The sequence below is a fragment of the Cervus elaphus genome, chromosome 28 (genome assembly GCF_910594005.1).
Source record: "Cervus elaphus chromosome 28, mCerEla1.1, whole genome shotgun sequence".
In the NCBI taxonomy this organism is placed as follows: Eukaryota; Metazoa; Chordata; class Mammalia; order Artiodactyla; family Cervidae; genus Cervus; species Cervus elaphus.
Window position 1 is genome coordinate 11,556,720 of NC_057842.1, and position 1,106,623 is coordinate 12,663,342.

At 40.0% G+C, this 1,106,623-nt stretch overlaps 5 protein-coding genes, 2 long non-coding RNA genes and 1 other non-coding gene across 15 annotated transcripts; 4 read left to right on the forward strand and 4 right to left on the reverse strand.

Annotated features, from left to right (window-relative positions):
* Window positions 1-1,432: 1,432 nt before the first annotated feature.
* On the reverse strand, window positions 1,433-134,036 carry LMBRD1 (LMBR1 domain containing 1). The gene is made up of 16 exons (XM_043890004.1): window positions 133,780-134,036; window positions 125,533-125,709; window positions 110,281-110,341; window positions 87,602-87,699; window positions 85,317-85,384; window positions 69,260-69,348; window positions 65,639-65,712; window positions 55,579-55,704; window positions 46,559-46,711; window positions 33,101-33,165; window positions 32,647-32,749; window positions 32,003-32,107; window positions 29,750-29,899; window positions 28,391-28,469; window positions 2,028-2,119; window positions 1,433-1,896 (listed from the first exon to the last, which is right to left on the reverse strand). Exons 1-16 carry the CDS (start codon window positions 133,852-133,854, stop codon window positions 1,780-1,782), a joined length of 1,632 nt encoding a protein of 543 aa, XP_043745939.1. The 5' UTR covers window positions 133,855-134,036; the 3' UTR covers window positions 1,433-1,779.
* Window positions 91,242-91,313, forward strand: TRNAC-ACA. The gene has a single exon. It is a non-coding gene; the product is annotated as a tRNA-Cys (tRNA).
* A 6,668-nt stretch (window positions 134,037-140,704) lies between the features above and the next one.
* On the reverse strand, window positions 140,705-144,430 carry LOC122685491. Its single transcript, XR_006338411.1, has 3 exons — window positions 144,256-144,430; window positions 143,034-143,254; window positions 140,705-140,762 (listed from the first exon to the last, which is right to left on the reverse strand). It is a non-coding gene; the product is annotated as an uncharacterized LOC122685491 (long non-coding RNA).
* A 103,673-nt stretch (window positions 144,431-248,103) lies between these two features.
* On the forward strand, window positions 248,104-666,023 carry COL19A1 (collagen type XIX alpha 1 chain). The gene is made up of 50 exons (XM_043890428.1): window positions 248,104-248,285; window positions 262,161-262,287; window positions 276,534-276,608; window positions 277,447-277,546; window positions 319,419-319,542; window positions 321,070-321,345; window positions 327,814-327,894; window positions 333,512-333,637; window positions 364,869-364,913; window positions 367,758-367,802; window positions 432,018-432,071; window positions 443,670-443,723; window positions 445,964-445,999; window positions 486,442-486,495; window positions 533,904-533,957; window positions 556,955-557,008; window positions 575,853-575,897; window positions 581,845-581,907; window positions 586,744-586,779; window positions 587,823-587,858; window positions 587,948-588,001; window positions 588,816-588,869; window positions 594,421-594,474; window positions 595,115-595,204; window positions 595,967-596,011; window positions 596,117-596,194; window positions 597,761-597,796; window positions 597,904-597,957; window positions 598,058-598,111; window positions 599,453-599,494; window positions 602,472-602,576; window positions 602,665-602,718; window positions 602,956-603,009; window positions 607,573-607,626; window positions 608,992-609,045; window positions 611,165-611,209; window positions 613,499-613,549; window positions 613,635-613,679; window positions 614,099-614,125; window positions 618,329-618,382; window positions 622,824-622,868; window positions 625,755-625,799; window positions 625,901-625,963; window positions 630,746-630,781; window positions 630,916-630,960; window positions 633,747-633,917; window positions 635,653-635,719; window positions 648,655-648,783; window positions 660,802-660,879; window positions 661,052-666,023. The coding sequence occupies exons 2-50, from the start codon at window positions 262,197-262,199 to the stop codon at window positions 661,177-661,179; spliced, it is 3,360 nt and encodes a 1,119-aa protein (XP_043746363.1). The 5' UTR covers window positions 248,104-248,285; window positions 262,161-262,196; the 3' UTR covers window positions 661,180-666,023.
* A 4,035-nt stretch (window positions 666,024-670,058) lies between these two features.
* Window positions 670,059-761,006, reverse strand: COL9A1 (collagen type IX alpha 1 chain). The gene is made up of 38 exons (XM_043889850.1): window positions 760,824-761,006; window positions 760,253-760,326; window positions 759,017-759,094; window positions 758,751-758,883; window positions 752,454-752,850; window positions 736,862-736,945; window positions 736,139-736,150; window positions 734,803-734,877; window positions 734,492-734,527; window positions 734,295-734,357; window positions 728,262-728,315; window positions 727,973-728,008; window positions 725,624-725,647; window positions 725,195-725,248; window positions 723,928-723,981; window positions 723,215-723,247; window positions 722,434-722,490; window positions 720,450-720,503; window positions 715,681-715,734; window positions 714,229-714,282; window positions 711,612-711,665; window positions 710,176-710,229; window positions 710,008-710,061; window positions 709,828-709,881; window positions 708,979-709,032; window positions 707,869-707,913; window positions 706,774-706,827; window positions 706,619-706,672; window positions 696,729-696,782; window positions 696,074-696,145; window positions 695,544-695,579; window positions 694,648-694,692; window positions 693,240-693,272; window positions 689,912-690,058; window positions 689,599-689,653; window positions 687,884-688,072; window positions 678,532-678,609; window positions 670,059-670,972 (listed from the first exon to the last, which is right to left on the reverse strand). The coding sequence occupies exons 1-38, from the start codon at window positions 760,835-760,837 to the stop codon at window positions 670,785-670,787; spliced, it is 2,760 nt and encodes a 919-aa protein (XP_043745785.1). The 5' UTR covers window positions 760,838-761,006; the 3' UTR covers window positions 670,059-670,784.
* A 63,269-nt stretch (window positions 761,007-824,275) lies between these two features.
* On the reverse strand, window positions 824,276-826,257 carry LOC122685541. The gene is made up of 3 exons (XR_006338433.1): window positions 826,044-826,257; window positions 825,821-825,918; window positions 824,276-824,395 (listed from the first exon to the last, which is right to left on the reverse strand). It is a non-coding gene; the product is annotated as an uncharacterized LOC122685541 (long non-coding RNA).
* Window positions 826,258-873,823: 47,566 nt separating this feature from the next.
* Window positions 873,824-1,021,245, forward strand: FAM135A (family with sequence similarity 135 member A). Of its 7 annotated transcripts, none has more exons than XM_043889910.1 (22): window positions 873,824-874,226; window positions 892,881-892,971; window positions 894,774-894,889; window positions 912,074-912,153; window positions 946,185-946,324; window positions 946,437-946,507; window positions 948,054-948,227; window positions 951,241-951,367; window positions 952,049-952,202; window positions 955,886-955,963; window positions 959,940-959,989; window positions 968,965-969,120; window positions 989,666-989,739; window positions 991,042-991,196; window positions 991,413-993,771; window positions 996,658-996,824; window positions 999,045-999,136; window positions 999,628-999,725; window positions 1,001,732-1,001,883; window positions 1,003,709-1,003,819; window positions 1,013,966-1,014,079; window positions 1,020,556-1,021,245. In XM_043889910.1, the coding sequence occupies exons 3-22, from the start codon at window positions 894,813-894,815 to the stop codon at window positions 1,020,759-1,020,761; spliced, it is 4,635 nt and encodes a 1,544-aa protein (XP_043745845.1). In that variant the 5' UTR covers window positions 873,824-874,226; window positions 892,881-892,971; window positions 894,774-894,812; the 3' UTR covers window positions 1,020,762-1,021,245. The 7 variants fall into 7 exon arrangements, with proteins under 7 accessions (XP_043745845.1, XP_043745849.1, XP_043745848.1 ...); XM_043889915.1 differs by having other exon boundaries at window positions 873,828-874,226; window positions 992,001-993,771; XM_043889911.1 differs by lacking the exon at window positions 873,824-874,226 and adding an exon at window positions 875,881-876,568.
* Window positions 1,021,246-1,029,999: 8,754 nt separating this feature from the next.
* Window positions 1,030,000-1,063,098, forward strand: SDHAF4 (succinate dehydrogenase complex assembly factor 4). Of its 2 annotated transcripts, none has more exons than XM_043890333.1 (3): window positions 1,030,000-1,030,156; window positions 1,048,856-1,049,020; window positions 1,062,664-1,063,098. In XM_043890333.1, the coding sequence occupies exons 1-3, from the start codon at window positions 1,030,093-1,030,095 to the stop codon at window positions 1,062,771-1,062,773; spliced, it is 339 nt and encodes a 112-aa protein (XP_043746268.1). In that variant the 5' UTR covers window positions 1,030,000-1,030,092; the 3' UTR covers window positions 1,062,774-1,063,098. The 2 variants fall into 2 exon arrangements, with proteins under 2 accessions (XP_043746268.1, XP_043746269.1); XM_043890334.1 differs by lacking the exon at window positions 1,030,000-1,030,156 and adding an exon at window positions 1,048,384-1,048,423.
* The last annotated feature ends 43,525 nt before the right edge of the window (window positions 1,063,099-1,106,623 follow it).

A 1,106,623-nucleotide genomic window follows, 5' to 3' on the forward strand; every position in this document is an offset into this window, starting at 1 on the left:
AGACCAGACCCCAGCCTGCTTTCAGGAGCATGTGCCCGAGCTTCTAGGGCCAGACCTGTCCCAGCTGCAGGGGCACCTGCAGTCCACTTGGATGTCCTGTAGGCGCTGAGTTTACAAACCTGGTGACGGATTGCCCAGCTGTGTGTGTGTGGGGGGGGGGGAGCTCAGATTCACCCCTTACTTCCTAAGCCACACGACCCCTGGGGGTCAGCTCTGATTTCAGCTCCACCTTGGCCTGTGGGCAACCTGCTGGTGCTCATGCACTAGCAGAGCTTGCAGAGGCAGCATTAGGTCAGATGGGGATGCGTGGAGAAACAGGCTGCTACGGAGGCCCCGCCCCCCCTCCCTCCTGCGTGTAGACAGTGGGGATTCAGGGGCAGGGTCACAACCGCTGTGAGCCCTCAGAGAGAGGCTGCCGCTGGCCCCACCCCTCCCCCTGCGCTCCACTTCACATCTGTGCTCACTTCTACGGCAGACCTGGGCTTCCTCCACGTACACCCCTGGTTGCAGCCACAGCACACTCCATCCCCTTCAAGCTGTCTCTGTGCGGCCAACAGCAGCCCTCTCCCGGTCTGTCCCCTGAAATCTTAGTTTCAGCACCCAGCCCCCTACCCCTCCAATGCAACAACGGCTGTAGATGGAAGCCAAGGGTATATGAGACCGTCCAGAAAGAAAGTGTGAAACAAGGACAGAGGGGAATAGAATCTTGGTGAAGCACTTTAAAGGTCACCAAAGGAAGGGAGTGAAGGTCTATCCAGAAAGACAAAGCATCAGAGCAAGGTGGCACAAAAATTAAGGCAGAGAAGAACTGAGTGGACGATGGTTGCTAATTCCTAGGTCTTTTTCAGAGACTCAATGGTACTTTATTTCAAGAATCATACTGTGTGCTTTTTATGAGTTCTGATTTGCCTGTGTCAGTAAACTAGTAAACCAGAATGTAACTCGTGATGAATTCTCACTATCCAGAATGTGTTCAAAATGCCCTATCAACACTATACAGCTTTCCCTATATCTTTTGCAAATTCTAAATCTTTAGAATGAAAAACTATCTTTAACGCCAAAATATGATGTCATATGTTTTAAACTGATCAGTTCACTCATTTTTTTCTGGACTACTTATTCTTGACAATACTCCCATTTATGCTGGAATACAAATTTTGAGGTTAGTTATTTACAACAATGTATGTGCCTTAAATATTGAGAGGTGACAATATATCTAATGGATTACTATACAAACAATATATCTGAGACACCAAGTAGCCTGAAATTTGCTCGTGAAATCTATTTCAATGGCACTAGTAATTTAAACTAGAAACTAGAAAATAAGCTGCATAAAGGAGTAATATTTAGTTATCAGCTATACTGTGAATATTATTTTTTGACAATCAGATATAGACACTTGAAAATTCCACAGTACTCTAGAGACCAAAAGGCACAGGCACAAGTGATTTATTATGTTTTTAAAAAGTGATGAAGGGAATATTAATTCTGGAGGGTGTTTTTAATCAACTCAACACTATTATACACTAGATGAAAAAAAATCTCCACGAACATTCCCTCACAAAGCTGGTAGTTTTATATTTACATAGTTATTATTATAGCAATTTTAAATGTTAATCTATGATACAATAATGTTACTTCAGAAAACATAAAAAATATAGTTTTTAATAGCCATGCTCCCATTTTTGATGAAAGCTAGTCAGTTCATCCTAATGTTAGTCTGACACATTGACACACACATGAGACGCAGCCCGCTGTGAGCGAGCAGCACCGAGGCCCTCACACGGAGTAGGCAGAGGGCTCGTCGTCACTCAGGTCGGAGTCGTCCTCGTCCACCCCTTCAATGACCGACTTCTTGCCTTTGCAGCAGGACACGATGAACCCGACAACGAACACCTGCAAGGGTCAACAGGCAGCGTGCTGTTTCTCAAACTTGAAATCTCCCAGGAAGTACTGACTTTAAAACCCAAACCCAGCCACAAATGGGCCAGTCGTGGTCACGGCATCCCTGGGACGCCCGCACTTACCCCAAGAAAGGCCCAGTTCCCAAAGTAGTAGGCGGCACTGAAGAACCAGAACTTGTGAAGGAAGAGGTAGGTCCGCGTGACAGTACACTGATCTGGGAAGGCAAATCAGGGACCCAGGTGAAGCGGTTTCTCTCTTCACACAGACTATGAACACTTTACCTGAAAGGCTGTTAACCAAAACTAAACCAGCGTTAGAGACAGATGGAAATCTAGGTCTATCTCCAGAGCCCACTCTTTCAATCACCTTACTATAATGACATTTTAAAAAGTGAGCACCACCAATGTAATTCCTGCTGTTAGGTATAAAAAAATTGTATTGGCTAGTTCAATGTAGCTAAACTAGAAAAAGCATTTTAACCTGGAATGCCAGACATGTCCTAAAACAAAACAGTTTTCCTGATGAAGAATGAAAAAAAGAAATGAAGAAAGTAAGCAGATGTGGTTTGTATTAGGTTGCACTTTTCTAAGAATCCAATTAAGAGATTTTTGGGGGGAACTTCCCTGGGGGTCCAGTGGTTAAGAATCTGCCTGCCAATGCAGGAGACCCGGGTTTGATCTCTGGTTGGGGAATGAAGATCCCACACGCCGCAGGGCAACTAAACCCGCAAGCCATACTACGGAAGCCCGTGGGCTTCAGAGCCCAGGCTCCACCAAAGCCCATGGGCTGTAAGGAAGGTCCAGCATAGCCATGATACACAGATAAACGTTAACTGAATAATTAAAACAGTAAAGTGATGATACCTTTAAAAGGAGATCTTTTTGAGCTTAAGAACACTATTGAAAAGATGGCTGACTTGCTTACTCCCTGAACTTTAGACAGTATTATAACTTGAATCTAAGAACAATCATTTATATTTTTCCTTCCCCAAACACACACACATACACACACACACACACACACAACGTATCTCTTAAGGAGAAAGCAGCAGACTGGTTATTTGATATCTGTGTGAGACTCCGTATTATTTTATCTAAATTCACTGTTTCCATTAGCTTACAAAGTCCTTTAGGTATCTAATATATGACATCTAAGGAAATACTTGTTTATTAAAACTGTGGCATGGATTTCTGAAAGGCAGCATTTGGTCCTACTTTACTCCAGTCTTCTCCCCTCCCATGAAGCTTGGCATGTCCTTCTGAATGGCTCAGGGCCCAGCTGGACAGGCAGCCTCTGCTTCCTGTAGGAAAACACGCAGTGTAGCAGGCATGCACCTTCTTTTCACGGGCAGGGCAGCCAAGCTAATGCCAACCCACTGAGCCCCGAGGGCCCCCCTGCACATTCCTCATTCTCTTTCTCAACAGAAAAGTTTAGAAGGAATAGTCGAAGCTTCCTAAGGAAAACCAAGAAGGACTCAAGCAGCAGTGTGGAACCGTTTCCCTCCCCTCAGCTCCGCAGTTCCTGGCCCCCACGGTGACACCCTCACACCAGGCCGGGCAGCTCAGGCGGCAGCAGAGCCTCCTGGGCGGGAAAGCCGCCGGGCAGTCACTCTGCCCCCCAGTGACGACAGAACGTGCTTCACAGGAAGGTAACTTACGAAATTTGTCCCTTTTCCCACTAGGTTGGCCAGCGTATTCCAGAGTATGTCACAGAGTACCTGGCACTCATATTTAAGATGACTGATGAAGTAAACTAAATTGTTCAAAAGGGAGGTATTTGACTTAAAAATCATACTGATAAATAACGCATTTTCTAATTTCTTTTGACTAAAATCTGAGAAGATTCCAAGGATATCAAAACAAGATGCTTGAATCCATGTTGAAGACGAAAGCATAACTTAAATGTCCAGCACGGGAAAGGAGGTGCAGACCCTGGTCTCACAGATTCGGGGTCAGCGCTCATTCGGCCACTTCTCTGCCTTGTGAACGGGCACATCTGACCACTGACACTCTGTGCATGACCACCTTTCCTCACGGGCTGATCCGAAAGGCCAGATGAGTCTACAGGCTGGCAGTTCATATTAATTTTCTTCTTTAAGATATAACCAAGCCCACGATAAAGAATACAGTTTTCAAGGGCAGTTCAAATGGTGCCAATAAAAACTCATCTTAAAATTTTAGAAGGTGACTAGTACTCCTTAGTACTAAGGAAAATACTTGCTTAGCTATTACTACTCTGCACATGTTCATTATTTTTCTGTTTCTACAGTCAAAACAGATACAAATGGATTTGGTGTAATTTAAATGTGTATAATTCAGTAAAAGGATACTTGCTAAACAGTAACATACCTTTAAATAAAAATAATCAACTTTTAATGAAGAGAGGAACAGGCTGTTTTAAAAAAAAAATGCCTGTTCACAATTAATTTAAAAACATCAACGGTATCTTTCATGGGTTAAGTACTACATAAGCTCTGCTGTTCAAGCACAAACCTGTTTTTAAAAAAGTTACTCAACCCTCTCAACACTGCTGATGCTCTAAACTTAGAAAATAAATGTTCTGTTACTCATTTCCACACCTAAAGGTATGTGGGTGGCGGGGGCGGGGGGGGGGGGGTCAGAACTAGAGTGAACTGGAAGCTTCAGGGCCAGAACAGGAACAAGATGGTGGCGGAACTGGCAGAGCAGGTGAGATCACATGGCTTTCCCCAAGGCTCTAACAACCCACTCAGTGACGCTTTAAGTTGGCTACATCCGCTGTTACTTTCTCCTCCACAAAGAGTGTATCTTATTTTTCCAATCACATTATTTCACATGTTTATCACTTCCATTGTTTAAAGATTTGACACAAGCCTTCTAAAATAAGAGGGGGGAAAAAAAAGGTATGATCATTGTATTCTGCTTTGTGGTTGAAAAGTATGTAACAGCTTTTATACTTATCCTTACATGTATTTATCAGTATATTTATATGCACATAAAGGGGCAGATGTCCACAGAGGAATTCTGGTTAATAATCCTCATGCAAATATTTTACGTTCAAGCTATGACTCCACACTGAGCAATACATGGAGGCGCTTCTCTCCTCTTCCCTATCTGCCCTCTCCGAGCTGATCGTCTGCATCACAGGTGTCTAGGAGATCTAGAGAGGTCTTTCTACTGTTATCTCAAACACTAGAGTAAGTATTTTGAACTTGGTTTAACCTTCAAAGTAAATGTGAATTGCTCAATTTAGGAACTGCAATCTAAAATCACAGGTGTTCAAGAGACTCTGGCTGTTATTCCTCAAAGGGACACACAAACTTCCAGTTAAACCAGAGAGGGCATGCTAACAATTAACAACTAAAAACAGGGGTTCAGACAAAAGCTTTTTTTTTCAGACAAGGTGGCCATATGAAAAAGACCAAAATTAAAAGCGCCAAGAAAGGGCACGGAAGCTATCTGGAAAAAAAAAAAAATCAAGACTTGACTCCTGCTTCTCCACCTTCCCTCACCTATTCTCACTCATCAAATGAGATGAACAACCAACAGGAAGCACAATTCAGCCTCTGTCTGTCACACAACAGCCTTTACAAATGTGCCCGGTAAGTTTATACACTTATTTCCTTTCAGACTGCCGGTTATGTCGCTGAGAGTGTGTGCTGACTGCCACTAAGATAACTTTGGTTATTAACTATAATATACAGCACCTTCTACTTTAAATATATTTTGAAAAACAACATTTAGTGCTGATTTAAGCCAATATTAAGTCACCATCATGTTACACCTTCACTTGAAATCAGCTTAGAATTAAGTCTATATTTGTGCTTTATTTATAAAATGAATCCTTATGATACGTACGTAATAGAGGGAAGGTATTTGGGGAAATTTATGTGCCACAGAGAATTTTAAAGCAATTTCTTTGACTAGTGACAAAAGAACTGGGAGAAGACTGGATTCCTTAGAACAACGCTTCCTTTCTCATGGCTGCGTGTGATTATGCTGACTTTAGGTCTTGCTACTATTGGATATTTATAAGACACATACAAATCTTAAATGTAAACAGGCTAAGCACCTTGGGCTTTACTGTGACATGATTAGGAATCATCTATCAAATGGCTCTGAGAAAGGGGAAAACATGCTATTGGGATAGAAGGAAGGCTAGCACTGGGAATCTGAGGAGTTAAGCCCCAGTTAATCATCACTGTCAAATGGATTCCTAGCATATGAAAGAGAAAGAGCATATAAGAGTATATATAAGAGCAGAGAAAGATTTGAGAAACCAGCAACATATATCCAGTAAGAAAAGGGAGGGCAGAAGAAAATTTTTAATTTAAATATTTTCATAAAAACCAAAATTGTAGGTTTATCTTGAAATTCAACAAATGGCATATAGTTAAATCATGTTTTGTTAAATCTCACCGCAGGCACTGAGTAAAAGAGAAAGAGCAAGCTAGTGAGCATCAAAAGTCACAGAAATTCTAAAGGGAACAGGTATATTCTATGAATATATAAACTGTACCAGGCTAACAAACCTAGCACTTGGCCACACGCTTTGCACTGAAAAATAAAGTCTCACGGTGACTGTGTTAAGAACCAGTATAATCAAACCTCAACACAAATTAAGTTTAATGTATTTCAAAAGTGCTAAAATATGTATTGCTCCTTTAAGAAAGACTGTACCTAATTTCATTTGTCCTGACCATATAAAATATAATTGGCCATACACAGCTTATAAAAGATAGTTCCAAAGGTAAGCATTAGCATATAAATGTAGGAACAATCTCAAACTGTATTAGTGAACTCTAAATAATGAGATTTTCTATTACTCTTAATTGTCCAAGATGGTAAAATATGAAGCAACTGCTTTCTATTACCTTAACTTTTTCATAAAATGACAGCAATTTAAGAGGTACAGTAGAAAATATTAGAGACAGAAAATGGAGATTTGGTTCTTGAGTCCGCTGTTTATATTTACTGTGAGAGTCTGGACTGAGTCATTTAACGTCTAAGTCAGTTTCTTTCTAAGTGTCATTGATACAATATCTGCTTGTGATGGATTGTGATAAGATAAACTGACCTTCTGAGAATTAAATTTAGAGAGAATTCTAAATGTGATTTTTAAAAAAGGTTGATGCTTTATGAGCTAGTTTCTTAAGCAAGGATCTGTAGAAAGTAGCTGAGAAGTCTCACAAAATCACCTGGGCTGCTTTAGCGTGGGCTCCAGAAAACTGAGCAACATTACACCTCATTAACTTCACTGCACTGTCTCTGCTGAACTTTCATCAACACAACCAAGACGCCACCTAGCAAAAGAGCTTTGACAATAAAGAGACTTTCTGTATCTCAAGCAAAATCCAAGAGGAATATGCTCTGATCGACACTTAATTTTCTGGTCTACACGGCTTCCCCAGTGGCTCAGTGGTAAAGAACTCGTCTGCCAATGCAGGAGACACGAGAGACATGGGTTCAATCCCTGGAGATTCCCTGGACAGAGGAGCCTGGCGGGCTACAGTCCACAGGGCCACAGAGAGTCGGACACGACTGAGGGGACGCGTGCATGCGTGTGTGTGTGCACACACACACACACACGCGCACACACACAGCAGCCTCACCCGACACTGGACACACCACATCTGGCTTTCTCAGCTGGATGATACCAGCCAGCATCACTGAGGCCCTCTCCTGACTCCAGGCCCACCTAGAAACTATGTGACTGTAAAATTACCTTTCCATACAGATTCCTTCTCTCTGGTGAGAAGTCACTAACCATGAGCCTCTAGCTGCTTTAATGTAATACTTCCTATGGTAAATTAATAAACTGCCATCTGGCTAATACTTTAGTTTACTCTCTCTTCACTTATCCGAGTCAAATACAGATGCTGGAGGTCAGGGTATGACAGGATTCTTAAATAATAATTCTGTCTCACCACTCTAACTTCAATACTGCTCTGCCCCTTTGACGGGTAGAATTGAATCGAATGAGGCTATTGACATAAAGTTATTATTACTCAAGTAAAATATTATAAGCTTAAAGCACTTAACCATGAACTATTTTAACTTGTTGAACACAATAGGTTTACGAGAACAGTCATTTGCTTCCTGTCCTGTTTCCCAAGACCTCATTAAAGTTACAGAACATGAATAAAGCCAGGAGCAACCTTTAACAGCAAACAGAAAGGGAGAAGGCCACTCAGTGATAGAAGACCTCAGCGATATTCTAGAAGATGGAAGGCCACACTTAAAAGGTCTCCAGTAAAACAGCTGGTTTCCCTCTCATTTATTTAAAAATACAACTTAAAGATCAAGAAACCTCAATCATAGAGTCCCCGTGATGAGGCTTCCTAGTTCCTGATACTTAAACACAAATTCACATAAATATGAATAAATCATCAGATATATACAGGAGTCTATCAGCATGAAGGGAAAGAATGAGATAAATAGAACTGTTCCAAGATGAACAGAACTGTAATTCTACTTAAATGCAATCATTAAGAAAAATGTTTAGTATCTTCATATACTGACAAGGATATTACATCATAAAACAAAGATGTTTGGAAAAAGATCAGAAACATAAAGTACCCCAAGGAAAGTACAAATGTGCTATATGAAATAAAAAATTCAGGGTATAGTTTGAAGATAAAACTGAATACATACCCAAGAATCTAGAGCAAAATGGTAGGCAGAAAATATGAAATATGAGAGGAGACAGATGATCAATTGAAGACATTCAGGAACTAATGAACAAAAGCTCCCGAAAGGGAAAATGGAGAAAAGAGAAACTATCAAGTTATCTTCAAAAGAAGAAACAGATGCACTGGATTTCTCACCCATCAGAAATGAAACATAGATGGTACAATACTTAAAAAAATGATTTTTTACATAGCACAAACTGCCCATCATATCATCAATTGTGAGGATGTTGATATCCAAGGACTTTTCAGATATATATTTTCTACAAAGCACTTCTTTTCTTTCTCTTTTTAAACTCTTGGAAAACTAAGCTTTGGGAAGGAAATCCAGAAAGAAGATATGGTTTCTAATGCATCAGAAGTCCAATGAACAGAAACTGTAACATTAGAGCTAAATAGCACAATTAGAAAGCAATCGTTTCAAGTAAGAAAAGGGGTCAGTATGTAAGGAGCAGCAAGTTAATACAATGGATTTCATTCAATAGATAAAGTAAGCAAGAAGAGACAAGATATTAGGTGAAATCTTATGTTACTTCAGGAACATTTTTTAACAAGATAAAGAAAAAAGGAACAAATTCTAAAAAAGTGATTCAATTCTACAAATGCTGGCTGCACAAGACAGAAAAATATACTTCATATATATATTAATATGTTTTCTTAATTCAAGGAGCTGACATTCCTACAAAAGAGTACGCTAGACATAAGATACATAAATGACTATAGATTAAGACAGAGTAAAGGTCACACCATAACAAGTAAAACTGCTATGGGAATTCAAGTGAAAAAAAAAAGAAAAACTGTACACATATTTGTAGACTCAAAAAAGAGGGTAAGATTGGAAAGAAACCTTGTAAGATGACCAGGAATCTGACTGATGAAGATGGCAGGAGTTGGCAGAAACTGGCTGTGATGTTTCCAGAACAAACAGTTGCAAAGCAACGATGGAAAAGATGACCAGGTTCAGAAAACTCATGAAAAAAGACTGGAAACATGCAGGGTGGGTTAAAAAGAGGAATCCTTCGATCCCTGGTGGAACAATGGTACAGGGGAACAGTTAAGGTTCCTACTGAAGGAAGGGCATTGGCAAATCACACTGGCTCTACCTTCAAAATCGACTCAGAATCTGACCACCTCCTGCAATTCTACCACCACGAGCTCTGCCTTGGATTCCTGCAGAAGTCCAGTTCGCCTTTGCCCTTGGTTTATTATAGCCTATCTCAGGGGCTAGTACACTATACCCAAGAAGGATTCACTCGGTCCATCACGCGTTTTGTAAGTTACGCTGAAACATGACACGCTATCCACGGCAACCTCTGTGCTTCAGGGGCACAGCTGAGCAGTGTAGACACTACTCCAGGCCCCACAGAGCCTGAAGTATTTATTAACTGGTCTTTTACAGAAAAAAGGTTCCCACACCCTGGTCCACATGCAACACAGCAGTCACAGTGACCCCCTGGGGATATAAGGCCCAACAGGTCATCTGCTCAGTCTTCTAGACTTCCCGTCTGAGCATAAAGGCTGAAGTCCTTCTCTCTGATGACTGGCCCTTCCCCCTCCCCTCCTGCTTCCTGCCCCCAACACCTCTGCACCTGCTGCCACCATGGCGTGCAGGCTTCTCTGCAGGCATCTGCCTTCCTTCCAGGCATCTGAACGCACTTCCCTCAGGCCATTCTGCCCAGATGTCAGCTTCTCAGTAAGGATTTCCTTTCTACCCTGCTCAACACTTCAGACCATCCCTCCTTCCGGGCACCACTTACTCTCCTCTGGTACTTTTTCTCCATAATGATTACTGCCTGATAGACTTATTTGTCTCCTTCTAAATGAGCTCCATGGGGACAGCACATCTGAGCTTTGTTCACTAGTATCACTAGCTTTGTGTCAGCAGTATTTAGAATAGTGCCTACCACATAACAGACACCAATTAAAAAAGTTAACTGAAAAAGCAAGGAAAAATAGACGAGAAAAATTAAATAGTTATTTACTTTTCCTTCAACAGCTATGCTAAAGCCTTTGACTGTGTGGATCACAACAAAGTGGAAAATTTTTAGAGATGGGACTACCAGACCACATTACCTGCCTCCTGAAAATCTGTATGCAGGCCAAGAAGCAACAGTAGAATATGGAACAATGCACTGGTTCAAAATTGAGAAAGGAGAACATCAAGGCTGTATATTGTCACCCTGCTTATTTAACTTCTATGCAGAGTACACCACGCAAAACACTGGGCTGGACGAAGCTCAAGCTGGGATCAAGATTACAGGGAGAAATACCAATAACCTCAGATATGCAGATAACACCACCCTAATAGGAGAAAGTGAAGAGGAAATAAAGAGCCTCTTAATGAAGGTGAAGGAGAAAAGTGAAAAAGCTGACTTAAAACCAAACATTCAAAACCACTACAATTATGGCATCCAGCTCTATCACTTCATGGCAAATTGATGGGGAAAAAATGGAAACAGTGATAGACTTTATTTTCTTGGGCTCCAACATCACTGTGGATGGTGACTGCAGCCATGAAATTAAAGGACGCTTGCTCCTTGGAAGAAAAGCTATGGCAAACTTAGACAGCATATTAAAAGGCAGAGACATCACTTTGCCGACAAAGGTCTGTCTAGTCAAAGCTATGGTTTTTCCAGTAGTCATGTACAGATGTGAGAGCTGGACCACAAAGAAGGCTGAGTGCCGAAAAAATGATGCTTTTGAACTGTGGTGCTGGAGAAGACTCTTTAGAGTCCCTTGGACAGCATGGAGATCAAACCAGTCAATTCTAAAGGAAATCAACCATGAGTATTCACTGGAAGCACTGATGCTGAAGCTCCAATACTTTGGCTACTTGATGCAAAGAGACGATTCACTGGAAAAGATCCTGATGCTGGGAAAGATGGAGGGCAGGAGAAGAAGGGGTCAAAAGAGGATGAGATGGTTGGATGGCATCACTGACTCAATGGACTTGAGTTTGAACAAACTCCAGGAGATAGTGAAGGACAGGGAAGCCTGGTGTGCTGCAGTCCATGGGGCTGCAAAGAACTGGACACAACTGAGCGACTGTACAACAAAAGTAAATAGAATCTTGGAAATTTAGACATTTATAAATTTTAGAATTTCAAGACACACAGGACTGTGATTCTCAGTATTATTAAAACTGATATGTCAATACCTTCCAATGTGTTTAAATTGCAAACGCTGTTATTAATTTTGTATTCCTTAAATAAAAAGGATAGCATTCTAAATAAGCCTATCAAAATTACTATGATTCTAGGTGACCTCATTTATCCTCATCTTTAGACTAAATCTAACTGTCCTAAACTATCTCGTCCCCTCCCTCCAAATGTGCAGAGTATAACACAAAAAGACCATGTACTATTTTTAAAGGTCACTGCTCCATGTACTTAAGTCAGAGGGAAAGAATAACTTATATTCTCTCAAATTGGATCTTCTTGTTACAAAACTCCACAGAGCTAAAATTAATTAGCTTCACTTAATAAGGTATTAAATCTGAAGTCCATATTCAAACCTGTCTTTTAAATCCACAAAGGAAGAGTTTGGTACCATCTTCATTTCAAATTATGTTTATAGATCACCCACTTGGGCACTCAGCACCACAGCAGACATTAACAAATACTGTCATCACAGACCATCAGTGTCCATTCTTAACCTCAGCCCATAAGGCTAAGATTCTAATGAAATTCCTTGACCAGCTTCATTTCAGCCTGTTAAAACTAGCTTTCCTTAAAATGTACTTTTTATTTAAAACTATACATCAAACACCAAGTATAAACTAGTACAGTAACTCCTCTAATGAAATTGGTTTTAAACAGAATTAAGTCTTTCCTGCAAAACACATTTTTTTTTCTTTTTTTTGCTTAGAGATGAAGTATAGGTAGAAAAAAAAAAATCACCTGAATCCATTGTTGGCGATAATGTAAGTACTTGAGCAATACTACTTAGTCACCTTGACTTCTAAATAAAATTTCCTGGAACCAAGTATAAGTAGAAATATTTCATATTCCAGGAAAAAAAATGCTACCAAGATTTTGAGAATTACATTTTTTCAAAGTCTCAGAAACTACCCTTTTCCACTGTTACTTTTCAACAAACTGGAAGGAAAAAGGTCTTCTCTACAACCAATAATTACTGAGCAGATAGATGCATGCCACTATCTAGACTCTCACTGTTTTAATCCCTAAAAAGGCTTATTAATGTTTTTTTTTTCTTTACTTACAGATAAAAGCCATTTATTAACAACAAAAAACAATGAACACTTATTTCTTGTCCTTATTCCACATTTTGTTCTCTGAGGTACAGCCTAACTTTTATATGCTGTCTGTGTGTACATATATACATACATAAATATATATGTATATATATATGTGTGTACATATATATATATGTATATATTTATGACGCAGAGCTGATTTACACTGATAATTTCTGCTGTAAAGTGACTCAGTTATACATAGATATACATTCTTTTTATTTTCTTTTCCATTTTGCTTTATCGTAAGATACTGAACAGAGTTCCCTGTGCTACACAGAAGCTGAAGTTACAATACTTTGGCCATCTGACGTGAAGAGCCAACTCAGTGGAAAAGACCCAGATGCTGGGAAAGACTGAGGGCAGGAAGAGAAGAGGGCAACAGAGGATGAGATGGTTGGATGGCATCACCGACTCAATGAACATGAATCTGAGCAAACTCCAGGAGATAGTGAAGGACAGGGAAGCCTGGTGTGCCGCAGTCCATGGAGTTGCAAAGAGTCGCACACGACTTAGCCACTGAACGACGACAAAACACAGTGGAACCTTGTTGTCTATTATTCTGTATGTAACAGCAACACCTGTAATCCCAACCTCTCAATTCACCCTCCCAAACTTCCCTAGCCCGTGGTGACCACAAATCTGTTCTCTATGTCCATGAGTCTGTTTCTGTTTTGTAGACAGGCTCACTTGTGTTATATTTTATACTCCAAATCTGAATGATATTATTCAGTATGTCTTCTTTCTTACTTCACTTAGTATGATAATCTCTAGTTTGCATCAGTGTTGCTGCAAATGGCATTATTTCATTATTTTATGGCTGGCAGTGCTCCACTGTACACAGGCACCACATCTTTATCCATTCCTCTGCTGAGGGGCATCTAGGTTGCTTCCATGTCTTGGCTGTTGTGAATAGTGTTGCTATGAACATAGAAGTGCATGCATCTTTTTGAATTATAGTTTTATCTGGATATATCCCCACGAGTAGGACTGCTGGATCATATGCTAACTCTAATTTTAGTTTTCTAAGGAACTTACTTACTCTCCTCCATAGCGTCTTTACCAACAGTCCAAGAGGGTCCCCTTTTATCCACACTCTCTGCAGCATATTTGTAATTTTCAATGATGGACGCTCTGATAGTTGTGAGATGATACCTTATTGTAGTTATGATTTGCATTTCTCTAATAATCAGCGATGCTGAACATCTTTTCATGTGCATTGGCTATCTGCATGTCTTCTCTGGAGAGATGTGTATTCAGGTCTTCTGCTCACTTTTTAACTGGTTTATTTTGTTGTTGCTGAACTGTATGAGCTGTTTGTGTATACTGGAAATTAATCCCTTATTGGTCACATTATTTGCAAATATTTTCTCCTATTCTATAGGCTGTCTTTTCACTTTGCTTATGGTTTCCTTGGCTGTGCAACAGCTTGGAAGTCTGGCTAGGTCCCATTTGTTTATTTTTGTTCTTATTTCGATTGCTTGGGAGACTGACCTAAGAAGACGCTGGTATGATTTATGTCAGAGAATGTTTTGCCAATGTTTTCTTTTAGGAGTTTTTTGTTGTTATGTCTGATGTTTAAGTCCTTAACTCATTTTGAGTTTATTTTTGTGTATGGTGTGAGGCTGTGTCTAACTTTATTGATTTATATGCAGCTAAACTTACTGACTGAGCACACACGCGCGTCCAACTTTCCCAGCACCGCTTGCTAAAGAGACCACCTTTTCTCCATTGTAGATCCTTGCCTATTTTGTCAAAGACTGGCTGACTGTAGGTGTGTGGGCTTATTTCTGGGCTCCCTGCTCTGATTCATTGGTCCACACGTCTGCTTTTGTGCCAGTACCAAGCTATTTGGATTACTGTAGCTGTGTAGTATTTGAAGTCTGGACAGGTCATGCCTCCTGCTTTCTTCTTTTTCTTCAGGATTGCTTTGGCAATTCTGGGTCTTTTATGGTTCCATATAAATTTTAGGATTATTTGTTCTAGTTCTGTGAAAAACAACCAAGGTAATTTGATAGGGACTACATTAAATTTGTAGATTGCTTTGGGTAGTATGGTCATTTTAACAATATTAATTCTTCCAAGCCAAAAGCATGGGATATCTTTCCAAACTTTGGATCATCTTTAATTCCCCTTATTAACATTTTTATAGTTCTCGGCATATGTCTTTCACCTTCTTCGTCAGGTTTAACTCTTAAGTATTTTATTTCTGAGGATGCGATATTAAAACGTGTTGTTTTTCTACATTCCTTTTCAGTTATTTCATTATTAGTGTAAAGAAATGCAACCGCTTTCCTTATATTAATCTTGTATCCTGCTACCTTGCTGAATTCACTTATCAGTTCGAGTAGTTTTTGTGTGGAGACTTGAGGGTTTTTATATGCCATATGCATATAATGACAATTTTGCCTCTTCCCTTCCAATCTGGATCCCTTTTCTTTCTTTCTCTTGTCTTACTGCTGTTAGGATTTTCAACACTATGTTGAATAGAAGAGGTCAGGGTGAGCATCCTTGTCTTGCACCAGGTTCTAGCACACAGGCTTTCAGCTTTATCACTGAGTATTATGCTGGTCGTAAATAGCTTTTGTTATGCTGAGGTATGTTCCCTCTATATCCACTATGTGAAGAATTTTTACTATGAATGGATGTTGGATTTTGTCAAATGCTTCTTCTGTGTCTACTGAGATGCTCATGTGATTTTCGTCTTCCCTTAATGTGGTGCATCATATTGATTGATCTGCATATAGTGGACCATCCCTGTAAACCTGCAGCTTGACTTTTACACTACTTATGCACAAAACATAAAACATGAGATAATATACACACTCTTCCACTATCATCATGTGGTGAATATTCTTCTGTGAAAACATGCAAAGCTGTATTATTACACTGTGTGTAACGTATTTCAAGCATCCTCACTGATGGGTATATAACCAATTGTTGCTTTTTGTTTGCTATTTCTCATCTAACCTTGGTGGGATGTAGAAAATGGTTAGTATTGGAAAAGTAAGAAAATGCAAAAAAGATGTCAAGATTTCTGAGTAAATAAATAGTTGAGGGCACACAAAAGGCACAGGACAACTTTTCCCACCCTATGACATGGGGGAAATGTGTGGAGAAGCTAAATGGAAGAGCGAAGGAAAGGAGCTCAGCCTTGGAACTGAGGTTTGAGAGGTTGGCAGGACACGCATTTCATTATATGTAAACCAGATGGTGGTCAGAAAACAGGAACAGAAATCTAAGATTATTAAGTTACTGATTAAATTATTAAATCCCCCTTAAATTATCCAGCATCACTAGGCTTATTTATTTTCAACTGTCAACACTCCAAAACACGACTTAGAAAACCTCATCCATTTAGTAAAACTATGTTTATTAGACTAAGTACTGTGAGGGAGAATAAGAAGGGGAACAGCAAAGAGTATTTATAAGGTTTAAGGGCCTGGGCTGGGCCACTTTAATCAAGGTCATAAAAGGTGGAGAACTACACTTGTTTTATGACACAAGTTTTACGTTGCTGGATGCAGTGAAATGACAAGTCTCAAAGCAAGTCTTCTGAGGCAACTTATCTTGGTAAGGAGGCTACTGGAGTTGTTTCAGTCAGGAGTTGTCAGCCATTTGTGTTTGTCCTCAGGGGTATTTAACCTGAGGGCAGAGGCGCGCTGTCTGTATGTCTGTTGAGCATTAGCAACATGATATTGGTGTCAGTTTCTCACATTTTATGGGACTGAAAAGCTTTTAAAACTTATTGAGCAACATTCAGGAATCATTAAGACTTTAGATAGTCTACTACGAATTGTTACAACAGAATGCCCTGGAATAGATAAAATGTTGGAGTTAGAGTAAATATGGAAAATATCCAGAAAGAGGGTGCTAGGTTTCTGACACTATCATAAGAAACAATTTTGGTTAGAATATCCTGTTTTAGCTCACAGTTCTCAAAGCAAATGCTTCACATAAGAAAGTGTGGAAATTGCTCTATCTTTAAAAATAAGTGAGAATTTTATAAGAATATCTTGAATTGTTTAAGTTGAATTGTATCACCAAATACAGAATATCATCTTTGAATTTAAATTGGTGGGTTATTTAAAATATGAAAAAATTCAACCTTTAAAATACTATGCGCTTTTAGAGGTTTAATTTCTGAAGTTCTTAATATGTTCTTTGTGGATTTAAACTGTCCTTTTACAGAACCTCAAATGGAATACATTCTATAAACCAAGTCAAAGAATGACTCATTTTCCACAACTGAATATGTCAATAATTAAATTAAGGTTTATTTGATGATAACAATTTATATCAGAAATGACAAGAAAATGTGAGAGATCAATTATTTTTAGCAGATTCAAAATTGAAATTACACACAAAAGATCAACTCACTTTCACAAGAAGATACACCTTTTAACCTAAATTGCTAGGGAGTTACCACATAGCATACATGATATTCACTAATTCTTATGTTCAAAATATGTTCCTGTCATTTTGTGGGGCAAAATACATCATGCTGAAACACTCACTGCACATATAAATTTTAATTTTTGGAATTTAAGAAAAATAACATATATTGATAGAAGTGTAAATTTTTAAAAGGATGTATGCATGAAGTCACTTCAGTCCTGTCTGACTCTATGCAACCCTATGGACTATAGCCAGACAGGTTCGTCTGTCTACTGGATTTTCCAAACAAGAATACTGGAGTGGGTTGCCATTTTCTTTTTCATAAAAGGAGGTAAATAATGTATAATTATATAATAATGTAACTATAATTCTACTAAAAAGGTAATTACCAGTAGTTATCATCAGTAATTCCATATCCTGGCCTGCATTCGGTACTGCCGGCTTTTAGAACACTGAAAGGAAAGGAGAAAACAAATGCTATGCCCTCTGAAGGCAGAGTTCCAGAGAATAGCAAGGAGAGACAAGAAAGCCTTCCTCAGTGAACAATGCAAAGACACAGAGGAAAACAAAAGAATGGGAAAGACTAGAGACCTCTTCAAGAAAATTAGAGATGCCAGGGGAACGTTTCATGCAAAGATGGGCACAATAAAGGACAGAAACAGCATGAACCTAAAAGAAGCAGAAGATATTAAGAAGAGGTGGCAAGAATACACAGAAGAACTATACAAAAAAGATCTTAATGACCCAGATAACCACGAAGGTGTGACCACTCACCAATGGCCAGACACCCTGGAGTGCAAAGTCAAGTGGGCCTTAGGAAGCATCACTATGAACAAAACTACTGGAGGTGATGGAATTCCAGCTGAGCTATTTCAACTCCTAAAATATGACACTGTTAAAGTGTTGCACTCAACATGCCTGCAAATTTGGAAGACGCAGCAGTGGCCACAGGACTGAAAAAGGTCAGTTTTCATCCCAATCCCCAAGAAAGGCAATGCCAAAGAATTATGCTCAAACTACCACACAATTGCACTCTTCTCACATGCTAGCAAAATGATTCTCAATACTCTCCAAGCTAGGCTTCAACAGTACATGAACCATGAACTTCCAGATGTTGAAGCTGGATTTAGGAAAGGCAGAGGAACCAGAGATTAAACCACCAACATATGTTGGATAACAGAAAAAGGAAGAGAGTTCCAGAAAAACATCTACTTCTGCTTCATTGATGACTATACCAAAGCCTTTGACTGTGTGAGTCACAACAAACTGTGGAAAATTCTTAAAGAGACAGGAATACCAGAGCACCTTACCTGCCTCCTGAGACACCGTATGCAGGTCAAGAAGCAAGGGTTAAAATGAGACATGGAACAACAGACTGCTTCCAAACTGGGAAAGGAGTACATCAAGGCTGTATATTGTCACCCTGCTTATTTACCTTATATACAGAGTACAGTATGCAAAATGCCAGGCTGGATGAAGCACAAGCTAGAATCAAGACTGCCGGGAGAAATATCAATAACCTCAGATATGCAGATGACACCATCCTTATGGCAGAAAGCAAAAAGGAACTAAAGAGCCTCTTGATGAAAGTGAAAGAGGAGAGTGAGAAAGATGGCTTAAAACTCAACATTCAGAAAACTAAGATCATGGCATCCGGTCCCATCACTTCATGGCAAATAGATGGGAAAACAATAGAAACAGTGACAGACTTTATTTTCTTGGGTTCCAAAATCACTGCAGCCATGAAATTAAAAGATGCTTGCTCCTTGGAAGAAAAGCTAGCACAAACCTAGACAGCATATTAAAAAGCAGAGACATTACTTCAGCAACAAAAGTCCATCTAGTCAAAGCTGTGGTTTTTCCAGTGGTCATGTATGGATGTGAGAGCTGGACGATAAAGAAGTGTGAGCGCCAAAGAATTGATGCTTTTGAACTGTGGTGTTGGAGAAGACTCTTGACAGTCCCTTGGACTGCAAGGAGATCAAACTAGTTAATTCTAAAGGAAATCAACTCTGAATATTCACTGGAAGGACTGACGCTGAAGCTGATGCTCCATTTCTTTGGTCACGTGAGGGGCCATGAGAAAAGACCCTGATGCTGGGAAAGATTGAAGGCAGGAGGAGAAGGGGACAACAGAGGATGAGGCAGTTGGATGGCATCACCGACTCAATGGACATGAGTTTGAACAAGCTCCCAGAGATGATGAAGGACAGGGAAGCCTGGCATGATGCGGTCCTTGGGATTGCAAAGTGTAAGACACGACGTAGCGATTGAACAATAACAATAGCCATCTGGTGGTGTATAGAGAGCCTCATGTGGTTTTTTTTCCTCCTTTTATCTTTTTCTCAACATGAATGTTCACTTCTGTTTTCTGCATCATACATTATATTTAGCCACTTAACACAGCATTTTTTATCAGATGGACCTTCTCTTCCATAACCAGAGAAGAGCTATTAAATTTAGGACTTTTAATACTGATATTATATTTTAATTAATTTTACTTTAGAATATTGTATTAGTATGTATTATAATGTATGTACTGCACAATATACAATATTGTATAATATTGTAATCTATGTATTGCCATACATTGACATGAATCCGTCATGGGTGTACATGTGTTCCCCATCCTGAACCCCGCTCCCACCTCCCTCCCCATCCCGTCCCTCTGGGTCATCCCAGTGTATCAGCCTCGAGCACCTTGTCTCATGCACCCAACCTGGACTGGCAATTCATTTCACATACGATAATATACATGTTTCAATGCCATTCTCCCATATCATCCCACCCTCGCCCTCTCCCACAGAGTCCAAAAGACTGTTCAATACATCTGTGTCTCTTTTGCTGTCTTGCATATACAGTTATCGTTACCATCTTTCTAAATTCCATATATGTGTTAGTATACTGTATTGGTGTTTTTCTTTCTGGTTTACTTCACTCTGTATAATAGGCTCCAGTTTCATCCACCTCATTAGAACTGATTGAAATGTATCCTTTTTAATGACTGAGTAATATTCCATGGTGTATATGTACCACAGGTTTCTTTTTTTTTTTTTAATGGTACAATATATGGTACATTTTTTTTTTATTATTATTATTTTTTTTTCCAGTGGGTTTTGTCATACATTGATATGAATCAGCCATGGATTTACATGTATTCCCAATCCCGATCCCCCCTCCCACCTCCCTCTCCACCCGATTCCTCTGGCTCTTCCCAGTGCACCAGGCCGGAGCACTTGTCTCATGCATCCCACCTGGGCTGGTGATCTGTTTCACCATAGATAGTATACATGCTGTTCTTTTGAAATATCCCACCCTCACATTCCCCCACAGAGTTCAAAAGTCTGTTCTGTATTTCTGTGTCTCTTTTTCTGTTTTGCCTATAGGGTTATCGTTATCACCTTTCTAAATTCCATATATATGTGTTAGTATGCTGTAATGTTCTTTATCTTTCTGGCTTACTTCACTCTGTATAATGGGCTCCAGCTTCATCCATCTCATTAGAACTGGTTCAAATGAATTCTTTTTAATGGCTGAGTAATATTCCATGGTGTATATGTACCACAGGTTTCTTATCCATTCATCTGCTGATGGATATCTAGGTTGTTTCCATTTCCTGGCTACCATAGACAGTGCTGTGATGAACACTGGGGTGCACGTGTCTCTTTCAGATCTGGTTTCCTCGGTGTGCATGCTCAGCAGTGGGATTGCTGGGTCATATGGCAGTTCTATTTTCAGTTTTTTAAGGAATCTCCACACTGTTCTCCATAGTGGCTGTACTAGTTTGCATTCCCCCAACAGTGTAAGAGGGTTCCCTTTTCTCCACACCCTCTCCAGCATTTATTGCTTGTAGACTTTTGGATAGCAGCCATTCTGACCGGTGTGAGATGGTACCTCATTGTGGTTTTGATTTGCATTTCTCTGATCAATGAATGATGTTGAGCATCTTTTCATGTGTTTGTTAGCCATCTGTATGTCTTCTTAGGAGAAATGTCTGTTTAGCTCTTCGGCCCACCTTTTGATTGGGTCATTTATTTTTCTGGAGTATTTTTAAAAATTGGCCCTACGGTCCATACAGCAACACGTCACTTATCTGCGTGCACTCTCCCTAGTCCAGTCACCCCTTAAGGGCAGGACCCAACCCAGGGCAGTGTATCACACTCGGCTGTCTCCCTACTTCCCTGAACCTGAGCCCCTCAGCCTCTGGGCTCTGAGGACACTGACGGGTCTAAAGCTCCGCTTTTCCAGCACGGCTGTCAGCCATCAGCCTGGGTCTGTGTTCTGTCCCCTCAGCATCTGAGCCCCGTCCTCTCACTGTGCCAGGCGGTCACGCCCGGAGGCCCAGGCCGTGCTGCCCCTGGATGGTGGTCACCTTGTTTACCTGGCAGGGCCTGCGCCCATTTTCCTCTGAGATGAGCTACCTCAGCTACCCTTCTTCCTCCCACAGTCAATGAACGGTAAGTGGAGATGCCTTGCTGTGGTTTTACCCTGTAGGTCTCTACACTGAGTTTAATTTCAATTACTGTATGTTCATTTTCAAACACTGCATTTGGTCCATTGATAAATTTGCTAGGGTTCCACTCATTCTGCCTTCTTCCTTTAATACTCTGTTGTCCTCTGCGGTATGCTGATCTGGTCTTATTTCTTTCATCACAGTTACTGCTCCACAATCTGTGTTGATAACTCCAGTATCAGAGCCTGGCAGGTCTTTCCTGCTACTTCTGTTAGCTCTCTCACGTGTGGGGCTTTGCTTCCTTGTGTGCGTGAATATCTGACTCTGACATCGTCACTTGCACTCCTTTGTGGGAATTCTGTGAAGCCAAGAACTAAGGCATGTTCCTCTCATGAGGATTATACTTTTGCACCACTTACTGCAGTGCCATTCTGAAACTTCAGTGAGACAAACCCACTCTGCTGACGTGCGTGTGGCTTGCACACCTGCAAAGTGCTAGTCTGCAGCTACAATTTCTTAGGACTCTGGTTCTTTCTTCTTCTTCTTGACACTAAGGTCAACTTTGCTTCCCGTTTTTTACAAGTAATACATTTAACCTTGCTTGTGGCTCACCCTCACGTGATGGTACCGTCTTCAGGAGAGGGAGGGGCTCCGCTTGGTAAGAAGCTGTTTCCTGTGAGATGCCAGCCACTCACGCAGGCTCCAAACTGTGCTGTCCAATGCAACTCCCACTGGAGACATGTGACTTTTCAGCACCTGACATGACTACTGAGCCAAGGGAACTAAATTTCTATTATTATGTACTTTTAATTACTTTAAACTAAAAACTGAAGGAGTACTTTAGTAGAACTGTGTTTCACCTTTAACTTACTTAAATGGTCACATTAACTTACTTAATGAAGATTTAGTGTTTGAATTAAAATGTTCCTTAAGTATAAAATACACACTAGGTATTGTAGGCTTAATATGAAGAAGGATACAACGTATGATGTAGAGAAGGCTCTAGGACACCCCGTTTACCTGCAAAAAAGCCAGACACAAGCCCCCAACATTCTCAGCCTTCGAGTCATGAAAGATTAGCTGAGCTATTTGTCCATACTGATCAATCAGAACAAGCGACTTGCAGATCTGACTTAAGTAACCCTTAGCTAGATTTCCCTCTTTCGCCAGGCCCCGGAAGTCTGCCCTCTTCTCAGTCAGCCAGCAGACAGCCCTTCCTGACTGAGTCCTCCTGGCTGACCTCAGGAAGAACATGCCATGATCATCCCACTCTCACAGCTGGTTCTTTCCAGCCGCGAACTGACATAGTATCTCAGATGACATAGTATCTTAGAGAAAAGTCTGCAAAAGGTTAGGTACTTGAAGTTCTGAGAAAACAGGTCCACTTGCTTTTATTAGTGATAAAAGCAAAACAGCATGGTAAATACATTTTATTTATACAGAATGTATTTTGAGGCCCTCCCTAATAATGGGCTTGTTTACTCCAGAACTTAGTATTCAACTACTCTCTAAAGTAAGTATTAAAAGTATGCACATTTTACTTTATTAATTTTCCTCTAACATTATCTTTATTCAGTATCAGTCTTACTTTTCCCTTTGTAGTTAGTATATGTAATTATAACTCTGCTTTAGCGCTTTAATTTTAAATCTGTTCAGCTTTTTGTAATTCATGTAGTTTAGCTTAACACATCAGTTTTTATTTTAGCATTGTCAGTTAAATTAAGTCATCTTAACCATTTGTCCTAGTGAAATTATATCCTAATGCTAAAATCTAAAGCCATAGATTGATGATTTTTAAGGCTGGCTATATACATTAACAAATATACTTACCCAGAATATCCCACAAAAATCAAGCTTGATTTATACAGATCATCACATTTCTAGGTGCTTTACTGTCCAAATAAGACAAGTTCACATCAAGGAAAGGTAAAATAATTAAATAGGACGGCAGAAATTAAACTTGCGATTCACAGATTTTTTAAAATGTTCATTTGGAAAGATATAATCTTGCTTCATCCCGTTCTATACTTCCCAAACATTCAATGCTCCTGCTGCGACACACTTTTTCCATAACATGCCAAATTAATTTGTCTTTATGCCTTATTAACACAGGTTCCTTCTCTGTTTGGTTCCATAACATGCCAAATAAATTTGTCTTTATGCCTTATTAACACAGGTTCCTTCTCTGTTTGGTACAGCCTCCAATGTTTTGTTTGGTCATTTAGATTCACTTGCGCTTTGGGGCCCAGTTAAAATGTTACACTGTAGGGAAAACCATTACCTCCTTTGCCTTCCCACAGCATTCTGTCTGTAATTTCATTACAGCATACCATTTACTTTCCTATTACTATTATTTATTTTAATATCCAAATCCGTTAGTCTGTTTGCTTTCCAAAGGCAGGGACTGTGTGTATGTCTCTGATGCTGTCTCTCTTTCTGAGAACCTACACAGTGCTCTATTCTGCCAGACGACAAAGGGACACTGACCATTCATCCTCCTTCCAGACTCAAATATTTCTGTATGTTTATGTTACTTTTCATAATTCTGTTTGTTTTAACTATTTTTCTCACACTAGCATATAAATTGTGCATGTATTAATGTCTATTAGATTAAATAGCAATTAATGAACATAAAAATAAGAATATAAAAATCCTTTTGTCATAATTGCATACAAAATCTAAAAATGGATTTCTAATTTGCTCAGGTGGCTCACTTAGAACTGATAAACACTGCATTATGTGAAAGGATAAATTTAAAAAATTGTTGCTTTAAGAGAACTTTATAAACATGGTATGATAGGCATTGTTTATAACTGCTAAATTATTCTTTAAGAGATCATTTTAAACACAAAAAACCTTAACTGTTTTTAGAGGACTCTTTTAATTCTCAAACATTGTAACATTTAAAAAATGCCAGACTACCTCATATATGAATGCAATATTACTTAAGAAAAAAAGTCTAAAATGTACTCAGTATTGGTTAGAGATCAATATATGTGTGTTTTAGAAAAATCACTACTTTAACATCTTTCTAGGAAGATTATCTTTACTTAGAAATAATGTTAAGTATAACACAATAAATTATAACTTTTTTGTTTCTAAATTGAAAAATTGTTCTCCAAAACTACTACTTGCAACAGGTAAACAACAAAGGTAACATCAAGTGCCTTGTGGGGTATTTCTGTTACAGTATCATCTGTCTTAGTCAAAGTGCCCACCAAAACTTCACAAGTAACAAACAGCGTTGATTTTCTTCTTGCAAGCTGAGGTTTCCTAGTCCACAGTAAAGGGACACTGCGCAATCAGTCTTTCACCACACATTCTACAACCAGCCCCACCCCACATGTCAAATCTCATGTGATCTGCTCATTCATCTTTCTCCACTATTAAAGTTTTTAACGTATAAAACAATGATTTTCATTTACTTATATATGAATTAGTAGGATTAACATCTCCTTTATGAGTGGCAGTACCCAGAGCATGCTTAATTGTGAATCTGGCAGGAGCCCATCATTGTTTTTATTTCCTTTCTTAAGAAACCTACCCTGACATCCCAAAGTTAATGATCCTATCTCTACACATCCTCTTCCAAGCATGCACAGGCAATCTGACATTTAGAGATTCGGTAGAGAACAAAGACAAAATATTGGGAGAGATAAATCCATAAATCTAAAGGGTATGTTTTGTACTGCAAAGTAACATTTCAAAGCATAAATCAACTAAAATGTTTTAGAAAAATATTTAACAATTCAAAGGAGGTCACTGAAACCACTATAAATTAGACTGAAAAAGAAAAATATCAAATGGGATTCATATAAAAGTTATGGCCAAGTGTATCATTTAACTAAAGCTCACTGATCACACAAATGCATTCAGTTCAGCAATACAGGGTCATTTTAAAGCCCCTTTTACCAGTGCAACTTGATTTTGAAATTTGACCTGTTTTTCTGCTAAGGTTTCAATAATGTAAGAATCTAAGAAACAGAACTTATATTAGAGCTTCAAGATCAGAGCCCTCTCAAAAAATTACAAATCAACCCAACAGTAATTTTTCATTCTATTCTCTCTTAGCAAAAAATGACAACGCATTTCATGTATCAACCCTATTTGTGAAGTGTGTGTGGGGTGGGGGTGGGGCTGTGTACATTTCAAAGTTAAAAATCTGAACTAAAGTGTCTTTGTTGCTACCAAAGCAGACCTGGAAAATTAAGTCACATTTACTTATAACAGAAACATTTTACTATGACTTCTTCACGTGTGCTTTCCCTCGATTCTGATTTTGGCTCGTCTCTTGATCTTGTCCTTTCCTCCCAGCTTTGGTCTCGGCCCAGCTTTCCCCTGCACTCTGGACTCTGCGCTTGGTCTCCTCCTTCTCTGACTCTCAGCCTGTCCTGTCTCTAACTCTCATCCTCCTCCAGTCCTTCAAATCATCTTCCCAAACAGCCCAGGCTCTGATGAAGAGCACCAGCTGTGCAGACACGCCCAGGAAAAATACAGAGGGATAATTTCATCTCTGCCCCTTGGCATATATTCATTTATCACCAATCTATCTCCAGTCAGATCCTTCTCTGTTCACCTAGCAAAACTTTTCCCACTTTCTTTAGTTTTGTGCCCAGTGTGGCCCACATGATTCTCAGCAAATGACTGAAATTACACCTCAAAGCAAGATGAGACAATCACAGAGAACTTCCTGCTCACCCTCACTAAGAAATTACTATCTGAGTTCATATTGTTGCCTCCTTCCTTGCAATCTAGAGAAAGAAGGATCCTTCCTTCTACCTAAAGCACTCTCTGATGTTCTAACTACTATCTCCTCCAGAACAGGATGACATTGGCTCATCATTCATCCTTTCTCATATTTTTCTTCAACTTTTCCTGCTCCATGAATTCAACCCATCATCCCTAAAGTCTCTCCTCATTAAAAAAAAAAAAAAAAAAGATTCTCTCCTGACGCTGCACGCCTTCTCCAGTTTCCATCCAATCCCTCTCAAGCTCTATGAAGAATCTCTGGGGAAACTGTAAACTCAGTCACCGCTTTACACTCCCTTTTATTCACCGCACGTAGTTTTCGCCTCCAGCTGCCACATCGCTCCTTCCTCTTTCCGCTCCCTCCCCATAGTTCTGTCACCCGCTTCCTCACACTCTGCCCTCTGAGTTCATCCTGTAAACATCCAACTGCCCGTGAAATCTCCATCTCAAGTCAGCTAAGCAGTATCTATACTTTTTTCTTTAATCTTAGTATCTATTTTTACCTCAGCTTGGTGATACCAAAATTTACCATATTACTCAGAAACTGGAGGCCGTTCCGGAATATTCCACCTCCCCCGCCACGCTTCAGACCCGAGCAAGGAGAACTTCTCTCAACTCTGTGTTCTTTTCACTCTTAGGACCGCCCTTTGCTCCAGGCTTTCAGGCATCTCTCCTGGATTACTGTCAACTGCTCCTCCTGGCACCCTCTCCCAACTGGTTTCTATGCTCTGGTCTCAATTTCTCAAATCCATTCTCTCTCTTCTGTAATTTAAGTTACTGAAAACAAGCCAGACCACAGTTTCCACTTTCTTGTGTAAAACCACCCACTGGTTCTTTCCCAGACCTTTCTGATTTGAGTTCTAACTCGGCAACCCCATCTCCTCTTTCCTCCAACCCCCTACATCTCCACAATTAAAAACTAAACAATAATAATTGTTTTAAACTGTCTGAACACAAAACAGTACGGTCTAAGGTAACTTTGTGCGCGCTGTGTTCCTCCGCCTGGAGCAGCCGTCCCTGGACTCTCCTCTCACCTCGAGAGGCGGCCCTGCCATCCCCGTCTGAAGCCTTTCTTTCCGACCAGCCCACAGTGACCTCCAGGCAGAGCTCATCCCTTCCTCACTGGGCCATCCCGTGTTCTGTTCCTATTCCTGTTACACCACAACATTCTAGAGCTGACTCTGCTAAAACACTCCAAACTTATCTTTTTCATAATGGTAGCCCTGAATGACTTATCAAGAAATATATCTGACATACTACTTTACTCTGGAATAAAAGCATTTTGAAGGCAAAAGTAGAAAAAAGTTTTTGCATATCTTGAAAGAATAAATCTGGAATCCTTAATCAGGAAAGAATGCTATAATAGTAAAAGGAAAAAAAAATCATCTTAGCAAACAGAAGACAGAAAAAAATGACCCTCTCAAAATTCACAGAGATGAAGACCACAGGATCTCAGAGCTTTTGTCAGAACACACAGGAGACACTTACAAAGCTTGGCTCACAACTACACATTCTTAAACGTCAGCTGCTGTCGCCACTAACTTTATTATTATTTTATTAACTAAAGTGACCAGAGTTGGATGGGTGAAAAGCTGTTCTAGGTCATAGGTACTTTTGTTCTCAGTCCTAAAAATTACAGATTCTACCAAAAGTCTCTTGAATTTTTTAAAACAACAACAAAAAAGGCATTTAAGAATGATTTATTATTATACCAGTAAGTATGGGGTAAATAATAACCACCTTTTGTTCTTCAAGGGTAACTAATTTATAATGATCCTCTCCCTAATGAAAATCATTGTATCACCAAGAAGTTCTATTGAAGAGACCAATTTCTTCTTATTAACAAAGTTCCTTTGTCACCACATATGAAAACAAATGCACCAAATGCTTAAGACACCAAAATTCAAAACAAATCTTTTCTTACAGTTATAAATTCTAAGACAGGTGACACAAGCTGCTTTACCTTCAGGGGCATCTGCATCACATCTCTTCGGCGCAGAAAGGGTTGAATTGCCTCTATGGTCATTGAAAGTCATATTGCTCTAAAAAATGAAGATGTAGTTAAAATGTAAATACTTATATATTAACATATATATTTTGATTAAAAAGTGATCACATTATGAACTTTATACTGTTTTCTATTAAACCACATCTCGCTAATATTCGAAAATGTAAATTTTATGTAAAATTGCAATTAGAATAAAAAGATTCATGGTAAATTTGACATTAAGGCTTTCCTGCAACAATGTTTAGGCCCTGTGTTAATCAATGGAGCTTCTGCCCAGAGAAAACAGCCCTTGGTCTTCCACTGTGGAACGAGAAGAGAATAGCGTTTATCCATGCAAAAGTGTGATCTCATTTCATCAATTCATAGAAGACTGTTTCATAACATGAACTAGAGAACTAGGTGCAAGGGCTAAGACAAGAAGATAATAAAAGGTATAAGAATGAGAAGAATGACTGAGGTGATCTTTTAGCAATTTATTTCCCAAACTTGGGTCATCTGTGTCCCGATACTGTGATGTGTGTCTTATCTCTGATCCACTTACACTATTGATATTTCTGAATGAACTAACTACTAATTACATGTTAAAGAAAGAATGAAGGATAAAAAAGGAATGATCTGGGCAGAATGCATTAATAATGAAAGACTCCATTGAACTGGGCCCTAAAACACAGATTTGATTTGAACTATTAGAAAGCAGAGCAAGAGATATTTTAGGAAAAGGAAACTAAATAAAGGCCAAAATAGATATCATCAAAATATTTTAAACTGTCAAAATATTCAAACTAGCTCTCCGGTTACAACTAGGAATCACAGGTGGCTTTTGAAAGATAAGACCAAGGAATCAGTGTATCAGGTAAGAGGATCCCCATCAGGATAAGAGAAAGCAAATCACCCACAAATAAAACATTTATAAAGTCTCTCCTATGGGATTCATGGTACCAACGAGCAGACATTTTTTACTCTTTGCTCACCAAAACGTTTTGGGGAGCCATATTAATAAACTTACTTAAAATATCATTCCAAAGTAAATATTATGAGTTCTAGTAAAGTGCTGAGATAAAGCTCAGCAGTTTGGCAGCATGGGATCCATTTAAGGAACAACTATTATGAAATTCAGTGTTGTTTTTAAAAAGAATTTGTATGAAACAAATGTAAATATGCCCAACAATGGAATGTAAAACTAGTTTTAGCAGTATTAAATTTAATTTGATGAGCTAATATTTTATGCTAGCTTTCACAAATTAGAATTTGGTTTTAGAGATTACTATGTTTAAAATGTCAAAATAATGACTTTTTTTTAAAGTTTGTACTTACCTCTATTAAGTAGTTTTGGCTTCCATACATAACATACTGGGGAGCAAGACTATAAATCATGTAGCTAGTGTGAAGGACAATAAGCAGAAGTATCATGCAGAGAAACAAGAGCGCCTGGGGCCTGGTTCTACCTCTTCTGATTTTATACAACTGGAAGGAAAAACACAGTGACAATATTTCAGCAATACGTTTTACGTGAAGGCACTGAATCTTGCTCATTTGTTAGGGGGTAATGAATGCAGTTCAATCCACCAATTCTTTTTTCCAAAATAAATACTAAGATTTCTTAATCTTTCCAGATAACTGTAAGAATAATAAAGACAATCCTTTCCCTGTAAAGGTTTTAGATTCAGATTCATGTTTATTTTAAAAACTCAAGACCTAGAGAAATATATTAGTATTTTCATGGTTCGTTTCAAAGAATCTTCTAAACTTATTATGTAACAGCATCTGTTAGAAATTCAAAGAGCTAAGAACGGTGAACTATGTCTAATTCTATCTACAGGTTAAAAGAGTGAGTTTAAACTGTAAGTGTTAGTAATATATTTATAGTTTTCTATATATTATTGCACAAGGACAGACATGTCATGTTTTAAATACTCATTTCTATGAAATACTCATGATATCCTCATATTGTGTGTGTGTATATGTGTGTGTGCACGCATGCATGCACATGCACCCACACGCATGCTTAGTTGTGTCTGCCAGGCTCCTCAGTCCATGGGAATTCCCAGGCAAGAATACTGCAGTGGACTGCCATTTCCTCCTCCAGGGTATCTTCTTGACCCAGGGATCGAACCTGTGTGTCTTGTGTCTCCTGCATTGGTAGGCAGATTCTTTTATCAACTGCGCCATCTGGGAAACCCATCCTCATGTTATACTCAACTATAAAACTAGTTTATCATCTAGTTTATGGTAATTTATGATCATCTGACTATAGCTGTTTTCATGTGCATCCTGTATGGATGGATGGAAATTGAAATATGTGGGAGCAGATACAAGAAGCCTGGTGACAGGCCTCTCATTTCAAAGGCAGAGCACACTTTAGCGACTGAGACAGCACCTCCCTGTTTTATTACTCGTTTGAATATAATAGTACAATATAGAACAACAGGACTCTAATTCTGGATGGGATATGATCACCTAAAAATGCACATTTCCTGGCTTCCCTATGCCCAGTAGCGGCTGGCAGTGATGAAACATTACACATCAGAAAGAAAGCAGTCTGTGGGAGATTTCTGGGAAAGTCACGCCTTCTGTCAGCCCTTCTCCTAGCTGCCGCTTCCTCACAGAACACAGGATAAATAGAGCTGAAGGAGCCATATCTCAACCATGAGGGAGAAGTCAAGAGGAATAAATACAGAGATATTAGACTTGATGTTTTTGAGTTACTGAAGCAATGCTAGATTTAAAAAATCTTCCACAGCAGGAAGTCTTTCATTAGTTCAAGCCACTAGTTAATTGCATTTTACACACAGCTGGAAGTATGAAGTGATATATCTCATTTTAATACCAAAATAAGAAGAAAATAACCCTCTCTCCAATGGCACAGGAATCTTTCACTCCCGGTGGCAGGGCCATCAGGAACTATAGTGTATCCAGTTGTGCTGCAATGCAGTTGCGCTACAGCCAAAATAACAGAACTTCTAAACCACGGCTTCTCAGCCTCAGCACCACCGACATTTGGGCTGGATAAGTAAGTCTTTGTTGCGGGGCTGCCTGTGCAATACAGGACGCTGACCCGATTCCCTGGTCTCCACCCAGCAGTGGACGCCAGCAGTGCTTCCTAGTTGTGACAACTGGAAACATCTGCAGACCTTGCCAAATACACCAGGAGGGCAAAACTGCCCCATTTAAGAACTGCTGCTTGAGACAAAGGGGCTTCCCAGGTGACTCAGCAGTAAAGAATCCACCTGCCAGTGCAGGAGTTGCAGGTTCGATCCTTGGGTCAGGAAGATCCCCTGAAAGAGGATTGGCAACCCACTCCAGTACTCATGCTGGGATAATCCCACGGAAGGAGGAGACTTGCGGGCTACAGTACCTGAAGTTACAAACAGCTGAACACAACTGAGCATGCATGCTCTGGACAAAGAGCACTTTTATGTTAACATGAAGTGAAAAGGCTATGACTTCCACCATTTTGGTATCAAGATATTTATAACTTCTGTATTATAAACCTAAGATAATTTGCAATAATGGAGGTTATATACAAAATGATAGAAAAAATTGAAAAATATTATAACATATACTCACTCTAATCCAAAAGAACCATATGCCAATATTTCGAATCCCCGCCATTGAAGTAAAAATAAAGTACATCATAATAATTGTTATAAGAATATAATCAAGAGGGAACACCTGAAAAAAATAAAAGTATACTTAATACACAAACAATAAGGGCTCCAGGAGTCATGCATTGAATACAATTGAGTGAAACTTCATTATTCATATTTGGCATTGTTTAAAATATCAACCCTGATCAGGTTACTATGATAATACAAATAAATAAATAAATAAATAACCTCTAAGAAGCAAACTACCAAACTACTACCAAATTGTTCAATATTATTATCCTAACAAAACCCTATAATAAACTAAAAACTACATTTATATATGGAATAAAAGACTTTATTAAAAGGCAAAATCAGAAAATGCTTAAAAAAGTTCACCTTAAGTTTAAATGTAACCCCAATTCAAATAATATATAACTTAAAGATTCAGTAATACACCAATACAATAATTTTTAGAACATATCAACATAGAAGTTATATGTAAATAAAAAGCCAAATCAACAGAGAGCCCAAGCATATATTGCCAACCATTAACAGGTTTGTCAACATAATAATTTGACAGTGTGTTTGCTAAAGTATAAAATGATTTTTTTTTTTTTTACTTACAGTTTGTAGTAAAGGCAAAAGCATATTCAGTGGGTTACTCAGGTTAGCTCCAAAAATTATGAAACCAGAATCTATTCCAGCTGAATGAAGAGCTTTATCCAAGCTATAACAAAGTATATAGTGAATTCACATATTATACCATCACATTTTCAGTTAATTCAGAAAGAATAACATCACAACTTAAGCATGTACATTCAACTGAGTCCAAGAAAACCGCGAATAACAAATCAAACATCACTTAAATATCTTACAGATATTGTTCAATTGATATAAATCAAAGAATACTGTCTATTATTGGGCCTTTTTAGTCATTCTTTGAGTTAATGCTGTAGAACAGTTCAAGTAAAATAGCTACTTAAGATGAATAGGCTACATTAATGGAATTTGGCATGGGAAATGTATAGTATCACAGGAAATGTGTAAGTGCTTTAGAAAATGTGTCTACTGTACTTACTTTGACAGGAAGAGAGAAATTACAAACAGCAATGCAACAAAGATGAAAAATATTCCCCAAATGATCTAAAAGCAAAAAAAAAAAAAATCATTAAAATATACTTCTAAAAGTTGATATTAAAAGTACAAAAACCATTATGCTCCATATGAGTCAGTACCATGTAAAAATGATCTAAAAAATGACCTAAAAATACATTTTAGTCTATAATCCTAGGCATATGTCACTAAATTTTCATTATGAGAGTATCTGAGAACAAATACACAGAAGAGAAAAAGCATTTAAAGTCTTCATTGGTAAGTAAACAAATGAGACTCTTTGCTAGGTCAAATAAAAGTTCATATTGACTTATATTCAAATACAAGAAGTTAACTGAAAACTATATTAAGACTAGTACACATAGACAGAAAACCAAAACCAAGAAACTCATCAGGTTATATTAACCTGTTGTTAAAATAGAGAACTTGTAACATTTTCTCACAGAAGTAATGAGATATACAGTTGACTCTTGGACAACCCTCTACATAGTCAGAAACCTGTGTAGAGCTCATTGGCAGCCCTCTGCACACGCAGTTCCTCCATATCCACACAGTCCCCCAACTGTGGATGACAGAGTGCCATATCATGGGCTACAGAAAAGTATCCCTGTGTAAGTGGACCTGAGCAATTCAAACCACGTTGTTCATGGGTCAACAGCTTATATCTTATAAATAAATTATACCACAGCTTTAGAAAAGTCTATATTGCTGGTAATATTTTTGAAATTGAGTATAACAGCACTGAGGAAAATGTCACTAGCTCTTTGGAAAAATGTGCTAAGTACTGTAATCGATGGAATATACTTCCTCATACTCTAAGTATGAACTTGACAGTGTGAATGGATATGTATGAGACATGAAGAATATGTATGAGCTGTATACAAGGAAAACAATGATTGGAACTGTGTCCCTAAGGAATAAAATTACAGAATAAAAATGATGAAATCTATATTTGGGACTCTCAAGATTCCATTGGACTGCAAGGAGATCCAACCAGTCCATCTTAAAGGAAATCAGTCCTGAATATTCACTGGAAGGACTGATGTTGAAGCTGAAACTCCAATACTTTGGCCATGTGATAGGAAGAACCAACTTATTGGAAAAGACCCTGATGCTGGGAAAGATTGAAGGCAGGAGGAAAAGGGGACAACAGAGGATGAGATGGTTGGATGGCATCACCGACTCAATGGACATGAGTTTGAGTAAGCTCTGGGAGTTGGTGATAGACAGGGAGGCCTGGCGTGCTGCAGTCCATGGGGTCACAAAGAGTTGGACACGACTGAGAGACTGAACTGAACTAAACTGAACTGTTTTGGTTTTTCCTTTGCCTGGAATTGACAGAAATAGATGGAAAACATTATGAATGTTAGGGAGATTTTTCATCTTATTTCACATGATCATTGAAGAATATTTTAGAATTCTGATATGATAAAAGAAAAGTAGAATAACAACACATTATCCTACCCAGCATAGAAAGATAAATCTGGAAATAAATCTTAGGGTTGTGTTCTAGGGAATTCTTTGGTTCTGAAAGAGTACCTTTAGAGCTTACTGGAAGCAGCTTGGCAAGAGGACCAAAAAGGCTATAGCCATCACTCAAAATATGCTGCATATATCCATTTTACATACTGGGATTTCACATGAGCATTTATTCTAAAATGTTTCATTGTAAGTTTGAAGTGACTCCTTTATAGTAACAGAAGATTACTAGCAGCAGAAATAAAGGAGCATACACAATCTTTTTCTACCAGGTTTGAGCACTGTATTTGATACCCAGGAGAACTGAAGCCAACATCCATACACTGAGGAAACATACTGTTTCTCAGCAGCCTGTTGATAGCAAATAGCTTGTAGCAGGGGGTAGTACTAGCACCAACTGCCAACGAGCAGCAAAGCAACAGACAGAGAGCAGGAGAAATCAGCATGCCCTGCCTGGACGCCCACTATGGAGAAGGGAAAGAGAAGAAAACCCTTCACTACATTCCCAAGCAGTTGAGATGAATGAGTCAGAGTTAAGACTGTTTAACCATAGCTACTTAACAAAACAAAGAAAAATATTGAAAAGATAAATGTTTTATAAAGACCAAGGAAACTATATATATTTAAATATAAGGACTTAAGTTAAGTAGTACTTACAGGATCAAGTCAGTGGTGACCACCTTGGGTTGACCTAAATGCTACATATTCCACACTAGCTATGATATCAATTTTGAAAAAACAATTAAGCCAGAGAGATGACACCAGTAAAAGTAACAGAGTAGGAATCTCTGAAAACCCTTTCCTCTTAAAAAGCAATTTAAAAACCGGCATAAATTGTCAGAATCAACTTTTTCAACACTGAAAATGAACCAGAAGCATTCAACAATCCAGGAGCTTTATTTAAGGAAAACAGCTGACTCTCGGTAATGGCACAGAACACTGGCGTTCAGATTTGCTCCAGTACCAACCCTTCCTCTCTGTAAGCTGGGCAGTCACCTGAGCAAGCAGAAGCGGCTGGGGCGCTTTCAGTCTCCTTCCCAGAGAACTGCCGTTACCTGGCCTGCCTGGTAGGTACATGGAAGATCCCACTTGCAAGAATGTGTCTGGCCTCAAATGGAGCTCATACAGTGCAAGAATTCCTTTTTCCCAGGAAGCACTGAACTTCATGGCCATAAGAGCTAGTCAGTATCAGGCAAAAAATAAACTAACCAAAGATTAAAATGGAAACGTAAGGAATGAGATGTCCACAGGGGCTCTGAAAAGTTACTAAATATTCCCAGGAATGAAGAAGGCCCTGTACATGCTCAGAAAGACAGGAGAGACCTAAGTGCTAACTCTGGTCGACCCTGAGGTTCTGTCTGCACGAGCAGGAAGTGTGGGCTAAGGTAGCGGTGTAAGTGCATCCCCAGAGTGCTGAAGTCACGTCTGCACTCACATATGGCCCCTCAGCAGGACTGGGAGACTTACGGATTCTAGGTGTTCAATAAAATCTGTGTCAATAATTAACTAAACCAACCAGGCAGAGACTCCAGTAACTGCAACAACAAAGAAGACAGACTTCACAGCATGCACAAGTCACTACACAAACAACGAAAGGTAATAACACCAGATCTGGGGAGAATCTAATCTCCAGAGCTGCTGCATCGTGTGACTTAAAATCGCCCAGGTTTTAACTAAAAACAGTAAACAGAAGAGACATGCAAAGCAGCAAGAGAGTATGGCTAATACAGAGAAGGAAAAATAATCAATAGGCACTGTACTTGAGGAAGTCCTTGAGGACGTTGAACTTACAAGACAAAAACTTTAAAGCCACTATTTCAAATATGTGTGGCTCAGATCATGAACTCCTTATTGCCAAATTCAGACTTACATTAAAGAAAGTAGGGAAAACCACTAGACTATTCAGGTATGACCTAAATCAAATCCCTAACGTTTATATAGTGGAAGTGACAAATAGATTTAAGGTACTAGATCTGACAGAGTGCCTGATGAACTATGGATGAGGGTTCATGACATTGTACAGAGACAGGGAGCAAGACCATCACTAAGAAAAAGAAATGCAAAAAAGCAAAATGGCTGTCTGAAGAGGTCTTACACATAGCTGTGAAAAGAAGAGAAGCAAAAAGCAAAGGAGAAAAGAAAGATATACCCATTTGAATGCAGAGTTCCAAAGAATATCAAGGAGAGATAAGAAAGCCTTCCTCAGTGATCAATGCAAAGAAACAGAGGAAAACAACAGAATGGAAAAGACTAGAGATCTCTTCAAGAAAATTAGAGATACCAACGGAACATTTCATGCAAAGGTGAGCTCAATAAAGGACAGAAATGGTAGGGACCTAACAGAAGCAGAAGATATTAAGAAGAGGTAGCAAGAATACACAGAAGAACTGTACAAAAAAAAGATCTTCACGACCCAGATAATCATGATGGTGTGATCACTCACCTAGAGCCAGACATCCTGGAATGTGAAGTCAAGTGAGCCTTAGGAAGCTTCACTATGAACAAAGCTAGTAGAGGTGATGGAATTCCAGTTGAGCTATGTCAAATGCTAAAAGATAATGCTGTGAAAATACTGCACTCAATATGCCAGCAAATTTGGAAAACTCAGCAGTGGCCACGGGACTGGAAAAGGTCAGTTTTCATTCCAATCCCAAAGAAAGGCAATGCCAAAGAATGCTCAAACTACTGCACAATTGCACTCATCTCACACGCTAGTGGAGAAGCCATGGCAACCCACTCCAGTACTCTTGCCTCAAAAATCGCATGGACAGAGGAACCTGGTGGGCTGCAGTCCATGGGGTCGCTAGGAGTCGGACACAACTGAGCGACTTCACTTTCACTTTTCACTTTCATGCATTGGAGAAGAAATGGCAACCCACTCCAGTATTCTTGCCTGGAGAATCCCAGGGACGGTGGAGCCTGGTGGGCTGTCGTCTATGGGGTCGCACAGAGTCGGACACGACTGAAGCGACTTGGCAGCAGCACACACTAGTAAAGTAATGCTCAAAATTCACCAAGCCAGGTTTCAACAATATGTGAACCATGAACTTCCAGATGTTCAAGCTGGTTTTCAAAAAGGCAGAGGAACCAGAGATCAAATTGCCAACATCCACTGGATCATTGAAAAAGCAAGAGAGTTCCAGAAAAACATCTATTTCTGCTTTATTGACTTTGCCAAAGCCTTTGACTGTGTGGATCACAATAACTGTGGCAAATTCTGAAAGAGATGGGAATACCAGACCACCTGACCTGCCTCTTGAGAAATCTCTTTGTAGGTCAAGGAGCAACAGTTACAACTGGACATGGAACAACAGACTGGTTCCAAATAGGAAAAGGAGTATATCAAGCCTGTATATTGTCACCCTGCTTATTTAACTTATATGCAGAGTACAACATGAGAAACGCTGGGCTGGGTGAAGCACAAGCTGGAAACAAGACTGCCGGGAGAAATATCAATAACCTCAGATGTGCAGATGACACCACCCTTATGGCAGAAAGTGAAGAGGAACTAAAAAGCCTCTTGATGAAAGTGAAAGAGGAGAGTCAAAATGGTGGCTTAAAGCTCAACATTCAGAAGACTAAGATCATGGCATCTGGTCCCATCACTTCATGGCAAATTAATGGGGAAACAATGGAAACAGTGGCAGAGTTTATTTTTGGGGTCTCCAAAATCACTGCAGATGGTGACTGCAGCCATGAACTTAAAAGAAACTTACTCCCTGGAAGAAAAGTTATGAGCAACCTAGACAGCATATTAAAGAGCAGAGACATAAAAAAAAAAGCAGAATCATTACTTAACTAACAAAGGTCCGTCTTCTCAAGGCTATGGTTTTTCCAGTAGTCATGTATGGATATGAGAGTTGGACTATAAAGAAAGCTGAGAGCCGGAAAATTGATGCTTTTGAACTGTAGTACTGGAGAAGACTCTTGAGAGTCCCTTGGACAGCAAGGAGATCCAACCAGTCCATCCTAAAGGAAATCAGTCCTGAATATTTATTGAAAGGACTGATGTTGAAGCTGAAACTCCAAAACTCTGGCCACCTGATGCGAAGAACTGACTTATTTGAAAAGACCCTGATGATGGGAAAGAGCGAAGGTAGGAGGAGAAGGGGACGACAGAGGATGAGATGGTTGGATGGCATCACCAACTCAATGGACATGAGTTTGAGTAAACTCTGGGAGTTGGTGATGGACAGGGAGGCCTGGCGTGCTGCGATTCATGGGGTTGCAAAGAGTCGGACACAACTGAGTGACTGAACTGAACTGGAAGAACTAAAGAAAAGCGTTTCTTAAGAACTAAAACAAATCTAAAACAATGTCTCACTGAATACAGAATATCAACAAAGAGACAGAATTTCTCAAGATGAAAAACGCAGTAATTGAAACAAATAGCTCACTAGAAAACAAAATGAAACGTTCAGCAGATTTGACTGGTCAGGAGAAAAGAATCATTGAACTTCAAGATGAATCAATTGAGATGATCAAGTCTGAGGAACAAGATAAAGCTCCTTGAGGGTAAGAGCTGAGACCTTCGCCTCTTTGCTGGCTATCGGCTGGGAGCCTCTCAGTCCCCGAGGCTGTGTGCGTCCCTCTTCACATGCCCTCCATCCTCAGTCAGTAACGGCAGCTCAGTTCTGAGTGTCTGTCTCTCACACTTGACTACACCTTTCCGACTCTAGCCATGGAAGCTTCTCTGTCTTCATTTATCCGACTGCGCTGGGTCTTCGTGGCAGCACTCGGATCTTTGATCTTGGGTGGGGCATGTGAAATCTTCAGCTGTGGCATGTGGGAGCAGCTCCCTGACTAGTTATCAAATCTGCGCCACCTGCATTGGGAGCACAGAGTCTTAACCACTGGACCAGAGGGAAGTGCCATTCATATTGACTGTTATGACCAACACATTTAGTTTAGAAAATATCTTGTTTGATAACAATGTATGTATTTCCTGCGTTTCTTTCTCCAGCTAATATGAATTCCTTGCTCCTGGATTTTTAGTCCTTTTGTGTTAAGAAAGTTTATATTTTTGTTCGTGTAGTTGAATTTTCAAGTGCTCCTAGCCCCCATGTTCTTATTCACACCTTTACGAAACAATGTTTTGGTTCTTATCTGTTCAACTCCCACCTACTGCCTACACAGTAATCTATGAGAAATTCTATTTTCTTTCTCTCCCTTAATTATTCCTATTCCTCAGCTCATATGTTTGTGCTTCACTCTCTGCCGCAGCCCACACCTTCTCTTCACACAGTACTAAATGTTCACCATGGTCCTTTTGCTGATGTTTACCTTCACACCTCTTAATAGGCCAGAACCTGGCAACTGGGGATTTCTCAACAAGAGCTCAGGGGTACAGAATCCCCTGAGTTCTTAAATGTTGAAAAACTGTTTTTCTAAAGGATATTTTGGCTAAATACAAATTCCTTGGTTCTGCCAACTAAAACTGGGCACTTGCCATCAGTCTCTGCAAGGACTAAGTCACAAACCACTGCAGCTGCCTACCTTCAACACCCCCTGAGAAGGCTTTGGGTGGAGATCAGGAGTGAGGCACTCGGTGACCCAGGAAAACGGGCAGAACAGGCCTTCAGGGAGTTAGGTATTTTCAGGAGACAACTGTATGAGCCTGACTCCTGCATCTCTTCAGTCAGTTCAGTTCAGTCGCTCAGTCGTGTCCGACTCTTTGCGACCCCATGAATCACAGCACGCCAGGCCTCCCTGCCCATCACCAACTCCCGGAGTTTACTCAAACTCATGCCCATCGAGTCGGTGATGCCATCCAGCCATCTCATCCTCTGTCGTCCCCTTCTCCTCCTGCCCCCAATCCCTCCCAGCATCACGGTCTTTTCCAATGAGTCATATCCAGCACTAAAATCATTAATGTTGACTTCTGCTCCTCATGACTAGCAATAACCTTCTGCCAACATGTGTGCCTGCCTGCGTGCACCCCTTCACTAAAATCATAGATAACATTGACTTCTCCTCACCTCTTCTGAGCAGTTCCTCAGAGCTACCTGAGGAGCTGTCTCCGAGACTGGTCTTCATTTTGCCCCCAATAACACTTAGCTCACAACTCTCACACTGTGCGTTTTTTTCAGTTGACAGTTCATACATTTTCATTGAAATTCTTTTTTTTAATGTTCTTCCATTCCTGCCTAGCTTTGTATGTTTCTTGAGAAGTCTAAGTCTAATAATGTTGCCCTTATGAGCTGATCATTTTGCTTGGAAATCTTGAGGATTTTCTTTACATTTGAAGTCAGTTTTAACAGGAAATTACACACAAATTTTTCTGGGTACAAATTGGCTATTTCCTGTCTATTCATGAAATAGAATATTCATGACATGTGGATTCATGTCTATTTATTTTAGGGTTTTTGGGGGGTGAGGTATTATACCTTTAAATAGTCTGCTAATTTGTTTTGTTTCGCCACTGTATGGAAACCACTACACAGATGTAGTTTTTCTTTCTCTTCCATTTCAACACTCGTTTCCTGATTCTTTTTACTTCATCTTATTTTCCTTCTCTTGGTTATCCTTCTGCCTTTCTTCAAACACTCCCTCTTACTAAATTTTATTTGATCCTATTCTTTTTTGGACACACCATACATTTGTTTTCATTTCTAAAACTAAGTGTATTTTCCTCCCATTTTCCCCTGAGTTCAACTCTATTTCCATCTCATTTTTTTGCCATTTCTGTTTTCTTGCTTTTTAAATAGTGGCAAAATACAAACATAAAATTTACCATCTCAAACATTTTTAAGTGTGCCGTTTAGTTGTGTTAAACTCACTCACACTGTTCTGCAACCTATCTCCAGAACTCTTTCCATTTTGCAAAACTGGAACTCTGTACCCGTTAAACAACTCCCTAGACCTCCTGCCCCACAACCCCTGGAGAACCACCAGGGTTCTCCAGCTACCTCTTAAAAGATGAATTATACAGTATTTGTCTTTTGGTGATTGGCTTATTTCACCTAAGATGGGGGGTTTAAGATCAATCATAGGCTCATCTCCAAACTTCCTCTTCTCTCTACCAGAATTTTCCCAGATTGTCTGTTTGACACAGAGTTTTGTAGTAAGAGCTAGAGAGAAAACTTGCTGGATTTGGGAGGTCTTTTATTGTTGCTTTTACTTATAAGTAGTTGATTCTCATTTGCAGATTCTGCATTTATAAACGTACTGCCCACTAAAACTTATTTATGGCCTTAAAATCAACAGACGGCTCTCAGCGGTCCTTCGAAGACATGCTGTGCGTGTGCGCTCAGTCTCTCAGCCGTGTCCGACTCTTTGTGCCCATGGACTGCAGCCCACCAGACTACTTCTGTCCATCGAATTTTTCAGGCAAGAGTGTTGGAGTGAGTTGCCATTTCTTACTCCAGGGGATCTTCCTGACAGGGACTGAACCTGCATCTTCTGCGTTGGCAGGCAGATACTTTACCACTGTGCCGCCTGGGAAGTCCTTGCAGATACATGCAAAGAGGTAATAAGTCCCTGATGCTCACATTCCCAGCTGAGGCTGAACCAGGCAATACTCTGCATTCTTGTTTCAGCTCTCTTACTATAAACAAGTATCCTGTAAGTGGACTATTTACTGCTTCATTCTTTGCATTTTTGTACTTTCTGTCTTTCTGTACTTTCTGGCAATTTTGTTGTTTAAAATAGCCCCCAAGCATACTGCTGAAGTGCTGTCTAGTTCCTAAGACTAAGAATTTATTCAGTTCTCCTGGGTTTCTTCAGTGTATGCATGTTATCAAATTTTTGTGTGAAATTCTCCTGTTAACCTGTATCATGTCAATTTAATTCTTAGACCAGAGAAGAATCAAGAAGGATAGAAAAAAATTTTTCTCCCCCACAACAAAACATTGCTGAAAGAAATTTAATGAGACATAAACAAATGTAAAGTTGGCCCATACTTATGGTTTAATATGACTTAATACACTAAAAATGACAATACTACTGAAAGTGTTCTACAGATACAATTCAATCCCTACCAAAATCACAATGACCTTTTTTTTTTTTTGCAGAAACAGAAAAACCCATCCCAAAATTCATATGGAATTTCAAGGAACCCTAAATAGTCAAAACAATCTTGAAAAAGAACAACAAAGTTACAGGACTCATGCTTCCCTATTTCAAAATTTACTACAAAGCCACAGCAACCAAAACAGTATGGTACTGGCATAAAGACAGACATATAGCCAATGGAAAAGACTCCAGAAATGAATGCTCACACATATGTTCAAATGATCTTTGACAAGGGGACCAAGGTCACTGAATGGGGAAAGAACAGTCTTTTAAAAGCATAATGCTGGGAAGAAGATAACCTCATGCAAAAAGATGAAATCAGACTGTTACCCTTCACCATATACAAATACCTCAAAATAGATCAAAGATCTAAATGTAAGAGCTAAAACTATTAAACTCTAAGGAAAAAAATCTTCATGGCATTGGATCTGGTAATTATTTTTTGGATATGACACAGAAACACAGGTAACAAAAGAAAAAAATGCATTGGACATCATCAAAATTAAAAATCTGTGTATCAAAAGACACTATCAACAGAGTGAAAACACAAGCCAAGAATAGGAGAATATTTACAAATCATGTATCTGATAAGAAGTATTCAGAATATTAAAAATGAAACTTGAATAAGCATTTCTCCAAAGTAAACATACAGAGCCAACAGTCTAATGAGAAGATGCTCAATGTCACTAATCAAATGAAATGCAAATGGAAAGCATAATGAGATATCACTTCACAAGCATAAGGTTGGCTATTATCAAAACAAAGGAAAGTAAGTGTTGACAATGATATGGATAAACTAGAACCCTTGTGTATTGCTCATGGGCATGTAAAATGGTATAGTCACTGGAAAATAGTAGGTTCTTCAAAAAGTGATACCAGAACTGATCAAGAGCTATCAATTCCATTTCAATATATATACTCATAAGAACTGAAAGCAGGGACTCAAACAGGTATTTGTACACCAATTACCTTGGAAGCACTATTCAAAATAGCCAAAAGTTGGAAAAAACTCAATGTCCACCAACTGATGGATGGAAAAACAAAATTAATATTATTCAACTTTAAAAAGGAATAAAATTTCAACACATCAAAAACATGAATGAACTCTGAAGAAATTATGTGAAGTCAAATAAACCAGACATAAAAAGATATATAATTCACTTATATAAGGTACCTACAATAGGAAATTCAGAGAGACAGGAAGCAGGACAGAGGTCATTAGGGGATGTGAGCGGGGCAGATCAATCAGGAGGCAAGGAGTACAACCTTTAAAGGGTACAATCTTTAAAGGAAGTCAGAGCGTTGGATACGACATAACCTGGTCAGACCCAACTAGGTCTGAGAGGGCAGAAAATTCGACTTCCAGTGGACCTTAAGCCTCATTATATGCTTGTTGTAATACATCAGCTAAATGACACCCCCCCAAGTGCCATGACAACTCCATAAAAGGTCAACAACTGGGCGGTGGCTCAATTCCCAGAAACCCCCATACCTGGCAAGACAGAATAATCCTCCCACTCATTAACCTATGAAGTTACTCAGCCCATAAAAACCACCCGCTCTAATTTCGGGGCCTCTCACCTTCTGAGATGCCCCACACTGTCTGAGGAGCTTATTTCTCCTGGCACTGTTCTCACCTTTTAAGACAGACGGAATTCTGTCTGTGGAATGTGTATCTCTCTAAATAAATTCACTTCTTACCTATCGCTTTGTCTCTCACTCAATTCTTTCTGCTATGAGAAATCAAGGACCTAAGCTTCATTAAGTCCTGACAGCAGGTGTGTGATCTCAGTTAAAAGACAGTGGGTTCAAGCCCCAATCTGAGCTGTATGGTTTCAGGGGGATGGGGGTGGGGTGGAGGTGAGGAATGGAGAGTTACTGCTGAGTGTTCTGTTAGAGATGATGAAGGTTCTGGAAATGGGCAGTGGGGCGTGTTGTGCAACACTGTGAATGTACGTGATGCCACATCGACAAATAGTTTAAATGGTGTATTATATGTTATATATGTTTTACCACAGTAAAAAGTCTGACAAGATGAGTGATGTAACTATGGATATGAATTTATAACTTTCTATATGAATATAAGAGGTATAAATATAATAAGCGGTACATAAGGAACTTTAGGTTATCCAGGCCAATTAGTTGTATACACTAGAAGAATGTGCATCTGTCAGAGGGCAAGTTTAATCAAGTGAATAATGGAGACTGTATGCTTAGAAATGTGCTCAGTACTATGCATAAACACTATTTTAAGGATCCATTAACTTATTCTAATTAAATGCTTATTTCTGTAAGACTCTTCAACTCAAAACTAATTTTCTTCCTTGAGTTCCATGGCTAATTTGTGTCTTTGTATGGCAGGAACCAACACAACGTTGTAAAGCAATTTCCCCCAGATAAAAATAGATTAAAAAAAAAAAAACTGGAAAAAATGAGGTACAAACAAAATGAAAAATAAGTCCCTCTGCTGTTCACCTGAAACTATCACAACATTGTTAATCTGCTAAACCCCAATATAAAATAAAAAATTCAAAAGAAAAAACTGAATAATGAAGGAATCTGTAAATATCTACACAAAGATTTGTACACAAATGCTCACATCAGCATTAATCATAACAGCCTCAAGCTGGAAACAACCTGAATCCCCATTAGCAGGTGAATGGATAAACAAGCTGTGATACAGACACAGCAGAATGGTACTCAGCAAGAAAACAGAATGAACCGCTGAAAAGAAATGCAGTAACATGGGTGAACCTCAAAAGCACTGAGCTGAGCCAAGGCCAGACAAAAGTCTACACCTTCCATGATTCCACTGAGGTTACTCAGTGACAGAAGGACGCCAGCGACTGGGGCCTGATGTGGTGGGACCGGGGAGGACGCCCAGCTCTATGCATTGACGTGGATCTTCTCTATCCATAGCCTACATTCTGTGAGATCACTCTGCACACTTTATAAAGCTGTGAACGTCCCTCTAAACACAGGTACAATGAAATGGCACAGAGCATTTAAAACAAGACAGCTAATGTTAGTAACCAGGTTGTAAGTATCTATAAAGAAGCTAATATATAAACAATCTAAAATTAAGTTAAGGGTGAGCACAGTTTCTTTATACCTTTGGTAGCATGAAAACAATCACCTTGGGAAAACAGACTAGGGTAAGTCTTTAAAAAGAAACCGGTTCTAACTGACAGTTTTAAAGTGATATACAGTAGATCTAGCTGATTATGTTTTTGAAGAACTCTTTCAGAAAAGGAGCTTTTTAGGGTAAGCAGTCAGGTAATTTCCCCATTTCCTTTTGAATTATGAGAGGAAGACCGCAGTCTGAAGAATTTAAGGCTAGCAAATGATGGTTTCAAAAAAAGGGAAATTAATGGTTTTTCATCTTCATACCTTGTACATGTTTTCAGAAACATGCCACCACACAATGAAGCAAATTCTGTTGAAATTTTCAATTTGAATACTGAAATCTATCTGATCGAAAAAGTTCTAGTATGGGTCCCAGATCTCCTATAGAAAAGTACAAAGTTGTAAAACTAGAAGCATATTACATTACTTACCTATATTTTAAGTTTCTCCAAGCCTCTAGCACTTACATTGCTGCTGCTGCTGCTTAAGTCACTTCCGTCGTGTTCAACTCTGTGCGACCCCATAGACGTCAGCCCACCAGGCTCCCCTGTCCCTGGGATTCTCCAGGCAAGAATACTGGAGTGGATAGCACTTACATTACACATGAGTAAATAAAGCTCAAAGAGGTTATGCACCTTACCCAAACTGCCAGGCATCGGAGCTGTGATTTAAAACCGGATGATTTTAACTCTGAAACCCATGCTCTAGGCGCCACGCTGCAATGCTTCCATAAGAACTCAATCTCTCTGAGAGGTCTATGTAAACTTGGAAGAGTGACAGTGTAATTCTGTAAAACTCCACTTACCTTCAGGGGACGCAGAGCACCACAGAATTTTGTCCACCAGCTATTTTCAATGAATTCTAAGTGCCTCCCTCTTTTCCGAAGTGTTCGTAACCTTTCTTCAAATTGTTTTAAGGCGCGTCTATCCCTTGCTGGCAAAGGTCGACCATCTTTGCTCTGCAAATAATAGAGCAAAATAAAAGTTTTTTTTACCATTAAGGTCTTAATAAAGTACCCATCAGATTTAGCAAGATTCAGACAACAAAAACTTTTTTAGATTGGACTTGATTCCTGAGGCAAATTTACAAACTGAAGGAAAAAAGCAAAACCCAATAACTTCTATGTGAGAATACACATCTCTGAACCAAGGTCATTGTCAAAATGTGATGTGAACGTGTGCACATTTAAAGCTGAACTTATCTTGATCCCTATTTTCCAAATACTCAATATGGTAAAGTTATATGGAGACAGATAATATTTTTTTAAACACCCCTTTTATGAGGCACTTTATGTTCTTTGCTTGATTACTCTCCTTCACCTCCAAATTCCTCATGCTTTCCCTTCACATACCCAGCCCTACGCTCCTCCTCCCCTTGGTCAAGAGACTGTGTTCCAGTGTTTACCTGGGCTGATGCTCCTCGGTCCCTGACTCAAACACCAGCAGAGGGATGTAGGATTAGGACGTGCTGAGCATAAGATTTTACAACAACTGCTAAGAACTGGCACTTTCTTACTCTCCAAGTACATCTGCGAATGAGTCAGGTTTTCTTTGGCTTACCTCTCGGAAAGACAATTCCCCCATACTTTCTTATGGTATCTACTGTAACCGTGAGCAGTACCTTTCTGTGGTGTCAGGGACACGTTCCCTCTCGAACTCCCCCTGCCCCGAAGTGCCTTCCACCAGGTACAAGAACAAACCACAATCATCAGACAACTGCGAAACACTTAAGAAGGTGAAATCTACATTTGCTTTTATTGGAAGGACCAAGAAAGTCTTTACACAGGACATTTTTATTACTTTTAATTTGGGGCAGCACCATACGGCATGTGGGGTCTTAAGTTTCCTGACCAGGGATGGAACCCTTGTCCTCAGCAGGGAAAGTGCAGAGTCCTAACCACTGGACTGCCAGGAAATTCTCAGCATTGTTTTACAATGTAAAAACGTTAGATAATTAGAATGCTAAACTCCTTTCAAGGTTCAAACAGGATGTTGGGAGAGACAGCACACAGTGCTCTGTAACACAGCCCGGGGTACCCTCGTGTGAAGTAACAGACACATGCAGACCGTGCCCGGACACCCCTTCATCAAGAGATGTGCATGGTCACGGTGATCACCACACAGAGGCACTGCCAAGCTCTTCTGGACCCAGCCATCTCTTCCTTACTACGCTGTTTCCCAAACTTCATCACACCCAACAATCAACAGGGCATTTCGTTAAGCACAGGTTTCTAGACCCCACCCCGAGAGAATGTGACTCTGTTAGGTCTTGGGTGGGGCCTATAGTTTGCTTTCCTACCAAATTCCCAGGAGGTGCTGATGCTACTGGTCCAGAGACCATGCTCTGCGTGGAAAGTGCAAAGTGTGAGTCACTCAGTCGTGTCTGACTCTTTGCAACCCATGGACTGTAGCCCGTCAGGCTCCTCTGTCCATGGAATTCTCCAGGCAAGAATACTGGAGTGGGTTATCATTCCCTTCTCCAGAGGATCTTCCTGACCCAGGGATCACACCCGGTCTCCTGCATTGCAGGCAGATTCTTTACCAGCTAAACCACCAGGGAATTACACGGGACTATATTTAACTATATTCACTGCTTTAAGTACACTGCTTACTATCAAAGTGCATCCTCAAAGGAACCTTACAGAAGGGTATTTTCTGAAGACTAAACGAATGAAACACTCCCCTCCACAAGACAGATCCAGGCCACCACACTTTAATCATGCGGTACTTCACAGTTTTTCTCACAACTGCCATTCTAACATCAAAAGGATACCAACAAGGTAGATTTACTTCACGGCTGGCTTTCGCTATTTCAGGGAAAAAATCTTCTTTAGTAAACTGATTTAAGGATCCACTGAAACACAAGCTCAGCTTATCTGCCTATTTGAGTGAGGGATGGAGCCCGCACTGTTGTGCCAACAGCATAAACCACTGTCGGAAGAAATGTGCTCAAACGCACACCAGGAAAGGCACCCAGAAGTCAACCAATTATTTCCTTTGGGGGAAAAAATGTAGTTACATTGTATATGGGCAAAAAGGCTTCCCTTCACACAGTCCCCAGTGACCACTCCCTCTTTTGAGGTTACCACTGTCACAGAAATCAACAGAGATCAACAACATCCAACACAAAATCCTATATGTCCCTCTAGGCAAACACACTGATGGTTTACATAATAGCTAACATTTCCTGTGCCTAAAACTGATCTATTCTTTTATGTTTGTTCTCCTTAAATTTTCAGAATAAAACTTTGAGATTGGTAACGGCAATTTATTCATTTATTCAGTCAGTTCAGTTGCTCAGTTGTATCTGACTGACTCTTGACAACCCCATGGACTGCAGCACGCCAGGCCTCCCTGTCCATCACCAACTCCCAGAGCTTGCTCAGACTCATGTCCATGGAGTCGATGATGCCATCGAACCATCTCATTCTCTGTCACCCATTTCTCCTCCTGCCTTTAATCTTTCCCAGCATCAGGGTCTTTTCCAATTAGTCGTTTCTTCTCATCAGGTGGCCAAAGTATTGGAGTTTCAGCTTTAGCATCAGTCCTTTCAATGAATATTCAGGACTTATTTCCTTTAGGATGGACCGGTTGGATCTCCTTGCAGTCCAAGGGACTCTCAAGAGTCTTCTCCAACACCACAGTTTAAAAGCATCAATTCTAAATTCCATATATATGTGTTAGTATGCTGTAATGTTCTTTATTTTTCTGGCTTACTTCACTCTGTATAATGGGCTCCAGTTTCATCCATCTCATTAGAACTGATTCAAATGAATTCTTTTTTAATGGCTGAGTAATATTCCATGGTGTATATGTACCACAGCTAAAGTAAAGTAATTAGCCTCCAACTAATAAAAATAAATGAAAAAAAAATAAATAAAAGCATCAATTCTTTGGCGCTCAGCTTTCTTTATAGTCCAACTCTCACATCCATACATGACCACTGGAAAAACCATAGCCTTGACTAGTCAGACCTTAGTAAAGTAATGTCTCTGCTTTTTAATATGCTATCTAGGTTGGTCATAGCTTTAGATGAGGAAAATAAGAGCACGTTTCCCCTTCTATTTCCCATGAAGTGATGGGACCAGGTGCCAGGATCTTAGTTTTTTAGTTTCTAGCCAACTTTTTTACTCTCCTCTTTCACCTTCATCAACAGGCTCTTTAGTTCCTCTTTGCTTTCTGCATCTGAGTGGTATTATCTACATATCTGAGGTTGTTCATATTTCTTCCAGCAATCTTGATTCCGGCTTGTGATTCATCCAACCTGGTATCTTGCATTATGTACTCTGCATATAAGTTAAATAAGCAGGGTGACAATATACAGCCTTGACGGATTCCTTTTCCAATGCTGAACCAATCAGTTGTTCCATGTCCAGTTCTGTGGGTTTTTTTTGTTTGTTTTTGGGCTTTTTTTGAGCCAAATATTGGCTTCTCAGAAAGCAGTTTGTAAGGTGGTCTGGTATTCCCATCTCTTTAAGAATTTTCCACAGTTTGTTGTGATCCACACAGTCAAAGGCTTTAGTGTAGTCAATGAAGCAGATGTAAATGTTTTTCCTGGAATTCCCTTGCTTTCTCTGTGATCTAATCAATGTTGGCAATTAGATCTCTGGTTCCTCTGCCTTTTCTAAAACCAGTTTGTATATCTGGAAGTTATGGGTTCATGTACTGTGGAAACCTAGCTTAAAGATTTTGAGTATTACTTTGCTAGAATGTGAAATGAGACCACTTTTGTGATAGTCTGAACATTCTTTGGCATCGCCTTTCTTACGGATTGGAATGAAAACGGACCTTTTCCAGTCCTGTGGCCACTGCTGAGTTTTCCAAATTTGCTGGCATATTGAGCGCAGCACTCTCACAGCATCATCTTTTAGGATTTGAAATAGCTCAGCTGGAATTTCATCACCTCCACTAGCTTTGCTTGTAGTGATGCTCCCTAAGACCCACTTGACTTCACACTCCAGGATGTCTGATGTTAGGTGAGTGACCACACCACTGTGGTTATCTGGGTCATTAAGACCATTTTAGTACAGTTCTTCTGTGTATTCTTGCCACCTCTTCTTAATTTCTTCTGCTTGTTAGGCCCTTATTGTTTATGTCTTTTATTGTGTCCACCCTTGCATGAAATGTTCCCTGATATCTTCAATTTTCTTGAAGACATCTCTAGTCTTTCCCATTCTATTGTTTTCCTCTGTCATTTTTCATTGTTCATTTAAGAAGACCTCCTTATCTCTCCTTGCTATTCTCTGGAACTCTGCATTCAGCTGGGTTTACCTTTCCCTTTCTCCTTTGACTTTTGCTTCTCTTCTTTTCTCAGCTATTTGTAAGGCTTCCTCAGACAACCACTCTGTCTTCTTGCATTCTTTGTTCTTTGGGATAGTTTTGGTTCCTTCCTCCTGTGCAATATTAAGAATCTCTGTCCATAGTTCTTCAGGTACTCTGTCTACCAGATCTAATCCCTTGAATCTGATCATTTCCTCTACTGTTTAATCATAAGGGATTTGACTGAGGTCATACTTGAATGGCCTAGTGGTCTTCCCTAATTTCTTCAATTTAAGCCTGAATTTTGCATAAGGAGCTCATGATCTGAGCCACAGTCAGCTCCATGTCTTGTTTTTGCTGACTGTATAGAGCTTCTAGCCATCTTTGGCTTCAAAGAACATAATCAATCTGATTTCAGTATTGACCTGATGGTGATGTTCATGTGTAGAGTCATCTCTTCAGTTGCTGGAAAACCATGTTTGCTATGACCAGCATGTTCTCTTGACAAAACTCTGTTAGCCTTCACCCTGCTTCATTTTGTACTCCAAGGCCAAACTTGCCTGTTATTCCAGGTATCTCTTGACTTTCTACTTTTGCATTACAATTCCCAAAGATGAAAATGTATCTTCTTTAGGTGTTAGTTCTAGAAGGTGTTGTAGGTTTTCATAGAAATCAGTCAACTTCAGCTTCTTTAGCTTCAAGGGGATGGGGCATAGACTTGGATTACTGTGATATTGAATGGTTCGCCTTGGAAAAGAACTGAGATCATTCTGTCACTTCTGAGATTGCATCCGAGTACTGCATTTTGGACTCTTTTGTTGACTATGATGGCTACTCCATTTCTGCTCAGGGATTCCTGCCCACAGTAGTAGATATTATGGTCATCTGAGGTAAAGTCACCCATTCCCGTCCATTTTAATTCATTGATTCCTAAGATGTCCATGTTCAATCTTGCCAGCTTCTGCTTCACCACATCCAATTTGCCTTGATTCATGGACCTACCATGCTAGGTTTCTATGCAATATTGTTCCTTGCAGCATCAGACTTTACTTTCAACACCAGACACACCCACAACTAAGCATGTTTCTGCTTTGACCCCGCCCCTTCATTCTCTCTGGAGCTATTCAAAGCTGCTCTCCACCCTTCCCCAATAGCATACTGGACACCTTCCAATCTGGGGGGCTCATCTTCCAGTGTTGTATCTTTTCACCTTTTCACACTGTCCATGGGGTTCTCCAGGCAAGAATACAGGAGTGGTCTGCCATTTCCTCCCCCAGTGAGCCGCACTTTGTCAGAACTCTGCGCTGTGACAGGTCCATCTTGGGTGGCCCCACACGTGCGAGTCCCTTCACTACAACAATGCTGGGATCCACCAAAGCATTACAATTCCCAAAGATGAAAATATATCTTCTTTAGGTGTTAGTTCTAGAAGGTGTTGTAGGTTTTCATAGAAACCAGTCAACTTCAGCTTCTTTAGCTTCAAGGGGGTGGGGCATAGACTTGGATTACTGTGATATTGAATGGTTCGCCTTGGAAAAGAACTGAGATCATTCTGTCACTTCTGAGATTGCAAACTGCTGTATTAAACTTTAATTATTAAAAGGTACATGTTATGTGTTTGGGAACATGTGGCAACATCCAACTTTCTTTAGAAATCTGTGTATTTTATATTCCCACAAACTACCCCATACTCTCACATGACAAAGGTAAAATTTTTAAGACTTTCAAAGGATTAAAAAAAAAATACTGAGTTTCTTTAATTTCCAGCCACCCTGGTTTTAGCATTGAAAGTCCCATGTTCTGGAAAACTCCTTACGAAGCACGCAACGTGGGATCTTAGTGAACTTCATTACTGAATGAATGAATGAGCTGAAAGATCATTTCATATTTTCATTGATCAGGTTAATTTCTCCTTCAGTATACTGTCTATTTAGGTCTTTTGTTCATTATTTCTATGTATTGCTTGTCCCTTTTTCTTCTTGACTTTACAGATGTTCAGTATATATCACCTATTTTGCAGATTCAGTTCAGTTCAGTTGTTCAGCTGTGTCCGACTCTTTGCGACCCCATGAACCACAGCACGCCAGGCCTCCCTGTCCATCACCAATTCCCATGTCCATTCAAACCCATGTCCATTGAGTCGATGATGCCATCCAACCATCTCATCCTCTGTCATTCCCTTCTCCTCCTGCCCTCAATCTTTCCCAGCATCAGGGTCTTTTCAAATGAGTCAGTTCTTCGCATCAGGTGGCCAAAGTATTGGAGTTTCAGCTTCAAAATCAGTCCTTTCAATGAATATTCAGGACTGATTTCCTTTAGGATGGACTGGTTGGATCTCCTCACAGTCCAAGGGACTCTCAAGAGTCTTCTCCAACACCACAGTTCAGAAGCATCAATTCTTCGGCACTCAGCTTTCTTTATAGTCCAACTCTCACATCCACACATGACCACTGGAAAAACCACAGCTTTGACTAGACAGACCTTTTTTGGCAAAGTAATGTCTCTGCCTTTTAATATGTTATCTAGGTTGGTCATAACGTTCCTTCCAAGCGTCTTTTAATTTCATGGCTGCAACCACCATCTGCAGTGATTGTGAAGCCCAAAAGAATAAAGTCTGCTACTGTTTCCACTGTTTCCCCATCTATTTCCCATGAAGTGATGGGACTGGATGCCATGATCTTCGTTTTTTGAATGTTGAGCTTTAAGCCAACTTTTTCACTCTCCTCTTTCACTTTCATCAAGAGGCTCTTTAGTTCTTCTTCACTTTCTGCCATAAGGGTGGTGTCATCTGCCTATCTGAGGTTACTGATATTTCTCCCGGCAATCTTGATTCCAGCTTGTGCTTCTTCCAGCCCAGTGTTTCTCATGATGTACTCTGCATATAAGTTAAATAAGCAGGGTGACAATATACAGGCTTGATGTACTCCTTTTCCTATTTGGAACCAGTCTGTTGTTCCATGTCCAGTTCTAACTGTTGCTTCCTGACCTGTATACAGGTTTCTCAAGAGACAGGTCAGGTGGTCTGGATTATTTCCTCTCAAAATACTGTTAGTTCTTTAAATTTCTTTTGGTGCCACTTTTTTGGGTACATAAATTTAAAAACATAAAAATTTAAAATTTAACAATTTCTTAATTTGCGCTTGAGTTCTGAGTCGTGTTTAGAAAACTCCTCTACACAACAAAATACAATTTTACTTTTACTTTCTCCTAATGTTTTCTAAATGTATTTGATTTAAATTCTGAATGTGTTTTATTACATGGTAGGAGGTTTATGAAAATTTCATTTTTTATCTTTTATACATGATACTGAATTTCCACCTAAACTTATGAAAAACTCTCATCTCTACATTATTGGATCTTCCCAATTAGGAACTGAGGAAGTTCTTCATTTATTTCAATCCTCTATTATATTATTTCAAAAAATTTTATAATTTTCACTAGGAAGATTCTGACATTTCTTATTATTTTATAGTTCACAGCTACTGTGAGTGAGATCATTTTCTATTACATCCTCCACCTGGGTGGATTTTGTGTGATTTTGAATGATTTTGTACATATGAACGGGCACCTTGATGAACTTTTATTAGTTCTATTATTTTGTCAGTTTATTCTTTCTGATTTTTTTGGTAGATGAGATCTTCAAATGACACAAGTTACTTCCCTTTTCTCCCCTCTTCCTCCCCTATTTCTTATCTGACCAAGACCTCCAGGAACAGGACAGACACCACTGTCCTATATGTACCTTTAACAAAAACATTCCTTTCCTCATTAGGTATGAAGATCACGGAGGCTTCCTTTGCTAAATAGCTTCTTCTTTTCCCATTTGCTAAGACTCTTCTCTAAACATAGTAACTACAAATTGACTCTAAATAAAGACTCATTGGCATCTATTAGGATGTTTATATTTCTCATTTATTCTCAATATATTGAACTACTTTATTTTCTAACATATCATCTTTGCATTCCTGGGATAAACCTAATCTGACAATTGTGAAATATTTCCTTACTACAGCAACATTTTTGAATTGCTAATACTTTTACTTATATTGAATTATTTGCCTCTACTTTCATAAGAGAGACCAGTCATATAAACAGTTTTCTTTTTTTGTGTGTCATATTACCACCTGGTTTCTATATCAGGATTATCATAGTTTAACAGAATAATTTAGAAAACTTTCCATTTTTTCCTATGTTCTATAAATAAGATTTACATCTTACTTGAAGGTGATAGAGGAAGAAAAACTAGTACATAAAACCTGAACATAAGTGATACAGTGCACTGATATTGCACATGAAATCAGCATACCTGGGAACTAGCAAAGTAATGGCCATACATAAGTAGAACTTCTGTGTTTTAGTTGTTAGACACAGATAAAAATTCTCCAACTGTCAGTGTCCTACATTTTACAGAAGGTAGTTTTTTAAAGACATGCTTCTCTAAGGATATGTTGCACAAAAATTCAAACAGTATCAAAATATAGGCTCACCAATGTCTAAGGCACAACAGAAAGCATTGCAAAGACAAAGTACTTTCATGACCCTCAACGGCAATAAAACACCAGCTCACCTTTGATTTAATCGTTTGGATGTGCTGCTCCACTTCTTCGATATCTTCAGTGTTTTCCAGACGCTCATAAGCAGCACTTCGCGTGCCTTTAATCAGATTTAAAGGTAACGCCGACATGCCATAGGCCTGAAAGAAACAAAAGTAAGACTAATGTTAGCAGTACTATTTTAAATATATTAATACACAATTTTCAGGTAAAATAAATGTCCTTTGAAGTAGTAACAAAGAGTGAGCAGTTGTGAGGGTCACAGTCACTGAAGAGCAGAGTAAATGGGCGTGAACTGTGAGCGTGTGGTCTCGGGATTCTCCTGTTTATTACACATCTAGTTACACAGAGTGATGTCTGTCAGACTAACTACTCCTAGAATAGACTATCTAGTTCTCAAAAGGCAAGTTACAAAATTAATGCAAATATAATACTTTATCAAAGTATTTTATCAAATTTTTATCAATATTTATCAAAGCATCATAACTGCAGGCTAATCAGGGATTAAGATAGTCTAAATCAATCAGTAAAAAAAACAAATTTACAAAATTATTTTCTGTGGAAAAAACAATTTTATCCAAGTAAATGCAGTAAACTTTCAGTAAAATGTATTTTAATATATATGTTATTTCATTAGCATACAAATTATCTGTACATAGTTTATTTGTAAGTTCTAAACATTTATAATCTTTTTGCTAAGTATTTTAATTCCTACAAGAAATTTTAAAATTTTAATCAGCATTAAGAATAAACATTATTTTATATTACCCAATTCTATACTAGCCAGATCCAAATGTGAAGTTTTATTGTGACTATTAAAAACACTTAATAGCAATTGCCATGTGACCATTATCCAAAATCGATATTGACCTTAAATTCTTAGAAACAAAATTGACAACCATCATCTCCCTGTTGCAGCAACAGGCTCTAAAGTAGATACAAAATTATGCATTTAAATCTTTTACATTTTCTACCTGAGATACTGCCAAACTACTTTAGCCAGCATAGTCATGTTAGGCAGGGTCATGAGACTGAGTTCAAATAATAAATGTGGGCAGAAGTGATCAATGCTACTACTTCTTAGGCTTAACCCCAGGCTTAACTCCAAACTCTAAAATGTCCTGAGTGACCCTGCAGATTTTCTCTCACGCTCTCTGCTACCTGGTTTTTAACTCCCAGGATGATCTCAAATATGTTTAGTGTCATTTTTAATCATTTTGATATTCTCACTGGGTCTCCTTTAGACATTGATTAAATATTGACTATATCACAATTCATATATGTAACCATAAACTCTGACATATCAGGGTTCTTTTTTAATTAACAGAGAATGCAAACAAAGAATATGATTAAAAGGAATTCAGAAATCACCAGTTCTATCAAGTAAGAGCAATCCTATAGCTTGTTGTATTTAGATAATTAACTAGCTGAAATTATTACCCAATATGCAAATCCTTGCATTTTCTAAAGGAGAAATACTTAAAATCTTGCATTTTAAATATTGTTAAAACATAAGTTAATGTTCTCATGATTTCCACATCAGCCAAAAACAAAAAGGAGAAGTTGGGGAAAGGTTCTGTTTGTATTTGGAAAAAAACATAATTTGGACAGAGTACAATAATTTTCTTCTAATTAAATTCTTGTCAAGTTTATACTCCTAATGACCTTAGTAAAATACAAAAAGGAAATACATAATAAGGTTTAAATTATTTTTAACAGTAAATTTTATATCTTCAAAACACTGAAAGTGTAAAGAAAAAAGTCTATGGAAGACAAGGTGCCCAGAGATTTCTGTTGTACAGTCACCCAGTCGTGTCTGATTCTCTGCAACCCCATGGACTGCAGCACACCGGGCCTCCCTGTCCATCACCAGCTCCCAGAGCTTGCTCAATCTCATGTCCACTGAGTCAGTGACGCCATCCATCCATCTCATCCTCTGCCGTCCCCTTCTCCTCCTGCCCCCAATGTTTCCCAGCCAGCATCAGGGTCTTTTCCAATGAGTCAGCTCTTTGCATCACGTGGCCAAAACACTGGAGCTTCAGCTTCAGCATCAGTCCTTCCAGTGAATATTCAGGATTGATTTCCTTTAGGATGGACAGGTTTGATCTCCTTGAGTGCAGTCCACAGAGGTTGTTACCATCCCCTTATCAGTTCAGTCCAGTTCAGTCACTCAGTCGTGTCCGACTCTTTGAGACCCAGCACACCAGGCCTCCCTGTCCATCACCAACTCCCAGAGTTTACTCAAACTCATGCCCATCGAGTCGGTGATGCCATCCAGCCATCTCATCCTCTATCGTCCCCTTCTCCTCCTGCCCCCAATCCCTCCCAGCATCAGGGACTTTTCCAATGAGTCAACTCTTCGTATGAGGTAGCCAAAGTATTGGAGTTTCAGCTTCAAAATCAGTCCTTCCAATGAACACCCAGGACTGATCTCCTTTAAGATGGACTGGTTGGATCTCCTTGCAGTCCAAGGGACTCTCAAGAGTCTTCTCCAACACCACAGTTCAAAAGCATCAATTTTTCGGCACTCAGCTTTCTTCACAGTCCAACTCTCACATCCATACATGACCACTGGAAAAATCATAGCCTTGACCAGATGGACCTTTGTTGGCAAAGTAATGTCTCTGCTTTTTAATATGCTATCTAGGTTGGTCATATCTTTTAGAACTGTCCTATTCCTGTTCTTCTAGCAGCTCCACATCTTTTAAACATTACTGAAAAAAGTAAATCCTTTAAGACTTTGATGAGTATTACATGATGATCATTCACTCATTCTCCAGTCTTACATACCATTTTATCACAAGTCCATATTGCTATTCATAACCAACTGCCAAGGCAAAAAATACTTTGCTGAACCCAGTTTATGCCCAGGTATATTTCTCTGTCTTACCAACCAGTTTCAAAGGAGACTTATTTTATCCCAATGCTTGCTATTCTGTTTGATGGATCTGGATCTCTAAATATACTAACCTCAGAACTCAATAGTATTTCCTAAGGAATCTGTACCCTACTCAGCATTAAAAATGTGGCCCCTACTTAGAGTTTACTGTCAAATATAAAATAATCTAAGTTTTCCAAACCAGTTTGCTGGTCTCCCTCACTACAAATTCATCTTCCACACTGTTTCTGAAGCGATCTCTCACACTCAAGTTAGACTGTGGCATTCCTCTAGCTAACATCCACTGAGTCTCCCCAGGACCAATAAGGGTGTTTGTGCCGGCGGGAGTCCCTGGGATTCTGGGCTGGGGCCATCAGAACCAACAGAGCAGATAAGAGGGCAGGGAGACGAGGGGTCTGCTGCCACTCCCACCAGAGTGATGCTACTCCATTCACCTATTTTTATGTGCATCAGAATTTCACGGATGACTGTTTGAAAAAGCAGTTTGCAATTTTTTTTTTTTCCCAGTGAAAGGATTACCAGTCTTCTGACTAGGCACTATTATCTAATCCTGACCTACAAAAGCTCTTCAAGACCCAGCCCTACCACCCTGATCTCATGCCTCCAAATGCTCATAGCTCCTCATCACTGCAGCTTCCAGCCTTCAGCTCTGCCCCAGGGCCACACTCAGAACCTGCAGTGCCTGATCTAAAACTGCTTCCCTGCTCACCTTACCAAGTCCAATGCCCTTCAGGTCTCAACTTAATCACACCACATCTGAGAAACCTTCCTTGACTTGTACATGTGCCTTGCTTATAATTCAATTACAGTGCAGAACACTGGACATGAACATTACTGTTCTGCACATCTGTTTTATCACTAGGTCTTCCAAACTTGTAACATATCAGAATCACGCAGCAAGTTCCTGACAAGACAGATTTCTCAGCCAAAGGAGTAGCAACTGCAGTAGATTGTTTGATATGTAAGGACTAGGTCTGTTTTTCTTTTTCCTGCCTTTTTCAAGAGCAAACATAAAATAACTTCTCTAAGAAAATAATACTTAACCAAAAAATCATTTTAAATCTTTATTCACATGAACTCTCTTCCTTACATGGAATTTATACATTTTTTAGAAGAGTTAAATTGAATTCCTATAGCTTACATAAATATAGTAATGCAAAAATTTGGGGGAAAAAATGTATGTCCTTCACAACACCCTGTGGTAACATACGGCCAGAATACAACATCTTTTTGGAAATTACTCTCTGAAGACAACATGTAAAAGAAAGTAATTACTGATTTGGTTACCTAGCTTGTATCTGGATTACATGCTTAAGTTTCAATGACTATCAGGAAATTTAACTATAACATTTAGATTATGATAGACGACATAACACATTATATACAAAGTATTTATTCATTACAACTTTAAGATCCTTAAACAACAATCTTTTAATTTTAACCTCAGATTTCTTTGAAAAACTTGTATGAAAACTATCATTTCTCAAAAGCACAAAACTTTCATTGCTTACTACTGCCCTCTGGTGAAATACCAGAAAGTCAACAAGGCTAAAGAGATTATATCACTTAAAATGCTTCCAGGTCAGCCATACTTGCCTCTATAATATCATTTGTTCCAATTTCCAAAAATAAACCACCATCTGTATTTTAAAACTCAAATGTTTTGAAAGAACATATACAAACTAACACATCTCTAATATGCTCTTGCCTCATGAAAACAGCACATTTTCCCTGCCATCTCTATGTTTTGTAGACAACGCCAAGTATTGCCTATAAACTGAACACATGTCCTGCATATATTTATAAAACCTATTATTCAAGGACATGGATGCTGAAAGTAGTGAAACAACATGTATTCAGTGAAGATTTCCAGCTAAATATTCAGATTCTAAAATACATGTATGTATGTATATGTGTGTGTGTGTATGTAGTTGGTAGTTTAGTTGCTAAGTCGTGTCCAACTCCTGCGACCCCATGGACTGTAGTCCGCCAGGCTCCTCTGTCCATGGGATTTCCCAGGCAAGCATACTGGAGTGGGTTGCCATTTCCTTCTCCAGGGGATCTTCCCAACCCAGGGTCTCCTGAACTGCAGGTGGTCTCTTGCATTATAGGCAGATTCCTTACCAACTGAGCCACCAGGGAAGCTCCGTGTGTGTGTAATTTTTTCCCTCACATTTAAGACCAGAGAAATTTGAATGCATCTTATGAACACAGGCAAGGAAGAAGTCATGGCACAGTGGTCATTATCCAGATATTCACAAATTTGGTCATAGCTGGTTATATTACAAGTACTTCTCTAGTAGAATTACATGCATTTGTGGTACAGCTACTGAGTTAAACTGCCACTTACAATGTCTTATAAGATAGTACTCTGATTTGACATTAAAGCAAAAAGTTAATGTGTAAGGAAACACAGAACAAAAGAGCAGGCAGTGAAGCAAAAATTTACTGGAACAATTATGATTCCACATTTTCTTGCAATGCAATAGTCAAAGGCTTTATAAGCTTAAGAAAGGAAGGTACCCAAAGTAGAAGACATTTTTGTATTTTGCTACTCAGGTTACAAGAGAAGAAACAATAATGAAACAAAAACAAGAACAGCTTAAATTTACACAGTGGGTGTGTCAGCAGCTTCAAAGAAATTCCAAGAGACAAGTTGAGCACTCAAGAAAAGCTGTCTCATCAATTCTCCTGACAGCATAAAAGCACTCTATAGTGAAACACGGACATGAACAGTCAACCCAAAAAAGTGATTGAGAAGACATGTTCCAAATGTGAAGTTTTAGGAATACCTTTACAACTTATTTCACGTATATTTGCCTTATTTTGCATGAAGAAGATTGGTAAGACTTTTTTAAGTATGTAAGGCTAAAACACTTCTATCACTGATATAAGACAAAAATGATAAGTGATAAGACAGCATAGCAGGGACCTTTCCCTTACAGTGGTACCAACTGAGCCATCAGGGAAGCGCATAAAAGAGGCGCATCTTACCATCAGGTCAGAGACTCAGGGAAGCACGCCGTCACGGGAAGGCTGAACAACCTCACATTTAGAGCAGAGTTCTGTCTTCAAAGGTTATGGAGAACCACTGCTTTAGTTCTATGTTCAAATCCCTAATTTATCACTCTAACTTTCTCCACTATTCTTGCCTGGAAAATCCCATGGACAGAGAAGCCTGGAGGGCTACAGTCCATGGTGTCACAAAGAGAGTCAGACATGACTTAGCGACTAAACAACAACACAATTTTCTTTAATCCGTTAGTTTCATTTATAGTAAATCTATAAAGGTGGCACTAGTGGTAAAGAACCCACCTGCCAATGCAGGAGATACAAGAGACACAAGTTCAGTTCCTGAGTCAGGAAGATCCCCTGGAGGAGGAAATGGCAACCCACTCCAGTATTCTTGCCTGGAGACTCCCACGGACAGAGGAGCCTGGTGGACGACAGTCCATTGGGTGGCAAAAGAGTCGGACACGACTGAGTGACTAAGCACAGCACATTTAGCATAAATATATCTATATCTATACATATATATGTATAGATATACATAATTCATAAACTCCTGGAAGACATGTTCATTTTTTTTTTACTGGTAAGTGTACATAATTAAAAGGGCTTTCTAGGTGGCACAACGGTAAAGAGCCTGCCTGCCAATGCAGGAGATGGAAGAGAAGCAGGTTCAATCCCTAGGTCAGGAAGATCCCCTGGGGGTGGGGGGCATGGCAACTCACTCCAGTATTCTTTCCTGAAGAATCCCATGGACACAGGAGCCTGTGGTGGGCTACATGCTATAGGGTCACAAAGAGTCAGACACAACTTAAAATGACTTAGCATGAATGTACATAATAAAAAGTTCAGTAGTCTCTGCATTTATAGGCATTTCAGTGGTCCGTATGATACATTTTATATGAAAACAGCATTATTCAACATTTCCCCACTTGGTGGCACCAAAAAATTTAAATGTCTGCATAAATAATTGTGCCTAGAGGTTCTGTTTTTTATTTTTTTTTAAATTTAAAAAGTGGCAGATTCTCTTTCAATTTAAGCTGAAAACACTATGTAAGACAACATGTCGTTTGATATTCTTCTAAAATTGAGTGCTCAATCATCTGGCTATTTCTTTAGATGTGGTATACTGGATATCATCTTGGTAAAATTTAAACAATCAACTAGTTTCTGAACTAAACAACAGTGTGTACCTAAGTAATTCATACTCAACTGATACATATATTACAAAAGCTTCTGTAGTTTCAATACTAATAGCTACCGATTCTAGAACAGACATGATTTTACCTTTAATAATTAATTTCTTGTACTCAGGGTCAAGGGCTTCCCTAGTGGCTCAGCAGGCAAGAATTCCCCCGCAATGCAGGAGACACAAATCAATCTATGGGTCAAGAAGATCCCCTGGAGAAGGATATGGTAACCCACTTCCAGTGCTGGAAAATTCCATGGACAGAGGAACCTGGCACGCTGTAGTCCACGGGGTCGCAAGGAGTCAGATACGACTGAAATGACTCAGCACACACGCACAAGTGTATTTTAACCAAGCCAGTATGATCATTATACTTGGTTTGATGGCATACATGATAGCTTTCAGTTTCCATTTCAATATAAAATATATGAGTTTGAAATACTTACCTTAACAATAATATTGCTCCTGTAGGGAAGCTCTCTTTCAAAGAGTTTTAATCATTTCCCACATTTTCCCCACCCCTAGTCATCAGCCCCACAGCTTAATTCCGACCCACCAAAGCAACACTGTTACAATGTTAGTCAGAACCTATTAACTTTTCCATTCAGAAACTTCCACTGGCTTCTCACCTCAGCAGAATAAAATTCAAAATCCTAGGCATGGCCCACAGGGCGTGCAGAGCCTCTGGCGCTCCTCCAGGCACTCACCTCCTCCCCCCGACCGCGCCTGCCCGGCTGGCCGCACCCCCTGCTCCTGCGAGCACAGCGCGGTGCCCTCCCCAGAAGCCAGCACTGCCCTCCCCGCACAGCTCTGCCGGTCCACCTCAACCCAATCTCTGCTCAGAGGTCAGAGACGCTCCTTCCGGCCCTCACTGCCGTCTGCGCTCTCTATCTTCACAGCATCTGCCTCTTAACTGTCAGAAGACAGTTTTCCGTGGTCTCTCACTTCTGCACATGTTGCAAGCCAGGCACTCACTGCCCTTCTTTTTTTCTACACGATCTTCTCAAGAATGTTTGTGCAGCAAAGAGCCTGGGAGACAAAGAAAGTATCTTCCTCTGGAGCAAGGGCAGGCACGTCTCCTGGCCACTGTAAAGGTTCAGCTCCCCTGCACCCTGGGGTCCCAGCTCTGTGACAGTCCTGCTGGGTGCTCTTCACATGTCCCTGTGAGGGTCGGGACTCAGGAAACTGGTGCAGGGCAACGTGGTCCCGTGGTCGCTGCCCCTGCTGGGAAAAAGAAAGTTCTTCGTCCCCGACAAGCAGTCCTGCCTCTCTGACCAACACCCATGGAACTGTAGCAGTCAGGGAAAGTCTCAGATTCTTCTTGGTTCCTGATGAAGAGCCCACTTGTTAGTTTCCTCTATTTCTGATCATTTCTCTTGACTAATCCTTCACTGACTGTGATATCCTCATTTCCCTACAGTTTTCAGAGCAGTTTACAAAAAGTATCATTTGACGTGGACCTTTAAAAATCCTTAAGAAAAATTCACATCTAATGGGGAAGAAATTGACCCACAAAGGGTAAAACACAAAGGTATGATCAGCATAACAGATCAGTCACAGGGCAGCAGAGGGCAGGCAGGTCTATCCCTATTATGTTATTAACTTGTGACTGTTTCCTAAAAGACAATTCTCCTGCTGTACATACATTGTGTCAGATGGGAGGTTAATTCCCCAGATATCTTTCTTGTGTAGCAAACATGAAAAAGCAAAAATGGCAATGAATAAGAAAACTGAGTACTCAAATAAGCACCTGAAAGATACTAAAATGTGCATATTTCAGACTTCTTTTATTATACATTATGACACTTGAATGATTATCTAACAAAACTAGACTCTGCTATCTAATAGCCTATTTCTTTTATGTTTCAAAGAAGACGTTCGAACAATCCCCCAAATGTTTTCTTTATAACCAGTGTTTTCCATCTTTGCAACTTCATTAATCTGAAAAAGGTTCTATATAGTTTAAAGCTTCCTGAACAACTTTCTTTTGGGAGGCAGGCAAGAAGCATTTTTACTAGCTTTTCCTCTGTAATTTGAGCAAAAAACGGAAAAAGCTGTCTGTACACAAGTTAGTGAGGCTATTATAATTCATGTCATACCATTCCCAGAGAGACTGAAGAAGAAAAGAAAAAAAAAACAAGTCTCTGAAAGTGTAAGACTAGATTTTTTATACTGCAGAAATATCAAGTTATGAAAAATACCTGACTTTAAAAGCCCTGTATCCCCAAATGGGCTTTCCTAGTGGCTCAGCAGTGAAAGAAACCTGCCTGCAATGTAGGAGACATGGGTCAGATCCCTAGGTCGGGAAGATTCCCTGGAGGAGGAATTGGCAACCCACTCCAGTATTCTTTTCAGGAAAAACTGATGGACAAAGGAGCCTGGAGGTCTATACAACCCGTCCACAGGGCTGCAAAGAGTCGGACACAGCTGAGCAACTGAGCACACACACATGCGTGCACGCTAACTCACTTCAGTGAGTCCGGCTCCGAGATCCCACGGACTGCAGCCTGCCACACTCCTCTGTCTGTGGATCCTCCAGGCAAGAATACTGCCGTGTGGGCTGTGCTGGAGCGGCGTGCCGTGCCCTCCTCCAGGGGATCTTCCCTACCCAGGGACTGAACCCCCATCTCTTACATCTCCTGCATTGGCAGGTGGGTTCTTCACTGCCAGCACCATCCCCAAATAGGATGAATCTACTCAATTCATTCTAATATGCTTATAAATCACTACATCTACTACTGCATAGTATATAACCACTTCAAGGTCACAACTTATAAAATTTATTTCTGAACACTAAATTCCACAAATACAGATAAAATGACGAAGTAACTAAAAATGTACCCTCTTCTCAAGAAAAATTAAGAAAGTACTAAATATTAAAGAGGAAAACAGAGACAAATTCAATATATTAATAAGGCAAAAACTGCTTCATAAAGTGATTCTTTAATTATAACTCAATTATCACCATCACACTTACTGTGTAGATTATAGCTGCCAACATTCCAATCAAGGTCAGAGAACTAATGGAAAATGACAAGGCAGCTAAACCATCTGCAAAGGAAGAAAAACAATGTTAAAAAGGTATAGCTATTCAAATGTTTATATTCAACAAATCAATATAAAAATTGGGTTTCTCCCACATTCCAAAGGAATAAACCCCATAGGCATTATCCTGTTCTTGAAGTGCTAACTTCAAATGGAAAAGTTTTAAAATAGTTCTTCATAAATGGAATTCTTAAAGATCTTTCAGAGTAAGACTTTTTTTCCCTCACACCTCTTAAAATTAAAGGAAATCGCTGCCTAGTTATTGAGCCTAAAAAGAAATCAGCAGAATATTAGATGCTCAAAAGTTGGCCAAAAAATTCCCTGGCCTTTCTCAATGGCAGACCTTGAGAAATAACATGATAGGAATGTCACTGTCCTTGACCCTTTCTTCCCCTTCTGCTCGATCTCAAACTCCTAGTTTCTTTGTTCTTAACTTTCAAGTAATTTTGAAAAATATAGCTTATAACTAAAATCATAAAGAGTTTATTTCCCTCTTTAACATGAAAGGAGCTAGCATTCTCCCTTAGGGAAAAAAAAAACACAAACAAATAGGAAATTGTTTCAAAGATAATATGAAAACAGAAATACTATGCTACCAAGTTATATTTAAGAAACCTCTTAAAGGAAGGGGCTTCCCCCTGTGACATGAGCAGGTTACGAATCTCCCTTCCCCATCACTGCCGTTTCAGCGTATAATGTGCCCTGGACGTCCTCTACTATGTGGGATGTACTAGCTTATCTGTGGCTATCACTCCTTTTGCATTCATGATGGTATAAGTTGATCTTTTGTGACTTTTCAAAGAAACAGTTGGATAACTAATAAGAACCTGCTGTAGGGCACAAGGAACTCTATTCAATACTCTTTGAAGGCCTATATGGGAAAAGAATCTTAAGAAAAAAAAAGAGTGGATACATGTATATATATAGGGAATTCAATTTGCTATATACTTGAAATTAACATAACATAGTAAATCAACTATACTTTAATAAAAGTTTTTTTAAAACAAAAAAATCAAAAAAAAAAAAAAAAAGGAAGGGGCTTCCCTGGTGGCTCAGACAGTGAAGAGTCTGCCCACACTGCAGGAGACCCCGGTTCGATCCCTGGGTCAGGAAGATCCCCTGGAGAAGGAAACGGCAACCCACTCCAGTCTTCTTGCCTGGGAAATCCCCCGGGTGGAGAAGCCTGGTGGGCTAGTCTATGGAGTCACACAGAGTCAGAGATGACTGAGACGCTAACACTTTCACCTTCACTTTAAAGGAAGACTAAAGAATGGGTTGTGAGAGTGACACTTCCAAATAAACATGCCAGATAATGCAATGAAGTACTATGCAAATTTGAGAAGTCTTAAATATTAAGAATATTAATATGTATATATTCTTAAATATTCTAATACTATTAAATATTATTCTAACAGTCAAATTAGAACAATACTAACTGTTCTAGTTTTAATACAGGTTCTACTAGACCAGTATTGACCTAGTTTAAATGCAGGTCCTGTGGAACCAAATATAATTATTAAATTAATTCATTGTATCAATATCAAATAATAATAAAATTAGAATGACCTACCTTATTAAAGCTAACATCTCAGTTTTAAAATATAATACTTAGGGAGAACATATTACTAACAAGTTCAGAAACTATGCAAGGCAAATTTTTAAGCCTCAATTTTTTAAATTGTAATACTACATTTTACCAAATCAAAGACACTGACGCCATTACTTTTTTGATCTTACTAGAAGTATCAACAAAAAGTATTCATACAACCAGGAGAGGCCTGGCATTTGGCTAATAGCAATTTTAAAATATTTTCACTTATAAAATGCATCATAAAATCAGAGATAAGAAGACATGTAAAAATATGCATCCCAGAATTGATAAAAAGGAGTGTTCTGCAAAGGTATCTGGCCAATCAAAAAAATTAATATTACTAACAGTGATAAACAAAATGTACTCTAAAATATAGTGCTTAAGATTTGAAGTTTTTTAAATGTTAATTAAGACTAAAGAGATTACAGCAAGTAATTATATAGATAGCATTACAACAGTAATGCTACCTGTAGAACAATAATGCTACCTCTATAATTACTGATCCAAGTTATGTGTGTGTTATGTGTTAGTCACTCACTCATGTCCAACTCTTTGCGACCCCATTTACTGTAGCCTGCCGGGCTCCTCTGTCCATGGAATTCTCTAGGCAAGAATATTGGGGTGCGTAGCCATTCCCTTCCCCAGGGGATCTTCCCAACCAGGGATTGAACCTGGGTCTCCTGCACTGCAGGCAGATTCTTTATTGTCTGAGCCCCCAGGGATTCGAGTTATACCAGCACTCAAAGACCAGCAAAACTTAAAGAGAAAAATGTTCAGGGCAAAAGGGTAGTTACTCAAGAGACCTGAAGGAGTTAACTGCAGGAAAAGAAGCAATTTATTTCTCAGCAACAGGGTCAGATGCATAAATCCTGACATGCAATATCATTAGATGCCAGGCCTGCTACCATCTTCTTGCTGGTATCAGCAAGATGTTAATGGACCACAATTTACAAGATGAAATCTTAAGTGGAAAGCAAGAAAATTAAGAAGTTGTATAGCAAAGACTTTAAGACTTAATTTAATCATCATTTAATACTGTATCTAGGTAAAGAGAAAGAGGTGCTAATCAAAGAATGTACAGTACCTATTAAAAAGAATAAATATAAAAGCAGTAAGAATTTTCCATGTTTATAAATTTTCTAGGTTTCTTTGAAAATAAAGTTACTATGTTCAAATGTACATGAAATGTTGAATAACAAAATACCCATTCTTATTTAATAGCAGTTTCTAATACTATATTTTTTAATGATAAAAAACTTTCTTAAACTGACTTCCTAAACCTGCTTTCTTTCCCCCTCAAAAAATGTAGGCTATGCTGATTAACATAAGGAAAACTTTTGGAAAAGGAACTTCAAAATATTTTGGTGAGGTAAATTTAAAATAAAGTATCATTTCATCCACATAAAACCTCTGTAATTGGGGAATTCTCTGATGGTCCAGCAGCTAGGACTCTGTGCTTCCACTGCAGGGGACACAGGTTTGATCCCTAGTTGGGAAACTAAGATCCTCAAGCTGCAAACAGCAAAAACAGCAAAAACAAAAAACAAACAACAAAAAAAAACTCTCCAATTTATATTCCACAAAAAATTACCTAATCATGATCAAAGAGCAATAGAAGGTTCTTTCAGTTTAAAAATAAAAACCGGTATCTAGCATATTTAACATATTACTCTATATTATCCTAAGTGAATTAAAGACCACACAGAAATTATAAAACCTTTACTGCTAAAATACTTTGAAGATCACCTTTTCTTTTCCACATGGTACTTTTATAAAGAAGTCAAGAGACTGACTGTGTAACAGCTAGATGGATTCCTAATCTGCCTAGCATCCTTTAAACCATGAGTTAAAAGAATTATGAAGTTAAATTCTTAGCAGTGTAAAAACAGACAACTTCCAAAGAAAGTCACAAGTACCATGAAATATGAATTACTATGCACTTTTTTTTTAAAGAATACTTACGACTACTTCCAAGTTCCTCAAACAGGAACTTCACCTTTTCCCACTGTGTGGAATTTTTGTTATCAGGAAGATTCAATGGGACGAAAGCACTACAAAGGAGAAAGTAACTCTGCTTAATGGTTTTAAAGACAAAAGGTTAAATAAAAGGAAATGACCTGAAACTCCATTTCTAGTAATTTTTTTAAGGTGAGGTCAACTTTCCCCCTCAAAGAATTAGCAAATCCAATCTACACCATGTACAGAGGGGTGTGAGAAGTTTCCCATCCGCGTGTTTAACATATCACACATTTGTTTTCATGCTTTAATTTCTATATTCGGTATAATTAGTTTCCTTTGTAATCCTATGTATTTTTTGCATTTAAAGCTATTTTGTCCACAGCACAAAAAGGTTAAGAATCTCTTGTTAAATCAGAAGTCATGCTTTCAGTATATTTAAATGCATAAAAATGAATAGAAGGAAAATACACTAGAATTAACAGTAAATATCTCATTGTAGAACTAGGTGTGATTTTTATTTTCTTAGTATTTTTCTGGGTATTTCAAGATTCTATCTAATATACATAAAGAAGTAGTTTCACTTATTTTTCAATCTACAACTGAAAAAAAGAGACTGACAAAAAAAGAAAAGCACTTCATTATCTAGCTCAGAAACAAGAGACTAAAAACTCAGCACCCCCTTTAGACTGTGCATGTGAACTCTACCTCCTAATACTACCTCCTATCCAACATAATCTTAATTGTAAGCAAAGCGGTAAGACCTATTTTTTTGTAAAGGGGTAATACTGAATGAGTTCAACAATATATTAAGATAGTCATTCTGATAATGTATGCAAGTAAAACAAAGTAATTACTCTAATTAAAAAAAATTTTAAGACCTTTGCTTGCAGGCGGATTCTTTACCAGCTGAGCCACAAGGGAAGCCCAAGAATACTGGAGTGGGTAGCCTATCCCTTCTCCAGCAGATCTTCCCGACCCAGGAATCGAACTGGGGTCTCCTGCATTGCAGGTGGATTCGTTACTAACTGATCTATCAGGGAAGCCCTTACTTGGTAAAACCGATATTTTTTATCCTTATAAAAAGATGAATCAGTAGACACATCACGAGGTTATTTAAATTTCTATTTGCACTGACACCAATTCACTACACTCATCTCAATCTGTGAGACTTATTTCTCACTACTTTTACAGAGAAAAGTGATTAGCCACAAGGAAAGAGCAAGACATGTAAAAAATTCATCATTTGTTTCCCTGGTTATAAAATCAAAAACAATTAAATAAAACCATTAAGATGGCATCAAAAAACAAAGAACAGCTCATGCATAATATACTGCTATAATGACAATAACTTATATATTAGCACTTGAATAAAAATATAAATCAAAAAAATATATAAATCAAGCCAGAAAATCTATATAACATTCTTCTATTTTATTTCGACGCAGTTTTTTCAGAGATATACATACATATATATATGGAAAAAATTGTACACGCGTATTTTTGAAAAGTATAGTTTGAACTTGTTAGTTGGAATATGTGGAAAAATTCTATGTTGCACAAAATATCATCTCCAGTACTATTAAGATAGAAATATGTATTACAAATATCTAAAAACAGCATTCTTACTTAGAATATTCAGTATCTATATCAGTTTTATGTAACCAAAGGTTCTGTCCAATAGGAGAAGAAAGTAATTAACTCTTGCTCTTGACACTTTCATGTTCAAACTGCTGAACAGGGCTCTTAAACAATTCAAATATTTAGAGAAACCTGACGTGCCCAAAAACAAAAATCTTAAATGGCCCAAACTACTGTCAGAATAACTTCAAGAAAACACTTACTCTGAAATAATCAGCAGAGTGCTAACATTCTAGCACTATTATCTTAGGTAGAACTAGAGGGAACAGCTAAAGCATAAACCCTAAGCATGTTCATCAGCCGCCTTGCCACCAGGACCATGTAATCCAAAAAGACATAAAATACCTTCTCATAAACTAAGAGCAACATCCATAGGCAGAATCCAAGAGTTATAACTAAATATGTCTATATGTCATGGGCGATAATATTCAAAACATTTAACAATGAATCTCGAGCTTCCCTGGTGGCTCAGATGGTAAAGAATCTGCCTGCAATGCAGGAGACCCAGGTTTGATCCCTGGGTTGGAAGATCCCCTGGAGAAGGGTATGGTTACCCACTCCAATATTCTGGCCTGGAGAATTCCATGGACAGAGAATCCTGGCAAAGAGTCAGTGGGATGGCAAAGAGTCAGACATGAGTGAGAGACTCACTCACTTCCCATGGCAAAGGCATTCACATGGCAACATACGCTGGCCTTGGTTCTGAAGACCATGCTGAACCAGGATTTACACTCTGACTGGGCCAAGGGTGGGGTAACTCAGGAGTAGCTGCTGACTCATGTGGAAGCATTTCAACCTTTTAACAACCAGAAGAGATCAAGCAATGGTCACCAGTCAAATATCAGCCCCGCAGAACTAGACTGAGACCTGCCGGGCAAGCACCTCCTGACAGATGCAGAGGCCACTTCATAGGAAGAGCCCAGAATATAGACACTTCCACTCTGATGGGGAGGCATTCACTGACATAGTTATATGACTACCAGGCATTTACTGAATGGTGATGATACTAAAGAAACCAAAAGTGTAATGAGACTTGTGTGATTGAAAGCTACAGATATTTTCTTAACCTCAGTCTCTCTCTCAAAAAAAAAAAAAAAAAAAAAAAAAAAAATCCAGCAAACTGTTTATACCTTTATACAGTTATACCCATACAAGTATCTATTCTTTAATCAAAGTCTTTCCCCATTTAGGTTATTATGGAATGTTGAGCCAAGTTCACCGTGCTGTACAGTAGGTCCTTGTTGGTTATCTATTTTAAATATAGTAGTGTATACACTAACTGAGTCACTTTGCTGTAAACCTATAACCAACACATCATTGTTAATCAACTATACCCCAACACAAAGAAATGAATACAGAGAACCTCAACTTTCAAAGACACACAATACAAGATCAAGCTAAGAACTAAAATCCTCATAAGATTATAAATTTCCTTTCTGCTCTTAACAATAGTAAAACTGCTTAGAAAAAAATCTTCAACACCCAATCTGAGTGAATTAGCTTAATACAGATTATCTCTTCAAGAAGAGACAAAGGAAAGGCTAATGAATTTCAGGAGATATGAAACTGAAACCATGAATTTAAGCAAAATTGAAAGTAAGATTTTTACCTCCTACGCTCAATCACCAAGTCACATTTACCTTCCCAACAGCCTACCTGTGCTCCTCTCTGCTCTCTGGGACTACTCCAGCTCAGACTCTCCCCTCCCACCTGAACTACGACGGCGGCAGCTAACTGGCTGACCTTCCTACCCACCATCTGTGTCTCACTGACCAACTCCCAAATGCCCCTTTCCACGCATCTTTCAGTGTTGCAGAAAATTCACACGTATTTGCTTTCATGGGTACAAACACCACTATATCCACACCTGCACTGCCTTTCAGTTGCTCAGCAGGATAAAACTCAACGTCTTCAACACTGTATGCAAGATCTGGAGCCCACCTACGTGGCTAAGGTCTGGTCTGTCACTTGCCAACACAAACACTTGAAATGCTATCTTACAATTTTTTTTTCTTTTGTACTGAAGGATCAAGAGGAGATGGAAGGAATACATGGAATAACTGTACAAAAAAGATCTTAATGAACTGGATAACTATCATGGTGTGGTCAGTCAGCCAGAGCCAGACATTCTGGAGCATGAAGTCAAGTGGGCCTTAGGAAGCCCTGCTGTTAACAAAGCTAGTAGATGCAATGGAATTCCAGTAGAGCTATTCAAAACCCTAAGGGATGAAATTGCTTTAAAAAAGTGCTGCACTCAATATGTCAGCAAATCTGGAAGACCCAGCGGTGGTCACAGGACTGGAAACGGTCAATCCTCATCCTAATTCCCAAGAAGGGTAGTGCCAAAGAATGTTCTAACCATTGGACAACTACACTCATCTCCCATGGTAGTAAGGTCATGCTTAAAATCTTGCATACCAGGCTAGAGCATTACATGAACCAAGAACTCCCAGGCATCCAAGTTGGGTTCAGATAAGGCAGAGGAACCAGAGTAACATTGCCAACATTTGCTGGATCATAAAGAAAGCAAGGGAATTCCAGAAAAACATCTACCTCTGTTTCATCAACTACGCTAAAGTCTTTGACTGTGTGGATCATAACAAAATGTGGAAAAGCCTTACAGATGGGAACACCAGACCATCTTATCTGTCTCCTGAGAAATCTGTATGCGGGTCAAGAAGCAACAGTTTGAACCCTGTATGGAACTAAGTGATTGGTTCAGGACTGAGAAAGCAGTACCACAGGGCTGTCTGCGGTCACCCTGTTTATTTAACCTATATGCTGAGCACGTCATGAGAGATGCCGGGCTGGATGAGTTACAAGCTGGAATCAAGACAGGCAGGAGAAACATCAGCAACCTCAGATATGTGGAGGATACCACTCTAATGGCAGAAAGCGAATAGGAATTAAAGAACCTCTTGATGAGGGTGAAGGAGGAGAGTGAAACAGCCAGCTTAAAACTAAATATTAAAAAAACTAAAATCACGGCATCTGGCCCCATTACTTTATGACAAATAGAAAGGGAAAAGGTGGAAGTAGTGACAGATTTCCTTTCTTGGGCTCCAAAATCACTGTGGATGGTGACTGCAGCCATGAAATGAGAAGATGTTTGCTTCTTGGCATGGAAGCTATGACAAACCTAGACAGTGTGTTGAAAAGTAGAGACATTATTTTGCCAACAAAGGTCTGTATAGTCAAGGTTATGGTCTTCCCAGTGGTCATGTACAGATGTGAGAGTTGAACCATAAAGAAGACAGACTGCCAAAGAATTGATGCTTTTGAACTGTGGAGCTGTAGAAGACTCCTGAGAGTACCTTGGACTGCAAGGAGATCAAACCAGTCAACCTTAAGGGAAACTAACCCTGAATACTCATTGGAAGCACTGATGCTGAAGCTGAAGCTCCAGTATTTTGGTCACCTAACGCGAACAGCCAACTCACTGGAAAAGTCCCTGATGCTGGGAAAGATTTGAGGGCAGAAGGGGAAGAGGGCGTCAGAGGATGAGATAGCTGAATTCCATCACTGAAGCAATGGACATGAACTTGGGCAAACTGCAGGAGACAGTGAGGCACAGGGAGGCCTGGCGTGCTATGGGGTCGCAGAGTCAGACACAACTGGAGACTGAACAGCAACTGGGGGAGGGAGGATCTAAATTCACTTTACACTTTTCACACCATTCTTTAACTATTCCATGCTAACTTCAGTTTCTCCATTACCATACAGAAGAGACTCAACCTTGTCCCCTCCCCCTCAAACTCCTATGCTGAAGTGCTAAGTCCCCATGTGAATGGTACCTGGACACAGGGCCCCAAGGGTGACTCTCTGACCTGATGGGACTGATGTCCTTGTAGGGAGAGGAACAGACACCAGAGCTCGCTGGTGGCCAGCAGAGAGGAAAAGCCGTGTGAAGACACAGTTGAGAAGGCGGCCATCCACAAGCCCAGAGGAGAGCTCCCACCAGACACCAAACCTGCTGACACTTTAATTATAGACGCTCAGCCTCCAGAACTGTAAGAAGTAAGTGTCCACTGCTGAAGCTAGCATGACTATGGTATTCTGTTAAGACAGCTCAAGTAGGTGGCTAAGTGGTAAACAATCCACCAGCTAAAGCAAGAGGAGTAGAAGACATGGGTTCAGACTCTGGGTCAGGAAAATCCCCTGGAGAAGGACTTGACAGCCCGCGTCAGTATTCTTGCCTGGAAAATTCCATGGACAGAGGAGGTGGTGGGCTACAGGTCACGGAGTCACAAAGAGTTGGACAAAACTGAGCACACATGTACATTATTCCCAGCCAAAGAAGACTGATACAGATTTTGGCACTATGAAGCAGGTTTCTACTTTGTAACAAATACCTAAACGTGTGCATGTGACTTTGGAGCTCAGTGCTAGGGAAGGGCCTAAAGACATCAGAGGTTGTGTGCCAGAAAAAGTCTAAACTGCCGTGAAGGGACTACTGATAAAAATGTGGATGTTAAAGGCAATTCTGGTGGGAACTCAGGAAGGAAAGAGTGTTCTAGAGAAAGCCTCTATCATCTTAGAGAAGATATACAAGCTGTTAGAATGCTGGTAGAAATATGGACACAAAAGGTCATTCTGAGGAAATCTCAGCTAGAAATGAAGAATATGTTAATGGAAACTGAAAGAAAGGAGATCATTATTAGAAAGTGACGAAGAGCTTGGCTGAATGGTTTTATAGTGCTTTATGGAAGGCAGAACTACTCGTGAGAGATAAGACTGGATATTTAGCTGAGGAAAATTCTAAGCAAAGTGCTGGAAGGAGCAAGTTGCTTTCTCCATACCATTTATAGTAAAATGCAAGAGAGAGATAAGCAAAAAGGAACCAGCCTTTTGAAAACAGTGAGAAGGCACATTCTAAGAGCTTGACTGAACAATCACTTCTCAAGGAGATTAGCACCGGCAGAAACCATCGATTTAATCAGCTGTCTCAGAGAAGACAGGAATAGACAGGGTGACACCAGCAGACACAGCCAACCTGAACTAAGGTAAGGGAGCGCAGATGAGACACAGTAAGGGAAGGCGCTGAGACTCGAGATTCATCAGGATGGGGTCACAGGGTTATTTAGCTGAGAATACGCTTTCATCCTTCAAGAAAGACCCCAAAGGCACTTCAGTTACCATCAGGGCTGCAGCTCCTACTAGACTAGAGGACAGAGCGGCTTCCTCCTCAGTTTCAGAAGACAGGGGCCTCTGCTCAGTTTAGCTGCCAAGGAGCTGAGGCAGAGTCAAGGGGGCAGGGCCAACACCCAGAATCAGGGGGTGGGGTAGGGACCTCGGCAGGCCTGGAGGGCAAAGCACCCAGCAGAGAAGATGATTATTCCTGAGCCTTAAGATCTAAGGGAATCTGCCTTGCTAGGTTCTGAACTGATTTGGCACATTCAAATCTCCTTTCTGATGTCTCCCCATAGGATGGAAATGCCTATCCTGTGCCTGTCCCACCACTGTATCTGGGAGCACATAACCGGTACTACACAGGTTCACTGCTGGGGAAGGATTCTGATCAGGATGAGTCATCAGGTCTCACCCACTCCGGATCTAGATGACATTCAGATGAGATTCAAGACCCAGATTCCATACTGGTTAAGACTTTTGGGCTTGCTGGGATGAGGTAACTGCATTTTGCATGTGAGAAGACCATGGATTTGGGGGTGGGGGGCAAAAGAACAGAGTGCTATAGACTGAATTTGTCCCCACAAAATCGATGTTGAAGCCTCAATTGCCAACAGGACGGTATGTGAAGACAGGGCCTGTAGGGAGGTTCAGTCAGTCCAGTTCAGGGGCTCAGTCCTGTCTGACTCTTTGCAACCCTATGGACTACAGCACGCCAGGCTTCCCTGTCCTTCACCAACTCCCAGAGCTTGCTCAAACTCAAATCCATTGAGTTGGTGATGCCATCAAACCATCTCATCCTCTGTCATGCCCTTCTCCTCCTGCCTTCAATCTTTCCCAACATCAGAGTCTTCTCCAATGAGTCAGTTTGTCACATCAGGTGGCCAAAGTATCGGAGCTTCAGCTTCAGCATCAGTCCTTCCAGTGAATATTCAGGGTTGATTTTCTTTAGGATTGACTGGTTTGATCCCCTTGCAGTCCAAGCAACTTTCAAGAGCTTTTTCCCCAACACCACAGTTCAAAAGCATCAGTTCTTTGGCAATCAGTTTTCTTTATGGTCCAACTCTCACATTCATACATGACCACTGGATAAACCACAGCTTTGACTAGACGGACCTTTGTTGGCAAAGTAATGACTCTGCTTTTTAATATGCTGTCAAGGTCGGTCACAGCTTTTCTTCTAAGACGCAAGTGTCTTTTAATTTCAAGGCCGCAGTCACCATCTGCAGTGATTCTGGAGCCCAAGAAAATAAAGTCTGTTACTGTTTCCATTGTTTTCCCATCTATTTGCCATGAAGTGATGGGACTGGATGCCATGATCTTAGATTTCTGAATGCTGAGTTTTAAACCAGCTTTTCACTCTCCTCTTTCATCAAGAGGCTCTTCAGTTCCTCTTTGCTTTCTGCCATAAAGGTGGTGTCATCTTTCTATGAGGTTACTGATATTTCTCCTGGCAATCTTGATTCCAGCTTGTGCTTCATCCATCCTGGCATTTCTCATGATGTACTCTGCATATAAGTTAAATAAGCAGGGTGACAATATACAGCCTTGACGTACTCCTTTCCCAATTTGGAACCATTCTGTTGTTCCATGTACAGTTCTAACTGTTGCTTCTTGACCTGCATAAAGACTTCCCAGGAGGCAGGTCATGTGGTCTGGTATTCCCATCTCTTGAAGAATTTTCCACAGTTTGTTATGACTGACACAGTCAAAGGCTTTGGCATAATCAATAAAGCAGAAGTAGATGTTTTTCTGGAATTCTCTTGCTTTTTCGATGATCCAGCAGATGTTGGCAATTTGATCTCTGGTTTCTCTGCCTTTTCCAAATTCAGCTTGAACATCTGGAAGTTCTGAGTTCACACACTGTTTAAGCCTTGCTTGGAGAATTTTGAGCATTACTTTGCTAGTGTGTGAGATGAGTGCAATTGTGTGGTAGTTTGACCATTCTTTGGCATTGCCTTTCTTTGGGATTGGAATGAAAACTGACCTTTTCCAGTCCTGTGGCCACTGCTGAGTTTTCCAAATTTGCTGGCATATTGAGTGCAGCACTTTCACAGCATCATCTTTCAGGATTTGAAACAGCTCAACTGGAATTCCATCACATCCACTAGCTTTGTTCGTAATGATGCTGCCTAAGGCCCACTTGACTCTGCACTCCAGGATGTCTGGCTCTAGGTGAGTCATCACACCATGGTGGTTATCTGGGTCATGAAGATCTTTTTTTGTATAGTTCTTCTGTGTATTCTTGCCACCTCATCTTAATATCTTCTGCTTCTCTTATGTCCATACAATTTCTGTCCTTTATTGTGCCCATCTTTGCATGAAATGCTCCCTTGGTATCTCTAATTTTCTTGAACAGATCTCTGCTTTTTCCCATTGTATTGTTGCCTCTATTTCTTTGCATTGATTACTAAGAAAGGCTTTCTGATCTCTCCTTCCTATTCTTTAGAACTGTGCATTCAGACTGGTATATCTTTCCTTTCTCCTTCGCTTTTCCCTTCTCTTCTTTTCTCAGCTATTTGTAAGGCCTGCTCAGACATTTTGCCTTTTTGCATTTCTTTTTCTTGAGGATGGTCTTGATCACTGCCTCCTGTACAATGTCACGAACCTCTGTCCATAGTTCTTCAGGTACTCTGTCTATCAGATCTAATTCCATGAATCTATTTGTCACTTCCACTGTATAATCGCAAGGGATTTGATTTAGGTCATACCTGAGTGGTCTAGTGATTTTCCCTACTTCAATTTTTGTCTGAATTCGGCAATAAGGAGTTCATGATCTGAGCCACAGTCAGCTCCCAGTCTTGTTTTTGCTGACTGAATAGAGCTTCTCCATCTTCGGCTGCAACGAATATAATCAGTTTGCTTTCAGTGTTGACTGTCTGGTGATGTCAGTGTGTAGAGTCGCCTCTTGTGTCGTTGGAAGAGGATGTTTGCTATGACCAGTGAGCAGGGAGGTAACTAAAGTTAAATGAGGTCATACGTTGGGATCCTAGCCAATGAGCATGATGCCCCTTGAGAAGAAGAAGAGCCCCTGGAGACATGCTCCTCCGTGTGGGCATGACGGGAAGGAGACCATCTATGAAGAGAGGCCTCGTCAGAAACCAAACCTGCCTGCACCCTGAGCATGACCTCCACCTCTAGAATGGTGCAAAAATAAACGCCTGCTGTTCACAGCCACGTGAGCAGACTAATACAGGTGACCCTGAAACAGTGTGGGGGATTGGTGGTACCAACCCTCTAGGCGTTCAGAGCTCAAGTCTGACTTACACTCGTCCTCAGATACGTGCTCCCTCCACACTCACAGACCCTCAGCATCCCAGTTCCACATCCACATTATCAACCAACCTCTCAGGAGTGCAGGGCTGGCCACTGCAAAAACCCACATGTAAGTGGACCCACACAGCTCAAACCCAGTGTTCAAGGGCAAACCATTCATTACAGCTACTATCCACCATTTTTCCTTATCTAGTCTGCTGACCAATTTCCACTTTACCGAATTCTGATTCAAAGATTAATTCTTTTTATGTCTTACCTGATTCTGTAAAGCAGAATTTGCTACCCCACCATCAACCCTTGGCATCTGTCTCTTATCAAAGTCCTTAAACATGGTAATTCAAGTATCTGCATCTCTCTCCACGTGAATGAGGACAGAGTTCACAACCCTGCATCTTTATTCCTAAGACTGAACAACCCACAGGGGCTCCAGAAGTGTTAGCTGCATGATCTGCTTAAACCTAGACCACATTCTGGCCATACAATTATCTACTGTTTTATTAATAAAAAGTTTATCACTTAACAAAGAGTAGAAGTGTGTCACCTTCAAGAGAGTTTCAGCAAATGCAGCCGATCACTTACCCTAATGCACCTCACGCAGACACTCACACGGGGTAAGGAGATTACCGAACAGCACTCTGTGTCCTCCAGTCACAAGCTTCTGGCTGGTGAACTAGAGGAGCCCACACCCGCCCCGCACATCAGGGCCCTCAGCAGACGTCCCACCGCAAACATGCAGGAGAAAACAAGAGCCCGTCAGAGAGGAACACTGTCATTTGCCCCAAAACCTGTGCAGCGACCTGGACCTCCTTCCGTTCTCATCCTCCTAGACAAGAGGAGGAAACGCCCTTGCCCACGCCGCCATCACAGCCGCCCACTGTCTGAGAGCTCCGCACGCCCCTCCTTCTCACCTGCTACTCCTCTGAACGTCAAGGCTCTCAGTATAAGCACAAAAGGGCTCCGGGGCTGAGAAAGGAGGGAGGCGGCACAGGGGGTAGTGTACGGCAATCATCCGACTCATTTCCCACGTTACAAAGGATAAAGCTCTATTTCTCACTGCATGCTGCTACTGGAAGAACAGAGACGAAAATCTGAGTTTCCTACGGCCTGACCTGGCGGCCTACTCCACGTCCTTCCTGAAGGCTAAGACTGACCGTGAACCAAGCTGAGCTCGTGAGGGTCCCTCAGCAAACCTGCTCCTCCTCCAGATCTGCCTGTGGATGACAGTCACCATTCCTGTGGAGTAAAGAACCTGGCCTTGCCCAAAGCGAGGTCTGAATTTTGCCCACGATGCTGGCATGTCATCCAGGTCATACCTGATGGGCATCTGTGTTCAGGACAGGGGCTGGCCATACCCAGCCTCACGTGGTGGGCCAGAAAAACCAGCATGCAATTTAGCGTGGAGGTGAGATGACCATGCAGGCAATTACAGGCTATGGGTCACTCAGACGTGCTGCAATAAAAACGCCATGTGAGCTTCCCTTGTGGGAAATACAAGTAGCCCCCCAGCATTTTGAAAGTTCACTTTATGCCATTTCACTTTTCTGAAAGACCTACATTAGTACCTATTTTCACTAGGTGGAAGAAATCTGAAGAAAACTGTCACTTTTATGAAGAAAGGCAAAAGGCAAAGACAATGTCAGAGTCGGTTCTGGAGTCAGCTGTTACAGAGGCAGTGTGCACCCTGAGCAGAGAGTGACACCACCCAGTTCTGCCCCGGGAACCACACTCAGGTCTCAGCATCCAGCCACCACGACCCTGACCTAGGTCTGAGGCATCTGTGCCCCATCTGGTTTATTCTGTGCCTCCGTGAGCAAGGCGGCCCCTCAGGTACTTGTTCCTTCCCTTTATGCTATTTCAGTTCAGGAGAGGTTTCCGAGCAACCCTCTAGTCTGGGACGGTAGGGAATCTGTACCCCACACATGTCGTCCGACATGGAGGCCACAGGGTGATGGATCCAAAGGACAACAGGCACCTCACATCTGGAATCCTCCCAGACTCTGTCCTATGCATCTCTCAAGAGGCTGATTTTAATCTGTCTTCTTTACCTGTAATAGATGGTAAGTGAAGTGAAGTTGCTCAGTCGTGTCCGACTCTGGGCGATCCCATGGACTGTTGCCCACCAGGCTCCTCTGTCCATGGGATTTCCCAGGAAAGAGTACTAGAGTGGGTTGCCATTCCCTTCTCCAGGGGATCTTCCCAACCCATGGATAGAATCTGGGTCTCATGCATTGCGGGCAGACACTTCACATTCTGAGCCACCAGGGAAGCCCTTGGTAGCCATGGATATAATTGATTACAGTGAGTTCTGTGCATCCTTCTAGAGAATTACCAAAGCTGAGGGTGGTTTTAGGAACCCTCACCAAACAGCTTGAGGTTGGTTTCAAACGTGAGAGGGGTGCTCCCTGAAGTCTGCAGTTGGGCCAACTCCAGGAGCATCCTCCTTTCCTCCCCGTCTCAGCCCCTCCACGCCTGCCCTGTCAGAAACCCCCACCCGCTCTCTCCCCAAACCACGGGCAGGATCTCCCCACTGCTGCAACCATCCCGTCTGCTCTGGGTGACTGCAAGAGCTCCTAACAGACCTCGAGTTTCTAGCCTGACCACCACAGAGTCAACTCTCAACACACCATCCAGGGATCTCTGCCAAGTGTCAGATCACGTCACTCCCTGAGCAAAGGCCCTCAGCAACTCCCGCTCCCAGAGGATGAGCAGCAGAGTCCTGCCAACACCCCCAGGCCCTGCTCAGGCAGCTGCGACCCCCGTCTCTGCACCATAGCTGGGCCCAGCCCCTCCACTCCAGCCCCCCGCCGCCTTCGCTTTGTCCTGAAGGCCCCAGAAGCACTCCCGCCCCGGGCTCACCAGCCTTTCCTCCGGGTAGAGAACACTGCTGCCCGCCCCTCACACACGCACAGCTGGGCTCCCTACCTCCTCCAAGCATCTCCTCATCCTGCCTTCTTACAGGGTCACACCCCAACATGGCCTAGTCTTTCCTTTCTTTCTCTGCTCTCCTAACCCCCTACAAAGAACCAATAAATTGCAGAAGAAACTTCAGAATCTGTTTTGTCTGGGAAAGATATCCTGGCTACTATGAAGATTTGTAATTTCACTAATGGTTCTCAGTCATGTTCGAAATAAGGAGCTAGCAAACTCCTGAGGGCTCATGTGTGTAAATAAAGTTTCACTGGCACTCAGTCATGCCCCTCGATTTATGCACTGACTGTGATTTACTGTAGAACCAGAGGAGAGCTGAGTACTGCTACACGGGCTACTTGGTCCCCTAGCCTGAAACACTATCTACTCTTTAAGAAAAGTTCGCTGATCTCTATTCTAGGTAATTTAGATTTACAGACAAGGGACCCCACACACTGACAAAGCAAATTCACATAACTAGATCTGGCTTGATTTAAAAAGCCAAAAAATACCACTAGAACACATCCTTTCAACAACTGGAAAACACAGGGCCTCTCCCAGCTGACAAGGAAAAGGTCACATCTCTTCCAGCAGTGACAATAACTCAGGGAAAAGTTGATAAGGGCTCACAGTGTCCAGTATGCAAAGAGGATCACACAGGTGAGAAGGAAGTCCAACAGTTACCCTGAAACCACTACTTTGACAGCAGTTGTATTGCGTTGTGGTTACAAGTGCATGATGCATGTCCTATATGTAGGAAGAGCTTAAAAGGCGAGGACACTAGTCAGCAAACAGAGCTCTAGGGCTTCTGCAAACAACAGATTTAGCAGTGACAGCCAGTTACATGAGTTCCTGTAGACGGACTTCGTGAAACTGAAGACCACCTCTGAGCCAGGGCTATGGTAGACTTCTTATCACGCTGTTAATTGTATCACAGGTGGATTTAGGAATCACTTAAGAAACCCCAACTCATAATATTAATTTACTAAGTGTTTTTCTTCTCTAAATCTAAAGTTAGTATCTACAGATGGAATTGTATCTGCAACCCAGTGCCTCTTATTCCTGAATTCATAGTGATAATTTTGCAAGTGTGAAACTTAATTATGTGGGTTTCCCTCATCAAAATAGAATTGGTTCCTTAAAGTCTACCGAGGGTCCTGCTAGCTGTCACGTTACCCTGTGACGGATGTTTCCACCTCTTTCTCCAACCTCCACCCTGTCATCAGTGTACTTTATAGTAAACACAGTGGAACCAGAGCCCTAAAGTCCTGCTGATATAAAGTCCTTCAGCTTTAATTGTACAAAAGCATCTGCTCTTGGCCACATTAGCCACGGAGTGAGGTCACATTAATTCAGGAATCTGAGAGTAATGATTTTGCTTTTTCTTAAATCTTTAGAGAGCAAATCAAAGCAAGGTTACAGTGGGAAGGAGAAAGTGGCTTCTTATGGTATTCTTTGGTTTTTTTCATTTTTATTTTTAAAGACTACTTCACAAGATGCAGCTTCTGCAGAAACCAACATGACAAATGACATGTCTTAGGAGTCTTATGTTGGTAGGAATCTGATTCTGGTTCCTTTTTGGGAATGAACTGGGCAGCATACAGGCACAAAAAGACAGAAGTTTGAAATCTTCGGTTCTAAGGTTTTTTTTTTCACTGATTCCCAACTCACTGTTTATCCTAGGGATCTTAAAATAATTTCCCCACAGAAATTATTTCATTACTGCTTCCACAGCAAATGCATGTTTTTTATAATTCATTGGTCTTCAGGAATTGAGGTTTTATGCTGTCTCACTTTAATTTTTAAAGCCCACTTATTGTCTCTGAAACCTTTCTGTTTGCTCAGTTCTGGCTGTGCTTGGAGTCACACTGATTATTGTGATCACGCCCACAACCTGACCCAGGAGAGGCAGGCCTTCTTTTTCAGTCTAACAGTGTTCCATGCACATGCACAGGCTCTTTGGCGCACTTAGGTGTTTGTGTGTATGTGTTAGTCACTCAGTCGTGTCCGACACTTTGCAATCCCATAGATGTAGCCCACCAGTCTCCTTTGTTCATGGGATTCTCCAGGCAAGGATACTGGAGTGGGTTGCCATTCCCTTCTCCACAGGATCTTCCCAACCCAGGGATCGAACCAGGGTCTCCTACATGGCAGGTAGACTCTTTACCATTTGAATCACCAGGAAAGACTATTAAATGTTTAAAGTTGAATAAATGAAGAAACTTAAGAATGCTGCTAGGAAAAAAAAATCAAGATCTATTTTAACAACAATAAATGTCTTCCATTAACAGGGACAAATGTTTTCCAAAATGAAATTTTTTAATGTATTAAAAAATATACAAAAACTTACTGAGTTTATAAAAACGTAAGGAAAAAAAATTAAGAAAGAACTCATTAGAAATTCCCTGGTGGTCCAATGATTAGGATTCCATGCTCTCACTGCTGAAGGCCTGGGTTCGATCCCTGATCAGAGTACTAAAATGCCACAAGCTGCCCAGCATGGCAAAGAAAGGGAAGGAAAGAGAGACTGAAGGAGGGAAGCAGGGAGAAAAAAAGAAGAGAGACAGAGAAAGAAAAAAAGAAAGAACTTGTTGACAAAGATTAGTTCAAAGTTTTAAAGACTGATGCAACAAATCTGAAAAGAGATGCAGACAAGGATTTTTCATCAAAGTGTTGTTTACAAAAATGGAAAAACTGCACAACATAAATGTCCAAGTAGCCATCACTAGAAGACCAGCCAAATAAATTGCTACATCCTAAGAAGGGAATGCAATATACACAAAAATGATGCGTCTGTCCTGAAGAGATGCCTGCAATGTGTCAACCAGTGATTACCAAAAATCACATGAAAAGTAATCACATCTATGTAAAATTACAACACAGAGGGTATATGGGAGAAGGGGCTTTCTGCAAATATTTGAGCACATTAAAAAATATCTAGATAGAACAATGCAGTGGTTATTGATTGTTGGTGATATAAAAGGTAGCTTGCTCTTTTAAGATTTTCTTGATTTTCTTTCTTGGACTTTTATTAATGAGCCCTTATTGCTATTATCATTATCATTAAAATAATGCTGTTTCCACTTTCAAGAAAAGAAAAATCAAAACTTACCCAACTAAAAGAAGAAGTGCACAAATCACAACAAATCCCAAAGTATACTTGAGTGCCATTTTAACTTGCTAGATGTCAAAGGAGAAAAAACATTCCATTTAGTAAAACTTTTAAAATACAAAGTATTCTTGCTACAGTGTAACAGTACTTTCATGTCCAATGTACATTTATTTATATTCCACTGTGCAAAGTTCCTCTTTATTGAAAAACAATGTATATAACACATCTTAAGTATCTTTCACACTATACTAGATTTTTTAAATCTTTTCAATGATTAGATCTCATGAAAAGGCAGTACACCTAAAATATAATTCTTTGTGGGAGACTTAACAGTAATTAATTTACTTTAATAAGTACCAGAATATTTAATAAAATATTCCTCAAAATAGAGAGCAATCAGAATCTACAATGCCCGTACCCCAATTCATCAAAATGGGTTAAGTAATAATTAAGCAACAATTATAACATTTATGTATGCTTGGATATACATATAATATACAAAACATATACTTATAAAAATTTATTTTATAAATATGCATGCATATATATAAGGCACATGCCATGCCAGGACTGTTTCTAAGAACTGTACATATGTTAAATTCATTTCATACTTACAACACCCCTGAGATAGGCATTCCCATCCCTGCTTCAGAGATAAGGAAACTGTGGCCCAGAGGTTAAACAGTTTACCATATGTCATATATGTGCCAAGGGATTAAACAAGGACTTGAAACCAAGAACTCAGTTCTTTAAATTCTGTGCTTTGCTTGGTACGCATAATATAAGCCAAAGTTTAACAAAAACACAAACTAGACACTCTAAATATATGGAAAGAAAGTTAATCTCAAAGGAAAAGCTACATCAGTGAGAAAAGAAAACATGACTTGTCTCTAGGCCTAATGAGATCTCTAAAATAATCACCTTTTAAAATTTAACTGTATGCTTCACATGATAAATTCTTATTCACAAAGGAGCTGAGACAGTCTTTAGGAAAATACCTAAGGTAAAGTTAAGGAGGGTCAACCACAGGGGATGGGGAAGATGCACTTGAGAAGCAGTGAGGAGAGGAAGCACCTGCTCAGCCCGTTTTCAACAGCAGATCTGTGACTAGCCACTCTACCTTACACACCCTGGGTCTTCAAATACAGAATCGCACATTATTTGCAGATAATAATCCAACTTTCTTTATGAATATTTAAACACTTTTTCCTCTAACAAATTGAACTGACTACCACTCTGGGAATCATTTAAAATATTGCTGATGTACTCTGCTAATGATCTTAATGCAAATGCTGTAAAGTTTTAATAAGCACGGCTATGTCTAATGCTGGCTTTTGAGTGAATATATTTGCGTACGTATTTAAATGTTTCAAACCAAAAACAAGTTATAAAACAAATTCCTGTAACTCAATAAAAAGACAAAATAAATTTATTCTTTTTATGCTGTTTTTCCCTTAAATTAGAAATAAAGTGTTCAATTTCGGCAAACACCTTTCAACATACAATTTCTTCTAGGACCTATTAAATTACTATATATTAACAGAAGTTCTGGTTCTAAACCACCAATGCATTCCAGAGACAGGCCCAACTCAGTTATATACTATATTAATGTGCTTCTAAGATCTTCCTGAATTCTACCTGCCAAGGTTTCAGTGAAGAGTATTATACCAAGACTTAAGTGACCTCGGTCTGCAGGTTTGGACATGCACGTGCACTCTACTGGTCAGGTTTCTGTACTACTGTGGGATCAGTAAGGACAGTCTGCGAGTCCCCCTTTCCATCCGAGAACGTGTCAGCAAACCGCATCCTGTGTCCACGCGCGGCCCCTCCTACCGCACGTCCCGCTCACTCAGCACTGGCCTCACACAGAAGCACGCGTGCTGGCCCAGCTGCAGAACTGCTCAAGAACAACAGCCACAGTATCCTGTGACTCCTGGGCACTGGGATGTAGTTAGTTTGACCCCGGGTGTGCTGCAGGTGTAAAATGCACTCTAAATTTCACAGAATGTGAAAAAGAGTAACGTCTCATTAATAACGCTCTTGACTATCTGAAATAATACTTCGAACATATAATATTAAATACAATGTGCCATGAAAAATAATTTTAATTGTTCTTTCTACTTATTTTATTGTGGCTACTAGAAAATTTTAAATTCACATGTGGATTACACTATATTTCTATTAGACAACACTGCTTGAGAATAAATTCAAAGTCACATTATTTGAAAACAGGAGGAAATAATCCCTTCCCCCCAAATTGAGACCTCTAAAATAAAGCTACTTACAGTGCATTTACCAGTATCATCATCATCCTTTTCTTCATAGTAGAAGTAGACAAAAGGGATCCAGAAGAACACACAGAATAATATAACAGAATATAAGGCTGTAGAAAGAATGAGATGAGATATAATAAAAACACGGGAACTTAACAAATGTTTCAAATATATAGGTACACACACCCCAGATTCACTCATCTCTATCTGACCCCTAGACCTGCAACTTGATATGTATGTGTAATATCCAAATCAACCTTTTCTGACCTCTGTTTCAAGAAATCAACACCATTATTATAACATAGCAAATCATAATTCAAATTAACGTTGGGGCAATTTTTAGCAATAATCATGATACTAAATGTGTCGATAAATTGTGGCCTCTAACACACCACAGCTCTAAGAACTTTCTGTGAACGACCTTATGTAAATAAACTAACTTTTATATTCTTTCCAACTTAATACTGAGTACAGCTGACACATTTGCCAGTCACTCAAGTTAAAGAAACAGCTGTAACTGATACGATTCTTTTGTTACAAATAATTTCCCCAACCTATGTCTATAAGGAGTAGACAGGGGCAGAGGAGGAGATGGTCAGAGGGTATCATCCACTCAATGAGCACGAATCTGAGCAAACTCCAGATGACGAAGGACAGGGAAGCCTGGCATGCTGCAGTCCATGGCGTCACGACGAGTCGGACACGACCCAGAGACTGAGCAACAAAGTTTAAAATATGCACTGTTATGAACTGATCTTATAAAAAAATCAGGGTAGAGAAATTGTAAGAAACAGTAAAATCAGATACAAAGTTAACTGATACGAACTTCTATTTATCTGCTTTAAAATAACATTAGATTTGAGATACTTTCAACCAGTAGTCAGTCAAAGTATTGTTTTAATTCAGCATAGAACTTGAAATTTCAACAGCTATAGATACAGTATTTAAAACAAAAACAACATAAACAATTTTTCAGACTCGAGAAACCTAAGAAATCTGTGTATTTACATTTATTTTCATACACTATTTCATGGGAAATAGTGACTATGCAATTATATAAAGAGACCACAGGATGAGAATCATTATACTCCTTTATCCAAAAAAGTATTATTAAAAGTTTGTTAGTAATATATAATACTTAAAATAAATTATTAACAAATTAAAATAGCTACTTTTAATTACTAACAAATTAAAAGTATTGTTAGTAATGTATAATAAAGCTAAATTACTCATTCTCTTGGGAAGAATGACTATAAATTACAGAATTTTTAAACATGATCTAAATACTAGCTAGCACTGTTTCATTTTTCTGGAAGTCACTTATGAAATAGCCCCCACTAAACGCAACATAGTTAAAAAAAAAAAACTCAGAACAACCAGACTCTAACTGATAGAAAGGTCAGAGTTAATTTATACTGCCCAATCACAGCATGACTGTCAGCATACTCAATTCTGGGACTACAGATACTTTGTGAAATCTATGCAGCCTCTGAATATTGTAAGGAACTAAAAATGACAGTAAATATTTAAGGGTAATAAATACTGACGTTTCTACTATAAACCAGAGAGTAGCCAGAATTAACATTGTTATTACCAATCTAAGAGCCAGTGGAAATAAACAAGTATTCAAAAAAGTACCAAAATACTGGGTGGACCATAAAGAAGGCTGAGCTCTGAAGAACTGATGCTTTTGAACTGTGGTGTTAGAGAAGACTCTTGAGAGTCCTGTGGACTGCAAGGAGATCAAACCAGTCAATCCCAAAGGAGATCAGTCCTGAATATTCACTGGAAGGACTGATGCTGAAGCTCCAATATTTGATCACCTGATGCAAAGAGCCAACTCACTGGAAAAGACCCTGATGCTGGGAAAGACTGCAGGAGGAGAAGGGGACGACAGAGGATGAGATGGCTGGATGGCATCACTGACTCAATGGACGTGAGTTTGAGCAAGCTCTGGGAGTTGGTGATGGACAGGGAGGCCTGGCGAGCTGCAGCCCACAGGGTGGCAAAGAGTCAGACAAAACTGAGTGACTGAACAACAAAAAGCTTCAAAAAATTAAACATAAAAGGGAAAACACTATAAATCACCCTAAACACTGTATCAGTCTTAGGACTGAAATAATCAAATAATTTATTAAGAACAGGAAAAACCCTAAATTATAACAGAGTTTATTGGGCTGACAGCCATATGCCAAGCTTGATAAACTGACAGATGCAGTAAGGTCTGGCTTCAGCCGCAGCATGCCTGTGTCTACTACTTGGTGGCCTTGGCCTTGGCAGCCACAGAGTGCAGTGACTGTTTCAGAAGCATTCCCAGTATTCAGGGGCCAATAAGCATCACTGACAAGGTGCTCATCATTAATCCCTGGGGGCTCAGATGGTGAAGCATCTGTCTGTAATGTGGGAGACCCAGGTCCGATCCCTGGGTCAGGAAGATCTCCTAGAGAAAGAAATGGGAACCCACTCCAGTATTCTTGCCTGGAAAATCCTATCGACGGAGGAGCCTGGTAGGCTACAGTCCATGGGGTCACAAAGAGTCGGACATGACTGAGCGACTTCACTTTCTTTACTTTCATAATTATTAGTCATTAGGAAGATTCAAACTAAGCCCATAATGAGAGGCTACAAGACCCCAGAATGGCTAAAATTAAACTGACAATACCACATATTGACAAGAATGCAGAACATACTTCCCCATGCTTTTCAAGAGGGACTATAAACAGCAAAACCCTGCGGAGAACTGTCCAGCAGTTCCTCCCCAAGTTAACATATACCTACCACATAACTAGACAGTTCCACTCCCCCAGCAATGAAGTGTAGCAACACAGGCGAAGTCTTTCTGCCCAGAGAAGCCTGCCTGAGTGGCAGAGTCCAGGGTTCTCAGTGGTGATGTATAATGCAGGCACAAGTGCCTGAGTGACCAGTTAAGATTACCAGAAGTACAGACTCCAAGAAGGAAAGCAGCTGCACCACAAGTCACACACACAAACAATCTAGACAAGCTGGACTGCATGGTTCTGTATTCAGTGGTATATATCCACTAATCAGTGAGTACTATCAGGTGACATCCAAGGGCCAGGTTTCCAGGTACTGGTCAAGGCTCACCCACATAAGCAGGTTCCCCCCTCAAGAAATGTGAGAAGGAAACAATATCAAGTCTGATTCACAAGAAAGTTGACAGCAATATTATTAACAGTGATCAAAACCTGGAAATGACCCAAATGTCCAGCAACAGGTGAACAGATAAGCCGAGAGGTACAGGCATACAAATGGCAATGAGAAAGAAAAAACTATGAATACCTGTGATAAGGATGGACCTCACAGACCTTAGGCTGAATAAAAGTAGCACAGACACTGGAAGATGTACACCTTCTGAAAGTCGCTCAGTCGCATCCGACTCTTTGTGACTCCGTGGATATAGTCCATGGGATTCTCCAGGTCAGAATACTGGAGTGGGTAGCCTTTCCCTTCTCCAGGGGATCTTCCCAACCCAGGGATCAAACCCAGATCTCCTGCATTGAAGGTAGATTCTTTACCAGCTGAGCCACAGGGAAGCCTACACCTTCTAGTACAGCTTAAAGAAGTTCCAGAACTAGCAAAACTGGCTGATCATGACCCAAGTCAAAAAAGTATTTGGGGGCAGTTACTGACTTCCCTGGTGGCTCAGATGGTAAAGCGTCTGCCTACAATGCTGGAGACCCAGGTTCAATCCCTGGGTTGGGAAGATCTCCTGGAGAAGGAAATGGCAACCCACTCCAGTATTCTTGCCTGGAAAATCCCATGGACGGAGGAGCCTGGTGGGCTACAGTCCAAGGGGTTGCAAAGAGTCGGACATGACTGAGTGATTTCACTTCACTTTCACTGACTATAAAGAGACATGAAGATATACAGCAACCAAAAATCTCATACATTGCTCTAAGAATATCCAGAAAAAGTTTAGTGGGGACGACACGCGGTTCTGAAGAGACTCTGGGATATTGGTCTGTCCAGGGCTGCCCTGACACCACATCGTCAGCCATTTATTGTAATCGCACTGCTCTTTTTCAGTGTCCTTCAAAAAGAGCTCTGTCTTTAGCATGTAAATGTTAAACTGTAAAGAAAGAAACTAAAAATACATTAACATTTTCATGTGTTTCAGATCAGTTCTAATGCCAAGTTGGTACTATATATCTATAAATTTTAAAAATGCTATCATGAAACAGAGAAACTGATTCTTTTAAAGTTATACTTCAAACTGATAGCTATTTTCAAAGGAAACTTATTCTTAACTCCAACAGGAATGACACTCTCAAATCCTGACATCTTTATAAAATACATTTTACTTGTAATAGTTTTTGTTAAAAGATTGCTACTAACAAGTAAAAGATAAACAGACTTTTTGGTTTAATAGTCCCATTAATATCAAAGAAAACACACTAAAAATGAAATTTTAAACCTCATGCCTATGGAAATTGGCAGAAATTAGACTCATAAAACAAGTTATTTTTTTAAAACAAAACTAGCAAAAACAAGAGAACAGAAAGCCGTCAACTCTTAAAAAGCCAGACAAAAACTGTGGCAAAGAATACATGATAATTCTTACGATTTTTTAAATACACACAAACAACATATCTTTTGAAAACTGCATTTTTAAACTATAACTCACATAAGAATTAACTTGGGCAAATCAGGCTTCAGAATTTCTAGACATTCTTTATTCCTCCCGACTACCAATGAGAAATCTGAGACACAGAATAGCTCAGTCAATACTGTAATAGTATAATTAATCATTACAAAGCTTTTTGTTTTAGAGGGTCAAAGAATTAAGATATTCTGGGAATTCTAAAAGCCTTCTAAAATTATCCCACTGGCCCAGCTGAGGCAATCTGGGGTCAAGACCGCCAGCTGCACACACACCACCCATTTTCCTTTCAGCTCACTCTCCTTTTTGTCTTTCTTCCTTCGACTTTCTGCCTCAAATGTACACACAACAGCTTAAACACCAGCCACACCTCTAGACTCTATGGTGACCTTAAGGTGGCAATCGGGTACTAAGGAGGGAGAGCAGAGGGAAGCGAGCGGAGGCCCTGCAGAATGCTGCTACACCAGCCCGGGTACCTCTCTCCAGTCTTACTTTAACTGAGACTGAAAAACCATTCCAGCCATGTATTTCCAATCTGTTCACAGCACGTTGCAGGAGAAATGGGGTAACCCAAACATTCACCCCTGAGCCATGTCCTTGGTGGTCCTCTCTGGGAGTGGTCAGTAGATGAAGCTCAATTAGTCTGTGCCCCTGAACACAGCAGTATCGTGATGGGCCACCTAGTCCAGGTTCAAAACATACTTGCCCTGATAACCAGTAGTCCTCTAATAAACACCAGGCCCTCCAGCTGAAATGGGAGGTATTGTTGCCTGATTACTCAGTGGAATAAAGAGACCAAAATCTGTTATTGTTGTTCAGTAACACAGAGGTGTGCAACTCTTTGAAACCCCATGGACTGCAGCACACCAGGCTGCCCTGTCCTTCACCATCTCTTGCAGCTTGCTCAAACTCATGTCCATTGAGTTGGTGATGCCATCCAACCATCTCATCCTCTGTCAGGGTCTTTTCCAATGAGTCAGTTCTTCACATAAGGTCGCCGAAGTATTGGAGTTTCAGCTTCAGCATCAGTCCTTCCAATGAATATTCAGGACTGATTTCCTTTAGGATTGACTGGTTTGATCCCCTTGCAGTCCAAGGGACTCTCAACACCACAACTGTTGTTTTCTCCAATACTACAGTTCAAAAGTGTCAAATCTTCAGTGCTCAGCCTTCTTTATGGTCCAGTTCTCACATTCATACATGTCAACTAGAAAAACCATAGCTTTGACTAGATGGACCTTTGCTGGCAAAGTAATGCCTCTGCTTCTTAATATGCTGTCTAGGTTGGTCACAGCTTTTCTTCCAAGGAGCAAGCATTTTTTAATTTCATGGCTGCAGTCACAATCTACAGTGATTTGGGAACCCAAGAAAATAAAGTCTCTCACTGTTTCCATTGTTTCCCCGTCTATTTCCCATGAAGTGATGGGACTGGATGCCATGATCTTAGTTTTCTGAACGCTGAGTTTTAAGCCAGCTTTTTCACTCTCCTCTTTCACCTTCATCAAGAGGCTCTTTAGTTCCTCTTTGCTTTCTGCCATAAGGTTGGTGTCATCTTCGTATCTAAGGCTATTGCTACTTCTCCCAGCAATCTTAACTCCAGCTTGAGCTTCATTAAGCATGGCATTTCTCATGATGTACTCTGCATAGAAGTTAAATAAGCAGGGTGACAATATACAACCTTGATATATTCCTTTCCCAATTTTGAACCAGTCCGTTGTTCCGTGTCCAGTTCTAACTGTTCCTTCTTGACCTGCATGTAGATTTCTCAAGAGGCAGGTCAGGTGGTCTGGTATTCCCATCTCTTTAAGAATTTTCCACAGTTTGTTGTGATCCATACAGTTAAAGGCTTTGGTATAGTCAATGTAGCAGAATTAGTTTTTCTGGAATTCTGTTGTTTTTTCTATGATCCAACAGATGTTGGCAATTTAACTCTGGTTTCTCTGCCTTTTCTAAATCCAGCTGAACATCTGGAAGTTCTCAGTTCACATACTGTTGAAGCCTCGCTTGACAAGTTTGAGCATAACTTTGCTAGCATATGACATGAGTGCAATTGTGCAGCAGTTTGAACATTCTTTGGCACTGCTTTCATTGGGATCGGAATGAAAACTGACCTTTTCCAGTCCTAAGGTCACTGCTGAGTTTCTAAATTTGCTGGCATATTGAGTGCAGCACTTTCACAGCATCATCTTTTAGGATCTGAAACAGCTCACCTGGAATTCCATCACCTCCACTAGCTTTGTTTGCAGTGATGCTTCCTAAGGCCCAGTTGACTCTGCACTCCAGGATGTCTGGCTCTAGGTGAGTGATCACACCATCGTGGTTATCTGGGTCATGAAGATCTCTTTTGTAAAGTTCGTCTGTGTATTCTTGCCACCTCTTCTTAATAACTTCTGCTTCTGTTATGTCCATACCATTTGTGCCCTTTATTGTGCCCATCTTTGCATGAAATGTTCCCTAGGTATCTCTAATTTTCCTGAGGAGGTCTCTAGCCTTGCCCATTCTATTGTTTTCCTCTATTTCTTCGCACTGTTCACTGAGGAAGGCTTTCTGATCTCTCCTTATTATTCTCTGGAACTCTGCATTCAGATGGGTACATCTTAGTTTTCTCCTTTGCCTTTCACTTCTCTTTTCTCAGCTATTTGTAAGGCCTCCTCAGACAACCATTTTGCCTTTTTGCATCTCTTTTTCTTGGGGATGGTCATGATCGCTGTCTCCTGTACAATGTCAAGAACCTCTGTCCATAGTCCTTCAGGCACTCTATCAGTTCTAATTCCTTGAATCTATTTGTCATTTCCACTGTGTAACCGTTAGGGATTTTATTTAGGTCATACCTGAATGGCCTAGTGGTCTTCCCAAATTTAAGTCTGAATCCGGCAATAAGGGTTCATGATGAGAGCCACAGTCAGCTCCCGGTCTTGTTCTTGCCCCTGTATAGAGCTTCTCTGTCTTCAGCTGCAGAGAGTATGATCAGTCTGAGCTGGCGCTGCCGGTTCGGTGACGTCCACATGTAGAGCTGTGTCTCATGCTGTTGAAGAGGGTGTCTGCTGTGAGGGTGTGTGCCCCTGCCTTCTCACGGCAAACTGTTGGCCTCAGCCCTGCTTCATAGTACTCCAAGGCCAAACTTGCCTGTTATGGTCACACATAAATCATGCCTCCTCATTTGATGAAAGGGCTTCTATGGCAGCTCAGTGGTAAACAACCTGTGTGCCAATGCAGAAGCAGCAGCTTCGATCCAAAGGTCAGGAAGATCCTCTGGAGAAGAAAACGGCAACCCACTGGAGTATCCTTGCCTGGGAAATCCCGTGGACAGAAAGAGTTTGGCAGGCTACGGTCCATGAGGTCTCAAAAGAGTTGGACACAACTTGCCAGCTTAGTGAGTAACAACATCAACAATTCGATGAAACCACTGTTTTCATCCTTGCTGGAAGTATTCCCATACGGCTATAAAGAATTCTAGAGACAGCAGAGTTCAGCTGCAGGGTTTGAAGAGTAACAGTTTTGTGAAAGGGCCGCAAGGAGCACTAGCACAAAGCGCCATGCTCACATCCATTCCCTGGCTGCCAGTAACACGTGAACAGGTCACAGGAGAAAGGAACCACACGGTAGGGCGAGGTGCTTCCCAGCACTCTCTAACACACGCAAAGGGCACCTGTCGATTCATTTTAGCAAACTAGCAGTCTTCATATTCCACCCTGATGAGAAAAAGATAAAGGAAAATCACAGGCCAGTTTCACCTCTAAATCAAGCTTTAAAAGAAACCTAAACAAGATGACAGCAAATGAAATTTAGCAAAAAAAATTAAAAACAAACCCAAAAAGCTACCGCCATGACCAATCTAGGATTATCCAAGGAATGCAAAGATGGTTTGAGAACAATCTATTCCTGCAACACATCACTCAGAAGAGTGAAAATATGAAACAAACTTCACATGATTATCTCCCCCGACAAATGCATTCAGTTCAACAAACATCTACTGAGTATGTTCCAGGCATCATTCTAGGGGTCAAGGACCAAAGCTCACATCTTCCCTCCTCTCACACGGCTTACTTCTAGTGGGGAAAAAAAAAACATTTAGAATCACTAAATTAAACTACTCAGAGTACATTAAAAAAAAAATCTTAAATCAGTAGCAAAACCACATCCCAACTGCCAAAAGGCACTTGAAGCAGAAAGCTAAAAAAGCCAATAAATCTTAAAAGATATGCAACTTCATTTCCAAATAAGAGAAATGCAGATTAGTGAATGATCACCTCACGTTTGCCAAACTGGCAAAAACTACAAATACATGGTGATATCCAAGTTCTGGGTACAGAACAACTAGAAAGAGTACAACCTCCTAAGAGGACTTAAATTGGTACATTCAGAAAAATGATAGTGCACTGTTTAGGGTGTTGAAGCTGCACATGACCTATGACCCATCGATTCCACTGTGTGTATGTATTTTTGCACACATGCAACAGGAAACATGTATGAACACGTTCACTGTTTGCCCAAATGTCCAGAACGATAAGCATGCAGTACACAGTTACACATAATGATAATAAAGTACACCTTATGCAATAGCATGGATGAACCCTAGGAACACGTGACTTGAACAAGCAAATAATTTCATAGACACTTCAAAAAAGGTATAACTAAGGATATAGCCCATACTATAAGGCAAGTAAAGAATGAACACAGACTGAATTTAAACAGTGTTTATTTCTAAGGGGTTGGGGAGGAGATGGCATTGGGGAAAGGCACATAGGGGACTGCAAAACGCTGGCTTCAAACCTCATACCTTGTCTGCTTAATAAATACTCTGCAAGTATGAAAGTATTACGTGTTGAGTAAATACCAAAGCTGTCAACATTTGCAAAACAGCTGTGGCGGGCAGCCTCTGATGAGGCCAACATCTCTGATACTCATGCCCTGCTTCTGGGTGTGGGCAGGACTAGACTCACTGCTGACGACAGAGTATGACCAAAGCGGGGGATGAGTGACTAAGAAACTCTGGTTTCCATCTTGCTTGCTCCCATGTTATGAGCCGCCCTATGCAAAGTACATGCGACAAAACCTGACTTGGCTGAACACAGACAGCCCAGGCCTAAGGCCGCCTCTGCCCACGCCCCAGGACACCGCAGTCCCTGCTGAGAGCTGCATCTGGACTCTTAACCCACAGGAATGTAAGATAACGTCCGTCTGCGGTCTTAAACTGAGAAGTTTGGGGGCAATTCGTTACATGACAAGAGATGATCAGCACCACTGCTGGTAATACAGCAAAGTGGTTAACATTCCGATGCATGATCTGACAGATAGAACTTTCAGGAGAAAATCATCTATAGGTTCTGACTTAGAATACGTCATCTGAAGAACAATCGTTTCTCTTAAGGACTATTTTGGCTGGTTGTTCCTCTCTTTCCAATTAATTCCAAGGTTTATGCTGCAATGCTATTTTTATAACAAGAAACTGTTAGTCAGGGAAAAGGCTAAGCAATTTACAATGTAACACACAATTGTGTAGAAACTAATGATGACTAGACTGTTGACGCCAAAGCTACTTAGAAACATTAGCTGAAATACCGGTACATAAAATACACATAAACGGTACATAAACAGACATAATGCACATTAGCGTTACTAACTGACAATTCTTGGAAGCCATGTTGTGTGATACACAAAGAACCACATTCCAGTTTATAAACCTTGGTGATTCATAACTTTTCAGCTGCATTTTTCGCATAAGATTCTAACTTTAGAAAATAAAAAGAAAGCATAAAAATGCAAGTCCCCTCAAGTTTTAGGTCATAATAATAGCAGCTGTCCTGCACTGACGGCCTACCATATATCCAGCACTGTGCTATACTCCTCACTTACATCTGCTCATTAAATATTTCCCCAACGACTTCGTAATAAAATTGACATACCACAAAATGCACCAATTTTAAGTTCACAATTCGATGATTTTTAGTAAATGTATACAGTTGAGTAACTATCACTAGGATCCATTTTTAGAGCAGTTCCATTACCTCAAACAAGCTGCTCTGTGCCATTTTGCAATTAACCCCACTCAACTCCTAGTTTGAGGCAAGGACTGATCTGCTTTCTGTCTCCAGAGATTTGCCTTTTCTGGACATTTCATATTGAGGTAATTAAACAAGACGTAGTCTTTGCATCTGGCTTCTTTTACTAAACATGGGGCTGAGAGTTTTCTTCTTTCTTTCTGTGAAGAGTCAGATCTTATTCTAACTCTGCAGCCTGTACATCTCTGTCACACCCACTCAACTCTGATGTTAGAGCATGAAAATGGCCACAGAAAACAGGAATGCCAGTTTGCTGAACTCTGACTTAGACTGCACACACAGAACACATTTCACTTAAACACTCAGTGATTGCTGGACATGTGGATTCTTTCCAGTTCTGTGCTATTATGAAAAAAGCTGCTATGGAATTTGCATACATATCTTCATGTGGACATTATATCCATTTCTTGAGCATATTCCTTAAAGTGTAACTGCTGGATCACATAGATTAAACTAAAAAATTTAACATTTTCAGTTCAGTTCAATTCAGGCACTCAGTCCTGTCTGACTCTTTGCGACCCCATGATCACAAAGCCTGCAGGACGCCAGGCTTCCCTGTCCATCACCAACTCCCGGAGCTTGCTCAAACTCATGTCCATCGAGTTGGTGATGCCATCCAACCATCTCATCCTCCTGCCTTCAATCTTTCCCAGCATCAGGGTCTTTTCAAATGAGTCAGTTCTTCTCATGAGGTGGCCAAAGTATTGGAATTTCAGCTTCAGCATCAGTCTTTCCAATGAATATTCAGGACTGATTTCCTTTAGGATGGACTGGTTGGATCTCCTTGCAGTCCAAGAGACTCTTAAGAGTCTTCTCCAACACTACAGTTCAAAAGCATCAATTCTTCTGCGCTCAGCTTTCTTTATAGTCCAACTCTCACAACCAAACATGACTACTAGAAAAACCACAGTTTTCACTATATGGACTTTGTCAGCAAAGTAATGTCTCTGCTTTTTAACATGCTGTCTAGGTTAGTCATAGCTTTTTTTCCAAGGAGCATCTTTTAATTTCATGGCTGCAGTCACCATCTGCAGTGATTTTGGAGCCCAAGAAAACAAAGTCTATCACTGTTCTCATTGTTTCTCCATCTATCTGCCATGGGACCAGATACCATGATCTTACTTTTTCAATGTTGAGTTTTAAGCCAGCTTTTCCACTTTCATCAAGAGGCTCTTTAGTTCCTCTTCATTTTCTGCCATAAAGGTGGTGTCATCTGCATATCTGAGGTTACTGATATTTCTCACTGCAATCTTGATTCCATCTTAACTTTTTAGGAAAGTTGAAAACTGCCTTTCAACCCCATACACCATGTGACATTTGTAACACCAGCACTTGAACTTTCTAGTTTCTCTGGATCTGTCAATACTTGGATAGTATCTGGTTTTTATCACATCCATTATGAACTGAATGTAGGTTTGCCCCCAAATGCACAGGTTGAAGCCCTAACCTCCATTGTGATGGTATCTGGAGGTGGGACCTTTGACAAACAATAAGGATTAGATCAAGTCACGAGTGGGACTCCATGACATGATCTGAGTGTTTAGGGTAAAAGGAAGATAGGGCCAGTCTCTGTCTCCCTCTCCTTCCCACGGCCCCCATGTGAGGACACAGCAAGAAGGTAGCCCTCTGCAAGTCAAGAGAGGAACTGAATCTGTTGGCACCATGATCTTATGCTTCCCAGCCTCTATGACAGTGAGAAATACATGTTTAAGTCACCCAGTCTGCAGTATTTTGTTACAGAGCCTGAGTTGAGATAATCATTCTAGTGGGTGTGCAGCAATATCTCACTGGGGATTTAATCTGCATTTCCATAATGATTAACAATGTTGAATATCTTTTCATGTGCTTATAAGCAATTTAGAAATCATTATTGATGAAAGTATGCTCAAATACTTTGTTGGGGTCCAGCCCCAGCAGGATCCAGGGGAACCCTCAGGATGAATGGCGTCGGCAAATGAGAGAGAGAGAGAAAGAAAGAGACCCAACCGGGATGTGCAGCAGAGTCTGGCAGTTGCTTTATTTTTCATTCTTTATACCCTAAGTTGGTATATTTCTAAGGGGGAGATAAGCACACAGACTTAGTTTAACATTACATCAGCTTGTCTGTCACGAAACCAGGTGTGCTCTGTATATTTTTTGTTTATGAGAGTCTTTTCCCATAGATTTTTTGTACATTATCTTCTGGCCTTGAGCTTAGCAGAAAACAGAAAAAGTGGCAGTCTCATGATACAGCAGGTTGCAACATAATAGCAATACAATCCTGTTAACATAAAAGTCAATCTTTTTGCAGAAGTTCTCAGCTAAATTTATCTAAAAAGTTTAGCACACAAAGACTCTGCGGCTCTGGAGAGGGAACCCCTGTTTAGCACTCCTGGTTAAAATTAACAATTATCTTATTGTTTTTACACTAGGGCTAAACTCTTATTTTTCTAGATCTCCAACTATATTAACAATAGTGTCCATTGCACAACCTCAGCACATTAACATCAATCAAACGTTGATCCAATAACCACTTTTAAAACAATATGTTTTGTATTCTCTAATAGGGCTTCCTCACCCCCCAAAGTGCTCTGTACCTATTAGGGCCTTTATTATGGTTAATCTCTATATATAATATCTTTTGGCCTTCAGGCCTGTTGACAATTTATGGCTTGCACCTGGTATAACGTTAAGCAACTTCAGGAGCCGACCCTGTCTTTTTTGTGGTTAATCTATTTTCTTTCTATTAGGTGTCATCTCCATGGGAACTAGATAGGATTACATTTTTACAGAACAGAAATGCAAAGGACTGCAAAAACAGCAGATATAGCACGAACAGGCTCTTAGTCTAAAAGTTAACTACCCGCAAGAAGTCACCAGCTAATCTCTATCTAAAATATTTTCTATTAGGCACATTTGTGACTATTATTTGTGGAGCTTTTCTCACCCCGTGGAGGGACCTATGCTTAATATTTCTTTTGTTAGTGTACTGTGCTTAGGATGTTTAGAACAATCATGAGCATTTTTTGTGATGAGAGCACACATTTATCAAACAAGCCAGAGTACCAGCAAAAGGGTTTGAATTGAAGCATTTCCTTCATCCCTGGCCCCTTCATAGGGCACCAGCATCTAAGAGATTTGTTAATTAGGGTTTTAAGTTGGTCCTCATTCAGTGAAAGAGAAGCAGGAGAGCTCTCGGCAGGGAACACAAGAATCTGCAGCAGGGCAAACAAGAACAACCGCAGAAAAGGGGGGAGGATACAGGGTGGGGTAGAGACCGGGGCCAACCTGGAGGGTCCCTTGTATCCTGAACGGCCTGTGTGTCAGGTATTTTCTTCATGACCTCGTCATGGGTGGGATCTCCCACAACAGCTCCCAGCAATACTTTGCTCATTTTTAACTGTTTTTCTAATTAGTGATTGGTAAGAATTGTTATTATATTCTGTATACAAGCCTTATACAACATATACGATTTGCAAATATTGTGTCTGTGACTTCATTTTTTTAAACTGTCTTTTGAAAGGCCACATTTTTAATTTTGATAAAGTAGAATTTATCAAGTTTTCTCTTACTGGCACCTCGTAAATTGTGAGATGTAGTATTTTTATTCTCATTCAGCTCAAGCTGAGGAGGGAAGAAGTGGTTAGTAGGAAGGCAACAGACCTAGTCTAAAATATTACACACTAACCACTGTCCTTACCAGTCTGCAAGTGTAAATAGTCCTCTGTCTGGCTGATTTCCAAAGCACTGAAGTTGTTCTTTTGTCAATTCTGTATTGCTTTTTGGGAAGAGGCTCTGTCAACCTTCTTACTTGGCCATATGTGAAGTCACATCCCAACCAGATCATTCACTCTTAACAACATGGAAGTACGAATTATCCCTTCTCATATACACAGTGCTGTGGACCATTTCTGTCTCCCGAAGCTCATGCACTGAATCCAACCCCAGTGTGTTGGTGTTTGAGGGTGGGAGGTAATTAGGTCTTGAGAGTGGCGCCCTCGTGAACGGGATTGGTGCGTGACGGAAGGCACAGGAGAGAGCCCGCTGTCTCTGCTGTGTCAGGACACAACAGGAAGGCCGCCATCTGCAACCAGGGAGCAAGTCCTCACCAGACTCCACACTGTCAGCACCCCGATCTTAGGTTTGCAAGCTTCCAGAACAGACAGAAATAAATGTCTGCTGCTAAGCCGCCTAGTCTGCAATGCTTTTGTTATAGCAGCCCCAATTGATTAAGACAGTACTAAAAAGTGGTCAGATTCTGGATAATTGTTTTTCTTTTTTTTTTTTGCCACACCTGAGACTAGTAGGATCTCAGTTCCCCGACGGGATCAAACCCAGGGCCACGGTAGTGACAGCCTGGAATCATAACCACTAGGCCACCAGGGAACTCCCAGATTCTGAATAAATTTTGAAAGCCAAGCACAAGAGAACATTATAGATATTTGATACAACTTGTGAAAAAATAAAGTCAAAGATGGTTTCTGGACTGAGGTAACTCAGTAGTCAAGGCTATGGCTTTTCCAGTAGTCATGTATGGATGTGAGAGTTGGACTATAAAGAAAGCTGAGTGCCAAAGAATTGATGCTTTTGAACTGTGGTGTTGGAGAAGACTCCTGAGGGTCCCTTGGACTGCAAAGAGATCCAACCAGTCCATCCTAAAGGATATCAGTCCTGGGTGTTCAATGGAAGGACTGATGCTGAAGCAGAAACTCCAATACTTTGGCAACCTGATGCAAAGAGCTGACTCATTTGAAAAGATCCTGATGCTGGGAAAGATTGAGGACAGGAGGAGAAGGGGACGACAGAGGATGAGGTGGTTGGATGGCATCACCGACTCGATGGACATGGGTTTGGGTGGATCCAGGAGTTGGTGATGGACAGGGAGGCCTGGCATGCTGCGGTTCATGGGGTCGCAAAGAATCAGACCCGACTGAGCAACTGAACTGAGCTGAATGGCAACAGTCCTAGGCAGACTTTTCATGACTGACCGACTGAACTGATTGAACTCTGCTGCGATTCACTGACCATCAAGAAATTTACAGAATATTAACAGCTTGAGGATCAGCTGCTCTAGAAATGTTGAGTTTGAGATGTGAACTTTTTGGTAGAAATTGTCAAGTGACCACTGGACATGGATATGACGTTCAAGAGAGGTCTGCAGGGCAGTGACACCTGCTCAGCACTCACGCGTCTCACACTCCTACCATGGTGCAGAGGCACTGCTCCAGCATCATCACACACGTGGACAAGTCAGAGAGAAGGGAAGGGGCCTCAAGGTACCACGGCACGATTCACCAGTTAGACAGCAAGTTCAGAATAACTGTATAAACTCCAGCTACAAGTTTTCAGCAACTAACTAACCAATGTCCTAAAAACTCTCTTGTGCGTGTGCTAAGTCACTTGGGTCATATCTGACTCTTTGCAACCCTGTGGACTGTGTCCCACCAGGCTCCTCTGACCATGGGACTCTCCAGGCAAGAATACTGGAATGGGTTCCCATGCCCTCCTCCAAGGGATCATCCTGACCCAGGGATCGAACCCGTGTCTCTTACGTCTCCTGCACTGACAGGCGGGGTCTTTACCACTAGTGCCACGTGGGAAACTCTCTTAGGTGCTCCAGAATGCCTGGCACAGGAATGGTTTTGAAACAGAATGGAAGGGAACAGGGCACAACCTTTAAAAGAATGACACAGCCTGAGAATACAACATAAAACGATTAGCACTGAACGGGTCCAAGATGGCAGATGAGTCCACTTCCACTAGACCTTGAGCCTCAGTGTATGCTCACTGTAACACATCAGCAGACCAAGTATAATGCCCACGGGCACCATGACAGCTCCAAGGCTGACCACAGCATTAACAAATTGGGTGCTGGCTCAATCCTGGAAATCTCTGGCCCTTCCCCAAATAGCTAGACTACCCCTCCCACTACTCACTATCCTAGGAAATTACCGACCCCATAAAAACACCACCCCATGCCCCGGGGCTGTTCTCACCTGCTGAGATGGCACACATTCTGTCTGTGGAGTGTGTTTCTCTCTAAATAAATCCACTTCTTACCTGTCACTGTGTCTCTCACTGAGTTCTTTCCATGACGAGACATCAAGACCCTGAATTTCGTTAAGTCCTGAGACCATGTATATCGTGATCTCAACTAGAAGATCATGGGTACAAACCCCCGTCTGGGTCTTGGTTGGGTTCTAGCCTGGATGTGTGGGTTCAAGTTCAAATCTGAGGTGCATGGTTTCAGTTTGAAAACTTCCTGGTCAATCTCATTCGTCCCAGTTCCATAATTTAACTCACCTAAATACACACACACTTGGCAAACTCTATTTTCACTATAGAATTCCTTAACAGCAAAAGGTGAGAATTTATTAAATACCTATGTGGGGTTGTTTGAAAAAGAGCATCCATAAAATGGAAAACAATGCAGTATATATACACCCACACCCCACACACATATATACAGCAGTATTGGAAATAGCCAAATGCTAAACAAGCCAGTTGATCACCAACAAGAGCATGGATAAACCATGATATGTTGTTACAATAAAGTATTATACAGCAATGAGAATCAACAAAGTACTGTTACCTGCAACAATAGGGATGATTTTCAAATGTAACTGAGTGCTAAAGAGGCTAAAGAGGCCTAAAGAGGCCAAACAGGAAACAACACACAGGATATGACTCAATTTTTATGAACACAAAAAAGACAGCCCAAAAATCAGCGTCAATTTTCTCTCTCTCTCTTGCAGAAAGAATTCATTTGAATCAGTTCTAATGACATGGATGAAACTGGAGCCCATTATAAAGAATGAAGTAAGCCAGAAAGATAAAGACCAATACAGTATACTAACGCATACATATGGAATTTAAAAAGATGGTAACGATAACCCTATATGCGAAACAGAAAAAGAGACACAGATGTACAGAACAGACTTTTAGACTCTGTGGGAGAAGGTAAGGGTGGGATGTTCTGAGAGAACAGCATCGAAACGTGTATACTATCAAGGGTGAAACAGACCACCAGCCCAGGTTGGAGGCATGAGACAAGTGCTCAGGGCTGGTGCACTGGGAAGACCCAGAGGGATGGGATGGAGAGGGAGGTGGGAGGGGGGATCGGGATGGGGAACACATGTAAATCCACGGCTGATTCATGTCAATGTATGGCAAAAACCACTACAATATTGTAAAGTAATTAGCCTCCAACTAATAAAAATAAATGGAAAAAAAAAAAAACCAGTGTCAAGAGACAGGTTTGCTAGAAGCAAGTGACAGGACAACTACAGACAAGGCAGCACAGCAGCCGTGAACACCCCTGCTCTGGGTTTGGGCTTTCCCTGTGTCTAAACTGCCCTGCACTCACAGCAAAATCAACACACGCGTAAAGAAAAATGATTAAGTAAAAGGAAAATTCACTTAAAAGAAACTAAAGGAAAGTAGATGGTGAAAGAATTAAAACTAAAAATTTTAAGAACAGTCAGAGAAGAGAGAAAAACATTTACAATAAACTATAGTAAGTAAAAAGAAAGAATTTAAAGATAAAAATTAATTTGAGGCCAAAACAGAACTCAGATAAAAGGCTAAACATATACAGAGGAGTTATAAGAGGCTGAAATGTAAAACTAAAACAGAACTGAGAGCCAAAGACTCAGGCAAGAGAAGCTTTAAAAGAAAATGTCACAGAGATTTGGAGGCAAAGGTGAATAAACAAAAATATCCCAAAGGAAAAGAAAAACGAGTCAATGATTCTGGGGTGGGCACAGCATCCTCTGATGAGACAGTCTTCTGAGTGCAGGGTCATCGCGAGTACAGGTTAAAGGGGCACAAGTAGGCGATTCACCAGCTTCCCAGGGGGCACTCATGGTAAATAACCCGCCTGACAATCAGGAGGCTAAGAGACGCAGGTTCAAGCCCTGGATCGGGAAGATCCCCTGGAGGAGGGCATGGCAACCCACTCCAGTACCCTTGCCTGGAGAACTCCATGGACAGAGGAGCCTGGCGGGTTGCAGTCCATGGGGTTGCAAAGAATGAGACACGACTGAAGTGACTTAGCATGCACACGTGCGCACACACACACACACACACACACACACACAAGCTATTCTACCCTCTCAGCCGTCTGTGAGCTCCAGAAAGCTGTGTCTTTGCAGGCAGCTTCAGTTAACACAGTCTGGTAATAACCAATCAGCAGCTGAGGTATCCACAGCAGGATTCACTTCCACAAAGTTTACAGAAAAAAACACCCAAAGTTTTATTAATAAAACAGAAGTTTCTTTAAAACTGTGGTTTCAGGACCTCAGTATCAGCACAGATCAGCAAGGTATCTGCACATGAAATCATCTTCATGACAATGTTAAGATGCTATTTCCCTTTCCACCAGCAGTTACTACATTCTTCACCCCCTAGCACTCCCCAGCACGGGGCATGTGTAATCAGGAAAGTACCCTTAAGCAGAAATGATTCTGAGATGTCCACCCATCAGTGCTCATCTGTTTAAAGTTCTGTTTGAGGAAGTACACATACAGCATTCTTATGAGAACCACTTGTGCTATTTCAGTTGTGAGCTACCCTAGGCACTTTTACTCAAATAGTATCATTTCTGCTTGAAAGAACAAAGGACAGAAAGGCAATAGTAACCCAGATTGGAGTATTAGGCAGACTCTCTCAGAAATGGACAAAGTGAACCTGTCACTTCAAAGGAAGTGACAGTGTTTGTTACTAGTGGTAAAACTTGAGGTCTCAAGAGAGAATCAGAAATTTTGGGGAAACTGGAATCCAGCACCTCGAGCCTTCTACTCTTCCCATATATAAGTGCTTCTCTGATAAGAAGAGTGGTGATGTTAACAGAATGCCAACGTAAATCAGTCTCTCTGGATGTAATCTACTATTTCGTATTATTTAAAAGGCCTCCAGGTGATGTTTGAAGCTGCCCCAGAGGTTCCATGCTAAGCATTCCCATAGGTAACAAACATCCCCAGAGGAGTTTATTAAAAGACAGCTCACTAAATGGTAAGCTCCAGCTTATGAAACATTATAATAATATTATAATAATGCCCATTCTGGACTAATCATTCACTAATAAGGTGATCAGTAACATCTTGAGGTATTAATTTGTTCACCTGTAATATGTAGAAAATACCTCCACAAAATGTCATTCCCAAAGATCAAAGAAAACGTTGGATGTGAAAGCCTTGCACAGTACCTGGCAAGGTCAGGCAACACAAATGTGTTGGTATGTTAGGAGAGATTAGATGAACTACAGAATCTCACAGAAGGGAACGGGTAAAACTGGATTCTCTGGAATCTGTGTGGCGCTCAGGATGCAGAAGAAGAGAAGCAATGGGCAGTTAGGTACTATCTAGCATTTCTAGGAGACAGCTGGGCTTGAGGACAGTTACCATCTCAGAAGCTATGATACTTAGCTATAGGTCATCATCCGAGTCAAAGACCTACCCGTCATAGCTAAAATGCAGCTAAGTAACTTTATGACAACAACCATTAATATTATTAAATTAAATCCTCTTGCTTTGATTCCACAGTCATCAGGAAATCTTTTTTTCCATAATTTGGCTTCTCATGCAAACTTTTTTCCTACATCAGTGACTCAACTACCCTATCCCAAAGTAGTCTCTCACTACAATCCAAATTATACAGAGAATCAAATCCTAAATCCCTAAGTAATCTTGTTTATAAAGATTAATTTTCCCCCATGCATTTAAAATGACACTAGAGACATACTATCCTTAGTAGGATTAAGAAAAATGATCACAAATCATTTTCTGTAGACTTAATTCTCTCTATAAAACAAACTGGAAAGACTGATGAATTAACACTCCAGTGTAGAAGTCTTTGTACCTTTGACTATGATGGATCAATCCAGTAGCCTCTAGGTTCAATGATAAGACAGGGTTTGTAAACCTGGACTGCACCTAGATAAAATCAGGCTTATCTTGTCACATTTTGCAGCACAAATGCAGTTTAGTGTCACAAAGAGACAGGCCCCCCCACAGAACTGTTTTGATGATGGGATTTATATCCTGTCAAACTAGAATCAAGATTGCCAGGAGAAATCTCAACAACCTCAGATATTCAGATGACACCACCCTTAATTACAGAAGGCAAAGAGGAACTAAAAAGCCTCTTGATGAAGGTGAAAGAGGAGAGTGAAAAAAGCTGGCTTAAAACTCAACATCCAAAAAACTAAGATCATGGTCATCCAGTCCCATTACTTCATGGCAAACAGATGGGGAAACAATGGAAACAGTGGCTGACTTTATTTTCTTGGGCTCCAAAATCACTGCAGATGGTGACTGCAGCCATGAAATTAAAAGACGCTTGCTCCTTGAAAGAAAAGCCATGACAAACCTAGACTATGTATTAAAAAACAGAGATAGCGCTTTGCTGACAAAGATCCATAGAGTCAAAAGTTTTTCCAGTAGTCACGTATGGATGTGAGAGTTGGACCATAAAGAAGGCTGAGTGCCAAAAAATTGATGCTTTAGGATTGTGATGCTAGAGAAGACTCTTGAGAGTCCCTTGGACTGCAAGGAGATCAAACCAGTCCATCTTAAAGGAAATCAACCCTGAATATTCACTAGAAGGATTGACGCTGAAGCTGAAGCTCCAATATTTTGGCCACTTGATGTGAAGAGCTGACTCACTGAAAAAGACCCTGATGCTGGGAAAGACTGAAGGCAGGAGGAGGAGGAGCAGGGACAGAGGATGAGAGGGTTGGATGGCATCACCGACTCAATGGACATGAGTTTGAGCAAACTCTGGGAGATGGTAAAGGACAGGGAAGCCTGGCCTGCTGCAGTCCATGGGGTCACAAAGAGTCGGACACAACTGAATGACTGAACATGCACGCAGTAAATCTGTAACGAAAAGCAACAGTCTGCTTAATATACCACCATTTCAAAAGTTTTCACTTAACAAGTCAAATATAAATTTTATGATACATATTTAATGTATTCATTAGAAATAATGAATTCTTTATCAAAACATGGTAAAATACTTCCAAAATCTATACAAAAGAAACAGAATTTCATAGGTCCTGCAGATTATAGACAGGTAAGAGACAAAGTTAGAGCCAAAGCAGCTAAATTAAAATCCAATGACATCCTTGAAAAACTCATCCTATCAACAGAAACTTCTACAGATGTTTTTCCAATGTCCTACAAAAATATTTTTCAACCTCTTGATTCACTGCTGACCAAAAAAACAGGACATCCCTTTTCTAATTCAGCACTTAAACATTTTTAAAAAGCACACTTATATGTTTTCAAAGAAAAAACTTGGGAAACATTTAAGTGGTTATTATAAATAGTTTCCCTAATCCAACACTATGGAAGGAAGAAAGGAAACAGAGGAGGAAGGGCCCAGACCACCATGCTGTGCTGGGCTGAGTCACTCAGTCGCATAGGACTCTTTGCGACCCCATGGACTGCAGCCCGCCAGGCTCCTCTGTCCATGGGGATCCTCCAGGCAAGAATCCTGGAGTGGGCAGTCAAAATCCCTTCTCCAGGGGATCTTCCCGACCAAGAAATCGGACTGGGGTCCCCTTCATCACAGGTGGATTCTTAACCAGCTGAACTACCAGGGAAGCCCCCAAGCCCCCATGACTCCCAGATTAACAGGTTCTGTAGAGTATAAAAAAGGTGATGCTGCAAACTCCCAGACAGTACACTCTACTACTGCCAATACTTAGAAGAAATTTCTGGAACACAGATACTCAAAATCAACACTTCAAGTGGGAAAATGGAAAGGAAGGTTAGCAAACAATCCTATCAGAGGCAGAGAGCTGAGGCTTAACATGACTAAACCTCTAGAGAAGGGTAGCAGGTGAACCTTAATGAAGCAAAGTATCTTACAGAAGCTTCAAGATGACTAGGTGAATCCTATACTACTTATTTCTGGTGCTGAAATAGTCATTTCAAATGCAATATCAAAATTTAAAGTTTATACGTAGCTTTATTCTACACTTTGGTGAGCAGCCCAGACAGGAAATGAAATGGAAATTTACTCACTATAGTAACCATACAGTACAGTATCCTCGATCTGTCTGCTGACGTTCGCATTGGCCCAGTCCTAGGACAAAAAGGAAACAACAGAAATATTAATGAAACATCTAATTGCTTAACAGTTATACTTAAGTCTTAATATGATCACATATCACTTTATAAAATGTATCATCGACACCAACAGGTATGGTCTGTGCCTTCAAGAAGTGAGGGACAGATGAGTAAAAAGACAACTGCATTAGCAGGTAAATGTGAGCAAGCGTAAGCATGTGGTTCTGAGGAAGTTCAGGAGATGGAAGTCGACTGACCGTCAGGGGTGGCTTCCCAGGGCAACTAAGCAGGGTCTGAAAAACACGGCGGGAAGGTGGGAAGAGAGGGAAGGCACACACATGGGGAGTGAAAACCCGCAAGAAGCAAAATCCAGACTCCCTGGAGCTTCTGGAAGGGGACGAGGAAGCAGGAGTGAGGGAGGGGAGGGGCAGGCGTGAGGACGTGTGAGTCGGCTGAAGCACTCTGGTCTCTGGCCGGAGGGCAACGGGAAGCAGCGGCACACTGCGATGTAGAGGGACCGGTATGATTTGGAACTTAGAAACAAGATATCCAGCATAATATACATTTAAAAAATACCTAAAAGAAGGAAATTAAACTCCTTTGCATTGAACCCAATTATTTTTTAATTAGCAATTTTAGAAAATTAATTCAAATTAATCTCAAATTTTTTAAAAATTACATTAATTAATTAGAACTGAGGTATAATAGCAAGTCTTTTTGACTACCCTAATTTTACACATATAAAAAATTAAACCTGGAGAGTCTATGTGACTTGCTATTAAGTAACAAGGCTCATTTTAGTATTCAGGTCAATTCTATTCCATCAACACTTTAAGAATCCCACCTACAAGTCTTTTAAGGCAGAAGAGTAACGTTTAATTATCCTAAAATAATTTAGGTTTTTCTTTTTTTCCCCTTTTTCACTTATAAACACCTACAGCAAGGATCTATGAATTTCTAATTGAAAAATGCCTAAAAGAACAAAAGTGTGGAAAACTCAAATTTAGCACTAGACGCAAACCTTGACACACAGTGCACAATAAAAATGCTATTTCTCCAACAGCAATGAAGACTGTGAAAAACAAGAACAGGCTAAACTTTAAAATTATGTTACCTGTATAAAGAAACAAGTAACTACAGAATATTAAGAAGATCCAAATGAAAAGTCAGCATTTCCACATGAAAAGGCTGTAAATACCAACTCCATGAAACCATACACTGCCAATCAAAATCCCAACAGTAGGGACAATGCTCTGACATGGTGATTCTAAAAGTCATCTGGAAAACACACGGGCAAAGAGCTAAGAAATTTTTTGTAAAAGACCAACAAGGAGGGATTTAGCCAATTACCAAATCTTATTAATAAAGCATGAAAATCTATTATTAATATCATAGTGACCTTCCATTCACTATCATAGTGATCTTCCATTCACCTAAAGGACAAGATTGAAATCATTAAAAAATATCCAGCAATGGCAAACGTGGAGGAAAAGCCATCTACACACAGTAATAGTAAGGAAGACAGTCCGTGACACAGACCATCTTTGCTGAAATCTGTCCTAAAAAGATTCACACAAATCAGGACAGATATCATGCACAGGGATGTTGTGAAACAAGTAGTCCTGCCCATTGAATAAACTCAAGACCTCCAGAGGAATGCCTGGCAGCTCTCAAGCCCAGACCCCCCGGCCCACAAGCAGAAGGGCTGTCCTCCACCTCAGTCACTCACGGGACCACGGGGCCCAGAGGCTGACCGGGTGCTCAGCCCCTGCGGTGTCTGGGGTCCAAAGACAGCGGGTATTCCAGCTTGAGTGGCAGGGCACCCATGTCCAGGGTGTCGATCTACCTAAGCCCACTCTTCCGCCTGCCCCGCAGGCAGGGGCGCCTCTGCTGAAGCACCCACACTTCTGGAAGCTCACCACTTCACAGAGCGGGAAGCGTGTAAGAACGTGGGAACCTGCTGACCCTTATTCCCATAAATTACAGCCTCCACCAATCAATGTTGACTGATCTTTCTTCACCCGACAATATTCAGGGTAGTCCAGTGGTTAAGAATCTGCTTTGCCATGCAGGGGACACGGGTTCACTCCCTGATCAGGGAACTAGGATCCGACATGCCTCCAGGCAAGTAAGGCCATGCGCCACAACTAGACAGTCTGTGCACCCTGACAGAAAGATCAGTAAACAACAGGATAATGTCATTTAAAATGCTGAAAAACAGTAAGAAACAACAAAAAATGAGACAACCGAATCACCTGGGGAGAAACGATAAAATGTATTATTGTACATTTACAATGTGGAATACCATATGGACATTAAAATCTCTAAAATGTATATAAACTGGTATGTATGGATATCCATGAAGTACTTCTGAATGGGGGTAAACAGAACAAGTTGCAATCAATAACTTTAACACTCACAATCCTTGACTAAAAAACGTAATCAAAGAAACACCAAATATGTACTACAGAAAAATAAAAATAAAGTTAAGCAGTGCTCACCGCACAAGACTAGAAAAAGCACTGTGGTAAATTCTAACCAATGACGAGAAACTTTTTCTTCAGGTATCCAAATGAATGAACACAACCAAAACTTCAGCTCCCAAAAGCTGTGTTTCATAAGTGATTCTTTATATAGCAGAACAAATTTTTAAAGATTTTTGAAACGTGAAGATTTTTTGAAACAGAGGATAATTATAGCTATTTCTCTGCAAGATTCCAACCAACGAGGTATTAATGTACCCACTGACAGTCACATAAAAGTTAAACTTAAAAACTGAAGACGACAATAACCTCAGAAAAAGACAAGAAGAAAGACTGAAGGTAATTTAAAATCAATGGGCTTCCCTGGTAAAGAATCCGCCTGCTAATGCAGGAGATGCAGGCTGGATCCCTGGGTTGGGAAGATCCCCTGGAGAAGGAAATGGCAACCCACACCAGTATTCTTACCTGGGAAATCCCATGGACAGAGGGACTGGGTGGGCTACAGTCCATGGGGTCGTAAGAGTCAAACAACTTAGCACTAAACAACAACTATTTAAACTCAAAGGTTCACTGACTTTTAGTGTCTTTTACCCTCAAGTGTTCTTTTGTTTAACCAAATCTTGCAGCAGTTAGAGAATATTACTGTTACTATTTTAAAGCAAAAATATGTGTAAAATATACAACATCACTCAAGTACTATTTGTATATTTGGCTTTTATATACAACCTTGCCTTCAAGGTATCTGATTCACTGTCAAAAGAGCTCAGTTTATGAAACTTCCTTCTATATTTTGAAAATTGCTAGTTATGCCCTTAATACATTTTATAAACTTCTGCCTCCCAAAGTAGAGACCAAAAAAAAATTCAGGAGACCCAAAGGAATGTGAGAGAAATAAGAACTAATACTAAGTAGAGAATACGCAAGAGGAACATTTTAGAAAAAAGGAAAAGGAGATAAGGTCCATGACGAAAAGATAGTGATTTGTATACATAAAGCTCCCTTTTCCATCCTTCCAGGAGGCCTTTTGAAATGCTCAGTCCAACCCAAAGCTACACTTAAGCCCCCTTAACTTTACCAGATAACCTCACTTTAGACCTATGGCTCTCACTCACAGATGACTCTGTCCCCGAGAGGACATCTGGCAACGTCTTGGAGACAATGGGGCTGGGGGAAGGGATGGCATGCTACTGGCATCTGAAGGAGGTTAGGGTCTGCTAAACATCGGCAACACACAGGACCACCCCTCACAGGAAAGAGGCACTCAGGACACAAGCCAGTGATTAAGAAGCCCGGACTTGAAGGTCTCTAAAATAATCTGAGGACCAAAAACAAGAGTTACTCAACTCATTCCCAAATCGAGACCCCACTCCACCTGTACTCAGAGACTAGCCCTTTCTTCTGCTGAGTGCATGCGCTATTCACAGCCACGCCTTTCACGCTGAGGCCCGCACCCCTCTGTTTCTGCAAGGACACAACACTGGGCCTGCAACAATACCCCTCCGTGACAAACATCTCTCCCACTCTACTGAATCCTACAGTGTATGCACTCCAGTAGCTTCCATCAAACACCACAGTCACCACGAATAAAACACCCCTCCCTCAGCCCACCTCCTACTGCCCTGGAGGACGAAGCTCCCTGAAAAGCAGCCAGGATCCCTCACCTTCCTGCCCACACTGAGCTCACTCCCACCTGACCACCCGCTGCTCCGTAGAGATTCAGTTCAGTTCAGTCGCTCAGTCGTGTCTGACTCTTTGTGACCCCATGAATCACAGCACGCCAGGCCTCCCTGTCCATCACAAACTCCCAGAGTTTACTCAAACTCATGCCCATCGAGTCAGTGATGCCATCCAGCCATCTCATCCTCTGTCATCCCCTTCTCCTCCTGCCCCCAATCCCTCCCAGCATCAGGGTCTTTTCCAATGAGTCAGCTCTTCCCATGAAGTGGCCAAAGTACTGGAGTTTCAGCTTCAGCATCAGTCCTTCCAATGAACACCCAGGACTGATCTTTAGGATGGGCTGGTTGGATCTCCTTGCAGTCCAAGGGACTCTCAAGAGTCTTCTCCAACACCATAGTTCAAAAGCATCAATTTTTCGGCACTCAGCTTTCTTCACAGTCCAACTCTCACATCCATACATGACCACTGGAAAAACCATAGCCTTGACCAGACGGACCTTTGTTGGCAAAGTAATGTCTCTGCTTTTTAATATGCTATCTAGGTTGGTCATAACTTTCCTTCCAAGGAGTAAGCGTCTTTTAATTTCATGGCTGCAGTCACCATCCACAGTGATTTTGGAGCCCAAAAAAAGTGAAGTCTGACACTGTTTCCACTGTTTCCCCATCTATTTCCCATGAGGTGATGGGACCAGATACCATGATCTTAGTTTTCTGAATGTTAAGCTTTAAGCCAACTTTTTCACTCTCCTCTTTCACTTTCATCAAGAGGCTTTTTAGTTCCTCTTCACTTTCTGCCATAAGGGTGGTGTCATCTGCATATCTGAGGTTATTGATATTTCTCCCGGCAATCTTGATTCCAGCTTGTGCTTCTTCCAGCCCAGCATTTCTCATAATGTACTCTGCAGATAAGTTAAATAAGCAGGGTGACAATACACAGCCTTGACGTACTCCTTTTCCTATTTGGAACCAGTCTGTTGTTCCATTTCCAGTTCTAACTGTTGCTTCCTGAACTGCATACAGGTTTCTCAAGAGGCAGGTCAGGTGGTCTGGTATTCCCATCTCGTTCAGAATTTTCCACAGTTTATTGTGATCCACACAGTCACAGGCTTTGGCATAGTCAATAAAGCAGAAACAGATGTTTTTCTGGAACTCTCTTATTAGATACTTAGTAAATACTAAGTGCAAGAATACATTTAAGGTGTAGTAAGAACACAAAGTTCTAAGGTACAGTTATCTGCATCTGAGATCAGGAATGAGGCAGTATGAGAGCGTTCAACCCAAACAACTGATAATCTCAGGACATAAAGAGATTATCACTGATGGACAGAAAGAAGAAATGAATATTTTAGCTACCAAAACAAATATTTTCATGCCACATCTTAACTAATTTTATACACTGTATAAAATAAAAATATCTGTTCATGTTAATGGCTATTTCTGATTTTTTTTTTTTTAGTACACTTTAGGTCAGTGGAAAAGAATCTGCCTGCAATGCAGGAGACACAGGAGATGTGGGTTTGATCCCTGAGTCGGGAAGGAAGAGGAGGAAACGGCAATCACTCTAGTATTCTTGCCTGGAGACGTCCACACACAGAGGAACCCGGAGGACCAAGCCCATGGGGTCATAAAGAGTCGGCCATGACTGAGCATGCACACTTTGTATGTTTCATGAGCCAAAGTTATTGGCCAACTACACAAGGCACCATAATAGAATACTTTCAGCTCTTCTTTACGGTTTTGTGTGTTGTTTTTTTTTAATCTGTGAAGTTAATTATTACACAGGAAAACTAGAAGCAATGAAATTATCTGGCGAAAAATATCCATAGTGCCAGGAGCTGAAAAAGAGGTCAATGGAAACACTTCAGACATTATCACAATATACCCTTGACCAAAGGCAGGCAGAAATAACTAGGAAGGTAAAGTAGACAAAACAGAGAAAGTACTGTTGACTGCCTGTCTGGTGTCCTCAGCTCCTAAGTGCAACGTCAGCAGTCCTTGATGTCTCGAGTTTCCAAACAACTGTACCTGATAAGCAGGTTCCTAATCGGTTTAGAGGCTTCAACATCCAAGGTGGAAGCTGAGAAACTCAGATGGCAGACATATTCATTCAGGAATAAGAAATGCAGTTTGTAAAACTTAAGCCACAACATAATTCATCATGGAAAACCACCACCTGCACATTTTAATAAGGATGAAAGAGATTAAAGATGCTGTGGCACACTTTTACCCTGAGACACCTACAGCTACGGCATGAAGTCTGAAACTAGTTCTTAAATACTAATATTTAAATACTCTCGTCTTTTACTAAGCATCTCAAGAGAATTCGTTAATAATTTTTTGGAGAAAATACTCTTTACAGTTTACCAGATGTAGTTTTTGAAAGTCGCTTCAGTTCTCATTTAACTATTAGCACAGGCCAGCTTCAAATGGCAACTCTTAGGAAGTTCACTAGTCCCCCAGCCAGTGCTCCAAAAAAGAGAAAAGACAAAAAGGGGAACTAAGAATATTTTAAAACATCAATTTATATACATCAAAGTATTGGGGAAAAACTGGTATATTATCAAAGCTTTCAGCTGGCTAAAAATAGACATAACTAGACAGAGACAACTATTAATAAGTAAATGAAAAGTAGAAACAAATGAGTCAATTCCTAGGCAGGTTGATAAGAAGTCTGTGGTCCCTGAGGAGGAGAAAGGGGTCTAGGGCTCTACAAGTGGAAATAGGGGTCTGGAATTCTTGAGGAGGAAGAAAGGACAAACATCTTTCTTTTTCCTCTACATTCCTTAGTCTTAGTCACATAAAACATTTTTTTTCTTTAAGCCCAGAACTGATGATTAAGCAACAAACAGCTCAGTTTAAACTCTGTACTAAGGATTATAGAACAACAATGTATCCTGCTTGAGGACAGGTTCTCCTTCCTGAAATCCTTCTGGCTAATCTTTTTATCTTAAAATGTAAATTGTGGGAGTGGGTCTAGTAAGATCTTTACAACCTTGGACATTCTTTTGATATATTGTAATAACCAATTAAAAACATATATAACTCCCTTGCTAACACCAGTGAGGGGGGCATGCTCCATCCCCCTTCCGATGTCTATGTCAGAACCTTTCTCTGTCCCTTTTTATACTTTAATAAAACTCTGCTACACAAAAGCTCTTGAGTAATCAAGCCTAGTCCCTGGTCTCGAAGTTAAATCTTCTTCTTCGGAGATCATGAATCCGACACCATTCACCATAAGCTATCACCTTGGGGGCTCGTCCAGGATCTTCAGGCCAAGGTAATAACACTCAGAGCTGTCTCTCTGCTTTCTCAGTACACATATGTTTTGCTTTACTAACTCTACTGTGTGCTTGTGTGAATGGATGATACGCCCTGCGTGAAGCAAGCATTGAGCCCTGCTATGCGGTTTCACGATGCCTCAAAATGACTGAAGGCAGCCCCAAAATGGGGAATCTTTTGGGGGGTTTATACTGACCTGCCACTGTCAAGAGACAGCCAACGTCCCTGCTAGGGGAGCAGCCAGAAAAGGGCGAAGCACGTAGACGGAACTTTCCCTTCTCGGGTCACCTTGTCCTGGTCTCTCTGACCACTTCATAACTGCGTGGGGAATCAGAACTACTAACATAGTCTGCTGGATCATGGGCTTTCAAGGGACTTGTAATCCATGCTGCTATTATGTACTTTTATTTAGACCCCAAGTATGGAAGCGCCTAACCTTGCTAGGAGCCGAAAGTTCCAAGAGCATGTTTGGGAGCATGGCGGAGCTCTAGCTGCAGGAGCGTCTCTCAGGCTAGAGGGCACGCTCTTGGCTGCAGGCCTCAGGGCCGGCGACCTGAAGGTAAGTCTTTGTCACGGCTGTTTCTCCTATCCATGTTGACTGAAGCACTGCTGGTGACCGTGAGGCTTTTGAGGACACAGATCGGGATTACAGTGGGCTCCTTTTGGTGGTGTCAGCTCTTAGCAGACCAGAGAAGGCTCTCTGATGGCTTTTGTCTCAGCTCCCTAGGTGCTCCTTCTGTGGAATCTGTGGACGTGAACTGGAAGGACTGGCCCTAGTGGCTTGAGGACAAACACTGCCTTGTCCTCGCTGGCTGACCCTTTTGCTGTCACATACGCTGGCGTGCTGACGCTCAGAAGGGACATCGTGGTTGCTGTTCACCCCTTTATGACTCACCGCTTCTAGTGCGGTCAGCACTGTACTCAGGAGTGTGCACGGGCACACGTGAGACGGAGGCTTCCCCTGGCAGTACTAGCTTGGGAAACATTCCCCAAAGCTACTCTGGCAAGTCAAACAAATGTCTCGGTGGCAAGGAACTGGAAACCAGTCTGGGATGCATGAGGCCGGCCCCTGGGGCACCGCCACCCCACCTCGGTGATAGAACCGGGAGGGACAAGTAAGATGCCTACATCGGTAAGGGACAGACTAATTCCGACCAGGGAAGGAAAGCTTTGGTGGAGAGTCTGTCTACACCCCCATCTACAGCAGGGAAGGATGCTTTTGGTGGAAAGAAGCCGTGGCTGTGGATGCCGCTTTTTTCTCTCTTACAGATGGGAGCTAACAGTTCCAGAACCACTCCTTTACAATGTATTTTTTAAAAAAACTGGGACAAGTTTGATACCCAGAGTTTAAAAAAACATGCCTGATCTTCTTCTGTGATACTGAATGGCCATAATATCCTTTAGAAGATGGGGAAACGCTGGCCTGTTAAAAGGTCTCTTAATCAAGATACTGTTTTACAACTAGACTGGTTCCGTAGAAAACAAGAGAAATGGGTAGACATGGGATATGTGTTGCTCTTCTTCTCTCTGCAAGACATGCCAGACTTATGTCCTAAGGGTACAGATTTGGGTATGAAACCTTCAGCTCCCTCCTCTCCTCTTTACTTTGCCCCTGTATCTGGGGTTCCCAACTGAACAGGCTGAGAGTCAGGGCACCCTTCCAGGAGGAGTTGCCTCAGTCTACATAGAAATTCAAACAGTCCCAATGCACTCAAGACTATTTAGAGGGTATGTCTTAGGATAGACGTTGACTCCTGACTTGACAGCTCGAGTTCTGGGGGAAACTACTGCTTCTGGAGATAAATGGCTTGAACATGAGACAAGGGGAAAAAGGGAACATGAAATAGCCCTCCTCCCTACTGGGAGTCAAGCACTTCCCGTAACTGTGCCAGAATGAGGCTAAAACATGGTTGAAGGAAGGTAGGATCAGAGTCTTTGCAAGAGGTAACCTTCAAGGACTCAAGCGAACACCACCAAGACTCTAAACTATGCTAAGTTGGCTGACATAGAACAGGGAGAGAAGGAAACTCCTAGTAAATTCCTAGATAGACTACGGGAGGCTCTCCACAAGTTTACTGACATTGATCCTGAAAGTGCAGAGGGAGGAATGATCTTAGAAGATTTATCACTCATTCGGCTCCAGATATCCACCATAAGTTACAAAAACGGGCGTTTGGACCAAATCAGTCTTTAAAAATTTTAAACTGTTGCAGCTGGCTCAGATGGTATATTATGGTAGAGAATATGAGGAAAATATGAGGTAAAAAAAAAAAGACCAGGAAAAGGCTGAAGCCCCAGCATGACTATTAGACCTGCTCTGAAACAGCTTGAGAAGAATGCCCAGAGGGACCCAGGTGAAAAGGGATGGGCTTGCTATTACTGTGGAAAGAAGGGGCACCTCAAGCAGGATTGCCCGCAAGCCTCTAAGCTGCCCCGGCTCCATGTCCAGTCTGCAAGGGACCACACTGGAGGAGAGACTGCCCCAGAGGCATAGGTTTCAGGGGTCGGACTCTCAAGACAATCAGGACTGAAGGTGCCCGGGGGTCCCCACACAAGTTCCCGTCCTAAATACACCTGAGGAACCCAGGGTATTAATAACTGTGGGGGCCAATCCATCGATCTCTTTTGGACACTGGGGCAACCTGCTGCTTCACCAAAGCCCCTGGTCCACTTTCCTTCCGATCCACTGCCGTAATGGGGCTGTCTGGACGAGCCAAACGCTATTATTTCAGTCGTCCTTTAGGCTGCAACTGGGACTCTGTGCTGTTTTCTCACATGTTTCTGATCACGCCAGAGCTTCCCCCACCCCTTCTGGGGAGGGATATACTGAACAAGGTCCAGGCCTCTGTTTTCATGAATATGGAACCTGCTCTTATAACTGAAGAAAATGTAAATCCTCAAATGTAGGCTGATGGAAAAACTATGGGTCAAGCACAAAATGCTGTTCCTGTCGTTATCAAACTCAAAGACCCTCACCTATTTCCACATCAAAAGCAGTATCCATTAAAACCTGAGGTTAAGGAAGGGTTAAAACCCATCACTGAAAATTTAAAGGAACAAGGATTATTAATTCCCTGTAACAGTTCATGCAGCACTCCTATTTTTGGTGTAAAAAAAAAGTCAAATGATAAATGGAGACCTGTTCAAGCTACACAAATGTTAAATGCCTAATCCTGATACTTCATTGTCTGAAATTTCTGACTGAATCAAATATTTTTCAGTCATTGATTTGAAGTTTGCTTTTTAGAGTTGAATCTATACTAAATCATCTTCTACCTATGACTTTAAGATGACTGAGAGGATTCTTGGGCATTATAGGCTATTGCCTCATTTGGATTCTGGGGAACTTGCCTGGCCTTTATATAAACTTCTACTGAGACTCAGCAGGCCCAAATCAACAAGCTAGTTTGGTCCCCAGATACTCAAAGGGCTTTTAAGGCTCTTCAAACTGCTCTCTTGCAGGCTCCCGCTTTGAGCTTGCCCACAGAATCAGAGTTTAGTTTGTTTGTTACTGAAAAAAGGCTATGGCCACATTGCTTAAGGGTAGTTGCTATTACTGTCTTGCTAATGCCTAAAGCTCATAAGTTTACTAATGGGCGAAATCTTAACATACTGACTTCTCATGATGTAAGTGGGATCTTAAACTCTAAAGTTCAGAGCAACAATGGCTCCATCTTTAAAGCTGCTGTAACTCAAGGAGTATTGAAAGCTCTAGAATAGAGTATCATTCAGGGTTCCTGGAGACCCCAATCTTCAGGAAAGGTTGAAAAGACTAATGACATTATTAATAGGCATCTTGGTAAGCTAACTCAGGAAACACAAGATAGTTGGTTTAGTTTTACCCATACCTTTAATAATGAGGGTATGAACTGCCCCCCCAAAATGGGATTACCTCAATGACAGACTAGTTTTGCACACAGATATTGTCATAGATCCTAAAGCCTTATAACTATATGACTCAACTTTCAGCTTTTTCAACAGACATTACCGGGAGGTTAACTCCTGACCCAGACTTTGAGTCAAACAAGCCAGTGTTTGAGCCAAGAATGGACATGGGTCTGAGAATCTATGTGGGCTTGCTTCTGCTGACTCCAAAAGTCCTGAGTCTGCCATCTGACCCTCAAGACAACACCTTACTGTCCTGGGCTCATTCCTACACCACATTCCATAATTCTGGAATCATAATTGCTGGGTCTGTGGAGCACTCCCCCTTCTCATCAATTAAAGACTTCCCATGGTGGGTTTCTCCACTTCAAGGAAAAGACTTTCTTCAACTCTGTGATGACATCCAACAATCCTAAGATGGACTGGTATAACATATTGTACCTTAACTATGGACATAATGTAACTTTTAATTTTGATTAGGTTTTAACTTGGTTTAATGACTATTTTGCCTTGCATCTGTAGCTGTAAAATGGGGTTTGCTGCTAACCATCTGAAGGCTTTTAAGTTACAAATGGTTATCCAGGCTCCTATGAGTGCCCAACTATTACTTGAGGGCCCCGGATCAGAGACCCTCCATATGAGGGTTAGCAGAATATGTTGCTTCAACAATTTAGGGACTAGGCTCCTCAACAGCAGGAAGCAGTTATGCAACGAAAACAATGCCCCTTTCCCTTGGCAACATAATTCTCTTAAAAGAAAAGGAGGGAATGAAAGAGTCAATTCCTAGGCAGGCTGATGAGAAGTCTGGGGTCCCCGAGGAGAAAGGAGTCTAGGGGTCTCAAAGTGGAAATAGGGGTCTGGAATTCTCAGGGGAAAGGACAAAGATCTTTTTTTTGTCTACATTCCTTAGTCACATAAAATGTTTTCTTCTTTAAGCCCAGAACTGATGATTAAACAACAAACAACTCAGTTTAAACTCTGTACCAAGGATTATAAAACAACAATGTATCCTGCTTGAGGACAGTTTCTCCTTCCTGAAAACCTTCTGGCTAATCTGGTTATCTTAAAATGTAAGTTATAGGAGTGGGTCTAGTAAGATCTTTACAACCTTGAAACATTCTTTTTATTGTAATAACCAATTAAAAAATTATATAACTTCCTTGCTAACACTAGCCAGGGGGGCACTCACCATCCCCCTTCTGATGTCTGTGTCAGAAGCTTTCTCTCTCCCTTTTATACTTTAATAAAACTCTGCTATACAAAAGCTCTTGAGTGATCAAGCCTGGTTCCTGGTCCCAAAGTTAAATCTTCCTTGGAGATCACAAATCCAACACCGTTCACCGTAAGCTACCACAAAGGCCATACAATTGCTGAATGAATCCCTCGATAATGAAAAAGTTTTTTAAAAAGAGAGGAAAAACCTTAACATGGAATTTTTCCCTTCTAATTATTGGTGCCACATTTAGATTTTTGTTGTTGTTTAGTCACTAAGTCATGTCTGACTCTTTGCAACTCCATGAACTGCAGTACTGGCTACCCTGTCCTTCACTATCTCCCAGAGTTTGCTCAAACTCATGTCCATTGAGGTCAGTGATACTGTCTAACCATCTCATCCTCTGTCACCCCCTTCTTTTGCCTTCAATCTTTTCCAGTATCAGGGTCTTTTCCAACGAGTTGACTCTTCACATCAACTGGCCAAAGTACTGGGGATTCAGTATCAGCATCAGTCCTTCCAATGAATATTCAGGGTTGATTTTCTTTAGGATGGACTAGTTTGATCTCCTTGCTGTCCAAGGGACTCCCAAAGAGTCTTCTCCAACAGCACAATTTGAAACTATCACTTATTTAGTGCTCTGATTTCTTCATGGTCCAACTCTCACATCTGTACATGACTACTGGAAAAACGATAGCTTTGACTATAGACCTTTGTAAACAGTGATAGCTCTGCTTTTTAATATGCTGTCTAGGTTTGTCCTTCCAAGGAGCAAGCGTCTTAATTTTATGGCTGCAGTCACCATCCAAATTGATTTTAGAGTCCAAGAAAATAAAATCTGTCACTATTTTCACTTTTTCCCCATCTATTTGCCAAGAAGTGATGGGCCTAGATGCCATGATCTTAGTTTTTTTGAATGTTGAGTTTTAAGCCATTCTGTTCACTTTCTTCTTTCACCCTCATAAGAGGCTCTTTAGTTCCTCTTCACTTTCTGCCATTAGAGTGGTATCATCTGCATTATCTGAGGTTGTTGATATTTCTTCTGGCAATCTTTATTCCAGCTTGCGGTTCACCCAGCCCAGCATTTCACATGATGTATTCTGCATGGAAGTTAAATAAGTAGGGTGACAATATACGTACGGCCTTGTCATACTCCTTTCCCAATTCTGAACCAGTCCGTTGTTCCATGTCTGTTCTTAACTATTGTTTCTTGATCTGCATGCAGGTTTCTCAGAGACAAGTAGATTTAAGAAACATAAAATAAGCACACTAACTACAGCTATACATTTTCTTCTCTAATGGAGCGTTTAATAGAATAAATGCCACAAGTCTTAATGGGAAATACTTTTGTTTCTTTACACAGGTGAATTCCTAAAGTCTTACTGAAACAAATATAATGTAACCTCACAAATTAAAAATAAATAAATGAAACAAAAAACTAGTATCCAAAAAGGGATTGATTACTAAACTAAGCATGGTCCTAGAACAACTACATGATCTAAGGGAAAGCTCATAATTTCATTAAAATACTTTAGAAATTTCCAGATGAAAATGTAATTCCACAAAATCTAAACAAACCAAATATTCTAAATTTAAAAATTAAAAAAACTCTCCTGCTCAAACAATAACTATACACTGCATATAGGAAATCCCAGTAAAAGCATACACAAACGCCAGACCTGAGATGGGTTATGTCACCTCTCTGAACCTTGGCTTCCTGCCCATGAAAACCAAGACAACACTATTGGGTTGTTGGGACATTAAGATATGTAAACCATTTAGGAGAGGGTCTGACACACACTAAGTACTCTATGGACACTAGTTACTATCTCTTCACAGCATTCCGCACATACCAAGAGCTCAATTAATACTTGCTAAATGAATGTCTAACCTATAGAAAAGAACTGCAGTTTTCACAGCAATTGGAATCTAGCCAAACCTAACACAAAAAAATTACCAAATCATTTAAGTCCAGTTGGCCCAATTCAGGAAGTTATTTGGGAACCATGCATTACTGAGATAATTAAAATAATATTTCATTCAAATATTTAAGTACCTACTATGTGTCAGACGCTGGGCACCTAGAAACAAACAAGACACACTTCCTATCTCATAAAGCTTACACTAATAAGAAATGTAAAAGTAATCTGCATAACTGAAAAGGAACTCAGAAGCCTTCCAATCTAATACCATGCATTTTAAATATAAGGAACATGAAGTCTAGAAAAGCTCAGTTTGGCCAAAGACACAAGCTAAGTAGTGAGAAGCCAAGACTAGAACTCGGGTCTGATCGTCTGCAGCCTGCATCGCAGTGACTCAGGGTCTTCAATGTGACATAGAGATGAAGACCATAATCTGCCACTAACAGAGGTCCTTCTAAGTTGTCTTAATTAGATAATGCAAATCAAGTCAGACTTCAAGGGAGCTACGAAAGGCACAAAAATAAAACCTACTGTGATCACTCGGCAAATTTTCTGATTAACAAAAGGACTTCTTGGATGGCTGAAAATCAGTGAGATGTCTGTTCCACATTAGCTGTCACATCTTCAGCCTGTGTCCATTTCCATTCTCGCTTATTCCCAGCGACAATAATAAAACACAACACACACTGCACTGCTACACATTTAATTAAATACTTAATTGCCAAGAACATGAAAGGACAAATAATTACCTTAAATGTACCATTTTGATTTTTCATGTAAGAAACCAAAAATATATCCACTGGAAGAAGTGCTGAAGTGATCAGTGCAATGGCCAGAGAAAAAATGGCAGTTATGGTGGAGACAACTTCACTTTCCCGCTGACTCTGATATTTGCGAACATATATCCAGCAGAATGCCAAAATAGCCTGAAACAGACAGAAAGAAATGTTTTGTTACTGCCTTATCTATGCTCTAATACTGATTTTAGAATGTGTTTTAAAGTTTCTGGTGGGAAACTTCATGTCAAGTAAAGATGCTTTCAGATGTACATGGAGAAGTCCCCTACCCCTTATAAACTTAGTCAGGATTTATCATTTACAAGGCCAAGTTCATTAAAGCAGTACATTATCACTGGGGTGCCAAGACATCAAAAAAACACAAGCAAAGGTTGTTGATAACAGTGCTCAGTTACATATTTCCTCGTGAACACAATATGACCATTAATGGTTGACACATTACAGTTATAACTAGCTCTTAATACTTTTCCCTATACATTTTCCCAAGCTAAAGGGGATGTAACTAAAAGCTGTTTCCCATTGTTCATTGCAGCACTATGTACAATAGCCAGAACATGGAAGCCACCTAGATGTCCATCAACTGATGAATAAAGAAATTGTGGTACATATACACAATGGAATATTACTCAGCCAGAAAAAGGAACACCTTTGAGTCAGTTCTAATGAAGTGGATGAACCTAGAACCTATTTATTATACAGAGTGAAGTGAGTCAGAAAGAGAAAGATAAATATCATATTCTAACGCACATACACGGAATCTAGAAAAATGGTACTGAAGAATTTACTTACAGGGCAGCAATGGAGAAAGAGACATAGAGAATAGACTTATGGGCATGAAGAGAGGGGAGGAGAGGGTGAGATGTATGGAAAGAGTAACATGGAACATTATCATATGTAAAATAGATGGCCAACGGGAATTTGCTGTATGTCTCAGGAAACTCAAACAGGGGCTCTGTATCAACCTAGTGGGGTGGGATGGGGAGGGAGATGGGGGGAGATTCAAAAGGGAGGGGATATATGTGTACCTATGGCTGATTCATGTTGAGGTTTGACAGAAGACAACAAAATTCTGTAAAGAAATTAGTCTTCAATAAAAAAAATTAATTAAAAACAAAAGTTGTTCTACCCTGTTCTTACTACAGAAGCATCACAAAACACCACCCAAACTGAAATTAACTTCTGTTCCTTTGTGACAGTTTAAGAGTTTATCATTCAGCTAAAGATTAACTGTCAACAGTCACCATGCAATCAACATATTATACTGTAATTCACATTTTAAAGGGTATTAAACAAAGAAGAATGAATACTGAAAAATGGATGCATGTGCATTACAAGGAACTTTCCAGGGAAAAAAGTACACTCAGAGGTACGGAGGTTGACATCTGTAACCCATCAGGTCTTTTTAATAGTCACCAACATCTCTCTAGAAATTAACACAGAGTAAAGAACTTTACTCTTGCAATTCTAGCATCAGAATTCAAATTCTGGCATCAGAATTCCCTGGAGGGCCGCTACAGCAGTTTCAAATTCAACAGGTCTGGAAAGGGTCCAGAAAACCTGTATTTGTAACAAGTTCCCAGGAAGGCTGATGCTGGTCCAGAGACTACACTTCAAGAATCTCTGCTTTGCTCAATCATAGGGGATGGCAGGCAGATCCTAAATGGGTGATTCTCAACCTTGGCTGTGTTAGAATCCCCTGGGTAAAAACTCAAAATCCCTTTACGGCCTTCCCCAAATCACTTCCATCAGAGACTGAGGCTTCTCCAGGCATCAGCACGGAGGATGCCAATCTGAGGCAAACTTGAGAACCAAGGTTTTAAGTCAGCTCTATAAAAGCTCTGGGACACAAGCTTTGTTCTCTCCTTTCACGCTGTTCAAAAGATTTAACTTTCAGTGTAGACAAGGTACGGGTTCCCTAGAGAAAGAGATCCAGGCATGGCTTTCTTGACATATGAGAAGCCATTTTTGGCATAAGCTACTTTGTGATCTAAGCCAGGCCACAATGCTTGCCCTTGGACAGATTTCAGTAATTAAAGATCTAGAGGGAATAAAACGATGCAGAAACAAATGACTCTATCAGGCAAGAGAAGTAACTACAGCAGACAGTACCTCAGTTGTCAGCACTCCCAGGTCTGTTTTGAAGACTGTCCTGCAGTGATCAGCTTCAAGCTCAACCAGAACCTGAGGGATGACGCTGATCTGTCCTGACCCTCCTTGGATTCTGTCTATCACTCAAGCCCCTTCATGAATATGTATGACCTTTAGCTTTATTTTTTTTTTCCTGGCAAAAGACATGTTTATTTAAAGAAATCCTATACATCCTTAACATGTTTTCTGAATCTACAAGTAATACATTTCTTTTTTCTGCCCCAATTATTTTTATTAGTTGGAGGCTAGTTACTTTACAATATTGTAGTGGTTTTTGCCATACATTGACATGAATCAGCCATGGATTTACATGTGTTCCCCATCCTGAACCCCCCTCCCACCTCCCTCCCCATCTTATCCCTCTGGGTCATCCCAGTGCACCAGCCCCGAGCACTTGTCTCATGCATCCAGCCTGGACTGGCGATCTGTTTCACACTTGATAATATTCATGTTTTGATGCTGTTCTCTCAGATCATCCCACCCTCGCCTTCTCCCATAGAGTCCAAAAGTCTGTTCTATACATCTGTGTCTCTTTTTCTGTCTTGCATATGGGGTTATCGTTACCATCTTTCTAAATTCCATATATATGCATTAGTACACTGTATTGGTGTTTTTCTTTCTGGCTTACTTCACTCTGTATAATGGATTTCAGTTTCATCCACCTCATTAGAACTGATTCAAATGAATTCTTTTTAATGGCTGAGTAATATTCCATGGTGTATATGTACCACAGCTTCCTTATCCATTCGTCGGCTGATGGGCATCTAGGTTGCTTCCATGTCCTGGCTGCTATAAACAGTGCTGTGATGAACACTGGGGTACACGTGTCTCTTTCAAATCTGGTTTCCTCGGTGTGTATGCCCAGGAGTGGGTTTGCTGGGTCATATGGCAGCTTTAAACTTCCCCAACCTTGCCGAGGACTGGGTTAGGAAAGCCCCCCTGTTTTCTCCCTTCTCCTGATCTTTGGCTTGGTTGTGTCTGCTGGCTCAACACTCATCAACAGGCAAACCTAGTTTTTCATGTAACATTATTTCCCTTTTGGGTATCATACTTCAGGAGCCAGAAACTAACTAAGAACACCACCTAACTAGTTACAGTTTCCAAATTCTCCTACTATAATCAAGAGAAAAGAACAGTTCCATCACTGCAGAAAAACCTCCTTTGCCCCTCCGTAATTAACTCCTCTCTCCACTTCCCTGGTGGCTCAGTTGGTAAAGAATCTGTCTCCAAAACAGAAGATCTGGGTTCAATCCCTGGGTTGGGAAGATTCCCTGAAGGAGGTCATGGCAACCCACTCCAGTATTCTTGCTTGGAGAACCCCTTTGGACAGAGGAGCCTGGTGGGCTATAGTCCATGGGGTCACAAAGAGTCAGACATGACTGAGTGACTAAGCGCACCACTCGCTAGCCCTTGACAACCACTATCTATCATCTGCACCCACTGCTTCTGCTTCTTCTAGAATGTCAGTGTACTTACATAGTATGTCTTTTGAGTCTGGCTTCTTTTACTTAACTTAATGAACTTGAAATCCATTCAAGTTGTTGCATGTAATTTCTTTACATTACTAATGTTTCAGCTGGTGTCAGAACATCAGGAAAAATAAAGTGAAAAGAAAAATGTGCACTTCAGAATATTGATGTTGGACAGAAAGAAATAAAAGGAAATGTAGGGAGGGAAGGAGGAAAAAAGGAAGGAAAAAGACCTTTATTCAAATTCTTAACAATTTACTAATTTCACTTTGTTTTGGAAAACACTTTTTAAAAATGTTACTTATATTAATATTTAATGTGTTTGTTTCTAAATTGACAAATATAGCTTTCCCCAAATTATTTTGGAAGTCACTGGGAGATGAGCCTTTCTATCCTCAGCAGCAGCTAAGACAAAAAACCGAATAAACTCTTTGTTGGACCTGAAGAAGATCTGCACTTACACAAAGTTTGAAGCGGTAGGTATTACTGCAGAGGAAGGAGCTTGCCAATAACAGGCAAACAAGCAGAAAAAGGGCAACCTAGGCAAAACAGTTCAGCCAGAGGTTCCCAAACTTTTAGGGGTTTGGGGAAACTTTACTAAAACAGACCCCAAAGAGCTTTTTGTTTTCAGGTTAAATCTATCAATAGTTACTACATTATAAAATAAACCAACTGTCTTCATCTGTAAGATAAGAATATTTCTTTCATAGCAGGTTATGGAAATTGAATGTAATTCAGCACAGTGCCTAGGCTAGTAATTGCTCAACAAAGAGCAGCAAGTATTATTAAATGTCATATGAAATAACATTTTAGAGAATTTCATGAAAGAAACTAATATATAATTCTGCTAACAGTCATAAGGAAAGATTTAGAGCAGTCCCCAACCCCTCCCAAGTGATTCTGACTTAACTGGTTTGGGCATTAGGGCTTTTAATACTCCCCAGGTGTCTGTAATGAGCCGTCTAGGTGGAGAAGTACCTGGGCAGAGGCAGGAGAGAGAATCACGGAATCAAGGAACACATACTGCCTGGAATCTTGTCAAACTGCAGATTCTGATTCGCAGGGCTGGCATCCCATATCTGTATTTCTAACAAGTTCCCAGATGATCCCCTCACTTGGGAGTAACAAAAGTAAACTTGCTTTACAGAAATCGAGACTCAATCGTATATAGTAATGGGAAACGCAATTTGAGAGATGGTGCAAGCCAAATTATTGACAATCCTGTGGGGGTGGGGACTAGGGCAAAGGGCTCAGATGGGACATAGTAAATATGGACAGTTAAATTAGAGGCTTGGAGGAGCCAAGTCTAACCTTTCCTTATGTGACAGATGAAAATGAAGTCTATCCTATTTGCCCAAGGTTACAAAGCTGTCAATTTCAGTGTTCTGAATCTTTAACAGGTGATTAGCAGTTCTCAGTGTTAAGTCCCCAGACCCCCGGCAGTCCCACAACTCTTTCTGGGGATCTGCAAATTGAAAACTGTTCTCACAATACTACTAAAGTATCATTTGCCCTTTCCACATTGATATTTGCACTTGTGGTGCATAAGTTATGGTGGGGAAAGTGAAAGTTGCTCAGTCCTGTCAGACTCTTCACCACCCCATGGACTATATATAGTCCATGGAATTCTCCAAGCCAGAATACTGGAGTGGGCAGCTGTTCCCTTCTCCAGCCGTTCCCAAACCCAGGTCTCCCACACTGCAGGTGAATTCTTTACCAGCAGAGCCACCAGGGAAGCCCAATGGTGGGGAAACTGCTGGCCAATTAAACACAAATCAAAACAACCAGAACCAAACGGGCCAGTAGTGACTATTTTTTTAACCACCACACACTCACAGAAGGAAAGAATGACTAACTTCAAACTACAATCAACAAAGCAGCAAATATCAACTTCATTAAACTTCAACCCCTGACTTCTTTAATATTCCATGGAGGAAAACGTGAATGTGCTCAAATAGTGATGGCTGTCTTCAGGAAAAAGCACCCTGTATTAAGAGCTGAAAGCCAAAGGAGGCACTATTTCCAAGAAACAAGTTTCACTTGAAAGCACAAATGACTATGTATCAATGACTGTGAGCTTGGCAATTTCTCAATACTTATTTCTGAGACATTTCTTCTGACAAGATCAGTGGTGATACTGATGAATGTGATATTTATGTAAAGAAATAAACCATATTTTGAAGATCTGCTTAGCTCGGAGAACCAGTTATTTTCTAAATGACCAAATGCATCATGTTATAAAACCACCCATAGGGGAAAGAACAAACGTTCATTGATAGGGTTTCAAATCCCATATTTCATACTAAGAAGCTTCTACTTACTGAGTTTTGATGTGATATTATATAGAACAATGTCACAGTGACCTAAAAGATACTCTGCTTCCAACTACATATCACTAAAACCTCATGTACGTCAACCAAAGTAACCTCTCAAAAGCTTGGATCCAGAAGCAGACACGAGAATCCAGTTCTCTTCTAATAATCCACAAATTAAAGAGATTTGCAGAAAATTAAACAATGACCCTCATTACTAATTTAGTCCTATTCTAACATCTAATTTCAAACCTTTAATTCTATTTTCATTTTATTTTGTTCCTGTTAATATCACCAACTTAAATACTTTCCCTTCCTTTTCTATCCAAAGTTTGCCTCTATTCCACTTTCTCCCAAAATTGTTCTCTAGTCTCTCAAGTCCTATTTGATTTATAAAATCATACGTCAGTTTTCAGTACTCAATAGATCTGTTTCAAGAATTCTTATTTTCCCACCTATCTTCAGGCCCTCTTAAAGGCCACATTTTGTTTTATTTGCATCCTTCTACAATTTATAGCATAACTGCTATATCTGAAATGCTTAATCGTTGATAATTGCCAAGTTACTCTCCCTGGACTTTGATACAGGTTATGCGCTCCTTGTTTTCCTCTAAACTGTCAGGAAGAAAGAAATTTACTTTTCCTTCTTAAGTTCTTTTGGCTGGTCTAATGATTAAATTGACATGAGCCAGATCAACAGGAGAAAGTCAAATGTTTTATAACATGTATGCTGTACAGGGGAGATACCCAAGAGAACTTAACAAAATGGCCAAAGCCCTCACCTTCAATACCACCTTCAGCTATAGACAAGAGGACGCCGGAAGTGACAGCTTGGGACCTGAACTGGGAGGAAGGCACTTTTCATGCAAGGAGAAAGCTAAAGTTTGGTAAACAAACTTTTGCTGGGCCAGGCAGGGACAAAAGGACACAGAGGGACTCTCTGAGCTCTAGGCCCACCACACCTAGCCCATATTCTTTGCAGGTATCTCTGGTGATTAAACTTATTTTGGAGACAGGGCCCTGATCTAAATTCTTCCAGCAGCTAAGGCAGATGTAAAAAGAAATATTTCCTGAGTTTTCCATTTCTTACAAATAACCAGTCTAAGCTAATCCCCATGCCAGAGAGACATTTTGGGGTGCCAAATTTCGTTCCCCTACAAAGTCAAGTGAATACAATAGTCTGGAAAAGCCCAAGTACAGGCTGTGGAAACCAAAACCAAACTTCAGGTCTTTCACTTTCTCCAAGCAGAATGAAGCACGTTCCAAGGTAAAGGCATTATTACTTTCTGGGCAGGTGGTAAAGGCTACAAAAGAAGCCTTTTCAAGTTTTCACACACTGTAGGAAGGACGTAGTTTCTGTTCCACCATCTACAAGAAAAAACATACTATACAGATTGCAGACACGGTAACAGAATCTTGAAAGTAACTTAAAATGAGGCACTTGTTATTTCAACAAGTAAACTGGATTTTTTTTTTCTTTTTGGTTTGATTTTGTTGTTTTCCTACTGCCAAGTGGCATTAATACTTCGGGACACTGAAGCAACAACAGGTTGGGCTGAAGACTACCGGGAAGAGTGAGACGGGGGAGGGGAAGGAAGAGAAATAAACTGAACTCCCAATTAAAAGAGTTTTAACATGGGTTAGGGAAATAAAGCTAGGCCATCTGGCCCACGTTTTGCTGCCAGGATAAGCAGGAGTCAGGAGGTTGGGATGCAGGCACCTGAGGTCAGAAAGGTGGGCACACAGACCCTGACCCTGGAAGTAACTAGGACCCCACCTCCGCGGCACAGGTGTCTCAGACATCAAAGACCAGGAAGGAAGGCGAAAGCCAGCGTCAGAACGCACGTCACCAAGGCAATACCGTACAATGGGGGAGAGAAGGCTGCGAACCCCACAGCCCTAAATGCGGGGACACAGTGCAGCCGCTGCGAGCGCAGAGCCGGCTCGCGGGCCGAAGACGCGGCGCCCGCGGGACGCACGCAGGCGGCAGCTGCCTGCCCCCGGGGCCCGTCCTCTGGACGCCCCGCTCCCCCGACCGCAGGGGCCTCCGTCCGGGCCCGGGTCCGCGGCACTGCCTGAGCCCCGGGGACCACCCCGCGCGGTCAGCCAGCGGCCAGCACGCCCCTCCAGCAGCCCGCCCCAACCCGGCGCCTCCGCGGCGGTCGCCGCAGCCGGAGGGGCGGGACGAGGAAGTCGGGGCCCCGGCGGCCAGCAGCGGAGCCGCCCCCGTCCCCGGGCCGGGCCCCGGGTCACGCCAAGCGCCTCCCCTACCAGGAGGAGGAGGCCGAAGATGCACCAGCCGATCACCAGCTCGGCGGACGCCGCGCCCGCCGCCGCCGCCGCCATCTTCGCTTCCGGCCGGGACAGCCCCGGTGAAGGGGGGACAGAGAGGGGAGGGAGGAACCGGCGCAGGACGCGGCGCTCGCGCACCCTAAAGGTTAAAGGGGCGGAGGGGCGGAGCGCCGGTTGCCTAGGAGACCCGCTGGGAGCGGCCCCTGGCGACAGCGGCCGGGGGCGGGGCGCGGCTGGGCGCCGTGACGTCACGCACGGCCGGCAGCGGGGCGGTGCTGGGCTCTGAAGGGCGTAGTCTCCCGGCGACGTCACGTAACTGGCTGCTGACCGGAAACGCCCAGGCGCCCTTAGGCTAAGCAGCAGGTGTGTCAACAGAGGCAAGTCGCCTCAGGGGCTTCCTCTGCCATTTTAAGGGAGGAAGCGCCCTAGTCTCCTTGGCATAAGAGCCCCTCAATTACCAGAAGGCCTCCCCAGGTTGTAGGAATGGCAGGCTTTCCCAGCTGCCCAAATGACTTTCTGATTTGCTGGCACCTGGGCCCAGCCTGAGTAACTGCTGAGGTGGACACTGTCTTATCATGGGATGTTATGGCCTTTGTATGGTGGCTCAGATGGTAAAAACTCTTTCTGCAATTTGGGAGACCTGGGTTCCATCTCTGGGTTGGTAAGATCCCCTGAAGGAGGGCATGGCAACCCACTCCAGTGTTCTAACCTGGACATTGGTCTAATCCAATGGACAGAGAAACCTGGCAGGCTATACAGTCCATGGGGTCGCAAAGAGTCGGATGACCGAGTGACTAAGCATCTCTTAGTCTCTACATGCCTGTGAATTTCTGTGATAACTTTATACCCTAATGATACTTGACTTTCTAAACATATTATATGAAATCACAGCTTCTAGTGATGTTTGTAAGTGAACGAGATAATCCACATAGACCCAAAGTGAAGCACAGGGAATGGTCCTAAGATGGCCTGCCTAGGTCCACTGGAGTGTGGGTACATTGTTAACCAGTGAAATTAACAAAACGTACTTGTAATTAAACCACAACTTTATGTATGAATCTCACATCTCTTTACAATGCATTATGTGGTGATGCTATCCCCTACCCAAGATCTGTTTTAGGCTGGAATCCTGCTGAATGGAAGGAGTGCGGCATCTCCCTTCCTGCACGATATGAAGGAAAAAGAAAACAGAGAAGATAGTTTTACTGTGACATGTAACATCAAAGGTGGCTTCCTGCTCTCTGAACTTGCCCATGTTTGAATGTGACTCTCCTGCAGGCCATTCACTTTTCCGGACACCGCCCTCACGGTTTACTGAAAGTGAATTGTAGAGACATCTCTGCTCTAGGAGGCCACTTGGAAATCCCCCCACCAGCTGCAGGAAACACTACGGTCACTTAAACTTTTGCCTCTCCGTGCTAAGCTCTCCTATTACTCTACTAAAGGCCCACTAGCTTGGAGGGGAGATTTAAGACAATGCCAGGCCAGATCTCGTCAATAAAATTAGAGATACCAAGGGAATATTTCATGCAAAGATGGGCACAATAAAAGATAGAAATAGTATGGGCGTAACAGAAGCAGAAGATATTAATAAGAGGTGGCAACAATATGCAGAAGAACTATACAAAAACGATCTTCATGACCCGGATAACCACAATGGTGTGATCACTCACATAGAGCCAGACATCCTGGAATGTGAAGTCAAGTGGGCCTTAGGAAGCATCATTATGAACAAACCTATTGGGAGTGAGGGAATTCCAGTTGAGCTCTTTCAAATCATAAAAGATGATGCTGTGAAAGTGCTGCACTCAACATGCCAGCAAATTTGGAAAACTCAGCAGTGGCCACAGGACTGGAAAAAGTCAGTTTTCATTCCAATCCCAAAGAAAGACCAAAGAATGTTCAAACTACCACACAATTGCACTCATTTCACATACTAGCAAAATAATGCTCAAAATTCTCCAAGCCAGGCATCAACAGTGTGTGAACCATGAATTTCCAGATGTTCAAGCTGGATTTAGAAAAGGCAGAGGTATCAGAGATCAGATTGGCAACATCCGTTGGATCATCAAAAAAGCAAGAGAATTTCAGAAAAACACCTACTTCTGCTTTATTGACTATGCCAAAACCTTTGTTTGGCTGTGTGGATCATAATAAACTGTGGAAAATTCTGAAAGAGATGGGAATACCAGACCACCTTACCTGCCTCCTGAGAAATCTGTATGCAGGTCAAGAAGCTATTGTTAGAACTGGACATGGAACCACAGACTGGTTCAAATTGGGAAAGGAGTACATCAAGGCTGTATATTGCCACCCTGCTATTTAACTTATATGCAGAGTACATCATGAGAAATGCATTTAAAAATGATTTTTTTAAGGAAGCTCCATACTGTTCTCCATAGTGGCTCTCCAATTTACATTCCCACCAATAGTCTAGGAGGGTTCCCTTCTCTCCATACACTCTCCAACATTTAAAATTTGTGAATTTTTTGATGATAGCTATTCTGACTGGTGTGAGATGATAGCTCATTGTAGTTTTGATTTGCTACAATTATTTTTCTAATAATTAGTGATGTTGATCATCTTTTCATGTGTTCATTTCAGCATTATTTAAAATAACCAAGGCATACCTAAATGTCCATTGACAGAGAAATGGATAAAGCTGTAGTACATATATACAATGGAATATTACTCAGCCATTAAAGACAATGAAACAATGCCAGTTGTAGCAATATGGATGAAACTTGTCATACTGAATGAAGTAAGGCAGAGAAAGAAAAATATCATTCTGGTATTGCTTACATGTGGAATCTTACATGTGACAAATTGAGAGAGTAGCATTGACACTGTGTGTTCAGTTGTGTCCAACTCTTTTACCATGTAGAAAATAGACAGCTGGTGGGAAGCTGCTGTGTAGCACAGGGAGTTCAGCTCAATGCTCTATGATGACCTAGAGATCTGGAATGGAAGGGTGGGACGTGGGATGGAGTTTCAAGAAGGAGGAGATGTATGATATGTACAGCTGATTCCTAGGCGGTGCTAGTGGTAAAGAACCTGCCTTGCCAATGCCGGAAGCATAAGAGATGAGAGTTTTGTCACTGGGTCAGGAAGATCCCCTGGAGGAGGGCATGGCAACCCACTCCAGTTTTCTTGCCTGGAGAATCCCATGGACAGAGGAGCCTGGTGGACTCTAGTCCATGGGGTCACAAAGAGTTGGACATGACTGAAGCATCTGAGCTCTGAACACTGTAAGTTAATGGTTGCTCAAGAAAGCAGGTTTGCTTAGCAACAAAATCATGCAACAAAAGCATGAGACATGCCCCAAAACAAACAAACAAACAAAAACAGTGGTAACATGAGACCTATATCTTCCTCAGTGAGTAAATGATCAGTAAGTTAATGATCCTTAGGACATGCTGTCTGCACACATTAAAAAAAGGGAGTTTGTGGACCTACCTTGACCATGTAGGGGCAAGAAAATTCCCCTGCCCAACTTGGAGGAGGAGCTGATGATGGAAGCATGACCTCTACTGAAGAGAGACCAAAATATTCTTCTCCCCTCCCTATTTTTCCTTTGATTGTAACACTGTAGCCCAGTAAGTTTTGGGGGCATGGCATTTCTCACCCACCTGTGTGTAAGCCTCACAAGCATCCTATTGAATCATTTCTTATCTATCAGTTTGCCTCTTACTGAATTCTTTTCTGCACTGAGACATAAAGGACTGTGGTACCAGAGCTCTTTGGAACCCTTGAAACTACACCAAATGGTTTCACCACACAGCCCACATCCCCTCTACACATGACTTCCACCAATAGCCTTTGAGAACTCAAACCATTCCCAGTATAGCTGCATTGTCCTAGTTCTACTACTAAAACAATCAGCCCTTCTTGGATATCCTGGAGGGAGTCAGCGTACACTTGAGAGTCTGCTGAAGTTTCCCCATGCCTGAGTTGGGTACCAGTCCGCTTTCAGATGCAAGGACCATACTTCAGATTTTCCAAGTAGGTTCATTGAGGCCTCCCCTGCAAGGCTAGGGACTAGATGGCAACATCTCACCCTATCTTTCCACGCACAAACACACATCATTTCTTGGTGTTAGAGGTGGGAACTCATAGCATCAATTCTCACAGAAGAATTCTCTTCAATTTCTGTTCTCCTACTCCAGTCTGTTTGTCAATATTTTATTTGGCTGAAAGGCCCAAGAATTTAGAATAAATTCTTCTTACATCTCTTTTTAATTATACATATAAAGGAGAATTTATGGTTGGGAGGGAATCAAAGAATTGAATATCATAATCTCACCACCACTTTATGTGAAATTGGTGAGTTTTTCAATCCTGGAATGAATCTTTTTAAATAGCCGATGTACCTTAAGATTGAATGAAGCTTATTTAATGAACTGGGTTCACTCTTTTGCTGACTCTGAACGTCTAGGTATTGGAGTTGCATTGGGCAGTTGTTTGATTTTCAAATTAGAAAAGCCTTATGGACTTGTGATGCTGATGAGAGAGTGATTAGGTACAAGGATAGTAGTTGTTTGAATCAGGAAGACTGGGAGAGAAGAAAAAGAGAAGGTGACACATGAGCAGGTAGAAATATGCACATCAACCCTCTCTACATTCATCTACCTGGTGGGGGTGTACTACTGATTCATTCGACCAGACCATTAAGGACTGAAAACAGTCTCCTGAGTGATGTTCTTAAATCTAGGGAGCCTTTCACTACATACCAGAGTTCTTTAAAAATAATAATCATCTTTATTGATTACTGAAAATTATAGAAGGAATAGGGCTTCCCAGGTAGCACTAGTGATAAAGAACCTGTCTGCAGATGAAGGAGATGTAAGAGACTCAGGTTTGATCCTGGGGTCGGGAAGACCCCCTGGAGAAGGGCACAGCGACACACCCCAGTATTCTTGCTTGAGAATCCCTTGGACAGAGGAGCCTAGCAGGCTACAGTCCACAGGGTTGCAAAGAGTCGGACATGAGTGAAGTGACTTAGCATGCAGGCACACAGAAGGAATACATGCTCATTAATAAATTTCCACACATGAATAACTTAGAAACTGAAAATATCCTCATAAATGAACACAATCTTCATCACCCCGAGATTCTTGTCTTTAAGAGTTTAAAGGTTTTTTGTGTGCTCATTCTAATGTATTCCATGAGGATGTAAAAGCCCAAAAGTTAGTCCTTTACTGAGGCTATAGATTGAATATTTGATGTGTATTCCCAATTCCATATATTAAATTCCAAAGCCCAAGGTGATGGCATTTGGAAGTAAGGCTTGTGAGAGGTGCTCCAGTGATAAGGGCTGAGACCTCAAGATGGTTAATGCCCGATGCCAGAGAGCTCTTAATCCCCATCTGCTGCATGAAGTTCAGTGAGAACATATCCATGAGTGTCTATTCAGACATTGGGTCTGTCAGCTCTTTGAACTTGGACTTTCCAGCCTCCGGTACTGTGAGAAAAAAATTCTGCTGTGTCTAAACCACCTGTTGCATGGTATTTTTGTTAAAGCAGGCCAAACGGACTAGACATCTGGAGTTACCATAGAAGCCCTTGCCCAACATCCTGCAAGTCACGAGAAGGAACCAGGATTTCAGTGGACTCTGTTCCATTTTGAGGTCAGCAAAATGGCCATGTACAGACCACTCCCAGGGGGCCTAATAAGAGGAGTTGTTGCAGAAAACTGTGGGCCTATCCGAACCTGGATCCTCTTGACTAAATGAAGAGGAGCAGAGGCCTTTGGAGGAAGGCAATGTGTGTAAGGGAGCAACTCTCTTCCCCTCATTCCTCTGTCTCTCAGCTTTTGAGTAGTCTTCCCCTAAAGCCAATGGGAGGAGGTTATGCAAGAGAGTCACCCATCAGGTTGGAGGGTGTGACCTAAATTTGGGGAAAGGCCCAGCATGGCTGTAGGTGTGGAGGGTGGCTGATTCACAGAGTGCCTGGTGCTGAGCTGGCATAAATGCTCGCTAAGGACTATCTCAGTAAAGAAAGGGCATGATTTAGCTCCTCCCAGCTCCCCCCCGCCCCACATACACACTAGTTCATTAAACTCACCCTGAAGGTTTTAGTGGATGCCCTTGAGATCTACCCTTTCCATGTGCTTATTCCTGTGAAGGGCTGAAAAGAGATGCAATAACCTCCCTCGGAGAGGGCCTTCCAGATGATTCTCTTGGTTTGACCAGGAACATGTGGGCAATGGCAATTTGGGGTGTGATCCGGGTGAGAAACCAGACTGGCAGTGATGACCTGTAGAAAGGTTGTCTTGACAGCAAAACCAGACAAAGACAGAAGGAAAGAAGAAAAGTACAGTGGATATAGAAACCAAAACTCTCAGCAAAAGAGTTCATGAAGCAAAGACTATCATTCCTCTCTGCCAATCCCACTCAAGAGGCTCCCCTCCAGGAGCTGGCAGTGGTGGGAGAGGGGAGGTTTGTGAAACAGGGGGACATAAGAATGGTTTCTCACTCATTCCCTTTATAAAGTCCTTTCAGAAAACCAAAGGTAGGATGAGGGTCAAGTGACAAGTACTGTGAACAACAAGGTCCTACTGTACAGCACAGGAAAGGATATTTAATGCTGTATAATAAACCATAACAAAAGAATCGGAATATAAATATATATATATGTATGTATGTATGTACAAAGGAATCACTTTGCTGTACACCAGAAACTAGCACTGCATTGTAAATCAACTATATTTAAATTTAAAAAATTTTAATGGTAAAAACAAAACAAAAACAAGCCCTTCCAAATAAGGCACTTTGTGCATGCTCAGTTGCTCAGTCGCGTCCGACTCTTTGTGACCCTTTGGACTGTAGCCCACCAGGCCGCTCTGTCCATGGAATCTTCCAGACAAGACTACTGGAGTGGGTTGCCATTTTCTTCCCCGGAGATCAAACCTATATCTCTGTGTCTTCTGCATTGGCAGGTGGATTCTTTACCGGTAGAGTCACCTGGGAAACCCATATTTCAATTTAAAAAAAATTAATGGTAAGAACAAAACAAAAACAAGTACTGTGATGTAAATTTTACAAAAATAGTCTTACATAGGAACTGGTAGAAAGGAAAAAGAAAATTGAAAGTTTTGATTAAAAGGAAAGAACAAGCTAGAAAAAAAATTTATGTCAATGATACATAACAAAAAAAGTAGGATATAGAGGTTTAAGTGGGCCTAGGACTGGAGAGCAAAAGGTGGATGAGTCAGAAACACAGGAGGGTCAGGGCCATAGAGGGGTCAGCCATCTAAAAGAGCCCCATAGCAATAACTTCAGAAATGAGGCCCAGAAAACAATCGACCTGTAAAATGGTAACTGCACAGGTTACTATGGCTTGCACCCTGAAATTACATTTAGATAGTAGCAAAATCTAATTATTGATCCAGATTAACTGTATGTATTATACCACTGGATTTTAGCATGCTATGTTTCAGAAATAACTGACTTTTATACATCACTTAATTTTTTTTTTTACCTTGACAGAAATTTAAAATATCAGATTGCCCTTCCAAATAAGGCACTTTCTATGTGCTCAGTTGTGTCCGACTCTGTGTGACCCTTTGGACTGTAGCCTGCCAGGCTGCTTTGTCCATGGAATTTTCCAGGCAAGAAAACCAGAGTGGATTAGCCATTTCCTACTACAGGGGCTCTTTCCAACCCAGGGATCAAACCCGTGTCTCTTGCACCTCCTGTATTGGCAGGCAGATTCATTACCACTGGGCCACCTGGGAAGCCCCAAAATAAGACACCAGAAAAGCCTCAAAATGTGTCTTTCTGTCATTTTGTTTGTGCTTCCCTCGCCAACTGATAATCCTCCTTTAGATTTTGCAAATTCTTCTTTAGCAATTTTAATACCTTCAGTCAGGTTACAGTTAAGCCTTGTTGGCCTCAGCTCCTAGGGTCTGTCCTGCTCCATTATGTGTTGATTTAGAATTTCTCTGTCTGTTGTGCTCCGTGTTCTGCTTACACTTAATCTTCTGTCCAAAGGATTTAACAATGATCCGTGGTGAACATTACCATGTGCCTGAGGCAGTGTGAGCAAGCCTTTTCTTCTGAAAACTCCATCATCACCCCACACCCCACCCCCACTTCCACCCCCCACACACGCACCAATCCTTCCACTGTCAACCAACCTAATGGGTCTTCACAACCCTAAGAAGTTCTCTTTGTGGAAGAGCTTACAGTGTGTTTATAAGGTAATTGGCACATATGGTTGAGAGCCCATTTGGTTCTGCTAGCACGTTTGCTCATTTGTATGGAACTCAGTGGAGAGGCCAGAAGTTTTTGCACAAGAGCCAATCCGTGAAAAACTAAATGTCTAAGCACTCCGTTTTTTCATTTAAAATCAAAATAGCTTTTATCTGAGTCCCAAAATATAAGTTATATTAAAAAATGTAGTTCACCTATATTGTTGTGTAGAAAACTGACAATAAAATGACACTGAAATGTTAATATCTAAGTGTTTTTGACTTGCAGACACAGAAGCAATTTTCCAGTTTCTCTTCCTAAAATTAAACTGCACGCAGTATCATCATGTGAGTTGTAAAATTTGCATTTCCATATTCTTGCAATTATAAACTCTTAATGGATACTGTTTATATAATTCTCCTAACGGGACAAATTTCCCACATGAGCTGGTGACACAAGTTAGTTTTCTTCTTAAGCTTTTTCTTCTGGTTATGCAGAAATGATTTATTCATAGTCTAGACATGTTAAAATATCATTTAAAACCTTCAAGTGTTTTTCATTGTGTCAGTTCCTAAATCTGGTGTTTATGTATTTCATGGTATAAAAAATAAATGTGATTATAGAACTTAAACATAAAGTAATGTCAAAGTCACTTTATGAGTAGAAATTACAATAGAAACTGATTTTAAATGTATGATATTTAAAAATGATCCGGAACACTCTCAATAACTTTAACAAAGCAAGCTTTTTTTTTTTTTTATAACATATGTATTTCTCTTTTTGCTAACAATAGGGCTCCTTTCCTGACTCCAGTAGCTATTCTTTTTCATCATGGGAGTCCATTTGCTTCATTTCTGGGCAGAGGTTCTCAGATTATATTTGAAACGAAAGTATAACTGTTAGTGTTTAGTTCCCACATGTTAATGATTTATTGGTTATAGGCTTTTGTAAGGCCAGTTGGTCCTCGTAGTGTCTATGGGGCTAAAGTAGCCTGCTTTAATGCAGATCTAGATCATAAAGTAGGTCTGGATCTAACCATACCTGAAGTCTGCATGTGTGCCCAGCTGCTTCAGTTGTGTCCAACTCTTTGCGACTTTATGGACTGTAGCCCACTAGATTCCTCTATTCACAGGATTCTCCAGGCAAGAATACTGGAGTGGGTTACAGTGCCTTCCTCCAGGGGATCTTCCTGACAGGGAGCGAACCCACATCTCCTGCATTTCAGGCAAATTCTTTATGGCTGATCCATCTGGGAAGGTCATCTGAAATATAATGTGAAACAATTTAAAATTGATCTTTAAGTTTTTAAACATTTAATAGACTAAAGAGATTTATCTTTATATTTTCATTTGTTTCCAGATATATATTATATCTTTTCTATTGTCTTTTTAATGATATAGGGAGTTTCAACCATTATAATAAAATTCTCCTTTTAAAAATATTGTGATTAAAAATAAGAAAGGGGGACAAGACGGCAGAGGAGCAGGTGGACGTGGAGTACATCTCTCTCCATGGATACATCAGGAATACACCTTCAGACACCGAAGTAGGAGGAGGAGTACCTGGAGACGCAGAGTGGACAGGAGAACCTGACCACCAGAAAAAGAATATATAGAACCAGGCAAAACTCGGTAGGACAAAGGAACTAGTGGGGGGAACAGGAGTGTTCGTAGGACTGGACCTGAGCTCGCTGGTGTTATGCCCGATGTCCGAATCCCTGAGCGGGAAGAGAGAAGGCCTCCAAGACAATGCAACTCGCAGGAAGGGAAGTTTACTACTGACTGGAGCCAGGACTCTCTGCTGCAACCAACGTAGTGGTGCGGGTCAGAGAGCCCCGAGCCCAAGCTGTTACACAAATTGATAGGGTGAGAAGCGGATTGGTTACGCATTTGCAAAGCAATTTCATTGGTCAATACTTTCGCACGCGCGGGACTTTCCTGGGGGTTTCCGCCCCGTTCCTAATTTCCTAATTGGCAACCATCGGTCAGTATTAAGTGAAAGCTAATTGGTCCTAATTGGTTAATTGGTTGTATCCAGGTGGCCTGATAATCTTACCAAGTAGGAAGGCCTACTCCTAATCTAAGCTGCGTTACTTCTGCTCGCCTCACAGCTGGGTGGGGGAACTGAAGCAGGGGTCCAATTGCCACATTGGTACAATTGTCTGGGTCAGAGGAGAAACATTTGAGGCTGAAAATGAAGCAGCTGATCTTTGACAGCCTAAATGGAATGAAAATCAGACAGTCCTTGCTGCAGCCACACATACCCCAGACAGGGATGCTGGTTCCCTAGAAGACGCAGCAGCTGGGAGCTGGAGTGTAGCGTTTGTGGAGCAATCTCAGGGAGAGGGCTGCTGTTGACGGCAGAGAGATGGACCGAGGGGACGGGCGGGAGGAGATTGTGGTGGGAAACGCCTGAGGAAAATGCCTGTGGGAAAGGCCAGGAAGCCATGGAAGCAAGGCGACAGTGCTGAGTCATGTGTAGGGGGTGGAGCTATCACCACAGCCTCTCTTCCCCACAAGCCAGCATTGGCAGCTGAACAATAGAGAGGCTGGCCCATCAAGCGCCTGACACTCAGAACAGCAGAGTAGGACCCCACCCAGGGTGCCCCTATAAGTACCTGACGCACTGAAAAACGGAGTAGGACCCCAGCCAGGGGAGCCCTCTGAATTCCTGACCAGGTGGAATAACAGAGAAAGACAAGCCAAAGAGGCCTCTGATCACCAGCTGCCAAAGGCTCAAAAAAAGCCTGTGATAGGCCCGTAACTCCTGTGGCGGAGGCAGTCCATGTCCCCATGACCCAAGCAGCTGCACCACCTTCCCTCTCAACCCTCACTGGGGCACAGGCAATAAAAAGGTCTCATATCTATGCATGCAGGATCACTTGTTTGCAACCCTGTGGCCTGTGGCCTGTCAGCCTTCTCTGTCAGTGGGGCTTTCCAGGCAAGAAAACTGGAGTGGATTGCCATACCCTTCTAGAGCACTATATTTCCTGCTGCCCTAGCTGCCAACCCCCCTGAGTACCTGGTGCTGCCAGGGCCCCTGCGACTCAAGCAGCTACAACACCTCTACACCTGGCCCTCACAGGGGCAAACCCAAGCCCTCCAGGGCAGCCTCAGGAGGAAGCCCCAGGGGATGACCCACATGCAAAAGTGGAGATAAAGCCACAATTGAAACCCAGGGGCAGTGTGGCTAAGGAAGAAGACCCAAACCCTTCCCACCAGCCGTACAAGCTGCAGCTTAAATCCACATGATTGACTAGGCAGACTTTGTGTCTATGGAATATATAAAAGGTCACTGAGAACTCCCACAAAAGAAAACGCACTAGCTCTGACAGCTGTGGACAATGGAGGCAAGAACACACAGGAGTAGGACCAGATTAGCCCCACAGCAGGTTCAGAGACCCGCGCAGGGTTGGAGGGCATCCTAGGGAGGTGAGGTGGACTGTGATTCCCAGTGAGGGACAGGACTCTGAGAGCAGAGTCTCAAGAAAAAACATTTATTACTGTTATGTTTTGACTTGTTCTGCAGTTTCTTTTGGATATTTTTCTTTTTTCTTTTTCTCCTTTTTTCCCGCCCCTCTGTTGTAGTAATCTATTTTATTAGCACTATGAAATCTATTTAAACTTTTGAGATTTTTTTTCTCAGACACACATTTTATGGCTATTATAAACCTCTGCCTCTATATTGGCCTTTTGCAGGTCTATAGAGTTTTCCTTTGTTTCCCTCCTCTTTTTTAATTTTAGCTTTTAAATTTTTTAAACTTACTATTACTTTTACTACATTTATTCTTTTGTTTCCTTTCCTACTTTTCTTCTCCCCTTGCAGTTAAATCTGTATTATATATAAATCTTCATCTACCTCTGTTTAACCTTGCAATTCCATTCTTTCTTTTCTTTCTTTCCTTCCTTTTTCTCACAATATTTGTTAGTTTTGTTTTCCTTGCTTTATTCCGCAGTTGGCACCTTGCTTTAGTTTTGTTTTCCACTTTGTGCTTCTGTTAGTTTTGTTCTTAACTGGTGGATATCATTTTTGGTTTCCTTGGTTTGCTAGGTCAATCTATTGTACTTTATTTTTGTTGGACTATTTTGATTATGCTTATGGGAGTACATGTGTATATTCCTTTATTTTAATTATTATTTGCTTGATTCTGTCTGCCATTTGTCTTGGCTTTGTCTTTGATTTCTCATTTTTGGGTATTTGTTTTAATCCCATTTAATGCCATAATAAACCACCTGTGGAATCTCTTTCCTGACCAGAGATCAAGCCCCAAGCCTTTGAAATGGGAGTGCTGACTCCAAGGTCCTAGACCATCAGAGAACTTCTAACGCCTGGGAGTATCCGAATAATGAGAACTCCCACAAAGGCAGCCAGTAGTGCTTAAGACGCAGCATCACCCAACCTCCAGCAGCACTCTGTGCAGGATGCTTCATCCAAACAACAAGAAGGCAAAGTACAAACCCAGTCATCAGCAGACGGGATTACCACCTCACTCAGCCTTGCCCATCGGAGGAAAAAAAAACTCAACCTCAACTCCTCCCACTAGAGCACAAGCACAAATCTCACCCTACACGAGGATTACACAAAGCACTAGACCAACATCACGAGGGCAGAAACCAAAAGGGTCCCTGAAGAAGAAGAGAAAAAGAAAGGGCATGAGAAATGTTTTGAAGAGATTATAGTTGAAAATCTCCCCAATATGGAAAAGGAAATGGTCAATCAAGTCCAAGAGGCACAAAGAGTCCCACACAGGATAAACCCAAAGAGAAACACACCAAGACACAGACTAATCAAACTGACAAAGATTAAACACAAAGACTACTAAAAGCAGCAAGGGAAAATAAACAAGTAACATACAAGGGAAACCCCATATGTTTAATAGCTGATCTTTCAGCAGAAACTCTGTAGGCCAGAAGGGAATGACAGGATATATTTAAAGTACCAAAAAGGAAAAATCTACAACCAAGATTACATTACACAGCAAGGATCTTATTCAAAATTGATGGAAAGACAAAAAGCTTTACAGACAAGCAAAAGTTAAGAGAATTAATACTATCAAACCAGCTTTACAACAAATGTTAAAGTGAATTTTACAGTCAGGAAATACAACAGAAGAGAAAGATCTACAAAAATAAACCCAAACAATTAAGAAAATGAAAATAGGAATATATATGTATCAATAATTACTTTAAATGTAAATGGATTAATTGCTCCAGCCAAAAGGCACAGACTGGCTGAATGGATACAAAAACAAGATCCATATATATGCTGTCTACAAGAAACCCACTTCAGACCTAAAGACACACATAAACTGAAAGTGAGAGGATAGAAAAATATATTCCATGCAAATGGGAAGCAAAAGAAAGCTGGAATATCAACCCCCATATCAGACAAAATAGACCTTAAAATAAAGAAGATTACAGGAGATAAGGAAGGACACTACATAACAATCAAGGGATCAATCCAAGAGGAAGACCTGACAATTGTAAATATCTATGCACCCAACATAGGAGCACCTCGATATATAAGACAGACACTAACAGACATAAAAGGACACAGTAATAGTAGGAGACTTTAACACCCCACTCACACCAATGGACAGGTCATCAAAACAGAAAATTCATAAGGAAGCATGAGTCTTAAATGATGCATTAGATGAGATGGATCTCACTGATATCTTTAGGACATTCCATGAAATGCGGAAGAATACAGCTTCTTCTCAAGTGCACATGCAACATTCTCCAGGATAGGCCACAGGTTGGGTCACAAATCAAACCTAAGTAAATTTAAGAAAATCAAAATCATATCAAGCATCTTTTCTGACCACAATGCTATGAGACTACATATCAATTACAAGAAAAAAAACTGTGAAGAACACAAACACATGGAGATTAAACAATACATTTCTAAATAACCAACAGGTTACTGAAGAAATAAAAAAAATCCTAGAAACAAATGACAATGAAAACACAACAACTCAAAACCTATGGAATGCAGCAAAAGCAGTTCTAAGAGAAACAGAAATATAAGAGGATAGTTTATAGCAATACAATCCTACCTCAAGAAACAAGAAGAACATCAAATAGACAATGTAAATTTACACCTAAAACAACTGGAAAAAGAAGAACATAAAAACCCCTAAAATTAGCAGAAGGAAATAAATCATATACATCAGAGCAGAAATAAATGGAAAAGAAATGAAAGAAATAATAGTAAAGATAAATAAAACTAAACCTGGTTCTTTGAGAAGATAAGCAAAATTGACCCTTTAGCCAGACTCATCAAATTAAAAAGGGGGGGTGGGGAGAATCAAATCAACAAAATTAGAAATGAAAAAAATCCTCAACAAAATTCTAGTAACAGAATTCAACAACACATTAAAAAGCTCATACACCATGATCAACTTAGGTTTATTCCAGGGATGCAAGGATTCTTTAATATATGCAAATCAATCAATGTGATACACCAGATTAGCAAATTGAATGATAAAAACATATGATAATCTCAATAGATGAAGAAAAAGTCTTTGACAAAATTCAGCACTCATTGATGATCAAAACTCTTCAAAAAAACAGGCATAGAAAGAACCTAATTCAACATAAAAAAGGCCATATATAATAAAAGCAAAACAAACATTATTCTCAATGGTGAAAAACTGAAAACATTTCTCCTTAAGATCAGGAACAAGACAAAGGTGTCTACTCTCACTTCTATTATTCAACATAGTTTTGGAAGTCCTAGCTATGGCAATTAGAGAAGAAAAAGATATAAAAGGAATTCAGATGGGAAAAGAAAATGTAAAGCTCTCAATGTCTGCAGATGACATGTTACTATACATAGAAAACCCTAAAGATACTCTGAGAAGCCTACTAGAGCTAATAGTGAATTTAGCAAAGTCACAGGATATAAAATTAATACACGGCAATCACTTGCATTCCTATATAATAACAATGAAAAATCAGAAAGAGAAATTAAGGAATCAATCCAATTCACCATTGCAATAAAAAGAATAAAATATCTAGGAATAAACCTACCTAAGGAGACAAAAGAACTGTATATGGAAAATTATAAGACAGTGATAAAAGAAATCAAAGGCGACTTAAACAGATGGAGAGATATTCCATGTTCCTGGGTAGGAAGAATCAATATTGTGAAAATGACTGTACTACCAAATGCAATCTATGGATTCAATGCAATCCCTTTCAAATTACCAATGGCATTTTTCACAGAATTAGAACAACAAATTTCACAATTCATATGGAAACAAAAAGACCCCAAATAGCCAAAGCAGTCTTGAGAAAGAAGAATGGAGCTGGAGGAATCAACCTTCTTGACTTCAGATTATACTACAAAGCTACAGTCCTCAAGACAGTATGGAGCTGGCACATAAACAGAAATGTAGACTAATGGAACAAGATAGACAACCTGGAGATAAACCCACACACCTATGGGTACCTTATTTTTTACAAAGGAGGCAAGAACATACAATGGGGCAAAGACATCTTCTTTGATAAGTGGTGCTGGGAAAACTGGACAGTTACATGTAAAAGAATGAAATTAAATCACTACTTAACACCATACACAAAGATAAACTCCAAATGGATTAACGACCTAAATATAAGTCTGGAAACTATAAAGCTCATAGAGGAAAACATAGGCAGAACACTCGGTGACATTAATCAAAGCAAGATCCTCTATGGCCCATCTTCTAGTGTAATGAAAATGAAAGCAAAAGTAAACGACTGGGACCTGATTAAACTTAAAAGCTTTTGCACAGCAATGGAAACTATAAGCAAGGTGAAAAGACAACCCTCAGAATGGGAGGAAATAATAGCAAAGGAAACAACTGACAAAAGATTAATTTCCAAAATATACACGCAGTTCATACAACTCAATACCTGAAAAACAATAAACCAAATCAAAAAGTAGGAAAAAGACCTAAACAGACATTTCTCCAAAGAAGACACACAGATGGCTAACAAACACATGAAAAGATAATCAACATTACTCATTATTAGAGAAATGCAAATCAAAACTACAATGAGATATCACCTCACACCAGTCAGAATGTGTTGTATGTACATTAGTTGCTCAGTCGTGTCCAGCTCTTTGTGACTCCACAGACTGTAGCCCACCAGACTTCTCTGTCCATAGAATTCTCCAGGCAAGAATACTGGAGTGGATTGCCATTCCCTTCTCCAGAGGAACTTCCCAACCCAGGGATTGAACCCTGGTCTCCTGCATTGCAGGCAAATTCTTTACCATTTGAGCTACAAGGAAGTCTGTACCGGTCAGAATGGCCATCATCAAAATGTCTACAAACAATAAATGCTGGAGAGGGTGTGGAGAAAAGGGAATGCTCTTGCACTGTTGTGGGAATGTAAATTGATACAGCCACTATGGAAGATGGTATGGAGATTCCATATAAAACTAGTAATAAAACCACTGTATGACCCAGCAATCCCACTCCTAGGCATATGCCCTGAGCAAAGCAAAATTGAAAAAGACACATGTACTCCATTGTTCATTGCAGCACTATTTACAATAGCTAGAACATGGAAGCAACCTGATGTCCACTGACAGATGAATGGATAAAGAAGCTGTGGTACATGTATACAATGGAGTACTACTCAGCCATAAAAAGGAATGAATTTGAGTCAGTTCTAATGAGGTGGATGAACCTAGAGCCTATTATACAGAGTGAAGTAAGTCAGAAAGAGAAAGATAAATATCATATATGAATGCATATATAAGGAATCTAGAAAAATGGTACTGAAGAATTTATTTGCAGGGCAGCAATGGAGAAACAGACATAGAGAAATGACATGGACCTGGGGAGAGGGGAGGAGAGGGTGAGCTGTATGGAGTGAGTAACATGGAAACTTACATTACCATAGGTAAAATAGATAGCCAATGGGAATTTGCTGTATGTCTCATGGAACTCAAAGAGGGGCTCTGTATCAACCTAGAGGGGTGGGATGGGGAGAGAGATGGGAGGGAGTTTCAAGACACAGGGGACATATGTATGTCTATGGCTGATTCACGTTTAGGTTTCACTGAAAACAACAGGATTCTATAAAGCAATTGTCCTTCAATTAAAAAATAAATAATTTTTTTTAAAGAAAAGTATTCATTGAGGTTTGGTAAGGATTCCAGAAGGTGGTGATGTTGGGCTAGTATTTTTTTAATTAATTAATTTTTTAATTGAAGGATAATTTTGCCCCATTGTATATTCTTGTCTTCTTTGTCAAAAATAAGGTGCCCATAGGTGCGTGGGTTTATTTCTGGGCTTTCTATCTTGTTCCATTAATCTATATTTCTGTTTTTGTGCCAGTACCATATTGTCCTGAGGACTATAGCTTTGTAGTATAATCTGAAGTCAAGAAGGTTAATTCCTCCAGCTCCATTCTTCTTTCTCAAGACTGCTTTGGCTATTCAGGGTCTTTTGTGTTTCCATATGAATTGTGAAATTTGTTGTTCTAATTCTGTGAAAATTGCCATTGGTAATTTAATAGGGATCACATTGAATCTGTAGATTGCATTTGGTAGTATAGTCATTTTCACAACATTGATTTTTCCTACCTTTATAAGCCCCTTCATATTTGTTGTAAAGCTGGTTTGGTGGTACTGAATTCTCTTAACTTTTGCTTGTCTGTAAAGCTTTTGATCTCTCCATTGGTTTTGAATGAGATCCTTGCCAGGTAGAGTATCTTGGATGTAGATTTTTCCCTTTTTCCACTTTAAATATATCCTGCCATTCCTTTCTGGCCTGCAGAATTTCTGCTGAAAGATCAGCTATTAAATGTATGGAGTTTCCCTTGTATGTTACTTGTCTATTTTCCCTTGCTGCTTTTAATATTTTTTCTCTGTGTTTAATCTTTGTTAGTTTGACTAGTCTGTGTCTTGGTGTGTTTCTCCTGGTGTTTATCCTGTATGGAACTCTATGTGCCTCTTGGACTTGATTGACCATTTCCTTTTCCATATTGGGGAAATTTTGAACTAGAACCTCTTCAAAATTTTTCTCATACCCTTTCTTTCTTCTTCTTCTGAGACCCCTATAATTCATATATTTGTGCATTTTGTATTGCTCCAGATGTCTCTGAGGCTATCCTCCATTCTTTTTTTTTTTTTTAACTTTATTATTCTCTTCAGCAGTTATTTCCACCATTTTATCTTCCAGCTCACTGATTCATTCTTCTACCTCAGATATTCTGCTATTGATTCCTTCTAGAGTATTTTTAATTTCAGTAATTGTGTTGTTTATCTCTGTATGTTTATTCTTTACTTCTTTCAAATCTGTGTTAATTGATTCTTGCATTTTCTCCATTCTGTTTTCAAAGTTTTTGGTCATCTTTACTATCATTTTTCTCAATTCTTTTTCATGTAGTTTGCCTATTTTCTCTTAATTTATTTTGACTTCTGTGTTTCTAGTTTGTTCCTTCATTTGTGCAGTATTTCTCTTCTTTTCATTATTATTTTTTAACTTATTATGTTTGAGATCTCCTTTTCTCAGGCTTCAAGATTGTATTCTTTCTTCTTTTTGGTTTCTGCCCTCCTAAGTTTGGTGCAGTGGTTTGTGTTAGCTTTGTATAGGGTGAGATTGTGCTGAGCTTTTTGTTTGTTTGTTTTTCCTCTGATTGGCTCTGAGTGAGTTGGCAATCCTGTCTGCTGATGATTGGGTTTGTATTTTTGTTTTGTTAGTTGTTTGGATAAGGCTTCCTGCACAGGGTGCTACTGGTGGTTGGGTGATGCCGGGTCTTGTATTCAAGTGGTTTCCTTTGTGTGAGTTCTCACTATTTGATACTAGAGGTTAAACTGTGTGCCTGGAATGTGGGAGACCCTGATTCGATCCCTGAGTTGGGAAGATCCCCTGGAGAAGGAAATGGCAATCCACTCCAGTACTCTTGCTTGGAGAATCCCATGGAGAGGAGAGCGTGGTAGGCTACAGTCCATGGGGTTGCAAAGAGTCGGACACGACTGAGCAACTTTACTTTCTTTCACTTTCACAGGGTTAGTTCTCTGGTAGTCTAGGGTCAGGGATTCAGTGCTCCCACTCCAAAGCCTCAGGGTTTGATCTCGAGTTTTGCGTGGTTCTATGTATTCTTTTCTGTTGGTCAGGTACTCCTCTCTGCTCTCGGCTGGTGCTCTGTCTGTACTTCTGTGTCAGAAGGTGTACTCCTGATGTATCCGTGGAGAGAGGTGCACTCCACATCCACCTACTCCTCTGCCATTTTGTTCTCCAGGCTAGGATTTAAAGAATGAAGAAGAATTTTTCAAACAGCTTACAAGAAGAGTGGGCAAACATTCCATCAAGGGGCCAGAAGGCGTAAAGGCAAGAGCATGAGGTACCCTGTTCAGGTTGCTTAAGCAATAGGGATGGGAGTGAGAGGAATTAGCCTATTTAGAGACTAGGTCTTGAGTGGATATATGCTTCCTACTGGGAAGCTTGGGCTTCATCCTGTTCCTGGTGAGAACAGTGAAGTATTATAAGCAGAAGAGAAATAGAATAAATCTTGAATTTTAAAAAGTTCCCTTTAGAAAAATCTGAATGCTCAGGTTGGAGGGGGAAAACTTGAAGCAGGGATTTATTTCAGTTAAGATGCTGCTGCTACAGTTAAAGCAAGAGATGATGAAAGCTAACTAAGGCTGTCAGCTTGAAAGGAGGAGTTAAATTTATGAGTAAAGATTCATTTTCAAATGTGATGTCTAAGTGTAGAGGGTGTAGAGTGAGAGGGAAAGGGGAAGATTTATTGCAAAGCATTGGTTTATGCAACTGTGAGAGCTGGCCAGGCAAATCTGAAATGCCATGGAGCAGGCCTTCAGAAGGCAGACTGGAAACTCTCAGGCAGGAACTGACATTGACAATCTACAGGGAGAATTTCTTCTTTCTCAGGGAAACCTCAATTCTGCTCTTAGTGTTACCCAAAAACTGGCTTCACATCTTGTTGGGTTCTGAGCTAACAGACACAATCAAGCCAATGATTGGGAGAAGGAAAGGTTTATTACTTGCACCAAGTAAGAACACTGAGGATATTTCCCAAAGCAGTGTCTCCCTGAACTGCAAAATTGGGGGTGTTTTAAGTGAAGGGTACATGCGTATTCATAAAGGGGCTTGAGTAGAAAGAGAATTCAGCATAGGATTGTGGCAAAGATTGACAGAGTCCAAGTTTGACTTGACTGAAGTCAGGAGGGTCAATATCATCCTCCCATCCTCAACCTGGATGGGAGTCTTAGTTCCTGCAGAAGTCAAAGACATGTTATTATGTACTACATTCCTTGAGGAGGAACTAGGACTCTGCTTTATGACTGTACTCTTGTTTGGCTTCCTTTTCTCTGTTCCTGTATTCCTTTGTTATTTCTGTATTCCTTAAGATCATTAAACAATTGAGATCTGTTCAAAGGCAAGCACTGTAGCCAGGCTTAGATCACAAAATGGTTTAGGCCAAAATGACTTCTGTCTGTCAAGAAAATCATTCCTGATTCTCCTTCTCCAGGGATCCCCTAATTTATCTGCTTACATTAGGGCCTTTCAGCTGACTGGGTCAGACCTATCCAGATTATAGAAAATAATCTCCTCTACTTAGTCAACTGATTGTAGATATTAATCACAAATACAAAATGCCTCCACAGCAACATCTAGTTTGTATTTGATTGAATAATTAAGGACTCTAACCTAGGTAAGTTGACTCATAAAACTGACCATTATATGTCCTTTTTTTTTTTTTTTTTTATAGAATTCTGAGTTAACAGATGTGGGGGGTGGCTGTGACACTAATTGAGATACAGAACACATGAGAAGCCCACTGGAAATAACAATGATAGGAAAATTGACAGTGTTTCATAGATTCTAAGATGCACTTTTTCTCTTTACATTTAATGTTTCTGAAATTAGGATATGTTTCATAATGGATGAACCTTTACCACTATAATTGACTTTTTTGTTATAATTTATAGTTTGATGGTGTGTTTTACAGTTGATAGCTTATGGTTGACAGCTCATCTTAGCAAGTGAGCTATATACTTTTTTAATTGGTTATTACAATAAATCAAAAGAATTTTAAGGTTTGACAGAAAACAGCAAAATTCTGTAAAGCAATTATCCTTCAATAAAAAATATATTAATTAAAAAAAAAGAATGTCTCAAGGTTGTAAATATCTTACTAGACCAACTCCGGCAATTTACATTTTAAGATAATAGGATTAGAACTACCAATAAAAAGATCTTACCAGGCCCACTCCCATAAAATACATATTAAGATAACAGGATTAGTCAGAAGAGTTTCCAGAAGGAAAAACTGTGCTCAAGCAGGATACATTATTGTTCTATAATCCTTAGTACAGAGTTTAAACTGAGCTGTTGTGTTGTGTAATCATCAGCTCCAGTCTTAAAGAAAAAACCTTTTATGTGACTAAAACTAAGGAATATAGAAAAAGTCCTTTCCTCCTCCTTGAGAATTGCAGACCCCTATCTCCTCCTTGAGAGCCCCAGACCCTTTCTCCTCCTCAGGGACCTCAGGCTTCCTATCAACCTAACTAAGAATAGACTCTCTCTCAGTCAATGACACCTTAGATTAAAGGAAACACCGCAGTGGTTTGGTTTGGTTTCTTTAATTTGAGATGCCTGAAGCACATGGATAGTGCTAGTTCATAGAACATAAGGGTTGAAAACTTACTGAAACTCAGCTAGGAGGCTTGCCATGGGGATAGAGTTTTTAAAGTCACCTATACTCAGATGAATATTGAAGCAATGGAAATAGATAAAATCCTTAGGGAAAGCAGGCAGAATGAGAATAGTCAGTGGAACAGTCAATCCTAAAGAGCACCCAACCTTAAAGGAGGAAAAAAGGGAAGGACATGAGAGAAAAAGAAAAGGAAAGTCACAGAAGCAGAGGGAGCACACAATTTTAACAATAGTGCGCTGTTGATCAATGTCAAATGTAACGAGAGGACCGGTAAGTACCCACTGAGCATGTAACTAACGACTTCCAGGATGACTTCATGGGGTGGGGAGAAGGAAGTCAGGTGCCCTGGATTGAGGAGTGACAGAGAAGTAGGAAGCCAGGGGTCACAGACGCTGTTGCTGATCAGCATACTGTAGCAGCAGTTGCTAATCAGGAAATGGAGAGGATGCAGAGACAAGGAAGGAGCAGCCAAGAAACAGTGGTGCAGCACTGGGGATACAATAGTGCCTCAAGGGATACACACAACAATATCGTTGAGCTGTTTGATAGAAATAAAACCCCAAACAAATGGAAGGTGTTAGCATTCTTCATTTCAAAGAAGGTCAGTTTGATAACCCCAAGAAACCCATCATTCTTTCAGGAAATTTAACTAAGGAGGAAAGAACTGATAAAAGAAACAAATGGAGGGGACAATGCCAAAGGCGGTTTCCTTGGAAATGACCCAGACTATAACCTGTTTCTAGATCTATAGTAAGAATGTGGGCCTTGGCTAACACATCAAGCTAAGTTTGGTTATCAGATCATTTGATTGACAGCTTGAACTCTAACAAAGTGTGCTCACCAGGTGAGAGGGAGGAAACCAGTCAGTTAGGCAGAGCTCACCCAGAGACGTGATTCAACAGTTTAATGACCGGACTATTTACACAGATGGGAGCACAGGGAAATTAACCCTAAGGTTGGCAGAAGCAGTGACTCCTCCAAGAACAAGGACAAGAAGTTCCTGGAATCTGGGAAGACCGGTAAGCTTTGGAGAGAGCCGCCACAGTTCCCTAGGGAGAGAGCTGTGGGTGAGAATTCTCTGACCTCCCCTCATTCTGCTCTCTTGCCTCTCACGGGCCCTCCTTTTTTGAATGAATTTAGCAGGAAGACAAACGATGGCCTATTTGATGAAGAGCGTAATAATCAGCCTCCTGAAGCACAGAGCAGAGTGGAGAAGGGTGATGAGTGGATTTCATGGAGCAAATGGAAGGCACTCAGCAGAAGAGAGCTGTTTCTGAATGGGAGACACCCTGGGACAATGTTACTCCCCATGAAGACAAAGAGATTCTGTGATGTCTTCTAGCAGTAGTGACAAAAAGTGCTATTCTAATTTTTGCCTAGTTAATGAGAAACTGATATTTGTATCAGTTTGTATCAGCCCCGATATCCTTGTCTTAATTCAATTCCATTGCTCATGTGGTATTGTATATAATGAAAACAACCAGTAACATATGGTTTTAAAAAGATTCTGATTCTCTGCAAAGGAAATAAATTACTGATATAATGTTTTATCTTTATATAAAAATACAGCTTTCCATTAAGAGAATGCTTCTCCTTTCAAAAATTTGAACGAATTTATGTTTTAAAAAAAATTGCTGAAACTCGTTAGATTTAGCCCTGGAAAAAAAATTCAGTGTTAAAACTTCCTGTAGGTCTTGCAGACCAAGTGACTTCAATAATGTTGATTCCATATCTGTTTCATTTTTGGTATCATTATAGACAACTTTAACTAGCAGATAATTTAAGGATTTTATCAGATAAAAAGCCAATGCAATTTCTACAAATATGAGACCTTAGAGAAACTGTACTTAGAACTAACAGAGTTCAAATTTTGATTCTTAAAATTACTTTCATCAACATACATGTCCACATGCACACTTTCTGGATCAATAACTCATTATTATTCAGAGAAGATTTTTCTCATATTAATGTGGAAGGCAGAGTTGGTAATAAATTTGTAGATAATCCTCAGGAAATTTTCCTTTCATAACTTTCAAATGATATATTAGGGGACTGTCTCACCATTGCAAAGATTTGAAACAGTGGGCTAGTGTTACAGCTGGGTTACAGCTCAGAGTTCTATTTGGCAAGCAAAGGAAAGTACACCCTCAAGGTGGGAGGGTGTGTGACCCAAAGGAAAGGCCTTGGCTTCCTCTTTTTATACTTTTTTGTCTCCTCCCCACTGAGCCTGCCCTGTGCAAATTGGGCTAGCCAAGAAGGGAGCGAGTTTGTTTCACCCTAAGTTCTCATTCCAGTCCATGGATTTTCTTTTGTTCCATTTTTGCGGACTTTTTCCTTTCTTTGTCTTTTAGCCACCGCCATTTTGGACTCCTTTTTCCTAGTCTAACTACATAACAAAACTAAAACAAAAAAAAACTCACTACTCTTTCTTTGCTAAGCCTTAAAAAACAACCAACTTCTGGCCAATTAAAGAATATGCTTAGTTTTGAAGGGAATGTAGGAGGCTTGTTGAAGATAAAGAATTGTCACGTTTCCCATTTACAACTAATTTTTTCCTCAAGTCAGATTGAAAATTCAAATTTTCACAACTTTTTTTGAGAATCGTTGAGTCTTTACCTTTATTTATCTACCAAAGTCTATTTATTCTTATCTAATTATCTTGTAACTGAAACTGAACAGGACACTGTGGGGCTCCTAGGCCTGGAAGCCTTTCTGGAGAGGCCAGGTTATAGGATTGCACGCCCTGCAGACATCCTGATCCTTACAGCAACCCCACCCTTGAAGCATTGCTGTAAAACTCCTCACCAAATATTCCCTGGTTGGGACACACAGTTTTGAGGGGCATGAGCCCACTATGTCCCCCTTTGCCTGCAAAACAATAAAGTTATTCTTTTCTGCTTCACCCATAACTCTGTTTCCAAGATTCAATTCAGCACCAGTGGACAGAGGCCGAGTTTTGGGCATTAGAACCTCTGTGATTCCAGGGCTACTCACCTTTAAGGAATTACCAGTTGGCATAAAAGTCTAATTAGAAGCAAGTGAAATGTTTACTCAGTCCCTTGACAAATCACCAAAGGATACTTAGGATAATCATAATTCTTTAACGTCCTCTTTAGACCTTACTCTCATTTTCAATCACAGGTCAGCAGGGAGAGAGTTACAGCAGTGCTTATGAAGTTTAAACTTCAATGACCCCCTTGCACAGGCATGTCCCACAGTCCCTTAAAGAAGCCTTGGTAATGGTTCATATGATCTTGGTTTTTCAGTAAAATTTTTGAAAAATAATGTGCTTTCACTGTCATCTTTTGACACCACTATCTCTTTCCATCTAGTCTTTCTCTCCATCACACTCACCTTACATGAGTGCTGGTCAAAGGCATTCTGAGGATCCAGTTCTGGGTGAGTGGGGTTAGGGTTCCATTTAGTTTGGGTTTAACAGAATGTATTTGTGTGGTTCATAGCTATCCTTGCACATCATCAAAGTATAGCTAGGCATACAAGTGTAGCAATGGCTTCCAGGAACCCTCTCTGCATACTATTCCAATATTGATGTGATAAATACATTTTTTTGGTCCCTGATTTCTGGCACAGTGCTCCTTTTAAAACCACTGGAATTTTCTGAGTAATAGGACTGTCTTTTGTTATTCATAATGAGCTCCTTTTCATCACTCTTAAGTTGATACTTATGAAGTAACTTTGGGTAGGGTTCCTAGATAGCCCCAGAATGGGATTGGTCACAGAAAGACCCTGAGATTGGAGGGTTAAAACTTTCAGCCCCATTTATAGATTTCTGGAAGGTCAGACGGGATTGGAATAAGTTCTGAAAAAAGTTCTTAAAGCATATTTTTGAGCTTCCCGGTTGGTGAACACATCCAGTTGCTGGGAGTATGCCATGGCCAGAGAGGGTGTGGAAGTACCGTGGACTCACCTACCCCACACTTGTCCCACGCAACTCTTCCATTCAGCTGTTGCTGAGTAGTGTTCATTATTATCAACTGGCAAACATAAGTCAAGTGCTAGTCTGAAGTTCTATGAGCCATTCTAGCAAATTATGGAGCCTAGCAAACTATCAAGGGAGTTGTCAGAAACCCAGACTTAGAGTCAGTCACTCAGAAGTACAGGGGGCCCACTGGCACTGAAGTGGGACTGAGCCCCTTAATTGATGAGATCTGATGCCAATTCCAGGTAGATGGTGTCAAAGTCAAACTGAATTGTTGGACACCCGGTTGGAGTCAGGAGGACTGGAGAGTTGGTTGCAGGTGTTAGTAAGTACCACACAACTTAATGACACAAACACACAAAGGCAAAGACCAGATTTCTGTGTTGCGATAGGAAAAAACTTCTGCCTAGCACCAGAAGTTTGTGCATGGTGGGGGAGACACATGAAAGTATGAAGCCAGAATTAAGTCTGGGATGTGTTTGCTTTCGGATTTATTGAACTGTGACATTTGTCAGCTATTACATTTTCTTTTCCTTTTCTCCTCATTTTAATGAAAATTAATATTTGAGTTTTTAGGGAGCAAAATTTGCCACCCCAAAATCTATCTCTTTGGCAAGCAGAGCTGAAAACAATCCAGGCTCAAAATACTCAGTAGGAATCTGTGACCTCCCCACTAATGGCCTAAAACAATTTGGATAGAGGGCCTGTTCTTAAGTAGAGCTGTCACCAGAGATCTCTGCAAAAACTATGGGCTGGACTCCAAGACCAGAGTCCACTCTCTTACCCATTGTCCATGGTGGCTCAGAAAAAGCACTTGTTTACTGAACATGTGCTTTCCCATCTGCATGTGAGAACTGCCTTCTTCTCCTTTGAAGTCCCAAAGTGAACTCCCATGCCCTACAACATTCTCCTTTATCTTTAACTGAAGATGGTGTTTAAGAAAAGGGCTTTGGGGGCCTCACTGGTGGCTCAGTAAAGACTCCACTTGCCAATGCAGGAGACTCGGGCTCAACCCCTGGTCCAGGAGGATCCCACATTCTGGGGAGCAACTAAGCCTGTGTGCCACAACAATTGAGCCTGTGCTCTGAAGCCTAAGAGCCACAGCTGCTGAGCCTGTGTATTGCAACTGCTGAAGCCCAGGAGCCCTAAGGCCCATACTCTGCAACAAGATAAGCCACTGCAATGAGAAAACAGTTTACAACTGGAAAGTTGTCCCCACTTACTGCAACTAGAGAAAGGCCACACACCAACCAAGACAAACACGGCCAAAAATAAATAATTACTTAGTAAAATAATATAAAAAAGAAGGTTAAAGCCATTTCATAAACTTAGTTTCCCTGGGTTTCTCCCATATCTTTGTGTTATTAAACTTTTCCTTTTTTTGGCTGTTCCATGTGGCTTGCTAGATCTCAGTTCCTCCACCAGGGACTGAACCAGGGCCATGGGAATGCAAGCACCAAAGTAAACTCTGATGCTGTAAAGAGCAATATTGCATAGTAACCTGGAATATTAGGTTCACGAATCGAGGCAAATTGCAAGTGGTCAAACAGGAGATGGCAAAAGTAAACATCGACATTTTAGGAATCAGGGAACTAAAATAAATGGGAATGAGCCAATTTAATTCAGATGACCATTATATCTACTACTGTGGCAAGAATCCCTTAGAAGAAATGGAGTAGCCATCATAATCAACCAAAGAGTCTGAAATGCAGTACTTAGAAGCAATCTCAAAAATGAAAGAATCATCTCTGTTCGTTTCCAAGACAAACCATTCAGTATCACAGTAATCCAAGTCTATGCCCCAACCACTAATGCTGAAGAAGCTGAAATTGAACAGTTCTATGAAGACCTACATGACCTTCAAGAATGAACACCTGAAAAAGATGTCCTTTTCATCATAAGGGACTGGAATGCAAAAGAAGGAAGTCAAGAAACACCTGGAGTAATAGGCAAATTTGGCCTTGGAGTACAGAATTAAGCAGGGCAAAGGCTAACAGAGTTTTCCCAAGAGAACGCACTGGTCATACCAAACACCCTCTTCCAACAACACAAGAGAAGACTCTACACATGGACAAGACCAGATGCTCAATATTGAAATCAAGTTGATCATATTTTTTCAGCCAAAGATGGAGAAACTCTATACAGTCAGCAAAAAGAAGACTGGGAGCTGACTGTGGCTCAGATCATGAACTCCTTATTGCCAAATTCAGACTTAAATTGAGGAAAGTAGGGAAAACCATTAGACCACTCAGGGATGACCTAAATCAAATCCCTTGTGATTATACAGTGGAAGGGACAAATAGATTCAAGGGATTAGGTCTGATAGACAGAGTGTCTGAAAAACTATGGATGGAGGTTTATGACATTGCACAGGAGACAGGGATCAACAACATCCCCAAGAAAAAGAAATGCAAAAAGGCAAAATGGTTGTCTGAGGAGGCCTTACAAATAGCTGAGAAAAGAAGAGAAGCAAAAGTCAAAGATGAAAAGGAAAGATATACCCATTTGAATGCAGAGTTCCAAAGAATAGGAAGGAAAGATCAGAAAGCCTTCTTCAGTGATCAATGCAAAGAAAGAGGAAAACAATAGAATGGGAAAGACTAGAGATATGTTCAAGAAAATTAGAGATACCTAGGGAACATTTCATCCAAAGATGGGCACAATAAAGGACACAAATGGTATGGACATAACAGAAGCAGAAGATATTAAGAAGAGGTGGCAAGAATACACAGACAAACTTTACAAAAGAGATCTTAATGACCCAGATAACCACGATGGTGTGATCACTCACCTAGAGTCAGACATCTTGGAATGCAAAGTTAAGTGGGGCTTAGGAAGCATCACTTCAAACAAAGCTAGTGGAGGTGATGGAATTCCAGTTGAGCTATTTCAAGTCCTAAAAGATGATGCTGTGAAAGTGCTGCACTCAATATGCCAATAAATTTGGAAAACTCAGCAGTGGCCACAGGACTGGAAAAGGTCAGTTTTCATTCCAATCCCAAAGAAAGGCAATGATAAAGAATGCTCAAACTACCTCACAATTGCACTCATCTCACACACTAGCAAAGTAATGCTCAAAATTCTCCAAGCCAGGTTTCAACAGTACGTGAACCATGAACTTCCAGATGTTCAAGCTGAATTTAGGAAAGGCAGAGGAACCAGAGATCAAATTGCCAATATCCATTGGATCATCAAAAAAGCAAGAGAGTTCCATAAAAACATTGACTTCTGCTTTATTGACTATGTCAAAGCCTTTGACTGTATCGATCATAACAAACTGTGGAAAATTCTGAAAGAGATGGGAATACCAGACCAACTTACCTGCCTCATCAGAAATCTGTATGCATGTCAAGAATCAGCAGTTAGATCTGGGAATGGAACAACAGACTGGTTCCAAATCAGGAAGAGAGTATGTCAAGGCTGAATATTATTGTCGCCCTGTTTATTTAACTCATATGCAGAATACATCATGAGAAATGCTGGGCTGGATGAAGCACAAGCTGGAATCAAGATTGCCAGGAGAAATATCAATAACCTCAGATATACAGATGACACCACCCTTATGGCAGAAAACAAAGAACTAAAGAGCCTCTTGATGAAAGTGAAAGAGAAGAGTGAAAAAGTTGGCATAAAACTCAACATTCAGAAAACTAAGATCATGGCATCCAGTCTCATCACTTGATGCCAAAAGATGGGGAAACAATGGAAACAGTGACAGACTTTATTTTTTTGGACTCCAAAATCACTGCAGCTGGTGACTGTAGCCATGAAATTAAAAGACACTTCCCCCTTGGAAGAAAGGCTATGACCAACCTAGACAACACATTAAAAAGCTGAGATATTACTTTGCCAACAAAGGTCCATCTAGTCAAAGCTATGGTTTTTCCAGTAGCCATGTATGGATGTGAGTTGGACTATAAATAAAACTGAGTGCTTAAGAATTGATGCTTTTGAACTGTGGTGTTGGAGAACACTCTTGAGAGTACCTTGGACAGCAAGGAGATCCAACCAGTCCATCCTAAAGGAAATCAGTCCTGAATATTCATTGAAAGGACTGAAGCTGAAGCTGAAACTCCAATACTTTGGCCACCTGATGTGGAGAGCTGACTCATTAGAAAAGACCCAGATGCTGGGAAAGATTGAAGGCAGAAGGAGAAGGGGACAGCAGAGGATGAGATGGCTGGATGGCATCACTGACTCAGTGGACATGAGTTTGAGCAAGCTCCAGGAGTTGATGATGGACAGGGAGGACTGGAGTGCTGCAGTCCATGGGGTCACAAAGAGTCAGGCACAACTGAGTGACTGAACACAACTGAACTGAAGACCCACAGGGAACTCCCATGGTATTAGTCTGTTGTTTGATTTTATACTGTTAATCTGTCTAATGTCAATTTAATTTTTAGACCAGTTAGAAGAACCTAGAATCGTAGAGAAAAGTTCCATCCTCCTTGGCAAGTCTAACTTTGTATTCATAATTTTGTATTCTTTAAAAAGACCCTCTCCTCCAGAGTTGAAAGTTTCATCTTCCTGGATCTGCCTTGCAGGTAAGAAAAGATTTCTCCTCTGGATTCCAAAAGCTCAGCCTCTGTACACTGAGGTCAAAGCAAATCTTGGAGACAGAATTTTGGGTGAGGTGGAAGAAAATAGCTTTATTGCTTTGCCAGGCAAAGAGAGACATAGTGGGCTTGTGCCTCTCAAAATTGTGTTCCCAACCCAGCAGGATTTGATGAGGTGTTTTATAGCAATGGTTTAGGGGTGGAGTTGCTTATAAGATTAGATTATGTGCAGAGAACTTTAATGGGCTTCCCAGGTGGTGCTAGTGGTAAAGAACCCACCTGCCAATGCAGGAGATATACAAGATACAGGTTCGATCCCTGGGTAAGAAAGATCCCCTGGAGGACATACTCTAGTATTCTTGCTTGGAGAATCCCATGGATAGAGGAGCCTGCTGGGAGTCCACAGGGTTGCAAAGAGTTGGACATGACTAAGGCAACTTACCACACACACACACACACACACACATGTCCCACCCCCACAACCTTTAATCTCACCTCAGGTTATCCTGATGTGTTTCTCTGGTTCCTTTAGTCTGACTACAGGTGGTCTTCTCTGGTATGAAGAATGCAGACATTTTCCATTCTATGAGCTTTAATTCTATTGTCCTGTGCATCTCTTGAACAGAACCTGGATGCTGCCCCAAGGCTGCACTATTGTTTCTTGGCTGCGCCTATGTGTCTTTGCATCCCCTCCCTTCCCTGATTAGCAACTGTTTGAACCTGCCTTTTGGGACTCAGGAAAGAGGAGACTGAAATGTGTTCCCTACAAACAAGGAACAGAGGACACAGAAAGGCTTCCATGCCCAGGAGCCCCACAGGGTCCTTCTCAGTTTCATTCTCTTCCTCTCTCTCTGTCTCCTCCCCAGAAAACCTACCTGACACCCATACAGGCTGGCTTTCTGTGCTAAGTCCCACCCCCTCTTTTATGGTGCCTCTCCCCCACATCTCCCATCTCCATACTGTATTTCTATGTGCACTGGTTCCACTTCACTAAACTGATAAATGTCTGGGTTTGTTCCCCCCCTCCCCTCTTCTGACTGCTCTTTTCTTGAGAAGTAGATGTCTGCTTTGAAATTAAATGTAAATAAAATAACCCGTCTTTTACACGATTAAGCCGTGTTTTCCAAACTTGAATAATAAATGAACAGATTTTTTTTTTTTTAAGGGAAATTTCTTAGGGAGTCCCAATGTCAACAAGTTATTTTCATGATGCTATTTAATAAGTAAAAATACAGAACTATATACATATATGCTTGAACTTATAGAAAGTACATAGCTTTTAAAACAAATCTAGAAATAAAAATCAAGCAAAACTTATGAAGAAAATGAAATCCATGTTAATAGCATATTTATGTGAGACTCAATAGAGTTTTCCTGAAACAAAATCACCTAGTCCTGAGCTTAATAGTAAGAAAATGCTGTCTGGTGTATATAATTAACCTATTTTTGCATTTTGATTTCAGTATTCAAATCTAGAAAATGTTTACATCCAGAACTGTTTAGTACAAAATGGTATTAATGGTATTAATTAAAGTCTTTGTTTGCTAATTAAATATAATCTAGCTTCATGCTTAACGAAAATCCCTGCTAGTGAGCAATTTAGAGTTAAGTCACTTGATAATTTTATGAATTTTCTTCTTCACTTGCAAATAATGCGAGTTTTGGGACCAATTAAGTACACATTAAATGATTTTGTAATCCAATTATTACTGGAACCGGGAATAGAAAAATTTTAGTTCAGTTCAATCGCTCAGTCATGTCTGACTCTTAGCCACCTCATGGACAGCAGCACGCCAGGTTTCCCTGTCCATTACAAACTCCCAGAGCTCACTCAAACTCATGTCCATTGAGGCAGTGATGCCATCCAACCATCTCATCCTCTGTCATTCCCTTCTCCTCCTGCCTTCAATCTTTCCCAGCATCAGGGTCTTTACTAATGAGTCAGCGCTTCACAACATATGGCCAAAGTACTGGAGCTTCGGTTTTGGTTTCCTGAGTGTATACCTACTAGTGGGATTGCTGGTTCATATGCTGGTTTTATTCCTAGTTTTTAAAGAAATCATGTTGTCTTCCATACATCAATTGACATTCTCACCAGCAAGATTGTTCCCTTTTCTCCACACCCTCTCCAGAATTTATTGTCTGTAGTTTTTGATGATGACCACTCTGATGGGTGTGAGGTGGTATCTCATTGTAGTTTTTATTTGTACTTCTCTAATAAGGAGTGATATTGAGCATCTTTTCGTGTGTTTGTTAAACATCTGTACGTCTTCCTTGGGGAAATGTCTGTTTTGGTCTTTCCCCACTCTTTGATTGGATTGTTTCTTTTCCTGATATTTAATTGTATGAGCTGCTTGCATATTTTGGAAATTAATCCTTTGTTAGTTGTTTCCTTTGCTGTTATTTTCTCCTATTCTGAGGGTTATCTTTTTACCTTGTTTGTAATTTCCTTTGCTGTATAAAAGCTTTTAAGTTTATTTAGGTCCCACTTATTTTCTTTTGTTGTTGTTCTTCTTTCCTTTATTCTAGGAGGTGGGTCATCTTGTTTTGATTCATATCACCAAGTGTTCTGCCTATGTTTTCCTCTAAGAGTTTAACAATTTTTGGTCTTATATTTATGTCTTTAACCCATTTTGAGTTTATCTTTGTGTGTTGGGTTAGGAAGTGTTCTAATTTCATTCTGCTGCATATAGCTGTCCAGTTTCCCCAGCAACAATTATTGAAGAGCCTATCTTTGGCCCACTGTATATTCTTGTGCCTTTACCAAAAATAAAGTACCCATAAGCACATGGGTTTATCTCTGGGCTCTCTATCTTCTTCCATTGATCTATATTTCTGTTTTTGTGCTGGTACCATACTGTCTTAATTAGTGTAGCTTTGAAGTACATTCAGCTCCATTCTGCTTTCTCATGACTGCTTTGGCTGTTTGGGGTCTTAATGTGTTTCCACATGAAATGTGAAAAATTTTTTTCCTAGTTCTGTGAAAAATGCCATTGGTAATTTGATAGAGATTGCATTGAATCTATACACTGCATTTGGTAGTATAATCATTTTCATGATATTGATTCTTCCTACCCAGGAACATGGAATATCTCTCCATCTATTTGTGTCATCTTTGATTTCTTTCAACAGTGTATTATAATTTTCCATATACAGTTCTTTTGTCTCCCTAGATAGATTTATTCCTAGATATTTTATTCTTTTTGTTGCAATGGTGAATGGGATGGATTCCTTATTTTCTGTTTCTGATTTTTCACCATTAGTATATAGGAATGCAAGTGCAAATGTATTGACCTTGTATCCTGCAACTGTGCTGAATTCACTGATTACCTCTAGTCATTTTCCGATAGTATCTTTAGGGTATTCTATGTATAGTATCATGTCATCTGCAAACAGAGAGAGTTTTACTTCTTTTCTGATCTGGATTCCTTTTATTTCTTTTACTTCTCTAATTGCCATAGCTAGGACCTCCAAAACTATGTTTAATAATAGTGGTGAGAGTGGACAAACTTGTCTTGTTCCTGATCTTAGAGGGAATGCTTTTAGTTTTTCAACATTGAGAGTAAAGTTTGCTGTGGGCTTATCATACATGGCTTTTACTATGTTGAGGTAAAGTTCTTTCTTTTTTAAAGAATTTTTATAATCAATGGGTGCTGAATTTTGTCATAGGTTTTCTTCTGCATCCATTGAGAGTACCATATGATTTTTATTTTTATCTTTCAGTTTGTTAATAAGGTGTATCACATTGATTCATTTGCACATATTGAGGAATCCTTGCCTCCCTGGAATAAACCCAACTTGATCATGGTATATGAGCTTATTAGTATGTTGTTGAATTGTGTTTGCTAGAATTTTGTTGAGGATTTTTGCATCTATGTTAGTGATACTGGCCTGTAATTTTCTTTCTTTTTCTTTCTTTCTTTCTTTTTTTTTTTTTGGTTTTGTTTTGTCTTTACCTGGTTTTGGTATCAGGGTGATTATGGCCTCATAAAATGAGTTTGGAAGTGTTCTTTCCTCTGCAATTTTTGAGAAGAATTTCAGAAAAATGGGCATTAGCTCTTCTCTAAATGTTTGATAGAATTCCCCTGTGAAGCCATCTAGCCCTGGGCTTTTGTTTTTTCGGGAGATTTTTGATCAGAGTTTCGATTTCAGTATTTGTAATTGTCTTGTTCATAATTTCTATTTTGTCCTGGTTCAGTCTTGGGAGGTTGAACTTTTCTAAGAATCTGTCCATTTCCTCTAGATTATCCATTTTATTGCCATATAGTTGTTTATAATATTCTCTTATGATCCTTTGTATTTCTGTGTTGTCTATTGTAACCTCTCCCTTTTCATTTCTAATTTCATTGATTTGATTTTGTCCTCTTTTTTCTTGATGAGTCTGGCTAGTAGTTTGTCAACTTTGTTTATCTTCTCAAAGAACCAGCTTTTAGTTTCATTAATCCTAACTATTGTTTCCTTCATTTGCTTTTCATTTATTTCTGCTCTGAGCTTTATGATGTCTTTCCTTCTGTTGACTTTGGGGTTTTTTGTTCTTTTTCCAGCTGCTTTAGAAGTAGTGTTAGATTGTCTATTTGATGCTTTTCTTGTTTCTTGACATTGGATTGCATTGCTATAAATTTCTCTCTTAGAACTGCTTTTGCTGAATCCCATAAGTTTTTGGTCATCATATTTTCATTGTCATTTGTTTGTAGGAATCTTTTCATTTCCCTTATTTCTTCAGTAACCTTTCTGTTATTTAGTATTATTTAATCTCCATGCATTTGTGTTTTTTGCAGCTCTTTTCCTGTAGTTGATATCTGGTCTCATAGCATTGTGATCAGAGAAGATACTTGATATGATTTCCATTTTCTTAAATTTATTGAGTCTTGATTTGTGACCCAAAATGTGGTCTATACTGAAGAGTGTTCCACATGCACCCGAGAAGACAGTGTAGTCTTCTGTATTTGGATGAAAAGTCCTGAAGGTACCAATTAGGTCCATTTGGTCTAATGTTTCATTTAAGGTTTGTGTTTCCTTATTGATTCTCTGAGTTGATGATCTATTGGTGTAACTGGGGTTAAAGTCCTTTATGGTTATTGTGTTACTGTAGATTTCCCCTCTTATGCCTGTTTGCCTTATGTATTGAGGTACTCCTATGCTGGGTGCATAAATATTTACAATTTATATTTCCTTCTTGGATTGATCCCTTGATCATTATATAGTGTCCTTCTTTGTCTTTTTTAATATTCTTTATTTTAAAGTCTATCTTGTCTGAAATAAGGCTTGTCACTCTGGCTTTCTTTTGGTTTCCATTTGCATGGAGTATCTTTTTCCACCCTTTCACTTTCAGTCTGTATGCACTCTAGGTCTGAAGTGGGTCTCTTTTAGGCAGCATATATATGGGCCTTGTTTTTGTATCCATTCAGTCAATCTGTGTCAGGCTGTATCTTTTGATTGGTGCATTTAATCCTTTTACATTTAAGGTAATTATTTAGATATATGTTTGTATTGGCATTGTCTTAATTGTTTTGGGTTTGTTTTTGTAGGTCTTTCCTTTCTCTTGTGTTTATTGGCTATGTAAATCCCTTTACTATTTGTTGTAGGGCTGGTTTGGTGGTGCTAAATTCCCTTAACTTTTGCTTGTCTGTAAAGTTTTTGATTTCTCCATCAATTTTGAATATAATCTTTTCAGGGTATAGTAATCTTGGTTGTAGATTTTTCTCTTTTAGTACTTTAAATATATCCTGCCATCCCCTTCTGGCCTGCAGAGTTTTGGCTGAAAGATACACTCTTAACTGTATGGGTTTTCCCTTGTATGTTACTTGTTTCTTTTCCTTGTTGCTTTTAATATTCTTTCTTTGTGCTTAATCTCTGTCAACTTGATTAATATACATCCTGATGTGATTCTCCTTGGGTTTATCCTGTAAGGGACTCTCTGTGCTTCTTGGACTTGATTGACTATTTTCTTTCACATGTTGGGGAAGCTTTCAACTATATTTTCTTCAAAAATTTTGTCTGTGCCTTTCTTTTTTTCTTCTTCCTCTCAGACCCCTATAAAACAAATGTTGGTGCATTTAATGCATTAAATGTTGGTGCAAATGTTGGGACTGTTGTCCCAACAGTCTCTGAGGCTATCCTCAATTATTTTCATTCCTTTCCCTTTATTCTGCTTTTTAGCAGTTATTTCCACCATTCTTTCTTCCAGCTTACCTATCCAATCTTCTGCCTCACTTCTTCTGCTATTGGTTCCTTCTAGAGTATTTTTAATTTCAGTAATTTTGCTATTCATATCTGTTTACTGTAGTAGCGTTAATCAGTCATGTCCAACTCTTTGTGACCCCCATCAACTGTAGCCTGCCAGGCTCCTTTGTCCATGAAATTCTCCAGGCAAGAATACTGGAGTGTGTTGCCATTTCCTTCTCCATCATCTCTATTTACTTATTCTTTATTTCTTCTATGTCTTTGGTGATTGTATTTAACTGTGTTAGATGTTTCTTGCATTTTCTCCATTCTATTTTCAAGTCTTTGGAGCATCTTTACTATCATTATTCTAAATTATCTATCTGAATCTACCTCTTTCAGGTAGATTACTTATTTCCTCTTGGTTTATTTAGTCTTGTGAGTTTCAACCTTGTTCTTTCATTTGTGCTGTAGTTCTCTGTCTTTTCACTTGCTCCACTTGAGATCTCCTTTTCCCAGATTTTAGGGTTGTATTCTTTCTTCATTTTGGTTTTTGTCCTTGGAGGGAAATATTGGTTGAGTGGTTTGTGTTGACGTCCTGTTAGGGGTGACTTTTGCCTGTGTTCTAGTCGGAGGAGATCAAGCAGATAATTACAGAAATAATGGGAGAGATACACACACTTCCACACCCACAATTATAACCAAAGTATTGTAAAGAAAAGAATAAAAAAATTGATTTGGGAACAAGGGATATCATAAGTGATATCGACCAGTTAAAAGCAGATTTAGCCAATGCTCAATCTGGAAAACTGGGAAAAGGGGAGAAGAAAAAAGAGTAAAAAATAAAGAGGAGAAGGGAGGGAAAAGAGAAAAGGAAGGGGTGGAAAAGAGGGTAAAAAAGTAAGAGAGAGAAGAAAAAATAGAAAAGCAAAGATAAATAGATGTACGTGAAAAGGCATATATATATATATATATACATATATATATATATATATATATTCAGGAATAGATGTAGCTAGTCAAGAAGTATAACAAAAGCAGTTGAATATGCCAAAAACAAAATCAGAAAAATCACCCCCAATAAAGGTGAAAAGAATGAAAAAAAAATCTTAAAATGATTTTTTTTTTTTTTTTTGGATAAGAAAACCAAAGAGGAAAACCCTATAGCACCGCAGAAGGCTAATGTGACAGTAGAAATATGTAGAGAGAGTGAACAGTGTGATTTATAAGGGAAAAAAAAGATTCTCAAGGTCATAGTTCTTGGTTGTGGAGTCTGCCCCTGTGGATGGGGTTGGCTTGGCATCCTGTGATGTTTTCCTGGTTGGGGGAGCTTGTTCCTGTGTTCTGGTTGGGGGAGCTGGATCTCAGCTGTCTGAAGGGCAATGGAGAGTCCAGTAGTAGGTTTTGGGGTGTCTGTGGTCTCTGTGTGTATTTGGGAAATCCTTCTGGCCCTGGCAGTGTTAGACACGTCTGTTTCCTCAGCCGCTTAAAAATGGCGCTCTCAGTCTATCTTCACTGCCACCAGCCCCCTACCTATCCCTGGAATCATTGCTTGAGCTTCTGTTCCCCAGTCCCACCCTGCATTGAAGGCCAAAGCGCGCTAGTACGGTCTTGCGTGGATCTTTTCTTGGCTCCCCAACCCTGCCTTCTGCTTCATGGAGACGTGTGGGCTTCCCTCAGCCCTCTGAGCTCACCCTCTGCGTCGCGGGGCTTGGGCGCAATTGCCTCGGCTCCCTGAGTCCGCCCTCTGCGTCGAGGGGCTTGTGTGTTCTTTTTCTGGCTCCCCAGCTCCTCTGTACCCCGTAGTTTGTGTGCCCTGGAGAGGCTTGTATGCGGCCCCTCTCTTGGCACCTCGCGCCTGCCCTCCGAGCTGCAGGGCTTCTATGGCGTCTTTCTGTTCCCCGAGCCCACTGTCTGGTCAGAGTCACAGACCATGGCTAAGAAGTGCAGCTTTGTCTGTTTTCTGCCCTCTGAGTCCCTGCTTTGCCCTGCTTTCTGAGATTCTGCAGCTCTTCTTTGGGCCCCGCGTGAGGGAGCTTCTCTGCGCATGGGGAACTCCTGTTTCAGGACTCCCTCCCTTCTGGCATAAGCTCTTGCTCAGAAGTTCTCCATCTTTTCCCTTTTTATGTCTCCATCCTTTTTGCTACCTCATTTCATGGAGCTTAGCCTGTCCCCCTGGAGGCCTGGTGTCTTCTGCTGTCGCCTAGGGGTTGCTTTGTAGGAGTTGTTCCATGTCTTGATGAGTTTTTGATGTATTTGTGGGGAGGCTGGCGATCTCCCCATCTTATCCTCTCCCATCTTCTTGTACTCCTTCTATCATCACATTCTTATCCCGACTAATGAACCATGTTAATACATTCAGTTTCATGTGTCATCGGAGCTTCACTGGGTACAAATGGGGCAGTAAATATAAACTGCAAAAAGTATTCAGTTATCAGGGGCTTCAAGTGATTTGGATCGTTGGTTAGCTAGTCTGACATGAGTGGGTACCACCCCATCCTGAATGGTTTGTCTTTCCCTCTCCTTCTGCAATGCAGATCTGGGATCGATCCCTGGGTTGGGAAGATCCCCTGGAGCAAAGAATGGCCATCCACTCCAGTATTCTTGCCTGGAGGGTTCCATGGACAGAGAAGCCTGGTGGGCTGCAGTCGATGGGGTCACAAAGAGTCGGGCACAACTGAGTGACTAACACTTTCGACAACAACACCTACCTGGATACTGGTGAGCAAAACATGCCCGGAGACCCTCCCTCTTGTGGTCAAGGACCACTCCTAGGTTTCCAGGCACGTTAGGAACAAGCAAGGTAAAACCGCCAAAACAGGTGGGTGCAGGTACACCAAGATGTAAAAGGTGACTCAAGGTAACTCAGGATTCACTATATTGCACTTGCAATAAATCAGCATTTGGATTTTTGGCCCCTAATGGTTTCGCTGGAGTGCTTGTGAGTAAGCACCTGCACACAAAGAGAAAAGTTTTGTAACCTAAAGCTGTCAGTCAACTTGTTAAATGATTCAGGATGCAAGGGGGCGCTTTCCACCACTGTAAAAACCCAATCCTACCCCACTATGGGGCTGTTGTTTCTGGTTTCCAGACAACTCATTCTCATCCTTTTTCAGGAGTGTACTTTTACTTTGCTAAATAAAATTCTTGCTACTTTAAACTGCTCTATGCCTCTTGCCTGAATTCTTTCCCTTGAGAAGAGCAAGAACTGAGGAAATCACCAATCTGCTGGTGACAGGATAGTCCAGCATATACTCAAATTGCTTTTGTAAGATTTCATGAAAATATAAGCACAGAATGAAAATAATGGACCTAGAGAGGTCTCAATCTGTAATTGTAATTTTCTCTTACTAATAAAATAATTATTAAAATATGTTAAAGGTTTATTACTAAAATCATGACTATCAGTTTAGTCTGTTGTAACAGTTACACTTAACTATCTTATAGGCTCCCAGACAATTATTTATATATTATGTATGTGTGGTCTGTACATAAACCATATGGCAGATGAGAGTGCATGATCAACCAAAAATTGTAACTCTGGAATCTCAAAGAAATTTATGGCTTCAAGTCAAGATCTTGGAATCTGCAACACAGAAGTCTCAAAGCTTTTTAGGCCTTACTTTCTAAGGGTATCTTGACACCCTTGTAAAAATTATATTTCCCCAGGATTTTGTGATTGGTAATTTGAATGTTGTGTAAGTTGTTCATAAATTCTTATAAATATTGAAATTGATCTTTGTCTTGTGCAAATCTAGCCTCAAAGCACCCATCATGCCCACCAGCCCTACCCACAGGGAAGCTCAGAGCACGTTAGCATCTGTTCCATGTGCTGTGTGATTCTGATTCTGTGGTCAGTTGATGACACTGGAGAAGAGGGAGGGAAGGCAGCCATCTGTCTGTAAACTAGAGAGAAGAAAATAAGAGGGGTAGGCTAGGTAAATGCCCAACAATGATAGTGGGATAAAATGAATGCAAACTTAGAAAGTTTTGAAATCAGAGAGCTGGCCAGTTAGCAGAGAGCAGGAGGAGAAAGGAACACGGAAAGAAGGCAGGAGCCATTACCTGGCAATATAAGTTACAAGATAGAAGCAACGAATTACCAAAACTCAGAAGGTAGAAACACAGCCTATATCTCAGAAAGGAGATAAGAGAAAATTTATTATCAGCAGTGGCAAGGTAAAGGATCAAAAACTTCCATAGCAGGAGAACTGATGCTAGGAACTGGCTGGATACTGAATAATTATCTATACTCCTGAAGTCCATGAAAAACAGCCCTACGAAGGAAGATTTCAGTTCTTCCTGTGAGGCCTGGTTTGGAGCACTTCCTAGATTCCCAGGAGATCAGGACACATGACGGAGATTTCTCTATTTCTTTTTTCCACATGGAGACTTTTAATAAATTCCACATGACAGAAGACATTCTGAGGAAACTTCTGTCTTTGCAACAACAAAGATGCCTAATGAATGCAACCTTTTTATAATTGCACAACGCTGTACTCATTAGCCACATATGCACTTACTTACTTAAAACGATCTATTTATTTATCAATTTCCCCCACTTGAGTCTCTAGGCCTGGGGCCTTGTTATCAACATGCTCAGCGTTGGCATGTAGGAAGTCATCCATAAATTCTTACCAAATGAGTGAATGAAACAGCCACTCTCAATAAGGACAAACACATAAACTAGTCTTTAATCACCTCTATGTATTGTCCCTTTTATTTGTGCAAAATACAGTGACTGATATGGCAGCTACATGACACATGCATATAAACAGACACACGTTTTAACAAGAGGAGTAGTGCTGCTTCCGGCAACTTCAGAAAGTCAGGACAGAAAGCAGATGTTTGTCCCATGAGAGTCACTGAACCTCTCCCTAACGTATGCAACAGAGACGAGAGACTCACTAGTGATGGGCCATGGGAAAGGTGTCCCGGAAACTTGCATCATTTCTTCAGTATTGCCCGTCCCTGAAGTCTTGGTTACTGGGGGAAAGCACCCAAAGCCTTCTAGAAGGCAAGCAAATCAAACCCACACTTACCTGCTGAGACATGATGTTGGGAAACTCAACTGTGGTTTCCATTTGATCTGGGGGTTCCAGGAAAAGCAAGACACTTTGGAAATAAAATCATTTTGGGAAAATTTGGCCCCTGAAAAAACATAACCTAAATAGGTCCCCAAGCTATATGTGAGGATTTATGTTGACTAGATGGGAAAAGTATCTCCTGACTCTGCCGCAGTGGGTGCCCTTTGGAGAATAAGGGCTGATCAAGGGAAAGTTAATAAGAAGAAGCTGCTGTGGATCCCCATGAGCATCATTGTGACCCTATGCACAAACTTGGACCAGAAAAGCATCCTTGAGGCATCTGGCAGGACTCCGGAGCAGCACCAAACCAGAGTCCAAGGGCAGCACCGCCCGACAGGGGCAAGCCACCTGGTCATGGACCATCCCCAGTCCTGCACCTGACGTGCCAGGTCACAAGTATGACCGCTCTCACAACGGGTATCCCCCCAGTGGGTACTGGACGACAGTGAATGTGGTGGGGGTAGACGGGGAATGCCTCAGAGGGTGAGACTAAACCTCCTGTTAGTCCTCTGGAGTTTTAGTCATTCATTTTTAACAGTAAAGACATGTGACTGTATTGTACCCCAATTTTGTGAAGGCCATGATGTATTTCTTTGTACGGTTTTTGTCTGTTTATGAATACATTGGTCCTTCATTTCCCCCACAGTCTCTTTTGCTTCTGCTCTTTTGTTTCAGAACCTATTTGTGGAAGAGAATACTGTCTCTCTTGCGGGCTCAGGGCCAGCTCATCCTGCCCATGCAGCTGGGTGGGGCCGCCGGCCCTGTGCTGCCGGATCCCAGTGAACGAGCCTACTTCAGTCACACGCCCATCTGCTGTTTTGCCTTTTCTGGGAATACCCCAGGTGCCACTTTTTTTTTTTTTTTAATTCTCTGAGCCACATGCTTGGAGTCATAACTTTCAGGCACATTTGCCTGACCTCCATGTTTTTATCCAGTGGCCCTAAGGAACTGGTTGGGAGTGTCCAGATTCCAAACTCCAGGGTGTTCCAATCATTGCCTTTTATTTGGATATTTTATCAAATCATTCTACTTCTGAGCATGGCACAAGTGATGTTTGCTTCCAAACATGTCCACAAGCAACTGCTTCACATCAAATATTCAGGTTTTCCTTAATAATATATAATAATAGTCTCTAGTGCTGTGGGTTTTTTGCCACAGGAGAGGTTTACTATTACCAAGTAAACTTAACATTGGATTTAACACTACTTTTCAGAGATTAAATATATAGTAATTAAAAATATTATTTTGTAGTTCAATAGCATTTTTTATAAATTAAAGACACTTTCTGCTTCATGACAGCATGATCTCTTCAACAACTATTTTCATCGAAATACCATTGACATACACTATTACATTAGTTTTAGGTGTATTACACAGTAATTTGATTTTTAAAAACTTTTTATTTTGTACTGGAGTATAGTTGGTGAACAATGTTGTGTTAGTTTCAAGTGTAGAACAAAGAGATTCAGTTGTACATATACGTGTATCTATTTGTTTTCAAATTCTTTCCCCCTTTAGGTTGTTACGTAATATTGAGCAGAGTTCCTAGGCTATACAGTAGGTCCCTGTTGGTTATCCACTTTAAATACAGCAGTGTGAACATTTCCATCCAAAACTCCCTAACTACCCCTCTTCCTAAACCTTCCCCCCTAGTAACAGTAAGTTAATCCTCTAAGTCTGTGAGTCTATTTCTGTTTTGTAAATAAGTTTGCCTGTGTCTTTAAACACAGTTTTATTGGAGTGTAATTGTTTTACAGCTTTGTGTTAGATTCTGCCTGCGTACTGAGTGGCTCAGTCGTATTGGACTCTGTTCAACCCCATGGATTATATCACCACCCCACCTCCCGCCCCCATCAGGAAGCGTTTAACAGGAGGCTTCCCGTGTGCTGTTTTGGATCTGTCATGGGTCCTCTGTTCCTTATTAATTCCTGAATATTCAGGAATTTAGAGGAGTGGCATGCTGCTCTGGGGACTGAGGAATGCATGCGTTTCCTTCATTTGTTTCTCCATATGGTGATAAGTAACTACTTACGACCCTCTTCCTTTTTATGAACCATACGGTAAAAGTGATTATTTACAACCCTCTCTCTTTGATATGGATTGCCTTATGTTTCCTTGATAATTTGTAAGTCTGGACTTTTGATCTTTATCTTTGCTGAAAAAAACTACCTTGTAAGACAGTATATATTCCCACACTATGTTGAATAAAACACACTTGTTCCATCAGCGCTTAGGTATGCCTTGGTTATATTAATTTACCATCCTACAATTTTACTGAATTCATTTATTAGTTCTAATAGTATTTTGATGGCACAGTTAGGATTTTCTATGTATAGTGTCATGTATCTGCCAACACTACCAGTTTTACTTCTTCCTTTATGATTTGGATTCCTTTTATTTATGTTTCTTCTCTGATTGCTGTGACTAGAAGTTCCAAAATTATGTTGAATGAAAGTGGTGAGAGTGGGCCTCCTTATCTTGTTCCTGATCCTAGAGGAAATGCTCTCAGCTTTCACCATCAAGTATGATGTGACTATGGGCTTGTCATATATGGCCTTTATTATGTTGAGGTTTCTTCTCACTACACGCATATTGCTGAGAGTTTTTATGATATGAATGTTGAATTTTAAAAAATTTTTCCTGTATCAGTTGAGATAATCATATAATCTTCATTCTTCCACTTATTAATGTGGTATATTACACTGATTTGCAGATATTGAACAATCCTTGCATCCTGGGATAAATGCCACTTGATTATGGAGTATGGTTCTTCTAATGTATTATTGAATTTGGTTTGCTAATATTTAGCAGAAGATGTTTCTATCTAAGGTCACCAGTGATACTGATATATATATATATATATATTTTTGTTTCTTTCTTCTTTTGCTTTCTTTGCTTGTGATTGGGTGACTATTTTAATGGTAGATTTGGATTCTTCTTTTTGTTTGTGTATCTATTACAGGTTTTTGGTTTGAAACTATCATGATATTCTTATATGGGAACCTGTCAACAGTTGACCCTTGAACAAGATTGGTTTGAACTGCATAGGTTCACATATACCTAGATTTTTTTTTTTTTTTTTACAATAAACATACAGCAGAACTTCTGTATTTGCAGATGCAGAACCTGTGGGTACTGAGGACCAGTTGTAAGGAACTTGATTATCTGTGGATCTTGGTAATACAGTGAGTCCTGGAACCTATACCCTCATGGTACTTAGGGACAGCTGTATGCACGTGATTATTTTAAGTTGATGATCTCTTAAGTTTGAAAGCATTCTAACAATTCTTCACTTTAATCCTTCAAAGTTTAATGTTTTAGATATCATATATTACAAAATATATGTTTTGTTTAATGTATCCTTAACAGTTTATTGTGGATATAGACAATTTAACTATTTTTGCCTTTCAAACTTTCTATTAGCTTTATACATATTTCATTAAGCTTTACTGGATGTTTTCCCTTACCAAGTGAGATGTTTTTCTGTCATAATTTTTATGCCCTTTTCTTTTCTGCTTAGAGAAGTCCCTTTAACACTTTGTGTAAAACTGGTTTACTCATATTGAATTCTTTTAGCTTTTGCTTTTCTATAAAACTCTCTTTCCTTAAAATATTTTAATAAATAAATATTCTTAGTTGTAGCTGTTTTCCTTTTATCACTTTGAATATATCACTCCCTTCACTACTGAAAAATTTCTGCTGAAAATCATCCAATAGTCTTGTGGAAATTCCCTTATACAAAACTAGTTTCTTTTCTCTTTCTACTTTTAAGAGTTTATTTAATTTTTGCCATTAGTTATGATGTTTCTTGGTGTGGACCTTTTTGAGTTCATCTTTTTTGAGACTCTCTGTGCTTCCTAGATGTATCTTTTTTTCCTTCCCCAGATTAGGAATGTTTTTAGCCATTATTTCTTCAAATGAATTCTGTGACCCTTTCTCTCTCTCTTCTCCTTTTGGGACCCCTAGAATGGGGATATTAGTAATGTTCATATTGTCTTAGTTCAGTTCAGGTCAGTTCAGTCACTCAGTCGTGTCCGACTCTTTGCAACGCCATGGACTGCAGCATGCCAGACTGCCCTGTCCATCACCAATTCCCAGAGCTTACTCAAACTCATATCCATCATGTTGGTGATACCGTCCAACCATCTCATCCTCTGTCATCCCCTTCTCCTCCTGCCTTCAATCTTTCCCAGCATCAGAGTCTTTTCCAATGAGTCAGTTCTTCACATGAGGTGGCCAAAGTATTGGAGTTTCAGCTTCAGAATCAGTCCTTCCAATGAATATTCAGGACTGATTCCCTTTAGGATAGACTGGTTGGATCTCATTGCAGTCCAAGGGGCTCTCAAGAGTGTTCTCCAACACCACAGTTCAATAGCATCAATTCTTTGGCGCTCAGCTTTCTTTATAGTCCAACTCTCACATCCATACACGACTACTGGAAAAATCATAGCTTTGACTAGATGGATCTTTGTTGGCAAAGTAATGTCTCTGCTTTTTAATATGCTGTAGAGGTTGGACTAGATCTGATAGACAGAGTGCCTGAGGTTCGTGACATTGTACAGGAGACAGGGATCAAGACCATCCCCATGGAAAAGAAATGCAAAAAGGCAAAATGGTTGTCTGAGGAGGCCTTACAAATAGCTGTGAAAAGAAGAGAAGTGAAAAGCAAAGGAGAAAAGAAAAGATATTCCCATTTGAATGCAGAGTTACAAAGAATAGCAAGGAGAGATAAGAAAGCCTTCCTCAGCGATCAATGCAAAGAAATAGAGGAAAACAACAGAATGGGAAAGCCTAGAGATCTCGTCAAGAAAATTAGAGATACCTAGGGAACATTTCATGCAAAGATGGGCTCGATAAAGGACAGAAATGGTATGGATCTAACAGAAGCAGAAGATATTAAGAAGAGGTGGCAAGAATACACAGAAGAACTATACAAAAAAGATCTTCATGATCCAGATGATCACAATGGTGTGATCAATCACCTAGAGCCAGACATCCTGGAATGTGACGTCAGGTAGGCCTTAGAAAGCATCACTACGAACAAAGCTAGTGGATGTGACGGAATTCCAGTTGAGCTATTTCAAATCCTGAAAGATGATGCTGTGAAAGTGCTGCACTCAATATGCCAGCAAATTTGGAAAACTCAGCAGTGGCCACAGGACTGGAAAAGGTCAGTTTTCATTCCAATCCCAAAGAAAGGCAATGCCAAAGAATGTTCAAACTACTGCACAATTGCACTCATCTCACATGCTAGTAAAGTAATACTCAAAATTCTCCAAGCCAGGCTTCAGCAATACGTGAACCATGAACTTCCAGATGTTCAAGCTGAATTTAGGAAAGGCAGAGGAACCAGAGATCAAATTGCCAACATCCTCTGGATCATCAAAAAAGCAAGAGGGTTCCATAAAAACATCTGTTTCTGCTGTATTGACTATGCCAAAGCCTGTGACTGTGTGGATCACAATAAACTGTGGAAAATTCTGAAAGAGATGGGAATACCAGACCACCTGACCTGCCTCTTGAGAAACCTATATGCAGATCAGGAAGCAACAGTTAGAACTGTACATGGAACAACAGACTGGTTCCAATAGGAAAAGGAGTACGTCAAGGCTGTATATTGTCACCCTGCTTATTTGACTTATATGCAGAGAACATCATGAGAAACGCTGGGCTGGGAGAAGCACAAACTGGAATCAAGATTGCCGGGAGAAATATCAATAACCTCAGATATGCAGATGACACCACCCTTATGGCAGAAAGTGAAGAGGAACTAAAAAGCCTCCTGATGAAAGTGAAAGAGGAGAGTGAAAAAGTTGGCTTAAAGCTCAACATTCAGAAAACTAAGATCATGGCATCTGGTCCCACCACTTCATGGCAAATGGATGGGGAAACAGTGGAAGCAGTGTCAGATTTTATTTTTTTGGGTTCCAATATCACTGCAGATGGTGATTGCAGCCATGAAATTAAAAGACGCTTACTCCTTGGAAGGAAAGTTATGACCATCCTAGACAGCATATTAAAAAGCAGAGACATTACTTTGCCAACAAAGGTGTGTCTGGTCAAGGCGAAGGTTTTTCCAGTAGTCATGTATGGATGTGAGAGTTGGACTATAAAGAAAGCTGAGTGCTGAAGAATTGATGCTTTTGAACTGTGGTGTTGGAGAAGACTCCTGAGGGTCCCTTGGACTGCAAGGAGATCCAACCAGTCCATCCTGAAGGAGATCAGTCCTGGGTGTTCATTAGAAGGACTGATTCTGAAGCTGAAACTCCAATACTTTGGCCACCTCATGTAAAGAGTGGACTCATTGGAAAAGACCCAGATTCTGGGAGGGATGGGGCAGGAGGAGGAGGGGATGACAGAGGATGAGATGGCTGGATGGCATCACCGACTCAATGGTCATGAGTTTGGGTAAAGTCCAGGAGTTGGTGATGGACAAGGAGGCCTGGTATGCTGCGATTCATGGGGTTGCAAAGAGTCAGACACGACTGAGTGACTGAACTGAACTGAACTGAGCTGAGAGGTTGGTCACAGCTTTTCTCCCAACGAGCAAGGGTCTTTTAATTTCAAGGCTGAAGTCACCATCTGCAGTGATTTTGGAGCCCCCTAAAATAAAGTGATTTGTAAATTATATTCATTTCCTTTTTTTTTTTTTTTTTTGTTCAACTTGGATGCTTTCCACTACTCTGTCTTCTGGTCCATTGATCAGTTCCTCTGTTATTTTCTAATCTACTCTCAGTTCCTCATGGTGCACTTTTTATTTTAGTTGTTGTGTTTTTCAGCTCTGTTTGGCTCTTAATATTTTCCCTTTGTTGAAATTCTCACTATGTTCATTGATTCTTCTCACATGTTTGCTGATCATCATTACGGTCATGACTGATTTTTTTTTTTTGGCTGTGCCACACAACTTGTGGGATATTAGTTTCCTGACCAGGATTTGAACGAAGGACCATGGCAATGAAAGTGCCAAGTTTTAACCACTGGACTGCCAGGGAACTCCCAATGGTCATTACCTTGAACTCTTTATCAGGTAGATTGCTCATCTCCACTTTGTTTGTTTGTTTGTTTTCTGAGGTTTTTTCTTGTTCCTTCATTTGGAACACATTCATCTATCTTCTCATTTTGTCTAATTCTCTGTGTTTATTTCTATTTACTAGGTAAGATCTGCTACTTTTCCCACCTTGGAGAAATGCGCCTTATGTAGGTGAGGTCCCATGGGGCCCAGTCAGCACAGTCCCCTCTGGTCACCAGAGGTCACCAGAAGTTCTAGGGGTGCCCCTACCTGGGCTGTGTCTCCCCTTATGTTGTGGCAGTGCTGACTACTGTAGATAGCAGGTTAGGTGGGGCTGGTCTGTGGCTTGGTTACCTACAAGGATATGCCACATTCCATGACCTTGGGCTTGCTAGAGTGTGGGACTCAATCCCAACACAGCTGGTTGCATGCGTTTGGGTACATAGGGCTCTTGCCTGCCTTTAGGTGGTTGGGACCTGGTCTCCATGTGGCTTCCTGAATGGATTGGTGCTGTCCCAGTAGTGGGGAGGGTAAGCCCTGGTGTTTTTAGTTTAGAGTGACAATTCGAAAATAATGCTTGCCAGTACTGCTTTTATTGTGGTAGAATGAGCTCCCAACAGTGGCTGCTGTCAGTGTCTCTGTCCCCAGAGGGAGTTCTAGCTGTCTCATGACTCTTCAGGAGGCTCTCTGAGCAAATGGGTCTGACCTAGGCTCCTTTCAAGCTACTGGGTCTGCACTGGGACTTGGAGCTTGTGAGATTTTGCATGAGTCCTTTAAGAGTAGAAAATCTGTTTCCTACAGCCCTCTGACTCTTCTGAACACAAGCTCTGCTGGTTTTCAAGGCCAGATGTTCAAGCGGCTCATCTCCCAGTCAGGACCTTGGACTGGTGAGAGTGATATGGGGCTCGGACCTCCCCCTTCTTGAGGAGAACCTCTGCATTTGTGATATTCTTCCTATTTGTGGTTCCCCAATCCAGGGGTGAGGCCTTGCCAGGTGGCACAGCGGTAAAGAATCCACCTGCCAATGCAGGAGATGCAAGAGATGTGGGTTCGATCCCTGGATCGGGGAGATTCCCTGGAGTAGGAAATGGCAACCCACTTCAGTATTCTTGCCTGGAAAATTCCGTGGGTAGAGGAGCCTGGCGGCTACAGTCCATCGGGTAGCAAAGAGTCGGTCAAGACAGAACACAGATGCACACACAACCCAGAGTGTGGGTCCTGACTAGACCACTAGACCACTAGACCCATCTCCTTCTTTACATTTTTAGTTGTAAAAAATTTTTTCTGCTAATCTTCAAACCATTCTCATCAAGAATTATTCTGTAGTAGCTGTAATTTCCATGTGCCTGTGGGGGGAGGTGAGCTCAGAATCTTCCTGCTCTACCATATTGACCACACCCCTTCAACTCCTAATTATTGATATCAGTTTTAACACATACATTAAGTGTATATTTCAATCATTTTGGAGGAAGTAAGTTCCTTATTACCATTATACTTTGGACTGGTTGCATAATTTTCAGGACCCAGGGAAAAATGAAAAGAAAGAATTCCTTGTTCTAAAAGCAGAATAAAAGTACAGTTAAAGATACCAAAATATGAAGATTTTTTGTTTCTCCCACTTCTCTCCTCTCCTAATTCATATGCTTTCATTTTCCCATTGGATGTTACTTTAAAAATTCAAAAATACAATTTTTGAGTTGAACTTCAAACAGATTGAAAGTATTGTGAATAATTTCAAAATAATGACAATAGATCTTTAAACCAAGCATGAGTTCATCCATATGATTACATTCCCATGAAACTGACCCTGATTATATACTTTAGTAGCATTTTGCTTGTCCATTTACCTGCCTGGAAGAAATGACAAGTCTCTCTATATCAAAGATGATTAACTGATAAAATACATTGTATTTCTCTGGGATCCTGTCCATCCAAACAGAAGTTCAAGGACAAGTACTTGTCCATGATGGTTTCCCTGAGCCAGCAGTACTTGGGAATCATCCCACTTTCTGCCAGTTATGGTCTGAAGAGCTGTGTCTCTGCACCGTGCACATATTGAAAACTTAATGCCCAATGTGGTACTGTTAGGAGGAGGTTGCCTTTGGGAGGTGATTAAGTCCTGATGATGGAGCCCTCAAGAATGGAATACGTGATCTTATGAAAGTGATCCCACAGAAAGAACCCTTGTGCACTGTTGGTGGGATTATAAATTGGTGCAGCCACTAAGGGATATAGTGCAGAGGATCCTCAGAAAATGATCCTCAGTACCACATAACCCAGCAGTTCCACTTCTGGGAATAAATAAAAAGGAAAGAACACCAACTCAAAGAGACATCTGCACCCTCATGTTCATAGCAGCCTTATTCATAGTAGCTAAGACATGGAAGGGAATTCCTGGTGGCTAAGATGGTAAAGAATCCGCCTGCCAGTGCAGGAGACCTGTGTCTGGTCCTTCAGTCAGGAAGATTCCCTGGACAAGGGAATGGCAACCCATTCTAGTATTCTTGCCTGGAGAATTCCATAGACAAGTAGGCTACAGTCCATGGGGTTGCCAAAAGTTGGACACGACTGAGCAACTAACACACACAAGACATGGAAGCAATCTAAGTGTTCATTGATAGATGAATGGATAAAGAAGTTGTGAGATTATACACACACACACACACACACACACAAATGGAAAAATGGAATAGTATTCAGCCATAAAGTGAGGAAATTCTATAATACAAAGTGAAATAAGATAGAAAAAGGCAAATATGGTATGATTTCACTTATATGTGGAATCTTGAAGAAATAAACTAATAGAAGAAGAAATCAGACAGATTACCAAAAGCAGAGGGCGAGGGAGGGAGAGCTGAAGGGAGGTTGTAAAAGGCACAAATTTCCAGTTATGAGATAATTAAGAGCTAAGATGGAAAGGTATAATATGATGACTGTAATGGTGGTATATAATCCATAGGTAAGTTAATGAGAGGGTAACAGGCAGGAAGGCCAGAGGTCTCCAAACAGAGGAAATAGGCTGCAAGCGCCAGACATTTTTATCTCTCTTAAGTGGCAGGAGGAAACAAACCAGCGATATTTTTTTTCTTCTCTATACAAATTTAAAAGGAAGTTTCTCTTAAAATGTTGTGTTGCCATGACACCTGGTTTCACCTGAAGCTAACTACTCTCAAACCTTGAGTTAACCAATACATTTCTTTTTTCTTTTGGAAATGTTTGTCTTAAGCTATGTTAATGTACCCCAGACTCTGTCTTCAAGTTGGTTCCGCCAAATGGCCCAACCTACTTACTCAGATATTGTTCCCCTAATCTATGTAAATGAAACTATTTGTTTGGTAATCTGCCCTTCTACAAGATTCAAGTCAATCGTTTTATGGCCAGGGATGAATTATCTGGTGCCATTCTAAATTCTAAGACATTCCTTTCTTTTCATTAACAGACTGTGAGTGACTATATAACATACAGCTAAAGACTAGAAGGGGGGTACTCTTTCTGCCCCCTTCTGATGCCTATGTCAGAAGCTTTCTCTATCTCCTTTATACTTTAATAAAACTTTATTACACAAAAGCTCTGAGCGATCCAGCTTCGTCTCTGGTCCCGGATTGAATTCGTCTCCTCTGGAGGCCAAGAATCCCGCGTCTTATCGTTCAGCAACAACCTTTCATCAAAAGACTAAATCCTAGGAGTTCTCACCACAGAGAAAACATTTTTATTATTTTTTTCTTTTCTCCTTTCTTTTCTTCTTGCTGTATCTGTATGAGCTGACGGATATCGGCAGAACCTATTGCAATGATCATTTCACAATATATATATATATAAATTGAACCATCATATTGTATGCCTTAAACTTTTGTGATGTATGTCAACTATTTCTCTATAAAAGAGGAAAAAATCAAATGGTTTTACATAAAAAATAGACCCCACCGAGTTCCCCAGTCCCTTCCGCCCCGTGGGGGTTCAGGAAGTCTTCCACCCAGAAGGGGCCTCACCTTACCGTGATAGCACCCTGATCTAGGATGTTCAGCCTCCAGAGCTTTAAGGAAGAAATGCTGATTGTTTACAAGGCACTTGGTTGGTGGTGTTGTGTTATAGCAGCCTGGGCACCCTCAAATCTCAAGGGTGGCTCCAGAAACAGGTTTTCCTGGTGACTCAGCAGGTAAAGAATCTGCCTACAATGCGGGAGACCTGTGTTTGATACCTGGATTGGGAAGATTCCCAATCCCTCTATTGAGAAGGGAATGGCAACCCACTTCAGTGCTCTTGCCTGGAGAATTCCATGGCTACAGTCCATGGGGTCGCAAAGAGTCAGACACAGCTGAGCAACTAACACTTTCACTTTCCAGAAACAAAAAGAAGAGATGGCACAGGTGTCTGTCCTGTGTGAGCAACAAGCCACTGGCTCTCCAGCATTTTTACTGGTGGCATTTCCAACCACATTTCATCTATTTTGCTGCCTATCTACACAGAGAAGCGATGTGTGCTTTCCCCCATGTGTATGCATGAATGTACACAAAGAAGTGTCTCCATTTTCAGGGTTCCCCCCCTCCCATGTATAGCAGTCCTGGGTAAAAATTTGAATATAACACAGCAGAAACAACACCGGTTTTAGAATCAAATAGCATACAGCCCACTTGCAGGGGGCTCTTGCATATAAAACTAAAACCTTCAGAGGCTCAGTTTGTTGTTTGTGGTCTTATATGGTATTGTCTTTGTTAGGCAGGAATTACGTCTCCTAGTATCCCATAACTTTCAGAGTTTCAGCTAGTGTCAGCCACATAAGATAGCTTGCATGAGATTTGGAGGGCAGAAGTGCAATAGCAACTGTATTTGTCATACTCCAAAATTCAGTGCAGGGCACCACGCTCTGTGGCAACTGCCACCAATCTCCTCAAGAGTTTATATGATGTTCTAGAAATATACTGTGGGTATTCTGTCTGGAGTATCTCCATCTCAAGGTTGCATATTTGAACCTGAATTCATAATTTTCTCTCAGAATCTGCCCCTTAATCTATTGAGTTACTTACTATTGATTCATTCACAAAAAATGCTATGGTGAATAACCTTGGCATACTCTGGTATAATTTTGTAGGAGTTAATTTTGCAGTTAATTCCCCAAACAGGAATTTGGGGGTAAAAAAATCTATATTCAGTTTTCCTTAAATAATAAGTTTCTAAAAAAAAAAAAAAAAAAATAAGTTTCTCTCCACAGGGAATGTATCACCCATTAGCAATGAATGAGTGCTTTCTCAACAGAATGTGTTCAAGCTTTTTTGAATGCTTACAAATCTAAGTAAGAAATATATCAATACAATTTTCACTGGCACTTCTCTTACTATGATTGAGGTTGAACCTTCTTTTCATATGTTTAAAGCCATTTTAATTTCTCTGAGATCTACTTGGGTTTTGTTTTGCTTGGTACCCATTTCCTCTTGGTTTTGGTCTTTTTCCCCTCCACCGATTTTTAAAATTGAGATATAATTTGCATATAACATATCAATTTTTGGTGTACAATGCAGTGACCTGATTTTTAAGACACTGGCCAAACTGTAGAAGGTGTAATTCTCTTCCTTGTGCTGTGCTTGGTCGCTCAGTCGTGTCCGACTCTCTGTGACCCCATGGACTGTCGTCCCCCAGGCTCTTCTCTCCGTGGGGCTCTCCAGGCCAGAATACTGGAGTGGGTTGCCATGCCCTCTTCCAGGGGATCTTCCCGACCCAGGGATGGATCCCAGGCCACCGACACTGAAGGCGGATTCTTTACCAGCTGAGCCACTAGCAAAGCCCACAGGCTTACCTTTTCTTGTCTCAAATCTGTTCTATTTGACCTTGCTTACTGTGCTTTTTTTGCCAAGTAAATTTTACAAAATGCTATATAGCTGAATTAATTAGTTCTTTTTTTTTTAAAGTCAGAATTATAAGGGTATCACCACACTGTAGTTATGAAAGAATTCCCCCACATTTTCCTCTAGTATTTGTACAGATTTGGCTTTTTCATTTATATCTCAGATCGCTTTATAGTTTATTGCAATATGTGATGTGAGATATAAGTTCAGTTTTATCTTTTTCCAGACAGCTATCAGTTATCCAATATCAATTATTAAAAATCCTTGTTCCTTTTGTGACGAGATGTCACCTTTTATCACATACCACATTTTTTATGTACCTGGGTCTAATTTCTGTACTTCACTATTCTGTCATATAGGTCACACTATTCTAATCAGCATCATGCATGTAATGTGTGTAACATGCAATGGTGGCAACAATGGTAGTTCCTACTTGTTACACGCTGAATTTTGTCTTCCCCAAATTTGTATGTTGTAGCCCTAATCTCCAGGGCCTCAGAGTGTGACCTTATAGGGATATAGGGACTTTACAGAGGCCTCAAGATAAACAAAGTCTTTAGCTGAGTACCAACCCAATATAACTGATGTCTTTATAGAAACAAGAAATTTGGCCACAGAGGCATACAAAGAGGAAAGACAGTGAGAAGAGACACAGGAGAAGATGGCCGTCTATAACACAAGGAGAGAGGCCTGCAGCAAATCCTTCCTTGCAGCCTCAGAAAGAACTCATCCAGCTGACACCCTGAGTTTGGACTTCTAGCCTCCAGAACTGAGACAGTGCATTTCTATTTTGTGAGCCACCCAGTTTGTGCTACTTTGTTACAGCAGTTCTAGCAAATGGATTCAGCCCCACTACCTTCCTTCTGCAGGATTATTCTAGATATTCTTGCATATTTAATTTTCTGCATAAACTTTAAAATTGAGAACTTAAAATTGACTTCAGAAAACAAAACGTGTTGGTAATTATATAGACATATGATGCTTCTGTGTGTTTAAGTTTCAAATCTACTCAATATTCTAGGAGTGTTTAAATTTTCTTATATAGAGTTTTGCATATTGGTTGTTGAGTTTACTTCTAAGTATTTTTATCCTTTTTATCTTGATTGAAATTTGGGTTTTCTCTTACCTTATATATTCTAACTGATTACTGTGTGTGTATTTTAAGGCTACTTGTTAATTTTATACCTGTTTCATATAAATAATTTGAAAGTTTCCTCTATATTTTATAAGTCTTAAAATAGTATAGGTTTCCCTCAATTATTAATTTCAAAGATTTTATAAAATTTCCTTGTGAAAAAAAACTATAATTTTTGTGGCAGTTTTTTTTTTTTTTTTTACAAAAACTTGATTTCAAGGTACATGTATGTCTAGCTAGTAGAGACTCCTAACACAACTTTTCTAAGCCATGGAAAATAGCATGTTAAAATTTTCTGTATAAACTACTTTCAATGCTAGTCATTTTCATTTCCTAGAAAATTAAATAAAATTAAGTAATTCATACTTCAAAAATTATTTGGCTTCTGGTTCAAGATGGTGGAATAGAAGGACATGTGCTCATCTCCTTCTGTGAGAGCACCAAAATTGCAACTAGCTGTTGAACAACTATCGACAGGAGGATGCTGGAACACAGGAAAAAGTGATACCTTACTTCAAAAGGCAAAGAAGAAGTCACAGAGAGATGGTAGGAAGGGTGCAATCATGATAAAATCAAATCCCACACCCACTGAGTGGATGACCCACAAACTGGAGAACAATAATACCAAAGAAGTTCTCCCACTGTTCTGAAGGTTCTGAACCCCCATCAGGCCTTCCAGCCTGGGGACCGGACAAACGAACTGGGAATCCCCAGGGAATCTGGCCTTGAAGGCCAGCAGGACTTGATTATGGGACTTCCACAGGACTGGGGGAAACAGAGACTCCAATCTTAGAGGGCACGAACACAATCTTGCATGCACCAGGAACCAGGGGGAAATAGTGGTGAGCCCACAGGAGACTGAACCAAAACAGCTAAATGAAGCAGAGATGGGCAACCTTTCAGAAAAAGAATTCAGGATAATGATAATGAAGACACTCCATGATCTCGGGAAAACAATGCAGAAGATACAAGAAATGTTTGCCAAAGACCTAGGAGAACTGAAGAACGAACAGACAGAGATGGCTAATACACTGGAAGGAATCAATAGCAGAAAACCTGAAGCAGAAGAAGGGGTAAATGACCCAGAGGAAAGAATAGTGGAAACCACTGCCACAGAACAGAATGTAGAAAAAAGAATGACGGAAATGAAGACAGCCTAAGAGACCTCCACAACAACATTAAATGCACCAACATTTGCATTATTGGGGTCCCAAAGGGAGAAGAGAGAAAGGACCTGAAACATTATTTAAAGAGATAATAGCTGAAATCTTCCTGAACACAGGAAAGGAAATAGTCAAACAAGTGCAGGAAGCACAGAGCTATGTTCCAGGCAGCATAAACCCAAGGAGGAGCGCACAGAGACACAGAATCAGACTGACACATAATCACACTGACACAAATTAACGACAAAGGTGAAATATCAAAGACAGCAAGGGGAAAATGACAAATAACATACAAGGAAACTCCCATCAGACGATCTCAGCTGACTTAACAGAAACTCTACAAGCCAGAAGGGAATGGCACCATATACTCAAAGTGATGAAAGGGAAGAACCTGCAACCAAGAATTCTTTACCCAGCAAGACTCTCCTTCAGATTTGGTGGAGAAATCAAAAGCTTTTCAGACAAGCAAAAGTTGAAAGAATTCAGCAGCACCAAACCAGCTTTACAACAAATGCTAAAGGAATTTCTCTAGGCAGGAAACCCAAGTGAAGGAAAAGACCTACAAAAAATAAACCCAAAACAATCAAGAAAATAGGATCATACATGTTACCTTAAATATAAATGGATTAAATGAACCAACCAAAAGACGTAGTCTGTCTTTTACATGTGTTTGTATAGACTTCTATTTACCACAGCATTCTACCACATCAAATTGTATTTAATTACATAAATTGCTAAATTAATCATGTTCCCATTATGGCTTGCGATTGTAATTATCTTTTGTGTTTTGTCTGGCTATTGATTATGAAAACTGATATACATCTTTTACTACTGTGAAAAAAAGTTGTTTGCCAAAGTTTAGTGTACAGTAGTCCAATTTAAAAAAAAAATAGCCTTTCTTTCACTGGTTAATGTCTCCTGGTTATTTTTATTTTGTGTTCTTGGTATTTGTTTATTTTGTTGATTTTTGAACCAATAATTTGATTTATTTGTTTTATTTTTCCACTTCATTAATTTCAGCTTTTACATTTTTACTTTTCTATAATATGTTTGAAGATTATAATTTTTGCCTCAAATTGCTGTTTGGATTATACCTTAATGATTATTTTACATAGTATTTTTTATTGTTGTTTTAGAAATTCTGTAATTATATGTACATTTCCCCTTTCATTGGAGAATTTTTCATTTTTATTGCTATCTATCATCTATAATACAGTGCCCAGATTTTAAGTTCTTATGTTGATGATATTTTACTTGACCACTCCTTATAACCATCACCCAGATTAGGCTGTAGAATATATACGTTACCTCAAAAAGCTTTTTACAGCCTCTGCCAAAGGACAACCATTCATTTCCAAATCACTATGGTAATTATTAATCTGGCCTCTGTCACCACAGATTAATCTTGCCTATTTTTGACCTTAGTATATAAAGACCCTCATAGTATATATAGCCAATAACATATGAAAGGATGCTCTGAATCTTTAGTAATGAAGCAAATACAAATTAACCAATAATTGAGAAACGATTTACACTACCCAATGGGAAAACATTTTAAAGGCTGAAAAATTCAGTGTGACAAGAATGTGAGGCAACTGTTCTAGAGCTATCTTGGGAAACATGACCATTTTGGAAAATAATGCTATTGTTATGTAACATTGCATGCCTACAAAGTCACTTCAGTCATGTCCCACCCTTTGGGACCCCATGGACTGCCAGGCTCCTCTATCCATGGGATTTTCCAGGTAAGAATGCTGGAGTGGGTTGCCATGCCCTCCTCTAAGGGATCCCAACCCAGGGATTGAACCCATGTCTCTTATGTCTCCTGCACTGGCAGGCAGGTTCTTTACCACTAGCACCACCTGGGAAGCTCTATGTAAAGTTAAACCCATACATATTATACAACCTATTATTTTAACTTTTAGTTTATACCTAAGAGAAATCCCTGCATGTGTTCACCAGAAGGCACATATCAGAATGTTGTAGCAGCATTATTTAATAATAACAAAAATGATGGAAAAATTCATATGTTTCTTCCCTCTAATAGATAAACAGTAGAGCATTTACACAATGAAATAATATACATGGTGATGAAAAAAACTACTGTTACTCATCACTTTGATAAGATCACAGAAATTAATCTTGAGCAAGAAAGCAAGTTATCAGAAAGAACATACAGTTTAATTCTCTTAATATAATAGTATAAAATGAATAAAATTATGCAATATGTATTTTTCAAAGTTACAAACATAGTAAAGCTACCAAGAAAGCTGAGGATTGGTAAATGTGAAGATAATGGTTTCCTTTGTTGTGGAAAAACAAAAGTGTTGTGAGTGGATAGCATACAGGAAGCTTCAACAGATTTTTAAAGCTCTGTTTCATTGTCTCAGTGATGTTTGAGTGCTCATTTTGTTACCATTCTTTAAAATGCACTCAGGCATTACACACACTCACCTATGTCTGATATATTTCATAATTATAAGATAGTTTTAAAAATACACAGTGTCTATTGAAGTAGTGCAAACAACAACCTGAACTGTAAGAGACATTACCAGTTATGTTAGAGGAAATGTCAGCTATCAGATAAATGTAATTAAAGTGTTGTAAATCTTGGTATTATTTGTGAAGGGAATTAGAAACATTCATGTAACACTTAGAGAAGTGATACATAATTGTAATTTCTAGTAGAATCTTGAAAAGGAAAAAACAGTATACAATTTTCAAACTAGCAGTAAGAAAAAAGAGATACTAAAAATAATTGAAAACAAACAGAACAGAAAGCAAAACAAACAGAACAGAAAGCAAAACAAAAAAAAACAAAAAAAAAAACAGAAAATAAAATGGAAGACTAAAGCCCAACTATTTTTTGTACATCAGCCAATGCTTCAGTGAAAGACAAATATTGTCAGGCTGGATTTTTTTTGCATGCCATGTGATTTGCACATTTTTACTTCTCTGACCAGGGATTGATCCTAGGACCACAACAATTAAAGTGCTGCATCCTAACCACCAGGGAATTCCCAGATTGAATTTTTAAAATTCTAGTTAAATTCTCTTTACAACAGACATATATAAAAACTAAAGTTACAGATAGGTTTAAAGTGAAAAATGAAGAAAAAAAAATCCATCAGCAGACACATTTTAAATGAGAGATATGTTAAATATTTAATATGCAAAATATATACTTATATATAATATATTTGGCATAACTGATATTGTATATCAGTATAAAAGACTAATTCTAAATTATTTGCTAAGGAAAGGAGACTAACTTCATAATGACAAATGTTTACTTTATAAACACAATATCAAATATTAAATGTGTGTGTGTGTGTGTGTGTGTGTGTGTCTGCTTAGTTGCTTAATTATGTCCAATTCTTTGCAACCCCATGGACTGTAGTTTGTCAGGCTTCTCTGTCCATGGGATTCTCCAGGCAAGACTACTAGAGTGGGTTGCCATTCCCTTCTCTAGGGGATCTTCCCGACCCAGGGATCGAACCCATGTCTCCTTCATTGCAGACATAATCTTTACCATCTGAGCCAATTAAATGAGTATCTACTTAATAGAATTTAAAATTTATAAGAATTGGTAGATTCACAAGAAGCTATAAACAGTATCTAAATCATCAGATCTCTCTAAGCAATTGTTATAAATGCAAGCAAAAAAATTAATGAGGCTATAGAATTTTCAAGAATATAGCAAACACAGTTAACCAAATGGACACAAACAGAACATGATGAACAACAAACACAAAATACGTGTCTTTCTAAACACATAGGAAACATGCACAAAATTGTGTCTTCTGGAGCTTCTAGCTTTCCATTCATCTCAAGATGTGTTCAGCTTTACCTCAGTGAAGGGGGTTATAAATTCTACAGCAAAGTTTTGCGTGATAATTCCAACATTTAGAGCATCTTGGAGTTTCCATCTCTCAACTGTCTTTTCCCTTGTGGCTCAGAGGGTAAAGAATCTGCCTGCAATGTGAAAGACCTGGGTTTGATCCCCGGGTCAGGAAGATTCCCTGGAGAATGAAATGGCAACTCACTCCAGTATTTTTACCTGGAGAATTCCATGGACAGAGGAGCCTGACAGGCTACAGTCCATGGGTCGCAGAGTCAGATATGACTGAGTGAATACCACTTAGGGCACCAGGACTTTCCCTTGAAAGGCATCATATTTTTGGTATGTCAAGTAATGTTGCACTTTATCATCAACATTTTGAAGATTGTGTGTGAAACTCTGGATCCTGTTACAAATCTCTGAAGAATGTTGATTTTGTTTGTTGTTTTCACAGGTGATCAGTTTTGGCTCATCTTCTGTGTTATCACTGGAGGACATTGAGAAGGTGTGATCTGTGGTTGACTCTTCAGTTGGACCCAGGTAATCAGAGGCTCCTCACCTCTCCCAGGTCCTTAGAGAGTGTGTTCCACTCACCATTCCATATTAGAAGTCAGTTCAAGGATGCAGTCTTGGGATAGAAATGCGGTGTTGAGACTCCCTGTATCGTATAAATTAAGGTCTCTATATAAACTTCTATGGGGCTGGCAGGCAGGTGCAGCAGTCTACTGGTCTTGCGGTGTCCAGGAGAAGCCTTGGAAGTAAGTTTCTTTGCTCAGTACACCTACTACCTCCCCATCTGGGTTGCTCTGCCTGTTTCCTTTGGTCTCTCTTTGCCCTCTGTGTACAGGGGTCAGTTTCAGATGTCACCAGGAAGCTCCCAAGTTTGTGAACCAACCCAAATGAGATGTTGGTTCAGTTGCAAAGCTCTGGCCCCATGTCTGAGTCACTCAGAAGCTAGCCTGGGACGTGAGTGGTGGCTTAGCTTCTAATTGAGCTCTCCAAGCTCTTGCTGCTCTGGCTGTGTTCTGTCATGCTCAGTTTGGGAGAGAGCCTGCAAATGACATCAGCTCTCTGCTCTTTGGAATTTGTCCCTTGTTCTCTGGCTCACAGGGATACCTGGTTTTTCTGGCCAAAAAATTTGGATTCTCTCAGAGTTTTAGTCCCCCATGCTGTTGTGCAATCTGTGTGTAGCCTTGGCGCGAGGTTTCAAGAGAACAGAGACAAAAAAATAACCAAGATGTCCACCTTCTATTCTTTCCCTTTGTACAACAGGCACCCTTCCTGCCCTTCTCCCAGATCCTTTATCCAGATTCTCAGGATGTGGGTGCCCGCAGTCACCACAGGTGTGAACTGCACACTGACAAGAAGTTCTTCATTGTCACAGATTCCTTAGTAACAGCAATTCAGTTCTGCAACAAGGGTGGTCTCAGGAGGGCTGGAGGTAAAGAAGAGAGGGGGAAATAAATAGAGATTTCCCCCCATCCTCTGTGGCTCACCAGTTTGCTGGCCCTGTGGGTGGCAGGCCAGTTTCTCTTAAAGTTTTTGGTTTGGCTTCCACTTGATTCTGCCCAATCCTAGATCCAAAGCCAAGAGATAAGAGAGGAAAGAAAGAAAGGGCAAAAGAAAGAAGGAAAGAAAGGAAGGAAGAGAGGAAAAGAAAACAGAAAACTTGCCCCACTGCCCCAGCCACTCTTCCATTTCATCTGTCTTCTCCAATCTGCTTGCTGTTCAGTAATCAGGTGGCTTCTTTAATTAATTTTGTCCAATGTCTGGCTCTCACCCATGAGAGGAGCATGGTGGCTCTATCTGGGTGGCACTGAGGTCTGGCACAGACTCTGCAGTGACACCTGTCCTACAGGCTGTGTTGAAGAACCCACACTCCCAAGGCCACTGTGCAAACACCACACCCAGCGCCTTTGGGAGCTAAGGGGGGTGCAGACATAACGACACCCAAGAGCCAGGGCAGTGGCTGAGGAGGAGCCACCCTGACTCGTCCTGGAGGCTGGTTACCTTCTCCTTGAGTGACTCATCAGCCAGCAAGGAGAGTTAGTGCAGCTGATGCCAGTGCCTGGGTTCCAAGGTGACCTTGTTCTACACCAAGGCCACCCACTCAGACAGGGGCCTCCACTCTTTCTCATGGAAAGGTCCCCTGCCCCCTGCACTACGGCTGTGTACACCAGCAGAGAGGAGTCTCCTCTGGACTGGTAGGCCTGGTGTCTGCAGGCCGCGCTGACACCAGTCCTGGGACAAGGAGCTCCGTGTTCTGGGCCCTCCACTTCTTCATCACCACCTTTCCCCCGGACAAGCCCAGTGTTGTCAGCACACACGGTCTGGGCGGTGTGTGTTTGTGATCCCTTTTCATAAACCATGTTGAAAAGACAACAATTTTTCCATCTTCTGTGAAGAACCTATATGCTTTCTTTTTCCAATTTTGTGGCTCAGACTTTATAAATTACACTTCAGAATGCTCTCAAGTTCCTCCTCACATCTGCCTGTCATTCTTTCTGCTGCAGTTTAATTGTTTCCTGAATTACTCCAGTGGAAAGCTCTACTCATTATCAGAGAATATATCTGCGTCTTTCCAGAAATAGTCAAATCCCTTGATAGCTTTGTGTCTGCAGGCTAAATTTCAGACACATTTCTCAAAATACTTTAATATAAAATATGAATTTCTTTTGGCATCTTTGCACTTCAGAACTCAATGTAATTCACTTATATGTGTAAATTTCTTTCAAATAAAGCTTTTTCTTTTCTAACATTGCATTACTGTTGATCATTATGCATATTAAGGGACCACTAGAATCATAAACACACTGAACTATCAAAACACTTCTGAAGAGAACTTAAAATGTCATTTCTTCTAATGGAATATTGATTTCCATGTCTCACATTTCACAGTGTTTTGTGTTAATACAACAATGAAGGCCATTAACACTGTAATATTTAATAAATACTAAATAATTTCAGGTTCATTTTTTTATATAAATCAAGTGTACATGCCTAAATTATTACAGTCAAGGCAGGAAAGTCCAGGATACAAAAGCAAAGCAAAAGTTTAAATATCTGTTTACCTCCTTGAAATGCAATGCAATGAATTTGTTAGTTTTTGAATGTCACCTATGTGGAAGGATATTGCAAAGCAACACAGGGCATAGATAGGAACAGATGTAGGTTTTATTCTTAAGATCCTTACAGAATAAAAGTGAAAAGACAAGTATACAAATAATATTAGATTGCGACAAGCATCAATAGAAGTATAAAAATGAGAATCATCATTTAGATGGTTAGCATTACTTTACAGGTCATTTTCTTCTTGCCTTTGAAGAAATTGTGACTTAGAGAAGTTGAGGAATTTGCCAAGAAAGAAAGTCAGGTATTTGTTGACCTCTAGTAAATGTATCCTGGAGAAGGAAATGGCAACGCACTCCAGTGTTCTTGCCTGGAGAATCCCAGGGACGGCGGGGCCTGGTGGGTTGCAGCCCATGGGGTCGCACAGGGTCGGACACGACTGAAGTGACTTAGCAGCAGCGGCAGCAGTAAGTGTATCCACTGACCGGCTCCCCTACCCTGAGCCTGGCATGCGGTGTGTGCGCTTCTTAAAGAATGGGTAGGACTTAGCAGGTGCAGTTTGGAAGGAAGAGGGCATTCACAAAGGGGAGGAGCGCGGACAGAGGGGAGGAGGCGCAGATGCACTGTCAATGCAAACAGTCCATTCAGTCTGAATTTTGGACAACAGTTCTAAAACTTTAGAATATATAATAAGATTTTTATACCCGAAGACTCCAAGCCTGTAATCCTGGAGATTTCGGTTCAGTAAATAGAAATACAAATTTTGACAAAACATCCAGGGATTTGGTTGGGCACAGGTACTGCAGGGACACCCTTGTTGATCTTTGGACTGAATGGTGGAGGATGAGGTCAAGAGGCAAGAGGAGGGGGTCCCCCAAAAACAAATCATTAATTTGAAAAGGTACACACACCCCAGTGTTCACTGTAGTACTATTTACAATAGCCAAGACATGGGAGCAATCTAAGTGTCCACTGAGAGGAATGGATAAAGAAAACATGGTGTATCCACAATGGGATATTCGGCAGCCATAAAAAATCATGGAATTTTGCTATTTGCAGCAACATGGATAGACTTGGAGGATATTATGCTAAGTGACATAAGTCAGACAGAGAAATACAAATATGGTATGATCTCACTTATATGTGGAATCTAAAAAAACCTACAAAAACAAGTGAATGTAATAAAAAAGAAACAGACTTACAGATACAGAGAACAAACTAGTGTTTCCCAGCGGGGATGGGTTAGGGCTAAAATAGGGACAGGGGAAGAAGAGGTACAGACTAGTCAGTGTCACATAAGCTACAAGGATATATTGTACCTGGGGAATATAGCAAATATTTTATAAAAACTGTAAATGGAAAGTAACTTTTAAAACTTGTATAAAAAACTAAAAAAAATTTTTTTAAACAGTAGGCCAAAAGGGGCTGTCAAGATGTCAGACAAGATTTTATACAGAATTTGTAAACTGAGAAGACATTCAGAGTTATCAGTAGGAAAGCGACATGATTATCCCTATGATTTAAGAATCTGTGTTGTAACAATATGTACCATGCCTTCTAGGTGAGAACCCAGTGGAAAACTATTGTAACAATCTAAGCAAAATGGGCCTGAACTACAGAGTAGCTTTAGAATGAACACATATATATATATATATATATATATATATATATATATATATATACACACACATATACATATATATGTATATATATATACACACACATATATATGTACATGCACACACATATATATACACACATAATTTTTAAAGTAAAATGTATTATTGTAAGCAACATAGGAATAAGGAAGTAAAGAAAAAAGACCTGAGCTTTCATGATTAATGAATGGGAATATAGTATTAGTGATGGTACTTCTAATATTACTTTTTTTAACTGTGAAAGCAAAATTTCTTTCTTTTTTATTTCTGAGAAGTGAGAACATGGGAGTAAAGAATAATTTCGGGCAGTGTTAAGTTGGATGTTCTGTAAAGCTGACCAGGCAATTCCAATTGTAAATTTGGAGATTAGAAGAGGTCAGGGCTAGAAAAGGGAGATGAGATTCACTCTCACAGAGGAGATGGTGGGAGACATGAGATTAGACAAAATCATCAAGGCAGAGGGTTGACCAGTAGGAAAAATGAGAGCCCAGGACAGTTCCCTGGGGCAGGCCCACCTTTTTAGAGACTGGAAAGCAAGAGTAACAAAAATTTAGGAAAGCCCCACGCACCAAAGTTTCTGCATCCCAGATGTACTTCTCAAGATGAATGCCCAGACATCAAAGCAAGAGGAGCAGCTGGGTCACAAACCATCCGCAGAAACAGAGACGGTGCCATCAAAGTTCATTCTTATCAGAACCCGTAAAAAGAGGAAGCAGATGTCGCCAGGTGGTCCTGTTTTCAGAGGAGGCATTTCAGGATGTTGGAAAAAGTGTTATCCGTTATGTCACATCTAACAAGAACACAGGGCGCCATGAAATGCAAGCCAAGGCAAGATAAAAGTCTCAACTGTATTTGATTCCCGCCCATCAAAGCCTATTGACAGAACTTACTGTGATGAAGAAGTAAAAATGATGAAACAGAAAAATATGAAGCTGTTTGATGATTACATATATTTTAAAATTCAGAGCATTAACTCCATCTTAAGCCACCTGATCTAAGTTATATTTCCATTACAATTTTTAAAAATTAGTATCCTTATTATTTAAGGACACTTTATAATCAGAAAAAAGTTTCAATTTCATATTCAATATGTAACCTCTTTCCAAACAAGTTATGCTGCTAATATCTACACTTTTATGTCAATTATCATGTCATTATTTTTTCTTAAGGGCCTATCAAGAAAGGCTGGAATCAAACACTTTGGCTCAATTCCACGTGCACTATACGTTTGGTTTTAAATCTATCTGCCGCCAGCCTAGATACACTATTTTTTTTAAAAGAAAATGTATTATCTTGGCATATCTTATCTAACTGACTCACTAACTCATTTAGTATTTACTACACAACTTACCCAAAGTTCACAATTTCTCTATCTAATGAACATTTTTTCCCCTGGAGGCAAGGTCTACCTCAATTTTCTTCCAAGATTTACTTTAAATATCTTTCTTATTACAACTTGTTTTTTGAGCAGTTCACAGCAAAATTGAGGGGAAAGTACAGAGATTTCTCATAAACTGTCCTTCCCAACATGTATAGCCTCTCCCATTATCAACATCTACCATCAGGTGATACATTTTTACAATTTTAGAGTGAAGAACCTATATTGATACATTATTATCACTCAAAGTCCACAGTTCACATTAGAGTTCAGGAAAAAACTTGGTGTTTTATTTCCTATAGATTTGGACAAAGCTGCAATGACATGCACACATTTACTACGGTATCATGTAGAGAATTTCCACTGCCCTAAAAGTCCTCTGTGTTTGCCTATTCATCTCTCCCCCAACTCCCTAATCCATGATCTTTTTACTATCTCTATAGTTTTGTCTTTTCCAAAATATCAGATAATTGGAATCATACAGCCTTTAGCTTTTTGAGATTGGTTTCTGCCACTTAGTCATATGTATTTAAGGTTCCTCCATGTCTGTTCATGACTTGATGCTCATTTCCTTTGAGCTGATACTATTCCATTATCTTGATGTACCACAGTTTATCCATTCATCTTCTGAGGGACATCTTGTTTGATAAAGCAGGTTTTTGTGTGGACAAAATTTTCAACTGCTTTGGGCAAATACCAAGGGGGCACAATTGCTGGGTAGTGTATGGTAAGAGTATATTTTTAAGTTTTGTAAGACATTGCCAAAATGTCTTCCTAAGTGATTGTAGCATTTGCATTCCTACCAGCAACAAATAAGAGTTTCTGTTGCCCAACGTCCTTGTCAGTATTTGGTGTTTTTAGTATTCTGAGATTTAGTGTATTATAAAGATTGGATGCAGGAAGAGAAGGGGATGACAGAGGATGAGTTGGTTGGATGGCATCACCAACTCAATGGTCATGAATTTGAGTAAACTCCAGGAGCTGGTGATGGACAGGGAGGCCTGGTGTGCTGCAGTCCATGGGGTCACAAAGATTTGGACACGACTGAGTGACTGAACTGAACTTATTCTAATCTATGTGTAGTGGTATGCATGGTTGTTTAAATTTTCATTTCCTTGATGACATATGATGTGAAGCATATTTCCATATGTTTATTTGTCTTCTGTATATCTTCTTCAGTGAGATATCTGTTGAGGACTTTGGCCATTTTAAATTGAGTTGTTTTTTTTTTTTTTCTTGTTGTTGAGCTTTAAGAGCTCTTTGTGTATTTTGAATAACAATTCTTTATGAGGTGTGTCTTTTACAAATATTTCTCTCCCAGTATGTGGCCTGTCTTTCCATTCTCCTGATACTTGTGTTTTAAAATCTACTTTAAAAAATTTAAGTGACTTACCTATTTTTTTTTAATTGAGACTATATTTACTCATCTTTGTTTCTTCTCTTCTCTAAAATATGACGACGAACTCTCCAAGCTTTATCTCTGAGGTAGTTTTTCAAAGCATGTTTTGTTTTCTTTTCTGCAGTCATCTCAATACTACCCAATTTTAAAAATCAGTATTGATCTGTATCCTGAAGGATCCGTTTTTACCTCTGAGGCAGTGAATTTTGTCATTTGGGACTCTGAAAATAGCCTTGTTTTCTGTATCAAGAATCTGATTGTCCTGCCATAACTCTTGTGCTATTCTGTGACTGTGCTGTCAACTCTCCATGGTAATATTACATCTTTATATTCCCTGCTCAGCTTCTGTATAAGTCTAGATTACCCGGCTGGGTCCCAGTCTTCTTTTCTTGTATATTAGCCCTTAATTATTTTAGTTCTCTTGTTTTCTTAAATAATACAGTCTCTTGAGACATCAGCTTGAACACAGCTAATTACTGCTAAGTCCTAGGGAATGTCAAGAGGTGGGGATTCTGCTCACTTTTGAATTGGACAAATATGAATAATCAGACTCCTTGCTACTTAACCCTGCGTCTGAAGTTAAATTGCCTGGTGTCTTGCTGGCTGGAGTCTTGCAGGTGCCAATTCTGAACTCTTATTCCTCTCACTGGGGCTTGTCTTGGTGGTTAGGTTGGCTTCCTCCAGTGTTCAAATTCTGAATACTCAAATTCAGCTTCCTACTCACTCCTTGGTCCTAACTGCTCTGTCCCTTCCTGCATTTTCAGGGACTGAAACCTGCCTAGCAAATGACTTAATTCACTTGTCTGGGCCTGGGTATATAAACACCATAAAGTTTACATGCACCCTTACTTCCTCACCTACGTTTGACTGAATGAGCATTTAAAGGTATCATTTAACTTTTCAATATAAGAAGAAAATAATGCAAAATTCAAGGTAAGGGCTTTGTGAAAGGAGTTGACTTATGTGAATATTAATGCTTTATCCCACACTCCACTGTGAATTTCCTTGAGAGAAATACATGTCCAGGGGACAAAGTCAGACAAATGCATAAACTGGCTCCATAAATGTGGAGCAGAGTTATCCTTGGCTATCTGCTTTGACCTTGTAATTCTCTTTATGTAAAAACTTTATGGTGCCGTTAGAAATAACTGTCCCTTCCCACAGTCCTTTAATTCTTTAAGCCCTTCATTCTGCCCCAGGAGATTGACCACTTAATTTCCCAAAGCCTTGTCTTCAGTGGGTATTTCATCACAATAACCTAGTAAATAATTTGATGCTCTGAGTTCCTGAAATTCCATCAATTAATCTAAGCTAGATTTTCACTGCTCTCAACTCCCCCCTCCTAGATTATGTTCTGCAAACATGCCTCCTCATTCACTCTATCAATCATTCAGCAAAGGAAACTAACTCAGCTTGATGGAAGCAGAAAAGTCCCTTGTTAAACAGATACTGGGTAACTCACCCAGCTTCCTCAAGGTTTTACAACAAGGAACAATGAGTAAATCACACCACAAAAATAGTCTGGTAAAAATACCCTCATTGGGCACTTAGCTGGGAGGGACTAGCTCATATTTTCAGCTTTCACAGAGGGACGAGGCTTTAGCCTCCTATCGTGGGAATTCCCCAAACATGGAAAAGGAATTCATGTGTTGGATGGCCAAAGAGAATAAAAATGTCCAGGACACTATCTTCGGCTTGTACTGTGGCAGATAAAAGAAACTAATTGGGCTACATTCTTCAAAAGTATACATTTGTGCACACATTAATTTTTGAATGACATATCTGATTCAGGAATTAATGGGAAGCGCTATCTGTTGTATACATTTATAACAGAACAAAATGAGAAACTGTGGTCTCTAGTTTTAAATGATAGAAGAATGGATCAAAAGTACCGTAGAGACAATGTGGGAATTAGCTTGATCTCTTTGCCATTGTTAGGTCAGCCTAAATTCTGGAACCACTGAGCATTCCAATAGTTGCAAGAGGAATATAAATCAACAAAGTATTATATTTCACTTGATAGATTTGACTTTGCCCATTAACCTCAGTGTTTTTGGATTTTTTTTATGCTTGATTGAACTGATTTTCATGACAAATATCATAGGGAAAATGTCTGATCAAATACTACACCTCTATTTTTTCCCAGTGTCTCAGCAGCAAAGAATCCACCTGCAGTGCACGAAATGCAGGCTCAATCCCTGGGTTGGGAAGATCCCCTGAGAAGAAAATGGCAACCTGCTGCAATATTTTTGCCTGGAACTCCCATGAGCAGAGGAGCCTGGCAGGCTGCAGTCCATAGTGTTGCAAGACAGTCACACACAACTGAGTGACTAACCAACAACAATTCTAGGTAAAGAGGAAAAAATAGAGCCAAGGGAAACTAATACCACAGCTGCAGGGTTGTTGTCTTTCTCAAGAGGTGTGAGGGGTGAGCCGCATCCTGCCGAGCCAGCACTTTACCCATTCTGTCGGCTCTGTCCTGTTGCTCAGTCTGGCCACTGCATCGCATACAAGTCTATGTTAGCTATTCCTTTCTTCCCAATTTCACCTCTTCCTCTTCTCACTCTCTGGCCACCTTTTGATATCAAATTAACACTAAATGACAAGACTCCATATAATTAAAGACTTGATTGGTGATATCATTATAAAATTCACACATTTATTATGGAACACCCTTAGTTTCATGATATCATTAGCAGTTAATTGACAATCTTACTAACAGACTATTGCTATCCCAGGAGAAATTTTGGATTAGAGAAAGACTCCTTACAGCAATAATCAGGGACATGATCCCCTACAAAATACAAAGCAAAAGGAAGAAGTTCCCAAAACATAAACCTTGGTTCAGGATTCTTTCTGATCAGATGATATAAGCTTACGCATCATGGTTCAAGAGAAACAGTCTTAGGAAACTAACCAAAATCTGTGCCTTTGTGCATTTGGTTCAATTGACGGATCATTACTGTCTTATTACCAACTGCTGTAGTCCTTCCATAAAAATGAGAATTTTTTTTACAAATTTCTTAAAGAAGACTTTTAAAAAAATCATATTTCTGCAGATTCTGAGAAACATACCCATTTGGAGCACTCATTACATAGATATACTATAGTACAGTTCATGTATTATTTTTGAAATTTCTATCTATATGAATAAAATTTTTAATTAATAATTTTTAGGAAGCTAGATGTTCAATGACAGTTCCTGAACTGCAGAAAAGCATAAGATGAGAGCAATTCGATTTTGGAGGAAAAAATATTTACAAATTAAATGTTATCTTCAAAAATTGGTTAATTCTTTGCAAAGTAAGCTATATGTCCATGGTAGCATTAATAAGTGGTTAAAAATACTTTTAGTCCTTGACATTTCAAATATTTGTGCCAAGTATCAAAAGCTAATTTGAAAATACAAATGTAACTATCTGCAAACTTCATTCAGATGTCCAAAACATCCTGATTTTACTTTGACAAATTTGATGACTCTACATTTTGTCCCTTAATAAACTAGAGTTTTTGTCTTATTAAGAAAGCCAGTGATTTGGCCATTTTCTTCTTACTTTTCCCCTTGAATTTACCTCCTGCTCATCTGATAAGTATAATTTATTTTACCCCAAACTGTCTCAGTAATACTTGCTTTGGAACCCCAGACAATATTTGGGAGAAAATTGGAAATATTTTTTTCCATGGAAACTAAAAATATGATATGATCTTGAAGGGTTGGCACTTAGTTAAAGGTGATTATTTAAGAAAAACTGACCAAGTATTGTATCCTCTTTAGAGCGAAGCACAGTTGCCTCAGGAGGTGTGAAACCAATTCATTGATGCTGTAGAAGCTACTTACCTCTCATCAGAACCAGTTTCAGCTTCTGAGATGCTTCAAAATTGCATAGCTTGGATACTGGGGCTTCATTTCTCCCAATATTCACTGAATCCTAGTGTCAGATAGCTATATACTTTCCTGGCAAAGGAAACACACTTTTAACTACAATAACAAAACTGATGTCTAGAGTTTTACTAATTACAGATAGAATAACTGAAGAATAGAAAAGATAAAGTTTAAAGTGGTCTCTTATGTAAAATAAATTGTTTTGTCAGAAAATCAATCCTTTTTCTTTGATGAGTGATTTATTAAACATTGCTTTAAGATACCACAATGCTATATGAATGGAAAATATTATGGTTTTGAAGCACTGATTGCTACATTTTTCTTATGTCAATCTTTGTTTTTGAGAGATTTTTGTCAGACTGCAAATGGTTATCCTCATTGTAGCTAATGAATAGTTTTAAAGCTTATGTAGAAATACAGCATTGATATTATGGTGAGTTGTCAACACAAAGGGCATATTTTTATAAATGGAATTCATCTTCACCAAATCAATCTGCATTCTCCTTCTTTAAAAAAAGTCCTTCTTTATAAAAATGTCATTGTATTTCTTTAAATTATTTCCAATTATTTACATATGCACAATAAACCTAACTAGAGGAGTATTTAAGTTGACCTTAAAGGGTAGTATATATTATTAGCTGAAATGAATAATGTAATCTCTAAGCCACAGAAAAATGAAGACACAGCATTCTCTGTTTTAAAATATTTTTAGAGAGGCTCAACTTAATTTTCCATTCAAGATTAAAACAAATTTTTGAAATCAAAACTGTTAAGTGAAATCTTTTTTTTTAATAAAATGTTGATTTTATTAAAAACTTGATTTTTTTCTAAAATATGCTTGAGTTCATTATAAACTACACTACTGTAAATTAAAGCAGCTGATTCATTAGCTCTGGAAAAAAAGCAGTTCATACTGGAAGCACTGGCATTGTCTTAAAAATATGTCAATTTTGATATTATGATCTGTTTTGTATCTCATATTTACCTATGGATCATTTAGTTTTTTGTTAGAAATCATTGATTTTTTACTACATAAATGAAGAGCTACTGCAAGACATGCTTATTCTTCTAAGGCAATAGGGACTCAAAGGGTGTCATTTAGAATTTTAATAATTAAAAAATTTGAAACACTAAAATGTAAGTTTCTCTGTCCCCACCCCCCAGAGAGAAGACTGTTGAGAGTCCCTTGTACAGCAAGGAGATGAAATTAGTCCATCCTAAAGAAAATCAACCCTGAATATTCATTGGAAGGACTGATGCTGAAGCTGAAACTCCAATACTTTGGCCACCTGATGTGAAGAGCCTACTCATTGGAAAAGACCCTGATGTTGGGAAAGACTGAGGGCAAAAGGAGAGGGGGCTCAATGGACATGAGGTTGAGCAAACTCAGGAGTAGTGAAGGACAGGGAAGCCTGCCATTGTGCAGTTCACGGGGTCGCAGTCAGGCATGACTGAGCCACTGAACAGCAACAACCCACCAGAGAATTTATTTCACACAGCCTTCAGTTCAGTCAGTTCAGTTCAGTCGCTCAGTCGTGTCCGACTCTTTGCGACCCCATGAACCGCAGCACGCCAGGCCTCCCTGTCTCCCGGAGTTTACTCAAACTCATGTCCATCGAGTCGGTGATGCCATCCAGCCATCTCATCCTCTGTCATCCCCTTCTCCTCCTGGCCCCAATCCCTCGCAGCATCAGGGTCTTTTCCAGTGAGTCCACTCTTCGCATGAGGTGGCCAAAGTATTGTAGTTTCAGCCTCAGCATCAGTCCTTCCAGTGAACACCCAGGACTGAATTCCTTTAGGATGGGCTGGTTGAATCTCCTTGCAGTCCAAGGGACTCTCAAGAGTCTTCTCCAACACCACAGTTCAAAAGCATCATTTCTTCCGCTCTCAGCTTTCTTCACAATCCAATTCTCACATCCATACATTGACCACTGCAAAAACTAAAGCCTTGGCTAGACGAACCTTTGTTTGCAAAGTAATGTCTCTGCTTTTTAATATGCACACAGCCTTAGGGAATCTGAAAACTCAGTTGCAGTTCTAGTAGCCAATACTAGATGGCGTTCTACAATTATCAGTGCTTCAGATCAATTTCCAGAGGTTTACTGTCATTGGAATCAAGAGTTTAAGGATGAGTTTCAGATTTGACTCTCTCTTTTTCTTCTTCTGGGATTTTTTAAACTTTAATTTTTTTAATCGAAGTGTTGTTGATTTATGGTGTGTTAGTTTCAGGTATTCAGCAAAGTGATTCAGTTATGCATATCTATCTTCTTTTTCAGATTCTTTCCCTTTATAGGCTATACAAAATATTGAGTATAGTTCCCTCTGGTGGCTCAGACGGTAAAGCGTCTGTCTGCAATGCTGGAGACCCGGGTTCGATCCCTGGTCGGGAAGATCCCCTGGAGAAGGAAATGGCAACTCACTCCAGTACTCTTGCCTGGAAAATCCCATGGACAGAGGAGCCTGGTAGGTTACAGTCCATCGGGTCGCAAAGAGTCGGACACGACTGAGCAACTTTACTTTACTTTATACTCAGTCTTACTTAGGGAATTAGAGGCATACGTTACTCCCAGTTATTGCCTTAGTTATTCTTTGCCCCACTTCTGAGTCTTAACATCTGTAAAATTATCAGATATATTAGTATTGATAAAGAAATTAAGCCCTGCAGTAATATTTCAGGGGAAATTTCACATTGCATAGCTAGCCAAACTCTCGGCTAGAATTCGTGTTCTTGTCTTTGTCCTCTCAAGACTAGCCACTTCCCTGGCAAGTACTGAATTCGTTTATGGGAAGAAGTTAGACAAGCCCAGATGAGACCTGGATGTTGCTGTTTCTGCATCATCATGGTGGTTTTGGCTGATTTCTCTGAATAATGTCAGGGTCTCCTGTCTCCGCCCTGAGGATCCGTTGTAGAAGGAGTGGAGGAAGAGCAGGAGGAAAGGACTAGGAATAGCTCACAGAGAAGAGTCTTCGGTGTGCCAGGCAAAAGCTGAGCACTTGACGTGTTTCCTTACTTATTTTTTGAAGTAGTCAAAGGAGATATGAATGAGTGATCTCTCAGAAATCTGGCACTCGGGTGAACAACTCCCCAAGGTCAATAAATGGCATATAAAGGATTATCAATGGGATTTTCTACCACTGTAAATAAGGCATCAAGAAGACTGATCATTGTCCCTTTCTTAGCATCGGTCTGTAGTGAGTATGCCATAATTCCAGGTCAATACTGTACACTGTACAATCCTAACTATTGGGTAATTCAATATAATAGTCAAGTCTATTGGGCTATGAATAGACAGTGAAATCTCAAAGTTCAGATTGTCAGTCAGTGGTAAGGCCAGGTAAGAATACAAGTCCCTTAAAAATTAATTTCTGTTTTAAGATAAAACTAAAGCACATGAAAACGATCAACTCATATGTCTTTGCTGTTTGCCTTATTTACTATAACTGCTTCATAAACTATCCATTTCACAGTTTTACCAGTCAATGAGTGATCAGGAATCTTTTATGACCATAAAGTAATTTCTTTTCTTTTTCATTTATTTTTATTAATTGGAGGCTAATTACTTTACTTTGGCCACCTCATGCAAAGAGTTGACTCATTGGAAAAGACTGTGATGCTGGGAGGGACTGGGGGCAGGAGGAGAAGGTGACGACAGAGGATGAGATGGCTGGATGGCATCACCGACTTGATGGGCATGAGTTTGAGTAAACTCCGGGAGTTGGTGATGGACAGGGAGGCCTGGCGTGCTGCGAATCATGGGGTCACAGAGTCGGACATGATTAAGCGACTGAACTGAACTGAACTGAACTGAATTACTTTACAATATTGTAGTGGTTTTTGCCATACATTGACATGAATCAGCCAAATTTCTTAAGCATACAAATAGAACTCTTCATTAATCTTTTTCTTTTTTATTGAAGTATAGTTGATTTCAGTTCAGTTCAGTCACTCAGTCATGTCCAACTCTTTGCAACCCCATGGACTGCGGCACGCCAGGCCTCCCTGTCCATCACCGACTCTTAGAACTTACTCAAACTCATGTCCATGGAGTCGGTGATGGCATCCAACCATCTCATCCTCTGTTGTCCCCTTCTCCTCCTGCCCTCAACCTTTCCCAGCCTCAGGGTCTTTTCAAATGAGTCAGTTCATCACATCAGGTGGCCAAAGTATTGGAATTCATTTACAATGTTGTGTTAATTTCAAGTGTATAGCACAGTGAGTCAGTTACACACACATGCGCAACATATATTCTTATTCAGATTCCTTTTCCTTATAGATAATATATATCAGTAATATATTATATATATCATCAGTAATGAGTATAGTTCCCTGTGCTATACAGTAGGCCCTTGTTGGTCTTCAGTCAAATTTTAACAATTTTTTACAATTGTGTTTATTATGCCATATACACTATTGTTGTTGTTCAGTCACTCAGTTGTGTCCCACTCTTTGCGACCCCATGGACTGTAGCACACCAGGCATCCCTGTCCTTCACCATCTCCCAGAGTTTGTTCAAACTCACATCCATTGAGTTGATGATGCCATCCAACCACCTCATCCCCTGTCATCCCCTTCTCCTCCTGCCTTCAATCTTTCCCACCATCAGGGTCTTTTCCAGTGAGTCAGTTCTTTGCATCAGGTGGCCAAAGATTGGAGCTTCAGCTTCAGCATCAGTCCTTCCAATGAATATTCAGGGTTGATTTCCTTCAGGACTGACTGGTTATGCACTATAAAAGGTGTAAAGAAATAGAAGACGTGAATTCTTCCTGTATGTTCTTTAAATTACTGGGTAAAGTGTATATAAAGGTTTATTCATTACATATGTATTTACTGATGGCGACATCCAAGATAGGTACTGCAGGTGGTCAGAGCCCTTGGCCAAGCAGACTGTAGGACAGGCCCCTCCAGGTACCACCACACCCAACCATGGATGCATTTCTCTGAACACGGTCCTGGTGAAGTCACTTTCCAGGTGGGAGAAATGTCACTGGCCTTGGGATAAGACTTTCACTTCCTGCCTGACTTAGAAGAAACCCATATTTGTAACGGGACCCTTAAAATTATTGCCCCTTTCCAGATGTCAAGCTGTGTTTTCCTTCTTTCTTTAACCTTTCAGTCATGTCTGCATGGCATGTCATGATTGCCATGTATTTGGAGACTTGAAGAAAGTGTTTATTATCTAAGTGTAGACTTTTGTTGTTTATGTTGCATAGTTGAAAGTCTTTACTTCCTCCAGTGACTTATTAATAGTCTTCACTTTCTGATTATTCAGAAGTTTAGCAGCTAAACTTAATATCACCTCAGTTATGCCCAGTGAGACCTTTCTCATGGCTAATTATCAGGACGAACTTTACTTCCAAGCAACTTCCCTTTCTTACTTGTCAAATTTGACTCACTAAATTTAATTTTACAGTTGACATTTTGTGGTATTCCACGAGCTTTTCTCAACGTTTGATTATCATCTTATCACACAAGTGGGAATGATGCTCATACTAAATGAAAAGCTACGGTTATTGTGTAAGAAATGAAATGTTTAATATTTTGATTGTCTGTGGGAGGTGCAGCTTTGTTAACCTGATGGATTTGGACCGGTTTTACATTCATGTGTTACTGGGCCCATGTGGACTGTACTCACAGAGTCACAGTGGGCGAGCAGGCTGTCTAGGTCGCTCAGCATCGCGTGTGGACGTTTGATTTCTGACACCAAAACTCCTCAACTATCCTGGTCAGTTTTTACTCTTACAGATGACGCATTTTATCCCCCCAAAATCTTCAGGACACCTCTGTGAGAATTTTTTTTTTCAGTCAAAATTCTGTAAAGCAATCATCCTTCTGTGAGATTTTATTTTATTTTTTTAACCTCCAAATAACCCATGAGGAAACCAAGAATCAAATGAATGATTGGACTTTTCCCAAGGTACATGGCCAGTAGGTTCCATGGAACTGGTATTTAAAATTATCCCTGACTCTAAATTGAGTACAAAGAGCTCATATTTCTGAGCACCTATTATGCCAGGCAGGACTCAAAGTACTTTACATGTATTAACTAACTTGAACCTCACAACAACCCTTTGAGGGAGGTACTATCTTTCCCCCCATTTCACAGATCAATAAACTGAGGCACAGAGAGGGTAAGTGGCTTCTCAAATTCCTGCAGTCACTAAGTGGCAGGGCCTGGCTGCAAACGTGTGCTGAGCTCTTCTCTGCTGACTGACTGTGTAGAAAACAGTGGGTTTGATGACCACTTTGACACCTCACAGAGGTGTTAGGATTTAAGAGAATAAACTATATCATGGCTGTTTGTAAGAAATCAGGGTCAGGAGGGAAGTGTGCTTCTGTTTCATTGGTGAAGCGCATTCCAGCCAGGTAAGTGTGCCTGTATATGGTTCGACAGAGTCAGAAAATGTGTTGTCAGGAGACTTCCCTTCTTTTATCACCTTCATATTTGGAATTTCCTCTGAGTGGTTAAGAAATCAAGATCAAAAGGTTAAGGTCAGGAAACATAACCTAGTTGTAGATCATAGGTCTACTTCATATTATTATCAGTTTATTCTGCTCCTGGCTTTGTTTTTGAATTATCACCTTCTCATCAAGACTGGCTTTATAAATGGCCTAATTGGAAATTTGAGAGGTTTATAGTGAAACTCAAAAAAATTTTTTCCATTCAGATTCCACAAAATTTTACCAAGAGATTCATTTTTCTCTTTGTGTTAAATGTTTTTGGCATCATCTCCACTGGTGTGTCACGACAACTTTTGACAGTACTTTTATATCAAGTTTTTTAAGATATTTAACTCTGATTATCTCCCTTCTCAGTTCCTAGGTGGGTCCCCCAGTGGAAAACTCACTTTTCTTTGCCCTGGGTGAACAGCTTCTGTGCATTTATAACTCAAAGCTGCCTGAGTAACTGGGTGATTACCCGGTGAATCTGGTCAATATAAACAACCAAAGTAGATAAGAAAGGCTGAAGTAACTTTTAAAAATTAAAATTTTACTGCTCATTCTTTCCAGATCCTTGTCTCTGCAGTTCGTTGTTGATGGAGCTTCATGGCTCTTAATAAATGACCTCAGAGAAAGTGGGCCTCCCTGTGGCTCAGCTGGTAGAGAATCCTCCTGCAATGCAAGAGACCTGGGTTCCATCCCTGGGTTGGGAAGATCCCCTGGAGAAGGGGAAGGCCACCCACTCCAGTATTCTGGCCTGGAGAACTCCACGGACTGCATAGTCTATGGGGTCGCAAAGAGTTGGACATGACTGAGCAACTTTCACTTTCTTCAGAGAAAGTGTCTCTCTTTCTCACTGTTTCCTTGAAATACTGCTATGCTGCCTATATATAACCTGCCGACACAGATGTTGGTTGGCTATCATTTAGGAACACGTCACAGAACCCACCAAATCTCACCAGGCTGGTGAAATCCTCCAGTCCAAAATCATAGCAGACCACATTTTCTTCCACCTCCTGATGCTATTTGCCCTAAAATACTTAGGGCTGTATCTTGACAATAGGCATTTAATAGGATTTAGTTGTTAGTGAGACAGTGACCATGTATCATGCTTATATGGTGTATTTCCACCGTAGAATTTATCCTCCAAATGCTGTAGGAAGGTTGGACAAACCAGATATAAGGAGTAAAAAGAAAAGACCCTTAGAAATCTAGGACTATTTATACGTATAAATCATAAGTAGATTTTCTTCCTAATCCGAGGAGTATACCCTAAAGGATAAGGATTTACAGTTCTTGTAACTTTATCTACAGTCCTTGTAACCGTAACTGCTATTTCTATTCCTAGCTATATAGCTGTATTACAATTTTTTCACTCTCATAAGACTGTTTGCTTCAGTATCTTCTAGCTAATAAATTCCATGTGTCTTAAGCTTTAAAAGGCAGGAAAGTTTTCTAAAGTTGGTTTATTTTGCTGACTTTTTTAGTTTTTTCCCTATCAAGGTCATTTAATATTTCTTTTTGTTTATCTTCATTATGGATTTATTTTGCATTAACATTTTCTCATCCCCAGCACAAATCACAAGCTCCCTTTGGCCGCTAAGTAACTTAGCTGAGACCTTAAAAAGAACATACATGATTAAAAGTATATTCACATTTGAAAAAAATTGCCCTATCTCCCAGGGAAGGTGATATGTAAATATAGTTGACATAACCCCCAGATTGCAAGGTGTCTTCCTCACCAGGACAAAGGTGGATTCTCAAATGGTTCTCAAATCATTAAGTTCTGCCTACTCCAGTTACTCTGGGTCACATAAACTTTTGCAGTGAAGGGGCAGGGATTCTCTCTCTGAGTACCTCTAGAGACTGCTTACCAGTTAGAGCAAAACCTTAGCTCTCAGTGGTTTTCAAATGCTGGTGTGTATCAGAGTCATCCAAGGAGTTTGTTAAACCACCTAGTGTGGGACCCATACCCAGTGTTTGACTCAGTGAGTCTGAGGTGGGACAAGAGAATGTGCATCTCTAATGAGGCCCAGATGATATTATCACTGCTGCCTTGGGGAACACACTTCAAGAATCACTGCTTTCATACATGCAAAGAGGACTATTTATTTACCTGTTTGCCCTTGATCAAAAAATATATATATATCCAAATTATATATATATTTACTTTATATATTTTTTATTTTATATTTTTTATATTTTATATTTTATTTTTTATTTTATATTATATTTTATATTTATTTTATATTTTTATAAATATATATATTTATATATTTACGTTACTTTGCCGACAGAGGTCCGTCTAGTCAAAGCTATGGTTTTTCCAGTAGTCATGTATGGATGTGAGAGTGGGGCTATAAAGAAAGCTGAGTGCCAAAGAATTGATGTTTTTGAACTGTGGTGTTGGAGAAGACTCTTGAGAGTCCCTTGAACTGCAAGGAGATCCAACAAGTCAATCTTAAAGGAAATCAGTCCTGAATATTCATTGGGAGGACCGATGCTGAAGCTGAAACTTGGCCCCTGATGCGAAGAACTGACTCCTTGGAAAAGACCTTTATGCTGGGAAAGATTGAAGGCAGGAGGAGAAGGGGATGACAGAAGATGAGATGGCTGGATGGCATCACCAACTTGATGGACATGAGTTTGAACAAGTTTCAGGAGTTGGTGATGGACAGGGAGGCCTGGCATGCTGCAGTCCATGGGGTAGGAAAGTCAGACACCACTGAGCGACTAAACTAATTGGGTATATGGTTTGCAAATATTTCCTCCCATTCTACTGGTTACCTTTTAATTTTGTTATTTCTTTTGCTATAGCTTTTCAGTTTGATGTAGCCCAACTTATTGATTTCTGCTTCTGTTGCTTGTGTTTTTGGTGCCATATCTAAAAAATTATTGCCAGGACCAATATCAAGGAGCTTTATGTTTTCTTCTAGAAGTTTTGCAGTATCAGGTCTTAACTTTTTAGTCGATTTCAAGTTAATTTTTGTGAATGATACAAGACAGAGGTCCAATTTCATTTTTATATATGTCGTTAACCAGTTTTCCCAACACCACTTGTTAGAAAGAACATCTTTTCCTCACTGAGTGTCCTTGGCTTACTTGTCAAGAATTTGTTGACCATATAGGTATGGGCCTTTATTTATTATTTATTAATAAAGTAAATCTATTTATTTATAATAAATAAATTTATATATTATTTATTCTTTTTTTCTTTACTATTTATTATTTCTGGGCCTTTTATTCTGTTCCATGATCTATATGTCTATTTTTATGCCAGTATTGTACTGCCTTAATTGCTCTAACACTGTACTTTGAAATCAGGAAATGTGACGCCTCTGACTTTATTCTTCTTTCTCAGAATTACTTTGGCTAATCAAAGTCTTCTGTGGCTCCATATACATTTTAGGATTTTTTCTATTTCTGTGAAAAATACCATGTGGATTTTGATAGGAATTGTACTAAATCTAGAAATGGCTTTGGGTAGATGAACATTTTAACAATATTACTTCTTCCAATTCATAAACATGGGATATCTTTCCATTTGTGTATGTCTTCTTTTATTTCTTTCACTAATGTCTTTTGGTTTTCTTTCTTTTTTTTTTTTTTAGCCTTGTTAAACTCATTTATTCATTCTAATAATTTGACAGTGGATTTTCTTGGGGTTTTCCTTAGGATTTCTTTACAGATGATTGTTCTACTTGCAAATAAAGACTTTTGTCTTTTTCCTTCCAATTTGTATACTGCTTATTTATCTTTCTAGTCATTGCCTTAGCAAGGAGCTCCAGTAAAATACTGAAGAGTTGGTTGGAAGTGAACATTCTTGTCTTGTTCCTGATTTTACTGGAGTGTTTCTAAAGTTTCACAATAAATACCAAGCAGTCATTTTTTTTTAAGTGAAATCTTCCATATATATTATCAGTTGAAACTTGTATATATGGCTTATAAATTTTCTATACCAGTGCTAGCATACTAAACATATTGTTATGGCACCTTCCTAAGCCTATGTGTATGTGCTTGCATATGTCTTTGAATATCTATGGAAGGATCCAGAAGAGATTGGGAACCTTAATGTCTTTCAGGGAAGAGAACTGAGTGACTGATGGGACATTAGTTTCAATTGTCACTTTATCTGTTAGCTCTAAGTATCACTCATCTGTATTCTTGAGTTTTGATATGTAATACTTTTAATGTTTTTCCATTCAAACTATTTTCTGTTCCATGTTGGTTTCCTTTCTTTTTTTTTTCATTTATTCTTATTAGTTGGAGGCTAATTACTTTACAATATTGTAGTGGTTTTTGTCATACATTGACATGAATCAGCCATGGATTTACATGTATTCCCCATCCCGATCCCCTCTCCCACCTCCCTCTCTACCCGATCCCTCTGGGTCTTCCCAGTGCACCAGGCCCGAGCACTTGTCTCATGCACCCAACCTGGGCTGGTGATCTGTTTCACCATAGATAATATACATGTTTCGATGCTGTTCTGTCTTTTGGTTTTCATTGTACAAATCTTTCAGTTCCTTAGTTAAACTTGTCCCTAAGTATTTTATTGTTTTTGAAACTTTTGTGAATAAGATTTAAAAAACAGTTCTTTTTATATTTCATTGTTGGTGTATAGAAACACAGCTTCTATGTTGATTTTAAATCCTTCAACTTTACTGGATTCATAGTGAGTTTTTTCACTTGCACGTGATCCTCACTATTCTTTTTCGCTTTCATAATCGTTGTGATGGTCACTGTCTCTTCTTTCATGCAGCCTATGCGTGTGGAATGTTTGCCATGCACATGTATTTCATAGGTGAAGAAACTGAGGCACAGAAGGATTCTGTAACACACCCAATTTCTACAGCTAGTAAGTGACAGATGTGAGATGTGAACCCAAATGTCTAACCCTGGTGTTTGTCCTTAAACAATGTGCTCTATTGCCATCCAATTTTCACATGGCCTAACAATTAACAAATGGCCTTTGAAATAGCTAGAGATACACATTTAACTGTTGAAATCGCCAATTTTGAAAAATATTTTTGAGATTAATGATTAGATCAGATTACACATGTTGCAAAAAATTTGTAGTTGCAATCAGTTGCCAAAAGAATAAAACATGACAGTTCTTGCAAGGCCTGACCTCTGACAACTTTCCAGACTCATCTGCACCACGGCCCACAGTCCAGTTGAAGTCAGTCTGCTCACGAGCCCGTGGAGGAACTGTGCGCTTTGGCCCTTCTCAGCTTTTGCTTATGCTGTGGTTTAAGGCAGTTTAAATCATTTTTTCCTAATGCTCTCCAAAGCAATAATTAATCATTTCTTTTTTGAAGACTCACAGTGTGTTAGTCAACACATCTTTCTGTTCTGAACCAGAAAACCCTTGTCACATTTGTCTATTCCTCTAGAACCTAGCAACCCACTCCAGTATTTTTGCGTGGGAAATTCCATGGACAGAGGAGCCTGGCAGGCTACAGTCCACGGGGTCGTAAGAGTCTGACATGACTTAGCAACTAAACCACCACCACTAGAAGCTGAGGGCAAAGTCGGACCTCACTCATACCATATTCCTCCCTGTCTTGGTTGTGCCTGACTCAGAACTGAATCAATGCAAGCTGAAGTGTATATCACTGAATGATCCTCAACAATAAATAAGTTGCCTGCTGACTTAGCACTTATGCATGCACATGGTCACTCAACTATTTCAGCTTGGGGCTGAGATTTCAAAACCAGGCCCTCTGAATTTGCATGAGACCTAAGATCTTTCCACAAGGTCATTTTGGTGACACCATGCTCTAAAACTCTCTATTGTGTTTCTACCGATTTTCACTAGGATGAATTCTTTCCTCTTTCTTCTGTTTGTTTGTTCTATTTCTGTAATATAAGCAGGCTGCCACATTCAATCTGTCGTTTTCTCTCTCTCTCTCTTTTGCACCAGCCAAGCTCTGAATTACTTACATTTCATCCTGCTATTCACAGAACCAACCCATCTCCAACCTCAGTTTTTAAATGTGTTGAAAGCATTCTTATCCTTGCACACCCCTGACTTTGAGGTCATATACTTTGAACTCCTCCTCCACATACCCTGAATGCTCCTATTTCTGTTAGTCTCCTCACCACTTTTTTCTCAATTAGTCAGTAGCTCCATTAACAGGACATCCTCATACTTTTTTTTTTCCTCCCATTTTAATTAAGAACCAGTGTTTAAAGATATTTCAGAATCACTGGCTACTAGTTAACCCAAAATATTTTCACATCTTCTGATTTCTTTGATACATGAAAAAAAAAATGGAAAAAATTGAGATTAGGCAATTATTTACAATAAAAATATTTGCTTAGATTTCTAAGGTTGGACCTGAGAAATATTTTTCATATTCTTTCTCAGAGAGTCAATTTTTTTCTGTAGTATGTTTCTCTCTTTACTACAGGTGTCTTTTTATGTCTTTCAATCTTAAAAGAAAATTGACAATGTTGTCTTAATTCTCTCACTTGAATCTCTTCTCAGATTGTTTTTTTTTTTCCTTGATTTCCTCACTCATTTATAATCATTTTCTATATTTTCATCTGTGAGTAGCAGATGTGTGTAGGCTTAGTTATGCTAAAGCAAGAATTAGGTACCAAAATAGAATTATTCATCCTATGTTGTTATATTTGATTTAGGCAAGTAGATAATGATTATTTTCAAGGCTCACGAGTCAGTATTTATCTGCATTTAAATGTTAAAAATTTTTTTTTTTTTATTAGTTGGAGGCTAATTACTTCACAACATTTCAGTGGGTTTTGTCATACATTGACATGAATCAGCCATGGAGTTACATGTATTATATTACTGATAGAGATATGGATTCAGCGTGTAGGATCCTTGAATAGTTGGAATTAGCAATATCAATGTAAAAGAAAAATTTTAGAGGTTAAAAAATTATAACATAAGCAAGAAAAAAGGTTAAAGTTGATCATTTTTTAATAACTTAGAAACAGGTATTGAATCCATATCACCTGCAATCACTGTGCATTCATGCTAAGTCACTTCATTCTAGCTCTTAGGGACCTCATGGACTGTAGCCTGCCAGGCTCCTCTGTCCGTGGGATTCTTCAGGCAAGAATACTGGAGTGGGTTGCCGTTTCCTCCTCCAGGGGTCGTCCCGACCCAGGGATCGAACCCGAGTCTCTTATGGCTCCTGCATTGGCAGTTGAGTTCTTTACCACTAGTGCAACCAGAGAAGCCCATCTGCAATCACCAGGGAAGATACAAAAACCTGAATGAGATCTGCCTTCCTAGAGCTCGTTTTTGTTGGTTAGTCACTAAGTCATGTCTGACTCTTTGTGACGCCATGGACTGTAGTCTGCCAGATTCCTCTGTCCATGAAATTTTCCAGGCAAGAATACTAGAGTGGCTTACCATTTCCTTATCAAGGGGTTCTTCCTGACCCAAGGATTGAACCCACGTGTTTTTGCCTTGCAGGCAGATTCTCTACCACTGAGACACCTGGGAAGCCCATTCGCAGAGCTCAAAATCATATTAAATTTATTTATTATTGGCATCAGATAGATATGGAACACTGATATAGAGGATATTGATGGATTTTAAACAGGATAGAAAAGATACCAAGTTCAGGAAGTTTTATCCTCATACAGCTATGAGATATTAGAATAGGATATGCATTTAAGATTGTTTGCCCAAAAAATGTTCAGACTGTAGCTCTCTTGGGGATTCATAGACCTTTAGGTCAGGAAAAGCTCAGCTATTATCTAGTTCAACTCCCTATCACTTTACCATTTAGGAAACTGAGACCCAGGGAGCTGAGATGCTTTATCCAATGTTGGTGCCGTGTAAGTGACAGAGGCGAGTGGAAACTGGGACTCTACATTTTTTGTTTACCTTTCTATGTACCTATTCATTCCTTTGGCAAATATTAAAACAGACTTGAGAATACAAAATATTGGGAACACAAAGTAAATAAATTATTTTTGTTCTCAAATTAGTTCGTGTGCAATAAACTAAAAAGGATGGGATAGAGCTGAAGGTGGAACTAGCCAACTGAGAAATAAGTGGTGGACGGCTGCTCAGAGGTGGTTGGCAAGGCCAAACTTGGTGCCTCTGAGGCTCACAGATCTGGACATTAACAGGGAAGTTCTGTCTCTAGTCTGTATCATGCATCTGCAGTCAGTTCAACTTGAAAGCTGATATTGAGTTATGAAATTAAGACAATCTGGAATGAGATAAGACGGTAGAGAAGAAGGACTTGAGCTCACCTCCTCTCCTGAAAATACCAAAATCACAGCTGTGAATACTGTTGTTCAGTCACTAAGTAACATATGATTTCTTCATGACTCCATGGACTGCAGCATACCAGGCTTCCCTGTCCTTCACTATCTTTTGGAGTTTTCTCAAAATCATGTCCATTGAGTCAGTGATGCCATTCAACCACCTCATCCTCTGTTCTCCCCTTCTCCTCCTGCCTTCAATCTTTCCCAACATCAGGGTCTTTTCCAATGAGTCAGCTCTTCACATCAGGTGGCCAAAGTGTTGGAACTTCAGCTTTAGCATCAGTCCTTCCAGTGAATATTGAGGGTTGATTTCCTTTAAGATTGACTTGTTTGATCTCCTTGCTGTCCAAGAGACTCTCAACAGTCTTCTTCAGCACCACAATTTGAAAGCATGGATTCTTCAGTGCTCAGCCTTCTTTATGGTCCTAGTCTCATGTCTGTCTATACTGAATAGGAAAATCATAGCTTTATCTATACTGAATAACTATCGACAAAAAAAGATGAACCTACTAAAAAAGTTATTCTACATACATACTAAGAAGTCACAATGAACTGGTAGGAGGGATGCATTGGTAATATAATCATATTTCATATCCCCTGGGTGGGCAATCCACTAATTATATTGCAAATGTTCTCCCACAGGAGTGAGAGTTCTGTGTTCCACATCAGGCTCCCCAATCTGAGGTTGCTGGCATGGGAAGAGGAACCCCCAGAGAATTTGGCTTTGAAGACTAGTGGGTTTCATCACAGGAGCTCCACAATAGTTGGGAAAACAAAGACTCCACTCTTGGATGGCACACACAGGGTTTCACATGCACTGGGCCATGGGGCAAAGCAGTGGTTCCATAGGAGTCTGGGCCAGACATACCTGCAGGTCTTGGAAAGTCTCCTGAGAAGATGGGGGTGAGTTTTGGCTTACTGTGGAAGCAAGGACACTGGTGGTGGAAATATCTGCATGAGCTCTCCTGAGTGTCCTCATTGTCACACCTAGTTTTCACACATTGCCCCACCTAATAGCCTGTAGGCTCTAGTGCTGGAACACCTCAGGCTAAACCACCATGAACAGGGTGGGAACACAGTCCCACTTATTAGCACACATGCTGCATAAAGTCATCTTGAGTGTGCAGCTGCTTCTAAACACACCCTTGACATGGCCCTGCCTATCAGAGGGATGAGAACCATTCCCACACACAAGTGGGCAGGCACCAGTCCCTCCCAGCAGGAAGCCTGCACAAGCTCCTGGAACAACCTCATCTACCAGAGGGCAGATACCAGAAGCCAGAGAAACTACAAATCTGCAGCCTGAGAAACAGTGACCACACAGAAAGTTAGATAAAGTGAGATGACAGAGAAACATGTTCTGAATGAAGAAATAAGATAAAACCCCAGAACAACTAAGTGAGGTGGAGATAGGCAATCTGACTGAAAAAGTTCAGAGTAATGATCATAAAGATGACCCAAGAACTTGGAAAAAGAATGGAGACACAGACCGAGATGAAGCAAACATTGTTTATCAAAGAACTAGAAGATTTAAAGAACAAACAGAGATGAACAATACAATAACTAAAGTGAAAAATACACTAGAATCATTAGCAGAACAAATGAAGCAGAAAAATGAATAAGTGAGCTGGAAGAGAGATTGGTAGAAATAACTGCTGCAGAAGAGAATAAAAAGAAAGAATAATGATCTAACCAGAATGGCTCTCATTCAGCTTTGGTGGAAAAGTCAAAAGCTTTAGAGACAAGCAAATGCTAAAAGAACTCATCATCACCAAACCTGTTTTATAATAAATGCTAAAGGAACTTCTCTAGGCAGAAAAGAGAAGGCCACAACTAGAAACAAGAAAATTAAAAATGGGAAAGCTCAGTAGTAAATGCACACACATAATAAAGGTGAGAAAAAGAGGGTATAAATGCAGAACACTGGAAATGCATTTGAAATTAAAAGACTAGCAATTTAAAACAATCTTATATATAAATGTAGACTGCTAAACCAAAGCTTCATGGTAACTGCAAGTCAAAAATCTATTTACAAAATAGATATACGCACATACACAATGAAAAAGCAATCCAACACTACTCTAAAGGTAGTTATCAAATCACAAGAGAACAAGAGGAAGGGAAGAAAAAAAGACCTATAAAAACATATCCTAAATAATTATCAAAATGTCAATAAGAACATACATATTTATAATTACTTTAAATGTAAATGGGTTAAATGCTACAACCAAAAGACACAGACTGACTGAATGGATAAAAAAACAAGACCTATATATATGCTGTCTGCACGAGTCTCACCTCAGACATAGGGACACATACAGACTGAAAGAGAAGTGATGGGAAGATACTCAATGCAAATGAAAATCAAAAGAAAGTTGAAGGAGTAATACTTATATCAGACAAAATAGACTTTAAAATAAAGACTGTTATAGGAGACAAAGAAAGACATTACATAATGATCAAGGGATCGATCCAAGGAAAGATATAACAATGATAATTATAAATATGTATACACCCAAAATAGGGGCAACCTCAATATATAAGACAAATGATAAGAGCAATAAAAAAGAAATAGCAAAGCAATAGTGGGAGCCTTTAACACCACACTTACATTAATGGACAGACTATCCAGATAGAGAATCAATAAGGGAAGATAGGCCCTGGATGACACCCTAATTGACACTTGTAGCTCAGATGGTGAAGAGTCTGCCTGCAATGCAGGAGGCCAAGGTTCTATCCTGGGGTCAGGAAGGTCCTCTGGAGAAGAGAATGGCAACACACTCCAGTGTTCTTGCCTGGAAAATCCCATGGACAGAGAGTATGGTGGGCTACAGTTCATGGGATCACAAAGAGTCAACATGACTGAGCAACTAACACTGCTATAGAACGTTCCGTCTGAAAGCAGCAGAATACACATTCTTCTCAAGTGCATATGCAACATTCTTCAGGATAGATTACAAGCTTTGAAACAAAGCAAATCTCAGTAAATTTAAGAAAATTAAAATCATATCGAGCATCTTTTGACAACACTATGAAATTAGAAATCAAGTGAAATTAGAAATATAGGGGGAAAATCTATAAAAAACACAAACATGTGGAGGCTAAAAAATATGCTACCACCCAACGAATGGATAACTGAGGAAATAAAAAAGAAAAAAAAATCTATAGACAAATGAAAATGAAAACACAATGATCCAAAAACCTTTGGGATGCAGCAAAGCTATTCTCAGAGGAGAGTTTATAACAATACAATATTACCTCAAAAAATAAGAGAAATACCAAATAAACAATCTAACCTTATACAAAAAGCAACTAGAGAAATAACAAACAAAACCCATGGTTAGTAAAGGGGAAAGAGCTCATACCAATGAAATTAGAAATGAAAAAGAAGAAACTATATGCCAATATGATTGACAACCTAGAAGAAATGGACAAATTCTTAGAAAGTGACTATCTTCTTTTTTTTTTTTTTTTTATTACTTTTTTTTTCCAGTGGGTTTTGTCATACATTGATATGAATCAGCCATGGATTTACATGTATTCCCAATCCCGATCCCCCCTCCCACCTCCCTCTCCACCCGATTCCTCTGGGTCTTCCCAGTGCACCAGGCCGGAGCACTTGTCTCATGCATCCCACCTGGGCTGGTGATCTGTTTCACCATAGATAATATACATGCTGTTCTTTTGAAATATCCCACCCTCACATTCTCCCACAAAGTTCAAAAGTCTGTTCTGTATTTCTGTGTCTCTTTTTCTGTTTTGCATATAGGGTTATCATTACCATCTTTCTAAATTCCATATATATGTGTTAGTATGCTGTAATGTTCTTTATGTTTCTGGCTTACTTCACTCTGTATAATGGGCTCCAGCTTCATCCATCTCATTAGGACTGGTTCAAATGAATTCTTTTTAATGGCTGAGTAATATTCCATGGTGTATATGTACCACAGCTTCCTTATCCATTCATCTGCTGATGGGCATCTAGGTTGCTTCCATGTCCTGGCTATTATAAACAGTGCTGCGATGAACACTGGGGTGCACGTGTCTCTTTCAGATCTGGTTTCCTCAGTGTGTATGCCCAGAAGTGGGATTGCTGGGTCATATGGCAGTTCTATTTCCAGTTTTTTAAGAAATCTCCACACTGTTTTCCATAGCGGCTGTACTAGCTTGCATTCCCACCAACAGTGTAAGAGGGTTCCCTTTTCTCCACACCCTCTCCAGCATTTATTGCTTGTAGACTTTTGGATAGCAGCCATCCTGACTGGCGTGTAATGGTACCTCATTGTGGTTTTGATTTGCATTTCTCTAATAATATTGGAAATAAAAGCAAAACTAAACAAATGGGACCTAATGAAACTTAAAAGCTTTTGCACTACAAAGGAAACTATAAGCAAGGTGAAAAGACAGCCCTCAGATTGGGAGAAAATAATAGCAAACGAAGCAATAGACAAAGGATTAATCTCAAAAATATACAAGCAACTCCTGCAGCTCAATTCCAGAAAAATAAATGACCCAATCAAAAAATGGGCCAAAGAACTAAACAGACATTTCTCCAAAGAAGACATACAGATGGCTAACAAACACATGAAAAGATGCTCAACATCACTCATTATTAGAGAAATGAAAGTGACTATCTTCTAAGAACCAGGAAGAAATAGAAAATATGAACAGACAAATCACACATACTGAAATTGAAACTGTAATTAACAAGCTTCCAACAAACAAAAGTCCAGTACCAGAGGGTTTCACAGGTGAATTCTATCGAACATTTAGAAAAGAGTTAAAACCTATCCTGCTGCTGCTGCTGCTGCAGCTTCTAAGTCGCTTCAGTCATGTACAACCCTGTGCAACCCCACAGACAGCAGCCCACTAGGCTCTGCCATCCCTGGGATTCTCCAGGCAAGAGTACTGGAGTGAGGTGCCATTTCCTTCTCCAACTATCCTTCTGAACCTACACCAAAAAACTGCAGAGGAAGGAACACTCCCAAACTCATCTTATGAAGCCACCACCACCTTGACACCTAAGCCAGACAAAGACACAGCAAAAAGATATTACAGGCCAATATCACTAATGAACATAGATATAAAAATCCTCAAGAAAATATTAGAAAACCAAGTCCAACAACACACTACTAAATTGATCATATACCATGATCAAATGGGATTTATCCCAGGGATGCAAGAATTTTTCAATATCTGCAAATCAGTCAGTGTGCTACACCACATTAACAGATTGAAGTTAAAAACCATATGATCACCTCAACAAATGCACAAAAACATTTTGACCAAATTCAACACTAATTTATGATAAAAACTCTCCAGGAAGTGGCCATAGAGAGAATCTACCTCAACATAAGGCCATATGTGACAGATTCACAGCTAACACCATAGTCAACTGTGAAAAACTGAAAGCATTTCCTCTAAGATCAGGAACAAGACAAGGATGACCACTCTCATCATTTTTATTCAGCACAGTCTTGGAATCCACAGAAATAAGAAAAGAAAAAGAAATAAGGCATGTAAATTTGATAAGAATAAGTAAAAATGTCACTGTTTGTGGATGACATAATACTATTCGTAGAAAACCCTGAAGATGCTACCTGAAAACTACTAGAGCTCATTGATGAATTTGGTAAGGTTTCAGAATACAAAATAAATGCAAAGAAATCTGTTGCATTTCTATACAATAACTGTGAAAGATCAGAAGAAAAAAAATTAAAAATTTTGGAAAACAATCCCATTTACCATTGCAATAAAAACAATAAAACACCTAGGATTAAAACTACTTACCTAAAGATGTAAAAGACCTGTACTCTGAAAACTGTAAGATGGAGATGAAAGAAAAATAATATTACAAAAAAGATGGAAAGATATACCATGTTCTTAGATTGGAAGAATCAATACTGTCAAAATGACAATACTCTCCAGAGCAATCAACAGATTCAATGCAATCTCTATCAAATTGCCAGTGGCATTCTTTACAGAACTAAAACAAAAAAAATTTTTTTTAATTTGTATAGAGACACAAAAGACCCTGAATTGCAAACTCAATCTTGAGAAAAAAAAAGTTGATCTTGAGGAAACAGGCTCCCTGACTTCAAACTAAACTACAAAGCTACAGTAAATAGAAAAGCATCGTACTGGTACAAAAATGGAAATATAGATCAATAGAACAGTATAGAAACCTAAAGATAAACCCATCCACCTATGGTCCAATAATCTATGACAAAGGAGCCAAGAATATACAATGGAGAAAAGACACTCTCTTCAATACATGGCACTGAGAAAATTGGACAGCTACATGGAAAGAATGAGATTAGAACATTCTATAACACCATACACAAAAATAAATTAAAAATGGATTAAAGATCTAAATTTAAGACTGGATACTCTAACACTCTAGAGAAAACATAGGCAGAACACTCTCAGACATAAATTGCAGCAATATCTTTTTGGACCCATCTCCTAGAGTAATGGAAACAAAAACAAAAATAAACCAATGGGACCTAATTAAACTTAGGATCTTTTGCACAGCAAAGTAAACTATAAATAAAATGAAAAGACAACACACAGAATGGGAGAAAATATTTGCAAACCAAGCAACTGACAAAGGATTAATATCCAAAATATACAAACTGCTCATGTAGCTTAATATTGAAAACAGAAACAACTCATTTGAAAAGTGGGCAGAAGATCTTTGACATATCTCCAAAGAAGATATATAGATGGCCAGTAAACACATGAAAATATGTTTAACATTGCTAATTATTAGCAAAATGCAAATCAAAACCATAATGAGATATTACCTCACACTGGTTAGAATGACCATAATAAAAAAAATCTACAAATAATAAATGCTGGAGAGGATGTGTATAAAAGGGAACCTTTCTACACTGTTGATGGGAATATAAATTGCTACATCCATCATGGAGAACAGTATGGAGGTTCCTTTAAAAACTAAAAATAGGGCTAGCATCTGATCCAGCAATCCCAGTCTTGGGCATATATCTGGAGAAAAACAAGGTGCAATAGGACACATGTACCCCAGTATTCATTGTGGCAATGTGTACAATAGCTAAGACATGGAAGCAACCTAAATGTCCATCAATAGATGAATGGATAAAGATGTGGTACATATATACAATCAAATAATACTCAGCCATAAAAAACAATGAAATAGTATCATTTTCAGCAGCATGGATGAACCTAGAGATTATCATACTAATTGAAGTAAGTCAGACAGAGAAAGTTAAATATCTGATGATATAATCTATATGTAGAATCTAAAAAGATGATACAAATGGACTTGTTTATAAAGCAGAAAAGACTCACAGACTTTGAAAACAACCTGATGGTTACTAAAGGGTAAATGTGGGGAGAAGGGATAAGTTAGTAGTTTGGGGTTGAAATGTACACACTACTATGCATTAAATAGATATGCAACAAGGACGTACCTATAGCACAGGGAAATCTACTCAATATTCTGTAAAAAAAAAAAAAAATACTGTTGTTGTTCAGTTGTTAAGTCGTGTCCAACTCTTTGCAACCCCATGGACTGCAGCACGCCAGGCTTCCCTGTCCTTCACTATCTCCCAGTATTTGCTTAAACTCATGTCCATTGAGTCAGTGATGCCATCCAACCCTCTCATCCTCTATCCTTCCCCTCCTGTCCTCAATCTTTCCCCAGAATCAGGGTCTTTTCCAGTGAGTTGGCTCTTTGCACCACGTGGCCAAAGTATTGGAGCTTCAGCATCAGTCCTTCCAATGAGTACTGAGGGTTGATTTCCTTTAGGATCAATTGGTTTCATCTTCTTGCTGTAAAAGGGGCTCTCAAGAGTCTTCTCTAGCACCACAGTTTGAAATAATCAATTCTTTGGTGATTCGCCTTCTCTATGGTCCAATTCTCACTTCCATACATGGTTACTGGAAAAATCATAACTTTGCAAAAAGGACTTTCTGTCAACAAAGTGATATGTCTGCTTTTGAATATGCTGTCTACATTTGTCAAAGTTTTTCTTCTGAGGAGTAAGAGTTTTTTCATGGCTACAGTCAGTGTCCACAGTGATTTTGGAGATCAAGAATTTAAAATATGCCACTGTTTCCACTTTTCCCCCATTTATTTCCCATGATGTGATGGGAATGGATGTCATGATCTTCATGTTTTCAATGTTGTGTTTTAAGTCAGCTTTTTAACTCTCCTCTTTCACCTTCATCAAGAGGCTCTTTTAGTTCCTCTTCACTTTCTGCCATTAGACTGGTGTCATCTGCATATCTGAGGTTATTGATATTTTACCCAGTAATGTTGATTCCAGGTTGTGACTCATCCAGTCTGGCATTTTGCATGATGTACCGTGCATATAAATTAAGTAAGCAGGGTGAGAATACACAGCTCTGACATACTCTTTTCCCAATTTTGAACCAGTTTTCCCCATAGCCAGTCCCTCCCATCAGGAAGCTCTTGCACAAGCCTCTTATTCTTATCCATCAGAGGGCAGACAGAATAAGCAATAACTAAAATCCCATAGCCTCCAGAATGAAAAGCACAATCACAGAAAGCTAACCAAAATGATCATGTGGATCACAGCATTGTTTAACTCAATGAAGCTATGAGCCATGCAGTGCAGTACCACCCAAGACAGATGGATCATGGTGGAGAATTCTGACAAAACATGGTCCACTGGAGAAGGGATCTTTTCAGTATTCTTGCCATAAGAATCCTATGAACTGTATGAAAAGGCAAAAAGATATGACACTGGAAGATGAGCCCCACAGGTGTTCAATATGCTACTGGGGAAAAGCAGAGAAATAGCTCTAAAAAAAAATGAAGGGGCTGGGCCAAAGTGAAAATTACGCCCAGGTGTGGATGTGTCTGGTGGTGAAAGTAAAGTCTGATGCTATAAAGAACAATATTGCATAAGAACCTGGAATTTTAAGTCCTTAAATCAAGGTAAATTGGACATGGTCAAACAGGAGATGGCAAGAGTGAACATCGACATTTTAAGTCAATGAACTAAAATGAGTGGGAATGGGCTAGTTTAATTCGAATGACTATTATACTATGGGCAAGAATCCCTTAGAAGAAATGGAGTAACCCTCATAGTCAACAAAAGAGTCTGAAATGCAGTACTTGGGTGCAATCTCAGAAATGACAGAATAATCTTGGTTCGTTTCCAAGGCAAACCATTCAATATCACAGTAATCCAAGTCTATGCCCCAACTACTAATGCTGAAGAAGCTGAAGTTAAACCGTTCTATGAAGACCTACAAGACCTTCTAGAACTAACACCCAAAAAAGATGTCATTTTCACTATAGGGGACTGGAATGCAAAAGTAGGAAGTCAAGAGATATCTGGAGTAATAGGCAAGTTTGGTCTTGGAGTACCCAATGAAGCAGGGCAAATGTTAACAGAGTTTTGCCAAGAAAATGCACTGGTCATAGCAAACACCCTCTTCAAACAACACCAGAGATGACTACACATGGACATCACCAGATGGTCAATAACAAAATCAAATTGATTACATTCTTTTCAGCTGAAGATTGAGAAGCTCTATACAGTCAGCAAAAACAAGACATGGAGTTGATTGTGTCTCAGATCTTGAGTTCCTTATTGCAAAATTCAGGCTTAAATTGAGGAAGTAAAGAAAACAACTAGATCCTCTAAGATAACCTAAATCAAATTCCTTTTACAGTGAAGGTGATGAATAGATTCAAGGGATTAGAGCTGGTAGACTGAGTGCCTGAAGAAGTATGGGCAGAGGTTCATAACACTGTCCTGGAGGTAGTGACCAAAACCATCCCAAAGAAAAGTAAATGAAAGAAGGCAAAATGGTGGTGTGAGGAGTCTTTAAAAATAGTTGAGAAAAGGAAAAAAACAAAGGAGAAAGGGAAAGGTATACCCAACTGATTGCAGAGTTCCAGAGAACAGCAAGGAGAGATAAGAAAGCCTTCTTTAGTGAACAGAGCAAAGAAATAGAGGAAAACAATAGAAGGGGAAAGACTAGAGATCTCTTCACTAAAATTGGAGATACCAAGGTAACATTTCATGCAAAGATGGTCATAATAAAGAACAGAAATGTGGAGAAGGCAATGGCACCCCACTCCAGTACTCTTGCCTGGAAAATCCCAAGGACAGAGGAGCCCAATAGGCTGCAGTCCATGGGGTCGCTAAGAGTCGGACACGACTGAGCGACTTCACTTTCATTTTTCACTTTCATGCATTGGAGAAGGAAATGGCAACCTACTCCAGTATTCTTGCCTGGAGAATCCCAGGGACGGGGGAGCATGGTGGGCTGCCGTCTATGGGGTCACACAGAGTCGGACACGACTGACGTGACTTAGCAGCAGCAGCAGCATACCTGCTGTTATCCGGGAGTTTGTACCTGGAACTAGTTACCTTCCCAAATCACGAACGACACCGAACCCACTCCTTTTCAAAACAAAACTGCCCGCTCAGGTCAGGGCTTGGAAGGGTGCTCCGCCGAGCTCAGGGTAGCTTCCGCGTCTGCTCTTACCTGAGAGAAAGCTGTTCCAGACGGGCGAGAGAATGGAAGAGCATCCCGGGAAGATGGGGCAGGGCCACCAGTGTGAAGTCAATCACAATTCTGTTTTTTGGTGTTCTCGCTGAGCAGTCTCCTAGCCCGGGAAAGCATAAAATTACAAAAGGGATAAAGTGTGTGCAGAACTTGGGGACTAAGAAAGGCTGAGAGTGAGAAGAAAAAGAAAAGAAAAAAAAAAAAAAAAAAGAACAGAAATGGTAAGGACCTAACAGAAGCAGAAGAGATTAAGAAGAGGTGTCATGAATATACAGAACTATACAAAAAAGTTCTAATAACCAGGATAGCCACGAAGGTGTGGGCACTCACCTAGAGCTAGATATCCTGGAGTGTGAAGTCGAGTGGGTATTAGGAAGCATTACTATGAACAAAGCTAGTAGAGGTGATGGAATTCCAGCTGAGCTATTTAAATTCCTATAAGGTAATGCTATTAAAGTGTTGCATTCAATATGTCAGGAAATTTGAAAAACTCAGCAGTGGCTGCAGGACTGGAAAAGGTCAGTTTTCATTCCAATCCCAAAGAAGGGCAAGGCCAAAGCATGTTCAGACTACCATAAATTGTACTCATTTCCAGTATTCTTGCCTGGAAAGTCCCATGGACAGAGGAGCCCGTCAGGCCACAGTCTGACTCTTTGTGAGTCACACACTGAGCACACGTGCTAGCAAGGTCACGCTCAAAATCCTTCAGGCGAGTCTTCGACATACGTGAACCAAGAGCTTCCAGAGGCAGAAGCTGGATGTAGAAAAGGCAGAGGAACCAGATCTCAAACTGCCAATATCCGCTGGATGAGGGAAAAATCAAGGAAAGTCCAGAAAAGCATCTACCTCTGCTTCATTGACTATGCTAAAGTCTATGACTGTGTGCATCACAACACATCTATCTGGAACAAGAATTTGAAAAAGAGTGAATTTATGTATACGTATAACTGAATCACTTTGTTGTATATCTGAAACTAGGACAACCTTGTAAATTAACCATACCTCAAAATAAAATAAAAATTAAATTTGAAATAAATAAATAAATGATGTGATAACATTGCAAAAGAAATTAAACATCACATGAAGAATGTGAATATGGAAGGGGGTAGTTGTATTGGTGAGGATCTTCAGCTCTCTGCTCTTAATACATTGACAGAGAGAGTCCTGTAATTAAAAGATTAGGTTACATAAGGAAAATTTCTGTAGACAAAATTCTGTTAACATGTTAGACAAATAGATAATATTTTCAATTTACATTTCTGCTGAGTGCAGCCAAAGAAACAAGCATTGCTTGAACTGTTTCATTTAACATTTTGGCTTGGATATAAACCACTCAGGCAGATTTCTTTTCTTAAAAGTTTCAAGATAGTGTTTAAAACACACAAAAAAGTCCAATAAAAACAAAATGCTATATTTTATTATGTTTTCTAAATTTTTCTTTTAAAGCTTAAAATTTGAGGTAGTAGTAATTTTGCTGCATCAATAGATTATAATTTGTAAATCACAGAGTGGTTTATATCAATTATTCATGAAAAGAAAATTCCATGTTTGACAGTTAGTTTTTATTAAAGAAAGATATGAAGCTATTTATTGTTGATCACACTTTCCTGATTGAAATGCATGTAGTAAAAAGAAAGCAGTATGTTTCTTAATGAATTCTGACATTCAATGTTTAGTCCAAACTTTTTTCTCCTAATTTTATTTATTTATTTATTATTTTAATTGAGGCTAATTACTTTACGATACTGTAGTCTTTTTTGCCATACATTCACATGAATCAGCCATGGGTGTACATGTGTTCCCCATCCTGAATCCCCCCTCCCACCTCCCTCCCCATCCCATCTCTCAGGGTCATCCCAGTGCACCAGCCCTGAGCACCCTGCCTCATGCCTCAAATATTTCTTGAAATAATAAAAAGCTGAGTCTCAAACTTGGTTTATTTTTATAATGCTACTAGCTTTCTCATATTTAAATTTTGATGATAGAATACTAGTCTCTATTTTATTAACATTTTGACTTATTTTGTTATCTTTTGAAAATATAAGTAGCAATAAAGAGCTATGAAAATTTTTCTTTTTGTTCCTAATGAGACTACTCAGAACCGTTTTGTACAAAGCAGACTTTATAAGGTCAAGCATATCTAATTTTCAAAACAGAGGGGACATGGTTTAATATATTACGTACCTTTTACAATTACATGGTGAATGTGAAAAAAATTGGTAATGATACACTATATCCCTACCCCACTTGCCCCAAAAAAGCAATCCCCAAAGGTAGAAAACATGGTCTATTTTTAAGATAGGTATAATTATTTCTGAACCCCAACATTTTGCTGGTAGTTACATCTATAATCTTGATGTCCCATGTGTCTTTATGATGGCTTATTGAAAATGAAAATCTTGACTTTCACAGAATTTATAAAAACTCTAATCTAGACAAAGGTCGTTTTTTAAATAATGGTTAAATGCTGTTGCTTCTGTTAAAAGTTAATAAGCTGGCCCATAATCTTCTAGGAATATATAAGAATGCTCTAGAATAATATTTAAAATAATTTGCAAGCAAATATTACTTGAAATAGGACTTTTAAGTCATCTGTCACATTTTAAATGTAACTTACATTTTACCACCATATTTAAAATATTGTAGTAAATTATTCCCATTAATGTTGTAATTTCTATCCCTAGATTTTCATTTACATTTGTAGTAGCAAAAATATTGCCTTTTGGCACTTGAAATGACATGACTGGCAGGGGTTAATTTATAATTTCTGGTGAAATTGTTGTTGCTTGCTTTTTGTTTGTAATAGTTATACATGCACAATTTGCAAGGCACTATTTTCACGAAATTACAAGAGTATTTCTTGAGAGATAGTAAACAGGGACTCTATTTTTCTTACATGGATCAATGCATATAAGGTATTTCCTCATAAGTATAAATTTAGTCCTCTGGAAAGAATGTAAATAAACTATAAGAGAGGCTGATAAAATCTTTGGAAATAGTATGGGGTAAAGTAGGAGCATTATAGTCTACATTATTTGACAGTTTTTGTTTGTTTACGAGCAAAGTAAATGTAAACTCAAATTGACTAAAACGAAAAAGGGGATTCATTGACTAAATCATGAAAAACTGGAAGGTTAGGTTCTGCTTTGGGAAATGTTAAATTCAGATGCTCCAGAAATCTCTTATTCTCTTATTCATTTCCCAGCTCTCATTTGTTATGAGTTGGTTATAATTTTCAAACAAGTCATCAACCTAGGGAAGCTCTGGAAGCTCTAGGCTCACTGTTAGAACCCCCTTCTCAAGAGTGCTAATGAGACCCCGGCTCCAGGTGTTGTGGGGTGACTTGGACCATGAACACATCCTTGCAGCAAGGACGAGGACTACACTCACCGTGCCCAGTGAGTTCACACACTCACTCCTAGACCAGAGAGCTGCTGTCAACTCCACAAGGTCACGCTAATTGTCTACGGGGAAGAGCTGGCTCCTGGGAGGGGAACCATATGATATTACCAAAGAAAGAGGCTAAACAGGAAAAAAACAAACATCTGTCTTATGCTCAAATGTCAGTCATTTTGGTCCACTTACTGCTTGATGACTTCTGCTGACTCATTGTCTTTTCCTAAGATGATGCTTGATTTGAGTGTTAAATGACTAGCAGTAAGAATGTGAAAGGAATTGCATTCACTATCCTGTGATTCACTATCCGGTGATTAAACCATAATAGAAAAGAATATGAAAAAGAATATATACATGTGTAACTGAGTCATTTTGCTGTACAGCAGAAATTAACACAACATTGTAAGTCAACTATACTTCAATAAAATAAAAATATATATGATGACAGGATAAAACTCAGCCTTTCTCTTGAAGGGTGAAAAATGGTGCTTGACTAACATGAGAACTGAAAGAAGAGGGAGGAGTTAAGACGTGAGAATCCCTATGCTCAACTGATGCTAGATACTGCTCTGAATGTTCCATATACATTATGTTGTATGATACTTATAGCTTCTCCGTAAGGCAAGCATTTAGAATGAGGTTAGGTTTCCGAGCTGAACTTTGCAAAGTTGGAATCCAAACTCAGATATGTCTAACCCCAAAGCTTTTAACCATTATGCTATGATGCCTAAGCATCATAAGGACATAAAAAGCATGAGGACAGAAAAATGTCTTTTTATATGGAATTAAAAATTTATGAACCTAATTATATACGTATAGATAGACAGATGAAGATATTTATTAACATATATAAGACAGAATTATTCCTTGCTTCTGGAGGATTTAATTTTTTCCTCTTTGGTACTTTTACTAACACTGTGAGAAAGTATTCAGTATCTTCCCCACCAGTCCATAACCCACCTGCCAATGAGTAATGAGTGTTTAAAGATTTTATGCAATTTGAGATGGGGTTAAGTTCTTCATATACTAGGAACAGATTTTTTAAAATGCAATTGTACATATTACATACACACAGTTACACATACAGAAGACAGGCCAGAACATCTTTTATTTGTCTAGTAACTTAACATGTGATTTCCAGAATTGGGATAAATGTTCTTGCTTTATTTTTCATAAATTATTTTTTGAATGACAGTTTAGGGAGTGGATGTTGTATTTGCCCAAAAAAACCCTCAGGAAAGCAAAGTTATTTCAGAAATCTCATTTTACAGCCATAGCCTGAAGCTGACATATTTTTATCGCAAGGATGAGAAAGGAAAAGCCCAGAAAGAATTTAATAGGATAAACAAACTAAAAAAGAGTCGAGCAGTCTCTTCTAAATTATCCACTCTCCTTCAGATGAGTGACTTTTTATTGCCAGTGTATCTTTCCCGCATGACCATACCCAGCAATTAAAGGCGGTCCAACTCTCAGCCCTGTTCTCTCACCCCACTTCCCATCATCAGGACCTCTGGCATTTGTGGTTTCCTTGAATACATTAAATATGTTCCAAACTCAAGAATTTGGCACGAACTTTTCCTTCTGCCTCAATATCTCCAGTTTACCACAGTGTCTCCACAATTCACTCCAGGCCTTCTTTCAGGTTTCTGTCAAATGTTACCTTTCCAGTGAGCCCTCTGACCCCTCTCTTGAAAATGTAACTCCTTCCTCGCTTTATTTTCCTCCATCACATGTGTCACCATTTGACTTTCCATTCATTAGTCATAACTTTCTGAAGTAGCTATCCATCACTTCCTTAGGGAGAGAAGTTGTATGAAAGAAGAAAAACCATTTTGTTCATTTTTGTGTCTCAACAGTGCCTAGGACATGGTAGCACTCTGTAAATATTTGTTGAATCGACGAATGTTGAATACACAGTAAGGAAGCATTTTCAGAAGGTTTTCAATTTTTCTAAGCCATTGGGAGATAATAATTCACAGAACTTAAATTCCATTTTCCAGTTAGAACATAGCATTGGCACATGAAAAACTGTTATGTGTTCATCTCACCTAGAAGAATCTGCAGTTGTTAAACCAGGAGTATTGATGGAAATATTTGGAGCTGTCTCCATCTCAATTAACTTTCCCATCACAGTTCATCTTACCTGCCCTGTTAGTGGTTGTTTCCCAAGAAGTAAAAACAGTGGGAGGAACTCAATAAATATTTATTGTATTAAACCACATATTTATTAGAATATATATGTGTGCATGAATCCATACACATACATGTTATGTATTATCCTACTGTATATAAAGCTTTTGGTCTTTAGAACCTCTTGATTCTTCATGAAGAGAGATTCTATTTTCTCTTTCATCTTCAACTAAACCACGAAGCCAAATGCTCCCACTTTGTAAATTATCAAAGTGTTAACCAAAGCCAGCTGCAATTTACAAACACCACTTTTATAGGAAGTCGGTTTGAGCGTGTGTTCTCCTGAAGTGCTGCATAGCACCTGATCTCTCTAGGTCATGCACCCATTTTTTATAGTTCACATTCTAACTTAATGAGGACTCCTAAGCCTCTGCAATGCTTTCAACGTTCTTTGGAGCTTGCACACGCACACACACACACACATGTATATTCATTTTAGAAATCCATTGTGCTTACACAGCATGAGGTGACATAATATAGAATTGAAGTTTTTTATTTTATTTATAAAAAAAAGTACCTGTGATACTAATTAATTCATTTATATGGGTGTCAATATAAAACCATGAGGAAATGGAACAACACAAACACAGTACGATAGGAGACTGATTTTTATTTTTTTAATTGGGGTATGGTTGCTTTTTAATGCTGTGTTAGCCTCTGCTATACAATGGAGTGCAGCAGTGTATACCTATATCCCCTCCCTCTTGGACCTTCCTCCCACCTACCCCCATCCCACCCGTCTAGGTCATCAGAGAGTGCAGAGCTGAGTTCCCTTGCTGGATGGTAGATTCCCACCAGCTATCTATTTTGAAGACTCATTTTGCTTAGAACACAACAGAAGTCACTCTCTGGTGAAAGGCGCTTAGAGAAGCACATTAACTTCTGCAAGCATCCCAAGAGTTATTTTGGAATGGGAGGATACACAGCTCAGGCCCCGGAGATAAGCTGGCCAATTAACACGGCTCTTAGGAAAGCTTCCAGTGCTGGAGCAGTGATCAGGGGCCTTCACTGGGCCACAGTTACTCGGGTCCCAGTCTGATTCTTAGAAATCAACCCTAAATATGAAGGATCTGTATGTAAAGGCCTGTCCGTCTGTCGATATTTTTTGTTTATTGAGCACACAGCAAATCTGTGGCTGTCTCACAGGCATTTATACCCATGGTCCTGTTATAATAGTCACAGAACCTCCTTTCACTCTTGAAAGCGTGCCTGCTTGGAAAGAAATGATCTGGTCCTCTTATTCAAACCCATCTGCGTCAAGTGAAAAGATTCCTTGTCTCTGGCAGTATCTAATCACAGCCCCTTTGTAGCCCACACTCTTGAGGGGATTCATTAAGAGGAAAGGCACAGAAAGGCCTAAGAACTGATTTACTTTTGATCACTTAAAGAGTGATCAAAGCTGTTTGTAAATAATTTCAAAATTGTGGATTCATGTGTGTGTATATAAATGATTTTAAAATGTGAATAATTTTACCTTAAATGAGATCCTGCTCATATGAACTGAATGTGACTTCAATATTTAAAAAAAAAAAAATTTACATGAATACCAGGTTTTTAAACCAGGGTTATTTTTTCCTTCTCTTTTCCCAAAATAAACCCACAGCCTCCAAAATACTGAAGTATTATTAAACAAAGGAGGAAATATCAGGAAATCGAGTCCTACTATTTTTTCCCCACTGACCACAGCGTGCCATGGTAGGGATCACGTCCTTCTAACATAACTGAGGCTGCTACGCTGAGCCGTGGCCTGGGCTCAGCCAGCCACATACCCAACTTCTTTGCTTTATCAGGTTGCTGTGTGAGTGTACGTGGGCGTTTACATAGCTTAAAAAGAGAGGCTCAAGGCTTAAATCGCTGGATTATTAAAATAATGTTTTGCCAAGTCTTGTGTTAGGAAACCTAAACACTAGCTCAACACAGAATTTTTAAGTTTGATTTATTTCACCAAGCCCATAAAACACATAAAATACAGTGTTTAATTTTCTCTTTCACTCTTTATATCTACAAGCGTCTCTGCTGTGTGACAATAATTAGGGTCCATGAAATGAAAGCAGTCTGTTTCTGGGGTTCTCTTTCTCTCTAGCACACCCTCCTCCTTCTCCCCTTATTCCCTCAGTTTCTCCAAAGAGGTTGGACAGGAATTATCCAGGTCGATAGCAACTCGCATCCAGGTTCAAGGAACAAAATGGCTATGAACATTGTACCTTCCATGGGAGAAATCTGGTTTTAAGGGCAGAATCTGCTGCTCCCATCTGTTGGAGCTTAGAGAAGACCACATGATTCTGGGTCATGCCTTCCCTCTCCTGACCCCCTCTCCCCTCTGCCGTGACGGGGGCTCACTTAGGAGGACTCATGTCTCTGGCGCTCAATCACAAACTGCGACACACAGGGCTCATCTGTCATTTAACCAGGAAGTGCTCCCTTCCCCCCTTTTCCTTAAAGAATGAGCTTTTGAAAACAAAGCAACTTTGTATTTAATTTGTATTGACTAAAAATGAACATCAAAACATGGTTGGCCCAAGCTATTGTTTAAAGTCTCTTGGGCTCACCTCTAAAATGTGCCTTGAATTCCTTGATTCTTTCCTTCTAAAACTACCCCCATCATCACAGCCACCATCCTTCTTTGGATACAGCAGCTTGAGAACTGGTCTCTTCATGCTCACTCTCACCTTGCTACACTCCCATATTCCATGGTAAGCCAGAGACCAACGACCAGGTGACACTGGTGGGAAAGAATCTGCCTGCCCATGCAGAAGATGCAGGACTCAAGTTCAGTCCCTGGGTTGGGAAGACCCCCTGGAGAAGGGAAAGGCTATCCACTCCAGTATTCTGGCCTGGAGAATGCCATGGACTGTATAGTTCATGGGGTCACAAAGAGTTGGACACAACTGAGCGACTTTTCACTTCCTAGGCAAGGAGACCTTTTAAAGTTCATGAACCAACCCCAGCTCAGCCTGCCCAGAGCCTCTGCACCAGCTGCTCCTGCCTCTGATCTTTGCAGAGTTGGCATTCAGGTCTCAGCTCTAACATCACCCTTTAGGGATGCTTCCAAAGATTATTGCACCTAGAGTTGTCCTTTGCACTCTCCCACAGTAAGTTTTCTTTTTTTTTTTTTAATCACATCACCTCCATATTATTATAGAGAGAGCAGAAGTTTTTAAAATATGCCAAATTCCCAAGGCCAGGTACAAAAGGAGAAAGGCTGCTCTCCCTTAGCTTCCTGAGTCCTTCTCAGTTTGAAAAAGGCTCACTTGGCTTGACAGACTGTCACCAGCAAAATTGTGGGAGCTACAGAAGAAAGAGGGTTTCTTCTGGAAGAGAGGGAGCAAAGGGCTGACACACTGCCCTCCTCACTCTGTTGCAGGGCTTGGTCTGTCTCCCTGGAGGTGTAGTCAGACTTTCTGAAGATGATCCCAAGAGAGAGGGGCTGGGTTGGCCCCTGGGTTGGACAGGGCCTCCTGCAAAGCCGCACAGGCAGCTGGCTAGGGGCACTTCTAGGGGCAACAGGGACCCACGGGAGGATGAGGGATGCATCACTGTGCGCTGAGTGAAGACGCTCGTTGTGCGTCCTCCTAGCTATGAGAGATCACCAGTGGCTCCAGGGCTTTACCCTCTTATGTTGGTGCTCCTGGCAATGTGACTCTGAAGCTTCTCCCTTCAAGGGATGGAACCTTGACCCTGACTCATTTTGGCAGATAGAATGTGGCTGAAGCGACCAAGGCCAATTCTGGGCTTAAGCTCAAGAGGCCTTATAGTTTCCACTTGGTCCTGAATTCCTGTGACCTCCTGGATCAGCTAGCTTGTTGGGGAATGAGAAGGCATGTAGAGCAGAGATGACTTGTGCCAGTCGAAACACCAACTACCTGCGAAGCTTCCTCGGATCTGCCTGATAATACCATTTGTGTCAGCTACTATGTGACTGTCATTTCAACAGAAACCACTGACAGCAGACTGACGTTGATGGAGAAAACAGACCCTTCCTCAACTTCAGATGGCACCTACCTCCTGGTAAACCAACATCTCCAGGGTTGGGGTTAAAATGCAGAACCAGCTGAGCCGTGACCTCAGCTAGGGATGAGATTAGAAAAAGCGCATCTGTCTGGCAGCCCATACAAGCGAGTCTTTAGATAAAAGACAGTAGGTTTTAATACAGCTATCAAAACACTAAAATTTATTGTGAAGACTTTATAAAAATAAAGAATGGTTCTGTACAGGAAAAGAAAAAAATATTCTGTAGAGTTTAACACCTGAAGTGCTTAAAAATAAGTATAGATTTATGAACTATCATTATTTCCTTCACTAGCTATGTTTATGACTTCTCATAATTACTTGAAAGGGACTTTATAAACATAGAAGTTTATATTTAATATGGATAAAAATGGGTTTATGGTAAAATAATTTGACAGCAAGAATGTTCTTGAGTATCAGAAAAGTAGGTAAATCTGTCACCTTTGATAGAGAACAGAGTCTAGTCAAATTTACCTTATCTTGCCTTAGTTCACTAGTACTTTGCCTTGTTCACTATCTTGGAATTTCTTTTTCAAGTCAACTTGAAAGAGACTAAAGCATGTTGCAACACAGCATCTGAATGCATAAAATAATTTTAGGACTAACCGATTTAGTTCATGGTTTTATCTTAATTGCAATTGATTCCAGTCTTAAAACAGAGATGTGTAGGTTTACTTCATGTCATCTTGTAAGGGGATTATGTTGTCACCATGCACCTTTGAGGTCCCTTCTTGGTCTTGCATTCCCTCTTAGTCATCTGTTAGGTAGCTGTTTAAACAGTTTTATAAATAGTTTGGAAAACAAAAATCATGGCATCTGGTCCCATCACTTCATGGCAGGTAGACAGGGAAACAATGGAAACAGTGAGACACTGTAGTTTTTTAGGCTCCAAAATCACCGCAGATGGTCACTGCAACCATGAAATTAAAAGACACTTGCTCCTTGGAAGGAAAGTTATGACCAACCTAGACAGCATATTAAAAAGCAGAGACATTACTTTGCTGACAAAGGTCCATCTAGTCAAGGCTATGGTTTTTCCAGCAGTCCTGTAGGGATGTGAGAGTTGGACTCTAAAAAAAGCTGAGCGCTGAAGAATTGATGCTTTTGAACTGTGGTGTTGGAGAAGACTCTTGAGAGTCCCTTGGACTGCAAGGAGATCCAACCAGTCCATCCTAAAGAAAATCAGTCCTGCATGTTCATTGGAAGGACTGATGTTGGAGCTGAAACTCCAATACTTTGGCTACCTGATGCAAAGAACTGACTCATTGGAAAAGACTCTGATACTGGGAAAGATTGAAGGCGGGAGGAGAAGGGGACGACAGAGGATGAGATGGTTGGATGGCATAACCAAGTCAATGGACATGGACTTGGGTGGACTCCAGGAGCTGGTGATGGACAGGGAGGCCTGGCGTGCTGCAGTCCATGGGGTCACAAAGAGTCAGACATGACTGAGCAACTGAACTGATCTGAACTAAACAGGCATTTTCAGAAAAAAAGTCGCCAACGCAGAGGGGCTGAGAGCTTGGGCTGTGGATTGAGACAGCCTTGGGTACAAATCCTGGCTCAGTCAGGGCTTGGTTCAGAGTCTTAGTCCTGAGCTGTAAAAACTGGGCAACAGGATTTTCAAAGGATTTTTAAAAAATGAAATATGTGAATCACTTCCTAGCATGTGGTGATTTTTAAAGTGATTCCATGCAAGTCATAAAATGAGCTAAATAAATTGAGTTGAAAATAAATGTTCTAGAAAGAGGTTACAGCGAAAATAATCACAATTTTATAGACATTAACTTGACATAATGTTCTAGCTAACTAATCATTTTATGATGTACCAACTTTGATTTCTTTTCAGATGTTGTATATAGGACTGGCTATTTTAAAACATTCAGGAGTTAGAATAAAGTTTAATTAGAGGTCATTTTGCATGTTTTAAGAATAATAATGAGTGTTCTCATTTTCAATAATGAAAACTTCCCTGAGGTGTAGAAAAGGAGTGAAGAGGACGTAGGATGAAGACATTTTCAACTAATAAGAACCTGTTGTGTTGATATGTTGCTGTCCCCAGAGTCTCTGTGCTGGGAGTCTTTACACATGAAAACAAGTTATTCTGTAATTATTGCTATTTTTTAAGACATCCATTAAAAAAAAGTATTTATTTTTTAGTTGTGCTGGGTCTTTGCTGCTGTACATGGGCTTTCACTAATTGCAGCCTGTGGAGGATACTCTTTATTGCAGTCATGGGCTTCTTATTGCAGTGGCTTCTCTTGCTGCGAAGCGCGGGCTCCAAGTGCACAGGCTTCAGCAGTTGCAGCTTGCGGGCTCTAGACCACAGGCTCAGTAGTTCCTTCAAGGCACGTGGAATCTTCCCGGACCAGGGATCGAACCTGTGTTCCCTGCAGCGGCAGGCAGACTCCCAACCACTGTACCAGCTGGGAAGTCCCTCCTACAATTATCTTGTCAATGTGGTAATTTAATTCTCTCAGACATAAGTACCAAATGAACCCACCATTTTCCCACACTAACTTTGAGAGTCAGCCTATATGAAGTCATTAGAAAATCGTAAGCCCTCAGTTACTTTAACCTCCACACACCCCATTTCAACAAATACTTGAAGATTATACTAAGGAAAAATATTTATTGTATTAAATGCTGTGTGTATTAGTAAAAAGAAGACACAGTTCCAGCTCTCAAGGAATTTACAATCAAGACAGGACCAAATACAGAAAAGTTTGTGAAACGAAGTGTCAAGTAGAGTGTAACTGTGTGTGTGTGTTTGTGTTCAGTTGCTCAGTTGCGTCTGACCCTCTGCGAGCCTGTAGCCCACCAGGTTCCTCTGTTCACGGGATTTCTCAGGCAAGAATACCAGAGTGAGTTGCCATTTCCTCCTCCAGGAGATCTTTCCAACCCAGGGATCCATCCCACATCTCTTTAGTCTCCTGCATTGGCAGGCAGATTCTTCACCACTGTGCCACCTAGGAAGCCAGGGTGTCTTAAAAAAAGTGCAAATTATACTCTGCTGTATAGGGGCAGGGGAGGGTCTGTTTGGTGGGAAGAGGTTAGGGAAGGAACTATATTATAGAACAACCTCAAATAAGCAGGATTCCAACAGCCACCTGGTGTTTCGGTAGGCTGCAGCAACTAGAGAGAGGGAGAAAGCATTGGTTATTCATTCTCTGGTCATAGGTCATTGATATGGTTGGGGCATCGTGTGCATTTAAGGGAACTGAGGTAAGAAGATGGAGGTTACACTGTCAAGGGCCTTGAATTTCAGCGAGAGTTCAGTAGGAAACAAGGCAATTCACATCCTTCATCTGAAAAGGAGAGAAATGAGCTTGTTCCTTGTTGGTTCTTTCTACAAATCTTTATTACAGAAATAGTTAACTCATCCTTTCACATACAATTATTTACTGACAGCGCCCCTTCCAGCACTAGGATGCTGGGATGACTCATGAGTATATTTATTGTGAAGGACAAAAAATGGATGTACAGTTGACCCACGTGTGTGGGTGTGGGGGGGTGGGTTAGGGGCGCTGAACCTCCATTCTGTGGAGAATCTGCATATAACTGTGCAATCAGTCCTCCAAATCTCTGGTTCTGCGACCACAAATTCAACCAACTACGGGATTCTGTAGTACTGCAGTATGTATTCGGTGAAAAGAATCCATGTGTAAGTAGACCCATGCAGTTAAAAAGTTGTTCAAGAGTCAACTGTATTTTGTTCACTGAAATCTTTTGACTCTGATGCTTCCACATGTGAATATAGTTTCCCCTTCCTTTAAACTCCCCCATATTTTAGATCTGCTACTGCTGCTAAGTCACGTCAGTCATGTCCGACTCTGTGCGACCCCATAGACGGCAGCCCACCAGGCTCTGCCGTCCCTGGGATTCTCCAGGCAAGAACACTGGGCTGGGTATTTTAGATCTACTTTGCTTATTACATGCTATATTTTTATTTCATATTGTCATTATGTACATATACATCTTCCCTTTCTTACCCAATGTTCAACCCCAGGAGGTGGGGCTCATGCCCAACCTATCTTTGTATATCCTATAGTGCTTAGCTTAAGAGGGGTTCAAAAATACATGTTGAATGAATAAGCGGTTTAATTAATATTTGCTTCCTAGTCAAATCATTAGGCTAAGTATAAGCAAATTTCTCAGTTCTCTTAACCCCATTGCTTTGTTAATTTGTCGGCGATACGTAAAACACCATTTTGTTCATGTTTGTTGTATTTTTTATTACAACAGTAATACAGGTTCACTGTATAAAATTACAGATAAGCAAAAGGAAGAAATCAGAATCTCCCATAGTCCTAACTGAGAGGTAACCACAGCTACTGTTTCAGAGGAGTTTGTGAGGCAGAGTCGATGTGCATTTTTTAAAGCATTTAATACACGTGGCTAATTTGCCCTTTTGAAAGGGCAACTATATTGTGTCCCTTCTTTTGGTGTTGAGAATATTAATCCTGTCAAAACGAGAGGAGCAAAAATCACTCCTTTATCGATGTGCATTTCTTTTGCATAGTAATTTAGTTGAATAATTTTTCATGTGTTCACTGACCATTTGTATTTCCTCCGTGAGTTGTCTTGTCATAATTTTCTTTTTTGCCTATTTTTTATCAGGATCTCTCTCTCTCTCTCTTTAAAAAAAATTAATTTTGGGAGCCGGGTGTGTATTAATAAACATTTTCCACAGTCAGGCATTTGTCTTTTAACATATTTCCTTTCAGCGTCACCGATCCCTAGGAAGAGGGTCTAATAAACTAAGTGAAAGTCAGACCTGTGATCACCTCTTCCTCTCATTTCTAAGTTGAGTCAATGTCAGGAGCTAAACATCTTCCAGGAACGGAAGCAAACATAGCAACCACCAGTGGAATATTATTTTCTCTATGAGGACATTTTCTGAAACAATGATAAAAATAGCAATGAAAAAATTTTAAATGCCCTATCTTTTGCTGATTACTAAAAATGTTGAACTAATCCAACTATTTTCTTTTCACCCTTATTTGTATGATATGAATATCATACATAGTACTGGCTTTAAAAGGAATAGAAAGGGAAGGACAGACTCTCAGTGACAAGTCAGAGTTGGTAATTACAGCTGACAGTGACGTCTGTCCGTCCTCTACGGATGCACTGAAGAATTCCATGGGGTTGGTAGGGGAGTCATGTATGGTTGGGGCACTCCATTCAACAGAAAATGAGCACGCTTATGGTGTGGTAACTAAGAAGTTAGCTGGGGGCAATTCTGAAATTCTTCTTGGAAAATGGAAACCATGAAAGGGGAGGAAAGTGAAAGAAATTACAAAAGGGAAAAAGCAAAGCAACATGGCTGGGAGTATAGACGTAAACAGAAACGAAGAAAAGGAAAAAGAAATAGCCATGAGAAAATAGAAGTGATTGATAAGCAAGGCTTAGAAAACACACAATCTTTACATTTATTATGGGGCAATCATCAAAATGTAGTTCAGTGTTAATTTAAATTGTTTAATTTATGTAGGCGGGGAATTAAAAATATGGAACTTTAAAAAAAATGCATTTCAAATGAATTTAGCCCTCTTAAGGCATAAAAATACTGGTTAAAAGTGTCTCCCATGGGCCATAACTGTTGAAAACAGTTTGTTTTTGAAATCTTTAAAAAATTTTTGTCACACATGCATATAGCTAAACTGGGTGTTAGAATCCCTGCAAGCTGTTTGCCGGAATGCAAAGTGCTATCAGATTCTCCTTTTATTTTCAGATGTTCCTTCACCAGCAGTTCCTATTATTTTCAGATGTTCCTTTACCACTTCAGAAGCAAGTGGGAAAACCGATTGTTTATAACTATACTGGGGTTAGATAAATAAAAGGTGCCTGGTTAAGGGATCTTTTGACTTGAAGTCACTTTAAAATTCAGTGAAAAGAATTGGATAAAGGACGTAGACCTAGGGATATGATAGTTTGTGATCACAAAATGCAGCCCAGAGTCAAATACTTGCCTGAAAAAATAACCCAGAAGTATTTATTGACCTGGGGATGCTGGCATATCTAGCGACAAAGAAAGCAACAGATAATCATTTTTAATTGTATTTATTTTTCACTTTCTTCCAAACTCAGTTCAATACTTTGCGTAGGAAAATGAGAAATTCAAGATAGAAACAAAAATGTAAGTTTAGCTAGTTTTAAAACCTCTTAAAGGTTATAAAATTATAAAAATATTTATGAAAACAATGCTAACATGAGGATGATTTACTTGTATTAAAGAACAAATTAGAGGCAAAATTTCAAGCTTCCTGTTAAGTAGTCTTAAAGCCTTATTTTAAAAATAGTGCTAATTAAATGTAAATGTAAAGTTAATAGTCCATGGGAGAAATAAAACCTGGATGCTTTTATTTCAATGAAAAGGTAAAGGACAATTGCTTTGAGAGGGAAAAAAAAGTCAAAAAAGGGTAATACTATTTAAAAACTTACAGACAGGTCACCACAAGTCTGAGGCAGGTCTGGGAATCCTGCGTTTTCAGATGGCCATCTGAGTAGTGTGACTCATGCAACAGCCTCCTTCCTTGGCCTCTTTCCACAGTGAAGCAGAAGCCAGTGATGAAAATCACAGGAAAGCAAAACATCAGGAGCTTTCAAGGTCTGACATATAAACATGGTTTGCATCATTAGGGATGCCAGACTAAAACTTGCAGCATGGGTTTTGATCAGGATGAGAGACAGGTTTAAAAACTACTAGTTGACTCTTCATAGATGCACTTCAATGAAATGCAAAAAAAGCTATCTTCTGAAATTTTTTTTAACATTTAATTTTTTTTCCCCAGCCTGATTTTATTTCCTGACCTGTGAACCCAGACATTTACAAAGCCTATTGCTGTGGTTTTAAAATAACTTTTAACTTTAAGGATTTTCACGATTATGGATCAATACTACAATTTGTCAACTATGGCAATACTGAACATTAAACCAATTTATCTGTTTTCTAGTGCCTGACTTTTCTGAATTCTATAGTGGTTTAACTTTTCTTTCAAATACACATATATGTGTATACAATACATATGTATACCTACAATATATATACTCTACATACATGCCCGGACACAGAATATGCTAAAAAATGTCACCATCACATGTTATAAGGGGCCCCAAAGAGTCCAGGATTTGTAGCGCCGATCCATAGAAAGATACAATATTTAAAATCACAAAATACTTCTGTGGAGTCTGAGACAAAACCACACAACTCTGTACATCCAAGCATGATCGGAACATTGATTAACTTTATCTAAACTGATATAACAGCACAAAATGAAACAGAAATGATGTCCCTTCACAGCCCACGTGTTAAGAAGCCAGTTATCTACCTTCGAATGTCCGCCGCATACCACACACTTCACCATCACAAAGTGAGAAACTCGAAGCCTTTGCAACCAGCCGTCTCTACGTGATGGGAAACAGCGGATAAAGCGGAAACCTGCAAAGCTCTGGGGCGACGTAGCTGTAATTAAGGAAAACCCGGGCCCGAGTTGGCGGAGTCCCGTCTTGCGGAGTCCTCGTCCTCGCCGAGTGGGAGGGTCACCCGGGGAGAGACTAATAAGGGCAGCGGCGCGCGCCCCGGCCCCACTCGCAGGGCGCTCCGTGCCGCGGTGCTCAGCCGCGCGCCCGCCCGCCCGCCGCCCGGCGAGCCCCGCACGCGGCCAAGGTAAGTGCGCGGCGCCGCGACCCCGCGCCCGCCCGCTCCCCCGCGCGCACGCTCCCCGGCCTCGCTCGCGGTTCTGCGTCTCCGCCGGCCTGCGCCCGTTTCCCCGGAAAATCTGGACGCGGGGCCCCGCTCGGGTCTGGGTGCGTGCGGAGCGCACACCTGCCATTTCGCCTTCCCGTAGGTAGCTGTAGCCCGGGAGGCCGCCCTGTGGGCACGACGGGGCCGCCCGAGCGCGCGGCGTAGATGCCGGTGGGTCGTGTTCCTGTGTGCCCGCCCTGCAGGCTGCGGGCTTTATACTTTAGTTCTAGGTGCTTCTGCCGGATCTGTGTGTGTGTGGAGCCGAGCTGAGAGCCCTGCTGATGCAGTCAGGACACCGAATACAGAAGGAAAAAAAAAAAAAAAATCTCCGGGGTGAAACGCAGAAAACAAATCCACTCAAAAGAAACCCGTGCCGTTAGAGCTTATTTTTTTGATCTCTGTCTAGAGACGTCCCCCGCCCAGAAAGCGAGGAGACAGTGAAGGGGCGTACACTGCGGGGCGCGGGGCTGCGGCGCCGGCTCCCCGCGCGGTTACTGGTCCTGCCCTGCGGCTGCTTCTCCGAACGCGGCTCTCAGGGCTGCGGCGCGGCCGGGGGGTCCCGGGGCTGGGCTCCCCGGCCCGCTCGTCCCGGAGCGCCGGCCCGGCGCCTCGATGGTCCCGCAGCGCGCGGCTCCGGCCGGCCGCCCGCGCGCTGCGGAGTCGGAAAGAAGTTTGTTGGCTCGGAACCCAGTCGGCCGCGGCCGCGGGCAGCCCAGCTCATCCGGAGCGCGCGGCTTGGAAGCGAAAGCTGCCCCGAGAGGGTTACGGCTAGGGCGAGTCGGTGGGCCGACTGGCGAGGGGCCGGGCCCGGGATGCGGCAGCCCCGGAGGCACCGAGACGCGGACCGCCGGAGGATGCTAGGAGCCGGGTTCCGGAACCCAGCCGCAGGGGACAGCGGGCTGCGGGAGACCCCGCATCCTGCAGATGCCTGGAGTGTTAAGGGCGCCATCCCGGGATTGCACCGGCGAGGCTGGGAACTGGGAGCTTAAAGGAAAACATTGTGGTGCCTCCATCCCCGCTCACACCCACCTTCCCCCGCCACCCCCATCCAAAGACTACCTGGTTCCCTCTTTGGCCTGAAGGAGAAGGCTGCGGAGCAACCAGATGGGAGGGTGGTTCGTACGCGGGAAAGGATTTTAAATCTGCCCAATAATGTAGATAGACCCTCTTCATCAGCCCCCTTCCCACCCATCCTTACAAAAAACAACAGGGACCGACCAAAATTGCTTCTTCTGCCCCAAACGAGCGCAGCTGTCGTTCTTTAAGGGATTTAAATAACCTCTTAACTGAGTGAGTCTTTCAGCATCTCCCTCTGGTCCGTAGGGAGAAAACGGTTGGACCTAAGTAGAGATCTTTGATAGGTGCACGCAGAGCCGGAAGGGAGATGTTTAGGTCCTCAGATGCTGCGAAACATCCCTAAAAGCCTCTTCCTCAGGAATATCTCTCTTCTGAGTGGGAAAGAGGACAGTGATCCTCAGGGGTGGAAAGTTCATTCTCTCCCTGGGGGGATAGAAAATGGAGAAAGTTAACAGGTAGGTGCTTCTGTGAAAAGTGGCCAGGAATCTAAGCGGGGTCTCCTGAGAAAGGAGGGAGAAGGTGGACCATGGAGCCGGGAGAGAGCCTGAACCTGGTGAGAAAAGGTCAGAAAAAGAGCCAAAGGGGACAGAAAACCCAGTGTGATGACTCTCACAGTTGGGACAGTATCTCTGTGCCTGAATCACCATCATCGAAGTAAACCACCTAAGACAGATGGAAGCCCCTGGTAGTCTTCAGAAATGGAAAATTCCCATCTACTTTCAGGTCCTTCAGTTTAATTTTTCCTGCTGCAATTTTAGTTCATTGATTTCCCCAGCAGACAGAAAGGCCTGAGGGGTGCACAGAATGGACGTCTTAAAGGCAGGAGAAGATAAGGAGATAGAAACCATGGTTGTATGGCCAGTTGGGATCATAAGTACAAATTCAAGTGAAGAATGAAAAATTAGCAGGAGTAGAAACTAAACAGAGCTAGCAAGATGCTAATATAGAACTTTTGAAGAGGATGCTGGAAACAAAATATTCGGAGTGGGCCACGTTGAGGAGTATATGTTAAAGAGGCAGAGAAGAAGGAGGCTTAGCAGAACAGAGCAGAGGACATTCCAGTCAGAAGGAAAGGCATGCATGGAGGCATAGAGGCGGGGCCGGCGTCATCTGCCTGGTAAGATGGGAGAATCCAAGCTGGAGTGAAACCTGAGATGAGAGCAGAGAGCCCCTGCCCAGGGGAGACCCAGGAGGAGGGCTGAGAGGCCAGGGGCCCACGGGGAGTGACTCTGCAGGGCGTGAGTGAGATAGCCAGGTGAGGAAGCCGCACACTGCGTTTGGAAATGATACAAAGATGGCAGATGCAACAGTGATACTAAAAAAAAGAGCAGAGGGGAACACCAGGCCTGCCTTATCCACGCAAGCCTTGGGAGGCCCAAAGCTTCTCTGATCTCTCTCTGGGAGAAGTCAAAGATGATCTTGAAATGCGAGAGTAGTTGATCAGAAAGTTGGTAGAGGCTTCCAAATGGAAACATCAAGAAAAGTTGATAGATTAGGCAAAACCATCATGTGCTCAGTTGCTAGTCATGTCTGACTCGTGGCGACCCTATGGATTGTAGTCCCCCAGGCTCTTGTGTCTGTGGAACTCTCCTGACAAGAATACTGGAGTGGGTTCCCATTTCCTGCTCCAGGGGATCTTCCCCAACCAGGGATCCAACCCGCATTTCTTGCATCTCCTGCATTGACAAGTGGATCCTTCACCACTGTATCACCTGGAAAGTCCCCCCAGACATTAATATATTTATTTAAAATTTGAAGTGACATTGGGTCACTGATATATAAATACCTGTTTCAAGCAGAGCTAGAGAATTAAAACCTGACAAAATCCAGATTGGTTAAGACGGTCAAATTGAGAATAGTATCTAGAAAGTTGATGGCGACAACTGTCGTTCAGAGAAGTGAGTCAATAAAAGAAACAGTTGTTGAGGGTGGAGAAAGTTGCTTAAACCTGCTGAAGTGTAACTTAGGCCTGGAGATCCCCTGGGAAGTTGGCACTAGTTTTGAAGTGACAGGAGAAATCACAGAACTTTGAAAAAACATGATAGAGTTGATCAGCTTTAGGAAATATAAATATTAAGAACCAGGGAGTATGTTTTCAGTTAAGGAAGACAAGTTTAAAGTTTTTTTTTTTTGTCTCACTGAGATTATAAAATCTCACTGGTTTATAACTGAAATTATGTTCACTAAGCCTTCTTTTTAGTAGTTTTTTCTTTACTTCTCTGTAACTGTTCACTTTATCCATATATTGCTGTAATTGTTAAATCTCTATATGGATATATTTATTACTTGATTTCAACCTTTCATTTGTTTAGTTTTAGCCCACATGTATTGCCTTAGACTATATTCATCCTACAAATTGATCAAATGAGGATCTATTAAATGCCAAGTTGAAACAAAATGCAGATATCAGATGCAATCTATTTTCTTCAAGGTATTCAGTACAGAGAGGAGACAGAATGCCCACAAGTTACCACAAAGGAGTGTAGCCCAAGCTGAGTTGTGGCTGGGTCCTGAGTGCTGGTGGATCGCAAGGTAATGAGCTCCAGGATGGGACTTGCAGACTTCAGAGAGGACGTAGAGCGTGAAATACATGCGGAGGGCAGAGTGGGTGGAGAAAGACTTGGAAGAACGTTCCAGCATGTCCAGAAGCCCGGAACATTTTGGGAACTGGAAATAGTTTGATGGAATAGAGTGTGTTGGAAGGAAGTAGCAGGACATGAGCCTGGTCGGATGAGCCGAAGCCCAGCTGTAACACAGCCCTGAGCGCCTGCCTCCCTGAGGAGTAGGCGTGGAAAGCACTAGGAGACTCTCAGATGGCGGAGCACAAAAGCCAGGTCTTTGCTTTAGAAATAGAAGTCTTGGGCAGTAGGGTGATGGAGCTTCGGGGAAAAGGACTGGAAGAGAGGAGATTACTGAAGCCTATCACACTTTTCCAGAATCAAAGTGGTGAGGATGTGAACTAAAGCAGCTGTTGGGAGGATGGGGAAGTTGGTATGCATTCAAAAAATGTCTCGAAAGTAGACTTTATAGACTTTGATAGAGATTTGATATGAGGGATGAAGAATGAATTCAAGATGATTTTGAAATTTCTTACTTGAATTCCTAGGTTAAAGATGATGCTTGTAATTAACAATGTCAAGAGGTTTCCGTCAAATGTAAGAAGGGCAGAAATGTTGCCAGAATTGCAAAAGACCTCTGCAAAGTTATTTCAACTTCATGACTACACTCTACAAACTCACTTCAATTTCATGACTACACTCTGGAAACTTACTTCAATTTCATGGCTACAGTCGATGGCAAAATTATGAAATAAGCTAGAATGAGTCCTAAGCTCTTGAGGATTTTTTGTGTGTATGTGTGTGTGCTATTGTGGACTTGGAATTTTAACTGTATAGACATGACTTTCCAGCCAATTTTCTACAATAGGTTATAGACTCTACTATAGCTTCACTAAAGATAGAGTCTAAAGATTGGTAAAGAACAAATGTGTAACACCTGTTGCTTTTGCTCATTTACAAGATGTGTCTCTTCATAACAGTATGGCCAGATTTCCTTGGTGGAGTTACGTATAGGCACATTGGAGGACAGTCAAGAAGGTTTGATTTAGAAATCAACCCACTTCCCACTCACGTGGCATTTCTTTTTGTAATGAATGCTCTGAAAACAGGGGTTCTCTCAGTCATTTCACAAATCCAGCCATGGTTTCTTTTTTTTCTTTTGGCTGCTCCACAAGTATGGGCAGAAGGCAGAGATTGAACCCAAGCCTCCTGCAAGAAGTTCCCTAACCAGTGGACTGCCAGGCAAGTCCCAAGCCTGCTTTTTTATGTCAAAATATTGTGTTGCTCATTTAGCAGCCTATGTAAAATGAATCAGTGTTCCCTTTCTATTTTCTCCTCTGTTTTTTTTTTTTTCTTTCACTTGTCTTTGATGTATTATTTTCTATTTTGGTGTTAGATCTAATGCTTTAAACCTTTAGCTAAAGCCAAATTTCAGAGATGTAAAACAAGCATTGTTAACTGTTAGATGGCAAAACAGTAAAATTGGAATTGTGGTGCTATGGAAGACTCTTGAGAGTCCCTTGAGCTGCAAGAAGAACAAATCAATCAACCCTGAAGGAATACAACCCTGAATGTTCACTGGAAGGACTAATGTTGAAGTTCCAATACTTTGGCCACCATGTGTGAAGGGCTGACTCATTGGAAAAGACCCTGATGCCGGGAAAGACTAAAGGCAAAAGGAGAAGGGGGCAGCAGAGGATGAGATGGTTGGATGGCATCACTGACTCGATGGACATGAGTTTGAGCAAACTCTGGGAGATGGTGAAGGACAGAGAAGCCTTCTGTGCTGCAGTCCATGGGGTCACAAAGAGTCAGACGCGCCTCAGCGACTGAACAATGACAACAACAGTAAAATTTTCATGTTCCATTGTAGGAAGATTTGGTTTGGTTTCCTTTGATACAGTCCTTGACCATCTTATCCAACAAGGTTCCATTCTGTCATTTTGTGTACATATTCTGTGTTCCTTTGCTTCCTACTGTCTGTTTCTCAAAGATGACTGAAGAGTTTGTTTACTTGCAATCTCCCTGACCAGAGTGACCCAGGGACTGTTTGGCTCACTGCTCTGTCCCCGCAGGCACATAGTAGGACCTCATCCTGTTGATGGGATGAAAGATTAAGATTTCCCATTGTTCCTCCTGTCTTCTTTGTGCTCTCTGTACACAAATATGGATTACTTTTTTTAAAAGGAATTAAAAAAAAATCTATGTCCTAGTTCAAATATTCTTGGTTTCGATAGTTGCTTTCTGGAATTTCAAGACCTGGATTAAGGAAGTTTAAAGGACAGTTGCTTTTTAAAGTTCCCTAAACCCAACCAGTCTCTGCAAATATTCTGGTTGGCAAAGGATAGTGAGAGCAAGGGATGTCGGTGGAGGTCACAGGCCAGCCTTCAGAAAGCCATTGTCTCTTGGCTGTTAGGGCAGTGAGAAATCCACTGCAGACAGGGCTGTCTGGATGATGTTAGAGGGTTCCTGGCCTCCAGAAGTGGTGTCTGCCCAGGATGCCCTATGTTGGGCACACGTACAGTGGTGACGCTGGTACTCCACAGTGCTGGGAAGAAACGGTGAAGGCTCTGGATAGAATCTTGATGGAGATGAGCTAAAACCTCAGAAAGAAGCATATAGAGGTGTGATAGGTCTGCCTCACATCCTGGTAGTAACCGTCATGCTGTATCAGCAGAGGGTTTCCAGTTAAGCAGACCTAGGCTTGAACTCCAGAGAGCTTCTCTATGACATTTAAAGTTTCGTGTCTGTGCCAGGCAAGAAAATTCCTTCTCTGGGCCCTACATTTTAGAAGGCTCTGACATGGCCTTGCTCTGTCTGTGCATCAACTCTCAGGGGAAAGAGTCCATAGAGATCAGGGACCCTGCCCTTACCCAAAGCCAGAGCTTTTAGACCGGACTCTAGGCACCCAAGATTCCAGCATCCCCTGACCAACTGGCCTTCAGTCATCTTGCAGAATCCGGCAACCTCCTCCTTGGGTCCCCCTTCCCGGAAACAGACTACGCCACTGTTGTGAACACTCCTAGGCCAAAGGGGCAGTCAAGGAGAGGCATCTGCAGGTGCTGTAGACAAAACTCAGCTTTCTGGCAAGTTCTCACACATGCGAGTGAAGCCCCTCATGGTGCAGATGGAGCCAGGGTGTTGTTTAATCGCCAAGTCGTGTTTAGTCACTAACTCTTTGGGACCCCATGGACTGCAGCACGCCCGGCTTTCTTGTCCTTTAGTCTCTCCCAGAGCTTGCTCAAACTCATGTCCATTGAGTCAGTGATGACATTGAACCATCTCATCCTCTATTGTCCCCTCCTGCCCTCAATCTTTCCCAGCATCAGGACCTCTTCCAGTGAGTCAGCTCTTTGCATCAGGTGGCCAAAGTATTGGAGCTTCAACTTCAGCACCAGTCCTTGCAATGAATATTTAGTATTGATTTCCTGTGGGATTGATTGGTTTGATCTCCTTGCAGTCCAAGGGGCTCTCAAAAGTCTTCTCCAGGCTCAGCCTCTTTTTATAGTCCAACCCTCAACATCCGTACATGACTACTGGAGAAAGCATAGCTTTGACTATACAGACCTTTTTTGGCAAAGTGATGTCTCTGCTTTTTAATACACTGTCTAGTTTTGTCATAGCTTTTCTCCCAAGGAGCAAGCGTCTTTTACTTTTGTGGCTGAAGTCACCATCAGCAGTGATTTTGGAGCCCAAGACAAGAAAATCTGACCCTGTTTCCACATTTTCCCCATCTATTTGTCATGAAGTGAATGGCGTGGAGGCAGGAATGGGGAACAATGCAGGAGGAGCTTTGGTCCAGACCAGAGGCCAGTGCATCCCTTGCAGCCTGCTCTGTTCAGTTCTAAACGTGGCCTTGACTTTTAGTCTTCATGAAACATGTACTAAGAGGAAAGGAGAAAACACACATTTCTCATCAGTTTTATTAGCTTTATTTTTTACTTTTAAACATTTAGACATATGGAATATAGATTTCTTGCTTTACACCCTGCTAATGTTAAGAGCCAGCATGCCTGGCTCTCAACTTACCATGAGTATTAAATAAAATACCATATATAAAAGAAATTCTGCTTCAGAAAACGAGACCACGTGTGTGACCAGTAATCTCCATATCGTTCTTAAAATGCATCAAAAGCTGTCTTTGTACAATTTGAAAAAAAAGTGATTCGGGAGAGTCACTTGATCAGTAAAGCATTATATTGAAGATTAAAATTTAAATCTTACGTGGGAAGAGTAACACATTATACTGTGATAACATTGGCCAGGATGCATTTGTAAAAGTATCTTGATAGTCAGCAGGCTGGGGTCTGAGGGGACAGCAGAGAAAACAGGCAAGCTTCAATGAGGAAGGAGACTTTTGGATGGCGACGAAGCCCAGAAGTGAAAGATCCAGGAAAGGCCCCACAGGTGGGTGGAGGACAGCAAGGAGCAGCCTGAGGACCGTCCCCAGCAGGCGTCTGGGGACAGTTGGGAGGAGCTGGGGGAGAGGGCTAGGAAAACCCCAGAGAAGGTTGTGCCCTTGAGAGCTGTATTGGAGTCGACCTTGGAATTGCCTGCAGCAGAGGGTTAAGATCTAGGAAAGGTGTGTGTGTGTGTGTGTGTGTGTGTGTGTGTGTCTAAGTGTACAAGGATTCATTCTGAGACCTTGATAAAAAGTTTCTTCAAATCTTCCTGGCTGAGTGGAGTACATCTCTAATCAGGACTGGAACAACAGAAACCCCCAATAGCAAACACATTAAAAACATACAAAAAGGAATATTGCATAGTATAATAACCATTGAAATAGTGTAAGATTCTGAAATGCCTTAATAATTATAAAATATTCAGTTATTGTTACTAGAGATTCAAATGTTAAGTGTAATTCACTGTGTCTCAAGATTTGCAAGTTGGCAGTTTCCAATACTTTTGAACTCAAAGAATATCTATTGAGTCCCTGTTTTTCCAGGTACTATGCTCAGCACCAAGATACAGTGACAGACAAGACACATAGTCCCTGCCCTCAAGGAGTTTAGAGTTGAGTGAGGGCAATAAACTTGGGTACAGACAGAAAAGTCTGAGCTAGAGAACAGCAGGGCCAGAGCATATATTGGTCAGGAAGGGGCTCTTCCGCATAGTAATGTTTAAACTGAAAGATGCAGGATGAACAGGACCCAGCACATTCCTGCATGAGGAAAGGCCCTGAGGTTAGAAAAAGTCAAGGAATTTGAGGTACAGGACATCAGCTGGAGAGATGCTTACTCGGGGCTTCTTTCTGGGCCATAGAAAGGCTTCTGGATTATATTCCAAGATTGGCTGCTATTATTTAGTTGCTAAGTCATGTCTGACTCTTTTGAGACCCCTTGAGCTGTCCATGGAATTCTCCAGGCAAGAATACTAGAGTGGCTTGCTATCCCTTCTCCAGGGGATCTTCCTCATCCATGGATCAACCCCACGGCTCCTGCTGCATCTCCTGCATTGCAAGTGGGTTCTTTACTCTTGATCCACCAGGGAAGCCCTCCAAATTTGATGGGAAACAGTGAAAGGGCTTGAGATGGGCAGGGACGTGATATAGCTTTGATTTTAAGGAATGCTCTCCAGTGCTCTGTAGAGAGCAAACCTGGTCAGGAGCCTGTAGTGGAGGGGAACAGTGAGGAGGCTGCAGAGGAGTCCACGCCAGGGCAGTCTGAGCCAGGCAAGCGGCAGAGGCGTAGAGAGCAGTGGGTGGCTCTCAGCGGTGTTTGGAGTAGCATTGATGCCACTTGTTGGATGGGGATGCATGAGATGGCAGTAGGGAAGGCAGAAGAATGCTTAGGATTCTCGTTGGAGCATCTTGATGAGGGTGAATTACAGAGATGAGGAAGAGCATGGTCAAGAAGCAAGCATTTAGTTTGGTGTTGAGATATACACAGATGCCTATGTGATGTCTAAGAGGGACTTACTGAGTGGGTGGCTGGATGCACAGTCCAAAGTTCAGAGAAGGCTAGACTGGAACTGTGAATTTTAGACTCATTATCTGACAGATACTACTTAAAGCAGAGAGAATCGGTAAGATGACCTAAGGAGACATTATAGACAGAGAGGAGAGGAAGGCCCACAGATACCACCATTAAGAAATCAGGTAGAAAAAAGATCTGAGAAGAGGATTTAGAAGGAAATACCAGCAAAGGTGAGGGAGGGAGGCTGATGAGAAGGGAGGGTTTCAAGAAGGAGGGAGGGGTCAGCTGTTGAAAATGTCACGGAGGGTTGAGTTAGACACCGGAAGAAAAGGATTCTTTCAAGTTTTTGCTGAACTTGGTCAGAAACCTTTCAATAGAGTGGTGGAATGGCAATTCTTTAGTAACTAGAACATTTACCCAACTAAATATAATGTCGATTCTTCAAACGTTTTGAATAACTGAGATTGAAATTAAGTACTATTATCCTCCAAGTGGCTCGAATATCTTGGGAAACCTCAAGATTGAACTCATATGCTTGTGCCTATATAACTCTCTGCTTCTTCGTTGCTGAAACGGACGAAAGCTTCAGTGAGCATAGATTTTCAGGATACTTTGGCACTTCTCCATTCTTCAGTTATCGCTATCAGTCTCAGGCTGAATAGATAAACATAATCGTAAATTTTTGCTAATTGTTATTTATGAATATGTGGTGTAAATAATCATAATAGCAGAAACTTTTTTGAACACTGACTGTGTTCAGTACTCTGTGATATACTTTTTCCAGGTATTAAGTCATATAGTTGTAGAATTATTCTCAGTTTTCAGATGAATAAATGAAATCTTGATGAAATTACATAATGTTCATAAGCAGGCAGAGCCTGTGCATGAAGTTTTAAACACTGTACTACACTGATGATTTATTAATTCATAAAAATCACTTCAGTTAAAAATGCAAACAATCAAGCATATCTCTGAAATTGAGATCAATATTTGTGAGCTCATTTATTTGAAATAGAACTGTTTTAACAGTTACCAACTGACTTGAAATAATAGCTGGGATAAGTGTGTAAAGTTATATGAGGATTATGACTGTAGATGGATGAGAGAGTTCAAAAGAAATAAGCATAAAACCAGCTGTTTGATTTTTAGAACCACACATGTGGTTTTCATATTGAAATTACTGCTTCTAGCTATTCATGCAGAAATATCTAAATCTTGAATTAATTTTAAAACGCTGATCTAGGTATTTGGCACAGGCAGAATATCAAAGATGGTAGCTTTAGTTTTGTTTTTTTTTTTTCCCTAAAGAGTGTCTATTGACAACATCTAGCCTTTGGTGCCATGCATTCTTTTCTGTTTGACTTGAATAAACTTTGAATTATGGCAAAAATGGTATACTATGATTTGTATATTTAAAACTCTTACAATAGCTGTGCTAATAACACTGCAATTAAATATACTGAGAGGGCCATTATATTTTCAGTTGCAGTCTGTTTCCATGTATTTGTTGTTGTTCAGTCACTCAGTCGTGTCTGACTCTTTGAGACCCCTTGGACTGAAGCATGCCAGGCTTCCCTGTCCTTCACTGTCTCCCAGAGTTTGCTTAAACTCATGTCTATTGAGTCAGTGATGCTATTCAGTCATCTCATCCTCTGTCATACCCTTCTCCTCCTGCCTTCAATCTTTCCCAGCATCAGAGTCTTTTCCAGTGAGTTGGCTCTTCCCATCAAGTGGCCCAAGTACAGGAGCTTCAGCTTCAGCATCAGTCCTTCCAATGAATATTCAGGGTTGATTTCCTTTAGGATGGACTGGTTTGATCTTCTTGCTGTCAAGAGTCTGCAGTGCTGGAAAGCACTGCAGTTCGAAGGCATCAGTTCTTCGGCACTCAGCCTTTTTTTTACTGTCCAGCTCTCACATCCGTACATGACTACTAGAAAAACCACAGCTTTGCAAAGTAAGGAGAAGGAAACAGCAACTCATTCCAGTATTCTTGCCTGGAGAATCCCATGGACAGAGGAGCCTGGTGGGCTACAATCCATGGGGTCACAGAGAGTCGAACATGATTGAAGTGACTGAGCAAACATGCATGTCTGATGAGGGATTAATTTTCAAAAATATACGAAGAATTTCTACAATGCAACAAAAACAAAAAAAACTGGATTAAAACTGGGCAAAGGATTTAGATAGACATTTAGCCAAAGAAGATATACAAATAGCAGATAGAAAGAAACGTAAAGAAAGTGAAATCGCTGTCGTGTCCGACTCTTTGCGACCCCGTGGGCTGTAGCCCACCAGACTCCTCCGTTTTTGGGATTCTCCAGGCAAAAGAGTTGGAGTGGGTTGCCATTTCCTTCTCCAGGGGATCTTCCCAACCCAGGGATTGAACCGAGGTCTCCTGCCTTGCAGGCAGACGCTTTACCCTCTGAGCCACCAGGGAAGCCAATAGCAGGTAAAAGATGTTCAAATCACTAATCCTCAGGAAAATGAAAACCACAAAGAGATACCATCCTACACCCATTAGGATGATTGCTATTTTTTTTTAAAAGGCAAAAAAAATGAAACAAAGCAAAAAACCAGAAACTAATAATGTTGACAAGGATTGGAGAAATTAGAACCATGGTTCACGTTTGGTGGAAATTTAAAACGTTGCAGCTGCTCAGGGAAGCAGTATGACAGTTCCTCAGAAAATTAGAAGTCGAGTTATCATATGACCTTTTCTGAGTATGTACCCAAAAGAATTGAAAGCAGGGACTTGAACAGATTTTTGCACATTCATGTTCATAGCAGCTTTATTAACAATAGCTAAAAGATGGGAGCACCCAGTGTCTCTCAATGGAGGAATGAATAAACAAAATGTGGTATGTACATAGAGTGGAATGTTATTCAGCCTTAAAAAGGAAGAAAATACTGACACATGCCACAACATAATTGAAATTTGAGGACATTATACCAGGTGAAATAAAGTCACAAAAAGATAAATACAGCATGATTCCCCATATATGTGACTTAGGGCAGTCAAATTCGTAGAAACAGAAAACAGAATGGTGGTTGCCAGGGGCTGGGGGTGGGAGAAATGATGAGTTATTGTTTAATAGATACAGAGTTTCAGTTTTGCAGGATGAAAAGTTATGGATGGTGGTGGTAAGTATGAAGTGTGAAGTGCTTAATGCCATTGAACTATACTCTTAAAAATGGTTATGATGGTAAATTTCAATATGTGCATTTACCAGGTTCCTCTGTCCATGGACTTTTCCAGGCAAGAATATTGGCGTGGGTAGCCATTTCCTTCTTCAGGGGATCTTTCTGACTGAGGGATCACACCCAGGTCTCCTGCACTGCAGTCAAGATTCTTTACCATCTGAGCTGCCAGGGAAGCCCCCTTGCCACACCCCCCCCCGACCCCATAAAGATATATATGCAAATCACTGTATGTGGAGTGGTTTTAAAAAGATTTCAAAGAAGAGAAATAAGAGGCTGTATGGACATTAATAAATAGGAACTAATCTGAAAATATTTTCAGAGCTTTTTCATGCATACTAAAGCCTACATTAATATATAGTGTCTAATTATAAGAAAAACTATGACAAATGTAGACAGCATATTAAAAAGCAGAGACATTACTTTGCCAACAAAGGTCTATGTAGTCAAAGCTCTGGCTTTTTCAGTATCAGGTATGGATGTGAGAGCTGGACCTTAAAGAAGGCTGAGCACCGAGGAATTGATACTTTTGAACTGTGGTGTTGGAGAAGACTCTTGAGAGTCCCTTGGACTGCAGAGATATCAAACCAGTCAATCTTAAAGGAAATCAACCCTGAATATTCATTGGAAGGACTGGACTGATGCTGAAGCTGAAGCTCCAGTCCTTTGGCCACTTCATGCAAAGAGCTGACTCATTAGAAAAGACCCTGATGCTGGGGAAAGATTGAAGGTGGGAGGAGAAGGGGAGGATGGAGGATGAGATGGTTGGATGGCATCAACAACTCAATGGACATGAGTTTGAACAAGTTCTAGGAGATGGTGATGGACAGGGAAGCCTGATGTGCTGCAGTCCATGGGGTCTCAAAGATTTGTACATGACTGAGCAACTGAACAGCAACAGCAAATTATATATAATCAGATATCCAATTACATAATTATATATAATGTAAAAATCTATTGTGTTCTCCTTGGTGCTGAGGATTTTCTGGGGATAATAATGGAAGGAACTGCATACACTAGCTCAATTCAGATGGTTTGTTCTGTTGCAGATCTGTGGCTACTAGCCCCCATGGTTCAGAGGCGCCATGAGGCTCGCTGACTCTTGGAAGCTTTGGTTCTGGGCAGCAACGTTCCTGCTTCCTGTTTCTGCTTCCGTGATGAGCAGGGACAAGCCAGGTATCCAGCTCACCTTTGTGTTCAGTCACCAAATGTTCTTTATAGTCTTTATTTTAAAAAATTATTGAAGTAAATCTTACTATGGTCGAAGAGGACATAGATTAAATCTACAAGTAAAAAATAGATAAGAATTTATTGTTTTCCCCATTGACCTTCAAGTCACACATTGAGAATGCTTAAATTTACATTTTTCAATATATGTATTAGTCTAAATAGCTTTTGTTTATCTCATTGATATTTATAAATATAAGTATGCATTGTGTATCCGTGTGTCTATTTCTCCCTTTCACCTTTAAATGAGTTACTTAAATTATTCAGATTTTAATATGGAAACTCATTCCCAGTTAGTATTAAGGGACATTTCTAATGTTAATTAGGGAAAAGTGAAAACAGACTAAAATAGAAAAAGAAACAAAGCTTAATTATATGTCAGTTTTGTAGTGTCTCAGATGAAGTGAACAGGAAAATAACAGTCTTGAGAGTACTTTTTGACCTAAATAGATAATTGTTGTTATTTAGTGGCTGCGTTGTGTCCGATTCTTTTGCAACCACATGGACTGTAGTCCGCCAGGCTCTGCTTCCTTGGGATTTCCCAGGCAAGAATACTGGAATGGGTTGCCATATTCTTCTTCAGGGGATCTTCCCAACTGAGGAATCGAACCCATGACTCCTGCATTGACAGGTTAATTCTTTACCACTGAGCCATCAGGGAGGCCCTAATATTTACTTGCAGTTGTTAAATTATCAACCTCATAAATATTTCCAAAGGATTTGAAGGCAATTTGAAACATTTATTTCCATCTCTGATTTTTAAAAATGATCAAGTGGCTAATTTGGAAACCTTTTCTTGAACACTGAGTATGTGTAAGTTACTGAACTAGATGCACTCTATATTATAAAGTTTAACTAGACATACTGAAAAGCCATTTGTTAAACAAAGAGAAGCTCTGGTTTGCTTTCTGTGCAAATGACTACAGGTGATGGATTCTGACAATAGTCACATATGATGATATGTCCTGGGACTATGAGCTGTCTTGTGCTTATTCTTTCGAATATTTCTTTCAGAATTTTGGCTAACAAGGTATATACAGGTTTATAATACACCTCAGTAGAGACTTTTGAGACTTTTATAACAATCTCTTATAAAGATATAACACATCTGAGTCTCTTGAATATTTTGTCTTTATGATTTTTCACTAATTTGGCAGGAGGTACATTTCGTAAAATAATCTACATGGGAGTTTGAATATGCTAACACCGTATGAAGGACATCCTGTGTCTCTCATATGTTTTTGGGGTAGGGGAAGCACTTTCTTTTATCAGAAAAATCAGGAATGACTCATGGCAAAAAGAAGTACACAGGGCAGGGAGTTTATTCGGATAATGTTGCTACGCTCCTGAATTTTTTTAATGTCTATTCATTTTAAAGAGACATAGCAGGTAATGCAAGTAATTACTTCATCAGAGGGGATAGGACTTTTTTGGCTAGAAAGGAGAATGAATCAGTTTCCAGGCACATGCTAGTGTGTAATAAGTATTCCTGATGATGATCTGAAGGATCTACACAAATGGTTTTCCAGTTTTAGTGTGAATAAGGATCATCTTATTCTAGGAGTATTGATTCCCTAGTCCCACTCCAGAGACACCTGTGATGCAGGGCAGCCTGGGGCGGAATTCAGTAATTGACATTTTTAACCAGCTTCCCAGGTGAATCTAATGCCATATGTTTTAGGAAAATAAAGAAACACTCACCTTTTTGATAATTGTCTCTTCTTTCCTCAGCTTATGCTGCCAGGTTCCTTTTCTTTTTTATTTGTTTACTTATTAATTTACACTTTAATAACTCTTTTTGGAGGGGTAAGAACATTTAACATGAGCTCTACCCCGGTAACACATTTCTTTATTTTTATAGCTGATGTGACCTTCCATTTATTTATTTTTAAAATGTATTATTACATATTGATTTTTGACTCTGCTGGGCTTTCGTTGCTGCAAAGGGTTTTTCCTAGTCGTGGCTGGGGGGCCGCTCCGCAGTTGCGGTGCATGAGCCCCTGGTTGCAGAGGCTTCTCCTGCTGCGGAGCTCAGGCTCCAGGCGCGTGGGCGTCGGTACTTGTGGTGCGTGGGCTCAGTAGCTGCAGATCATAGGCCCCAGAGCACAAACTCGGTAGTTGTAGCACATGGAGCTATTGCTCCGTGGCGTGCGGGATCTTCCTGGATCAGGGATGGAACCCGTGTCTCCTGCATTGGCAGGCAGATTCTTCACCACTGAACCACCAGGGAGCCCCACACTTGTACGTGTATAGTACAGCGTTGTTGGCTACGGATCTCTAGAACGTAATCATCTTGCAGAACGGAAGTTCCCCCAGCTTGGGATTTGCCTGACTGTGATGCTCCTGTACTTTGCTATCCCAGTTCTTTAATCAGGGTTACCTTAACAAAGGGCCGTCTGGTCAAGGCTATGGTTTTTCCAGTGGTCAATGTATGGATGTGAGAGTTGGACAGTGAAGAAAGCTGAGCGCCGAAAAATTGATGCTTTTGAACTGTGGTGTTGGAGAAGACTTGTGAGAGTCCCTTGGACTGCAAGGAGATCCAACCAGTCCATCCTAAAGGAGATCAGTCCTGGGTGTTCATTGGAAGGACTGATGCTGAAGCTGAAACTCCAGTACTTTGGCCACCTCATGAGAAGGGTTGAATCATTGGAAAAGACCCTGATGCTGGGAGGGATTGAGGACAGGAGGAGAAGGGGACGACAAAGGATGAGATGGCTGGATGGCATCACCGACTTGATGGGCATGAGTTTGAGTAAACTCCGGGAGTTTGTGATGGACAGGGAGGCCTGGCGTGCTGCCATTCATGGGGTCGCAGAGTCAGACACGACTGAGCGAGTGAACTGACTGACTGACTGTATATGGGGCAATTGGAATGCATATGTTCTGGCTCAATTTACTCTACCAAATTAACCTTTCTGAAAGATTTTCCTGGGTGTGAATTCCAAGTTGATCATAAGTCTAGTAAGCTTTATGTAACTTGAAGCATGGAGGGAAATGACTAAAGAGGAAGAGTTGATTTTATCAGACTGTCTGGTAGGAGGTGCTCTGAAACAACTCACCCTAACTTGCGGTGGAAGTTACTTGATTGGAAGTATCATTTGCATTAATTGAAAGCGTCAGCACAGCCTGCGGGGAGGATTGCTGGCGAGGATGGCATCCTGAGCCTGGCCTGCCAGGGGCTCCTCTCCTGCCTGTGTGTCTGATTCACGCGCAAGCTCCCCTTTTTAGTTTCCTCATGTGCAGACCTGTGCGTGTGGTCACTAGCCATTTACCGGAGGGAAGTGATTACAGCTAAAAATAAAATATAACAAGTCTGAGGGAGAGGCTAGGATGTCAGCTCTGGAGCCCGTGAAGTTGTCAACAGTCTGCTGTTACATATACGAAGGATCATTCAAGTCTTTTAATTGCTTTACTGAACTCAATGGAGTACTTCAAGGTGACTTGCAATATTGGCTCAGTTGGGGTGGAATCAAGAATAATACAGAGAGATTCAATAACACCTTGAAAATTAAAATCCTGAAGCTATTCAGAATTAGTGGCTTCATATTCTTTGGTCAGTATTACCATTGTGTTGAGATTATAAGGCATACTTGACTGTTTTCACACAGCAGGTAAACAATTTGAATGTGGCTGTTTCAGCTCAGTTGTCAAACAACAGTGGGGAAGAGACTTGTATTAACAAATGTATGTCGCATGCATTAGCTCCAGACTGGCTTTAATCACTTTCTTAGAACATTCCTCTATGATAGAAGCTCATGTATCCTACAGCTTCCCTTTCTCCCCCACTCTCCTTAATCTAGGAGCTTCCCCGTTGGCTCTGCGACGTACTATGCTAAGTGGCTTCAGCCGTGTCCAACTCCTTGCAACCTCATGGACTGTAGCCTGCCAGGTGCCTCTGCCCATGGGATTCTCCAGGCAAGAATACTGGAGTGGGTAGCCTTTCCCTTCTCCAGGGGATCTTCCCAACCCCGGGATCAAACCCGGGTCTCCCGTATTGCAGGTGGATTCTTTACCATCTGAGCCACCAGCCGCTTGTAGTAAAGAACCCGCCCGCCAATGCAGGAGAAGTAACAGACACTGGTTCTGTCCCTGGGTCAGGAAGATCCCCTGCAGGAGGAAACAGCAACCCGCTCCAATATTCTTGCCTGGAGAATCCCATGGGCAGAAGAGTTTGGTGGACTGTAGTCCATGGGGTCGCAAAGAGTCGGACGCAACTGAAGGGATGTCACGCACACACGCTCCTTAATCTCAGGGAAGTGTGCTAAATTATCATCAAAAGTAATAAAAACAGAAAACAAGGCGAGGAGGTATGCTATTATATAGAGAATTTTATTTTATGTTTTGAAGAATTTCTCATGCTCAATATGGTATGAGGTTAAGAGTCTTTCCCTGGTGGTTCAGACGGGGTAAAGAATCTGCCTGCAGTGCAGGAGACTTGGGTTCGATTCCTGGGTCAAGAAGACACCCTGGGTCAGGAAGATCCCCTGGAGAAGGGAATGGTTACCCACTCCAGTATTCTTGTCTGGAGAATTCTGTGGACAGAGGATCCTGGCGGGCTACAGTCCGTGGGTTTGCAGAGTCAGACACAACTGAATGACTTTCACATACACACACGCACACGCACAAGTCCTACTGCTGATAAATGTACTTTGTAACTCCTAAATTTTTAAAGTGCTGGAAAGCTTCACAGTTATCAAATAAAGATTATGGCTCCTAACCACAGTTATTAAATAAAGCTTCAGAATTTTTAAATAAAGATTATAGCTTCTAACCAAGTATTCTCCTTTGGAGGAACAGCTCTGGACAAAAAATAAACAGTGAAGGTTCTGTGACCCCTTTGTTACCTCTTTGTTAAAATAGTTGTATTGTGGTTTTTTTCTTGTTTGGTCACTCTTCCATATTTCTTTGGTTATGTTCTGGTCTGATATTCTTTACCTCTTTTTGTTAACCATTGTTTCTCTCCCAACCTAGAATACTCCATAATCCTTTATCATAGGTATTAGCAAAGTATAGTGTACAGGGGTCCTAAGGACAACTAGTAACAATCAAAGGAAAGGCCTCTGTCAATAGGAAGTCTGTCAGCCTTAAAAAAATGCAAAGCACCTGAAAGTTCTTATTTTGATTCATTTATGAAAAAACTACAAGCTAGTTCTACATTTGTGGTAAACTTCTGTTCATCTCCTCAACTGTAATCCTGAGACAAATGTTGCATCATGAGTTTTGTCAGTAAAGGTAAAGAGAACAACTTTCCTCAATACATGTTAGAAAACAAGAGTGACGCCTGTCGGAATGGCTGCCCCCAAAGAGACCACACGTGACGAATGTTGGCAAGGGTGTGGGGAAAAGGGAGCCTTTGTACGCTGTTGGTGGGAATGTAATTTGTTGCGGTTGTTGTGGAAAACTGTGTGGAGGTTCCTCAAAAACACATGACACAATTCCACACCTGGGTATATATGTGAAAAAACCCCACTAATTTGAAAAGATACATGCCCCTCAATATTCATAGCAGCATGGTTTACAGTAGCCAAGATTTGGAAGTAACCTAAGTGTCCATCAATGGATAAAGAATGAAAGATAAAGCAGGCACACACACACACACAATGGAACACTCAGCCATAAAAAAGAATGAAATTTTGCCATTAGCAACAATATGTGTGGACTTGGAGGGTATTATGCTAAATGATATGCTAAATGATAAATTCTTCAATGATATGCTAAATGGACTGTAGCCTGCCAGGCTCCTCTGTCCGTGGGATTCTCCAGGCAGTAATACTGGAGCCAGTTTCCATTTCCTGCTCTGGAGAATCTTCCTGACCCAGGGATCAAACCTGCATCTCCTGCATTGGCAGGCAGATTCTTTACCACTGCGCCACCTGGGAAGCCCATAAGTCAGACGGGGAAAGATGGAATCTAAAAAGCAAAATGAACTAATGAATGTAACAAAAAAGAAACGGACCCACAGATGTAGAGAACAAACTACGGTTACCAGCGGGGAGAGGGGGTAACATAGGGGTAGGAGGTTAAAAGGTACAAACTATTATGAATAAAATATGCTACAAGTATAAGCATTGGTGCTTGGAATATAGCCAATATTTTATAATAACTATAAATGGAGTGTAAGCTTTAAAAATTATACAACTATGTTGCACACTTGAAACATATAACACTGTACATCAACTATACCTCAGTTAAAAAAGAAGAGTGATAAACAGAACGCCTGTGAAACTGGACAGACTTAACTGTGATTATAGAGGTAATAATTCCATAATACTGGAGAAGGAAATGGCAACCCACTCCAGTACTCTTGCCTGGAAAATTCCATGGATGGAGGAACCTGGTAGGCTACAGTCCATGGGGTCACGAAGAGTTGGACACAACTGAGCAACTTCACTTTCTTTCTTTCCATAGTTCCCTTTGGAGAAGGAGGTGGCAACCCACTCCTGTGTTCTTGCCTGGAGAATCCCATGGACAGAGGCGCCTGGTGGGCTGCGGTCTATGGGGTTGCAAAGAGTCGGACACGACTAAGCAACTAACATACACAATTCCATAACACAGTATGTGTACTCCTGAGGATATGAAGAAATAGAAAAAATGAAGCAGTCAAAACAGACGAGAGAGACATGTTGCAGTTCGTCAGGAGGCAGCTAATGCCTTCCTCCCTTCTCGCATCGCACGCATTGCTCCCATGTAATCCCTTCCATCCCTGTGCTATTTGAGAGGAGAAAAAAGGAATACAAACTGCCTTTCGTGAATACCAAACTGACGACTTTTACATATAAGTGGGCGTGGAAAGACCAGAGCAATGATAGGCAAAATATGTTTCGAAAGGCATGTGATCTAGTTTCTGGACTAGAACGCTTACCAGTTGAATAGGAGGCCAAGTCAGCAGGTGAGAACAAGGAGAAGGATTTAGAGATTAAGGGAACAAGTGATATTTTTCAAGCACATGTTTCAAACTGAGAGCGAGGACAAAATACCTTTCTACTAAATAATGAGAAGAATATCATAGGTACTCAGTTTGTTTGGAATGTGATTTTGAGAGGCATGTACAGTACAGAGGAAAAAGCAAGGATATGGGAAATGAGTTTTGTTTCGTCACTGCCATCAAGTCACTGTGTGATCTGGGGGCAAGTCACATAACTTCTCTTACACGACTTGCTCTCGGGCCCTCAGGTTTCTAATTTTTAGAGGAAGAGAAGGATAAAAATCTTTTTAAAATATATGTAATTTTTGTAGGTAATCTCAATGAAATCAGATAATCTTTCCCAAATTCGACCTAGCCTTCCTGTCTGGTGCTTTACCCCCTTGCAGTATGCTTACAACCCTATGAACTGCCCGGGTCCTGCAAGCTAAGTCAGGCGGAAACAGGGTCTGACAATCACCAACCGCGTCTTAAGATAAATCTGTCAAAGACTTCTGCACTAACATTTGAAAAGGTCTGTTGATTAAGGACCCCTAAGTAGTGCATCTTTTGTGGTGAATTTTTAGTAATCACTTTTGCAAGGTTACCACGAGCCTTTGAAGAAATGCTGCTGCTGCTAAGTCGCTTCAGTCGTGTCAGACTCTGTGAGACCCCATAGACAGCGCCCACCAGTCTCCGCCGTCCCTGGGATTCTCCAGGCAAGAACACTGGAGTTGGTTGCCATTTCCTTCTAATGCATGAAAGTGAAAAGTGAAAGTGAAGTCGCTCAGTCGTGTCCAACTCTTTGCGACCCCATGGACTGTAGCCTACCGGGCTCCTCCGTCCATGGGATTTTCCAGGCAAGAGTACTGGAGTGGGGTGCCATTGCCTTCTCCTTTGAAACACTACCCCTGCCTAAATTCTCCTGTCTACCTGACAGGATGCTTGGATATTTGGGTCTTATCAGTAGTTCTTCAAGATACATGCACATTTACCCCAAAAGTATGATTTAATTTATATTAAAATGTGTCATTGCTTAAAGAAATTAACATATCCAACTTTTTATATCCACTTCTATTGTATTGCCATTATATGCAATGAACCATGAGACCCATGCATTCAGCTTATTGTACCATGAGTCTTATACCCAAGGAATTAGCATTTAGTTGTTTTATTTTCAACAGAAATATAGTTGACTTACAATATTGTGTTAGTTTCAGGTGTACAGAAAAGTCGTATTTCTTTTTCAGATTCTTTTCTGTTATAGGTTATTATAAGATACTGGGTATAGTTCCCTGTGCTATATAGTAGGTCCTTGATGTTTATCCATTTTATATATAGTAGTGTGTATATATTAATCCCAAACTTCTAATTTATCTCTCCCCAACTTTCACTGTTGGTAACTGTAGAAGTCTGTTTTCTATATTTGTGGGTCAATTCTGTTTTGTAAATATGCTCATTTGTATCATATTTTTAAATTCTACATATAAAGTGATATCATGATATTTGGCTTTGTCTGACTGAAAGTGAAGCCTCTTGATGAAAGTGAAAGATGAGAGTGAAAAAGTTGGCTTAAAACTTAACATTCAAAAAAAAAAAAAACTTAACATTCAGAAAACTAAGATCATGGCATCTGGTCCCATCACCTCATGGGAAATAGATGGGGAGACAGTGGAAACAGTGTCAGAACTTTATTTTTTGGGCTCCAAAATCACTGCTGATGGTGACTGCAGCCATGAAATTAAAAGACGCTTAGTCCTTGGAAGGAAAGTTATGACCAACCTAGATAGCATATTAAAAAGCAGAGACATTACTTTGCCAACAAAGGTCCGTCTGGTCAAGGCTATGGTTTTTCTAGTGGTCCTGTATGGATGTGAGAGTTGGACTGTGAAGAAAGCTGAGTGCCGAAGAACTGATACTTTTGAACTGTGGTGTTGGAGAAGATTCTTGAGAGTCCCTTGGACTGCAAGGAGATCCAACCAGTCCATCCTAATAGAGATCAGTCCTGGGTGTTCATTGGAAGGACTGATGCTGAAGCTGAAACTCCAATACTTTGGCCACCTCATGTGAAGAGTTGACTCACTGGAAAAGACCCTGATGCTGGGAGGGATTGGGGGCAGGAGGAGAAGGGGACGACAGAGGATGAGATGGTTGGATGGCATCACCGACTCGATGGGCATGGGTTGGGTGGACTCCGGGAGTTTGTGATGGACAGGAAGGCCTGGTGTGCTGCGATTCACGGGGTCGCAAAGAGTCAGACGTGACTGAGCGACTGAACTGAACTGAACTGACTTACTTCACTTAAATTTAACGTTTAGTTTTCATTTTTTTGGTTCAGCTTTTCATAACAGAGCACATATACTAGAGATATAAAGCTGTATTTGATTTTTATAAACTGAAGACTTTAGTGAAAAGCATTTTCATAAATATTACTGGAAATGTTCAATTTTATTTACTTCAAAGTGACAGATGTATTATCTTGGCATCATCATATATTCATTAAGTCTGCAGAAGAATTTAAGTAAGATATATACTGTTTCCAACTTGGCAATAAGCTAACATACCTTCCAGTCATTACCAATGCATCATAGTAGGAAGTTCCTTCCATAGTCTGGATATGTGCTTGCCAATCATCTGTTGGAGTCTCCCTGTATACACTGTGAAGAATTTAAAGTTAACCTCATTTACAACAGTCATATAGTCATTCAAAGTCACTGTAAAAAATTTGATCACAATTTTGGTGTTGTGTTTTATAAAAATTACTTTTAGCTTACAGTGCTTTCTCAAAGACAAGCTGTTTTCCTCACTTTGTTGAGGTATTACTCACACAAAGGTCCACAAAATATAGGTTCACAGTGCAGTGAACTTTTGCATAATGTATTTACACATCTGTGAAACTGTCACTCAGATCCAATTATAGAACTTTCCAGAACCCCAGAAGACTTTCCTGGATCCCATCCCAGCTGACACCCTACCAAGGTAACCAGTACTCTGATATAGATAAGTCATGCAATCTCTTGAACTTCCTATAAATGGAATTCTGAAGTTTGTATTCTTTGGAGAATGGTATTTTTTTCCACTTATATCTATGAAATTCATCCAGGTCATTGCATATAGCAATGGTTCATTCTTTTTTATTGCTACACTTTTTCACTGTATATACCATGATTTGTTTATTTATTCTTGTCAATGAACATTTAGTTGTTTCCAGTTTTAGGTGTTTATGAGTAATGCTGTGAGAAATATCCCTTCTAAAAGAGCCTTTTACACTATTTCTGTACTCCTTTTTCTTGAGTTATTGATGTTCCAGGTCATAGAGTTCATGACTATTTAGCTTTAAGAAATGCTACCAATTTTCTTAAGTGGTTGTACTGATTTCCACTCCCATGAGCAGCAACATAGGGCATCTTTCCTGCTCCACATCCTCATGAGCACTTGTGCTGTTCTTTACTTTTTAGCCATTTAGTGGTGCCTCACTGTGATTTTGCTTTGCATTTCCCTGATTACTAAAGGCGTTGAGCACCTTTTCATGTGCAGGTTGGCAATACAAATATTCTCTTTTGTCAACTGCTTAGTTGATTTTTTTTTCATATTATTATCATGGGGTTTTCAAACTTTTCCTAATCAAGTTGTGAAAATTCTTTGGATATTCTGGATATGATCCTTTGTTGGAAATACATATTGTAATAGTCCCTGGATAGCCTTTTCACTCTTTTAACATTGTCTTTTGATTATTAAGATTTCAATGAAGGCCAATTTATCAACCTTTTGTGCTTTCTGTGTCCCTATCAATGAATATTTTCTACCCTCAGTTCATTAAGATTTTACATATTTCTGTAGTCCTTTATTGTTTTACCTTTCACATTTATGTCTAAGATAATCTCTAGTTAATTTCTGTGCATGGTGTGAGGTAAGGGTTCAGTTTTGTTCTACATTGATGTCCCATTGATCCAGAATCATTGATTGAAAAGACCATCCCTTTCTCATTGGAACTGCACTGGCCCTTTTGTGGTAAATCAGGAGACCATATGTGCACAGGTCTGTGTTTGGACTCTGTTCTACTGATTTGTTTATATGTGTACCAGAACTACATTATAAAAATCCCTGGTGTACAATATTGTAGATCCTCTGGCTTCTTGTTCTACAGTTTTGTTTTAGCTATTCTAGTTTTTCTGGAGCTCCACTTAAATTTGAGAATCAGCTTGTCAGTTTTCACACACACACTCACATAGGAATACACACACAACCTGCTGGGATTTTAATTGGTACTGAACTACACCTAGAGATAAAATTGAGAATTGACATAACAATATTGAGTCTTTCAGTCTAAATACTTGGTTAATCCATTAAGTTATTTAGGACTTTAATTTCTCTCTGCAACACCATCTAGTTTTCAGTGCAGAGATCTTGATGGGATATTTGGTTTTTATAAAAATGATGATGAACTCAGATAAAAATGGATATGACTTCAATTTTCTTTAAAAAAATGGGCAGCATTTACAAAATATCCAGTTTTGTTATTATGTAGGACTTGAAATCATGTTAAGATCTCTGAGACAGGAGTTTCCAAAGTAGCTAAATATTCTTTAAAGTTATTCAGTGCTATATGTTTTAATTGTGTGTGTCACATCTTATACCTCTGATTAAGTGGTAGCACTATTTATAACTTGATTTATTCTTCTGAGGCTGTGTCACCACCCTTGAAGTCTACGATGCATTTGTTAAGTGAGGGACTGAGAGGCTGAGCAGCTGACCGGGAGAATCAGTAGTTTCCACTTTCCATAAGAGCAGGACACAGTTTGACTTTCAGCAGTTCATCTCTGTGTCATAAAAACTTTGAGGTTATTAAACCCAAACATGAATTTCAGAAAACATGAATTTTTGGAAAAATAAGGTTGTAATTATAAGATGGCGAAATATTTCATCAATTTAGGTTAAGAATTGTCTAGTTGTACAGTTGGCATATTATAAAAACTGGCTGCAATCACACCTGAAATGGATATTAATTTCCTAGAATCTTGTTGTTCAGTCACTAAGTCATGTCTGATTTGAACTGCAGCACACCAAGCATTTCTTTCCTTCACTATCTCCCAGAGTTTGCTCAGACTCATGTTCATTGTGTTGATGCTGCCATCCAACCGTCTCATCCTCCATCGTCCCCTTCTCCTCCTGCCTTCAATCTTTCCCAGCATCAGTGTCTTTTCCAGTGAGTTTGCCCTTCACATCATATGATCAAAGTACTGGAGCTTCAGCTTCAGCATCAGCCCTAATGAATATTCAGGGTTGATTTCCTTTAGAGCTGACTGATTTGATCTCCTTGCTGCCCAAGGGACTCTCAAGAGTCTTCTCTAGCACCACAGTTTAAAAGCATCAATTCTTCAGTGCTAACCCTTCTTTACAGTCCAACTCTCACATCCATACATGACTACTGGAAAAACCATAGCTTTGACTATATAGACATCTGTCAACAAAGTGATGTCTCTGCTTTTTACTAAACTGTCTAGGTTTCTCATAGCTTTTCTTCCAAGGAGCAAGCATCTTTTAATATTGTGGCTGCAGTCACTGTCAGCTCAGACACTCAGTCGTGTCCAACTCTTTGCGATCTCATGGACCAAGGACTGCAGCACACCAGGCCTCCCTGTCCATCACAAACTCCCGGAGTTTACTCAAACTCATGTCCATTGAGTCGTGATGCCATCCAACCATCTCATCCTCTGTCGTCCCTGTCTTCTCCTGCCCTCAATCTTTCCTAGCATCAGGGTCTTTTCCAATGAGTCAGTTCTTCGGGTCAGGTGGCCAAAGTATTGGATTTTCAGCTTCAGTGTCAGTCCTTCCAATGAATATTCAGGAATGATTTCCTTTAGGATTGACTGGTTTGATCAACTTGCAGTTCAAGAGTTTGCTCCAACACCACAGCTCAAAAGTATCAATTCTTTGGCAATCAGCTTTCTTTATAGTCACTTTATAGTCACTTTTGCAGTCACCGTAGTCTGAATTAAGTTTAAATATACCCCAGATAATAAGAAATTAGTGTATACATGTATATTATTATATTAGTATATCGGGATATGTAAATCCACTGTGAGTGGAAGCAAACTTGATCGTTTCTTTGAACATCATTAATTGCCTCAACACATAATTAGTATTTTCTCAGTGATTTTTTGGAGAAAGCAATGGCAACCCACTTCAGGTCTCTTGCCTGGAAAATCCCATGGATGGAGGAGCCTGGTAGGCTATAGTCCATGGGGTCGCGAAGAGTTGGACATGACTGAGCGACTTCACTTTCACTTTTCACTTTCATGCATTGGAGGAGGAAATGGCAACCCACTCCAGTGTTCTTGCCTGGAGAATCCCAGGGACGGGGGAGACTGGTGGGCTGCTGTCTATGGGGTCGCACAGAGTCTGACACGACTGAAGCGACTTAGCAGCAGCAGCAATGATTTTTATCACATTTATTTTTCATTATAGACCACTTTATTATGGCAGAAGTCTGCTTTTGCTTTTTAGTTTTATTTTAATAACTTATTTCAGGCTGCTCTAACAAAAATACCATAGGGTTTGGAGCTTAACCTACAGACATTTATTTAACACAGTTCTGGAGACTAAGACTGGGATCAATGTGCCAACCTGGCTAAGTTCTTGTGAGAGCCCTCTTCCTTATTTCCTCACAAGGTGGAGATAAAAAACTCCTATTTCTCCAGTTTTTGTAAAGGATATGAATCCCATCATGAGGGCTGCACCCCTATGACCTCATCAAACTTAATCACGTCCTAGAGGCCCCACCTCCAAATACCATCACCCTGGGGATTAAGACCTCAGCATAGGAATTTGGGGAGGGACGCGTTTAGTCCATTGCCATCTCCTTCTGCTGTAAAGTTTAATATCACTAATACCAAAACCTGAATAGAAGTTGTGTTAAAATAGTAGTAGTTCACTTGTTCTAATATTAGAATATACTTTGAATATGAAAATTTAACAATATTAAAGCTAGCTAATTTCCTACTGTCAAGTATATTGTAGCAATTAGAATATTAGAGCAATAAAATTCTAACAATAGCTAAGACTAACAAGCATTGTCTGTATTCCAGACACTTCACGTATATAATCACATGTAATTCTCATGAACACACAATGAAATGGGTAATACTCTTATCCTCATTAAAAAAAATTTAATAAAAGGTTTAATTTCTTTCCATTTTATCTTACATTTCTGATTATATTAAATGATTCACATTTATTCAAAGAAAAACAATAGACAATGTACTGAAAATTCTCAATATATTTTTTTTAATAGAAAAACAATGTCCTATACTGAGAACAGAGGGACACCAGTTTACACAAGACAACAGAGATAAACTTGAAGTTTCAGGTAAGCATGATAATCTTTCACAAGGAAGCATTTTTGTGTAAAATTATAACCAAACATGTTGTGTACTGTAGATGACTCCTTGACATTGTAATTTAAGATGATAAGACCAATATCAATAAATTAAAAGCAAAGCAGGCAGATGATATACAAAAATTTCTGAGAGCAGAATTCTACATTGTTTAACCTGATGACCAACAATTCAACCTCTTGGAGAACAAATGTTATTTGAAATTATAAAAGTTGTATCTATTGTAGAAAATGTGAAATAAAGAAAAGAAAATGTATGAAAAAGAAGATCTCAATACCCCAATATGGCGATGGCACTCATTTTGGAACGTACCTACCCTTCTTTCTCTTTCTTTTTTCCCTTTCCTCCTCCATTTTCTCTCTCCACCTCCCTCCACCCTGACTCATGCACACGTAATCATAATCCATAAACTGCATCTGAAATCCATGCATTTCCCCACATGAACATATATTTTTCTAAAGCATGATATTTTTAAAAAGGCTGCTTAGATTTCAATTGGATGGGTATAGTGCTTTTTATTTAACTAGTTTTCTGTCTTTAGCTATCAGAGCTGGTACAATAAGCTACTCTGATTATTTATTTAGAATCATTCCTAGATCAAAGAAAATTAATACTTGAATCTTTGGAAATATATTTTGTCCTCCTATATCCTAAAGAGAGGAAATGGAAATCAAGAAATTTATGATTTAACCTGAAATAATCAATCTGCAGATAATGACTACAAAAGAATCCTATTTAAAAATCAGTATCTCTGTGAGTTTACTATATTTAATAAAACTGCTGGATTAAATCATTTGTCACACTTCACAGGTTTTGACCTAGGAGAGCGCTTTTCTCTGAGACATATGTTTTGTGAAGGTGATAAAACCTGTTTCAAACTGGGAAGTTCACTTCTTATTAGAGACACCATGTAAGTAAAACAATAATTTTTCTTAATGTTTTTTAATATTACATAAACTACTCTCTAAAGAGATTCCAAATTACTTGTTTAAAAAAAATTATCTTGACAGTATCACAATCACTTGAATGCGGCAGTAAACGTGATGTTTTTATACTGTGGTTTTTAATAATCTTTGCAAACTGATCTTGTTCTGTGGTGTTAATTTACATGTATAGATAGAGGCATGATTATTATAAAATAGTAATTAAATCTATTTTTGAAAAAGTATTATTTATGTTTAAATAGACTAACCAAAATTAGATTTTAAAATGTGAATTTGAAACATAAGACCAATGTAGACTTAGAGACAAAGACTGATATTTATTATATTTATTTCCACATGCTTCATGCATAGAGATAAGCTCTATGATAAATTAAAAGAATTTAGCCCGTATTCATTGTATATACTGTATAAACAGTAGGATAAAAAAAACTTTTTCTTTTTTTTGTTTTGATCTTGATACTTATTTCAAAATGGATTTACCTCAGGCTTTTTTTATTGTTAGTTATCTTTATTACACTTTTTCTTCTGATAAATGAGATTAAAAAGAATCACTTTCCCTTTAAATATTGCCAATTGGTCAGCAATTATACAAGGCAAGAATTCACCATATGGTTGACTATAGGTAACTGGCAGATGGATCCAGAGTAAATCAGAAAGCCTGAGTCATCAAGAAGGCAGACAGAACATACATGGTTCTGATATTCAGCCTTTGAGTCCAAGATGAACATTCCAGTGTATGACTACACTGCAATGAATAAAGCATAAAATTCTGCTTGGTTTAATATGCAACACAGATGTTTTTGTGTGAAAACACACATGGATGTTTCCACTTCCTGATGGGTATCTAATATTTGAGTTACCGGGTAGAGTTGTTGAGAATCTCAGCTTTGAAATTCTCAAAGAGAAATAGCATTAATTATCTTGTTGCCCATCCTCAGATGTATCATGTAAACCAGGTTCCTAACTCCTTGAGAAAATTTTCTTTTAAACTTTCTATTTTGTGATCCTTTAGATACTTTTAGTTTAATGATATGGTTCCTTAAAAGTAAACTGCTCATTAATTGGTAAGAAATCAGAGGGCTAAGAGAGAGGGTAATTTGATATCAGGGAATGTAACGGTGATTGTCTGCTGGAGAAATTCAGCAGATGTCACTCTACAGACCTGTGCTATCATGGGTGTCTTAAGCCTGAAAGTGCCTTCACACACACGCATTAAACCCTCAGGGCTTGACAGCTCCCTGTCTGGGTGTTCATATGCAGGAAAGAAGAGTCAGTTTGTGTCTCATATATTTCATATATATTGCTTTAGATGTTTCTTAAACATAAATTTAATTAATGAATTTAAGAAAGGCAATAAATCCTTTTCCAAAAATTAAAATGCATGTTCTCTCTCACCTTCTGATGATTTAAACCCCTCTAATTCTGGCCAGGTGGCCAAAGTATAGGAGTGACAATTTTAAGCAGCTACATTGGAAAACTTGTTGCCACATTTAGACAGTGCCACTCTCTTTTGAGTATGTGTGGTAATAAGTACTATGTATGACTTGAAATTTATTTTTTGATTTTGGGCTCTGAATCACTGTGCAACTGCTGGACAATCAATGTAAGTTAATTCTCCAGCTCTGCACAGGAGAACTCTGGTCCCTCCACTGCAGGAAACTGGAGGGGATCTGGTTAAGCTGACAGCAAGTGTCAAGTAGCTTGGCTCATCTCCACTTACATTTTGCTCTGTGAGCCAAAGATGCTGGGATGCTTCTCTCACATGATGCCATCTTGGTTTTTCAATGAGACTGGAGTAAAGTTGCAGCTATTTATATATTTGTAAATGAGCTGCCTTGCAGAATCAGCATGTGAAAAGGCAGATGCTAATTCACATGGAAATTGGGACTTTTTCTATGCCTGAGCTTGTTTTTTCCATTGTTCTGGCATCTTCCAGGTTTAGGAGGGGAGATATTTTATGAACTGTTGGTCACTACCAAATGGACATTTAGTGCCTTTAGCCTGGCTTAACCTGGGGACCCAAAGGCAGCTCTTGCAAGGGTCCTTCAAGTAAACATTGTTGTCCCCAAAAAGGTCGGACAGGTTCAGGAACATCTGACCAACTTTCTATATTTGGTTTTCTTTTCAACTCATGTCCATCTTCAGTATTCCTTAGGATAGGATATGATAAGTACTGGGGGCTTGCTACCTAGTTTTCTAGAATCATCTTTCTGGAGGAAATTCCCTTAGCATTTTTTTTTTTTATCTACAAGTTACATATCTCTGATTATGTAGAAGAAATAATGATTTCTATACACATTGAGAGCAATATTCCAGATGAAAATGCTCTGCTTAAATTGTGTTTTGGTAATTATCAGGGAAAGTGGTGAAGTTTTGAGAGAAAATTACATAAAACATGCGTATGGTATGGAGCACCTTATTTATTTGGTATAATATAATTCTTTCATTCGTTGTTTGTATATAAGCATGTTTTTAAATAAAAATGTCTTAGTAGTTGAATAAATAAATTTAAAATGTAACAGAAAAAGTGAATTTCCTGATTTATTATTGAATTCAAGGATGGTTAAGAGCCTTATCTCTTAGGTTTGGTGTCTGTACAGAATAATGTATTGAGAAGGATTCTGAGGCCTTATTGAGTTCAGTGTGTTGGAGTGTTATGGCCCATTAGCAAAAAGAGGGGGAAGGGAGGGTTCACCTATGTCTCAAGTCTGTAGCTTCTCTAATTTTAGGATGATATCTATGAGTTGGTGGCTTTTGCTACTGAAAACAGTTCCCAAGAAGGGGGGAAAATGAGGCTATGTGTGAAAAAATAATCAGCACAGATTAATAAGATTTTATGAACTTGGATAGTGTAGCTAGAAACAGTTGGAATAATTGACAGATATGGTCCCCTTTGCTTTTGTTACAAACAAATACATCTCCAGTGAAGAGGAGTTGTCTCTGTCCCTTTCATTAAACTGGTGGTGCGTTCTGGAAGCAAAGGTCTGTTTAATGTCACAGCTTTGCATGGAGAAAATGAACTGGTGGGGGCTCTTCTCATTTGTGTCTTGTGATACATAATAATCCTCAGCAATAGGAAACCCCACACTATATACATAGAAAATGTATAGAATTTTTAAGGAGATTTTCAGTTTTTTTCTTTTTAAATTGTTCTGGCATCTTAAGCCTTAACAGTTCCCTTGGAAATATTCCTAAATATGGGGAAACTGTTATGTGTATTGCAGAGCATCATCAGTCTCTGCTACTATTGAATGATTTACTCTATGGGCATATCTTTTCTACACAAGCCTTCACATTACGCTCAGACTTTTATTACTGTATTATATTAAATAACACTACAATGTACCAGAAGGTTGTTTCCCCTGTTTTTCTAACTAAAGAGGCCAGTTAAGACCCACCACTTATTCATTCATTGCCTCCTTGTTTATTCTTCATGTGTCCATTCATTCAGTAAATGTTTATTGAGCCAAAAAAATCCATAAGATTGATTTTTCGAGTAGAAATCCAAGCTTGTTTTTAGAGATCTTGCTCTATATTTATAATTATGTTCCATCATTTTTTACCCATCTATTTGCATTTGATATGCAGATATCACCCAATTCCTTCAGTGGCATTAGAATTTTTTGTTAGGAAGTTCTGTGTTTTAACTCAAACCTTGTAAAAATTATAAATAAAAGTTGTAGCTTGCTGTAAAAGGTATTTTAGGGGTTCCTGAAATTTTCTTTTCTGATAAGGGTTGAATAAGAGGGAGCATTCAATAAGTTACTGAAATGAATCCAGTCGAGTCCAGAGCTCATCCTTTCATTTAACATTTACTAGTTTACTGTGGACTGAGCACTTCCTTAAGCTCTGGGATTGCACTGGTGAAGGATGCAGGTGTAATCTTGTCTTCCCAGAGCCTGCTGGAAAGATACACAATGCAAAGAAAGCTGTACTTTGTTCTTGCCTTGACCTGAGAGGAAACTGGGCTGTGTTCTCTCATTTGAGCAAAGGCTGCCGGACTCAGCTCCTCTCGTAAAAGCTATGCCTCCTTAAGCACCACACACAGGTTGATTTTCAGTATTTTCATTCCTTCCCTCATAAGAGCCAGCTTTCCCACCATGTTTAATTTTTATTACTCTTTGGGACCTCTCCAAGTTCTCAAAACCAGTTAAATCCTAAATCTCAAAATTACATTCAGAACTCTGATACTAAAGCTTCTCATTGCTGAAAATTTTAGGAGGATTACTTCATCATTTCATTAAACTATAGAAAATGAATATTTATGCATTCCTTGGATTTCACTTGGGGCATTCTATATAGGAAGTTTCCCATGTAATGAAACGTGACTCAGTAAAAAGCTGTCCAGCTGTTTACATGAGGTTGACTGACAGCCGCACATAACTCTGCCAACCAGTCCAAGCTCATACGGCTCACGGCACAGCAAGCCAATGAGGTGAGGGAAGATGGTGGACTCATGTCCCAAAGAACCGTCTTACCTGAGGTGGAGCTCAGGCTTCTTTTCTACTGAAAGGGGAGGGAGTGTTGCTGGTCGTTGCAAACTTCTTGGCTTTGGAATCCTTTGTTCTCGCAGCATCCACAGGTCTGGTTTCACGGTGTTCCTATAAATCCTCAACAAGACAAACGTTATTCTCTGTTCTGCAACTTTTTATCTCTGTATGAATGGAAAAGCACTTTACCTTTAAAGGTTAGAATCATGAGAATGGGCTATCGTGTATATTTTGGGCTACAGGCAACATTTTTTTTTTAATAGATTAACTTATAGCAAAAGCATTAGAACCTTTAACAAAAGTTAAAGAAACAGATCCAATATAGAGTCATATTTGTTCTTCTCTGTTATAATTTTTCTGTCGCTATATTTCCTTAACTATAGCTTGGCATACCAAAAATGTGCAGTGAGTCATTAAATCATTCATTCTTAAGACAAAGGAAAAACCTGATAGGTTCACAATTAATAAATTTTTAAAAATCATACAACTTATCCAAATTTTATTTTATTTTTTATAATTTCTTTTATTGAAGTAGAGTTGATTTACAATATTGAGTTAGTTTCTGCTATAAAACAAAATGATTCAGTAATACATATATATTAATAAATTATTTTTCATATTGTTTTCCTTTATGAGTTATCACAGGATATTAAATGTAGTTTCCTGTGCTACCTAGCAGGACTTTACTGCTTATCCATTCTATATATTATAGTTTATATCTGTTAACCCCAAATGCCCAATACATCCCTCCCCTACTTCCTCTCCCCCTCTGCAACCACAAGTCTGTTCTGTATGTCTGTGAGCCTATTTTTCTGTTTCATAGATAAGTTCATTTGTGTCCTATTTTAGATTCTACATATAAGTGATATTGTATGGTATTTGTCTTTCTTTCTCTGACTTACTTCACTTAATATGATAATTGGTCGGTCCATTTGTGTTACTGTAAATGGCGTTATTTCATTCTTTTTAATGCAATTTAGGAAAATTTTATATATTAGAAAATAATTTTAAGAGTATTATACAGATTTTAAGAATGCATGGAAATATTTACTTCTGTATCATAAGAACCTCTCATCTTTTTCTAGAAAGTTAAGGGGTATTAGTACATTCCATTAACAGTTTATGTTGAGATGGTTACTTATTGGTTCACAACCACAGAAATTCCCCAGATGAAATCTGAAATTGGTCTCTGTACACAGGGGGCAATGGGAGACTGCAGAAAGGGGCAGAGCAACCCAGATGGGCAGTCGGCAGGTTTCCTGAGCAAGGCAACTTACATGTGAGACTTTTCTTGCATGCCACAAGAGCAGTAGATCTCTATAGCCACCGGCCAGAATCACAGTTTATGTAGAGCCTTCATGGGGGTCAGTCATGTACACTGTCCAGATGGTCTCAGCTACACATTACTCTCTCAAGGCTGCACCCTTGAAAGAACTCCTACCATGGAAACAGCAGGCAGAAAAGTACATTCCAAAGACAGGGGAGAAGGTTGCCTCTGGTGGTCCCTCTGGTTGCCCGGGACCAGCTCACAGGTCATCTGGTGGGCAAATCTTGTCAATGACCTCTTCCAGCACTTCTAAAATATAATATGAAATATTATCAGCTTAGTATGTCCATTTAACAGAAACATTTAATATTATCATCAATTTAAGTAAGGATTTTCCTCCTTCAGATTTTATATAATTATATAATTGAATTTTATTTTATTTTATATAATTAAATAGTTGGGGGTAAAATTAAAAAGTGTCAGTAATTGATCAAATGTATATAGATTCTACCTGGGTTGGGAAGGGCAACCTTTCCATGGAGGAGGGCATGACAACCCACTCCAGTATTCTTGCCTGGAGAATCCCAAGGACAGAGGAGTCTGGCAAGCACATATAGATTCTACAACATTCATATCTAGTTTATTTTGTTTTATTTTATTTTGGACACATCATTTACCATATCTACCATCTTGAAAGAAGTGAAAGTGTGTGTTAATCACTCAGTCATGTCCAACTCTTTGCAACCCCATGGACTGTAGCCCACCAGGCTCCTCTGTGGAATTCTCCAGGCAAGAATGCTGGAGTGGGTTGCCATTCCCTTCTCCAGGGGATCTTCTCCACCCAGGGACTGAACCCAGGTCTCCTGCGTTGCAGGTGGATTCTTTACCATCTGAGCCACCAGGGACCCATCTACTGTATTAATGAATGTTTAAGTGAATGATATGCCATTGCTGACTAGAGGTATAATGTTGTACAGAAGATCTCTAGAGTTTATCTTCTTTTTAATTATAGCTAATTACATGTAAATTATCTCAAATATCCTTATGCCACTTATCTTGAGAATAGTGAAGTACCAGTTAAATCTACTACTTAGGAGTCATAGTAATGCAGATATTATGATACGGTAATAAAATTAAGGTGTCCTATCTTGGTAATTACTTGGGCCACTTTGACAGTCATTAATTAAATGTACTTGTATGGTTGGATTATATATTACATTTTTTACTTTACCTGTCTTTTTATCCCATGAATCAAATCTTATAAGGGACAACAGCAAAGAGACCAAGCAAAGAGACTTTGCTTGGTTGTGGGAAATATATAGGTATCTGTGGAATGTGCACTGCAGGTTTCCAGAATATACAAAGGAAAGAAGGCATGGAGGCACATCCTTGAGTCATCTTTAATCTTATTTGCCCCATAAAAATGCTATGAAGATTAATTAGCTATTAATCTTTAGTGGTGGTAAATGTACTGCTTTTACAATGGCTATAAACCCAAATTTAAGCATGACTTTAAATTTATGAGTTAACCCGAGCACTGATTGTAGTAATATATGATGTTTTGTTATACTAGTGCTTGAGAATAGCTTTAGATTTTTTTTGATTGACAGAACTTCCTGTTTCATGAAATAGCTGTGGATAGTCTAATCCTCATTCTCAGACACAGAGTCAGATAGGAAGATGCAATTATGATTTCAGTGATAACTTTGAAATCTATGTCGATTCAAGAAAAATAATTGTGCCAACCAATAAGTCATTAATTTAGTATCACTTCAGTTCTTTCAACTTAACCATAAAGGCTAATCAAAAATAAGCATGGAAGTCATAAAGCTTCTCGTGTTATTTTATGTGACTCACACCAGTCTGGTAAGACCTTGTCCATGTCTTGGTTTAATTAGCACTTACATTTCCTAAAATACATTTTCCAGATCAGGTTAAAGTTTTTATCATTTTAAATGAAAAAGCAATATATTCAAATAATTGACTTTAATAATTTCTGTCACACTGGCTCTGTAATTTGGGAGCAGTCACAGGTTCAGTGAAACTTTTAACTTATGTGGACACGTGTGATCATGCCATGCAGAATTACCATCTGGTTGGTTGACTATGAGACTGAATTGACCAGATGTTGTGTCAACAATTATTTCTCTTATTTGAACCATCGCAATTTGGGCTTTCCACCTTGGAATTTTTCTGCTTCAGCTGTCCTCTTCCAAGGGGAACCTCCGGTTTCCAAAGATTAACCCCTTCACTTGGGCTTTTAATCTTCTCCTTGTCAACCTCCTTTTAGACCTTGATCCACACATGATCCCCTTTGCTCATTTTTGATACCCTCTTCACAGGATCCTGTCCCCTTAATCTACAAATACGTATTTAATTCTTCCTTGTTCTAGAAACATGTTCCCTTGACAGTCCCTATTCCTCCCAAACTGCTCAAGGGAAGAATGTAACTGACCACTTTCACTTTCTCACACACCCCGTAACCCATTCAGATATGACTAGGACTCCTGAATACTGTGGAAATGTCTCTTTCCAAGTCACTGGTGACCACTGTCCTGCACCAATGCCAGTGACCTAAGTGGGGCTCAGACCTGCCTTTGTTGACTCACTTCTCTCTGTCACAGTTGCCCACCATTTCTGCACAGTGGAGTCCTACACATTCTAGAAAGCTGACCTTCTACACTGCCCTCACTGATGTCCTCATGCAAGTCTCCTTCGTTTTTTGTGATCCAATATACTTCTAAAATACTTTTTATATAATGCTGAGCTCTCACTCTGGCTCAGATAATGTAAATATTCCCAGGACGCATTACTATGTGGGCTCAAAGCATGTCAGAGTAAGATCAGTGCCTACATTGCCATGACTCCAACTTTTTACCTGCACAACTGCAAAACCTCAGCTCCCTCTTAAAGGCTGTGCTTCTTATTTCCTGGAGCCCCGCGAGTGTTGCACGTGCACTCATGTCCAAAAGGAAGTGTGTCTCTGTTCTTTGTGTGTGTGTGATTTATTGCTTTCTTATAACAGCACAGTTACAATTTTGACCATTTGTCAGTGTACAGTTCAGTGGCATTAAGTAACTTCACGTTGTTGTGCACTCATCACCGCCGCCACTCCCAGAACTTTTCCGCCTTCCCAAACTGAAACTGTACCCATAAAACAATAACGCTTCATCATTCTCCCCTAGCCCCGGACAACCATCATTCTACTTTTTGTCTCTTGACTCCTCTAGGGGTGTGGAATCCTACATCACTTGTCCTTCTGGGTCTGGCTTATATCACTTTTTGCTTCGGTTCCTGTATCCTAATCTCCTTCTAAGTGCTTGTCATCTCTGCCTCTGCGCTCGTCCCCTCCATGAAAAGGCTTCTCCCTAGGACCCAGTCAACCTCCACTCATGACTGCTTATTATCAGCCTTCAGAGCCAAAGCTGCTCTACAATCTGTGGCTAAATGGGGCTTGTGTGTGCTTTGGAGGACGGTGGCATGGTCTCTGTGACCCTTAGCTGTCCTGTGGATCCCAAGGCAGTGCTGCTTGCATACAGAACCTCACAGTGAAATTTTGTTTGGCTGTGTGGCGAGGCTTGTGGGATCTTAGTTCCTGGACCAGGGACTGAACTCAGGCCATGGCAGTGAAAGTGCTAATTTGTAACCACTGGACTCCCAGGGAATTCCCTCTCACAGTGGACTTAGCAAATATAATTCAACTAACTCTTGGCAACTGACTCTGTGGGGCTCAGAAGCCCATTGATATGGATACTAGGCAATCCTCTCTAATATTTTCACAGACAATAGCTCTCTTCCCGTTTATCCATAATAAGAATATGAAATTCCCTTTGCTTAAGAGAGCTGTGTAAGAAAAAGTATTTCATGATGCTGTCTCCATTATTTCCAAGTTCACCTTTAATGCCAGTGAAAGAAGAAATTCTAATGAAGTATTTCACTCAATTCCCAAATAATACTGAATACTCACTATGTGCCAAGCACTGAGAATTTAAAAATAAAAGTCCTAGTTATTTCTGTCTGGGAATTACAGCATTGTAACAGTCTTTAGATATTAGGTATAGTAGATGTTGGAAGAACCAGAGGAGCCTTCGGGGAACCAGGAAAAGCTTCATAGGGGATATGAAAAGTAGAAACCTGAGGATAAGCACAGATTTACCAGGTGGTAGTTAGAAGAGGTATTGTGGTGGTTTTAAAGGTCAATGTAATTTGCATACTGGTGAGAAATCCCACGTGGTTAGTAAACACAGCCGGAAGACTCTAGGGGTGAAGAAGGCTGAAGGGCATCTGAGCTGCTGTTTTGAAAGGCCTTCTGGGTCAGGCTAAGGGATTTGAACTTTACTCATATAAAAAAAGGAAAGGAAAGGTGAAAGATGTCTGGACTCTGAAGAGAAATCAATTATACCTCAACAAAGACGTTTTTCAAAAGAGTGAAAGGGAAACAATAGTGTTGTCTTCTAGAAAAAGCTAAGTATACACCACTGGGAAAATCACAGATTCAGTATTGACCTGGGGCTCCCAGGCTGATTCTAAAACAGAACCCAAACCTGCAGACTCAGAAGGACACTTCACAACTGAGAGGATCTTTTGGGGGGTTGTTGGGTTTGACATGGGATTTGTTCAATATTTTAGGGGGTCAGTCAGTCAGTTCAGTCGCTCAGTCATGTCCGACTCTTTGCGACCCCATGAATCGCAGCACGCCAGGCCTCCCTGTCCATCACAAACTCTCGGAGTTGACTCAAACTCATGTCCATCGAGTCGGTGATGCCATCCAGTCATCTCATCCTCTGTCGTCCCCTTCTCCTCCTGCCCCCAATCCCTCCCAGCATCAGGGTCTTTTCCAATGAGTCAACTCTTTGCATGAGGTGGCCAAAGTATTGGAGTTTCAGCTTCAGCATCAGTCCTTCCAATGAACACCCAGGACTGATCTCCTCTAGGATGGACTGATTTGATCTCCTTGCAGTCCAAAGGACTCTCAAGAGTCTTCTCCAATACCACAGTTCAAAAGCATCAATTCTTCTGTGCTCAGCTTTCTTCACAGTCCAACTTTCACATCCATACATGACCGCTGGAAAGACCATAGCCATTTTGGGGGGTAGGAGACCCTTAAAAAAACTTTCTGAAAGGTAGGTTCTCTGGTCCATCCTCAGTGTTTGTTATCTGAATGTCATCTAAAAGGAGGGCTTATTTTCAACGGGAAGTCATTTACAATGTCACAATGAACAAGTGCTAACTGTAACAGCCGTAAGATTAGAGAGCCATCCAAGCTTTGTTTTCCCATTAACAACCTATCTGCCTGAATCCCCTCGGCAAACACAAAAAGGCTAAGATTTCAGAGTCTCTGTGGCTCTGGAACTCAAGCATCATCCCCCAGCTTGGGGAGAAGGCATTTCAGACAAACCCTCAGCCCCACGAGCCAAATTGCTTGTAACGTGACAGGTGATGGTGGATGTCAGCTGGACAAGAAATGACTTACTATAAACTCCAAGCATCTCTCACTTCACTCTCAGGAAATGTAACTTGTATCAGATTTCTCTTCCTGGAAGATATTCAGCAAGTCAAAGGCTCCATTGATACTTGTAAATACGGAAGTTCTTCATAAACCCTGCCTCACGCCTATTTAGAATGGAAGAATTAATTTGGAAGCCAGTTCTTGATATTTAAAAATAGACTTTTTTCCATTTAGCCATTTCATTTTTAAAGCAAAGAAAAAAAAATAAAGGTTGGTCTTACTAAATATGATCTGGAAAACTAACTTCAGCTCTACCAAAATAGACTTTTTAAAAAAGGGCTTTGCTTCAAGGCTTGTGCTATGAGCTAGTAGAATTGCCCCTGGAATCATTGTGATGAGTAATTAAACTTTTTAAACATTTCTGTTCTCCAAGTGTATATCACACTTGATTTTTGGAACATCACTTACAAAATGAAATTTCTTGAGAATAATTATGTCATCTTGTTTTTTCAGTCTATGATCACTGTAATTTTAAAAGTTTGTTCATCTTTGTGTTTTTTTTTTTTTTCTTTCCTTATTACATTGCACTTCTTGCCTTACACTCCTTGTTATTTAGTTAGGTGAAAGAGCAAAAAGGAAACTGGTGGTCATGGGTTTTTCTTTCTCATCTTCTCTTATTCTGTAGTTTGGTTTTGTCCTTTATTTTCTTATACATGAGATAGAGATAGTATTTGCCACATGACAAACTGAGATTCCTTTAGGAATACTGAACTGCTGCATATGTCAAACTGAACTTGTTGTACAATGAAATTGCCAGTTATTTAATATTCTAATACATAAAGAAATTTGTAACTTTCATTATGGTCTTTATTTTTCTTGACACAAACCACCAGGGTATAGTGGGAAAAAATAAGATCTACTCCCTAGTTCCATCTCTCCATAAAACAACTTTATCAATAAATACTTGCATGTACTTTGCAAATATTGCAATAGTGCAGTGGTGCATTATTTAGTATTTTTAAAGATTTTTTTTGATATGGACCATTTTTAAAGTCTTTATTGAATTTGTTACAATATTGTTTCTTCTTCTTTTTTTTCTTTTTGGTTCTTTGGCCATGAGGCATGTGGATCTTAGCTCCCCAACCAGGGATCAAACCCACACCCCCTGCATTGGAAGGTGAAGTCTTAACCTCTGGACCACCAGGGAATTCCCTAGAATGCATTATTTTTTAAATTTACCGATTTTACCTGGCTTTTGCATGCTTGTGGTGCTCTCCATCTGGAAGGGAGTATGGAAAAACACTCTATCCTTATAAAGCAGTGCTTATTCTCATGAACTAGATTGCCAGGACCACCCACTACTTGTTCAGTTGACATCCTCCTGTCCCTGAGAGACCAGATACCTCTCCTTCCCTAAAGTAGCTTTATGTATAGCTTTGTTAGTCATGGATTCCACAGCTCAAGGGATGAATGGAATGGAAGCTTCCACTGCCCCTTGGGCCAGGGAAGCATTAATGGAGGGTCAGTGCTCACGGTTGTCTTTCTTTCGATAATCTCTTGAAATAGTCACATTAAGGATCATTAATTTTATATCTCAGGGAATTCCATGTCTTTTTAGTTTGGTAACCATTCTAGTGATCTTCTTCTGAAGGTATTAAAATCCCAACATATTACTTCTCACCAGTGGGATAAACAACAAAGACAGCTTTTATCAGAATACTTCATGCTTTTCTTCACATTACGTGGTTTTTAGTATGTACACTGTTCTCACATTTTTCAGTCTTTCCCCCAAATTGTACTCATTTTAAAGGAAATGCTTGGTGAAAAATCTTATGTTTTTCTAATAAACGATCTCTAAGGCATACAGAGAGAATATTCCTGATTGGTTATAATCTTCTGTAGAATGCATGTCTTGCTAAAACCCAACAGACACTATCCCTATTTTAAAGATATTACTGTGTGGTTTATGATACTTCCTGATATGTGCTCAAAATATCATTAGAAGAAGGAACTGTAATAATCTACCCCTCAGGACTACTGGTTACCTAGGATGTGCAAATGTCATGATGAATCCTTACTCAGAGCCCAAAATATGATTTATTGTTGTTATTAATATTTTGATTACTTATTCATTTCTTGATATTAATATTTCACATTTATTTACACTGTCCCTGCTCCCACCCAATACTCAGAAAAATAGTTTTTTCTCCCTTATAGTCCTCAAACATTACTTTTAAGTCAGGTCAGTAATGATGAGAGAAACTTTATCTTTAGCCTAGAGGATGCAAGCAACTTGATATACTGGAAAAATCTGACCTTGGAATTAGGAGTCCCGAGTTCAAGTCCCATCCTGACCTCTGTTATTTAACAGAGGTCGTTATTTCACTTCTGTGGCTTTAATTTCTCATTTGTCAAGTGAGATGGTTGCTCTAAATCACTGTTCAGGTCCCTTTCAGCTTTACGAGTGTAGGACTACAGGAAATTGTCATTGTGATTTCTTTTTTAAAAAAACAGTTTACAATAATTGTATTTACTTATTTTGGCTGTGCTGGGTCTTTGTTGCCGCATGGGCTTTTCCCTAGTTGCAGCAAGTGGGCAGGGGGCTACTCTCTAGTTGCTGCACAGGCTTCTCATTGTGGAGGCTTCTCTTGTGGGGAATGGGCTCTGGGGTGCACAGGCTTCAGCAACGGCAGCGTGGCAAATGGGCTCAGTAATTGCGGCTTCCAGGCTCATAGGCACAGCAGTTGCGGTGTGCGAGCTTGGTTTCTCTGTGGCCCATGGGATCCTGCTGGGTTAGGGATTGAACCCGAGTCTCCTGCCTTGGCAGGCAGATTCTTCACCATTGAGCCACCAGGGAAGCCTTCATGTGTGGTTTCTTGTAACTGAAACATTTCCGAGGACAAGGAGACTTCGGCTCATGGACACTTTTAGAGAAATCTTGAAGCAGAGATTTTATTTTGTTATAGTCTATAGAGATGTTAAACTTCTTGTCGAAAGTAAGAATACTGATTGTGTTTATTCTAGGAATTGTTTTGTGTCCAGTGTTTTTGTTAACTTGCTTCTTTAGGATTGCGTAGAGTTTGTTTTTCCTTGCGCTCTTTTTCATGCTGAATGTGACGCAGCCCATTCGTATAAGACCTTGGCTTTTAAGGCACTGTGCAGAGTAACACAGACTTCATACTGAATAAAATGTTTGACACCTGCCAAGACCAGGCATAGGCATCATCATGGATTTTCCATGAATGGAAATGCACACATTTTTATGAATGCTTCCTATATGCCAGGGACTGGTCTAGATTCTCGATTTAGAGCAACAAGTCTGGCAGAGCCTCAGTTGTCATGAAAATCACATTATAGTGTGTGGAGACAGGCAATACAAGTGTAAACTAATACTTCAAAAAAACAGTTGGATGGTTATAAGCCTATGAATAAAATAAAGGTAAGTCTTGTATTATATAGACCTTTCAGAGCAGGGACATTAGAGCTGAGATCTGAATAGTGAGAAGAAGCATCTTTGGGATGACATCTGGGAGCAACCATCCTAGGAAGAAATCAGGAAGTACAAAGGCCCAAGACCTCAATGAAAATGATGCGTTCAGGAACAAAATTCAGATCACTGTCACTGGAGTGTAGGTGCCACCCAGACACTGGAATAGGAGGCGATGTGTCAGAAGAAGGCCAGATTCAGAGCATTAGGCCTTGTGAGCTATGATCAGTGATGTGCATTTTATTCTAGGAGCCGTGGGGCCCTGCAGGAAGGTGATAAGGAAGGGAGGGACCTGGTCTGATATTCACTTAAAAAGCTCATTCTAGCTACTGTGTGCTGGCTATACATCACAGGAGGAAAAAGAGGGAGAGGAATCAAGACATGTAGCAGGAGTCCAGGGCGAGAGGTGGCAGCTTGCAGTGGGGAGTGAAGGTGGAGCTGGAGAGAAGTGGACAGAGTCAGGATCCACTACGTGGTGGAAACACTTGCCAGCGATGTGGATGGGGTTGGGGGGCATAAGGGAAAGGCAAAAATCAGGTATTTTTTAGGTGTTTGCCTAGAGCCCCTGGGTGCATGGTCATGTGTTTTATTGAGATGTGCAATCCTTATAAAGGCATGTGTTTGGTAGAAAACAAAGAGTTCATTTCAGTTATTTAATTAGAGATTCTTTTAATATCCAAGTAGAGATGATGTGTAGGAGTTTAGGTGCGTGAGTTCACAGTACAGGTAAGGGGAATAGTTAAGGTTTATCTTGGTAACGTTTACTCCTTGGCTTCACTCCTCTTTGGAACTTTCCTCCTAAACTTCTTTCACAGGACACTGGCTGCCCAGGGCATCTCATCTGGGTCTGGCTAACTTAGGGCATTTCCTGTTCTGGATTTATTCTTGCCTTGTGCCTGCCTTATTTAAACTTCTGTGCTTTATAACAATTCCTATAGATCCTGCATCCATGCTCTCCAAGGAGAAAATTAATTATTAGATGGTTTGTTATTAATAGTAATGTATGACTGGTTTCTGGGGTCTGTTTTAATGATAACAGAGCTTATGTTTATAAAATGCATTTTCCAGAGACAAAGGAAGCTCCCTCATAGTAGAGTATTAAGTGTTTTGGCTATTCAGTGAAAGAACTTCACAGTTAGGGAGAGTGTCGTTATCTCTGAGTTCATACCATTTATACAAAAGACAGGGTTTCCCAGGTGGTGCTAGTGGTAAAGAACCTGCCTGTCAATGCAAGAGACATAAGAAATGAGCGTTTGCTCCCTGGGTTGGGAAGATCCCCTGGAGGAGGGCTTCTCAATCCACTCCAGTATTCTTACCTGGAGAATCCCCATGGACAGAAGAGCCTAGCAGGCTACAGTCCACAGGGTTGCAAAGAATCTGACATGACTAAAGCTATTTAGCACAGCACACACAAAAGACAGTGAGTGAAGAATTCCATTGAATATATAATAACAAATACACATACACAGGGACTTCCCAGATGACTCAGTGGTAAAGAATTTGCCTGCCAATGCAGGCGATGTGGGTTGGATCCTGGTCTGGGGAGATCCTGTGAAGAAGGAAATGGCAACCCACTCCACCATTCTTGCTTGGAGAACTTCCTGGACAGAGGAGCTTGGTGAGCTACAGTCCAGGGGTCACAAATAGTTGGACACAACTTAGGTCCTAAACAACAGTATACACGCAGAGTGATGAAATGCTTCATCCTGTGCCAATATCGTTCCTGTAATACAAATGCCTTATACATCATCGTTTGATTTGTATTTTCTAATGATTTTAAATGACAAACGTAGACAGCATATTAAAAAGCAGAGACATTACTTTGCTGACAAAGGTCCACCTAGTCAAAGCTGTGGTTCTTCCAGTAGTCATGTATGGAAGTGAGAGTTGGACTTTAAATAAAGAAAACTGAGCACTGAAGAATTGATGCTTTTGAACTGTGGTGTTGGAGAAGACTCTTGAGAGTCCCTTGGACTTCAAGGAGATCAAACTAGTCAATCCTAAAGGAAATCAGTCCTGAATATTCATTGGAAAGGGACTGATGCTGAAGCTGAAGCTCCAATTCTTTGACCACCTGATGTGTAGAGCTGACTCACTGGAAAAGACCCTGAGAAAAGATTGGGAAAGATTGAAGGCAGGAGGAGAAGGGGACGACAGAGGATGAGAAGGCTGGATGGCATCACCGACTTGATGGACATGAGTTTGAGTAAGCTCTGGGAGTTGGTGATGGACAAGGAAGCCTGGTGTGCTTCGGTCCATGGGGTCATAAAGAGTTGGACATAAGTGAGTGGCTGAACTGAATGATTTTAAATAAATTCGGAACAAGAGAGGATTTTTCATTAGTCAAGTGGGAAAGAAGATCTAGAGAATGTAGTATATGTGTGCTCCTGTCCAATTCCTTGTGACCCTATGGACTGCAGCCTGCCAGGCTCCTCTGTTCATGGGATTTTCCAGGCAAGAAAACTGGAGTGGGAAGAAAACATTTCTTCCTCCAAAGGATCTTCCTGACCCAGGGACTGCAGCCCCATCTCCTATGTCTCCTGCTTTGGCAAGCAGATTCTTTACCACTGAACTTCCTGGGAAGCTCCCTAGAGAATGTAGCTATCATGCTATTTGGACAAATATAATCCATTTTTAAAGTCCTATAAGTCCCTTATGATTAATAAGATGATAATTTTTTATCTAATTCCACAAAATATGGTTACTAGTACTTTATAACTATTCTGTTGAAAGCATATGGAGAAAGTATTTGAAGAGGTGTATTTTTACTTGAAGTTTCTCACCTTCTGTTAATACCTCAGTGACTTACTTATCATGAAAGCTATGAATTGGGATTTGTAGATTTTATGACTCATATTTTACCTCCCATAGTAGCAAAAATAAGGTTTCTTAGTGTTAATTCTTCCTCATCTCTGTCCTTGAAGAATATAAGGTGAATTTATAGGTCATTTAAGGTTAGGATTATTTTTTCCTAAACTGAAAATAGTAGTACTTTGTAAAACAATGGTCACTCATATAATTTATGCTCATTGCAAAAATTGAGAAAGTAGAGAGGATACAAAGAAGAATAAAAATCTCTTAATTTTAATACCAAGAGAGAAGCATTGTAATGTAAATATCTTCATGAAATCAATTTTGAGGTCAAAGTCTCAGATCTGGACATTGCCTTCTGCCATAGCTGGTCATTATAAGGAGTCCCACTTCTGATCTTCCACCTCTTTCCCTACAGTTTTATAGCATTTCCTCCAACATTATGATTGAACTGAAGGCTGTTATGCATAAAGAATACCAGAAAGCAGATGAAAACTAAATTTTAGAGTTTTTTTAACAATCTGATAAATTTCAAGTTCAAAAGAGTCAAAATATGCAAAATACAAAGGGTTTCAGAGACACTCCAGATTATATCTAGAACTCTCAGGAGCCAGTGTAAAGAGGACTTCAGAGGCAGTAAGTTTCTTGGGCATCTTTGGGTAATTTGAAATGACTTTATTTTGGCTCTCTATAACTTTTACTTACACATATTTTTTAAAAATTGATTTCAGATTGAACATTTTGTTAATTTGGTATATGTCTGCACCTGTCCATAAATATTTAAGTGACTTTCATTTATGTGAATAAAAATAGAAAAAAAAGTAGAAAAGTAAAAATAAAAGATTAACTATATTTAAATTTCACTAAGTTTTGAGCTCTTCAAAAATAGGTCAATATTAATTTCTGTGGATGAATTATTCATTTACAACTTTGAACTAGATCCAATGTGTATAAAATGGAGGGAAGGTAGAAAATATTCCATTGAGAATTTCTAGCCTAATATACTTATGAATGACTTTGGCAAGCAAGGCTCAACAATATTTTTCTTAATGGGCATATCACTGAATAAGCAATGGATAGAATTTCTTATAGGAAATTACACTCCATTCAAAAATATTCAAGCATGGATATCTTAGACATTGCAAACTGTCATTCTATCTCTCTGGTAACAGCCCAGTAATCCAATATGGCCTCTTTTATAACAGAAACTTTGGCAAGATGCAGGGAAATTATTCTGTGTCACATTAAGTGTTTGTGCATGTGTGATATAAACAAAAAGCATTTTTTGTAGTCTGTAAGAGGTGGTACATTTTGTAACTTATTATTTTTTAAATGCAAAAATTTTTCTTCAAAAATCACAGTCTTGGCAAGCAAAATCATACTTGGCCTTGAAAGCCAGAAAGGTAAATATAGTAATTATAAAGATTTTCATCCATTATAAACTTAGGATAAGAAAAAATAAATTTTCTCTAAACATAACTAAATTTATTTCAATGTACTATTTTATAACTATATTTACTATAAACATTATTGATACTAATAATATTATTTTGTTTTATTATTTTTGTCAGAGAAGAAATCTTTCATAAAATATAAAACATTTCTAATTTTTGAGTTATATTTTAATTTTTTGAAATAATTATATTTAGTTTTACTTATGAAGTATTAAAGAATCATATCAAAATAGCTGCTTCATTTGCTGGGTTGCTCACACCACTTATTTGACAAGTGGTTATAGAGTGCCCTGTTGGTATTGTACTTAAGCTTTGTGGGTGACATAAAGATAGATTAAATGCTGTGTTTGCCTTCAAAGAATTGTAATCTCATGATGAAATGTGACAGGTACCTCTGTGACTATAATCCTGAGTAGAAAGTGAGGGAAAAGGTGTTTTCATTATTTTTTCTTTGTAGCAAGCCACTGCAAAATTAAGTGGTTTATAAGAACAATTTATTATTTCTCGTGATTTTGTGAGTTAGAAAAGGTCCAGGATTTATCTACAGGGTTCTGCTTCCTGAGCTGTTCAATCAGGTCACTGAGCAGAATTAAGCTTGCTGTTGGTCTGAATTGGAAGGTGCAAGAAGATTACTGATGATGTCAGCAGGAATGGTAAAGTAAGAAAAGCTCAGAAAATGTACTCATTCATAAAAACAATGAGAACACAGTATAAGTGGTCAAAATCAATATTTCAGAACTCTGGAAATTAACCAAGGGCTTGCAACAGTTAATGGGTTTTATTTAAGAAAAACACTGACTGTTAATAGAATAGCTTTGTGGCATTTTAAACTTGTCCTGTTCACATGCCTCTCCAACACAATAGTAGGCTTGAAAACCAACAGCTCTATAATCACAAGTGCAACCTAGCAGTTACTGAAGGGAGGAGAATGAGTTTAGAGGTCAATAAAAGCCCTATTTCTAGAGAGTTGTCATTATTTTACCTGACTAGTTGTTTCTCGGAAACCCCTACTCACAGGGTTTGTCTTTATTTGACCTTACTCAGCTTATGCAGTAAGAACAGCCCTTCCCCCTGACATTTGTTGAAAACAATCAATAGCAATTGTTTAACACTGCAGTTTCCCAAGACAGCAATTACAATTGGGGCAAATGAGAAGATGACCAAAACATTTAAAAGGAAAAGTTGGGAGAAGAGATATCCATAGAAAGCATTAGAAAGCTTCAGTGTATTTTTGCAAATCTACACCTATATGTGTGCAGAGGGATTTGTGGAAACCCAGGAAACATCTGAAAAGGCCCTATGCTCATTGCCCTGACCAAGTCTGAAACTCTTCACATGCAAATAAAGAAGCTGAAGAGGCTTACATATTAAGGTATGGAAGCAACCTAGGTGTCCATCAATAGATGAATGGGTAAGCTGCCTGCCTGAGCATTGAAGACATTCTTCAACATGCACGCACAGTACCTCAGCAGAGGCTTGAATGCTTATAGATCAAAGTCACTTAATTGTTTGATCATTAGTTCCACTAAACTAACTGAGCAGACTCCAGTGGTCACACATCACAAAGAATGCACAATTTACAAAATTAGTTCAGGAAAGTGACTAGGCAAACAAACAACCACAACCACCACTGTGATAAAAATAACAAATAGCAACAATAGCATAATACTGATGGATGGGGAATAATCTGATTCCCAGAGTTGCCACATTATATAATTTAATGTTCCTACTTTACAATAAAAAATAAAAAATATGCAAAGAAAAAGATATGGTCTAAACACAGAGAAAAGAGCAGTTAATAGAAACTGTTGCTTAGGAAACCTAGTTATTAGACTTATTTGGTAAAGACTTTAAATCAGCTATTTAAATATGTTCTAATAACAAAAGGAAACTGTCTAATGAACTAAAGGAAATTATAAAAATGGAGTCTCATCAAAAGGAGCAAAGGATATACAATGGAGAAAGGATAATCTCTTCAATAATCAATGCTGGGAAAACTGGACAGCCATATGCAAAAGACACACAAAAGTCAATTCAAAGTGAATTAAAGACTTGAATATAAGACCTGAAACCATAAAATTCCTGGAAGAGAATATAGGCAGTATGCTCTTTGGCATCAGCATTAGCAATAAGTTTCTGGATGTGTTTCCGCAGGCAAGGGGAACAAAAACAAAAATAAACAAGTGGGATGGCATCAAACAAAAAGATTTTTACACAGCAAAAGAAACTATCAACAAACAAACAAAAAAGACAACCTACCAAATTGAAGAAAGTATTTGCAAATCATATATTCAATAAGGGGTTGATATTTAAAATATATAAAGAATTCATATAATTCAACAGCAAAAACAAAAAAACACAATTTGATTAAAAAATTGTCAGAGAAGATGAATAGACACTTTTCCAATGGCATACAGGTGGCCCACAGGCACATGAAAACATGTTCAACTTCACTAATTATTTGGAAAATTCAAATCAAAACCACAGTGAGATATCACTTTATGCCTGTTAGAATGGCTATTATCAAAAAGGGAAGAAATAATAAGTATTGGTGAGGATGTGGAGAAAAGGGAACCCTTACATACTGTTGGTAGGGATGTAACTTAGTGCAGCCACTGTGGAAAACAGTAAAGAGATTTCTAAAAGAGTTGATTTATCATATGACCCAGCTATTCCACTTTTGAGTATTTATCTAAAGAAAAAAGAACACTAATTTGAAAAGCTATATGCACTCCTATGTTTATCTTGCAGCATTATTTATGGTAGCCAAGATATGGAAGCAACCTAACTGCTCATCAATGGATAAAGAAGCTGTGGTACATATTTATATACACAATGGAATACTACTTAGCCACAAAAAGATGAAATCTTGCCATCTGCAACAACTTGGGTGGATCTAGAGGATATTATGCTAAGTGAAATAAGTAAGATAAAGACAAATACTGTATGATTTCATTCATATTTGTGCTGTAAAAAACAAACAAAAATAAAATGAGCACACCAAACAAACAAAAAACCACGTAAATACAGAATACAAAGTAGTGGTTACCAGAGGGGAAGGGGCGGGGGGACAGCAAGTGAGTGAAGCAGGGCAACTGTATGGTGATGGATGAAAACTAAGTCTTCATAAATGAAGATGAAACTAAGATATTTCTAGATTAAAACCTGAGAGAATTCATCGCTTGAAAATCTGCCCTACAAGAAATATTAAAGGAATTACTTCAGACTGAATGAAGGGAACTAGACAGGAACTCAAATTCACACAAAGAAATACAGTTAATTACATAGATAGATTTAAAAAACAGTATGCATTTTGTATACAAAACAAAACATATTTTGTTTGCTAACTTTTTCATTCTCTTAGCAGATTTAAAGTATAGTTGTATAAAAAACAAAAAAATAAATAAAGCAGTAGTGATAAATCTAAGTTGATGGGCATATAAAGTCTAAAGATGTAGTTTGTATGACAATAATAGCACAAAGGAAGGAAGAGGAAACCACTTTTTAGGAGCAATATTTTTGTATACTATTGAAACTAAATTAGTTTACATCTGAACTCAATGGTTGTAAATTTAAGGTGTCAGTTGTAATTCTCAGGGCAACCACTGGAGAAATAACTAAAAAAAAATACAGTAAACAATACAAGGGAATAAAAATGGCACACGGGAAGATATCTACACAAAAGACGGCAGTAGTAGAGGAACAAAGAAACTAAAAAAAGGCATTAAAGATGTAGAAAACAAATAGGAAAATAACAAACACAAATCCTAGTTTAGCAGCAATTATATTAAATGCAAACATTAAATATTAAACACAGAGGCAAAGATTTGCAGGATGGATTAAAACAGAAAACATAATTTAACTATGTGCTATCAAAAAATATACACATTAGATTCAAAGTGAAACTAAAAAGGATGCATTAAAAGTAAATGGAAAAAAACATATATCATGAAAACAGAAATTGAAAGATCTTTGAGTGGCTACACTAATTGTTTTTGTCCACTTGGGCTGCCATAACAAAAACTATGGACTAGATAATTTAAGCAACAGAAATATAGTTTCACAGTTCTGGAGGCCAGACATCCAAGAGTAGGGTACTGGCATGGTTGGATTTTGGTAAAGACTCACTTGATAGCTGCCTTCTCTCTGCGTCTTCATGTGGCAGAGAGAGAGAGAGAGACAGAGAGACAGAGAGACAGAGAGAGAGGGAGGCTGAGGGAGAGCTCGATAGTTTCTTATGAGGGCAGTAATACCATCATGAGGACTCCACCTTCATGATCTCATATGCACCTAATTACTTCCCCAAGGCCCCATCTCCAAATACAGTTTCATTGAGGGTTAGGGCTTCAACACTGTAATTTAGGGGAGACATAATACAGTCCACAGCACTAATATCAGACAAAATGGATTTAAGGAGAAAATATTAAAGAGACAAGGAAAGGTGTTTTAGTAATGATGAGATGTCACCTCACACCTGTCAGAATGGCCAACCTCAAAAAAAAAAAAAACCCCACAAATAAAAAATGTTGGCAAGGACATGGAAAAAACTGAACCCCTGTACACTGTTGGTGGAAATGTAAATTGGTACAGCCCCTGTGGAAAACAGTGTGGAGGTGGCTCAAAAAACTAAAAATAGAACTATCATATGACCCAGCAATTCCACTCCTGCGTATATAGCCAAAGAAACCAAGCCACTAGTTAAAAAAGACATATGCACCCCAGTGTTCACAGTAACATTATTTACAATTATTAAGGTATGGAAGCAACCTGCTGTTAAGTCACTTTAGTCGTGTCCGACTCTGGGCGACCCCATAGACGGCAGCCCACCAGGCTCCTCCGTCCCTGGGATTCTCCAGGCAAGAATACTGGAGTGGGTTGCCATTTCCTTCTCCAATGATGCGTGCATGCTAAGTCATTTCAGTCGTGTCCAACTCTGTGCAACCCCACGGACAGCAGCCCATCAGGCTCCTCTGTCCACGGGATTCTCCAGGCAAGAATACTGGAGTGGGTTGCCATTTCCTTCCTAGGTGTCCATCAATAGATGAACGGGTAAAGAATATGTGGTATATATATAAAATGGAATACTACTTAGACATAAAAAGAATGAAATAATGCTATTTGCAACAAAATGGATGGACTTGGAGGGTGTTATGCTAAATTAAATAAGTCAGAGAAAGACAAATACTGTGTGATATCACTTATGCATTGAATCTAAGTAATACAACAAACTAGTGAATAAAACAAAAAAAGAAGCAGACTCACTGATACAGAGAACAAACTAGTGGTTACCAGTAGGAGGGTGAAGGGGGAGGGGAGGGGAAGAGCAACTATGGGGTGGGGGGTTGAGAGGTACAAACTACTATATATAAAATAAGTTAGCCCCAAAAGGTTGAAAGCTGTCACAACAGGGCACACTCACCGCTCTAGCAGCAGCATACTCAGTGGCTCCTCTCATTGTGGGAGCACTCCAATCATGCAGATCAGAAATGCAGCTCAGAAATGTATCTGGGAGCTTCTAGTCCAACAACCAAGGAGCAGAGCCCGCCCCTGTCAGGGCAGTGATAACCACAGAGCAAAAAGGAGGTCCTGCTCAATATCCAGCGCAGGCTCTGCTCACCATAACATCAGTCACACTTCCTATCAAGGACATAATGGTCAGCATACACTGAGGGAAGAGGTGTCAGGCATCCATACTAAAAACAGCTCTCACATCAAAAAATGCTAAACTCAGGCAGGCTACACAGGGATGTTCCCATGTAAAAAAGAGCCCTCCAAGATTACAGTAGATAATTGTTTCTCCTAAATTCATAGATAAGAGAAATATAAGTTAAGTGAAGAAGCAGAGGAACCACTCCCAATTAAAAGATCAAGAACAATGAAACAGACCTCCTCAGTCTAATAGTCACTGAGTTCAAAACAGAGATAATGAAAATGATGAAGGAATTAAGAAAGGTTATCAATAGAAGTGCAGATGAATGTAAAAAGGAAATAGAAAGTATAAGGAGAAGCCCAGAAAAATTAGAGGATTCATTTGAAGAGACAAAAACTGAACTAAAGACTGTGAATAATTAGTTATATTAGTTATAACTAATTATTATAATTATAACTATATTTATATTTATATAACTATTAACTATTTTTTATATTAACTATATAACTATATATTTATATATTAACTATATAACTATATTTATATAACTATATAACTATAACTATTAACTATAACTATTATATAACTATATAATATAAAATATAAATATTTTATATTTATATTATATTATATATTTATATAACTAACTATAATTATAATTAGTTATATTAGTTATAATATAACTAATAATACAGAAGGATGAATAAGTGATCTAGAATAATCTTCTAGATCAAGAAGCCATAACAATGGAAATCAGCCAATTAGAACAGCAGACAGAAAACCAAACAAAAAAAAATTGAAAGCAATATCAGAGACTTATGGGATAATACAGAGCATGCCAATCTATACAAAATAAGGATCCCAGGAAGAGAGTAAAGAAAAAAGGAACTTGAAAATGTACTTGAAAAAATTGTGGTTTCCCCCAACTTCCCAGACCTAAAGAAGGAAACAGATACCCAGAAACAAGAAGCATAGAGGGTCCTGAACAACATAAATCCAAACAGACCTACATCAAGATATGTTACAATAAAAATGGCAAAAGTTAAAGAGAAGATTCTAAAGTCAGCAAGAGAAAAAACCAAGAGTCAATCATAAGCGCCCCCCCCCACCAAATAAGGCTGTCAGCTGATTTCTCTACAGAAATGCTGCAGACCAGAAGGAAGTGACAAGATATAGTCAAAATCCTGAAAAGGAAAAATGTGCAATCTAGGATACTCTACCAAGCAAGACTAACATTTAGAATAGAAGGAGAAAAAAAAGAATTTCTCAGACAAGTAAAAACTAAAAGAATACAGTGATACTAAATCTACCCTAAAGGAAATAATGAAAAGTCTTCTCTAAGTAGGAAAGAAGTAAGAATACTTAGGGAAGAGAAAATCACCACTGTGAACTAAATCAGTTAAGGCAGTATACACTTAAGGCAGATTTAAAAAAACAAACAAACAAAAACCAAAAAAATTCTGGGAAAGTGATGATAACAAGAGTGAACAGTAAAAAGATGAATATGAGGATGCAAAAGTGGACTTCAAAATCATAAAATGTGTGGGAGGAGAGTAAGAAAACATAGATATTTTTTCTAGAACATATTTGGGCCTATATGACTACCAATCTAAAAGCAAGCAGATATAAGAAGTGATTAACATACTTGAAAAACAGGACAGCCACACACACACACATACACAAAATACAATAGATTCACAAAAGACAAAAAGAAGAGAACAAAGCATAATACAAAAGAAAATCATCAAATCACAAAAGGAATAGAGAAAAGAAACATAAAGACAATGGAAAAACAAGGTTTAAAATGGCAATAAATACATTGTTGTTGTTTAGTCACTAAGTCATGGTCTGACTCTTTCGTGACCCCATGGATTGTAGTCCACCAGGCACCTCTGTCTGCAGGATTCTCTCAGACAAGAATACTGGAGTGGGTTGCCATTTCCTTCTCCAGGAGATCTTCCTGACCCATGGATAAAACTTGCATCTTATGCCTTGCAGGCAGTTCTTCGCTGTTGAGCCACATCTATCAATAATTACCTTAAATGTCAATGGACTAATTGCTCCATTCAAAAGACACAGAGTGGCAAATCGAATTAAAAAAAAAAAAAAAAGAGCTTACAACATGCTACCTACAAGAGACACAGTTATGGAAAAGGACAGACATAGATTAAAAGTGAGGGGAGGGAAAAAGATATTTCATCCAAACAGGAATAACAAGAAATAGGGCTCACAATACTCATATTGACAAAATATATTACATCTAAAAAATGCAGAATACACATTCTTTTCAAGTGCACATGAAAGATTCTCTAGGACTGACCACATACTAGGGCACAAACAAGCCTGAACTGATTTAAGAGTATAGAAATTATTTCAAGTATCTTTTCTGACCAGAATTATAGGAAATTAGAAATCAATCACAGAAAAAGAAACAAACAAAAAATACCCAATTACATGGAGATTAAACCACATGCTATTAAAAAAACCAATCAGTCAATGAAAAAATCAGAGAAGAAATTAAAAAATACCTTGAGGCAAATGACATTGAAAACACAACCATACAAATTCTATGGGATGCAGCAAAAGCAGTTCTAGAGGGAAGCTCATAAGGATACAGCTCTTCTTTAGAAAACAAGAAAAATCTCAAACAACCTAATCTACCACTTAAAAGAATTATAAAAAGAAGAATAAGCAAAACATAACATCTGCAGAAAGAAGGAGATAATAAAGATCAGAGAGGAAGTAAAGTAGAGAGTTGATAGAAAAATAAATATAAATAAAAATAAAAAATAGAAAATTGATAAAACCAAGAACTAGTTCTTTGAAAGGGCAAATAACATTGACAAACCTCTGGCCATTATCACCAAGAAGAAAAGAGAGAAGACCCAAATAAGAAATGAAAGAGGATCAATCACAACTGATACCTCAGAAATACTAAAAATACCTTAAAAGAATACTATCAACAATTATATGCCAAAAGATTTGACAACCCAGAAGAAACGGGCAACTTTCCAAAAACGCAGAGGCCACCAAAACTGAATCAAAAAGAAATGGATAATTTGAACAAGCCAATCAATAGAAATGAAATAGTAACTGCAATAAGCATGGAAACATATACACTACCATATGTAAAATAGAAAGCCAGTAAGAATTTTCTGTATGACTTGGGAACTCAAACTGGGGCTCTGTGACAACCTAGAGGGATGGGGTGGGTTGGGAGGTGGGAGGAAGGTTCAAGAGGGAGGGGACACATGTATACCTATGGCTGATTCATGTTGATGTATGGCAGAAACCAACCCAATATTATAAAGCAAATTATTCTTCAATTAAAAATAAATAAATTTTTAAAAAGCTCCTGACAAACAAAAGCCCAGGACCAGATGACTTCACTGTGGAATTCTACTAAATGTACAAGCAATAGCTTATACTGATTCTTCTCAAAAATGCTCCAAAAACCTGAAGAGGAAGGAGCACACCCAAGAAGACATTCTATGAAGTCACCATCACCCTGATACCAAAACAGACAAGGAAACTTTCCAGACAAGGAAACTACTAAAAAAAATGAAAATTATAGACTAATATCTTTGATGAATATAGATGCAAAAATTATTAAGAAAATATTAGCAAACTGAATCCAACAACACATAAGAAAGGTCATATACCAAGGCCAAGTTGGATTCATCCAAGTCACAAGGATGGTTCAACATATGCGAATCAATCAATGTGATACACCAATCAAGAAGAGAAAGGAGAAAAACCACATGATCAAGATGCAGAAGAAGCACTCAATAAAATCCGACACCCATTCATGATAAAACACTTATGAAAGTGGGTATAGAAGTAATATATTTCAACATAATAAAAGTTATTTATGACAAACCCGTAGTCAATATATTACTCAATGGTGAGCATCTGAATGCCTCCCTGCTAAAATCTGAAAGAAGACAAGGATGCCTCTCTCACAGCATCTCTTCAACATAATATTGGAATTCTTAGCCACAGCAATCAGACAAGAAAAAGAAAAGGTATTGAAATTGGTAGGGAAGAGGTAAAATTGTCATTATATACAGTTGACATGATAATATATATAGAAAACCCTGAAGTCTCCAAACAAAGGCTATTAGATAAATGATTTCAGCCAGGTAGCAAGATACAAGATTAACAGGATTAACAGGATTTGGTTGCATTTATTTACACTAACAATGAAATATCAGAAAGGGAATGTAAAAAAAATAATGCCTTTTAAATCACACCCCTCCCCCCAAATAAAATACTTAGGAATAAACCTCACCAAGGAGGTGAAGAACTTACATGCTGAGAACTAAAAAACATTACTAAAGGAAATTAAAGATGATTTAAAGAAAATGAAAAGATATCCCATGCTTTTAGATTGGGAGAATTAATATTGTTAAAATGTCCATATTACGCAAGGCATCTACAGATTTAATGTGATCCCTATTAAATTACACATGATATTTTCACAGAAATAGATCAAGTAATCCTAAAATTTATGTAGAATAATAAAAGACCAGAATTACCAAAGTAGTCCTGAGGAAAAAGAACAAAGCAAGATGCATAGCCCTCACAGACTTCAGACTATACTATAAGGTGATGGTAATCAAATAGTGTGGTACTGACACAGAAACAAACATACCTATCAGTGGAACAGAATGGAGAGCAAAGAAATAAAATCATACACTTAGAGTCAATCAATCTTCAACAAAAGAGGCAACAATATGCAATGGTGAAAAGACAGTCTTTCCAGCAAGTGGTTTTGAGAAAGCTGGACAGCCATATGCAAATCAGTGCTGTTAGAACACCCCCTCACACCATTCACAAAAATAAACTCAAAATGGATTAAAGACCTACATATAAGACAAGACACCATAAAACTCATAAATTGTACCAGTGTTTTCTTAGTTCAGTCTCCCAAGGCAATGGAAATAAAAATAAAAATAAACAAATGAGATCTAATAAAATTTATAAGCTTTTGCACAGCAAAGGAAACCATAAGCAAGCTCAAAAAGACAACTTACAGACTGGCAGAAAATATTTGCAAATGAAGTGACCAACAAGTGATTAATTTGCAATGTATATAAACAGCTCATACAATTCAACAACAAAAAACGGACCCAATCAAAAAATGAGCAGAAGACCTAAATAGATATTTCTCCAGAGACATACAGATGGCCAACAGACACAAGAAAAATGCTCAGCATGCTAATTATTAGAGAAATGCAAATCAAACCTACAATGAAGTGTCACCCAACACTGGTCAGAATGGCCATCATGAAAAGTCTACAAACAAATTCTGGAGGGGATGTGGCGAGAATGTAAATTGGTGCAGCCACTATGGAAAACAGTATGGAGGTTCCTCGAAAAATTAAAACAGAGTTGCCATAGGATCCCACAATCCCACATCTGGACATATATCCATACAAATCTATAATTCAAAAGTACATGCACTCCTATGTTCAAAGCATCATTATTTACAATAGCCAAGACATGGAAGCAATCTAAGTGTCCAAACACAGGTGAATGGATAAAGAAGATGTATCTTCTTTATTCATTCACACACACACACACACACACACACACACACACACAATGGAGTACTGCTCAGCCATAAACAGAATTACATAATGCCATTTGCAGCAACATGGATGGACCTATATAGATTATCACACTAAGTGAAGTAAATCATAATAATTGAGCAAACTCACAAGGTAGCAGAGTAGGAGGACATGTGCTAATTCTTCTGTGAAAACTCCAAAATGCAACTAACCACTGAACAACCATTGACAGGAGAATGTTGGATTCCACCAAAAAAAGATACCCCACATCCTAGGGCAAAGGAGAAGACCCCCAACAAGATGTTAGGAGGGGAGAAATCACATTTAGAATCAAACCCCATACCCGCCAGAGACTCTCGGAGGGTTCAAACAAAACCTTGTGTGCACCAAGACCCAGGAACACCACAGGAGACTGAGCCAGACCTGCCTCTGAGTGTTTGAGTGTCTCCTGCGGAGGAACAGGTCAGCAGTGGTCTGCTGCGGGGACAGGAGCTCTGGCTGAAGCAGACTTGGGAGGGGAGGCTTGTGAGCCCCACCATAGAGCCACTGAGCAGACAACCCACAAACTGGAGAACAATTGTATCAAAGAGGTTCTCGCACTGTTGCAAAAGTTCTAGGGCCTGCAACAGATTTCACAACATGGGGATCCTGCAAAGGAACAGAGAACCCCCAGGGAATTTGACTTTGAAGGCCAGCGTGATTTGATTACAGAACCTCTACAGGACTGGGGAAACAGATTCTTGGAGGGCAGAAACAAAACCTTGTGCATACCAGGACGCAAGAGAAAGGAGCAGTGACCCCTCAAGAGATTGGGCCAGACTTGCCTGTGAGTGTCCAGGAGTCTCTGGCAGAGGTGTGGGTCAGCAGTGGTCTGCCGTGGGGTCGGGGCACTTAATACAACAGTCCTGAAATAAGAAGGACTTATGACTCCACAAGTCCTTTTGACTCCATTACCCCCACCATAGTTTGGCCTGAGGCCAAACTACATGGAGGGAACACAGTCCCACCCATCAATAGAAAATTGGATTGAAGATTTACTGAGCATGGACCCACCCATCAGAGCAAGACCCAGTTTCCCCCATAGCCAGTCCCTCCCATCAGGAAGCTTCCACAAGCCTATAATCTTTATCCATCAGAGGGTGGAAAGAATGGAAACCACAGTTACAGAAAACTAACCAAGCTGATCACATGGATCACAGTCTTGTCTAAGTCAATGAAACTATGAGCCATGCCATGTAGGGACACCCAGGATGAATGAGTAATGGTGGAGAGTTCTGACAAAACGTGGTCCACTGGAAAAGGGAATGGCAAACCATTTCAGTACTCTTGCCTTGAGAACCCCATGAATAGTATGAAAAGGCAAAAAGATAGGAAACAGAAAGATGAACTCCTCAGGTTGGTAGGTGCCCAATCAGTTACAGTGGAGAAATACCTCCAAAAAGAATGAAAAGGCTGAGCCAAAATGAAAACAGCACCCAGTTGTGGATGTGACTGGTGATGGAAGTAAAGTCCACTGCTATAAGAACAATACTGCATAGGACCCTGGAATGTTAGGTCCATGAGTCAAGGTAAACTGGAAGTGGTCAAACAGGAGATGGCAAGAGTGAACATTGACATTTTAGGAATCAGTGAACTAAAATGGATAAAAATGGGCAAATTTAATTCAGATGACCATTGTATCTACTACTGGGGGCAAGAATTCCTAACAAGAAATGGAGTGACCCTCAAAGTCAACAAAAGAGTCCAAAATGCAGTACTAGGGTGCAATCTCAAAAACAACAGAAAGATCTCTGTTCATTTCCAAGGCAAACCACTCAGTATCAAGGTAATCCAAGTCTATGCCCCAACTACTAATGCTGAAGAAGCTGAAATTGAACGATTCTATGAAGACCTACAAGACCTTCTAGAACTAACACCAAAAAAGATGTCTTTCTCATCATCGGGGACTGGAATGCAAAAGTAGGAAGTCAAGAGGTACCTGGATTAACAGGCAAGTTTGGCCTTGGAGCACAAAATGAAGCAGGGCAAAGGCTAACAGAGTTTTGACAAGAGAACGCACTGGTCATAGCAAACACCCTCTTCCAACAACACAAGAGACAACTCTACACATGGACATCACTAGATGATCAATACTGAAATCAGATTGATTATATTCTTTGCAGCCGAAGATGGAGAAGCTCTATACAGTCAGCAAAAACAAGACCAGGAGCTGACTGTGGCTCAGATCATGAGCTCCTTACTGCCAAATTCAGACTTAAATAGAAGAAAGTAGGGAAAACCATTAGACCATTAAGGTATGACCTAAATCAAATTCCTTATGATTATATAGTGGAAAAGAGAAATAGATTCAAGGGATTAGAACTGACAGACTGATAGACAGAGTGCCTGAAGAACTATGGATGGAGGTTCATAACATTGTACAGGAGGCAGTGATCAAAACCATCCTCATGAAAGAGAAATGCAAAAAGGCAAAATCGTTGTCTGAGGAGGGCTTACAAAGTGCTGAGAAAAGAAGAGAAGCAAAAGGCAAAAGAGAAAAGGAAAGATCAGAATGCAGAGTTCTGAAGGCTATTCAGGAGAGATTAAAAAAATTTTTTTTAAAAGACTTCCTAAGTGATCAGTGCAAGGAATAGAGGAAAATGATAGAAAGGGAAAGACTAGGGATCTCTTCAAGAAAATTAGAGATACCAAGGGAATATTTCATGCAAAGATGGGCACAATAAAGGACAGAAATGATATGCACCTAACAGAAGCATAAGATATTAAGAAGAGTTGGCAAGAATACATAGAAAAACTATACCAAAAAGATCTTCATGACCCAGATAACAACAATGGTGTGATTACTCACCTAGAGCCAGACATCCTGGAGTGTGAAGTCAAGTGGGCCTTAGGAAGCATTACTGCAAACAGAGCTAGTGGAGGTGATGGAACTCCAGTTGAGCTATTTCAAATCCTAAAAGATGATGCTGTGAAATTGCTGCACTCAATATGGCAGCAAATTTGGAAAACTCGCCTGTGGCCATGGGATTGGAAAAGGTCAGTTTTCATTCCAATCCCAAAGAAAGGCAATGCCAAAGAATATTCTAACTACCACATAATTGCACTCATCTCACACTCTAGCAAAGTAGTGCTCAAAATTGTCCAAGCTAGGCTTCAGCAGTACATGAACTGAGAAGTTACAGATGTTCCGGCTAGATCTAGAAAAGGTAGAAGAACCAGAGATCAAATTTCAAACATCTGCTGGATCGAGAAAAAGCAAGAGAATTCCAGAAAAGCATCTACTTCTGCTTCACTGACTACATTAAAATCCTTTGACTGTGTGTATCACAACAAACTGTGGAACATTCTTAAAGAGAATTCTGTATGTAGGTAAAGAAGCTACAGTTAGAACCAGAAATGGAACAAGACTGGTTCCAAATTGGGAAATAAATACATCAAGGCTGCATATTGTCACCCTGCTCATTTAACTTATATGCAGAGTACATCATGTGAAATGCCAGGATGGATGAAACACAAGCTGGAATCAAGATTGTCGGGAGAAATATCAATAACCTCAGATATGCAGATGACACCACCCTTATGGCAGAAAGCTAAGAGGAACTAAAGGGCCTCTTGATGAAAGTGAAAGAGGAGAGTGAAAATGTTGGCTTAAAACTCATTCAAAAAACGAAGATCATGGCATCTGGTCCCATCACCTCATGGCAAATAGATGGGGAACAATAGAAACAGTGACAGACTTTATTTTCTTGGACTTCAAAATTCACTGCAGATGGTGACTGCTGCCATGAAATTAAAATATGCTTGCTCCTTGGAAGAAAAGCTATGACCAATCTAGACAGTATATTAAAAAGCAGAGACATTACTTTACCAGCAAAGATCTGTCTAGTCAAAGCTATGATTTCTCCAGTAGTCATGTATGGATGTGAGAGTTGGACTGTAAAGAAGGTTGAGCATCGAAAATCTGATGCTTTTGAGCTGTGGTGTTGGAGAAGACTCTTGAGAGTCCCTTTTCTGCAAGAAGATCAAACCAGTCAGTCCTAAAGGAAATCAGTCCTGAATATTCATTGGAAGGACTGATGCTGAAGCTGAAACTTCAACACTTTGGCCACCTGATGTGAAGAACTGAGTCATTGGAAAAGACCCTAATGATGGAAAACATTGAAGGCAGGAGGAGAAGGGGATGATAGAGGATGAGGTGATTGGATGGCATCATTGATTCGAGGGACATGAGTTTGAGCAAGCTCTGGGTGTGCTGCAGTCTATGGTGTTGCAAAGAGTCAGCCACGACTGAGTGACTGAACTAAACTGAACTGAAGTGTAATAAGTCAGAAAGAGAACCACAAATACTATATGATGTCACGTACATGTAGAATCTAAAATATGACACAAATCAGTTTATCTATGAAATAAAAACATATGCACAGATATAGAGAACAGACTTGTAGTGCCAAGGCAGATGAGGGGTATGGGAGGGAAAGGTTGGGAGTTTTGGACTAGCAGGTGCAGCCTATGATATATAGGATGGATAAACAACAAGGTCCTAATGCATACCACAGGAAACTATATTCAGTATCTCGTGATAAACCATAACAGAAAAGAATGTGAAAAAGAATAAATATATGTATAATACATATATATTGTATAACACACACACACACACACGCACATATATATGTAAGTGCATCACTTTGCTGTGCAGAAGAAATTAACACCATATTGTACATCAAGAATACTTCAATAAAATAAAAAATAAAGATGGCAGTGGAAAAAATAAGCTATTACAAGAAGAAGTACAACACAGAGACTATAACCAATATTTTATAATAGTAACCATAATAAGATTATAACCTTTAAAAATTGGGAATCCCTATATTGCACACCTGTAAGATATACTGTACATGAACTATATAACTTATACTGTACACCAAGTCAACTCACAAAACTGAAGGGAGAAATAAACAATTCAACAGTAATAGTTGGAGACTTCAATACTCCATCTTAAAAATCAATAGAACATTAGACAAGAGATTAGTAAGGGAATAGAAGCTTTGAGCAAATCTACAAGCCAATTAGACCTAACAGACTGTAGAACGTTTCACCCGACAACAGAACAATACACATTTTTCTCAACTGCAAGTGAAACTTTCTCCAGAGTAAGCCATATATTATGTTATAAAAAGCAAAGCTCAAAGATTTAAAAGGACTGAAACTTTCCCACTGTTACAGGATTTTAAAAGCAATCCCGTTCCTAATAATGCTTTTTCCATTCATAACCTTGAGTTCTAATTTTGTCCAGGCACTGTATTTACCTACTGTCTTCCAATTCATATCATTTCCTTTTATTTTCTGTGAATGTTTTCCTCTTCTGATTTAAAAACCAATTTGGGCAGGAAATTGCCTTTTACCATCTTTATAAACTTCTGTGGTATTTAAGAAACATTTGTGCATATCCAAACTTTGCTAACTAGCAGTCAGTCGCTGATTTGGTTTTACACAACGTTGGTCTGGACAGCGTTTATGAAAAATCTGAAATAGTTGCCAAGATTAAAACTCTAAACTTTTCAGAAAAAAGTCTGGGCTTTTGGCTTGTCTTAAGAAAGTGGGCTGAACTGGCAACACTGGACCTGCTTCCCTACATGGTAAGAGGTGGCTGAAGCTAATTAGCAGCTGTTCCTCTGCATGTGCTGGGCTCTGCATTTCTCTTTTCTACATGTGTGTCCTCTACATGAGGACAGCTCTCAGTGCTGTTAGTAACTCACTTGCTCTATTTGCTTTTCCTAAAGAATTCTTAGGAGGAAAGTGAAAATTTCTTATATGCACACTTTTATTCATGATAGAAAATCTAAAGCTAGATTTAGAATGGGCCATGTGTTATTTTTCTTTTTTGTTTTTGTTTTCAGATATTTAAATCTAAATTAATTTCATAAACTGACTCCTTTAATAATATTTACTGAGTGAATAGGATAGACAAAGAACCTCAGGAAGCTTACATTACAGTTTCCTGGCTGGGCCCTAACACCATGCAGTTGTGACTCTTGTTTATATGAGCGAGGGAAGGATGTCTTCAGTGTTAACACCTTTAGAAGGATGGAGGGTAGTGAGGCTGGAGAAGAGACCAGTGGGTTAGGTGATCGGGTATGGTTTATTTTATAGGTGGGGATGAGGGAGGGGGATTCTTGACTGATTTTTTCAGTTTTACCCAAAGGACCTTAAAGACAGATCAGCACAGAGACATCTGCCATCGTGCTGATCAGAAGCTGGTAACAGAAAGTGACACTTTCGAAGTCACCATTTTGGGTTCTTCAGCATGGTGCCAGGTCTCTCCTGTCCCCCTCACTCTGGGTGAGTTTTCAGTTGGGCAACCATGCTGACCAGAGCTGATCCCATACAGTGCCCCCTTCTATTCTTCCCACTGTCTCGCAGTCTCCTCAGCAATCTTACTGGCTGCTTACCAGGGACAGCCCTGCAGTCTGTGTTGGAGTAGGTGATGTGCAGGGAGCTAAAGGTCCCAGCCATCAGTCACTACGTGGCTAAGGTGGCTGGCACCATAAATTAGATGTGAACAAGGCTCCCTGGGCAGCACCAGCGCACCAGTGACCGTGTACATGGGATTGTATGCTCCTAATGACTTTCCCTGTTAGAAAGAACTCTGCATCAGAAGTCACAGGAAATGGCCTGCGGCCCCACTCCCTCGCCACTAGCTATCTGGGTGACAGCATCCCTGGGTGAAGAGTGAGGAGCGGAACTCCGAGTCGTCTGGACTCCAGCAGCGCTGGTCCAGGGGAAATACTCACCCTGGAGCTGCACCGAGGTGGGAGTGGTGGGGGTTGCAGCCCTGCCTTGTGGGAGCTTGGGTGGGGGAGGAGGAGCTCAAGGACCACGCCCCAGGACACAGTTCTCTGGGGCTGGACCCCACGTCCCGAGCACGCCGGGTCTGGAGCGTGGAGGAAGGAGACAAGCCCAGGGTTGGGTGGCCGGGGCATCCCGCCACCATGTGCCCTGTCCCTCGGATGGAATGACGCTCCATTCTGGCCAGTCCACCCTGAGCGCGGTCTCAGCCCGGGGCAGCTTGGGAAAGACCCAGCTCTTCCACTCCCTCGATCAGTGCTCCCTCCTTAGTCCGCATCGAGGATAAAAGGGCCTTCTCGGGATATGTCAGCCGGGCCTTCCGCCCGGCCTTCAGCAGCCATGTGACATCTTCCTGCAGTATTCAGTTCGCTGCAGCCACTGTGCTGTCTGGTGGGTCACTTGACCTCTCCTCCACCCAGGTGATGGTGACCATGGCCTCGCCCACAGCATTTTCAACTCGCCTTCTTCAAAGTTTACCCAGAAAACCCTTCCCGAGGCCAAGATTTGGCCTAAAATCTTTGTCAGATCCCGCCTGACAGCTGTCCTCAAGTGGCTCAAAGGCGCTCAGGACGCGGACACTTGATGCAGGGGTGCGCATCCAGAGTGCCCGGGGTTGTCAGTTTTCTCATTGGACGAGATTTAGGCACAGGAATGGTGGAAACCGAAAGAGAAGGAGGTCATCTTTTTAGTGTGAGTGTGGAGTGACAGACGGTGCTTCAATATTCCACATGCTCCAAAATGACCAGCTTGCCAATGTCTGGGTGAGGAGGACTTAATAAAGTTTAAAAGGGGGTTATCTTTTCATTATTTCATTGTTTTCCAATTAAAAGCAGAGACAAAACATAAAAACAAAACGAACAAACAAAAATCTGGCAAGCTTTCACAGCAGGGATACTTTTAGAATTTCAAAGGAGACATTTCTGATGGGTTCTGTGAACAGTACAAGTCCCAGAGTTATTCATTATGGCTGGAAATTCCATTTGGAGATAAGTGCATCTGGTTCTTATATTAACGTTTTAAATTAATTACTTTATTTGGAGGCTAATTACAATATTGTGGTGGTTTTTGCCATACATTGACATGAATCAGTCATGGTTGTACATGTGTCCCCCATCCTGAACCCTCTCCCACCTCCCTTCCCATCCCATCCCATCCCCCTGGGTCATCCCAGTGCACCAGCCCTGAGTGCCCTGTCTCATGCATTGAACCTGGACGGGTGATCTACTTCACATTTCAATGCTATTCTCTCAAATCATCCCATCCTCACCTTCTCCCACAGAGTCCAAAAGTCTGTTTTTTACATCTGTGTCTTTTGCTATCTCACATATAGGGTCATCATAAATTCCATATATATGTGTTAATATACTGTATTGGTGTTTTTCTTTCTGACTTACTTCACTCTGTATAATTGGCTCCAGTTTCATCCACCTCATTAGAACCGATTCAAATGCATTCTTTTTAATAGCTGAGTAATATTCCAAAATCACTGCAGATGGTGACTGCAGCCATGAAATTAAAAGACGCTTACTCCTTGGAAGAAAAGCCATGACCAACCTAGATAGCATATTAAAAAGCAGAGACATTACTTTGCTGAAAAAAGGTCCATCTAGTCAAAGCTATGGTTTTTCCAGTAGTCAAGTATGGATGTAAGAGTTGAACCATAAGAAAGTTGAACACTGAAGAATTGATGCTTTTGAACTGTGCTGCTGGAGAAGACTCTTGCGAGTCCCTTAGACAGCAAGCAGATCAAACCAGTCAATCTTAGAGGAAATCAGTCCTGAATATTCATTGGAAGGACTGATTCTGAAGTTGAAGCTTGAATACTTTGGCCACCTGATGTGAAGAACTCACTCATTGGAAAAGACCCTGATGCTGGGAAAGACTGAAGGTGGGAGGAGAAGGGGACGAAAGAGGATGAGATGGTTGGATGGCATCACCGACTGGATGGGCATGAGTGTGAGTAAACTCCGGGAGTTTGTGATGGACAGGGAGGCCTGGCATGCTGCGATTCATGGGGTCTCAAAGAGTCAGACACGACTGAGTTAGTGAACTGAACTGAACTGAATATTCCATTGCATATATGTACCACAGCTTTCTTATCCATTCGTCCGCAATGGACATCTAGGTCGCTTCCATGTCCTGGCTATTATAAACAGTGCTACAATGAACAAGGGTACACGTGTCTCTTTCAGTTTTGGTTTCCTCACTGTGTATGCCCAGCAGTGGGATTGCTGGGTCATATGGCGGTTGAATGAACAGGCTGGTCTGTCGTTGCCATCGGTGGCTGCAGCAGCTCCCAGCTCGTCTGGAGCTCGCCTCAGAAGGTCGCTGCCAATCGAAGGTCCGCTGAGGAGAGTTCTTTTACTTGGCTGGAAAAATAGCAACCGGCTGATTGGGTGAGGCTGTATCACGTGATGGTCGTCACGGGAAGGAGTGGGCTGAGCATCCTCGCGAGAGCAGAGAGCGATGCTTCCAGAATGCAGGAAGACTGACAATGAGGCCTTTGACAGTGTAGGTGTTCCCAGTACTCATTTAAGAGGTTTGATGGATATATACAGGTAATATTAATGTAATGCTGTACTGAGGATGGAGAGAACTTTGTCTGTTTTACAGCAGGGAAGAGGGTGAAGATACGCATATATTTGTAAACCAAGATAAGACGGGTATTGGTGAGGGAGAGGTGAGAGACATAAATGGAGTTTTAACATCTGAAGTACAAAAATGGCTGTAGAATGGGAGATGAAGCAACAGAGGAAGAGATGATACATTCTCGGAAGACAGGAAGCCGTGGAGTCACAAGCATTGAGAGGAGGAAACTGCTAGGTGGGCGCTGTTGGCACGTGGGCCGGGGTGCTTCCCCAGGCACCAGGAGGGGCTCAACCCAGGGAGGAATCAGGGCGCCTCTGTGGAGGCTGGAAAGGGTGTGTGTGTGTGCACCGGGAGAGGCTCAACGCAGGGAGGAGTCAGAGCGCCTCTGTGGAGGCTGGAAAGGGTGTGTGTGTGTGTGCGCGCGCACGCGCGAGCGATGAAAATGAGACCCTGGGTTACTTCCTCATTCATCATCCAGCCAGACAAGAGAGTCAGACAGCCTCCAGACTGGGGGTAAGCAGATTAGTGAAGAAGGTAAAACTAGAGTTTATATCTGTATCTGCCTATATACAGACCAACCTCCTTTTATTGTGCCTCACTTTCCTCCGCTTCACAGATGTTGCTGATTTTTCTTTTTTTCCATATTGAAGGTTTGTGACATGTGTGTTGTCGGATGATGGCTAACATTTTTTCTTAGCAATAACATTTTATGTACGTTTTAGATATAATGTCAGATATAGATATAATACAGTATTGTGTAAATACAACTTTTACATACAGCAGGCAACCAGAAAATTTGTGTGACTCACTTTACTGTGATATTCACTTCATTCCAGTAATCTGGAACTAAACCTGCAATATTCTTGAGGTCTGCTTGTGTACATGTATGAACATATACATATATGCATAATATGTGTGTGTACATGTATTTAACCAAGTAAGAACTTTAAGCTAGCATAGCTTTTTCATATTTTTTCCTGATTTCCTTACTACATGTGACTTTGTCTCTAACACAAAATGTAAAACCAAAGTTTCAGAATTTTCCATGAGTTTGGTTGTCAGTTTCAGTGGAGCTTGGTGTGATATTCCCAGTGTCTAACTCTTTGCAACCCCGTGGACCATAGCCCACCAGGGTCTTCTGTCCATGGAATTCTCCAGGCAAGAATACTGGAGTGGGTTGACATTCCCTTCTCCAGGGGATCTTCCTGACTCAGGGATCAAACCTAGGTCTCCTGCACTGAAGGCACATTCTTTACTGTCTGAGCCACCAGGGAAGTCCCAGTTAGTAGTTCCTATCTCAATATATGATATTTTATTTATATAAACAATCTCTGGCTGTGTTAGCCTCAAGAGAGTTTGTATCTGCTACTCATGATTTTTTAAAAGAAAAGCAAGATTCCTGCCTTGCAGAGTGTTTATATACAATGTGGATAAGTTTAAAAGTCAACATGAAGGAATGTATTTCTCCATGTTTTCAAATGAAAGTTTAAATATGATGTGTGTTCACTGTGAATTTTTTCCCTGAAGTTTCTTCATAGATCCAGTGAGACCAGTATTTTGAAACAAGATTGAGGCAAAAGCATACTTGGACTGACTTTAGGCTTCTCTCTGCTACTTAGGAAGAATTTGCATATTTTTATTTTCTGTAAGAATGAAAAAAGAGCTAAAATGCCTTTATGATATTTAATTTCAGTCTTAAATTGATACCTACTAGGAAATCAGAATTAGGAATTTATTTTGCAAGAGTTTAACATGGTAAAACTTCTTTGGAATAATATACATGTAATTGTTAATAGTGCTCTTTAAAATGCCCTGTACTTCTCTCTACTAATAAAACCAGGAGGTATTGTTTATTTTCTTTATAAGTGTCTACTGTTTGCAAGACTGCAGTGAATTCTAAGACTCTATGGGAATATCTTGTTGAGTAAAGGAATATCACCCCATAGTACAATAGTCTGAAAGTTACTTGCTTTTACACACCTCAAGCTTTAGCAACACTTATCAGGAAATTTATAAAAAGGGAAAGAACAGGATAAAAATTCCATAGGTAACTGTAGGTGTGACTGCTTCCATATTCATTAGGTAGATGTCTGTAATGAGTTATAAATTCATTGAGAAAATACAGCTGAGATACTGAGTTGCAGAAACCTTCATACTGACATACTCTGTTCTTGCCTCCTTCAGTTTCCACACAATGGTTCTTTGTTTTCCTCCTACAGTAAGATATTTCCCAAAGGCCTTCCTGAGGAGTTTGCCATAGCTGCCATGTTTCGGGTGCGAAGGAGCGGGAAGAAGGAACGGTGGTTCCTGTGGCAGGTTTTAAACCAGCGTAATATGCCACAGGTAAGGACGGAACCAGAGAGGTATGCTGATGAGTGTTGCCTCTCGAAACTGGGGGCATAAATTTGGGAGCAGACCTCATATAGGAATATTCTTTTAGAGGAATCATCCACAGGAAATGCAAGTATTCTTAGAGTTAGGGGGCTCTCACTGAGATACGTAATTGGAGAGCTTGGTGGGTGAGACAAGATTGAGTTTTGTTTTGTTTTGTTTTTTCTGGATTCCTGTTTTGTCTGAAGACACTCAAACTGACTGCCCTTCCTTTATAACTGCTTCATTGACACCAAGTGTATCTCACTAACAACATCTTCATCTCCTATCATTTCTGATATCTCCTATTATATATTTAAAAGCTGTTAATTGTTTCATCTGAAATCCCTAATGAATTAGGGAATGAGATATAAATATTGATTCCATCAATAGAAAATAATTGAACACATGCTAGATGCTAGTTGGTGACAAAATAAGAAATTGGCAAAGCTTGATTCAGGGAGCCTAAGGTCTGGGGATGCCACACTGGAGCATGATCGCAGGGTAATGGTGGCCAAGGACAGTTTGGAGTTGGGTAAAAACTGTGGGAGTGTGGAAAAGACAGCTCCCCCAGATGGCCATGAGGAGAGCAGGGATCTAGGAATATTTGTGAGAGAGGTTGATCAGAAAGGAAGGGAGCAGGTACTCCAGGGAGTGAAGGTGAACATCACAGTTACTGATGGGCATCGTCTATCTGTGTTTATTTTTGTACATATCCATCAAAATGTTTTTATTACCATAAGTGAAACAGATCGCCAGCCCAGGCTCGATGCATGAGACAAGATGCTCAGGACTGGTGCACTGGGATGACCCGGAGGGATGGGATGGGGAGGGAGGTCGGAGGGGGGTTCGAGATGGGGAACACACGTACACCTGTGGCAGATTCATGTCAGTGTATGGCAAAAACCACCACAATATAGTAAAGTAATTAGCCTCCAATTAAAATAAATAAATAAATTTTTTTTAATTTAAAAAATGTTTTTAATGATCTTTTATATCTGTTATTATAGTCACAATTTTATGATGGAAATATGACTTGAATAGGAAGAATATGCACTCTCTGAAAATGTATTTTCTCTGCACCATGCAAATCATCAAAGGTTAAAGAGGTTGATCTCAGTTTCCATGCTAAGGGAAGTGATCATCTCTTATTCTTTTTGAATTAGTGACATTAATTCTTGAATTACTTATACAGAGTTTTTTATACACACACACACACACACACACACACACACACACACACACATGCATATATACTCCAAGATGTCCTTTCACAAAAGGAGCATACTACACTCACCAAATACCACATATTTAAATACTTTTTGTAGCTGGATGTTTACTGTTCTTTGATGTTAAGAAACCTGATGGACACAAATGTCATTTAGAACATTTTACTGAGTGCCCCAGTTCTACTAACATGCAACTTGAGTTTTTATTTGTATCTTTAATAATTTTTAAAACTTAATTTCAAACATTTAAAGATCATTTGCATTTTTGCAGCTTTCTGTAATAGTTGACGGTGGAAGGAAGGTGGTGGAATTGATGTTCCAAGCTGCCGAGGGAGATGTGTTGAACTACATTTTTAAAAATCAAGAACTCCGTTCTTTATTTGATCGTCAGTGGCATAAACTTGGCTTTGGTATACAATCCCAGGCCATTTCACTCTATGTGGATTGTAACTTAGTTGCAAGCCGTCCTACTGATGCAAAGAGTACCATGGACTTCCGTGGAAGGACTGTTATTGCTGCCCGAGCTTCAGATGGCAAACCTGTGGATGTGAGTTGTGAACTAGTAACATTTATAAATTTAAAGAAAATGTCTTATTAAAACCTTTTTGCCTTTAGCAGCTATGTAAGATATTTCTTTCTCAGCACTGCTTAATTTGCTATCAGATGTGTGAAGCATAGCTATGTATTTCCAGTCATATTTTCACATATATTACTTTCTATCTGTTTTCACTTATTTTTCTCTAGCCTGTGAATTTGAAAGAACTAGGTAATGCCTTAAAAATAAGCTATTAAAATTAAATTTTAGTAAAAATTGAAACTATTATACAAAACTAAGCATGATCTGGGCTTCCCAGGTACTTCAGATGGTAAAGAATCTGCCTGCCATGCAGGAGACCTGCACTCGATCCCTGGGTTGGGAAGATCCTCTGAAGAAGGGAATGGCAACCCATTCCAGTATTCTTGTCTGGAGAATTCCATGGACAGAGGAGCCTGGTAGGCTACGGTCCATGGGGTCGCAAAGAGTCAAACATGACTGAGCGACTAATGCATACATACACATAAGTTTGATCTAAGTTCATATGTTTTGAATAGAAAGACTGGAGAAAGATGAAGTTAAATGGTTCCAGATTATCTAAAGTTTTCATTCAAGAATAATAGGCTATTTATTCATCCTCAGATTCACAAGTGTTTGTATTGCAGACTATTTTTCATTAGTTTATAATAGTTTTTCAGAGTTCTGTTGGATTGAAACACAGCCACTATCTTTAAAAGGCGGGATATATCTAAATTTGATGACTTCACATGTTCTTATGGGTGGAATGATGGGAAAACCATACAAATAATCTGAGTGCAGACCACCAATAGGAATTGTTAACACAAAGCACTTCACAGTTAGGTTTTATTTCAAAAGTTTGATTCTGTGCAAGTACGTGTTTGGCTAGCATATTATTTTTAAAGGTTCCTGTGGAAGGCATCAGAGATAGATGACAGGTATATAGACGGATATTACATATATATATCACCAATAAAATATTATTTTTAAACTGTCTTCTCTCAGAGACAATGAACAAATCAGTGAGAATGACTTAACTAGGGTTCACTGATGATTATTAAAATAGGCTAGAGCAGAGACCAGTTTTGGAGATAAGACATCTTAGCATCAGAGAGAGTGAGCTTGCTTGGGGATCAGAAAGATCGGGTTTTAAATCATAGCTCATCCACTTAGCTTTTATGACCTGGTAATTTATCTTGTTCCTATTATTTTTTCGAAGTCTCGGTATCCTCAGTTATAAAGTAATATTGGTAGACTCATAATTTCATGGAGTATTGCCATAATGCATAGTGTATGGTCAGTTCTTTGTATATTCATTTATTTATTTAGGGCCTGACATACCATTGGGTGGGCTTCCCTGGTGGCTCAGATGGTAAAGAATTCACCTGCAAAGCAGGATACCTGGATTTGATCCCAGGGTTGGGAAGATTCCCTGGAGGAGGGCATGGCAACCCACTCCAGTATTCTTGCCTGGAGAATTCCCATGGACAGAGGAGCTGGCGGGCTACAGTGCACAGAGTCACAAGGAGTCAGACACGACTGAGCGACTTAGCACAGCACAGCACAACACATGCTGTTCAATCCTGGCATAAAAGACTGAAAAGCAACAAAAAGAACAACAAAGCCTACTACTCCTCTCTCAAGGTCTTAAAGACTAAGTCTGTATCAGTAAAGATGGAATAAGCCAATGTCAGTGAATGGTGGCTGCCAGTAGTAATCACAGTATTAACTGACTGTTGTGGTCAACACCGAAATCAGATTGATTATGCCAAAGGTGGAGAAGCTCTACACAGTCAGCAAAAACAAGACCAGGAGCTGACTGTGGCTCAGATCATGAACTCCTTATTGCCAAATTCAGAGTCAAATTGAAGAAAGTGGGGAAAATCACTAGACCATTCAGGTATGACCTAAATCAAATCCCTTCAGACTATACAGTGGAAGTAAGAAATAGATTTAAGGGACCAGATCTGGTAGACAGATTGCCTGATCAACTATGGACAGAGGTTCGTGACATTATACAAGAGAAAGGAATCAAGACCATCGCCAAGAAAAAGAAATGCAAACAAGCAAAATGGCTATCTGAGGAGGTCTTACAAATAGCTGTGAAAAGAAGTGAAAAGCAAAGGAGAAAAGGGAAGATATACCCATTTGAATGCAGAGTTCCAAAGAATAGCAAGGAGAGATAAGAAAGCCTTCCTCAGCGATCAATGCAAAGAAATAGAGGAAAACAATAGAATGGGAAAGACTAGAGATCGATTCAAGAAAATTAGAGATACCAAGGGAACATATCATTTAAAGATAGGCTCAATAAAGGACAGAAAAGGTATGGACCTAACAGAAGCAGAAGATATAAAGAAAAGGTGGCAAGAATACACAGAAGAACTAAAGATCTTCACGACCCAGATAATCACGATGGTGTGATCACTCACACTCACCTAGAGCCAGACATCCTGGAATGTGAAGTCAAGTGGGCCTTAGAAAGCATCACTACGAACAAAGCTAGCGGAGGTGATGGAATTCCAGTTGAGCTGTTTCAAATCCTGAAAGATGATGCTGTGAAACTGCTTCGCTCAGTATGTCAGCAAATTTGGAAAACTCAGCAGTGGCCACAGGACTGGAAAAGGTCAGCTTTCATTCCAACCCCAAAGAAAGGCAATCCCAAAGAATGCTCAAACTACTGCACAATTGCACTCATCTCACACATTAGTAAAGTAATGATCAAAATTCTCCAAGTCAGGCTTCAGCAATATGTGAATCGTGAACTTCCAGATGTTCAAGCTGGTTTTAGAAAAGGCAGAGGAACCAGAGATCAAATTGCCAAATCTGCTGGATCATCAAAAAAGCAAGAGAGTTCCAGAAAAACATCTATTTCTGCTTTATTGACTATGCCAAAGCCTTTGACTGTGTGGACCACAGTAAATTGTGGAAAATTCTGAAGGAGATGGGGATATCAGACCACCTGACCTGCCTCTTGAGAAACCTGTATGCAGGTCAGGAAGCAATAGTTAGAACTGGACATGGAACAACAGACCTGTTCCAAACAGGAAAAGGAGTACGTCGAGGCTGTTTACTGTCACTCTGGTTATTTAACTTATATGCAGAGTACATCATAAGAAACGCTGGGCTGGAAGAAGCACAAGCTGGAATCAAGATTGCCAGGAGAAATATCAATAACCTCAGATATGCAGATGACACCACCCTTATGGCAGAAAGTGAAGAAGAACTAAAAAGCCTCTTGATGAAAGTGAAAGAGAAGAGTCAAAAAGTTGGCTTAAAATTCAACATTCAGAAAACTAAGATCACGGCATCCAGTCCCGTCACTTCATGGCAAATAGATGGGGAAACAGTGGAAACAGTAGCTGACTTTATCTTTCTGGGCTCCAGAATCACTGCAGATGGTGATTGCAGCCATGAAATTAAAAGACGCTTACTCCTTGGAAGGATAGTTATGACCAACCTAGACAGCATATTAAAAAGCAGAGACATTACTTTGTCAACAATGGTCAGTCTAGTCAAGGCTATGGTTTTTCCAGTGGTCATGTATGGATGTGAGAGTTGGACTGTGAAGAAAGCTGAGTGCTGAAGAAATGATGCTTTTGACCTGTGGTATTGGAGAAGACCCTTGAGAGTCCCTTGGACTGCAAGGAGACCCAATCAGTCCATCCTAAAGGAGATAAGTCCTGGGTGTTCATTGGAAGGACTGATGCTGAAGCTGAAACTCCAATACTTTGGCCACTTGATGCAAAGAGCTGACTCATTTGAAAAAACCCTGATGCTGGGAAAGATTGAGGGCAGGAGGAGAAGGGGATGACAGAGGATGAGATGGTTGGATGGCATCACTGACTCGTTGGACATGGGTTTGGGTGGACTGCGGGAGTTTGTGATGGACAGGGAGGCCTGGCGTGCTGCGGTTCATGGGGTCGCAAAGAGTCGGACATGACTGAGGGACTGAACTGAGCTGAATGGCAACAGTCCTAGGCGGACCTTTCAGAAAGTTCTCTCCAAAGTCAGAGGGGAAGTGGGTCTCAGCAGCTAAGCCTGAGTTGTGACTTCCAGCAGTGGGGGGAGCATAGACAGACAGGAAGTGATCCTCAGGGAGTTCTGAGGACAGTAGTAGGGAGTGATGGTTGCTCTTGCTGGAGCACTGCTGTTGAGTGGAATCTGATTTCCCGCATGGCTAGTGAGGGCAAAGTGGGGAACTGCGGGAACCAAAGAGCTTTAGGACTAGGATATAAGTGCCTAGCCTTTGAAGGAGAGGCAGCAATGCGAGAGGAACAAGTTATTGCAAGAGTGGGTTCTGGCTCAGAGCTCTGCTCTGGAGGTTGAGTGTTGTGTCCTGTGTTTCATTAACTTCTTACTCAAGGGAACAGTCTGAGACTAAAGAATATCGTTGTGTGTCCTGATAAAAAGACACTGTGAACATTGTAGTTTTACAATGGTTTTATGGTTTAATGTGGAATCTTAGTTCACTTAAAAATAATATTAAGCCATTATCACAATGATGGAGCTTTTAAAAGAGATATTCACTATTTAAGTTAGGCAAGTAAAATATATTTTATTTTTCAAAGATTCTAAATCCTACTAAAACTGTAAGTGAACTAAATGTTTTTATCATCTCCATACAAACCCTGTGATTTATAAGATCTGTTGTAATGTGAAAATGTTTCATTTTTTCAGAATGTAATTTATTGAAAAAACTTTTAGTGATTGCATTTTATTGCACGTGTACTACCCATGTGCTTTTGTGTAGAGAAATAGGTGACAAAACTGATAAAAGTATTTTTTAAAACAAATTCTTTGTGACAGAGTCAGTGTATTCTTATTCTAAAGCACTGTGTCAATGAAAGATTCTAAAGTAACTAATGAATTAAAAAAGCATAATTAAACTAGGCTGATTGTAGTTTCAGTGTCATAGGTACTTTATTAGGTTCTAATTCATAAAAAATTGGTCATTTATCTTCAGTTAAGTAAAATACTTCATATGAAGGCCCTAGAACAGTGGATGACATATAATAGAATTTCAGTGTTTATTGACCATTCAGGTAACAGTGTTGATGATAAATTAGTTTTAGTTAAGGAAAATGTTAATGGGAGTCTCCTCATTCTTCATTCTATATAATGGGTATGTTACTGCCTGATGTTTCATTAGACTATGTAAGACCGTGTATTTAAACTTTATAAGTAAAAGCTTACTTCAGTAACCTTGGAAAAGGTTATAGAGAAGAAATCATTACGTTTCATTTTTCATTTCATCAGAATTTTGCATTGGCTGCAAATCTTAAGCTGCTCATGAATCCGAAAGACGTCTGGCATTCTTAATGCTTTCTATGAGCTGAAATGATTCTGTTCATTTCAATGTAGAGAATAGTTACAGCTTTTTTCCTCCTTTCTTGCTTTTTTGGTGTTGGGGTAGAGATTCCAAGATAACCACAGATATTTGCTTTCTGTTATCATAGAATTAACTGTTATGTTATTACAGTTGGGTCTCACTGTAGAAAATGATGATCTCAAAGAAATACATATTCTACCTCTGTTACATTAAGATATAGAGAAAGAGGGGGAAGAAAAGAGGAGAGAGAGAAAGAGAAGGATGGGGAGGGGGGTGAGAAGGCAGGGGGAAGAGGTTGTTTATGGCCTATGTTATATATCAAATCATCATATGGTTATTAATAAATTATTAAATTTGCAACCATAGACTAATTTAAAACAGTGCCTCTGCCCATCTGTCATATTGAAATTTTGTCAATATTCTGTACCGTTTGCTTTCTCTGATGTGGTTATTTGACCTTGCCTTTACAGGAATGATTGTACTTTCCTGAAACTACTTTTAATTTCATATCCAAATGCCAACAAATGTGAATTTGCTGAGCAAAGAGAAGAATCAATTATTTTTGCAAAAAGATTGTGAGTCTTGGCCAGCAGTATGCCATATAACATAAAATCCATAGGTATTAAACAGAATCCATGAAAAATAGATAAAACTAAATACCATTTTTTTCCCCACCTTGGGAAGTGAGCATCTGTTTTAGTCCCTCAAGTTAGAGGTCTGGAACTACAGATAAAGCCTTTTCCATCATGAGCTCATACCTTTTACTTCACTTTTTCTCCAGGATTTTTTTACTTTGAAATATTCCTTATTTTGTGAGCATACTTTATTGTAGTGTATTATCTCTAATTAAATACTTCTTTTTTTCATGGTTTGAAACGAAGAGCAAAGATTTGCAATTGCTCTTATTATGTGATTTTCTTTACATATATATCTGTCTCAACAGCTAGGTCCATTGCTGTTTCTGAAATGGTCCATAAAATCATGACTCCTAAATGAAATAAAACCCAAAATATCTGCCAGTGATTTATTCGTATTAACTTATTTTTTTCTTTCCAGTTAACATCATTCTTAAATGCCCAAATGTGATTTTCAAACAACATTAATGATATGTCTTATTACTAATTTTTTAATAGATTGAACTTCACCAACTTCAGATCTACTGTAATTGGAACTTCATAGCCCAAGAAACATGTTGTGAGATATCAGACATTAAGGTAAGTTCCTTTTCTGGTGTGTGAAGACCATAGAAGGCCAGTTGCCTGGGCTGTAGAGTCACGTGTAGAGCAGCCCAGAATGTGTGCTGTTGAAACCAGTTGAGCAAACAGTTCCAAGCCAGAGACCCCTCTCGAGGCCTTCCCATCATTTCTTGCCACCATTTTAATCCCAGTGTTTTATCCCGAACTTCAGGAATGATATGGTCTTACTTTGGACTCAACATGAGTAAAAGAGAATCCATCCGTGCCTTTATTCCTAAACTATGTTCTGACATGTTCTGATGGAAGGATCATCACTTTCCAGTTGTAGGGATTTGACATCTGTGATCACTTCTCTCTCCTAGCCTGCCACCCGTTCTGGGCAGTTTTCCTTTGTGAGAGGTTTTTTCCACTGCATCTTCCCTGCTCCTATTTCTGCCTTTACTTGGTGCCTAGACTTTTGTATTATCATGCCATCAGCCTTTCCCATCCCCAGGATAACCAGAATAAGTCTCCAAATCACTGCTTTGTAGATTCATTTACATTCTTCCACTGAACATCTGTTACTCAAAAGCATTGATCTTTTGGGCATTGTGCTAAGGAACAAGGCTAGCTAACCTCAATAAGGCGCATTCCCTGCCCTCTACTCATCTCTGTCTTCAAGCCTTTGGTCACTGTCTGTTCACAATGTTATAAATTCAGTTACTTAGCCTCTAATTCTTAATATCTTCCACCTAACTCTACAACTATTGCTTTCTTGTACTAACCTTTCATTAAAAAAGTAATCAGTTCAGTACTTTAGGTATCTCTTCTTGCAATGGCCATTTGTGCACCTTATATCATTATAGTTGTATTTGTTTTTAATTTATTCAACTACCTTTTAAATTCATTGATGGGATTATACTTTAGTGCGCTTCTTTTATGATTCCTAGTGCTTTGTTTGTAAAAGGGGTCAAAACATTGTTTCTTGACTTCTTGACCGTAGTTTGAAATGGATTAATTCTAAGAAGTCTTTAACAGAAAGAACATATAAAAAGTAAAAGCAAAATGTGAAAATATTATTCTTTGTGTTAGATTTCCCAGAAGTTTTACACTTTAACCATTGAAAATAAAATTTTATTAATAATTTAGTAATCAAAAATATTTTAAACTTTTATCACTCACTTTGGGTAGTAGAGTAATAATGTGACCAACTGACTCAAAGCATAGCTAAATCTCTAAAAATTGTATATTTTGCTTATGTAACTTGGTTTAATAAATTGTATCTCTAATCTAGTTCATGGCTCTCATTGCAATGAAAGCCAGCCAAATATCTTTCTATAAATATCTGAAAAGATAATTTAGAATGCCAATCTACAGACTTGAAATACCTAGACTTCCTGGAGCCACACATTTAAATATTGAAGATGTGACTTCTTCAAAAAAGTTTCTTTCATCAGTTAAGCTTTTATGTGAGGGCTCTTAAAACTAATTTTCCTTGATTGAAAAGTAATATAATGTTTTTTTATTATTGGTTCATTTTCTTTAAAATTTTTTTTTAATTGAAGGATAATTGCTTTACAGAATTTTGTAGTTTTCTGTCATACATCAACAAGAATCAGCCATAGGTATACCCATGTCCCCTCCCTCCCAGATCTCCCTCCCATCTCCCTCCCCATTCCACCCTTCAACCTGTTGCAGAGCCCCATTTGAGTTCCCTGAGTCACACAGCCAATTCCCATTGGCTATCTATTTTACATGTAGTATTGTAAATTTCTATGTTACTCTCTATACATTTCCCCTTCTCCCTCCTCTCCTCCCACCATGTCCATAAATCTGTACTCTGCCTGTTTCTCCATTGCTGCCCTAAACATGAATTCATCAGTGCCATCTCTTCAGATTTCATAATATATGTGTCAGTATATGATATCTATATTTCTCTTTCTGACTTACTTCACTCTGTATAATAGGCGCTAGAACAGATTCAAATGTGTTCCCTTTAATGGCTGAGTAGTATTTCACTGAATACTAAAGCACCACAGCTTCTTTATCCATTCATCTGTTGATGGACATCTAGGTTGCTTCCATGTTCTAGCTATTGTAAATAGTGCTGCAGTGAGCATCAGGGTACCTGTGTCTTTTTCAGTTTTTATTTCCTAGGAGTGGGATTGCTGGGTCATATGGTGGTTTTATTCCTAGTTTTGTAAGGAGTCTCCATACCATCTTTCATAGTGGCTGTATCAGTTTACATTCCCACCAGCAATGCAAGTGTGTTCCCTTTTCTCCACATCCCCTCCAGCGTTTATTGTTTGTAGACATTTTGATCATGGCCGTTCTGACTAGTGTGAGGTGATATCTCATTGTAGTTTTGATTTGCATTTCCCTGATATTGAGTGATGGTGAGCATCTTTTCATGTTCTTGTTAGCCATCTGTATGTCTTCTTTGGAGAAACATCTCTTCAGGTCCCTTTACCACTTTTTGATTGGGTTGTTTGCTTTTCTGGTATTGAGTTGTCTGAGCTGCTTGTATATTGTGGAAATGAATTCTTTATCAGTTGTTTCATTTGCTATTATTTTCTCCCATTCTGAGGATTGTCTTTTCACCTTATGTGTAGTTTCCTTTGCTGTGCAAAAGCTTTTAAGTTTAATTAGGTCCCACTTGTTTATTTTTGTTTTTATGTTCACTACTCTAGGAGGTGAGTCATAGAAGATCTTGCTTTGATTTATGTTATCTAGTGTTCTGCCTATGTTATCCTCTATGAGTTTAATAGTTTCTGGTCCTACATTTAGGTCTTTATAATCTATTTTGAGTTTCTCTTTGTGTATGGTGTTAAGTAGTGATCTAATTTCATTCTTTTCTATGTAGCTATCCAGTTTTCCCAGCACTACTTATTAAAGAGGGTGTCTTTGCCCCATTGTATATTCTTGCTCTATTTGTCAAAAATAATGTACCCATAAGTGTATGGGTTTATTTCTGGGCTTTCTATCTTGTTCCATTGGTCTATATTTCTGTTTCTGTGTCAGTACCACACTGTCTTGATGACTGTAGCTTTGTAGTATAACCTGAAGCCAGGAAGGTTGATTCCTCCAGCTCCATTCTTCTTTCTCAATACTGCATTGGCTATTTGGGGTCCTTTGTGTTTCCATTTGAATTGTGAAATTTTTGGTTCTAGTTCTATGAAAAATACCAGTGGTAATTTGATAGGGATTGCATTGAATATGTAGACTGCATTTGGTAGTACAGTCACTTTCACAATATTGATTCTTCCTACCCAGGAACATAGAATATCTCTCCAAATGTTAATATCATCTTTGATTTCTTTCATCAGTGTCTTATAGTTTTCTGTATACAGGTCTTTTTCTCCTTAGGTAGGTTTATTTCTAGATATTTTATTCTTTTTGTTGCAATGGTGAATGGTATTGATTCCTTACTTTCTCTTTCTGATTTTTCATGTAATGATGTTTTGATGTATGTAAATATTATATTCTTTACCAACAGTCGCTCCAACTTGAATTACAAGATAATTGTTTAAGGAAATAGGCGATGCATTCAGTGGTATGATTTGGAATTAAATTTGAAATTAAAAGCAGTGACATGACCCCACACATTATGAAAAAAATCATGTTTTAAAAGGATTTAGTTTTAAAGAGTAGAAAATAAGATAGGAATTCATCTCCAAGCTTGAAAAAAATAATAAAAGACCTCTTTTCCTGCTCACAAGTATTTATGGGGGATATCACCATTCTGTTCATGTTTAACAGGAAATAGAACATGCTGCATTTACATTTAATGGAAATGTATGCTTTGGAAAGCTAATACAGTACATCTGCCATCATTCTGGCATCAACTATATATTTTTTTAATATTTTAACTTAGGAAATTTTAATATACTTGCTTAAAAATCTAATTTTGTCCTGTAATTTCAACTCAGACATCCTTTCTGTTATTAATATTTTATAGTATATTTCAAAAGTGAAATTTATTCAGTATAATCTGTAAATATATTTCCTTGCTGCTATTAATTAGATTTTCTTTTTCTGAAGCAGTCAGGTTTCATGACTACAGACCTAGACAGAGAGAATGAAGAATAAATAAGGAGAAAAGGAGAAAATCAGCAATATTTGCTGAAAATAAATGAAAGAGATTATTAAAATGTTGAAGGGCTAATTAACTGAAATCAAAACCAGAGGTTTTATGAGGAAAGGGGTCCCTACTTGTACATCTTATGTTCCCAGTTGGCACTTTTTGGAATGTGTGGGCCGTTTTATAGTGAAGCCGGAGACGTGTTTTTAAAGTCATATAAGTCCCCAATGTAAAGTAGTGAATCAGTTATCCAGAACAAAATTGTGAGCTTCAACTGCATCTTGATTACCTTAACTGAACCCATGGGACACAGGGCAGGACCTGGCTGGAAAACTGTATCAAATCATATGAGATAAATGGACTGTTTTAGTGATAATCCTGTGTATTTCATTCTAATGTAATTTTTAGACTCATAGACTTGGAAATTTAATGTCAATAACTAAATAGCTAATCATTAAATCTGCAGACAGTAAATTTGATAGAACTAGTGTTAAAGACAGGAAACTAATTGCAGTTTTTCTGGGAGCTATTTTTCTTATAGTGTTTACTGTGCTCAAAAGCATTAGAACTACCAATTTTTCAAATTTTTTTGGTTTGAAAAGCAATGTATGTTTACTATGTAAAATTTGGAAAATATAGCCAACTTCAAAGAAGGAAATAAATATCAATTGTGATCTCACCACAATAAATAACCACGGACAATATTTTAATTTTGTATCCTGACAATATTTTCCCAGGCATATATAATTTGAAGTATATAAAGTAATGTGTGAAGCCTTCCCCATAAACTGCAAATTCAGAGATATGAAATTGTAAATTCATGAAAATGCAGATTCAGAGTTACAGACTGTGGGTAAGGACTCTTGTAAATGATGTTGAGGGGAAAGGAAACATTTATCTTCTTCAGATGCTCCATCTGGGTTTATTTTTTGATAGAAAAAAAGTTCATTGCTTTGTAACCAAATTTTACTTCATGTGACCCCACACCTTATGAACCCATTGGAGAAGTGATAAAAGTCATCACTTTGTTACAGGGAAGATTTTAATAACTTTATAGAACAATAGAATGGAATAAGATATACATATTTTGAGTAACTATATACCATCTTAGAGCATAAAAGAGTTTATTTTTTACTTTTACATGTCTTTATCATCATCTTGTTGAAGTAAACAATGTTTTAAAAGTTCGAATTACATTCTTTTTTTCTAAATTTGTTTCCAGAACAGATATACCAATGTTATTTGTGTAAAACATTTTACTGTAACAATTCAGTTCTTATAAATATTTGATGTTGCTGTACTTGTCATAAAGTCACATATAATAACTTTAGAATTTCTCACCAGACCTGGCATTTTAATACAATTCTAGTGTGTTGTCGTTGTAATAGAAACGTAGGAGGCTAGTGAAAGGGCAAAGTCGTTATGGACTTTCACATGCTGGTGTGAACCCTTGGTTGTTAGAAGCAAGGTCTTGCAGGTAAACCCAACCATGCCTAGTTTGGTGGGAGTCAGTGCTGGGAATGTCATGGTGTTTGGAATTGACTCTGTATCCTAAAGCCTCTTTCTGGATTTCAGTGCCCAGAGCAGCCTGGCTTTGGAGGTCCCGCAGCATCAACAGCACCTGCTCATGCCAGCAGAATATCTGCATTTTTGCCAGCAAAGCAGGAACTCACAGACCAGTGCCAGTGCGTGCCACTCAAGGTACGCGCTTCACCTGTGCCCATAGGAAGGCCACTCCACACTGTGAGCCCGGCCTGTGAGTGTGGCCCTGTGCGCAGAACGCAGCTTGCCCTCTGGTGTGCGTTGAATCAGGTGCCTGGGCCCCTCAGTCCCTGGGTGGGTTAAAGAGAAAGGCTTGGGGTTAGGATTCCCTGGATTTCACTCTGGATAGTTCTGAGGCCATCTGACATTCTTTCCTGGGTGGGAAGTAGAATGAAAAGGAAAATGAAGGGAGGAACCACCTGTACGACAGGATGAAACACATGCCAGGAATAGGCTTCAGTCATGGAAATTCTGGAGAAGAAAGTGGCAGCCACTCCAGGACTCTTGCCTGGAAAATCCCATGGATGGAGGAGGCTGGTAGGTGACAGTCCATGGGGTCACTGAGAGCCGGACACGACTGAGCACTTCACTTTCACTTTTGGGAGTTCACAAGCTGAGGGAGTCACAGTGCCTGCCCTCCAATACACATCCAACGGTGCTCCACACAGTGTATCTCTGTGCTGTGGAGACTGCACCTGTCCACTTCAAATACCCACCCAGACTTCCCCTCTGCTGTGACTTGTATGGGGAATGCAGAAGGGCTGTGATTGCCCAAAGAATTTGTTTCGCTTGCCCTTTCCTGGTCAGGAAGCCTGGGTCCATCGAGGGACATGAATGTCTTTTGTGGATGTTGATGGCATTATGGGACCTGTCCTCGAAGTAGGCTGAGTGACCTCTGGACAGCTTCCCTCTATACCAGTACTCAAGGATACTGAGTATAGTAGCTACTACTAGTAGCTACTACTAGTAGCTAGCTACTAGCTCCTAGAGGTCCGAGGTGCTGTTACTTCTCGCGTGCTCAGGCTCAGGTCTTCCTGCTACTACTTCCCGTTCTGGCTGGAGGAGTGGGGAGGAGGGTGAGTTAGAAATTTAGAGGAACCTTACATTTCCTCTAGCAACCAGTACTACAGTGTGAGCTCTGTGAGAAAGGCTATACGAGATGCAGGGGGTGTGGAGGAGAGCATGCTTCCCAGCCCATGATAGGTCTCCAGGAGGAGATGATGCTGGCAGGTGTTTGCAAGAGGTGGGTAGTGAGCCTTTGGTGGGGGGAGAAGAGACTCCCTGCAGAGGGATCTGTATCAGCTCCCAGGAGAGCAAAGCTTTGTCTTGCTATTGTCAGCTGATTTATAAACTGTATGTATTTAGTTTGATGTGACAGAATATGTGTTAACACAAAATTGATTTCTGCTCATGGAGAAGCAGGCTCACCTGGACAGAAAGGAGAGCAGGTAAGACACCACCAAATGCTGTCAGGATGAAAGAGGATGTGTTCAAAAGTGACTTCAAAATTGTTTTCATCTGATTTTTCTGTGTCCCACACAAATGTGAATTTCTGTAAAAAGCTATTGAATATATTTAAGTGCTGATTATTGAAATAAGGAAGACTGTATCAGCATGTAAATCTGCTTTTGCGTTTCTAATTAGGCTGGTCTATTCCATGGTGGCTCATGTGGTACAGTGTCTGCCTGCAATGCAGGAGACCTGAGTTCAATCCCTGGGTTGGGAAGATCGCCTGGAGAAAGAAATGGGAACCCACTCCAGTACTCTTGCCTGGAAGATCCCATGGATGGAGGAGCATGGTAGGCTACAGTCCATGTGGTCGCAAAGAGTCAGACACGACTGAGCGATTTCACTTTCAAAATGTACCTGTAAACCACAAGCAAAATTGTGAAGCAAGAAAGTCTGTTTCTTAGCTGGGGTTTAGCTTTGTTTAGCATTTTCTTCTTCAAATACTTGACAAACTCCTGTTTGCTGACAGGTCTCCACTGGAGATTTTTCATCACTCTATTCAGACAGCTTACCTTTGTTGAACATCTTCTCTGCATGAGGCCTAGTGCTAGATGTTAGAGGAAATAGAAAGAATAGGATATGTTCCCTGTTCGTGAGGATTTTTACATCTGCAGGGAGATAGAAGACCTTACAAGGCCACATGTAATAGGTCCTGTAGAGGGTTACAGGGATCCTAAGGGAACAGTCTGGGAGCTGGGGAGAGAGTGTGCTGGAGGAGATGGTGACAGCCAGATGGGTGTGGATCTGATTCTAGCCAGGATTCATGCTTAGAGATTTCCCTTCCCTTCTCCCCATCCTTCTCAGAATGCAACTGTCCTCTTCCCCACTCTCTGAGTCATGTCTTTTGTTAGCTAACTACTAGATAGATTAATTCCTGCTAAGGTTAAGAATTGATTATGTTCTTACTATTTTCCAAGGTAAAGCAGATTTAAGTTCTTTTCATGTCTTAACTTGGAAGTCCATGGTTTTAAATTATTTACATAATCTACACGGACTCCTTATTTTAAAAGATAAAAGACCGAAGTCTGCTAAATGACTGATCCATCAAAGTTGCACAGGAAGCTTCAACCAGACCATCCTCACCAGCACTTGATATATTTTGTCTTTTTTGATAATAGCCTTTCTAGCAGTTGTGAGATGTTACCTCATTGTGGTTTTGATTTGCATTTTCCTGATGATTAGTGATGTTGGCCTTCTGTATACCTTCTTTGGAAAAATATCTATACAGATTTTCTGCCCACTTTGAATAGGATTGTATGCTTTTTTTCCTGTTGAGTTGTATGGCCTCTTTATGCATTTTGGATATAAAATTATATATACCTTACCAGATGTCTGATTTGCAAATAGTACTTCCATTCAGATTTCATGTATAAGCAATATCATATCATATTTGTCTTTCACCATCTGGCTTACTTCACTTAGTATGGACCTAATCTCTTGGTCCATCCCTGTTTCTAAAATGTCATTATTGCATTCTTTTTTATGACTGAGTAATAGTCCATTGTGTATACATAGCACATCTTCTTTTTTTTTTTAACTTATTTTGTATTTGAGTATAACTGATTAGCAATGTTGTTGTAGTTTCAAGTGGACAGCAAAGGGATTCAGCCATGCATATACATTTATCCATTCACCCCGAAACTTTCCATCCACCCAGGCTGCTACATAACATTGAGCAGATTTCCCTTTGCTATACAGTAAGACCTTCTTCTTTATCCATTCTTCTGTCAGTGGACAATTAGGTTGCTTCCATGTCTTAGCTGTTATAAGTAGCCAGCACTATATATTGAAGAGACTATCCATTCCTCAGTGTATATTCTTGACTCCTTTGTCATAAATTGATTAACCATACATGTGTGGGTTTATTTTGGGATTTGCTATTCTGTTCCATGAGTTTCCCTGGTGGCTCAGTGGTGGAGAATCTGCCTGCTAATGCAGGAGATGCAGGTCCAATTCCCAGGTTTGAAAGATCGCTTGGAGAAGGCAATGGCAACCACTCCAGTATTCTTGCTTGGGAAATCCCACGGACAGAGGAATCTGGCAGGCTGTAGTCCATGTGGTAACAAAAGAGGTAGACATGACTTAGCAACTAAACAATAACAACATTGTGTTCCATTGATCTATATGTCTATTTAGTGTGAATACTAGTGTGAATACTGTTTTAATTACTATAGCTTTATAATATAGTTTGAAAACAGGATCCATCTAAATACTACCTAGAGTTCACTCACTTTAGATATAAATACACACACAAACTGAAAGTGAAGGGATGGAAAAAGATACCCCATGCAAATGGAAATCGAAAGCTGAGGTAGCTATACTAATCAGACAAAATACTCCTTAAACAATGTCAAAAGAGACAAAGATGACTTTTATATAATAAAGTGGTCAGTCCAACAAGAGGATGTAACATTTGTAAATATTTATGCACCTAATATATATAAAGCTAAATACATTAAGAAAATATTAACATATCTAAACGGAGAAGTAATCAGTAATACAATAATAGTAGGGAATTTTAATGCCCCACTACATCAATGGATAGCTCATCCAGACAGAAAATCAATAAGGAAACATTAGCCTTAAATGACAGATGAGCCAGATGAATTTAAGAGATATATATAGAATATCCCCTCTTAAAGCAATAGAATATATTCTTCTCAAGTGTAAATGGAACATTTTCTAGAATAGATTGTATTTTAGGCCATGAAACAAGCCTTAATGAATTAAAAGGATTGAAATTATATCAGGCATATTTTTCTGACCACAGTGGTATGAAACTTGAAATTAATTACACAAAGAAAACTGGAAAATTCATAGATGTTGAGATTAAACAGCATGCTGCTGAGTAATCAATGAATGAAAGAAAAAATAAAAAAAGAAATTATAATGTACCATGAGACAAATGAAACTGGAAATATAACATACCAAAACTTGTGGGATGCAACAAAAGCAGTTCCAGGAAGGGAGTTCATAGTGATAGGTGCTTGCCTTAAGAAACAAGAAGAGGCTTAAATAAATAACCTGACTTTCTGCCTTAACAAACTAGAAAAAGAAAAATGAATGAAGTTGAAGTTAGTAGAAGGAAGCACATAAAAATTAGAACAGAAATAAATGGAATAGAGAATAAAAATACAATCGAGAAAATCAATGAAGCCAAGAGCTGATTTTCTGAAGAGAGAAAAAAAAAAAAATTGACATGCCTATAGTTAGCTAAATTCACAAAGGAAAAAGAGAGGACTCAGATAAAAAATGAAAGAGATTATGTCACAACTGATATCACAGAAATACAAATGATAATTAGCACATTCATTAAATCCCAAATATATAAAATATACAAAACTGTATGAGTTATAATGTATTAAAAAGTTTTCCATTTATGACACATTTAAAAAACATTAACATTTGTTTTAACATCCAGACTACCCAAAAGTCATAATGACAAGAGATTTTAGTGGCAAGGCAAAAACAGCTGGGATAAAATATATTGATAATCTAGAGAACAAGGCAAATATTTAAATAATATACTTCCTTTATTGTTTCAGTACAGGCACCAGCATTTAATTAAGCCAGCATCACCCTTGCTGTGCAATTATGAACTCAGATGACCATTGCATGAATGTTACCAGCTTTCTTTGCACTTGTAATAAACATGCATGCATGCTAAGTCGCTTCAGTCATGTCCGACTCTGTGCGACCCTGTGGACAGCAGCCCACCAGGCTCCTCCATCCACAGGATTCTCCAGGCAAGAATACTGGAGTGGGTTGCCAATAAACACAGGTGTATTGTTTTCTTTTGAGGATTTGATTTTGAGTAAATTTCTGTTCTTATTGTACTTTCTGATTCTACAGCTTTAATGTGCAGTAAATAAAGATGGCTTTCCATCTGTGTTTGAGTCTTGTGTATAATTTTCATTATTAGAGTAGATGCTCAAATTAGTGCCTGCATACTTTGAAGATCAGAAGTCGTTTTTGCTCTTAGGCATATTGAATAGTCGATTTTGTGAAATGATCAGAAGTAGAGTGTTACTGAGGCAACCAGATGGTATTCTCAAAGTTTTCCTTTTGGTCTGTTAAGACCAAGAAAGGATATTTAGGTTGGTGGAGCAGTGTATTAGCAAGAGTACCACTTTGGAGCCTGAATCATTTGGGATTCAATCCTGTCTACTTCTTACTTGCTTTGAAACCGATGCTTTATAATGCTGAGTCAGCAGCTTATTGTAACGAAGAAATACTCAGTAGGAACTTGCACAGAGTAGATACTTAATAAATGTACATTTTCTCTGCTTTCCTATCTGCAGTGTAATTGCTTACACGTTGAAAGAGAGGTGGGGATAATCCTTTTACGTTGAGTTTAGTTTCTTTTGTGGCTTGATCAAAAGCAAACAGATCTCTGTGAAAGATTCCCTTAGAATTTTCAATTGATTAAATGTTTTAGGTTATAAAAATTTTGAGCTGTTATTATATGGCTACTTATAATATTAATAATTTAATGATAGTTATTTCTTCAAAAGATCAATGATTTAAGTCATTCATTCAAATCTGTGTTTATTTTGTTCCCAATATTATTTGACAAGACCCTTCTTTAATATAGTGTGCTGGTTTTTCAAGAGATTCCTTACATTGTTATGCTTAGATGATGCTGGTTAGGAACCATCCAGAGGTAACTGTAATTTAATTTTTCTCATTAACTATAAGGTATATATTACTAGTCTTTTGGTGCACTTTACTTTTGGCCCAAGGAGATAAAATGAGACAAGTTTTGAGAACACAGTTCCCAAATCTCTTTCCCAATTATGTACTGTTCATTACAACATTCCTAAAGGTGTTAAGTTTTGAGAATCCTTACTGTGATCTGTGAATGCTTTATAAAGAGCAAGTTTTACTTTTATTTATGCCAGTTCGCTATGAGTTAGACAACTGTTCTGAATGGTCCTGTAAGAAATCCTGTTCTGTGTGGGTCAGAACCCACCAGTGGCTTCCTGTTTCCCTCAAGGTAGTACTGAAGCTCTTTCCATGGGCCGCAGTGTTCTCCGCAATGAGTCAAGCCCATCCTGCCCCACTAACCGTCTCTATATTAGCTCCTACACTCCCGCCATTCATGTTTGTTCCAGGGTCAGTGTACCAGGCTACCTATACCTGGAATGTTCTTCTAGATTTTCACTTGGCTCTTTCCGTCACATCATTTAGGCCCTGTCTCATAAATCACTTTAAACTAGAAAGGTCTTTGTGGCATTGCTATGTAAAAAGAATCCTTTCCTTCTACCTCTATGTTCTTTATTTTCTTAGCACTTTTATTGTTACATGTTATTATTATGCCTTTGTTTATTTCCCCACTAGAATATGAGTTCTGCAAGCACCATACATAGAACAGCACATAATAGTAGCTAAAAATAGGTTGAATGAATGAATGAATGATATACCACAAAGAAAGACTAAGTCATCAACTCAGCTGTTTCTAGAACCTGTGAATTCTGTGCCCCATTGCCCAGGGGCCCTTGCCAGGCAAGGTGAAGAGTCAGGTTGTAGAGAAAGAACTAGGCAAGCTAAATCATAAAGAACTGTTGGATTATTCACTAATGTTCTACCATACTTTTCCTTTAAAAAACAAAAGCTTTAGAAAAAAACTTTTACATAGCCTTAGTTTGATATTGCCAATTAGTTAGTGAAGAATAAAAAATATTTGGAAAAATGCCCCAAGTTTTGGCTTGACTTAATGTTTACCTATACTGCCTATTTTCTCCTCCACACTATGAAGCTTCATTAGTCTGATTTACGGCTGCTTTTTTCTTCATAAAACTGATGACCCGCTCTCATGGAGAAAGGCGATTTGAGATTCAACCGCTGCTCATAAAACACATACTTGTGATGAGCGTTCGTGTCAGGTCACCTAATCAAACCGCTCTAACCATGCCCTCTCTCCGAGACTAAACTCTGGATGACACTGCATGAAATAATAATTAATGCTTTTCTTTCATTTAGACTCAATTATTGTAATTTTATGAATCTTTTAATTCCCTTAGCAAGTATAGTTAGCAACCTAATTACTTAGCAACCGCTTTACTTTCTCAGTTTTTTAAGACCCTTGTTAATACCTTCACCCACTTCAGAGTTTAAATTCCCTCAGAGTTTTATAAAAGATCAGCTCAATTTCAATGTTCCTGAACCTAAGGGGAAGTATGATCTGAGGTCTATTTGGGGAATGATTTTCCAGTTTATTTTTGTATTATTATCTTCCCTATCAAGTTAATTTCCCCCAAAGTATAGGCTTTATGAAATAATTGCTTTGCTGGTATAGTTTCAGAGAAAAAGCAAAATAATTTAAGCTGAAATAAGTTAATTTACTTGACTCTATAATGAAAAACTTGAGTATTGATTTTTTTCTACTACCCCTACCTTCTAATCTCAGTCTATGAAAGTTTCCACTCTGAGTGATCTAGTCTGTTAACCCAGAGATTACTAGTGAATTTCCCTTTATTTCTGATCCAACATTACTTACATGCCCCTTCCAAAGACACACTGCACCAATAATAAATAATTGAATCAAAATATGTTCATAATATTTAAAGAAGGAATATTTTCCCCTTAGTAATAACCTCAGAGAAGTAGGATTTAATATTTATGGTTTTCACTTTTTGTCTATGTCATTATGGAAGTAAAGAATAGTTTTCCATCCTTTCTAATCCAATATTGAACATATTAGATTAATTGACAAGTTCTTTTTTGTTTTTGTAATTTTATTGCATCTGATATAATCTCATCTAATCTGTAGGAACTTGAAGTTGACATTTACTTGTGTACCTTAAATCAACATGTAATATCAGTGTAATAATGGTATTATATGCTCATAAAATTCTGATGTATTTATTAATCTCTACTAAGCGTTAGTGATAGAGAAGTTAAAAGAGTTTACATTAGTTTCCACTGTCTCAAGGATAAGTTTATTAGACTGAATTTGTGAAAGATCCATTTAAGCAATTAAAGGTTCAAATCAGCTTCACTGAGCAAATTTTTCCAGGCAGGTGGAAGGGCAGGAAGCAGACAAATGGAATAACCCAGCTTCGGGGATTTTCCTGGAGGATGCAGTGGAAGGTCAGACACACTAAATATAAAAATATAGGTATCTTCATAACTTATTTGATTTGAAAGCTCCAGGTACTAGTTGAAGGAACAGAGAAAGAATCATTCCTTATCTTTGACAAATGTAAAAGAAATAGCAAAGCTAAATTGTTTATGACTGTGTGGAGAAGGTTTGAGTTTTGATTAGCACTTTGATAATTACTGCTTACTTTCTATTGCTTTATTGTCAGCAGTGTAGTTTAATAATTTGTGAATAATATGAAGAAAGAACTTAAGGTATACTCTTTGGTGCACGCAAAAGGAACTCATCTATGACAACCTGAGCAGTTAGTACATTGTTTGAAAAAACTGCTAACGACCATTTCTGTATTTCAGGGTGCAGTTGGTTTTAAAGGTGAATTGGGTACTCCTGGAATTCCTGGGGAAAGCTATGCTGATTTGCTACTTGATTAAACTTTGTGGCTGTTTTACTGGATTGTACCACATAGGAAGGGAAAGTGCCCAGAACAAGTCTGGTATTTGGGAGGAGGTGGAAGTGAGTCAGCAAACTGTGGCCCTGCCGGAGGGCTGCCAAAAAATGCCTGCTGTGTGATTTTGTAAATCAGGTTCTGCTGGAACATAGTCATGCTCATGTGTCTTCATCGAGGCTAAGGCTGCTTTTGTGGTACACAATGGCGTTTGGTGATTGTGGCAGAGATTCTAAAATGTTTGCTGTCTCGTCCTTTGCAAAAAAAACAGTTGCTCCAGAACATTTGCCATTATTCTAAGAGACCTAAGGCTTCTTAATTTCACAATTTTATGTTTGGTATAGTATCTTTTCTGTGATTGTGGTTTTGAATCTGTCTGCCCTCTGATGGAGATGGATTAAGAGGCTGATGGAAGCTTCCTAATGGGAGAGACTGAAATGAGAGGGAAACTGGTTCCTGTTCTGATGGACAGGGCGGTGCTCAGTAAATCTTTAATCCAGTTTTCTGTTGGTGGCTGGGGCTGTGTTCACTCCCTGTTGTCTGACCTGTGGTGGAGGTGATGAAGATAGTGGGGACCTCCTTCAGAAGGTCCCATGTGTGCACTGCTGCATTAAGTGCCCCCGACCCGCAGCGGGCCTCTGCTGACCCACGCCTCTGCCAAAGACTCCTGGACACTCATGGGCAAGACTGAGTCAGTCTCTGGTGGGGTCACTGCTCCTTTATCTTCGATCCTGGGGCACAAGGTTCTGTCTGTGCCTCCAAGTCTCTGTTTCCCAGTCCTGTGTAAGTTCTGGCGGCTCTCTGGTGGGGTTAGTAGCGACCTCCTCCAAGAGGGCTCATGCCATGCCCAGTTCTGTGGCACCCAGACCCCTGCCCCTGCGGCAGGCCACTGCTGACCCACCTGTGCCTCCACAGGAGACACTCAGACACTCAGAGGCAGGTCTGGCTCAGTGTCTGTGGCGTCTCCTGGTGTGCACAAGGTTCTGTTGAGTCCTCCGAGTGTCTCTGGCGGGTGTGAGATTTGATTCTAAATGCAGTTTTGCCCCTCCTACAGTCTTGCTGGGGCTTCTCCTTTGTCTTTGGGGTAAATTTTTTTGGTGGGATCCAACATTGTCCTGTCGATGATTGTTCAGCAGCGACTTGTAATTTTGGAGTTCTCGCAGAAAAGCACATGTCCTTCTGCTCCACAGTGTGCATGGGGAGAGCTCTCTGATGAGATGTAAAACCCACAGGCCAACTGTGAACTCAAGTGTGCTTCCCAGGTTGCCCAGTCCTGGTTTGGCATCGCCGGCTCCGAGCCGTGGCCTCCAGTTATGCCTCCTCACAACACCTGTCAGTCCCTCTGACCCCGCTGGGTGCACGGGGAAGGAGGAGGAGGAGGAGGGAGGGAAAGGGGGAGAAGCTGAGAGGAAGAAAGTAGGGAAAACCCGTAGACCATTCAGGTATGACCCAAATCAAATTCCTTATGACTATACAGTGGAAGTGAGAAATAGATCCAAGGGACTAGATCTGATAGACAGAGTGCCTGACGAACTGTGGATGGAGGTTCGTGACACTGAACAAGAGGTAGTGATCTAGACCATCCTCAAGAAAAAGAAATGCAAAAAGGCAAAATGGCTGTCTTGAGGAGGGCTTCCAAATAGCTGAGAGAAGAAGAGAAGCTAAAGGCAAAGGAGAAAAGGAAAGATATACTTATTTGAATGCAGAGATCCAAAGAATAACAAGGAGAGGTAAGAAAGCCTTCTTCAGTGATCAATGCAAAGAAATACAGGAAAACAGTAGAGTGGGAAAGACTAGAGATCTCTTCAAAAATGTTAGAGATACCAACAGAACATTTCATGCAAAGATGGGCACAATAAAGGGCAGAAATCATATGGACCTAAAAGAAGCAGAAGATATTAAGAGGTGGCATGAATACACAGAAGAACTATACAAAAAAGATCTTCATGACCCAGATAACCATGATGTTGGGATCACTCACCTAGAGCCAGACATTCTGGAATGCGAAGTCAAGTGGGCCTTATAAAGCATCACTATAAGCAAAGCAAAGCTAGTAGAGGTAATGGAATTCCACTTGAGCTATTTCAAATCCTAAAAGATAATGCTGTGAAAGTGCTGCACTCAATATGCCAGCAAATTTGGAAAACCCAGAAGTGGCCACAGGACTGGAAAAGGTCAGTTTTCATTCTAGTCCCAAAGAAAGGCAATGCCAAAGAATATTCAAACTACCGCACAATTGCGCTTATCTCACATGCTAGCAGAGTAATGCTCCATATTCTCCAAGCCAGGCTTCAACAGTACATGCACTGTGAGTTTCCAGATGTTCAAGCTGGATTTAGAAAAGGCATAGGAACCAGAGATCAAATTGCCAACATCTGTTGGATCATTGAAAAAGCAAGAGAGTTCCAGAAAAAACATCTACTTCTGCTTTATTGACTATGCTAAAGCCTTTGACTGTGTGGATAACAACAAACTGTGGAAAATTCTTAAAGAGATGGGAATACCAGACCATCTGACCTGCCTCCTTACAAATATGTATGCAGGTCAAGAAGTAACAGTTAGAACTGGACATGGAACAACAGACTGGTTACAAATTGGGAAAGGAGTATGTCAAGGCTGTATATTGCCACCCTGTTTACTTAACTTACATGCAGAGTACATCATGCAAAATGCCGGGCTGGATGAAGCACAAGCTGGAATCAAGATTGCTGGGAGAAATATAAATAACCTCAGATATGCAGATGACACCACCCTTATGGCAGAAAGCAAAGAACTAAAGAGCCTCTTGATGAAAGTGAAAGAGAAGAGTCAAAAAGTTGGCTTAAAACTCAACATTCAGCAAACTAAGATCATGGCATCTGGTCCCATCACTTCATGGCAAATAGATGGAGTAACCATGGAAACAGTGAGAGACTTTATTTTCCTGGGCTCCAAAATCACTGCAGATGGTGATTGAAGCCATGAAGTTAAAAGACACTTGCTCCTTGGAAGAAAAGCTATGACCAACCTAAATAACATGTTAAAAAGCAGAGACATTACTTTGCCAACAAAGGTCCATCTAGTCAAAGCTATGGTTTTTCCAGTAGTCATGTATGGATATGAGAGTTGGACCATAAAGAAAGCTGAGCACCGAAGAATTGGTGCTTTTGAACAGTGGTGTTGGAGAAGACTGTTGAGAGTCCCCTGGACAGCAAGGATATCCAGCCAGTCAATCTTAAAGGAAATCAATCCTGAATATTAATCGGAAGGACTGATACTGAAGCTGAAACTCCAATACTTTGGCCACCTGATGCGAAGAACTGACTTATTGGAAAAGACCCTGATGCTGGGAAAGACTGAAGAAGGAGAAGGAGGCGACACAGGATGAGATGGTTGGATGGCATCACCGACTCAATGGACATGTGTCTGAGTAGGCTCCAGGGTTTGGTGATGGACCGGTAAGCCTGGCATGCTGCAGCACATGGGGTCACAAAGAGTCAGACACAACTAAGGGACTTCACTTGCTTTCTTTTTCTTTGATTTACAAGATTATGTTAGTTTCAGATGTGTAGCAAAATGATTCTGTAACACACACTGATATATATCTGTTCCTATATAGATATATCTATTTATATAGACATAAATAAAATAAATCTACACTTTTTCAGCTTCTTTTCTCCTACAGGTTATTACAAGATATTGAATATAGTTCCCTGTCCTATATGTGGGCCCTTGTTGTTTATCTTTTTTGTGTGTAGTAGTATGTGTATGTTAATCTCCAACTTCTTATTTATCCCTCCCCTCCTTTCCTCTTTGGAAACCATAAGTCTGTTTTCTGTTATCTGTGACTCTATTTCTGTTTTGGAAATAAGTTAATTTATATTAATTTTTTTAGAATCCTCAAGTAAGCAACCATATGATATAGTATCTTTTAACATGCATTTTACTGCAGGCATAAATTAAACATTTGAAAATATAGTACCACATGAGATATGATAAATAACAATACAAGAAATCTATTTCAATCCATGAGTAAAATGGTTTTTACATTCTTCCCTAATATTGTAAAGATGATTCTAGGGTGGGATGTTTCGAGAGAACAGCATCGAAACATGTATATTATCTAGGGTGAAACAGATCATCAGCCCAGGTTGGATGCACGAGATAAGTGCTTGGGCCTGGTTCACTGGGAAGACCCAAAGGGATGGGATGGAGAGGTAGGTGGTAGGGCTAATGGGATGGGGAACACATGTAAATCCATGGCTGATTCATGTCAATGTATGACAAAACCACTACAATATTGTAAAGTAATTAGCCTCCAACTAATAAAAATAAACGGAAAAAAAAAGAAGTTAGCATACTTATTCAGCAAACTTGAAAAAAATGCTATATTTGTAAATTAAATTGCAATTACCCTGTCTTGTTGTTCAAATTAAATTGTTAAATTATTAGAGTTCACATGTTTGATGCTAAGAAAATTCTCTTCTTCAGTAAAATAAGTTTAACATAAATTTCCATAGCTCTTCTAGCTGCACTAATTACTGCCTCATTATCTAGATGGTCGTGACCCTGTGGTTATTAACCTAACATTGTCACTAGAGTGAAGCTGAAGTGCTAGGAGGTTCAGAAGGTACTTTCTGAGTCCTGCTTAAGCATGTTTCTGATGTCTGAATGCTTCATTGTTGCTACTTTTTCTTAGGAATTATTCAGTCCAATATGCAAATTCTCTACTCTTGCAAATGTCAAACTCTGTAAAACATAGCAAACTTTGTCAAACAGTGATACCCTGCTGCAAGGTATTTGGGCTTATTTGGGCTTCTGTCATTAAACAAAAACTCTTCAATAAGTAAAAGTTTCTTCAGACACCTGTTTAAAGGTCTAATTCCTTCAAAATGCAGTGTCCTCCAGAGAACACTACTGAATCTCCTAACTCTTAAAAGAGATCACTCCATCCACATTTGCTCTGTACATTCATTTCACCAGTCTCTTCCTAAAGTAACAATCAGATTGTTAAGATTTCAGATCAATGGGGTTTTAAAAATTACTTGAATATAGGAACTCTTTTTTTTTTTAAAACCAAGTACAGAATCACTGGAGAACTTGGACTATAAAATAAGCTATTAGACTTCTTTATTGTGGGGTGTAAAGTAAGATTTATATGCATTTACATGGTGAATGATGGGAAAACAGATAAAATTCGCTTGTTATACTCTGAAACATAATTTACTAAGATTGGTATTGAATCCTGTTAATTGAATTCTGTGCACCAAGATGACATTTCTTGGATCCTATTTGCAGAAGCTCCAAAACTTACCAAACTAGGTATAAGGTTGTCTGTGAAGGAGGCTCTCAACTCCTGAAAAGGCGCTCTCAGCAGACGGGGCTCAGTACAAGAGCTTCAGAGGCTCAACCCTGGCAGAAGTTGATCAAATCCATCTTCATCAAGGGCCATGAGAGTAAGAAAGCAGCAGGCAAGGAAGTTAAGAATGCAAGTCAAGAAACTCTCCAGAAAAATAGAGGGTTTCTTAGAAAAGAGAGGGCATTTTAGGCTGAGCAAAGGAACTGGAGCAAAATGTGGTGTTACAGAGACAAACACGACTCAGAATTCAATATGCTGCTGCTTTTTTTAGAAGCCCAAATTTGTAGAGAACATTTCATGTGATGATTCATCCTACACTCTACCTATAGTAAGAGTTCAATAAATACAAGAGAACATTCCAGCTGGAGATGATTCATTTGGACCTGGTATTTCTGGGAACAGGAATATTCAGCCCCAGGGGCCCACTTGGTCAGAAAGATGACAGGAGTGACTCTCACAAGATCTGAGTGAAGACACCACCTCCAGGGAACTTAGATGCTAGCGTGGTAGAGAAGTCGTAGCCGTGGTGCAGTTGTCCTGGCAAACCCGTTTTCATGTTTCCTCGAGCAGTTTGCTTGGCTCAGACTTACTTGTGTTGCTCTCAAAGAGCCTCACAGGCAAGCAGAGAACCTGTGAAGCCTCCTGTGGTGCTAAACACGGTATCGGGCTGCACTCAGCTCTTGGGTCCTGGTTTCCAGCATCTCCTGGGACCTTCTCAGTGTCTGGAGAATCAGCAAGTCGTTGACCATATCCTTTCTTCAAGGTCACACAGCCGCTGATGGGGCTAGGTCTGCTTCTAACTTGTCATTCATTTAGCTGGTAAAGGGCTATAACACTCATCAGTGAAGAAATGTCACCTCAAGAGTGTTTTTCTCACTTCTGTAATCCACAAGTTACCATTTATTTAAAATATCTCTAATAAATATATGAAAAATGAAAAGAGCAATAAAGCTGCTATGTTATCTGATGGCATGATTCCTAAGTTTTAAATATTTGACTCTAGTGAAGATATATAAATTTTATTTTAAGCTTTCAGAAATTTTGAATTAATGGTAAAGATGGGTACTTATGTCTGGGTAAAATATTTCCATTGTTTTATAATGAAAATAACTTGATTCTATGTTTCCAAAGAAAAATCTTTCCTTAAGTATCATGTATCCTCAAGGATGTGCTCCCACACAGTCTTAATGCATCACCTGGAGTAACCACACAGCATCTCCAAGCTCGTCTTGGACTCTGCTTCTCTGTGTTTGTGATTCTCTGGGGTTCTTGTCTTAGAAGTGCTTAAGAGTTCTGTTAAAAGACAAAATAAAAAAAGATGAATTGGTTCACTCGGAATAAGAACATATGCAAAGTGCCATAGAACATATATCTCAGGTATAGTATTCTCAAAGTGAAGTTTTTTTTAAGGTTTAATATCTAAACTAGAAAACTTAGTCATATTAATGAAGGGAAGCCTATCCTGAGCAGCATAGAGTAGAATTTGTATAATAACTGCACTTTACACTTACATACAATATGATACAATGCATTAAATTCAATGATTTGTATGTAAATCCCATTATCCTAAAATAAACCTTTACTTTGATAGCAGTAAATATTTTTAAATCAAGGCCCTGAACAAAGTATTAATTTCTTGAGGTGGCATTTTTCTTCTGGGATCCAGGAGAAAAATAGTATAGTGAACACTATATTATGAAATCAGTTTATAGATTATAGAATCATGGAGACTTTAAAGGTAAGAACTATAATATTTAATTATGCTCTTTTGTAATTATAATATATATCACCTTGCACAGATTTGCATAGATTTTATAACCTGATAATATATGTGACCTTACTGCCAACACATGGCAGGAAAATAACTGTTCCCTTTACAGTTATTCAGCTTAGCTAGGATTTTGCCTAAGAGATTTGGTAAGTTTCCTGTTCTGCATTCATATAAGAAAATCTACTCTATGTAGCAAATGTTCTTAGATGTTAGTCACTAACAACTTCTGGTAAGCCTACTTGGACAGAAACCATGGTCAGTCAAAACGAGTCCTTTGGATGGTCCAGTTTCCAGAAAGAGGGAGTTGTTTAATAAGATCACACAGGTGCATACATACATAATACAGCATGCACACAAACATACACTCAGATCCTCATGACGCGCAGTGGGAGAATGAGATCTGGACACCGGGAGCAAATCCTGCCCTCTGTGTTACCTCCAGACTCCACACTCAGAGCATGCTTGCCTTCGGTACTTGAATATTGCAGATAAAAAACTGCTTCACTCCCTGTTTCATTTATACATGTCATGTATCAGATATGTTTTTTAACAATAATTTTTAAAAATATGAATAATTATAATCTTCATCCAGTAATCTTCATCCCAATAATGTGACAGTAAAAAATTGAATAAATATAGAGCCTAATTTATGCTAAAACCAATTTTTTAATCTTATGAATTATTTGGAATTTGTCCTAAAATACTTATTTTTGAGGGAAAACGTTTAGAATGTTAATTTTACTTTTCATGGGGCAAGTGTGCAGTAAGTGATAGCCATCATTGTTCTACTATCCAGTTATTAAGTACCCAGAGTTAGAAACATCTTGGGTTTGAATCCCAGCTCAAAGCCTTGCTCTGTGTAATTTAGGGTACATCTCTTATTGTTTCTAAGTTCTCTTTTTATGAAGTAAAAATTATATTGTATCCGTTTCCAATTTTGTCTTAAAGATGAGCTGAAATAATTCATGAGAGTCCCAGCTCAGAACTGATATATAAATATTTGGTAAACAATAGAAATAATTTTAAAAGAAAGCAATTTGATTATTTTAGTATCCTAAACTCTAGCTTACTAAAAGACTAAATAAACTAGAATGCATTTGAGCAAATATATATTATTTATTCAAAATATATTGAGTGGAAAATTTAAAATAAAAGTTGCATATCTTAGATAACTTTGACTTCTTAAAACAAACTGGATATTAGGGCTGTAATGAATTTTCAACCTAACTGAAAATTTCATGAGTACAAACTTTTACAATAATAGTAATAGCAGCCATTAACTAAATGATTGTTATGTGTTAAATGCTTATTATGTGTCAAGAGACTTCTTTACATTATTTCATTAATTCCCCACTATATCTCTATGAGGTATAATTTATTATCATTGTTTCATAGATAGAGAAACTTCCCCAAATTTTCACTACTAACTCTGGGAGTTGGTGATGGACAGGGAAGGCCTAGCATGCTGCAGTCCATGGGGTTGCAAAGAGTCAGACACAACTGAGTGACTGAACTGAACTGAATAAATAGTGGAATCAGAATCTGAATCTGTGCCCACATGAATCTTTTACTATGTTTTCTTCTCTGAAGTGCCCCTGAATTGCTCACATTTTTTTTGCAGACAGTTCCAAATTAGATCTTAAATGTGTTTGCCTGCAGCCTAGACAGGGAACTGCACAAGGGGCTTTCCTCCTTCCTCTTCCAGGGAGAGCAGTGTCCCTTGTCTTGAAGTCTATGGGTTCCTTTTTTTTATTGTTTCTTTTTCTTTTTAAATTATGAAAGTGTGATAGCACATTTACAGGAGACTTGGAAAATACAGAACAAAGTTACATATAGTTCAACAGTATATTGCAATTACTTTTTATGTAGATAAATTAAGATTTTAATTGGAGTTTCAATATCAAACTCTCAAAAATTTATAAAATGGACAGAAAAGTAGGAGGATATAGTAGACCTGAAATGCACTATGAACCAATTCAGCATAATTAAGATTTATACAGTTTTCACACAACAGTAAGATACAAATTCTAAGTTCCCATAGACTAAGAGACACTGGAATATATTCAGGGGGACCAAACAAGGTGCAAACACTTCATGGTCTAAAGATATTGAAATCACATAGAGTCTGTTCTCTTATTACTGTGGAATTATGTTATTACAGAAATTCAGTATCAAAAGATATTTGAAAATAGCCCACATAATTTAAAGTACAATGTCACATTTACCAAGAGAGATCTTTGACTTAGCCGTTGAAAGCCTCAGTAAAGTTAAGAGACTGACAAAACACAGGGGGTGATTGCAGAGAAAAACATTTAAATGAAAAATTAACATCAAAAGGAGAAATTAATATCAAGTATACTTTAGAAACCCCAGGTATTTGGAAATTAAATGTGAAGTCTATAGACCCTTTTTTTTAGGCTCAATATTTTGATTTATTAGGGAAAAATGATATTTAGTTTGCTTATTTAAAATACATTTGAACTAATAGTACATAAGTGTTCCTTTTTCTCTCCACCTTTGGCAACACTTCTTATCTTTTGTCTTTTTTTTTTTATAAAAGTCATTCTAACATGTTAAATGAAATTTTTTGTGGTTTTGATTTGCATTTCTTTAAGTTAATGATCCTGAACACCTTTTCATGTACATGTTGGCCATTTGTATGACTTCTTTTGAGAAATGTCAATAATTTGCTGTCCTTAGAGATAACCCTCCCAACCTCAGAAAATTATGTCCACCTCTTGAAAATCATTATCATGTTTTTCACCAAATGAAAGGATTTTTTTTATAGCTTTACCTTCTGAAATAAGTAGTATGAAAACAATACAGTTTTATTTTGTTTGTTTTCCAAATTCAAAATTATATTTGAAATATTCTTTCAAGCTTGCCACACCTGACTCTCTGGAGATCTTGTCTGCCCTGCACACCCACCTCCAGGCAGGCCAGTCATGGGAACACCCTCCAGATTAACCTAATCTCAACATCTAACCAAAAATTCTCTTTATGCTCTCCACCAAATATGCTTTTGATATCTAAATATGTATAATTTTTATTCATTTGACCAAAAAGATTTATATATTCATTTGATCAAAAATACAAATGTTTCACTTACTGCCATGACTTTATTAAATAAAAAATCAAACTTCCAGAGGTAAAAAGTCACATGCAGTAAGGCGCCAGAGTAGTGTATCTGATAGCGCGGTGAGAGGTGCCAAGTTGCAGTTCTCAAAAATAGCCAGACTAACTATCCTCATTGTGATCTGTTTTGTGTGACGGGTCTTTTCACCATAAGCTCTGAAGCCCCCAGAATTTGTAGCAGGATGAGACTAAACCAGGCAAATCCATTGTTCCCTAACTGTCTTTGTATTTCTTTTCTATTGGAAAATGAAATGACTCTGATCTTTGCATCTCGATTTTCCCTTAAAAAGACATTTTATGAGAAGACTGCAGCTTCAGGAAATAAAGGCAGATGCTGTTACAATTTATGAAAGCACAGACAAGGGTGGTAGCTGTTGTGAATTATAATGAACTCTGCAGCAGCCCTGGTCCAGATGTAGCATTAATGTGTCTGAGAAACTCTGAAACTTATAGGAATGTTTTGAGAAAACTACAGAATTTTTGTCATTTGGCTTTCTCCCTGTATTATCTGATTTCACCCAGCTTGCCAGTGAAATTAAGAATTAAGACTAATTTCAGAGTTCTTCCCAAGTTAAAAAAGTTAAAATATCTATTTATATGTGACAATTTATTGTCTGAATTGCAAACTAAATAAGGAGAAAAAAAGTGCAACACAGCTTTATTCTAAAAATGGGATATTTTCGTTCTGTGAATTGTCAAGATTTATAAAATTGGTGCGGGCTCTATGTTACAGAAAATACCTCTTAACAGAGAATCACATGTATACTCTTGTATTTCAGAGAATTCTGCAGTAAATGAAGGTATAGTTAAATCTGGACATAGGATTGAACTTCTTATCATAACCAATGTCTATTTATGGAAAAAAATGACCACAAAGAAAACAGTTTTGTCAGACTACTTGTTGGCTTCACTTACTAAAGTTACAAGAATGACACTTGAATTATCAGTGAAAAGTGACTGCCTTTACCTAGAGTGAGTCTCATTTAATTGTCTTATCTGTGGGCAGTATATTGATACAGCTAGCACCAAAATAAACAGAAACCTGAGAAGAACAGAGGTAACAGAAGAACAGGAAAAAGAAAAAAAACTTGCTCACTCTGCAGTTGATTTTATTTCTTAATGGTTTCTTATTCCCTCCTAATGCCTTCCACTCTCACCCCAAGTGGAGCAGTTGGCAGAGAACACAACAGATGGATGACAGGCTCGACACATGCAGTCTCTCTGGCACCCAGGCACTCGACTTTTATTTGCTAAACAGTTAGCCAGATTTTAAGACGCTAGTCTGCTAATGTTCCTGTTTGGTTTAATGCACTGTGAGAATCTAGCACACAAATATTAAAACATTGCCAGAAAAATGATCACACAGTCTCTGTTTCTCTGTGTAGGTTAGTGGCTAATTGTTTTATTCTTTTTTAGAATTTATTTTTTTGAAGTATAGTTGATTTGCAATGTTGGGCTAATTGCTGCAGTGTGGCAAATTGATTCAGTTATACATATAATATACATACACACACACACACACACATTCTCTTTCATATTCTTTCCCATTATGGCTTATCACAGGATACTGACTATAGTTCCCTGTGCTGTGCAGTAGGACTTTGTTGTGTGCCTATCCTATATGTAATAGTTTGCATCTGCTCGTCCCAGACTCCCACTCCACCCCACCCCCCTGCCCTCCGGCAACCACAAGTCTGTTCTCTGTGTCTGTGAGTCTGTTTCTGTTTTGTATATATATTCACGTGTGTCATTCTTTAAGATTCCACATAGAAGTGACATCATATGATACTTGTCTTTCTCTGTCTGACTTACTTCACTCAGTATGGTAATCTCTAGATTCATCTATGTTGTTGCAAATGACGTTATTTTATATTTCAATTTATTTTATAACTGAGGCCTCTCTGGTGGCTCAGTGGTAAAGAATCTGTCTACCAATTCTTTGAGAGTGCAAGAGGTGTGGGTTCGATCCCTGGGTCAGACAGATCCCCCTGGAGAGGGAAATGGCAACCTACTCCAGTATTCTTGCCTGGGAAATCTCATGGACAGAGGAGCCTGGCGGGCTACAGTCCAAGGGGTTGCAAAAGAGTCAGATAAGACTTAGAGACTAAACAACAACAAACACCGACATACCCCATTCGATATGGGCACCACATCCTCTTTATCTGTCCATCTGTCAATGGACGTTTAGGTTGCTTCCATGTCTTGTATTGTGGACAGTGCTGCTTGAACATAGGGATGCATGTGTCTTGTCTAATTGCAGTTTTGTCCTCATTATTTTATTCCTGGTGTAGATTGCTGAGATATGCAGTAGTGGATTTAGAGACACACTTGGTATTTTCTATAGATGTCTACAAGCTCAGATATTAGGATTTTCTTAATGTGGATGGGTCTAAACAAGATTTTAGCAGCTTGGTCAGGGACATCATAGCCCATGGAAGGTCCTTCCTGAGCCTGCTGGGTAAAAGAAGGTTCTAGAGCATAACCACAGACAGTATGTTTCTTTCCTCCCACCATCACTGCATCACAGTGATGGGATTCAGCATACTATTGAAAACACAAGAAAAATTGCATATTTTCCACGAAGCCTTCTTGGCCACAAGGCAGAATTAGCAGCCCTGGACTCCTGCTCACATAGCACTTTATTTACGTTACCCACATAGTCTGTGTCCCGGTCCCCAGTGTGAGCTCCTGGAGAACAAGGGCTAGGGGTGCCCCTTGTGCCTGTCACCCCATCACATGCCAGCACTTGGCACAGCTTGTGGAGCTGTTCAGAACTCAGGGGGACTTAGCTCCAGGACAATAGAGAAGAGAAACACAGAGTGATGGTTAGAAAATCATTCTGAGGGAGGATTGGAAAGGCCCCCAAATGCTGAAAGGCTTCAGTGAAAGTCTCTGGTACTGTCTGTAGAAGTGGGGTTTGGGGAAGCAGAAACAGAGGGGAGAGTGTGCAGCCCCAGAACTGGCTTCCCATTTCCCCAGGAGCAAACAGGCCGCCCCTTCTCTCTCAGGCGAAAATCTCCAGGTGATCTTGCTGTCTTGTCCTCTGTGTTAGGTTTGGAAATCTGACTTTCTTACGGAATTGCAAAGGTGTGTTCTTCCTCCGGACGTTCACAACCGTTTCCCTCAGGACTAAAGATAAGTAGCTGATGCCTTCAGTGCGTTGAAGTAACTGGCACAGAGTAGAACTATAATTACTCAACACGAGTACTACGGACCGGAAGTAGTTTGCAGTCACGGGTGTCTCACTGTCCCCAACAGGAGCTTACTGATGACACCGTCCCCCTCGATATATCTTCTGTTGTCTCCCATGTGTTAGAATGCTTGATTCAGATGTCCGCTGCTCCTCTCCAGATATTTCAGTGGATGCCCAACAGGAGCTTACTGATGACACCGTGCCCCTTGTTATATCTTCCATTGTCTCCCACATGTGAGAATGCTTGATTCAGATGTCCGCTGCTCCTCTCCAGATATTTCAGTGGATGCCCAACAGGAGCTTACTGATGACACCGTGCCCCTCGTTATATCTTCCATTGTCTCCCACATGTTAGAATGCTTGATTCAAATGTCCGCTGCTCCTCTCCAGACATGTCAGTGTATGATTCACTTCAGTTGTCTTGTTTCCCTGGTACTTTCGTGATGCTTCAAGATCACTTCAAGACTGCCTTCCAGCTGCTCTCACAAGAAAGTGAAATATCCACACACTCATTCTTAACAGATCCACTTTAAGAAAGCCATTCTGATGACAAATCTGGAGCCCAGATTTTGCAATGAGGTCAGCAACCCTGGCCAAAACTCAACTCCCTAACTTGGCTATAAATGGAAAGAGATGTTTACTTCCCCAAACTATGTCAATTTTTTTTTTGTTTTTTATTTGAATAATGTGGCTTAGATGGTACAGAGTCCAGCTGCAATACAGGAGACTTGGGATCTTTTGGTCAGGAAGATCCCCTGGAGAAGGGAATGGCTGGCTACCCACTCCAGTATTCTTGCCAGGAGAGTGCCACAGACAGAGAAGCCTGGCGGGCTACAGTCCATGAGGTCACAAACAGTTGAATTGACTGAGCGACTTTCACTTTCTTTCTTTTTTTGTTTTTTCAGTGTAATTTGCACTCCAGTAATTTGAAAAAGGATTGTAAAAATATCCTCTTTGAAAGGAGAACTTAGCAGTTTGACTACAAATTTAGTGTATATACAAGCAATTTAGCCTTGAAAAAGCAAGTCATAGTAATGCAAGTATAGTGTAATATCCAGAACAAGATTGCGTGTGGTTCTGTGTGTCAGTCCTAATCTCCACTCTGCGCACTGAGATCATGTGTGGAGTAAAGAATGTGCTGGGTTCTCCGTGTCACATTTTACAGGAGAGTGTGTGCCCAGGGGACAGTTACTATGATATTAAAGGACTCCAAACAATCTCCACACTGTTCTCCATAGCGGCTGTACTAGTTTGCATTCCCACCAGCAGTGTAAGAGGGTTCCCTTTTCTCCACACCCTCTCCAGCATTTATTGCTTGTAGACTTTTGGATAGCAGCCATCCTGACTGGCATGTAATGGTACCTCATTGTGGTTTTTCTTAAAAAATTGGAAATAGAACTGCCATATGACCCAGCAATCCCACTTCTGGGCATACACACCGAGGAAACCAGATCTGAAAGAGACACGTGCACCCCAGTGTTCATTGCAGCACTGTTTATAATAGCCAGGACATGGAAGGAACCTAGATGCCCATCAGCAGATGAATGGATAAGGAAGCTCTGGTACATATACACCATGGAATATTACTCAGCCGTTAAAAAGAATTCATTTGAATCAGTTCTAATGAGATGGATGAAACTGGAGCCCATTATACAGAGTGAAGTAAGCCAGAAAGATAAAGAACATTACAGCATACTAACACATATATATGGAATTTAGAAAGATGGTAACAATAACCCTATATGCAAAACAGAAAAAGAGACACAGAAGTACAGAACAGACTTTTGAACTCTGTGGGAGAAGGTGAGGGTGGGATGTTTCGAAAGAACAGCATGTGTATTATCTATGGTGAAACAGATCACCAGCCCAGGTGGGATGCATGAGACAAGTGCTCGGGCCTGGTGCACTGGGAAGACCCAGAGGAATCGGGTGGAGAGGGAGATGGGAGGGGGGATCGGGATGGGGAATGCGTGTAACTCTATGGCTGATTCATATCAATGTATGACAAAACCCACTGAAATGTTGTGAAGTAATTAGCCTCCAACTAATAAAAAATAAAAAATAATAATAATAAAAAAAAAAAATAAAGGACTCCAAACAATCATTTGAAAAATGATTGGTTTGCTGAATAAGCTTGATGGTGACAGAAAGGGATGTCATGTATAAGACCCATATGATATTTGTCCTGTGTGATATAAGACCAGTGGGCAGGAATTTTGGGTTCAGAAGACATTGTTTCAGTATCCACACATCAAATTGTGTTGTTTTGTACTCCACAATACAAATTAAACCGTGAACATGCCTGACTTTAAAGAGCTTTCAGTAGGGTCAGTACCTTAATATTCTTTGGTGAAGCTGGTGGATACAAATGTGTAAATTTACCCCTGACCCTGTGTTTAAGAATACTCCCCCTGCTTGTTTTCTGGTGTGTTCCTCTGCATATACTGTGCACACACATAGACTCAGGTTAAAAGTTTCTACTTACAGTAGATGTTGAGTTCATCTGTTACTAACTCCCCACGTTTATATCACTGTGATTAGGACATGTATTGATCATGTGTTACCTTTGGTGGGCTGGCTTTGTCTTCTTTGAAAGATTCACAAACATAAGTAATAATAGGGTCTCATTCATTTTTTTATTAAGAATGTTTTAAATTTGCCTTATCCTGAACATTCATGTGAATATGTCCCCATGTGTTAGTTGCAAAAGGATCCAGCAAATACAAGAATTAAAAAAGTTTGAAGTTTTCAATCCTATGCAGTATATAGCTTTTTTAATTTAACAATTTAGCTTTTGAAATGAAGTCTTCACACATAGGAGGAAAAAATACTCCTCCCTGAAATAAAAGGACTCTGATTGGATGAAATATCTGAAAAAACATAGGAGGTGTATGTTTTATTTCCTAAAATATTTAGTTGAGTGGCAGGAATGTAAGAACCATATAAAAATTCAATCACAAAAGATTATGGTCTAAATACAGCAGGACTGTTGTCGGAAATTCAGAGGTCAAGTTAGCGATACACAAAATCAAAATCAGATTTACTTTTCGCTTCCTCCTTTATTGGTTTTCATGCTAGGATTCTGGCATTTCACTTCAGATGTTTGTTCCAGCTAGTTCACTCAACACTCAATTTAAGTAAATTTTCTATTAATAAATATGAATTAATTAGTAGGAAAATATTGATACACTTCCAAGTGTACATGAAGTTCAAAAAAGAGTGTGTTCCTGGAAGACTTGCTCTAAGTAAAATGATCTGTCAAATGACAGTGTAAAATATGGAAACAGTGTTATAATAGGATCTCAGACTCTTTAATCGGAGATTGAATGCTTAATTTTTAAGGAAAAACATCACCACACGCTAGCATATAAGTCTGTATTTTCTGGACTTAGGTCTAGTTATTAGTAAATTCTTATTTACCTGCTTCATTTGCTTGATCTTTGCTTGGTCTGGTTGGTCCTAGGTTTGCAAACTAAGTCCTGGGAAGTGTGATTCTTTATTGTCGTTCAGACAATGTGGGTTTCCTCCATAAGAAAGGACATTGATTCCAGTGTCAAAGAAATCAGGGAAACTGAGGGTTTATCTTGTATGTCTAGCTGCGCTTACTTCCAGGAAACGGGCAGTGATAAAAAGGCTGTGAAATGAAATCCTCTGATCAGGTTTTCAGAAAGCCACCAGCTATGCCTAAACCACACTTTGGTTTTTTTATTTTTTTCCTGATGAGGTCACTTTGAATTCTGGAAAGGGTTTTTTAGATTGCTCTGCGAAGTGAAGTGGGCCTTAAGAAGCATCATTACAAACAAAGCTAGTGGAGGTGATGGAATTCCAGTTGAGCTATTTCAAATCTTAAAAGATGATGCTGTAAAAGTGCTGCACTTATTATGCCAGCAAATTTGGAAAACTCAGCAGTGGCCACAGGACTGGAAAGGTCAGTTTTCATTCCAATCCCAAAGAAAGGCAATGCCAAAGAATGCTCAAACTACTGCACAGTTGCACTCATCTCACACGCTAGCAAAGTAATGCTCAAAATCCTCCAAACCAGGCTTCAACAGTACGTGAACCATGAACTTCCAGATGTTCAAGCTGGATTTAGAAAAGGCAGAAGAACCAGAGATCAAATTGCCAATATCCGTTGGATCATCGAAAAAGCAAGAGAGTTCCAGAAAAAACATCTGCTTTATTGACTATGCCAAAGCCTTTGACTGTGTGGACCACAACAAACTGTGGAAAATTCTTCAAGAGATGGAATACTAGACCACCTTACCTGCTTCCTGAGAAATCTGCATTCAGGTCAAGAAACAACAGTTAGAACTGGACATGGAACAACAGACTGGTTCCAAATAGGAAAAGGAGTACGTCAAGGCTGTATATTTTCACTGTGCTTATTTAACTTATATGCAGAGCACATCATAAGAAACACTGGGCTGGAGGAAGCACAAGCTGGAATCAAGATTGCTGGGAGAAATATCAATAACCTCAGATATGCAGATGACACCACCCTTATGGCAGAAAGTGAAGAAGAACTAACGAGGCTCTTGATGAATGTGAAAGATGAAAGTGAAAATGTTGGCTTAAAGCTCAACATTCAGAAAACTAAGATCATGGCATCTGGTCCCATCACTCCATGGCAAATAGATGGGGAAACAGTGACAGACTTAATTTTTGGGGGCTCCAAAAATCTCTGCAGATGGTGACTGCAGCCATGAGATTAAAAGACGCTTGCTCCTTGGAAGAAAAGTTATGACCAACCTAGACAGCATATTAAAAAGCAAAGACATTACTTTGCCAACAAAGGTCTGTCTAGTCAAGGCTATGGTTTTTCCAGTAGTCATGTATGGATGTAAGAGTTGGACTATAAAGAAAGCTGAACACTGAAGAACTGATGCTTTTGAACTGTGGTGCTGGGAAGACTCTTGAGAGTCCCTTGGACAGCAAGAAGATCCAACCTGTCCATCCTAAATGAAATCAGTCTGGAATATTCATTGGAAGGACTGATGCTGAAGCTGAAACTCAATACTTTGTCCACCTGATGCGGAGAACTGACTCATTTGAAAAGACCCTGTTGCTGGGAAAGATTGAAGGCGGGAGGAGAAAGGGTCGATAGAGGATGTGGTTGGATGGCATCACTGACTCAATGGACATGAGTTTGGGTAAACTCCGGGAGCTGGTGATGGACTGGGGGGCCTGGTATGCTGCAGTCCATGGGGTCGCAAAGAGTCCGACACGACTGAGCAACTGAACTGAACTGAACTGTGAAGTTGAAGACACACTATGTATTGCAGTAATAACAGGGTGACAGTGCTCTCAGCAACAATGTTAGATTTTTTTTCCCCCTGCTTTCTATTACTCATATTCATCTGTGGCCCATTTGGAGCTTGAATTCATAATAAAAAAGGAGCACAGGCCCTTTGATGGAAAAACCTGCAGTAGATAGTACATGCCACAGAAACAAGCTTTGAACATTACAGTAGAGACAAGAAGCATTGATTGTAGTTTTCTTTCAATAATGGGCTAAAATACTGATGGGAAGCCAAAGAAGCTTCTTATTTCTTCCTGTGCTGAGACGGCGAGCACCAAGGGACAGCAAGAATTTAGAAGAAAACAGCTAATGTCAGCTCCTCCAGTAATTTCAGGCAGGCATTCATTGAATAGAATTCAATTCGATCCCACGCTGCTTGGGCACAAGAGTTTTGAAACTGATTCAGAGTTAGGAAGGCTCATTCTTTGACACAAATTAGGTTTTAGATAAAGTCTTGACAGGAGAAACATAGTCTGTTAATCTCTTAAACAAAATTTTGCTCTTTAAGACTACTATTTTTCCTTCAGCTGTTATGCTATGCTGTGCTTAGTCGCTCAGTCGTGGCTGACTCTTTGCCACCCCATGGACTGTAGCCCGCCAGGCACCTCTGTCCATGGGGATTCTCCAGGCAGGAATACTGGAGTGGGTTACCATGTGCCATGAAATCCTCCAGGAGATCTTCCCAACCCAGGTATCAAACGGAGGTCTCCCACATTACAGGCGGATTCTTTTACTTTCTGAGCCATTAGGGAAGCCCAAGAACAGTGGAGTGGGCAGCCTGTCCCTCTTCCAGAGAAATCTTCCCGACCCAGGAATCACATGGGGTCTCCTGTGTTGCAGGCAGATTCTTTACCATCTGGGCCACCAGGGAAGGCCAGTTGTTATGCTACTTAATATTATTTTGAGATAGAGTCAAAAACAAATATGCTAATTTGTCCCTCAGGGACTGGAAAAATGCCAAATGATTTTAAATAATTATACGTTTCTATGTCAGACCTCTCTGGGAACTTTGAGAAAATCTGTGAGAAGAAAATGAATATGTTTCTGAATACCAGAGTTGTACACTTTAAGCATCAAAAGTTTCCTGGTATCTCAAAATCTTTCCATGTTATTGTGTCACATGAAGCCAATTCATTTCCTGGGAGAGTGATCAGTGGTGTCGATTGGGGTATCATGGCATTTAGAATTATGTATACAAAACAAATTTTTGAATTTTGAGTCAGGAAAGAGCAGAGACAAATTAACACTGGCCATAGGAAAACATTTTCATTATAACAGTCATAAGACCAGCCGTCCATCAAAAAGAGAAGTATTCTTCCTTTTTAAGGACTTTTGGTACCCAGGTGCCAATGCACCCAGGTATGACCCTAACCTGACATCACCCCAGAGGTGGGTCTTTAGGTGCCAGCTCATAGCACATGGCATATAAGAGTGAGCCATGAGCAAAGAAAACAGGGAGCTTCTGACACTACTCTCTTTTTGCCAGAAAGCATTTTTGGCAATCTGCACTGTGTCAGTGTACTTTACTGGATTACACACCATATCTTGTCATCATGTATAACTTGTAATATGATATAAAACGTTATATTGAACCAACCAACGAAAATAATTCTGTTCCTCATGGACAAATGGGCATACTTCTGTGATGAGTAACAGAGGCTGTTTCCATAGCATGCACCCTGGGGTCAAATCTTAATGTGCTTTGACTATCACTTTATTAAACAAAATGGGAAGTTTCTAATGTAATTGTGGGATGCCTGAGGTCTACAACTATATACCTTTTTAAATAATAGAAATATATTTGTTATGTAGGTAAGTACATTGTATTTTATTGCTGCTTCAACACATCTTAAACTTAGCCACGAAGTTTTACCTTTGATGTCCAGTATATTCTGTGATAATAGCAGTTTTACTGTGCAACACAGATAATTTAATTTAACTGAAGAAAAGCCTTTAAAATTATCATCTTTAAAATTATGCACATGTATACAGCAGTATGGGGCATCCCAGGTGGCTCAGTGATGATAGGATCTGCCTGCCAGTGCAGGAGGTGTGGGTTTGGTCCCTGAGTCAGGGAGATCCCTTGCAGGAGAAAATGGCAACCCACTCTGTATTCTTGCCTGGAAAATCCCGTGGACAGAGGAGCCTGGTGGGCTACAGTCCATGGGACCACAAAGTACTGGACATGAATTAGAGGCTGATCACACAGAGAGCAGTAGGCTGCTGCTCAAAATGATGGAACCAGAAATGTACTAACTGATGAAATGATAAAGATCGTTGTAGGCTTAAACAGATTATATTATTGCTATTTTAAAATTTGAAGACATGATTTTTTTCTTCTTATATTTGAATTTTATTTTAAAAATTCTAAGTGATATCTAACTTCCTTCTAGTTAGTACTTTAAAAAGCTATTGTCTTAAAAATGTTTGCTGGAAATAAAGTGGTCAATGGAATTGCTAGTTTGTTTTGAGCTTTCTAAACCTGGAAACTTGGGAGCCCAAGTCACTTCCTTGAAGCAGCTGAACTCCTGAGGCTCCACTGGGAATGTGCACATCCTCCCAGGGGTATCTCATTCTAGCTTGTGAGCTGTTTGCAAAACAGGCTTGTCAAAGAGATGGCCCATGAATTCCAGTAATGGAAACTGATAGGCCTCTGCTGAAAACCTTCATACCCAGCACAGGAACCAGATGGACTGAAAAGAACTGAAAATTCTCCCAAGTAACTGTTTCAAGTAAAACAGCAACAGACATGTCTTTAAAACTGATCTAAAGACAATCGACAGGAATGAGCAAGAAAGTATATGCTCTTTATATATATGTGTGCGTGTGTGTGTGTGTGTGTGTGTGTGTAGTTGTTGCTGTTGTTATTGTCACTAAGTTGTATCCGACTCTTTGTGACCCCATGGACCGTAGCACACCAGGCTCCTCTGACCTCTGCTATCTCCCAGAGTTTCCTCAAATTCGTGTCCATTGAGTCGGTGGTGCTATATATATATGCACAAACATATATGTACACAAACGTGCACACACACATACACACATATATACACACACATAAGTTTTTAGATAAGAGATCACCAGAACAAAATCTTTTTCATGAGACAGTGCAGAGTGGCGGTTAGATGCACAGAAATGAATTATGTGAACTCTTAACTCCAGTTCTATCTCCTGATTGTATAATCATCTTTAAGAAGATGGTCATAACAGTTTGTTGTCAGAACAGTACTTGGCCCATAGAGAACCTGTGTCAGACTAGAACATTATGCCCAGAGATTTGAAAGAGAAAATAAAATGAAGGACACTAAGTAGTGTATGGGAATCCATGGGCTGTTGAATCAGAGAGACCTACGTTCAAATCTTAGGTGATGCTCCTAGTTAGGTGAAACCTGTCAGAGCCTCCGTGTTCTTATTTTTTAAATGAAAGCGCTAGTCCTGGAGTTGGCAGCTGAGGGGTGGATGCAAAGCCCCTGTGCTCACCGAACATTCAGCATTAGGCTGCCTTTCCTCACGGCTCTAGAACAGATGGTTAGGAATGCAGAATTGCTTCATTTGTTTGTGTTTTGTGACTAATGAAATTTATTCTGTGTGTTTCTTTTAGGGTGAAAATGGTTTACGTGGCACTCCAGGCTTACCTGGTCAAAAGGTAAACAGATTTTTTAATGTTTCATGTTGGTTAAGAACTTTAATGTCTCAAAAGTTGAAGTTGCACATAATATAGTGAAGATACAGGAAATCTGGTGAGACTGAATCAGTCCCCTGACTTGACCACCACTTGATCTTTCTTCCCAAAGACAACCCATGGTGCCGATCCCTTCTCAGAGGAGCTACTCTAGGGGAGAGCTTTACCAGAGGGGCTTGTCCACACGCTTCTCTGGAGAATGGGTAGTGGTGCTTTCTGAGGCCTGGGAGTGTGACAGCTGCTCTGGGAATGTTTTCACCCAGAGTCTAAATTTTGGTGGTATTTAGTCACTTAGTCATGTCTGACTCTTTGGCGACCCCATGGACTGTAGCCTGCCAAGCTCCTTTGTTCATGGGATTTCCCAGGCAAGGATACTGAAGTGGGTTGCCATTTCCTTCTCCAGGGGATCTTCCTGACACAGGGATCGAATTCATGTATCCTGCATTGATTGGCAGGTGGATTCTTTACCGCTGAGCCCCAAGGGAAAGCTAAATGAAGACTAGAACAGGATTGACTGCTTTTGACTATTTGTTACTTTTTTGTTATTTCCCAGATTGAGCTAAATGTTGTAATAGTTACAATGACATAAAATATTAAATATTGCAAAGATGTTGCAGCTGATCTCCTCAAAAAATGTTTCAGAATGATAAATTTGTAAATAATAAGGATTTTTGCATTGGCCAGATTCTTTGGGCCTAGAATCTTTCTCTTCACCAAGGTGAACTTCATTTCATCCTTTACTGTCCAAAGGCTGATTTCTTCTCCTGGGGAGAAATATGATTGGATGTGACCAGCATTATTGGAAAAAGGGGACTGGCTTATTCCAGTTTTCTGAAGAGATGAGGGGCCACTTTGGGTGGGGCCATCTGTCATGATATCACCCAGATAACCCACCACAGGGGAGAGCATTATTGATGCAATATTAGGTGCCCACCAGTCATGTCATTTCTATGCTCCGGAGATGTTTCACAGACTTTAGGAACTGAAGTCAGAAGTTACTATGGCATCTAGGTTTTGCTCTGTAGCTAAAAATTACCATAAAAAGATAGGCAGTTGTCTATAGTTATAGCTTTTTTTTTTTTTTTTTTTTTTTTTAAATTTTTTTATTAGTTGGAGGCTAATTACTTCACAACATTTCAGTGGGTTTTGTCATACATTGATATGAATCAGCCTAGTTATAGCTTTTGAAAAAATCTTCCTTTACTTGCTTGATGAAAATACCAAGATTGATTTGGCAGAGAAGAAATGGCAAGCCTCTGCATTTCTTCCCAGCAGTTCTAGACAAAACCCAGTAATACAGCATGCGCTGCATCTGTGAGTTGAGTTGCCAGCCAAGGGATGTGTAGATTTATCTGCTGGGAAACAGTTTTGGACTTTCCAGCAGTTGTTCGTGGTGGCTGCCTCATGCTGGCATTGTGGCTGAGGTACTGGGCCATTTAGCAGCTTCGTGTCAGCTTGAATCAACAGATCAAGTTAAAGTCTATATTTTGGGAAAAATGGTATAAAAAAGATAGACCACACATTCAGTGGCAAATGTACCCAAATTTAACTTACTTTATTTCCTGGTACCTTTTTTGAGGATAGGTGAAGCAGGAAGTGAAAGTGTTAATGGCTAAGTCGTGTCTGACACTTTGCAATCCCATGGACTGTGGCACGCCAGACTCCTTTGTCCATGGAATTCTCCAGGCAGGAATACTGGAGTAGGTAGCCATTCCTTCTCCAAGGGACCTTCCCTACCCAGGAATTGAACCTGGGTCTCCTGCATTGCAGGCAGATTCTTTACCGTCTGGGACACCAGATGAAGCAGAAGTAATTATTTAATTATGTGTATATGTGTCCATATACACATACATATGATTTTATATATAATATAATAGACTATATATACACATAGGGAAAAGCTGTATTTCTTTTCTAATGTATGAATGTAAATTATATTGTGCCACTTTGTCTGAAGAATTGCAGGAAAAACCTGGAGATAAAAACCCTTCATCCCCTTGTCTTGGTGCACTCAGGAAATGTTTACTGAGTGATGCTTGTAGGTGGAGGGGTGTGTATGACCCTTCCCCAACACTTACTTGCTACCTATATTGTCATGAGTGCCTGACATACGTTTGGGATTCAGTGACTAGTTATTGATTGTATGAATGAAGCATCAGTGCTCTAAATATCTGTACAGAGTTAAGTGGGAAAAAAAGCTGGTCAGATCAGAGAGGTTTTAGTTGAAGAACAGGGGGCTTCTACCTCTCAGAGTCAATATGGTGAGTGAGAGCCCACCCTGTTCTGTGCTGGAGAGGCAGGCCATCTGGGCAGGAAAGAGCCTGGCGCTGGCCTCAGAGCTGGAGCCAGAACTCTCACCTCGTTCATCACACACCTCTCCCTGGAACGGCCTTCATGGAAGTCAGCTTGAGAAGGACGTTCCTGCTGGGTCTAGTGGAATAAACAGTGAGAATAGTAATAGCAATAGTGACTGGCAGTCTTTTCCAGGCACACTATTTGATGCATTCAATTGTCAAAAAGCCTATGAGAAAGGTCTTATGGATGGAGAAATTCAGGCTTATGGGTATCAAATTGCATTGGAAGTAGTGAAACTAGACCTTGTACCCTGGAAAATTATTCCTTCAGTGAGTAATTAAAATTTTGTGTAACGTTAATATTGGTTTTGAGCTTATATTTTAGGAGCATTTTAATATATACAGTTATTGATTTTTCAATATTAGAAACTGTTATTTTTATTGTAATAACTACATGTGTTAAAAAAAAAAGTAGGGTGCCTATTATTATACACGTCATATTCCTCTTCTACAGGGAGAGCAAGGTTTTGAAGGCAGCAAAGGAGAAGCCGGTGAGAAGGTAAAGATCACTTTTCATACTTATCTGTGAGAACAAGCTGTGTTCTTGAAAACATTCTGAACTAGAATATCTAATTTGTTTTTGTGCTATCCATAAAATCAGTTCAATGATTTTATAGAAATTCTGTAAAATATTTGTCTCACTTAGAGTAGACTTGCCGAATCAGTGACTGTCAAACATCTTTCTAAACTTGCTTAGGTGGCAGTTATTTCTGCACGTGTCTAGTCATTCCACTGATACAAAAGCAATTCAAATATTTACTATGTTTTGTGCTATAACAGCACTGAGGCACACATGATGTGTCCAAGCCTAAATAAATGCTTTATTTATATGTCATTCTACTTTATCGGTGGAATTTTACCTGAGGAAATACATAGGTAGAACTGAATAAATTGTAATAGGATCCAACAGAAAATGGGTGGCACATTCAAAATAGGACAGTATGAAAGAGTTGAATAAAGGGAATATTTAAAAGGTAGAGGCAGTGTTTTGGAAAACCAAGACTGTGCGGTATCACAGATCGGATGTAGGGAACTCCTGAAATCCCCTCATGCTGGTTCCCAGCCTCAGAGGTAAAGAAAACTCATGTGGAAAGGGCTGCAGATTGGAGCCGAGGCAAGTTGTTAACCCCTCTGTTCAAGCAATCATTCTGAATCAATTCAAACTGAAATCATTTGAATTTCAGTTCAAAGCAATTGGCTTTGAACTGAAAGCGCGGAAGATAGAAGTGTCTTATTGTTGTTTAGTTGCCAAGTCGTGTCTGACTCTTTTGTAACTGTGAACTGTAGCCCGCCAGGCTCCTCTGTCCATGGAATTTTCCAGGCAAGAACACTGGAGCGGGTTGTCGTTTCCTACTCCAGGGCATCTTCCTGACCCAGGGATTGAACCTGCATCTCCTGCATGGGCAGGTGGCTTCTTTACCACTGAGTCACTGTCTAGGATAGAAGTGTCTTAGTTATCCAGAATTTCCCTTCACACAATCATTTGCCTTCTTCTGCATTTCATATGTCTAGCTTTATTTTCAAATAGAACAAAAACAGCACCATTCCTTTGTTTCATAAAATGCCATGTAATTGGACAGCAAGAATGGAGGCTGGAAGGGGAAAACTATCATCTCAAATTAGACTGGATAGCGTGTGTTGAGTTTTCTGGGCAGTGGTCAGTAACTTGCTTCTTCATTAGGTATTTATAGAGAGAATGAGCATCTATTATAATTATAAGATAAATTATGCATGTTATAAGCTATTTGGTAATTACATTTCCTCACAGAACAGTGAGAGGGAGGCAGGACAGCTATACAATAAACCTATAACTGAGGAGGACTCCACTGAGTGATGGTTATTTTTTAAAAGAATCTTCCTTCTTAGGAGTCTCTTAAATATTCTTGCTTTAGAATAAAAGTCATTGCAAGACCATGACATTAAATGAATGCTTTATTTGCATACATTCCTATTTTATTAATGGGACTTTACCTGTAGGAATAAGAGAGAATGAGCAAGAAAAACAGATATATTTTCTGTAATTTAAAGTCACCATCTCACTAAAATCTTAGTGGCTATTTTGATATTCTACATATAGAGTTGGTATTGCTCAGTAATAGTTTCTCACAGGTTATGAGTTACAGAAAAACATTCAATACATTTGGCTTCAAAGATTTTCCTTCTAATTCCTTATATCAGTTAACTGTTGCCTTCAAATAGTCCATTTCACCAAGAGTGAAAATACTTATGGAGAGTATGGTTGAGATATCAGAAAGCAAGCAAGCATCAAAGAGAAAAGACAATATCTTGAATAATAAGTACAATTCAAGTGGTTAATAGTCAAATGTAAGATTCACATAACAATCTTTATGTTAGAAAATATGTTCTGCTTTGATTATCATTTACCATTTGTGGGACCTTTTGGCTTTTTCAGTGTTAATGCTGTTTAATTATGATACATAACCACACATATTTTTCCATAAGATAAATGACTGACATCAAGCCTTGGTTTCCATTTTTTTTTTAATTATTATTTTTTTTCCAGTGGGTTTTGTCATACATTGATATGAATCAGCCATGGATTTACATGTATTCCCAATCCCGATCCCCCCTCCCACCTCCCTCTCCACCTGATTCCTCTGGGGCTTCCCAGTGCACCAGGCTGGAGCACTTGTCTCATGCATCCCACCTGGGCTGGTGATCTGTTTCACCATAGATAGTATACATGCTGTTCTTTTGAAATATCCCACCCTCACATTCTCCCACAGAGTTCAAAAGTCTGTTCTGTATTTCTGTGTCTCTTTTTCTGTTTTGCATATAGGGTTATCGTTATCACCTTTCTAAATACCATATATATGTGTTAGTATGCTATAATGTTCTTTATCTTTCTGGCTTACTTCACTCTGTATAATGGGCTCCAGCTTAAGCCTTCGTTTCTAGATTAGTAACTTTTTGTTTCTGGATTAAACAGGAGAATTATGTGAGGCACTCATTTCGGTATGAAGCCAGAATGAAATTTTTGGACTGCTCATGTCACAATTTGTTTTCTGAACAAAGACAATCTCATTTAAATTTCAGTTCTTTGTGGAAAATCGAGTATACAGGGAAAGTAAGACTCACCGTTAGTCCTTAGTTACTTTAATGTGGCGTTTACTATGTTTAAAATTAGACTGTTATAAATGACATAATTCATTAGTTGCAAAGTGAAATAATTCAGGAAGTTATTGTTAGAGATATCATATCTTCCACAGCCACATGGCTTCTGACCAAAAAAGGAAAAGTTTATCAACTAAACGAAAATGCCACATGATGGTTTTCAGGTGATATTTCTATAAACTAATATAATAAACCAAGTAGAGAAATCTGCTGCTTTTCTTTATGGCGAGAAAAGGAGCTTTCAGGGTGTCTTAATCCAAACCTGTCACATGGTTCCTCAACGTATTGAAGATGCTGCGCTCAGTTCAGACACACACACACACGATGAAACCTGAACAAGTACAGAGGACCTCGTTTGAAAGCATGTTCCTGAGTCTATTGCACTTTATAACAGGACAGAAGCAGAATAATTTAGCTGGACATGGACCAGAGAAGTCAGTCCTGAAGTGAAAATTACTTGAGAGAATCATTCTTCCTCTCAAAGATTCGTTTACGGTACTGGTAGGACTCTCCCAGAAGACAGCCCTCTTCAGATTCGCCATGTTTTGGTTTATCTGAGGAGCGACCTTGACTCATTGCTCTGCTCCCAGCTAGAGCTTCATCCAGGGATCCCCGGATTTGACGGCATGGCCCAGAAGACAGGAAGGGAGAGGTCTATATTCTGGCTGAGGAACTGACCCCCAGCTGAGGTCTACGTTGGAATTTCTCTGTTTCTGTCAGAGTGGTCATAACCATTCCTTCTTTGAGAGATCTTCCTTAGGTTCCTTCAGTATTAACGATAGATGTGATGTGGCTACTGCTAGCAATAAACAAAGAGAAGAGTTCGCTCTTATTTTTTAAATCCATGTTGTTAAAGTGTGGTTGATTCACAATTTGTGTTAATTTCTGCTGTACAGCAAAGGGACTCAGAAATATATATATATATATATGTATATATATATATATATATTCTGTTTCATATGCTTTTCCATTATGGAAAATTCCACAGGATGCTGACTATAGCTCCCTGTGCTACATGGTGGATCTCACTGTCTATCCATCCTACATGTAGAAGCTTGCCTCTGCTCATCCCAGTTGTTAACCCGTCCCCCCCCCTCCAGCCCTGCCCCTTGGTAGCAGCAAGTCTGTCCTCTGTCTGTGGCTCCGCTTCTGTTTGTAGATAGCTTCATTTCTGTCATATTTTAGATTGCACAGTCTTTCTCTTCCTTTTACTTAGTTTTCTCTTAGATTTGCTTCAGTTCGTGTGATAATCTCTCAGTCCATCCATGCTGTTGCAAATGTCATTACTTCATTCTTTTTTATGGCTGAGTAATATTCCATTGTATATATATATATATATATGCACACATACATACATACCACATCTTCTTTATGCATTCCCTTGTTGATGGGAATTCAGGTTACTTCCAGGCTTCTTGGCTATTGTAAATAGTGCTGTGGTGAACATGGGGGTGCATATGTCTTTTTTGAATTATATTAATAGTCTTATCTGGATACATGCCCAGGAGCAAGATTGCTAGGTCATAGGGTGGTTCTAGTTTTAATTTTTCAAGGAACCTCTATTCTGTTGTCCCTAGTGGCTGCACCAATTTATATTTCCACCAACAGTGCAGGAGGGTTCACTTTTCTCCACACCCTCCCTAGCAGTTATTGTTTGTAGATTTTTTTAATGATGACCTTTCTAACTGGTGTGAGGTAGTTAAGAGTCAGCCAACTCTTTTGATGTAGCCAAATCATTTCTTGTTATATGACCAGAAATAAAGGCAAGAATTAGATTCTGAATATCACTTTAGAAAAAGACTATTTGGAAGAGGTTCAGTGAGGTGATATTTATTCCTAAACCTTGATCCCAGTCTTTACTTTAGATCTTTGTGAAAATAGGAATATTACTTGGCTGCATTTATGAAAGGAAAGAGTAAATAGAAAAGCAAAGGTAAACATCTGCTTTAAAACAGAATTCAATATTTGTAAACCATTGTTTCAGATCATGTAATTTAGCCTGCTTTTAAAATTATCATTTTTATGTTGTCAATCAAGCCTTAACTAAAGTTTAAAAACTAATTTCTTCAGCATTAAACTTGATTCTGCTGTACTTTATTGTTAAATATCATTTAATCATGAAAAGCCTGCAGTAGCAACTCTTACTCATGCCACAGTGTTCCTGATATTTTCTAGCTAAAATATTGCCCATTTTGGTTTATTCAACAGTGACACCACTGCAATGTTGTGAAGTAATTAGCCTCCAAATAATAAAAATAAATGAAAAAAAAAAAAAAGAAAACATGGGCACATGTGTGTGTGCTAAGTCACTTCAGTCGTGTCCAACTCTTTGCAACCCTATGGACTATAGCCTTCTGGGCTCCTTGGTCCATGGGATTCTCTAGGCAAGAGTACTGAAGTGGTTAGCCATGCTCTCCTCCAGAAAATCTTCCCGACCCAGGAATCAAACCCACGTCTCTTATGTCTCCTGCATTGGCAGGTGGGTTCTTTGCCACTAGCACCACCTGGGAAGCCCAACATGGGCACACATAGCAGCAGATCCTTACAAGGATCTCAGATGCTTCCGCAAGTGTGAAACTTTCCCATTTGATATTAAAGTTATTTGATCTCTTCAAGATCTTATAAGTTTAGTGAAAAGGAAAAGAACCACCAAATTACTTTTGTCCACAGCTCCAGGAGATATGACAGTGTGCAACAGTTGACATATTCTGAAGCCCAGAGTGTTTGTAATTCAGCAGGTTCTAACTCATTTTAAAAATTACAGGCAGCATCTTGATCAATGATCTCTTCTTTTACTCTGAGTTAAACTAATAACGATAACTGCAAAACTAACAAAAGTATATGATTTCTGCTTTAATTCATCTATTAAAACTTTGGAAAACAGGTTGCTGTAAATTTCCAATGACTTACTTGTGATTTGTATTTTCTTCTTACAAGAATATTGTCTAAGTCCTAAAGTACCTTAAAATATATTTGTTTAAACTAGAAAATCACATTTAAATATTTATTACTCTGGTTTTATAGCTGTTGCAAATATTTTATCTGACAGAAATTCACTGGAAAAAGTCTCACTGTTGCCTGTTTTTATTGAATTTATTTAACACATATTGCTGTATTGTATTACCATCATATAAGTAATATAATCTATAATATTCTTTTGTAGAAAATGTGATATTCAAATAAATAAATTATTAAAATAACTATTCCAATGTACAGTTAAGTATGCTTTATTAATCCAGAATTTTCTGCATCTAATCATTTGTATTTCTTAATTTTCAGATAACATATCTCAAATTTTCGTAGGCCAGCCTGGAATAAAATATGCATTTAGACATAGTGTTGATTTTATGTATGATGTGCAGCTTTTTGCCTTTGATGGGTGCTTCTAAAGGTGTGATAGGAGAAATGGAAAATGCCTACTATAAAATATCCTTCCTATCTATTTCATAACTCATGAACTCTTGCTTTCCACTCAAGAGAATATTGAAGAGCAACAGCACTGAATACATTTCCTGTTATTCTGTTGCTTTTTATTTTTAATATCAAAGTATATCCAGGACACATCATATATTGTCTTGATACATAAATGCTAGGCTAATGAGAATGATCCAACCAGTCAATCCTAAAGGAAATCAGTCCTGAATATTCATTGGAAGGACTGATGCTAAAGTTGAAACTCCAATACTTTGGCCACCTGATGTGAAGAACTGACTCATTTGAAAAGACCCTTATGCTGGGAAAGATTGAAGGCAGGAAGAGAACGGGACAACACAGGATGAGATGGCTGGATGGCGTCACGGACGCAATGGACATGAGTTTGAGCAAGCCCCGGGAGCTGGTGATGGACAGGGAAGCCTGGCGTGCTGCAGTCCATGGGGTTGCAAAGACTCGAACACGACTAAGTGACTGAACTGAACTGAATGAGAATGATTGAGGGAAGGAGGCGAAGGGGGAGACAGAGGATGAGATGGTTGGATGGCATCATTGATTCAATGGACATGAGTTTGAGCAAATGTCGGGAGACAGTGAAGGACAGGGAAGCCTGGCATGCTGCAGTGCATGGGGTCGCAAAGTGTCAGACATGACTGATTGAACAACAATGAGAATGATGGGCATTTCTTTAGTATTTTATTGATTTATTTCTCATAGGTTGATTTAAATTTTATATTTAACTGATAACAAAAGTTAGAAGTTGACTATTTTTATATTAGTACCACAAATAATTGATTTTGCCTGCCAATCAGTTCAGTTCAGTTTCTCAGTCATGTCCAACTCTCTGCGACCCCATGGACTGCAGCACACCAGGCCTCCCTGTCCAACACCAACTCCCGGAGTTTACTCAAACTCATGACCATTGAGTCAGTGATGCCATCCAACCATCTCCATCTCTGTCGTCCCCTTCTCCTGCCTTCAATCTTTCCCAGCATCAGGGTCTTTCCAATGAGTAGTTCTTCGCATCAGGTGGACAAAGTATTGGAGTTTCAGCTTCAGCATCAGCCCTTCCAATGAATATTCAGGACTGATTTCCTTCAGGATGGACTAGTTGGATCTCTTTGCAGTCCAAGGTACTCTCAAGAGTCTTCTCCAACACCACAGTTCAAAAGCATCAATTCTTCGGCACTCAGCTTTCTTTATAGTCCAACTCTCACATCCATACATGACTCCCTATAAATAACTAAAATATTGACTTCTGGCATTGAATATCATCTGGTTATAGTCAGTAAGTCAATCAAGAGTAATCATTTGCTACTAGAAACAACAACTATGTTTTCAACTAAATCAAGATCTTTTATACTGGAAGATATTTTCACTTTATATTAGTCAATTTTCCATCCAGTTGTTGTTACTGTAATTGCACATAGAACTTGAGAATTTGAAGGCATAGCTGTAATATTTTTCCCATTTAAAAATTGTTGGAGAATGAGAAAAGGCCGAAATGAGTAAGCCTATAAAATATGCGTAAATTAGTCTCCAGAACCTTCCAGGGTAGCATCTAGGTCATTTGACAGGGAACAAACATTCCTAGTTTCTATAGAACTGCTCCAGACAGAACTACACTGAACAGTTCGTTGGGGAACTGAAGGTGAGCTGTGGTGGGATAAATGGATTCACATTCCTGTGTCCCATGCCCTGCCAGCTGTGTGAATCTGGACATGTTCCTTGCTGTCTTTACCTTAGTCTCCTTTTCTAGAAAATATAGTTCCTATCTTACAAGATTATTGTGGGAATAAAATAAGTAAATAAAAGGTGTTCAGGAAATATTTATATCCCCAATAGCCAAAATGTGGGGAAAATGTCAATATTGATATCTGAAAAAAATAGATTTGGTATAATTATGGTCTAATTTTTTATTTGCCTAGTACTATTTCCTATTCTAAATAAGTAAACAAAAGACAAGAGGATATCTTAGCTACCTAATATATGTGTGTAATCACTGCAAACTTTAGTGGCTTTACATGACATTCATTTGTTTAGCCCATGCTCCTTTGGTTTAGTAGTTTAGACTGGACTTAGCTCAGTGAGTTTGTTCCCAGCTGGTCTTGTTGAGGTTTGCTCGTGAGCTCTGTTTGGCTGGCAGGTTGGCTGAGGATGTCTGGTGTAGGTTGGGCTTTGATGGACAACACGCAACTCCAGATGGTCTCCCATCCTTCAGAAATTATCCTGGTCTTGGTCTCAAGGTAAAGATGGACCAAAGAGGGCAGGCAGAAGCATATAAGGCCTCTTGAGGCCCCTAACTCAGAGCCAGCATGCCACATTGTGTTGGCCAAAGCAAGTCCCAAATCCACCCCTGATCCAAGGGGTGGACAAACAGATGCCACCCCTTGATGGCTGCAAAATCGCATTGCAAAGGGTATGGATACATAGAGGGATGAAAAATGGGGCCATTTTTGTAGTAAATTGAACACAAATGAAATAGAGATTCCTTGTCTGAGGATAACAGTTGAACTACCTCAGAGCAAAATGGGTGAATAGATATTTACTGACTTCATTATCCTTCTCTTTCTCCCCTGACTTGCAGTATAATTCTTAAGTTATGTTTAGACAATGGGACTTGTAGACTATGTCAAAAGATATTTCCATATTTGAAATGCTAGAGATGCTTTATGTATAATAGGAAAATATTATAGAAAATGAATTCATAATTAGAATGGAAATAGAGAGTTACAATGTATCAAATAACTAAGTCAAGGAATAACTTAGTTCAGATCAGTTCAGTTCAGTCACTCACTGAACTGAAAGAGTCACTGACTCTTTGCGGCACCATGGACTGCGGCATGCCAGGCTTCCCTGTCCATCACCAACTCCTGGAGCTTGCTCAAACTCATGTCTATTGAGTCAGTGATGCCATCCACCCGTCTCATCCTCTGTCATCCCCTTTTCCTCCCACCTTCAATCTTTCCCAGGATCAGGGTCTTTTCTAATGAGTCAGTTCCACCCATCAGGTGACCAGAGTATTGAAGTTTCAACTTCAGCATCAGTCCTTCCAATGAATATTCAGGAATGATTCCTTTAGGATGGACTGGTTGGATCTCCTTGCAGTCCAAGGGACTCTCAAGAGTCTTCTCCAACACCACAGTTCAAAAGCATCAATTCTTTGGCACTCAGCTTTCTTTATAGTCCACCTCTCACATCCATACATGACCATGGAAAAACCATAGCCTTGACTAGACGGACCTTTGTTGGCAAAGTAATGTCTCTGCTTTTTAACATGCTGTCCAGGTTGGTCATCACTTTTCTTTCAAGGGGCAAGCATCTTTCAATGCAGTCACCATCTGCAGTGATTTTGGAGCCCAAGAAAATAAAGTCTGTCATGATTTCCATTGTTTTGCCATCTATTTGCCATGAAGTGATGGGACAAGATGCCATGATCTTAGTTTTCTGAATGTTGAGCTTTAAGCCAACTTTTTCACTCTCCTCTTTCATGTTCATCAAGAGGCTCTTTAGTCCTTCTTCACTTTCTGCCATAAGGGTGTGTCATCCGCGTATCTGAGGTTATTGATATTTCTCCCGGCAGTCTTGATTCCAGCTTGTGCTTCATCCAGTCCAGCATTTCGCATGATGTGCTCTGCATATAAGTTAAATAAGCAGGGTGACAATATACAGCCTTGATGTACTCCTTTCCCAATTTGGAATCATTCTGTTGTTCCATGTCCAGTTCTAACTGTTGCTTCTTGACCAGCATACAGATTTCTCAGAAGGCGGGTCAGGTGGTCTGGTATTCCCATCTTTAATAATTTTCATTCTCTCTAAAAATGACTTAGTACTTTTTTTAATATAGTATTGTGTGCTTATCAGTTTTAGCTAAATACTGAAACCAGAACAACTGGAAAAAGCAGATCAGAGTTGAAATGTATTTGTAACATTTCACCATTAAAGCTTTCTTGGCAATTATGCCTAGTATTTAAACTAGTGCAAGAATGTAAAATACTGTTATTAATAAGTATAGTACTTGCCTATTATCACTTTAAAGCAACTGTCAACGTGTCATGTCATTTCCTGTGAATTCTTTCTTGGTTCCCCTTGTAGAATCTAATGAACATGTTGGATGTTGGACAATGGTTTCATTTACCTTGGTAACATGTAACATTTCTGCAACTTTTAGGAAGGGCTTACTTGTTTAATTTGACAGCTGACTTGAAAAATGAGCAGAACAGATGGAGCAGAATAATAACTATGATTTCAAAATACACAGCAATTTATCTGTGGCCAATGCCAATTGGTATGAGAGCAACCATGCCAATTTTCAATTAGCCATGGTAGCAGGCAGTGGGGAAGTGTAATGATAATCCCACGGCCAAGCTGGAGGCTTAACATTAGTCCCCACTGATCGTGTATCATTTTCTTCATTCTTTACAGGGCCAGTGAATAACTCTAGATTATGTCAAATATGTTGTTGTATATTTTAATAGTGATTATAGAAAAAGTAAAATATCAAAAAACAAGATATGAAAAAAAGAAGAGTAACCATCAGGGGCTTTCTATTTCATGATTATTAGTCTTTTAAAACATTATTTTTAATAACTGCTTAATATTTCACTGTTTGGATATATAATATTTTATTTGACCAATCCCTTGTTGGAAATATATCCTTCCTGTTTGTATTTTTTAGACTGTTTCTGCTAGTACATGTAATGCAGTGTCAGCATACTTTGAACAGGCATCTTTAAGTATATCTCTTGTTCTTTCTTTAAATTGGATTTCTGGAATGGGAATTATTGGGTTGATGAATATGCAAAATTTTAAGATTCTTGGTACATGTACTTACATTACTTTCACCAGCGTTTTATTCAATCTGTTTACAAACTAGTGTTAAGTATTAATTTTTCAATTTTTAGTCAACAAACATTATTTCCCTTTAAATTTTTACTTCTTTAATGACATCAGATTAAGCATTTACACATACAACAGTTCGACATCATATATATTATGAATATTGTTTTCATCTTAAGGTTTGTCTTTAGTATTTACTGTTAATTGATATACAGAAATTCTAAATTTCTTGGTTGATGGTGTTTCTTTTCTAATTCTTTAATTCCTTCTATGTTTTGATATCCTATGCTTTCAAGAAATCGATTAAATACTCACTCACATTTCCTTCTAGTTTTCCTTTTACACACTGTAACTCTTTCTTCCACCTAAAATGTATTTTGGTGACTTTACTGAGATGAAGATGAAACAAATTTTCCTTCAAAGCCTGTCTGATAATAATTTCCTTACACATTTGTTCATGATGCTTTCTTTTCCATATACTAATTCTTACATACCTAAGATCATGTTAGGGGTATCTGTTAACTGCTATATTTCTGCCACATTATTTTAGCTTTTATGATGCATTTTAACACTGCAAGCAAAGGAGCTTCCCGTGTAACCCAAACGGTAAATAATCTGCCTGCAATGCAGGAGACATGAGTTTGATCCCTGGGTCAGGAAGATCCCCTGGAGATAGGGCATAGCAACCCACTCCAGTATTCTTGCCTGGCGAATCCCCATGGACAGAGGATCCTGGTGGGTAGGGTCCATGGGGTCATAGAGAGTCAGACATGACTGTGTGACTAACACTCACACTGCAAACAGTTTCATTACTCTTCTTTTAAAATGTTTTCTTGTATATTTTCACCCATTTATAGCACTACTTCTTACATATTTAAATTTGGGTGGTTGCCACTCTTTGATTTCCTCATCCTTGAATGGAGAATGATAATGATACTTATTTTATAGGTGTCAAACTTAAATGATGTTATCACCAAAGTATCCTAATCAGTTCCTGGCATAGAGTAAGATGTTGAAAAATTGTTTGCTTTTATTTTTGTCTTCTTTATGAATTTAATTTTGTTCTCCTAGTTCCAAAGTATAACTATTGGTAATTTTATTGGCTTTATTTTAACTATACACATTGCTTTGGGATAGAACAGAGTGTGCTGAGCCTCAGAGGATTTGGTTGGAGTCAGGAACTAAAGAGCCATTAAGAACCAGGACACTTCTGCTTCCTCCACTTTCTTCTCTGGCTGCGCGTTCTCTCCTTTTGTGTGAAACTGTTCTGTCTTACAGCCTGGTTCTGCCTGCTCGTTGGTGCATGTAGTATTAGATGGGAGAGTGGCAGCCTTGTTCCCCGGCTTGCACTCCTGCATTAGCCCATGCCAACCATGCACTGCCATCACTGGGTCTCATGCCCACCTTCTGAGTATGGAGACTCTAGGTGATGCACCTCTGGTTCCATCGCTTGAGTCTGGGAAGCCGTGAAGCCAACTTACAGAGAACTCACAGAATTTTCAAGAAGGGGTATGAGGTGAGAAGAGGGTAATACACAGTCATAGGACTGAGTATTGCTGACCTAGGGGAAAGCTCTTGATTTTTGTATCTTTATTTACTCTCTAGTCACTTTACCCAATTCTCTTATTGATTCTAGTTGATAATTTTATTAATTCTATTAATTTTTCCACTAAAAGCAATGGGCTATTTGTGACAGTGTCGTCTTCATGCCAATTGCTTTAATTCCCTTCATGTTTCGTGTCTTGCTATAGATTCATGGAAAAGGCAGGATGCAAAGAGTACATGTAGGTGAATACTTAGGAGTTTCTGCAGTAGCCAAGGAAGAGATAATTGCAGCTTGTAATTTTTCTGGAGGTGGAGAAAAGTAGACTGATTTCAAGTATAACTTGGAGAGAGCTCCAGCTGATTTTGGTGATATGGGAATGAGAGAGACGGTGGTGGTGGTAAGAGATTATTGTCACATTCTGGCTTTTGTATGTTGGAAAATGAACAAATTTGGGTGGTGGTTTATACCATGAGTTTGAGGTGTGTGATGCATCTAATTAAATCTGAGCCTGGTATTCAGAACTCCAGTTCTCCAGTTGAAAATGGGGGGTGATAGGCTATAGAAATGGGATTGCATAAGGAGAGGAGTTGGAAGTAGAAATCCTATGCTTGTGAGCCAAGAAGCTTAAACATCCAGAAGTTGAGTGGAGGGAGAAAAGCATAGGTAAGATGCATCTGGGGAAGTACAAGGAAAATCAGTAAAATATGTTACAACATAGAAAAAACTGTGTAGATGTTCAAAGTGTTGCTTAGCAGTCATATTTGATCACAATACAGTAAGTTCCCTACATACAAACCTTCAAGTTGTACACTTTCAAAGATGTGAACATGCATCCCATCAGTGTCAGATGTGAGGGAAATTGCAGCTTACCCTCCGTCTCCTATTGCAGAGGGTCCCTCAGCTCCACCCTCATCATATTGTCTCCACGGTCCAGTCATTATCTCTTCTTACCTGTTCACTCAGTGCCAGCCACTGCGCTGTACTACCATACTTTTCAAGGCACTGTACTGCAAGATTAAAGATGCTTTATTTTTTGTGTCTTTTGTCTTTTATATATTATTTGTGTGAAGAGTCTTATAAATCAATTACAGGACAGTACTCTATAGCCAATTGTGTTAGTTGGGTATCTAGAATAACTCTGTTGGACTTACAAATGTATTGGACTTATGATCGTGCCCTCAGAATGGAACTCATTCACACATAGGGGGCTGTACTGTATCTACAGCTAATATTTATTGAACATTTACTGCATTTTTCTTCTGTGAGCTTCATAGGAATTATTGCCTCATTTAATCCTCCCAGCAGCTCTCTGCTGGCATTATCCCCATTCCATAGATGAGAAAACAGGGGCAGAAAGTAGGGGAAACACCAGAGCTCTAACTCACTGCTTCCCTAGATGAGCATGTGAAATCGTCCCTGTAGGGCACTGCTGACTTTGGAGGAAAAATAAGGACTGACTTCAAGTGCAGTTTGTTGAAGAGTAAGTCACAGGTGGAAAAGTGAAGAGAACGTGCAGAAAACCCTCTTGAGAACTGTCTGTCTGTGAAGGGGGCACAGCAGTAGCTGAGAGGCGTGGATTATGGAAGAAGAAACTTTAATGCACCAGGATCCAAAGAAAGCATGAGAACTTGAGAGGAAAATATGCTTGATGAAGATGGAACCCAAAAGAAGAGTACGGACTAAGCTCACTCATACAGACAGCTGTAAATGTCTTACATTTCATGAGGAATAGCAGACTCACGCCAATAATAATATAACATCTAAGACATTCCCGTGAAAATCAAGAAGAAAAAGGTATCACCATTATTATGTAACAGTGTTCTGAAATCTTCAGCAAATGTCAGTTTCCCTTCCAAATTATGGTTCAACTCTGTCCATTCCTCTCCATAGCCCTGGATCCCAACAAGCTGTCACATCATTTTTTTTTTTTTTTGTCACATCATTTTTAATCAGCCCCTGACTAATCTTCTCTTGTCACTCTGGCTCTCCTCTCATCCATCCTCTGATTATAGAGTCAGCTCTTACAAGGCTACTCATGGGCCCTTTGTGCTTGAAATATTTAGTTGCTTCTCATTAAGTTAAAAATCCCAAATTCCTGTAGTTGCCTCTCATCACTCATTCACTCCTCTTTTCTCCTTCTGCTCCAGCCACTGACCTGGTTTCAGTTCCTTGAACTCGCCGACCTTCCTTCTGCCTCAGAACTGCCCATTGCAACACTCTTTTACTTATCACATCTTTAAAGTCGTTTTCTCAGGGGAGGCTTTCTTGATGTTCCAGTGAAAATCAGCTCCTCTTGTTTAATTTTTCATTGTACCTTGGATATTACACTTCACCCTTATACCACATAAATATTTACCCACGTGGGTTTGTTTTTTTCCTATTTTCCCCAGCAGAACAGTAGCTTCATAAGAGAAAGACCATGTCTGTTTACATCTTTATCTCAGACAACCGACATAATGCTGAGTGTGTAGAAGCATTCAGCTGGTTAATTCAGTGCTGGAGGAGATCAGCGTAGACAAGGCTTAGTGTTTCCTTTCAACCTTCTAAAGTATTTAATAATTGTTATTTTGATTTATCCAGCTCAGTATCAAACCTTACTTCTTCAGATTTCATCTATTGAATTTGTGAGGTGGATATAAAAATTAGTTTCATATGTATGAAACTTAAAATTCTGTTTTTTATGGTATTTGTCTTTCAAAGATGTCACTTATATGTGGAATCTAAAGTATGACACAAATGAACTTATTGATGAAATTGAAACAGACTCACAGATGTAGAGAATAGACTTGTGGTTGCCAAAGTGGTGGGTAGGGGAAGGGTTAGATAGGGAGTTTAGGATTAGCAGATGCAAGCTATCGTATATAGAATGGATAAACAACAAGGCCCTACTGTATAGGACAAATAACTATTTTCTGTGATGAAGCATAATGGAAATGAATATGAAAAAGGGTATATATATATATATATAACATATATATATGACTGAATCAGTTTGCTATATCCCAGAACTGAACACAACACTATAAATCAACTATACTTCAATAAAATAAATTAAAAAAAAGAAATTGTGTTTCAAAAAAGACAGTATATAAAACATGGCTATATTTAGTAGTATACTAAAATGTGCAGAGAAAGAATCAGTTAACATAGCTCCATTTTTCACTCCTTGCCTTTGGCAGCGACTGTTAGCTCCTTATTCTAAAATGACAAAATAATACAGTTCTTTTAATACCAGCGTCTTTTTAACTTCGTGGTGGTGGTAAGGGTGGTCTGTTGAGTCTGGTGTCATAATTTTTAGTTGCAATTACAGTGGAATTCTGGAACCGTTAATAACAGTGACCTTAGGTTGGTTTTGCAAGCGAATTTATTCAATAACTATTTTATGTAATTTAAGGACAAAGAAATATGGAAATTTGGGACACATCATTATGTAGATGTAGATAAGTAGATAAGTAGACAAGGCACAATCCTCATTTATATGATGATTAAGACAGTTTGACTTTGGATAGTTTTTTGCATTAGTAGGAGCTGAGTGTTCTGAAGGGGTGGTTTACTGTTTGAAGTTTGCTTTTGTTTTGACCTTTATTCCAGTTATCCTGTTTCTTCCTTCCAGGCTCTGGTGCTGGCTCAGGCATCCATTCCTCTGCTGTAGCCTTCCCCCTGCCTTGCTCAGGATACCCACTGCACAGATTCAATCTCCTCCACTCTTGTCGGCTCCTTTTCCCACAACATCTCCGTAATCTTGCTGCCTCTCCAGCTTTCTTTCCCACCTCTTCTGCTTTCATTTCGTCCAAGCCTGAGTCTCTTTTCCAGTTCCTTTCTTTCCATTTTTATTTCAGGTAGCTCTGAGAAGGGAAGGTAAATTTTAATATAAACATATAAATTCATGAACTGGCGACTTGAGTATTTTGTGGATTCAGTAACAAGGAAAAGATCTGTCATGTAGGTCTCCTCTCATATGAGAACATTCCTTATCAAACTAGGTGTTAAATTAAGAGGAAGGTAAAAGTAACAGATATTTTAGTATATAAGAAAGATATGGTTTTTACAAATTAGAAAAAGAAATGGACTTAAAAATTAATCTGGGAGTTGCTTCTGCTTAATATAATCATCAAATATTCAAAATGTCTCACTGTTTGCACTCAATCTCAGTTAATAAATATACCTCATTAACTACATCTCTTTGTTGGAGGTGATTCCAGATGGTAGGGAAATAATTAATTCAATGTCACCAAATATTAGATGACAGGTGCATCATTTTTATTTAGAACCCAGTGGCATCTGAGCTTCTCTCACAGTCAATGTAAAAGCAATTTGCTGTATAGTCTTCACTGAACAAGTGTCCTGCCAGCCTGACGTAGCAGAATTCCACTGAGCAGAAAGCAGAGGTTTCAAGCAGCTGCTGTCTTAGTGGGCATTGTACAAACAACCGCCTATGTGACAAATTATTGCCTGGACTTATGATCATCTGTTGTTTCTGAGTTTAATATCTTAAAGAATTTAGTTTTGGTTTTTATTTTGCTTGCTAATCTTCACAGTCTTTCTGTAAGACATAAAAGTAACTCCCATCACCTGTTCTAATAACAACAGAGGATGAATGAGAGAAGCTACAGAAAGCAATCAATACTGGCTTTGTCTTTTCTATGTTCTTCCTTGACGTTCTTCATGTTCTGCTGAAAATCATACCGTGAGATCAAAAATAATGACAAAATGGTAAAGGATGAATGCTTTGGGCAAGCATTTTGTGGAATGCTGTTTTAAGTCCCGCACTTGTCCCATCCTGGGGTGGACTCTGGCAATGCAGATGGCGTCACCCACTGGCTGGGTTCCAGGGCTCACAGGTAGTGATCTTTCCTCCTATTTAAGGTGTACTTGTGTGTATTCATGGAGCTGGGTTCTGGTGAAAACTGAGGGCCAAGTCCCCGAATAGCACCCAGTAGACAGAGGTCAAACCAAGGTCTCTTCCTTCTAGGGGAAATTCAGTAGGTCATCTCCTCTGACCCTCATTCTTTGTTTGGATTTTGACAACTTCCAGGCTCTGCTCACTAATGGTAATAACAGACAATTCTAAGTTCTTTAAGTCAAAAGGTATTCGCTGTTATTTTAATCAGTTTATCCCAGTTTGACCAATTTATGCCCTTAGCATTCTCAGATTGTTCTTCAAGAGACTGACAGGCTTTTGAAGAGTTGACAATAGTGTATGCCTTCTCCTGAACACTTTATGTCAGGATTTTAAGTTTTTCTTTCATACCTCATGGTTCCATAAGCCCTCATGATCCTCATAGCCTTCACCTTGTGTTGCTGTGGCTTATCAGGGTACTGTTGCTGTGATACTTACAAATTGACAAGATCTTCCGATGTGTTTGTGGAGTGGGTAATACAGGCTGTAAAACAGAGTGAAGGAACGTGGGTTTAGTGTGGGTGAGTCCTAATCCTGGCTCCAGCTCTAGCTGATTGCATGGCTGTTCCAGAATCTCATCTGCTAAAGAAGAGGATGAGGCAAGATTACCTCTAAGAACCACAAACGTTTAGAGCTAGAATGAACCTCAAAATATAAAAGGTCTCTACTATTATCAGGCAATAGTAATTGTGATACTGCACTATTGCTTGCATCAGAGTGTAAGCATTTATATGTGCTTTTATTTTGGAGTTTCCCCCTGATTTTCCTACTTTTTAACTTTAACTTATGATTCTGACATCTATTACAATAGTTACTTTTCAACTTTGTAATTTTGTAACTTGAGCCATTAATTTTGCATACATAAATTCTGAGTTTTTGAGTAACTGATATAAATATTGAATAAGACAAGGCCTGGTGCACAGCTCTGTAGCACTCTCTTGGAGTACTCTTTCTATGACAACTAAACATAAATGGATATAAAATTAGTTTATTTAAACACTTACCTCATTGCAGTTTAACCCACATTTATCTGACATCCCAAGAAATATTGTTAAATGTCTTACTGAATGAAATAAACCAATCTTTTAACATTGAATGATTTTTGTTTCTCAGTTCAGTTCAATCGCTTAGTTATGTCTGACTCTTTGTGACTCCACGGACTTGCACACCAGGCCTCCCTGTCCATCACCAGCTCCCAGAGTTTACTCAAACTCATATCCATGAAGTCAGTGATGCCATCCAACCATCTCATCCTCTGTCGTCCTCTTCTCCTCCCACCTTCAATCTTTCCCAGCATCAGGGTCTTTTCCAATGAGTCAGTTCTTCCCATCAGGTGGCCAAAGTATTGGACTTCAACATCAGTCCTTCCAATGAACACCCAGGACTGATCTCCTTCAGGATGGACTAGTTGGATCTCCTTGCAGTCCAAGGGACTGTCAAGAGTCTTCTCCAGCACCACAGTTAAAAAGCATCAATTTTTCGGTGCTCAGCTTTCTTTATAGTCCAATTCTCAGTACATACATGGCTACTGGAAAGACCATAGTTTTGACTAGACAGACCTTTGTTGGCAAAATAATGTCTCAGCTTTTTAATATGCTGTCTAGGTTGGTCATAGCTTTTCTTCCAAGGAGTAAGCATCTTTTAATTTCATGGCTGCAGTAACCATCTGCAGTGATTTTGGAGCCCCCCACCCAATAAAAGTCTGTCACTGTTTCCATTGTTTCTCCATCTATTTGCCATGAAGTGATGGGACCAAATGCCATGATCTTAGTTTTCTAAATGTTGAATTTTAAGCCAACTTTTTTACTCTCCTCTTTCACTTTCATCAAGAGGCTCTTTAGTTCTTCATTTTCTGCCATAAGGGTGTGTCATCTGCATATCTGAGGTTATTGATATTTCTCCTGGCAGTCTTGATTCCAGCTTGTACTTCCTCCATCCTAGCATTTCTCATGATGTACTCTACATATAAGTTAAATAAGCAGGGTGACGATATACAACCTTGACATACTCCTTTCCTGATTTGGAACCAGTCTGTTGTTCCATGTCCAGTTCTAACTGTTGCTTCTTGACCCACATACAGATTTCTCAAGAGGCAGGTCAGGTGGTCTGTTATTCCCATCTCTTGAAGAATTTTCCACAGTTTGTTGTGATCCACACAGTCAAAGGCTTTGGTGTAGTCAATAAAGCAGAAGTAGATGTTTTTCTGGAACTCTCTTGCTTTTTCAGTGATTCAGCGCATGTTGGCAATTTGATCTCTGGTTCCTCTCCCTTTTCTAAATCCAGCTTGAACATCTGGAAGTTCATGGTTCACGGTTTTTGTTTCTAAATATGATATATCCCCTGATAATCATCTTATTCTTTACTAAGAGTATAAAACCAATTTTGTTAATAACTAATTCTAGAATTTTGCCAAGAATCAATATTGATCTTACTCATTATTCATGGATATTTTTTAAATGAGTAAATATTGTTAGATCTAGATTTTTGTCCCAGATTCTCAGAAATTCATGTCAGTGGCTAATTTCCATGAGCTCTTAGTTATCTGTCCTTAATCTGTCTTCTTGTACCTTAATGTCTGTCTTGCTCTCAAAGGTAGTTGTCTAGAATCAATGAATTAAAAAGCGTTCAATTTATTTTCAAAGTAATTTGATGGCAACTGGAACCCAACTTGATACTGGTTTCCTTCAAAACACGTGCTAGATTTTAGAACACATTTGTTCAGTAGTCCATTTACTTGATCGTATATTATTTATTGTATACTGGGCACTGTGTTCAGCACTAGCACAACAGATAAAAGAGAACACAGATTCAGAGAGCATATGTGAAGTGTTGGATGGTCTGTATAGGACGCTGTGGGAGGAAGAGAAGGGAGTGAAACCTCTGCCTGGCAGAGGGAAGTGAGCTGGGGAAGGCTCATTAGTGAGTCTTGATGCGTAGGTAAGAGTTCTCCAGAACAAGGGAGAGGAAAATGGAATAGTCCACTTACAAAGCATAAGAGTACATCATGAGAAATGCTGGGCTGGAGGAAGCACAAGCTGGAATCAAGATTACCAGGAGAAATATCAATAACCTCAGATATGCAGAGGACACCACCCTTATGGCAGAAAGTGAAGAGGAACTAAAGAGCCTCTTGATCAAAGTGAAAGAGGAGAGTGAAAAGTTGGCTTAAAGATCAACATTCAGAAAACTAAGATCATGGTGTTCAGTCCCATCACTTCATGGGAAATAGATGGGGAAACAGTGGAACCAGTGGCTGACTATTTTTTTTTTGGACTCCAAAATCACTGCAGATGGTGATTGCAGCCATAAAATTAAGAGACGCTTGCTCCTTGGAAGGAAAGTTATGATCAACTTAGACAGCATGTTAAGAAGTAGAGACATTACTTTGCCAACAAAGGTCCGTCTAGTCAAGGCTGTAATTTTTCCAGTAGTCGTGTATGGATATGAGAGTTGGACTATAAAGAAAACTGAGCACCAAAGAATTGATGCTTTTGAACTGTGGTGTTGGAGAAGACTCTTGAGAGTCCCTTGGACTGCAAGGAGATCCAACCAGTCCATCCTAAAGGAGGTCAGTCCTGGGTGTTCACCGCAGGGACTGACGTTGAAGCTGAAACTCCAATACTTTGGCCACCTGATAGGAAGAACTGACTCATTAGAAAAGACCCTGATGCCTGGGAAAGATTGAGGACAGGAGGAGAAGGGGATGACAGAGGATGAGATGGTTCAATGGCATCACCGACTCAATGGACATGAGTTTGAGTAAACTCCAGGAGTTGGTGATGGACAGGGAAGCCTGGCTTGCTGCGGTTCACGGGGTCACGAAGAATCAGACATGACTGAGCGACTGAACTGAACTGAAAGGGTAAGGGTAAGGCAAGTAATATCAGTTGAATGGGGAACCAGACACAGTGTATAGTACCAAAAAAAAAAAAGAAAAAAGAAAAACAAGAACCTCCAGAAGGAAAAACAAAAGGAAATAACTTAAGGAAAAAGAAAAACTGACTAAAGCACAGTTTCAGACAGAGCACTCAAGCAGGAGAGCTGTCAGCAGAGAATAGCAAGAGACTCCCTCTGAGCGGCCAGTTCAGGTCGCTCTCACCTGGTGGGGGCACTTCCTGATGCCAAGCAGGCAGTCAGTACAGTGGGGGGCCTTCTATTCTGAGAGAATCCTCCTGCCAGAACACCCATCTGAAGGCCAGTGTCCCTGTGAAGGACTCAGGCTGGATTTATTAAGACTAGTTCAGCCTTTTGCTTGGCACGTCCCAGAAATTTCTGAAGCCCTCTAATTTCTTTATTCTTGCCATTTATAGAAACTGACAGTGTTAGCCTAAGAGGGGAAATGGATTTATTCTGCTGTTTATTCTGGTTTTATTCTGCTGTTTGTGGTTCTGAGGCTATTTAATCTAAGTTAGTTTATCCTTTATTCAATTAAAGAAAGAAAAGGTCATGAAATGTAGCCACTTCTTTTATGAGTCAAATGAGTTTTTAGCCTTTGAACGTAAGGTCTAAGGGGTGAATTCCCATGCTAACAAATAGCCATGGTCATTTTTATAGTCAAACCCAATTACTGATCTAAATTTCAGTAATTACTAACCAGATGTCGAGACTTTTCTTGTAATCGTCCTCCTAAAATTGTCACTAGACCCCTCAGGAACTCTCCATGTGTTACCTCTGATCACTGTGTGAGTCAGCAGTAGGTCTTGCTGCTGCCTTTCCCTCTTCCGGTTCTTGAGAAGAAGAGGAAGAAATTTCAGGTCTAACGTGAGCTGGCTTCTGCAGGTTTCTCTGTTTCCATTCCCTTAGACTGATTGCTGGGCGTGAGAGACAGCCAGAGAGAGAGGGCGAGAATCAGTTATCCAATAGACAATCATTTTGTATGTTCATAGATTGTTTAGTAAAAATTATGATTCCTTGGGAGAAAAATAAGTTTAAAAGGCAGACATTTTGAAAGATACATTCCTGGATATAAACAATAATAAATTAGGAAATGAAGAAAAACACTCCTAAATATAACCCTTGAGCCAAAGAGTAGGTAAAAAGGATAATTCATAGAAATTAATGAACAGGAAAATACTTTGCATCAAAATATATGAAGCATGAAAAAGCTAACTGTGGGTGAGAATACACAATGCAAAACATGTTTAAGTATAAAGGAGAAAATATAAAAATAAAGAGAATAAACTTTTATTTTATACAATAATGAAAGCAACAAATCAAAATAAAAAGGCAGAAGAGTTTAATAAGTATAATCATTAAAATTAATAAAACAGAATTTTTATTGACATTTAGTTAATTTACAATATTAGTTTCAGGTATATAATATAGTGGTTCAGTATTTTTATACATTATATACCATTAAAAATTTATTAAAAGATAATAATTCCTTGTGCTATACAATATATCATTGTTGCTTGTCTAATTTATACATAGTAATTTGTATCTGTTAATCCCATACCCCTAACTTGTCCCTCCCCCTGCCCCTCTCGCTGCTGGTAGCCACTAGCTTGTTTTCTATATCTGTGAGTCTTGTGTTTTGCTATATGTATTCATTTATATTTTTTTTTTAGATTCCATGTGTAAGTGATATAAGATAGAAATACCTTATATCTCCAACTTATTTCACTAAGTATAACATCTTCTAGGACTGTCCACATTGCTGCAAATGGCAGAATTTCATCCCAACCGAATTTTTAAAAAATTTGCTGAAAGGATAAACAAATCTAAAATCTGGTTTAATAAAATAAATAAATAAAATTAAGTTAGGAAATAGAAAATTTAAAAAAGAAATGAGACAAATTGGAAATAAGAAAGAAAATTTACAAATATAAATTTGACAGTAGATAGCATGTGAACTAAAAGAATTCTGAGAGACTACTAGATGTAATTCTAAAGAAAGAATTTTGATGACCTGGAAAAATGGATGATTTTCTCCCAAAAATACAAAAAATATATCAAGAATAGTTAGAAATTATGACTTCACTAATTATGTGGAAGAAATTAAAGAGATGATTCAAGATCTACCATTGAAATAAGGACAAGGACTAATTGACTTCTCAGCAGGGTTTATTTAGTTCATATTATTCAAACTATTTTAAACCAAAGAAAAGATGGACAGAATTTAAGAGATCAGCACAATTTTAATAACAAGCCTAATAAAAAACCTATAACTGAATTTCATTTATGAATATAATATAGATACATATTTTAAAAATAAAATACTAGCAAATAGAATTCAACAATTCAGTAAAAGAAAGTTCAATACTAGAAAGTCAGTTCAGTTCAGTCCAGTCACTCAGTCGTGTCCGACTCTTTGCGACCCCATGAACTGCAGCACGCCAGGCCTCCCTGTCCATCACAAACTCCCGGAGCCTACTCAAACCCATGTCCATCGAGTCGGTGATGCCATCCAGCCATCTCATCCTCTGTTGTCCCCTTCTCCTCCCACCTTCAATCTTTCCTAGCATCAGGGTCTTTTCCAATGAATCAGTTCTTCCCATCAGGTGGCCAAAGTATTGGAGTTTCAGCTTCAGCATCAGACCTTCCAATGAACACCCAGGACTGATCTCCTTTAGGATGGACTGGTTGGGTCTCCTTGCAGTCCAAGGGACTCTCAAGAGTCTTCTCCAACACCACAGTTCAAAAGCATCAATTCTTTGGTGCTCGGTTTTCTTTATAGTCCAACTCTCATATCCATACATGACTACTGGAAAAATTACAGCCTTGACTAGACGGACCTTTGTTGGCAAAGTAATGTCTCTGCTTCTTAACATGCTGTCTAGGTTGATCATAACTTTCCTTCCAAGGAGCAAGCGTCTCTTAATTTCATGGCTGCAATCACCATCTGCAGTGATTTTGGAGTCCAAAAAAAAATAAAGTCAGCCACTGGTTCCACTGTTTCCCCATCTATTTCCCATGAAGTGATGGGACTGGACACCATGATCTTAGTTTTCTGAATGTTGATCTTTAAGCCAACTTTTCACTCTCCTCTTTCACTTTGATCAAGAGGCTCTTTAGTTCCTCTTCACTTTCTGCCATAAGGGTGGTGTCCTCTGCATATCTGAGATTATTGATATTTCTCCTGGTAATCTTGATTCCAGCTTGTGCTTCTTCCAGCCCAGAGTATCTCATGATGTACTCTGCATAGAAGTTAAATGATTCAATTTAAGGGATTTTGTCAACATACTACATGATATCAACCACATAAAGAGTAAAAGTTATGTGATCATATAGATAGATACATAATCTTTGGATAATACATAATAATGCAATAATCACTCATAATCAAATCCAGGTAAAATAGGAATTGATGGAATATTTTTACTAAACTCCAATAGCAAATGTTTTTCTTTAAAATGGGGAAACTATATTAGAAATTAGTCAAGCAAAGTTAAGATCAAAGGAGGTAAAATTGCCATCACCATTGTTCACAAGAAAATAAAATAACTTGTATGCTTTGGAAGGACTTTCCTGGTGGCTCAGATAGTAAAGAATCTGCCTGCAATGCAGGAAGCCTGGGTTTGATCCCTGGGTTGGAAAGATTCCCTGGAGGAGGCCATGGTAACCCGCTCCAGTATTCTTGTCTGGAAAATCCCCATGGACAGAGGAGCCTGGTGGGCTAGAGTTCATGGTGTTAAAAGAGCTGGACATGACTACTAAACAAGCACAGCACACGTGCTTTGGGAAAAAGAGATGAACGTCTACCTTTTTTACTAAAGTCTGGATTGCATATGTAAAAAGCCTAAGAGACTTTGGTAGGAAAAAATTCTCGATTTCTAAGAGATTTGGGTAATCAGTTAGAAATCAGAGCTATATTGAAAAAGCAATAGATTCTCTTTATCTTAACCACAAACATTCACGAGGGTAAATAGGAAATAGTCTATTAACATAAGTTGTAAAAGCAGTAAGAATTGGGGAATTTTGATTAAGAAAGGTATATGGTATATACAAAGAAAATCAAAGCATATGAAAAAGATCTAAGTGAATATATAAACCATTTTCTTAAAAGTTTCAATATTAAAAGTTCAGTAATTCAGAGTCAATATGTAATTTTGATGCAATACAAATAAAAATGCTGAGATTTTTAAAAATTTGTTTTGATATTGAATAAGATTGCTTAAAATTTATAGGGCCAAATAAATACCTAGAAATAGTAAAAAGGAAAAAAATTAAGAACAATAGTAAGGGTACTTTTGCTCTGCCAGACATTATAACATCCTACAAAGTTACCATAATAATATAAATGTTGTAACATGTAGTAAAATATAGGTGGAACAAAACTGAGAATTTAGAAATTAGCCTCTGATTTTATGAGAATTTAATAAATACTGTATTTCAGTTCATTCAAAATGGATGGGTTGTTCCACAGATGTGCTGGTACCACTGACTCTACATATGAAAAATATCTTATACCCTATACAAAAATAAATTCCAGATGTTCCGAATTCCAGATGGAGCATTTTAATGTAAAAATCAAAACAAAAGATTAAATATTTTTCATTTGTACAGTCTAAGGACACGGATATATTTACCATGATTTTGAAGCCAAAAACTGTAAAGTAAATGACAAAGTATTAGACATAAAAATTAAACATTTCAATGGTGAAGGGCTGTAGTCAAATCAATTAGAAAATTATTGTTCTGGCAATATTATAATGTAATTACAAGGCAGCCTGTTAACACATGTAACTTTTCAGAAATTTTTTTTTAAGATGGATAAGAATGGATGAACAATTTTTTTTTTAAAGTGAAGAAAAGATATGAACAGGTCGTTGAGTAAAGAGAAAGCTCAAAATATTAACAAATGTATATAAAAGGCTTAGATTCACTAGTAGTCAGTATGTAATTTAAGGCAATTTTGAGTTATGACTTTACACCATAGCCTGGCACCTGTTGCTGGATGTGATTCAAAGACAAAGGCATTCCCATACATTGCTAGTGGTATGTTTAGAGCTGCAGACTCTTTTGGAAAGCAATTTGGCAACATCTATTTTAAAAGACGTTTAATGCTTAATCTTAAGACTCTGATCTAGGTAAAGTATACTGTATGTATGATGTTTATTGCAGCATAATTTGTAGTGGTAGAAAGGTGGAAACAGAATAATCATTAACTAGAAAACACTTGAACAAATTATGGTACATCTATATCAGAGAATATTATGGAACTATTGAAGAGAATATATTAGGACTGTACTAGATAATCTAAATTGATTTATAGAAAGCAATGTTGGGGGAGAAAATAAGGTGCAGAAAATTTGTATATTGTAACTAATTTTAAGGCAAAAAGAGATATGAAATTCATAGTGTGTGTGTAAAATCCTGTGTGTGTGTGTGTGTGTGTGTGTGTGTATCCAGCAATGACTATATGAGTTTAGATGGAAAATTTGGAAGTTTACCTACAAAGTTGATAGCAAAGGTCTAGCATTCAGAGAAGGAATAAAAACAAAGAAGTGTGGGAAAAGGAATGTTATTTATTCTTATACTTTGTTATTTACATTATATTATGTATACTTTATATTTTGAAATATTTTGTATTTATAAATTTAATATATCAAGCTTATAAATTTTATATTCATAAAATATATGTATAAATATTTACCTATTATATAAATTTACAGGTACATATATTTTTGAGAATATGTTGAATATTTTATACAACAACATTTTTAAATCTAAATATATTTTATGTGATCATGTTTAGGAATTTATGTAAAATTTCCATATGTTTTAGGTTATTTTTAAATTTCTTAAATTTTATTTATTTTTTAATTGAAGGTTAATTGCTTTAGAGAATTTTGTTGTTTTCTGTCCAGCGTCAACATGAATCAGTCATAGGTATATGTATGACACCTCCCCCTTGAGCCTCCCTTGCATCTCCCTTCCCATCCTATCCACCTAAGTTGATACAGAGCCCATTTGAATTCCCTGAAACATACAGCAAATTCCTATTGGCTATCTATTTTACATATGGTAATGTAAGTTTCCATGTTACTCTCTCCATATATCTCGCCTTCTCCTCCCTTTTCCCCGTGTCCATAAGTCTGATTTCTATGTCTGTTTCTCTCTTGCTGCCCTGAAAATAAATTCTTCAGTACTGTCTTTCTAGATTCCATATATATGCTTTAGTATATGATATTTTTCTTTCTCTTTCTGACTTACCTCACTCTGTATAATAGGCCCTAGGCTCATCTACCTCATTATACCTGACTCGACTGTGTTCCTTTTTATGGCTGAGTAATATTCCATTGTGTATATGTACCACAGTTTCTTTATCCATCCATCTGTCGATAGATATCTAGGTGGCTTTAGCTGTTGTAAATAGTGCTGGAATGAACATTGGGGTACATGTATCTTTTTAATTTTGATTTCCTCAGGGTATATGCCTAGGAGTGAGATTGCTGTGTCATGTGGTGATTTTATTCCTAGTTTTTTTAAGGAATCTCCATACCATTTTCCATAGTGGCTGTATCAACTTACATTCCCACCAACAGTGCAAGAGCATTCCCTTTTCTCCACACCCTCTTCAGCATTGATTGTTTGTAGACTGTTTGATGATGGCCATTCTGCCTAGGCACTTCCCTGATAGCTTAGTTGGTAAAGAACCTGACTGCAATGCAGGAGACCCTAGCTCACTTCCTAGGTTGGGAAGTGAGCCCTGGAGAAGGGAAAGGCTACCCACTCTGGTATTCTGGTCTGGAGAATTCCAGGGACTATACAGTCCATGGGGTTGCAAAGAGTCAGACATGACTGAACCACTTTCACTTTGACTTTGACTTGATTCTGACTAGTGTGAAGTGATAATTTTATTGTAGTTTCGATTTGCATTTTTATAATAAAGAGTGATGTTGAGATCTTTTCATGTGTTTGCTAACCATCTGTATGTTTTCCTCAGAGAAATGTCTATTTAAGTCTTTTTCCACTCTTGGATTGGGTTGTTTGTTTTTCTGGTATTGAGTTGTATGAGCTGCTTGTGTAGACTGGATATTAATCCTTTGTCAATTGTTTCATTTGCTATTATTTTTTCCCATTCTGAGGGTTGTCTTTTCACCTTGCTTATAGCTTCCTGTGCTGTGCAAAAGCTTATAAGTTTAATCAGGTCCCACTTGTTTACTTTTGTTTTTATTTCCATTACTCTAGGAGGTGGGTCATAGATGATCTTGCTTTGATTTATGTCATTGAGTGTTCTGCCTATGTTTTCCTCTAAGAGTTTTATAGTTTCTGGTCCTATATTTAGGTCTTTAATCCATTTTGTGTTTATCTTTGTGTATGGTGTTAGGAAGTGTTCTAATTTCATTCTTTTACATGTAGCTGTCCAGTTTTTCTAGCACCACTTATTGAAGAGGATGTCTTTGCCCCACTGTATAGTCTTGCTTTCTTTGTCAAAATTAAGGTACCCTTAGGTGTGTGAATTTATTTCTGGACTTCCCATCTTGTTCCACTGGTCTATATTTCTGTTTTTGTGCCTTGATGACTAGCTTTGTAGTATAATCTGAAGTCAGGAAGGTTGATTCCTCCAGCTCCATTCTTCTTTCTCAAGACTGCTTTGGCTATTTGGGGTCTTTTGTGTTTCCATATGAATTGTGAATTTTTTGTTTCACTTCTATGAAAAATGCCGTTGGTAATTTGATAGGGATCACATTGAATCTGTTGATTGCTTTTGGTAATAGTCATTTTCACAATATTGATTCTTCCTTCCCAGGAACATGGAACATCTCTCCATCTGTTTATGTCATCTTTGATGTCTTTCATCAGTGTCTTATACTTTTCTGTATACAGTTCTTTTGTGTCCTTAGGTAGGTTTATTCCTAGATATTGTATTCTTTTTGTTGCAACAGTGAATGGGATTGATTCCTTTATTTCTTTTTCTGATTTTTCACAAAGTATATAGGAATGCAAGTGATTTCTGTGTATTGATTTTGTATCCTGAGACTTTGCTAAATTCACTGATTAGCTCCAGTAATTTTCTGATACTATCTTTAGGGTTTTCTATGCATAGTGTCATGCCATCTGCAAACAGTGCAAAAATGCTGCTGTGATATTATCTGAGACCACCCTAAAATCTTTTCATAAGACATTGATAGTTTTCTTCACTTTAAAGAAGGAGTTACTGCAAATACCATAACCAAATTAAGAGCTTCATTTAAGAGCTGGTAGCACTTGAGGGCAGTTGACTGTTTTTTAGACTTAATTTGGACAAGTGTCAGTACAAAAAGTCTCCCTATCTAAGGAGGTTAGGGTCAAAATATAAAATATACATCAAACATGCCTTTTGGGGAAGAGATATTTTCCCCTGGGCATTTTAATACTTAAAAAAGAGTTTCTCACTACTGAAATTCTGACAGTACAAGGTTAAAACTTATATTTATCCTGAGTTTTATTGCGTGGGATAGTTTTGGATTCTTTAGCTTACTGATTCCACTTGTAACAGGTTCTAACTTTCAGCAGAAGAGACTCCAAGTGAATCAGTGGAGAAGGACTAATGCCAAACATGGAGGCATTATGATCACTTCTTTACTGTTTCCTCTGAGTAGAAACACCCTTCTGGACATCCAGTCCCATAGTCCAGTGTGAGTTCAGCACTGTTAGAAAAGCAGATGAGGATGAGAGGAGACATAGAGACTTTGCAGTTAGGTCTATTGGAGACAGAGCTTAATCCAAAAAAACCAGGACCACTGGAGAGTGAAGACGATGGGAAATGGAGACCCACAGGGACCCTGGAGCCTGTGTTCCTTCACCATCACTGAGCATCTTCAAAAGTTCCTGAAACATTTCTTTGTCCGCAGAATTCTAACAATTTACCTTATTTCAAAAATTTCACTTAAAAATATCTCCTGGGAGTCTTTGAAAGTTCAGGTCATTTAAAATGCATATTATTAATTTTACTGAGTTAATAGCCATTATGGTCTAGCAGTATGTATAATATATACCAGGGGACATCTTAAACGCTTATTATCATAAAATGTGTATTTAAGGACTTTCCACCTACATAAATTGAATTTAATAAATTATAACAACTACAGTGGGACTATTAGGGTCTTTGGAAGAACACAGTTCAGGGTCTTGTTAAAACATATTTTTTCTTAGTGTCATATTCTACTTAAGGAATTTGTTCTAGTAACCAAGAGCTTGAATGTGTTTGTCTTGCTGAGTTAAAAATAAAAATTGAAAAGTAAGTTTTTTTCAGTGACACAGTCTAAGTCAAGAAGAAAGCAAATTTTGCAAGCAACTGTATTGTTTTTAGTTTCAAATCATGAACAGAGAAAGGGTCAATTGAAAATAATAGCTGTCAGTAAAAGTTTTATTATTATGTATTAAAAAAGTCTTCCTTCTGTGTGTCAGAAATGTGAAGGTATCTGTGTTTCAGGTTAATCTGAGATTATTAATTGTTACTTATCATTGGGTATATTTAATGAAATCACTGAGTGTAAATTACGTTCAGTGTTTTTCAGAATGTGATCCACAGACCACCTACATCAGGTCCTCCTGGGTGCTTAAAATGCCTGCTTCTGAGTCCCAAGCTAGGTCTACTGGATCAGAAGTCTAGGCATATGCCTTGCAATTTGCATTTTAATCAGTTCCCTCACAGATTGTTGCACATTAAGAAAAATTTGAGAGCAGCAGTTATTTTAATCTACAAACCTATAATGTAGTCCGATCCTGGAGTCCTGTCTGAACTGAACCCTGCTACCTACGCATGCGCTCAGACCTCAGAGTGTATTCTATCACGGCTTAAACATTCTTCACAGGATACATATCATGTTGGTTCTTAAAAATCAAAAGACACCACTCCAGAGGTGTCCACTCAAGCCCTAAGGATGTTTAGCGATGGTTCTGACTCTCACCTACAGCATACCATTGGACCCACCAACATCAAACGCAATGAACAAAACCTCTGTTGTATTGTCTCACTCTGTAATCTTCCTCAGAAATTGAATTATATTAATAACAAATAACCCTATCTCTAATTTTTTTCTCTTATTTTAGAAGGACAAGCAATAGCCTCTCACCAGTGAAAATTGTATTTATCTGTGGCCCAGCTACAGGGCTACATTGAAGGAAAATTCTTCATTTGCTACTGAGAAGCATCAACTCTGATGGCTGAAGTAAATTCAAAACAAATTTCACCCTGATGGCTTAAAGTCCTTAAAAGGATGCCCTGGTTACTGGTTTCACTCACAGCAAAGTGGTTGTAACACAGAAAATCATCTAGAGGTGCTTATGTGCTTGAGAAGTTTTTTAAAAGTTAGAGTCATAAGCACCACCACTGGTATCAAAGCTCTTCAGTTCACAGGCTTCTAGGACCAGGACCAAACAAAATGCCTCCCAACTGTGCTTAACTGCCTCGGAGGGGAGGTGATGGTTCTTGATTGTGGAGAAGGATTCCCAGGTGTGCTTACTTAGGAGCCTTCTGAATAATACTCTTCCTTCCCCTGTGGAGAACCCCTATCAGAATAGAGTTGTTAACACCATAAAATTGCCCCATAAAATCTCGTGAAGTCATGGGCTTTCATAACCCAAGGTTGCAATAAATGGAAATGTGAAAAGTTTGAAGTTAAGTATGAACATCAAGTTCTGACATGGGAGGAATAAACCAAGTTCAAAAAATATATTATTTGGATCCCTTAAAACTTTAAACTAAGTATCTGACATATAAATTCTGGGAAACACTCAGAAGTGATTTGCTGTTGGCTTTGCTGTTAGAAACAGGCCTTTATTTTAGTTTCTAAAGATTTTAAACTTAAATTAGAAATTACTAAAATGTGCAAAAGCATAGAGTTCTTACAGTTTTCTCTCCTCATTCCTGTAGTTTCATTCTTAACTAACTGCAGCCTTATTTGTCAGTGGTTTGTTATGTTAGAGACAGGTGAAAACTTGTATCATTTTCTCTACTTTTCCTACTGGCTAGACTTGACCAGTATTCTTGCCTGGAGAATCCCATGGACAGAGGAACCTGGCAGACCATGGAGTTGCAAAGAGTTGGACACGACTAAACAACTACTTGATGATGTGTGAGACTTGACTGACAATTCAATAGTGAATCCTGACGTGATCACTTTTTGAGTAGTAAAGACCAGAAGATAAAGGTAGCTCCATACAGAGTAGAGTTGTGTATCTAAATGATCTGGAAAGGGTTCTTTGTCCTGCACTGCAGGTTTGGTTTTGGGATTGGCCTTTCCCTATTAGTTGGTTCCCAGATGAAACAGTAAGGAAAAAAAACAAACACCCTCGCTATTGATAAATAAATGCTGTACTGGGATCATTTGGGAGATCAGAACTCTGCTTATGAAAAGACTCCTAGCACCTCTCATATCTCCTTATGAATCACACAAGAGAGTTTGCTGAGTCCTGTGCTAGGTGATTTGGGAGAATTGTAAAAAATATATGTTATGGAAACAATCTACGTGTCCATCAACAGATGAATGGATAAAGATGTAGTATATATATTACACATATATACCACACACACACATACACACACACAACAGAATATTCTTCAGCCATAAAAACAATGAAGTTTTGCCATTTGCAGCAACATGGATAGACTTGGAGAGTATTGTGCTTAGTGAAAAAGTCAGAGAAAAACACTGTAAGATTTCACTTATATGTGGAATCTTAAAAAAATCAACAAATTAGTGAATAAAGAAGAAGCAGACACAGATGTAGAGAACAAACTATGGGTTACCAGTGGGGAGAGGGGAAGGAACAGAAATGCAGGGGTAGGAAAAAAATGTTATGGAATTATATGAAATCATGTGTGTAAAACTTTTGAAAATTCTAAAACGGTGTAGAATTTAAAGAATCTTTCTTTCCATAAAGAATATTGAAGGAAAATCTCTGTGTGTTAGGAAACTCATAACACTGTTGGAAATTCAAACCAAACTACCTCCCTGCTTCCCTCTGGTAGACTCAGTTTGTCGTATCAGTTCAGCCATCACCTCTCAGGAGGATGATTCCCAAGTCTATGCCCTGCCCCTGAGTTCTCTCCTGGAGTTTGGTCCACTTTCCAAACAGCCCTGTCCTCCTGGGTATCAGTGCCCCAGACAGAACCCTTCCACGTCCCCCTCTGTCTGCTTCTCTTCCTGCACTTGCTCTTCTGTGCTTGTGGTAATGACCTCACCACCCTCCTAAGCTTTGTGCAGGCACAAACCTCCAGTTTTTGTTAACTCTTTTCTCTTTATTCAGTGGCATCTCATTTCTCACAGCTGCCCTGCTTTTTCATTCCTGCACTTTTTCTTTCCTGCTTTTTCATTCCTGCACACAAGAATGTCTCCTACAGGCCTCACTCCTTTCATCTCCATAAAATACAATGCCCATCTTCTGCTCAGAAAGTCATTGCCTCTGCCATGGCTACCCAGGACCTCCTCACTCCCTAACTGACCTTTGCAACTTAATCCTCCTGGTCTTCTGACTTCATTTCACAGCATTGATCTTGTGCAGAATCCTGTGCTTCACCCAAACCTAGGAACTTGCTAGTCCTTAGATCTCTGCCTTACTCTTGCCTTTCCCTTGTTTTGGAAGAGCCTTCCCTCTTATTGTGATCTGGACCATGCATAAAACATGCAGACTTGCCCAGAAATTAGGTACAGAGTTGAATATAGACTAAAATTGAAAAGCCTGAGCCCTAGAATGGAACTGCTAGAGTTCAAATCCTATCTCTCCCACTTACTGATAAGATATTTTATCTTACTCTACCCCAGTTTCCTTATCTAGAATATGGGGAAAACAAGAGTACTTACTGCATGGTGCTGTGGTGAAGATTAGTTACTTGACGTTAAATCTCTGAGAATAGTGTCTCATGCATGTAAGATCTTCTTTAAATTCTAGACACCATTTGTGAATGGGTAACTGTTATCTTCATTTGTAGAACTTTACCTTCTAAGCAAATTCTCATATAGGTATTAGAAAGTTTTAATTATTAATATGTATGAGTATATAAATTATCTCAATAGTTGTCTAGTCGCCACCTTGTGTCCAACTCCCTGCAACCCAATAGACTGCAGCACGCCAGGCCTCCCTGTCCCTCACCATCTCCCAGAGTTCACCCAAACTCACATCCACTGAGTCAGTGATGCCATCCAACCATCTCATCCTCTGTCATCCCCTTCTCCTCCCACTTTCAACCTTTTCCAGCATCAGGGTCTGTTCCAGTATGTCAGTTCCTCGCATCAGGTGGCCAAAGTATTGGAGTTTCAGCTTCGGCATGAGTCTTTCCAATGAATATTCAGGGTTGATTTCCTTTGAGGATTGATGGTTTGATCTCCTTGCTTCTCCAGCACCACAGTTCAAAAGCATCAATTCTTTGGCACTCAGCCTTCATTATGGCCCAACTCTCACATGCGTACATGACTACTGGAAAATACATAGCTTTGACTATACAGATCTTTGTCAGCAAAGTGTTATCTCTGCTTTTTAATACACTGTCTAGGTTTGTCATAGCTTTTCTTGCAAGGAGCAAGCGTCTTTTAATTTTGTGGCTGCAGTCACGGTTCATGGGTGTGAAAAAATACACTTCCCCTATCTTTATGTAAAATATAGAACCAGTACTCGGGCATATTAAAGAAACTATTAAGGACAATTTCAAACAATCACAAAAGTCAATAGAGGAGGATTATGAATCCCTCCATATACATAGCTGGCTTTGACTCCTGACTGATCTTGTCTCAGCTCTGTGTTACTGTGGGGCGATCCCTATCTTTCATCTATTAACAGTTCAGTATGTGTCTTCAAATGAGAGCTTTTAGAAAGCATAAGCACTATACTATTTTCACACTTAAAATTTTAAACAATAATTTCTTAGCATCATTAGGTCATCATTTGTTGTTCAGATTTCCAAGGATGGGATAAAAGTCATAAGGTTTTTTAAAGCAGTATTCTTTAGTCAGGATCTAAATGAAGACTCACACATTCCAGTTGGTTACCATGCTTTAAGGTGTCTATTAATCTGTCGTTTCCTCTTTCTGTGTCATTTTGTTTTCATTATCTTATTTGTTAAAGAAGCAGAGCTGTTTGTACTGAGAAGTTTTCCAGTGGGGATTTGGTTACATCTCCGTGGTGTAATTTAATATGTTCCTCTCTCCTGTGTGTCTCCTTTAAATGGAGCCTTAGGTCAGCCTCAGGCATGCTGTTTGGGGCAAGACGAACTCAGAAGTGGTGTGGCATTCTCCTATCAGAAGGGACCTAAGGTCTGGAAATCCCTGTTTTTGTGGGGATAGCAGCCACTGATCATCAATGCCTATGCCATTAACTCATTTAGGGTTGCACAATGGTAATAGTTTAATTTCCTCATGCCCTCTACGTTTATTGGCTGGAATATTTCTTTTTTTTAATTTAAAAAAATTTTTTTCCCATTTATTTTTTATTAGTTGGAGGCTAATTACTTTACAATATTGTGTACAGAACAGACTTTTGGACTCTGTGGGAGAAGGCGAAGGTGGGATGTTTCGAGAGAACAGCATCGAAACATGTATATTATCTAGGGTGAAACAGATCACCAACCCAGGTTGGACGGCTGGAATATTTCTATAGGGAGGAACTTCCCCTCATCTACCCTCTGACTTCGCAGTGGTGTGGCTCATACAGGAAAGTCCTGCTAAATGCTTGATTCTTTCCATTCCTATACCACTTTTCAAAATAATGAATTGATTCTCTAGTGTCTTCCAGTGTTTACCGCTTATTTTTTTGTTTTGCTTTTCAGTTTTGTGAGCCTGTTTTTCTGTAGTCATCATGGAATCAGTTTGATTACTTCATTTTCTCTAGTTACATAAATTTAAAATACATAAGCCTTCAAGAATTTAATGGAAATAATCTTGCTTATTATAGGGTTTGAGAATCTTAAGTATTGGTAGTGTAAGACATCCTGATCTTGTGTGTACAATCTTTCATCAGTCAAGATTCAATGAGTAAAATTAAATGACAAACTTTATAAAAATAATATCAGCAAAAGCTATAATATAAGCAAAGTATATTACATAAAACACTGATAATATTCTTTACCTCGTATGGTAGATCATTTGTATTCTCCTTCTCTCTTAATGTCGCTCTCCCTCCCTCTTCATATCTGTCAAATACACATATAATATATATATCTATAAAATGTATGTAACATATTTAATGCCATATATTACATGATAATATACATAATATATTACATGTGAAATATATGTAAAAGATTGTTTTATAATGTAGATATAATCCTAATATAAAATATTAATATATAAATATATGCATTTGTATATTATACATATTTATGTTATATAATCATGTTTACATATAGTTTTTTCCAAATGATTTGAAAACAAGTTATTTAAATCATGGCTTCTTAACCCTGAATACTTGATTATGTATTTTCTAAGAATAGAGCTATTCTCTTGTATAACCACAGTATAATTATCAGCTTCATAAGTTTACATTAATTTATTACATCTTTTGATATTTAATGAAAAAGTAACACTTGTGGGGAGGTTGTAAGCACCTTTCACAGACAGCAGCTCAGCACCAAGCCAAGAGCTAGAAGGTATTATTAGACTAAGTCTATGCTGATCCCTGATTCTCTTCATTCAATCTATTGCCATAATTATTTAACTTTCCTCATGTCACCCTCTTCCACTAGCCTCAATCAGTCTTTCATGTTTTCAGGCCCTAACACATCCTAGGGCTTCCCAGGTGGTGCTAGTGGTTAAGAGCCCGCCTGCCAATGCAAGAGACACAAGAGATGAGGGTTCGATCCCTGAGTCGGGAAGATCCCCTGGAGGAGGGCATGGCAACCCGCTCCAGTGTTCTTGTCTGGCGAATCCCCATGGACAGAGGAGCCTGACAGGCTACAGTCCATGGTGTTGCACAGAGTCGGACATGACTGAAGCAACTTAGCATGTGTGCACATTTATAAGGAAACAAGCCTACAAAGGCTGTGATTTTACTGAGCTTAAGTTTTTGGCTCTTTACACCTTGCCAACTCAAATTAAAGTGAGACTTCATAGAAAAGTTTATAGGAGGTTTATTTTCAAAACAAGCAAGTAAGAGTTTCATCCTAGTCAGGCCAAGAGCTGGTTAGAGGCAGCCGTGGGGAGAGTGAGTCATCGGGCTGGTTGAGATTTGCCCTTGATGACTGTGGAGAGTTTCCTTGTAGATCTGTCATTCTGCCTGGGTTCTCAGGAAGCATCTGCGGGGGACTGAGCTGTCTCTCCCATATGAGGATAAGGTTTCAGCTCTTTTCCTCATCAGCAAAATGAAATGAAATGGAGAATTTTGCACAGGCCTGAAATATTATTACAGACATTGCTATAATGTGAACATTTTCACACAGATGCACAGATGATTTGGCAGTTTTGAGAATTCATTCTACATGTACTCCAAATCAGCCTTCAAGGCTGTCATTTAAAGCGCTTTTTTTACTCAGAATTCTTGCTAATGATACTTCATACAGGGGACATTTGTGGAAGGCCTACTGTGTGCCTCTGACTGCAGGCATCTGAGATGAGGCAGACAAACCCATGCTGCTGAGGGTACATCTCACATCCTGCCCAACCTCATGCCCTGCCGAGGCTTGGTCAGCCTGCTTACACATCACCTTAGGCCTGGCTGCCACAAAGACTCAGGATTAGTCCTGCTCTTGTGGCTCCCTCCTTTTTAAAGTCTGGTTCATTCATATTCTTTCTCTCTTTCTCTCCCCTCAGTCAGTATAAAAATAACCTGTGTCTTTTTATTTGTCATTCCTAATGAAGTCACCACAATTTTAGGCAAAGGAGGAGAGTGGACCGTGACATACCAGCTTGTCAGCATGGTACACTGGGACCATTTCTGCAGATGCATCAGTTTACTGTCATGTTAGTCTCTGTAGAAGTTACAGCATCAGTTCATTGAATGTTTCCCTTGTCCCTGTACTGTAGAATCAGTTTCTAAGAAGCTTGGAAATTCAGAGGCTACATTAGCAAACATAAAACACCACTGCCTAATAGTAGATTTTCCAAAGACTAAGCTTTCTAGAAGAGAATCTTGACCTCATGGAAATATCATTCGGATGTCTTTCTTTTCACAACAATTAGCCAGCTAACTGGTGAGCCACAGCTAAGGAAACTTGACAATGGTTGACTTAAGCTTGTGTAAAGCTATGTGTTTGTTTAACCAGAATTATGCTATTGTTTAGTGAGTAAATCAAAGCATAGGCCACTTCTTCCTAATTTGAACTCCAAGGGCTATCTAAGTTCTTTTAAGTATCCTCACATTTTGTGTTTAAAGTTATTTGACAATCCAGTAATGGACTGCCAACTAGATCTGGGGAAATCATTAGTGATACATCAATAAAAGTGTTTCTTGAAAGGATTTGCTCTTCTTATATGATATACACAACAAATTAAGTTTACAATCTATAGTTATCAATAGATCTGCATTTTTAGTTATTAAAGGAATTTGGTATAAACTGATTTTGTAAAAGTTATTTTGTTAGACTAAGTTCTTTATCCTTCTTGAAGAGATAACATAATTAGGTTTATGTGACAAATGCAGTTAGGTGAGTGATCTTGGCTCCTATCCATTTAGATAAAAGAATTTCAAACAATGTGTAATATAACAAATAAGTTTATCAAGACAAACTCTCTTTGAGACTTCAAAGGGCAGGGATATGTCTCTGAATGCAAAGTTGTCTCAGCATTTGTCTCTATCCATTCTTTGAGTCTTAGGAAGTCATTATTTTAAAAGAACCTTGGGAATGTAATTCATAATGTAACACTTTACATATAAATTCTTTCATAAGATCATTGCAAGAGCACTGTTCAGGAAGGCTGAGAAGTTATTTGCTTCTCTTGAAGTTGATTCATTTGAACCGTGGTGTTGGAGAAGACTCTAGAGAGTCCCTTGAACTGCAAGGAGGACTGCCCAAAGAAGCGCAATGCCAAAGAATGCTCAAACTACCATACAACTGAGTTCATTTCACATGCTAGCAAAGTTATGCTCAAAATCCTTGAAGCTAGGCTTCAGCAGTCTGTGAACTGAGAACTTTCAGATGTATAAGGTAGATTTAGAAAAGGCCAAAGAACCAGAGGTCAAATTACCAACATTAACTATATTGTACAGAAAGCAAGGGAATTCTAGAAAAAATCTACTTTGGCTTCATTGACTATGCTAAAGCCTTTGACTGTGTGTATCACAACAAGCTGTGGAAAATTCTTAATGAGATTGGAATACCAGACCACCTTACCTGTCTCTGAGAAGCCTTTATGCAGGTCAAGAAGCAACATTTAGAACTGAACATGGAACAACAGATTGGTTCAAAATTGGGAAAGGAGTATGTCAAGGCTGTATATTGTCACCCTGCTTATTTAACTTATATGAAGATTACACCATACAAAATGCCAGGCTGGATGAATCACAAGCTGGAATCAAGATTGAGTGGAGAAATATGAACAACCTCAGATGTGCAGATGATACCATTCTCATGGCAGAAAGCAAAGAAGAACTAGAGAGCCTCTTGGTGAAGGTGAAGGAATTCTGTCTTGAGGTCCCATCACTCCATGGGAAATAAAAGGGGAAAAAGTGAAAGCAATGATAGATTTTATTTTCTTGGGCTCCAAAATCACTGCTGATGGTGACTGCAGCCATGGAATTAAAAGACACTTGCTCCTTGGAAGGAAAGCTATGGCAAATCTAGAAAGCGTATTAAAAAGCAGACATCACTTTGTTGACAAAGGTCTGTATAGTCAAAACTATGGTTTTTCCAGTAGTATGTACATATGTGAGAGTTGGGCTGTAAAGAAGCCTGAGTGCTGAGGAATTGATTCTTTTGAATTGTGATGCTGGAGAAGACTCTTGAGAGTCCCTTGGATAGCAAAGAGATGAAAGCAGTCAATCCTAAAGGAAATTCATTTGAATATTCATTGGAGGGACTGATGCTGAAGCTGAATCTCCAGTACTTTGGCCACCTGATGCGAAGAGCTGACTCATTAGAAAAGACCCTGATGTTGGGAAAGATTGAAGGCAAAAAGAGAAGGAAGTGGCAGAGGATGAGATGGTTAGATCACATCACTGACACAATGGACATGAATTTGAGCTAACTCCAGGAGATAGTGAAGGACAGGGAAGCCTAGAATGCTGCAGTCCATGGGGTGGCAAACAGGAGGATACAACTTAGTGACTGAACGACAACAAGGAGACCCTCATGATTAGATTCAGGCCTTTGACTTCCTAGCACCAAACTCACTTCACTAGATAACAGCTGAAACTTTAAACTCTGGCTCAGCAGTTTTTGAGAATCTATCCTGTTTCTAGCTAGAGACATAATTCAGTTCAGTTCAGCTGCTCAGTCATGTCTGACTCTTTGCAACCCCATGGGCTGCAGCACGCCAGGCCTCCCTGTCCATCACCAACCCCCATAGTTTACCCTAAGTCATGTGCATTGAGTCGGTGATGCCATCCAACCATCTCATCCTCTGTTGTCCCCTTCTCCTCCTGCCCTCAATCTTTTCAAATTAGTCAGTTCTTCGAATCAGGTGGCCAAAGAATTGGAGTTTCAGCTTCAACATCAGTCCTTCCAATGAACACCCAGGACTGACCTCCTTTAGGATGGACTGGTTGGATCTCCTTGCAGTCCAAGGGACTCTCAAGAGTCTTCTATAACACCACAGTTCAAAAGCATCAATTCTTCGGCACTCAGCTTTCTTTATAGTACAACTCTCACATCCATACATGACTACTGGAAAAACCATAGCCTTGACTAGACGGACCTTTGTTGGCAAAGTAATGTCTCTGCTTTTTATTATGCTGTTGAGACATAATTAGTCACATCTTTATTGTCATCCCTAATAACAAACCGCAAAACTGGTACCAATTGTAAGCTATATTAAGATGCTAAGTCACAGATATTTTAAGTTAGAAACAAAGTTCTTATTTGGAAAAGAAAAGTTCTATTTTGTAGCTGTTTTTCATTAATCTTTGCATATGTGGGTTAGTGATGCAGTTAGCTTTAAATTGTGCAGGTTCACGTACATGAGGAGTTTTTCAACAGGAAATACTACAATATGACACCATCTTTGGTTGCTTGAATCCATGGAGGTGGAAACTTGGATGTGGAGGATCTGCAGATATAGAGAGCCAGCTATAAGTTATACATGTATTTCCCATTGCTGAGAGGATCAGTGCCCCTAACTCCCTCACTGTTCAATAGTCAACTGTATACTACAGATGCATTCTTTTAGTTTTCAAATTTGAAACATTTAGGCAAAAGAATTTTGCTTAATATGGTATTCCTTAACTTACTGATTCTTAATGGTGAATGGAAAGCAATATATTTTAATAGTTTAAATTACTGAAAAGTTAATTATGTTGTCAACTTATTTGAAACCTTTAAACCTTAACAAGAAAGGCTGTTAAGCTTTCTTCACAAAAGAAATGTGTTTTAATTGTTTCTGATTTCCTATATGGAGTAGATTTATCTTCATTCCAATAGACCAGATAATAATGAATCAGATAGCTCCCATATTAAGTTTATTTTGTTAAGGGTTTAGACTGATACACACACAGTGACCTTTGAATGACTCTAGGTATTAGGGGTGCTATCTGTGCAGCTGACAATTCTGGTATAACTTTATAGTCAGTCTTCTGTATTTGTAGTTCCTCAGTTACAGATTCAGTGAACCACAGATTTGTAGTACTGTACATATTTACCACAGGGAAAAAATTGCATATAAGTGGACCCCTGCAGTTCAAACGTTTGCTGTTCAAGATTATGTTATATGAAACATAAAATACATATAAAAGGTGGAAGGATGGTTGAGAAACTCTATGCATATGTAGGAGAAATCCAAATAAACCCAATAAAAAGAAAAGTCCAAAGAAGACTTGAAAAAGGACTGCAGCTTTGAATGCATTCTCCAAACCATCCACCAGAAAAGGATGAGAGCCTTATGGGCTTGAGGTGCTAGAACACAACTCTTTTCAGACCACTGGATGATGACTGAGCTATTTGGACAGAGGAGTGATCTCAGTGAGACAAGCCAGTTATGTAATGAGAATCCAAGAAGGAAGAGAAATGGATCAACAAGCCAGAAGAAAGAGTCAAAAACTTCCCAAGTTTGATGAAAAATATGAAGGTACAGACCCAAGAAGCTCAGTAAATCCAAAGTAGGATAAATACAAAAAGAACGACATCTGGACACATCATAGTCAAACTTTTGAAAAACAAAGATAAACAGTAAATCTTGAAAGCACCAAGAAACAACTCATGTATGTGGAACCACAATAAAAATAATGGCTAATACCTCTTCAGAAAAAGTGTAGCCCAGAAGGCAATAAAATGATGTATGCAAAAATAAAATATCAACTAAGAATTATATATCCAGTGAAACTATATTTTAAATATGAAAGCAAAAGTAAAGATGGCAAGTAGCAAAAATTAATTATTTGCTAACAAACACAACTAGGAGAGTTACTGAAGAAAGTCTTTCAAGTTGAAAATAAATGGTATCGGGACTTCCCTGGTGACACAGTGGATGAGCATCCACCCACCAGTACAAGGGACATGGGTTTGATTCCTGGTCCAGGAAGATTTCACATGCCTTGGAGCAACTAGGCCCACAAGCTGCAATGACTGAGCCCGTGTGCCCCAGCTACTGAAGCCTGCATGCCTAGAGCCTGGGCTTAGCAAGAGAAGCCTCTGTAGTGCAAAGCCCACACACCACAGCAAAGAGTAGTCCCCACTTGCTGCAACTAGAGAAAGCCTGTGCAAAGCAACGAAGACCCAGCATAGCCAAAAATGAATGAATAATTTTTTTTTGAAAAATAAAATAAGTGATACCAGATACCTGTGGACTTAAGTCCATAGAAGGAATGAAAAGGGTTAGAGCTTTAAAATAATTTTAGCAACTGTCTGAGATGCTTTACATCTAAGAAGGTGTATACTGAATTCATACTATTCATTTGCCTTAAAGTTTCAGAAGGTCTCAAACTTTCAGGAAACATTGGAGTGTCCCTTACATTTTCTTTCTCAGGATGTTGGGTAAATTCTGCTTTTACAGTTCAGCAGTCTACTGCAGGGCTTGCTGTCAGGTTCTTTAAGAAGAAAGCTGGATTTTCATTCAGCTGTCATGTTGCTTCAACTGAAAATTATAAATATATGAGTAAACATAAAAGATTTTGTGTACAGCTATTTCTACCTATCTGTTTATATCCTTTTCTATTAATTTCTAAAAACATATTTTAAAGCAAAACTATAATACTGTACTGTTAGGTTTATAACATGCAGATATAACATATATGACAATAATGGTAACAGAAAGGGGGAAGAAATGGAGCAAATGTGCTATAGTTCACTGAAATTAAGTCAAGATTAGATAAAATAAATTGTGATAATTTAAATTTGCATATTATGTGTTAGAACATAATTGTTTTACAGAATTTTGCTGTTTTCTGTCAAACCTCAACATGAATCAGCCATAGGTACACATATATCCCCTCCCTTTTGGAACTCCCTCCCATCTCCCTCCCTGTGGTATGTATACACAATGGAATATTACTCAGCCATAAAAAAGGAACACATTTGAGTCAGTTCTAATGAGGTGGATGAACCTAGAACCTATTACACAGAGTGAAGTGAGTCAGAAAGAGAAAGATAAATACCATATTCTAACACATATATATGGAATCTAGAAAAATCGTACTGAAGACTTTATTTACAGGGCAGCAATGGAGAAACAGACATAGAGAATAGACTTATGGACGTGGGGAGAGGAGAAGAGAGTATGAAAGAGTAACATGGAAATTGACATTACCAAATGTAAAATAGAACAACCACTTTTAAAAAAAATCTCAAAAAACACTAAATACTCATAAAACTAAAATATTATGTTAAAAGTGCTTTTTGAGCAAGTTGAGGCAGTAAAGAAAGAACAAAGGTGTGAAGAAGTGAGATATTGAAGTCAAACACAAAACAGAGTCATTTTCCTAGCCCAGTGTCACAAAAGATTTCTTCTGTATTTTATTCTAGAAATTGTATAGTTTGGGGTTTTACATTTGAGTCTAAAATCCATTTGAGCTAATTCTCAGTAGGGCATAATATTATGGATCGAAGTTCATTTTTTGCACATGGATATTCACCATACCAATAATTACATTAAACATGATCTAAAAGTCATACAGAAATACAAGTGACCTGGTATAGACAAACAACTCGGGGGAGGGGGGAAACAAAACTAAGTGACTACAACTCCCTGGTTTCAACATTTATGATAAAGTAATCAATAAAGGGTAATAGTGTAATAGCAGACAAACAGACAAATGGATAAGTGTAGAATCCAGAAATGACCCCAATATATGTGTACAACTTACTTTCAACAGAATTACAAAAGCAATTCAGTCAATGGATAGTTTTTTCAACAAGACTATTGGAACAATCAGACATTCATGTCAAAAAGGAAGAATTTTAATCCACGTCTTCCATATTATCTATTACACTTAGCCATTTATTTATAAATAAGTTTATTTATAAATTCTGAGATATGACACTAAAAGGACAACCCATTAGAGATAAAGTTGCTTGACCTTATCAAAATTAAAACTGTCTCTTTGATTAGACTTTGCCAGGTTGGATGCATGAGACAAGTGCTCGGAGCTGGTGCACTGGGATGACCCAGAGGGATGGGATGGGGAGGGAGGTGGGAGAGGGGTTCAGGATGGGGAGCACATGTAAATCCATGGCTGATTCATGTCAGTGTATGGCAAAAACCACTACAATGTTGTAAAGTAATTAGCCTCCAACTAATAAAAATAATTGGGAAAAAAAGAAAAAACAAACCACACACTGGATAAAATCTTTGCAAACCACCTATAAGGTGAAGAGCATTTATCCAAAATAAATGAATTAAGCTAAACAATCCAGTTTTAATATGAATGAATAATTTGAGTAGACCACTCAAATAATAGAGATCACAAATAAACACGTGGAAAAATGCTCAACATAGTCACTATGGAAATGCAAAAACAACAAATCTTATCGGGATGGGGAACACATGTAAATCCATGGCTGATTCATGTCAATGTATGGCAAAAACCACTACAATATTGTAAAGTAATTAGCCTCCAACTAATAAAAATAAATGGAAAAAAAAAGACCATACAAATAGGTGTTATTTTAATTGTTTTGATGGTTTCATGGTTCTATACATATGTCAAAACATCAAATTGCATATATATGTTATGTGCAGTATGTCAATTATACCTCAGTGAACATGTTAAAATTTTTTTAAGTTTAAAAACTGCCATTATAAAAATATAAAGCCAAAACACAGTCTGGGAGCAAATATTGACTAATCATATCTGATAAATGACATGCATATGTAATAGTGTGTTATTTATTCGCTCAATTGTATCCAACACTTCAAGACCCCATGGACTGTAGCCCACCAAGCTTTTCTGTTCATGGACTTTTCCAGGCAAGAATACTGGAGTGGGTAACCATTCCCTTCTCTAGGGGATCTTCCCAACCTAGAGATTGAACCTGGGTCTCCTGCAATGCAGGCAGATTCTTTACTGTCTGAGCCAACAAAATGACCTGGATAACCATGATGGTGTGGTCACTCACCTAGAGTCAGACATCTTGGAATATGAAGCCAAGTGGTCCTTAGGAAGCATCACTGTGAACAAAGCTAGTGGAGGTGATGGAATTCCAGCTGAGCTATTTAAAATTATAAAACTTGATACTGTTAAAGTGCTGCACTCAAAATGTCAGCAAATTTGGAAAACTCAGCAGTGGCCACAGGACTAGAAAAGGCCAGCTTTCATTCCAATCCCAAAGGAACGAAATGCCAAAGAATGTTCAAACTACTATACAATTGCATTCATTTCACATGCTAGCAAAGTTATGTTCAAAATCCTTGAAGCTAGGCTTCAGCAGTATGTGAACCGAGAACTTTCAGATGTACAAGCTAGATTTAGAAAAGTCTGAAGAACCAGAAGTCAAAATTGTCAGCATTCATTATATTGTAGAGAAAGCAAGGGAATTCCAGAAAAACATTTTATTTCAGCTTCATTGACTACACTAAAACTCTTGACTGTGTGGATTACAATAAACTGTGGAAAACTCTTAAAGAGATGAGAATACCAGACCACCTAGCCTGTCTCTTGAGAAACCTTTATGCAGGTCAAGAAGCAACAGCTAGAACCAGACATGGAACAATGGGCTGGTTCAGAATTGGGAAAGGAGTATGTCAAGGTGTGTATTGTCACACTGTGTATTTAACTTATATGAAGATTACAGCATGCAAAATGCCAGGATAGATGAATCACAAGCTGGAATCAAGATTGAGGGGAGAAATATCAACAGCCTCAGATATGCAGGTGATACAGCTGTCATGGCAGAAAGCCAAGAGGAATTAAAGAGGGTGAAATTGATGAGGGTGAGAAAGGAGATTGAAAAAAGCTGACTTAAAACTCAGCATTCAAAAAACTATGATCATTGCATCTGATCCCATCACTTCATGACAAATGGATGGGGGAAAATGTGGAAGCAATGACAGATTTTATTTTCTTGGGCTCCAAAATCACTGTGGATGGTGACTGCAACCACAAAATTAAAAGATGCTTGCTTCTTGGAAGAAAAGCTATGACAAACCTAGACAGCATATTAAAAAGCAGAGACATCACTTTGCCAACAAAGGTCCATATATTCAAAGTTGTGGTTTCCAATACTCATGTACAGATGTGAGAGTTGGACAATAAAGAAACCTGAACACTGAAGAATTGATGCCTTTGAATTGTGATGCTGGAGTAGACCCTTGAGAGTCCCTTGGACTGCAAGGAGATCAAGTCAGTCAATCCTAAAGGAAATTCGCCCTGAATATTCATTGTAAAGACTGATGCTGAAGGTGAATGTACAATACTTTTGCCAGTTGATGTGAAGAAACAAGTCATTGGAAAAGACCCTCATGCTGGGAAAGATTGACAGCAGGAAGAAAAGGGGACGACAGAGGATGAGATGGTTGGATGGCATCACCAATTCAATGGACATGAGTTTGAGTAAACTTCAGGAGGTGGTGAAGGGCAGGGAAGCCTGGCATGCTGCAGTCCATGGGGTTGCCAAGAGTCGACAAAACTTAGCAACTGAACAACAGATGTAATATTCAAAAAACTTTTGAAGCTCAATAATAAAAGAAACATTAAAAGTAAGCAAAATATTTGAATGGACACTACATTGAAAAAGATAATGTGAATGGTAATAAGCACATGAAAAATCATTAATGAGAAAATGCAATTGAAAAGCAGTGAGATACCTCTATGCGTTCTCTAGAATGACTATAATTAAAAAGACTGAAAATACGAACTACTGGTGAGAAGCAGTAGTAATCTGACACCTTTACATTGATGAATGATACAGGCACTTTGGAAATTAGTTTGGAATTGTCCTAAAAAGTTACATGTACACTTACAATGTGACCTGGCTATTACGCACCTAGGCTGTTGCCCAAGAGAAATAAACCCCATGTCTTACAAAGATGTTTATGCCATTGTCCATAGAAGAATTTTTTTAGAATTACTGGAAAATGGGAAACTGGTGAGTGGATAAACTAAATGTGATATATGCATACAAAGAACACTACTCAGAAGTAAAAAATGTAAGAAAGAAAGTAATGTAAGTAAGAAATGTAAGTAATGTAATTAAAGTAATGTAAGTAAGTAATGTAAGTAATGTAATGAAAGTAATGTAAGTAAGTAAGAAATGTAAGAACATAAGTAGTTACTTACCCATGTAGCAACAGAGTTATGCTGCATCAAAGAAGCCAGACTGAAAATAAAAAGACTCCATGTTGTGTTGTTCTATTATGTGAAATTTCTAGGAAGCAGGCAAAACTGTAGACTAAAATCAAGTCGGTGGTTGCCTCAGCTGCAGCTGTGAGGGGCAACTGACTACAAATGGGGACAGGAGAACTTTTCTACATGAGGGCATTTTTAATTCTGAACTGTGGTGATGCTTGCAGAAATATATAAATTCACAAAAACTCAACCAACTGTACCTATAAAGCATGTCAATATTATGGTATATAAATTATACCTTAATAAAACTATTAAAAAGATGTTTAGCCTGTAAGTAGAAATTTGAGGCTCATCAACATCTAGATGACTCTAGCTATAAAAGTAGAGATGACACAGGAAAGTCTGCTGAAAAGGAAAGCAGAAGAAGCTGTTTTATACAGATCCCTGTAGGATGGCAGTATTCAGACGATGCAGCAAAAAAAGAAAATGTGGCTACAGAAGTAGAATAACAATGAAAGGAATATCGTGTCTCACTAGCAAATAAGCTGGTTAAAAATGTATCAAAATAAATAAAAGCTAAAAAAAAATGTATCAAATGCTACTGATGGATCGAAGGAGGAAAAAGACTGAAAGGTATTCAGTGGTCACACAAGACCTTAGCATGAGTGGTTTTTGAGCGGCAGGGAGGTTCCAAGTCAGTCTGGAGTGGCCTGCAAAGTGAGTGAGAGGTAACAAAATGAAGACAGGAAGTATGGGAGCCTGTTTCCAGAAGTTTATCTGGAAATGGAAGGAGCAGATGAAGCAGAAACTGACAGGAGAGAGGGAATTGAGAGATTTTTGTTTTAACAGAAGATTCAATAGCATATTTCAGCGGAACCAAGAGGGTGGAACAGAGGGTGAAAGGATTCTTCATGCTTTAGAATAGAGGAAAGGACAGTATAGATGTTAAGTGAATTCATAGGTTTCAAGGCATTAAGGGAACGCTTGTGTGGCAGCCTCTGTTTTCTCTGTAGGAAGCATGGCCATGGAAGAGGAAGAGCAGGAGTCTTCATACCAAGGGTTTGAAGGAAGCAGTAGTTTAAGGACCTAGAATGAGGTTAGTGATCATGGCTTTATGGTGGCACTTACCTGCCCAGTTGTGTGACGCTCTCTAGGATTAGTCAACAGCCAAAGAACATGAGAGAAGGTGGACAGTTGGACTTACTGAGGATGGCTCTGGCAGAGGGACAAGAACAAGTGTGTTCAGAATGGTGGGAACAGCAATTGAAGTGAGAGATCACGGATGCGGGCAAAAATGAAGACATTGTGGGCTAACAGACATTTTTCTCACTTGAGTTCTTAGAAGCAGGTAGTTTATTTAAGAGGGATCTCAAGAAACAGGAATAAGGGGATGGGGAGAATAAGTCAGGAAACAAGAAATAGATCATAAAAAATGCACATTTTTAGCTGCTTATCATTGTAGGCAACTGAGGCTAAGTCTTGCTGGGGACCCCTGAGGGGTTGACACATTAATCTACTGACTCCTGTTAGTCTTTGCTAGAGGATTACTTCAAGGGGTCTTAAATCCCCCGACCCCCTTATATGTTGACAGCATCTAGGAGTCCATAGGAACTGAAGTCAGCTTCAGCTGAGAGCTGAGCCCAGGGCATGTGGTACAAGGTAAATTATAGCAAGTGAATGAAATCCCCATGAAATTAAAGTAACTGAGCAAATAAGTTGGGATGATAGGAGGAGCTCTTCAGCTGTGTGAAGTTTACATTTGTCCTGTTAGCTGTTGATTTGTCATTAATAAAAGGCGATGAGAACGTGCCAACTTGCAGAGTTACTTCTAGAATTAACATGAGCCCTTTCTATGTAAAGTGCTTGACACAGAGCCTAGCAAATAGTAAAGCACATAGAATGGAAGCTAGTGCAATATTGCTACTATCTATTAAAATATCAGTAGCATTAATAACTATCTGCATTGTGGATAATAACAGATTAATTCAAACTCTAAGAGAGCTTCACTACTTACCTGAATGCAATATTTTGGCACCACACTGCAATTTTGTTTCAAAGTACGTTAAGTTTTGGTATCTTTTTTTTCAATTTTTTTAAATTGAATTATAGTTAATTCACAATATTATGTTAGCTTCAGATGTATAGCAAAGTGATTCAGTTATGGGTGTGTGTGTGTGTGTGTGTGTGTGTGTGTATTGAAGTAAAAGTTGCTCAGTTGTGTCCAACTCTTTGTGACCCCCTGGTCTATACAGTCCATGGAATTCTCCAGGCCAGAATACTGGAGTGGGCAGCCTTTCCCTTCTCCAGGGGATCTTCTCAACTCAGGGATTGAAACCAGGTCTCCTGCATTGCAGGCGGATTCTTTAACGGCTGAACCACCAGGGAAACCCAGTGTGTGTGTGTGTGTGGGTGGGAGTGTATTCGGAAGCCCTTTGTGTGTGTGTGTGTGTGTATTTGGGTGCCCAAAAAGTTCCTTCAAGTTTTAAGTGAAAATAAAAGACCCGTTTTTAATTTTCACCAAGAACCTTACTGAACAGTGTAAACTGCTTTGTTCCGCTGCCTTCTTCCATTTTTCAGGCAACTTCATAATTCCTTCTTCCCAAAACTTCTTCTCTTTTTGAGAAAAAATCTGTTATAGATGTTTTACAGAAGCCCTTCCAGGGAATTGAATTTTTTCCATAAGAGAATCTTGTAAAGACTGAAATAAATGAACATTCAAAGGTGCAGTGTCTGTTGAATACAGTGGATGAGTCAGAACTTCCGCCAAGCTGTAACCATTTTTACTGCTCATCAGAGAGACATGAGGTCTTGCATAATCCAGATGGAAGATTATGCATTTTCTGTTGACTAATTCTGGACGCGTTTTGTCAAGTGTTGCTTTCAGTTGGTCTAATTGGGAGCAGTACTTCTTGGAATTAAACTTTTAGTTTTCTGGAGGGAGCCCATAATAGAGAACTCCCTTCTAATCCCATCTTATGCACACCATCACCTTCTTTGGATGAAGACCAGCCTTTGGTGTGGTTGGTGGTGATTTATTTCACTTTCCCTGTGATCTCTTCAGTTCCATATTATTGTACAGTATCCACTTTTCATTGCCCATCACAGTTTGTTTTTAAAATGGAAAATTTTCTTTATATTTCAGCAGAGAACCACATGGAGAAATATGATCAAGAAGGTTCCTTTTCCCCCTTTACTTATGTGGAACCCAAAATGGATAACATAACCAAGCTGGTGTAAATTACTTTCAACATTTTATTTGGCTATCTTGAGTATGCCAGCTGTCTCCCACGTATGTCTGCATTGATTGTTCTCAAGTCTTGATATGTTCACTATCAGCTGCAATTGGTCTCCCTGACCTTGGCGCATCGTCCAGTGGGAAATTGCCAGCATGAATTCACAGACCACTTTTGATGCATTTGTTTAGTCACAGCACCATCTCCATACACTGCACAATTTTTTTTTTTGCATTTCAGTTGCATTCTTACCTTTCTTGAAATAATAAAGCATAGTATGCCAGAATGTTGCTTTTTTCCTTCCATCTTCAGTATTAAAATGGCTATACAAAAATTCACCAATTTTGGTAAGTTATTTTTAAAAGGCACACTGATGTGACAACTGTCACAATACAATCTAACAAAATTGTTTTGAATTAAGTTAAAAATAACTAAGTGCTACTTAGTTCAGTTGCTCAGACATGTCTGACTCTTTGCGACCCCAGGGACTGCAGCACGCCAGGCTTCCCTGTCCATCACCAACTCCCAGAGCTTGCTCAAACTCACGTCCATTGAGTCAGTGATGCCATCCAACCATCTCATCCTCTGTCGTCCCCTTCTCCTCCTGCCTTCAATCTTTCCCAGCATCAGGGTCTTTTCCAATGAGTCGGTTCTTCCCATCAGGTGGCCAAAGTATTGGAGTTTCAGCTTCAGCATCAGTCCTTCCAATGAATATTCAGAACTGATCTCCTTTAGGATGGACTGGTTGGATCTCCTTGCAGTTCAAGGGACTCTCAAGAGTCTTCTCCAACACCACAGTTCAAAAGCATCAATTCTTCAGCACTCAGCTTTCTTTGTGGTCCAACCCTCACATACATACATGACTACTGGAAAAACCAGAGCTTTGACTATGTGGACCTTTGTTGGGAAAGTAATATCTCTGCTTTTTAATATGTTGTCTAGGCTTAGTTGGTAAAGAATCCGCCCGCAATGCAGGAGACCCCGGTTCAATTGCTGGGTCAGAAAGATCCTCTGGAGAAGGGAGAGGCTACCCACTCTAGTATTCTGGCCTGGAGAATTCCATGGACTGCACAGTCCATGGGGTCGCAAAGAGTTGGATACAACTGAGCAACTTTCACTTCACTTCACTTTCTTCCAAGGAGGAAGTATCTTTTAATTTCATGGCTGCAGTCACCATCTGCAGTGATTTTGAAGCCTAAGAAAATAAAGTCTGTCACCGTTTCCATTGTTTCCCCATCTATTTGCAATGAAGTGCCATGATCTTGGGTTTTTGACTGTTGAGTTTTAAGCCAGCTTTTTCACTCTCCTCTTTCACTTTCATCAAGAGGCTCTTTAGTTCTTCTTCACTTTCTGTTATAAGGGTGGTGTCATCTGCATATCTGAGGTTATTGATATTTCTCCCGGCAATCTTGATTCCAGCTTGTGCTTCTTCCAGCCCAGAATTTGTATGATGTGCTCTGCATGCAAGTTAAATAAGCAGGGTGACAGTATACAGCCTTGGCGTACTCGTTTCCGAATTTGGAACCAGTCCGTTGTTCCATGTCCGGTTCTAGCTGTTGCTTCTCAACATGCATACAGATTTCTCAGGAGACACGTAAGGTGGTCTGGTATTCCCACCTCTTGAAGAATTTTCCACCGTTTGTTTTGATGTACACAGTCAAAGGATTTGGTGTAATCAATAAAGCAGAAGTAGATTTTTTTTTCTGGAATTCTGTTGCTTTTTTGATGATCCAATGGATGTTGGAAATTTGATCTCTGGTTCCTCTGCCTATTCTAAATCCAGCTTGAACCTCTGCAAGTTCACAGTTCACGTATTGTTGAAGCCTGGCTTGGAGAATTTTGAGCATTACTTTGCTAGCGTGTGAGATGAGTGAGGTTGTGCCGCAGTTTGAACATTCTTTGGCATTGCATCTTATGGAAAAACCAAATGAAATCTTTGGCCAATCAAATTTCATTTGGTTTTATATATATATATATCTATCTCATATATATATATATATATATATCTCATATATATATATATATATTGGGTTGGCAAAAAGAATATTATATATATATATGTATATATTTATATATATATATATCCTTTTTCAGAGTCTTTTCCAAATTTTTACAAGGTATTGAATATAGTTTTATGTTCTATACAGTAGGTCCTTGTTGTTTGTCTCTTTATATGTAGTGAGTTTGTACATGTTAATCCCAAACTCCTAATTTATCCCTCGCTGTTCTTTCCTCTCTGGTAACCATAAGTTTATTTTCTATAATAGTGAGTCTATTTCTGTTTTGTACATAAGTTCATTTGCATCATTTTTAAAGATTCCACATGTAGGTGATATATGATATTTGTCTTTGACTTAATTCACTTATTATGATAATCTCTAGGTCCATCCATGTTGCTGCAAAAGGTATTATTTCATAAATTTTGGTATAGTTTTGAAAATAGTTTCATCAAAGAATGGGTATTGGAAAATTTTTAATGTAATCTAATTTTCATTTATCTTCTTTCCTTTGGTTGGGATCATATTTAAGTTTTGTCAGATTAGAATGATTTATTGTATTTTCAAAGAAATCTCCCGAGATGTTCTGTTGGTTTTGTTCTTGAATCTTTTCTGCTTTTGAACTTATCTAAACACTGAGAAAAAATATAAATGGAACTGCTGTCTAACAACCTCTGGTGCCAAATAAGTTTTCTTTAATTCTAGCTTATTAAAGCCACAGTTTTGTTTTCACTCATTTTCTTCTCAATGGAGGAAAAAAGGAACAGCTGGTTACTATTGTCAACTTTCTTTTGTTTGGGATTTATTAAGTATGCAATTCTTGAATATTTTTTTTTTCTGTCTGGATGTAGAACTCCCACTGCTTTCAAAGAATGATAGAATTTGCAATAAAGAAGCTTTAGAGCTCACTTAGTCCCAATATGTAACCTGTTGAATTAGTACCTGTTAAAATATTCACATCTGTCATTTAGCATTTCTTCTGTATTCCTTGTGGGTAGTTGCCTGATGTGTCGTTTGCTCACCTTCCAGTTGGTATATCATTGTTTTTCTTATGAATTATAAAACCTCTGTGTACTAATGATGTTAAACTTTAGGCCATCATATGAGGCTTTTTCTATTTTTCCCATTTTGTCATTTACCCTTTAGTTTATATTTTTGCCTTACAAGGTTGTAATTAATATTTTGTAAAATACATTATTTTTTCTTATGAATGTCTTCTTTTGTCTCTACACCTAGACACCTTACTCACCATGAGCTCACTTATATTTCCTTCCGCTCCTTGAATATTTTTAAGTGGGCTCTCTGACCCATCCAGAATTAACTTTAATGCAAGTTTGCACAGTTACTCCTAATCAAGTCCATGGTGTTTATTTTAGCATATTGTTTCGGTCTACTGTAACATTTCATATCATGAATCTCTTTTATATATACATATATATTCATAATACATATCAATAGCTCTTAGGTGGAAACAATTTCACTGTCCATGTGAAATTTGGCAATATCTGGAGACATTTTTTTATCAAGACTGAGGACAGAGAGGGTGTAGAAGAGACTGGCTACTGGCTTCTAGTGAAAGGAGGCCAGGATGATGCTAAACATCCTGTGACGTACAGGACAGCCCCCACAAGGAAGAATTGTCAATAATGCCGAGACTAAGAAAACTTGATAAGAGGGAGGAGAGGAGAGAGACCTTTGCCAGCTCCAAGCTCAATAGTGATGTTACCTGGCTGATGCCTGTGGGAGGCACTGTCAGAGACTTTGCCTCCTGCTTTGCAGAAACCCAGATTTCTATGTTGTATTTTCAGTTTTCCCTGGTCTGTTTGAAAACGAATGGGTTTATTAGTTTTAGAGCACAGGCTGTGGAGCCTGGGCTGAATTGGGATCCTACCCCTTTTAAGTTGTGTGACCTTGGGCAAGTTACTTAACCTCTCTGTTTTCAGTTCCTTTATCTGTGAAAGGAGGGTAGCAATTGCATCTGTGCTCTAGATTGTCATGGAATTGCAAGATGCTTAAAGCAGTGCTTGGTACATAGTAAACGTTATAGAAACGTTGGTAGCAATGATAATAGTCAAGTAAATGACTTTTTTATGAACCTTACTTGATCACAGTGGCCCCCTAAGTATAACTGTATACTTAGTTTTTACATTAAAAATAATACTTTAAAAATTCATTGCCAGTTTTTGCCACTGATTAATCTGAAGGACTTCCCTGGTGGCTCAGACGGTAAAGCGTCTGCCTACAATGTGGGAGACCCAGGTTCGATCCCTGGGTCAGGAAGATCTCCTGGAAAAGGAACTGGCAACCCACTCCAGTACTCTTGCCTGGAAAATCCCATGGACAGAGGAGCCTGGGACAGAGGAGCTACAGTCCATGGGGTCGCAAAGAGTCGGACACGACTGAGCGACTTCAATGTCATGTCATGTCAATCTGAAGTGGCACATTTCTTCTTTAGCTGCCGGCCATATCTCTTGTCCTCTTCCCATGCAATGTAAACCCCATCAGAATATCAACTCTGTTCTTTATATTATTGTTCATATTATTACTATTATTTAACTTTTACTACTGTCAAGTTGAAGGTTTTCTCATAGACACTTATCTCTTTAGTATATAGAATTGCTTATGTTTTCTATCAGAGTCTTTAATTTTGAATAAAGACTGTATTTATTTTTTAGTTGCATCTGTAAGTTGATGATTATATCTATGGAATTATATTTGTCTTCTAGTGTCAAAAATTTCACTTTATTAACTTATACTGAACACATTTTATATCAATATGTAGACATGTGTTGTTTTGGATCCTCTTACTAAACATTTTCTTCTGGGTATTTCTGAAGCTCTTAATTCCCATTTTATTTTCTGTCATATATGCCACTCTCTGGATTAGCATAGTCCAGTGGAATTTTCTATGGTGATGTAAATATTTTAACCTGCACAGTCCAATATAGTCGGCACTACTGAGCACTTGAAATGTGGCTAGGGTAACTGAAAAACTGAATTTTAAATTTTATTAAAAAGCCATGTGTGGCCAGTGGCTACCATCCTGGAGAAACCACTCTATATGCATCTCTTTACCCTCCATTTCCAGTTCAACATCTTCAGTTTCATTCTAACTTAACCCTATTTCACTGACTGTGTCTGTGTGGCCTTTTGTTTACCTTATATATAATATGTATTTCTTATATTCCAAGTATAACCAAATTATTTTGTGCTTTATTTATTGCATTTTCAATATGGTAATCATGCATAGTCTTAGACGCTTGTTCAGTGGTCGAACATTTTTCCCTTCTTCACTTCTTGGTCTTTAGTCTAATAATTAAATCAACAAAAGACAAATTAACAGGAGAAAAAGTTTTAGTACAAGAGCCCTATAAAAATATGACACCTAAAGTTTAGCTGAGGTTTATCTTCCCTGAGAGCTAAGGAGTGTGATGGGCCAGACTTCAGAGAGAAGACCACTCACAGGATGAGAAGGGCATGTGTGTGGTAATCAGATGTTTGCCTGCCATGCAGTTAAGTCTTTGGATAAAAGGTGAGCTCTGGTAGGAGCTCCGTTTCTGGGCCAAGCCCCCTATTAAATTCTTTTAGGCAATTAAGGGAGAGAACAAAGCTGTTCCTGAGAGTTATGGTGTCTTAATTGCCTTTAGCATAAAAGAGTCCACATACCCAAGTGGCACATTTTGGGGTGGTGTTTGTTATCGCTGCTTAATTGGGACTGCACTTGTGTATTTCTACTTGTAGAATATTTAAAATATTATATCTTAAAATCAAGTGCTTGCTTTTTTAATTGAAGTAGAATTGATTTTTAGTATTACATTAGTTTCAGGTGTACAACATAGTGATTCAGTATTTTTTTAGAGTATACTCCATTTAAGGTTACTACAAAATAATGGCTATGTATTCCTTTCTGTATAGTATATTCTTGTAATTTATTTATTCTATTCTAAGAGGTAGTTTGTACCTCTTAATCTCATATCTCTATCTCGCCCTTTCCCCGCTCCACTGATAACCATTAGTTTGCTTTCTATCTTAATGAATCTGTTTCTATTTTTTTATATTCATTCGATTTATGTTTTAGAATCCACATGTAAGTGACAACATAGAGTATTTGTCTTTTGTCTGACTTATTTCACTAAGCATAGTGCCCTCAAGATCTCTACATATTGTTGCACATAGCAGAATGTCATTCTTTTTATGGCTGAGTAGTATTCCATTGTGTGTGTGGTCTGTGTGTCTGTGTGTGTGCACCACATCCTCTTTATCTATTTGTCTGTTCATGGACACTTAGATTATTTCCATATCTTGGCCACTGTAAATAATAATGTGAACATTGGGGTGCGTGATACATTCTCAAATTAGTGTTCTTGTTTTCTTTGGATAGATGCCCAGTAGTGGAATTTCTGGGTCATATGGTAGTTTTATATTTAGTTTTTTTTGACAACCTCTATACTGTTTTTCACAGTGACCACACAAATTTGCATTCTCCCCAACAATGTAAAATGGCTCTTTTTTCTACAAATCCTTGCCAACATTTATCATTTGAGGTCTGTTAGATGATAACTATTCTCACAGGTGTGAGGTGATATCTTATTGTATTTTTGACTGTCATTTTTCTGAAGATTACGTATTAAGCATTTTTTTTTCTTGACTGATATATATCTGTTTGTCTTCTTTGGAAAAATGTTCACTCTTCTGTCCATTTTCAATTGAATTGTTCATTTTGTTTTTTTTTTGCTATTGAGTTATATGAACTGTTTATATATTTTGGATATTAACCCATTATCAGTCATATCATTTTTCCCCATTCATTAGCTGTCTTTTTGCTTTTGTTGCTGTGCAAAAGTTTTTATGTTTAATTAGTTCCAATTAGTTCACTTTCTGCTTTTGTTTCCTTTGCCTTAGGAGACAGATCCGTGCAAACTTTGCTATTATTTATGTCAGTGTTCTATGTTTTCTTCTAGAATTTAGTGGTTTCCAGACTTGCATTTAGGCTTTAAACCCATTTTTCTGATAGTTCACTAGTGTATAGAAATGAAGCAGATTTCTGTATATTAATTTTGTATCCTGCACTTGTATTGAATTTATTGATGAGCTCTAGTAGATTTTTGATGATGTCTTTAGGGTTTTCTGTATATAGTACTTTGAGTTTATATAATATGAGAAAATGTCCCTACTTTATTCTTTTACATATCCAGTTTACTGAGCACCACTTACTGAAGAGACTGTCTTTTCTCCATTATATATTCCTGCCTCCTTTGTCAGAGATTAATTGAGCATAGGTTTATGGATTTATTTCTGGGCTTTCTTTCCTGTTTCATTTCTATGGCTGTCTTTTGTGCCAGTGCCATGCTGTTTTGATTATTGTAGATTTGTAGAATAGTGTGAAGTCAGGGAATGCGACACCTATAGCTTTGTTTGTTTGTTTTTTTTTCAAGATTTCTTTGGCAATTTGGGGTCATTTCAGATTCTATATAAATTTGAGGGTTAGATCTTCTAGTCTGGAAAATTTGGTCTTCTTGTCATAGGTATTAGTGTATAGAAATGCAGCAGATTTCTGTATATTAATTTTGTATCCTTCAATTTTACTGAATTCATTGATGAGCTCTAGTAGATTTTTGGCTGTGTCTTTAGGGTTTTCTATGTATAGTATCATATCATGTGCAAAAGTGACAGTTCTACTTCTTCCTTTCTAATTTGGATGATTTTATTTATTTTTCTGTCTGATTGCTATGGGTAGGACTTCTAATACTATTTGATTTTAAGTGCTGATAAAAGACATCCTTGGCATGTTTCTGATCTTGGAGAAAATGTTTTCAGCTTTTCCCTATTGATTATGATGTGAGTTATGGGCCTATTATATATGGCTTTCATTATGTTGAAGTATGTTCCCTCACTACCCACTTTGTGGAGAGTTTTTGTCATAAATGGATGTTGAATTTTGAAAAATCTTTTCTGTATCTATTGAGATGATTATTTGACTTCTATTTTTCACTTTGTTATTGTGGTGTATCGTACTGACTTGAAAATATTGAACTATTCTTGTGTCCCTGGGGTAAATTCCACTTGATCATGATATATGATCCTTTTGATCTACTTTTGGATGCTGTTTGTATTTTATTAATTATTTTAGCATCAGTGATATTAGTATATAGCTTTTTCTTTTTTGTGATATTTTTGTCTAGTGATGCTAGATTTGTGGGATGAGTTTGGGAGCTTTCCTTCCTCTAACTTTTTTAGAATAATTTGAAAAGAATAGATATTAACTCTTCTCAAAATGGTTGGTAGAATTCACCTGTGAAGCTATTTGGTCCTTAACTTGAGTTTTGTTTTGTTACTGATTCAGTTTCATTACTGGTAATTAGTCTATTCATATTTATTATTTCTTCCTGGTTGAGAGATTATACATTTCTCAGAATTTGTCCATTTCTTCTAGCTTTTCCATCTTACTGGCATATAGTTGTTCAGAGCAGTCTTTTATTGTCCTTTGTATTTCAGTGGTGTTGGTTGTAACCTCTCCTTTTCCATTTCTGATTTTTATTTTATTGTTTTAGACTCCCCTTCCCTTTTTTTGTGATGAGTATGGCCAAAGGTTTATCAAAGAACCAGCTGTGATTTCATTGATATTTTCTATTATTTTATATTGTTTGTCTTTATTTCATTTATTTCTTCTCTGATCTTTATGGGTTTTTTTTCCTAGTAATTTTGGATTCTGGTCATTTTTCTTTTTTCAGTTCCTTTAGATATAAGGTTAGATTGGTTATTTGAGATTTTTCTGGTTTCCTGAAGTAGTCTTGCATATCACTATAAACTTCACTCTTAGAACTGCTTTTGCTTCATCCCATAGGTTTTTGAATTACTGTGTTTTCATTTTTTTCCATTTAATTTTTGATTTATTCTCAGATTTATTCAGGGATTCATTGGTTGTTTAGTAGCATATTGTTTAGCCTCTGTGTGTTTGTGGGGTTTTTTTGAATTTTTTTCTTGCAGTTGATTGCTAATCTTAGACTATTCTGGTCAGAAAAGATGACTGATATAATTTCAGCCTTCTTAAAATTGAGACTTGTTTTGTGGCCTAGAATGTGATTTATCCTGGAGAATGTTCCATGTGCACTTGAAAATAATGTACATTCCTTTGTTTTTGACTGAAGTGTTGATATATTTAACTCCTCTGATCTAATATGTCACTTAAGGCCTCATTGATGTTCTGTGTGAATGATCTACCCATTGATGTATGTGGGATGGTAATGTCCTCCTACTATTATTGTGTTGGTTACAATTCTTCATTGTCTGTTAACACCTGTTTTATGTATAGAAGTGTTACTGTGTTGAGTTCATATATATTTACAATTGTTATATCTTTTTAGATTGAGTCCTTGGTCATTAAGTAATGATCTTCTTTGTCTCTTGTTTACAGTTTTAAAATCTATTGTGTATGAAAAATTATTGCTACTCCAGCTTTCCTTTTTGTTAATTTAAGTGTAGTTGATTTACAATATTTTATTAGTTTCAGGTGTAATACATTAAAAGTGAAAGTGAGGTTGCTCAGCCGTGTCTGACTCTTTGCAACCCTGTGAACTGTAGCCCACCAGGCTCCTCCGTCCATGGGATTCTCCAGGCAAGAATACTGGAGTGGATTGCCATTTCTTTCTCCAGGGGATCTTCCCGCCCCAGGGATCAAATCCATGTCTCCCACATTGCAGGCAGACGCTTTAACCTCTGAACCACCAGGGAAGCCCAGTGATTCAGTATTTTTGCAGATGATTTTCTCTCTGAAGTTATCACAAAATAATGGCTATATTTCCCTGTACTGTACACTGCATTCATGTTGCTTTTCTATTTTACCCATAGTGATTTGTATCTCTTGCAACTGGCCAGCAGAGCCAGGTCCTGGGGTCTCTAGGTGCAGAGCCCAGGGGTTCCAGAGCTGCTTTGGGACCACTAGTAGAAGAACCTGATTCCTGACATAGCTAGCTGCAGAGTCTGTGGTGTTCTGAAGCTTGTTTCAGCCTAGTGATGAGTGGTGTCAGGTCCCAGGACAGCTGGCTGAATGGCCCAAGGTGTCTCAAAGCTCATGTTGGTCATCTGTTGAGTGGAGTTGAATCCCAGGGTGTCCTGTAACTGGCGCCTGCCTACTGGTAGGGGAGGCTGGCACTGAATCTAGAGCAGGCTGGATGGTAGGCCCAGGCCATAGGTCTCTGGCTACAGCGGCCTGGACGTCCCAGGTCCAGTGTGTGCGCACTAGTGTGTGAACTGGATCCTCAGTCCCCTGGTCGGCAGGGATGTATCCAGGGGCACCTGTGGGCTAAGGTTAAGACCAGGGAGTCTTATTTTCCTTCCCCATCACCTGTCCCTCTCTACTCTGCCTTTTGACTTTAGTTCCTCACTGCTTCTCTCTTTGGTTCTGTAAAAGAACCTGGCATTCAGACCCCAACAGATGGTTATTGTGCGACATTAGTCTGCCGTCTTCTCAGACAGTTTTCTGAATCAAGTCTTATCCTTGCCTTGACAACAACACAATAAAATCCAGGGAGTCTTAAGGCAGTCTGCTTCCTTATGAGCTCTGTCCTCACCCAATTAGTTGTTTGTTCTAAGATATCCCAGCACTGGCATCTACAGGTTGTCGAGTTAGTGCAGGTCTGGGTTCTAGGGCTAATAAGCTAGAGAGGATTCCAGAGCTATACTTGTCAGCACCAGTGTCCACACGGTAGAATGAGCTGCCTGTCATGGCTGCTGCCAGTGTCTGTGTCCCCAGGGTGAGGTCTGCCTGCCTCCTTATTCTCTGAGAGACTCCTCAAGATCAGCAGGTGGGTCTGCTTCAGGCTCCTTTCAAATTACTGCTTCCATCCTGGGTGCTAGATCATGTGAGACTTTGTGTGTGCCCTTTAAGTGCAGAGTCTCTACTTCCCACAGCCCTGTGGGTCTCCTGAAAGTGATCCCCACTAGCCTTCAAAGCCAAATATTTTAGGGGCTCATCTTTCCAGTGCAGGATCCCAGGGCTTGGATCCCTTGCCTCGGGAGAACTTCTGCAATTGTAACTCTTCTCCCCTTTGCGGGTTGCCCACCTCGGGTATAAGATTTGACTGTGCATCATCTCCCTTCTCCATTCCACCTACCTGTCATTGTGGTTCTCTCTTTATATCTCTAGTTGTAGAAGAGCCCTTCTGTTAGTTTTCATTGGTAGGTGTTCTATAAATAGTTGTGATTCTGGTGTATCTGGGAAAGCAGGTAAGTTCAGGGTCTTCCTGCTTCACCATGGCCCAGGAAGTGCTTGCTTTTCTTTTCTTGCAGATAAAAATAATAATGTTTATTGTCTTAAAAAACAAAGAGCAGAAGAATATATAAAGAAGAGAACAAAAATCCCCCTAGTGGCACAGAGCAGAGATAACTATTAATATTACTGCTACTGCTACTGTTACTGCTTCACACACAGAGAGGAATGTGTGATGCACTTAGGGGTGAATGGGTTCTTCTGCACACAGCATATTCTCCTATTTTTAAACACTTTGCAAATTATACTCATAATACATGCTTATTTTAAGAATTGAAAAACATCGACTATACTGAAGAAAATAAAATTGTCCATAGTCATAGAATGCACAGATTATTTACTTTTATTTTTCTGATTTGTTTTCTTTCATTAGTTCTTCTGAGACTCATAGGTAGATTTAGACACAGGTAGATAGGTGGATGATTAGGTAGACAGACTTAAATTTTTTTTTGTTTTAATTACACCATAGATATACAGCATGCATGCTCAGCCACTCAGTTGTGTCTGACTCTCTGTGACCCCATGAACTGTAGCCTGCCAGGCTCCTCTGTCCATGGAATTTTCCAGGCCAAAACACTGGAAAGTGAAGTCGCTCAGTCGTGTCCGACTCTTTGCAACCCCATGGACTAATGTAGCCTACCAGGCTCCTCCGTCCATGGGATTCTCCAAGCAAGAATACTGGAGTGGGTTGCCATTTCCTTCTCCAGGGTATCTTCCCGACCCAGGGATCAAACCCAGGTCTCCCGCGTTGCAGGCAGATGCTTTAACCTAGTGGGTTGCTATTTCCTCCAACAGGCAATATTTCCAACCTAGAGATTAAACCCACATCTCCTGCATCTGCTGCATTGGCAGGCGAATTCTTTACCACTGTGCCACCTGAAAAGCCCACCATAGATATGCAGGGTATACCAATAAAAGCATATACCTTTCAGATAGTAATCAAGCAAAAATACAGGCAACTATGAGATGTGTCATCAATGTTATTAGTGGCCATTATGAACATTGTAGATTTACAGTAATAAAAACAGGTATTCATTAACATTTATTCACTAAATTTGTTAAATAATTGTATCTTTTTATATCATGAGAGCTTTCCTATAGTATAAACTAAAATTCTTAAACATGATTGTAATGGTTGGAGCATATTCCATTATATCTCTATGCTGTAATTTAGCCAGTTCCCTATTACTGGACATTTAGACTGTTTCTCTTTTTACTACTATGAATAGCACTGCGCTGTACATCTTAGTGCTAAAACTATTCATCCCTGTTTATTTTCTTGGGATTCATTCTCAGCAGTGAAATCACTGGTCCCAGTGAAATGAACGTATTTAAGACCCTTGTTATATATTAACAAATTGCCCTCCAGAAAATTCTTTGTTGCTTGTAGGAAAAAAATAAAAGAATCCTTGTTCTATTTATACACTTTAATCATTTTTATGCAGCTTTTCTTTGAACCTTTAAACTTCTTTTTGGTTTTAGGACTCAGAATTGTTTTCTAATAAATGTTTCTTTCAAGGGATTAGCAAAGTAATCATGTTGTTATAAATACCCAAGCAATGTAACTCTTTTATTTTCTCTTAGTAAAGATCTGCAGATATAACATTTTTCACTGTATAAATTGTTTCTTTCTAGGGTGAACCAGGAGAGAAAGGAGATCCAGGTTTGTCAGGCGTTAATGGACAAGATGTAAGCCTTTCTTTTTTCTAACATAGTGTTTACATTTGGCCACTGAAATATGGTTATTGTCTAATGCTACTGAGACTTGACTATGCTTGGAAGAACTAGCTACAATTACTCAATTACTGCAAAGTAAGAATCAAGGTAGTTGTTTTGTGTGTGTGTGTGTGTGGCTCAGTAGAGGCCCAGTTTTTTGTTTTTGTTCTTGTTTTGAAGGCCACTGACTTTATTGATTTAAAAAGCTTTACAAGGACAGTGACTCTTCTGCCAAAAAGAGGGCAAATAGCATAAAACAGACCAGGGAATAGGGGGGAGGACCGTGTGATCATTGGTCAATTTCTGGTGCTAGAGAAAATTGAAGACCTTTCCCAGGAATGACTGAAGGACACTGCTTGGCAGTGCCAAGCAGGCCCAATATTTTTACTGTCGAAACTACCAGGTGGTTCCCTGGTTTTATATACCTCCTGTTATACTCATTCTTCACGGTCCTTTCTGCGTTGATATTCTGGCTTCCAGTTCTTCTCTCTTCCTTTCTGGGTCTTTTTTTTTTCTTTTTTTCTTTTTTTCAGTGGGTTTTGTCATACATTGATATGAATCAGCCATAGATTTACACGTATTCCCCATCCCGATCCCCCCTCCCACCTCCCTCTCCACCCGATTCCTCTGGGTCTTCCCAGTACACCAGGCCTGAGCACTTGTCTCATGCATCCCACCTGGGCTGGTGATCTGTTTCACCATAGATAGTATACATGCTGTTCTTTTGAAACATCCCACCCTCACCTTCTCCCACAGAGTTCAAAAGTCTGTTCTGTATTTCTGTGTCTCTTTTTCTGTTTTGCATATAGGGTTATTGTTACCATCTTTCTAACTTCCATATATATGTGTTAGTATGCTGTAATGTTCTTTATCTTTCTGGCTTACTTCACTCTGTATAAGGGGCTCCAGTTTCATCCATCTCATTAGGACTGATTCAAATGAATTCTTTTTAACGGCTGAGTAATATTCCATGGTGTATAAAAAGACTTTCTGGGTCTTTTTACTTTTTACATATATGCTGCTTTGACCTGTGTTATGAGCCAGGCTTACCCCCAGTCTCGATCTGCTGAGGGGTCTGTCGAGGTCGTATCTCAGGAATGAAAAGGAAAAAGGGAGGGGACCCTGTATATCTGTGTCACTCCCCCTCCATTGCACCTGTTCCCCAAGCTCAGGGCTCCTGTCCCAGGTAACGTCAAGTCCTCCCTCCTGCCCCCTCCCCCAAGGCAATTATCCCCCAAGAACTTTACTTGTGTTCTTATGATGGAATTTGGAGGATAGATAAAATCTGGGTTTTTCTCTAAATGTAGATTACTCTCCTTTCAGGCCATAAGATTCACCATTTACAGTAGATATACTCCTTATTAAGGCAAGTAATCCACAAGGAGAATTATTTTTTTCCCATGGTTTCCCTTCTTCACCTCATAAAAAATGTTTTAAGAAGGTTCTGAAGGGTCATACTACTTACTTTTTGGGCAGAGGAATAAGGAATAAGCTAGATCGGGTTCCCTAATGCCCAGATGTTGTAAAATCCATCTGGTCTGCAGCACAGTGGGAAGGGAGGCTGAACACTGTAGTCCTGGGGCTTGTAAACAAAGACCTGGAGGGTTTGTTGTTCGGTTCCTAATTCGTGTCTGTTCTTTGCGACCCTATGGCCTGCAGCAGGCCGGGCTTCCCTGTCCTTCACTGTCTCCCAGAGTTCGCTCAAGTTCATGTCTGGTGAGTCAGTGATGCCATCCAACCATCTCATCCTCTGTCGTCCCCTTCTCCTTTGGCCTTCAATCTTTCCCAGCATCAGGGTCTTTTCCAATGAGTCAACTCTTCACATCAGGTGGCCCTAATTGGAGCTTCAGCTTCAGCACCAGTCCTTCCACTGAATATTCAAGGTTGATTTCCTTTAAGATTGACTGGTTAAATCTCCTACTGTCAAGGGACTCTCAAGAGTCTTCTCCAGCACCAGAATTCAAAAGCATCAATTCTTCGGTGCTCAGCCTTCTTTATGGTACAACTCTCACACATCCATACATGACTCCTGGAAAAACCATGCCTTTGACTATAAAGACCTTTGTCAGCAAAGTGATGTCTCTGCTTTTTAATACTCTGTCTAGATTTATCATAGTTTTCCTTCCCCTGGAGGGGGAGGGGTCCAAAGAGAAGTATCCCAGAAGCTAACCCTACTAACTCACCCAAGCTTGAGGCTCTGGCCCCCACACCTTTCTTCTCGTACTTCCTAAGAAGCCCTATTTGCACCTTTAACATGGCATGCTTCTTGTTCCTATCTTCTTAGAAAGGATTTTTCTCCACCAGAGAGAGGGAGTTAGAACCAGTGTCTTGGAGCTAGGGGAGTCTGCATCTTCTCTGCCTCCTTACAGGACAATAGGGTGCTGAATGGCCATTGGCCATTGGCCCGTACAGGTAATAGAGCTACTACTTCCCCACTACCCTGTCGCTGGAGATATCTGGAGTAGTGGTCAGAGTTCTTCGGTGGGAAGCAGAGCTCAGTGTGTGTCCCAGTTCTGTCACTTGTTGAGAAAATCACTTCTGAGAACCTGTTGGGTTCTGAAGTCCCCATCACTGCAATGTCCTATCATCTAATACAAAGAGATCATTAAGATTGATTAGGATTAGCGTCTTGAAAGTATGATGAAGTTTGAAGCCTTCATTCAGGTTTTGGAACTCTAGTTGCAGCAGGGAAAACACAGTGAGAGTCCAGCTGGAGTTGGGCATGGACAGTGCTCTGTGTGTGGAGATATGCCCTCGCTCCTCTGAAGGGGGGCATGTGGCTCGTGCTGTGTCTCCATGAAGATTGCTTTAGCAGTGTGTTCTACAAAATGGACAGAACTGAAGCTTTTGCCTGTGACTCTGTTCTTTCTATCATATTCTTTATGACCATTTCTTGGAATCGCTAGTGTTAGTAAACGTTTGGAGTAAGTAGTAGTTATTTGCTAAATTTTCATATTAAAAATTAAGAGATTATTATAATAGTCTAAAATACAAGGAATTAGAACCTAAACCAGGAAAACAGGTGGAAGAGAATGCACAGTGATATTACAGAGGTTAAATATATGCAATTTGGTGTTTGATTGTGGCAAAAACATAAAAAGTAGCCCAAGGTTTTGACTGTTCATTATGTAAGGATGTTATCTTCTGATAAATGTAGGATTGTTGAGAGAGATTAACTCCAGTTGCAAAAAGTAACCAAGCTACATGTATGGTGACTCCCTGGGAGAGAGGAGCAAAACAAAGATTTCTAGAAGTTTGTTAAGATAGCATTAGAGAGAAATAGAGAAAGAATTTATCCAAACACTCAAATAAAACCCTGAGAAAGTTTGAAGGGATGCAGCCTGACGTTAACTTAGAGATTTGGAAATTTTTCCTTTGGGGTCTGAAAGTAAGGTGATTTGACTTTTCAGAATTAATCAGTTGTACACACATATTTGCCTGCTTTCTACTTGCTCAGATCTAAAACTGTCTTGCTGAGAGCGCTCCCAGCCTTGTGGGCAGTGTGACCTTTCCTCTCTGACAATGATCTGGGAACAGTCCTTCACATAGCCCCACCCACAAGCGTGTTATTCCTTCAGCACTATCACTACCTCTTATAGCTCATTAGGAACATTATAAAGCATGACAAAGCACATTTTCTCACTTGGTTACTTAATTAACATGTAATTGATATCATTTTCTTTTCCTTAATTTTGCGAAAGGTATTCAGGAGTCATGACTAAGGAGGAATAAGAAAAAGTAATGATAGTTCTCTTTTTCCCTTCTATTATAAAAGTACTTTGCTATTGTTCAACTACTCAGACATGTCCAGCTTTTTGCTATCCCATGGCAAAGAGATCCCATGGCAAAACATCAGGCTTCCCTGTACTTCACTATCTCCCAGAATTTGCTGAAACATGCCCATGGCGTTGGTGATGCCATCCAGCCATCTCATTCTCTGTCACCCCCTTCTCCTCCTGCCCTCAACTTTTCCCAGCATCAGGGTCTTTTCCAATGTGTTGGCCCTTTGCATTAAGTGGCCAAAATATTGGAGCTTCAGCTTCAACACCAGTCTTTCCAATGAATACTCAGGGTTGATTTCCTTTAGGATTGACTGGTTTGATCTCTTTGGTATCCAAGGGGCTCTCAAGAGCCTTCTCCAATGCCACAGTTCAAAAGCATCAATTCTTCAGCGCTCAGCTTTCTTTATAGTCCAACTCTCACATCCATACATGACTACTGCAAAAAACATAGCTTCGACTATACAGACCTTTGTCAGTGAAGTGGTATCTCTGCTATTTAATACACTATCTAGCTGTGCCATAGCTTTTCTTCCAAGTAGCAAGTGTCTTTTAATTTCATAATTGCAGTCACCATCCACAGAGATTTTGGAGTTCCCAAATATAAAGTCTGACACTGTTTCCGCTATTTCCCCATCTATTTGCCATGAAGTGGTGGGGCTGGTTGCCATGTTCTTAGTTTTTTGAATGTTGAGTAGGGGTAAAGAATCATATGCTGTTATTTATTCCATTGGTGGTGGTGGTGGTTTTAAATATTGTGCCATACTTCAAAAACTGGTTTCATGGGGAATTTGAAATTCGATCCTTACCTCAACATTATGGGCTAGAAAATGCAGGCAGTGAGAGTATCCCTGTTTTTAGAGTAAGAAGCAGAGCTTAAGAAAGTAAGAAATTTTCTTTCAGAAAATGGTGAAGTGAGTCTCTATCTCTTGTTTGACCAAAAAGTCTATTTCCCCAAGTCACACCGCATTTCTCATTGTCTGTTTTTCAATGCTAAAATAAACTGACTCCACAAACCAAAATCACTCAGCATTTGTGACAGTTCACTCTGCCTTTCAGTAAGTGTAGGTGCACATTCTTAGGGAATGAAAGGCATTATAATAGCTATCTCAGTCTGTACTGAAGTCAAGCCATGATGGAGATCATAATTTCAGGAATATTCTGTTGGAGCACAGACTGAATAACCTCAATACGTCAGCTCACTGCAGCTACTTAACACCTCAGAGAAAATTAAAAGAAATTAATATTCCCATGAAATGAATTCAGAGTCTTTTTATGGTCTTTATTCTTATATATTAAACATATATTGGTATAAATGTACCTTTTGGTAATCATTTCTTCTGTGCCAGCTTTAACACATAGTGGACAAGCTCACTTTGGAAAATGTAAACCTCCTTTAGTTTACATCCTTCCCTCCTTTAAAGGGAAGTATGCAGCAGTTCAGCTTTCTTAATGGGACACTCTTGCATTTTGGTCAAGATGGTACTCTGCCTCATGGGGCTGTCTTGCAAGAGCAGAATGTACAGCATCCTTCATGCTCAGCAGTAACAACTCTTAATCATTAGGGCAAAAAAATTGCTTTGATATCTTTCTCAATGCTTTCTTGACTGTGTGTGTGTGTGTGTGTGTGTGTGTGTGTGTGTGTGTAAGAACTTTGATTCTCATGGCACTGGGGTATTGGACTCATATTTACCTTATAATTTAAATAATGCATATCACACATATTGCAATTGTCAAAATTTTGAGTTGCTAGAATTTAGCCTTCAAAATATAAGACCTCAACTTTTCACACATTCCAGTTGGTAATTAAATGGTTTTGACTGTGACCTACCATGAGATATGTTCAACATTGGCATCTGAGAACACACTTGAGGGAGGATCTTATAAAGTTAATGTGATCATTGAAACCAACAATTTGGGCTCACATTCCAGCTCTGCCACTGCCCACCTGGTGTACTAATTAGCACATTATTTATTCTCTATGTGCCTATTTCTTTGTTTGCACAATGGAATGATAATATTAAGAGCACTTAACTCATAGTCTTTTTTTTTTTTTAGGATTAAAGGGGTCATCAAACATAAAGCATTTAAGTTAGAGTCTTGCATACAGAAGAGCTATATGAACATTTGCTAGTATTAGAAACTGGGTTAGAAAACATGTTTTCTCTAATAGATAGAGATAGATCTTTTAATTTATTTTTTGTGGACTTATGTAATCTTGGAAAAGTGAATTTCAATCATTCAGTTTAGTCTCTTCCTCTGCAACTTTGTTATTGTCTTTCAAACAACTCTTATCAGAATTATAGCATCTGATGTTTCTAAAATTGTCACGTTAATCTCCTTACACCAATGCAATCTGTATACTGAATACAAAAATGTTGGAATCACAAAGCTGCAATAGTGGCTGCTGACAGCTGGTGCCATTGCTAGGGAAAAAGAAGCAGTCAATAGAGGATGGGGAAAATGATGAATAGATGGGTAAATGTTTTTAACAAATACCATTACTTTATATCAAATGATCTTTAAAGATGCTACATACTGTTAGTAAGTAGCTTTTCCAATGAAAGTTAATTCATAGTCTACGTGCTTTTATAACTAGTTGCAATACTGTCCTTCAGCTTTCATCGTGCATTTAAAATTTTTATTGAAATATGGTTGATTTACAATGCTGTGTCAGTTTTAGGTATCCAGTGATTCAGATATATATCATTTTTTAGATTCATTTCCATTATAGGTTATCACAAGATACTGAGTGGAGTTCCCCATGCTATACAGTAGGCCCTTGTTGATTATCTATTTCATATATTTTAATCCCAAACTTCTAATTCATCCCTCCACCCCTTCTCCCTTGGTAACCATGTTTGTTTTCTATGTCTGTGTTTCTCTGAATCTGTCTCTTGTTTTGTAAGTAAGTTCATCTTGCATTTGGATAAGGGTACCTGTCTCTCATAACATACAGAGCCCACTACTGTGCTTTTGAGCATCTTTATGTACAAACATTTTATAGAGAACAGTGGTAATAGATGCCTGTCTTATTCATTATTAAATTCAGAGTCTCATGCATTAGATTCTGTATGCTTTATGGTGAGTGCTATGTCTTTTTTTCTCCAGTACTGAATAGCCATTGATAGCAACACTAGTGTCACATGAGGAGAAAAATTACACTTGAGAAAAACATTACTGATCTGCTTCATAGAGCCTGTTATGATGCCATGACCTTAACAACATGGTACATGAGCTCTGTGGATGCACTTCAGTGGCCAGTGACAAAAGCAGAGGCTTGATGAGTGCAGTACTTCCCAATTGCATTTTATTCTATGTGAGTGAAAGGACAGTTGTCACATGTCCATCAAACTGGCTACACAACTGGACAGAACAATTAAGTATCCCTTGGAATTCAGCTTGAAAAGCACAAGCAACATTTATCAAGTACCTTAGATGTGTCAAGTATTTTTAAACATATGAGTGTCAGAACAACTTTTTAAGACAGATACTATCTTTTATTGAAGTATAGTTGATTCACAATGTTCTATTAATTACTGCTGTACAAAGTGATTCAGTTATATGCACATATGCATTCATATATATATATATATGTATATATATTCTTTTCCATTATGGTTTAACATAGAAATACAGTTCTCTGTGCTATATAGTAAAACCTTGTTTTTTAATCCATTTTATATATAAAAAGCTTATATCTGCTAACCCTACCCTCCTCCAGCCCCCTCTCCACTGGCCACCACCAGTGTGTTCTCTGTGTCTGTGATTCTGTTTCCTAGGTAGGTTTATTTGTGTCATATTTTAGGTTTCACAGATAAGTGACATCATATGGTAGTGGTCTTTCTGGTTTGGACTGAACTTCACTCAGTATGACAGTCTCTGTGTCCATCCATGTTGCTGCACATGGCCTTATTTCATTCTTTTTTATGACTGAGGAGTCTTCCATTATATAGATGTGCCACATCTTCATTCATTCATCTGTTGATGGACATTTAGGTTGCTTCTGTAAAGACAACGATTACTTATACCTATTTTATAGGGAAACTTAAGTAACTTACTTGAGAAAAATGCATGAATCCTTTATTGACTCTTCTGAACTCGACATGTCTGAAGTCATGAGCGTCTTCTAGAGAATTAGGCATCTCCGGGCCCTGCCCCCTGCACACCTGCTGGCACATTTATCATGGTCCTCAGCCTGTGGCTGGTTGCTCTATTACCGCATCTTGCCCCTGACCATAGATGATTGAACCAGGGATAGTTCAGGTACTTGCTTGACACGTCGGCACATAAGTCCCTTCTCCAGAAGTTGCAATTACAGTTAGTCTGTCAGGTAGGAGTGTTGAAAATTTTTAATGTATTAGTTTATACTTCAAATAGTATTTTTCTAACATGTAACATATATGATGATTGTGAATCGTAGAATGTACTCAGAACTCAACATAATGCCATGCCCACTCCAGAATTAATCATTTTCCTGAATATTGTGTTTCATATTCCTTCCCATTATTAAAAACAATGTCTTCCTACTCATCTGTTCATGGTAATACAGGGTTCTGTCTTGCTTGTGTATAGATGTTCCATGTCTGTTGCAGAAATGAATATTCACTGTCTTTCTCAGCTATTTCTTTCTTCATGTTTGTTTTTTTTCCCCCCTCTGGATGATGTTCTACCATCAAGAAGAGAAAAGACCCTTCTTTAGTACACTTCTCAGCTTAGTAAACAGCCCAGCCTCCTAGCCAGTCACTGAAGCCAAGTACAAATCAGCCTTGGGCCCTCCTTTCCCAGGGCCCACCTCCAGCATTTGCAAATCCGTTCCCACTTCTGGCCATCTTGTTCTCTTGCCTGCAAAGCTATGAGAGCCCCTTTCTGCTTCTGCTCTTTCTGCCTGCAATCTATTTTCATGTTGTAGTCAAAACTCTCTTTTTCTGGAAACACCATCAAACCCTAAATGGCTTCCCCTTGCTCTTAGATCAAAACCCTGCCTTCTCTCCACAGTTTACAATTCTCTATGTGCCCTGACCCCTGACTACCCTTGAGTTCACGTCCCACTCCTCGCCTCCTCACTTGCTCATGACACTCCTTCCATCCAGGGGCTGTTGTGCTTGCTGGCCCCTTACCCCTCCCCCAGCACTGTTTCCCAGGATCGGTGCAAGGCTGGATCCTAGACAACAGCAAACACTCCCTCTACGTAGAGGCTGTTTCCAGCCGCTACCCCCACTGCCCTGCACTCAGCACATTCAGCCTGTGGACCTGGTCATGGTCAGTCACCCTCCTCTACACCATGAACTCCACTGCAGCAGGAAATCTGACTTTGCTAAGGAAAAAATTATTCTGACACTTACTAAAATGGTAAAAAAGTAGTGAAAGTGTTAGTCGCTCAGTTGTGTCTGACTCTTTGCAACCCCATGAACAGTAGCCTGCCAGGCTCCTTTGTCCATGAAATTCTCTAGGCAAGAATACTGGAGTGGGTTGCCACTTCCTTTCCAGGGGATCTTCCCGATCCGTGGATCAAACCTGGGTCTCCTGCATTGCAAGTGGATTGTTTACTCTCTGAGCCACCAGAGAAGCCCTAAAATGGTAAAGAAGAGTTTTATTCAAGATTACCACAATATGAGTATTACAATGGGGAAGAGAGATTGGCCTCAACTCTGAATACAGCAAGGATGACTGGGGATCTATAGCCAAGGAATAGAGAGTTGTGGTCATTGAATGGAATACTGCTAAGAACAGACATCAAGGCTGAGGGATTCTCTCTAAACTGACTTAACAAGATTCTTGCTAAAACTGGGCCAGGCAGGCCATGGATGGACAGGGGCCAGGGTTGAGGCCGAGTCAAGGAGAGGGCTCAGAGGAACCCGACTCAAGTTTGCTTAATGAAAGAGTCTTTTTGAACTTCTTGTTCTTTTTTTTAATGTCTCTCAATAACACTATCTAATGTAAATAAAATATATATTATATAAAACTAAATGTATATAATAGATTTTAAATACAATTTTAAGACAAATGTAAATATGCTATACTTTCTCATAGCCACATTTTAAAAAGTAAAAAGAAGCAGGTGAAAAGAATTTTAATAATATATCTTATTTAATCCCATGTGCATGTTATCTTTTCAATACATAACCAACATAAAAATTACTAAGGAGCTACTGTACACTCATTTCTTTGTACCAAATCTTGAAAACCCAATGGTATTTTACACTCATGGCATATCTCCATTCAGACCAGTCCCATTTCAAGGGTGAAAAGCTACACGTGGCCCTGGGCTACATATTGGGCAGTGCAGATCTGATGATTGCAGTGGTGACTATACAGAGGGTATCCAATAAATGTCCACTGAATAAATGGGTGAGTGAACTAAGAATAAACTTGATTCACAGAAATGGCCATTTTCTTTCTGCAAGTGTTCAGAGTATGTTGGTGCCAAGTTTTACTCCAGAGGCATGTATAAACAGAGTATGTGTTGCTTGATTTGGAAAGGAATGGATATTTCAAATAATAAGAGAATATCACATTTCATTTATAATTTAATTCTTCACTCATCTTTATTTTATAAATACCCAGAGGTAATAAAGGAAGAAAACATAGCTATGAATTTTATTCACAAAGGAGTTTATGCAACCACAAAGGTGTTTTGATTTTTTCCTTTTTAACCAATTAGGTATTTTCGTCTATTAAATTTTTTTCTTAAAGTATAAGACTGCAGTTTTCACAAGGTAACAAGTTTTAACAAGATCATTTTACATATCTGGTTTTCTTTTGTTCCTTTAAATTCATCATCAGCTTCTATATTGGGTAGCTACAAGGGATAGCATTTGGCATTGTTTATTCACTGTAAAATGTCAGAGCAGTAAGAGCTGGATTCCTCAATTGGGAACAGTAAGATGCTTGGATTTACTGTGTACTGTGTGGCTTCAGAATATTTTTTCTGTCATTGTTCTTCCCTCATCCAGTGTGTTAAGGATGAGAAAAAGTATTTTTCCTGTTCACCACACAGGACATGCCTGTCTTTTCTTCCTAATTGCACTGAAAACGTTCAGCTGTAGCACTGATCTCCAGTGAAACCTATGGTGGTATTCCTGACAGCTGTCAAATTCTGAGTCAGATCAACCAGATGCCCACTAAAACACCCAACAGTCCAGAAGACTCATGAGTATGTTTATCAGATATGCTATGTCTTATATACTTTTACTGCTGTCTTTATAAATCCAGGTTAAAAAAAAAAAAAAAAGAAAGAAGAATTAGAGGAAAAAAAACAGGCTTTAAAACAGGAGAGAGACTGCATTTTAGCCCCAACTTTATGAGGGATGGGAAAAGAATATATTCTTCATCCCTTTTCCCCTCACAATTAGATTTCTCCATACAGACAAAAAATGTTTTTGATTTAAACCTTGAATTTTAAGGGCAAGCTTTAAAAAAGCCAAATCAATACTAAATCAGAGATATTTACAAGATCAACAAATTTAAGCCAAAGTGGATACTTAAAAGCTCATATAGATCTTTAGATGATGCTCTCCCAGATGGTGAATTAATGTAATTTTAGCAGGAAGCAAAGTTGCACTAACATGCAGTATTGCGGCCTCGCACTGACTTAATGTATCTGTACCCACCACAGCACAGATGTTGTATATCATTTTAGCGCCAGTTTTTCTATACCACACACTGAAGAATGGGATTTGGGAGTAAATACAGTAAATTATGATTTTAAATTTCGACTAATAACTTGTCAGAAATTGAAGCTTTCTGTGAACTGTGTATAGAGATCACATTGGTTGTGTTCTTTGTACAGGGTGTGAAAGGTGACTTGGGTCCTCGTGGTCCCCCTGGCCCTAAAGGAGAAAAGGTACTGTATTTGCCCAGTCTTTTCTCAAGAAAACCCTGAGAACCTATGCACTGAGTTTTCACTGATCCCATTTAATAGCCAAAATGTAACTTTGTTAAAATTAACCAAAGGCTATTATGTTAAAAAAAAAACAAAAAACTGAACAAGAAAAGCCTTTTGGTTCATTCAGTTAGTTTGAAGAGACTAAATGCACAATTGCTAGTCAACAGTAATTTGTTTATAAGATTTCCCTTTTTTCTCCCTCTCTCAACACCATTAAGTATTCATTCCATCACAAATTCGCAGTTATGTCCTGCACTGGGGAACTTTGCCAGTAGCTCTGAGATGCTACCATGGTGAAGCAGTTGGCCTTTGTGGGGAAAGAGGTTAATTGTGCATCTCAGTCTTAATCTGAATGCCCCTCTTCCTGCCACATTTTCTCATGTCATTTTATAGTGGCCTATTGGCAGGGACCTTGAAAAGAAAATTATGAGATGGTAAAAGCAAGAGTTGTTTGGAGTAAGGTCACTGGGTGATCCTAGTTTGATGACAGTTGTACATATGGGCATCTTGCACTGTATTTTGTTCTTCATTCTCAGCATGTTTAGAAATCTTTGTCTGTCTCCAGTATTTACCTTTGCAATAAAATTGACTGCAAACTGGTCCCCAGTGACTGATTTAAACTTCATCAATGTTCTTTAACAACTGTTGGTTATTTTTATTCAGTAGTTCCCAAAATAATGATTACACAAGGCTGAGTCTTCAGTTTTCAGGTGATTTTGTTAAGTGAGAAAAGCAAATGTTGTAGAGTGACTCCCACATGAGACTACAATATCCAGTGCACCCTGCCACACAGTGTTGATTCCATGGTGTCCACTTGAAGAGGGGTTATGGCAGCAATACTTGATTTTTTTTTTCTTTATGCAATAACTTTATTTAATTCACCATCAGCACTCTGGGGTTCAGTATATTTATCTACAAAATAAGGGGATTTGATGAGATGGAGGGTCTCTAATTGTCAAATGTAACATTCTAAGACTTACCTTTTAAAAAAGTATTCATTTTTTATTGAAAAAGTGAAAATGTTAGTTGCTCAGTTGTGTCCAACTCTTTGCTACCCCATGGACTCTAGCCCATGAGACTCCTCTGTCCATGGGATTCTCCAGGCAAGAATACTGAAGTGGGTTGCCATTGCCTTCTTCAGGGGATCTTCCCAACCCAGAGACTGAACCAGGGTTTCCTGCATTGCAGGCAGATTCTTTACCTTCTGAGCCACCAGGAAAGCCCTTAATTTTTTTTTATTGAAGTATAGTTTAATTTGCAATATTTTATTAGTTTCAGGTATACTAATCAGCATAGTGATTCATTTTGAATCAGCATGGTGATTCAAAATTTTTATAGCTTATATTCCATTTAAAGCTATTATAAAATATCGGCTATCTTCCCTCTGTTGTACAATATATCCTTGTAGCTTATTTACTTTGTGCATAATGGTTTGTACCTCTTAATTCCCTACCCCTGTTTGCCTGTCTCTGTGATGCTTGATCTTAATGACCAAGAGTTCCCATGAAGTAAATATATACGCTGATACAATAAAGCATATAGGTGACATATTTATAAATTGAAAAATAATAAACATTTAGGTTAACCATATTCTTTAGATTTTGAATAGTTTTTCAGTATATCTACCTGGTAATTTGTATTCATGTAATGGTCAGCAAAGCAACATTAGTATTTAAAATTTCATGACTATAGGCAAAGCCTCTTACAAGTGTTTGCAAGTGCAAGGCCAGTTCAGCAAAGCTTTATAAGAGGAAATGGGGCTGTTGAATGTGTAAAGTGGGGAGACCCACTTATTATTTTTGCTGACCCACTTATTATTACTGTGCTAACTTTGTCAGAAATATAATCTGTCATTGTGACACTTCCCAGCTGCTCCATTGGCAAGTAACCATATTTGAAGAGATACTCTTTCTAATTTTGGATTAGTAGACAAAAGAATAGAAATTAGATTATTTTAGCTTTTCAAAACAAGTTCTGCTGCTGCAGAAAGCATGGGGATGCACAAGGTGATTTTTATATCATGATAGCTAAAAGCATGTGATAAATTTTTCATTGTGAAGACACGTTATCAAGATAAAATTCTACTTTTCTTTCTACCCATATTTATCTAGATATTGCCTTGATCCATTCATAAAATTTGTAAATAATGTGAGCAAGAAGGGACTATTGGTAATTGCAGCTTTTCTTTCATCCTTTAGGGAGATATGGGACCACCAGGACCACCAGCCTTAACTGTAAGTATTCTTGAAATAAAAATTCATCACTGAAGTATGTTACCCTGTTGACTACTCACAGTACATCATGACTATACCAGAATTTAAGCTATTGGATATTTTGAGAACTGAAAGTGACTTCAAAGTAGATCTAAGCAAACCTCCAGATTTTAAAGATGGAGCTTCTACCCATAGCAGTGAAGGGCTTAACCTGAGGTCATGCAGGTAGTCACTAGAAAAGTCTGAAAGCAGTACTTAACCTAAGCAATTTTCTTCACCCTCCATATGGTTCATAATTTTTCCCCTTAAGGGTTTGATTATACATTCTTAACATGACATTTAAAGTTGGAAATGGAAGCAGAGACAGTTCTTCTTACTCTAAAAACTATAAAAGAATAAACTATAATCACCCAATGTGTAAAAATAGCTACCTGTTTAAACTGATTGTTACATTCGCCAAAACTCATTCAAGCCCATTGCTTTTTCCTATGTGAGTTGCTTCTAAGATATGAAAATGATAAAATAGATATATTTCAGTGACAGATTTATGAGAAAAGTTTATAATGTCCACATAATGGCATTGCTCTCAATTAAATGGTTCATCATTTATTAAACATTTAGTCATAAATATGTAATGCTTTCATATTTGGATACGATTTGCTGTTATAGATTTTCTTCATAGGCCATTAAGGTTTCTCATTTAAGTTAAAGATTTGGTCTGAGAATGACACTAAACTTAATGGAAAAGAAGAAAGATGTTTAACTAAGATCATGTGTAGCTTGAGGCCTCTCAGATTTTATGTTGATATTAGCTAATGACATAAATTAAGAATTTAAATCATCAGTTTCCTGAGCCCTATCCTGATCATAGAAGGCCGAGTTTAAAGGAATCTTCTAGCATCTGGATGAGGGGCCTCCCATTAGGGCAGCACAGGACTTGCAAAGGCTATGTGACTTTGGTAACATTTATATTTATCTTTGTACTTGAAAATATCATTCTGAACACTATGTTAATATTGTGTTACACAAATAATCTTTGCAGTGCTCACTTAGAATGCAAATATTTCTTCATAAATGGAAAATCTAAGGAAACAAACAAATGACTTTCTTAGAAATAACCAAATTCAATTTAGAATGGAATTCTGTGCTTGAAGCTTTGATTTTCAAGATAGGAATAAAAACTATTTGAGAGGAGACTTTAACTGTATATTATTCAATTTTTTATAATTTGTGGAGTTTATTTCTTAAATTATTTGGCAGTGATTTAAATTTTGCTCATTTTATTTAAATCACATGTTTATTTTTGTTCAACTGAGTTATGTGCTCAATCATCCCATGTAGTTATCTGATTACACAGTCATTTGCAACTTGTGTTTGAAGACTAAAATGCACAGAAATGAAATGTATCATTTCACCTGATAAGCAAATTTGGCCCCTCAGCCAGAATATTATATTGGGCGATATCAATGTCAAGTGACAATTGACATCTTTCTGCCAAGTAACACCCTTTAGATGTCTCTTTGCACTATTCAGCAGCCAGACACCAAAAGAGTACAAGCTGATTTTCACACTTATCTAAAGACATGAGAAAGACTCTAAAATGGGAGGTAAAAAGAGTGAATTAGAAGGATGTGCAGCTTACCATCTTCCAAAACACATCAAAAAGACATCTACATATGGTAAAATTGTCATTGAAAACTAGCAGAAGACCTCTTACACAACCAAATCTGCAAGAAAGATCCCCACGCAACTGGTAGGATAACAAAAAGGCACTGGAGCCGGACCAGTGCCCCTGGGAGCAAGATGTGAAAGAAGAAAAGTCCCTACAGATGACCCCTCCCCTGGGGAACCCCCTTCACTGGCTGGGAGGTCCATTTGGCCAGATGGAGGATCTGGAGGGGCCTGGACTCTGCCCATGAGGAGTCTGCATGTGCTGGCTTGTTAGCTGCCAGGACAGAGACACTGGCTCTGATGGCGGCCACCTCTGCACTTCCCAACCTCACATGTCCTTCAGGTGGAGCTGTTAGTACACTGAGTGGGCAGCTGCTGAAACTTGGGCTTCTGTGGATGGATGCTGGGAACGGACTAAGTCTCGATGTGCAGAAACAGCCCGGAGGGCTGGAGTGTAGTCCAGGCCTGACCTCCAGGCCAGGCTTATATTAGGTCAGGGACAAGCACAACAGAGAAAAGGATGCGACTTGAACTGCTTCTGCGCAGAACCGTGGTTGCCTGCACAAGGAGTGCATGGGTTCACAGTGACCACGTGGGTCTCTGTTGCTTCGGCACTCACCTCCTTGGGACAGAGCACCAACTTAAGGGCCTTCTCAAATGCAACCTTCAGGGCTTCTACTGCAACACCTGGGGAGCAGAGCCTGTGGTTGGCACACACATGGCAGGGTGTGGACTTACCATTAGAAAGCCCACTGTTAGTCTGCTTGTGGCAGGGCCCAGCTCCACCGGCAGGCTTTGTGAGTACACACACTATGGGGAAGAGGCCGATATCTGAGCCCATAATCAATGCTGTCGCAGCAGGGACATGTGGGGGTCAGGGAGTCCTGCAGCAGCAGACTTTGTTGGCGTGCATATCAGGTAAGGGCATGATCCACAGAATCACGTGTCTCCAGTGGACAGGCCCTAGGGAGAAGCTTGCAGTGGTTCCTTTCCCAGCAGGAGTGCTCCAGCTCCACCCACCTCACACAAAGCCTGAAGCTAGAATCTGGGGGGACAGGCCCTGGGAGAGTCCTACCACAGAGGCAGCTCAGGTCTCAGGTGGCAGCTCAACCACTTCAATTTCTGCAGCCACAATGCCCTGATCCATAGGGCCAGCCTTACACTAGGTCAGGGACAAACACAGCGGAGAAAGGAATGCCACGTGGGCCGCTTCTAAGCAGAACCCCGGACGCCTGCTTAGGTGGTGCATACATTCGCTGTGAGCATATGAGCCTCTCTTGCTTCATTCAGCACTCATCTCCTCACTACAGAGCACAAACCCAAGGGCAGCAGAGCCTTCTCACACACAAACTTCAGGGCTTCTACTGCAACAACTGGAAAGTACACCCCATCCCCAGCACGGCTGTGACAGTCACAGAGAGAAGAGGAGGCACTGCCCAACGTCCAGTGCAGGATCTCCACACAACACCGGTCATAACCTCTATCAAGGGGATAACGGCCAGCACACTCTGGGCAAAGATGTGACAGGCATCCATAGCAAAGACAGCTCTCAAGACAAAGATGTTAGACTCACGTAGTCTATATAGGGATGCTCCCACATAAAAACAGCCCTCAAGACCACGGTAGTAACTATTTCTTCTAAATTTGTAGAGTCACAGAAGTGTAAGTAAAATGAAGAAGCAAAGGAACTAGTCTCAATAAAAAGAACAAGCAAAATCCCCTAAAAATAATCAATGAAACAGACCTCTTCAGTATACTAGATCCTGAGTTGAAAAAAAAGTAATAAAAATGCTAAAGGAATTAAGATTTTCGGTAGAAATGCAGGTCACTGTAACAAGGAGCTGGAAACTATAAAGAGGAAACAATCAAAATTAGACAAGTCAATTGCTGACAGAAAAACAGAACTGAAAGCAGACTAAATAATGCAGAACAAATAAGTGATCTGGAAGATAGAATAATGAAAATCACACCATTCAGGACAACAGACAGAAAGACAAACGGAAACAAAAAATGAAAGAAGCATATGAGATCTGTGGAGTCATTTAAAGCATGCCAACCTATACACAATAGGGGCCCCAGAAGGGAAAAAAAGAAGAGGATCAAAAACGTATTTGAAGAAATTATGGCTGAACACTTTCCAAACCTAAAGAAGGAAACAGATATGCAGGTATAGAAAGTGGAGAGGGTCCTGAACAAGATGAACCCAATAGGACCACACCAAAACATATCATAATTAACATGACAAAAGCTAAAGAGGATTCAAAAGTAAGGAAAAGAAAAACAGAGTCAGTTACAAGGGAACCCCACAGGTTGATTTCTCTACAGAAAATTTGCAGAAAATTTCTCTACAGAAAATATATATTTTGCAATATATATTCAGAGTTCTGAAAGGGGAGAACTTGCAACCTAGGATACTCTCCCCTCTAAGATTATCACTTAGTATAGAATGAGAAACAAAGAATTCCTCAGACAAGCAAAAACTACAAGAATACAACATTAAGTCTATCCTAAAAAATAATGAAAGATCTTCTCTAAATAGAAGAGAAGCAAGCATATGTAAGAAAGGGTAAAACCACAGTAGGATAGGCCAATTTAATAAAAGGATTAAACATCACCTGAAGAAACTAGTACATAGATTTAAAACAATAAAAATTTTATTAAAGCAACTATGACTACAATTAACAGAAAAAAAATATACATGATGATGTAAAATAGGATTTAAAAATCACAAAATGCAGAATAAGGAAGTAAAGACTGTAGTTTTTTTTTTTAAGAATATGCCTGAACTTATACAACTATCAGTCTAATGCAAGCAGATAAAATTCTGGGTTAACATACTTGAAAACCAGAGTAGCCACAAATCAAAAACATTCAACAGATTCACAAAACAAGAAGAAGCTCAAGCATAATTCAAGAGAAAACCATCAAACCACAAAAGGAAAGAAACAGAGAGAACTGAAAAATCAACTGGAAAATAAGGTTTAAAATGACAATAAATACATCTAATCAATAATTACTTTAAATGTCAGTGGACTAAATGCTCCAGTCAAAAGACATTGAGTGAAAGGTTGGATAAAAAAAAAAACAAAAAACAAGTATCTTCAATATGTTGCTACAGGAGACTCACTTTAGGGTTAAAGATGCTATACTGATAAATGAGGGGGTGGGGAAAGATATTTCATGAGAATGAAAACAACAAAAAACAAAGATAGCAATACTCATATCAGACAAAATAAACTTTAAATCAAAGTGAATAACAAAGGACAAAGAATGACATTAGATACTGATAAAGGGATCAATACAAGAAGATATTATACTTATTAACATATATGCCAATATAGGAGCACCCAAATGTGTAAAACAAATACTAACAGACATAAAAGGAAAAAATAACAGGAATACAATGATAGTGGGATCTTAAATACTGCACTGACATCAGAAGACATATCTTCCAGACAGAAAATCAATTAGGCAACAGAGATCGTAAATGACACAATAGAACAGCTGGACTTAATTGATATCTACAGGAAACCACATCCAAAAAACCCAGAATACACATTCTTTCCAAGTGTACATGGAACATTTTCTAGGATAGACCATGTACTAAGACATAAAAAAAGTTTCAACAAATTTAAAAGGGTATAAAGGTGTAAGTTATTTCCAACATCTTTTCTGACCACAGTGGTAAGAAACTAGAAATCAACCACAGAAAGAAAAGAAGAAAAAAAAAGGAGATTAACATGCTAATTAGCATATCAACATGCTATGAAAAAACCACTGGATCAATGATCAAACAGGAAATCACTCAAGACAAACATCAGTGAAAACACAGTCTTAAAAATTTAGGGGATGTAGCAAAAGCTGTACTAATGGGGAAATTCATAGTGATACAGGCTGTCTCCCATAAACAAGAAAACCTCAAATAAACAACCTAACCTATCACCTGAAAGAATTATAAAAAGAAGGACAAAGTCAATAATAGGAAGGAAATAATAAATATCAGAAGGATAAATAAATAAAATTGAGATAAAAATAATAGAAAAGATCAATAAAACTAAGAGCTGGGTTTTTTAAAACAAAATCAATAAATCTGTAGCCACATTCACCAACAAGAAGACAGATAGGACCCAAATAATCAAGAAAAGAAATGAAAGAGGAAAAATAACTACCAATACCACAGAAAAACAAACAAACAAAAATAACATTATGCTGTGAACAGTTACATGCCAACAAATTTGGACAACCTAGAAGAAATAAACAAGTATCTAGAAACATATAGCCTGCCAAAACTGTGTTAAGAAGAAACAAATCTTTGAAAAAGATTGACCACCAGAAGTGAAATAGAATATGTAATGAAAAAAAAGAACTTCCTACAAACAAAAGTCCAGGACCATATGGTTCTCTGGGAAATTCCACCAAATATACAAATAAGAATTTATATTCATCCTTCTTAAATTATTGCAAAAAATTAAAGATGAGGGAACACTCTTGAAGTTATTCTATGAAACCACCATCACTCTGATACCAAAATCAGAGAAAGATACTACAAAAAAAAGAAAATTACAGGGAAATATCTTTGATGAAGATAGATGCAAAAATCCTCAACAAAATATTAGCAAACTGAATCCAACAGTACTTGAGAAAACTCATACACCATGATCAAGTTGGACAAATACCAGGGTCATAAGAGTGGTTCAGCATGCTCAAATCAACCAATGTGATATATCACATTAGAAAAGAAAGAGACAAAAACCACATGATCATCTCAATAGACACAGAAAAATATCTGATAAAATTCAGCATTCACTTTTGATAAAATCTCTCACCACAGTGGGTATAAAGGGAACATATCTCAACATAATAAGAGTCGTTTGTGATAAACCCACAGCCAACATAATACTTACCAATGAAAGGCCGAAACTCTTCCTGTTACGTTCTAAAACAAGCAAGGAAGCTCCCTCTCACTACTTATATTCACCATTGTTTTGAATGACTCAGTCACAGCAGTCAGACAAGAAAAAGAAATAAAGGGTATCCAGATTGGAAGGGAAGAGGTTAAATTGTCATTATATGCAGATGACATGATACTCTATATAGAAAACCCTAAACACTTCACACAAAAACTATTAAAACTGATAAATGAATTCACCAAGGTTGCAGGATACAAGATTAATATATAGAAATCTACTGCATTTCTTTACACTAACAGTGAAATACCAGAAAAGGGAAGTTTTAAAAATCCCATATAAAATCACAGAAAAAATAGTAAAATACTTAGGTATAAACCTACCCAAGAAGGTGAAAGACCTATATGGTGAAATCTATAAGACACTGATAAAAGAAATTGAAGATGATTTAAAAAATGGAAAGATATCCATTTCTCTTCTATTGGAAGGATTGATATTGTTAAAATGGTCATACAGCCCAAAGCAATATACAGATTTAATGCAATCCCTGTCAATTTGCCCATAACATTTTTCACAGAACTAAAACAAATAATCCAGAAAGCTATGTGGAGCCATAAAAGACCCAGAATTGTCAAAGCAACTCTGAGGAAGAAGAACAAAGCTGGCGGCATAGCCCTCCCAGACTTCAAGTTCAGATAATACTACAAAGCTATAGGTATCAAAACATCATGGTATTGGCACAAAAACAGGGATATAGGCAAATGGAACAGAATACAGAACTTCAAAATAAGCCCTCACACCTACAGTCAATCTTCAACAAAGGAGGCAAAAATATACAAATGAAATAAGAAAATCTGAAACTAGAAATCAATAAAAATAGAAAAACTGGAAAATTCAAAAATATGTGAAAATTAAGCAACACACTCCTGAACAGTCAATGGGTCAAAAATTAAAAGGGGATACAAAAATATCTTAAAATGGAAGCAAAACTTACCAAAACTTATGGGGCCCAGCAAAGGCAATTCTGAGATAATTAGCTATAACTAACAAATAACTATAAATTCCTAAATTAAGAAAAAATAAAGATCTCAAACACCCTATAGCTTTATACATAAAGAAACTTGGAAAGGAAGAACAAAGTCCAGACGTAGAAGAATTAAAAAAAAAAAAAGAAAACAATTATCAGAGCAGACATAAATGGAGAATAGAAAAATAGTAGAAAAGATCAATTAAACTAAGAGCTGGTTTTTGACAAACTTAGGTAGATTAACCAATAAAAAAAAGAGAAAAAACCTAAATATAAAATCAGAAATAAAAGAGGAAACACTACAAATAATACAATATAAACACAAAGGATTATCAAAGACTACTATGAACAATTATACAGTCACAAACCAGATAGTTGGATCATGAATAAATAGAAAACTTTAATGGGCTAATAAGGAGTGAAAAAATTGCATCAGTAATCAAAACCCTCTCAACAAATACAAGTCTGGGATCAGGTGTTTTATGGATGAATTACACTAGACATTTAAAGAAAAATTAATGCCAAAGAATATCAAATTATTCCAAAGAATTTAAGAGGAGGAAACACTTCCATGCTCAGAACATGAGGGCAACATGACCTTGATATTAAAGCCAGATACAGAAACTATAACAAAAGTCTAGACAAATATCCTAGATGCAGCATTTCTCAGCAAAATACTAGCAAATTGGATTCAACATCATATTAGAGGAATTATACACTGTGATCCCTAAAGTACAAGGAGGTTTCCACATACACAGTCAAATAGTTTGTTACACTACATTAAAAGAATGAAAGATGAAAATCATATAATCATCTCAATAGATACAGAATAAAACATTTGATAAAATTCAAAAAACCTTTCATGATAAAAACCCTCAACAAATTCAGTATAGAAGGAACATACCTCAACATAATAAATGAAATACATAACATGTCCAGAGCTAACGTCATCAACATTGAAAGGTTGAAAGCCTTTCCTCTAATATCAGGAACAAGTATGAAAAGTCGTACTTGAACTGTATTAAAAGGCAAAAAGATGTGATAGTGAAAGATGAACTCCTCAGGTTGGTAGGTGCCCAATATGCTACTGGAGAAGAGCAGAGAAATAGCTCCAGAAGAAATGAAGAGACTGATCCAAAGTGAAAACAACTGCCAGTTATTGGATGTGTCTGGTGGTGAAAGGAAAGTCTGATGCTGTACACAGTATTGCGTAGGAACCTGGAATGTTAGGTCCATGAATCTAGGTAAACTGGAAGTGGTCAAACAGGAGATAACAAGAGTGAACATTAACATTTTAGGAAACAGTGAAGTAAAATGGACCAGAATGGGTGAATTTAATTCAGATGACCATTATATCTACTACTGTGGGCAAGAATCCCTTAGAAGAAATGGAGTAGCTCTCGTAGTCAACAAAAGAGCACGAAATGCAGTACTTGGGTGCAATCACAAAAGTGACAGAATGAACTCTGTTCATTTCCAAGGCAAACCATTCAATATCACAGTAATTCAAGCCTGTGCCCCAACATCTAATGCTGTAGAAACTGAACGGCTCTCTGAAGACCTACAAGACCTTCTAGAAATAACACCACAAAATGATGTCCTTTTTATCATAGGGGATTGGAATGCAAAGGTAGGAAGTCAAGAAATACCTGGAGTAACACACAAGTTTGGCTTTGGAATACAGAATGAAGCAGGGCAAAGGCTAACAGAGTTTTTCCAAGAGAATGCACTGATCATAGCAAACTCCCTCTACCAACAACACAAGGGATGACTCTACATAGGAAGATCACCAGATGGTCAATACCAAAATCAGATTGATTGTATTCTCTGCAGTCAAAGATGGAGAAGCTCTATACAGTCACCAAAAACAAGACTGGGAGCTGACTGTGGCTCAGATCAGCTCAGTTCAGTTCATTTCAGTCGCTCAGTTGTGTCTGAGTCTTTGCAACCCCATGGACTGCAGAATGCCAGGCTTCCCTGTCCATCACCAACTCCCAGAGCTTACTCAAACTCATGTCCATTGAGTCGGTGATGCCATCCAACCATCTCATCCTCTGTTGTCCCCTTATCCTCCGCCTTCAATCATTCCCAGCATCAGAGTCTTTTCAAATGAGTCAGTTCTTTGCATCAGGTGACCAAAGTACTGGAGTTTCAGCTTCAGCATCAGTCCTTCCAATGAATATTCAGGACTGATTTCCTTTAGGATTGACTGGTTGGATCTCCTTGCAGTCCAAGGGACTCTCAAGAGTCTTCTCCAACACCACAGTTCAAAGCATCAATTCTTTAGTGCTCAGCTTTCTTTTTTTTTAATTAATTAATTTATTTATTTTAATTGAAGGAAAATTACAGTATGGTAGTGGATTTTGCCATACATTGACATGAATCAGCCATGGGTGTTCATGTGTCCCCCATCCTGAACTAACCTCCCACCTCCTACTCATCCCATCCCTCAGGGTTGTCCCAGTGCACCATTTTAGAGTGCCCTGTTTCATACATCGAACTTGGACTGGTGATCTATTTCATAGGCCAACTCTCACATCCATACATGACTACTAGAAACCAAAGCTTTGACTAGATGAACCATTGTTGGCAAAGTAATGTCTCTACTTTTTAAGGGACTCACAAGAGTCTTCTCCAGCAGCACAGTTCAAAAGCATCAATTCTTCAGTGTTCAGCTTTCTTATGGTCCAACTCTTACATCCATACTTGACTACTGGAAAAACCATAGCTTTGACTAGATGGACCTTTTTTCAGCAAAGTAATGTCTCTGCTTTTTAATATGCTATCTAGGTTGGTCATGGCTTTTCTTCCAAGGATCAAGTGTGTTTTAATTTCTTGGTCTGCAGTCACCATCTGAAGTGATTTTGGAGCCCATGAAAAGAAAGTCTGTCACTGTTTCCCCATCTATTTGCCATGTAGTAATGGAACTGTATGCCATGATCTTAGTTTTCCAGATGTTGAGTTTTAAGCCAGCTTTTTCAATCTTCTCTTCACTTTGATCAAGAGGCTCTTTAGTTCTTCTTCACTTTCTGCCATAAGGTTGGTGTCATGTGTATATCTGAGGTTATTGATATTTCTCCCAGCAATCTTGATTCCAGCTTGTGCTTCATCCAAGACAGAGAAATTTCTTTACTGACAAAGGTCTGTCTAGTCAAAGCTATGGTTTTTCCAGTAATCATGTATGGATGTGAGAGTTAGACCATAGAGAAGGCTGAGCACCAAAGAATTGATGCTTTTAAGCTATGATGTTGGGGAAGACTCTTGAGATTCCCTTGGACTGCAAGCAGATCAATCCAGTCAATCCTGGAAGAAATCAATCCTGAATATTCATTAGAAGGATTGATGCTGAGGCTGAAGCGCCAGTACTTTGGCCACCTGATGCAAAGACCCAGCTCATTGAAAAGACCCTGATGCTGGGAAAGATTGAAAGCGGAAGGAGAAGGGGAAGACAGAGGATGAGATGGTTGGATGGCATCACTGACTCGAATGATAGGAGTTTGAGGAAACTCCAGGAGTTGGTGAAGGACAGGGAAGCCTGGTGTTCTGCAGTCCATGGGGTTGGAAAGAGTCAGACTCAACTGAGCAACTGAACAGCAGCAATAGGAACAAGAGCAATGTGCCTACTCTTCCCATTCCTATTCAACATAGTTCTGGAAGTCTTAGCATGAGAAATTAAGGAAGAAAAATAAATGAAATGCATCCGAATCAGAAAGGAAAAATGTAAAATTTTCTTTATTTGCAGATTTTATGATCTTTTATATTGAAAATTTCAAAGCCTCTAACTACAAACTGTTAGAACTAATAAACATGTTCAGGAAACCTGAAGGATACATCAATTTCATTTCTGTACACTAACAAAATACTGAAAAAGAAGTAAAGCAATCCTGTTAACAATAGCATCAATAACAATAACATTCTAGAAATAAATTTAACCAAGGAAATAGTAAGATCTGTGTGTTGAAAACTATAAGACTTTAGAAAAAGACATTGAAGAAAACACAAATAAATAAATATATATGCTGTCTTCATGAGTTGGAAGAAATAATATTGTTAAAATATTCATACTCCCCAAAGCCATATATAGATCCAATGCAATCCCTAGCAAAATTTTAATGGCATTTTTCACAGAAATAGAAAAAAAAGAAAAAGTCCTAGCACTCTTATGGAATCGTGAAATATCCTGAAGAGCCAAAGCAATCCTGATAAAGAAGAACGAAACTGGAGGCATCACACTTCTTGACTTCTAACTGTATTACAAAGTTGTATTAATCAAAACTACGTTTACTGTTGTAAAAGTAGACACATACTGCAACTTAAGTAGACACTGCAACTTAACTGGGAGCCCAGAAATAAATACGTGCATATACAGTCAACTCATACTTGATAAGGAAGCCAACAGTAGTCAGTGGAGAAAATATAGTCTCTTCAACAAATGGTTTGGGGGACAACTGGATAGTCACATGCCGGAGACTGAATTGGTCCCTATCTTACAGCACTCAAAAAATCAGCTTGAAATGATTTAAAGACTTACATTTAAGAGCTGAAATTATAAAACTCCTAAAAGAAAATATAAGGAAAATCTACTTGACATTGGTCTTAGCAATGAATTTTTGGCTGTGATTCCATAAGTACCAGTAACGAAAGCAAAAATAAAAATGTGGGACTACATCAAACTCAAAAATTTCTGTACTGCAAAGCAGTCAACAAAATAAAAAGCCAACTATGGACTGGCAGAAATATTTCAAACCGTAGATCTGACAAAGGCTTAATATACAAAATATATAAGGAACTCAATAGCAAAATCCCAGATAGTCACATTTTAAAATGAGCAAAGGACCTGAATAGATATTTTTTCCAAAGAAGACATTCAATTGACCAACAAGTACATGAAAAGAGTTCAGCATCGCCAATCGTCAGGGAAATGCAAATCAAAACCACAGTGAAGTATCCCCTCACACTTGTCAGAAGGACTGTTATCACAAAGGCAAGAGATAACAAGTGTTGGCAAGGATATGGAGAAGAGAAAACCAAAAAAAAAAAAATAAGAATATAACAACCTAGAACATAGGGAAAAAAAAAAAGAAAACCCTCATGCACTGCTGGTGGGAACATGAATCCGTGCAGCCAGTATGAAACATAGTATGGAGGTTCTTTTAAAAAATTAAAAATAAGACTCTCATATGATTTATCAGTCTGATTTATGAGGATATATCCAAAAGAAAAGCAGTCAGTACAGTTGACTCTTGAACAACACAGATTTGACTTGCACAGGCCCACTTATATGTGAATTTACTACATGATCCATGGTTGGTAGAATCCAAGGATGTGGAACCATGGATACTGAGGATATCAGCTGTAAAGTTGCACACAGGTTTTTCACTGTACTCCTAACCCCTGTGTTGTTAAAGGGTCAACTGTACTTCAGGGGAATATCCACAGGTCCATACTTACTGCAGTGGTCTTCATAACAGCCAGGACATGGAGACAACCTAACAGTGATTAATGGATAAAGAACATGGAGACACACACACAATTTTTTAGCCGTAAAAAGAAGGGAATCCTGCCACTTGTGACAGTATGGATGAACCACTGGGCTGTTACACTAAATGAAATAGGCCAAAAACACAAATACTGTATGTTCCTACTGGTATGCGGAAGGTAAAAAGCTGAATTCATAGAAACAGATAGTAGAAGAGTGGTTGGGAGGGATGGAGCGCGGGGGAAATAGGAAAATGGTCAAAATGCACAAACTTCTAATTTTATGATGAGGAAGTCCAGGAAATATAACATTCACATGGTGACTCTAGTTAATAGTGCTATATTATATACCTGAAAGTTACTAAAAGACTGGATCTAAATATCACCACCACACATATAAAAGAAAGGTATCTACGTGAGGTGGTGGAGGTGTTAACTAGCCTTATTGTGGTAATCATTTCACTGTACATGTGTGTATCTCAAATCATCAAGTTTTGCACTTTAAACTTACACAGTCTGATGTATCAATTATATCCCAATAAATCCAGGATAAAAGTGAGTTACTGATAAATTTGAAATGTCTCTTCTGTTGATATTTTTAACTTACAAAGAAGATATTTATTTCTGTAAGCTAAAACCAAAACTCAATAAGGAAAACTTATTATATTAATAATAACATCCAAATTTGTTTGATCAAAATACAGTTTATTCTAAGATCATAATGTGAATTTATATTTTAAAAGATTCTGATAATGTTTTCTGAAACCATGAAGATCTTGACCTAATAATCTTTTATTAAAGGTAGATATTTTATTATTTATTTACATTATTTGAATTATGATATTTTACACTAGCTTTTTATGTTTAAATATTAAATAGAAATCCTTTACATTTAAATATTCAGATATGATAAGTACATTTTCTTTATTCTTTGTCCTTTGTTGTTAAAATCTTAACTTTGTGTAAATGTAGTGTATCTTTATATATATGACTTTTTTTAACTGTTGTATATGTTTTATATTCTTATTACTATGAGATTCTCCTCAGCTGGATAATATAGTACTGTTTTTCCTTAGAGCTTTGCTAAAACCCCCAACAGGAGCTTTAGAAGCAGGGCAGCGACTGTTCTGAAGTAAGGCCGTCAGCTCACGCCCACTCACGCTCCTGCTTTCTTCCTCTGGGATTTACACCTGTGTCAGGAGCGACAGGTGAAGGAAGGTGGGACAGTGCTCTCTCATATACTGTATCCCCAAATTCCAGTTCCCAGGAAAGTGCCTGTGTGGCTCCGGCCTTGTTCCCTTGGGGAGTTATTAACTTCTCACCCAGATGGCAGCAAATGTTGACACAGAAGCCAGAGGTTAGGTTAATCAACAGCAGAAGTGTCTCAGGCATGCATGCTAAATGACACTTTAAATGCAGTCCTGGGGTCAGACAAATCCAGCTTATGTGAGTTTTAAGCACAGAGGGGACACAGACTTCACCCTAAAACCTCCTGAAATACCGAAAGTGACTGAGAGAGGATCTCAGCTGGTCTTTTATAAATCAAATGACACAAATTAACAGATGGCCCTAGTGCACTAGAGATCATATAGTGTTCACCTAATGAGAGCCTTGAAATAATGCTTTTTTCTAAACTAGTGTGCTGCGTTGTTTTGCCTGTGTGCTCGGTCATGTCTGATTCTTTGTGACTCCTTAGACTGTAGTCCATCAGACTCCTCTGTCCCTGGAATTTTCCAGGCAAGAAAACTGGTGTGAGTTGCCATTTCCTTCGCCACGGGATCTTCCCGACCCAGGGATCAAACTTGCCTCTCCTGTGTCTCCTGCATTGCAGGCAGATTTTTAACCACTGAGCCACCAAGGACCCCCAAACTGGTGTGTACAAGATACAAATCAGTTTAGTAGGTAATATGGTCCCTTTCCCTCTCCTCCCGCCCTTTTACCTACTTCTACTTATTCAAATGCTAACTATGTACCAGTTACTATGCTAGCTCTTCAGTCAGTTCAGTTCAGTTCAGTCGCTCAGTCCTGTCCAACTCTTTGCAACCCCATGAATCGCAGCACGCCAGGCCTCCTGTCCATCACAAACTCCTGGAGTTTACTCAGACTCATGCCCATCGAGTCGGTGATGCCATCCAGCCATCTCATCCTCTGTCGTCCCCTTCTCCTCTTTCCCCCAATCCCTCCCAGCATCAGGGTCTTTTCCAACGAGTCAACTCTTCGCATAAGGTGGCCAAAGTATTGGAGTTTCAGCTTCAGCATCAGTCCTTCCAGTGAACACCCAGGACTGATCTCCTTTAGGATGAACTGGTTGGCTCTCCTTGCAGTCCAAGGGACTCTCAAGAGTTTCCTCCAACACCACAGTTCAAAAGCATCAATTTTTCAGTGCTCAGCTTTCTTCACAGTCCGGCTCTCACATCCATAGATCTTGGGGACACAGAAATAAACTTTCACTGTCACTGCCTTCACAGGACCTATATAGTTTAAGAAAAGGCTACCAGTTAGTTAAAGCTGATCATTTTATAAACTGGTCATTTGCGATTAGTATACAAATAGTGTACAAATATCAGTACAACTATTTTTTCAAAAGAGATTTTTTACTAGGATTTTTATGCTCTAATTTAAAATTATTTACTTTGAATACATTTAAATCACATTTCTCTGATAATGAGTGATGTTGAGCATCTTTTCATGTGTTTGTTAGCCATCTGTATGTCTTCTTTGGAGAAATGTCTGTTTAGATCTTTGCCCCATTTTTTGAATGGGTCATTTATTTTTCTGGAATTGAGCTGCAGGAGTTGCTTGTATATTTTTGAGATTAATCCTTTGTCTGTTTCTTCATTTGCTATTATTTTCTTCCATTCTGAAGGCTGTCTTTTCACCTTGCTTGTAGTTTCCTTTGTTGTGCAAAAGCTTTTAAGTTTCATTAGGTCCCATTTGTTTATTTTTGCTTTTAATTCCAATATTCTGGGAGGTGGGTGATAGAGGATCTTGCTGTGATTTATGTTGGAGAGAGTTTTGCCTATGTTCTCCTCGAGGAGTTTTATAGTTTCTGGTCTTACATTTAAATCTTTAATCCATTTTGAGTTTATTTTTGTGTATGGTGTTAGAAAGTGTTCTAGTTTCATTCTTTTACAAGTGGTTGACCAGTTTTCCCAGCACCACTTGTTAAAGAGGTTGTCTTTTTTCCATTGTATGTTCTTGCCTCCTTTGTCGAAGATAAGGTGTCCATAGGTTCATGGATTTATCTCAACATCACTCATTATCAGAGAAATGCAAATCAAAACCTCAATGAGATACCATTACACGCCAGTCAGAATGGCTGCTATCCAAAAGTCTACAAGCAATAAATGCTGGAGAGGGAGTGGAGAAAAGGGAACCCTCTTACACTGTTGGTGGAATGCAAACTGGTACAGCCACTATGGAGAACAGTGTGGAGATTCCTTAAAAAACTGGAAATAGAACTGCCATATGACCCAGCAATCACACTCCTGGGCATACACACTGAGGAAACCAGATCTGAAAGAAACACGTGCACCCCAGTGTTCATCGCAGCACTGTATATAATAGCCAGGACGTGGAAGCAACCTAGATGCTCATCAGCAGACGAATGGATAAGAAAGCTGTGGTACATATACACAATGGAATATTACTCAGCCATTAAAAAGAATTCATTTGAATCAGTTCTAATGAGATGGATGAAACTGGAGCCCATTATACAGAGTGAAGTAAGCCAGAAAGATAAAGACCAATACAGTATACTAATGCATATATATGGAATTTAGAAAGATGGTAATGATAACCTTATATGCAAAACAGAAAAAGAGACACAGATGTATAGAACAGACTTTTGGACTCTATGGAAGAAGGCGAGGGTGGGATGATCTGAGAGAACAGCATCAAAACATGTATATTATCAAGTGTGAAACACATCGCCAGTCCAGGTTGGATGCATGAGACAAGTGCTTGGGGCTGGTGCAGTGGGATGACCCAGAGGGATGGGATGGAGAGGGAGGTGGGAGGGGAGATCGGGATGGGGAACATATGTAAATCCATGGCTGATTCATGTCAATGTAGGGCAAAAACCCCTACAATATTGTAAAGTAATTAGCCTCCAACTAATAAAAATAAATGGGGAAAAAAAAGAATATTGGGTTCAGGTTGGGGGTTACATGTATACCGATGGCCAATTCATGTTGATGTATAGCAAAATTGTCACAATATTTAAGGTAATTATCTTCTAATTAAAATAAATGAATCAATTTAAAATAAATAAATAAATAAATCACAGCCTCAACTACTAAATGATGCTTTCTTATTAACATCCCTAAAGAACTGTAGCTATCTCTTTTTAGGTAAGTGAAGTAGAAGTTCTTGTTAAATGTCCATAAAGCGTATTTTCTCTTTCTGCTTTAATGAGAATAAATATATGCTCTATAGCATTTTACATATTTATATATACCTAAAAAATATGCATGATAGCTTAGTAATTGACAAGCAATTAAATTTGAGATTATTTTGAATTATTTACATATCAAAATCCTTTATACAGTCTTTCTATGAATTGCCTGAATTTTAATTAATACTATTAGTCTAATAAAGTTTTATAACTCATATTTAATTCTCATTAACAGGCCAATACTGAGATTATTGAGATTTTTAGGGTACTGGTATGTCAGTAGAAAGAAGGCAGTTGAAATATATTTTAAAAATTAATCCTTTTTAAAATGTGTGGGCAAAAGACATGTAAATGAATTAGTTAATTAAAATAGAGGGTGTTTCCGTATTATAGAACTATTTTTATTGACTCTGTATAGAAATATAGGGGAGTTGCTGCTTAATGCCCTAGAAAGATTTATGCTTAGCCTCAGAGAAGATTTATGTCTTGCAAAAACTTACTTTTGACAAGGAGGTGATTTATATATTTTTCATTAGGTGAATGATTTGAGAATAGCTCCCTCTGCCCTTTGTGTACAGTTTGCTTCTACTTCAAGCAATATTTCAAATTGTTTTCATCAAAATTCTAAATTGTGCATCTTAAAACTCAGTAGTAAAACTTTCTTTCCTAAAAGTGCTATTCATTGGCAATTTAAGACTTTTATGAAAAGGAGCTATTTTATTTCAGGTTGAGATACTCAGCAACCTAGAAAAATACATTAAAATATATCTCAAATGCCATTAGAAAATTATAAAATGGAGATATCTTTTGAAAAATTATGTGCAGAAAACATGTACTTATGTCAAAAATCTGCACAGAAATTAGTTTAATTCAATTCTATTCCATTTAAGCATTAGAAAAATTTTCAGTAGAAACTTTATATTGGTCTATAAAGTAGAACCTTAAAATGGTTATTCTCTAAAAGGATTCTAATTATGTTCATTCCAGTTACCCCTTCCATTGGTTTTAGCAAACCAAAAATTCAGGTGTTATAGCTTAGGAGGTACACAGACCCTTGATCCAGATTGACTGGTAGTGGCTTTGAACCTGACCATGTTGCCTGACTTTTCTATGCCCACATTTGATCATCTAAAAATGGGATTATATTTCTTATTGCATAGTGTTGTAGTGATGATTAAATTAGCTAGTACATGTAAAATCTTTTGATAATGACTGGCTCCTAGTGAGCATAAGTAATGTTCAACTTTTAGCAAGTGATCTTACCATCATTACACTGCTATTCAGGAGCAAAGATATCAGTAAGAATGAGGCCTTTATGAAGGAATCACCAAGAAACATTTAAAGAGAATTTTTGCATAATCATCTTTATGGTTAGCATTCTTTTATCAGATAAAACTAATTAAACTGAATTGAACTATTTTATTTTTTACACTAGTATAATCTCCATGAGGGAAGAACCTTGTCTACCTTATATGCAACTGTAGCCCCAGAGACTAAAAATACTTGGTGCAGTGTAAGGATCCAATAAATATGCCTTATTCATAGGCAAAGGAAGCAAATATTTTTCACTGATGAACATATTGTGAAAACAGTTCCATTCAGTTTAATTACTCAGTCGTTTCCGACCCATTGTGACCCCATGGACTGCAGCATGCCAGGCATCCCTGTCCATCACCAACTCCTGGAGTTTACCCAAACTCATGTCCATTGAGTCGGTGATGCCATCCAACCATCTCATCCTCTGTTGCCCCCTTCTCCTCACGCCTGCAATCTTTCCCAGCATCAGGGTCTTTTCAAATGAGTTAGCTCTTCGCATCAGGTGGCCAAAGTATTGGAGTTTTAGCTTCAACATCAGTCCTTCCAATGAACAGTCAGGACTGATCTCCTTTAGGATGGACTGGTTGGGTCTCCTTGCAGTCCAAGGGACTCTCAAGAGTCTTCTCCAACACCACAGTTCAAAAGCATCAATTCTTCGGCACTCAGTTTTCACTATAGACCAACTCTCACATCCATACATGACTACTGGAAAAACCATAGCCTTGACTAGACGGACCTTTGTTGGCAAAGTAATGTCTCTGCTTTTTAATATGCTATCTAGGTCGGTCATAACTTTTCTTCCACAGAGTGAGCATCTTTTTATTTCACTGCTACAGTCACCAACTGCAGTGATTTTGGAGCCCTCAAAAATAAAGTTGGTCACTATTTCCACTGTTTCCCCATCTATCTCCCATGAAGTGATGGGACTGGATGCCATGATCTTTGTGTTCTGAATGTTGAGCTTTAAGCGAACTTTTTCACTCTCCTCTTTCACTTTCATCAAGAGGCTTTTTAGTTCTTCACTTTCTGCCATAAGGGTGGTGTCATCTACATATCTGAGGTTATTGGTGTTTCTCCTGGCAGTCTTGATTCCAGCTTGTGCTTCATCCAGCCCAGCAATTCTCATGATGTACTCTGCATATAAGTTAAATAAGTACGGTGACAATATACAGCCTTGACGTACTCCTTTTCCCTATTTGGAACCAGTCTGTTGTTCCATGTCCAGTTCTAACTATTGCTTCCTGACTTGCATACAGATTTCTCAGGGGGCAGGTCAGGTGGTCTGGTATTCCCATTTCTTGAAGAATTGTCAACAGTTTGTTGTGATCTACACAGTCAAAGGCTTTGGCATAGTCAATAAAGCAGAAATAGATGTTCTTCTGGAACTCTTTTGCTTTTTTGATGATCCAGTGGATGTTGGCAATTTGATCTCTGGTTCCTCTGCCTTTTCTAAATCCAGCTTGAACATCTGAAAGTTCATGGTTCACGTACTGTTGAAGCCTGGGTTGGAGAATTTTGAGCATTACTTTACTAGTGTGTGAGATGAGTGCAATTGTGCAGCAGCTTGAACATTCTTTGGCATTGCCTTTCTTAGGGATTGGAATGAAAACTGACCTTTCCAGTCCTGTAGCCAATGCTGAGTTTTCCAAATTTACTGGCATATTGAATGCAGCATTTTCACAGCATCATCTTTTAGGATTTGGAAGAGCTCAACTGGAATTCCACCACTTCCAATAGCTTTGTTCATAGTGATGCTTCCTAAGGCCCACTTGACCTCGCATTACAGGATGTCTGGCTCTAGGTGAGTGATCAAACCATCGTGATTATCTGGGTCACGAAGACCTTTTTTGTACAGTTCTCCTGTGTGTTCTTGCCACCTCTTCTTAATATTGTCTGCTTGTGTTAGGTCCACACCATTCTGTCCTTTATTGAACCCATCTTTTCATGAAATGTTCCCTTGTTATCTCTAATTTTCTTGAAGAGGTCTCTAGCCTTTCCTATCCTATTGTTTTCCTCTATTTCTTTGCACTGATCACTGAGGAAGGCTTTCTTATCTCTCCTTGCTATTCTTTGGATCTCTGCATTCAAATGGGTATATCTTTCCTTTTCCCCTTTGTTTTTTGCTTCTCTTCATTGCACAGCTATTTGTAAGGCCTCCTCAGACAGCCATTTACTTTTATGCATTTCTTTTTCTTGGGGATGGTCTTGATTCGTGTCTCCTGTACAATGTCACGAACCCCCGTCCATTGTTCATCTGGCACTCTGTCTATCAGATCTCATCCCTTAAATCTATTTCCCACTTCCACTATATAATCATAAGGGATTTGATTTAGCTTATACCTGAATGGTCTCGTGGTTTTCCCTACTTTCTTCAGTTTAAGTCTGAATTTGGCAATAAGGAGTTCATGATCTGAGCCACAGTCAGCTCCTGCTCTTGGTTTTGCTAACTATAGAGAGCTTCTCCATCTTTGGCTGCAAAGAATATAATCAATCTGATTTCTGTATTGACCATCTGCTTATCTCAATGTGTAGAGTCTTCTCTTGTGTTGTTGGAAGAGGGTATTTGCTATGACCAGTGTGTTCTCTTGGCAAAACTCTATTAGCTTTTGCCCTGCTTCATTCTGTACTCCAAGGCCAAAGTTTGCTGTTACTCCAAGTGTTTCTTGACCTCCTACTTTTGCATTCCAGTCCCCTATAATGAAAAGGATATCTTTTTTGGGTGATAGTTCCAAAAGGTCTTGTAGGTCTTCATAGAACCGTTCAACTTCAGCTTCTTCAGCATTACTGGTTGAGACATAGACTTGGATTACTGTGATATTGAATGGTTTACCTTGGAAACAAACAGAGATCATTCTGTTGTTTTTTGAGATTGCATCCAAGTCCTGCATTTGGACTCTCTTGTTGACTATGATGGCTACTCCATTTCTTCTAAGAGATTCTTGCCCACAGTAGTAGATATATTGGTCATCTGAGTTAAATTCACCCATTCCAGTCCATTTTATTTCACTGATTGCTAGAATGTCAATGTTCACTCTTGCCATCTCCTGTTTGACCACTTGCAATTTGCCTTGATTTATGGACCTAACATTCAAGGTTGCTATGAAATATTGCTCTTTATAGCATCAGACCTTGCTTCCATCACCAGTCACATCTACAGCTGGGTGTTGTTTTTGCTTTGGCTCCATCTCTTCACTCTTTCTGGGGTTATTTCTCCACTGATCTCCAGTAGCAAATTAGACACCTACTGACCTGGGGAGTTCATCTTTCAGTATCCTATCTTTTTGCCTTTTCATACTGCTCATGGGGTTCTCAAGGCAAGAATACTGAAGTGGTTTGCCATTCCCTTCTACAGTGCACCACATTTTGTCAGAACTCTCCACCATGACCTGTGTGTCTTGGGTGGCTCTACATGGCATGGCTTATAGTTTCATTGTTTTAGACAAGGCTGTGGTCCATGTGATTAGATTGGTGAGTTTTCTGTGATTGTGGTTTCTCTCTGCCCTCTGATGCCCTCTCTCAGCACCCACTGTCTTCCTGGGGTTTCTCTGACCTTGGATGTTGGTATCTCCTCATGGCCGGTCCAGCAAAGCCCAGCTGCCGCTCCTGACCTTGGACATGGGGTATCTCGTCACAGCCCCAACTCCTGACCTTGGACGTGGGGTATCTCCTTTTGACTGCTTGCCACTCCAGCACCATGTGGCTGAAATATTATGAAAACAAAATATCACCAAATCCCACAATTAAAATGTCAGTGCTGTGCTGTGCTTAGTCACATCTGACTCTTTGCAACCCCATGGACTGTAGCCTGCCAGGCTCCTTTGTCCATGGGAATTCTCTAGGCAAGAATATTGGGGGAGGTTTCCATGCCCTCCTCCAGGGAATCTTCCCAACCCAGAGTTTGAACCCAGGTCTCACACACTGCAGGCAGATTCTTTAACGTCTGAACCACCAGGCAAGCCCAAGAACACAGGAGTATGTAGCCTATTGAACTGGGGTCTCCCACATTGCAGGCAGATTCTTTACCAGCTGAGCTACCAGGGAAGTCCTAAAATGTTAATAGGAAAAATTAAAATCACTGAACTTGAGCTTCATAATGAAAAGTAGATGCTCTCCAGCTGAAGCTAATTAATGTATGGCAGGGATTCTCTTTCTCCCACTTTGAAATTTTTCAACAATGGAAGTCCTGATATCACTTATTGTCCCTGATTTGTTAAAAATCAGTTTGAGAATCATGTTGTTTGTGGGAAACTGGGATTATCTTCTTAGTTGAGGAATCCTACCTTTTGTTTACTGTGCTATAGTTGTGAATAGAAGTTTTATATTTTCTAATACATTATTAAAGTCGACTTTTGAGAAATAAAGAAACAGTGGATGTGGAGACTAGAAACCTAATCTATCCTGAAAGGTGGAACTATTTTTGTTTATTTATTTGTTTGTTTATTTTACCTTGGGCATGTCACTTACTAATATTAGGGGTTTTAAAATTTCCCCACTCTAAAATTCTATTATTTCCTCTTTTGCATTTCCTAACGGATTCTAATTTGTCTAGCTACATATAATCTAATATATATCCCTTTGATAATGTTTTTTTCTTTAGACTCTATTTTGTCACATTATGTTAAAAGGATGAAGACTAAATATAAATAGTAAAGTGAGGTATAGCACAAATGTGGAGAAAGGGTTGACTTACCAGTCTCAAGAACTGTGAAGGGTATGAAATTTTACAATTTAGCCCGCCACAGTTTCATGGGTCCTGGCAGAGGACATGAGACTCCTGGGTCAGAAACAGTTATAGACTGTTATAGACTGTTCATAGACTCAGTTAGCACAAACTTCATGTTTCTGTGGGTTGCCCTTGCAGCCAAGCCTCAGGAGTAGCTGCTAAACATCCTTAAAAAGATAGTTTAGAACTAAAAGGAAATTTGTACTTCCCTCACGAGATACACAGAAATATGCAAGAGCCATGGAAAGACCCACTATCTCCCAACAACATCCACCTCTCCTGTCTCTGCTGTCTGGACTTTAAAAGGGAAATTTTCCCACGAGTGTGTCACTCATTCAGCCTCTCGGATTAGCCTCACCAAAAGAGTCTGGAACCAAACTTTCAACTTGTCTCATCTAGCGTTTAACAAGGGCTACTATTAATAGAATGCCAAGCAACCTGAGGCAAACCTGTAGTATTGATCTCGCCATGTTCCCCGGAATCCCACACCCAACCAGCTGAGCAGATCATCTGGAACATTCAACTCTGTGTTAGAAAACCAGATGATTTTGTCAAGTTTCTGAATTGACCTTTCCCCTTGACTGGAAACATTAAACCAGGTGCATCAGTAAGGACATACAAATTTTAGTGCAACTTACAGAGACCCATTCTGTCTCTCACTTTAGCCAGGTGGGCTGCTGGAAGGGTGCTGAGTGATCAGTGTTATAAACCAAGTGGCCATTATCTTTTCCATCTAGGACCACATCCAGCCAACAAGAACATCTAGGTGGCTGAGCTAGAATTAAATCTGAATTTTCTAAGTCACCTTCTGGTTAGGCTGCCACCTGCAGGGTGAAAAGATAGCTCAGAACATGGAGCAGTTAGTGCTCACTCACAACACAGGCAGAAATGCAAAAGGTTTATGGAGAATTGTCTCCAAAGCAAATCCTAGCAAATAATTGCTTTTTTGTTTACCACACTACTGTTGACTGTACTGCTGCCTCATTCAGCTTCTGACCAGTTCTAATTCTCAAATGTCAGCTTTGCTGCTCTTAACTTCCCTTCAGTCTATGCTATTGGCTTTTAGTTCCATTTTTTAAATAGAATGCCATCCTGTTTCACAACCACTATTAGTTTCCCAGTATAATATATTCTGGAAATTTTAATATCTTCATATATCAATAATGTTGAGGATCTTAAATATAAGATTGACCTGAAATGCAATTCATGGATTAAGACTACGCATATTCAAATAAATCATATGTTCCAAATAATTCTTTGGAAGTGGAAGTAGAATGTTATCAAGGTGGAATAGGGCTTGGGGTCAGACACATTTGAGTTTAGACCTCAGGTCCCTCACTTATTTTCGGTGTTATCTTTAGGAAGTTTGTTTTCTCATCTATTAAAAGGGAAAATTATATCTCTTATTTTTTATTAATTTTTTTCCATTTAATTTTATTAGTTGAAGGCTAATTACTTTACAATATTGTAGTGGTTTTTGCCCTACATTGACATGAATCAGCCATGGATTTACATGTGTTCCCCATCCCGATCCCCTCTCCCGCCCCCCCTCTCCATTCCATCCCTCTGGGTCTTCCCAGTGCACCAGCCCCGAGCACTTGTCTCATGTATCCAACTTGGGCTGGTGATCTGTTTCACCCTTGATAGTATACTTGTTTCAAGGCTGTTCTCTCTGAACATCCCACCCTCGCCTTCTCCCACAGAGTCTAAAAGTCTGTTCTGTACATCTCTGTCTCTTTTTCTGTTTTGCATATAGGGTTATCATTACCATCTTTTTAAATTCCATATGTATGTGTTAGTATACTGTATTGGTCTTTATCTTTCTGGCTTACTTCACTCTGTATAATGGGCTCCAGTTTCATCCATCTCATTAGAACTGATTCAAATGAATTCTTTTTAATGGCTGAGTAATATTCCATTGTGTATATGTACCACAGCTTCCTTATCTATTTGTCTGCTGATGGGCATCTAGGTTGCTTCCATGTCCTGGCTATTATAAACAGTGCTGTGATGAACATTGGGGTACACATGTCTCTTTCAGATCTGGTTTCCTCGGTGTGTATGCCCAGAAGTGGGATTGCTGGGTCATATGGCAGTTCTATTTCCAGTTTTTTAAGGAATCTCCACACTGTTCTTCATAGTGGCTGTACTAGTTTGCATTCCCACCAACAGTGTAAGAGGGTTCCTTTTCTCCACAGCCTCTCCAGCATTTATTGCTTGTAGACTTTTGGATAGCAGCCATTCTGACTGGTGTGTAATGGTACCTCATTGAGGTTTTGATTTGCATTTCTCTGATAATGAGTGATGTTGAGCATCTTTAAAGTTATTAGAATTAAATAAAATCATGTAAAGTGGTTAGTAGAATTCCTGACACGATAGCAGCTACTCAATAGTGTCACTTCCTATCCTGTTCCTACTTTTGACTGTGAGTGTGTAAACATCATCAAAGGATTTGTTGAAATGATGATGAACTGTTTGATTAGAGCAGTGGTCCCCAAGTTTTTTGGCACCAGGGACATTTCCTGGATGACATTATTTTTCCCATGGACCAGGGTGAAGAGGATGGTTTTAGAATGATTCAAACCCATTACATATATTGTGTACTTTATTATTATTATATCAGCTCCACCCCACATCATCAGGTATTAGATCCCAGAGGTTGAGGACCTTTGCACTGGATCATCTGCCTTTTGGTTCTGTACTAATATGAGAGTCTTTTTCTACCCTGTTCACGTTGTTTTTTACTCACTTTTATTTGTTTGCTTGTTACAGCTTTCTGTTAGTACACTGACTCAAATTATCTTGATTTTTTCACTTGATACACGAGTTATTATTTTTCAGAAGCTTGAAAATAACTTTCTGATGCTCCATTTCATTGAAACATTAAGAAAACATCAATTATAATTTACTTTCACGCCAACTTTCTAGTGTTTGGTTGGTAGCTTGAAAATTAAAAAGTTTGTTCCTGGCTTTCATAGAATCACATTCTGGTTATTTGGAAGATACATCCTTTTACCAACCCAATCCTGTGTCGTTGAAAAGTGACACAGGAACAGCATCCCGGAGGGTGTTTGTGACACGTTGAAACTAATCTCATGGATGTCATGTGCACTGAAGTGGAGGCACACAGACACAACATTAACTCATTCACTCTATAAAATAAATGTGAGTATGTAGGGTAAGGTTTGGCCCCACTTCTAAAAGGTTGTGTTTAAAAAAATACTTACATATGGACTAGTTTGTCCATTGAACTTCAATATAATTTCCACAGAAATGGAGTTAAGCTCTCAAAAGTATTTAACGAAGGCTCAGGATTCTAATATTTTTTCAAGGATTAGTCTTATTTGGTCAATATAAAAAACCATTAGCATGCATTTTCTCATTTAACATTCACAACAAATCAATAAACAGATAAGGCAACTACTTTACCCATTAGTGCATAAAACACCAAAATGGACCATATAGTTCATTCTTAATTCACAGAGAGTTCTCACTGATTTTGTGAATAAGAATGATCTGTTCAATATTTAAGCAACCACCCTGGCATTCTTCAAGCATTCTGCAGAGTTAACTAGGCTTGTGTAATCTGTAAAGGCCAACTCCTTTGCTCTGCCATCAGTAAATACAAAGGAATGGCAAACCACTTCAGTATTCCTGCCTTGAGAACCCCATGAACAGTGTGAAAAGGCAGAGAGACATGAAACTGAAAGATGAACTCCCCAGGTTAGTAGGTGCCCAATATGCTACCAGAGAAGAGTGGGAAAAAAAATTCCAGAAAAAATGAAGAGATGGAGCCAAAGCAAAATCAACACCCCAGCTATGTGTGTGACTGGTGATGGAAATGAAGAGCTGATACTGGAAAGAGCAATATTGCATAGGAACCTGGAATGTTAGGTCCATGAATCAACGCAAATTGCAAGTGGTCAAACAGGAGCTGGCAAGAGTAAACACTAACATTTTAGGAATCAGTGGACTAAAATGGGCTGGAATAGGTGAATTTAATTCAGATGATCATTATATCTGCTACTGTGGCCAAGAATCCCTTAGAAGAAATGGAGTAGCCATCACAGTCAACAAAAAAGTCTGAAATGTGGTACTTGGGTGCAATCTCAAAAACAACAGAATGATCTCTGTTTGTTTCCAAGGCAAACCATTCAATATCACAGTAATCTAAGTCTATGCCCCAGGCACTAATGCCAAAGAAGCTGATGTTGAGCAGTTCTATGAGGACCTGCAAGACCTTGTAGAACTAACACCAAAAAAGATGTTCTTTTCATTATAGGGGACTGGAATACAAAAGTAGGAGGTCAAGAGATACCTGGAGTAGCAAGCGAGTTTGACCGTGGAATACAGAATGAAACAGGGCAAAAGCTAACAATTTTGCCAAGAGAACGCACTGGTCATAGCAAACACCCTCTTCCAGCAGCACAAGGGAAGACGGTACACGTGGGCATCACCAGATGGTCAACACCATAATCAAATTGATCATATTCTTTGCAGTCTAAGATGGAGAAGTTATATATAACCAACAAAAACAAAACTCGGAGCTGACTGTGGCTCAGATTATGAATTCCTTGCTGCAAAATTCACACTTAAATTGAAGAAAGTAGGGAAAACCACTAGACCATTCAGCTATGACCTAAATCAAATCCCTTACAAATATACAGTGGAAGTGGAAGGTAGATTTAAGGGACTAGATCTGATAGACAGAGTGCCTGAAGAAATATGGACAGAGGTTTGTGACATTGACAGGAGGCAGTGATCAAGACCATCCCCAAGAGGAACTGCAAAAAGGCAAAATGATTGTCCGAGGAGGCCTTACAAATAGCTGAGAAAAGAAGAGAAGCTAAAGGCAAAGGAAAAAAAGAAAGATATACCCATCTGAATGCAGAGTTCCATAGAATAGCAAGGAGAGACAAGAAAGTCTTCCTCAGTGATCAATGCGAAGAAATAGAGGAAAACAGTAAAATGGCAAAGACTAGAGATCTCTTCAAAAAAAATTAGAGATACCAAGGGAACATTTCATGCAAAGATGGGCTCAATAAAGGACAGAAATGCATGAACCTAGCAGAAGCAGAAGATATTAAGAAAAGGTGGCAAGAATACACAGAAGAACTATACAAAAAAAGATCTTCATGACCCAGATAACAACAATGGTGTGATCACTCACCTAGAGCCAGACATCTTGGAATGCGAGGTCAATTGGGCCTTAGGAAGCATCCCTACAAGCAAAGCTAGTAGAGGTGGTGGAATTCCAGTTGAGCTCTTCCAAATCCTAAAAGATGATGCTGTGAAAATGCTGCACTCAGTATGCCAGCAAATATAGAAAACTCGGCAGTGGCCACAGGACTGAGAAAGGTCAGTTTTCATTCCAATCCCAAAGAAAGGCGATGCCAAAGAATACTCAAACTACCGCACAATTGCACTCATCTCACACGCTAGCAAATCTTCCAAGCCAAGCTTCAACAATATGTGAATTGAGAACATCCAGATGTTCAAGCTGTATTTAGAAATGGCAGAGAAATCAGAGATCAAATTGCCAACATCCATTGGAGCATCAAAAAAGCAAGAGAGTTCCAGAAAAACATCTATTTCTGCTTTATTGACTATGCCAAAGCCTTTGCCTTTGTGGATCACAAAAAACTATGAAAAATTCTGAAAGAGATGGAATACCAGACCACCTGACCTGCCTCCTGAGAAATCTGTATGCAGGTCAAGAAGCAACAGTTAGAACCAGACATGGAACAGCAAACTGGTTCCAAATTGGGAAAGAAATACATCAAGGCCATATATTGTCACCCTACTTATTTACCTTATATGCAGAGTACATCATGTGAAATGCCTGACTGGATGAAGCCCAAGCTGGAATCAAGATTGCTGGGAGAAACATCAATAACCTCAGATATGCAGATGACACCACCCTTATAACAGAAAGTGAAGAAGAATTGAAGAACCTGTTGGTGAAAGTGAAAGAGGAGAGTGGAAAAAGCTGGTTTAAAACTCAATATTCAAAAAGCGAGGATCATGGCTACAGTCTCATCACTTCATGCCAAATAGATGGGGAAACAATGGAAACAGTGACAGACTTTATTTGGGGGGGCTCCAAAATCACTGCAGATGATGATTGCAGCCATGAAATTAAAAGACGCTTACTCCTTGGAAGAAAAGATATGACCTGCCTAAACAGCACATTAAAAAGCATCAACATTACTTTGCCAGCAAAGGTCAGTCTAGTGAAAGCTATGGTTTTTCCATTAGTCATCTATGGATGTGAGAGTTGGACCATAAAGATAGCTGATGGGGAAGAATTAATGCTTTTGAACTGTGGTGATGGAAGAGACTCTTGAGAGCCCCTTGGACTGCAAGGAGATCAAACCAGTCAATCCTAAAGGAAATCAGTCCTGAATATTCATTGGCAGGACTGATGCTGAAGCCAAAGCTCCAGTACTTTGGCCACCTGATGCGAAGAACTGACTCACTGGAAAAGACCCTGATGCTGGGAAAGATTGAAAGCAGGAGTAGAAGGGGATGACAGAGAATGAGATAGTTGGATGGCATCACCGACTCGAAGGACATGATTTTGAGTAAATTCCAGGAGTTGGTGATGGACAGGGAAGCCTGGCATGCTGCAGTCTGTGAGATCACAAAAAGTCAAATATGACTGAGCAACTGAACTGAACTGAATTGAAGTACAAAACTGAATCTAAAGACAAAGTGATGATTTTAAAAAGTGTGTTAAAAGAATTCCTAGAATAGGAAGAATAAGATCACTCAACATACTAAAAAAATCTTAATTCACTTATAGTAAGATCAATGTAAACTAAAATGACTCTGAAATACTAGTTTTCACCAGCAAGTTTGGCATTGCTCTCAATTCCTTTGGATATGTACTCAGAAGTATGGTTTCTGGTCACATGGTAGTTCTATTTTCAGTTTTTCTAGTAACCTTTACACTGTTTTTCATAGCAGCTGTACCATTTTACCTTCCCACCAACAGTGTACAAGTGTTACAATTTTCCACATTTTTGTTAACATTTTTTTTTTTCCAGCAGTAGTCATTCTAGCAGGTGTGAGCTGGTATCTCACTGTGGTTTTGGCTTGCGTTTCCCTAATGATTAGTGGTATTGAGGATCTTTTTCTATGTATGTGGCAAAATATGGAAATAACCTAAATGTCTATTGATGGATAAATGGATAAAAAATATGGTGCAAAGGTGGTGGTGATAGTTTTAGTCCTAAGTCATGTCCAAGTATTTGTGACCGTATGGACTGTAGCCTGCCAGATTTCTCTGTCCATGGGATTTCCCAGGCAAGGATACTGTAGTGGGTTGCCATTTCCTTTTCCAGGAGATCCTCCTTATCCAGGGATCAATCCCACATCTCCTGCTTGGGAGGTGGATTCTTCATCACCGAGCCACCTGGGAAGTCTGGTGTATATGTACAGTAGAATATTATTCAGCCTTAAAAAAGAAGGAAACCCTGTCCTATTCTACAACATGAATGAACCTGAAAGACATTAAGTGAGATAAGCCACTCAACAGAAGGACAAAGACTGTCTGATTCCACTTGAATCTGAAATAGTCAAACTCATAGAAACAGAGAGTAGAGGATGGTTGCCAGGAGATGGGAGCAGGGGAAATTAGGGAACTGCTATGAAAAATAGAAAGTGCATGTAATACAAGATAAATAAGTTCTAGAGATCTGCTGTACACCTTTGTACTCAAAGTGAGCAATACTCTGTTGTGCACTTAGAATTTTATTAAGAGGGTAGATCTCATGATAAAAATTCTTACCATAGTAAAAAAAAATTGATCAGTAAAAGTCTAAGAGTTTGATAGTACAGTATATGTACACAAGTGTAAAGAAACACACTCATATATTCTGAGAGAAGAATGCCAGGATGCAGTCTCTGTGAAGGAAGATTTGATTCTGCCTACCAACATTTCAAATTTTCTCTGAGCCAGAAAATATAGCTACAGATAGTCTTCCTCATTTATGAAATTATGCACATGCAAGGGTAAAATGTCAGCAGTGTTTGAAATAGTAAAAGAATGGAAACAATCTAGATGCCCACCGCAGGTGAATGGTTAAAGGAATTGTAGTAGTATTCTTACTGTAAAGATATAAAATGTTCACATTTTTATGACTGCATGAATATTTGCAGAGCCAAGTAGTATATTTTCCTTTCTTGAATTGTTTTACTGTTGTTTTCTGGTGTTTCTAGTTATCTGTTTCCCCTGCAGTTATCTTCCATACTTTGCAAATGCTCTCGCCTGAGGCTTTCAGACCTCTTACTCCTCCTTGGCTACAAACTTTCTAGGCCAACTATGACATTCTCATTCTGTGATTCCCTTCATTTTTTCCTGGGCTGATTCCAGTGTTTCTTTGCCTTGTCACCTCCTATCTTCATTTTATTCTTTCGTTTATATGAACACACCCTTGAGAAAATTATTAAGAAGATGTAAAAAGGAGGTGAATTTTCTGAGTTTTTACATGTCTAAAAGGTTCCTGTTCCACTCACAGTCAGTTAGCAGTCTGTCTTGGTACAGAATTAAGAGATTGAGAATTACTTCCCTCAGAATTACAAGTTTTGCTCCGTTGTCTTTTAGCATCAGTGATGTTGCTGAGAAATCTGATGTTTTATGAATTCTTTTTTCTTCCTAGTTTTCTAAGAAGAGAGAAAGCAAGCAAGCATTCTGTTTTCTGATTATCTCACCATTCTTCTCCTGAAACTCTTCATTTGGGGAAACAGAGGGGAAAGACTCTCTTTTCCATTCCTTTTCCAAGTGGATAGAAGTACCGTTGTATCTGCTCCTTCCTCTGTGCCGTGTGATTTATGGTTAAACTTTATGATCTATGGGAACATCTCCCCATAGATGGTGATGACATTTAGAAACACTCTTCTGCTGATAGAGTCTAATTTTCAGCCCCCACCTCTGTCTGTGTTGACTCTTCCATTGTCTTTACATTTATACTATTATTACCTTAGTCTTCCTGAGTAAAATTAATGCCTTTGGCAGAAAGGAGGGAGATCAAAAGAAGTTAAAAAGTGAAAAGTCTCAATGTATATTTTAATATTTAGAATTTTTTCTTTGTTATTGTATAGAACATTTTCTCCATTGGAAGTTTGGTTTTCCCCATCTTACTCAGTTGCAGCTTACTTAACCTCATGTTGTATAAACCATCTTCAGTTATCTGATTAAACTCCTAGATCTTTTATTTGGTGTATGGATATCTCTGTATACTTATTTCTGTTTTAATCCTAAATTTACTATGTTATTTCCTTCAGCCTAGTCATTTATGTTCATAGCCAAAATGCAAACATTATTGATACTATTACATTTAGAATTCTATTTCTAACATGATGTCTATTCTTCAGAAGACATTGGAAGATGTATGAAAACAGCCTATGTACAGACTCTCCCTCTTTCTGCAGTAGAACTATGTCTTCCTGTGGTCACTGAGCTATGCAATGCCACCCCAAGGCACAGATTGTTATGAGAATCAAACTAATCATTAATACTAATCTATCATATTCTCCCTCACACAAATCATTAAGGCAGATGATACAAATGGATTTGACAGACCATGGCCCACCAATTTTTTACTTGTCAACAGAGCCTTGAGTTTAACTGAAATCAAGCTGTTTCATGTATTAAGTTAGGGCCAACATAAAGATTTTCATAGCCAAGAATAATTACAAACATGAAATTACTAAAATATGAAATTGCTTATGACTAATCAATAAAAGTGAGTCAAGAATAATTGCCAAATAGGAAGCTACATTATTTTAGATGATAATAAGCATTTAAAATAACTCAATTGGATCTATTTCTTTGTAATTAATGGTTTACATGGATACTTGAATCTCTGAAGTTCATGTTGTATTTTCAAAAAGTAAGTACTTAATTCTCATCAGTGTGAGATAATTTAAAGAAAGAAGCTTATATTTCTTCTTCTGATGAAGGGCAAACTCCTCCAAATAGAAGTGTAGCATCTACTTTGCAGTACTACCACATAAGAATTTTAAATAACTTGAATTATTTTGGTACCAAGTGGGATTTGAGGATGAAGAATATAGGTTTCTAAATTGGAATTTCTGTAGCCATGGCAATTAATATCCTCAGTGGAGCAGAAGTACAGGGAGAAGTGTAAAGAATCAGAATCTTAGCAGTCATTCATCCATTCAACACCTCCTAGATACAGTCCATATTGCTAGGTAATATGCAGAGGGAAATGGAGCTGAGGATACATAGAGGGAAAAGTCACTGTTAGAGAAAAATCTGTGGGACATACAGGTGTCCCACAGCATTCCAGAGTCAGAGACTATGTTCTATTATTTAATTTAGAATATTTCTAGTTTTTATTGGTTGAAACAATAGTGACTGAAGAAATGCTATTTCAGAATCTATATAATAAGAAGAAATGTGATTTCTGAGTTCAGAAAACATAGAAAAAGATTAGTGTTAAAATTTACCCTGCAATCACAAGGAACAATAATTCATTATGTTTCATGTCTAAACTGCTGCCAAAGCTTTCGAATGAAATTGTTAAGTTTTGAAAGCACAGCGAATGACCTCCATTTTTTAAATTGTTGAAGGTAAGATAAAATTGTCCATCCAATTATGGAACCTGTTTACTGTGACTGAGAATGATTGAAACATTCCTGTTCACACAAATCTGTCATAAAGGTTTCTTTCTGGTGACAGCTCTTATCCTTCTCTTGTCAGTGTTACTGAAAAGGTTTGCAAGGGATTTTTCAGTATATAGAAAAGGTTCTGCCGTTTTTATTCCAAAAGCATCTGTTTCTTAATGTGTGACAACTGCTTATGATAAAATGATAGGCTTTTTATGTGTAATATAGAATTCCTTTGCTGAATACTTACACACCTTAAGGGAAATTCTTTCTTGTGTTAGTCCTGATAATTCTGTGAAATAGTATAAAACTGGCCACTCCTTTTTCATCATAAACATTCTTTTTTTTTTCCATTTATTTTTATTAGTTGCAGGCTAATTACTTTACAGTATTGTAGTGGTTTTTGTCATACATTGACATGAATCAGCCATGGATTTACATGTATTCCCCATCCCGATCCCTCCTCCCGCCTCCCTCTCCACCCGATCCCTCTGGGTCTTCCCAGTGCACCAGGCCCTAGAGGAAACCAGATCTGAAAGAGACACATGCACCCCAATGTTCATCACAGCACTGTTTATAATAGCCAGGACATGGAAGCAACCTAGATGCCCATAAACATTCTTAAATGCTGCTTCTCAGAACTTATATGAAAATTGCTTCCCAGGACTGTGGACTTTATTATACCTTTACTTACTTGTTTTTGTGTTTTGTTCTGATACCGCCAACTTATGAAATTTGTTCCCATTATTCTCATATTAAAGGCATGAAATTTTCTATAAAGACAGATAACTTTGTTTTCCATCTTAATTTTGTACACACTATTAGAAAGACAGAAAATGACATGGTGGTAGCCAAAGAATTTATACAGATTCTTCTTAATTTTGTGTTTCAGGCCTATGAAGCATATTCTAAAGTAATAACCATAACACTTAAAATACACCTACTTGCATAACATTTTTGTTGAAGTGGGTTTTAGGGATCGTATGTTCTGCAACATTGCTGGCAAGAGAGTACAAAGAATATTTTAAAATGAAACTTTCAGCTTTTACTTCAGCTCCTTTTTTTGATTGAGAAGTTATGAATATATTTTGCCCTCATTTCACAAATGAAAATGTGTTAAAACGCAATTAATCTACCATATTAACTCTATGAAATATTGTCTGTATTTGTTAAACACTTCAAAATTCTGCTGCAAACCAGTTAATTCTAAGTAATTTCTCAGTTAAATATTTACATGGGCTTTCATGATGATAAGCTCTCGCCTGTCTTAAATAATCAGCAGATTGTCCAGTGTAACACACTGTAATAACAACCCACTAGGACTTAAAATGGTTTAGCTGGTTGGGACTATTTTTTGCATAGTTTTATCCTAGCTAAAAGAGGTAACAGCTTTAGGAATTCCTTTCCTTGTCAACATTTCTAATGTCCAGAGTTCTGTTTAAAAATGAATGCTTGTGTGGGGCTGTTTACATCATGAATATCCTAAATGCAGTCTTAAGTTTTTCTTTCAGAAAGGCAATAAATCTTTACAATTGTAAAATTTTAGGAATAACTCAGTTTAAAGTTATTTTCATAAAGCCTAAGTAGATGGAAAAAGTTAAAAAAAATGGATAGAAATTATTCTTCACCAAATTAAATTGAAGAAGAAAATAATGCATAGATTATGCAAAGATTCTACATGCACAAAGATACTTAAGACATGATTCTCCAAATGGGAAAATGGTATAAACATGTAAAGCATCAGTATTAGTCAAAGATTTAAATAATCATAATAGAGATGATGTCACAAATAGTAGATGATTAATTCTTTTTTATATTTGAGCTTTCATAGACTTCAGAGTTTTTTGTTTCTTGAAGTATAACATATATACAGAAAAGTATATATCACAAGTTGTAGTTCAAAAGATTTTTTACAAATTGAATATATCCACTTACCAACATACAGATCAAGAATAAGAGCAGTTAAACATACCCATGATACCAAAATCCAGATCAAGAATCAGAGCAAAAGTTCATGATTTTTTTATTCTATTACAGTAAGAGTAGATGATTAATTCTTAGATGAACTGTAAGGCAGTTTTACTCTCAGACATCAGAGAGTGGAATGGTCACTTTGGATGAGAAATAGAGACAGGACTGAAAGTCCTCCAATGTGGTATTTAAGTCCAAGGCAAAGTTTTGAAAATAAATATAATTATATGTAGACCAGGAACCTGTTTCCTACCACTGATGCTCAGTATTATTCTATCTCTGTTTAGTTCCTTATGATCTAGTTTTATAAGTACTTACTAATTCTCTTCTGTAAGTATGGTAAAAGATAGAAAACAGTGATTTTTTGTCCTCTAAAACTCATAGTCAACTAAGAGGATGAGTAAAACATACATATAATGGCATTTACAAGGTTAGAGTAAGAAGGAATTATTGAAGGGTTCTGAGGCAAATGCTGAACTCTGCCCAAGTTTAATTTGAGGAGCTTCAGCCTCGGTATAAGTTTTGCTAAGTGATAGGTTAATGCATTGTTTGACTTTACTAAATGCAAGGAATAGTTAGCTGGAGAATTGCAAATAATGTTCAGTTCAGTTCAGTTCAGTTGCTCAGTCATGTCCGACTCTTTGCAACCCCATGAACTGCAACAGCCAGGCCTCCCTGTCCATCACCAACCCCCGGAGTCCACCCAAACCCATGTCCATTGAGTCAGTGATGCCATGCAACCATCTCATCCTCTGTTATCCCCTTCTCCTCCTGCCCTCAATCTTTCCCAGCATCAGGGTCTTTTCAAATGAGTCAGCTCTTCGCATCAGGTGGCCAAAGTATTGGAGTTTCAGCTTCATCAGTCCTTCCAATGAGCACCCAGGGCTGATCTTAGGATGGACTGGTTGGATCATCCTCAAATTTTAATTTCCTAATTCTGGAAAAAATATGATTTTTCAATATTTGGTTGACCAATGGTTTACTAATGATAATATTGATATTACTTTTCTTTGTAAATCAACTAATAATATTTAATAAAGTCAGATAAAAATATTCTGAATATTAAGGTAATAGAGCTAGTATTAAAATTTTGTCATGGATAATCCAAATAGTGAATTGGATTAAAAATATCATTGGAGATGAAAAATAATCCCACTTTTTCATCAAATTCCTTGCTGGGTCCTAGAGTTAGCAAAGGTCAGGAGTGGGGAAGTACTCAGAATCATGACTGTCTGGGAGGCATATTAGTGGGTTTATCTATGAGTATGTCATATCTTACTTTTGGGCTTTTAACAAAAAGTTTCTCATAAATTTTTTAATCCATTGAATACATTCCAAGTCAAGTTTAATATTTTCACCTTATGTAGGCTTTTGCTATGTAATTTTTCTTAACTAGTAAAGGGAATGGAATTTTTATTACATGTGGCTCAGAATTAATTGTACTCCCTTGATGAATGTTCAGTATGTGTATGTTTTAATAGCTCACATTTAAAAATACTGAAAGATCTGTCAACATTTGGATGTATATCAAAAATGTTATGTGTAAGTTTGACTATTCATGAAATTATAATAGTTTCCAAGGGTAAAGGGGAAGAGTTTTATCTGAAGCCAAGATTGTGTCAATCTTAAAAAAATGACACAAGCCCTTGTGATTATCTTGTAATTAATCTTTGGTATATTTTGATTTGAAAATTTGCTTTTCTTATCACGTCAAGAATTTACCATCCTAAAGTTGACCTAATTAGGCAACTTTCTTTGGTTATCTATCATTTGGCAGGTGTTTTTGGTTAAAAAAAAAAAAACAGAACTGATCACATTTTTCATTCCCTGGTTTTTATTCCTCCTAAATCAATAAAACATAGGCTCTACATGCCCCTGTCACATTAATTTTTCCAAAAATGGGTAAAAGAATAAATACATACATTTTATGAATATCTGCTCAGTTGTTCAGTCATGTCCAGCTCTTTGAGACCCCATGGATGGTCCCCTCTGTCCATGGGATTTTTCCAGCAAGAATACTGGAGTATATTGCCATTTCCTTCTCCACATTTTATGAATACTTTGTGGAGGAAGACTCAGGAAGATTTGGGGAACAGTGAGCATTGTTGATGGCTTGCCAGGTGGATCAACAGTGATGAATTCACCTGCAGTGCGGGAGGCACAGGAGACATGGGTTTGAGCACTGAGTCAGGAAGATCCCCTGGAGGAGGAAACGGCAACCCACTCCAGTATTCTTGCCAGGAAAATCCCACGGACAGAGGAGCCTGGCAGGCTACAGTCCATAGGGTCACAAAGAGTAGGACTTTACTGAGTGATTGATCATACACGCACGAGCATTGGTGATACATGCAGAATTTTTTGTATAAATTTTTTCAAAATTAGCTGCAGGAATTTATATTAAATTCTGACAATTTTAGTCAAAGAAAAGCTTTCAGAGTGAAAAATTAAAATATATTTGTGATATTTTTATTCTAAATAAAATTGGATGGTGAAATTACCATGCCATGACATTTGTGAAAAGTTAATTTCTATGAAAAACCAAAAAATGTATACATAATAAATACATCCTCACAAGCACACCTGATGTTTTACTTTAAATGTAGCTATGACTTTTAAGGAAAATGGTTACATTATAAAAATGAATCCTAATTTTCAAAAATTAGATGATAATGCTTCTCCTGAAGGGATGAAGGTGAATCTGATGTTCAAGTGTGTCTTTACTGGATTTCTCATATTCCAAAGAGTTTAAGGCCTTTAATATATAGTAGATTAACCATACATATTTAAAAAACCCTTTAAAAGTGCCAGCTTTACCCAAAGGCTTTTTTTTTTCCTCTAACAGTGGATTGATTTCTCATTATGATTTTTTTTTCAATAATTAACAGGTACCTGGTGTTAAATAAGACAGTGATTCTACCATTGTCCTTATAGCCTGGTGAATCATTTCCTAAATAATCATTTAAAGGGAATTATGATAACTAATTTAAAGAACAAGTACAGGCACCTTAAGACTGATGCAATAAGGCATTCATCTCTTTATGTGGACAACCCAGGGAGGTCAGGCTGGATTTTCTTGAGGTCAGTTTGTATTCTGGAGGATGGAGGGGTCTGTGTCTAGTGTCACCTAGAAAGCTCTTACAGGTGAGCTAGTGAGAGGGTGATGGAGCAGAAGGATGGAGGAGAATAATAGATGGATCAAATCCATCTATTTGGAGCTACATCAGTTGGACTTGGGGACTGGATGTGAAAGAGAAGTGAGAGAGGCAAGTGTGGAAGACAAGTTCTAGGTTCCCAACAAGAGCTCTAGCAGGATGGTGCGTGGGTTTACAGAGTTGGGGTGCTGGAAAAGGCCCCAGTTTTGGTGGGAGGGTCCTAAATGTGGTATTGCTGTGCTAAATTCAAATGCTGGTGAGAGCAGAGTAGGTGTATCTGGCAGGCAGTTGGATATGTGGACCTATAAGCTCAAAGATAAGTTGAGTAAAAATCTTGGCATCATCAGCCTGGAGAAGCCAAAGTCCATGGTATAATACGAGATCATGGCAGGAGAATGGGGAGAAAATGGGCCTAAACCCGCACGTTGAAAGGCTTAATAGGGAAGGAGGAAGCAGCCAGAGAGACTGAGAAGCCTCCAGAGGGGTAACAACTAGCCGTCAATCCCAAAGACTTTAAACAGCAACGGTATTAACATTCTGGTTTTTGTGCTGAGAATTTCTGTGTAATAGTAAGTATCTGTGAGAATCAGGAGATTCAGATTAGTGAACCTGAGATTTCCTGCACATTTTGTATAATTGAAAAAAAAAAAAGGTTATTTTTTTCTACCACTTGAAAAAAATACTTTTCATGAGAAAGTATTAGTCTATGAGGCTAAAAATTAAGTGTTATGAATAGATGAATGTTGAAGCTGATGTCATAACCAGGTGTTTTCTCAGAGGAAAACTACAGAGCCACTCTCAACCAAAAATGCTCTTGCATTTATAGAGTTTAAATACATGAAGAGGCATTGTTTTTCTGCCTGTAATATTGTTACCATTTATTGACAGCAGGTTGATTAAAAAAAAAAAAAAAAGACATGATTCCAATGATATGAGAGTCACCCCTGGGAGTGATCACTGGTTAGGAATCTTTCTTTTCTTTTGTTGTGTTAACTCTGAAGATAAACCAGTCAAAGAAGGACAGTTCACCATTATTAATGTATTGTATAGTCTAAGCTTAGAAGAGCTCAGATCACTTTAAAAGTTTTTGTATAATCAATAAAATTAGTATTAATTTTCACAGCATTCTTTGCAAGGCAGGCATGCTTGAAGCAATCTACTAATATGTGTCCTTTTTTCCTTGTAGGGTTCCCTGGGGATACAAGGCCCTCAAGGTCCACCTGGAAAAGAGGGTCAGAGGGTAAGTAAACTCAGAACAACTGGCAGGCATACTAACTCAGAGGTTACTTATTTCTGAACACTTATGAAAATAAATTGGAATACAGCAGGCGAATGGGCAATGGGAGAATATCAACTATCTGAAAGCTGAAATTTAAGATTTTGACAGAGCTTTTACAATCCAGAAAATTCTATATATTTTCCAGATTGGCAGCACAAGTGTGGAGATACTGTTTGGGTGAAATGAATTAACTGTCATTTAATCTGGAACACGTGATCCTATTTTGGGGTTTTTGAGTTAAACTCATCTTTGCTGATTTAAGTTTAATGAGTTATCTTTGTGGAGTTTTAGCCTGCTCATGAATTCTGGAAAGGCTGTGGATATTAACTGCATTCTTTAGCCAAATTAAATTATTGACATTAGTGACTCTTTGTGGTTAACTTTTCCTACCTTTGAGATATGTATGTATCATGTGAACACGTCGTACTTGCCGAGGGAGTATAGCGGTCAGTTAGGCTTCCAGTTCAGTTAGGCTTACTGGATCCCAGTAAAAGGAAGCCCGGTGGTGAGACTTGGTCAGCCCTCCATGAACACTCTCTGCAATGGGGTACGCCATTCCTGTGGCTAACTTATTAACTATTTTCAAATCATGCTAAAGATTCCAAACATTTTATATGTGCTTTGTTACATGAGTAGTATTTTTAACTTTTGTTACCTTATAGATGAGAATTGCGTGACTCATGAAGTGTAGATACCTTGCCTAAAGTTTTAGAACTAATGAAAAATCAAGCTAGGACTTGAATTCGGGCTTTCTGACTTTGGATTTCATGTTCTCTTTTACTGTCTCAGCATGTTAACCCCAGATCTCTTTCTTAGTCATTTAAATTTATTATTCCCTGTTCTGCCCTCTGGCAAATAAGTCTGTTGTCTCAGATATATGAGTCCTTCAAATATTTGAAGACCTATGGTATTTTTACCAAGGTCCGCCTTTTGTCGGGTTGATAATAAAATCCACATTCTCTAAGCTCCTCCTCTTGTCTAGATTACTGACTACCTAACATGCCAGTGGTCTTTCCCAGAAAACACTCATGAACCTTCTGAAGGTGTCAGTAATGGAACTGGAGGTATATATGGTATTTAGGGCAGAGCTAAGTGTGGCAAATATGCCCTGTGCCTATGACCACAGGCTTCTATTGCAACCTAAGCACAGTGCTTCTGTGAATGGCATCACTCTTTGTTTTTCCTAACTCCTTCTACTAGGGCAGCTCTCTTTTTTAGAATTTATTTTCAAGAGTTACAATTAGAAGTTTATTAGGAAAAAAATGAACTAGATGACATCCAAGTTTGTTCAGTTAAAAAATTCTGTATCCAGTTCTTTTTCCCAGTGGCTATTTCAGTGAACACAATAGGACTTAATAAGTTTGGATGATGAAAAAAAAGAAAACTGTTGTGAATAATAGCTAACATTTATGGGCTACCTATTTCTAATTTCATTTATTTCTCACAATAGCTCTGTGAGGTAGATTCTACTACAGTGCTCACAGGGAAACAGAGTTTGTTCAGGAGCCTGAACAGAAGACATTGCTATTAAGTGGATTATGTAGATATTTTAAAACTATTTACAAAATAGTCACATTTGGGTTGTACTCTCAACACCTATGTGTATAATTATAATTTCCCTCTTTTTAGCTCTCCAGCTCACTATCCAAGAGTTCATTAATCCACCTGATCAAAGTTTTAAATAGCCTAGGGAAAAAATTGAAGATTACTTCCCTAGATCTGTGCTTTTGAGGCTGTCTTAAGCATTTTACCCACTGGAGGCAGAAGACTAGATGAAATGACCTTGTGTACTTAATGCCTAAGCTTCTTATTTTGTCACAGTCATGACCAAGATGACTGTTCCGTCTAGGACCATGTTTTTGAATTAACTTCTGTTTTCAGCATCCAGGGGACATTTTGCTCGTAGTAACTACCCCTTCATGGAAACTGAGTGATCAGTTATACCCCCTAGTTAATCTAGTTATACCCCCTAGTTAATAAGGAGCAAAATATATAAGGAACACAATAACAAAATATCCAAAATATGTAAGGAATACATGCAACTCAGTAGCAAAACATGCAACAACCCAATTTTCAACTGGACAAAGGACTGGAATAGACACTTCTCAGAAGAAGACATACAAATGACCAACAGCTGTAAGAAAAGGTGCTCAACGTAGCTAATCTTTAAGGAAAACTATTCAAAACCGCTGTGAGCTATCACCCCACATTTGCTAGAATGGCCAGTATCAGAAAGGCAAGAGATAAGCGTTGACAGGTTATGGAGAAGAGGGAACCCAGGCTCCCTGCTGGTGGGAATGCAATTTGGTGTAGCCACCATGGAGAACAGTATGGAGGTTCCCCCAAAAAGTAGATCTACCTTATGAGCCACGAATCTCACTTCTGGGTGCATATCTGAAGGAATGAAACCAGTATTTTGAAGAAATATGCATACTCCCATGATATGGAAGCAGCCTAAATATCTATTGACTGGTGAATGAATAAAGAAAATACAGTTAAACACACACACACACACAGAGTGGAATATTATTTCGGCCTTAGTAAAGAAGGAAATCTTGCCATTTGTAACAAAATGGATGAACCTGGAGGATATTATGCTAAACGAAATAAGCCAGTCATGGAAAGACAAATACTCACTTATATGTGGAATCTGAAAATGTAAAAATCCATAGAAACAGTGAGTAGAGTGGTGATTACTATAGGATGGGGGAGAGGGGAGATGTGGATCACAGGGTACAAAGTCTTAGATATACAAGATGAATAAGTTCTGGGGACCTAATGTACAGCAATGAGAGTGTAATTAATATTGTGTTGTATACTTGAAATTTGATGAAAGAGTAGATCTTAAGGGTTTCCACCACAAAGAGGTAACTATTTGTAAGCAGATGGATCTGTTAATTAGCTTGATTATTGTAACTATTTCACAATGTGTTAAGTATATCAGATCAAGTTGTATACCTTCAATATACACAGTTTTAATTTTCAACAATGACTCAGTAAAGTAGAATGATAATAAAACTAATAAACAGAGTTTTAGTTTCAACTCCAGAAAGTAGCTTATAGTCCCTGGATGGTTTGAGATGGAAATTACGGAGCTAAGTGGGTGAAGGTAGGCAGTGTGTCTGAATTCCTCCCTCAGTAGCAGCGATTTTTTTTTTTTTTTTAATTTGTGTGGTAAGACCATTTAACATGAGGTCTACTCTCTTAACAAATTTTAAGTTTACAATGAAATTGTACTTGTTTTTAAAAATAAAGTAGAGTTGATTTGTGATGTTATGTTAATTATCGCTGTACAGCAAAGTAACTCAGTTACACAGGCATTCCTCTTTAATAGCCTTTTCCATTATGGCTTATCATAGGATATTAAATATAGTTCCCTGTGCTATAGCGTAGGAGTGTGTCGTTTATCCTTTCTATACATACAAGCTTGCATCTGCTAACCCCAACCGACCTCTCTCTACCTCCCGCAGTCCCCTCCCCCTTGCAACCACAGGCCTGTTCTCTATATCCCTGAGTCTGTTTCTGTTTACAGTGAAACTGTATTTCCAACTTGGGCTGACGTGGTCATTTCAAGGCACCGCCTCCTTTATTTTAATGAAAACTTCTTCCCAGTCAAATCTTCACTGGTCCTACAACTGTGAATCACAGAATAGGAACTGATCCTTGTCATCATTAAATTTCATCTTCTGGGTGTTAGTTTCTAACGCCATTCTGTTAGCTGTTTTCCCAGTGAAATAGCTCTACTCCACCTTAAATTTTGATAAGCCTGCCCTCTGAGTCTTCATTCACATCACTAATAAATCCTGAGCAGAACAGGCCTGACTCTATGTAATACCAGCAAAGCTGCCACTTTGTCTACCGTTGATGTTCGTGTGGCATGATACAAGTCATGTACAAATACATTTGACCTCTCCTTCCTTCCCACCCACATTTCTTAATTTGTCTTGTAAGATAATTATAAGAGTCTTTGTCAGACTAGCTGAAATGAAAAATATTCAAATGAGGTTCTTTTAAAATAATGATGCTTCAAATTGAAATTGTACCCTAGCAAAGCTTACATTTCAGAAGGTGAGTTAATGAATAATTCAAACTTATGTATTCTTCATGATAATTATGAAGGAACATATTCAAATTATAAAGTTCAACCACTATATTATGCAAATTTACTCCATTTATAAATATGTATAGTCCAGGTAATTTTATATTACTTTTTATTCTATCTTATCAAGAGTAACAGTGTCAGAAACTAAAGAATGTAGTAGAATTTTACAGATAATGTTAGGCAAGCTTTATTATTATTACTACTGCTTTTTCACAAATGCTGTATAGTTAAAGGAAGGCATTTAGGTCAGGTATTATTGATGTTATCCACATTTACAAATGATTATTTCCAAATGTGCTCAATGATTCATTCTGCTTTTCAGTTACTTGAAGGGGAAGCACATTAAGGAATTGACATTGACATTTGACATTGACATCCCTCAGTCATGTCCGACTCTTCATGACCCCATGGACTGCAGCCTACCAGGCTCCTCTGTCCATGGGATTTTCCAGTCAAGAGTACTGGAGTGGGTTGCCATTTCCTTCTCCAGGAGATCTTCCCAACCCAGGGATTGAACCCGAGTCTCCCGCGTTGTAGGCAGACGCTTTACCGTCTGAGCCACCAGGAAAGTCCACATTAAGGAATAAGTATTCTTAAATATTTTCATTTAGGCCCAACTTAGTGCTACGATTTCTTCTCTGCTCAAGAGTTCAGCACGCAGTTCTTTTGGACACACAAATGTAGATGTCTGTGTATGTGTGTCTGTGTGTACATACACACAGACACACACACTGAAAGCTAAGACCAGTAATTTTTCGTTTCTCTGAAATTTGCAATAGAAAACAACAGAAAAACCTAGGAATTTAAAATTCTTTTCTATTGACCTATTCTCAAGAAAACCCATATTTTTTTTACAGGTGTTTGATCAGGAAGGAGTTGACTATCACTAAGTTTATTGAAATGAAATATATAATATGTGCAAGTTTATGTTCCTTACTCCTCGGTATAATGTCTTTAAGGAAAGTAGAAGAAATCATTGATTTGTTAGTTTTTCTCAACAATTAAAAAGAGAGTATTTTCTATTCTACAATATCAGACATGAGTGTCAAATGTAAACATACCTTGAAAAAGATGTTTCCATAAAGCATTATAGAAAAATGTTAATAATACTACTGTTATTTCTATTAAGGTGTAAGGACTCTGATTGATAGATTCCTTTTATTTTTCTCTTTAACCCTTTGTGTAGTTTTCTATATGCACAGTAAGACCATTAATTTTTCACAAGTACCACACCAAAAATTCTAAGTTTTCATTAGTTGACTTTATCTTCTTCACTGTCTTATAAGCTACTAAATTTTAGATTATGTGTTCACTTAATAAAGCATAGTAGCAGTGTACTTCTTGTACTTAAAAGCTGCTATTAACCTTAACAATGTTTGGTGGTGATGTATATCTGAGATTTGTGTTCTTCTGTTTATGTTTAACCTCCTTATTTCTTCTTTGAATCTTTTACATGCCATTATTTTTTCCCTTTGTTATCTTTTTGAAGTCCTACAAGTAAAACATTTGACTGACACATATTTGGGTCTCACATCTTTTATAGATTAACACAGTTTTTAAAATTCAACTAATGTTGAATATTGATCTTAAGCCTCAGTTAAGGATTTATCAGGGCGTAGTAGAGAAGGGCATCCTGGGGACACTTGCCTGGAGACCAAGGAGATGTCCAGCTCATGATGACAGAGAAGGCCCAAGAGGGTGACCAGGACAGGGCCAGGAAGTAAGCAGAAGAGAGTTTCAGGGTGCATAAAGGGTTCAACAGCATTAAAATGGGGAACAAAGTTGGGGGGGAGATACTGGTTTAAAGAAGAGGTGACTGGAACTACTGCCAACTGAGAGAGAAGTTTCAGTTGAATAAATGGGAGAGCATTGGAAACAAAACCTGCAAGAAAAGATATGAGAGAGTTAGGGGGTGCATTGTGAGGAAGGAGAGGCCGAGATGGGGAATCTAGGGGGAGAAAAGGATGGGAACTGCATGGGAGCCCAAGATGTCTTAGTGAAAGGTGGAATATTTCAGACAGCTGAGCATGTTTGTGAAAGTTTACAGGAAACACCTCAAAAGAACTGGTATTTGTACAAATTCCCTCTAACACATAGATTCCTTATGTTTCCCTGGTGGCTTAGCTGGTAAAGAATCCGCCTGCAGTGCGGGAGACCTGGGTTCTATCCCTGGGTTGGGAAGATCCCCTGGAGAAGGGAATGGCTACCCACTCCAGTATTCTGGCCTGGAGAATTCCATGGTCTGTATGGTCCATGGGGTCACAAAGAGTGAGCCACGACTGAGAGACTTTCACTTTTATTTTTCTTAATAAAATTTCCAAAAACATGAAAAAGATTATCATTTTATGTGTCCTTGGATTTCTCCTTACAGTCACATTAAGTGCATGTCTGAACAACCTCATGGTTTGAAACAACCAGGGCCTGTTGTTAGTCGCTCTAGATCTCTGAAAGAACATTTATTGGCAAATCAGCTAGGGACTGCCCCAAACAGGAGACTGTTTGGCTGAACCTAGGTGACACCACACTCTTACTTTCTCTGCTGCTGGATCCTAATTTCAATCCTGAATAGAGAATTTATATTTAAAATGCCATATAAGTCATCTTATTAGAGAAGGAAATGGAAACCCACTCCAGTATTCTTGCCTGGAGAATCCCATGGACAGAGGAGCCTGGTGGGCTGCAGCCCATGGGGTCACAAAGAGTTGGACACGACTAAGGAGTACGTCAAGGCTGTATATTGTCACCCTGCTTATTAGCTTATATGCAGAGTACATCATGAGAAATGCTGGACTGGATGAAGTACAAGCTGGAATCAAGACTGCTGGGAGAAATATCAATAACCTCAGGTAGGCAGATAATACCACACTTATGGCAGAAAGCAAAGAAGAACTAAAGAGCCTCTTGATGAAAGTGAAAGAGGAGAGTGAAAAAGTTGGCTTAAAACTCAACATTCAGAAAACTAAGATCATGGCATCTGGTCCCATCACTTCGTGGCAAATAGATGGGCAAACATTAGAAATAGTGACAGAGTTCATTTTGGGGGTTCCAAAATCACTGCAGATGGTGGCTGCAGCCATGAAATTAAAAGACGCTTCCTCCTTGGAAGAAAAGTTATGACCAAGCTAGACAGCATATTAAAAAGCAGAGACATTACTTTAGCAACAAAGGTCCGTCTAGTCAAAGCTGTGGTGTTTCCAGTGGTCATGTACGGATGTGTTGTTGTTTAGTCACTAAGTCGTGTTCGACTCTTTTGTGACCCCGTGGACTGTAGCCTGCCTGGCTCCTCTGTCCATGGGATTTTCCCAGGCAAGAATACAGGAGTTGGTTGCCATTTCTTTCTCCAGGGGAACTTCCAGACCCAGGGATTAAACCCAGGTCTCTTGCATCTCCTGCATTGGTAGGCAGATTCTTTACCACTGAGCCACAAGAAGAACCCTGTATGGATGTGAGAGTTAGACTATAAAGAAAGCTGAGTGCCAAAAAATTGATGCTTTTGATGCTTTTGAACTGTGGTGGTGGAGAAGACTCTTGAGAGTCCCTTGGACTGCAAGGAGATCCAGCCAGTCCATCCTAAAGGAAATCAGTCCTGAATATTCATTGGAAGGATTGATGCTGAAGCTGAAACTCCAATACTTTGGCCACCTGATGTGAAGTACTGTCTCATTGGAAAAGATCCTTATGCTGGGAAAGGCTGAAGGAAGGAAGATAAGGGGACAACAGAGGATGAGATGATTGGATGGCATCAGCAACTCAATGGACATGAGTTTAAGCAAGCTCCTGGAGTTGGTGATGAACAGGGAAGCCTGGCGTGCTGCAGTCCATGGGGTCACAAAGAGTCAGCCACGACTGAGTGACTGAACTGAACTGAACTGAAGTGACTAAACCACCAAGTCACCCTCTGTCTTGCTCTCAGTTTAGCTTCTCTGCCTGTGCCTGTTGTTTTTTTTTTTCCTGTTAATCCCCTCCAGGCAGCCATCCCTTTAATTGTCTGCTTTTAACATTCTTTTGCAGGTTTTACTTCTTACTGTCCCTCGAAGTGCTTGCCCCAAGCCACCTCGCAGCCTGCATGTGGGGTCAGGGTTCCTTGTGTCCTATGCAGCATGGAGGACTCACCCTCCATATAAACACAGAGGGAGAGCATGGTTTTTTTGCTTGGACCCATATGTATAAATATGTAAACATACATGTTGTGAATGACAATGAGAGGCTTTGCATGCTGTAACTAGTGGTTCATGTTTATTGCACATGTTAAACTTCTGGCATTCAGCTGACAGGTTTTTCCATTTACTTCCGTGACATTTCCTGAAGATTTCTCCTTAAGGATTACTTTGAGAGTTTTGGAGAGATACCATCCATCTTTGAACCTGTCTGCCATCTAGACGGGAAACTGGGCAAGTGTGTACCCTATGCAGGCCCAGAGAGCTATGCCTCTTTCCCCTAACGGCTTCTGTGAATGCGCAAAACGAACATGAGGCTCAGAGGATGGAATCCATCAAATCTCCACATGTCCCAGCATTCCTGTTTGCAGGGCTCCATAGACGACCTCAGGGAACTTTTCCTGTTGTTCCAGGACCTGATAGAGCCAACTCTGCCTTTACTTGACTTTCTTTCCAGAAACTCACCATTTAGGATTATCTAGTTATCCGCAGTTTACCTATACGACTATCAGAATTAACACTTACAAAAGGTCAATAATTGAGAAAACATTTATTGAGTTAATATTGGTGAGAAAATACACTGTGATATGAATTCTACAATATAATAAATCATATGTTGGTTTATTTTGTTTTTTAATTGAAACGTAGTTGGTATTATATCAGTTTCAGTTATACAGTGTGGTGATTTGACATTTTAATAGCTCATACTCCATTTAAGTTATTAGAGAATAAACACTGGATTCCCCTGTGCTGTACAATATATCCTTGTTGCTTATTATTTTATTCATTATAGCTTGTATCCCTTAATCCTATATCCCAGTTGTGATTCCCCCCATCCTTCTCCTCACTGGTAACCACTAGTTTTTTCTCCATACCTGTGAGTCTGTTTCTGTTTTGTTATATTCATTTGTTTCTTTTATTTTTTAGATTCTGCATATAAGTGATAACATACAATATTTGGCTTTCTCTGTACTATTTATTTCACTAGGCATAATACTCTTTAGGTTCATCTACATTGCTGCAAATGGCAGAATTTAATTCATTTTATGGTTATAAATTCCAATTTATATGTGTAATATATATCACATCGTCTTTATCTATTCATCTGTTGATGGACACTTAGGTTGCTTCCATATCTTAGCCATTGTAAATAATCCTGCTATGAACATCGCAGTGCATGTATCTTTTCAAATTAGAGTTTTCATTTTCTTTAACTATATATCCAGGAGTGAAATTGTGAGATCACATGGTAGTTCTGTTTTTAGTTTTTTTGAGGAATCTCAACACTGTTTTCCACAGTGACTGAACCAATTTACATACCCACCATCGGTAGATAAGGCTTCCATTTTCTCTGCATTTTGCCAACATTTGTTATTTTTTGTCTTTTTGATGATAGCTCTTCTAACAGGTGTGAGGTGATATTTCTTTGATTTTTACCTTTCTGTGATGATTACATCTTTGCATGTGCCTCTTTACCAACTCTATGTCTTCTTTAGAAAAATATCTATTCAGGTCTTCTGCCCATTTTTAAATTGGATTTTGGGGTTTTTTTTGACATTTAGTTGCATGAGCTGTATATTTATTTTGGATATTAACCTTATCAGTCATATCATTTGCAAATATTTTCTCCATTCAGTAGGTTGCACTTTTGTTTTGTCAATGGTTTTCTCTGATGTGCAAAAGCTTTTAAGTTTAATTAGGTCACATTTATTTTAGTATTCGTTTCCTTTCCTTAGGAGACAGATCAAAAAATACATATTGCTATATTATGTCATAGAGTATTCTGCTGTTCTCTTCTAGAAGTTTTGTGGTCTTCAGATCTGAAGACTTATATTTAGATCTTTTATTTGACTTTTATTTTTGTATACTATATAAGAATATGTTCTGTGTCATTTTTTACATGTAGATGTTCAGTTTCCCCAGCAACACTTACTGAAAAGACAATCTTTTCTCCATTGCATAGTCTTGCCTCCTTTGTCATTGATCAATTGACCACAAGGGTGTGGATTTATTTCTGGGCTGTCTATTCTATTCCATTGATCTATGTGTTTGTCTTTGTACCAATACAATGCTGTTTTGATGACTGAAGCTTTGCAGTATAGTGTGAAGTCGGAAAGCATAGTAACTCCAGGTTTATTCTTTTTTCTCAAAATTGCTGTATCAATTAAAGGTCTTTTGTGGGTCCGTGTAAATTTTAGGGTTATTTGTTCTACTTCTGTGAAAAATATTGTGGATATTTTGATAGGGATTATGTTAAATCTATAGATTTGGGGGATAGTATAAACATTTTAACAATATTATTTCTTCCAATTAAAGAACATGAAATATCTTTCTGTATCTTTGTATCTTTTTCTGCATCTATTGAGAACATCATGTGATTTTATTCTTCAGTTTGTTGATATAGTGTGTCACATTGATTGATTTGTGAGTGTTGAATTATTACTGCCTCATTGGAATAAATCACACTTGAGCATAGTGTATGATTCTTTTTTATATTTTGTGGAATTGATTTGCTAATGTTTTGTTCAGGATTTTTACATTTATAGTCACCACAGATATTGGCATGTGATTTTTTTTTGTAGTGTCTTTGTCTGGTTTTGATATCAGAGTAATGGTGGGCTCATAGAATGACTCTGGGAGTTCTCCTTCCTCTTCAGTTTTCACAATAGGTGAAAAGAGATAGTTATTACCTCCTCTTTGTATGTTTGGTAGAATTCCCCTGTGAAGCCATCCAGTCCTGGGCTTTTGTTTGCTGGGAGTTTTTTTTTAATTACAAATTCAGTTTCTCTGCTAAGAATCAGTCTATGCAGGAGACCCGGGTTTGATCCTTGGGTCGGGAAGATCCCCTGGAGAAGGGCAGGGCAACCCACTGCAGTATTCTTGCCTGGAGAATCCCATGGACGGAGGAGCCTGGGGTCCATAGGGTCACAAAGAGTAGGACATGACTGAAGCGACTTAGCACTCAGTGATCAGTCTATTCATACTGCCTATCTCTTATTCAGTCTTTTTTTTTTTTTTTATTCAGTCTTTGAAGGTTGTATTTTTCTAGAAATTTGTCCATTTCCTCTAAGTTGTCCAGTTTGCTGGCACATAGCTGTTTGTAATAGTCTCAAGATTTTTTGTGTCTCTATGATATCAGCTGTTTTTTTCTTCTTTTATTTCTTATTTCATTTGAGTCTTTTCTTTTTGATTAACCTGGTTAAAGTTTTATCAATTTTGCTTATCTTTAAAAAAAACCATTCTTGGTTTCATAGATCTTTTCTATTGACTGTTGGTCTCTATTTTATTTATTTCCTCTTTGATCTTTATTCTTTCCATCTTTCTTCTGACTGTGGGTTTTGTTCGTTCTTTTTCTAATTCCTTTAGATAGTGGATTAGGTTATTTGAGACTTTTCCTATTTATTAAAGTAGGCCTGTATTGCATCCCATAGATTTTGGAGTCTTGTGTTTCCATTTTCATTTCCCTTGAGGTATTTTCCTATTTTCTCTTTCATTTCTTCATTGACCCACTGGTTTTTTACTAGCATGTTATTTATTCTCTACTTCTTTGTATTTCTCCCATTTTTCTTCCTGTAATTGATTTCTAATTTCATACCACTGTGGTTGCAAAATTATGTTTTTATAATTTCTGTGCATTCAATGTATTTAGATTTGTGTTGTAGCCTCGCATGTGATCCATCCTAGAAAAGTTTCATGTGCTCTTGAGAAGAATGTGTACTCATCTGCTTTTGGATAAAATGTCCTCTAGATATCTATAAATCCATTTGGTCTATTGTGGACCAAGGCTGCCATGTTGATTTTCTGTCTGGATGAGCTGCCTACTGATGTAAGTAGGCTATTAAAGTCCTCTACTATTACTGTGTTTTTGTCAGTTTCTTCCTTTATGTCTGTTAATATTTGCTTTATGTCTGTTAATATTCGTTAATATTTAGTGCTCCTGTTTTGGTTGCTTATATATTAACAAGTGATATCCTCTTCTTGTATTGATCCCTTTATCATTATATAATGTCCTTGTTGTCTTTCATTGTAGACTTTGCTCTGAAGTCTATTTTAGCTGATATGAATACTGGTATCCTTGCTTTCTTGTCATTTCCACTTTCATGAAACATCTTCTCCCATCTCCTCATTTTCAGTCTATATATTTTAGCTTGGAAGTAAGTCTCTCATAAGCACCATGTAGATGGGTCTTGTTTCCAATCTAACTAGCCACCCTATGTCTTCATTGGAGTATTTAGTGCATTGACATTTAAAGTGACTATTGATAGGTATATACTTATTTCCATTCTGTTATTTGTTTTCTCATTGTTTTGTCATGTTCTCTATTCTTTTCTTCTTCCTCTAGTTTCTTCTCTTCTGGTTTGATAATTGCCTTTAGTGGTATGCTTGTGTTCCAAGTTTTTATATATCTATTGTAGCTTCCTTTTTGTTTGTCTGCTTCATAGAGTTTTTAACCCTTGGTCTTACCCTAGAGGGAAAGGAATGGTAGAGATGATCCTTCCCAAGCTTCACTTACTGTGGGCAGTGTATTTCAGTGTTTTCCCCCGAGATTCCTCACTTTGTGTCTTCCCTGGGGGACTGGAGGGCAAGGAGGTCAGAGATGATGCTCCCTAAACTAGCTGTGGACAGCTCCTTCCAACTGGTTCAAAGACTGATTTACCTAGGTTAGAGATGATGAAAAGACCCTTAGTCCACACCTCTTGGGCTTCCCTTGCACTTTCCTTCCCATCCCACTTCTCTGTAGGATCTGAGCGTGGGATGGCAAACATGCCAAGGCACTGGGATTTGCCTCCCTGGAGCTATAGCAGGTGCAGACAGAGACAGTGGTGGAGGACTCAGGCCTGACATGGATTGTGGGGTGCAGGCCATGGGGTTCAGGGTGCAGGTATATTGTAGGTTCTTGGTTTGTGGTCACTGTGAGGTTCACATATGTTGACCTATCACTGTATCTATGTATTTTTAACTGATAATCTTTAAGTTTAAACATATTCTAAAAGACATTTTTAAATTCTCCTTTCTCATTTTTTACTTCCCTTTCCCATGTTTGTGCTAGTTACAGATGGTTTTACACTTTTTGTCTTTTAATCCCCATACTTGCCTATTTAAGTGTTGGTCCATGCATGCTCTGTTCCTTCAGTCACATCTGACTCTTTGCAACCCCCGTGGACTGTAGTCCACCAGGTTCCTTTGTCCATGGAATTCTCCAGGCAGGAGTACTGGTATGGGTCACCCTTTCCTTCTCCAGGGGATCTTCCTGACCCAGGGATTGAACCCGGGTCTCCCACACTGCAGGCAGATCCTTTGCCATCTGAGCCACCAGGGAAGCCATAGCATTTACCACATATTTGTCTTTACTAGTGGGATTCCTGGTGGCTCAGACGGTAAAGCGTCTGCCCGCAATGCAGGAGACCAGGGTTCGATCCCAGGGTCGGGAAGATCTCCTGGAGAAGGAAATTACAACCCACTCCAGTACTCTTGCCTAGAAAATTCCAGGGATGGAGGAGCCTGGTGGGCTACAGTCCATGGGGTCGCAAAGAGTCGGACACGACTGTGCAACTTCACTTTCCCTTTCAGTGGAATTTTTCCTTTCTTCTAAATTCTTACTTCTTGTAGTCTTTTCCACTTAGGAAAGACCTTTTAACATTTCTTGTAGAGTCAATTTAGTTTTGATGAACTTTTTTAGTGTTTTTGCTCATCTGGGAAGTTTATCTCTCCTTTAATTCTGAATTTTCCTCTAATTCAGTCCATGGGGTCTCAAAGAGTCAAACACGACTGAGTGACTGACCCACAACAACAAACTTCTGAATGATTACCTTTCTGGGTAGGATATTTTAGATTGTAGATTTTCCCCTTTCAAATCTTCAAATATATCGCGCCACTCCATTCTGTTTGGCAAGTTTCTGGAGAAAAATCAGCTGATAATCTTAAGATTGCTCGCCATGACCCTTTTTTTCTTTTTTGTTGCCTTTGGAATCCTATTTATCTGTGACTTTTGCCATTTTAATTGTATAGGTTGGTGTGAGTCTCTGGCTTCATCTTGTTTGTGCCTCTCTGTGCTTCCCGCATCTAAAACTCTCTTTCCTGCTCATCTTTGGGAAATTTTTAGTCATCATGTCAGCAAATATATTTTTTACCCCCTTTTCTCTCCCTCTTTTCCTTCTGGGACCCCTATATTGTGAATGTTAGTATGCTTGATGTTGTTACGTAGAGCTTTAAACTGTGCTTTTTTAAATATGTGTCTCTTTTTGCTCTTCTATTTGAGTGATCTTCATTATTCTGTCTTCCAGATCAGTTATGTGTTCTTCCTTATCACCTAGTCTGTTATTCATTCCTTCTAGTGTGTTTTTCATTCAGTTATTGATTATTTATTTCTGTCTGTTTATTGTATTTTCTAGTTCCTTGTTAGAATTCTTACTGTGTTCAATTATTATTTTCTCTAATTTAGTTAGCATTCTTATTGCTAATGCTTTGATTTCTTTATCTGGTAAGTTTTTATTTCTGTTCCGTTATATATATATCAGTTCAGTTCATTTCAGTTCAGGCACTCAGTCATGTCCGACTCTCTGCGACCCCGTGGACTGCAGCACACCAGGCCTCCCTGTCCATGACCAACTCCCGGAGTTTACTAAAACTCATGTCCATCGAGTCGGTGAGGCCATCCAACCTTCTTATCCTCTGTCGTCCCCTTCTCCTCCTGCCTTCAATCTTTTCCAGCATCAGGGTCTTTTCCAATGAGTCAGTTCTTCGCATCAGGTGGCCAAAGTTTTTGAGTTTCAGCTTCAGCATCAGTCCTTCCAATGAAGATTCAGGACTGATCTCCTTTAGGATGGACTGGTTGGATCACCTCGCAGTCCAAGGGACTCTCAAGAGTTTTCTCCAACACCACAGTTTAGAAGCATCAATTCTTTGGCACTCAGCTTTCTTTGTAGTCGAACTCTCACATCTTTATAGTCCAAATCTCACATATATATGTGTGTGTGTGTGTGTGTGTGTGTGTGTATATATATATATATATATATGTTAGGGGTTTTATCTTGCTCTTTCAATTGAGACAAATCCCTGTAGCTTCTCATTTTGTCTATCTCTATGATATTAGGTGAAACAATTACCTAACAATGGTCTTGGGGAAATGTCCTTAAGTGGGAGTGTCCCTGTGTAGTCTGCATGTACCCTGTGACTTTGGCGGGATTGCTGGCTTGATGTGAACAAAAGCTGTGTCTTGCCTCAGGGTGTGCTAACTATCTTTGGCTTGATAGGAGGAGGGGCTGCAGATGGTGGGGCTGGAGTCAGCCCAGGTTTGAACCTGTGCTTCCCCTCTGCTCAGTGATTTTCATTACCCTATTGGAGGTGGAGCCAGGTCTCAAGTTGCTAGAGCAGGAACCTTGAGGTTTAGGTCCCTTCCAGTGTGTGCTGTCTCCACTCCCAAGCACCAAAAGCCTCACCCCAGAGGGAGCTGTGCTGCGAAAAGAGAAGGGGTGGGTACTCAGCATGGGTCAGGGTGGGGTCCATGGTGGTCCCCCCATGGTCAGAGACGCACTTGACTTCACCATCAACTGTTTCACATAATAAGATATGATTTAGTACTAGTGAGATTTCTTAATATTTGGAGTTCTTAGTATTTTTCTTAGTATTTTGGAGTTCTTGTCAGTAGATGTTCTTCAAGATATAGAATAAGAATTTCAGAGAACTTTGAAAAAACACTGTAAGGAATGACATTGTTAAAATTCATACTTCGCAATTTTCTCCTAATATCGTGCCACCCAGGTGTTCCTGCTCACTGTAGCTGGAACACCTCCCACAAAACTGCCCCAAATATAGTTGCTGCAGCAATGGAGTAAGGCAGGAAGAAGAAAAAGAGGCTAATATATGTTAATGTCAAACAAATGTCTCCAAGGGAATAGTTGTATGACCAGAAAAAGAATCCTCCACTTTTGCTCACGTCTGGACTGGAAGGAAAGATAAATTGAAGGAACAAAATGTTGCAAGACAGAGTCTAGTTCAGGCTAATTAGAATCCGGTGGAAAAGACAGACACAGTAGAGCTGTAACCCTGACTTTGTGAGACCAGGCAACCCCTTAGGTAAAGTTGAAGATCACATCTGTTAATGACAGTGAGCCTGTGGTCCACTGTGGTGAACTTCACTCTAATTAGGGAGTCTCTGCACTACCCTTGAAGCGCAAGCCCAAAGTGACCTAGAAAGGCTCCAACAGGAGTGAGATTGTAATCAGTGGTTTTGTTCCAATGATACTTGTGTAGATCATAAACAACAAGCTTAGGTTCTTATTTATTTACCTGAAGGGTCAGATGACACTACTGATGATAGGAGCATGGCTTTATAAGCTGTCTCTGTTATTTGGCTTGGTGAAGAGGAAAGGTTTCATGTGTTCCAAATAGGGTCCTGACTCTGAATGGCTTACTTATTGATGTGAGTGTGCCCAAGAGCTGGTCTCTGCTGTGGAAGAAGGCCACTATCTCAAGGGGACTCCTCCAAACTGGAGGCACTCAGACCCTGAGACCCAGAGAAGCTGGGAGCCATTTCAGATAAATAAGTTGGGGGGTACATTTCAGGGAGACAAAATTGTCACATTTTAGAGCCACAAGGCAAGTGGTCATGTCATTCCAATCCACTAATAAAGGAAACTGAGGGTAGGAAATATTTGGCACTTTTCCAAGCCTGCAGACTATTAATCTCATTATTCTGTATGACAAGAAGTACCCACTGTCTGTTTTGTGGCCTCATGCCAAATTCCAGATTTGCATGTTGAGAATTTAACCAAAGCCACATTATTTCTCTAATTAAGGCCACACATCAAAAGGGACAAATATGAATAGGTACAATTGGTCCTTTTGTGGTCTCCATGCAAACAGTGTAAAGCCCGCACTTTCAGCCCCAAACCCTGCTTATCTTGCACCAAGAGTTGGGATAGCACTGCCTGGCCAGCAAGGGGGTGGGGTTGGGTGGAGATTAGGGTGGAATCAGAGCTTCTCTCTTTCCAGCTGTTCAGTTCAGTTCAGTCGCTGTCATGTCTGACTGTTTGTGACCCCATGGACTGCAGCACACCAGGCCTCCCTGTCCATCACCAACTCCCAGAGTTTGCCCAGACTCATCTGCATTGAGTCAGTGATGCCATCCAACCATCTCATCCTCTGTTGTCCCCTCTCCCTCCTGCCTTCAGTCTTTCCCAGCCTCAGGGTCTTTTCAAATGAGTCAGCTCTTCACATCAGGTGGCCAAAGTATTGGAGTTTCAACTTCAACATCAGTCCTTCCAATGAATATTCAGTACTGATTTCCTTTAGGATGAACTTGTTGGATCTCCTTACAGTCCAAGGGACTCTCAAGAGTCTTCTCCAACACCATAACTCAAAAGCATAAATTCTTTGATGCTCAGCTTTCTTTTTTTTTTAATTTTATTTATTTTTTTTTTCCAGTGGGTTTTGTCATACATTGATATGAATCAGCCATGGATTTACATGTATTCCCAATCCCGATCCCCCCTCCCACCTCCCTCTCCACCCGATTCCTCTGGGTCTTCCCAGTGCACCAGGCTGGAGCACTTGTCTCATGCATCCCACCTGGGCTCAGCTTTCTTTATAGTCCAACTCTTAAATCCATACATGACTACTGGAAAAACCATACCCTTGACTAGACGGACCTTTGTTGGCAAAGTAATGCCTCTGCTTTTTAATATACTGTCTAGATTGGTCATAACTTTCTTTCCAAGGAGTAAGCATCTTTTAATTTCATGGCTGCAGTCACCATCTGCAGTGATTTTGGAACCCAAAAAAATAAAGTCTGCCACTGTTTCCACTGTTTCCCATCTATTTGCCATGAAATGATGGGACTGGACGCCATGATCTTAGTTTTCTGAATGTTGAACTTTAAGCCAACTTTTCCACTCTCCTCTTTCACTTTCATCAAGAGGCTCTTTAGTTCTTCTTCACTTTCTGCCATTTTTTTTCCAGCTGTAGTGTTGGATTAATTTGTGACTCAGGCAAATCACTCAAGATTCTTATCTAGTTCATCACAATCTAGCCCTCAGGTAGATTATAAGATTAAGCTAGAAGCACTGAATGAATTCTGGCGACCTGTGTTCTATGAAAGAGTCTTATAAATATTGCCTACTCAGCCACAGGAACACTCAAGGAGAATGGGAAAGGAGGAAGCACTTTCTGCCAGGGTGGCGACATGCTAGTGCTCATGCATGCATCAATGTCTTTATTCAGGGCTTCACGCTGAAGACCTCAGTAGCTCTCTACCACTCTCTGTTTGCACAATGGTAAAGAATCTGCCTGGCAATGCAGGAGACGTGAGAAACATGGTTTCAATCCCTGGGTTTGGAAGATCCCCTTGATAGGAAATGAGAAATGGGAGATAGGAAGTGGCAACCAGCTCCAGTATTCTTGCCTGGAAAATTCCGTGGCCAGAGGTATGGTGGGCTACAGTCCATAGGGCTGCAAAGAGTCTGGCATGACTGAGCAACCGGGCACACACACATTAAATTAATTTGGGAAATATAAACATACATGTTTTCAAAAATGCAAACATTGGGAACATGAAACATTTTTATGGCCTAATGACTTGAAAGCCAGCAAATTATGTTTGTTTCCACTAAGCGTTACAAGGCTTTGACTTTGTAAAGTTCCATAGTATCTTGAGATACTGTAGGTGTTAGTACAGAATTCTCAAAGCAACTTTAACTTTCTAGCACTTTAGTCTTTTCAGTATGTTACATTTCAATTCTCAGGGGAGAATAGAGCCATAGCAAAATAAATATGGTATAACAATTCTAAGAAAAGTTAGAAATTTCTCTTTTATGGACTGTAAATTTGAAATTATATTCAGAATAACTTTTGGATTCCACAAAAATAGCTTAGAAACACTTTTCCTAATTTTCCTTTAAAAGCGGTAAACTTTTAATTGGATTTTTTCATGAGTCGTTATAGATACATCTGACAAACATTTGACACTTTTTAAAATGTTCAGCAGAAGCATATGCTTACATGTATGTGTGTGAGAGTGTTATCTCTGTGCTTTTCAAATTCATAAGTGTATACATGTGCTCAGACCATTGCACTATGTTCCTTGTCACTTGTGGTCCTAAAGTCACTAAATACGTTGGATGCTAGCAAGAATTGTTAGTTGTATTTGTATTGTCAGAGATGTTAGCAGTGTGTCTATGCAATAATGAAAAAGAGCATCTGAAAGTATATTTCATGTCTTGAATGCACATATAATTTATATACATTCAATAATAATAATACATTTTAATTCAATAATAATAATGTCTTATTAAAATTAACCCTAAAAATATAATGAAAAGGGCTAAACACCGTTGAAGGAAACATTCACACTCCTCTGCAGTACTGAGGATTCTGTGATTTCAGCTCCCCACTGGCTACCCACTCCAGTATTCTTGGGCTTCCCTAGTGGCTCAGACAGTAAAGAATCTGCCTGCAATGCAGGAGACCTGGGTTCAATCCCTGGGTTGGGGAGATCCCCTGGAGGAGGGCATGGCAACCCACTCCAGTATTCTTGCCGGGAGAATCCCATGGACAGAGGAGCCTGGCGGGCTACAGCTCATGGGGTCGCAAAGAGTCGGACATGACAGAAGCAACTTGGCACGGCACATATTTAAGAGTGGGTGTGCAGGTGAGTGAGAGGGTTAAAAGTATAAAGAAATAGAAATAGAGGAAAGCTTTGAAGCGGGAGGGAGGTGGTCACCTCAGATGGGAAATGCTTTTGAGGCATCAAGGCAGATGAGGGCTAAGTAACTGCCCTTGGTGACCTGGATGAGGCTGGTCTCTAAGAGTACCTGTGCTGTGCCTGGGTAGGCGTGACTCTTCACGCCCTGGGGAAAGGTCTTGGGAGTGTAGTGGGTACTGAGAAAGGGAGTATGGACTGAAAAAAGTACACATACAGCCTAGAAGTTGTGAGTTATCTTTTTATGGGGGTGGCCTTAAAACATAAGAACTCTATATGAGGACTATACCCTGGGAGACAGCCTCTCAGACAAGTCTGAGGAACTGTTCCAAGAGATAAGGGAGGAACCAGGTTATATAGGAGTATTGGCTGAAAAAAAAAAAAATCTAGTCAAATGCCAAAATATTACTGCTAGTTACAAAAAACAGACATCCAAAGTTAATTGATTTTACTGCTTTTCTATGTATGGGAAGATGCAAGAATCTGGGCTCATTAAAATTACTACGATATGCATCTTAACTGTCTAGGACCAGTATCCAGCACAGAATGTTTCTGTTTCTCTCCATCCTGAATTCCCCTCAAGACACACTGTTGGAAGGGGAAGGGAGTGGCTACAGTGGCTGATGGCTTGAGGTCATGCAATGTTCATTGTTTATTGAAATAGAGGCGGCATTCTTTATCCATAGGATTGCTGCGCTTAGTCACTTAGTCATGTCCAAATCTCTGTGACTCCATGGACTGTAGCCCAACAGGCTTCTCTGGCCATGGGGATTCTTCAGGCAAGAATACTGGAGTGGTGCTGGTGGATTCTTTACCAACTGAGCTACCAGGGAAGCCCATCCACAGGATTATGGACTATTCTTTTCAGAAGCTGGGCTATAAAGAGAGGTGGTGTAAGATCACATTTGGAGAGGTCAAGGAAAAGATTATTTTTTATTTGAGTCCATTTGCAAACTGAGGCAAGGAAGTCAATAAATGGGGGAAACTGAAGTTGCAAGCAACATAGATTATTATTCATAATAATGAGCAATCTAGAAGTACCAGAGGTTGAAAGATAAGACACAAGATTAGAACATACGGGATGTGAGGAGAGGCATGGACACTTTGGGGACAAAGCAGGAATCAAGGCAGTGTGTGTCTCTTACAGAAAGGATTTTCCAGTGTGGATATAATTTCATGAGACTTCTGCTGTGAATAAGAGGCAAGGGTCTTAAGACTGCATTGTTTTCAGGCCACTTAGATTTACACCTACCACTTCTTCCATGAACAGCAAGCCCAATTCTGCCAAGTAAAAGTAGAGAGAAACACAAAAGTTAGAGGAAGCTGAACTGAAAAATAGGATAGGGGGCATAGGGCATTGGGAGAAGGAAAGGCCTATTGTAATTTCAGAGTTTTCTGGATGCCTCAAGCGACTGGTAAAATGCAGGCACCTCATTTTACTCCTATCTCCACCTTTTTTCCTTTGTAAATTACCAGTGGTATCTTAGAAGAGCATTTCTGTTATCAGCCATTGATCTGAATTCATTTATTTTGTTTTATAACTAGAATACATTTGGCTAGAATACAACCCTAACTCCTTGGAAAACTTTGCTTTATTGATATAATATAAATGATGACAGTGTAAAATATTACCAAAATTAAATTGTTCTTAACTTTATTGCTTTTAGCAATTTAAACTTAATATTTCTGTACGCATTCTGGAGCCTGCCATTCATTTTTTTCCCTCAAATTTCTGAAACATGCTAATTTATTATAATTCCCAAGCTGGGAGATTTCAAGGAAATGGTTTACCATCTAAATATTTCTGCCTGTGTCTTTTTGTCAATAAATTCTTGTGGTTATAAATTTTTGTATACTGTATTATTAACTTTCTATAGGCTTAAAATCTTTTTCTTTGGGAGCTGATGGAAATAAATATGGTATATTTCTCTGCAGTCATTTCCATAGAGATAAAACTTTTCCAAAGTAAACCAAGGATGTCATAAAAATTACTAACTCAAAAGAAGTTATGCTTCTAATTTAATATTGAAAATGGTGCCCTACTCCCTTTCTTTTTTATTTCATCAAAATTGTAAAACCAGAGTATGTCCAATATGCTTCTGTTAGATAACGTCTATTATTAGAAGAGCCGGGGCTTCCCAGGTGGCTCTGTGGTAAAGAATCCACCTCCCAACGCAGGAGCCACAGGAGACTGAGGTTTGATCCCTGGGTTGGGAAGATCCCCTGGAGGAGGAAATGGCAACTCACTCCTGTATTCCTATCTGGAAGATCCCATGGTCAGAGGAGCCTGGCAGTCCATGGGGTCACAAAAGAGTTAAGCATGACTGAGCACACATACACACACACATAAGAAGAACTAAGACAAAACACACACAAAAAAATGAAATAGTTGAATTCCCCCACAGTATTCAGTGGATTGAAACTTTCAGTTTAAATATTTTCTTCTTGAAACTTACACATTCCTAATTATCTGCCTCATGATCCACCTCCATATTCCTTCTTTATATCTTGCTATTCAATTTTAAATCTAATTACCTATAATGAGGTTTCTCAAAAACAATTGATTTGCTTTCTTTTTCTGCCACATCATTTCCAACAATTAGACATTTTCTAGCAATAGAATAATTACAAAGTTGAACAAATCTATGAAACTTTCTCAGATCTTATTGTCATTCATGTTCAGATTTTGAAAGTTTTCACTTGAAAAACCAAATTAGTACACTCCTGGAAAAAATTCTGACTTAGAACTGTTTCACTCAATCATTTGATTCGTTAACAAAAATATCAGCAGCATCATTTTCTAGAGACATTGGGATGAGCTAAACCAACACTAAGATAGATGATTAATTTGATGGGGAAGAGTCAATCAATGAAACAGGACTGTCATGGACCCTGTGCCTACAGCATCCCCGGGAGGACCGTGTGATGGAGAAAGGAAAGGAGACAAATTTAGAGTAAATTGACCCTGCCTTATCTGCATTTTCTTCTAACCTAGCCTTGTGTTTGCTTTCTTTTAAAGCATAGACTACTGTCCACCTAGTTAAAAGGATCTAAAAGAACGCAGAAGAATGGAAATAGTTGCTCTTATACAAGAGATAGGTATTAATAAACCAGAGGTGCTGTGTAGTAAAATGCTGCTCAAGTGTGGTGCTCAGAGTGTTACTGGACCACGATAAACAGAGAAATTGATAATATGTGTTAGAGAGTTTTATAACAAGTTAACGATTGTGTGACTATTAGGTTTATCCAGTAGAGCAGGCTGTGGATGTGTTGGTCTGTTGTTAAACAAACACTGGGAGTTGTACAAGTGCTGACTGGCTGCAAGTCACAAACAGTAGGGCCACACTACCAACAGGTGACATTTTAAGGTTGGCTTGTCAATTGTAATAAAAAAAAAAATCTGAGAAACTGTAATCATTTACTTTCCAAATTATACTTTTTATTATTTTAAATTTTAATTAAGTTACAGAAGTAAACTTTACATCATTTATTTTTAATCTTTAATGAACTAATGGTAAAACAGGCTTCATAGGATTTTTTGAACATATGTTTTCAGTATGGAAACAAACTGCCTGATGTCCATGGAAGTGATTGCAAATAAATGAAGAGCAAAAGAATGAATGCTGATTTTACTAGGAAGTACGATCACCCATATACTGAATTCAGTTAATTGAAGGTGAAGTATTAAATCATAGCAAGTTATGTGCAGAAGTCGACTGGCTAATGAAGCAGTAAGATCATTGAAAGTAAGCAACATCTTATACAGGAAACATAAGTAAATTCAAAACTAAAAGAGTTCTGAAAGCATGAACACAGACTTAAAAGGCAATTGAAGCAAGGTTCAGTATTTCGTATTTAAACATTAGTGTTTTGGAGATGTCTTTTTAAATCATACTTCAGATTTCTGAGGCTAGAAAATAGCATGCAGTTGTGGAGCCATTAGTGAAAGATGACATCAGATATATTTGCTTGGAAATATTGAACACACACATGACACGAGTGAGTATGTGGCAAAGATTCCATTGCTTGACCTGTTTCAAAAAACAAGCTAATACCAAGTCAAAGAACAAACAAAACTAGCAAGACATTTTTGCTGCATCTTGATAAATGCACTGGTAATGACCATGTTGCAGTTCTTTTGGTAAACGTGCAATTGTCAATGATCGTAATATTAGGAAGAATTTTTTCTTCTTCTACTTTGCTGACAAATGTTAACTAACTCTGAGCTGGAAAAATAACCTATGAACACAGTCATTAAACTATGTGAAAGCCTTGTCAGCACGCGTGATTTGGAGTTCAGTTTTTGTACAGGAGCGTGTTCTGGTGGTGCAGCTGCAGTGGTAAGAAAGTCTGGAGCAGTCTCCTGATTAGGGAGTTTGGGCCAGAGTCAGAACTAACACCCTGCTTCCTTCATTGAGAAGTCTTGCTCGCAAAGGAATGTCAGCTGAACTAAACAAGAGGCTTAATGACATGCTAAAAATTGTGAATTTGTAAAGATTAAGATGTTAAACATGAGATTTTACATTTTTGAGATAATATGGAAAATGGTCAAAATGATGATTATTGCATACTGAGGTACTTTGATGGTTATCAAGGAGAAAAACTTAGGAATGTTAACATTAGAGAATCAAATAATTGTTTCTGGCGGTTAAGAAACCAGTCACTAATTACCAGGGAAATGCAAATCACAACCACAACCAAAATGAGATGTCACATCACAGCTGTTAAGATGGCAGTTATCAACAGTTAAGAGCTAACCAGTGTTGGAGAAGATATAGAGAAAAGGAAACCCTGGTTCACTTATGGTGGGATTGTAAATTTGTGCTGTCACAATGGAAAACAGGATGGAAGTACTTCAGAAAACTAAAAACAGAAGTACCTTTTGATCTAGAAATTCCACTTTTGGGTGCATATTCAAAGAAAATGAAAGCAGGACCTCAGAGAGATATATGTACCCATGTTCACTGCAGCATATTCACAATAGCTAAGACATGGAAATAATCTGTGTTTGTCAATGAATTAAATGGATAAAGATTATATATATATACATACATATATAATATACAGTGAAATATTATTCAGCAATGAGAAAGAAGAAAATTATGCTGTTTGAGACCACACAGATGGACTTGAAGGTATTGTGCTAAGTGAAATAAGTCATACAGAGAAAAACAAATACTGTATATCAGTTATATGAGAAATCAGTCAAACTCATAGAGACAGACTAGAATGATGATTACTAAGGACTGTGGGATGAGGGAAATTGGGAAAAAAACAAAAACAGAAACCAATTGCTTTTCACCTTTTAAAAAAAATGTAATTTGGACAACCTGATAGGTGAAAGTGAAGTCATTCGGTCGTGTCCGACTCTTAGCGACCCCATGGACTGCAGCCTACCAGGTTCCTCTGTCCGTGGGATTTTCCAGGCAAGAGTGCTGGAGTGGGTGCCATTTCCTTCTCCAGGGGGTCTTCCTGATCCAGGAATTGAACCTCTGTCTCCTGCACTGGCAGGCAAGAGCCACTGGAAAGCCACTGAGCCACTAGGAAAGCCCAATAGTATCAGTACTTCCATGCAAAGTAAGAATGCAGTGTGTCTTTCAATGACTGAAAAAACTGAAGAGCAAAAGCTGAAGTTTCTACAGATTGTCACAATATATTCCCTTAGTTTCACAATAGTTATCAAAGAAATTATGATTCTTATATTCTTCTGGGTTTGTTGAAGCCAGTTTGAAAGGTGTTAGTCCATTCCTTTCAACATACCTCTGTTAAAGTGATTTCTATACTGAATGTCACTCAAACAGAACAGTCTGAACTGTAGATAAAAGTTGTGCCCTCCAAGTGTTACTGAGCCCAAACCCACAAGTCAATAACGTGAGAGACGAGTCGGGGCAAGGAATAACAGCTTTATTCAGAAAGCCAGCAGACCAAGAAGATCTTGAACTAGTGTCCCAGAGAACCATTGTCCCCTAGTAAGAATCCAGGCTTCTTTTTCACTAAAATGGGAGGGGGACAGTGGGTTGCTGTAAGTGTCCTAGTGCAGGAATCCTCTGTTCCTGTAGCTGTCCATGCAGGTCTGGTCACCATGTTCCTGTGAACCTCTGAGGACACAGGTGTTACCCTCTGTCCTGCAGTTTTATATCTCTATATGAGTAGGAGAGTGTTAGGCCCTTAAAGGTCAGGCCCTTGAGAATGGGCTGTCCTGTACATTTCAGGCAGTAGGCAACATTCTTCACTTGTAACAAAAACAACAGAATACAGAGGTTAAAGCAAAAGAAACAGACCTGATATGGAGTCAGATCTGTCCTTCCCTGTTACAGTTCCTCACTGCCAGTGATCCATAGGACAATCCTGTAGGAAAACGGGTGATTTACACAAGTAGTCTTGACATGTCAGCAAACAAGAAGCAAGCTCATTTTCTTACGTTAAAAATTTTAAATCCAATGTAATAGTGTGTGTTTGTTCAAACAGTATATATAGACATTGAATATGGGGAATCACTATTTTGCTCATAAATTTTCTATTATAATTGCAAAGCAACAGAAAGTTCCGAGTATAACAGTGAATCTTTTATTAGCATGTATACACATTTTCAACAATGTGGACGATTTTGTACCTTGTTCCTTCCTCCATCTGTTGTTAGTTTGATTATATTTATTAAAGTATAATTTTATGTCTCTTGAGTCCAGTGATAAACGTTGGGACTTACACTCTGTGTGCCCTTATTTCTTTTTTCCTAGTAATTTAGGTTAACTGTAGTTTATAAAAGTACCAGTCTACAACAAAATGGAAATTTAAAAACTAATTCTCCACCACAGAGTAGAGAATTACATTGATTATAGGCTAAGACTATAATAACAAACACTTTATTACCAGCAGAGAGAATTTATTTTATTTAAGCAATGCTAATTAAGGTTTTTAAAATAGTTTAACCTTGTAATAATTAAGAGAAATGTGCACATAGCCTGGTAAACTCTAGGAATTAACTATTAAAATATACAGTGAGTTCTCGGCTATGCAGTATATGCTAGCAGCCGTGTTCTATATAAAGTACGGAGGGGTAACATGTTTTACTGTCTGCTCTGCTTTATTCCTGCTGCCTAAGTTAATTCTCCTGGAATCTCAGTGCAGATCAAGACAACTAGTAGGGCTAAAAGTGATTTAAACGAAGTCTTTTTGTAAATGGAGTCACTGAAAAAGTATTCTGAGAGGAGAGTGCTTTCCTGTCTCACTCTTTGTTTTCTGCCTGGGAAGAAGACAAGGAAGTTGTGGGTAAAATGTGAAAACTTATCTTCCTTAATATATATATAAACATTTATATATTTTTATTTATGTGTCTGTGCCATGTCAGTTACAGTATGTGAGATATGGTTCCCTAATCAGGAATAAAATCCAGGCCCCCAACATTAGGAGACCAGAGTCTTAGCCACTGGACCACCAGGGAAGTGCCTGACTTACCTTTTTAAGATCCGAGGATCCGTTTACACAATGTGATGGATATAGGTGTCTAGATAGGCAAACACGAAGATATAGTTGAAGGTATCCAAGTAAAGGTCTGTGAAGAGAACCAACTTTCATGCCCATGTCAGGCTCAGACTGACCACTTTCTTTGGGTAAGATGGTGCCTAAGTTTGACAAGGCTAAAGATGGCTTGATCCCCAAACTGCCAGATTTTGGACCATCTTATCAGTTGTGGGTGTTATATTACAGTGATAACAATAATATATGCAGTATTGTAGCAATAAAAATAACATGTATGGTAATTCTACATTACCCCGATTACTCACAACATCCTTCTGTGTTAAGGATTAATCTCTCTCCTTCTCAGAGGAACACACTGAGGCTTCAAGAATTTAAAGTGATTTGTTCAGGGCTACATAGTGAAACGTTTTTAGAGTCAAGTTCCAACCAAAGTCTGATGCCAAACTCTGGTCCCACAATGGCTGTTTTTTGAGATGGCGTGTCATGATCCATTAGCAGGTCGGAAATCAGCTTCATGGATCACATTCGGTCTTTTTGTTTGTTTGTTTTTGTAGAATATACAAAACAATTTAACCAATCTCAGGGAAAAGGGTGATGTCAGAAGCTTGTCTGCCTGTTTTCTCTGCCCAGCACCAGCCGCCTCCATCTGGGCTGGCCTGATTCCCTCTCTCCCTGCCCTGTCGGCTCTCCAGCTCTTCCCGGCTCCCGCTTGTGCACATAAATACTGATTGGTGAGTGGAGACGCTGCTCCTGCTGTAGAGTGGCCTGGCTGATGGCAGCTAGCCAATGGAAGGACCATTCTACATTTTATTGGTTCATACTCCATATGGGGAAATAGTTCCCTGACTTTTTTTATTAGTAAAATGTCAACCTCGGCATCAGTGAAAGCCCTCAGAGGTCACAGGTCCTGGAGTGATGCACCTTCCTGGGTAAGCCTTGGCTCTGTGACCCAGGGAATGGTACCCAGCCTCTCTGAGCCCCTGTCTCTTCAGTTATACAACCAGAATGATGCTAATGACACCCATCCCAAAGTGATGATTAGAAAAATATGTGGGTAAACAACCAGCTCCGGGCCGGTCACGCGGCAGGGCTTCAATGACTGTTATTTATGATGTCATACTTTCCACATTACTTTCCAAGTATTACAGCACCAGAAAATCCACTAGCACTGAAACGTGGGAACCATCTAGTGCTTCTTTGAGAATCCCAGAGACATTTGTGGATTTGTCACCTGGCACAGTCGCCGTGAGGACTTTCCTGGTGGCTCAGACGGTAAAGTGTCTGCCTACCATGCGGGAGACCGGGCTTGGATCCCTGGGTCGGGAAGATCCCCTGGAGAAGGAAATGGCAGCCCACTCCAGTACTCGCCTGGAAAATCCCATGGACGGAGGGGCCTGGTATGCTCCAGTCTATGGGGTCGCAAAGAGTCGGACACGACTGAGCTACTTCACTTTCTCTTTCTTTCTGTAGTTGCCCTGAAGCAGGGCAGCGAGTCAACGGGCATTTAGGGGCTGAAACCCACTAACCAGCTGTGTGCCCGGTGTGAGACTGCTACCAGCAGGAGGAAGGCGCCTTTTCCTCATTTGCGCAAGAGCTCTGGATCAGCTCACTGATGGCCCATCTTCTGGGTCATCAAAGTCAGCACTCGTCTGTGGGAGCTCGAAGTGCCATTCGGTGGCCTTTTCCAATAATAAAGTGCTAGATGAATACAGTTTCACTACAATTGGTTCCCCCCCCCAATATTTGTACTTCTCATGGTGTTCAGAACAGTTGTGAGAGGTTCTTTGTCACACAGACGCCACACCATCAAGCGCTACATCAGGGATAACTATTTATAACCTAAGTTGATAGAATATTTTCTGAAGTGTTTTATGGACTGCAGATGTTTCATAAAGATTCTTCATTCTTTCTCCTCCCATTCCTTAAAATGTTATGAAATATGACAGAGGCTTTTTCAAGGTCACCATTTATCTAGCTTATTGAAAACAGATACTCTGATTCAGAGCTCTAAAGAAACTGATACTTGGGATCCGTAGACCCAGATTTGATTTCAGCTTGCTCAGTTTACACTTTAAACCCCATTTAAAATATTTGCTATTATTGTGCTGTTACAGAGATCACTGTTTTGTGTAACTGGAAGTTTTTTTTAATCCCCAACTAGGTGTTTTAAAATTTAGCTGCATAAATTGAAATATTAGAAGTGAGTTATGCTCTTGCCACACTGACTGTATGTTAGTATTGAATTGAGGCTTTACAGGATAAAATTTTTCCAGCAGAGATAAGTAAAATGGTGCTGAATTCCTGGATTCCTTGGGCCATTGATTCTTTTCTTGGCTGAAAGACGTAAGCAACACTAAACCTCAACACAGAAAACCTGAAAAAACAGTGGAGATTGCCTTAGAATAAATAGTGTTGCACTTTTTGTGCTTCTGTATTTTGCTACTTTGAAAATATTTTTATTTGCAAATGTTATCTGTATACACACACCCAAAGATTTCCAACAAGGGTGATCTTAGAAACATAATATTGAGTACAAAAAATTTTGTTAAAGGATACATATAAAAAATAATTTTTACAAATTTCAAAATATTGGATACTACTTATTTATTCATATACATAAACATATATGTATATATATGTGTGTGTATATATCTATATGTGTGTGTGCTTATCAAGTACATGAACCAGAAGGGTAACAGCCAATTCCTGAGAGTTATTCCCATTAAATCTGTAACATTTTATTTACTTTTAGAAAGACTTGAAGAAAATATTGCAAAATACTACCAGTTGTTAATTCTGTGTTGTGCAGAAATAATTATCTGTTACATTGCTCTTTTTATGTATGTGCATTTTAAAAATTTCTCAGCAAAATAATTTCAAACTAATGGAGTTTTTGTCCTGTGTTCTCTGCAACAACATTAACAACAACAATAATAAAAACACCACCAAATCCTAAAGAACTTTTGAGTCATAATCCCACCGTTTGAGTGTTGATCCTTGTCTTAAAGTACAGTAATGACTTAATGAATGAGATCATGCTGTTTTCCTCATTAGAATCTTTATTTGTCTGGTATCTTTTCAAAGCATTACGTTTAATTCCATTTTAATGGTTAGCTCAGACCAAAATCAGAACAAACATTTCTTGAGCACCTACTATTTGCCAGGCATTAGTAGCCATTGAAGATAGCCAATGAAAAGAGTAGACCAAGCCTCAGTAAACTATGGCCCTCAGGCCAAATCTGAGCCACATGTTTCTGTAAATAAAGTTTTATTGGGACACACCCATGCTCATTTGCTTATATATTGTGTATGGCTGCTCTACAACAACAGAGTACTATGCCAGAGTGAAGTATTTATCATCTTACCTTTCACAGGAAAACCTTGCCAACCCGTGCAGTAGACAAAAACCTCTCCCTCCATGGAGCTTACAGTCTATTGCAGACAGACAATAAGAAAATAAATATCTTAGAATGATTGGTGATGAAACGTGCAGCTGAGAATAAGGAAGCAGGAAAAGGGGTTAGGGATTGTTGTGGGGAGGTCGGAGAAAGCCATGTCGCAAAGATGACCTAGGAGCAGAGATCTAAGAGGAGGAGAGGGACAGACTGTGCGGCAATCTGGAGGAAGCAGCTGCTGCCGCAGCTTGAGGTAAAAATTTCAGGGAGCTGCAGGAAGCTGTGTGTGGCTGGGTGTGAGAGGAGAGGATGTGGAGCGGAGCCCTGCAGGCTGTTACAAGGAGCTGGGCTCTTACTTTGAGTAAGGGCCTTGGTTTGTCCTTTGTAAAATCAAGAATATTAATTTCATTCAAAGACTGAGGACAAAACTATGGATCCCACATTTTTAGGCAACATGCTATTTACATTTGAAAATTTCAACTCTAAGTCTCTTGGCCATCCTGTCAATGCTGACCAGTGTCTGAAGACGAGAACAGGCGAGCTGATTTGGCTGGATGTTATCAAATTTGAAATACATTCCTGCACATGTGGCTTATCCGGTGAGTCAGCCACGCTGACATACTAGTGTCAGTGTGTTCTCTGTAAGCCTTTGATTTGGGTCAGGAGATGAACTTCAATAGTACTAAATTTCAAAATGAGTATTCGGGATATATTTTTTCTTGTTATTTGCCAAGACTGTAGTTGATCCACCAGCTGTATACCTGAATGTGCTGGACCACCTTCCCCATGTTCCATGGAGTGTAGCCCCTCCCTCTGGGCGAGTTCGGATCGTCCTGTTCAGGAGGAAGGATGGGCAGCAGGGCAGAACTTGCTTGATGCCAGATACTATCCCTGAGTTCAAGGAGGTTACAGGCTGATTATGGGGAAAGATTACAGAAGGCTCTTTTAAAACTTTGATATTTCTCTTAAACATTTCTCAAGGGCTCATATATTCCAGCCCTTTGTTTTTAGGCAGGTATATTTTTAGTCCTTTTGAAAAAATGGTATAATGATCTTATTGGAAAACAGAAACAGACACAGACAAAGAGAACAAATATGTGGACAATAAAGAGGAAGGGAGGGGTGGGATGAGCTAGGAGGTTGGGATTGACACATATAAACTATTGGTACTGTGATAACTGTGATAACTCATGAGAACATAACTCAGGGAACTCTGCTTCGTGCTCTGTGATGACCTAAATGAAAGGAACTCCGAAAGAGAGGGGGTACATGTGTCATAGGGCTGATTCACTTTGCTCTATAGCAGAGAGATCCAGAGACTAACACAGCATTGTAAAGCAACTATACTCCAGTAAGAACTGTATATATGTATATAGTTCTGGGCTTCCCAGATGGCTCAGTGGTAAAGAATCTGCCTGCCAATGCATGAGGCCCGAATTCGACCCCTGTGTTGGGAAGATCCCCTGGACAAGGAAATGGCTACCCACTCCAGTATTCTTGCCTGGGAAATCCCATGGATAGAGGAGGCTGGTGGGCTATAGTCCAGGGGATTGCAAAAGAGTCAGGACATAACTTAGTGGCTAAACAACAATTTTATATATATATATGGGAAATGATGTGATTGACTCAGGTTTGCTTAGCTGATAAATACAAGAGAAGGTACTAATGGCATTAATGGTCAAGTCTCTACCTTCTCCATACATTGTACACTTTTCTATCCTGTTTTTGTTATTTGTCAGCGATTAATTATTTTGTCATAAATATATAAGTTAAAATTTATATTCACTTCCACCTATGCGTAGAGAAACATGACCACAGACAAGTATACCACACAATTAAAGCATGCCAGAGGTAAGATCTGTGTCAGTTTTCTCTTTAATCTCCAATATTCAGCATATCGTAAGCAGTTAAATGCAGCGGTGCTCATCATTGATGAAGATCATCTGTTTACTGCCTTTCTCCACTCATTGTATTCTTCTGGCAGTTGATTTCTCATTATAGTTCCAAATAGATCTGTTATTTTGATTGCTTTCAACATTGGCTCTTGTAGTTTTAGCTGTCGGTGTTTCTGAAGGACTTAAATTAAGGTTCTGTCTTTAGAAACCCAGACATCCAGATGAACGTGCAAATATTACCAAATAGTTGTATGTTTAGAATCACATAAACACCTGTTCAGATTTTTCTCTTTGCCTTTGATGATCTTGACATCAAATAGACCCGACCTCACATGCTCTCTCCTTTCAATGGACTTAACTTTTGTATCTTAAATGTGATTTTCTCCAAATAATCATCTGGTAAAAGTACTTTATTATGTGTAAGGACAAGATAATGACAGAACTGCATGCATGCTCAGTTACTTCACTCGTTTCCGACTCTGCGACAGCATGGACCGTGGCCCTCCAGGCTCCTCTGTCCATGGGATTTCTTCAGGCAAGAATACGGGAGTGGGTTGCTGTTTCTTTCTCCAGATGACATAAGTACTTCAGTGTAAACTTTTTTCCCCTAGCTTTTGATTTTTCAGCTGTGATCTAACGTTGAGAGCTTTTTTTTTTTTTTTGCACATATATAAAAAGAGTAATGTAACAAATAATTATTTCTGCACAGCCTCCCAGAGTTCCCGTTCATGAAGTCATTGAGACCTTCTGTCATCTGTTACTTTCAGACATCTTTGTAACTTTGATTCTATATTTTAAAAGATGTACAAGCTATGGCATCCTTTCTCAATAGAGACTCTAAGTATTAGTTAATCATAATATAAAAAAAAGATTATAAATTGCTTTTGCATATCTCTGTGTGTATTAATTTAAACATCGTTTTTTTTCCCCCTGCAAGGTCTTTCACTTTACTGAGGCCAACCAACTGATATATTGCTCATTAATCATACATATTAACGGGAGTAGTTTAAGCTTTAAAGTCTAACTCACCATTCTGTCCACGGGGACTAGTTCTTGTTTTCTAAATGTGATGACATAGTCTTCAGACACTGCTAATTAGGTCTTTCCCTTGAAAATTCATCCTGACATGTTTCAAGAACATTTCTTCCCTTGAGTACAAGTTCATTAAATTATTAATATCTTGATGTAAGTGTTGCAAGACTACTTAAATAATACAGCTTTCTCTATTTCAACCCATAGTTCCCAGTGAAGGATAAAGTATATCTAACTTCCACATATCTTTTTTTCAGTCAAACACAATGGCCTGGGGAAATATCAGAGAATAATAGATATTATGGTCAGTAATGTTAAAGGAAGGTAAAAAATCCTTTGTATGTATAAGTGGAAATGGGTGTTAGTTCTCTAGAAAAAAGAAACATAACCAGCAAGATGTGTATACAGAGAGACAGAGACAGAGATTGATTTTAAGGACTTGGCTCACACAGTTGTTGAGTTTTGGTAAATCCAAAATGTGTGAGGCGGAGACCCAGTGAAGAGGTACAGTTCAAGTCCAAGGCCGTCTGCTGCAGAGTTCTTTCTTGTCTGGGGGAGGCCAGTCTTTCATCCATTCAGGCTTTGCACTGGTGGGCGATAGCCACCTTACTGAGTGCAGCCTGCTTTACTCAAAGACCACCATCTAAACATTAATCTCATTCGAAAACCACCTTTACAAAAACGTCTAGGAAAATGTTCAGCCCGATACCTGGGTACCCTGGCTCAGCCAATTTGAGGCGTAAACTTAACCATCACAAAGTGCTGTATAGATAATCAACTTCCGATTATCTACACAAATGGAAGGAAATGTTGCCCTAAGCAATCTAAATCAGATAACCTACAAGCGGTTCTATTGAGCCTCTGAATTAAATGATGAGTTTGCAGCAGTTGTTCCTGTGTTATCTGCACAGGCAAGTACTTAGGTCAGGCTCATTATGTGGCCCCAATTACAACAACTCCCAATGGTTTCCCACCACAATCAAAGTAGCTAATCTGCTCTGCCAGCCACCCATCAACTGGCTTGTTGCTCTCTAGCCACCCCTGTTTCTTGCTGACTCTTCAATCACTTGTGCTCAGGGCTGCATTCTCAATGTTGCCTCTGCTCCATGTCCCTTCTCAGACCTTGCATGGCCCACAGACTCACTTGGTTCAGGTGTCTGCTGAGCTCCCCTGATTTTTCTGTCTGAAGCTGCACACGTTCTAACTCTGTATCCCTTTGCCCTTGCTTTACTTTTTGTGATTCATATTGCTTCTCAGGATTTATGTCTCTACTCATGTAGTTACCAGATTTGCACAGAAAAGCACAGTTGTCAATACAGCACAATGGTGATGACCAGAAATGACACAGCCAAGTCTCCTGAATTCAAGTCCCAGCTCTGCTGTTTACTAGACATGTGACCTCAGGCAATGTGCTCTGTCACTCAACTGTCTCATCTGTAAAACAGATACCTCACAGATATTTTGAAGACTTTGAAGATTTAATGGATCAGTTTGGTTCAGTCGCTGAGTTGTGTCTGATGCTTTGCGACCCCATGGACTGTGGCACACCAGGCTTTCCTGTCTATCACCAACTCCCAGAGTTCGCTTATACGCATGTCCATTGAGTCGATGATGCCATCCAACCATCTCCTTCTCTGTCGTCCACTTCTCTTCCTGCCTTCGATCTTTCCCAGCATCAGGGTCTTTTCCAATGAGTCAACTCTTCGCATGAGGTGGCCAAAGTATTGGAGTTTCAGCTTCAGCATCAGTCCTTCCAATGAACACCCAGGACTGAGCTCCTTTAAGATGGACTGGTTGGATCTCCTTGCAGTCCAAGGGACTCTCAAGAGTCTTCTCCAACACCACAGTTCAAAAGCATCAGTTCTTCGGCACTCAGCTTTCTTCACAGTCCAACTGTCACATCCATATGTGACCACTGGAAAAACCACAGCCTTTGTTGGCAAAGTAATGTCTCTGCTTTTTAATATGCTGTCTAGCTTGGTCATAGCTTTTCTTCCAAGGAACAAACATCTAATTTCATGGCTGCAGTCACGATCTGCAGTGATTTTGGAGCCCAAAAAAGTGAAGTCTGTCACTGTTTTCATTGTTTCCCCATCTATTTGCCATGAAGTGATGGGACCAGATGCCATGATCTTAGTTTTCTGAATGTTGAGTATTAAGCCAGCTTTTCACTCTCCTATTTCACTTTCATCAAGAGGCTCTTTAGTTCCTCTTCACTTTCTGCCATTAGGGTGGTGTCATCTATCTGAGTTTACTGATATTTCTCCTGGCAATCTTGATTCCAGCTTGTGCTTCATCCAGCCCAGCATTTCTCATGATGTACTCTGAATATAAGTTAAATAAGGTGGGAGACAATATACAGCCTTGACGTACTTCTTGTCCAATTTGAAAGCAGTCTGTTGTTCCATGTCCAGTTCTAACTGTTGCTTCTTGACCTGCATACAGATTTCTCACGAGTCAAGTAAGGTGGTCTGGTATTCCCATCTTTTTAAGAATTTTCCACAGTTTGTTGTGATCTACAGAGTCAAAGTCTTTGGTGTAATCAATAAAGCAGAAGTAGATGTTTTTCAGGAATTCTTTTGCTTTTTCTATGATCTAACAGATGTTGGAAATTTGATCTCTGGTTCCTCTGCCTGTTCTAAATCCAGCTTAGACATCTGGAAGTTAACAGTTCACGTACTGTTAAAGCCTGACTTGGAGAATTTTGAGCATTAGTTTGCTAGTGTGTGAGATGAGTGCAATTGTACAGTAGTTTGAGCATTCTTTGGCCTTGCCCTTCTTTGGGATTAGAATGAAAACTGACCTTTTCCAGTCCTGTGGCTGGATTTAATGGGTACATAGATGTAAATTGTTTTGAATGATGTCTGGCAGAGAGAAGAAACTTTGTATTATGTATTACTATCAGTGTTCCCACTAGAATAAAAGCTCCATGAGGACAGAATGGATTCGAGGTAATTTCAGAGCACAGAGAAGAATCTGGCCCACAGTAAGGACTCATTAAATGTTTGTTGAATGAATTAATGATTGAATCTAGGCACATGCCAGCTGAGAACGGGAAATATGCTCTATTACAAAAATGCAGTGAAGAGGTGGCAGGGTGGTGCACTGCACTCCACAGGCCTATAAGGCCTGCACTTGCCCAGCTTAAAGACCAAAGAGAGAGCCAGAGTCAGCAACAGAGGCATTGGTGGTTTAATGGATGGGGAGCTTACATATCTGAAGCAAGGTCCTGGGGCCATTACCAGTTATGGGGAATTGATGTCTCAAAGAGTCAGACACAACTGAGTGACTGAACTGACCTGAACTGCCGACGGGTGGACTCGTTAGTTACCAGGGAAACCAACAAAGGGCTGTGAGACCCCTAACTGCCCTTTGATGAGAAAAATCACAGCTGGGACCTGGAGCAGGTCCATAGGAAGGTCAGTCACGTCAGTTGATATTGGTGAAGCAGGCACTGGTTGGGCAGGGGATGTACAGAGAGCAAGACAACAGCCATCTTGAATGACCTGACTAAGCACAGGTGAGCAAATGATGAGTTAAAAGTTATCAAGTGGTTGAAAAAGCAGAGTTGGTTAGGTTTTATGTGCGTGTGTGTGTGTATATATATATGTATGTATGTATATATATATATATATATGTATGTATGTATATATGTATATACATCAGAGAAATCAATGGCAACCCACTCCAGTACTCTTGCCTGGAAAATCCCATGGGCGGAAGAGCCTGGTAGGCTGCAGTCCATGGGGTCTCGAAGAGTCAGACACGACTGAGCAACTTCACTTTCACTTTTCACTTGCATGCATTAGAGAAGGAAATGGCAACCCTCTCCAGTGCTCTTGCCTGGAGAATCCCAGGGACGGCGGAGCCTGGTGGGCTGCGGTCTATGGGGTCGCACAGAGTCGGACACGACTAAAGTGACTTAGCAGCAGCAGCAGCATGTATGTACATACTGTGTAGCAGGATGCTTGGGACAAGATGTATCTGGGGTTTCTGCCTGAAGAATACTTCTCTAGAGGGGATGGAAAAGTCAAAGGAGAACATAAAAAGAATCCAGCAAGTGAGCCACAGCTGTCTCTTGCAGGGCTAACTGAGGTAGTACCAGCTTTGCCAGGACACCCTAACCTTACTCTGGGGAAAGGTTGGGTCTGAAGGAGAAACTGTGGGAAGGCTGATGGATGAGGACAGATTCAGAGTTCCCTTTACCCAGTCACACTGGCAAGTGACCTTGGATGCTAGGTTTAAGGAAATGAAATGAGTATTCAAGAAAAAGCATACCTAGTATTTACATCATGGCATTCAGTATTTGAAGGTCATCAGTGCGTAGTCCCAATACTTAAAGTCGATTATGAAAGAGCAAGTAGTGGTGGACTGGGAAATGCCTTCTGAGCACAGTACTTGACAAGTTGGCAGTAAGTATCAGAGGACACGCGTCTGACTCGGGGCACAAGTGTCTGGGGAAGCCATCTCTGTCAGAGGGGACTTCCATTCTCATTGCCCCTTCTCATTGCCAAGGGTGTGCAGATAGCTTTCTCCCCCAACATTTCTGTCCCATCCCAGTGACCCCCACCACACACACTTCCCCTGCCAAACTAAAATCTGGAGAGAGTTATTGAAAAGTTTGGGAAGGAACTAAAGCCTCACCATCCCTCCAAGGAACTCCTGAGTTTACCTACAACAAATGAACAACACTCTCCAAACAGCTGTTGTGAATAACTGTCCCTCCTCTTCTACCTTGAAGGCAAGATCCAGGCCTTAATCATTAATATATTTCTCCTAGTGTCAGTCACTCAGTTGTTTTCGACTCTTTGCAACCCTATGAACTGTAGCCCACCAGCCTCCTCTGTCCATGGAATTCTCCAGGCAAAAATCTGGAGTAGGTTGCCATGCCCTCCACCAGGGGATCTTCCTGACCCAAAGATCAAACCCGGGTCTTCTGCATTGCAGGCAGATTCTTTACTATCTGAGCCATAAGGGAAGCCCTATTTCCCCCTAGAACAGTATGTAAGACACAGTACATTTCTACTGAATAAATTTTCTCATCTTTTTGATAGGGTTTGAAGTCAGTTTAAATTTCTAAATGCAATTTAAACCATTAAATTCAAATTGGCATATTGAGAATTATGCACTGAAAATTCTTGTGTCTCAAAATGGGATGACCCTCATCGTTTCATCTTCTGGATCCTCAGGAGTTCTCTTTGCTTACAGGCTGTTGTTGCATAGCTACAAAATGTATTCCTACGAATTTATTTGGTGCTGGTCAATGCAGTCCTTCTCATCACAACTGCAGTGCTGAAATTCCACCCCTTGAAGGGTACATTTCATATGTTAAAGTGTGTCGTCATGTCATAAATGATTTCTTTGTTCCAGTGCTGACTGATAGAGCTGAGCTCCTTCTTATTTAAGGGCTGTGCCTCTGGCCTGACTGAAGTGTACTGAAGAACTGTATCTTGTTGCTTTCCTGTTAACGTTTCTTTTGAATAAGACGCTATTGGTCTATGTGCAATTGTTTGTCCCTTTACATGTTTATTTTACCTACTCTAGGTGTAGAAAATGGGACAGCTCCCTTAATAAAAGTGAAAGACGCTTGAGGCTCTGAGAGTCCTTAGAGATGAGCTCTCAGAGCATAGTTCTTGGACAAGGAAAGCAGTGTCCAAGCCTAGTTCTTCCCCTCCAATCTGTGAGCAGCCTGATGTGAGCTTCCAGATTTTGGGGGAGGGATGTCTCTAGCACCCTCTCTCTGCCACTCAACCATGATAAAATGTGTCACAGATGGTCAGGAAGCAGTTAAGTCACACCCTCCCGCCGCCCCACCCATGAACTGAGATGAACCAAATGCCTTGGCAGAGATTGGCAATGGCGGGCACAGAAAACAGAGCTCACAATTGAGTCTGAGAGAGCTGGTGGTTTGGCAAGATGATCAGGAGTCCAGACAAGTCTACGTGGAAGCTTGTGGTTGGCCTGCTGGGAGCAGGCAGGGGTGCACAGCCATCATGGGAGCGGGTGAGAACCAGGAAGACCTAAATTCCAAAAGGCAAAGTAACAAGCTACAGGGACGTCTGAAAAATCTGGCTTGGTGGTGAGAAAACAAGAGAACCGCAACAGTTAGAGCAGCAAAGTAACTGAAATTGTGAACGACCAGGATACCGCGTGCCCCTAAGGAAGCCTTAATCCTGAGGATTATGGGTGTTAAGATCAGATACACTAGGGTTTAAATTTTAGCCCCACCAATTAAAAGGAGAGTGGTTTGAAGCTCAGTGTTGAACATGTCTCTCTGTGTAAAAAGAGAACAGTATCACCCACCCACAGTGGTTTTGGACAAATTAAAGGAAATAATGTAAGGGGCTTCCCAGGTGACGCTAGTGGTAAAGAGCCCGCCTGCCAATGCAGGAGACAAAGAGAAGCGGGCTTGATCCCTGGGTTGGGAAGATCCCCAGAGGAGGGCATGGCAGTCCACTCCAGTATTCTTGCCTGGAGAATCCCATGGACAGAGGAGCATGACTGGACCGTGGCAAGCATTTGATCAGTGGTAGCCATTTTAATAATCATTTGTCATAGACATTTATGTTTCGTGGACAGCTTGGAGCATACAAGGAAAAGTTGATTTTGGTTTCATCCAATCAGAGGGTACTTAAGAGGCCAGACCTTGACTAACTTATCTTCATGATCAAATTAGTAACACCATACATAATAAACAGTGACTGTAGACCGTATTGACCACAGACCAGACCATTTGGCCCAGGCCAGTGCTTCAGTGAAGTGTTGTTTACTCAGATTATCATTTATTCAACTGTAGCTGAGGGGCTAGTTAATATTGTCACATTTCTATCTTGTTTTTGAAAAGCCACATTAGTTACAGGTAGAGTCCATCCAAGGGGAAGAAAGGAAGGGAACAAAGAGATGGGGAAATAGTGACATGATTTAGACATTTTAAGATCCTAACTTAAACGAAAAAAGCAACACCAAGAATAGCGCCACAATATGGATTCATCTTTCCTTAGCTCTGAGCCTTTGTTCATGCTGAATTATATCCTCTTCCCATGTCCTTACAAGAGCTACTTGTCTGATCCCTGAAATAATGAGACCTTTATGACTAGCCTCGTTGCTGTCTTAGATGTATTTTTAAAGATGTTAAGACATAAAATTCACTTAGGCTATTATGCATTGCTCATACAGGTATTCTCCCATTTTTTCACATATCGTTGACTTCAAAATGTGCTAACGTTTTACATCAGTCATAAATCTTATTTCCGTTCACAATGTAAAAAAGGAAAACTAACCTTCCAAGATAGCCTGTAATGTTTTCCTGTGTAATTAACACCTCCTTCACAGTTGTGGGTGCCACTCAAGGGCCTGTCTCCCCTTACTTGACATTTCCTTGGTACCTTGTTCAGGCTGAGTTGATGCCTAAGAGTGTGCTACATCCACACGTGGTAATAGGAGAATTCTGGAGAGTAGCCAGCTGCTTTAGCAAGACCTGGCAATTTAGAGAGATTACTTACACACATCTCCTCTGTGGGCTTGAGGTCTGCATGTCACCCTTTATTTCAGTCTGATTACTTCTGAAACTCATCCTTCTCATCATCATCCTTATCAACAACAAAAACCATCTGTCAGATAAGTAGCAGTCATCCGTTATTTGCATTCTTGCCTTCTTAATGCTCTTGGATGTCCAAGTGTTTATAAATCAAGTAGCTAATTTAAGATCCATGTGCTCTCATACTGCAAGTCATCCTGGAAGCATCAGGTTATTTTTACTGTTGAAAATTTGTAGATGTCATTTATTTAAATAGATGTGGATTTTTCCCCCCTTCTGCCAATATTGACCCATGCAGAAAATGCAGATGGGTGAAGTCACTTGATAATTCAAGTAAAATCATTCCTTTGTAGACATCTCCTGTTGTTTTTTTTTAATTTTATTGAAATATAGGATATGTTCAGAAAGATGCATGTATCCTGATGATAGAAGTTTGGTAAGTTTTCACAAAGCACGAACACCCTTATAACCAGCACATGGTCCAAGAAACGGAACAACAGCACCAGCAACCCTGTAAGCCCGCTAATGCTCCTCAGGTCAGTCAGTTCAGTTCAGTCGCTCAGTTGTGTCCGACTCTTTGCAACCCCATGAATCGCAGCACGCCAGGCCTCCCTGTCCATCACCAACTCCCGGAGTCTACTCAAACTCATGTCCATCGAGTCGGTGATGCCATCCAGCCATCTCATCCTCTGTCGTCCCCTTCTCCTCCTGCCCACAATCCCTCCCAGCATCAGGGCCTTTTCCAATGAGTCAACTCTTTGCATCAGGTGGCCAAAGTACTGGAGTTTCAGCTTCAGCATCAATCCTTCCAATGAACACCCAGGACTGATCTCCTTTAGGATGGACTGGTTGGATCTCCTTGCAGTCCAAGGGACTCTCAAGAGTCTTCTCCAACACCACAGTTCAAAAGCATCGAGTTTTTGGTGCTCAGCATTCTTCACAGTCCAACTCTCACATCCATACATGACCACTGGAAAAACCACAGCCTTGACCAGACAGACCTTTGTTGGCAAAGTAATGTCTCTTGTTTTTAATATGCTATCTAGGTTGGTCATAACTTTCCTTCCAAGGAGTAAGCGTCTTTTAATTTCATGGCTGCAGTCACCATCTGCAGTGATTTTGGAGCCCAGAAAAATAAAGTCTGCCACTAATGCCCCTAGTTCCTCCCAACTCCCACATCCGTGACCTGTTGCAGCTTCTAACAATTTAGGTTAGTATTGCCTGCTTTTATTCCTTATATAAATTGATGAACATTATGTTTACACAATTCAACCATATCGATGCATGCAATTGTATTCCATTAATTTCCATCACATATTGTATTATATTGTATGAATAATCTACAATTTACTTTATTTTTAAATTAAAAAAATAGATAATTAGCTAAAGGATGGTAGAAGGACAGGGCAAAAAAGGACTAACATTTATTATTACTATTTTATCAGATATTATAGTTGTTTTTGTTTTTAATTGTGGGAAAAAGCAGGTAGCATAAAATTTACCATTTTAACCATTTTCAAGTGTACAGTCCAGTAGTGTTAAGTATATTTGCATCACTGTGAAAAGATTTCCAGAACTTTTCATCTTGTAAAACTACAACTGTCTTCCCATTAAATAACTTCCCAGATCCCCCAAGCTCCCAGGTCCTGGACAACACCATTCTACCTTCTGTTTCTATAAATTTGACAACTCTAAGTACCTCATATGAGTGGAATCATACCGTATTTGTCTTTTAGTGGCTTATTTCACTATGTCTGTTTCAGCTAGCATGATGTCATCCAGGTTTGGGCTCCCCTGGTAAAGGCTCAGATGGTAAAGAATCTGCCTGCAGTGCAGGAGACTCCAGTTCAATCCCTGGATTGAGAAGATCTCCTGAAGAAGGGACCAGCAACCCACACAGTGTTCTTGCCTGGAGAATCCCATGGACAGAGGACCCCATAGTCCATAATGAGTGACTGGACACGCACACATACCAAGGTTTACCCCTGTTGTAGCAGTAACTGAATTTTCTTCCCTGCTGAATAGTGTCCCGTTGTATGCACCTCCTTTTCTTTTATGTACTCAACTGTCCACCTCTTGGCTATTCTGAATAGGGCTACTTATGGACATGGGTGTGCAAATATCTCAAGACCCTGACTTTCAGTCCCTTTGGATATAGACCCAGAAGTGGGATTTCTGGATCACGTGGTAGTTTTAAGAATCTGCATAGTGTTTTCCGTAGCAGTTGCTCCACTTTACAATCTCACCAGTAGTGCATAAGCATTCTGGTGTCTCCAGACCCTTGCCAACACTTAATTTCTGTTTTTTGAAACTAGCCATTCTAATGCATGTTGTGTGGTAGGAGTTTCCCATATGATCTCTTTTTTAATTAAAACGGGCTACAAAGTATAAGTACCAATTTTACAGCAGTGACATCTTGACACAATAAGCTTCCATAAGAGAAAAGACTGGGATTCCAATCCAAGTGGTCCTGAAATTGACAGTGAGGTTTTTATTCTTAAAGAGACATGTGATCACAGAACCAACCCAGCACTTCTGTTCTAAGCTGTTAGAATTAAGGGCTACTTAAGATCACCTGAATTTGAAATAAGAGATTGAGGCTTAGGACAGGAGTCCTCCAAGTGTAGTCTCCAGGCCGTTAAAGCAGCGTTGCTGGGGACTTGTTATAAATGTGAAGTCCCATCTCAGACTGGAAGTGTGGACAGCAGTCTGTTTCAGCTAGGCCTCCTGAGGATTCAAGTAGGCCCCTGAGGGTGCTGGTGTGTGAGAAGGTTAGAGCACCACTGTGTTTAAATCATTGGACAAATACAGACACCGCTGTCTAATAATCTTCGCGCTATTGGAAACAGGAAACTTACGTGTTGAGCACTTTGAGGTGTCCTTGGCACCTGACAAGGCAGATCTGCATTTTATGCTTCATACTCCAGTCTTAAGAAAAGTATTGGATTAGTCCAATTGAAATTATGTGGAAACAGTATGTCTCCAACCATTTGGAGATTCAGCCAGACTCCGACTGGTCAGAGCTGCTCCTGAACAAAAGACGACCTGGTAACAGGTGTCCTGGTCAGCATGGCCATGCCCAGCTCAGCATTTATCTGCTTTTTGCCGGGATTTTCATCCCAATCCACATCTGAGTCTCCACTTCTTCTCTCACTTTACAAAGGGTCTAGAGTGAACCCTGTAATGAAGGGCCTGACATAAGACGGAAGTTGAAACAAATACACAAAAATGGTTCCTCCATCTTCATCAGGGGGGTACTCCTATCCCCAGCCCCAGAATATGGAATCTAAAAAAGCCAAACTCACAGAACCAGAGGCTGAAGGCGGGGGGTGCGGGGGATGAGAAGATGTCAGTCAAAGCGCACAAACTTCCAGCTAGAAGATGAGCATGTTTGGGGAAATTATAATGTATAGCATGGTGACTATAGTTAACAATACTGTGTTTATATGTGAAAGCTGCTGAGAGAGTAGATTTTAAATATTCTCAACACACACACACACACACACACACACAAATGGTAATTATGTAGGGCGATGGAAGTATTCACTAACTTTATTCATAATATAGAAGTGGATGAAGGCATCAGTTTGTACGCATGAAACTTATATAGTAGTACATGTCAGGTATGTCTCAGTAAAGCTGGAAAAGAAAATATTGAAGTGTACTTCAGATGTTACTAGAAATTCAAACATTTAAACTGCATATATGTGCTGGCTGAAGTTGCTGTGTATAATATGTCCTGATAATTTGACAGTCCTCAAAAACCGGGGTTCTCAACCCCTGTTTGGGGAGCTGGGCCTCACAACAGGAGGTGAGCGGTGGGTAAGCCAGCGGAGCTTCATCAGCGACTTGCCACGGCTTCCCATTTCTCACATCACTGCCTGAACTATCCCCCCCACTCCCATCCGTGGAAAACTTGACTTCCATGGCACTGGTCTTTGATGCCAGAAAGATTGGGGACCCCTGCTCAAAAACATTTTGCCTGCTTGTCCACTCTTAGCAAGGAGATGTGAAGAGAATCTGCATTCCCCCTGTGCTCCTCCAGAGACGCACCCACACACTCCTATAATTTCAAGGCTGACTTGAATGACAGTGTAAATCAGCAGTGATGTTCAAGAATTCAAAAGCTTCCCCGTACCATACAGAACCACGAATCCTCACCCTAAGCCGTGCCGATGCTGTGTTACAATATCTGGGAGTTGTTTATCTTCAGTATGAACACTGGGGTAAAAGGTGACCAGTAGCTTCGTTTTCCCCACTTCCTGCCCCATGCAAAATATATGTCTCCTTTAAGGAAAAGAGACTGCACCAGAAGTTGGTCCTGTGGATTTAATTGACCTCAACCTAAAAGAAAGAACTGAGCACCTCCTCCCATGTCATTGATTTTGTTTCTTTGTGCTCTTGTGAGTTAATAAACTACAGCACTTCCACTTTCTAAGTCAACTTTTTATCATGGATTAATCCTCAGGGGCTGATTGACTTACATATACTAAAAGATGCAATATATTGATTTTCAGAATGTGTAAAATGCAAGACTAGTAAAGTATGTACATATATATAACTTTTATTCAGTATACAGATGTTATATATTCATTCCAATCTTACAACCCCTAAAAAGAACTCCAGGGTTCAGAACTCTAAAACAGAAGGTATGTGAAAATACTACTAATTGTATTTCTGGTTTTAATAAAATTATTTAAAAATCTGCTCTGTAGATGTTAACCATGATTTTTTTTCCTGAAAACAACTGCTGCTGTTAGAGTCTTTGATAGTAGGATCTTAACTTGCCTTCAGCGTTCCCCATGCAATCACAGTGTCTTATGTGCTAACCTACCTTCCAAACTTTGCTCTAATGCTTCTGCTTATCTTGGATTTCTTACCCCACTCCAAGCCTAGGTGAAGACCAAAGAAATCAGGAAATTTTGCCTGATGCTTTCAGAGCAAGAAAGTTAATCAGTGAAATTGGGCCTTTCTCACAGTTTTGTGAGAGTTTGTGCTCACAATTCTCCTCAAAAAGAGTTGAAAGATCACTAATACTTTTACCTTTGAAGTGGCAAGCCTTAATATGTATTAATGTACTACCAATATGGTAATAAAATGAAGTTATTAATAACAATGAAAGAGAATGATCATATTTAGAAACCATACTTAGAAATGCTTCTCATTCAAAATGTACACTTTCCATACCTAAGCTTGCTTCTTTCTATTAGAAAAGGGAAAAAAATTAAGAAAATAAGTGTATAATAAATGTTCTTCAAATGATATCAAATATACAGATACTTAGAACTGTCATTCTGACTCTTGCTATTGTAATTTAGCTAGTTGTAAACTTGGCAAGTTAACAGTCATTTACAGTAATGAAGATTAATAAGCAAGGAGTGAACATTTCGCTTATAAAACAGCTTAGCCATCCAAAAGGAAGAAAAGAGCTAGGTAATATGCTTTGCACAAGGTATATAATTATAATAGAGCTTTGTGAAGTGCTTTTCAAACTTTAGTGAACATGAGAATTACCTGAAGTGGTTTTGTTTTTTGGGGTTTTTTTTTGTTTTTTGTTTCTTTTTAGTGCAGATTCATGGATCCCTTTCCCAGAGATTCTAAACTGGTAGTTCCAGGCTGGAGCCCAGAAAAATATATTTTGAATACTTAATCTCACCCTTAGGAAACTCCTTTAAAATTGAAATTCAGATCACTCTCTGAAAATACCAATTTAAGATGACAAATGCATTGATTATTGTACCTGAACCCATTGAATTATCAGATAAAATGCTAATCTTAGCCAACCTTTCAGATATTTTATATTACTTTGCTAGAGAGTCAAGGTAGACAGCCTGTAAAGGGCTGCTAATAAGAGTCACGATTTATTCATTCCCAGCACTATTGTTCTCATCCTGGTTGTTAAGAATTGTCCCATAGCTTTTAGACTTCACTGACCTTTAAAGGTCATGTGGACTTGGGATTGTTTTTTAACTTTGAGTTAATTTTTACTGTCTTTGAACTTCCATTTAATACTATCTCATCTTAAAATAAAATGGAATCACAGTATTTATCATCTGTTTCTGTTTGGTTTCCAGGGAAGACGAGGAAAACCAGGGCCTCCAGGAAAACCAGGGCCTCCAGGACCACCTGTGAGTAGACAGTAGCGTGTTTCATCAAAGCCTGTCTGTATGTCTGTGTCTTCGTCTACAGGTCACTTTAATCCCCTGTAGATAATAATTTCCATCTCTCCACTGTTTAACATGGTCGTGTTCCCTATGCTTTTCACCATCACAAACAAGAGGTCAGGGAGGCTGGTCGCTGGCTGCCCTGGCTCCCACCCACCTCATTCCTGGACATGAGTAAGTACACCACCTGTACGGGTGACCCAAGCCATGTCCCAGATCAGCGAATCCCGTGCTGAACCCACCTGCGCCCCATCTGCTCCATGTCTTAACATCCAACCTGGTGGTCAGTTAGGGGTCTGTGGAAGTTTGCCCACCTTTCTTGATACAACTGTGTTGCCAGTAAAATTTCATAGAATGTTGCTGCTAAAGATACTCATAAAGATCTCATAGCCAGTTAGCTCATCTTTTCCTTTATCCAAGCTTATACAAGAGATGCTCCATCTCTTGTGCTCCTGCTCACTCTCCAACGCCCTAGAGTCTGGGTTTGTGTCCAAGCAACTGAATTGCCTTGCATCCTCTGTGGTCACCAGTGTGTCTTGAGTCACAGGATTCCCTGGGCACTTTTAAGGCTTCACTTTATTTCACTGCCATATGGGTTTCCCTGGTGGCTCAGCAGATTAAGAATCCACCTACAATGCAGGAGACACCGGGGATGCAGGTTCAATCCCTGAGTTGGGAAGATCCCCTGGAAGAGGAAATGGAAACCCACTCCAGTATTCTTGCCTAAAAATTCCCATGGACAGAGCAGCCTGGCAGGCAGCAGTCCCAAGGGTCACAAAGAATTGGACATAACTGAGCAACTAAATGCACAACACAACGCACACATAGGAATTGACACTGTTGACTTTTCATCCTTGAAACTCTATTCTCTTGGTTCATAGATACTGATATTTTTCTCCTATCTTTGGATCCATCCTTTTGGTCTCCTTTCTTAAAGCTGTTCCCTCTTCTCTTATTTCTATGTTGCATGGTTTAAATAATCTCAGTCTTCTCTTTCCACCCAGACATCCTCCTGAGTTCCAGACTCCTATACCCCACCACCTGCTCAGTATCTGTACTTGGAGGTCTTCTGCATGCTACAAATGTTGTCTGTCCAAAGCTAAACTCTAAAATGATCCTAGATGTGTGCTCTCTCTCTCTTTGTCCACATCCAAATAGTTCCTAAGTCATGTGAATTCTGTGTCCTAGGAGCTCTCATTCTTCATGCCACTGCCTTATTTAGGCCGTTGTCAACCTGTATCTGTTTTTGTAGCCTTCTCCCAGCTGGTCTCCTGGCCTCTAATTTCTACAAGTGGAGTAAAGTTTTAAATCATAACTCTGATTGTGTAGGTCTTTGGTTGAAAGCTCTTTAATAGCATCCCTTTCCTTCTAGATGGAGTCCACATTTTCTGCAGACCGGTCTAACCCCTTCAGAGTTTGCCCTTTGCCTCTCTCTGTCTATCCTTTTCTGTGCCCTTCCTCCTTTTGCAACCCATAGTGCCATCTTACTTTACAATCTCAAAATGCTGTGGGTTGTGAATGCTCTCCCTGAGGTCCAGGTGAGCTCCCCAACCTGTAGGGCTCCGCTCAGTCCCCAAATCTCCCATGTAGCCCTTGCAGGTGTTTTCAGCACATGAGGGTCATCGTCCACGGTCCTATGAGCTTAAACCTCCTGCAGAGGGAGCACATTGTTGTGTAACTCAACTCTTATTTTTCTTATCTTTCTGGCCACTGCCTGTGAATTTATTTTGAACCTCTACTTTATCATCATTGCATAACACAGCTTCTGGCATGTAGCATGTGGCTATTAATTATTTAATGAATGAGTCAACAAATGAATGTACTTTGTAGATGAGAAAATGAAGATGGTGAATTGAGTCTCTCTCTAAAGACCAGAAGCACCTATACCACCACTAGAGGGCTCTAGACTAGACCTCCTAGGAGTCACTTAGGGTGTGGTCACGTGCCAAAAATAAACAAGATTGCTGCTCTATCCTGGTTTCCTTTCATCCATTTAGCCATTCAAGTAAATTGTTCTCTTAGCAATGTACTGGTGTCAGTTGATATTGGTTATGAAACAAGTGAGGGGGGAAAGACATAAATTGGGCATCCTGGAATCCAGTCTTTAAAGGAATCAGCTTTGTTATTCCAAATTTTCTAGCAAGAGAAGACACATTGTAGGATTTTCAGTAATTGTCTCCTGCTATAAACAAGAAAAGCTGGTACAAGCTAACAGGCAAGATTAGACCATCACATAGTTTTCTAAATGTATGACACTGCTTTCAAGACAAGATAATTGTTGTCTCAAAGGAGGAATTTGAATGATGAAGGTCTTTATGACAAGCTTGCCAAATGTCTAGGAGAGAAGAGGATTATACCAAATCCTGGAATGAGTTCTCAGCTATAGATCAAATGACTTTACTGAAGAATTTAGAAGATTAAGGAACATGCAGCCATATGAAAGAGTTTATAATAGTCAGTGCCACAGGTTTTAGTTTATTGTCAAAGTGTTTGGGAGAGAGAGGTAGTTATTTTATTTCAAGTGTTAGATTTAGAATATAAACTCAACTATGGGTCTGATACACAGTGTTCATTAAATCCTGAGTACATGGTATTTGAAAGAAAAATGGTTTACTATCCTTTGTAATATTAGAAAATATCAATTTGTTAAACTGGAAAATAAGGAAGAATCCATGCCCCCCAAAAAGGTTCTTATTCACAGTTAGCTTTTGTTTTGAAAGTATTAGACTATACCATCAGCTCATTTTTGTTTAAGAATTGTGGTTCATGGAAACTCTTTGTCTTTTGTCTTGTTTTGTTTTAATTGGAGGATAATTGCTTTATAATGTTGTGTTGGTTTCTGCCATACAATTTACAACATGAATTTAATTCTAGGATAACTCCTTTAGTTGATTAAAATTTCTTTTCTCTGATACAAGTATTATCAAACTCTATCTTGGGGTGCATTTTTATCAGCTTTTGAATTTTTAAAGTTATTTACATGGTTGGTTGAATTGGTTGGTATGTCATGCCTGCCACCATACTGTATAAAGTCCCATGAAGCACCTGGTCATTCTTGTAGGAATTAGTTAAGAGCAGCATTGAAAATAGAGGTGAAATACCTGGCTACCCACATTTTTTATGCCATCTTCATGTTTAATTTTTATATGCCATCTTCATGTTTAATTTTTCTAAACATAATGTACTTTAGCAAGAGGACTGTTATTTCCCAACTGGTTAGAAATGATCAGAGTTTTCCCAAATCAGTCCTTTCATGATCATATTAACTAGTATTTTCATAAAATGGGCTTATAAAAAATTAACCTGTCCTTAATTCACATTGTTTAATAGTTTTGCAAACTATTAAACATTTATTTAAGGCCTACTCTGTGCCTAACACCCTGTTAAGAGCTGGGTTTGCAAAAATGGATATGATATGGTCCTTGCCTTTCACATATTTAGGTTTAGCTCACAGAAAATGGGACTAGAGGATGAAAACTTAGAAAAGATAATGCCAAGGTGGTTTCCTTCTGGAATTGACAACTGAGGCATAAAGGTAGAGCCTTAAAAACATGGAGAAACTCCTGCTCATCACAACAACATGGGTAAACTTGGAGGATGTTATGCTGGGTGAAATAAGCCAGTCACCAAAACAAGGACTGCCTTATTCCACTTTCTGAGATTTCTGAAATGGTCAGACTTGTAGAAGCAGAGAATACAGTAGTGACTACCAGGCCTGAGGAGTGGGGTACTGGGTGTAAAGTTTCAGTTTTGTGAGATGGTTACTTTCCAGAGATCCATTGTACAGCGTAGTGCCTATAGTTAGTGATATAGTAGTGTGCATTTCAATAAGAAGGTAGATTTCACCTTAGGTGTTCTTACCACATACACACGCATGCAGACACACAAGGGACACAAGGAAACCCTGCGAGATGCTGAATGTATCAGTTACCTTGGTTGTGGGGATTGAGTCACAGGTGTTTGCATCTGTCTAAATGCAACACATTGTACACATTAAATGTGTGTAAGTCTTTGTATATCAGTTATGCTTCCCAAATGGTGTCAGTGATAAAAGAACTGCCTGCCAGTGCAGGAGATGCAAAAGATGCAGGTTCAATCCTTGGATCGGGAAGATAGCCTGGAGTGGGAAATGGCAACCACTCCAGTATCCTTGTCCGGAAAATTCCATAGACAGAGGAGACTGGCAGGCCACAAAGAGTCGGACCCAACTGAGCACCTGAACACACACACAGAAGATGCCTCGATAAAGCTGTTCTGCTAATATTAAAATCGGGGAGATTTGTCCAGTAAAGCAAATAGAAGGCAAGGGGAGAGCAAGCTGGGTGCTGCTGACGGAGGGAAGTAGCCGTAACAGAAGCACAGGTTCTGAGCCCCAGGAACCTGGGCAGCTGTGGCCCCAACACTGACAGGTCGGGTCCAGCCTGGGCAGCGTCCTGGCAGACCGGCTGGGAGTGCCCCAAGTCCCAGGAAGCCAGGAGGAGCCTGTGGGAGCTCGGAGTGGAGAGTCCCAGGCACAGGTCTCTTGATGGGTGACTCTAGGGGGAAAGTGGTTGGATTGTTGAGAGAGTGAGATCCTTCGCAACTCTCATAGGATTTACTGTTTAAAAGGCCAGCAGAGTATCTTTTATCTCTGTCAGCATGTCCCATACAGTCATTTGTATTTTATTACCACTTACATTTAACTTTCTCCAGGGGATCTTCCCAACCCAGGGATTGAACCCAGGTCTCCCACGTTGCAGGCAGATTCCTTACCAGCTGAGCCACAAGGGAAGCCCAAGAATACTGGAGTGGGTAGCCTGTTCCTTCTCCAGGGGATCTTCCTGACCCAGGAATAGAACCAGGGTATCCTGCATTGCAGGCAGAATCTGCCCCACCTGCAATACGGGAGGCCTGGGTTCGATCCCTGGGTCGGGAAGATCCCCCGGAGAAGGGAAAGGCTACCCACTCCAGTATTCTGTCCTGGAGAATTCCAGGGACTGTATAGTCCATGGGATCACAAAGAGTCACACACGACTGAGCGACTTTCAGTTTCACATGTAGCTTGAGAGATGTCCCCCTTTACCTGTGGGCATTTTTAGATCAAAATGTTTTTCATTTATTTGTCTTTTTCCATGTTATACTGTATGTGATTTGAGCCCTACTTCACAGCAGGAAGGAAGGTAACGAGAGAAAGAAGGGAAGGCTGATAGAGCCAAGACCCTTCTAACTGAGACTGGGAGATGGCGTCTGACTCACCCTGCTGGCTGCCTGTGAGATTCCTAAAGCACATATTACACTGCCTCATGACTGTGTGAAACAGAAAAAATATTAGCTCTCTCTTATCGAACAATAATCAAATAATATGTAATGTCCCTCAAATAAGTGAATAGTGTAGTATACAATTTTAGCACATGTGTTTGAGCAATTAGCCTTCAGAAAAGTTAGGGGAAATTCTTTTATTGATTTATTCTGATCATTGTGGATGTCTGAAAAGAACCAAGGAATAGGAGTTTTCAGGAGGCATGGACCCTTGGATAACAGCATACTTTGCTCAGTTTCTTCAAGAAAATGTTTTTCCCTCCAAGGCTTTAAGAGATGTTCCCTAAATCTTCCCTAAATCAGAGGCAGTGTTGTTTGACACTCAGGGGAGTGTCAAAGATTTTAGAAAATTAAAGAAAGAAATCTTGAATGGCCTGAAGCATCTCACATAATTAAAACTTTGTAACCAACCATTCTACTTTTGATTCTGTGTTCTGAGGCCAAATTTGTGGGGTTTTTTTTTTTACTTTCTTAAGAAACTTATCTTTTTGCCAAAAAGATAAGTTGTTTACAAAAAATAATTTCCCACCACTTTGTGTGTGTGGAAGGAAAACCTTTTTCACCCTAAGAAAGTACATTTCCTAGGGGAAAAAATTCTAATAAAGGGATATTTACTAAAAGTAGATTTTTTGAACTAATGTTATTAGATTTTCTTTCATCAAAAAAAGATTATTGTTTCATCAAAGTCATATGTATTACTCCAACTTAGCTTTCCATACTTAATAGCAAATTGTTTTTCTCTTTGAGAAAGCTTTAGTTGACGTTTACATGCATGTAATCTGCGTATAACAAAATTATTCTCAATTGGAATGCTATAATTGAGGAGCCAATGATTCAATCTTAGAGCTGGCAACAACCCTTTATGATGAACATACTTTTTATAAAATGTTGGTCCAGTTTCCTGTTAGTAAGCAGAGCTGACCTTTCCTATACAAAGGAAAGCTCCCAAATTCCAAGTGACTTCTCTCATCTTAGTTTGAATGAATATTCTTCATTGGAGGGAAACCAGTAGGTCGAGATGCCTTGGATTGATAGTACCTGCAAATCCACTAAGATTATGATTGAAAGCAGGTTTTCAGAGAGGAAGCACGAGGCCGTTAAGCATCTGCCTGGGGAAGGAAAGAGCAGAAACCCCAGACGGAGCAGGATGAGTCTGGACAGGCAGTCACAGCACCTGCTCTGTGCTCGGTGCTCCACGGCCAGTGCCGTATCGTCACAGCTCTTGTGAGAGCATAAACGACGCTCGCTTTACAGTGGGGTGAAGGAGGCTTAGACGCATCAAGTAACTTGACTGGGACGGCTCAAGTGTAAGTGGTGGTTTAGTCACTAGGTCATGTCCGACTCTTTTGCAACCCCTTCCTGTAACCCACCAGGCTTGTCTGTCCGGGGGATCTCCCAGGCAAGAATACTGAGATGGGCTGCCATTTCCTTCTCCAGGAGATCTTCCCTGAGTATAAGTAGGGGTTGAAACCCAGGAATGGATCCCTAAAGCTACCTTTATTCTGCTAGATCCCAGGTCTGAAAGACAAGCTTCTGCATTGCAGCTGGACTAGGGGTCAGCCTTACTTAAGCATACCCAGAACAGGACTTGATGTTCCCATGTGAAAGCCCAGCACTGCGGTGCCTTGGGATTGAGTAGATGTTCTGGGATGTTTCATCTGACCTTTCCAGGTCTCCACTTCCTTTTCCATAAACTTGAAATGATAGCACCTGCTTCATCTGCCTCCCACAGTTGCTGCGAGAGTCACCTGCCATGTATGTGAAAGAACTTTTTGGAAATGTAAATCTCTATCTTAAGCATACCCTAAATACACTCATATTATTTTGAACTTTTATGTTCAAAATCCAGTTAACCCAAACTGAAATGTCTGTCAGTGAATTGCTCATGTGCAAGACTGCATGCTCTGTGAATGAGTATGTAATAAGCTGTCTGGATGTATAAACCTGCTCCTGAAGGCACACACAACGTACTCCCATCAGGCGATGCTATCGGCACATCGACAGGGAGGTCTTTTTCTCCCCTGGTTTATTTTGTGGAACTGACATCCTCATGGACTTCTTCATCTGTGGCGAGCTGCCGAATTTTATTAGATGTCATATTCTCTAAGTCCCGGCCATCCTCACTTACTCTCCAAAAAAAAAAAAATTTCTTTGTCTTTAAAGCCTTCCAGTCATCTGAGCAGCATAAAGAATGGAAAATAGTAGCCTTGTGTTAGGATGAGGCTTGGAGAGTCTCAGGATGTAAAATGCCTTAGTTTATTCCCAAGTACTCTGGGTTTTTGTTCCTTTAGAAGGAAGAGCAGAGGAGCCGGCAGTGGGGCGGGGCAGAGCATTTAACTAATGAGTCATTAAAAGCCATACATCTGAGCCCACCTTCTGACATTTGCCTCACTTCTCATTCATCATCACTGTAGACATGTTTATTAAAAACGGCAGTAATTTGAAAATGTGTTATTATTCCCCTCGGTTGCAGGCAGAGTTCTTGATTTCTTTTCTTTTCTTTTTTTTCCTGGTATTGTCTTTGTGCATTGTTTCATTGTTGTGGTAAGAGAATTGAGCAGTGGGCTCACATGTGTCACATTTCAGCACTGCGATTTATTTGAAAAGAGAAATTCACATAATTTGTAACATGGGGCAGCAGCTCCCTCTACTGTTTCCACTGGAAGAGCTCTAGGAAAAGAATGTTGAGACAATGTCTGGAAACTCTGCAGTGTATGAGGCTTAATTATAAAGCTGCACAATTTTCAAACTTTATTTTCAGGGTTTTGTTACATCTTATGCTTATCCTATATTTTAAATACAAATACCAGTTCATCAGGGTTTCCCAGGTGGCGCTAGTGGTAAAGAACCTGCCTGCCAATGCCGGAGACATAAGAGACTTAGGTTCAATTCCTGACTTGGGCAGATCCCCTGGAGGAGGGCATGGCAATCCACTCCAGTATACTTGCCTGGAGAATCCCCTTGGACAGAGGAGCCTGGCACACCACAGTCCGTAAGGTTGCAAAGACTTGGGTATGGCTGAAGTCACTGAGCACGCATGCACCAGTTCATCAACAGTCATTTTCAATGTCAATTGATGCCCTCTTGAAGTGAAAGGCCCTAGCTCAGGGTCTAAAATGCTGACCTATTGTAACATGCTTATAAAACTCCAGCATGAGTTTTGTGGGAGCTGACTCCAGTGGAATTTATGCTTTTTTTCTAAAGCAACGATAGGATTTAAAATATATACAACCATGTTGTTTTTATTTTCATTTTAACTTCAGTGTAGAGCTTCTTTCACCTTTAGGGTATGAGTCCTTGCTCAGTCCTGGAGGTTATGGTCACACAGCACTTGTTGTTTAGTCACTCAGTCATGTCCGACTCTTTGCTACCATGGACTGCAGCACTCCAGGCATCCCTGTCCTTCACTATCTCCCAGAGTTTATTCAAACTCATGTCCATTTAGTCGGTGCTGCCAGCCAACCGTCTCATCCTCTGTCGTCCCCTTCTGCTCCTGCCTTCAGTCTTTCCCAGCATCAGGGTCTTTCCCAATGAGTCAGCTCTTTGCATGATGTGGCTACAGGATTGGAGCTTCAGATTCAGCATCAGTGCTTCTAATGAATATTCAGGATTGATTTCCTTTAGGATGGACTGGTTGGATCTCCTTGCAGTCCAAGTGATTCTCAAGAGTCTTCTCCAACACCACAGTTTTAAAACATCAATTCTTCAGCACCCAGCCCTCTTTATGGTCCAACTCTCACATCCACATGTGACTACTGGAAAAACCATAGCTTTGACTATATGGACCTTTGTGGGCAAAGTAATGTCTCTTTTTAATATGCTGTCTAGGTTGGTCATAGTTTTTTTCAAGGAGCAAGCGTCTTTTAATTTCATGGCTGCAGTCACCATCTCCTGTACAATGTTCAAACTTCTGTCCTAGGTTCTTCAGGTACTCTATCAGATCTAATCCTTTGAACATGGTTAAAAGAGTAGATTTAGGGTGTGAAATTGAATTAATTTATCCAACAAATATTCATTGATCATCTACCATGTGTTAATCACTATTACAAGCCTTGAGGACACACTGTTTTAGAAGCAAAACTGTAGCAACAGACAAACCCAAGGCCTCCACGTTTAGTAACTTACCCTCTGGCACGTGGGTGGGCTGGGGATGATTAAGAGACAGTCCCGGAGGTAGACAGAACAATGTCAGCTTAATATGCAGTCCTGTGGGGAATAAACAGGGTGCCATGCGAGTGGTTGGGAAGGAAGAGGCGTTGCTCTAGTTAAGGTGGTCCAGGGGGCATCTCTGACCAGGTGGCATCTGGGTGACCTTACTTGAGAAGAAACCAGCCATCTGAGGCCAGGATGAAGAACCTTCCAACTGGAAAGACCAGGATGAGCAGAGGGCCTGAGGTGGCAAGGAGCCTGCAGCTTCAATAAACAGAAAGGAGCCGGGAGAAGAATGGCATCAGAGGGGGCTTTGGAGCTGGGTGACTTGGCCTTATGCTGAAGGAGTTGAGGGGTGGGTCATCAGTGGCAAGGAAGGTAATCAGCCAGTCACATCTCCCTATTCTGGGTCTCTGTATGTGTTTTTATCTTAGGGGATTAGATTTTTATTTTGATGTGATGAAATTATCCCTACTGATAACACCAAAGGCATCATCATTATAGCACATCGTTTTCAATCTTTGCACGGACAAGGAATAGATTTGTTTGCTGAGAAAACAAGGAAACAGGCAAAGCTTTGAGAGTAGCCCACTTCATTTCTCCCCAGCCTAAATCCAGGGGGCACCATGTTTTTCCTTCAAGATGGAGACTCTCGTCACATATAAGTCACTCTTCCTTCTTCCCTGCACCTAGACCTAAGGCTTCCTTCCTGATAGGCTGCAGGTTCGGTGAGATGAGCACTTATAGCTATGAAAGTACATGCTCTGGCAACACCATGAAACCGATGCCTTCCTGAATCTGTGCCCTGTTATTTATCACTATCCCCACCCTTCCTGTCTTCATGTCCAACCTTATTTCCTATACACTGAGGACTCAAGATGCAAAGTTAATGTTTCAGCCAATAGCAAGGTCCCCCTCTGTAAGAAGTCAGTACCCCAAACATACTTTGGACCGCTGAATGAAGTGGATGACAAAAGTGTCCAATTAAAGCATTTCATTTCTTATTAAAACTCTCTGTGTGTGACTCTGGGCATTTTGAGATCCATCATGTCTCAACAGGAATCCGCTTCCTTACCTTAACGTTCATCTACAAACCTTGAACCAACCAGGGTTTTCCATTTTTCAGTTTTCCTTTCAGCAAAGAACCTTAGTCTCTTTGGCCTATTAAACAACTAAAGGCCATGTACTGTAATGATAGTATCTTCAGAGGAAATGAACCTAACCATTTATCTGTGTCATTGGGAATAGTAATTTTATTCTTAATAAAAATAAGATGACTTCCTCGGATTTAAAAATAAAGACCTCTAAAATGAAGACATGGTCATTTAATCATTTTTATTGCCACTTGTCCCCAGCAGGGTCATGGTCCCAGACAAGACAGCTGTTGCCAACATTGCTAAAATTCCACCGTCACCTTGTGCGGCCACAGAATCCATAGACATGCGTGCAAGGCAGCTGGGGTCTCAGGTTGGGAATGCGAAACCTGGCACATGGGTACCATACCCTAATTTCCTCTCTTTTTCTCCCCATGAACAGCATTAGTGAGACACTATTAGCCATTTTCTGACTGCCTGAGTTTTTTTTTTTTTTTACTAATTATAAATACACTCAGGAAGAAAAGGATTTTACGTTCTTATAGCCACTGACTCCTTTTTTTCATTCCAGGTCATGTTATTGAAACCAACTACTAAGACTTCTGAGTGACACGCGTTGTGTATAGCAATGATGGGACAGTCTGTTTGAAATCCTTGATATATGGTTACCAAACTTGTTATTAGTTGGCTCAGTGCATGGATTAAATACTGTTTCTTTGTGGTAGGTAAACAGTAAGGATTTAATAAATCTGATTGGCCTTTGAGAAATATTCAGACAGGGAGGCTTGTTTCCTAAATATCTTATAATTTGTGTTTGATGATATAGTTTCCAAAAGTATCTCCATACGGTATTTAATTTCACTACTGTATAACTCTATGAAACAGGCAAGAAAAGATTATCTCCATTTTAACAATAAGGAAAGTCTGCCCTTTGGGAACTAAGGGGCTTAGCTAAATCCATTTAGTTGGTTTTCTCTGCACAGCATCTACAACCTGCTAGGAAACTATTTCCATCAAAGGAGAGAAGAAAAGAAGTTATATGAGTAGAGAAGCAGCAAGTTTTCAGCATTACCTGGGGGACCTGAAACATGGGAGGAAGTTCTGCAGAAAAGAAGACTTGAAGGGGCTTCATTTATATCTGTGGTTTCATTAAAAAGTAAAAAGATCTAAAGCAAATATGGCAGGTGGTATGAGTCAACAACATTGGATTGTGGATTCATGGGATTTATCATATTATATTCTCTACATGTTAGCATGCTTGAAATATTCCAGATCTCTTTGACAAAACAGAAAATGCATCCAGTGGGATAGACTGAGGTTAGTACCACTGATTTCTTCTTCAGTGGCCTAGAGTGTCAGCATCTTCTCTTTTGCCCGAAATCCTTTGTAGAATGGGGCCAAGTGTTTCAAAAATGAAATCTTTAAGTATTTCTTTCTAGAAGTTCCCTTCATGTACTGTCTGTAACCATGCAGTTCAGTTGAGCCAAGAAATGTCATTTGCAAATTCAGCATTAGTACAACCTGCAGATCAGAAAGAAACCTGGATGTCGTATATTTGAGCTGAAAGTGGAAGCTACAGTCACCCCCAAAATAAAACCTCACTTCACGTTGTCCAGGATGTCCCCACGCATTTGAGTTTGGCACATGCCCTTGGCTTCCAGCAGCTTGGTGGTGCCCAAGCCAGTGTCTTCTGCCTGGCTATCGTTAAGTTTCAGCAATCTGCCTTGGAAATCACAGTTTTCTCTGCATAGGAAGCATTGTCATCCCAGCAACACTTCTTTTTTTTAAAAAAAAAAGTTTTATTTTGTTTCAGAATATAGCCGATTGACAGTGTTGTGTCAGTTTCACATGTACAGCAAAGTGATTCAGTTATCCGTGTACATGTATCTATTCTTTTTCAAATTCTTTTCCCATTTAGGTTTTTGCATAACACTGAGCACGGACTTAGAGAACAAATTTAGGGTTGTGGGGAAAAGAGTTGGGAGAGGGATAGTTAGGGAGTTTGGGACTGACGTGCACTGGCCTTTTTAACGGAGAAGGCAATGGCACCCCACTCCAGTACTCTTGCCTGGAAAATCCCATGGATGGAGGAGCCTGGTAGGCTGCGGTCCATGGGGTCGTTAAGAGTAGGACACGACTAAGCGACTTCACTTTCACTTTTCACTTTCATGCATCGGAGAAGGAAATGGCAACCCACTCCAGTATTCTTGCCTGGAGTATCCCAGGGATGGTGGAGGCTGGTGGGCTGCCGTCTGTAGGGTCGCACAGAGTCGGACACGACTGAAGCGACTTAGCAGCAGCAGCAGTAGCCTTTTTAAAGAGAGTGGATATTACCAGTTATGGCAAATGGAAACTCAGAGCTTTGATAGGTGCAGGCTGTGGAAGCCAGCCCCTCTTTGAAACTGAGAGGCACACTCACTGAGAGATTCCCGAGGTCGCAGCAGGGAGCCGTGGAGGCACGGCTGTCCCCCAGATGTGGTCTCTGTTGATGTGAACACTGGGGGATGCATCACTGGATGCAGATAATTTGTTTCCCCACGTCCATCCTTACTAGTTCTCACGCCCCTGTGGCTTTCATCACCTTGTGCGGGGTCAGTGATGTTGCTTCTGTGGGGAGGCAAGCCACTCTCCAGACCCCTGCTGCTCGTTAGATTACAGGAAGCTGGCAAATAATATTTTTGCTTTTTCAGAACACACTGAGGAGAGATGAGTAAGAAACATTTTATGGATGGATAAGCAGAATCACAGCATTAGGGAAGGAATCATTTTTTCTCTATCATGGCATAGTAATCAGCCAACAATTTCCCAACAATGCACTCTATCAGGAATGCAGTGGGCTGTCTACCAGTTAGATGGATTTGTTTCATGGTATCAGGGAAAATTAACTCCTTTAAAAATGATTTTTTTCCTCACTTGGAAAGTAAAGTGTTAAAACCTCCCGAGCTTCACAGCATAATTTAGAAAATCTGTTTTTATGAAGTGGGTTAATTACACCCATTGAATGCATTCACTGTCACAGCCTCATCCTCCCACTCCTGTTCCAGAATGACAAGTAAAACCAGGGACTGTGCAATTTTGGAAAACAATCAGGTCACATATTGAGTATTTTGCTTATTCATACAACCATAAACTGCCTCTGCTTGAGTTCCCTCAATTACACAGCTCAATGTGCAGGCCAGAAGAGATGAGCCCAGCTCAAGTGAGCACTCCTGGAATACCCAGAGGGATGAGTTTGAAAAATGTCCAAAGTGGCAGATGTGAAAAATTCTCATTCAGGATCCAGAAGCTGCCTTCACTGCAATCCCTCACCTGTTAATCCTGCTGCTTCTGAACTTCTAAACCAGGGTTGCTGGCAATAACTTAGACAGACACTTAGGAGCTGTTGATCTTTCTAAGTATAATGCAGGTATATGCTACTTGAGGGGGGCAGTTCAGGGGGACGGCAGGGACATGGCTGAGACAAGAGATCACTGCTTCTCGAAACTCCAGAGGTTCACCCAGAATAAGCATTGGCTGCTGGCTTCTAACAAAGCTGCTCTTACCTTCTCGTAGGGGGAGCCCCCAGAAGACGCCCTTGACAAATGCCTGAACCAGTGTGTTGCCACATCACTTGAATCCTTTCGATTCCCACATGCTGATACACAAATCTCTCTTCCACAAAAACACAATAGCATGATTGTAGTCTTACTTGATGGGTATTTCATCTTCTTACTAAGTGTGACTTCTTTCCCATGACTGTTCTCCGCTGCAATTTCATGCTCTTAGGAATGGTCAGCCAATCAAAATGGTCCCTAAGCAGTCTTATCTCTTGGTTAGGTAGTCTTTTCCCACCAACTCTGACCATGTTGGGGTTTTTCTTCTACCATCTCATACATGCCAAGTTTCCACCCAGCATCTGGTGTCATTCAGTGTTTTAAAGTTACTTGAGATGATGACCAAGATTGCCAGCTTCTTTCCTTTTTCTTCTCAGAAATCTGCCTCTCCTTATCCCCCTCTAATCTAAGCTCTCTTTGATTTTAGCATTCCTTGCATCTGCCTGTGGCTTCTCTCTCTGATCCCCACCTTCCCCCATCCTGCCCACTTCCCTCTTCATCTCTCCTTGTAGTCCACGGCTTTGAGAACATGCATCAACACCATGTCCCAGAGCTCCCCACGCTTGGGGCTTGTGGATTCTGTCTCTCGTGAATAGATCTGTTATGGCTTACGCTTGAACGCCCTACTTGATATTTTTAACCAGCTTTAAGGCGATTTTTCTTCCTGTCATCCCTCCTCTCACTGTGAGGCTGATAGAGGAGTTAAAATAACAAAACTGACCCCCACAGGGTCCGGCCAACTTGGGTTGAAATCTAATTCTTGTTTGTTAGTTGTATGACCTTGGGTAAGCTAGTTAACGTTTTATTGTAAGAAAAATAAGGTTAATCTGTACTTTATTGGATTGTTGTAAGAGTAAAATGCCATAGCATATATACCTGCCACACGGTTATTACTTTTTGAGGATATCTATTGTTATTTATGACTATTATTGTCATTATCCCATTTTGTCATCTTCTGCCATCTGCTCATTATTATTTACTTTCTTTCCTAGATTTAATCCAGGCCCTCCCAATTCTAAAGCAAAAATGTTGATGCTTTGCCAGGTTCTTTGATTATAATTCTCATGTAGATTTTCTTCTGAGTCCCACCTCTGACAGCCCGAGTTTGTCTTAAGACTTAACTCCATTTCTCAGAACCTCATGCAAGAAGGTGAGTCCCCAGGCTGGGGCTGAGAAGCTGCAGTCTTCAGGATCTGCACCCGCTTCCTGTGCCATCTCCTCCCGTGGCACTGTCTCTGCCATCCCACCTCCACGTACCAGCCCTTCACTCCTCTCCTTTTCTCCTCTCCCCATCCAGCTTGCTCTCAGGAAATACCTACTGAATGATCCATAGTGTTAGTCGCTCAGTCGTGCCGACTCTTTTTGACCCCATGGACTGCAGCCCACCAGGCTCCTCTGTCCGTGAGATTTTCCAGGCAAGGGTACTGGAGTGGGTTGCCATTTCCTTCTCCATAGGACCATATGCACCAACAATAGCACAACTCTTAGACTTGGTTCTACCACCTGTTTATTGTGTGATTTGGGGGTAAACCTCTTTTTTCATGTCAGATGGAAAATATCCATCTCACTTAGTTTTTATGAGAATCAAATAAGGTGACATGTTTTGCAGTCACATGACCCTACCATCTGAGAAAATATAAATGAAAACTTACTTAGAGTCAGCCTGAGCTGTGTGAATATGAAACATCTCCCAAGAATATTCGTGTTTGAGTCCATGAAGAAACCCAACACTGAATAAACCAGTCTTTCCTTATGGAGTTTTAGGCATAAACCAGAAGGTAGGTGAGACATTTTCAGAATTAAGAGCCCCCTCCTAGGAACCTTAAATTTCACCAAATATGTACTATCTGACCCACATCCCTATTTTAATCCTATGAAGAAGAGCTTGAGGTCTCTGTGTTAAAATAGAACTATAGTATAAACACTGAATGAATCCCCTCCTTGCTTCAGAAATCATACTTTGCAGTTTGGTAGAGGAAGGGGCATGGGGGTTGGAGTGTTGTTATCTTTTCAGCCACTAAAAATTTGTAGCAGAAGCATTCTCAGAAAAATAATCTACTCTAAAATTACCACTGTTTAACTTAATTAAATTCCAAGAGAATGAAAAAACTCATTTAGAGCAAATACTTAGATAAATAAAAGGATGTGTGTTTAAAATAAAAAGAAATTGATTGCCCAAAGATTTTCTGAAGAGTATTATTGATTTTTCTGTCAGTGTTAGGAGACAACTTTCCATGTTGTAATTCTGGTCAAAAATCCATCCATGAGCTCTTTTCTGCTTAAGTGGAGCTTGCTGCAACTTTGTTTTCAATAATTTAGCCTTATTCTTACGTTAATCTGAATCTGTTGGCCTTGTCTTCTGAGAAAGCAGCAAGACCATTGCTAAGGTTGCTACCATTTCTAATTGAAATGACAACCAACAAGTGAGAAACTGGCTATACCTTAAAAACTTTTCTTTCAAAAGATTCTGTTAAATTCAGCAAATGGAGAGGGGGAGGTACTATGTGTATGATAAGATTTAAAAAATGGAAACTCTTCATCTTCAAGGACTTTTCATTCCAGCTGAAAAGATCGACATGTACTCAAACCACCATAATCAGTGTAAAGGTGCTTCACCAAGTTATATATAAAGTTATAAATGAAAATATATTGATGTATATGAGGAAAAACTCACTCAACATTAACTTTCCCAAAATTATTGTATTATTGAAATATTGCCTCATCTTACCATTCCTGCGGATGAGGTTAGGCTTCCTAATCATTTTTTAATATCAGAAAAATAATTCCCCATCTCTGCCTTTTCTACTAGCTACTAGAAAATTTAAAATATTTCTTGAAAATTAACCCAAATGGGTTTTCAGTAACAAACTTTCTATTATATCTCTCCTTATAGCAAAGTTGCCTTTTTAGCATGTTTTGAAGAAAGTTGATTAGTACAACTTTCTTCATGGAGTTAGGGTTTTGATATTTCAAAGGTTGTTAGCAAAGTTAATTGGGAACCCACAAGGCCAGAAAGCAGTTGAGCACAACCTGAAATATGTGTTTGTGAATCCTGAAAGGAGCTCCTGATGAGAGATCCTGAAGAGCTTTGGTGTGCAGACATGAGTAGTACCCAGATGGTGCATGGAGGCCCCGTCAGCAGTTTTGGAGAACTGAAGGATGCTTTCAGAGAAGAGGAGGAAGGAAAACAGTTCAGAAGAGGGCCAGGGAGGAAGCAGAGTGACTGAAGAGCCACAGAGGCCTCAGTTCAGAGCGCTGAGGGTATGCTGGAGCTAACCCAAAGGCCCAGCCCTGATGGGCACAGAGGGCTCACAGCAAAGACCAGGGAGGGGAAAAAAGGCAAAAGCGGATTCTTCGAGCTCCGCGTACTACATGAACCGCTGAACAGCGAACGCGCAGCCAACATCAGGACTGAAGCAGCCTTAACAGAGAACCCTTCCATCCTTCAAACACTGGGAATCTATGGCCCGGGATGAAATCCAAGAAGTGATCATGCCAACAGTTCATCATTTTCCACAGTAGCATCCAGCGATGCTGGTGGCCGACATTATGTTGTTTCTCTGTCTTCCACCTCTAGCAAGGTGTTAGCAAAAAAAAAAAAAAAAGCTTTAAACGACCACTAACAGTTTATGTTCCCAAGTTGAATGCAGCTTTCATTGACTTCTTCACACCAGGTCCAATTCTTCGCAGCACGAAACAGCATCTGGGTCGCTCCCCACATGAGGCTGATAAACCGCTCAATAATTAACACGTGAGCACAGTTGGGTACTGAACAGGTGTGTCTCGCTGGAGTTCATGAGTGTTTTAAAACTGCTGTGTGGTTGTGTAATTATCACATTAGCCCACATGTCCTGTGTATCCCAATCCAACACAAATAGAGCGAAGCAGGGTAGCATCGGACAAGGCAATGGCACCCCACTCCAGTACTCTTGCCTGGAAAATCCCATGGACGGAGGAGCCTGGTGGGCTGCGGACTATGGAGTCACTAAGAGTCGGACACGACTGAGCGACTTCACTTTCACTTTTCACTTTCATGCCTTGGAGAATGAAATGGCAACCCACTCCAGTGCTCTTGCCTGGAGAATCCCAGGGACGGGGGAGCCCGGTGGGCCGCCATCTATGGGGTTGCACAGAGTCGGACACAACTGAAGCGACTTAGCAGCAGCAGCAGAGTGGCATGAGACAGATGTTATGTAGCCATGATATCCATATAACTGTGCTGCAGGTCATTGTCAGGGACAGGATGTCGGGACAGGTTTCTTCTCCATAAACCTTCAACTGGTTTTCCTAGTAGAGCCCCTGAGAACATTAGCCAAGGCTGACATGCCCTCCATGGCTGGCCCCTCTTCTGGGCCTGAGTTATCCAAGCATATCTCCTTGCCATGCCTGTATGCTGTCACTTCAGTCATATCCGACTCTTTGAGACCCTGTGGACTGTAGCCCACAGGCTCCCCCGTCCATGGGATTCTCCAGGCAAGAATACTGGGGTGGGTTGCCATGCCCTCCTCCAGGGGATCTTCCTCAGAGAAAGTCACCTCTTGAGCACCCAGGAGCAGCTACTAACGCCATGTGATGCCTGAGGGTTAGTCACTTACACGTGTCTTTCACGTCTTCCTCCTCATGCTTTATTGATGATCTACAGGACTGACAGCTCTTAATAAACTTGGAAACAAATGAGTCTGGCTCTCCTCTAGCCATGCTTTGTATCAGCATGGAAAATAGAAAAATAGCACATCTCTAGGGGATGTGGCTATAGGGCAACCACTGATTCCAGGACCCCGGGGTCTGTGTTGTTTCTCTGACAGTCAGCAGAAGACTGCTTTTGGCATTTACGTGCATGCTGTTTCTCTGTGGTCACTATCCCCGTCTTGATGGAGGTTGAGCAGCGCGGGGAGGCACTTCAGCCCTGACTGTAGTCAGGCAGGACGGAGGCCCCAGTCCCGGCTCTTCTGCCAGTCGCCGCAGGGTTTTCCTGTCCTCTGGGAGAGTTTGTGTGAAGTGCTGCCTGCAGGCTGGACTGTTAGCTGTAAATCTCTGTTACATTATGTTTGGAATTTGTGCTACCCAAAGTATCCTAGGGACTGAAAGAACAAGAAAAAAAGTCATCATAAGTGCTCATCAGCAGGTGAAGCCCCAGAGCCTAAAATTTCTGGCTGGCCTCATTTGGAAGATGGCTGTATGAGTCTGACATTTTATGGCAAGAACAGGACATGACAGAGTGTGGAAGTGACTTTTATAGGTTTATCAGTCTTGTGGGTATCTGAATAATGTTGTTCAGACTTTTCTGCTGACCAGTGACCCTGTTCGGCCAGCTCTGCTCTTGCTATTGTTTTTAGAGGGAAGAGCGGCCCTGGGCTCCCCTGCCTTGCCCTGGGGGGTGGGGGGGTGTGCTCACCCACAGGAACAGGCTTCTGGGTGAAGAATGCATTCTGTATTCACGGAAAACAGGTGCATGCCGCAGGCAGATAACCGGTCTATGAAAGACCAGAGCCAGTTCTCACCCACTTTTCTAGAAGCTTAGCCCCATCCCATTATTTCTACTGTCCTCACCCACCATGCCACCCGTCCTGCACTGTGCGGTCCCTACCACGCTGCGTCCTCCAAGACCCTTCCAGAGGCCCTCTGCAGCGCCCTCTGACCACCTTCTTGGTCAGGCTCTGCAAAGGAAGATGAGATGCATTTTGAGTATAGTTGTGATAGGGCGTTATCTAGGGGGATAGCCAGACAAAATCTCCTTATCATGACTGGAGAGAATATATGAAGATAGATTTGGGACACAGAGAGAGGCCTCGCTCAGCCCTCCAGCAGCACTGCCCCCAGAGACTGTGTCAGGCACGGTGCTCCCTCATGTGAAGTGCTAAGTCCAGTTTGGCCTGTTTTATTTTCAATTTTAGTATTGTAAGTAAAACAGGAAAGAGCAATCAAACACCCTGTATTCTTCAGGTCACGGTCAACATGACAAAAAAATTACCCCCAAGATTATTTTAGGCTGAGAGTCTGCTTTACGTTAAAAGAGTAGAGTAAATAAAAAGTGAGTTTGGACCCAGGCTGCCTCCGTTTAATATTAGCCCTACCGCTTACCAGTCATGTGACCTTGGGCCAGCTAACCATTCCAAATGCTCATTTTCTGTACCTTTGGATTGAAAATAATGAGTAGGTACCTTGTGGTGTCATTGTAGAGATTAAATGAGTTAGTCTATTGGAAACCCTTGGTGTAATGCCTGGCACACAATACATACTATGTAAATGTCTGCTATTATTATTTGATTGATTCTTATGCTCTAGTTGAGAGATGTTATTAATTGCTCTGCTATATTTGGCACCTTAATTGTTCAGCCTTTCACTTTTAGTTAAGATGAATGTGTCTGAAACTAAATTTACCCACCACATCACTATTCTTTGATCTAATTGGCCTTATGATCAATAAACATTCACCATTCACCAAATGCCTACCATGCATATACCCCTAAGCTACCTGTTGTGGCTACTACTAGATATATATGATATCTAAGATTTCTGCTTGCCCCATTAAAAATAGTTACAGAAGGATCAATGTGTATGGAGTCTCCTGTCTGCTGAGTTTCAAGAATGAGTTCCTAACGTGCACCTTCTTGGCTGGACACTTTGTGAAATAACCCCAACTCAGTGATTGCTTTCCTCCTCACTTCAACTACCTGACCTAGAATACATCACGCAAAGCTGGCTGATGGGAAGAGAACCTGAAAAATATATAACGCCTTGAGAATTCTTTTCTGACATTAGCTCTGTTTTGATTCCAGCAAGGTAACAGCATCATTTGTCTTTCCAACTGCAGTAAGCTCCATTCCTCACAAGGCCTATTATTTTCTCACGAGTTACACCACCCTGATTCCATCATCTATCATTACATCTTCCTGTCCTTAACGTTTAATGGCACAAGCAAAGGATTTGTGTTAGAAGAGATGTCACAGGCTGTTCATAAGAAATACCTGTCATAAATGTTGACCAGTGTTAATCTTTTTCAGTATACTTAAGGTATTACCTGTATCAGTGGGTACAGATAGCAAATGTTTCTTAAAATATTTCTTTTTTTTAAATTGTAGTTGATATTCAATGTTGGGTTAGTTTCTGGTGTGCAGCAAAGTGATTTATTTTTATAATTTTCATATTCTTTTCCATTATGGTTTATCACAGGATATATCAAATATAGCCCCCTGTGCTATGCAGTAGGACCTGTTATTTATCTATTCTGTATGTAATAGTTTACATCTTCTAATCCCAAACTCCCAATCCAGCCCTCTCCCCGCCTGTCAACCACAAGTCTGTTCTCTGTGAGCCTGTTTCTGTTTTGTGGATAAGTCTATTTGTGTCATTTTTTTAGAGTCCACATATAAGGGATGGCATCTGATATTTGTCCTTCTCTGTCTGACTTCACTCAGTATGACACTCTCTAGGTCCGTCCATGTAGCTGCAAATGGCATTATTTCACCCCTTTCAGTAGCTGAATAATATTGTAATAATAATATCTGTTGTACATGTACCACATCTTTTTTATCCATTCACCTGTCAGTGGACACTTGGGTTGCCATTCCCTTCTCCAGAAGATCTTCCTGAACCAGGGATCAACCTTGGGTCTCCCACATTGCAGGCAGATTCTTTACCATCTGAGCCACCAAGGAAGCCCAGTGGACACTTAGCTTGCTTCCAGGCCTTGGCTATTGTGAAAAATGCTGCTATGAACATCGGGGTGCATGGATCTTTTTTAATTATATTTTTCTCCAGAAGTATGCCCAGGAGTGGGGTTGCTGGATCACACGGCAACTCTATTTTTACTTCTTTAAGGAACCTCCATATTGTTCTCCATAATGCTTGCCTCTTAAAATGTTTCTTCACTTTTCAAAGCTTTTGTTCCCTTTTTAAAATAATAATCTTTGTATAATAGTGACTTTGCTTTGACTTTGCTTTGCTCAGTCACGGTCTTGTGGCATCTTACCTTGTGAGAACTTTGCTTCTCTAACACTTTCTCTCCTCCTAGAAGCTTTTGAAGTGTAGGTGAAATATGCAGTCTCTTTTCTTAGACAGCTGAATCTATCTTAGCCTGAACCACTTGAATTAAAATCATGCTAATCTTTGCATTTTCTTATACCCCTCTCCCCAAAATGTAATCCTTGAAAAACTCAGAAAGTGCCCCCCTTCTCTCTTCCTGAAAGTTTTAGGGAGATACTGCTTTCTTTACTTCTTTTGTATCTGCCTGCAGCTCAGCATAGTGCTTTGTGAATATCTCCATGTCAACTGAAAACCACATGTACTTAAATGTCTTAAACCTGACATTATATAGCAAATATCTTTTTGTGGCCTGAAGGTTCATGGGCAGCCCATTTTTATCCAACTAATTCAAAAAGAAGCAATAGGAAAAAAGAAAACTGCTTTTCCTTTATTTTTTAAGTTAATAACACATGGATAGCACAAATTTATTTCTATAACACATTGATCAAAGGCTTCTAAGAAGTGTCAACAATAAACTGGAGCTCTTCAGCTCTTTCCTTGAGGAGTTTTATGGGTACAATTCCTTTCAATAAAGAATATGCTGATGACTGACTGTCTAGTAATATGTTACATGTTCCCAGTTAGGACCTTTCTTTGGATTCATGTAGGATTTAACCTAGAAATATATTTGAGGACCTGATAAGTTAATGTCCATGTAATTCTCTATTAATAAGAATACTTGACTTAAACGGACTCTTCCTTTTTCTTACCTGTAAGATTTCAAGAATTCTTAGGCATGTTATTTACTTATACATTGTTTTGATAAATGTTTATATATGCCTTTGATTTGTTTCTAATACAGGGACCCCCTGGAGTACAAGGAATGCCACAGACTCTTGATGGATATTATCACAAGGTATGGTTTCTTTCACTCACATCTTGAAATACAGAGATTTTATGTGATGTTATATTTGAAAAATAATTGCTAACTGCTCAGACCTTGAAGCGTAATCACATGTGCTTAACATCTTTCTATAATTAAAATATATTTCCAAAAAACTATTTTGCTCAGCATCTTTTTACAAAACCAGGATTTTTAAAAAATTCATTTCAAAGTTTTCAAAACTTCATGTAAAAAACTTAATGCAAAACCATGTTTCACCAGTGATAGCGTTATATGTTTAGTTTCCCTGAGGGCAGAAAGAGGTTATTTACTTTCTTAGAACTCTGGTTAGTGCAACAGGTGATAGATTTCTTACCAAACTACCTGGTGCTACACTAAAATCTCAAACAAAGGTTGATATACTCTAGGTCAAGGCTGAAATCTCCCACCTTTTAGGAAGGAGCCACTTTAACTTCCCCAAGGTTTTAAATTACAGTTGGTTTGGATGGAATATGATCTGGAAGGACCCGAGAGCTTTGCCCCCAGTTCTGCAAGGAAGCACAGCAGATGGAGAAGAATAGGTGTGAGCAACCGAGTGGGACTTAGAGCCCCAAGTGAGACCATCGAGTGACTCATCATCCATCACATTTGGGATCTGATCACTTTGTGTGGGGCATTCCAGCCACTGACTCAGATCCCCTATAACATCACACTTTATCATTGATAAGCTGCAGATTTGAAGACATTCCCCTTTATGTCTCTCCTGTGTTCCTGGTCTCCCTTCCTGTTGACTGCTGTTGCTCCTTTGTTTAAAATCCCAAAGAAACACGATGCCCGTGCCAGCAGAGCCCTCAAAAGCGGCAGGTGATCAGAAAAATGTTTGTTAAATGACACGCTACTTAATTCAAAGCCCCAATTCTTATTTCATCAGATTAAGTTCACCATGAAGACATGGATTGTTTGTGGCTGATAAATTTAAAATCAAAAGCGTGGAAAGTCTCTTCCACTTCCTGAATAATCCTGTCTTAAATTTTCTCATTTACTTGGATTTTCCAGGGAAAATGGAAAGCAATGTTCATTATTCTAATGTATATTAGGAAGAATGTTTGAGGTATATTTTATGATTCTTTAGTAAATATTTTCTGAATAGATCTATCTGTACTAGCTTTTCAAAACCATAAGCCTTGGCCTCCATGAAAAACAGTGAGAGAAGCATATCTAAAACTAATCAATTAGGATATGGTGTGTTTCTGTAATGACATCTATTGGTACAAAACAGGGTTTAGTGTAAATATTTCAAAATAATGAGAATGAGTTGCTCTGATGTCACAATGTTGGCTAAAAACTTGAAGACTACAACATATTGCTACCACCCTTAGCATAAAATTTACCAAGTTGCTACTTAGCTACTTGAATACTTGCTGTGAGATGCACAGCTTTTAATGCTCGTATCTGTACACAAGTCTCTCAACACCACTTCTATATATAGTTTATCTTCCCAATGAGTCAGTTTTCCCTTAAATGAAGATATATAGTGCATTTATATTTTAGAGTTTAAAGTTGAGAACATAAATTTTTTAACTTTAAGATTTTATTTCCGCCAAAATAGGGCTGACCAGGGCAGGTGAGTGGAGAATCTTCCCGACAGCAAACCAGTTCTTTGAATTTAGCTGTTGCCTCACTTAAAAGAGGGCTTTCCTGGTGGCCCTGCAGTAAAAAATCTGCCTGCAACACAGGAGACACAGTTCAATCCCTGGGTCAGGAAGATCCCTTGGAGAAGGAAATAGCAGCCCACTCCAGCATTCTTGCCTGGAGAATCCGTGGATAAAGGACCCTAGAGAGCTACAATGGGGTCGCAAAACAGTGGACATGACTTAGAAACTAAACAACAGCAACACCTAAGAGAACTCCGGCTGTTGTTACTACCCTTAGAAGACTGGGGCTCAAGGTATTTAGTCCACCTGTGCTCAGAAGATGACCTCAGAATCAGAGCATGGCTGTGTAAAGAGGGGAGAGCTTAGCTTCTCTTCCCCAGATGAAACATTGTTACCATGTAACATCAGAAGTCTTTAGACCCACCTGGAAATTAATAGAAGGGAACTTTCCAAAAGCTCCACTGTTTCCTTCTGAGAGTAGTTAGGGTCTTGCACTGAGATCAGGCTGTTCTACTGAGGTCAGCCTGCAGGATGGATGGAGGAGGTGTAGCCCACCTTCCCCAAACCTACATCTATCCTGACTCCCTTTCTGGGTTGTAACCACAGCCTCCTCACCCTCAGCTCCACAAAATAAAGGGGCAAACATGCCACGGCGAGTGATTTGTGGTTTTCACTTGGTGTGTCCACACCTACCCCATGCCACCCCTACCTACTGGGGATGCTGAAGTTGTTTCAATTTGCAATTCATTGCATGCCTGATGGTCTGGCTGTCCAAATAAGCCCAGAGAGAAACTGGGCCCTGAGTGAACCTTTCCTGGAGATTAAGTAATGAACCTTCTGTTGAAACACATAAAGTGACATTCCAAGGTTAAAATAATCTTCCTGGCTAAATTGGCATTGATTGACATAACATCTGCCTTTGAGTCCTGGGCCTCAGCACCTCAGCTTGCGGTAGTTCCAACCGTCCTGCAGCCAGGATTCTGCTGAAGCAGCTACCCCGAGGGATGGGTGGCAGACCACTGAGACACCTCCCCTCTCTATTCTCACCTGAAAGAGTTCCTGGCTCATTCCCTTGCACCGGGAATCCTCAAAGGCAAAGAAATTGCCTTTGGCCCCTGTACGAGAGTTGCTGTTTTCCTCTACACTTTCCTTATCATCAAAGGAAGAAACTCAGGCATAAAAAGCCCTCTCCTCTCACAGCACCGATCAAGAATGGAATTAGGGAAGAAAAAAGGAAGCCAGGAACAGAGAGCCCAAGGAGGGAGATGGGGACAATTCCAAAAGTGTGTTTCTATGCATTTTTGCCTACTCTCTTGAGGATACAATGAGTAAAAGGTAGACTTCCCTCTCCATCAAAAAAATAATTTGCAGAACAGCTGCTCCCATCCTGCAAGACTGTTTGCAAAGAAGCAACAATGCTGAGCATATTCTTCCCCTCAAGGAAAATCTGCTCACAATCCAGTAAACTGATCTGCATTGTCTCCAGCTCTGGGGATTGTAATAAAAATTTGATAGGCTCTGTCAACTGCTAAAGCCGTCGGAACCAGAGCTCCTTACAACAATCTAGATTGGAAAGGGAAAAAAACGTGTTCTCTCTGGAGGCCACGTACCAGCAGATTTTACATTTGATATTGTGTTTTAAAGATCCACATGGAAAATGTGTAGTTGGTATCTTAACATCATCACGCTCAGTGTAGTTTGCAGAGAATCAGTCTCATCTGTTGGAGATGGATGCTCTGCCTCCTGGCAACCAGTTCCAGCCTTCACTTCTCCAAATCGTTGATCCAAAAAAACCTATTTACCAGCAAAATAATCTATTTTTCCTTTTGAGTATCAAATCACAACTTCACTTTCACATGCACAGAATAGAAAGGACAGAAAACACTTCTCCAAAATCAAAATTCAAGATCTCTCCAAGCAGTGAGTTAAACCCAAAGATGGCACAGAATGTGAAGGCTTCCTAGGAGGCACTACAGGAAACCCTTCTGGGCCTAGAAGGTTTAGAGATATAATTTCACTCCTAATTTTTTGCCTTCCCCCTCCCAGTGCCAAAGGATCCACTAGCTTTGGAGAACATGGAGCTGGGCACAGACATGGATTTTTGGATTTTTAGCATTATCGTAGAGAATCCTGACACTCACCTGGGTCTGCTCCTCCCTTCCATGGACAACCACACTCAGACCTGGTGAAATGTGTTCTGTGAGGCCCTGAGTTGCTGGATGTAAAGCCAGCCTTGGCCTTTCTTTCCAAAGGAGCACAGCCCTCTTAGGCCACATGTTAATTTGCTAGAACTGCTCTAACGAAGCGCCACAATCTGAGTGGCTTCACCATCAGAAGCGTGTAACCTCAGAGCTCCAGAGGTGTTGGCAGGACCTCACCGTCTCTGAAGCTGCTGAAAGAGGTGCGTTCCAGGCCTTGCTTTCGTGGCTCATTGGCTTGTGACCCCATAACTCTCATCTTGATGTGGTGGTGTTCCCCCATATGTGCATGTCTCTGTGTCCAAAGTTTATTTTTATAAAGATACCGTCACATTGAGTTAGGGGTCCACCCTGCTCCAGCATGACCTCACCTGAAGTAATTACTTCTGAAAAAAAACAAAAATTACTTGTAAGTGAGGTCACATGCTGAAATACTAAGGGTTAGGACTAACATGTGAATTGAGGGGACGGGGGTGGACACAATTCAGTGAATAATAGATAACCAGGTTTTTTTGAACCTTATGTCCCCTCATGCTTGGAATTAAATTCCTAAGGACTAATCTGTGGAATTGTTAATTACCCCATGTCCTGTGAGGGGGTTCAAGTCCTTGGTCTCTTTTATTAGATTGAGCCATAGGAAATTGCTGACATTTGACTCTTGGAAGCCTATAGGGATGGCTGTCTCCTATTCTGCAGCCTGCAGATTTCTGGAAACTTCCATCTTTCCAGAGAATACCCTCCAGAGGGCAGTTGAAATACCTTGAGCCTTCCACCTGCCTGACTATAGATTATGTTAGCCATTTCCCACAAGGAAACAAAGGACATATCCTCACATCCAAGAATGCTTTTACAAAATTAAAAAAAAAAATTATTGACATATAGGTGATTAGTGGATTTCCCTGATAGCTCAGTTGGTAAAGACTCCTCCTGCATTCCCCAGTTTGATTCCCTGGTTGGAAAGATCCCCTGGAGAAGGGATAGGCTACCCACTCCAATATTCTTGGGCTTCCCTGGTGGCTCAGCTGGTAAAGAATCCGCCTACAATGCAGGAGACCTGGGTGTGATCCCTGGATTGGGAAGATCCCCTGGAGAAGGGAAAGGTTACCCACTCCGGTATTCTGACCTGGAGAAATCCATGGACTTTATAGTCAACGGGGTCACAGTCAGACACAACTGAGTGATTTTCACTTTCATAGGTGTGCCATATACTATACCTAAAATCAGTATAATATTGTTAATCGCCTATGATTATTATTTACTCTTCTTTCTCAGAATGACTTTGGCTATTCAGAGTCTTTTACAGCTCCATATAAATTTTAGAATCATCTGTTCTAGTTCTGTGGAAAAAAAATGTAATGGATATTTTGATAGCAATTACATTAAATATGTAGATTACTTTGGGTAGTATAACATTTTAACAATATTAATTCTTCTGATCAATGAATATGGATCTTTACATTTCTTTGTATCATCTTCAATTTCTTTAATTATTGTTTTGGAGTTTTCAGAGCATAAGTCTTTCATTTTCTCAGTTAAAGTTTACTCCTAGGTGTTTTATATATTTTTTTTTATTTTAAATGAAATTTGCTTTCTTGCTTTCTCTTTCAGACAGTTCATTATTAGTGTTTAGAAAAGCAACACATTTCTATGCTAGTCTCATATCCTGAAACTTTACTGAATTCATTTACTAGTCCGAATAGTTTTTTGGTGGAGACTTTGGGGTTTTCTATATAGAGTATCAAGTCATCTGCAAAAAATGACAGTTTTACTGCTTTCCTTCCTATCTGGATGCCTTTTATTTCTTTTCCATGTCTGATTACTGTGGCTAGGACTTCTAGTACATTAAGTAGAGGTGGCAAGAGTGAGCATGTATATTTTCTTCCTGATTTTGAAGGAAAGGTTTTCAGCTTTTTACTCTTGAGTAAGATGTTCTAACACCAGGCTTCCCTGGTGGCTCAGATGGTAAAGCGTCTGCCTGCAATACGGGAGACCCTGGTTCGATCCCTGGGTCGGGAAGATCCCCTGGAGAAGGAAATGGCAACCTCCAGTACTCTTGTCTGGAAAATTCCATGGACGGAGGAGCCTGGTAGGCTACAGTTCATGGGGTTGCAAAGAGTTGGACACGACTGAGCGACTTCACTAAGTCACTAAAATGATAGATAAAGGTTTGTCATAAATGTCATTTATTATGTTGAGATATGTTTCCACTACAACAGCTTTGATGAGAATTTTTAATCATGAATGGATGTTGAATTTTATCAGATGTTTTTTCTGTGTCTATTGAGATTGTCCAATTATTTTTATCTTTCTTTTGTAAATGTGTTCTTTCATATTGATTTGTGTTTATTGAACCACCCTTGCATTCCTGGAATAAATCGCATTTGCTCATGATTTATGATCCCTTTTATATATTGTCAAATTCAGTTTGCTAATATTTTTAAAGGGTTTTTGCTTCTGTATCCATCAGATATATTTTCTTTTTTCTGTGGTTTCTTTGGTTTCAGCATCAAAGTAATGGTTCAGTTCAGTTCAGTCGCTCAGTCGTGTCCGACTCTTTGCAACCCCATGAATCGCAACACCAGGCCTCCCTGTCCATCACCAATTTCCAGAGTTTACTCAAACTCACGTCCATCGAGTCAGTGATGCCATCCAGCCATCTCATCCTCTGTCATCCCCTTCTCCTCCTGCCCCCAATCCCTCCCAGTATCAGGGTCTTTTCCAATGAATCAACTCTTCACATGAGGTGGCCAAAGTACTGGAGTTTCAGCTTCAGCATCAGTCCTTCCAATGAACACCCAGGACTGATCTCCTTTGGGATGGACTGGTTGGATCTCCTTGCAGTCCAAGGGACTCTCAAGAGTCTTCTCCAACACCATAGTTCAAAAGCATCAATTCTTGGGCACTCAGCTTTCTTCACATCCCAACTCTCACATCCATACATGACCACTGGAAAAACCATAGCCTTGACTAGATACACCTTTGTTGGCAAAGTAATATCTCTGCTTTTTAATATGCTATCCAGGTTGGTCATAACTTTCCTTCCAAGGAGTAAGCTTCTTTCAATTTCGTGGCTGCAGTCACCATCTGCAGTGATTTTGGAGCCCAAAAAACTAAAGTCTGACACTTCTTCCACTGTTTCCCCATCTATTTGCCATGAAGTGATGGGACCAGATGCCATGATCTTAGTTTTCTGAATGTTGAGCTTTAAGCCAACTTTTTCACTCTCCTCTTTCACTTTCACCAAGAGGCTCTTTAGTTCCTCTTCACTTTCTGACATAAGGGTGGTATCATCTGCACATCTGAGGTTATTGATATTTCTCCAAGCAATCTTGATTTCAGCTTGAGCTTCTTCCAGCCCAGCGTTTCTCATGATGTACTCTGCATATAAGTTAAATAAGCAGGGTGACAATATACAGCCTTGATGTACTCCTTTTCCTATTTGCAACCAGTCTGTTGTTCCATGTCCAGTTCTAACTGTTGCTTCCTGACCTGCATACAGGTTTCTCAAGAGGCAGGTCAGGTGGTCTGGTATTCCCATCTCTTTCAGAATTTTCCACATTTTATTGTGATCCACACAATCAAAGTCTTTGACATAGTCAATAAAGCAGAAATAGATGTTTTTCTGGAACTCTCTTGCTTTTTCGATGATCCAGAGGATGTTGGCAATTTGATCTCTGGTTCCTCTGCCTTTTCTAACAGCAGCTTGAACATCTGGAAGTTCACGGTTCACGTATTGCTGAAGCCTGGCTTGGAGAATTTTGAGCATTACTTTACTGGTGTGTAAGATGAGTGCAATTGTGAGGTAGTTTGAGCATTCTTTGGCATTGCCTTTCTTTGGGATTGGAATGCAAATTGACCTTTTCCAGTCCTGTGGCCACTGCTGAGTTTTCCAAATTTGCTGGCATATTGAGTGCAGCACTTTCACAGCATCATCTTTCAGGATTTGAAATATCTCAACTGGAATTTCATCACCTCCACTAGCTTTGTTCATAGTGATGCTTTCTAAGGCCCACTTCACTTCACATTCCAGGATGTCTGGCTGTAGGTGAGTGTGAGTGATCACACCATCGTGATTATCTGGGTCGTGAAGATCTTTTTTGTACAGTCCTTCTGTGTATTCTTGCCACCTCTTCTTAATATCTTCTGCTTCTGTTAGGTCCATACCATTTCTGTCCTTTATTGAACCCATCTTTGCATGAAATGTTCCCTTGGTATCTCTAATTTTCTTGTAGAGATCTCTAGTCTTTCCCATTCTGTTGTTTTCCTCTATTTCTTTATATTGCTCGCTGAGGAAGGCTTTCTTAATCTCTCCTTGCTATTCTTTGGAACTCTGCATTCACATGGGAATATGTTTCCTTTTCTCCTTTGCTTTTCGCTTCTCTTCTTTTCACAGCTATTTGTAAGGCCTCCTCAGACAACCATTTTGCCTTTTTGCATTTCTTTTCCATGGGGATGGTCTTGATCCCTGTCTCCTGTACGTGTCATGAACCTCTGTCCATAGTTCATCAGGCACTCTGTCTATCAGATCTAGTCTCTTAAGTCTATTTCTCACTTTCACTGTATAGTCATAAGGGATTTGATTTAGGTCATACCTGAATGGTCTAGTGGTTTTCCCTACTTTCTTCAATTTAAGTCTGAATTTGGCAATAAGGAGTTCATGATCTGAGCCACAGCCAGCTCCTGGTCTTGTTTTTGCTGACTGTATAGAGCTTCTCCATCTTTGGCTGCAAAGAATATAATCAATCTAATTTCTGTATTGACCATCTGGTGATGTCCATGTGTAAAGTCTTCTCTTGTGTTGTTGGAAGAGGGTGTTTGCTATGACCAGTGGGTTCTCTTGGCAAAACTCTATTAGCCTTTGTCCTGCTTCATTCTGTACTCCAAGGCCAAATTTGCCTGTTACTCCAGGTGTTTCTTGACATCCTAGTTTTGCATTCCAGGCCCCTATAATGAAAAGGACATCTTTTTTGGGTGTTCGTTCTAAAAGGTCTTGTAGGTCTTCATAGAACCATTCAACTTCAGCTTCTTCAGCGTTACTGGTTGGGACATAGGCTTGGATTACTGTGATATTGAATGGTTTGCCTTGGAAATGAACAGAGATCATTCTGTCATTTTTGAGATTGCATCCAAGTACTGCATTTCGAACTCTTGTTGACTATGATGGCTACACTATTTCTTTTAAGGGATTCTTGCCCACAGTAGTAGATATAATGGTCATCTGAGTTAAATTCACCCATTCCAGTCCATTTGAGTTCACTGATTTCTAGAATGTCGACATTCACTCTTGCCATCTCCTGTTTGACCACTTCCAATTTGCCTTGATTCATGACTTAGCAGCAGCAGCATGGACCTAACATTCCAGGTTCCTATGCAATATTTCTCTTTACAGCATCAGACCTTGCTTCTATCACCAGTCACATCCACAACTGGGTATTGTTTTTGCTTTGGCTCCATCTCTTCATTCTTTCTGGAGTTATTTATCCACTGATCTCCAGTAGCATATTGGGCACTTACCGACCTGGGGAGTTCTTCTTTCAGTGTCCTATCTTTTTGCTTTTTCATACTGTTCATGGGGTTCCCAAGACAAGAATACTGAAGTGGTTTGCCATTCCCTTCTCCAGTGGACCACATTCTGTCAGACCTCTCCACCATGACCCATCCGTCTTGGGTGGCCCCACATGGCATGGCTTAGTTTCACTGAGTTAGACAAGGCTGTGGTCCTGTGATCAGATTGGCTAGTTTTCTGTGATTATCATTTCAGTGTGTCTGCCCTCTGATGCCCTCTCGCAACACCTACCGTCTTACTTGGGTTTCTCTTACCTTGGATGTGGGGTATCTCTTCATGGCTGCTCCAGCAAAGCGCAGCTGCTGCTCCTTACCTTGGACGAGGGGTATCTCCTAAAGTAATGGTAGTCTCACAGAATGTGTTTTGTGGTGTTCCTTTCTTTTCAATTTTTTAGGACAGTTGCAGAAAGATTTTTAGCTCTTCTTTCTTTATTTGGTAGAATTCCCCTGTGAAGCTGTCTGGCCTTGGCCTTTTTGGGATTGATCTGTTCAGATAGTCTGTTTCTTCTTTATTCTGTCTTGAAAGATTGTATTTTTCTAGAAATGTGCCCATTTCTTCTAGGTTGTTCAATTTGTTGGCCTATAACTGTTTGTAGTATTATCTTATGATTTTTTGTATCTCTATGATATCATTTCTAATTACTCCTCTTCCATTTATTGTTTCATTTGGATCCTCTCTATTTCTTGATGATCCTCATTAAAGGATCAACTTTGTTTATCTTTTCAAACAACCAGCTTTTGGTTTCACTGATCTTTTCTATTTTTTTTGCTTTTATTTTATGTATTTCCTCTCTGATATTTATTATTTCCTTCTGCTGTTCTTTTTATCATTCCTTTATATGATAAATTATATTTCTTTACTTGAGGTTTTTTGCTTGTTTCTTGAGATAGGTGTGTCTCACTATGAACTTCCCTCTTAGGACTGCTTTTACTAAACCCTACAGATTTTAGAAAGTTGTGTTTTTATTTTATTTTGTCTCAAGCAATTTTCTGGTTTCCCCTGTGATTTCTACATTGGCCCATTGTTTTTTTAGTAGCATATTGTTTAGCCTCCATGTGTTTGTGTTTTTCCCATTTTTCTTATATAATTGATGTCTAGTTTCATATTATTGTGCTTGGAAGAAATGCTTGATATATTTTCTGTCCTGTTAAATTGTTCAGACTTGTTTTGCAGCCTAACATGTGATGTATCCCAAAGAACATTCCATGGGCACTTGAAAAGAATGTTTCTTTTGCTGTTTTTGGATGGAATGTCCTGTTAAGTCCAACAGGACTTACCTATTAAGTCCAACTAGCCTAGAATGTCATTTAAGACTATGGTTTCCTTATTGATTTCTTTTCTGAATGATCTATCCATTGGTGTAAGTGTAATATTAAAATCCACTACCACTAATGTATTGTCAATTTCTTCCTTTATACCTGTTAATATTTACTTTATACATATCGGTGCTTCTGTATTGGGTGCATGTATATTAACAAGTATAATATCTCTTCTTACAATGATCTTTTTATCATTATATAATGCTTTGTCTTTTGGTATAGACTTTGTTTTAAAGTCTGTTTTGTCTGATATGAGTAATGCTGTTATTTCCTTTTCCATCCCTTCACTTTCTGTTTGCTTGTCTTTCCCTCTGACGTGAGTCTCTCGCAGGCATCATACAGATGGGTCTCGTGTTTATACCATCAGCCACTCTGTTTCTTCTGACTGGATCATTTAGTCTGTTGACACTTAAAGTGAATTAATAGGAATGTACTCGCTGCCATTTTCTTACTTATTTTCTGGTTGTTTTTGTAATCCTTCTGTTGTTTTCTTATTGTTGTAGTTTCTGCCCTTGTGGTTTGATCACTTTCTTTAGTGGTGTGCATGTATTACTTTCTCTCTAGTTCTTTGTGTATTTATTTTAGGTTTTTGATCTGTGGTTACACATACGTTGACCTGTAACTATTTCTTTTTGTCTTAAACTAGTAGTCATTTAAGTGCAATCATAGTCTAAAATATTTATATTTTTTATTTTCAGCCACACTTTGTGTTTTCAATGTCATATTTTACACCTTCAAGTTTATCCCTTCCCTGTTTATTATAGTACATTCTACAATTTTATTTCCTTTTAATCTTTGTAACTAGCTTAAATAGTTGATTCACAGCCATTGCTATATTTTTCCCTCTTCTAGTGAGATTTTTTTCTTTCCATATAGTCTTTCTTCTGACTGTAACCTTTTTGTTTCCACTTAGAGATGACTCTTTAACTTTTTTTTTAGGGTAAGTTTAGTATTGATGAACTTTTTGAGTTTTTTCTTGTCTGAGAAGTTATCTCTCCTTCAATACTAAATGATAACTTTTCTGGGTAGATTATGCTAGGTTGTAGGTTTTTACTTTTCAGCACTTTCCCTTCTGGTCTACAAAGTTTCTATAAAATCAGTTGATAGCCTCACGGGGGTTCCCTGGTATATGATTCTTTGTTTCTCTCTTGCTGCCTTTAGAATTCACTTTAACGTTTGCCATTTTAATTATATGTCTTGGTGAAGGTCTGTTTGGGTTCATCCTATTTGGGACATTCTATGTTTCCTGTACTTGGATAACACTTCCTTCTTCAGGTTTGGGAGGTTTTCAGACACAATTTCATCAAATGCACTTTTTTACTACTTTCTGTCTGTCTTCTTCTGAGTTCCCAATAATACAAAGACTGATATGCTTGATGTTGTCTCAGAGCCCCCTTAAACTGTTCCCGTTTTTTAAAATTTGTTTTTCTCCTTTCTGCTTTGGTCGTGTGATTCTCGTTTTTATATCTTCCAGATCACTATGTGTCCTTCTGTTCCACCTAGCCTGCTATTCACTCCTTCGTGTGTGTGTGTGTGTTGCTTATTTACTGTATTCTTCAGTTCTTCCTGGTTCTTTGTTATATTTTCTAGTTCCTTATTAAAGTCTCAGTGTGTTCATCTGTTCTTTTCTCTAATTCACTTATCATTCTTATTCCTAATGCTTTGAAATCTTTAACTGATGAATTATTTATTTCTGTTTTATTGTTTGTTCTCTTAGGAGTTTTCTTTTGTCCCCTTTGAATCAAATCTGTCTTCTCATTTTGCTAACTTTCTCTGTCTCTGACGTTAGGTGAAACAGTTACCGGTATGGTCTTGAAGGAGTGTCCTTTAGTGGGAGCATCCCTATATAGTCCGTATGTGCCCAGTGGGAGAGCTGGAGCTGGCCTGAGCCTGAGTCACGTCTTCCCCTAGGATGTGCTGATTACTACCACCTTGGTAGAAAATCGAGCATGAGATGGCATGAGAGCTGGATCCAGGTGTGATTCAAGGCTTCTCCTCTGACTCGTGACCATCGCCACCCCACTGGGGATGGGGGCAGGTTCCCAGTTGCTGGAGCAGAAGACGTGAGGGTCAGGCCTGAGATGCTTCCATGCCCTCTGTGTGTGTGCCCTTTGCCTCTCCCACGACCAGCACCCTTGCCTTTGGAGGGAAGCAGTGCTGGAGCAAGAGGGCCTGGAATGGGTGCGTGGTGTGGGTCAGCGTTCAGGCTGTGGTGGTCCTGAGACCTTTGGGGTTCTGGACGGCTCCCAGTCTGCTGCCTCCAGGAGTGACAGCGATGGCTGTTGCCCGCATCCAGATGATGTGCCAGGTCTTCATCCCCTACTGCATCCCTCCCTCGGCCCTGGCAGTCCTTGCCCTAGCGTGGTGCTGTGCCACGGAGCAAGCCAGCTGGGCCAGGCACTCTGCTTGGGCTGGGGCACACACGGAGGGGGCCGCAGGAACCATGCAGGGTTCAGGATAGCTTTTGTCTGCTTCCGTCCTTCCTGGGGGTAAGCCTCTTCACAAGCAGGCTCTAGGTTTCTTACATTCTCAGTGCCGCTGGTTCTCAAGCCCCCTGAGGAGACATTTCTTCCTGACGTCAATGCCTAGGACTGGGGTGCCCAAAATGTGGTTCAAACTGCTCACTCCCCAGGGAGAATCTCTGAGCCTGTGGGGTCCCCCTTCTCATCTGTGTCCCTCACTACAGGCACAATCCCAGCTGATTGCTTCTCTTCCCTTCCTACCTGATTCTGTGTGCACCTCTCTTACAGTCTTGATTGTATAAGAGCCTCTCTGTCAATCTCCAGTTTGTTTGCAGTGAGAGTTGCTCCACACGTGGTTGTGTTATTGTTGTGTTCAAAGGGCGAGGTGAACTCAGTGTCCGCCTACTGTGCCATCCTGATCTCCCCAGAGTTCCTGAAATGTTTAGGCTGAGTATCACCCCACACAAAATAACCCTCATCACTGCACCACAGAAGCTTTTCAACAATATATTCAAAATTGTACATCTATTAAAGCTACTCAAAAGGTTTCTGAGAACCATTCAAATAACATGGCAGCAAGGCACAAACTGACCTGGTAAACTTAGAATAACATCTGAGGCAGAACTGTGAGTTCCAGAAACATGAGGACTAAGTCACCAAGAGTCAGACATGGCTGAGCAACTGAGCAACAACAAGTCTCTTATTATTTCTACGTGGTATGAAAGTCGCTCAGTCGTGTCCAACGCTTTGCAACCCCATGGACTATACACTCCAGGCCAAATACTGGAGTGGGTAGCCTTTCCCTTCTCCAGGGGATCATCCCAACCCAGGGATCGAACCCAGGTCTCCCGCATTGCAGGTGGATTCTTTACCAGCTGAGCCACAAGGGAAGCCCAAGAATACTAGAGTGGGTAGCCTATCCCTTCTCCAGTGGATCTTCCTGACCCAGGGATCAAACCCAGGTCTCCCACATTGCAGGCAGATTCTTTACCCCCCCCCCCCCGAGCCACAAGGGAAGTCATATTATTTCTATAGAGTCAAGTAATTGTCTGGTACAATTAGCTTGGAGAAAGCAGAGAGGAGAATCTCACATGTCAACAAATCAATGCAAATGAAGTTCAAGTTTGCCTCTGCCTTGAGTGTTGTTAGCCAAGAGTGGATAACACCTACAGAGGCCACTGAGGGTCCTTATTTAGATAGGTTTCCTGAAAGAGCTATTGCATGAAGCAACCATATGATACTCTGCTTGGTAGTAAATACCATGTTGTTTTTCTGGATGTGAAAACCTCCAGAAAAATCAAGATTTTAGAACAATAGAGTATATGGATAGAATAATATGACTTGGTGCTGCAGAGGCATCTCTTCATCTCACAGCATCTGTGACGCCCTTTAGGTTGTTGGGGGATCAGCTAGGGAGGAGGACCTAAACCAAGGTGCTGTGAGATGATCTCAGCAGATATCCTTTGAGTACTCCTCTGCTCTGAAAGTCAAGAGCACGGGGCCTCCCAGTCCAAAACTATCCCTGGACAACCTATGTCTTAGACCTGAGGCCCCAAGCCCCTGGACTACACAGCAGGAGGTGAACAGTGGGCAGGCGAGTGGGCAAAGCTTCATCTGTATTTATAGCCACTCCTCATCACTTGCATTACTACCTGAGCTCCCCTCCAGTGGTGAGATCAGTGGTGGCATTAGATTCTCACAGCAGTGCAAACCCTACTGTTCACCATGCATGCAAGGGATCTAGGTTGCACACTCCTTATGAGAATCATCCTGAAACCATACGCCACCCTGTCTGTGGAAAAATTATCTTCCACAGTATTGGTCCCTGGTGCCAAAAAGATTGGGGGCCACTGTCTTAGACCAAGCATGTTCCACCTTCCCCACACATCTTAGCACAAACACAGCCAGGCAGAGACTCTGATGGGCTATGCATGGTTATTGGCTCCAGGCCCAGATAGCAGTATTTTCAGGAAACTCCTAAAGTTTTTATGTTTCTGTGCAGATTGCACTCAAATAGCTTACCATTTTGTAACTGGTCATTCTTTATGTATGTGACTCAGGGTGTCATACCTCACTTTCATATATATCCTTGCACAGAAGAACTATACAAAAAAGATCTTATAATCCAGATAACTGCAATGGTGTGATCACTCACCTAGAGTCAGACATCCTGGAGTGTGAAGTTAAGTGGGTCTTAGGAAACATCACTAGGAGCCAAGCTAGTGGAAGTGATGGAATTCCAGCTGAACTATTTCAGATCCTAAAAGTTGATGCTGTTAAAGTGTTGCACTCAATATGCCAGCAAATTTGGAAAACTCAGCAGTGGCCAAAGGACTGGAAAAGTTGGTTTTCACCCCAATCCCAAAGAAAAGCAATGCCAAGGAATGTTCATACTACCACACAATTGCACTCATCTCACACGCTAGCAAAGTAATACTCAAAATTCTCCAAGCTAAACTTCCAACAGTACATGAACTGAGAACTTCCAATGTTCAATCTGGATTTAGAAAAGCAGAGGAACCAGATCAAATCGCCTATATCCATTAGATTATAGAAAAAGCAGGAGAATTCCATAAAAAACATCTGTTTCTGCTTCATTGACTATGCCAAAGCCTTTGACTGTGTGAATCACAATGGAAAATTCTTCAAGAGATGGAACTACCAGACCACTTTACCTGCCTCCTGAGAAACTTGTATGCAGGTCAAGAAGCAACAGTTAGAACTGGACATGGAACAATAGACTGGTTCCAGATTGGGAAATGAGTACATCAAGGCTATATATTGTCACCCTGCTTATTTAACTTATATGTTTCACATCATGCAAAATGCCAGGCTGGATGAAGCCACAGAGGACACCATCCTTATGGCAGAAAGAGAAGAGGAACTAGAGAACTTCTTCATCAAGTGAAAGAGGAGAATGAAAAACCTGGCTTAAAGTGCAACATTCAGAAAACTAAGATCATGGCATCTGGTTCCATGGCAAATAGATGGGGAAACAGTGGAAACAGTGACAGACTTTATTTTGGGAGGGCTCCAAAATCACTGCAGACGGTGACTGCAGCCACAAAATTAAAAGACGCTTGCTCCTTGGAAGAAAAGCTATGACAAACCTAGACGGCATATTTAAAAGCAGAGACATTACTTTGCCAACAAAGGTTTATATAGTCAAAGCTGTGGTTTTCCCAGTAGTCATGTATGGAGCTGAGAGTTGGAACATAAAGAAGGCTGAGTACCAAAGAATTGATGCCTCTGAACTGTGGTGTTGGAGAAGACTCATGACAGTCCCTTGTACTGCAAGGAGATCAAATCAGTAAATCCTAAAGGAAATCAGTCCTGGAATATCCATTGGAAGGACTGATACTGAAGCTAGCTCCAATACTTTGCCCACCTGATGTGAAGACTCAACTCATTAAAAAAGACCCTGATGCTGGGAAAGGTTGAAGGCAAGAGAAGGGGACGACAGAGGACGAGATGGTTGAATAGTATCACCGACTCAATGTCCATGAGTTTGAGCAAACCCTGGGAGATGGTGAAGGACAGGGAAGCCTGGCCTGCTGCAGTCCATGGGGCAGCAAAGAGTCAGACATGACAAGAGACTGAACAACAATAGCAAATGATTTATAACTTAAGATTTGGGGACTACAATTTTTGTTTTCAATTTAGATATCTGAGATCAAAGGTAAGTAGGAAAAATGAGAGACTATCACAGGACCAATAATATTAATAACAGCAGTTATAAACTACTTATTTTTAATAGAAGTTTTAGTCTCTTTCTCCTCAAATTTTATTTTTATTTTTCAATTTTTTAAAATAATTTTATTTATCTATTTATTTTTGTCTGTGCTGGGTCTTCACTGCTGTGTGGGCTCTTCTCTAATTGCCATGTGCAGGCTTCTCATTGCAGTGACTTCTCTTTTCAGAACAACGGCTCCTGGCAGGCAAGCTTTAGCAGTTGTGGTTTGTGGGCTATAGAGCACAGGCTCAATAGTTGTGTCTCACTAGCTTAGTCGCTCTGAAGCATGTGGGATCTTCCCGGATCAGGGATTGAACCCATGTCTCCTGTATTGGCAGGCAATTTCTTTACCACTGAGCCACCAGGGAATCCCCTAAACGACTTCTTTTTAACTAGAGTAGCATGAGTAATATGAAGGCACATTTAAAATGTTAAACTGTAACAACAGTGATTGGCTTATTTATTCAACAAATATTTATTGAGTGCTTCCTATATGTTATGTACTGCTATAGGCATGGGGTGGGCATTCAGTTCCAGGTCTCATAGGTCTTACATGCTAACATAAGAAGTTTTAAAGAAATACAAAATTTTAAATGTTAGTTGGTATTAAGAAGGAGAAACATGATGTCCAATGAGAAGGTGTGAGGGGAACCTGTCTGGAGACCCTCAGAATGCATTTTATAATAGCTGAGATCTGAGTCATTGCTAACCAGATGAAGAGGTGAGGACAGAGCGGGAGACTACAGGGAGAGACAAGAAGGATCCTGGTCCATTTGAGGGGCTGAGAGAAGACCCTTTATATGACTTTGCTGAGGTTTTGAAGAAAGGAAGTCAGAATGTCTTGACATTCTGACCTTCTGTAGAGAACATGTGTGTCAGGGGAGCAAGAGGAGGTTATAGGGGCCAATGAGGGAGCCTTTGCAATAATGATCCTGCAAGGTGTGTTGGTGGCCTTCCAGTGGAGGTAGCTGGAATGAAGAGACTTAGGGCAGAGGCACCAGACTGGATGACACTGTCCTTAAGGAGCAGAGGAAGGCCGTGTCAATGATGAAACCTAGATGGAAAAAGAAAGAGTCTATGGACAGGAGAGGTTGGATGCAGACTTTCTTTCTTTATGTAGTTTTTTTCAATTATAAAATGAAATTACTACTCATTTTAACAAGTCAAACTGCAGAGATATGTTAGGAAGAAGTTAATTATCATCCTCCCACTTCTGGACTAACAGCTGTTAACAATGAGATATTCTCTTATCTTTCTTACTCTAGCTCTCTTCTAGAATTTATAAATGAACGCATCAAGTAGATAAGTAGATATAGGGGTCAAAATCTAGAAGGGAAACATGCGCTGGGTTTACAGATTTGTCTGTCCTGGTGTAGATAATGCCCCAGCCACGGAATGGATAAGCGTACCTGGGACAAAAGGTTGAATCAAGAAGAGAGCTGGATGAGGTCCCGAGGAGGTCCAGGCTTGACCAGTGAGGAGCTGGTTGGAGAGGAGCGGACAGTGGGACAGGAGAAGAAGCAGAGTACATGTAATACAAGTCATGAGAGAACCAAGTGCAGCCGCAAGGTCGATAATGGAACATCCATTACACTGAGCAACAAAGATACCACTACTAGTGTTGAAAGTTGTATCAAAACCAAACGAGGCTTCCGGACATTAGCTTGGACTTTTGCTGATTCTCCCCTGGAGATGTGCTGTTTCTCCAGCGTCACCTCCTGACCGGGTAGGGTGGAGGTCACAGTGAGGACAAGTAGGGTCTCAAAAGTGAGAGTTTTTCAGGAATGTTTGACAGAGGCAAATATTTCAGGAATATTTGACAGAGTGTGAGAGAGGCAAATGGGATAAAAGCTTTTACAGTGCTCTTATCTATTTTTATGTTAAAGTAAGGACTGTTTTAAAAATAAATGGATTTTTAAAAATTTTTGTTTCATGTTTACTCAGGGAAATGTTGGTGAACATGGAGCTGGTGTTCTAAAAGGAGAGAAGGTAATCAAATTTGCAGAGTGAGTAGAGACATCTAGGTTTTTATACCAATTCACACATTCACAACCCACTCCAGTATTCTTGCCTGGAGAATCCCATGGACAGAGAAGCCTGGTGGGCTACAGTCCACAGGGTCACAAAGAGTCGGATATGACTGAGCGACTTCACTTCACACATTCACACATCAGGGCAGCCCCACTGCCCCGCAGGTTCCACGTCAGCCTGCAGGGGGCGCCACTCTCCCCGCCTCCTGAGCAAGCGGGACTGAGCTCGGCCTCCCCTGGAAGCCCTGAGTAGCTGACCACAAGAAGGGAACACTTCCACAGTGAGGGGAAAGAGCTGTCACATAACTGTCACAGGTAAATGAAATTAGGGCACATGTTTCAGTTTATAGTTAGATGTTTCTTGGATCCGCATAGGTGGCAAAAGCAATCTGAAAGGCCCTGTGACAGGATGCCTGAGGCTTGCTATTTTTCTGTCCTCTTAAGTATCCAAGCATAAGCTGTCATGGGAGCATTTTGGGGCGGGGTTTTATCATGTACAGTAGCAGTTTAACCAAATAATTATTTCAAAACAGCTTTAAAATTAAAACGCTGGTGAATTTCCATTGCCTTCTCATTGTCATCATTCACGAGTTTCATTATATTAGCTGTGAAGATGACAAATGCACTTGCCTTCTCAAAAAGATGTGTCACTTCTATTTGATCCTGCAATTGTGATGACCTTAGATTCAGTGGGAAATTGCCATTGTCAAGAAAAAGAAAAAAAAATGAGGAAACTATATTCAATATTTTGTAATAACCTATAAGGGAGAAGAATCTGAAAATACAGATATATATGTGTATGTAAAACTGAACAACTTTGCTGTACACCTTAAACTAACATGACATTGTAAATCAGCCATACTTTAAAAAAGAAACAAAAGACACAAGAAACAATGCACATCAAATCCACAGACAGAGATGAATAGGACTGAAAATACTCTGCAGGAACATGACCTGTGAGTGCGCCCTTCCTTCATTCACCCAGTGAAAATTCTCATGATTGAGGGCAGGGTATTTCAACATGAATCCAAGAAAATATGACTTCCGTGCCTTATAAATCCATGCAGCCCATCTATTCACAAAATCATACCTCCGTCACCAGAAAGAAAAAAAAAAAAACTGCTTAGAGATAGTCTCCACAGAATGGGAAGCTTCTTATAGACTGACCATTGCAAATGAAATTTCCTGCAAAAAATAAAAATAAAAACCTTGACATTCTTAAAAAGACATCCCTAAAAATTGATTACACAGCAGTAATGTCATTTATGTGTCTTGGATTGCACTTCTAGTACATTAACATTATTTCCTGTAACCAAATAGCTTATGGAATTCCTACACCACCATAACGAACACATTATATTTTAAGCAATTACTGCAGGACACATGCAGACTAAGGAGTAAAAAAAAAAAGAGCTTGTCACTTAGGACAGCTGAGCAAAGAGAGCTGTGGCACTTTTAAAGTATTTAAATCATGATTCATTCCTTGAAACAAAGCAGCTGGCTCCCGTTTTGCTCTGTTCATTAGGAAACACATGTTCCTTAGGAATTCTGAAGACCTCAATGTTGAGAAATTTGATTCTGTAAAACAGGTGTATTTGTAACTCTAAGGACACTTTCTATGGCTCAAAATCTTTTCTAATTGCTTCAGAATCTTAAGTGGAATTAGAAAAAGCCAGAGGCATGACTGTTCCCTCTTCCCACCCAAAGAAATACCCAGGGGAGTCTACAGAGAACTGGATACAGTACCTGATATAAATGCCCATGTGAAATGATTTGTAGGAATTTTAATTAACAGGAGAAAGACTGTCCCCATAAAAAAAATGCATAGGATGACTTCTAAAACGTAAGACCACCCTTGCTAGAGAAGCAGAATCACTTCTGCCTGTGCACACTCCATACCTGGGCTGAGTCTATACTTCCATTCTTGGTGATGCTGTTCAGAGGTCACTGTAGTGAGAATTTGAGGCCCCTTCAAGCTGCTCCCTCAGACCTTTGCTCGCACCCTGGTGGACCCCAGTGGTTCTGAACCTCGGCTGCGCACTGGAGTCCCCTGAGGGCTTTTGGAAATTACCAGTCTCGGGCCCCATCTCCAGGACTCTGATGTGGGGCAGAACTCATGTCTCTGGTTGATCTGGAGTGGGGTTCATGTTGCTGTTATTTAGAAGAGTTTCAGATGATTCTACCCGGCAGCCAGGGTTGAGAACCATTGAATGATGGAAGGAACCTGGGCTCTGGGGTCAAAAGCTGATTGTGCCATTAACAGCTATGTCTCTTCAGAAAAGACACTCCAGTCCTCTGGTCTTCAATTTACTCGTTTGTGAAATGGGCAAAATATATCTACACAGAGTTGATGGCAGGATTTAAATCAGATGAGATGAGATGACCTTACCCAAAGCACAATGCCTGACATATATTAAGCCCTCACTAACGCTTTGTTCCTCACTGCTCACCCATTCTAAACTTTCTTTCTTCTCATGGAGTATCATTCATGTCTTTTTGGTATTCATAGTTATCATACTTAACATCCAGTCTTGATGATCTTTGCTTCTCCCACCATAATTTTGATGGAGAAGAGATTCAATTTATGTTGTAGAATGTAAGATTGAGCCAGAAGTACAATTTCAACATATGCATGACTTTTGCTATATCATACTCCACTTCTCAACGCACGGCTGGCAGAATAGAATCACAAAGCCAGCCTACCATTTGGAACCCAAAGTGGTAAAGAACCCGCCTGCCAATGCAGGAGACATAAAAGACAGGGGTTCCATCCCTGGATCGGGAAGAGCCCCTGGACAAGGGCATGGCAACCCTCTCCAGTATTCTTCCCTGAAGAATCCTGTGGACAGAGGAACCTGGCAGGCTACAGTCCATAGGGTTACACAGAGTCGGACACAACTGAAGTGACTTAGCATGCACACACACTTCCAGTAAAACACCAAAGTCAATACAAATAGCAATAGAATTGACACAAATCACTGCTAGGTTAGCAGCCTCGTTCTGATTCAAGATACAGGAAGAAAGAGCAACAAATACTACCAGCTGATAGAGACCCAGGCATCCGTGCAAGCCACCTGCCAGGACTGAAATGATGACCTCCGCTCTGTAGCTTCCTGACAAAGCCAGGATGCAGTGATGGGATGATGTATCTGCAAGTCGGTCGGGGAGAGCTGCTCCTTTATAGAGACAGAAGAATCAGGAGGTGGAATATCTAAGGACCCCTGAGAAATTAGTGGTGTCTTTTAGAGCAATTGTCAGAGGAAAAAGATGGAGGTTTAACACCACCAGACCTTTCAGATAGCATCCAGAGTGTCAATTTAAATGACTGCCTTTCCCGAAGCTAAGTAAATCCATCACTGATCTTTCAACTCATAATTACAGTCATAAATTACTGAACATCCATTTTAAATATGAAGAACAACTCCATATGTGTTTAAGATTCAGGTGGGAAATGCTTTTGTTTATAGAGTTTTGTATTGAGGAGCTGGCCTCTAAGACTTCTGCCAAGCCCAGCCATACCTCCATACCAAACAGAGGTGGACCAAAGCCTCTGCCTGGTCCTTCCTCTGCATTTCAGTAGAGACCTGTATACGTTGTTTTAAATACTTAGCAGCTGTGAACATAGTTACTCTTCCTTCAGGCATATTCCTCTCCCCTTTCATTTTTGTATCAAGCGGATGTGACTTTTATAGTAACTCCTAGACCCTTTCCTTGATTTCTACATTTACTTTATGCAGCTGGCTTGAATTACTGGGCTTATTTTTGCCCCAGTGCACTGAGGCTTTTAACATCTATCAGATGGGTGATAGGAAGGCCAACACTCTATACAGTCTAACACTTGTACAAGACCAGTTGTTTAGTCTGTCAAACCAACAGCAATCAGTCCCTTAATGTCTCCACCATTATGGATAGAACTTACTATCTGTAGGAAAATGGATTCTCCTACAATATGGTAAGTCTAAAACTGATGTTACATTGTATGTTTAGATGGTACACTATAAGGGAAAATACTTGTATTAATAAATGAAGATTAAATTTACAAAATATATTCCACAAATCTGGAAGCCTCCTTGAAAAAAAAAAAAGACATTGTCTATCCATTACGAATGACTGACTCCCTCTTCCTCTAAGCTAAATCACAAGATCTGATTAGGATAGAAATATAAAAGTAAACCAGTGTCTTTAGGGCTGACTGTTTGAGGCTTCAAAAGAAACAGATAAACATATCCACACAAGGGGACATGTGTAGAGATGTTCATTGCAACCCTGTTTATAAGACAACAGAATGCCCATTTGTGCTCAGCCTCTCAGTTGTGCCCGACTCTTTTGCAACCCCATAAACTGAAGCCCACCAGGCTTCTCTGTCAATGGGATTTTCCAGGCAAGAACACTGGAGTGGGTTGCCATTCTCCAGGGGATCTTCCCAACCCAGGAATCAAACCCATGCCTCTTACATCTCCTGCATTGGCAGGCGTATTCTTTACCACTGAGCCCCATGGGAAGCCCAAATACCCATGAGTGGGGCTTAGATGACCCCTGATCCATTAACACACTATAATACTATCCAAAGGTTCAGTGAATAAATTAGATCTCTATGTATCAAAAGAGGATGGATATTAAAAACCACATTGAGTTGGGGGAGAAGTCACAGAATGTCATATACAAGATTAACCAGTGGCTTTTATAAAATTTGTTTTAAATATCCAGAATAGCATACTCTTTATGGTTCCACATATGCAGTAAAAGTACAAAAATGTAGACTGAAAATGTAAGTACTAAATTCATAACAGTGACTCTCTCTGGCACAGAAATAGAGAGGGAATATGAAATTTCCTCTTTGACTTTAAGGTTTTTTTTCTTCCATCTTGGGTGGGTGCCTTGTCCATGGAGGTTTGACATATTCAACTTTATCTTTTTTGTATCTTTTTCTGAAATAAAAAAGATACAAGGGGCAGAAAAGCTATATGCTTGGAAATGCAATGATGAACACTGTTTTGCAAAAATGCTCTTGGGGTTGGAAATCAACCCAGCATTATATACGTTCTAGTTGTTGCTAGTCACTCAGTTCTGTCCAACTCTGCAACCCCATGGTTGCAGCCTGCCAGGCTCCTCTGTCCGTGGGACTTCCATGCAAGAAAACTGGAGTGGGTTGCCATTTCCTTCTCCAAGAAATCTCCTGATCAAGGGCTCAAACACTTGTCTCCTGCATTGGCAAGAGCCACCAGGAAAGCCCTACATACGTTCTAATGGCTGCACTTAACAATTGTGTGGCATTCAGGGTTGTTGGTTAATAGTAAATGGAAGCACAACGCTGAAACATCTCTATCGTTTAATTAGTGGTACATTTCCTTACCACAAATATTATTTCTAAAATTTTATTTTCTCAAAATAGTCTTTATATGTCCCATCAAGAAGGCCTTCTTTGCAAGAGAACAGTGGTGAATGAGTGCTAGAAACAGTGGAGAGACGTCTTTTTCCTCCTATATCTTCCCCTACTTGAAAAAAGAAAGAAATATCTGAAATAAAATGAATTTGGATTACTGTGTCAGTTAAACAACATGATGTCTTTAAGGCCACAATTTTTTTTTTTTTTTTTGGCGCAGCAGAGCATAATTATAATTATTTTCTCTAAATATTCTTTGCTTGAAAAATAATTGACTTTTGTCTCACATTAATTTTAAAAATCATAATGAATAGTGGATTTCTAAAAGACCTAAAGGCATTGTGGAGTGCTGATAAACACGTTATTATGCGAGTAACCTACTGGATTCAGAGCTTCCAACTGCCCCTTGGGGGTTAATAGTTAAATTCCATTGTTAGAAGGGTACAAGTTGTGCTGCCACCCTGAAGGTCACAACAGGACTCACCTAGCCTCATGCAAAACTGTCTTCTGCTTTTCTTGAAAGGGTGAAACTGGACCGCCAGGATTTCCAGGATCTATTGGCCCTAAAGGTGAAAAGGGAGAATCTGTAAGTATTTTAGCTTTGAGAGCAGAGGGAGAATATTCAAAAGATAGAATTAAGATATTTTTCTTAATCAGCCCCAATTCCATGTGCGTTGGTTGTCCCTGGCATAAGGAACAATAGATCAGATATTTGGTCATGTTCTCTAAATGAGGTACTAAGTTTTTACACGTATTACCTCACTTCGTTCATTTAAAAAAAAAATCCCCATCCTTCGGATGAGGAAACCGAGGCACAGAAAGGTTAAGTAACTTCCCTAAGGTCCCTAAGCTAGGAAGTACTGAAACCATGAATCACTCCTAGGCAGGCTGATTCCACAACCCAGGGTTTAAAAATCACTAAGCTGTCCTGCTGTAACTAAAGATAATAGCTAAAATGAATAATAAAATCAGCATATCAAAAGGGCTAATTTATAAAAAATAAATAAATAAAGACGTTTATCTTTGCTCAAACAATTACTCTCAGTGTAGTCTCTGAAGTTATTCTTAGGTTTTTATAGGTCAAAATGACTTCTTAAATATTACTGAGGCCAGATTCTTCCAAAATTTAGTTCTTTTGGTGGAAAAAAGTACCTTCAGTATCATTTATATTCAAATGGGACTACCTAAAGAGATGACATGAATCCTAATTACAAAAATATATATTTTTTAATTCTGCTTAAAAAAAAAAAACCAAAACCCCACAGCAGCCCGCCAGAATCAGCAAGAATGACTTAACTAATGTTTCATCTTTGTTAAAAAAAAATGTAACACTTAAAAAAAATTAACTTTTACCTCTTCCCTTGCTGGGATGAACAGAGATTATTGGTTGGCCAGAGATAAAAATGAAGAGGTCACTAAAATTCCTGCATGCCTGCCAAATGGGAACAATATGAAGAGTATTTAATATCACAAAGTCAAATTCTCCTTGTGCTTCAGCTTTAAAAATAAAACATCTTTGGCGATGATAGTCATTGTTCTGACAGCTTTAGAGTTCATGCTGTCCCCCTTGTGCTCCGAAGTTCTCCTCCTTCAGGGGTCACTCTTGCCTTTGGTTTTCTGTCCAAACCAGTAACAGTCCTCACTGGGGTTCCATGCCTGAGACTTCCAAGACTTTCTAGGAAATCTCCTCTCTCCCACAAATCAGCGTGGGGTCTGCTGTGCCTTCCATCTGCCAGCTGACTCCTATAACTCCACACTTAGGGGCACCTCTCCTCACCTCTTATCTGCCCCTTGCCCCCACCCTGTCTCCCCTCCACATTGGAGCACTGACACCTTCTTTTAATTTCCACATGCTGCGTGGCAAACCAGGACCTAAGATTTACTAAAATTCTACTGGAATAGCTGGGACTTGTAGAGCAAAAAGAGAAATTTGAGTGGATTAGAGCAGTGCCTCTCAGACTAAATGTGAACTTGAATTGCTGAAGATCCTTTTGAAATGCTAATCCTAATTCAGCAGGTCTGGGTAGCGGTTTATTACCAAACTCAAGTTCAGTTCAGCTGCTCACTGCGCATAAGCCAACAGTTGCAGAGGCAAGTGTCAGCAGGAAAGGTGCTGTAATCAGAAAAGCTCGCAACCTGGGGAGAAGGTGGACTCATGTCCTGAGACCAACTCCCAAGATTCTTTTCAGCCAGGACAGTTTTTAAAGGGAAAAGAGTGGGGAGGGGGGCAGGGCAGCAAGAACCTCAGTGAAACACTGAGGCAAGAGGTTGGAATCTGAATCTTTTTTCCTTTGAGTGCAAACTGGCTGACTATCTCTTCAAATGTGATCTTGATGCATGATCTCCTGCAGGATTACCAAGGGGGCCATTGAGGGAGAGAGCTAGTCATTTTTTAACAGTCTAATTCTTCATTCTTTTTTATCTAGGAAAAAATTAATAGCTTAGGCAAGGTATGGTGTGCATTCAGGACAGCATAAGTCAGGAGTTAGTTCCAATTGCTTGGTGATCTCATTTTTATATTTAGGTTCTCTTAAGTTCAGAGGGGAACAGAAATGGGGAAGCAGGAAAGGGGCAAAAGAGCCGCTTTCAGACTGAGCAGGTGTATTTCTCAACACACTCAGGCTGTGCTCCAGGCTGTGGATGCTGGGCCGTGCTATGAGTAGCAAGAACTGGGGGATTTCACAGTTCATGAAAGTTTCCCTTAGCTTTCTGTCCTGTTACCAAGGCCCACCCCTGAGACCGCCTTTCTCCCCATCTACCTTACCCTCCCAGCTCTCCTCCTTGTCAGTTCCCTCTTAAGCTGTGAATTATCCCACCTTCCTTGTGTTAATACATCTTTGCCTGCCTTTCTCCCAGCTTCCCACAGGAAAAAACACAAATGTCACATCACTAGTAAAGCAGTCTAGCTCTCTGTGGTCTCAGCCTTTCTATTCTGGAACAGGATCTGAACTTAACATGATAACCAGAAGGTCCAAACAGAAGAATAATCTTCATCCAAATCTGAACTCTGAGCCTGAGTGGTACTTTAAATGGCAGTTTGTCCCCTGTTACAGGACATTTACTACATGATTAGGTTAGATATCGGAGTGAAAATGTCATCTAGTTGAACCCCAGGATTTTATAAATAAGGAAAAAGAGTCTACAAAATGTAAATGACTTGCCCCAGGTAGTAGCCACCGGAATTAAAACAAAATATCAGCTCTCTAGACAACCAGGCTCCTGGTTTTGCTTTTTCTCCCCCAACTAGAAGTTACTTTAGTCACTGTGGCTTGGCAGAGGTTCTAAATAATCAGTGACATAAGTAATGTAATATAATCAGAAACAAGCAGTTTCAAAAGCAATGCAGCCCATTGCTCACATCTCATTAACTTCATCTCCTATCTTAAAAATTGAATTGATTTTTAGAATTAAGACTGAAATGCAAGAATATAAATAAAACTCTCTATGTATCAAATATATAGAAACTATTCAATAAGAGATTTAATCATGTTGGCTAGATATGGGGCCATATTAGTCAGAGTAGGTAGGTTATGCTAAGTAACAAATTAACCCTAAAATTTCTGTGGTTTCACCCCAAGAAAAGCTTCCTCTTGCTCATACTGCCCAGCCAGTGTGGTTGGTGGGGAGTGGGTGTCCTGCTCCACACGACCCTCAGTAACCAGTCAGCAGGCTGGTAAGCACCAGGGAGCTATGCCCTCTGATAGGCACAAACTTCTCAACCGCCACTGCCAGGACAGAGGACTGGAGCGTGGTGAATGGTCTCCGCACGCCTCAGCCTTCAAGTGCCCCGCACCCCTGCTGCACACATTTCACAGTCAGAATCAGCAGCTTGCCCCACGTAACTCCAGGGAGGTTGGAGACATGGGGGAGAAGACAGGGCCCCCGGAAGTCCCCGGGTCATGAGGTATGAAGTTTTTTCAGTAACCACTCACCGCCTTATGGTGATCTGAAGGTCAAATCTTTACCAGGACCTTTGAGAGCAGCACTGCCTCGAATAGTGGTCCTCAGCCTTTCCCTTGACTTTCAGATGCGAAATAAAATGTTTCAAAATGTATGGTTTCCGTCTTATTATCCATTCACTCAATTCACACAATAAAGCAATTAAATTACAAATAAAATCAAACAGACTGAGTAAGCAAAGTCTGATATTGAAGCCAGGCTGCCTGGGTTTAGATCCTCAATGACTTCTTACTGGCTTTGTGACCTTGGAGAAATGAATTCACTTCCCTGTGCCTCAGTTCCCCCTCTGTAAATGAATGTACTAATAGTAACTATCCTGTTGACCCAAGAGGTTAATTGTATTAATGTATATAATGTGATTAGAACAGGGTTTAATACATTGTAAGAATTCGATAAATGTCAGCAATTATTATCTGTAAAACTTTAAATTCCCTAATTTAATAAATTTCATTGGACAGCAGAAGTGTACCCCAGAGATGCTATGATAATCAAGGTGAATTATATGTCTTCATTCACAGATTTTGTTGGCAAGATAAACAAGGGAACAGGGAACATACAGTGGGTGAATGCTGCTTTAGGAAAAACATTAATAACTTAGGGTTACTCAGAACCTTTCTGAATCTCTTCTCATTCTGGTAGTGGGACAATATCTCCCTCACAGCAGGATAGTGAAGGTTAAATGACACCACAATATGTACCTTCAAGAACAGAAGCTAATATAGGGAAGCCTCCCCATCTCTGTGTGTGTGTGTTGAGGAGGGGTTGTGTTGTTAGTAACACAGTGACCATGGGGAACGTGTTGCATAATAAGATGCATTCCTTCAAAGCTTTGACTCCCACCAGAACCTTCAAGCCTAAACCCAGCAACAAGAACTAGTATCAGTTCCACAGACTTGTACTGTTATTCACCCAATAATTAACCCCTTCATGTCATTTTCATTAAAAGGAAAGTGAAAATTAGTATGTATTTTTACAGTAATGACTTTATAATTTTAAACACTAATTTAGAACTCTGGCTATATTTTTTAAGCACCAACTTAAGTAACTGGAAGAATTCAAATGAATGTCCTTCCACTTATCACTTAATTATCTTCACATTCAGTCTGCTTCTGTTTGGATGTGTGTGTGTGTGTGTGTGTGTGTGTGTGTGACCATCTTCTCTTTGAACCACACCAAAGGAAGCTTTGGCCTTGGACCACATTCTAATTTGTTAAGCACTCAGGATTCTCAAAATAATATTAAGATGATTAAGTTACTGTTCATTTGGGAATATTAAAGGGTTTTCTAATTCAGGTGCATATTGTTCTTCTAAGCTGCACAGGCAGACAGTGTGACATTCTGGGTCATTACATGTTTGCAGCGGAGGTCTGAGTTTGACCTGCAGGATTTGTTCATATCCAGGTTTGGAGAGGTTATTTTTTAAAGTGTTTATAGTTGATTCTTTCTCTATGCATTTTCTTAGGGGGAACCCTTTACAAAAGGTGAAAAGGGAGATAAAGTAAGTAGATGTTTTATCACTATCTTGGGTTTTCTATTTCATTGATTTCTTCCTGTCTGATTTCTATCATGTTTACTTTAGAGCCTAATAGATTTGATAAGATAAGCTCCCTGAGCATTGTTCTTTTTCCTCTGTGAATTTTGACTCTTTTATTTTGATAAGTATGAAATTTTAAACCTTGTTAAGTTTTATCATGTGATAATACTTCAACATGTAATTCAGATAGTGTTTATTTTCTGTAACACATTACTGTTTGTGATTGGACATGAATGTAATGAAAGATATTCACCAAGGATATTTAAAGTACAAAATTATTGTGTAAGATACAGTTTTTCCAAAATTTTTGTTAATGCTATAAATTGGATTTACCAAACAGGATGGTTTTATCAAAAGGCTCAATGATAGATCCACTTTGGTGGTCCAATGGTTAAGACTCCAAGCTTCCAGTCCAGGGAGTGCAGGTTTGATCTCTACTCTGGGAAATAAGATCCTGTGGAACAGCCAAAAGAAAAAAAAAAAAGGTTCAGTGATTAAGTCATGGGAAATAATTTAATTAAAGTGAACTCTTTGTGGCTAACTTTGTACTCTTTTGTATAACCTTAATTTTTTGTTTGTTTGTTTCATTAAATACATACGCCTGATAGTAGAACCTCCATGACATATCAACTTAAATTCTACTCTTTCTTTTTCACCCTTATCTGAAGTTTTATTTCTCTGAACTGTAGGATTAGCTGGTGACAAACCATAACTGTCAATTGAGTAGAGGACACAGTGACTGCTAATGTACCATGATGATTTCAGTGTCAGAAGTGAGATTGGGGAAGAACTGTTACAGAGAAGAAAGAAAAATAAGAAATTATTGTTTATTAGCAATTATTATTTTAAATCATGTTTTAGGATGAACCCTTCTTGACTTCATCATGTCTCCGTAATTTCCTCTTTTATTGCATGTCAGCTAATGAAAGTGTAAATGAATTGTAGCATTAGAGACCCTGTCCTCCATCTGAATTTAAACACATGGATGGTGATTATTTCATTTACAGGGAGAACCTGGAATAACAGGATCACAAGGAATAAAGGTAATCCCCTGACAGCCTTCTCTTGCATCTCCAACATATTGAGATTGTGAAAATTAAAGTAACCATTTCTTTCCCACCCATATGTTTAGGGCGAGCCTGGAGATCCTGGTCCACCTGGTGTAACTGGAAGCCCAGGACTAAAGGTACATGTGAAAGTTGTTTTGAAGGTATAGCCATTTCTGTGTAAAACAAAGAGCTCTGATGTACCACTCACTTTCATCACAAATGTCAGGGACTTTATCATGTTTTCATAGCGATTCCCCCACAGACGCACTCCCGTACTGACCCCTGTGTTGGTACACTCCCGTACCGTTACACATGTGGTACCTCTGTCTTTTGGGTCACAATAGGATCTTCAAGTACTTTTCAGACTGTATGCACAATAGCATCTCTGAAAGCTTTAAGAGTAAAAAATACGAGTCACATCTATGACCCTGTTTCCTTAAAGAGAGCAGGATTTAATTTCCTAAGCCCAAATTCTGCAGCCCACAGGCGCTTGAGTTTCCCACAAGGGATTCTATAGGACTGTCCCAAAGGAGGCCCACTGCTAGGAGGCACAAGGATTGGTGTAATGTGCCCCCACCCGTGTGTACGGCGAGTTACCCAGACCTCATCTACTCGTGAGAACAAGCACATATGCTCATTGCTAAGCCGTGTCCGGCTCTTTGAGACCCCATGGGCTGTAGCCCGCCAGGCTCCTCTGTCCATGGATTTTCCAGGCAAGAATACCGGAAAGGATTGCCATTTCCTCCTCCAGGGGAATCTTCCCAACCCAAGCATCAAACCCGCATGAGAACAGACTCATTTAAGTGACAATGTCTTGAAACTGTAAGCCCAAAGCACATTTCAGTGAAGCCTGGATACTTTTCTATAGATACAGGTCACACCACTTTTTATGTATATTCAGGTAGACTCTATTTTTAGCACAATTAAAGTATATGTCTCCTTCTATTTTAGGGTCAGCAAGGACCTGCAGGCTCTGTGGGACCCAGAGGACCACCAGGAGATATTGTATGTATAGTAGATGCATGTGTCATTTTAGAGAATGTCAGCATCTGTTCATGCAGATGAGTTATACTGCATTTTCCAAGAGCAGGGGTCATCTCTACCACTGAAACTGATCACACCTATTGTCAGAGGCTGTTGAGAAGGCTCATGTCTCCATTTAGTTATGTGAGATCCTTTTGAATATTATTAACCTAACAAATCAGTCTTTAAAACCCAGGTTAACATTTCCACTATACATCATTATACATGACTTTTCATTAAATTCTCCATTCAAGAAAGACATTTCCTAAGCTTCTATTGTTGTATTCTTGCAGAAGTCTCCAAAAAGGGGGCAGATCTTTTGGCTGAAAATACTTCTATAGTGCAATTATAAAAAGGTCCTCAGGTGCATTATAGCCTAGCTTTACTGGACTCACAGTTCCCTCTCTCTCTCTCTCTCTCACACACACACACACATATATATCCTCACACCCCTTAAATGCACTGTTTTTCTCTTTTTACTGGATTATACTTGATTTACAGTATTAGTTTCAGGTGTACATCATAATAATTCAGTATTTTTATAGATTATATACCATTTAAAGTGACTGCAAAATAATGGCTAAATTCCCTGTGTTGTACAATATACCCTTCTTGCTTTTTTATTCTAACACACAATAGTCTGTATTTCTTAATCCCTTTTGTCTATCTCCCCCCTTCCCTTTCTCCCACTGGTAACTAGTTTGTTCTCTATATGTGTGAGTCTGTTACATATGGTTATAGTCATTCATTTTATTTTTTATATTTTACTTTTATATTCCACATATTATTTTTATGTGGAACTATTTTTATTTTATTATTTTATTCCACATTTTATTTTTATATTCCACATATAGTGATAACATGCAATATTTGTCTTTGACATTTCCTAAAGCACAATACTCTCTAGGTCCATCAACACTATTGCAAATGGCAAAATTTCTTTCATTTCTATGATCAAGTAGCATTCCACTATATATATATATATATATATATATATATATATATATATATGTATGTATATATATATGATATCTTCTTATCCAGTTATCTGTTGATGGACACAGGTTTCTCCCATATCTTGGCAATTGTAAATAATGCTCCTAGGAACACTGAGGTGCATGTATCTTTTTGAATTACTGTTTTCATTTCGTTTGAATATATAACCAAGAGTGGGGTTGCTGAGTCATTAGGTGATTCTCTTTTAAGATTTTGAGTAACCTCAATCATGATTTCTCTAGTGGCTGTACCAATTTTCATTCCTACCAGCATTGTATTCAGGTTCCCTTTTTGCAACATCCTTTCAAACATTTGTTATTTGCGGAATTTTTGGTGATAGCAATTCTGATGGGTGTGAAGTAATACCTTACTGTGGTTTTGATATGCATTTCTCTAGATGATTAGCAGTATGGAGCATCTTTTCATGTGCCTGTTGGCCATCTGTATGTCTTTTTGGAAAAATGTCTATTCTGGTCTTCTGCTCGTTTTTTAAGCAGGTTGTTTTTCTTAATATTGAGTTGTAACCTCTTATCAGCCATATCATTTGCAGATATTCTTTTCCATTCAGTAGGCTGTCTTTTCATTTTGTCCGTGGTTTCCTTTACCATGCAAAAACTTTTAAGTTTAATTAGGCCCTGTTTGTTTATTTTTGCTTTTGTTTCCTTTGCCTTAGGAGACAGATTCAAATATATTGCTAAAATTTATGTCAAAGAGTGTTCTGCCTATTTTTTCTTTTAGGAGCTCTATGATTTCAGGTCTTATCTTTGAGGCTTTAATTAAGCTTGAGTTTATTTTTGTATATAGTTTGAGAAAGTGTTCTAACTTATTCTTTTATATGTAGCTGTTCCGTTTTCCCACTTGTTGAAAATGCTGTCTTTCCTTTACTGTGTATTCTTGCCTCCTTTGTCATAAGTTAAGTGACCATTATTTGGCTTGTCTCTGAGCTATCCATCCTGTCACATTAAGCTGTGTGTCTGTTTCTGTGCCAGTACCATACTGTTTTGATTACTGTGGCTTTGTAGTATAGTCTGAAGTCAGAGAGTATGGTATTTCCAACTTTGTTTTTCTTTCTCAAGATTGCTTTGGCATTAGGGATCTTTTGTGCTTCCATATTAATTTTAGGATTATTTATCCTAGTTCTGTGAAAAATATCTTGGTTACCTTGATAGGAATTGCATTAAATCAGTAGATTGCTTTGGATTGTATGGATGTTTTAACTGTATTAATTCTCCCAATCCATGAACACAGAGTATTTTTCCATTTCTTTATATCTTATTTGGTTTTCTTCATCAGTGCTTTATAGTTTTTAGAGTATAGTTTTTTCACCTCATTGGTAAAGTTTTTTCTAGATATTTTATTCTTTTTCATTCAGTTTTAAATGGAACTGTTTTCTTGCTTTCTCTTTTGGATGGTTTATTATTAATATATAGAAAAGCAACAGATTTCTGTATATTAACCTCATATCTTGCAGCTTTACTGAATTCATTTATTAGTTCTAATAGTTCTTTTGGTGGAGACTTTAGGGTTTTCTATATATAATATGTCATCTGCAAATAGTGACAGTTTTAGTTATTTCTTTCCAATTTGGATGCCCTTAAAATGGAGAAAAGATTGCCATTGTTCAGTCACCCAGTCATGTTTGACTCTTTGTGACCCCACGGATTGCAGCACACCAGGCCTCTCTGTCCCTCACCATTCCCAAAGTTTACCCAAGTTCATGTCCATTGCATCAGTGATGCCATTCAGCCATCTCATCCTCTGATGCCTTCTTTTCCTTCTGTCCTCAGTCTTTCCCAGCGTCAGGGACTTTTCCAATGAGTGAGCTGTTTGCATCAGATGACCAAAATACTGGAGTTTCAACTTCAGCATCAGTCCTTCTAATGAGTATTCAGAGTTGATTTCCCTTTAGATTGACTGGTTGGTCTTCTTGTTGTCCAGTGGACTCTCAGGAGTCTACACCAGCACCACGGTTTGAACGTATCAATTCTTCAGCACTCCACCTTCTTGTAAAACCAGAAACTACAAAACTCTTAGAGGAAATCAAGCAGAACACTGATGTAAATCACAGCAATTTGGATGCCTTTTATTTCTTTTCCTTTTCTAAGTGCTATGGCTAGGACTTCCAATACTATGTTAAGTAGAAGTGATGAGAGTGGGTGTACATGTTTTCTTCCTGATTTTAGAAGAAAAGTTTTCAAGCTTTTCACCACTGAATATGATGTTAGCTTTGAGTTTGTTATAAATGGTGTTTATAATATTGAGATATGTTCCCTCTATACCAACTTGGATGAGCATTTATCATGAGTGGATGTATGCTTTTTCTGCACCTTTTGAGATTATCATGATTTTTATCATTTCTTTTGTAAATGTGGTATATCACATTGATTGCTTCATGGATATTGAAACATCCTTGGATTCCTGGAATAAATCCCATTTGATCATGCTATGTGATTACTTTTATATATTATTGAATTCAGTTTGCCACTAATACCTTGTTGAGGATTTTCACATCTGTATTCATCAGAGGTGTTGTTGGTTATTTAGTCCCTAAGTCATATCTAACTCTTTTGAGACCCCATAGACTGTAACTTGACAGGCTCCTCTGTCCTTGGGATTTCCCAGACAAGAGTACTGGTGTGCATTGTCATCTCCTTCTCCAGGGGATCTTCCCAACCCAAGGACCAAACTTGTGTCTTATGCTTGACAAGCAGATTCTCTACTACTGAGCCACCACGGAAGTCCTTCATCAGTGGTATTGGACTGTAACTTTCTTTTTTGGTGTGGTTTTGGTATCAGAGTAGCAGTGGCCTCATAGAATGAATTTGGGAGTGTTTCTTCCCCTTTAGTTGTTAGTAATCTTGAAGGATAGGCATTAGCTCTTCATTATATGTTTGGTAGAAATCACCTGTGAAGCAGTCCAGTTCCAGTTATTTACTTTCTGTAATTTTATAATTATTATTATAAACTCAATTTCACCACAGTGACCAGCCTGTTCAGATTGTCTATTACTTCCTGATTCAGTGTTGGGAGATTTTATGTTTCTGCAAACTTGTCTACTTCTTCTAGGTTGTCCAATTTGTTGGCATATAACAGTAGTGTTCTTTTATTACTTTTTTCTGTCTTCATGGTAATGGTTGTTATTTCTCATCTTTCATTTCTTATTTTGTTTATGTGTGTCCTCTCACTTTTTCTTGATGAACTCTCATGAAAAGTTTACCACTTTTGTTTATCTTTTCAAGAAATATAGATGTTTGTTTTATTGATCTTTTCTATTGTTTGGTGGTTTTTGGTCTTTATTTCATTTATTTCCTCTCTGATCTTTGTTATTTCCTTCTGCACACTTTTGATTTTGCTTGTTCTTCTTTTTCTAATTCCTTCAGTTGGTAGGTTCGGTTTTTTTATCTGAGATTTTTTTCTTGTTTCTCAAGTTAGCTTGTGTCACTACAAACTTTCCTCTTAGAACTGCTTTTGCTGTACCCCATAGATGTGGGAAAGCAGTGCTTCCATTTTTATTTGTCTTGATGTGTTTTCTGATTTTCCTTTGATTTCTTCATTTTCATACTGGTTTTTTAGTAGCATGTTGTTTAGTCTCCATGTTTTTGTGTTTATCCCATTTTTATTCCTGTAATTGATTTCTAATTTCATACCATTTTGGTTAGAAACAATGCTTGATACAATTTCTACTCTCTTATATTTATTAGGACTTGTGTTGTGGCCTAGCATGTGATTTAGCCTAGAGAACGTTCATTTTCTATCCTTTTCCTAATGTCAGCCTTGTGTCCCTTGGACAAGTTCCTGGCCTTCTGACATCTTGGGAGTCAAAACCTCTCCATCAGTCCTCACTTGAGCAAAACAAGGAAGATGCTTCTTGGACACTGACCTGTGTCTGACAATTTGATTATGCTCCATGAAACTGTTAGAATCTCTCCTTTTCCCATTATTTTGGCAGCAACCCCTTGACATCTTGCTCTATTATCAATGTTCCCAGACTGAGCCTCCAGGGTTTCATCCCTCAGCACATTTGGTCATTTGCTACTTTGAACATTCAGTTCACGGAGCAAAACATTTTTGTTGTGCCCCAAGCCATTTGGTGAACCACTGCAGGTGAGCCTAATGGAGAGATCTTACAAAAAAGAACAAAATGCTGGTGGCACAGGCAGAACCACAGGATATATAAGAAATGAGGTTACATGACAGGGACTAGGCTAATAAAGAGAACAAAATAAAAAGATAAAATGCCTCTGCCGCCAAGTTGAAGTAGAAGTATATTTTCTGTTTATCCCATTTGGGGCAGTAATATGGATGGGCATTTGGTTAAGTTCTCCCTTATTTAGATTTTTTTCCATTATATCCAGGTTTCCTCACTTGAAACAATAAGCCACATACTTTCATTAATGTTTTTCTCTCTCCAAGAGATCGAAATCAGTACATTCCCATATGTTAAAATTTAGTTCTCCTGACAAAGACTCAGAGATAGAAATGTTTTTACAATAAGAAATGTTCTAATTGCTCTTGCCCTTAATTCTGAATTTTCTAGGGGTTACCCGGAGAACACGGTATCCCAGGCAAGCAAGGCATTAAAGGAGAAAAGGTATAGCTTCTGTTTCACTCCCTTTGTATGTTAAGTAGCTGAGGAAGAGTATGAGACAGGATCATAAGGGCTTTGAGGAGTGAACATGGACGGGACATGGCGGCTGGGGCTGCACAGGGGATAGATGTTCACATGGACTGTGCAGAATGGTTTCTCTGGAGTTGTTCACTGTACACAATGCGACAGAATGAACTGCTGTGGAGATGAAGATCTCAGAACTTGAAAAGTCTGCTTTATGCTCAGCTATAGGTATAGACCTAAGAAGTCTCAATCTTGTGGCACATTTCTTGATGTCTACAAGAAACTAGTATATTAATATTGAACCATTACTTGAGAATAACTTAAAGAAAATGTAAAAATTATATGAAGAATAGATTTTCCCTTCTGTGCATCTGTCTATTCACTTACATACATTTCAGGAGACCATACTTTTTTCTAACATAGCTCTCCACAAGATCCAGATGCACTTAGGAGAGCAGTGTCTGTGTGGATTGGGTGCTCAGTGTACATTGTGAAATGAGTGAATGAGCGAATGCAGTGTGACTGACTTGATGACAATTTAAAATATGGAAGCTGTTGCTGCCACATCACCCACCGTGAACCTGAGCTGTGAAGTGAGAATCTTACCTTGTTTCCTCAGGGAGACCCAGGTGGGATTACAGGTCCTCCAGGCCTTCCAGGTCCAAAAGGTGAGGTTGGTCCTCCAGGAAAAAGCCTGCCAGGGGAACCAGTAAGTAGCAACACTTTTACTAATATTTCCTTTGAAAGCTGATTAATCACTGTTTTTGTACTCCCTGTTTCTGATCACAAGTATAGGAATAAGTTTAGGTCTACAGAAAAAAAGAAGCATTCATGTTATTCTTTAGATCAGAGTTCTAATCCTTTTGGAAATTTGATACAAACAAAGGTCTCTCTTCTGAAGACAATGCACATATACGCACCATTTTACATACAATTTTGGAAGATTTATAGCCCCACCCCACCCCCCGAATCTTCTTTAGGGATCTAAGAAGCCTAGTAAGGTATGTTAGTTTTAAAACATGAACCTTCCTTGGACAATGTTAAAACAAACAAACTGCTTGAAATTTCCTTTCTAGAGGCTCTGCATATATGGCCATAGGCAGTCATCAGTTAAAAAGAAAAAGTCCTTGTGGCCAGGGCTAATCCCAGGACATAGAAAGCTGCTAACCCATATGCCTATTTCATATGCCTTTTTTCCCTCATCCCCTTTGACCTTTTATATAATAATAATAAAGAGTTCTCAATATCAGATGCCTCATTTTAAAGATGAAAACATCTTATATTTTAAAGTAACTATACAAGATTTATAACCTAGTAAAATTTATATTCCCTCTTTCTTATTCTTTTACAGAAAAAAGGTTTATGCAAAAAAGATAAAGAGCAATGAAATATTTTTGAGTTATAACTCCTAAGATGTAAGTAAACTTTTTAGAAAAATAAAATATATTCACCTCATTTTCTTATTTTTTAGGGATTAGATGGAAATCCTGGGGCACCTGGTCCACGAGGCCCAAAGGTAAAATATCAAAGATAATTTTTAAAGAATTAATAACTTGCAGAATGTGCCTTGAAAATTCATGTCCCTCAAGCCTCTCACTAATAGAAGCATCTCGTTGCACAGGGGGAGAGAGGACTGCCAGGTGTCCAAGGCTCGCCAGGTGATATAGGCCCCCCAGGGATAGGAATTCCTGGCCGAACTGTAAGTGAAATTCAATCAAGTTCATGAAACCCGGTTGACCTGTTATTGTGAAATAAGATCCTGTGACATATCTGAATAATAGAAAAGAGTGAAATGGTCAGAAGAGGAAATACAAAAAAATGCTAGTCAGAGGGCATGAATTAATGGGCCTTGTAGTTACATCCTAACACAGAAGGTAGCCACTGTTTATTGACTTACAGATGCTAATCACACATAACTGATTTTTGAATTAGAAAACGTGGACTTAACCCTTTATTCCTCCATTCTATATATTAAAAAGTACAAACTCATGTTTACAAGATTATGAGAATGCCCCAATATTAGGTTATTCTATATTACTGTTTTCAATTAGAATAAAATGAAAACTTAATTTTAATGGAGTGCATATAAATGAGACATCGAAAATCTCTATCTGTTATCTTAGAGAAGAGATCATAGAAATTTTTTGTGATAGTTAAGACAGATAATAGCCAGTTTTTGACAGGTTTTTGCTATAAGCACAATAGTGACCATTGTATGTATGCTTGTGGACTAAATAGCAGTAAGAAATAAAATTTTATATTTACTATGAAAAAACATAAAAGATTTTTACACAAGAAAAGTGAGATAGATGGTTATTCTGATGACATTAATTTGGGAATTGGCCTTGAAATAAAATTATCCTGAGAGGTAAAAGAAGATGTAAATAGTGAATGGTTGCACTGTGTTTGACTGCTGTTTGATTTTCCAGGGCAAGAAGGTAAAGACCACTGGAGATGGGAGGTTAAACAAAGTAAAAAAGTAGTTTAGGAAATTATTAGGGGAGTGAAGGAGGTTGAAGCAAAAAAAATAATAATAATAAACCAACAAACCAAAAATAACTTAAGCACACAGAATAAATAGCAAGGAAGCAAAAAAGTAACTTTGATAATATGAATATTTATTTCAAAGTAAGAAGAGAGAAGGCAGCAAGCAGGTAGTGAAGTCAGGTACTGGGACCCCAGCTCATTGCTCACCCAGGTAGTCAGTCACTTCTTCCGCCAGAGGTCTATAGTCATGCAGTAAGGAAGGATCTGTCATCATTAGGTTCACCGATAATCTTCAAACATGTTTTAGTTACTGCAGATTCCAGCTTTCTAACATAGGAAAGAATAGTTGATTGAAGTTTTATTTCCTACTCCTATCACTGAAAACAGTTCTGGCAATTTCTTCAGGGAAAGCACTCACAGTAAAAAGCAGGAAGGAAGGAAGCCTGAGCTGGTTACCTGGGGGCGGTCATTGTCTGACAGATAGAACTCGGATGTGATGTTTATGCAGTCATGGATGTGCAGGAACCATGGCAGGGCCAAGACGAATGTCCCGGGCATCCAGGCACGGTCACGGTGGTACCTCCAGCGCTGCATTTGGTCAGGGGTCTACCTGCCACCCAGAACTCTTCGCCAGCTTTGCAGAGAGTTTTCAGGGTGCGCATGGTGGCAAGCCCTGCTGCTCCACTAAGTACAGGACAGTATTTGTTCCTTTATCCCTTGTGGATAATTTATGGACATTCCCAGCAGAATTATGATCACTGAATCTCCTTCTACTCAGGGCTCCCAAGGACCAGCTGGAGAGCCAGGGATTCAGGTAAGCTACTTAACCAAGCTATTTGGCATAGCAAATCTACTTTGCTGACCCGGGGGGAAATTACTAAAGTTCTGTCCTTGTAAGTAACTATTTTCCCCCTTTTGCAGGGTCCTCGAGGTCTCCCTGGGTTGCCAGGAACTCCAGGGACCCCAGGGAATGATGTAAGGACAATTTTTACCTGCTTCCCCTCTCCCCCGCAACTGTTTTAGTCTGCTCTTGTGCCACGGTGCAAAGGTTTGAACATGATGTTTCTGTTTTCAGGGAGCTCCAGGGAGAGATGGAAAGCCAGGTCTGCCAGGCCCCCCAGGTGACCCGGTATGTTGACAGACTGTGCCTGATTTATGTATCTTTAATGCACCCAGAAGCCAAACAGCCTACCAAGCAAGTTTTGCTGTCCAAACTAATTGGAATGCTCAGTGACTGCTTGGTGATTTTGTTTATCCCCATTATTTTCTAAAGGGGAAAAAATTCAAGCTACATCAGCATTTTTGTGTGTGTGGTGAATACTTATTTCCTGAAGGCATAATTCAGTTGTACAGTTTTGCCCCAAGTTGAACCTTGGCATATAATGTCTCAATCCCATGGAAAACTGAGTTAAAATACATAGCCACAGATTCTGTTCTTTCTAATGCTAGTGACTAAATGAATTTCATTTTTCTAAATGAATGTTTGTGGATAAGTTTCCCACAATATGGTACATATCTATTGATTCTGTGGCTTTAAAAATGCTGAAATGATTAAATTACAAAACTGCCTTGAGTAGGCTCTTTCAAAATGGGTTTAGGCACTAAATATGTGTCCAAAGTTTTATTTTAGGTTAAACTTTGCTTTGAGAGACTGTGAAATCCCTTTAAATAGCCTCAGAATCGGCAGTTATAATTTAAGAAGCCATATGGTACATGACATCGTGTTAAGACTTTTGTATAATAAAATCCAAATCTAACCTCTCAGTTCTAAGTCTCACAAATCCTTCTGCTTCCCACACCATGCAGGCCTTACATGCCTTCATAAGCTATGTGCAGAGACATATTTTGGCCTTTAACTCCCCAGTGTAGTGAATCATGTGTGTATTGTCTGGGAGTCTAAAGCATTACTAGGGTTTATGGTGTCTCTCTGAAAGGACATTTTAAGACACGAGGCCAAAGCTCTGTCTATTTTGCCTATCACTTAAGCCACCTATTGGCTCTTTTTTAATTCGATGAGGAACAGCTTTAAGGCAAACATCCTGTACTTTCCATATTTCTCAACAGCCTGATGATTTGCTTGGCAGAGGAGTGGTTTCCTTTTAACAAACGATTTGTCTTTATGTATAATTTAAAACCAATAGTATGTTAAGGTTGGCATGACGGTTGCCTGGCATGACTCAGAATTGAAACGATGACATGTGTGTGTTTCCGTGTTCATGGTAAAGAAATGGTATTTCTCTATTTCTCAAAAATGGTTATGAATTCTGTTAGTGTCCTGTATTTGTTTCTGGATAGGAAGCCTCATGTTAGCCAACCATCATGATGGCAATGGCGAGGCTCTTAGAAGCCTTATGAGAAATCTCAGCTGCCCAGCATTTTGAGGGAAAATATCTACATTTGTTATATGTTTGTATTGTGGTGCCTGTATATGTCTAAATACCTGTATTTGGTTTTTTCTCCTTATCCACAGATTGCACTTCCTCTCTTGGGAGACATCGGGGCCTTGTTCAAGGTATTCTGTTGCCATGTAAGAAATTGTGTGCTAATTTCCAGGAAAAATCAGAAAGGAAATCTTTACCAGAGGTTGAGTTAGCCTGAACTAAAATTCCATTTTTTTTAAATGGTAGAGCATCTTTCAGACAGAAAAAGGAACATGGATCCATCTGTGTCTTGTGCCATTGGTACTAATCCCCTGACTCTCTTTCTTTACCGGCCTCTCATGTTGACAGTGGAGGGGTGGGGGGCCAGGGCGCAGGGAGGAGTGGGTAGTTCTGAGGTGAGCTATGAGTTCTGAGGTGAGCTATGAGTTCTAAGGTGAGCTATGAGTTCTAAGGTGAGCTATGAGTTCTGAGGTGAGTGGGTAATTCTGAGGTGAGCTATGAGTTCTGAGGTGACCTATGAGTTCTGAGGTGAGTGGGTAGTTCTGAAGTGAGCTATGAGTTCTGAGGTGAGTGGGTAGTTCTGAGGTGAGCTATGAGTCCTGAGGTGAGTGGGTAGTTCTGAGGTGAGCTATGAGTCCTGAGGTGAGTGGGTAGTTCTGAGGTGACCTATGAGAGGAAGAGTGCCATTAACACCCTGAGCGGACCGTTCTCTCCCTGGAGTGAGCTTTCTTTTAATGGTGCTCACCACCCCCCGGGCTCTCCACTGTGAAACCCAGTCCTCCTCACAGTATCTTCCCTGGCCAGTCCAGAAGGAAAAGCTGCTCAAGAAACAGCTAGTTTGAAGGCTGAGTTTTATGTCATGGGATTTTACAAAGTGCATTACAAAATTCCAAAGCTGACAATTAACCCTAACACCTGTGACTCTACTAACACTACTCATTTAGTAGATGACTCTACTAAATAAAGATAATCTCTACCTATTATCTGACTCCTAGGGAATTAATCTCACTGCCGTTGTTTTCTGTAATACTTCCCTTTATTTTATTTGTAAAACAGATGGGGCAGGATGATAATGGAACATATGTAGGTTTTGTGTTTGCCTGTTTCTTTGTGGAATGCTAAGATTGAACCCTTCACATTCCACTGAACCTCATGCGTAGCATCTGTCAATGTATGAATGGACAGGATATTTGTATACACACACATGGGCTACAGGGCTCCCCGGTGGCTCAGCTGGTAAAGAAACCACCTGCAATGCGGGAGACCTGGGTTTGATCCCTGGGTTGGGAAGATCCCCTGGAGAAGGGAAAGGCTACCCACTCTAGTCTGGCCCTGAGAATTCCATGAACTATATAGTCCATGGGGTTGCAAAGCATTGGACACGACCGAGCGACTTTCACTTTCACATGGGCTACATGTATGTATGTGTGATTTATTTTATATTCCTAGTATTTAGCCCTGGAGAAGGAAATGGCAACCCACTCCAGTATTCTTGCCTGGAAAATCCGAGGGACAGAGGAGCCTGGTGGGCTGCTGTCTATGGGGTTGCACAGAGTCGGACACGACTGAAGCAACTTAGCAGCAGCAGCATAGTGGGAAAGAATCTGAAACGATATATATCTACATATACCTGAATCACTTTGCCATGTACCTAAAATTAACACAACATTGTAAATCAACTATACTTCAGTTTTTAAAAAGTCAATTGAATAATCCATTCTGAAATTCTGCTATTTATTGCCAAAGTCTACAGATACAGTAATTCACCTTCTTTATACTTTTTGAATATGGAAAGCTTTTTGATTCTCCTAAGTCCTCAAGCATCTCGATACCTTCATAGTTTTTCAGATTTAATAGTTGTCATCCTACAATTAGGTGTGTGTTTCTTAACTCTTTACCAGCACATTAACTAAATGAAATGATCCTGGTGGTCAAATTGGTTTGGGAAACTTTGCACACTCCAGCTCCTTCTAATGTTTTCCAGCACTAAGAAGGACCACCATAAAGAGAATTGTTCTAACCCAGCATTTTTTAGGCAAATTGCCTCAGAATCATTTCAATACCATACAAAATTAGTCTTCCACAGAGCACATGTTTAGAAATCAAACTTGTCCTCGTATACACTGGGTCAAAATATTGAACTTGAATAATCATGGGCTTTCTTGTCAACTTCCCATCAATGGCAAATTTCAGTTCCCACTTCATGTTTAAAGATTTTTCCACTTGGTTAAAAGGATGAAAGAGTAGAGGCTTCTATTGTCCTACCTTTGGTCAGTTGTTAAATTTAAACTATTTCCCCCACTCAGTGGTCCCTATTTTATGCCTTTCCTGACCATATTTTTATAACAATGTATTTAAAAATAAGCCTCTGTAGAGCTTTACATGATAAGAAGTTTATCTTGTGAGCTCAGACACCTAAATTCAGGCCTTTCCAGATCAGCTAAAGATTACAGAGAAGGGGACGGAAAGGTAATTCCACTTAGATTTCCTATCTGCACTTGGATATGACTTAGAAGTCAAGTCCAAGTCACTCAAGTAATTACTTCCCACATGAGTGCTTCAACTAACAAAATGTTAGAAAGCTGTGTATAGGTTTCCAACTGATTGGGCTCTCAGAAGGAAAAAATCCTTTCTTCACAGCTTTCTCTTTCTTTCTTTCTTTTTTAAGGATTTATGCTCTTGGTTGTATGAGCTCTGTGATCTTGCTGATTATTCCAAACTTTATTGCCACCTCTTTTTAAACATGCTGCCAAGAGTTTGGAACTCTGTGTCCTTGAATTATGAGTTTATCTTTTTTTTTTTTTCGACCACACCACGAGACATGTGGGATCTTAGTTCCCTGACCAGGTATCAAACCTGTACCCCCTGCATTGGCAGCATGGAGTCTTAACCACTGGACAATGAGGGGAGTCCACTGAGTTCATCTTTTAAGATAGTTTTTGGCCCCCCAAAAGTAGTCATTCTAACTGATTAAATTGTAGAATGACATAGCAGTGACTGTCATTCAGCTCTCACAAAGGTTCAGATAGAAGTTCAAATCCAATCAGAGCTCACTTTTATACATTACTTTGATGAATCTCTAAGTGATCTTATCTCTATCCTCATTAGAATTTCTGTGGCAACTGCCAAGCCAGTGTCCCTGGGCTGAAAAGCAACAAAGGAGAAGAATCAGGTGCTGGTGAGCCCGGAAAGTTTGATTCTGCAGCCCGGAAGGTAAGAAGAGGAGGGTTGAGTGTGGACCAGGGGACCCTGGAAGTTCCACATGGTGCCTTCTCTTACCTGCAACTGCTCTGTCTTCTAGGGCGATCTAGGGCCACGGGGTCCTCCAGGAATCCCAGGCAGAGAGGGACCAAAGGTAGGGAAATCTCTTTTCTGTGCAACCTTCAATTTGGGGTAAAAAAAAAAAAAAAACCCATTTGAAAATACAGTACCTTTTCTAAAAATATCTTGGAAAAGCTATTTGCATAGGTCATTTATATGTTTCCCAATTCTGTCCAAATGGCAAGCCCCAAGTGTCCTTAGAAGGATATTTTCATTTTTCCAAAGATGACAAAATGACTGAGCATACTAACTAAATGAATTGTCTTTCTAGGGGAGCAAAGGCGAGCGGGGCTACCCTGGCGTGCCTGGGGAGAAAGGTGACGAGGTAAACGACTCCTCTGACCATGGAACCCTCCTGCTGAGCCGTCGTACATGACACAACAAAAGGACATCAGTTTTCCTATAGCTCATGTCTGATGCTAAACAAATAAAAACAAAAACAGGGTTTTTTCCCAAATGTTAGCACATTTTAAATAATATGTTGATATTTGTTGTCAGTGGTCCAGTTTTTGGGACGAGGAAATTTAAACACAAAGTTAACATATCAGTTAATTGATATGTTTTCATGCAGGAGGTAAAAATTCTAGGTCTCTCAAGACAAAAAAGCAAGGGGAAAGAGGAAACTTACTGAAAAGAATCCTAAAGGAGCTCATAGAATTGAAGGGCTAGTTAGCAACCAGCCTAGGGATAAGGGCAGCTCCAGAACTCAATAGAACTTCCTGGCCCTCTGCTGTAACATGACTCAATTTCAACGACCTTGATTTGTCTGTATCTCTGCTCAACTTTCAAACTCTTGGGGAGAAAACACACACACACATCAAAAGGGTCTGCCTTGGCTGGTTTTAATCATCTGCCCACCCTCCCACTAAGGTTCAAAGTCAAATGTGCTTTTGAGATGGTGATATAATTTTCTGACTCTCTGCCATACCGATCTCAGGATAGCATTCTTTCCTGCATAATTCACATTAACTCTTAGAAAAACCAATTAGGATGATGAATTGTTGTTAGTTTAAACAGTTTTGATACTAATAATTCTTAATGAAAGTAAGTAAGCCATCTGGCATATATTAACCTTGATGTTGGTGTAGAAAATCATGACAATATAAAGTAGATCTATTTTTGAGTTGGAGTTATATATTTCACATTATAAATTACTGTGTTATTGTTTTTAATTAATATTGATTCTATTCAAGAAAACAGTGAGGTTTGGCTTGTTTTTTTCCAAGTTAAAAATTGAAGAGCAAAGAAATACAACATTTATTTTCATCCATAAATAAAAGAGTAAAGGCATTTTATTTTCGAAACAAGGAAGAATTATTGAGCTTTTGCATCTTCATGCTCCACAGAAAGTTGCACTGAAGTATAAGCACAGTATCTGATTTTAATAGTCTAACAGCTTTTAACTGCCTAGGTTCAAGAAGTAGGCTTTAAAGGCAATTGAGAAGGTAATAGCAAAAAGATCAGGAAATAATTGGAATTCGGGTTTTTTTATAAGTGACTCTAAATTAAATTTATTAGAAGTTAACTTTTATTGATTCTGCAGTGAACTGAACTCCTCCTTAATTCCTCCACTATTTTAGTGTGCTTTTCCTTAAGCACAACTTGTGGATTCTTTAACACAGGGTACACAGATGTTGCACAAGACTCTTAGACATTCAATTCCAGCTAGTTCATAAGGAGATTGTCTTTCATTGTTTCTTCACATCTCATGAAAATTATGAATAAACCTGAGGTAATATACAACTCAGTTAGGCCTTTTGTGAAGTATGGGTCAATGCAGTTTGTCCCTCTCAGACAGATGGGAAGTACTGAATATTATCTTGTCTTCTTGGACTCAAATACTCCCTGAAATTTTAATTTGTTGACTTGTTTAAGTGAATGAAACTTTGCCCAAGAGCATATATATTGCCAACTGGCCAATAAATTATACTATTTTAATACACACATAACAGTCCATGGGATCGCAGGAGTTGGACACGACTTAGCAACTAAACCACCACCACCAATATCTAATTATACAAGATCTAAGATGTCTGCCCTACACTTAGTGGAAAAAATACAGAATGACATCACACTCTCTCTTTGAGGAATTCCCGATTGTTATTTAATAGTGATCATAATCCATTTGGAAACTTATAGAGAAGAGTTGCCTGTTGTTATGGCTTTAACAAAAGTGATATTGTCCTCTGTCCAGTTGTTACAGATGTTCTTTCACAACTCAAGGTAACAAATTGGCAGATACTGATAGAACACAGACTCACCTCTTATAGTCAGAGGGAATTCTCGCTTGGAATGCAGGTCTTTTTTACAGTATTTTAGAACAATAATTGATCTGTGGGACTTGCAGAATATTGTCAGCCATAAATTATAGCAATGGAAAAATAAATATTCTTGATAGCAACTGAGCTATGAATTGTAAAATCAAAATATCAGAACAGGGAAAGAACTTAGTTCTAATGATCCTTGACTATCTATGCCATAAGTTTTAATTTGTATTTTAGTTTGGTACAGTATGCTAAATCTACTGTCTTACTCTTTAATATGTATTTGTCTTCTTTAATGATGTTCTTGTCTTCTAGAATTATCTTCTTGCCCTTTATACATCCACAGTAACTTTTACCCTTAGTACAGAATTTCAGCTTGTTCAGAGAAAGACTGCTGAGAATGATTTTTTTATTTATGGACTGAGGTTTATTTTAAAGTTTAATGTGGTCATCAAAGGTTAATGAGTCCCAAGCTTATAAATTAGACTACCTAAAGACTCAGCATCTTTAGACTGATTCAGTCTTGAGACTAAAAGTAGCAAAAAGAAGAATATATAAGAACATACATATCTTATACATGTACATATAGAGAGTATTTTATGGAAATGTGGGTATTTTGAGATAAAGCAATTTGTGGTATACCATTTATAATCTCTAGATACTCAGAGGTCGATTCCCAAAGGAAGGTTTTTTTTTCCTTTTCACTTATAACCCCATAAACAAGTTAATGGTGGGGTAATAAAAAGAGCCAAAACAGCATGCTAATGTGTACTGCCTGCAGATGCATACACAAGTGCGTGCGCACACACACACACACACACACAGAGCATTGCCAGTGAAGACGAACCCATCTTGAAGAAAGTTTAGATCCACATTCTTTAACACAAGTGTGCATACGATTTTACCCAAGACTCTGGTTATAGGAGGCGTTTCAGCACTCCCAGGAAGAGTCCTTCCAGCATTTCTTCACCTCCTATCACATGAAAAACCTGAAGGAATATATGATCCTATTAGGCATTAGATGGACATATTCCGTAGAGCTTGATCCTTGATCCCATTAATGCAGTGAACCCTGTACCCTGCGGAACCCTGCTCCTCTAGAACTCCCCTAAATAGCTATGTAGCAATTTACCATGTAGCAATTCTACCATCGTCACTTTATCTGATATGTACAATGTGTACCACATGTATATTTCATCACAGTAAAAGATAAGGGAACTTACAATAACAATTAATGATTTGGCACTATAAAAGTATTACTTAGTAAAGAAAATTGAATCCTGAAAAAGTGGAACCATTCAAAATAGAACTTGATACATCATATGTTTATCTGAGATAATAAATGGATGTTTTAAAGTATATTTTTCTCATTAGAGAAGTCATCTGAGTTTCTTACGGAAAATCTGAGAAATATACAAAAACACTAAAAAGAGTAAAAGTTACTCCAATTTGTGCTTCTCAGACTGTTGGTGAAAGTCCTATTGTGGTCCACAGTCTCGGATCCACAATTCCAAAGCTCAAATGCCTCTGAAAACCTGAGAAATTTTTCCCAAGTTTGGATTAAATTTCTTCGGCAGAAAAATCTGACCTGAAGTCAAATGGAGCCAATCTATGTAACCCATTTGGTGAGAATATCATGTGTTTTGCAATATAAATATTTGCGTGTTCATTAGCAGGTGCTGCCTTAAATGCCACTGGGAGTATTATGTAATATCAATATAAGCACATGTGTTTCCTTTAAAGCAAATCTGAAAATTCAGTATTCTGAAGCACATCTGATATAAAGTTTCCAGATAAGACATTGTGAGCCTCCATCAGTCTCATCTCTCAGGAACTGCATTTCTAATTTTTTTAATAATTTGGACCTTACCCTATGTAACATTTTGTAATTTCCCTTTTTCTATACTATTCAATAGCTTTTGAAACATGATTTTAATAGCTGTGAAATATTTCATAATATGAGCTTATTTAAATTTAATATTCTGCTGCTGACATATCTGATGAACAAATTAATTACACAAATTATCAGTTAATCTTAGCAATTTGTCCTTGAATATATAAATGTATCCAGTGTAACTAGCATGATGCTACAAATCTGAGACAGAGCAAGAGAGGCTTTGTGTTCACTTTTACGCTTAAGCCACTAAAGGATTCCAAATTTAAATTCACTGATGAGCCAAATTTCTTAAAATGAACTGGCCAGCTAAACTAAATATTATATCATAAAGCAGATTCCATTGTTCCGCTAGTTGAATGAAGCGTTCATGTAATGTGTTTCTTTGATGGCATTCTGCTCCTCTGAAATTTGTATTTTCATGTTTTAACAGTGCTGGCTTCTCAAAGATGCTATTGATGATTGTGAGGATATGTGAGATGTGACATCAAAAATATTCTATGACTCACCAAACACATTAAATTATGTTCATTACAGATGCCATGCATGCCGCAGCATTTTAGCTCAACATCCTTATTCTTAGAAAGTGGGTCTTTGCACATGACAAACACCTTGTTTCTTGATTAGCCAACATAGATGTTTTGTTTTCAATAGTCAAAATATTTGCTGAACTAAAATGCTTTGTTTCCAATGATATAACAGATTTTATGGTAGGAACTATCTCTTCCAGGGTCTTCAAGGAATTCCAGGCCTTCCAGGTGCTCCTGGCCCCACAGGACCGCCTGTAAGTATTTGCTAAAACTGTTTTACTCACCACTCGTGTCTGCTGAGATGATGCCAGGTGAACTAATGTTGCTCCTTGCTTTTTTGTTCTCCATTCCTCCATGTAGATTTTTCAAGCATTGCCTGGAAAAGTAGCATCTGACGTCTCGGATTTTTGTTAGTGTTACCTGAGGCTGCTGGGGTTGTAGAGACTTGTCTGTGATTAGGCAAGTCAATTTGAATGGAAGTTGGATATAGAAGAGAACATTATCTCTTTTAGTTATGATTTTTTGGCATTGACCTTTTGGATACTCAGATGGTTACACCTTACATGTTAAGCACCATAAACTAAGAATTCACTCCCTAGATGAGGAAAAAAAAATGGGTCAGGGATTATCAGATTCAATTTCATTTTATTCCAATTTATGAATTTAAATATGCTCTGCTTTAGTTGGCGCCTTTTTTCACTGTCTCTCAAACACAGTATCACATTCTTTGTGTCTTTAGGTTTCCTGTTTTCTTAAAACAGAAGTCTCTTTTCTTTTCCTGCCTGTTAAACCCAACCTCTCCTTAAAGCAGAGCTCAAAACTAGGGTTGCTGGTTAAAATACTGGATATAAGCTTAAATTTTAGTTTTGTATAAATAAATAGTTTCATAGCATGTTTGTCCCAAATATTGCATTTTTATTTGTTAAATCTAGCAATCCTATTCAAGCCTCAGTTTTTGCAATCATCCTCTCCTTAGAGTTCCTATGCAAATGGTATGTAGGAATGTAATCATGTTCCTTAATGTTTTGAATCATGGATTTGCCATAATGAAAATTTTACCATTTATGCTTTCACCGCAGTTATATTGAACAAACCTGAGTCTAAATTGTACACTAAAATTAAAAGTTAAGAGCAAAAGTTGTGAAAGGAATCATGGAAATTATAGCTAACTGTTCTCAAAGAAGATTTTAAATTAAATTTTATTTTCCATTGGTAAAATGCAGATCGCATAACTCAATATGTACCTTGTTAATTCTGCTCTATGAAGTATTAAAATGTTGATCACTACCAAAATTATAGCTCATTTAGGAAGGCATAATGTTATGTAAATTGCCATTTAAACAGCAAGCCTAAATTTTTAAATGTATTAAAAGGTTCCAATTAAGGTCATTAAATGTGGTTGGCCAAGGTGAAAAAGCGACCACAGATACAAATTTTTTCCTTCCAAGGGCTTATCAGCAGGATACAGCTGCGGTATCAGCCTGAAGAAATATACGCTTATAGGACTGATCTAATTATGATCAAATGACCTTCAAAATGTATCAGTTTGAGCAACCAACTTCCAACATGCTTGGCTTTTCTTGTTGTTTCGGTGACAAACTTAGTTTTGTGTTTTACAGGGCTTACTAGGAAGAACGGGACACCCTGGCCCCATGGGAACAAAGGGTGACAAGGTATAGAGGAAAATCTCACTTACTGTCCAAACTGGGGTTTGGGGTGGATGCGAGGCGAGACCACTTTTAGAGAAAGTCTGGAAAATCAAGCAAAGCTTCAAAGTAGGACAGGTGTCAGGGAAGGGGGCTTGGAAGGACATAGGTCCCGAAATTGGTCTGAATACAGGAGATATGCTCCCAGGGAAAAGGGTGAAAGCTCCAGGCTGGATACAAGGTCCTGGGCATCCACTGTGTGGAAGGACAGGGTGAGGGCTGCCTCCTGATGAGATGCCGGAAGGTGGCTAGTATGGGGGCATCCAGCCACAGGTGCCAAGGCTCCCAATAGCTCACGGCTCTCAGCATCAGGATTCCAGTAACTGATGGGCTTGCTGAAGAAATCTGGAAGTTTCATCCTTTGAGAGTCATAGGGGAAGCCCTCTAAAGAACCATCACAGCTTGCTTCATGGGGAGTCCAGTCAATGAGTCAGCAGGGAAGGGCAGCAAAAGAGGGGTCTCAGCAGGAAGCTCACATGGTACCCGATTTAATATCTGAAGTCCCCCCCCCACCGCCCACCGCAGTGTGATAGAGCCAGCACCTGAGTCACGTGGACTAACTATTCCAATTTGAAAAATTTAAGAATCAGGAATCCATAAGTCACTTAAGTGGCTCATACCCTGAAATGCCTACAATGGGCATAATGGCATCAAGGAGCAGAGGAATCCCCCTCCCCAAAATTGAAAGGCAACCGTGTGCTTATTCTAGACAGTCTCACACATTTTTCTCTGATAGCATCTCAGGGAGCTTGCCCAACCCGACCAGCCTTTTCTCTGTGTTCTTGATGGAAATTATTCTGTCGGAGATTTGCCTTTTGAAGTTAGTGGGAATTCCACACAGAGATGAGCTTTGGGCCACAGTTAAGAATGAAAATATGACTTTTAATTGTGCCAGAAAAAAAAAAGGTCCTTTCAGTAGGCACATGTTTTCCTTGTTTGTTGTCCTCTTGCGGTTCAGGAGAACCGTGACAGAATTCTCTGAAGGACTCTGCCGGCAGCCCGCAGGACCTGATGTGTCTTAGAAACATACAGTACACTCATTGTTACTCAGCCTAGGGGAGATACATGGCAAGAAAAACTTTACACTTGGTCTTTATTGATAAAGACACAATCAGAAGGTTTATATGATTATTTCGTTACTGAAAAAAATGGGGAGATTGGAATGAAACCCATCAAATTTATGAAAATGGACTAAAATCCCTCAAAATTCTTGAGCATGATAAGTAAGAATTTACTCTCTGATTCTTCTTTAATTAACCATTTCTTGCCATTGCCCCTGATAATCAAGAGACTTGGGAGATTGTTAGAGGCTATTCTTTTTTAAAAAAGAAAAAAAGCAGTTACAGGAAGAACTGGTTAAAGACACCAAAGGGAGTATCGTGCCTCTGCTTATCATGGACTAATAACCAGCCTGTGTTTTATAAAAATATAAATCAAATCCCATGTTTCAAGTTTCAGCTTGAATTCATTTTTCACAGATGTCATTTTCAGTCTGCCTTGCCTCGAAGCGGAATGTCTGAGGCTGTTTACATTGTACAGAATGTTCCCTTTAAATAGCACTGTCCCTCGGTCACCTCTGCTCAAGGGGACTTGCCTGACGTTAACTTAGAAAGTGAGAGAGGTTTCTCCCCCTGCAGACATAACTCAGATTGTAATTTTCCACTTTAGTTAAAGTATGTGGATGCGCCCTCTGGTTCCCCAAAGATGAAGGTGGTGGGGTGAGGGTCTGCCCCAGAGAGCCGAGGCCCTGAGCCACCCCCGCTAGCAGGAAGTCTGCTCTGCACCCCAAGGTGGGGAGAGTTCCCCCAGTTGCACTCAAAGCCCAGGACCTTATCGCCTGGTTGTCTGGCTCCATCTATAAATAAGCTTTGTCGCTGGGGGTGAAACAGTGAAGATCTGAATGCCTGTGGGGAAAGACATTTAGCTTTCCTGTGGTCTAGTAATTCCCCAGGTGAAGGGAAAGGCTGAGCTGAACAAGACTTTGCAAGGCTGACAAAATGACAAGTCATATCAGTTTCAGAATGTCTGGTTCATAAACCTGGGGTAGAAACGTCTGTCACTGATGTTGGTCTGTCTACCCTTTCAGGGCAGCGAGGGGCCCCCTGGGAGACCTGGGCCACCTGGACCACCTGTGAGTTGTCTCATGTTTAAAGCAGAAATGCATGCTTCTACTTGAGGCTTTTTATAAGCAGCAAAGTCCTATTGTCTTGCATGAGGAACTATATTCAGTATCCTGTAATGAACATATCATAATGGAAGAGAGGAGGGGGGAATGCCTTTTGTAAAGGGGTTGGACTACATTTAGGTACCCTCAAGGATAAAAGTCGCCTGAGTTTCATGTATGACTTTGAATGACGGCCAGTATGGCTTAGGGGAGCTCTGACTCTCCCTGTGAGCTCAGCCCTGAGGCACAGCGCTCAGATCTGCGCTTTGCGGGCCTCCCTGCTGTGGGTTCAGTTCACCTAGATGTGCCGCTGACTCACCACTGCCCGCCTGGGGGCCGCTCGGAAAGTCATTTAACCTCAATGAGCCTCATTCATGGGAAATAGAGGGGCCATAAAGAGAGCCCTTCCAGCAATGTGAGTTGGTAGAGAAATTGTGTTGTGCTGTGTGTGTTTATTACTATCCATGATGCCTGAGACGCTAGGAAACTCTATTTATACAGCGCTTAGTGAATGAAATGTACACGGGCCCTGAGTGTTCTCCTCAGGGCTGACACAGATGTTGTCAGGAGGCTGGGGAGAAGACAGGTGTCTCTCCCTGGAGCAAGTCTGCCCTCAAGTGGGGTCTCGCTTGAACAGCATCACAGCTTCCATCTCGCCGAATGTTCCTTCCACGGGCCTCAGAGGGAGAGTTTAAGAAGCCAAACTCACCCAAAGAGGGCAGAAGTCATCTGTGACTTTGTTTTGGAGAAAATTAATCAAAAGTTTAATAACACGTGCACCTCTTATATGCAAGGGAAACATCCAGGAAAACTGGGTAACTCCCTGAAATGGCCCAAGTCATCCCCTGAAATATGGTCTTCACCAAAAAGCAAAAGGAAGGAAGTGTATGTTGTTGCGCAGATTTATGTCTTAGCTTCCTCCATTGGTAAGTTTCTTGAGATTCCCAAGACGACAAAGATAGGTTGCATGTCTGTGTGCTTTGCACATTGAAGACATCGGCATCCGTTTTCCTAAACCTGCTCTTCATTTTACTTACCTTCTCCCCTGACACAGAAGCAGGGCAGGCAGCACCTGAGGCTCAAACACTGAAATGCGCTCCCTCCCTACTGGACAGCACAGCAAAGCGCAACATGAGCCCCCAAAAGGGACTTGTGTTTTACAAGGGACTTAAGAGATCGCCCTCCCCCCTCCCACCTGGATCCTCCATAGCTATCTATTCTTCAAAACAAATTAAATGCTGTCTCTCCTGGGAAGCCTCCCACCCTGGCCCTGGAAATCTCAGACCAAAGTATCCTTCGCCCTGCAGGACTATACACAGTAGACATTCAGCGTTTGTCAAACTGCTGAATTGAATTGTCAGATGGATGAGTGAAATACTAAAGGAATAAATGAACAGAGCTGTTTTCCTTCTCAAGTGTTTGCAGGGCACGCAAGTCTCATGCCCTGAGCACCACTGGCTGCCATGGTCCAAAAGCAGGGCAGTGAGGGATCTTCAGTTTTGCAGCTAAAATGTGGAAATCACAATAAAGGAAAATGCAAGTTATTGATTCTATGGGGATTTTTTTTTTAAAAAAAGGCTAAAAGATCTGAACTAAAATTTTCATGTGCAAATTTTTCCTGTATGCTAAAATGTTTGATTATGAAAGCCTCTCAAATGAGTTCTCTTTAAAGACCCTGGGACTTGATTCACAGATGAGTTTTATTAGGAAGTTTCTATTCCCTATTGTTTTAAAGTATATATTTTTGCAGAACATCCATGCAGGGTTGTGAATAAAATCATATCCCCTGTTTCTCTTTATTTTCTATTCAGTGTGAAGAGACTGTGGGAAAAAATTACCTTTCAGTAGCCAAACTGTTCCCTATTCACATCTTCATCAGCACTCCTGTATTATGGCCTGCAGGTCAGCAGGCTGTAAACAGTTAGCATAAATTGGCAATTCAGAAACTGAATTTTAATGAGCAAATAATATTTTCCTCTGAATACATTAGTGTCTCATCTGTCAAGTCAGCACATTCATCACAGTCCTGCAGAAAGTGTGTGTGCGCGCTCCCGGTGGAGCTCACACGCCTTCAGGTTTTTTTCCCCTACATTTGCTTTAGAAAAACCAAAAATGGAAACATTGTTATTTTTACTGATAGCATTAAACTCAGCTTCTAAAATAGAATAGGAAAAATATCATTTGGTAAAACAACAAAGTTAGAGACTCTCACTATTAACATAAAAGAATAATTCCATATCCCATTTCTTTTCTAAGGGTGTGCCATTCAATGAAGGGAATGGAATGAGCAGTTTATATAAAATCCAGGTATTTACTTTTCTAATTATGTAAAGTCACTTTCTGGTTCCAGGTTACTACAAAGTCTTCTCACCTTTTTCTTTCTCTTTTGAAGGGAGGTGTGAGTGCTCCCAGTTACCCAGGGCCACCGGGACCCCCTGTGAGTACAGTTGTTTGTCATGAAGCATAATTTCACTGAACAGTCACATATACGCAACAAAAAGACATCCTAAGTTCACTGAAAATTATGTGTTAGAAACATAACCAAAATGTTCTGCAGGAGGAAATAAACGAAACCAATAATAATAAGATTGTACACAAAGTAAAGAAAAATTACATTATGCATAGAGATGTCACATTTTGGAAATCTGAGAACTAAATCAATGTCCAGGTGATCGCCGTCATGGGAGTTCTATCAAGTTATAGTTCCTCATCTTATGCTTCAAATCCAAACGGTAGCAAAGCAAAGCTTGCACATATTTTTACATGTAGTAAAGCAAATTGGAAAAAAATTCTTCATAGTTTGTGATTTTGCTTCAGTCATTATTTTCAAGGTGACTTCTCATATTTTTCTTATAGGGCCCCAAAGGCGATCCTGGCCCAGTGGTATGTATATTCCCATGTTTGTGTCATTTAGAAAATACATCTTTATTAGAGTTAAGAAGAGCTTCAGGAGGAATGCCTGCCTTCTGAGATGTTTGTCAGTGAGCATGGAGGCAGCCGGCCCTTTCCTCATTTCAGAAAGCTTCAGTCCTGATGTCACTGCCCTTGACGTCCCCCATCAGTGTGTTTGTAGAAATTGCCCTGGGCTGGAAAGAGACACGTATACAGCTCCTGAGAAACAGGGCACTTTCTTCCAATAGGACTATTTTGATGATCATGAAAGTGGATCATGAAAGAAAAATATTAGTGGATCAAGAAAGAAAAATATTTATTGAAAAGAAATTCTTTAAGATCTCTGTCATATCTCCTAACAACAACAGAGATAGGAGCAGTTTATTTACTTTCACTGTCTGAGGCAGTTTTTCTGGAGGAGATTTGGTGAGCTGTGATAACCCCGTTTACTGGGAGTGATGTGTCGGGAGGTTAACCTCCGCCTGGGGAGAGATCTCGTCCTCCAGCCCCCGAAGGATGATGACTGTGGTCAGGCATTCTCCTCAACCACGAGGTGTCTCTGGAAAAGTTCTGCCAAATGCAGTTAGATTGCTTTTATTCCCTGGCTGACTTTCCTGTCATGTCCTTTACAAGCAGATGTTCTGTCCTTCATATTTCATTTCTCTGTACTTTGACCTTTGGATATATGCTTGAAACTCAGATGTACCTGAAACTGATACAAATTTTCAGAGCTCTTTCCACTGCCTGGAGAAGAGACTGAAGGCCCTTTTGTTTCAGTAGAGTTTGGTAAAGCTAGATGAATAAATTTTAAACAAGCAGTACAGCCATAAAAAGCAGTCTTTTCACATCTAAATACATTTTCAAAGGAGATGCATGAAAGAGCTATTTTTTTCTTATTAGGCAATTACAAGCTGATTTGTTTTCCCCTAAACTCATGATTTAACCCAGTTAGAAGCATTTTCCAAATGTGTCATGTGGGAGCTTCCTTTGTTTTGTGACTCATGCTGTGCTTTCTGTAACATTTTTAATGCTTTCATCCACTATATCCTCCATTCTAATTTCAATCTTCTTTCATCTTATTGATAAAAATTTCCTCTTGGTCTTTCCTTCTCACACTCACACACACAAACATCCCTTCTGGATCATTTAGAGCACATAGGCTTCTCACTGCCTTCCCTGAAACACCAAAGTTTTTTCATTAGGAACTGTAGTTTAAGGTGAGAAAGCTCTTTTAAAAGTACAATAGTAAAGGATAAGTTATAATTCATTTGGATTGGAAAGTGGGTGGTAACAAAAATGTGGACAGATGTGAGTAGAATCCAAAGAGATGAGACTTTGATTTTTTTTAGCTGCAACAAAGGATAAAGAATAAAAACCAAGTGAAGGATATTCCTTGCTTTTATTTATTTATTTATTTATTTTTGTTCCTTGCTTTTAGAGACATGAATTAAGTGGGTAAAGCACAAAATTGGAATCATAAAATATGAAATTTAAAAAAAAAATGAAATTAACAACTGTGTCATCCTTCAGGTTTATCTTAGATAAATCTTTAGATTGTTCCTTTGGAATTCATGTTACCAGTTGCCCCCAGGTAGAGAAATACTACCTCATAGTACAGAGATAAGCCAAGAATGGTGGAGTCACAGGCCACTGAATGAAATGAAATGAAAGTCGTTCAGTCGTGTCCGACTCTTTGCGACCCCATGAACTATACATTCCATAGACTTCTCCAGGCCAGAATACTGGGGTGGGTAGCCTTTCCCTTCTCCAGCAGATCTTCCGACCCAGGAATCAAACCAGGGTCTCCTGCATTGCAGGCGGATTCTTTACCAGCTGAGCTGCCAGGTCACTGAATAGAAAATGGAAAACCCCCTTGGGGCTTTGGGGGAAGATTTACTCTTCCAACTTCCTTCAAACCCCAGGCCACCAGACTTGCATCACTGTCTCTAATCTTCTCAGTGAAACTTTGCAGATAAAAATCACCCTTAATTGAATTTATTCTTTTCTGAGCTTATCTATTTAAGTCCCTTTGTATTCAATTTATAATTGGTTTTCAATTAAATATTTATTATTAGCTACTCTCAAATAAATGTCGATTGATTGGCTGAACACTGTCCAACCAATTCCTCTGTCCTAAGGATAACTGAGAATGTAAACAAAGAGAATCAAAAAGCTTATTTCCTTTGTCAATAACCCAAGGCCTCTATTACAGAGCTTCATTCAGAATAGAATCTAAGCACCTTTTCTTCTGATTAACAGGTTACATATTGGTAGATGTCTAAAAAGATTTTTGGAGCAAAGAAAGTATCCAGATCATATGCTTCTCATTAAGTATCTCATAATAAGGACAATATCATAACTCATAATAGGAGTTAGTGTTGGTGGTATTTTTGAAGTAGATTAGCATTAGGCATGCTAAAATACATTTACAGAAAATGAACTTGGAGAGCTACATTTTCTATATGATTATGTTTAAAGCATCCAGTGTCCTGAGAAAATATTTGTAGTTAACATTAATTCATGGGTCACAGCAAACTGTGGAAAACTCTTAAAGAGATGGGAATACCAGACCACTTTATCTGTCTCCTGAGAAACCTGTATGCAGATCAAGAAGCAATAGTTAGAATTGGACATGGAACAATGGAGTGGCTCAGAATTGGGAAAGGAGTACATCAAAGCTGTTTATTTAACTTACATGCAGAGGACATCATGCAAAAAGCCAGCCTGGATGAACCACAAGCTGGAATCAAGATTGCCAGAAGTATCAACAACCTCAGATAAGCAGATGATACCACTCTAATGGCAGAAAGTGGAGAGGAACTAAAGAGCCTCTTGATGAGGGTGAAAGAATAGAGTGAAAAAGCTGGCTTGAAGTTCAACGTTAAAAAAAACTAAGATCATGGTATCCGGTCCCATCACTTCATGGCAAATAAAAGGAAAAAACAGATTTTATTGTGACAGATTTTATTTTCTTGGGCTCCATGAAACTAAAAGAAACTTGTTCCTGGGAAGGAAAGCTATGACAAACATAGACAACATATTAAAAAGTGGAGACATCACCTTGCTGACAAAGATCCATCTAGTCAAAGCTATGGTTTTTCCAGTAGTCATCTACGGATATGAGAGTTGGACCATAAAGAAGGCTGAGCCCCGAAAAACTGATTCTTTCCAATTGTGTTGCTGGAGAAAGACTCTTGAGAGTCCCTTGGACTGGAAGGAGAGCAAACCAGTCAAGTCTAAAGGAAATCAACCCTGAATATTCATTGGAAGGACTGATGCTGAAGCTCCAGTACTTTGGCCATGTTATATGAAGAGTTGACTCATTGGAAAAGACCCTGATGCTGGGAAAGATTGAAAGCAAAATGAGAAGGGGGCAACAGAGGATGAGCTGGTTAGATAGCATCACTGACTCAATGGACATCAATTTGAGCCAACTGTGAGAGACAGTGAAGCACAGGGAAGCCTGATATGCTGCAGCCCATGGGGTTGCAGAATTGGACACGACTTAGTGACTGAACAACAACAATCAACCCACTTAGTCTCTTAATTTAAAGCCCCTAATGTTAATTGTTATAAGTTAGCAGCTTCTTTCACCCTAACCTTTCTGAATGGGTTCCTTGAGGACCTAAAGTCAGCTGTGACCATACACCAGTATATGAAACAGATTTTTTTAGCAGAAAGGCTTACTCATCTCCTCTCAGTGACCCGTCAGCAGTGACTGCCTCTGGGGCTGTCCTCTGAAGTGCCCACAATTCATGTCCAGCTCCAGGGAGTATTGAGGGATGATAAACTTTGGTTTGAGAGCTCCATCTTTAGTCTTGTTTTCTGACAATCTAGAAGCCTTAGGTACCTCACAAACGCAAAGTTTATTAAATCCCAGCCTTTTCTTCCATTTCTTATTGAAGTTGGAGTTATCACTGACTAGAGGAATTCATTCAGAGAAGATTCTTAGTCAGAATAACAACAATTAGAAAAAATATATACTTCAGGGAATAGCTTTATTTTCTGACTATTTTCAAATACCAAAAGCAAGAATACAGATGCTTGAAAATAGAGCATTCTGTTTACTTGCTAAATTACCAATCAATGTTTGAGTACTTTCTAGGCAAAAAAATAAAAAATCCTTGCTTTTGAAATCAATGATTTAAAAACCTTTGATTGTTGCTTTTGTGTTCTTATGTTCATATTTAACAGGGAGAACCTGGTGCAATGGGATTGCCAGGACTAGAAGGATTTCCTGGTATAAAGGTAAGTGCAAGGTTAAGCGTGTGTTCACCAGTTCAACATTCAAAAATGTTTATTGAGCACCTACCATTGGACCAGAAACTCTTTTAGGTTTGGGGATACCTAAGAGAACAAAATAGACAGAAATCTCTGTCCTTGTGAAAATTATGTTTTAAGCAGGGAATACAGAAACTAAGAGAATAAGTACAAATAATTAATAATATTGTTAGTAAGTGCTGTGGAAAGAAAGAAAAAGTAGAGGAGATTAAAGGGATCAGGAGTGTGGAAGGGGAGAGTGTGGTTTTAAATCAGGTGGTCTGAGAAATCAGGAGCTAAGCAAAGACTTGGAAGCAGTCGGGGGATGGAGGTGGTCAGTTAGCTAAGCCCCTGAAGCCAGAAGGAAGAGAGTTCCAGGCAAGGTGAGTAAGTTCTTGAGATGTAATGTATAGCACAGTGATGCTAGGTAACAATACTAAACTGTATGCTTGAAATTTTCTAAGTGTTCTCAACACACACACCCACACACACAGTGACCTGTGAGGTGACGGAGATGTGAATTAGCTTAATTATGGTGATCATTTACCGATACATATGTGTATCACATCATCAAACTGTACACCTTAAATATAAACAACTGGAAAAAGAAGGCCTTACATGCCCTGAGACAGGAGCATTCCTGTACATTCAGGGAGACCCGGGGAATGAGTGAGGGGAGCATGCTAGGAGATGAGGTCAGAGAGGTGGGGTGGAGGTGAGGGGCAGGTGAGGTGAGCACCCTGCCCAGCAGTGCTGCTCGCTGGCCCGTGGAGGTCCAGGGCCAGTCTGCAAGTTTTGTCATGGGTTTGGAGGCAAGGTAAGCACAGAGATTGAGAGCAAGCATTAAAAAACTTGACTTTTGACATTGCCATAATATCCAAACATGTGATCCACGTTGGTTCATGATACATTAGAAAATAAATAAGCAAGTAAAGTGGTCCTTCACCACAGATAGTTTGAGAAGCACTAATTAATAAAGAGGCTTATCAGCCATCGTAAAGACTTTCTCTTTCACTCTGAGTGGTGGTTTCTGAGTAGAAAAGTGACGGACCTGCAACTGGAGTGTAAGGAAGGCTCCTCTGTCCACGGGATTCTCCAGGCAAGAATACTGGAGTGAATTGCCAGGCTCTCCTCCAGGGGATCTTCCTGACCCAGGGATCGAACCCATGTCTCTTACATTTCCTGCATTGGCAGGCGGGTTCTTTACCGCTAGCACCACCTGGGAGCCCCATGAGACAGGGAAGGCACAGACTGTTCCCATATATGGGGCAGTGGTGTCGGCTCAGACAAGAGCAGAATCAGTGGAGCTCATGAGGAGGCTGAGGCTCTGGACATGTTGTGGATGAAGGGCAATATGACTGATGGCATGTAGGTCTAAGAGAAGAGTCAGGGATGGCTCCACGGTGCTTGACGTGAGCACCTGAGATGATGGCATGTTATCAACAGAAATGAGGGAAACTCTACACAGAGTCTGTTCAGAGAGGGTAGGATGAGAATGATCCATAGTATAATTTTGGATGTGGGACCAATTATGGGAATTATCTACTAGACAGCATAGTGGGGGTCCTGGAGTAGGCGGTACAATAGAAAAGTATAGAGTTTAAAAAGAAGTCTAAGTGCAGATATATATTGATTGTGTAAGCCTATAGGTGCTATCTGAAAGTCAAGAGGCTGGATAAGATCACCAAGAGAATGACAGTACATTTTTTTAAAAGAAAAAAGGATCATGGACTGAGCCTTGAAGCCCTCCAATATTAAGATCAGGAAGAAAGCAGGGGGTGAGCAAAGGAGACTGAGATGAAGGGACCTGAGAAATAAGAGGAAATGTTGGTGCCCTGGAAATCAGCGAAGACTGTGTATAGAAAAGAGTGATCATCTGTCTCATATCCTGCAAATAGGTCGAGTAGGATGGCCATGTAGGAACCGTTCACCAGAGCAATGATTACTGTTTCACTGTGGTGGTAAGAAAAATTTCTGGACTTGAATGGTCTAAGAGAGAATGACCAAAAAAAAAAAAGATTTAGACAAAGCGAAAACAATGCTCAAGGACTTTTGCTGCAAAGAAGAGTAAAGAAACAGGCCAGCAGCTACGGGAGGAAGCAGGGCTAGGTTCCATAAAATAGATTTTAAGACCACAGAAGTAGCAGACAGTTTCTAGGCTAAAGGAAAGGTCTGGTTTAGTAAAGGGGAAGGAGTGAGGAGATAGGAGGAGAGGGGAGAAGTGCTGGAGCGGCATCTTTAGTAGCTAAGAGGGAAGGGACCTGGGGCATAAATGCAGGGCTTGGCTTCAGAGAGGAGCCCAGATAGTTCATCTGTGGTAGCTGGTTGGAACCAAAGTACAGGGGTACAGGAGCGGGGACACAGGCACGTGAATTGATTGGAGTCTACAGAAGTTCTTTCCTGATTGCTTCAGTTTTCTCAGAGGTGGAGGATCAAGATCTCATCTGAGAGTGAGGTAGGGAGAAGAGTTTGAAAGTTTGAGGAAAAGGTCTGCTGCAAGAAGGCAAGTCCAGGAACCACAGAGTATGGTGACTGAGCAGAAGCCCCTCGAGACTCATGGTCATGAACTGAAGTGAGACCAGTCGGTGAGATTGCGTCTGTGTGCACAGAGAGGAGGGGAGCTGGGTTTAAACGAGCTCCCATTTGAACAAATAAGTGAGAGAAACGAGGATGGGACCGTGAGCCAGCAGTGTATTGGGAGTGCTTATAACCAGTGACCATGGGATCCAAACTAGATAAATAAGCTAGAGGGGCCATCTAGGGAGTGACGGAAAATGAAAACTTTTCTACTAGGTGGATTAGAGGTCTTTGTGACATCAAAGTTTTGGGGAGTTCGAGGTACTCAAGGGCATGATTTACAGTGATGGAAGATGGTGGTCCAAGGTTGGAATGCAGGCAGTGCATTACAGAGAGACATAGTTATTGTTTTTGACAAGGTCTCAGGTATAATTATGGAAATAAGAGTTCTGCCAGATAATTAAATTAGACTGGTTCGAAGTACTGTGAGACCCAGTCGTTGGAAGGACCGTATTCTCAGACAGGAGCCCTCTTAACTTCATCGTTATCAGATATGCAGGTATTTCCATTGAATGAAAAGCCCCAGCACATTCATTTCCAGGGTAAAAACCCTGCAGTTTAAAAGAGCAGAGTGGAACTGAGGACTCCCTGTTTCGGTCCTTCACCCATTTTTCTACTAGTTCTTTTTTTTTGTTGACTGTACCTATGGTTTATATAATTAAGACACTACTTCTATATTATATGATGGAGGCTTTATCCTAGTTGGTCCTTGCCTTTCAGTTTTATGTTTAATCTTACAGAATTTATATGGAGTATAATGTAAAGAGAGGAATTAGACTTTTTCCAAGAAATTATTTAATTATTAGCACTATTTGTTGAATAATACAGCCCTTTCTTTACTAAAACCCTATTATAAATGTTGGTCTGTTCCTGAAGTTTCTGTTATATTGCATTGATATACTGCTTAATCTTGGGCCAATATTCCATATTTCAGTTATTATAGCTTTATTGCATGCTGAAATATGGTATCGCTAATGTCGTTATTATTCTTCCTTAACTTTTCCTCTTATCCTCAAATATATTTATTATCCCAAGTGAACTTTAATATCATTTGATCAAGCTGCAATTTGTAAAAATTGCATTAAATTTATAAATTAGTTTGGGCGCAATGACACCTTTACAACGCTGTCTTGCCCTCCAAGAGCAAAACATCTCTCTCCATTTAATCAAATCTTCTTTTATGTCCCTCAGTGAACTTACGAAGATTTTTAATGTCTACTCTGCCCAACAAAAATTGCCATTTTACTGCCCCATATATAACCATAAGTATTTTTAGCCTTGTCAGCTTTCTCTAAAATACCACATTGCCTTTGGAAAAAAGGTTGAGTCATTCCACTGTTCAGAGAAATTCCAGGGGTCTTATTGGACTCATGAGGAGAAACCACAAAATCCTTAGTTCTAAACACATTCATTTTAACCCTACATCCAATGAGACAAGTCTATTGAAAGCTTTTCAGAAGACATTCAAGGCCTTAGTCTTTTAATTATTGGTCATAAGTTACTTTTGAATATGTGGAATAAAAGTATTGGCTAATTTTACCTGTAAGTATTATGGGGTTCTGTTTTAAAGATTAGGTTAACAGAAATGATACCGTGAATGCTTGTTTTCATTAGTACTATTATTTGCTTTGGTATTATGGGAAAAAAGAGAGAGAGAAGTCTTTAGTAGGTTCCACTGGCTGCAGTTCTTATTTTGTCCTTTCCCCATCTGGCCTCTAGCTTCACACCAGTTAATATCGACAGTTTATAAATTCCAAAGAGAAGCTTTACCAAATCCAAATTAGCATTTGAGCATCAGTGTTAGCAGTGGAGATTGTGTAGGTTGATTCTAAGCAGCACATGTTTTTTCCAGGGAGATCGAGGGCCGGCAGGTCCCCCGGGAGCAGCAGGAATCTCGGTGAGTTCCGTCTATCTCATGTTGTTCTCACAGGTACCAACCGCCAAAAGGGCTGGGAGCACTGGCTGACTCCTGAAACTCCCAGTTTAAGAAACAAAACCCAAAAAGTTTTTTTAAACCCACCTGTTTCTCTCCCACCTCAAGAACGCTCCTGTCTTTATTTTCATCTTTTAAACTTTTTCCTTTGTTTTTTTCTTCCCAACTCAACTTTCACGTGGGGAGGGAAAGCCCATTACCTGTGCCAATGCATCAGTACCACACAGGTCTGAGAAACTTGTTGGGTTTCTCTATTCTTGTAATATTTCAAGGTTTCTTAATCTTCAGAAGGCAAAGTTCGCATCCTCAGGCAATGTGCTTCAGTATCTTCGTATTAAGCTGCCATCTGCCTGAGTTTTCCCTCAGCCTGGTGTTATTAGCGGAGCTTTATTGCTGCTAATGTTTCCTCATAAACTAGCCCTTTAAGCCTCTCAATCATTTTTGTTGCTCTCTGGTGTCAAATGTTTTAAATCTCATCAAGGTCTTTTCAAATGAATAGGAAGTGCACCAGGAAAGGTTAAAATCATTTCTCGGGGCCCTGGGGATCATTTTGATCTTCATTCATGATGCGCTAATTAAAATTTTGTGGTCAGGCTTTATGAATAAGAGCCCATTTATCCTCACCAGGTGCCCTGCAGGGTGAGTTAGGGTAGGAAAGTCAGTGGAAGCCCTGTGCTTCAATCACAGGGACGTGAGGAAGACAAGAAAGGGCCCTGCCATCTCTGCACCACCCACTGACCTCTGCCAACACCCACCAGCACCCAGAGCCTCCCAATAACTCCCCCCATCCCTCAAAAGGCGAGCAGCCACTCTGCTTCCCTCTGTCTCATTGCTGAACCTAACAACAAAAAATAAAGACCCGTCCACACGGCAAACCCCCCAGTGCCCTTGTCTATAAAATCCCATGGGCAGAGGAGCCTGGTGGGCTGCAGTCCATGGGGTGGCAAAGAGTCGGGCACGACTGAGTGACTAACATACTCCATAGAGAGGCATCCTGTATGCAGGATGACACCCCCTTCCTTACCTGTTTTCGGTCAAGTCCTGAAGTGACTTAGCAGCAGCAGTCCTAGTGTGATTGTAAAAGTCACATGAAAATATTTTATTTAGCAAGCACTGCAGAGTTTTTGTGGTTCAGTCACTAAGTCCTGTCTAACTCTGCGACCCAATGAACTGTAGCACACCAGGCTTCCCTGTCCTTCACTATCTCCTGGAGTTTACTCAAATTCATGTTCCTTTGAGTCAGTGATACCACCCAAGAATTTTTATACCAGAAAGCATTCTTCTTAAAAACTGGCTCACACTTAATCCTGTTCCTCCCCAGCTCCCTACTGTTCCTAGCAACATATTTGTACTTGCCTTTGGGATCACCTTGGGTCCCCTTACAACCTGCATCTCTCATATTCACACCCCATTTTTGTTTCCCTAAGGCATGGTGAAGTGTAATGCCCTACTGTATTCATCCAGGTGGGACTCTAAATTATGTTCAACTAAGTCTGCCATAAAAGGAAAAATACTAGCAACTGAAGTATTTAAAAGATCAGTGACAGACTCAAAAGACAATCCAAATGAATAATTCCAAGAATGTTTTTGAAGGATGCAGCATGATTGAAATTAGAGGCTGCCCTGCCACTTGTTTGGATAGATCTAATACATTTACCTAAAATGCAGTTTTCATATCTCATCATTAAGAAGATTAACTGACAGTTACAAAAATGGGGAAGGGTTAAAAAAATGCATGCTATATATATAAAAACTGGCTATAAAAAAAGTTTAAAAACTGTTACTTTAGTTTTTATAACTGGACCTTACTCTGGCTCAGACAATGAAATAGTTCAAAGATTCTGGAAATAGCTACACACCAGTGTGAGTGTACTCAATACCACTGAGTTGTACACATAAAATGGTTAAAATGGTAGATTTCCCGTTATGTATGTTTCACCACAATTAAAAAAAAACTTTTTTAAGGTGATGGTTCTGGTTGAAGCAGGGATGTTCCACTTGCTCTGCACATCACAGACCTCTGCTGAGAACCAGAGGGCCCAGCCCTGCTCCGCCTAGAAGTCTGTCCCTTCCTATTGTGTAAACAGGCCATCCAGGGCCTTCCCGTGGCCTTCCTCCCCTCCCTTCCAGGAGGGCAGGTGCGTACCAGGGGCACCGTGCCCTCCCCAGGTGCTCTGAGGTCCCTGCTGGGGCTGCCTGGCCTTTGGGATCTTCATCTGGAGCTCCAGGCGCGAGTTCCCTGCGCCCCTGAGTCCATGCCAAGGCCCTTTGGGACACTGGCTTTCTCAGCTCTAACACATGCCCCAACTCAGGTCCACGAGATTTCAGGAGCTCCTGCCGCAGTTGGGCCATGGGGGCCCAGGATGCTATCTCAGGCCTGCGTCTGCCTCCCTTCACCACTCAGCCATCACTGACCTGCCAAGGGGATGCCAGCAAGTAGAGAAGAAGCCCAGGTTTCCTTCCCTGGAAACCTGCTGGGATTTCTGTGGTCTCAGCCCCACACCAACATCCCCACCCACATGAGGTTCAAGGGGCGGGAGGTGGCTCCTCAAGGACAGGCTCCTCAGGCCTGGCCTGGACACTTGGGCTCGGCCCACTGCTACCGGCGCTGGTCCGTCTCCCACTCCGCTTTTTCCCAGTGGTCTCTGGTGGGCACCCACACACGCACTGAGGGACTGCCTTCCTGTCTGCACGGTGGAGTGTGGTCCCCAGACTCTGTCCAGCGGGGGTGGTGCACCAGTGCAGAGCCACACCTGCAGCACAGGTGCTAACATGCGGGTGTGGAAGGAAAACATGTGGCCTTGTTCAGTAATTTAGCACCTAACATTTCCTGGTGATCTGATTCCTCAGGGGAAGCCCGGAGCCCCAGGCCCCCCAGGAATTCCGGGAGAACCGGTGAGTTCCTGTTTCTTCCTTGGCGGTTGTCCTTATGTTGACTGCATGCAGTTCTAAAGCTTTTCTTGGCAACTGATGTTTGTCTGTGGACATGTCTACAGGGGGAGAGAGGCCCTGTTGGAGACGTAGGTTTCCCTGGACCAGAGGGACCCTCAGGAAAGCCTGTAAGTCTTTTTCATTATTTAAAATTTGCCTGTTTAAGAAAAGTTCTCAGCATTGCCTCTTTACTTGTCACCTCAGAAAGTGAGATTTGAATACAAAGTTTCTGAGGAAGTGTGAGCAGGTCTGCCAATGGCTTCTTGGGGTGTGGTTCTCCCTGAGGGCCCAGCTCCCTGTGAATAAGTCTTAAATCACCATGGGAACAGTGAGGCCTTTTATTTTAAGTGTCAGGAAATTAGACTCATTATTTCTTAGGTCTACTGTTCTCAGCCGAGTGAAAAGTGAAATGGCCTGTCATATCCTGAAATATGCAGACTTGCAGATTTAACACCTGTGTGTGGAGCTACAGTAGAAAGAGGCTCTGTCTCAGGTTCCCTCCTTTATCTGTGGACTTGTCCTTACACCTTTGTTAATCACTGCCAAATGCATCACCCACTCATGTCCTAAAAGAGCTCTTGGCTACTGAGACATATTGATGTGACGTTGTAACAATCATTCTGATTAATTCAGTTCATTCAACATATGAAGCAGACAGAACATATTCAGTTCACTCAGCCCATCCCTGCCATGGGCTAAGGGTGTGCTGGGCCCTGAGGGAGGGGATAGATAGAGGAATAGACAGGGTGCTCTTTATAGACGTCCCTGCTCCCTCTGCTGGTTTCTGTACCATGGATTGGGTGGGAACAGGTTGTTGTTAGGAGATGGGGTGGCTGAAGGTGACCAAACAGCACAGAATTCAGGAGGCTGCTCCGTCCCTGTGAAACCTCAGGGTCGGGGCATTCCCTGGCCACCATCTCCCCAGAGGAGCAACGTGAAAAAACCGGAAGGATATGCAGTTTAGAGTCAGGGAGATCTGGGTTTGCGATATGACTCCAAGGGTTTGTGAGTCACTGAGGTAACATGACATGGTGCGATGTTCAGTGCCCGCCATGGAAGGTGGTCCGTTAACACTCGTCTCAATCTCCACCTCCTCTCCCCCGCCTTTTACCAACTCCCCATCCCAACCCCTGTAAGGCTCTCTGAAATGCCATCGCGTTCCCAGGGAGTTAATGCAAAAAGCAGTTTATTCAGACAGTGAATGCTTCTTGGACACCTATGACATGCCAGGCACTGTTCCGGGTGCTTGCAGCTCCTCGGATTTATACTCTAGTGTAGGGATACGAACCAGAAACAAACACGCATGGTTCAGGTAGAAGATGATCTAAGCAGGGTAAAGCCCTGGAGTAGCATTTCAATAGGGCGGTCAAGCAGGGTCCAGCATTGGCGCAAACCCTGTGTGATGGGAGAGCTCAAGCCATGGGGCGGTCAGGGAGACAGCAGGGATGGGGACATTGTTTCGAGAAAAAGGAAAGGCTAGCAGAGCCTGCTGCATTGAAGGAAGGGCAGAAGGGACAAAGTCAGGAGGAAGGTGAGCTGAAGGAGAGCAGGAGAGACATGGAGGGAGAGGCAGGCAGTGGCCAGACTGTGAGGAACTTCTGAGTCAGGGATGGAGTTCAGGTTTCATTTGAAGTCTGATGGAGACCCATTGGAGCATTTGTAGTGGGTAAGGAAATGACTGGGACTGCATTTTCGAGGACCACACTAACTCCTGCCTGGAGAGCCGACGATAGGGAGAAGGGTGGAAGCAGACAGAACCTTGAGGAAGCATTGCCATGATGTGTCTTGAAGGCAGAGCCATCAGTACTTGCTGATGGGCCAGATGCAGTGGGTGAGAAAGAGATACAGCAAAGCTGTGGTTTGGAGTCTGAGCAGCCTGGTCAGTGTGGTACATTTGGTGAGACCGGAAGGACGGGAGATGGGTGAATTTGGGAGGAAAAGCCAGGAGTTCTCTGCTGTAAAATGTTCATGTTGAAGCACTAGTAGACTGCTAAGTGGAAATGTCAAGTAAGTGGTGGATCCTTCTGGAATTAATGGAGAGGCCAGGACTGCAGAGACTGATTTGGGTCTTTCAACCTGAGCCTGGATGAAATGAGGTCACTGTGAACTGGGAAGAGAACAGAGCCATTAGGAGAGGCTCTGGCCGAAGGACTGAGAAGGGGCAGCCAGTGAGAGGTGGAGAAGGTCAGGCGAAGGAGAGTTCCTGTATGTCAAGGGAGCCAAGTGTTTGAGAGAATGGAGAGGAAACCGTATAGCAGAGTATCAAGGGAGCTTAAAATTCTCCCCTGGGTTTGGAAACGCAGGCATCACTGGGGGAGAGCGTACAGCATGATGGTATCGTGATAAGAATGACCTGGTTGAGAACTTTCCTTGTGGTCTAGTGGTTGAGAATCTGCCTGCCAGTGCAGGAGACATGGGTTCCATCCTTGATCTGGGAAGATCCCACATGCCACAGAGCAACTCAGCCCACACTCTGAGCCACAACTACTGAAGCCTGCATGCCTAGAGCCTGTGCGCCGCGGCAGCAGAAGCTCTGCAATGAGAAGCCTGTGTGCTGCTACCAGTGAGCGTCCACACACAGCACCAGAGGCCCATTCATCAATGAATGAAAAGTGAAAGTCGCTCAGTCATGTCAGACCCTTTGCGACCCCATGGACTACACAGTCCATGGAATTCTCCAGGCCAGAATACTGGAGTGGGTAGCCATTCCCTTCTCCAGGGGATCTTCCCAACCCAGGGATCGAACCCAGGTCTCCCGCATTGCAGGAGGATTCTTTACCAGCTAAGCCACAAATATAAAAAAAGAATGACTGTTGAAAGGAGGCACTGGAAGATACAAGAGAGTGGGCTCTGAGTCAGGAGAGAAGACTCACAAGTGGAAGCTGGTCTTCACAAGGAACAGGGCAGAACCTCCTTCTTAAGAGGAGGAAGAAGCAGAAGTCAGAGTTCTCATGAGCACAGGTGGGTGGGGCTGGAGGCAGAACGGTGAGTGGGTCCCCTCCTGCTGTTTTCTCCGTGAAGGATGCAAGTCATCACTGACCATGAGGAATGGGCTGGTAATGCTGGTAATGCTGGAGGTTTCATGAGACAGGAAAATAGGTGCAGGTACTTTTGGAAAGAAGCAGTCAAGTCGAGAAATATCGAGGGATTGCTTGGGAGCTGCTGCCACAGGTGCTGATCAGAACACCTGAGCAAGGGCCCCCCTTCTTCTTCAACCTCAGGCCACTGCTCAGACGCAAGTGTGTGGTAGATGGACACCTGAGTTAGAAAGAAGCGTAGGGGTCTTTCAGATAAGTGAAATGAGAGGGAGAAAGGTAAATCCATTGAGGTTTTTGTAAAAATTTCTGAAACCGGGACCTTCCCCACCCCCTACTGGTGATAAAGAACAAGTTAATAACATCTTCATAGAGAAAAGAGACAGGTTTCCCTGGTGGCTCAGTGGTAAAGAATCTGCCTGCAATGCAGGAGACCCGGGTGTGGTCCCTGGGTTGGGAAGATCCCCTGGAGGAGGGCCTGGCAACCCACTCCAGTATTCTGGCCTGGAGAAGCCCATGGACAGAGGAGCCTGGTGGGCTACAGTCCATGGGGTCACGGGAGTTGGCCACGACTGAAGCAATGAAGCAGCACAAGCGGAGAAAAGTGAATGCATATGACAGTCACTAATGAATTATAAAAGACAAGAAACTATCTAGAAGTTTGTTCATTTTCTTGTATTGCTACCAAAAGCATGAATTACATTTTTACACCAGGTTTATCTTCTCTTATTCAAATGACATGGTTGTTTCTTTCACATTGTCTCCTTAACCAGCTTTATCTCTTCCTTGTGTTTCTGGATGGCATGAATCCTTAGAACGTGATGCTTCAGGCAACATGGTCTTAGTTAAAGTGCTCTAGGTAATTCCCAGGATTTTCAGGGAGCTTGGGGGACTGGGCTAGGTTCCCAACCCAGTGTGATTACAGCAGTGAAAACACTGTCGGGAGATCCATCCTTGTAGACTCCGTCCCAGCCCAGCGAAAGTCTCCCAGGCTTTGCAGAGGAGGGAGTCCCTGCGCCTGCCTGCTGCCGAGAAATCACTTCCTCGCCTTGGTCTCCCTCTTCAGGTCAAAGCTCAGAGACAAACCTGCTGTGGGTCTCTCAGTATCTGATGTGATCCTGAGTGCTTTCCCTCTTATACCTACCAGCCGGGGCTTCTCCTGGGCTCACGAATCTGCAAGCAGGACTAGGCTTTTTTATCAACTATGGAACTGCCTTGTAGAGTTTGAGAAGCTTCCAGTTTACTAAGAAGAAACCAGTATTTAATACTCTCAGAAAGCACAATTACGGATTTCTCACTGTCCTTTCATATTTTCCAACTGAAAAATAGCTGTTGTCTCTGGCTGACAGTTTATTTCATAGCAGGATCAGGCTGTAGCCATGTTATGAAATTTATCAAGCAACAACAGAGGCCATTTACTGAGAATGACTCTCTTTGGTAGGATAATTGTTGAAAGTGAACAATGAATATCATATACTGACCACCCAGCACCATGGGAAGTCTTCTTATTTCTCAGAATGGACCTAGTGGAATAAGTGAGGAAAACAACCCTGTTGACTATAGTAAGCTAGGCATTTTCTGTTATTTCCCTAAATTCCTAGTTTTAAGGCCATTATTTATCCTCACTTTGTGAGTGGAGAAGCTGATGCTATTAAGGTTAAGTAAATTGCCTGAAGTAAATGGAACTTGTAAGTTATAGAGTCAGAATTTAAACTTAGGGCAGATTCTGTCAATTTTGTTTTCTATTTCACCACACTGCCTCAACAAAATCTCAGTGGAGATATGATAAAGTCCTTGAAACTTTACCTTGTTGTTGCATTTAATTATTTCCGTTAATGCAGAATCAGAAATACTAACCATTATTTGTCTTTACAGGGAATAAATGGGAAAGATGGATTACCAGGTATTCAGGTATGGAAAATGCCATTAAAAATAAATGTTCTAATGCAAAACTACATCCAGATCGCCTGCCAGAATTCCTGGTGGAGTCGACTGATGAGGAATCTTGGCATGCAGTGATTTTAGTGCTGACATTTGTTTTTCAGGGCATCATGGGTAAGCCTGGAGAGAGAGGCCCCAAAGGAGAACGGGTATGTACATCCCTACTATGACTGTTAAGTCCATCTCCACAGCTGCCCCATCGTTTGAATTACACCATGATATTTTTAGACCTGCTAGAAATCTCCTGATATGAAGAAACTTACCGTGTACGTGAGCCAGGATCTCTGCCAGGCATAAAACAGGGCCATTCAGGGACCCCGCAGTAGGTGATACGGTGTGGCCTTGATTCACAACTATGTCTGGTTTGTGATCCCAGTTTGGAAAGCTCCTATCAGCCTCCTGTGTCAGATACATGACCCACTGTACCCATCACCCATGTGCTTTTCACCTAGAGTAGGGTTTCTCCACCTCAGCATTGTTGATGTTTGGGGGCAATAATTCTTTGTCATCGGTGCGCATCCCGTGCTTTGTTAAGATGTTTAGCAGCATGCCTGGCCTCCACCCACTAGACGCTGTACCATCAGCCTCCCTCCAGAACTGTCGCCTTGCATTTCCACATGCCTCCCAGGGAGCAGAGGCATCGCTGAGGACACCCCCTCCCCCAGTCTGGAGGAATAATGCTTGGTTGAATAAGGGGCTGGGGTCAGAGGTAGAGAAAGACATATGGAGCTACCAGTAATGCCAGTTCTGGTGGTGGTTTTGGTTGTTGATATCAATGTTGCAACTTCCCATTATTTTCTCTAAGAAACCTTAACATTTTCTACTAGAATTGGATTTATTCCTCAGCCACAGGTTCCTTGAGCATTGTTATTTAGGGGTTCTAGTGAGGGCTTGGGTGTGGGGGGGTATGTTCTTATGTACTGGTGTCTGTTTTACTTATCCTTACACAAATAATCTGGCTTCCCTGGTGGCTCAGTGGTAAATAATCTGCCTGCAATGCAGGAGACCCAGGTTTGATCCCTGGGTTGGGAAGACCCCCTGGAGAAGGAAATGGCAACTCACTCCAGTGTTCTTGCCTGGGAAATCCCATGGACAGAGGAGCCTGGTGGGTCACAAGGGTCACATGGGGTCACAAGGGTCACATGGGGTCACAAGGGTCACATGGGGTCACAGGGTCACATGGGGTCACAAAGAGTCAGACATGACTTGATTATTGAACCACCACTGCCACCACACAAATAAGCCATGACAACTGAAGGAAATACAAACATAGAGAAACCACAAAGAAAAAAGAAAAAAGTCTACCTTATTTCACTACACAGAGATACGCACTATTGATATTTTGGACCTATTTCCATCTCACTGTTATACATAATGTAATATACACGTTTGCTTAATGCATCAATGCAAGTGAGCATATACTTGTTAAAAAAAATGGGTTCATACTTTTTGGTAAATGACTCTTTTCACCTAACATATGATGACCATCTTTCCATGTCAGAAAACCTAGATCCACACAGACCTTTTAGTGGCTATATGTTATTCCAATATTTGGATATACCTTTTCCAAGGTATTTGGAAAATACCTTGCCCCTTTTTCTGGGATATTTAGGTTCTTTCCAGTTTTTATAATAAACATCCTTGTACCTAAATTATAAATAATTTTAATTGTGTTTATTTTGCATATACTCAAGGTGTGCTAGTAGTTCTTTGGTTTCTTTCTTTTTTTTGTCTTATTCATCTCAGATATTTTTCCAAATGTGACCTGGGTTGATATACTTGTATGAGACATATTTTTATAACTAAGGCAGTAGAATTTAAATTAGGTCCAAATGATTTTCTTCTTTGTGCATGGCTTCATTCTATATCTCTTCATTTAGGATTAGATAGATCTCAGTAACTGTTCATTCATTTCATTATTTTTTAAATCAGGAAAAATAGAGTTTGAACTTTTGCAGAAGAATCACAAATAGAAGAATAACAGTAAAATATGGGGCAGGTTAATGCACCAATCTTTCATATTCAGTGTGATCATCACCTCCTGGAGCTGTGGAACTAATATTTGAAATGCGGAAACTGAAATATCTGCCAACATACACGCATATTCATTCATTTATATTCCATCTCTCTCTCTCCCTCCCTCTCCCTTGCTCTTTCATACTCTCACGCACAAACTTATACGTAGTAAACGCCTTGAAGGAAAAAGTCAGCATTAAAGAAACTTCTCAGATTCAAGAACATCTAATTTGTTACAGCATCTCATTCAATGAATTTTCTTATAGTTCATTTACATTATTGAATAAATGATCTCAGTAATGACCTTCCACCCCAGTCACCTGCTTTGAACATTCCCAAAGGCTGTTTTTTCTCACCTTCCTCAGTCATGTCCCTTTAGGACATAGAATGCACTCACACATACACACACACACAAGCGCACACATGGGTAAAACATGAGTGCAAAAACCAACCCACAGAAACTAACAAAGACCAAACATACAGGAGAAAGCATAAAAAGAATAAAGTACCTGATTTAGGAGAGATTTTGAGCGTCCTGAAGCTTTTCCAAGTGGAAGCTTTCAGTGATGAACTCTTGTTAGCCATCGTCCTCTGTTATCGCAAAGGAGACCCAGGCCTGAAGTGGCGGCGCCACTGTGGACTTTGAGAAACGCCGTCAGTCTGGACTGACAACGGGGTGCAAGTTAGCTCGTCACTGACTTGGAGCTGAGTGCTTTCCGAGTGCCAAGTTAACTCACTTCTCAGCATCATCTATTCAGTGGATACTGCTAACAGCCCCCCTTAGGGACAGGAAGCAGGGTGCAGGGAGTTTAATCCACTTACCAAAGGCTCCACAGCTAACACATGCCAGTGTGAATCCAGAACCTTCGCTAACATGCTTCTAGAAGAGATCATCCTAATTCGTTTTTTTCCCTAACAGGGTGATCAGGGAATTCCAGGAGACCGAGGCCCACAAGGTGAACAAGGAAAACCAGGCCTTCAAGGGATAAAGGGGGCCATAGGTCCTGTGGGGCCCCCAGGAAACAAGGGCTCCCCAGGATCCCCTGGGCATCAGGGCCCGCCAGGCCTCCCGGGCCTCCCTGGCTCCCCGGTAAGTGGGCAGAGACCTCCTGGAGCTCCTGGCTGGGACTGCAAGTCATAAACCTTTCCAGATAAAATGAACCTAAGCTGGCCTCTACAAGCGCAGCAATCATGTCATTTACTTCAAGTGATGTGCCGGGTCCCATGCTGAGTACTCACTGAACATTCCCTCCTTAGATCCTCACGACTAACCTGAGAGGACAGGTGACCTCACCTTCCACCTTGACAAATGCAGAAGCCGAACTCTGACCTGTCCAGGCTCACAGTGATCTAGGGGTCAGACAGACCCAGCTCTGACCGACTCCAGGGCCTTGCCCTCAAATATGATCAATGGTAGCCCCTTCCACTACACTGAAAACACACATCTATTTATGTTAAACCTCCATTTTGTTGACTGTCAGGACAATGAATCTGCCCTGAGTGGTGCTTTGAAGTGGAAACCCATTGGCCCAAGAGAGTATCTGGCTAAGGAGGCCCGTATCTTTATAAGCATCCTCAGGAGGTGGTGGATGGCCATTCTGCAGAGGAACTGAGTCAGAGTATGTCCTCGTCAGGAAGAAAGGTGGGGGGGCAGTCCTAGTGTGAGGCCAGAGAATGAAGGACATGCTGTCCCCTGATAGACAGCGAAGTCCAGAGATTGGGCCGAACTGGGCGTTCCCACCATACTCTCTCACCCACTCTCGCTGTGTTCTGCTCAAATCAAGCCTGAGCAACGAACTCTCAGTGCTGCGCCAGCCTGTGGTACTAGACACATCCATTCAAACAGTGAAAATGAAACTGTGAAGTCCCACAGAAGCTCTCACTCTGCGAACACATCATTCTGTCTTTAATGCCGCACAGTATCCCTGGATAGTAACCACCAAATACAAAGCAGAGTAACAACATACTTTGAAGCCTTAACCACTGTGAAAAATAATAGCTCCCTTTTAAAACTATCAAGGTCCTGAAATAAAACATCACTATTATAAATGTCAAGTGCTATTATAAATGTTAGGCTCTTGGTCAAATTCATGTAGATTTATTTGTAAAGGGGTTAAAAAGTCAGGTGGCATCATCTACATACTTCCCTTAACCAGACTCCACAGCATTTTCTATCAGGAAAATTTCAGACTTCCAGTGACCCATCACTTAAGAGTCCACCTGCCAATGCAGGTTTAATCCCTGGTCCGGGAAGATCCCACATTCCATGAAGCAGCTAAACCCATGTACCACAACTCGTGAGCCCATGTGCCACAGCTGCTGAAGCCTGTCTACCCCAGAGCCCATGCTCCACACCAAGAGAAGTTACCAATGAGAAGCCCGAGCACCACAACTAGAGAGCAGTCCCCGATCGCCACAAATAGAGAAAGCCCACGCAAAGCAGTAAAGGCCCAGTACGGCCAAAATTAAATAAATAAAAATTTTAAAAAGAAAAGAAAATCACTGAATACAGGTTTGCTTGCAGTGTGTAAATTGCAAAATAAACTTGACCATGAAGTGGGTAAAACTTAGTAAGCTTTAGCTCATGAATGAAACATGTTAAAGAATCAGCCCAGTTAGAGTTCTCACCCTTTGAAGACACATAATAGAATCGGCTAGATATGGACTTTACAAGTATCCAGGGATTATTACAAAGGACAAAACTATTTTGCTTGATCAGTGGATCTCTACAAACGTTTCATGCATGCATGCCAACCCACTGCTTCTCTTCTTTATTCATTTGTGCTAGGTTCTGTATTAACAGACCTTTTCTTCCTCTTCTTTAGGCTGATGTGGTTTCATTTGAAGAAATAAAGAAGTATATTAATCAAGAAGTTCTGAGGATTTTTGAAGGTGAGGTTTGCTGAGTACACATTTCTGAATTGTCCCCGCTTCCTCCTTCCCCTCTGCTGTCGACAATCTCTCCAGCAACGTTCGTCCAAAGATGCTGTGCACCATCTGCCTTAAGAGGTGGCCTGTCCTAGGATGGGGCAGCTCAGATAGGAGCTTCTTACTCACATGGAGCTAAGTCTGCCTCCCTGTAAGTTCTCTCCTTATTCCTGGTCTATAGCCACCACAGGGAAAGGACCTTCTCTTCACACGACAGCCCTCTGAGTGAGCATCCGCAGTACCTCTCCTTAGTCTTCTCCTCCATGGAGCAAACATGTCCGGTTCCCCAACGTCATCACCCTGGAGAAACGGCCCTCATTCTCCAGGAGTATTGTGACCAGGCAGAGGAAAGTGTCTTTAGATCTAGACCAGGTTCAGTGAACCATGGCCACCAACCCTGTCTACCTGCCTCTCGTTGTTGTTATAGCCACAAGCTAAGAATTGATTCTACCTTTTTGGCAGATGGAAGGAGGTGTTTGCTTGCATGCCAAGTCGCTTCAGTCATGTCCAACTCTTTGCGACCCTATGGACTGTAGCCTGCCAGGCTCCTCTCTCCATGGGATTTCCCAGGAGGGGGTTGCCATTATCTCCTCCAGCTTCTCTTTTGTCTCCCACATTGGCAGGCAGGTTCTTTACCACTAGCGCCACCTGGGAAGTCCATGGAAGGAGGATACATTTCTAAATGTTTTTTTAATCAAAATAATATTTCATGACATGCGAAACGATCAGAAATTCAAACCTGTGTCCATAAATAGTGTCCTAGGAGTGCAGTCACACTCCTTTCTTTATTATTTTCTCTGCTCGCTTTCATGCTGGACAGCAGGTTTAAGTATATGACAAGGACTGCGTAGCCTACCAGGCATCAAATATTTACTTTGTGACCCTTCGGCAAGAAAGCTTTCTGACCCCTGATTTAGCACTTCAATAATGCAGCCTAAGATAGTGTTCCTTAAGAAAAAGTGTCTGTATCACACTGTTGATTCATTTTGACTTTTAAGTGAACTAACAACCCTCCATCCACCTTATAGAAACTTTAAAAAAATTGAGTTTTTCTCATTATGCTTTGTGTTCATTTTTTAAATGTAAGTGTGTGATTCTTATGTCTATTTTTACTCAACTTCAAGTGATTCTCGTACATACATTGTTCCAACCTGAAAATATCTTTTGGAATCTTGTCTTGTTGTAGGGCAGGTTGCCTGACCCTCATAACTTTGTGTCATCTCTAAATTTCATAGGCACGCCATAATTTTTAATAGAAATGTTGAGTTAAAAGGATTAGATTCAAACACCATTGAGTTCCTCCTGCCCATTCATAAAGCATCTATTTAATCTATTTTAGTGAGCTCTGAATCCAAATAGTTGTCTTAAAATCTAATCCACATTTCTTTATTTACAAGGATATTACATAATTTTGTCAAATGGTTTGCAAAACTCAAGATTATTTCCCTCAACTATGAGCTTAATAAGGTGAGAATTGCCTGTAGAAAATAAACCCACATTGGTTCATGGTTCCTGCTTTGCTAAGCTAAGTACATACACTGTTGAATTTTCCAGGGAGTAAGATTACAGGATACCCCAAGTTCATCTTAAGGCTTTCACTGCCAGCATGGAGTTATCATCTCTCCAGGAAGCCTGATTATTTTAAGCAGAAATTAGTAAGACAGAACAAAATGTCAGCACTTGAGTGGACATCATCTTATTTCACCTGAGCACTAGAGAGAGAGCAAAGTAGCCCAGGGACTTAGGTCGCTTCAGTGACAAAATAGGAAAAAAAAAATGTTTTTTCAAAGGTCATGAATTCATGCTGCTGATTTCATCTTGCTGTCTACTAAGTATCTTTATCTTGCTCTGACCTGATAGTTTTTAATACAATTATTCACTCTTTTTTTTTTAGTTATGAGTTTTCTTCTTGTAATTTTAATGTTGCCCTTATATATTAGAAGCTCCTTTGCTTTTTTGACTTTAGAATCAAACATCGTGAAATAGGCTCCAAACTTTGCAATCCAGACATTCCCCCACAACAAGCATCCCTCAAACATCTGAAAAGGAAAAAGACATCTCAAACTCTCATGGAAACAGTGAGAAATAATAGAGGCATAGGCAGGCCAGGTAATTTGCAGGATTCAATGCAAAAGGAAAATGCAAGTGCATTGTCCAAAAATTATTAAGAATTATAAGAAAGCAACAGCAGAACATTAGACCAAGCAGGGGCAACCTTCTGAGGGTGGAAGGTAGCACATCTGTAAAGTCAGCCCCGAAGTCAGGACACCTGAGACCTCAGGTAACATCTGCGTCTTTAGTGGCCCAGAACCTTGAGAAGGGGAAGCCCCCGGTGGCTCAGACAGTAAAGGATCTTCTTGCAATGCAGGAGACCTGAGTTCAGTCCCTGGGTCAGGAAGATTCCCTGAAGAAGGGAATGGCAACCCACTTCAGTATTCTTGGATGGAGAATCCCATGGAGAGAGGAGCCAAGGGCTGCAGTCCATAGGGTCACAGAGTCAAACATGACTGAGCATACCACACTCACATGCACACGAACACACGCACACACACACACACATTAGTACGTATTATCCTGCTCTCGTCTTTCAATATATCTACAGTAAAGATATTAATTTATATATGCATTTGTATACATGCTCTATACGGTCAGCAAAAACAAGACCTGGAGCTGACTGTGGCTCAGACCATGAGCTCCTTATTGCAAAATTTTGACTTAAATTGAAGAAAGTAGGGAAAACCACTAGGCCAATCAGGTATGACCTAAATCAAACCCCTTACGACTATACAGTGGAAGTGATGAATAAATACAAAGGATTAGATCTGTTAGACAGAGTGCCTGAAGAACTATGGACAGAGGTTCGTAACCTTGTACAGGAGTCAGTGACCAAAACCATCCCAAAGAAAAAGAAATGCAAGAAGGCAAAGTGGTTGTCTGAGAACGCCTTGAAAACAGCTGAGAAAAGAAGAAAAGTGAAAGGCAGAGGAGAAAGGGAAAGATACACCCAACTGGATGCAGAGTCCAGAGAACAGCAAGGAGAGATAAGAAAGCCTTCTTAAGTGAACAATGCAGAGAAATAGGGGAAATTAATAGAATGGAAAAGACTAGAGGTCTCCTCAAGAAAATTAGAGAGATAAGGAAATAGTACATGCAAGAATGGGCATGGGGAAGGACAGAAAGAGTGAGAACCTAACAGAAGCAGAAGATATTAAGAGGAGGTGACAAGAATGCACAGAGGAACTATACAAAAGAGTCTTAATGACCTGGGTAACCATGAGGATGTGATGACTTACCTAGAGCCAGACATCTGGAGTGTGAAGTCAAATGGGTCTCAAGAAACATTACAACAAACAAAGCTAGTGGAGGTGATGGAATTCCAGCTGAGTTATTTCAAATCCTAAAAGACAATGCCGTTAAAGTGCATCACTCAATATGTCAGCAAATTGGAAAACTCAGCAGTGGCAACAGGACTGGAAAAGGTCAGTTTACATTCCAATTCCAAAGAAGAATATTCAAATTATCATACAATTGTCCTCATTTCACATGCTAGCAAGGTAATGCTCAAAACCCTTCAAGCTTGGCTTCAACAGTTCATGCACTGAGAACTTCCAGATGTACAAGCTGGATTCAGAAAAGGCAGAGGAACCAGAGATCAAGTTGCCAACATCCATTGGATCATAGAAAAAGCGTGGGAATTCCAAAGTCATCTGCCTCGTTGACTACAGTAAAGCCTTTGTGTGGATCACAACAAACTGGAAAGTTCTTAAAGATACGGAACTACCAGACCACCTTACTTGCCTCCTGAGGAACTTGTATACTTTGGTAATGAGTCTCCTTACCAAAGCCCCAAAACCAAGAAGGGAAGGTCCTCGTCTCTGGTCTTGAAAGAAGCTCCTGCCATTATGTGCAGTTCTGAGAATAATAAACCACCTTTCTCTTTGGCTCTTCCTTTATCTCCCCCCAAGGCTGAGCCAGGGCAACCTCCGGGGTCTCGTCCTCCCCAGGGTCCACTCTGCAACCCCCAAAACTGACCAGCAGGAGAGACAGCAGCCTTGACACCTCTCTTCTGCCTCACGTCAGGCCTGGGGTGATGGTTTTGGGGTTTTGTTTCTTGGGTTTTTTTCTTTTTGGCCATGCTGGGTTTTCAGTGCATCATGCCGGCTCTCTAGTTATGGCACGTGGGCTTGGTTGCCCCACAGCAGGTGGGATCTTAGTTCCCTGACCAGGGATTGAACTTGCATTCCCTGCATTAGGAGGTGGATTCTTAACCACTGGAACACCAGGGAAGTTCCAGGCCTGGGATGTAGCTGGGCCCTGGGACCTTGACTGTGGTCAGAAGGAAGGAGGTGGCTCCAGCCTGGCCCAGCAGGTAGACTGAGCAAAAAGCATGGTCACTCTGGGTCCTCCTGGCACAAGCCACCTCCTCCAGCTGAGAAAGACCCAGCCCACCTTTCCTGGGGACCAGCCTGGAGGCTCTGGGGCTCCAGGGTGGCTGTGGTCATGCCCCTCTGATGACCGTGACCTATTTGGACAACAATCCCTTTGTTCCCCCAGACAAGCCAATTCCTCTGCTCCCTCTTCCTGTTATTGCAGAGGGGAGGGGGCTGTTTCCCCCACTTCCAGGCTCCAGAACTGAGCTGAGTCAGGAGAAGAAGCAACAGTTAGAACTGGACGTGGAACAATGGACTGCTTCAAAATTGGGGAAGGAGAATATCAAGCCTGTATCTTGTCACCCTGCTTATTTAACTTATATGCACAGTACATCATGTGAAATGCTAGGCTGGATGACTCACAAACTGGAATCAAGATTTCCAGGAGAAATATCGACAACCTCAGAGAAGTAGATGATAACCACTCTAATGGCAGAAAGCAAACAGGAACTAAAGAGTCTATTGATGAAGGTGAAAGAGGAGAGTGAAAAGCTGGCTTAAAATTCAGCATTCAAAAAATGAAGGTCATGGCATCTGGTCCCATCACTTCATGGCAAATAGATGGGGAAACAATGGAAACAGTGACAGACTTTATTTTCTTAGGCTCCAAAATCACTGCAGACAGTGACTGCAGCCATGAAATTAAAAGGTGCTTGCTCCTTGGAAGAAAAACTATTACAAACCTAGACAGTGTATTAAAAAAAAACAAAGACATCACTTTGCCAACAAAGGTCCATATAGTCAAAGCTATGGTTTTTCCAGGAGTCATGTACAGATGTGAGAGTTGGACCGTAAAGTAGACTGATCACCAAAGAATTGACCCTTTTGAACTGTGGTGTTGGAGAAGACCCTTGAGAGTCCCTTAGACTGCATGGAGATCAAGCCAGTCAATTCCAAAGGAAATCAGTCCTGAATATTCACTGAAAGGACTGATGCTAAAGGTGAAACTCCAATACTTTGGCCACCTGATGCGAAGAGCTGACTTACTGGAAAAGACCCTGATGCTCGGAAAGATTGAAGGCAAGAGGGAAGGGGATGTCAGAGGATGAGATGGTTAGATGGCATCACTGACTCAATGGACTTGAGTTTGAGCAAACTCCAGGAGATAGAGAAGGACAGGGAAGCCCGGTGTGCCGTGGTTCATGTGGTCACAAAGAGTCGGACACGACCTAGGGACTGAACAACAACAACAAATGTGTGTATATACATATCATCTCATAGGAAGACAAAATTGGAGATGTAATTTTTAAAAATATTTGCCACATCATAGTCTCTATTTCTTGCACTCTGCTTCTTTCAGTTTGTTTAGGTCTATCATACAACTTAGAGGGTTCCCTCAGCACCAGTCATCCTTAGCCATCTGCTCATACAAAAGCATGGGTTCTAGAAAAAACTGATGGACTATTAGGCGTGAATGGTGGTGTTGCCAACCATGAGCTTTACTGTAGGTAGTCTAGTTGGGTTTTTTTCATTGCAGGACCCTCAGCTTCAGTGTCTTGAAGTCTCATTCTGATCAGATTCCCCAGAGGAAACATTTGCACTACCTGCCTGGGGAGCTACCGTCTGGGGAGCAGGGTAGGAGGCTCCTGCTGGGGCCTCAGCTGCAAACACTGCAGTTTCCATCTCTTCTCCTTGTTCTCAGCCTGGAAGCCTCAACACAGTCTGTGGTCTTCCGTGCAGCGATGGTCTGTTTACACTTTTCAGATAATAAACCTTCAGGCTGGAATTGGGAGAGGGCAGTGAGCCAACTGCACAAGCAGAGAAGGGGATTTCTAAGACCATTTCCTAAACAGGCTTCCAACCAATCTCCCTCATTTCAGTTCCCCTCCTTCACCCTCACTTCCACATGTAACTCATGCAGTCAATTCTAAATATTTTAAAGATTTTATGGTTTGACACAGGCTGTCCCTCAGCTTCCAGTGCAAAGATTTGATTTTTGTGAGTCTGTGAAGTTATCCACACTCCACCATCTGAGAGTTTCCAGAGTTTAATGTCATCTCCTTTCATGATGTCATTCTCCTATTCTCATGGTTTTATGCCTTTAAAAATAATTTACCATTGTTTTTGTAGGGATGTAAGAGAGTTAAAGCAGACACATGTGTTCAATCTACCATCTTTACTCATAATAACATTTCAAAGCAACAAAGGTAACAAAGGATTAGATCCAGCCAGAGTTAGATGTAGCAATAACAACCCTTGAGTCATGATGAGCCCCTGAGCGAATATGAAGCCACCGAATGATACTGCTGAATTAACAGTTAACATGAAACTGGAAAATCATTCTTAAGATATGAAAGGAAATTGCTCTTCTGATATTTTTGTTCATTAGGAGATAACTGTATTTAATTTTGGTTTCCACATTTAAGAGATAAATGGAAAGCCCCAGAATAGTAGAACCAAAACGTGATTTATAGAACAGATTACCAAGCCTATGAATAAAAGTTACTTAACCTGAAGGCCAACACGTAACAATATTATCAAATTGATGACTGATTTCCCAAGGGAAATCGCTCAGTAACTAGTCTCTGTTTCCATAATGGAGTAACAAAAGAAAATAAGTTGAAGCTCTATCAAGAAAATGGGCAATTAAACATTTGAATGGGCTTTAGGAGAAAAAGATGGATCTCTCTTTGAAAATATTTACAAATTCTATCTCTGAAATAGAAGGTAGACCATGGGTTAGATGATGTCTGAATGTCCCTTCCTTCTCTGTCTGAGGTACTTTATCACCACATTAATATTCGTGTCTGCTTGATATTAACGAGCCCTTTCTCCACGGAAGGCCCTCCCCTGGTCTCATCTGTTAGAATGACCACTGTGACTGCTGTGGGTTTGCCTTGGCAGACGGGCTCTGTGTGTCTGCTTTATGCAAGCTCCTATCCAGACTCTTTAGTTTCCTGCCTCATTAGAAAGTGCAGCCAAAAACAGTTTATTGACCAAAGATCCATGAAAACAGAGGAAAAACAATTAAGAATACAGGCCTTTATAATTTATTTACTCAGAAATGTATTACTTAAAATTATAGAGCATTAGAGTATGGTTCAGAGGAAGTAATTACTTTTATGCTAAATGACTCTTCCTGAGTGTTTCTTAAAGCTAGATAATTTACAACTCGAAGTAATTATTTAAAAAATTATTGATGCCCTGTAAATAAATTCTTCAGTACCATTTTTCTAGATTCCGTATATATGTGTTAGAATACAACAGTGGAGAAGCAGACATAGAGAATATACTTATGGACATGGGGAGAGGGGAGGAGAGGGTGAGATGTATGGGAAGAATAACATGGAAACTTACATTACCACATGTAAAATAGAGAGCCAATGGGAATTTGCTGTATGTCTCAGGAAACTCAAACAGGGGCTCTGTATCAACCTAGTGAGGTGGGATGGGGAGGGAGATGGGAGGGAGGTTCAGAGGGGAGGGGATATATGTATACCTATGGCTGATTCATGTTGAGGTTTGACAGAAAACAGCAAAATTCTGTAAAGCAATTATCTTTCAATAAAAAAACATAATAAATTAAAAAAAAATACATCGGGATGGGGATGTAGTTGGGAGGGGTGTTCAGGATGAGGGACACATATACACCCGTGGCTGATTCATGTCGACATATGGCAGAAGCCACCACAATGTTGTAAAGTAATTAGCCCCCAATTAAAATAAATTAATTTTTAAAAATTAAAAAAAAAAAACTGCCTTGCTGAAAATATTTAAAAGCACCAAAAGCAAAGTACTTGTAAATTCAATTCACATGTTAAAGAGGAAGAAGTAGTGATAGGAATATTTTGTTTAGACATTGAAGGCATTCACAGAGGTATGTCTCAAATTAAGAAAAATTGTACTGAAGTATATATCTATCTTTTAAGTGCAAAACAATAACTAATATGCAAAGTTTCAAGCTGTAAACATTGAATTTCATATTTTTATAAAGTACTCAGTTTACAATTAAAGATATCCTATCTGTATTTAATGGGATGATTTGCAAAAATGTAAATATGTATATATTAATTGCAAATTTGTTTTATATACTGTTACTCAAAACAGATGTATTCACATCAACCAAACATGCCCCAGATAGAAAGGTAATGAAAAGTGTTACTGGAAAGTCAGTGACTTAATGTCACTTTTAGAGATGAGCTATCAGTCCCCTTTGGTCCCCTTCATCACAGTCGGTAAATCTTCACTGGAGATTCTGGTCCTGTGGATACTGTCCTGTTTCCCTTCTGGCTTTTTTTTTATTTCAGAATGTGAGTGTAGGGTGATTACTCTTTTGGTAAGTACAGCTAGTACTCCACGTTTGTTGGAGCTTTTTCTTTAATAATTCTATTTGAAAATAAATTTGCTTTACTTCCTAAGCAGTGTATGGACCTACATTTTTTTAAAGAAAATTTTTTATTGAAGCCCATTGAAAAATAGGTTACTCTCAAGAGTAACTTGTTCTTTATCAAAAATTTATAAAACAGACGTATCTGTTTAAGTGAAAAATATCTTCCAAGTTGAAATAAAACTCCACTGAGTGAAAAGTGTGGAGAAAGCTGAGGTACCTCTTTACAGGTCTCTGTGATCTGGCCCTGGTTTTTCCTAGCTGGCAGCTATGGATTCTAATGTGTTACATTTTGTCCTTACTTGCAAAATTAACACTAATATAATCAGTAAAACACTTGTCTGGAATTCTTCACATGAAAGATTCATTTCTTAATACTTATTAGCTGTATCTTCAAAAAATTGTGGTTAGTTTCACAATTGAAATCATTTGAATTTGCTTTTTAAAGAAAATACATGAAAAGAATACTGTTTCTTTTTGTCATAGCAAGGATATGCCCCCCTCCAGTTTTCTGTTTTAAATCTAGTTGTGTATATATTAGGTTTGTTAAATATGAGCTCTGTAAGTGTGTTACTCACTCGGTCACTTCTGACTCAGACACTGTGGACTATAGCCCGCAGGCTCCTCTGTCCATGGCCTTTTCCTCGCAGGAATACCGGAGTGGGTAGCTGTTCCCTTCTTCAGGGGATCTTCCCAATGACATAGTGGTAAAATATTGAACATGCTTCCGAGGTGAAATTTAAACAATGGTCTATGTGATATTAATAACCAAGAATTCTATAATAATAACTGTGACTTGATTATTAGAAAAATAATTCTGAGAATAATTACATGACAGATTTCTAGTCATAAAATAAAGCTTATCAGCAGATAATCATTATAGTACATGGGACTTATAAAAACATGGATAATAGTTGTTACTGAAATGATCATGTCTCTCAAACTGTCTCCATGATCCCACAACAAGAGAACTGAATACAGAAAATGTTAGGCCCTATTTATAGAGAATGTTTAATTTAGTTAATAATATGACTTGTTTAGGAATTCTAGAGTGAAAATTCTTATTTATATTTTCAAATTTACCTTTTTGAAGTTCCTCATTTTTCAAATTCTTGAGTTAATTAACATCCCAATATAAAATAAAAATAAATAAAATAATAAAAAGCTAAATGTCAACCAAAAAGTGGCTATACTACATTGTAGTCAATGTATACTACATTGTATAGCCACTTTTTGGTTGACATTTAGCTTTTTATTTTATATTAGAGTATATAGTTGATCAAAAATGTTGTGTTAGTTTCAGGTGTGCGGTAAAGTGGTTCAGTTATATGTACATATGTACACATGTATCTATTCTTTTTCAAATTCTTTTCCCATTTAGACTGTTAGGGAATGTTGAGCAGAGTTCCTATGCTATACTGTAGGTCCGTGGTTGTTCGTTTTCCATGCAATAGTGTGTTGATGTTTGACTCCACCTGTGAGGATACTCTCACAACCCGCAGCCAAGCTCTCTGGAGCCAGCACTCTGGGCACAGTCCTAGCTGCCGTCCATCACCTCTCTGTTTGGGTCCCCGATGACAGGCAGCCTGGTAGATGAACCAAGGGCAGGTGAGAGTGCTCTGTCCTTGAGAAGACTTAGGATGTGTTCAGTGCATAAAGGTCACATCACTCAACACTGGCAACGGATGTTCAAATGTTCTGAATAACTTGTCAGCTTCCTGCAATGTGTGTTCTCAGTTTCAGCATCTTCTTGAGGCTCACAGAAAGGTACAGAGGCTTTTTGCTGTTTTCACCGTCTGCAGTTGACATTCCCTGGGCACGTGCTTCTCGGCACCAATGCTGTATTTGTTCCTTTGGCCAAATGAGATATCCTTCCTGTTGAGACTTAGGCTGAATAATGGAACTAACTGGAAATCAAACCAGAAAAAAAAAAAAGAAGAAGAAGAAGAAGAATGAGGGTGTAGTGTAAGACATTTTATTTTAAAAGTATACATTAGTTTTCGACAAAGTAAAATATTAGCCCATCTTAGAAATTAAACCGGAGAAGGTGATGGCACCCCACTCCAGGACTCTTGCCTGGAAAATCCCATGGACGGAGGAGCCTGGTGGGCTGCAGTCCATGGGGTCGAGAAGAGTCGGACATGACTGACTGACTTCACTTTCACTTTTCGCTTTCATGCATTGGAGAAGGAAATGGCAACCCACTCCAGTGTTCTTGCCTGGAGAATCCCAGGGACGGGGGAGCCTGGCGGGCTGCTGTCTATGGGGTCGCACAGAGTCGGACACGACTGAAGTGACTTAGCAGTAGCAGCAGAAATTAAAACAGTGCCATGAAATCACTGTGATGGACATCTTTTCAATAAATAAACCTCTTTGTCAATAATGCGGCTTTCTGACCTGTGCACCCTGCTGTGTTTGTTGATTTGTGGCTGCGCTGGGTCTTGGGTGCTGCCCATGGGCTCTCTCTAGTTGTGGAGGGCACGGGCTACTCTTCTTGCAGTGCCCGGGCTTCTCTTGTTGCCACGACAGGCTCCAGGTTCGTGGGTTTCAGTAGTTGCGACACAGGGGCTCCTTAGCTGTGGCTTGCGGGCCCAGTAACTGCGCTCGAGAGCCCTAGAGCACAGGCTCAGTAGTTGTGGCGCATGGGCTCACTTGCTCCGCAGCCTGAGGAATCTCCCCGGACCAGAGATTAACCCCCTGCCCCCTACATTGGCAGGTGGGCTCTTATCCACTGTGCCATCAGGGAAGTCCAATAATGCAGTTTTGTTCAATGCTATAAAGTGTCACCTACCACATGAGTTACCTATTGCTGCATAAGAAAGTTTCTCAAAACTTCAGTGGCTTAAAACAACAGTGGTTATCATCACACGTTTTTTCTGGGTCAGGGACTTCCTGAGTTGCTTAGTTGTGTGGTTCGGACTCAGTCTGTCATGAATTATGTTCAGAGTGCCAGCTGACGTTCCCTGAGGGCTTGGCTGGGGCTGGGAGAGCCACGTCCAGGCTCACTCATGTGGCTATCGGCAGATGGCTTCAGTTCACCCCTATGTAGGTCTGTTTGTGTCCTCGGGATGTGGCAGCTGGCTTCCCTCAGAATGAGAAGCTAAGAGAGAATGCAGCCAGGAAATCAGCAGCCTTTATGAATTAGTCTCCCGACTTGCCTTTTTCCTATTCATTAAAAGTAAAAGAAAGTCCAGCCCACACTCTGTAATAGGAGGGTTAGGCTCCACCTAATTCCACTCATGGGGTAGCAAAGAGTCAGACACGACTGAGCGACTGAACTGAACTGAACTGAATTCCACCTGGAAGAGAGTGTCAAAGACTTTATCAGCATATTTTATTTTTTTCATTATTTTTTTTTTATTAGTTGGAGGCTAATTACTTCACAACATTTCAGCTCAGTGGGTTTTGTCATACATTGACATGAATCAGCCATGGAGTTACATGTATTCCTCATCCCGATCCCCCCTCCCGCCTCCCTCTCCACCCGATTCCTCTGGGTCTTCCCAGTGCACCAGGCCTGAGCACTTGTCTCATGCATCCCACCTGGGCTGGTGATCTGTTTCACCATAGATAGTATACATGCTGTTCTTTTGAAACATCCCACCCTCACCTTCTCCCACAGAGTTCAAAAGTCTATTCTGTACTTCTGTGTCTCTTTTTCTGTTTTGCATATAGGGTTATCATTACCATCTTTCTAAATTCCATATATATGTGTTAGTATGCTATCAGCATATTTTAAATCACCACAGGCACGTTCACAGTATTGCTGGAAAGAGGCTTAAATTTATTATAACAACCATTTTTTAAATACGAACCTGAGTTGTCTCCACAAGTCATCACAGAGGTTAATCAGGTTCTAGGACGTTGCCCACTAGGTTGGCAACATCTCTGAATCACTGAAGGACCTCAGAGCCTCTCATTGTCACAACTTACCTGTCTTCATGTTGAAGCAACCTTGTACAATTGTTTTACTTGAACAATCAAAAAATCTCTTAGCAGTCAGACCAGTTGGTAAACTAGACGTACGTAAATTGAAAACCAAATCAGCTTTTGTTGAATTTCATGAGAAACAAATTTGAAAACTTTTGACATACAAAGTATTTCTGTAACGTGATGTATTATTTTTCCTTTCATCAATGAAGAGAGGATGGCCGTGTTCCTATCCCAGCTCAAGCTCCCAGCAGCAATGCTGGCTGCTCAAGCTCATGGGAGGCCTGGGCCTCCAGGCAAGGATGGGTTACCTGGACCTCCTGGAGACCCTGGACCCCAAGGTAAGTCTTCAAGGACAATATTCGTTTACCAACTATTTCACTCTCAGTATATATAACATGCTAATCACAGTTAAGTCAACAATTATGTATATTAATATACAATTTTTGTTTATTTGCTGTCATATCCAACTCTTTTGCAACCTCATTTCCTTCTCTAGAATATATGTTAAAAATATGTATTAATACATCAAAAATATGTAACTAGATTATATATATTTGGTATATATTTTGTATAAATTTGTTTGTACTATACATTTAATATAGGATATCTTGTTAGTATTTGACATTCCAGAAATAGATTTTTAACTATTACTCATTCAAACTTAAAAGCTGATCATTATCTGCTAATCTAAATGTATTTAATAATTTTGCTATGATAATAACAGCAATAATATGTCATTATTTATCATTATTAACTCAGGTGTCTCCTCAACTTTTGCACAGTATCTCCTTTTCAGTTCAGATCAGTTCAGTCACTCAGTCATGTCCGACTCTTTGCAACCCCATGGACTGCAGCACGCCGGGCTTCTCTGTCCATCACCAACTCCCAGAGTTTACTCAAACTCATGTCCATTGAGTCGGTGATGCCATCCAACCATTTCATCCTCTGTCGACCTCTTCTCCTCCCAGCTTCAATCTTTCCCAGCATCAGGGTCTTTTCCAATGAGTCAGTTCTTCGCATCAGGTGGACAAACTATTGGAGTTTCAGCTTCAGTGTCAGTCCTTCCAATGAATACTCAAGACTGATTTCCTTTAGGATGGACTGGTTGGATCCCCTTGCTATCCAAGGAGCTCTCAAGAGTCTTCGCCAACATCACAATTCAAAAGCATCAGTTCTTCAGCGCTCAGCTTTCTTTATAGTCCAACTCTCACATCCATACATGACTACTAGAAAAACCATACTTTGACTAGATGGACCTTTATTGGCAGAGTAACGTCTCTGCTTTTTAATATGCCATCTAGGTTGGTCATAGCTTTTCTTCCAAAGAGCAAGTGTCTTTTAATTTCATGGCTGCAGTCACCATCTGCAGTGATTTGGAGCCCTCCCCCACCAAAAAAAAAAAGTCTGCCACTGTTTCCACTGTTTCCCCACCTATTTTCCATGAAGTGATGGGACCAGATGCCATGATCTTAGTTTTCTGAATGTTTAGCTTTAAGCCAACTTTTTCACTCTCCTCTTTCATGTTCATCAAGAGGCTCTTTAGTTTCTCTTCACTTTCTGCCGTAAGTGTGGTGTCATCTCTATATATGAGGTTATTGATATTTCTCCTGGCAGTCTTGATTCCAGCTTGTACTTCATCCAGTCTGGGTTTTCTCATGATGTACTCTGCATGTAAGTTAAATAAGCAGGGTGACAGTATACAGCCTTGATGTACTCGTTTCCCGATTTAGAACCAGTCTGTTGTTCCATGTCCAGTTCTAACTGTTGCTTCTTGACCTGCATACAGATTTCTCAGGAGGCAGCTCAGGTGATCTGGCATCCCCCATCTTTTGAAGAATTTTCCACAATTTGTTGTGATCCATACAGTCAAGGGCTTTGACATAGTCAATAAAGCAGAAGTAGATGTTTTTCTGGAACCCTCTTGCTTTTTCAGTGATTCAACGGATGCTGACAATTTGATCTCTGTTTCCCCTGCCTTTTCTGAATGCAGCTTGAACACCTGGAAGTTCATGGTTCACATACTGTTGAAGCCTGGCTTGGAGAATTTTGAGCATTACTTTGCTAGTGTGTGAGATGAGTGCAATTGTGAGGTAGTTTGAGCATTCTTTGGCATTGCCTTTCTTTGGGATTGGAGTGAAAACTGACCTTTTCCAGTCCCGTGGTCACTGCTGAGTTTTCCAAATTTGCTGACATATTGAGTGCAGCACTTTCACAGCATCATCTTTTAGGATTTGAAATAGCTCATCTGGAATTCCATCACCTCCACTAGCTTTGTTTGTACTGATGCTTCCTCAGACCCACTTGACTTCACATTCCAGGATGTCTGGTTCTAGGTGAGGGATCACACCATCATGGTTATCTGGGTCATGAAGATCTTTTCTGTATAGTTCTTCTATGTATTCTTGCCTATAGTTTATTTTGCCCATAGTTTATTATGCCCATAGTTGCATGAAATGTTTCCTTGGTATCTCTAATTTTCTTCGAGAGATCTCTAGTCTTTCCCATTCTATTGTTTTCCTTTATTTCTTTGCATTGATCACTGAGGAAGGCTTTCTTATCTCTCCTTGCTATTCTTTGGAACTCTGCATTCAAATGGGTATATCTTTCCTTTTCTCCTTTGATTTTTGCTTCTCTTATTTTCACAGCTATTTGTAAGGCCTCCTCAGACAACCGTTTCGACTTTGTGCATTTCTTTTTCTTGGGGATGGTCTTGATCCCTGCTTCCTGTACAATGTCATGAACCTCCGTCCATAGATCATCAGGCACTCTGTCTACCAGATCTAATTCCTTGAATCTATTTGACACTTCTACTCTATAACCATAAGGAATTTTATTTGGGTCATACCTGAATGGTCTAGTGGCTTTCCCTACTTTCTTCAATTTAAATCTGAATTTGGCAATAAGGAGTTCATGATCTGAGCCACAGTCAGCTCCTGGTCGTGTTTTTGTTGACTGTATAGAGGTTCTCCATCTTTGGATGCAAAGAATATAATCAATCTGATTTCGGTATTGACTATCTGGTGATGTCCATGTGTAGAGTCTTCTCTTGAGTTGTTGTTGGAAGGGAGTGTTTGCTATGACCAGTGTGTTCTCTTGACAAAACTCTATTAGCCTTTGCCCTGCTTCATTCTGTACTTTATGGCCAAATTTGCCTGTTACTCCAGGTATTTCTTGACTTCCTACTTTTGCATTCCAAAAATTCAGTCCAAAAAACTTTTGCACTACGGGATTTGTTTTTAAGAAATATCTGCCTGTAGTCATGCTGTATTTATAATCCTGTCAAAAGACACCGGGAAACCTTACTATAGAAAAGAGAAGGGCTACTGGTCAATTTGTGGTGCCTAACCACAGCTGACAGGAACTGAAGGGTTTTTCTCTGGTAGATAAATAGATTGAAGTACTCAGAATATGCAGTTATGAGTATAACTTCAAAGTTTTGCTCTGCTCAATTTAAAAGTTTTCTCAAAAAGGAAAAAATATGCATATAAAACTGTTGCCCTCTGCATGATGGATGATTATAAAAACTACTGTTACCCTAGAGACCATGGAAGCTCAGAGACTGTCAGCTGAATCAGTCCTCTTCTTGACACAGTGTGACTGAATCTGAGGAAAAGCTGAAGTGAGAAACCCAGCGCACAAGAGACAGAATGTGGGCCTGAGCAAGACACCAGGCGTTCTGCCCACACGCAAATTATGTTTGATGGTGGCTCTTCAGAACTTTCTAAAAGGGACATTTTTCCAGTGTTTTTCAGGAAAAAATCCCATTTCATTTGAAATGACATAGTTTGGTTTGAGACATGCACTATAGAAAGAGACTTTTATTGTCTCATTATCTCTAAGAAAGGACAGAAATTTAAAGGGGTTTTATAGAATTTTCTTGGCTTATCAGAGAAGCTGGAGCATGTGGAGAGCAATGAGAAATTGACAGGAGACTTCAAGCATGCCCAGCAGATATTATGGGGTGGTTCCAGGCCATTACCAGGAAGTAGACATCGCAGTGAATCAAGCCATGTGAATTTTCTGGTTTCTCAGTGCATGTGAAAGTTGTGCTTGTACTGTTCTGTAGCCTGTTAGGCATGCAATAGTATTATATCTAAAAACAAAAAACACATATACTTTAATTAGCAGTTACTTCATTACTGAAATCTGCTAACCGTCCTCTGAGCCTTTAGCTCTTTGTAATCTTCTTCTCAGGGGAGTGTCTTGTCTCCATGTTGGTGGCTGATGACTGATCAGGGTCCTACCTACTGTAGGACCTGCTGTAGGTTGCTGAAGTGGGGTGGCTGTGGCAATTTCTTAAAATAAGCCAGTGATGAATTTTGCTGCATCAACTGACTCTTCTTTTCACAAACAATGTTTCTGTAACAGCAGTGCTGTTTGATAGCATTTTGTCCACACTTGAAGTTGGAGTCAATCCTCTCAAAATTCTGCTGCTGTTTTATCAACTAAGTTTATGCACTATTCTAAATCCTTTGTTGTCATTTCAACAAGCTTCACTGCATTTTTACCAGGAGTAAATTCTATGTCGAGAAACCACTTTCTTTGCTCATCCATAAGAAGCAATCCTTCTTCTGTTCAAGTTTCATCATGAAATTGCAGCAATTCAATCCCATCTTCAGGCTCCACTTCTAATTCTAGTTCTCTTACTGTTTCCAGTACACCTGTTGTTACTTCCCCCACTGAAGGTTTGAACACCTCAACATCATCCATGAGGGTTGGAATCAACTTCTTCCAAATTCCTGTTAATGTTGATATTTTGACCTCTTCCTGTGAATCATCAGTGTTCTTCTTGACATCTAGGATTGTGAATCTTTTCAGGAAGTTTTTCTATTTTCCCCTAGATCCATCAGATGAATCACTGTCTATAGCAGCTATAGCCTTACAGAATATATTTTCTAAATAATGAGACTTGAAAGTCAAAATGACTCCTTGGTCCATGGGCTGCATGAAAATAACAGGAATCTTGTTGTACATTTCTGTCAGGTCTCCTGGGTGACCAGGTACATTGTCAATGAACAGTAATATTTTGGAATGAATCTTTTTTCTGAGCAATAGGTCTCAGCAGTGGGCTTAAAATGCTCAGTAAACCATGTTGTAAACAGATGTGCTGTCATTGAGACTTTGTTGTCCCATTTATAGAGCCATGACAAATATAATAATCATGAGAAATTTGAAATATGACACCAGTAGACTTCTTTGCCCCAGAGTTGCTACAGACCTTCAATTTGTAAAAGATTCAGTATCTGCAAAGTGCAGTGAAACCAAATATGACTATTTTAGAAGTTCACAATCTAGTTTGCATGGGGGAAGTACTGCTCCTACCAAGGTTCTGATGATGAAACGTGTGACCCTCTTTCAGCACCCTGATCCTCCTACAGCAGGAATAAAGGCCAGTGTGATTCTGAGTTGAGTCACCTCACTTGTATTTTTCCTAAATTCCTGAAAGAGGTCATTGTTGACACCTTTTTAAATTCAAAGGCATTTCCAGACAGTTTTAGATTTTGACCTCCTGTGGGTTTCTGATTATTGCCTTCCCATTGTGCACTTGGAGAAGGCAATGACACCCCACCCAGTACTCTTGCCTGGAAAATCCCATGGACGGAGGAGCCTGGTGGGCTGCAGTCCATGGGGTCGAGAAGAGTCGGACACGACGAGTGACTTCACTTTCACGTTTCACTTTCATGCATTGGAGAAGGAAATGGCAACCCACTCTAGTGTTCTTGCCTGGAGAATCCCAGGGATGGGGGAGCCTGGTGGGCTGCCGTCTGTGGGGTCACACAGAGTCGGACACGACTGAAGCGACTTAGCAGCAGCAGCAGCAGCAGTGTGCACTGAGAGGAGCACTCTCCCTGGTGTCCTTCATTCCCAGCTGGGTCGACACCGTAGGACCTAATTTGTTCTTGCCGCCAGGAGTGAATCAGAAGGTACCACATTAGGATCAAAGAAGACCTGAGAAGCATGATCCAGCTGAGGGCCCATGTATAAGTAAGAAAGGCAAATTTTTCCAGGAGATCTTTCCTCTTGGAAGAGTTTTTTTAAGAAAGCACTTACTTATTTTTAGTTGTTTGTTGGCTTTAATTTTTTAATTTTATTAAAGTGTAGTTGACATACAATATTATATTTGTTTCAGGTGTACAGTATACTGATTCAGTCTTTATATACATTATAAATTAATCACCACTGGTCTAGTAACCACCTGTCACCATAAAAAGTTATCACAATGTTATTGACCATATTTCCTATGCTGTATATTATATTCCCATGAATTATTTATCATATTCCTGGAAATTTGACTGTCTTAATCCCTTTCATCTATTTCCCCCAAACTCCCACTCACCTACCCTCTGGCAAACACCAGTTTGACCCCTGTATCTGTGAATCTGTTTCTGCACAGTTTTGTTTATTCATTTGTACTACATTGATTCTGCAAGCTAGAATCAAAATTCTCCAAGCTAGGCTTCAACAGTACATGAACCGTGAAATTCCAGATGTTCAAGCTGGATTTAGAAAAGGCAGAGGAACCAGAGATCAAATTGCCAACATCCATTGGGTCATAGAAAAAGCAAGAGAGTTCCCAGAGAAACATCTACTTCTGCTTTATTGACTACACTAAAGCCTTTGACTGTGTGGATCACAACAAACTGTGGAAAATTCTTCAAGAGATGGGAATAACAGACCACCTGATCTGCCTCCTGAGAACTGTGTATGCAGGTCAAGAAGCAACAGTTAGAACTGGACATGAAACGGTGGAATGGTTCTAAATTGGGAAAGGAATACATCAAGGCTCTATATTGATACCCTGCTTATCTAACTTATATGCAGAATACATCATGAGAAACTCTAGGCTGGACGAAGCACAAGCTGGAATCAAGATTGCTGGGAGAAATATCAATAACCTCAGATATGCAGAGGACACCACTCTTGTAGCAGAAAGTGAAAAGGAACTAAAGAGCCTCTTGATGAAAGTGAAAGAGGAGAGTGAAAAAATTGGCTCAAAACTCAACATTCAAAAAACTAAGATCATGGCATCCGGTCCCATCACTTCATGGCAAATAGATGGGGAAACTATGGAAACAGTGAAAGACTTTATTTTCTTGGGCTCCAAAATTACTGCAGATGGTGACTGCAGTCATTAAATTAAAAGACACTTTCTCCTTGGTTGAAAAGCTACGACCAACCTAGACAGCATATTAAAAAGCAGAGACGTTACTGCCAACAAAGGTCCATCTATTCAAAGCTATGGTTTTTCCCGTAGTCATGTATGGATGTGAGAGTTGGACCATATAGAGAGCTGAGCACCAAAGAATTGATGCTTTTGAACTGTGGTGTTGGAGAAAACTCTTGAGAGTCCCTTGGACTGCAAGGAGATCCACCCAGTCCATCCTAAAGGAGATCAGTCCTGGGTGTTCATTGAAAGGACTAATGCTGAAGCTGAAGCTCCAATACTTCAGCTCCCTGATGCAAAGAGCCAACTCATTGGAAAAGATCTTAATGCTGGGAAAGATTGAAGGCAGGAAGAGAAAGGGATGGCAGAGGGTAAGATGGTTGGATGACACCACCGACTCGATGGACATGAGTGTGAGTAAGCTCCGAGAGTTGAAGATGGACAGGGAAGCCTGGCGTGCTGCAGTCCATGGGGTCACAAAGAATCGGACACCACTAGCAACTAAACAGAACAGTACACTGTTGATCACTGACTGATTTCTGGATATTGACCCATCTTTGTATCCCTGAAATAAATCTCGCTCAATCATGATGTATGACCCTTTTCATATTTTGTTACATTCAGTTCACTAATATTTTGTTGCAGTTTTCACATCTGTGTTTTTTGGGGATATTGGTCTGTAATTTTCTTTCCTGGTGGCATCCTTGTCTCATTCTGGTACCAGGGTAATGCCTCATTGAATGAGTTTAGAAGTGTTTCTTCCTCTTCAATTTTTTGGAATAGTTTGAGAAGGAAAATTGTTAACTCTTCATAAAATGTTTTGTAGAACTCACCTGTGAAGTCCTGAATTTTGCAGTAGTTTTCTTTTTTTAATTACTGATTCAATTTCATTAATAGTGATTGGTCTATTCAAGTAGCATTTCTTCTTGATTCAGTCCTGAAAGAGTGTGTTTCTAGGAATTTATTGATTTCTTATATCAGCTGATATTTTTATGGGTGTTTTCTTGTACTTAACTTTTTTCTTCCTTACTTCTTTTAAGATTCTTTATCTTTACCTAGATCTTTTAATCATAATATGTCTTGGTATGGACCTCTTTGGGTTCATCTTCTTTAGGACTCTCTGTGCTTACTAGGTGCTTCCCAGGTGGGACTAGTGGTAAAGAACCTGCCTGCCAATGCGTGAGATGTAAGAGACATGGGTTCAGTCCCTGGGTCGGGAAGATCCCCTGCAGGAGGGCACAGAAACCCACTCGAGTATCCTTGCCTGGAGAGTCCCATGGACAGAGGGGCCTAGTGGGCTAGGCTCACAAAGAATCAGGCACAAAAGGGGTCGCAAAGAATCAAGCACAGCTGAAGTGATTTAGCACACAGGCACATGCTTCCTAGACTTTGGGGTCTGTTTCCTTCACCAGCTTAGAGAAGTTTTCAGCTTTTGTTTCTTTAAGGACCCTTTCTGGCCCTTTCTCTCTCTTCTCCTTCTGGGGCCCTCATATTGTAAATGTTAGTAAGCTTTGTGCTGTCCTAGCTTTTTACTCACTTTTTTTCCTTCTCTGACTGGGTGATTTTCACTACCCTGTCTTCTGAATCACTGATTCTCTCTTCTGCATCCTCTAACCTGCTATGGATTCCCTCTACAGTATTTTTCATTTCAGTTATTGTATTCTTTAGTTGTGATTGGTTCTTTTTTATACTTTCTGTCTCCTCATTGAAGTCCTCCTTGGGTTCATGCATTCTTCTCCCAAGTTTGGTGAGCATCTTTATGACTATTACATTGAACTTTTTATCTGATTAATTGCTTATCTCCATTTTTCTCAAGAAAAGCTTCTTTTTCTGAGGTTTATCTTGTCCTTTCATGTGGAAGGTGTTCCTTTATCTCCTCATTTGGCCTAACTTTCTGTGTTTATCTCTCTGGATTAGGTTTATCAGCTACATCTCCTCATCTGAAAAAGTGGCCTTACGTGGAAGGTGTCCTGTGGGGTCCGTCTGAGAGCACAACGCCCCCTGGTCACCAGAGCGGGGTGCTCCCAGGGTATCCCCTGTGGGACATATGCCTCCTCCTGTTGTAGTTGGGTCATGGTTGCTGTGGGGGCACTGATGGGCAGGAGTTGCCCCTAGCTGGCCGGCTGCAAGACCCAGCCATGATTGTGACAGACACACTGACATAGGGGCCAGACTCTGAGAGGGGGAATTGCCTTGAGGGGGCCCATGCCATCCGGTGCTGCCCCCGCAGTGTGGAACAGGAGCTGCTTTGGAGTGACGGGCTGGGGCAGTTCCTCAAGCAGTGCTGGGGAGAGGCACCCGTGTTGTAGCTAGGGGGATGGAGAGTGTCAGAACGCTCCCCACCAGCGCTGGGCCAAGCAGATGGAAAGGGAGAAAACAGCACTTACCAGCACATCTGTCCTCAGGATGGAGTCCACTGGATCCTGCCCCTCTGTCACATGCTCTGAAATCAGTCAGTGAACCACTTTCTCATAGGACCCAGATGCTCTTATGTATTTTTTACTATTTCAAGATCAAGTTTTATTATAGGAAGGCAAAATTGGTTTAATGTTTAAAAATCAATTAATGTAATTTACCTCATAACCAGATAAAGGAAAGAAATTACTTATGGTCAGATTCAGAAAAAAGAAACTTAATTGATTATATTCAACACCTGTTCGTGATTTTAAAAAAGAAAAAGCAAAATCTTGGCAATTTCAGATTAGAAAGTATTTTTTTCTCTTTCTTTTTTATTTTTTAAATTATGAAAATATGATAAAATACTTATAGGAGACTTGGGAAATGTAGAACAAAGTTACATATAGTTCCACTATATATTACAATTATTTTTTAATAGATAAAGATTTTTAGTTGGAGTTTCAATATCAAACTCTCAAAAATACAGAAAAGTAGAAGGATGCAGTACCCCTGAAAAGCAGACCCAGGTGCTTTTCAAGCTGCTGCTTGCGTGCTGCGACTCAGAGCAAGTGGGCTTGTGCAGGAGCCCTCAAGGATGGAGGCTTGGTTTCCCACAGCCCTCAGGCTCTCCTGGAGATAGGCCCTGCTGGCTTTCACACACAGGTGTTTGGGAACTTGTCTTCCCAGGGCAGGTCTCCATTGCTGGCGAGCCCCACAAGGGACGTGGATCCCCGCTCCCCGGGGTAACCTTCCCAGCTGGGCTGTCCCTCCCCTTGTGGTCAGCATGCCAGGGGAGTGGCCTCTGACTGGACCACTTCTCTGCGCCTCTTGCCCGTCTTGATCTGGCCTTTCCTTTATATCCTCGGTTGTGGAACATCTGTTCTGCTATCTCCAGGTCATCCATCCTCAGAGATAGTTGTTTCATATGCAGTTGTAGTTTTGGTGTGTCTATGGGAGGAGGTGAGCTCAGGGTTTTCCAGTTCACTGTCTTGATCAGGAATCCTGAAAGAACTTAAACTTTTCTCAAGCATATGCTGATTTCCCCCCTCTGTGAAAATCCTCAAGAATGGATGCCACACTTCAAAGCCTTATCCATTTTAGAAAGAGCCTTGCATACTAAGTGGATGTGGGCTTAGCAGGAGAAAATGGATCCTGCCTTCTAGCTTCCATCAACATTGGAGGGACAGTATTGGGAATGATCGTTCTTACTTTTGAACTTACAAAGTTTAGCTGTTATTGGTTCATAATGAGGGAAACCTTCTGTTATTTGTAATCCACTGGCCCATAGAGTAGTTCGTGTGACTGATACAGATTTGAATTTTCAGATTTGTTAACAGTAGGGGCCTTAGGAAGTGGGAGGTGTGTGTGTGTCAAAATGACGAAGGACACAGTGGCCAATCAGGGGGCAGGACAAACAACGCATAAGGCCTTCAAACAGCTTGTAAGGCCCTGCATGAAGAATTATCCTTCCCAAATGCCAGTAACACTCTTTTTCTGACCTCATTTTTCCAGCATGCATATAAATGCACTGACTTACAACTTTAGAAATAAACCCCGAGAGTCGAAATGGAAATCTCCAAGGCTACCACCTGAAAAACAAACAAACACAGCAAACACAGTTCTTCAGTGACGAGAACCTCTAGATACGTTGGGTTAGGACACTGCTGCTGCTTTGTTTTCCTACGGAAGCTACACTGATACCAAACTGTCATCCTGCACCTACAGGCTATGCACACACACGTCTCCTTGCAGACAGACCAGCCTTCAAGTCCTTCCCAAATTTCAGGAGAGGCCTGCCCTAAAGGGGTGAAAAACTTATTCTAGAAAAATGGGGAAGCTGTTACTGACCTTCTTAGCATTCCTATCTGAACATTTTGCTGTGAAACAATTATAAAATAAGACCCTCTGGCTTTGGGGCAGCCTTCGTAAGGAATGAGCTTGGGACCTTAATAGGGAGTTGGAGTAAAAATTTCTCATGTGCTTTGTGCAGTTCAACACCCCTATCTATTAACAGCAGGTCAGTATTAACCTAATGATATGAGAGCTTTGTACAAATGCATTTTTACCTTTGACAGGAGATATAGAAATGTTACCCTGTTTTACAAATACATAAATTATTTTTTCTTGTTTTATGACACCTCATATGCACTGAGATTCATGTGGAGTAATGTATTTTGCATTATATTAAAATCTGAGAACTGAATTTAAATACATAGCTTTTAGCAGATAAGTTCTTTTGGAATTATGTTCCAGTGTTATTAATCCTTGTTAATCAAAAGTTCATATTTCTTCAGTTATTTTCTTTCTTCCTAATTTTTTAGCCTGTGATATTAAGCACTCACTGAGATGACTTAGTGAGAGTCAGCTTAACAAGGTCTCTGTAATAGTGGGAACTGGCTGGAACTATTAAATATACCCCAGGTAGTAAATGTTATTTTACTGCAGAAATGTTTATAAATATAGACTTGGAAGGGTACTTTCGAATGACCTAACTACAAACACTTTTCCTAATTGTTCACATATGTTAAATGAAAGTCACCTACAGAAAAGAAATCCTGGGGACATTTCACATTTGAATATGTACAAATTTAGGATTTTGTGCCACGTGTTCTGGCCACTGTTGTTGTAGGATCCAGTATTGTACTGAGTATCTGTAGCGTAGTCTTTAGACATAAATGATTGAAGATATTCCACTGGGTGTATTTTACACATGCACCTCAAAGTATCCCCTGAATGCGCATCAGTCAGAGAGCACGCTTACTTTTTTGTCTCTCTTTGTTTATCTCCTCCTTAGGCTACCGAGGACAGAAGGGAGAAAGGGGGGAACCGGGAATTGGGCTTCCAGGGAGCCCGGGTCTTCCTGGGACTTCAGGTAATAGTGACATTATCTTTGCAACATGAGCCAGCCTCCAAAAATAGGAGCCACACCTGCCCCCTGTGGCCCTTTGGTGTCGCTCCAGTTGACGTTGCATGACTCGTGTCGGTTGGAGGGAGGGAGGAAGATCTGTATTCCTGCATTCTGATGGGGTCTGTTATTTCATTAGCTCCGGGCTTGCCAGGCTCACCAGGTGCCCCAGGGCCCCAGGGCCCCCCAGGACCTAGTGGAAGATGTAACCCAGAAGATTGCCTGTATCCCGTCTCACACGCCCGACAGCGAACCGGTGGGAAGTAACCACACCCGAGGAAGACTCGACTCCAGTCACCTCTCCTTGCTGTTGGAGCTTTCTCAATACTGTCAGACCCTCATGATCGTGGGTGATTTTTTTTTTTTTTTTTTTTTTTTTTGGTGTAGGCCAGACATTAAAAACAAAAATTGGAATCCTATTCCTATAGTAACTGCGATATCAGCCTTTTTAGAATTTTTTCCAAATTCATTCCATATGTCTTGCTTCACCATTATTATGATTTTTATTCAGGGTTTTCTATGAAATATGCAAGCACATCTTATCATTAGTTCTTCTTTAAGAGAAACTGATACCTTATGACTTAGTAGACAGATGGTGATGTACGTTTTGTAGTCTCATCAACTTGTATTTGGCCTTTCATTTCTGAATTTCAAAGTTTCAGGCTTGTCTGGAAGTTTCCTCAATATTTAAATTTACTATCATTGCTGACAGTTTCATTAACTGTTTTGATATAGTGCATTGCTCCTGCTGAATGTTTTTGACTACTTTTATAGCTTAAGAATTCTTATACCATCCTTTATCCATTCTACTTATGTAGAGAAATAGACAGGCAATAAGACCTTCATAACTTAGATTCTGGAAGAAAACTCAGGAGGCTGTTTTATCAGGGAGCCCAAAATCCTACCAGAGCCAACTACTGAAATGATTTTGTTGATCCTGTGTAATGAGCTCCTGTCAAAGCAGTCCCACCAGCATGAGCGTGGCCTGCGTAAGAAGGAAGGAGCGAAGTCAAGGCCCAGCACTGTGGTCCCTTTGCTGAGTTTCTCATTTGGGAAACAGAAAGCTGATTTTTCTGGGAGGTGGCTGGTGGTGAAGGCACCCAGCTGTCTTTGGTACTTTCAAAGTTTAAAGGGCCTCGCAGAGTCTTTGGGCCCAAGTCCATTAGCCTTCTGACCTCATCACTCTCAGACGTGAAGAACCAGCCACCAGAACAAAGGATGGGGCTTCTAGCGACTGGAAAAGAAGCCTCCTTGTGCTAGATGAGCGTGTGGTATCCACAGATGCATATCAACAAGCTGAAGCCTGGAAGCTGTAGGAAGAAGGATGCTTCTCAGAAGCTGCAGCAGGGCCGTGAAGGGAATCCACGAGACCAAGCAAGAGTCCGCGCCCTTCAGGGGCATAGACACTGCCCAGACCGCATCCCTGACCGGGAGCGGAAACGTGTGATGGCCAGCGGACAGCTGAATGGTAGTTTCATGGCCTGGCCGTACATTGTTTTGAGAAACTGTTGGTTGAAAACGATGTCCTGGAACCCTGGGCAGGAAGATGTTGTTGAAATCTGAGTGGTGGGTCCCAGGGATGCCGAGAGTGTGCACCCCGCCAGCCACCGCCCCGCCACAGACATCTGCCATTGGGGCAGACTGTGAAAAGCTGTGAGCACGGTCTGTGGGCAGCGTGCCTCCATGGAGGCAGCTTTGTTCAGATGTACCCGGGTTTAAACAGGTTTTCATTGTAGTTGGATGAACTGATGGTCAGGTACTATCTACGTGGCTGTGCATATGTACAACCTTTTTGTTATTTCATGTTGAATGATGCTGTATATTTCACTTCCAAGTTTATTTATTTTCATTTCCAAGGTCATTTTATTTATTTCAAGTGTTGTTAATTTTAAATTTATTTTCTCTTTCATTTTCTTTCCTGTGCAATACCTCCAATGGTGCTGTGTTTTACACTGACACAATCAGAATATACATATACATTTTCTTAGTAAAATGATCATTTATCCCCACAAAATGTACAGAGGTCTAAAATCTGGTGCTATGTGTATATCTTGAGCTTTTAATTTGTGGAGCTTTAATTTGCTGAATTTTCTGAAAGCTTACAAACTCCTCTGCCACTTGTTAATTTACTTGAATTTGTCATAAAGCTGAAAACATTTTTTATGTTTTCAAAGATTATTTTTTAATATTAATTGTTTACTTATTCTTTTGCTTCTTTGTTAATTCAGAAGTATTTATTTGGGCATTTAACTGCTTTCATGAACTTTTTTGTCAATGGTGATCAATGCATTGTTTTCTTGGAGTCTACCCTTTCACAGACGCAAGAAGACTCAGTTCATTTTCTTGTTTTATAAATTCTGCCCATTTTGATTCCAGAGAATATTTCATGTGTCCTTTCTACAAATTAAGTATTTCTGAACCTTTCTTTTTCTAAATGCCATCAATGCTGGACTGGTTTATTCCTGTTTCAAGGGTCTGGATTTAGTCAGGTGATTCGAGGAATTGATGCCAATTATAAACTCGAGTTGTCACAGTGACTCAGGCCCTTTCTAAACAACTGGCATGTGTGATTCAATCCTACTTGGGCATAACCAGAGGAAAGGGCTGCGTCACATGGAATGAACCTCTGCTTGGCTGCCCGTGCAGGAGATGCAGCGAACAGCAGCAAGAAGGGCTACACCCGGCAAACACAGCACCAGTAAAGTGAAGACCTGGCAGTTGCCTGATTCTTTTAACAAAAAGAAAGTGAATAATTAAGGCCCCAAACAGGGCATGAAGACTTCCCCTAACTGCCTTGGTGGTGGCCAGTTCTCTTGTTTCGTTTTGTTCCATTCCAGAACCTTTGTTCACTTCCAGATCTGCAGAAGTCAGCAGTGTCCACAGCAGAGAAGAAGAATGACCACATTTCATGAGTTATCTCTTGTCTGGACTCCACACAACATAGTATGTTTGAATACAAAGTAATTGCAGCCCATGATGGAAACAGGCTTCCCATGTAGCAGGAGTGATGAAGAACCTGCCTGCTAATGCAGGAGATACAAGAGATGCAGGTTCAATCCCTGGGTCGGGAAGATCCCTTGGAGGAGGGCATGGCAACCCACTCCAGCATTCTTGCCTGGAGAATCCCATGGACAGAGGAGCCTGGCGGGCTGCAGTCCACAGGGTCGCAAAGAGTCAGATACGACTGAAGCCACTTAGCATGCACAAACATGATGGCAATTAAAAGGTGTGTGTTTGCCCTATAGAAGTATGTTTGAATTCCAGTCTAACACTTTCTGTCAAGATCAGCTAACACTGTCAGATAGAAATCCTTCTATGCAAAGAACAAGATTTGACTTCAATTAATATTTATGGCCTCTAGACTCTAAAGAAAAAGGAAGAATAATTCATGACTTTGTTTATTCTTCTCTTCTGCTGAAGACATTAACCATTTTTTCATAACCAAAACAGAAACACAGCCAGTCTTAACCTTTGAAATTTTTCACCTTGTTATCAAAGTTTAATTTAATCAATGACTTTAAAGTATTGATAATCCCATATGCTTATTTCTTTGTTTCATAGCATTGTTGAAACTTTAAAAATTTAGACACTTTTATGATAGAGCATCAGTAATTATCTTAAGATATGTTATCTGTAAAAGATGTCATTTGATGTTTGGATTATAAAATAATTTATGAGTATGTTTTAGGAGTTAAACAAGATTGAGCGGTTCTGCAGTCTTTCTCCACTGTAGAGAACCTTTGATATATCACCTCTTGTCCACCAGATGGTGTCTTAAGCAATTTGTATCAGAAGAATTGAACAGACTTGCAGAAATACAAAAGGCTAGAAATAGCTGAGTAGACAACTCCACCAAAACCTTTGCTTTTGCATTTACTCTTTTTTACTTTTGTAAATAATTTCTTGTTATGTTTTGTTATTTTCTTTTATTTATGTTTTCCTCACTTTAATATCTTTATGAAGCAGGCACAATAATCTTTGATTTGTTGGCTGTTTCAGTTTTATTTCATAAGTATATTTATATGGCTAGCTAACTAGCAAATTTACTATTTGTAACTTCAGTTTGTACACTACCCTTGTATTTTAGTGATTAACAGGAAAACACTTGAGTAATCATCTTACCTATTAAAGAGGATAGAAAGTCTCTTTTGGCAAATAAAAAGAATTTAGCTTATCACAAGAAGTAGACCATTTATAGAATTAGACAATGTCCAAACCTTCATATTGCTCAAAGTACTTAAAAGTTTACAATTAGATTTGTATAATTATATTTTTTTAGAAATGTATCACTATTTACAAAAGTAAGATAAGAAAGACTATTTTTCAAAATACCATTTAAACTTTAATAACATTGGCGATAATATCCTAACATTGAGAATTTCCAAGTTAAGTTATATGCCTAAGGTTTTTCCAGTGAAGTCTCAGAGTAGTTTTGCAGATTTGTTCATTGCTCTTGTTTTAAATTATTTTTCACATTTGCCCGTGTCCACCTCCTTCAGACACACAAGTGTTTAATGTCATTGTTCCCCAGTGTCCATTCTTAAACGCTAGTGTGGAGACTTGGACCCCCTGTTATAGCCCTCTCTCATAGCTTACACAGCCTTCCAAGAGGGAGAGACAGAGACCGAATTGAATTTTTGTCTTTTATGCCTATTACTTCAAATTGACTCAGCCCACTGAATTGTTATTCACTCATTAGTTGACTGGTAAAAGTAGCATTCATGACATGAAACATGTTTAACTACTGGGAGTCTCAGGAAATAAGACAGATTAATGACCTCAGTCTTGTGTGGAGCAATACCCCAAACACTTCACCCAGCAAAACTGTGTCAGAGTAACTGCTCAAGTTAGTTAAATTGAATGAAGAACCAGGTGAACACAGAGAAAACTCATCCAGAGGAGCAGACCCAGAATAGCAAAAATTTACCTCAAAGATAGGGCAGGCTTATAAAACCAAGCTAAGAAAAATCTAAATGGAAAAATGTGCCGTGTTCAGAGCCAATAGGCTTCCCTGATAGCTCAGTTAGTAAAAAAATCCACCTGCAAATGTAGGAGACCCCGGTTCGATTCGTGCACCCAAAAGATCCCCTGGAGAAGAGATAGGCTACCCACTCCAGTATCCTTGGGCTTCCCTTGGGGCCATGAGGGAGACCTGGGTTTGATCCCTGGGTTGGGAAGATCCTCTGGAGAAGGGAAAAGCTACCCACTCCAGTATTCTGGCCTGGAGAATCCCCTCGACTGTATAGTCCATGGTGTTGCAAAGAGTTGGACACAGCTGGGCAACTTTCACTTTCAGGGCCAATAGTGAGTGATATAGGTTACAACTCCAGGAGTTAGCTACTTGCTTCATGAATTTGTCAAAAGAGAATACTAATAAAGGAGAGATTTCACTAAATTTGGGGGTAGTTCAGTAAGATTTGAGTTTATCAGAAGAGTGTATGTCACCTGACAAGGATAAGCATATGGGTGTAAAGATGCTAATTGCATCACAGCATTTTATTTTGCTCTTTTATTTAAAGTACATTTTAGGGATAAATATTTTTCAGTGTATTAATGTATTTAAATTCAGATTGTTTTATGACATACTTTTAAACTATTTATTTTTAAAATAAGACTTTGGGTGCATTTTTGTCCATTCTCTTTGTTCTCTATCTTACCTCATCAAGCTATGTAAGGTTTAATTCACATACTGCTGTTAAGTGGAATGGCGCTAGGTTTATGCTAAATCCCACGTGGTTATACTGCTTCGAGGAGTTGATTCCTGTATGTTTGTGTTGCATAATGAGTTTGTCACTTATCTCAGCAATAAAGGATTTGACCCTCGATCAGGGAGTTCTGAGGTGTGGTTCTTAGCAGCATCTCTTCTTTAGCTGGAGCTCCACATCTCAGCCCTGCTGACGGGTGTCCGCCACAGGAGGCTGCAGGCACACTCACTCCCAAGCGTGAGCCCACAGATGCCGAGCTTGCAGACTGGCCTGTTGTGGGGCTTATGTCAATACCATGCTCGTAATCACACTTTTGTTTGTCACATGAATCCACACGTAGCTTGTAAGAGTTACAGTCATAGCCCAGCTCAGTGGCAGCTCATAAAAAGCTTGGTCTGATGATTTTGGATGAGAATTAAAAGCAGAAACAGAGGATCCAGGCCTTTGTGACTTTGGTCACACATGGTGATCTCCTCAGTAAATCATGTGGGCTTGAGCAAGATGAGAAATGTCAGAGTTAACTTTTCTCAGAAACATAAGCTCTTCCATACTGAGTGATGGGCCATTAGGTTAAATACACAGCATGTCTCTTTAACAGAAATGAATCCCATCAAAACCTGCCCGTGGATTTAGATTCCTGCTTAGACTGGGAAATGATTTACAGAGTTCTTAACGATCCTCACCCTCAGGTCCGTCATGAAGAGTATAGTAATCATGTGCTCTCTCAGGGATAGTCTGAAGTCTTTTCACACAAAAATCTTCAACTTGGAGGCCAGAGACAAATCCAGACAAATCTTAAAGTTTCCTGGAGCCAGTTCCCATCATTTGCTTTCTCTGTAGGTATTCTTGGAAAATTTGGCATCAAGAGCGAGATGTGAAGGGATTGTTAAGGGGAAAATTAGCATGGATTCCCATTTATTAAGATTAAAAATAGGATCAGTCAGCATCCTCTTCCTGATAACCAGATACATTAAACTGTATGTATAATGTACCAACCAATGCATCATACTTCCTCTAGTTAGTTCTTTAAAGAGCGTTTGGGCATGTGTATCTACAGTCATATGTTCTTATGGTAAACCAATTCTGATTTAATATTTACTGAACCATATGAATTAATACTGCCATGTCCTGGATCAAAGCTCATTAACAAAGACTCAGTACATAACTGAAAAGTATCAATTTTACTCTAGAAAAAAAAAAAAAGAGAGAGACTTGACCTATATTTATTGAACACAAATGTTCTTTTTTCTGAAAAGATATTTTAAATAATTTACATCCATTCCCTGTTTGTAAACAGCAGGATTACTTGTTGGCAAGTGTTTTTCTTAATATTGCTTTTTCACACCTTTTGCCAGGGCTCCCAGAAAATGTTTAAAAACCATTTTCCTGATATTTAGTGTGACTGTATGTATTTCTAGTGATCTTCCCCTGTATTAGTTTATTTTTAAACTCAGACATGTTAGTTATCAGAGAAGCTGTAAGAGCCAAAAAAAATAAAGAATACAGAGATTTATCTTCTAAAGCAGGGATTTACATTAAGCTTATTTCAGGTTGCAAGTAAATCAGATTTTACTTACGATGTTTAAGGATAGCAATATTCATGTAGTTAGCTTGAAATAGTGTGTCCATAAATAGTAAAATCAATCATGAAACTGATACGACTACTCATTCATCCCCTTCTGCTAGACAAAGTCAATTATCCCAGACTGTGCCGGGGAATTTATGTGCTCAGTCACCAGGAAGTGATTTCCAAGGTTCTTACCCAACCTGTCAAATCTGTGGGATGGGAAGCAGGTCACAGTGTCACAGACACACTGGCTTAGAATTAGATCTTCAGCCCTTGAGTGAGTAACACACACGTCTCTAACCACCTGTAATTACCCCCACACTCTTCTCAGCAACTCGGACACCTTCCAACTTCCCCGAGGTCTGGAGGATTTCTGTTTTGCTGAAGAGAGAGATTTGGTCTAATTCAGGATTTATCAACATTCTTTCATGGAGAGGATCAGTGAGATGCTTTTCTTTGCTATTTCTCGGTCAAGTCTATACTGCTTCTGGAAACTGTTTCTGAGCTGGATTGACGATGGATTACTCCCACCATTGGGACGTGCTCATTTCACACAATCTCTTTGTAAGCAGTGGTTCCAGTCTGCTGTGTGTATGGAGCTTGCTGTCCAGCCTTTTGTATATCAAATTTGTAGAAGAGTTGATTCAACTTTTCCTTGAAATTTTATTTTTTTTTAATTTTCTTATGAATCTGATAAACCTATTTATCAGAACTGCGAAACATATTTATTTGTTTATCTCATTTTTCTTTTATTGTATCTGTGTATCTGACTCCAGTTAAAATAAAACCACCTTGGTGAAAATAAAGGTGATTTCTTGGCATTTATTGGATTACATGTCACAGCACCTGAAAAGGTTTGCCATTCATGTGGAGCCCATGTAAGTAGTTGTGACCGATGTCTCTGTCTGCAAAGATGGTCTCTTCCCCAAGGAGGAGGGCCGTCCTCCCTGGCGCTGACTACGCGGCCCAGCTGGAATCGTTCCCCTGCAGATAACCCACACCAGGAGCCCCGGACTCGAGGCTGTGAGCGGCTTCACAGAAACCCAAACACGTGTTACCCACTGACTGATTTAACCAAACGACAGGGGCTAAGGTTTTAAAATGCTGAGAGCCCAGCTGAGGGAAGAAATGCGTCACCAATGAGGTGAGGCGTCACCCCTATCAGGGCTCACTCCCCTTGACTTGAGAGAACGGAGTTCCATAAACAGAGAAGATCCTGACTGGCGCGCTCTGCTACGCCTGGGACAGGCGTTCATGTGCCCTGTGACACAGAACGGCTATGTTACGACTGGCCGACAGTTAATGCGGGCCAGGGTGATTATGTAGATAGTAATGGCGTGCTTGCATGGCCAGGCAATACCTATCTTTTTGATAAGAATACAGTGCTTTAGCTGAGCTGCCTTTATACAGTTTATAAGAAAAAAGAGCACAACATAAATCATTTGTGCAGTGAAGCTCTAAACAGGCCAACACTGAAATGAAGGCAGCACTTTCTCTCCTAGGAGCCAAGCAAGGCTAGACTTGCGGGCCCGTGCAATCTGCCACAGCATGCAAGCAGATTGGTGCAAGTGCATTTGTACATTTTTCTGGAGGATGAGTTCATAACTTTCATTTCATTTCTAAAAGGTCCATGAAACCTCCTCTACCGCCCCCTGCAACCCGCCACACTCCTCCCGCCCCATACACATACATATAAAGAACTCCGTCACAAGGCCACAGCCTCTGGGGAGCAGTAAGGGCTTTTTAATTTCTCTGTAGAACAAAGCACCAACATTATCAACACAGGCCTACAGAAATGCCAGTATTTAAAAAGCTTTACATATCTGAACAACTGTAAGTGACTTCTTTTCATTGAACACAGCTCTAAAAAAACATGCAAGAGAGTAATAAACCATATTTATTGCTTCTTTGGTACAACCAGAGACGTGACCTCAAACCTTGAAAATAAATAATCTCATCAATAAAACTACTGAATGGTCGGGTATTAAGATTCTTTCTTTGCTTTCACATGGACGAGCCCCAAATACGAATGGGTTGGATACAGTACAGTTCAGCAGAAAGGCAAGCTGACGCTGAGAACCCCACGGGTGTAAGGCAACCACCCCAAGTGGCCAGCAGCTGCGGAGTCCCCAGGAGCACAGTGATGGGGATCTAAGCACCAATTCTGTGGACAGGAGTGGGGCTGCTGCTTAACTAGTCTGGTAAATCCTTGCAGAGCTGAAACGAGCGTCTGAGAACACGCGCTCACTCCAAAATGGAAATAACTACTGCAACTGAGGTAAACCAAACAGCGGTCTCTGTTTATTGGCACAGCGGCCCGTGACGTACCCCACACTGATTGCACACGCGAGTTCAAGGCCCTGGGGACGGGACTGCCGAGTCACTCAAAGGGAGCGGTGTCGTCTGTCTGTCTGTCTGTCTGATCCACTGCTCTGTGGCTCCCCTCAAAGAGAAAGGAGAGAGGATTTGCGGAATAGCACCATTGTCCTAAACCTGACGGTCAGGTGGGATTTCTAGGGTACTGGTGAAGGGGGGTGTTGCTCCCCCAGGCGCCTTCCTCAGGCGTGGTTTCCACCGACAGCCGCGTGGCACCAAGCCCTTCACTGGCTGGGCCCTTTGGTGTTGAACGCCCGCTGGCCGGCCTGCATGGTGCAGGACGCCGGCTCACAGAAACCAGGCGGGCCCGGGGGGCCCGGGGGGCCGGGCACACCGGGGATGCCCGCCGGCCCTGGGGGGCCTCGCTCGCCGTCCCGGCCGTTCCTCCCGTAGCTGGCAGGACCCGGGTCACCTGAAACACACAGAAGGCACGCTTGTGAGCAGGAGACCCACAGACCCAGACGCGGAAGGCACGGGCCCCTCGCCGGCCCGGCAGCGTGTGTGGGGGCCTGGAGACACGCTTTTACAAACGACAGCATGGCCAAACTAGATCTGGGTGCTGACAGGATCCCTTCATGGCAGTTGAGTCGCTGCAAAATTAAAAGTGTTAGGAGACCCCAGGATCTCTCATCCCCCTCCCATCTGCCAGATACTGCAGCCTCTCCACACAGACGTCTGCTGAGCCCGGGAACAGGCCGACTCAGATGCCAAACACACCTGGATCTCAATTTGTTAATAATTCATCGATACAGTTTGTACTTATTACATAAGGAAATTACAATATGTTGGACCCAGTGGGTTAAACAATTATTCCATCATCATATGTATATAATTATTAAAATGAATTTCACCTGATTCTGACCTTTTTAACTTGGTTACTAGCAGATTTAAAAATCATACATGCCAACACGTGTTTGCACCTCACGCTGTATTTCTTCAGACCATGCTTCTGTAGCAGCTGCCCTTCTTTGTAGCAGGTGATCAATTTCCAGGCAGGGAGACATGCCCCTCAGTGGCTGGAAGATGCAGACAGGTGGCTGGAAGGCCTAGCTCTGCCGTACAGGTCGTGTGACATCAGCAAGTCACTCATCGCCCCGTCTCCTCATCCACAAGGTGGATGATGCCTGCCTTAGAACTGAATTCTCTGCCTGAGTGCACCCGATGAATGACTATTAGAATATTATTGCTTCGTGTCTCTCAGAAGACTGTGCAATGCACCCCACAAAGATCCCTGAAGCCCTTCTCATCAGAGCTTTACCCCAACAGGAACTGCACAGTACCCTAAGCTCTTGGGGGGCATTTCTTTCTTTTGTCAAGTCCAAAGATTGTTTGGTAAATCCATGAACCAGTGAGGCATGGAGTCACCGACCCCATAACAAAGAGACGCATTTCTGTGAACATTTCATTGCACCAGCATGCTGGCACACAATGCCTGCAAAGGTGGTGATACCGGAGGCGTGTAAAAGGAATCCTGTGTGCCAGGATAACACAGTGTTTACAGAGATCCTCCCTTGGGTCCAGGCTTCCCTGGTGGTTCAGATGGTAAAGAATCTGCCTGCGATGCAGGAGACGCAGGATTGATCCCTGTGTTGGGAAGATGCCCTGGTGAAGGGCATGGCAACCCACTCCAGTATTCTTGGCTGTAGAATCCCAGGGACAGAGGAACCTGGCAGGTCGCATGGGGTCACAGAGAGTCGGACACGACTAAGCGACTAACACTTTCATTTCTCCTCATGTCCATGGTCTTAACTTGGCTATTAAGCCAAAAGCTGAAATCAAAATCTATACGTTCAATTGTATTCACTTAGATTTAGTTCCTTTCCCTGTTTCTCAGCAGTTTTTAGTTTTCTGTCCCTATTTTCAGTTCAGTTCAGTCGCTCAGTCGTGTCCGACTCTTTGCGACCCCATGAACCGCAGCACGCCAGGCCTCCCTGTCCATCACCAACTCCCGGAGTCCACCTAAACCCATGTCCACTGAGTCGGTGATGCCATCCAACCATCTCATCCAGTCATCCCCTTATCCTCCTGCCCCCAATCCCTCCCTGCATCAAGGTCTTTTCCAACGAGTCAACTCTTCTCATGAGGTGGCCAAAGTATTGGAGTTTCAGCCTCAACATCAGTCCTTTCAATGAATACCCAGGACTGATATCCTTTAGGATGGACTGGTTGGATCTCCTTGCAGTCCTCTGCAAGGGACTCTCAGGAGTCTTCTCCAACATCACAGTTCAAAAGCTTCAATTTTTCGGCTCTCAGCTTTCTTCACAGTCCAACTCTCACATCCATACATGACCACTGGAAAAACCATAGCCTTGACTAGACAGACCTTTGTTGGCAAAGTAATGTCTCTACTTTTTAATATGCTGTCTAGGTTGGTAATAACTTTCCTTCCAAGGAGTAAGCATCTTTTAATTTCATGGCTGCAATCACCATCTGCAGTGATTTTGGAGCCCAGAAAAAGCTTATTTATCCCATTTGCCTTCTGTTGGTCTTGTTGCAGTGATCTGGTATTTTTTAGCTGCCTTATTACACAGCCCAAAACTTTTAGAAGGAAACTACACTAGAGACACTGCTTTACACGTAACATTCTTCCCATTATACTTACTATTAGGTCCACAAAAAGCCAGATTACAGGACAAAATATAGTGAAGCTTTAAGAGAATAATTATCTCTGACTCTATACATCTCAAGGTTGTAGACAAGCAGATATAAGTAATTTCCCTTCATTTATTTCATAAGCCTTCATTTGACTACAACAAGTGACGAAGCAGGTAATTCAGTGTTCCCCTCTCAAGACAAGGTCTACCCCGAACCCACAGGGCCTGTTGACAAGGCTTTAGCAGAACCCTGCCTTTAAGCAGAGCCTGTTCAGATTTCCTGGCATGGAGACAGTTAAAGATCGGGTGGAGAGGGAGGTCGGAGAGGGGATCGGGATGGGGAATACATGTAAATCCATGGCTGATTCATGTCAGTGTATGACAAAAACCACTACAATACTGTAAAGTAATTAGCCTCCAACTAATAAAAATAAATGAAAAAAAAAAAAAGGTTGAGTTAGTCTTTTAAGGCTTAAAAAGAGAGGCCAGATATAAATGCCTTTAAGTGGTCAGGCTGGACGAACGGCAGCCCATGAGCCCGCGCCGGGCTGTGAACAGTGCGGTCAGGACACAGCTTGCCCGCTGTCTGCACGCTGCCCTGGCAGCCGGCGCTATGCGAGCACAGGTCCGGGCTGCGGCAGAAGCCTCTGGCCCTCGGGGCTCAGAAAGCACGGTCCTGCAGCAGGGGAAGCCGAGGGCGGGAAAGGAAGAGAGTGCACGGACATACAGCGCGGAACAGCCAGCCGGCAGGGGCTGCCGTATCGCACAGGAGCTCAGCGGCTGCCCCGTGATGGCCTGGAGGAGGAGGGGAGGAGGGCAGGACGGTTCACGAGCGAGGGGGTATCTGTATACTTAGGTGTGTACGCTTACGCATGTATGCATATATACGCATGCCGCTGTTGTATGGCAGAAACCTCTTTTCAACTCATGGGGAAGAGAAAGCACGAATCGAAATTGCTCCCACTCTGCTTTGCCTGCCTCATGGGTGTCTGAGCTACACTAACAGCCTAATAATTAGAGTTTTCTGAAATTTCAAGGACCTATAAAATGTTCCTGTCAAATCTTTATGATTTCTAAAAATGAATTTGTCATCCCCTGCACTGACACTAGAGGGCAGTCGTGTTACACGGACAGAGGCCCAGCCTCTCGGCCCTCATAACACCTGCAGTGCAATAAAAGGGACTAAGACGCAGGCGGAGGAGGCAATGGCACCCCACTCCAGTCCTCTTGCCTGGAAAACCCCATGGACGGAGGAGCCTGGTGGGCTGCAGCCCATGGTGTCGTGAAGAGTCGGGCACGACTGAGCGACTTCACTTTCACTTTTCACTTTTACGCATTGGAGAAGGAATGGCAACCCACTCCAGTGTTCTTGCCTGGAGAATCCCAGGGAGGGAGGAGCCGGGTGGGCTGCAGTCAGTAGGGATGCACAGAGTCAGATGTGACTGAAGCGACTTAGAAAGCATAGACACAGACTTAAGCCTAAAGCGAGGGTGCCTTTCTGTCTGGGCACTTCACTCAGGATCCACAGGCAAAGCTCATCTCTCTGCAAACCTTGAAGAAGAAGCCTGGTGCCATAAGCGCGAGTCAGTGTAACGTCCGGGTCACGTTCACACACAACCATCATTTAAGATCCTCGTTCTCCCAGCACGTTTAGATACACAAAGAAGAGGTCAGGACCCACTCTTAAATATCTTTCCTTCAGATCCCCAGGATGCGAAGCAACTGGTCCCCAGTGGACAAGTGCAGTGGCAACAGGCAAAGAGTTCCTGGTGAAGGCACACTCACCAAAGGTCTCTGTGAAGAGACAGACACGGGAGAGGTGGGGCCAGGGGGCAGGGTCTAAGGTCCCAGAGGCCTTGCTCAGGGTGGTCCCCGCAGCTCTGGGACAGGGGCAGAAAAGAAAATGTGCCAAAGTCAGCGGCCAGAATGGCGAGACTGACTCAGCACACACCTGGACCACACACACATCACTCTGTCCACAGCGAGAACCTGGACACGTGAATGTCAGCCTTGTCACTTACTAACCAACTGAGAGATCTTCGTCGAGGCCCGTGACCTTCGCGAGTCTGTATTTCCTCAAGCATAAAAGGAGGAATAATAATAACTAAAGTCACAGAACTGTTGCCATAAGCCAGGTGCTATACTAAGTGCTTTCCAGGTATTAACACGTTTTTCCACAGACCCTCCTACGTGAGGAGGGTCTTCCCATGCCCGGGAAGCCTGGCTCCACAGCCCGCCCCCTTACACACCTGCCTTGCCCACCTCTGGCTGTGAGATGCAAACTGGACGATCTGTGTCCGCCTTTAGACAACAGGGCACTACAGCCAAGATGACATCCCCTGCAATTGTCATGATAAGAACCCAAGGTCTGGATCAGACGAGGACCATCACATCCCCAAGGGGCATGCAATACTTCACAGTGAACACGCTGAGAGGAGGGCGGACAGCGAAAGCAGTCGAGAAAGAGCAGAGCCATTCTGACAACTGACAGATAATGAAGGTATTGCATTTCTTCCAATACATCAGCTATGTCAGCCCCAAGAAGAATGGCCAAACGCTCTTCTTTCCGTTTAGAAGGACCCGAGTCCCAGATTCAACAACAGGTCGCAGAACATCCTATTCTGCTGGTTCTCTCCTTTGGTTAGATGTGTGTTTATCTACAAGGCTCCAGACAAGTCCGGAACACAGCCCTGGTGAAGGCTCCCCTGGGTCCTAAAGTCCTCCTACTGTCGGGACTGTGCGAGACCAGAAAGAAAGTTCCTACCCACACTCCAAGCTCTCCCAAGGATATTTAAAGTGACCCAGCTACTTGGTGACATGATTTCCTGGGACCAGCGCTTTGCACTTCCGATCTGGAGTCACAGTGATTCAGCAGACGGAGGGTCTGAGGCGTTCGGGGCGGCGCTGACAGAAGTTCGAGATAAAGTCACAAAGGCTGAGCCAGGGTCCAGCTCTGCACTTGATCCACTTTGAAATGCAAAAGTGCATTTGTTACATTAATAACAGTTCTCATAACCGGCATTTCTGGAGCATCCACTACAGCCAGAAACTGTCCTAGGCGCCTTTCATGGATTGCTTTTTCTTTAATTCTCAGAATTAGCTCTCTAGGAGATGGGATTATTGATTACTATCACTTTTTTTTAAGTGGGGACACTGAGGCACAGAACCAGTCAGGAACTAGCCCAACGCCATAAAGCTCAGATGTAACAGTCAAGGTGTAAAGCCAGATATCTGAATTACAGAGCCCACACTCCCAAGGGCCCACTCTCAGAGGACTCGATTTAGAGGCAGAATGGCCCCCAAATCTCTTGTTCAGGGACTTGATGGATTTAGGAAACTGTTACCTGAGTATGTTTAGGCATAGACACGGGGATATGAGCCAACCCAAAACCAAGGCCCCAGCTGGTGCTGACTGCATGCTTCGGAAAGTTAGCCTCGATTCTTTTTTTTTTTTTTTTAGCCTCGATTCTTTAAAGACTAATCTGTAACTCTGAGTTTGCCCGAAGTAATGCATCCTCAGCGAAAATGTAACTAAAGCACAGAAAAAGAAAGACCAGTGGAACCAGGAAGGGAGGGGTGAGGGCTGGAAAAATGCAGAAAGGAAATAGAAAAGGGCAGGTTTCAGAGTCCTGAACAAATCTGATTTTAACAAATCAGATTTAAGTCTTAACTCCAAGACTAAAATGCAATCATTTGCACAAGGAAGACCATCTGAGGGTCACATAGAGCTGCCAGGGATGATTTGCCCTACCTGACCACTTGCCCACACACGGGTAACTGGTGTCCCAGAAAGCAAACCCATGGAGCCCCTTCCAGGCCAAGCAAGGGTCCAGGGGCACCATGCAAGCTGCAGGTGAGGATAACACGCCCCCTTGGGACACGGGACACTACACAAATACAAGCTGGTCTCCATCTTTCTATTTTTAAACTCAAAACGGGATTTATCAACAGATTTTTTGAAAGCACAGTCACCAGATATGATAATGTATTTTTGGTAAATTGTGCCAATAGTACAAGCTGCTGATCCAGGAACTGCAATTTGTCAACAAAATGGGAGGAGAAATTGCCAGGATCTCCTTCAAATACATAGATAATTAGGTAAATTGTAATAATGTCACTTTATTAGCCTTCAAACATTCTATTCCTGCCACGGATACGGGAGACGAACCCTCAGTAAAGTCTGTTTTCCTTTTCTTTCTTCGAGACATCCATCGATGAATCCAGACTTTACTATTTATTAAAATCTTCTTCCCTGGGTCCCACTCAACTCCAGCCAGATTTTCTTTCCTTTTCTGATCACAAAGGCTTCCTTTTCCAATCACAAAAATTCATCAACTTGTGAAAACATCTTGACAGGCCCACCAATTACCATTTTAGAAAGGCAGCGTTTGAGCTATCTCCAAATGCATTCATATTTTTTAAAATCGTTTTAAATGAGAAAGTGATCACCAGGAGCAATGAAATGGATAATTAGAAAGCAATGATGTTTGGGGGCTGCAATTATAGCCATGATTGACTATGTAGGCCTCCAGCAGAATTAGAAAACGATCATTTCTTCGCTAGATTTCCCTCAACCAAGTTTTTCAGATCCACGGTGGGAGTGTGGGCCCCCTCCCCTGACTAGTCTCCCCAGGGACTTCAGGGGGCCTTCCTGATCCCTGGCCCTGAAGCATTCAGAGCATTTACTTGAGGCTCAGGCTATTCACGCTCTTTGCCTGAACTGGCTTGCAGCCCCCAGGAGGCCACTTCTGCACTTGGACTTGGCCGTCGCATCCAGTGGATTCACGTGGGGCAGCCTGGACTGTGGCCGCTCTCACACAGACACGACTGTGTCACCTCGGTCTACCCAACTGGGCTACGTTCTTGGAGTGACTTTTCCAAGTAGGAATGTGCAGGTTTATTTATTTTGGGATATGGGTTTCTGGAGGGTCTGGGTGTTTGAAGGAGAAGCTTTCAGAATAAAATTTCAGTTATTCCCTGTGCAACATGAATAGCTGAAAACTTGGATTCGTCTTCCTGTTGCTCTGACTTTTTAGTTAAAAAAAAAAGAAAAGGAAACTACCCCTGGGCTAGAAATGGACAGGACCCCATTCATCCAGAATTTTATAGCAATGCATTGTGGCTGGACCACAACAGCAATTTTTAAAGTATTTATTTAAGAAAGTAACATTTCAAGACATGTATTCTTCTCTCAAAGAATACAGACATGATTTACAGACTATTTAACTCTTCATTAAAGGTGGTCTTCAAAAATCGATGCTGGTCATTATTATCACATGATAAGCAGAGGTAATCAAAGAGCCATACTTTACAATGTGATCCAGTTCGGACCACCTGCTCGATACCACTTCCCACCTCATCCTGCCTTCATCCTTACCTGGGAGACCGGGAGCTCCTGGCAAACCTTTGGGACCTCTTCCTGGGGGACCACGATCCCCTCTTTCTCCTGCATCACCTGTGTGTCATTAAAGAAATGTTACTTTTCTATATGTCTATAAAAATGAACATAAAGCATAAACATAAATTCAACTTAAAGCAAAGCCCATATACAGAAACCAAAAAGTTATGACGTTGCCACAAACTAGGTCTTAATAAGTACATAGCGAGGCAAAAATCGAGTTAATTATAAGATATCTAAGGGGAAAAAATCAAATGATTGTATCGGTAGATGCTGACAAGCCATTGACACAACAATTCAATAAAGTAAGTACCAAGCTACTTCCCTAACATGATAAAGTCCATCTATCTCAACCTTGAAGCTGGCATAAAGCTTAACAAGAAACACAAGGAGCAGTTTCACTAAAGTCAGAACATTATTAATACAAACATGCCCACTTTATCACTCTTATTTGGTTTGAGCCATCCCTGCTTTCAGGTGACATGACTGTTTTTCTTAAACCCTAGAAAATCAACTCAAAATCTACTAAAGACAATAAGAGAATTCAGTACATAGCGAGGGACAAAATACATGGAAATCAGTATTTGTTATATATATAAACAACAGCCAGTTATACGATGCAGTGAGCAAAAATCTCATTTGTAATGATGACTAAATCATCAATAACTAGGAAAAGAAGTTTAATCAGAAATATGCAAATCCAATAGGAAAGAAAATTGAGGGAACTTCCCTGGGGGTGCAGTGGATAAGAGCCCACCTGCCACTGCAGGAGACACGGGTTCCATCCCTAGTCCAGGAAGAGTCCACATGCCACAGAGCAAGCGAGCCCCAGTGCCTCGACTACTGAGCCCACGCCCCAGAGCCCAGAGCTGCAATGACTGAAGCCCTCCCGCCCGTCCTAAGCACGAGAAGCCCGTCTGCAACAACGAACAGCAGCCCCCGCTCACCACCAGAGAAAACCCCGTGCAAATCGGCGAAGACCTGCCGCAGACAAAAACAAAAATAACTACTTTTCAAAAAGAAAGAAAGAAAATTGAATGGAAGCTTAAAAGCAATCTAAATATCCATTAAAGAGATATATACACTACGGAACTTCCAAAGAGTGGAATATCATGCATGGGTAAAGAAGAGTCAGGAAGAAGGTCTGTGAAATGATGCCCAAGACATTGTTAAGTGAAAAAAGCAAGGCCCAGATGATTTCCTAAAGGACAATGTGATTTGTTGCTAAAATGACATAGGGAAAATATATATATATATTCATAGATCCTTTATAGTGTCACTGGTAAGGGCATGTAGGAAACTAAAAACAGAGATTCCCTAATGGAAGGATAAAGGGAACCAGGCAGATGGGAGCCAGGGCTGAGACAGACACTCTTCACTAAGTACTTTTTTATACATTTAAAAACGCTTGAACCATGTAAATTTAGCATCACCAAAAATAAATTAATGAAGTTTCAAAATGTAAAGTGTGCTGTCACAGTGCCTACATTTCATTTCTGTCTCATTATTTATAGGGAATGTACTTTGGATTGCAACCAACCATGTGCATTTGCAAGACAGTTGATTGAATTCAGGAATTCAGCAGCCACAGAACAAACGCTGCATTCATTATCCTGGCCCCTGCAGAGGCCAAACTTAGAAACTTGGCCTCATTAGCAAAACACCCTAATACCTTAGTTAACAGGTGTTAAAAGACATGACTGCTCCTAGTAGAAGACAACCTCTACTGCTCCATTAGCAAAGTAGCATGCTATTACTATACTACATCCTTAGAAGATGCAACAGCATTTCACAATAAGTTCTATACGTGATCTTTTTATCCAAATATTCGTATCAATCCCACCTCATTAAATATCGACAGGTTTGTTACAATTTAAAAAACAAAATCATGCACAGAACAAAAACAGGAAGAATATCTGTACAACCATCTGTGCATTTGTCAAATAGTCAAAAATCTCTAATTAAGAAATGAATGTTTGGTGATCATACAATGTCCTTGTGTGAACATTTATATGATGAATCAACATTTTGAAGATAATTTAAATTTATAAATATTATGTAAGGAAATACATAATATTCAAGTTCAGCTTGAACTCATATATAAACTAGTTTTTTTTTATACACTCATCATCAATATGACATTACTGTAGTAGGAAGATATGACAATTAGCATTTTAAAAACTAACAGCTTAAGCTCTCTTGTTAACTTGGCAATTTAAATGTCATTTCACTATAATTGTCAAGGCTGGCAGTGAGAAAGTGCCACATTTTCTGAAAACACGAGAGGATTATAAATTAAAATGCAACTTTCGCAGCGATGGTGATAGTTAAGCATATTCTAGCATGAAGCCACACCAACTTCAAAATGTTTGCAAGGAATCAGACCACTGCCTCTTTAAAGGAACTTATATATATGTGTGTATATATATATACACACATACATATATGTGTGTGTTAACCAAGTCATAGGACAAAATGGATATAATGGGTGAAGTGATGTGAAATTTCTGGAGAGAGATGAAAACCCTTAACAAAAAATCATAATTCTAGAACTGAAAAATACAAGATCTGAAAGTAAAAATTCATTGGATGGGATTGCCAGCATATTTGGACACTGCAGAATGAAGGGAACACAGCGTGTATGATGTACACGCTGTATGATGTATAGAATAGCAGTTTTTACAAATTAAAGAAAAGACCCTTGTCTTCACTTCGATGCTGTTTCTGGTGGTCAGTCATGGAAAAAGACGCTTTCGACAGGCCCGGGACACAGCCACACTGCAGCCTGCAGCGGCCACCGTGTACAGGTTCTGCTACCCGCAGGGTTAATCTGCTTCAGCAAACACTGGTCACATCTCCCTCCAAGACGTAGGAGACCTGGCCTGGGGCTCAAGCCCACCTTTGTTAGCCTGCTGTGTCAGAAAGACATGTAAAAAGCTGAGAAAAGATGCTTTGGGTAAAGTGTGAAGGGGATAGACACTTTCAGTAGAAAAACAGTTTTCTATGATCAGAGTGGGTAAAACTGGAGAAATTCATGTGGCTCCAAAATTGCTACTGAATTTGTCTATTTGGAAGCTATAATAGATGCTCCATCTTCAAGCGAGAATGAACACTGGAAAAGGTGAGTCTCAGATGGGCTAGGCGTACTTTCCCTAGCTTTCACTAACACGGAGACATGTCTGCTTGATGCCCACTAAAAGATTTAAAAATACACGCAGCCTGTCTCAAAGGGGCTTAAAATTAACAAACCACAAACATTTATAAAGAGTATTTATGACAAGAAAGACTTATTTAATTCTGTGCAGAGTGAACCCAGGGCCAGTCAGGGGTCACCTTTCATGAAATGAGCACACAGCTCTAACACGTTTGTATAAAAGTGTGTAAAACATGTCGGCAAAAACAAACAAAATAAGGGAACACAATGGAAGCTTTGAGTATGGTCTGAGGCTTATTTCTACTAGCTCCTATTAAAAATGTTCCACTGTGTTTTTCAAAGTAACTTTTAAGGAAGAAAACCATAATTTGATTAAGACACAGCCTGAGCTGTTAAAAGCTTAGGAAAACTGACTCATTAATAGCTAACCTTGTCTACAGAGGAATTTCTCTGGAAAACACCCTCAAAGTGACTCTATGGCAAACCCAAACTCCCACCATCCCTTCTCTTATTAAGGATGAAGAAAACGGCAATGAAACACATCTCTTCTCTGATCAGTAGAACAGTTAAGTTTCAAATGGTGGAGTGTTTATTCTCAAGGAAAATTTGAGCTCTAAACTTTGGGCATTAGAACACCACGCGTCTTCTGCTAAGTAGGACTATTTATGTCTGTGGAGGACAGAAAGGTCAAGTCCAGCTACCTAGAACCATACATCTTCAAGTGTGTGTCAGCACTGAATTATATAGAAAATTTGACTATTCCTTTCTGCCCACATCCCAATCTTAAGAAGTAAAACTCAGAGATGATGCTGCTTTAATGGAACCAATGCCAAGAAAGGCATGAAGGAGGGCAGGGAGAGAAAGTTCTTTAGAAAAAAGAAAAGAACGGCCTCACTTCTAGATTGTAAGTTATGTCATGAATCCTGCAGGCAACGGGGAAGTCCCAAATACGATCAAACTCTGCTTGATGGATGAACTCAGTGCCAGAGACACTTCTGGGGTTTCAAATATAGAAGTAAATTTTCTTCCCTCCAAAATGAGGTTCTCTTGCTGGAACCCACCCAGCCCCACCCAGACAGAACTCTGCACTGCGACTCCCAGCTTCGCTGGAAGCTTCCAGGTCATGCCACCTGTGTTAGGAGTGCTCCCCAGCCCTTGGCGCACATTCAGATCACCTGCAGAATATTTTTAAAGTCTGATACCAAGTAATCAGGTGGCGCTAGCGGTAAAGAACCTGCCTGCCAATGCAGGAGACAGAGGAAACGTGAGTTCAGTGTCTGGGTCAGGAAGACTGCCTGGAGGAGAGCATGACAACCCACTCCAGGATTCTTGCCTGGAGCATCCCATGGACAGAGGAGCCCGGCGGGCTTACAGTCCATAGTGTCTCACAGAGTCGAACACGACTGAGGTGACTTAGCACCAAGTAACCAAGCCAAGTAGATCGCAGTATCTGGGAAGGGGCTGCAGACATGGGCAGGGTTGACGGCTCCTCACGTAAGTCCCGTGGACAGCCTAGACTGTCTCCCCCTGGGCAGGCTGTCCTGACTCAATGAGCACACAGACCTCTTCCTTCCTTAGACAGAAGACGGGACTTCAGGAGCCGGCTCCTATGAACTCAAGGTTAAGCTCAGCCCTAAAGATGGAGGCTTCCACCATCACCCTAATTCCAAAACCAGACAAAGATGCCACAAAAAAAGAAAACTACAGGCCAATATCACTGATGAACATAGATGCAAAAATCCTTAACAAAATTCTAGCAAACAGAATTCAACAACATATTAAAAAAATCATACACCATGACCAAGTGGGCTTTATCCCAGGAATGCAAGGATTCTTTAATATCCACAAATCAATCAATGTAATACACCACATTAACAAATTGAAAGATAAAAACCATATGATTATCTCAATAGATGCAGAGAAAGCCTTTGACAAAATTCAACACTCATTTATGATTAAAACTCTCCAGAAAGCAGGAACAGAAGGAACATACCTCAACATAATAAAAGCTATATATGACAAACCCACAGCAAGCATCACCCTCAATGGTGAAAAATTGAAAGCATTTCCCCTGAAATCAGGAACAAGACAAGGGTGCCCACTCTCACCACTGCTATTCAACATAGTGTTGGAAGTTTTGGCCACAGCAATCAGAGCAGAAAAAGAAGTAAAAGGAATCCAGATAGGAAAAGAAGAAGTGAAACTCTTGCTGTTTGCAGATGACATGATCCTCTACATATAAAACCCTAAAGACTCTTCCAGAAAATTACTAGAGCTAATCAATGAATATAGTAAAGTTGCAGGATATAAAATTAACACATAATATAAAATTAATCCCTTGCATTCCTATATACTAACAATGAAAAAACAGAAAGAGAAATTAAGGAAACAATACCATTCACCATTGCAACAAAAAGAATAAAATACTTAGGAGTATATCTACCTAAAGAAACAAAGGACCTATACATAGAAAACTATAAAACACTGATGAAAGAAATCAAAGAGGACACAAACAGATGGAGAAACATACCGTGTTCATGGATTGGAAGAATCAATATTGTCAAAATGGCTATTCTACACAAAGCAATCTATAGATTCAATGCAATCCCTATCAAGCTACCAACGGTATTTTTCACAGAACTAGAACAAATAATTTCACAATTTGTATGGAAATACAAAAAACCTCGAATAGCCAAAGTAATCTTGAGAAAGAAGAATGGAACTGGAGGAATCAACCTGCCTGATTTCAGACTCTACTACAAAGCCACAGTCATCAAGACAGTATGGTAGTGGCACAAAGACAGAAATATAGATCAATGGAATAGAATAGAAAACCCAGAGATAAATCCACGAACCTATGGACACCTTATCTTTGACAAAGGAGGCAAGGATATACAATGGAAAAAAGACAACCTCTTTAACAAGTGGTGCTGGGAAAACTGGTCAATCACTTGTGAAAGAATGAAACTAGAACACTTTCTAACACCATACACAAAAATAAACTCAAAATGGATCAAAGATCTAAATGTAAGACCAGAAACTATAAAGCTCCTAGAGAGAATATAGGCAAAACACTCTCCAACATAAATCACAGCAGGATCCTCTATGACCCACCTCCCAGAATATTGGAAGTAAAAGCAAAAATAAACAAATGGGACCTAATGAAACTTAAAAGCTCTTGCACAACAAAGGAAACTATAAGCAAGGTGAAAAGACAGCCCTCAGAATGGGAGAAAATAATAGCAAACGAAGCAACAGACAAAGGATTAATCTCAAAAATATACAAGCAACTCCTGAAGCTCAATTCCAGAAAAATAAATGACCCAATCAAAAAATGGGCCAAAGAACTAAACAGACATTTCTCCAAAGAAGACATACAGATGGCTAACAAACACATGAAAAGATGCTCAACATCACTCATCATCAGAGAAATGCAAATCAAAACCACAATGAGGTACCATTACACGCCAGTCAGGATGGCTGCTATCCAAAAGTCTACAAGCAATAAATGCTGGAGAGGGTATGGAGAAAAGGGAACCCTCTTACACTGTTGGTGGGAATGCAAACTAGTACAGCCACTATGGAAAACAGTGTGGAGATTTCTTAAAAAACTGGAAATAGAACTGCCATATGACCCAGCAATCCCACTTCTGGGCATACACACCGAGGAAACCAGATCTGAAAGAGACAAGTGCACCCCAATGTTCATTGCAGCACTGTTTATAATAGCCAGGACATGGAAGCAACCTAGATGCCCATCAGCAGATGAATGGATAAGGAAGCTGTGGTACATATACACCATGGAATATTACTCAGCCATTAAAAAGAATTCATTTGAATCAGTTCTAATGAGATGGATGAAACTGGAGCCCATTATACAGAGTGAAGTAAGCCAGAAAGATAAAGAACATTACAGCATACTAACACATATATATGGAATTTAGAAAGATGGTAACAATAACCCTATATGCAAAACAGAAAAAGAGACACAGAAGTACAGAACAGACTTTTGAACTCTGTTGGAGAAGGTGAGGGTGGGATGTTTCGAAAGAACAGCATGTATATTATCTATGGTGAAACAGATCACCAGCCCAGGTGGGATGCATGAGACAAGTGCTCGGGCCTGGTGCACTGGGAAGACCCAGAGGAATCAGGTGGAGAGGGAGGTGGGAGGGGGGACCGGGATGGGGAATACGTGTAACTCTATGGCTGATTCATATCAATGTATGACAAAACCCACTGAAATGTTGTGAAGTAATTAGCCTCCAACTAATAAAAAAAAAAAAAAAAAAGATGGAGGCTTCCTTAGAGCCGGAGAAAACAGGTCTGTGATCCCCATCACCCTACAAGGCGGTCCTTCCCAGGGAAGACAGGCAACCGCCCCACACAAGCACATCTCTGCTGGCGGCCCCTCTCCAAAGTCTCTGACTCAGGACGCCTGGGTGTGCAGGAGGATCTGCCTTCCAAGCAAGGTCTCTGGTGATGCTGAGGCCACGGGGACCACTCTTGTGAATCACCGCTCTTTGGTTCCCTTTAGTGACCACATCGCAGGCAGAGGAGTCACCGTGGCCGGGGCACAACAGAGACAGCTAAGCCAACAGTCCGACCGTGGTATGGGCTTCCCTAGAACGGTTTATGTGTGTGGGTGAGTGCAGTGTGATCACAGGGAGCACCTCCGGTACGAATCCCTAAACAGAAGCTCAGAGCAGGACTGACATGAATGGCTAAGGGATCCTTTCAGAAAAGAGGTCCAGCTCTGTAAGCTGACCTCAGAGCTCTCTCCATAGGTGACTCTGTCCAGCCTCCAAAAACATGTCAACTGTGCCAAGTTCACAAGAGGCTCCAATTAGGGCTCTTTTTTTTTTTTTAACATGTAGCTCCTCATATGCCAAAAAAAAAAAGAAAGTAATGAACAACACTGTTCCAACTGAGGGTGTTGTGAACTAAATGCATCTCCCATTCAATTATAGATCCAGAAAGACAGCTTGCTTGACCTCTGACCATTTGCACCATATTTATCCCTAATTGGAGCATCACTATCTAAAAACACTCTCTTGTTTTTTTGTTTTTTTTTTCAATTTATTTTTTTATTGAAGGATAATTGCTTTACAGAATTTTGTTGTTTTCTGTCAAATGGAAACTTACATTACCATATGTAAAATAGATAGCTAATGGAAATTTGCTGTATGGCTCAGAAACCTCTCTTGTTTTTGACACCACGTCTTTCTGAAGTTCCCAGAAAGCCGTCAGTCACTCATCCTGATACGGAAACTCCATACTTTTCATCCTTTTTGTAAATTATCTGGGACACACTGCCCGCAGGCTGACCTACTCATCTGAACTAGCAAGCACCATCTGAGGCAGCCAGTTCTTCTGCAAATTCTGCAGAATACCTAACACACTCACAATCCTATTTTCCTACAAGACAGCGGTGTCAAGAGCTTAACTTGCTCTAAATAAAAGGAGAAGAAACAAACTCTCTCACACCCTCTCAACACGTTAAATAAGGAATACAGTTGTACTTCAGAGATGAAAAAAAAATCCATCAAAACTGATATACAATGCCACTTTTTAAAAGAAGAGGGGGATTTCCCTGGTAGTCTAGTGGTTAAGACTCTGTGCTCCCAATGCAGGGGGCATAGGTGTGATCCCTGGTCAGGGAACTAAGACCCCATATGCATATTTTAGGCAAGGCCAAAAATAAATAAAAGAAGAGGGAGGCAGCTTTAACTTGCGATGAGATTTTTCTGATGTCCTGCTAACAAGTCTCGTTTTCTGATGTCCTGCTAACAAGTCTCGTTAGTTGAAGTAATAGATACAAACACTCTTGAGCCAGTCGCCATCTTAGAAGAACTCTACGATGACTTCAGGGTCTCAAAAAACAACAAACAAAAAACCTCAACGATCCTGAAGTTTATCTTGAACTACGGCTAAAGCAGCATGACTGGAAAGATCAGACCAAAAGTCGAGGAACCTGGATTCTGGTATTGGGTCTACGGCCATCACACACCAAAGTCAAGAAAATACCAGATGACAGCTCTTTAATCGTCACCATCCCCACAGAACAGGACGGTAATCTCACATCACAGACACCTGGCACTTGCCAGGACCAGTGAATCCACCGAAACGAAAAGCCAGTGTGTGTGTTCCTGGTTCCAGGTGGGCAAAAGGCCTTACCTTTAGGGCCCCTCACACCGAGAGCGCCGGGGGGGCCCTTCATGCCCGGGAGGCCGCGGAGTCCCATCTGGCCCGGAAAGCCGTTCTCTCCAGGGGGGCCCGGGGGGCCGGGGGGTCCAGGCCGCCCAGGGAGGCCCGAGGCTCCGGAGTCTGGACGCTTGAGACTCGCAGCCATCTGAGAAAAGTGCTCTACAAGGTAGTGAACAAAACCAGCCAGGGACGTCAGAAACACGAAGGCGATTCCAGGGAAACGCGACTATTTCAAGTGCCTTTTTTCTAAATGCGTCACCAGAGCTTCAGAACTGGGGGTGAGGGATGAATAAAGCTCAGTTGGTTTTCCCCGGGCTTGCTACCCCAAGGCGTCACTGATGCCGCTGTGTTCAGCCCTCTGTGGGGAGAGCTGGTCCTGCTGCCTTGAGGCAGGGGAGGGGATAGAGACCCTTAACCTTCAGGACCGAGCCGTGTCCAAAAGGATGTGTGTCACCTGAACCTGGCTGGTTATCTGAAAACCCACGATGGGAAGGAAGTGAGCTGCTCCACACAGCTGGAAGTGGACGTCCTGAAGCTGTGTCAAAGCCAAGGACATTGTCCAGAATTAGTACTGAGACACCGTTTGAGACCTGGGCTCACGTGCTTAGCTTGAACATACTACTTTATGTGAAATATCCTGAGGATTCATGACTTGCTAATAAATCTCCTTCTCAAGTTTTTTTCATGCATGGAAGATACACCAGACATTAAAGAGAGCCTGCTTCTTTGGAATGGTCACAATCTGTCTTAAAAATTTATAACTGTGTAGGCTTTTTCGGGAACCATTAAATAGATCCAGAATCATCTACCATAACCAGAGAATAAGAACATTTTCCCATTAAAATACTCTAAGGGAAATATTCTAGTGCAATATTTTTTAAAGCTTTGGGTGTGAAGGAAAAAATGAAATGGAAACATATTTCTCACCAAAATTTCTAAATCATTTAAATGTGAATACCCTAAGTGGGCCTTATTTAAGTGAGGGTTAGCATAAAGTCATACTTTTCTCAATATGAAATGCTTAAAATGGAAATATCCTTTCAAAATAAGATGTCTTCAATATTGGTTTCCAAATATAGAGGTGACAATTTCATCCTGGAAAACTCTAGGCATCTACTTGACAAGCTAGACTATCTCATGAACACATAAAAGGGAAGTGTTTCTTCATGACAGAATTGGTTCCAACTAGAATCAGACAATAAATAGGAATTGCCATAACTACAGACAAATTTAGATAAAGGTTAAGAAATGTGAAAATATATATCACCATTGTGGCAAAATTCCAGTTATAGATTTTCTACCTATGTTGTGCATGAATGGAAATAATGGCCTTAAGCTTGTTATGGGCAGAAGTCTACCAATTGTTTCTCACATAATCTGCAGAGAGAGCCTACATCAATGCCAGGGACACACCAAGGCTAGGACATTAAGAAGGGGAAGAGTCTGAGAATTTGTTTTCCAAAGGAGGGGAAAAAGTGCGTGCGTGTGTGTGTGTGTGTGTGTGTGTGTGTGTCTGTGTGTGTGTCTGTGTGCGTGTGTGTAGGCTGACCCAGAAATGTACTATTTTTCCTTGAGGCTATAAGCAAATGGCAACAAACTGTACAGAACAGAAGTGAAATTAATACTATTCAAAATCCCCCACCCTTTAAAGCCTACAAAAAGTCAAGCCATGACGACTTATTTACCTTGTATGACTCTCATGCAAACCTGCTTGATGTGCTGATCAGTCGGCGCTCTGCCCTGGGACGGAAAAGACAAAAGCCAGTTTGTCCACGAGCGAAGCCCACAAAGAGGGCATTGTTGAATGGTAAACCGGCAGGCTGGGCAAGGGACCAGTGGCTGGATTTACAGAACTGGTTCCACGCTCGCCGCGGAGCTGAGGTCGGGTCCCTCCCAAGCGCCGCCCGCAGCCCGCAGCCCCCGGCCCCTGGCCCCCACCCCCCAGGCGGCGCCTCCAGAGGAAAACCCCGGAGCCGGCCGCACTCACCCCGCACTCACCGGGGGGCCCTGGATCCCGGGCAGGCCGGTGGCGCCCTGCTCCCCCTGCACGCCGCGCGGGCCCGGCGGGCCTCGGGGTCCTTCCTCTCCGGGAAGCCCCCGGCTGCCTTCGGGCCCCCTCAGGCCAGGCTCCCCAGGGTTCCCCGCCTGGAACACAGGGGCGCACGTTAAGTCCAGGCTGAACACAAGGGGGGCGCCTGCTTCAGGCTGATATAAGCACTGACACTCTGCCTCCCCCCAAGTTAAAAATCTAATAAGCACCAATAGGCGTTTGCTCAGAGGTTACAAAGCCTCAAGGTGAACACACATAATGCCACAGTCTCTCAGAATTCCAGGCAAGTAAACATTGTAAAGATCTTTCTTTGGGGCCTAGATATTATTTCGAAATGTTAATGGAAATAACACATTTTAAAATCACATTCTTCATACTTTAAGCCATTTCTAAGAGCAAGTTTGTTTTTAATAAATCGTGTTAACTCTTTTGGGCCACAGAAAGTCTACTGAGTTCACAAGACATGTTACACTGTGTATCACCAATACAGAAAGCATAAAATAAAGATATTTCCAAGAACATAAGTTATTTAGCCTAATTTATAACAGTCTTTCGAGAATCTGAGGAAGCCAGATGTATCCAGGAATTATAAAACACTAACATGAATTGAATCAACCCATTTAAAATGTTGCATTTAAGATACCAGAACAAAACGAGTGAGCCCATAATTTATCTAAGGATACAGGAAGTTAAAAATCTAAGTAATAAAGATGTTTTAAAAAATCAATTATTTCATTAAAATGAAACCATATACCAGTTAGATTTTTCTTCTGAAAGCAGACCACTAAGAGCATCTTAGAGTCTTCATCTACAAAAACTGTTTCAAAGAGAAACTGAATTAATCCATTTTTTGTTAAGCTACCTCCAGTGGAATTTGTGACATAGTAGTTACAGTGACTTGTTTACAGAATAAAAATGAGAAGATAAAAGTGAAAGAGCAAGGGGGAATGCCAGTGCTCTAGATCTGATATTCATAAAGCTGCTCTGTCCGGCTTCCTTTTCATACCAACGTTTCTCCAGGAAAAGTCAACTCATTCAACATTCAGATGTTTTAAACTGAAGGAAAAATGGTAATGAAGCGATGCTTCCACCAGACACATCTTAAGAAAGCTCAGGGATGCTTTTTCCAATCTTTCTTTGCACACACACACAAAAAATAATAATATTCATCTAAGTCAACTTGTCAAAATTGCTTCTTGAAGAAATTATGGCTTAAAAAGATTTCCTGAGAGTCAGGCTCAAGGGAGAAAGCTAAGGATGTGCTGTGAAACTAAAGTTGGGTATTGTCAGGTCACTAGAATGCAAGGTATAGCAATTTCTAAAAACGTTCAGTATGTGTGTGTGCTCAGTCATGTCCAACTTTTTGTGACCCTTAGGACTATAGCTTGCCAGACCCCTATCTATGGAATTTTCCAGGCAAGAATACTGGAGTGGGTTGCCATCCCCCCTCCAGGGGCTCTTCCCAACCCAGGGATTGAACCCACATCTCTTACGTTCCTGCATTGGCAGGCGGGTTCTTTACCACTAGTGCCACCTGGGAAGCCCAGACGGTACACTTTAATTTCATCAGTATTCCTTGGGTAGTGACAGAAAAGATGGGATGGGAAGGGAGGTGATCAGTCAGGAGCTAATTCCTAGTATTGCATCCAAATTTAAATGAAATTAACTCATTTTGATACCTGCATTGTTCATCCACCTTTTTCTTTTATAACTTGAATTATCACCTTTGAACATTACTGATTATTTCTAGACAGTGAAGTAGGATTTCCATTATCAGATTCTGTCCAGGCTTACCCTTTACAGTGTTTCTCAATCCTAAACCATTCTAAGGCATAAAGATGTTCTTTGAAGCTTGACTGTCGCATGGTGTTTAGAGGTTGTATGTATACAGGTGTGTGCATTTGTGTGTGTGTGTTAATCATTCAGTCATGCCGACTCTTTGAAACCCCATGAACTGTAGCCCACCAAGCTCCTCTGTCCATGGAATTCTCCAGGCAAGACTACTGGAGTGCGTAGCCATTCCCTTCTCCAGGGGATCTTCCTGACTCAGGGATCAAACCCGGGTCTCTTGTATTGCAGGAGGATTCTTTACCGTCTGAACCACCAGGGCAGTCCAGTATGAACACAGGAAGATAATATAAAACTTTCCATATCGAGGTTGCGTGAAGAGCCCTGGACAGGGCACTGTAACCAAGGCTGGGAGTGTCCTCCCGGAGAAGGTTGGGCTGAGGATTGGGCTAAATGCTTAGGTAGGAGGTACTAATCTAAGGAAAGAGAAAGGGTGCCCCAAACTAGGAGAACAGCACATGTTGTTAAAGAGAATATGCCAAGTAAAAAGAACCACAAACAGATAATGTCCAGAGAGGTCAGAGATGAGGCTGGTGAGGCTGCAACCGCTTCACTGAAGGCTTTGTATTCTTCGCCAAGAGTCTGATTTTATTCTACAAATGCTATTCTCGAAGGGTTTTAAGCACAGGAGGGATAGACATGTAAGCTTTATCTTCTAATCTAGATGTCACTAACTGTCATCTGTTGGACAGAAGAATGGCAGGGATTCCAGACAAAGGAAGTCTTGGGGATTAATGGAAACTCCTGATAGATGCCCTTGACACTGAGGTCTGAGCTTCATCCTTTCTCCTTGCATTATCTTAAATTTGTTATTGTATTAAGATGTATATTCCTTTCAAATTAGCAAGTCATTCTAGGTTTGCTACTAATTGATTATATAATTCTGAATACATCTAATCTCTATGGACATCGGATTAGTTTCTGAAAAGTGAGAAACTGAATGAAATGATCATTTTCTAGCCCTAATAATTATCCATATTTTCTTGTGTACCATGCCTGTATCTTACTTCTCCAACTAGAACACCCAGGAGATTATGAAAATTATTGAAATATTTGCAATGATATGACTGACAATGAAATTCAGTTATGTTCTTGTCACTGCAAAGCACAATCAGTTCTTATAAAACAATCCATTTGTGGAAGAAATTACAATATATACTCAGTGAGCCATTTATAATATGAAAAAAAATAAAATAAAAACTTCCTTTAGAGTGGTTAGGTCAAAAGGCAGATCCATTTACACTGTTATGAGTTGTTTTCTCCTTTGGACTAATCCACTACTTAAAGCATAAATTTAGACATTAACTTCCTTAAAGGTAAGACCTTTTAGAATTGAATTTTACAGAATGATTTAATAAAGCAAAGCATTCTGTTTTTATAGCTTTAATGATATTTTATTTTTATACCATTACTATTCATTATACTTACAGATCCCTTTGGGCCAGGTAATCCTATATCTCCCTAAATCAATAAAATGAAATCATATTAGAACAATGTATTCACATTTGATAGTTTACTAAAAAACACTGAAAAGGTTATCATGCTGCCAAAGTCAATAGAAAACCATGAACAGAAGAACCCTGACACTGCAGGAAAAAAATATGAGTCAAAATTTGGATTCTGGTCCCAGTTCTGCTATTTAACTTCATGACCCTGTGTAAACTTTGTAAACCCCCAGCCTTTGGCTAACTCGTCTGTTAAATAGTAGGGTTGAATCAGGGCTCTCCAAGGTTCCATCCAGACCTAAAATGCTAAGTGTCGAGAATTAAAACATGTAAGTCAAAAGATATTAAACTAGCATGCTGTTATAAAACTTAATAAACATTTAAATCAGATGACTTCATTTTTGAAACTCTAGCAGTATTCTTAAAAATCCCTCAAAGTCTATCAAATCAAATATGCATGCTTTAAAAAAAAAAAAAAAACTTGCATATCTCCTACCACTAGCTCTAGGTATGAATTCAGCTCATGCTAGCACATTGGTGCATGTTCATTACAAAACAGGATGATTTTTAAACATTCTCTTAGCTTATAAAATGAACAGTTTCAATGGAATATAAAATTGAAATCATCCTTTTCTAGTTTATTTAATAGCTAGGCAGCTTTGTCTAATTCATGTGTTACATTTATATTAACTCTAAATCCTAAAAAACCTGAAGAAAATATTATTCAACATTTTCTCCTGAACTAAAAGTCCTCTGAAACTATTTTCTGAGAACTCTGTCATTACCACAGCAAAGGACCAAATGTAAGTTCCCACACTAGGTAGGTTCTGTTTGATTGCATCGTAATGGGAAGGGAGAGCCAGCAGACAGAAGTGCTGGAGGCAGTGATGACTTGTTCGCCTTCTCCCTGCCTTCCTGGAGCTTTAGCAGAAGCCTCCTCTGGAGTTGGTTTTGGACTCCAAAAGACCGTGGAAATCACCCACAGTCAAACTTGTGAGTCACAACTTTCTATCTACAATAAACTATTAATATAAACCACAATAAAGTTTTAGCTTTATTTCCATGATAGGCACTATTCATAGACTTTCTGCAGTCATATAAGAATCACCTGGAATTTCTAGATGGAAAAAAATGAGCAAACATGCCCTCTAAAGGGAACACTTTGTCCTTCCAGTGCTCTAGGCCAGATCTACCAACGCCGGGGTATTTCCCCTGCATTTTGCTTGACCTTGGCTCAGTTCTGGGGGGTGGTTTGTGAGCTTATGTAAGAAACATCTTAACCCTGAAAGAAGTCAGCAAGTATAGCAGGGCCAGAGAAAAGAAGAAGGAAATACATCTGATACAGTTCAAAATCAGTGAAGCTCCACCAATATCCAGGAAAAATGTCTTACGAGTTCACCCCTTTCTCCAGCTTCACCCTCTTCACCAGAGGCGCCCTAAAAATTAAAAGTCACATTTTAAAAGTTCTTAGTCCCTTGGTTCAAATTTACCCAGTCAACACTGATAAAAATTCAGAAGTTCCCACAGTGCTCCCAAGGTCACACAGAAATACGACACGTCCTTAAGGGTTTTCCAACCTAGCTGTCAGGGGCTAGTCTAACCCAGGACCAGAGGAAAGCCAGAAGGTGAAGTTGAGTTTCAGCTAAAGTTAAGGATGAATGACTGTGTCAGCAACTGGATAATTAGGTAAGACTTAAGAAGGGCTCTTATAGGTGGGGGAAAAAAAACCTCAGGACAAAAACTAACTCTAATTCATATGCATCGTATTTGCCAAGTTCTTAGTGAAGAAAAGCTAGAACACTGTGATGAGGCTATGGAGGCTCCATCACTGGAGGAAACCCATCTGGTGAACGAGAGAGAGGGTCCCTCTTTTCAAAGGAAGGACAGTATGCATTCTGGAAGGCAGGGCCACCGTTAAGTTGGATTATTAAAACAGTAGATAAGGTTACAAACCTAATTAGACCCTGGGTCTCACTCACTATACAGGGCGCTCAGGGCTGGTGCACTGGGACGACCCTGAGGGATGGGATGGGGAGGGAGGTGGGAGGGGGGTTCCGGATGGGGGACACATGTACACCCATGGCTGATTCATGTCAATGTATGGCAAAGACTACTACAGTATTGTAATCAGCCTCCAATTAAAATAAATTAATTAATTTCAATAAATAAAGCCCTTGGAGCCTCCACATTCTACCCACGCCGGCAGATCAGCCCATGCCCCCTGCTGATGAAACACATTAGTACACATTAAACACACGTTTCACAGGATTCCGATGCCGGGACCTACCTGCTCACCCTTTGGACCAGGTTCACCAACTACACCCTGCAATGAATAAAACACTCTTTTTCAGTATTTTGAGGTTTTTAACTATACAATCTCAAGTGAACCAACTCCCCTACTGGGCTAGTGAACAGGAACAAGGATGAATAATCTCCACCTCCTCACTCTCTAGCCAGAGTCGCATCAGACCTGGAGAAACTGACAACTGCCTGACAACTGGTGACCTGAACTGCCCTCTGACCACATCCATGTAAAATGTGACTAGTAAGAGCAGAAACTGAGAACTGAATAGGAAGTGTGATTACAGCTGAAATTTCCCCTTTACTCGGCTTTTATTTTCTCCCTTCTGATAAATGATTAATAGATTTTTTTGCTTCTTAATCTCAACTCTCTGTAATTTTAGAAATCTTTCTTGATAGTTCTCTATGGCAATGCCCAGAAAAATTCTCCCTTGGGCCAAAAGCAAGCTTGGTTTCTCAACATAGTAGAAATCACCTTTCCAAATAGGGAACTTTCCAGAGGGCTGGGTATCTTACCCTGTCACCTTTCATCCCAGGAAGTCCAGGGGGGCCAGGCAAGCCAGGAAGGCCGGGGCTGCCAAGAGAACCCTGAAATAAAACATATCCCCAGACCCGCTGTTACTGCGACATTGGTAGCACACACACCAGACGTAACTCACGCCTAGAATAAAAGTGCTGCGGTTGGTTTAACACTGCTGCTCAGACTTCCCACTCTCCCAGATCTCAGGAGAAGACAGTCAGTCCCTCCTCCATCCCACCTCCAAGCTCCCCGATTCCCAGGCTTGCACACCTTCCCAACAAGGAAGGGCTCTTTGGGCTGAGTCCCTGCCTCCCCAGCTGTGTAAACATCACAGCTGGAGAAATGAAAGGCAGCTTTCACACACGGTTCTCTCCCAGTCCAAGAACAACCATGGCCAAATGGAGCACTTCGTATCTCCCCCAGTTTTAAAATAAATGCTACAAACCACACTGATTAAAATACCCTCTGAGGGTCTCCTAGATTTAATTTGAATTCCCCATTTACATTTCACACATTCACATAGGAACAAAAAACAAACAAGGATGATTCCATTACTCATTGCAAATTGCTTTTCTCTCGTTGCTCTTTTTAAAATTTTACTATGTTTTGCATAAAGCAAACCCACTGCTGAGGACTAGAAATATCACTTACCAGTTTACCCGGTGGCCCTGGGGGTCCCACTGGTCCTACTTCACCTCTGCTGCCCTAGAAACACATGAGCAGGACAGTCAACCAGGCAGTCTGCCGAAATGCAAATGTATGATTACTACATCAACAAAGCAACCAAGCTACCTCGGTTTTTGTTTACACATATACTAAGGTCACCAAAGCATTCTCCCCGTCTTCAACTGAAGGCAGAGACCTTTATGTAAACTGTCTGCAGCCTCCTCAGTGTTCCTCCCGAGCCCTGACAGGCCTAACGCTGCTCACTGTGAATAGAGACTGTTCGATAGACATCACTCCTGAAACATCTACCGGAAGTGGCAAATAGGGATTTTCAGCACGTACATCACCATCCAGCTTAGATTACGGCTATTTGTGTACACGCTTTATCCTCTCATTTAGACTATGTGTCCTAGAGGTACAAGCATAGTAAAATTTTGAATTCCACATAATTGTCTAAAACCCAGAGTAAATTTCAGATCTACAGCACATTTTAAAGCAGTAGCTGGCAAATGATCTTGAACCTCAAAAGGGTGAAAAAGACACAGGACAGAGATGTTTGCTTTTAAATTACCTCTGCAACTTCAAAAAGACATACATAGAAGAAATTTATAAAGTTTCTGAAATAATTCTTCACTCCAATCATTCTACATATGTCTTAAAAGATTAAAGACTTTGAAAAGTACAATTTATAATGTAGTTGCACCAAAAGAACACTCTAATTTCGTTCTGTGAACCAATTTCAATTTTTTATTGGAAACGCTAAGTAAGCCCTTTGAGAAAAGGAATCACATGAACTCTTCAATTTCTTTCCCTGAGAATTTCATACACTTTTATGAAATCTGTTAAAAGCTTGTTTCATTTCTAATGAATGTTCAACTAAGTTGAACACTGAGGTTGCTGGATAAATAATTACATTTCCTGGATGATGTACATAAAAATGAAGGTAGTCTTTTGAGTTTGTGTTTAAAATGATATGACAACTTCATATTAATGCTTGATATTTATAAGTGCTTCTGATAAAAGATTATCCTGCTTCATCCATCTCATTAGGACTGGTTCAAATGAATTCTTTTTAATGGCTGAGTAATATTCCATGGTGTATATGTACCACAGCTTCCTTATCCATTCATCTGCTGATGGGCATCTAGGTTGCTTCCATGTCCTGGCTATTATAAACAGTGCTGCTATGAACATTGGGGTGCACGTGTCTCTTTCAGATCTGGTTTCCTCAGTGTGTATGCTCAGAAGTGGGATTGCTGGGTCATATGGCAGTTCTATTTCCGGTTTTTTAAGAAATCTCCACACTGTTTTCCATAGCGGCTGTACTAGTTTGCATTCCCACCAACAGTGTAAGAGGGTCCCTTTTCTCCACACCCTCTCCAGCATTTATTGCTTGTAGACTTTTGGATAGCAGCCATCCTGACTGGCGTGTAATGGTACCTCATTGTGGTTTTGATTTGCATTTCTCTAATAATGAGTGATGTTGAGCATCTTTTCATGTGTTTGTTAGCCATCTGTATGTCTTCTTTGGAGAAATGTCTGTTTAGTTCTTTGGCCAAAACAGAAAAAGAGACACAGAAATACAGAACAGACTTTTGAACTTTGTGGGAGAATGTGAGGGTGGGATATTTCAAAAGAACAGCATGTATACTATCTATGGTGAAACAGATCACCAGCCCAGGTGGGATGCATGAGACAAGTGCTCCGGCCTGGTGCACTGGGAAGACCCAGAGGAATCGGGTGGAGAGGGAGGTGGGAGGGGGGATCGGGATTGGGAATACATGTAAATCCATGGCTGATTCATATCAATGTATGACAAAACCCACTGGAAAAAAAAATAAAATAAAATAAAAATAAAAAATAAAGAAGATTATCCTGATCTGACCCATACGCTATGCATTCATCTATAAAAAGAACAAAATGTCAAAGTCCATAAACTTTCTGCATTTTCAGTTGCTCTAAAGGATCAAGAAATGTCTGCCAAATTACAAGCCTCTATGAGCTATAATTTCATGATAGCCGTTTCTTATGACTTATAGGTGATTTAAACAAAATGCTCTTAAATCCTTTAAGCTGAAGCTGAAGCTCCAATACTTAGGCCACTTAATGCAAAGAGCAGCCAACTCACTGGAAAAGACCCTGAGGCTGGGAAGGATTGAGGAGAGGAAGAGAAGGGAGTGACAGAGGATGGTTAGATGGCATCACCGACTCAACAGACACGAGTTTGAGCAAACTCCAAGAGACAGTGAAGGACAGTGAAGTGCTTTACAAAAACTTTCATATGAATGTTCTGTCCAATGTGTGAGTTTGAATGACACATTGGTCCTTAACCCTTGAGAGCAGCATGGAAGCCCAAAGCAGTGCCTCATGAGAACAGATGCTAGAAAGAGGCAAGTCAAGTGAAAGCCAGCCACTGTGATAGATTCTTCTCTGTGTCTCTAAACATAAAGGTTGGGCTTCACCCCATCACTTTGCTCCAGCACTTTGAAGTTCCAGGTAGATTTTCTTCAGTATATCAACTCTGCTGGCATTTTCTAATTATTTCTGAATTGCACCCTGATAAAGATCCTAAATATCATTGGGATAAAATGACCTTAATTCACAGAACAATTAATAGTCACTGGTGGAAAACATAGTTAATTATATCAGAAAGGGAAAGCAAGGTTCTTGAAACAACCTCAAGTATTCATTTCTAAGTAAATGAACCATTATGCCATCCTATCCAAGACAAAGGTGATTGATACACCCTTTTTTGTCTTCCACAAACCAAAGGGCTAAATGAAAATAAAGGATTATGTAACCTTTCACTTACTTTTTTGAGAGATTAATCATGTTTCCAGGCAAAGGCAAAGATTTTCTCTGCTGGAACCTTATTTTCTCCGTCTTTCACGAGCTGTTATTATTCAGTTCCTAGTCTTTTCCAAGCCCTGGCAGCCCTTGGTAAAACCAATGAAGAGCTAAGAACCCAATCTAGGTGGCCCACTCTGCTGACCCACAGCCACGACAGGGCCACACACATAGGACTGAGGGAGGGGTGGGTGAAATGTTGAGCAGTCCCTCTCCTACCCCTGCACAAACACATGGCATGTGGGTCTTTATTTTTATTCTACTTCCATTCTATAAATCCTTTGCCATTCTGAACTTAGGCATTTCTATAGAAATTATTTTACTGTGAAAAAAAAAGTTAATGTTTATTTTCACAATGACCAAACAGCTACAAAAGTTAGGGCAAGATATTGTCTTGGCCATTCTTAAGATTTCTATGTGTTCTAAAAACATGCATATTCTTCCCCTTAGTTCTTTAATTTCACCTGTAACTAAGATGAGCATGAGCAATCAAGACAGAAACAGTAATCTTTAAAAACACAGGTTAAACTAAATACATCCTGCAGAGAGCCATTCACCCTAACCTGGTAACCACACGTGTGCTAAATAAATGATAAATCTCTAATGTTTCAACAGCTGTAGTGAAACCATATTTTCAGATGTGGCCAGGGAGGTTGGTAGGGAAATAGTTATTCTGCCACACAGCTGATATTACAAATGTCACGACAAAAGTCACAGCTTTTAACAAGAGATTTGGAAGGAACCAGAACAAAAGGCAAAATCCTACCACTGAAAATATGAAGACCATTAAAAAAAATGCTCTATTTTTTCTCTTGAGTGCTCTGAGCCACCATATGTGTATCCAACATGTTAAGATACATCTGCCAATCCATCTCTATTTAAGAAGTCAATCAAAGCTTTAAAAAAGATGCAGACTTCCACCAGTAATTGCCAACTCTGCCTGTGCATCGGAATCCCCTAAGGAGTTGTTAGAAATATATTTGACTGGTGTCTTCACCAGCCCACCTCTCCATTCCCCCCCACCGCCCACCAGTCCTGATGCCGAAGGTCTGGGGTGAGACCCAGGAATCTTTTGGGGGTCGTGTTCTGTTTGAATGTCTTTACCAGCTTTACTTAGACTTTTGTTGAAGGCTCACTGCAGAAGTTCCATAAACACTAAACTCTTAAATTTGCTAAACATGTTTGGTGTTATTAGAATTTGCCAAGCTAACTTCAAACAGAAGATGTCCAGCAGAGCCTTGACCTTGGAGGCCCTGGAGGGTAGAGATGAGGATCTGGACACTCAGCCCCAGGACCGGGTCTGAAGTCCAGCCCTGCTGCGCACCAGCTCAGTCACCCCTCTGCTCTAGCAGCAATAGTATCAGCCGCTCAGTCATGTCCGACTCTTTGCCACCCCGTGGACTGTGGCCGCCAGGCTCCTCTGTCCATGGGATTTTTCAGGCAAGAACACTGGAGTGGGTTGCCATTCCCTTCTCCAGGAGATCTTTTCAACCCAGGGATCAAACCTGGGTCTCCTGCAATTGCAAGCAGATTCTTTATCATCTGAGCTACAGGGAAGCTCTTCATCTGTTTCCTCATCTGTTAAGTGGGTTTTGAGAGCATTAAATAGATACACGAAGTACTTAGAACAATATCCAGCTCATAGTAAGCACCACAGATATGCTAGTTACTATGCTCATCCTCATAGCTCAGTTGGTAAACCATCTCTCTGTAATGCAGGAGACCCAAGTTCAATTCCTGGTCAGGAAGATCCCCTGGAGAAGGAAATGGCAACCCACTCCAGTATTATTGCCTGAAGAATCCCATGGACAGAGGAGCCTGACAGGCTACAGTCCATGGGATCGCAACAGTTGAACGTGACTTAGGGACTAAACCACCAACCACCATGCTCATCCAAGGTTTTATCTAAGAATAAAGACATCAGTCAAAACTATGGTTTTCAATCAAATGATTCATTAAATGTTCTTTGCCTTTCAAACCTCCCAAATTTCTTTAAAAGCACAGGTTGTGTTTGGGGAAAAAAGTCTCTAGTCCTCATTTTTTGAGTTTCTGTCAAGACCACTGATCACCAAGAAGGCACTCTTTTTATAAGCAAACACTAGCAGCTACTTTGCAAAGTTCGTTTCAATAACTACAAATGGATACTTCAATACGGAAGTCTCCTTTTCAAAATGGAACTATCAGACTTCTAAAATATCACAGAAAAAAATCAATTTTATTACACTTGGGCCATCATAATTATTTTACCAAAAGAGTGGGCCTTACTCTGCTGCACTTAGATTGTGTTGCTCGATTACCCAAAATGCTAACTCGCTGAAAAACGAACATTACCCTCAGGACCTCTGCAGTTTCAGATGTGGGAAACTATCACTTTACTTAGTCTGCATTATACACTAAGTGCCGCTTTCTGGCAAAAATATGTTTAGCCTAGAAGATCAGTTATGATTCCTAAAGACTGTTGCTTTTACAAATCTTTTTCATAGTAACACCTGAAGATCATATTAGTCCTACTAGAAGGATAATTTTGTCATAAAAGTATTTTTAAAATCTATTCAGTTTTACCACATTGGATAGTTTATAGTTCTCTCTAATGTAGGTTTAACTATCTCCTCACACACAGAGGCAGACCACAATCTGCTCACACTGTAACCATCACAGCTGCTCCATAAAGCACTGGCGGGGAACACTCCAGAGCCTGGCGGGGCAAGAAGGTGGATCAGTCAGCAGCTCACCAAGCGGGACCTCTGTGTTGAAGCTACTGCTGAGGGGTCAGGGTAGGGGATGTCAGGAGAAACGAGACAGGCTTCCACACACTCCAGGAGGGCATAAACTTCAGAAAACCTGGGATAGATCAGCATGGCACTCATCCCAGTCAAAATCACAAGAGCAGAGCAAACCCAACCCACTAGACAAAAGCTCTGGCAAGTTCTGCGAAGCCTGGAAGAGGAAAATGGACCAGAAGCCACTACTCAGTAACACCAAAGCAGAGGTCCCAGCCACCTTCCAGCTCTGGGTCCCAGGAGTCACCCAGATGCGGGTGTAGACCCTGTAGTGGAGTATAACGGAAAAAGCCAGAAACACAAGCCAAGTGGAAAAGATATGTGCTCGTGTGTAATCACTGGAGATGCCAAAACTCCAATATTTTTTGCTGTGGCATTGGCAGAAATTGGTGGAACAATGGTGAGGAAAGTGGGGAACACAACTTCAAAGACACATTTCAGTTAGCCTTGATTCTTTCATAGGACACATCAGAAGTGGGTTCCATCTCTTCTACTCAGCTTCCCAACTTGAGATATGCAGGGAAAACTGATCAAATTTGTGAAAAATAGTTGACAAGGCAGGAACTTACCTATGAAAATGAATTTAATGGTGTAAAATGAAAGAACACATGTCTCTTTCAGTAAGTAGATTTGGTGTTAAAACTCTGCTCCAGAACTATAATATTTATAATCTCCCGTGATACTCTTCTGAAAAGTTTATAGTAGGTGAGAAGTCAGTTATTGTAGACAGAAGCAGCATGGCAAAAGTCATCATCCCTCCCATCCAATGCATTTCAAGGAATGTTTATTGAGTACAACCTTACAGTGGGCCCTGAATAAAAAGACATAGGGAACACAAACATGGATCAGACAGGTCCCTGCCTTTCTGCAGCAGCCACACCATGGGGGCAAAAACAGACCAAGGGTTACAGGTTCAGAATAAGGAGAGATCATGTCTCTCAGAGGAGTAGGGCATCATAAGAGATGACTCCATTGCAGAATTAACACTTCAGTCATATCTAGGAGGACACATGGCATGTTGAGTTAGAGAAGTAGGGGAAAAACCCATTCCAATTGCAGGGTGTCACAAAGTATAAACAGGCAGACTAAGAAGTATAGAGAGTATTTTGGAATTAGCATGAAGTTGAGCTTAGCTGGAACACAGGCTCTGAGCAAGGGAGAAAGGGGAAATAAAACTAGAGGACAAACAGACACTTTAGGATTTCAGACTCTTTCATTGTCCGTGGAAACCCACTGAAGGTTTTTAAAGGAAGGAGAGAAGTGATGAGGGAAACCATGCTCTGCAAAGATCATCCTGGAGGTGCGTGCAGATGTGAAGTCCTATTCTTCTCCAGGATTCTGTGTTTGCTCTCAGGACTGTGGGGACACGGTTGGAGTTCTGGCGATGCAGGACACTCCCCCGCCCGTGCCAGAGTCCTGGAGCAGGAACACCTATCCTGGCCTAAATACCAGGAGCATCCTGCTGGGAGACGCGGGCAGAAGAAGGAAAGTTGTGAGCAGGAAAGGCAAATCAGGAAACGCTGCAGTAACCGAGCAGTGGGGGGACCACCTGAGCTGGGGTGGGAGGGCCGCCAGTGGGGAGCAGTGGGAAACGGGCTTCAAAAGAAGAGGCAGGTGGGAGGCTGTAAAGACGCAGTGGTCGAATGAGCAGGTCCCCCTGCGGGTAGGAATGTGATGGAGGAGGAACACCATGGCTTTGAGCCTCAGTGAGGAGACAGCACTTCCCAGGTGATGCGAGCGGTAAAGAACCTGCCTGCCAGCGAAGGAGATATAAGAGACGCGGGTTTGATCCCTGGGTTGGGAAGATCCCCTGGAGGAGGGCATGGCAACCCACTCCAGTAGTCTTGCCTGGAGAATCCCATGCACAGAGGAGCCTGGCGGGCTACAGCCCAGATCACAAAGAGTCCGACAGGATTGAAGTGACTAAGTATGCACACGCCAGGGCAATGGTGGGAAGAATACGGATGCTTACAGAAACCGAACAATCAAAACTGCAGTGAGGCTCGAAAACTTACACAGCCAATACTCCCTCTGAGCTGCCTCCCCACCTTGAGAGGATGAAACACCGCCCCAAACCCATCTCCTTTTGGCTTCAGGTCCATTGGTTTCTACATCCCATAGTCCTAAGCTGGGGATGGGCCAAGCCCACTCCACCCGCGAGGCTTGTGTTTAGTGTGTGGTCCTGCCATCAGCAGGGGCCCGGCCATCTGCAGGGGGTCCTGCCATCAGCAGGGGCCCGGCCATCTGCAGGGTCCCGCCATCTGCAGGGGGTCCCGCCATCAGCAGGGGCCCGGCCATCTGCAGGGGGTCCCGCCATCTGCAGGGGGTCCTGCCAACTGCAGGGGGGCCCGGCCTTCTGCAGGGGGTCCGCCATCAGCAGGGGCCTGGCCATCTGCAGGGGTCCCGCCATCTGCAGGGGGTCCCGCCATCTGCAGGGGGTCCCGCCAACTGCAGGGGGTCCCGCCATCTGCAGGGGGCCCCGCCATCTGCAGGGGGTCGGCCATCAGCAGTACTGTACTCAGTTCTCTGCTCTATAACACGAATATGACATGTGCCAGTCCACTTTCCTAAGGCTCCTGCGCCCCTCCCCCACAGTGTTCAATCTTTCTGTAATTTTAGAAATGCGATCAAGCTCTGACCTCATTCCTTTGACAGTCAACTTAGGGAAAGTATTTTAATTAGAAATTCACAGACTTCCAGCCAGAGAGGAGAAAAGGGTAAGTGAGGCGTGAGGGGCAGGAGCTAGCTTCTTTGGCTGCAGAGAAACGTCTGGAAACCGCCTGACAGAAGCCAGTGGACAGATATATGATAGAAGTTCCACTCTCAACTGGGATATTTCACTTTTCTGAAGCATGAAAACCCTCACTCAACATGCTCAAGAAACGCTCTTTAAAATGTAATGGTGGTGTACCTATGGCTGATTCTTGTTGGTGTATGACAGAAAACCACAAAATTCTGCAAAGCAATTATCTTTCAGTCAAAAATAAATAAATAAAGTGGGGGGAAAAAAGCAACAATGATGCCTGGAGACGTTTCTGTGTTCTCACTTGGAGTTGTTTTTGTTACCCAGCAGGCTTTGAAAACAAGAACTTAAAATGAAGACAACGAAGAATTTTTTTAAAGTTAAAATTGAGTGCATCAGTTCCTCTCTAAGGGTTAAACTGTATCTAGTGAGAAAATGTACATAGCTATATTTGCTGCAAAATAAATGCATGGGTCACAAACTCACAGTGAAAGAAGCGTGGCAGGTTCTCAAAAGATTAGCATAGAGCTACTGCATGACGCAGAAACTCCTCTCCTACACAGGTACTCAAAAGAAGTAAAACAGGTCTGTGCAAAAAAGTCTACATTTTCTACCTGTAGAAAAATGTTCACAGAAGCATTATTCATAAGGACCAAAAAGTGGAAATAATCCAGATGCCCATCAATGGCTGAATGGATGAATAAAATAAGGTGTGTCTATAGAATTGAATGGACACGAGTTTGAGTAAACTCCGAGAGTTGGTGATAGACAGGGAGGCCTGATGTGCTGCGGTTCATGGGATCGCAAGGAATCGGACACAACTGAGCGACTGAACTGAATTGAACTGATAAAATTGAATGTTATTTGAGAATAAAAAGGAATGAAGTACTGATACATGGTGCAGCATAGAAGAACCTTGACGCATTATGCTGAGAGAAGCCAGTCATTAAAAAATCCACATATTGCATGATTCTATTAATATGAAATTTCCAGAACAGGCAAATCCATAGAAAGTGGATGAGTGGTTTTCTAGGGTTAAAAGGGAAGGAGGGGAAATGTTGAATCTGCAAGTGGATCTGAAGTTTCTTTTTGAGGTGATGAAAACATTTTAAAACAGACTGTGGTGATGGCTGCACAATTCTGCAAATGTACCAACCTCAATGGATCACACACTTCAAATGGGTGAATTATATAGTATATGAATAATATCTCAATAGAGCTGATTTATATTACGGTAAAATACTTCCTTCAACATGGGGTGAGAGTAGAAAGTCATCAAGTTTCTTTTTTAACATATTTCATCTTTATTTCCACTTTCTGGAGAAAAGAGCACACTGTATATCTAAACAGCATTCCTGTTTCATTGGTTAATCTGGGTTAGCAAATGTCAGAAGGCATTTGTGGATGAATGACTGGATGAATGAATAAAGGAAGAAAGGAGGGAGGGAGGGAGGGGGGAGCAGAGGAGGCACTCTGGGAGGGGTCTGCAGAGAAGGGGTACTCACAGAAAGGCCCCGGGGTCCTCGGGGTCCCACTTCTCCAGGCGGCCCCTGGCGGCCCTGTTAGAAGAAGGCAGGCAGAGAGAGTTACACTCCCTAACACTTTGCTTCGCCAGGACAACAGGTTACAAGGCATGAAAAGGAAACTTAGGACACCTTACCGGTTTGCCAGAATTCCCCAATTGACCGGGCTTCCCTGGAGCACCTGTGTTACCCTGAAGGTAGAATACAGTAATTCAGACTAATTCAGAAAGTAAATAAGCAGAATGATCAACCTGACTTGCCCAGACCAGGCCTTTCTTACACTTAAACAGCATTAACTTCCTGATTTTACACTGAGAATTTGGGAGGATGTAGACTCTCTCTCTTGGTGTATACATCAAAGTTCTTTAGATTTAGGATACTGTTTTGTCATTCCTAGAAGTTTCAAAAGTTTCAAAAATGTTAAAAAGTGAAGGTCAAATATCAAAAAAGGAAGGTCTTTAGCCAGACAAGAATAAGAGAGGCTTTTTCTTTTTACAATATTAATTATATATGCCTTTCTTTATCATTTCCACCTCCAATACACTTCTTTGAGCCTTTTAACCTCACAGCAACACCAAAACTGTAAACAAAGGATCATGCCAGCATGAGGAAGCAAGGGATGTGCCAGCAAGCTCCGGGGAAGGCAGGTATCTGGGATGCCATCTCCACCGTCAATTGCTCATGGTCTGCTATTGGGGGGCGCCTCAGCTCAAGACTGTCTGGGCCACTACAACTGAAAGGCTGGAGCCACATAATCCAATTGTGACCAATTTCTATGCTAGTCACAGTGGATGTTTTATTTAAAGTAAAGCTATATTTTGTCCCTTTAATTTTTTCTTTTGGCTATTGTTTTTAAGTGCTTGCATATAAGCACTTAACATTGATTATTCTGTGAACAATATGCTTAATATCTTTAAGTTTCAGCTAAATCATCTTAATATCCATTGACAAAACCTCTGTGGCTTAATGATATCTTCCCTGTTTTAAGTGGTAAAGAGCAATGAAAGCTTCTCTGTTTTACACTGGCAACTGATGACTCTTTCAAGAAGGAAGTCTGATCAGTAACACTTTGTCAAAGTACTCTTTCTGCAGCTGCAGTTCTCTTTGATTTCTCCCTAAGGTCAAATATAAATTCAAAGGCAGGTTGGAACTATTTTAAATGATAAACAAAATACATCAGCAAAATAATGAAAGTAGAGAAAAATATTAATTGCAAAGTTTTCATCTTTTACCTTTTCACCAGTCACACCCTTTGCGCCAGGAATTCCAGGTATACCCTGAAAGAATGCACATGGAATGTATGTTCAATCACCTCATCTGACAACCCATGAGATGCCAAGTCCACTGCACACTGCCAAGGGGCTGAGGGCATCGTGACGACCTCAAAGCTGCAGTTTGGGGGAGAGCCCCCCTAGTTTCCCAGTTCTGAAGTTACAGACCTGTGCACAATATCCACAGGCCACAGACTACAGACCTATCACAAGCCACGAGACTTTGGCTTGTTATGTCTGAACACCCTGGAAGCAAATTCTAACTCTAAACTAAAGTCACTTTTTAAGGATGAACTTTACTAAAGTCACTTTTTAAGGATGAACTTTCAAATTAGAATCTGGTAGAATTTTCAGGTCAACGTGAACTCTTCTGGCATGATCTCATGTACAGAATACAAAACAGGAACCTGTCAAAAACACTAAGCTGCAAGAAGAAAAACAAAATGGCAGGAAAATGCTGGGTCTAACTGAGACTTGGTGCTATCCAGAGGCCTAATATTCTCTAATTATTTTTTAAGTGACAGATATCATAATAAACTGGAGGGCAGTCCTCAACATTACCAAGTAGCCCCTTTAACTTGAAATATGTGCCTCCAAAGAGTCAAGAAAACACATGGGATAATCTACATGAACTTCCAGCCACAGTAATGCAGGAAAACACCAATCTGAATAATTCAAAATAGCACACAATCAAAAGATGAAATCTCATAGCTCACATGGTTCCCTGAACATACTCTCAACCTTATGTCTCAACCCTGGTCCTAGGGCTTCAGAACTGGTTCAAGAAGGAGGAAGTATAAAGACTGGACCACAGCTCAGGGTTGGTGAAATGATATAAAGAAAATTGACTGAACTAAGCAGAGGAACAGATGCAAAATATAAACTTAAATCTTAGTGTGGTTTAACTAGTTATTCAGAGAAAAAGTACAAAAATGTACAACTGTAAAAACACATAATTAAAGCATCTTTTCTTCCCTAGAACTTATCAAAATATACAATGTTTCCCCCTCAAATGCATATGTTCAAAATATGTATATAAATCAATCAACATTTAAATACTCGAATACTTACAGGTAATCCCTGCAAACCTGCTTCACCAGGAGGCCCGGGTTTCCCTGGTTCCCCCTGAAAAAAAAAGTTTTTGTTGAACCTGCATGAACTATTGTCTTCCTTTTAAGAAAAGGAAAGACAAAAACCTTCTAAGTAGAAGGGTTATCCGCACAGCTGACCTTACGTGCACTTTTATAATGTGACCTTGTTCAGGATGGGAAGGTGGGATAGGATTTAGGATGGAAATGCCATCAAAATATGTGATTTCCTTCTGCCTATGTTCATCAACAAGGCAGTTTTACTGAGCTTCGGAAAACAAGCATTCTTTTTGTTTTTGGTGTTTTTTTTTTAATCGAAGTATAGTTGATTCACAATGCTGTATTAACTTCTGCTGTACAAGCAAGTGACTAATATACACATGTATAGATTCTCTTTAATATTCTTTCCCATCATGGCGAATCCCAGGAGACTGGGCCTGGTTCCCCGTGCTGTACGGTGGGATCTTACTGTTTATCCATTCTTCATGTAATAGTTTGCGTCTACCAATCCCAAACTGCTAGATCTTCCCTCCCCCATCTCTCTCCCCCTGGCAACAAGTCTGTTCCCCATGTCTGTGAGTCTATTTCTGTGTGGTAGATAAGTTCATCTGTGCCATATTTTAGACCCCATATATAAGTGATATTATATGGTATTTGCCTTTCTCTTTCTGACTTCTAAGAATTTTGAATTGACCCTTGATTTAAAAAACTAAAAGGAGGGAAAAAAGCCAAAGCCAGCTCAATAAATGTCCCAGTGACATAAGGATGGAAGCTCCTTGGTGGGCCAGGGCAGAGACCACCCCATCGCCCTTAGACTAAATTGCACGGCTACCTTTGTTCCTGGCATTCCAGGTATTCCGTCACGGCCATCCACACCTGGCAAGCCCTAAAGATGCACAAAGAAACACAGTGTCCGTTAGAAACACATCCCTCTTCCTTTCATTATTTTATAAAGTTTTATTACAATAACCACTTTGAAGAATGAGCTTGATGACTACAGCTCAGGACTTACCGTGTCCCCTTTGGGCCCAGGGAGACCAGGAATTCCAGGAGAACCTTGAGGGCCCTGCAGGGCAGAGGGAGGAGACAGAACAGAGACAGTTACCGCGTGAACTTAGGTCACGTCAAGGAGATCTGCACAGCCTCCATGCTGGTGGTGATTAATGCGGATTCGACTCACTCTGTCTCCCTTGGGACCTATTTCTCCTGGAGGTCCTCGCTGTCCTTGGTCACCCTGCATGAAAATAAAATTGTGTTCATGTGAGCAGAATTAACTTATTGATAGGCTTTTGAAATTATAAAATTCTGTCCAAATTATCTTACATTGCTCTTTCATCTCAATGGCTTTGATTTATCATGGATGCCTCAAGAAACCTTTTTATAAAAATTATATTGTCCTAAAAATTGATATTATCATAAAGATAACCAAGACTTACATGTCAATTGATTTTACTGTAAATGCATAATGCTTCTGCACTCTTTGGATGAATAGGTATAATAAAATTAAGGTCCACACTGCAGGTAGCCTTGACATCAGGCACTTTGTCCACACATCCTCTAGCCTCATTGACTATCATGGTGGGTTGAGGTTTGGATGAGTTGCCAACCTTTTCTCTATATTTTACTTACTTCTCCAGTCAATAATAATGATTTCTGTCAGAACTATCCAGTTGATGTTGATACATGATCAGGTGGTAACAGATGAGAGGACATGTCTTCCTAAAATACAGCTTTGGTTGAATTGCTGAGCTGCTCTGAAACCTCAAACGGCTTCTGATTGCTACCGGATCACTTACGATTGCCCAGATTGGCATAAGACACTCCAAAATGTTCCTCTACCTTGTCTATTCCAGCTCATCTTCTAACAGGAGCTCCGCACTCAGGCAGTGGCAGCCCCACAGCAGCACACCCCATCACCCCAACAGGGCTGCTCCCTACCTGTCCTCGCTGCTCTATCCCATCTCGCACGTGTTTGCAGGTCCACCTTCCTCTAAGGTCTGCTTGGCACACGTCTGCAGCTTGATCTTATGATGTTATCCTCCAATTACATTCCTTCTTTCCCACCAGAACTTGACAGTTGGAAATTCTATTCCACTTATACCTTTTCTACTTTTTCATGTGGTATGAGTATCAGTGAACCATTTTTTGGTTTATTTACTTCCAGAAAAGGTGTGAGGCAGTCCACAATAAGGACACATCTACATATGACCATCAAAATATCAAATAATGAGATCAGAAATCATATGAGAGGAAAAGCACAGAACTACCCAAGAACTCAAAATGAGAGAGTTACTGTGACTCCTGGCATCCTGGCAACCAGAGTGAAAGGAAAAAACACAGCAAGCAAAAAAAAAAAAACCAACCAATTTGACTAAACTTATGAGAAAAACAAGACCCATGTCAAGTCAGAAGAACATTTCTCTGTACATAAGAAAAAAATAAAGATGCTTGACTTAATTTTTAAAATTTTAATAAATACAAAAACTATTGCCCATTTTCCCACTTGATTCATATATAAATGATACCTGCACACATACATACATATATTAATAGCAAAAAATCTACCACTGATCATTGCTAAAAAATCTATCAGTGGATCCCATGAAAAGTACTTACAGGTGCACCAGGGAGCCCCTGAGGCCCAGGTTCTCCATCTAAGCCCCGAGCGCCCTGCAAATAAACAAGTCAAGGAAAATGAACTCAAGATCAGTGATGCACGCTGAGGGTACTTCAGTCTTTCTAAAGAATTTCAACAGCCAGATAAGAAAGAGGCTTTGTGTCTTGTGTTGCAGTATATACTGATATTCATCAGTGAGCCCAAGGAGTATTTCATCAGAAACCTCAGTGGTGAAAACATTGGTTTACATCTTCTCATTCCATCAAAAGCACTACACCAAACATTTGATACCACCTTGGATATCTTAAATGAACAAACACAGCACCCTCTCCTGATTGCTTATGTGAGCTACTTACTGGGAGAACCTGGAAAGCCTATTGGGAAGGTTCGATCATCATGCTCTGGGGTTCCCAGGACCCCAGCGGGAATTCATTGATGATGAAGACCAAGGCGCCACCTAAATAGCAGTCGCCCTGGACCCTGCAGCTGCCACACCCAGAAGTGGTTTCTGTGACTCTGGATTCCCACCCAGATCTAGAATCAGGACTCCAGGCTTGTGATTTGGAGGAATAAACTGCAAAAAAGATGTGAGCATCCCCTCTTCCACCCTGAATAGACAGTAGGTTCCGTTTGTGTAAAGTGATTGATCTGTTTCCTGCACAACAGCTTCACCCCACCAAGAGATGCTGGCTAAAAACTACAGGGCTTTATAATTCTAATTATCACGAAATTATCTCTGCCTGCCTTATCTGTGGTACATATCCCTTCCTTATTTTCACTATACGGATCAAAACATGATTTCAAAACAAAAATATGGGATCTTAGTGCTCTCCGTCTATGCTACATGGCAAAATACAGCCCCCTCCCCTTGTTGAAATCTTTTTCTCATTTACCACTCGTATGAGAAGGCAGATGGGCACTTGGAGGGAACAAGCCCTCTCCTAATGAACAGGCTTGGGAGGAGGAGATGATGAAAGATATTTTTTAAAAAAGTCAAAGGGGTATTGGGTAGATGTCAAGCCAAGAAAACCAGGTGGATGGTGTCTGCAATAAGAATTAAAAATTAGAAAACCTTTGATAGAGGGTTCAGACATGGGTAGCATCAAAGAAGAAGCAGAGGCACCACGGAGCCTTGAAAGTTTTTCATCCCTAAAAACTGGAATAGAGCAGAAGGCATTCTCCATCCACCAGGAAGGAAGAGGTTTGGGAGACCTGAAAAAGCCTTTGAATTCACAGCTCATGTTGCTGGGAGGGAGCAGAGCCAGCCCTCATGTTACAGAAATGGCTTTGATGCCTCTCTCTCTCTCTCTCTCTCTCATTGCCGCTCAGCACCAGCTCAGACCCAAACTGCTGTTACTAGGTAACCACAGCAAGGGTCTGAGTTCACCAGAAGAGCTTTTTTTCTTTTTAGTGAAAGCAATCTGACCACAGTCAGAGGCAATGAGAAAATTTTGAAAACTACCAAGTAGCAAAATACCTCAAATAAAGAGCATATCAACAAGGGTAATTGGTTTCAAAATAAGGGTCACATATTTTAGGAGATGATTTAAACCAGAAAACAAGCAAAAGCCTGGGTATCAGCAACTTCAAACTAAATGGGATTTGTTACTTAGTAATAGCAGAGTACCAACAAAATGTTACCTAAGGTAACATGAATACAGAAATATAAAAATATGTTTTTAAAAACACGATGCTTTTAGAAAAGAAGTATTACAGAGGAGATGGAAGAGGGAGCCAAGAACAATGAGAAAACCCAAGGAGACAGAGAAAAAGTTGGAAATAAAAGACCCTGAAGGAACTGTTCACAAAGCAATTCCTCAATCCACAAAACTGTGCACCTATTTTCCTAGAAGGTTGGAGTTCATTTACTGAGCCCTGGCAGTGTGCACGTTATCCTTTTCTGGTTGTGAATGACAGGCTATGTGATTCCGTGTAGAGCAACAAGGATTAGTCTCAGAGGTTCTGTGAAGACTGAGGTGAGGGTCAGACAGGGTGATGGGCAAAGTGCCTTCTTCTTAATTTTCTGGAGTCCTACAAATGGGTTTTCTGAATAGACTTTCTAAAAAAGTGCTGACCATTTTCTTAAAATCACAGAGAGGTTAGACACACCCCCTTACTCATGTAACACACACACACAGAGCAAGAAAAATATTTCTGAGCTCATCATGAACTTTCAAGTTTGAGCTGTTTTCACGTTTGTTATCCACTCGGCCAAGCAATGCCTGCCCTGCCCTCTCCACCAGTGGCAACACCTCCTCCGTTTGGCCAGGCACTCTGCCTTCCCCCTCTTCTCCACCCTCCTCCGCCTCTGCCCTGAACCCCAGGTGCTGCGTCAGAGTCAACTACTGACAATGACAAGATATGAAATACAACAGCCTGCTTACTCCTGCTTATCCTCAATAACTGAAGACACACAGTACATAACCAGTGTCATGTGGATGACTCATTTCTGTCATCTATGTTTAAAACAGAAATGTAAGAACCTAACCAATCTTCTACGAAGCACCCAATAAGAAATAAAATGTGATGTTGTTGAAGATAAGAAGATATTTTGAAATGGCCCAAAACTTAAACATGTATGTGTATTGATTTTGATGATCACCATCATCATTTTACCTTTTCCCCTTTCTCGCCAGCTACGCCGGTAATGCCTCTCAAACCTTGAGCTCCCTTTAAAAGTAAACAAAAGGAGAAAGAGAAGTAAATTCTTTGAGTTGAAGCACATATGCTTTGATGTCATAACCAAAGGTAACAATGAGAAGAGTGACACGCTTTCCTAATTTAGAAGAAAAATCCAAAAGGAATTCTGCTGATGGCAAAACTCTTTTTAAAAATTCTGGAGATTTCCACAAATCTAGAATTGGAATAATGATTGATCACAAAAAGAAAATACCATTAGCATAAAAGAATTATGGAGAAGGAAATGGTAACCCACTCCAGTATTCTTGCCTGGAGAATCCCATGGACAGAGGAGCTTGGAAGGCTACAGTTCATGGGGTCACAAGAATCGGACATGACTTACTGACTAAACTCCTACCACTACTATTTGGCTTTTAACTCACACACAGAATACACTTCCACTTTTGCCTCCTCCATGGTTTGTAACTCGGTTACATGTCACACAGTAGTGATTTTAAACCTTGGAGTAACTTTTCCCCACCAACAGATGCCACCCAAGGCAATTAGGCTCCCAAGGTAGCCCAGGAAAGCTTCTTCCTATGGATGTAGCTGGGGTCTCCATCAACCACTTGTCATCACTCTTTGTTACACTGTTTCTACAATAAAAGATACTCTGAATTTCGGTTTGGGGCAGTAGGAACCCATCTTATCCCTTCTCGGGCACAGCAGCGGGTAATCCTCAAAATGAGGATGCAGGGTGTTATTTCTAGAATCCGCTTCGATCCTGAATGCTACCATTCTAGACTTCTGGCCCCACAGCAGCAGGGATCCAGAAACAGATGCTGTAGACATGCTGCCTGGGGAACAACAGGGGCAGACACTCCATCGGGAAAGCGGGGTGGCCCCTTCCAGACAACTTGTCCACACTGGCTTAAGATAAACTGGCTCTAGGCCAGTCATTTCCCTGGGTTCGCAGTGGCTCCACACCAGCTTTGTTTTACATCCAAGTCAGTCCCAATTCTCTGTAGAGCAGTTAGGAACGGCCTGAAATATACATTTCAGGATGATCCAGCTCAGGACACAAAATGAGATGTGGCCAAATCAGATGTGGCCAAAGCAGCTCCCTTACTGACTGTGGCTCCTCACTGACTCTGAACACAATTCAAAAAGAATTCCAGAAATATTAGGGTCAATAGCAGAGACATGGGAATGACATGTATTATCTCTCAAGGAGAGCTTTTGCATAAATATTCCAAAAAGCATACTTTGTACAAATCAGTGTGTTCCTTGACAGATGCGGTATTTTATATAAAATATTCACAGTTTTTTATATAAAAAACTGTGAATTTTACGGAAATATTTTTGCATGACCTCTCCCAAACTCCAGAAGTAATGATATCCTCCAGTGACCACTGGGATCATGCAGCGTAAGACTGAAAAATACTTAACCGGAGGTCCTTGAGCTCCAACTTCTCCCAGTCCGCCCTGGTCCCCTTCTTCACCCTGAAAAGCAACACAGAGAAGGGCACCAAATGCTCTTCCAGGAAGTGACCTGAAGTGGGCTCCGTCTAAGTCTGCACCCCCTGAATTAGTCTATTATACTTTCTTAAATTATTTTATGTTAGTCCATATTAATTGAATTGAATTAATCCATATTAATTGAATTAATATTAATTCAATTCATCCATATTAACTGAATTCAGAAAATACAAACAAGTATAGAAATAAAGTCACCCCAATCCCACTTTTCAGCTGTAAACACCAGTAACATTTTCGATGCTATCCTTTCCAAAATTTTTCTAAAGAGAGAGAGGAGGAGAGGGAGGGGGCAAGAGAGACACAGAGAGACAGAGAAAGGGTGTATATGCATTCAGGTACTAAGTGTGTGTGTGTGTGTGTGTGTTGTGAGTGTTTTATTAGGAAAGTGTGACCACACTACACACACTTTTCCATAAACTATATTTCTATTATGATTTTCATTTTAACTTTTTTATGACAGTTTTCATACCATGCACAATTTTTTAATGTATTTAAATCAGTCTTTTCTTCCATGACTTCTACCTTTTGTGTCACCATTAGAAAAGCCTTATCTGCCTCCCCAAAATAAATATTCATCTACATTATTCTTCTAGTAATTCTATATGTATCATTTAATTTCTTATGTAGAAATCTTCCATTATCAGTCATTTATTTTTATGTAAATATAAAGTAGAAATCTCCTTTTTCCTTCCTGTCACTGTTGTTCAGTCGCTTAGTCGTGTCTGACTCTGTGACTCCATGGACTGTAGCACGCCAGGCTTCCCTGTCCCTCACTGCTTCCCAGAGTTTGCTCAAGTTCATGTCCTTTGAATCAGTGATGCTGTCCAACCATCTCATCCTCTGCCGCCCTCTTCTCCTTTTGCCTTCAATCTTTCCCAGCATCAGAGTCTTTTCCAGTAAGTCGGCTCTTCCCATCAAGTGGCCACAGTGTTGGAACTTCAGCTTCAGCATCAGTCCCGCCAATGAATATTCAGGGTTGATTTCCTGTAGGATGACTGGTTTGATCTCCTCGCTGTCCAAGAGACTCTCAAGAATCTTCTCCAGCATCACAGTCTGAAAGCATCAGTTCTTTGGCGCTCAGTCTTCTTTATGGTCCAACACTCACATCTGTACATGACTACTGGAGAGACCATAGCCTTCACCAGACAGACCTTTGTGGGCAAAGTGATGCCTTTGCTTTTTAATACACTGTCTAGATTTGTCATAGCTTTCCTTCCGAAAAGCAAGCATCTTCTAATTTCATGACTGCAGTCACCATCCACAGTGATTTTAGAGCCCAAGAAGAGAAATCTGTCACTGCTCCCCCTTTCTCCCCTTCTATTTTCCTTCTTACTGGCACTCTATTCAATATCATTTACTGAATAATAGATTCTCCCCACACAGATTGGAAAATTCATCTTTAACATACATTAAATTGATAAATAAACTTGCTTGTGGAATTCCTATTAAGCTCTACCAGTCTTCTATATGATGTTGTCAATACCACAATATTTTAATTATCAAAATTCCATAATACATTCTAATCTTTGGTTGGGAAAATTCATTTACTTTTATTTTTCATTTACAGTTACTCTTATTTTTCAGATTTTCCTAAATGTATAGCCTTAGGCATGAACTTTAGAACTGTTGGGCAGAACATCACAAAAAAAAAATGCTGCTTGCTTTGAACTAGAACTTCATTAAATTAATAGATGATATAGAGAAATAATTTTTACAACACTGAATCTTTCCATTGTGGAACTCAGTGTATCTTCTGATTTGGTCAAAATGTTCCCTTTTTCTTTCCATCAATAAAGTTTTGTTCTTTTCTTCAAATTGAATACTTAAGTGTGTTCTAAGGTATCTTGACTAGCTGGTGGCTACTAGCAATGGAATCTTCTTTCATCATGTTTTCTAATTATTGCTTTGACTTTTTATATTAATTATATAATCTCTGATGCATGTATTTTTTACTTTATTTATTTATTTGGTTGCACCAGGTCTTAGCAGCATGTGAGTCCAGTTCCTTGACAAGGGATCAAACTCAGGCTCCCTGAATTGTACTGGGTCCTAGGGACTGGACCACCAGGGAAATCCTGCTGATACATTCTTAAATGTTAGGATATTCTAAACAGAAATCCAAGGACTACTATTTCTTACAGAAAGATTACTTTATGGACTCTGAGAAAGTCATTTTCTCTCTGACTAGGATTTTGCTTTTTATAATAGATATACTACCCTACATTTCCTATGGTAACAAATAAATTGTGAAGTTAGTTATTAGAAAAATAACTTAATTTTTAATATATGTACATAATAGTAGATTAAAATCCAATTCTATTGTTTATGACATGTTTCAATTCACTTATTTTCTTGTTCCAAGGCTGCAACTTTGCATTTGGAGATTTTTTTTCACACATAGACAAAGAAACACCAAAAAAACTTAGTAGCAGTATTAATATAGAACATTTGGCCACACAAAGCAAAGAACTAGGCTATACCTAAACCATTTACACTTGATTTCTGAATAAACCCTCAGAATCTTATATAGTGGATTTTTGTTAGTTCATGGAGTGGATAATCAAAACATGTATAATTAAATACTACTTGTATTTCCCCACCTAAGTATAAAAACAACAGTGATTATAATTTTTCATTAGTAGAGCTTGGGGTATTTTCCCATTGATTCTTGTTAAAACTTAGAGTAACATAGTTGATTTAAATATTTCACCAATAGATAAATAGCGCACAGTAACTAATCAATAACCATAAAGCTAAATGACAAATTTAGGAATAGCAATTTATTATCATTTTACTGAAAGTTTTTTTGATGGTTCATTCTTAGATTCATAACCAAATTATTTAAATATTCATTAACTATTTTGTGGAGTAAATTCAAGGCAGAATTGTGAATCTGAAAGCAAACTTCAGGACCCTAGTCTTAATTCTTCATCTTTCTGCTTTCAGCTCACAACTAAATGCATCCATTAGCCTTTTCAGGTTTCCTTTTTAAGGAGTTATATTATCTCCATAGATCAATTTTCAAAGACAAACACTGAAAGTTTAAGTGACATATGCATGTGAAATAAATAAGGAATGATCAGCAATTTTTAATTATGTAAAGTTTTTTCATGAAAATTTTGGCCAGTTACCTAACACACCAAGAATTTTACAGGTTCCCCACTTAAGACCAAACAAATTTGAAAGTCCAGATAACTAACTTGCAGAAGTCTCAAAAATACTAGTTTCATGGGTGAGAAGAGAAACCTCTGATTGACTATTTCATTCCCAAACCCCATGGGATGGGGGAGTGGAAGTTTCCCAAAGAGAAGGGGTCACCAAAAAAGGAGGAAAGGATCCAGGGCATCAAAACAGCAGAAGTCCACTAAGTCTGCTTTACTATACATATTACCTCGAGGTATCTTTCAGTGTGGTTTAAAATTCTGTTTCTGTGGTTAGATGATATTCTATTATAAGGATATGTCATACTTAAAACAGCCACATCAGACATACGTGTTCATTTCTGTGCCCTTAGCACTTAGAATAAACCCTGACACATAACAGAGATTAATAAATATTTGTTGGTTTTTTTAGTTACAAATTTAAAAATTCAGTGGAGGAACAGGCACACAGAAAAACATCCAAAGTACGTGATGTTTTTATAATTTTCTCCAATTTGTCATCAAGAACTCACCTGTGATGTGCCAGATGAATAAAATGGCTCTACTATTCAGAGCCTAAGTAATAAAAGACTTTTAAAATGTAAGTTCACACTGTAATAAGGTACAGGAAATTGGTTTATTTATCTTCATTATCTGAGACTGTTCAATAGTTTTTCCTAAGGAATTCAAGAATATGAGTGCCTGAAGATATTAATAAATTTCTGCTCAAGCTCTTAACCTCAATAGACTTCTGCCACCCAGTACAGGTGTAAATGGACTTATTCAACAAAGTCTAGACAACCCACATTAATAAGAGCAGTTTGACTTTGTAAAAATACTATGGAATTTACAGGGACAAATATGCTACCATATAAGAAGTCAAATTCCTAGTTACTCTAAGACGATTTCATCCTAGAGGATGAAAAAAGACAAATAGGTCACCTTACTTTAAATTTCAGCCTTGCAGGACGCGCTAGCTCCACTATAAGTTGTGCTGTGGATTCCAAGTTTCTACCCAAAATATAATATACGTGCTATTGCTAGCTTCCAGATGACTCAAAGCCTAAGTTATACTGAAATGAAGTCAGAAACAAACAGAAAAATTATTTCAGAACTTGAGAAGCTATAAGCCAATTATCAATTCCCTGTTTGCTTGTCTCAGCGACACTTGTCATAAAATTTTACACTTGTCATAAAATTTTGTCTAGTGGAGTGGAACAGCCAGTTTGAATAACATTTGACTATCAAAAGCATCAAGGAAAAGAGCTGAGTGTGGTTGATTAGAAAAGGAAAGCGAGGTGTAGCAACACAGGAAGGAATGACAGTGTATGGTGCTTCCTTCGTTCTTTTCTTGTAACTGAACAACCTTAGGGTATGATGCTTAGTCAGAATATTGATGCATCTGCTGAGAACTTTTCAATCATCATTGGAAAAGGAAGGGGCAAAAATCATGCTCTGTTATTCCTTATAAGCCCTTACAATGAAAGTCATTACAACCTCTTAATCACAATGTACCCAATAAATATTCCTTGTCCTTACCTTGTGACCTTGTCTTCCAGGTTCACCAATATCTCCTTTAGCTCCTTTATGACCCTAACAAATGCAAAAATGCATAAGTAGAGAAGTAAATAAATGTGTTGGATTTGACACAGAAAGTGGTCAGATGGCTCATAAAGTGACTTTGCTCCCCTATAGGTAAGTCAACGTGCTGCTAAGAGAAAGGTTATGTCACAAAGAAATGACAGCCTTAGAAGAATTTTAGAATGCCATGTATACTGCATGACTGTATATGATAGGTATCAGTTTCAGTTAATAAACTCTGTCCTGGAATAACAAATCCTCCAGTACCTAGGTCAGTAACTAGATAATGATACTGCCTGCTGGTGTCTAGAGCCCTTCTTCCCCAACTTCCTCTCACAGCTGGGCCAAAGGGACGATATGTCCTCCAACATCAGTAACTCACTCTCCAGACGTGGACCGCTGACCCACCAGACCAGCTGCCCCTGGCTCTCCGGAGCCTCCTCTGAAAACCCTCTTCCTCCTCTGCACCCATGGCCTTACTCAAGGCAGAAGAAGGGCTTCCCCAGATGTAGAACTTTCTGGCCCTGCTTCTGCACAGTTTAAGTACAAATTCAGTTCAGTTCAGTCGCTCAGTTGTGTCCGACTCTTTGTGACCCCATGGACTGCAGCACGCCAGGCCTCCCTGTCCATCACCAACTCCCAGAGTTTACTCAAACTCATGTCCATCAAGTCAGTGATGCCATCCAACCATCTCATCCTCTGTCATCCCCTTCTCCTCCTGCCTTCAATCTTTCCCAACATCAGGGTCTTTTCAAATGAGTCAGTTCTTCTCATCAGGTGGCCACTTCAGCATCAGTCCTTCAAATGAACACCCAGGACTGATCTCCTTTAGGATGGACTGGTTGGATCTCCTTGCAGTTCAAGGGACTCTCAAGAGTCTTCTCCAACACCACAATTCAAAAGCATCAATTCTTCGGTGCTCAGCTTTCTTTATAGTCCAACTCTCACATTGACTAGATGGACCTTTGTTGACAAAGTAATTTCGGTGCTCAGCTTTCTTTATAGTCCAGCTCTCACACTGACTAGATGGACCTTTGTTGACAAAGTAATGTATCTGCTTTTTAAGTGCAAATAGACATCTATAAACAGCAGTCAGCGAAGGCTGCAAAGCATGAGAAGAAATTGTCAGGACACCTGTCCTAACAGTTTGGATCAGTAACATCAGACAAATGTGAGATAAACATTCCAAAAATTTTCTATCAGTTTTGTCCTAAAAAACCTTCTTGTTCCAAGGGTTCAAGTTTCCATGAAAAATAACACACCCTTCGAGGTCCACATCTTCTGCATGGTGGGCGCACACCCAAGCTAGCCTCAGAGAAAACTGCAATGGGAAACTCAGTGCCTCAGAGTCTTTCAGATCTTGGCACAACTCCCCCAATCTGGAATTTTTCAAAATCATTTCAGACTCATAGAGTAGAGAGAAAAAGTCAATTAACCCCAGCATTTGGTATTTATTTCTTTATTTCCAATGGGCAATTTTGAAGCAATTATGATGGCAGAGTGAGAGAAAAACACTTTTGAAAGTGTTTTTTTCCTCTTTTTTGCACAGTTTTTCCAATTTCTTTTTAACTAAAACAGTTTGAAATACATCATATGTACGGTCCTTGGCCCCTGTCTCTCACTATTGGAGTAAACTTCTGAACCTTCATCTGGTGTTCTAGAGTCTCTCAATCCAGTGCTTTTCATTGATATTTCTTCCCTGAGAAACAGAAGCACTGAATAGCCAAGTATCTCTGTCTTGTGAGCTGTCAGCGTACCACCGGGAACTTCCAGGACTGAAAAAGGACCACAGACAAAGCCACTGGAGAGGCAACACAGACTTGCCTAATCCATCAGGGTGTGGTCTGTGCATGAGCAAGGTCAGTGCTTCAAGGAAAGCCTCTGTTTTTCATATAGATAATACTCATGAAGATAGAATACAGCACAGACAGTATTGTCTTACCCTCATGCCTGGCAGACCTGGGTATCCCGAACGACCCGGTGGGCAGGAATTGGGACACTGTCAGAGAGACAGAAAGAGAGTAACCAAGAGCCTCTGCTTCATGATAAAATGATACATCCCTTAGGGTTTCCAGCTGCAGAATCCCAATGCAAGTCTATTCATTAAATAACTCTGGCTACTCTTTCTTTTTTTATTTACTTGTAAACTCAGAAATATTCCTAGCTTACAGAAACACACAGAGAACATAACAAACCCTTTCCCCATGTATCCACCATCCAGATTTAATTAATACTACTATTTTGCCATATTATTTCAGATTCAATTTGTTCAAGAAAGAAAACATTTACAGACCAACCTCCCCCACTCCAATCCAACAGCTCAGTCCTAAAGGTCACGTCGCCCCCAACAAATGGACCAAAACTGCGTTTACTGCAGTTTTCCTACACTGTTTGAATATCAGTCTATGAGTAAAACAAGCCTCAGAGAGCATTATTGGACTTCGATCTTCTAAAATTGGAATGCTCTGGTGAAAAGCAGGTCTCCTCCATAAAATAAAAGAGATTACGGGAAAAAGAAAGATAATTCCATAATGATAAAGTTAGTGTGAATATGTATAAGTGACCAGTCCACCAGTCCAACAAAGTGCCCTGCCATCTGAGTAAAATAAAACATGAAAACACAACGTATTCTAGCGAGATCATCTTAAAGAGAATTCATCTTCTAAAGAGAATTCCTGGACTTTGAGTTAAAACTATATTTTATTCAAAGGAAAATGTCTTACCAACGGATCTCCATCATGAAAGCCAATTGTTCCCTAAAGTAAAGAAAATGTGAGAGTTAAGAATATAGTGAAATAAATAAATAAATAAATAAAAAATAAAAAAGAATATAGTGAAATATTTAATTTATCCTACTAATAATAAAATGTTCATTTGACAAATACAGTATTTTTTCAATAAGCTATAAGGAATAAATAGCCTAAGATATGCTAATATTCTAGAAACTTCACTCATGGGTCTTTTCTGTTTGGAGAAATCTAAATTTTAGTACATTATTTCTTTCACAGGATTGAAGAGAAAGTAAAATGGCAGAATAGAAAATATGGAGAATTCTGAATCATAAGTTAAAAATATGGATTATCTCCCAATTAACCTCATTTTTTAAACTGCTCATTGTGTAAATCCTTCATAAAAACTAGTTCATTTGAAAATGTTCCTTTTATATGTCCAAGTTTTGAGCATTTGAGAAGTCAAAAGCCTCAAAGCACTTCAAATATAATGTGTAAACCATTCCCTTGAAAATCACCATTCAAATTATTGTGATTTCTTAACTATACTGGCCTTAAAAGACCATGCTTTGAATGAGTGAAAATATCATAGCCATTTTGAAATTTTAGGACAATGATTCAATTTAAAAATTCTTTCATTTTTGGTTCTTAGGATTCTACAATCCCAACTTTCAGACACAGAGAAATTCAAACTGCAAATAACTTACACTGGGTCCCGGGGGGCCAGGGGGGCCCGGTGGTCCTCTTTTCCCAGGATCGCCCTAAGTTATTTGAAAATTGTGACACAGTGGTTATACACACGTCAAAATACACCGCACAAAAAGGTGAGGTATGAGAAACTGACATTCCTACAAACCCTACAGGGCTCAGCCCGCATAGACCTGCCACCAAAATCGATGGGTGACCCGCAGTCCAATCAGTTCCACAAAGTTAGAAGAATAAAGGAGTTCCAACCTCATCAAAGTAATAAATAAGGCGGAGGGAGGCTTGGGGGAAAAGAGCCAATGCTTCTCTATACACAGATCACTTTACTCTGGAAACACTACGCATTTTTCCAGTTGATTTTCAGGGGAACCAGAATAGTTGATACTGCCAGCGCCGCCCAGCTAAGGGCAGCTCATGCCTGCCTGAAACTGTGAATAGGAAGGCAACCTCTGCAGGGCCAGTCAGCCCTGGACTCTGCACCCAGAAACTGTCCCTCACTGTCACTGCACGCACTTGAGCAAAGATGGCTAAATACGCCATTCAGATGAAAGTGGATTCCAGTTAGAATCACCAGCGCTTCCTCCCCACACACCTTTTCCTTCTAGTATTCTATCATAAACCAAAAGCACCTTACAATCTACTTTATAATCATTTTATATGCATTCTTGCATTCAGTAAATAAATTTGTCAAATAGCAACACCTACAGAGAAGCTAAAAAGGAATATATGTGGCTCCCGCTTTCAATGGATTTACTATTATCAATTCTTCAGATAACATCACTACTTCAAGATTTTTGAAATATTTATTGAATATTAACATCAATTTCTTCCATGAAGTTCAGCTCTCTATTGATTAAAGTTCTGTTGGTTTGATTATGATTTTACAATGCTAACATAAATGTACATGGGAATGATTTTAGACTATTCACTCATTTCATACAGAGGAACTGATACAAAAGTTTGGACCCCAATCCCAACTGAGTCTGTAAAATGAAGGTGACAGTTCTTGGCTTAATCACTAATTCTAGAAGCTGGGAAGGAAAGTTCAGCTGAAAACTTTGGGGAAAAAAATTAAAATCACTCTACAGAAATGAGATGGCATTATTACCCTGGTCCTCATCAGTATTATAAACTGGAATTAAACTTATCTGCCATTTCTTGGATTTTCAGGGGGAAACACACACAGGGCAATTTGCCATCCCCAGTAATATCTTCTATTAAGTCAACAAACATCTGTCAACGCGCTGTGTGTATGTATGTGGTACTCACAATCGGTCCAACACGGCCAAGCTCTCCAGGGAGTCCTGCTCCCCCAGGAGGACCCTGAAATCAACAAATTAGAGGGACATGGTGACTTATGATGTTTTCACAATTTATGACAAGTGATACCAAATACGATAAACGATTGACTCAGAATGATGTATCTGTGCTAGCTTTGGCTTCCAATGAGACAACAACTCATCTGACCAAAGAGTAACTACTTAAAATGGAAATTCCTTACATTAACAGAAATTTCTTAAATTAATACAATATTTTTAGTAGAATAGGGGTGCTGTCATAGTAACCACCAAAGATCCCTAAGGGAGGGCCCTGTCAACACCACTGGTAGGTAGAGTGCTAACTGGAGCCTAAGGTTGGGATCTGAGAAATGGGCCACTCTTATAGACTACGTAAAACAAACCAACAGACGATACTTACAGGAGGTCCAGGAATACCACGGCCCTAAAAGGTTAAAATAACAGTTGTTATGATACAGGACCCATACTTCATGTAAATACAGTAGTTACAGAAGTAACTACAGTAGTTACTTCCGTATACAGAACTAACTACAGTAGTTACTTCCGTATACAGAACTAACTCAGTTCTAAAATGAACTACAGAGTCTATCACTAAATAAACGTAAGATGCTCATTCAAAAAGAAAGGACTGGGTAGAGAAAGCAAACTCGGCTCCACTTCTAAATGAAGAAGCTTGCTTCAGCTCCTCAAATGTTCTTTCGACGTCTAAGCTAACTGGTAGTATTTTTTTCAAACTTTTTTTTTTTAAAAGAAAAGCAAAGTAAAGAAAACCCACTCCAATATTCCTGCCGGAAGAATCCCATGGACAGAGGAGCCTAGCAGACTATAACAGTCCATGGGGTCGCAGAGAGTCGGACATGACTGAGCGACTTGGCACAGCAAGTAAAGAAGTCATCCATGCTTGCTGTCAGGAGAATTTACCATTACTCACAAAGAGCCACATCACAACTGGACATTTTCACATTCTTTTTGACTACACTTTTTTACAAAATAGTGAACCTGTGCTATATAGTAGGCCCTTGTTGTTTATCTATTTTATATGCAGTAGTTTCTATTTGTTAATCCCAAATTCCTAAATTACCCTCCCTTCCTTTCCTCACTGGTAACCACAAGCTTGTTTTCTGTGCCTGTGAGTCTACTTCTGTTTGGTAAAGAAGTTCACTTGTAGCATAGTTTAGCTTCCACATATAAATGGTATCATTTGTCGTGATTTATAAGAAACCGACATTAAAAGTAAGACAACATTGCTCTAAAATTTATAATGTGATATTTGGAAATTGCCCAGATATTTAGCACAGAGAGGAAGGGGAGGACCAAAGTGTTTAGGAACACACCCCTTGACAGGTAAGGCTATGTGTCCAGACACCAAATCCAGCAGAAATGGAAAACAAAAGAGTGTCACTCCTGAAATGACCTCCAGTGGGATCCTCATTTATGCTGAATTTTATTTGAAAACCAGTCAGTCTGTCTCCCACTCCCTTACATTTACTATTTCTTGAGCAACATCAAACTGCGTGTAACCAGGGATTGAAACCATGCCTCCTTACGCAGCCTCCAAGCCTCAATTCCAAGCACAGGGCCTAACACACAACAAGCTCTAACTCTGCGCTGGCTGAACCTAATAAAACTGAGCACCGCTGCCTTCGGGGCTCAGTCTCCCAGCCTTGGGCCTCCGCGTCACTCTCCTCTGTGGGCTTGAATCCCTTGTATGCACAGCTGTCTCTGACACCTTACTCCTGACAGCCTGTACTTCCAGACTTCGTATTTTCTAGATAGAAATATCTAAGATAGACTTACATATTTTCTAAAATATCCATCCATATATGAAGCATCCAGGGGAATCACATCCTCTGATAATGATGTTATTATTTCTAATTATTTAGGCAGCCACAACAAGCATGAATTTCACATGAGTAATATGTTTCAATGGTAAATGGGGAGTTTTCAAGGCCTTCTTTGAAAAATTACTTCTATTTGAACATTGTAATATGTGGATCAATGTGGGAAATAAATGTCATGCTTGAAGACACCAAAGTAATCAATAAGTTATTTCATTATCAAGAGACCTAGAGATTTGATGAATTTGTTTAAAGGCATCTCTATAAGATGTTCAGCTATGAGTTAAAAATGTGTGAGGAAGGCCAGCAAACTAGTCACCTCTGAAAAGAGACTTAAAATGGAAAAGATGAAATATGGCAACAGAAACAGTGCAAATAGGAAACAAAGAGGAAAAACACAGATTAATAGCAAGAGTGAAAAAGGAATGAAGAACAAATAGAAAAAGAAAAAAAAAATAGCAGCCTGAGAATCCAGTTCTCCTCTGGAGAGAAATAACACAAATCTGCTGGATCGTGTAACATGGAAAAAGACTCGCCAGGGAAGCAGGTGGGTGATAACATGGCTGGTATTTCATTAGACATAAAACCAGTTGGGAAGAAAGTGGTGTGATGCCGAGGTCTAAACACCAAATACTTAGATTTGCTGCTGTTACATGAGAAACAGTTTCCATCAGTGGGAACAGAGAAGGGGTTATTTCCATTGGTAAATGCCACCTGCAAACAGATGTATGCATTTTACACCATACATTCAAATTGCTCTGAAATTTTCTACTCATAGTCACAGTGCTTATCATAGCAGATAAGCCATAATTTCTTTGTGATGTATATTATGTAGAAAACTAAATTGAAAAATTTCACAATGGCAGAATTTTACCTAAAGACAGATTATAAATCACTTCACATTTACTTACTGGAAATCCACGAGGTCCTGGCACACCAGGTTCTCCCTAAAAATAAAAATAGCTCCATTGTACTTAGCTTTTTTAGCATGAGTATGCAAACTGTATAAATATTAAAATCATTCAAACACTCCATCTTAGTGTTTGAACGCAATTTAGTTCAACTGTTATAAGACATGATTTTGGTTGAACAAGTGTATTTCAGCCACTTCACAACTAATCTGTTAATTGATTTGGAAACACTACAATAAAATTATGCTTCAGCGTTTAATTGATACCAGCAATTAGGTGGCTAACTTACTTTTTGTCCTCTTGGTCCAACAGAGCCTGGGGATCCATCGGGACCTGTTAATCCCTAACAAAGCAAGATGATATTAGAACTAATACAACATCCTTAGGCAAGCCACTAAGTGGATAACTCCATTTTATTTATTAATTACATGCAGGATGGTTTATCTATGTATGGTGCAAATCTTTATAAAGAAAAACCTTTCTGTATTCCTACTCAAAGGTAATGTCTGACATGACATCTGACTGTTATAGTTACTTTCTGTTAATAAATTGTACCCTGTTCATAACTTGCCACTAAATGCACTGTTTATCACAGGATTCAATAATTTAGTATTCTTGTCTCTGCTTTGAAAAAAATGGGAAGTAATAATTACAATGTTCTAATAGGAAAGTCTAATGGGACAACTCCAATACTTTGGCCACCTCAAAGTGCTGACTCATTTGAAAAGACCCTGATGCTGGGAAAGATTGAAGGCAGGAGGAGAAGGGGACGACAGAGGATGAGATGGTTGGATGGCATCACCGACTCGATGGACATGAGTTTGAGTAAACTCCGGGAGTTGGTGATGGACAGGGAACCTTGACGTGCTGCAGTCCATGGGGTCGCAAAGAGTCAGACACGACTGAGCGACTGAACTGAACTGAATGAGCCAATAGGACTTGGCTTTGCCACTTAGCCACGTTATGTATCTCTTGATTTCATTTATAAAGGCAAAATGTTTTATACATGGATGTCTCTGTACTCTCAAATAACATCTTGAGAGTTAAAATGTTCCTTCAATAGTGATTAAAACTAATCAATCTCACTATTGCCTTTTGGCCACCTAAAGCCCCTCAATTATCTCCTAGCAATGACAACTACTTATGGAAAACATTAACTTTTAAAGTTGAATCATTTTAGAGCAGGTTTCTAGGTTATCTCCTTTAGTGAAATAGCTATATTAAATATACATTTTCATGTGTGCCACTCACTATGTGGACTCTAAGTCCATTGCTGTAAAGCACATTTATAACATCACATATAATGCTAAAGTAGTTATTAAAGCATCACTTCCAACCATTGTTGCTTTCCCTACCAGTATTTATTTTATCATCATCCTAATATAAAATAGATATCAAACCATGCTAATACTACACGTACATCTAAATTTCCACATCGGATGAAGACATATTTTTATCTTTTAGTTTTTTCTTTACTTTTAGCTGTTGTCATTTATAATATTGAAATTATACCATACAAAATATAAATATATGTACCTATATATGTAGATATATACTTACATATATGCACATACACGTATATACATTCATAAATAAATAACTTATAAAACCTATTAGCAAGATTTGAAAAAAATTAAAATGTTAATCTAGGAATTCCTTGAATATATGAAAGTCTGGCTTAAAAATGAATCACCAAGATCCATATTTAATTTGTCAATCTGCATAAATATCAATAAAATGCATTCATGTAACTTATGTAGAAAACTATTTCACGAGCCACCATTTTTACATTTCTCTGCATCAATCAATTTCCTTCATAACTCCAAAGACTGAATCAAAGGAAGTAGAAAATGAGCTGACAATATTAATTATTGGAAATTTACCAAAGAAGAAAGTTATTAAACACACGTGGAAGGATTTTTGACAGACTTTGATTTTCAGTCTCCCTAGTGTAATTATAATGCTCTAACTTGGGAACAGGCCTTAACATCCCAGTTGCTGAGCACCTATGGTAATGGGACACTGGCTTCTGTCTGTGAGCAAATAAGCCACACTCCCAGGAGCTCTTGGTAAACACATGTGGCGCAAGGGCTTTATAAACCTCAGGGTGGGTCTGACTAAAGGGACTTCCAATGCCCACTTCACACATATACCCTCCAAGACCCGTCCTGGTCAGTCCCCACACACACACAGCCAACTAACAACCTTTAATCAGGGACTAAAACCACTGACAAAGTTGGAAGACAGTAGCTACTACATAAGGTAGAACTTCAGCTGCATAATAAGGAAGCAGAGTGGTTGGATAACCTGGAAGCTGCTTCCAGACATTTCTTGTCTCAACTGTCTTCCATAAGACATGGTGAAAGAAAGAAAGAAAGTGGGGCTTCCCTGGTGGTTCAGAGGTTAAAGTGTCTGCCTCCAATGCGGGAGACCCGGGTTAGATCCCTGGGTTGGGAAGATCTCCTGGAGAAGGAAAGACATGGTAAACCACATCTAATCACGAGGAGGCTGCGGGTTAATGAGAATGTATTCTGGCATCCGATCTAGTGAACTCTGTCGTGACACAGCCATGCATTAAAGCATAGGCTCCGTGAGGACAGGACTCCATGTCCATCACAATCTGAGTACACTGCCCGAGCATCTAACACATGCAGCACAGAAGATAACAGAAGGCTACTGAACAGAAGACTTGAAGACTTTGGCCTAGCCTACTGGGTGGAAGGATTTCACACCTGTCCCTCCACATCATCTTCATTTTTGGTTCAAATCCCAGCTCTGCCACTTAATTCCTAGACCGCTGTGGGCAAGTTACTCAACTGTATAGAGCCTCAGTTTCCTAATCTGTAAAACAGGTATAATGTTAATATCTACCTCACATGGCAACTTTGAAGATTCACTGGGATATTGTACACAGAGTGTTTACAACGGTGCCTGGAACAGTAGATGCTAAGTAAATGTTGAGCTTTTCTTATTATTATCATTATTATGTAGTCAGATTATCTAGAAGCTAATGAAGTAACATTTCCTGCTCTCTGGGAGCTTAAATCTCATTCAGAAGAGATTCTGCAAAAAAAAAGAACAAGCGAAAAATCTGGGTATTAACCACAGGCACTGTGCTTCACAGCCCCCTCACATTTCTCTGATGTCTGACTATTTCCCCTTACCTTGCCTTTCAGAATAATTTCTTTATTACTCACTATCCTAATCATATAACATCACAGATAATAGTTGTATACATTCAGAGGATGTTCTAATCTCTCTCCTATAAAACATAGCATAACTTAACTATAATTCATGTACTTAATTCTAATTCCTCTTTTCTGTATCTTAAACAGATGCTATAAGAATGAAAAAAAATACTCTTTTAGAGCTCTTAGAGCTCACTAAGTATGCCACAGCATAAGTGCCTATAAGAGTATAAGTTATTAATGATAACAGCACAGTTGTCCTTTGAGTGCAGAGCTTGCAACAAGCTTGGATTTCTTTAATGTTATGTGTCTATAAGGGAAAAAAATCAACTTAAACTAAGGGAAAGAAGAGTTTTTTATATATGTATATAAGTCTCCTACAACTTACATTTACAAACATATGCATAAAACTCCAATTTGCAATCATTCTTATCTGTCAAAGAAATGACAGAGGAATATATTGCCAATGGCAGAAAGAACTGCTTTCATATGAATGTTTATGAAGATAAGGTTCTATATGGGATAAAATTAAAGCCCACTGTATCCTGAAATTTCCCACTGCTGTTTGGCAAAGCAAGCAGCCCTCACTAGTAATTTCCTTCCAGCATTCCACCACTCAGTTCAGGAGACCCAAGCCATAATACTACAAGACTAGCTGCCATGACTCATTTACCTTTTCTGTCAAAAATCCACCTAATTCAGGATAATAACCTTTAAGCCGTGTTCTTTTCAGATTCTTCCAAACACCATCTGATTAACCATTTGTTAACATTATCAAAAAATGCGGCATGTTTGTGACTGCACTTTAAAAAAGTTTTACACAAATGCAAATCAGTATAGTTAATTTTTTGCTTAATTCTAAGCATGAGTTTGAGTAAACTCCGGGAGTTGGTGATGGACAGGGAGGCCTGGCGTGCTGCGATTCATGGGGTCGCAAAGAGTCGGACACGACTGAGCAGCTGAACTGAACTGAACTGAAGAAATGTCTACAATACTTGCACATGCATGAACTTCTTACTTTTTTCTCTCCTTCCTTTCTCTTTTTCTTTTTCTGTTGCTTTTCTCTGCCATCCCAGAAAGTTGATTTAATGCCCTCATCAGGATCTTACAGAGTCAAAGTTCTATGATGTAAGGAGCCTTACTATTTTACACCTTTTAACTTTGGAAATCTTATTTTGAAATGGAAATCTGTGCTATGATACAGCAATTATAGACAAAGAAAAAAGTACTTGCAATTATTAGTTACATTGTACTTCTAAAGATTTTGAAGAATTTTCTTTTTTATCCTATTTCTGTTTGAGTGTGGAAATTACTTTATAAAGTAAAACCAGACATTGTCTTTATGACTTTATGGTACTAGAGGAAGAAGAATTTGTTGAGCCTGCTACAAAAGCACCATCAAACCCAGACACACACAAGTCTAGTCCTTTGTCTGAAATTATGCAACTCAATAGTAAGACAAGACTTTAGGTCATTCATTTATGTTTCAACCATGACAAAAATTAATGATAATAATAATATAGTCATTTAATCATCCATTTTCTTTTCACATAAAACAAGGTCCAAGGTTGAAAGGAATGCAGAAATAAATCTAACCTACTGATTTATTTGCATTCATCAGACTTTTTTATTTGGATGAGACAGTTCCAAGTAATTCACTGTGTTTCAAAGAGATGTTTGATAGCAAACAAGTTGCATAATTTCAGTTCATATTATACAAACATTAGGCGGATATTCAGTTTGCGTTGTCCAAACATTAGTCCCTAGTGACCTCATGCACTGCCACTTTGCCTACACAGAAAGTTCAAAGTGGGGTCTTTTTGAATAAAGAATAAAACAAAGTTAGTCTTCTAAAGCAATGAATTGTTGCTGTTGTTGTTTAGTCCCTAGCATAGACAAATATCCCCATTATACTAATCCTGACAAAGAAAGCACATCTTAATAACCACTAACATCCAGCTATTTTTCTTTTTCTCAAAATGAAGACTCAGTCTTAAACTCTAGCCAAAAGTTCTCAGAATCTATAATCATAGGTTTTCAAGGGCTTTGATTTAGAAAAGTCTTTAGTTTGGGGAAACCATATAAGTTGATAACTTGAAGGATAACTCGAGGAGCCCAGCACTGTCTGTTTTCTGAGAGTGGAGGCCCGGATGTCACTTTACTCTGTATCCTAGCCGGGAAGTCAAGGAGTGGCCCTCGGTAAAGTCTCAATAGTCCAGTGTAGGGAGAGAGGAGATGATAGCCGGGAAGTCCTTTCCTCTGAAGAAATGTTACCTAGAGTCGGTCTTACCAGGCGGCTCAGCATCTGAGCTGGCCTCCCATGGGGGCAGGCAGGCGTGTGACTAGGCGCGCTGGGGAGAGGCCGCTGGTTCCCAGGCTTCAAGCATCCCTAGTTAGTTTGTTTCTGGCAATGGGTGCAAACCAAGGAGACACGGAGCAAAGATGGAAAGCTAGTGGTGGTTGTTTTTTTACTTACATTCTAGAAACCATGAAGCAATCAAGTCTTCTTGCTGGACTCAGTCTTCTGAGCTGGATTTCTCTAGATTTTTTTTTAATTTTTAAAATTTATTTATTTTAACTAGAGGCTAATTACTTTACAGTACTGTAGTGTTTTTTGCCATCCAGTGACAGCAATCAGTCGTGGGCACACACGTGTCCGCGCGCCAGGGCGGTGCAGGACGAGCCCCGCCCCACACTCCGGCGGGCAGGCTCTCCCCAAGCCTTTCTCTCTTCTCCTCCTTGGGGTTTGGGGGGCTCTGTCCCTCCCTCTGCCTGCAGGCCCTTCCCCTAAACTCACTTAGGGGGTGCCAGGGAAAGGACAAGAGCCAAGCGCCAGCACCCCGCAGTGGGGTGAGTGGGGAGTGGCCGCTGAGAGGCAGACACGGGTACCCGCCGCTGCTCCCGGAGCAGAGAGGAGGACAGCCAGTGCCGCGCCCCTCGGGGCCCCCCACGAGCCCCAGACCCTCGCGCAGAAAGCGCGTCTCAGCGCCCAGCCGGCGGGCGCCGCCACGTTCAGAGCCACAGTCTGGCCTTAGCTCGGACCGCAGCTGCCTGCACGCGGCACTCCTCTCTCTCACACGCGCACACACACACACACTGGGCCTGGCTTCACGCCCCCAGCACCCACTACTCACGTCGGCGCCCGGTGTGCCAGGCTTGCCTGGAGCTCCTGGTTTCCCCGGCTCTCCAGGGGGACCCTGGGCAGGGAGGGGACAGGAGGGGGAGAAAAGGAAGAGAAAAAGGAGCAAAGTTGAGCCTCATTGGATGCAGTGTGATCTGCAGACCACATTGGAAGGAAGGAAGTGGAGCGCCAAGGCGCTGATGTACTCACCGGGGGGCCTGGGGGACCCTTCGGACCGCGATCACCCTAGAAGGCAGGAGGGAAAGCAGGGCAGTGGGTGAGTGGAGGGTGCTGGGGCCCCTCCGGGTCAGGGACAGGACAGATGGTGCAGGGCTGTGATCAACCGCCCGGGCCACGGGACGCAGGACTGCCTCCCTCTGCAGTCCCCAGGTGTCTCCCAGGGCCCCACTCCCAGCCCTCACCCACGTCCCTTCCCGCCTCTGGGTAGGGGGCTTCGGGCCCCCTCAAAAAATCCACCCGAGCCGCTGGGAGAGGGGCAGGGGCTGGAGGTGGACACTTACGTCGATGCCGTCAATGCCCGGGACTCCAGGGGGACCCGGCGGCCCCGGAGGACCCTGCTGTCCTGGGGGGCCCCTCTGACAAAAGAGCACACGCGGGTTAGGGGAGCACGGGGAGCAAGCACAAGAAGGTGGGCCCGAGCCCGCTGCCTCCCCGCAAAGACAGTGCCCGGTGGAGGCCGGGTTCATACGCAGCGGAACACGCGGGGACCAGACTTCCAAGGAAACGAGGTTGCTTCCCCTCCTCGAGGTTCTGAACGAGGCCGACAGTGAGGTGAGAGCAGAGTCTGGGCCCCCAGAGTGGGGTCCTCCCGTCTACAGAGCTTTCAACCCAACGGGGCTTGTGGGGAAGAGGGGGCCTCTTACTCAAGGGGTTGGATCATGAAGATGGTGGTCACTGAATTTCTGAATTTAATCAGGAAATGCAGGTCAGCCTTTTGGATAAAGTGAGACAGCTCAGAATCGAGGCGCGCCACCCCAGATCAACTCCAGGATGGCTTTGTAGATCTGTCTGGGTTCCGAAGAAAACTGCGGGGCCCTCTTAGGGAGAGACTGGGAGGCCGAGAAACCCGGCGAGGGCCCAGCCTCTCTTCAGATCCTCCTCTTGGAGGTCTGTGCACCTCGCTTCAGAAAGACGCCAAATTTCAGGCCGACCCCAGGGTGTGACCCCTTTTATAGGTTGCAAATAGCTCCGCTTTGATGGCGCTCGACGGAAGGCTGGCCTCTGAAAATTTAGACGCGTTTTAGGAAATGTGGGAATTTTAGGTTTTTTCTCTTCTGAATTGAAGGGGGGGAAAATGGCTTCTTTCATCAAAGAAACATTGGTTTTTCTAAGCTCCCGGTGACCAGACAGGCTACAATGGGGTCTTTGTAAGTGAAACCTCAAACGGCGCCGGGCCTCCCCCCCCCCCGCCCCGTGCGGCCGAAATTCCGAGGTGAGCCCGGGCCGCCGAGTCCACGCAGGCGGGATGCGGAGTTGCCTGGGATCGCGCCTCCCCCGGGCCGGGCCCGCCCGGGACTGGGGGCTGGGAGGGAACGGAGGGAGGAGGGGAGCACCGCTGAAAATTAAAGCCCCGGCCTCCAGCCTCCTGGGGCGTCCACGGCCGAGCCTGCAGTGTGGGGCCGGGTCGGTGAGGGGGCGCCCGTTCTCGGACCCTCGGGGTGTCCCCTCGGGCCTCCGCCTCCCACCTTGCTCGCCGCAGGTGCGCGGCCCGAGGATGCGCGGAGCCGTGCTACCCGCGGGATGCTCAGCGTCTTCCCGCGCTTCCCGCGACGGCTGCACCCCCGCCTCGCCCTGCGCGCGCTTGGAACACTCCAGCGCTTCTCGCCCCCGGCTTACCTGGTCGACGATCTGGAGAAAAGAAGAGAAGATGGGGGAGACAGTGAGAAGGCGGCCCCCCAAACCCGCGCACAACTTACTTGAGCCGCGCACAAGCAGAGCCCCGACAGCAGCAGTCGCAGCCCGAGGGCCCTGCGGCCCGACGCCGCCCAGGCCATGCCCGCCGCGCGCGCAGTGGCGCTTGTCCCCGCCAAGAGCGCCCCCGGGAGCCGGGGATGCGAGGGGGCGCCGGCCGGGGAGGCGTGAGTTCCTCCTGTTTATGAACGGCCCCCGAGAGGGTCCCAGGGATTGGAGGAGAGCTGGCGGGCCAGGAGGACGGATAGAATGACAACAGTCCCCCTTAACCCTTTCCCCGCCTCCGCCCCCACGCCCCTGGGGAGCCTCTCGCGGTCCCCAGAGTCTTCTCCGGTGGCCTGTGTGCCACCGAGGGCTTGAGTAGTCGACTGGCATTTTCCTGGAGAGAGGCTGGGGGGTGAGAGGTCCGGGGGCTGAGGAGGGTCGTAAGCCATCCAAGCTGGATCCATACCCCTTCCGCCGCCCCCCTCCCCCGCGCAAGTGGTTTCTACCCGCCAGGCTGTGGGTGGGACCCGCGCTTCTTCAATATCTGGCCTGTGCAGCAAAAGCCTGGACTTTTAGACAAAGAGTGAGGACCGGGCGAGTTTGCGGAGGTGTAGTGAGGTAAGCTGGCTGCAAGCGGCCTTTGCAGGTAGTCTAGGGACTCACCGTGATCCTGGCTGGCAGTTCATGACAAGTTTCTCTCCGGGGTCGCAGCGGGTCACAGTGGATCAGCATCCATTGAAGTTCAAACTGGAGAAAGACAGCAGCCAGTCAGTTAGGTCTCTTTGGAGAACAGAAGTGGGTCATTTAAAAGGGAGATGCGATGGTAAATGTGGTCCAGCTGTTGCGTCAGGTCATCAATTCATCTCAGCGGACTAGGACTCTTGTTCCCTGAATACAGTTTTTCCAGGGGGAATGGACTGGAAATCCTTCCCACGTTTCTCCTATCATTGGATACAGATGACTTAGCTCTGCATTGCTCCAGCCAAGCCCTAGGCAGGAAACCCACCAGGGATATTTACTTCCTATTTCTGTTCCCACCACAACCTTCAAGAGGTAGATTCTATTAAAATGAGTCTCAGAGAGAAGAGGTAACTGTTCTAGGCACAAGCCAATAAATGTCAGAGTCTGGATGGGAACCAAGGCCTACAGAATGCCACAGAGGACATATTCAATAAGATTTCACTCAGGAAAAGATTAGGAACAGGCAGCAAAGAGATGGCACCAGGAATAAAATAGCAAAAGGAAAATTGGTCCCTGGGAGAATATACATGATAGATATTGGCCATTGAGTGTCTCTGCCTAAAATGGAAATAAGATCTAGAAGTGGAAGGAATGAGAGAAATATAAGACTCAGGGAAAAAACAAGAAAATAAAAAATACTTGAACTTTGCATAATACTTATATTTTCATTGGTTGAAGAGAGGTAAAATTCCTAGACAACTAAAAGCTGGCTGTGTCCTGACAGCTTCTTATGTTTTAGCAGGTGCTAAGGGAGAGAGAAAAGAAGGACAGGAAAGAAACAAAAAAGGAAGAAGGGCCAGGTCTGAATGTGAAAGCCTCAAGGGAGAAGGTATAAAAAAATTGGTGTATCCACAGGAAGCCTGCCACCAGGTACTACTCTGACCCCTCTTCACTGAGGAAGTTCCTCACCAGGCATTTCCAATCAGATCCGTATTTCTTGATCAGTTGATTCTCCTGGCATTATGCAGATGTCTAAGTAAGTGACCAGGTCCCAAAGCTAAACATAATGCATCTAAATGTAAAGTGATATAAGGTAAAGTGATCTCTTTTCTTCATCCAGTGGTGATTTACTCTCCATCCCTCTTGCCAAAAGGACTCAATCTACCAGATCTAGACTTGTTAGATGCATTTTTCCATTGCTACAAAAGCATCCAGAGTTGAGGTTACTAGATGAAAGATCAAATTTGAAAAGAATGAAAGATGAACTCCTTCCCTTCTACCCACAGAGGAATGGAAAGTTAAACAAAAGGTGGCTTTTCATTTTATAAAGGGGTGAAAATAAGACATGAAGCTTTGACGTCCTCACACTGATGCCCCTTCTCACATGATTCTAATTGCCCTGGAGTTCTCCTCTTCCTCTGTTTTCTTGTTTCCCTCAACCTTCCCATGCCTTTTCTCCCAAAATGTGGACAACTAGGAAAATGAATTAATTGGGATGAAAAGAAAGCTAAATTAAGACATACTTTGAGATGGACAGGTATCTACAAATTGTATGAAAATGATGCCAGATCAGCATACACAGTTGTGTGTTCTTGGTGTGAATTATTTTGCAATAGCATATTGACATCCTACAAAGAAACTGCTTTCCAAACCTCACAGTATCTTGCAGCTAAGGAAATCACTTTAATCAAACACTTTATTTTTAATCAGAATAGTCTTGTTTGCTTGGGAGGGATTTTATTTTGGTTCTGTTCTAAACTGCAGGGGAAGTTTTAAAAGGAAGATAAAAGAAAGAATGGACCAGCCTTTCCCTTAATGATTGCTAAACACGAGGCACCGCCTCCAGCAGCTCTTGGAGGCCAGTCATATATGGGTAAAGGGGCCCAGAGAGGTTAAATCATTTGCCACAGGCCACACAGCTAGTAAATGTCAGAACTGGAATTCCAAATGTGCCTCAAAAATAAGGTTAGTCTCCTGAGAGAATACATCCAATCTCCAGAATGAAGTATGATTTTTCAAGCAGGTACCCCTAGCACTTGGTGATTGAACACTTGCATTAAAAATTAACAGAAAAGACAGATCTAGAAATAAAAACTGCATAAATTTGTTTCCAACATGTACTAGAAAACTTCAGAACTAGACTAAGACATTTCATTAAGACAAAAAATTTCCCTATTTGCATGCTTGTTATAGAAATATATCCAGAAACAAAATTTCTGCTGTTGCTCCCCAAATTAGCAGCTGCTTCTATATGCAGTTACATATTCATGTGTATGACAAAATATGACATATAGGAAATATGATTTCTCTTCCTTAATGACCAGATAAGTATTTTACCAAAATAAGAAAAGGTTTCTCCCCATCCCTAATACCATCTCAAAATACCAGAGACCACTCATACAATATTATTCCCTAAGTCCTTGGAAAATTGATACCAAACTGGCATTCATTTTATGTGTGTAATATTTTGATTCTCAAAAATAATTCATACCTTAATCACCTTGAGAAAGTTTAATTATATGGCTAACCAGGAAACCTATATCCTTTGTATGGAGAGTTCATTTAAGTTACTTATTGCAAATGCAAAGTAATTTGTTAAGCTATTTTCTCAGAAGTGTAATTCTCTCTGGATAAATGGGCACACCTGTGTAAGCATGCACGGTGCAGTTGTGATGCAGGATAAAAGGGAATGAAATGGAATTCATCTGTGAATACAGATGGGTTGTGACAGAGTGCCACCCAGGTCAGAGGTTTCTGAACACATCTCTGCTTCCACATAACCACCACCTACGCACTATATAATAACTGTTTGGGGGCGTGCAATATTAATTCCAATTTCCATGCTAATAATTTTGAAGGCAGATTGGCAGAGTTCCCTGGTAAAAGTCACTTTCATTATACATCTAAAATGTTGATTTCCACACATCTCATTTTCAGACCTGCAATCATTCTTCTCTTTGACTACCCATGGACAAAATACATGTGACAAATATTTTAATTTAGTCTTTTACTTTTGAAGTCCCAGTAGAAGCCAAGCTTTAAGGAAATATTCTAGAGAAACTACAGGTATTTTCCTTTTCACAATAGAATTACAGTATGTTACACTTGAGAAAAAAATTCTAGAAGAGAAGTAAAAAATAAAATGTTTTTTATAAATCTGTTAAGCAGAACACAAACTGCCCTAGGCCAGCCTATCTTTCTCAACATAAAATACTTCTGCATTGTTTCAAGAAAAACAGTTGTGTAAATGTAAGCTACCTTCATCTGCCCAAATGCGTCATTACCCAATTCTTTTCCAAAAAAGGTGCAATTTGCGCCAGTCCAGGTTGGATGCCTGAGACAAGTGCTCAGGGCTGGTGCACTGGGATGACCCAGAGGGATGGGATGAGGAGGGAGGTGGGAGGGGGGTTCAGAACAGAGAACACATGTGAATCCATGGCTGATTCGTGTCAATGTATGGCAAAAAACCACTACAATATTGTAAAGCAATTAGCCTCCAACTAATAAAAATAAATGAAAAAAAATAGGATATTCCTAATTAAAGAATTTAAAAAAAAAAGGTGTAATTCGATCCCCTAAGGTAGAGTAGCTGGAAAATCCCAGGGACGGGAGTCTATGGGGTCGCACAGAGTCAGACACCACTGAAGTGACTTAGCAGCAGCAAAGTAGGGTAGCGTCCAGAGGACAACACTTTAAAACATGGAATTTTGGCCCCAACTCTTAACTCTTATTTGGGCTAGAGATTTTTACTTGTTTTGCTAGGATATCAATAAATATTAATAAAGTACTTAAGCCTTTCATAAAAATTAAACAAAAACTAATAGCAGACAACTATCTTTTCCTCCTGAAAGAGAATTCTAATGACAAACTATGGGACTTAGCTCAATATTAAGGGGAATGGAACAAGGCTTAATTTTTTTTTGCAAACTGAATTATTAAATTTTATATACAATGCCTAAAAACTAGCTCTTCAAAGATAAATTCTGAAACAGGAGATATGTTTCATTAACATTTTTGTCTAGACAGTGACAACAAAGGTTTAGAAAAATAGCTTGAAACCACAAGTTATTCACAAGGAATTCAAAAAGGATTCATGCTTCTTTTTAATTTATGAAGAAATGCTGGTTTCTGCCTTCATAAGGGAACTCCTCTAGGTGAAGCTTCCTGCCAACTGAGCAGGAGGCTCTGAGTTGCCATGAAATAAAAAATCCCCCTAACTCTACATAGATGCTAGGAATGTGGTTAAATACGCTTTACATTTACTCATTTTTAACTCAACATATCTTCATCTAACATTCATGTGCTTCAAGAGAGAGACTATGAAGACACAAAAATGTTTAGTCTATAGGACACTATCTAAGCTGAAAAACGCTTTGACAATTACTACAATGGTAGTAAAGATGAGAAAGATATATTCCTGGCTAAAGCCATCAACAGGGGGATCATATAACCTGCAATTCTAGGTCTTCCTAAGCAGAGATCAGGAAGGTGAAGAGGTGACAATAACTGGGAACAAGGGTGGAAAGTTGAGCAGAGAGAAGGGACAGACTCGCTGTAGCAAAGAATTTTTCCCCCTTGAATTCTAAGGAAAATAATTTGAATATTATTGAGTAGATAATTACGGGATTGTCATCAAAGATTTTTTGCTATAGGGATGGGATGAGGGGAGGTGGCCTTAATTAGAAGGGCATTTCAGGGAGATGATGTGATAATAAATGCTGGTCCTTTGAGGCATAAGGCGGTTACCGTAGCAGAGTACCAAGAAGAGTTACACTCTGAGTTATGGTGAGGTGTCCTGCGTGTCTTCCTCTCGTGCCATAGGCCCCTTCAGCTACCATCTTGCTTCCTGCTCCCCTTCATACGGAGCTTAAGGAGTGGTCTGTGTTCATTGCTTCCAGTTCCTCTCCCTTCCATTCTGTCTTTAACCCTTTCTGACTGGGCTTTCTCTCAATACTCCAGGGGATCTTGTCTCAAGACCAGCTCCATTGGTTTCTAATCCAGCGGTTAACTCTACGTCCTCGCCTTTTTTGTCGCGTCTACAGCACTTGAGTGAGCTGACCTTTCCATTCTCCCTGGAATACTATTTTACACCAACTTTCCAAGTTGCACAATATCCTGGCTCTCTCCTCCACCATGGGCTGCTTATATTGGTCTCTTTGACAGAATCGTCCTCACCTCAGTAAATTCTAAATGTTGGTTGTTTCAGGCCTCAACTTTAGAGTTTCTCTATTACACTCAACTTTCATTTGGTCCATGATTTAAATAAATATATACTTACAGCCCCCAGAGTTTTTATTCCCTGCTGGACCTATCTCTTGAACTCCAGAACATATCTAACTACCCGCTCAGTATCTTCACTAAGGTATCAATCTCCTTATCAAACTTAGATATTCCAAATCAACACCTGATATTATCACTGACACCTGCTCTTCCCCCATGGTTTTTTATGTCTCAATAAATGGAACCTCTGTGCTTCCAGTTACACCAAAATTATTGGAGCATGCATGATTCTTTCTCTCTTACACATAAAATTTCATTTGCTTTACTCTCAAAATGTTATATCAAGATCTGATCACTTTGCACCAGCTCCATCACTACAGCCTTCTTCTAAACCCAGACCATCCCTGCCAGAACTATTGTAATAGTCCCTTAACAGCTCCTCTTAATAAACAAAATTAACAAACCTCTAACTAGGCTCACAAAGGAAAAAAAGAGAAAAGACACAATTAAACAAAAAAAGAAAGAGGAGACATAAAAACCAATAACACAGAAATTCTAAAAATTGTAAGAGTATTCTATGAACAATTATTACCAACAAATTGAACCTAGACGAAATGGACAAGTTCTAAAAACATAAAGCCTGATAAGACTAGGTCAAGAAGAAACAGATCATTTGAACAGATCTATCACTAGAAGTGAAATAGAATCTATAATAATAAAATACTCCAGGCAAACAAAAATCCAAGACCAGATGACTTCACTGGGGAACTCTACCAAAATACAAAGAACTTATACCTTCTCAAACTGTTCCAAGAAATTGAAGAGAGAACACTCCCAAACTCATTCTATGAGGCCATCATCACCCTGATACCAAAACCAGACAAATATGCTACCAAAAAAGAAAATTACAGGCCATTTTTTTGATGAATATATATACAAAAATCCTCAACAAAATATTAAAAAATCAAATCCAACAATACATAAAAAGAGTCATACACCATGATCAAGTTGGATTCATTCTAGGGTCACAAGGATGGATCAACATACACAAATCAATCAATGTGATGCACTACAGTAACAAAACAAAGGGTAAAAATAACACAATCATCTCAATAGAAGCAGAAAAAGCATTTTACAAAATTAAGCATCCATTCATGAAAAGAAATGTGTTTCAAATTTTGTACAGAGGGAACATATGTCAATATAATAAAGGCCATTTATGACAAACTCACAGCCAACATAATACTCAAAAGCAAAAAGTTGAAAGCCTTCCTATTAAATTCAGGAGCAAACCAAGGATGACCACTCTCATGACTTCTATTCAACATATTCCTGGAGGCCCTAGCCATAGCAATCAGACTAGAAAAAGAAATAAAAGGTATCTGAATAGGAAAGGAAGAGGTAAAACTATCACTAGTTGCAGAGGACATGATACTCTGTATAGAGAACCCTAAAGTCTCTACACAAAATCTATTAGAGTTAAGAAATGAATTCAGCAAGATAACAGGATATAAGATTAATATACAGAAATCTTTTGTGTTTTTTTTACATTAATAATAAAATATCTTAAAGAGGAAGTAAAAAATCATTCCAGTCATCTTTTCTGACCACAGTGCAGTAAGATTAGATCTCAATTACAGGAAAAAAAACTATTAAAAATTCCAACATATGGAGGCTAAATAACATGCTTCTGAATAACCAGCAAATCATAGAAGAAATCAAAATATGCGTAGAGATGAATGAAAATGAAAACACAACAACCCAAAATCTATGGGACACTGTAAAAGCAGTGCTAAGGGGAAGGTTCATAGCAATACAGGCTTACCTCAAGAAACAAGAAAAAATCCTGTTTAAAATTGCATCAAAAGAATAAAATACACTAAAATAAACTTAAGCCAAGAAGGTGAAAGAGCTATGCTCTTAAAATGATAAAACACTGATAAGGAAATTGAAGGTGATACAAAGAAATGGTAAGATATCCCATGCTCTTGGATTGGAAGAATTAATGTTGTTAAAATAGCCTTACTACCCAAAGCAATCCACAGGTTTAATGCAATCCCTATCAAAATACCCATGACATTGTTCATGGAACTAAAACAAATAATCCTAAGATTTATATGGAACCATAAAAGACATAAAATTGCTAAGTCAATCTTGAGAAAATAGAACAAAGTTGGAGATATAACCCATCCAGACTTCAGACTATATTACAAAGCTACAGTAATCAAAACAGTGTTGTATTGGCACAAAAACAAACACATAGCTCAATGTAACAGAATAGCAAGCCTAGAAATAAACCAATCAGTAGGCAATTAATCTATGACAAAGAATGTAAGAATACAGAGGAGAAAGCACAGTATTTTCAACAAGCTGTGCTGGGAAAGTTGGACAGCCACATGAACATCAATGAAATTAGAATATTCCCTCATACCATATACAAAAAAACTCAAGATAGTTTAAAGACCTAAATATAATACCTGAAACCATAACACCACTAGAAGAGAAAATAAGCAAAATATTCTGTGACAAAAATCATAACAATATTTTCTGAGATCAGTCTCCCAAGGCAAAAGAAAACAAATGGGACCTAATCAAACTTACAAGCTTTTGCACAGCAAAGAAAACCACCAACATAAAATGAAAAGACAAACTAGAAATTGGGAAAGAACATTGGCAAAGACTGCAACTTACAAGAGGTTTATATCCAAAATATACAAACTGTTCATATAACTTAATATGGAAAAAACAAGCAATCCAATCAAAAAATGAGTTGATCTACTTAGGTCTTCTGACATTTTACCAAAGAAAGCACAGATAACCAACAAGCACGGGAAATGATGCTCAATGCCATTAATTATTAGGAAATGCAAATCAAAACTGCAATTAGGTATCACTTCACACTGGTCAGAATGACCATCCCCAAAAAGTCTACAAGTAAATATATTAGCATATAGCTGGAGAAGGTGTGCAAAAAAGAGAATTCTCTTACATTGTTGGTGAGAATGTAAAGTGGCTCAATCACTAAGGAAAATAGCATGGAGTTTCCTTTTAAAAAGCAAAAATAGACCTACCATATGATCCAGCAATCCCACTCCTGGGTATATATCCAAAAAAAATGTAAAGCCAATGTTCTTAGCAGCACTATTTACAATAGCCAAGATGTGGAAACAATCCAAGTGCCCATCAACAGACAATTGGCTTAAGAAGGTGTGGTGTACACACACACACAGAATATTAGCCACAAAAAAAGAATGAAATTTTGCATTTGCATCAATGTGGATGCAGAAAAGGCAATGGCAACCCACTACAGTACTCTTGCCTGGAAAATTCCATGAACGGAGGTGCCTGGTAGGCTGCAGTCCATGGGGTCACTAAGAGTCAGACACGACTAAGTGGCTTCACTTTCACTTTTCACTTTAATGCATTGGAGAAGGAAATGGCAACCCACTCCAGTGTTCTTGCTTGGAGAATCCCAGGGACGGGGGAGCCTGGTGGGCTGCCATCTCTGGGGTCGCACAGAGTTGGACACAACTGAAGCGACTTAGCAGCAGCAGCGGCAATGTGGATGGGCCTAGAGAATGTTATGCTTTTAGAAGTAAGTCAGACGGAGAAAGACAAATATAACTTTTATGTGGAATCTAAAAAATAATACAAGTGAAAGGGAAAATTGCTCAGTTGTGTCTGACTCTTTGCAACTATGTAGTTCATGGAATTCTCCAGGTCAGAATACTGGAGTGGGTAGCCTTTCCCTTCTCCAGGGCATCTTCCCAACCCAGGGATCAAACCCAGGTCTCCTGCATTGCAGGCGGATTCTTTACCAGCTGAGCCACAAGGGAAGCCCAAGAATACTGGAGTGGGTAGCCTTTCCCTTCCCTAGAAAATCCTCCCAGCCCAGGAATCAAACCAGGGTCTCTTGCACTGCAGGTGGATTCTTTACCAACTGAGCTATCAGGGAAGCCCATAAACTACTATACATAAAACAGATAAGCAACAAGGAATAACAGCATAGGGAATTATGTCATAACATCTCATAATAACCTATAGTGGAAAAAATACTCTCCCAAAAGAGACTGACTCATTATACTGCACCCCTGAAACTAATGCAATATTGCAAATCAACTATACTTCAAAAAAAGGGTCTTCTCCTAAGAAGCCCCTAAATGCCCTGTCCTTTTCTCTCCCTACAATACATTGTCAAAATTCAGCCAAAGAGATGCTTTAAAAAGAAGAAAACGTGTTGCTCCTCTATTCGAAATCATCTGCCAGCTCTGCACCTCACACATGGCAGGAAAGCCGGCGTGTTGACCTGCTCCCCACTCTCACGTCTGGTCCCTCTCCAGCCTCAGGGCCAGCTTCCCTCCATCTCATCCCAAACACGCTGTTCTCCAGGCTTGCTTCAGACACAGTGGACAACACCAACGCCAGGTTTTTAACTCATCCTCTCTTCTTGAAATCCTCCTCCCCTAGATCACATATATATGCTCACTCCCCCAACTGCTTCAGGTTTCTACTAAATGATTCTTTTCCCTCAAGGAGGTCCTCTCTCCAGGCACTCCAGTTTTCTTCTTTTTTCTCCATAGCATTTATGACTACCTGGTAATACTATAAATTTGTTCATTTACTCACCTATCTCTGCCTCCTCTCTCTAGGCTGAGTGAAGCACCATTGTAGCTTTAATTTCTGTCTATAACTTAGCAGATGTTTGGTAAGCAGTTGTTAAATATTAAATGTACATAGAATTGATTAAAAAAAATTAATGAAGAAAGAATTGATAGTATTTGCCTTCTGGTTTGATTACAACTTAGGGCAAGCCCCTTCCCCTGTCTGGGTTTCAAGTTCTTCATGTATAAACTGAGAGGTTTGAACTACATAGACTTAGTCATAGACTTAGTTTCCTATATCTTTGAAAGACCAGGATTCTATGGAAACTGTGTTGTAACCAAAGAAACTAACCACACAGAGATTAACATGAAGGGAAGTAAAAATGCCATTGAATTAATCTCTTGCCTTCTAGCCACCCAGAAGACACAACGAAGATATCTGTATGTTCTTAGCCTGTACATATTTTAAGAAAAATAGAAATACTAGTAGCACTGATTGTTTTCAGTTGCAGCAGTCTGGGCATAGCTGAGGCCAATAAAAGTTTTCATATTTTCAATTTTCCATTGAAAGCAAGTTTGGCCATCATTTAGGTTTTACTCTAGTTATCCTTAGCACCTTCGCCTATCATGGCTCCTCCCGTGTAAGCATCTCTTTCTTCTGTGTGTTCCTCTGGTTTCATTGCCACCTAGTGGAAAATCTAGCTGATGTTGTTAATATGGTCTGTACTGTATAGCAAGCTTTACCTCTGAAAAACTTGACGGCATTCAAAAATATTCCAATCAAATCGCATCACCAAAGTGTTATAAAAAGTATTTTGATGTTGAAGCTGAAACTCCAATACTTTGGCCACCTGATGCGAAGAGCTGACTCATCTGAAAAGACCCTGATGCTGGGAAAGACTGAGGGCAGGAGGAGAAGGGGACGACAGAGGATGAGATGGTATCACCGTCTCAATGGACGTGAGTTTCGGTAAACTCTGGGAGTTGGTGATGGACAGGGAGGCCTGGCGTGCTGCAGTTCATGGGGTCGCAAAGAGTTGGACACAACTGAGCGACTGAACTGAACGGATGGACACGTACAGGTAACACCATCATTTCTCTTGTATTTAATTCTTCCAATTGAAAGAGGATGTTTAAAAAGCACCTGTCAAAAACAACTTAATAAGCAAACTTAATAGTTTAGATGTTTTGTACAGTAGGTATCATGCATTTCTTAAATCACTGAAAACATAACTTTCCTATAATATTTTCAAACACCAGAAATGATATTAATCACAACCTCATCGTTTGTTTTTCCCATGTTATCATTCATGAAGCTCTGCTTGTTTTTACAGTTGGGAAGTTACTATGATTTAATTCTGTGGGGTAGAGAAAAGGACATGGTTTCTGCATCACAAATTTTGCTGATTGTATTTTCTCTGAATTTAACAAAAGTAACGTAATGCAACCCATTTGAAATATACTTTTAAAAGCATTGTATCTGTCTTATTAATCATGTTTTCTGCATTGATTTATTCAAAACATGCATAAGATAAAAGATTTGAATCATGTATTTATAAAGCCATATATACTTTCATCATTTGGGCTTTCAAATAAGCCCAAACCCCTAGTGTACATCCTGAAAAGGTAGAAAGGCTGACTTTGTTTTCTAATAGAGCTGTGCCAAATAACTCTCCTGGGCAATCATGCTGACAACAAACAATAAAGAACCTGCCATAAAATAGCATGTTTTTATGGTATGATGCCAGGAAACTGAGCTTTGCAGTGAAATAAATGGCACCAACCTAAAATATGGGCACAAAGGCAAATAGAAAATATGGAATTTATTGCTATGAAATCAAACTAACCATGTATTATAGCAGTACATTGGGAAAAATATAAATGCTCTGAGCCCACTAAATAACCATGAATGATGTGAAGGCATTTGAGTTGCACTGCATGTGAGCAGCTGTCTTGAAACCTCCTGAAAATGGCTCCCTTTTCCAATTTAGAAACGAGAAAGAGACAAAAGTTGGGCTAGATTGGGAGAAATCACAAACAAGAGCAATATGAATGAGTCTCTTAGCATCAGCACGCCATCAAATGCCATTTTCTACTGCATTTTCATGATGCAGTTCCAAGGGCTACCTTTTGACATCAATTAATACCTTTAGAAGGAATGTTTGCTTTTCTAAAGAAAAGCAAGTGCTGATCCTGAAAAAAGTATTCAATTCGTGTACAGTGTCAAAGACTAGAAGGAATCCAATTTCATGAAGAAAAATAGAAAAATACACTGCAGCTTGTCGCTTTCATGCTATTGGCACATTTCATTTTAATTTAAAATTTCTCACAAGTAATACTAAGTATTTGCTGTCTCCAATCAACAGGAAGTGCCCCATCAGTACACGTCTCCTACCCCTCAGAACACTCAGATAGCACCATTTACCACTGTAAGTCTTCCAAGGGACCAGTAATTGCCAGCAACTTCAGATTACAGCCAAAGGGAGAAGATCAGAGACCATAAAGTAAAATAAAAACAAGAGTGTGTAGGGACAACTCATGGGCATTTGGGTTTGTCTGGAGACTCGCATGAGTATTTGACTAGTCTTAGTCTAGAAAAGTGAGGATAGTGCAGGGAAATTAATGAAGCTAGAAAAGAGGAGAAGTCATGAATTCGGGAATTCCCATGTGAGAGTCCCTTTTCCTAGAACACTGGATTTATCTCATCCTGGATAAGTCTGTTCACCTCCAAATTCCTCTCACAGGCCCCTCCCCTAGGAAACACCCCTGGACTTCACTCCTATGCCTCCCTACCCTGAAGTGAGTGAGGAGCCTTTCCCTTCATCCACTTTCCTGCTGCTAATCGTGTTACATTATCATTGCCCACTCGTCTCAGCCACTCACCCTCCCAAGAGCTGGGAGAACAAGACCCATGACCTGCACCCCATGCACCCAGTATAGAGGCACAAACTAAAATTTCACTAAGTGAATACAAGTAGGACCAACGTCTGAGGACATGTTTTCTACTGTGTAAACTTCCTTCTTTTAAAAAAAGAATTTCAGTTGTCCTGCAAAGTAGATTCTGAAAAATTTATGCAAATCACAAATACCTTCCGAAATGAAAATGATGATATCCTTTATAAAGAGAGATGTGGTTACACATATTTCTATTTTTCTCAAAGGAAAGTTAGTTGGCACAGAGAAAATAGGGAAGACTAGAAATTTTATGCCCAACACTGTTTCTCAGAAGCCAAGAAATCTACATGAGATTGTGTCTTCCACTGAAAAAATGGAGCTCATCCTATCTGTGCTTGCTATCTTATGAAATTGTTGAAAGGATAAAGTAAGTTAATGAGAGAAATAAAAGTACTTTTAAAGCTTTGAATTGGTATATTAGGGATATTAAGATGCTAAAAAGGCATAGATAGGATTTACTTATGTAGAATTTTCTACTTCTTTGTCTTATACAGGGTAAAAATTGAGGAATACATTTTGGTGACAACTTTGGGCTTCCCAGGTGGCTCAGATAGTAAACTGTCTGCCTGCAACGTGGGAGACCCAGGTTCGATCCCTGGGTTAGGAAGATCCCCTGGAGAAGGAAATGGCAACCCACTCCAGTATTCTTGCCTGGAAAATTCCAAGGGCGGAGGAGCTGGTAGGCTATAGTACATGGGGTCGCAAAGAGTTGGACACAACTGAGCGACTTCACTTTCACTTTCACTTTTGACACTGACATTGTCACTGCCTATACTTGAGCGTAAGTAGGATTTGGAGGGCCTATAACCTTGATCTATTTTAGTTACTACACCACATCATCAAATACGGAACTTTAATGAGACTTTAGGTTCAAGTCTCTTTGGTGTTTCTTTGTGATGGAGTCAGAATTCAGTACAACGAGAAAAAACTGCTCATGCCTGTTGCAAATACTTTTAACATGGACAGCGTGCTGATTCTGAAAAGCTCCTTGGTGGACCGAAAGCAAAACATATCTCCAGTTGCCAGGTTCTTTGTTGCATTCCTGCACAAGGCAGAATAAAATCAAAGATGACTGGTCCTAAATGGTGTTCCCTGTGGTGTGAGACTCCATTTGGCAGGCAACGCAGAGTTAGCTGTGACGTGACTGGTTAGACTACAACATAATTAATGACACTACGACTTTACTGCTCTGGCCATTAGACACTTAATAGCATCTGAGCATGCAGAATTCAGAATTATAATGATGACATGCTTTTCAAGAACAGTGAATTAAATCAATTACACAAGCGCTTGATTGATATTCATCACAGTGAGAATATACTCTAAAGTCTCCTTCCCCTCGCTCATGGTCCAGAAGTGACACAAACATGGCAGAGGTGTGTTGTCTGAAGGCCACCCCAGTGCCATTGCAAAGATTTTGCTGCACAAAATTTCAAGATGATGCACCGGTGGTCCCATTGGCTTTCTAGCCCAGCCACTTGAAGTGTGATAACTCATTAGCTGGAGAAATACTTGCTCAAGTGTCTACAAGCCAGAGCAGTAATGTGGCAGTTATAAATTGCTTCCTGTCCATCACAGAATATAGAAATTTCACACTACCCTTCACACTAATCACAATTCTTCCCTTGAAAATAGGTTATTTGAACAATTCCATTACTGGGATGCCCACTAACCTTTCTTTCTTTGGAGAAGCGTGCAGGAACCATTCAAAATCATTGTGTCACCCCTGCTACGCTCCGTGACATGAGTTCTGTGACTAGAATTTAACAACTCTGTGCCAGACAGAGAGCAGAGAGTGTACAGCATTTGTTTATTGAGCTCTAAAATCCTTTGGTTTTTTCCCAAAAGATCACTTGCCCTGTAAAATTTAGTTTTTAAATTTCTATAATGTTATATAATATCCTTTTAAAGGACAACTCAGTGAATGTTTAAAATTCAAAATCATAGAACTATATGGTACTAGTTAGCACAAGTTTATGTGTCCTTATGTAATTCCTTATCTTTATATCCATCGGTCTCTACAGCAAAATCACAAACAGAGCTCTAAAATCCTTTACTTTCAAAATATGTCAAGCAAGACCTACTTCTAAATAAAGAAATATTGTGCCATCTACATCGTTTCTACATCTTCTGGGTCAGATACCACATGACTTCCTAACCTCACCTCTCACACCCCGCAATTACTTCCTCTGACCCCCACTACGCCCCGTCCACACACATACTCACATTTTTACGTGTACATTTCATCCAAACCAGCCAGGCTCCTAATCTTTGAACATGGTTTATTTCCTCTCTATCTCTTTTTGCTTTCATTCTTTTACTCTCAGCTAGAATGTACTTTCTCCTCTTCTTTTACTAATTCAAATCCTGCCATGTCAAGCTCCATTGCTTCTGAGAAGAATGGGATTCTTGATTAACTGAATCTACCGTTCATCTTAACCTTACTTTGAATATGGCCACTGGTTATTTATACATAATATGTAGCACACCAGTGTGGGTTTTTGCAGGTTGCCTCAAAGGATTCTAGGTGCTCCAGGTGGTCATATAGCATCTTCCAAGTAGACTTTCAGCTACTCAGGACCAGGACCTGTCTACTCAACTGGCTCTGCTTCCCCATTCCATGCTATGCTCAAAGGAGGCACTAAAGACATTTTGAAAAACTGACTGAAAGACCTTTTAAAAAATGAATAACTGTCCATTGTTTAAGATATTCAGGTGATTTTTAAAGATGCTGAGGTCTTAATTTTCACCATTCTGGATTCGTTTTAATCTCCCTTAGTGTATGGCTGTATACTTACCGGAACAGAAACTTGAGGATTATCCACAAGTTTTCCCAGCACAGCAAAGCCATCGACATCGATCTGACCTCTTGGCTTTATCGGTAAGGACTCAATCCTGTTGCAGTCAATGAAAAGAGTCGCACTGCTCCTTTCCACGCCAATCATGAGCTTATGCCACTGGGAATCGAACAAGGAGGGCAAATTCGAAAAGGCTGCAGTTTGGAGACTTCCATCCAGCCCCTTGTATGAAAATGAAACAGATTTTGTTTGGCCATTAATCTTCACGCCAACTTGCTCCTTCCCTGAGGAATCCTGAATCTGCCAAATGCTCCAATGCTTTTCAAGTGTGCTTCCAGTCATCCGAAAAGTGGTTAGAAAGGAGTATTCTTCAGGCAGCCCACTGGGATACAAATGCCTGAGTAAAATTTTAAGACAGTAAATATAACTCTTGTTTTTTGTACTCAGGAGTATTACCATAATTCCTAATTACGCTATTTTAGATTCTAGACCTACAGAAACACCACAGTGTGAAAACCATGGGCTAGTTGTTCTTTCATGACTGTTCATAAAGACCTTTACTGAAGTCCATTTTACAGGCATCAAAGTTCCATCTTAAAATACATATTAAATAAAAAACTCCCTCATAGCTAAGGAAGGTCCCCAAATGCCACATAATTTCAACAATGTTACTATTTATACTATCTAAAGAGCTACTGTTCAGCAATCCCAGCTCAAAAACACATTCTGCCAAAAAACACATTCTTGCAAAGTTCTTGGCAACATTCTTCCACAAATGACAGAAGAGAACATTTGAAACCCAAATCAGATCTACCAATTTACAACGTGTTTAATTAAAGCAGGTTCATAAAATTTTATTTTGATGTAACATGTTAAGATTATTTGTTATTTTCATAATTGTTTGGATTTTCTCCTCCCCAAATATAACCTAGACTCACATAAGCATTTTGAGGATCGGTCACTTGCAGTCATGAGATCAGTCCCTTCACACTGAGCATGTTTGTCTTTTCCAGGAACTTCAAAGTATGAAGTTAAAGTAACAGCTGGTTGCTTGTCAGTGGATGTGCGACAAGGGAAAGATGACCAGTTCTTACTTCTCTATTGCAACTCAGTTGTTCCCCAATCTGTCAGTTAAAACTGTGGCCCCTTCTTAATTTACTGCTTTAAGGGACACCAATAAGACATCAGTGTCCCTCCTACATCCTCCCCATCTTTGGAGGTAGCCTCTGGAGCAGCACCAGCTACTTGGGTGGTCTCTTGAAACCAAGCAGCTCAAGGCTGAAGACCAAACTTTTAAAAATCAGGACCTAGTAAGTATAAATATCACCTTCACATCTCTGTCTTCAAGGTTGTATCATTCTAATTCCCTCCTTGTAAGCCTAGAAAAATTATTAAGCGAAGGATAAATCTTAGGGAAAGTGAAGTCTTTCAGTCATGTCCGACTCTTTGCGACCCCATGAACTGTAGCCTCCCGCGCTCCTCCGTCCGTGGGATTTTCCAGGCAAGAGTACTGGAGTGGGGTTGCCATTGCCTTCTCCAGAGGATCCTCCCGACTCAGGGATCGAACCCGGGTCTCCCACATTGTAGGCAGACGCTTTACCATCTGAGCCACTGGGGAAGTTTAGGAAAACTAGATGCCAATTAATTTTGTTTGACATTGCTTAAAACAGTTATGGACCAGGACCCAAAGCCTCAGATAATCTTCCTTCAGATCATACTCCAGTTTTATAGCCCTCTTCTGTGTAAAGAAGAAAAGATAAGAAATATCTAAGTAGATAGTGATTTATTTATTACAAACTAATATGGTGGTGGTCATGGTGATTTAGTTGCTAAATCATGTCTGACTCTTGCAACCCCATGGACTGTAGCCTGCCAGGCTCTTTTGTCCACAGGATCTTCCAGGCAAGAATACTGGAGTAGGTTGCCAGTTCCTTCTCTGGGGGATCTTCCCTACCCAGAGATCGAACCCAGGTCTCCTGCATTGCAGGCAGATTGTTTTCTGACTGAGCCACCTGGGAAGTGCCAACACATAAAAACGTATTGTGTTGGCATATGTGTAATTCCAGTTACACTAAGATATATTGTTGGGGTCCAAAATTCCTAAACCAAAAAATACCTCAGTTCCAAGAATGTTTAGCTATAAGTGAAAATATTCAATTTGTTATGATTTTCTGTCCTTAACTATAAAAATTTTATCATCTTTATTACAACATAAGCAAACATATAACTTTTTTTCACTTCAAATATTTTTGCAAATCTTCAATAAAATGGGTCAACTAGGTCAACAAGTGTCATTGTTTTGTTAGTTTTATAAAACTAACAAAAATGTGAAGCTTTTCTTTTGAGTACTCTTATCACCCAAGTACTTCTTTTAGCCATTGTTTTCTAATATAACTGGCTTTTATTTATAATACTGGGTAAATTTCATTTGCAGCTTTTATTTTTAACTGATTACTGGTGATGCTTATTATTCTCTTGGAAAAGCTTTCAATTCTCTACATATATTTTATATTTGTCATGTGTATGGGAGGTTTAAACATGTACATTTAAAAAGATTCACTTTGGAGCTTAAGAAGAAAAAATATATACAGCAACTATTTACTATCCTATTTTCCCCAGACGGGGATGTCTAACATACATATTTCAATATTTTTTAACATAGACTGTTTCCTTTGACTTAAGATTTTTCAGACTATACTTATTCCAGGGAGCCCTCTGAAAAGAAGCTAAGAGGTTCACTGATGACAGTTTAAGCTACTGCCTACTGTGTGTAATTATAAAACCTTATGGAATGCTGTACACCCCATCTAACCAACTAAATTAATTTGGAACCAGGAGATACATTTTAAAGTTTTATTCAATGGTGAAATTTGGCAATTTTGCAATTTAAATTACATATATAGTCTCCTGCGTATTCTTTTCAATAATTGACCTGAATTTAACTGGATACTTAAAGAATTGGGGCCAGTAGTTAAAAATAGTTATTGTTGAGGTGTGAGGTTTTCCAAGAAAGAGGATAAACCCTAATGCTTTGTCTCCTCTTACTTAAAGCATTAACTTCCTAGGCTTTTAAAAACTGTACATGTCACCTATTATTTATTTAAAGATGCACTGGGGAAAGCTGTAGAATTTCATCAAGGAAAACAAGTCTATTTGTTTTGATTCTAGAAGTCACAGTAACTTCTTCACACGACTCCTTCGCAAAGACATTAGGAGGTTAACTGAGGGATCTCTCCCAGTTTGTGCTTCATCAAATGTTCCTGCTAAATAAGCAAAGAGATTATGTTGAAGGTAGGATGTGACAAAATGTCTTCATTTACTTCTGACTTGGTCATGTAATGACAAGTTGTTGTTTTTTTTTTTAAATGGGAGGTATTGGGGTCACTAGAAAACAATTCATTTATGGACATATTGTTAAGTCAAGAGTATCCAGCTCTCTCTCTCTCTCCATATGTGTGAATATAATATGTGTGTATACAAATATAATCAAGATTGTCATGTTATTAATCTTTCAAACTAAGTTAATGCATTAAAAGGTAAGAGGAGAAACATGGTAAGAAGAGAAAATTCCTTTTAGTGTTCAGATTGGTTATATATATACCTATACTTGAATATACCCAAGACCATTTAAAACTCCTCACAAGTCTAATTCAAAGAACAGCTAGTCCCCTTGTCTTTTTTGGATACCTAAGTTTCTGTTCTTGAAAATATGCTATGCACTTCGATAAGTAAACTTGACAGCGTACATAATTTAAAAGAGGCTGAATCTATAAATGATTTATTTCATTATGCTACAATCTGCACAGAATATCTTAAAAGGAGAATCACACAGTTTGAATAAAAGATAAGAAGTCCTTGGACCATGGAACATTTATTTATGACCTTAACCCATGAAAAGCTAAAGATTGTATTTGTTGCTGCAAACAAACACAAATGTCTGAAGCATGAGATGAGAATGTAAAACTCTTATGCCTAAAATAAAGAATTAAAAGCATCAAAATTATGTGGTTATGAATATTGTTTAAAAATTGGAAAGACAAATAACCACAAATTACGATTCTGTCATGTTAGCTCCATGTGCTATAGTCTTCCTCCCACGAAGATCAGCCTATATTCTCCAGCACAGAAATCCCCTTAAAAGTCAAGGCAGCCCACTGCATGCATGGTTTGAGAACAATTCCAGTTTCTGCCTTTTTTGAGCAGGACTGCTTAGACTTCCCTGGTGCCTCAGATGATAAAGTGTCTAACCCAGGTTCGATCCCTGGGTTGGGAAGGTCCCCCTGGAGAAGGCAATGGCAACCCACTCCAGTACTCTTGCCTGGAAAATCCCATGGACGGAGGAGTGTGGGAGGCTATAGTCCATGGGGTTGCAAAGAGTCGGACACGACTGAGCGACTTCAGTGGGATGGTGCAGGGCAGCTCAAAGAGAAAAAGTCCTTAAGGTGAAAAGACCCCCGCAGCACCTCTGCCCTCTAGCGCTCTCACTGTTACGGCAAACACCTCACCAATGCCCCTGTATGCCAGGCTCTCCTGGAGCCCTCTCTGTTTAGTGACATTTACTCTTCATGGCAACCAGTGGCATTGTTACTATTATTCTTAATTCTAACCTGAGGGAACTGGGTCAAAGGCAGTTTAGGCAACTTGCCCAAGGCACTCCATCCATCTCAGCCCTGCTTCTCCTCCTTCCCTTTTTATTTCTTTCTCCTACTCTCTTCTTCTACTTCCTTCCTCCTTCTTCCTTCATATCTTAATAAGTTAAACAACAGCCTTTAGTCTTTGTGGGGACAGGGAGTAAGAAAGAGAGAATATGGGACATTAGTTGTAGCCTATGAAAAATATTTCGTGACCACTTTAGGTGCTTAGAGAAAAACAACAAGAAAGACAAGCAGGAGGAAGGAAGGCTGCTTGGCCTCCACCTCGGAACTTAGAGTTAATGACAGTCCAGACAGTGCCTTAAATTTAGAGAAGAAAGGTCAGCATTAAGGGTCTGGTGTCATGTTCAATTATTTTATTAAAGAAATAAAAATCAGGGTATTCAAAAGCTTATTTAAGAATACATCCAGCCCTTCTGTACATGAAAAGAAAATATATGAAAAATATCAATGGCTATTATCATGCTTTTAATCTTTCCAAATGCAACTGGTTTCCAGGGTCACTATGGGGTAGCAGTTAGAGGCATAGCCCCTGAAACAATTCTGCCTGGATTTCAGTCCTCTTAGCACCTCCTCACCCTGTGACCTTATGCAAGTAACTTAAACTCTCTGGCCTCAGTTTCCTCTTCCATGAAATATGGATAAAAATGTCCCCACCACAAAATTGTAATAAGGATGCAATTTGATGTTGATTAGTAAATCTAGAAAAAGAGCTTATACATGGACTATTATTGTTTTATAAAATATAGTATGTTCAAAACATGAATTTCTGTATGCAGTCTGGCACTATATCAGAACATTCTAATTTTGCCAAAATGTTCACTATTATAAATGCTTAGCATTTCTATGATATTCTTTTACTGTTCTAATTAGTCATTATTTACCTTTACATCTTAATTTCTATTGAAGTCCTAATTTTCTTGTTCATATACTAGAGAAATCTTAACCATATTTTTTACAGTGCCGTAAAACATTCAGTCATCATCATTATCACATTTAAGGTATTTAGGTGATATAAAGCTGAAAACCCTGAAGCTCATTCATAACAATGTCATGACTCAATACTTTTATATGCATTAAAACACCTCCGTTATAAAAGATTTAAAGAAGAAAAAGCTTAGCTCCAGAGAAGGAGATACAGGATTTTAAAAGTATTATCACTGCCATTATTTCTCTTATCATTATTCTGGTTTTAGTTTTGTCTGGATCCTGCCAGGAGCCAAGCATTGGATGTGTGGATCTATTTCAGCACCAGGATGCTTGAACAGCGCCATTGTGAGCCTTCTAACCACTGGGTGGTTTCTAGTTAAATTTATGCTTAACCCCTGGCACTTTTCACAGAGGGTCCTTTCAGGCAAAAACCAGACAAATTATAGAAAAACAGAGAGCAAAGTAATAAGAACATGTCCTGAATCAATGTATAATAGTCTCAGTGATTTCTTTTCCTGGAATGGAAAGTGAAACATGAAAAGCATTCACATATTTGGGCACTAAAGATAGTAGGTAAATAAATTCCTTCATCTTTAAATAAAATCATGATCCAAGAAATATTGAGCTGGGGAAGACTCTCTAACATTGGATAGATTTTCATTTTTTTAAACTGTGTTTGAGGCAAATAACTAAATCAAGTATTTTTTTACATTACCTGGTTGGAATCCTGAAGTCTACATTATTTCCCAGCTTGTAAGCCACCTGTAAGGCAGTTGATCCAACTACCCTCTGGATAGCTCTTCTGGATGCTGCTTTATCTATCTGGAACTGAGAAATCAAGTCATATCCTACAGAAAGGGAACACAAGATAAAAGTAAAATGAGACTGTTTTCATTCCTCTCCAGAGCCTTTCCAAATAAAAGATGTATCAGGTAAATTTATAGAAAGCATGCATGCTCAATATGATACACTGCTACTCACCTGGTAAATCATCTTGTCCAATCCTGACCTTTGGACAGAGTTCATTTTCACCATTGGAATTTGAATTAACAGGGAACCCTGCAAAAGAGATAGCATGTCATCTTACCTCAACCCCTACAGAGATCATAGGGATATACCAATAATAATAAGAGCTGAGCAACTATTTAAAATGCAATATTATACTAAACAGCTTCATTACTAGTAATATATTTGGCTTTAACTCTACAACTCTATGATTATAATTTATTCATATTCAATCCATCCTGGGTTGAAGACACAAAGTTGCTTTAATAACTTGTGTTGGGAAAATGTTCCCTTTGGGGAAGTTTGGAATTTGTTCTTTTTGGAACCACATCTGCATGATGTTCTGAATGGCACAGTGTCAGAAGCCTATTTGGTTTGGGCTAGAATATATTGCTTTAAGCACCACAAATTTTAGCAATCCTGAGAGAATCCAGAGCCAGTTCAATGGTACTTCTGCAGAGTGGAGTTCTTAAGAATCTTTGTCAAATAGAGGAAGGAGCTGAGGCTTTCTTAGGATTCCCTAAGCCTAGATAAATAGAGACAATGCACTTGATTTCATAAATTTCTTCTAAGAGATCAAATAAAGTTTCCAACTAGAATATTACCAGCATCTTAGAATGGGGAAGAATAGTGAGGAGAAGAAAAGAAATCATGCGAATTAAACCCTCAATCACAAGGAGTGTGAAAAATCCTAGAATGAAATTTGGTGCTTCTTAGCAAGTAAAAGGTTGTAGGGAGGGACTCTTTTTTTCAACAACACAAAAGGCTTCTTGTAACTGTCCAAACCCAGTGCCCTTCTGAGACTCACCTGGTGACAGACACTTCCTAGATTTCAGAAAAAGCATTTTCCAGTTACATAGCTTTGGCCTGCAGTTTCAGTACATCAAGCATACTCTTTATACCTCATCTGACCTCAGATTATTGGCTTCTATCTATTCATCCATCCATCCATCCATCCATCTAACATTACCAACCACCATCTGAACCAGGTAGGTGCTGGGCCAGACACAGGTGAGGTTTCCTGCCCAGCTGTAGTCACAGCCAGGACTTTTGCACACGCAGCACTGAACATGGGCATCAGATACACCCACAGCCAAAGCAGGACTGAAGAAGGAGGGTGTGAAGGACCCTGGCTGCCTCACTCAGCCAGACCTGCCTGGTCCTTTCAGGGAACAAGAAGTATTTTGAAATCGAGAAACTGGGACCTCTTACTTGGGCGACGCTTGACAGTCACTGATGCCCAGGTCCCCAGGAAACTGCAAACAAAGAAGAGAACTGGAATTTTCCTGCAGAGGAGAGAAGAAAATCGACTCAAACAGGAGTCCCTCCAGGTGGGGACTATGCCATTATTTTAAAAGTGGCACACCTGATGAATGCAGGCGACTGGTCCGCAGTCTAGTTTATTTTTTCCATTTTCCTTATTAAATTCAATTGAGAGAGTTAATGAATTTTTTCCCAACTCCTATTCTAAAATGATCGTGAGACTACTGGTTTCTCCTGTCTCGCTTTCCTCATACCTACCTGTCTTGCTAGAAACATCTACATCTCTATCTCTGCCTCTGCGTTCTTTTATCTTCTTTTTCTGCCTCTCCATTTTGGTGGCTGTCTCTCTTCTCTCTCTCGTTTTCACTCTTTTCTCTCTCGCTCATCTATCTCTGTCTCCCCCTCTCCCCTGCCCGCCTCTCTCCTCCCCTCCTACCGCTACTTGTAAAAACACAGACCCCCGGCTCTGAGTGCCCCCAGTCCAGTCTCCCCACCACTGTTTTCCATCTCAAAGTCTTACCACAAGCTCCTCATTTTCCCAACTGGCTTTACTTCGTTGCCAACAGTCCCAGTGAAGAAGGGACTGTAGGGGAGCCGATACTCCCCCAAGACACCTTCAGGACCACCCCAGGGTTGAGTTCTGGGCCAGCTTTGGTCCTTCCTGCCCTTGTGAGGGCTAAATGCAAAGGGAGAGGACCAGAGGCATCTGGTGATACTTTAAGCCAAAGCAGAAGGAAGGGGTGGGGAGATGCCGCCCATTAAGGCCAGGCCTAGTCAGGGGTGTGTCCCCAAAGCTAACTAGGTTTTACAGAAGGAGGGACTAGCAAGGGAACGTTTGCTGAAAAGAAAAAAAAAAAAAGCCAGGATGTGGAGAAGTTCACAGGCAAGCTACTATAAGGACACAGTGGAAACTTTGAGAACTGCTATAGGAATACAGTGGAAGCTTTTAGAGGAAAGCAGGGATATGGGGATTCATGGGGGCCCTGGTACCCAATCAACCTTTTTCTGAATCTCCATCTGTTCTGACACTCTTCAGTTGTATGTCCTCCAGCAAACTGGTTAATACATCTGTAGCTCTGTTGCCTTAACTGTGAAACAAGTTGAAAATAGTTACCCCCAAATAGTTGTTTAGAGAATTAAACTGGATAGCAAGCAGAGTCTCGCCCCTGGCTCAGGAGAACCATCATTATTCCCATTATCGTTGTCATTGTAGTTAATATTTCACCATGTGTGCCCCTCTACTGAAAGTACTTGAAGCCTGATAACATTTAGTTTTCATGACATAATAATGTAAGACTAAATGTAATGAATGTAATGAATAATGTAAGACTAAAATTATTCCCACTTTAGAGGTGAGACAACTGAGGCACAGAATATGAAGTAACTTGTAACTTCAAAGTTGCACGACTAATTTACTCAACACTTGTGAGCTCTCTGCACTTGATGGCTGGAGATCCTGATAAAATCTCAAGCCCCGGGTCTTATTTCTTCCTAAATTTTATAGTTACAGTATGAGTTGAGCAGAACATCCTTGGAAATCAGCGACATCTTATGCTCTAAAAACAAGTTGAGTGCAAGTTACAAGGACCATAGATCTGGATAGAGAGATTTATATCAGTCCCGTGTCAGACATACCCAGAAGCTGAGCAGGTCAAGAGTGAGTCCCCACCCCACCCACTTAGGACAGTCCAGCCCAAACTCAAGGACTTTCAGGGACAGGGGATCCAAAAATCCTAATGAGTCATGGTATCTAGCATGAAGTAGTTTTGCTTCCTCGACATTTCTTTAATTTTTATATTAACTAAAATTTTTCTCTCTCTGCAAAATAAGCAGTGTTTCTTCTTATGGTTTGTTTGTTCCCCTTGCCCCATCCCCACCCACCCCCCAAAAAAATTCCCTTCCTCTTCTGCCTCCTTCAGCTCACTGAAGGGTTTGGCTGAGGAGATGGGAGCTAGGCAAACTCCACCACCCATTTGCTTTCCATTGCTTTTCTCCCCACAGCACTGGGACATCTGTTTCCTCATGTTGTTTGGAGTTTCCCATGCATCCCTGTCCTTCTCATGCCATGTATCCAAGATGATTTCCTTGGGCAGTCAATTTGGCTGAGTCACAGAATTACAGATAGTCCTGTCTTAGCTTACTCTTAAAAGTCAACCAGGGCTTATCTTATATAAATGGAACAGTTTACTAGCCCAAAGAACTGACTCTAGATAAACCTCACTCAGTCTTTAGAAACATCAGCAATGGCTCACTCTTAAGTAAGAGTGTGTTCAGACTGAGGACAGAAAATCTCCCCTGCATAAGCTGGAGCCCTTGACCTAGAAGAGCCCACACTTCTGTGAGTAAATAAAGAGTGACATCAAGATGCGACCCAGTAAGTGCTATTCCACAAATATGACAAACTGGGTCAAAATGATCAAAGTGGGGGTTGCATTATCACAGCCATTCTTAGAACAATGTAAAAAGCTTTTGAACGAGCCAAATGAAATGATGAAATTCTGCACTGGTTTCTAGTTATAAAAGGAATCTTCTATGGTACAGCATCTCAGAAAGCACAGAAATCCTCAACTCTGTTACCTTCTGACTTCTGCTTCTAAAGGGCCATATGGGTCCCAATTCTCCTGTTAGTAACCTAATTATGCTCTGTGTAATTAAGGGGGCCTATGCTTCCTGTACAAAATCAGTGTTAGATCTCCTTTATGTGGCAAAATCCAACACAGACCAGGTTGTATTACCAGCTTTTATCTGCTGCCAATAAACTTTAAAATTGCTTTAATAAAATTCAGAGAAAATGATGGTTAAAAAATAAAAGAATTGACTCTCTACTGGTAGGACATCAAAGGAGACATCTTGACATCCCAAAATCACACAGGGTAAAGCCAACCCTAGATCCATAGGGAAAAGGGTTTCTCCAAAGGCATCCTCTCCACTGAAGCTATCTATTTGTTTAACAAGGCCTCTAATATATTACTCCAGGAAAGAACTGGCAGATTTCCCCATGGAATTAGGTTTTTTGAGAAATTCTTTTGCTAAGTGTTTTAGAAATCTCACCTCTGCTTTTGCGCCTGCCTCATTCCACTTTGAAGAATCTTCTATAGCTGGGATCTGAAGGCAAAGTTTTAATAAAAAGATAAAAGGATAGAGAAGAAAATGAGTTTGTTTATAAGTGGTTTGGTGTATTTCCAGCTTGGCAGTTTTATTTAAGGTGGTGAAGAGCAAGCAACTACTCTAAAAAAAAAGATGTAAATCCAGAGAAAAAATATATTTTTAAAAATATATATAAATATAGAATATTTTTTTAAAAAGATAAAAAGATATTTTTATCTAACATGCATATTTAAGGACACTTTTTCCCTCCTCCTCCCACCCCCATTTTCTATTAGTCATATTTTCTAATATGACATTAACCACTATCATTGTGGCTCAGACTGTAAACAGTCTGCCTACAATGCCCAGATCCATCCCAGGGTTGGGAAAATCCCCTGGAGAAGGAAATGGCAACCCAGTCCAGTATTTTTGCCTGGAGAATCCCATGGACAGAGAGGAGCCTGGCGGGCTACAATCCATGAGATCACAGAGTTAGACATGACTGAATGACTCATATGACATTAGGGTCTGAAAGGGAGCAGGACAAACCCTACACTACTCCCATCTGGTCATGCTGCACCCTAAAATCATAGGTACACAAGTTTTTTCATCATTAACTCTATTGCCTCACTATACCTAACAGTTCTAATCCTGAAAAACCATATGGAAATGAAATCTGGTTGTTTATGTCAGGCTGCAAATGCACCAAGACAGCTTGATGTTTTAACTGATCCATTTTATAAACAGAAGTATTTGATACGGACTAACTGTGCTTTAACCTCTCTTCAGTTCAGCTCAGTTGCTCAGTCGTGTCCAACTCTTTGCGACCCTATGAATCGCAGCACGCCAGGCCTCCCTGTCCATCACAAACTCCCGGAGTTTACTCAAACTCATGCCCATCGAGTCGGTGATGCCATCCAGCCATCTCATCCTCTGTCGTCCCCTTCTCCTCCTGCTCCCAATCCCTCCCAGCATCACGGTCTTTTCCAATGAGTCAACTCTTCACATGAGGTGGCCAAAGTATTGGAGTTTCAGCTTCAGCATCAGTTCTTCCAATGAACACCCAGGACTTATCTCCTTCAGGATGGACTGGTTGGATCTCCTTGCAGTCCAAGGGACTCTCAAGAGTCTCCTCCAACACCACAGTTCAAAAGCATCAATTTTTCAGCGCTCAGCTTTCTTCACAGTCCAACTCTCACATCCATACATGACCACTGGAAAAACCATAGCCCTGACCAGATGGACCTTTGTTGGCAAAGTAATGTCTCTGCTTTTTAATATGCTGTCTAGGTTGGTCATAACTTTCCTTCCAAGGAGTAAGTGTCTTTTAATTTCATGGTTGCAGTCACCATCTGCAGTGATTTTGGAGCCCAAAAAAATAAAGTCTGACACTGTTTCCACTGTCTCCCCATCTATTTCCCATGAAGTGATGGGACTAGATGCCATGATCTTAGTTTTCTGAATGTTGAGCTTTAAACCAACTTTTCCACTCTCCTCTTTCACTTTCATCAAGAGGCCATAAGGATGGTGTCATCTGCATATCTGAGGTTATTGATATTTCTCCCGGCAATCTTAATTCCAGCTTGTGCTTCTTCCAGCCCAGCGTTTCTCATGATGTACTCTGCATATAAGTTAAATAAGCAGGGTGACAATATACAGCCTTAATTAACCCCCCTCAAAACACTGTGCTCTACATAACATATATACACGCTGATATTTTCCTTTCTATCAACCCAGAATTCCGTTTACTCACAGTTTAAATTGGGGAACATCATCACAAATAATCAGTTTCCTTGATCATCTACTTTCTTTCATTTGTTCACTCAGTCATTTGACAAACACTTCTTGAATCAAGAAGTGTACCCTAAGTGTATGTCACTGCTACCAAGTGTCAGGAGTTGAAGAGAGAAAAAGTACAAATAAATAATATATAACCTTGCCCTGAGGAAGATCATGGCTCAATAGGGAATCAAATGTAAGAACGACTGCAAAATAACCAGTGAAAGAGGCTCGCCATTACTGAAAACAAGTATGAACTCAGTCCAGGAGCACTGAGAAATTTTTCAGTTAAAAAAAAGCAACACACAATTGACCTTTTACCCATTTTGCTGACCGTCCAACCCTCTATCTCTTTGGTCACTACCATTGTTCTCTGCATTTATGATTTTTTTTTCATTTGTTTGTTTGAGGTTTTTTTCAGATTCCATATATGAGTGAAATCATATAGTATTTGTCTTTCTTCTTCTTTGTTTCACTTAGAATAGTACTTCCCAGGTCCATCCATGTTGCCACAAATGCCAAGATTTCATTCTTTTTATAGCTAAGTATGCAATATTCAATTGTATATATGTATCACACTTCTTTATCCATTCATCCATTGATAGATGTGGATTATTCTCATATACTGACTATTGTAAATAGTACTGCAACAAACATGGGGGTAAGTATATATTTTTAATTAGTGGCCGCAACAAATTTATAGTCCCATCATCAGTTTAAGAGGGGTCCTTTTTTTCCCACATCCTTGCCAACACTTGTTATTTCTTATCTTTTTGGGAATAGCCATTCTAGTAGGTGTGAGGTGATATTTCATTGTGGTTTTGATATGCATCTCCCTAATAATTAGTGATGTTGAATATCTTTTCATGTATCTGTTTCCCATCGGCATGACTTCTTTGAAAAATGTCTATTCAGATCCTCTGCCTATTTTTTAACCAGGTTGTCTGTTTATTTTGTTGAGTTGTATGAGTTCTTTATATATTTTGCATGTTAAGCCCTTAGCAGATATTTTATTTGTAAATACCCTCTCCCATTCAGTAGGTTACCTTTTCATTTGATGATGGATTCCTTCACTGTGCAGAAGCTTTTTTGTTTGATACAGTCCCGTATGTTTACTTTTGCTTTTGTATCTCTTGCCTTTGGAGTCAGAGCCACAAAAGCATTGCTAAGAATGATGTCAAGCAACTTTACTGCATATGTCTTCTCCTAGGATTTTGTGATATCAGGTCTTATATTCAACTCTTTAACCCATTTTAAGGTAATTTTTGTGTGTGGTGTAAGATAGGTGTCTAGCCTCATTCTGTGCATATGGTTGTACAGTTTTTTAACACCCTTTGTTGAAGAGACTCTCCTTTCTCCTTAGATCCTCTTTCATAAATTAATTGTCTATATGTGTTTATATCAGTTCAGTTCAGTTCTATCGCTCAGTCATATCCAACTCTTTGTGACCCCATTGACTGCAACAAGCCAGGCCTCCCTGTCCATCACCAACTCCATCAAGCCAGTGACGCCATCCAATCATTTCATCCTCTGTCATCCCCTACTCCTCCCACCTTCAATCTTTCCCAGCATCAGGGTCTTTTTCAAGGAGTCAGTTCCTCACATCAGGTGGCCAAAGTATTGGAGCTTCAGTTTCAGCATCAGTTCTTCCAATGAATATTCAGGACTGATTTCCTTTAGGATGAACTGGTTGTATCTCCTTGCAATCCAAGGGACTCTCAAGAGTCTTCTCCAACACCACAGTTCAAAAGCATCAATTCTTCAGCATCTAGAATATTGGCCTGCAATTTTCTTTTCTGTGTTGCCCTTGTCTGGTTTTGGTATCAAGGTAATGCTGGCCTCATAAAATGAATTTGGAAGCATTCTCTACTCTTCAATTCTTTGGAAGAATTTTAGACATATAGGTATTAAGTCTTCTTTGAATGTTTGGTAGAATTCATCAGTGAAGAGATCTGGTCCTAGACTTCTGTTTACTGGAAGATTTTTGATCATTGATTTCTATGTCATTACTAGGAACCTGTTTATTCCAGTTTCTTTTTGTTCATGATGCAGTTTTGGCAGACTGTACATTTCTAGGAATTTATCCTTTTCTTCCAAGTTGTTCAGTTTGTTGGCTTATAATTGTTTATACTGGTCTCTTGTGGTCCTTTGTATATCCGTGGTATCAGTTATAACTTCTCTTTCATTTCTAATTTTATTTGAGTAGTCACTCTTTTTTTATTGGTTTGTCTAGCTAAAGGCTCGCCAATTTTGTTTATCATCTCAAAGAATCAACTTTTATTAATAGTTTTATTGATCTTTTCTGATGTCTTTTTAGTCTCCATTTCATTTGCTTCTGCTGTGATCTTTATTATTTCCTTCCTTCTACTAACTTAAGGCTTCATCTGTTCTTCTAGGCCTTTTATTAATAGATATAAAGTTAGATTGTTTACTTGAGGTCTTTTCTTGTCTTCTGAGATAGGCCTATATTACTATGAACTTCTCTCTTAGAACCTTTTTTGCTGTATCCCATAGATTTTGGTATGTCATATTTCTGTTTTCACTATTCTCTAGGTATTTTTTTAATTTCTCCTTTGATTTATTGAAAGAGCCTTTGATAATTCAGTAGCATATTGTCTAATCTCCACATTTTTTTCAGTTTTCTTCTTGTGATTAATTTCTAATTTTGTACCATAGTTATCAGAAGAGATGCTTGATATGATTTCAATTTTCCTAAATCTATTGAGACTTTTTTTGTGACCTAACATGTGATCTATCTTGGAGAATGGTCCATATGCACTTGAGAAGAATACGTTTTCTGCCAGAACATGCCATCTAACAGCAGCAGAATACACGTTAATCAGTTCTTATATTCCTTCCTCTGTTCCTCATTTACATATATTTAGTCTATCTGATTAATGTGCTATTTAAGCAAAATCTTCCTTACTGATATTTTGTCATGGTGATCACTATTCATTGATATAATTGGGGTGTTAAAGTCCCCTGCTATTTTTGTAGTGCTGTCAATTTCTTCCTATAAGTTCACTAACCTTTGTTTTATCTATTTTAGTGTTCCTACATTAGGTTCATATATATGTATAAATGTTATATCTTCTTTCTGGATTGACTCATCATCATTACATAATGCCTTCCTTTGACTTTTATTACAGTCTTTGTTTTAAAGTCTATTTTGTCTGATATGAGTATATCTATGCCAGTTCTTTCCCCCTTTCCATTGTCATGGAATCTCTTTGTCCATCCTTTCACTTTCAGTTGAGTGTGTCTTTCCTTACGAATTGTGTCTCTCATAGGCAACATATAGATGGGTTTCATTTTTTTATTCATTTAGCTACTTTATGTCTTAATTGGAGAATTTATTGCATTTACATTTAAAGTAATTATTGACAGACATGTACTTACTGCCATTTTGTTAATTTTTTCTAGCCATTTTTGTATTTCTTCTCTGTTTCTTTATTCATCTCTTGCTTTCTTCCCTTGGGGTTTGAGTGCTTTCTTTAATACATTTAGTTTGCTTCCTCATTTTTTGTGTGTATTTACTATACATTTTTGATTTGTGGTCACTGTGGGGTTCACCTATAATATTTTATGTATACCATGGTCTGTTGTAAGTTGATAACTTAAATTTGAATGTGTTCCATAACTTTACATTTTTACTTTCCCCACCAGGTTTTCTATTTTTGACATCACCTTTTATATGTTTTCATTTAATGCATCACTTAATTACTGTAGTTTCAGTTCACTTTAGTACTTCTGCCTCTTAACCATCATACTTGCCTTATAAGTGATTCATCCATTACATTTACCTTTTCTGGTAAGATTTTTTTACTTTAGTATGTCTTTTGTTATTTATTAGTACTGTTTCTTTTTAGTTTGGGAAAGGAGTATGTCAAGGCTGTATACTGTCATCCTGCTTATTTAACTTATATGCAGAGTATACCATGCGAAATGCCAGGCTAGATGAAGCACAAGCTGGAATCAAGACTGCCAGGAGAAATATCAATAAACTCAGATATGCACATGACACCACGCTAATGGCAGAAAGCAAAGAGGAACTAAAGAGACTCTTGATGAAAGTGAAGAGGAGAGTGAAAAACCTGGCTTAAAACTCAACATTCAAAAAACCAAGATCATGTATCTTGTACTATCTTCATGGCAAAGAGATGGGGAAACAATGAAATTGTGACAGACTTTATTTTCTTAGGCTCCAAAATCACTGTGGACCATGACTGCAGCCATGAAATTAAAAGATGCTTGCTCCTTGGAAGAAAAACTATGGCAAATCTAGACAGCATATTAAAAAGCAGAGACATTACTTTGCCAACAAAGGTCTGTCTAGTCAAAGCTATGGTTTTTCTTGTAATCATGTATGGTTGTGAGAGTTGTATCATAAAGAAGGCTGAACGCCAGAGAATTGATGCTTTTGAACTGTGGTATTGAGAAGACTGTTGAGAAACCCTTGGACAACAAGGAGATCCAACTACTCAATCCTAAAGGAAATCAATCCTGAATATTCCCTGGAAGGACTGATGCTGAAGTTGAAGCTCCAATACATTGGCCACCTGATGCAAAGAGCCAACTCATTAGGAAAGACCCTGATGCTAGGAAGGATTGAAGGCAGGAGGAGAAGGGGACAACAGAGGACGAGATGGTTGGATGGCATCACCAACTCAAAGGACATGAGTTTGAGCAAGCTCTGGGTGTTGGTGAAGGACAGGGATGCCTGGTGTGCTGCAGTCCATGGGCTCACAAAGAGTTAGACACAACTTTTTAGTTAAAAGAAGTCCCTTTAACATTTCTTGTTTTGTGGCGATGAACTTCTTTAGGTTTTCCTTATCTGGAAAATTCTTAATCTCTCTTTTAATTCTGAAAAATAACTTGCCAGATAGAGAATTCTTAGTTAAAGGTTTTGGTTTTCTCCCCCTCTTTGGCCACTTTAAATATTTCATGCCACTTCCTTTTGGCCTACAAAGTTTCTGCTAAAAATATACTGGTAGTCTTATGGGGGTTCCCTTGTTCACAACAAGGTATTTTTCTTTTGATGCTTTTAAGATTCTCTCATTATCTTTAACTCTTATCATTTCCATTATAATATGTCTTAGTCTATCTCTGTGGGTTCAACTTATTTGGAACTCTCTGGGGTCCCTAGACCTGGATATCTGTTTCCTTCCCAAGATTAAGGGGGGCCTCAGCCATTTTTTCATTCAAATAAGTTTTATGGCCCTCTCTCGTCTTTGCTGTTTTGGACCATTGTAAGGTAAATGCTAGTCTGCTTGATGTTGTCCCAAAGGTTCCTTAAAATACCTTTACTTTTTTAAATTATTTTTTTCTTTTCTGCTCTAAGTTCCATTACTTTGTCTTCCAGTTCACTGATCTATTCTTCCCCTTTGTCCAGTCTCCTGTTGAATCTCTCTGTTGCATTCTTCAGTTCAGTAATTGTATTCTTCCACTCTGTAACTTCTATTTGGTATTTTCTTATATTTTCTCTCTTTGTTGAAATTCTCACTGTGATCATCCATTCTTCTCCCAAGTTCTGTGAACATCCCTATGATCAATATTTTTACTTCTTTATCAGGTAAATTGCTGATCTCCATGTTATAAAGATTTTTTTCTGAAGTTTTGCCTTGTTTTTTCATTCAGAACTTATTCCTGTATTTCCTCATTTTTCCTGACTCTCTGTACTTGTTTCTATGTATTAGGCAAATCAGCTACTTCTGCCAATCTTGAAGGAGTGACCTTGGGTAAAAGTCCCAGGGGGGCCAGAAGTACAACCTACCCTTGAGCTGGGTGCTCAAGGGGCATCCCCTGTGTGGTCTGGGCATGCCTATTTTCTGTGGCATGGGTGCTCTATTTATTTATTTGGCTGCTCCAGGTCTTGGTTGTAGCATGCAGGATCTTTGATCTTCATTGCAGCATGCAAGATCTTTAGTTGCAGCATGCAAACTCTTAGTTGTGGCATATGGGATCTAGTCCCCTGGCCAGGGATTGAACCTATGCCCCTGCATTTCAAGCACAGAGTCTTAGCTACTGGAACACCAGAGAAGTTCCTCACTTGGTAAATATTTGTTTCTGACTTTTCTACCATGAGCCCTGAACAGACCTCAGCACATAAATAGGACAGAGCAAGACCAGATCCCTGCCCTGGGTAGCTTATATGCTGATGGGGATGTGTAGGTATGTGAAAGTCGCTCAGTCGTGTCCGACTCTTTGCGACCTCATGGACTATACGGTCCATGGAATTCTCCAGGCCAGAATACTGGACTGGGTAGCCTTTCCCTTCTCCAGGGGATCTTCCCAACCCAGGGATCGAACCCAGGTCTCCCACATGGCAGGTGGATTCTTTACCAGTTTAGCCACAACGGAAGCCCTGGAATACTCGAGTGGGCAGCCTATCCCTTCTCCAGCAGAGCTTCCTGACCCAGGAATCAAACCTGGGTCTCTTGCGTTGCAGGCGAATTTTTTACCAACTGAGCTGGTGGGGAGACAGATACTAAATATGTTTACAAGAATAAACAAGATAATTTCAGCTGGAACTGAAATTTTTTAAAGTATTTAAATTATAAAAGATGGCAAAGTGTGCTAGAGGAAGGAGGGGTTGGTTTAGAGGCTGATCTAGACAGAGGAATGAGAAAAGTCTTATCTGAGAGAATAAATTTTGACTCAGACAAGGCAAGAGTGAAGAGGTAAGACTGATGAGTGGTACATTAGAAAAGGACTGGATGGGGGAGTAGAAGTTTAAGTAACTGAGTAGATGGTGATACTTTCTAAAATGCAATTAGGCGGACCATAGGGGAGGAGATGAGTAGGGGATCTTGAAAATCTTGGAGTTTGGACTTTATTCTGGCTGCTACGCAAATGAGAGATGAGGTTCTGGACAAGAACAACTTTTTTAGCTGTATCTTCAGAAACATGGTTCTGGCATTTCTTGAAAGATAGACTAAATGGATTTGATAAATATGCATAAATATGCACAACTGAAACAGAAGTTTCAGAAGACATTACTTACATATGTAATTGTGGTATGTTCTATTTTCTATTTTATCCTATTACATTTTTTAGTGATGATGATCAACTCAAAAAAATTGATTTCAGGACCATCTAATGGGTTGCAACCCATGGTTTGAAAAATAGTGGATTAAGATATAGTAGGCACTAGAAATGCCAAGAGGTATCTTTCCTCTTATTTCCTGGTATGGGGTACAAATAGTTGAGATGCCCAATAAGACTCTTGAATAGCAGGACAAGTTCCTTGTTTTTTACATGAATGTCTTTTTAAAAAGTATCCATTTGAAGTGACATTGCCATTAACTTATAACATTAAAGATGCCATGAGTCCCACATTTAATTACATTATAGATTAAAACAAAGAAGAGGCACTTCAAAAACTGGCTTCCAAATAGTGTCTAGGTTTAAGTTTTCTTCCATCTCTCTTGTCTTTAAAAATAAAAGACCCAGAATGCCTAAGGGCACATACCAGTTGTGTGAGGTTGCCACAGATTAGCCACAATGAAAGCCTGAAATTTATCATAGAAATCTGGCTGAGAGATGATTAATAATCAGAGAGTTGCTAAAACTAAGACCTCCACAGTTATGTGGGTTATTTTTACTATAAAGAAATTTCTCCACAATCAAAGCTCTATTTTTAATCCGCTTATTTTGATTCTATACTTGTAATCATAGCCTAATCATATATAGCAAGCAAATAGATCCCCATGATGAAAGACATTTCTCTCTGAAATCCCTCACAAATAAATGTGTTCTTGTCATGGACCATTAATACAAGAATACAAAAACAAACCCCATCCCCATCCCAAATCTTTCAGTATGTTGCTTTTGCTTCCTCTGAAATATTAATATGGGCACTTCCATGTCCCCAAGAAAGAGAAAAACCAACTCCCCTCCACTTTATATGTGCCTCCAATACATATTGCTACATCTGCTGCCTTGCGGGTCTTCAGTTTGTGGAAGCTAATACACATCCTGAGCCTCTTCTTGTACTTCCAAATAACTTCATATTCTGGTCCCTCAGCATATTTTCCTACATACTATAATCTCCTTTTCTAACAGTTGTTCCCAAAGGCATTCCAGAACCACCTGAATGGCTTGTTAAAAGGACATCCTGGGGTTTTAACCCCCAGAGTTTCTGATTCAGGAGATTTCAGATGGGCATGAGAATATACATTTCTAACAAGCTCCCGGGTGCCTCTGGTGCTACTGGCCAAGAAAGGCTGCTCATAAAAGAAATGTTTTCAGCTCCATTAAGCTACTTTTCCTTTTCACAGCTAGCATTGGCTGTAGCATTTAATAAGTATTTGAAGAATAAATTTTAAAAATAATTATCAGTCGAACTCATAAGACTTACAGGAACTTTCAAGCTCATGGAAGAAAAAAAACAACTGCACTAATTTCTTTATTGGGTATATGTTAAAGAGATTTACATGAAATTAAATGAAGTGTAGGAACTCAAGCCTTCCCTTCTATACTATTATCACCTATTAAATAGAAAGTGTGTTCCTGAATTCCATGTTATCCTTTATCAGTATATTTAGAAAGATCCTTGATTCTGAAATCATTCTTTCTCTTTTATGAAAGAACCCTTAAATAAACATCATTTAATGTTGCATCCCATGAAATTTTATATATATTCACTAGCTTCCACACTCTGGGAAAATGTTTTGTCTGCACTAGATGGCAGTGTAATCCTGAAATTCGAAACCGACATCAGACTAGGATCTAATTTCCAGTCTTAAAGGAGATGACTTTTGATTTTAAACAAACATCCCATTCTTGGTTATGTTCTATATGTATGCATTGGAGTATTATAATTTATTCCATTTTGGAGTTGCTCTCAGAGTAAATGTGTAAATACAATGCACGCTGATTTGTTCAGAAAGTCTATTGAAGAACAAAGACATTAAGTAAGCAACTAAATTTAATTCTGCCCCAAGAGGTGAGTCATCCGCTCTCTCCACCTCTCACTACCACCAAATTGACCTTATCATTAAGCAGGTCATCCACAAGGTTAACAGGGTGGGTTATAGAGCAAATTAGTTAGGTTCAAATCTCAGCACTAACCTCATTAAGCTGTGAAACCCTGAAGATATCATTAATCTCCCTGTAACTCAACTTTCCCATGTGTAAACATGAATAATAAAAGCATCTACCTAATAGGTATATTATAACAGTTAAACTAGAGTTTAACACGGTGACTGGAGCACAATAAATTTCAGCCATAAACGTTTTTCTTGCTGTAACTCATTCTCCTCAACTTAATTCTCTCATTCAACCCCACTCTGCTGGGACAAGTGATGGCTCGTTGAGATCGCCTTAGAAAAGCTTTCCTTGTGTGGGTTGTGTGTTTGTGCTAGAAGCTAAAAACTCCTAGATGATACACCACTGGTGGGGAAATCCACCCACAATGATCAAAGTAAACCAATTGAAAGCCCCCCTTCCCTTGCATATGTACATCTTTGACTGTTTGCTACACTTTTATGATTCTTCCTCCTACAAAACTGCTCTTAATGAGCCCCATAAGGTCACTTGAGCATCAATAAAACCTTCTCTTTCATAATGCACTGTGGTTTTTTAAGAACATTTATCATCATAATCTCCTTTGCATCCCAAAGCAATCCAACAAGACAGATGTGACCATCCTGTTTTCCTTCTGAATAAATGGGTGAAGGTGGAAGGGAGCTGCCTAAGTTCATGATGACAACAGAGGTCCCCAGTCTATTGATTGAATCTTGAGCAGATACAAAGAAAAGGCAATGCCATCCATCACCATAAAACGGTGAAACTGCTGCTTACTCTCTCTCTCCTTACTCTCTCTAAATATATTTGGTTTCTTCATTTTAGAAGTAATATGTGATCACTATAGAAAAGGGCTTCCCTTGTGGCTCAGGTGGTAAAGAATCCACCTGCAATGCGGGAGACCTGGGTTTGATCCCTGGGTTGGGAAGATCCCCTGGAGGAGAGCATGGAAACCCACTCCAGTATTCTTACCTGGAGAATCCCCATGGCCAGAGGATCCTGGCAGACAACAGTCCATGGGGTCGCAAAGAGTCAGACATGACTGAGAGATTAAGCACAACACACATAGAAAAGTAGAAAAAAGAGATAGAGAAAGAAAAAGGGAGAAAAGTCACTCATTGAGACAACTCACTATTACCATTTAGAATGTTTTTTCCAGTTCCTCTTCTATGTGCAAGTTGTGATCAAATTCTACACAGCTTCATGATTTCCATAAATGCACGTCGCAAAGAACTTACACACTTTCTTTCCCAAAATTTAAATGCAAGGATGTGTCATGTACAGAATAGAAAGCAAAGTCCAGTGTAAGAACTTAGCCCTGAAGTCAAGATTACAGCTTTTAATTCTAACTGCAGTAACCTCGAAAGAGAAAATAACTGTAGAGAAAGGAACCTTTGAGTAACTGGGGCAGATTCTTCCAGCAGTCCACGGTTTTTTGAAAGACATTCCTTTTCTCACTCAAAGCCACATGGGACCTTAAACTCACAGCCAACTGACTAACCGCAAAGCAGCCGAGGCGTGGCAGACATTCCGGAGGCACCGAGGGCCACCACAGGGGAGTCCCGCCTCCTGCCTTTCCTGCATTTCAAATACCCTTGAAGCCACCACTGATGCCAGGAATAGCAATGGCAACTGACACGTGGGCAGGTGATAAAGAGTCTTTGTCCTCAAGGGCTGACCTTAGAGCCCCCGCAAGCTGAAAGGGCTCTAGCAATAGAGCGCTCAGTGATTCCAGGCAGAGGTCCATCCAGGATGGACCAGCAGGACTGCTGGGCGGGGAGAACAGGATACTGACAGAGGCTCAAGAGGGGGACCACTGGTGTCACCCCGTCTGTCTCCACAAAGGGCTCCTCCCAGGCTTCCACGGCTTTTTCTAGAAGTGAAATATAAGGAGGGAGTGAGAGAAGAGATCCCTCCGCTATGCCAGGAACTGCTTCATGCTTGAAAGGGTGTTATCCTCTCCATCTACGCAGCTCACCATTATCGCCATTTTATAAGTGAGGTGAGTGAGGCTCAAAGACGTTTGCTAAAGGACACTCCAGATGAGATGCCAAAGCTAAGCTTGGGTTTATCTGGCACCACAGCCAATATCCGTCCTATAGTTTGTTGTTTCTGAGTCCACACACACACTCACACACATGAGCAATGATCTTAAGTACATTTTTCACCTTACTATGCATCTACTCCTATACAATTATTTTCCTTTCTTCACAAACTCCAAGCTTCCATGGTAGTGTAATTACTTCCCCATTTCACTCATTTGTCCACATTGTAAAAGTATGAAGCTACAGTCTATATTGGAAATATTAAAAAATGAATAAATAAATCCCCAAGCTATAAACCCCTTCAAGAGCTGATAAAACTTGTCCTTGTACAGACAACAAACTTGGTGCCCTCACTGAGCAAACTGTGTCCAAAGATTTGTTTCCTGGATGCTTTTGCTGAAACTACAAAAAGCAGTAGTAAAGATCTTTTCTATATTTTCAAGTGGTTCTATTCATATCAAAATTTGTCTCAAGTTTTAAACTCTCTCAGGTTAGGGACCTAGATTATTTATAACCTCTCTTCCTTTATGACCTCCTGAAGCCAGCCTTGTATATTCATCAGCAGTCAACACTTCAGCCAACAGCGTATTTAAATCACAATGCTGTGTACTAAGGAAACTTTCAGAGCCAAATAATGCCTTATCTGTCCCCAAAGAAGAAGGACACACACACCTTAAAACTGCTTCAGTTTTAAGTTTAACTTTAGCCTTAAAGGACTCCTCAGTGAAAATAAGGAGAACCACAAAGTGCTCTAGAGACAGAAAGGCAAAAGTAACCGATACTTCCAGAAAGATTCTAGAACATTTCACAGACAAGTGACACTTTAACTTGACCTTGAGGAATGAATCAGATTTTACAGGCAGACAAGGGTATAAGGAGTGACAAGGCAATTGGAATAAGGAAGACAGAACCTCAGAGGCATCATGATGAGAGGCATGGATTGAATTATGTCAAAGGCGTGACTTCACCTTTTTTAACGTTTACGTTGTAGTATAGTCAATTAGGGCTTCCCTGGTAGCTCAGCTGGTAAAGAATCCGCCTGCAATGCAGGAGACCCCAGTTCAATTCCCGGGTCAGGAAGTTCCCCTGGAGGAGGGCATGGCAACCCACTCCAGTATTCTTGCCTGGAGAGTCCCCAGGGGCAGAGGAGCCTGGCGAGCTACTATCTATGGGGTCGCAAAGAGTCAGACACAACCAAGCAACTGAGCACAGTACATAGTTAATTAACAATGTTGTGACAGTCTCAGGTATACATGTATATGTATAAAAAACGACTTCACTTTTTGAAATATGATTTCTGTGTCATTATGGACTTAGGGGTTAAGAAAACTAATTTACACATTTACTAAATAAATGAGGGCTATAACAGTGTTTGTGACTCTCTTTTATTAGGCCGCTGATCACATTCATATTTTGTCACTGGAAAACAAATCAGCAATCCATTTGCTGCCATGGAGAAGGGAGAAGTAAGAGCTTTGATTCTAGGCTGGCACAGTTCCAGGAGAAACTTAACTGTTGTCTGCAAAGCCTTCTCAGTTTGAGAATTCCATCAAGACATAAGGACCACCAGGTGCCTGATACCAGGAGCCAGGGCAAAGGAAACATGGGGCCTTCCCTAGGACACAGAAGTTATTTGCTACAACTTAAATTACAAGTTGTTTTTTCCCCTTTAGTATCAGTATTAGACTACAAAGCCTGCCTGTAGTCAGGCAGTCTGCCTGAAGTCAGAGGCTAGGAAGGATCAATGGCATAAGCAGTTAGCAATGCTTTCATGTCCTTGGGGGAAAGCTGATCAGTAAATAAAGATCTACATGACTTTAAAAGGGCTTCCCTGATAACTCAGTTGGGAAAGAATCCGCCTGCAATGCAGGAGACCCCAATTCAATTCCTGGGTCAGGAAGATCCGCTGGAGAAGGAATAGGCTACCCACTCCAATATTCTTGGGCTTCCCTGGTGGCTCAGCTGGTAAAGAATCCACCCACAATGCGGGAGACCTGGGTTCGATCCCTGGGTTGGGAAGATCCCCTGGAGAATGGAAAGGATACCCAGTCCAGTATTTTGGCCTGGAGAATTCCCTGGACTGTATAGTCCATGGGGTCACAAAGAGTCGGACATGACAGAGAGAGTTTCACTCTCACTTTAAAAAAAATAAATAACAGCCTAAAAGAATCCTGGTACACGCTAAGTGGTGGCTTCAGGATGCAAGAGTGAAGACACATGGCCAAGAACAGCAGACGTGTTGTGTGCAGGGAGGAGATTTGAAACTGAAGTTGCTATGAACAGTGAAATGAGCTCTGGAGTGTAGCTCAAAAGGGAGGCCGGGAAAATGCAGTGTAGCCGGAGCAACCCAAGTGGAAATCAGCATGCCCATGGCAGATTTCCTAAAACCTATTCTGTCAAGTAGAACAAAATAGTGAAGAAGCAATAAAAGAATAAATGACCTAGAAATATTGGCCTCTTCAAGCGGAACTTGCTACAGAGGGCTGGTTTCGGAAGCAGAAGTGGAGAAATTGCAGCCCCACAAGGCTTTCATCACCATCGATGTTCTTATAAGCTTTGTTATCTGACAGGACGCTGTTGAAAGTCAGAAGAACGTGTAAAATATTATTACAAGAATCACGGGAGTAACCACTAGAAATCTGTCTCTTGGTACAATACTGGGAAATGTCATTTGGCTACAGATTTGTACTATAATTAAGTTGTCCATAAATACACGCTATAAACACAGAAAGCAAGAAAGAAATGACTTTGATGTCATATCCAGAGGCTCAATGACAGCTCCTTGGTGTGTTATTGAGAGCAGTTATTTTACAAGAAAAAGAAAACCCACCAAGTAAGATGACCTCACTGGACTATAAATAATCATAAAATTTAAAAAAAAAAAAAAAAGGAATTGAAAGGTTATAAAAAGCCTCAGGATTTTGCTGTGTTGCCCACAAAGCCCTATCACTCTGTCACTCCTGTGTCCAGAGTCACGGCAACGAATTCAACTGTAATTTGTATACTAGCCGTTCAAGTGCCCCCTGTAAAAATAAATTTTATTTAAAAATAAATAAAATAAGTACCACTGCTTTATCAAGTGAAAAATAGTGAAAGCAATTTTAATACAAGACTTTCCCCAGCATGGAAATATCTTCCCTCTGAGTACCCTTCAGAGTCCCTAACAAGCAAGCCCACCCCTCTGCAAGAAACTCCTTCACCCTAACCTCCAGCCAGGTGCTCTGCTCTCTTTTTTTTTTTTTTTTTTTGAGCGTTTTTTAAATTGAAGTAGAGTTGATTTACAATGTTGACTTAATTTCTGCTGTACAACAAAATGATTCCATTATATATATGTGTATATATATATATATATACAAATATGTACACATTTTAAAATATTCTTTTCCATTATAGTTTATCTCAGGATATTGAATATAGTTCCCTGTGCTGTACAGTAGGATCTTGTTGTCCACCCACTCTATATGTAATAGTTTGCATCTGCTAATCCCCAACTCCCAATTCATCACTCTTGCACACACCCGCTTGGTAACCAAAGTCTATTCTCTACCTCTGTGAGTCTGGTTCTGTTTCATAGGTAGGTTAATTTGTGTCATATTTTAGATTCCACATATGAGTAACATCATATGATGTCTGTCTTTCTCTTTCTGGATTGCTTCACTTAGTATGATAATCTCTAGTTGCATCCATGGCATTACTTCATTCTTCACCATGGCTGAGTAAGTCCATTGTGTTTATGTACCACATCTTCTTTATCCATTCATCTGTCACTGGACATATAAGTTGTTTCTGTGTTCTGCATTCTGATTGCTCATGGGAAAAGCTATTTGCAATGAATAGCTTCCATTCCCCAGGCAGGAGGGTATAGTGGAAAAGGCAGAGGCACCTAAAATCAGGAGACTTAGACTTGCTATCCCCTTGTTCCACCAGTAATGTCCTTCATTGGTCTTGAAACTACAGAGCTGGCTTCCTTTTCTGCCCAGTGAGGACCCCCTCAGGGGTTCACTGTGAGACCCAAGCTCATCCAGGCAGGAGAGTGACAAGTATCCTACAAAGGTATACCAATTATCATTTCAGAAGTATTTAGGGAGCACCTATGATGTGTAGGACCACAGTTTTAAACACTGCATAGTAATCACAACTGAAGAAGGCAAACTCCCAACTCTCAAAAAAAGAACCTTAAAATGGAGCAGAGAAGTGAAGACTATATACCTGACTCAGTAGCAAATATTAATAGTAAGTTCCCTAAGCAATAACCCATGACTTTAACTCAGTTTGACCAACATCCATGATATAAGCTCTTGAGATGCAAAAGTAAGCACTGTGGGTCTCTGTCATCTGTCTGGCAGGACAGGCAGGCACACAGTGATGCTGCCAGTATAAGCAGATGTTGATAAACTTCATAAAGAAAGAGCTTACTGGGCATGGATTAGGTCTGGGCAGACGGGCAGACAGAAAGGCGTAAGCCTAGATGCCTATGGGTAAAGTCTGACAGGAGATGGCAGAGCATTGTTGCTAAAGATTGGGGTTTTTTTTTTTATTTCCAGAAAAGGTGAAAAGGCTCAGATGTGGCCTTGGACCGACCAGGGTAGCACGGCAGGTGGATGCTGCGGGAGAGTGGAGGTGATGCTGCCCTGGGAGAGAGTGAGGGTGGGTTTGCATCGCCTGACCACTGAGGGGAGGGAAGAGAATGGTGTCAAGAGAGTCAGGGAACCAGGGATGGAGAAGCTCAGACAGCGGTTCCAGGAGGACAGGACCTACTCAACAGATTTCTTGTTTGCCTCTTTTATAAAGAATAACTTGAGGACTTCCTGGTGGTCCAGTGGTTAAGAATCTGCCTGCCAAATCAGGCAACACAGGTTCAATCCCTACTCTGGGAAGATCCCACATGCTGTGGGGCAAGTAAGCCCTTGCACCACAACTGCTGAAGCCCCCCTTTCTCTGCAACAAGAGAAGCCCCTGCTAACCGCAATTAGAGAAAGCTGGTACACAGCAACCAAAACCCCAGGGCAGCCAAAACTAAATAAATTTTTAAAAATGATAATAACTTTAAAATAGCAAGTGTATGGTGTTTGCCACATGCTGAGCATTGTTCTTTTTATCTATATTAACTTATTTAATCGCACAGTAACTGAGAGAGGAGGACACAGTTGTCCCCTCTGTAGAGACAAGGAAAGTCTGACCACATTTGTGGGCTGAGAAGGAGAAGTCAGTATCCAGAGGGAGAGCAGAGATGCTATCGGAACTCAAAAGAGGGGTTGCTCAGGGATTAGGGGTGATCAGTACTTTCCTCTCCACAGTTTTTAACTCCTAACTTCTCTACCATTGGCATTATGATCTTTGAAATTAGAAAACTAAACAGTACAAAAATAGGCAATCATGTTACTGATTTACATTGCCTTTAAATTAGTCTTTATGTCTTTTATGTAAAAAATAAGCTTTCCAATAAGAAAGTTAAAATCCTGAGAGTAGGAATAGTGTCTTATTTCTTCTTTTCTCCCACTGTCTACACCTGGGGTGTGTGTGTGTGTGTGTGTGTGTTAAAGGGAACAAAATTAAACCAAACCAAACTCAGACCATTGTTAATATTGCCTCAGATTTAGCTCTCTGCAGGCTAACTACCCTATGTCTTTTTGGATGAGCGCCTTTAGGACGTGCTTTAATCCTTTTTCCTTCCCTTTTTCATTGCCCCGTCTCCCACCCCACCACTTAAGGACTTAGAACACAGGCACATTCCTCTGGACCACCAGATAGCTTGTGTTTTCCTGCTGTTGGCTCTCACGGCAGGAGAGCTCTCCTGTGTTAGGGATTCACAACTTTGCCCTGAACTATCTCTTGGATATCTAAGTAAAAATCTAATTATACCATCATATTTGTTTACTTGTCATTTTCATAAGCTAAGTTATAAATTAAATTGAAGTCTTTTACATTCGATCTTAATGTAACTTTCCTTCAAATTCTTGATTTTTAAAATTTTGTTGTTATTTGTTATTTGTTAAATCTTGTTTATTTTGGGAAGAGAAAGCAAAAATGCCTTTTTCCCTGTATTTTGGTATTCTTTCCTTTCTTCTGCTTCCCTCTTAGCAAACCCATCCCTGAAGTTCCTGTTTCTCTTTCTTCCTATGAAAACTGTTCCCCTTGGTTTCCTCAGGGCTATACATTAAATCTTCAAGGAAGAAAGCCTGAACTCCAAGGTCCATTCATAAGAAACACTTACTCCCAAGTTCAATACAGGTCCTGCAGGGCTTTATCAGGAAGACCACAGTTGCGGAAGAAGGCAGTTGTGGGCGAGGAAGAAAGGTAAGTATCGGCCTCTGTGGACCCATGTTGAGTCCATTCACGAAAGATGGAGACGTCGTGTGACCAGTTTCCCACTTCTTCCAGGAGTGCAGGTGGGAGGGGTCCCAGGAGGGGGTGAATGCCAGCAGAATAGGGTAGATGAACCCACCAGTCACCTCCCTCACCCCCACCCTCACCCCCACCGCGTGGAAGCTACCACCATGCTCTGTATGTATCATCTGGATTCCTTCCAGTGGTGTGCAGGATAACTGTCCTCATTTCAATATTATAATATAAAGAAATTTTCAAGGCTCTGATAAATCAAATGACCTAAGACCACACTAGTGGTTCCTGTGGACTGAAGCCCATCACGCATAATGTATCTGAAGAATTACATAGAGAAGATTTTATAAGAGTTAAGCAAAACTAAGTAATAAAAGATGGAGGAAGAGTGGAAATAACAAAAGTGTCAGACTCTACATGAATTCAATCAAATGTGAGGCATCAACAAGACAACCTGCAGCTAATTGATGGATTACAAATCACCCCAAGTCAAACTCATAAACTTTATAACATCCTTGGAAGTATTCAAATAAATACTGTGACCTTAGGCAAAAAGGATTTTCTATTCATATGCATGAAATATTTTGTTCTTAATTATTTCTCCTTAGAGTGAATAATAATGTCTGGTATAAATATGATTTGTTGCTTAAGTTTTGGTACTTCAATTTGTCCTATATATTTCCAAAGAAAAATAGAATCATAAAGCTGCTATGAAGAACTGTCTAAAAGGGATAAAAACTGTTGATTTATAATTTACATTTTAGCTGTGTGTATTTGTTCTCAGCATATATTTAAATCTGAGTTATATCACCATATATTTTGGGGCCAGCATAATTACAAGGATGTTCCTGAAGCAATTCGTGTCTGCTGCCTTTTTCTTAACATTATTTTATACTCCTAATTTCTCCCTACATGTCAGTCTTATCATCTGCTTTCTTACAGTTGACCTTTGGTAAAGCATAAACCAAAGGAGATTGCCTTCCACTAGCCACATATGGAGACCAGGAACTGACATCCATCAGTGGTAAGGACAGTGAGTCTTGACCATGTGACAACCAAGGGCAGAGTCCCTGTGTGACTCTTTCAGTAGGCTGGCAGAGAGGCACAGTTTTTGGTGCTAACCCTTAATTCATTTTTTAGTGTGTGCTACTAAGCTACATGATCCCAAGGTGAAGAATCCAACTGATAAGCAGGACATATGGGTTTGATCCTTGAGTCAGAAAGATCTCCTGGAGAAGGAAATGGCAACCCCCTCCAGTATTCTTACTTGGGAAAATCCACAGACAGAGGAGCTTGGAGGGTTATAGTCCATCAGGTCACAAAAAATCGAACACGACTTAGTGACTAAACAACAAGCCTGTTCAGCAACTTAAAAAAATTAAAATACTCTTAAAAGTGGTTGGACAACCAGAGTTACAAGTGGTAGAATCAACAACCAGACCTAAAATCGTCAGGATCTCAATTATTTCCAAATTCTCTAATACTGTGTGTTACGAAACACTGCCGACATCTGGAAAAGTTTAATAAAATGTCTTTACAACACCATTTCCATCCATCTTTAGGATATCTTTTTCTCAGAGAAATCCTGGACATGGCACATTTCCATGCTTTCCATAAAGATCTTTTTTTTTTTTTTTTTGAGGTGTAGTTAATTTATAATGTTGTGTTAGTTTCAAGTGTATAGCAAAGTGATTCAGTTACTTTTATATATGTGTATTTTCTTTTTCATATTCTTTTCTATTGTAGTTTATACAAGCTATTGAATATAGTTCCCTGTGCTCTATTGTAAATCTTTGTTGTTTATCAATTTTATATATATGTATATGTTAATTCCAAACTCCTGATTTATAGCTCCCATCACCCCTATCTCATTTTGTAACCATGAGTTGGTTTTCTATGTCTGTGAGTCTATTTCTCTTTTGCAAATAAGTTCATTTATATTATTTCTTAAGAGATCTTTTATTGAGGAAAAACCAGTAGAGGCTTTATGTTGGAGAGCACATTGAAAATCAAAAATGAGACTTCCCTGGTAGCTCAGTAGTAAAGAATCCTCCTGCAATGCAGGGATACAAGAGACAGAGTTTGATCCCTGGGTTGGGAATATCCCCTGGAGTAGGAAATGGCAACCACTCCAGTATTCTTGCCTGGAAAATCCCATGGACAGAGGAGCCTGGTGGGCTACAGTCCATGGGGTCATGAAGAGTTGGACATGACTGAGTGACTAACACTTTCGCTTGTCAAACAAAGTGTCACCTCCAGGCAAGCTGTAAACATGCATGACATGTTTCATGGCAGCCAAATCTAAGGAAGCACAGAGAAACTCAAACCCAGTTCAAAGCAGGTGTCAGTATCCATGTGAGATGGTAGCAGCCATTGATGACAAAAACTGCACAATCTAGACCAAATGATCATACGATGATCCTGCACAAACGTACAAACATGACCAAAAAAGGTTAAAGCTAGGCATCATTATCAAATCCAAAATCTGATTACATGTGTACAACTAGAAATTAAATCTCTCCATCCTTTATGCTAGAGACCCTGGGAAACAGGGCAGCAAGGGATGCCAGAGGCCTACTCAGAAAGGTCAAGGCTCTTCCCACCCAAATGCTCACTACGGCGAAGAGAGCGTGGAGAGGCTGAGGCCATGTTTGTTGGTGCCTTGAGTGACCGCAACCTCTTCTAAAGTATTTCAGGGCTCAAGCTAAGGAAGGTGAAGAACACTTCCAAACCCTACTGACTGTTGAGACCTGTCAAGGGTCTAAAATTCTAACCCCTGGCAAGCTAACAAGACAAGCGATCATATGTTCACAGATGCTGGTAGAAGACGGGAGACTCCGGAGTCAGAGACCAAGGACAGTTTTACTCTTCATGGCTATAGCCAGAGAACCAGCATTTGTGTCGGGCCCTGAGCTCCAGTTCCCACAGGGGATGTGAAGAAGGCCAGGCAAGGCCTGCATGTGGGATGGAGTGTGCTGCAGGAGAGCTTAGGAAACCCCAGTTAAAATGTGCAGTCAGCCCGGCAGACCTTACCCTGGAGGGAGACACACCTATTACACAGCAGGGTAAACAGACTTCCCTCATAGTTCAGTCAGTGAAGAATCTGCCTGCAATGCAGGAGACACCGGTTTGATTCCTGGATCTGGAAGATCCACTGGAGAAGGGATAGGCTACCCACTCCAGCATTCTTGGGTTTCTCTGGTGGCTCAACTGGTAAAGAATCTGCCTGCAGTGTGGGAGACCTGAGTTTGATCCCTGGATTGGCATGATCCCCTGGAGAAGGGAAAGGCTACCCACTCCAGTATTTTGGCCTGGAGAATTCCATGGACTGTATAGTCCATGAGGTCTCAAAGAGTCGGACACAACTGAGTGACTTTCACTTTTACTTTACTTTCACCAACAGACTTGACTTCCCTCCAGATAGAGGCAGTATCTCTACCTTCCAAGGCCGCTCAGCACAGCACCATCCTCCTCACCACCCCAGTCCCAGATGGCCGCGTGTTTTCTCTTTCGTTCCCTGGTGATTTCACTGCACTGAATCCAGTCCTTGATTTCGTTCTGGTGCCTGGACTCCTCCTTCTCAGACCCAGCTCTGAAACTGGCCTCTGAGTCACCTGCCTGAGGCATGAAGACAGGGCAGGAACCAAGGACAGCCTCCTCACTTACAGGCATTAAGGGAAGGAAGAGCCGCCTTCTTGTTTTGCACTTAATGAGGCCATGACGCACAGAATGGCATCTAAAACAGAAACTTTGTGGCAGCTGAGCAAGAAACTCTGACCTTGAAAACAGTGGAACATGCACAAATGAAAAGGCACAGGTTGCTGATAATGGGGTTAAAAGACAAAGCAGCTCACCACGGCCCCCTCATTTCTGGGCTCAAGCAGATTTCCCAGCCTGACACATGCACTGAGGGGTCTCAAGCCATCCTCTAGTAACCTCGGTCACATTGCAATGTCATTATAATATCATTTGAATTGTGGTTTTGCCCCACCCACACCCCATACCCTGCCTACGGAGGTTTTGTTTAGGTGCTCACAGGGAAGATTCAAAATGATGGCTGGTGGAAGCCCAGATGAGGAACCACTGATGATGCAATCCTAGGGGAGGGAAAGGAGAGTCCCCCTCACCCAAACCCTGGAAGATTAACCCCATACTGAAAACCTAAGGTACCCCTATTCACGAGGATGCTCACGCTCTTCTTTGAGTGTATGACTTTCTGCTAGTTCTGTTCAGTTGCTCAATCACGTCCAACTCTTTGCAACCCCATGGACCACAACCTGCCAGGCCTCCCTGTCCATCACCAACTCCTGGAGTTCACCCAAACTCATGTCCATTGAGTTGGTGATGCCATGCAACCATCTCATCCTCTGTCATCCCCTTCTCCTCCTGCCCTCAATCTTTCCCAACATTAGGGTCTTTCCCAATGAGTCAGCTCTTCGCATCAGGCGGACAGAGTATTGGAGTTTCAGCTTCAACATCAGTCCTTCCAATGAACACCCAGCACTGATCTCCTTTAGGATGGACTGGTTGGCTTTTCACTCCTTCCTTAAATAAACTGCTTCTCTGAGTGCTCTCCCACATGTACTGTGCTTATAACAAACTCTGTGCTTATTTTAGAATCATGGTCTCTTTGTAGAGTTCTTTCTTCAAAGACAAGGACCACCCCATCCCACCCTTCAAGGTTGTCACAGGGCACTGGATTTGAGCTTCACGCATCATACAGCAGATTCTTGTTGGCTGGCTCTTTTACATATGCTAATGTATATGTTTCACTGCTAGTCTCTCAACTGGGAGGTGGAAGGGAGGTTCAAGAAGAAGGGGACACATGTATACCTGTGGCTGATTGATGCTGATGTATGGCAGAAACCAACACAAGATTGTAAAGTAATTATCCTCCAGTTAAAAATAAATACTTTTTTTCAAAAAGAAGACAAGGCCCAAGGCTCCATCACCTGCTGAAATGATGCCTAGCTCATGCCCCCAGCAAGATGCTCCCAGAAGTAACCAGTGGCAGCTTCCTTAGCCTCACTAGTTCTGGCACCCAAGCTGCCCTACTAAGGAACTCCCTCCCCTCAGCACATACTGGCTATGAAATTGCTTGTTTCTAGGCTGGGTAGGATTGACAACCCATAGGCAACTGGCTAATTGGGTTCAGCCTGCTCTAGCTTTTTATTCCTTTTAATGAGCTTTCTAGGGAAGGAGGGGACTCGTGTCATGCATATGCAATTTTCGTTAATGCTATTTGGAATAGTCTTTCAGTCTGTAAATCCAATATGTTGCCATAGAAACAGCTTTCCATCTGAAATGCATCCAGTCAATTCTGAAATTATCATTCAGAGCACCGTTATAAACTGGAACAAATCCAACAGGTACCCAGAACATCAGCGCTTAGGCAGCAAGCTGCGTTTTCTCATTTTCAAGTCAAAAAATGAAGAGAGAAGAACCCAACTTAGATATCCATAAAAACACCAAAAATATTCAAAGTAAGAACATTTCTTCTTGATTATTTTATTCTTGAAATAACATTAAGATAAAGCTATACGCACCACCCAGAGAAGACAAGGTATATTTTAAATAACTAAGCAGAATGCAATGTGGGGGAGATGGTTCATTTAAACAGCACTATTCCTAGCAAAGAATCCTGTATATTTATTTATTGGGAGAACTTCAATCTCTGGAGTAAAGTTTTCAAGATTGATTGATTTATCTTGGTTGTGGTGGGTCTTCACTGGTGCCCAGGGGCTTTTCTCTAGTTGCTGCAAGCAGGAGCTACTCTAGCTCCAGCGCGAGGCTTCTCACCGTGGTGGTTTCTCTTGCTGAGGAGCACGGGCTTCAGGGCTCATGGGCTTCAGGAGCTGCTGCCTGTGAGCTCAGTAGTTGCAGCTCGTGGCTCTAGAGCTCTGGCTCAATGTTGTGATGCCTGGGCTTAGCTGTTCCCCGGCATGTGTGATCTTCCCAAACCAGAGGTCGAACCAGTGTGCCCTGCGTTACAAGGCGAATTCTTAACCCCTGAATGACCATGGAAGCCCAGAGTGAATTCTTAATACTCCCTTGTACCTCTCTTCTCCTTGAAAATAGTTTAACCACTTAACGTTCTGAAATGGAAACTTATTTGGAGTTATATAGCCCTGGAAGGGGAGTCACAGATTTGAAATAAGGACGCAAAATTTCCAGAATTTAGGGACACAACCAGAAATTTTTCCCGTGTGGAATTTATGATAAAAAGAATAAAAATAAAGTTAATTAAACAATCCATCAGCTAAATTAATCCAACTCAAATGATGATAAGCTCATGTGGTGGCAATAAAACGTAGAAAGAAAGAAAGAGAAGTCGCTCAGTCGTGTCTGACTCTTTGCGACCCCATGGATTGTAGCCTATGAGGCTCTTCCATCCACGGGATTCTCCAAGCAAGAATACTGGAGGGAGTTGCCATTTCCTTCTCCAGGGGATCTTCCCAACCCAGGGATCGAACCCAGGTCTCCCGCACTGCAGGCAGACGCTTTACTGTCTGAGTCTTTTTCTAGAGTTCACACTATTTCACTAAGATTTCCTCAGGAAAACATTGTGTAGAGCCTAGAGATAAGCACTGTTCTAGGGAACGTTGTGTGGTGATGGAAATAAACTCAGCAGCGCTGTTCAGGATGGTAGCTTTGGCCACATATGGCTGTTGGGCACTTGTTTGACGCTGTTGCTATTGTTTAATTCTGGATTTTATATGCATCTCAAATCAGTTAGGAGGGCAACCACAAACAGGGATGGTAAAACTGGAAAATAGTGGTTTAAACAAGTATGGAGCATTTGTTTCTCACTCAGTAAGAATTCCAAAAGCAGACAGCTCAGAGCTGAAGAAGTTATCACGAGAATCATCAATAGTGTCTACTGTTTTCCTGCTGTATTGTCATTTGCTTGTGGATATTGTCCTCAAAAATGGCTGTTGCACTCTAAGCATCATATCCACATTCCAAGAAGAAAAAAGAAAGGATAGTGTAAGTAACAAAATCTTCTCATTTTCTTCTTGGGAAATAAGAAGACAGGTCTTCCTCAGATACCTCCCTTCAACCTGTTGATCAGAATAAGTAACATGACCATACCCAGCAGCAAGAGAAATTACTTTTCAGGTTCCAGGCTCCATAGTAGAGAAAAGGAAGAAGGTGATTTGAATAGGCTTCACTGGGCCAGTAGCATGCCATGGGCACTTGAATGGAGCTACTGCTGCCACAGAGTGGAACTTTTTTAAAATGCTGATTTAAATTTGAATTGTGATGTGAATCTAGTGGCAACCATATGGACAGCACACCTTTGTATCTTAACAGTAACAGGAAATACTCAGGGTCGAAGTCACACTGACAAGGTTTAAACAGCTGCCTTCGCCGTTCTTGTTACTTCTTTCTCCCCCATGGTTGGGTTGACATGAAGATTCTATGTGTTACATAAATGCTATATAAATCTTAGCAATTGTGGTTTTTTTAGTTTATTCTTATTAAAGTACAGTTGATTTACAATGTTGTGTCAGTTTCAGGTGTTACACACATGTTTTTCTGGATTGTTTTCCCTTATAAGTTATTATAAGATATTGTGTATAGCTCCCTGTGCTATACAGTAGGTCCTTGTTGATTATCTATTTTATATATGGGTGTGTGCTAAACCTCTTCAGTCGTATCCGACTCTTTGCAACGCTATGGACTGTAGCCCACCAGCCTCCTCTGTCCATGGGATTCTCCAGGCAAGAAACTGGAGGGCGTTGCCATTTCCTTCTCCAGGGGATCTTCCCAACCCAGGGATCAAACCCACATCTCTTTAGGTCTCCTGCATTGGCGGGACGTTTCTTTACGACTAGCACCACCTGGGAAGCCCTTTTATTTATAGTAGAGTGTATTTATTAATCCCAAAACCATTCTAAAAAATGATACAAAAGACCTTATTTACAAACAAAAATAGACTCACAGACATAGAAAAGAAACTATGGTTACCAAAGGGGAAAGGGAGGGGATAAATTCGGAGTTTGAGATTAACATTTGTTATTACTATATCCCAGTTCAACAGTTTATTAGCCTTATGGTCAAGTTACCTAACCACACAATATATGAATAATTTCATTTGCAAAATAGAGTTAATAATACTCCTACATGGAGTTGTTCTGAGGATTAAATGAAGAAATACATCAAACTGCTTTGCATATGCCCATGGAAGCATCCAATACATGTCAGATGTTATTATTCAATTACGATTGAGGTCATATTTGAAGAAGAGAAATTTCTGTAACTTGTAGAAAAAACTGGAGAAAACGAGGTGAGGTTATAATGATTTATAGTGGATGAGCCAAAAATAGAGAGCTAAATCAAATTTGTTCATCATCAAAACATAAGACTTTAAAGCCAGAATGATTCCACCAGGAGTCAAAAGATACATGAGATTCATCTTGACACAGTCTGCCAACTTTTTTTTTCATATTGCAGCCCCATTATCCAAGAAAAAAATGTATATTATATACATAATATGTATTATATATTTATATTATATATGTTGTAGACATATTCTATAGAATATGTATGTTTATATGTATATTATATATGAAAATATGTATTTCTCTCATCTTTGCTCACATAGTGTTACTTTTTCCTTATTTTCAGTACCTGATAGCACAGGAAAGTTAGGTAGAACAAATACATCACTGCAGAAAATCTCGTTTCAAGTACCTTCAAGATGTGTAGCACCCATCAATGACATCCCCAGTTCTAAAAACAACATATTTATAGCCACGACTTTACACATCTCAAAAGATTTCTTAATATGGTGTTCAAATAAACCAGTAACTCCCACACATATGTTAACTCTCTATTTATATCTTAACTACAGAACCAAATGATAAAACAGCTAAAATTTAGAGAAGTTTTTAACAAATTTTTTTAAATCTTTCTTCAAATGTTGCAGAAGTATGTGAAGTCTGGAAAAGCCGAATAGGAATTCTGCGAGTTGTGGCTTAGGACAGTTTTCTTTTATGAAAGGACCTGGTGTGCCCTTCTCATCATTTTTCTGGCCTCTCCACAGCAGACAAGGACAGTTCTTGTTTGTCCGGCAGTCTCCTTGGTAAAGTCTATGTAGGTCAGAGCAAGAAGCAAAAAGCTTCTTTCACTGAGAAATTAACTCAGAGCCCGCTTTATATTTAAAACGACTTTGACCATACAGTTGCCTGAAAGCAAACACGTGGCCGACCCCTTCCTCCCAGATGTCTGCTCACAGATCCTGAAGACACAACAAACCTTCAGTGTTGAGACTGCAGGTTTCCTGGCATATTTAGGACTCTGCTGATGACAGTTTGTGAAATTGCCAGCGCGATGCCAAAGGCATAGCAGCGTGTGGTTATGCTTGGCTGGGGCTGCTCCCCTGGATGAGCAGTTAGTTGTATATCAGACTCCACCTCTGGCAGACAAGGTCATCTCATTTTGTCTAATATTCAAGTACAAATCGGAGTGAGAGGACGAAGGTATGAGGGTTGGAATTCGATTTAGACGCAGCAGGAAGATGCTGTGAGTTTGATTTTCGAAGTCTTGCCAGATTGTACTCCAGCGCCTGGAGCTGACTGTCAGGAAGGCAAGGTCACCTCTGTGCTGAGTCCTTTCTTGGGGGTGAAAGTGAAAGCAAAAGTGTTAGTCACTCGGTCACGTTTGATTCTTTGTCTGACTCTCTGCGACCCCATGGACTGTAGCCCGCCAAGCTTCTCTGTCCATGGGATATCCCAGACAAGAATACTGGAGTGGGTTATTATCATTTCCTCCTCCAGGGGATCTTCCCAACTCAGGGGTTGAACCTGGGTCTCTTGCATTGCAGGTAGACTCTTTACCATCTGAACTACCAGGGAAGCCTTCTCAGGGATGGTTCTTCTGTTGAGTTGAACTTTTAACTGACACTGGTGTCTGATGACAGTGGTTCTGACAGTGACCTTGAAGTGCTTTATTGAGCTAATATGCGTCATGCAGATGGAAACTGGGGTCTCTCCACTACCTGAGGTCTTGATGAAAGTGCTCTGTCCTGCCAAGGCCCAAAGCCTTCCCCAGGATGTTGCAGGTTTTCAGGCGACTATTTAACTTATATGCAGAGTACATCATGAGAAATGCCAGGCTGGATGAAGCACAAGCTGGAATCAAGATTGCTGTGGGAAATATCAGTAACCTCAGATATGCAGATGACACCACCCTTATGGCAGAAAGCAAAGAGGAACTAAACAGCCTCTTGATGAAAGTGAAAGAGGAGAGTGGAAAAAGTTGGCTTAAAACTCAACATTCAAAAAACAAAGATCATGGCATCCAGTCCCATCACTTCATGGCAAATAGATGGGAAAACAGTGGAAACAGTGAGAGACTTTATTTTCTTGGGCTCCAAAATCACTGCAGATGGTGTCTGCAGCCATGAAATTAAAAGACATTTGCTCCTTGGAAGAAAACCTATGACCAACCTAGAGAGCATTTTAAAAAGCAGAGACATAACTTTGCCAACAAAGGTCCATCTAGTCAAAGCTATGGTTTTTCCAGTAGTCGTGTATGGATGTGAGAGTTGGATCATAAAGAAAGCTGAGCACTGAAAAATTGATGCTTTTGAACTGTGGTGTTGGAGAAGATTCTTGAGAGTCCCTTGAACTGCAAGGAGATCCAATCTGTCCATCCTAAAGGAAATCAGTTCTGAATATTCATTGGAAGGACTGATGTTAAAGCTGAAGCTCCAATACTTTGGCCACCTGATATGACTAGAAAAGACCCTGATGCTAGGAAAGATTGAAGGCGGAGATTGAAGGCGGAGATTGAAGCAGGGGATGGCAGAGGACGAGATGGTTGGACGGCACCAGTAACTCAATGAACATGAGTTTGAGCAAGCTCCAGGAGTTGGTGATGGACAGGGAAGCCAGGCATGTTGCAGTCCATGGGGTCACAGAGAGTCGGACACGACTGAGTGACTGAACTGAACTGAATATTCCCAAGACTGCTCTGCCTTGGCTTCCACAGATGTGTCTCTATTTCACTAGGCGTCAATATGTACAGAAAATACAAACCTTTCATCAGTTTCCATCGCCGCCCCCCCCCCAAAAAAAGAATACATTCACAGAGAACATTCACATGGTTAGCAGAAAGACTGAAGGTTTCTATGGCAGGGGTGCGGGCGGGGTGGGCACATTTGAGGAAAGGTCACCTGAAAATTAAATGGCCGTAAATTTAGGTAAGTAAAAAGACACACTCTCTCCCACTGTCTGGCCCCGCTCCACACTGTCCTAGGGGATCATGGCACAATGAAGAAAAGTTACTTCCACAGAAGTCTAAATGGTGTTCTGGAATGGGGTTTGCATACAATAAGTATATACTGGTATTAAGAAAGACATAAATGAAAAAAATGGCCAATAACTGCTTCCCCTACACACACATGCATAACTCTATTTCACCACCAAAAACCAATAATAAAAGAAACCTTTCAGTTATTACTGTGGCCCAAGTCCACATTCATGATAATTGGAAATTTTTTAAATTTAAGATTTAGCTTCCTGATTAAATATGTTGTGTGAACTACTAGATATTGGCTTGTTTCAGATTTTAAGTTGCTTTGATTTCCCCCTATGTAAGGGATTTGGAAAGAATCCCATTTAGAAAGCAAGCTGTCGGAGCAAGGAAAGGAATACTAACTCACTAAAATCACTATCTATACTTAAGAGAGACTGTAGCCTTGATTTAAGTGCTAGGCTAACAACAGAATCTCATCATACTTCTGTGTTTGCTAGCCAATGCCACAGAAAAGCAAACTGACACAAATGAGGTTCTTGGATTAATTTTCTAGAACAAGACTGCTTGATTGTCACACTGGCAATGTAATTTAAATTAAGCAGAAGGAAATGGCAGAGTCCTTAAATAGATTCCTGCACACTGTTCTGGGATTCAGAAGTGTCTTGTTTGAGGACCAGTGCGTATCTTAATGTGATTTACTTGTGGGTATCTGCTACGGCTATTGAACTGCCAGGTCAGAGGGTGAGTGACTCGTGTGACCCAGATGAATGATTGTACTGCAGGAAAAAATATCCAGCTACCATATTGCTACTCTGATAAGTGATGGGCTGTTACGGCTCTGTGTTCTAACCAGGTGAAATTCTATCTGACACCCTAATAGGGGTTCTCCTGTGTGTGTGTTCAGTCACTTTAGTCATGTCCAGTTCTTGGCAACCCCATGGACTGTAGCCCTCCAGGCTCCTCTGTCCATAGGATTCTCCAAGAAAGAACACTGGAATGTATTTCCATTTCCTCCTCCAGGGGATCTTCCTGACCCAGAGATCACACCCATGTCTCCTGTGTTGCCTGAATTGCAAGCAGATTCTTTACCACTGACCCACTGTTATAAAGAGTTCTCCTAACAAATGGTTTCAGAGAATTTGATGCTACTGGTTTATGACTCATCCATACTCTTACACCCACAAGAATGTCTGCAAGATGAGACAATCTTATTTGGACTCAGAACTAAATTAAAACACTTAGTTACCATAACATAACAGAGTTTGGTATTGGTCTGTGAAGCCAACCTACCTCTGTCCTTTCACAGTCAGACTCCTGATCAGACTTGTTCATGATGACTAAAGATATAATCTTTTTTTTTTTCCTACTTGAGCTTCCTTACTGCCTAAGTTTGCCTTCCTGGTTCAAACCAGAAGGGTTTGTCTGGGTTTGTCATGGTGTTGAGCAGCCGCTCAGGACACTCAGCTTCCAGCCTTCCACAGTTGCTCTGACACCTATGGTCCAAATGATGCTGGACACTTTCCTACTTCCTTTGGTTTCCAGGAGCTGTTTCCTCTTCAGTTGCCATCTCCCCTCTCTTATTCCTATCTGGATAGATAGTGTGGGGTTACGCTCTGTAGGAGACAAGATAACGATCCTCCAAAGATTTCCACATGTCAGTTCCCAGAACCTATGTCACGCTGCATAGCAAAAGATGTTGAAAATGTAAATAATGGTATGGATCCTGAATTACGAAGATTCTCTTGGATTAGGAAAGTGTGCCTGTTCAAATCACTTGAGCACTTCAATGTAGAGAGATTTCTCTGGCTGTAGTCAGACAGAGAGATGAGGCAGAAGAGAGATGAGACAGAAGGGAAGGTAAGAGGTAATCAAAACCTGAGGAGGGCTTGACCCATCACTGCTGGCTTTGAAGAAATCCTCTTTTCAGGAAGACATATATAGAGGAAAAGCCCAGCTGTGTCTATAAAACCTTTTTGCTAATACCTTAGAAATCGCCAAAGTTAAGAATGTTGCACAAAGGGCTGTTTGAAGAGACTCAAAGTCTCTATATTCATAGATCCTTTCAGCCAGACCAGCAGAAACCATAAATAGAGATGAGATTATCCGGGAAAGATCTGTGTACAAGCAAATCCCCGTGACATACATGGAAGACACACAAAGTCCTTAAGGGTGTTATTGCAGCAGAAACACCACTGCCTCGGACGGACAGGGGCTGGCAACCCCCATAATTTTACCTGTGGAAACAGACTGATCAAACTACTCAGCTGCAAACAAGGGCTGCCTTTCGTGAAAGAGAAAGCACGAAGCAAGAGCCCAGAGGGTGCAACCCAGAACCAGGCTTCCCTCCAACCTTGAAATCTAACGGAGTTTGCACAAAGGGATTTCAAAATCACGGGTCACCGGTGACTCCCTTCTCCCTGTCAACCAGAACATCTGAAACTGTCGCCTGCTACCCATCACATCACTGTATGTTTGGAGGAAAGATGGAGAGGAATTGTGCTCCAAGAAAGTTTCACTCATAGCTGATTTAGATGAATCAGGTGATCAGATTTAAGGCTCTAGAGATGAGATTTTTAAATTTGCTGTAATGAGGAGAGACCGTGGAGGATCTTGGTATGCAATGAATGTATTTTGTTATGTGGGGTGGACATGAATCTCTGAGTGCCGGAAGGCAGGCTGAGTAAGTAGAAGAGCAAGCTCCCCAAACTTCCGTAATTCCCAGAACAATGTTACTCTGTGTGGCAAAATGGAGGCATAATCCCTTTGTCCATGTGATTACGGTCATGGACATTAAAATAGCCATATTATACTGGATTATTTGACTGGACCTAATATATTCTTAAGCAAGATGCTTAAACATAGGAGAGGAAAATGGAAGAGTTAATAAGAGAGGTGCCACAGAAAAGAAGGCAGGAAAGATAAGGCAAAAGGAGAGGTCACAAGAGATAAGTATGAGAAAAACTGAACTACCATTGCTGCTTTAAGGTTGGAGAAAGAGGCCACAGGTCACGAATGCAGACGGGGCCACCAAGGCTACTGTAAGGATGGAGAAAGAGGCCATAAGCCAAGGATGCAGGCAGCCTCCAGAGGCAGAGAACAACCCTCAGTCAACAACCGGTTCAGAAATGAGGGACTCAGGGCTGTCCACGTGGAACTGAAATCCGAACAAATGAGCGTGGAGGTGGATTCTCCCTCTGGTAAGACTTAAGGCTGACCGGCACCTTGATTTCAACCTGTGGCACCTTTTGCAGGGAAACCAGCTGAGCCTGGCGGGCTTCTGACCTACACAACTGCAAAATAATAAATTTGTGCTATTTTAAGCTGCTGACTTTGTGATAATATGCTGATAACAACAGGCAACTAATACACATTCACTTACACAGTCAGATTTAACTTGTTATAAAAACATGATCCTCTCTGCTTTTCTAATGACTTCCCTGGTGGATCAGATGGTAAAGTGTCTGCCTGCAATGCAGGAGACCTGGGTTCGATGCCTGGGTCAGGAGGATCCCCAGGAGAGGGAAATGGCAACCCACTCCAGTGCTCTTGCCTGGAAAATTCTATGGACAGAGGAGCCTGGTAGGTTATGGTCCATGGGCTCGCAAAGAGTCAGACACAATAATAGTATGGTCCCTCCGTACCTTCATAGAACCTAAAATCAAAAAATCATTTTAAATGACCCCGTCTTTCACATAAAGTAATTTCAAACATCTGTTTTGTGTCTTGTGCCCAAAACTAAAATGGTCTCTGTTATTTTGCTGCTGTGTTTAGGAAGAGTCAGTTTAAAGACTCAAGATCTGAAATACACTTCTCCAGAATCAGCCAAATCACAAGACAGTGGCACTCGTGTGAATTTCTCCCCTGAATCTTCGGTGGGGAGTTTGAGTTCCAGAAAATCAAAGTGGTGTTGGAGGAGAGCTCTTGGCCAGATTCAGAGGCATGAATTCCAGACCCGGCTCTGATACCAGACAGCTGGACAGCCTCTTGGAAATCGATTTGCCTCTCTACATCTCATTTTTTTCCCTCTAGAATAAAGGGGGTGGGGGCTCTGGGGCTTCCTTGATGAAGAGCTGCTTGGTAGCCATCTACAGGCCTGGTAAGCCTCAGTGAGGTATGAGAAGGGGCAGATACCGGGAGGAGAGCAGTCCAGCAGGGTCAGCTGATCATTTTCCATATGCCACATGCTACAGCATCACTCTCCTGACGAACCCAGTCACCAAACACAGAGCCCAAGACGGTCCACAAAGGGGCTTAGAAGAATTCATGACACTTGCTGGCCAGTTACCTCTGACGAGGCTTATCTGGAAAGGATGAGGGCTGAGAGAGGAGTAAAGTAGGGTGTTCGGGGCTTCCCAGGAGGCACAGCAGTAAAAAAAAAAAATTTGCCTGCCAATGTAGGAGACTCAAGAGACGTAGGTTCAATCCCAGGGTTTGGAAGATCCCCTGAAGTAGGAAATGGCAACCCACTCTAGTATTCTTGCCTGGGAAATCCCATGCACAGAGGAACCTGGAGGGCTACAGCCCATGGGGTCGCAGAGTCGGACACAACTGAGCAACTGAACATGCATGCACGCACACACAAATGTTCACCAGTTTTACAGCTATGGACTGAGTGTGTCTCCCCTCCCAAGTTCACACTTTGAGGCCTGAACCCCTGTTGTGATGTAATTTGGAAAGGAAGCTTTGGACGGTAGTTGTCTTCAGATGAGGTCATAACGGCAGGCCCTCTGGATGGGATGAGTGTCCTTCAAGAAGAGACACCAGAGCGCTTCCTCTCGCATCCACCCTGTGAGCACAAAGCCAGAAAGCGGCCATCTGCAAGCCAGGAAGAAAGCCCTCAGGAGAACCTACTGTGCTGGCTCCCAGGCCTCAGTCCCCCAGTTTCCAGACTGTGGGAAAATAAATGCCTGTTGTCAAGTCTGCCGTATTGTGTAATGGCAACCTGAGCAGACTAAGACAGTTGGAAGGAAAAACTTCAGTTTTTGCTCTGCAACTGCTATTTTATTTAACTTTCCTATGAGAATATATTAGTGTATTTTTTATTATTTAAAATAACTAAGAATAAATCCAGGGAAAGAGCCCTATAGCTCACTTAGAGTGATATTTTCAGTTTTCTTTTAGACTCAGGAGCAGACCAGCTGCAGGTCAAACCAGCCATCAATGAAAGACATCAATTGTCAGTTTCATCAATGCGTGCATGCACGCTCAGTCACGTCTGTCATGTCCGACTCTTTGCACCTCTATAGACTGTAGCCGACCAGGCTCCTCAGTCCATGGGATTCTCCAGGCAAGAATACTGGAGTGGGTTGCCATGCTCTCCTCCAGGGTATCTTCCCAACTCAGGGATCAAACCCTGGGTCTCCTGCATTACAGGCGGATTCGTTACTGCTGAGCCCCTGGGGAAGCCCAGTTTCATCAATATTCGCTCTCAGTTTGGGAGACGTCTCATTGATTCACTTCTCTATGTTAAAGTGACATAATTAACAAGTATCGCAGTGAAAAGATCCTTTAGAACAATGTCAAAAATTCAAGAAAGTACTGAAATGTACCTTTTCTGATGACATTTAGAAACATATATAAAGTTCAGCAATTACTTTAAAGGATGACTTTATGAAAAAGAAACGTACATAAAATTCATGAAATGCAGACCTTGGAAATTATCTGTAGAATAGTTCATATAATATTAGAGAAAATATTTAAAGAGGAATCATAAGTTGTCAAATTAAATATCCCTTTTTAAAAGGACAATTATATGCCTGTTATCAAAATATAATTTAAAATGTAATTGTTGCTCTCTTGGCATTTATAATTTAGTGGATCAAACAGATATTCAGTTCAGTTCAGTCACGTAGTTGTGTCTGATCCCTTGCAACCCCATGGACTGCAGCACACCAGGCCTCCCTGTCTATCACCAACTCCCAGAACTTACTCAAACTCCTGTCCATCGAGTCAGTGATGCCATCCAACCATCTCATCCTCGGTCGTTCCCTTCTCCTCCTGCCTTCAATCTTTCCCAGCATCAGGGTCTTTTCCAGTGAATCAGTTCTTTGCATCAGGTGGCCAAAGTATTGGAGCTTCAGCTTCAGCAAGAGTCCCTCCAATGAATAATAAAATAAATTAGTACACAGCTATGAACAATAATTTTTATTTTGTCTATATTCTGTAAGCAATTTGTCCATAGTACTTCTCAGCTATTGCTATTACTCTAGCTTGCTTAAACCCTAATCAGCTTCACCATCCCCTCTATGTATGTAAAGAGCTACACACAATGGAGAGATTATTTCATCAGGCACAAAACACCGGCCCAAAAATGAGCTGAATTCCAGCTCTGCCACCAAGTGAACTCACAGACTCTGTGAAACTTAGACTCTGTAAAATTAGGTGGCACCATAGATGTTCCCTGGTAGCTCAGTTGGTAAAGAATCCGCCTGCAACGCAGGAGACCCCAGTTCGATCCCTGGGTCAGGAAGATCCCCTGGAGAAGGGAAAGGCTACCCACTTCAGTGTTCTTGGGCTTCCCTTGTGGCTCAGCTGGTAAAGAATCCACCTGCAATGCAGGAGACCTGGATATGATCCCTGGGTTGGGAAGATTCCCTGGAGCAGGGAAAGGCTACCCAACTTCAGTATTCTGTTCTGGAGAATCCCAGGGACTGTATAGTCCATGGGGTTGCAAAGAGTCAGACATGACTGAGCGACTTTCACTTTCGCTTTCATAGATGTTCCTGTAGGGTCTTTCCAATTTTAAAATCATGCAATGTCTTTCCAATCTGAACATTATTTTATATTCCAACCATGTGTTGTTTCATAATAAATAAAGGCTGTGTCTTTTAAAAGAGGAAGGAACTTGAAAATTTTCAAATACAGATTTCACACCAATAAGTAATAAGAAAATTTATAAGAACATAATAGGCTTGGCTTTAATAAATATATAATAAAGGATGTTCAGTGCGGTCCATAATGTACAGGTTTGGTGGTGGCCAGAAGGACGCTTGACCTGTGTGATGGTAGCATCTTTCTCTGGAGGTCTTTAAAGACAGAGCAGTTGCGGAGGGGCAGCTTCGAAAGCAAGAGGACAGGATGATATGGCAGGCACATCCCAGCTCTCTGAACATCATCTGAGACGTTTTCTTCAGAATTCAAGTATGTTTTTTTCTATAAAGAAAGAGCTCTTTTAATTATCCATGGACATGCATTATTAATCAAACTCTATCTTTGAATCATAATTCACGCCAAAGTCCCTAGAAGCTAAGATCGTGTATGAGAATTTATGAGAACTGGAATCTCTACCCAGAGGTCATTGCAAGGACATTAAAGGGCATTTACTTTGTTTGAATGGGATGTACTTTATGAATAGGGCTGCTGCAATACTCCAGGGGAATTAAACATGCTAATTTAATTATGACAGTTTCAGAGCACTCTTGGCAGAAAGGCATTCACCAAACTTCAATTATTTTTAGATCTATCTTTGAATTTAATTTAAAATGTGATTAAATTCCTTTTCCTGTTATCTAAGCTGATGTAAAGTCATTGTTTATGCTCATTCAAAAACAAAAGAATATTAATCTTTGGTTTCTTCATGTAGCTTACATTGAACAGTAAATCCTTGCATAGTCTTATTTATATTTGATGATATTATTCTCCAAACTAAACACAGGTTTTATATTGGACAGTCTTGGACACAGTGTGGTACAAATATTAACTGGTTTATTTTCTCCCAGTCACTGCTTTCAAATATACTTTGTCAATTCTTTCCTGACCCTTAATAACATCTCAGGCAGACCCCATAGCTTTCTGGCCCCTTTGACTATTTAAGCATCCAGTCCAGATTAGGTCAGTTTAAAAATCTGAGACAAGTGCTCGGGCCTGGTGCACTGGGAAGACCCAGAGGAATCGGGTGGAGAGGGAGGTGGGAGGGGGGATCGGGTTGGGAATACAAGTAAATCCATGGCTGATTCATGTCAATGTATGACAAAAACCACTACAATATTGTGAAGTAGTTAGCCTCCAACTAATAAAAATAAATGAAAAAAAAATAAAGATGCTAATAAAATTTAAAAAAATCTGATCTACAAATCTTATAGCACAGGGAGCTATATTCAGTACCCCATGATAAACAATGATGGAAAATCATATGGAAAATAATATGTCTGTGTATGTGTATATATATAAAACTGAATCACTTTGCTGTACAGCAAAATTAACACAAAGTTATAAACCAACTATACTTCAACTTAAAGCATTTTTCCAATCTTATTAATATATTCAGTTTAGTACCATGACCTCATCTTCCCAAGCAGTGCCAAGGGCAGCCTGAAGGCCATGATGTGTACCCAGATCACGATCTGCTTTTCTCTCCTTCAAAGACGGGGAGCAGAAACAGGGCATTGAGAAATGGGATACGCCAGGTCCATCAGGACTCCTGCTCGCGGTTTCCCAGCCCTGTGCATCCCATTGGGGACGGGACTAGCTCGTTCCTAAATGGGAACCTGAGGGGAACTAAGGCTAGACTCTAGCAGGGCAGCGTGGGGCTGGATGTAGCTGAGGTCTCCGGGTCAGACTCAGGAGAGACGCTGCGCACACAGCCCGGGTCAGACCGCACGGTGGGCAGACTCACGTCTCTGTTTGCTGAGCCCTGCAGTATTCATGCGCGTCTGCTATCACAGCATCACCTGTCCTGCATCCTGACGAAGGCGAAGACAGACTGGAAGATGGAGCAAAATGCATAGGTTACACTGGGTTTGGAGCTCCCCTGCTGGCTCAGACATTAAAGAATCTGCCTGCGATGCAGGAGACCTGGGTTCCATCCCTGGGTTGGGAAGATCCCCTGGAGGTATGCACGGCCACCCACTCCAGGATTCTTGCCTGGAAAACCCCATGGACAGAGGCACCTGGAGGGCTACAGTAAGTGGGGTCGCAAAGAGTCAGACACGACTGAGTGACTAAAAACAGCACACCGAGTGTGACCCCCAAAAAAGAGAGGGAACAAGAAGGTGGTTGCCTGAGAAGGTAGTAAGCCCGTTGGAGCCCACTGGACTTTGTCTGTTCCAGTTGAGAAGGAGACAAGAAAGAGAGACACTGGCAATGCAATAAAAGGAGGCAACGGGAGGAAAGGAGAGGTCCATCTTCATGAAAAGAAATGAAAGACTGAGATTCAAGGCAACAGTGAAGAGAGAAGTCTTGGAAGGAATGTTTGCTCAAGGACAGGAGCAAAGGAAAATAAAATGGGAGAAGAAACAAAGAAATTAGAAAAGGAATGATTAAAAGTGGAAGAAAACCTAACAATAGTGAAACGGACCACTTCCTCCCATCCTCTGATGGAGACATAATCAAGGGAATTTCCAAATGGCTGAGCTTGTGTTCATCTTGTCTCGCATATTTAAATGTATTCAGCTTCATCCCCATGGACTACTCTTAAAACCTTGTCTTAATTTACTCTAAGCCTGATGTCTTCTAAATCTTCCATGTTTTTCAAGCCTCTCTGAGCGGTCACTCCTATGCTTCCTCTAAATTTCATGCATTTAGATTGGCAACTGTGGGGTAGAAGAGCATTTACCAGCCTGACTCAGTGGGAGCAGAAGGTCACTGCCCACAGCTACTGCAGGCAGGCACCTTGTTTGTGTCGGACACCAAACATGAGAAAAAGGCACACTTAATTTGAAAACAAAATGGTTGGGAAGAAAAGTAAGCTACATAAAAGTGTGTTCTGCTTTATATTAAGAAAAGAAGGGAGGGAAGGAGGGGGTAGGGGGAGAGAAGGAGGGCGGGAGAGTTTCCAGTTCTAAAATCTCTGGAAAGTTGTCTAAGACATCCTCTCTCCTATTTTGCTGTCTCCCACTAAGTTCCTAAGCCAGTAATGTCAAGTCAGTGGATAACTGAGTGCAAACGTACTGTTCCCAACACATGAGTCAACAGATTTAGAGGTAATAACTCCTGTGTGCCGGTATCATACTTTAAAAACAAGGGGTGGTTGAGGGATGGATTGAGAGTTTGGGATCAGCAGACACAAACTGTTATACATGGATGGATAAGCAACAAGGTCCTACTGGAGAGTACAGAGAACTGTATTCAATATATCCTGTGATGAACCGTAATGGAAAAGAGTGGGAAAAAGAATATGCATGTGTATAACTGAATCACTTGGCTGTACAGCAGAAATTAACACAATATTTTAAAGTAACTATCTGCCAATAAAATAAATTTTTAAAACACAATGATTGTTGTGTCATCTTGTCAGTAAATGAGGCTTCAGGGATCTGTCCTCAGGGGCACAGAGTCACTGGCAGGGAGCTCCTCCACACGAGTCACACTTAAGCCCCGCGGTCCATCCCATCCTGTGTCTCTCTTCCCACCCACTGTATCCCACTTTGTCCCAGCCCTTCCTCACCTTATACTCAGAAACTCCGGGTCTTCAGTTCCTGCCTCCAGTCCACCCTGAATACCTCCTTGAATCATCATCTTCACCATGTCTTTCCCAGACCTAAAATCTTTCCAGGTTTCCCCATTGTGCGCTGCAGGGCCCATTCCATGGCGTTAACGGATAGGCTTCGACAGGCACTTTGAAAACAGTGAAATTCTGGGCCGGCTTTTTTATGCTGTGCATTGTTTTGCTGGTAAGAATATTTTGTTTTTTTCACATCCTCCTTGAGGCCCTAAAAAAGGCTGAGAACCACCAATCTAGGGCAAAATCCAAACTCAGCCTGCAAATCTGCATCCTAAGTACATCTTCGCTGGGTCAGTTCTCCTCCTAGTCATTCATGTGCTCATTCAATAGATATTCACTGAGTACTTCTCTGTTCCAGACATGACAATAGACACCAAGGACCAAGGGGAAGTACAGTTTCTCCCCTAATGAATTTCCAAGCTCTCAGCACAACACCCTGCTCCGGTGGGTAGGGAATTAGGTCTGTGGCCAGGCGTGGCATTTCAGGAGTTCTAACAAGGAATGGATGTGGAATAACAGAAATGGCCCTTGGGGTCAGGAACCAAAGGGGAAAGAAAGTTATATCCAAAGGGATCCCATCAAATCCAAAGGGCAGTGCTGGGCAGAGATGAAAATGAAGCAGTAGCTGAATCCAAAGCTCAGCCAAGCTAAACAGAGCAAATGCCCTCACGGAGGTAACACAGGATGGAGCTGATTGAGAATCTGGGGGACCCACACCTGCACCCAGGTTTCCTCCCCACCCTCCTGCTGTGCCAGGGTGAATGATGTCAGGACTCTGGGAAAAAGCAAGATGGGGCACTGAAGTCCTGGAGGGCCTTACAGAGGTGGTCACACACCCGCTGACCCTTCAAAGAAGAGCAGGATCGTGTCAGATGGACAGACAGGAAGGCAGGACATTCCATAAAAGGGAACGTTAAGTGCAAAGCCCAGAGACCTGATGCCGAATGTTTAGGGGAGCTAAAAGAGCTTCAGTACAAGTAGAGGTTTGGGGCAAATTATTTAGAGTTAACAGCTGACAACCCTAAGTACACTGATGCTTGGTATTCCAAAAGAAAATGAGATTTGTAGTTCAGAACACAAGAGCAGGGATAATCAGAGCTTGCTAGACCAAGCCCCTTTATTTCACAGAGCAAGAAACTTGAGGTTAGGTGGGGAGTATCTGTTTCACCCAAGTTTAGTTCAGTTCAGTCACTCAGTCATGTCCGACTCTTTGCAACCCCATGGACTGCAGCATGCCAGGCCTCCCTGTCCATCACCAACTCCCAGAGTTTACTCAAACTCATGTCCTTTGAGTCGGTGATGCCATCCAACCATCTCATCCTCTGTCATCCCCTTCTCCTCCTGCCTTCCATCTTTCCCAGCATCAGGGTCTTTTCAAATGAGTCAGCTCTTCACATCAGGTGACCAAAGTATTGGAGTTTCAGCTTCAGCATCAGTCCTTCCAATGAATATTCAGGACTAATTTCCTTTAGGATGGATTGGTTGGTCCCAGCTTTGATGATGCTTCTACACCGCACAGCCAGCCCTGGACCTGATCCAAATGATTTCTCCTCACACCCAAACTATTCAGAAAAAAAAAAAAAAAAAAGTCCATGTCTACAAGGTCAGAGGGTAGGTAGGAAAATGGTGGTCTTTCACCTTGTGGGTTATGATACCGAGCAGCTTTGGAGATTCTAGTAAGAAACAAAGGAGGGTAGACATGCCAAGGGCACCAGGACTCCACCACCCCTGCCCGGGCCAGCATGAGGACCAGCCTTGAGTCTGGCGCCTGGGCAGTGGTGTTCTGGCAAATGTTGAATCACGAGCATTCGTTCGGGGTGAGAAGACAGGAGGCTCACCTTCAAAGCACTCCCACTTCTGTGCAGCAAGGATTCCCTTCACGGCCAGTCGCCACCATGATGTAACAGAGACGCTGACAGTTACATCGCGCTGGTGACTGACAGTCAGGGCTCAGAAGCCAGGACATGCTGGTTCACACACAGCACCACAGGCAGGCCTCTGTAAGCCCCTCCTGAATCTGTCTACAACCAGCCCACCAGCGAGGTCTTCAGCCTCCCCAGCTTCTGTCTTTGTTGAGCCAGGGCTCCCCATTCATGGCAGACACAGTAAGACAGTTCATCTATTTTGCTAGCACATGCTGGTCTTCCTAGAAGAACAGAAAGAGACTAAACCCCACCTTCCAAGCACAAGAGCACTAGCCAGCTGCTTCTGACCTTGGCTCACGACCTTGAACTTGACCTTGGTCCCCATAGTGGGGTGCTCATCACACTCCAGGGACAAGAGTGACCAAAACACTGGCCCAAGTAGAGTTGGGACACCATCCCCTTACAAAGTGTCTTAACAGCCTCAAAGGAAGTCCCAGGTTTCCACTGCTTCAGGAGTTCTTCCATTGTCCTGAAATTAATAGCACTGAGATCAAGTTCCCAGACAGAGCTCAGTAGCCATCAGGCAGAAACTGAGGTCAAGGGTGGCTCTTGGGGACAGTTTCGAGCCTTGAGGGGCCATAGGGAAGGTCACCAGCCACAGCCGATTTCACGCGCTGGTGAAATCACAGCTGGCTTCACACAACTGAGTGTGACCGACGGGCTCCAGGCAAAGCACTTACATACAGCCCGGCGTCTCTTAGGACCTGGGCCACACCTTTGCAGCCACGCCAAGGTGGGTGTTTGAAAGGTCCTTTAAGGGAAAGCCTTCCAGGCCTGGGGCTCGTGCAGGAGCGTCCCCTGCAGGCCTTCACCCCTTAGCCAGCCCCGCTGGAGCTTCTGTAACCACCAGGGGAAGCGTTCTAGCCCCGCTTCTGTCTTCTGCATCCTTGGCCCCTGTTGACTTTGAGTCACTTGGCCACTCTGCGGCTCGCTGCTGCCCCCTCCTGTCGCCAAGTGGTAATAACTCCACAGGCCCCATCCTCTGGACCAGTACCCAAGGTCCAGGAAATCCGGCTTCTGCATTTTCCTCTGTGCTGTGCGCAGGTCTTTCCGCTTTGTACTTGGGCTTCCTGGACAACTATCTCTCCTGGATCCCTTCCTAACATGTCTGTGGACAATTGTGAGTCCTTTCCTGACTTTCCTCTTGTTCCTTATTAATTAAGAGCGTCTTCAAAGAGACAGTTCAAGGACACTTCTTCTCTGTTCGTATATTCACTCCTGGGGAAACCATCCGCATACAGATTTTCAAGCAACAGCCTCAGTGGAAGTCGTAGATTTCCATTCCAAGATATGTGTTGCATTTTTCTCTGTGTGTTGCATTTCCACCCCTGCATTGTTCCTTCTCTCTCTTTTCATTCTTATTTATAGATTTCTGGGCTGGAGTTAAACATTCAGTGGGCTGTCTGGCCCAGCCCTAGAATGACAAAAATATAAGATCCAGGCTTTAAGGGACAAACTGTGTAGATCTTTCTGAGAAGATTAGATGTGTGCATCCAGCAAACCTCTGCTGGAAATTCATCAGCACTGGAAAAATTATGGTTGATCAGACTCAAAGAACAGGCAAACATATACACAAACTAAAACAACAGGGTTTTGGGTCATGTACATATTATGAACTACTCAACAGCATTCGGGCAGAAAAAAAGCACTAGCCATGTGGTTTTTCACTAGCCTTTGCACCCCTCCCATGTACAACCCCATCAAAAAATAAACAGCTTTATAATTTACAAATATACACACACATGCTAATTCTATTTTCTAAAGAGATGGAAAGATTCACAGCATGCCAGTGTCAATTCTAAACCTGATAATCTGTTGAGGATTAAGTTCTGAGCTTATCCTTTCTAAATTCATCCATAATAATGAGATTTTTGGTTCATTTGAATATAAATGCTATAGCTGAGTATCTGGAAGCAGAATTTATTAAAGTCCTCACCCAAGTTATTACTGAATGTGTTGCCTACGTGTCCGACAGGATTTTCTTTTAAAAAAATTAACATTTACTCAGAAGTGAGCTAAAATGAGTCCATAATGTAAACAAATTACCTCGTTTCTATTTTATATAATTGTACTTTATTTTACTTTTAAAATTAACCTCTGCATTTTCCATTTTTAATAAAGAAGTATTTTTCTGTCATTAAATAACATTAGCTGAGCTAAATCAAACTGTAAGCTGCCAGTTTTATAAAAGCAGTCCACTCTCAAGTAAGCATAACTTATCATTAGCAATGTAATATACTTATTATAAGATGGCTTTTTTAAAGCTTCGTTAAATGTTGCCAATAAACACATTACCAGCAATGGATTTTACATATCCTAAGGAATGAGGCATCATTTTTGAGCTTCAACAGGACAAACGTAAGGTTATCCAACTTATAGATAACCCATATTATAGACATCCATCACTATTACTTGAAGGGAAGTATATTAAATTAAAACAATTTAAAATGGTGAACATAACCAATCTTTAATATGGAAAATTTCAGAACTTAAGAACTATACTTGATTGCAGGTATTACAAAAACTGACAAGAAATAGCAAATTCTTCAATTGTCTGCAAACAGAAATGACTGTAAAATACAATCTGCCTCAATTATAAGTGATGAGAAACTAGTAACAAATTAGTATGTCTTGAACTTATATGCAGAGTACATCATGAGAAACTCTGGGCTGGAGGAAGCACAGGCTGGAATCAAGATTGCCGGGAGAAATATCAATAACCTCAGATATGCAGATGACACCACCTTTATGGCAGAAAGTGAAGAAGAACTAAACAGCCTTTTGATGAAAGTGAAAGAGGAGAGTGAAAAAGTTGGCTTAAAGCTCAACATTCAGAAAACTAAGATCATGGCATCCAGTCCCATCACGTCATGGCAAATAGATGGGGAAACCAGTGGGAACAGTAGCTGACTTTATTTTTCTGGGCTCCAAAATCACCGCAGATGGTGATTGCAGCCATTAAATTAAAAGATGCTTACTCTTTCGAAGGAAAGTTATGGCCAACCTAGACAGCATATTAAAAAGCAGAGACATTACTTTGCCACCAAAAGTGCGTCTATTCAAGGCTATGGTTTTTCCAGTGGTCATGTATGGAAGTGAGAGTTGGACTGTGAAGGAAGCCGAGCGCCAAAGAATTGATACTTTTGAACTGTGGTGTTGGAGAAGACTCTTGAAAGTTCCTTGGACTGCAAGGAGATCCAACCAGTCCATCTTAAAGGAGATCAGTCCTGGGTGTTCATTGGAAGGACTGATACTGAAGCTGAAACTCCAATACTTTGGCCACCTGATGCGAAGAGCTGACTCATTTGAAAAGACCCTGATGCTGGGAAAGATTGAGGGCAGGAGGAGAGGGGGATGACAGAGGATGAGATGGTTGGATGGCATCACTGACTCAATGGACATGGGTTTGGGTGGACTCCAGGAGTTAGTGATGGACAGGGAGGCCTGGCGTGCTGCAGTCCATGGGGTCACAAAGAGTCAGACACGACTGAGCGACTGAACTGAACTGAACTGAACTGAAGTCCCAGGTTTTTGTATTTCAGGCAGCTAACATAAAAAAAAAATGACTGATAAACTCATAAAAACTTTGTGTAAACATATAGCTCAGTACATGAACTAAAGAGTAAACATAAGATCAGTCATTAATTTGCTGATGGTTCTTAACAGTTTCTTGGATGTCTACCAACGTTTGTGCACTCAGAGCTCTGTAGGAAACCGATAGTAGCTCTTCAGTACTGCCACTAGATGGCAGAGACCTGGCGACTCAGCCTTAGTCTAAAAGGAGTTAAAACTCTGGGAATGGTTCTGTTCAGTTCAGTCGCTCAGTCGTGTCCGACTCGTTGTGACCCGATGGACTGCAGCACGCCAGGCCTCCCTGTCCATCACCAACTCCCAGAGTTCACCCAAACTCATGTCCATCGAGTCGGTGATGCCATCCAACCATCTCATCCTCTGTCATCCCCCTCTCCTCCTGCCTTCAATCTTGCCAGCATCTGGGTCTTTCCCGCTGAGTAGGTTCTTTGCATCAGGTGGCCAAAGTATTGGAATTTCAGTTTCAACATCAGTCCTTCCAATGAACACCCAGGACTGATCTCCTTTAGGATGGACTGGTTGGATCTCCTTGCAGTTCAAGGGATTCTCAAGAGTCTTCTCCAACACCACAGTTCAAAAGCATCTATTCTTCTGCGCTCAGCTTTCTTTATAGTCCAACTCTTACATCCATACATGACTACTGGAAAAACCATAGCTTTGACTAGACAGAACTTTGTTGGCAAAGTAATGTCTCTGCTTTTTAATATGCTGTCTAGGTTGGTTGTAGCTTTTCTTCCAAGGAGCAAGCGTCTTTTAATTTCATGGCTACAGTCACCATCTGCAGTGATTTTGGAGCCCAAGAAAATATAGTCTGTCAGTTTCCACTGTTTTCCCATCTATTTGCCATGACATCATGGGACCAGATGCCATGATCTTAGTTTTCTGAATGTTGAGCTTTAAGCCAACTTTTTCACTCTCCTCTTTCACTTTCTTCAAGAGGCTCTTTAGTTCTTTGCTTTCTGCCATAAGGGTGGTGTCATCTGCATGTCTGAGGTTACTGATATTTCCCACAGCAATCTTGATTCCAGCTTGTGCTTCATCCAGGCCGGCATTTTGCATGATGTACTCTGCATAATAGTTAAATAAGCAGGGTGACAATATACAGCCTTGACATACTCCTTTCCCAATTTGGAACCAGTCTGTTGTTCCATGTCTAGTTCTAACTGTTGATTCTTGACCTGCATACAGATTTCTCATGATGCAGGTCAGGTGGTCTGGTATTCTCATCTCTTGAAGAATTTTCCACTTTTGTTGTGATCCATACAGTCAGAGGCTTTGGCGTAGTCAATAAAGCAAAAGTAGATGTTTTTCTGGAACTCTCTTGCTTTTTTGATGATCCAGCGGATGTTGGCAATGTGATCTCTGGTTCTTCTGCCTTTTCTAAATCCAGCTTGAACATCTGGAAGTTCTCGGTTCATGTACTGTTGAAGCCTGGCTTGGAGAATTTTGAGCATTTTTTGCTAGCTGTGAGATGAGTGCAATTGTGCAGTAGTTTGAACATTCTTTGTCATTGCCTTTCTTTGGGCTTCTCTTGTGGCTCAGTAGGTAAAGAATCTGCCTGCAATGCAGGAGACCCCAGTTCAATTCCTGGGTCGGGAAGATCCCCTGGAGAAGAGATAGGCTACCCACTCCAGTATTCTTGGGCTTCCTTGGTGGCTTTACCAGCTGGTAAAGAATCTGCCTGCAAAGCAGGAGACCTGGGTTCCATCCCTGGGTTGGGAGGATCCCCTGGAGAAAGGAATGGCTACCCACTTCAGTATTCTGGCCTGGAGAATTCCATGAGGTCGTAAAGAGTTGGACACAATTGGGAATGGTAGGCATACAGAAAAGTTTTTATAATACCTTGGGTCAAATAATTAATAAGTCTTTCTTTATGCCAGATTCATATTTCCCATATGAAAATTTAGGATACTAGAATTTAACAAGTTGGCACACATCAGAAAAGGGAAGAAAATGGTGGAGGAAAAGAAAGATATTTTCCCTAAAATTTGCTTATTTTTAGCTAGATAAATATTATAACAGAATAGCATAAGGGAGAAATACAGAGGTTAAAATCATGATTCTCCCCTCCACCCACCTTGGAATGAACACAGAATATATATCTGCAACTATTAGAAACACACACTTACAGATTAACAGCTTGGTTGAATTTAAATTGAAACCATCTGGTGGTGTATTGAATGACTTAAATGTCTTTAAATATAATGGCAATTTTCACTCCAAACAACATTTTTAAACAACTTACTGGGAAAAAAATTCACATACCATATAATTCAAACATTTATAGTGTACAATTCAATATTTTCCAATAAAGCCACAAAATTATACAACCATCACCACAATCTAACTTCAGAAGATTTTGTTTCCTTTATAAGAAGCCCTTTACCCACTGACTGTCAATACACATTCCCTCTACAACCCCCCACTCAGCAAACCCTAATCTACTCTGTGTTTCTATAGATTTGCCTGTTCTGAATATTTCATATAGATGGAATCATACAATATGTGGCCTTTTGAGTTTGGCTTCATAAACTTAGAATAATGTTTTCAAGATTCATCTATGATGTAGCATGCATCAGAACTTTATTCCTTTCTATTTATTACTGAAAATATAAAATATTCTATATATCACATTGGTAATATTATATAATGATAAGATAGATCACATTTTCTTTATCCATTCATCAGTTGATGAACATCTGGGTTGTTTCTACCTTTTGGCTATTCTGAATAATGCTACTGTGAACACTGGCATACAAATATATGTGTTTTCAAATTCAGGGGGTTATACCTAGGAGTGGAATCCCTGGATCATATAATTCCATGTTTAACCTTTTGCGGAAATGCCAAACTGCTTTCCATAGTGGCTGCACCATTTTATGTTCCCACTCAGGCTCATGCTCACGCCTGGTTGCTTCAGCTGTGTCTGACTCTTTGTGACCCCATGGACTGGAGCCCACCAGGCTCCTCTGTCCACGGGATTCTCCAGGCAAGAATACTGGAGTGGGTTGCCATTTCCTTCTCCAGGGTATCTTCTCGACCAAGGGATTGAACCCAGGTCTCTTATGTCTCCTGCATTGGCAGATGCTTTCTTTACAACTAGCTCCACTAACCAATTTATGTATTTTCTTTAGAGATGTACCTATTGAAATGTATTGCCTGTTTGTAATTGAGTTGTCTTTTTAATTATTGAGTTCTGTTTGTTGTTTATATATTCTGGATATAAGTCCCTTATCTGATACATGATTTGCAAATATTTTTTCCAATGCTGAGGGTTGCCATTTCACTTTCTAATGGCACCCTTTGCAGCACATAAGTTTTTTTCCCATGGTTTAATCTTCCATTTTTTTTCTTTTGTCACTTTTGCTTTTGGTGTCATACCTAAGTAGCCATTGTCTAACTTAAGGTCACAGATTTACTCCTGCTTTCCTGTAAGAGTTTGATTGTGTAGCTCTTCCATTAGGTTGATGACTCATCTTGAATGAATTTTCGTATGTGTGAAGTTTGAGTCCAACTTCATTCTTTTGCATGTGAATATCCAGTTGTCTTAGCATCATTTGTTGAAGAGACTGTAATTGCCCCAATTGTTGAATTGTCTTGGTCCAAGCAACGTATTATAATGTAAATAATTTGTATGTATTTCGAAGCAAAATCAAGGATATTGCTCCAGGGGCTTTTCTAAAGCTCAAACAAAGACTACTACTCATTTATACATTTCAAACGAGTTTGTGATTTCAACATATCACCATGCTTAGCCTCAATAGACACTCAAATTAATGAATAAACATACAAATCTCTTTGCCATTTCCTATTTTCAGAAGCCAATTTATATATCTCTTCATTTTGATTTTGTACATTTTACTTGCAAATTATAAAATCTTCAAATTGTCTAAGACATGACACTGTTAAATTCACTAAATTCTTATTTGCATCTGTTTATTTTGCCTCTTGATAAAGGTGTTAGTATAAACTTTTTTCGAAGACTACCTATGTTGAAATAGCATCTGACTTTGAGTTTGCTTCAAATTTTATTTTTATTTCTCAAGAGTGCTGTTTCTCAAACTTGACCTCAATCTGCTAGTAGCACCTGCAGATGACTCACAAAATGCCTTATGAACTTACTCAATAAAAACTGAAGTACAATGTGATGAGGACAGTTAACCATCCGTTACTGAACATTGGACAAGACGTTTTACATATGTTAAGCCACAGTGGCCAAGTTGATAAGCTACTGAACTTGGATTCACATCCAGATCTGTTTGACTCCAAGGACAACATGCTTGGCCTCTATGGTGTCCTTTGGAGATAGCAATGTACATTTAATAAACGTGTCTCTAGACTCTCTTGCAACCCGCTGGACTGTAGGGTACCTTTATATTTGTGCATAAAACCAACACTACAATGGGAAAGTTTTTTTAATTTGTATATGAAAATACATCAAAATCATTGAAACAATATTGCTTCCAAATAGCATGGAGCGCCTCGTGAATAGTCTTATTGGCAATTGAGATGTAGTTTTTAAGTGGAATTAAGCAAAGGGCAATGTTTTTGGTTTTTTAATATGCTGTGCTTAGTCACTCAGTCGTGTCCGACTCTTTGCAACCCCATGGACTGTAGCCCGCCAGGTTCCTCTGTCCATGGGGATTCTCTAGTCAAGAAAACTGAAGTGGGTTGCCATGCCCTCCTCCAGGGGATGTTCCCAACCCAGGGATCTAACCCAGGTCTGCCGCATTGCAGGTGGATTCTTTACTGTCTGAGACATCAGAAAAGCCCCTTTTAATATTCTACTTTTGGGTTAAACAAACATCTATCCCAGGTGGTGCTAGTGGTAAAGAACCCACCTTCCAATGCAGGAAGCATAAGAGATGCTGGTTTGATCCCTGGGTCAGAATGATTCCCTGGAGGAGGGCATGGCAACCCACTCCAGTATTCTTGGCTGGAGAATCTCATGGACAGAAAAGCCTGGTAGGCTACCATCCATGGGGTTGCAAAGAATCAGACACGACTGAATCGACTTAGCATGCAGACATATAGATGAGATTCAGATTTATAATCTAAATAGTAACACTGAGGAGGCCCAGGAACACATAACACTTTTTAGTTCAAAACATGTTCCCACCCAATATCATAATACGAATGTAACTCTAAGAAATAGAACACAATGTGAAACATGAAAAAACTTATTCATTGATTTTTCTTTTTATTCTTTCATTCAGTAAATATTTAGAGAGTGGTGATTAAACTCTAGACATTATCCTAGGCACCAAAGACACATCTATTACCAACCCAGGATTCCTGCACCTGCGGCCTTTCCCTGCAGTGAATAGACACAGATAAGAGCACCTAAAAATAAAATAAGCTCACTTTTTATGGTAAAAAAATCTATAAAGAAAATTTGAAAGGATGATGAAAAGTTATGAGAGGGAAGGGCTAATTTGGTTCAGAGAGTCAGGAAAGCTCTCTATGTGAAGGTGACATTTGCACTTATGCCAAAAAAAATTGATAAGGTGCCAACTATGCCAAGATCTGCAAAGAGGGAGTTTCAGGTCAAAGGAACAAACAGAGCAAGTGAAGACACACAGAGATGAGAATAAGCTGCTGGAGGAAGAGGCCGATGCTCAGGGATGGGACACAAGACGGGAAAGAAGGAGGTGTTCGAGGGGAAGTCTGGAGAACAGGCTGCATGGGGTTGTGCAGTCTCTTGTCAGCTGTGGTAAGGTGTATCTAACAGCAGTGAGGGGACGTTAGAGGATGATAAGCAAAGAAACAGCACGGCCAGCGGATATGGCTAAAGTGGTCAGATTCAGGGCGTATTTTAGAGGCAGAACCAAAAGATCTTGCAGAAGTTTCACCTGTACAGGTAGCAGAAAGAAAAGAGTTAAATGCATGAAATAAGGTCTTAAATTGCACAGCATAACTCAGACTTGTATTTTTGTACAACGGAAGAGAAAATGTAAATCTCCTAACCGAATTGAAATTAAAGCAAAAAAAAAACCTCCCTCTTTCATTTCCCTCTTACATCCTCTGGAGAATGTTGCCATCATCACATTAGACTGTGCAGTCCAACAATTTTAATCACACCAGGTGATTCTAGGTACAGAAAATTGTTCCACGAAAAAGAAAAAAATAACCTATTTTGCCAGATTCACCAAAGGACTTTCCCTTTAAATAGTTGTGTATGCTCCTAGTGGCCAACATGTCTAGGGGCACTGACTCCATCCTCAGCCTTTGTCTCTGCAAACTGCTCTTACCTTAATCCTACCCGAGGAACCAGCCCAGCTATCCATGTTTGTACCACCTCATCTCATACCCTGCCCCCAAGACAGGCCTCCCAGCTGGCTCAGCTGGTAAGGAATCCGCCTGCAATGCAGGAGAGCCCAGTTCAATTCCTGGCTCGGAAGTTCCCTTGGAGAAGGGATAGGCTACCCACTCAATATTCCTGGGCTTCCCTGGCAGCTCAGATGGTAAAGAATCCACCTGCAATGCGGGAGACCTGGGTTTGATCCCTGGGTTAGGAAGATCCCCTGGAGGAGGACATGGAGAGACACTCCAGTATTCTCGCATGGAGAATCCCATGGACAGAGGAGCCTGGCGGGCTACAGTTCACGGGGTTGCAAAGAGTCGGATATTACTGAGCGACTAAGCACAGCACAGTACCCCCAAGACACCGGTGATTGGGCAGACTGCCAAAGGCTGGCTAATTTACTGACAGCTCAAAGGGATGACAGAACAAAGACAGAGCCCACTTGTTCTTGGTTCTGAGACTGAGAGGCTGTGGAGAGAGAGCTTGAATCCACACAGAGCAAGACGAAGCCTAGTGTTTCTAGTTCTAGGGGAGTGGAAACTGGAGGTTTCAGGCTGGCATGGGGGAGAGGGGAAGCAAGGCCAGCACGAAGGCAGGAGAAAGCATAGACCAAAAAGAAGGAACAAGAGACCATGGGGACTCAGAGAAATCCAGTCCTTTGGGTGTCTTGCAACCACAATTCCTGGTGAGACCCTCCTCTACTCCATTTAAAGATGAGGCCGTTTACAAATACTGGGCTTTATTTAACTTTTATTAAGAACAAATATGGGGCTTCCCCAGTGGCTCAGAGGTAAAGAATCTGCTGCAACGCAGGAGACGCAGGACATATAGGTTTGATCCCTGGGTTGGGAAGATCCCCTGGAGGAAGGCATGGCAACCTGCCCCAGAATTCTGGCCTGGAGAATCCCATAGACAGAGAAGGCTGGCAGCCTACAGTCCATAGTGTTGCAGAGTCAGAGATGATTGAGGCAACTGAGGATGCATGCATGCACACAAGAACAAATCTACTGCAAGGCCTGGCTGTAGGGTGTTGTTGACAACTGACCTGTCTTTTCCATTTGAATGAAACAATGATTCTGCCTCAGGAAGAGGTTTTCAAGACAGTTGCTGACTGCCAGCATCCTCAAATCCTCTATGACTCTAGGAAAGAAAAGAAGGGTAGAAACTAAAACTCCTTTTTTCCAAAAACCCTAACAGACATTCCAGGTCACTTAAAACTTCTGTGATGGCCACCAAACTAACAGTGGAAACTGCAAGAGAAGGCATTTTTCCTGGCCAATTTGATTTGACCCAGCCCTCATCTGCTAGCTGAGATTAGACTATGTTTGGTGATAAGATATGGTATATGAGAGTTACAAGTGCGTTATCACATTGTGCTATATCATGGGGCCAAAAATAAAAAGAAAACGTGAAAGGTTATGACTAGAAATGTGTGGGAAGCTGATAAGTAAGGAAAAGGAAGTCTGCAGTGTGACAAAGTCCACAGATAAATCTCACCACGTGCAGCAAAACTCAAATAATAAATACGCTGGGCACCAAAAAATCTAAAATAGAAACAAGGACAATACGATTTATTCTCAGCTGTAGATTCCCACACAGACGATATTCTCAAATATGTTTATTCTACACACATAGGAAAATATGAAGAAAAACTGTGGTACTGTGAAAACTATTGGGAAGACACAGGAAGATTCTGCGCAGTTACCAACTTGTGAATCTATGGAAATCGTGGCTAAAGGATAACATATCCATGCTACCAAATTCTGATGCAAAGCATCTGCAGTCTCAGCCATCCATCGTTTCACTGAAGTGGGAAGGGATAAGATGTATCTAAACCCGCTACATGGGCAAGCTGCATCAATAGAGAATGCTAGGTTCCAGCAGAGTTTCCATTCTCAACAAAAGATGGACTGTTCTCAGCTCTTTCTCAGCAACCTTGATAAAATCTGAAAAGATGTGCCTGTCAGAAAGTTGATAAGAGCTCAGCTGCAGTGTAAGTACTGATAGAGAACCCTCACGTCAAACCCTTAAAGGCTATTGTAATAAGTACAATAAGCTAGCAGTGGTTCTTGCTGGGCAGTCACTAAGTCGTGTCCTACTCTTTGAGATCCTATGGACTATTGCATGACAGGTTCCTCTGTCTTCCACTATCTGCTGGAGTTTGCTCAAATTGAGTCTGTGTTGTTACCTAGCCATCTCATCCTCTGCCAACCCCTTCTCCTTTTGCCTTCAATCTTTCCCAGCATCAGGGTCTTCTCCAATGAGAACTCCATGAAAAGGTGAAAAGTTAGCAGTGGACAAAGAGGAAAAACGAATGACTGGGGATCTGCTCCAAACATCGCTGGTATCAAATATCAAATCATCATCTACCTTGTCATTTCTTCATCACCTTTCAAACCACCTGAAGCTACTGAATACATAACTGAAATTTCTAACCTCACACCAAAATTTCTGCAATCACTTATCAGAATACAGATCACAATTTCAAAACATTCTTTTTTAAAAAAGAAAAGATAAGAAAAAAGAATAGTGAGAAATGTACTTATTTGTATGCCAGATATCTCGAGGTTTTCCAAAAGCCTGACCTAATCTAAAAATGTTCTGGAAGCATTAAGATGAAGTCATATTTTTTCCATGTACCTTATAGACATCTTGCCAACCTTATGGGAGGTGTTCAGAAGGAAAATATGAGAGATTATGATATTCATTTGAAAATCACAGGTCACTCTCAAAAAGGACAGTGGGTTGGCCCAAAAGTTCATTCGGGTTTTTCCGTAAGATGTTATCAAAAACCCGAATGAACTTTTGGGCCAACCCACTACATGATGTGTTAGAGAAATCTTCAGAATGTCTAGGAGGAGGAACATAAAAGGAAATTTCCTTTAATTCTTTTCTTCTGTTTTGAGGGGAAAAAACAGAAATAAATAATTTGAAAATATCAATTTTTTTAAAAGCACTTTTTTTGCAATGTGCATTTGTATACACCACTGAACCACTGTAAACAGGGTGATGGATTTCCAACTGATTTTTCATTACTAACTACAATTTTGCACCCTGTGCTCTTTTAGACAGTGCCCAGTGGGCCCCAATCCAAGCATTTGCACAACAGCAGAGATGCCTAGAAGATGCTGCAGCTCCCAGAGCAAGTGGGGCTAGATGGAGCATGTCCGCACTGAATTCATGACTCAGAAATCCTTGAGGCTATAGTCAGCAGATTATAACGGCTAAGATGAAAGCCATTTTCAAGAATAATGATGAGATGAACACTGTTTCTGAAAATTAAAGTATATTATTGAAGACTCAGATAGCAAATAACAGAGTGTAAGATCAAATTTTGCTTTCATATCATGTCCAAAATGCTTTTTTGGTTGCTGTTTTTAAACCTATAGCTTTTCTTATGTGGATTTTATAAGTCTAAGCTTTCAAAAAGTAATCTATATCAAAATAGGTTTTTCCTACTCTGTGAGTTAAGAATTCATTGCTGTGGGATCTTAAATAAGCTATTGCTCGAAAAAGATTAGGAAGATAAGGTAGGAGCAAGTTACATGCTCAGTCTCTTCAATTGTGTCTGACTCTTTGTGACCCTATAGACTCAGCCCACCAGGCTCCTCTGTCCATGGGATTCTCCAGGCAAGAATACAGGAGTGGATTGCTATGCCATGATCCTCTAGGGGATCTTCCAGACCCAGGGATCTAACCCATGTCTCTTGCATCCCCTACATTCCAAGTGGATTCTTTACCACTGAGCCACTAGGGAAGCCCAGGAACAAGTTGGTAATTATTAAACTAGTAAGCTGGTAAACAAATAACTTTTCTACAGATACAGAAAAATAAAGCAACCACCAAGTTCAACACAAACTGCCAGCAACCTCTGGTTGCATAAATAATGGTTCTCTCCCTCAGCAGATCCCCGTCAACACAGGAGCCTGAAAACCCAGGACTGAGGAACTGTGATGGTTAATTTTATGTGCTATTTTGATGAGGCCAAAGCACCCAGATATTAGACCCAGTGCCAATCTTGATATTGCTGAGAAGGTATTTTTATTTTAATGATGTGCTTATGTGTGTGTTCAGTTGCTCAGTTGTGTCTGACTCTGCAATCCTGTGGACTATAGCCAGCCAGGCTCCTCTGTCCATGGAATTTTCCAGGCAAGAACACTGGAGTGGGTTGCCATTTCCTCCTCCAGGGTGATGATATTCACATTTAAATTGGTACACTTAGAGTAAAGCCATTTATCCTCTGGTTGTAGGTGGGCCTCGTCTGATCAGTTGAAGGCCTCCAGAGACCAGACTGAAGTTCCCCAGAAGAACAGGTAATTCTCCCTGCAGTCTGCCTTTAGAGTCAAGCTGCAGCATCAACTCCTACCTGGGTTTCCAGTCCGTCCTGCAGCTTTGAGCTTGACAGCCCCTACAATCACAGGAGTCAGTTCCTCCAAATCTCTCTCTTTTTATTTAGCTCAGTCAGTAAAGAATCTGCCTGCTATTTCAGGAGACCCGGGTTTGATCCCTGGGTCAGGAAGATCCTCTGGAGAAGGAAATGGCTACCCACTCCAGTATTCTTCCCTGGAAAATTCCATGGACAGAGGAGTGTGGTGAGCTGCAGTCCATGGGGTCTCAAAGAGTTGGGCATGGCTGAGCGACTGACACTTTCCCTCTCATGCTTTGTGTGTGTGTGTGTTACTTGCTTAGTCGTCTCTGACTCTTTGCAACCGCATAGACTGTAGCCCACCAGGCCCCTCCGTCCATGGGATTCTCCAGGCAAGAGTACTGAAGTGGGGTTTCATTGCCTTCTCCATTCATGTTTGTGTATGTATGTATACACAACAACCAAAGAGAAACACTCTCTCTCCTGCCTTAGCAGGGTTTTTTTCTCCTAAAAAAAAAAAGAGAGACATGAAGACTACCACCTGCCTTACAGTTACTTTTAAACATCTGCATCTCCATGAAAAGAGTGAAGGCAAAACTTTTGGATTTATTTACTCAACAAGCACTCACAGAGCACCTATGACAGAGCAGACCCCTCACCGTCCCAGCCCCATGGGGATGCAGCAGAGAACCAACGAGACTCAACCTCAGCCCTCACGAAGTTTATCATCTGGCAACAAGATACATATGATAGGCAAATAAACTACCGTATAATGGATTCAATGGTGCAAGTGCGATGAAGAGCAACAGAGCAGGGAAGGGAGATAGAGAGGGTTGCTGCTTTAAATCCAGGGGTGGGGAGGGCCGGGAGGGTAGTAGGGGAGGAGAAATACCAGGAGAGGGAACAGCAGCTATAAATGTCTGAGCTGAGGGTGTGCCCGGTGTGTCCAGAGGGCAAGGAGGCCAGGAGCTAGAGCAGAGTCATCCAGGCAGAGATGGACAGAGGTCTCCCTGAGCGAGGTGAGAAGCCAGTGGAAGGTTTCGAGGGAAGGAGGGACAGGATTGCAGGTGACTTTGAACAGTTACTCTGGCGGCTCTATGGAGAGTCAAGTCTGGGAGGACACACCTGGACTAAGGGAGAACTTGAAGCCGTTTTACTTCAGGCAGGAAAGGATGGTGGTCAGAGTCACCAGGGAGGAAAGGCATGATCCATCAGTGCCCGAGCGGCAGGATTCCAGAGCAAACCTGCTCCTCTTTGGAAGCATCAGTGTCTGGAGGCCACAGCTGACTCGCACACAGAGATGTCCAAGGCTTTTGTTTGAACCCAAGGAAATGCTCCTGGAAGCTTCTGGGGCTGGAGGGCGGGGTGGGGGGTGAGGCAGGAAGATCTATGACAATGTGACCATGATGGTTCTATCATAATCACAGCTAAAATATCCAATGTTTCTGGACATGGAGAAGGGATGAGGGGCAAAGGGGACATAGTGTCTGTGCAGTCTAGGAAAGGGGGCAAGGCTCTTCTGGTCTGTCTCTAGAGTTAGCCCAGATAGGCAGCGTGTTGGCTGTTTTCACGTTCAGGCTCTGGCAGGGCACAGATATCCTTATAACACAGAGGATGCATCAAGCTCTCTTAGTTTGGTGGCAGCTGCCACTGGGATCTTGCCTGGAAAATCCCATGGACAGAGGAGCCTGGTGGGCTGCAGTCCATGGGGTCACAAAGAGTCAGACATGACTGAGCGACTTCACTTTCACTTTTCACTTTCATGCATTGGAGAAGGAAATGGCAACCCCCTCCAGTGTTCTTGCCTGGAGAAGCCCAGGGACAGCAGAGCCTGGTGGGCGACCGTCTATGGGGTTGCACAGAGTCGGACACAACTGAAGCGACTTAGCAGCAGCAGCAGCAGCCACTGGGATCACCACGTTCATCTTCTTATCCTCATTCCATGTCCGACTAACAACCTGATAGCCACGGTAGCCTCCTGGGAGCAGTGAGTTCCCATGCTAGTTACATGAACATTACATGTTAATTCCCATGCTACATCATGAACATTACAATTCACTTGATGGCTATGCTTTTCATAGTAAATTAATAAATTGGTTCAAAAGAAGGGACATATTATACCTATGTCTGATTCATGTTGATGCATGGCAGAAACAAAACACAATATTTTAAAGCGAATATCCTTCAATTAAATATATTTTTAAAAAGTCATACTTGTGTGAATGCCATGAGTCTAACTAGTGTGAATCAATCCTCTTGAATTTGAATGCTTAGAAAATGTCAATGTGTCTTGCTAAACTGAGGAGGAAACTCTAAATCCCTGGCAATGCCACCCTGAAAGGTTGGCAAAGGTGGTGGGGTGATTCAAGTTGGACTTTGATGAGAGAATAGGAGTTTGTTAGCTGAAGAATTCAGGAGGAATGCTGTAGGAATGAAATATGCGAAACCACACTGGCAGGAAAGGAAGGTTTTTGTTCGCATAGTTGTCCAGCATCCATGAAGCAGAGACTAAGCATTGGAGCAATGTTGAGATATGTTTGAAAAGTTCTTTGTGGCCAGATTATTCCCTGAATGCCTTAATGAGAAGCTTGGATTCTCTCCTAAGACGGGGGGGGGGGGGGGGGGGCGGGGGGGGGGGTGGCCGCTATTTGTAAGCAGACTTGGAATACAATGGAATATAGAATTGTTTTAGAAAATGTCTCCAACATGACGATGTGAAGGATGGACTGGACTGGAGAGAAACTGGATGTACTGGGATGCGTGAGGAAGAGTCTCCCTGGGAAACAACATGGACATGAACAATGGCAGGGATGATGGGTCCAGAGGGGAGTAGAACCGACAAGATGACACAAAATGCCCTGTGCGCGAACATTAACAGGGAATCTCGGATAGATTTAGCTTAGCCAGATAGTTGGACAGCAAGATCATTAACTCAGACAGGGAAGGGAATTGGGCAAGCAGGTTTTGGAGGAGGATATATTGAGTTCAGTTTTGAACATGTTGATTTTGAAATGTTTATGAGTCATCCAAGTGGAGATATCTAGAAAATGGAAACACAGCTCCGTGGCTCAGGAGAGCCACGCGGGCAAAGCTGCAGCTTCGGGATTTGCTGTGGAAGACAAACAAAATCATACAAGTTGATAAATTAGAATAGATTAGAATTTGGTAGTATGAGGGGACAGTTAAATGAATAGAATGCCAGATTAATCTTCTAGAATGCCAGTTACCTCATGGGATTGTCCATTTGAAAGCTCCAGTGGGAGAGGAGATCTTAAAAGCTCTCCCTCTCATCCACCCACTCCCACCCCACACACACATAAATTCGTAACTATGTGAGCTGATGATGTTAACGTGACTTATTGCATGATCATTTCACCATATATACAAGTATCAAATCATGATGTCATACACCCGAAACTAATATAATGTTACATGTGTCACTTGTATCTCAATAGAAATAAATAAATAATAGAAATAGATCTCTGCACACACACACACAAGCTCAGTGACTTCTCACTCATTCTTATCCCCTCCTCAGCCTGCCATCTGACACTTGACAGGCTAGATCATCCTCATCTTTTCATCCTATAACCACCTCCCACCTGCTTCAGCCCAGACAGGCTTCTCATTGTCCTCACAATCCATTAAACTGACTGGTATACCACCTGCCCATCTGTCTCCTCTCAGGTAATCAACCTCACCTGTCCTTTAAAGCCAAGTTAATTTTCAAATCTTCTATGAGAAAGGTGGAAGAAGAGAAAGTGAGAATAATTACTAAAAAATTTTGTCTATCTTACCTTACATGTGGGCTAGGAAGAAGAGAAGGGTAGGGACTTTGCTGGCAGACCAACGGTTAAGACTCCATGCTTCCACTTCAGGGGTCATGGGTTCAATCCCTGGTTGGAGAACTTAGATCTCACAAGCTACGTGGGCAAAAAGTAAAAAATAAGTAAATAAAACTTTAAAAAGAGGAGAAAGGTAAAATGATTAAGTAAATAACAATGTCTCTATGAATACAGTGACCAGTAACTATACACTTTTGAAAGCAATCATTCACTATTGATATTGAAATTTCCCACTTACTTCAAATAGTCATGTCTTGTTTTTTAGTAAAACAGCAACTCCTGGATTCAAGGTTTCCAGCTTTCTGCTGAATATGTGAACAATTGCTAGTTGGCAGGTTTTGATCTGAGCACTGCAATTCAAGCACTAGAGGAAAATGCCTGTGGAGCTTTTTGAAATTACCCAAGCTCCTGGAGATTCTGTTATCACTTCCCTTGGAGGCTAGCCTGCTGCTTGAGAACCCCTAACTTGTGAGTCTTCTCATGGATGGATGTACTACTTGCCTCCTCTATGGGTCTGAGAATCACTGCAGAACAAGCTGTGCTGTGCTTAATCGCTCAGTCACGTCCAACTCTTTGCCACCCCGTGGACTATAACCCGCCAGGCTCCTCTGTCCATGGGGATTCTCCAGGCAAGAATACTGGAGTGGGTTGCCATGCCCTCCTCCAGCAGATCTTCCCAGCCCAGGGGTTGAACCCAGGTCTCTCACATTGCAGGCAAATTCTTTACCATCTGAGCCTCCAGGGAAGCCCACTACAGAGCACTGGGGATGGGAACCGGCAGACCTCTTACAAAATCTCAGGTTGGTTATTCTAAGACATATAGTGAATCCTCCCCAAATTGAGAGCAATTAATTGAGTGACTCCAGTTCCATAGAATATAAGGAATAACCCCCAGAAAATATTAAAAAGTATTAGGAAATTTTCCCCTTAAACTGTCATGCAAAATTTTAAAAATATGTAAGAAATGCAATATCCAAGTGAAAAATAAGTCAGCAGCCTGTCTCCAATCTGCTGGGTGATATATTTAGCATATTTATAATTAAATAAGCTGACTTTAAAGTTGTTTTGAGAGTCTAAACTACTTAGTTTCCTCCTGTGACTTCATGGCACTCTGTGTCTTCCTCATTGTCAATCATATTGAGGCCACCGTGTCCTCCAGAGAGGCCGGCTGTGTCTCCTGCTCTGCTCTGTTAATAGTTCTTAATGATATGGGTACAGTTTCACTGGACCAGTCATTCTGTGTTCAGTTTATGAATACCAAACAGTCCCAAGCTGTTTGGATGACTAATACCTGCATGTATTATTGTCATTCACTCAGAGCCAGGATTTATTTAGCATCTTAAAGTTTAATGGCTCTGTGTTTATTTTGTTAACAAAAGCAAACAGAGCTCTTTGAAATAAGTAGGCACTTGGCTCTAATGAAAGATAATAAGGTACCAAAACTTATTCTATAGAGTTCTAGCCCAGAACTTTAAAATCAGAGAAAATCAGGCGATCCCTTACTTTGTTGGCTCCGGCTCAAGGTGAGCCGCAGAATCACATGGAGGGCTTGTTCACCAGATGGATTCCCAAGCTGGAAGGTTCTCGTGAGATCCCCAGATCTGCATTTAACACAAGAACTCACGGTGATCCTTGAGCTCAGGGTGAAACCTCCTGGCTGACCTCTTCACATACTCAGGATGAACCTGAGCCCCAGAGAGGTTAAAGGGCTTTCCCAAGGTCTTACAGCTGGATCATGACTAATCACGGCCAAGCAGAAGCGATGGAGCCTCACTCTCAGCTCTGGGCTCCTCATCCCGACACCTTGCCGGTCTGGACTGCTCCCCTGCTAGGTCCCTGAGGCAGGAGTGGTTGCCTCTCTAGTGCTTCCTGGAAGGGACTCTCCCAGTTTCCTGCAGGTGCCACAGACGAGAAGGAAGCTACCTCTGTGCCAAAAGCAGCAGAAGAGCTGTCACCTTCAGGGGAGGATAAAGGATGGCAGCACCCAGCGACATTAAAGCCCAGGGCCAGGAGCTTGGAGAGACAGACAGAGATCACTCTGAAACGGCAAGTTCACTCGTGATTCACTTAACATGAGTACAATTGTAAAAAATAAAATCAAAACTCCATTTTTAGTTAACTTTTGTGTAGGATGTTACAGGACGCTCTCATTTCATTCTTTGACATGGATCAGTATTACCCAGCCACTAAAAAAAAGAATGAAATAATGTCATTTGCAGCCGCATGGTTGGACCCAGAGACAATCATACTGTCAGACAGAGAAAGACAAATACCATATGATATCACTCTTATGTGGAATCTAAACAAGGACACTAATGCACTTATTTACAATCAGAAACAAAATAACAGATGTAGAAAACAAAATTATGGTTACCAGACAGGAAGGGGGAGAGGGATATATCAGGAGTTTGGGATTAACATATACACACCACTATATAAAACAGATAAACAAGGACCTACTGTATACCACAGGGAACTCTACTCAATATTTTGTAATAATCTACACAGTAAAGAACTTTAGTTTTATTTTTTTAAAAAAATCTTTATTAAAGAATAAAAACAAAATTAGTGCTCCTGATAACTAAATCTCAGAAGGGCCTGAACTTACTTATCTTTCTGAGCTTCACTTTATCTGTAAAAACAATATGCTAAACCTACACACTGTGCAGAATTATCAAGAATATACTTGTATTATTTGAACTCTGTTTCATGCAGTCCTGGGACACTGTAGATACTCACAAAATGTTATAATTTTAAAAAATATTGTTATGTGGTGGGCAGGTCAGGGAGGTTCTAATTACAAACACATCAAAGTAAAATTATTGATCTTTCCCATCACTGGAGTGCTGTATAGATTAAAAACCAGGGCAGATAGAGGATGTCAGAAAGACATAAGTTTTAAGAGAGTGCCGAAAGAAGGCTGAGTGCTGAAGAATTGATGCTTTCTAACCATTGGAGAAGGAAATGGCACCCACTCCAGTGTTCTTGCCTGGAGAATCCCAGGGACGGGGGAGCCTGGTGGGCTGCGATCTGTGGGGTTGCACAGAGTCGGACACGACTGAAGCGACTTAGCAGCAGCAGCAACCATGGTGCTGGAGAAGACTCCTGAGAGTCCCTTGGACAGCAAGGAGATCAAACCAGTCCATCCTAAAGGAAATCAACTCTGAATTTCATTGGAAGGACAGATGCTGAAGATGATGCTCCAATACTTTGGCCACCTGATGAGAAGAGCCGACGACTCATTGGAAAGACCCTAATGCTGGGAAAGAGTGAAGGCAGGAGGAGGAGGGGATGACGTAGGATGAGGTGGTTGGATGGCACCACTGACTCAATGGACAAAAGTTTGAGCAAACTCTGGGAGATAGTGAAGGACAGGGAAGCCTGGCGTACTGCAGTCCATGGGGTTGCAAAGAGTTGGACACGACTGATCTACAAAACAACAATATAAAATAACACAAATGCAGCTCATGTAATATAATGTCAGATAAAAGAAGTAATGCTGAACAAAGACAGCCACAATTAAACCATATTTTTTGGCGATGCATAGTCAGGGGGACAGAGCTAGAAAGCAAAGCAAGGAATTAGCAAAAAAAAAAAAAATGTTAGCAAGATATTGTTTCCGGCTAAAAGGTATGGCGTGAGGGACTGCCGTAAGGAAAGGCACGTGGGGGACTTCTGGGATGCTGGCTGTGTTCTACTTCTTGACCTGGGAGGTGGTTACACCTGTGTCCCCTTTAAAACACTTATCTCTTTTTGTGTTGTATGCGTTTCTATGAATATATGTTATACTAATATTTTGCAATAAAAATTCGTAAAGGATTTCAAAAGCCTGAGGGAAGTAATACAGGTTCCCAGTATAGATGTTGGGTTGCATCTGCATGAACTGCTAAAATTAGAGCCCAGCTGTGCCTCCGGTTAGTGTAAATATTTGTCTGTGTACCAGCGCAGAGGACTCACACTGCAGAGGTCTTATGATGTTTAATTGGAAGGCATTTGATCGAAGGTTGCCAGGATTCATTCAACACTAAATATAGTGCCCATCTAATTCCATATGACTTACACGTTTAGTGCTGACTACATTAAAAATCATCTCAAAAATAGTCATGTTTGCTTGATCCACCAATGTTTTCAGCCGTAGTTTCTATGATTCCCAACCAAACATGGAGAAATAATATATGTCCTAAAGGAGAAGGTGAGTAATTTTCTGAGCTTTACAAGGGCAAAGGCCGTCATTTTGCAACTTAAAAAAATTCTTGAATTTATTTTGACTTAGGTCTGATTAGCCAGGAACTAAACTAAAACTTGAAGACGTCAGAAGATGAAGTTACAATCAACGGCTTATCATTTCATTGTTTGAATTGATTCACACTATTAATACATCTAGATAAGACAGCTTTGGATGGTGTGCCCATGTGTGCTGTTTTAAGTTATACAATATTTAGAAACTTAGAAACAATTTGGTATCAGCTGATGACAACTACTTCCACAAAACTGAATTCTTAACATGTTTTTTAATTTCCTGTGATTTAACATCTGAAAATGGACCTAACTTATTAACATAGTACTTCAAAATTAATTATTTGGATTTACTTTAATGAAGTATATCACTATGAACAAGAGAGTACAATTTATATGTGCAGTTTGAAAAATAATAACGAAACACACACCCATGTACCTACCACACAACTTAAGAAATAGATCAAACTCTGTTCCCTTTCTCCTCCATAAGAGGCAAACACTATTTTGAATTTCATAATTATCACTCCATGCTTTTCTCTGCAATTTTCATGTGTATGTGGTACATATAATTACACATATTGCTTAGCTTGACATGTTTTAAGTATTGTGTGTGTGTTAGTAGCTCAGTCATGTCTGACTGTTTGCAACTCCCATGGACTGTAGTCCGCCAGGCTCCTCTGTCCATGAAATTCTCCAGGCAAGAATACTGGAATGGGTTGCCAGTTCCTGCTCCAGAGGTTTTAAGCATTAAATAAATGAAATCATGTAGCAGCATTCTTCAATAAATTTTATTTATTCAGCATTCCTTTTTTTTATATTTACCATGTCAACAAGTGTATCTGTACTTCATTCATTTTCAGTGTTCTTTATTCAATTTTCTGAATATATATCATAAAGTACTGATTCTTACTTTCATGAAAAAGGTATTTGGGTTGTTTCCAGTTTGAGGGTTTTATTCTGTTACCAAAAATGATGCTATTAACATTCTTAGACATGCCTTTTGCCCATGTGCAAGTTTCTCATGATTGAATCTCTAGCAGTGGAAATCCTGGATCATTGGTACACATATTTTTAACTCGAGCAGATAATGTCAAATTGTTTTTTCCAAGTGGTTGTACACAGTTACGTTCTTTTTTGTTTGTTTGTTTTTTCATTTATTTTTATTAGTTGGAGGCTAATTACTTCACAACATTTCAGTGGGTTTTGTCATACATCGACATGAATCAGCCATGGAGTTACATGTATTCCCCATCCCGATCCCCCCTCCCACCTCCCTCTCCACCCGATTCCTCTGGGTCTTCCCAGTGCACCAGGCCCGAGCACTTGTCTCATGCATCCCACCTGGGCTGGTGATCTGTTTCCCTATAGATAATATACATGCTGTTCTCTGGAAACATCCCACCCTCGCCTTCTCCCACAGAGTCCAAAAGTCTGTTCTGTACATCTGTGTCTCTTTTTCTGTTTTGCATATAAGGTTATCATTACCATCTTTCTAAATTCCATATATATGTGGTAGTATGCTGTAATGTTCTTTATCTTTCTGGCTTACTTCACTCTGTATAATGGGCTCCAGTTTCATCCATCTCATTAGAACTGTTTCAAATGAATTCTTTTTAACGGCTGAGTAATATTCCATGGTGTATATATGTACCACAGCTTCCTTATCCATTCATCTGCTGATGGGCATCTAGGTTGCTTCCACGTCCTGGCTATTATAAATAGTGCTGCGATGAACACTGGGGTGCACGTATCTCTTTCATATCTGGTTTCCTCAGTGTGTATGCCCAGAAGTTGTATTGTTGGGTCATATGGCAGTTCTTAAATGGCTGAATTTGCTTTTCACTCCTACGAATTACACAGCAATAGTAACTTTCCCTTGCAGATTCTCTTGCTTATAAGTATTAGAAGCAAACTCTGAAAAGCGACTTGTCAGGCTCACATAACCACGCTACAGAAAGGCCAAAGGTTGACTCTAGGTGTGACTGGAAGCAGGAATTTTAATTCCATCAAGACTGTCCCTCTCACTCTCATTTCTGCCTCCCAGTGATGCCTGCCTCATTCTCTCCGAGCAGCTTCTCCACCAAGGAAGGGACACTGTCATCTGTAATTCCAGATTCACTTCCTTCCAATGTCTCAGTTCCAGATTGAACAATCCTAATGAGAGCTGGACTGGGCCATCCTGGGGTCCAAGCTCACTCCTTAGATTGATAATCCCTGTGACCAGTGGGTGAGGCCCTCTGATGGGGTCACAGGACCACTTATGTGGCGGACAGTTAGGAGCTTGGTTATCAAGGAAGAGGGGTGACACGGTGAGCTGATGACCAGTGTAAAATGCAAAGAATGACTCTAAAACTGGGATGATGGCTAAATAAAATAAACCTTAGCCAAACCTGCATGACATGGAAAGTATGGCACAGAGGATGTCACATCTGAGGACACACCTGTCACACCCTGACTCCTCCACCCCGAGAGGCCGAGGAAGGTACCTCCCTCTCTTCAGGTGCCAGATGTCACTTGTGGAGGTGTCGCAAGTGGCAGACATGGGAACAGAAGGGACCTGGCAGCTTGAACATATCTTCAATGGATTGAACTTCACATGAACACACTGTTTAGCTTCTAGGGCCAGAGTAGGTTTTTAATGTAATAGGCGTAACATGGACTGTTTTTCCTACCAATCAGAACCTAGACGCTTCAGATAAGACTTCTTACAGACAGAAATGAAGAGGCCGCGTCTGCTTCTGCATAACTTCACTGTGGTGTGAGCCCACACGGCCTTGAAATTCCTGCCTCTATCTTCCAGTTCAGGCGACCTCCCCTTGGCCCTCCTGGCTGAGGGCCCCCCAGTCTCTGCCTGGACCCTCTCTGCCTCAGCCTAGGTGTCTCAGGGCCTTGCCATCAGGATGCCACATGGAGTCGGCATCCTCACACCTGGAAGTGAAAGACCAGTTGTACGAGATACAGTCAGTGTCCAGACAATATTCCCCAGTTTCCATGGACGCCAGCCTGACTCCATTGGCCAACTTGGTTTTGGGGCTGAAGACTTTCTCTGGACACCAATGGCTACTCACAAGCAGGAAACACCAGATAATTAAGGTCCTTTGGGAGCAGCACCAATGACTGTCTGGGAGATAAAGACCTCAGCCCCTTTGCCGAGGTGTGGGTCACCTGAGATACGTGTTCTAATGTACTCCCCAGCCTCCCCAGCAAGGTTAGAAGCCAGTTGCCCACGTGGTAACTTGTTTGACAGCACATCTGTGAGATAATAGAGAATCTGTTGGTCTCTGCCTCTGGTTCCTGGAACAGAGATCCCGAGAACCTTGTAATTTCCTAAAAGTAATAAGAACACAGGGAACATCACTTGCTCGAATATTTGGTCCTTGACTCTGGTTCCTGATGCAGGGCTCCTGAGAACCCTTGTAATTTCTTGGGTGATGGGAGGGTCTTCTGTTCCAATGAGGCAACTCTGAGTGAGCCCCTAGGTGGTTCCTGGGTGGAGCTGGTCACAAAAAAGAACAAGCCATGGTTAGAGGCTTGGAATTTTAGCCCTACCCCCACATTCTCTTGAGAAGGGAGAAGGGCTGAAAATGGAGTGAATGATGGGTCAGGCCTGCATGATGACACCTCCATAAAAATCCCAGCATTGGTAAGTTTAGGGGCTTGCAGGTTGTGGAACACATCCGCCCTGAAGGGGGCTCAGTGTAAGGCAGCCCATCTCTGCCGGGACAGGAGCTCCTGTGCTCAGGACCCTCCCAGGCATCTTCATCTGGCTGCTCACGTGTATCCTTTAAAATATCCTTCAAATTGGTAAATGTACGTGGTTCTCAGTGAGCTGCTCTAGAATTAATGGAATCTGAGGAGGGCATCATGGGAACCCTGGTTGGCGGCCAAGTCAGACAGAAGTGCTGGGTGCCCTGAGGATCTGCTCCTTGTAGTTGGCACCTGAACAGGGCTGGGGCAGTCTTGGGGGACCGAGACCTTAACCTAGGGGATCTGACACCACCTCCAGCGTGTGGGGTCAGAGTTAGGTTAAACTGTAAGACACTCAGCTGGTATCATGGCGAATTGCTTGGAACACGGAAAAGACCCCACACGTGTGGCGATCAGAAGTGTCACAGTGAAGTGTTCAGTGTGATAAGTGAAGGAGACACACAGGAGAAGGACCATGGGGTATTCCAGCACTGCACCCTTATTGGCTTTCTTCCGTTATACTTAACTTCTCAACTAGCCTATTGGTGTTTCCTGGGAACATGCCCCCAGTAAATCCTCCTGTATCCAAATCCTTTCCTCAGGTTTGCCTCTGAAGGGGCACATTAGACAACAGGGAAACAAAACATAAGGGCCTCCAAAAATGTGACTGTGATGTACTCAGATTTCCACAGGAGAGTCTGAGGTAAGTTCCTCTCAGAATCCTAAGCAGAAAACTGAGGTGAAAGCCCCTCACCCTTTCATGTAATTAGGGCAAAGCTAGGACACATGCTTCCAGAATCTCTTCCCTCCTTCACTTCTCTCTCCTCCTTTCTGTGCTGGAACACAAGCAACCTTTTGTTGGATGTTACCTATATCACATCTTCCTTCTACTGTTGGAAAGCAGGCCTCTACTTTTCTGATATAAAGTTTTCACCATCATTGGCTGAAGGTGTATCTTTTTTAAATTCCATGAGAAGTCTATGTGCTGGGTCATCCAGATTCAGCCCTTGGTTGATGAAAGTAAAGAAGAGAGTGAAAAAGCCAGCTTGAAATTCAATATTCAAAAAACTAAGACTGTGGCATCTGGTCCCATCACTTCATGGCAAATAGAAGGGGGAAAAGTAGAAGTAGATTTTATTTTCTTGGGCTCCAAAATCACTGCAGATGATGACTGAAGCCATGAAATTAAAAGACACTTGCTCCTTGGAAGGAAAGCTATGACAAACCTAGACAGCATGTTGAAAAGCTGAGACATCACTTTGCCAATAAAGATCCATATAGTCAAAACTATGGTCTTTCCAGTAGTCATGTATGGATGTGAGAGTTGGCTCATAAAGAAGGCTGAGTGCCAAAGAATTGATGCTTTTGAACTGTGGTGTTGGAGAAGTCTCTTGAGAGTCCCTTGGACTGCAAGGATATCAAACCTGTCCATCCTAAAGGAGATCAACCCTGAATATTCATTGGAAAGACTGATGCTGAAGCTGAAGCTCATTTAATACTCTGGCTACCTGATGTGAAGAGCCGACTCATTGGAAAAGACCCTGTCGCTGAGAAAGACTGAAGGTAAAGAGGAAAGGGGGCAGAAGAGGATGAGATAATTAGATTTCATCATGGACTCAATGGACATGAATTTGAGCAAACTCTGGAAGAGAGAACAAAGTAGCCTGGTGTGCTGCAGTCCATGAGGTCGCAGAGTTGGACACAACCACTCAGATGATTGAGCACACAAAATTCTCTGTCAAAACTTACTGAGCGACTTCCACTATTTTTTTATTTCAGAAGCTATCACCTGTTTTTATTCTTCATTCTTTCTGAAATATCCATCTCCCTGATGGAAGCAGAGATACTGAAGAAAAAGAAAGGAAAAAAACAAACAAAAGTCAAATGAAGAATACAGAATTTCTGGCCTTTCCTACAAAACAGGTCGATTTCAAACAAATAGTGCACCTAATATTCAAAGAAATTAAAACCAAGTTGCCCTTCCTGACAAAATAAGCCTGAAAAACAGGTGATCAAGCAAGAGATAACAAGAGAACAGGAGATGAAAAGTGAGCTTATGAATCTCAGGAATGAACTCTTCTGAATATGAAATTATTCAGGGCGGGAAGGGTGAGCCCAACTTTCTCCACACCTGCCCCCACTCTAGGCAATTTTCTTTACCCCTTCAGATTCTTCTGATTAAACAAAGACTCCACCTTTCCAGAGAGACAATCCAAAATTTTTACTAGCCCATCTGCCCATTACCATAGTCAATTTGAGCACTATTTGGTCTATATTTTAGCTGTAAAATATAACTAAAATATATTGGGGCATCCCTGGTGGTTAAGATGGTAAGGAATCTGCCTGCAATGCAGGAGAGCTGTGTTCAATCGCTAGGTTGGAAAGATCCCTTGGAGAAGGAAATGCTTACCCACTCCAGTATTCTTGCCTGGAGAATTCCATGGACAGAGGAGCCTGGCGGTCTACAGTCCACGAGGTCGCAAAGAGTTGGACACGACTAAGTGACTAACACACTTTACAGAAATGAATTTCTCCTTAGACCCCCCAAAAGGAAAACAGACATGGATAAAAGTATATCCAGAAACAAAGAGAATAGGCTTGAGGAAATAACAAAATGAAATGAAAAAGAACAAAGAGATAAAAATAAGGAAGAAGATGGCAAATAGGGATGCGACAACATAAAAATTATCACTATCCTCAAAGAAAAGAGCTCACAAAATAGGGGGAGAATCAAGTGTACATTTGTATAAATGTTCCTGAAATAAAGATTCAAATCCATAAATTACAAAGACATAGCTAAGCCAATACTTCAGAAAATTTGACTAGGACTTAATCAAACATATCCCAGAAAATGGATTTGGGGAGGGAAGTTGTAGTAAGTTGCACAGGCAAGAAATAAGGAAGCACATGAAAATCAGCTGAAATAAGAAAAAACAGGAGAGTGTGGGAGAACAAGATGGTGGAGGAGTAGGTGGACATGGAGTACATCTCTCTCCAGGGAAATATCAGGAATACACCTTCAGACACAGAAGAGCATACAGAACACCAGCTAAGACTGGACAAGAGTACCTGACCAGTGGAAAAGAATATATAGGACCAAAAAACAAACAAACAAAAAGAATATATAGGACCACGCAAAACTCAGTAGGACAGAAGAACTGGGGGGGGGGGAAACAGGAGTGTTAGTAGGACCGGACCTGCCCTTGGCGGGTGGGGGAACTGGAGCAGGGGATCTGATCCCCACAGAGGGGCAATTGCCTGAGTCAGAGGAGAAACATTTAAGGCTGAGAGTGAAACAGCTGATCTGTGGCAGTGTAAATAGAACGAGAATCAGACAGTCCTTACCACAGCCATATATACCCCGGACAGGGACACAGGTCCCCTGGAAGGTGCAGTGGCTGGGAGCTGGGGTTTAGAGATTGTGGAGCAATGCCAGGGAGAGGGCTGCTGTTGACTGCGGAGGGACAGATGGAGGGTATGTGAGGGAGGAGGTCGTGGTGGGAAATGCCTGTGGAGGAAAGCCAGGCAGCCATGGAAGCAAGGCGACACTGCTGAGTCACGCGTATGGGGTGGAGCCATCACCATAGCCTTGATCTCCCCACATGCCAGCACTGGCAGCTGAACAATAGAGAGCCTGGCCCGTCGAGCACCTTACGTGCTGAACTACAGACCAGGACCCCACCCAGGGTGTTTCTGTAAGTGACTGATGCAGGAACTCCATGGTAGGACCCCACCCAGGGTGCCCCTTTAAGTGCCTGCTGCGCCAATTTACAGAGAAGGACCCCAGCCAGGGCCTCCCTCTATGTGCCTGACGCGCCAAACAACAGAGAAGGACCCCAGGCAAGGGAGCCCTCCAAGTGCCTGAACGGGCAGAACTATGGAGAAGGACTGGCCAAAGAGGCCTTCTGATCAGCTACGAGAGGCTCAAAACTCTGATCGGGCCGTGACCCCTGCAGTGGAGGCCGGCCGTGTCCCTGCACGCTCGGTGCCGCCAGGCTCCCCGAAAGCCAAGCAGCTGCGCCACCATCGCGTTCAACTCTCACTGGGGCAGAGCTGACACAGGGGGAAAGTCTTGCATCTGTGCACGCAGGGTCGCTTTGGTCGTGTTCAACTCTTTGCAACCTTGTGGACTGTGGCCTGCCAGGCTTCTCTGTCAGAGAGGGGTTCTCCAGGCAAGAAAACAGGAGTGTATTGGCCAATGCTGGTTACCATTCCCTTCTAGAACACTATATTTCCTGCTGCCCTAGCCGCCACCCCCGCTGAGTACCTGGTGCTGCCAGAACCCCTGCGACCCAAGCAGCTGCACCACCTCTGCGCCTGGCCTTCACTAGGGCAGACCCAAGTCCTCCAGGGCAGACTCAGGAACAACCCCAGTGGATGACTCACATACAGAGGTGGAAATAAATCCACAATTGGGACCCAGGGGCAGTGTGGCTAAGGAAGATGACCCAAACCCTTCCCACCATCTGTACAAACTGCAGATTAAATCCACCTGATCAACTAGGCAGACTCTGTGTCTATGGAATGTATAAAAGGTTGTTGAGAGCTCCCACAAAAGAAAACGCACTAGTTCTGATAGCTGTGGGCATTAGAGGCAAGAACACACAGGAGTAGGACCAGATTAGACCCTGAGCTGCCCCCATGGACGGTCCAGAGACCAGCACAGTGCTGGAGGGCATCCTAGAGAGGTGAGGTGGGCTGTGACTCCCAGCGAGGGAAAGAACTCTGACAGCCGTGACCCAAGAAAAACATTTATTATTCTTATTTTTTGACTTGCTCTGTAGATTCTTTTGAATTTATTTTTCTTTTTTCCTTTTTCCTTCTTTTCTTCCTCTGTTGTAGTTGTCAACTTTATTGGCACTAAGAAATCCAATTAAGCTTTTGAGCTATTTTTTTTCCTCAATCACATTTTTTATTGTTGTCATAAACATCTGCCTTTATGTTGAGCTTTTGCATTTCTGTGGAGTTTTCCTTTTTTTTGCTTTTCTCTTTTCTTTATTTTAACTTTTTAAACTTACTATTATTTTTTCTACATTTATTCCTTTTCTTGTTTTCCCTACTGTTCTTTCCCCCTTGCAGTTAAACTTTAACATATATAAATCTTCTTTATCTGCCTCTATCTAACTTTGAATATCTATTCTTTCTTTTCTTTCTCTGCTTTCCTCTCAAAATATTTGTTAGTTTTATTTTCATCACTTTATTCCCCAATTGGCACCTTGCTTTAGTTTTGTTTTTCAGTTTTTGCTTTAATTAGTTTTGTTCTGGTGAATATAATTTTTGGTTTCCTTTGTTCACTGGGTCAATCTGTTGTACCTTATTTTTGTTGTACTGTTTTGATTTTGCTTATGGGTGTATATATATATGCATATATTCAGTGACACTTTCTTTTGTTATAAACCTGTCTCTACACTGAGCTTTTGCAGTTCTGTGGAGGTTTTCTTTCTTTTTTTTTTTTTCTTTCTTCCTCCATTTTCTTCTTTTTTTATAATTTTAATTTTTAATTTTTTTAAAACCTATTATATTTTTTCTACATTTATTCCTTTGTCTGCCTTTCCTACTGTTCTTTTCCCCTTGCAGTTAACTTTTAATGTATGTAGATCTTCTTTCTCTACCTCAATCTAACTTTGCATATCTATTCTTTCTTTCCTTTCCTCTCAACATATTTGTTCGTTTTGTTTTCATTGCTTTATTCCCCACTTGGCAACTTATTTTAGCTTTGTTTTCCAGTTAGTGCCTAAGTTAGTTTTGAAGTTAGGTTTGTTCTTAACTGGTAAATATAATTTTTTATTTCCTTTGTTTTCTGAGTCAATCTACTGTAGTTTATTTTTGCTGGACTATTTTCACTTTGCTCATGGGTATATATGTGTATGTGTATATTCCATTATTTTAATTATTATTTGCCTTATTTTGTAACTGCCATTTGTCTGGGGCTCATCTTTTGTTTCTCCTTTTTGGATATTTGTTTTAATCTCACTTAATGCCATAACAAACCACTTGTAGAATCTTCATTCCTGACAAGAGATCAAGCCCTGAGACTTTGGAGTGGGAGCACTGACTCCAAGACCCTAGACTATCAGAGAACTAAGCCTAGGGAGTATCAATATGAGGACTCACACAAAGGAAGCCACTTGAATATACAGCGCAGCATCACCCAACCACCAATAGCACCTTGTGCAGGATGTCTCATCTAAACAACAAACAAAACAAAAATACAAACCCAATCATCAGCAGACAGGATTACCACCTCACTCAGCCTTGCCCATCAGAGGAAAAACAAACAAATAAAAAAAAACCTCAGCACAAATCTCACCCTATTACACAAACACCTAGAAGAATTAAAGAATAAACATACAGAAACAAACAACACAATTACTGAAAATAAAAATATCTAGAAGGAATCAATAGCAGAATATCTGAAGCAGAAGAACGAATCAGTGAGCTGGAAGATAAAGTGGTGGAAATAACTTCTGAAGAGCAGAGTAAAGCAAATATAATGAAAAAACTGAGGACAGTCTCAGAGACTTCTGGGACCATATCAGACACATCAACATTTGAATTACAGGGGGTTTCAGAAGAAGAAGAGAAAAAGAAAGGGTATGAGAAAATTTTTGAAGAGGTTATAGATGAAAATTTCCCCAACATAGAAAAGAAAATAGTCAGTCAAGTCCAAGAGGCACAAAGAGTTCCATACAGGATAAACCCAAGGAGAAACTTCCAAGACACAAACTAATCAAATGAACAAAGACTAAACACAAAGAAAGAATATTAAAAGCAGCAAGGGAGAAGCAACAAGTAACATAAAAGGGGAACCCCATACATTTAACAGCTGATCTTTCAGCTGAAACTCTGAAGGCCAGAAGGGAATGGCAGGATATATTTAAAGTATTGAAAGGGAAAAATCTACAAACAAGATTACTGTACCCAACAAGGATCTCATTCAGAAATGATGGAGAAATAAAAAACTTTTCAGACAAGCAAAAGTTAAGAGAATTCAGCACCACCAAACCAGCTTTACAACAAATGTTACAGGGACTTATATAGTCAAGAAATAAAAGGGAAGAAAAAAGATCTACAAAATTGACCCCAAAGAATTAAGAAAATGGCAATAGGAACATATATGCCAATAATCACTTTAAATGTAAATGGATTAAATGCTCCAACCAAAAGACACAGACTGGCTGAATATATACAAAAACAAGACCCATATATATGCTGTCTACAAGAAACCCAGTTCAGACCTCAAGACACATAAAGACCGAAAGTGAGAGGATGGAAAAATATATTCCATGCAAATGGGAAGCAAAAGAAAGCTGAAGTAGCAATCCTCATATCACACAAAACAGACCTTAAGATAAAGAAGATTACCAGAGATAAGGAAGGACACTACATAATGATCAAGGGATCAATCCAAAAGGAAGACATAACAATTGTAAATACCTATGCACCCAACATAGGAGCACCTCAATATATAAGACAAACATTAACAGACATAAAAGGAGAAATTGACAGTAACACAGTAACAGTAGGAAATTTTAACACCCCTCTCACACATGGAGAGATCATCAAAACAGAAAATTCATAAGGAAACACAAGTCTTAAATGATACATTAGATGAGATGGATCTCATTGATATCTTCAGGACATTCCATCCAAATGCAGACGAATACATCTTCTCAAATGGACATGGACCATTCTCCAGGAGAGACCACATTTTGGGTCACAAATCAAGCCTCAGTAAATTTAAGAAAACTGAAATCGTATCAAGCATCTTCTTGGACCACAATGCTATGAGACTAGATATCAATTGCAAGAAAAAAGGTGTAAGAAACACAAACACATGGGGATTAAAGAACATGTTTCTAAATAACCAACAGGTTACTGAAGAAATCAAAAGGGAAATCATAAAATTTCTAGAAGCAAATGACAATGAAAACACAACAACTCAAAATGGATGGGATGCAGCAAAAGCAGTCCTAAGAGGGAAGTTTATAGCAATACAATCCTATCGCAAGAAACAAGGAAAACATCGAATAGACAACCTAACTTTACACCTAAAACAACTGGAAAAAGAACAAAAAACCCCCAAAATTGGTAGAAGGAAAGAAATCATAAAGATCTGAGCAGAAATAAATGAAAAAGAAATGAAAGAAACAATAGTAAAGATTAATAAAACTAAAAGCTGGTTCCTTGAGAAGATAAACAAAATTGACAACCTTTAGCCAGACTCATCAAGAAAAAAAAGAGAGAAGAATCAAATCAACAAAATTAGAAATGAAAATGGAGAGGTTACAACAGACAATGCAGAAATACAAAGGATTATAAGAGAATATTATGAACAATTAAATGGAAATAAAATAGATAACCTGGAAGAAATGGACAGATTCTTAGAAAAGTTCAGTCTTCCCAGACTGAGCCAGGAAGAAATAGAAATTATAAACAACCCAATTACAAGCACTGAAATTGAAGCTGTGATAAAAAATCTCCCAAAACCCAAAAGTCCAGGACCAGATGGCTTCATAGGAGAATACTATCAAACATTTAGAGAAGAACTAATGCCTATCCTTCTAAAACTCTTTGAAAAAAATTGCAGAGGAAGGAATACTTCCAAATTCATTCTATGAGGCCACCATCACCCTGATACCAAAACCAGACAAAGACAACACAAAAAGGAAAACTACAGGCCAATATCACTGATGAACATAGATGCAAAAATCCTCAACAAAATTCTAGCAAACAGAATTCAGCAACACATCAAAAAGCTCATACACCATACACATACATCAAGTTGGGTTTATTCCAGGAATGCAAGGATTCAATATACATGAATCAATCAATGTGATACACCATATTAACAAACTGAAAGATAAAAACCATATGATCATTTTAATATATGCAGAAAAAGACTTTGACAAAATTTAGCACCCATTTATGATTAAAACTCTTTAAAAAATGGGTATAGAATGAATGTACCTCAACATAGTAAAGGCCATATATGATAAGCCTACAGCAAACATTATTCTCAATGGTGAAAAACTGAAAGCATTCCCCCTAAGATCAGGAACAAAACAAGGGTGTCCTCTTTTCCCACTATTATTCAACATAGTTCTGGAAGTCCTAGCTGCTGCAATCAAAGAAAAAGAAATAAAAGGAATCCAGACTGGAAAAGAAGAAGTAAAGCTCTCACTATTTGCTGATGACATGATACTGTACATAGGAAACCCTAAAGATAGTATCAGAAAATTACTCAAGCTAATCAGTGAATTTAGCAAAGTTGCAGGATACAAAATCAATACACAGAAGTCAATTGCATTACTATATGCTAACAATGAAAAATCAGAAAAAGAAATTAAGGACTCAATCCCATTCACCATTGCAACAAAAAGACTTAAATATCTCGGAATAAACTTACCTAAGGAGACAAAAGAATTGTACACAGAAAATTATAAGACACTGATGAAAGAAATCAAAGACGACATAAACAGATGGAGAGATATTCCATGTTACTGGGTAGGAAGAATCAATATTGTGAAAATGACTATACTACCAAAAACGATCTACAGATTTAATGCAATCCCTATCAAATTACCAATGGCATTTTTTCACAGAACTAGAACAAAAAATTTCACAATTCATGTAGAAACACAAAAGACCCCAAATAGCCAAAGCAGTCTTGAGAAAGAAGAATGGAGCTGGAGAAATTAACCTTCTTAACTTCAGATAATACTACAAAGCTACAGTCATCTAAACAGTATGATACTGGCACAAAAACAGAAATATAGACCAATAAAACAAGATAGAAAGCCCAGAGATAAACCCATGCACCTACGGGTACCTTATTTTTGACAAAGGAGGCAAGAACATACAATGGGGCAAAGACAGCCTCTTGAATAAATAGTGCTGGGAAAACTGGACAGCTATATGTAAAAGAATGAAATTAGAATAATTCCTAACACCATACACAAGGATAAACTCAAAATGGATTAAAGACCTAAATGTAAGACCAGAAACTATAAAACTGTTAGAGGAAAACATATGCTGAACACTCAACAAAATAAATCAAATAAGATCCTCTATGACCCACCTCCTAGATTAATGGAAATAAAAACAAAAGTAAACAAGTGGGACCTGATTAAACTTAAAAGCTTTTGCACAGCAAAGGAAACTATAAACAAGGTGAAAAGACAATGCTCAGAATGGGAGAAAAGAATAGCCAATGAAACAACTGACAAGGGATTAATTTCCAAAATATGAAAGCAGCTCATATAACTCAATACCAGAAAAACAAACAACCCAATCAAAAAGTGGGAAGAAAACCTAAGAAGACATTTCTGCAAAGAAGACATACAGATGGCTAACAAGCACATGAAAAGATGCTCAACATCCCTCATTATTAGAGAAATGCAAATCAAAACTACAATGAGATATCACCTCACACCGGTCAGAATGGCCCTCATCAAAAATTCTACAAACATTAGATGCTGGAGAGGATGTGAAGAAAAGGGAATGCTTTTGCACTATTGGTGGGAATGTAAATTGATACAGTCACTATGGAAGACGGTATAAAGATTCCTTAAAAAACTAGGAATAAAACCACCATATGACCCAGGAATCCCAGTCCTAGGCATAAACCCTGAGGAAACCAAAATTGAAAGAGACTCATATATCCCAATGTTCATTGCAGCACTATTTGCAATAGCTAGAACATGGAAGCAACCTAGATGTCCACTGACAGATGAATGAATAAAGAAATTGTGGTACATATACACAATGGAATATTACTCAGCCATAAAACGGAACACATCTGAGTCAGTTCTAATGAGCTGGATGAACCTAGAACCTATTATACAGAGTAAAGTGAGTCAGAAAGAGAGAGATAAATACCATATTCTAATGCATATATAAGGAATCTTAAAAAATGGTACTGAAGAATTTATTTACAGGGCAGCAATGGAGAAACAGACATAGGGAATAGACTTATGGACATGGGGAGATGGGAGGAGAGGGTGAGATGTATGGAAAGAGTAACATGGAAACTTACATTACCATATGTAAAATAGATAGCCAATGGGAATTTCCTGTATGTCTCAGGAAACTCAAACAGGGGCCTCTGTATCAACCTAGAGGTGTGGGAATTGGGTGGGAGATGGGAGAGAGTTTCAAAAGGGAGGGAATATATGTATTCCTATGGCTGATTCATGTCGAGGTTTGACAGAAAATAGCAAAACTCTGTAAAGCAATTATCCTTCAATAAAAAATAAATTAATTAATAAAAAGAAAGAATAGGAGGAAATGAATTCAGGATATTTAGGGTCCTGACATGCTGAAAGGCAGACTTCCCTGGTGGCTAAGTGGTAAAGAATCTGCCTGCAATACAGGAGACTTGGGTTTGATCCCTGGGTCAGGAAGATCCCCTGGAAGAGGGCATAGCAACCCACTCTAGCATTCTTGCCTAGAGAATCTCATGGTCAGAGGATCCTGGCAGGCTGCAGTCCACAGGGTCGCAAAGTGTCAGACATGAGTGAAACGACTAAGCAGCAGCGGCAGCATGTTGGAAGGCAGCAGTGTGGTTATTGAAAACCTGAAAGTCGGCTGTGTGATTAGACCCCAGCCCTACCCTTTATTCCCCTATCTGCTGACAAACTGTCTTGCCTCTCTGTGCCTCAGCTTTCTTACCTTTAAAATGTTAGTGGCGGAGTTCCCTGGTGGTCCAGTGGTTAAGAATCCACCTTCCAGGGCAGGGGACACAGTTTGAACCCTACTGGAGGAACTACGATCCCACATGCTGCAGGACAGCTGAGCCCACGGGCTGCAACTAGAAAGAAGCCCCCGCACCACACGAGATCCCGCATGCCACAACTGAGACCCCAGTCAGCCAAATAAATACGTGCTTTAAAAATAAGTAAATAAAATGGTACTGTAAAAATAAATAAATAAAATGGTGACAGTAACAGCTACCCACTGAATACAGTAATGATGAAGATTGAGATAATACATGTAATCCTCTTAGAAAAATGCTCAGCCCATATTAATCACAGTTAATTATTATTATATCACAGAACTTGGTAATTTTCTGAAAGCAGAGAGTCAGAGAGAGGGAAGAGACAAAGATGACTTCTAGGCTTCAAGCCTGGACAATTGTAGCCCCATTCATTATCAAGGAGAATACAGAAGATAAGATTATAAAAAGTGTCCCCAATTATGGATTCATTTTGAACATTTTACGATGAAGCATCTTTGGATAGATGAGTAGAGCTTTCCCCTGGGCGTCAAGCGCTCTTGGGAGAGCAGTCAGGGCCAGAGACAGATGCAGACATCTTTAGTGAGCGCTTGAAGCCAGGGATGTGAGTGGGATCTCATTTGTGAGGCATGCAGGAGAGAAGGAAAGGGGCTGGGCAGAGAGCGAAGGGCTGTGATGAGGGCCCAGGGGAGAACAGACGAGGGGATCGTGATGCAGCACAGCACCGGGGCCTTGGAGAGCCTGTGATTGGGAACACAGATAAATGGTTAACCTCCAACCAAAGAACGACACGCCCCCCCCCGAGAAAGAAAACCCTGAGGATCTGTGTGGGAACTGAAAAGTGCAATGTGTAGACTGTCGCTGGTAAAGCTGAAGAGAGTTTCCATCTGGTGCTTCAGTTTTGTCTATAAAGTAAGAGCAAGGCCACCTGCGGCCACATACAAGAAGTCAGTGCAGAAGTGGAGTTTAGGGTCAGCTAATGATGGGAGGGTGTGTCCCTTCTCAAAGGGGAAAAACAAGTCTCATCAAGGACTCAGCAGATATGCAATGAAAAGTATGAACTATACTATTGCAAGAAAAAATTTTTTGGCCAGAGATTTTTCTCAGCAATTTTTCCAGTGTTCTGAATGTAGAAACAAGAGCTAGGATTGAGAATTTGAGGTAAGATGTGGCATGCAAAATTTATTACATGGCTACTTTTACCATAAAACAAAGTACAAAATAACTAAATTGAGTCCTTTCCAAGATTTACCTGGGACTGGAGTGTTGGCTTAGGATACAAAATACCTGTATCCAGCTTCACATCACTATTGTCTATTGAAACGATTTTAATCCTTTAATAAAATCACTCATAACATACAATGGAAAGTATTTCCTAGAATTTTTTAAAACTAATGAGGAGGAAGCTTGAATATGCTGATTAACATGTAAGCAAGTTATTGGAAAAGGAACGATTATTGTTTTAATATCCTCTCAGTTACTCTAAAAGATTCCAAAACTGATTGTATAACATGCTATATAAAGTAAGGCTTAGTCATAGAACCATCAGTCTCATACCTGGGTTTTCATACTTACTATAAACGTCTGGAGGATTTCTTATCCTCCAGCTGAATGGCTTAAAACTCCCATAAAGCTCACTACACAGCATAAAAAACACATCTTAGATATAATTATTTCAAGTCGTTTATACAGATAAATGCATTTCTGTTCACTCTCAGCATTCAGTAGTTTGTTGTAAATTGGAGTATTATAACTAGGAAATCATTTCAATGATCATATTAAAGACACAATTTATTAAATACTTTAAACATCATTCACAAAACAACATTAGGGCATAAGAGTGACAGTAGAGCTCTCTAATCAAAGAATCATTACTTCACCTCTTTTCAAGGATTTGGTTGTCTATACAAAAAAAAGTTTTAAAAAATGGATATACAAAAAATTATGTTAAAGAAATGGGTGTTGAAGTACAATGAATCAAACTGAGGCCAAAAACAAAAAAAAATGAGACTGAAGATTAGTCATAGCAAGTGGATAAATGCAAGTAAGAGGTGCATTTTATAAGCAAACTTATAAGGCAACTTCCGCAAAATAAACTCTCAACAATGAATATGGAGAAGGCAATGGCAACCCACTCCAGTTCTCTTGCCTGGAAAGTCCCATGAACGGAGGGGCCTGGTAGGTTGAGGTCTGTGGGGTCGCTAGGAGTCCGGCGCGACTGAGCGGCTTCACTCCTACTTTTCACTTTCATGCATTGGAGAAGGAAATGGCAACCCACTCCAGTGTTCTTGCCTGGAGAATCCCAGGGATGGGGGAGCCTGGTGGGCTGCCATCTCTGGGGTTGGTCAGAGTCAGACACGACTGAAGCAACTTAGCAGCAGCAGCAGCAACAGTGAATATTATGAAGAGCAGCCCCTGAGCACCAGTTTCAGACCCACATCTATCAGGTCTGGAAGCTGCAGAGGGCTCTCCACCAGGGAGAACCCCAAAACTGGAGCACCCCTTTAGGTCCCTTCTCTTCATTTCCTCCCTTCTTTGACTCTTTATCTGACAATAAGTCAGGTCAAATGAAAAACAGTGAAGGTTCACGTGGATGAGTTCATAATAAGACAGCAGAGGTGTTCTGTGTCTAGAAGAAACAGAGGTCCTGAGAGCTAGACTGAGAAGATAATAAATCAGCTAGGAGTGGTGGGGGAAGACCCTTTCTCCTCAGCAACATGGTGTTTGCCTGTGTGGCGTGTGATGACTTCTGGAAGGCTTCTGGCTGGGACCATCTGCGTTAGATGTGAGTATAAACAATTTTCAGAATCATGTTCTAAGTGGATATCATATCACAAAATGCCAGTGGCTCTTTAATAACTCATCACATATGCATCACCCCTACTCATTATAGAGAGAGGAACTCCCTCTGATTTGACTACAGTGGCATATGAAACGTCTTTTTTATTCCATGAGAACCCATTTTTCTTTACTAGATTTTCTTACTAAAGGGAAATCAACACTTGTTTTTCTGAAACCTATACAACTGATCCTTTGTCAGTTCTTTACTGCTATTATTTGAATTTACAAGAGTTGCAATGCGAAGACAATTTAGGTTACAATGATATTTGGAGATGAGAGTGCTGACAATTCTTGGATATGTTTGAAAACCGGCAAATGTGTGGCTCTCAGCTACTTTCGCTACCTTATTTGATGCCTGCTCAACTAAATTGGGTGCTCCCGTTCTATTATTCCCAACTTCTATTATACAAACCATTAAATAAATTATTTAGCCGCTATTGTTCTAAGTTCTTGGATTTTTTTTTTAACATCACAATTCTCTAGTTTCCAGTATGTTATTTCCTGTTATGAAAGGATTCAAAGTAGTTTGTTTTTTATTGTTGTTTTTCAAAGACAGGGAGGCGGGCCAGTGGTACGCGGGGATGTTTCGCAACGCTGCTTCCTTCCTACACACACACACACACACTCACAGGCCCTAGGTAAAGAGTTGCCAAATCATCTGAAGTCTTCAAATCACCCTTTCTGGCTCTTCTTTCCTCCTTGGGAAGCACGTCCTGCCCTTGAATTGCACTGCGTCCTGAGTTCTCCCCCTTTCCTTACAGGGAGCCCGGCCCGGGTCACAGCTCCCCAGATCCGGGGTGACAGTGGGCAACACACGCGCTGTCCATCAAAGCAAGGGGAAGAGGCGGGCTGGCCCCTCCGCTGGCAGCCTCGATCTTTCCCGGGGACCAGGCTTTCTCCTTCCTGCAAGTTACATCCTGTCTGTAGCCAGACTGGCCCAACAACAAGGCCGTATCTGTTCAAGGCAAACTTGCCCCAATACGTGTTGGAGCAGAGGGGTGTGGGGGAGGGGAGGGATACAATAGGAAAGCGAATCTTCAAAGAGTTAAAATCCAGCCTCTCAAAATTTCATAATACTCAGTCAAGTAAATCCTTTTTACTTTTTTTTACTGATATTTTGTTCTAGAAGATAGCAATATTAGCATATTCTAGGAAAGAAAAACTTGACTTTAATAAAAACATCATTAAATCAGAGATGCATGATTAAATGTTATTGACAAAAACATTATTTTGGAGTTACCTCATATACTTAGGTTTAATGAAGGCTTAAGCATATAGAATTATTTCATACACACATTAAGAAAATATGAAATAGGTGACTAGGTGGAGTTGAAAAAGATGCTCTCAAATATTTTATATTGTCCATGCCTTATATACATTGGGTTTTATGTGTTAAGAGTGTTTGTTGCCCTATTCAGGATACAGTGGCTTTTTTTAATAGAAATACAGTTGATTTACATTGCTGTATTAGTTTCAGGTATACAGCAAAGTGATTCAGTTGTGAATATGCATATATATTCTTTTTCAGCTTTTTTTCCTTTATAGGTTATTATAAACTATTGAGTATAGGTCCCCGTGCTATACAACAGGACCTTGTATAATACAGTGACTTTTACTAGGACTTGTGAAATGATTTTTTTTCTAGCTTGTGGAATAATTTATTGTGGAACAGCTGAAAAGTTTCTCTAGTTTACTAATACTTCAAAGTATAATTTATTTTCTCGGCAAAAGAACTGGAAAGATTGGCCCCAAATTTAAAATGCCACTCTGGTAGTTTAGTATTCAAAAATGAGTAACTACATGGAGTTACCAGTGATGTTTTAAAATTCGTATTCTGGCTATATGTACAGGGTTGGGTTTTCTGGGGGGGGTGAGGTTTGGGGGGGTTTGTTTGTTTTTTTGGGAAGACCATGGTAAGATACCAAAGTGATCTAAGAGTCTTCATTCCAAATGTTTCCCCAAATAATTTCTGAACCCTATGGCAGAAATTTGATATAGATGACTAAATTTGCTGTCATGTTTCATTATTGTTCACAGTGAAACCAATGAGAGAACTAGGCTTTAGATACTAATTAATACATTAGAAATATGAACTCACATAGACATTTAGAGATACCATCTTTAAGTACTCTTATTCTTAAAAAAATAAAATAAAAAACAAAGATCATAGATGAAGGGAAGAAACAGGTTGAGTGACACTAGATGCTGGCCAGACACTGGGCTAGACACTTCACATACTGTCATTCAACAGTATGATTAGATACGAAATTTTTAAACTGTGGAAATTTTCTTTTTCTAAACCTGATTGCTCTTTTTATTTTATTTTATTGAACTAAAAGTCTATTTACAATGTTGTGTTAATTTCTGCTGTCAGTGAAGTTGCTCAGTCATGTCCAACTCTTTGTGATCCCATAACTGTAGCCTACCAGGCTCCTCCATCCATGGAATTTTCCACGCAAGAGTACTAGAGTGGATTGCCATTTCCTTCTCCAGGGGATCTTCCCAACCCGGGGATCGAACCCAGGTCTCCCGCATTGCAGGCAGACGCTTTACTGTCTAGCTACCAGGGAAGCCCAATTTCTGCTGTACAGTGAAGTGATTCCATTATACACACACACACACATACATATATACACATTCCTTTTCATATTCTTTTTTATGGTTTTTCACAGGATGTTGAATATAGTTCTCTATGTTCTACAGTAGGACCTTGTTGTTTATCCATCCTATGTATAATAGTTTGCATCTGTTAATCCCAAATGATCAATCCATCTCTCCCCCATCCCCCTTGCTCTGGGCAACCACAAGTCTCTTCTCTATGTCTATGAGCATGTTTCTGTTTGTAGATAAGTTCACTTGTGTCATAGTTTAGATTCCCCATGTAGGCAATATTATATGATATTTATTTTTCTCTGTCTGACTTACTTTACTTAGTATGACAATCTCTAGGCCCCCATGGTGCTGCAAATGGCATTATTTCATTCTTTTCTATGGCTGAATGATATTCCATTGTATATAAATACAAGGGAACAGTATATATTCCATATATTTGTATGTGTGTATATATACATGTATATATATATATATACACCACATCCTCTTTATCCATTCCTCTGTCAGTGAACATTTGGGTTGCCTCCATGTCTTGGCTACTGCAAATAGTACTGCAATGAACAATGAAGAGCATGCCTCCTTTTGAATTACAGTTTTGTCCAGCTATATGCCCTGGAGTGGGACGGTGGATCCTGTGTGAGCCAGCGTAACTCTTGACCCACATGTCATAATGCAGAGATTATTTGCTCTGCTCTATGTTCCTCTTGCACAAGATCTTCTCTTGTTCAAGTCCTATTTCTTGAACCATCCTCTGCCTCAGGCTTGATGCGGGGCAGTCTCTGAAGGTCTAGGCTAGTACTTCAACTTACCTTTCAAAATATTCCCAGTACAGGCCACACCTTCAGTTCCCAGGTACCCAATGACTCATGCCCCTCTCCCAGTCTCCTGAGTCGGCTATCAAAGCCTCCTTTATCTCTTTGGGTGGATACAGAGTCATTAAGCTTAAACATGCCCTTTGCCAATAGATTTGAGGGTTGGGTTTAGTTATTAACTCGGGGAGCCTCCACCCAGCTAACTATTCTAGGAAATAATTGGGTGAGTCAGGTGTTTTTATATTCATATTTCATATTTCAGCAAACCAGTAATCCCAGAGTACTGTGACTGAAGGCTGAATGTTCTGGAAAGCTTGCCATCATGTCTCTATCATGACACAAACTCTGAGGATAACAGGAGAAAAGTGCATTGTCAACAGAACTATGTTTTATGGTTTTTTAAATAGCATTGCCTTATTTGTTATAAAGGGTCAATAAGTATTTGTCCATGTCACCTTTGATGAGGCTGTGAGCTGTTCCCATAAAGCACAGTGCAGCTTTGGGAGTTGAGGGAGTGGGGGACGGGGAGTGAGCGTCTGTGTTTAAGTGGGACCGCAACCCGAGAAGTGCCCCCTCTGCCTGGAAGACAAACAGCCCTGGGAGCATCTGCCCTCTTTCCACTCAGAGGTGTGTTTTCCTTGTGGAAGCCTGTGGCGTGACTGTGCAGGCAAGACGGCTCTGGGACACGCCTTCCTCCAGCCGGGCACACACCCAGCTCACAGCAGGAGCTGGATGCCAGGAGGAGGAAGACAACAGCAAGGCAGCACCTCTCCTTGGTCATCAAGGCAAACATGATCACTACTCACCTGCTTGGGACCTGAGGATGCTCGTAATGCATAGAACACCACGAATGGGACCTCCCTTCTGAAATGTAAGGACATGAGGGAAGTTTAATCCTCTGTGGGAAAAACAATCTCCTGAAATCAAGTAAGTTAATTCTGTGTTCAGTACTTTCTTGTGCAGTAGGTACTGAGCTAAACACCTTACATGCATTTGCAATGAACAAAGCTCACAATTCCAAAAAGTTGCTGTTCTTTCACCATTTTACAGAGAACATTTGGGGCAGTAACTTGCCCAGAGTTCCACAGCTGAGCCAAAATTTAAAGCACAGTTTTGCTTGTTTTTAAGAGCCAGAACTATTGACAAGTATATTATATTGCCTATTCAGTTCAGTTCAGTTCAGTCGCTCAGTCGTGTCCAACTCTTTACGACCCCATGAATCGCAGGACGCCAGGCCTCCCTGTCCATCACCAAGTCCCAGAGATTACTCAAACTCATGTCCATCAAGTTGGTGATGCCATCCAGCCATCTCATCCTCTGTCATCCCCTTCTCCTCCTGCCCCCGATCCTTCGCAGCATCAGGGTCTTTTCCACTGAATCAACTCTTCGCATGAGGTGGCCAAAGTATTGGAGTTTCAGCTTCAGCATCAGTTCTTCCAATGAACACCCAGGACTGATCTCCTTTAGGATGGACTGGTTGGATCTCCTTGCAGTCCAAGGGACTCTCAAGAGTCTCCTCCAACACCACAGTTCAAAAGCATCAATTCTTTGACACTCAGCTTCCTTCACAGTCCAACTTTCACATCCATACATGACCACTGGAAAAACCATAGCCTTGACTAGACAGACCTTTTTTGGCAAAGTAATGTCTCTGCTTTTTAATATGCTAGCTAGGTTGGTCATAACTTTCCTTCCAAGGTGTAAACATCTTTTAATTTCATGGCTGCAATCACCATCTGCAGTGATTTTGGAACCCCAAAAAATATAGTCAGTCACTGTTTCCACTGTTTCTCCATCTATTTCCCATGAAGTGATGGGACCAGATGCCATGATCTTAGTTTTCTGAATGTTGAGCTTTAAGCCAACTTTTTCACTCTCCTCTTTCTCTTTCATCAAGAGGCTCTTTAGTTCCTCTTCACTTTCTGACATAAGGGTGGTGTCATCTACATATCTGAGATTATTGATATTTCTCCCGGCAATCTTGATTCCAGCTTGTGCTTCTTCCAGCCCAGTGTTTCTCATGGTGTACTCTGCATATAAGTAAAATAAGCAGGGTGACAATATACAGCCCTGACGTACTCCTTTTCCTATTTGGAACCAGTTTGTTGTTCCATGTCCAGTTCTAACTGTTGCTTCCTGACCTGCATACAGGTTTCTCAAGAGTCAGGTCAGGTGGTCTGGTATTCCCATCTCTTTCAGGATTTTCCACAGTTTTTTGTGATCCACACAGTCAAAGGCTTTGGCATAGTCAATAAAGCAGAAATAGATGTTTTTCTGGAACTCTCTTGCTTTTTTGATGATCCAGCAGATGTTGGCAATTTGATCTCTGCCTTTTGTTCCTCTGCCTTTTCTAAAACCAGCTTGAACATCTGGAAGTTCATGGTTCATGTATTGCTGAAGCCTGGCTTGGAGAATTTTGAGCGTTACTTTACTAGCGTGTGAGATGAGTGCAATTGTGCGGTAGTTTGAGCGTTCTTTGGGATTGCCTTTCTTTGGGATTGGAATGAAAACTGACCTTTTCCAGTCCTGTGGCCACTGCTGAGTTTTCCAAATTTGCTGGCATATTGAGTGCAGCACTTTCACAGCATAATCTTTCAGGATTTGAAATAACTCAACTGGAATTAGATCACCTCCACTAGCTTTGTTAGTAGTGATGCTTTCTAAGGCCCACTTGACTTGCCTATTAGTAACTATCTAAATAAAACTAATGTGACTAGCATGCAGCCTGCATATCTAAGCTTAAAATTACTCAGTATTTTATATAAATATATAAAATATGGGCTTCCCTGATGGCTCAGACGGTAAAGAATCCACTTGCAATGCAGGAGGCATAAGTTTGATCCCTGCATCGGGACGATCCCCTAGAAAAGGAAGTGGCAACCCACTCCAGTATTCTTGCCTGGAGAATTCCAGGGATAGAGGAGCCTAGTGGGCTATAGTCCATGGGGTCGCAAAGAGCTGGACATGAGTGAGTGACTAACACTTTCACTTTCACACATATATGATAGCATATTTTGATATAAAAATTTTATAATTAAAAAAACCACAAAATAAAACTTTCAAAGTAGATATTCTACCACAATAAGAAATAACTCTCAAAACATGGGTAAAATCTGTAATACAAGCAACATCAAAATTCAGTTCAAACAAAAGCTAAGAGAATTCAGCATCACCAAAACAGCTTTGCAACATATTCTAAAGGAACTTCTCTAGATAAAAAAGAAAAAGACACACCTAGAAAGAAGAAAATTACAAAATTAAAAACTCACCAGTAAAGGAAACATACAATAAAGGTAGGAAATCTTTCACACACATAGATAGGAGGGATATTAAAAGACATAAGTAGTAAAATCATCTGTACAAATGCATGGCTTTAGAAATGAATTTGAAATTGAGATCAGTAATTTAAAACAATCCTAGGTGACTCAGTGGTAAAGAATCTGCCTACGAATGCAGGAGACATGGGTTCAATCCCTAGGTCAGGAAAACTCCTTGGAGGAGGAAATGGCAACCCACATCAGTATTCTTGTCTGGGAAATCCCATGGACAGAGGAGCCTGGTGGGCTACAGTCCATGGGTTGCAAAGAGTCGGACACGACTGAGCACACACGTGGGCACATACAGACCACTACACAAAAACCTCATAGTAGCCAAAATGCAAACCACTGAGAATCACAAAGGGAAAAAAATGGATTAAGATTTGACAAAAATGGATGTGAAGGCTCAGGCAATTTTATACTTCTCTCCGTATTTTTATATAAGTGGGAAATATTTTACATGGAAATTTATAAGAAAGCAAATCCCTCACTACCTATCTGGTGGAAATTCTGGCCCTTACTTTTACCGATGGTGCCCTGAGTAACCATGGGGGTAACATGGGATGTACTGTCCACCTCACCACTACTGGCTTTTGCCGTCTTCATATGTGACCTCTGAGGCTACCAGAACACTGACATCTGACCAGCAGACAGGGAGAGAGAGAAAAATCACACATGGGAAACTTCTGTTGTGGGCTAGGTCATGAAATGGTATCCATCACTTTCACTAACATCCTGCTGATAGAACTTAGTCACATGGTTGCTTCTACTATGGGAGGCTGGAAATGTAAAGTAACATGTACCAGGAGGAGAGAGAAATAGGATTAAATAGCGAAGCAACATTCCCTGGTCTATCCTCCTGGGCATGACATAGTCTTTCACTCTTCTTCCCTACTTACCCCTTCACAAGAAAACAGTTCAAAATCCCATTCAGTCACTGTATCCAACTCAGGATCAAGGATCTCCAAGAGAGGGTCTTTTTCCATCAGGTAAGGATGCTGCCTAAGAATCTGAACACCTATAAATGATAAATTATCTTCCTATTTTCAGTTAGAAAATTCACTGGGAGATGCCTTGAAGGGGCATCAACTGAAAGTTGCAGATATTCAGAGTAAACTAAAAATAACAAAAAGAAATAGAAGAAGGAAAAGAAGAGGGGCTAATCAGAGGCCTTGTTATTATCAGTGAAATAGAGACAGTTTTAGACAAATGACTCAAGAGACCTTGAACATATCAGCTGTGGAATGTCAAAGCTCTTTTATTTGCTTGTGGACAGAAAGAAGGAGATGGGCTAAATAACAGTATCTTCATCAAATTTGAAAATCCTCAGTTTAAAATATTATGCTTTCTGTCTACCTGTAAAAAAGGCAGATTATTCATTTGTTTACAAAGGATTCATTAGCTGATTTCAAGCAGGACTGGTTTTATTGCCCTGATATTGTGCCGTGTCTGTGTGGTGTGCTAAGTTGCTCAGTCGTGTCCAACTCTTTGTGACGCAATGGACTGTAGCCCACCAGGCCGCTTTGTCCCTGGGATTCTCCAGACAAGAATACTGGAATGGATTGCCATGCCCTCCTCCAGGGGATCTTCCTGACCTAGGGATCAAACCCTTATGACTTACATCTCTTACATTGGCAGGTGGGCTCTTTACCACTAAGTATTAATTCCTTAAGGATTAAAAAATAGGTGAGTTCTATTTCAATTTTTTTCAGAGGCCCAGAATTTTAAAGTAAATATCATCTTAACATGCATTCTTAATGAGATATTTCATGAAATTAAACAAAGTATGTGACAGCATAAATATAAAAGAGAATGTTCACTGAAGCCCACTCTGTGCAAGGCACTGTGTCATAGAAGGAAGAATAGGACATGGTTTCTACTTTAAAGGAATCTTTAAGTCATGTAAAACTCAAAGGAAGATTAACATCTTCCTGTTCCAGGACACTACATATGAAGTATTACCTAGGAAACTGGAAGTTCCCTTATTTTAGTAAGAGACTAGAAAACCCTAAGTCCTTGTCTTACTCTGTTTGGATTATTATAACAAAATACCATATATTATAACAAAATACCATAAAACTAGGTAACTTGTAAACAACATAAAATTATTTCTCATAGTTATCGAAGCTAGAAGTCCAAGATTAAGACACTACTAGCTTCAGGGTCTGGTAAGGGCCCTCTTCCTGGTTCAGATGTCATCCTTTCACTCTGCCCTTGCATAGTGGAGACGAAAAGGGTGCCTTCTTGGGCTGCTTTTATCAGGGCCTTGAGAGAGCATTATGAAAAACTGTATGCCAATAAATTTGACAACTTAACAAAATTAACAAATTTTTCTTGAAAAACACAAATTATCAAAGCTTATTGAAGAAAAGATAATACCCATAACCACCTTAAGTCTATAAAAAAATTAAAAACATAAATTTGTAGTTAAAACTGTTTTCTCACAAAGAAAACCTCAGGCCCAGATGGCTTCACTGGGGAATTCTACCTAACATTTAAGGAAGAAATAAAGGTATCAATTCTACACAAAATCTTCCCAAAAATTGATGAGGAAGGTTAGTATTACCCTTATGCTAAAATAAGACAAGCACTTTTCTGGTGGCTCAGACGGTAAAAGAATCTGCCTGCAATCCCTGGGTTGGGAAGATCCCCTGGAGAAGGGAACGGCAACCTACCCTGGTATTTTTGACTGGAAAATTCCATGGACAGAGGAGCTTAGCAAACTATAGTTCAAAGTGCTGCAAAGAATTGGATATGACTGAAGTGACTTAGCATGCCTGCAAAATAAGATAAAGATATTACAATAAAAAAGTCTATAATCCAATATCCCTCATTGACATAGATCCAAAAAATGTGGACAAAATTTCAGCAAATTGAGTCTGACACTATATTTTAAAAAGACAATACATCATGACCAACTGGGGTTTATCCAGGAATGGAAGATTTGTTCAATATTTGAAATTGCTCAATGTAATTCACCATATTAACAAGCTAATAATGAAAAACTATATATTCATCTCAATAGATTCAGAAAAGGCAGTTGACAAAATTCAATGTTCAATCCTGATAAAAATTCTCAGCAAACCAAGAATAGAACTTCCTCAACCTGAGAAATGACATCTACCAAAAAAAGTAAACAAACAAAAGCCAAAACCAAACAAATAACTTCAGTTAACACTGAAATTAAAAGACTTGCTCCCTGGAAGAAAAGCTATGACCAATGTAGACAGCATATTAAAAAGCAGAGACATTACTTTGCCAACAAAGGTCTGTCTAGTCAAAACTACGGCTTTTACAGTAGTCAAGTATGGATATTAGAGTTGGACTATAAAGAAAGCTGAGTGCCAAAGAATTGATACTTTTGAACTGTATTATTGGAGAAGACTCTTGAGAGCCCCTTGAACTGCAAGGAGATCCAACCAGTCCATCCTAAAGGAAATCAGTCCTGAATATTCATTGAAAAGACTGATATTTAAGCTGAAACTCCAATACTTTGGCCACCTGATGTAAAGAACTGACTCATTGGAAAAGACCTGGATGCTGAGAAAGATTGAAGACAGGGGAGGAGAAGGGGACGACAGAGGATGAGATGGTTGTACGGTGAGATGGTTGTATGGCATCACTGATGAGATGGATGTGAGTTTGAGAAAGCTCCGGGAGTTGGTGATGGACAGGGAGGCCTGGCATGCTACAGTCCATGGAGTTGCAGAGTCGGACATGACTGAGCGACTGAACTGAACTGAACATAAAACCTCATATGGGGAGGAGCCAAGATGGCGGAGGAGTAGGACGGGGAGACCACTTTCTCTCCTACAAATTCATCAAAAGAATAACTGAACGCAGAGCAAACTTCGCAAAACAACTTCGGATCACTAGCTGAGGTCATCAGGCGCCCAGAAAAGCAGCCCATTGTCTTCGAAAGGAGGTAGGACAAAATATAAAAGATAAAAAGTGAGACAAAAGAGCTAAGGACGGAGATCCGTCCCTGGAGCTCTTAGGCGGCATTGCTTGGGGTAGGGTCCGGGCCCCAGTGCCCTGAGGACAATCGGAGGGAACTTCTGTGAGTTGCCAACTTGAACTGTGGGAGACCAAGAGAGAGAGTAAATTAACCAGCCCGAACACATGCCGGCCGTTCGCAGAACAAAGAGACCGAGAGGGTCCAGAGAGGAGCTCGCAGGCTGCGGACCGGCCCAGCCCCGCCGGAGGCAGGAGGCAGGGGGGAGGGGAAGGTCGCGGCGAGACACAGGGCGCAGGCACCCGACCGGCGCGGGCGGGGTCTGGGGCTGGGGACGCGGAGGGCGGAAGGCGCGCGCGCCGGACTGGCGCCAGCGGAAACTGAGTCTGGGTCCGCGGAAGGGAGGGGGCGCGCCACACCTGGGTAGAGTGCGCCCACCAAGCCCCTGGCTGCCTGGACCGCTCTGACGGGGAAGGCACTGAGAGCGGGCGCAGCTTTTCCTTCCGCGCTTTTGTGGAACACCCGAGGGCTGGAACCTCGCGCAGCGCGGGGCGCGCTCCATATAGAACAGCTGGCAGCCTGAGCAGCACAGACGGAGAAAGCAGCGTCAGCCCCTCCCGGCAGCCCCAGCCCATCCGCGCGGCGCAAGCCTGTCCCCACAGCGCCAGCCTCTCCCTGCAGCGCAAGCCCCTCCCTGCCCCGCAGAGCGACGGAACTAGCTACCTGAATAAGAGTCCACCTCCGCCCGCCTGTGTCAGGGCGGAAATGAGGCTCTGAAGACACCGGCAAACAGAAGTCAAATAAACAAAGGGAACCGCTTCAGAAGGGACTGGTGCAACAGATTAAAATCCCTCTAGGAAACGCTGACTACACCGGAGGGGCCTGTAGATATCGAGAAGCGTAACCTGGAACGAGGAGCTATCTGAAACTGAGCCGAACCCACACTGACCGCAACAGCTCCAGAGAAACTCCTAGATATAATTTTACTTTTTTCTCTTTTTTTTTTTTTAATTTTTTTTCTTTTTTTTCTTTTTTTCTTTTTTTTCTTTTTTCTTTCTTCTCTTTTATTTTCCTTTAAAATCCCCTATTACTCCCCCATTACTCCTTAACTTTCATTTCCACAGACTTTTATGATTTTTTAATTAGGGGGAAAAATTTTTTTTTTCTTTCTTTCTTTTTTTTCTTTTTCTTTCTTTTCTTTCCTTTTTCTCTTCTATTTTCTATTTTTCTTTTTCTCTTATTTCTTTTAAAGTCCTCTAGTACTCCTCTACTACTCCTTAATTTTCATTTTCAATACACTATAACCTTAAAAAAAAAAAAAAAAAGAAGAGAAGCCCTATTTTTAAACCGAAGATTATTCTCTCCCAATCTTGACTCTCTGTTTTCTACCTCAGAACACCTCTATTTCCTCCTTTCCCCTTCTCTTCCCAATCCAATTCTGTGAATCCTTGTAGGTGACTGGGCTACGGAGAACACTCTGGGAACAGACAGCTGCGTAGATCTGTCTCTCTCCTCTTGAGTCCCCCTTTTTCTCCTCCTGTTCATCTCTATCTCCCTCCTCCCTCTCCTCTTCTTCATGTAACTCTGTGAACCTCTCTGGGTGTCCCTAATGGGGGAGAATCTTTTAGCCATTAACCTAGAAGTTTTCTTATCAGGGCTGTATAGTTGGAGAAGTCCTGAGACTACAGGAAGAATAAAACTGAAATCCAGAGGCAGGAGACTTAAGCCCAAAACCTGAGAACACCAGAAAACTCCTGACTACCTGGAACTTTAAGCAATAAGTGACCGTCCAAAAGCCTCCATACCTACATTGAAACTAACCACCACCCAAGAGCCAATAAGTTTTAGAGCAAGACATACCACGCAAATTCTCCAGCAACGCAGGAACATAGCCCTGAACATCAACATACAGGCTGCCCAAGGACACACCTAACACATAGACCCATCTCAAAACTCATTACTGGGCACTCCATTCCTCTCCAAAGAGAAGAAATCAAGTTCCACGCACCAGAACACTGACGCAAGCTCCCCTAACCAGGAAATCTTGACAAGCCAATCGTCTAACCCCACCCACTGGGTTAATCCTCCACAATAAAAAGGAACCACAGACCTCCAGAATACAGAAAGCCCACTCCAGATACAGCAATCTAAACAAGATGAAAAGGCAAAGAAATACCCAACAGGTAAAGGAACATGAAAAATGCCCACCAAGTCAAACAAAAGAGGAGGAGATAGGGAATCTACCTGAAAAAGAATTTAGAATAATGATAATAAAAATGATCCAAAATCTTGAAAACAAAATGGAGTTACAGATAAATAGCCTGGAAACAAAGATTGAAAAGATTCAAGAACTGTTTAATAAAGACCTAGAAGAAATAAAAAAGAGTCAATTAAAAATGAATAATGCAATGAATGAGATCAAAAACACTTTGGAGGGAACCAAGAGTAGAATAACGGAGGCAGAAGATAGGATAAGTGAGGTAGAAGATAAAATGGTGGAAATAAATGAAGCAGAGAGGAAAAAAGAAAAAAGGATCAAAAGAAATGAGGACAACCTCAGGGACCTCTGGGACACTGTGAAACGCCCCAACATTCGAATCATAGGAGTTCCAGAAGAAGAAGACAAAAAGAAAGGCCATGAGAAAATACTCGAGGAGATAATAGCTGAAAACTTCCCTAAAATGGGGAAGGAAATAGCCACCCAAATCCAAGAAACCCAGAGAGTCCCAAACAGGATAAACCCAAGGCGAAACACCCCAAGACACATATTAATCAAATTAACAAAGATCAAACACAAAGAACAAATATTAAAAGCAGCAAGGGAAAAACAACAAATAACACACAAAGGGATTCCCATAAGGATAACAGCTGATCTATCAATAGAAACCCTCCAGGCCAGAAGGGAATGGCAGGACGTACTGAAAGTAATGAAAGAGAATAACCTACAACCTAGATTACTGTATCCAGCAAGGATCTCATTCAGATATGAAGGAGAATTCAAAAGCTTTACAGATAAGCAAAAGCTGAGAGAATTCAGCACCACCAAACCAGCTCTTCAACAAATGCTAAAGGATCTTCTCTAGACAGGAAATACAGAAAGGTTGTATAAACGTGAACCCAAAACAACAAAGTAAATGGCAACGGGACCACACCTATCAATAATTACCTTAAATGTAAATGGGTTGAATGCCCCAACCAAAAGACAAAGATTGGCTGAATGGATACAAAAACAAGACCCCTATATATGCTGTCTACAAGAGACCCACCTCAAAACAAGAGACACATACAGACTAAAAGTGAAGGGCTGGAAAAAAATATTTCATGCAAACGGAGACCAAAAGAAAGCAGGAGTCGCAATACTCATATCAGATAAAATAGACTTTCAAATAAAGGATGTGAAAAGAGACAAAGAAGGACACTACATAATGATCAAAGGATCAATCAAAGAAGAAGATATAACAATTATAAATATATATGCACCCAACATAGGAGCACCACAATATGTACGGCAAACGCTAACGAGTATGAAAGAGGAAATTAATAGTAACACAATAATAGTGGGAGACTTTAATACCCCACTCACAACTATGGATAGATCAACTAAACAGAAAATTAACAAGGAAACACAAACCTTAAATGACACAATGGACCAGCTAGACCTAATTGATATCTATAGGACATTTCACCCCAAAACAATCAACTTCACTTTTTTCTCAAGTGCACACGGAACATTCTCCAGAATAGATCACATCCTGGGCCATAAATCTGGTCTTGGAAAATTCAAAAAAATTGAAATCATTCCAGTCATCTTTTCTGACCACAGTGCAGTAAGATTAGATCTCAATTACAGGAAAAAAATTGTTAAAACTTCAAACATATGGAGGCTAAATAACACGCTTCTGAATAACCAACAAATCATAGAAGAAATCAAAAAAGAAATCAAAATATGTATAGAAATGAATGAAAATGAAAACACAACAACCCAAAACCTATGGGACACTGTAAAAGCAGTGCTAAGGGGAAGGTTCATAGCATTACAGGCTTACATCAAGAAACAAGAAAAAAACCAAATAAATAACCTAACTCTACACCTAAAGCAATTAGAGAAGGAAGAAATGAAGAACCCCAGAGTTAGCAGAAGGAAAGAACTCTTAAAAATCAGGGCAGAAATAAATGCAAAAGAAACTAAAGAGACCATAGCAAAAATCAACAAAGCTAAAAGCTGGTTTTTTGAAAAAATAAACAAAATTGACAAACCATTAGCAAGACTCATTAAGAAACAGAGAAAAACCAAATTAACAAAATTAGAAATGAAAATGGAGAGATCACAACAGACAACACTGAAATACAAAGGATCATAAGAGACTACTACCAGCAGCTCTATGCCAATAAAATGGACAACTTGGATGAAATGGACAAATTCTTAGAAAAGTATAACTTTCCAAAACTGAACCAGGAAGAAATAGAAGATCTTAACAGACCCATCACAAGCAAGGAAATTGAAACTGTCATCAAAAATCTTCCAGCAAACAAAAGCCCAGGACCAGATGGCTTCACAGCTGAATTCTACCAAAAATTTAGAGAAGAGCTAACACCTATCTTACTCAAACTCTTCCAGAAAATTGCAGATGAAGGTAAGCTTCCAAACTCATTCTATGAGGCCACCATCACCCTAATTCCAAAACCAGACAAAGATGCCACAAAAAAAGAAAACTACAGGCCAATATCACTGATGAACATAGATGCAAAAATCCTTAACAAAATTCTAGCAAACAGAATTCAACAACATATTAAAAAAATCATACACCATGACCAAATGGGCTTTATCCCAGGAATGCAAGGATTCTTTAATATCCGCAAATCAATCAATGTAATACACCACATTAACAAATTGAAAGATAAAAACCATATGATTATCTCAATAGATGCAGAGAAAGCCTTTGACAAAATTCAACACTCATTTATGATTAAAACTCTCCAAAAAGCAGGAATAGAAGGAACGTACCTCAACATAATAAAAGCTATATATGACAAACCCACAGCAAGCATCACCCTCAATGGTGAAAAATTGAAGGCATTTCCCCTGAAATCAGGAACAAGACAAGGGTGCCCACTCTCACCACTACTATTCAACATAGTGTTGGAAGTTCTGGCCACAGCAATCAGAGCAGAAAAAGAAGTAAAAGGAATCCAGATAGGAAAAGAAGAAGTAAAACTCTCACTGTTTGCAGATGACATGATCCTCTACATAGAAAACCCTAAAGACTCTACCAGAAAATTACTAGAACTAATCAATGAATATAGTAAAGTTGCAGGATATAAAATTAACACACAGAAATCCCTTGCATTCCTATATACTAACAATGAAAAAACAGAAAGAGAAATTAAGGAAACAATACCATTCACCATTGCAACAAAAAGAATAAAATACTTAGGAGTATATCTACCTAAAGAAACAAAGGACCTATACATAGAAAACTATAAAACACTGATGAAAGAAATCAAAGAGGACACAAACAGATGGAGAAACATACCGTGTTCATGGATTGGAAGAATCAATATTGTCAAAATGGCTATTCTACCCAAAGCAATCTATAGATTCAATGCAATCCCTATCAAGCTACCAACGGTATTTTTCACAGAACTAGACCAAAGAATTTCACAATTTGTATGGAAATACAAAAAACCTCAAATAGCCAAAGTAATCTTGAGAAAGAAGAATGGAACTGGAGGAATCAACCTGCCTGACTTCAGACTCTACTACAAAGCCACAGTCATCAAGACAGTATGGTACTGGCACAAAGACAGAAATATAGATCAATGGAACAGAATAGAAAGCCCAGAGATAAATCCATGAACCTATGGACACCTTATCTTTGACAAAGGAGGCAAGGATATACAATGGAAAAAAGACAACCTCTTTAACAAGTGGTGCTGGGAAAACTGGTCAACCACTTGTAAAAGAATGAAACTAGAACACTTTCTAACACCATACACAAAAATAAACTCAAAATGGATTAAAGATCTAAATGTAAGACCAGAAACTATAAAACTCCTAGAGGAGAACATAGGCAAAACACTCTCCGACATAAATCACAGCAAGATCCTCTATGACCCACCTCCCAGAATATTGGAAATAAAAGCAAAACTAAACAAATGGGACCTAATGAAACTTAAAAGCTTTTGCACTACAAAGGAAACTATAAGCAAGGTGAAAAGACAGCCCTCAGATTGGGAGAAAATAATAGCAAATGAAGAAACAGACAAAGGATTAATCTCAAAAATATACAAGCAACTCCTGAAGCTCAATTCCAGAAAAATAAATGACCCAATCAAAAAATGGGCCAAAGAACTAAACAGACATTTCTCCAAAGAAGACATACAGATGGCTAACAAACACATGAAAAGATGCTCAACATCACTCATTATTAGAGAAATGCAAATCAAAACCACAATGAGGTACCATTACACGCCAGTCAGGATGGCTGCTATCCAAAAGTCTACAAGCAATAAATGCTGGAGAGGGTGTGGAGAAAAGGGAACCCTCTTACACTGTTGGTGGGAATGCAAACTAGTACAGCCGCTATGGAAAACAGTGTGGAGATTTCTTAAAAAACTGGAAATAGAACTGCCATATGACCCAGCAATCCCACTTCTGGGCATACACACTGAGGAAACCAGATCTGAAAGAGACACGTGCACCCCAATGTTCATCGCAGCACTGTTTATAATAGCCAGGACATGGAAGCAATCTAGATGCCCATCAGCAGATGAATGGATAAGGAAGCTGTGGTACATATACACCATGGAATATTACTCAGCCATTAAAAAGAATTCATTTGAACCAGTCCTAATGAGATGGATGAAGCTGGAGCCCATTATACAGAGTGAAGTAAGCCAGAAAGATAAAGAACATTACAGCATACTAACACATATATATGGAATTTAGAAAGGTGATAACGATAACCCTATATGCAAAACAGAAAAAGAGACACAGAAATACAGAACAGACTTTTGAACTTTGTGGGAGAATGTGAGGGTGGGATATTTCAAAAGAACAGCATGTATACTATCTATGGTGAAACAGATCACCAGCCCAGGTGGGATGCATGAGACAAGTGCTCGGGCCTGGTGCACTGGGAAGACCCAGAGGAATCGGGTGGAGAGGGAGGTGGGAGGGGGGATCGGGATTGGGAATACATGTAAATCCATGGCTGATTCATATCAATGTATGACAAAACCCACTGGAAAAAAAAAATAAAAATAAAAAAATAAAAAAAAAAACCTCATATGAAAGATGGAATATTTTTTTCTAAGATTAAGAATAAGACAAGGATGGTGATCTCACTATTTTTCTTCAACAATGTATAGGAGGTTCTAGTCAGTGCAATAACACAAGAAAAATAAATGAGAGGCCTCCTGATTAAAAAGTAGTAAAACTATCTTTATTCACAGATGATGTTATCATCTACATAGAGGACCCAATGAAATCTACACAAATAGCTATTAGAACCTTTAAGTGAGTGTGGCAAAATTGCAGGATATAACAGTTTACAAAAATCAATTGTATCTCTAAATACAAATAGCAATTGGAAATTTAAATAAAAACAATAAAATTTACAATAGTATCAAAATATGAAATTCTTAGGGATAAATTTGACAAATATATGTATAACCTGGACTCTGAAACTTGAAAATATTACTGAGGGAGTTCAAAGAAGACCCAAAAAACTGAGAAGGCATGATAATCATTAATATTATTAAGATGTCAATTTTTCATAAATTGATCTAATGATTCAAAATACCACCAAATCAAAACTCTAGCAAGTCTTAATGTAGAAACTGACAAACTAATTAAATGCATATGAAAATGCAAAGGATCTATAGTAGCAGAAATAATTTTGAGAAAGAATATGGTTGAAAAACTTTTTACCTAGCTTCAAGACTTAGAAAAGTAAAAAATAAAGCTAATCAAAACATAGCCATATTAGCATAAATATATGCCAATAGGTCAATGGAATAGGATAGAAGTTCAGAAATAAACACTCATATGTCATCACCTGATTTTTCAACAAAGGTGCAAAGGCAATTCAATGGACAAAGAATTGTCTTTTCAACAAATGGTGCTGGAAAAAATGGATTTCAATATGCAATAAGTAAAGAATTTCAATCCATATCTCACACCACATATAACAATAAACTCAAAGTAGATTTTAGATTTAAATGTTAAAACTTTCATAACAAAACATAGGAGAAAATCTTTGTGACCTTATATCAGTATGTCCAGAATATATAAAGAACTCTCAAAACTCAATAACAAGAAAACAACCCATAACAAAATGTGAAAAAAAGTTAAAGACTTCTTCAAAGTTACATGATGACAAAAAACTCATGACAAAAGCCTCTCTCCACACACTAGTTATTAGATAAATATAAATTAAAACCACAATAAAATATCATTATATACTTATACTATTATATACTATTATAAGTATTATACTATTATAAGTATACTATTATACTTACACATTATATACTATTAAGATACTAACATTAAAAAAGATTGACCATACCAAGTTCAAGAGGATTTAAAGCAACTTTCAAACACTAAACACAAACACTAAAGAAACTTTCAAACACTGCTTGTGGGAAAGCAAATTAATAAAATCACTGGGAAAACAATTTGATAGTTTCTTTAAAAATTAAACATACACCTGCCATATGATCCATTCATTCCACTCCTAGGTACTATCAAAGAGAAAGTATATATTCATATGAATACATGTAAAAATGTTCACTGCTGTTTAATTTGTAATAGTTCCATACTGTAAACACCACTCCACCACTACTGCTATCCCCGGATCATACATTGATTCCCTAACCCCCAGTGAGACTGTATTTGAAGATAAGACTTAAGAGGCATTTAAGGTTAAATGAGGTTTAAAGAGTGGTACTCTAATTCAATAGGATTGGTATTCTTGTAAGAAGAAGAAGATATTGCTCTTTCCCTTTCTACCATGTGAGGACACAACAAGAAGGCAGCCTTCAGCAAGCCAGGAACACCAAACATGTCAGCACCTTGATCTTGGACTTTCCAGAATTATGGGAATTAAATTTCTGTTGTCTAAGACCCCCAATCTATGGTGTTCTGTTGTAGCCAGAGGTGACTAATCCAATGGAGTGCTACTTAACAATAAAAAGGAATAAATTATTGGGATGTACAACAACATAGATGAATCTCAAAATAATTGCACAGAGTCCAAGAAGTCAGACAAAAAATGTAAGCATTGTATGATTGAGTTCATTCATATAAAATTCTAGAAAATGAAATCTAACCTATAAGCGAAATAAATTGGTTTGGGGTTGCATAGGGTTTAGCATGGGTAGGGAAAGGGACGGGATATAGAGTTACAAGGAGGCTGAAGAAAACTTTTCATGGTCAGTCATTAAATATGCTCCTTATCTTGGTTATGGTGATGATGTTACAAACATCAATAGGTATTGTACATGTTAAATAAGTGCAATTTTTGTCAATTCTATCTCAATAAGCTATTTTTAAATCTAATAAAATTTCACTTTAAAACTTGTAAAATTTTCATCTACAGATTTCAATCTTGACAATATAGTATTTATATGATCAATTTAAACCACCAAAAAATTGTTGTTGTTCAGTCTCTAAGTTGTGTCCAACTCTTTTGCAACCCCATGAACTGCAGGATGCCAGGCTTCCCTGTCCTTCACTGTCTCTCAAAGTTCACTCAAACTCATGTCCATTGAGTCAGTGATACCATCTCATCCTCTGGTGCCCCCTTCTCCTCCTGCCCTCAATCTTTCTCAGCATCAGGGTTTTTTTCCCCAATCAGTCGATTGGGAAAATCTTTGCATCAGGTGGCCAAAGTATTGGAGCTTTAGCATCAGTCCCTCCAGTGAATATTCAGGGTTGATTTCCTTTAGGATTGACTAGTTTTGACCTCCTTGCTGTCCAATGGACATCTCAAGTGTCTTCTCCAGCACCACAATTTGAGAGCATCATCTCTTCAGCACTCAGCCTTCCTTATGGCCCAACATTTACATCTGTACATGACTACTGGAAAAACCATAGCTTTGACTGTATGGACCTTTGTCAGCAAAGTGATGTCTCTGCTTTTTAATATGCTGTCTGGGTTTGCCATAGCTTTTCTTCCAAAGATCATGCATCTTTTAATTTCGTGACTGCAGTCACCATCTACAGTGATGTTGGAGCCCAAGAAAATAAAGCCTGTCACTGTTTCCATTGTTTCCCCATCTATTTGCCATTAAGTGATGGAACTGGATGTCATGATCTTAGTTTTTTGAATATTGAGTTTTAAGCCAGCTTTTTCACTCTCCTCTTTCACCCTCAAGGGGCTCTTTAGTTTCTCTTCACTTTCTGCCATTAGAGTGGTATCATCTGTATATCTGAGATTGTTGATATATCACCCCACAATCTTGATTCCATCTTGGGAGTCATGCAGTCAGGCATTTTGTAGGATGTACTCTGCATTTAGGTAAAATAAGCAGGGTGACAATATACAGCCTTGATGTACTCCTTTCCCAATTTGGAATCAGTCTTTTGTTCCATGTCCAGTTCCAACTGTTACTTCTTGGCCTATATACAAGTTTCTCTGGAGACAAGTAAGGTGGTCTGGTATTCCCATCTCTTGAAGAATTTTCCAGTTTGTTGTGATCTACACCGTCAAAGGCTTTAGCATAGTCAATGAAGCAGAAGTAATTTTTTTTTTTTTTTTTTGGAATTCCCTTGCTTTTTCTATGATCCAGCAAATGTTGGCTATGTGATCTCTGGTTCCTCTGCCTTTTCTAAATCTGGCTTGTACATCTGGAAGTTCTTGGCTCATGGACTGTTGAAGCTTAGCTTGAAGGATTTTGAGTACTTCCTTGCTAGCATGTGAAACAAAAAAATGAGTAGAAGATATTTTCTTAAAGGAGTTACAGTAAAATCTTCTGTTAGCTTTCAGTTCTTAAACTCTGCATGGTGACAAAGCAAGAAAAAAGAAAAACAACTGCCAAGAAAATTTTTTCTTAACTTGTAAAAGCAAGTACAAAGGCATATGTTCTTGTCAAGGAATTTCTACAAATAGAATCATCCAAAAGCTAACTATTTCTTCACCTCCCAGATCACTTTAAACTGCCTTTTTTCCCCCTGAATAATTAAAAAATAGTGATTTATGTAGCTTTTAAAAACACAGTGAAAATAATAAATAAATCTATATTTCTTAAAGAAAGAAGCTTTTATTTTTTCAATACCTGAGAGAAATTTGGCAACTGTTAAACACTTTAAATAAATCTAAGGATAGATAAATTTGGTAGTTACCCAAGGGAAGGGATTCTCTGATAGCTCAGTTGGTAAAGAATCTGCCTGCAATGCAGGAGTTCACAGTTAAATGCCTTGGTCGGGAAGACCCACTGGAGAAGGGATAGGCTACCCACTCCGGTATTCTGGCCTGGAGAAGTCCAAGGACTGTATAGTCAATTGGGTCACAGAAAGTTGGACACAACTGAGAGACTTTCACTTCGCAAGGGGTAAAAATAAAACATAATGAGCACTGTAATATAGAAAAATGATTTTTTTCCTTTTACTGTGTTCCCATCAATCTTTCCAATGTAAAAACTAAGAAGTGGAAAGAAGAGTTTTCTGGTGAAAAGATTTTAAACATAAGAGGTTAATTTTGCATTCCCTATGGTCCACAAATTGTATGGGAGTTTAGAATTGTATGTGTTTTAAAGAGGAAATTAAATACTAATTATGGATGGATGTTTATTGTAAGTTAAATTGATCTATGAATGTCCCATTACTTATCATTATTTCCTTCCAGTGCCAGGAATAATCAGAAATATGTACCTTTTTTTTTTTTTTTGGTAAAAGATCTTTGTAATAATTTCATAGGGCTTCCCAGGTGGCTCAGTAGCAAAGAACCAGCCTGTCAGTGCAGGAAATGCAGGGATTCGATTCCTGGGTTGGGAAGCTCTCCGGAGGAGGAAATGGCAACACACTGCAGTATTTTTGCCTAGAAAATCCCATGGACAGAGGAGCCTGGTGGGATACAGTCCATGGGGTTGAAAAGAGTCGGACACAACTTAAAGATTGAGCACATACACACAATTTCACAACATTCTCATAAAGTAGCTTCTTATTATGATGTCTCTGACAGATCAAGAAGGCCTAGAAAAGAAAGTTATGCAAATATATGTTGTAGATATTAGAATACTATTTTGAATGTTTGATTATGTGTTCAATCCATAAATGGCAGGGGGGGAGGATCATTAAAAGATGCTTGGAGGTGGGGAGGGAGATGGAGCTGTGTGTGAGGGGAGAGGAGAGCAGGATGGGTCTGGGGTGTGTTGAGTAAGAGGAGTTGGCAGGAGAGCTCTGTGACAAGGTCTGATAGGAGGCAGAAAGAATCTTTGTGGCCAGAGTTAAGGATCGGGACTTGAGATTAGACTGTGTGAGTCCCTAGAAGAGTGAGACAGTTGCCCTGATATGTTTACTATCACAGATCAAATCATAACTAGTATATACATTATTATTTTTAAAACATCATGGTATGCTTTAAGCACACGAGGAAGAGAATAATTCAGAAATCATTTCAGTACTGTCACATGGTACTAGATAATTATTCTTCACAGGAATGATTCAGTTTGGGTGGTGGTAGGAGGAACATCTTCTTAACAGAGTCTCTCTGAATAACCCAAGCAGATACTCTGGCTTTAGGAAACTCAGATTATCTGAGCTGCAACCAAGGAGTCACTGTTTGCCCCTTTCACACTGTATCGCAAAAACTTGTTTGCATTTTTATTCATTACGTAGCTATTGGGTTTTTTTTTTTCTGTAGTATCATTATTAAAGACTACATACATTTAAAAAACTGTGTTTAATATAGATTCAAACATATTTTCCTTTAATATACTCACTAGGTTCAAACTCAGATGAATATACAGTAGGAATTCTTCTTTCCCTTCCCTCACCAAAAGCCCAGCCTTCCAAGTTTCCCTCTCAGAAGCAACCAACATTATCTGGTAAAAGAGAAAGACAGAGAAAGAAAGAAAGAAAACTGCCTCTTCTTTTTTTTTTTTTTTTTGAGGGATTGCTATTGTATTACAGGGAAGACTGAGTTTTATATTATGATTGTTCCTTCGTAGTTATTAAGTCATGAAAAAAATGTTATGACATTAAGTTATGAAGTAATACATTTGCCCTTCTGGTTTGTAGTTGTTACTAACCCATGAAGGAAGTCTTATAATGAAACTTTGTTTTACCCCATCTCATATTTGGTAAGATTATATAACCTTTAAAAAATTTGTCTTGAATACAGTGAGCATGCTCTCAAGTGTTTGCAAATGATTAAATCTGTATTTTAAACAGACTCAAGAATGGTTGCCCCAGAAGAGGGTTTAGTATTTTATTAATATTATAATACTCTACTTATTTGAAAATAATCCAATTCTTTAAAACAAATTGTTTAAAGGAAGTCAGAATTCCCTGTATAAAATGCCATAAAGAATCACATTCGTGGAAAAAGCTATGGAATGATTCTGACCACATCTTAATGTTAATTTAAAATTTTATAGTTGATAGTGACCTCCTTAAAGCAACAGGAGTGTTTTAACCATCATAAATCCCAAGAAGGAAAAAGTAAGTTTACTTGCTGAGTGAGTTGATGTCTAGCAACAGATAGATATCTTTCCACTACGCTATTTCCAGATTTCCAATATTCATTTCTTCTAACCTCTCAAGTCTTCAACCGAGCCAATATTGTGCGACTGTGTAGAAGTTTAAGAGAACACTCCAGTTAGAAGGACTTAGGAAATATTTGAATACATTCTATGCCAAAGTTAAATCATGTAGACCATAGCTAGTAAACCATGGGATAAAAAGTATCCCAACTTTGCATCCTTTGAGCATGCATGGCTTGAATAGAAAATGACATATATAACATGACGTAGTTTAAATGGTAAGCGTGTTAAGTGTGGCACAAAACCATTATATCAGCAGCATAAAGACTGACTCAAAACCTGCGGGCATAAATGGGAAGTAAATTTAAAGTCACAAAATTCCTAAAAGAATATAATTTGATTGTTACAAGAGAAACTGAAATCTAGAGAAGTTAGGATTACATAGATTATACAGACTTTTCAGATTAGTGTACTGCAGAGCTAGAACCTGAACCAGGTAATCTGACACCTGGGTCAAGGCATTCTGCACTCTAATACTATGTCAGGAGATAACATTTTTTCTAATTTTTAAGAGAGTATTTTATATTCTTCTCCTGACGAATCATTTCCAGAAGTCTTGTCTAACTCTCTAGGTTAGTTAGAAGGGAGCTCTTCTTCTGGGCTCCCAAATGACCTCTGCCTTCCCCAATTTTAACTCTGGTACAATGTTTTGACTTGTGAGGTACCTGTGTCCCCTTATTAGATTGTAAACTCCCTGAGAGTTGGGAATGACTTACTCCTCATTGCATCCTGGTAACTAGCACAGTGCTTGGCACACATTGAATAAGTAATGAAAAAATACTAGTTAAATTGATCTTTCCTTGAAATCCTTTAAAGGGGCACCATGATCTGAACTTTGCCTGCTTCTCTAGCTTCATACCCCCAAATTGTGGCACAAAATTGCTTAATCTCATTCTGTGCAAGCATCAGTTTCTGGTTGTATGGTTTTGTTCAAGCAATCGTTTTTCCCACACCTTTCCCTATTGCACTTGGCCCTGCAACACACATATATTCCATTACATTAACTCTCTGGAATCATTTCCTCCCGGAAGTCTTTCTTGATTCATGACTTCTGCCAACCTAAATCAGATTAATCCTATTCTGAGCTCCAGTAATACCTTGTGCATGCATCTCTAACTACACACATCATGTTATGAGGCAGTTCCATAAACACTGCACCCAAGTTCTGTTTTATTCATGTTGGGATCTCCAAGATTAGTACACTCAGGCACACAGATGATTTTAAAATGCAATTTGAACAGAAAGAATACATTAATAGAGAAGGAATCTTGGCACAGGGTGAAGTTTAAGGAAAGTATAGATATGGAACTGCAAATAATTGGATATTCAGTATATTTTCCTAAGAAAGAACTGAAAAATAAAAATAGAAAAAGGCTTTCAATTGTGAGGCTACAATTCAAATCACAAAACAAACTTTTATGTAAAAGGACAGTAAAAACACTATTCAGCTATTTTTTTTTTTTTTTACAAAGACAACGATTAGGAATTACAATGGCAAGCCTTTCAATATACTGGTTATCATAGGACAAAAAGGCACTTTTAAGCATGTTTACAACACATACTAAGATGAAGAAAAACCAGAGGTTAAACTATTTTCAAAACCTGCCCCCCCAAATGGCCTACACTACAAGGCATCGGTTTTATTCCCAAATTAGTGCAAACTTTTTTCTTTCCATTTTTATTGTTATAAGGTATTACATAACATAAAATACAACCATTTTAAACAATTTTATTCTTATTTAAGTATAGTTGACTTACAATGTGGTGTTAGTTTCGGATTTACAGTGAAGTGGTTCAGATTCTTTTCCCTTACAGATTATTACAAAATACTGAGTATAATTCCGTGTACCATACTGCGTGCCCTTACTGGTTATCTATTTTATATATAGGGGTGCGTACCTGTTACTCAAAAATGCCGAATTTATCCGTCCCTCGCCCCCACTTAAACCACTTTAAAAAGTGCAGTTCAGTGCTATTAAACGCCATCACCACTAAACACCCTCAATTGTAAAACACACGCTGCAGCCGCAACTTCCTTCTTTACAACTTTGCTTTTGTAACACACTGAGCTTTCCGCACCACAAAAGGTTCAGAAACTAGGGAGAGTGAAGTAGTAGATCACTTAAGGATTATCCTTCTCGGGATCCGTCAAGGGAATCAAAGAGCTACGTTCAGGCGTCCGTCACCCAGCGGTAACCATAGCAACACAGATACCGCCCCCAAAAGGCTGCAACTGAGCCCCTCTTCCCAGCCCCAACAGCAGCTGTCCTTCCCCTCCTACTGCGCAAGGACCAGGCTCTTCATCCCGGATCGGAGGAAGAAGGTGAGGAACAGGGAAGAATAAACGACAAAGCGAGAAGTGCAGCCCAGCACTCGCTCTCCTCGCCCTCCCTCGTCTCCCGAGCCCTAGCTCTCACCCTCCAGACGCCCGCAATCCTGCCCTTCCCACGGGCCAGCGCCTTTTATTGACGCCAACTTCCCGTTCTCGCGGGAGCTTGGGAGCCTGAGCCCGATAGGGTGGACACAGCTCTCAAAATCTCAGTCAGCGCTGGGTCTGGAACCCAGGCCCGGGAGCGCCGGGCGCGCGGGGGGCGGGGCGCAGGCCTGGGAGGGCGGGGCCTCGCCTGGCAAGGGGAGGGCGCGGCCGGCTGGGCGGCCTGGGGGCGGGGCCGCGGCCGGGACCTGTGGCTCGCAGGTAGCGCGGCCCGCGGCGCTCCCTCGGGGACCCGCGCAGTGCGCATGCTCGCTGGCCGCGCGGGGCCGCTCGCCGGGCGGCGGTTACGAGCCGGCTCCTCAGCGGCGGAGGTTGCGGTGCTGCGACGGCGATGTGAGGGGCCCGCGGCGGGATGGTGCTGACCCGGGCGGGGCCGCCTTCTTCCACTGAGACAGCGAGCTCCACGGTTCGACGGGCGGCGGCGGCGGCCGAGCCGGGCGAGAGGTGAGCTCTCGACGTCCGGCTGTCCCGGCCCGCGACCCCCGCGACCCTGTTCGCGTCCCCTCCCCGCGGCCGGGCGGGGAGCGGCCTCCTCTGCGCCCGGTCCCCGCTCTCGGCTCCGGCCCTACCCGGCCGCTCCGGGTTGGAGCCGGCGCCGGGCCCCTGAAGGTCGGCGGGGACGGCCGGCGGGCGCGCTCGGGCTGCGGAGCCGCGCTGCCCGCCGCGCCTCGGGCCCGACCCTCGCGCGGCCCGCGAGCTCCCGGCCGCTCTTCGCCCCCTGCGCGTCCTCGCGCCTTCTCCCTGCCGCGCCGCGCCCCTCATCCCCAGCGGCCCCTCCGTGGGAGGCGGGGTGCCCCTGGGGCCCCTCCCTCCTATGGGCGCCCCCGGGCCGGCTCTTCGCCCGCCGCCGGCTCCCTTCTCCGCTCCCTCTGTCATTCCTCCCTTCGCTCGCTCTGCTCTGCCCGTTTCCCCCCTTCGGTTCTTCGCCTTCCCCGTCTTGCATTAGCTTCTGACAGGGTTTTGCCTCAGCATCACTTGGCGCAGGACTTCATCTTCGGAGGCCCTGGCGCCCCGAATCCTTCCTCTCTGCCCTGACTTCACCCCTCTCCGTCTGACGATCCCTCCCTGTCCTCCCGTCTCTCTCCATCCTGACCCCAACCCTTAACTCTCGAATCTTGATCTTTTTTCCTCACTAAAACTGTTGTTTTTTTCCCGTTTGCATAGGTCGAGTCTCTTAACTCCTCTCCGTTTTACTTTTTATGAAATCTCTGAGGAGTTCTAGTCTCTTTTCAGTTCAGTTCAGTCGCTCAGTCGTGTCCAACTCTTTACGACTGTATGAATCGCAGCACGCCAAGCCTCCCTGTCTATCACCAACTCCCGGAGTCCACCCAAACCCATGTCCATCGAGTCGGTGATGCCATCCAGCCATCTCATCCTCTGTCGTCCCCTTCTCCTGCCCCCAATCCCTCCCAGCATCAGGGTCTTTTCCAATGAGTCAACTCTTCGCGTGAGGTGGCCAGAGTACTGGAGTTTCAGCTTCAGCATCAGCCCTTCCAATGAACACCCAAGATTGATCTCCTCTAGGATGGACCGGTTGGATCTCCTTGCTAGTCTCTTTTTACTTTCTACCTAAACTAGGTAATTGCTCAGTGTACTTAGTTCAGTTGACAGTTTTATGAAATCTTTCATTCTTCGCTGACTGGAAGTACCAACAGGAGTGACAGTAGCCATAACCTGTTACACTTAACTGATCAAACCTTTAATGTTCAAGAATTATGTTTACCTGACATGTCTAGAAGAAGCAACTTGAGGAGAGGCTTGGTGAAAATATAAAGGCTAACCTCCAGACCTAAGGTTAAAATTTTGAGATTTTATTGTTCTCCAGGAAATACAGTTGTCCAGGAACGAATACTAAGTGAAATTTATCAAAAAAAATTTAAAAATTAGTTATTAATTTGATATTTTATACATTTGCCATTGCAGTTAATCGCATCATTTTTGTGATGGTCTCTGTTCTCTGCCATAAGTGCTAACAATTTTTACTAACTTACAGAATTAGTGTCCTTACTAAAGGAGAAATTTAGTAAGGGGACAGAAGTATTAAATTTGTGAATTGGGTAAAAGAACTTTCTAAACAGTTGTGGAGGTTTTTTTGCTCCATTTTATTGTGATCAATATTTGGCTTATAAAAAACTTCTCTATATAAATAACATTGTAGGATCTTATTTTGAAGGCATCTGCTGAAGTAGTCACTCTCAGTGAAGTTTGCCTTTATTCTAGGGCCGAGGAGCAACTGGATTATGTATTTCATTCTGTAATCTCAAAGCAGCCCACAAACAGTAAATTCTTCCTTATGTTTCTGTGTCAGGTAGAGTTGAATTTTTCTGTTTCTGTAGTATAGAAGGGACGCACCAAGACAAAAATGTGTACTTTCTTATTTGACATGATATTAGTGTAAAAGCAGAGCTTGATGTTGTGAAACCACACCTCTTTTGGAAGAAGCAGCAGTTGTGTATGGTAGGATGTGATGAACTCAGCTTTTAGGATTTTTTAAAATGATTTTTCCAGTGTAGATAGAGATAACTGTTGCTTCTGAAGAAAATCTTCCCGTCTTTCAAAGGCGAGTCCTTCTAGGTAACTGTTTATTAAAAAACTAAATGCTTACACATTCTTGTTGGTATTTATAGTAAGTTGATTCTGTGCTCTTAGAAATGAAAATAAAGATTCATGGCGGACAATGGGCACATGGCTGGATGTCAGAGGATCTACACTCTTATGATGACTCATGACATTCATTTGTAGAAGTCACTTAACCTGTGTACCTTCAGTGTCTCTCCTTATAATATGTGAGTAAACAAGTGGCTACCCACTAATCTTTCAAAAGCAAAGTAAACCCTAATCATTTAAGCATGCTTAGGGCCACCACAGACAAAAATTACTATATAAAACACTTAGTTTTTGTCTCTTTTAGACTATGTCATAAGAGTAGAATTGAATGCTTAAATCCCAGATCACTGCAATTTAGTTTTTGGGTTTTTGTTTGTTTTTTTTTAGTTTCAGACTTATGTGAAAAGTTTAGTAGCATGTGTTATAAACATGGACTAGTTTAAATGAACCTTCATATGCAATGAAACAGACACTGCCGCATTCAGTATGTTTGCCCTATGTTTGCCAGAATTTGATACTGAAAATGTAAAGTTAACAGTGTTTTGGTAACTTTCATGAAATTCTCTTGTCTTACAGTTTATATTTGTTTCCTGTAGCTATGGACATTTGAGAGTGGAGGTTCTTTAGGTGATAGACAAGGCGAGGATTTCCTTTGATTCGAAGTATTAAGAATGATTAAAAGTGAGTTTTGTGATATGTTCTATTGTGTGTTTAAATGGATGGAGATGGGAGCATATGTCTGAAGTGAGTAATGTTGTTTCCTTTTTTTCCTTGAGTTGTTTGTCAGGAAGGAGGTTTTGAAATGAATATGAGTAAGAAGCAAAGTGGTAGTACAGAAAAAAGCATTCCTAATGGGCCCAGTGGATTTTCAGAGAAGTTGGGAAGCACAAGTTGTTAGGCAGGTCTAGATTTTTCAGAAGGAATGTAGTGAAATATCTTCACAGTGGGTTTTACCATTTTATTTTTAAAGATTGCCATTTTTAAAATTAGGGTCATACTTGGTTGTCAGTGATGTTCTAAATTTAATAACAATGAGCCTCTTTTTTCTTAATGGAAATATGAAAAGTGTCAGGTCCTTTGAACGTAGAAATTATAAATCTTTCCATTTGAGAAAACTGAGGCTTAGAGAGTCTGAATTAGAATCCAGGTCTATCTGCTACCAAGTTAATGATGTACTGAAGAAAGCAGGAAAGCATAAGCTGTTAAGAAAACATTGTTTGTTTCTTGGAATATTTTTTAGGCAGAGGATTGTACTTTTTGTTTTGGTTCGGAGCTTTGTTCTCTGTTGATGAAATATTTTGAGAAATGCTGAGCAGATCCTGGAACTAGGTGACAGATAATGACTGTGAAATAATGAATTTCTTTTCATGTTAAAAGGAGTGACTAGTTTTGGTTCTTTGGGCTCTTCTGGGATTTTTAAGGTATATAATAACATGACATACTCAAAGACATTCTGTGTTGTGTCACTGTCAGGTGTGTTTGACGGCACATGAACAGCATGAAAACTTTACGTGAGCTGCTCTTAAAAAGCCCTGCCCTCCCTGGGGTGCCTTTTACTAGGTGTCCCATAATGAGCAGGAGGGGCTCTCCTCTGCTCTCCTTACTGCTTCCTACAGTAAGTCAACCATCCAAATGATCTCAGAGGCTACTGACGTTCTTTCTACATTAGGTTTACGCTTTGTTTTTCTATGGATTTTCTCATACTAACACAGTTATCCAAAATTAATAATGTTCTGAGGGTGCTCCTTAATCTTAAATGTCAGTTCTAAGATGAGAAGTAATGTATTTCTCTATTATTAGACCCAAGTGTTTAAACCCAGATTTTTAAGAAATTAGAAGATAGTAGGGCTTCCCAGGTAGTGCAGTGGTAAAGAATCTGGCTGCCAATGCAGGAGATGCAGAGTCCATCTCTGGGTTGGGAAGATACCCTGGAGGAGGAAATGGCAACCTGCTCCAGTATTCCTGCCTGGAAAATTCCATGGACAGAGGAAGCCTGGTGGGCTGCACTTCATGGGGTTGCAAAGAATTGGACCCAACTGACCACACACACACACACACACACACACACACACACACACACACACGATGTCAGTGCCTTTAAACTTCAGATTTTGTATTTGTGGGTGTGAGGAATTTGAAGATTTCATGATTAGGGAATAATGTTAATTACATGGAAAATGGAATGTAGTTAATTTATCAAGTGTATTTTTTTTTAATCAACATTGCATTCTGATTTCAGGTTTTCTTTAAGTAGGGGCATATTTATTTCATGGCTTGATGACTATTGAATCTGTTTCCTAAAACAAGGTGTAGACTTTAGAATTATATAAGTTTAAATATAAGCTGTGAAGTTTGACACTTTCGAGAGTTTTGTGCTTTTTCCATTGTTTTCTAACCATGTGACCTTGGATAAATTGTGTAAACTTTTCCCTCAGTTTCTTCACCTGTAAAATGGAGTAATAATAGCTCTTTCAGATTTTTATGAGAATGAGATGAAGTAATGTTAATAAGAGCTACTTGTAGAAGAGTAAGGGCTCCAAAAAGTTCTCAGTGTTTGTATTTGATATTGCTGTTTGTTCTACATTTGATATCAACAGGCAAACATATCGCTTTTTAAAATATAGTTTGTCTTTCAAGGTTTTCTGCTTATCTTTCCTCTGGAAGATCTCCCTTTTACCCTCGCCCTAGAAGAGAAGAACTTAGTACTCTATTCCTTTCTTAAATATTTCTAAATATAACTTGTGCAGTATCGTGTATGGTCCTCAGGAGTTTATTGTGTTGAGTGATTAAGTGACAGCAAAAGATTCTAGACCAGTGATTTTCCTTACTTTCCATGTCCCCTTTATTCATAGCAATTCTTTTAAGCTCCTCTTCATTGTAAATCACCTTTTAAGATGAGAGATGTTACTGATGAAAGGGTGTTGCATGTGTGAATAATTGTGAGGGCAAAAAGGTTAAAAGCCACCTGAGTGATGGTGATCCTGAGTCAGGAGAGTGCCAGGTGACTTGGCCATTTTAGAGTAGGATGTAATCCAATGGCTTAGTGTGTTTAGCTCCAGAAAGAGGGAGCTTTCAGAGGTGGTCAGGGTGTCAAGACCTCAGTCAGTCCAAAAGGGAACTGAATGTAAATCCAGAAACAGGACCATAGGCCAGATATTTAGACTGAACCAACCAATGCAGACTTAATCAATCTAGGTGGCCAGAGTTACACCAGATAGCAGGATTACAGGTGTACAACTCTATAGACGTCACTGGCTGTTTATTCTCAGTTTATGGCTGTCTGGTTTGACTTGATCAAGATTAGCTGAAGGGCCTGACTTTTGTATATTGGAGTTCTGCTGTGCCATCAGTGAGTGGTACTTAGGAAAGGTGGTGGCTGAGGATACTTTGTCCAAGAGATGGATCTTCCTACTCTCACACAGAACTTGGATGTTACAGAAATATTTTATTATTCACAAAGTTATGAGAACAGCATTCTGAAGGCTTCTGGGGTGCCCCTCTTTGGGGCCTCCTGCTTATTCATTGGGAGAAGACCCCTCCACCCCCCCAGAATGGACCCAAAATTGACTATTATTAAATGGATTGAGTTAACCTTCTAAAAGATCTAAAAGATCTCTTTGTTCTCATCGTATTCGTATTTAACAAACTGTAATTGAAATATGCATATTAGATTAGATGCCCTTCCCCTCACTGGTCCTGGATCCCAGTGTCACTCTCAGTCCCTTGATGTCTGTCATAGTGTGAGTCCCTTGTCTGGTTGGGCTTTAACTTGACGTTCTCTCACTTGGTTTCAGTTCCTGTGTGTCTGTCTGAATGTGAACATCTCATTACATTCAGTGTGAACATTTAAAGACATGTAGGTTTTTGTACACTTTGGCTTCTAAGTGCAAGTTTGCTACATTATATAGTGTTCATCTGAAGAACTACTGAATTTTTTTCCTAAAGCTGAATGAAAAAAATGACTGTGCTTTACTCATTGAGAAATGATGTATTAATTCCTAATGTGGAGCTGTTCTACAGATAAGTGGTTCCATAGATGATTTTTGCCTTATATGGTGTCTTTAGTACCTAACTTCTGCATACAGCTGGGCATTGTTATTTGGACTGTCAGTATTATAGGCTCTGAACCCATTTGTCCCATGGCTGCTAACCTGGGAATGGGATTCAGAAGCTGGAGTCATTGGCTTCATAATTGATAGAAGTGGTCCCTTGATTTCTTGGGTTGACAAAGGGAGTGTCTGGAATCTCCAATTTGTTTAGCTTGTTTACCCTCAGCTTTAGGAGAAGGAACCGTCCCTCAGGATACCTATTTTGGGTTTGTAGTTCAAGAGTCAAGGCTGTTCGCTCTTTGATTTCTGAGAGAGGATCTCATCATTGCCTGTGGTCTCCAGTCTATTTTAAGGAACCTCTGAGCTGTGCCTCTCAGTTTCAGACATGTCTGTGTCCTCTTTAGGTTTCTGAAACAGTCAGAAGTTCAGGCTGAGTTCAGAATGGTTAGCTATTGTTTCAGGATGGTGTAGGTGGTACAGGAGCATCTTGCATATTTTTCCAGATATCCGTGCCTGGACTCCCCTTGCAGATACTGGAGGTCTCAACTGATCCGATGCGAGTGAACAGCCCTGGTCTTAGAAGCTAGGTCAAGTGTTTAAGCACCGAGCGCTGTTTCTGGGACAGTTACTGTGCACTCTAGTGGTTGGGGGGATAGATTGGCATTCCTAGGCTCAGATCCAATAGAAATCTGAGAGAGACATGTAATTAAACATGTCTAAGGAGCTGCATTTTTAAAAATAAAAACAAACTGATAAAATTAATTTGTATAATATATTTTATTTAATCCAACGTATGCAAAATATTGTTTCAAGGTGCACACATGCTAAGTTGCTTCAGTCGTGTCTGACTCTCCGTGACCCTATGGACTGTAGCCTGTCAGGCTCCTCTGTCCATGGGATTCTCCAGGCAAGAATACTGGAGTGGGTTGCCATTCCCTTCTCTGTATTTCAAGAGGTGGTCAATATAAAAAACATTATTGAGATATTTACATCCTTTTGTGTACTAAGTCTCTGAAACCCAGTGTGTACATCTACAGCATATCTCAATTAGTAACTACATCTGTAACAGTTTAAGTAAAATACAGTCCTGTCAGCAATAAAGTTATGTTTAATTAAAAAATATTTACACTGCTTCAGTGTTTGGATGTAAATGTAAAAGTAAAAATTTTTAAATGCATTTCTTCAGTCACAGTAGTTGAGTTTTGATTGTGCAGCTTCACAGGCTCAGATGAAAGTGACAGATCTGAGCCTGCTAGCAGACTGTGAAAGGCCATGGTGAAGGGAGTTCCTGGCAGTGGAAAGTCTCCCAGGCATTTCTGGGTAAAAGGAAAGAAGTCCTTTCTTCAGCTTCTTTCACTCTTGAGAGAAGACAGGCCAGAATTTCCCTGTTTCATGAAAGATCTTTGCCTGATGAATTGAGTGGCATGAGAACCTATGCTAAGTTGAAGATTGCAAACTTGGAATGAGTTTGCCCTGTAGAGGAATTTGATTTTAACTACACAGGTTTTGTTTGCCTGTTTTATTTGTGTTTGTTTTTTAACTAGTTGGCAACATCTAAAATTTAGGAGAAATTTAGGTGAAAACTCTTAGTAATTTCTACTTGAAACTTTAGAAGCCCGTGATCATGCTGGGTCAGTCAGGACTGTGTCGAGCTAGTGGCAGTCCTTCCGTAAAACGGGGAAGAGGAGAGTCCCATAGAGCCCCTGGGCTCTGAGAGTCCTCTGAATTTCTCTTTTCTTTCTCTTTTGTCTACTCTCCATTTCCTTTAGTCCCTTTGAATTTTTTTCTTCTACCAATATGTAAAAATAATTCTTTTGGGCTTTTTTTTTGGGGGGGGGGGATGAAAAATAGATTTGTATATCTGTACATGTACTGTATGTTTCCACTTAGGGAATAATGAGTAAAAAGGGATAAATTGAGAAAAATTAGGCAGCAATTAAAGAACAAAAAGCGCAGCAGGATATGAGAGGAAAAGTGAAGGAAACTACTAACAAACCTTGGATTTATACTGGTAATTAATTTTATAAAGATTTGTTCATTCGCGTCTATTTTCAGTTTATCAGTGTAATAATTCCTTTCTTCAAGTTGGTTGGATTTAAATAGAAAAATAATAATAGTTAATATTTATGGAATTATTGTTCAGTTGCTCAGTCATGTCCTACTCTTTGTGACCCCATGGACTGCAGCACACTAGGCTTCCCCCTCCTTCACCATCTCCCAGAGTTTGCTCAGAATCATGTCCATTGGGTTGGTGATGACATCCAACTGTCTCGTTTGTCCTCTGTCGTCCCCTTTTCCTCCTGCCTTCAGTCTTCCCCAGCATTAGGGTCTTTTCCAGTGAGTCAGTTCTTTGCATCAGGTGGCCAGAGTATTGGAGCTTCAGCTTCAGCATCAGTCCTTCAGTGAGAATTCAGGGTTCATTTCCTTTAGGATAGACTGGTTTGAACTCCCTGCAATTGAGGGGACTTTCAAGAGTCTTCTCCAGTACAGTTCGAAAGCATCAGTTCTTTCCTGCTCAGACTTCTTTATGGTCCAATTCTCACACCCATACTGGAAAAACCATAGCTTTGACTATATGGACCTTTGTTGGCAGAGTAATGTGTCTGCTTTCTAGGATGTCTAGGTTTGTCATGGCTTTCCTTCCAAGGAGTAAGCGTCTTTTAATTTCACGGCTGCAGTCACCATCTGCAGTGATTTTTGAGTCCAAGAAAATAAAGTCTGTCACTCTTTCCTTTGTTTCCCCATCATGTTACCATGAAGTCATGGGACCTGATGCCATGATCTTCGTTTTTTGAATGTTGAGTTTTAAGCCAGCTTTTTCTCTCTCCTCTTTCATCAAGAGGCTCTTTAGTTCCTCTTCGCTTTCTGCCATAAGGGTGGTGTCATCTGCATATCTGAGATTATTGACAGTTCTCCTGGCAATCTTGATTTCGGCTTATGCTTCATCCAGCCCGGCATTTCGCATGATTACTCTGAATAGAAGTTAAATAAGCAGGGTGATGATATACAGCCTTGACGTATCCCATTCCCAATTTGGAACCAGTCCATTGTTCCATGTCCGGTTCTAACTGTTGCTTCTTGACCTGCATACAGGTTTCTCAGGAGGCAGGTAAGGTGGGTCTGTATTCCCATCTCTTGAAGAATTTTCCACATTTTGTTGTGATCCACGCAGTCAAAGGCTTGGCATTGTCAATGAAACAGAAGTAGATGTTTTTCTGGAATTCTCTTGAAAAAAATTCTCTTGAGTTTTCTGGAAATCAGTCTTTTGCTATGATCCAGTGGATGTTGGCAATTTGATCTCTGGTTCATCCACGTTTTCTAAATCCAGCTTGAATCTCTGAAAGTTCTTGGTTCACGTACTGTTGAAGCCTAGCTTGATTTTGAGTATTACTTTGCTAATATGTGAAATGAGTGCAATTGTGTAGTAGTTTGAACATTCTTTGGCATAGCCCTTCTTTGGGATTAGAATGAAAACTGACCTTTCCCAGTCCTGTGGCCACTGCTGAGTTTTCCAAATTGGCTGATATGTTGAGTTCATCACTTTCACAGCATCATCTTTTAGGATATGAATAACTTCTCTGGAATTCCATCATCTCCGCTAGCTTTGTAGTGATGCTGCCTAAGGCCATGTGACTTTGCACTCCAAGATGTCTGGCTCTAGGTGAGTGATCACACCATCGTGGTTATCTGGGTCATATAAGATCTTTCTTGTATAGTTCTGTGTGTTCTTGCCACCTTTTCTTAATCTCTTCTGCTTCTGTAGGGTCCCTGCCTTTAGGTTTCTGTCCTTTATTGTGTTCATCTTTGCATGAAATGTTCCCTTGGTATCTCTATAATTTTCTTGAAGAGATCTCTAGTCTTTTGCATTCTACTGTTTTCCTCTATTTCTTTGCATTGTTCACTTAGGAAGTCTTACCTATCTCTCCTTGCTATTCTTTGGAACTCTGCATTCAGATGGAACTCTGCATTTCCTTTTCTCCTTTGCCTTTCTCTTCTCTTCTTTTCTCAGCTACTTGTAAGGCCTCCTCAGACAACTGTTTTGCCTTTTTGCATTTCTTTGATGGTTTTGATCACAGCCTCCTGTACAATATTACAAACCTCTGTCCATAGTTCCTCAGACATTGTCTATCAGATCTAATCCCTTGAATCTTACTTGTCACTTCTGCTCTGTAATCATAAGGGACTCGATATAGGTCATATATGAATGGCCTAGTGGTTTTTCCTATTTTCTTCAATTTAAGTCTGAATTTGCCAATAAGAAGATCATGATCTGAGCCACAGTCAGCTCCCAGTCTTGTTTCTGCTGACTGTATAGAGCTTCTCCATCTTTGGCTGCAAAGACTAGAATCAGTCTGATTTCAGTATTGACCATCTGGTGATGTCCAAGTGTAGAGTCATCATCTCTTGTGGTGTTGGAGGAGGGTGTTTGCTCCTCCAATGACCGGTGCATTCTCTTGGCAAAACTCTGTCAGCCTTTGCCCTGCTTCATTCTGTACTCCAAGGCCAAACTTGCCTGTTACTCCAGCTTTCTATTGACTTCCTACTTTTTCAGTCCAGTCCCCTGTGATCAAAAGGACATCTTTTTTTTTTTTTGGTATTAGTTTTAGAAGATCTTGTAGGTCTTCACAAAACCGTTCAACTTCAGCTTCTTCGGCATTAGTAGTTGGGGCATAGCCTTGTATTACTGTGATATTGAATGGTTTGCATTGGAAATGAACTGAGGTCATTCTGTCATTTTGAGATTGCACCCAAGTACTATATTTCTGACTCCCTTGTTGACTATCATGGCTACTCCATTTCTTCTTAGGGATTCTTGCCCACAGTAGTAGATATAATGGTCATCTGAATTAAATTTGCCCATTCCGGTCCATATGAGTTCACTGATTCCTAAAATTCACTCTTGCCATCTGCTGTTTGACCAATTCCAGTTAACCTTGATTCATGGACCTAACATTCCAGGTTCCTGTGCAGTATTGTTCTTTACAGCATTGGATTTTACTTTCACCACCAGTCACATCCACAACTGGGTGTTGTTTCCGCTTTGTCTCAGCCTCTTCATTCTTTCTGGAGCTAATTCTCTGCTCTTCTGCAGTAGCATCTTGGGCACCTACTGATCTTGGGAGTTCGTCTTTCAGTGTCATACCTTTTTGCCTTTTCATACTGTTCATGGAGTTCTCAAGGTAAGAATGCTGAAGTGGTTTACTGTTCCCTTCTCCAGTGGACCATGTTTTGTCTGAACTCTCCAACATGTCCCATCCATCTTGGGTGGCCCTGCACAGCATGGCTCAGAGTTTCATTGAGTTAGACAAGGCTGTGATCCATGTGATCAGAACAATTATACCAAAGAAGTTCTCACACTGTTGCAAAAGTTCTAGGCTCCATAACAGATTTCCCAACCTGGGGATTCAGCAAAGGAACTGCATATCCCCAGGGAATCTGACATTGAAGGTCAGCAGGATTTGATTACAGAACTTCCACAGAACTGGGGAAACAGACTCTTGGAGGGCACAAGAAAACCTTGTATGCACCAGGACCCAGGAGATAGGAGCAGTGACCCCACAAGCGACTGAGCCAGACTTGCCTGAAAGCATCAAGGAGTCTCCAGCGGAGCCGTGAGTTGACAGTGGCCTGCCATGGGGTCAGTATCATTGACTACAACAGTCCTAGGAGCCACGGGTGCTGACCTAAGTCCTTTTGCAGAAAGTCACCATTACCCTTACCATAGTTTCACCTCAGACCAAACTACAGGGAGGGAACACAGCCCCACCCATCAACAGAAAATTGGATCAAAGAGTTACTGAGCATGGCCTTGCTCAAGACCCAGTTTTCACCACAGCCAATGCTTCCAATCAGGAAGTTTCCACAAGCCTCTTATCCTCATCCATCAGAGGGCAGACAGAATGAAAACCAGTCACAGAAAGCTAACCAAACTGATCCCATGGACCACAGCCTTGTCTCACTCAGTGAATGAAGACTAGGAGGTACGTGGGTGAGTCATTTGGATACCCTGGAGGGAAGAGTGTCCAAGGGAACAACTGCAAAAGCCCCGAAGCATTAATCTCTTTGGTGTGTTTGAGAAATAGCAAGCAGTGTGATTGGAGTGGGCCGAGATGAGGAGGAGATGAGGTCAGAGAGGTGGAAGAACCAGGTTCTGTAAGGTCGTCATATAGGCCTTGTAAGGTAGTGCTACTGAACATGGTGGGAAGCCATTGGGGGCTTGGAATGGAACAAAGAGAGACGATTTGAATTATTTTCAAATCATGTATATTATCATATAGCATTTTATTTTATTGTTATTGTATGTAATATATAATTATTAACATATGTAATATAAAGGATCATTTGCCTGCTTCTTTGAAAAAAGCCAGAAGGGAGGACATATTACTTAAGGTATAGGTTAGGTACAGTTGCTGTGATAAAGAGTTATAAAACGAAAGTCTGAGCAGTCTAGATAAATTTGACATCTGTGCTCTATGAAACCATTCCAGAATCCAGAATCTTTCCATCTTTCTGTTTTACCATTTTTCTGGGTTCTGTTTTAATCTGTGTGGTTGATACTAGATCACTATTAAGAAGGTATTCCAGCCTGTAGAAAAAGGAAGCGATGAAATCCGGAGCCAAGAATTTCCTTTTAAACAAGTGAGGCAGACATTGCATATTTGTCTGTGGACTTCAGTTTGCAGTCCACAGAAAGAGTGGATTGGCCACAGTTGCCTCAGAGCTGGTTGGGAAATGTTGTCTCAGGATTGCTGATCATTCAGCAGGAAAAAAAGAGGAAAACAGAAGTGACAAGTTGTCAACCACAGTCTTGCAGTTCACCTACCAAAGTATCCGTGTGTGTCCTTCATCCTGCCTATTGAAAATACTCCAGTTCCCATTGCCGAAGGAGACAACCAAGGATCCATCCTCCTGTTACATTAATCCAATGGAGAGAGCAGATCCACCTGTTAGATCTGCAAGTCCAGTGACCTGGAGACAAGACACCGTTACTGTTCCTCCCTTGCCCCTCCCACATACACCGGACATAGTGATGGATCAAAAACAGGAAAATAATAATAAAATTTTCCATTTGGGTAAGCAAACAATGAGAGAAGTCACTGGATGAGGGTAATGCTGGGCAGTAATGGTGTAGCAGCTCTTCTGGTAAGAATGCCTATATTCATTGTACTCTGACCCCTGTCTTTGCTGTCCGGGTGTTTCTTCCTTATGTTAACCTCCATGATCACACCTGAAGTTGGTACTGAAAATTTTCCCAGTTGGGAAGGCATCTAGTTTTCATAGTTAGCTTTCTGCTTTGGTAGACTTACCATTCTGCAAGTTACACAGTCACAGGTGTTTGCAGGTTAGCTTTTAATATCTTTGACAAATACAATTCTCTCAAAAATATAGTAGGATTCATTTGTGTTTGTCTCCATTCAGTTTTGGTGCCAGTGACTATGGCAAAATAGTTCTTTCCTGCTGTGATTCTTAAGCCTGACTTAAATTTATTGCTTTTTTGTGCACTCAGCACTTTCTCTTTGTCTTGAAGTCATCTGAAACAGGAGGCATTGCTGAGAGGGATGGCAGCACACTAATATAATCTTATCCATAGCACTGTATTTCTTTGTTTCATCAGGAAGTCTTAAAAGTTCTGTGAGAAATGCCATTGGTAATTTGATAAGGACTGCATTAAATCTGTACATGGCCTTAGGTGGGATAGTCATTTTAACAGTATTGATTCTTCTAATTCAAGAACATGGTATATCTTTCCATCTTGTTTTTGTTGACTCCGATTCTTTCATCTGTGTCTTAGAGTTTTCGGAGTACAGATCTTGCCTCCTTAGGTAGGTTTATTCCTTGGCATTTTATTCTTTTTGATGCAATGATAAATGGTATTGTTCCTTGATTTTCCTTTCTGATAGTTCACTTTTGTCTACAGATACAGAACAGATATCTGTATATTAATTTAGTACCCTGCAACTTTACTGAATTCATTGATGAGTTCCATTAGTTTACTGTAGCATTGTTAGGGTTTTCTAGAACAGAAATTTTAAGATGTGTATGGAAACACAAAAGACCTCAAATATCCAAAAAAATCTTGAGAAAGAAGAGCAGAGCTGGAGGAATCATACTCCTTGACTTCAGGCTGTACTGAAGCTGTATACTGAGGCTGTATACTGAGGCTGTATACTGAGGCTATATACAAAGCTATATACTGAAGCTATATACAAAGCTGCAGTAATCAAAACAGACATATAGATCAGTGAAAGAGGATAGAAAGCCTGTACATAGACCCTTACTCTTATGTCAATTAATCAATGACAAAGGAAGGAGAATAGACAGAGGAGAAAAAACAGTCTCTTCAATAAGTGTGCTGAGAAAACTGAGCAATTGCATGTAAAAAAATGAAATTGCAGCATTCTCTAACTCCATATACAAAAATAAACTCAAAATGGATTAAAGACCTAAATGTAAGTTTGGATACCATAAAACTCCTAGAGTACAACAGACCAAACACTCTAATAAATAAAAAATAAACAAATGGAACCTAATCAAACTTATAAACTTTTACACAGCAAAGGAAACCATAAAAAAATGAAGATTTAACTAAAAAATGAGAGAAAATATTTGCAAATCATGCAACTGACAAGGGCCTAATTTCCAAAATATACAAACAACTCATACGATTCCGCAAAAAAAAAAAAATTCAAAAAACAGGCAGAAGACCTAAATAGACATTTCTCCAAAGGAGCCATGCAGGTGGCCAATAGGCAAATGGAAAGATGCCTAACATAGAGCCATTAGAGAAATGAAAAGCAAAACCTTAATGAAATATCACTGCATACTGGTGAGAATGACTATCATTAAAAAGTTTACAAATAGCAAATGCTAGAGAGGGTGTGGAGAAAGCATTCTCACTGATTGACAACTTAGTGCAGCCATTATGGAAAACAGGCTGGAGGTTCCCCAGAAAACTAAAAATAGAATTACTATGTGATCCAGTAATCTCACTCCTGGGCTATATATTCAGGCAAAACTATAATTCAAAAAGATACATGCATCTTTATGTTCTGTAGCAGCACTGTTTACGATAGTCAAGACGTGGAAGCAACCTAAATGTCCCTTGATAGAGGAATGGATGATGAGGATGTGGTATATGTGTGTATATTAATATATGTGTGTGTATGTACATATACATATATATGTGACATACTGCTCAGCATAATGACAAAGGAATGACGTAAGGCCATTTACAGCAACATGGCTGCAACTAGAGATTATCATACTAAGTGAAGTATGTCAGAAAAAGAAAGACAAGTACCATATGGTATCACTTAAGTGTGGAATTTAAAATTAAACTTATCTACAGACATATAGAACAGATTTGTGTACAAAGTGGGAGGGTTTGGGGAAGGATGGACTGGGAGTTTGGGGTTAGTAGATGCAAATCATTACATACAGGGTAGAGAAACAACAAGGTCCTGCTATATGGCATAGGGAACAAATAATACTCATTATCTTGAGATAAATCGTAATGAAAAACAGTGGATATATGTGTGTATAACTGAGTCACTTTGCTGTACCGTGGAAGTTAACACAACATTGTAAATCAACTATACTTCAATAAAAAATAGAAACTACAATGAGGTATTATCTCACACCAGTCAGAACGGCCATCATCAGTAAATGTTTGTGAGGGTGTGGAGTAGAGGGAATCCTCCTACACTGTTGGTGCTAATGTAAATTGGTACAGCCACTATAGAGAACAGTATGGAGTTTCCTTAAAAACAATAGAGTTACCATATGATCCAGCAGTCCCACTTCTGCACATACATCTGGAAAAGATGAAAACTCTAATTTGAAAAGATGCATGCAACTCACTGTTCATAGCAGCACTGTTTACGGTAGTCAAGACATGGGAGCAACCTAAATGTTCATCAGCAGATAAATGGATAAATATGTGGTACATATATACATTGGAATTTTCAGTTCAGTTCAGTCGCTCAGTCGTGTCCGACTCTGCGACCCCATGGACTTGCAGCACACCAGGCCTCCCTGTCCATCACCGACTCCTGGAGTTTACCCAAACTCATGTCCATTGACTTAGTGATGCCATAAAAAAGAGTGAAATAGTGCCATTTGCAGAAATGGATGGACCTAGAGATTATCATATTAAGTGAAGTAAGTCAGATAGAGGAAGACAGATAATCATATGATATCTCTTATACGTGGAATCTTAAAAAAAAAAAAGATACAAATGAACTTATTCACCAAACAGAAATAGACTCACATAGAAAACAAATTTATCGTTACCACAGTGGAAATGTGGGGGAAAAAGGAATAAATTAGGATGTTGGGATAGAAGATATAAAAACCACTATATATAAAATAAATAATAAGGACCTATTTTATAGCACAAGGAACTATATTCAATATCTTGTAAGAAATTATAATGGAAAAGAGTCTGAAAAGGAATATATATGTAACTGAATCACTTTGCTGTAAACCTGAAGTGAATACATTCTAAGTCAACTATACTTCAATAAAAAGTTTGTTGTGAAAAAAATGTCTTAATAGAAGTCCTTGGGAAAAGTACTAATAATCTTATCTCCTGATATTGCAAATATTGAAGGAGTTGACTACAGGGACCCATTTCTACTCTTTATTTCCTTCCATCTTTCGTTGCCAACTGGCCAGTTCTTGCCTGGGTAAAGGCAGCAAAGAACCGCTGACACACATGAACGTTGTGTTTCTTTTCATATTCTTACCTTGAGGTTCTGAGGTTTTTATGGGCACCACGTTCTGTAAGTTATTGTTGGCAACAGTTTATGGCATGTTTTGCTCCAATATAACCAGGGTCACCATTATTTTATTAATAGTTTTGCCTGTTACTCTGTTGCCTGCTACCCAGTGGTTTAGCCAGTGCCACATATTTAAGAATTTTGTTATGACAGTTCGCTAATTCTGGTATTAATTTCTGTATTGAAGAAAAGGCTGCTGTAAAGGGATACAAAAGTGAAATGGCTTAAATGAGGGGAAAATATATTTCTTCCTCAGATAACAGGCCTACTGATACGGGTGGTAGAGATGCTATGTCCCATGAAGGAAATGAAGACCTGAGGGGTAAAAAAACAGGTTGGATTTGGACTCAGATCCTAAGCCTTGTTTTAATCAGTGTGCTGTACTTAATCGATATTAATCTGTTCCTGGTGGCTAGTGAGCTTTTTGAGGTGTCAGGAACTTACCTGGGCCTTGACCTCTTGCATGTCCTATCTTATAGTAAGTGTTCAATAAATGTTTGAATGAATGAATACCTATTTTATTTCTGAGTAAGTTAAGGCATAGAGACCTAACCAAACTTGACACACAGTCAGGGCTAGAACACAAGAATATTTGTACAGGAGAAGCTGTCTTAGAGAAGAGACTACTTCCATGAACAGGAAATATATAAGGGCAGTATCATTTTGATCTCCTTAGAAATAGTTACTATAAAAATCTTTTGATGTGATTATTAAGCTTTAAAATAACAATTAAGGAAGGTGGTAAAGTCTATTTATATATGATGGAAAGAAGAAAAAATCTGTGAAGAAGTGTGAATGTGGTCTTTATTCTAACATTTTTAGTACCTAAAATAATTATACCAAAGGCAAAAGACTTTTTTTAAATTTAAGCAATAAATATTTGGAGTGTGGAAAAAAAAAAACTATCCACAGTGTATCCAGGCACCTTTTTCATCAAAATATTTTAAATAGCTCATAGCATATGTATGTATGTATATACACACACATGTTTCATATCTCTCTTATTTTATCTGTGTGTGAAGTTTCAGAAATCATTTCTTCTACCAAGGGAATGACATATTTTAAAATGGTGAGTTCTACATCTTAAAAATTGATAAGCTTAGGACTTCCTTGGTGGGCCCAGTGGTTGGGAGTCCACCTGCTGGTGCAGGGGACATAGGCTCAGTTCCTGGGCCAGGAAGACCCCGCGTGCTGTGGGGCAGCTGGGCCCACACGCCCAGAGCCCGTGCTGCACGGCGAGAGAAGCCCGCACAGGGAGAAGCCCGTGCGCCGCAACCAGAGAAAACCTGCGCACAGCAGCATAGACCCAGCACAGCCAAAAATAATAAACAAACAGAAAATTCTTTAAAAAGTGAAAAGCTTATACTGTTTTGGGTGTTTATGAGGATTATTTCTGAACCACTGAACTAAGAAAATACTCCTCTATTTATTATTGTGCTTGGAAGTGTACACAAGTGAATCATAACAAAGATAGTAGTTACTATTGATGTGTGAAACTGAATGAAAATAAATTTCTAACCCTTATTCATAAGCCTTATGGAGGATATGGATCTTTTGGATAAATTGAAAGTACTAAGTAACTAACAAAGCATAGGTTTCCTTAAAATGGACATTTGTATGCCTCCTATTTTGTTTGAGATGTTATTTTTTCTTTCTCATAGGGGGAGCACTATTTTTTTTAGCAAGAATCACTAACTGGAAGTACAGCATTGGTTATTTAATGATATTAAAATGAAGTTTTGATCAACAGAGGTAAGACTATGGCATTTCTTTTGCATTTAATTCATAATAGATCAAAATATTTGCTAGATTTCTATGAAGAACTGTTTTAAGAAATGCGAAGGATCAATATTATCCCACTTGCAAATAACAAGTTAGCCTTCCCAAGCACCATGGATGTCAGCAGAAGACTCAAGACTCCTCCTGGGTCAGAGAAAAGGACAGTTTATATTCAGGGTAGTAGCAGTGGCTGGAGTACGAGGCAGCTTGCATACAAGTAGTTTGTGTTGTATGAGAGGACGCCTGAGCTGAGGGACCTGAGTCTTTCGTGAGGGACAGTGAGCCTGCTGATTTATGCCTCAGAGGAGACTTTATTTCTATCACACGGGACCAGTAGAAAGATTTGCCCTTAACTCCAGTATGAGACACTGTCCCTGATTCCTGACGCTTTGCTAAACATGTGTCCTTGAAAAATAGTCTGAAATAAAGGCAGTCAAGTGTCTCTGCTTGCAAGACATGCAGAAACATAAGGACTCTCAGAATTGTCTTTCAACACTCTTACTACATCAAATTGCTTTTTAAAGTATATATTATTGATAAGGATGATTGCAATGATGCTTTTTGAAATGGTGTGAAGATGGAAATTATTGAACTATTAATACCTAACAATAGGAGATTGTTTAAATTATAACATCACAGTATAATAGTTATTAACATAGATATTGGTAAAAATAAATGAAATAAGCAGATTAAATTAAATGTATACATAATTTGATCCTACTTTTATAGAAATTGTACAAATATACACATATATAAAGAATATATACCAAAGTGTGTATTTCAACAGATAGAATTATAAATGTTTTCTTTTTTTGCTTGTCTCTTTCTTTTTGACCTCTTGAAAATGAACACTTTAGACTTTTGTAATGAGGGGAAAATTGTTTTTAATGAAAAAATGAGCAGTCATGTAAGAACTTCATCTGACAGAGAAAAAGCTTCATAAACTTAAATGGGAATTAAAGAATGTCAATTCTTTTTTTGACTCCGAGTTGCCTTTATGTGAAGTGCAGTGTAGAACTGCTGCTACTGCTGCTGCTAAGTTACTTCAGTCGTGTCCGACTCTGTGCGACCCCATAGACGGCAGCCCACCAGGCTCCCCCGTCCCTGGGATTCTCCAGGCAAGAACACTGGAGTGGGTTGCCATTTCCTTCTCCAATGCATGAAAGTGAAAAGTGAAAGTGAAGTTGCTCAGTCGTGTCCAACTCTTCACGGCCCCATGGACTGCAGCCTACCAGGCTCCTCTGTCCATGGGATTTTCCAGGCAAGAGTACTGGAGTGGGTCGTCAGTGCAGTGTAGAACTAGAAGAGAATAATTAGGTAACTTAATTTTTCTCTTAAAAAGTTACCTTTTACCTATGATAAAGTCAAGAGTTACTTTTAGCAATTTTCTGTATTATTTATTATCACATAGTTGTCACAAAGAGAAACAAATCTTAGAAAAGCATTCAAATAGGGCAGATGATCTAGGGTAGTGCTGTTTAGTATTTCCTTAGTACGTGATGGACAGGGAGGCCTGGCATGCTGCGATTCATGGGGTCGCAAAGAGTCAGACACAACTGAGCGACTGAACTGAACTGAACTGAATGTGTGTATAGTGAGTATAGATTCTGGTGCTGTACAGTCGGATCAAGCTAAGTAAGGAGCACTAAACGAATTGTCTTCATTTTTATTTCCTGCCTGTGTATCATACTCTGAAATATGTTTAATCTTAGTGATTTTGTAAGTTGGCTTTTTTTTTGTGCTTCTCATGATTTTTTTCCCCTACTTTAACCAAGGTGCTGTTACCAGATTTGTCTTCTGAGTATAAACTAAAAATGACTGAAGTTCAAGCAATGGTAGAATTCTCCGTGGAGCTAAACAAGTTCTACAATGTGGATTTATTTCAGAGAGGGTTTGTATTTTATTGTGAAAATTATGTATTTTGCATAAGATAAATTTTACAGTTTTCATTTAAATTTAAGTACATGCTTTTGTTTGAGTACATATAAAGAAAACAATGAGCTATGTTCAAGGGTTTTCTTAGTGAAATTTTATTTCTAAATAAATGAGTATTATTCCTATGGATTTAATGAAGATTCTGGATATATTTAACTTATGTTTATGAATTTGTACTGAGCATTGAGAGGACTTCAAAGAAAATTGATAAGAAAGATTTCATTTCTGCTTTTTTAAAAGATAGCAGTGTGTGGGCTTTCAACAAAGCAGAATATACACACACAATATACATACACAAAACAGCTTAGTAGGAATACAAAATGATGACTCTTTGAAAAGTATATATAGAAAGTGCTCTAGGAATCAGAAGCAAAAGACCTTTCTGGGCTAGCACATCAGGAAAGGCCCATTACAGGGGGATAGGGTCAAAGCATGGATAAGAGTGATAGGGAGAGGATAAGGTGAAAGACCCTCTCGGTAGGAGAAAACATTGTGAATCCAGTCTTGGAAGTAGGAATGAGCATGTTATTTTAAAGAGTCGTAAGAGGCTGGATATTTTCTGGTAGAATTTCCGAAGAAAAGACAGCAGAGGGAGGTTATGTTTGTGAAGGGCTTTTGCTGTCTGGAGGAGAGTTGACACTAGGGATTGGGGTAGCCACTGATGGTTTCCAAGAACTGATGACATGGTTACCATTATTACAGTTAGTACTTACTGGCACATGGAGAGCATGATGATACTGAATGGATGGTCCGGCAGAAGAGATAGAGGCCCAGGGGGAGGGTAGAGGGGCTCACAATATCTCAGGCTATAAACCTGAGTCTCTATCCTGGGCATGGTAGTGGTGGGGCCATGACTGAGGAGATGATGAAAGAAATAATTCTATTGTTGATTGTTTATCTCGGCTTTGCCATCTTGTTGAAAAAACAAAGACAGCTGTGCTCTGCTCCACATGGTCTCTCACCTATCAGCAGGACAGCTTGGGCTGTCCCCCTGGCAGAGGGGGAGTCCAAGAAAGCGAGCAGAAGGTGCAGCCTCCCCGCATTGACACAGTTTTCACCACACTGTGTTCTGCTGGCTAAGCCTTCCCAGGTCTGGGCTGGTGGGTCTTTGGCCAGTGAAACTTCTGTGAAACGTAATGGGAATTCTGCGTGTCTGGTATGGTTGATTCTGTGCTCTGAAACCCACACCCACAGTTGTCTAGTGAGACATGACTGCTCTCTAGATGAATCACTACTATGTGGAGATCAGAATTCTGTGGGATCCTGCCCTTGAACTTCCTAAAAGCCCTTTTGTCAAGCTGAAAATGTCTGTTTAGACACTGCCCTTAGCTCTTTTGGAGATGTTAAGAAAGGGATTTACAGCCACAGCCTTGATTAGATCTTTGTATGAAGTTTTATTTTCCAAACTAGGAAGTCTTGGTTCCTCTCTGTTTTCTCTAGCTTCTGCTTATAAAATGACCAGGTGTTTCTTTAGCTCATCTCTTTCTTGCAGAACCTTACTGTACTTGGCTCAGAGCAACCAGGTGACATTTTCAGCATTCTGCCAGAAAATTAGCTTGCTCAAGCCAAAAAGTTTCTTTTAGATACAGTCTGACTTCTGTTAAGTTATTGTTCGAAAGCATAGTCACCAAAAGTTTATTACTACAAAACATGGGTCACTGTTTTTTAAGTCTCATATAGTTTCCTTATTATTTTTCTTGCCTTTGTAACTGTAACTACTACTTTGGTCCCAAAGTCAATGACACATATTTTGTTTTTATTAGTACCAATTTCTGTATTAGTTATTTATTGCCACAGTAATGCAGCTAACAAAAAACCCAAAGCCCTAGTGGCATCACACGGTGAATATTTGTTTGTGCTCACAGATCTGTGGACCAGCTGGATGGTTGCACTAATCTGGGTTGGCTGGGCTCGCTTGCAGTCGGCTGGCAGGGAGCTGCGTGGTGTAGAACAGACTCCCCTGGTTGCACTCAACTCTGCTCTGTCACCTCTCATCCTGCAGTGTTATTCTTGCTGAGGACGCAGGAGTCCAGAGAGACAGAGAAGCCTTACAAAAAGACCTGGGCTTGGCACCAGCTCACAGTCCTCTCTGCCACAGCATACTGCCTAAGACAAGTGGTCAGGCCAGCCCAGGTGCAAGAGATGGGGACTCGCACCCCACTTGTTGATGGGAATCTTACTGTGAGAGGCATGGATACGAGGATGGATGAAAAAAAATTGAGGACCTTTAAGTCAGTCTCCCACACACTAATGTTTTTTGGGGTTTGTTAATTTCTGTGAGACCTTTTGAGGATATTAAGTGAAAGTGAAAGTTGCTCAGTTGTGTCTGACTCTTTGCGACCCTATGGTCTACACAGTCCATGGAATTCTCCAGGCCAGAATACAGGAGTGGGTAGCCTTTCCCTTCTCCAGGGGATCTTCCCAACCCAGGGGTCGAACCCAGGTCTCTCATCTTGCAGGTGGATTCTTTACCAGCTGAGCCACCAGGGAAACCCAAGAATACTGGAGTGGGTAGCCTTTCTCTTCTCCAGTGGATCTTCCTGACCCAGGAATCGAACTGGGGTCTTCTGCATTGCAGGCTGGTTCTTTACCAACTGAGCTATGAGGTTATTAAGAGTAGGATTTAATGACTGATTCCATGTGGAGGATATTGCAGAGACAGAAGAAACATTAAAAAGTATGTATGTGGAGGTGTGACTTTACATGATGTCTAGGATTACTTTGAAATAGCTCAGCAAAGAAAAAAATTACATATGAATCAAATGTGACAAAATCGTTTTCATTGGTGGAAAATGGGCAGTGGGGATTGAGTTCACTGCTCTACTTTTTACAAATTTGGAATTTTTAATAAAAAAATTTTAATGATATTGCTGAAGTTTTCCATCCCATTGACTTGGACAATGTTAGTGATACTCATGTACATAACAAAATTACATGGGATCATAGTGTGGAATTTAAGGTTGGTTCATTTTGTCAGGTTGTGAGGTAAGATCCAAATAGAGACAGTTCATAATTGAAGATTTGGAACTGGAAATACGGTCTAAGTGAACTGCTCTTCCATCTTACTGTCAGCCATCATAAGCATAGCGTGTATGATTGCTGCTTTCATTTATTTTCTGTTGTTCTGCAATCTAGTTTCCACATCCATTGAGGTCTCTTGAAGAATGTTGTTACTGATCTTTGAAAAATCTAGTAATTAGAGGCTTATTGTTTTTAGATATATTACTTGACTTGTTTATTTGTAAGAATGTTTTCAAGGATATAATTTAGTCTTTTTTCTATTCTGATTTAATTAGTTCCTACCTTTTAAATCTTTTCTTTATGCTTCTTATGGAGCCTTTACTGCCTTTGCCATATAAGTCAGTTAACTTGGAGCTTGTGTTTGCTGTTATGTTAAGTAACTGTCAGCTTTGATATATAAACAGATACATTTCTCTAAATTTATATTTAAATGTGAGGAAATAAAATATGTCTTTTCCAGTTTATTTTCTGTATGTGAAATGACTTTTTAGGAGACTGAGATAAGAAACTTAAAAATTCAAGAAATGAAATGGAGGCAGACCTCACAAATACTACAGGTTTAGCTTCTGAACACTGCAGGAAAGTGTGTATCACAGTGAAGTCACGTGAAGTTTGTGGTTGCTCACTGCATATAAATGTGATATTTATACTAAACTGTAGTCTGTTATATCTAATAATACAGTGTACACACTAATACCTTAATGCTAGAAAATGCTAACTATCATCTGAGCTTTTGGTGATCTTTTTGCAGTAGTCACATCAAAGATTACCTATCACAGATCACCATAGCAAATATAATAGCAATGAAAGTGAAATTTTGTGAAAATTACCACAGTTTCTGTGGCACAGAGACACAAAGTGAGCACATGCTGTTGGGAAAATGGCACCAATAGGCTGCTCAGCACAGAGTTACCACAAAACTTCAATTTGTAAAAAACACATGATCCACAAAGTACAGTAAATGGAAGTGTGATAAAATGAGATCTGCCTGCAGTCCTGTGGAGTACTTTACTTCAATGTTTTAAAAATAACATCGATAACTGAATAGCGCTGGAGTCATAGCCCAGCAGGAACTAAATGGAAGTAGAGTATGAATAAGCACTACTTGTGCACGTTTGGCAACAGTACTTGTCCTACAGTCCCTAGGGCTGAGTGTTTAATTTTGGCAGTGTTGTTACACGATAAGGAACCAGTTAGGCAAGGCCTAAACTTCAGGCTCCCAAAGAAAGACAACCCCAAAGAATGCTCAAGCTACCACACAATTGCACTCATCTCACACGCTAGTAAAGTAATGCTCAAAATTCTCAAGCCAGGCTTCAGCAATACGTGAACTGTGAACTTCCAGATGTTCAAGCTGGTTTTAGAAAAGGCAGAGGAACCAGAGATCAAATTGCGAACATCCGTTGGATCATCGAAAAAGCAAGAGAGTTTCAGAAAAACATCTATTTCTGCTTTATTGACTATGCCAAAGCCTTTGACTGTGTGGATCACAATAAACTGTGGAAAATTCTGAAAGAGATGGGAATAGCAGACCACCTGACCTGCCTCTTGAGAAACCTGTATGCAGGTCAGGAAGCAACAGTTAGAACTGGACATGGACCAACAGACTGTTTCCAAATAGGAAAAGGAGTACGTCAAGGCTGTATATTGTCACCCTGCTTATTTAACTTATATGCAGAGTACATCATGAGAAACGCTGGGCTGGAAGAAGCACAAGCTGGAATCAAGATTGCCGGGAGAAATATCAATAATCTCAGATATGTAGATGACACCACCCTTATGGCAGAAAGTGAAAGAGGAGAGTGAAAAAGTTGGCTTAAAGCTCAACATTCAGAAAACTAAGATCATGGCATCTGGTCCCATCACCTCATGGGAAATAGATGGGGAGACAGCAGAAACAGTGTCAGACTTTATTTTTTTGGACTCCAAGATCACTGCAGATGGTGACTGCAGCCATGAAATTAAAAGACGCTTACTCCTTGGAAGGAAAGTTATGACCAATCTAGATAGCATATTAAAAAGCAGAGACATTACTTTGCCAACAAAGGTCCGTCTAGTCAAGGCTATGGTTTTTCCAGTGGTCATGTTTGGATGTGAGAGTTGGACTGTGAAGAAAGCTGAGTGCCGAAAAATTGATGCTTTTGAACTGTGGTGTTGGAGAAGACTCTTGAGAGTCCCTTGGACTGCAAGGAGATTCAACCAGTCCATCCTAAAGGAGATCAGTCCTGGGTGTTCATTGGAAGGACTGATGCTGAAGCTGAAACTCTAGTACTTTGGCCACCTCATGCGAAGAGTTGACTCATTGGAAAAGACCCTGATGCTGGGAGGGATTGGGGGCAAGAGGAGAAGGGGATGACAGAGGATGAGCTGGCTGGATGCCATCACCGACTCAATGGACATGAGTTTGAGTAAACTCTGGGAGTTGGTGATGAACAGGGAGGCCTGGTGTGCTGCGATTCATGGGGTCACAAAGAGTTGGACACGACTAAGCGACTGAACTGAACTGAAGTGAAACTCCAGGCAGGCACAGAGAGAGAGAACATGTGACACCTGAGTAGGTCCGTTTTTACCGTAATTACATCATTGTTTCCTTAATGGTAATCAAATAGTCAAGATACTAACAATGTAAAGATAAACTACCTTTATTTTCATTTTAATCTGTTCTTTCTTTTTTAAAATATGGTAGATTGTAAACTCTTAAAAACAAAATTGAGACTCTAAAGCATTGATTATAAATTTGATGTTATTTAATGTTATGTGGATGTATGTCTTATAAATGAGTGCTATGAGAGCTCAGTATAATTAACTTGTTTTGAGTTTATTTACTAGCAATACATGATTTCAAGATGGTAGTCTTCCCAAATGACTCTTTCAAAATTCATTTCTCAAGAGGGCTTAAAGGGGGAAGAAATTTTGCCTTTTAAATATACGTGGAAGATTGTTGTTTGGACATCTGCTCTCAACAGCATAAAGGATATGAAAGTGGGATTAAATTGAAGATATAACAACTAAAGTCCGGTATTAAACTGGAGGGGAAGTTTCCTCTCTTTGGAGACCACTGCAAAATTATTAGAGCATTTTTTTCTGGAATTCATTAAGATATTGCTATCTATCATACTCATCTGCACAGTTTGTTACTAATTCAAGAAAAGGTGAAATACTTTTGCCAAAATGTTAATTAATGTGCTGTTTTCTTCAATGAGAAAGTCTTGCTTAAAAAAAAAAGGGCTAACTAAAATTGTGTGCTCTGAGATGAGGTTGATTTACTTTATTTCACTGCAGATTGATAACATGTCACAAAGATGCACCTGTGTACATACCACAGTTTAAGGAACACAGCTTTAGAATTAGTGAATGGCTTCTAGAATGGAGTTGAGTTTAATTCATTTCAGAAGAAGGCAAATGGACTAGCTTTGCATGCATGCATGATGCTAAGTTGCTATAGTCATGTCCGACTCTTTGCGACCCCGTGGACTGTAGCCCCCCAGGCTCTCTGGCATTGGACTCTCCAGGCAAGAATACTGGAGTGGGGTGCCATACCCTCCTCCAGGGGATCTTCCCAACCCAGGGATCAAACCCACATCTCTTATGTCTCCTGCATTGGCAGGCAGATTCTTTACCACTAGCACCACTTGGGAAGCTGGGACTAGCATTAGGTATTCTCAGATATTTAGAAAGTGTGAGAACTTTGACAAAGTGTTACATGTTTTAACAGTCTTGAAAAGCAAGTGAGATGTTATCAATGTGTTTGCAGGTGTGTTTGGGATAGTCCATAATCAGCATAAAACAAGCAAGGGAAACTGGGGTGTGAAAGTTGAAACAATGTTGATAATAATACTGTTGTTTTTTATTTTCTTTAGTATATAGGTTCTCATAAACCAGTTTAATTGCATATATGTAGCTACAGCTGCTTTTCCCATTCAGTCCTATACCATTTCCTTGTCATAAGCTATATTACTGCAAGGTGAGTAATATATTATGATTTGGAAATAAAGAAGAACAAGGATATGGACTTAGAAATTGTTTTCTTAAATTGTAGTAACATCGCAAGACAGTGGAACTGAAATCCTCTTAGGAAAGGTTTGTGGAACCCTAGAAACTAGATTCCATGCAACAGTCTTTAAATGCTCTGAACTAAGTAAATCTTAAATCCTTTCCATTTATGATTCTGAGGTGGTTAAACTCATGAGAAGTTTATAGTTTGATTTTAAAATGACTATCAGCCAAAAAAGAAAATTGCATGCTGATTTTTTTGGATTATTGACATTGATTACAACTTTGGAAAAGATAATCCCTTGCCTATAATGTCATGTATATGTTATGTAAATTTCAAAAATTGGGAACTTCTGATTAAGTGGTGCTGATTGGGACTCACAAGAAACCACCTCAAGTTTTCTTCACCGCCTTCAAAAGTGTCTAAAATTGTCTGTTTTTTCAGTAAGGTATAAGAACTGAGAATATTCTGTAAGAAGTTAATCAGTTTTTCATATTAATGAATCAACCACTCTGTAGTCAGAAAGTTAGTTTTCTCAAAAGCAGTTTGCATCAGTTGTTAGACTATTTCTAAATATTTAGATTTCTCCCATTGTTGTGTCCTACCTCATTTTTGAAAAGTGATGCCATGGTATAGGTCTGCCATTTGTGGCCTGTGTGAAACAGGACGTCTGCATTCTTTGAAGAATCATAATGACAGAGTTGATAGTGATTGGGATCCCAAAAATTAGCCAGTACTGGCCTTGACTGACCTGTGTGTGAAGTATAAATAAACAGAAAAATCAAATTATAAACTATGAAAAAAACTAGGGCAAACAGAGAAAAATAGTGTACTGTTAATGTTGTCAATTAGCTAGAAGGAAATCTTTCCATTAAAGGACAGTTTTTATTATGAGAAGTGTCTACACGAAAATCAAAGCATAAATGACTTTAATGCAATGCAAACAAACACCTGTGGGAGGAGAAACATGAAACTTCTGAGTTTGTGTACTCTCAAATTTAACATGTTTCCATATTAGTGCAAATAATTAAATTATGAAACAGTTTACACAAAGATGAATTTATTTATGGGTCAAATATTACTTTACCCAGGGACTATCTGTATGGATTTTATGAGAGTTCCATCTGTAAATAACAAGATGTTCTCAAACAGGTAACCAACCAATTCAGCTCAGTAATAAACAAGAATAGATCTTTCCTGATCTTAATAAAACTTTTTGAGATAGCAAGTAAGCCCTTTATTTTCTTGACAAAATTAAAGGATAGATTTTAAATGTTAACATACTGGGGTAAAAAGTTTACATTTTGAAAATTAACGAGTTCTCTAGGTATCCAGTTTCAAAAATTTTACCTAAAAAGAAATGTGAATCTACTCAAACTTTTTTCTTAAAATTACTCATGATCCTACAATAACACATTATCCCCTTCAGGAAAAATATAGTGACCACGGTATTCTGTCTTTAGTAACAGTAGGAAGATATTCTAAGAAAATATAGTGTTTTAGAAAATATACTCTTTATTTACTCTTTTTGAATATATTACTTGTGATATGTTCTGAACAACAGGAGAGGGAGTAAAGATTTAGAACTCTAAGGAAGTTGTAATAGGGAATTGACTTTGAAACATATTAAAATGATAAAATAAGTCAGATAATACATTTATTAAATTAAATGTTAGGGTTCTTTAAATTTTGCTCATTTTGAACAGATTAGTGAATTGGTTCTCCAGACTTATTAATAAAATATGGAAAAGGAGAATGATGGTAGGAGGAGTAATTGTTAAATTTGGCATCTTACCTAAATGTAAAGCAAAATTTTAAAAAATGTCTTTCTATAAAATCTTATACCTGTATACTAATGTTTCTGAAAATTTTAATTGCTTCCTAATGAAATTAAAGTTTAAATGTGGTTATTGGAAAAAAAAAAATAAGCAGGCTAACCAACATTAACATAGCAAGTGAAGGAACGGAAAACATCAGCAACATCAAAAACTGTAGAAGAAGATGACAAATACAAACATTTAAAATTATTGTGACCATTAAACTCAAAATAGTTTTAAGTTTTTCTGTTTAAAGGCAGACTTTTGGGTTTTAAATATCCCATGTTTTGAGAACAGATACCTACAGATTAAAAATTCTTACTTGATGAATTGAAGCTTTTATCATTATGAAGGGAAATGATTGGCGAAGAAAATGGCAACCCACTCCAGTATTCTTGCCTAGAGAATTCCATGGACAGAGGAGCCTGGTGGGAGTCCATGGGATCGCAAGGAGTCAGACCTGACTGAAACGACTTAGTGCATCATTATGAAAATACTTTTATATCCTAATAATGCTTTTTGCTTTTCACTTTGTTCTAATATTGATGTTGTAACATCAGTTTTCTTTTGGTTAGCATTTACAAAGTGTACCTTTTACCATTTTTTTATTTTCAAACTTTCTCTGTCCTTGTATTTTAGCTTTGTCTGTTGTAAACAACTTACAGTGGTATTTCCTTTTTCATTCTTTGGAGCATTCTTTGTCTTTTAACTGGAACATTTAGTCCACTTATAGTTAATGTGATTGTTGATAATGTTTGTTTTTCTATCTGTTATCTTATATTTTGTGCTTTTTATATTCCCTCTTATATTTTTTTCCCCATCTCTCTCTTTTTCATGTTCTGATTTCTGCAGAGATCTTCAGGTTTATTCTTTGAGAGAGATTTTCCTTTTCTTATGTCTGGCCCTTGGAAAATACCAATCTAGGACCACCTTTTGTTTCTTGAAGGAAAATTTTGAAACGTATCAAAGTACAATAAACACATACAAACCAACTATCTAGCCAATAATTATCAAAAGTTTTTTCCTCTTTATTTTACCTCCTTATTTCTTTTTTCAGTATCTCTAATGCAGGAAGGCTTTTGTTTTTGAAAATCTGCAAAGTCATTATGACACTTAAAGAAATTTTAAAAATAATTTTTTATCAAATAAAACAGGGTTCTTGTTTCTTCAGTCATCTTATAAATGTGTTTTTATAATTTATGTTTGATTCAGTATCCCACTAAAATTTATAGGTTGCATTTGAATGTTAAGGTCTCTTAAATTTTTTTTTTTTTAATTTATAATTGCTCAGTTTAGGCTTAATTAAATTCCGATAGTTTTTGAGAAAAATTGTTCATAGGCAATGCTGTGTTTTTCATGTTACATTACACCTGGGGGCATAAAATGTCTCTTTTCATAAATTTGAGTAAGGTCTTGTCAACCTGATACATCCATTATGAAGTTCCACATCATTTAATTGGTGGTACCTATTGATAACTTTTGTCCAGAGTCATTGTTTTATATTACTAAGGCCTACAAAATGATGATATTCTATTATTTCTTCTGCACTTATTGGCTGTAATTCTATGAAGAATTTTATCTCATTAGCTATTTGGTTACTTTGAAATACAGTTTATCCTGTAGAAGGAAAGGCATGGCAGATGTTTTATTCCTTTCTTTATTTATTAGTTTTCAGAATATTGTGTTGTTGCCCTAGCATCTTTCAAATATTGTAAGTTTTTATTTAGTACAGGCATACCTTGGAGATATTGTGAGTTCAGTTCCAGATCATCACAATAATGTGAATTTCACAATAAACACATTCCCAGGAATTTTTTTATTTCCTGGAGCATGTAAAAGTTGTTAAAAAATTAAATGTGCAATAGGATTGTGTCTAGAAAAACAATGCACATACCTTAATTTAAAAATACTTTATTGCTAAAAAATGCTAACCATCATGTGAGCCTTCAGTGAGTTGTAATCTTTTGGCTGGTAGTCTTGCCTTAGTATTGATGGCTGCTGACTGATCAGGATGATGATAGCTCAAGGTTGACATGGTAATATGACAAAATAAGACAGTGAAGTGTGCCCCATTGGTTGACTCTTCCTTTCACCAACCGTTTCTCTGTAGCATTTAGCAATGTTTGATACCATTTTATCTGCAATAGAACTTCTTTCAGAATTGGAGTTAATCCTTTCAAACCCTATCCCTACTTCATCAACTAAGCTTAATACTCTGAATCCTTTGTTGTCATTTCAACAGTCTTCATAGCATCTTCAGTAGATTCCATCTCAAGAAACCACTGCCTCTGCTCATCCATAAAAAGCAACTCCTCTTCCATTAAAGTTTTGTCATGAAATTGCAGTAATTTAGGCATATCTCAGGTTCCACTTCGAATTCTGGTTCTCTTGCTATCTTAGCCACATCTGCATCTTAGTCCCTCCACTGAAGTTTCGAACCCCTCAAAGTCATCTATGAAAATTGGAATTAGCTTCTTCCAAACTCCTTATTTTATTTTTTTAAACATTTATTTATTTGGCCTTACCAGGTCTCAGTTGCTACCCTCAGGATCTTTAGTTGCAGCATGTGGGATCTGATTCCCTGACCAGGTATCAAACTCTGGGCTCCCTGCATTGGGAGTGAGGAGTCTTAGCCACTGGCTTACCATGGAAGGCCCCAACTCCTATTTTAATGTTGATGTTTTGACCTCTTCTGTAAATCATGAATATTCTTAATGGCATCTAGAATGATGAATTCTTTCTGGAAGGTTTTCAATTCACTTTGCACGGATCCACCAGAGGAATTACTATCTCTCAAGCTATAGCCTTATAGAATATATTTTTTAAATTGTAAGACTTAAATTGGAAATTACTCCTTGATCCATAGGCTGCAGAATAGATGTTATGTTATCAGTTATGAAAACAACTTTAATCTTGTTGTCTATCTCCATCAGAGCTCTTAGGGAACCAGGTACATTTTCAGTGGCAGTAACATTTTGAAAGTCATCTTTTTTTCTGGGCAGTAGGTTTCAACAGTGGGCTTAAAATATTAAGTAAACTATGTTGTAAGCAGGTGTTATGTCATCTATTCTTTGTTGTTTCATATATAGAGCCCCAGCAGAAATTTAGCTCTAGAACTTTCAGAATGATTAAAGAGTACTGACTTCAAGTTAAGTCACCAGCTGCATTAGCTCCTAACAAGAGAATCAGCCAGTTCTTTGACATTTTGAAGCCAGGCATTGACTTCTCCTCTCCAGCTATGAAACTTCTAGATAGCATTTTTTCCCAATAGAAGACTGTTTTGTCTGCATTGAAAATCTGCTGTTTAGAGTAGCCACTCTCATGAATTATCTTAGCTAGATCTCCTGGGTGACTTGCAGCTTCACCTTGCACTTCTATGTCATGGAGATGGCCTCTTTGCTTAAATGTCGGGAACCAGCCTCTGCTGGCTTCAAACTTCCCTTCTACAGCTTCCTTGCTTCACTCAGCCTTCGTAGAATTGAAGGTATTTAGGGCCTTGCTCTGGTTTTAGACTTTGGCATGAGGAAATGTATAGCCGGTTTCATCTTCTCCTTAGATCACTGAAATATTCTTCATGTCAGCAGTCAGGTTGTTTGCTTTCTTTTCATTCGTGTGTTCACTGGAGTAGCATTTATAATTTCTGTCAGGGCTTTTCCTTTGAATCTACAGCTTGGCTGGCTGGCACAAGAGGCTGAGTTTTCTGCCTTGAATGTGCCTTCCTCACTAAGCTTAATTAATTCTAGCTTTTGATTTAAAGTGAGAAACAACCAGCTCTTCCTTTCACTTAGAAGCCATTGTAGGATTGTTAACTGGCCTAATTTCAATATTGTGTGTCTTAACTGGGAAGCTTGGGGAGAGGGGGAGAGATGGGGGTACAGCCAGTTGGTAGAGCTCTCAAAACACACACAGTATTTATTAGTTCAGTGTCTTTTTTTTTTTTTTTAATTTTCTGTTAAAAGTTGGCCCAATTTTATTTATTTATTTCTACTTTTTGGCCACGTGGCATGGGGGATCTTAGTTCCCCAACCAAAGATGAAACCTGTGGCCCTGCAGTGGAAGCAGTCTCCACCACTGGGCTGCCAGAGAAGTTTCAGCTCACTGCCTAACATGAGTGGTTCCTGGCACCACAGAACAACAACAGGAGTAACATCAAAGTTCACTGACCACAGATCACTGTAACAAATGCAATAATAATGAAAAAGTTTGAAATACAGCCTGAATTATCAGAGCATGACACTGAGACACAAAGTGAGTGAATGCTATTGAGAAAATCATGTCGGTAGACACTTGATGCATGGTTGCTACAAACCTTCAACTTTTAAAAAATAAAATATCTGTGAATGTTGTTCAGTCTCTCAGTCCTGTCTGACTCTTTGCGATCCCATGGATTGCCACATGCCAGGCTTCCCTGTCCATCACCAACTCCCAGAGCTTACTCAAACTCATGTCTATCAAGTCAGTGATGCCATCCAACCATCTCATCCTCTGTCTTCCCCTTCTCCCACCTTCAGTCTTTCCCAGCAGCAGGGTCTTTTCCAATGAGTCAGTTCTTCGCATCAGGAGGCCAAAGTATTTTTATCATACTTGATGGGTTATACTGCATCATGACTTCCTGATGTTCAGAGGGAGCCCTGTAGGTTGATTTCTGCAAACTTCTCATGGGATAATCCAAGCAGTGTTCGTCTCCTACTATTGCTAGTTGTTTCAGACTCTAGTGATATTCCCTGTTCTACATTTAGAATCAGCCAAGGGGCTCTAGTTCCTTTTAGTGGGAAATAGTGTTGAGAGATCATAATATATGTGTTAAAAGTACACATTTTTATTGAATCATTGTTTCTAGGCCTTCTCAGTTGACACAGAAAGTACACTTTTTTAAAGAAAAATACTTCATAAATTTTTGCTATTTTCCTGTTCTAACTTTTGATTTATTTTTTTAACTTTATATTTCTATCTCTTTTCATTTACACTGAAAGTCTTGGTTCCTAATAACATAATTACTCATTGCTTTATTCATGTGTGTGTAGATATGTCTAAGATAATTTCAAAATAACGGTAGCAACATAACCAGCAAGACTATTAATGTTGTTTGGAATCGCTTTGGGGTTTTCTTTTATTGTATATCCCATAAGGAACAAGCACTGGAAGTACTGTGTTTTAAAAATCACTTGAAAGTACTCTGTGAAATTGCAATTAAGTAGATACACATTAAGTTCAGTTATTTTAGGGTGGTTTAAGGGATAGCTTTTTAAAGTTAATGTATTTTGCTTTTTTATAAAAAAATTTTATGATTCCAAAATAAAAACTCTGAAGTACGTTCATTGAAAAGGGCCTTATTTTCATCCCTTTTCCTTCTCTTCACCCCCATTTCCCCATCTCCCCACCTATAAAAGCCATTTTATTTTTTATTAGTTTTGTGTATGTCCTTCTTCCTTTTTATTACTTTTTTTTAAAAGGCAAAAAATACATAATCATATCCTTTATTCTCAAACAAAGGTAGCATAATATACATATTCTATACTTGGAGCTTTTGTCTTGAAGAGATCACTGCTTTGTAGTATATATAGATATGCTAAATATAGAAACAAATATGCTAGTGGCACTAGGGGTAAAGAACCTGCCTGCCGGTGCAGGAGACATATGAGGCATGGATTTCATCCCTGGGTAGGGAAGATCCCCTGGAGGAGGGCATGCCAACCCACTCCAAGTATTCTTGCCTGGAGAATCGCTAGGACACAGGAGCCTGGCAGGCTATGGTCCACAGGGTCGCAGTCAGACACAACTGAAGCAACTTAGCATGCACACACATATATAGATGTATGTATATATGTATATAAGATTATGTTTTATAACTGTGTGGTACTGCACCATAGTTTATTCAGCCAGTCCTTTATTGATAGACATTTTTTCTCGAGTTTTCTTGTTGCAGCTAATACTGCAGTGAATAGCCTTATGCTACCTCACTGAAAATTTTTGCTGAAGTATCTTTGGGAGATAGTCTAACAAGTGTGATGCTAGGTCAGAGAGTAAATATGTGTGTTTTTGCTCTTTGTGGCTAAATTCCGTTCCACATGGGCTTGCACCCTTTTACCTCTCCAGCAGTGCAGAATTCCTTTTTGTCCAGACTGTCACCAACAGAGTATTTTGTCAAATAGTTGAATTTCCGTCAATGTGATAGGTGAGAAAAGATAGCTCATTATAGTTTTAATTTGTGGTTTTTAAAATTATAAGTAAGACTGAACATTTTTTCATGTATTTAAGAGACATTGGCATTTCTTTTTTGGTGAACCATTTATTAATATCTTTTACACACTTTTTTAGGTTAATTGGTCTTTTTCTCTGTTTTTAGATGCTCTTTATATATTAGGAATATACGTCAGGTTTTTAAAAGTGAAAGTGAGATTTGTCTGAATGGATCAGCAGATGCATTCAGGACAGAAACAGCTTCATTGTGTTGCCTGCCTGACTGATTTTCTTTGATAATTCTATACTATTTTGTTACTTCTTCAATAATCTTATAAAGATACATTTTAATACTTTATTTGGCAGTTTCGGTTGTTTTTTAAGCAAGAAGTTCTAAATAGCCTAGCTCACCATGGCCCTTAAAAAGGATGTATTTTATCCTGTGTTTTAAAAATTTTGTTGCTTGATATTTTATGTAAAAAATAGTTAACATATGCACAGTCTTGAAAGTAGCTAACACACACAGTTGAAAGTTTTGCTCATTTTTGGGGATTTGTACCTTAAAGTACCATTAATTCTAATTTTAAAAATGTATTTGCAGTCATAATAGGCTCCTATTACAAATGCAAAAGGAACATCGTTTAAAATAATGTATGTAATTACTACCAGTGGTTTGATTTCCCTGTGTTTCTAGTACTTAGGCCAGTGGCTAACACGTTGGTGGGTCCTCTGTAAGTTGTGAATTAATGGTACATGTATGTATTATATGTACACACGCACATTTAAGTTCAGGGAGTTTTAAATAAGATACTCTAATGGTATACCACAAATGCAGTGTTGTTTAAATGTCTTTGAATGTAATGTGTACAAATCAATTATATTATAATTGTGGGTGTACACTTATAAGTAGGTCATAGTTCCTGTTTAGGAAGTTTAGTAAGGAGTTTAAAATGAAACGTATCAGTTGTTTATTCTTAGCTGTTATATGGCATACCTGAATATTTCAAAATATCAGTGTTTGATTTAATCTTTAATTAAAATTAAAACTTTGCTATCTAATGCCAAGGTTCCTGCTTTTTCCACTTTGATTTTTGTTCTCAGTCATCTCATGTTTTCAGGGTGACCTCATCTTAATCTTAACTCAACATCTATCTCTGTAGCATTTTGCCAGTTCTTTTTAGGGCCAAATTGTGATTTTAAAGGTTCTAAGTTTAATTGACCACTCTTTCTTTCAATCTTTAAATCTGTCATTGTCCATATATTCTCTCCAATGCCATGCTTTCCTAGATATCATAGTAATAAATTTATGTATTTTAAATAATCTTTGTATTATTTACAGATTTATACTCCTGCCTAGGAAATCATTAAAGAAAAATTAAGATTAAATATTCAACTCTCTAGTGTCCATCTAAACTCATCCCTGATTTATAATCATCATTTAGCTTTTAGTAACCCTTTGTGTATGTGTGTTTGTATACATAGATACATATATCGTCCATTACATGCACAAACTTATAGTGTAATGATGTTAAAACAGAAGCATTTGTTTTTACCTCATAATTTTTTCTATTTAAACTGATTGTTAATGACTGGTAGATTTTTATATATATATATATATGTACATATATATATTCTTAATCTTATGCAAGTAATAAACTAAACAGAATAGCACTGACCTTGAATAAAACTGAATTCTTTCAACATAATACATGTCTTATGGTATGAAACCAATTTTTAAAGCTGTTTGCTATTAATCCTGTGTTTTCTCAAAATTGTGCTTAAGAATATTTTTATTGTCTTTTAAATGAAAAAATAATAAACCAGATTAAGCAGTGAAAGCCTTAGAATCCTTAGTAAACTCCTGCTATTGTTATGACATTCTCTCATTTAAAGTAAGAATGTTTCTGTCTTTACATATGCCTGTTTCTCTTTGGGTTGTATGCAATGCAGTTGTAATGTTTGATCTGTATGTGGATCTGGTACACTGTTTTCCACCAATAGTAAATACTATGGGAGATTGATAAAGCAGACAAACTTTATTTTTTAATACATATAGATATATAGAAATAGGGGCATTGCATATTTTTTAAATGTTTCGAAGTGACTTCTTTTGTCTCTTTTGCTTTAGTTTTTACCAGATTCGTGCATCTATGAAAATTCCACCAAGAGTTCCACACAGAGTAGAAGCTAGTTTGCTACATGCAGCAGGTAAGCCAAGGAATATTCTCAATTAAAAAAAAATGAAGCAAGATTATAATGACCAATAATGACTTTTAATAATTATTTTTATCTTTTAATTATGAACACAAGATGCCAAAGAGCATCATTCTCATACTTCGTATAAGAAATATATTTGAGGTCTCAGTAAAACAGGCTTGATTATATATTCCTTGTCTCCATCTTAGGTTTCTTAGGATGAGCAAGTAAAAGTATGTGAAATTTCCATGAAAACAAACATAAGTAAGGGTGATATCAATTATATCATGTAATATGTACTTTTAACAAATGCACAGTGAATGTGAATACATAATTTGACATATGATTACAAAGCTGTTTTATGATAAAGTTTTATAGTATGTGTTTTGAGTTTATTTTTTCACCTACTTTTTTTTTTACTTGATTAATGAGAAAATAAAGGGTCAGAAAGTATAAAATAGACATGTTGTAACAGCTCTTTTATTTACTCATGTTCTAAGGAGACACTCTAGCATTAAAGGATTTGAACCAAAACTAGTGGTCCTGATGTAATCATTGGGCATTTTTTTTCAGCTTTCTTGATACAGTATATTCTATTAAGCAGTTAGAAAATACAATGATTAATGAAACATACTAGAGAGTTTTCATTTCTAATATGAACTAACAGTTTTTAATGCATCACAAAACATTAAAAAACACCTTATGTAAAGCTAGCTCAGTGAAGCTGTGAGCCATTATGTGCAGGGCCACCCAAGACAAAACACAGCCCACTGGAGAAGAGAATGGCACACCACTTCAGTATTTTTGCCTCGAGAACACCATGAACAGGGTGAAAAGGGAAAAATATGAAAGATGAGCCCCCCAGGTTGGTAGGTATCCAGTATGCTACTGCAGAAGAACAGAAGAATAGCTCCAGAAAGAATGAAGAGGCTGGGCCAAAGCAGAAATGATGCTCAATTGTGGGGGTGCAGAATTAGAAAGTCAAGAGTTACCTAGAGTAATAGGCAGGTATGGCCTTGGAGTACAAAATGAAGTAGGGCAAAGGCTAACAGAGTTTTGCCAGGAGAACATACTGGTCATAGCAGACACCCTCTTCCAGCGACTTAAGAGACTACTCTATACATGGACATCATCAGATGGTCAATAGCAAAATCAGATTGATTAATTCTTTGCAGTCAAAGATGGACAAGTTCTATACAGTCAGAAAAAATAAGACCTGGAGCTGACTGTGGCTCAGATCATGAACTTACTGCCAAATTCAGGCCTAAATTGAAGAAAGTAGAGAAAACCACTTGCCCATTCAGGTATGACCTAAATCGAATTCCTTATGAGTTTACAGTGAAAGTGACAGATAGATTCAAGGGATTAAATCTGGTAGACAGAGTGCTTGAAGAACTATGGACAGCGATTTGTAACATTGTACCAGAAACAGTCACCAAAACCATCCCCAAGAAAAAGAAATGCAAGAAGGCAAATGATTGTCTGAAGAGGCCTTACAAATAGCTGAGAAAAGAAGAGAAGTGAAAGGGAAAGATATATCTAACTGAGTGCAAGCTTCCAGAGGATAACAAGTGGAGATGAGAAAGCCTTCTTAAGTGAACAACGTGATGAAATAGAGGAAAACGATAGAATGGGAAAGACTAGAGATCTCTTGAAGAAAATCAGAGATACCAAGGGAACATTTCATGCAAAGATGGGCACAATAAAGGTCAGAAATGGCAGGGACCTAACAGAAACAGAAGAGATTGAGAAGACGTGGCAAGAATATACAGAAGAGCTAAAACAGAAAAATCTTAATAACCCGGATAACCACGATGGTGCAGTCAGTCACCTAGAACCAGACATCCTGGAATGCGAAGTCAAGGGGGCCTTAGGAAGCATGACTATGAACAAAGCTAGTGAAAGCGATGGAATTCCAGCTGAGCTCTTTCAAATCCTAAAAGATGATGCTGTGAAACTATTGCACTTAATACGCCAGCAAATTTGGAAAACTCAGCAGTAGCCACAGCACTGGGAAAAGTCAGTTTTCATTCCAATCCCAAAGAAAGGCAATGCCAGAGAATGTTCAAACTACTGCACAATTGTGCTCATTTCACATGCTAGCAAGGTAATGCTCAAAATCCTTCAAGCTAGGCTTCAGCAGTTAGTGAACCAAGAACTTGTAGATGTACAAGCTGAATTTTAAAAAGGTAGAGGAACCTGAGATCAAATTGCCAGCATCTCTTGGCTCACACACACACACACACACAAAATAAGAGAATTCCGGAAAAATGTCTACTTCTGCTTCATTGACTATACTAAAGTCTTTGTGTAGATTATAACAAACTGGAAAATTCTTAAAGAGATGGGAATACCAGACTACTTTACCTGTCTCCTGAGAAACCTGTATGAAGGTCAAGAAGGAATAGTTAAAACTGGACATGGAACAATGGACTGGTTCAAAATTGGGAAAGGAGTATGTCAAGCCTGTATATTGTCACCTTGCTTATTTAACTTCTATGCAAAATACATCATGTGAAATGCTGGGCTGGATGAATCACAAGCTGGAATCAAAATTGCCGGGAGAAATATCAACAACTTCAGATATACAGATGATGCCACTCTAATGGCAGAAAGTGAAGAGGAACAAAAGAGCCTCTTGATGAGGGTGAAAGAGAGTGAAAAAGCTGGCTTAAAACTCAGCATTCAAAAAATTAAGATCATGGCATCCAGTCCCATCACCTCATGGCAAATAAACAGGGGAAAAGTGTAAACAATGGCAGATTTTATTTTCTTGGGCTCCCAAATCACTGCAGATGGTGACTGTAGCCATGAAATTAAAAGATAATTGCTCCCGAAAGTAAAGGTATGACCAACCTAGACAGCATATTAAAAAGCAGAGACAACATCACTCATTATCAGAGAAATGCAAATCAAAACCACGATGAGGTACCATTACACGCCAGTCAGGATGGCTGCTATCCAAAAGTCTACAAGCAATAAATGCTGGAGAGGGTGTGGAGAAAAGGGAACCCTCTTACACTCTTGGTGGGAATGCAAACTATGCCGCTATGCCGCTATGGAGAACAGTGTGGAGATTTCTTAAAAAACTGGAAATAGAACTGCCATATGACCCAGCAATCCCACTTCTGGACATACACACTGAGGAAACCAGATCTGAAAGAGACACATGCACCGCAATGTTCATCGCAGCACTGTTTATAATAGCCAGGACATGGAAGCAACCTAGATGCCCATCAGCAGACAAATGGATAAGGAAGCTGTGGTACATATACACCATGGAATATTACTCAACCATTAAAAAGAATTCATTTGAATCAGTTCTAATGAGATGGATGAAACTGGAGCCCATTATACAGAGTGAAGTAAGCCAGAATGATAAAGACCATTACAGTATACTAATATATATGGAATTTAGAAAGATGGTAATGATAACCCTATATGCAAAACAGAAAAAGAGACACAGATGTACAGAACAGACTTTTGGTCTCTGTGGGAGAAGGCGAGGGTGGGATGTTTTGAGAGAACAGCATCGAAACATGTATATTATCTATGGTGAAACAGATCACCAGCCCAGGTTGGATGCATGAGACAAGTGCTCGGGCCTGGTGCACTGGGAAGACCCAGAGGGATCGGGTAGAGAGGGAGGTGGGAGTGGGGATCGGGATGGGGAATACATGTAACTCCATGGCTGATTCATGTCAATGTATGACAAAAACCACTACAATATTGTAAAGTAATTAGCCTCCAACTAATAAAAATAAATGGAAAAAGAAAAAGCAGAGACATTACTTTGCCAACAAAGGTCCATCTAGTTAAAGCTATGGTTTTTTCAGTAGTCATGTATGGATGTGAGAGCTGGACAATAAAGATGGCTGAGGGCTGAGGAATTGATGCTTTCCAATTGTGGTGTTGGAGAAGACTTGAGAGTCCCTTGGAAAGCAAGGAGATCAAGCCAGTCAATCCTAAAGGAAATCAACCCTGAATATTCATTCGAAGGACTGATGCTAAAGCTCCAGTACTTTGGCCACCTGATGGGAAGAGCTGACTCATTTGAAAAGACCATGATGCTGGGAAAGATTGTGGGCAGGAGGCGAAGAGGGTAACACAGGATGAGATGATTGGATGGCTTCACTAACTCAATGGCCATGACTTGGGCACACTCCAGGAGATAATGAAGACAGAGAAATCTGGTGTGCTGCAGTATGTGGGTTGCAAAGAGTCAGACACAATTACTGACTGAACAACAACAGCATAAAGCTGTATTGAGCACAATTTAGTTCAGTTTTGAAATTTAAAAATATATTCTGGCAATCTGATGTGCTGAAGATTATCTTTCTTAGCATACTGGGGATACTAAAATGCTGGTTCATGTTAAAAGTTTAATGTATTTTATATGATGAAGAGTTTATGTTTTTGAAGACTGTCAAAATGCTCATATTGCTTATGACCAAAAAGATGTATATTTCTTTTAAAAAGAAAAAATAAATTTTCTTCTTGGCCTTTTGTACATGTTCAGTTCAGTTCAGTCGCTCAGTCATGTCTGACTCTTTGCAACCCCATGAATCGCAGCACACCAGGCCTCCCTGTCTATCACCTACTCCCAGAGTTTACTCAAACTCATGTCCATCGAGTCGGTGATGGCATCCAGCCATCTCATCCTCTGTCATCCCCTTCTCCTCTTGCCCCCAATCCCTCCCAGCATCAGGGTCTTTTCCAATGAGTCAACTCTTCACATGAGGTGGCCAAAGTACTGGAGTTTCAGCTTCAGCATCAGTCCTTCCAATGAACACCCAGGACTGATCTCCTTTAGGATGGACTGGTTGGATCTCCTTGCAGTCCCAGGGACTCTCAAGAGTCTTCTCCAACACCACAGTTCAAAAGCATCAATTTTTCGGCGCTCAGCTTTCTTCACAGTCCAACTCTCACATCCAAACATGACCACTGGAAAAACCATAGCCTTGATTAGACGGACCTTTGTTGGCAAAGTAATGTCTCTGCTTTTTAATATGCTATCTAAGTTGGTCATAACTTTCCTTCCAAGGAGTAAGCGTCTTTTAATTTCATGGCTGCAGTCACCATCTGCAGTGATTTTGGAGCCCAAAAAAATAAGGCCTGACACTGTTTCCCCTGTCTCCCCATCTATTTCCCATGAAGTGATGGGACCAGATGCCATGATCTTAGTTTTCTGAATGTTGAACTTTACATGTTAATGTATATATTTATTGTCAATAGGTCTTTTGTAAATCTGCTTTCTAGGAAACAGAGGTTAAAGCAACTAGTGTTATAAGATAGATTGATCCTCCCTTTTTGAAGTTCCTTAATCTAGTAAACTAAATGTCTTGCTCTGTTGTATTTCTTAACATTGTCTGTTGAAAAAAAAAGCTAGAAAGACTTCTTTTTTCTGGACTTTTTATTTGCTTATTTTTTCAGCTTTATCAAGGAATAATTAACAAACATAATTTTGTATATTAAAAATGTACAACATGGTTTGTTTTATATATATACATATATACACCACATAATACATATAAATATGTGATTTGTTATACAGATACAGTGTGAAAAAATTGCCATAATCTAGATAATTAGCACATCTAACCCCTCACATAGTTTTTTTGTGTGTTTGTGGTAAAGAAGGGTTAAGATTATTCTTAACAAATTTTAAGTATACAGTACTTTATTACTAGCTATAGTCACAATGCTGTGCATGAGATCCTCAGAACTTATTTTTCTTATAACTAAAAGTTTGTACCCTTTGAACTACATCTTACAGTTTCTCTCACACCCCAGCCCCTGGCAACCACCATTTGGTTGTCTGTCTATGAAATTCACTTTTTTTTAAAGTTAGCTGTGCTGGGTCTTAGTTGTCACGTGCAGGGTCTAGTTCTCTTAACAGGGATTGAACTCAAGCTCTCTGCTTGGGAATGAGGAGTTTAACCACTGGATCTTCAGGAAAAGTCCCCCAAATTGATTTTGTTTTGTTTCCACATGTAAGTGATAACATCCAGTATCTGTCTTTTCTCTGTCTGACTTATTTTGTATAGCATAATGCCCTCCAGCTTCATCCATATTGCTGCAGATGACAGGATTTCCATCTTTTTATGGCTGAATAATATCCATTGTGAATATATACACTGCATTTTCTTTATCTATTCATCCACTGACAGACACTTGGGTTATTTCCACATCTTGGCAGTTGTGAATAATGCTGCAATGAAAATGTGCATGCAAAACTTTCTTTGAAATACTGATTTCATTTCTTCCAAATACATATCTGGGAGTGGGATTGCTGGATCATGTGGAAATTGTTTTTAATATTTTGTGGATCCTCCATACTGTTTTTTATAGTAGCTGCACCAATTCACATTTCCCACCAACAGTGCATACAAGTGTTCTCTTTTCACATTCTAGCATCTCTTTTCACATCGTAACATTTGTTATCTCTGGACTTGTTTTTTAAATAACCAATCTAACAAGTGTGAAGAGATAGCTCTTTATGCTTTTGATTTACATTTCCCTGAAAATCAGTAATTTGTGATGATTAGTGATGTTGAGCACCATTTTATGTACCCGTTGGCCATTTGTATGTCTTTCTTTTTAGTGTTTCTACTTACCTCTTCATTTATTTGGTTAGTGGCGTGCAGGATCTTCAATCTTCCTTGTGGCATGTGGGATCTTTTAATTGCACAGTGTGAACTCTTAGTTGTGGAATGTAGGATCTAGTTCCCTGACCAGGGATCAAACTTGGCCCCCCTCCATTAGGAGCATGACTCCACTAGGAGTCTTAGCCACTGGACCACCAGGGCTTTATGGGTTCTTTGGAAAAAAATGTCTATTCATTTCTTCTGCCCGTTTTAAAGTCAGATTTTTTGTTTTTGCTAGTCAGTTGCTTGGTTCTTTATAGATTTTGGATGTTATCCCCTATCAGATGTATGATTGGCAGATACTCTATTCCATTCAGTAGGTTGCTTTTTCTTTTGTTGGTGGTGTCTTCCACTGTGCAGAAGCCTTGTAGTTTTATGTAATCCTACCTGTCTGTTGCCTTTGCTTTGGTGTCAAACATAAATATTACACAAGACCAAGGTAAAGGAGCTTTCTCCCTATGTTTTCTTCTAGAAGTTTGTGGTTTCAGGTCTTAAAATTTAAGTCTAATCCATTTTGAGTTAGTTTTTCTGAGTAATATATAATAGGAGTCCAGTTTTATTCTTCTGCATGTGTATATCCAGTTTTCCCAGCATGGTTTATTGAAGGGACTTCCTTTTTCTTATTATGTGCTCTTGGCACCCTGTCAGTTACTAGTTGATCATATGTGTGTGGGCTGATTTCTGGGCTCTTTTTTCCTTCCACTGATCTATGTGCCTGTTTTCATACTACTACCATACTATTTTAGTTACTATAGCCATTCAGTATAGTTTGACATTAAGAAGTGTGATGCCTCCAGCTTTGTTCTTTTGCTCTTAAGATTGCTCTGGCTATTCAGGGACTTTTGTGGTCTAATACAAATTTTAGGATAATTTTTTCTATTTCTATGAAAAATGCCATTGGAATTTTGATAGCAATTTTATTGAATTTGTAGATCACTTCAGGTAATATGGATATTTTAGCAATATTAATTCTTCCAATCTAAGAACATAGGTTATCTTTCCATTTATTTGTGTTTTCTTCAGTTTCTTTCCTCAGTATCTTACAGTTTTTAATGTATAGGTATTTCATCTCCTTTGGTTAAATTTATACCTAAGTATTTTATTGCTTTTGATGCTAGTGTAAGTGAGATTTTTCAAGTAGTTCATTGTTAATGTATAGAAATGCAATTGGTTTTTGTATGTTGATTTTGTGTCCTGCAACTTTACCAAATTCATGGATTAGTTCTAACAGCTTTTTGGTGGAATCTTTAGGGTTTTCTGTGTATAAGATCATGTCATCTGTACAGACAGACACTTTTATTTCTTCCTTTCCTATTTGGATACATTTAATTTCCTTTTTTTGTGTGTGTGTGGCTAGGACTTCAGTACTATGTCATAAAGGAGTGATGAAAGTGAGCATGCTTGTCTTGTTCCTGAGTTGAAAGGAGCACTTTAAACTTTTTACCATTAAGGATGATAGCTGTGGGCTTGTCATAAATGGCCTTTATTATATTGAGATACATTCCTTCTGTACCTAATTGATTGACTTTTTGTCGTGAAAGTATGTTGAATGTTGTCAAATTATTTTTCTGCATCTTTTGAGATGATTATATGACTGTTATCCTTCATTTATCATCATTTTCTTAATGTGGTATATGTTTATTGATTTGCATATGTCAAACCATCCATGCTTCCCAGGGATAAATCCCGCTGATTATAGTATGTGATCCTTTTAATATGCTGTTGAATTTGGTTTGTTAGATATTGGTTGGTCAAAATTTCCTTTCATTTTTAAAGTAAAAATAAAAGGCACATTTTTCATTTTCACAGAGAATATTTTTTGTTTATTGAACAATGTATTCACCATTTTGTTCCACTACCTTCTGCCAATTTTCAAGCAATTTCATAATCCATCTTTGCAAAACTTTTTATCTCTTTGAGCAAAGAACTGTTCCAAGTGCCTTTTACAGTCTTCCAGGGAATTGAAATTTTTTTCCATTAAGAGAATATCATAAAAACCACAATTAATGAACATTCAAAGTGCAAGGTCTGGTGATTATGGCGGATGAATCAGAACTTCCCAGCTAAGCTGTAACAGGTTATTAAAGAAATATGTATTGTTGCATTATCTTGATGGAAGAGTATGTGTTTTCTCTTAACTGATTCTGGATGCTTTCATCAAGTGCTACCTTCAGTTGGTCTAATTAGGAGCAGTATTTTTTGGAATCAATTATTTTGGATGAAGACCAGCCTTTGTTATGGTTGGTGATGGTTCATTTTGCTTGCCCCATAATCTCTTCTTCCCAGATTATTGTACAGTATCCACTTTTCATCACCGTCATAATTTGTTTTAAAAATGGAACATTTTCATTACATTTAAGTAGAGAGTGTCATGCAGAAATACCATCAAGAAGGTTTTTTCTGTTTAACTTATGTAGAACCCAAACATCAAAGGGACTAACGTAACAGCTGATGCAAATGACTTTCATTGCTTGATTTGGATATTTTGAGTATGTTGGCTGTGGTATAACATTAATTTGTTTTCTCAATTAGTGGCTTGAGATGATCACTATCAGTTTCAACTGCTCTAACCTATGGTGGGGCATTGTCCAGCGAGAAATCTCCAGCACGAGCTTTGCAAACCATTTTGACACATTTGATCAGTCACAGCACCTTTTCCATACACTGCACAAATCTTTTTTGCATTTCAGTTGTATTTATACCTTTCTTGAAATAAGCATAATATGGCACACATGTTGCTTTTTTCTTCCATCTTCAGTATTAAAATGACTGTACAAAAATTCACCGATTTTGTGTTTTTTTTCCCGCATTCTTTTTTTAATTTTTTTATTGAAGGATGATTGATTTACAGAGTTTGCTGTTTTCTATCAAACCTCAACATGAATCGGCCATAGGTATATATATAGCCCAACCCTTTTGAACCTCGCTCCCATCTCCCTCCCCATCCCACCCCTCTAGGTTGATACAGAGCCCCTGTTTGAGTTTCCTGAGCCATACAGCAAATTCCCGTTGGCTCTCTATTTTACATATGTTAATGTAAGTTTCTGTGTTACTGTTTCCATATATTTCACCCTCTCCTCTCCTCTCCCCATGTCCATAAGTCTATTCTCTATGTCTGTTTCTCCATTGCTGTCCTGTAAATAAATTCTTCAGAACTGTTTTTCTAGATTCCATAGATGTGTGTTAGAATACAATATTTATCTTTCTCTTTCTGACTCACTTCACTCTGACTCACTTCACCTCATCAGAACTGACTCAAATGCATTACTTTTTATGGCTGAGTAATACTCCATTGTACATATATACCACAACTTCTTTATCCATTCATCTGTTGATAGGCATCTAGATTGCTTCCACGTTCTAGCTATTGTAAATAGTGCTTCAGTGAACAATGGGATACACGTGTCTTATTCAACCCTGGTTTCCTCAGGATATATGCCTAGGAGTGGGATTGCTGAGTCATATGGTAGTTTTATTCCTAGTTTTTTAAGGATTCTACATGCCGTCTTCCATAGTGGCTGTATCAATTTACACTCCCACCAACAGTGTAATAGGGTTCCCTTCTTTCCACACCCTCCACAGTATTTATTATTTGTAGACTTTTTGATGATGGCCATTCTGACTGGTGTGAGGTGATATCTCATTGTAGTTTTGATTTGCATTTCTCTAATAATGAGGGATGTTGAGCATCTTTTCATGTGCTTGTTAGTCATCTGTATGTCTTCTTTGGAGAAATGTCTGTTTAGGTCTTTTTCCCACTTTTTGATTGGGTTGTTTGTTTTACTGGTATTGGGTTGTATGAGCTGCTTGTATATTTTGGAAACTAATCCTTTGTCAGTTGTTTCACTTGCTATTATTTTCTCCCATTCTGATAGTTGTATTTTCACCTTGCTTATAGTTTCCTTTGCTGTGCAAAAGCTTTTAAGTTTAATCAGGTCCCACTTGTTTACTGGAGGTGGGTCATAGAGGATCTGCTTTGATTTATGTCATCGAGGGTTCTGCCTATGTTTTCCTGTAAGAGTTTTATAGTTTCTGGTCTTAAATTTAGTTCTTTAATCCATTTTGAGGTTAGGATTGTGTGTGGTGTTAGGAAGTGTTCTAATTTCAGTCATTTTACATGTAGCTGTGCCATTTTCCTAGCACCACTTATAGAAGAGGCTGTCTCTGCCCCATTGTATATTCTTGCCTCCTTTGTAAAAAATAAGGTACCCATGGGTGCATGGGCTTCTTTCTGGACTTCCTGTCTTGTTCCATTGGTCTATATTTCTGTTTTTGTGCCAGTACCATACTGTCTTGATGACTGTAGCTTTGTAGTATAATCTGAAGTCAGGAAGGTTGATTCCTCCAGCTCCATTCTTCTTTCTCAAGACTGCTTTGGTTATTAGGGGTCTTTTGTGTTTCCATATGAATTGTGAAATTTTTGTTCTACTTCTGTGAAAAATGCTATTGGTAATTTGATAGGGATCACATTGAATCTGTAGATTGCATTTGGTAGTATAGTCATTTTCACAATATTGATTCTTCCTACCCAGGAACATGGAATATCTCTCCATCTGTTTATATCGTCTTTGAATTTCTTTCATCAGTGTCTTATACTTTTCTATGTACAGTTCTTTTGTCTCCTTAGGTAAGCTTATTCCTAGATATTTAATTCTATTTGTTGTAATGGTGAATGGGATTGATTCCTTAATTTCTCTTTCTGATTTTTCATTGTTAGTCTATAGAAATGCAAGTGGCTTCTGTGTATTGATTTTGTATCCCGAGACTTTGCTAAATTCGCTGGTTAGCTCTAGTAATTTTCTGATACTATCTTTAGTGGTCATGTATAGATGTGAGAGTTGGACTGTGAAGAAAGCTGAGCGCCAAAAAATTGATGCTTTTGAACTGTGGTGTTGGAGAAGACTCTTGAGAGTCCCTTGGACTGCAAGGAGATCCAACCAGTCCATCCTAAAGGAGATCAGTCCTGGGTGTTCATTGGAAGGACTGATGCTGAAGCTGAAACTCCAGTACTTTGGCCACCTCATGCAAAGAGTTGACTCATTGGAAAAGACCCTGATGCTGAGAGGGATTGGGGGCAGGAGGAGAAGGGGATGACAGAGAATGAGATGGCTGGATGGCATCACCGACTCGATGGACTTGAGTTTGAGTAGGCTCCAGGAGTTGGTGATGGACAGGGAGGCCTGGTGTGCTGTGATTCATGGGGTCGCAAAGAATCGGACACAATTGAGTGACTAAACTGAACTGATCTTTAGGGTTTTCTGTGTTCAGTATCATGTCATCTGCAAACAGTGAGAGCTTTACTTTTCTGATTTGGATTCCTTTTATTTCCTTTTCTTCTCTGATTGCTATAGCTAGGACTTCCAGAATTATGTTGAATAATAGTGATGAGTATGGACACCCTTGTCTTGTTCCTGATCTTAGGGGGAGTGCTGTCAGTTTCTCACCATTGAGGAGAATGTTTGCTGTGGGCTTATCATATATGGGCTTTACTATGTTGAGGTAGGTTCCTTCTATGCCCATTTTTTGAAGAGTTTTAATCATAAATGGGTGCTGAATTTTGTCAAAGGCTTTTTCTGCATCTATTGAGATTATCATATGGTTTTTATCTTTCAATTTGTTAATATGGTGTATCACATTGATTGATTCATGAATATTGAAGAATCCTTGCGTTATTGGAATGAACCCAACTTGATCATGGTGTATGAGCTTTTTGATGTGTTGCTGAATTCTGTTTGCTAGAATTTTGTTGAGGATTTTTGCATGTAAATTCATCAGTAATATTGGCCTGAAGTTTTCTTTTTTCGTGTTGTCTTTGTCTGGTTTTGGTATCAGGGTGATGGTGGCCTTGTAGAATGAGTTTGAAAGTGTTCCCTCCTCTGCAATTTTTTGAAAGAGTTTTAGAAGGATAGGCATTTCCTCTTCTCTAAATGTTTGATAGAATTCTCCTGTGAAGCCGTCTGGTCCTGGGCTTTTGCTTTTTGGGAGATTTTTGGTCACAGCTTCAATTTCAGTGCTTGTAATTGGGTTGTTCATACTTCCTGGTTTAGTCTTGGAAGATTGAACTTTTCTAAGAGTCTGTCCATTTCTTCCAGGTTATCCATTTTATTACCATATAGTTCATTATAGTCTCTTAGAATCCTTTGTATTTCTGCATTGTCTATTGTAACCTCTCTTTTTTCATTTCTAATTTTGTTGATTTGATTCGTCTCTCATTTTTTCGTGATGAGTGTGACTAAAGGTTTGTCAATTTTGTTCATTCTCTCAAAGAACCAGATTTTAGTTTTATTAATCGTTACTATTGTTTCTTTCATTTCTTTTTCATTAATTTCTGTTCATATCTTTATGATTTCTTTCCTTCTACTAATTTTTGGGTTTTTTTGTTCTTATTTTTCCAGTTGTTTTAGGTGTAGTTAGGCTGTCTATTCAATGTTTTTCTTGTTTCTTGAGGTGAGATTTTATTGCCCTAAATTTCTCTCTTAGGACTGCTTTTGCTCCATCCCAAATGTTTTGAGTTTTCATGTTTTCATTGTCATTTGTTTCTAGAAATTTTTTTATTTCCTTTTTGTTGTCTTCAGTAACCTTTTGGTTATTTAGAAATGTGTTGTTTAATCTCCATGCATTTGTGTTTCTTACAGTGTTTTTCATGTGATTGATATCTAGTCTCATAGCATTGTGGTTAGAAAAGATGTGTGATATGATTTCAGTTTTCTTAAATTTACTGAGGTTTGATTTGTGACCCAAGATGTGGTCTCTCCTGGAGAGTGTTCCTTGTGCATTTGAGCAGAAGGTGTATTCTGCATTTGGATGGAATGTCCTGAAGATATCAGTGAGATCCATCTCATCTAATGTATCATTTAAGACTTGTGTTTCCTTCTGAATTTTCTGTTTTGATGATCTATCTATTGGTGTAAGTGGGGTGTTAAAGTCTTCTACTATTATTCTGTTACTGTCAGTTTCTCCTTTTATGTCAGTTAATGTTTGTCTTATGTATTGAGGTACTCCTATGTTGGGTGCATAGATATTTACAATTGTTACGTCTTCCTCTTGGATTGATCCCTTGGCCATTATGTAGTGTTCTTCCTTATCTCTGGTAATCTTCTTTATTTTAAGGTCTGTTTTGTCTGATATGAGGATTGCTACTCCAGCTTTCTTTTGCTTGCCATTTGCATGGAATATATTTTTCCATCCACTCAGTTTCAGTCTATATGTGCCCTGAGGTCTAAAGTGAATTTCTTGTAGACAGCATATATATGGGTTTTGTTTTTGTATCCATTCAGCCAGTTTGTGGCTTCCCTTGTGGCTCAGCTGGTAAAGATTCTGCCTGCAATGCAGGAGACCTGGGTTTGATCCCTGGGTTGAGAAGATTCCCTGGAGAAGGGAAAGGCTACCCACTCAAGTATTCTGGCCTGGAGAATTCCATGAATTGTATAGTCCATGGAGTTGCAAAGAGTTGGACACGACTGAGCAACTTTCACTTTCAGCCAGTCTGTGTCTTTGGTTGGAGCATTTAATTCATTTCATTTAAAGTAATTATTGATATATATGTTCCTATTGCTATTTTCTTAATTGTTTGGGGTTGATTTTGTAGATCTTTTTTCTTCTGTTACATTTCTTGACTATATAAGTCTGTTTAACATTTGTTGTAAAGCTAGTTTGGTGATACTGAATACTCTTAACTTTTGCTTGTCTGAAAAGCCTTTGATTTCTCCATCAATTTTGAACGAGGTCCTTGCCAGGTACAGTCATCTCGTTTGTAGATTTTTCCGTTTCAGTACTTTAAATATATCCTGCCATTCCCTTCTGGCTTTCAGAGTTTCTGCTGAAAGATCAGCTGTTAAACGTATGGGATTTCCCTTGTATGTTATTTGTTGCTTCTCCCTTGCTGCTTTTAATATTCTTTCTTTGTGTTTAGTCTTTGTTCATTTGATTAGTATGTGTCTTGGATGTTTCTCCTTGGGTTTATCCTGTAAGGGACTCTTTGTGCCTCTTGGATTTGATTGACTATTTCCTTTTCCCTGTTGGGGAAATTTTCATCTATAATCTCTTCAAAAATTTTCTCTTCTTCTGGGACCCCTATAATTTGAATGTTGGTGTGTTTGATATGGGCCCAGAGGTCTCTGAGACTATCCTCAGCTCTTGTCATTCTTTTCACTTTCTTCTGCTCTTCAGAAGTTATTTCCACCATTTTATCTTCCAGCTCACTGATTCGTTCTTCTGCTTCAGATATTCTGCTATTGATTCCTTCTAGAGTATTTTTAATTTCAGTATTTGTGGTGTTTGTCCCTGCATGTTTATTCTTTAATTCTTCTAGGTCTTTGTTAATTGATTTTTTTCATTTTCTTCATTTTGCTTTCAAGGTTTTTGATTATCTTTACTATCATTATTCTGAGTTCTTTTTCAGGTAGTTTGCCTGTTTCCTCTTTATTTATTTGGACTTCTGTGTTTCTAGTTTGTTCCTTCATTGGTGTAGTATTTCTCTGCCTTTCATTTTTTTTTTTTTTTAACTTACTGTGTTTGAGGTCTTCTTTCCCAGGCTTCAAGGTTGAATTCTTTCTTCCTTTTGGTTTCTGCCCTCTAAGGTTGGTCCAGTGGTTTGTGTAAGCTTCTTATAGAGTGAGATTTGTACTGAGTTTTTGTTTGTTTGTTTGTTTTCCTCTGATGGGCAGAGCTGAGTGAGCTGGTAATCCTGTCTGCTGATGATTGGGATTGTATTTTGTTTTGTTTGTTGTTTAGATGAGACATCCTGCACGAGGTGCTATTGGTGGTTGGGTGATGCCGGGTCTAGTATTCTAGTGTTTTCCTTTGTGTGAGTTCTCACTATTTGATACTCCATAGGGTTAGTTCTCTGGTAGTCTAGGATCTTGGAGTCAGTACTCCCACTCCAAAGGCTCAGGGTTTGACCTTTGAAGCTTCAGGTGTGGTACTCTGGTCATTTCCTGTAGCAGTGAATGACATATTCTCTTCAGTTCAGTCAGTTCAGTCACTCAGTCATGTCCGACTCTTTGCGACCCCATGAATCACAGCACACCAGGCCTCCCTGTTCATCACCAACTCCTGGAGTTTACTCAAACTCATGTCCATCGAGTCGGTGATGCCATCCAGCCATCTCATTCTCTGTCATCCCCTTCTCCTCCTGCCCCCAATCCCTCCCAGCATCAGGGTCTTTTCCAGTGAGTCAACTCTTTGCATGAAGTAGCCAAAGTACTGGAGTTTCAGCTTCAGCATCAGTCCTTCCAATGAACACCCAGGACTGATCTCCTTTAGGATGGACTGGTTGGATCTCCTTGCAGTCCAAGGGACTCTCAAGAGTCTTCTCCAACACCACAGTTCAAAAGCATCAATTTTTCGGCACTCAGCTTTCTTCACAGTCCAACTCTCACATCTATACATGACCACTGGAGAAACCATAGCCTTGATTAGACGGACCTTTGTTGGCAAAGTAATGTCTCTGCTTTTTAATATGCTATCTAAGTTGGTCATAACTTTCATTCCAAGGAGTAAGCGTCTTTTAATTTCATGGCTGCAGTCACCATCTGCAGTGATTTTGGAGCCCCAAAAAATAAGGCCTGACACTGTTTCCCCTGTCTCCCCATCTATTTCCCATGAAGTGATGGGACCAGATGCCATGATCTTAGTTTTCTGAATGTCGAGCTTTAAGCCAACTTTTTCACTCTCCTCTTTCACTTTCATCACGAAGCTTTTTAGTTCCTTTTCACTTTCTGCCATAAGGGTGTCTTTATGAAATTCATGTTGAGTCCCAAGAGAATATAACTCTCTTCCACTTGGATTTCTGACCAAATAAAGTAACAGGGACCTGACTTACCTTTCAGTTAAACATATATGTATGTGCTGTACTTAGTCACTCAGTCCTGTCCAACCCTTTGCAATCCCATGGACTACAACCCTCTAGGCTCTTCTGTCCGTGGGGATTCTCCAGGCAAGAATACTAGAATGGGTTGCCAAAACATCTGTGTATATCTATTCTTTTTCAGATTCTTTTCCTGTAATTTTCTTTTCCTAAGTTTGTTTGTCTGGCTTCTGTATCAGGGTGGTACTGGCCTTGTAAATTCGTTTGAAAGTGTTTCTTGCTAGTCAGTTTTTGAAAGAGCTTGAGAAGGATTAGTATTAATTCTTCTTTATATGTTTGGTAGATTTTACCTATGAAGACTTCTGATCCTGGACTGTTATTTTGTTGGGAGATTTATTAGTGATTCAGTTACCTTACTCATTACTGGTCTGTGCAGATTTTCTGTTTTTTCATCACTCAGTCTTGATAAGGTACATCTCTAGGAATTTATCCATTTCTTCTAAGTTATCTAATTTGTTGGGATTATTGTTCATCATAGTCTTTTATTCCTTGTATTTCTGTGGTATTTGTTGTAATGTCTCCTGTTTCACTTATAGCTTTATTTGAGTCATCTCTTTTTTTATAGATTTGTCAATTTTGTTTCTTTTTCAAAAAAACCCAGTTTTATTCATCTTTTCTGTTGTCTTTCTTACCTCTGTTTCATTTACTTCTACTCTGATCTTGGTTATTCCCTTCCTTCTGCTAACTTTGGGCTTTGTTGTTCTTTTTCTAGTTTCTTGAGGTGTAAGGTTATGTTGTTTGAGACCTTTCCTGGTCACTGGTATGACAGAAATATTACAAGTAATTAATATTTTTTGCAGAGTAATATTATTTTGAAAATGTGAAAATTTGTGTTTCAGAAGTACCTAAATGAGCCTTCTTTCTAAGTGTCTTTTGCTAGGCACTGTTATTTTGGTTTTTATTAGTTATAAGTCCAGATTTAGTCATTGTTGTTACCCATTCAGTTTCAAGTTTCTGATACAGTCAACTATATATTATTGACTGTGAGATGTCAATGACCTGATAGCTTGCTAGTTTTCAAAAGAAAGTATCTTAAAAATAAATTTATAGTAGACACCAGTTTTTATAAGAGTCACCTGGATTTGGAAAACAGTAGACATCCATGATATGTAATTTTAACCTATAGAGAAAGCATTATGTATGTAAAATAAAACATTATACCAGAAATTTTTTAAGAGATTGCATGAAAGAGTGAAAGTGTTAGTCACTCAGTCATGTCTGACTCTTGCAACCCCACGGACTGTAGCCTTCCAGCATCCTCTGCTGTATACTTTCAATTAAATTATAGCAGCCAAAATGGCAAACACAAGAACTAGATTTTTGACAGCAGGAAAAAAATATGTAAACATTTTTTCACACTTTTTTCTCACTTTTAAAAAAAATAGCCAACTTTTGTCTCTCATGCCTGAAATGTAGAAACTAATATGATTACGCAAGATCTTTTTTATTCCAAATGTTTTATCAGTGTATTTTCTTTAACTCTAGTTTGGAATGTCATATTTTTGTTCTTTATGGTACACAAAGGTGTCGACATTTACTAATAAAGTAGCCCTGAATGCATTGTAAGATATGCTGCTTTTCCTGCCCAGTACCAGAAATGGTTACCTTTCATGTGTGTGTCATGTTCCACAGCTTCTGAACCATCCTCTGAAACCTCCATAGTGATATAAATCTGTCATTCCAATTGTATTTCCTGCCATGCTACCTCAGAATAGCCTGTTATGTGGAATGTTTTAGTTAATATGAAAATTACAGAGAATAATGGTTGATGCAGTGCGGTGACTTATTAGAGGCTTACAGCTATAGTAGACGCAGTATTATGTTCTCATGTTCAGGTGAGTTTCCTCACCAACAGTCGGACAAGCAAAGAGCATAGCAGGCAGCCAGTTTATTCCAGTCCAAGAGGTTCTTTTTCTTTCTTTCCTTCTTCCTCCAAAATTTGTTCCATTTTAAAATAATTTTTAAGAGTCCTTGAAATGTATGTACCTTTTATTTTTTTACCTTTTTAATTTTAGTAAATTTGTTAGGAAAATGTATCCTTTCAAAAGTTTTTTGCCTTCAGAAATTACTCCTATGTATTTAACTGACTTTCTTTTAGTAAATATATACCACTGACTTCTAGACTCATCTTTGAAAACAACATAAATATCTTTATGTTAAGTCTCTTTTCACTTCTGTTCCTTAGTAGTTGACTTTTTCTTCCAAGGTCTTGACTTTTCTCTGTACTTTTTATTAACATGTCCTATTTTTCTTCTAATTTAAATTTGTGCTTTTATCTCAAGACTGTTTCTTTCCAGGTTTATATTCTACCATATCCTACACCTTATGTATATTTCTGGAAAACTTTTGGAAAGAAGAGAAAAAATGATTTTGTCTGTGAGTTGCAGTAGGGCAGGTTAGACGGGTTGGGAATTTTATTGCAACATGTTTAAATTATTTCCAGCATGAGATTGTGCTGACAGGGAGAGGTTTGGGTCAGCACATAGCTGTCATCTGTAGTAACATCAGCCATGAAAGACAATGTGCATTTATGGGCTGTTGGAAATGGAATAATAACAGTGCATTCAGAGATTTCTACAACAGAGAGGACATTGCTGGTTCATGGAAGCTGGCCCCAGCTTGAAAGGTTAGAGGACTGTGTACAATTTCGATAAAAAGTTGAGTAACAACTAGCCATTTCTAATAGTGATAGTATTTTTTATAAAGAAATATATACTGTTTTATTTGCTGTTTGATACTCATCCCTTTTCTCTGAAAAACAGAAAACTTTTTGTAAATAATATATGCAAATAGTTAAAGATCCGTTAATCCAGAAAGATTAGTAGTGAAAAGCATAGCTCCTTCTCTAGATGCATCCACTTTTAACTGTTTCTCTAGTCCTAATGGTTTCCTCTCCATGGACATTCCACATCCAGTGATGATAAATGACAATTCTCACACCACTTCCTCTCCTCCTGCTTTTTAAAAGAGATACCTTTAATCCCACATCTCTCATTGATCATCACTGGAACTTCATATGATACATTTAAAGCTAAATATGACAGATCTCTCATTTTGAAAAGTAAAGATATACATAATCTTACCTCTTTTTTCAAATTTTCTTTTTCTCTCAACTTTGCAGCCTGTTAGATATATCCTTTGTTTTACATTATTAAGATTGCTAACATTCATATTCAGATTTGGAGCTGTAGTTAAATCTTGTATATTTTGTCTATGGGTTTATTCCAAATGTTAAAAACAAGTAAACAACATTTGCATTTTTATGGTAACACAAGAGGGAAAGGGTTTATAAAATTGAAATGAGTTTCCAACGTAAAGAAGAAGAGTTTCTGGCAAGACAAGGCAAACCTAGTTCCTGTTTTGGCATTGATCAGGTCACCTGTGACATCGAGATAGCTATATAGTTCTGTTTTAGAGTCAGAGATGCAGCTTCGTTGTAGTTAAGAAAGTAGTTATGTGGAATCAGGATACCAGCTTCCTTTTATGTTACCTGGAAAACTCAACCTCTTGTGAATTTCAGTTTCTCATCTGCAAAATGTTAACCTGCTTTACAATAAGTGAAAATTCATAGCAAACTGTGAAGGACCATATACATGTTGGGTATTATTAATGGACTTCTGTTAATACAAGAAAGTAAGAAGCTGTCTAGAATGCTGTTTGTAAAGTATATGATATTGCAAAGAGCTGAAACTTACATTAAAATTAATTTGATGTTTTCCTGTGATTTTTATATTTTCCATTATGCAGTATAGCATATCTCATGTTAATAAGTAAATCTAATTTTAAAAAATCAATTAACCATTTCTTGGATAAGAAGTATGAACCAGAATGACCAGTCAGGAAGGGAAAAACTCAAGGAAGGAAGAGACCTCAGAAAAGACCCTAAACTCTGTGACTTACAAAGGAAATCTGGGTCCTTGGGCTTCCATTTCTATTCATATAAAACCAGCTTAATGTGCAGAGAGTATTTGAATTTAGACGTAACTAGTTTCAAGTCTTACTCTGCCATTTACTAGCTGTAGAGTTTTAAGCAGATTATTCAGTTTCTCTGAGCCTTTCCTAATTAGTGAAATGGAAATAATCCCTGTCTTACAGTTTGTTTTTGAAAGTTAAATGAGAAAATTCAGTAGAGAGGCCCAGTGTGGTGCTCTGTGAATATTGGGTGCCTTTGTCGTGCTTCTTTTTCTATTTTAACTGCCCTAGATGTTAAAAAACTGAAAGAGGTAAACTCTAGGATCTCAGCACCTGTTGATGTTGGGAGAGACAGTCCCTGAATGAAGAGGAAGCTGACTGGGGCCATTTTCCTGCCTTTCCCTGTGCCGTGTGTAAGGGCTAGCCTTGCTTGTGCACCGTGGAGCTGATTGACATGGTTTTGCCCTCTTTAGAACCATCTTTGGGTCTTTCCTTCCTCAGTGAGACCCCTTTTCCCTGCTAGCATGGGTGTTCTGTGGTAAGCATAAGAGTTAACTGCACATATGTGTTTGAACTAGTTTTTCAGTGCGTCATAGAGACCACGCATAGCCTGTGGAGCAAACAGCAGTGACATTTACTTCCTGGACAAATTATTTATGTTATCAGAGCCTTGCTATCTATAACATGGAAATTAATCCCTGCCCTGTAAGATTGCCTGAAGGATTAACAACAATATATGTAAAACACAGTGCCTGGCACATAGTAAGTGCTAGTATATAGATGTAGTACATAGATGGTAGCTAGTAGCTATAGTGAGAAGTAATAAAAAATAAGAAGTAATTAAAAGTAAGTTATTTTTCTTTTTATTGAATAAATTTAACATTTTTATTGAATAAATATAACATGAAGTTTAACATTGTGTACAAGTTACTTTGATACATTTATATATTGTATTGTGATTGCCATTGTAATAACATCTATCACGTTACATAATTATAATACAGTATTGTCTTTATTCATTACATTGTGTAGTAGATCTGTATGGCTTATTTACTACTCATTTTTACCCTCAACTTATTTCACTTAGCATAATGGGCTCAAGGTCCATCCATGTTGTTGCAAATGACAGGATATCCTCCTTTCTTGTGGCTTAATAACATTGCATTGTGTATATGTCCACCATGTACGTCTTCTTTATCCTTTCATCTGTTAATGGGCACTGTGGGTTTGATTTGCATTTCCCTGATCATTAACCATGTTGAGCATCTTTTTACATGACTGTTGGCCATTTTGGCATTCTTTTTGGGAAAAAATCAATTTAGTTCTTCTGTATGACTGCTATTTTTGAGGAGGAAGAAAGGGAAATTGTACAAAATCCAAACAGTAACGTGCAGGGAGTCTTATTGCCAAAAAAGAATATTCTCCAATTTGATAGCAGCTTTACAACTAGATAAACATTTGAACTAATAAGAAATCAATCTGGCTTAACAAAAGGAAATTTTCAGCTATTTGTATTTGACCAATGTTTTTCTAAGGTCATCTCTTCTGGATAAGATTCTTTGTGTGTATATATATTGCATTCTTCTTCCTACCTACTACCACCCAGTGTTTTTATAGTGGTTAAAAAAATTAATGTCAAGAAAAAAAAAGAAGTCTGGAAGTGAGGGCTAGTTATCAAAGTAAGGAAGGGTTGGCCCAGTGCTTTGCCTTAGGGGCTTGTAATAAAGCATCAGCATTTTGGAATGCTGCTACAAGAACCATCTCTCTCTCCCCTGTTAGTTGTCTCCTTAAGCTCTACCTACGCACCAACCTTTCAGAGCCTTCCTTTGAGAGTCACTGAAATGTTGTGACAGTTTTGCTGAATTGTGAAGGTTGTCATGACTTGACCCCATCCTACGTGTCTGACTTTTGTTTCCCGCCATTGTCCCTGTAGATTCTCCGGAACAAATTTGCTGGGTTTTACCTCCCTTGTATTCTGTGCACCTTCCTCCTCCTCTTCGTCTCCTTTGTTAGCCTGTAAATGACTCCCACAAGCAGTGACACTAGGCCCTGTTGTCATAGCACTTTCTACAGATCTCTTTCAGCTCTTAGCATCTTATAAATTTTTCCAGTTCGTAAATGGAATTCTAATACAAACAAACAGAATCATTCGATAAAAATGCTTTTTAAAATGAGGGAAGTTTAAAGAAATATACAGCTGGAGGCAACTCATATTATGTCATTAATCCATTACTGTTACCAGTAATCAAATAATTGTGAAAAGAAACAACTGTGAAAGGAAAACACCATGAAGTTAAAGCTTGCAATAGACTCTGCATAGATTGTGAAACTTGAGTCCATTTGGCAGACAAGCTTCCACATTCTTTCCTTGGATTCAGCAGCTTCCTTTGTCACTGCCATTTGCTATCTTTTTACCTGGTTGAAGAGACAGTGATAATTACAGCACCATTTGCTTTGGTCTCCGGAAAGAGGGAGTCAGGAGATTATCACATTGTACTACAATTATTTGCTTGAATGTTTCTATCCAAATTAGATTGGGAACTCTGAAAACAAGAGCAGTATTCTTATTTATGTTCATATCTCTTAGTTCCTGATGTTTTAGAGGCAAATTATGGTTGAATGAATGCTTGCTTGTTCACAGAATAAATAAGGGATACAAATGCTCACTGTTTAAACAAAGGAAATGAAAATGCACAAAGATGGTGATAAGAAGAAAATCTGAATTGTCATGATTTAATGGAAATAAAGTCTTTCAAAGTGTAGGATTGATGTTTGGGGTTAGACGACTGATAGGCAAAGTGAAAATAGAATCATTTCAACAAGGAGATAGAGCACTAAATTAAGATGTTTAATGAAAGTTCATTTATTCAGTAAATACTTGCCGAGTACCTATTAGGTGTAAGACATGGTTCTCACTCACAAATTAGAGCAATGAAAAATGTTTATGTGGTTCCTAATCTCATGGAGAGAGGTTATTATCAAATAAGTATTGAAAAGTAGGGAAAGTTTCTGATTCAAGACAATGAACTTGAGTACAGTGTATATCTGGGTCTTTTTGTTTCCAAGACTCCTTGGTAATAGCAATAGAGAAGTACGAGAAGGAATAAGAAAAATATTGAAGTGAGTTTTGAAGGACAGGAAGTAGAGTGGGAGCTGAATGACCTTTTCAGGACACTTTCCCCCCCAAGAGTGCAGACAGGAATAGCAGACTAAGGAAATTGAGATGGGGGCCTGAAAACAGGGATAAATTAAAGGTCTGTAATCGGGTCAGCCAGGCACCCCAGGCCCAGGGTACAATGTCAGGAAATTAATGTTAACCTTGGGGAGCCTGACAGGCTACAGTCTGTGGGGTCGCAAAGAGTTGGACATGACTGAATGACTAACATTTTACGTTAGGACAAAATCGCGAAGGTTTTGTCTAAATAAATTGCCGTAGATTACTTTATTTTCTTGGACTCCAAAATTACTGCAGATGGTGACTACAGCCATGAAATTAAAAATGCTTGCTCCTTGGAAGAAAAGCCATGACAAACCTAGACAGCATATTTAAAAGCAGAGGCATTACTTTGCCAACAAAGGTCCGTCTAGTCAAAGCTATGGTTTTTCCAGTAGTCATGTATGGATGTGAGAGTTGGACTATAAAGAAGGTTGAGTGCTGAAAAACTGATACTTTTGAACTGTGGTGTTTGAAAAGACTCTTGAAAGTCCCTTGGACTTCATGGAAGTCAAACCAGTCAATCCTAAAGGAAATCAGTCCTTAATATTCATTGGAAGGAATGAATTGGAAGCTGAAACTCCAATACTTCTGCTACCTGATGTGAAGAGCCTACTCATTAGAAAATGCCCTGATGCTGGGAAAGATTGAAGGCAGGGGGAGAAGGGGATGACAGAGATGAGATGGTTGTATGGCATCACCAACTCAGTGGACACGAGTTTGAGTAAGTTCTGGGAGATGGTGATGGACAGGAAGGCCTAGTGTGCTGCAGTCATGGAGTCGCAAAGAGGGGGACACGACTGAGTGACTGAACAACAATGTAGGTTACTAATACTCCAGAGTAAATCACACTTTTTTTTTTAAGTGCATAACATGAAATCTCTTCTAGTAACAAACTTTTCAGTGTTCAGTAAGTGTTTCTAATTGCATGCACATTGTTGCTTGACTGAAACTGTTAAGTTGAGCATGGTGAAACATAAACTCCTCATCTCCCCCAACTTCCAGCCCCTTTCAACCACTCTGCTTTCTGCTTCCATGAGTGACTATTTGAGAGCCTTGTGTAAGTAGAATCATGGCAGTATTTGTCTGACCTGTCACATGCACTTAGCATAAGTCCTCATCGTTCATCCGTGTGGCAGCATATGACAGGATTTCCTTTTTTTCTTTTAAAGCTGAAAATATTCCGTCTTATATCTCACTTTCTTTATCCATTCATCTGTTGATGGTCATTTTGGTTGTTTCCACCTCTTGAGTACTGTGAACAATGCTTCAGTGAACCTAAGAGTGCAGATATTTATGTCTTCTATTCTTTTGTATAAATACCCAGAAGTAGACCATATGCTGGTTCTATTTTTAATTTTTTGAGGAACCTCCATACTGCTTCCACAATAGCTATAGCTGTTTTACATTCCCACCAACAGTACACACAAGTTCTCATTTCTCCACAAATGCTGACTGTCGACCTTGCCTTCATGAAATTTCTGCTCCTTCCTCTTGAAATTTTCTTCTTTTCCATCTTAATTTGACAAACTTTTTAATGATATTTTAACTCAAATGCTATTTTGCCACCAAAGCCTTTCCTGACTCCACTGACCAAGTTCATCATCATCATATAAGATGTCATGGCTCTCTCCTTCTCTGTAAAACTTAGTGGAAATGCATTTACAGAATTAGATAAGAGTGAAGAGAGTGGTTTTTTGGTTTGATCTACTTAGCTTAGAACAATGCATGACATAGAGTACCTTTACAATAAGCATTTAAAATTTTATTGTGAAATGTTCAGATATTTTTGAAGCTAATATAAAACATTATTTTATTAAGTGATAAAAATACACCCAGGTACCTAACCCTTCACTTAAGAAATGGAATATTACTAGTACCATAAAGGCATCCTGAACACTTCTCCTGACTTTTGTGTTAATCATTCTTTTGTTTACACTTTCATGACCTACAAGTGTCTGCCATGGACTGGCCTGGTTGAGTTTGGAGAAACTAAGTAATCTGGTGTAAGGGATGCTGCAGTCACACTGCGCTTTGCAAGAAGCATCCATGAGAAAGCCAAGTCATCCCTGGCTGTGGTGCGCTTCTGCGTGCTGAGGGGCCTGAGGATACCTCTAGGGGAGTTAGTAGGCAAGGCCAGGACTGCGTTGTATGAAACACAGAGCCACACATCTAGGGCTCCCGCCAAGGCGGTGGTTTGATGGAGTACTGGGTGTACAATGCATGAAATGGGCTGCTGTGTGTCTGCACGCTCAGCTTTCCTTCCTGCAACTCTTAGGGGGAAGGCCAAGCGGAAAGCCTCTGTGAGGTGCAGAGGCTGCCCTTGTGTGATCTAGGCTCTCATAGGGCAGAAATATCCTGAGTATATCCTCAAACACAGCTAGTGCTGAGAGGAATCTGGCGAAGCTTTTAATTTGTCCTTAGGTTAAAAAAAAAAAAAAAGGCACCATGGCAGCAAAAGTCTTTAAGAAGGTAGACCTCAACATAGCTGTCTGTTCTGAGCACACTGATCCAATCTTGGTGCATCACCTCTGTCGAAGACAGAGGGCCTCTTTGGAAGCATCCTCACCCTCTTCCTGCCACTCCCTAGGCCTCCCTTGTGCATTGGTCTTCTTCCCTCCACCTGTTTTTTCTCTTGGTTTTCTGTCTCATTTTGGTGAAGCCTGTTCTCCAACATCTTGTTGGGAAATGTGGCATACTTTTCTTTCAGACATAAAGACTGAAACACTTAATCTCTAAAATGTCTTTATTCTACCCTTACATATGTTTAGCCGAGCATAGAATTCTAGGTTGGAAAGGAATTCTCTTTCCTTCAGAATTTTGGGAATGTTGGTCCCTTGTCTTTTGGGGTTGCAGCTTGGCTGTTGAGAGCCCCAAAGCTCTAGGTCAAGGGATGTGATCTTTTCCCCTGTCAAGAATCCTGTGGACTCCTCTCTCTCTTTCTGCAGCCCTAGCGCACATGATGATGCCCCTGTGATCTCTGAGGCTCACTGGGCCTTTTCCTCCCAGAAGCACATGGACTTCAGTTCGGAGAAATGTTCTGTTTGTTATTTTCTCCCACCTGTTTTCTGTGTTCTTTCTTTATGGAACTTCTATCATATAGATGGTTGATCACCTTCACTGGTTCTTACAGTTTTTAGTATTTTTCCTCTCACTTTTTTTCCATTTCTGTCTTTTTGTTGTATTTAACAGGTTTTTTTAATTCAACTTTAACCACCTTTTTGAGCTTTTTTGCTTTTCTCTTTCTCCCTTTCTCTATTTCCCATCTCACTTTCCTGTTTTTCCTTGCTCCCCCTCACCCCATTTTTTTCTTTTAAAACTCAAATGCTCTTTTGTTCTGTGACTGTTCCTTTGTTGTAGCAACATTTTTCTTATTAAAAATTTATTGTATTGAAATATAGTTGATTTCAATGTTGTGTTAGTTTTTACTGTACAGCAAGCTGATACATATACACACGTACATATATATGTATTTATATGCATTCTTTCTCATATCCTTTTCCATTATGGTTTATCACAGGATAGTGGATATAGTTCTCTGTGCTATACAGTAGGACCTGGTTGTTTATGCATCCTATATACAGTAGTTTGCATCTGCTAACCCCAGCCTCCCAATCCATCCCTCTCTCGCCACCAGTTATAGTAGTAGTTTCTTACTTCATGAATGCAATGTCTTTTCTCTAAGAACAACACTGATAGTTTTTTTAAATTTCTCTCTACAACTTGCTTTTCTCTCTGCTTTGGTTTCTAACTTGCATGTTAGAAGCATTCTTCAGATGTCTGATTGTCCTCAGGTGTCTGCAGGAGGAGACAAGGAAGCTGATTGGACATTTGGAAAAGCATACCTGGGACTTGTGTCTTTGAGCTTCATAGTGGGGTGATGTTGGTGAGCTGATTGCTAAGGAATCTGTTAAGTCAGCATCTATAGATCGTATCTAATAAAATAAATTTACATAATACATCTATTATAGATAAACCGACTTGTCAGATTCCCCATGTCAAGAGTTGTGGAAAATCAGATTTTACCTTGTAAGTTGTTGAAAGTAATCCATGGTTTCCCAGTTTCTGTACATCTTGTGAGCAGAGACACTGAAAGGCTTTTTGCTCCAAATCATCTTTTTAAAGATGTTGCTGTAGTAAAGAGCTTTGGGAGGTGTAGACAGTGGCTCAGATGGTAAAGAATTTGCCTGCAATGCAGGAGACCCCTGCAATGCAGGGGTTTGATCTCTGGGTCAGGATGATCCCCTGGAGAAGGGAATGGCTACCCACTCCAGTATTCTGGCCTGGCATGAACAGGGGAGGCCAGCAGGCAACAGTCCATAGAGTCACAAAGAGTCAGACATGACTGAGCAGCTGACAGACACACACACTGAGAGATAAGGTCTAGCTCCAGTTCAAAGTTTACATGGGTTTTTCTTATAGCCCCTTAAAAAAGATTGAGGTTTCCTAAGCTTAGAGTTCCTCAACTGTGACCAGAACCTCACTGCATGAATAGTATTGACCTGTGTCACCCCTGTGTTCCCATGGGGGGTGAGAACAAGGGGAATGGAGGTGAACTTGAAACTTAGGCTGTTGCTGTGTATCTCTGGCCCAGGAATCCCATGTCTCCTGCCAGCACCATGCCACTGTGGCCAGCTAGCTTATTGGTTTGCAAGTAGGGTTAGATCTTAGACTCATCACAGTTCCTCAGATGCCAGAGAAGGCTAGCCTGTTTCCTTCCTAGAGAGGAAGAATCTAACTGCCAGCCTTCTGGGAACCCAAGGAGGAAGAGCTCTGCTAACTTCTGCATCCAGGGTCAGGATCCCTCTGCTCATACCTTGGTGCTCTCTGCTTTGCCAGGTGATCGCCCATTCAGAGGGCTCTGTTTCACCCTCTCCAGGGAACAAGCTTCCAGACTTCTCAGGTGAAGGGGGCCCATGGCGGGGAGAGGATGTGGGAGTGTGTTCTGTTCCTTGCTGAGAGGTCAGCTTCTCCATTAAGTGTTGCCTGGCTTCTCTGTTTAAAACCGCTGCCTTTCTCACCGGCCTTCAAACACACTGTGTCATTTTTCTTATTTACTATTTTATTCTCTGTCTCCCTTCCCATTAGGATGTGAGCTCCAAAAGGTCAGAGGTTCTTATCTCTTTAATTTTACTGTTTATCTCTAACACCTAGAAAGTATTATGTGATGACTAGTGGATTATAATAATAGCTGTTGTAATAGGTATTCAGTAAATACTTGTTGACTGGATGAATGAATAAATGAATGGGATTATGCTGCCTTTTGCCCTTGGCTCCTGATTTGAGAATAAAATTTTAAAAGTTTATTATGTAAATCATTGGTACATCTTATTGAAAGCTTTAAATGTTGATGTTCATTGAGGACAGAGGTGACCCTACAGAAGGTTAATTACTGTCACTCCAAAGCAGTTTAGGATAATTTATTCTGTGTACAATTTCTTACCCTGTACTTTAGAATCCCACTCAGGGCACTCCTGACAGTGGGGTTGTTTCAGTTCAAACTGTCACTCTCACTCAGTAGTGCTGGATGTGCGTAGTTTGTTGGCAGAGCTAGTGGGATTTACTGAAGATCGGATGTAGGCGTAAAAGATTAGTAACGATCGAATTAGGGCTAATAAGTGGCAGAGCCTGAATTTCAACCACGGTCTGTCCTTATACATGAGGCTATGCTTCTTGGATAAGAAAACAACAGCAAAAAAAAAAAGAGTAAAAGGGCATGGCCGATGAGGTGGGAGCAAAACCAGGAAAGGGGGCAGCCAGGACGCCTTCAGGAAGGAGAGAGTGTCACTGATCAGAGGCCGCTTGTAAGCCAGCCGAGATGAGCTCTACGAACCCAGCATTCCTTTCAGCAAAGTGGAGGTCATTCTTTGGTCTTGATGAGAGCAGTTACTTGGCCAAAGTCTAGTTAAGTGTGGATTAATTATCGTTGTATAAGAATTTACCCCCAAACTTAGTTTGAAACAACAAACGTTATCTCACAGTTTCTTTGGATCTGGAATCCGGAAGTTGCTTAGCAGCTTACTTCTGGCTCATGGTCTCAAGAGGTTGCAGTCTGTTACCTCTGCTGTGTCACAAAGATCTCCCCAGGACTTTGTGGGAGGCGGACATGAGGATGTGAAAGCCACGCGGTGAGAGTCAGGGTGGGGGCATCCTGAAGACCAGCTGTCATGAAATGGGCTAAAGAGAGAAAGGAGGGAGGTGAAGCAGGGACATTAAATGCAGAGAATCGTTTGAGGTGTTTGCCAGAAAGGGGGTCAGAGAAATGGGGAACTTGTCCAGGGGGTGTCCGTGGGTAGATGCCTTAGTGGAGCTTATATCTTCTTATGAAAGAAGAACCAAACTTCTTGGTTGAGACTGAGGGAGAGGAGGAAATATATGAAATAGTCATCTGGGAAGGTGGAGAGAGAATGAATTCTGAAAATGTAGCGTGACTGCTTGGAGAAGGCAATGGCACCCCACTCCAGAACTCTTGCCTGGAAAATCCCATGGACAGAGGAGCCTGGTGGGCTGCAGTCCATCGGGTCTGCTACCAGTCGGACATGACTGAGCAACTTCACTTTCACTTTTCACTTTCACACATTGGAGAAGGAAATGGCAACCCACTCCAGTGTTCTTGCCTGGAGAATCCCAGGGACAGGGGAGCCTGGTGGGCTGCCGTCTGTGGGGTCGCACAGGGTCGGACACGACTGAAGTGACTTAGCAGCAGTGCTGAAGTACTTAGCAGCAGCAGCAGCAGTGTGACTGCTCGGCAGCTCTAAGGAAGGGGTACCGATGACACTGGACCATGGAGTTTAAGTAAAAGTTGGGGAGGGAAGTGAGGACTTGAGAGGAAGCAGAGGGCTGAGAAGAGTAGGATTCGGGGACTCTCCTCCTTAGAGAGGGGTGTCAAAGGATTGCTGAAGTGCTGGTCTTAGAATGAACTGGAAAGCAAGGCTGGGGCATGAGAGAGGGTGTTGATTGAAATGTAAGTTACCAAAGGATTGCAGTAATTGGTCATGTAAAGCTTTAGGGGACCAGTCTAAGTGGTAGCTAGGAGGGCTGCAAGGCAAGAATCCTGAGGGAGGGGAGGGAATGAATTGGGGCGATTTATCACCCACAGTGATGCCTGGAGTTGTTTGAGACGAAGTAATGGCAACTCAGTCCAGCATTCTTGCCTGAAAAGACCCGTGGACAGAGGAGCTGGAGGACTACAGTCCATGGGGTTGCGAGAGTCAGACACGACTGAGTGACTAAGCACGCACGCGCACACAACCTTGACTTGAGTGCTAGAGCCTTCAAGCATGAGGGCTTCCAGGAGTCTGCAGGTGGTGCATGGTGCTGCCTGACTCCTTGCCATTCGGAGGTGGTGGAGGTGGCCATAGGAGGCACGGAGCCTGTCTGCAAGCACCCATGGGCGCACAGGAGCTGCGGGCGTGGGAGGGCATCATGGAGGAGGAAGAAGCCCCGCCCGCTCTGGAGCTGCAGCCGTTCTGGAGCTTTCTGAGGTGGCAGATTCTACCTCTGCGTTATCTGAGTGCTTTAAAGTTTTTCTTTCCATTGAGGAAACTTTCTTCCTCTTTTCACCTCTACCCCTATATAGAAGTTGAGTTTGTGATCTACTCGATTTCCTTTATATATGTGTGAAGGGAAAAGTTGTAAGTACGATACAAAGCACTTCTTTCCTGAACTGTGCTCCACCATCCCCAAGTACTTCCTGTAGAACCCAATGAAAGCATCTGATTATAAAACTGACATTGATACCTCCCTGCCACTGTATCCTCAGACCCATTGAAGTTTGTGACCTCTCCCCATACAGGCCTTTGCAGCAAATGATCCAGTGCAGAATCGTGCCCTGTAACAGGTGCTGTGGCTCGTGGGTCACCTTCATTCTGGACAGTTGCTCGGTCTGTCCTTGACTTTCAGGACCTTAATGCTCTTGAGTACTGTAACCCCGATAGTTTGTAGAATGTCCTTCAGTGTTCACTGCTCTGATTCCCTCGCGCTCCGTGATAGGACTGACTCAGGAGTGGTGCTGTGCTCGTCTCATGGTGTCTTACTAGGTGGCAGTGCCCTCAGTGCGTCCCTTTCACGTGACGTCAACTTGGATCATTTGATCCTCTGTCACTTCTCCACTATAAAGTCACTCTTTTTCCCTTCAGCCTTCTAGGCTTTTATTTGTTTATATCTGTGGGTTTGTGAATTTCTCTCTTATCCAGTGCATGTTAATCCATTTCTCTCATAATTTATTTTGATGTTCAGTTGATCCCAGATCTGACTGGGGTAGCCACTTCAACCTGGCTTCCTGTTCTTTTGATATGTCCCCTCATTTTTCTAGCAGTTACTTTCTGGTGTGAAATGTTGGGCCAGGCTTGTCTTGTCCTGTGTGTGCCCAGCTCTGGAGTCAGCCATTTCTTCAAAGCCCTGGTTCCTCTTAATGAGAACAGTGTTAGGAGCCAGTACTGGGGTTGTGTTCTCAGCCCCTTTGAGTGGATAGAGCTGGTGAGGATCTCTACATACAAACATGTATTTATACATACATGGACATGTTTACACCTGTTTTTCTTTATCTAGGCATATAGAAAAGCCTTGAATTCGCATCAGTGTTTCTGATTCTCATCTAGTGCTGCAGGACTTACTCTGTAGCTGGGTCTCCTTTCCGTTTGTGTCCCTCCTTTGCCCGGAGGTTTCAGTGAGGAAGCTGGCTGACACTGTCCTTGAGGCCCTTGGTTACCTGTCAGTCCATTCCATGAGCAGGCTGCTGCGCCGCGCCTGCTCCCTCGTGGACGCGTCCGCGCGCCTCTGGGGCTTCAGCCCCTCACGCAGCTGCCGTCCCCGGGACCCTCCTCACTCCACCTGAGCCTCTCCTTCCTGCAGGGAGTCTCCCCTCCTCTCGCCAGCCCTGTTGGAGTGCATCAGGCTGCCGCTGCCCACACCCACCTTCACACTCAGGTGGGAGTTCCACCCTTTTGTGGTGCCCCTCTGCCAGGACCCCTCCTCTGCAAGCCGTAGGTGTCCTCTTGTACAGTTGCCCCTCACCTCACATGAGTGCCCAGCGCCCTGCTCTGCCTGGACCGGCGTCCCCTCCTTCAGAGGCGCTGACGTCACCCACGGGGACACCCTCCTTGCTCCAGGTGGACTCGGCTGTCACACTCTGAGCTCTGCCCGCAAGAGGTGCCCACTGACCAGCTCTAGCTTCTGTGACTGCTTTTTCTGTCATGTTACTTCTGGAAGATATTTCCCTGGAGAAGGAAATGGCAAGCCACTCCAGTGTTCTTGCCTGGAGAATCCCGTGAACAGAGGGGCCTGGCAGGCTACAGTCCATGGGATCGCAAGAGTCAGGCACGACTCAGTGAGTAAACCACCACCACCACCATTTCTGGAGGATAGAGTAATAAGACAGCAAGTAGGCTGTTGGGATGAGCTGACATCCACAGCCTGGAGGCAGACCACCCTTTCCAGCGTGCGGTTTTCTGTAAGATGCTCTCATCTCAGACGCCAGCTATGACTGGGGGATCCACAGGCTACCCTCACTTCTGATCATGTGGCTGCAAGTTGGGAGTCCTGCGAGTTGGGATCTCCCCTCAGGTTCAGTGATTCACTAGTAACTCACACAGCTCTACTTGTTATTAAAGTTGTGTTACAGCAAAGAGGTGCAAAGCAGAGCCATCCAGGAGAACAGACGCACTCAGCCAGGTCTGGAGGGCCCCAGAGCTGTGAAGCTCCCGTTGCTCTCTCCCCAGGGAGTCGGGAGTGGGAAGCCTGTGTGGTAACACAGTGAGGAGGGGCCACGGCGCAGTGCCTCACGTTGTTTGGCGTTGCCTCGCATGGGCGTGACTGGCTGGCTCAGCAGCCACATGCCTCGGTCTCCAGCCCCCTTTCCTCCTGGACGCTGGGCGTACAACACGCGGCTGAAAACCCCGACTTTCCGGTCACAGTCGTCGTACGGGTGTGGCCAGTTCCCGTCCTGAGTCCTCCTCATCGTATACTATCTGTGCTACTGTGAATAACAGACACTTCTGTCACTGAGAAATTCTGGACTTAGAGGCTAGCTCTCAGGAATTAGGGAGAAAAGCCAACCAAATTTTTTATTCCCAGGGCTTAGAAGTTACTTCCTAGCAACCAGGACAAAAGCCGACCAGATTCCTCTGCTGTATGGATGAATTGTTCACTCTAAAAATCCACCTTGAGGTTTCTCATTTACCTTCCCAGATTAAAATTAGTTGTACAAGAGTTCTGTAATGGTTGTAATGTTCTTATCTATTCATTTTTATCATAGTAATTAGTAAACTTTCAGAAATGTTCCAGTACTGCTATATAAAATAATAGTGTTGGAGTTGTATAATCAAACATATAGTATTTTAAAGTAACCACAAGTTTTATATTTTGCCTTTTACCTGTCAATTGCATATCTTATCTATTTTAGGTATGACTTTAGCCTTTCCAGCTTCAGTTCATGATTCTCTGATTTGCAGTAAAACATTTCAAATTCTATATAAAAATGAGGAGGTTGTTTTAAATGATGTCATGATCTTCAAAGTTAAAATGTTGTTGGATGAAAAAAAGGTAAACATTTCTTCATATATATTTAGATCAATTTTTTTGTAAAGCCTCAAGGCATATTTCTAACTTTCTATAAAATATTCAAAAGGCATCTCATAGTCTGATTTCTCTTCAGATTGAAGAAACCCTTGAGGAAATGAATTTTCTGTTATCCTTGGATCTACACTTCACAGATGGAGATTATTCGTGAGTAGGCTAATCAAACAGTTAAAATCTGTAGTCATGTGTGACTGTTATCTGTCCCTGTTAAAGTCCCCGTTTTCTTCTTGGAACCCAGTCTACCCTCTTCTTATTTATTTTGAACTTCTCCCCCCTGGGAGAGTCTCATGGGAATGGTTAGTCCTGCTTTTTTGTGCTCATGCTGATTCCACGAGCTGTAGGTAGCAAAGCCAGATGAGTTGAGAAACATGAAACAGCCTCTGAGACTCTTGGAAATTGCGCTGTCGATACAGCACCACTCACTGCCTTGCGGCATTTAAACCTGCCTAACTCCTTTCCACTGTGTCATGGGCTGCTCTTGGTGGTGTGAGTGATGCCAGCTTAGGCGGGCCTTTCTTGATTTCAGAGAGTTACTGAGACCCGTGGCTCTTAGATCTGACAGTTGTTTCCAGAGTCCACGAGGAAGGTTTAGGACTGGCTACCCTGGTTCAGGAAGATCCCCTGAGAGGGAAACGGCAGCCCATTTCAGTATTCTTGCCTGGGCAATCCCATGGACAGAAGAGCCTTGCGGGCTACAGTCCATGGGGTCACAAGAGTCACACACGACTTAGTGACTAAAACAGCCCTAAACTTGTCCACACATCTGGACAAGTAGTCACACATTTTAGGGACAAGCTGTGCTTGTGTCCATTTAAAACAAGAAACAGAGATCCATTTTACTATTCTACTTTTGTAGAAATGCTTCTTGAAAATTGTATATGAATTCAGACTGCTTATGGCATAAATATCTAGACAGCCACAGTACTGAGAGGTCTGATGTGAGATGCCCTCTTTACCACTGCAGAGAAATAAGAGTCTTTACATGGTAGCTGCTGCTCCTCTGGAATACTTGTTTATTGCAGAGAAGTCCTTGAGGGAATTCTTTCTTAAACCAAGTCAGAATTCTATTAGTAGGGTAAGCTGAAATGAATACATAGTTCATAGCTGTAGGTATGTATTGGTTAAAAATATGTATATATTTGGAAGTAATTTTTGTGACATTGTTTCAGTTTTTGTATGTGTAAATCTAATGACTAAATATTGATGACAAAATATATACTAATTACTTGCTTATTTTTGAGCAACATTTAATAACAAAATTTTTTACCATAAAAAGTTTATCATAATAGGATTTGACCTACATGATACTGCAGCTTTACTATAAACAGTATTCCCTACTGGAGTAAAATTTTAGGATGAGAGTATTTCCTAAAGTATCAAAAAAAGACTCATTTTGTAGGCACAGTAGTGAAAAACAGTCCATTAACATGGAAACTGTAAGTACAGATAGAAAACTGTAAGTAAGATCTGGTTATTTCTTTATTGTTAGATTTCATATTGCTGTCTAATGCAAATGCAATTGCTAGATTTCATATTGCTGTCTAATGCAAATGTGATCCTTTAAAAAGTGTTCTCATTTTGTTTTTAAAAAGTAGTTAAGTAATTAAATATGTTGAAAGTTTAAATTACTCAACAAAACGTTGACCTTCGCTAAATTTCCGTACTAACACACAAACGGGTTGCTTTTTCACAGGGCAGATGATCTGAACGCCTTGCAGCTAATAAGCAGCCGCACGCTGAAGCTGCACTTCAGCCTCCAGAGAGGCCTCCATCACCACGTTAATGTCATGTTTGATTACTTCCACCTTTCTGTCGTGTCTGTTACAGTACATGCGTCACTGGTTGCACTACACCAGCCACTGATAAGGTAAATGTAACCAGCTCCCTGATCCTTATTAATATAGTGTCTTTTATTTTTATAATGAAAGCATATGCTTTGGTGAAGATAACTGAAATAGGAATTTCTAAAGTCACACTTATTTAATACTTTCATTTTTATACTAAAGTGTTAGTAAAATTTAAGAGCATAGGAATATTAAATTGATGACTTTTTTATTGCAAAAGTATGGAACAATCTTTGTCACACTGACCAGGAGAAATAATACAGTCTGGAAACAACCATATAGCATTGTTTAGTGTAGCGTTTATGTAGCTGCACTATAATTATTCATTCTCTGGGGAGTACACTCATCTTTTCATAGCTTTTTTGTCTTTTCTCTGAATGGACTTAGTTGTATCTTCTTAAATCTATACCATACAATAGTCCTTGTTTTCTAAGTTATTAACCAATTTTATGGATCTTTACTAAATAAATCTTTTTAAACTATATCATATTAGCCTAAAGGTATATAATATTCTGGATCATAATGAATGCATGGGGATAATTGTTTTTTCTGCTCACTTCTATGGGGAGATGAATTTTCATTCATTACTGTGAGAATAAAATAACATCATGCTTATGGCAGGGGCAACAGAAATGACTGTTTTAATCAGTAACTTATGTGAAAAGATTCCAAATTGACTTGATTTCTGAACTTCTTTATAATTTCTGGCATAAATCTTATTCTAGCAACTGATGTTAGGGATGATGCTCGAGGGTTATGATGTTAAACTGACTTAGCAGAAAACTAGGTGATTTTTGGAATTACCCTGAGAATTTATAGAAAACTAAGACACTTTAGCAAATTTTCTCCCTAGTAACACCCTGTTGCATATCTTTAAGTTGCTGTAAAAATCGTGAGCATGTCTTCCCCTGTGTTGTCCTGTGATGTCTTTAGAATATGGGGCCAGGAAGAGTCTGTTTCTCCTGATGACCTACTTTTGCCTTCCTTATTCTGTAGTAAGATCTGTAACTAATTATTGTGTGAGTTTTGTCTTTCCTGTTAGACCTTTGAGAGCTTGTTCTCAGTTGCTGTAACTTTTTAAACAGGAAAGTGTTCCTATTATTATACATAATTTTATTATAAACATCTTCAAAACAATTTTAGATGTCAATTAAATAAATTAATATTTAATAACATGATAATGAAACTTCTTTGATAGGAAAGTGTATTTTTTGAAATATAGCTTTTGAATAAGTAGTATATTTGATATGAATTACATGTTAGGTTTTGAAATTAAAAGTTTTTATCTGTTTATAAAATACATTCCTGTAGTCTTCTGAATTTCTTATTTTGTAATTTCAGTAAGAATCCTGAACTATACTATTCCAACCATTCCTTTTTCTTTATAACAAAGAAATACATTTATGGCTTAGTTTCTTTTCTGGTAAAGTGTAGGAACAGTTCGTTAAGGTTCACTCAGGTGAAAAGTGCTGCTTTTTTAGTCCCTGATTACAGAACTCATCCTGGTAACATCAATGTGTGCTTCCTCTTGCAACGCAGCTGTTTTTGCCACAAGCTAGTAGGGGAAAGAGGCAGCTCGCATCCTAGAGACCTTGTGCTGGAAGGAGAAGACACTTTTGGCTCAGAATCAGAAGCCAAGAGGATTAGCTGTTGGCTCTGGTTAGTGATGGGAGAGGAGACTGGGACGCCTCTGACAGCTGAGGTTGCTCCCCTTTCCGTTGTTGCCTGGGCTCTGAAGTCCCCTCTCTTGCTGCTGGAGCTGTGCCCTAGAGGGAGCAGTGGCTTTCCTGCACTTCTTGGCCTGTAAACTAGATGGCTGGGTAGGGAAGGAAAGCAAGGAAAGAAGAAGGCTCTCTGCTGGTGGCATGCAGTAGAGGGTCCTGTTAACGGTAACATTCCTCACTGTGTTTCTGTGAAGACAAGTTTTTCCCTGAAGTTTTGTTATGGCTGGACTTTTTTAATCCTCTAAAATAAAAGAAAAAAATTAATTTAGAATATTACCTTTTTAAACATTATTTTTACATAAAACACTTTCTATGATCAACCCAACTATGGATATAAATCAGTTACTTTAACTGGGATTCGGATTTCTTTCTTTACTTGTTTTTTGCATAACTTTTTTCTTATACTTGATTTTTTTTAAGTACAGCTTCTTTGACTCAATCCTGGGAAACTCAGTTCTGTCATAGCAGGTGGAATTTACCATTGCCTTGCTATACCCTCTTGCCTAGGATCTAGACATTTCATTGTTGCAAACCAAATTGATTTTGCACATGAAGGCTGCCCTCTGCTTTTGGTACATTTGATTCACTTTCCTGTCTTACCCCTTTTGCCAAACTGCCAGACAGTCAAATGCTTTGGCCTTCTTATAATTAGCTAGTACTTAATCTCAGAAAAAAGTTGTCTGTGATTTTTAAACATTCGAGCAGAACATGGTTCTTATTCTGTAGAATTTGTGATATATTAAATGTAATGTTAGTAATAGCAGTGGTTCATACCCTGTGTGATTGAGGTAGTGCCTTGAAGCACTTACTAAGAGTATCTTAGTAGAATTTATAGACTTTTAGTGAAGAGAAAGGAAATACCTTGTTTTCGAAGAATAGAGAGAAAAAGTAGACTCATGGTTTTCCTTTTTCTGCCCTTAAGTGGGACCTCTATTTCTGTAAGAATCTCCTATATTTGACTGTTAACTTTGTGAATTTGGTCACCAGTTCTGACAGGTCAGTATTTCCAAATTAAAGCTGGACCCTCATTTGTCACTGAACTACTCTTGATTCCACCCTGTTCTCTCTCTCCTGAAAGCCCAGTAATACAGAAGTAATCTCAAGCATCTAATCTTAGTTTTTTTTTAATAATAATATTTCAAATTTTAAATGAAATATTGTAAAAGTACTTTAAGAATACTTTAGAAATCATAATCTTGCAAAGTCCTTGCTTTTTGTTCTATTCCTTGAAGACTTTCTTTTGTAAACATTTAACTTCACACTCTATAAATAGACTGTTACAACAACAATAATGTGATGCTTGTTCCTCCAGTTTTCCTCGTCCTGTGAAGACGACTTGGTTAAACAGAAATGCACCAGCACAAAACAAAGATTCTGTGATTCCTACTCTTGAAAGCGTGGTCTTTGGTATTAACTACACAAAGCAGTTATCACCAGACGTAAGAACTGATGTGTTTATAAAGCCTCTTTTCTCTTTTGTTTTGAATGAAATGTGTTTTAACTGTTATATATCTGTGGACCTGATAGTTCTTTTATGAATTATTTGAGCTCAACGACTTATAGATCTAATTAGACATGATCTTCACAAGTTGATTGGTTCCAGTTTTTTGAGAAAATGAACCTGGAGCTTCAAGATTTTACAAAATTTAATGAATAGAGTTCTTTGACAGGCAGTGCCTTTTTTAACTTGTTACTTTCACCTGTTGCTCTCATAACGGAGCTCGTAGGATCATTCCAGAGAAGTCTGTGAAGAGCCACTGCCAGAGTTGAGACCTAACTTGCAGCAGTATAAGTATAGCTGTTACTCCCCTAAAAGAAGAGAAGGTTCATACTATAAAAACAGTGTCCCGCAGCTGAAATACAATCTGAATCTCAGATTTTCAAAAATCATCATTTGATCTGCTTGTTTTTAAAGTCCAATGAAACTAAGATTTCTCGAGTCACATTTCCTGCATTTAGATTACCTGTATGAATGAGAACAACTTCCTAAGATGCTGCTAGACTTCCTACATGTTTTAGAATAACTGTGATTAGTAAATCCTTTGTTTTTCTAAGTTTCCGGTGTGCTATTCTTAGACTCTGGTTACTAACATTGTATCCCAAATCGCCCCTTTCTTCAGGGCTGCAGCTTCGTCATCGCAGACTCCTTCCTGCGTCACGCCTACCGTTTCCACTACACCCTCTGCGCCGCCCTGCTGCTGGCCTTCAAGGGGCTGCACAGCTACTTCATTACGGTAACAGAAGAGCTTCCCTCTTGTCAGAAACTAGAACTGGGTATGTTGAAAGGAGCCAGGCCCTCTTCGTTCTCATGCTGCTGTTATCAGCGTGGCCATAGTTTCTGCACTAAACTAGCTTCATGTGCTTCACCTTTACTGCTCTCTCAACTCCATCTTTTTCAGTCTTTGATAATTACTGAAATTTTAAAAAGTTTTATGATAGTGAGAAATAATTTCTTGGTGCTAAGTTTGAAATGAGTCTTTTGATAGATTTTTTAACAGTATGTCAGTATACTTCTCTTAGAATATAACCAGAAAGTGTACTGGAAAGCAAATGTTTAATAGAATTATTGGATAGGAAGATAAATTAGGGAAAATAAATTCAACAGATTAGGTAACGTAAATTAAATCCATACTTCCAAATAGTTAACAGTCTAAGCAGATTATAGGTACTTGGAACCTTTTGTAAAATATATTGATTTTAGGTGATTTCAGATCCTCTTTCTTCTGTTTCACTTCAGAAAATAATAACATTACTCAGTTTTAACATTTTGAAAATCATTTAAATAATTTCTAAAAATCAGTCTTCAGCTTTAGTCCATTAATATATATATACCTGTATGTTGTAACACATAATAAAAAATCGTTTGCCTTGATTTTGTATACCACTTGTAGTTTGCCAAATACATATATCATTTCACACAAGATTATTGATTTATGAAAATGTTTTTATTCAGACATTTTATGAAAGTTTTATAAGCTTTTATTTTCAAATATCAGCTAATAGCTCAAAAGCACATTTTAATAATTTTTTTGGAATAAATTATTTTCATCATACTTACTTGAATGAATGAGAAATTGCTTTTTGAATTTTACTGAAGTTGATCACTGTTCTTATTTCTTTGTTTCTCAAGAATCTTAGTCTTTTAACAGTATTGATGCACTATCAAAATACTGACTGTTACTGAAAATAATTCTTGGCTTTGAGACTAATTAGCCCACTTTTATAATTGCCTACCTTGGGCTACAAAAGAATTGTAAGAAAGTGAAATGATCTGTACCTCACTTAAATTCAGCCAGCTGTGAGAACAGACTGGCTGTTGTACCCCTACCTATCAGCAGCGGCTCCAGTGGGTTTGATAATTCCATTATTCAAATATTCCATTAAACAGGTATTACTCAGTTGACTATTTAGAGTGCTTAATTCAAGGATCTCAGTGTAGCTCCTTTACAAACAGTAAGAAAGTTTGTTCTTTTTTGCTCATGTGTTCTTCCTCAAGACAAAAACAGTAGCACAGAAACATTTTGGTTACTTTTCTCTGAAATATTCTTTTTCCTTACTGTTTTACATACTTAGCATCCATCTGTTTCCCTTAGGAAAGTTCTTTAAGAGACTACTGCCTCAAATGTGAACTTTTAAAAATGTTGTTTTTTGAAAATGAAAGAATTGTTTATGGAATAGAACTAATTTAGGCTATTACTTATTCTCAATTAATGGGTAAATTATACTCCATTTATTTTTAAATTTTGTCCTTTGGAACTCAAACACATTTTCTTAGGAGAATTATGTGATGAATTTTGGTTAATTTAGGTTTAACGGTCAGACCACAAAACTGTCAAACCATAATATTAATAAAGGACAATACCGTGTTCCTGAAAAGTAGTGGTTAACACAGAAGCCGTGTGTAATGGCATTTCTGAGGGGAATCTGTTAACAGGTTAGGTGTTGACTGTTGCAGAATTCACAGAGGCATCATCATGTAGTACTTAGGCCTGCCTGCTTGCACCACCGTTGTCCCTTAACTACTTGTAAGTAACTGGGACCATGTATGCAGACTGACTCCTGCTCTAAGGGCAGGAAGGTTGATGGGATCCAGATGTGCAGAGTGTGTCGGGAAGGAAAGATGAGGGCATGCAGAAAGCAGAGGGTGTTAATGGAGGAATTCCCTCGGGCTGAGCAAGGTGCTGAGGAAAGGGCATGTCTCTGTCTCTGGAGAGCTTTGACCTCCCCGTTCCCTTAATGAGGAATCAGTCCAGCATTGAGAGAGGCCAGAGAAACACCCCCAACCAGGGAGCATTCCTTGTGGTTTTAGTACAGAGCACCCTAAGTGAGGTGGGCCTGTCCATGCCTGTGTAATTTTCAAATCGTTTTAACGTGTAATATTTTCAAATGAAAAACACTTAAACCACATTTTAACTTAGAAAAAAATAATTTTCTCCAAAAGAAAATAATGTTTAAACAGGCATCTCTTGTCAAAGGCAAAGATTTCTTTCAAAGCATAGACAGTATTACCACTTTATTACCACTAACTTAGCTAACCTCAGTTTGATAATTCATTTATTTATATGCTTTTTAACTTTCTCTCAGATAAAGATGGCTTGTATGACACACATATATTATTTTGAACTTATGAATATAATATAGAAAATACCATAATTTTTTAAAGCCCTTATATTTAATTTCAGAAGTCAGTTACTAAATAAATAAATATCAATTTTATTCCAAATTATTTGCTTAAAATATTTCACCAGAAAATAAAATTCTAAAGCAAACCCGGACTTAAGTTTTAGATAAGTAGATAATAGTGGTAGAATAAAATTATTAGTACCTTACACATAGTATTTACTCAAAATATATTTGGTGAGTAGGTGAGTGAATGAAATAGCACAATGACGGTTTTGTTGACAATTGAAGTACATAGGCATCAGCACATACTTTACAGTAGTTTCCTAGGGATTTTTAAAGATCAGTCATCTTCAGTGAATATTTATTAGTAATACTTCGGGTTATCCTTAAACTTTTCATCATTATTTATATTTTGTTTTCTCTTTGTTGCGAATTTTAGTTTATTCTTGAGGGCGTCTTCTAGGAAAAAATCTAAAATTTTTGTTAACTATTCAGAATAAAACTATTGCACTTTCTAAACTGTTAACATTGTTTATTTTTATCCTAGCAAAACTAAATTTGTAGGTACCAGATACTTCTGTAAAACACTGTTCACTAAATATTATTATATCCACCAGTTTTAATAAGTTTATAAAAAGTAATTCTTGGTTAGAGGGTGTATTCTAGTTCCTTCTACTATTTAGCACTTTTCTTGAGCTTTCAAATAAGTCTATATTTTAAGTAAGTCTATATTTCAAATAAGTTTAATAAAGTCTTCAAATTCTGCCATGCCATGAAGAGTTTATCTAAACTCCATTCCCTTTTTAAAAATAATGCCTTGAATTCCATTTGCTTGTGTCTTTTTCTTTTCTCGTAGATGAATGATGTACATTTTTTTTTAATGGCAATCAGTTAAAATACTGGTTTGGTAAAGAGTTGTTTTTGAAAATGAGCATCATGAATTCTGATATCTAGGCTTTAGCAAGTCATGAAACCTTTTTGGCCCCAGTCTCTACGCTTGTAAAAGCAGAGGATTGACGTTGCTGATCTCTGACACCTCTGCCAACTCTAAAATTCTGAGTTTAAGATATTAAAACATAAAAATAGTATTGGATTATGAAATGTTGAGTGGCACATGCACTTAGAAAAAAGAACAAAGTAACGTAAACATGAATGTACATCATTTGTAATTCTAATAATCTAATTAACTAACTGAAAGATTCTGCTTTGGTGTTCTAATCTAATTGCACTAGCGGATCAATACTAAATCTATTAATAACAGAGTGGAAAATTCTAGTAAATTTTGTTGTAAAAGGAGTATAGTAACTAGTGCTGTGTGCAATCCTTATAACTAGCCAAAGCCAACATGCAGGTCCTTTATGAGCGCCTTCTCAGAAGAAAACAGCCACCAACCCAGAAAGACACCTGTCTAGGTACGTTCACAAATAGGTTAAGTAAATAATCCCTTTTAATCAGTATGAAACTTTGCTTTAATTTAGTATCAAATTTCATAAATATGTGTTTTTAATACTGTATACTCTCGCCACCCTTACTTAAGAACTTACTTTAAGAATCAACTTGATTTGTAGATGAGCTTTGGTTAATTCTTAGTTTTTAATGTTCAGGTTTTTGGAACATTTAAAATTGGAAATGTTAAATGCAAAGATTTCTTTGGTTTTTTTCCATATTTATTTTAGAGTTCCTGGAAAGAGCACTTTTTAGAAACCATGTTCATTGCCAGAATTTGTTAGTTTAATGGTAATGGCTTAAATTTGTTCAATTTGTCTTTGGGTAGGGCTAAAGATAATAAAATGTGGTTTGAAAACTGAAGCTAATTTCATGCATTACAGAAATAGAGAAACATCTTTAATATCTGGTTTTGTTTTTTGAGTCAGTTTGCATTTATTTTTTTCTAAATTTAAAAAGCAAAATACAGGAATATCAAATCACTGCTACCCAGATATATTACATATTTGAAAAGAGATATTCTGATTTCATTTTTTCATTGATATATTTCTCTATATGTTTTAGACTTTTTTTCTTCAATAGCAATAGTACTTAATTTATTATCTTTCCCTAAGTATATTGAAAATTTTTACTTTGAATAGACCATCACAATTAACATTTTTTAAAAGTTATGAAAAGTTATAGAAATAAAAAATGAAATCACAGCATTTGTCTCTCAGTTTTCAGAAGTATGCCCAAAAGGAAATTAAGGAGCCAAAATCTTTCTCCACATTTCTCAGATGAAAATTAGCTCAGAAATATTTACACTGAGTCAGTTTTCACTAAAATTGTTAAGCGAGAAACTTAGCAAGAAGGAAAAAAGAATAGTTGAAGATTTATTTATGGTCATTATTTTGGAACATAATTTTATCCTCTCATTAAGTATAAAGTTAAAGAATTCATAGTGTGAAATTATGGTCATTTATGACATATTTTAGTATTCTTTTTAGCAAAAAATTGTGCTTCTCATTTCCTGTTGTATTGCCAGCCTATCAGTTTACATGTGAGCTTGCTAAATGATTTTTTAAAATGCTGCTCATTTAATAAGGTCTGTATAAAGAAGGGCCCAGTTTTTGGTTGGATGGGAAAAGACGTGATTCAAAACCAAAACATAATGAACTTAATTAAATAATACTTCTAAAAATATATATTTATCTTTTATCCTTCATTCCTGGAATTGTATTAGCATTATCCAAACTGTACTGTAAATATCTGTTGAATGAATGAATAGATGAGTGGGTAAATAGATTTAGAAAATAAATTTAAGATACATTTACCCTTTGACCTAGCAGTTACATTTTTGTTCATAGGAAGGAGTACTAGTGTTTTGTAGCATAGAAAGGAGTACTACTTTGTAATGGTATTTGTACACGCATGTTCATCACAGTATTCTTAGTGACAGAACACTGAAAACACAGATAAATGTCCATCATTCAGCAAAGAATAGAGTATGAAGAAAATTACGAGGTCCCTACACTAAGGAATATTATATAGCCATTTTTTAAAAAGTGCTTTAGAGCTGCATATCAGATTTGCATGAAATATTACTGAGAGATTTCAGGCAGAAAGTTTGCAAAATACAGCCCATTTTTATAAAACACTAACTCCAGATCAAATATATGTGTATATTTGAAAATATGGAAGGATGTGTTCTGGGTTGCCACCTTGGATTAGCAAGAGGAGCCAAGTTAAAAAAAGTTTGTAGGGAGTTCCCTGGTGGCCTGCTGGCTAGGATTCTGGGCTTTCACTGTCATGGCCTGAGTTCAAAACCTGGTTGAGAAACTGAGATCCCACAAGCTACATGACATGGCAAAAAAAAAAGTAAGAAAATAATAACCTTTGTTATTCTAGAAATTTTATGTAAATCTCTAGAAAATTGTATAAATAGATATATAGGCATTTTAAAAAGAAATTTATTTTGAAGTCATTTCAACCCAAAGATTTTGAAGTTAAGTTTTACATTTAAGCATCCCTTAAGGTGTTTGCCTTGAAGTAGCTCTCAAGAATTATAATGCAAATAGACCAGTTTCTGCATTTAAGCTCTGGTATGTAAAGGTGACAAAAGTATATCAAAACTCTACAAAGTTTATGCTCATTTTTAAAAAATTAATAGGATATGTAACCTACTGAGATCAATTTTGCTGATTTTCTTCTGTCTCAGGAAAACATCATGAGTGATACGAAAATAGATGTTGGTATATGAAAGTTACGATTTTAACACAGGGTCTGCCGAAGATTTTTTTTTTTAACATAAACATTGGAAACTACTGATTTATCTGATAGTGAAGTGATTTGTGAAATCAAAGCAAATTTCTTTAGTTATCAGTGGTTATTTATATATATATTTTGTGAATTGCAAAACATTTGTGTGTCCTACTGGTTTTAGTTATCAGTTGAGTATTTGTTGTTCAGATCATAGCTTGGTTTGTTCTCCACAGCAGTGTAACTGCTTATTTTATCAAATTGAAATGTTTACCATTCTTTTATCAAGAAGTAAATATTTACTATACCTTATGAGATAGTGAGTTGAGGAATGAATTCAAAGATACCACAAAAATGTTTTCTTGTCTTTGTGTGAGAATGATCAATTAAAGTCACTCCAGCAGCAAGATTACGGAATTTTGTGTCTTGATAACTGTGCTGTTAAAGTTGTCCTAGGAAAACTCATTTTAGTTTGCTTTCAGATAAACTTAAGTGTATCTAAACGTGATATTTTAAGACATTAGCAAAATCTTTTCCCTGCAAAAAATAACTGATCTTTCTATTCTGTTGGTTTCTGTATTCCTTTGTAAATATTACCATTTTAATTGTAAGTTAATCAGCATTCCCCCTGTGTAAATGGTTATAGCATACATTAAATATAAGTCAAGATTACATAGAAAAAAATGGCCTTGGTTTTAGACTGCCTTATAGGAAACTAAATTTATTGAACTAAGATATAAACTTACATTTTTGTTGAAAAGAATTTTGTCATTCATTTTCATTAAATAACTTATATTCCAGGTATGTTTTTATTATTTTGACTTGAACTTTTTAGAAATAGCTATTGTAAAAAGTAAAGTATGTGTATATGTAATACAAAATACTAAGATTACTAGAATTTTTAATATGTGAAATACAATAAAACTTTAGTTATATGTTTTAACTTTTCCATGATACAGTTGTGCAAGTTACTTGAGGCATATAGTCAGTACTTCTTGACAGTGTTAGACTCTTAATTGAATACAGGCATACTTCACTTTACTGCGCTTCAGGATACTGTGTTTTCGCAAACTGAAGGTTTATGGCAGCCCTGTACCAAGCAGGTCTGTTGGCACCGTTTTGTGTTTCTGTGTCACATTTTGGTAGTTCTCCCAATATTTCAAGCTTTTTCATTATTATTCTTATATTATGGTGATCTATGACCAGTGATTTTTTTTTTATGTAACTATTACAAAAAAAATTAGAACTCCTTGAAGGCTCAGATGATGGTTGGCATTTTTTTTATCAATGCAGTATTTTTTAATGAAGGTATGTACATTGTTTTTTTACACATAATGCTATCGTATACTTAATATACTACAGTATAGTGTAAACATAACTTACATGTGCTGGGAAACCAAAACAATTCATGTTGCTGGCTTTATTGCAGTATTTTTCCAATTGTAGTGTTCCAGACCTGAACCACAGTATTTTTGAGGTATGCCTGTAATCAGAACATATAATTTAATAATCATCACATTACCTGCTTAATTTAATGTATTTATGGAAGTATATTACATTGAAATTTAATTCATTTAATATAGTCCAGATATTTTGCAACCTCCTAGGTTTTTAAAAGTAATTTACTTATAAAATTTCAAAACTAATTTTCAGATATATAACATTGAAATACTTACTTTAATTACTGTTTACTCCTTTCAGAGGAAATGGATGTAGAAGCTCGACTTACTGAATTATGTGAAGAAGTTAAGGTATTTGGATTTTTAAAATTCACATTACCAAATTATTTGAATGGATTCTGTTTCCTTTTTAAATACTTTATTGAAAATAAATTATTATTTTTCCTTTCTCAAATGCAAAGATAAAATTGTTGATTCTAGGTAGAAACACAACTTAGTTGACCATTTGACTTGAGTATGAAGTTAAATTATCTTTTGTTCTAATCATTATTGATTAGAATCTTTTTTTTAGATTTTATTTTATTTTTAATTGGAGGATAATTACTTTGCAGTATTGTGATGGTTTCTGCCACATGAGCATGAATCAGCCACAGGTATACATGTGTCCCCTCCTCTTGCACCTGCCTCCCGCCTTCCTCTCCATCCCACCTGTCTCATCGTCACAGAGTGCTGGCTTTGGTTTTCCACGTCATACAGCAAATCCCACTGACTGTCTATTTAACATGTGGCTGAGTGATATTCCATTGTGTGTGTGTACCACAGCTTCTTTATCCATTCATCTGTCAGGGGACAGCCAGGTGGCATCCATGTCCTAGCTATTGTAAGTAGTGCTGCAGTGAACACTGGGGTACATGTGTCTTTTTCACTTATGGTTTCCTCAGGTGTATGTCCAGTAGTAGGATTACTGGGTCATATGGTAGTTGTAGTCCTAGTTTTTTAAGGAATTTCCATACTGTTCTCCATAGTGGCTGTATCAATTTGCATTCCCACCAACAGTGTAAGAGGGTTCCCTTTTCTCCACACCCTCTCCAGCATGTGTTGTCTGTAGACTTTTTTTGATGATGGCCATTCTGACTGGTGTGAGGTGATACTTCATTGTAGATTTGATTTGCATTTCTCTAATAATGTGTGATGTTGAGCATCTTATCATATGTTTATTACCCATATGTATGTCTTTAGAGAAATGTCTGGTTAGGTCTTCCGCTCACTTTTTGATTGGGTATTTTTTGTGTGGGTGTGGTATTGAGCCACTTGAGCTGCTTATGTATTTTGGAGATTAATCCTTTGTCATTTGTTTCATTTGCTATTATTTTCTGCCATTCTGAGGGTTGTCTTTTTCACCTTGCTTAATTGTGCAAAAGCTAGGTCCCATTTGTATACTTTTGTTTTTATTTCCATTACTCTAGGAGGTGGGTCTTAGAGGATCCTGCTGTGATTTATGTCAAAGAGACGTGTCTGCCTATGTTTTCCTCAAAGACGTTAATAGTTTTTGGTCTTACATTTAGGTTTTTAATCTATTTTGAGTTTATTTTTGTGTATGATGTTGAGACGAGTTCTAATTTCATTCTTTTCCACGTAGCTGACCAGTTTTCCCAGCACCACTTATTGAAGAGACTCTCTTTTCTCCTTTGTATATTTTTACCTTCTTTGTCAAAGATAAGTTGCCCATAGATATGTGGATATTCTGGATATTCTGCATATAAATGAAATAGCAGAGACAATTTACTGATCAGAAGTGTGCTTTTTCCTCCTGTTAGTTAACTCAGAGACTTTCTGGACAAATTTTTTTAAGCATTACTTGAATTTACATGCTTTTATAAAATGATATTGTTTAGAAATGGAAATTTATTTTATTTCAAGAAATGAGTTTCTCTTGGGTTATTTTTCTACCAGTTCATTCTTGCAATTAAATTGAATAGATTTTTGTTTTTCCTTTTCTTCTCCATGGAACTAAATGTTTTGACTATTTTAGGATCCCTGTGTATTTCACTGTTGTTTGGCTATGTTAATGGAAGACATCAGAAACATGAATCAAACAAAAATATATATTTGACTTTGGGATATATTTCTGTATGTAAATATAAATGAGAACCTGATCCCTTTGAAAAAGATATTTACCTTCTTGTAAAATTATACATAGAAGAGACAATTTCATATCCCATTCTAGCAGCTTCCCCCACAGTTCAAGTAAGTTAAATGTCTTCTTTTAAAAAAAGAAAATCACTTATATCGTTATAATAGTTGTCCCAAAGGATTTTAGAAATAATAAGATGTTTGTGATAAATGTAGAAAAAATATACTGACTTATTCACTGACATTAAAGGAAATTTGAGTGAATAAACATATGATACTCCCTGATGAATAGGTAAATGATCACTGAAAGCTACCCAGTTTTTCACAAGTTAATAATATTAATGCATCTATATCAAAATCCTGTTGGAAACTTTAAAATTAAACTTATTCTAAAGGTCACTTGAAGCAAGGTAAGAATGACTAAGAAAAACTTTTGAAAAAAATAGTAATATAGAGGGACTTGCCCAAGTGGATGCTGAAATATATATAAAAACTACAGTAAAGGAAATAGAGTAGGATTTATCTAAAAGAACAGAAAGACAAATCAATGGAACTAAATAGCACTGGAACAGTCATTAAATATGTGTAAGAATTGAGTATATGATAAAATTTCACAAACATTCAGTTACATAGTAGCATGGCAAAATAACATGTTATAGAAGCAAATTCTAAATGGACTTGAAGAGTTAAATGTCAAAAAAACCTGTAAGACAAATATATGTATACTTGTATATGTAAGCAATCTATCCTTGGAATATGAAATAACTTCTTCAGAGTAACAGTAAACAATACGATATTAATGATTTAGAACTTCTTTAAAACAAAATAAAACGTAAAGTTGAACAGAAGCAATAGACTGGAAGAAAATATTTACAATACCTGAAAGTGGCAAATGATACTGAAAATATATAAAGAACTCCTATGTATCAGTTTCAAAACACCCCTGGGAGAAGGGGGTACACATAGAGGCAATGTACAGAACACAGTTCTTAGAGCAAGTTAGCTGTTTAAGTGACACTCATTCTTACTGAAGACCAAGGAGATGCAGATTTAAGCAATAAAGTGGTTTTTTTTACCATGAAATTTGGAGAAATGAAAGTGATTGCTAATCTCCGTCATTGGTAAGGTGGTAAAGAAACTAGTGTCTGCATAGGCTGTTGGTAAGGGTAGAAATGGTACATTTTTTTGGTCAGTTCATCATCTGTTCCAAAAACACCCACATGCTCTGCTACAAAATAGTTTTTATTTAGAAATGTATTCCACAAAAAGTACTAATTCATTTCAATAAATGTAAAGCATTATCAACTACCATGTAGCCATTTAAAAGAATTAGGTGAATCTCTGTGGAGAAGGCAATGGCAACCCACTCCAGTACTCTTGCCTGGAAAATCCCATGGACGGAGGAGCCTGGTAGGCTGCAGTCCATGGGGTTGTGAAGAGTTGGACACGACTGAGCGACTTCACTTTCACTTTTCACTTTCATGCATTGGAGAAGGAAATGGCAACCCACTCCAGTGTTCTTGCCTGGAGAATCCCAGGGACGGGGGAGCCTGGTGGGCTGCCGTCTATGGGGTCGCACAGAGTCGGACACGACTGAAGTGACTTAGCAGCAGTAGCAGTAGCAGCTGTGCATTGACGTGGATTTTTTAACTCAAGAAATACATATTCCTCTATGATGTAGGGTACTGTTTTCATGCTGAAAAACTCTTTAGGATATATTAATAGTAAAAATAAATTGGAGAAAAATATGAATATGATTTTTATATGTTAGAAAAGCTATGTAAATATTTGATCATTTTTATGTGATTAGATTGCATATAAAATATTTATTGTAAAGTAATTAGCCTCCAACTAATTAAAATAAATGGGAAAAAAATATTTGAAAGGATACATACACACACACACATACACATTTCAACTATAAATAATAATATAGAAAAGAATACCACAAAGAATGAGGCTATAAAGGAAAACATTTGTTCTTTACTCTATTTCCATCTATAATTAAGTTTTAAGAAACACATATGTACTCAGATATTACTAATGAATTTTACATGCTCATACTTAATTTCAGTATTTAAGTGGACATCATAAAATTGAATATAAACTAAGGTAGATAGACTAGACAGAAGATGGAATAATATTTAAACAGGTCTTATAAATCAGTAAGAAATCCTGTAATATCCCATTTTTAATATTAATATAGCTTAGACACCCAGTTATCCAGTTATAAAATGCTAATACGTATGTGAAAAAAAATTTAATTATAAAAGAAGCAAAAATTTAAATATTCTGACATGATTTTTAACCTGTCAGATTAGCTGTGATTTTTTTATTTATTTATTTTTAATTGAAGGATAATTGTTTTACAGAATTTTGTTGTTTTCTGTCAAACCTCAACAGGAATTAGCCATAGGTATACATATATCCTCTTTCTTTTGAACCTCGCCCGCATCTCCCACCCCATCCCACCCGGCTAGGTTGATATAGAGCCCCTGTTTGAGTTTCCTGAGTCATTTGGCAAATTCCCGTTGGCTATCTATTTTACATATGGTAGTGTAAGTTTCCGTGTTACTCTTCCCATACTTCTCACCCTCTCCTCCCCTCTCCTGATGTCCATAAGTCTATTCTATATGTTTGTTTCTCCACTGGTACCCTGTAAATGAATCATTCAGCACCATTTTTCTAGATTTTGTATATATACGTTAGAATACGATATTTATCTTTCTCTTTCTGACTTACTTCACTCTGTATAATAAGTTCTAGGTTCATCCACCTCATTAGAACTGACTCAAATGTGTTCCTTTTTATGACTGAGTAATATTCCATTGTGTCTTTATCCATTCATCTGTCTAGGGACATCTAGGCTGCTTCCATGTTCTAGCGCTTCAATGAACCATGGGATACATGTGTCTCTTTCAGTTTTGGTTCCCTCAGGGTATATGCCTAGGAGTGGGATTGCTGTGTCATATGGTGATTTTATTCCTAGTTTTTTAAGGGATCTCCATACCGTCTCCCATAGTAGCTGTATCAGTTTACATCCCCACCAGCAATGCAAGAGCGTTCCCTTTCTCCATACCCTCTCCAGCATCTATTGTTTGTAGATTTGTTGTTGATGGCCACTGGGTAGTCCACTGGGGTTTGCTCCTGAGGCTGCCCTGGAGGACTTGGGTCTGCCCCAGTGAGGGCCAGGTGCAGAAGTCGTGCAGCTGCTTGGGTCACAGGGGCCCTGGCAGCACCAGGTACTCAGGGGAGTTGGCAGCTAGGACAGCAGGAAACACAGTGCTCTAGAAGGGTATGGCGCGAAGAGTCGGACACGACTGAGCGACTTCACTTTCACTTTTCACTTTCACACATTGGAGAAGGAAATGGCAACCCAATCCAGTATTCTTGCCTGGAGAGTCCCAGGGACAGAGGAGCCTGGTGGGCTGCCGTCTATGGGGTCGCACAGGGTCGGATATGATTGAAGTGACTTAGCAGCAGCAGCAGAAGGGTATGGCAACCTGTATTGACCGATACGCTCCAGTATTCATGCCTGGAGAACCCCCTGAGAGAGAAGCCTGGCAGACTACAGTCCACAGGGTCACAAATAGTTGGACACGACCAAAGTGACCCTGTGTGTGTAGACACAAGACTTTTTTTGATCTGTGGCAGCTCTGCCCCAATGAGAGTTGAGTGTGAAGGTGGCGCAGCTGCTTGGTTTGCAGGGACATGGACTGCCTCCACCACAGGAGTTAGGGCCCTCTCAGAGTCTTTTATCGAGCCTCCTGTCGCTGGCAATCAGAGGGGCTCTGTGGCCAGTCTTTCTCCGCAGCTCTGCCCGTTCAGGCACATAGAGGGCCCCCCGGCTGCAGTCCTGCTCTGTAGATGGGCGCGTCAGGCACTTAAAGGTGCTCCCTGGGTGGGGTCCTACTGTGTAGTTCAGTGCATCAGTGGCTTGATGGGCCAGCCTCTCTATTGTTGAGCTCTCGTTGCTGGCAGGTGGGGAGAGCAAGGCTATGGTGATGACTCAACCCCCTACGCATGACTCAGCAGTGTCTCCTTGCTTCCATGGCTGCCTGGCTTTCCTCCACAGGCATTTCCCACCACAATATCCTCCCTCACATCCCCTCGGTCTGTCCCTCCGCAGTCAACAGGCAACCCTCTCCCTGGGATTGATTGCTCCACAATCCCTAAACTCCAGCTCCCAGCTGCTGCACTTCCTAGGGGACCTGTATCCCTGTCCGGGGTATGTATGGTTGCAGCAAGGACTGTCTGATTCTCATTCCATTTAGGCTGCCACAGATCAGCTGTTTCACTCTCAGCCTTAAATGTTTCTCCTGTGACTCAGACAATTGCTCCAATGTAGGGATCGGACCCCTGCTTCAGTTCCTCCAGCCACTGAGTGCAGGTCTGGTCCTACTAGCACTCCTGTTTTTCCTCGTAGTCGCTTTGTCCTACCAAGTTTTGCGTGGTTCTATATATTCTTTCCCACTGGTCAGGTACTCCTGTCGTCTGTCAGCTGGTGTTCTGCATGACTATGATTTTTTTTAAATAACAGTATAATCTTTGTTGAGTTATGGTGAGATACAGATTCCCATACCTTGTAGATCTTTTTCACAGATGAATTTGGCAGTATGTATCCAACACCATAAAAAATATTCCTTCTCAATTCGTACCAAATAAACAATCAGAAATTCATGTATAATGTAATTTGTGATATTGTAAAACATTAACCTAATAAATACCCAACGATAAGACAATGGTGAAACAAATCATGGGATACTCATAATGTAAAAACATTGTGCAACGTTAAAGGTGATGCTTTCAACAAATATTTGATGATACAGGAAAATGCCCACACTGTGTTATTCAGTGAAAGTGGCATAAAAATATGATTCTGGTTTTTTCCTTTCTGTAACTGAAAATAATTGAAGACTGTATACTAAAATGAACTTTATTTTTTTCAGTCAAAAAATGTTAATGAATGCTATGAAAAGGTATACATCTATATAAAACAAAATAATGAATTTATTTTTAAAAATATTATACAAGTATAAATGTCTTATTATTCCTACATTTATATATATAAAAAATCTTGTCAAACTTAATTCCAATTTTCTTTTTAATATAAAAAAGAATTATTATTTCTATTTTGACACTTATCATAAAGAGTTATATAAACCAAAGGGTAATTTGTTTATAGGATGCTTTTCCCAATAATGAAAATACCAAAAGTCCTTTCTCAGAAACTTGATGCCGTGCTGCCTGAGAAATACAGTTAATAAATACAAGGTATCTAGACAGCCTTGCTCTCTGGGGGGAATTATTTTTACTTGTGTGTAGATTATACCAGGCGTAGAATTGCTTGCCTTACACAGTACTCTTTAATTACTGTAAAATACTTAATTCTAGTCTTCTTTTGCTAACTTCATTAAACTCATTCTTGAAACCATACTACAGGTTTCAGCTTATTTATACTCCATTTTAATCTTCTGTGTGTTAAGAGACATAAAAAACTTGGTAGCTTTATCTCTAATAATATTTATGCATCATCCCTGAGGCAAAACCCTTCTGTAGAATTTCTGTGTGTGTTGAGCTGGTGTTTATCATCTGTTGACTCGTTAGCTTCCATTCTAGAATTTTGGAATTTGTCAGTATTTTCTGTATTTCTCCTTGTATTCTGGGAACTTTTTCCTTATCTTTAGCCTATAATTCCTTATTCATTCATTCATTCATTCATTTATTTGTTTGGTACATATCTATTGAGTGACTACTGTGTACTGGTTACCAGTCACAAGTGAATAAGACATGATCCCTCCCCTTCTTACTTATTTTGCTGAGTTTTTGTTTTATGTGTCCTCTGAGTTAAGAAGATAAGTGGAAGCTTGGTTCAGGTCAGGGAAGAAAAGCCTGCTGAATTTCAGACTTTAAAAAGGGGTCTGTATAAACAAAGAGAGTATCATATATGATGAGCAGCATTTAGGGGTTTCATTTGTTTTTCAGAAGGGGACTGGTGCAGATATAATGAGTATAAATGGGGACATGGTGAATTGTCCAAGCATAGTTGTCCAGTTGTTGTTGGGTCTAGACATCAGGGATACTTGATCCAGAGAGATAGATGTAGTGGTGGTTGGTGTGCAGGTGGAGATGAGCTGTGGGAGTGGCTGTTAACTTGAGTCTGAATATACAACCTCCCCCATCTTTATGGTAGGAAAGTGAAATCAGCACCTGTGTGTATATTTAAAGTAGATTTCCTAGTGTTACTAATAATTAAAGACAAATTTTTCCATCAAGATACTATTTGCATTGAAGCTGACTGCTGCCTTAGTGGATAAAACGTCCTTCTGAGAAATATCATTCTGCTTTATAGTCTTTGTTATTCTTTGTTTAGAAGTTCTTACTTTATCAATTCAAGAAAACTAAAAGGCTTCAAGAAAATCTACCTCTCATTCAGTACTCTTAATTTCTATCATCAATTAAGATGAATATTTAAATAAACAGGACAGCTTAAATATCACTATTAGAACATTCATAATATATATACATATAATAAATATATATGTGTTTACCCACTTTTCTCTCCTCATTGGACTGTGAGCTTTTCATGTTAATCTTGGTGTCTGTAGAATGTAGCCCCCTAGCCTGTAAAATGTGCTTAATAAATATTAGATGCATGAATTGTTAGAAAAGAAGAAGAAAGAAGTGTTTGACAACTCTGGGAAAGGGTTTCTGTGAGCAAAATAAAATCTAGGAGCAGAGATGTGAAGGAAGAGCAGCTTTAGAGAGAATCTCAATCCTTTCCGAGGAGCACATGACCTTTAAATTACTTAACTGATTGAAAATAAATCATATTTAAAGATTTCACAATTTTTCAAAAATTTTATAACTTTGATCATGATTTGTTGTGCTTAAAATTCCTAGTTTTAGTGTTTGGATTTGATCATGTTCTATAGAATCCTGATTTGTAACTTTAGACTATATCTGATATTCTTTCAGATATTGAAATATTAGTTAAATTGTCAAAAATGCTAGAGTAACTACCAAGATAGGAAAAAAGCCATTGGTCAGTTGGTCTCTCTCTACACACACATGCAAGCATGCACAAATGCACATATTTTAAAACTAAAAAATCTGCCTTTGTATTAATATACAATATACGTGTTATGGTAATTCTCAGAGAGTAGTTAAGTTTTTTTTTCTTGTCATTTCAGAAAATAGAAAATCCTGATGAACTGGCAGAACTTATAAATATGAATCTTGCACAACTTTGCTCACTTTTAATGGCTTTATGGGGACAATTTCTGGAAGTTATAACACTACATGAGGAACTAAGACTATTACTAGCACAAGAGCACCATACTCTGAGGGTAAGTTATAAAAAAAATAAGAGCATTTTAACGAGTACTGTCATTTATCTTTAGAAATTTCTTATGAATAAAAATTCTGATTTTTATCTAATATGTTCATAAATGAGAAAAAAGACATCTATCATTGTGGTATTGTTTGATTGTTATCAAAGTTAATAATAGAACAATACACTTGAGTATATGACCTATCTCAGTTATAACCCTTGCTACTAAGAGACACCACCTATATGAAATAAAATATACAATACAGAATAGCTCTTGGAATCCAGGAACAGGAATTATCACTAGATCTCTGAAGAAAAAGAAACCAGAACTAAAAAGCCATCTCAGAATAGACAGAATGTGTCTCTCCAAACCTCGTACTCCCTCCTTTCCTCTCTTCTTCCTTCACCTCATTTAGAGATATACATTATGAACTTTGCAGGATTGGGGGAGTAATCTAGACATGCAGGTTGTTATAGGTCTGATATGGACACTATGCAGAAAATTTTGTACAATTTTATTGTGTCAAGAAGCTTCAAGATGTTAAATCTCTGTCTTTTCAGCCTTATCTCCTTATGTACTCTGTATGCACATTAATTTTCCTGAATTAGTGCCACAAAACATCATGTGTATTTTCTTTTCTTTTTTGGTTTTTCTTTTCTTAATTATAAAGCACAAGTGAAAGTGTTAGTTGCTTAGTCATGTCCAACTCTTTGTGACCCCATGGTCCCTCCATGGAATTCCCTAGGCAGGAACACTGGAGTGGGTTGCCATTCCTTGCTCCAAGGGATCTTCCCAACCCAGGGATCAAACCAGGGTCTCCTGCGTTGGCAGGTGGGTTCTTTACCATCTGAGCTACCACATAAAGCACAATATATAATCAAAATCAGAAAAGTTCATAAAACATGCACATTTTAACAAGTGGTTAAAAGCACATACCCTTTTAACGATCACCCAGATCAAGACATAGAGTATTGTCCATACCACAGACATGTTCTGTGTATTTGTTCCAATTTCTACCCCTTTATGACATTTACAAGGAAGCACCATCCTTCTCAGTAAGTTCCTCCTTTCTCTTTTCGTTATTCAGCCTATATTACTGAATTCTGCATAAATGGATTCATACAGTGTGTATTCTTTTGTATAGTGCTTCTTTCAGTCAAGATTTTGTTTTGGAGATTAATCTATTTTGTTGTTGTTAGTAACTGTAGCTTGCTCATTTTCATTGCTATACTGTATTTCCATTTGAATATACCTACAATTTGTCCATTTTACTGTTGATAAGTGTTTGGATTATTTCAGATTTATAGCTACTGTAAACCAAGCTGCTGTGAATATTCTTACACATATTTCCTGTCATAACAGTTTCTGTGATGTATTTACCTATGAAAGCGATTGCTGTGTCATAGGGTACAAATAATGTCAATTCTGTTATGTAATGCTACCCTGGTTTCCAAAGTGGTGCTGATTTTCACTCCCACAAGCACCATATGAAAGTTCTTACTCCACCTCCTCCCCAATTCTTAATATTGGCAGACTTTTAAACTTTTTCAAGATGGATATAAAATGGTGTATCATTTTGGTTTTATTTGTATTTTTTGATGACTTGGTAATAGTTGAGCACCATTTTGTATGACTGTTAGCTGTGTAGATTTCCTGTTTGTGAAGTACCTGTCCAAACTGGCTGCCCATTTTTCTATTGGATTAGTTTTCTTTTTCTTCTTGATTTATAATAGTTTTCTGTGTATTCTAAGTACTGATCTTTGTTAAATGTTTTATAAATCTTTTCTGATTTCATGGTTTTTTCCACTATCTTCATGCTGTCTTTTGATGAAGTAGAGGTCTTAATTTGTCGTTGGAACTCAAGAGGAAAGCCAGACAGAGACACACCTGTATTTGGACATAATATGTACAGATCAGCAAGGAAGATGTGACATTTTCAATAAACAATATTGGGACAATTGGCTATTATATAACTGAATTATATAAAATTCAGTTCCAGATGGACTAAAAACAGACATGAAAGGCAAAATCATAAAGTTTCTAAAATAGAGAACTATCAGAAATATTACAGAAGTAGTAAAACTTACTCCCATATATTCTTTGTCAGAATCACAGGTTACCATTTTGGCACATTTGCTTCATCATTCCTTCTTTTTGTCAGTAGATATACATTCCCAGTCACTCAACTGGTAAAGAATCCTCCCACAATTCTGGAGACCCCAGTTCGATTCCTGGATCAGGAAATTCTCCTGGAGAAGGGATAGGCTACCCGCTCCAGTATTCTTGAGCTTCCTTGGTGGCCCAGGTGGTAAAGAATCCACTTGCAATGCAGAAGATCTGGGTTCAATCCCTGGGCTGGGAAGAGCCCCCTGGAGGAGGGCATGGCAACCTACTCCAGTGTTCTTGCCTAGAGAATCCCCATGGACAAAGGAGCTAGTGGGGTTCAGTCCATGGGGTCCAAAAGAGTCAGACACAACTGAGTGACTAAGCACAGCACAGCACACATGTAAATAGACACACACATATATTTTTTTTCTGGGCCTTTTGATAGTTACAGACATCATGCTCAGTTTTTCCTTAAATATTTCAGGACATATTGACTAAGAACAAAGATATCCTCTTACTTAACCACAGTACAGTGATCAACTTTAAGTCATTTAATACTGAAGCTAAAGGCAAAGGAGAAAAGGAAAGATAAACCCATTGGAATGCAGAGTTTCAAATAATAGCAAGGAGAGATAAGAAAGCCTTCCTCAGTGATCAGTGCAAAGAAATAGAGGAAAACCACAGAAAGGGAAGGACTAGAGATCTCCTCAAGAAAATTAGAGATACCAAGGGAAAATTTCATGCAAAGATGGGCACAATAAAGGGCAGAAACCTAAAGGCAGGGACCTAACAAAAGCAGAAGAGATTAAGAGGTGGTGGCAAGAATACACAGAAGAACTATACAAAAAAGGTCTTAAATGACACAAATAACCATAATGGCATGATCACTCATCTAGAGCCAGACATCCTTGTACGCAAAGTCAAGTGGGCCTTAGGAAGCATCACTGTGAACAAAGCTAGTGGAGATAATGGAATTCCAGTTGAGCTATTTCTAATCCTAAAAGATAATGCTGTGAAAGTGCTACACTCAGTATGCCAGCAAATTTGGAAAACTCAGCAGTGACCACAGGACTGGAAAAGGTCAGTTTTCATTCCAGTCCCAAAGAAAGGCAATGCCAAACAATGTGCAAACTACCGCACAATTGCACGCATCTCACACCCTAGCAAAGTAATGCTCAAAATTCTCCAAGCCAGACTTCAACAGTAAGTGAACTGTGAACTTCCAGATGTTCAAGCTAGATTTAGAAAAGGCAGAGAAACCACAGATCAAATTGCCAACATCTGCTAGATCATTGAAAAAGCAAGAGAATACCAGAAAAACATCTACTTCTGCTTTATTGATTACACCGAAGCCTTTGACTGTGTGAATCACAACAAACTGTGGAAAATTCTTAAAGAGATGGGAATACCAGACCACCTGACCTGCCTCATAAGATACCCATATGCAGGTCAAGAAGCAACAGTTAGAACCTACATGGAACAACAGACTGGTTCCAAATTGGGAAAGGAGTACATCAAGGCTGAATATTGTTACCCTGCTTATTTAACTTATATGAAGAATACATCATGCAAAATGCTGGGCTGGATGAAGCACAAGCTGGCGTCAAGACTGCCGAGAGAAATATCAATAATCTCAGATACGCAGATGACACCACCCTTATGGCAGAAACCAAAGAAGAACTAAAGAGCCTCTTGATGAAAGTGAAAGAGGAGAGTGAAAAAGCTGGCTTAAAACTCAACATTCAAAAAGCTAAGATCATGTTATCCAGTCCCATCACTTCATGACAAATGGATGGGGAAACAATGGAAACAGTGAGAGACTTTATTTTGGGGGGCTCCAAAGTCACTGCATATGGTGACTGCAGCCATGAAATTAAAAGATGCTTGCTCCTTAGAAGAAAAGCTAGACCAACCTGTTAAAGACAGCATATTAAAAAGCAGAGACATTACTCTGCCAACAAAGGTCCATCTAGTCAAAGCTATGGTTTTTCCAGTAGTCATGTATGGATGTGAGAGTTGGACTATAAAGAAAGCTGAGCATTGAAAAATTGATGCTTTTGAACTGTGTTGTTGGAGAAGACTCTCGAGAGTCCCTTGGACTGCAAGGAGATCCAACCAGTCAATCCTAAAGGAAATCAGTCCTGAATATCCATTGGAAGGACTGATGCTGAAGCTGAAACTCCAATACTTTGACCACCTGATGTGAAGAACTGACGCACTGGTAAAGACCCTGATACTGGGAAAGATTGAAGATAGGAAGAGAAGGGGACAACAGAAGATAAGATGAGATGGTTGGATGGCATCACCAGTTCGATAGACATGATTTTGAGCAATCTCTGGGAGTTGGTGATGGACAGGGAGGCCTGGCGTGCTACAGTCCATGGGGTTGCAAAGAGTCAGACATGACTGTGAGTAACTGAACTGTACTGAAATACTGATACCTACTCCATGATTCATTTTTAAATCTGGTCAGTTGTCTTAATAACACCCCGTGTGACAACCTTTTCCAAGATCAATCTCAGGGTCACACATTGCAGTCAGTTATCACATCCCTTTAAACTCTTCAAACTCATTTAATCTTGATTCTTCCTTTTCTTTTCTTTGTCTTTCACAACTTTAGCCAGTAATTTTTAGACCAGTGTTCAATCTGGTCTTCAATTTCATTATGATTAGATTTAGATGTTATAGTATTATTCCTACATTTTATTTCTTTTTCAATCAATTTTGGTAAATTATATTTCTCAAGGAGGGTTTTTTTTTTTTTGTCTCAATATATTGATTTATTGGTCTTAAATGAATTCAGAATAATTCTGAAAATTCTTGAAAAGAATTCAGAATAATGATAGTGAAGATGATCCAGGATCTCGAAAAGCCTGGAAAAACTAAAGAACAAACAAACAGAGGTGAACAATACTTTAGAAGGAATTAATAGCAGAATAACTGAGGCAAAAGAACAGATTAGTGACCTGGAAGATAGAATGGTGGAAATCACTGCCACAAAAGAGAATGTAGAAAAAAGAATGAAAAGAAATGAGGACAGCCTAAGAGACCTCTGGGATCATACATATTGCCTTAATAATTGCCTTAAATGTAAATGGATTAAAGACCCCAACCAAAAGACAAGACTGGCTGGGTAGATACAGAAACAAGACCCATAGATATGTTGTCTACAAGAGACCCACCTCAGACTTACAGACTGAATGTAAGGGGATGGGAGAAGGTGTTCCACATATAGTGAATTTATAAGAAAGCTGGAGTAACAATACTCCCATCAGACAAAATAGACTTTAAAGAAATCCATGGCTGATTCATGTCAATGTATGGCAAAAACCACTACAATATCGTAAAGTAATTAGCCTCCAACTAATAAAAATAAATGGAAAAAAAAAGACTGTTATAAGAGACAAATAAGGACACTTGATAATGATCAAGTGTTCAATCTGAGAAGAAGATATAACAATTATATATGCACCCAACATAGGAGCACCTCAATATGTAAGGCAAATACTAACAAATATAAACAGAGAAATCGACAGTAACAGAATAATAGTGGGGGACTTTAATACCCCACTTTCATCAGTGGGCAGATCATCTAGACAGAAAATTAAAAAGGAGCACAGACCTTAACTGACAATTTAGATCAGTTGGATTTAATTGATATTTATAGAGTATTTCACCCAGAAGTGGCGACTTTACATTCTTCTCAAATGCACATGGAACACTCTCCAGGATTGACCACATGCTGGGCCACAAGGCAAGTCTTGGTAAATTTAAGAAAATCAAAATTATATCATTTTTTCTGTCACAAAGCTCTGCGATTAGAAATAACCCACAAAAAAATACTCTAAAAAACATAAATACGTGGCAGCTAAACAATATGCTACTCAGAAACCATTGAATCACTGAAAAACTCAGGAAATTAAAAAAAAAAACTTAGAGCCAAATGAAAATGAAAGCACAATGTCAAAAATTTATGGGATGCAGCAAAAATAGTTATAAGTGGAAAGTTTATGGCAATACACAATTACCTCAAGAAACAAGAAAAATCTCAAGCAACCTAACCTTACACCTAAAACAATTAGAGAAAGAAGAAAAAGCAAACCTACAGTTAACAGAAGGAAGGAAATCATAAAAATCAGAGCAGAAATGAATGAAATAGAGACAAAGAAAAAAATCTCAAAGATCAATGAAACTAAAAGCTGGTTCTTTGAAAAGATAAGCAAAATTGATAATCCTTTAGCCAGAAACCAAGGGAAAAAAGGGGAGGATTCAAATCAATTAAATTAGAAATGAAAAAGGAGAAGTTACAACTGACTCCATAGAAATACCAAGGATCATGAGAGACTACTATGAACAATTGTATGCCAATGAAATGGACAACTTAGAAGAAATGCACAAGTTCTTGGAAAGGTACAGTCTCCTTAGACTGAACTGAGATGAAATAGAAAACATGAACAGACCAGTCACAAGCCCTGAAATTGAAACTGTTATTAAAAACCTCCCAACAAACAAAAAGTCCAGGTCCTGACTTCACAGGCAAATTTTATCAAATGTTTAGAGAAGAGTTAGCACCTCTCCTTCTGAAACCGTTCCAAAATAATTGCAGAAGGAAAACTCCCCAGTTCATTTTATGAGGCCACCATCACTCTGATACCAAAACCAGACAAAGATACCCCCCCCACACACAGAAATTATAATCCAGTATCACTGATGAACATAGTTGCAAAAATCCTCAACAAAATACTAGCAATCTGTATCCCACAATACATTGAAAAGATCTTGCACTATGATCAAGTGGGATTCATCCCAGGGATGGAAGCATTTTTCATCATCCACAAATCAATCAAGGTAATACACCACATCAACAAATTGAATAATAAAAACTATATGATCATCTCAATAGATGCTGAAAAAGCTTTTGATGAAATTTAGCACCCATTTATGATTAAAAACTCCAGAAAGTGGACATAGAGGGTACATAAATCAACATAATAAAGACCATATTTGACAAACCTACAGCTAGCATCATACTCAATAGTGAAAAGCTGACATTCCCTCTAAGATCAGGAATAAGACCAGGATGTCCACTCTTGCCTCTTTTATTCAACATAGTTTTGGAAGTCCTAGCTATAGCAATCAGAGAAGAAAAAGTAAGGGGAATCTAAATTGGAAAAGAAGTTAAACTATCACTGTTTGCAGATGACATGATACTATACATAGATCCTAAAGATGCTACCAGAAAATTACTAAAACTCACCAATGAATTTGGTAAATTTGCAGGTTACAAAATTAATACACAGATCTGTTGCATTTCTCTACACTAACAATGAAAGATCAGAAAGAGAAATTCAGAAAGCAACTCCATTTACCATTGCATCAAAAAGAATAAAATACCAGGGGATAAATCTACCTAAGGGTACAAAAAACCTGTACTCTGAAAACTGTAAGATACTGATGGAAGAAATCACAGAAGACATAAACAGATGGGAAGATACACCATATTTTTGGACTGCAAGAATCAATATTGTCGAAATGACTGTAGTACCCAAGGCAATCTACAGATTCAGCAGAATCCCTGTCAAATTACCAATAACATTTTTCACAGAACTAGACCAAAAAAAATCTCAAAATTTGTATGGAGACACAAAAGATCCCAAATAGCCAAAGCAAGCTTGAAAAACGGAGCTGGAGAAATCAGGCTCCCTGACTATACTACAAAGCTACAGTCATCAAAACAGTATGGTACTGGCACAAAACTAGAAATATAGATCAATGGAACAGGATAGAAAATGCAGAAATAATCCCATTCACCTATGGCCAATTAATTGATGACAAAGGAGGCATGTTGGAAAGACAGTCTCTTCAACAAATGGTGCTGGGAGAATTGGACAACTACATATTTTAAAAAAATGGAATTTAGATCATTTTGTATGTGTATAGACCATATACAAAAATAATCTCAAAATGGATTAAAGACCTAAATGTGAGATCAGACACTGTAAAACTCCTAGAGGAAAGCATAGACAGAACACTCTCTGGTATAAATCACAGCAATGTCTTTTTCAATCCATTTCCCTGAATAATGGAAATAAAAACAAAACAAATGGGACCTACTTAAACTCAAAAGCTTTTGCACAGCAAAGGAAACAATAAACAAAATGAAAAGACAACCCACAGATTGGGAGAAAATATTTGCAAATGATGTGACTGATAAGGGGTTAATCTCCAGAATTTACAAACAGTTTGTGATGCTTAACAGCATCGAAACCAACAGAGCACTCAAAAAATGGACAGAAGACCTGAATAGATATTTCTCCAAAAAGGACATATAGATGGCCAGCAGACACACGAGAAGATGTTCAACGTTACTAGTTATTAAGGAAATGCAAATCAAAGCTGCAGTGAGATACCACCTCACACTGGTCAGGATGGCGATCATCAAAAAACCGACAAAAAATAAATGCTGGGGAGGGCATGGAGAGTAGGCAACCCTCTTATACTGTTGGTGGGAATGTAAATTGGTATAGCCACTATGGAGAACAGTATCAAGTTTCCTTAAAAAAACTAAATATAGAGCTACCGTATGACCCTGCAATCCCACTCCTCAGCATGTATCAGGAGGAAGACATGATCTGAAAGGATACATGCACCCCAGTGTTCATTGCAGCACTGTTTACAATAGCCAAGACATGGAAGAAGCCTAAATGTCCATTGACAGAGGAATGGATAAAGAAGATGTGGTATTGCTGGGCACACACACTGAGGAAACCAGAATTGAAAGAGACACGTGTACCCGTGTTCATTGCAGCACTGTTCGCAATAGCCAGGACATGGAAGCAACCTAGATGTCCATCGGCAGGTGAATGGATAAGAAAGCTGTGGTACCTCTACACAATACACAATAAGAAAGCTGTGGTACGTCTACAATACTCAGCTATTAAAAAGAATGCATTTGAATCAGTTCTAATGAGGTGGATGAAACTGAAGCCTATTATACAGAGTGAAGTAAGTCAGAAAGAAAGACACCAATATAGTATATTAATGCATATATATGGAATTTAGAAAGATGGTAATGATGACCCTATATGTGAGACAGCAAAAGAGACACAGATACAAAGAACAGACTTTTGGACTCTGTGGGAGAATGCGAGGGTGGGTTGATTTGAGAGAATAGCTTTGGAACATGTATATTACCATATGTGAAACAGATCATCAGTCCAGATTGGATGCATGAGACAAGTGCTCAGGGCCGGTGCACTGGGACGACCCAGAGGGATGGGATGGGTAGGGAGGTGGGAGGGGGGTTCAGGATGGGGGACACATGTGCACCCATGGCAGATTCATGTCAATGTATGGCAAAAAGCACCATAATATTGTAAAGTAATTAGTCTCCAATTAAAATAAATTAATTTTTTAAAAAAAGATGTGGTATGTATATACAATGGAATATTCCTCCATTAAAAAGAATGAAATAATGCCATTTGCAGCAACATGGGTGGACCTAGACCATGTCATACTGAGTGAAGTAAGTCAGACAGAGAAGGATAAATATCATATGACATCCCTTACATGTGGAATCTAAAAATAAATGATACAAATGATCTTACTTACAAAACAGAAAGAGACTCACAGATTTAGAAAACGAATTTATGGTTGCCTGGGGGAAGGGATAGTTAGGGAGTTTGGAAGATCATGAACACACTGCTGTATTTAAAATGAATAACCAACAAGGACCTATTGTATAGCACATGGAACTCTACTCAGCATTACATGCCAGTCTGGTTGGGAGAGGGATTTGGAGAGAATGGATACATGTGTATAAATGGCTGATTCCCTTCTCTGTTCACCTGAAACTGCTACACCATTGTTAATTGGCTATACTATACCCAATACAAAAGTTTAAAGTCTGAAAAAAAATAATGCTGGAATTTTAGTTTAAATAAAATCTATAAATCAATTTAGACAGAATTTTCCCCTTAATTATATTGAGCCAATCTGTGAACATGGCCTGGCTCCCCATTTACTTAGGTCTTCTTTAATTTCTGTCAGAAGTGTTTTGTAGTTTTCAGTCTCTTAAATTTATTTATAAGCTTTTTATGTGATTATATTATATGATGTTATAAATGGTCTTAATTTCATTTTTTTAAAGGCTGTTACTAGAGTATAAAAGTACAATTGATTTTTGCGTATTGACTTTATATCCTATGACTCTGCTAAACTTATAGGTATAGTATATTATAAATCTAAATTGGGCCATGTTGATTCATAGGGATGTTTAATCAATATTCTAGATTGCCATTTTTTCCCTCTCTGCTTTGCTGTTTTAAAGACATCCCGTTGTCGTCTGTCCTCCATACTCTGTGATATTAAATCAGTCACTGGTATCAGGGTTCCCAGCCCCTGGGCCGCGGACGGGCCTACAGAGCAGCAGGTGAGGGGCAAGCAGTGCGCAGAGCTGCTGCTGCGTTTACAGCTCCCGCCACTCACGGTACCTCTTGGGCTCCGGCTCCCGTCAGGCCAGCAGTGGCGTGAGGTTCTCATAGGCGCATGAACCCTACTGTGAAACTGTGCCTGCAAGGGCTCTAGGGTGTGCTCCCCATACGAGAGTCACCTGAAAACCACCACCACCACCCCCTTCCATGGAAAATTGTCTTCCACTAAACGTGTCCCTCCCTGCTGCCCAAAAAGTCGGGGACACTGATTTATACTGCTGTTCTCCTCCAGCTACTGTTAGGGTCTTCTCTTTATCTTTGTTTTTTAGCAATTTAATTCTGATCTGTCTTTTCTTTTCTTAGTTTATCTTCCTTATGATTTGCTTTAATTCTCAGGTCCACAGTGTGATATTTTTATCAAAATTTTAGCCATAACTATACATTTTTTTATGCCCTAGTATTTCTCTCCACTCTCTCTCTGGCACTCTCATATCACTTATGTTACACTTTTGATATTTTGAGGTCTTTAGTTTTTTTTCTCCATGTTGTTTGGAGTGAATAATTTTTGTTATTCTATCTCTGAATTCACTAACTCATTTCTGTAGTGTCTGATCTGGTCTAAATCTTACTTAGTAAAATTTTCATTTCTGATATTATACTTCTTACTTTCAAAATTTCCCCTTGGTATTTTTTTTTAATGGTTTCATTTTTCTGCTGAGGTTCCTCATCTCTTCCTTCATTATGATCAGCTACTCTCAGTCATTTGGTAGTGTATAATTATTGCCTAGAAGTACTTGCATGGACTTCTGGTTTCTGATCTGGTTTGTAAGAGACCTGGACTTCATCACTTCCTTTCTACCAACAAGAAAAGAGCTGAAGAAACCAAATGTCAACACATCTTTTTATATTCATTTGAGAATTGAGGCCACATGATAAACTTCTGCCCACCTCCCCCCAACTGGAAAGAGAGAGAGCCAGTTACAGAGAATCACATCTTGCTAAAGCAGAAACATATCCATGAACAGAACAGTACCAGGGGAGCAAAACTTACACTGGAATTGACAAATTTCTGGAGACTCGGTGTGGACAAGTTTGAGAGAGCAACTCCAGAGGGCCCAGTCTTAGGGGATACCCACACTTCTATGAGTTTTAGCTCGAGGAACCCTACCAGATTTGCATAATGATGATCAAAGAAATCCCCTCTTGCAGGGAGAGGTGGAAATAGTCACTTGTAGATACATTCAGAACATTCTGTCCTTCTTAACAAGACCTTCCTCCTCAGAAGCTGTCTTTCTGGAGCCCAGCTGACCTGGAGGACCCAATTCCAACCCTCTCTAGCCATTCACTTGGGGAAGGAAAATTCCCAACTTACATTATTAGAGGATTGCAAATTAAAACAATGAGATGCCATACATACCTGTAAGAATGACTAAAATCAAAAACACTGACAACACCAAATACTGATAAGGATGGGGACCCAACAGGAATTCTCATTCATTGCTGTTGGGAATGCAAAATGGTGCAGCCAGTTTGGAAGATGGTTTGGCAATTTCATACAAATCCAAACATACTCTTACATTACAATCCAGCTATCATGCTTTTTCATTTTTTCCCCAAATTAATTGAAACTTAGGTCTACACAAAAACCTGCACATATGTTATAGCAGCTTTTTTCACAATTGCCAAAACCTGAACCAAACTGTCCTTCATCAGGTGAGTAAATAAACCTTTGTTTATCCATATAAGGGAATTTTTTTTCAGAAATAGAAGAAATGAGCTATCAAACCATTAAAAGACATAGAAAAACCTTAAAAATATATTTTTGCTAAATGAAGCCAATCTGAAGAGAGTTACTTACTATATGATTCCAACTGTATGACTTTCTGGAAAGCGAAAATCTAAAGATATGATCAGTAGTTGCCCGGGGCTCAGGGGAATTGGGAGAGAGTCAAGTGGGTGGAGCACGGGAGATCTTTAGGAAAGTGGAACTGTTCTCTATGATATTGTAATGGTAGATATTTGTCTTTAATACATTTGTCAAAGCCCATGCCATGCACAATACCAAGGGTGAACCTTAATGAAATAATGAATTTTAGTTAATGATGTGTCAACATTGGTTCATCAGTTATAACAAATGCATCAAATTATTGGAGAAGGAAATGGCAGCCCACACCAGTATTCTTGCCTTGAAGACACCATGAACCAAGGAGCCTGGCAGGCTACAATCAATGGAGTGGCAGAAGAGTGGGACACAACTTAGCAACTGAACATCATCAAATTATAACAAATACAAGACACAAATAATAGGAAAAACTTGGGGGGTTGGTGTATACTTGGAACTTTTTATACTTTCTGACCAGTTTTTCTCTAAAACTGCTCTTTAAAAAAAAAAACTTTAGTTTTAAGTTTTTTTTTTTTAATTCTTGCTTGCTAATTCTAGCATCTGGGTTATTGTGGAATCTACTTCAACAAACTGCTTTTATCTCTTGATTATAAGGTACATTTTCCCACTTCTTTGCATGTCCAGTGGGTGTTTTTCAGGGCTTGAAGCAGTTGCTCCATGTATTTTGTCCAGTTTTGTAAGTTGTTTTCAGTAGGGTCAATCGAATACCAGTTTCTCTGTTCTGGTCTCAGTGAAGTTAAGTAGTGCTTTTCAACTTTGGCTGTGTATTAGAGTCATCTTGGGAACTTTAAAAATTACCGGTGCTAAATGGGGCCCAGACATGGATAGATTTTTTAAAGTTCTCCAATTGATTAACAGGGTTGGGTGGTAGTAGTGGTTTAGTCACCAAGTCACGTCTGACTCTTTGCTACCCCATGGACTGTAGCCTGCCATACTCCTCTTTCATGAGATTTCCCAGGCAAGAATACTAGAATAGGTTGCCATTACCTTCTCCAGGGGATCTTCCTAACTCAGGGATCAAACGTGTGTCTCCTGCTTGGCGGGCAGATTCTTTACCCCTGTGTCACCTGAGAACACTTAGGCCTTTCCCTAAATAAGAAGATTCTGCTAGGGGGAGTGGGAGCTGAAATCTAGCCTGTCTTCCCTCGAGGCAGGTTCAACCTGCCTCTGGCTATGGAAAGAATACCTTTTTGTTTTAGTTCCTGTTTTTTTTGTTTTCCTTTTTCCATTATGGTTTATCACAGAATATTGAATATTGTTCCCTGTGCTATACATTAGGGCCTTGTTTATTTGGTCTGTATATAATAGTTTGCATCTATGAATCCCAGACTCCCAGTTCTTCCCTCCTCCTGTCCTCCTCCTCCTTGACAACCACAGGTCTGTTCTCTGTGAGTCTGTTTCATAGATAAGTTCATTTGTGTCATATTTTAGATTCCACATATAAGTGATATCATTGGGTATTTGTCTTTCTCTGTGACTTACTTGACTTAGTATGATAATCTCTAGGTGCATCCATGTTGCTGCAAGTGGCATTATTTCATTCTTTTCTATGGCTGAGTAATATTCCATTGTCAGTACACACACATACACATACGTACATGTTCAGTCACTCAGTCATGTTTGACTCTTTGCGACCCCATGGACTGCAGCATGCCAGGCCTCCCTGTCCTTCACCATCTCCCAGAGCTTGCTCAAACTCATGTTCATTGAGTCAGTGATGCCATCCAACCATCCCATTCTCTGTCACTCTCTTCTGCCTTCAATCTTTCCCAGCATCAGGGTCTTTTTCAGTGAGTCGGCTGTTCTAATCAGGTGGTGAAAGTAATGGAGCTTCGTCTCCAGAAGCATCAGTCCTTCCAGTGAAATTCAGGTTTGATTTCCTTTAGGACTGACTGGTTTTATCTCCTTGCTGTCCAAGGGACTCTCAAAAGTCTTCTCCAGCACTACAGTTTGAAAACATCAATTCTTCAGTGCTTAGCCATTTTTATGGTCCAACTCTCACAGCTATATGACTACTGTAAAGACCATAGCCTTGACTATACAGACTCTCGGCAAAGTGATGTCTTTGCTTTTTAACACTCTGTCTAGGTTCATCATAGCTTTCCTGCCAAGGAGCAGGCGTCTTCTGATTTCATGGCTGCAGTCACCATCCACAGTGATTTTAGAGCCCAAGAAGAGGAAATCTGTCACTGCTTCCACCTTTCCCCTTCTAATTTGCCGTGAAGTGATGGGACCAGTTGCCATAGTCTTAGTTTTTTTAATGTTTAGTTTTAAGCTGCCTTTTTCCCCCTCCTCCTCCAACCTCATCAAGAGTTTCTTTAGTTCCTCTTCTCTTTCTGCCATTAGAGTGGTATCATCCACATATCTGAGGTTGTTGGTATTTCTCCTGGCAATCTTGATTCCAGCTTGTAACTCATCCAGCCCAGCATGTCTCATGATGCACTCTATGTGTAAGCTGAATAAACAGGGTGACAGTAAACAGCCTTGTCATACTCTTTCGCAATCCTGAAGCAGTTGGTCATTCCATACAAAGTTCTCACTGTTGCTTCTTGACCCGCATACAGGTTTTTCAGGAGACAGGTAGAAGGTGGTCTGGTATTTCCATCTCTTTAACACAGTCTGTTATGATCCACACAGTCAGAGACTTTAGTCAATGAAACAGAAGTAGATTTTTTTTATGGAATTCCCTTGCTTTCTTTGTGATCCAGCAAATGTTGACAATTTGATCTCTGGTTCCCCTGCTTTTTCTAAACCCAGTTTGGACATCTGGAAGTTCTTGGTTCACATAATGCTTGAGCATAACCTTACTAGCATGGGAGATGAGTGCAATTGTCTGGTGGTTTGAACATTCTTTAGTACTGCCCTTCTTGCTATTTGGGATGAGGATTGACCTTTTCCAGTTGTGCGACCACTGCTGGGTTTTCCAAATTTGCTGACATATTGAGTGCAACACTCTGATAGCCATCATCTTTTAGTATTTTAAATAGCTCTGCTGGAATTCCATCATCTCCACTAACTCTATTGACATTTAGTGCTTCCTAAGCAGTGCTTCCTAAGGTCCACTTGACTTCACACTCCAGAATGTCTAGCTCTAGGTGAATGACCACACCATTGTGGTTATCAAGGTCATTGAGAAATTTTTTGTACAGTTCTTCTGGGTATTCTTTCCATCTCTTCTTGGTCTCTTTGCTTCTATTAGGTCTTTACTATTTCTGTCCTTTATTGTACCCATCTTTGGATGAAATGTTCCTTTGACATTTCCAATTTTCTTAAAGAGATCTCTAGTCTTTCCCCTTCTGGTGTTTTCCTCCATTTGTTTGCATTGTCCATAGAAGGCCTTCTTGTCTCTCCTTGCTATTCTCTGGAACTCTGTTTTCTGGTTGGGTGTGCATTTTCTTTTCTCCCTTGCTTTTCACTTATCTTCAGCTATTTGTAAAGCCTCCTCAGACAATCACTTGGCCTTCTTGCTTTTCTTTTTCTTTGGGGTGGTTTTGTTCACTGCCTCCTGTAGAATATTAGGGAACTCTGTCCGTAGTTCTTCAGGTACCCTCTTTACTAGATACAGTCCCTTGAATCTATTCGTCACCTCCACTGTATATTCATAGGTGGTTTGATTTTAGTTGTTCCTGGCTGGCCTAGCAGTTTTCCCTGCTTGCTTTAGTTTAAGCCTGAATTTTGCTATGAGAAGCTTATGATCTGAGCTACAGTCAGCTCCAGGTCTTGTTTTTGCTAACTGTATAGAGCTTCTCCATCTTCCGCTACAAAGAATGTAATCAATCTGATTTTCCTATTGACTATTTGGTGATTTCCATGTATAAATCATCTCTTGTGTTGTTGAAAAAGGGTATTTGCTATGACCAGTGCATTCTCTTGGCAAAACTCTGTTAGCCTTTGCCCTGCTTCATTTTGTACTCCAAGGCCAAACTTGCCTATTATTCCAGGTATCTCTTAACTTCCTGCTTTTGCATTCCAATCCCCTCTGATGAATGCTGTGCTGTGCTTAGCCACTCAGTTGTGTCCAACTTTTTGCGACCCCTGTGATGAATAGGACATCTTTTTTTGGCGTTAGTTCTAGGAGGTCTTCTAGGTCTTCATAGAACTGATCAACCTTCAGTTTCTTCAGCAGCGGTGGTTGGGGCAGAGATTTGAATTACTGTGATGTTGAATGATTTGCCTTGGAAACGAACAGACATCATTCTGTCGTTTTTGAGATTGCACCCAAGTGCTGCATTTCAAACTCTTTTGTTGATTGTGAGGGCTACTCCATTACTTCTATGGGATTCTTGCCCACAGTAGTAGATATGATGGTCATCTGAGTTAAAGTCACCCATTGCTGTCCATTTAGTTCAGCGATTCCTAAGATGTCAGTGTTTATTTACTCTTGCCATCTCTTGCTTGACCACATCCAATCTACCTTGATTGTTGGACCTAACTTTCCAGGTTCCTATACATTACTGTTCTTTACAGCATCAGATTCTACTTTCATCACCAGGCACATTCACAGCTGAATGTTGTTCCCACTTTGGCCCTGCCCCTTCCTTCTTTCTGGAGCTATTAGTAGTTGTCCTCTGCTCTTTGCCAGTAGCATATTGGACAGCTTCCGAACTAGGGGACTCATCTTTCGGTGTCATATCTTTTTGCCTTTTTGTACAGTTCATGGGGTTTTCATGGCAGGTGTACTGGAGTGGTTTACCATTTCCTCCTCCAGTGTATCACATTTTGTCAGAACCCTCCACTGTGACCTCTCTGTCTTGGGTGGCCCTGCTTGGCATGGCTCATATCTTCATTGAGTTACGTAAGTCTCTTCACCATGACAAGGCAGTGATCCATGAAGGGGTTTTCAGGAAATAAGTCTAACAAAAAGGCAGCTTTGTTTTTATCCAATATGTGCTTTTTAAAGGGCTGATTTTCTCTTAAATTATTTCTGATCATTTTACATGGATACTTTGTAATGTTCCTCATGGTTCCCTACCTTCTGAAGTAGAGTGTACAGAACCTAAGTTAGCCTTTTGAAAATGAGTTAGTTACCATTATGCACCTTGTGTAGGGAGGCATTTTTGTTTCAGCATCAAGTTGTTTCTTTGGCTTCATATACTTAACATACACTTAATGCCTCTGTACACAATCTATATTCAGTAACTCTCCTTTTCCCTTGGTTCATTTGCTCTTTTAATGTACTGTGGAGTGGGAAACCAAATAACTTAAATCACTTAAAATTTTATCTAATAATAAGCATAAATCAGTTTTGTATAAAAAGTGGACTCTAAAGTATCCTACTGTGAGCGTAATACAAGAATGTAAAGAATATTTGTTCAGTAAACATTTGTGAGATGTGTTCTTTCTTCAAGGCAACATAAATAATACATCACATATTTAGACTCTACACTAATGATTAGACTTTAACTTGGATGTGGATATATAAAATTATTTAGTAAATATTAATAAAATATTATGTTTTAATAACATATTAAAACACATTTTGATATAAAAGTATTTCATAAATATATTTAACACAATAATATTGTATTTATGATAATAAAATATATTCTAATACATATTTAATAAATAAATATTTTAATACTTTAAAATTATTTAGTAAAATATTATATTTAATATATTTAATAAAATATAAGTATTGCATTTAATAATTTTAACATATTTAATAATAAAATATATTTTAATTATTTGCTAAATAATTATTAAATAATTATTGTATTTAATAATATATTTAATAATGAATACTATTTAATTATTTATTGAATAATATTTAATAAAATAATTTTCCTTTATAATTAATTTTAATAACTATAATAAGCATAGTTACACTGATAACAAATAACTACTTAAAATTATCATAATAAACCTTATTTAGCACTTTAAGCAACATATTAGGATGAACACAGATAAAAGAAATATTTAATTCTGTAAAGCACTGTAAACACCCATTTTGAACCCTTGAAGGCTATTTTTTTTTTTAACTTCCTGGTTAAATTTTGAATAGTTGATGTTGCCAAATGAGTGGATTCTTTAAAATTAGGGTACATATTCAAAGCTTGTTTTACAATTATGTTTGCATGCTAAGTCACTTTAGTCGTGTCCGATTCTCTGTGACCCCATGGACTGTAGCCCACCAGGCTCCTCTGCCCATGGGGTTCTCCAGGCAAGAATACTGCAGTGGGTTGCCATGCCCTCCTCCAGGGATCTTCCCGACCCAGGGGTCAAACCTGTGTCTCTAATGTCTCCCACACTGGCAGGTGGGTTCTTTACCACTAGGGCCACTGGAAAGCCCACAACTATGTATGCCAAAGTATTAATATCTGTTACTCATATCCTGAGTTTGAATTTGTAAATTTAACATTTTTTCTATGAATGCCTTTTGCCCAGAATTAAGCTTTGCTGCCATCAGGTGGCAGTGATGCTTAGTCATGGTCTCAGCATGGTCACCAGTCTTATTCATCACATGTTGCCACTGCATGAAAATCAGGGCAGGAGAAAGTTTAGGCGAGAACTTCCATCTGGGCTCAGAGAGGAAAGGAAAGAAAGACTTTCTGGTAATAGGGAGTCTTAAAGCAGAAGGGAAGAGCTCAGTGGTTGGAGCACAAGACGACACTTTTTCTCGAGTCTTTATTTGAATCCCATGTGTATCACAGGCCAGCTCTGTTGTCTTGGCCAAGTATTTAACTTCTTTCTGCCTGTTTTCTCACTTGCTCAATGAAAATATATTCACTTCATAGGGTTTTCATATGGTTTAAATTAAAGAATAAAAAAGTAAAGTGCTTAGCATGGAGCTTAGGAGGGAGGCTGCTTTCCAGAAATGATGGCTCTTATCGTAGGAATCTGAGAAGGCAGGCCCAGCTGCAGTCGCAGATCACTTCAGGCTGGATTTCTTCACACTTTAGAGCCCTCAGAAAACCTCTCTGACAGACAGGCAGTTTTCCCCGTCTCTCCGCTAGTGTTGGAGAGCAAGTAGAGGCAGTTGCAGCATTTGAAGGGGAAGACACAGTTGCATCCTTCCCTCACAGATGCCTCATGCCTCCCCTTGTCCCTTTGAAGGTCCTGTCTCACCAACTCAGGGAGACAGGCTTAGGAAATCAGAAACTCAGTTGGCTGTATCTTGATGACGAATAAAACATTTCTCCACTTAAATTGTGTATTTAAAACCAAAGAACCTCAAGTCTTCTTTCCCTTTAGGAAAAAGTTTCAATGTAATGTAATTCCTAGCTATAATCTGATTTATCTCTCCATGTACCCTTCAAACAAAATATATTTTCCATGCCCTTACTGGTGCTTCAATTGCTGTCCGTAGCTGACAAAGCCTTTGAATAATTAGAAATGGAAAGGTCAAAATACGAATATGATGGAAGAAATATTCAACTAGACTTGACCAGTATTTACAAAGCACTTGCTTTTAGAACATACCAAGATATATTTTAGGGAAATAGCAAAGATCATCCCAAACATAGCTCCTGCTCTAAAGAATATTACACATTAGGAAGGGAGACAATTCACATAAACAGTTATTTTAAGGAAAAATGTGGTGAATGCTACAATGGTAATTGTCATAGCTTATATTTACATATACCTTCCAGATTAAAAAAGAAGTATCAAACACATTATTATTCTTACTCTTCATAATAACCCCATGTGTAGACTAAGTATTAAGTGTAATTAAAAGCGAGTCATCGAGGCTCCCAAGATGGAGAAATGCCTGAGGTCACAGTGTCAGTGAGTCTGCCCATCAGCTCACCTGACATGTCCTGGGCTGCCTAGCACACAGCATGGAGCAGGAGCTAGGTGGTCCTACCATTTTTTCGTGTGCTGGGCACTCTTCTTGGTGTGGGGGATGTAGCGGTATGTAAAATGGACAGAATCCCCGTTTTCAAGGAGGATGAATGGTGAATCCATAATGTAAGCCGAAATTTCTTACTTTGCATTCTATTCTTTCTTTTAACTCATGCAGTAAGTACCAACATACAGAGGTTTGGCAACAGAGGAGGTTAATCTTCATGCGGGTGGTTATGGGGGCCCTTGCGGAGGGTGTTTTTCTTCCTACCACCCAAAACCTGATTGACTTTTTAGATGCGCCATGTTATTCATACTCCCTTTTGGAATTTTTCAGGTGCGCAGGTTTTCTGAGGCATTCTTTTGTTTTGAACATCCAAGAGAAGCTGCCATTGCATACCAGGAACTTCAGTGAGTAGCACAAATCCAGTTTAAATGATTTTGTTTCCTTTAATATAAGATATCATCTCAGAATTTGTCATGGCAGAATATACAATATTTACAGCAAAAGAAATGAGAATTTGAAGTTCAGAAATCTGTTTAATCAAATGTGTTTAATCTTGTGAACTGCTTCATGGAAGACCCCTGCTTTCCGTAAAGGAGCACACTGTTAACCCCATCCCACACATGAGATCTACCCACCCCTGGGAGTCCCACTGGCCCTGGTGCCAGCCTTCCATCTGTTCATCTTGTATCTTTATTTTCACAGGTCAGAGTCTCTTACCTTTACAAGTATGCATTGCAGGTTCTCATAAATAGTCTGACTGGCACTTCTTGCCGTTATATAAAAGATCTGTAATTCAAATATCCAGAGTAGATGCCTTCCTTTTTCCCTACTGAGTATTTTTAGATCTGGTTTTCTTTGGCTTTAAAGAATATTTTGAGGACATTATGCTGAGTGAAAAGAAGTGAGACATAAAAGAATAAATTATATATGATTCTGTTCATATGAAGCTCTGGAACACATAAAACTAAGGTGAAGTTAAAGTCAGGACAGTGGTTGTCTTGGTGTTGACTTGGGCTGAGAGTTTGCCTGGGATGACATTAGAATGCTCTCTAGACAGGTGGAAATGTTCTGACTGTGTGTCCACTTGTCAGAACCATACAGCTAAGGTATATTTGTTTCAGTGCCTGTGAACTGTGGCTCAAAAGAGAACTGTGAATAATCATAGGGTGTGTGAGTGGAGGTCCAGACAAAGCAAGAGGGAAAATGCTCATTGTTGACGTTGATGGGATTATTGTGCTTTTCGGTGTACTTTGATTTGTTTAGGAAATTTTTCATAAGAAAAAGTTTTTTTTAACTTTTATATTAGAAAATTATATACCTTTTTTAAAATAGCTGTTGTGTTTGTCAGTATGTGTTAAGTAAGCAGTAGGAACGGAACACTTTTTTTAACATTATCATCAAATCATTAGTAGGCATTTGAGCTTTTGGTCTTTCTCTTCTATGCTATTCTCAGCTAATTAGGAAGTTCATATATTAAGTACAGATAAATCACTTTGAAGTAACATTTGTCAATAAACCATAATTTTGTAAGTCAATAATTTTCATTGTAGCAGGTTTTCTCTCTGAGCCAGGAGCTCCTTTGTCAGGAGCTTGTGCCTTGAGTGGTGGGGAGCCCATGACTGATGAGGGGCCAGTGCCTGGGGGACTATGTGGTGGAATTGGTGTGATTATCTCGGTTGCAGTCTGATGTGAGACATGTTTTTCAGTGCGCAGAGTCATCTCCAGATGTGCACCGCTATCAAAAACACTTCCTTCTGCAGCTCTCTCCCACCCCTGCCTATCGAATGTAGTGAATTAGATGGAGATCTCAATTCATTACCTATTATCTTTGAAGATAGGTATTTAGATTCAGTTACTGAAGGTAAGTGTAATCTAACTAAAATATGTAAGCTATGTATCATTGGCAGTATATTCTACCTACTATACATAAAGCCATTCCTTAATGTGGGACTGTTTTCCCCCTCTAGTTTTATTTATTTTTGAGGATATTAGAAAGTTATAGTCAGAAAAAGTAGTTTTAATCATATGAGTCTTACACCTTGTCTTAAATCTGAATTTCTTTTTCTTTGGATAAAAGACTTAGATGCACCCTGGATGGGAATTCAGAGTCTTCAGAGATCAGAGTCCAGTAGAATGGATAAATGTGAGACTGAAGAAAGTGCTCTAGCTGGACTTTCCAGCCCAGAGTTGAAAGTCAGACCTGCTGGGACCTCCAGTTTTTGGTCTACAGAAGGTGAAAAGCAGCTAACAAAATCTCTAAAAGGAAAGAATGAAGAATCAAATAAATCCAAGGTTAAGGTTACTAAGCTCATGAAAACAATGAAACCTGAAAACACAAAAAAATTAATAAAACAGAACTCTAAGGATTTGGTGGTTTTGGTAGGCTACAAATGCTTGAAAAGTACAGCATCAAATGATCTCTTTAAAAGCTTTGAAGGCAACCCTTCACATAGTCAGAAGGAAGGTCTGGACCCCACAATATATGGATATAATTTTGATCCAAAGACCTACATCAGACAGACAAGTCAAAAGGAAGCTAGCTATTTGCCAGCTAATACAGAGAGAACTGAACAAAAGTCTCCAGATATTGAAAATATGCAACCAGACCTGTTTGATCCTTTGAACTCTGGCAGCCTAAATCTTTGTGCAAATTTGTCCATTTCAGGTAAACTTGGTATCTCCCAGGATGATAGTGAAATTGCACAAGTGGAACACAGTGTGGCATCCAGAAGCTCATCAGACGATTGTCATGATCATCAGTCTGCCCCCACTTCAGGAGTTAGGACAATTGAAGTTAAGCCCTGTAATAAAGACTGTTTCAGTGGAGAGAAAGTAACTGTTAAAATAGGACCTTGGACAGAGCTTCAACAAGATGAAATATTTGTGGATAATTTACAACTGCCCAACTTTGAGTCCTTAGACTCTAACGGTAAATCTAAACCTACGGAAATAACACTTGAAAAGGAAGCTTTGCAGGAAGCAAAGTGTCATTCTGTCGGAGAATCGTTAGCTAAGTTAAGAAATAATCAACCTGCTTCTGCAAGAGAATACCACCTTGTAGTGAGTGGAGACTCCATTAAGTTACCAGACATTAGTGCCACGTGTGCCTCATCTCGGTTCTCAGACTCAGGTGTGGAAAGTGAACCAAGCTCTGTTGCAGCGCATCCAAACCCTGACATAGTCTTTGAAACTGTACAAGGGCAAGGTCTTTACATCAATGAAAGGTTATTTCCTCAGCTTTTGATGAAGCCTGACTGTAATGTAAAGTTTTCACTAGGCAGTCACTGTACTGAGAGTACAAGTGCTTTCAGTGAGATCCAGTCGTCCTTAACATCCATAAATTCTCTGCCTTCTGATGATGAGCTGTCACCTGATGAAAATCCTAAGAAATCTGCTGTATCTGAATGCCACCTAAGTGATAGCAAAACTGTGTTAAATCTAGGAACAACTGATGTGCCAAAATGTGATGATAGGAAAAAGTCAAGTATTATTCTGCAGCAGCAGAGTGTCGTATTTTCAGGGCATTCGGACAACGAAACTATAGAAATACATTCCTTAAATTCAAGCACTAAAGACCCTTTACAATTTGTTTTTTCAGATGAAGATACTTCCAGTGATGTGAAAAGTAGTTGCAGCTCCAAACCTAACTTGGACACTGTGTATAAAGACTCCCAGAGTCCTGATAAATCCAGTGACTCTGTAGGAACCACAGTTCCATTAAGTTCAGAACTGGCTTGTTCAGGCACCCCTTGTGTCGTTTCAGGTTCCGTTTCCACCAGGGCAGATAGCAGTGAAGATAGAACTGTGAAAAGAAAATATAGCAATGCATTAAATCCCAAACAAATGTGTTCAGAAGCCCCTGCAGTTAAAGATGAAACTTACCTGGATACAGGTGATGCTTTTTCAGCCAGTCCTGATATGGTAAAGCAAGGGCTTGTGGAAAATTATTTTGGCTGTCAAAGCAGTACGGATGTTTCCGACACATGCGCTATTAGCTACAGCCATTCAGTTAGCCCTCAGAAAGAAACTTCTGGAAAAGAAATGAGTAGTCCTCAGCAGGAGCAGGGTAAAGATGAGGAAGAGGAAGAGCAGGATCAACAAATGGTTCAAAATGGGTATTATGAGGAGGCAGATTACTCCGCTCTGGAGGCTGCAGGAGATGCTCACTGTGCAGACAGAGCTGACCTAGGAGAAGAAAGACTTGCCAAGTCTGGAAGGCTGGCCAGCGACTATCTGAGGGATGGTATAACCGTGCCTACTGTCTGTACTTCTGGCTGTCTGTCCTTCCCGTCTGCACCACGAGAGTCCCCTTGTGGCGTTAAGTACTCTTCCAAGAGTAAGTGTGATGCTATTACCAAGCAGCCAAGCAGCGCCTCCCACAGCTGCACCTCATCGCTGTCCTGGTATGAAAACTCGCCAAAGCCTCAGATACAAGCGTAAGTAGTGGAGTGTGACGGCAAGTGCTGCCAGAGAGAGAACATGTATATATCTTTCTCTGGAAACATGCATATTTCACGTTCTCTGACTTCTGTAATACAGAAAGTATTTCTTTGATTAGCTGTCCAAAATGGAGAAGTGAACTCAGTATGCTCCTTGAGACAGAGCTGTAGATTCCTGTATGATTGTCCTGTTCTATAGGTTGTACATCCCTGATACTACTTTTTCATTGGTAGTTGTGTGGTAAAAGTGTGAAATAGTTGAGCTTAAAACCCTTTTTAACCATCAATACCTCATTTCTCCCCCATTTACTCCCAGACAGAAGTTAGGTTTTATAAGGACATCTAGCAATTAAGGACAATATTAGATAATTACTAGAAACTTCCTCAGCCTACCAGACTCAGATTGCCTCAGCTAAGTCAGTGGTTCCAGAATTGAGATACAATGGTCCAGTTAAAAAAAAAAAAAAAATCCAGAAAAATTTGAAGATGACATAGATTTACTACTATGGCACTGTTTTCTACTACCTTACTCCAGATAGAATTATAATCCCTAGTGTAAATGTCTAGGTTTGGCTACTGTAGGTTTTTAAGTTCCCATATTATTCTGATGTGTGCACATAAGTGAGATCCATGGTGCCTACAGCTAGTGAACCCACTGAGATGAGAATTTATTGTTATTCAGTCACTCGGCCGTGTCCAACTCTTTGTGACCCCACAAACTACACCACGCCAGGTTTCCCTGTCCTTCGTGATCTTCCAGAGTTTGCTCAAACTCATGTCCATTGAGTTGGTGATGCCATCCAACCATCTCATCCTCTGTCATCCCCTTCTCTTGCCTTCAGTCTTTCCCAGCTTCAGGTTATTTTCCAGTGAGTTGGCTCTTTGCATCAGGTGGCCTCAGTATTGGAGCTTCAGCTTCAGCATTAGTCCTCCAAGGAATATTCAGGGTTGATGTCCTTTAGGATTGATTGATTCGACCTCTTGCAAGGGACTCTCAAGAATCTTCTCCAACACTGCAGTTGGAAAGCATCATTTCTTCAGTGCTCAGCCTTCTTTATGGTCCAGTTCTCACAGCCACATATGACTTTACAGACCTTTGTCAGCAAAGTGATATCTTTCCTTCTTAATATTGCTGTCTAGATTTGTCATAGTTTTTCTTCCAAAGAGCAAGCATCTTTTAATTTCATGGCTGCAGTCACCATCTGCAGTGATTTTGGAGCCCAATAAAATAAAGTCTTGTCACTGTTTTCATTGTTTCCCCATCTGTTTGCCTTGAAGTGATGGGACTGGATGCCATGATCTTAGTTTTTTTAATGTTGAGTTTTAAGCCAGCTTTCTCACTCTCTTCTTTCATGTTCATCAAGAGGCTTTTTAGTTCCTCTTCACTTTCTGCCATAAGGGTGATGTCATCTGCATATCTGAGGATATTGATATTTCTCCCAGCAATCTTGATTCCAGCTTGTGCTTCATCCAGCCCAAGCTTTCACATGTTATACTCTGCATAGAAGTTAAATAAGCAGGGTGACAATATATAGCCTTGACATACTCCATTCCCAATTTTGAACCAGGTGAGAAGAGCCTATTGAAGAATTATAATGTGCTAGGAGGGGGCTTCCCTGGTAGCTCAGCGGTGAAGAATCCACCTACCAATGCAGGAGACACAGGTTCAATCCTTGGGTCTGGAATATCCCCTGGAGAAGGAAATGGCAAACCACTCCAGTATTCTTCCCTGAGAAATGGTCATGGACAGAGGAACCTGGCAGGCTATAGTCCATGGGGTTGCAAAGAGTTGGACACAGAGTGACTAAACAGTGACAGATGTGCTAAGAAGTTGGAGGTTGTTTCACCTCCTGGCACCTCAGTCTCTTCCTGAGTCAAACATGAAAGCAGTATTCACCCAGTATGTCCCCCTCAGTTTAGTGTTCAGCAGCTTCTTTGAGTTTTACTTTCATCAGCCCAAATGATATAATATTAAAATAGTTCATAATTTTTCATGTTCTAAATCCCCAAGTTGAATAGATATGTCTATGCCAATTTTATTTAATCACATCCCCCCTTAGTTCTATTCCTTCTTACTGATATTTTTAGAGAAAAATACAATTAACTTAATCTACTAAATATGATACCTGCCGTTCTCACCAGTACACTGTGTAGAATAGTGCCTTCTTTTCCATTTATGCAAGATTAAAAAGGAGCAAGGGACTTCCCAAGTAGCTCAGCTGATAAAGAATCTGCCTGCAATGCAGGAGACCCTGGTCAAAACCTGGGTTGGGAAGTTCCCCTGGAGGAGAGCATGGCAACCCACTCCAGTGTTCTTGCCTGGAGAGTCCCCATGGACAGAGGAGTCTGGCAGGCTACAGTCCATGGGGTTGCAAAGAGTCGGACACGACTGAGTGACTAAGCACATACAGCACAAAAAGGAGCGAGGAGGGTAAGATTTGGTCACAGGATCAGCATCAGACTGTTACTCTTTGTGGTACTTCTCCCAGCTTTTCTGTGCATACAATATAAAGTTCTGTAAAAAGCATAACTGCATTCCTAATACTTTCTAGTGGATTTCAAGTTTAAAAGAGTAAGTGATGTTAGGGTGTAATTACTCACTGTATTTGATCAGAGCATGTACTAAAAAACAGGGACTGAACCCAGGTCTCCTGCGCTGCAGGCAGAGTCCTTACCAGCTGAGCCACCAGGGGAGCCCTAGTAAAGAAAATCACTGTCTAACTTCTGAATCATTTAGGTGATCCCACATATTCAGTATTTTATAATCAAATATTTCTGGGTTTCCTTTTCTGTAGTTCTCTAAATTCAGCAGATTATCTTTTTGGTTTTAAAAACTGAATGTAATACTTAGTAAAGAATATCTTTTATAACATTTTGCTTTAGCTTCCTTCAGGCAAAAGATGAATTGAAGCAACTTAAACTCCCCGGGTTCATGTACAGCGATGTTCCTCTGCTGGCATCCTCAGTCCCTTATTTTTGCGTGGAGGAGGAGGAGGAGGACCATTGTGAAGATGGAGTCCATCTCATTGTCTGTGTGCATGGCCTAGACGGTGTGTAACATCTGTGGATATAACCTGTACCAACTCAATATTTTCTTTTCCTAGTAGATCTCGTTTAGTTTTATTTAATCCTTGACCTGAAAAAAGAGTTCTAAATTGCTGATATTAATTATCTTAAATTATGTCTTATTTTGATGAGTATAATATTAGATTTTTTTTAAAGCAGATTTTCCATGAAATTGATATCCACATGCCGACATTTTGCTTATATTAACTTGGGGTTTTTCTGTCTGCTCTCTTATTGTTATTTTCATCAACTGTCAGTCATAGCAATTGTTTTGTCTCCCTTTGGTTGTCTTTCTGCTCCTGTCTAGCTTGGTGCTTTAAATTTTATGGATAAGAAAAATCAATACCTAAGAATAAAAGATTCACTGATTAATTAGGGTATAATTTAAATTCTTAATACCTGGTTTTACTTGCTCTAATTTTATGACAGCTATTTTGGTTACTCAGCAGCCTATTTTTCTTGGTAAGGAACTGCGTTAGAAGATACCAGATATCTCTAGGCTAGCAGAGTATTACTGTGTTATAATATGATTCTGTAATAACAAGTAACAAAAGATTTTATGGATTATAAAAATGCTAAAGTGAAGTCTCCCAGTCGTGTCTGATTCTTTGCGACTCCACAGACTCCTGTCAGGCTCCTCTGTCCATGGGATTCTCCAGGCAAGAATACTGGAGTGTGTTGCCATTTCCTTCTCCAGAGGATCTTCCCAACATAGGGATCCAACTCCGGTCTCCCATACTGCAGGCAGACTCTTTACCATCTGAGCCACCACAGGTCTAAACTAGTAAATTCTCATTAAATTGGAGATTTTTAATTTAAAACAAAACTGCAACTCAAGAAATAAAATACCTCAAATACTAACCTCTTTCCTTTACCTAATAAAATATTCAAAGAATTATCCTCCAAGAAAAGTTTCTTGGCTTAATAGAATCTCTGATAAAGTCCTCTTTGAAATTTCCAAGAAATTTCCAAGAAACACTATCCCATGTTAAAGCAATTGGTCCAGAATAATAGGAAAAAAAGATGGAATGGAGCCTATTTTATTCCTTGAAGTTAACCTAACCTTGTTATTAAATCTGAAAAAGATGTAACACCCACACTCCAAAAAAAGAGTGGAGCAATCTTATAAATATACTTAATAAGACTCTAGTAACATTGTAGAAAAATGAATTAGTTAATTGATTAAATGTCTCCCAAAACCCTCCAGCAAATGAATCAATATATTAAAGTAGCTACAGTAAATAGAATTTAATTCCCAGAATGCAAAGATAGGTAAATATAAAGAAATTTATTAATAAAATATATTAGTAAATCAAGTAATGTAAAATTCAGTATTCATTTCCAGTTATGACAAGTAAGCATCAAACTTTCAGCCTTAAATAGCACTAGTCTAATTCATTAATGTAATTAAGCATATATACTTACAGCTCATGGAAAACCCATACCTAGTAGTGAGATGCTAGAGGCATTTCTTTTAAAAATCAGGAATAAAACAGTTAATTCTGTCTGTTCATGACATAGCTAAAAGAAGGGATAAAGTAAAAATGCAGCAATTGATAATGATATGTATATATTCCTAAGTAAGCCAAAAGAACTAACTGAAAAGCCACTAGACTAATTTTAAAGGTACTAATTATTTATGTTTATGTATTATATATGTATATACTAATTATATTTATGTATGATAGCTGTTATAAATACATTTATATATACATCTTTTAAGTTAGTAATTAAACTACTTTAGATTATTTACATAGATTTTTATTTCTATTTGTCTGACCTAGTACTGCCAAAGAAAAACTCAATAGACTAAATCGAAAATGCACTCGTTTGGTTAAATGCTCATGCGAGAGTGATGGTGACGAGTTGGTCAGTTGGTCGCTCACAGCCGCCATTGCCAGTGGTCAGCAGAGCATGTGCTGACCATGAGACAGACACAGGGGGAGCCGGGTTGGGCGTGGGGGGTTGAAAGCATCGTGCAGCCAGACCTCTGGAGACACAGGCTGTTGGCGGACATTGTCTGCTGATGGCGATCAACTGTGACATGAACACTATGGGTTCTGGTACACAGGGTCTTGTCTCTTCACAGCTGACTTAGGCCCTCCACTTATCCTCAAGACGGTTAACAACTTGTGAGGATGCGTGCTGCATCTTTTGCTTTATCTTGTCCTTTAGACAGAATTTTCATTTTCTTCATTTTCTAGGTAACAGTGCAGATCTCCGATTAGTAAAAACTTACATTGAACTTGGGCTGCCTGGGGAAAGAATTGATTTTCTTATGTCTGAAAGAAATCAGGTACAGTATATCTGTGTTTTCAGTGAAAGCACACATGCTTCTACCAGTTTTTACCTAAATAGTGCTTACTACAAAATGTCTGTAGTAGTAGAAATAATTTTTCTGATTTCTGTGAAATTTAACATTCATGCCTATCCTAAGGAATTTGAAATGATTTATAACTCAATTTATGAACTCTTTACATGTGCAAAATTTCTAATATTTCACATTTCTGTGCAAATATTTCATTAAAAATTAAACAATTTTAAATAACCTTATGTTCAGTTCTGGTAGTGGGCTAAACAGTTAATCTAAACAAAGTATTAATGAGAACACTGAGCCTTTTTTTCTGGAAATTCACTGCTTGTTCATTTTAGTGTAATGAATATTACAATCACTAACTTCTCTAAAAAAAACTGGTCTTTAACCATATTTTCAGTACCCAAATTAAAGGTAATGTTTATATTCAGTTTTTCTTGTGTATATCATGTGTGTGTTTTGCTTTTGTTTAGAATGATACTTTTGCTGATTTTGATAGCATGACTGATCGCCTTCTGGATGAGATAATACAATATATTCAGATATATAGTCTAACAGTCTCAAAGATAAGGTAACTTTTCTAATTTATGTAATTATTTTTATGTCTCTATGAATTATAGAAAAATTACACAGAATGTCTGGAAATTTTTTGTCCTGTTCTAAAATATAGTAGACAGCGATTCAAATTAATATAGAGAGAAAAAATTAAAAGATTTTAGAGAAATACTACATATTGTATAATTCTGTTTATGTGAATTGTCGAGAATTGGCAAAATTATATAGAGAGAAGTAGATCAATGATTACTTAGGACTGAGGGAGGAGGAGATGGAGGCTGATGTTAAGTAAAGAATGTAGGATTTCTTTTAAAGGTGGTGGAATGTTCTAAAATTTTTTATAGTGATGCTGCACAACTCTGTAAATACAATCAAAACCATTGAATTATACACTTTTAGTGGGTGAATTGTATGGTATATGAATTATATCTCAATAAAACTGTTCCCAAAAAGAAAAGTTGTAGGGAGATATATGTAAGGAAATGAAACTGTAAGAATATTTTCAGTGTCATGACTATATTTAGAGAGTGTACTCATGGGTATAGTATAGTATACTGTGTAGTATACTGTAGTATAGTATACCCAAGCAGGAGACGATGATGAACCCAATATGTCTCATTCTTTAATCACATGTTGTGAGTAGACATGGGAGAGAGAAAAGTAATTGTTTCTTCTAGTCCAGTAAGATATAAAGAAAAAATTAAAAATAATCTTCTTGCCTCAAAAAAAGAGTAGAATAAGCTGATAGTTGTTATATCCCAGGTAGGTCAGAGGAGGAGGCTAGCTCTTTATACTATAGGCCTTTGTAAAGTCCATTTCCAGTTAGTATAGAATAGGGACGAAGAGCAGAGAGAAGCAGGTTTTTATCTGAAGTCATTTTTTAAAAACAAATTCTGTTAGAATACGGTGAGAGATGTGAGTATGTTGTCGGGGGGGGAGAAGAGATTGTTTTCTAATTATTTTTGTCATTTATGAATTTTCATTTGCTAAATTTTCTGTAGTCATCTTGTATTCCTTTTATTAATTTGTTATTTTATGATGAGAAAGTAAGTCTATTGTTTTCGTTTTTTCATTCATCTACAAGAGTATGGCTCTTTTAGATTAGATTGTCAATTGTAGTGAGCCATAAAATCCAGAGGTTTGATCTAGCTCATTGAGAACTGTTTGATATCAGACTTGCCTTCCCAGCTTCAGGAAATTTGTCAGCTCCTCCCTGGTCGTTGTCTGTAAGCCGTTGCTGAGACAGCTCTCAGGCTCTCTTCTTTCTCTGTTCATTGTCCCCAGGGATGCATGTACTGTCTATTCTAAAATAATGGGAAGCAGAAAAGGCTCTGTTTTGTTTTTTTTAGGCTCTTTAGATTTAAACTATTCCTTCGTAAAGATGAAATCCTCTGTATTAGTTATTATTTTGGTATAATCTTACACTTCAAGTACGAAAATGCATGTATATTTCATGTGTGTTGAAATGTGTTCAGTCAAAGAGCTCCCCCACTGTGGAGTGTGGACCAAAAATAAGAGAAATGGGGATGTAATGTCTCCTAAATCATCCTCACTGATACAATTTCATTATTTTGTTTTAAATCATGACTTAACAAGTAAATAATTGCTGTGTGTACCTAAAAAGGAAAATTTATCATGTAGTCAGTGTGTTATTACTTTTTAAATGTATTTCTAAGCAGTTACAAACTAGGAGCAAAAATTTTCTGGTAAGTGATATCTTTTTTCTGTAGATTAAATATATAAATTATATAATCATAGGAATTTTTTGCTATTTTCTCACATTTCCTTCAAAATGTAAGTTACATCATTTCAGAGTATCAAATCATATAAACATATAAATGTATAAAATAAAATATATAAAAAACATATAGAATAAAATCATATAAACATATAAACAGTTTTAAAACATATTAGAAAATTTTATATTCTTAGTATTTCAAATCTCTGTATAGTGATAGCAGCTTTGACTTTTGTTTTTGAAACTAATGCTATGGGAGAAATGTCATTTTTTTTCTCTTATAGCTTTATTGGACATTCGTTGGGCAATTTAATAATCCGTTCAGTGCTTACAAGACCACGGTTTAAATATTACCTCAACAGGCTTCATACCTTTCTTTCACTTTCTGGACCTCACCTTGGTACACTCTACAATAGCAGCGCTCTTGTTAATACAGGTAAGATATGAAGTATAAAAAATATGGCCTGGGGAGATTTAAATCCAAATTTAATATTTTCCAATGTTTATCTTAGAGCCAGTTTGTCACATACTTGGAATTTCATGAAACAAAAGATGTAGCTATTTTTCTGTTTTGTCATGCATAAGAAATAAGCTGATAAACTCATTTCAGAAAATGATATTCTGTTGAGTTATTTGTCAAGCCACAAGAGCATTTTTTTCTCTTTTTTTCATTAAGTGTGTCTTTCAGTAAATATTAGTGTTATAAACATGCTATTCTGTTATTCTATTAGTTGAGCAGATAACAAATAAATGGCTATAATTAACATATTATAAAGTTCCAAAATATTTTATATAGAATGTTAACTCTGATTTTGATTTGATAACAATAAAAGGATATTATGAGAAAATAAATTCTAAACTTTTCAAAGAAATTAAAATTAAGACCTCAATTTTTATTAGAATAAATATTCTCACTAAGAAAGATCTTATACTTTATTTGCCCTTATTTGGCTTTTTTCTTCCCCTTAGAATTTTAAAATGGCTTTTCTAGTATAGTCAATTGATTCTCATTGAAAGAATAAATTAGGTTTCAACCTAACTTTTTTCATCAAGCCTTGAGACTCTTACTTCCATTTTCTCCTCTACTTCTTTCATTGACAAATAAACCACAACATTTTCATTTGAATCTCATTTTGAAGGGTGGTTTTCAAAATCTGGCTTGTTCTAGATTTTTACAGTTTCAAGAAGAGGGCAAAAGAAAGTTGAAATGTATAACTAATACAAAATAGAACCCAGTATGAATAGGATGCAGTACCTTGAATTGGTTTCTTTTCAATTTCTTCCTTTACTAAACTTTTCCCCAGATAGGATTGCAGTTAGCAGCTTTAATCAATTAAAAGTTTTTTTCATCTTTTCCTCATTCACCTCAGTAATGTTAGAATCAACAAAAGTAGAAATGACTTTATGACTGTAAATCTACAGTCTTGAAAACCAGCTCCAGAGTGATTGAGGTTTCAGTTAAGCGGAAGGTGCACTTAAATACAGAAAACTGGACTTCCATGGTGGTCTGATGGTTAAGAGTCTGCCTGCCAATGCAGGGCACACCGGTTCGATCCCTGGTCCAGGAAGCTGCCACATGCCACAGAGCGGCTAAACCCATATGCCACAGCTACTGAGCCCATGCTGTAGCGCCTGCATGCCTCAACGAAAAGTACCCCCCCACTAGCCACGAGAGAGCCCCAGGCACAGCAGCAAAGACCCGGCACAGCCAAAAATAAATAAATAGATAAGTATCTTAAAATAAATGCAGGTAACTGATAATATAAAGACATACGATTAAATATGAAATTTTAATTATATTCAGTGTTACTAGAAAACATCAACTAATGGCTCATCCCGGAAGTGAGCTTTGATTGCTCTAAAGCCTCGATGCTCAGGCATGTGGAGCTACTACTGTGTTTGAAGTTATATCCCCCTTCACTTCATCTTAAAATGAAGAAGTATATCTAAAGGTGTAATATCGCCAAATTTGTTCTTGATAGACCATTACCTGTTTAATTACAGAATCAGATAGAAATAGGAAGCCTTCTGTCAACCATCTGTTAATCCATCGTTAACCCCAGTGTGTGTGTGTGTTTATATTTATTATCAGAAAATGGAAATATTTTGCAAATGCATTTTTTATTAACCAACAAAATGCTAATTCAAGCTGTATCATTTTAAAGTAAAATATGTATATTAAAATTAATAACCTTGTCATATGGTACTGTATTTTCCAGTTTATAACTCTCACATGTCTCATACCATTAATAATTTTCTAGGTCTGTGGTTTATGCAGAAATGGAAAAAATCAGGTTCTCTTTTACAATTGACGTGTCGTGATCATTCAGACCCTCGCCAAACTTTCTTATACAAGCTTAGTAATAAAGCAGGTAAGTATATAGTAACAGTTTTAAAAACATGCACTTGAAAACCTCTTTTAAAATAAACCTTTAGCAAATAAAGTAGCAACATGTCTTTCTGATGATTAAAAAACTATCAACTGGTTGTAATTTCTTAATGAAATCGACTCATAATTAAAACTAAACAATTGATAGCATAATTTAATTTTTTATATGGTTGTATTTATTTTTTGTGAGTTGCGCAGCTATTTTGAGATTATCCTGAAAATTTTAACATTTATAGTTCATACCATGAGTTAGTTTTTGAACCAGGCCTCTGTATGTCCTAGTTTTCATGTCCTTCTAGCTGCCCCCAACCCCAATCTTCAGCCCTTGTTTTAAACTGCCATGTACTTTTTTACTTTATTATTATAAATATTTCTGGAAAATGTGAGAAACTAATGGCTACCCACTCCAGTATTCTCGGGGCTTTCCCAGTGGCTCGAATAGTAAAGAATCTGCCTGCAATGCATGAGACCTGGCTTTGATCCCTGAGTCAGGTAGATCCCCTGGAGAAGGGAATGTCAACCCACTCCAGTATTCTTGCCTGGAGAGTTCCATGGTTAGGGGCTGTAGTCTATGGGGTCACAAAGAGTCAGACATGAGGGAGCAACTAACACTTTCACTTTCAAACTATTAGTAGTTATTCCTTCTACAAATTCTGGCCACTGGATGAATCTGGTTAGACATCTCATTAAGTGGAAGAAAGTGAAAGTCACTCAGCTGTATCAGACTCTTTGTGATCCCATGGACTATACAGTCCATGGAATTCTCCAGGCCAGAATACTGGAGCAGATAGCCTGTCCCTTCTCCAGGGGATCTTCCCAGCCCAGGAATCAAACCGAGGTCTCCTGCATTGCAGGCAGATTCTTTACCAACTGAGCTACCAGGGGGCGTTAACCAGTTATGAGATGTATTCCCTATCTTGCATGAATATTCTGAACTTTTACTCCCAGAAGCCCCCAACTGGTCTTTCCCCATCCAGTCTCACTCTCTAAGTGACCTCACCTCTGACCTTTCGTCTCTCCCTGACTTACTCTCTCCTCATGCTCACATCTTCCCGGCACGCTCTTTCCACTGTGTCCTTTGAAATCTCCCCTTGTGGAGAGCAGAGTCCCCCAGCCCGCAGTCCCCAGCTCCCTGCTCCCCCTGGCGACAGAGCAGAGGAGTAGCACACTTTTTTGCTGAAGGGCTGGATAGTACACATTTTGACTTGTGGTCCATGGGGTCTCAGTTGTAACGACCTAACATACCATTGGAGCACAAAAACAGCTGTAGCCAACACATGAGCTGATGAGTGTGGCTGTGTTTCAAAGAAACTTTATTTATGAAAGAAGTAAAAAGGCAACAGTCCAGATCACACAGGCCACACTGTACCACCTTTGCTGTAGAAGCAGCTGGACTTCTGATTTCTTGTTACCAAGGCCCACCTAGAGGGGGAGCATGTCCTCTTGCTCTCCATCCCAGCACAGCAGTTATTCCTCCACCGTCTCATGAAACTGCTTCCTGTGAGGCTTATCCCACCCAGGCTCCACTGCCTTCTTAAGTATGATGACCTCCTGCCTGGTCCCTCCTTGCATGGTCAGTGAGAACTTTGATAGGAGTTCATTGACAAATATTTACTGCACAGTTATGCTTTAGGAAAAGATGTTTTCTTAAATCTTAATATGCTTAATCCTGGCATCATTTTTGGTAATACCACAAGCAGCTCTTTAAATGGTTCATCAAGCATTAAAGAGCCTTTCTCAACCCTGGTAACGTTCCATTCCACCCCACTGTGAAACCACACATGGCTACACGCTACCCTGAAATTTCAACCAGTTTTTCATTCTGTCACTAATATCCTGTCATCTTTGAACACACGCATCCTTTGCTGTAGTCACGTCATACATGTTTGTGCTTCCCGCGTTCACTGCTTTTTCTACCACCATTCCTCCCTGTGACTGCACATCTTTGCAGAACTAATCTTCATTCCTGAAATTACACTCCACACCGTCATCTATCCAGAGCTTTCCCTGATGCCCTGTCTGATTTAATGTTCCTTCCCTGCTGGCTCAGATGGTAAAGAATCAGTCGGCAATGCAGGAAACCTGGGTTCAATCCCTGGGTTAGGACAATCCCCTGGAGAAGGGAATGGCAACCCACTCCAGTATTCTTGCCTAGAGAATTCCATGGACTGAGGAGCCTGGTGGGCTAAAGACTATGGAGTTGCAGAGAGTAGGGCATGACTGAGTGACTTTCACTTTTCACTTCTGTCAGAGTACCCAGTATATACCTTCATATCCTGAGTCTTCTGTCTCCAGACAGACCTCATTCCCGTCCTCATTTACCTGCTCGATACCTATGCTTACATTTCAAACTAAGTGTGTCTGAAATTGAACATTTTCTTCTGCTGCTTCCTCTTCTTTCAACCTTTTCTAAATGGTGCTTGTCCTCTGGATGACTTGGTGTGAAACATCTCAGTCACATCTGTGGTGGATCCTGCTTCATTGTGTATACCACATTCTGAATTGTGAGTGTCATCTCTGAGCTGCTCTAACATTACATATGGACATCTTTTATCATACTCATTACAGCTTATCTCATGTCAGTCATTTTTATGTCTCTTGGCCTTTTTTCCCTGAGTAGGGTCTGTCATGACAACCCTTTCCCACCCCACTCCAACATGTACCCTCCCTCAATACTACTTACAATACCCTCAAGAACCACTTAGCATAATTCTTCCCAGTAGGTGTTCGCTACAAAGCCATTAAATCAATGAATGATCTTTTCAATGTTATGTTCAGTACCCAAAAGCAGGTCAAATGTTGTATGGTAAGCTGAAAATCAAACCCATGTTTCTTGAGTAACTTAAACTAGTAAGCTTAAGCCCTAGCCTTTTAAATTTATTTTTCATCTTCATCTCTATCACCATGTCCTCCTCCTGCTCTTGAAACATTTGATATGAACACCAGGCAGATTTAGTCATTGAATACAGCCCACTTCATTTGAGTCTTGCTTTATCCTTTTCAGGATTCTGCCTTAAATACTGTTATGAATGTGAGGAAGATAATTGGAAATGGTTATCTCATGTGTTATCTGTTATTAGAATCCAGGAAACAAAGGTTCTTTTTTAGGTGAAGTTTTATGATTTTGTTTCTAAGGGTACAAGTAATGAGTTATTCACAGTATACAGAAGTATATGCTTCAGTCACAAAATCACAAGATATTCCTACAACATCACATGGTTCTCATGCGAGAAAAACTTAGACTGACTAGAAACATTGTGTGTAGCTATGGAGTTTGTACCACTGCTGCTGACAGGATTTGTTGTTGTTATTCAGTCACTAAGCTGTGTCTGACTCTTTGTGACCCCATGGCCTGCAGCATGCCAGGCTCCTCTGTCTTCCACTATCTCCTGAGGAGTTTGCTCAAATTCATGTGCATTGAGACTGTTGTTTTCTCTGCCCATCTCATCCCCTCCTGCCCACTTCTCCTTTGACCTTCTCTCTTTCCTAGCATCAGAGTCTTTTCCAGTGAGTTGGCTTAGGTCACCAAAGTATTGGAGCTTTAGCTTCAGCATCAGTCCTTCCAATGAATATTCAGGGTTGATTTCCTTTAGGATGGACTGGTTTGATTTCCTTGCAGTCCAAGGGACTCTCAAGAGTTTTCTCCAGCACCACAGTTCGAAAGTATCAATTCTTTGGCACTCAGCCTTCTTTATGGTCCACTCTCACATCTGTACATGACTACTGGAAAAACCATAGCTTTAACTGTATGGACCTTTATTGGCAAAGGGATGTCTATGCTTTTTAATACACAGCCTAGGTTTGTCATTTCTTCCTTCTAAAGAGCAAGCGTCTTTTTTATTTCATGGCTGCAGTCACCATCTGCAGTGATTGTGGAGCCCGAGAAAATAAAGTCTGTCACTGTTTCCACTTTTTCCCCATCTATTTGTCATGAAGTGATGGGATAGGATAGGAAGTATACAAAAGGCAAAACTGAATGTAAATGTTCCCTGGGGTCTGTTTATCTATACTGCATTTTACAAAGTAACATTTAATTAGCAATAGTAATAATAGCAGGGCTTCCCCTGTGGCTCAGCAGTAAAGAATCTAGCTGCAGTGCAGGAGATGAGAGTTCGATCATGTTGGGAAGATCCCCCAGAGAAGGAAATGGCAACTCACTCTAGTATTTTTGCCTGAGAAATCCTATGGATAGAAGAGCCTGGCGGCCTCAGTCCATAGGGTCGCAAAAGAGTCAGACACAACTTAGCGACTAAACAATAACAACAAGAACAATAACAACAACATAAGAAAAACACGAGAGAAAGTATAACTGTAAAATTTTACTATAAACATTCTGTAATCCATGGCATTCTCCTCCCAACAGATATTTACATTACTTTGTAAAATTATTTGTAGACCTGAATAGATCTTTTGTGCTTGAAGTCTTTTTTAAGAATTAGTTATAACTTTTGCTTACAAGTTACTGATTTATTATTTGCCTTATAATGTGTGGCAGGACTTTCATCTCACCTCTGGTTGTACCAGCACTGTTTGGGAGTCAAACTTTGAAAGCACATGTGGATACTAGTTTTAGCAGAAACACTGACAAGTTTACTTAATCTAAATAACACTCAGTTTTTCCAGTGGTACAATGGGTACAGTCTTTCTCACAAGACCATTAAAGGTTAAACAAGATAATTCATATAAAATGATCAGCATTCTGAATAATACAAAACTCAGTAAATATTAATTAGTAAAAACACCTCTAAATGAAGAGGAGCCTGAACTAAAATAATATTATGGATTTATAAATCTGTTTGGGGAGTGTTTTTTAGCTGAACTGTCAATATTGCTAGCTATAAAATTATTCAGATGACTTATGAAAATGCTAGCCTGTCATACCTGTGAATGCATTTACCTCCGTGACGTGAGAGCCCGGTTGCCCCCTTTGCAGCTGAGACACAGACATGTGGAGCGGCCGAGCGCCCACTGCCGCCCACAAGCCTGTACCAGCCTGCACGGCCAGGCCACCCGTGCTGAGCCAGGACGTGTACTCGCAAGGGTTTGAGAAGGCTTTTCTAATTTTAGCTTTAAATATCAGCAAATATTCATTAATTGCTTTTAAATTATAATATTGTCATAGGAGTTGGAGCAAGTCTCTCCGAGCTATGTTTTTTCCGTTTTTTTGGTTTTTTTTTTTTTATCATCTCAATGAAATTTGAGTAGTCAATTCCTAGGAAACCTCTACACCTGTATATGTACATATAATTCTTTATTCACAAGATAGAAATAGATGGGTTCACATCAGAAACTTTAAGTAAATATTAATAAAACAGGAAAACATAGAGCAGCATTTACTTAATGGATTTACTTAGCCAGTATGCCATTCTCAGGTATTTTTAAACAGGAGCCCTGCTGATAACTGTTCTGTTATACTTTACTTTGCTAAAGCTAAATACAAAGTCTCGGATGCCTTGGTCCGATTATTGCTTCTGTTTCGTCTGAACGGCCAGTTTCCTTCTTTTGAGAAAGCCTAAAATCATCTGTCTAAAGCAAAGTCAGACTCCTACCCTCTTCCCTTTTTTATTTAAGCAAGGCCTCCCCCATGGGTCTTCATTTTGAAAGTCTTTTTTTATCTCTGCAACGTATCATTGGGTAATAACTTTGCTTAATCAAAAGCTAGAACTAGAGCAATATGGAAGGTAAACTGTATCTAGATTAGGTGACAGCAGTACTGAACTGTCAGGATCACAGAGAAAGAAGGGTCAGGGGTGCTCTCAGCATTCCATGATGAGGCCTCAAAAATAGCCAAAGTACAAACTATCCATTGTTAGAATTTCAAAAACCAAATATCTTTATTTTAAGATCTTCCTAAATACATCTGCTTAGACTCTCTTTACCAGCTGTTGAATTCTGACAAATAAAATATAACAATTAAAGAAGTCTCTTGCAGTACCACTTTGGCACAAAATAATTTTTTCTTACAGCAGATTAGAGAGATGTTTAATAATAGGTATGACTTGATTTGTAATTAACATTTGTGTTTTGTTCCTGAAAGTATAGGAAAGCATCAGCTCACATTATTTTAAGCGAATTCTTTCAAATGTGTTTAAATGAGTAAAAATAAGAACAATTTAATATTGTGTAGAATATGTCCCTTTAGAAAGCACAGGATTTCTCATCCTCTCAGCACTGGGTATTCTGGGCTGAATGTTCTTTGTTGTCAGGGTCTGTCCTGTGCATTGTAGGATGTTCAGCAGCATCCCTGGCCTCTGCCCAATAAATAGTACACGCACACCTTAGCCCCTCATGTCCTAGCCCCTGCTTGTGAGAAACAGCATTGTCTCTGGACACTGCTAAATGTTCCGTGAGGTGCAAAACCACCAGTTCAAAACTGCTATTTTTGTCAATTCCAGAAAATAAACAGAAATGAGTCAATATGAATTGCTTTGTGTGTGCATCCTAAGTCGCTTCAGTTGTGTCTGACTCTTTATGACCCTGTGGACTGTAGCCCACAAGGCTCCTCTATCCATGGGATTCTCCAGTGAATTGCTTTAAAGCTCATTAACTTTTTCATGAAAAACAAATGAGCAGTCAAAAGTATCAGGAAGACTAAAAAATGAAGATGAAATTTACTATTATAATGTTCATTCATACATAAGTCATGTAATTATACAGTCCAGAAAAATTTTGAATATTTCCTTTTTTATCTTTTTCTTGGCAATCCTGAAAAGCAGATAAAATATTTAGAAACTTTTCTAGTTAAACGGTCTCACTCTACAGATGGGAAAGAAGTATTACTTTACCAAGTTAGAGGTAACTTTTCAACCAAAAATTAGTCACCCTGGGCTGAGTGAACGTCAGTGGACAAGGCTGTCTTTGAGCAGGTAGTCAGTGCAGGTGCAGAGAGGATGAACCTACAGTACAAGGCTCCCCAAACACAGCCTTGAGATGTGTCCGTCAGCTGGGCTTTGCTCACATGAAGTGCTGCTGTGATTCCCACCAGCACTGCACCTCGGGGGTCACTGTACTTCCTCTTTGTGCTTCTGCCCTCTCTAGCCAACACTGCTACACAGGAATGGAAACAAAGACTCAAAAGAGGGGCCAGAGTCTGTTTCACTTGGCTAATGCAAAAAGCAGGCCTTCCATACTGGATGCTCAGTATCAGTAATAAATACATTGTTGTTGAAAACATGTTATTAAAATAATTCAATTTAAAATGCATTTTTCAAGTACAGTGCCTTTTTAAAGTACAGTGTTATCTTGGAAATCACATTTTAAAATACAGCAGTATCGTGTACCTATATCAGTGTTGGTGTCTTTGATTGTATTTATCATCATGGAATCAGAGAGCTTAAGGGTTTCTTGGACACCCCCTCCTCGTTGTTTCTTGGTTTGCATACGTCCACTCCACCAAGCTGCCTGAACCTAGGAGACACCAACCCTCCTCAACGCACCAAGGATCTAAATCATCTAATGCAGTGATTCTGAGCCTGAATGCCATTATTTCTGTAGAAGCACAGCAGAATCTCTGCAAAGAGTGATTATTTGGGAAAATACATTTAAATTTTAATTTAATGACTATAATTTTTATAATATAAACTATAGAAATAGAGTGCCAATAAGTGGGGTGGTAATTGGAGGGGCGCATAAAGTCCAAGGACAGATTTGTTGAGTGAGTAACTTTTTTTTAACATGAGAGATATATAAGATTTTACATACTGGTAAAAATTTTAAATATGCCGCTGTTTTGAGAAAAAGTACAGAAATGACCATTACTAAGCAAGGCTGCCACGGGCTGTGCAGCATCATTGCTGTCAGCGTGATGGGAGTGATGCCCCCGGAGCTGTGCAGTGTGGTTGCCTTTACAGAGGACACACAGGCATACATGTTGCTGCTGCTAAGTCACTTCAGTCGCATCCGATTCTGTGCAACCCCATAGACGGCAGCCCACCAGCCTTCCCCGTTCCTGGGATTCTCCAGGCAAGAACACTGGAGTGGGTTGCCATTTCCTTCTCTAATTCATGAAAGTGAAAAGTGAAAGTGAAGTCATTCAGTCGTGTCCAACTCTTAGTGACCCCATGGACTGCAGCCTACCAGGCTCCTCCATCCATGGGATTTTCCAGGCAAGGGTACTGGAGTGGGGTGCCTTCTCCGGGCATACATGTTAGGTAATAGAAAAAGCCAACTCTGCTGTTACATAGCTGGTTTCATGCAGCTCAAGATAAAATTTCAGTTAACAGTGTCAGATTTAGGAAGCACAGCACCTAAGGTAACTGGGTTAGAAGTGAAAATGTGCCGTGGGATGGTGGCTTTCACATTTTTTGGCTTGTTGACCCCTTAAAAGAATTTTGAAACAGTTTGTATCCCCTTGTATAATTTTATAGTGATACCTACAACTATTTTCTATAATTTTAAATAGTTGCAAAGGATATATTTTCTGGCATGTGAGGTAGTATACATTTACTATAATTGTATTTTCCATAAAAATGTAAAGACTTAACTTTGAGCTATAAATTTAGCTCATTTAATTTGTGGGAAATATGTGCCATAACATCTAATTGACACAGTCATTTCTCAACTGTCAAACAATCGATCAAATCAAACTTTTTGTAAGAGAAAGTAAGACTTCATTTTTGGCTTGATTCTCCCGGGGTATGTACCATAAGAAGATCTGAAATAAATTGGAGAAATATCTTTCTCTCATAAGGTAGGAGAAGGAAAAATCATTTTTAGAAAAGTGCTCATATGGAAGCTGGGATGTAGAAACCAGTTTTCTTAAAAGATGTAAATGCTCATCTGCCCCATGGAATCTTAAATTACCCCAAAGGATAAGTGTATGCCAGCTCGAAGACCTCTGCTTAGTTCATACAGATGATTCCCAGAGTCGCGCCAGTGAAGACACTGGTTTCAAATGCTGTCAGAGGGAAATGAATTTGTCTCATGAAATGTGAGAATGAAGGGGAAAAAATTTGCTTAATCTTTCTAAAATATAATTGTTAAAATGTTTATGCAACTGAGTTCATTCGTATTATAGCCATTCTGTTATTTCACTTCTATTCCTGTAATTTTATATATTCAAGTGGCCACAAAGTAGTATCTTCTCATTGACAAAAGAAGGGATGACCTTATATTTGGCACAGAAGGTATATACCATTTCACCTGGCTGTTTGTCAGTCTAAACCCTTCTTGTCATTCAGGTTCTTAAGTTCCAGGGAAGACAGGGAGCTTCGATGAAGGCTTTTTATATTCTGGATCCACAGTAGTCCCCACAATTGACTGTCCCTAAAAATCTGAGTTTTAGAGCACAAAAAGTGTCAAAATTTTATTCTGGAACATTCCAGAACAAAATTTTATGTACTAGATAACCAATTCTAATGTGTTACCAATGTCTATATGTACTTTATTTAATTAATCATATAAAATTTGATTTTGTATTTACTGGTCGGAGCCAAAGAGTAAAATGAGAAGATCACTAGTACTAAAATGGTCAGGAATGTAGTTTCAGTAGTTAAATGAGTTATTTACCAAAGTATCCCAAGGACACAAACCCTAAATTCACCTAGTTTACTGAAAAATTAAAAAATTTAAATAGACCTAACAAAAAGTCTATTGAATGGATCATAAAACTTTTTATTAAAACTTCAAAGTATTTATCATTTTGACATCATGCTTAAATAAGGAGAAAATATAAGTAATATTAGACAAGGGTTAAATGCAAACTTAAAAAGTCAGCTTTAAATGATTTTATACAGAGTTTTTTTTTATGGAAGAGTGTACTTTTCTTACCTTGGGAAATAATTCTGAATATTGATGAATATCCTTTGGAAATAAGAACATTATGACATAACATTATGGTAAAATTTCAGTCCACCTATCCAGTTTCTCCCTTACCCGCATACCACAACCCTTGCCCTCTCTCAGTGCAGACACGCAGTTCTCATCTCAGCACGTAAACTACATACAATGAAACTGGCAGTTTTGGTAGAGAATACCTAGAAATTTGGAGAAGGAATTCATCAGGTACTTAAAAAGGCATAAACTTAATACTATTGAGGAAGTACATTTATGGTCACTTAATATGATACTAGTAAGTTATTTAAAATCTGGTTAATTGTTGCACTATAACTCAGTATTTTTTTCTTCACAGGGCTTCACTATTTCAGAAATGTTGTCCTAGTGGGATCTCTGCAAGATCGCTATGTTCCTTATCATTCTGCCCGCATTGAAATGTGCAAGACAGCTTTGAAGGACAAACAGTCAGGTAACAAAGTAAATTAGAAATATTTTAGAGAGTTCTGTCTACATATGAGTCTCTCCCAAATTTTTCTTGCATTCATGTTCTCTCTTCTTTCTCTTGTCCTTGCTTTCCTCTGACTTCCTTTTCCACCTGCTGATTGTAACAGCTATCCTTTCTCCATTTTTCTTCATTTGTTTTCTTCTGCCATGTAAGATGTTTTGGCCAGTGAAACAGTAGTTGTTCTTTTGAAATCTCTTTTTCATATAATTACAAATGTTTCTCCATTTTACTGCTTCAGAAGTAATTTGTGCTTCAGTTTCCTCTGGTTTCTTGGGATTGGTGGTTGTGGTAAAGGTCATGCTCCATGTTTGGCAAAGACAAAGAGTAAAGTAACTATACTTGTTGGCAGCAAGTAGAGTAGTCAAGAAAAAAGGAGTTATCTTTGACAAAGGAGGCAAGGATATACAATGGAAAAAAGACAACCTCTTTAACAAGTGGTGCTGGGAAAACTGGTCAACCACTTGTAAAAGAATGAAACTAGAACACTTTCTAACACCATACACAAAAATAAACTCAAAATGGATCAAAGATCTAAATGTAAGACCAGAAACTATAAAGCTCCTAGAGGAGAATATAGGCAAAAAACTCTCCGACATAAATCACAGCAGGATCCTCTATGACCCACCTCCCAGAATATTGGAAGTAAAAGCAAAAATAAACAAATGGGACCTAATTAAACTTAAAAGCTCTTGCACAACAAAGGAAACTATAAGCAAGGTGAAAAGACAGCCCTCAGATTGGGAGAAAATAATAGCAAACGAAGCAACAGACAAAGGATTAATCTCAAAAATATACAAGCAACTCCTGAAGCTCAATTCCAGAAAAATAAATGACCCAATCAAAAAATGGGCCAAAGAACTAAACAGACATTTCTCCAAAGAAGACATACGGATGGCTAACAAACACATGAAAAGATGCTCAACATCACTCATTATCAGAGAAATGCAAATCAAAACCACAATGAGGTACCATTACACGCCAGTCAGGATGGCTGCTATCCAAAAGTCTACAAGCAATAAATGCTGGAGAGGGTGTGGAGAAAAGGGAACCCTCTTACACTGTTGGTGGGAATGCAAACTAGTACAGCCGCTATGGAGAACAGTGTGAAGATTCCTTAAAAAACTGGAAATAGAACTGCCATATGACCTAGCAATCCCACTTCTGGGCATACACACCGAGGAAACCAGATCTGAAAGAGACACGTGTACCCCAGTGTTCATCGCAGCACTGTTTATAATAGCCAGAACATGGAAGCAACCTAGATGCCCATCAGCAGACGAATGGATAAGGAAGCTGTGGTACATATACACCATGGAATATTGCTCAACCATTAAAAAGAATTCATTTGAATCAGTTCTAATGAGATGGATGAAACTGGAGCCCATTATACAGAGTGAAGTAAGCCAGAAAGATAAAGACCAATACAGTATACTAACGCATATATATGGAATTTAGAAAGATGGTAACGATAACCCTATATGCAAAACAGAAAAAGTGACACAGATGTACAGAACAGACTTTTGGTCTCTGTGGGAGAAGGCGAGGGTGGGATGTTTCGAGAGAACAGCAGCGAAACATGTATATTATCTAGGGTGAAACAGATCACCAGACCAGGTTGGATGCATGAGACAAGTGCTCAGGCCTGGTGCACTGGGAAGACCCAGAGAAATTGAGTGGAGAGGGAGGTGGGAGGGGGGGATCGGGATGGGGAATACGTGTAACTCCATGGCTGATTCATGTCAGTGTATGACAAAAACCACTACAATATTGTAAAGTAATTAGCCTCCAACTAATAAAAATAAATGGAAAAAAGAAAAAAAGAGGAGACCAAAATAAAATTAGAAATGAAAGTGGAATAGTTGCATCTGACACCACAAAAATATAAAGATCCTAAGAGACTATGAACAATCATACACTGATAAAATGGACAACCTAGAAGAAATTAATACATTTCTAGAAATGTAAAATCTCCACAGACTGAAACAGGAAGAAATAGAAAATATGAACATAATTACCAACAGTGGAATTTACTCAGAGGGAAAAAAAAAAAAAAAAACCCTTCCCAACAAATACAAGTACAGGACTACACAGATTCATTGGTGAATTCTACCAAAAGTTTCAATAGCGGTACTAGCTATCCTCAAAGTATTCTAAAAAATTGAATATGAAGAAAGATTCACATTATTCTACAAAGCCAGCATCACCCTGATACCAAAACTGGACAAAGGCACCACAAAAAAGGAAAATTACAAGCCAGTATCATTGATGAACATAGAAGCAAAAATCCTCAACAAAATATTAGCAAACCAAATTCAACAATGTATTAAAGGGGTCACACATCAAAAGTGGGACTTATCCTAGGGATGCAAGGATAATTCATTATCTGCAAATCAATTGATATGATTCATCACATTAACAAATGATAAAAAACACATCATTATCTCAATTGATGCTGAAAAAGTATTTGACAAAATTGACTGTCCATTCATGATGAAAACTCATCACAGTGAGTATAAAGAGAATATATCTCAACATAATGAAGGCCACTTATGAGAAACAAAACCCAAAGCTAACTTCATATTCAATGGTGAAAGCTAAAAGCATTTCCTCTAAGACCAGGAATAAATCCACTCTTGCCACTTTTATTGAAATAGTATTGAAAGTCCAGAAAACTAAGATCATAGCCGCTGGTCCCATCACTTCATGGCAAATAGGTGGGGAAACAGTGGAAACACTGACAGACTTTATTTTCTTGGGCTTCCGTATCACTGCAGCCATGAAATTAAAAGATGCTTGCTCCTTGGAAGAAAAGCTATGACACACCTAGACAGCATATTTTAAAAGTAGAGATATTACTTTACTGACAAAGGCCCCTATAGTCAAAGCTATGGTTTTTCCAGTAGTCATGTATGGATGTGAGAGTTGGACCATAAAGAAGGCTGAGTGCTGAAGAATTGATGCTTTTGAACTGTGGTGTTGGAGAAGATTTCTTGAGAGTCCCTTGGACTGCAAGGAGATCAAACCAGTCAATCGTGAAGGACATCAATCCTGAATATTCGTTGTAGGGACTGATGTTGAGGCTGAAGCTCCAAGACTTTGGCCACCTGATGTGAAGAGCCAACTCACTGGAAAAGAACCTGATGCTGGGAAAGATTGAAGGCAGAGAATTGGATGACAGAGGACGAGATGGTTGGATGGCATTACCAACTCAATGAACATGAGTTTGAGAAAGCTCCAGGAGATGGTGAAGGACAGGGAAGCCTGGCATGTTGCAGTGCATGGAGTCCCAAAGAGTCGGACATGACTGAGCAACTGAAAAACAACAACTCATAGCAATCAGGCAGAAAAAGAAATAAAAGTCATCCAAACTAGAAGAGAAGAAGTAAAACTGTTACTGTTTGCAGATGTCATGATACTATTTGCTTTTCTATACACTGATAATGAACTATAAGAAAGAGAAAGCAAGAAAACAGTCCTGTTTGAAATTCCATCAAAAACAAAATCCCTAGGAATAAACAATGAGATGAAAGACCTACACTCTGAAAACTGTGAAACACTGATGAAGGAAATTGAAGATGATAGAAAGAAATGGAAAGATATCCATGGATTGGAATTAACACTGTTAAAATGTCTGTACTCCCCCAAGCAATTTACAGGTTCAAAACAATCCTCATCAACATACCAGTGGCATTTTTCACAGAACTAGAACAAATAATCCTAAAATTTATATGGAACCAAAAAAGATCCCAGATAACCAAAAGCAATCTTGAGGAAAAAAAGAACAAAGCTGGACAGTCACACTCCCTGACTTCAGACTATGCTATGAAACTACTGTAATCAAAACAACATGTTGCTGGCAAAAAAACAGCCACAGAGATCAACGGAACAGACTAGAGTCCCCAGACATAAATGCACACACCTATATGGTCAGTTAATCTGTGACAAAAGAGGCAAAAACATACAATGGGGAAAAAGATAGTCTCTTCGATAAGTGGTACTGGAAAAACTGGGCAGCTACATGTAAAAAGATGAAAATAGAAGATTTTCTCACAACATATACAAAAATAAACTCAAAATGGATAAAAATATGAGATTAGAAACCATAAAAGTCCTATAAGAAAACATAGGCCAAAAAAAAAAAAAAAATAGAACACTCTTTGACACAAGTCATAGCAGTATTTGCATCTATCTCCTCTCAGTGGGCTTCCCAAGTGGCGTTAGTGGTAAAGAACCCACAAAAGCAAAAATAAACAAATGAGACCTAAATAAAACTTCCAGTGTTAACGCTTTTGCACAGCAAAGGAAACCATCAAGAAAAAACAAAAAGACCACCTGCTGAATGGGAGAAAATACTTGCAAATGATGTGACTAGTAAACCAAATTAAATACACAGCTCATACAACTCAACATCAAAAACAAAAACAAACAAACAAAAATAAACCAAATTATAAAATGGGCAGAACACCTGAACAGACATTTCTCCAAAGAAAACATACAGATGGCCAATAGGCACATGAAAAGCCGCTCAACTTTGCTAATTATCAGGGAAATGCAAATCAGAATCACAATAACAAATGTTGGTGAGAATGTGGAGAAAAGGGAATCCTTGTATATTTGTAGTGGGAATGTAAACTGGTTCAGCCATTGTGTCAAACAATATGGAGTTTCTTCAAAAAATTAAAAATAGAACTACCATATGATCCAGTAATTCCACTTCTGGGTATATTGCCAAAGAGAAAGAAAACACTAATTCCAAAAGATACATGCACCCCAATAGTCATAGTAGCATTGTTTAGAGTAGTCAAGATATGGAGGCAACCTGTGTCCATCAACAGATGAATGGATAAAGAAGATGTGGTACATATATACAGTGGAATATTACTCAGCCATTTGAAAGAATGGAATATTGCCCTTTGTAACAACATGGATGGACCTAGAGGTATTATGCTTAGTGAAATAAGTCAGAGAAAGATAAATACACAATGTGTTATCACATATATGTGGAATCTAAAAAGTAAAGCAGATGATTAAATATAACAAAGAAGAAACAAATTCACAGCTACAAAGAACAAACTAGTGATTACCACTGGGGAGAGGGGTGGGGGAAGGGCAAGATACAGGTAGATACAAACTACTATGTGTAAAACAAACTATAAGAATATACATGCATGCTAAGTCGCTTCAGTTGTGTCCAACTCTTTGCGACCCTATGGACTCTAGCCCACCAGGCTCCTCTGTCCATGGAATTCTCCAGGCAAGGATACTGGAGTGGGTTGCCATGCCCTCCTCCAGGGGATCTTCCCTACCCAGGGATCGAACCCATGTATCTTATGTCTCCTGCATTGGCAGGGGGCTTCTTGACCACTAACACTACCTGAGAAGACAGAAGAATATACAGTACAGGGAATGTAGCCAATATTTCATAGTAACTTTAAATGGAGTATAATCTATGAAAATATAGAATCAATGTATACCTGAAACTAATATAATACTAGAAATCAACTATACTTCAATTTAAAAAAAAATTTTTAAGCTTTTTTGTAAATCTGTATGATAGTAATCCCTCTTTTAGACACTTCTCACTCTTCTTTCTCTAATTATACTTCTGTATACTATTCCCTTCTCATCGTTCCTCCAGACTACATCCTTCCTCTTCTCTGAAATTTAGTACCTTCATCCCTAAAATTCATGTTTGATGGATATATGTTAGCACTCATCTGTTAATAATGAAGTAATGTATGAGCATTAAAAACTGTCTTGCCCCTTTTAAGGCAGTTTGTGCTTTTATGTGTATATATGTATGTAAAATTTATCATTTAAGCTTTGCATGCTCTCAATAAATCCATTATAAGAATTAACCAGAAAGAGAGAAAGGAGCACAATTTTGGAATTAAAAGTAAAACCAAGCATTAAATAAACCTGCAGGCCAAAAAATAGAAAGAATTCTATTTGATCTTTGAGCCAACTCACATTGTCCTTCTGATTATGGAAAGTTACTATTCTTTCTCAAAATAATTTAGAAATATGTGGAATAATGTTAACTGCCATGGAAACTTTTTTAAAGTGTTTGCTCTAGACTCAAGTTTTAAATTTAGCCTTGTCAGAATGTCTCATCATGGCTCCTCTACAGTCGTAAGAGACTTCCATGTTCAAGAAAACTATTTTCTCTATTATATTCATTATTTTTAATTAATACCAAGTTGACAAAAACAATGTATAATAAATTTGTTATTTTACTTAGCTACATAATGTGATCATTTATATTTTCTCTACAATAGTCTCAAAAATTATATTCAAGCAAAAAATTCTTTTAAAAGACATTTTTTTGCTTTAAATGGAAATAATGTAACTAAATTTTTTAAATTATATAAAAGTTGGAGAAGAATTTTTTTTCAGTTCTTTTTGTGAACTGACTTTCCTTTTTTATATTTGTCCCATAGGACAGATCTATTCAGAAATGATCCACAACTTACTTCGCCCGGTTCTGCAAAGCAAGGACTGTAACTTGGTTCGATATAATGTCATCAATGCATTGCCCAATACAGCTGATTCACTCATTGGCAGAGCTGCACATATAGCTGTTCTGGATTCAGAAATATTTTTAGAGAAATTCTTTCTGGTTGCTGCCCTCAAATATTTCCAATAGAATTAAAAACATTGGTAGAGACTTGACAATTACCTCATTCAGCAATGATTTAGATAATCTATTATAATAAACTATAGATGCTGATAAGTTCTAAGAAATATTTATACCTTTTTATATGGAAGATAATTTATATCATCCATGTTTAGAGCTTTTTAAACATCAACTTTACTTTCTAGGTAATGTGCCTGTGCAATATTTTTTAATTTCATCTTTTTACTTTTCTATTACTTTTTCATATATTTTGCTACATAAGTATTTCAGTGAAACTTTAAGCCCATATGTATGTGTGATTGTTTTATTATTGGCTTTCCACAATCCTTACATCAGACAGATCATATTAAAGGCCATTATTGCTAGAATCACTCCAAAATCACTGCAGATGGTGACTGCAGCCATGAAATTAAAAGACGCTTGCTCCTTGGAAGAAAAGCTATGACCAAGCTAGCAGCATATTAAAAAGCTGAGGCATTACTTTGCTGACAAAGGTCCATCTAGTCAAAGCTATGGTTTTTCCAGTGGTCATGTATGGATGTGAGTGTTGGACAATAAAGAAAGCTGAGCGCCAAATAATTGACGCTTTTGAACTGTGGTGTTGGAGAAGACTCTTGGAGAGTCCCTGGGACTGCAAGGAGATCCAACCAATCCATCCTAAAGGAGATCAGTCCTGGGTGTTCATTGGAAGGACTGATGTTGAAGCTGAAACTCCAATACTTTGGCCACCTGATGCGAAGAGCTGACTCCTTGGAAAAGACCCTGATGCTATCAGAAATTGAAGGGAGGAGGAGAAGGAGACAACAGAGGATGAGATGGTTGGATGGCATCACTGACTCGATATGCTAGACAGGGAAGCTCCAGGAGTTGGTGATAGACAGGGAAGACTGGTGTGCCATAGTGCATCAGGTCACAAAGAGTCACACAACTGAGTGACTGAACTGAATTGCTAGAATAGCATGAGATTTTAAATTTTCTAGTATGGGGGTATTATTTAGTTAGTCATAAATTTTACTTTTAACATTTTACTATGTTTAACTGGAAATAAAATTATGGCTGCTAAAATATATTTTTTGAAATCAACTATTTTGCCCTCCCAAACCAGGTAGTTCATATATGACAATGTTATAAAAGTTTTCTATAAAAAGTTATTATTACTGTTGCTAGTAAACATCTGCCATGCCTATTAAAATATATTTTCTACAGGTGATTTCAACATTATTTCTCATATTGACTTTTATTACTGGAACTTTTCATGTTCATATTAGCAGCATCTAGAGATTTTTTGAATGTTTGAATGCCCTCTGCCTTGATTTGGTTGGAATTTTGCTAAATTTGGTAATGTTGCTTGAACTTTCTGACTACATTTCTTTAACTTTTTCATGGACTTCCTTGTATGTACATAATAATTAAATGTTGAAATTTATGAAATACTTTTATGAATTTAGATAATTTTTAAATATTGCTAAAATTTGTTGAACTAAAGAGTAATGTAAATAAAATAATTCATGGAACAAAATAATTAACTTTACATGTTTGGTGACACAGATGCAAATGTTTTGATATATGGAGATGTTAAGTCTCTTGACTTTACTCAAGGTGCTGAATAGCATTAAATTCACTATTTTCCTTTCCTGTTTTACTTGTGAAGATAATAATGCACTAAGGATAGATAGAAGGTCTATTTGCATTTACCAGTTGTGATAGAAGGCTTTTGTAAATATGTATTGTAAAATTGATGCATGTTTATTTTTAGCATTGTGTTATTGCCTCTGCTGCTAATAAATGAACAAATGACTATCTGGAGGAACAGCTAAAACACTCGCTTATTTTCAGAATACTAGAGGTATATTTTTATTTATAATTGGATAGACTATATTAATTAACTTTATAGGACAGTGTGATTGTGTAACTTATACCTTTGTGTGAACTATTTTTATAATTTATATCATTTGCATATGTTAAAACATATTTCATTATGCTTCATAATTATTTACTTTTTAAAAAGCATATGAAAATTTTTGAATTGAGTAAGCAATAATATTCCAAGTGCATTATAACTGGAAAATGTAAATGCATTATTCACCCTGTATTTTTGCTACACACATTTTTTCATCTTCACATTCCTTGGTCCTGAGTTTAAAATACCATACTTTTTTCTTGTATTTCTTTTCATTTCTTATTTTAACTAAAAGAAGTTTCACATATGAGTTTGAATAATCTTCTGGGTTTATCAAAGTATTAATTCTTATTAATAATCATACTATTGTTTTTAAGGGAAAATTGCTCTTATGACCATGGTTGGTTGATTGGATGTTTGTTGTTTTAATACAGTTTTAAAAACATATCAGTGATCATGGTTTCCAGTCCAATAGATTTAATTTCTGATTTACCAGAGAAACTGTTATACACTATTCACCTTCAAATTCAGAGTGCAGGGGTCGGGCAACAATCATCTGATACAGTGTAGTTGACTCTTAGAGAATGAATGTCATTAAAGTTTACATCAGTTAGAATTTTGGGTTGTAAATAACAAAAACCATTGTGATTAACTCAAGCAGAAAAAGAATTTATTGAAAAATATATGTAGTTCACAAAATTGACGGAAAGACTAGAAAACTACTCTTAGAAAACAGGTAGAAACCAAGGAAGCTAGGTGACCAAAATTATAGCCAGGTTCCCACTCCAGAGGAGCTAGAGGTTTGTGTATGTTTCTGCTGGCAGGGATTTCTCTGAAAACTGGATTACATCACTCATTTCCAGATTCAAAGTTTCTTGAACATGTGATTGACAGGCTATCCTGTGCCAGCACTCAAGCTGCCAGGCACCCACCCAGGTAAGTGTGTCAGGCTTTCTCAGCTTCCCCAGTAGAAGATGGGACCATTTCTTCTGCCAGAATTCAGGAAGGGCTGTGATGACTGAGCCCCAAAGAGAAAAACACACCAAAGTCCACTACAGTCCACCTCTCTGCCTTCCCAGCATCACAAGTATTGTACTCACACATTTTTACAGATGCTTCCTCCTGACCTGACACTGCTAACACCCCCTTCCAGCTTCAGGTCCAGGATCTTGGTGTTCTGTCCATCTCTCCGCTGGTTCTGTAATGATCTTGCCTCAGTAATGTGCAGCCACAGGGAAAACTATGACTTCATCACCACCACTCCCAATGTACAATGAGAGAAAAGAAATTATTAACAGTGTAAGCACATGCATGAGCCAGTGAGGGAAAAAATACAACTAGAGCAGTGCTTTGCAAGTTTCCTTGGTGAATTCCGTGGGGTCTCCACAACAGACCAGCTGAAGCATAATCTCCAGGGCAGGATTTGAGGAGCAGCATGTTTTATGTTCCAAAGCTCTCCAATTTCAAAGCAAAACCATGGTAAATACAGCCCTCAGTTCTGCCACTGGTCACGAGGCTAGGTGGTTATGAGCTGTCACCACTGCCCTGTTCCCTGTTTGCTTTCTGTTCAGCCAGCACCTCAGCTGATAAGGTTTCTTTACCCAAAGATCTGAGGCTTGGGTGATCCTGCCTCTACATGCTTGCAATAGTCTGCTTAATGTTTACAGTTCAACATGATATTGTGAACAGGTACTCCAGGAGATGAGGTCCTCCAAGTTCTAGGCAGTCTCTACTCCCTTTTCTCCTGTGGTCATAGGGCCCCTCACTACAGCTAGCAACCTTAACTACTACTTCTAACCCCTTACCCAGTTGTTCAGTCGCTATGTCAGACTTTGTGTCCCCATGGACTGCAGCATGCCAGGCTTCCCTGTCCTCTATCTCCCAGGAGTTTGCTCAAACTCATTTCCATTGAGTCAGTGATGCCATCGAATCATCTCATCCTCCGTCATCCCCTTCTCTTCCTGCCCTCAATCTTCCCCCAACATCAGGGTCTTTTCCAGTGAATCAGCTCTTTGCATCAGATGGCCGAAATACTGAAGCTTCAGCATCAGTCCTTCCAATGAATATTCAGGGTTGATTTCCTTTAGGATTGACTGGTTTAATATCCTTGCAGTCCAAGGAACTCTGAAGAGTCTTCTCCGGCATCATAGTTTGAAAGCATCAATTTTTCAGCACTCAGCCTTCTTTATGGTCCAGCTCTCACATCCATACATGACTACTGGAAAACCATAGCTTTGACTATATGGACCTTTGTTGGCAAAGGGATGTCTCTGCTTTTTAATATGCCATCTAGGTTGGTCATAACTTTCCTTCCAAGGAGCAAGCGTCTTTTAATTTCATGGCTGCAGTCACCATCTGCAGTGATTTTGGAGCCAAGAAAATAAAGTGAACATTGCAGTGAACATTGGGCACCTATGATAGCGCACCTATCATTTCCAATTAAGGTTTTCTCTGGATATATGTCCAGGAGTGGGATTGCTGGATCACATGGTAATTCTATTTTTTGTTTTTTAAGGAACCTCCATACTGTTCTTCATAGTGGATGTACCAATTTATATTCCCACTATCATTGTAGGATTGTTCCCTTTTCTCCACATCCTCTCCAGTATTTATTGTTTGTCAATTTTTTGATGATGGCCATTCTGATCAATGTGAGATGATACCTCATTGTAGTTTTGATTTTCACTTATGATTTTTCTGGAAACACAGAAGACTCTGAATAGCCAAACTAATTTTGAGAAAGAAAAATGGAGCTGGGGGAATCAGACTCCCTGACTTCAGACTATACTACAAAGCTACAGTAATCACAGTGTGGTACTAGCACAAAAAGAAACAAATAGATCAATGAAACAGATTTGAAAGTCCAAAGGTACCTTATCTGTTACAAAGGAGGCAAGAATATGCAATGAAGAAAAGGCTGTCTCTTCAATTAGTGGTGCTAGGAAAACTGGACAGTTACATATAAAATAATGAAATTAGAACACTTTCACACCATACACAAAAACAAATTTAAATGGATTAAAGACCTGAATGTAAGGCCAGACAATACAAAACTCAGAAAAAAACACAGGCAGAACACTCTGACATAAATCGCAGGAGGATCTTTTTTGACCCACCTCCTTGAGTAATGAAAATAAAAACAAAAATTTAAAAATTGGGATCTAATCTAAACAAAAACTTTTACACAGCAGAGAAAACCATAAACAAAACAAAAATACAACCCTCAGAATTGAAGAAAATATTTGCAAATCAAGCAACTGACAAGAGATTAATATCCAAAATATACAAACACCTCCCTCATGCAGCTCAATATCAAAAAAACCTACAAATAACCCAACCAAAACATAGGCACAAAACCTAAATAGACACTTCTCCAAAGAAGACACATAGATGGACCAAAACAGCACATGAAAAGATGTTCACCATCACTGATTATTAGAGAAAAGCAACCCAGGGCTATTTTTTTACCTGACAGCACACAATCCAGGTCTTTCCCCCAGGAGAGCGGCAGTTAAATGGTAGTGATGCTGTGGTTGCCTTGGCCTACTTAGAGGCCCATGTGACCATCTACAGAAACTGCCCTGCCAGGCGATGAAGCTGCAGTCGGCATGCCCAGCAGTGATACGCAGGAATGCTCGACCCATGGAAGCGTCTTCCCAGCGCTGTCAGATGTCACAGCAAGGCATCAATCCCTCTACTCCTGGGGCACTGTTACGCTCTCAACATGAGAGCTACCACTGAACACGGTTAATTCATTTGAAGCATATGCCAAATCCTGTAGGACAGGATCCCAAAGTGTATTTTTCTCACATGGGGCTGTCCTACAAGACCAGTTGCTTCTGGGCTGATGGGATATGTGATGAAGCTGGTTTATCCCACAGGCCTCTGTACCCACGGTCATCAGTGAGTTTTTGGTAAGAAACAATTTTGTAAGGGAGGCGACATGAAGTGTATGGAATGTAAGGTATTCAGTAAGTCCACAGGTGAAGTGCATAAAAGAAGCACAAGTCAGGCATAACAATCCAAACCCCAAATAATTGTTTATTCCTATACAGCAAATTGCTACCTCCTTCATTATAGATGTAGGAGACCTGGGTTCAATTCCTGGGCTGGGAAGATCCCCTGGAGAAGGGAAAGGCTACCCACTCCAGTACTCTGACCTGGAGAATTCCATGGGGTCGCAAAGAGTCGGACACGACTGAGCAACTTTCCCTTCACTCATCATAGTAGAGTCACTTATAGTCAAGAGCCGCCACTCAGGCCGTTCCATAATATATCAATATTGGGTTTGTCTTTGCAAGTAGTGGTGCTAGCCCATCAGACTTGGCCAGGGTGAAACTATGTTAACGATACAGTCATGCCTCCATGCCACTGTGGCCGCCTTGTCAGGGACGCACTACACAAGCACAGCTGTGGTGAGGGGCAGAGACTGACTGATGCCTACAGACTTGTCGCAGTGGTAACCAGCCGCTAAAAAGCCCTTCAGTGATCCCCCCTGCTGGCATTCTCCCCTGGTGTGATCCCCTCTCTCTGACATGGGCTGGGTTCGCTGGTTCACTGCTAATTAAGAATTCAGCAAAAGTGATAGGTCGTCACTTCTGAGGTGAGATTACAAAGGGACCGTGCCTTCCATCTCCAGCAGTCTCCATTGTTCTGCTTGTTCATGGACTCTCAGCTGCCATGTTGTAAGATGACTTCTGGAGAAGCCCATATATCGCAGAACTGAGGAAGGTCTTCAGTCCAAAAACTGCAAAGAACTAATACCTGCCAATAATCAGGTGGGTGAGCTCAGGAGCCAATCCTCCCATAGTCAAGCCTCCATGTGAGACACGAACCCAGCTCATAGCTTGACTGCAATCTCATTTAATACCTAGAGCCGGAGGCACAAAAGCGGTGAGAGAATAGATGTTTATTGTTTTAAGCCACAACATGTTGGTATGTTAGGTAGCAATAGATAACCTACAGTAGTCTTGTTCTGTAGTCAAAGCTTTGGTTTTTCCAGTAGTCATGTATGGATGTGAGAGTTGAACCATAAAGAAAACTCAGCGCCGAAGAATTGATGCTTTTGAATTGTGGTGTTGGAGAACACTCTTGAGGGTTCCTTGAACTGCAAGGAGACCAAACCAGTCAACCCTAAAGGAAATCAGTCCTGAATATTCATTGAAAGGACTGATGCTGAAGCTGAAGCTCCAATACTTTGGCCACCTGATGTGACTAGAAAAGACCCTGATGCTAGGAAAGATTGAAGGCGGAGGAGCAGGGGATGACAGAAGATGAGATGGTGGGATGACATCACAGACTGTATGGACCTGAGTTTGAGCAAGCTCCAGGGTTGGTGATGGACACGGAAGCCTGGCAAAGAGTTGGACATGACTGAGCAACTGAACTGAACTGACTCTTGTTCTGATTAAAAGCCCTTTTGCAACAGGACCCTTCTTTTGAGCATTCAGTGGGACCCAAATGTTATGCTTTGATGTCATTTGGAGATGTCCTAATTCCAAAAAAGTATCACAAAACCTTTACATTTTCCCAGTCCCTTACCACTTGTTTCAGTGCCCATGAAATGATGCATATCTTTATGTCAAGTTCTGTCTCCTTCCAGGCAGAGTATAAGATAAAGTCCTTCCCTCTGGGAGGATTTATTTTTACTTTTTTTGTCTCTGCTGTTCCTCAAGGCACCTGTAAAATGGGGCTCGAACTACCAAAGCAGTCATTTGCCAGAGCTGGTCAGTATATTGAGCAAAGCCCTCTGTAATTAATTTTGAGTTTTTTTCCTCAATCAAGTGGTCACATGGAACTCATCATCAAGCTGTAAATATGAACTAAGGGTGAAAAGGTGTGTGTGCAACCTACCGAGCTACTTGTTAATGAAACCTGCTGGGGTTTTGCTTTAGGCCTTTCTGAAAATACCACTTCCTCTTGGTGAAAGGAGTCCTTATCTAGGAGAAGCAGATATCTCTCCTTCAGAGAACTCAGATTGCAGCCATGTGATGTTACTTGGTCAGACATGACCAGGGCCCAGTTCAGCTCAGCTCAGTCACTCAGTCGTGTCTGACTTTTTGCAACCCCATGGACTGCAGCATGCCAGGCCTCCCTGTCCATCACCAACTCCCAGAGCTTACTCAAACTCATGTCCATTGAGTCTGTGATGCCATCCAACCCTCTGTCATCCCCTTCTCTTCCTGCCTTCGATCTTTCCCAGCATCAGGGTCTTTTCAAACAAGTCAGTTCTTCACATCAGGTGGCCAAAGTATGGGAGTTTCAGCTCGAACATCAGTCCTTCCAATGAGTATTCAGGACTGATGTCTTTCAGGATGGACTGGTTGGATCTTCTTGCAGCCAAAGCATCCACACTCCTCCAACACCACAGTTCAAGAGCACCAATTCTTAGGCGCTCAGCTTTGTTTATAGTCCAACTCTCACATCCATACATGACTACTGGAAAAACCATAGTCTTGACTAGACGGACCTTTGTTGGCAAAGTAATGGGCCCAAGAGCAAGACAAAAACTGCTTAAAAAATATATATATATATAATAATAAATATATATTTTTATTATATTATATGATGTATATTATATTATATATTAATATTATATGTATTATTATGTGTATATTATGTATTGTTTTATATATATTATATATTATATATTAAATATAATAATATATATTAAATATAATAATATATTATATATAAATATGCATATATATATCTCAAAGGGACGCCAATGTGATTCTGTGTAGCCCTCCACGGGTCCCATGAAGCCTCCTGCCCTGCCATACGTTCTCCTAACGTCACTGGAGCCGCTGGACCAGGAACGCAGATGGCAGTTATCCCTCCCTGCAGCTGGACGAGATAAGCGCCTTCTGCTCGGTGCTGCACTCAAACTGCATCTTCCAGTCCGCCCGGTAAGTGGGTGCGAGTTCACTGAATAAGCAGACATGTAAAAAATTAGAGAGAACTGAAGAGAAAGAAACCTATTGCACGAGCAAAGAATAGCAGGTGCCCAATCTTTGTGGCCTGGAACAGCGAGCTCCCAAGAGACTTTCACCTTCAAGTTGAGGCGAAGCAAACAGATTAAGATGAACAAACGAAGGCACTCCCTCCGTTTGGGGGGATCCACCTTCAGACACAATTTGAGGTTTTCATCAACATGGGGTTAAGGGTAGTTTGGGTTGTTCTTCAAGAGAAGGCTGAGCTGTTCCACTTTTTCTTGCAGACCGCCCAGGGCCGGAGCGCGGATTTCCAGGGCCGCTCCGGACCGCAGAGAGGCCAGCTCCGCGCCAGAGAGAGCCCCGCCCCTTAAGGCCCCGCCCCTGCCCCGCGAAGGCCCCGCCCCCGGCCGCACGCAGCCCCGCCCCAGTCGCGGGGCGTGCCGGGACGACGCGACCCGCTAACACCTCAGGGCAGGCCGTTGCGGACGCCGCGGGAGCGGACGCCATGGCTGCGTTAGGCCTCGCTTCGTTGCTGGGCCGCGTCCCGGCTACAGCGTGGAGAGCGGCAAGTAAGGCGCCCGGGCCCGGGGCCGAGGTCGCGGGCAGGGTCGCGAAGGCCCAAGCCCCGAGAGAAACGCGTCCGGCGGGGCGGCGGTGTGCTGCCGTTTCAGGGGCCTCCGGGGCCGCGGAGCCTCCCTGTTCATCGGACTCGTGCGCGGGCGGGTCCTTCCCTCCTGGGCTCAGGTGGAACCCGAGCGGCACAGTCACAGGGCCCGCCCGGCCGCTCGCCTGCTTTCCGCCGGCCGCCGCACTGGCCACCAAGGGGGGCGGAAGTTCCGGGTACTGGAGGGCGCGCCGCGCGCTAGTGCGCGTGCACAGTGCGGAAAAGCGGGCCCTGTGGCAGTGCACCCGTCGTTTACTAAGGGTATTTACATTGGAAAGGATTTATGGCAGCTTGCAGTGCAAAATATGGGAGAGCACTGAATTTTGGAAAAGTAGGCCAAGGCAAAAAAGTATAATAAAAATTAGATGAAGTCAGGAGACTATTAAGTATGCATGCTTTCAGTAAAAAACAGACTTTTTTTTTTAAAGCCCTTTTTGTTGACAATTTTTCTCGATATATGTTACAGCCTTAACCCACAGAATATTCTAAGCATAGTTTTAATTTAGGACATCCTGGAGAAATTGAAAGTGGAAAACAGTTCCAGCCGGCATCCTAATGGGCCCAAGATGTTTGCTTTCATACATACATACATACATACATATATATATGTATAGTTTGTTTTTATTTATATATAGCTTGTTTTCATTTTTATCATCATTTCTCCCCAGACATACTGCTTTTTGTTTTTGTTATTTTTTTCAGACTTTAAACTTTTTATTTTTGTTAGTGGATAGCGGATTAGCAATGTTGTGGTAGTGTCAAGGGAGCAGGAAAGGGACCCAGCCATACATATACATGTATCCATTCTCTCTCAAACCACCCCCTCCTGCCCCATCCAGGCTAGCATGTAACATTAAGTACAGTTCGACTGGCTAAACAATGAGTCTTTGGTTATTCATTTTGAATATAGCAATGTGTACATGACCCAGACATACCACTTGCTGATTGTAAAAATTGTAAATGGTCTGGAAATGAATAATAAGGAAAGTAAAAGCCCCCTTGCTGTGCAAACCTCAAAGTAATAACTGTATAAAATTTTGCTGTGAGTTTATTCAACATCCCTTTTTCACTAAGGTTAAAAGCATGACAATGAAGTGTTTCATACCAAAAACTTACACAACATATATGAGTGAAGAAGCAAAGCCAACATTTATGAACCCATTCTCCAGTTTAAGAAATAGAATGTTTCCATTGCCGAGCTGTGTGCTGCTTCGTTTTGCAGTTGTGTAACTTTATAGAAATGACCTCATGCCTTTTGTATTTGTTTTACTTGATTTTTTCAACCAACATTGTTTTGAAATCCATCCATATTGTTATGTGATGTTGTAATTAGTAAGTGGTGAGAGTGTATCATACCTTTAGGGGGTTTCCCAGGTGGCTCTGTGGTAAAGAATCCACCTGCCAAGCAGGAGATGTGGGTTCCATCCTTGGGTGGGGGAAATCCCCAGGAGAAGGAAATGACAACCCACTCTAGTAGTCTTGCCTGGGAGATCCCATGGACAGAGGAACCTGGCAGTCCCTGGGGTCACAAGAGAGTCGGACACGACTTAGCAATGAAAGACACACACATGATACTTTTTTCCTTTCCCCCTTTCAGTAGACATTGTGTAATTCGGGAAGCCCCAGGTTTGGCTGCTACACATCTGGTGTATATGTGGGTGCACTTGCACAAGAGGTTGAATTCCTGGACTATATGGTAAAGACCTGTTCAGATTTACAATGTGATGCCAAATCGTAAAGGCATTTTTCATTCCTACTGGCAATTTATACTTCTGCCAGCAGCATATCAGAATTCCTATTTCTCCAAATACTTGCCAACATCTGATAGCAACAGAAAATTTAATTTTTGTCTGTGTGTAGGGTGTTGAAATAGTATTTCATTGTGATTTTGCATTTCTCTGGTTAGAGAAATGAAACATCTCTTCAAAAGTTTTTTTTATTTTTCTGGTGAAATGTATCTTCATTTTCTTATTGGATTGTTTGTCTTGCTTATCTATATTCTTTACGTATATTTGACCACTATGCCTTTTTTAAGTTGTGTATGTGTGGCAAATAGCTCTGTTTGAGGATGACAGAAATGACAAGTGGATACTGAACTGAGAAGGCATCTTGAGACTGAAAAAGTGAGGCAGGGAGGTTCATACAGTCAGCGGGTCAGTTTATCATAGGGTGACTTACAGACTGGGATCAGGCACGCAGCCATCAGGAAGCACTAGCAGCTGTACTCCACACTGCCAAGGGACCGCTGGGACAGTTTCATAGTTAACCTAGGGTATGAAGGTGTGTGGGCTTCCCTGGTAGCTCAGCTGGTAAAGAACCCGCCTGCAGTGCAGGGGGCCCTGGTTCAGTTCGTGGGTTTGGAAGTTTCCCTGGAGAAGGGGTAGGCTACCCGCTTGAGCATTCCTGGGCCTCCCTGGTTGCTCAGACAGTAAAGAATCCGCCCACAGTGCAGGAGACCTGGGTTTGATCTCTGGGTCGGGGTGATCCCCTGGAGAAGGAAATGGCAACCCACTCCAGTATTCTTGCCTGGAGACGAGAATCCCTATGAACAGTGGAGCCTGGTGGGCTTCAGTCCATGGGGTCACAAAGAGGAGGACACGATTGAGCGATTAAGCACAGCACAACAGCATGTGAAGGTGGAAGGTATGTATGTAGAAGCAGGAAGTGCATCTTCCTAAGTCAAGATTTATGAATGGCTAGTCGTAGTTCCCTGGTGGCTCAGAGGTTAAATCGTCTGCCCGCAATGCAGGAGTCCCGGGTTCAATCCCTGGGTCGGGAAGACCCCCTGGAGAAGGAAACGGCATTTGTCTCTTCCAGTATTCTTGCCTGGAGAATCCCATGGATGGAGGACCCTGGTGGAATACAGTCCATGAGGTCGAAAAGAGTCGGACACAACTGAGCAACTTAACTAACTAACTAATTGGTCTCGTGGCGGCTGGGAATATGTCAGCTAAGGTTTTCATCCTTGTTTAAGGGGAGTAAACAATTTAGGGGTCACCTGATCCTAATGATTATTAAACAGTATCTATCAACTACTGAGCCCTTGACAACAGAGAGCGATTTACCCCATACAGTCCTGGGTAGGGTCAGCGGAAAGACTGGAGGAACTATGTAGGCCCAAGATGTCACTTAAGATATCAGCCGTACAAGCTAGGTTTGTGAGCTGTTTTTGTCACTCTTATGGTGTCTTTCTTAAAAAACTATCTTCAGAGCTTCCCTGGTGGCTCATTGGTAAAGAATTCACCTGCCAGTGCAGGAGACACAGGTTCGATCCCTGGTCCAGGAAGATCCCAAATGCTGTAGAGCGGCTGAGCCTGTGCACCACAGCTTTTGAGCCTGTGCCCAAGAGCCGGTGGACTCAACCACTGAGCCCATGTGCCACAACTGTTGACGCCCATCCACCCCGTGCTCGGCAACAGGAGAAGGCTCTGCAGTGATGCGCCTCTGCACCGCAACTGGAAAGTAGCCCCTACTCGCTGTGACTAGAGAAAAGCCCACAGAGCGAGAAGACCCAAAATAAAAATAAAGCCAAAAATAAAATTTAAAATAAAATTATCTTCAGCAGTAGACAGAATAAAATTATGTATCTGATTGTACAATTTCAGAGCTTCAAAGGAAAGGTATCTTTTGGTAAACAAATTTGTAATGTTATCTTCTTGTCTTGATCCTTTTGTTTGTTACCAGTGCTTTGTAGTCTTCTGTAAGAAAGCCTTCCCAACCCTAAGGTCCTAAAGATATTCTCCTATATTTTCTCCTTAAAGGTCTATAGTTTGGCTTTTTTATATTTAAGTCTTTATTCTACCAGGAATTTATTTTCATGCATGGCGTGAGGCAGGAAACTGATTTCACTTTTTTCCCAGGTCAGCAACCAGTTGTCCCATGTCCATATGTTGGACTTCCCCCCACCCCCCGATGAAATGCAGCTATCTTACATGTGCATGGACACCTGGGCACCTGGGTTTATTTCTTGGCTCTCTTTTCAGTTTCATTGATCTATTTGTCTCTTCTGTGATGTAATACCTATCTTAATAACCATACTTTTGTAACAACTCTTAATATTTAGTAGGGTAAGTCCTTTCATGTTGTTTTTCAGAAGTGTCTTGGCTATTCTTGGATATCTGCTTCCATATAAAATTATTTTTAAAAAGTTTCTGCTGGAATTTGGTTACAACTGCTCAGTATATTCTAAGATTATTATTTTCTAATTGCTGCTTATGTATGGAAACACAGTTGACTTGTTTATTGATTTTGTATCTGGTAACCTGGGTATATTACTTTATTAATTTCAATAATTTATTTGCAGATTTCGGTGGGGGTGGTGTTGGGTAGACACAGATATTGCCTGCAAATAATGAAAATCTATTTCTCCCTTTCTAGTCTTTATATATTTTTTATTTTCTCTTGTTTTTCTGTTCTTGGTCAAGTTTTTCAGTACAGTGTTGACTAGAAGTGATGGTAGGCATACTTGTTCATAATTATAAAGGGAATGTGTTCATATTTCATCATGCAATATTAGCTGTAGATGTGCCCTTCATTAGGTTAATGAAGTTCCTTGCCATTTCTAGAAGGATTGGGGTTTTGTTTGTTTGTTTATGCAGTTATCTGTTTTTTTAAGACAGAAATCTTGTTTTTAAGAAGAAATCTTGAAAAATTCATTTTTCTTCATCTTATTTTTAATTCATTTTTCTTGTTTAATACAGTGGGTTGGTGAATTACAGGTTTTTCTAGTGCTGATTTACTCTTGGATTCCTAGAAAATATTCAGATGTATCAGAATGGTTATGTTATCATAATATTGGGTGTGATATTAAACAAAATATGCTGATATTTTGTTTAAAAACTGCCCCGTAGTTTTCCTCTCTTGTAATTTCCTTTTCTAGTTTTGAAATTAAAGTTATTCTAGCCTCTTACAAGGAATTTAAGAGTCTTTTCGTCCGTTTCTTTAAGATTGAAATCTTAGATATTTGCCTATATTTTCTCTTTAAAGGTCTATAGTTTGGCTTTCTTGTATTTAAGTCTTTTTTCTACCAGGAATAAAGTCGCCTGCAGTGCAGGAGACTTCAGAGACTCAAGTTTGATTCCTGGGTTGGGAAGATCTCTTGGAGAAGGGCATGGCAACCCACACCAGTATTCTTGCCTGGAATATCCAACAGGTAACACTGGAACCATGATAATTCTCTTATATATAAACAGCATAAGACTAGATTTTGGTGAGTTTTTATTTTGAAGTCTGATAGTATATATCTTTTAACTGGAGAACTTGATCTATTTGCAGTCACTGTAAGTCACCTACATCTTCAGGTTGTGAACTTTCAAAGATGTGAACATGTGTTCCGTCAATGTAGGGTGAGATTGAAATTGCAGCTTGCCCTGCATCTATTGCTGATGATTCTTCAGCTCTACCATCTTCCACCTCCTCTCCTTCCTCCAGGCAGTAACTCTTGCCTGTTCACTTGATGCCAGCCCTTGTATGGCAGTTGTTGAGCTGTCATACTGTATTTTTCAAGGTACTGTACCATAAGATTAAAAATGTTTTCTTTATTTTTGTGTTTGTTTTTTATGTATTATTTTTGTGAGAAGTTTTATAAACTTACAGTACTACATAGCCCACTGTGATACTTGGGTGAAAAGTGAAAGTTGCTCAGTCATGGCCGACTCTTTGCGACCCACCCCATGGGCTATACAGTCCATGGAATTCTCCAGGCCAGAATACTGGAGTGGGTGGCCTTTCTCTTCTCCAGGGGATCTTCTTAATCCAAGGATTGAACCCAGGTCTCCTGCATTGCAGGTGGATTCTTTACCAGCTGGGCCACGGAGGAAGCCCAGGAATACTGGAGTGGGTAGCCTATCCCTTCTCCAAGGGATCTTCCCGACCCAGGAATCAAACCGGGGTCTCCTGCATTACAGGTGGATTCTTTACCAATTGAGCTACCTTTAACAGGGGAAGACTAACTCTGTTGGACTTACAAAACAAGTAGGACTTAACAAACGCTCTTGGACTGGAACTTTGGTATGTAGGGGACTTACTGTATGTTGTGCTTAGTCACTCAGTCATGTCAGTTGCGTCCAGCTCTTTGCAACCTCATGGACTGTAGCCCACCAGGCTCATCTGTCCATGGGGATTCCTCAGGCAAGAATACTGGAGTGGGTTGCCATGCCCTCCTCCAGATCTTCCCAACCCAGGGATTGAACCCAGGTCTCCCACACTATGGGTGGATTCTTTACCATCTGCGCCACCTGGGAGGCCCAAGAATACTGGAGTGGGTAGCCTATCCCTTCTCCAGGGGATCTTCCAAATCCAGGAATCGAACTGGAGGCTCCTGCATTGCAAGCGGATTCTTTACCAGCTGATCTCTGTTGGACTTATGAACAAGTAGGACTTACAAACACTCTCAGACTGGAACTCTTTTGTTTATCGGGGACTCCAGTTCAGTTCAGTCGCTCAGTCACGTCCAACTCTTTGCAATCCCATGAACCACAGCACACCAGGCCTCCCTGTCCATCACCAACTCCCGGAGTCTGTTCAAACTCATGCCCATCGAGTTGGTGATGCCATCCAACCATCTCATCCTCTGTCGTCCCCTTCTCCTCCTGCCCCTAGTCCCTCCCAGCATCAGGGTCTTTTCCAGTGAGTCAGCTCTCTGGATCAGGTGGCCAAAGTATTGGAGTTTCAGCTTCAGCATCAGTCCTTCCAGTGAACACCCAGGACTGATCTTTAGGTTGGACTGGTTGGCTCTCCTTGCAGTCCAAGGGACTCAAGAGTCTTCTCCAACACCACAGTTCAAAAGCATCAGTTCTTTAGCACTCAGCTTTCTTTATAGTCCAACTCTTACATCCATACATGACCACTGGAAAAACCATAGCCTTGACGAGACGGACCTTTGTTGACAAAGTAATGTCTCAGCTTTTTAATATGCTATCTAGGTTGGTCGTAACTTTCCTTCCAAGGCGTAAGCATCTTTTAATTTCATGGCTGCAGTCACCATCTGCAGTGATTTTGGAGCCCAGAAAAATAAAGTCTGACACTGTTTCCACTGTTTCCCCCTCTATTTGCCATGAAGTGATGGGACCAGATGCCATGATCTTAGTTTTCTGAATGTTGAGCTTAAAGCCAACTTTTTCACTCTCCTCTTTCACTTTCATCAAGAGGCTCTTTAGTTCTTCACTTTCTGCCATAAGGGTGGTGTCATCTGCATATCGGAGGTTATTGATATTTCTCCCGGCAGTCTTGATTCCAGCTTGTGCTTCTTCCAGCCCAGCATTTCTCATGATGTGCTCTGCATATAAGTTAAATAAGCAGGGTGACTATACAGCCCTGACGCACTCCTTTTCCTATTTGGAACCAGTCTGTTGTTCCATGTCCAGTTCTAACTGTTGCTTCCTGACCTGGATGCAGGTTTCTCAAGAGGCAGGTCAGGTGGTCTGGTATTCCCATCTCTTTCAGAATTTTCCACAGTTTATTGTGATCCACACAGTCAAAGGCTTTGGCATAGTCAATGCTGTATATTTACTGATAAAATTGACATTTCTGCCATCTCATTTTTTGTACCTTCTATTTGTCATACTTTCAATTAAATGTTTTCTTCTTTCATTTTTTTTCCTCAGTGATTTTGAAGATACACATTGCTTTTTATTGGTTACTCTTGAAATCTGAATGCATGCTTGAGGAAGTTGAAGTTAATTAATATCTTCATGTTCCTCCTAAACAGTACAAAGCTTAGAAATGCTTTGAATTCATTCACCCTCCTACTCTGTTGTTCAGCCTTTTAGGGTTGTGTGTGTGTGAGTGTATGTTTTCTTGTGTATATGTTAGGGTGGAATTGTGTAGTAACACAAATCAACATATTACATTTTTATATAGTCAATGTTTAAAACTTCTGTTTTTCTCTTTTTATCTCACACTTCTTGATTCAATTTCTTACAATACATTGTTTAGAAGTTCCCTTTGGTGATAGTCTTGTGATAAAGTTTCTCAGTGCTTTTTTTTTAAACATGTATTTTATTTTTAATCTGAAAATATGGTTTATTTCTCTCATTCTTGCAAAGTAGTTTCAATAAATGTATCATTGTCTCACAGCACTCTCTCTTCTGGCTTTCTTTATAGCTGTTGGGAGGTCCTCTGTCTAATGTTTGTTCCTTCATTAGTAATCTCTCCTTTACCTAGCTACTTTTTAGATCTTCCTAAAAAAGAAGAATGTTGGCTTCTTCATTGTACTTTGTGTCTAGATGTGTTTTTCTTATTTAATTTTTTTTTTACTTGCAGCTCTCTGTGTTTCCTACATCTGAAGATTCCTGTCTGTTGGACGTATCCTAGTCTTTTCATTATCTCCTTCTGGAACTATGATTAAACAAACATTTGTTAGCCCTCATTTTATCCTCCAAATATTTTTAACTTCACTTTTATTATTTTTATTTCCTTGTTACTATGCTTTTTTCTGTATAATTTCTTCAGAACTTTATTCTGCACCACAAACTCTTTTCAGCTGTATCTCTTCTGCTATTCAGGCCTTTTATTGAGCTTTAAATTTAAATTTGTGGTTTTTGGGGGTGTTTGTTTGTTTGTTTTTGGGTTTTGTTTTTTTTAAATATTGGCCTAGTGAATTTTCACAGTCTCTTACTCATTTTTCTCTTTGGCTCCATTTTTATTTCCTTAAACATATTAGTTATTTTAATTTTTATTTCAGTGTACAGATCTTTATGGTCCTAGCTCCATTGTTTGTTGATATTGCATATAATAGCTTGTTTCCTTGAATGTTTTATTGTATTCCCTCTTTGAGACTTCCATAAGATGTGAGTTGAAAAACTATTTGTCCTCAGAGGATTTGCTTCTGCCATGTGTCTGAAAGCACTTCAGCCTCAGACTAATCCATGTTGTATAAAGATGCTCCTCTGAGGGTCTTTGAATCTTGCACATAGTGTGTAATCTGACATAAACACAGATATGCTCAACCAGTGCTTTAAAATATCAAGAGGGCCTTCCTTTTTAACATCTTTACACAGAACAAAGGTTTTCATTAACTAGAGTTTGTTTTCTAATCCCTTGCTCTTTGGACCAGCAACGGGAGCATCACCTTGGAACTTGTTAAAATGCATAATCTTAGGTCACACCAAATCTACTAAGAATCTGCATTTTAGTAAGATCTTCCCCAGGTAGTTATATGCACGTTTAAAAATCTTCCGAATCACTGTCTTTTCTCAGTGCATGAGCCTTCCTGGGTTCTGGCCTCTAGTAGGCTTTTTGTTTTGCTTGGGTTCAAAAGACTGTGCTCTAGCAGCTGTCCTAAGACCTCCGTACACTAAACTCTAGGGGAGAAAGACACAGGTTATATACCAGCTTAACTGTTTATGGTACAGGAATGCTTTGATACTCTTATCATTGTTTCCTTTCTTAACATTTCTTTCTCTGAGTTAGAAGTGTTTTGTGTGTGTGTGTGTGTATATATATATATATATATATATTTTAATTTTTTTACCTTTTTGGATGATTTTGGCTATACAGTTTTGGCATCTCTATCAAATTGCTAGAACAGAAGTTTTGAAAGTTATTTTTTAGTGACAGTTTATTCTTTTTCCTTTTCCTTTTATTAGTTCTCTTAGAAAGTCATCTTCTTGCCTGTAATGTTCTTATAGACACAATTGTAAATAGGCTTTGGATAAGGCCAAAGCATCCCTTGAAAAAGAAGATGTGAGCTTTATGGTGAATGTCCTCATTTCTGTAAAGGAGGCCAGTGTCCTGTCTAATCATGTACTGTGCAGAAATAAGAGAAATATTTTGCAAAAGTAGGAAGTCAAGAAACACCTAGAGTAACAGGCAAATTTGGCCTTGGAGTACAGAATGAAGCAGGGCAAAGGCTAGTAGAGTTCTGCCAAGAGAACGCACTGGTCATAGCAAACACCCTCTTCCAACAACACAAGAGAAGACTCTACACATGGACATCACCAGATGGTCAACACCAAAATCAGATTGATTATATTCTTTGCAGCCAAAGATGGAGAAGCTCTATACAGTCAGCAAAAACAAGAGAGGGAGCTGACTGTGGCTCAGATCATGAACTCCTTATTGCCAAATTCAGACTTAAATTGAAGAAAGTAGGGAAAACCACTAGACCATTCAGGTATGACTATACAGTAGAAGTGAGAAATCGATTTAAGGGACTAGATCTGATAGACAGCCTAATGAACTATGGACAGAGGTTTGTGACATTGTACAGGAGACGGGGATCAAGACCATCCCCATGGAAAAGAAATGCAAAAAGGCAAAACGGTTGTCTGAGGAGGCCTTACAAATAGCTGTGAAATGAAGAGAAGCGAAAAGCAAAGGAGAAAAGGAAAGATATTCCCATTTGCATGCAGAGTTCCAAAGAATAGCCAGGAGAGATAAGAAAGCCTTCCTCAGTGATCAGTGCAAAGAAGTAGAGGAAAACAACAGAATGGGAAAGACTAGAGATCTCTTCAAGAACATGAGAGATACCAAGGGAACATTTCACGCAAAGATGGGCTCAATAGAGGACAGAAATGGTATGGACCTGACAGAAGCAGAAGATATTAAGAAGAGGTGGCAAGAATACACAGAAGAACTGTACAGAAAAGATCTTCACGACCCAGATAATCACAGTGGTGTGATCAGTCACCTAGAGCCAGACATCCTGGAATGTGAAGTCAAGTGGGCCTTAGGAAGCATCACTACGAAGAAAGCTAGTGGAGGTGATGGAATTCCAGTTGAGCTATTTCAAATCCTGAAAGATGATGCTGTGAAAGTGATGCATTCAATATGCCAGCAAATTTGGAAAACTCAGCAGTGGCCACAGGACTGGAAAAGGTCAGTTTTCATTCCAATCCCTAAGAAAGGCAATCCCAAGGAATGCTCAAACTCCCATACAATTGCACTCATCTCACACGTTAGTAAAGTAATGCTCAAAATTCTCCAAGCCAGGCTTCAGCAATACGTGAACCGTGAACTACCAGATGTTCAAGCTAGCTTTAGAAAAGGGTTATTTGTTTATTATTGAAGAGTTTGACATTTCTTATAGACAGCATATTAAAAAGCAGAGACATTAATTTGTCAACAAAGGTCCCTCTAGTCAAAGCTATGGTTTTTCCAGTAGTCATGTATGGATCTGAGAGTTGGACTGTGAAGAAAACTGAGTGCCGAAAAATTGATGTGTTTGAACTGTGGTGTTGGAGAAGACTCTTGAGAGTCCCTTGGACTGCAAGGAGATCCAACCAGTCAATCCTGAAGGAGATCAGTCCTGGGTGTTCATTGGAAGGACTGATGCTGAAGCTGAAACTCCAATACTTTGGCCACCTCATGTGAAGAGTTGACTCATTGGAAAAGACCCTGATGCTGGGAGGGATTGGGGGCAGGAGAAGGGGACGACAGAGGATGAGATGGCTGGATGGCATCACCGACTCAATGGACATGAGTTTGAGCAGACTCTGGGTGTTGTTGATGGACAGGGAGGCCTGGCGTGCTGCGATTCATGGGGTCACAAATAGTCGGACACGACTGAGCAACTGAACTGAACTGAATATTTTGCACATGTTATTCCTAACCCAGCCCACTGGCCACAACTTGGACATGTGGCTGCTTGGCTGCAGGGAAGGCTGGGATATGTGATCCCTAAGTGAGTGGCCTGTTGCTCAACTTGATCACAGACGGTGGGAGTGGGTGTTCTCGAGCTCAGTGGAAGGGGGGATGCAGCTTGGCTGCTGGACACACTGAGCAGTCTTTACACATCTGCCCAGTGTCCCTTTTCCAGAAAATGATCATGTTCATACTAAACAGAATTATTATAAATCGCAATTATACAAATAAGTTGACATTTTTTCCAGCTCCTAACACAGGGCCTGGCACATTGGCACCTAATGCATAATATTACTTTTATTATTTACTGTCATGTCTGCATCATTTAAGAAGCAAAATTTTAGCTTCAGGCTTTGTTTATGTTATACTTGATAGCCAGGGATTTTGTGCCATTTTTATTTCGCATAAATACTTAGGAACTTCTAGAAAATTTGAAACATACCATACACTCACCAAAAACAAGACCTGGAGCTGACTGTGGTTCAGATCATGAGCTCCTTATTGCAGAGTGTTTTAAGTCACTCAGTTGTGTCCAACTCTTTATGACCCCGTGGACTGTAGTACACCAAGCTCTTCTGTCCATGGAATTCTCCAGGCAGGAATATTGGAGTGGGTTGCCATTTCCTTTCCCACCTTATTGTAAAATTTAGGCTTCAGTTGAAGAAAGTAGGGAAAACCACTAGACCATTCAGGTGACCTAAATAAAATCCCTTCTGCTTATACAGTGGAGGTGACAATTAGGCTCAAGAGATTAGATCTTGAGGTAGACCCAGTGCCTTAAGAACTATGGAAAGAGGTTAGTAACATTGTACTGGAGGCAGTGAACAAAACCATCCCAAGAAAAATAAATTCAGGAAGGCAAACTGGTTGTCTGAGGAGGCTTTACAAATAGCTTGGAAAGGAGAAGCGAAAGGCAAGGGAGAAAGAGAAAGATACATCCAACTGAATGCACAATTCCAGAGAATAGCAAGGAGAGATAAGAAGGCATTCTTCAATGAATAATGCAGAGAAATAGAGGAAAACCATAGAATGGGAAAGACTAGAGATCTATTCAGGAAAATTAGAGATACCAAGGGAACATTTCTTGCATGGATGGAACTGATAAATGGTAAAGAACTATTAATAATAGAAGCAGAAGAGATTAAGAAGTGATGGAAAGAATACACAGAAGAACTATATAAGAAAGATATTAGTGACCCAGATAACCATATGGTAGAGTCACTCACCTAGAGCCAGGCATTCTGGAGTGTGAATTCAAGTGAGCCTTAAGAAGCATCACTACAAACAAGCTAATGGAGGTGACACAATTCCAGCTGAGCTATTTCAAATCCTAAAAGATGATGCTCTAAATGTGCTGCACTAAATATGCCAGCAAATTTGGAAAACTCAGCAGTAGCCATGGGACTGGAAAAGGTCAGTTTTCATTCCAATCCCAAAGAAGGGCAACGCCAAAGAATGCTCAAACTACCACACAATTGCACTGATTTCACATGCTAGCAAGGTAATGCTCAAAAATCCTTCAAGTTAGGCTTCAGCAGAACCAAGAACTTCCAGATGTATAAGCTGGGTTTTGAAGAAGCAGAGGAACCACAGATCAAGTTGCCACCATTAGTTCAGTCATGGAGAAAGCAAGGGAGTTCCAGAAAAACATCTACTTCTGCTTCATTGACTACACTAAAGCCTATGACTGTGGATCACAACAAACTGTGGGTAGTTCTTAAAGAGATAGTACTACCAGGCTGAAAACCACAGTCACAGAAAACTAATCAATCTAATCATGTGGACCACAGCCTTGTCTAACTCAATGAAACTATGAGTCATGCTGTGTAGGGCCACCCAAGACAGACGGGTCATGGTGGAGAATTCTGACAAAATGTGGTCCACTGAACAAGGGAATGTCAAACCACTTCAGTATTCCTGCCTTGAGAACCCCATGAACAGTATGAAAAGGCAAAAAGATAGGACACTGAAAGTTGAACTCCCCAGGTTGGTAGCTGCCCAGTATGCTACTAGAGATCAGTGGAGAAGTAACTCCAGAAAGAATGAAGAGACAGAGCCAAAGCAAAAACAATACCCAGTTGTGGATGTGACTGGTAATAGAAGCAAGGTCTGATGCTGTAAAGAGCAATATTGCATAGGAACCTGGAATGTTAGGTCCATGAATCAAGGGAAATTGGAAGTGGTCAAACAAGAGATGGCAAGAGTGAACATCGACATTCTAGGAATCACCGAACTAAAATGGACTGGAATGGGTGAATTTAACTCAGATGACCTGAGTTAATTTATGTCTACTACTGTAGGCAGGAATCCCTTAGAAGAAATGGAGTAGCCGTCATGGTCAACAAAAGAGTCCGAAACACAGTACTTGGATGCAGTCTCAAAAAGGTCAGTTTTCATTCCAGTCCAAAGAAAGGCAATGCCAAAGAACGCTCAAACTACTGCACAGTTGCACTCATGCTAGTAAAGTAATGCTCAAAATTCTCCAAGCCAGGTTTCAGCAATATGTGAATCGTGAACTTCCAGATGTTCAAGCTGGTTTTAGAGAAGGCAGAGGAACCAGAGATCGAATTGCCAACATCTATTGTATCATCAAAAAAGCAAGAGAGTTCCAAAACACTTCTGCTTTATTGACTATGCCGTGCCTTTGACTGTGTGGATCACCACAAACTGTGGAAAATTCTGAAAGAGATGGGAATACCAGACCACCTGACCTGCCTCATGAGAAATCTGTATGCAGGTCAGGCAGCAACAGTTAAAACTGGACCTAGAAGAACAGACTGGTTCAAAATAGAAAAAGGAGTACCTCAGAGCTGTATATTGTCAGCCTGTTTATTTAACTTATATGTAGAGTACATCATGAGAAATGCTGGGCTAGATGAAACAAAGTTGGAATCAAGATTGCCGGGAGAAATATCAAATAACCTCAGATACGCAGATGACACCACCCTTATGGCAAAAGTGAAGAAGAACTAGAGAGCCTCTTGTTGAAAGTGAAAGAGGAGAGAGTGGAAAAGTTGGCTTAAAGCTCAACATTCAGAAAACTAAGATCATGGCATCCAATCCCATCACTTCATGGCAAATAGATGGGGAAACAGTGGCAGACTTTATTTTGGGGGGCTCCAAAATCACTGCATATCGTGACTGCAGCCATGAAATTAAAAGACACTTACTCCTTGAAAGAAAAGTTATGACCAATCCAGACAGCATTTTAAAAAGCAGAGACACTACTTTGCCAACAAAGGTCTGTCTAGTCAAGGCTATGGTTTTTCCAGTGGTCATGTATGGATGTGAGAGTTGGACTATAAAGAAAACTGACCCAGGTGGGATGCATGAGACAAGTGCTCGGGCCTGGTGCACTGGGAAGACCGAGAGGAATCGGGTGGAGAGGGAGGTGGGAGGGGGGATCAGGATGGGGAATACATGTAACTCCATGGCTGATTCATGTCAATGTATGACAAAACCCACTGAAATGTTGTGAAGTAATTAGCCTCCAACTAATAAAAATAAATGGAAAAAAAAAAAAAAGTGACTGAGAAAGAAAAAAGAAAAGAAAACTGAGCACCAAAGAATTGATGCTTTTGAACTGTGTTGTTGGAGAAGACTCTTGAGAATCCCTTGGACTGCAAGGAGATCCAATCAGTCCATTCTAAAGGAGATCAGTCCTTAATATTCATTAGAAGGACTGATGCTGAAGCTGAAACTCCAGTATTTTGGCCACCTGATGCAAAGAGCTGATTCATTCGAAAAGACCCTGATGCCGGGAAAGACTGAAGGCAGGAGGAGAAGGGGACAACAGAGGATGAGGTGGTTGGATGGCATCACTCAATGAAGATAAGTTTGAGTAAACTCCAGGAGTTGGTGATAGACATGGAGGCTTGGCGTGTTGCAGTCCATAGGGTCGCAAAGAGTCAGACAAGACTGAGCAACTTGACTCAACTGAGTACTGCCAGACCATCTTAACTGTATCCTCAGAGAGCAATATGCAGGTAAAGAAGCAATAGTTAGAACTGGACATGGAACAATGGACTAGTTCAAAATCAGGAATGAAGTACGTCAAGGCTGTATATTGTCACTTTGCTTATTTAACTTATGTGCCGATTACATCATGCAGAATGCTGGATTAAATAGTAAGTCATAAGCTGGAATCAAGGTTGCCGGGAGAAATGTAACCAACCTCAGATATGCAGATAATACCATTCTAATGGCAGAGGGCGAAGAGAAACTAAAAAGCCTCTTGATGAGGGTGAAAGAGGAGAGTGAAGAAGCTGGCTTAAAACTCAACATTCAAAAAAATAAGATCATGGCATCCAGTCCCATTATTTCATAGCAAATAGATGAAGAAAATTGGAAACAGTGACAGATTTTATTTTCTTGGGTTCCAAGATCACTGCAGATGGTGACTGCAGGCATAAAATTAAAAGGCACTTACTCCTTGGAAGAAAAACTATGACAAACGTAGACAGCATATTAAAAAGTGGGGACGTCACTTTGCCAACAAAGGCGTGTATAGTCAAAGTTATGGTTTTTCAGTAGTCACGTATGGATGTGAGAGTTGAACCATAAAGACTGAGCTCCAAAGAATTAGTGCTTGCAAATCGTGGTGCTGGAGGACTCTTGAAAGTTCCTTGGCCTGCAGGAAGATCAAACATTCATTCATCAAACATCAAATATTCCCTGAATATTCACTGGAAGGACTGATGCACTTCTGTGTCTGAAGGTGTATTCCTGATGTATCCACGGAGAGAGATGTATTCCATGTCCACCTATTCCTCCACCATCTTATTCTCACTATATTTATTTTCTTAATCGTTGAATTTTATGGGCCCTTTCATTGAGGAAGAAGACTAATTTGCATTACAGTTGGTCATTCAGAGAGTCAGCCATGTTGTCAGTCACTGAGATCTGTGCAGTGGATATGCAGAATGTATTATCTTGAAATTGTTAATGTAGTTTGTGATGTTAACTTTTTGTAATCTTGCAAACAAGTCATGTAAATTCCAAATTGGCTGTGGAAGGTATATATGTATACACACACAGAGACATACATACATTCAAATACTTGTATGTGTGTATATTTGTGTGTGTGTGTGTATGTAATTTTTTAAAGCAGGGGTAGGATGATGTAGTGCTTGTTAGAAAATGAATAAAATATGTGTAATGAAAGAAAATTTTAATTATATGTAGTACTACCAGGAGCTTCCAGATAATTCTATAATAATAATAGATACAATTTGTCACTCTGCTAGGTGCTTTGAATGAATTGCCCTATTTAGTCATCTCATCAGATAGGTACTATTATCTTCAATTTAGAGGGGGAAGAAATGGATTTTAAAAGGGAAAATAACTCAACAAGGATCAAGCAACTAGTAGCAGTTATTTTAGTTTCCTATTGCTGGTATAATGAAATACCACACACTCAGTGGCTTAAAAACCCTTATAGTTCTGGAGGTGAGAAATGTGAAATGGGCCTCTCTGTGTGGAAACCAAGGTGTTAGGGTTGTGTTTCTTCTGGAGGTTCCTGGGGAGAATCTGTTTCCTCCCTCTTCCAACTCACAGAGGCTGCCCAGTTTCCTTATCTTGGTGGCCCTTTCCTCCATCGTTGGAGTCAGCAACATCATCAAGTTTGTCTCACACTGCCCCCTCTCTGGTTCTCTCTTCTAATTCTCTCTTCCCCATTTAAGGACCCTTGTGATTAAAGTAGACCCACTCAGATCGTTCAGGACAGTCTCCCTAGATCAGGGTCATCTGATTAGCAACTTCAGTTCCATCTGCTACCTAATTCTCTTCCACCATCTGACCTAACCCACACAAAGATTCTGGATATTAGGTTCTCACCCTACATCAGGGCCGTTAAAGTGCTGCCACAGTGGTGTGACTGGAACTAGTACCCACCTCTGTCTCTAAAGCCATTCCTTCACAGACTTGAAACCCCCCATCCCAGAGGTGGTTTTTCAGAGTGGTTTTGCCCTTATTGAACATTATCTCAATAAGGGTTGGATAACTTTCATAATACTGAACACTTTTGTTGTTGTGGTTCAGTCACTCAGTCGTGTCCATCTCTTTGCAACCCCATGAACCACAGCACCCCAGGCCTCCCTGTCCATCACCAGCTTCCGGAGCTTACTCAAACTCATGTTCATTGAGTCGGCGATGCTATCCAACCATCTCATCCTCTGTCGTCCCCAACTCTTCCCACCCTCGATCTTTCCCAGCCTCAGGGTCTTTTCCAATGAGTCAGTTCCTCCCATTAGGTGATCAAAGTATTGGACCTTCAGCTTCAGCATCAGTCCTTCTAATGAATATTCTGTAAATTTTCCTTTCTCATTATAACATAGAAAGTGATCACATTTATACATTGCAGGTGCCCAGTGGGCTTTCCTGGTTGCGCAGTGGTAAACAATCTACCTGCCAGTACAGGAGACATCGTTTCGATCCCTGAGTTGGGAAGAACCCCTGGAGAAGGAAATGGCAACCCACTCCAGTATTCTTACCTGGAGAATCCCATGGGCAGAGTAGCCTGGCAGACTGCACTCTATGAATCGCAAAAGAGTCGGACATGACTTAATGACTAAAACACCAGCAACAACAGGTGCCCGGTACATTTGAAAACGTTTAATTGACAGAAAAAGAGGACCATTATTAGAATTTAAGAGTCCTAAATACAATTCCTTGTGACATCTTGAAATTTAAATACTAAGTATTATCATTTAAAAGTTCCTACTACTTAGTTACTCTTAGTGACCTGATTCCTGGTATTTGGGCATTGTTTCAAATAAGAATCATTATATATGTTTTTACAATTTTGATATTAACTTATTTCAAAGCTCTTTTCAAACTGATAGCATTGGTTGCCACCAAAGAAGGGAACTGGCTGTCTGAAAGGGGCAAAAGGAAGAATTGTCACTATATTTCCTTTTGTACTTAAAATTTTGATAAATGTGAATGTATAAGGTTAAAACAAGTAAGTAAAAATATTAAATTTTGGAGTAGAATAAATGAACAGCTTCTGTTTTTTTCACAGTCTTCACTCTGCCAGGATCACCCCTTCTGTGTAATTCTTTGAGGAAAATAACTTCTCAAGGAGGAAAACCTGAACCTAGCAAACAACCTCTTAAGAAGCCAAAGTTACCAGAAGGTCGTTTTGATGCGCCAGAAGATTCCAATTTAGAGAAGGAACCCCTGACAAGTGAGTATACTTAAACTCCTCTCTTAATGTCTGAGGTCTCAAAGTGTTTCTGTTACTGAGAAAAAAATTAAAGATGCATATTATTGTTTATAATTCTTCATTAACAGTAATAAAGAATATTTCAACAATGAATAAAATTGCTGTATTGACCATCAATATGTATGGGTTTTAAAAAGAGATTGATAGCCCCTTGGCAGTGATTGATTATATTTGCTCATGTATTGATTCCATTATTGACATGAAAAAAATATATGAATTAAGACCTACTTTGATGCAAATAATGGAAACCTACTTAAACAGCCTAAACAGAAGGTAGGGTGTGTTGTTAGTAAGGTGCAGGGAACAGGTTAGGCTCTCTAGGGCAGTGATGCTGCTGGCCATTGGAGGAAGACGGACCTCAGGACTAAGCACTGTGGAAACCAGATAGTTTCCCTTCTTCTCTTGTCTCTGGCCGACACTGAACTGTTTTCTGTCTCCATACTCCCTTCTGAGTCCACTGGGCAGAAAGTAACTGCTCCCAGCAGCTACTCAGTTCAAGAGACTAACTAAACTGAGAATACAGTTTCTTAGTCTTAGTTTCAAATTTCTTAAGAAGAAAACTCACTGGCCCAGCTTGGATCTGGTGTCCACAGCTAAGTCAGCCAGTGGCCAGGGTCCTGGGTCACAAGTGAAAGAGGTTGTTCTCACTGTGACCATGTCATTTGGGGAAAGAAGGGGAAGTTTGGAGAACAAAGAGTTTTTCTGGAGAGGAAGGATGATAGACCAAACATTATTTTGTATTCAGTATGTACAAATTTTGGCTCATGTGTTAAAGCTCTGGTTTTTTTTAAAGTACTGCTTTGTTTTCATGCTGTACCCTTCTGTACCTTTGAATTGTGGAAAATGTGCAAACATTAGCTATTCAAAAAGTAGTATCTCATACAGCATAAATGTAAACATGCCACTTTTTAACTTTTGCAAGGTTGCCCTGCTTGTGTGATTTTTCCAGTTTCATGAGAGGTAACCCATCTATATAGTGAAGCATCCTAGGTGAGACTATACCAATAGAGGATACAGGGACCTGTGCCTGGAATTCTTTCTAGAACATAAAACTTTGGGATTTTGCTCACTTGTGAAATATTTCAGTTATGTCACTGTACCAAGCCCAGTCTAATAAGCAGATCAACCAGCCAAGATGATGGAGACTTCTAAAAGTTGTTATAATCTGGAGGTAAAATGTTCCTTTGAAGGTTTTAGCTAAGCACAAAAATCTGAGAGGAAAGATTTCCTTATAGTGTCTCACACAAAAGCAGCAGTCTCAGAAATAGACCCTCACATATATGCTTAAGTAATTCTTGACAAGCGTGCCGAGACCATTCAGTGGGGAAAAGAACAGTCTTTTCAACAAGTGGTGCTTTGAAAACTGGATATCCACATGCAAAAGAATGAAATTGGACCCCTTACCTTATACCATATTCAAAAACTAACTGTAAGTATATCAAAGACCTAAACTTAAGAGGCAAAACTGTAAAACTCTTAGAAGAAAATTGGAGAAAATCTTTATGCCCTTGGATTTGACAATGATTTCGTGCATGTGACACCAAAAGCCCAACCAGCAAACATAAAAATACATGAATAAGACACCATCAAAATTAAGAAATTTTGTTTATCCAAGAACATTATCAAGAAAGTGAAAAAAATAACCTACGGAATGGGGGAAGATATTTGTAAGTCATATGTCTGAAAAGAATTAATATCCAGAGTACAAAAGAATTACAACTCAACAACAAAAACAACTCAATTCAAAAATGGGCAAACAACTCGAATAGACATTTCTTCAAAGAAGATATACAAATGACCAACATATGTTTGAAAAGATGCTCAACATCACTAATCATTAAGGAAATAAAAATCAAAACCACGGCAACACACCATTTCACACCATCTCTGTAGTTTAAGAAAAACTGGAAAATAATAACTAATGGTGACAGTGGAGAAACTGGAACCACACGTTTCTGGTAGGAATGTAAAATGATACAACAATGGAAAACAGTTTTGCAACTTCCCGAAAAGTAAAATATAGAACTACCATGTGACCTTGCAATTTTACTCCTACATATAAATCCAAAATAATTAAACAGAGACTTAAACAGATATCTGCACATCCATGCTGTATTCACAATAGCCAAAAGATAGAAACAACTTAGCTGTCCGTTGATGAATAGATGAACAAAGGGTGTTCTGTACACATAGTGAGGTACTGTTCAGTCCTAAAAAGGAACGGCATTTTAATATATGCCATAACATGGGTGGACCTTGAAACATTATGCTTAGTGAAACAAGACAGACACGGAAGGACAAATATTATATGATTTCACCTACACTAGGTATGCAGAGTATGCAAATTCATAAATTCGGAAGGTAGATTAGAGGTCACCAAGGTCTAGCGGGAAGGGGGAAGGGAAAGTTTGTTTAGGGGATACATAGTTTATACTGGGGATGATGAAAAGTTTGGGCCATAGTGTTTTGGTTACACAGCGTTGTGAATGTTTAATGTCACTGAATTGTACCCTTATAAATGGTTAAATATATACTAGATACAAAGAAAAAAGCATATTTCAACAGTTAATCATCTGTCTGACATTGCTACGCATTCATCTTAATTTTTGGGTTACTGAAGTTTATGTTGAAGAGACATTACCAAATCCAGCAGATGATTTGCAATCTTCATTTTATCTGAACTGTCTACAACCTTTGACAGTAACGAGTACTACTTATGGAAATCTTCTGTTTTGGTTTCGGTTATGCTGTCTTTAGTTTCTCATTCTACTTCTTTAAACATTTCTTCCTGGTCTCTTTTTTAAACTCCTCTGTATCTGCTCAACTCCCGAATGTATGTATTTGCCAGATCTTTGTGCTGAGCCCTCTAAACATTCCTGCTGCTGCTGCTAAGTTGCTTCAGTCATATCTGACTCTGTGCAACCCCATAGACGACAGCCCACCAGGCTACTCCATCCCTGGGATTCTCCAGCAAGAAGACTGGAGTGGGTTGCCATTTCCTTCTCCAATGCATGCATGCATGCTAAGTCACTTCAGTCATGTCTGACTCTGTGCGACCCTATGGACAGCAGCCCACCAGGCTCCTCTGTCCACAGGATTCTCTAGGCAATGATACTGGAGTGGGTTGCCATTTCCTTCTCCACTAAACATTCCTGGAAGACCTCATATCTTCCTGAGATTATCAGAAATATCATGTATGTGTTGATGATTACACATTTATACATTTAGTCACACCTCTCTCCTGAGCTGCTCCTATCTATGACTACAATGTCTTTATTTGCATATTCCAGATATATTTCAGATTAATACATCTAAAACTGAACTCATCCTCTTCCCAGTGTTCCCTTCCACCAGGCCTACTCCAGTCCTCTTCCTTCTGGATTCCCAGTATACCCCATCAACCCAGTCACCCAAGCCTGAAATCTGGGGATAATCCTGCACTCCTACCTCTTCCTGTGGCCTGGATCCAATCACTAACCAAGTCTTTTTGGTTCTACTTTCTTAACATCTCTCAAATTCACCCCCTCTTTTCCATTCTGTTGTTGTTCAGTCCCCAAGTCGCGTCCATGTCTTTGCGACCCCATGGACTGCAGCACGCAAGACATCCCTGTCCTTCACTATCTCCCAGAGTCTGCTCAGTTTCATGTCCATCGAGTCCATGATGCTATCTAACCATCTCATCCTCTGCCACCCTTCTCCTTGTGCCTTCAGTCTTTCCCAGCATCAGGGTCTTCTCCAGTGAGTCGGCTCTTCTCATCAGGTGGCTGACGTATTGGAGCTTCAGCGTCACCATCAGTCCTTCCAATGAGTATTCAGGGTTGGTTTCTTTTAGGATTGACTGGTTTTCTCTCCTTGCAGTCCAAGGAGTCCATCCTATTAATAGAGCCTAAATTCTGGCTGTCTCTAATTCTTTTGGTCTCCTAACAAGTCTGTCCTCTTCCTTGTCGTCTTCCTTCTAATCTAGTCTCACAGCCTCCAGTACATACTTTATGGCTAGCCACCCTGTCTGATGCAAAGGTGAAAAGAGGAAAGGAGAATGAAATATGTAGATTACTATGAACAGGACACTGTGTGGTAACCATCATGAGAGATACACAGAAAAAGGTCAGAGAGAAGTAGACAAAAGAGAGAACATTTGAGCTGAGGTTTAAAGGAACAGTGAAACCGTGATAAGTAGATGGGAGTTGTGGGGGAATGTTTCCAATAAAGAGAAAAAGGAATCAGAAAGAAAGGACTGGGAACATGACACATGAAAGAAGTAGCCAGTGCATAAACTGTGTATAGTGGATTAATAGAAAATAAGGCTGGAAAAGTAGATTCGGTTCAAATCTGAGAGGACTTGAAGTAAATGGGCTTTTTGCAGTGGACAGTGAGGAATACACTGAATGTTACTGGATGGAGATTGTTTTAATCATCTTAAAGTATAATCTGCATATAATAATATTTACCCATTTTAAATGAAACAGTTCATTAAATTTTAACATGATTACAGTCGTGTAACCAACACAAAGAATAACACAGTTCCATTCCTCAAAGACTCCCATGCCTCTTTATACTTAGTCTCATTCTCACATCCCCCTGGCAACCTTTGATCTCTATCACTATAGTTACGCCTTCTTTTTGTAGAATTTTAGCCAAATCATACAGTAGGTAGTCTTTTGTGTCTGCCTTGTTTCATTTAATATGAATGGGGGTGGTATTCTGTTTTTGAAATACTAATTCAGCTTTCTGTGCAGGTTAGGCTGGAGCCATGAGAGTTAGAAAACAGAGGTGAGTTAGAAATCTATTGCATTCATCTAGAATGAGACTCAGAACATGATTTGGAGTTGATTTTCGACACCCAGCCTCCAGAACTATAAGAAAATTAATTTCTGTTTTTTAAACCACCCAGTTTCTGGTATTTGATTATGGCAGCCCAGGCTGCACTAAGGCACCAGTGAGTCCCAGAGATGCGGGAGAGGGAAAGCTTCCACTCAAGAGGCTTTCAAAGGAAGTCAAAGCAAGGAGTTCTTTAGAAAACAGAATAATGATGAGGGGGAAGGACAGTTTATTCACAGTGGAGATAGAATTTTTAAAGGAATGAATATTTGAAAATTTTCTAGGTAAATTCTGTATCTCCTTTATTTTGCTTAGAGAGGGACTACAAGATTTGGATGACGATTTAGTTTTCTAAAGAGACATAGTTTGGGGAGGTTGATTGAGATGATGGAGTAAAAGGACATGGAGCTCAACTTCCCTCATGAACATGTCAAAAATACAACTACATATGGAACAGTTTTCAATGGAAACTGGCAGAAAGAGTGGTATAATCAAGGCTGTAAGAAAGATCCACACATAATTGGGTTGGAAGGAAAGAAAAGTGATCAGGTCAGGACCCATGCCCTTGGGAGAGGACTCAGAGGAAATGGGAGAGTACATGATGGAGACATACTCTAGGGAATGAGCCGTGAGAGCCACAGATTGGGTGCTCCCGTCCTGGTATCTTACACAGTGGAGGCAAGCCCCCTTGGCTGGTTGGATGGTGACTGGGACTAACAGGAAGGCAGTGGGATACCTGGACTCTGCTTATGAGGAGGGTGCATGCAGGCTTAACCCAGAGGCAGTACAGAGAGAGGTCTGCTCCAGCAGCTGCCAGCTTTCCTGTGACTACGTCAGTGTGCACCTCAACCCAAGACAAGCCAGTTCTCTGGCCCCATTCACACCATGTCGTGTGGCCCTGAATCTGGTAGCCACAGCCAGAAAGAATATTCAGCCATAGGATGCAGAGGTGATCCAGTCCCAGCGTGGCTGGCATGAGTTGAGAACCTGGACATTCTCCATTTGCTTTGAAACTTCCCACTCTGGGGCAAGGAGAGAGGAAAAGACACACTTAAAGGGAACAGAACCAGCTCATGCCTGCCCTTTGGGCTTCAGCTCCAGCGACGCGGGGTCATACCTCACCCCCAGTAGGGCAGTGATAGTCACCTAGCTGTGGCAAGGGGAGTCCTATCCCACACCTGACTCCAGCTCTCGCCCCTCCACCACCAGGCCCACCTTCTGCCAAGGAGACAGCTATCCGCACAGCCAGAGGAAAGATGTGACCTGAAGCCATGTCAGATTCAGGTCTCCCACCAAAGGCATTCAGCACTCACAATGTGCATAGGGGCACTCCCTCATAAGAGTACTCCTTTGGACAAAGTGTTTGATCTAAATTCCTTAAGGAAGAGAAAGTTAAGCAAAATAAAAAGGCAGAGGAATTTCTCTCAATAGAGCAGTAGCAAACTCCTGAAAAAACAACTAGTGAAATAGATAACTGACTAGATTAAAAATTTAAAGCATTTGTTATAAAAAATGTTAACTGAATTAGGGGAAAGTATATATCTGCATAGCAATATTTTTAAGAAGGAACTAGAGAATATAAAAAAACTTCAATCAGAAATGAAGAATTATTTAGCTGAAGTAAAAAAGCACACTGAAAGGAGTGAGTAGCTGGCTAAGTGACACGGAGAATGCATGTGTGATCTGAAAGACAGAATAATGGACACCACCCAGTCAGAACAGCAAAAAGAAAGGCAAATTTTTAAAAGCGAAAACAATCCAGGAAATCTTTGGGATAACATATGAGGGGGTTAGAAGGAGAAGAGAGAACGAGGAGATGGAAAATGTATTTGAGGAAATTATGACTGAAAAATTTCACAGTCTGAAGAAGAAAACAGGTACTGGAAGAGGGTCCCAAGAAGATGAATCCAAACAAATGCTCTCCAAGACATACCATAGTTAAAATGGCAAATGTTGAAGAGAGAATTCTGAAGGATGCAAGAGAAAAATTATCATATACAAGGGAATCCCTATAAATCTATCACCTGATTTCGTTGCAGAAACTTTACAGACCAGAAGGGAGCAGCAGATATATTCAGAATCCCAAAAGGGAAAACCCGTAACCCATGGTACTCTTCCCAGCAAGATTATCATTAAAATAGGAGTGATGAAGAGCACCTCAGATAAACGAAAACAGAATTCATCATTACTGAATTTACCCTAAAAGAAATGTTGAAGGGACTTCTCTAAGTGGAAAAGCAGTCCACTATAGGAAAGGGGAAATCCTGCTATAAAAGGCAAATGTATAGTGAGGACTAAGGACCACCCTGCTTATTTAACTTATATGCAGAGCACATCATGAGAAACGCTGGGCTGGAAGAAGCACAAGCTGGAATCAGGATTGCCAGGAGATATATCAACAACATCAGATATGCAGATGACACCACCCTTATGGCAGAAAGTGAAGAGGAACTAAAAAGCCTCTTGATGAAAGTAAAAGAGGAGAGTGAAAAAGTTGGCTTAAAGCTCAACATTCAGAAAACTAAGATCATGGCATCTGGTCCCATCACCTCATGGGAAATAGAAGGGGAGACAGTGGAAACAGTGTCAAACTTTATTTTTTGGGGCTCCAAAATCACTGCAGATGGTGACTGCAGCCATAAAATTAAAAGACGCTTACTCCTTGGAAGGAAAGTTATGACCAACCTAGATAGCATATTAAAAAGCAGAGACATTACTTTGCTGACAAAGGTCCGTCTGATCAGGGCTGTGGTTTTTCCAGTGGTCATGTATGGATGTGAGAGTTGGACTATGAAGAAAGCTGAGCACCGAAAAATTAATGCTTTTGAACTGTGGTGTTGGAGAAGACTGTTGAGAGTCCCTTGGACTGCAGGGAGATCCAACCAGTCCATCCTAAAGGAGATCAGTCCTGGGTGTTCATTGGAAGGACTGATGCTAAAGCTGAAACTCCAATACTTTGGCCACCTCATGCGAAGAGTTGACTCGTAGGAAAAGACCCTGATGCTTGGACAGATTGGGGGCAGGAGGAGAAGGGGACGACAGAGGATGAGATGGCTGGATGGCATCACCGACTCGGTGGACATGAGTTTGAGTAAACTCCGGGAATTTGTGATGAACAGGGAGGCCTGGCGTGCTGCTATTCATGGGGTCGCAAAGAGTTGGACACGACTGAGCGACTGAACTGAACTGAACTGAAGGACCACCACTTAAATAAGTGTGCACACACTCAATCTTCTCCAATTCTTTGTGACCCCATAGACTGTAGCCCACCAGGATCCTCTGTTCATGGGACATTTTTTTCAGGCAAGAATACTGGAGTGGATTGCCATTTCTTTCTCCAGGGGATCTTCCTGACCCAGGAATCAAACCCACATCTTGTGCATTTCCTGCATTAGCAGGTGGGTGGATTCTTTACCACTGAACCACCAGGGAAGCCTCATACCTATCAATAATTACTTTAAATGTCAAAGGACTAAATACTCTAAAGACTTAGGGTGGCTAATTTAATTAAAAATGAGGTCCTTCTATATGCTGCCTACAAGAGACTCACTTCAGAACTAAAGACAGAGACTTAAAGTGAAGGAATTGAAACAGTTATTTCATGCAAATAAAAATGGCAAGAAAGCAGGGGTAGCAATACTCAGATAAAGTAGACTTTAAACAAAGACTGTAACAGCATATGAAGAAGGGCATTATAATAATGATAAAGGGGTCAATTTAATAAGAGGATATTATCATTAACATATTTGCTGCTGATACAGGAACACCTAAACATATAAAGCAAATATTAACAGAAGAAAGAGAGAAATTGATAATAACACAAAAATAGTAGGGTACTTACACCATACTTATATTAATGGGCAAATCATCCAGACAGAAAATTAGTAGGGAAGCACTGGTCTTAAATAATACAATAGACCTCTTGGACTTAATGGATATGTACAGGACATTACATCCAAAAACAAAAGAATGCACATTCTTTTCAAGTGCACGTGAAACATTCTCCAGGATAGAACACATGCTAGGCCATAAAAGAAGTCCCAGCAAATATGAGAGGATAGAAATTATATCAAACATTTTTTTCTGACCATAGCAGTACAAAACTAAAAATTTATTACAGAAAGAAAAATGGGTAAAGAGCAAATATTTAGACACTAAACAGCATGCTATTAAAAAACAATGGGTCAATAAAGAAATCAAAGAGGAAATGAGAAAATGCCTCAAAACCAAAGAAAATGAAAATGCAGCACTCCAAAATCTATGCGGTACAGCAAAAGCAGTTCTAAGAAGAAAGTTTATAGCAATACAGGCCTTCCTCAAGAAAGAAAACAACCTTACCTACCACCTAAAAGAATTAGGAAAAGAAGAACAAACAAAGCCCAAAGTCAGCAATAGGGAAAAAGTAAAGATTAGAGGGAAATAAAGATCAATGAAAACAATAGAAAAGATCAGTGAAACCAAGAGCTGGCTCTTTGGAAAAATGAACAAAACTGGTAAAGTTTAGTCAGAATCACCAAAAAAAAAAACAAAAGAAGACCCAAGTAAATGAAAGGAGAACTAACAATGAAAATCACAGAAATACAAAAGAATCACAAATAGTTATATGCCAACGAATTGGACAACCTAGAAGAAATAAATTTGTAGAAACATACAACCTGTCAAGACTGAAACAAGAAGACTTACACAACTTGGACAGACCAATCATTATAGTGAAATTGAGTCTGTAATTTTAAAACTCCCAGCAAACAAAAATCCAGGACTGGCCAGTTTCAAAGGAGAATTCTACCAAACGTGTAAATAACAGCTAATACCTAACCTTCTCAACCTATTCCAAAAAAGTGAAAAGGTCAGAACACTCTCAGATTCATTCTACAAGACCACCAGTAATGACCCTGATATCAAAACCATGCAGAGACACTACAACAAAAGAAAGTTACAGGTCAGTATCTTTGATAAATATAGATTCTAAAATCCTCACCAAAATATTAGCAAACTGAAGCCAAAATTATATTAAAAGGATTATATACAATGATCAATTTGAATTTATTTCAGAGACACAAGGATTGTTCAGTATTTACAAATCAATTAATGTGATAGAGTACATTAACAAAAGGAAGGATATAAACCACCTGATTATCTCAATAGATTCAGAAAAACCTTTGAAAAAATTTATTATAAAACTCTTCATCTGAGTGGGTATATAGAGGGAACATATCTCAACATGATACAGGCCACTTATGACAAATCCAAAGCTAACATCATATTCAACAGTAAAAGCTGAAAGCCTTTCGTCTAATTCAGGAACAAGACAGGGATGCCCACTCTTGCCACCTATTTAGCATCATATTGGAAGTTCTAGCCACAGCAGTAGAACAAGGAAGATAAATATGTATGCAAATGTGAAAGAAGTAAGTGTCACTATTAGCAGATGAACGATACTGTATATAAAAATCCCTAAAGTCTCAATCCAAAAACCACTAGAACTAATAAATTCTGTAAAGTTACAGAATATGATTAATATACAGAAATATGTTTCTTTTACATACGCTAATAATGAAATATCATAAAAAAGTAAAAAAAAAAAAAAACTTCTTTAAAATCACATCAAAAAGAATAAAACACCTAGGAATAAACCTAAAGGTGAAAAACCTCTGCCTCTGAAAACTGAGACAGTGATGAAGGAAATAGAAGATGATGGAAGAAGTGGGAGGATATCGTGTGCTCTTGAACTGAAAGAGTTAATATTGTTAAAATTACTACTCTTGGTCATACTACCCAGAGTAATCTGCAGATTAAAGGCAATCCCTGTCAAAATAACCATGTCATTTTTCACAGAACTAGAGTAAATAATCCAAACATTCATATAGAACCACAAAAGACCCCCAAATTGCCAAAATAATCCAGAGGAAGAACAGATCTGGAAATATCAAGCTCCCAGAATTCAGACTGTACTACAAAACCACAGTAATCAAAACAGCCTGGTACTGGCACAAAAACAGACACAGAGATTAATGAAACAGAATGGAGATCCCAGAAATGAACCCATGCACCTATGGTCAACTAATCTACAACAAAAGAGGCAAGACTATACAATGGAAAAAGAAAGTTGTGCTGGGAAAACTGGACAGCTTCATGTAAAAGACTGAGATTGGAACATTTCCTCACATGGCATACAGAAATACTCAGTGGATTAAGTATATACATGTAAGACTTGAAACCATAAAGAGAACATAGACATAACACTCTGTGACATAAATTGTAGCAATATTTTTTTTAATCTGTCTCCTAAGCAAAAGAGATAAAAGCAGAAATAAACAGATAGGACCTAATTAAACTTAAAAACTTTTGCACAATGAAGGAAACCATGGATAAAATGAAAAGACAACCTGTGAAATAAGAGAAAATACTTGCAAACAATTTGACCAACACAGGGTTAATGTCCAAATATATAAACAGCTCATACAACTCCATATTAAAAAAAAAAAAAAACCCAATCAAAAAATGGGCAGAAGATGGGAATAGACATTTTTCCAAAGAAGACATAGAGGTGGCCAGTAGGCACATGGGAAAAAATGTTCAACATCACTAATTATTAGAGAAATGCAAACCAAAACTACAGTGAGGTATCAGCTCACAGTGGTCAGAGTGACCATCATCAAAAAGTCAACAAATAAATACTAAAGAAGGTGTGGAGAAAAGGAAACTTTCATACACTGTTGGTGGGAATGTAAATTGGTTCTTATAGTATGGAAAATATTATAGCGTTTCCTCAAAAACCTGAAAATAGAACTACCACATGACCCAGCAATTCCACTAGCGTGTATATATCCAAAGAAAGTGAAAACACTAATTTGAAGAGACAGGTTGCACCCCAGTGTTCATAGCATTATTTACAATAGCCACGATACGAAAGCAACCTAAATGACCAACAGATTAATGGGTAAAGAAGATGTGGTGTGTACACACACACACACACACACACACACACACACACACACACACACACACACACACACACACACACACACACACACACACACACACACACACACACACACACACACACACACACACACACACACACACACACACAGGAATATTATCCAGCCATTAAAAAGAATGAAATCTGCCATTTGCAACAATGGAAATGGACCTCAAGATATTCTGCTGCAAAAAAAGAGAAAGACAAATACTTGCTTTTCATCTCGTATATGTGGAGCCTAAAAAATAAGAACGGGATATATAGCAAAACAGTAACAGACTAGCGGGTATAGGAAACTAAACTAGTGGTTACTACTGGGGAGAGGGAAGTGGGGAAGCCAAGATAGGGGTATGGGATTAAGAGATATAGACTACTATCTTCAGGATTTCCCTGGTTGTACAGTGGTTAAGAATTTGCCTGCCAGTGCAGGGGACAGGAATTTCATCCCTGGTTTGGGAAGATTCCAGATACCACAGGGCAGCTTAAGCCAGTGCAAGGACACAATTACTGAGCCTGCACTCCACAGCTACTGAAGTCTACATGCTCCAGAGTCTTTGAGCCTCAGCTCCTGAGCCCACAGCTGCAGCTCCCAACGCCCTCACGCACTGGAGCCCACGTGCCACAGCTAGAGAGTCCATGCACCTCAACGGAAGATCCCCTGTGACACAGGGAGGATCCTGTATGCCACAGCTAAGACCCAGTGTAGTCAAATAAATGAATATTCATTATGTAAATACCTTTGGAAAAAGAACTGGGTGGTTCTAAAGGCTGGTTCCTCTCCTGCTCTCCCCAGGTGCAGTCAGTACAGTGTGTGTGCCGAGAGCAAGACTGCAGCCAGAATGTGTGAATTCAAACTCACTTTCACCACTTAGTAGCTGTGTAACCTTGAGCTCCTCATCTGTAGAGTGGAGATAATAATTGTTCCTGTCCCAAAGGATTATTATGAGCAGTAAATTAATTAATATGTATAAAGTCCTCAGAATTGAGCATGAACTCAAAAAGAACATTCCTATTATGAACACCTAGTGTTAACAGTAATAGCAGCTGTTAGGCACATGCAGCAGACCTGGGTTTGATCCCTGGGTTGGGAAGATCCCCTGAAGGGGGGCATGGCAACCCGCTCAGTATTCTTGCGTGGAGAATCCCATGGACAGAGGAGCCTGTTAGGCTGTGGTCCGTGGGGTAACAAACAGTCAGATACAACTGGGTGACTGAGCACATGCACAGAAATGGCAGTTTCAGGTAGCCAGTTGCTGAAGCCAAAACCGTGTGATGAGGAAAATTAATACTCATAGCCAGAATTAATTGAGCATTCTTATGTACCTGGCACTGTGCCGGACCCTTTACATGCATTTCTTTTTTTATTTCTCAAGATAACAAGGCAGGTATGATTGTCCCCAGTTCACTCATAAGAAAAATAAGGCATTGAGTCAAAGTAATGTTCAAAGTAATCTTGTTTCACAGCTTTTCAAACCCTGTGGATTTGAAGTCTGTATTCTCTGTACCCCTTTCCTACTGTTCTAATCCAGCCAGTCCCCAGATGAGAGCCTGAGAGGGGTCTGAGAATTCTAAGTCATTAATGCAAGTAATAAAGTTGATTGAGTATGAAGATTATATCCTAAAGTGATCTCTCAAGCTGGAAAGAACCACGTTTAGAGTGTTTAAGGACTGCATAGTAGTAGCTTCATCAGTAGCATCCAGCCTCGTTAACTGTCAGCTCAGCACCCTCATCTGCAGAATTGACGATAATGCTTTTCCCACCTCCATTAACTGCTTTTTTTTTTTTAACTTATTATTTCTTCAGAATTTCCAGATGATATTAATCCTGTTACAAAAGAGAAAGGTGGACCCAGAGGCCCAGAACCTACCCGATATGGAGATTGGGAACGAAAAGGTCGCTGTATTGATTTTTAAGCCACATGTTGTTTAACTGCAGTATCTTTTTCTGATAGTGTACATCTGAATTAACTTATTTTTGATTATTGTCTTTCTGTACATCATTTAAGTCTCCTAATTTCTATAATGTGTTTTAAAATATATGTGATAGCTTTCGAAGAAAATATGCTGCTATAAATTAGGAAAGAGGAAATATTTTTACATTAGCATATTAATTTTAATTTTAATGTTTTGGGGTATTTAAGGGATGATTAGGACTGCAAACTTTCATTTCATCATGTTTCAGTTTAAGTTGATCAGTGGTTTATAAGATACAAGTGTAAATAAAACTTTTTAAAAATGATTCTGTTGCCATGTTCTAAGTAATTGTGACTTTTTCAACGTGAGTTAAGTAGTGCACTACAGTTTGGTAAGGCCACAGTAACAACAGAAAATCTTTAACTCTGGGGCCAATTACTTGGGTTCAAATCCCAGCTCTACTGCTCACTAGCTTATGTAACTTTGGGTAGGTTATTTAACTTCTCTGTGCTTTGGAATCCTTACGTGTAAATTGGAGATAATACTAGTTCCACCGCATAGGACAGTTGCGATGAAATAAGTGACTATGTGTAAACCACTTGGAGCAGTGCATAGCACATACCTCTCAGTGAGTTAGTGATCCTTGCATCATAAATGTATTTTCTCAGGTCTCTAGGCTGCCTGGGGGGAAAGATTTAAAAACTGACATTTGAAATACTTGAGTTGAAATTGTTTTATATGAATATAACATATAAAAAACCACTAGTTAGATATTAGTGATTATTTGCATGGATGAACTGAGCTGAAATGTAGTTTATGTTAGACATTAAGTTCAAGCTAATATGAGAAAAGCAGGGGATGAAACGGGCCAGCTTAGTTAATCAGTTTTGAGCATTCAAAAGCTCCTACCCTGTGGCCTTTGGATAACTGGGTCGGGAAGAGTCAAGTCTAGCTTACAGAGCTGGGATCTGCTGAACCCCTGTAAGGTGTCCTTTGCTCTCCTCTGGCCTCATGCAGCCACCCAGACTGGACCTTCAGCCCCCAGTCTACATTTAAATAACTTGGGAAGGAAGGTTTGCAGAGCATGTAGAATGCAGTAGGCTGGTGATTATGTGATATGAGTTATAAGTGCAGTATTATCTGAGAAGATTGTAGGAAGGCTTATTTAAGAGAATAAACTTTTTTTTTTTTTTTGGGGAAAAAAAATAAACTGTTTAAAAAGGGTATCCTACTTCAAACCAACCAGTGTGGTAACTGTGATTAGTTATTCAGTCTTTTTATCAGTTATCTCTCTCAGTTAGCATTTGTTCTTCTAATTACAGTTACTGTGTCTGCTGCGAAGTAGTAACCACATTGCTTTAAAAATATTCTATAATTTAGTAACTGTATTGGTCTTTATCTTTCTGTCTTACTTCACTCTGTATAATGGGCTCCAGTTTCATCCATCTCATTAGAACTGATTCAAATGAATTCTTTTTAATGGATGCATGAGACAAGTGCTCAGGGCTGGTGCACTGGGAAGACCCAGAGGGATGGGATGGGGAGGGAGGTGGGAGGGGGGTTCAGGATGGGGAACACATGTAAACCCATGGCTGATTCATGTCAGTTCAGTTCAGTTCAGTTGCTCAGTCATGTCCGACTCTTTGTGACCCCATGAATCGCAGCACGCCAGGCCTCCCTGTCCATCACAAACTCCCAGAGTCTGCTCAAACTCATGCCCATCGAGTCGGTGATGCCATCCAGCCATCTTACCCTCTGTCTTCCCCCTCTCCTCCTGCCCCCAATCCCTCCCAGCATCAGGGTCTTTTCCTACGAGTCAACTCTTCGCATGAGGTGGCCAAAGTATTGGAGTTTCAGCTTCAGCATCATTCCTTCCAATGAACACCCAGAACCTATCTCCTTCAGGATGGACTGGTTGGATCTCCTTGCAGTCCAAGGGACTCTCAAGAGTCTTCTCCAACACCACAGTTCAAGAGCATCAATTTTTCGGTGCTCAGCTTTCTTCACAGTCCAACTCTCACATCCATACATGAACACTGGAAAAACCGTAGCCCTGACCAGATGGACCTTTGTTGGCAAAGTAATGTCTCTGCTTTTTAATATGCTATCTAGATTGGTCATAACTTTCCTTCCAAGGAGTAAGCATCTTTTAGTTTCTTGGCTGCAGTCACCATCTGCAGTGATTTTGGAGCCCCAAAAAATAAAGTCTGACAATGTTTCCACTGTCTCCCCATCTATTTCCCATGAGGTGATGGGACCAGATGCCATGATCTTAGTTTTCTGAATGTTGAGCTTTAAGCCAACTTCTTCACCCTCCTCCTTCACTTTCATCAAGAGGCTTTTTAGTTCCTCTTCACTTTCTGCCATAAGGGTGGTGTCATCTGCATATCTGAGGTTATTGATATTTCTCCCGGCAATCTTGATTCCAGCTTGTGCTTCTTCCAGCCCAGCGTTTCTCATGATGTACTCTGCATATAAGTTAAATAAGCAGGGGGACAATATGCAGCCTTGACGTACTCCTTTTCCTATTTGGAACCAGTCTGTTGTTCCATGTCCAGTTCTAACTGTTGCTTCCTGACCTAATGTATGGCAAAAATCACTACAATTTTGTAAAGTAATTAGCCTCAAACTAATAAAAATAAATGAAAAAAAACAAAAACAAAAGAAAAATATTCTATAGTCAACCTCCAGTGAATTTTTGCTAATTTTAACATTCCAGAAATATTATATTCAATTAGTTCATTAATATTAATTAATTTGTTATTTTGTACCATATAGTTTTGCTTGTGTTCCACACTAATCATCATATGTGATACACAAAAGACAATGTATATACTTCAAAAACAAATATAAAATATGTTGCAATGAAGTGTATTAAAATAATAGAATCCTTAACCTCCATTAACAATAGCATGTTTCAGGATAGTAATATATTAAGAGGTAAAATCTGGTGGCATAAAAACATGTATAGTCTTTTTTTTTTAATGTATAGTCTTTATGTCCATCAAACATTCATGAAAGAACCTGAAGACTCACAGAAGATGATGTGGTGGCAATGGAAGTGTGTTACTCAGATCTTCGAGAAGCAGAGTGGATGGAGGACCCCAGCTGCTGCCCCTGGGACCCACCACTGTGTTCCTGATGAAGCTACACCAGTGAGTGGGTGTGGTGGGGCTGCAGTGAATGAGTGTGCTGGCCTGGCCCCCAGAGACTCCCCACGAGCCTTGCAGGCTTTTCTCATGGCTGTGTTGCTGAGTGAGACTCTTCCCTCCCAACCCTTCTTCCCCGCTCTCCCCCCTTCACAGGTGTCAGACTCAGCCTCCTCCTTCCGTTTATAGCTCACAAATGTCGCCCCAGTAAATCTCTTTCATGTTTAATCCCATCTTAGCATCTGTTTCTCAGAGAAACCAAACTAAACATGGATAATTATAAAAGAACAACTTACAGGTTTTCAGAAAATGTCATGTAAAGTTTGTGGCTTTTTCGAGTATAATTATAATTTAAACACTAATTTTACATTGGAGATTTTTGGGAAATTGTAGGTTCAGCATTGGTGTACAGAGCGCCGTAGTCTGAGTCTTGTACCTAGTAGGTGTTTTGGTGGAATTGAATCATGTCTGGCATTTTTTTCTTACTTTGATGTCAGTTGCTATAACCCACCATAAGCCAAAATACAATATTGTCAGCTATTAAACTATTAAACCTACTATTACCTCTTCCAACAATACAAGAGACGACTCTACACATGGACATCACCAAATGGTCAATACCAAAATCAAGTCCATTATATTCCTTGCAGCTGAAGATGGAGTAGGTCTATACAGTCAGCAAAAACAAGACCTGGAGCTGACTGTGGCTCAGATCACGAGCCCCTTATTGCCAAATTCAGACTTAAATTGAAGAAAGTAGGGAAAACCACCAGACCACTCACGTATGACCTAAATCAAATCCCTTATTACACAGTGGAGGTGATGAATAAATTCACGGGATTAGATCTGGTAGACAGAGTGCCTAAAGAAGGACAAATGTTCGTAACATTATACAGCAGGAGGAGACTAAAATCATCCCCAAGAAAAGAAATGCAAGAAGGCAAAATGCTTGTCTGAGGAACCCTACAAAATAGCTGAGAAAAGAAGAAGAAGGCAAAGAAGAAAGAGAAAGATACGCCCAACTGAGTGCAGAGTTCCAGAAAATAGCAGGGAGAGGCAAGAAAGCCTTCTTAAGTGAACAAGGTAAAGATGAAGGAAATAATAGGATGGGAAAGACTATAGAGATCTCTTCAAGGAAATGAGAGATACCAAGGGAACATTTCATGCAAAGATGGGCTCAATAAAGAACAGAAATGGTATGGACCTAACAGACGTGGAAGAAATTAAGAAGAGGTGGCAAGAATACACAGAAGAACTGTACGAAAATGGTCTTAATGACCCAGATAACCAGGATGGTGTGATCAGTCACCTAGAGCCAGACATCCTAGAGTATGAAGTAAACTGGGCCTCAGGAAGCATTGCTACAAATAAAGCTAGTGAGGTGACAGAATTCCAGCTGAGCTATTTAAAATCCTAAAAGATGATGCTGTGAAAGTGCTGCACTCAATATGTCAGCAAATTTGGAAAACTCAGCAGTGTTCACAGGACTGGAAAAGTTCAATTTTAATTCCAGTCCCAAAGAAAGGCAATGCCAAAGAATGTTCAAACTACTGCAATTGCATTCACTGTACAAACTGTACAGTTGTGTGCATTTGACATGCTAGCAAGATAATGCTCAAAATCCTTCAAGCTACGGTTCAACAGTATCTGAACTGAGAACTTCCAGATGTACAAGCTGAATTTAGAAAAGGCAGAGAAGCCAGATATCAAATTGGCAGTATCTGATGGATCATAGACTCATTGGAAAAGACCCTGATGCTGGGAGCGATTGGGGGCAGGAGGAGAAGGGGACGACAGAGGATGAGATGGCTGGATGGCATCACTGACTCGATGGGCATGAGTTTGAACAGACTCCGGGAGTTTGTGATGGACAGGGAGGCCTGGTGTGCTGCGATTCATGGGGTCGCAGAGTCGGACACGACTGAGCAACTGAACTGAACTGAACTGAACTGAACTGATGGATCATAGAAGAAGCAAGGGAATTCCAAAAACCATCTGCTTCATTGACTACACTAAAGCCTTTGACTGTGTGGATCACAACAAACTGGAAAATAGGAATACCAGACCACCTTACCTGTCTCCTGAAAAACTTGTATGCAGGTCAAGAAGCAACAGAACCAGACATGGAACAATAGGCTGGATCCAAATAGGAAAAGAAGTATGTCAAGGCTGTATATTGTCACCCTGCTTATTCAACTTATATGTAGAGTACATCATGCAAAATGCCAGGCTGGATGAATCACAAGCTGGAATCAAGATTGCTGGGAGAAATAACAACCTCAGATATGCAGATAATATCACTCTAATGGCAGAAAGTGAAGAGGAACTAAAGAGCCTCTGTATGAGAGAGAGAGAGGAAAGTGAAAAGGCCGGCTTAAAATTCAGCATTCAAAAAACTAAGATCATAGCATCCGGTTCCATCACTTCATGGGAAATAGATGAGGAAAAAGTGGAAACAGTAGCAGATTTTATTTTCTTGGGCTCCAAAATCACTGAGGACAGTGACTGCAGCCACAAAACTAAAAGATGCTTTCTCTTTGGAAGAAAAGCTGTGACAAGCCTAGAGAGTGTATTAAAAAGCAGGGACCTCACTTTGCCAACAAAGGTCTGTAGAGTCAAACCTGTGGTTTTCCTAGTAATCATGTACAGTTGTGAAAGTTGGACCACAAAGAATTTGAGTGCTGAAGAATATATGCTTTTGAACTGTGGCTGGAGAAGACTCTTGACAGTCCCTTGGACAGGAGGGAGATCAAACCAGTCAATCCTAAAGGAAATCCACCCTGAATATTCATTGGAAGGACTGGTGCTGAAGCTCCAATACTTTGGCTACTGATGCAAAGAACTGACTCATTGGAAAAGACTCTGATGCTGGGAAAGATTGAAGGAGGGAGAAGAAGGGGATGACAGAGGATGAGATGGTTGGATGGCATCACCCAACTCAATGGGCATGAGTTTGAGTAAACTCAGCAAGTTAGTAATGGACAGGGGAGCCTGGCATGCTGCAGTCCATGGGGCCGCAAAGAGTCAGACACGACTGAGCAACTGAACAACAACAAAAAGACATGTATAGTGTCCTCAAGCCATCCCTGGCCCAAGAGGAGCTTTCTTGGTGGGCATCCCTCTTACAGCCACTGGAGCCAAAGCTGCCAGGACTGGCTGCTCAGTGAATGATAAGAATTATTGAATGACCTGTGAATATTAAGTATTTGTGATTAGTAAGTGTTCGATATCAGTTCTGGTCCTCTGGGCACTTTGTTCTGCGTGTCCCTCCTCAGATCCTTCACTTATAAGACCTCTTTCTGACACTCCAGCTGCCTCTGGGGCTTGGTTCTCACAGACGCTGTTTGTGCGTCTCCCCATCCTGCTCCTTCTCCCTGCTGGGAGAGCTATACCATAGACTCTCTCTAAGCTAACCTCTCTCTATGATCACCCGAATCTGGGTAAAGAATTAAAGAAAAATATAGGCTTCTCTACTTTTGGGGCTTCCCTCATAGCTCAGTTGGTAAAGAATCCGCCTGCAATGCAGGAAACTCCGGTTCGATTCCTGGGTGGGGAAGATCTGCTGGAGAAGGGATAGGCTACCCACTCCAGTATTCTTGGGCTTCCCTTTTGGCTCAGCTGGTAAAGAATCCACCTGCAATGTGGGAGACCTGGGTTTGATCCCTGGGTCTCTACTGTTGAGGGGTTTTAGATAAAGATGATAGAATCTACTCTATGTCAGTGGTTATTAACCTTTTCAGTCTTAAGGCCCTTTTGTACTCTAAAATCTTTTACAGTCCATAAATGGTGTAGGACACCAATGAACTTTTGTTGTATGTTATATTGTTGTGGGTTATATCTGTGTATATAACAATGTGTAATGTTGTGTGTTATATCTGTCAATACGTGCTATATTAGGAATGAAAGATGAGCAATCTTTAAAATGTTTAATTCATTTTAAAATAACCTAATAATAAGCCCATCACAAGTTAACATAAAGTAACATCTTTTTGAAAAGCAACTAAGGTAAAATAACTTTCTGAAACAAAAAAGATTAAGTGACATTGCATTCTATGTTTATTGTCTTCAATGTCTAATAAAAGGCAGCCGTATCATCTCATATCATCTGTTGGGATAATGTTTTAATTGTGGTGTAAGGAAGAAAAGATGTCTTTATACAGATATGTAAATAGAAAAGAGAGTGTCTCACAGACCCCCTGAAAGGTCTCAGGGTCCTTGGACCACACACTTCCAAGAACTGCTGAGCTGACCTATGTTGAAAGTGTGCTAATTGCTTAGTCATGTCTGATTCTTCGCCACCCCATGGACTGTATCCTGCCAGACTCTTCTGTCCATGGAATTCTCCAGGCAAGGATACTGGAGTGGGTGGTATTTACTTCCCTTCCCGACCCAGGGATCAAACCCGGGTCTCCTGCATTGCAGGCAGATTCTTTACCGTCTGAGCCACTCATCAGGGAAGCCAGACTTAAGTGACAGGGGAAGTACTAAATACAGACTCCTCAGAAAGGCGAGCAGAACAGGTGGGGCCTCCAAGACCAAATCTCAGAGCTCCAGAGAGCACTGGCGTGCAGGAAGCTGCGGCCTGAGGTCATCAGCGGCGCCTCTGCGGGCAGGACGCTGCTGCTCTCACCACCACGGGCCCCAGGACCGCTGAGGCTGCCGCCCACCACACCGGCAAAATCAAGTCCAGGGCATTTCTCTCTCCTCCTCTCCTCCTCTCTGCTGTGGGTGGGTCCTGAAGGTGGAGGTTTGCACCCTGGGGCAGGGGCGGGCCCTGTATGGCAGGTAGGTGCGCTGGTACCAAGTTCAGGGTGGGTAAGGCAGGCTGCACTCTGGGGAGCCATCTGCAGAGATGGGGTTCCAGAGAATTTTGGCAGACGCAGACGTTACCTGTCCACCACTAACATCAGAGAAAACTAGCTGAGAAGCAGTTTCATCGGGGCATACAACGTGTAAGTGTGAAATATATGAAATATATAGGCGTGTAAACGGTTTACTGATCCCTCAAACATGGCTTCCCAGGTGGCGCTAGCAGTAAAGAGCCTGCCTGCCAGTGCAGGAGACCTCAGAGATGTGGGTTCGATCCCTGGGTGGGGAAGATCCCCTGGAGGAGGGCATGGCAACCCACTCCAGTATTCTTGCCTGGAGAATCCCATGGACAGAGGAGCCTACAGCCCATAGGGTCGCAAAGGACATGCCTGAAGCGACTTAGCACACACACAAACATGTTACATGGCTATTCCTGCTCATTTGAAGAATGTTTCCATAATAGCAGTGTAAAAATAAAGTTTAAATAATCCCTAAAACGTGTTCAAGGTCTGTTCCTGATCATTTGAAGACTCCTTCTGTAAAGTTTGGACATTGGAGCCTGTGATTTATTTGTATGCCTTTTACACAGCCTTCGTTATAATGAATATGAAAAATTAGTTACATGAAAATTGGTTAAAATTTAGCCTGTGTTCTTTTAAAATACCACTTAGGTATATTTAGGCCCTGTGTTTCTTTTTTTTTTTTTTTTTTTTTTTTTTTTTTTTTAGGCCCTGTGTTTCTAACCTAGTTGTAGCAAGTGAAATCTTGTCCGAGGATTTGAGTCTGCAGTCCTGTTAGCAGTTGCTGGTGGAAGGAGTCAAGGACACATTGAGAAGCAGTTTGCTGTTGGTGCAGGTGTGGGAAGGACACGGACATCAAAGGAGCATTTTAGAAGCAATTTACAAGGGAATATTGGAGATTGAGAATATGCACAGGGGAAAACCAGGAAAGTGTCTTTGCAGGCTTGCCTTTAAGAAGCCCTTTTGGAAAAACCTGAATTTATAAACTGACATGTTAAAGACTGTGGACGGTAACCACTGTCTTAAACCACTGTGTGTTCCCTAACACAGGGGGTCTCTGTGTTCAAAGTGGCATCTACAACTTCAAAGTTATATAACACTTGGATTCTGTGGTTTACCAGAAGAGGTTTATATTTTGTTTCATTCCTAAGTCAATGACTCAGGTAAATCCTTTTATTTTTAAAAAAGCTTACATAAGATTTTATTTTTGACATTTTCTAATTTGCATCTGCTGGTCAGAAGTCTGGAACTTTTGAGTGGGTGGTTGCATATCAAGTCTGGGCCCTTGATTATATGAGTCACGGCCCTGCCATTGTCCATACGTACATTCCAAATGCTCCAGCAGGGCAAAACATCCGGATCTTGTTATTTCACGGATTTATGTTGGTAAGCTCATGCTGACTAGAACGCCCTGCCTTCCTCTACCATCGAGTCTCGTCCGCCTCTCGTCCTTTGTAGAATGAGGCTAGGCATAAAGTAGAATTGTGAAATGCTCTTCTCTACTACCAAAACCTGTCAGACCCTAATGCTTCCCCAGCTCGTTAGCCCCAGGAGCCCATGACCCCGCCAGCAGCTCCTGCTGGCAGAGCCCTGCCCTCACGCACACGTGAGCTGTGCTGCTTCTGGTGACTTGGCCCTGGTCCTCCAGGCCAGTGTTCTGGGGAGTTTTTCTGTTCTGTAGGGGTGGTTGTTGTTCAGTTGCTCAGTTCTGTCTGACTCTGCTACCCCATGGACGCCAGGTTCCTTGTCCTTCACTATCTCCTGCAGTTTGCTCAGACTTGTATACATTGAGTCGATGATGCCATCCAACCATCTCATCCTCTGTCACCTCCTTCTCCCTTTTTCCTCAGCCTTTCCCAGCATCAGGGTCTTTGCCAGTGAGTTGGCTGTTTGCATCAGGTGGCCAAAATAGTGGAGCTTCAGCTTCAGTATCAGTCCTTCCAAAGAATATTCAGGGTTGATTGCCTTTAGGATTGACTGGTTTAATCTCCTTACTGTCCAAGGGATTCTGCTCTCGGCCTTCTTTATGATCCAACTGTCACATCCGTACATGACGCCTGGAAAACTCTGCAGGGGTTAGAATTCCCCAAACTGCGTTTTTAGTGAGGGTTCTGAGCGCAGGTTAAGTTCTGCCACTTGGGTGCTCTGAGTGGGATTTGAAAGGGGGCGTGAGGAGGCTGTGGTCCTGCTTGACTGTTGTGGTCCCTGGCACAGGTGGAGACTGGCTCTGCCCATGGCCCACGTCAGCATCCACTCACTAGCCCTGCGGGGCCCAGAGGCGCGGCCGTGGGGACACCCGTGACTCCCGAGGGCTGGGCAGCTGCTTTGGTAGTGTCCTTGTCCTGACCAGTTCTGGACGGAGAAGTGAGTACCACTTCCCTCGCTGCAACGGGGCGAGTGTCACCCCTGCCAGAAGCCACTCTAGAGACCTTTTCCTTGAAGTTATTCCTAGAAGCTTAGTCTAGTCACTGCCCATCCAGCCCTTCCAGAAATGTGGTCGGCACTTGAATACCTTTCTGTTTAGAATGGCTGGAGCAATTTCTGTTTTCCGTGATGAACCTTGACTGTCCGGTATTTATCTACACATAGACCGTCATTTCAGCTCCGTTCCTGGACTCGCCCGCCCCTTTCCTCTGTGTAGTCTGCAGCTCTCCAGATACCTGACCACCCATGTGGCAGTCCTTCCACAGCTAACAGGATTTCCAGAAAGACAGAGAAACAGAGAAGAAGAAAAGAGAAACAGAGGAGTAGAAATTATTAAAGGATCAATACAAGGCTATTTAGCAGAATCAGAGGATATGCTGCCAGACTAAAAAAGTCCACCACCAGTGACTCCATGAAATTACAGGTGATTAAGAATAAAGATAACATCAAAAAGCTTCCAAAAAAGAGACATTTTTAAATGTCACATAGGAAAAAAAAAATAGGTACCGAGCTTTCCAATAGAATACAGGAAAATAGTAAAAAGCAATCTGATACGAATTTTGAGGGTGAATTTTTTTTTAATTTAGAATTAAATGCAGCCAATATAGCCTGCCAATCGAGTGTAAACATACAATATACAAAACCAAGTAGGGGAACAGAATAAAACTGTTTTCACACAGTAAATCCTAGGGGAAAAGGAACAACTTGAGTCACATGTACTTCATCTTAGAAAACTACTGATAACTGTGCCTTAGCAGGAAAAGAGCATAACCAAAACAAACAAAACAACAACACATGGGTCCCAGAAGTAAGAGCTTCAACACGAGGGAAGTTTCAGGACTTGCTCCAGAGGACAGTGAAGTGGGAAGCGTGTGGTAGGGGAAACAGGCAGGGAGGTGGAAATGGTGGTCTGTCATTTAACACGCTTGAGCAATCATTCAGTTCAGCTCAGTCGTGTCCGACTCTCTGTGACCCCGTGGAGTGCAGCACGCCAGGCCTCCCTGTTCATCACCAGCTCCCGGAGTTTACTCAAGCTCATGTCCATAGAGTCAGTGTTGCCATCCAACCATCTCATCCTCTGTTGTCCCCTTCTACTCCCGCCTTCAATCTTTCCCAGCATCAGGGGCTTTTCCAGTGAGTCAGCTCTTCGTGTCAGGTGGCCAAAGTAATGGAGTTTCAACTTTAGCATCAGTCCTTCCAATGAATATTCAGGACTGATTTCCTTTAGGATGGACTGGTTGGATCTCCTTGCAGTCCAAGGGACTCTCAAGAGTCTTCTCCAACACCACAGTTCAAAAGCATCAATTCTTCGGCGCTCAGCTTTCTTTATAGTCCATCTCTCACATCCATACATGACTACTGGAAAAACCATAGCCTTGACTAGACGGACCTTTGTTGGCTTGAACATTAGAAAACTTATTTAAAACATTTGACAAATAATGGAGAATTTAGGAAATATTAACAGGTACCAAGAAAACAATTAAATTAAAAAATGAAATAGTTCTTAAATTATTAACTCCAGGAACAACAAAACTTTTTGTACAAAAAAGGATATGTAGCTTCAGTACACTATTTGGCTCAGAAGGTATGTGATTATCACACAATCCTAACAAATCCTTACCTGTATGGAGAGGAGGGGGAAGAAGTGGGCAGAGGATGATACTGTTGACTGTACTATAGGAAGTCAAGAGATATTTGGTGAAACTGATGAATCCAGGGATGACAGCGTATGCATATGATTTAGAAATCTGGCAGTAGATACCCAGAGAATCAAGCAGAAGAGCTGAAAGTAGTTTCATTCATTTCTTAAATGAAAATATTAGGTACTATTTTAAGAATTTGTACATATTAACACATATATATGGAATCTTGGGAAATGGTACTGATGTACCTAATTGCAGGGCAAGAACAGAGGTGCAGACAGAGAGAAGGGACTTGTGGACCCAGCAGGATAAGGAGAGGGTGGAATGAATAAGAGTAACACTTGACACATATACACCACCATGTACAACAGCTAGCTGGTGGAGAGCTGCCGTGAAATTAAAAGACGCTTACTCCTTGGAAGGAAAGTTATGACCAACCTAGATAGCATATTAAAAAGCAGAGACATTACTTTGCTGACAAAGGTCCATCTAGTCAAGGCTATGGTTTTTCCAGTAGTCATGTATGCATGTGAGAGTTGGACGGTGAAGAAAGATGAGCGCTGAAGAATTGATGCTTTTGAACTGTGGTGTTGGAGAAGACTCTTGAGAGTCCCTTGGACAGCAAGGAGATCCAATCAGTCCATTCTAAAGGAGATCAGTCCTGGGTCTTCATTGGAAGGACTGATGCTGAAACTCAGCTCGGTGCTCTGCGACGACCTGGAGGGGTGGGATGGGGGTGGCGGCAGGGAGGCTCCAGCCGGAGGGGATGTGCTTAAACAGAGCTGATTCTCACTGGAGTGCAGCAGAAGCCAACACAACGTTGTAAAGCAGTTGTACTGCAATTTAAAAAATTATTTTAAATAATTTACACAGGTTCGTTGTGGAAATATAGAAAACATAGTATAAAGAAGAAAATGAAAATCATCTATAAAACCTCTGTATTCACTTAACCTTTGATGTTCTTCAATAATCTAAGTATGTATACCTGCTTTTTGTATCTGTTATTCCTAACAATTTCATAGTGAAAATGACGTTTCACTGTTTTAATCTTCACTTTTTTAGTCACAGGTGATGTTAAACGCTCTTCTCCAGTCAGCTTTCGTCATCTCCTGTTAATTGCTGTCTCTTATCTCTCACTCATTCCCTGTTGGTTATTGGTCTTTTGTTATCGATTTGTACTAAACTTCTGCTTTTCCCTTGTGGTCTTTGTGTTGAAGTTTTTCTTATTTTAGTGGAGTCAGACTTTTTTTTTCTCTTTGTATAACTTGGCTTCTGTGACCTTAATTACTGGATCCCTTCCCAAGTTCCTTGGTGGTTCCTGCCCGTGATGAAGTCTTAAGTACTGCATGCTTCCTGGTCTGGCCGTTGACCTCTGTCGAGGCCCCTCCTTCCCAGTCAAGCCGCACACACGGGCTTTTCAGCACCTCCACAAGAAAGTGGATCGACAACCTTCCGCATGCAGTGCCCTCTTCCTTACCGTCTGCCCAGAAAGCGCCTGGTGATCTATGCCTCACGTCCTTGACTATCTTTCCTGTGTTACTTCCACAGCCAGCTATTACAGACATACTAAGTTGTTTCGCAGTTGATTTTAATTCTTTGTCTCCCGTCAGTCTGTGGACGCCTTGCCTGTCTCGTACCTGGTTTATTTTGCCAGCTGTGTGCCCCACTTGCAGCATGGTGCTGGCCAGTGAGTAAACACTCAGCAGATGTCGGCTCAGTGTTGACCCTTCATTATTCGTAGTGGGCAGAACTCCAGTGGCCCCCAAGACTCCTTCTCCCTGGTGTACATAAGTAGGATGAGAAAGCCGTTCCCTTGATTAGGCTACATTATATGGCAACGGTGATGGAATAGTCCTTCCGGTGGTCAAGTTACCTTTGTAAGAATCCACTGTAGCCAGCCAGGGGAGGAGTCTCCTGCTGGCTTTGAAGTAAGACCCTCTGTTGTGAGAGTGCCATTGGCTGGGCCCCAAAGGCAGCTTTCAAGAGCTGAGCGTGATCCCCAGTCCTACCACCACAAGGCTCTGAATCCCGCAGACCACCTGAATGAAGTTTGAAGCAGGTTCTGAGCCTCAGATGAAATCCCAGCTCCAGCTGACGCCTGGATTTTAGTGTGGTGAGACCCCGGAGCAGAGGACCCAACTCCCCAGAACCCAGACTCTGGACCCAGGGAAGCTGTAGATTATGTTTGCTGTTTTACCAGCAACAGGAAGCTGGCTACAGTGTTCAAGCTGGTGTTACTAGGGCATCGGCCTTGAACCTCAGCACCAAGGACTCGGCTGGTTTTAAGACACAGCATTTTGATTAACTGGATCCTTCTTTTCACTAGTTGTGCAACACAATTGCTCTCAGACCTGCTCTGCCATGCTGTTGCTCTGTCTCAGAAGAAACGAAGCCCTGCTACCTCCAGGCCTTCTTCTCTGGGCCACTTCCCCAGTTCCTGCTCTGAGGCTCCTTCCTGCTGTGTTCCGTCAGCCTGTCAGACCACTCTGGCTTCCTCACAGTGAGCCTGCTCCCCGGGCCGGATCCTGTGAGTGAGCTCTACCTGCTATTTATTGTGACATTTTTGTGTGCGGTGTTGCTCTGCTTCACTCAGCTTCCTGCAGCAGCCCGCAGCCTGGTCTCGCTGACTGCTGGGAAGATGAGACTCTTCCTTCTCATAGTGTTCCCTTAATAGGTTTCCTAGCCCGGATGGTTCTCTAGAATTCGGCCAGCTGCCTCCCTCAGGCGAGATACAATAGTTAATCCTAAATCAACTTTAAATTGCTGTAAAGATACCCTGCAAATTCTTTCAGGAGTTTATTTATTAAAGAGTAATGCATTTTTTTTTCTTGAAAACATCCAAAAATACTAAAAGGTTTGGAATTTTCTCAGGCCTCTGATGTCGATATGAGACAGGTTAGCAAAAAGTTCTGCTTGAGTTGCATGGCGTGGGATGAGAACAGGTGGGCGGCTGTTAAGAAAGGTGAAGGGGGGGCAGGCACGGCCTGTGTGCAGCCTGAGAGACGGAGGGCTGGGGGGTTTAACCCAGAGACAGGCTCGGTCTCGGTCTGAGACACGTCCTGGTCTGACGGCAGTTGTTCTAAGGATGCAAACTGCACCTCAGCACTGCCCTCGCTCTCAGCAAATGAACCACGACCCTCAGGCCCTTACACAGGCCCACTTTTTAAAGCCCACCCCACTTTTTAGAACAATTACATTCAGTTAAACTACCAGTATTATTTGCATTTTTTATTGAGGAAACCTAAAAAGAATGACTAGAAATGGGAGTCAGCTCCAGCCAAATTATAGAACTCTCTACCATATTCAGATACTTTCCAAAATTTACAGCACCTGAAATGTGAGAGGCAAGGATGGTCTCAGAAAAGAATCCTGCTGACGTTGCTTCAGCTGTGCTGAAGCAAAGCTCCGCTTCTGGCTGCAAGCAGCCCGGCTCAGCTAAGGGTCAGTGCAGGGCTGAGGTGCCCCAGCTGGCCTGCCAGGCCCTCCACCCACCCACCGCCCCCATTGCAGGCCAGTGGGCAGGCCTTGTCACTGCTCTCAGGCTGGGTCACTAAAAAGATGCTTAGGCGTGAAATGTCATAGCTATTTCAGTCATTGAAATATAAGACAGTTTCCGTTTTTCTTCAAAATTAGAGTGCCAGATAGATCTCGCAGGACATGCTCAGAACTATTTCAAGACCTCATATCAGGGTTTAAGTCTGCTCCACAAACTTTCATTTCCCCACTCTTTCCCCACTATGCTCTCTGACACTCCTCACATCAGTCACCTCCCAGAGGCCCTCCAGATCCTCACTTGTTTCAAGTTACAGGCATTGCTCATTCAGTTCAGTTCATTTCAGTTCAGTCGCTCAGGTGAGTCTGATTCTTTGTGACCCCATGAACCGCAGCACGCCAGGCCTCCCTGTCCATCACAAACTCCCGAAGTCTGCTCAAACTCATGCCCATCGAGTCGGTGATGCCATCCAGCCAGCTCATCCTCTGTCGTCCCCTCCTCCTCCTGCCCCCAATCCCTCCCAGCATCAGGGTCTTTTCCAACGAGTCAACTCTTCGCATGAGGTGGCCAAAGTATTGGAGTTTCAGCTTCAGCATCAGTCCTTCCAATGAACACCCAGGACTGATCTCCTTTAGGATGGACTGGTTGGATCTCCTTGCAGTCCAAGGGACTCTCAAGAGTCTTCTCCAACACCACAGTTCAAAAGCATCAATTTTTCGGCACTCAGCTTTCTTCACAGTCCAACTCTCACATCCATACACGACCACAGGAAAAACCATAGCCCTGACCAGACTGACCTTTGTTGGCAAAGTAATGTCTCTGCTTTTTAATATGCTATCTAGGTTGGTCATAACTTTCCTTCCAAGGAGTAAGCGTCTTTTAATTTCTTGGCTGCAGTCACCATCTGCAGTGATTTTGGAGCCCCAAAAAATAAAGTCTGACAATGTTTCCACTGTCTCCCCATCTATTTCCCATGAGGTGATGGGACCAGATGCCATGATCTTAGTTTTCTGAATGTTAAGCTTTAAGCCAACTTTTTCACTCTCCTCTTTCACTTTCATCAAGAGGCTTTTTAGTTCCTCTTCACTTTCTGCCATAAGGGTGGTGTCATCTGCATATCTGATGTTGTTGATATTTCTCCCGGCAATCTTGATTCCAGCTTGTGCTTCTTCCAGCCCAGCGTTTCTCATGATGTACTCTGCATATAAGTTAAATAAGCAGGGGGACAATATACAGCCCTGACGCACTCCTTTTCCTATTTGGAACCAGTCTGTTGTTCCATTTCCAGTTCTAACTGTTGCTTCCTGACCTGCATACAGGTTTCCCAAGAGGCAGGTCAGGTGGTCTGGTATTCCCATCTCCTTCAGAATTTTCCAGTTTATTGTGTTCCACACAGTCGAAGGCTTTGGCGTAGTCAATAAAGCAGAAATAGATGTTTTGCTGGAACTCTCTTGCTTTTTTGATGATCCAGCAGATATTGGCAATTTGATCTCTGGTTCCTCTGCCTTTTCTAAAGCCAGCTTGAACATCTGGAAGTTGACAGTTCACGTATTGCTGAAGCCTGGCTTGGAGAATTTTGAGCATTACCTTACTAGCGTGTGAGATGAGTGCAATTGTGCGGTAGTTTGAGCATTCTTTGGGATTGCCTTTCTTAGGGATTGGAATGAAAACTGACTTTTTCCAGTCCCATGGCCACAGCTGAGTTTTCCAAATTTTCTGGCATATTGAGTGCAGCACTTTCACAGCATCATCTTTCAGGATTTGAAATAGCTCAACTGGAATTCCATCACCTCCACTAGCTTTCTTCGTAGTGATGCTTCCTAAGGCCCACTTGACTTCACATTCCAGGATGTCTGGCTCTAGGTGAGTGATCACACCACTGTGATTATCTGGGTCGTGAAGATCTTTTTTGTACATTTCTTCTGTGTATTCTTGCCACCTCTTCTTAATATCTTCTGCTTCTGTTAGGTCCATACCATTTCTGTCCTCTATTGAGCCCATCTTTGTGTGAAATGCTCCCTTGGTATCTCTAATTTTCTTGAAGAGATCTCTAGCCTTTCCCATTCTGTTGTTTTCCTCTATTTCTTTGCACTGATCACTGAGGAAGGCTTTCTTATCTCTCCTGGCTATTCTTTGGAACTCTGCATTCAAATGGGTATATCTTTCCTTTTCTCCTTTGCTTTTCACTTCCCTTCTTTTCTCAGCTATTTGTAAGGCCTCCTCAGACAACCATTTTGCCTTTTTGCATTTCTTTTTCTTGGGGATGGTCTTGATCCCTGTCTCCTGTACAATGTCACGAACCTCCGTCCATAGTTCATCAGGCTGTCTGTCTATCAGATCTAGTCCCTTAAATCTATTTCTCACTTCCACTGTATAATCATAAGGGATTTGATTTAGGTCATACCTGAATGGTCTAGCGGTTATCCCTACTTTCTTCAGTTTAAGTCTGAATTTGGCAATAAGGAGTTCATAATCTGAGCCACAGTCAGCTCCTGCTCTTGTTTTTGCTGACTGTATAGAGCTTCTCCATCTTTGGCTGCAAAGACTATAATCAATCTGATTTCAGTGTTGACCATCTGGTGATGTCCATGTGTAGCGTCTTCTCTTGTGTTGTTGGAAGAACGTGTTTGCTATGACCAGTCATTAGAAAGCATTAAAGACCTTTGCCACATCCTTTGCCGCTGGGCATTAAGCAGGGCCCTGTGGAAAGAGAGCAGACGTGTCGTCTTTGTTATTGCTGCTTACACTCTTATTGTGGAAAGTCACAAAAATACACAGAAGTAAAAAGAGTAACACAATGTGTCCCCTGTGTAGCCATCACCGAAGTTTAACAGTTGCTGGTGTTCATCTGAGTTATTAGTTTTGTTTCATTACCCGCTTAACACTTTTCCTTCCCTGTAAGATACTCTCCAGCCAACAACTTGAGCCTGAATGTGTCATTTTCATATAGAGGAGTTAAGCAGGTTTCAGAGGATTTCAGAGAATGGCCCCTGGCCGAGCAGCCAGTCTAGCTCGGGGCTGACACTTGGGGGTGTCTGCATGAAGGAGGCACTAGCCCAGAGCTAGGATGCTGAAGTCAAGGGATTTGTAAAGTATACCTGTTAGGTGTTTAGAATAGGAAACAGGAGTCCAGAATGGCGGTGGCTAAAAGACAAGGAAGGGGAAAGCCCGTGAAAATACAACAAAGGAAGGTCCAAGGACCAGAGGGAGGGCCTCAGGAGAAACAGCTTTCCCCCACCCAAAGCAGCAGCCGGTGGAAACTCAGGCTAGCCCAGTTTACATAGGGCAGGCCCAGGGGGAGGAAAAAACATATAAAAAGAGGAGCCAAAATTGGGCCGGGGGGCCTCTCTTCTGTTCTTGTCTTCTGGGTCGGCAGGCCCTCATGCCTCCAGGATGTATTTTCCTTTACTTTCTAAATAAAACTGAGCTGTAACACGGAGCTGTAACACTGGTTCATCTGAGTGCTGGGCTGTAAAACTGGTCTGTCGCTTCAAATTTGTGTTGTGACAAGACAGAACTGAGGAAATTACACACTCCCCCGACACACCTTTTCTGAGAAAAAGTTGATCTTGAATGCAAAGCAAAAAAAGAAAAAAAAAGGTTGTTCTTTTAAGGTTTCACCTTAAGTATAGGAAGATTGTGCATATATTCACTTCAAGGTATTTATTTTAGGTGTAAAATACTCATAATGACATTGGGTTAAACATCCTGTTGCGAGTATGATGACAGCCTGTTGGGTCTCCACTCTTCAGTTCTATCACTTGCTCTTAGACACCAGGAACGGGGATTTCACAAATTTTAGAAAATACATTGAAAATTTTCATCATCTTTCACATTCAGGAAAATTAGCATTATTGATTCAGTTCTCTTTGATTACATAGTATGTTTCCATTACTTTTCCTTTGAAAAAATGGCAGTTAGACTCATGGCAGCTGTTTTATTCCTTAAGCGAATCTCTATTTCCAAATATTCAATACCTCAGACAGCCCCCGTCTACCTTTCCATGTAAGTGTAACCCAGGTGAACGCCTCCTTCTTGCCCTGGCGTGTTTGGGAGAAGGGGTGTGTCCCTTTGTCCTGTGTGATTAGTCCTCGGTGCAGTGGGGTCCTCCCTGCTGTGGCTCACAGCCCGTCTATGCCTCCCTCCCCACCACCTCTGGTGGGATGCTGAAGACGCAGCCAGGCTCGAGGAGGGCGGCTGGAAAGACCGTGCTTCCTGCAGGGCAGAGTCCCTTTCCCCTGGGGCTCACGCAGCCTCTCCTGAGGGTGCGGGGCAACCGAGGCTGCGTCTGGGGCAGCACACGGCAGGGACGGCCCCACACTAACATGACGGTTGTTCAGGAAAAACCCACTGAACTTGGTTCTTAGGTTCACGTCAGTTCAGTCGCTCAGTCGTGTCCAACTCTTTGTGACCCCATGGACTGCAGCACACCAGGCTTCCCTGTCCAACACCAACTCCTGGAGTCCACTCAAACTCATGTCAATCGCATCAGTGATGCCATCCAGCCATCTCATCCTCTGTCATCCCCTTCTCCTCCCACATTCAATCTTTTCCAGCATCAGAGTCTTTCCCAGTGAGTTGGCTCTTCACATCAGGTGGCCAAAGTATTGGAGCTGCAGCTTCAGCATCAGTCCTTAGGTTAGTGGTTTCCTTTCATTGTGATGGCCTCGCCAGCCTAGTATGGCATCCCACTCCAGTACTCTTGCCTGGAGAATTCCATGGACTGAGGAACCTAGTAGGCTACAGTCCATGGGGTCGCAAAGAGTTGGACATGACTGAGCGACTTCACTTTCACTTTCACTTTGCCAGCCTAGTAAGCAGAGGCGAATGTTATGTTTTTAAGATGTTTCCCATCTCTCTTACTCTATCAGGGAAGTAAGTAGCTGTTATGATGCAGGCTCTTGGAGGGGCACTAACGCAGACTGCCTCTGAAGAAGGGAGGAGGGCTCAGGCTGTGGCTTCAGCTTTCCCCCACCCAAAGCAGCAGCCGGTGGAAACACCCCTGCGGGGGATGGAGCAAGGATGCTTGGGGCTAAAGGCCAAGGCCACAGCCTCGAAAACTGCACTTGTTTCCTGGGCCCGCCACAATGAAGCAGCACAAACCAGCTTAAGCAATAGGAGTGTATGCTGTCATAGCTCTAGATGCTGGAAGCCTAAAGTCCGGGAGTCCCTCTGAGACCCACAGGGGACACGCCTCCCTCGTCTCTTCCTGGCTTTTGAAGGGACACTGGCCGTCCTTGGGGGCCCTTCCTCTGCAGGTCCAGTGTCTCCCTCCACAGTCACACAGCTTTCTCATTGTGTCTCTGGGTTCACATGGCCATCTTCTGATGAGGACACCAGTCACGCTGGATTAGGGCCCACCCTCCTCATCTTAACCAATTACACTTTTTCCAAATATGGTCACATTCTGAGGTTCCAGGGGTTAGAGCCTCAACATATCTTTTCCAGGGAAACACATTTCACCCTGTAACAGTGCACAAGAGACCTTTACCGAGCCTGGTGTGAAGGAGGCCTCCTATTCAAAGGAGCCTTTGAATAGACCTAGGGAGCTTTCAGAATGCTAACTGCTGTCCGCATTGGTCAACCAGCAGCCAGAGGGTCTCCCTGACTCTTGACTGGATGCAGTTACAGACACTTATACTACCTCCAGGAGGGGAAGGACCTGCCCACTCTACCCATACCCAAAGAGTAGGCCTGTGCTTTCCTTTCCCTGGGTGGGGGGTAAGTGCCAGGGATGGGTCGGAGGACCACACTTGACATCTGTGTCCTCAGCACTCCCTTAGCTGTCCCCTCCTCCTGCCTCCTGCCTTTTCTCACCAGGTGTCTCCTTTTTTCACTCACCCTCCACAGTTGCTGGTGTTTTACTTCAGGATACTCTCCTTTCATTCTGCCATTCAAAACTTTTATGGCTTCTATACACATGGGCACACACAAAAAAAGTCAAAACTGCCACTTCCTCCTGGTCAACAGGCTTAGTAACAAAATGTTGCAGTGACAATTTTTCTTTACTATATCCTATATAAAATGTGTAGGAAGAACCCATTCTCCTAGCAGACCCTATAGGCAGCAGGAAAGGGATGGAAAAACATGCATCTCCTCAGAGTCAGTCCCCAGGGGCCAAGAATATGGGAGCCTGAATTTTTTTCTTCCAGTTATATAAAAATCAAAGAAATGCCCCATTTCTGCTCAAATTCATTTGTGATATCCCCACTCTGATTTTTCCTTAGTTTAAAAATGAAAATCAGTCTGCAGTTTTTTAAATCACATAAATAGCAACCTCCCACTCAGAGAGAAAATGGAAGCCTCTGTACACTCTTCTGTAATCAGAGCATCTTCACCCAGTCACACAGAGGAGGGAGATACAGGAAATAAAGTACAACAGTTAAACTATATTTATAAAATCACAAAAAATTATGTAAAAGCATTTGTTATATTTGATAAATACAACTAATAATCAATAAAAATTGCTAAATCACCTGATTTATTGAATAACTTTCAAAAATTCTCCTTTAAGACAATGAAAAGGCAGGTTTGCAGGAAACTGTCCTGTACCCTCCCTTAGTAGAAAATCATTAAGGTGGTTTTAGCCACTGAATGCAGGATCATTTTACAAAGAGGAAGTCAATTTATTTTATATTTATAAAATTTTATATAAATAAAGTGACTCATTCCCCTGAAGCTTTATCAGCCATAACCTATAAGAAAGGTAAGGATGTGGAGAAGGAAATGGCAACCCACTCCAGTATCCTTGCCTGGAGAGGAGCCTGGTGGGCTACAGTCCATGGGGTCGCACACAATGGGACGTGACTGAGCGACTAATCAACACCTGCTGCTGCCTGGGGAGTAAGTTACAGGGCTGAGACCCGCCCCCAAAAGAGGGCAGTAAAACAGAGAGGGTGTTGCAGACTTGGTCACCTCCCTCCCCTTAGTCAGTAAAGAACTCTACTTACTCTTTAGTCAGTAAAGAATTGTATCATATCCAATTAGTCATCAAACAAACAAACGAAACCCTCTCATCTCTTCCTTTCCCTTCCCATGGATTATTGCAGTCATCTTCTTTATTTTTGCCCCTAGTCTTTCGTTTTAGAGTCACAGACTCCCTGCTTAAAATCTCCCTTCCTTGCTCCGCTAAATACATTAAAGTTCATCTCCACTGTCTTCTACACGGTGCTGCCCATTAACCTTCCAAAATCTACTTTTGTGAGGCTATTCACTTCTATCACTTCTCTGTTGCCAAAGGATGAAGGCCACACTTGCCTCCACCATAGCGCTCCACCCAACCTGTCGGCCTCACCCCTGCTTACTTGTAACAGGGTCTGCGCTTCTGCTAACTGCATCCCCGACCCTGGGACTTCCATGCAGCAGCCTGTTCCTCTCTCTCGGCCCATCCAGGTCCTCCCTATCCTGCTCCCGGAATGATCTGCCCTTGTAGGGTGTGCATCAGTTTCCACAAACTGCTAGTTATCCTGAAGTGAGAGGATGTCTTTGTCTTTGAATAGTAAGCCTCACAAGGGCAGCGACTCTGACTGTGTTTCCGTGCCTCTCTTCATTGTACCTGAAACAATGCTTTGTCCGGAATGTCAAAACCAATCAACATTCGTGGATTAAAAAAAGCAACGTAAAGATGGAAGGAGGCAAGTGAGAACAGGCCGATGCCCGGATCGTGTTCTTGCAGAGCTGAGAGCAGTGCCTTGAGTCCCGTGTCGCAGGGAGAACCAGGGTGGGGCAGATGGCGACTCTGAGGGATGGGACTGCGGGTTTGGGGAAGGATGCGGGTGAAGGTAAGTGCTTACGTTGGAGTCATGGCTGAGGTCCTGACCGCAGGCTATAGATCTGCGAAGAGCTTGATGAGCTCCAGGTGCAGCCGGTCACAGAGGGGCGGAGCCCAGTGAGGACCGCGCTGACCTGCTGCTCAGAAGCTCCTCCCACCCCGCCCCAGGGCCGCTCTTCACACTACGTGTCAGCTGTCCCTAGCTTAGAATAGCAGATTTCCGGTCTGAATTTGTTTTACTGGAGGCATCTATGGTAAATGTTCACGTAGTACTTTCCTCCACACTCAGCCATTTCAAAGACTAACATAGGCTGTAGATGAAACTCATAGTCGAGCCCATAGACATCTTCTTGACTTAGAAGCGAGCTGCTGCCTCCACGTTAAGATTCTCAGGAAGCCTGTTTGCTTTCTTATCTGCTTGGGGGTGGGGTGGTGGGGAATGAAAGTATTAGTCGCTCAGTTGTGTCTGATTCTTTTCAGCTCCATGGACTGTAACTGGCCAGGCTCCTCTGTCCATGGGATTCTCCAGGCAAGAAGACTGGAGTGGCTGACCATTCCCTTCTCCAGGGGATCTTCCTGACCCAAGGATCAAACCCAGGTCTCCTGCATTGCGGATAGATTCTTTACCATGAGCCACTGGGGAAGCCCCTTACAATCATAACGTGTGTGTGTGAAAGTCGTTCAGTCGGGTCCAACTCTTTGTGACCCCATGGTCTATATGGTCCATGGAATTCTCCAGGCCAGAATACTGGAGTGGGTAGCCTTTCCCTTCTCCAGGGGGTCTTCCCAACCCAGGGATGGAACCCAGGTCTCCTGCATTGCCTGGATTCTTTACCAGCTGAGCCACCAGGGAAGCCCTACAGTCATAAAAGAGCCCCCTAAAAATGTGTGCACATTGGTCCAGCAATTCCACCTTTATTTAAGCTGTACTTAAGATTAGGATTACAGTATTGTTATAGTAGCAAAAGACTAAATATAATCCCCTACCTCCAGTCATCGTCAGGACTGATGGATCGGCTGTAGTGCAGAACACTGTGTGGCCCTGGAGACGAGGCCCTGCTGAGTGACAGCCGCCAGGGTGTATTGTTTGGTGAAAACTGCAAGACACAGGACAGCAGGCGCAGCTCGCTCACTGCTGTCTGAGCCTGTGTTGGGGGGGCGGGGCGGTCCGTCATTGTGCTTAAGGGGACGACATGTTAAAAATATTTTTTTTCAAGTGTTGAAATAGGGTAAGAAAATTAAAATAGTCTAAGAAGGTATATAGGTATACCCATATGTAAAAAGGCAAAGACCTTCTTACCCTATTTGAATTTTCCCTATATGCATGTATTACCTTTTCAATTAAAAAGAGCTCATTTTAAAATGCTCAAAAGATGAAAATTCCTTCCAGAACCAAAATTGTATTATATCATTATTATGCATTACACTGTTCAGTAGAGACACTTCAAGAAGCCGCTATGATTCGAGGTATGAACATCACAAAATGATTGTTCATGTGTTTGGAGACTTAGGTACTGCTGCGTATTTTAATTTTGTCACCAGAGGTTTGCATCAGAATGTGCCATAGAGTAAGTTTGCTTATTTCTTTCCAGGATGAAGTGAATAATCTACAAAGGCTGGCTCCTTGAAGCCTGAGGGTAAGTTTTAGAGGCACGTCCCTCTCCAACGCAGAGAAGGCGTCAGTCAGGGTGGAGTAGAAAGTCCCTTGCTGTTTGTGTCAGGCTTTCAACTTCCTTTCCCTGTCACCTCGAGCAAATCAGGTCTTCTACAGTCAACTTTCTTCCTACGTAAGGGAGAGTTACTTCTGCTACACTGATTTCCAGGTGGGTCACAGGGAGCCGGTGAGGGATGGGATTGAGAGGCTGATCATGTCTAAGGGACTGTTTATCATTTCACTACTCAGCATGTGCAAGTCACATTGAAAACTTCCCCAGAAAGAGTAGCCTGACACTCAGCCGTCAGCCTTCTGGAGTTTTCTTAAAAGACAGCCACTGTGGACCCACTGGCTCAGAACACAGGGGAACAGCTCTGCTCACTAACATGTGTAAACTGAAACCTCACTGACATGAGGTGACTTCAGAATGAAAGTGAAGTGAAAGTGAAATGAAAGTGAAAGTGTTAGGTGCTCAGTCATGCCTAACTCTTTGCAACCCCATGGACTGTAGCCCCCAGGCTCCCCTGTCCATGGGATTCTCCAGGGAAGAATATGAGTGGGGGGTTGCCATTCCCTTCTCCAGGGGATCTTCCCAACCCAGAGATCGAACCCAGGTCTCCCACCTTGCAGGCAGGTTCGATAACTGTCTGAGCCTCCAGGGAAGCTGACTTCAGGATGGTGGGGCAGAAACGCTCACACTAAGATTGGAGGAAACAAAATACCCAGAACCAAAACCCCAGACTCATAGTCCTGGTAGCAAACTTCCCACAGCATCTTGCTTTGGGGAAACTGTCATCTCAAAGGTGGGTAAAGATGAATAGGGATGAGAAGACAGTTTTAATAACTCAGAACCCAGATTAACAGTTGGGAAGGCACATTTGAGCCCAAAGGAAAGGAATGAAGGGAACTTTTCCTCCATCACGTAAAGAATGCAGGTGGATAGGGGCCTCGCTCAGGGGCAGGAAGGGACACGTGTGTGCCTTCCCGGGCCGTTTGCAGGTGCACTCACACAGACCCTTGAGCCTCCAAACATGAGCCAAAGCTATTATGCATTATAGAGGTATTAGTATGGCAAAAGGTATTGCTTAATAATTCAGCACATGCATTAAGAGGGTTTAAGAGTCATTTACTGGAAGGAAAAATTTATAGTCAATCCATCTTCAATCGGCAATTTTATTACATTTTAATAAATAAATAAAGTTTATTTTGTAAATTTTTAGGACTTCAAACATTAAATGTAAATGAATGTAAATTTATTACATTTAATAAATGATAGCCAAAGGTTATCATTTGTCTTTTTTATATTTTCTTTTATATCCAGTTTAATATTTTTATGAGGCAACTTGAATAATAAATCATAAGACATTTCTTAATTATTTCTTACCTCTGTGACTTTTCTCATTACTCTGCTGTTCCCATAACAGATTTTCCTCAGCAACAAGAAATTAGGGGTTTAAAAAGAAATGTTACTTGTGTGATGCAGCCTCAGGAAGACTTATTAGAAAAGAAACTGTGCTTAGGAGAAAGTGGGGCCGGGATATTATTGGCCGACGAGCTTAATATTCACCGCAGGATGATATATGCTTAAAAAAACCAGAAGGAAAAATAAAGCCTCCATTTATGGAAATAAAGCGCTCGGTGCCCAGGAAAGCAGTAATTCTATTTTCTGCGGATCAAACCACAACTGAGATAGAGTTCAGTTTGGGGAAACACAGACCGTGAGGGCTACGAGAGTGGACCCCTTCCCCCAGAACAGGTCTGTGAGCAGCCTTGGGAGGAAGCGCTGGGGGACTGGCCTGGGGCAGAGAAACAAGAGGGATGCAGGACGCTGCGCAAAGAGCAGCAGGCGGGGGACATGTGAACGCAGGTTACGTTTGTACACAGAACTAAGGTCCCTTTCCAGAAATCGGAGAGAGGTACGTGATGGGGTGAAGTATCTGAAACTAGGTTCCAGCAAACAGAGCTCTCTGAAAATGGCAAGTAGCCACCCCCCCCCCCCGCCCCCCTAGATGCAGGACGAATGCCATCGACTGGGGCGCTTGGAGCAACACTGTCCGACGGAACCTCCTGCAGTACAGCGACGGCGGCTTAAACACCAGTCACAGCCTGAAAGCTGGGAGCTACCTCTTATCGGCGGGAACGTGTAGGACCACAAGCCCGGGAAACAGCATCTCAAGAAACCCTTAGAGAACTGCTCCCAGGAGGCAAAGGGTTACACAGAAGTTCTGCAACAGGGGCAGGTAGTCTGAACATCGAAAGATCATTGTTAATTAGAGGAAGCCAGGTATTCAAGATAAGGAATTCAGCACTTTTCTACATATGGGGACAGGTAAGAGTCTGGGCTTGCTGCGGTCATTGCTTTCACAGGCATCTCGGTCATCCTGGGCCGGTATCCTGTGTCTTTCCACATCCAGCGCTTCCTTGGGCTCCCCGTGAGGCGTGCCTGCCGTCTGAGGGCTGTCAGTTCACACGTGTCCGTAGGCCTCGCCGGCTCACGCGGAGAGCTGGGATCACTGATGACCCGATCTGGTGGGAAACGCTCCGGGGTTTCTCGGAAACGTCCTCCATCCGTCCTGCCGTGACTGGTGCCACTGCCACGTCGGGGGAGCGCTCCTGAAACCAGGCTGGTGTGACTGAGAGACCGAGCTATTCTGAGTGATTTTAGCACGAGCAGTCCTATGAGGGTAGAGGTGACCACATTGGAAAACGCAGGCAGAAAGCCTAGAAGTCCCTGCCCTGAGCTAGGGTGTGAACTAAACCCGCTCAACAGCCCTGTTCTCGCCTCCCGATGCCCCTGCCCCTGCCCCCACTGACACCAAGCTGCCCGTGTGTCCTTGACCCCATGGTGCCACGGCACATTTAAAGGCTTACCCTGCAGGATGCCCTCGTCCGGCGAGTTCCATTTTCCTCACCCCCCCTCACATTCTCAATCATTCTTCTTCTGGAAAACTTTCCCCCCATACCCCCAACACCGTGCCTCTTGTGTCTGGGGCACGGGTCTCTCAGTGACAGCCTCATGCTGTATTCCAGCCAGTTGTTGCAATCTCCGCTGACCCCCTTGCTAGAGACGCTTAAGGGAAGGGCGGCGCCTTGGGCTTCCATAGTGGGGCTGCTGAGCAGAGATGCTGCGTGAATGTGTCTGATAATCTACCTAAACACGAATGTATAAAATGACACCCAGAAATGTCCATATAAGGGAGGATGTTGCAACTTACAATTACAGGTAAGGATGAAGAAGTCAAGGTTTTGAAATAATTTGTCCAATAAAGAACAGACTGGTGATTGCCAAGGGGAAGGAGTTGGAGGAGGGATGGAGTGGGAGGTTGGGATTAGCGGTTGCAGACTACTGTAGGTACATGGCGCGGGCCTGTTGTATAGCACAGGGAAGCTCTGTCAAGATCCTGTAATAAACCACAGCGGAAAAGAGTATTTTATAAAGAATATATATATGTACCTATATACATATATATGCAAGTGAGTGATAGTCATCCAGTCGTGTCCAACTATTTGTGACCCCATGGACTGTGGTCCTCCAGGCTCCTCCTCTGTCCATGGGATTCTCCAGGCAAGAATACTGGAGTGGGTTGCCATTGCCTTCTCCATATGTGTATTTATATATATATAAAACCAGATCACTTTGCTGTATAGCAGAAATTAACACAACATTGTAAATCAACTACACTTCAAAAAATACTGATAAAATAATTTGTCCAATATCATGCAAAAAAAAAAGAGAAATTGGCACTTGATCTTTTTTCAAATATGTATTTATTTAAATTGATTGGTGATTGCTTTACAATATTGGTTTGGTTTCTGTCACACATTGGCATGAATTAACCGTAGGTGCACATATGTGCCCTCATGATAATGTTTTAGCTCTCATCTCACTGCCTCATCCCTGAACCTCACTCTGTCAGATTAAATACAGTTGCTTTGAGAGAATTTTAATTAAAGTTCTTAGAACCACAGGGGATCTCAAGACAGTTCCTGCCTTTTAGCAGTGAGATCCAAAAAGGCTAAATAAATTTCTCAAGTTTATTCAGCTATGAAGTATCATAGTTGGCCTTAAAACCAGATCTCCTATTTATTAAGAATTCATATCTTGGGACTTCCCTGGTGGTCCAGTGGCTAAGACTCTGAGCTCCTAATGCAGGAGCCCTGGGTTCAATCCCTGATCAGGGAACTAGATCCCATAGGCGGCAACGAGACACAGTACAGCCAAATACATTTAAAAAATAAAAAATTTAAAGAAAAGAATGCATGTCTCTGGTATATCAGTATTAGCTGTTATTTTAAAATTAAATGTGTTCACATTTTCCTGATTCCAAAATAATACTTGTTTTTTTATAGAAACATTGGAAAATACAGAGAAAATAGGAAAGAGAATAATGATCATATAATTTCCAAATGCAAAGGTTCAAGTATTCATCCATTCCATCAATGACTACTACCAAACTCCCCTGGGAACACAGTTGAAGTTGAAATAAATTGAACTTATCTTTCATTGAGTGAGGAGGGATGAACACCATGGAAACTCACAGGGTCTCTCAATAAGAAAGTGTGTTCGAAAGAATTATTATCGAGTTTGTGCCTTGGTTGAGTGATGGAGGGAAGCTTTAAGGAAGAGGAGAAGAAGTTTTGCTCTAGACTGGTTCCTATCAGAAAACAAAACAGTTCTGTGACTGGGAATCTCAAGTCTTATCTCTAAGGAGGGCAGACGAGGATGAAGCTGTCATTTATAAAGAAGCAGTCACTCATTTTGTCCAAGAGAGGAGGTGCTTCAGGGTAACTCATGGCCTTGCTTTTGTCTATCCTTAGACAAAACTATAAATTAGCCTTACTTATCCCATTTTATCATGGTCTCAGAGTTACCTTGCCTGAGGCCAGTGTTCTCTGAGATGCTTTGTGTTTGATTAGAATATAACATGGCCCAGCCATGTCAGGCATTCAAAAAACGAAGATCACAGCATCCGGTCCCATCACTTCATGGCAAATAGCTGGGAGAAAAGTTGAAACAGTGACAGACATTATTTTCTTGGGCTCCAAAATCACTTCAGATGGTGACTGTAGCTACAAAATTAAAAGACACTTGCTCCTTGGAAGAAAAGCTATGACAAACCTAGACAGCAAAGATATCACTTTGCCGACATAGGTTCATATAGTCAAAGCTATGGTTTTTCAAGTAGTCATGTATGGATGTGAGAGTTGGGCTAAAAGAAGGCTGAGTGCCAAAGAACTGTTGCTTTCAAATTGTGGTGCTGGAGAAGATTCTTGAGAGTCCCTTGGATTGCAAGAAAATCAAACCAGTCAGTCCTAAATAACCCTGAATGTTCATTGAAGGACTGATGCTGAAATTGAAGCTCCAAAACTTTGTGTCCACCTGATGCGAAGTGCCAACTCATTGGAAAAGATCGTGATGCTGGGAAAGACTGAAGGCAGGAGGAGAAGGGGGCGACAGAGGATGAGATGGTTGGATGGCATCACTGACTCAGTGGACACGAGTTTGAGCAGGATCTGGGAGCTGGTGAAGGACAGGGAAGCCTGGTGTGCTGCAGTCCTTGGGGTCACAAAGAATCGGACACGACTTAGCGGCTGAGCAGCAACAACAACCACAGTCAGGCAAGCCCTGAATGTCAGAGCCTGCTTCTTCTTGTCTTTCCTTCTCAATCCAACTCTTCATTCAGTAAATACTGACCAAACACTTAGTTGTAACCCAGACAAACAAGTCAGCATGTAGAGAATAGAGGCTGGTGGATGTTCTCCTGGGGTTTATATTCTAACATGGGATTTAACTAAGCAAACAAACAAATGTCAAAGCAAGGCAGGTCGTGCTGACCTTCAGGGTCAGATGTCAGGAAGAAACCTGCAGCCCAGGAAGAATGCCCCGTGGCAGAGGTTCTGTTTGGGGGGAAGCCCACTGTTGAGCAGCTCCGAGCAGAGGTCTGAATGAAGTGCAGCGGAAAACCCTTAAAGGTCTGAGCCAAGAGAATTCCAAGCAGAAGGAACAGCAGTAGAAAGTCCCCGGTGGGGAGAGTAGGCTTGGTACATTTGCAGAATAGCCAGGGGCCCCGTGGGGTGGCAGAGAGGGATGAGCCCCAGTGAGGGGCAGAGAAGGAGTCAGATCACATGGGCCTTTGTAAGCGAGGACCAGCTCTTGGATGCTATTCTAAGTGTGATGACTCATTGGAGAGCTCTGAGCAGGCTGTGGACATGACCTCGCTCACATGTTTAAAGGGTCATTCTTGTTGCTGATAAGGGAAGAATATCCATGGGAGGGTAGTGGGAGAGACATGATGTCAGCTAGGAGACCCTTTGTCAATAAAACACGACTCCTGAGTCCTGGTGGGTGGTGACACAACCATACCATGTGGCAGGCACGTGTCACGTAGCAGCTGAGCACCTGACCTGTGGCTCGGATGGGCTTTAAGAGTAAAATGCACGTGGGATCTAGAAGACAGCTGAAACATGTTGTAAAATTATGTTCTACATGTTTTATAATTTTCATATTTATTACACACTGAGATGATAAACATTTGCATATATATGGTTAAATAAAATCAGTCAGTTCAGTTCAGTCACTCAGTCGTGTCTGACTAGTTGTGAACCCATGAGCTGCAGCACACCAGGCCTCCCTGTCCATCACCAGCTCCCAGAGTTTACTCAAACTCATGTCCATCGAGTTGGTGATGTCATTCAACCATCTCATTCTCTGTTGTCCCCTTCTCCTCCTGCCTTCAATCTTTCCCAGCATCATGGTCTTTTCCAATGAATCAGTTCTTCATGTCAGGTGGCCAAAGTATTGGAGTTTCAGCTTCAGCATCAGTCCTTCCAATGAACACCCAGGACTGATCTCCTTTAGGATGGACTGGTTGGATCTCCTTGCAGTCCAAGGGACTCTCAACAGTCTTCTCCAACACCACAGTTCAAAAGCATCAATTCTTCAGTGCTCAGCTTTCTTCACAGTCCAACTCTCACATCCATACATGACCTGTGGAAAAACCACAGCCTTGACTAGATGGACCTTTGTCAGCAAAGTAATGTCTCTGCTTTTTAATATGCTATCTAGGTTGGTCGTAACTTTCCTTCCAAGGAGTAAGTGTCTTTTAATTTCATGGCTGCAATCACCATCTGCAGTGATTTTGGAGCCCAAGAAAATAAAGTCTGACACTGTTTCCATTGTTTCCCCATCTATTTGCCACAAAGTGATGGGACCAGATGCCAAGACGGTCATTTTTTGAGTTTTGAGTTTTAAGCCAACTTTTTCACTCTCCTCTTTCATTTTCATCAAGAGGCTCTTCAGTTCCTCTTTGCTTTCTGCCATAAGGGTGGTGTCATCTGCATATCTGAGGTTATTGATATTTCTCCTGGCAATCTTGATTCCAGCTTGTGCTTCTTCCAGCCCAGCATTTCTCATGATGTACTCTTCATGTAAGTTAAATAAGCAGGGTGACAATATACAGCCTTAACGTACTCCTTTTCCTATTTGGAACCAGTCTGTTGTTCCATGTCCAGTCCTAACTGTTGCTTCCTGACCTGCATATACGTTTCTCAAGAGGCAGGTCAGGTGGTCTGGTATTCCCATCTCTTTCAGAATTTTCCACACTTTGTTGTGATCCACAAAGTCAAAGGCTTAGGCATAGTCAATAAAGTAGAAATACATGTCGTCTGGAACTCTCTTGCTTTTTCGATGATCCAGTGGATGTTGGCAATTTGATCCCTGGTTCTTCTGCCTTTTCTAAAACCAGCTTGAACATCTGGAAGTTCTCGGTTCACGTATTGCTGAAGCCTGGCTTGGAGAATTTTGAGCATTATTTTGCTAGCATGTGAAATGAGTGCAATTGTGTGGTAGTTTGAGCATTCTTTGGCATTGCCTTTCTTAGGGATTGGAATGAAAACTGACCTTTTCCAGTCCTGTGGTCACTGCTGAGTTTTTCAAATTTGCAGGCATACTGAATACAACACTTGCACAGCATCATCTTTTAGGATTTGAAATAGCTCAACTGGAATTCCATCACATCCACTAGCTTTGTTCATAGTGATGCTTCCTAAGGCCCACTTGACTTCACATTCCAGGATGTCTGGCTCTAGGTGGGTGATCACACCATCATGATTAACTGGGTTGTGAAGATCTTTTCTGTACAGTTCTTCTGTGTATTCTTGCCACCTCTTCTTAATATCTTCTGCTTCTGTTAGGTCCATACCATTTCTGTCCTTTATTGAGCCCATCTTTGCATGAAATGATCCCTTGATATCTCTGATTTTCTTGAAGAGATCTCTAGTCTTTCCCATTCTGTTGTTTTCCTCTATTTCTTTGCATTGATCACTGAGGAAGGCTTTCTTATCTCTCCTGGCTATTCTTTGGAACTCTTTCAAATGGGCATTCAAATGGGAATATCTTTCCTATTCTCCTGTGCTTTTTACTTCCCTTCTTTTCTCAGCTATTTGTAAGGCCTCCTCAGACAACCATTTCGCCTTTTTGCATTTCTTTTCCATGGGGATGGTCTTGATCCCTGTCTCCTGTACAATGTCATGAACCTCTGTCCATAGTTCATCAGGTACTCTGTCTGTCAGATCTAGTCCCTTAAATCTATTTGTCATTTCCACTGTATAATCGAAAGGGATTTGATTTAGGTCATGCCTGAATGGTTTAATGGTTTTCCCTACTTTCTTCAGTTTAAGTCTGAATTTGGCAATAAGGAGTTCATGATCTGAGCCACAGTCAGCTCCTGCTCTTGTTTTTGCTGACTGTATAGAGCTTCTCCATCTTTGGCTGCAAAGACTATAATCAATCTGATTTCAGTGTTGACCATCTGGTGATGTCCATGTGTAGAGTCTTCTCTTGTGTTGTTACAGGAGGGTGTTTGCTATGACCAGTGCATTCTCTTGGCAGAACTCTATTAGCCTTTGCCCTGCTTCATTCTGTATGCCAAGGCCAAATTTGCCTGTTACTCCAGGTGTTTCCTGACTTCCTACTTTTGCATTCCCATCCCCTATAATGAAAAGGACATCTTTTTGGGGTGTTAGTTCTAAAAGGTCTTGTAGGTCTTCATAGAATCATTCAACTTCAGCTTCTTCAGCGTTACTGGTCAGGGCATTGACTTGGATTACCGTGATATTGAATGATTTGCCTTGGAAACGGACACAGATCATTCTGTCGTTTTTGAGATTGCATCCAAGTACTACATTTCAGACTCTTTTGTTGACCATGGTGGCTACTCCATTTCTTCTAAGGGATTCCTGCCCACAGTAGTAGATATAATTTAACTCAGGTCATCTGAGTTAAATTCACCCATTCCAGTCCATTTTAGTTCACTGATTCTTAGAATGTCGATGTTCACTCTTTCCATCTCCTGTTTGACCACTTACAATTTCCCTTGATTCATGGACCTAACATTCCAGGTTCCTATGCAATATTGCTCTTTACAGCATCAGACCTTGCTTCTATCACCAGTCATATCCACAACCGGATGTTGTTTTTGCTTTGGTACCATCCCTTCATTCTTACTGGAGTTATTTCTCCACTGATCTCTAGTAGCATACTGGGCAGCTACCAAACTGGGGAGTTCAACTTTCAGTGTCCTATCTTTTTGCCTTTTCATACTGTTCATGGGGTTCTCAAGCCAAGAATACGGAAATGGTTTGCCATTCCCTTCTCCCAGATGCTCCAGGTCAAACATTTGATTCATCCTTGATTCCTTTCTTTCACATCCATCAGCAAACAATGTCAAATTACCTTGGGAACACATCACCTGTCAGACCTTCACTCACCATCACCTCAGCACCTTTACCACTCTCCCTAGACCGGTGCCATCCAACTGAAAGATAATGCAAGCCACAGGCATGCTTCTCAATTTTCTAGCAGTCAGATTTTTAAAAAGTAAACAAGAAGCAAGTGATCACCAATGTAGAAAAACAATCTTATGGTTTTGGAGTGGGGAGAAAGGGGAGAGGGATAAATTGGGAGATTGGGATTGACATACAGGTACTACTATATATAAAATAAACAACAAGGACCTTCCATCTCTGGCTCAGACGGTAAAGTGTCTGCCTGCAATGTGGGAGACCCAGGTTCTAACACTGGGTCGGGAAGATCCTCTGGAGAAGGAAATGGCAACCCACCCCTGTACCCTTGCCTAGAAAATCCCATGGACGTAGGAGCCTGGTATGCCACAGTTGACAGGGTTGCTAGTGTCTGAGCCACCAGGGAAGCCTCTTAAATAAAATACACAATTGCAATTGGTTTCACTTGCTTTTTTATTGTGTTACTATGTATACCAAAATACATATCAGAAAGTTTCCTATTTTGTATTTTTATTTTTTATCTTTAAATTTTTATTGGAGTATAGTTGATTTGCAATGTTGTATTAGTCTGCTGAACAGCAAAGTGAAACAGTTATGTAATACATATACATATATCCACTCATTTTTAGATTCTTTTCCCATATAGATCATTACAGAGTAGTGGGTAGAGTTCCCTATGCCATCGAGTAGGTCCTTGTTGCTTATTTTATATATAGTAGTACCTGTATGTCAACCCCAATTTCCCAATTTATCCCTCTCCCCTTTCTCCCCACTCCAAAACCATAAGATTGTTTTTCTACATTGGTGATCACTTGCTTCTTGTTTACTTTTTAAAAATCTGACTGCTAGAAAATTGAGAAGCATGCCTGTGGCTTGCATTATCTTTCAGTTGGATGGCACTAGTCTAGAGAGAGTGAGTGAAGATGCTGAGGTGATGGTGGGTGAAGGTCTGACAGATGATGTGTTCCCAAGGTAATTTGACATTGTTTGCTGATGGATGTGAAAGAAAGGAATCAAGGATGAATCCAGTGTTTGACCTGGAGCATCTGGGTGACAGCTGGTGCCTTTTACCCAATGAGGGACTGTGGGAGCAGGCGCAGGTTTGATCAGACGGTTGTCAGGTCCTGGAGGGTGTAAGTCCAGGCTGGAGTGAGTGCAAAGAAAGGCTGGGGGGTAAGGAAGAGGGTGCGGTGATGAGAGGATGCCCTTGAGGTCTCAGCAGAGAAGTCCGAGGCAGCCGTGGGCGCAGGGAGGCTGAGAGACTGGGATCTGGCGCCCCGTGGGGAGGCTGCTTAGATGCCCGGCCCTCCTGCTGGCAGCGGGGTGGGCAAAGATCACTGCATGTGGCAGGCATGCAGGGAGCTGGTAGGGTGCGGGCGGCTGCAAGTTCCCTCCAGACGGATTTCACGTTGTCTGTGAAACGGGAAACAAGCCATCTGCTGGGAGCCCACCTGGGAGACCGCATTGAACACGTGAGCAGCAGTCACCTCGGAGAGCCGGAGCGAGGTGGTCTGAGGTTTCAGCTCCCGATCACTGTCACGCTCTCCAGAACTAGTCCCCGCACAAAGCGCAGAGCTTCCAGCACCCTCCTGAGACCCTGGCCCTGGGGTCCTTGCTCTCCTCTCTCCATCGCTCTTTTCCTCCACTTTCCCCGTGATCCCCCAGACCCTAGAGCCTCCGGACCACTGTGTAAGTGAGGACTGCACTGCCACCGTTTCCATGTCAAGCCCCTCACTTCCCAGCCGCCACCTTCCAGCTTTAGCTTATTAACTCCTGTGGCGCCAGCCCAGCCGCCCGACCCTGGCACCACAGGCCTCTCACTGGCCTCACCCCTCTCCTGTGTCAGGCCCCGCCTTTCATTTATTTTCTCTTCTTTTCTTTCATTATGCAATACAAGATGCAATTTCTCCCATATTGGTAAACACCACTTTTTTCCTCCTTCTTCTACTACGACAATTTCTCTCTTTCCCTGTGTAGGGGGTGGGGCGGAAAACACTCAAAAGAATTGCCCGTGTTCTCTGTGACCAAGTCATTTGGTCCCATTTTTCTCTGGAAACTTCTCTCTTCAGCCTTCCCTCACCACCCACTCTAATTCCACACTGCAACCTCTGATTTATTCTTCACTCTACCAGAGATTTCATCTTATTTCATCCTTCTCTTTCCTTGACTTCCAAGACATGCAGGTTTTCTGATTCTCCTCTCTCACTGGCTGCTCCTTCTGAACATCAAAGACTCCAGACCTTGAGCTTCCCTTTTTAACTTGCGCTCACTCCCTCAGTGACAGGAATCAGCCTCGCGGCGTTAAATGCTTCTGACTCCCAGACTTTGTCTTTGACCTAGGTCTGTGTCCAGAAAGCCAAGCTTCTGTATAACGTCCCACTCCACATCCCAGCTGGAGTGTCTAATGTCATCTCAAACCTGGCATGCGCCAGTCTTCTGGGACGTCCAGGCTTCCTCAGCCAGGGTTGGCGGCAGCTCCTCTCCCCAGTTGTTCAAGCCAGAAGCCCGAACAACCTGGGAGTCGTCTTTGAGTGCTCAGTCTCATGCCTCGCATCCAGCGTGAGACGAGCCCGTCTCTCCCACCGCGGGCCACCCCAGGTCTTACCTGACTGCTCCAGACCACATGCTCTTTCATAGCTCATGCCCTGCTGGTCTGTGATCAACCCTGAGTGCGTGGGGGACAACAGGGGTGTAAGGGAACGTGGAGAAGCTTTCTGAACAAAAGGAAATGAAAGTGGGAAAGAGGAAAGCAACCTCTGTGGAGGACTGCTAGGTGCTCGGCACGGCTGTAGCCCAGGAGGAGGCTGGAGAAACCCCCAGGGGCCAGATCCCCGGAGGCTTTCCCTGCTAACAAGGCAGCGTGAGCTGCATCTTGCTGGCAATGAGGGTCCTTGAAAAGTCATCAGTAGGGGAAACAGAAGCTGATGCATGTTGGAAAGACTGCTCTGAAGGAACAATGGGAGATAAGGATCCCAGGACACACCCCTGGAAGATGAGGGTGGGCTCAAAGGAGAACTGTTGTCCAAGCGGGAAGACCGGGACTGGAAGAAGACAGGCCCTGTGGAGCAGAGACTGGGAAGACCAAGCCAAGGAATCGGGAAGGCGCAGCATCTCTTTGATCTGGGGCAGCACAGACCCTGGGGAAGGGGCATCGAGGGCAATTTGGTTCCTGCCATGAGGGTGTTTGGATGGTGGACAGGGCAGGGGCAGAAAGCACAGAGGAGGAACGTTGACTTTCTGCTGGGCAGACTGTTCAAGGTCCAAGGACTCTTGGGAGAAGACGGCCAGAAAGCTGGGCATCTTGGGTCAGGGCAGTCTTGGGCTGAGACGTGAGCTGAGGAGTCATTTGGACACACACCATTTTGTTCTGGCCGGGGTCCTAGAACTGCTCAGCAGTGGTTCCTGAGGGAGAAGAAGAAACATCACTCCCAGGGTGACCTGTGGACAGAAGGAGCCCCCGCGGGTCAGAAGAGCTGGAGGGCAGATGAGAACAAAGGGAGAGTGGTGTCCCGGAAATTAGGGAAGGGCTCTCCAGAAGGGGAGTGGTCATCGAGCAAGGCAAGAGTTGTCTCCATCAGCCCAGCTGCATGACAAACACCATGGACTTGGGACTTTGATAGCAGACAGCCAGTTCCCACAGTTCTGGAGGCTGGGAAGGCCAAGATCAAGGTGCCAGCAGACTCAGCTCCCAGGGACAGACCTCTTACTCTCCTGTAAGTAAGACCTCTTACTTACAGACCTTGATCCATCCACACACGGCAGAGATGGAGACAGAAACACAGAGGGAACACAGGTGAGATCTGGTCTCTCTTCGGCTTTTTTTTCCTATAAAAATTTTGGGTTTTTTTGCTGCATTGGGTCTTGGTTGCAGCACGTGATGTCACGGGCTGGGTGGTGGTTGGAAAAGAATTTCCAGACACAGTATTTCAGAAATGAGAGAATTTATTGAGAACAAAGAGCAGAGATAATGTGGGTGCTGCATGCACAGTGGCCAGCCTCCTGGAGACCAGGGAGAGTTGATGACCTGGGAGAACAGCAGGCTGACTCGAGGGCCTTGTTCCAAGCCCATGGTTGTGAGACCTGGCACCTGTGACCCCGTACGGGACTTCACACGTGGAGTCTAGTTTCCTGACCTCCAGACCACTGGGGATGGCCTCTATCCCTGCTCTGCTCTTTTGCTTGTTGATGTTTTTATTCCCTGACTTATTTTTGGCTGCTCTGGGTCTCCGTTGCTGCATTGCCCTGGTTGCCACGAGTGGGGACTGTTCTCTAGTTGTTGGGTGTGGCCTGCTCACTGTGGTGGCCTCTCTTCTTGCAGAGCGCGGGCTTCAGTGGTTGTGGCGCTCAGGCTTTGTCACTCTGTGGCATGTGGGATCTTCCCAGATCAGGGGTCAAACCTGTGCCCCCTGCACTGGCAGGCAGATTCTTAACCACTGGACCACCAGGGAAGTCCTCTCTTCTGCTTCCACTAATCCCATCATCAAAACCCGATTACCTCCCAAAGGTCTCACCTCTGAACCCTGTCCTGCTGGAGGTTCCAGTTCAAACATATGAATTTGGGGGAGACAACGTTCAGTCCCTCAGAAGAATTGAAGGGGTTTTCAGAAGTCGGGAAGCATCGGTGGCCTTGGTCGGAACAAACTTTGGTGAAACTGTGAGTGTGGAAATCTGATGGCAGATCAAGGGAAACGTTGGAAAGCCCAAGACCACAATCTCAGTCCAGCACTCCAGAATCTGCTGCAAGAGAAGGAAAAAGATGGGCATGCTTCTCTCTAGATGGACAGTTCTGAGCTGCTCACAGGCATCTATAAGGTGTCAGTAAAGAATAATATGGTCACTTAAAAGTTCTGGAGAGAAAGGAGGCTAGTGGAGACAGGTCCTTCGGGTAGCAGGAGAGGATGCACCCAGAGGAAGAAGAGCTGGACAAAAAGGAAGTTTGCCTCTGCTGGAGTTAGAGGGAGGGAGGAAGGCTGGGCCAGAGACGGTAAACCCGTAGGTATCAGCAGGGCCAGCTCTGGGTGTGTGACTGTGCGCTAGCCATGCTCAGCCTCACCAGGAGTCCAGGCTTGCCCACTTCCACATTCTTGATAACGTTCTGTTTGAACTTTTTTGTTTGTTTGTTTTATCTCGTATGTGGAGTCCAACAGAACCAAGAAGCATGCCCGTGAACAGGGAACATGTACCTGACGACCATGTGCTCACACTCAATTTCAGGTCCACAGACACGACAGGCGACAGGGAGCCCACGGATACACATGAAAATATATCAGGGAGCTGTTAGAATATTTCAAAGGGTTCAGAATCTCTGGGTTTGAAAATCACTGTGACCCTGCCAAGCAAATGTCTATTAAACTTCCATGGTTTATATTTACATTTAAAATTAAATTCAGACAACACAGAACTGATTTGTAAGAAGAGTTAAACCTTTTTAGAAAAATTGTTCCACAAAAACCACCAGCTTTAGATGTACTAAAATTTATATTTCAAAATAATTTGTCAGAAATGTATCTCAATGTTGTCATAGCCAATAAAATACTCTTAAGAGCTAATAGTTGCATCAGCAGAAAGATTCTTCTCAAAACGAAAAAATATCAACAACTATCTGCAATTTTGCATTTGAAAAGAGCAACGGATGTTATTTTCAATTAATATAATTGAAAATGAAGTTGTTGAAAGTAAATATTGTGCCAGCCTAATTAAAGAACTTATAGATAAGTGAGCCAAAATAATCTTGTGATTAGAATGTCACATTAGGAAAATACTGTAATATTGTATTATATACAATTATGATACCGAAGATATTATTTTTTGCAGTTTGTGAGTCTATGTTCTTTCTATTCTATTCTATTCATGCTTGCTCAGTTGCTCATTTGTGTTCCACTCTTTGCAACCCCACGGCTGTAGCCCGGCAGACCCCTCTGTTCATGGGATTTCCCAGGCAAGAATACTGGAGTAGTTTGCCATTTCCAATTCCAGGAGATCGTCTCTACCAGGGTATATGTTGTTAATATACAATATTTTTATTTTAATATACAATTGTTAATATAAAAGTAATATAATCTTTTTGAAGGAAAAAGCTTTATGTTTTAGTCCCTGTAGCTGCATTTCTTTTCTTAATTCTAAAATTAGGGTCCCTGCATTTTCATTTTGTATTGAACCCTGCAAAACATGTGAACCTGAACCTGGCTATAATGATGGGATGATGAGGGTATCCAGGACTCATACACTCAGTTTCTCTTTTTCTTCCTAAAAAGTTGAAGGCAATGAAAATGTGGGTGTTCGGGGGTGGAAGCAAGGTGGAGTCTGAGTGTGTGCCCTTGGGGGAGTGTTAAAGGTTTAAATTGACAGAATCAGTAAGGGAATGGAGCACTTTGTCCAAGGGCTTGAAAATACTTTCAGTGTGGTGACTTCTGTAAGCTTTCTTTCTCTTTTTATTATTAAGCTATAATATATTGTTTATTTTATGACCAGCCATAAAGAAAATTACATTTGGGGATTATCTATTTCTGCCAAAATATTTGCCAGGCTAATACCATGCTGTGAAAGTGGAATACAATTAGCTTGACTGGATATGAAATCAGTGGTGTGCTGAAGTCTCGGCTGCTGTGGATGAAAAAGAATCTTTGTGAAAGAGTGGTGTAAACTGTAATGCCTTCCAGTTGCGACAGTCATTACATTTAATTTTAGTAAACAATCTATGAAATGTGAATTGTAAAATGTGTTTTTGTATATAAAAGTAGAATATTCCAAAACATAAAATTGGCATATGCTCTTTGTTGAAAATTAAAAAATATTGTCACATAAATAAACAGATTACCCAAGTCCTTCTTTCAAAGTCAACTACTGTTATTATTTTGAAATTTTTTACAGATATTTTGTTGCAAATGAATTAGAATGTAATTCTGATCCTGCAGTTACACATTATATAAATTCTTCATAAAAATATTTTAATGTTTATATGATGGCCCACTGTGTTGCTCTGTCATACAAATGCATCCATTTACCCAATGTTGGGCATTTAGGTTGAAATCAGATTGATTATATTCTTTGCAGCCAAAGATGGAGAAGCTCTATACAGTCAGCAAAAACAAGAGCAGGAGCTGACTGTGGCTCAGATCATGAACTCCTTATTGCCAAATATATACTGAAATTGAAGGAAGTAGGAAAAACCACTAGACCATTAAGGTATGACCTAAATCAAATCCCATATGATTATACAGTGGAAGTGACAAATAGATTCAAGGGATTAGATCTGATAGAGTGCCTGAAGAACTATGCATGGAGGATTGCGACATATGTACAAGAGGCAGTGATCAAGACCATCCCCAAGAAAACAAATGCAAAAAGGCAAAATGGTTCTCTGTGGAGGCCATACAAATAGCTGAGAAAAGAAGAGAAGGGAAAGGCAAAGGAGAAAAGAAAAGATATACCCATTTGAATGCAGAGTTCGAAAGAATAGCAAGGAGAGATACGAAAGCCTTCCCCAGTGATCAGTGCAAAGAAAAAGGAGGAAAACAACAGAATGGAAAAGACTAGAGATCTCTTCAAGAAAATTAGAGATACCAAGGGAACATTTCATGCAAAGATGGGCTCAATAAAGGACAGAAATGGTATGGACCTAACAGAAGCAGAAGATATTAAGAAGAGGTGGCAAGAATACACAGAAGGACTGTACAAAAAAGATCTTCATGACCCAGATAATCACGATGGTGTGATCACTCACCTAGAGCCAGACATTCTGGAATGTGAAGTCAAGTGGGCCTTAGGAAACATCACTATGAACAAAGGTAGTGGAGGTGATGGAATTCCAGTTGAGCTATTTCAAATCCTAAAAGATGATGCTGTGCAAGTGTTGTACTCAATAGGCCTGAAAATTTGAAAAACTCAGCAGTGGCCACAGGACTGGAAAAGGTCAGTTTTCATTCCAATCCTAAGGAAGGGCAATGCCAAAGAATGTTCAAACTACTGCACAATTGCACTCATCTAACACTCTAGCAAAGTAATCCTCAAACTTCTCCAAGTGAGGCTTCAACAATAGGTGAACTGAGAACTTCCAAGTGTTCACGCTGGATTTAGAAAAGGAAGAGAAACCAGATATCAAATTGTGAACATCTGCTGGATTATGGAGAAAGCAAGAGAGTTCTAGAAAAACATCTACTTCTGCTTTATTGACTACTCCAAAGCCTTTGACTGTGGGAATCACAACAAACTATGGAAAATTCTTCAAGAGATGGGAAAACCACAATACCTTACCTGCCTCCTGAGAAATCTGTATGTAGGTCAAGAAGCAACAGAACCGGACATGGAACAACAGACTGGTTCCAAATCAGGAAAGGAGTACATCAAGGCTGTATATTGTCACCCTGCTTACTTAACTTATATACAGAGTACATATGCGAAATGCTGGGCTGGGTGAAGCCCAAGCTGGAGTCAAGATTGCTGGGAGAAATATCAATAACCTCAGATTTGCAGATGACACCTCCTTATGGCAGAAAACGAAGAGGAACTAAAGAGACTTTTGATGAAAGTGAAAGAGGAGAGTGAAAAAGCTGGCTTAAAACTCAACATTCTATGAACAACCCAAATAAAAGCACTGAAATTGAACCTGTGATCAAAAATCTCCCAAAAAACAAAAGTCCAGGACCAGATGGCTTCACAGGAGAATTCTATCAAACATTTAGAGAAGCACTAATGCCTATCCTTCTAAAACTCTTTCAAAAAATTGCAGAGGAAGGAACACTTCCAAACTCATTCTACAAGGCCACCATCACCCTAATACCAAAACCAGACAAAGACAGCACACAAAAAGAAAACTACAGGCCAATATCACTGATGAACATAGATGCAAAATCCTCAACAAAATGTTAGCAAACAGAATTCGGCAACACACCAAAAAGCCCATACACCATGATCAAGTTGGGTTTATTCCAGGGATGCAAGGATTCCTCAAGATATGCAAATCAATCAATGTGATACACCATATTAACAAATTGAAAGATAAAAACCATATGATAATCTCAATAGATGCAGAAAAAGCCTTTAACAAAATTCAGCACCCATTTATGATTAAAACTCTTAAAAAAATG

What these genes read in the sequence shown, in the direction of transcription:
- LMBRD1 (XM_043890004.1), bottom strand. Translation starts at nt 133,854, where the DNA reads ATGGCGGCGGCGGCGGCGGGCGCGGCGTCCGCCGAGCTGGTGATCGGC. An exon ending in ATGATACTGGTAAATGCACT is followed by an intron (nt 85,385 to 87,601) that starts GTAAGTAGCTTT and finishes TTTGACATCTAG; the next exon opens with CAAGTTAAAATGGCACTCAA. An exon ending in GGAACTGGGCCTTTCTTGGG is followed by an intron (nt 1,897 to 2,027) that starts GTAAGTGCGGGC and finishes TGACCCTTGCAG; the next exon opens with GTGTTCGTTGTCGGGTTCAT.
- COL19A1 (XM_043890428.1), top strand. Translation starts at nt 262,197, where the DNA reads ATGAGGCTCGCTGACTCTTGGAAGCTTTGGTTCTGGGCAGCAACGTTC. An exon ending in ACCAGCGTAATATGCCACAG is followed by an intron (nt 319,543 to 321,069) that starts GTAAGGACGGAA and finishes GCATTTTTGCAG; the next exon opens with CTTTCTGTAATAGTTGACGG. An exon ending in AGTTCTGAGGATTTTTGAAG is followed by an intron (nt 635,720 to 648,654) that starts GTGAGGTTTGCT and finishes TCATCAATGAAG; the next exon opens with AGAGGATGGCCGTGTTCCTA.
- COL9A1 (XM_043889850.1), bottom strand. An exon ending in CTGGCGAGAAAGGGGAAAAG is followed by an intron (nt 711,666 to 714,228) that starts GTAAAATGATGA and finishes GTTTATTTGCAG; the next exon opens with GGCGCTCGGGGCTTAGATGG. An exon ending in AGGGGCTCCCTGGTGCACCT is followed by an intron (nt 710,230 to 711,611) that starts GTAAGTACTTTT and finishes ATTTTCATGCAG; the next exon opens with GGTGACCAAGGACAGCGAGG.
- FAM135A (XM_043889910.1), top strand. Translation starts at nt 894,813, where the DNA reads ATGACTGAAGTTCAAGCAATGGTAGAATTCTCCGTGGAGCTAAACAAG. An exon ending in ATTGCATACCAGGAACTTCA is followed by an intron (nt 989,740 to 991,041) that starts GTGAGTAGCACA and finishes CATGTTTTTCAG; the next exon opens with TGCGCAGAGTCATCTCCAGA. An exon ending in TTTAGATTCAGTTACTGAAG is followed by an intron (nt 991,197 to 991,412) that starts GTAAGTGTAATC and finishes TTTGGATAAAAG; the next exon opens with ACTTAGATGCACCCTGGATG.
- SDHAF4 (XM_043890333.1), top strand. Translation starts at nt 1,030,093, where the DNA reads ATGGCTGCGTTAGGCCTCGCTTCGTTGCTGGGCCGCGTCCCGGCTACA. An exon ending in TACAGCGTGGAGAGCGGCAA is followed by an intron (nt 1,030,157 to 1,048,855) that starts GTAAGGCGCCCG and finishes TTTTTTTCACAG; the next exon opens with TCTTCACTCTGCCAGGATCA. An exon ending in AGAGAAGGAACCCCTGACAA is followed by an intron (nt 1,049,021 to 1,062,663) that starts GTGAGTATACTT and finishes TTATTTCTTCAG; the next exon opens with AATTTCCAGATGATATTAAT.